The sequence below is a fragment of the Callospermophilus lateralis genome, chromosome 16 (genome assembly GCF_048772815.1).
Source record: "Callospermophilus lateralis isolate mCalLat2 chromosome 16, mCalLat2.hap1, whole genome shotgun sequence".
Taxonomy (NCBI): domain Eukaryota; kingdom Metazoa; phylum Chordata; class Mammalia; order Rodentia; family Sciuridae; genus Callospermophilus; species Callospermophilus lateralis.
In genome coordinates this window covers 55131025-56202150 of record NC_135320.1, presented here as the reverse complement: position 1 = coordinate 56202150, position 1071126 = coordinate 55131025, and the positions used below count along the sequence as shown (strand labels likewise).

The following is a 1071126-nucleotide window of genomic DNA, read 5'->3' as shown; positions in this document are numbered from 1 at the left end:
TTAGAATGTGATATTACATCTCACTTAGGTGGTAAAAAAACAACCAGTTTTTACCACACTTAATTATAGAAATAAACAACAAACACGTTTTATTTTCTACTGAAGGTAATCTTAAGCAATAGAAGCCGAAGGTTTTTATATTTCTGGTTTTACTTGGGATTTAAGTATTTAGATCAAGTAGATATAAATGAAATAGAGTAAGGGCACATATTTTAATGATTTTATAATAAAACTTCCTGAAGAAGAAAATATCAGAGTAGGAATTCAACAGGTAAAATCCTTTTGGTAGGTTTTATATTTGTGATTATACAATCAACATTATCTTAATTAAAGTTATCGTGTGTTGTCATAACTGACTTGAGGAGTTACCCCAGCTCTGTACTTCCATAGCATCCTTTATGTCCTCTGTCATGGAACTTAGTTGTCTTTTTTTAAATCACTTTCTTTTTGCATAAGCTCTGTAAGTCCTAGGCCATATCATATTTGACTTAAAGGCCATTGTGTCCCTAGCATCTAGCATTCAGTTATTGAATGTGAATGGATTGTTTTAGTGCTGCTAGCTATTTTTTAAAAATATTTATTTTTCAGTTGTAGTTGGACACAATATCTTTATTTTGTTTGTTTTTATATAATACTGAGGATCAAACCCATGGCCTCTCATATGCTAGGCGAGCACTCTACCACTGAGCCACAACCCCAGCCCCTGCTGCTAGCAATTTTAACCAAGTAAATCATTATAAAACATTAGGCAAACAATTTGTCTTAATATAATTCATTAATTTCTTAACATTTGATTTCACTGATTAAAGTTTTAATACCCAAAAGATAGAATTTAAAGGATTTAATCTATTTAAGCATATTCTCAGTGAATTTGTTTGATTTACTCATTTTTTTAATCTTTATTATATTTATTTATTTTTATGTGGTGCTGAGGATCAAACCCAGTGCCTCACACATTCTAGGCAAGCGCTCTACCACTGAGTTACAGCCACAGCCCTGGTCTATTCATTCTTTTAGTTGATTTTGCCCTAGAACCAGTTAGGAGATAATGGAAGGAGCACTAGGTAAGGAGAAGGAAGCTTGCTAGCTTCCCAGCCTCCTAGTGAGCATACTAGCTGGACTGCTTATTAGCCATGTCCTTATACAAGTCAGCTTCTAACCTGCTTGCAAAAGATGAAATTGAGCACACCATTAATTGATCCTCATGCTAACTCATTTATTCCTTACAATGATTCTATAAGGAATTCATTATTTTATTCATTTTGTGTATCAGAAAACTGAAGAAAAGTGGTTAATAATTTGAGATCATACAGGCAGCAAATGGGGAACAGGATTCTCGCTGAGGCAGTTTACCATCAGCAAAACTCTGCACAACTCTGTTGATGAACTCAGTACACATATAATTACAAAGTCTTAAATGTTTTGGTATTTAAGAATAACCTATTGGTCTAGTAGGGAAAAAAATCTAATTTAAAATAATTCTGCTTGAATAGAGTAGTCCTGAGCTCACAATTGGATTAAACAATTTTGTCATTTAAAAATACAAATGAATTTGGCTCAGCGGTAGAGCACTCGCCTTGCACATGTCCTGGGTTCGATCCTCAGCACCACATAGAAATAAATAAATAAAGTAAAGGTATTGTGTCCAACAACAACTAAAAAATAAATTAAAAAAATACAAATGAATTAAATGAATATTCCATTATCTGAGAGTAAAGTTTAAGACTTCCAATCCTGAGATTTTATAATCTAATGACATAAAGCATGAAAGTAAGTATTCCCATATTCTAATTGTTGCAACATTCTTATCAGTTTTGGTTATTGGGGAGGGAAACAAGTAAGAAAGTTTCTCCAAACATTTATTGATGGGTATACTCTGAGTATACCTGTGTTCCTGGGGAAGTTCCAAAATAAGAGCAATGAGTACATTTGGTATTTTATTTTTGTATTTTGTTTCATTTCTTTAAAACAACATAGGAAAATCAATAAATTTTTGACCTTCTACTGATTTAGGATACAAATCTCTGCCTTTCTATGATCTGTTCCTTGAAGACCTTGGTGACTAATGGGCAGGAATAGTCTGTCTGATTTCTTGATTCCAGGAAGGGCAGATATTTCCAAGTTCTCTCCTCCTAGTTTGGAAGAATGGTTAGAAAAGATTTTTAAATCTTCATTTTTGTATGAAGAAGGAATGTTTCAAAGATGACACTAAAATATTCCACTAGGGGGCACCAAAGACTTATTTATGGTGATTTTGGCATTTCTTCAAAAAAGTAATTTTAGCTTTTATGTATTTGACATTGATATGCTATGACATTGCCAAATAGAGGAAGTGTTCCTTGACTTAATTTTTAAAGTGTATATAGAATAAATTTGGGGAATAGTTATTACTCAGAGTTGGTAATTAAAATATTTTAGCTGGCTTGCAAGAGCATACCACCTTCCCGGATGCCTACTAATTAATAGAACACCTTGTTGGTGGGCTCTGGTTTGTATTTAGGCCATCTGTGTTTATTTGCCCAATGGCTCTACACACCTGGCTCCCTTGTCATGGACTGTGGAGCCAAAGAAATGGAAGGAGCAATGGAAATATGGCAGGTGAGTGCTGGTTATGAAAGTAGTGTAGTGCTACCAGTGATTTCCTTCCCAATTCTCATTCCTGCAGAAAGGTAGTTCTGGGTTCAGGGCTTAATCGCATAGGTTACTGTGAGTGTCTAGTTACCTAGTTACCTGCCTAGGTTACTGTGAATGTGTCCTAACAGACCCTGTTCTTCTATTTACTCCCCATTTGAATCTCTCCTAAATGTTTATTGTAGTTTATTTGTATTAAATGTAGCTCTAATCACATGGCTTCCTATTTAAAATGTAGCAGAATTTAGTCTCTCTCAATGGTCATGACTTTCTAGCAATCTGCCCCACCATTTCATTCTATAAACTTTATAACAGCCAAATTAGACTTCTTGCTGTTTTCTAAATTTCCAGAACACTTCCTGGCCATATTATATTCCATCAAAATCCAGCTAATCTTTGTTTCCATGAGTCATTTTCTGATCTCTCCAACAAGATGAAAATTTTACTTTATTTGAATCAAATATTTATCTCTTTCTCATCATATTTCTGGTGTTTCTTTTTTGTATTAAATTCTTATCACCCACTATTATCAGTTTCTTAAAGGTAGAACAGTTTTACCTCTCTACTTCCTTTAGCATTGTGTCTTAAACATGATAGAATATACAGAAAGGGTTAGCTGAATTGCTGAAATAATAATGATTGATTGTCATGTGATACAGTATACTTATCCAAACCTCTATTTTCCTTACTTTTTCAGGTGGTAGCATAGCAACTTCAGTTATAGTTGTTTTGAGAGAGCTGAAATAGACACCATCTTTTCTGCAGCCTTCCAACCACTTGGAATTTCTACTACATTCCATTTTCCCTCCCTCTTTGCCTTTGCCAATGCTGTTTTCTCCTTGGGATTGTCATTTCCACCCTGCCCCCAGTGCCTCTTCTACCTTTGAATGCTCAGGGTTCACCAAGACTATCACCTCCCTCCTGCCCCAGTCTGGTTATCTCTCTCCTCCTCAGTGCAACTGGAGGCCGTTTGCACTGTTATCATCACCCTATCATTTCCTCCTTAGACAGTAAGTTCCTCTTACCTATGTCTGTGTCCCCAGTGCTTACTTAGTCTGAACCACAACTCCATGTTTGTCAGTAGCCATCCCTGCCACTTCTCTGCCCAGGCTAGGTAAACTGTACATGGAGCACATTGGAGCAGAAAGAGGTGCTCCTAAGTCTTCTGTATCCTTGTTAAAAATGGAAAGATGTCAAGGCCACTGACACCAAAGGCCTTCTGTTTTTTTCTTTGCTGCCAAGGAAATGCAGGCTGCTGCCTCTCTCCATATGCACTGATACACAGTGTATATTTGCCCTCATTTTCAAGTTACCCTGTTAGTGCTCTTGAATTACTTCCTAAAGAGTATAAATGTTCTGGGGCAGGGCTGTTTTTTCTTACCTCCCCTTAGTGCCTCAGTATCTGCTACTACAATCCTACAGAAGCGCTGTAAATGATTAAAGGGCTGTGGAATCCCGAGACAGGGACTCCAATTTAACATGTTTGTATATTTTTATTGTTGGTGGCTGATTTTTATTTTGGCCAGGCACTAGACTATGTGCCTTGTGGACATTATCCCATTGTGTTAAGAGCAACCCTATGAGAGAGGTATCCTTATTATCTATTTTTTTCAGATAATTTAAGATTTAGAGGGGCTTAAGAGCATAGTCATCCCACATTAGTAAATTTAGAGCTGGGGTTAGACAGCGGCTGTTTGATTTTACATATTTGGTCTTGGCTTCCTCCCTGCTCATGCCTTCTTCTCCTGCACCAGCAGAACTTTGGGTCTGCTGTTTCCTGCTTCATTAGTGGGAATCACATGCTGCTGCTTGTTTAGCCTCAGGTAAGCAGATGGGAAATTCAAGCTATTGGACTTTCCTATTTTCTCTTTTCATCTTTTTCTGACCACTGACACTTTATTGGGAAATGAAAATTTGAGATCTTTTATTTTGACCAATAATGTTTCTTACAACTTTTAGTAATATGTCTTCAATAAACATAGTTTATTTGTTTAGCACATTTATCGAGCATTTGCTGCATCATGCCAGGTTTTGCTTTAGTTGATGGAGTTATAATAGTTACTGACATGGGTTAAAAAAAATCCCTTTTGGAACACAAATTCATTTTTTAAAAGGAAACAGAAGAGGAGAGAAAAAGGATAAAAATATTCTGTATTTGTAAAAATCACAACATTCTAAAAATTGAATTATCAGTGTATGCAAGAAATAAAGCAAAGGAATGGAACATATTGACAATTAGAATAAATCTAAACCAACAGGTCCAGATGGTGGTTATCTCAGATAAGTTAATAAATTACCTAATGAATATATTACACTAATTATATTCTTCAAGAAATCATGAGTTGTTAGGATGTAGGAAAAATGCCTTTTTTCAGTTAAATATAATATGGATGAGGGTAGAGTTATACAATATATAGTATCACATAATATAACAAAAAGAAAAGATAATCAGCAATAATCAAAAGGAGAATGAAAATAATAAATTTCATAGCCTGTGTTTCTAAATTTCCTTGTCACACCTGCAGTTACTTTAGGAGTTCAAGTGTGGGCGTGGGAATCACACACTATTAGATGTTGACTTGCCACCCAGCTCCAAGGGAAAACACTCAAATGTACTGCTCTGCCATTCTGGTCCATTTATGTATAAAAACTTAAATGTAGTTTAGCTGCTTGAAAATAAATGAAGACAACCCAAATGAGAACACCCAAACTATTTATTCTACGGTTGCTATAACAGGGGAATCAGCTGGGATCATTTGTATTTTTCAGAGGCTGGAAGATAAGCAGGGAGTGGGGAAGATTTAACAGCAAGAAAAGAAAAAGGATGGCCAGGTCCACTCTGCCCAGATGTTGTTATGTGGGGAGGGGGTGTTAAATGGAATCCAGTGGGCAGCCTGTGTGATTGTTTGGAGAAGGAATTGGCTTTCTCTGATTGGTCCTGATTGGAAGTGGCTACAAACTTAGGGAAGCTGGCAGTCACTGACCCAGTCCTGACCATTCTGAGCCTATTACTACAAAGATTGTGGCTTGACTTCCAAGGCTGGTTGCTACAGAGGTTATAGGTCAGAGTTCACTCTCATATATCTTAAGATGCTATTGTCCAGTTGCATATTAAGACTTTTGGCCTTGATAAATATCCCATTATCACTGAAAAGTGAAATTAACATGAGTTCCATTCTTTGGTGCTATTCTTCTTCACACTCAGAAAAGTTGAGAACAAGCCTTAAGTTGAAACAAGCTACCATGCCAAACCCAAGGAAGAACTGGTACTGTCATTAAACAGAGGGTTGGATGCCTCAAAATATGCTCTTGATTGTCAAGGAGATCTTTAATCTGCACATTCTATTTAGTCTCTCCAGCAGTAATTAGGAGAATCATTAAATAAATCCCTGAGGGCTGGGATTGTGGCTCAGCGCTGGAGTACTTGCCTGGCACATGTGAGGCCCTGGGTTCGATCCTGAGCACCACATACAAATAAGATATTGTGTCCAACTACAACTAAAAATTATTAAAAAATAAATTCCTGAGATTTCTTACCCTGAGCAGATATACTTTCTTACCCTGAACAGGGTACATAAAGTAGCCCTAATATAAATTAATCCTTGCCATTCAGAAGATCAGTGTTTGATGTGTGGCTCAAAGCTATCATTTTTCTCTCTAGAAACTTAACATGGTGCTGCTTCTGTTCTATTCCCCAGTTACACTGGCTTCTGACTATGTCACAATTTTAGATGACTTGGGGGAAACTGTCTGAGATGTTCTCCAGGGTTCCCTAAAGTTGAATTTCAAATATACAAGATCTGTAAATAAGGCAGACTTCAAATTTGCCTTTCAAATTTGCTGACTACATGTCTAGAATCAGAAGATAATAAACAGAAATTTGATTCTACTTATGTAGGTAGAGTTTCCATTAAAACCTTTGGTTTCAACAATGATATACACTAGTTGTAGGAAAAAATGACTTTTGGTAAAACTACCTAGTGTTTACCATCTGGGGAGAGAGTACAGAGAAAGAATATGAAAGTAAATAGAACTCAAAGTAAATCGAATCCAGACATCAGGGAAATGCAAATAAAAACCACAAAGAGATACTGCATCATACCCAAGAGGATGGCCACATTGAAAATGTCAGAGATAAAAATGTCAGGTGAAAAATGTCAGCCAGAATGTGAAGTCAGAACCTGCATTCACTGCTCATGGAAATGTAAATTGGTACAGCCAATTTGGAAACCAGGCTGTCCGCCCCTGAGCAGATAGAAACCTAAGAGAAATGAAAATATATGTACACACAAAATTTGCACACGAATGTTCACAGCTTCATTATTCATAATTGTCAAAAGGTAGAAACCAAAATTTTCATTGATTAGTGAATGGACAAAATGTGATATAACCATACATTGGAATATTATTAAATCATAAAAAAGGGAGTACTGATCCATACTACAATAGTAAATGAACTGGAAGACATTATGCTAAGTGAAGGAAGCCAGACACAAAAGACCACATGTGGTGTGACTTCATTTATATGAAATGTCCAGAATAGGCAATATATAGAAGGTAGATTAATGGTCGTTAGAGAAGGGAGAATAAAGAGAGTCTGAAAAGTTATAGTGTGTGTTTGAGGTGATGAAATATTCTAAATTTATAGTGATGGTTTCACAACTCTGAACCAACTTTAAATGGGTGCACTGGATATGTGAATTATATATCAATAAAACTGTTACCAAAAAAACACCAAACATTAGAAGAGGTTATAATGTAAGTATTTGGGTCAAGTTACTGTCAAATTATTGTCTTTGAGTTCTCATGCTGGTTTTTAATCTTGTGAGATTATTTTCAGGGACAAAGCCCATATAAGACAGTGGCCAAAGAGCAAAGAACTTGGATTCAGGGAATCGGATCAATTTGTGACTTCAATATTTTCAAATTGTGTCTTTCTATAAATTATCTGTTAGTTTCCAAAATTGTAAATTGAGAAGAACAGCACTAATCAGGCTCTTGTTAGGTGCTCTTAGTGAGAAAGTAATGCATTAGCTGCTGTTAATGTTAAAACAGATTATTGACTTATCATTATGGCTACCTGAGACAGGAAAAAAAAAAAAAAAAAGCTCATCTGTGAACAGAGCATAGTGTATAATGCCATGGAGAGGAAATCAAGAAGAAGTTCATTTCAACAAGTACCTACTGAGTGGTGGTATTTAGTAGTGGGTGTGGTGCAGAGAGGAGGAGATTAAAATAAGATGAATCTCTCTTCATCCCCAGAATCATACTCACTGGTAGTGATACTAGGGGCTGGGGATGCACCTCTTCTTGCAGTGATTTTAATATCAATATAGTTATAAAATGGGGTTTGCACCAAGTTCAGAGGAGCAAGAAGAGAAGCCAATGAGAGAACATTGAAGGAGATGAGTCTTGAGGAACAAGAAAATTTCACCTGGTAAAGAAAAAGCCAAAAGTTTTCTTTTGTGGCAGAAACAGGAAGTCCATAGGCAAACTCCTACAAAGTCCATTTATATGCCATCAAATTCTGAGTTCCAATGTCAATTGCAAACTCAAAATCTTCATTTGGATGGCCAATAGACTTAAACTCCTCTCAACAAGGTCCGTCATAGCATTCCCTCCCTCAGTCGATGGCTGCTCTGGCCTTCTGGCTGTTCAGGCTGAAAACCTTGGAGTCATTCTCAGCTACTGCTCAGATACTTCTCTGAGCTCCCCTTGAAAAAATATATGCATTTTATGCTTTAGACAAAGAAAAACTGGAGTTGGCAGGGGACTCCTAAACCTGTATTGCCTGCTCTGAGCCTCCATCCACTCTCACCTGCCTCTACTTGTGCTGTCTACATCCTCTAGACAGCACCCAGGACGATCTTTTCACATAAAAGTAAAACCAGGACATTTCTCTGTTCAAACTCTCCTGTTTAGGACCTGTGATTTTTCTCCCCACACCTCTTCTTACCTCTGCTCTCTTCTACTCCCTCTTGATTTCATCTCACCCTCTGATTTTGTCTGGTTGAGACAATAATTTATTTTACTTTTGTCTTTTCCTATGTCATATTGAAAAAGCAATAAATATAACTGGGCAGGTGTTATGTGCTTCCTTGGAATGTAAGCACCAATTGTATAACTCCTTGCTTAAGCATTTATATACCTACTGGCCCCTGCCCAACCTTGAGTGTCCTCCACACTGAGAAAGCAAATGTGGAGCCACTGAAGGTTTTAAGTAAGTCAGATTGGTATTTAGATAGATGATATTGCTTTCAGCATGGAGAATGGATTTAAGGGGAACTCCACTGGAAGCAAAGGCTGGAAGGGAAACAAGTGAGGAAGTTTTTACAATAGTCCAGATGGGAGCCTGCACTAAGGCTGTGGTTGCTAGTGAGAATGGAGAGGAGATTCTAGATTGCAGAAACACTTTTAGAATTGGCAGGACCTAATGCTTGACTGAATATGGGGTTTGGAAGGAAAAATTTAGGGGGGAAACTCCTAGGTTTCTGGTTTGAGAAACCAACTGGTAGGTGAAGGTACCATGTAGCAGTCATTAGGTTTTTGTTAGAAGATGACTTTGAAGATGATGTGGAAGATGTGTTTCTTTTTGGACATTTGCATTGGATACATTGCTGTGTATAGTTGATATATATATATATATATATATATATATATATATATATATATATATATATATATATATATATATATTTGGTGCTGAGATTGAACCCAGGGCCTTGTGCATGCAAAGCAAGCACTCTACCAACTGTGCTATATCCCAGCCCTCCTCGGGTAATTTTTAAAATTTAGAAAACTTGAAAGTGTAGCAGCTGTAACTGGAGAAAAGGTGCGGGGGAAGGATCTGGTTCCCAAAGCCGGTGGATATCTAACTTTTTCTACAGATGTTGTGTGCTGAAGCCTTCTGCTCCATCAAGACGCCTTCGTCCTCCTTGGTTCAGGACCAGCCGGCCTGGAGTCCTTGTGCGTCCGCACCCCGGGGCCAGCCCGGCCTGTCGTTAGTCGGGGACTTCGGAGTTCCCTGGACAGGGCGGGCGGGGTCCTGCTGAGCGAGCCCTGGCCTGAGCCCGGGTCTCCACGGCAACCCGCCGGCTCCAAGGGTCTTTTAAGGGCGACAGCTCTCCAGAGCCGGCTCCCGGGGGGCTGCCCAGAGGCAGGAGCCGGGGGAGCGCGGCGTGCGGCGGCCGCATTGTCTCGCGCCATAGCAACCGGCCGCGGCGGGGACACGCGCGCAGCCCGGCGTCGCTCCCCAGCAGACGGCTCTGGCGGGAGCGGGCACCTTGCAGCGGCCCCGGGCGCGGGCGGCGGCATGCCGAAGAAGCGGCTCACCGCGGGTAGGTGCGCGGCTCGCCCCGGGGCCGGACGCGGAGCCGGGCCGCGCCTCGCGTCGGGCGCTGGAGGTTACTGTTCGCCCGGGCGTCCCCTCTTCCTGACAGTCGGAAATCTGGCTTCACCGCCCTCGCATTGCTTTTATTAGGAAATTCACCTCCTCCCCCGTTTACATTGGCACCGAGTTGCTTTATCTTGCTTAACTCTCCATTTTGCAGCTGGAGTAACAGAGGCCTCCGTGGAGGAAGGTTAACTCCTGGGTCACAGTGAATTAGTGACCAAGCTGGATTCCAGAGGCCTGGCCTCCCCACTTCCACCTTGAATTCCAACTTAAAATTCAATCCATGTGCAGAGAATGAACAGAGGGCCAAAATTTTACAGAGCTTACCCATGTATAAAGTAGGGCTGGGCGCTGTCTCCGATTATTTCATTTACTCTAAGAGGAAATCAGATTTGAGTGAGATAATGTAATATTTTATCTTGTTTCAGAGCCACCAGATATAACAGAAGAAGAATTTGTAAGTAAATTTTAAAGGGGCTATTTATTTTTGCTTTTTTTTCCAATATGAGATATTATATCATAGATGAAAGCTGTGTGCTTTTCCTTTTTTCCTAGTAGAAGCTTTGATTTAGTAACAATGGTGAAAACTGGGTACAAGACCTTTTTATATTCTTTAGAAGGAGCCAATTAATTTGTCTGATGAATTTTGATCATTATTAAAGTTCTTTCACATAAATGATCTCACTTAATTTCTCTGAACTCTTTAGCGTCTCCATGAGAGGTAGGGTTTATTTCCATGGTTTTGTTGTGATGTGACGCACAGTTCCTGGTTTCAGTAAACATTAGTAAGTAGCATTGACTGATAGTGATTAATTTATAATTCCTTTTCAAATTTTTTAGGTATTGTTCTTAGTTCAGACTTCTGGAGAAGTTGAGTAATAATAACCATTTTGCCAAATTATACACATCATCATTTAGACACATGCTATCTTCAGTATGGGTTCGTCTGTATTTCCTGTTGTATATTTAAGGGACTTGCCCCAAATTACACATACAGGTAGGAAATAGCAAAGCCTAATTCTTACTAAGTTCTGACTCTGAATTCAAGAGCTCTAACCACTTCTATTATTTGCTTATGTCCTCCAGCACTTATTTCTCTTGTTGGCTGATTATCATATTTGCTTTTGGCTTTTTATTCAACAAGCATGAATGATTGCAGTCCTAGAGGGATAAGAACTAGAGAGGAGGGAGGGCTGTCTTCTTGGGTTGGCAGCTTCCACTTTGACCTTTACAGATCTTTGCTGCTGAGACAGAGAAAGGAAGAGAGGCAGAGGAACCCCCACCCCCACCCTACACACACACCAAGGTAGAGGTACACAGAGTTAGTCAGATATTCCTCCCATCTTCTGGCCATGTTTGCAGAGTTCTGTTTTGTGGGGGAAATTTTTAAAGCTTCTTCAGGCCTTAAGCCTGATCTGCTCTTTGTTCCAGTAGGAGGTGAACATTTCTGGGGCCAGCTGATCCTTTCTTCTAGGATTCCAGCACAAGCTCTCTGAAGAGCACTCAGTAACATACCCCTTGATGTTTGAGCACTCGCTATTTCAGGCATTTGACCCAGTTTGCACAGCTTGAAGACTCTATTAGCCCACCCCCCTGGCTTCTTTAACACCACTGTCTCCCAGTTCTTTAATCTTTCATTTATTCCTTCTTTCTAGCTTCTCTTTTTGTTTTCTCATGAAAGTATTGGCCTTCTTCAGGATTTTTTATTCTTCAGGATTTCTCTGCGTGAGCTCCTTTTTTGCTTCTTGAGCTCCTTTTTTTTTTTTTTTTTTTTTTTTTTTTTTGGCACTTTCAAGTCTACACACCTCTCTCCTAGATACCGCTTTTGATGCCACTTCTGTATAGCCAGTGCTATTGGGCATCATCTGGATGTCCCTACATCACCTCAACAGAACTTTTATCTCTCTTCCTGATTCCCAATTCTTTTACCTTCTCTTTTTTCTTATTTTGGTTAATGGGGGTCCTGGTCATTCAGTCACTCAAACAAGAGCCTTTCTTCCTCCCCTGCCTATAATCATTTACCAAGTTTCTTTCATAGCTAGATCTTTTTTCCACCCTGACGGCTACTGTCTTATTTCAGGCCTTTATCCCTGGCCTGGACCTTGGCAGTGGTCCTAACTGATATCCCTGTCTTCAATAGTCCTTTTGCCAGTTCCAGTTTTTCTTTGTCTAAAGCATAAAATGCAAACTCCTGTTCATGAACTGTACTGGTGACCAGCTACTGCTTTGCTCTACCTTTACATTTTACTTTCTTCCATCCTCTGACCCTAGCTACCGGATTGCTCTTAGCTCTTTAAAAAAAATTTACCATGTTACACAACCTTATTATCTGCTTATTATGACCCACATTTCACAGATGAGGAAGTTGAAGTTCACAGAGGTGAACTTTGGCTACACGTTTAATAACTGGGGGAGCCAGAATGTCAAATGCCTTTAGCATTCAAACTTTTCTATAACTGTTTAACCTTCTTTAACCTTACCTCCCAATATTTCTCTTGTGATAAAGATGACATTCATCCTGTTTGGGGTTTGTAAAGTACTTCCACATGCCTTCTGGTCCAGCCAAACTACCCTGCTTGGCTCCCGCCTTTGCTGTTGAGTTTGGTCTCAGTTGCCCTTTCCCATCCATTTCACAATCTTGCACATTCTTCCAGGCCTAGCTCATCTCCTCCATGAAACCTTTCCAACCTAACATCATCCAGACTGCCTTGGAGCTCAGGGCAGCTTTCCATTGAGACCAGTTTGTGACTAGATCCTTAAACTCACATGCTCAATCAAGCATCCTCTACGATTAATTAACTATCCTGCCTTGAACATACATACATTTACCCTTGTTTTTCTGAAGTGTGAAAATCTTGTTCTCATCCATAAACTGTCTAGTTTTAGTCAAAGAGTGTGGCAGAGATTTGTATTTCCCCAATCCCATTTTTTCATTTTTCACAATAGGTACTAGACTCTTTACTCTCCAGAATAAAGGTTACATTTTCTAGCTTCCCCTGCAGCCAAATATGGTTATGTAACTAAATTCTGGTCAGTAGAATGTACACAGAAGTGTTGTGTCCTACTTCTGGAAAGTTTACAGAGATCAGATAACCAATCCCAGGTCACATAGCTAGTAACTAGATAAGCCACAATTGGAAATTGAAATATTTTCTTTTTTTAAAAGAATTTTTAATTTGTTCTTTTTTAGATAAACATGACAGTAGAATGTATTTTGACATACACACATGGAGTATAAAGTCCCACTTTTGTGTTGTACATAATATGAAGTTATACTGGTCATGAATTCATATATGAGCATATGAAACTTATGTCCAATTTATTCTACTGTATTTCCCATTATCATCTCTCCTTCCCTTCCATGCACTCCACCCCATCCAGTTTGGTGAACCCCCCCCATCACCACCATTATGAGTCAGTATCTGCATATCGGAGAGAACAACCTTTGGCTGTTGTTTTTTTGTTTTTTGTTTTTTGGCTCATTTCACTTAATATGATAGTATCCAGTTCCATCCATTTACCAAAAAACACCATAATCTCATTCTTTTTTATGGCTGAGTAATATTCCATTGCATATAGGTACCACATGTTGGAAGCTGAATTTTTTAAACTCTAATATTCATGATATTTGGCAGCCATGCTGCCTGCCCTGAACTGCTTATAATTTTGTGAGACAAATGAACTTCTAAGATTTCATTCAAATAGTGCTTTTTTGGTTCTGTGCTCCTATATAAATAATATTGTTTTTTCATACTATATTGTCTCAGTCAATCAGTGGATCTAACAGTACAATACTGTCACGGATGCCTGTAAAATATTTTATCCTTAACATGGCCTCTTCATCCCCAAAGCATAGAACTGTTCATTAGATTCAATCATTTGTTTTCCAGAGATATGCTACCTTATATATTATATATTCATACTTATAATCTATAAATTTTGCAGTTTCTTTCTTTTTCAGTTGTCAATGGACTTTATTTTATTTATTTATATGTGGTGCTGAGAAGTGAACCCAGTGCCTCACACATGCCCCCACCTTGCATTCTTTATTTACCTTGCTTTCTCTTCTGACAACATCTCTTATTATTTTATTAGTATTGTTTTCTTAGATTCTTTGTTAGGTTGTTGGTCTTTTCAGGTTTCATATCCTCAGTGTGATTATTTGAACATTTATTCAACAGGAATGTTTTAAGCATTACTATCTAAGGGCATTTGGGAATTTTAAAAATGAGTAAGAAACAGACTTTTTCTTCTGGAAGTTCACAAGTTCCAGTGGGTGAGACATGTACACAGATAATTATAGAATGAAGCGATAAATGATTTTATAGGAAAAACACAGATTACCACTATTCCAGACCTTGTGGAAAGAAAAAGGGTAGGCAGTGAGCAGGGGAGAACAAAACTCTCCAGACAAAATAATCAGAATGTGTCAAAGTACTGAACTATGAAAATTGCTGAGACTGGAGCATGTTAGTATGTGGTAAGGTTGGTCAGATGAGCAGGAGCCAAATTGCACTCATCACAAGCCATATGATGAATGGATTATGCAGAAAAGATTGGGACAGTGGGCTCTTTGTATTAAATGAAGTATGTAACCTACAGGAGACTGACCTGTAGGTTAGTGTGGTTAAGGAGGGTTAGGAAAGAGCATTTGACTGGTTATGGAGAAGAGGGTGAAACAGAGATCTCAGGGTCTCTTTTGTGGATAGCATCCCAGGGTAGTGGTTCAAAGATAATCAGATAACCAGGAATTTATTCTAGAGGTAATGACAGTAATTTAGGATGTCATTTAGTACACAGGAAGTTAATATGGCTGTCCATAAAGTGCAAAGAAATTTGATTTTGTTTCCTTATATATAACTACAAACCACAGCATTCTATTATGATAAATTTTTATTAATTTTTTAAATTTACAAATGACAGTGGAATGCATTACAATTCATATTACACATGTAGAGCACAAATTTTTTTATATCTCTGGTTTTATACAAAGTATATTCCCACCAATTCATGTCTTCATACGTGTACTTTGGATAATGATGTTTATCACATTCCACCATCATTTCTAATCCCCTGCCCCTTCTCTTTCCCTCCCACCCCTCTGCCCTATCTAGAATTCATCTATTCCTCCCAAGCTCCCCCTCCCTATCCCACTATGAACCAGCCTTCTTATATCAGAAAAAATATTCAGCATTTGTTTTTTTGGAATTGGCTAACTTCACTTAGCATTATCTTCTCCAACTCCATCCATTTACCTGCAAATGCCATAATTTTGTTCTCTTTTATTGCAGAGTAATATTCCATTGTGTATATATGCCAGATTTTTTTTATCCATTCATCTACTGAAGGGCATCTAGGTTGGCTCCACAGTTTAGCTATTGTGAATTGTGCTGCTATAAATATTGATGTGGCTGTGTCCCTGTAGTATGCTGTTTTTAAGTCCTTTGGGTATAGACCAGGAAGAGAGGGGATAGCTGGGTCAAATGGTGGTTCCATTCCAAGTTTTCCAAGGAATCTCCATATTGCTTTCCATATTGGTTGCATCAATTTGCAGTCCCACCAGCAGTGTATGAATGTACCTTTTTCCCCACATCCTCGCCAACAATTATGTTTATATTCTTAATAGCTGCCATTCTGACTGGAGTGAGATGAAATCTTAGAGTAGTTTTGATTTGCATTTCTCCAATTGCTAGTGATGATGAACATTTTTTCATATATTTGTTGATTACAAATATACAAAGTATATTCCCACCAAGAATATATCATCTTCTTTGGAACATATAAGAAAATTAAAAGAATTGTATAGCTGGGTGTGGTGGCGCACATGTAATCCCAGTGGCTCAGGAGGCTGAGGCAGGAGAATCACAAGTTCAAAGCCAGCCTCAGCAATAGTGAGGCACTAAGCAACTAAGTGAGACTCTATCTTTAAATAAAATACAAAAAATAGAACTGGGGATGTGGCTCAGTGGTTGAGTGCCCCTAGTTCAATCCTCAGAACCTCCCCTCCCCGCCAAAAAAAGAACTGTGTAATGAACACTGATAGACTTATCAGGATTTCACAATTATTATTTTGCAACATGTACATTTTCTGTCCTTTTGTCTGTCCTGCCAGCAATCCTTCAACCTAACTTATTTTTAAAATAAGTTACAGTGATTGGTATGCTTCACCTCAAAACACCTCAATGTGAATATCACGAACTGTACTTCAATAATAGTTTGATTTTTTTGTTGATGTAAAATTTATACACTCTGACATGCAAAAATTTTGGATCATTTGATGAATTTTGTCAAATGTATATACCTGTGTAATCCAAACTCCAATCAATATATAGAGCACTACCAAAATTCTAGAAAGTTCCTTCAAGCTCCTTCCCAGTTTGATTCTTGCCTCTATTCCCCAGAAAAAACTACCTTATGTTTTGCTTTCTGGCCTTTCTTCTTTATTTATGTAATTTCACTCTGTGCTCTTCATTGCCTCTTATATTTATATTTCTAAATATAGAATTTAGGGCTGGGGATGTGGCTCAAGTGGTAGCGTGCTCGCCTGGCATTCGTGAGGCACTGGGTTCAATTCTCAGCACCACATAAAAATAAAAAATAAAGATATTTTTAAAAAATTCAAAGGCATTCTTTCTTTAAAAAATATAGAATTTAAAGTATATTTCAAATGCCATTTTCTCCACTTGAGTCTCTTCTGATTCTTTCTACTAGATAACATCTTTACCTCTGAGGAAACAGTTTATAAGATCTTTGTATACCTTAAACATCTTTTAGAATAGTGAAGAACTTGTAATTCATTTGATTTGAGGATATAGAAAATAAGCCAAAAATTATAACCTACCATATTTAGCAAGCATGCATAAAGTATTTTACCTAGCCAACTTTCAGTAAGAAATTTGAGAAGTTTGGACTAAAAATGGAAAAGTTGACTTCATTTCCACAGACGGCACACCTGGAATACATGAAAAAAATAGGTTCCAAGAGTGTATTCAGTTCTGAAGAACTGTTCCTACCTTCCATTGCATCATTCAGCAGAAAATATGTGTTGCAAATTCAGCAGTCAGGTTCATGGGATGATGTAATGGAGGAATTGATTGTAACATAGTTTTCTTCTTGATTGTACCTTTAAACATCACCAGTTTAATGTTTATTTGGAAGATATCAAGCCCAAGTAGGAAGAATTAAGAAATGAATTCTTTAAGGAATTCTTAATTAATTCATTAAGAAATGTGTATTAATTCATTAAGAAATGTGGAAAATGTGATGGACATCATTATACAAAGTACATGTATGAAAACTTGAATTGAGTGTCAACATACTTTATATACAAAGAGAGATACAAAAATTGTGGTATATATGTGCATAAAGAATTGTAATGCAAAAAAAAAAAAAAGAATAGTATTACCTTAGATTAGGTAGAGAGAAGTGAAAGGAGGGGAAGGCAGGGGAATAGGGGATAAGAAAGATAGTAGAATGAAACAGACATTATTACTCTATGTAGGTATGTGACTATATGACCAAAGTGATTCTACAATATGTATACTCAGAAAAATGAGAAATTATATACCATTTATATATGTATAAAAATATATAAATGCAAAGTATATAAATGCATTCTACTGTCATGTATAACTAATTAAAACAAATAAAAAATTTTAAAAAATTAGTAACGGGTTCATAGAAAAAAAAGAAAATAATAGAGAATAACGAGTTGCTGCTGCTGCTTCAGATCAAGGCTTTCTTTCTTTCTTTGGTAATTTAAAGACTTTGGGAGAAGAAGATTTATCAGCTCTTCATTGGTTTGCAAGACTACCTGCTGATGTGACAGGACATTTGAACCCACTGAACTGGTAACTGCAGTGGGAAATGCGCTCATGTATTTAGAGAAGTGCAGGCCTTCCCACTGAAATGCTGTAGGGGGATCAAGCAGTCTGCGCTGATTTCCCATTGCCGAACTGCCCCATATCAACAGATCTGCCGCTGTTTAGTATCAATAGATGTTAAGTTACAAATTCAGAAAAGAAGTACAGATTTTTATGAATTTGAATAACACCTAACATTTCTACGGTTGCCTGAAAGTACAAACTGAAGGCTGTGACTGCCAGGAAATGCTGAATCTCCATGGGGTTAGAGCAGGGCTACTAGTGCCACCTAAGAACTCTTGGCCATCTGTGGCAAGATGAGCTCAGAAATCACGACTGTTTAGAATCTTGGTGGCATTAGACAAAATATGTTTGTAACTATTGAGTTTGGCAATAAAAATTGGGATTGCAATGTAAGTACTTCATTTCATTTCTAGTAATTTATTTGTACTCTTATTTCATGAAAGTTTTTGTGTCTAAAATACATTAAGGAAAAAAAAAACAACAAAATGGGTGCTTCATCATATAGTTCATTGAGTTAGAGTCTTTTAGAAGTGTGAGGCATCTGGAGATGAATATTGAAGCCAAGGATTGTCTAGCAATTCTGACAATGTGGCTAGTCAAAATCCTGGCAATATTAGGTCCCCCAGGCTCTATGAAATATGTATTCTATAGTACAGCTAAAAATTAAAAATAAAGTGCATAACTGAGAAAAATTAACAAGGGAATATACTCCACTACTGTTGTTAATTTAAAGTACACACCCTTCCCATCTCTGGATTTTTGATCATGTGGCCTAGTACTGCAAAATTTGGCTACCCTTTTTCTAACACAACACCATCTACCTTGGAGATACTAAAAACATTTATTTATTTATTTTAAAAAAAGGGGAGAGAGAGAAAGAGAATTTTTTAATATTTTTTTTTTTAGTTTTCGGCGGACACATCTTTGTTTGTATGTGGTGCTGAGGATCGAACCTGGGCCACACACATGCCAGGCGAGCGCACTACAGCTTGAGCCACATCCCCAGCCCCAAAAATTATTTATTGAATTCAGATGTTTTCTCGTAAGAGTAAGCAGAAACAAATTATTTAACTAAATATAGTCCTAGGAAATTAAGGTAACTTTGAAAGGTAAAAGTTATTAGCCTTATAGCTTCCCCCCAAATAATACTTGTCTTGTTCTGCTTTATTAGACCTTTGTCAATCAGAACTTATTTGAATATACTACTAAGGTACCACTTTGAATGTGGTACTTAAATACTTAAGTACTTAAATACTTAAAGAAATTACCATGAACACCTGTTTTCCAAAGTAGTTGTAAATATACCATCTTAATCGTCTGGATCACACTACACTGCAGTAATTTTTTTAAAAATTGGCCAGCATTATATAAAAGGAAAGTCATTAGTCATCTGAAAATAATAGCATTGTGTTATATTGTCAATTTTCATGTTAGATTTGCAAAATTAAAATATAATTATGGATAACAAAATAAACACAACAGAGTGTGCCATGATGTGCTTTTGACACAATGGAAACAATGACTTATAAAATAAGGTATCTTATGATTTGGAAGAGAAATTTTGTTCTTGACGGTGGCATTTCAATTTTGCCAGTTTTAAAAGTGGCTATGTTGATGGATGAGATAATAATGGAAAAATGTATACAATCCTTATGCTAAGAACATGTGCATTGTCAAAGTTTCCTCATGTAAAAAGGAAGCAGAATATTAAAAATTTTAAAAATTGAAAAAAAATGAAGCAGAACCCAAATTACAAAAACCATATCTCTGAGAGGCAGACAGAGAACATTTTCTTCACTTGGTTTAGTGCTTCTACTGGGAAATTTAAGAAATTTACCTTCTAGATTGGCTTTTAACCCCAAACACTGCTTTCGACTTTATTGACTGCTTTATTTTTATGAAATATATGGATTTTAATAAGTCTGTGGGAAATGTCCTGGGTGGTGGAATTATTTTGTATTTGTCTATTCTTTTAAGTATTGCACTACTTTTTTCATGCATTCTGTTTTGAGCTTAGTACAGCAGCAAAGTCTTATATGTTGCATTCTGTTTTTGTTATTCCTGCCTTCCAGCGACTGTAGCACTGTGTTATGTTTGGGGTGAGGATTCACTGTTGACTGACTAAAAAAGATCTGAAGATCTGTATAAAAATAAATTGATAGCAGAATTAGAGAATAATATGGGCATGTTTTATAACATCTTCACATAATCAGAATATTGTGTTCTTATGTTTTTGAAGGAAGATTTTTTGGCAACAGATGGCTTCCTTGTGGACTACTTTAATGAATTCCTAAGCCTGCCAGTGAGTACATTATTATGTTCTATTGAATATATTATCAAAGGAAAATATTGTAATCACTGAATTATCTTTATAGAGTTAACCATTTGGGTTTGAGTCATATTTAGAAATTATTCTTATTGAAGAAAGCTGGAGTTCTCTTAAGCATCAAAGAGTATTCTGTATAAAATATGACAGTTGTATTTGGCATTATGTTAAGCTTTGAACAGAGATGATAAGGACAGAATATCAAAAACTCAAGAAACTCAAATGTTTTACTCCAGGCAATTATTTTCATCCTTGTGGTCAGATATGAAAGTGGAATTTACGTACAAGACAACAAGTGTTTTCTATCCATAGTAAATAAGACTTGGAATACTCTTGGTGTAACATAGGTGGGTGCTGGTTATTAGAGTTTCAGTCTTAGCAGTGACCAATAAAGTTAAGTATGAAGTGGTTTGGGAAACAAAATGAGGGTTCATAGAAAGTTTAATATTATTGTGTGGAATAGCAGTTAAAAGAAAGTTAGATAAAGAAAGGTTTTCCTTATACATTATAAAAAGCATGAATACTTTTTTCATTCAAACTTTTACCAGGGAAAATTTGGAATATAAAGAAGTTCAAAATAATTTAAAGGGAGTGGACCATAAAATGTTAAATCTCTTAAATAACCACTGAGAGTATCTTTTGAGGAGAATGTACTATTCAGTCCTATCTAGTACTTTATTGCTGAGATTAGTTCTTGTATTTGGGTATGTATCTATTTATACATCCATGGCTGTTTTGTGATTTTTTTCCCACCCAAATCATCTGTGTTCTCTCCTGCACTTGGTTCAGCTGGATCTCTAGAACCATTATGTAAGAGTTAGAGACATCAAGGTACCTTCTCTCTTTCCAGGGACAGACTTGAGTGACACTTCAGGATTTGATAGTCTACCTTTCATCATCTTGTTATACATTACTTAAAAAGATCCAATAGTGTCACAAAATTGCCAGAATTTCATTCTTTTAGAATGAATAAACTTTCCTTTGTGCTCTTCAATCTCCACTGTTTCTCCTTCCTCTATAAAATTATATATTTCTAATGCATATAATTTTACATATGAGAATACATGTGATCAAGGTCTCTAAATATATAACAAATTTTGTATTTTTTATAGATTTTAAATAGAAAAATTTCTATAAGTCTAACTTTAGTTTCTGAATATTTAAGTTTCAAGATTTGTGATTTTTCCCAACTTTTTCTTGCTCCAGAAAATAAATTCCCCTGCTTAACTTTATTTTTTAAAAAAAAATCTATTTAAAATTATATAAGTAATGTAACAATAATATAGAAATTTTGTCAAAAATGTGAGAAAAATTCAACCATAATCCTGCCATTCAGTCAAAATAAACATTACCATTTTTGTATGTTTTCTTCCAGGCTTTGGGTGAAATAATAGAGTGTGATTTCTGTTGAACTCTGTGTAGTCATGTTTTTCATCCCTCCCCAGTAGACATTCATAAATTTGAAACCTTCATGTGTTTCAGGCTGGCCTCTTTTCTATTTCCAAATCCCCTGTTTTTACTGCCCCCTCCCCCATACCTTCTTTTGCACTATAGGCAATATCACACGGTCAACCTGTCAATTACCCATTCTTCACATCACAAGAGAAGAAAAAATGTCACACAGTTGCAAAAAGGATTTGGGGATAGGGAGGAGAAGGAGTGATAGATTCTTAAACCAAGTGCCTGGCAAAATTCTAGACCAGATTAGTGATGTTTAGTTTATGAGCACTTAGCTAAGAATTAGAAGCCAGCATGGGTTTATTGAGAATCAATGTGCCAAACTAATCTCCTTTTTAGGATCTTTGTGAACTGGTATTTTAAGGAATCATAAATTCAGTGAGTTAGGATTTCAATAAAGTGTTTTAAAAATAATAAATTGAATCATGTTACTTCCTGATCTGCTGAAAACCCTGTTTTAGAGGCTTCTCATTAACTACAAATAAAATCCAGAATCCAGTATGATTTGGTTCTTGCCATCTCTTCATCTTTATTTCCTATCCTTTTTCCTTGGATAATTCTTTTTGAGCTTAAGTAGGCTTCTCCATGTATCTCAAATGTGAATATGCCAAATATTTTCAGGGTCTTTCAGCCTGGAACACTCTTCCCTAAGGTATCTATATCACTTTCTCCCTGACTTAAATCACTCTGTTCAGAAAACCTTCCCTACCAATTCTATCTAAAATAATATCCCCAACACACACACACACACACCACTTATATTACTTTATTTGTCCCCAAAGTCCTTATCATTATCTGTGAAATTAGTTTTCAAATATTTGAACTGGTTCACTAACTATAACCAGATTGAACTCGACATTCTTAAGTATGGAATTCAAGACCCATGATAATTTGGCTTAATCTTTCTGGCTCTGCTCTAGTGTGTATTACTGATGCCACTCTGCACACTGTTTTCTGCTCCTCTAACCCACCCACCCACCTTGGCCATATATTTTCTTATGCTCCATTCTTACCATGTAATTGTTAGTGACAGGAGTGAGACAAAAGTATGTTTGAGTGTGGTCTTTCTACTCATTACTGGTGTGATCTTAGAAACATCACTCAATTCCTTTACTTATTTATCTGTAAAAACAATATACTTGTCTTTTATAAGATATTAAGAAGTGAGGGAATGTGGAGCTGGGGTTATAGCTCAGTGGTAGAGTGGAGGCACTGGGTTCAATACTCAGCACCACATAAAAATGAATAAATAAATAAAGATATTGTGTCCATCTTAAAAAATATTTTTTTAAAAAGAAGTGAGGTAATGTATATTAAGGATTAGTGCTTCTCTTTTCTTTCTTTTCACTAATTAGATCATCTCTTCTTCCATTCCTGAAACCTAACAGGCAACCACTTTGATTGGATTGGCAGATCATTGCCAATCTGGAGAATAATCTTATGTGCCACACAAATCTGTCATCAACTTTGCCTTTTAAAAATTATTTTTATCAGAGACTTGTGTGAAAAGTTGCAAGAGAATCAGTGTTTTTCCAGTTTAAGGTCACTCAGCTGGTAAATGACAAGGGTTCGTCTAGGACCACATGGCTCAAAACCTTTTGATTCTCCTGCTGCATTATGATGTCTACAGAACTGGCAACAGAGAAATAAAATGATCATTTGAATAACAGACTCTGGTCTCATTTTTATTCTGGTACATAGTATGAAATGAACTAAAATAAACAAAACTAATATATTTTTGGAGTACATTAATAGAAGTATAGTCAAGATCAAGAAAAACATTAGTCTGGGAGCATAGAAGGCACTCATAATAGGGTTGAATCGTGAGACCACATTTGGAATATTGTGTTCCATTCTTGGTGCCATATGTTAAGGGCTGCTCTGCCAAACCAGTCTCAGGGAGACCCAGCCCATGAACACTCTGGAAACTGTGTCAGATGAGGAAGGGTTGAAAGAAGTGTGCATGTTTAACCTGGCTTAGGACTGGGTGGTTGGGGTGGGATGGAGTAGTCTTATCAAATATTTGAAGATCTGATTGAGGAAGAGGGATTAACATATTCTGTGACACTAAAGGATATGACCAAGGCCTCATTTATGAGGGAATCTAATTTTCAGGTTTATTTTCAAACAATGAAATAGGGATGTCTTATGTAGGAGTAAACTCCATGTGATTAGAGGTATTTACATGGAAGTCAGGAAGTCATCTTATAGAATATTGCATAGGGAGAGTATCTATCTGTTTATCTATCTATCTATCTATCTATCTATCATCAGGGAAGACAGGTTTTACACAACCAAAGAAATTTTGATCAATTTCTTCTCTGCTCATTTTATCTCAGGAGCTACATTGTAAATTTCTTGGGGGCAAAGATATAGGTCTCTTTTTATTGTGTCTCCCAAAACTTCTTGAAGATGATTCTGTTTTTATTTCCTCATCTTCTATATAAGATCCTTGAAATAAACAAGTAAAGGATTACTCCTGCCTCCCTGGTCTCCATCCCCACCTCCCACCCAAAACCACTACAGAAATAAGCCTGAGAGTGTAGATACATATTATGGGGCCGTTCAGTCATCTAGATTTCTAAGAGTTCTTCTACATCTGTATTAACAAGTCCAAAGTCCCATAGCTGGATTTTGGCAAAAATGGACCTAGGAATCAGGCTTTCTGGCTCCTATACTATTTCTTTCCATTACAACATTGCACCCTTGGGACCACATTGTAAGATCCAGAAATCCATGGCTGGTAGCCTGCCTCCATGTTATTTTTTGATGAGGGGAATCCAGGACAGTTGCCGCTGTTATAAATGATTATGGCACTTTCCAAATCCTAGCTTTCATAACTTCATTCTGTTTGTTCTTGTGCCAAGTTCACATTCAGATATTGTTTTCATTTGGTGTCTGGGAGGTTGTTTTTTTTTTTTTTTTTTTTTCCTGCTGTCAACTCTTTATGGACAAGTGTTTGCTTATTAAGTTTTCTTCTGTGCTATAGTGTGAAAACATTTTTTCCTTTTGGTTTTGTTTTGTGTGTTTTATGCTCAGTGACTGTTGTGGGATTGAGTTGACGAGCCCACATAGATTTAGGTTGGTCCTCTGTGGGTGGTTTCGAATGTTTGTGACATTTATGGTTTGCAGAAGCTGAAGGGGTGGCCTGGTCTATACCCTCTTTGCAAGGTATGTCATGTGTTTGCCAGACCATGCTTAGCTATGAGCTTTTGGAATTGTACCATAACTTCTTTTTTTGGACTGATTCTCCACACTTTTTTTTAATCTGTAAACTATTATAATTTCTTGCAGCTTTATGGAGGAGTTATATGCTAGATGGATTGTTAGTTGAGGGGGACATAGAGAAACAGAAAATATAGATTTGGAGATTGAGTAGTCTGTAAGGGGGTAGAGGGCTTGGTATCCCCTTGCCAAAATTTAAATACTCAGATTATTTTTTCAAGGTGTTGATGGACTTTTGATAATTGCTTAGTTCAGTGTTTATACCTGTGGGTATTTTGATAAACCTTGTAGCTCCAACATAAAACACTCACATTACCTAATGTAAATCACTTTATTAACTAAGGATATTTTCTGTACATCTTAATGTGACACATTATTCCTTTCATCTGATTGGTGAATCTCCAGTAAACAGTTTATAGCTAAACATCTAAAATGACAATAAAATTTAGATTAAAATAAGTTGTGATTGGGAACTGACTTTGTTATATTCAAGTAGTCAGATGTTTTTTATTCACTGACTAGGATGCATGTTTAAAATATAGCTTTGGAGCTCAATTAGTAGAGACAGAGTTGGAGCAGAGATGAACATGTATTAAATTAACCTAGTCATTAGTTTTTAATTTAAATACTGTTCAGCTAAATAATTTGGCACCCGGTAAGTTTCAGTGGTGCTGGGCTGGCAGTTTAAGCACATCGCTAATTATTCACAGGTTTTTTTTCCCCCTCTTCTTTTCAAAGAAATGTGGAACCAGCAATTTATTGTGGTAAAAATATTTTCATGCACTTGCTTTTTCTGTGAAAATATTTTTCGCACATGGATGACTAGTACTACAAAGTTAGCTTTCACCACCTTCAGGTCAATTCATTTTAGAACATTTGGAAAATGATACCCTTGAAATAAGAAATTAAGTAAGGAAAAGGGCAGTCTGTAACAGCTTGTGGAGGATCGAGTTTGAGGTTCAAACTGAAGATTTTTCCTGTCATATGATTAAAAACTGAGTGTTCTTAATCAGCCTAGTCATTTTTTGGGAAAATGTTTCCCATATCATTCATTTCTATCCCCCCAACCTGTGTATCTTTTATGGTCATATACTTAACTTTGGGAGCTTTGTAGACACGCTTGGAAATGGTAAAAACAAAGGACATGATACATGGGAGAGATTCTTTTTAAGCAGACACAAGAATTTGAGTGATAATGAAGCACAGAGTTCTTTCTCCTGTGTACAGAACATAGACAGCAGGCACCCTCACGTAGGTGAGTACAGGTAACAGCATGAGGGAACAGATAGTTGGCTCTGGAGTTTGTCTTAACCTGAAATCTGCCTCTGTTCAGCTAAAAACTCCTCAGTAGTGCCTTGTCATTCTAAAGCAATGGTTTTTAAGTGTGGGTGTGCATTAGAATTAACCAAGAGCTTCTTAAAGCTAAGAATGCTGGGCCCCATCCCAGTTTCCAATTTTAGGGAGAAGCCCCAGAATTTGCATTTCTCACAGTTTCCTAGGTGATGCTGATGCTGCTGGTCAAGGGACCTCAGAGAACCACAGTGCAGCTCCTTGATGAGCTAGTCCCCTGTCTTCCTCTCCAGGCTTCTCTCCTGGTGTTCTCCCTTCACATACTAAACTTCCACAATGTCACCTGCTTGTGGTTCACAGGAAGTGCCTGTTGTTTTGTGCTCCTGTATTTGGATGCATTGACTCCTCCTTTTGTCAAATTTCCTTCCCTCTCTTCTACTAAGGAATGTCCATTCTTTCTTCAGGACCCAACTCTAGCATCCCGCTTTCTCCACACCTCTTCCTTAGTTTACAAAAGATAGCTAAATGAATCCTTATGAGCCACCACACCACTCTGTATTGCTTCAGTTGTGCTTTCTATGTTTTAAAGTGGTATTGCAATATAATGCATTACTGTGCAAATTGAACTGTTCATGCTTAGCAGAGGCAGCATGGATGATTTAAAGATTGAGAATAAGCTTGATTGTTGTACCAATTTATGAATGTGTGTCCTGGAGAGGATGTGAGATGGAAGAGGAGAATCTGTCATTCCCTCATGGGTCTTGTTCTTCCTTCCTCTTGATAGTATAATCATCTCCTGCCAAGGGCAATTCTAGTGTTAAACATAACATTTTTGCACAACATGAGTTTTAAACTCAAACATTCCACCTTATCTTGTTCTTAACTGAACAGAGGAAAACTGATCAATTTGAGAACAGTGTTTAAGGTAACATTATATTTTATGGGTGCTTTCAAAGATTTCAGGGGGGTAATTTTGACTAAATATGATTTCACCTTACATGCTGGCTTGGAGAGTGTGTCTTTATCTAGTGTATTTACTCATCTTTCTTCCTCAGTTAAACTGTGTGTGCTCTGAGATATAAACCATGTCATTTTAGAATTTTGTGGAGGATGCTCTGTATTGGTTTCTTCAATATAGCAATATATCATCTATCATATTTTATTTAACAAGGATTCAATAAATTCTTATTGAATAAATGAATGAATTAAAAGAATGGTGGAGTTGGGTGATACTGCTAGAGAAGAGAAGATACAGAATCTTTTTATCACGGACAGTCATCTTGGACTGACAGAGTATCAGATGTGGAAGGCACCTGGGGATTATCCATTTGAAGTCCCTCCTCCCCTTTTATGATGTTTCAGAAAGGCAAAGTAGTTTGCCCAACATTTCTTCCATTTAATCATTCTACTTTTTCTTCTCTGGATAGTTTCTGGTTTAGTCAAATCTTTTTTAAAGAACAATAACTAAACCAGACATAAAATTCTAATATTGTCCTTTTGGACATATTTCCCTTTTGGAATTTGCCAAAAAAAAAAAAAAACCCACTACATGCTTTAGTTTTTCTCTCTAAGAATGGATATATACCTCTCCTCTTTCACCACTTACCTAGGATCAGTATTCAGATATTTTTGTGGGCCCATATGTGTTAGTTAGCTTCCCATACTGTGACCAAGCAAGTACCTGATGAGAACAACTTAGAGGTGGGAAAGATTATTTGGAGCTCACTGTTTCAGAGGTTTCAGTTCATAAATGGCTGACTCTTTTCCTCCAGACCCAAGGTGAGGCTGCACATCATGGCAGCCAGGTAGCAGAGAGGAGCAGGGAGGGATCACAGAGAAGAAGCACCCTTCCAGGCATGCCACTAGTGATCCACCTCCTCCAGACATGCTCCATCTGCCTACAGTTACCACCCAGCTAGTCCATTCAAACTAGGATGGACTGATTTAGTTACAGCCCTCAATCCAATAATTTCACTTCTAAATATTCCCACATTAACACTGGAGCCTTTGGGGACACCCCATATCCAAACCATAATACTCCACCCCTGGCCCCCAGAAGCTATTGTCTATCTCACATTGCAAGATACCTTTAGAACAACTCCAAGAGTCTCCATAGGCAATAGTTCCAGCATTACTTAAAAGTCCAAATCCAAAGTCTCATCTGAGACTCAAGGCAAACTCTTGGCTATGAGCCACTATAAAAATAAAAAGCAAGTGACATATATCCAGTATACAATGGCACAGAGTGAACATTCCCTTTCCAAAGGAGAGGAGTAGGAGCATACAGAAAAGGGATGGGATCAAACCAAGACTGAAACCCAGCTGGGCAAAAAAGTTCAGTAGCTCCACATCTGGTGTCTGGTGCACATGGTAAAGAGATGTGTTCTCCAAAGGGCTTGGTCAGCCCTGCCTCTTCAGCCTTTCTGGCTTCAGCACTCATCGCCTCTCTGTTTAGCTTGGCTTTCTCTGTAGCCACAGTTTTTCTCAGCAGACAGTCTACATTACTGGCACCTCTTAATTCCTGGGGTCTCCATTCTCATTTAAGTTTCACCTTCACAACTTCATGTACTACCCTTTCAGGGGCAGCCCATGGGGATTTCAACCCTGCTACACTTTGCCTAGCCTCCCAGGCCTTCCCTCGAAATCTCAATGGAAGCCTCCATGACCCCTAACTCCAGTATTCTGCATTCCTGAAGAACTAGCACCACATGGACAATGCTAAGGTCTGCTGCCAGCTTAAGTGGTAATTGGGCCCCTGGGATCATAACTGCAGCTGCCTCTGAGTGCCTGAGTGGCTGAGCACAGTGAAACAACTTCCTAGGTCCCCCTGTGCAAGCAGGATGCTCCCATGGTCTTATTTTACTTTTATATCCTTGAACCTGTGATGTGTATGGCCAAGGATGCCCTCAAAGCATTTTTTCCATTGTTTCTATGCAAAGTATTTAGCATCTCTTTAGTGGCTGTAATCTCTTTAACAAGCACACCATCCTTGGCCCCACTTTTACGTGCACTTTCTGGACAAACTGCAAGTTTTAAAAATCCTTCTGTTTTCTGGTCCCAGTAAACCTGGCTAAATGAATCCATCATCATTCATGCCACTGCCTAAATGCTGTGCTGCCTTGAAATTTTCCCAACCATATTAATTGCCCATCTCCTTTAGATTAAACCTCACAGAAAGTCTCAGGACATGGGAAAAACTGTAGGTCAACTTCTTTGCCAGAATGTAACACAAACAGCCTTTAGTTCAATTCCCAATATAACCCTTGTTTTCTGAAATGTCATGAACACAATTTTTATTATCTACATTCCTATGTACATTTTGGTCTTCTGAGCTCCACTAGAATCACCCATCATGCTCCACCATTCCAACATTCTCAGGCTTCTCCAGCCTACATCTCTGAACTTTTCCAAACTCCTCCCACAAAACATTTCCAAAGACTTCTGAACCACCTGGCCAATTTATTCATAGCAACAATGCCCCCCTTCTTAGTACCAATTTATTTTTTAGTTAGCTTTTCATCACTGTGACCAAAACACCAAGAACAACTTAGAACACCTCGTATCCAAACCTTAAGAGCATATAAGTAGTAAAACCTGAATCACACATGAATCCATACTTACATGAAGTCCTGAAAATATAGTTTTTAGTTTCCCAGGCCTAGCATTTCAGGAGTTTGGAATAGATCCTGAGTGAGCTGGTCTGCAGCACTCACCCTAAGGCCTAATTAAAATTCCCTCGGTTAAATCTGTTTCATAGTTATCAATCCAGAGTTCTGTAGAACTTATAGAACTTGCTGATACACCATGAAGGGGTCATTTAACCTTTCTCAGCCATAGTTTTGCTTTGTATTGGACAGTTAATAATTACTACCCTAAACCTAGTTGTTACAACAGTCACTCTGTCATCTGGTGGAAGCAGTCTAGCTTCCTGGCTCATGAGCTGGCAATGAGACAATACATCCTCTAGATTGCTACCTCAGAAAACTTACTAAAACACAAACCATTAGTAACTATGTTACTGCCCTACTTAGGATTTAGTCATGCCTCCTTATTTCCCAGAGGATCAAAAAAAAGGGCTTTACTTCTTAAAATAGCATGCAAAGACTTTTATGATCTGGTCCTATCTACCTTATGTGCCTCAGGTCTCTTTCCTCTATTCCTTAAACTTTTCTACCTCTCGCTATTCTAGTTCTTTTCCAACTGTGTTGAACTGTTTCAAGTCACCCACACCCACCATGTTGCTTTATGCTTCTGTGCCTTTACTAGTAATCCCAAAGTAAAGGGAGGCATAGGCTTTGGAATCCAAACACTGGGAATCCTCTTAACTATCTAGGGTTATTACTTAGCACAGTGCCTGGCATTGAAAAAGTGGTCAGGACGTGTTAGTTTTATTGTCTGTGAAGCAATGCAGTAAAGAAAGGTTCTTTGGAACCAGACAGGCTTATTTCCAAAGCGCTAATCTATCACTTCGTGGGTCTGAATCTATGGGTTATCATATCACTTAGCCATCTTGAGCATTAGTTTTCTGTAAAGACCTATCTCAGGAATGTGGAAGGACTTGGAGTGCTGTTAAGGTGTCCATCACATACCTGCACAGGGTAGATGGCCAGTGAACAGTAGATTTTTTTCTCCCCTGTTATTTCTGCCACTGTACCTTAACTATTTAGTACTGCTAAGTAAGATTGGTTACTGAGGGGCTCAGAGTGCCACAGTCCCTCTAATGCTTTTTACTTGAGCATTTTTTTTTTTTTACTTGATTAGTAGAATTTTTTTCTTTATCTATTGACCTGACTAGTTGGCATTCTGTACTTTAAACCATCATAGCTTTGTGTTCTGCTACCAGGTCTGAGGGTAGAAAGCAGAAAAAAGAAAGGAAAACAACAAAGGTCAAGCTGATTCACTTGTTCTGTGGATACTCGGACCTAGGAAAAAAATCTTTTCCAGGTCTTTCACATTTACTCTTCCATTTCTCTCATCCCGATGATCTGTGATGTCTCTTTACTACTGAGTTTAATTCGTTTCCTTCTCTAGCTAGATAAATCCAGTCTATGATATCAACACTCTTTTATCTCTTCAGTCAATTAATAGCATAATTCAGGAATAATATTTCACATTCAGATAAGGTGGTGCCTGTTTGAATCTCCATATTTGAAAGATGCTAGGCAACCAATAAAATATATATACTTATTAATGCATTCTTATACACATTCTTATACACATTCTAATACACGATTTATTCATACTTATTCATTGAGCCAGGCTTGTCATTTTGGAGGTAAGGCTTGGCTTTGAGGCTTTTTGGACCGTGGACCAATAATCTTCTTGAGCTCTGTTTGTTCATCATGTACTTTATTTTTTTTAACATTTAATTATTATTATTTTTTTTTAGTGGTAGATGAACACAGTACCTTTATTTTATTTGTTTTTATGTGGTGCTAAGGATAGAACCCAGTGCCTCAAACATGCCAGGCAAGTGCTCTACCACTGAGCCACAACCCCAGCCCTGTTCATGAACTTTAAATTCCTTAGAAGGGAAGACAGTCAGACTTTAGAAACATGATATTATTTTACATCTCTATATAAATGTAAACACATACAAATATACGTAAATTTTTCTAGCTCCAATTTTCCAGTGACATTTTGTTACTTATTAAAGTATAACTAGTGTATCCGGTAATTCCTTAGTAAAACTTGTAAGAATTAATGCTGTACTTAGGACACTTACTAGTCCATGGGGAAGAGTTTAATGGTTCTACCATTTGGCTAACTGCATATTCTGTGGATACTCGGAACTAGAAAAAAATGAGTAGTCAGTTTATTGAAGGTACCCTAAAATAAATGAATATCATGAACAAGGGACCTGTCTCTGGATTTAGAGAGCAAAATGGGACAAGACTTGACTAATGCACCAATTCACTTGTTATGGAAATAAAGAACTCAAGATGTTTAATGATTTACCCAAAGTCATAGAGCTATTTATTGTCAAGTTGGCTTTCAAAGACTCATGACTATTGTATATTAACTGGCTAACTTTAAATAAAAGCTGTCAGCATTTAGTAGTTATTGAGAAAAGCTCAACAGTGTTATTCTCTTTCACTCTTTTTTTTTTTTTTTTTTTTGGTTACAGCGAGAGGAATGGTGTTGAAATAATTTTAATGAAGAACATATTGTCCTTAATTTTCTCTTTTAGAAATGGGAGATTGTTAGCTTTCATGGCTCCTGGGGATAAAAGAGATAATGGGAGCCTTATTTCTTCTTCCTTTACTCATTCTTCCCTGCGAATCCACCCCCTTCTTAGAGGATGAGATTGCTTCATTTTTCTTTAGTTTCAAAGAATAACAAAAATAAAATGTTTATACAAAGGGAACTTCTACCACATCATACCCTGTCACTTATCTCAAGTCATTGGTAAGGAAGGACTTGGTGGATCCCCTCATCTCTAGCCAAGGGATTTCCAAGCTCCTAATGGGAGAAGGAGATGATTAAGAATACAAAACTAAGTGCACACGCATATGTATAAACACCAAGTCTTCTTAAAGACAGTTTCTGGGTTTAATTTTTTTTAAAAAAAATTTCCACACATTTATATTGCAGACATTTTCAGAGGCAATAAGATTTAATGTGGATTTTGGAGTTTTTGAAGTGATTAACGATGCTCCACAACTTCTGGAAAAGCAACTGAAAAAAATTCTACAAAGTCAGCAACCTCGAAATCCCATCTATGATGTAGTAAGGAAAGGAAAGAATGATGTTAAACCCATTCACATGAGTGTCCCCAGGGAAGATGAGACTATTAATGTCAACTACAATATTATGGTAAGAAAGCATATCTGAGTTTATATCTTGAAAGAGAAAGTGTTTGGTGAGAATAACTTATAGTTCTTTAGACCTCCCTTTCTGAAATCTAACTGTATTTATTGTTGTACATACACATAGTATTTGTTATGCACTATATCATCTGTGCATAGCTAATGGTCAATTTAGCAATTTTGTTGCTGTTTATCAACTAAGAAGGTTAACATAAGTTACTTGGAATACTTAAATTATCAGGTTATTTTGTGGCAATATAAATGTATATTCCTTACTATGTAGATTAGTTGCTTTGTAGGAAATGTGAGTTTATATTGAGAATTTACTTCACTTGGGTTTTAAACCAATACCATTAAGCAATTAGTAGTTAAAACTTTTGATCCTCAAGTTACTGCAGGTGGCTTTGACCTCCCGGGTCTTAAATTCTATTAACCACGTCTAGTTTTTGTCTTCTTAGCATGAGGTCAAAATTCTGGGTTCAGACATGGGTTGTTCATTTACCAGGTCTGTGTCCTTCAACAACTCACTTTGATGAACCTCATTTTCATCATCTGTCATGCTTTCACTACCTAGTGCTTAGGTTTGTTCTGTGGATCAAATGGCAATAATGAATGTTTAACAATACTATTTTTATCTACAGATCTAGGCTAAAATAGGTCTAACACTTCAGACATAGCTCTATTCCAGCCTTAAAGTTTTTTAATTCTTCAGTTATTAAATTGAGATATATATCCTATCTTTCCTGTTAACTTATATCAAATTAAATGCTAATATTAATACCTACATTAAGGCATTGTTTTGAAGCCAAAATGAGGAAATAAAGTCTAATTTTTAAATACATATTTTTTAGTTGTAGGTGAACACAGTACCTTTATTTTATTTTTATGTTGTGTTGAGGATTGAACCCAGTGCCTCATGTGTGCTAGGCAAGTGCTCTACCACTGAACCATAACCCCTACCCCTAAAGTCTAAATGTTATCAGTTGTTTGTTAAAAAAGATTTTTTTACTTGATGTGCCTATGATATTTATTAGCAATAATAATTACTAGTGAAGAAATAATAAACATCAATAATTACATGAAATTTAAGTGGCCAAAGCACCGCAATTAAAAGTCAGAGTCAGGGGCTGGGCCTGTAGCTCAGTTGTAGAGCACTTGCCTCACATGTGTGAGGCACTGGGTTTGAGCCTGAGCACCATGTAAAAAATAAATGAATAAACAAAGATATTGTGTGTCCATCTTTAAAAAAAAAGTCAGAGTCAAATGGGATAAAAAAGAAAAACAGCTATTTTTTGTCTATAAGAAATCAACCTTAAATATAAGACATAACTAGATTAGAAAAAAAAAAGGATAGAAAAGGTATACCATAAAATTACTAATTAAAAGAAAGTGAGTGTGGTTATATTAATACTAGACAAAGTAGATTTCAGAATAAGGAATCTTGCTATGGAAGAAGAGGCGTGTGGGGCTGGGGCTGTATTCAGTGGTAGAGCACTTGCCTCACACATGTAAGGCACTGGGTTCAATCCTCAGCACCACATGAAAATATATAAATAAATAAAAATGTATTGTGTCCATCTACATTAAAAAATCAATTATTAAAAAAAAAGAAAAAGAGGAATGTTCCATCATGATAAAGGGGTCAATTCACAAAGAAAGCTTGGCAATCCACAGTATGTATCCACCTTATAAGAGGACTTCAGAATATATAGTACAGAAGCTGACAGAACTGAAAGAGGAACCAGACAAGTCCATAGTTACAGTAGATGAAAACTCTGCTCTCTCAGTAATCAATAGAAAAGGTAGGAGATCTGTAAGGACATGAAGTTCTGTATGACACTGACAATCAAGACAATGTAGTTAATATTTATGAAAATTTTACCCTTTAGTAGCAGGTACACATTTTTTTTAAGTACACTTGTACTATTTACCAAAATGGACCATATTCTGGGCCTTGAAACAAATTTCAACAAGCTTAAAAGATTTGAAAGCATGCAAAATATGTTCTCTAACCCAGAATTAAGCTATAAGTTAATAACAAAAAATATCTGGAAAATCTCCACAAATATTTAAGTAATTAAACAAAACATCTCAAGGGAAATGAGAAACTGTGTTGAATTGAGTGAAAATCTAAATCCAGCATATCACAATTTGGAGGATGCAGCTAAATTTGTGGAAAGAAATTTATAGCATAAAGTATTTATAATAGAAAATACTAAACTCAAATCATGATCCACCTTCCACTATAGGATACTAGTAAAATAAAATTAAATCCAAAGGAAAAGGACAAAATCAATTAAATTGAAGAGAGAAAATCAATTAAATTGAAGAGAGAAAATCAAATGAAAATGAATTCTTCTTCTTTGGGAAACAAATCAATGAAATTGATAATCATTTAGCTAGATGATAAAAAATGAAAAGACAAAAGATAAATGACTACTATCAGAAATGAAAGAAAGGATATCATTACAAATCTTGTAGATGTTCAAAGAAAAATAAGAGAATTTGACAAACAACTTTACATAAACTCAATCATTTAAATTAAATGGCTATATTCTTCAAAAGACACAAATTATGAACGCTCGCTCACCCAAGGGGATGAAGATAATCTGAATAAAAGAGGGGGAGGGAGCAGGACTGGAAAAGGGAGGAACTGCAGAATGAAATTGGCTAAATTATGCTATGTGAATATACTACAATGATTTCTGATTTTATATACGTCTATAAAGCACCAATTAAAGAATAACAAATAAATTGAAGGAAGATCAGTAGAGTAAAGGAAGGAAAATAAGGAGAAGGGAGAAGGGGAGGGAAAGAGGAAGTACTAGGACTAAAATGGAGCACATATTCCACACGTGTATGATTAAGTCAAAATGAATCCCAATATTACATATAACTACAATGCACTAATAAAAAACATTTTAAAAACATATCATCTGAGTAGCCCTGTGTTAAAGGAATTGGATCTGCAGTTAAAAATCTTCCCCCAAAGAAAATTCCAGTCCTAGCAGCTGCACTGATAAATTCTATCAAACATTTAGTAATGTGTGTTGTAATGAATGAGATAATACCAAATTCATGAAAATTTCCCAAAAAAGGGAGAGATCAATTTCCATTTCAATTTTATGAGGCTAACATTATTCTGATGCTATCACTAAAGAAAATTCAAGGAAAAGAAAAAAAACCTAGAAACAACTGGGTATGGTGGTACTTGCCTTTAGTCCTAGTAACTTGGGAGGCCAAGGCAGGAGGATCACAAGATTGAAGCCAGTGTTGGCAATTTAGGGAGAAGCTGTCTCAGAATAAAAGAGCCGGGCATTTAGGTCAGTGGTAGTGCAACTCTGGGTTCAATACCCACTACCACAAAACAAACAAAAAAACGACAGACAAATATCTCTCATGAATGTGGACACAAAAATCCTCAAAGAAAGGTAGGCAAATTGGATTCAGCAATGCAAGAATAAAAAAGGATAATTTTTATCATGTTTTAGAAGATATTATGGGCATAAATCTTTATTATCTTGGATTAAGCATTGTTTTTTTTTTGTTTTGTTTTGTTTTTTTAGATGTGATGGGGAAAGTACAAGTGACAAAAGAAAAAAATAAATGAATTGGACTTCATCAAATTTTAAAATTTTTAGCCAGGTGTGGTGGCACACAGCTGTAATCTCAGCTATTCAGGAGACTGACGAAGGAGTATTGCAAATTTAAGGTTAACTTGGGCAACTTAGTGAAATTCTGTCTCAAATAAAAAAAAAAAATTAAAAGGGCTGGGGATGTAGCTCAGTGGTAGAGCACTTGTATAGTATGTGCAAGGTCCTGGGTTCAATCTCCAGTACCACCCGTTCAAAAACTTTAAAAAAAAAATTATGCTCTAAAAAAGACTACCAATAAAGACAACCTATACAACTGGAAAAAATATTTACAGATTACATATTTTATGAAAATTTGTATGTAGATTTTATAAAGGACTCTTACAACCTAACAATAAGAAGGGAGATTTAAAAAGACAATTTAAAAGTTCGACTAGAATTTGAATGGACATTTCTTCAAAGAAGATATAAATGTCCAATGAGCACATGAAAAGATATTCAACAATCTTTAGTCATAGAGAAAATGTAATCCAAACTACCAGATGTCACTTGACATCTACCAGGATGGTTATAAAAATCAATTTTATTTTTTCAAACTTTTCTTTTTGGGTCAAATCGACGCCCATATTTTGTAAAAGGCGGAAATATGCAGGTAAACAATTTTTTAGTTAATTATTAGGCAGTTTGGTTTTGGATGAACTAACTAATCTGACATCCTTATAGAATTCCTAAAGGGTTTATATTGCTCTTTATACACAGTTTGGCATTTTTGAGGGGAATTGAACTCAGGGGCACTCGACCATTGAGCTACATCCCCAGCCCTATTTGTATTTTTTTAGAGACAGGGTCTCACTGAATTGCTAAGCGCCTTGTGTGCCTGAAGCTGGCTCTGAACTTGCAATCCTCCTGTATCAGCCTCCCAAGCCACTGGAATTACAGGCGTGTGCCATAGCCCTGACTTGGCATTTTTTTTAACCCACTGAATGTACTGCTAATGAAGACTTCAGCATCCTGAAGGGTTGTCAGTTTGTAGCATCTTTGGAGTCTTCCTAACTGCAAGATCCAAATTTCTTTTAGATCTCACTGTAAGCCACAGGCAGGCAGGCAGTAAGGTGCTGTACTATTCAGGTGCTGGCTGTTTCCATAGTTTTCTTCTTTTCTTTTGTTGCCCAGAAGATAGTGTTTGATGAAACCAAGTGGATGTTTTTGCTGAACAGGAGGAGACCATTGTGTGCCAAGTTTTCCATTCACGAGAGCCTAATGACTTTGTACCAAATGTCAGCAATGTTGATTGAGCACATGTGCATTCTCATGAACATCGGCTTATCAGATGCCAGTAGCACTACCGTGGTCAATCACTTTCCTTATGGAGTTAGTAATGGTCTGTGTTGACATCTAATGCTACTGTCACAGCAAAACTAGGTTGTAGCAAATGGTCCATGAAAGCCACACAAATGCAGACACGAATATGTCACTGAGATGTGTGTTTTATTGGTGATTTTACTTTTTGGTGGCATTTGTTGAAGTACTGACATTCTTTAGAATTGTGAAAAAAGTGAATAAAGAAAAAATTAAAATCAATGGTGAGTAGGTTTTTCAGGATGAATAGCAGCTTAAAAACTCCTCAGTAATTTTGTATTGCCTTCACAACCTCAAGGTAAAATCTAAACTCTTTAATGTTAATTAAGACTATTCACAGTCAGGCCCCAGCCTGCTCCTCCAGCCTTCCTCCTTTTATCCCTCAGATGGCATCCTGTGGTCTAATATATAAACTTGTCCCCTCTTCCTTTCCACAACCTAGCTAGTCATGCTTTAGGTCAGAGAGTGCAGGACATGCTCTGTGGAAACATCTCCTGAGTTGGGTGCGTATGTGGGCACCCACAGAATCCTGCACTGTGGCACTACAATACAGCCTTGGTATCTCTAGGAAAGTGCCTGGGAATGTTTAATATTTAACAACAAAAAAAAATTTTACACTACAGTGGCCTTTATTGTTTCCTTGGTGGTTCTTTTCTGTTTCTGATAATGATGATAATTGCTACTACTGCTACTACTACTATTATTATTATTATTATTGTTAGTAGTAGTAGTAGTAATAGTAGTACTGGGGATTGAACCCAGGGGGCACTCTGCCACTGAGCTATATCCCTACCCTTTTTTATATTATTTTGAGATAAGGTCTCGCTAAATTACTGACGCCTTGAACTTGAGATTCTCCTGCCTTGGCCAGGTCACTGGGATTACAGGTGTATGCCACCAGGCCTGGATTTGTTTATGATTATAAGTTACTTAACTTTCCTGGTTAATTTATAACTAGTTAATTTATAAAATGGAGATAATAGTTGATACAGGGTTTTTGAGAGAATGAAAGAGGTACTGTACGCAAGAATTTGCCTCACATTTGTGACTCAGGGTCATTGCTCTCTCTTGTACAGAGAGGTAGGAGTGGAGTGCCTAGTGACAGCAGGAGATCAGTATTGCTCTCAAGATTAGGCCTCAGTTGTCCTAAAAGGTGACTTTCTTTGACACTGTTTTTTCACTTTCTCCTAATAGTGTCTCAATCGTGAACAAGGTATTAAGTGGATCAAAAAACAAAGACTTCCAGCATTTCTAGAAAGTGATTGCTACTTTGAATACAGGTATTAGAGTTTCTTATACCTATTATTGTTAGTATACCTGTTTTTAAATGCCTACTTTTTAAACTAAAGTCATTTTTTTCTGTGATTTCTTACTTAAATGGTATGCCTTTGACTCCAATGGAGTTGGATCCACCCGCTATAGAATAAGTGAGAGACCACTGACAAAAATTGCTTAACTTTTCCAAAGAGATTTCACAGAAATATCACTTAACCAATGTACTTTAATTATACTTCTTTGATCATTATACTTTTAAAATTATCTATGGTGATAATGGTATTTATGTGTGGGTGCTTACAAATGAATGTTAGTGTGACATTAAAAAGATAGCATGTCAGCCAGGCACAGTGGCGCACGCCTATAATCCCAGCGGCTCAGGAAGCTGAGATAGGAGGATCATGAGCTCAAAGCCAGTCTCAGCAAAAAGTGAGGCACTAAGCAAATCAGTGAGGCCCTATCTAAATAAAAATACAAAATTGAACTGGGGATGTGGCTCAGTGGTTGAGTACCCCTGAGTTTAATCCCTGGAACAAAAAAAAAAAAAAAAGAAAAAAGAAATAAAAGATAGCATGTCAATACAGGGCCAAGATTTTCCTTTATGTTCCCTGACTTTTAAACTGTAAATACCTAAGCATTCTGAAATTATACTAAAAATTGACTTTTGCTTAGAACAACAATTTTTAAAATAAAATAAATTAGAATAGAAAAATATTAAGTAATGAGTGGTTTGATAAATAAGCCATTGGTTTTAGCAGAGCTTAAGAGAATCATCCTGCAGAGATACGAGGATAAAATACGTAAAATGAAATTTTAGTGGTTTCTTTTTCCTGAATTCTACCATATTTGAAACTTATTTCAAAATTCATGATTTCTGCATTTCAGGTTAGCCAAGTTAGTCTCACAAGTAAGATGGAGCCAGTCAGGTATGACTTTCACACTTGGTGGAGATACTTCTCCTTGGATCATGAGAAAACTGCCTACTCCGCCGCCTCCTCATGATGAAGAAGAAGATCTCCTGGTTCTGAAAAAGTTCTACATTTCTCTTGGCGAGGTAAAAGTATTAGTGATTTTTCATGATAGAACTTCAGTGAAACTTTTTGTTTCATAGGTATGTATGTCATTTGTACTACTTAAGCAGAGAAGATTATTTCAAAAGCTTTTAAAGCCAGGCTCAATGGCACACACCTATAATCCTAGCAATTTAGGAGCCTGAGGATCATAAGTTTGAGCTTAGCCTCAGCAACTTAGTGAGACTCTATCTCAAAACGAAAAATAAAAAGAGTGGGTTATATCTCAGTGGTAAAGTGCTCCTGGGTTCAATCTCCAGTACCCCTAGCCACCCCCACCCCTCCCACCAAAAAAAAAAAAATGTAACCCCATTTAAAGCATACTTAACAATAGTTCTTGGGGATTTATGTGAATTCATTTTTTTTATTTATTCTTTCACTTAAAATACAGTTAGATTAAGGTATCCTTTCACATCTGAAGTAACAAAAGCAAGACTAAAGAACATCTCAGTGTCACCCAGGAAGCAAGCATAACGTGCATTACCCCTGATTTAATTGTTCATTCCAAAATTGTTATTTGGATTCAGTTAGCTTTTGCACAAAAAGATGATGAATTGGATCTTCTCACCCCTGTATTGCTATAATCCCTTAGTGGTAAAATGCATTATTTTTTAACTGCTATGAGATAAAAATTTATCCTCCATGATTTTAGAAATGTGGAACTATATGAATGCATTGGAAGAGACATAACCTAGAATCAAATGTCCTTTTGGATCATTGCAGCATTTAGCCTCTAATTTTAATCAGATCTTATTTCAGGGAATATGCTTCTGATAAACAATTCTATACAAAATCAGGAATGGCAAATATGTGCTCCATGTGCTGTTGCTTTCTTAGTGCTCATTCAGGACAGACATTGCTAATCAATTGTGGCACTTTTTCTGCTGAGCTAGGACTTGACTCCAAATTCTTTTCAATACAGTTTTTTTTTTTTTTTTTTTTTTTTTTTTTTTTTTTTTTTTTAGACAGGCACTTCCTATTGATTAAAGATGCCAGATAAAAGGAAACCTCTTTTTTGTCTGTGTTGGAATGGATAGACTTATGGTATTTGAACTTTTTTCCCCATGTGTATCTTCTAGTTAATTTTATCATTGGGGCATTTCTATCAGTAATCTTTATCAAGAATGCTTAAAATTATACCAGTTCCATTATTTCTACTCGATAATGCTTAGTGATGTACTAAAGGTATATTTTCTTCTCTCTTATACTTATTTTTAAGCATTTTTTTCTTAATTTATATATTACAGAAATGTCATGAATGTCATAAAATATGGACTGATAGTTGAGGCCAATAAACTTGCAAAGGGAAGATCAATCCAGGAGACTAAGTCCTGACTCCTTTTATGTGAAATTAATCAAATATAGGAAGTAAAAATCCAAGCTAGTTTACTTTTGCTGTTTCCTGAGATTTAAAAAACTCATTTCTGTTCACTTGATTAATATTTTAACTACATCACATAATTTTTCATAGCCTTTGAACTTTGAGGATTCATAATTTTTTGACTCAAATTATTTAAATGACTATAAATATGAATTAATCTTCATGATAATTGGCAATATTTCTTTGAGCCTTTAGTTACAGCATCTAAATACAATTGGCCCCTCTTAAAAGTGTCAAGTGGAATAATTAACTGATGACTAACTGATGATTTCTTTCTCCCCTGTCCTCTACTCTCTTATCCTTTTTATGCAGTTGAAATAGAAGGGACATTGGTATATTATTCTCCCTCAATGTCTTGAGCTTCAATTTTTGGCCTCCTCTCTGTACTTAAGATACTGCTTAGAAGCATAGTAGCTCTATAAGTAAATATTGAGCAACATATAATTAATATTAAATGACCTGGTTTTAAAGAAAAGAGGGAACAAAGGTGACTTCTTAGTCTTTCAAAGCTTTCATGCACAAGGAGCCTTCCCCCCAAGACCGTAGTGGCTATGCAGAGGCACTTCTCCATTTTCTCTCTTGCTTTAGTCTCATTGTGTGGCCTGACTTGTCCTGCTAATTCTGTATAATAGACAGGGGACACTGTCTTTCATTTGAGCCCTGCCTCTTCTGTGAGTGCTAGGCTAAGTGCCCACCAGCTGACAATTGAGGAAAGGAGAAATGAGAGGAATGCAGGACACTCCCTTCTCTGTTCCTGTTAAACAACTTAGATTATCTAGGAAAAAAATAGGAGATGACATTTCTGAGAGAGAGGCAGCCAGAGGAATTTTCCCAGGAAAGCTGGGATAGGAGTTTCTTACGGGCTGGGGTTCTAGAAGTTACAAATCAGCTTGGGAATTGGGCCAGCTGGCTTGGGATACACAAAGCAAAGGAAGAACTGACCAAGGAGCAATTGGAGTCAGGAATCAATCAGTCTGCAGGAAGCATCCAATCCAAGCAAAGTTGTAAAAATGGAGTTTTAGGCAAAGGGGGCAGCTAAGCTTGGAGAGGTTGCCAGGGTGCTAAGAGTAGAGGTCTATCCCATTGAGGAGGAGCTGATAAAAACATTGAGCCAGGTCAGGCAGAACTGAGAGCATGAAATAATTGGAAAGGTTGTAAATGAGAAGAGGTAGCAAAAGATACATCAAAGGATGTAGTAAATCCAGAAAGGAGGGTTTTATGTCCAGCTTTAGTCAGCAATAGCCTGAGAGTAAGTGTGGAGGAGAATTTGATGGTATTGTGCTCATTTTTCCCTTTGATTATGTGATATGAAAAAAAAATATATGGATTGAAGTTATTCTCTTGCTTAATGCATTTTGGTACAATTTTTCTTTTTTTCATAGAGTAATTTTTCCATTACATATTGTACTTCACAAATTGAATATTATTTAATGATTTGGCAATTGGAGGATTACTGTTAATCTTATGTTAAATTTTTTCCTAGGCTTCCTTCACTCAAACAAAAGATTGGTTTACACTAGCAAAGCAAAGTCAGGAAACTGTATGTACCTTTTCATTACCCTGTTGTATAACCCACAGCACAACTAAATCTCCAGCGATTTCACCCATTACTGGTAAGCAGAAAAGGACAAGATTGACTCAGCGCTTCTCTTTGTTTGTTGTTTGTTCTAGTCTTATAGGACTTGGGACTGAAGAGAAAACATTATCCACACCGCCCATGCCTCTTCTTCACTTCCTCTTGCTTCTTGAGAAGCAAGTTGGGATGGTGAAAGGGGAGGGTTTAAAAAAACCCAACTCGAATACTTATTTGTTGTGTGAATTTTTTATGATTTATTCCACTTCTTGTTTTTCTCATCTATAAGATTAGACTAATGATACGTGCTAAATGTATAGAAAATGCCTGCCCTCATGCTTGGCACCTAATCTGCAGTTGATAAATGTTTATCTTGTCTTTATTTCCTATCACAGTTCAAACGTTCTTATTATTAAGCCTTTGCAACAAAGTGGGTACAATAGTTCTGTCTTCTTAAAAGTGAAGTCATTTATAGAAATTGAGTTTCCCTTCTGTTTTTTAAGTTCAGACAAATTTTTTCCCTCAAAAAGCAAATAAATTTCTACTGCTTTTAATAGGTGCTTTTGTGGGTGAGACAAACGTTCCACAAAAACAACTATAAAAAAAAGGAAACTTCTAGAAATGGAAGTTATTGGCTATAATATTATTAGAGGAAAAAAATCTAGATGTGATTCAGGAAAAGAGTTCAGGAATTCACTTAAACAGTTAATAACTGTAAGGGTGTATTAACTCTAAACCTTCTGAAAGGTATGTGCAACTTTAGGAGAAGATAAATCTGGATTCTCTAGAATTGAATCTAGGTCTAGGTAAAGAGGAACATAACCTCCTTAATATTGGATTTATGGGTTTCTTGCTATTTCTTCAAAATGCTAAAATATAATATTGGAAAGTATAGAGAGTAAATATGAAAAACAAGGTCCATAGGAGGATGGTGAGCAGAGATGTCTGCGTCATATGCTCCCTCCCGCTCTGTGGGATTTAGCCCAGAAACTCCTGGAAGTTTTACAAAATCTGTGATATCAGGTAGGAAAATGCAGTGTATATAGGTATTTTTTTTTCAATAAAAATTAAAGTGAAATATTTCTAGTGTATTGCGATTTGAAATCTAGTAACTAAGAAAATATTAATCAAGGGTGGGTACAGATGACAACCTGGTCTGTGGCTATACTGACGATGTGAAATATAGTGCTGCCATTGGATGGATATTCACTGATTTCTGAGAGAAAAATGGGAGCTAAATACCATGTCTTTAGAAAGAGTGTAAAAATAATTCACTTGTAAGCCTTCATAAGTGCCTTGTTCTTTTGTAACTTTAATGATAGTTTGTAAGAATGTTAGGATTTGAATCTTTTTTCTAAAACAGTGAATTTTAAAGAATTAATGATTCCAGTTTTTGTCTGATCATCTGTGGTCTCATCATCTATGGCAGCTAATTTTCCTTTGTTACACAACATGCACATATAATTATTTAATATACATCTTTCTACTTTTCTAATAGATTTGGTCTTTATGTTTGTCATTCTATATCAGTCTGAAATATTAAATTTTAAAAGCATACAATGTCTTTTTGAATATTTTCTGTTAGGAGTATCAAATATTTAGTCCATCTGCCTCCCTTGCCATGTTCAAGGAAGACAAGGAAGGCAACTGTTGGCAGTTTTTTCCCCTACTGGTTCCAAATGTGGCTTCAGAATCCTTCTGAAAATACTGGTCCATGTGCTCATCCCTGTGATAAAGTCATTTGCCACGAAGGCTCTATAACATCTGTGTAACAATATCAATTTTGTCTCATATCTAACTTAACTACACTTTATCATTTAATACAGAGAGTTTTATCTTTGATGATGGCGTTCACCCCAGGACCAAAAAAAGCCTCTCTAAAATCACTGAATTTGAAGAAGAGGAGGAAGGGTCTGTATCTCTAAAAGATACTCCCTCTCATGCTCTTCTGAGAGTATACCTTGAGAAGCAACGGGATTCGGCTAATGAAAAGTTGACATTGCACTTCTCAACGTGTGAAGAATTTTTAAACTTGTTTATATACTCTGTTTTAAGAGCAGCCACTCAGCAAATTACTGGCCAGCCTCTCACAGAAAGCCCAGACTATATAGATTTCGACAAAGTAGATCAAGTGTCATTTCCTGATACTTTTTATCCTTTCTTTGGCAAGAATGTTTTAGCTGAACCAGTTCAAACTGAAAAGGAAAAAAAGTCGGAAGAGATATTAGAAAAAACAAGTTTAAGTTCAACGAGTGAGAGCATTGGACCCGAGAGCAGGGCTGACTGGTGTATGTCTCATAGAACTTATGACATTGGCAATAGAAAGGAGTTTGAAAGATTTAAGAAATTTATGAAAGGCACATTAGGGGAAAAGTATTTGTGGCTATGGATGGATATTGAAAGGTTGAAAGTTCTAAAGGACCCTGGAAGACATCAAAGGTATTTCTATTTTTTATTTTTCAATAGTTTCAAAAACAAATTCTAGAATATTTGGGTTATTTAAGACAAGTAGAAAGACCGAAATAAATATAAAAATGTAGCTTACGCTTCTAGAGGAAAGAATAATGATAAAATTCTTTTATAATAATACTACATTTTGATTTCACAAATTTTCTGTTTTCATAGCTTTTAGGTACTAATATAGAAATGATTTGGGTTTGCATAATGTTTCATCCCATAAATTCTAGAACTACTCTAAAATTTTCTACTTAAGTTTTTATAACATTCCAATGATGTTAAATGTTTTAGACAAAAAACTTATCAGTTGTTTAAGCACACTTGCATAGTAGAGCTATTCATGCCAGTGTAAGGGCCTGTTCCTAGCAAAAACTCCTTGGTTAACAGACTGCATGAACTTAGCTCTGATTCCAAGTAGCTGGATATCTGAATGAGTCTCTCCACCGGAAAGCCTTCTGGAGATCTAATGGGGTTCAGGTTAGCTCCATATATTGTAGGTTACCGGAAGTCTGAGAATTTTAAGAGGACACTATTTTAGGAAAGTCCTTATCTTGACTGTAGTTTCCTGATCTTCTCTGAAGCAGATTATCTACAGTAGATTGCAATTCCTATTAAGATTCGACTGAGTATATGCTGAATGATAGGATTATTCTAGTTATTTTAATGATTAAAGAACTTATAGTTGTAAGAGCTGGGGCACCATGATTGGTTATGGAGTGTGACCTGACTGATTATGGAGTGAAGGTCATTATCACTTTTCAAGACATATCAGGGAAGTTACATGCAAGTAACCTACATAGGTTTTTCAGGATTAATACTGTTTCACTTATTGCCACAAAAAAATTACCTAAATTTTGTGGCCTAAAGCAACTAAATTTTACTTATTCTCTTACAGTTCTGGAGGTCTGAAGGCTCTGGGTGGGGAAGGGGAGATCCATTTCTTTGCCTTTTCCAATTATAAAGGCCACCTCCATTCCTGAGTTTGTGGCCTCTTCCTCCATCTTCAAAACCATCAGCATGGCATCTTGCCCCTGACCTGTCTATTTGTCCTCACATCTTTATGACTGTCTCTCCTTCTTCCCTCTTTTAAAGGACTCTTGTCATTACATTGGGACTGGTAATCCAAAATAATCTCTTTAAAGTCCTCATCTAAATACATCTGTAAAGTCTCTTTTACCATGTAAGGTAACAAATTAACAAATTCTGGGGATCAGGATGTGGACAGCTTTGCAAAACCATTCAGCCTCCCACAGATGCCCTTCTGTTATTCCCATAACTGTGAGAAATATTTTTATCACCATAAAATAATGTGTGGTATTTCTATATTGGTTTTGAGATAGTCCATTATTTGTCTGAAACACTTACATTTGGTTAATAGAATATTGTGTCAATATGTGTGTATATGTAGGTATGTGTTTTATTTCAGACATCTTGAGAAGATGAAAAAATGCTATCTAGTGAGCAGCGGAGATTGCTACCTTTCTGCAGAAATCTTATCAAAATTTAAACTGTTAGATGGATCTCACTGGACTGAAGAACATTTAAAAAATATTCAGTCTGAGGTTTTAAAACCTTTACTTCTGTATTGGTAAGAAAAATAATGTGAATTGAAGTTTTTTACTTTCACTTTTCTTAGGCTATTTTATGAGTTATGCCTTTTGTCAGATTGGCCTATAATTCATGGAAATTTAAAATAACATTATTAATCTTTAACCCTCTTAAAAATACTTAACTTTTAAGTAATTGGAATATTTGGGTGACTAAATCCATAATGAGATTGGACTTAAGTTTTATTTTAACTTTGTGAGCACATCCTTCTATACCTTACTCTTTTATGATCAGTATCCCATAAAATTGATGTGTGTGTGTGTGTGTGTGTGTGTGTATGTGTGTGTGTACATAAAACTAATGTTACAGTTTTATCATCTCAATGAACATTTTTTGAACATTTCCTTGAAGCCAAGTGCTTGCCAAGGATAAAGGATAAAAACCTGTTCAACTAGGTAGGGGTCATGGTCCAGTGAGAGGAACGGACAGGTGAAATTAAATAATAGGAAATATGGTGAATGCACACCACGTGGTCCCTGCTTAGCACAGAGAAGAGGGCACATTTCACCTGATACTCAAAGGACTGGTAGCAAGGAAAAGCGAACAGACACAGTATAGATTAAAATGTGTGCTGTTTGAGGATCAGCATGGTGTCCATTGTAACTGTTGGATCTGATTGCGTCATTTCTCTGCTTTAAATCTCACTGATTTTCCCCAAAGAAAAATTCAGATATTTTTTAAAATTAGCAAATCAGGAGGGGCGCGGTGGCACAAGCCAGCGGCTCTGGAGGCTAAGACAGGAGACTCACGAGTTCAAAGCCAGCCTCAGCAATGGTGAGGTGCAGTGAGATCTCGTCTCTAAATAAAATACAAAATAGGGCTGAGGATGTGACTCAGTGATTGAGTGCCCCTGAGTTCAATCCCAGGTACCAAAAAAAAAAAAAAATAGTAAATCAGGTAATCATGATTTGTTCCTTGTCAACTTCTCTGACATCATCTCCCACCTAAGTATTCTAGATTATGTACATGCTTTGTACTTTTCTATATGTAATGTTCTGTTCTTTTCTTCAGAAAATTTATTCTTTGATATTTTAAGACATACAGAAAGGTATAAATTATACTATAGTGGGTACATATGCACACACGATCCAACTTAATAAAACATTACCTCTACGGGGAGGCTTTCCTTTATTAATTACACTTTTTGTTTTGAGATAATTGTATATTTTTTGTTTTGAGATGATTGTATATTCACATGGAAATTTTATCCAGTTTCTCCCAATGGTAACATCTTGCATAATTATAGTACAATATCACAGTGAAGAGATTAATATTGATAGGATATGTCCATCTTTTCTACATATTACCAGTTCTACATGTACTCATTTGTGTATGTATTTAGTTCCTTTATCACTTTATCACTTTGTATATCTATGCATGTGCCAGCACAATCAAGATACAGAACAGTTAGGATATCACAAGCTTTCTTTGTAGTGCCCTCTTATAACCACCCCATACCCTCTGTCTCTCCCCTTATCCCTAACTCCTGGAAACCACTAGTAAATAAAATTATATGTAATCTTTTGCCATTAGCTTTTAAAAACTCATGCAATTGTCTTGAGATATATCTAAGTTGTATGTATCAAGAGTTTGTTGCTTTGTATTTCTGAGTAGTACTCATACACACATACATACACTATAAATAGATTTCTCCCACTCACAAGAACTTGAGAATTAAGGTGTGTACAAATGTACACAAGAACTTATACAATGGCAGCATCAAAAATAGTACAGTACTAGTTTCGGACTCACTGCGAAATGGCCCTTATTATTGGATGAATTCACATAATGGCTAATCAAAGATTAATGCTATGTGAATGAAATGAGTGTAAAATTATAATGGTAAGGGCAGTAAGGATTTATGGAGTCAAATCAAGATACTTTAATGATATGAATCATAAAATTGAGGCACCTACATTTCCTGGCCATCAGATGTGTGATGTATTTGATATGGCATTTCTGGATATTCCCACTTACTGATTGACATGTGAAAGGAAGTAATTTTGGATATCTCCAAGTGTGCTAAAGAAAGCTTCTGAAATGTAGGATAGAATGACCATGACCACAGAGATTACATGGGATGCTTACTGACTCTAAGCTACTTTTGGACTGTGGATTCTCCTCCACTCTTGTTTTGTTCTCACTGAGAAGATATCTACCTTCTTCCTATCATAAAGGGAAGTAATTTTCTGCCAGGTCCTGCAATATGGAATAAAAATTAGTCCTTGGGCTGTGGCATCTGGGGGAAAACCTGGTCCAAGAACCAATTAGCCACAGGCCTTGACAGCTGGAGTTAACCTCGTGTACAATAGTTAACCCACAGACTGAGTACCAGGATATCCAACCAATTAAGTGTGGCCTTGACATTGTGCCAGACATTCTTCTTCCTAAGTTTCTTGCAGTAGAATTGGTCTTTCAATTATATAAATTGTTGTTAGATTAATTCCTATCTTCAAATTTAAGACTTACAAATAGATAGCTTGAATAATAACCCACTTTAGTAGCATATCTGAGCATTACAAAAAATGTTTATAATGTCTAAAAATGTTAATGCCCCATTCTACCAATTTTTTATTGGTACTATAAATACTAAACTGCTTTAAAATTATCACAGTACGTTTTTTTATTTTACTAGAAAATATGTTTTTTAAAATCTTCCTTCATCAATGCATGTTTCTTTTTCTTATCAAGCAGATAATAACTTAGATTATTTTATGTTATTTTCTTGCACAATTGCCTTTTTATATGAGCAAATAGAATCACAGGCAGTTGACATATAGAAAATATTTTTTAAGGCTAGGGAGCAGAAGAATAGAAGTTATTAGAAAATACTAAGATTGATTGTTGATTAAAGATTATTTGTAGGCTTTTGTTTTTGAGGCTTATTGTCTAATTTAATCTTAATATCTCTAATCTTAAATTTGTTTTTCCAATAAACAGGGCACCAAGATTTTGTGTTACTCATTCACCCTCAACAAAACATGCTACAGCTGAACTGAAATTCTGGCACCTCCGTCAAGAGAAACCAAGGAAAGATATTGATCCTTTTCCACAAATGGCAACCCTCTTGCCATTAAGACCTAAATCTTGCATTCCACAGATAACTGAGGTCCAGGTAGGGTGTCCAGTCTATTCTTTGGTTTCTGCTGGTTACAGTTAAATATTCATGTTTGAGTGTTGTACACTGATCCTCCTATTGGTTTTATCACATGCTTTATCGGAGTGGTGATGAGTCCCAATGGACATGCTGCCACAGTTAGGAAATGGGAAAATCTACAATCTGTAGCCTACAAAGCAGCAAAAGTGATCATTTTAAAATGTATGATTATGTCACTCATATGCTCAAACTCTCCATTGGTCTCCTCTCCCATTCGAATAAAATTCAGTCTTTATGTAGCTATATAGGCCCCTGCCTTCCTGATGACCCTGTTTCCTATCCTCTTCTCCAACTTACTCTACCCTAACCACACTGGTCCTTTTTTTTTTTTTTTCTCTCTTTGATACAGCATGTAAAATCCTCGGGCTTTGCACCTACTGTTCTCTTTGCTTGAAGCACTTGTCTTCCAAATGTCCACATGGCCTCCCCCATCTCCTTTAGATGTCTGCTCAAATATCACTTAATCCATGACTCTTCTGTATGCACACTTATGTAGAATACCATACACATCCATCTATCTGTGTGTGTATCCTTCATCCTGCTTATTTTGCTTTTTTGTGCTTATGACCATGTGATCTGTTTGTTTACTGTATTTTACCTCCTATAGAATATAAGGGATTTTTCTTTGTTACCTGTTTGTCCCTAGTGCCGGAAAACAGGGCCTGACATGTAATTACTGGTTAGTAAATATAAATTGAAAGAATGAATGGGAAGTTGCAACAGCAGAATTACAGGTAGTGAGTGAGTTTCCATCATCTGAGGAAATATAAGACAGCATAAAAAGATAAAGGGAGGGCTGGGGCTGTGACTCAGTGGTAGAGTGCTTAGCACGTGTGAGGCACTGAGTTCAATCCTCAACATCACATAAAAATAAAAGTATTGGGTCTATCTGCATATATAGAAGATAAGGAGAAAATCTGAAAAGAGAAGAAAAATTAACTGACTTTAAATAGAATGAATAAATAGTCCTTTGTATTTTGGCACAGAGAAGCAATAATTATACCTTCATTTCAATAATAAGAAGCCTAATTAATCTTAGTTGGCTTTAGAGGTATTGCAGAATGTTGATTGCCATTGACTATACACAGCCTCTTCTTTATATTCAGGATATCTTATTTTTAAAGGCAGGAAGATGTATAATGAGGTTTTGAATGTTTTACTGCTACAAATAGTGTTTTAGAGCTAGAGAGACATTACAATTCTTCTGTCCATGGAGAAATTTTAAAACATACCAATGCCTGAATCCTACTTTCAGAAATTCTGATTTAATTGATCTGGAATGCATCAGGGTCACTGAAAAATCAGGGAGCTGCTTTTGAGGGTTCTCAACCCCCCTTGAATACTAGGGCCATGGTTTAGAACCTGCCTTTTTATAAGATTCCCAGGTGATTTGTATGGGAAGCACAGCTACTGGCTGTTGGTTCTCAAGCTTTGGCACACTAAGCATCACCAAAGACCTTGTTCAAACAGATTCCTGGTCTCCAACAGAGATCAGGGTTCAGTAGCTCTGGGGTGGGCCCAAGGCTTTCATTTCTAAACAGCTGCCTCTCATGAGGCTGCTCTGGGGGGACCACACTGGGAGTTAGTGTGTCTTTAGTGCACAAGTATTTGCTCATCCATTGTTTTGACTTCGTCCTGGCTTCCCTTGCGTATTGTGGCTATACTGTATGCCACTCCACTGATTACTCCTGCTGGTTCGCCATGTGACTCAGCGACCCAGTCACTAGGTGAGCACACATCTTGGGGGCAGACTTCAGGGAACATATCACTGAGAGCATACACACATTTGCATAAACAACAACTTCAAATGGAGAGGTACTGAGGAAAGAAAAAATAAGATGTGGTTAAGAAAAGGACCTTGAATAAGTGAACACTGCCAAAGGAAGGGAGAGAGATTAGCTTGTGTGAAAAAGTGGTAGAAACATGGATTCTCCTCTGTTGCCTTTGGCTTCTAGAGAATTAGCACCATCTGTTGTCCTGGATACTTTGTAGCTGGACAGTGCTTTCTGATCTCATGCTCTCTCCTTGGTAGAAAGCACTCAGTGCCATTTTTTTCCCATTCAAAAATTAAGATATAATTCCTATACAATAAAAGATGCCCTTTTCAGTGTATAGTTCTGTGAACCTTGACAAATGTGTACAATGTATAACCACCATCAGAGTCATGGTACAGTTTCTTCCTCCACCTTCTTCCTCAATTCTACTTGCCCTCTTGTTGGTGTTCCCACCCCGCCCACCCCTATCCCTTTTCTAGCTTCCACCCAAGCCAGCAAGCTCAAAAACTCTTAACTTGGGCTTCTCTCTGTATGATACACTATAATTCGTGTGTGCGTTGTGTATGGTAAAAAGCACATGGCATGACATCATCTCTGCTATGTTTAAGTGTACAGTTTGCGAGTCGTGGCTGTCCACCTTTGTGGAACAGAGTGCCAGACTTTGCATCTTGCAAGTCTGGCTGTACACCCATTGGAAACAATGCCCCCTACTCTCCCTCCCCTCCTGGAAACCACACTTCTATTTTCTTTTTCTATAAATTCGATTACTTTTCTATGTTTAACTGTAAGTATCACTGAAAGCTTGGTCTTTGTTCCCATTGCTAATCTAGTAACAAAGGCACAGTTTTGGGAAAAAGGAAAAAAGGTTTTTTGCTTTGCTAGCAAGGGAGAAACACAGGGGACTCCAGTCCCAAAGGCTGTGATTCTGCCCATCAGGAAGAACCGGGGGGCTTTAAAGAGATGATTCAAAAGCTACCTTCCATGTGTTCTCTGTTGGAGTGGTAATTTACTTTTAATTGTCCTCCCCAAAGTCTGGATTACTTCCTTCCTGTGGGGATTGTGTACTCAAGGACAGATACATCTGCTTACCTGGGGAAGAAAGGTAGTCCTATTTCCCCAGAGATTAGAGTAGGGGAGAGATTAGGGAGGAACGGAAAAAGCTACTTGTCCGTTTTAAAAATAAGTTGCAGTGGCAGAGCAGTAAGGGCTATATTTAAAGCATAAAGTGGACCACTCTTACTTAAGCTCAACTTCCTATGGGGCCTTTCTTTTATTGAGTGTTTGTTGATTAATGTCATGCTGTGTTCTGGATTACTAAAGGAGATTAGGAGCCCTGATATCTAGGAATCTATATGTAGAACACACTCAGGCAACTAATTTTGCTTGTAGAATTCTTAAAAATTATTAGTAGTTGTTAGGTATGTAGAGTATATATACACTTTATAGTTCTGGATATAAAATATCACAAATATAATCCTGTTTGGATTATACATAGTAATCTAATAGAAGTTGACACATTAGAAAAGTTTGTTTGTTTTTCAAATTATAAAAATAATAAAACTACTATAAATTTGGAAATAGGAGACAAATCATTTCTGATATTACCTCCTTCTATGTAATTATTATTTATTTTCTCATCTTATGGATTTTTCATTTTAGTGCATTTCTACTTTTATATTGATTATTTCTTTTAACATCATCAATAGTCTTCTGTGTGTGTCGTCATCTTCATAGACAGTTTTTAAGTGGTACATAATGGTATGCCTATGTGTACCCTATACTCAGTTGTTTCTTTTTCCTCCATTTAGTTATTTATATTCTAGATTTAAATTGTTAACTTTTACCATAAAGCGCGCACACGTGTGTGTGTGTGTGTGTGTGTGTGTGTGTGTGTGTGTGTGAGAGAGAGAGAGAGAGAGAGAGAGAGAGAGAGAGAGAGAAAGTGAGAGAGTGTATGTGTGTGTCACTGGGGATTAAACCCAGGGGTGCTCTACCACTAAGCTAAATCCTCATCCTTTTTCATTTTTTTGTTTTTTTGAGACAGGGTCTTGCTAAAATGCCCAGGCAGTCCTAGAACTTGTGATCCTTCTGCCTCAGCCTCCCTAGTAACTGGGATTATAGGTGTGCACCATCTGCACCCAGCTATCATAAAGAACTTTAAGAATGGGAACAATAACCATAAAAATAAAATGTCCGAAAATGGAAGTGCTATTAAGATGCATGTTTCTTCTCCAGGGCCAAAGGGTATCTTTGTTTTATTTTCCTGCCATGCAATATCCTCCACCCCAAACATATTCAATATAGAACAAAAAAAGTTCCTGTCAGTTGCTTCCTTCAGCAGATTCTACTTTCACAGCAGTAGAGTCAGGACATACAATTTTTTTGGCTATTCTTTTCTTTCCTTAAATCTAACTTGTAATGGCATTTCACTCTGCGGGTTGTATAAAACTGGGAATTGGGGAAGGAGAAAATTTCCATTTTAGTAAGAAACATGGTAGGATGTACAGTGAAAGAAAAGTCCTCTAGTGATCAAAAGAAATTTGAGGTCTGTGTACAGAATGATGTTTTATTCTCTCCTTTTTTTTCCCATTTTGCTCACTTTTGATTTTGTTCATTATCTTACCACTTTTAGAAAGAGGACTTCAGTTTATTACAACTTCCTAAATCTGCCAAGAAATTACCTAGAGTAAAAACAGCAACTCAGAAGCCTTTGAAGAATGAATCTTTGTATCTAGTTTCTTCAAAGGATGATGGGATTGAGAAAGGGTAGGTGAAATTTTTTGTGTATCAAGTGCTTTCATACAATGGTAAGATTTTGAAGAATTTAAAAATTAAGTAGAAACTGAAAACCAGTACATTGATTTTATGTGAGTTCTTATATTTCAGTTGATATGTATTAAATGTTTATACTTAATATATAGACTCTAAATTAATTATCTAAATCCATATGTTAGTAATTTTAAAGAGATGCTACCTCCAATCTCTGACCTGTCATGAGCTGTACAATAAGGACTTCCCAGAGAAGATTGCCTTCTATCCTATTCAATAATTTATATTTCTCAAATTTAAGAACTCATAAGACTTTCCAATATTGTCATTGTTTAATATAGCATATTATTTTATCAATTTAGGCTTGTTAACATACTTACCTTTTTTATTGTTCTTTATTTCCAATGGGATTATTGGTCTTTTTTAAAAAATTTTTTTTAGTTTCAATGGACCTTCATTTAATTTATTTATTTATGTATTTATAATAGTGCTGAGGATTGAACCAAGTGCCCCACATATGCTAGGAAAGCACTCTACCACTGAGCTACAACCCCAGCCCTAGATTATTGCTCTTTGGTATTATTCAAAGTTAATACCAAATACTCTTTGGTATTAACTTTGAATAATTCTTAGTTTCATAATTTTTACTTCACTTTCATTCTTTTTTATATTAACTTTAAATAATTCTTTGTTCACTAATTTATTTCTCTTATTATTGAAATAAAACTCACGTAGCATCAAATTTACCATTTAAATCATATTTAAGTGTACAATTTATGATTTTTAGTATGGTCCCAAAGTTGTATATTCATCATCAGTATATAATTCTCAAATTTTCTTCACACCTAAAAGAAATCCCATAACCATTAGTAGTTACTCCACATTCCCCTTCTTCCAGTTTCTAATACATATCCAGCAACCACTTTCTATATTTATAGATTTGTCTCTTGTGGACATTTCATATAAATTAAATCTTGTGATTTGTGACCTTTTGTGGCTTCTTTTGTCTAGCAGAACATTTTTAAGATTCTGAGTTTTGTATTCATTTTTATTCTTAAATATTTTTTTTTCAGGGCATAGAATTTTACATTGGTATTTAGTTTCTTTCAGCATATTAAAGATATTATTTTGTTGTCTTCTAGTTTTTAGAGCTTCTATTGAAATATAAGCTATCAGGCTATTTAGTATTCTTCTGAAGAATAATTCTTTAATATAGTAAATATTGTTTTATTCATTTAGTTTTGTTTACATATTTACTCTTTTTATCATTCTTTGTTTCCAATGGGACAATCTGTTAGCTTTATTTATTATTATTTATTTATTCATATTTATTATTGTTTATTGTTATTATTGCATTTTATTTATTATTATTATTTTGCCATTTTGCTCTGATATATTTAGGTATGGATTTTCTTTTATGTAGCCAATTCTGGGTAATTAGACCTGTGGCTTTGAAGCCTTTACCATGTAGTTTTGGAAAATTCTTACCTATAACCTGTTGTCATATTACTTCTATCCCACTCTTTCTCTCCTCTCATGCTGGGATTCTGATTAAATGTAAGTTAGACCTTTTCAATCTATCCCCTAAAGCCCTATCTCCTCTATACCATCCTATTGTCTCATCCTACTTTATTCCAGATATTAGTCTTCCAGTTCATTGTTTCTCTCTTTAATGGTGTCTAAATCTTTTGAGTTCCTAATTTCATTTTTTTATTTTTATAATTTTTATTTTATTCTTTTATAGTTATTTTATGCCATATTTGATATTTTTCAGTTCTCTGCTAAAATTCTCAGTCTTCTATTTTATTTCCTGAATCATAGTTTGTTTAAGTCTGTGTCTGGTATTTTAATATCTGGAACTCCTGTGACTCTTTCTATTGTTCTATTTTTGGTTGTTTTTTTATTCTTGTTGACTTGCCTGCTTTTATGTCATATTTTTGTTTATTTTATGCTATACCTTTTATTTGAAAATTTATCTGAGGATTTGTTTTGAGCCTTAAGTTTCACATTATATTTTCCAGAAGTTGTTTTTTTTTTTTCTCCTTGTTTTTACCAGATTACTCAGGCAATAGTAATCTAGGCATTATCTTAATCCAATTATGGGCATTTTTTTCTGAGGCAAAAATTGTCTCAAAATTATTCTGCAGCATAATTTAGCTCTAGTATACTAGTATTAGTTTACCTCTGGTATACCCTTGCTGCTAGGATACAACCCTTCAAATTCCCAACAAAATGTATGTAAAGCTTATCAATGCTCTGGACTCTCTCAGACATGTTACTAAATTGATTAGATGCTCTTACTTATCAGCAAATCCTCAGGAAAAAGCATTCTCCAATGACAAAGTCACCTCTGTGAGTTTTTATCCTCTGGGTTTTGGCCCGGTAATTCTCGACTGCATTATTAGCTCTCAGATGCCTTCAAACAATTTTATTTTTATATTTTATTCAGCTTTTCTAGTTGTCCTTAGAGTGAGAGTTGGTCAAATCACCTTGTCTGTCATTTCCAAAAGTAGCAATTAATGAAGTTTTTTATTTGTTTGTTTTGTTTCGTACCAGGGATTGAACCTAGGGGCGTTTAATCACTGAGCCACATTCCCAGCCCTTTTTATATTTTTATTTAGAGACAGGTTCTTGCTAAGTTGCTTAGGGCCTTGCTAATTTGCTGAGGATGGCTTTGAATTTTCAAACCCCCTGCCTCAGCTGCCTGAGCCACTGGGATTACTGGCATGTGCCACTGTACCAGGCAGTTTTTATGTTGTTGATACTTTGCTTGCATTAGATTAGTTGATTTTTATTGTATATCCATGAAGGCATTAAGCTAATTTCTCAGGTGATGAAACAAGTGAAAATATATAAAGGCATGTGTTTCACAGAAAATAGGAATTTTGGAAACTACATTGTTATGACTAGGATATACAGTGTTACATGAAACAGCTGGAGAGAGGCTAAAAAGATAAATGAGGTTCAGAATGTGGAATTTCTTATCTGTCACATTAAGGAATTTGAGATTATTCTCTGTGTACTAGAAATCAACTGGATATTTTTTGTGTCACTTATTAAAATTAAATTGTTTTTTATACATGGAAAAATACACATAGTTCAAAAATAGTAGGGATGGTGGTAGAGTTCAGGGGTAGACTATGAGGCTCTAGGTTTTATACAAAACACTGAAAAAAAATGGCATGCTCTACACTTATACTCTAATTTGTTTATTTTTTTTTCTATTAATGTATCTTAGAAGTTTTAAAATAGCAGTAAATGTACTATAGCAATAGATGTACCATTATCTATTTTGTTTCTTGTTCTTATCTTGTTTCCTCTTATGTCTATCATTCATTTTATAAAATATTGTGTTTATATTCTATTGAAGGACAAGGCTATTTTCAATATTTTTTGCTGTTGCAGACAATATGACAATGGCTATTCTTGTACATTTGCTATATTTCACATATAAATGTATATCTGTAGGATAAATTCCTATAAATAGAATTGGGTCAAAGTTCACATGCTTTTTAAATTTTTATAGATATTACCAAGTTGTCTTTCTGAAGTATTGTTACAGTTTGTTTATATTCCCCAAGGCATGCATGAGAGTGCCTTTTTTTACCATACCATTAACTTTTATATTCAGATAGGTTTTTGAAATTGCGTTTATTACTTTTACTGAATTTGAGCTTTTTTCATATATTTAAAGATTTTTTTACATTAACTTCTGTGAATTTCTGTTCAGAAAGAGAAAAAACAGGGTTGGAGGAGGCAGATGAGTTTGGTTAGGGTCACTGCCTAGGTGAATGCTCTGGTGTTGAGTACAGTATCTGACACATAGTATGTGTTCTAGTATTTGTTGAATGAATTAATATAGAGCATAGGGTTCTCTTGAAGAATGAGATAAAACCATGTTGGGTTCTTATTTTTCCACATCCTTGCCAACACAAATTTTGTGTTGAAAGTATAAAGTATATCTCCATAAAAATTAAAACTACATTAAGATACACATTGGGATACTTGTCCAAAATATAGGTCTGGAGTCCAGGGAAGAGATCAACTATAAATAGATTTGGGAAGCATTATACTTTATGAAGCAGTTGAAGTGTGGGCATGGAGGGATGATCAGGAGAGAGAAAGAGTATTATAGAAGGAGAAGAACTAAGTTATCAAATTTTCCAATAAAGGCAGAGAATACAAAATCAGAATAGAGGGCCAAAAAAGTCTGAGAGATGTGAAATGAACATATTTAAAAAGGTGATCATAGAAGCCAAGGGAAGGAAGAATTTTAAAAGAATGTTAAATCAAAGAAGTCAAGTTAATGGCAGAAAGTATACATTTTTATTTGTGAATGACAGAGTTATTGAAAAGGTTTTTGTAAGATAAATTCCAAGAGTCAAAAACCAAATGATAGCAGGTAGAAGAATATTTCAAAGGTAAAGATGAACCAATTATTATAGATCACTCTACTTTTAACTTTTTTATTTTGAATTAACTGTGATTCATATTTAGTTGTGTGAAATGATATAAAGTCCATACATCTTTCACTCAATGTCCCCCAGTGGTATCGTTTTGTGTATTTAGAGTACAATATCAGGTCCAGGAAATTGATATTTATATAACCCAGCTACCTTATTAAATTTCATTAGTTTTATATACATGTAGTGTGTGTATGTGTGTGTGTGTGTGTGTGTGTGTGTGTGTGTGTGTGTGTTTAGTTCTGTACAGTTTAACACAGGTGAATTTTCATGTGACTGTCACCACTTTAGATACAAAACAGTTCTATCACAAGGATCTCTTGGACTACCATTTAATACTTACAATCACTTGCCTTCCTTCCCCTTCCTCGAGCCACTGACAACCACTAAGCTGTTCTCCAACTCTATAATTTTGTCACTTCAAGAATGTTATATAAATGGGATTGTGAAGAATGCAACCTTTGAGATTGATTTTTTTTACTCTTAATTCCCTTGAGATCTATCCAAGTTGTTGCCAGTATCTACAGCATTTTTCTTTAATTGCTATATAATATTCCATAGATTACCCTTTTTAAAAATTTGGGTATATCTACACCTAAAAAAATAAATATTAAAAAAAGAATGCGGCTTTAAACAAATTGGGGGTATAATGATTTGAGTGAGTCAGAGTAATAAAGTTACTACATTTAGGGGAGAATGTTTCTGTTAAAGCTGTTCCTAAATATTTTTGTGGGGTTTTTCTTTTTTTGAGACTGTTGCAAATGGAAATGTTTTCCTTTTCTTTTTTAAATATTTTTTTTGTAGTTGCAGATGGATACAGTATCTTTAACCTTTAATTTTATTTATCTATCTTTATGTGGTGCTAAGGATCGAACCCAGGGCCTCACACATGCTAGGCAAGCTCTCTACCACTGAGCCACAACCCCAGCCCCTGGAAATGTTTTCTTAATTTCATTTTTGGATTTTTCATTGCTAGTCTACAGAATACAATTTGTTTATTTATATTTTTGTATATTTATCTTGTATCCTGTGACCTTATTGAACTTATTCCAGTAGATTTTTAATGGATTTTGCATATTATCTGAAAATGAATATAGGTTTAATTTTTTTCTTTTAATCAGGATACCTGTTATTTATTTTTCTTCTCTAATTGCCTTAGCTAGACCCTCCAGTACAGTGCTCAATAGAAGCAGAACAACAGACATCCTTGCCTTGTTCCCAATTTTAGGGAAAAGCATTCAACCTTTCACTATTAAGTATGATGTTAGTTATATCTTTTTCACAGATTCTCTATCATTTTGAGGAAGTTCTTTGGTGCCATATATACCAATTGTGCACAAAATTTGTTGATCAATTGGTTCTGATCCCAATAATTTAGGTCAATGCACATATCAGAAAGCAGCAAAGTTATTCGTTTAACATCTTTTACTGACATTTCTGAATGTCTGAAGCCCCAGCTGGATACAAGATTTGCTTATACAGAAGAACCTAAGGTACGTATTTTGAGGACTGGATAATTTCTTTCACTCTCATTGGTCAGTATCCCTTGATGTTAGAAAATTTTTTATTGATTCACCATATTTTTCTCTACTAAGCAACACATTTTATTTTTTCCTTGACAAAGGATTTTTACACAAAAATTCTCCTGTCCTCTATGTTTCCTTTTGTAAGTAAGTTTCATGTTTCACTTATTATAAAAACTATTTGTTCTGGTTTGGGTATGATGACACCTCAGACACAAAATAACACCCTTTAGTATTTTTAAATTCTTAAGTGTTGATTAAATAATATTTGAAGTTCGGTTTTGGAAATATAAATTTTTTTAATATTTATTTTTTAGTTGTAGTTGAACACAGTACCTTTATTTTATTTATTTATTTTCTTTATGTGGTGCTGAGGATCGAACCCAGGGTTTTGCGCTTGCTAGGCGAACGCTCTACTGCTGAGCCACAATCTCAGCCCCATGGAAATATAAAAATTTTAAAAGGCACAGTGTTCCCAGAGTACAGCTACCTTTACGACATGGATTTAATGCACCTGTTCTAGATGAAGATTTCATAAGTATTATACTTTAAGTAGAAACTTTAGAAGCCCCAATATAGTCTCAACACTTAGCTGTAATTTTGTGTAACTTTATTCTATTTTCAGCAAATAGTTCTCCTTTTTTCTTATTAGGATTGTTTTTCCTACTAAAGTAATTATTTTTTTAGTTTGGAATGCTAATAGTTAAACATCATAAAACATCAAATTCTTATCTTGGAATTTGTTTGGCAGGCAGTTGAAAAGGTAGAGAGACAATACAATAGAGAGCAAAAGCCTTAATTAAACCCTAAATTTTTTTCACACTCCACTTAAGATTGTAAAGAAATCTGAGTTCCACAGAACAAATAACAGAGTTCATGCAAATAGCATATGCCCTCTCATATTCTGGAGTCACTCTTGTGTTTGGAGAAATAGCTCTCCATGTTTCAAGGATGGCATTAGTGTTGCTAGCATTGTTGGCAGAGAAGCCATAAACAGCAGAGTTTTATGAGAACTTATATTGCCTTTTACACTCTGTAGGCCATGACCTATGCGGAGTGGCACTGTCCAAAGAGGGACTCCCTGAGGACAGATAATGAGCAGCACTGAGAGGCCTTGAAGATAGTTCTTTTTATATCCTCTTGTAGCTATAATAGCAGCACCTCAAGGCTAAAATAACAGTAAATAAGTAGGAGAGAAGAGGCCACCAACAGAGATTTGGAAGACTTCTCAAATGCCATCACTATGCCTGAAAAATTCGAACAATTGAGGTTGGGCAGTCACTTAAGATATCAAGTTTGAAATCAGATTGGCTTATAAAAGAATGAATTTTGCTGCTATAGTTGGCTTCATAAATGAATCATATGCAAACAGACTGCATTAATGACGTGTATAGTACAAAACAAAATAACATAGTACAGTGGGAAAATGACAAGCGGGGAGATCTTAGGAAACCCACTTGTACAATGCTATTAAACATTACAATGCTTTTGGGTGGATGATAGATTTCTGTTTTGTTATCTAGGTTAAAACCATAGCAAATATTGATGCCCTAGGAGGATACGACATGGAAAATTTGTTGCAATCTTTGTATGTAGAAAACAGAGCTGGATTTTTCTTTACTAAATTCTGTGAGGATTCAGGAAACAAGGTAGAAAAGAATTATTTAAAATTTTATAATTTTGCTCCATTTAAAAATAAGTGGAATTAAAACAATTCAGTGCTCAAATAAATATATTTGATGGTAAAATTCCCATCTCTGGTAAGAAAGTCAATATTTTATATTTAGTAAACATTTAAACATTTCAATAATAATTCTCTTTGGTTTACTACTCTACTAAGATTACAAAGAAAAGTAAAATACAGATAGACCAAGATTGGCTTGCATTACTAACACTGGTTTATTCTTATATAATTTCATCTCAGTGTAATATATTTTAGAGTGGATTTCTATCAATCCTTTAATTAAAAAAATTTTTTTAGTTGTTGATGGACCTTTATTTTATTTATATTTATGTGGTGCTGAGTATCGAACCCAGGGAGTCACACATGCTAGGCAAGCGTTCTACCACTGAGCTACAGCCCCAGCCCTCAATCCTTTACTTTTTAATAATTCTACAAATTATAATGAGTAAAGGCAAAATTATTTCACTGGCTCAATTATTAGAATAATGTTTGGTTCTGCTATAATATACATTTGCTCCTATCAAAATACCTTCAGATTTTGGTTGTATGCCAGAAATGTGTGGTTACTCTTTAACTAGAACACTTACTATTTTAATGACTAATTATGTGAGAGGCATACATGCAAAAAAATATAATGTCCCAATGACAATACCAATAAATATTTTGCATATTGCCAGTTTGTGATAAATGATTAAAACTATCATATATTGAACCTGATTTATGGAAACATCAAGGAACTAACCAATGATTTATATTTGAAATTAGAGCTTTGTAGAGCTTTAATAATTGGTTGATCCTTGTTTATGTTCTTTTTCCATCTGCAGTTGTGGAAGAACTGTGTGTACTTTTGGTTTGACCTACAAGCTTATCATCAGCTTTTCTACCAAGAAACACTTCAGCCTTTTAAAGTATGCAAGCAAGCACAAGTAAGTAGTAAATAATGCTGGGTCCATGTGAAGCTCTAAGTACACAGAGAAATAAAAATTGTGTCCAGCCTCAAACAAGAGAAATCTGGGATTATAGGCAAAAAGGCAGCAGTTAAATTGTAGCCAGGGGATTACTTTATTTAAATGTCAGCAGAATATTGTCTTGTAATCTGATTTGTGGGTTTTCAGTTTTATCTATTTTATTTATCTGTTTTCCCTTTGCTGCCAACTACTTGTTCTTCCAATAAAGAACATCTCATCCTTTTTTTCTCCTCTCTAACTTATACCTTTTTGTTTTGACTATGGGAGATTTAAAAGAAAACTCTGAGAGAGGACTTGCAATGAGTCACCGGAGTGACCAGGAGTGGCTGACCAGTGTTCTCTGAGCCTCCTTCATACCTCCACTGCTGGCTGCGCCAGGCCCCTCAGCCTCCTGGGCTTCTGTGCTACACACCCTGTGAGGCGCACATTCACAGGGTGGTTTCAAGACCACCCTGAAGTCTCACAGAGAAGGAAGAACAGAAGATTCTGGAAAGGGGGACAGAGAAAATGGCTTCTTTGGTGGGGGGAGGCAGGAAAGGGAACAGAATTATGACTCAAGCTGACTTATCTTTTTGGTGTTTTTATTCTTGGGCTCTTCTGATCTTTTTATGAAGAGAGGTCTCTAAGCCTGGAAAACTGCTCATCACTTCTATATCTGTTGATCACTTAAGTGATTCTTATAACCCAGAATAGCCCATTCCAGAATACCTCCCCACAAACACTACTGAGGAAACCAGCTTCATCATTTTATTTATCATTTCATAATCTTATTCAGGACATCAGATAGCACTGCTGGATGTCTGTTGTTTCTTCCGCCACCCTGACTCTGGCATGAATGACTCTGCTTTGTAAATCAAGGACAGAGCTTTGTACTTTTTACTGTGAAAATAAGGGCTTCAGCTTCTACATAGCCCAGATGTCTCCTTGAAATCATGAAATTAATCTCTCTTTTACCAGTTCCATTTTCTGAGACCACACAGTTGACTGTTCTACTTGTTAATCCTTTACCTGTAATTCACTGTTTATCCTCCTCCCGCTAACCCATTGCCCCTGTCTGCTGTAGTACCATCAGTTATTTTTATTATGTTTTCACTTCTACAAAGAGTACTCCTCCAAAAATCTTCAGCTGCTTAATGAAGCAGGAGTTTCCCCCCACCCCAGGGGAAGGGGGGCAGTGGGGTGGGGTGGTTAATAATAACCAGATTTCCATGCATTTGTAAAGAAGGAAATTCCTTTAAGCTTGGTATACTTATTAATTCTTAGTAGTGTTATTCAATTAGCTATAAATGATTATAAAACAGGACACCGACAGTTTAGATTATTCAGAGATGGATTATTCTGCTTTGAGATTATCAGGGCCTCTGAGTTTTTCCCCTATGCTCTCTTTTTGGCAGTTAAAGCCAAGTTGTGGGGAGAAAGGGAACAAATGAGACGTTTGGTTTTAGCAATAAACAGGGAGAAATAAAAGGAGCAAATTCATGTGAGTTTTTTGATGTATTTTCTCCTTGCATCTATGGCTACTTTGTTTTATTTTTTGAAGGAGAAACAGTTGTCCAAATTGGTGTAGGTTTTAATTATCCAATGTTTCTGTGCCTCCAGATAGAGAAATTGACTGTAATGCCATAATCCTGTAGGTTTGTTTCACAGTTGGAAATATCACCCATTTCTTTACAATGGAAATATTGTATGGTTCCTTCAAGGATATATTTACAATATGGATCTTTGGATTGATAATGCTACTAGCAGAATATAACTAGATGGCACTATGTTAAAGTTGCTGTGACTTGATTTATATAGTTTTCTTACATCTGCCAAATTGTATGCCAGGAGAGCAAGAGTGGATTCCAAGGGACTTACGTGATTTTCTGTATACTTACCCTGAAGTTTTATTGTCCCATGAAATATTATAAAAATATCTGTAGACAGACTAGGTGGGGAGGGTTAGTAACAGTGATTTAGCATGACTAAAAAGTCCAAATGTTTGAACTACTGTGTTGGGCATACCCTGAAGTTTTCACTGCATGCCTTCAAGAGAACATAATGCACAACTGTAAACCAATCAAATTGGTCTTAGCAAGGAGAAAGGGAATCACTTCTTTGTTTATAGATAAAAATCTCTGACACTGGAAAGGGTTGTCAGGGAACCAACTACAACTTCGAAGATCTGAAAACTAGATACCAGACCTTTTGAATGTACATGCTTGCTTCAGTGAGAGAGCATGACAATTGAAAAAAAACAGACCTGGGTATCACTGCTTTTTCTAATTTCTTACATCTTTATGAGTCTTTCAAACTATCCTAACAAAAATTATGCATTTATTATCTACCATTCTCCATAGCATACACATTGAGGTTTTTTAAAAATGGTAAACATGATACATTCATATTACGTGTGTTTGTAAATATGTATACACACTGACACACAAAAAGTATAAAAAATAAGAAATGAGAAGGAGGAAGAGAGAAGGAACAATAAAACTTAGAGTCCAGAAGAAGGATTTTATGAGCCAGGTGCAGTGGCATACGCTTATCCCAGTGGCTCGGGAGGCTAAGACAGGAGGATCACGAGTTCAAAAGCCAGCTTCAGCAATGGGGAGGCACTAAGCAAATCAGTGAGCCCTGTCTCTAAATAAAATTAGGGCTGGGGATGTGGCAGAGTGGTTCCCTGAGTTCATCCCTGGAACCTCCGCCCACCTACAAAAAAAAAAAAAAAAAAAAAAGGATTCTATGGAAAATGCAGGAGGCAGTGAGTAAAAAGGCAGGTAAGAGTGTATAAGAGGATTGCTAGATAAATAAATTACACTTTTCCACAAGCTATTTAAATAAAGATATTCTATAGTAGTATGGAATTTTTGCCTTATTAGATTAGATATCAGGGTTACCTAGTGTTATTTTAAAGAATCACCTAGGTCAGAGTTATATGACATAGAAGGAAAAAAAAATCACAGAACTTGGAGTTTAAAGACATGAATTTAAGTCACATTCTGCTAGTTGCTGGCTGGGTAAATTTTGTCAAGTTAATTTTAATAAGCCTTGGCTTTGTGTTTTGCAAAATGTAGGCATTAATAATATTTTACATTCTATTTTCCTTTATTGATTTGGAAATTGCATGTTCCATTTCTGCTTTTACCCTTCCAATTTTAACGCAGATACTGAAATTACAATTTGTCTAATTGTTAGACTTCTAAAAATATCTAAATTGTCATTTCAAATGATTTAGGATCTTAGAACTTTTATTCTACCATACCTTGCTCATTTTAAATATAATTTTTGTAATATATATATATATATATATATTATGTTCTATTTTTTTATTTAAATGCAGTGCTGAGAATTGAACCCAGTGTCTCACACATGCTAGGAAAGCACTCTACTACTGAGCCACGACCACAGCCTATATTCGTTTTTTTTTTTTTTTTGCTTTGCTGGGGTTTAGACACAGGTTCTTATCTGTGCTAGGCAAGTGCTCTGCCCCTGACCTACATCCCAGGCCCATGTACGATGTTTTCTATTAATTTTGTTTTATGCCCTCTAAGCAGTCATCATTTTTTTTTTTAGTGCTGTCAGTGCTTGTATCCAATTTATTCACAAATGTTATTTCTTGCGGCCACTCCTTTTCACATCACACTCCTTCCTTTAGGCTTACTTTCTGAAGACTATTCCTTGAGTAGTTTTTTCATTAGGGTATGTTAGTAGTAAAAAAAATACCTCAGGTTTCATTTGTCTGAGAATGTGAATTTTATTCTGATTCACAATTTAGCTGGATCTAGAATTGTAGGCTGACAGTTTCCTCTCAGCACCTGGAAGATGTTTTTCTTCTGTCTTCTGCTTCAGTTGCCATTATTGAAGAGTTCACTTTTGCTTCTTTTAAGATGCTTTTCCTCACTGTTTGCTTTCATAACCTTTTCTTTTTCTGGGGGTGGGAGTACTAGGAATTGAGCTCAGGGGCACTCAACCACTGAGCCACATCTCCATCCCTATTTTGTATTTTATTTAAAGACAGGGTCTCACTGAGTTGCTTAGCTCCTTGCTTATGCTGAGGCTGGCTTTGAACTCAAGATCCTCCTGCCTCGGCCTCCTGAGCCTCTGGAATTACAGATGTGTGTGCACCACTGTGTTTGGCTTCTTTTGTCTTTTCTGCTTCTTTTTAAACAGGTTCTTGCTCTGCTGTCCAGGTTGCCAGACTGGCCTCAAAGTCATGGGCTCAAATAATTTTAAATTTTAAGATTTCCCCTGAGCCTCTGGAGTTGCCAGAACTGCAAGCCTGGGCCACTGCACCTGGCTCTGCTTTTACAAGTTTGATTTTGGTGTTCTGTATTCCACTTCCATGTGTGTACTACAGCTATCTTTCTTGGGTTTTATTTGCTTCTAGAATCTGAAGAATCAGTCAACTTTCCAGCAGTTGTGGAAAATCCTCAGCTATTATTTATTTCTGTCTTTCTACTTCTCCATTTTCTGTGTTTTAGTATTCCCAGTCGGATCAGGTGTTGGTGATTAGAATATGTCTTATCTTTCTTAACTTCCCTTTCAAGTTTTCCCATATTTTAATATGTGTTTTATATTTTAAATTGAAATAGATTAATTTCCTTTGATCTGTTTTCCAGTTTGTTTATTATTTCTTCAGCAAATTTCATTTGACTATTCAACCTACCTATTGAGTTAAATCATTTTAGGAATTACGTTTTTTTTAATTAATAAACATTATATTCATGTTTTACAAATCTTTCTGGTGTTTTTTTCTTTTGTCTTTTTTCTCATATTCTTTTTTTTAATGTCTTCAATTATTTTAATCAGTTTTTAGAGTTGGTAGCTGTGTTCATTATTTATTCCTCTGTAGCAATATTATTATAAATTTCATGGCTTAGAACAACACACATCTTTTGTCTCACAGTTTATGTAGGTCAGGATACTGGATACAGCTTTGCTGGTCCTCTGTAAGACTGTAATCAAAGTTAGACTGATTTTTCCACATGGAAAGGGAAAATCTGCCTCCGTGTTCACATGATTGTTAACAACATCCAGTTCCTGGCAAGCTGCCAGACTGAGGGCCTCTGTTTCTTGCTAGCCATGAGCTAGAGGCCACCCTCAGCCCTGTGCCATGTGGCTTTCCCCATGTAGCAGCACACAACATGGCAGCTCGTTTCTCCACGACAGCAAGCAGGAGAGTTCCTTAGCAAGACAGGCATTGCCATCTTATGGAATACAATGGTGTACACGTGATCACATACAACGCCATCACCTCGGCTGTAATCTGTTGGTTAGAAGCAGGCCACACATGCCCATGCTTGGGGAGAGATCATAAAAGGGTTTGGATACCAGGAGACACTATGTTCCTGGGGGCCAACTTGGAGTCTGGCTTCCACAGTATTCAATAATTCTATGATTTGTAGTTTCTTGGAAGAACTAATTCTGCTGTTTATTAGTTCTGCTGACATGGTGGATTCTTTCCTTGCGTGTTTTGTAATTTTGAATTATGAGCTCTTTAGTGGAGTTTTTATCTATGGTTCTTCATCTAGGCACATTTTTAATGCTGCTTTCTTACCGTGCATCAGTGTGTAAATGTGAAAACCAAACTCACATGAGGGGAAATGCACAGTAACACATTCTTGGGAGATTTTTTTTTTTTTTTTTTTTTAATGTAGAATCCAGGCAAAAACAAGCAAACTTCTTTTTTTTGCCTCCTAGGTTTGGTGAGTTTAAAGATGCTTGCTTTTTTGATTCTTACTATGAATGTTAAATAAGAAAACATGCAACTGCTTTTTCCAGAGATCTCTTTTTCTAATATTTTGGCAGCCCGGATTACTTGAAAACTCTTCCTCTGTAAAAATTTACAGAAATACTTGATAAAATATAATAAATAATTTTCTAAATGTATGGCTGAGATGGTAAGGGAAGCCACCAGGGGCCAGAATTAAGGAATGTATAAGCATGTACAGACAATGGGACTGCCATAGTAAACCAAGAGCCACAGGGTACCTGAGACAAGGCCTTGGGCAGACCCTCATGAGTTAAAAATATTACACTGAGGCCCCACATATACCTAGGTCCTTGAAGGGTTATGCACAGAGTGAACTGGAAAATACGTATTCCTTGTGTAAATTAAAATGTAATTTATCTTATATTCAATTTCAAAGTATGTATTTTCTACATTTCATTTTTAGTGAAAACCCATAGTAAGCATATGAGATATTTTTTATTCTCATTTTGTATAGCTAAAAAGCAAATTAGATTTCTGACATGTTAACTTTGCTAAGGACAAAACTTTGCTCAATCTGGAGGTAGAGAGCCCTGTTTCAGGGTGGAACTCCCCTCCTCTAGAATGTTATTGCGTCTATCTCATAGGACTCCTGTAAGGATTTCATAAGATGGTGTAGGTGAAAGTGTTTTGAGGTATAGACCACTCTATGGGATAAATAAATAAATATTGTTTTTATGATTCTTTCAATTACCTGGGTGATAGGGAAGAAAGAAAATTGGAAGTAATTACAGAAAATAGGATGGAAGAACTACAGCCCTAATCAATAGCTGTTCATTCAAACAATACTAGTACTTACTCTGAGTTTCAGAATACAACTTAGATAAAAGTATACTGCAGAGAATCACAACATTTTAAGAATGTCTTTCACAATATTTAGTTGATTACCTGTTAACATTCAATAAGAGACTACCAAGGAATGCCTTGTGGATCTGAGGGTGATCAGGACAAAATTCCCCAGTTTAAGAGCTCATTCTGTAAGGAGAAAGAATTCGCTAAAATACTCCAATCATGTTTGAAATGACAACAAAAACAGACAACAGCATCTTTAGTGGAAGATGGAATAAGTTCTTCCTCTACTAACAGATAACAGTTGCTGTTTTATTTTTAAAGTCATCCACCTGTTTTCAAATACCTATGGAAGTGAGGAAATTTGTTTCCTTTTTTCTCATTTTTTGAACTAAATGCTACTCTCTCGGTCTTATTTATGCCTTGTGAAGTAACACAAAATAAATCTTTCTTTTGATGACATCTCAAACAACTAAAAAAAATTATACTCTCTTATTCATATTAACAACTACAGACTAATTTTGAAATTTTGCCAGTATTTCCAACTATAGCTAGATGAAACTTTGACATTTGGAAGTCACACCCCTGACATCTACCCAGTGATTTGTCAGCTTGAAAATACTCTCTGTCCCAATGGTCTGGTTAGAGACTCTTGTTTCTATTTACACACATTCCTACAAAGAAGTGGTTTGATGGGTTCCCATTAAATAAGTCAGTTCAAGTAACTGCTCCAGGGTTTATATACTGTCAACAGTTGTGTGCTTTCAACAGTTCACAAGAGAAAAAGGAAATACAAAACTTAAGCCAATAAAGATCAAACCTATATAAGGCAATTGTGTTTTTAGAAAGTCAGAAGATGAAATGGGATAATAATGCAGAATTCTTTCATGTATTCACTCAGCAATTATTTACTGCTGTCCTCATCCTTTCTAACCTCAGATCATCCAGTTTCCTTTTGTGTGATCTCCAACATAGTGTGGATTCAAATGATGTTCCTGTTAGGTTACGCAGTGTGGTCCTGCTTGAGGGTTCTCCAAGTATGTCAACGCATTTGTCCCCTTTGCTCCTGCTCCTGTTTCTATTACTGCAGAAATAGGAAATTAACATAAACCAGATAGCAGCTATACCAGCAATTCCAAGTACACACTTGCTTAGCCTAAAAATGTATATTGATATTTTTATAAACATTTATCAAATATCTACTTTATGCTAGACTCTGATCTGAGCTGGGAACATGCTGGTGAACAACACACAGTTGTTGTCCCCAGAGCTCTTTCTATCAAGGCTGGAGAATGTGCTTTTTGTTGCCCACTTTTCCAGAGAGTCCTAGAAAGATCAAGAAAGACACGGACCATGCATCCTTTTTCCAATAAAATTTGCATTGTCTTGTCAATATTTTCCAGTGACATGTGAGCTAACTATAGGAAACTAAAACCTTGAGTGTTCATAGATTCATTTGAAAAAAAAATTGTGGCATAAGAGGGGTGGTGTTGAAGATTTGTATCTGATAATAAGCTTTTTTGCTTTGCTCATTGTTATCTATTGCTTTAATTGTTTAACTCCTCTCCTACCTTAGCTTTTACAGGTCTTAAATACTTCAGGGTGGTCCTGACATTTTCATTAAAGTGCTATGAGCTAAGTGCTCCTTTTCTAGGCACTGGTGAATTTTCAGGTGCACTACAGAGCTCATTATTTCTTCACTCAGCGACAGCTTTAAGAATCAAGCTGTATTTCCTAAAAGATGAATGGGCATGGGTGAGGGGTGAAGTTGGATGGCGATAGAGTGTGGAAAGTCATGAACCTTTTTATAGCTTCATGGTAAACTTCAGTGTCTTCCTCATTACATTGTTTCTTGAGTGCTGTGCAATTACTATTTAAGCTTTGTTACCTTATTTGTTTTTGTTACCAGAGAGATGGTGTCCCAAGTAGCAGTCAGGCTTGGATTCCTGAGCACTATGAATCACTGAGCACAGAATCAGCAGGGTTCTGCCTCGCAGCCTGTTTTGTTGTGTTTGCTAGTGAAGTGGATTCAGGAAGAACACGCACAGCAGCCAGCTTTCTGGCTTACAGTTACCCATTCATTCCTGTTCCTGTTCCTGATGTTTATAACATACCAGCGACTCGCATCCAGTCAGAAGATTCTGAACACTATAGGACTGTGGACCAGAAAAGGATCTGTAATTATTTCTGTAATTATTATCATACACAACATTTATTTAAGGTTTACTATCTGTTAGGTTCTGTGCTAATAAATTTATGTGGATACTTTTATTTAATTCTTGACAATACTAAGAGGTAGATATTGATATTACCCCCATTCTATAGATGAAGAACTGAGATTCAGAGAATCTGAATGCTTCTTAAGGCCATTCATTTAGTAATTGTTGAATGTGGAATTAGAGTTCCGACTCCAGACCTCCTACTATCAATTTCTAAGTTGTGGCTTTCTTATTATTCACTGTCTCTACAAAAAAAAAAAAAAAATTGTTCTCAGTTTATCATCTTGTTTAATCTTTCATCTTAGTACCTTTATGAACATAATATGTCAGATTTCACCCTTAATATTTTTCCTCACTAGACCTATGCCTATGAGTCCATTAAGACTGTCTGCTTGACTGCCTTGCAGGTAGCTTATGAAAAGTGCTCTATTAATTATTGAATAAATGAACTCATGGACATGTTTATATTCAGCAACATGTTATAAATCAAATTATAGTTAATCATTGATTATTTGGATATGACCACTAGCCAGATGTTTTTATTTCTTTAAAACATCTTTGTGTAAAAATAGTTTAAGGAGCCCTCATAAACCATCACCCAGCTTCATCTATTATCCATCCATATTCCATCCTTATCGAAATACTATGTTAATAGTCCAAATTTGTTCTTAAGAAAGAGATCTTAATAAACCTCACTGGAGCAACAGTGAAATCTTCCTGTCCCCTCTTACCTCACCAAAGTTGCTTTTTGAAACACATCCGATGAAATCAATGTATAACAATTTAGAACAGATAGGAGCCATGACCCATGGCTTCATGGGTCTTTAAGATTTGTAACAAAGACGTCAATACATTTAAAGAAAGAATGTTCCTGTCAAGAAGAGGAGTTGGCTAACCAGCAGCACCCCAGAATGGAAAGTGTGACAGAGGCCAACCTTAACTGTGCTCTGAAAGCACCAAGCTGAGATGCCTACTCATGTGAGTATCTGGTTACATTTTAGATCTGGATAGAGAGAACAACCATAGTGATCACACAGTTAACTCCCCCTCTTCTGACTTCAGGTAACCAGCTACATGTAAACCTGTTTGTTCTTCAAGGTAGTGTGCCAGTTACTGTCAACACCCAGCATGATTGATGGTAGATTTTCTCATTGCAATCACTTGATCCTCTAGTTTCTTCTATTGGTCTTGTGTGCTTTGTTAGCATGGATTAGCATCTCAGTGAGATGTTTTTTTAAACCAAAAATGTTAATATAATCGTGAATTTCTCATTGAATTATTCCTTGTTCATTGCTTTTTTAAGATATTTATTATTAGGGGTTAAATAATTACATTAGTTTAAATACATGTTGTGCTTTTGATAAAGGATTTTTTAAAAATGAATAAATATTGATAAGATTTAAAAAATTATTATTCCTTAGATTGCCTTAGACTGCTTAGTAGAAATTCTTTTGTGTATGTGCTTGTCTATTTTATTCCATCGTGTACTTAAATCAATTTTGCTTAAAATGTCTTGAGCAATGGCCCAAACCGGCCTTAAAAACCTAGTCTATTGTGTCCCTTGAGTTTATGGTTTGTTTTTGGCTTTACTTAACACGTTCTATTTTCCCCTGCTGATTTTTCATTCTGTCCAAAATGATTCAAGTTCGTTTTATTCTTTTATCCTATTGGCATTTTTTTTAGGTTCTTTTGCTTTGACTTCTTAGTAGGGTCTGAGCAATTGCCAGGAATTCTCAGTTCGATTGTCATCACGTTATCTTTTTGTGTGCAATTCCATCTTGTGTTGATCTCCGCAGTAGTTTGCCTTTCAGTATCAGGATGTTGCAATCCCTATCCCATCTTTAAGCTTCCTAATTGAAGAACTTAAGTTCTTCACATGGAAATCCATTTGCGGAGAGCTCCATCTGTAATTTATTCCCTTTCGGCATCGCTCCTCGGTAATATTTTTGAGCTCCTAGTGGGATATGAGAAGTCATTAAAAATCATCATTTTTTCCTCCTTTTGCAGAAAAAAAAGTTTGGATTGCTTGAACTTGCTCATTATTTTCTTTTTCTGCCTCATATGAACTCAGATAATGTTCTGTGTCCACTAGAGCTGTGAATGGTTATGAAAACAGACTTTTTAAATTCTTTTTCTTTTTTTAACTGAAAGAAACATTTTGTGATTTCTGCAAGTATCCTATATCAGGGCACTTATAGTCCTTTTATAAACACCTCTAAGGACTATTTTTTGCCTTTAGCATCTTGGAACACAGTTTCATCTGATTGTTTTATATAAATTCCAAAGATAGAGTTATTGAACTCCACATTACTCTGCTATTTGCCTTTAAGTACATCTGTCTGCTTTTTGCTTGTTGTTACAGTGGACATCTGCTCTATTGTGCTTAAGATTATCTGTGAAGTGATTCAGGTCTCTTTGGGGTTCAGAGACTGAATCCAGACCCATTAGAACCAACTGTATTTCTCTTACTGCTTTCATGTTTCTTCTTCAAAGCTGCTCCTTGTACTTTCTCAAGAGGACAAGTTAACAAGTTTTTCCCTATTACATTCTTAATCTCTTCTGACTCGTTTATCAGACTGAAATTAACTTTTGAAGCTTAGCTTTACCCTTTTCTAAATAAAGACTGTTCAGAATATAAGCAGATTTAAAGAAAGCATACTGGCCCTCCTTTTGGGGTTCAGAGCTTGACTCTTAACTATTAAAAGGGGTTTAACTATATCCGTACTTTTAAAAATGGATGTCAGATAAGTGAAGTATGGAAGTAAATTGTTATAAATTGGCACATTGTGGTGTGAATTGGTTTATTGTGGGTCGTAGCTTTCCTCCAGTAAATATTTGAATTAACTGATGTCATTTGCCTTTTCCCTACTTTACTTCTCTTTAGTGGTCATTATAGGAAAATAAATATATTTGCCTTTTAATCAGTGGTATGATGGTAAATGTTTAACAACCAACTATCAGGAGCTGTCCTGATTTGTAGTATTTGCTGATCTCTGGGTGTAAATACTTTACAACATGGCTGATTTCAGACCCCAACATGTCATCAGATGCAGGGTTGGGAGAGTTAGAAAGGAGCACACCATTATATAGTCTCTTCACCTTAAGATACAACAGAGTAAATAACTTCAAGAGCATGGATAACAGTAAAACAGAATCATAGGAAGCAGTGAGTTTTGAGTATTCCTTATATTCATTATCTTTGTTTTTAATATAACTTCTTAAGTTGTAACTGTAATTTAACTTTGAAACTGAGTTTAACAACTAACTCACAAAATTCCAGAAAATTTACAAATAATCATAAGATGGAGGGAGAGAGGTAATGACAAGAGAAGTATCACTCTGTTCCTCTCTGTTTTTGAGCTTCTCCATGTTAGGGCTGTAGACCCTAACTCTCAACCTTCAGAATTTTCTTCCGTCTTTTAGAGACTGCTCATGCCCTTGCTTGTGCCACCTTTGGTGGCACATCATCTTTGTTCTAGAATTATTAGGTCTTATAGTTTGTTCACAATGAACTTGAGGAAGGAGCTTATGAAAAAGCTTTCTGTATTTCTGTAGCCAATGGATTCTTCGTTTTTTGTTTTATTTTGTTTTGATTTGATTTTCCTTTAGAGTATATAAAGTAAAGTAATGTCATGGGTTTTGTGAGATATCTATTTCTTCTTCCTTGGGGGCTGATGGATCTTCATTGATCCTACCCCATCAGTCTATCAGGCAGATCTCCAGTGCTATCTACCCATAAGTAGAAGGAATAGCAATGGCACACAGCTTCATATTTCCTATATACTCTTGGTAGGAATCTTTGGAAATTACTAGAAGAATGTGAAAGATGCATATTAAAATGCCTTCTGCTGCCGTTTATCATTATAGTTAAGTAATGAGTCCAAGAAAAAATCAACTTGCTAATGATGCAAAATGCTGAAGCAAAAATGTTTTCTCCTAATCCCTGAACTACTTTAATAAGTTGTTGAAAATCTACTATTTAAGTTATTTTTAAATTAGCATATAATAATTTTACATATGTATGGGTACAATGTGATGATTTGATATATACCTTATGCAATGAATTAATCAGGACAATCAGATATCTATCACCTCATACATTTATAATGTCTTTGTGGTGGCAACATACAAAAGAAAATCTACTTTATCCCCAATTTTAGTTAATCTGGTAATAGGATCTTCTTGATGTCCTGTAAGCCAGTATCAAGGACTCACAACACACAGGATCTGATACATCGTATCCTCAGCATATTGAAGAGCTCATTTTAAATCATAGAGTTCCAAAGTTTTACATTTCTCTTTCTTACTTCCAATCCTGGCCTGGTGGTGACAGCAAAACATCATGCAATCAGTGTTACCAGGCAATCATTAGGAAGACACATACACATGATCATTAAAATAAATACATCAAAAGGAAGTATGTGAAACTGTTCCATTAACATAACTAACAGCTGAAATGTAACATAACAAATCAACACATGTGCTACAACATTTGGTATTATTCTTGACTTTGCCTTTTAAGGACACAGAAATTGTTCTTGTTTTCATTGGAACACAGATGAGTGTCAAGCTGCAGCTCATCAAATGGCCCCTACTTATGGAAAAGATGCCTTCCCAAGACTGTGCTCACCTTTGGCACAAGAAGAATACTTTGCTGGGTGCTTCTGCAGCATGTGTCTACAGCATGATAATTAGAATCTTAACCCATAGCTGTCATCATTTAGTCTTTACTACAAAGAGAAATCCAAATAACACAGACAGTAGTGGAAAATTCTTTTTCCCCTTTTTTCTCTCCCTCTTTGGCATTGTTAAAAATGAGAATATAGGGCTGGGGTTGTGGCTCAGTGATAGAGCACTCACCTAGCATGCATGAGGCACTGGGTTCAATCCTCAGCATCACATAAAAAACTAAATAAAATAAAGGTAATTTTAAAAATAAGAATATGTCCAGTAAGTCCATAATTCCCATTTCTGAAGTTTGTTTGTATAAACTTCATGATGCAATAAGAAAACATTCATTAACATGGTAAAAATAAGCCTGTGATGCATTTTAATATGTTTGAAAGCTATTGAGATCCACTTCCACCCAAGAAGATGCTCAGTAACATACACTTTCAAAATGATTCTGAAAAGTTAATTGGTAATGCTGCAGTCTTGCATGCAAAATATCATAGGTTTGGAAAAAATAAAAGTTGGCATGTATTATATTTTAATTTGTTTGATCCATCTGTGTTGTATAATGAAGTAGTATGAATAGGATATTGTCTCTAATTAATGAAGCATCTGAGATTTCCTTGTGGAGGCAAAATTAGAAATATTTTTCCCTATAATGCCAACAAACTAATATGTATTAAAAATAAATAGTATTCTCCATTCAGTTCCCTTTAGAAAGAAAATATTTATTGGAACAGTGTTGTTTTTCTGTCCCACCCCATTTTTATTATTTTTGGTCTTCATTTCTCATTCTCATTTCTTCCAATTTGTTTCTCCATTCTTTTTTTTCCCCTCTCCATTTCAACTCTTCCTGCTGTCATCTTTGCCTTTACTATTCTTGTTAGCCATCAGCTAATCTTAAGAGTTTAGCTAAAACCAGAAAATGAACTTCCAGAACTTCAAGACTGTAAAAGATTTTTTTTTTTTTTTTTAGGGAGAAGCTTTGCTTTTCTTGCTTTTCTTTCCCCCTATTTGATGCAGTTGCCAAGAAAGCGAGTCACAGGCACAGGTGTAGAGAGGTGCAGGGCAGGCCGCCCATTCTGCGTTTCCTGATTACATAACCTTTGAGTGTCTCCAGGAGAGATGGAGTTCAGAGCCGTGTTGTGTGCAGTGCCAGGCAGTCTGATCACAGACAGGCAGTGCTTGTATCCCTTCTCAAAAACTTTCCTGCTGGGCTGTTAATGCATCGGAGGTTAATGTTTAAATTGGAATCATGTCCGCCACAGCTGTGTATGAGTGAATCTGCTTTACTCGGAATCAGAGGGGCCAAATGGAACATGAAGGGAGCATTTTTTTTTTTTTCGTTGTTGTTGCCGACGTTATTTCATTTTGTTTTGGTTTTTGTTTTTTTGTCTCCAACATGAGCTACATTGTTATTTCTCTGTGGCTAGAGAGGAAGAGCTGGGTGGGCAATAATGCAACAAATACCCAGGATATTGAAACAATGTTTTTAACCCTTAATTAGACTGTACTAAATTTAAATATTTCACCATAAAGTTGGTTTACATAGGCAAAAATGATTTTCATATTTATGAAGATTTTAGCTTTTAAATTTTGTTACATAATAAACACAATATGTTCATCTCTTGCATTTGTTACATGTAGTCAATTATTCACTTACAGGTTTTTCCCTTGGTTTTTAGAAAAATATATTCATATTTTAATGCCATATATAACTGAATGTACTATAAATTTACTGTGTTGCTCTAAAGGACTGGCAATGGAATTCTGTTTTCTCCTCCTTAACTACTTAACCACCTTTGTCCCTACTACCCTGGGGGAGGTAAAAAGGCATGCAGAGAGCCTCAACATAAGACTGTAAATGTATGTAATGTAAATTTGGGATGCCAGGGGACAGGTGGCCTCTCAAGCCCCTTTCTAACACCTCTAGTTCTGTGATTTTACAACATGGGTTAAGAATTGGGGAAGTAAGGATGTAAGGATTTTGCTGGTTACACTTGAAAAGAAAGAAATTACTTTATTTTGAACAATGTTCTCATACACTGACTGTGAGGAAGCTAAATAAATAAGTAAACAAAGTGGGAGAGCATTTATTTTTAACCAGGGAGTCTGTGAAGCTTCCAACCCAAATTCCTCATATGAGATTCTGGCTTTTGAAAACAGCTATTCAGTTCATATGATTCGAAATTAGACAAATGTCTAAATGTTTCTTAGTGAGGGGTACCCTCTGCCTTTCTATCCTATATTGTCAGCTTTCAATGTGTGTCAAGTATTTCTAGGAGCCTTGTTTTAGAGAAACTTCATAATTTTATCTAAGTGGTGGCAGTTAAATATAGGCAAACCATAGAATTTATTATCTAAATCCAGATGCTTTTGATAGTGAAAGTGGAACAGTTAATAATATTCCCACGCAGTAGGCTTAGACCATATTGAGGACACATGACTATCCTAATTATAGCTCCTTGAGTCTATGGATCGTACAGCTAAATACTATGTACAGCCCCTATAGCTGAATAGAGCACATTGAGAGGCGGTCAGGAAATACAGGAGCAGACAGCAACTTGGGAACAAAACTTGGTTGTGTGGTGTTCTTGTTGGGATGATACTATGATGCTTATTTCCTTCTCCTAGTTTTATACTTGTTCCTGGTAGTTTCTCTTTGTTTCCTTGTTGAGATTAAATTTATAAGCCTCGACTTTGAGGAGAAAGGAAGGAAATGTGAGGAAGAGTCAGATTGTGCTGTGATGGTGTGTTATTAATGAAAACTGGAAACACAGGAGGAAGGCTTGGGAGGTTAGGAAAAGTGATTTGTTAAACTCCTGAGTCATTGAGGGTCTATAGGATGTTGAGGAAGCTATTATAAGAAGACAGCTAGAAGTAAAGGTTTCGAGTTCAGCGGAAAATATCAGGTCCAAAGCTATATATATATTTGGGTTCTTTCCACATACAGTTGACTGTTAAATCTTTGGGAATGGGTGACATTATTCACTCACTCACTCATTCATTCTACATTTAGGGTTATGATTCTGTCTTTATAAAGCTTCACTTTAAAAGTACAAGGTCAGGCTGGGATTGTAGCTCAGGGATAGAGTGCTTGCCCAGCATGTGCAAGGCACTGGGTTCGATTCTCAGCACTGCATATAAATAAATTAAATAAAGGTTCATCATCAACAACAACAACAACAAAAAAAAATGTACAGGGTCCATGGGAGCACGAAGGAGGGATAGCCAAGCTAGACTTAGGGGTTTGAGGAAGCTTGAGTCCTTTAGGGCAAGCCTGGCACAAGAGAATGTGAACTGTATAAACATGAACTGAGAAGAAAATAGAGTGTGGAACTTTAGTGAGTGCCTTCTTTTAATGGGGATAGAGGAGAAGGAGTCCTCAAAGGAGTCCAAGAAGAAGTGGAAATAGTAGGGTCAAGAGAAAGTGTCAGAGAACTCAGTCAAGAAGAGCAGAGATAATCAGCAGTGTCAAAGCAACTATGGACTCAAATAGGATGGAGATTAAGGAGACAGATTATTGAACTGAGATTATGTGATTGATAGTGATCTTGGAGATCAGTTTTACTGGCATGAAAGGCAGATTGCAGTAGATTGCAGAAGTGTGAACATTTTTAAAGAAGAGAGGTAGTGGTAATAATTTGAGGGCAAAACCTCAAAAGTAAGGAAATATTTAAGAACGGGAGAGTCATTTCACTTAAACAACTTTGTGGCATAAGGAAGGAAATGGAAGCAGTAGAAAGATTAAGAGAGCAAAGCACTAAGGAAATAATCCCTGCTACCCTGTTGGAAGTTCAGGAGGAATGTGGTCAGAGCATATGTGAATGGTTCAGGCTTGGAAAGGAATCTTCCTTTGAGACACAAGAAAAACACACAGACTTAGAGGAAAGATCTTGAGAGGAAAAGTTAGGGCATTCATAATAGTGTTTTCTTTTTCCAGTGAAGTGGGAGATAAAGACTATGAATGTGACAAAGCATAAAAGTAAAGTTGAGGGCTTTAAGGAAGATGGCTACATTTAGAAAGTGGAAATGGAATTGGTCCAAAATAAGCAAAAAGCAGCAAGCTTTGCAATCACAGTTGAGGTTTTTTGTTTTGCTTCTTTAAGTCTCTACAAAGGAACCAATTTGTCATAGTTTTTACTGGGACCTTGAGGATAGAGTTGGAAAAATTAATGAATGGTTAGGTGAGCCCCTAATTGAGTCTCTGTCACAGTGGGGAGGAATTAGAGATATTCATGTGAGTGTCATTGAAATAACTGACAGTCTTGAGTTCTGATTGCATGTAAGTAAGAGAAGTTAGGTGATGTGTGGTTTATTTAGAGGACAGGAAGAAGCTGTGGATTGTGCTGAAGGCAAAAATAAAAAACTTAGTGGGAGATCAGATCGAAAAGGAAGAAGAGTGTGATCAGAGATAGGAAATTGTGCAACAAATGTGGTAAGTGGTAAAGAGAAACTTGTTCTTAAGAAAATCATAAAGTGTGCTGGGGTTGTGGCTCAGGGATAGAGCGCTCGCCTAGGACGTGCAAGACCAGGGTTCTATCCTCAGCACCACATAAAAATAAATAAAATAAAGGTATTGTGTCCAACTACAACTAAAAAAAAGATCATAAAGTGGGGGCGGGGGAGGATTAAGTGAACTCTAGATAGGGCAAAGGAGAAGAGGGGAGGGAGGGAGGGAAGACAGGGGAATAGGGATAGGAAAGATGGTGGAATGCAATGGTCATCATTACCCTAAGTACATGTATGAAGACATGAAGGATGTGACTCTACTTTGTGTACAACCAGAGATATGAAAAAATGTGCTCTATATGTGTAATATGAATTGTAATGCATTCTGTTGTCATATTTAACAAATTAAAAATTTTTAAAAAATGAATGGATAAAAAATGTGGTATATATATATATATATATATATATATATATATATATATATTCAATGAAATATCACTCAGCTTTAAAGAAGAATGAAATTATGCCATATGCTGGTAAATGGATGGAGTTGGAGAATATCATGCTAAGCAAAATAAGCCAATCCCAAAAAACCAAAGGCTGAATGTTTGATATGTGGATGCTAATTCACAATAAAGGGTGGGGGCACTAGAGAAGAAAAAAATTACTTTAGATTTGGTAGAGGAAAATGAAGGGGGGGAGAGGAGGGGATTTGAGGATACAGGAAGGATAGTAGAATGAAACAGACTTTTTTTTTTTTTTTTTACTTTATGTATATATTTTGCTTGCATGACCAATATGATTCTACAACATGTACACTCAGAAAAATGTGAAATTATACCCCATCTATGTATGATATATCAAAGTTTATAAAGCATCCTGTAATGTATAACTAATAAAAACAAATAAATAAAAAAGAAAAAGAAAATCATAAAGCAAAATTCCAGAAAGTAAAAAAGCCCAGGCAACTGAACACAACTGCGTATGGCAACTTGGTACACAGTGTCCACAAAGGTAGGGTCATAACAGGATATGTATATGCTGCGCATAGTCTCTCATGGGCCTCATGGTAGCAGTAGGTGGTAGACATAAAACAGGAGTGAAGGCAAGATGGGGAACAAAGGAGAAGGGAATAGATTTGAGTTCCACCAGAAGCTAGCAGTCATCATTTCTGTCACAATTATCCTAGTCACCATTTCCACATCTGCACAATTTTGCTCTCTTCAATGTTCCCTTTTTTTTTAAATCAAATGAGTTATTTTTACTTCAATTAAAGAAATTTATATGTAGCATGTCAAATCTTTTAAAATTATAGCTTTGAATGTAGCTGACCTAAAGACAAAGATGTTGTTTTATTTTCCCATTTAGAGAATGTTCCTGTTCAAATTTAACCTGACTTCTGAATTTTAATTAGTGACCTGGATTATTGAATTTCCTTTGAGATGATTTTGGAATTAATGGAGCAAAATATATATATATATATTAATATTTTCTAGTGCTGAGGATTGAGCCTGGGGCCTCATACATACTAGCAAGCACTTCTGGTACTGAGCTACTCTTTCAGCCCAAGAGACACTTTTAAATGTTGTTAATTTGGTAATTTGAACTTTTAGTTTCCTAATGTACCTAAGTATGACATTAGTTTAATTTATGCACTTTAAAAAACTTAACAACTTAGGACATATTTAAGAATAGATTTTAATCTGTTACAATCCTATCTTGTTAGGTTTATAGTAAAGTAAGGACTAGTCAATTTTATAAGTCAGTCTCCTAAAACCCTCCCAAAATTAGAAAAAGAAATATTTCTATAGGAAGTGTGTATGTGTTGTGTATGTGTGAAACAACTTTAAATATTATAAAATTGTTCAGTAAGAGTATGGTTCACTTTGGGCTACTATACTCAACTATTTCTAGGAAAGGAGGTTTTTGGTTTTCAAAGTTACAGAAACCGTAGCTTACTTAACTAAACAGAACTTCTAGAATGGCTCTTAGCATCTCTTCCCTGTATTTCACAGCACTCAAGAAGAGCTCTTCTCTGCTACTGTTCAAGCCTCATCTTTTAACCACTTTAAAAATTTTGAAACCTGTCTGTTAATTTTCCCTCTCACAAACCTCATTAATGTTATTTAAAGACCTTAAGTATTCTTTATATTCCTAGAAAATTTAATAAATCACTGAAATTTCCTTTCTCTTTTATCATCTTGAAGCTCTTCAACATCTGCACTAATGACCTAGATCCTGCTTACCCATCTCCAATGTCTCTTAACTTTATTTCTCTTCAGTTGACTATAGAGATGGCCATACATTGTCATTTGCGACTACTCAGCTCTAAGTATTTGAACTCTGAAATTCTCCTTTTGGATCACAGTTTTGCTTTGAGTCATTAAGCTGTCATTCAACCACTTAGCAAAGGTTTGTTGAGTGTTTGTCACATGTTGAGCTGTGCAGTGCTCCCTTTTAACAGCCCTCCATTCCTCTACCTTATAACTTCTAGCTCCTTGATATTCTGATTTTTACTTTATGTGCTTTGCTAGTTTATTTTTTATTGATTTATTAATTTATTTGACAAAGATGAGAAAAACTAAATGAATATAAGGATATATTAATAAAAATTATCAGAATTTAAACATGCACAGAAATAGAAAAAAGGAATTAAAAGTGAATTTCACAAAGAAAAATAAAACACATGATTTAAAACCTGGAGTGCTGCAGCATATTGTATGGCAGTGACATAAATTATTATCAAAGTGATTATCAAAAATCAAAAGATAATAAGTATTGGTGAATATGGATTAATGATAACACTAAAACACTGTTACAAATGTAAATGGCACAGTCATTAAGGAAAACAGCAGAGAAATTCCTGAAAAATTAGAACTAGAGCTACCATTGGATCCAGCAAATCTATGTAAGGTCAGGCAGCAGCGACCAAAAGGAGGCAGATTTTAAAAGGCCGCTGAACGAAGCTTTATTGAGATTTCGCTCCCCGGCAGAACTCTTAGACTGACAGAATGGATCTAAGTAGAAGCGCTGGGGGCTCCACGGGACTGGAATTCTTATTGGGCTTAGAGTCCCTTGGCCTACTGGAGTTGGTGGTGGTGGTGGTGGGAGCTGGCTAAGATCCAGGATTGGCCTGGGGACCCCGCTGATTGACAGGCGGTTCTGTCAGTGCCTGATCCCTGTTTCTTTCGCGCTCTTGTGTTGCTTGGTGCTTTGTTCCTCAGCCACCTCCACCTAACCATCTACTTCTGTGTATTTATTTGTTTATTTTAATTAATTTATTTAGTATAATTAGGTATATATGACAGCAGAATGCATTTTTATTCATTGTACACAATTGCAGCACAACTTTTCATTTCTCTGGTTGTACACCATGTAGCATTGCATCATATGTGCAGTCATACATGTACCTAGGAGAATGATGTTCATCTCATTCCACCGTCTTTCCTGCCCCCATGACCCTTTCCCACTCACTCCTCTTTGTCCAATCAAAGTTCCTCCATTTTTTTCCCATGCCCCCCTCGCGCCATGATGGATCAACATCCACTTATCAGAGAGAACATTAGGTCTTTGGTTTTATTTGATTGACTTGCTTTGCATGATATTCTCCAACTCCATCCATTTACCTGCAAATGCCATAATTTTATTCTCTTTTAATGCTGAGTAATAGTCCATTGTGTATACATACCACAGTTTCTTTATCCATTCATCTATTAAAGGGCATCCAGATTGGTTCCACAGTTTTATTTGCTTTCCTATTTTATTGTAGATCATTTCAGTCGCCCTTTAACCAGCACCTTTAATCCTTTTTCTACTTGAACCTCACTTCATTTGACCTCTTCTAGTATTGTGTGTCTTCTCTATGGATTTGGTACAATTCAATATGGTTTATGGAATCTATTCTGCCAAGAACAGTTGGAGATTCACAGATGAATAAGTTATAGTCTTTGCATCTGAGCCCAGAAGTTATAGTCAAGCATCTGAGCCCAGAAGAGAGGATACATAAGTACTTAATTGCAGTATAGTGTGGTGGACATAGAACATATGATCTTAGGAGGAAAGCAAAAGCTTCCTAGAGGAGGAGAAATCCATGTTAGTTTTTAATTTTTTTAAAACTGGAATTTATCAAGCAGGCAAAATGTACAATAGGCTCAATATTCAAGATTGATGGAGCAATATGTGTAATGATATGGAATGGTGGACCTGCAAGATTAAAGGAAATTACAGGAAGTTTGGTATTTGAGTATAAAGTTTGAAAGGCAATTCATGGAAGATAAGCATAAAAGATTGTATAGGCAGTCACTGGAGATCTCACTTGTAATATGTAGCTCTGTTGTAGCGTTTATCATACTGTATTCCACAGTGATTTTTCATCTTCATGTCACTACCAAGTGGGCTCCTTCAGGGCAGGCATTGGCCCTTATTTATTAATCTTTGCATACATAACACCTAGGCAAGTGTCTAAAACATAGTAGATACTCAGTAAATGCTTGTGTTATTAGTGTGGACTCTTTAAAACTTTTTAAAGATTTTTAAAATTCAGGCTCAGTGGCACACACCTGTAATCCCAGCTACTTGGGAGGTTGACACAAGAGGATTGCAAGCTCAAGGGGAGCCTGGGCAAAATAATATAAAAGGGTTTGGGATGTTACTTAGAGGCAGAACACTCCTGGGTTCATTCCCTGCTATCTCTCTCTCTCTCTCACACACACACACACACACAATATATATATATATATATATATATATATATATATATATATATATATATATATATATGATTTTCTGAGTTGAGTATAGACATTGTAAGAACCATTTTAAAAATATTTTTTTAGTTGTTCATGGACTTTTCCTATTTATTTATTTATATATGGTGCTGAGAATTGAACCCAGTGCCTTACACATGCTAGGCAAGCACTCTACCACTGAGCCACAACCCCAGCCCCAAATAGACATTCTTAGACACTCTATTTTTAAACCTGATGTTCAGGATATGGCATATCTAGTACGTAAAAATTTTACAAATAAAATGTTATCAGATTTCTTCTCAGATATAAATATTATTGATAGACAAGACCAATGGGTAGAACAGAATAGATGTCTACGGCAGGTTGGTTAAAAGTTCTTTGTATATCTTCCCATTTACTCATATCCCCTTCCTGTACCTCCTCCAGAATGTAGGACACCACATGAAGATTTTATGACAAAAAGGATAATTAGAAGACTCATAAAACTCTGTAGCTCAGTTAGGGAGGGCAAGAGGTCTGCTTGGTATCTAGAATAGAAGACTAATAATAGTCAAAATTTCAGTCCTCGTATATTCTTGTCTCTTGTTTCCAAATAGGCAATTTGGAGCTGGGGCAGAATGTCTGCCTTGCATACACAAGGCCCTGGTTTGATGTCTAGCTCTACCAGCAAAAGAGCAGAGGGAGGCATTTCAAATAACTGTGGAAAGTAGAAAATGTTGTGAATATAAAGGGAAAAAAAGGAGTCTTATAACCTTGAATCAATGATTATAGTACCTAGTACATCTTCAGAATTTTGTCAGCTAAGAAAAATTGGCAAATTGCTAACTACCAATGAAAAAATAGAAAAAGAAAAGAAAACACAAATTCTTTTGGGTAACACATTGCTTTGTCTTTAGTAGTCTTAAGCAGTCTTTCCCTTTCAGGGAAAGACTCACTTGAGCTTGTTTGCCTTCTCTTGCTGCTTTTTAAACCCCTTTGCTGAGGATGCTAACCACTGTGGTTTCTCCAAATGTCCTCTCATTCCTTCCCATCCTCCCTTAGTATATTTTTGCCACATATGTTGCTCCATCGGCCACTCTTGACATTGGACTCCAGCAGGAAAAGAAGAGAGACATTTACAAGAAAATACAACCACCATTTGAAGACCTCTTTGACACAGCAGAAGAGTACATCCTCCTCCTCCTTCTGGAGCCCTGGACCAAGATGATGAGGTCAGACCAAGCTACTTACAGAGAGGTATTGTGGCTCTGATAAAGGTGTGAACCTTTCCACTTTACTACACAACTAATGATAAGCAACACTGCTAACTCACAAAAGAAAACCTGAAAAAAAGAACTCACATGGGCCCCAGATTTAGAGTTAAGATTTGTGTGGCTCAAAAGTTGGGCAGGGAAAATATTTTATTAACTTAATTTTGTGCTATTTCTCTATTGTCTCCTAACAAAAATACTAAAATCTCTGTCATTTTTTTGTTCCCTATACAAATATGTCAGAAGAGACAAATTTAAGTTCTGATTTTTTGTGAAGCAGCAAAAGATTCATAGTAACATACTAGCTTTGTCCCATCTTGTCATGTCTCAGCAGTGGCCTTAATTCTGATTAAGGGAAAAAGCCTGTTTCATTTAATGCTCGATGAGTTATATGAATATTATACCCATAGAAAGTATAAATGTTTCCTATGTATTGTGAAAAGCAGGTCCTTTGACTTCAGTGCTTCTATTTTAAAGCATCCCCAGATATTCAGGTCAGAGTGCTTTGTTAGATAAAAGTTTCAACACACTTTTTTTTAATTCCAAAAAAAATTATTTTAATTTTTGATACTCGAACATTTTCATTATTCTTATTGGTGAGTGGAGGAATTTTCTTTAAATATTTATTTTGAATCACAAATTAAAACCATGCTTAGATATTCTTATGCTAAGTTAATGCATGTACTCTGTGCTTGAGGTGATTTAAGGTGGAACTCTGCTTTTTACTACTATTCTTTATTCATATTCACTCAGCAACTTGTTAGATAGTCATGTCTTCAATCAGGAGGAGTAAGTTAGGTGATGATGGTAAAATTAATACCAAAGCACCTTGAATGGAACTATACTAGACAAGCTTGTGATTTACTAAATTCAACAACCAAAATAGATTTTCACTCCTGATTTCTTTTTGTTCTGAAAAATTAGCATAACATCTTTTCTACTACCGAAATGTATATACTAACTAGGAAAATTATAAGATTATGAAATCTAAAAAACTTCTCTCTAATCAATTTTTAAAATCTATACTCTATTGGTAGAGGATATCCTGCAGTGGTAAAAAAGATTTGGAATATAACTAACTTCCCCAAACCCCAAGTCTTCAACATTAGCAATGATACAGGACAAATTACATACTGGTTTTTATTTATTTATTTATTTATTTATAGTTGCAGATGGACAGAATGCCTTTATTTTATTTGTTTATTTTTATGTGGTTCTGAGGAACAAACCCAGTGCCTCACACGTGCTAGGCAAGCACTCTGCCACTGAGCTACAGCCCCAGCCCTATGTACTGTTTTTAATAACTGGAAAAAATGAATCCCTTTCTTAGTTCTAGAAACTTTCTTAAATTTAGCCCAGAGAACTTCTCTAAAAGCCCAGATGACTCTTATTATGTAGACTCTTTCCTAAAAAGGATACTCAAGCAGACTACCCAAGCTTGCTATTAAATTCAGAAAGTTCTCTAGCAACTAGTTAGCCAAACTAGGTTTTGCCTGCAATAGAGAAATAGTGATCTTATTCTCCTGACTACATAAAACTCCGAATACTGAGACCTGCTATGAAAATTAATTTAATGATTGTCTTATCTTTTGCTATAACAATAAAGCCTTTGCTCCCAGACTAATAACAATATGGAGTCCAGTCATTTCTTGTTCTCTTGTGAATTATTTGGTTCCTAAAGCTAGCAGTGTCTGCCTTCATGACTATTATCCTGTTACATTGAATATAAACTCGAAATGTGACCAACATATTTACATTGTTTGTTAGTCTACATGGGGTGTTCAAAAAGGAGGCATGATCATCAGCAGCCTTATATCATTACATAAAAATGTCTGCAGTTTTTATTGCATGCATGTGAAGTGTGATTTTGCTGTAGCTAATATTTTTAACTATGTTAATCTTCCACTTTTGCCTCCAAAATAACTTGCTTTGTTGGCACTCATGCTTGTTTTTTAGCTCACTGTTTTTGGAAATTGAGCATTGTGCTCCACACTCTTTCATAATGTACATTCTGTTGATGTTACAAGCTTTGTAATTATTATTTTTTTAGGTGGAACTGGTGGAAGAAACTCGGCAGCTAGACTCTTCATGCTTCCGAAAGCTACAGGCTTTGCATAAAGAGACCCTTCACAAGAAAGATGAGGTAAGATAACTCTCTACATAGAAAAACTAGCCTTTTATCCTTGAGAGGCTTACTTTATATATTGGTGGCTAGATCTTACATTGAGGAGATCATGTACTGATAAAATGAGGACAGGCCACATCATTTTCCTGCTGGGTTTTTGTTTGTTTTTTTTTTTTTTTTGCCTAGCACATTGCATTTTACAGGTATCACATTATATTTAATAAAAGAGCCAGAAAAACAAAGCAGATAAAGTAGAATAGGGAGACAAGCCATTTGTTTGACTTAGCTAAGACTGGAAACTTGAGCTTTTAAGCCACATTACAGTACTTTGAAGTATATTGGTTATTTTTTTGTATTTGCTCAACGTAAGAAATAGTAATGTGACAGCAAAAGACAAACAACAAAGAAAAAATATGAAAAGGAAATGGGGAAATTGGTTAAAAATGTCATAGAATTGACTAGGGTATTAAAGTGTTATTTTGACTTATAAATATGCAACTTTTGCATTGGCTAAATAAACCATGATAGATCCACACAATCATAAATTTAAATGTGTGCATCTACATAGAAATGACACTTAATTGACCTAGAAAAGATCAAGGATATACTATTATATAAAAATGTATGGATCAAAAACAATGGTATGGGCTGATCCTATTGATGTAAAATCATATATTCATTTCTACATGTATACATGTATACATGCAAAAAGAGAGGTCTGGAAAGACATTCACCAAAATGTTAACAATAGTTTTGAGTGGTGATTTTTCACTTTCTTCTCTGTATCTACCTACAATTTTTATTCTTATACAATAAAGTTTTACAAAAACAATAGTCATTTTAAAATGTAAACTTTATAATAGTTGCTTTAGTAAATTAGAAGTTCTCTATTTGAGACATTACTGTTTATTATTTTTCTATGCTGAAAAATTTTATTTCTTGAAATTAAGCAATGGAAATCAATAATGAAAATGACAATACTGAAACAATAAAAAATAGAAATTATCTGAAGAATAACTGTACAGTTTATATATATGTGTCAACTGCCTCTGTGTGTTAAATTTCTTTATTGGCTTTCTAATAAAGCATTCCTCTGTGGTTGTTTAAGTCCCTCCACCCCAACTCTCAAAGATGAAAAATTGTTTTAACAAATTTTCATCTTTGTTTGTAGGAAGATTCCCAGTTTGGCATCTTTCATGTTCTCAGTATTTTCAAATATTTTAATCTAAACATTTTATCTAAATGTTTTATCAAACATTTTTATTCAGCTCTGCATCAGTTATGATACTTGATAACTTTTTCCTTAAAGTGCTTCTCAGGACAGAAAATACACTCACAAATCCTTCTGGAGACTTGTTTCATATAGGTGATAATTTGCTGTAACCAGTAGAGCCCCAAGTACTTTTTTATGTACTAAGAAAACAGAACAAACAAACAACAAAAAAACACTCCTCAAACCAAAATAAACACCTGTTGTTCCCAACAGCCAGAAGTGGTTTTTGTAAACATTTTGTCATGGTTGCCTCTAGTCCTTTGTTTTTTATGAAAGAAATAAAATGTCCCCAGTTCTCTTTAATAAAATTTTATACATATAAACTAAGAACAAAGGACTGTTTTGACATTGTAGAGTTCTAAGAAAGAGAGGCTCAAATTAAACAAATAGTAAGTGCCAGTGCATATATGGCCCCCCAAAATTCCACCAGAAAACTTCTAGAACTCATAAATGAATTCAGCAAAGTAGCAGGATATAAAATTAACACACATAAATTAGATTTGTTCCTATATATATCAGTGGTGAATCTATTGAAAGAGAAATTAGGAAAACTGCCCCATTCACAATAGCCTCAAAAAAAAAAAAAAAAAAAAAAAAGTAAAGAAAAAACAACTTAGGAATCAAACCTTAGAAGATGGACAGACCTCCCATTCTCTTAGATAGGCAGAATTAGTATTGTCAAATTTACCAAAATCATTATACAGATTTAATGCAATTCCTATTAAAATCCCAATGACATTCTTCATAGAACTAGGAAATGCAATCATGAAATTCAGTTGGAAGAATAAGGGACCCAGAATACTGATTACTATCTTGTGAAGTATACATAAAAATCCATAAAGTTATCACATTTTAAAGTTTTATTTTAAACTTCATGAACTAAAAATTGTTAACACTTTCCATAATCCTTCTACAGAAAGAGAGTTAATTCTTTAAATATTAGTAATTTATCTCATGGTCAAACACTTTCAATAGCACATATGAAGATAAATTAATTATGTAAGGAATTATATGAAGAAGGAATTTTCAAAGAATAAGCCTGTCTCTTTGCACTTTATAGTTTGTAAACTATCCACAAAACATCAGATGTCTTAAAATTACCTAAAAATGTAACTTTTATAGGAAGGTGATTACATTAGAAGGATACACTATTAGACAAGTATCTTTTATTGCTTTGTAACTTTTAAAAATTGTGTTATAGAAGAGTGTTTTATGTTCATGATGTATTGTTTAGAAAAAGAACCAAGTTACAACCTTCATTTTTGTTTGTTTGTTTGTGGTGCTGGGGATTGAGCCCAGGGCCTAGTGCATGCAAGGCAAGCACTCTACCAACTGAGCTGTATCCCCAGCCCACAACCTTCATTTTTAATAAACTACATGTAATATACAAAAAAGACTGGAATGATACAAAAGCATATTAATGGTGGCTATCTCTAATGTTATTACTATTGGTGATTTTTTTTCTTTTTACTCCAAAAGACATTACTTCTATACTAAGAACATATAATAAAATTAATATTTTAAAAATAAGTGCTTTGTATATAGTGAATGTTTACTGAATATTCATATTAAGAAAAGAATGGAGTAAAAAGGAACAGAATAAGAATCTGAATCACCTAGATTCTTTATCTACTTCTACCACTATTAAAAAGCCTCGGCTTAATTGTTGATTTTTCTTTCAATTTCTCCAATGAAAAATGCCAATAGTTTGTTGCATTTAAGAGATTTTTATGCAAAGTATTATGTCACTAGGGCACCACTGGTGAAATTGGAACTAGTGTTTTATCACTCTCTAATGTCTACAAAGAAACAGAATATTGGAATAATGTTCCTGAAGAATACAAGCATTTTCGTTTTAATGATCTGCTGAACAACAAACTGGAGTTTGAACATTTTCGTCAGTTTCTTGAGGCTCATTCTTCAAGGTGAGGACCAGAACCATTTTTAAATGTATTCCTTACTTAACACATCATTTTTTCTTAGCCACTGGTTTTGATTCAACATATTATAATAGTGCTAGATTTTTACCCATGTCACTAAAGACTGTTAAGCACAATTATCTGAAATTTGTATGGATTACTTTTTTGTTGGAATGCATTTTATTGTAGCAAACTCCAAAATGTTATTTTAAATGATTACACAATATTTATACTTTCAGCATTGCCTAACTTAAAACACCACTAGTACCTTCTACTTTTTCTTTTCTGCTGTTTATTTTGCATTTCTCTAGACAAGTACTTCAATTACAATTTCTGGAAAGTATTTCTTTTACATTTTTACATTTCACTAAGTTTTTTGTTTATTTTGGTATCAGAGATTGAACCCAGGGGTGCTTAACCACTGAGCCACATGCCAGCCATTTTATTTTTTATTTTGAGACAGGGTTTCACTAAGTTGCTTAATGTCTTATTAAATTGCTGAGGCTAGCTTTGAACTTGTGATCCTCCTGCCTCAGCCTCCCAAACTCCTTATGGGATTACGGGTGTGCGCCACCATGCCCAGCTAGCTATTTAAATTACTACAATATTTTATAATTTATTAATGGAAATAATGGGTATGGAAAAAAACAAGTCTTTGGGAGTAAAAGAGAGAAGAAATTCTAAAATTAAGCAGCTTTGACAAAACTGTCTTGCTGTTAGTTCCCTGAGATACAACTCTGGGACTTATTAGCAAAAGTGCTTGGGTATCTCAATAAGCACAACTATATAATATATAAAGGAAACATTGTGGTTTTGTACAGAATCTTGGAAACTTATAACATTTACCTGTAATAAAATGAAGTATTGATCATATTGTTTTCTCTCAAGTTAATAGAAACTGGGTGCCAAATTTCACTCTATAGAGTTGCCCTTCATTGTGCATGAAGTTTTCTAAATTTGGCCTTCTGTCAAATGGACATGTCATATACAGACATTTCTCCAAATTTGAAATTGATGATCCTATTCCATCATTCATGGAAGACCCCATCACTAATGATGAGCGGTATTTTTCTGGTCCCAGTATTCCTTTTCATCACTCACTTGTTTAGCCAGGATTAGGATTATAATAGTCAAGATAACTGCATAGGAAGGCAAGAGGTGATAGTGTGCTCATCAGTTCCATGGGCTAGCCCATTGTGCTCATTAGCCAAGACAGCCACTTTCTGAATCTTTCAAAACAGCAACTTGTTTAGTGTTTAGTAGAATTTAGAGAAATAAACAAGAAAGGCTCTATTTTTCTTTGTTTTCATTTTAGCATGGACCTTATGTGCTGGATAGACATTGAACAGTTCCGAAGAATAACTTACAGTGATCTAAATCAAAGGGAGGCAAAATCTGTATACATTAAAAAGAAATACCTTAATAAAAAGTATTTCTTTGGACCCAACAGCCCAGCTACTCCATATCAACAAAACCAGGTATTAGCATGTAAATCTGTTTTTTATTTCAAGTATGAAAAACAGTCATTTATTTCTTTTTGCCAACAACCTGAAAGTCTTTTTTTCCTTTTGTTTTGCTTTTATGGCATATGCTAAACACTTTTGGTATCTTATTTATTTAGGTATTTACAATTCTATACATTAATGCCTTTAAAATTCATTCAAGTATTACATACTACAAGAATATGTTACTAAAAGTAATTTACAGGTTGAAAAGAACTTGTATTCATGTTGGTCTATATTAAGGACATTGCTCAGAAACTTAGGGATACAATCACAGCTTTATACCTATTGTACTTGAATTTCTCCTTCATTCATTCTTCACCAAATATGAGTGCCTTTGATATGCCAGACTGTGCTGGGTGCTCGGGACAAAAAGAACAAGATGGACAAGTTCCCTGCCTCTCTCAACATTCAGCCATCGTCACCCATTAAACTAATCTCTCTTTCCTCTTAATTGTTATTATTCCAATCATAATTGATCTTTGAAAATTCTGTTTACAGTTGTCCCCAGAAACTATTTTCATTGATTAAGAACATAGGTTTGGCCATTTTGTTATACCAGAGTCCTGTAGATTTAGTCACAACTCATTAATAACAATAGCGTTATTAGACTTACAGCAAACACACATCTTGTATTGGGATTCAGCAATGGGTATGAGTGCTCAGTGATCTAAATCAAAGGGAGGCAAAATCTATATACATTAAAAACAAATACCTTAATAAAAAGTATTTCTTTTGGACCCATGTCTCAATTTTTATGCCTTTAAAATATAAAAAGTTAGGTATTATAATTTATTTAGTTTGAAGTTTGTTACTTCTTCATCTACCTAAATATCGATTATATACCATATGATTATGTATTTTAGAAGCTTAAAAGGATGTCTGTCCTAATGGTGCACATTTATAAATTCAGATTAATGTTAAATTTATTGAATTAAAGAAAAATGAATAGACACTCATGAATAGAGTAATCCAAACAAAGAAGCTGTAGCTTTGGTGGTGTTGGAAGAAACCAATCTTTGGGAGTAAAAGAGAGAAGAAATTCTAAAATTAAGCAGCTTTGACAAAACTGTCTTGCTGTTAGTTCCCTGAGATACAAATCTGGGACATATTAGCAAAAGTGCTTGGGTATCTCAATAAGCACAACTATGAAATAAGTACATGGAAAACATTTGTTTTCTATTTGGTTTGTGCTATATCGCGTGAGGGTTCATGGTATCTGATGCTACTGTGTGAACCTTCCATAGTACATACGACTGCATGGCTATCATAGCAGAAATTTTCCAGGGACTCTGCTTCATTTTATCATAACATTTTTTTGTTTTGTTTTTTAAGATTGACACAATATCTTTATTTTATTAATTTATTTTTATGTGGTGCTGAGCATCAAACCCAGTGCCTTACCCGTGCTAGGAAAGTGGCTGTACCACTGAGCCACAACCCCAACCTCATCCCTACATTTTTAATTATTTATTTTATACTTGAGGCTGTCCAAATGATATTAAGTTTTATAAAGATCATGCCAGTCTTAATATCGGTTATTTAGCACTTTGCTCTTTGATTAGCAGGGTAATCTTTTCCTTTTTTATGTAAAAACAATATTATTATTTGATTGTTTATTATTTGATAATATTATTATTTATTAAAAAAGGACTAAGAAGTATTTCTCTTTATAATACAATATTAGTAATTTATTAACATGACTAATCAAAGGAGAACTAAATAAAGAGGGTGAATGTTCCAGACAGCAATCCAGAAATTTTGAGCAGTATGTAGACAGAAACAGGTAGAGGACAGATAATTTACAACAGGAAATAGCCATTAGTGGGTTGTTGAAGCCAATAATTATGCTACAGGAAAATTTGGGCCACAGAGAAATTGTTTTTGAACGGTGCCAGTTATGTAAGACTATTATCTGTCAATTATGGCATTTTTCTACTTCCTGTTGCCTACTTTCTTCTGAGACTTGTTAAAACGCCCTGCATGGGCTGAGGATGTGGCTCGAGTGGTAGTGCGCTCGCCTGGCATGAGCAGGGTGCTGGGTTCAATCCTCAGCACCACATAAAAAGAAAATAAAGATGTTGTGTCCACCGAAAACTGAAAAAAATATATTAAAAATTCTCTCTCTCTTTAAAAAAAAAAATGCCCTACATAACTACCACAATTGTCATCCTGCTGTCTCCATTCAAAGTTTGTAGGAAATGGAGTATTTATTTTTCTTTTTCAAAAAAGAAATGGCTCGATTTGACTAGAATTACAAATTAATAGAATATTCAGCTTAGAAGAGAACTTAGAAAGCCAATAGATGAATGCTCTCATTCTATAATTGAAGATACTGAGTCCATCGAGGGAAAAATACCTGTGCTTGTGTTAATACAGAATAAAAATCCCACTCCTGGGGCTGGGGATGGGGCTTACTGGTACAGTGCTTGCTTAGTATGTAGGAAACCCGGGGTCCAATCACCCAGCACTGGGAAAAAAAAAAAAAAAAAAAAAAAAAAGTACCCCTGTGTTCTTCACATATTTTATAGTAAGCAAAATCATACTTCTTGAACAACCACCATACAAACCACCATTCTTTGTTGACATTAAGGGAGTTGTCTATCATTCCTTTATACATTATGGCCAGAAAACAAAAACTTAGAAAAATTGGGGTACCTTTCAAGTGTATTGCAATAGTTTGGAGTGAATGAATGAATGAATGAATCTTAGTGTTATTTGACAAAGCACAAGTTTGTAGTTACTGTTTCATTTTTTATTTTCTTAGATAATGCATTTAAGTGGTGGCTGGGGGAAGATTCTCCATGAACAGCTTGATGCATCTATTCTAATTGAAATTCAGAAGCATGTCCTAAACAGGCTAGAAAATGTGTGGTTGCCATTGTTCCTTGCAAGTGAACAGTTTGCAGCCCGTCAAAAGATTAAGGTATGAAATTTGTATATTATTTGAGTAGCAATTGACAGTACCTGTCAAAACCTCACATGCTTACCTGCTGAGCCAGCCACTGTATTTGTGTGGTTCAAAGCCCGGAGTCAGACTTCCAAGATTTTAATCTCAATACTGCCACATATTAATTGTAAACACTTTTAAGTTTCACAAATTTAATTTTCTCATTTGAAAAATGGAACTAACAGGGGCTGGGGCTGTAGTTCAGTGGCAGAGTGCTTGCCTAGCATGCATGAGGCACTGTGTTTGATCCTCAGCACCACATAAAAATAAATAAAATAAAAGCATTCTGTCCATCTACAACTACCAAAAACATCTTTTTAAATAGAACTAATAATAGTAATTGCTTCATAAGGTATTTGTGAAAATGAAATGAAATTAATATGGTTAGTTTCTTAGCATGGTGCTGAGCATACAACAAACATCAAATGTTACCTATTAATTTAGTTGCTTTTTAAAAATATTTTTTAGTTGTAGATGAACACAATATCTTTATTTTATTTACTTATTTTTATGTGGTGCTGAGGCTCAAACCCAGTGCCTTACATGTGCTAGGCAAGTGCTCTACTGCTGATCCACAACCACAGCCCTATAGTTGCTATTTTTAATACTATAAGTCCTCACACAAATGGGCAAGGATATATAGACATCACTGTAATACCATATGGGAAAATAGTTGAGTTACAATAATTTCACACTATGGAAAACTATTCAGATTTCCATATAAAATAAGATTATAAAAATGAGATGAAAATATAAACTTGAGATTTCTACATGTATTGATATGAAATATGTTATTTATTGACTGAAACAAGCAGAGCAATATATGGAGAATAGTTCTATTATATCTACTTCCATCTCTGTATCTGTATATATACATATCTGTCTATATATTTATCTTTCCATTCAACCTTCTAGCTACCTATTATGATTTGGATCTGAGGTGTCCCCCAAAAGCTCCTCTGTTAATGCAGGAATGTTGGAGGTGAAACGATTGGATTATGAGAACTGTAACTGAACCAGTCCATTCTAGTTTGAATGGACTAGCTGGGTGGTAACTGTAGGCCATTGGGGCTTGTCTGGAGGAGGTGGGTCACTGGAGGCATGCCCTGGAAGGGTGCATCTTCCCTGCGGCCCCTTCCTCCTCCTCTCTGCTTCTGGCTGCCTTGAGCTGAGCAGCTTCCCTCTGCCATGCCCTCCCCCAACCATGTGTGGCCTCACCTTGGGCCCAGAGGAAAGGAGTCAGCCATTTGTGGACTGAAACCTCTGAAAGAGTGAGCTCCAAATAAACTCTCCCACCTCTAAGTTCTTCTCATCAGGCACTTGGTCACAGCAATGCAAAGCTAACACACTGCCGCTGTTTTTGCTTATGCTTATGAAAAAAGTCTAAAAGGACCTGCCTCCTGGGAATGGGTTTGAGGAGCAAGTAGGATTTTTACTTTATAAAGTGGAGCTTTTTTTGCTTTGTTTTATTTTTATTTTATATGACCAAGTATTACTTTGATCACTTAAAACATCATTAGCATTCCTAAAAGCAGGCAAGACTGATCTTTACAAAAATAATAGAAGGGTTGGAAAACATGTAATTTTGGACTAAAAGACATATGGCATTAATACTGATCAGGAAGAACCCGAAAAAGCTTTTCTCTGTATTGTATTCAATTTATTAAACACTTTGAGGTCTACTTATCTGAAAATGTCTGTAGACTTTCGAGCAGAGCAACTTAGGGAAAAACAGTACATATGGGAGCACAAAATTTATAGTATGGAGAAAAAGAGCCAATTTGTTTCAGGCAAAAAGTTCCTGGAAATAAACTTTGGGAAAACTCAAATCTCCTTGTTCCCTTTTCTTCGGGGAAACTCCAATTCACTAAACAAAGCCAAGAAAAAGGACATTTGGCTTACTAATATTATTTACCACATTTTCTCATTATGTTTACCACAGTAATTTTATCGTAACTTGTAGTCATTTCCTGACTTAGCATTCTTTGGGTGGTCAGCAAAATAAACTGATTCTGGCAACCTTAAGCCAAAGACAGAAAGGAGGGGTGAGAATTTATTATCAAATGGTGCTGGTGCATCTCACAACTTAGGGAAAGAGTTAACACCCAACCTTCAGAAAAGATGTAGGTGAGAACAGCCTCAGGAACCCACAAGAGTTCTCAGATCTTTTCTCCAAAGTGTGGCTATTATAAAGACTTGGGCCTGAGGATGTAGCTCAGTGGTAGAGTATTTACTTAGCATTCATAAGGCCCTGGGGTTCAAACAGTTTAGCCCAACTGGTCCTAGTCCTTGTTTCTCTAGATCTACTCTTGGATCTATCTGCTATGGGTAGGGAGGTAGGGGGAAAGAGCACGGATTTGACAGGAGCAATTCCCAGAAAGGGAAAATATTATATAGAGATAATAACCCCAAGAAACACAGTTATCTCTTAGTATCCATGAAGTACTATTTCCAGGATCCCCTTGGATACCAAAAATCTGCTGATGCTCAAGTCCCTCATATAAAATGATGTAGCATTTGCATATAATCCAATCCTCCAGTAGATTTTAATTCACCACTAATGACTTTTAAAACATCTAAGATAACATAAATACTTTGTAAATAATTGTTATACTGTATTGTGGGGAATAAAAAGGAAAAAGTCTATGCTTATTCAGTACATATGTAATTTTTTTCTGAATATTTTCAATCTGAGACTGGTTGAATCCATGGATGAATAACCAATGGATAGGGAGGGCTGAAGGGATCTACTGTATTTGTCTCTGTGTTAGGAGTAACTTTTGGACTCTTCTAAAATTAATTGTTGAAAAGTACATGGTTAGGAAATAGCACAAAAATCTGAGGAGCTAAAATTATCGCTCCAAACTCAGTTTTTATGTGAGCCAAAATAAAATAATCATCTACATTTAGGGGATTGTGGTTGGGTGTAATCTCTATTTTGCAGATAAGGAAACTGTTCTGAGAATGAGTGGCTCACCTAGAAACCTGACTACAGGGCTTTTATTTCTAATTGATCCTCTTCCGCCTGAATGACTCCATCTCTTATCCAACCTGACCTTTGCCTCATTTTTTAAGCTATTAAATTGGTAAATAATCTCAAAGCTGGACATTCTGAATAAGGGGGATAAAATCATTGGTTTTGTTTTTAGGTACAGATGAAAGACATAACAGATGAGCTTTTACTACAGAAGCATGAAAGGAAAATCGGAATCTGGAAGGCAAGTGATCATTATATTCCTCCTCTTCTAAGTTCCACTCCGTCTAAAGTATCATTTTTTCTTCCTCTTCATGTTCAAAAACCTTCATCAAAGACACTGCTTTCTGAACCACCAACTGATTGCTGATAACTGTTCTTACTTAGCAGATGGAATTTTGGCACAAGTGTGACTCTGTCAGAGCCCTCTTCTTAAGAATTCCTTGACCACGACCACAGAACTGTGTCCCTTAACTATGGTGTTTTATTTTTTGTTTTTGCACAAGGCCCTGGGTTTGGTCCCCACACGCATACTGTGTGTGTGTGTGTGTGTGTGTGTGTGTGTGTGTGTGTATTTATATATGAACATATACACACACACATATATTTATATATATTCTGCTTGTGATGGATTTATTGAGACAAGCTGTTTTTTCCAGCATATGGTAGTTTATTTATTTTTGAGAGTAGATTATACAAAAAGAATAGCATGCAACGGGATCAGCAAGTTTAGACATTTTACATTATCCTCTTTATTTAGAATAAGTTTAGCTTTAAAAGAATTAAGATACTATCATTTCAGTGATTATTAAACCCACTCTAATGATACCTTACTAGTAATTGCGCATTTTGCGTCTTATAAGCATCGTGAACATCGTCATCCCGTTGAGCCTACAAGTTTATGTGTATTTGTTCTTCTACAGGTCATGATAGAAGGCCACACTAGGCCCAGGTGACCCTCTGAAAACCAACAAAAATAAAAATTTATTCAAATGTTAGAGGAGTGCATGTGTTTGTTAGGATGCTCTTTCCTGGATTTCCTCTTGAATGGAAATATTTTTTTTAAATGTTTGATTTTTTTTCTGTGTTTTTAGTTGGAATACTAAGTAGAATGAGCTTATATTTTATGTTATTGTGCCTTATATATTATATTATTTTCTATTTAGTTAAATTATGGGTTTTAGTTAAATTACTAAGTTTTAGTATCTTAAGAAGCAGGTCTTAAAACAGTATTTGTTGAGTGGGTTTTAAATAAACATCCCAGTCTAATCCATAGTTGTTTCTATTTATGGGGCTATAATTTTAATATGGACCAGATGGTAAGGGACTTAAGTTTTTGTCCAGAGACCATGGCATGTGCCTCACTAAAGCAGTGATAGACATCTATGCACTTTATCTGGGTTAATGGCACCACCACCCATCCAGACTGCCTGGAAATGTGTTCACCCCTCAGTTCCAACTCAGATGTCATCTTCAAGCCCTGCTCTCTAAAGGCTTCACTTTTCCACGCAGAATTAGTTATTCTTATCTTTGTATTCCCATGGCACTTTAGGTACTCTTAAACATTTGTATTGATGGTCATATATGATTTTTTCCCCAAGGAATTAATTTTATGCCTTGTCAGTGATACATATTTTTCTTGAAATTTAATCATTAATATAATTTGTAAGTCCATCTAAAATGGTGCCTTGGAAATGATGCTTTCTTGTATGGTTGTACACTACCATCAACTCTGGGGAACTTCAATAAAATTAAAATCTATTCATCAAATTCAATAAAATCCATTTCTTATGTTTTTTACTCTCTGAGAGAGTAAAGGGAATTGAATATATGATTTTAAATAATCAAAGTAAAAGGAGGAGACATGTTATATTTCAAAATTGTGAAGATATAAAATACATGTAGGTTAAAAATGCTCTTCAGCATTACTGAAGCACCATGGGTGCCTCTGGATTTCATGTTGCATGATGCAAATCCTAGCAGAGAAACTTTATTATTTTAAAAAAAGTTACTTACTACTTGTTTTTATAATTATTGATTATTAGTCATAATTTATTATTAAAATAATATGAAGATGTTCTGCCTAAAACCGTGAGCTTTCAGGATACAATTATAGTGAAGTTCAATTAATTGATATCTTTAAAAAATTAGAAATTCTTAAGTGTTACACAGCTTTTACTTTTTAAAAGGCAGGAGAATTATGTAATAGTAAAATAAATAATGGAGTAATATCTAATCATGACATTAAGATTATCATGTTGTGTTTGAGTGCCGAACTCTTACCACCCCCCGACAGGCAGGGTTGCCAAGTTGCAGTGTTTTAACATTCTCTATGTAGCCATGTGTTCTAAGTCAACTAGTCATTTCCTTTTCCCTCCACCTTTAAAAAACATGATGCCATAAAAATATAAAGGAGACAAGAGAGCGGGGGGAGGGGAGTTGTCCAGTTCTATGTACATGACATGAATTTCAACAGCCAAAATTAAAGGAGATAAAAGTCAGTAATTTAGCCTACTTCATGACTTTTCTACTTTTTAGAGCACAGTTAATTTTCTGTATTCTGTTTTGCACAGCCAGTGGAGAGTAAATGGATATCTTCATGGAGTGATATTATTGCTTTTCGTAAAGCATTGTTGAATCCAGTTACTGCAAGACAGTTCCAACGTTTTGTGGCTCTAAAGGGAGATTTACTAGAAAACGGGGTGCTCTTTTGGCAAGAAGTACAAAAATATAAGGTATCGTATTGGAAGCTGAGGAAAATCACTTCTTTTTGAAGAGGAAATGCATTAACATATCAAATTCCTAACTATAACTCTCTAGACAAGATTTGTATAAGATCTCAATTTTGCCATCTTCTTCATCCCAATTTTAAATACTGAGGTGCTTATTACTCATTGTCTAGATACACTTACTATTATATCATGAAGAGTGAGTCCTAAAATGGTAGTAATAGGTTTTTTTAAGGCATTATCATGTATTATGATCATAGAACAAGTACCTTCCTGAAGAGAGTTTTAACTGAATTTTTCCATCTTACATATATGTGTGTGTGTGTGTGTGTGTGTGTGTGTGTGTGCCATACACATTTTTTCTCTTAAGATATCCATATAGCCAATACCTCTTTATAAGAATTCCTCCCAACTAAATTTATAACAATTATAATCAGAGATACTGCTTTATAGATAAACCACAGATGAGAAAGGTTTTTCTATTGGAAAGAAAGGCCAAATTCTTAACAAAATAAATAAGAGAATAAGGGGTTAGACACACAGATAGTTTATTTGCAGATTAAAGTGTTTAATGGAATCATATATTATATTGTCTAGACTTGAACAGAGAAATGTCTAAAAATACTTAAGAGGTATCTAGCCTCTGTTTAAATGCTCCCAGGGGTGTAGGCTTATTTTCTTGTAATCAGCCTATTTTATCTCATTGTAAGAGTGGGGAATAAAAATTGAACTAGAATTCAAGAGTACAGTGTTTTCAGTTGGTCCATAATGTAAGTTTATATTATGCAACACTAATACAGTTGCATAATATTTATTCAATAAAATTTATGCTTTCTCCAACATACCATGAAACTTTTTTCTACCTTTTTCTGGTTTTGTACTATTCTCAGTTTAGGTTGTAACAGAAAAAAAATTTGAGAAGTTTTTTCACAATGTTTCCCAACAATCATATCAAATAAAATTTTTGAGAATTAGACAGGAGGTAGAGTTTGTTTTCCACAACAGGCAATTTTTGAGCATGGGTGGGCAGAATTATCTTAAAGTGAATATGAACATGAATAAGCCCAAGATTGATAGGACAAGAAGAATGAGATAAACCTTATTAAAAAAAAGTATTAAAAAAGAACCTGGACTCATAGAAGCCACTTAGTCTCCATTTTTGTATCTTTTCTGCAGTATGGCATGAAGGACTTAAGAGTACTCGGTGGCTATATTTTAAAATACACTATAAAATTAGAAATCATGCTATGGGAATAAATCCATTCCTCTGAGAAGCATCTCTGTTGTGTCTGGAAAGGTGAGCGCAGTGTGTTGCCAGGGTCTGAGTAGGTATAGGTGTAGCACAGAGGTAATGCTGGGGTGGTGGGGCAGGGAGATCTCAGCAGGAGTGGTGGCCCTTGTACTGGGTCTTGAGGGAACTTGCCGGCTGGAAGGGGCTCCACTGCACAAAGCCTTCACTGAGCTCATCTTGTGTGGCTTACTCCTGCTAAATCTTTACTGTCTGACAGATATTATCTTAATGCTTTTCATGTAATAATGAATTTATTCTTCACAAGTATCCTATGAGTTCAAGGATATTTTCACCATTTTACAGATGAGAAAACTAAAGCACACACACAAAAAAGTTAAACTCCCAACATCACCAGCTAGTTAAATCATAGAACAAGAATTTGAAACCAGTCATTCCAATGGGAAACTAAGTTCTTAACCTCAAAGTAACACTGTCTCCTAGTAATGATTATGGTAATATTTAAAGAGCTGGCTGGAGTAAGCTTAATCAGATGTTATTCTGTATCGTGAAAAAATCAGAAAGAACCAGATGTACAACAAGAGGACACTGGTTACAATTATGAAACATCTCCACAACAGAATACTTTGTGCCAGTAAAAATCATGCTGTGGGAGAATCATCAATGATGGAAAAACATGTTTATGTCATTGATTTATTCTAAAGTAGCTACTAGAAAACAGTATGATTTGATCTAAAGTGTGTTTGTGTGTGTGTGTGTGTGTGTGTGTGTGTGTGTGTGTGTTTATACAGAAAAGATTAGAAGGACATTTTCATCTAACAAATATTTATTGAATCCCTACCAGGGGCCAGGTTATATATCCTGAGGGTTCAACCATGATCAAAATAATCTCTCTTCAAGAGATTATTGAAGAGAACCTCTCATGATATCAAGAGAGGTTCAAACGATGGCAGACAAAGCAATAATAAGCCTGTCATTAGGGCAATAGCAGCAGGGGAAGCCCAGGATGCTATGGAAGTAGGCAGGATGGACGTCTCTCTTGGAGTCTTAGAGAACTTACTAGAAGGAAACATACTTAACAAGACCTCAATAATAAGGTGACAGTTAACTAGGCTAGTGGCATGACAGGGTGAGACAATTAGGAAAAAAATCAGGCCCAATCAAAAAATTCTTCTAAATGATAAGCCCACTAGTAATGGCAAATAATGCATTCCATAATGTAACAAATGCCATTTATATATGCTTTTTCTGAGGTGATGATAAATTGAATAGAAATGCTAACCATTGTTACAATGTAATGTTTTATATTAAGCTTTTTCATACATAACTTTTGCCAAACCATACATAAATTTTTCATGACTGTACAAGAATTTTTCTTTCATATTACGTGTAAGACAGCTAATACAATGACTGATGGGTACTGGACACTTAATAAACATTAGGTAATTTCTGACCTAGAATTAGAAGTTTCCAAACTTGTTTGCTTTCAACTGATTTAGAAAACAATGTCAGGCCGGACCTAGTGGCGCACACCTGTAATCCCTGCAACTCAGGAGGAGCGCAAGTTCAAGGCCAACCTTGGCAATTTAGTGAGGCCCTAAGCAACTTAGTAAGACCCTGTCTCAAAATAAAAAAATTACAAGGACTGGGGATGCAGCTCAGTGGTAGAACCCCCACTAAATTCAATTCTAGTAGCAGAAAAATAAATTAAAAATAGCTTATTGAGCCCCTACCTGGGGCCAGATTATATATCCTGAGGGTTCAACCATGATCAAAATAATCTTCTCTCTCCAAACTCATGATGTTAATAAAGGTTCAGATGATGGTAGATAAGGCAATAACAAGTGTGTCATTAGGGCAACAGCAAGGGAAGCCCAGGATGTTATGGAAGTAGGTAGGATGGATGTCTCTCTTGGAGTCCTGGAGAACTTACTAGAAGGAAACATTTCAGCTAATGTCTATGGCTGGAAAATGCTATAATTCAGACTAAGTTATCTCTTTATTAAGGAAAAGAATATCCCTCTATTTGGGACTTAAAAACTGGGTCAGTTTAAGGGATGGTATTACTTTTATGTTTTTTTTTATGAAGAGGATAATATGGATGGGGTAATTGGAACAATATACATACTAAACGATATATAATGCCATTCATTTTCACCACCAGCAGGCCCACTTTCTTCACTAGCCTTTTTAAGCCCAAGTCAATTTTGTGAAAAAGCAGCCTGGCGGGGAAAGCTATTGCATCTACCTGTAGCCTGAGTTAGATGCCCATTCTTGATATGCTGCACGGATCTTCTATATACCTCTACCATAACATACCATAACTAGCTATCCTGAATTTAAGTAACATGTTTTCACACTTCTCCAGTAGAGATTGAACCCTCCAAGGTCATGGGCTGTGTCTAGAGTCTCAGCTCTGTGTCTGGCAGGTAGCAGGCTCTCAACATATAGTCATTAAATGAGTCAAAGCAGGCATTAAAGCTATTTCTTTGCCTGGAGAAACAAGTGATCTGTATTAAATGAAATCTGTACCTATATAAGGTGCATGTATTAGTTTTAGGTTCTTCAAATCCAACAGAGAGAAAAGTTATGTTTTATTATTTATTTATTTATTTGGTTATTTATTTATTTATTTATTTGTTTATTTATTTATTTATTTATTTAAGATAGCCTTAACATGTTCTGGTGCCCTCTTAACCTGAAGTTAAAATGAAATACCTTACAGACATAGGTCTACAAAATTGTTCTAATAATGCATTAATCACATATTATTCTGTCTTTCCTTTCCTCCTCCTTGTTTAGGACTTGTGCCATTCCCATTGTGATGAGTCTATCATCCAGAAAAAGATCACAACTATCATCAACTGCTTCATTAATTCTTACATTCCACCAGCTTTGCAAATTGACATTCCAGTAGAGCAAGCCCAGAAGATCATTGAACACAGGAAGGAGTTGGGACCATATATATTTAGAGAGGCACAGGTAAGAGATCAGGGCATGTGGCTAAGCATATTTTAAAATACATTAACAGGGCTGGGGTTGTGGCTCAGTGGTAGAGCACTTGCCTAGCATGTGCAAGGCACTGGGTTTGATTCTCAGCACTGCATATAAATAAATAAAATAAAGGTCCATTGAAAACTAAAAAAAAATATTTAAAACATACATTGACAATCAAGATATTCTTTTAAAGCCTTTACATTATTCATACTTGGCAAGATTTCAATCCTCTGAGTACTGGGATTTTTAAATTTAGTTTAAATTAGTTTGCCATGCCATTTAAATATAAGAAAATAGTAAGTCATGTGCTATTTTGTTGGTGATAAGATATAGCAAATAAAACTAAATAATACGCTTTGACTTTCCATAGTTACCATTTTTATTTCTAATTTACTAAAAAAACCTCCAGCTAATTCCTCCTTCCTTTCCCACCATTCATATTTCTTTTTAAAATATCTGCTACCTCAAAAATGTGTAAAATATGTGTGTCCCAAGATTTGTATATTTTTAAAGATTGGAATATTCACATAGCTCATAAAATAAGTGAGAGGAGATTTAAGTATTCAACCAACATAAAGTACACAAACTCATGAAAGGAAAATCATGTCTGTTAACCTGCTCAAGTTACTTCTTTTTAAGATAAATAATAGAAAACATTGACTTGGTGAATATAATTTATTTGCATTTTGAAAAGCCTTTTAGTGATGTTGTTCTTAAAAAATGATTAAGAAAAATAAATTATAATAGGGGTAATAGGGAAGGCCATGTCATGAATTAAGTGATATGAAACAGAGATTCAGAGTATGATTGCCCTTGAGCATGGAAAAAGGCCATTATTCCTTAACTTTCATTTGTAAGCCAGCTGTGTTCTAAGTCCTCTAAGGGATTGAACGTGGACTCCCAATCCAAAATATGCATTAAAACAGGCAAAAAATACAGAGGCATGATTGAGGATGTGCTAGAGAGAAATAGAGAAAACAGGGTGCCAGAATCAGAGCATCTGTTAATGAAGAGGTCTTAGAAAAAGCTTGGCCTCTCCTCGGGGTACTGACAAACCCAGACAGGACTTGCCAGTCTATTTCAAAGACCTTGAGCCTGGTGTTAGAGACCTGGAGCTAGAGACACTGGCTGGTTCTGGCACACTCTTCAGGAATTGCAGCCAGTGAGCTTTATTGGTGACCTCTGGCCTGTGACTTCTGTCTGATGTCCTAAAATGGAGTCCTAGCAATAGCTTAAATATAGAGTTTGAAGCCTCTGAAAATACAGGATCTTTATTTGGGGGCCTCATCCCTCTGAATCTGTTATTCCTTCTGTTGTTCCCAAGGAAGCTCAGAGAATGGCATACCACCTATCCCTGCCCAGGTATACAGCTAGTATCTGGTTGCCATCTTCATGTCTTCCCTCTCCTTCATTTTGTTACTCCCTCAGCTAATACCTTCCTCAGATGTGTCCATTTGTCTCCTTGTTAGCTGTCACTCTACCTATAGTTTTTCAAACTGTACCACACTTCAGATATGTAACAAGTCTCACATCAAATTACCAAAACCCCCTGCCTCTGGGCTCTCTCTAGTCCTTTCAACTCAATCTGCAAACAGAGCGATCTTTCTAAAATATGTCTGATCATGTCATTTCTCTGTTTAAAATGTTTCTGTTGTTCTCTCCACTGCCCTCAGAATGAAGTCCACACCCTCCATACCTGCCTGGCTCCATCTCTTACCGCTTCCTGCCACCTCTCCCCTGGTCTTCCTGAAATGGCTCTTGAGCGTTGTGCTGTATCCTCTTCTCTTCCTGTATCTGTCCCTGTCAGAGCCCTTATCACACTAAACTACAAGTGACTATCCTCATGTCTGACTTTCCCATTAGGCTGTAAGCCTTTTGAGGACAAGGAATGTTTCTTTCTTACCTTTGTGGCCCAAATGCTTGACACATTTTTTGACTTATGAATAAATGATGTGAGACGAGATCTGGCATGACAGATCATATTGGAAATGACAGCAGAGTTGAGCAGAAGGACTGAGTAGAAAATAAGACTCTGCTGTTTAGCATGGCCATCAATGTACCTGTGACGACCCCTCCTGCCCATTGCCCAGTGGCTGGAAAATTTCATCATCAGCCAAGTTTTCACTCATCCTTTGATTCATACTAAAACCATTGCTCATCTACTAGCATTGAGCAGAGTAGTTCTGTAGTTATTATTTTCTTTACCCCACAATTTGGTTTTCTTTTAACCTTCTGGAGGTACAGATTCCATTTATTAATTATAGGCATTAACCTAAAATCTTAATTGCATCTTTTGGAAATATAGAGCTTTTATGATTTCTAGTAAAACATTATGTCCTAATTGGGTGAACTTACTAGAGAGCCTTCTACATGGAGATACATACATTTGAGAGATGGGAATGATTAAGATTTTGGAGAGAGAATGGAGAAGTAGGCACAAAAATTGGTGAACAGAGAAGAAGGAGTAATTAAATTTAAGTTCATATAGCCACTGTGATACCAGTATATTGACAAGGGGATTACCTAATTAAATGAGTGGCAGATAAATATAAATGAAATTTTCTTCAAAGCATGCATTTCATCAAATAAAATATCTCTAGATTTTATAATCACATTCCCAGGAGTCTATGGAATTCAGTCACAAAACTGTCTTTTAAAAAGGGTGAATGATTTTATAATTATGAATCACATTCATGTATGGAAAAGTGGAGCAATGAAATATGCCGATTCAGGACTCTGTTGACCATGAAGTATTTACTTTGTAAAAAAAAAAAAAATCTTCTTTTCCCTTAAGAGTTGGCTTGGTGCCTAATGGGATGGTTCATTTTTCTTAGGGCATTAGGTAAAGGCCATTCCTAGCCATACGATGTTGGACTTGATTTGATGTGGCAAGTCCTACCTTCTTGGAAGTAATGTATGCCTCTGGAACTAATGGAAAAACTTGGCATGGGAATTAGAGCAACTATTCTTATCTCTGTAAATATCACAATTAATCACTTAATGTAAAGTGTCCTTATAGAAAGCATTTGTCTAGGATACCATTCTGCTTTCTAAATGTTACTTTTCTTGCTCTCACATAAAAGAAAGATTATATCATTTAAAAGTTACTCAAGATTTATTCTTAGATCTGCAGCTTTGTTTAAGAGCTTTTCCAGAGGCAAAATGGTATTTCCTTTCTCTAAAAGAAAGAAAAGCGGGTGGGGGAATTTCCCTTGATGAACTGAATACTTGGAATACTTGTGTAGAACAGCAGTGTGTAGCAGATCAACTAGTATATGTTTTAAAAGAAAACATAAATTTCTTATTTAAAAAGACCTAATGGATTCTTTATTAATACAATCAATTGGTTAGGGAAACATAAGAATAAAGTGACTTTTAAGTGTATTTGGTGTGTGTGTGTGTGTGTGTGTGTGTGTGTGTGTGGGGGTGGGTGTGTGTGTTTTAAAGAAAGAATTCTCATTGGTAATAAAAAAAAACATTGATGATAAGCATGTGCTGAGCTAAACTGTACTAAGAAGTCTGGAGACAATAAGTTGAAGGAAACATGGTGCATATTAAAGACAGAATAGTTAATCCATTATTATGGTGAATTAGAGTTTAAATTGATGCATTTATTTAAAATTGTAATCTGAGACATACTTTGTTTTTTTACACAGATGACAATTTTTGGGGTTCTGTTTAAATTTTGGCCACAATTCTGTGAGTTTAGGAAGAATTTAACTGATGAAAAAATTATGAGTGTGTTAGAGAGAAGACAAGAATATAATAAGAAAATAAAATCCTCAAGCACAGATGACGAAAAATTGGGAAAGGTAAGACAAGACTTCTTTGGGATTGAATCGTACTTTGAAAAGGTATGTGGTATGTGTGAATTTGTAGAAGAATTTTCACTGAGGAAATATAGAGATAAGTTATGGAATACAGATTTTAGTGGATTTTAAGTCTTTATTCAGAGGTTTCAGATTTACTTTTGAATTCCCCAGGATTCATTTCAAATATTGCCTCTTCTATGTGAAGTCTTCCTTAACTCTCCTAGCTACGCAAACAGCTTACATCTGCTGCAGTAATGCTCCCCCCTCTCGTAAAGCATGCTTTTTATTGTCCTGTAAGTTTCTGCATCTGCCATCTTTGATGGATAGAGATCCTTAAAGATAGAATCACAAGTTCAAGGCCACCCTCAGCAACTTAGCAAGACCCTGTCTCAAAATTTAAAAAAGGAAAAAGGGCTGGGGATGTAACTTAGTGTTCAATCCCCAGTACAAAAAGAGAGAGAGAGAGAGAGAGAGAAAGAGCCCATCTGACTCTTCATCCATATTTCATAAGCACATATACCTGCAGCCAGCATGTTGCTTTATCATTAATAATCATTGTTTATTGAATAAATCAGGAATTCTATGTGGTGTATGTAAAATAAAGAGTGTAATATACTTAACATCACAGAATACCATTGAAAAACATGTGGAACATAGAACATGTCATAAAGTAAATGTTAGTCACATTGATACTGTAGCAGCGGGTCTGGCATGGTGGTGCTGCACCTCAGTCCCAGCTGCTTTGAAGGCTGAGGTGGAAGGATGGCTTGAGGTCGGGAATCCAAGAGCAGCCTGAGCAACATAGGAAGACTCTGTCTCAATAACAAATGTAGCAATAATTTTCCTTTTTTATTACAAAAATAATAATATCAAACATATCTTTCATTTTTATTCTTATCAAGTAGTTAAACGGAACTGGGTAATCTAAAGAAAGTTATGATAAGAGAAAAAGAATCTCATGAAAATAACTTTCATTTAGTTTAATATCAAATACTTAAAATGAACAGTGTCAAATTTATTAACAAAAGAGCATGTAGCTTCACTAAATAAAAATTTTAAACTTTTAAATGGCAAAAAATAACATTTGAAGAAAATGTTATGATAAAAGTTATGATGTAAGTTGTAAAAGCAAATCGGAAAAAAAGTAAATACTCTTAATAGAAATTTGGGTGAAGAGGGCTGTGGCTGTGGCTCAGTGGTAGCACACTTGCTTGGCATGTGTGAGGCACTGGGTTCGATTCTCAGCACCACATATAAGTAAATAAAATTTAAAAAAGGTCTATCAACAACTAAAATATATATATATATATATATATATATATATATATATATATATATATATATATATAAAAGAATTTTGGGTGAAGAGTGTTAACATGCAATCCCCCCCCAAAAAATTACAAATGAACAAAAGCATTCAAAAGTATTCAGCCTCCCTGTTAACCAGACATGAAGACTGGCACAGAAGAAAATATTGGCAATATCCAGTGTTTGTTGAGCTTGTGAGAAAGAGGCATACAAACTCATCCATTATTAGAGAAAGTATAAAATGGCACATTTTTCTAAAGGACAATTTGACAACAAATATTGTTTAAAATGTTCGTTTTTTAAAAGTCAGCACACACACACTTCTAGGAATTTATTCTAAAGGAGATAATCATAAAAATTCACAAAGGTACATGTACACAGCATCATTTATAATAGCACAAAGTTGGAAATCACCTAAATTTCTAATTTATCTATGTACACCCCTTTAATCACCTGTTGAAAATGATAGTATATGTTTTTCATTTTATCATTCAACAAACATTGAGTGCATAAGACTATTTAATCATTGAAAATGGTGATCTAATTTATTCATTTCATCATTCAGAAAATATTTGAGGGCATCCTATGTGACAGATGCTGTTCTACAGTAAACATATAATGATAAATAATACAAAGGCCCAGCTTATCTTCCATTTCTGTATTTCTTTACATAGAAACATTTCCCAAAATATTTTGTTAAGAAAAAACAGATTTTTAAAAGAACACATATATGGGAAAACGGAAATCCATATGCTGTAGAATGTAATTTAACCCTTATTTCTCATTCTGCACAAAACTCAACTCAAAGTGGATCAAAGACCTAGGAATTAGATGAGAAATCTTGCACTGCTAAAAAAATATATAGGCCCAACACTCCAACATGTCAGCTCAGGAACTGACTTCCTTAACAAGATTCCTAAAGCACAAGAAGTAAAATAAAAAATCCCTACATAGGGGCTGGGGTTGTGGCTCAGTGGCAGAGTGCTTGCCTCACAATATGAGGCACTGGGTTTGATCCTCAGTACCACGTAAAAATAAATAAACAAAGATATTGTGTCCATGTATAACTAAAAAAAAATTTTTTTAAAAACCCTACATGGGATGATGCCCTTCAACAGATGAGTGGATAAAGAAAATGTGGTATTTATACACAATGGATTATTACTCAGCTATAAAAATGAATGGAATTATGGTGTTTGCCAGTAAATGAATGGAACTGGAGACTATCATGCTAAGTGAAATAAATCAATCCCCCCAAACTAAAAGCCAAATATTCTCTCTATACACAGATGTTAGCATACAGTAAGGGAGGGAAGAATAAAAATTTATTGGATTAGACAAAGGGGATGGGAATAGGAAAGACCGTAGAATGAATCAGACACAACTCATATGAATACACAACTGGTTGTAACTCCACATCATGTACAACCAAAAGAATGGGAATGTATGTATATATAATGTCAACATTCTACTGTCGTGTATCACTAAAAATGAAATGTAGTGGAACATTTTGTGAAATTTGGAGATTCAAATTAATATTTAGGATCGATACTTTAGTTCTTTTCCATAATTACCTGCTGTATTTGGCAAACTTAGTGTTTAGCAAACATTGTTCTGGATGATATTTGCAATTAAAAGACATGTTCTGTCTTCTCAAAAAAAAATGGGATGGCATCAAATTATAAAGCTTCTTCATGACAAAGGAAATAATCAAGAGCATGAAGAGAGAGCTATAGAATGGGAGAAAATCTTTGCAATCTGCTCCTAAGAGAGGGCATTAATATCCAAGATATACAAAGAACTCAAAAAACTTAACATCAAAAAAGGAAATAACCCAGTCAATAAATGGGCAAATGAACTAAATAGACAGTTCTCAGATTAAGAAATTCAAACTGTCAACAAATGAAAAAATGTTATACATCTCTAGGAATTAGAGAAATGCAGATTTAAACTACACTGTGATTTCATCTCACTCCAGTCAGAATGGCAATGATCAAGAATACATGTAACAATAAATGTTGGCAAGGATGTGGGGGGAAAGCGTACACTCATGCATTGCTAGTCGGACTGCAAATTGGTACAGTCTCTCTTGAAAGCAGTATAGAGAGTACTTAAAAAGCTAGGAATGGAACTACCATTTGACCCAGTTATCCCACTCCTTGAAATATATCCAAAGGAGTTAAAATCAGCATGATATATTGATACAACCACAAAAATATTTGTAGCAGCTCAATTCACAATAGCTAAGTTATGGAACCAATCTCGGTACCCTTCAATAGATGAATGGATAAAGAAAATGTGGTATATATCCGCTATGGAATATTACTCAGCCATAAAGAAGAATGACTCTATGACATTTGCTAGTAAATGGGTGGCTTGGGAGACTATCACACTGAGTGAAATAAGCCAATCCCCCCCAAATAAAAGATTGAATGTTTTCTCTGATATGTGGAAGCTAATCCACAATAAGTGGGGTGGGGAAGGTATAGAAGTTCAGTGGAGTAGACAAAGGGGAATGAAGGAAAGGGAAGGGATGGGAATATATGTATATAAATATACAACAGTGAATCTCACCAATGTGTACATCCACAAGAAATTAATTTAAAAAATAACTATGAGTAAATGACAGAAATATCGGTAGAGGAGAGGAAAGGGAAGGGGAGGTACTGAGAACTGAATTAGAACAAGATATATTTCATGCTTTTAAAATTATGTCAACATATATTTTTTTTATATACGTATAACATGTATAACTAAAAAGAACCAATAAAGAAACACTTCTCATTAGTAATAAAATAAAAACATTGATGATAAGCATGTACTGAGCTCAACTATACTAAGAAGTCTGGAGATAATAAGTTGAAGGAAACATGGTGTATATTAAAGACAGAATAGTTAATCCATTATTAGGGCGCTCTGGCATAACAGTGAAGAATAAGATCAAATTGGAAATGAGAGCAAAGTTAAGCAAAAGGAGACTCTGCTGTTTGGCATAGCTATCAGCATACCTGTGACTACCCCTCCTGCCCAGGCCCAGTGGCTGGAATTGCATAAAATTCAAGCAACAAAACATAAACATTAAAATTATAGATTATATTTGTATTTCTATGCATTTTCTCTTGTGAGAAATCTGGATGGATGTTCTTGAAAATGTTACAATGGTTTTTCTTAGATGCTAGAATTTGGGACTAGATTTTACATTCCACTTCATTATCTCATTTGTTTTTAAATATTTTATATTAGTATCAAAAGAAAATTAAGATCAAAATGACTTGATGAAAACTCAGTTGTGGCATTCACCATGAAATATTTTTTCACATGATATTACAACTTCTTCACTTCAAATTCGTATTAGTATAGCATTATCCCTTTTCTGGAATAATTTAATTTAATATAATTGCAGTTTGGAATCAAACAATATGGAAGTACTACAGGGTCTGCTACCAAAAGCGCCTTAGTCACTGAACCCCTCCAAGGCCTGCAAGCATATGGCCGGCAGGTAAGCAGCAAAAGAGCACAGGTCTCACTTCCTCTCCAGAGGACTGGGTGGTGGCTCCCAAACTCAGTCACTGGACAGTGCTGGGGTATGTTTGTTTGAAGTGGGGCTAAAATTATAATACTAGGAATGATTGGACGGGAACGTCCTTGAGTTTTTAGAGTTGAACAGTACTTTTAAGCTGATTCTGGACATGTAATCAAGGAAAATAACTTCTTGATACACATGAATAAGATTTAAGTTGCAGAAGTTGAAATGATCATTTTATTGGAAAAGAGAATAAGAGAGAAAAAAACTGTATGTATATATATGTTGTTATATTCTTGTGTTAAGAGATGACAGACGAACGTTAATGCTTTGTTTCAGTTTTCTAATTTCTTGAAGTGGTCATTAAATTGGCCATTGACTAATACATTCACAATTTTTTTGTTTATTTTTATAATTAGCACATTAATATCACTTCTCCCCAAATTTCATGAGTATATGTGCATTTTTTATTATTTTATATTGAAAGTGTTTGCATGTTAGGATAATACTGACTCAAGAAACAATCATTTTAGCACTCAGGAATGTCACATAACTTCAGTTATCTGGTTGAACTAATAGACTGAAAAGCTTTACTGTGAGAACAGAAATATTCAATTTTATGCAACCATGTGCTGAAAGAGAAATATCTAAAAGTGTACAATACCTAAAAATACATTCAGAAATATATTAGTAAATGATTAGTATTAAACTTCAAAAACAGAGTGTAAAAAGAAAAGGGGTAAATAGCAGGGTTCCGTGGCGCACGCCTGTAATTCCAGCAGCTAGGGAGGCTGGGGCAGGAGGATCACAAGTTCATAGCCAGCTTCAGCAATTTAGTGAGGCCCCTAAGCAACTCAGTGAGACCCTGTCTCTAAATAAAATATAAAAAGGGCTAGAGATGTGCTCAGTGGTTGAGTGATCCTGAGTTCAATCTGGGAAGGAAGGAAGGAAGGAAGGAAGGAAGGAAGGAAGGGAGGGAGGGAGGGAGGGAGGGAGGGAAGGAGGGAGGAAATGCTGATGTAGATGACCAGGTTTCTAATTTTTACTCTGCCCTTATAATTCAGCATTACCTCATTGACTGAAACTCAGCACATAATCTCCTTTGAGTCTGCTTTCTTATCTGTAAAAAGAGAGAAATGAGATGGTAATGTCCTAACAGATAGCTCAAGATATTTGTAGGAAATGGAAAAGCTTTTGAAATGGAAGTGGTGATATACTCCTGTAATCCCAATGGTTTGGGAGGCTAAAGCAGGAGGATTACAAATTTAAGGCCAGCCTAAGCAATTTAGTAAGACCCTCTCTCAAAATAAAAAGGGCTAGAGATATAATTCAGAGGTAGAATGCTCATGGGTTTGATTTTTTTTTTTTTTTTTTTTTTACAATTTTTGTTCTTTCAATACTAAAAGAAAGAAAGAAGAAATACCCTTTGGAAACCAAAGTCATTTTATAAATATAAATGTAGATCATAGTTATTATAGCTATTTAAATATCCATGTTGAATTACTCTAGCAATTTGTAAAATAATAATAACACTGCCATTTTGCAAATGTGGGTGGGTGTCTGTTATATGCATTTTTTCAGCTAGATTTTGCACATTGAAATTGTAATTAACCCAATTGCAAAAATTGTCCTCTGATTCTCCCACCCCCAAAATCTTGGATCTTTTATAAGCACCTAATATGTAAAGATTTAACTGTCAAGATATCTATAAAGCTTTTGTGACACTGATTCACTGAGCAATATTATCATCATCCTCACATCCTCCCCCTCCCTACTCATCAAGGAAATTTACAGATTTAGGCAAAAATTTTTAGAATGCCCTTACTATATCATAAACATTCTAAGAAAAGGAGTAAGATAGATTGATAATAATTTGTGATGCCCAAAATGTTTACTAAGCAAATTCAGCTTGTGAAATTTATACCACTTAAACTTCTGATATGCATACTTTTCTTCGTATGTGTTATACTTTAATAAAAAGTTTAAATAAAGGGATATAAGTCATTTCACCCTCAATAATAGAAGTCATTTTAACTACTTCCTCAAGCAAAAATTTCTAGAATTAACTTTGAAAATCATTTTTCCAGCCAACCTGGTGCTACTCAAAGTATATAGAAGCCTTAGAACAGGAAAGAGTTCTTCTTAAAATCCAAGAGGAACTGGAAAGAAAGATACTTGCAGGTAAGTTTTTCTCTTTATTTACAAGATTATTTTGCTATTTCCCTATCACAGATTAATTTTAGAGGATTTCAGCAATTTTTATTTCTCTCATTTTGCACAGGTACATCATCACTAAGTAATTTATTTAGGCCTTCTGGTTCAGTCATGTCTTTGAAGAAGACTTGGTCTACCGTCAGCCTCCTGAGTGAGTTTACAGGGCTAGTCCATCTTCAGTCCTCCTTTCTGCCTCTCAATTGGCCATTCAGAACATGGAGGCCATTCAAAACCCCCACTTCCCTGAATCCCAAGTTAGGGATGCGAGTGTATCCTGGTGTGTTCTGTCTCTGTGTTTTCTCTCCTTGCTGAGGAGGAAAGACTAAGAATTTATTCCTACAACTTGACCTCTTTTCCAGAGGGACAGCATTGATGTCAGTGTTTGCATCCTGTTGCTGATAGGTGTAAGGTGAGTCCTAGTCTGAGAGATGGTCATTCCCACCATGTCCCTTTAGCACACACTCATATATATGTGTGCAGCTGTGCACACATAAACCACACGCACACACACCACACACATCTACACGTCCGCGCCCCACTGACAAATCAAGGGGTCGGAACATCTTGTCCTCCTTTTGAATGGCATTGTCTCTCCTGAGAAGTAATACCTTTGAGACGAATGATTGATGGTTCCTCTTTAGTACTTATCCATCCTCTCTTCCACAGAGAACATGGATGGAAGAATGGGATATAGCACAGTTTTCCCAAAATGGTAATATAAGAAGGAACTGAAAGTAAAGACAGGGCCTTTCTCCCATAAAGATATTGATATACAGATTATCTGTCATTGTTTTTTTTTTGTTTTGCCATGTTTTTGTTTTGAGCCCAGAGGCACTCCACCACTAGGCTATATCCCCAGCCCTTTTTTGTTGTTGCTATTTTAAGACAGGATCTCCCTAAGTTGCTCAAGCTGGCCTTGAATTTGCCATTCTCCTGATTAACATCCCAGGTAATTGAGAAACAGTGTCTGCTACCATAACCAGCCTTATATGGTTTTGACTGGATACTAATGTTGGGGTTTAACAAGGCCTTTACAAAGTAGTCCAATGGCAAAATGTAGTATATGTGTGACCCCTTGGCCAGATAGTTGAAGAAGCCAGTTAAATTAAAGTCCCCTTCTTTTTTACCTTTTGTCCTACAGATTAACTTTTTGGTTTTTTAAAATTCTTACTTTTTCTGGTTCTTGGGAGGGGTTGATGAGTAGGCCTAATGTTTTTAGCCTGTTCATTTTTTTTTTCCTATTATTATTCACCCTACCCACTGTTTCCCCCACTCCTTAGGACACCACTTTCTTGATCCTGTGACAATTCTGTATAGTTTTTGTTGTCTCTGTTCTGGATTTATATTTTCCATAATATCATTTTAGATTTATATTTTCTATAAATGCTTATGTTTTCATGAATTTATTTTTGTCTTGCAGGAATTTTTTATGTCAAAGTTAACTGACACGAGAAGCTCAAGTGACTTATTGTCTTGATGGTCTGCCATAGAGCAAGTCTAATATCCACATAAAATTTAGCTTGTTTTGCTTTTATACTTGTAAAATTACAGTTATTCTGTACACATGACATACAAGAATGTAAAATTCTCAGAAACATTACAACAAAATTACTACTATCTAGGTTAAAAGAATCGAAATGTTTTGCTTATCATAATCCTTAAAAGTATGTAATTTTTTCTCCTCAGTTAATATTTTAACAAATATTCCTTGATTCCTTTACTATATTTAATTAGCAGATAAATTTGGCAAGTAATCAGGGAACATGAATACTCCTAGCAATAAATTGGCCCAAAATATAAACAAAAGAGTCTTCCCTCTTTCCTTTATAAAGAATCTATCATTAAAGCAGTGGTTCTCACACTTTAATATGCCTAAGATTGACATGTGACCCTGACTAGCAATTCAGGTTCCTGGGGCCACTTCCTGAGAATCTGCTTCAGTAGTGCCCAAGCAGGACTCAGAAATCTCAGTTTTTACCAGACATCCCAGGTGATTCTGATGCAGGTGTTCCACAGAGGACTCTTTGAGATAAACTGATAGGGCAGCAAGAAAAGTACTTCAAAAGGTAAAAGCCCTCTTACTAACTGAAGCTGCATTTTTTACTCAGAGAATCCAGTCATACCCCTTCCTTTACTTGTTCCTGGAGGGAAGGGAAAGTGGGTAAAGAAATGACCTGGGAGGATGGTTTATGGACCTTATGACTGAGTTGCTCCAAGGACTGCGACTAGATGACCAGATTGTGAACAATGGACTTCCAGTTCTACACCATCTTGGAAGATATTTTCAAAGTTGTTAAGTGCCATTCCAAATTCTCCAAGGAGTTAAATATTTTAAGTAGGGGAAAGTATCAGTAGATATACTTTAAAGATCATCTCTCTTCTAAAGCAGGGGGTTTAGGAACTCTGTAGTTTCCTATGCTCCCACAGTACCCCTAAACCCTAAAAAGCCTATTTTGTTACTATTTTTCTATTTGTTAACCTTCTTAATTCGTCTCTTCTTTTCTCAATTCTTCTTTTCTCAATCTCTCTCTCTCTACTTCTCCCACCCCTGTTTTTCCTCTCCCACTCTTACCCTACCTTCTCTGTTTGTTTTGTTTGTTTGTTTTGTTTTTGTTTCTTGGTACTGGCAATTGAACCCAGGGGCACCTAACCAGCCACATCCCCAATCCTTTTAAAAAAATATTTTATTTAGAGACACATCATCTCTAAATTGTTGAGGCTGGTTTGAAGTTGAGATCCTCCTGTCTCAGCCTCCTGAGCTGCTGAGATTACAGGTGTGTGCCACCACGCCTGGCTAGTAGAGCATTTTATGTGGTCCATTTTCTCTCTTAGCATATTAATTAGACTTCTTTTAAAAAATTTCTCACTGGTTGTCCCAAAGTGTGCAATACACATTACAACTAATAATAGCCCTCTTTCAAAGAATGTTAAAAGCACCAGGCGTGGTGGTCCATGCCTGTAATTCCAGCAACTCAAGGAGGCTAAAGCAGAAGGATCCCAAATTCAAGTCCAGCCTGGGCAATTTAGTGATTCCCTGTCTCAAAATAGAACATAGAAAAGGCAAATTTTAAAAAGGAAAAATTTGAAAGAAGCCAGGAAGGAAGGGGTAGGGCAATTTAATCTACAGAGGAACAAAGATAAGAATCACATTTGACTTCTCTTCAGAAACCATGCAAGCAAGAGAGTGTGGAGTAAAATATTTTAAGTGTTCAAAGAATGTAGCTTAGTGGTAGAGCACCCCTGGGGTCAGTCTTCAGCATCAACCCTTTTATCCCTCTGCAAAAAACCAAAAACAAACATTACAGTATTTCTAGGTAGTACAAGTACCTATAACGGAGTATTACCAATCCTCCTTTATCACACTTTCCAATAAACTATAATCACTGAATAGGTTTTGCTGTTATTTTGAGCAAATTTTTATCTGTTACAGCAATTGGGAATAAATAAATAAGATTTATTATTTACCTTCATATTCCTTCTCTATTAGTCTTCTTTATGTAGATCTGAGTTTCTGACATGTATGATTTTTCTTTTCTCTGAAGAACGACTTTTCATATTTTCTTGTAAGATAGGTCTACTTGAGACAAATTCCTTCAATTTTTCTTTGCCTTAGAAAGGCTTCCGTTTTAAAGATAACTGCATAGGACAAAGAATTCTGGATTAGTGGTTTTTTTTTTTCTTTCAACACTGAAAATATTTCACTCCACTCTCTTATCTGCATGGTTTCTGAAGAAAAGTCAAATGTAATCATGATCTTCTCTGCTGTGTGGGTTGAGCTGTCCCACTCCTTTCCTTCTGGCTTCTATCAAGATTTTCTCTTTGTCTTTGATTTTCTTAAGTTTGAATATTACATAAAAGGTGTAGATTTGGGGGCATTTATCCAGCGTGGTATTCTTCGAACGTCCTGGATCTGTTTTGTTGTCTATCATTAATGTCGGAAAATTTTGTCATTATTCTTCTAATAGTTCTTGTTTGTTTTTTTTTTTTCCTTCTGGTATTTCCATGACAAACATTGACACCTTTTGTTATTGTGCCATAGTTCTTAAATATTCTTTTCTTTTAAATTCATCTTTCTCTTGCATATCCGTTTTGGAAGCTTCTGTTGAGCACCTAAAGATCATGATTCTTTCCCCAAGTGAATCCGGTCTATTGATGAGTTCATCAAAGGCATTCTTCATTTATGTCATAGTGTGTGTTTTTTTATTTCTAGCATTTCTATGAGTTTTTTTTCTTGGAATTCTCTAAGCTACAGTACTCACCTGTTCTTGCATATTGTCTACTTTTTGAAAAAAAATTAGAACTCTTACCATATTAATCATGGTCATTTTAGATTTCCTACTCTGAGAATGTCAATGCCTCTCCATAGCTGAGTCTGGCTCTGGTGCTTGCTCTCTTCAGACTGCATTTTGCCTCGTCACATGCCTTGTTATTTTGTGTTGAAAATGAGACATGATGTATTAGGTGAAAGGAACTGGAGTGGATTAGCCTTTAGTGTGAGGTTCATGTTCAGCTGGCCATTGATATGAACTTATTGTGTTGTTAGAGCTTGAAATTTCCTCTTTGCCCTTGTGTCTTGTTTCCCTGTTGTGTTTGGGTTTTCCTGAAGACTAAATAGTGCCTCAGCCTTGACATTCTTGAAGTTGGTCCCTGTTAATGTGGTGGTGGGGAACATATTGTAGTCCCATGATTAGACCTCAGTGTTTCATGAGCCTGAGTTGGGTATTTCCCCTTCCCAGTTTGTTTGGGCTTTGATAAAACCCTCCTCTGTTGGGGTCTGGTCAAATTGTTTCCCTAGAGGGTAGGCTTTGTAAAGAACAGCACACTCGGGGTAGATTTCAAAATGATGACTCTAGTCCTCTCCTACCAGAAGCAAGAAGAGATTTTTCTCTGGTCTTCTCAGGAAAACATGGTAAAACTTCTAGAGATAAAACTCAAGGAAATTTGGGGGCTCCCCTAAGTCTGGACCCTTGAGACTTTTTTTTTTTTTTTTTTTTTTTTTAACTCTCAAGCCAGTCTGCAGTAAGCCTTGAGCAATTCATCAGTTACAGCCTCTCTGTTCCTACTGAGGCTGGTTCTAGCTGCAGGCTTCTGCTCCTGATGAGCTTTCTGTCTCTCTGGTTTTAGGGGCAGCAGATTGCCCTATTACCAAAATTTTTTGATGGATGCAAGGAGAATTGTTGATTTTCAGATTGTTTAGCCCTTTTTCTTGTGAGGATGGCTGTGATGACTGACCTCCTTACGTGACAGTCCAAGGCCCTCAAAGTATCTTCAGAGCATGAGCTTATCCTAGTTTGTACCATTAGAGGGAATTTCCTTATGTTAGTGTGCAGGAAGTATCATCAACTGTGGTTCCACAGGCTCTTCTCAATATTTTGTCAATTCTTCTCCTCCTCCCCTCTTTATTATTGGATGGTTACCTATTTCAAATCACCACCACCTTAGAGCTGCGCACTAATTAGTATTTCTTTCCCTGCCTGGTCACCTTCCCCCTATCCTCAGTGTAATCTTTCTAAGATGCAAACATGATTCCTCTGTCTGAATCCTTCATTGAGATGATTGGTAAAATCTATTATTGGTCAACTAGAAGTCCTTTACTTAGCATGATACATATATAAGGCCCTTTAGGTTCAGGTTTATCCATCTCAGCACGATTATCATTTTTGCCAGATGATTATTTGTTGTTGAGGGCTGTCCTGTGCATTGTCACAGTGTCCCCGGCCTCTACACCCTTATGCTGATAGCACGGCTCCCCAGTTGTGGTAACTCAGATTTCTTTAGGTGTTTTGTCAAATCAGCCTTATTTGAGAAGCACTACTTTAGCCTTCTGAACATTTTATTTTTGTTTTTTGAAATATCTGATTATAATAAAACTTTTAAGTTTTAGTTTCAGAACATATATTTTTTAAAGTGTCATACCTGCTGCCTCCATAACACCTACCAACAGTACTTTGTAATCACCAATGACTGATTTGTTTTAGTGAGTGTCTATCTTACATCTACTTGAATAATGTCTGCTTTTTAATGTAATCATTGAAAGCATAATGCCTAATAGAGATTCCCAGCCAATGTTTGTTGAATTAATAAAACTTAAATTCCATATTCAAGTTTAATGTAGCATATACTGTGTTTTAAGTAATCTTAAAAGCGCCCTTAAATCTGAATTGGGTATGTACAACTAACTAACTAAATTCTTATTGTGCTCTATTTTTGTATTTGATGCTTCTTAATTTTATGAGTTCTCTTAAAGAAAACACAGCTCATTTTTAGAAGAGTCCTAAGTTTTAAAAACACAAATTACTATGCTGGGGTTGTAGCTCAGTGGTAGAGCACTTGCCGAGTATGTGTGAGGCAGTGCGTTTGATCTCAACACCATAAATAAATTAATTAATTAAATTAAGGCCCTGGTCTCTTCCTCAATGAGAAATTACTTGTGTATTTTGATTTAGGACCTTGGATCAAAAGATGAAAAGAAAAATGGAAACTCTGTGTTCTTTCCCTTTCCAGAGTCAGATACTTAGGGTATGTAACTAAAATTCCTGACCTAAAAATAGTTACTATTTTAGCAACGTCTTCCTTATTATTATTACTCTAAAGCTAATATACGCACCTGGGGAGAATATTCAACAGTACATGGTGAAGTACTTTACCTCATTATGATACAGGCTGCTGCTCCCAACATCGCACTTTGATTCCTCTAAGTACTGTGTCAGACTACAGCCCAATTGTATTAGGGCAAAGGATAGGTGCTCAGAGACTAAAGAAAACATCAGGAGATGGTGTACAAGAAATAAGGTTTATTGGAAAATGCTTACAGGGAGGTCCAGTGACAATAGGATGGACAGACAGCACATCTGTCTCTCTGGTGCTTTGCCAGAAAACAGTGCCTTCATCCCTCCTGGTATCTTTGTCCAGTAGTGACCAACTGGACAAGTAGCACTTATTATCTCCAGAGTGTCCTCAGTTACCACAGAGAGAGGAACTTTATAAATTAGGCCACAGAAGCAGTGACATCATTAGTTTGCTTTGTTCCTTGTATGACCAGAGTTCCAAGGAACAGCTGTCCTGTCATGCATGCAAGAAAGCGGTTCCTACAAATAACCCCAGTTGCCCTAGTTGTAATACACATGAGAAAGAAAGAGCTAGTAGTATCTCTAAAGATAGAATTTATCTGAACATTCTAGCCAGGCCTGCTCTTATTATTCCCTTAACTAGGCTTAGTTCTTGGGAACAGAAAGGGGTATTTCAGGGACATAGTGTTTTATTGTTTTCCTTTTCTTCAAGATGACCCATAATGGGGCTGGGGCTGAGGCTCAGTGGTAGAGCGCCTGCCTCGCACATGTGAGGCACTGGGTTCAGTCCTCAGCACCACATAAAAAAATAAAGATATTGTGTCCAACTACAATTTCTAAAATAAAAGATGGCACATAATGGAATCCCACCATTAGCTATGCTCATGACCACCTCATTGGAGTAAACTATCCTTTCTCAGGCTACCTCACAGGTAGGTATGGCCACCTGACCATTAAGCCAAGGCGATGTGAACATAGTGTGCAATATCCATTCAAGTCTTAAGAATGAAAATGCAGGCTGGGAATGTGGCTCAAGCGGTAGCGCGCTCGCCTGGCATGCGTGCAGCCCGGGTTCGATCCTCAGCACCACATACAGACAAAGATGTTGTGTCCGCCGAGAACTAAAAAATAAATATATATATATATATATATATATATATATATATATATATATATATATATATATAAAGAATGAAAATGCTTTCCAACCATTTCTCTTTTCTCTCTTCCTGTGGGATCACAGTTGTGGTGCTGGCTAGCAAGCTCCACCATAAAGATGGAGCATCTGAAGAATTATGGAACCTAAGTCTCTGAATGGTCTCAAGGACAGCTGCCTCACTCTGGACAGGGAAACACATTTCAAACTTTAATATTTACTTTTAGTGGATACAATACCTTTATTTTTATGTGGTGCTGAGGATCAAACCCAGTGCCTCACACATGCTAGGCAAGCAATCTATGTCTGAGCCACAACTCCATCCTCCTAATCTTTGAGTCACTTTATTCTTATGCATTTTTATTGTGCTACTGTAACAGAAACCTAAAATATATGGCATTGATCAAGCAGTCAGTTTGTGGACATAAACAAAGCATATAATTACAACAAGAAAGGTGGAAACCTTTGTAATATTATGGCAAAATATTTGGTAAAACCATTTCTTCTAGTAACTTAGAAGGCAGACCATGTGCCTACTGTGCCCATGGCTTTATAAAAGAGGGGCTTTAAAAAGGAGAAGGAGAAGGAAGAGGAAGAGGGCAGAAGAAAAAAGGAAGAAGGAAGGTTGATGAACATTTGTGGGTGTGTTGCTCCTTGCAGTTTTTAGTAAGGCACTATGAGAAATACATCAGGCAAGAATGAACCAGTTTACAAAAAGAAATGTAAGAAAATACAGCTTAGCTAAGGGAGGCACATTCTCTGACTATCTTGCAATGTAAAATCTAATAATTGGGCCCTCAAAGTTGGTAAAGCCAACTGCAGCTACACCCCATAAAGCAGAGCCTTTAGTTATTAAGACTTTTCATCTGGATGGTGGCCACTGTATAACAAAGATCAAAGTAAAGATAATGCTATTCTGGCCTATTGTCTTTAAAATAGCCACTGTTAAAATTTAACAGTTGTGTTAATCATAGAAATGAATAAATAAAAAAGGAGAGTTAGCAGGATTAAATCTATGACCAGAAGAGATATTTGATATGGGGCTGACTGGAACTAGACTGAAAGCTTACAAAATTTTTGATGAAATAATATTCTTATCAAAACTACAAATCTGTGATATGATTTAGATAAGAGGTGTCCCCCACAAAGCTCCTGTGTTAATGCAGGGATATTTGTAGGTAAAATGCTTAGACTGTGAGCTGTAATCTAACCAGTCCATCCTAGTTTGAAACTGAGTGGTAATTGTAGGCTGGGGGGCATGGCTGGAGGAGATGTTTATTAGGGTTCTCTAGAGGAATAGAATCAATAAGAAGTATGATTATACAAAGAGAATTTATTAGATTGGCTTACATGACCAGAACCTAAATATGATCAACTAAATATTTGGCCTTTGGTGATTGAATTCAATCCCCAGCTCCTATCCCCAGAGATCAGGGAGTGGGGCTGAAAGTTTCAGTCCTCTACTCACACAGTTGGTTCCTCTGAGAATTATCACCCATTCTGAAGCTATCTAGCTCTACTGTTGGGAACTACCTTGGGGATTAAAACCAAATATTATTACTATAGATGTTTTTATGACTTAGTTAAAGGGCTTGGGGAGCTTTGTGTCAAGAATCAGGAACCGAAACCAAATATTATGTTATGTTATTATGTTACAGTCCATCCTGTGGTTTCTATCCATACCCCTTACAGTAAACATCATAAAAGTCAAAAGATATTGGCACCTTACTAGAATTCCATCCACTCATTAATTAGTCCATCATCATAACACTGAAAATTTCTCCCAGAGCAAGGCCACTCATGTTGGCAGGCTTGCTTTCTTCCATCCAAGTACTAATGAGGCCGGACCCTGCTTAGCTTCCCAGATCAGACAAGATTCGGCACTTTCAGGGTGGTATGGCCATAAACGGCAGGCTTCCTTTCTATGTTGCAAGGTTTTAGAAGTAGGAGTGTTCTTATCAGACTAATAATAGTACCCTCTTAGGTATCTGGTATAGTTGAGCCATGAAACAATATTTTATCTTGCCTTCAGTCTCTTTTAGGGTGTTGATGTAAAGTTGGATTTCCCTCATTAAGGAACCCATTCATTCACTCCTTTATTCTCAGCTAGTATTCCTCCTTTCCGTTTATGTCCAAACTTTTCTACCTTTGGAAGACACATTAGGTTCAGGCAGTGGTATTAATCTAGCAAGTACCTCTGTACTTCAGGCAGTGATATTAATCTTGCAAGTATCTCTCCTCAGTCTCCTCCAATGCAGATAGAGTGAGGTTCCCTAGGTGTAGAAATAGTGGGTTATTTAATACAGTACAGTTGCCCTCACTGCCAACCCCAATTTTGACAGATGAGGTGAGGTGAAGGCAAAATCTGCTTCATCAGGTCCTTAAAAATTCTGACGTGAAAATTTGAAAATAGAGTTAAAATTTCTTGTTTAGGAATCATCCTTGTTTCTGGCACTTAGAGTTGCAGACCTGGTCCTATGATCACCACATCAGGTGGGAAAAAGGCTTGAGGTGATGTAGGGAAGAAAGAAAAAACATGTAATTGTTGCATGAGAAGCCTCCCCACTCAGCAATAGTTGCACAGTTATTCAGGATCCACCACACTCCCTTGTCTGGATCTACCTCTCCCCCATGCCTGCTTTCTGGGGCTACCTGTTATTTTCAATAGCTCGCAGGTATGACATGTTGCACAGTGGAGTCCCCACTGTGGATTCACTCCAACAGCTCCATTCCCATGGCTGCACTTGGCATTGCCCCACTGGGATCTCTGCAGGGACTAATTCTGCAGCAAACTTCTGACTGGTCTCCCAGGATTTCCTTTGAAATTTTGGTGGAAGCCATGACCCTCTAACTCTTGAATTCTGCACTCCTGCAAAGTCATGATGTGGTCTCCACAGGCTGATGCCAGCATGAGCTGCAGCTGGCCTGCTTAAACCACAGCTATAGCCAGGGAGAGCTTTGCAGGCTGGATGCAGGGAAATAAATTCTGAAATGAGGCCAAGAAGAGTGTTTCAGGGTTCTGTGAAACAGTTCTTCCCTAAAAGTCTCTGGACCTATGATGAAAGGGTTGACCTCAAAGATTTCTGAGATGCAAAGCAACTTTTTTTTCATGCTAATCTCTTAACCAAGTGATTAATCAATCACATTCTTACATGCATTTTCCTCCCTCCCTCCCCAGCCAGGTTGCAAATTTTCCAGACTTCATTCTGCTTCTTTTTGCTCCTAAGTCTCACTGTAAATCTGACTAAACATGGTCAATAATACCCATACCTTAACCTGAATGTTTTGTTGTTTTGAAATTATTTCCATAAAATAAGCTAGTCTGTCACTTTAAAAATTGTACCTTCCACAAAGACTTTGGAAATGGACTCAATACAGTGAACTGTTTTGCTTCCTCATAGCAATGTCCTTCCCTCCAATTTCCAATTAAATCCTCCTTTCTACTGGAGATGAGTTCTCTAATTTCCTCAACTCATGACTGTTCACCAGAATCACGTGTAACCTTCCTCTTGGCAGAATGCTAGGCTTTTCCTGGCCTGCTCCTCCAAACTCTTCCAGCCTCCGCCGATACTTCAACTCCAAAGCCACTTCCACATTTTCAGATACTCATTATTAGCAACAGCCACTTCTGGGTACCAATTTTCTGTATTTGTTCATTTTCCGTTGCCAATACCACAATAATATCACAGGCCAGGCAAGTTTTAATGAAACTAGTTCATGTTCAGAAGGCCCAAGATTGAGGAATCACATCTGATGATGCCCTTCTTGCTGGCAGAATCCTGATGTGGTACAGGGTATCATGTCCAAATGAAAGGAAACATGCACATATGTTTTCTGGTCTCTTAATCATGAGAGCTCTCCCCTGCTGACCCTATCTCATCTTAATAACCTCCCAAAGGCTCTAACTCCTGAAGGTTCATACCACCTTTCCATGTTGCCGCACTAGGTACCAGGTTTCTAACACATAAACCTTGAGGGACAAACCACATCCAAACCATAATACCACGTATATCCACATAGACACTCAGGGATCAAAGGTTCCTCATCCCCTACTTTTTATCCTACTTGTTCCCAAAACATTTGTTTCTGTAAGCCAGAACCATTCTGGCAAGTCCCACTCTTCACACCAAATCTAGGAAAGATCTGTTTCTTCTACTTCAAAATTTTTGACATCAAACATGTAGATTTTCTATAAAAAAAATCTCCAATTCTCTGCAAAAACCAAGTGAATTTAATTCAATTTGGACACTAACTACCCAGAATTAGTTCAGACTCCTCAGGTTAAGGACTTAGTTCCATAAGACTTTCCCCATTTCAGATGTCAATTGCAAGTGTCAGGTCACTCGATCTCCTGTGCTTCTGACCAACTGACTAAATCAGAAGTTCCCACAACTCAATTTTCATGTGTAATTATTTGCTACAACAGTTCACCAAAATTAAAGAAACATTTCTTTTAGTTTTATGGTTTGTTATAAAGGAAACAATTTAGGAAGCTAATTAAGGGATTCAAAAGGCAAGGAATTTGGGAAAGGGCATGGAGCTGAGGTGAACACCTCCATTTGTTCACCAACCCAGAAGCTCCAGCTTGACTGACCACCAAGCTGTGATGATCCAGCAGTAGCCCCTAGGTGGTAAGGCTTAAACATAAAACAAGATTTAAAAGTGGGCAGAGGGGGGCTGGGGTTGTGGCTCAGTGGTAACGTGCTTGCCTAGCATGCGTGAGGCCCTGGGTTCAATTCTCAGCACCACATACAAATAAAATAAAGGCCTATCAACAACTAAAAAATATCTTTAAAAGATGGGCAGAGGGCTAGAGTTGTGGCTCAGCGGTAGAGTACTCACTAGCACGTGCGAGGCCCTGGGTTTGATCCTTAGCACCACCTAAAAATAAATAAAATAAAGATATTGTGTTCAATTACAACTAAAAAATAAATATTAAAAAAAATGAGCAGAGACATAAATAACTAATCAGTGTTCAGGAGACAGACTGTAGAATTAGCTCAGTCAGGTTGATAAACAACTAAAAACCCCACTGCCACAACCCCCAATATGGAGGAGCAGTGGGGAGTGAATCAGAATCCAGATGTACTATGTTACCTGAAATGTTCAATCTTAAAACTATAATACATGCAAATAAATAGAAAAGTGTGACTATACACAGAAAGAAAAGCAGTCAATAGAATGTGTCTGAGGAGGGCTTACTTGTTAGAATTTGCAGATAAAGACTTCAAATTTGTTATAATCAGTATATTTAACTAAAGGAAACCATTTATATAAAGAAAAGTATGATAACAATAATCTCATTAAAGAAGTGTATCAAGGGACTGGGGCTGTAGCTCAGCAGTAGAGTGCTTGCCTTGCATGTGTGAGGCACTGAGTTCAATCCTCAGTACCATATAAAAATAAATTAATAAACAAAGATATTAAAAAACAGAAGAGTATCAATAAAAAAATTAAATCTGGAGGTGAAAAGCATAATAACTGAAATGAAAAATTTACTATTGGAATCAATAGCATATCTGAACTGGCAAAGGAAAAAAAATCAATGAACTTAAAGTTAGATTAATAGATATTAGCCAGTCCAAAGGATAGAAAGAAAAGAATAATGAAAATAAAATAACAGAGCCTCAGAGAACCATGAGGAGTTAGAACAAAAGAAGATGGAGGTGCCATAAAAAATATTTGAAGAAATAATGAATAAAAACATTCCCAGATCAAAGTAAAACTCTAATCAACAACTAAGAAGTTTAGAAGCAAATTGGATGCATATTTAACAACCCAAAATCACTTTATGTACTTTATTATATTAATAAATGACTGCAGCCATATGATCATTTCAATGAAGAAGCATTTGAAAAAAATCCAGCACCTATTCATAATAAAAAATTTCAGCAAATTAGAAATAGAAGGGAATAATCTAATAAAAGACATCAACCAAAAAAAAAAATAAATAAAAAGTAAAAATCATAGTCCCAGCAGCTTGGGAGGCTGAAAACAGGAGGATCGCGAGTTCAAAGCCAGTCTCAACAATGGCGAGGTGCTAAGAAACCCAGTGAGACACCCTGTCTGTAAATAAAATACAAAATAGGATTGGGGATGTGGTTCAGTGGTCGAGTGGCCCTGAATTCAATCCCCAGTACAAAAAAAATATAAATAAATTAAAAATAAATAAAAACCTATAACTCACCTTCAATAACTCAAAAGGTTCCTTGCCTTTGTTTTGGGGGGTTTTTTGTTTGTTTGTTTTATGAGATCAAAAATTTAATTAAAAATTAAACAAAAATTTAAACATACAATACAGTATTGTTAACTGCACACACTGTGTTGTACAACAAATCCTTAGAACCTATTCATGACCGTAACTGAAACTTTGTACCCATTGAACAACAATTCTATATTTCCCCCTTTTCCCAACCCCTAGCAACCACCATTCTATTTTCTGCTCCTATGAGTTTGACAATTTTGGATACCTTATAGAAGTAAGATCATACAGTCTTTGTCCTTCTATAATTTGTTTATTTCCCTTAGAATAATAAACTCGAGATTAATCCATGTTGTTACAAATGGCAGAATTTCCTTCTTTTTGAAGGATGAAGAATATGCCTATTTTAATCAGCTTTTCCACTGCTTTGACTAAAATATATGCCAAGAACAATTATTAGATGAGGAAAAGTGTATTTGGGAGGCTCATGGTTTCAGGAGTCTCAGTCCATAGACTGGCAGCTCCATGCCTTGGCGCTTGAGGTGGAATCATGGTGGAAGTGTGTGTTAGATGGAAGTGGCTCACATGATGATCAGGAAGAAGAGCCTTCACTTGCCAAATACAAAATATATACCCCAAAGTCATGCCCCCAAAGCCCACCTCCTCCAGCCACACCCTACCCACCTTCAGTTACCACTCAGTTAAACCCTCTCAGGGGATTAATTTTAATAGGTTGCCTTATTAATGCTCTCATAACCCAATCATTTCTCCTCCAAATCTTCTTGCCTTGTCTCACATACGAGCTTTGGGGGGACACCTCACATCCAAACCATAACAATTCTATTGCATAAATCTGTCACATTTCTTTATCCGTTCATCTTTTGGTGGACATTTAGGTTGTTTCCATATCTTGGCTGTTGTAAATAATGCAGCAATGAACATGTAAGTATCTCTTCAAGACCCTGATTTCAATTCTTTTTTAAAAAAATATTTTTTAGTTGCCAATGGATCTTTTATTTTATTTTTATTTATTAATATGTGGTGCTGAGGATTGAACCCAGGGCCTCACACATGCTAGGAGAGTGCTCTACCACTGAGCCACAACTCCAATTTCAATTCTTTTGAACATATACCCAGAGTGGGATTGCTATTTTTAGTGTTTGGGGGATATTCCATATTATTTTGTATAATGATTGCACTGTTTTACATTCCCACCAACAGTAAACAAATTTCTGGTTTCTCCACAACCTTGGCAACATATTTTATCTTTTGAAAAATCATAATTTTTCTCATTAGGTATAAGCTGATATATCACTGTGGTTTTGATGTGCATCTCTCTGACAATGAGCACATTTTGATATACCTCTTTGTTATTTGTGTGCTTTCTTTAGTGACAGGCCCAATTAAACATTTTGCCCATTTTTAAATCATTTTTCCCCTATATGGGTTGTAGGAGTTTCATATATATCATGGATATTAGCCTCTCATCAGTGTATGGTTTGCAAATATGTTCTCCCATTACCCTCACCGACACACTCAGAAACTTCTTAATCTTAAGTATCTCTTAATCCAATCAAGTTGGTGATTCAGATTGACCATTGCCCCTACTTATCTATTTTGCTTTTCTTGCATGTGCTTTTGGTGCTGTATATAGGTTGCCTTTTCATTCTTGTTGAGGTTTGGATCTTAAATGTCTCCCCAAAGGTCAGGTATTAAAAACTTGGTCCTCAGATGATGGTACTATTGGGAGGTGGAGGAATCTTTAGGAGTAGGAGACTCCTGGAAGAATGTTAGAGTATGGGATCATGACCTTGAAGAGGATATTGGAAACCTCGCCCCCTTTCTCTCTCTCCTTCTCTGCTGCCCAGCTTCCATGAGGTGAGCAGATTCACTCTACCATATTTTCCCCACCATGATGTTTTACCTTCTTCCAGGCCAAAATGACAAGCCATCTAGCCATGGACTGAGACTTCTGAAACCATAAGCCAAAATAAATCTTTCCGCCTGTTAAGTTCTTTATCTTTGGTATTTTGTCACAGAGAAAGCTGACACATTCTTTTGTTTTTTTTTTCTTCTGTTACTATACAGAAACTTTTGAGTTTGATGTAGCCCCATTGTATTAGGTTCTTGTTGTAGTTTAGATATGAGGTGTCCTTCAAAAGCTCATGTGTAAGACAATGCAAGAAAGTTCAGCAGTGAAATGATTGGGTTATGAGAACCTAAACTTAATCAGTGCATTAGTCCACTTATAGGGATTCAATGGGCAGTAACTATCCACATTACTTGATTGGATATATATATCAGCAAATCAGATTAATTTACTTATCTATTTTGCTTTTGTTGCCTGTGCTTTGGGTGTCATACCCCAAAAAAATAATTTTCAAAAAACAATGTGAAAAAGATATTCCTGAATGTTTTACCTTGAAATATTACAATTTTAGTTCTTATATTTAAATCTTTAATCTATTTTGAGTAGATTTCTAGGTGTATGACATAAGGTAGGGGTGCAATTTCCTTCTTTTGTTCATGGATATTCAGATTTCCCAACATCCTTTGTTGAAAAAACTATTCTCATTGTTCTAAGCACTCTGGTTGAAGATCAGTTGACTATGTAGGTGTGGATTCATATCTGGGTTTTCTGTCCTATTTCATTGTTCTGGTTTCTGACGGTATTATACACTCTAATTACTGTAGCTTTGTAATATATTTTGAAATCAAGAAGCATGATGCTTCCAGATTTGTTCTTCCTTTTCAAGATCACTTTGACTATTCTGGATCAACTTTGGTTCTATATGAGTTTTAGGAAACATAATTGATGCCATAGAAATAAAAAGGATTGTAAGAGACTACTATGAAAAATTATACTGTTAACAAATGGAATAACCTAGAAGAAATTGATAAATTCCTAGAAACATGCAACATCACAAGATGGAATAATGAAGAAATGTAAAACCTGAATATACCAATATCAAGCAAGAAATCAAAAATTAAATTACTACCCCCCACACACATAAAAACAACAAACAAACAAAAAACTTCAGAACCTGATGGCTTCACTGGTAAATTCTATCAAAGTGTTTAAAAAAGGACTAATTCCATTTCTTCTCTAACTTTTCCCAAAAACCTAAAGAGTAGAGAACACTTCCAAACTCATTTTCTGAGGCCACCATTACCCTGATACCAAAGATGAAAATACCACACACCAAAAAAAGAAAATCATATACCAATATCCTGATAAAAATAGATACAAAAATCCTCAACAAACCACTGGAAAACCAAATTAAACAGCACATAAGAAATATCATGCAGTGTATTCAAGTGGGATTTATCCCTATGATGCAAGGATAGTTCAATATTCATTAATCAATAAACATAAACTGGGTGCAGTGGTGCAAGCCTGTAATCCCAGTGGTTTGGGAAACTGACGCAGGAGGATTACGAGTTCAGGCCCAGCCTCAGTAAGGCCCAAGCAACTCAGTGAGACCCTGTCTCTAAATAAAATATTAAAAAGGGCTGGGGATCTGGCTTAGTGGTTAAGCATTCCTAAATTCAATCCTCAGTACCAAAACAAACAAACAAACATGAAATGCCAAAGTAATAAAATGAATAATAAAATATCACAGCCACATCAATGTTTATAGCAGCACAATTCACAATAGCTAAAATGTGGAACCAACCTAGATGCCCTTCAATAGATGAATGGATTAAAAAATGTGGCATTTATACACAATGGAATATTACTCAGCACTAAAAAATAATAAAATTATGGCATTTGCAGGCAAATGGATGGCATTAGAGCAGATTATGCTAAGTGAAGTTAGCCAATTCCTAAAAAACAAATGCCAAATGTCTTCTCTGATATAAGGGGGGTGACTCAAAATGAGATAGGGAGGAAGAGCATGAGAAGAAGACTACCACTAAATAGGGAAGAGAGGTGGGAGGGAAAAAGAGGGAGAAGGGGAGTTGCACGGAAGATGGAAGGAGAACCTTATTGTTATACAGAATACATATATGATGTTGTAATGAGAAAAAGAAAAAAAAGTGTGTCACATTAGATTGGATAGAGAGAAAGGATGGGAGAGGAGGGGAGGAACAAGGAGGATAGGAAGGGCACAGAATAGAATAGACATTATGATTGATGTACGTACATTCCATGTATGTATTATACATCAACATGCATTCTACTGTCATGTATGACTAAAATAAATTAAAATTAAAAAAATAAAATAAAATATCACATGATAATTTCAGTAGATTCAGAAAAACATTGACAAAATTCAACACCCTTTCATGATTAAAAAAGAACATAGGTTTGCTGGGTTTGCTGGGTAATCCCAGCGGCTTGGGAGGCTGAGGCAGGATTGTGAGTTCAAAGCCAGCCCCAGCAAAAGCGAGGTACTTGGCAACTCAGTAAGACCCTGTCTCTAAATAAAATACAAAATAAGACAAGGGAGGTGGCTCAGTGGTCAAGTGCCCCTGAGTTCAATACCTAGTACCTGCCCCCGCCCCCGCCAAAAAGAACATAGGTTTAGGAAGAATGTACTTCAACATAATAAAAATCACCCAATAAACCTACAGCTAACATCATATTCAATAATGAAAAATTGAAAGCTTTTCCTTTAAGATCAGGAGTAAAACAAGGATGTTGACTTTTGTCACTTCTATTCAGCATAGTACTAGAGGTTCTAACCAGAGCAATGGGCAAGAAAAAGAAATAAAAAACTTTTAAAGAGGAAAGAAAGAAGTTAAATCATCTCTTTTTGCAGATAACATGATATTCTATGTAGAAACCCTAACTATTACACACACACAAAATAGAGCTAATAAATGAATTCAACAAAGTTGCAGGATGCATATGAACACACAAAAATCAGTTGTATTCTCTACAATGACAACAACCTGTCCATAAAAAAATCAACACAAAATTCCATTTACAAAAGCATTAAAAAGAATAAAATACTTAGAACTAAACTTAGCTAAGGAGGTGAAAAACATACACATGAAAACTACAAACATTGATTAAAGAAACTGGAGAAGACACAAATAAATAACAAGATACCCACATTCATGGATAGAAAAGAATTGACATCAGTAAAATGTCTATACTGTCTAAAATGTTCTACACATTCAGTGCTATTTCCACCAAAATGCCAATGACGTCTCTGGTTTTGTTCTTCTGTAGCAAATGTGGGACAGTAAGAATACAATCATTTTGACACCATTCCTTCATACATATAAGGGAGCCAGCAGTTTTACACACCATTGCATTAGCTTCATCAGTACAAATGTCACTAGTGAAAAAGTCAAATAATGCCCTACTATTATTGTGAAAATAGTTTGGCCCTTGAAACCCCTTATGAAAAGGGGTCTACAGAACATTCTTTAAGAACCACTGTCAAACAAATTACCTACAACTCACAACGGGCCAGGACAGTTTCATACCTATTCTATCTGCCTGGAAATCCCTTCTCTCTTCATTTTGCAGAGAACTCTTAGCGTTTTTCAAAGGCCCAATCCAAACACCATCTTCTTGAAACTGACCCTGACCCTTCCCTCCCCCACCCAAGTCTTCATCTTGCCCTTTGTCTTGCCATAGTGTTTTCTTGGCATGTACCGCTGCTACAGTACTTGGTGATGCACTTTTTGTTTGCATATTTTATTAGATAACTCAATAATTTAATGAGGCTGGAATTTTATCATTACCTACCAGGAAATCATGACAATGGTTGTTTTGTTCTTATTGTTGTGCATGATTTTCAACTGTTTAAACAAAACAGTTCTCTCATTGGCCTACTTTGCATTATACATGGCATATTCAGTTCCTATACAATTGTAGTTCTTAGTCAGATTCTCTTATTTATTTATTATTTTCACATATATTCTACAAAGTAGAAATAATTTACCTATCCAATCCCCATGATAAATATACTGAGAGTATAATATTTCAGGTGAAACGTTTTGTCTTTTTGTGCCCTTCTTTAGTAAATAAAGCTTATTTACTAAAATTTTCCACTTATCATCAAAAGAAGAAAATAACTTCAATTTCTTAACAATAAATTTGCTCATATGAAAAAAAACCATTTTATAACAGCGATATACTTATTTCATCTGATGATCTTAAATGGAGTGTTATCGATATAATCAATGCATTTTTCATTTTGTATACTATTCATTTTTAAGGCTTGTTGATGCAAAAGAATACTCTTAACAGATTGTGCTTTTAATTGAAGAATTTTTTTGTCTATTAAGACTATTATGGGCATGGCCCTTTTGTGCCATATGTGTTTGAAATTCCCATCCTGCCAGAAATAAATTTTTTTTTCAAATCAAGAGAATTATCTCTTCTCAGAAAAATATTCTTGTACACAGAAAAGCAATCATCTCATTAACTAGAATGTGAAATGAGACAAATGACAGAACAAACAAGGAACAAACACATTGTCATACAGGAAGAATGTGCTTGCGTGCAATGCATTACTGCTGCTAAGACAAATAATTTGATGTATCAACAAAAAGTAATATACCGGGTGAGATATTTTATAGATGTGTGTGGGGGTGTATGTGTTTGAAGGATGGCTGTTCTTGTTGGTAAGTGTTCATTATTTTATTTCAACCTAGGGAGAATGACTATTTTAATTCAGATATAATTCAGTAAAGACCACTGTGTAATCATTATAGCCATCAACAAACTGATTCATGTGCAATTGGTCCAAAAGTTACAAAAGCTGTTTTCTGAGTTCTTGTTTGTACCCACCATCTTAAGATTACATCAGAATTAAAGCATGCAGGACTTGAACTGACTTCAAAGACTAAACTTAGACTTCTAGCTAGTTTAGTTTTTTTCTTTTATTGGTTCATGTTTTCCATTTGGCTCCCATATCCTGTTCTAGCTTGATGCCCCTTCTAGAATTTCATTTACAAATCTTACAACTTTGGTTGGTGAAACACACTAATTAATACTGTTGTGGAGGCTGAAGATTTTAGCAATCTCATGACTTCTGCTTGGAAAAATGTCTGCTGTTTTCCACTCAAGTTTAGCACCATATTGAACACAGCAAATATATCTTACATGAAACTCTAAATGCATTTAATTAAAATGCATTTAAGGAGGACTGTTTACACTTTTATCTGTTGACAATACTATTTTTTTTTTTAAAGAAAGAGTTAGAGAGGGAGAGAGAGAGAGAGAGAATTTTTAATATTTATTTTTTAGTTTTCGGCGGACACAACATCTTTCTTTGTATGTGGTGTTGAGGATCGAACCCGGGCCGCACGCATGCCAGGCGAGCGCGCTACCGCTTGAGCCACATCCCCAGCCCCGACAATACTATTTTTTAAAATATATTTATTTTTTAGTTGTAGCTGGACACAATACCTTTATTTTATTTGTTTATTTTTATATGGTGCTAAGGATCAAACCCAGGGCCTTGCACATGCTAGGCGGGAGCTCTACCACTGAGCCACAACCCCAGACCCTGTTGCCAATACTATTAATCATAAAACTCAAAACTTCCAATGCAACAGAAATTTTAAAATCTACTTTATTTTTTTAAAATATTTTTTAGTTGCCAATGGATTTTTAACTTTATTTATTCATATGTGGTGCTGAGGATCAAACCCAGGGCCTCACACATGCTAGGCAAGTGCTCTACCACTAGCCATAACCCTAGCCCTTAAAATCTACTTTCTTTTAATTAAATTTATTTTCAAACAAAATGATAAAGTAAAAACAGGCCATTTTATGATTTCTAAAAATTCCAAGTAATGCTTAAGCAACATTCCAGCTTTTAAAAACAGGCAATTCTACAGGCTTTGTAAATTTCTTATGATGCTACTAAGCAATATTAATTTAAGGGACAAACTCCAGTTCCATAGGTTCTTGGCTTGCCTGAGAACTCTGTGGAGCCCACTAAGTTCCTATCTGCTTGAGGAAGCTTTATATGTGATCTAATTTTCAATAGATTTTGGTTAGTGTGATGGTGCATACATCACATTTTACTTGGAATTGAATAAACCTAAAATTACTTGTGTTAATTTGCCTTCCAAGCTTATAGAGATATATATGGTACCATCTATTCTGGGTTACTTCTTAGATTAGTTTATCGGTAGGCCATCTTGTGATGCTGTTAGTAAGTGTCCATTTAGTATTTCTGAGCAGCATGTCGAGACCATGCTTTTAGCAGGTTTTAAATCTTTGAAAGAATAGTAGGGTGTTTTGTAAGCACTGTACTTTGTAGATCGTGAGATTACAGTTCAGTTTCTAGCTCTTAGATTTCTCCAACTCTAGATGAGTGAGAATGAGAAAAAGACAAACTACTTTTGAAACTCCAAATTCACTGAGGCAGGATAGCACTCTTGTTGAGTTGGCTAACTTGGCTACATTCGTTGGCTATCTATAAAACAGGGGAAGATGGAAAGGATGTTTTGTGAATCTGTGCTGTAGATTTAGCGATTTACACTGCCAATTTAAAAGCTCTATTTTTCCAGGTTCTCATATTGTCCAAATCCTCATGTATTTGAAAGCTTTATGTGTCCCTGGAGACCTCCTGATGAATGTGATTCCATCACACTTCCAAGAACCTGGAGATCCAGGATTAGCTAGTGAAAAGATAATTTATAATACATTTGCCCTGAGTTCTGATTGGCAGCATTTGTTAATATAGCCCCCGTGTTTTCTCTGATGTGTGTGTGTGCGCAAACACAAAGGAATGACAAATTGGTTCCAAAACAACAATTTTAAAAAGTACAAGAAAAAAAAAACCTGCCTGTGGCTTCCTTAAAACTGTTTCTCCTCAAAATTTAAAAATATATTTTTCAACATGGCATGCTCCAAATTTTCTAACATTTAAATGAAAGTTTGTTTTGAAAAATAGAGAAATGTAATTCAGAAATGTATTCTCTAGCTTCTACTTCTAAAACACTTGTCACAGTCATCAGGGGCTTAACATTATGCCATTGGTATCCATATTCCTATTTTACTAGAGGGAATACAAAGGAAGGCCTCAAATGATAAAATGTGTTGCTTATGTTTTTTCTCACACTCTTGTGCAAAATGAATGGCAAAGTTATGATCAGAACTAATAACATCTAAATGTCCCTACTGTAGTGATGATGATGATGATGATTGTTGACATTTATTAAGCAAATTTTTCCTGATATCAGGGACTGAATCCAGAAGTGCTCTGTCACAGAGCCAACATCTCCAGCCCTTTTCATTTTTTATTTTGCGACAGCCTCTCACTAAGTTGCTGAGGCTGGCCTGGAACTTGTGATCCTCCTGCCTCAGCTTCCCTAGTCTCAGGGATTACAGGCATGTGCCACCCTGCTCAGGTATTAATAAATTTTCATGTTCAAAGCTGCTTCATGTATTCCTCACAGCAACAAATAAAAACATTATTTTGCATATGATATAAGGGTACACAAAGAAGTTAAGTAATTTGCCCATGGTTATGCTGCTACAGCTTGTATCATTAAAAAATGATGGCTTGCATCATTAATTCCTCTTCAATCCATGAAAGACCTACTCAAATTGGCATCATTTTGGAGGCCAATGGCACCAAAATGTGGTGTGAGGGAAGTTAAAATCTGAGTCTCATATAAAGCAAATTAATCTTCTCATTTTGAAATCAATGACAACATTGCGTATTTCCTATAAATTAAATAGTTTACTAAGTACTAAATTCAGATCTCATACCTTTGTGGGAGGTAGGTAGAACAATCTCTTTAGAAGCCTTTGACTTTTCTAAAATGTGATGCTTGGCTTTGGTTTTAGACCTGAGTACTTGGCCTAAAGGCACACTGACTCTGAAAACATTGTTTTTTTTCTGTATTAAAATACTATTTGAGCTGCCTGCACCACTACTGTCATTGCTGCCTCTGATTTCACTGCTGTCAGCCTGAGGTTGCTTGGAGGTCTTCTATCAGAGCTCATGCAGAATCCACTGCCGTGCCTGGAGGTCTCTTCTCTGGGCACGACCTCAGTTATCTTGGAAATGAATTCCCACACTACCTCTGTGGTCACTGCTGCCGAACTGGAAGTGTCCTGTCAACCAACTGCCTGCTGTACCTACTGCCTTTGTTGCTGCCTCTGATTCTGCTGCTGCCAGCCTGAGATCACCTGGAGGTCTTCTTTCTGGGTGCTGCTGCCCCAGAAGAAACCACTGCCCTGGATGGAACTGAAGCCGACACTTCGCTGCTTACCCTGGATTGGCTGCCTGGTGGCTGCCCCACAGCTGCAGTTCCTGCGCTGCTGCAGCCGCCACTACTGCTGACCCACTGCCTGCTGCCAGCCACCACCGCCACTACTGTGCTACCACAGCCTAGAGGACTGCTTCCAAGGAGACTCCAGGTTTGGTTGCACGTGGCTGCATCCATTTTGGGACACCAGCCAGGGCCTGGGGTCTGGGTGCCAGCAGGTTTACCACCACAGGAGCCTCTATCTGGGGACTCTAGCCAGGACCTATACTAAAGACAAAATAAATAATCTTGAAAATAGAGTTGAACATATGGAGAAGATGGTAAGAAACCATGAAGAGAACATCCAGGAATTATGGGATAACATGAAAAGACCAAATTTAAGAGTTATTTAACTAGACGAAGGAGTAGATGAAGGTTTCTAAACCAAAGGAATGCATAATCTTTTCAATGATATAATAACAGAAAATTTCCCAGCAAATGAAACAATTAATAATGAGAAGAGAGCCTACAGATTGGGAGAAAATCTTTACCACATGCAGCTACAATTAAGCATCAATCTCTAGGATATATAAAGAACTCAAAAAACTTAACACCAAAAAAATCAAATAACCCAATCAATAAATGGGCTAAAGAACTGAACAGACACTTCACAGAAAAAGAAATACAACTGATCAACAAATATATGAAAAAGTGTTCAACATCTCTAGCAATTAGAGAAATGCAAATCAAAATTACTCTAAGATTTCACCTCACTCCTGTCAGAATGGCAATCATCAAGAATACAGGCAACAATAAACGTTAGTGAGGATATGGTCATATCTCATTTGCACTCATATCCTATTGGCCATATGAGGATATGGTACATTGCTGCTGGGACTGCAAATTGGTGCAACCACTATGGAAAGCAGTATGGAGGTTCCTCAGAAAATTGGGAATGGAACCACCATTTGACCCAGCTATCCCACTCCTTAGTTTATACCCAAAGGACTTAAAATCAGTATACTATAGTGACGCAGCCACATCAATGTTTATAGCAGCTCAATTCACAATAGCTAGATTATGAAACCAACCTAGGTGTCCCTCAATAGATGAATGGATAAAGAAAATGTGGTATATATACTCAATGGAATACTACTCAGCTTTAAAGAAGAGTAAAATTGTGGCATTTGCCAGTAAATGGTTGGAATTTGAGAATATCATGCTAAGCGAAATAAGCCAATCCCACTAAACCAAAGACTGAATGTTTTCTCTGATATGCGGATGCTAATTCACAAAAGTGGGGGGCACTAGGGAAGAATAGTGTTACCTTAGATTAGGTACAGGAAGTGATAGGAGGGTAAAGGAGGGGATGTGGGGATAAGAAAGATAGTGGAATGAAACAGACATTAATACTATATGTATATATGTGACTACATGACCAATATGATTCTGCAACATGTACACTCAGAAAAATGAGAAATTATATGCCATCTATGTATGATCAAAGTATATAAATGCTTTCTATTTCTAAGTATAACTAATTAAAACACTTTAAAAAATTAAAAATACTATTTGATAATACAATGTTCATGGATGTATATTTATATATAAGAATTAATTTAGCCTCTTGAATCCTCAAAGTATGGAGTAAGTAATTCAGTCTTTTAAATCTGAAAATTACTTTGAATAACCTACAAGATTAACTTTAATAACAGATTTAATGGCTACTTAAATGTGTGTGTGGGCACGTGCATGTGAGTGAACTTTGACACCTAATGTTAATGCATATGCTATGATATTGTTCACAGTTGATGATGATGTGAATGTTATGTAGCTTCCTCTTTATCTTTAAATATAGTCTTATCAAGTGCTAAGATCGTCAAGATAGGCCAGGTTATACTATTGTAATAAACCCTGAAATCTGACTTAACATCACAAAGCTTCTGTTTATTTGCTTGTTTTCTTATTACAGCCTTAGTAAGTCAGCTTTCCTTTGTGGCTCTCCCTCAAGCAGTTACCTAGGGTTCTAAGCTCCTTACATCTTGGTAGGTGGCCATCTTAACAGCATGACCTCCAGGATCATGTGAAAGGAGGAGAGAGACTGGGGCAAGTGTGCGAGGTGTAAGGGGTAAGGTAGCATTTCATGGAGAGGTCAGAAATCATATATCTCATTTGCACTCATATCCTATTGACCAGAATTCAGTTACATGGCCCTAACATAATTGCTTAGAAGGTGGGGAAATGTAGAAATGCAGAGTAACTAGGATAAGAAAAATACAATGGAGTTTGGCAAACAGCATTTTCTCTGTCACAGTTGAGGATCAACTTCTTGGAAAGCAAAGTGAAGAGGCAGAAACTACAACTGGGTTGCAATTATCTAGCTTCATACAAAATGTAAAGTGTCCCTAATTCAGTATGTACATTCTTTCTTCTACCTTAAGAATTTTTAGGGCTTAGTAGCTGCTAGTTTCACGCAGTCTTAGAGCTAGTAGTCAAAGGAAAATGGGTTACTAAATTTACCACATATTCCAAAAGCTGAATGGTACTTGGGTACTACTTAGATTCTTGATGTTTTAGCTTTGATGTTATGAATTTACAGATTATTTTTTCTGTATCTTCAGTGCACGATAAGATCACTAAAATTATAGGAAGCACAAAAATAAGATTTACATGTATTTCCTATCATATAAAGAACTTGAAGTGGAAATTATCGGACATAGCTTTGAATACCTTTATTACTCACTATATAAAAATGAGCTTAGTGTATAAGAATTTAAGGAATATTTGGGGACTTTTGGTGCTGGACACGAAGGAATAACTAGTAGCAGACCTCTCCTCCTACTGTAAATATTTGTTAAACTGAACAAAATAATCAAAGCAACTTTTTAGGCATTGAATGGTACACAGTGCAAGACTATAATCCTTGAGAGAAAAGAAGTTTAAAATGGGAACTTTATTTTTTCTTGGTAATCAATTTTATTTTGAATTGACACATAATTATGCATGTTTACTGATTCAATGTGATATTTTGATAAATGTATATATATTGTAGAATGATCGAATTGGACTAATTAATATATCCATCATATCACATGCTTATCATTCTTTGTGGTGAGAGCATTTAAAGTCTACTCTTTGAGCTCTAAAAATCAGAACTTTACATTCATCTTGAGGACATTTTCCAAATCACTTGAAGGAAATTGGAGCAGATAAATAGATTGAGGTTTGAAGTTGCAAAGGTGCCTAGAAATTGTAGGACAGGATATACAGATAGGTAGGAGTGTCAGCAAACTGCATGAAGGTATCTTTTGGCACTTGGCCAAATCCTAGGCTGCGTATGTTTTAGAAAAGATTCTGCAAGTCATATCAGAAAACAATAAAAAAAAAAAAAGAAGAAAACAATAGCTGGAGGAGCTGAAAGCTAACCCAAGATTTTAGAATTTGTACAGCAGCACTGTGAAGACATTGGAGTTCTGATCTGCTCAGAGTGGAGATACCTTATTGAGACTTCGAAACGGTCCATTCTAGAATTAAGGCAACCCTTCAAAAGATCCATCCTAAGAGCCTAAAATAAGCCTTAGCTAAATAAAATTAATTCAACAGTAATTTAACTTTGTTCCAGGAAAAAAACAAACAAAAACCCTCAACACTCTTAAGAGGAAGGTAACAAAATACAGAATTTCTCTGACAACCACATTTTTTTTTTTTAAAGTTTCTGGACATGTGAAGTAACATGAGATAAATTATATAAAATTAAGAGGAAAAAAATGGTCAATTGAAAAGATTCATAGATGACTTATATTTGGGGATTAATAATGAAAATCTTTAAAATTATAAATATGTTTCAAAATTTTAAAAATATTCCCCTTTAAACCTCCATATGAGACCACAGCCTTAGCTGGCAGACTGACTACAGTCTCATGAGAGAGCTTGACCCAGAATTATCCTGCTAACATAGCTAAGTAACATCAGATTCCTGACCCAAAGATACTGTAAAAAAAATAAATATTGTTTTGAGTCACTAAATTATTTAAAAGATTGAACAAATGGCTAAAGAGATAAACAAATCACAATAAAGAAAGGGAAGCTTTAAAAAAAGAGTCAAATGAAAATTCTAAAATGGAAAAATATAGTATACAATTAAAGAGTCCACTGGATGGCTTAACAGCAGATGAACACACCAGAAGAAAGAGTAGTAAACTCGAAGGCAGGCTAATCAAAATTATCCAAATTAAAGCATGAAAAGAAGGTAAAAGGAGAAAAATTAGGATGGAGTTCTAGAGACCAGTGGGTCAATATAAAATGATCTAATTTGTTTAATGGAGTAGAAGTATTTTTGGGGGGGTAATCAGGGATTGAATCCAGGGGCACTCAACCACTGAACCACATCCCCAGCCCTATTTTGTATTTTATGTAGAGACAAGATGTCACTGAGGTGCTTAGTGCCTTGCTTTTGCTGAGGCTGGCTTTGAACTCGGAATCCTGCTACCTCAGCTTCCTGAGCTGCTGGTATTACAGGCATGTGCCTCCTCACCTGGCTAGAATAAGTATTTGAAGCTACAATAGCGGGCTTGATTTTTCAAGATTTTATGAAAGATATCCACCTGCAATCCAAGAAGTTTAGAGAATCCAAACCAATAAATTCTATGAAGACCACATGTAGGTACATCTTAGTCCATTGCTAAGAGGCAAAGGAAAAAAAAAGAAAAATCTTAAAAACATCCAGCATCCAGAGAAAAACCACATATTACATTTAAAAGTACAACAATAAGAACAATTGCTTACCTTTTATCAGAAACAATGGAAGCTAGAATGGAGTGACCTTTAAAGTGATGAAAGAAAAAAAATTTTTCAACCTGGAATTTTATATTCAGTAAAAATTTCCATCAAATTAAAGACCTTCACTTCACCTTCATCTTTTATTTTTTACTTTTTTTAGTTGTAGTTTGACACAATACCTTTATCTTATTTATTTGTTTATCTATCTATCTATCTATCTATCTATTAATTATGTGGTGCTGAGGATCAAACCCAGCACCCCACACATACCAGGTGAATCTTATCCTTTGTCAGTCTAAAACTCAGTTGCCATAACTGATGGGGCCAGGGTCAGGGATTTGGCTGGCATGGTTTGCAGAGGCAGAGTTCAGGAGCTGCCCTACATAGTTAGGAGACTGATTATATAAAAGAAGACTGACAAAATAGCATAGCAGCGTCACAGTTCTAGAAGTCAGTTACAAATATGGTAAAGAGTCATGTGAGAATGAATTGTGAGGGATTAGGTTGGAATTGGAATTATTGATGTCAACTTACTGTTTATAGTTTCAAATTATCTCATTATGAGCTACTTACTAATTATTCATAAGTTAAAGACATTAATTTACAATAGAGAAACAAGGCACGTGCCATTTTTTTGTTGTGGTGGTAAATCTACATAATATAAATTTGAAATTTTAATTATTTCAGTGTGTGTGTTCAGGGGCATTAAATACACCCACATCGTGCAATCATCACTACCATCTCTCTCTAAAACTTTTTCTTCTTTCCAAACTGAAACTCTGTACCCATTATAAATAATTCCCCATTCCCCTTTCTTCCAGCTCCTGGAAGCAGCTACCATTCTACTTTTCATCTTTATGAATTTTACTAATTTCAGTACCTCGTGTGGGTAGAATCATACGGTATTTGTCTTTTGTGACTGGCTTATTTCATTTAGCATAATGTCCTCCAGGTTCATTCATATTGTGGCAGGTGGCAGAATGTTCTTTTTTAAGGTTGAAACATATTTTATATATCTTTTAATGGACACTTGGATTACTGTCATCTTTTTTTTTTTTAGAGAGACAAAGAATTTTTAATATTTATTTTTCAGTTTTCGGTGGACACAACATCTTTATTTTATTTTATGTGGTGCTGAGGATCAAACCCAGCGCCCTGCGCATGCCAGGTGAGCACGCTACTGCTTGAGCCACATCCCCAGTCCCTACTTTCTGCTTTTTGTTTTGTTTTATAATACCATCCTTTTGGGTACAAATAAGTATCTCACTGTGGTTTTCATTTGCATTTCCCTAATGGTTTGTAATATTGAACATCTTTTTGTGAGCTTATCAGTCTTTTATACATCTTCTTGGATAAAAAAATGTCTGTTTGAATTCTTCAGTTGGTTTTAATTGTGTTGTTTTCTGTTATTGTTAAGTTGTAGGAATTCTTTATACATTATTGATATTAACCTCTTCCCAGATATGTGATTTGCAAATATTTTTTCTTTCCATGACTTGCCTTTCATTCTATTGATTATGTCCTTTGATGCATAAAAGTGCTAAGTTTTGGTATAATCTAATTTCTCTATTTTTTCTTTATTTTGCCTGTGCCTTGGTGTGATGTCCAAGAAATCATTGCTGAATCCAACATCAGAAAGATTTTCTTCTAGAAAGTTTATAGTTTTTGATCTTATGTTTAAGTGTTTGATCTGTTTTGAGGGGTCTTTTTGTTTGCTTTTTGGGGGGAGAATATGATCCAGCTTCAGTATTTTGTATGTGGACATCCAGTTTTCCAGACATTATTTGTAAATAATATTCATTTTTTCCATAAGATGGTCTTGATGCCCTTGTTGAAAATCATTTGAACATATTTGCAGGGATTTATTTCTGGGCTCTATATTCTATTCCATTGCTCTGTATGTCTGTCTTCATTTCAATACCATACTATTTTGATTACTGTAGCTTTGTGGTAAAATTTGCAATCAGGAGGTATGAATTCTTCAACTTTGTCCTTCTTCAAGATTGTTTTAGTTATCCAGGGACACATACCATGTTAACCAAGTAATGAGAACAATTAACACTGTGTACTTCTTGATATCCGCACCAAGAAGAACATAACATAATTGCTGGGTATTCCTGGCCCCAAACACCCTTCACACACACACACACACACACACACACACACCAAAACAAACAAACAACAACCAAAAAAACCTCCACATCTTGATATATGAGATAAATCCAAACTGAAGGATATCTTACAAAGTAATTGACTTATATTATTCATAAATGTCAAGGTCATAAAACACAAAAAGAATTCATCCAGATTGAAAGAAATTAGACATGGTAACTAAATGTGATGTGTGAACCTGAATTAGATCCTAGACTTAAAAAAACATTATGGTGCTATAGTCATTATGGAAAACATTATGGAGGTTCAAAAAAATTAAAAGTAGAACTATCACATGATCTAGCAATTCCACTTCTGAGTCTGTTTATAAAGGAAATTAAATAGTATGACAAAGAGATATCTATACCACACATTCACTGCTGCATTATGCACAATAGCCAAAATATGGAATCAACTTAAATGTCCATTGGATGAATAGATAAAGAAAATGTGATACACACATGCACACACAATGAAATACTATTCGGCTTTAAAAGGAAGAAAGCCTGTCATTTTCAACAATATGGATGAACTAGAGGATAGTATGCTAAGTGAAATAAGCCAGGCCTGGAAAGACAAATACCACATGATCTCCCACATACACAGTATCTAAAAAAGTAGAAACTCATAGAAGTAGGAGTAGGTTGGTGTTTACAAGGGAGTAGGGGAGGAGAAAAGTGGATATTTAAGTCCGGTTTCCTTTAGACAGTAGGAATTAGTTCTGGAAACTTTTTTTTGTTTGTTTTTTGGTATAGCCTGGTGATGAATATTTTTACCACAAAAAATATGATAAGTATATTAGGTGATAGTTTTGTTAATCAGTTTATTTAGTCATTTATCAATGAATAGATATATAGAAATGTCACAAAACATCACATATTACACCAATAATATATGCAGTTTTATGTTTTTCTGTAATTATAAAAATGAATTAAACTTTTAAAAAATACTTTACAGTTGTATGTAATTTTAATTTGTCAATTAAACTTTAATAAAGCTGGAAAGGAAAAAAAGAACATTGACAGGGGAATCCGTGAAATTTTCATGGAGTCTGTGAATTAGATGATAATATTATGTCAATGTGCATTCCCTGAATCTGGTTCATTCTATCTACAACTTTCAAATGGTTCAAAAATGTTGAGGGGGGGTGTGCTGGGGTTGTGGCTCAGTGGTAGAGCGCTTGCTTCTAATGTGTAAGGCACTGGATTCAATTCTCAGCACCACATGTAAATAAAAAATAAAGGTCCATCAACAACTAAAATGAATAAAATAAATAAAATTTTTTAAAAAATGTGTGTGTGTGCACACACAAGTATGCCTGTGTCTACATGTATATACATCCATAAAGAATCAAAATTAAATAAGTGTGGAAAAGTGTTAACAATTGAATGTTACCCATTAAAGAAGTTTTTTTTTAAAGACCACTCTTGAATTTTCCTGTAAGCTTAAACTTTAAAAGTAAAAATGTTTCAAAAACTAGAAAAACTGTGGCTAAATATAGACATTTTCAGACAAGCAAAGGCTAAGAGACTTTTTGGCACTAGATCTGCTCTGCAGGAAATATTAAGGAAGTTCCTAAGGCTGAATAGAAATGATCCCAGATGGGAACCTGCATCTGCAGGAAGGAAGAACACTGGAAATTTTAAGATTTCTAAACTATACTTTAAGACTGGTAATTCAATATTGTGGATTAAGCATGTGTGCTTAGCTGCTCTCCCTCCAAACTCCTAAAAATTAGTTTTTAAGGCTAAAGTTATAAACCCAGAAAAATGGAGGGCATCAGTTCATTAGAGATTGCAAAAATTTTCTTGAGAATGAAAGTGAGTGATAGAGTAAGCACTGAATGAGGAGCAGAGAGGAGGAAACCTCACTTCGAACAATGTATGGAAAATATTGTGGCTGAGGGAAAAATATGGCTGCTCCTCTGAGAAGGAAAATCCTAGCATCCCTGGACTCATTAGAAACACAGACTTCAGGCTTCACCCCAGACTGGGTCAGAATCTTTGTGACACTGAAGTTTAAGAAGCATTCCTCTCCAGCACCTGCTAGAGTTGGCCTGAGCCCACTCTCGGCCACCTTGGTGCATCCCTTCAGTCACCTCCTCCTTGATTTTCTCCCCACCTAATTGTATTTCCCTGTGAGTAGGGAACTATAATACTGTTTCCTGGTGGACTTAATTGTTGATTATCTAAATTTTTCTCTTTCCTTAAAAACATAAATCAAAATCTTTGGCTCTTAAGATCACTCACGTACTTTAGGATTTAATTCACTGGAAATAGCAACAATAGAAAAGCCCATGTTAGCATCTCAGAATTTTTTTTTTTTTTTTTTTGTATCAGGGATTGAATTCAGGGGCAGTCCACCACTGAGCCACATCCCCAGTCCTATTTTCTATTCTATTTAGAGACAGGGTTTCATTGAATTGCTTAGTGCCTTGTTTTTTGCTGAGGCTGGCTTTGAACTCGCGATTCTCCTGCCTCAGCCTCTCAAGCCACCGGGATTACAGGCATGTGCCATCTCTCCGGGCCTCAAAATTTTGATGGTACCTTTGCTATTTTGAAAGGCAGGCCAATTTAAAGAAAAATGTTACATAAATAATAATTAGTACAGGGGCTGGGGATGTGGCTCAAGCGGTAGCGCTCACCTGGCACGCTCAGGGCGCTGGGTTCGATCCTCAGCACCACATACAAATAAAATAAAGATGTTGTGTCCACAAAAAACTAAAAAGTAAATATTAAAAAATTCTCTCTCTCTCTCTCTCTCTTTAAATAATAATTTGCAAACATTCAAAGGTTGGAAGCCTCGTTTAGGCTGTAAGCAGCCTAAAATTTTCTCCTGGGACTGCATTCATCTTCACTTGTTCTGATTCGGCCTCTGAAGGCAGAGAGAAAAGCACAAGTAATTGACACCATGAGCCTAATTCTACCAATAAGAACAGTTTGTTATATTTAAGAGATGGGAAGCTTGGAGGAAAGATGAGAAAGAAAGGGTCTGTAGGACTCTGGGAACTTCTCAGGGTTTGAGACTGAACTGTGATCATCTTTGCTCTCAAACTATCACCAAGTCAGGCGGATAGCAGCCCCAGTAGACATTTGTAGAATGAGCACCTTAGACTGAGAGCAAGTAGAGTTTTTGTATTTAAATTATTTAAAGAAATGCTAGGTGTGAGCTGATTCTTCATAAAAATGGAATGGCTTAAAAGAAATGACAGGTGCTGGGGATGTGGCTCAAGCGGTAACGCGCTCGCCTGGCATGTGCGGGGCTCTGGGTTCGATCCTCAGCACCACATAAAATAAAAATGTAGATGTTGTGTCTACCGAAAACTGAAAAATAAATATTAAAATATTCTCTCTCTCTCTCTCTCTCTCCTCTCTCTAAAAAATAAAAGAAATGACAGGAGGGGCAGGAGGACAGGTAGGTAATCATATCCTTCAAAAGTGAAAATACAATAAAATAAAGAAAAAACATCAAAACCAAAATATACTTATAACTCACCTCAACATAACAGCAAACAAACGGGGAAGCCAAAAGAAAATTAATGTGGTTGCTCAGGGATCTCGCTGGGGAGTTTGGCATTTAAAAGCCCCTACCCTGGGCTGGGGGCACAGCTCAGTGGATTTTACCCCAGCACTGCAAACACAAAAGAACTACTTATGAAAAAGAATAATGTCAAGAATCATGAGGGGTGGTCTGAAGTTTACAGATAATGCTAAACAATTCAATTGTTTTACATATTTATTATGAAAAACAGGTGTTTCTACACATGTAACAGTAAACAGAATAATGCAGTGAACTCCCCTACACCCAGGATCCAGCTACAATAATGATCATTTTACAGGGGTAAGCAAATTATAGACCAAAGGCCAAGTCCAGCCCCACCACCTGTTTTTGTAAATACAGTTTTACTATAACACATTTGACTGGCTGTGGTGCACAAATAATGGAGGTGGGGAGAGTCCTTGGATCAGCAAGCTCCTCTTTATTCAGTGATGGGGTCAATCGGTCAAACACCCGACATGGCTCATTTTCAGGGGTAAAATGGCTGCTGGCCACCAAGAGGTTCTGGGCTTTACACACAACCTTAGCAGAGCCAGGTCATAGGAGAAGTCAGTTACTTTTGGCGGCAGGAGGGTAGGGCCAGGTCCTGGGAGTTTTGGTGGAGGGATTATTTGGGAGGGGGCAGGAGGACAGGTAGGTAACCATATCCTTCAACATTCACACTCATTTCTTTATATTTTGCTTGTGAGTGCTTTCAAATTGTAATGGCAGGATTAAATAGTGGCAACAAGAACCTTGGTCCAGTTATTATTGGGTTCTTTATAGAAAAAGTTCATGACCCCCAATTTTATTCTCCCATTATCAGTATCCCCTGATTCCTATCCATCAGCCTACCCGCCAGAGTGGTATTATTTTGAAGCAAATAATCATCATAATGTCATTTGACTTATAAATATTTAAGCCAGTATCTCTAAACCATAATGCCATTACCACTCCTGAAAAGAGATTGAGCAATAATACCTTAATATCATCAAATAGCCAATTGGTGTTCCAATCAGTTTGTATGAGTTTTCTTGTCTTTCCTTTGTACAATGTGTTTGAATCGGAATCCAAAAAGGTACCACCATGTGCTTCTTGGCACATACCTGTAGCCTTTTTTATCTATAGGTTTTCCCTGCAATTCTCGCTGTCTTTCTTTGTTTCTCGTAATTTATGTATTTATTTATTTCAGGAGAAACAGGTTGTCCTGTACATTATTTCAGAGTCCAGATTCTGCTGACTATACCTCTGTGGTGGTGTTTAACATATTCCTCTGTGCCTTGTATTTCCTGTGAATTGATAGTTGGATTTCAAGGCTTTCAAAGGATTTTTAAAAGATGCTAGACCACTGGCATTGCCTTCAGAAAGTGATGTGAAGACAGGATTTCTCACTCCCCTTTTATCATTACTCAAAGAAGGAGTTTTTTAAGTACAAGGAATTAGGGATTCCGCCTCTTGGGCCCCTTCTTCCTCCAGGGAGAAGTCTTTTCTACTGTCCTTTAATAAAGCTTTTACTTTCCACTCTAAACTTGCCTCCGTGTGCTTCCCTGGTGTTATACTTCAGCATGGGGAAGCAAGGACTCGTCACTGGTTAAACAGCGGTAACAGATTGGAGGTTCCCCACCAAGATCTACACCGAGACCACCCATCACTCAAATGGCCCTCCAGCCTGTTACTTCTCAATCGGACTTCTTTCATGGACCACTCGATAGACCTGATTTTTCAAAAGGGGAACTCCAAAACTGCTTGCTCAACATCGAGCTCTTTCAGCTTGAAGAAGCCAAAACGGTCATCATCCCTTTTCCTTACAGCAGTAAGGAGTTCCCAAAATTAGAGGGGGGAATGAAGTCAGATTTAAAGATAGGTAGTTAGTGTAATTAGGTAAATCGGGTCTAATATCGAGTAAAATCCAGAATGAAGGCCATATTGAGAATGGAGTCCAGGAAAGGGGGAATTGAAAATGTCCCCAAGGCCCAGAGCCCATCCCAAGGAAATGTTAATGAAGCAGCTGCCCCTGCCCAAATTACTCCTTCAGCCCACCTGTCCCCCACCCTTTGGACCTTCCCCATGTATATTCCATCACTGCAAGGTAACAAAACTAAGGACAGAAATGTGACAGGAATGAGGGAAAGCTGAGAGAAGACCTTAGCTATAAAAGAGGGAGGACCTCCCCCTTCCACGATTCCACCTCTTGGTTCCCCTTCTTCCTCTGGGAGAAGTCTTTTCTGCTGTCCTTTAATAAAGCTTCAACTTTCCACTCTAAAAATAAATGAAATAAAATAAAGTACAAGGAATTAAAAATCTGTATGGTGTAGCTCTGTGTGAAACAATGCAAGAAAGTTAAGAGATAAAATCTTGGGGTTATGGGCATTTTAACCTAATTGGTGCATTAATCCTCTGATAGGGATTAACTTAGTGGTAGCTATAGGCAGGTAGGATATGGCTCGAGGAAGTGGGTCTCTGGGGGCATGACTTTGGGGTTTATATTTTGTCCCTGGAGAGCTGGGTGTCTGTCTCTCCTTCCTGGTCCAATATCCTGACACTTTCCACTGCCATGATGTTCTGCCTCACCCTGGGGCCCCAAAATATGGAGTCAGCCATCTATGGACTGATACTTCTAAAAATGTAAGCCCCCAAATAAACTTTTTCTCCTCTAATTGTTCTTTTCAGGTCTTTTGGTCAAGCAGAAAAAAAAAAAACTGACTAAAACAAAACCAAAAATTGCTCTAAAACAGTACAATATTGCTTGTTTTATAGGAGATCTCAAACATAAGCCCTATAGACATGCAGAAAAGGTAACTCCAATTTTCTTTCCTTTTCTCTACTTCTCAGCCATCATGCCACAAGGTGATAGAAATTTAACCAATCTGTTGAAAGGCACTTCCCATCTATTTAGCTTGAGGAGCCAATTCCATTTTATATCACATCTGAGTGTGTTACCACCTAGGGTTACTGGATTCATTGTTTCCATTCAGCAAAGACTTAAAAAAACAGGATCACAAGCAAGAAGTGGGTTTATTGCAAAAGCAACAGAGATAGACTTCTCTGAAGGAAGGGGCCGTGAGCTGGGAATCTGGTGGGAATTAGTAATCCTCCTATCAGAGGATTAATGCACCAATTAGGTTAAAATGCTCATAACCCAAAGATTTTATCCCTTAACTTTCTTGCATTGTTTCACACAGAGCTACACCATAACAGGTTTTTAATTCCTTGTACTTTATTTTATTTCATTTTTTTTTTTAGAGTGGAATCTGGCCCATTCTTTTCATGATCTCTGGAATTTCCTCCTTTCCTTGTCTCCTTCCTTGTCAACTATTACTGATTGGGTGCCCCCTCTGTCCATGTGTCTATTTTAGGTTTTCTATTGGATCCTCCATTTAGGAGCATGAGTATGGAAGTGTCTGTCTGATTGGGTCCCCGCTTGTTTCCACGAGCACTTTTGTCAACTTTTGTCTGACTTCATCAGAAGACCCTCTCCCAGCTCCTTTGTCTGGCCTATCCCCAACCACCTCACTCACCATTTTGCCCTAGCTGCCTAGGCCCTCCTATATCTCCCTCAAGTGAGGTCTTCCAGGCCAGGTCAGATCTCTCCCCCATCCAACATGGCTACAGTATCATTAGTCTTTTTGCTATTTCTGGAAAAACAAAACAAAACAAAACAAACAAACAAACAAAAAAACCCAGCAATCTCATGCCAGATCTTTACAGTCTCACTTCCTCACAGCAGTAGGAACTCTGCTAAGTGGAGACCCCCCTCCAAAAGGGCACCTCATCGCCACTTTCCTTCATTTCTTAACAGAATTTACCACTGTTGGAAGTTATAGGATGTATTTATTTGTTTAGTCTCATGCTGAACAGAGTAAACAATGTAAGATTATAAATTCCACAAAAGCAAGAAATTTATCTTTTTCTCATTTATCTCTAGTGTTAGGTATTGGTTGATGATTTAGTCATCTCACACTTATTTCCTATCTCCCAAACCTTCTGCCTAAATTAATTGACTAATTTTAGTCCTGAACTCTAGTCTCTGATATTAAATTTCTTTACTCTGTAGCAGAATTTCCAGGTACTAGAGCTAAGGGGCTGGGTTATAAAATTCCTTACCCTGTCCCATAATGACAGGCACAGATCCAGGAACACAGTAGAGGCTCAGTAAATGTTTTTTGAATTATAGTAAGAGAGTTTGGTTTAATGTCTTGAACGTGAAGTGTAAAACATCACACATAGAATGGTTCATCCTTCATATTCTGTAATTTATAATCCAGAGAAGGCTTAAGATCAATGTGAAGGAAAGTGTATACAATAGGGGTCAAATCTACTCATTTTTCAGGTATTGATGGGCATGGTGATCCTACTCAAAAGGTTTGCTTGGGGCCCCAGATTTTAAATGTGCACTGTCAGGGCAACCTGGGTTCCTCTGATTGTGTCCTGCTTGTACACAGTGACTGCCTACCCAGCACAGCATCTGGAAACTAAGGATATCATGTTTATTGGATCCAATTAGTTCACTGTGTCCATAAATTAAAATAAATGTGAGTTCAAAGTGGGATTTTGAAGTATCTACCAACAGACCCTTTTTCCCAAATCAATTAAAAAGTCATTAAGAGTTCTGTCATAGACGATTTATATCTTTTGGCTTTGCTGTGTCCTTGGAAGTTAATGCATGGTATTTCCCTCTTCTCTTGATTTTTTTCCCCATATCGTAAACTTTGATTCTTTTGCTCTCTCTGTATTCTTAATGCAACTGTGTTTAACAAGACTCTCATTTAATGGCTTTATTTCATACAGGCCTCTATCAGTCCAGGACATCTCTGAGTATAGTTTCTGTGATTGATGTAAACTTTATTCTGGGGAAACCATTTTAATTACTACTGGCTTTGATATGCCCAAGGGAGTACCAGATCTCATCACTATTAGTCTGAATAAATAACCTCTTAGATTTTCTGAGCAGGACGTAGGAGGATATGTCTATCTAACTAAAAGAAACTGAAAGCTATGAAATAATCTACTGATTTGGGGGAGTGTTCTCAGTGGATGCTTGGGTGATCCTCTCAGCTATTAGGGACAACAACAGAGAATACAGTAGGGGCTCAATTAAGTATTATAGGTTGATGAGTGTTGTACACTGAGGTGAATATGTTTTTCTTGAGGTGTTCTTAGCCATAGTGTGGAAGGTCATTACTGGCATCTCACACTTTAGGTTCTAGTTCCAGTTCTGCTTTTTTTTTTTTCCTTTGAACCACTATGACCCTCAGTTCTTTTATCTAAAAAAACAGCAATCCCGGCCTATCTCATGGAATCATTGACTGGACAAATTGAAAACATATGTGAATATGTTTCGCAAACTACTAGGTGATAAATAGAGCTTACAAATACAATGAAATAGCAACTTAGCTCTTGGAGTGGCCACACCATAAGCTTTAGGACAGTCAGGGTTTCTTCAAATACAGTTCTCCACCTTGGGCTGATACCTAAGGCACTCAACTTCCAAAGGAGCCCAAACATCCAGAGTTCCTTGGGCCAGCAGAGGGAGGACTATTAAGCAAAATATTTTCTATTTCAAAATTCAGGGCTTCTTCAGAATTTCTCTGGAGGGTAGGGCTGGGCTTAGGGATGCCACCATCCTGAAAGGCCTTTTGTTTTCAACTTGGAAGATATTGTGATGATCAACATAGCTTATTTCCAGTGCCACCTTCCTGTCCTCATGTTCTTTTCTCATTCCTTTTTGTCTTAGCATTTACACACTTGCATCCTTTTTTTTTTTTTTTTAACCTTCCATGCCAGTCAGGATGAGCTAAGTCTGTCTCTAGGACTGCTTTAGCCCTCCATTGCTGTGACAAAGTACCTGAGAAAACCACCTTAAAAGGAGGAAAGAGTTAGAAAGATTTATTTTGGCTGATGGTGACAGAGGTTTCAGTGCATGGTCACTCCACCTTGTTGCCTGTGAGCCTCGGGTGAGCCAGAACATCATGGCAGAGAACATGAGGCAAAGGGAACTACTCAACTCACAGCAGCCAGGAAGCAAAAGACAGAAGGAGGAAAGGGCTGAGGTCACAATTCCATTCAAAGGCAAATGCTCACAATGAACTAAGTTCCTTCCCACTAGGTCCCACCTCCTAAAGGCTCCAGCATCTCCCACTAGTGCCACAGGCTGGCCACCAAGTCTTTAATACATGGCCTTCGGGGACATTTAAGATTAAAGCCATAACAAGAACCAAACAACCCAGGAACCTCATGGAATAACACGTGGGTAGAACCCTCCCCACCCACCGTCCCTGGCCAGCACAGGTTAGTAGAAGCGCTTTGCTCAGCCTGGTTTCTCACACTCTGTGACGTAATGTCACAGTCAATACGTCCATCCTAACAAAGGCAGGGCAAAGTGAACATGGCGAGCCACTGGGTTTGTGAAGCTTCTGCTACTGATCTTAAAGGGAGCAAGGAAATATGAACCTGCTGTACTCCTGAAAGGAGAACAGAAATCTTTATCCTACGGGCCTAACCATGGCCACACCTCTTATAGTACACAAAGGACAACACTCCAAGAACTTCTACTTGGTCTTCCCAGGATAAGGTTATAGTATGTGTCAAAGGGAAATAAGGCTTCATGGAGAAGTGAGGCTGCTCACCAGCTGATGTTCAAATAGGGAGATAATCTTTAATTATCCACGTGGGCCTCAAGAAGAGGAAGGGCAAAAAGGAGAGTCAGAGGGTGGGAAGGCACAGAGCTGGTTTCAAAGGTTAAGGAGTCGGCTATGATTTGGATGTGCTTTGTCCCCCGTGGTTCATATGTGAGAAGTTTGGTCCCCAGTGGGCAATGTTAAGAAGTGATGGATTGGGGCTGGGGTTGTGGCTCAGTGGCAGAGCGCTTGCCTCGCACATGTGAGGCCCTGGTTTCAATCCTCAGCACCACATAAAAATGAATAAACAACATAAAAATATTGTGTCCATGTATAAGTAAAACATATTTTAAAAAAAAAGAAGTAATGGAACTTTTGAGAGGTAGGTCCTAGCAGAAGGTCACTGGAGGTGCCGCCCTCAAAAGGAATTGATGTAGTTCTCAGAGGACCCTGGATAGTTCTCCTAAGAGTGTTGTTATGAAAGAGTGAGACTTACCCTTGAATCCATTCCTGGCTTGTTCTCTCCTCCTGTGATCTCTCCCCTCTCACGTGTGCTCCTACCATGATATCGTCAACCCTGTGACTCAGCCAAGGGGACCCTCACCAAGGCTGAGTGAATGCTTGTTTGTGTATTTGGGTTTTGGTACTAGAAATTCAACCCAGAGGCACTTAACCACTGAGTCACATCCCCAACCCTTTTCATTCTCCATTTTGAAACAGGGACTTGCTAAGTTGCTGAGGTTTGCCTCAAACCTGCAATCTTCCTGCCTCAGTCTCCAGAGTTGCTGGGTTATGGGCATGGGCCACCGTACCTGGCTAAACCCCTTTTCTTCATAAAGGCCAATGCCTCGGGTATTTCACTGTAGTAAGAGAAAGTGACTAAAACAAGGATTAGTTTTTTTGTTATGAGAAACAATAAAAGGCAAGGAAACAGATTCTCCGCTAGAGAGTTCAGAAGGAACACAACAACCCTGATGACACATTGAGCTTAATCCAGTGAGACCTGTGTGAGACATTGGAACTACAGATGTCTGAACTATTTGCATTGCTTGAAGCCAATAAATCTGTGGTAAATTTGTTATAGTGACAATAGAAAACCAGCATACCTCACCATTTTTAAAAAATATTTTTTAACTTTATTTTTTTATTTATAGGTGGTGCTTAGGATCAAACTCAGGACCGTGCACATGCGAGGCGAACGCTCTACTGCTGAGCCATAACCTCAGCCCCCATACCTCACCTTTTAAAAATCACACATTTATTATTTGTTTTTTTTTCCTGACCATAAAAGACAGGATCAAATTTTGAACAAATAAAAGTACAAAAATGAAATATAAAAATAATCCACAATATAAGTTCTTGGTGTATGTCTTTTTAGTATTGTTTTCTGCATATAAATCCACATGTACGTGAATCCATGTTACAAAACTAGATCCCGTGCATTGCTCTGCAGCCTGCCTTTTCATTGAGCAATGGCTCATGAACATTTTCCTATGACTAAAATGTTCTGTTTCAGTCACATGTGGCTTTTAGAACTTGAAATGTACTTTGTATAAATTGACACTCACTGTAAGCGAAAAATACACCCCAGATTTCAAAGACTTAGTATGCAAAGAGAAGGTAAAATATCTGGTAATTTTTTATTGTTACATGTTAAAACAACAATACTTTGGCTTGTGGCTGGAGATGTAGCTCAGTAGTAGAGCCCTGGGTTGGAACCCCACCACAAACAATAAAAAAAAAAAAAAAAAAAAAAAAAACAGGAAGAAGAAGAAAGAAGAAGAAGAAGACCAATAACTATAGTTTTTTTATTGGGTTAAATATATTAACGTTAATTTCACTTGTCTCCTCTCACTTTTTAATGTGGCTGCTAGAGAATTTTTCATTACCCATATGGCTAGATTTATGTTTATATTACACAACACTGTTCTAACATGGAAGGATTTTTTTTTCCCTTGGGGGTACCGAGGATCAAACCCAGGAGTGCTTTACCACTGAGCTATATCTCTATCCCCTTTTTATTTATTTATTTTTTAAATTTTGAGACAGGGTCTCAAGAAGTTTTTGAGGCTGGCCTCTAACTTTTGATCCTCCTGCCTCAGCCTCGTGAGTTGCTGGAATTACCAGTGCACGACTGTGCCCTGCTAATTTAAGATTTTAAATGTAAAGTTTTGATAGTGAAGAACTTCTTTGGAACTTTCACCATCTCTCTATCTCACTTAGGGTGATGACTACCTTGGAGAAAACAGCTAGATTTCCTCTGCACTGTCCCCAATGTTTGTCTAAAGCTGCAGTGAACTCCATTTATATATGGGACCATGTTGCAGCTGATGATCTTTCAGCACTAGACCAGTTCAGTTCCTTCCTTTAACGGCACTATGACCTTCCTTGCCTTCCCAGGTCCATGCCAGACAGCATCAGCAACAGGCGAAGGATCTCTCTGGCTCAACTACATTTCTGGGGGGCACACAGAGCCAGCATACCTCAAGTTACCTGAAACAATACTGAACCGTTGTCAGTACCCAAAGCAGGAGATCATTGCAGATGAATACTCACTGACTTTGCTTTGTCAATAATAGACTCACTGAGAAGATCCACAGTGTTGTTTTACCTGCAAAGTTTAGTTGTTTACCAACTAAAAATTCTCTCGGATTCTTATCTACATGTTGGATGCAGTCAGATTTAAAAAGTATCTCAGACCCAAGTTTTGTGACGGTCCATATCCTCAGCTGGGTCCTCAGATCCAGCTCAGGGAAATCTTGAATATGCCTTTCAGGGTGCGGTGGGTTTTCCTGTTGAACCTTGCTGACAATTTCTTATTTATTGATCAGTGGGAAGGCAGCAAAGTTACATTATGTGGCCACATCTCTGAAACCTTAGATTTTCTTGGTGACAGTGAGTGGTAAATAGAAAATTCCTTCCCTCATCTCTTTCACTCCGTGATCTAACTTCCAACTCAGCAACCTTTTATTATTTGTTAAATTCAAAAGTACAAATAAATCATATATAAGAGAGTTGGTAGATCAACCTTGAAGATTTGTTAAATACTGTAACTGCTGTCATTTTACTTCACAGAGTTTTGTTGTTGCTGCCGCCACATTTTTAACTTCTGAGCTCCTCACATTTTCTTAATCCACAAAAGTATTTATTGCTTCTGCCATTGATATGATATCAGAAATACATAATATGTTGATAGGCTTGAAAGTTTCCCACTCTTTTTAAGAGTTTCTTAAAGACTTTGGTCACTTTCCTTTCTTGGGCTCCTGGCACTGTAGTCTATACACACCATACTGTGAGTGGCCGCCGCACAGACGATGCCAGGTCTTCTCAGAGGTACCTCAAGAGCAGGTGGTAATGGAGAATCCAGCACAGAAGTTTCTCTAATACCTAAACTCCCAAAGGGTATCTTTCAAATAACATGCAAGGTAACAGGTTGACCTGGTGATTGTCAAGGCCAAGGTGCAAGTGGACAAAGGAAGCAAGACTGTAGCACTGTCTCCTTACCAATTAAGGGATTCTTATCATTCCTCAACTGGATGCATCTCTGATCGAGGATCACCTTGAAGGGAACTGATTTCTGCTATTGTGAATATTTAATGGAAATCTCCCTGTATCTCTCACCCAGCCATCCCAATTTATTCCCTGAGGCCATGCAGAACAAGCCCAATCCTTCCACTGAGCCATTTTTTACTATAATGTAGATAGAGCATGGGCTTAAGTCAGAGTGCCAAAGTCTTTCTCAACCTTCCCATGCCCAAAGATATTTCTTTACACACACTATCTTTATCCTTACTTATTTTTTTCCTTTGCTTGTATCTCCATCTGATACATTTTTGTTATTGTCTGTTTTGCCTGTGGGAATGTAAGCTTCATGACTGTGGGCTCCAATGTCATCCCCCCTCCACCCGCAAAAGAGTCCCTGGAACATTATAGGGACAGGATACTCTCTGGCCTCACACTCTCAAGCATGCACAGGACCTCTACCCCATCCCACTACAAACTGCCTTCCCCTCAAAGGAGATCTTTCCCCCCATTCCTTTCAACATAAGTTTCGTTGGCCTGGCTAGGGTTCTGTGCTCAAGGGGATGTGAGACATTGTTTGACTATTCCTGGGTCATCTGCCCAACTGGAATATGATTTGGCCCTTGTAGAACCACATGGTTGGAAGGGTTGATTTCTGGAAAAACAACCAGGCTCCACTACTATTAGAAGAAGGAAAGGAGTGAGAAATACAAATTTAGAGCATCTATTTGCCAAGCACTATACATACATTATCTCAATGAATCTGCACCATAACCAAAAATATGAAGGAAAGCAGAAAGGAGGAAAGCAGGGGCTGGGGTTGTGGCTCAGCGGAAGAGCGTTCGCCTAGCATGTGTGAAGCCCTGGGTTCGATCCCAGGACCATATAAAAATAAATAAAGGGGCTGGGACTGTAGCTCAGTGGTAGAGCACTTGCCTTGCATGTGAGAGGTACTGGGTTCGATCCTCAGCACCACATAAAAACAAACAAACAAATAAAGATATTGTACCAACTGCAACCAAAAAAAAAATTAAAAAATAAAATAAAGGTATTGTGTCCATCTACAACTAAAAAGTAAATATTAAAAAAAGAAAGGAGAAAGCCAACTTTGAAAGGTTAAGACATTTGCTAGTTAGAAGGTGGTGATCTGGGACTTAAACCTAAATCCTGAACAGAATTCACAGATACCATCTCCCTCTGCTTACCCCCTCCACCAATCAATTTCTAGTTAAGTGTCAACTTTGGTCACTCAGTATGGATTTACTGTGATCAGCCCTGCATTTCCCTACTCAACCACTGCTTCTAACCAACCGCTCTGCTCCATCCAGGCCATTCTATGTGTCCTGAGTTCTGTCTTGGCCACATTCTTCCAAATAATATTGCCTTTCATTAATTCTCCACTTTTCCAGATCTCTCCATTGGTCTGAGACTCAGTTCTGTTTCCATTCCTTCCATGTCTTCTCTGAATTTTTTGCTGATGGTTTTCACACACAGAGAAATCCCAGTGAAGGCTTAGGTGAACTGCTCATTCTCTGGTCAACGGAGATGGAAAGCGAGTGAGAACAAATGAACGCTTGGACAAATACCATGTAAACATTTTTACATGGATATGTCACCAGAGGTGAGATGTCACAGGAGAAGTTCCAAGGAGTTCCCAGAGAGGCAGTTAACTTGATGGGGTCCTTGGGGTACAGGAAGGAAAACAATTTCAGCACATACCAATCAGAGGCACAGACAGAGATTTATTTAGGAAAGCAGATACATATTCAAGGGAGAATACAGGCTGTCTAAAAAAAGAGAGACTCATTTTGGGGTTTCCCAGCTCCTCTTTTAAAGGAAACAATGTGGGGATATATGTAGGAATGACACAGTCCTGGTGATCCTTATGATCTTTTGGCTATGCAGTCTCCATTATGTGACAACAGGCAATGCTGGGAAGAATCCTAAATAATAGGTTTGTTACAATATCATATCTCACTTCGATTAATCTATTTATTGGTGGGCTATTTATTAGCAGTGTTCAAGGTAATTACCTAAGTGAATGATTTTGTGGTAACTCTAAGACTTATAGATTTCTCAGAAATTTGGTAGGAACAGGTTGGGGAGAAGAACTTAAGGAGTGACAGAACTGAAAAAGGAAGCAGAACTTTAAATTAAAATTGTATTTTCTTATCCTTCTTTTTGCTTCCTCCTCCTATTTTTTCTTCCTACCTCAGGTAGACTCTTGATGAGTACACCACCCATAACCAACTCCATGATGTGGGCAAATGGACACTGGGCAAGAGCCTGCCTTAACCTGATGTCCCCCTCCAAACTCTGTCCCAACTGTGGACAATGGGGACACTGGAAGGTGGAATCCCCAGGGAAGGACACCCCTCCCCCTGGTACAGCCACCCAATTCCCAAGTCCCATTCACTGTGCTGTTGGAATGACAGGGCCTGGCTCTATTGTCCCTGCCACCTCAGATGGCACGTCCGGGGAGCCCTGGGTCACAGGAATGGTGAATGGCCGTGCAGTCTCATTTGTGGTCCATAGTGGGGCAAGCCTTTTGCTCTTGAAATAATGGCATGGATATACTTTTAAATCAAATATCCCAATTATGGGAGTCTCAGGGACCCGTACATATTCACTGCAGATACCCCCCTCTTTTGCATATTTGGATACCCTTCATTATCCCATTCCCTTATAGTTGTATCAAGTTTCCCGTCTCCCTATTGGGTCAAGATCTCCTTCACAAATTAAAAGCCTCCATTATCAATCCCCCTTTAAAGTCCACTACCATCTTTATTTAGTACATTCTGACCTGGACCTGGTCCGTGCACCCCCTAAGGCTTCTAAATGCCCTTTACTTGTTGGGATTAATTCCACAGTCCAGGATACTTTTCAACCCAAAATAGCAAGATACCATCCCCAGTTCATATCCAACTGAGAGACCCCACCCATATATAATCCGCCTCCAATATCCTTTAATCCCCTTAACTCTGAAAGGTTTAAAGCCCATTATCTCCCATTTATTACAGGCCAAACACCTCATACCAACCCACTCGCCTCATAACTCTCCCATTTTTGGAGTAAAAAATCCAATGGTCCATTCTGGCTAGTACAGGACTTCAGAAAAATCAATGAGACAATTGTTCCCACATACCCTGTAGTGCCCAACCCCTACAGCCTTTTATCTCATATCCCAATTTCCACCACACATTTCTCACTATTTTTTTTTTTTTTTGGTACCTGGGAATGAACTCAGGGGCACTTGACCACTAAGCCACATCCCCAGCTCTATTTTGTATTTTATTTAGAGACAGGGTCTCAGTGAATTGCTTAGCGCATTGCCATTGCTGAAGCTGGCTTTGAACTCACAATCCTCCTGTCTTAGCCTCGGCACATTTCTCAGTATTAGACCTGAAAGATACCACCTTTACCATTCCCTTCCATCCTGCCTCATGCCCACTTTTCACCTTTACCTGGACAGACTCAAACACTAACTACTCTCATCAGTTCACCTGGACTGTACTCCCTCAGGGCTTCCAAGATAGCCTCCACTACTTTGGCCAGGCTCTCCAACGAGACCTGGCCACCCTAAGTTTGTCCCCTAGCCATCTAATACAGCATGCACATGACCTCCTGCTCTGCAGCCCTTCACTAGAATATTCTACATGTCACACTAGCATTCTGCTTAACTCCCTGGCCTTCTGGGGGTACCGGGTTTCTCAATCTAAGGCTCAGCTCTGCTCCTCTCAGGTACAATATTTAGGGATCCTATTAACCCCCGCCTCCTGCACCATACCCTCAGAGAGACTCCACGCTTTAAAAAACATTCCCCTACTGACCACCAAAAGAGACATGCTGTCCCTCTTAGGCCTTTTTAACTAATTTCACATCTGGATATCAAAATTCTCCCTGGTAGCCAAATTCCTCTGTGAAGTTCCAAACGGAACCTGTCAGATCCTCTTCCATGTCCCTGTTCTTTTTCCTCTACCATTTCTAGTCTACAGAATTCTCTTCTCAAATTCTCAACTCTATATTTACCAAACCCCAACAAGCCTTTTTTCCTGTCACTCCATTCAGATCATAGACAAGCCTTGGGAGTTCCTTATCAAAAGGCTGAAGATACCCCCTACCCATCGCATTCCTATCTAAACAAGTAGACTTAGTTTATCAAGGCTGGCCCCAGTGCCTTGAAGTTTTAGCAACTGCAGTTCTCCCAATCCCTGAGGCAAGAAAATTTACATTATATCAACCCATTATTGTACTTACTACACACTCCCTTCAGGATCTTTTCAGTCATTATTTATTTTTATCTATAATGTCTCACTTTTGTCCTGATATTCTGGACTTTTTGATGAGTCCATTTTCTCAAATAATGGATCAGCATTTAGCTGACTCTCCAACTGGTTCATAGATGGAAGCTCTCAGAAACAGTCCCTTTACCTTGCAGGTTATGCTATAATTCAAGGAAAAGCTATGGCAAATTTCCCTTCCATTCTCACTCAGATATTAGTTATCTCCCTTATCTCCAGGCACCACATCCCAGCAAGCTGAGTTAGTGGCCCTCATCCAAGCTTTATCATTATCCAGGGATAAATCAGTCAATATTTTTACTGATTCCAAATACACATACAATATGATTTATTCTAATATCTTAATCTGGAGGGATGGGGGGCTTCCTAATTCAGACAAGAACCCCAATTCTTTTTTTTTTAATACTGGGAAGTAAACTCAGGGGCACTCAATCACTGAGCCACATCCCCAGCCCTATTTTGTATTTTATTTAGAGACAGGTTCTCTGAGTTGCTTAGCGCCTCACCATTACTGAGCCTGGCTTTGAACTCACGATCCTGCCTCAGCCTCCTGAGCTGCTGGGATTACAGGCGTGCATCACCATGCCTAGCAGAACCCCAATTCTTTTTTTTTTTTTTTAATATTTATTTGTTTATTTTTTTAGTTCTTGGTGGACACAACATCTTTGTTTTATATGTGGTGCTGAGGATCGAACCCGGGCCGCATGCACGCCAGGCGAGCGCACTACCGCTTGAGTCACATCTCCAGGCCCGGAACCCCAATTCTTAATGCTAGCTTCATAAAAAGATTTGCTTGAAGCTGCACTTTGACCCCATTAGGTAGCAATCTTACACTGCAAAGGGAGTCAGACTGATAAAAATTATATTTCCTTAGAGAACCAGGAAGCAGACAGGCTTACTAAGAAAATTGCTCAGTCTAGTTACCATGCCCAAACAGTTTTACACTCCATGCCTACAAAACTCCAGCTTCCCTCTGATAAAACAAGGCCCTCTTGTCTTATCTCATAATTTATTCCATCCAAACACTCGTTCTCTCCAAATATTCCTAAAGAATTTACTAAACCTGTCTCATTCAGACTTACAATATCTCCAGCAAATTTCCCAATCATGCACAAACTGTCTCAAGGCTAACCCCAACTACAATATGAGACCATCTCCATTTCCCACTCACCAAAATAGAGGAGTTCTTCCAGTCATGGACTGGCAACTTGACTTCACACACATGCCACCCTTAAGAAAGACCAAATATCTCCTGGTTTTGGTAGACACCTTTTCTGGATGGGTGGAAGCCTTTCCAACTATCAACAAGAGGGCTTCCACAGTAGCAACCTTACTTTCCCTGGAAATAATTCCATGCTTTGGATCCAGAATTTACTTCCTCCATTACCCAAGAATTGGCTAAAATTTTAAATATAAAATGGAACTTCCACATTCCCTATCATCCACAGTCCTCAGGAAAAGTTGAAAGGACAAATAGGTTTGCCTCATCAGAGAGGCCACTCACACAAACCTAGATGATATAAAACAATCACTCATGGTGGCCTCTTGATGCAATCAAGAGATACCACAAATATGAGGTAGATCAGCCTGATGCTATTATAACATGACATTCCATATTATAGAAAAATTTTCTGTATGTATGAGGAATATACTCTATAACAGTGATAAGAAGTACATTTTAGTGAATTCATAAACTAGTAGCAGAGTTGTCTATTATTTGCACATAATTTTAAGTGCCATACTTTTATATGATTGTCAGTGTAGCAGGTTTGTTTACAACAGCACCAATACAAGCATGTCAGTAATGGGTTGTGCTAGGATGTTCCTATGACTACACTGTCACTAGATGATGAGAAATTTTCAACACCATTATAGTCTTACAGGGACACCATAATATAATCACCTATCATTGACTAAAACATCATCATGTGGGGAATAACTGTAGTTTCAAATTCACTCCTAAGATATTGGACAATGCACATATTGTCCACAACATACAATGGTTTGACTTAGATGTTTGACCTTATAATTGTGAAAAAGTGAGTATAAGTGATTTCTTGAATTTTAAATTTTGATATTTTTTTCTTTCTGGTCTGGGGCTGTGTGATGTGATATTCTTGTGATGCTAGGGATCAATAAGTGAGCCATAAATCCAGGTCAGCCAACAATCATGAGAGTAAACAACCAATACTCTATGGTGTATTGTTCTGCTGAGCTATGATGTTGATTAGGTTAGTTGTATTAAATATATGAAAAAAAAATAGGTTTGCCTGAACAAAACCTAAACCACTTGGATACTTGGATTGAATTAAGCTCCTCCCTTTGGCTCTCCTCCAATGGGAGCAAAGCCCAAGAAGCCCCTAGGATCAGCCCCTTTGAACTTCTCTTAGGGCGACCCACCCCTCATTCAACCTCAATCACCTAGCAATCCTCCAGAAGCCCTGAAACCCCTCTAGGCTCACCTCAGAGCTACCCTCCGGAAGTATGCCCACACCCATCTTCCCCAGCCCCAATCTTCAGGAGCCCTCCCTCCTGTGACTGAAGGAGATTTAGTTACCTTTCCCCTTCCCAAGAAAAGTGGGCAGGCCCCTTCAAGGTCATTTTAACCACTCCCACTGCAGTCAAATTAGTAGGCCACCCCTCCTAGGTCCACCTAAGCAATATAAAACTCATTCCTGCTAGTGCATCTTATCACTCCGTTCCCACAGGTCCCACCTGACTTCACATTACCTACTTTCCTGCCATTCCTGAGGAAGTTGCTGAGAGTCACACCTGAAATTCCTACTGTCCCTTTCTCAGGCCTCCTTTCAACTTTTCTTAACAGCCCTCAGAGACAAATAAAATTTATTATATTCAATCCTCCTTCATCTCTCTCCTTCTCAAGCATTAGACCTATTTAAGATCTTTGGCTTCAAGGGACATTCATTGACGAAACCCACAACTCAAATCTCTTTTCTTTTCTGTGTTTTCTGCATTTCGTCTTTAACTTCATAAACAGCCACACCAGACTGGAAACAGAGGAGATAAAATGGCTGACTTTTAATAATGAAGAAGTTAGAGGAGTTTAGCTGAAGGAATTTCTTCTCTGAACCCTTTTAAATACTTTTCTACACATGTAACTGGATTACTAGCTATAACTATACTGTTGATTTTATTTCTGTTCTTATTTTGCATAATTTGTTGAGCAGGATGGAGAAGATTAAACACCAGAAAACTATAATTCCATAGTTAATCATGCTTGTTATGCTCTGAAGAACCTATACTCTTGGAATCGTGGAGAGTACACCCTAAATCTGAGTAGGGCACATGGCCCCAACTAAGGTCAATAGAGTCCCAACTGTATTACCTGTTGAAATTATTTTCTTGGTAACAGCAAATCAATTACTCTTCACCTTTCTTATAATCACTTTACTTACAATAATCTTTCCTGTGCCTCTTGTTACTTTTATATAGGAACGATTTCTTAATAATACATGGGTGGATGCCATTTTCCTGCTCACTTTCTGACTCACTGAGACCACAAAGGGAAACTCCACTTATGATGGCCTCAAGGACCTCTCCCTCTGGGGTCTCCATGCTCTATTCCAGAACACTGAAAGGAGAGATCCCTCAACTTTGCTGCTTCTCAGCTTGAAGCAGCCAGATCCAGATCTGGCGCTCCAATTCCTTTATCCTTTCAGAGTCTGGAATGAAGAATTATGGAAAATAATAACCCTACAAAGCAACTCCCAAGGAAAAGCAGAGAGACTGCTTGGGAGGAAGGAGGGGAAAGTAGCCAAGAATTAACCTTCCAGTAAATCCTTTCCTGGTAACAGTGGGCCCTGAGGGAAGGAGGCAAATACTGAATGTTAGGACTTTGACTTTCCCCCATTGCAAATCAGTCCTAAAAAGACACCCTGTAAATACTGACCAATGGCCCTGAAGGAAGGAGGCAAATATTGAAACTCTGGGAGACAATAAATTCCAGAAAAAGATACCCATCCCTCACAATCTGAACTCTTATCTCTCTAAGTAACAATGAGTTTCTGCCTTTCATAGCTCCCCTCCTGAGTTACAAGTTTTAACCTACGTAACTAGCCCCTGACTATCTGAATGAAATCACCCTAATTGCACCCTATAAAACCAAAATTCCCTCTGTAACTGACGGCCCTTTTTGCATCCAGAAAATGAGTCCCCAAGGCACCCACGAAGAACAATAAATGGCTTCCCTGAATCTGTTGAGGACTGAACTTGTCATTTCGAGCTTATACTTATGATCTTTTAGGCTCATGCAGTCTCTGTTATGTGATCAATTGATAATACTGGGAAGACTCCTACATAATAGGTTTATTAAAACATTATATTTCTCTTTGCTTAATTTATTTATTGGTGGGCCAATAAACAGTGTTCAAGGTAATTATCATAAGTGAATGATTTTGTGGTAACTCTAAGGTTTTACAGATTTCTCAGAAATTTGGTAGGAACAGGCGAGGGAAAAGAACTTAAGGAGTGACAAAACTGAAAATAGTAAGCAGTCTACCTGTAGATTCTTGATGAGGTGCCTGAAAAATGTTGCTGAGGCTCAAACACACTTCTGACTCTTAATAAGCACCTTTCTGTGTGTAGCTGGAAGTTTTCACTCCCTAGAGTGTCTGTTAATAATTTGAGGACAAAGACTCTATAACAATGTGCCACCTTGTACCAGTCCTCCTGTATAACACAGCTGAGCATAATAGGTACCTAACCAAAATATGTTGAGTCAGTATCATGTGACTTTTCTGTGCCAGTTTATCTTCCACAGTGCTTGCTCAGTTGACTTAAATCATGCCTTTCAAATTCAGGTCATTTCAATAATAACTAAGCCAGCACAACTACCTGCCTCTTCTACACCACTTTCCAGGAGCTTTTAGTTGCCTGCCTTAGAAAACACTGTTTTTTTACTAATAGTCCAACATAAATGCCCCTCTCATTAAAACTTGCTCAGCTTTGTCAACCCTCCCAAATTGCTTCTGTGGTAGATGGGTGTTCGTTCTCACTGTGGGGGGATTGGTATTAATCTGTTTGTGTCTGTCTTATCTGTTAGGCTGTGAGTTACTGGAAGTTATCTCTTTCACTCTTTACCCAAACCAAGCGCTCAATCACATAAAGTCATAAAGCTTTGGTTTGCACATGCTTAAGCAATCGTTTGGCCGGGGATAATTAGTACTGCATTTGTAGGGTACATTAATTTTTTTCACATATTAAATATCTTCGTATTCCTTCATAAGTCTATAATAACTATATGAATAAGATTGCCATTTTAAGCTTACTAGGGAAACTGTCTCAGGAGGTCAAATCCTTTGCTTCAAGGTCGCATAGTATGTAGATCCTAAGCGCATGGATTTCCGTAGTAAACGCCAGGAGGCTCACCGAAAGACTTTTGGACTCTTTAGGTTCCCGTCGCTGCGGCCTCTCGGCGCAGTCTCCTTCTGCGCCTGCGCACTGCGGGAAAACCGTCCATTTCTCTATCTACCGGGAAGGACGCTGCTGTGGAGGTGCATTCGGGTACTGTTTGAGACCCGCATTCGGGGTTCTCAAGACTGCCGCCTTTCGCTCTTTGTCGGCCTGGGAGTTGAGTCGTGACTTTGAGCCTCAGCCGCAGTGAAGCCAAGGACTTTTCTCCCACGTCGCCTCTTGCACGCCCCCGTCGTGGTCTTAGGAGGGCGGCGGACGGCGGGGCTGGAAGCGGGCGGCTCCGTGGGAGCGGGGTTGCCGGGGGGTCCTCAGGAAGCCTGCGGGCTTCGGAGTGGGTCGGCCGGGCCCGGGTCCCGCTGCGTTTTCCTCCCGTCAGCCTGACCTTGTTTAGGTCATTTGACTATCGGGCCCAGTGTTTCATTCGTTAAAGGGGCTGGGGGTTCTTCCCAGCCGGTCGTGTGGCTGGGGGGTCGACGTAGGGGGTGGGCCGCTGTTTGCTGTGTAGCCTGGTTTGAGGTTAGAGTTGGGCCGCTGAGGAAGGTCACCTTTCGGCCTTTAAGGACCCCCCTCCCCCCAGGTGTCTGGGCTGCGGAGGGAGCACCGGGCCCTCGAGGCAGCCGCTGCGGTCCGGTCTGCGTTTTAGTGGCTTACGGTGTGATTGCAGAACACCCAGCTCACTGTTTCATGGAATTGTCCCGAAAAAAAAAAAAAATTAAATGCACTTGTAATTGCCACTAGAGCTTCTGCATGTCTTTGTGGTTGGGAGAGAAATTTAGTCGTACTTTTTGCTCAGGGTCTCTGGTTGTGCCACAATGACCACGTTTATTTGGGGTATCTGGACTGTTCTGCAGGCTGGGTCACTCAACGTCCTATTGGGCTTTGTGGGAGGAGTCAGTCCACCATTGACCTTTGTCTAAGGACTAAAATGTATCATGCATGAGAGTTCTTTATATCTTTGTTGTTGTTGATTTTGTTTTTTTATTTTACCTATGAAGGACAGTAACTGCCATGGCTTCCGGCACTTTGGCGAAACCTCAGATGCGGGGTCTTCTGGCCAAGCGTCTGAGGTTTCATATTGTTGGAGCATTCACGGTTGCCCTGGGGGTTGCAGCTCTCTATAAGGTATGTATATTTGTTTTTTGTTTTGTATAAAATTTCAAGAGTCTTTTTCTTTTTTTTATTGGTTGTTCAAAACATTACAAAGCTCATGACATATCATCTTTCATACATTTGATTTAATTGGGTTATGAACTCCCATTTTTACCCCAAATACAAATTGCAGAATCATCAAGAGTCTTTTAAAAATGAACTCCTCTTTACTGTGCTTGCTCTCTTGCCTTCCCTGCATTTCATTATGACAGGAACTACCTCCTAATCTCCAGATGGTTTGTCCTTCATCTTTAGATGCAGCTGTGTTCTTGCCAGTATTGCCATGACAAAGAATCACAGACATAGTGACTTAAACAACAGAAGTTTATTTTTTTCATGGTTCTGAAGATCAGAAATCTGTGGGAAAGGTTGATGTGTTCTGAGGCCTTTCTTCTTGCCTTATTAAATGGCTCTGTTCTCTTTCAGTCTTCACATTGTTCTCTGTATGGGCACATGACTGGATAGATTTCCTTTTATGAAGACAACAATCATTGGGTTAGGACTTACCCTAATTTAGACCTTGTTTTTACCACATTAAAGTCCTAATTTCCAAATAGGTTATATTCTGAGGTGTTGCCGCTCAGGATTTCAACGCATAAATTTTGGTATCATACAGTCCCACCCTTAAAGAGGGTAAGTGTACAGAGGGGCAGGAAAGGCAGTAATTCTGTTTGACACCTTGAAGAATTGTCACAGTAACATTTTAATGCTGTGCTAGGTGGATTTTAACGTTAAACCTTGTGTTTTTATCAAAGGCTGTATGTTATATTTATAACATAAATATAACAACCATAAATATCCAGCTCAGTGCCTCATGCGTGCGAGGCAAACTCCCTGCCACTGAGCCACAATCCCAGCCTATAATGCCTTTTTATAAAAATGTTTATGATAATACATATTTATCATTAAATAGTCTGTGAGAGAATTCAGAGCTTTTGTAATTCCTCCCACTTATCATTTTTTGTTTAGTGTCTGTAATTTTTTAGGGGGGAGCACTGGGGATTGAACTCAGGGGCACTTAACCACTGAGCCACATCCCCAACCCTATTTTGTATTTTATTTAGAGGCAGGGTCTCATTGAGTTGCTTAGTACCTCACTGTTGCTGAGGCTGGCTTTGAATTTGTGATCCTCCTGTCTCAGCCTCCTGAGCCTCTGGGATTACAGGCTTGCACCACCATGCCTGGCTTAGTGTCTGTAATCTTTACTAGGCTCTGAGCCTTATTGAGGCCAGGTCTGTCATTTATTTACTTGGCACGCCAGTGTAAGAGCCTTACACACAAATAGTTCCTTAAAAGTATCTATTGAATAGGAGCCAGTATCTAAAATTCAGTACAATCGTATGTAACATGGAGTTTCAGGTGCATTGGAGAATCCAAAAAAATAATACGACTAATGCCTCTGTCCTTAAGAACTGAAGAGTTATGGAGAGGTTAAAAAAAAGTTTTAGAAGCTGTTGCAAGATAGGACATAAGTGAAAGAATGTGGTTTTAGGGGGAGGATATCATGTGCCATTCTTTTTTATTTTTTTATGTGGTGCTGAGGATTGAACCTAGTGCCTAGTGTGCTAGGCAAGTGCTCTAGAACTGAGCCATAACCCCAGCCCTTAGGTGCCATTCTTTATTCAAAGAAGTGGAATTTGAGCCTTGAAAGTTAGGGAAAACTAAGAGGAAGGGAAAAACTGAACAAAAACATTAAGTGGATTCTTGCTTTGGCACCCTTTGAGGAGACAAGCCCCAAAAGCAAATCCTTTGCTTGGCCCTTGAGATCCCTGTTGCTTGGCACATAGTGGATACAAAATAAAGTTAGAAATATTAGAAATAAATGTTAGAAAAAGGTATAGATATATATGAGTAAGAAAGATGGGGGACTTATTTGGCTTTGTCATCATAGTTATGATAAAAGTTCTGATCTTTATAACTTCTTTATGTATAGAGTCTTGTTACTTCTAACTGGTAGCCCCTAATGTTTAGTGAGTTTTAAAACTTTCAACCTCCAATAGAAATACATGTATTTTTGCATTTTGATTTAGTGAACACATACATACAGGTAGAAAGTTTGTTTGTAGTACATATAACTGGAACAGTTTGCAGCAAAATTGTGTGTGCTGTACTCTTAATATTCACGCTTTCTAAATTGGTTTCAAGTACTATTGATGGATGGTGGATAACGTGAAATAAACTCATCCAGAGGCTAAAACTAAAACCTACTTTTGATTCTAATACCTTTGCTGTTTTGCCCTTTCTGCCTTTCCATTGTCATTCCCAATCACTTTTAATACATTCCACTTGGAGCCTTTAGACCTATTTGCTGCTTTCTTCCATGGTTATGAACATGCTAGGAATATTTTTTATCTCATTGGCAAATTCCAGTTTGTCTTTCAAGGCCTTCTCAGATGCTTCCTTTTGTGGAGCAGTGTGTACCCTTTTCCTCTTGAGGTTGGTTGTACTCTCCTGGGTTCTTACTCATTTCATACCAAACACAGTATTTTATGTTAAATTATATTTTCTACCTTTTCTCTGAAGAGCTGGGCTCTTGCCAGATTAATGGTCTGTCTACTGTGATGAAAAGTCAGAAGTGCTTCATAATGAAGCATTTCATTTGTATATAGTTAACTAGTGGGGTTTGTTTAGAAGGAAGGTCTCCAAAACATTGAGGAACTAAAGAATAAGATAGGATCTTTGGTTGTCTTAGTTGCTATAATAGCCTTCATTTTCCCCTCCCCATTAGTGCTTAGTGCTTTTGAAGACTTGATGTTTTTCATTTTACAGGTTTTGGAATATGTTCACATTTTCAGCCAACTTTTCTTTGTGTTACATGGATTATTATCCAGCAATTAATTTTTGGATAAGTTAGTTGTGCTCTAAAGGTTAATTTATGGATATGAGTTAGATTTTAAGAGGTAAATGAACAGCATTTACATCAAAGTGGTATTTCCCCAAGGTTTACTAATTGCTATCATAAATTAGGCTTGTTCTAAATCTTCTTGTATTGATGTAACATGTAAGACCTCAGGTATGTATTATTTTATGACTTTATTAAAGTTATTCATGACCTGGAGGATCTAAATTGATAAATTTCATTTCTTTCTGAAGTCCAGATTTTTCAGAGTTAAAAGAAACTTCCCATTTGAAATATAACAGACAAAATAATTTAGATGAGGTTATAATATTTTCTTTAATTTCTTGGGCTTACTAACAGCTTATTATTACTTTCTCTCTGCCTTAGTATTCCAAAAAAAAATCTTAATGAAAAATAATTCTTCTCTAACAAATTGTTTGTGGTTGCCTTGTATAGTATGCTAGGACTCTCCAGAGAAACAGAATCAGTAGGGTGTGTGAGTGTGTATGAAGAGATTATTGTGAGAATTGGCTCGAGAGTTAGGCTGAAAGGACCCATGAGCTGCCATCTACAAGTTGGAGATCCAGGAAAGTTGATAATGTAATCCAGTCCAAGTCTAAAGGACTGAGAAGTAGGGGAGCTAATGGTATACCTCCCAGTCCCAAGTACAAATGCCTTTCGGGCAAGCGGCCTAAGTCCCAGAGTCTGAAGGCCAGGAGCTCTGATATCCAAAGGCAAAAGAAGATGGATGGGTTAGCTAATTTGCTCTTACTTTTGTTCTATTCAGGCCTTCAGTGGATTGGATGATGCCTGCCACGTTGGTGAGGTTGGATCTTTTCTAGTCCAATCTCTTCCCAAGATACCCTTACAGATATATCTAGAAATAATGTTTTTTCATCTGTATTTCATATCCCTTAGCCCTGTGTCAAGCTTATGCATAAAATTAAATACCATGTATAGTGATGGGCCCCAGTAGACTTCATTTGTGTTTCTGTAGTATTTCACTTATGTGGAATGATACTTGAATTTTTTCCTGGTTTTTATATGCAGGCTTAGATTTGAATTCGGATTGTAACCCACACATTGAAATACACTAAGCAGTGTTTTGTGGAGAATAAAATTTTTGCCATAGGTTTGAATCCTGCTCCAGCCCCCTGCCAGTTAGTACTTCTTCTAGACCTTGATTAGGTCTACATTGCTCTCTTGAATCTTCATTTATTTTTTTCTTTGTTTCTCCCCTTTGTATATAGAAACTACAAAATTACAACAACAAAATGAAGACCCCTCCCCCTAATCCTTTTGCTGCAGTTTTAGCAGCATTAAAGCTTTCTTTTTCTCAAAGTGATCAGTGGGCATCATCTTGGGTTCATTTCTTCATTTTAAAATAAGCCAGTAAGCCAATTCTCACTCTTAAGAGTTTGTTTTTTTATCAGTACATATTAATTACACAGAATATTATTCCTTGTGGCATATTAGTATAGGTAAAACCCACCTCCCTATTACCTCCCTTATCCTACTTTTCCCCATTTCCCTTCCTCATCTCTAATAGTCTCCTTTCTACTTTCAAAAGCATATGTGTTGTTGAAGTATAAATCATCTAGAAAGTTTCCTGTGCCTTTTAGAGGCTGATGATTACCAAATCAACTTTAGACTCCTTTGAAATTCATAATGTGGCTTTAACTGAACTAGAAAATTGTTGCACGTCTCAGCATGTAACAAATATTATGGCGATATTTATGCTTGCTGGAGAGAAGACTGTTTACCTTTTGTCAGACATCTTTTAGCATTTTGGCTACTATCATCCTCTGGCTCTTACCATTTTGCACTTGTTTCTCACCAAACACACATATAAATCATACATACATAACTTACCCAGGGAAAGGTACAGCCTAGGAAGGGGGGCCCTTTTTTGCTGTTTAGTTTTCATGATTCATGAAACTACTTCCTCATTCCTTGCATCTGGGTCACCTCTCCTACTCCTTATCTTATAATTGTAGGGTTCAAATCCCATGAAGTCCCAAATTTTCAATTCTTTGTAGAACATAATGGGTTAAAGAGTGAACACAAATGATATTGTAATTTACTTTAGATATTACTAATAATCCAAATAATACATTAACAGTATGTTAACTTTTTAGTTTGGTGTGGCTGAACCAAGAAAGAAGGCATATGCAGATTTCTACAGAAATTATGATTCCATGAAAGATTTTGAGGAGATGAGGCGGGCTGGAATCTTTCAGAGTGTAAAGTAATTTTGGAATATAAAGGTAATGCCATTTTTTGAAGTCTCTTTTTCAAAAACATTTGAACTGTGGTAAAATGCAAATAAAATTTGCTATCAATCATTTGTAATTGTATAGTTCAGTAATATTTAATTACTGTACATTCACATTATTGTGCAAGCAGTTTCCAGAACTCTTTTCTTGTAAAACTGATACTGTCTATCCATTAAACAACTTCCCATCTTCTGCCCTGAGGCTTTGGCAACCACTATTTTACTTTCTAAGAATTTGAGCACTTTAGATATTCATATAAGTAGATTCATAGAGTATTTATCTTTTGTGACTGGTTTATTTTATTTAGCATAATATTCTTGGTGTTTATTTGTGTGTAGGATGTATACTTTTTAAGGCTGAAAAATGTTCCATTGTTGTATTTACATTTTGTTTATCCATTTATCAGTAGACACTTGGGTTGCTTTCAACTTTTGGTTGTTGTAAATAACTACTACAAACATAGGTGTATCTCTTCAGGGTCCTCCTTTCAGTTCTTTTGGGTATGTACTCAGAAATGGAATTTCTGAATCATGATGATTTTGTTAAGTTTTTAAGAAATTGCCATACTATTATCCACATTTTACATTCTCACCAGCAGTGCACAAATGTTCCAATTTCTCCACATCCTTACCAACACTTGTTACTCTTTTATTTATTTATTTTTTAAAAAATATTTTTTTTAGTTATACAGGGACACAATAGCTTAGTTTTTATTTATTTTTATGTGGTGCTGAGGATCGAACCCAGTGCCTCACATGTGCAAGCGCTCAACCACTGAGCCACAACCATAGCCCTACTCTTTGATTTTTTTGGTAGTAATCTTCCTAATGTGGGTGAGATCTCAGTGGTTTTGATATACATTTCCTAATGATTTGCAGTGTTGAACATCATTTCATGTGCTTATTGGTCATTTGTTTATCCTTGTTGGGTATATTGGAGGTTGTAAAAATTCCACATTTTTAAACTCATGTTTGAATTTGGTTGTTTTTTTGGTTGAGTAGTGGGGGCTCATTATATCAGTTATGTCATTCTGGATATAACTCCTTATTAGATATGATTGATTTGTATATATTTTCTCCTATTTCACAAGTTACCTTTTCACTCTGAGGATTGCATCCTTTGCAGAGGTTTTAAATTTTGATGTCCAATTCATGTTTTTTTCTAAGCATTTTATTGTTTTAGTGCTTACATTTTAGGTCTTCGATTTTTTTTTTTTTTTTTTTTTAAGGAATTGAACCCATGACCTTGCTACCTCCCGGCCCTCTTTTATCTATTTTGAGTTAATCTTCGTATATGGTGTAAATATATAACTTGTTTAGCATGTGGATGTCCTGTTAAGATTGTCTTCTCACAATGAATGGTCTTGGCATACTTGTAGAAAATCAGTTGTCTACATATTCAAGGATTTGTTTCTGGGCTCTCTATTGTATTCCATTGCTCTGTATGCCTGTCTTCATGTCAGTACTACACTGTTTTCATTACTATAGTTTTGTAGTTCATTTTGAAATGAGGAAATGTGAATCCCCTCCCCCCCAAGATTGTTTTAGTTATTTAGAGTACTTTGAAGTACTTTGAAGGCTTTTTCTGTTTCTGCCAAAAATGCTGTTGGCATTTTGATTGGGATTGCATTAAATCTGTAGATTGCATTGGTTAGAACTGTCATCCTTTTTTTTTTTTTTTGGTACGGACATCTTTCAAGTTTTGGATGTCTTTTCTTTTTGTTGTCTAATTTTTCTGATTAGGATTTCAGTACATATTATTGAATAGCTTAAAAAGGTCACATATTTTAGCATACATTATTTATGTACCTAGTATATTGTTTTTATCGTTACAAGGTTCTGGATTTTATCAGACTTTTTTCTGCATCTATTAAGATACTCATGTAATTTTTTAAAAAATCTTTTGTTCTGTTACTATGATGTTTCACATTTATGAATTTGTTTGACCATACTTGCATTTTGGGAATAAACCTCTTGGCCCTTATGTGTAATCCTTTCCATGTGCTATTGAGTGGTTTACTTGTGTTTCATCAGGGATTTTTGCATCAATATTAGTGCAATTGGCCTATAATTCTCTCGTTTTTGTCCAGCTTAAGTATTGAAGTATTTTTTTTCTTGGTTTTAGAAGAGGATTGGCATTAATTCTTCAAATATTTGATTTTTTTTAATTGAGTTACTATATTTTTCAGCTTTTTTGTGATTATTTTTATTTCGTTCATGTTGTTTTCCTGATTTTTTTTTTATCTGTTCTTGTTCTTCAAACTCAGTGAACATACTAAGATAATTGTTTTTAAGTTTTTAGTCAGAAGTCAGTGTTTCTTTGTGGCTTGTTCTTGGAGATATTGTTTCTTGGGCCATATTTCTCTGTTTCTTTGTGTGCTTTGTAATCTTTTGTGGCAATTTTGGCTTTTGAACAAAATAGCTATCTCTCACTCTGCAGATTTTGACTGCATATGGGAGAAGACTTTCACTAATCATCCCCTGGCATACAGCCTCAGAATCCTCTTTTCCTGAGAATGTATCTACTCAGGATTCATTTTTTGTTACAGTTTCTGAATATTCATAATTCTTTTTTTTTTTTAAAGAGAGAGAGAAATTTTTAATATTTATTTCTTGGTTTTTGGAGGACACAACATCTTTATTTTATTTTTATGTGGTGCTGAGGATCGAACCCAGGGCCCCATGCATGCCAGGTGAGCGCACTACCGCTTGAGCCACATTCCCAGCCCAGTTACTCTTAATTTTCTTAATTTTCCTAAAAAGTTTCAGTCCTGCTTCCTCTTGGAACCCTAGTTATTCTCTGCCTCTTATAATTTCTTGGCTTCAGTCAGTCTGCAGCTCTCATGCCAAGGCATCCACCATTGCTTTCATTTGTTTCCAACCTGATATTCTGACTGTACCACCCACTATTCCCATCAGTGCTCCAAGTCAGGCAAGACAAACCCAGATTAGCCAGCATGTTGTAATAAGCAAGTTGTATTCTTTACCTTCAATCCCAGGGAGGAGCCAGGAATTGGACAGTTTCCTTCATATAACTGCATTGCCTGAAGAGGGGTTGGGGCAAGGTCAAGCAAAAATGTCACAAAATTTCCTATTTTGAGGGGTTTTCTTCTTGGTTAGGTGTTCATTTGGTTGCTGCAGCTTAACTGGTTTCTAGAGTTATTGCAAACCTACATATGTTTTATGAGGGGTAGGAGGGGTGTGGTCTGGAGTTATATAGTCCAGTATCTTATTATTGACATAGGGAAGTTCCTTTTTATGTTCAAAATAATTTCACATATTTTGTTATTAACTGATAGGTTGGCAATGAAGTGCCTTTTCAAAAAACAATGGTGTTTTTGCCTTTGTTCTTGTTATTTAAGTACTGAGAATTGAACCCAGGGATCTTCTGTTCTAGCCAGCATATATTCATACATATACACATATACTTTTTTTTAGTTGTGAATGGATACAGTATCTTCATTTTATTTATTTTTATGTGGTGCTGAGGATCCATCCCACTGCCTGACACGTGCTGGTAAATTGCAGAAGCCTGGAATCCTTGTAATCCTCCTGCCTTAGCTTCCCAAATTGCTGGGATTACAGGCATGTGCCATTGAGCCTGGCTAGATAGATAACCTTTTATAGTTTGTTAGAGTATTCCCCAGTTGATATGCTAGTTTTTTGGGGGTAGATTCTGATTTGGTCTGTCATATCCATGAGGTCCTTATATCTCTTATGTGAATTAAGGTTCTACATCTAAAAGTGAATTGATTGGTGTGCTGATGAAAGATCATTTGGTGTGCTGATGAAAGATCATTTACTAAATTGATCTGAAAGGATGTATTGTTAAATGTAATTTATATTATGAGCGATTTTTGCCTTATATGACTTAATTCTAGAAATGCAGATAAATGTACTAAGATGTGTAGGGATGAGCTAATAGTGAGACTTGCACAGGGAAAAAGACTGGAGAAAAAAGATCCACAAAAATATTAATAGACTTATAATTCTTAACATTGCTGTTTTAACTTTGAAATTTTCAAATTTTCCACAGTGGGCATGTATCTCATAATTAGATGGTGTCAGGCTAATTTTTATATTTGTCAGATTATTATTTTTTTTACCCGAAGGTAATTGTTCTAAAAACCTGTAAGAACAATGATGATTTGGAAACAAACAATTTGGAACAAATGAGTTCTTTTATAACAACAGGTGTAGATATGAGAGGGAATGGGGGAGGGGTTGGACTTGAGACGGGGAGAAGAAAGCAGAATTTGTTAAATGAAAGCAAGTAGTAAGTGTAAGATATGTTTTGTCCAAAATGGAAAAGAGGCTAGTTAGTTAAGGTGGTCAAGCAGCTTGGTAGAAGACACCTTAAGAGCTTAGGCAGCCTGAGGTTTCTCCTTGGGTTGAAGGTGAGCAGTGAAAATGTAGGGTCTACTAATAAGGAATAGACCTCAGTTAATCTCAAAAGGTAGTGAGTATTAGAGACAATGTTTATTATTAATTATTTTCTCTCTCTCCACAGAATTTCTTTGGATTGCGGTCCTTAGAAGTTTGTACTGACTTGTGCTCCTGAACTATTAAACATGAATATATGTGGGCTAAGAAATAGTTTTTCTTGGTAAATAAACAATTAACAAATACTGTATACAATGTTTTGCTCAATTCTTATTGATAATTTGGGGCACAAAAGCATTGTAATTGGTTGGAAACTTTTAGCACTGTTTATGTTGATTTCAGTATTTCTTGCAATTTTCATTGTTTTATACATTGTTTTAGAGATTTTTTTTTTAAGGTGGACACAATATTTTTGTGTGGTGCTGCGGATTGAACCCAGTGCCCCACATGTACGAGGCCGAGCTATAACCCCAGCCCCGTTTTTGTACATCTTTAATTACCCTGATGTTTTTTCTGTTTCACTGAGAGACTCCCAGGTGCAGTTACCTGGTCCTGGCCTTGAAAGGGTCTCCAGGAGTCCATAGAAAATTTCTGTATTGTAGACTCTTAAAGGACAGTGATAGTTCTTCCAATAAAATCTGTGTGGGGGCCGAGGTTGTGGCTCAGTGGTAGAGCACTCGTCTGGCATGTGCGAGGCCCTGGGTTTGATCCTCAGCATCACATAAAAATAAAGATATTTTTTAGTTCTACAACTAAAAAATAAATATTAAAGAATTCTTAGAACTTCATCTTAAAAACTCCTGGTTAAAAATAGATGTTTATATATGGCCCGAAATTCAAGGACACCTTTTATTTTAAACAACTTTACATAACAGTTCTTAGCAGTATGCAAAATTACCATAAAACATACAAGAATTAGTACATATTTACATTCTTAAAAATAGTTACTCTTGGGATTGACAAAACTGTCACTTTCCTAAACAAGTATATATAACAAACTGAGGAGCCATTTTTCATATACAACCTGAATTGTCCATTAACAAACAGTCTTGCTTTCCTTTAACAGTGATGTAGAGTGACTTGTGCCTACATCTCTGTGAGAGTTGAGTCAAAGATCAGTTGGCTTTAAAATTGCATTTTCTTAGCATTTCACAATTGTAGGCAATAAGTTATAGGCCCAAGTTTGAAAGTAATAAGACAAATTTAATTAATTAGACCATGAGAAAGATACTTACTGAACATTTAAGTTATCTAACTCTAGACCCTGAGTCAAACCCAATCTGAGATGCAAAATAATATTTAGCAATATCTTCATGCTTTATCAAATCACTCAGAAAAATAAACAACTATCTGGACTGATGTCATTGCTAGTATTAATGTTGTGTTCTTGGCTCCCCTTCCAGGAGTTCCTAACATGTTATTTGTGGAACTAAAGAAACTCACCTGAGTACTTCAGGTCTGTCATTGGTAGACACAAATGATTTTTAGCTTGTCTATTTGAAACACAAATTGGAAGAACATTTTTCTAAAATGTACCCAGAGTCATAGACTGTTTTGTGAATTTCAGTAAAATGCAGACTTTGGAGGGAATACACGTAGTAGCTTTCACTAAAAGAATGTTGCTGTAGTTAAGCAAATTTAACAAGTTAATCAACAGAGTTCTAAGTTCATTTCATTTAAAGAATCAACCTTTGCAAAAAAGGGGTATTGGGCAGAGGTGATATCTGTCTCAGTCCCCCAAAACAGATATTGGGCAGAGATGGTATCTCAGTCCCCCAAAACAGATGGAATTAGGGATGAAGTTTTAACTCTGCCTCTGCATTCTAAGGCCTAACCATGTATTTTTCTGTAGAGCAGAGCATTAACAGGTCCAAATAATTGTGAAAATTTTAGCAAACGGCATTGTTTTAATCACTGTCTTCAAATGGTAAAGGAACCCCGTCCCCTTCTTACTCTTTTTTTTTTTTACTCCATCTTAAAGTATCTAATTTTTAGTTTTTAGGGAGAAAGATGCTAAGTAATTTTAGAAGTTACTATACCTGAACCACCGAAAAGTGTTGGTCTTTTGTCCACAATTAATGTTAAAGAGTTTTTTTTTTTTCTTTATCTTTTTATTCATCATTGATTCCGTATCTCTTGGCTAACCTCTAGGCTCTTTGTTTAAAAAATAAACTGCACAAGCAAGAATCAGCATCTTAGAAGGGATTCAAGGGAACCCTTTCCTTAGGGCTTTATTCTTCACCATGGTAAATTTACTAATGAAGACCTGACCAAAATGTGGGTCCACCAAATAATGGTATGTTTTAACAGTGGAAAGGGGAGGTTCCACAGCCACCACAGGGGATGGTGTTTGCATGGAAGAGTAGCTGGGGGCCAGGTGACAAGACGTCTTTGTGATATAGTCCACAAGTCTGTTGTATTGTTGCTCTGACAGTCTCTCTCGGATTCCGTCTACCTGTGTTCAAGAATAAAGATTCATTAGTTGTCAGATCTTATAATGAGACTTCCACAACAAAATTATTTTTCCTTGATGCCTTTTAGGTCATTTAATAAAGCCATTTTGTCCAAAGCATTGTTTCCTTTTATTTTGTTTTCCTTTTATTTTATTTTATATAACACTTTCAGCAATATAACAAAAGCTCTGTGTGTGAATATTGAGAGAAACTCTTTGAATAAAGCATCTGGTGTTGCATAAAGTTCCCATGTTTGAAGTTGATGATTTGATAACATTTTACCCATTAAGTATTAAAACATCTGTCATTGCTCTTTAACAAGCAGCCCAGGAACAAAGAAGAAAAAATGTCTGTCTCCCCTGTGCTTAAATTTAATCAACATTAAACGCAGCATCCCAAAATAAAAGCTCTGTTAACTTGGCTCCCTGAACCTCTTAAGATAAAACCTCTTCGGTTTGACAGAAAGTGGAGAAGAGCACCTCGTTCAAACCAGTGGCTCTGGGCAGAACATTAAAAAAACAAATACCTTTTGAACTGTAACATTTTCTGTTTTTATAAATACTACAGTTTAAAGCCAGAGAAAACAGAAAAGCTGGGCAGAGGAAGGGGAAATTTTTATGGAAAAGAGGGAGGATGCAAAGTACATTTATGGTTCATAAAAGTCTGGCTGATCTTCAGTGGAACTGAAGAGGAGAACTGAGATATGCTGAGTTCTTATGTGAGCTATTCTGAGAAAGTGCCCATCAAAGGCAGCTGGAGCTGCAACAGCTATCTAGTGTGCTGATCAAGCACAGTGGGAAGTTTGCAGTGCAAGCCACTGATCTGAGAATTAAGTAGCTACTGACCTACTGGTTTTTACCTACTGAATGTTGGCAAGACCACACTGGAAGAATCACAAGCAGTTTAATGCGGGCTTTTTTTGTTCTCAAAGTAGTGGTAAATAATTTTATATTTCTGTATAGGACCCAGAAACAACGCAGCTGAAAGTGTCTTAAAAGCTGCAGAAAGCCAGGAAGATGGCAAAGAGAGTCAAGGGGCTTGCCAGAGGAATAAGGACATCCTAGAGTTTGTCTTATAGTTTCATGCTTGAGAAAAAAGAAAGGCTCCCAAAGATTCACTGACAGATGAAAGCTGTGCACCACCAGGCAAAAGCCAAAGCTCCGATGGTATCATTTGATGGGGCCAGAATTCAGCTGGAAAGCTTTGAATACACAAAAAAGTCTTAATTGCTCCTCCTGAACAGCAGCACAGGAAAACCCGTGTTGTGAAAGGAACCTGGCCAAGGAATAAATTGACCTTCTGACTCATTTTGAGCCTCTCATAAGGGATTTCAATAACGTGCCAGGCATATTAAGCAATTATTACCCCTAAAAATGGCTGCATTTAACCAAGAAAAGCAAATGCTGATTTAAAAATATCTGAATCCTGCCATATTTGAATATACTGAATGATGTCATCTACAAATTAATTCCTTCCAAAATTCAAAGGAGCTATGATTCCTAGCCTCCAAGGCAAAAGCAATAAACCAGAAAAGCTGTTTTATATGAACAGCTTGAAATACTGCTCTTGATTTTCACTGCAAGACAGCAGGTAGGCTTCCTAACCACGATCTATACCTGCATTATGTTGAGAGGCACTGACAGGAGTCGGGTGTGTCAAAGCAGCACCCCAAAGCCCCTTTCCTCCCCTGTGGAAAATACCTTGATTTACAGTCCTTTTAATGAAGGACTCAGATTAAAGTACTCTGCAGTTGGGTTTTCTCTGGGGTGAGTGAGGGAGGCTAGGGTATGGACACAGGATTAAGGGGGTAGTTACTGTCTCTTAGGAGTTGAGGTGGGGACGTAAGGTGGAAAAGATACAAAGAAAGCAGGATGTGGAGACGGGGCACACTGGATATCCACCCTCTGCCCACTGCCAGGTGCTGCTTTTGAGAGCTCTGCATGTCTAATGGCTGTTGTGCAACACTCCTGGTCTTGTCTTTACCTGTCTTCTCTTAGCCATCCCTGGATCCCAATCCTCTTTTATTCCTGCACTCTGAGGGAAAGCCAGTATTGAGCATGGTCTCGGAGCCCCAGTGCTTCCACCTCTAACTCAGTGATTCCATGGTCTCAGCCTTGGCACTTGCTAAGGGTACTGACTCCTGCTATCATCTCCATAACCCCTGGGGGAACAGGTCTGTTCCTCTCCAGCTACAATGAGTCCTCTCAGTATCCTTCGCAAACAGAAATGCAAAGGAGAAGGATCACAACTGAAGACAGTTTAACCACAAAAGATGAATCTCCAGTCTCAGTCGTTTAAGGTCTTCAGCTTTTCCTAGGCCAGCTAAGGAAAAAAGATGGTCACAGATATTAGGGTCTTGGAGGTTTCTTGTTAAGGACTAAGGACTTGAAGATAATGATACTATCCTCTGCCAAATCCTGTAGCCAGATCACTGCTGCTTTATTGTCAAGTGGATCAGAAGATTTTTGGCAAATGTTAATAAAGTCAGCCTGGACATCTGACCTCTGTTTATTCCCAGAAAGTCATCAACTCAAAGCAGCAGTATAGCTCTGGTGCCAAGCCCCAGCGTAAAGCCTGACTGATTATGATCCAAGAAACTAGAGAAATCCTAAGAGTTGTTGTGGTTGGCTGCTTTCCATCTTCTCAGATAATTTTTACCCAAACAGTGGTGTGAGGGAGGCAGGCTCCCATATCAGGAAGAAAATAATGAAAAAAAGCAATCAGGCAAGGCTTGCTGTCCTTTGCTGAGGCCACTCAGTCCTCAGTTAGGACCAATAAGCTACAGCTTGCCACTGATCACCCCACCTTGCCATATGGAAAAAGATTCATTTCTTGGGTCAACAGTTAGGGCTGTGGATTAGGCCATCTCTGGGAGGCAGAGATGCAGAGCAATTTTCCAGTGGGTGCATCTGCTTGCGCTAAGCTGGACTTCAGGAGGCTGCAGCTACTGGTTGGGGCTCACCTCAGCCCTGACACTCAGGATGCCCCACCTGAGCATCTATTCCATATCATCCTATGTGTCCCAGGAACTGTGGGGCCAGGAAGCTGCACCATCCCCAAACCTGTGTTACTTACAGGACAGGAAATTGTTCTGTCTTATTCTTGAGAATTAAAGCAGTGGGTAGGAAAGAGATCTATGTATAAAATAAATCTCTGGGGTTGGATGTTGGGGAGAGAGTTGAGGGAGGAATCTTTGGTCGCATCAGCTTGAAGGGGGCCCTGCCCTCGTCTTGGTTCCCTCACTTTTGCATCAGTTCTTTCTGTACCCACAGGCCTGCTGGAGCTGCTCGCAGGCTGTGTGTAGACTGGGGCTTCCTTTGTGGGTAGCTGCCAGGAATTGCTGCTGTGTTCCTCACCTTTCCTAGGCCATCCCACTCATTTTGGAGTCCCAACATACTGCACTGTCCTGTCCTGAGGCACTTGAGCCCTATGACAATGGAGCAGGAAGGGCCTTGATCTATTCATTTGGTGCTTCACCCCAGGCCTCCTGGGAAGGGCTCGCATGCATACTGGTGGGGTCTTCCAATAAACCCCATTCCCCACCACCTTCACAATCCGTTCTGTCTCACAGCTCTCCAGGTCTCCAGAGCTGCCCCTCCTGAGACACATAAATGCCTGGGCACCAGTGACTGGCCTGTGTCTCAACCTGCCCAGTAGTGAGCCCATCCCCCATTTTCTGAAGTGTACCTCCACATCACAGGCCATTCTCGGCTGCTTGAGCTGCACAGTGAGCAGGCTGCTTTGCTTGCTGTCCTGTGTGCAGTCTATCTCTGTGACGGGGAAGGCCTGTTGCTGCGTGTCCTCGCTGATGCTCACTACGAAGAGTACTTCTGAGGTCAGCAGCAGGCACCCTTCATATTCCTGGCCTGAACCTCTCACGAGAACCACATCCAAGGCCATGTGGACTTCTGGTCTGCCCAGAGACTGGAGCATTTTCCTGTTTAAAAGAAAGTGAGTGAGGCCCAGAGATGGCTTGGGAAAGGCAGTCACTTGTCAGTGCTCACTGTTTACCAAAGACTTGGGACAATCCTACACAAATCTCCCCAAGGGCAAAGTGCCCTCACCAATCTGATTATTCACTTTAGCTTGAAATGCTAATTGTCAGGTCCGGCTCCTCCTGGGAACAAAGATTTCCCATGGCTCTGTTGTGCTGCTTCTCTCCATTAGAACTGACACCTCCTAATTAGAGTGTGGGTTTCTCAGGGAATCTCGGGCCTTCTCACAGACCTTGGCTTTTCTGCCAATGTCTGCCCTCTCCCTGAGTGGTCAGGGTGGAACAGAATTTTGCCACCCGCCCCAAACCTGGGAACAGCAGCTTTTCCCTGGTCCTCTAGGATGCTCTGCTACTACTGCCCAAGAGGCCAGTGCCCAGAATGACTGCTCCTCTTGGGCTCCCCTGGAAGCATGGCCTATTAGCTCGGGAGCAAGCCAGGCGCTATTAACATACAATGGGGATTGTAAAATTGAGCAAGTGTTTCAATAAGTTACCAGACATATTTGACATGGCTGTTTGGAGCCTGGTCAGCATGTAGATCACTTGGCTGATAGCGCTGTTTGGGAAGCTGAGAAAGTCCAGCTCCGTGTAAAATACCTGTGGGGAGAGAAACAAGGGAGTGTACTGGCTGATTTCTGGAAAACACTTCCATGCTGCAGTGATGTCATCTGCTTAGAACCATCCATAAAATGTTACAGATCCAAAATGATGTCACATCTTGAGAAGCAAGTGTATAGATAACCATTAGACATTACAGTGTCCTTAACCCTGGCAATCTTACATTAGCTACAAACTGAATACGGCTGTGCTACAGTCCAAGCAAGGACTAGCACTTAGAGGAAGCATAACACTCCTGAGAGAAGCTCGTCATGAACAACAGCTGACAGACATGTCATTTACAATTTGTGTTAAAAAAGTCAAGATTTCTAGTTGACCTCCTTGCCTATTATAATACTTCTGTATCTGTGCTTTGGCTGGTGAAATAAAAACGCAACACACACATAGATGCATATGAAGGCACATGGTTTGCCTAGATACAGCATTTAAATGCTAAGTGACTTAATCCAGCTGTTAAACACGATTCCATATACATTTATGAGCGCTCTTGGGGCCTCTGGTTTATTACATGCTCTCCCTGGTGCCAGCACCAAATGAGGGCACCCAGCAGCAGCCACACAAGCTTCCAAAGAGGCTCCCCAGAACCAAAGATGGTACAGCATGTGTGCTTTCTGAGGGCTTGTAAATATTTATAAACGAGGCATAGTCATTAGACTAAGAGTTAGTGGTTTGTAAAACCTTCAGTGTGGTAATAAAAGTTTTACAAGAGTGATGGAAACCAAGAGGCCATGTGAAGCCTACTCCGAGATGCTCTTACATAAGGCTGAGCCCTGGGAAACATGGGAAGGGACAACGGCATTTTCAAAACCAAAAGAATTTATGAAGTACGAGTTGACTTTACTTCACAGGAATCTGCAGTTAAAGGAAGACTTTAAAAAAAACAAAAAACCCTAACATATAAGGCCTAAGCATTCGATAAGGGAGAGTTTGACTTTTCCTACTTTCAAGTTGCAGCAATTCTTATTGTCAGCTTTCCTGTGAGGAGCGAGCATGTCATGAGAGAGAGAGAGAGAGAGAGAGAGAGAGAGAGAGGTGGAGAGGGAGAGGGAGGGCTGGCAAGAGGGCACTGCTCGTGCCTGTGTGGTCTCAGAGGCTCTCCTGGCTGCCTCCCTGGGGCCTCTGTCCCACTGTCTCCCTTTTAGATACTAGTTTTATGCCCTGATGGGGCTGCCTCGGCTCAGACCTCCTGAGTGCAGGGTGCCCAAGTACAGTGAGACCCAGGGAGTGAGGGCCAGAGGCAGGCGAGTGCTAGGTGTCTGGCCTTCATGTGGTCTGAGATATTGCTGGATGGCCCTGCTTCGTGACCAGAATGATGACAGCAATCTTAGGTAAAAATGTAATTCCAGTCACATGTTTACTAAAAGTCACTTTCAGGTGCTCTGCTGAGATCGTGGAAAATCAGCACAGGAGAGGCGTGTGTGGGAGAGAGGCCCTGGCGTGGACTTTCCAGGTACAAGTAGTGTCACAGGCTGCAGGGCCCCTGCTGTCCGCCTGGGGAAAGGGCTCTCACTGCAGAGTCCAGTTCCGTGGGCCAGGGACCGGCCTGTCTGGAAACAGCAGGATGGCGTCTGCAAGTGAGAGAGCCACCCCAACCCAAAGACCGGCCCAGCCTGGCTCTGTGCAGGTTCCCCACACGCGGCACTGGCTCTTAGATTTTTCCTGCCTTATATCCTGCCTTTCCTTCCAGATTCCTCACGGGGGAAACAGTGGTCATTCTTTTCTCCGTTGCAGTGTGTTCTCCATATTGCTCTCGACCTCTAACTGGTTATTTTTCATTAGAATCCTTTTTATTAAGTGTACTGTAAAAAAAGATTCTGAGACACAGAATCAAAGAATCTCCTCTGAAATTGCTAATGGAAATTACCAATTGGTGTTCTGGTTTGTAATTTTCTTTTCTTTTTCAGCAGTGTAATCCTACTTTGTGTCAATAAGCACAGGGAGGCAAGAAAGGCCGCTTGTTTTGTCTGTTTTACTTTTCTCTCTTTTCCCATGTGAAAGGACAGAGGACCCCAGGGAACCTGGGTGCATGATGCAAACTCATCAGTAAGTCTCTCACCGTAGCCGGTCTGGGACACGAGCTCAGCAGCTCCTCCAATGGGCTTCGTGAACACCCCCATGATCCCTTTCCCCACACCAGAGATAACACCCTTGGCCTTGTGTCCGGCTGAAGCCTGAGCCTCGGATGTTTTCTGGAAGTTCTGCATCGGCTGATCAACTATACCAGCAATTGCACCTGAAATAACAAAAGCCCCCAGTAAGTACAGAGGCTTAAAATCCTCAGAAAATGAAAAGCTCAGTCTGGCATGTAGTTTTATTTGGATTGAAAATGAATCCCCACCCTCAATATAAAGTTCTTTACATTTATTTACCAATTATGTAAGCACACCTTGGGCTGTTTACATTAGACATTTTTTATCTTCATTGAAACACAATGTGCGGACTGGGTTTGGTCCACAGTGTCAGGATCAACCACAGCAGATTATTTCCAAGTGCTACCTATGTGTGTTCCCCCAAATAAGACAACACACATTATCAAGAGCCAACAGGAACTCTGGGGGCCGAGCCCCCAGCCATCCAGCTTCGTTCCCATGCTTCCCTGGGACCAGGGAGCCTCAGGGCTGGGGCAGGCATAGGACTGGCCCAGGCACACAGGTCCCGGGACGTCATGGGAGAAGGGCTGGGGCCTTGGGGGTCTTGTCCTCCCCAGTTGGCCTACACATTAAACCTCTTCACCCAGCAAAAAAAAAAGAAGAAGAAGAGCTAACGATTCCTCAGCAGGACAGAAAGCCTGCACGGCCTAGTAAACTTCCACTCAATCAAGAGTGGGGCAAAGCCGGGTGCAGTGGGGCACATCCCAGCAGCTCTGGAGGCTGAGATAGGAGGATCACGAGTTCAAAGCCAGCCTCAGCCACAGAAAGACCCTGTCTCTAAATAAAAAATACAAAATAGGGCTGGGGATACGACTCAGTGGTTGAGTGCCCCTGAGTTCAATCTCTGGTACCCGCCTCCAAAAAAAAAGAGTGCCTCCACTTTGAATAATGATGATCACTTATCAATAATGCAGTATCATCAATATTATGATTTAATGATTATTTAATAAAAGTAACCATTGGTATAATCATGGTCTCTCCTTATAGCTAACCTGTCTTGAGTGCTTGAGCTTCACCTGTATGAGATCATTTAATCCTAAAATTCCGTGAATCAGGCATTGTTTACCTCATTTTCCAGAAGAGGACACTGTGGCACAGAGAGGTTAAGGAGTTTTCCCAAGGTCACACAGCTGTTAAATGGTTAGGCCTGGATTTGAATCCAAGGAGTATGAGTCACAGTCTGCTCTTAACCACCAAAATTTTCACTTATCCTGTTTATAAAACAGGCTCTTCTCCTCTCTGCCAATCTTGGAAAAACTTCTTTCTCTCTTACTTCAACTGAGGTTTGGCTACTTACTTTTCACTTCAGAATAGCTACCAAAACCCTGCTTCACTAATTTGCTCCAACTGCTTCATGACAGGACCACCATTTCCTTTACTGAGCTTAAGGTTGTTACAAATGAAACACATCCCTCGGCCACTCGTCTGGATGTGTCTTCTTGCTCCATGGGAACAATGGCCAGTCTAGGAAAGGCCTCAGGAGTCCTGACTTTTTTCAGGATGAAGATGCGGGTTCTCGAACTCAGAAGTAAAAATTTTTTTAGAGTTCTTGACAGAATTTCCTGTTTTCAACTTAAACCTGGTAGGGTTGATGAAAACCCCCACACCCCTGGTAGAAATTTTACATATGTCAAATCCTATCACTCCAAATGTCACCAGTTCAGAATCTCTTACAAATAGAGATTTCTAGACCTCAGTTAGTGACCTGCTAATTTCAAGCAATATTTCACTGAACAAAAGGCTGGTTTCTCCAGGTCAAAGGTTAAGGATCTGAATGTTCATGGGCTCCAGTCCTTTAGGTCTTGAAAGGGTCATTTAAAATTCTGAATTGACAGACTAAGAATTAACTGAAGTGATAGGTCTGTTTCCCACCCTGAACTATGCCACCCTAACCCTCTGAAGACATGTCAGGAGGTGACGGGAGCTAGCTGCTACTGGTTGGCCCAGGCCACCCTGGATCTCAGGGCTGAGCGTCCCTCACTTTGTTGGAGCTGAGGAATCAGATGCTCCGCTCTCTACCTGTAAGATCAAGGGTCAGTGGCCACACAAGGTCGGGGGTAGAGACCACCAGCCCTGTAATGGAGAGGCAGGGACTTTGGGTCTTCTCCTCAAATCATTCCATGACAGGTAAAGTGCGCAGCATCAGATTAAAGACTACTGGTTTCATCATTTCATTATCTGATTTCTCTGAAAGGTTGTGCTTAAGAATACAAAAATGGGGAAATTATTACAAAAATACCAATAGATTAAATTAGTGCCAGATTCCTGGTAGAAATGTCTTTTCTCAAGTGTGGCTTTCATTAGGACTATTAAAATTGGGTTGGGGGATACCCAGGGACGGTGGTGCACACCTATGATTCCAGTGGCTCAGGAGGCTGAGGCTGAGGCAGGAGGATCACAGGCTCCAAGTCAGCCTCAGCAACTTAGCAAGGACCTGTCTCAAAATAAAAAAATAAAAAGGGTTGGGGATGTGGCTTAGTGCTTAAGTATTCTTGGGTTCAATCCCTAGTACCAAAGAATACATAAATAAACAAATTGGGTTGGGGACAGATGGTTCCCTCATTTACAGTCATTCCCTTTCATGCGCTAGCCCTAACCTATGCAAGGAACCCAGAGCCCTGACCAGCTCTGGTCATCGACACAGGGTGCAAACAGGAGTTGGAGAAGGAGTCATCAGACTGCATGTGTTCAGCTCAGCACCAGAGATGGGAGAAAAGCCACCCATCACACACACTGACATCTCACTGGTCACCAGGTGCTACTGTCTCTCTATGTAGTCTCTCCCTCTGTGCTGATGAGCTGGAGAACAGACAGACCAAGAGAAACTAGCAGCCACTCAGGCCTCTGCAAGCCTGCCTTGAGGGAGGCCACTTCTCTCAGGGCTGAGGCCCTCTTATTAAGTCTAATCCAGCTAATTCCTACAACTGGTAAATTATTTACTATCATGTACTTAAACTCTAAGGCTTTAAGTAATGGAAACTGATCTCAAGACTTGTCTGTTGGCAACAGGCCCACGGGTGGGGGCCACATGGAGAGGACTGTGATGTGATGCAAGGGTGAGGAGAGAAGGATGCTCCTAGGTGGGGTGCCGGGGACTCTGAGAGCTGGGCTGGGCTGCAGGGGGAGTGGGGGCTTCTTGGGCACCTTGGTTGTAGGAGGCCCTTCTTTAAGAAGCAAGGAAACTATGAGACTCTCCTTTACTTCCTCTGTGACTGTTCGTAGCATCAGGCAAGGATGCTCAGTCACTGATCTATTTTGGTGCCAGCCTTATCACACAGTGTAATCTTATGCTGGGTACTTTTTTGTCACAATAGCAGAGGTACAGGCCTAAATTGGGACACCATTCCATCCACAACTCACCAGACACAGGAGACCCACCATAGCATGGAAAACATTCCAACTCCAGGGCAGTAGTTTTTGATAGAAGAGATATGCAAACTTTGGTCTGTCACCCTGAAATTCCAATCTGTCAACCTGACTGCTGAGGAGAGATTCTGGTGGCTACACATAGCTCCTCCTTGCTCACTGGAGGGAAACTCCAGCTCCACCTGGGAGAGGCCTGTTTTGTTGGGATTCTGAGAGGAGCCCCTAAGAGTGTCTAGGAGATGGAGGGGTGCGGTTGTGGGGATCCAGCACCATGATGGATCTATCAGGCAGCAGCCTGGCGTGGCCTGGCCTGGCCTGGCCTTTGGTGTTTGTAGAAGGAACAGGTCTGGGAAGGGACACGAAGTGGAATGAAGTTGTAGTGCTGCCAGCCTTCCATAGTGCAGGCTCCAGGGCAGAGGGTCAAGTGCAGATATTTGGGGAAACGGATTTGGTAAATGTGGGAAAGGCTGATGCCAATCCTACAGGCTACAACAGAGTTCTCTCAAAAGCCGTTGCTTTTGGAAATATTGTCATATTAATGGGTTGGGGGCAAGTGGTTACTTCATTTACAGTCTTCTCCCATTTCCCTTTCATGGTAGCCCTAACCTGTTCAAGGGACACAGAGCCCCGGCGACCTCTCTCAGACAGCTGGAAGACACTTCTTACTGGGGTTGGTCCATGTGGCTAGTCATGACATCTGGAGATTTCCTTTGATTTCAGGTGACTCACAACCTTCCACAGGGTTTTTTTCCCCAGAAAAAGCAGAGTCAAGAAATCCCCCAAACCCAGATTCATTAGTGGAAGCCATGTTTCACCTATCCTGGAACATTTGATTGTTAAGTCTCCCTATATCCCGACTCTTTTCAAGCCCAGAGCCCTTCAGGGGAAGGTGGGGGGGGGCAGAAAAGTCCAGGTTCTCGTCCTTGCTGGAGGGTTTCATCTGGGCGGTCACCTGACTTCATTCATGCCTGTCAACCATAAAATGTACTTTAAGTACATTTTTTTTTTTTTTAAATTAACTGGGTCCTTAAAGTTTCTGTATTACAAAGGAAGGAAATGAACAACTAGAATTTCAATTTCCCTACCAGGAGTTTCAAACTACTATATCAGGATAGCTCTAACTTCAATTAGGCATTTAATCTTATCTGGCTATTTTAAATACCATTTCTGGGGATGAATGGAATGGTGACAAATCTATATTTTTCATATACAGAGGCTTGGTTGTTCCTGTTCCTCTCCTCTCCTTCCTCTCACACTGGTAGTTCTCAGACCAGGCATTTGGAGATGAGCCAGAGGTCCTGAGATACACAGACAGAACTCTTGGAGGAGGAAAGAAAGTTGCTTTGGTCAAGCTAGAGACACCCACAATGAACTCTGAGGAGCCCAGAAATGGCAGTAGGGTATGTGCTAGGCTGGGATCAGAGCTCCCAAGGGCTGGGGCAGGCTAGTATGGGAGTTTATGTCAGCCCCAGAACTCACAGGTTTCTGGAAATTACCAGAAATGAGAAAAGACAGCATAAGCTCACAGCCATATCCCCAGCAGCATGGATAAAGACATAGGAGACACAATGACCACAGCAAAGATCAGGGCTTTGTGAGCTCTACCCTGTCAGTGAGAGCCAGGTCCAAAGTGACCTTAGTAGGACAAGCTCAGGGGTCCTCAACTAGCTGATCTCTATTTCCAGACACACTTTTAGATAAGGACTGGGGCTTCACTGGGTGCGGAAGAAAGTAGAATCCTTAGGCTAAAGGTGAATCAGGAACACGCTGGAGACAGCCATGCAATGGCCAGACCAGATCTCTTCTTCCTGATCATTTGAAAACTCTCGGAAGAGCTTGGCTGGGGGAAGGAAGCTCTTGTGTCCAGGGTAGAGGGCACTAAAGCCTAGAATTCTTAGCATAAAAAGGTCCCCAAGTCCCAAAATAGTGACCTTGAAGCCCTAAGAAAACATCATGGTTCATTCCTCTAGTTTTAGCAACTTAATCCATTGGACTAAATGAAAGCAAGAATGCTCTTGCCATTGCTCAAAGGCCTCTTTGCTGGGATACTCTTTGAAACCATAACACAACACAAACAGGTGCTATCTGTCCAGCATGGACCCTGTGCCTGTGGTTACTCTCAGCGATGGCATTACCAGCCCTAGTTTATAAAGCAGAAACCCAGGATTAGAGGTTAAGAACTTAGCTGAGGTCAAGAAGAAAGGACTTGGACACTGAAGCCTGGGGCCCAGAGTCCTGAGGGCTGTGGTCCACACTTATCAGACCAACTTCCCTAAGGGAGACCCACATCCTCTGGGTTGCTGAGTCAAGCAAGAAGACTGTCCTTTACCCAGCCTGTCCCTTGTTGTAGGTTACTAGCTTCCTTGTTTCCTTGCATTATCAAGTGACAGAGTCCTATACCATGTACTGTTATTACTTAAACAATTTCTAGTGACTTAGCCTGTATTTGTAACTTTTTACTACTTCCTCCCTCAGCCTGGGCTGGCTGCAAGCAGTGTGTGGGGGGGCAGCTGCAGAGAGAACTGAAGACCAGGGGGAGGATAGAGCCTTTCAAGCCCCTCTTTCCCACTCTGTGCTCTGCACTGTCTTGGTCACTTTGATCTCTGAGAGCCCGCACTCCCCCAGACACGTGGGTGGCAGGTTGCCAAGCTGTACAGTTTTAAATTCTTTTGTAAGCAAATAAACAAAATATACCCTTGAAAATCCTTCAGTGCAAACTTTCAGCTCTACAGCTTCCTTTTTATAGATTTTCCAAAGCAACTTGTTTTCAAACATTTGTAATGTTTTGAAACATCCATAGCAATTTTCACCTCTAACTATACCATCTGACTGCTTGAAAAACAATAATTGCTCTGAGTCAGGCAGATCTCAAAAATAAATAAATGAATAAATAAATAAGAGGAAAAGCGGGCTCCTCGCCAAAGTTCACATGACACGTGTAGACTGTGCAAGCGCTGTTCAAACAAAAGCAGGCGCCCATGGTACTTGCTATAGGAGCAGTGAGTGCTTCAGAAGGGCTGTCTGTTACTGTGAAGAGCAAAGGATGATATGTTGCTGTGTTGTGTGGACACCACTGTGCTTAGGGGGGTCCCACACAATTAACTTTTTGCTTTGGAGCACCACATGGAAGCCCAAGCTACAGTTCCTACCAGAAGCAAAGGAAGGCAGGGCACAGGGGTCTGTGTGGGCCAACATCCCTGCCAGGCAGGTCCTGGGAAGGCCTGTCATGACCATGTGATGGCTCTGAAAATGGGGTTCTGTTCTACATGAACACAGAGGCACTGTGGGCACCAGGACAAGTGTATTGTCCTTTCTGAGCCTCAGCTTTGGCTACAGAAAAGAGGTGAACTTCACAGCCATCCCCAGGGAGGAGGCAAAGCAGCCAACCTTGGAGAACTGCACTGGATGGGAGTGGTCCAGCCCTTACCGAGCAGGCTGATGCCCAGCCGGGACAGGCCCTGTCGCAGCCCCTCGCCCAGGCTCTCAGGCAGTTGCCGCCGCCACTCCTCCTGCCGGTTGTAGTGCTCCTCATCCAGCGAGAGCCGGTCCATGTTCCGGGCCAGGCTGGTGGCCAGATTGGTGATGGATGTGAGGGTACCTGAGGGCACAAGAGCACAGGGTTGTCCTCTTTGTCACATGCATACTGGATTCCAGAGCAGAGGCCCTGGAGGTCTGCTGTGGGGGAGTGAGAGGGGCAGTGGCAGCATTTGTGTCCTTCCTGGACATGCCCAGTGGGGAGTGACACTGCTTCCTTTCTGGGCCACGTGAAGTATGAGTTTTAAGAAAACGAGGCAAGGATTAACATCTGCCCAGGAGGGCGATGGCACTCTTCAAGGGGGTTGAGTAAGACAGGCTAGAGTTTGAGATCCATCCTATCACCTGATTGTCAAGACTTGGCAAAGCAGTTCTGAAGTCCCCGATGAAGCTCCATTTTGAAGGCTAAAATTTGCTTGCTCTGATGTTAAAGGTTAAGGTTATGTTGCTGTATTTTAGATAGATTATAAAGAAATATTGTCATTTAGGAATGCAATTTATCTCCTCCTCATTACTTCAGTCTTAATAAAGGGAAACACTATAGTTTATCATTTGACATTCTGAGTAAATAATTACTGTGCCACAGAGAACACAGGCAATTTTAATATCCCAAATATTAACCCAAAACAAGTGAGAGCAGTGAAGGGAGCTTCACTCTGGTTGTCCTAAGAATGGCGACTTCAGCCTCTTGCTCAAAGAGTCCTAACCCCTCTAGCAAATGTGCATGTATCTCAACTAACTAACTGTAGGACAGGCTTCTAGTCTGGAGAAGACATGGCAGATGTCATTTTGCAGCCACATTTTTTCTAGTGATCTGAAAAGAAACACACATACACCAACGAACCAAACAGAATCTGCAGGAGAAAAAGAGTAAAAAGACATTTAGTGAGTAAGTTTGCCTCAATTATTGCAGAAGGTCAATTTATCAGGTGTTGGTTGTCATATTTTATAATTAGAGCAACAGAGATCACAGTGTCAGAAGAACTCCCCGACCCCACCAGGCTCATCTGGTGAGGGCAGCTCTGTTCCCAGGCCTCCCAAAGATCCTTGTGCCCGGCAGTGGTCCTCTTCACTGTCCAAGGAATTTGTTTTTATTGCTCTTGCTGTTTTCTTACCCACTACCTCGGGCCCCCGCTCTCAATGGATTTGGATTCTTATATTTCAAGTTCAAATCTTCTTTTGAGGCCTTCTAGAGACTTCCGCAACCTGCCTACTCATGACAGGGTTGTGGCACTGTCTATAGTAAAATGTCTTTTATGGGGAAGAAGGCCTTTGCCCTGTTTTCTCTGCCTCCTGCTGAGAAGAAAAGGGGACTCAGATGGCTCTTGTTAGTTCCCGAGCCACTGCCAACCTGACCAAAATATCATCAAGCAAACTCACGGATAAAACGAAAACACTCTCCTCTTTATGGTCAGCAGTCTGGCCCGTGTGCCCGGAAACTACTTGGGCCACAAGATGGCACTGTTTATGTATCATGCTGGAGAAAAGTTGGCTGCTTCGCCTCCAAATCGGCTTCCATGTCAAAATGCATCCATAACCTTAAGAAAGTTATGACAACTGTATCTACATTTAAAAAAAACACGATGAGGCAACACAGTGTAGGATTTCTGATGTTTAGCAGAAATCCTGAACACCTTTAATATTTCTGCATTCATCACACGGAATAACAGTTGAGCCAATCCTTGTTTTCCCAAAGGGAGGTTTAAGATTCTGAAGTTTCTGAAACATTTTCACACACTGCAGGCAAGCAGCGATCTGTTTAAAACCTAAGACATTATATATGAGCTTTGTTACAAATCCAGCATTTCACTGCAAGCTAACAAACCAAACAAGCTAGAGGCGATGTGAGCACATTTACACCTTCAACGTGGTCTTCACAAAAGTAGGATAAGGAAGGAATGAGACAAAGGCATTATCACAAGGAACTGAGAGCTACCTTTGGAAATGTGCTTCACGAATGATGTTGTCCCTCGGGAAACTCCACTCACGAAGGCTCCTGGGCCTCGGGTCAGTCCCTCATATGGAAGTCTGAAGAAGTCAGCGATCCCATTCCCCACGCTCCTCACCAAGCTCGCTGGGCTGCCAAGGATCTCCAGAGACCCCACCACCCAGCCTGCAACAGACCAAAGGAAGGGGTTACTGAAACCTCGACTACCGCACTTTCAACATTTGTGAAAAAGTGGCCCATTTCCCCAGCAATTCATTTTTCACACTAGAATTGAGAGTGTAATAAGCTTCTTTGGAGCAAAATATGGGAAATAACTCATTCACTGTGAATTCATAAATGGTGAACTTTCATACTTTATAAATCAAAGTGATCCTCTGGCAGCCTCACAAATGGCTTTAATATGACTTCCTTGCCTGAGCCTCCTGGACTCCTGTAAAAGGGATCCATGTGCAGGGGGCTCCCTCCAGCCGGCCTGCGCTCTGGGCTGCAGGTGCTCCCAGGCGGGGAAGTTCCTCCTGAACTGCACAGGGCAGGGGGAGAGGCCAGATGCTAAATGGGGTGCTGTAAAGGGGACACAAACTTTTGACAAGGATAGAGGAGTTATTTTTAATCTTTCCCAATCCTACCAAGTTGAGTGCTTCCCTTCAGAGCAGGGTTAGAGGCACACAAACATCTCCCCTTCAACCCCAGCTTTGGTTGTTTAAACATCAGCAACAGGGACATACTGATTAGGTTAGCAAGTGTTCCCAGTTGATGTCCCAGGGGGTAGTTTTGGATCCTGTTACCTTCTTAAGCTCAGCCTGGCCATGGCTGCCTCATGGGAATGAGGCTGTGGTGCAGGTCTGGCAGACACTGACCTTCCCCTTCTGCCTGGGGTGGGGATGCGGGACTCTGATCCCAGACAACTACAGGGCCAGGAGTGGGCCAAGGGCCAAGGGCCAAGGGGAGGCGGAATCTGAAAGGCACCTTCCTCCAGGAACATATTGCCAGCCCCCCAGGCTGGTGCTGGGCCCCTTTTGTGGGAAGGGTGTGGGATTAAAGAGCCACGTGGGAGTACCCTCCCTCAGCAGTGAGCCTTTGGAGGACAGCATTGTGACAGATCCTCAGTTAAGTAACAGGTCTGAGAGTATCTGGAAGGTATGAGTGGTGGAAGGCTATTCGTGGACCAGAGGTACATCTCAGTAGTAACTGCTTTGGCCAGAAAAGTGCAGAAAACTGCTTTGGCCAGAAAAGGATATTCCTTTTAATTATTTTCATCCAAAAGCAAACATTGTTGTCCCTTGGTATCCATAAAGCGTTGGTTTTAGGTCCCCCAAAGATAACAAGATGTTCAAGTTTCTTATATAAAATGGCATAATATTCACATGTAACCTGTACACATTATCCTGTAAACTTTAAATCAGATTTTAAAATCTGATTTTAATTTTAAATTTGATTTTAAACTTTAATCTAGATTGCTTATTAGACCTAATAATAAATGTAAAAGGTATGTCAAAGAGTAATGCCATATTTTATAGGAAATACTGATGAGGAAAAAGTATATACATGTTCAGTACAAGTACAATTCTTTTTTCAAATACTTTTGATTGGTAGTTGGTTGAATCTGAAGATGAAGAACGTGCAGATACAGAGGGCCCAGCTTATCTTTTGCTTAGTTGTTTGGAAATTTGGTTGACAAAGGGAGTCTGTCTGGCTTCCCATGAAAATGAGACTTGGAGGTAGACAGGGACCTCAGGAAATTCTCAAGCCCACATTCTTTCTTTCAAATAGGGTTACTCATTTCAAATTACCATTTACTTATTTTTAAAAACTCTTCAAATGACTCCACAAACTTCCCTAGAAATGAGGTCAGGGTGTTTTTTTACCACTGTGGCCAGGAACCTTCTCCTCTAGTCCAGTGGATGGAAGCTGACCCAAGTGAGATGCAATGTGCTCGCTCCCAGGCGAGCCCTGGCCCTGCTGGCCCAATCTCTTTAAGAATTCTCTACCTGGCCAGAGGCTTGGCACCTGGCCATCTGTCCATATCCTACTCCTTGGATCACTACTTGCTTTCAGATAATCCTCAATTGACCATAGATTTTTAGTGACAGAGTTTCCAACAGGCTCTAAAAATTTGGCTCTCTGTATTAGAATTTCTTGTCTTGGTATACAGTGAGATTGGGATAGCAAAAGGATTTTTAGTGGATTACAGAAACTACAAACAGAATGTTCTTGTGAAACCTCATTAAAAACAAAACGAAGAGATCACTTTTAGCACACAAGCTGCAAGGGCCATGGTTACTTGGGGCCACGGGTGGGGTTTCTCCTCCAGCTCATTAACAGATGGGTGCTTCCCGCACCTTGGCATCACCCAGTGACCACACAGAGTCTTACTCCTCCCCTGGCCTCAGATCAGAGCTCAGTAACCTACATGTCTGCTTCTCATGTTAAAAGAAAAGTTGCCTGAAAGGGTATGTTTCTGGAATGGTTTGTAAATATACCCATCTATTAAATTTGAAATGTTAACTGCTTATTTTTAAATGACTTCTTAGCAAGAGGAAAATATTTTCTTCATTGTTGTGCAAGCTCTCAAAACAACAGGTCTGGCAGGGCCCTCTCCCTGATCTTGTCGTTTTCTTTTATAAAGGAGTCTGGATAGCTCTCTTAACTCTAGGACTTTCATTGCAGGAAAATGTAATCTTACCAACATGGCTGGTTACTGGCATCTCACCAGTGATAACATGGTCCTTTTATTGCTACAATCTGATTCTTCCATGGGAATGCATTAACCAAGTACATGGTCACAAAGAGGGTAGGAGAGATGTTCTCTCCTTTGTCACTTTCAGAAAGTTAGACTTCTATGTTCTTTCCTGGAGAAGGCTGATGATGCCGACCTGGGATGGTGCTCTGCTTGAATTCCTGGGGCCATGAGGAGCCAGACTACCAAATAAACTACTTTAGAGTGAACTTGGCTCAGGAACACAGGCTTTGATGCTGATTACTATAAAGTATTCTGACACCACATGGTTCCCAACACTCAATCTTTGGTGAACAGTATTGCCCATATAAGATTTTCATACACATATCAAACCACTCCTTGCAGACTTTTCCAGCCAGACTGAAAAGGGAAGCCTTACCTCTCTCACTGAGCCCCTGAGAAACAGCAACCTCAGGCTTACAGGAGGCCACCTGCCTGGCACTAGAGGGTGGTCAGGATGAGCAATGGCCATTCCCCTTTTTGGAGTTGGGTCTATAGAGGGGCTGAGACACTGACAGCCTTCTCTTTGCAATCCGTCTAGACAGGCAGCATGGCACAGGGCAGGCAGGGGGCTCTTTGTGCATCTTAGCACAGAAATCCTCTGAATTTCTCACCTCCAGGTATTCATGAATAGAAATGAAGAAAACTAATCACCGAGTACTGGATTTATTTTAGGCCCAGGAGCAGAGGGCCTGGGCTAGTTTTCCTGGCTGCATTCCTGCTAAAAAGGGTCTTGTGACTGCATGTTGCTAAAAAGTGTTTGCTAAATTGAATTAAATTCTACATCATATAATAGCAAAAATATTACAGCCATTATTGCTTGAGTGTTCATTAAGTGCCAAGCCAAATGTTGGGTACTTTACATACTTTTATGTGGTCTTCACAAAAATCTTAAAACCCACTACATAGATGAGGACATTGAGACTTGGGGAGGGTCAATAACTTGCCCAAGGCCTTACATCTAAAAGCAGCAGAGTCTAGGTTTGGATGCATATTTAACTGCCCACATGTTCTACCTCTCACTGATTGCTCAACCACTACCCCAGAGCATGTCATTGTCATCACAGACCCTCATCTGCTGTGTCCTTACCTGCTCTAAAGAGGGCACCAGCAGCATAGTGCATTGCCAGGGCATGCACAAGCTGTCTTGCAGTGGTGAAGATGGGTCCTCTTTCAAACACGGAGAAGGAGAGTGGAGTGTGGTCAGAGGCTATGTACAGCTTGAGAGATGCGTGGATGCTGACAAGCAGATTCACTGGCTGGATCACCAGTCTCCGTAACTTCACTGGATTCACCAAAGCCCTGGCGTGTTGTCTCACCTGCAGAGGTAGCACCTGCTTTCCCCCAGAGAGCTGTGGAGGGTGACCAGCCAGCCTGCTGTGAGGAAGGTAAGTATCAAACAAGGTTTTGATGTAGTATACAAATGTGTCTTCCACATATAATCGGGCAGGTTTCAATTCAAAGCTGAACTCGTTGACATCCAGTGGGACACTCTTGCCCTCAGTTAAGGTGACGCGGAGCTTGATAAAGCAGTTCTCCTTGTATTCTTCCAGATCTCTGCTGGAGGCAAGGAGACTCTGCCCTTTGGAACACTGAGTAGGTTCTGTTTTTTCTTCCTGGCAGATCAAGACAGCAAAGTGGAAGTTGGACTTGTTATAGAGCTGGTTGTCCAACTGCAGATCCCCACAATACACCTCCACACAGTGAAGCTGAAAGAGAGCGGCAGCAGGCTCCTCCCCCGGAAGAATGCCAGCCACAGGGGCCATGTGCAGAAAAACATTGTCCAGTGTGAGCCTCAGGAGTTCAGATGATGCTCTGTGGTGGGTGAGGTCATCCGACACTGCCAGGCTCAACTGGGTGATGAACATTCTAAAGGTAATGGTCTTCTCCAGAGTTCTAGAGGAGAAAGAATAAAGGACATTAGTCCCCTTTTCTTTCTTTCATGTTTCTTTTTAAATGATAGTGCCTTATTAAACAACTCCTGATGGGACATCAGATTCTCATAAGAAACAAACAAGAACTCAACTTTCAGTACATCGTGTCTGGACAGAGCCAGCCACAGTCGAACAGTATTGGGAAATGTTCCCAATGGGATTATTACAAGTTCCTGTCATGTTTCTGTGTGTGTTTCCCTTATCAACACCAGATTTTCCTCCCAAGTCCCTCTAGTTTTTGTGCACTAATTCTCTGTCATGATGATCACAAGGCACAAAGATAAATAAAATAACTAAGACCCTTTAAGTTGAAAATGCAAGGCTAGCAGAAGAAAGTTCAACAAGAAGTCTACCTCTAACTGCCCCTGCCAGCGCCCTTCCCCTGCTTGCTTTCTGGAAGGGAACCATTTGTGCTTCTTCTGGAGGGCCCTCCAAGTGCAGCATGACCCTCTGCACTCACCTGTTCAAGGCCATCACTCCAGTGACACAGCCCTGTCCTACAACATCTTTTCCATAGATAATAGAAGCTTATCAGTATGTGGTTATTTCTCTTCTCTTAGAAAACTCCTCTACCACTCACTTTTATGACCCCTTTTATACAAAGACTCCAAAGCGTTTCCTATATGCACTCTTTCCTATTCCTCTCCTTGCTTTCTCTCTAAAGCTTGCTACAGGTAGTCTTTTGTCCCCACCAGTTGGACAGAACAACTCTTGTCAAGGCCTCCAGTGACCTTCATTTGGCTAAAGCAAATGATAGACTTTCAGTTGTGTGCTTATGCAAGTTGCTAATGGTATCTGACACTGTTGGTAACTCCCTCCTCCTAGACACACTTTCTTTGCATATATTTTCTCAGATCTTCTCCTTCTCTGTTTACTCCTCCTCAGTCAGCTGTGCAAATCTTTTCCCAGTTCTTTTAAAGTGATGGCGCTCAGCTCACAATCCTCTTCTCTTCCCCACCTCCGCTGACCTCCTTGGGGAGTTTATGACTAATCTCATGACTTGAAATACCACTCATATGCTGCTGCCAAGAGCTCCTCCTGAAACTCCAATCCTGTATATTTAATAGCCTATCCATATAGTGGTTTAGATAGCTGAATGATATTCAACTTGTCCTATCTGTAATCAAACTCCTGATCTTATCCCTCAACCTACACACAGTCTTTCCCATCTTAGTCAATGGTAACCACATCCTACCAGCTGTTCAGACCAAAAAGTTTCGAGACATCCTGGATATTATGGCTTGGATCTGGAATCTTGCCCCCAAATTGGTCCCCAGTATGGCAAACACTTTTGGGCAAATAAACATTATATTATTGTTTAAATACTATAAAATGGAACTTTTAGGCAATGATTGGATCCTTAGGGCTTTGACACCATAAGTGGATCAATCCATTTGGTAGATTAGTAATTTAAATGTACTAACTAGGAGGTAATAAAATACTATAGACAGGTAGGGCCTATAAACCTACAAACAAGTTATATTTATTTTCTGTACCTCCCCATTCTAAACCTATGAGAATATAATCTCAAATGCAGGGGTTTTGGTCTTTTTATTAATTGATGATCCTTAACCCTTGAACAGCAACTGTCATCCAGAAGACACTTAAAAATATTTGTTGAATAAATGAATCAAGTAAGTGTAAGTAGTTAATTGGACTGTTTTTATTTCTACCTCCAAATATATAGGTTGTAGTTATTGTTATTAATATTTATGCTGTAAATAAAATGTCTCTAAAACTGCTGTGTAGGTTTGAAATGTGGGCTATACAATTAAAAATTCTTTTTAAAAACACTTTTGGGCAAATAAACATTCTAATATTGTTTGAAATACTATAAATTCAAATCAGCAGCATCCAAACTAATGAGTTCTTAGCCATCATGAGAAGTGCAGAACTTTTTTTATAAAAAAGGGCTTTAAATGAAAGTGTGCAAGTTAACGTTATTACTTTACATTCTAATTTAAATTAATTTTATGATGATAAAATAAATAAATGCTATTACAGAAAATTAAAATACAGAATTTATTAAATAACTTACAACCCCACATACATTAACAATTTTGATTATTTCTTTTTCTTTCAGTCTTGTTTCAATTTTTATTTTATATATCTATATAAAAATATGAAAATATGTGTATATACATAATATATGTATGTGTGTCTATATGTACAGATAACACATAACCAGGATATTTAATATTATGTTTAGCCTGCTTTACTTTTGGTTATATTATATATATTATAATATATATTTTGATTATATTATGTGTATATATATTATATATAACCAAAAGTAAAGCATTATCTAGTTCATTAAAATTCTATAACACTTATTTTTTGTGATGTACCATTTGTGGTACATTTATGTATCATCTATTTCCCTACTGATGGGCATTTGTACCCTGAATATTTTGCCATTATATTTAGCAATATAATAAACAACTCTCTGTTTATCTTTCCCCACTTCTTTATATCCTTAACACTTAAAAGTGCAATTTTTAAGACAAAGGCATTTTAAAACTCAATATATATTGCTAAAGTGCTTTCCAGGAAATGACACCAATTTACATTTCCTCCAGGCTTATGGATTATCATTGGATCACCATTGTTAATTTGATAAATAATATCTTATTTAAGCTTCTATTCCTTTGATTACTTATATTTCCTCCTCTCAGATTTAGATTTTCTGCTCATATCTTTGGCCTTTAATTAAATTTTTGAAAGAAGGGGTTATCTTTGTATTATTCCTCTTGAGGTATATGAGTTCTTTGACTTATTTTTAAAATTTTGGGGATATTATATGGCTTGGAATCAAACCAAGGGGTGCTCAACCAGTAAGCACATTCTCAGGCCTCCCCCACACCCTTTAAAATTTTTTTTTATTTACAGACAGGGTCTTGCTAAGTTACTAAGGGCTTTGCTAAGTTGCTGAGGCTAGCTTTAAACTCACGATCCTCCTGCCTCAGCCTCCGGAGCCCCTGGGATTACAGGCATGTGCCACCATACCTCGCTTGAGTTTAGGATATCAATCCTTTGCCTATTTCATGTTTTTAAAACCTGATGGCAACACTCAGGTCAAAACTGTGGCTCTAAGAGGTATATTTATTTATTTACTTGTGTGTGTTTTAAATGGATATCCTAAACACATTGAAAGAGAAAAAAGAAACAAACTGAAATAACTCTTGAATATATTACTTTACAAACATACCTTTACTCTAATGGTTAAAAAACTAGAAGTGGGGGCTGGGGTTGTGGCTCAGTGGTACAGCACTCACCTAGCACGTGCGAGCCCCTGGGTTTGATCCTCAGTACCAATAAAAATAAACAAATGAAATAAAGGTATTGTGTCCAACTAAAAATAAATATTAAAAAAAACAACTAGAAGAGGCCAATATTGAACCTTATAACTGTATGGTTGTTCTTACTATTTTTTTAAATTTTAATTTGTGGTATATTTACATTTGATGTAGCTCTACTTGCTAAGGCTGATTACTAAGCTGTCATGTGAACATGGAAACGTTAACTTATATTTCACACTAACAATAATGGTATAATTCTGAGACACATGTCTCAGTTTGTAAATTAGTTTGTTATACTAACTGGAAGGAGGACCCAAGAATGATATTGCTACCTATTATAGAGACTGAGTGCTAATTACTATTTCTAACTTATACATTACACAAAAATTAATCCAAAGTTTTCAGAGTATATGGGGATGAGAAGGAATGGTTAAATAACAGGTTTACAACTTTATAAAGGGAAAGCTTACTGTTCTATTACTAGGAAAATTATGAGGCCTACCTGTTGGTGTTGGTTAAAATAGATCCTGCTTTTCCTTCTGGGGCCACAGTGATGAAGACTGTGCCACACTGATGGAAAACATCCACATACACATAGCCAAAGCCAGTGAGGAACACAACCTGCAAAAAGGAATATTCAGAATCTGATTAAAAAGAAGTAAGAACACTACTGAAATGGCTGACTTCAAATGTCTCAAGTTCTGATTAAATACCACAGACACTTCCTGGTTATATTTCTTTATATTCATGTGTACAGGCAATTCAGCTGACTTGAAATGAAAACAAAAATCAATTCCAGATTTTTCAATATCCAGCTGTAAGGATCACAGAAAAAAAAAATGACGGATGATGGGGCATGAGTGTCTTCATTCTCTGCTTCTTTGGATTTGGCAAATAACCCTGTATGAGCTGGAGTGCAGCCATGGGGCCAGCTTTGTGAACACATATGAATCTCTTTGGAAAAAACCCCGAGACTCTGGACTTGAAATGCAATGTGCAAAACATTTTCAGGCACGTGAGTGTTCACTTACTACTACAGGAGTGAGTGCCCTTCCTTGCTGGGCACAAACAGCATCCCCTAAGACACCAACAAGACAATTCATAACCCCGCCCCCTGAAGTACTCAAATAACTTGTAGAAAGAATTTTAGATAAGTCAATTTGTTTAGAGTCAAAATGAATTTTTCTATCATGAGAAGGTGGACCTAAAAAAAGTTCTATCTCAGAAGCCAGGTACCAGGCCAGCAGAACTGATGTCCTTTCAGTATTAAATACCAATGTTGCCTAAATGGATAAATATTTGAAAACAGAACAGAACTATGTGAAAAACAACTCCAAGAACATCATGTTCACAGCCAGGATTACCTGAGGGTTGGGGCAAGAACTTCTTTGTGCTTGGGAATGTTGGTTCTGATGATTTGCAATATCAATTTAGTTCAAAACTAGGCCATTTATGAATGTTAGGATAGCAAATAAAGGAAGAAAGACTGACAATTCCTGGATGAAGGAACAAAGCTAGTGCTTGCTTGACAAGTAATGAACCTATTCTAATTCTGCACACATGAAGCAATACTGGAGAGAGTATACACAAGACCACAGACTTACACTTGGAAGCAGAAACTTAGTATGCTCTTTACCTATTTGATTCTTGAGAATTCTGTATTCTAGTTACCATATCTCTTGTCCTAAGACTTGATTCTTTGCTATCTTGCTTCTTATATTTCACACTAACAATAATGGTATAAATCTTTATGAATTTAAGAGAGTGTCTATGGAAAAATTATACCCTTAATCTGATTCCATTTGTCAGTTTAACATTAAAATTTTTAGCAGTGAATGTGATGTTTGGAAACAACTTCAGGGTGACTGGGCTTCTTTCTTCTTTCTTGACTCCCTCAGAAATCCTGCCCATATTCAGCATCCAAGGGACCTGGATGCCATTTCTGCCTCTTCCTTTTATTCCTCCCCTACAGCCCAGGTGTTATCAGATCTTCCAGCTCTGCCAGGCTACTGTTCTAACGTAAACCTTGTCTGACATTCATCATTCCTAGTGCCTAGAATATGCTTTCCCCCATACAAGTCCTGTGTATCTTTCACATGCAGTTTAAAGAATTCCTATTCCATGAAGCACTTCTTTAATCTTTCTATTCCCTTCCTCAGTTGACACCTGTACCTAAGTCTAGAAGCACTTAAACCATATTTCTACTTGATCATGAATTTTATTGTTTGAATATTAGTTACTTGTTTTGTGTACCTGACTCAATCACTACATTATAAACTTCTTACAGCAAAATGAGTCAATTTGTTGTATCTATATTCTCCATAGACACATTTTCCAAATGCATTGTTTTCCAAAAATACCTGTTTTAAAATATTCTGTATTCTGAATTTCCTCTATTTGTTCTAGGTAAGAAATGAACTTGACTATGATAAAACTTGAAATTAAAATGGCTCAGCTCATGAATCTAAAACAAAATGGATACTCTTTGAGAAACATTCCTAATTATATAGTCATCCTTTTTAACATCATCTTCGGGCATTTAGAGTCATCTTCAGGTATTATAAAATGAGAACATGTAACTGTTCTAAGATAATAAAGACAAGGCAAGTTGATGAATTCTGTTAACTGCTAGAGAGATTCAAAAGCAAGCAAATTAGCTTAAGCTTTTAAGGTACTTTTTCTTCTGGCCAAAAACCTGGACTCTGGAGAGAGATTTTGCTAGGTGTTCCTTGTCCCCACAATGAGAATGGATGAAACAAACTTGAATCCATGGCTTCTCTCCTTGTCTCCTTTCTCATGTGGAGCAACTCACAACTTGAAGCCTTTGCATAGTGCAGTTGTAGTGATTAGGAAACTACGTACCTAAGAGAAATTAGGCATATGTACCCTGACTCCGGAAATGTAAAGGAACTCTTTGCTTTGGTCTGATGGTTTGATTATTCAGTCATTTCACTAATTCCCTGACAAACACCTAAACAGTACCCACAAAGAATCAGTTACCAGAAAAGTCATACGCTCAGGTTGCTCACAGCCTAGGTGGCAAAAAAGCCAAGTGCATAGATAAGGAGATGAGAACTGCCAGCTCCAGGGCAGAGGTGCCTGCGGAGCTTTCCCCTCTTAGGCACTGATCATATGTGCTCCACAAAGGCAAAGGTTTTATGTCCCTTTTCTTCAGTGCTTATACCAATGCCTGGTCCTTGGATGATTTGACTGGATATCTCTGAAGGTGGTTCCTGAGGTATGACTTCTAGTGGCACCCATGTCCAGTTCCCTCCTCTTAAAGCCACAAAGCTGAATTGTACTTCCTGCCCTTGCTGTTTGGTTTGGCCATGTGACTAGTTTGGCCATTGTGCTAAAGGTAGCATTGTGCATAGAAGAACGATCTGTCTCCTGCTGCTGCAAAGACTGAATAAAGGGGTTCTGTTTCAGGTCAGTGAGAGGCCACTACCTATTACTGAAAATAGAGTTTCACTGGACAGAACTATGCTCAATTTGTTTATATACTGCTTCTATTTAATAAAGGAGCCGAGAAGTTGCAGTAGAGACTATATGGCCTGCAAAGCTTAAAGTACTGTCCAGTTGAAAAAAAAATGCCTGCAGAATCCTGCTCTGATAGTTGTGGTAGACTGTTACATAATCAATGAGTTGTACATCCCAGAATCTATGCCCTTGTGTAGTCCCTTCCTATACTGACACTGGGTTTGGCTCTGACTTTCTTTGGCTAACATGACATCAACAAAAGGGAAGCTTGAAAAAGCTTGTTTACTGGAATCTGCCTTCCTGATGCCATGTAAGGAAACTGGTCTAGTCTCTTCGTGGAGGAAAGACCACGTGGTGAGAAAGCTGCCCAGAGTTTGCAGCTGAGGTTCTCCTCCAAACCCTGCAACTCCCCTTCTAAATGCAGCTGCAAGTGTGATCCAGGCTCACCGTGCAGGAAACTCAGTCAACTGCCAGAATCATTTTTTTTTTTTAAGCCAGTAGGTTTGGGGTTGACTTGTTATAATGTTGCAGATGCAAGATGATGGAGTCTTTATCAACCTGGATCCCTGAGTGACCATGTAGAACAGAGCCCCTTTATGACAGATACTGGCATGTAGCATGACAAGAAGTAAACCCAGGATTACAACAGGCAATATGACCTAGTTTATATACTAATGTAGATACTTGTAAATAGAAAAGGGTTCTAGCAAAAACCAAAAATATTGTGCCCTGGATTAGTGGTCAGGCATTAAAATTAGGCATTTGAAAGCTACAAAAATAGGGATTCATTTTGAAATGTCCAAGCATCTAGGTAAAGCAGTTGCCTGAGGCTACTTGAGAGGTGGATCATAAACCTAATAAATTTGTAGCTCTAGAAGATGAGGTTCAGTAGTATATGTTCGCTGCTGTTGGCTTCCAGCAATGTAATCACAAAGAGATGAGCTCAGGACAGAAATGGCCAGGTTGCAAACAGAAATGAAAGAGAATAGAGAGAGTCTAGAAATTCTAGACCTTGCAAAGTTAGAAAGGTTTTAAACCTGCTATGGTCTGAATGTGTTCCTTCTATATTCATATATGGAAATCCTAATCTCCCCACAGATGACACTATTAGGCAGGGATCAGTGCCCTTATAAAGGGGACCCATGAAAGCCTCTCCCTTCTACTATTGTGAGGTTACAGTGAGAAGTGGCTATCTATGAACCAGAAGTGAGGCCTCATCAGATACCTCATCAATCTGCATGTACCTTGATCTTGGGCTTCCAGAACATTGAGAAAAAAATTTTGTTGTTTATAAGCTACGCAGTCTATGGTATTTTGTCATACTAGCTCAAACAGGTGAAGGGAAAAACCCCAAACATAACAAATAAAATCAGAAAGCCCTTGAACGTGAAGGCATTAGGACTCATCACAAACATCACACTCACTGCTAAAAATTTTAATGTTAAACTGACAAATGGAATCAGATTAAGGGTATAATTTTTTCCATAGAAGCTCTCTTAAATTCATAAAAAGGTAAGGAAGCAAGACAGCAAAGAATCAAGTCTTAGAAAGGACAAGAGATATGGTAACTAGAATACGGAATTCTCAAGAATCAAATAGGTAAGGAGTACACAGAGTTTGTGAGAGATTACTATGGTCCAATATACTCATGAACCTAGATTGATAGAGACTGATTATGTGAGGCTGAAGACAAGCTTCACATGGCTCAGGAAGATCCCTCCTAGAGAGTGGATCCAGGAATCTGAACAACATTGGTAAGAGTACTCTCAGGAGTAGAAATAAGGGGTTGGGGCTGTAGCTCAGTGGTACAGTGCCTGCCTAGCACGTGTGAGACACTGGGCTCAATCTTCAGTACCGCATAAAAATAAATAAAGGTATTATATGTCCATCTACAACTAAAAAAAATATTTTTTTTAAAAAAAGAGTAGAAATAAGGGCTGTCAAAGAAGGTTTCTTGCTTCCAGGGTATAAACCCTATTCAGAAATGTACCTGGAAAAATTTCAGAATTGCTATTGGCAAGAGGCTTACATATGTCTCATTCTTCCTGGTTTCAAATTGGAGATATGCTATGAAACAGGAGGGCAAGGCAGATCAGTTCAGATGTCTGTAGATCAAAAAGAATCATATCTAGACTGAACATCTCTCAGAAGTACTGGACTTTAAGTGTGATGTAGTGACTGCCTATAATCTTGGAAGAATAGATATTTGTTTGTTCTATATGTGGGAAAAGAATGAACTAAATGAATAACGGTCAAGAGGATTTGCTGTTGTTGTTGTTTTTCATTATCATGAAACAACCTAGCCAGGCCTGAATCATGCGGTCATGTTTACTTTCGCTACTAGTATATGGGGCAGGGAAGGCTCTAGGCAATATATACTAACATACTTGCTGCCTTAACCACAAAACAGACCTGGGGAGTCTCTGAGCTTTGCTATTTGAATCTGTGTTAAAGAACTCTGATCAGTAAAGCTCTCTCTTACTTAATGTGGATATAAGAATATCATTCAAGGCCTAGGTCCTGCCTTCCTCTTAGCACATCATCTTCCAATATAATCACAAAGAAGATACACTTAAATAAAACTTGTGCTTTACTATGTACTCAGTTAAAAATTTAAAAATCATTTTAAAAATGATTTTTAAAAATTTATATCTAAGACAATAAAAAAATTATACCAACTTAATTTTTTACTTAGTGAAATTTAATTTTACTAAGTAAAAAAGTTATGCAGAGATAGAAAATAAAGGGAATATGGAATATGGAAAATATTTTTAAAAGTCTATTTTCCACCTTGCTGGCATTTTCCCCCCAATAGGCTATATGTGAAGATATAGGGATAAATTAAAAGGGAGTTATAAAACTCTCAGCCAAGTTAAACAATAGTTATCCTGGTTATTAAAATCTTCAGTTTTCATGAATTCTCTCTTCAACTGGGCTCCAATTCCTATGATTGGTACATCTCACTGGGCCTCTTTCCTTTGCTTCCACTTGACTCATTCTCTGCCCTACCTCAAAGTTTTACTTCCTTTCTTAGAAAGTCTGAGAGTTTAGCCATCTCTCTCTCTTACCTCTAGCCTTTTCTAGCTACCTTTCCACAACCAAAATTGTTCATCCACCTGGTTTTGTAAAGATCATTTCCTCCCCTCATGGAATTCTACTTAGTCTTAAAAATGATAAAAGATGATCATTTCCTCTCCTGCTTTTGCACCTTCAAGCTTTAGTGGCATAATACATGTGCTGTGAATTGATTTGTCTAAAATGATCTGAAGATACATTAACTAGGCATTTTTCTTGTTTAGCTGAGTTTTAGCTAAAACTTTTTTTCATTAAAAACAAACAATAATGAGAAAACCCAAACTCTACCTCTTATTTTGTGAAGGAGTAAATTAAAACTCTACTACTTACATGTCCATGGAAGTAGTTTGTAAGAGGCAAACCATGTTTGCAACTAGGCAAACCATGATATGCAAGACTGCTCGACTTCTTAGTCTTTGAAGAAAGGGAACTAGAGATTTCCATGTATGCTAAGTAATTGACATGTGGTCTGTTTTAAGTGGTCTGGAAGACTGGAGAGCCTTCTCTGAGCTGGACTCCATGTTTTAGGAATCTCTTTGGGAGCAGTTATGAACACTGACTTAAGGGTAGAGACATCCTTTAAGCTGCTATTCCTAAAATCTGAGATGAAACAAAGGCCTGAAAAAGAGAGAAGGTACCAAATTCCAGAGACATGTCTGAGTGACTGGATGTGTGAAGGAAGGAAGAAAAAGGAAGGCACTGGGATATAGTGGGGAGAAGCCAGGTTTAGAAGCCAGGCCATCCTGGGTTTGAATCCCAGGTTGAGTTACACTGTGCAAAAATCACCTCTAGGAGTTTCAGATAGCATCAAACTTTAATGGGATGTAACAGGGACTAATGCAAATACTTTTAGAGTTCTTGAGAAAAAAAACAGCAATTCAGTACTAGTTTATATCAATATTACTTAAGGCTTTTGTACTGGCTTGTGATCTGGGAAATGATCATCTTGGTTTTTGACACATTAGTGTGAGATGCTTGAAGATCAGTGGGTAGCTGAAACACAGATTTGCAGTTTAGGACACAGATTTGGAGTTTAGGAGGGATATGAGGGAGATTTTATATATATGTAGGTCTGGGAGTGATGGGTGATAGATAGTAGCTAGACCTATGAGATGAATTATATCTTCCAGAAAGGAAAAGAAGGGAGATGAATTTCTAAGATGATTAAAGTAGAAAATGTTAGATAAGGAAGAAAAGAAAAAAGTAGATATTCTGGATATAATTTTTTTCTCCGTATACTTTTTGAAAAACATTTTAGAGGAACCCCATTCTGGAGAATCTGTGGAGCAGTTGTGACTTAGCCAGAACAAACTATAAGCACACAAAAGACTCTAGACCCGGGGACTAGGCAGGCTTTCAGAAATGGGTGCCAACTTGCTGCTCTCTGTTCTGGCCTGGATGTGTGGGGTGGTAAAGGGAGGTAAGAGAAGTAAGCAAGAAATCAAAATACCTTCACTACAGATTTTCTAAATCAGAACCTCACTTGGATTGACAACCTTTTATTTTTTCTATATACAAATCCCTGGGTGGAGGTAGATGTATCTCTGAAAACTACCACCTGTTACTTTAAGCATCTGTGCCTGGGTTCACCTCTGTGTGATGTTTACTTGATGGCTGATCACTCTTTTGAGTTCTGGTTCATCAAAGAACTTAGCAAAGTACCTCATGACATTCTTACAGATAAGATACTACACATTATAGTTTAAAAGTACTTTTAGGTGTATTTTCTAAAAACTGTGGGCTAGATGATGTAGTTTGGCGTGTTACTGGCTGACTGGAGGGAAGTCTCCAGTGAGCCTCCACAGTATACTGTAGGCTTTGGACTTGTCCTGCTCAACATATTTACTATGACTTGGATGAACATGAAGAATGCTTACTTACCACATCTATAGCTGACATAAAGCTACCATGGATACCTAATATGTTAGATGACAGCATCTCAATTTTTTTTTAATGGTAATTTCAACAAGCTGGACTAGGCCAATAGCAACAAGACTTAATTTATTGGGGATAAATGTAAAGTCCTGTCATTGAGTTCAAAAAGTCAACTATATAGCAAGTCATACGATAAAGACTTGGGGGATGTGGTTGACCACAAGTTCAATAATAACAAACAGTCTGAACTTGTTAATAAAAAGTGAAGTCAATCTTCTACTTTATTAATGGAAGCACAGGGAGGTAATAGCTGGTTAGACCACATTTGGAATACTGCATGTAATTCCGGCTGCCAGATTTTTAAGAGGGAACATAACACACTGGTGTGTTCAGACAAGGGTAACTGGTGATGGGTCTGGAAATCACATTTCCTAAAGGAGTGACTCAAGGAACCAGAAATGTTTGGCCTGGATAAGGGAACACTTAGAGAAGACGTTGAAGCCTCCCTCAAAAAATTACAGTGTGGCTGTACTGAAACAACCCTAGAGGGCAAAACAAAGATGAATGAGTGGATGCTATTGAGGGAGTTTTCAGTTGGATTAGGAAGAAAGTTTCTTATAGTCAACACTGGACGAAGCCATGACTATGACAATGGGACCTTCTAAAATGTCATGCAGGCACTCTTACACTGGGTAAAGGGGTAATTAGAAAGTGTTCTCTAACCTGTGCTTTGATGAGCTTTCAGGCAGCAGTATCTTCAGTCAGCAGGACTAGAGAGGACGGCCAGTGGTGACCTCAGTTTGGTATAGAAAAGAAACAGCTTTGGGAGATCCATGAGCAGAGCCTGGTGCCAGCCTGATCCTGCTCAGCTATAAGTTACCTTGCTGATTATTCTTTAAACCTCAAACCTCTCATCAGTAAATAAACATAAACATTATTGTCCTTTACAGGATGTATTTAGTTAAGTCCTTAAAGATAGGGATAATGCCTTATTTAAAGCAAAGGGTTTGGTACTTGATAGACCCTCAATAAAATTTTTTGAACAAATGACAGAATACGGACTGTGTGGGAGAGCACTTGAATGGCAGAGAACCATATAACACAAACTGTAACTCTATGACATTTCCCCTCTCAAACATAAACAATTTGAGACTAGCAGTGACCCTGACCCCACACTAAATACTTCCCTTAAGAGCTAAAGATCATGAGAATTCACTTGATCCTTTTAGGATCAAGGAAATTCACCTGCAAAGGGATAATTTGGAAGGGAGGTGGTTTTCAGACTAAGCATTCTACTTTGCTCATTCTTCAGTGGCACATAAAATACTTTTCAGAAGTTCATGTCTGCATATCCTTGAAGGCATAGATGAAAAGTCCCTCACCCAGAGACATTCCCTGGCTTCTCAAACTGGCCTGTTGCACTGTCTTATAGCACACTTATTCCCTTCCTTCATTGCTCCCATCAGAGTTTATGATAATACAACTCTCCATGTGATTACTTGCTTATTATTTACCTTTCCCACACATAAATTCCCTGGGGCAAGAGCTGTGTTTTGTTTTTGTTCAGTGCATTTTGTGTAGTCCCAGTACCAAACTTAATGCCTGGCTCATATTAGAATCTCAGTAACTATTTGTTGATTGAATGAATGAAGCAAGCTTTACAATATTTTTGTTAAGTGGAAACTTCTATTGCTTTCTTTGTACCTTGTTTTGGTTTTTCAAAGTAATGTTTCCTAACTTTTGTCAAAAATAATGTTTCTATTAGAAATTGAAATTGCATGCACTATGATAGGATTTTAACCTATTTTGCTGATAGGATCTGTATAAATGATCAGTATAAATTTATTTCTTTTGCCTTTATTTGTCAAGAACCTAGAGGTTTCTCTTCCTAAGTCAGGCTACCACCTGCTGTCACATGGTAATCAGTTGTTACTTTTGGGCCTCTGGCTGAACATCCATGAGATGTCTTCTAACCAGGTGCAAGATCCAAGGACACAACTCCCGAAAGCCCATACCAACTTTATAATCTAGATTTTGTGGCCTGCCTGTTATGAGCTCTTCTTTGATAACTCTTGATACAAACAATGCTTGTTTGTGAAATTATAAACCTTTTTGTGTATATTCTTTCATATACTGCATTTAAAATTATATGAGATTGTCTTATTTACAAAACTGAGCCCAGGGACCTATGTAGGACTAAAAAAAAATCCAATGCAGTTTTCTTCCTTGAGGTATAATGGAGATCTTTTGGTGTTTTAATTGTGCTTGTTTAGGCCAGCTTTGAAACTCATATCCCTTCTCTCAGATCAAGGGCTGAGGGGAGGTTCCTAGAAGACAAACCCACCCGTCCCCAAAACTGCTCTTTCATTAGGGACAGAGTTACCTCTCTCCCTAGTGATTTATATGCCTGGGGTATTACAGAAAGAATGTTGGTGAGGGTCTGAAACATGTCTTTCTCCAGAGGAGGAAGTGCACCGTAGTCTGAAGGACATATGGCATACAGCTCCTAAAAGATTAATGGGAACCTGAGACTTTGCTGGGTCCTCCGACCATGAATGATCGGGGTGTTGGAAGGAGTGCCTCCCCTGAGCTTTGAAGTATCCCTGACTACAAAGGTGTGAGGAACTTTAGAGTGAATAGGAGTCCCCAAAATAGTTTGGCAGGCATATGCCTATTGTAAAGAATTCCTGAGACACATATAAGCAAGATTTCAAAACTCTTCAAACCAATGATGGGGAATTTAGGAACCCTTGAGAAGCTTACAGTGTTCATTTTGTAAATTAACAAGACTGGGAACATCTCCAGGGGCTGCAGGGACTCCACAGATTTTCAAATAAGCACGGCTGATGGAAAGCACACCCCTGGCTGCTACAAGTGCAGGTGTCCAGGGTGAGTGCAGTCCTGCCAGCTGCTCATTCATTCTTTTGTCTATCTTTGGCCAGATCCTTCATCTGTTTCCACGGCTACTGCTCTCCCCAGACCCCTTCTTCTTTCCCTCTCTTGGCAGATCATTCACTCCACACTTCACAAATAAACTTGAGGCACTGAGAACCAATTCAACTAATTTCCTGGCCTCATCCCTCCACATGTTTCTATCTACACCTGTGCTCATTCTCACCCCTTTGTCCCACTGGAGAAACAAGTGGTCTTTCTATTCAAGCTCAACTACTTTGCCTGTGCCTTGGACTTATGTCTCTGGGCACATTTTGCCCATATTTTCCACTCTCCTTGCTGGGCTTGTCTCCCACAGTATGTAGCATCTCCTCCCCACTGATCTCATTTTCTTATGGCCATGCTCCTTGAGAGAACAACACTCACTTGCTCTTCTAACTCCCTTACTTCTACTTACTCCTGAACTTACAATTTCTTATCATTATCTTGCTTGGCATCCTTCCGGAATTTTCCATCCTGTCACAGTTCTCCTCTGGACACTTCCTGTCACTCCACCCAGGTTCTCTTCCTGCTACTTGTTTCCTTTCCCTCCTTTCTTTTGCTGCTCTATACTTGCAGTTGGAGTTTTCCCAGGTCATACCTGGGACCCTTTTGGCCTCCTTCACCCAATCTCATTTTCTTATTCAGTTCATTCATTCAGACATTCATTTATTTCATTAATTTTTATTAAGATCTTCCTGTGTTGTCAGATACTCTACTGTGGTCTAGGAAAGAATAAAGTATGCACCTAACTGCCAGGAATCTTGATGCAGTAGGAAATCATTTAAAGAAATAAGTACAGGGCTGGGGTTGTGGCTCAGTGGTAGAGTGTTTACCTAGCACATGTGAGGCACTGAGTTTGATCCTCAGCACCACATAAAAATAAAATAAAAGACACTGTGTCCACCTAAAACAAACAAACAAAAAATAAATATTAAAAAAAGATAGAAGTGCAACTAAATGCTATAGATGTTATAGGAGAATATAGAGGGGTCCAGAGGGTGAGGAAGGAGACTGCACAGAGGCTTTGGGAGAATCTTAAGAGATGAGAAAGAATGTGCCTTCAGGGCTGGGCAAGAGGAATTAAGGAATTCCAAGTAAAGAAGTAGCACATGTGGCACAGTGTTTCAGAGCATGGACTTTGGAGCCAGGAGATGTGGATAAAATCCCAGGTCTTCATCTTGAAGGAATGGGAATTAGAATAATCAGAGGTCTTATTTTCTATTTCTGCAACAAGACCTAACATGTATGGCTGCTGTAAAGTTTAGATAACAGCAAAAGTGCTTATTAGCACGATGCTTGTCACAGAGTATGTGATTATTAAATAATAACCATTATTACTATAAATATAACTTTAATATGTGTTTTATAACCATTACAGGAGGATCTACTTCATAAGACCAAATGAACTAAAATAAATGTGAAAGAACTTTAAAAAAGTATAATGCAAAATTATTCAGTCATAAAAAGGAATGAAGTTCTTGTACATGCTAAAATATGAATGAGCTTTTAAGAAAACAATTTAAGGGAAATAAACCACATACAGAAGGGCAAATAGTTAACGATTCCCCTTATTTATGAGGTACTTACAGCAGGCAAATTCATAGACAAGAAAGAAGAATAGAGGTTCTAGGAGTTGGGGAAGGAGGCATGAGGAGTTACTATTGAATGGGCACAGAGTTTGATTGAAATGATGAAAAAGTTTTAGAAATAGACAGTGGTGATGCTTGTACAACATGGTAAATGTATTTAACGGCATTGAATTGCACATTTAACAAACAGTAGGTTTCAAGTATAGCAGAAAAGGAAGTAACAAATTCATGTGCTATTTTCAACAAAATACCACTAACATTCAGAGTAAGACAAACAAATCAGGACATCTTACCCACTCAGGTTTTTAAAAACTATACTTATATTTGCAGAGTTTTACTAGTATGAAAAATGTATGTTTTTAAATTGGTAAATTTTCAAAAAAGGGAATTAATTTAGGTTGGTATTTTGATCATCCTAAAATCTGGATAATGAATTTACTTCTAAATAAAGAAGTCTAATAATTGTGCCTCATTTTTGACCTGTGGTAGATTCAAGATGACTTGATTTTTTTCTAGGTGCTCCCCCTGGTAAATAGTTGCATAGTAAACTTTACAGATACATATTTGTATTGAAGAATTTAAGTATGTGGGGATATAAAAATGGATACACAAGTACCCTTACACAGAGACAAGTTTAGCATTTAGAAAGCTGCATTTAAAATAAAGAACCAATAAGGACTCAGAGAGGGAAAGTTTCCCTTGAGCCTGGGCAGGAACATATGGCTCACTGACCTGCGTCCCCTGACTGTTGATGTCAACAGCATCACTCCACTCAGTAGTTATTTCATCTGGCAACTCTACTCTCAAACAAAGGCTAGGAAGTAAGTCTTTGGTCTTGCAGTCTGGATAACTGGAAATCTGATGATAGAGCTCATGATGAACTGAACTCTCAGAAGGAATTTTTCTGCAATAAACCTCAAATTTTGGGATGTCTGAAATAAAAAAAAAGGCATATGCAGACTTAGATATGAATGATAAAGACTTAGGGATATTAAACATAATGTTGTAAAATAAATTTCTTAAGAAGTTTACAATACTTTTATTTAAACATTCTTTAAAGAATACATGTACTACTAAATAAAAGAAAAATAAACCTCCTGAAAGAAAATTTTATTCTTTAAAGTCTGTTCTATAAAAGATACCTTTAATGTTTTCCTTTATAAGCACTGCAACTGGGCATCTATTGTGGAGAATGACTCGAGGACTAGGGTCTTCTGAGAGGGTTAAATAAGTCACTCCAAAGTGTTCTTGATACGTCAGTGCTATAGCCCTAAAACAGAATCAAATCAAATGACAGAGATGGTTTAGAAAAAAGTGCAAGTTTTCTCTCCTGGTCGTGTTTACTTGGATTAGCGATATTCCAAACTCTAAAATGCCTTCTCTTTTATACCTTGGGGAGATTTTTCCAGAAAAATGAAGCCATCCCTTCATTTAATAGCTGTCATACATGAACTGTATATTTACTGATTTTTAAAAGGTAACATATTTATTATAAGATATCCAAAAAATGTGAGAAATTATTTAAAAGATTAAAAACCCTAACTCTACCACTCAGCAAGAACTATAGCTAACTCTGTGCTCACCTTGTCCCCAGCTCTTTTGTCCTCTATTCATATGTACCTTAAACTTCTCAGACAAGGTACCGTCTTCTCCAAAAGTGCTCAGTGAATTCTGGTAAAGGAAGAGCTGATCTACTTTAAGGACTACTTCAGAATGTGGATGCCTGTCCATTTACATTCTAACAGCAAGCAAACTTACAATGTTTGTTGTCAATTTTTACAAGATGGTCAGACTTTACAGGATCTACATTTTGACCACCAGGAGCAAAGGTGTATTGATAGGAGTTAGAAAAATAGCTGCCTGAGCACAGGTTGCCCTCTGTGTTAAAGAGAGAAACTTTCCTATTGTACTACAGCCTACCAAATGATATTTTATATCAAATCAGGAAAAAGATTCTCTCTGAAGTCTGAATTATATACACTGTTAGAATTAATCACAGAAATTAGTTAATTTGCTGAATGTGGTTCTTTGTTTATGTTGATTAAAATGGGTTAATAGCACATTAAACAACTTCCTGTTTGCCATCTATTCTATTTGCCAATGTGAGTCCTTCCCAAAGATTATATTAGTTTAAGATGCCAAAGTGAACTGTGCATTAGCATTTGGTGAGAGATATACCATCAAATATGTACTACAGAGTGAGGGAGGGAAAGAGATAAGGAGATGGGGAGATGAGCAGAAAGTACATTCCTTTTCAGAGTGAAGTTCTTAGATAAACAGGAAAGATCTTTTCTTAGACTAATTTTGAAAGAACTGGGAAAACCAATCTCAAGACAGTTTTCTTTTGATAGCTATGAAAGTTAGGGACCAGGCTAAAGTATAGTCCTTTTTAACTATTTAGATTTAATATTTATATATAAGATTAATTCATACTATAATTCTTAGAATTTAAGCTTCATTTACAAATGAAGTTTTGTTTCAAATTTTGTCTTTTACTGTAAAAATAAGATTTGTTTTATAGACAGAAGGTTGCATACCTTTCAAGAATACTTCCTTAAATTCAACATGCTTAATATTATCCATAACCATAATATAAATTAGAGTAACCCCTCTTTGCAGGGTTAAGGCTGAAAATATTTGTAAACTCAGGTATGTTTGTGAACATTGTGACGGAAAAAAGGATGTGGGTGTGGAATAGGGCCTTACCACTATGGACAACTCCAGTTAAGCTGTTATCTTTTAAAATATTACTATTAAATCTTTGTATATATCAAAAAAGTTAGGATGGCTGAAGTCCAAAATTCTATAAATTCATAATCATGAGCATAAGGTACCTCCCATAAGGTCACAATATGTTTTCTTTTGTAGCTGTTACATATACCATAAATAAGTTATTCCTGACAGCTGTAGAAAGGATGGATTGCATGCAAAACAACCACAAAATAGAAGTCCAGTATGAAGAAAGCATTACATGTCTCTGCCTTGATTCTGTCCTGTTATTTGCATAATTGGTAATCAGTAATTGGAGCAACTTGTGTGCAGGAACAACTACAGCAGAGAGTCTTCTGTGGCTTATGTTAATCTAAGTTCTCTCTCTAGATCAATTTTTGTGAAAAATTTTATCTTGAAGTAAAATTACAATATTAGAAAAGAAAAAGCTTTCCCAACTTGATTTTCTTATATTTTAGCCTTAATTTCTCACCATTTTACAGAGGCTAAGAACTCCTAAAAGAGGGTAATCTTTTTCATTACAACATATTGCTACTATCCATGGTACAAATAATATCATTTCCTCCAATATAAGATGCATACACCCCCCAAAACATCTCATAAGCATTACACTGGGACAACCCATTATATGATCACAAAATTTGAGCAACATATATGATGTCTAGAAGTCATTAAAGATAAAATTTAGTCTTACATATATGGAGCATTGCACCTATTCTCTTTGCATCTCCAGGAACAGTGACACTGACAGGCAAAGAAGGGCATTCACATATATGTAAAATACCTGGTACAGAATCCATTTTCCCTAGAATTCCCAAGGGGCACTGCCACACTCTGTCGGGGAAACTCTTGTTTAACTAGAGCTGGCAGGCTCCAACACTGTGAGCTGTCTGCACCTGTGGCAGGAGAAAAGCCCAGCAAAATCTGTTTCTGAAGCAAGGATGTGTCCAACACCGATGGCCCAACGTCAGGCATTAAATCCCAGCAAGGAAGGGAGCTGGATTTTATAGCCGGCTGCTCTCCACCTGGGCAAATGCTGAAAGTAGCACTGTCCGGAACGTGAAAATACTGGGAAAAGACAATACAGAGAGGGCACACTTACTACAACAATGCAGCCAAGTTAAGTTTTAAAAGCATAGCTTCTAAGAAACCATAACCGTGTATTCAAGTTGGCAATGTGGGAATATCAGCACAAGAAAGCCCTAATGAAACAGTGAAAGCAGTGGAAGCAGGGTCTGCTTTGCTGCACATAATGATAAAATTGGGGTGATTTAAAAAGATGATGCACAGTTCTTTCTCCCAGGTATTGCAAAAATCCCCAAGCTACTGGCGTAGAAATGTCATGTGCTGGGAAGGGAGTCCCCTTGGACAGATAGGTATGGCTACACTGAAATGGTGTGGCGTGGTGGCAGATATTAGGAAAACAGATCTGAATAACATTCAGAACAGGAAACTGGGAGTTCAGAAGACAAATTTTATGTAAGGCTCATCCTGAGGGAGGAGCAAACTCTGATTGAATTTTACACTGTTTCTGGCATTAGAGTTGCTGAATTTTAGACTTAAAAAGGATCTCAAGGGATAATAATATATTTCAATAATATATAATAAATAATATAATAAATAATATATTTGAATTTCCTATTTCACAACTGAGGAAGCTGTTTGTTTTTGTTTTGTTTTGTTTTGGTAATGGGGATTGAATCCAGGGATGCTTAACCAAATCCCCAGCCATTTTATTTTGAGATGGGGTCTTGCTAAGTTGCTTAGGGCCTTGTTAAATTGCTGAGACTGGCTTTGAATTTACAATTCTTCTGCTTGGGCCTTCTCAGCCACTGGGATTACAAGTGTAAGCCACTGCGTCCAGTAGGAAGCTGCTTTTGACTGAGCTGATGACTTATCTGTCCAATAGCACAAAGCCAGGAAGTGACACAGCCCTGCCAGAAGCCAAGTTTCCTGCTTCCAGTCTGGGCTTTCCCACTCTTCCACACTCTTTAAGAGACCAGGGATTATCATGCCTCTTGAAAAATCCTACACCTGTCTGAAGCAGAGTCATTGTTGGAAAAGGGGACACTTCTCAGCTATAGGGGCAAATTGAGTCTTTCTCTTCTTCCAGGAAGCCAAGGCAAATGGGGAGTCCTGGGTGATGTTGATGCTGCAGATGCTGCTGGCTACAGTCATTTACTGAGCACCTATCCCTTTTCTTTACAATAATTTATTTAATCCTCATAAAACCTACAAGGAATGCAAAATGATGCCCATTTTAAAGTTGAGGAAATGCAGGCTGGGGTTGTCGTTCAGTGGTAGAGCACTTATCTAGCATGTGTGAGGCACTGGGTTCAATCCTCAGCACCACATAAAAATAAATAAAATAAAAGTATTGTGTCCATCTACAACTAAAAGTATTTTTAAAAAAAAATGAGGAAATGTCATCTGGCCCAAAGTCTTGGGAAGCCCTGGAGTGAGAAGTAGGGCAATTATCTAAATGAAGGCTAATTCTCTTGTCAAAGTAAATGTTGTTGACCTCTATTCTTTTTTCTTAATATTTATTTTTTTTAGTTGTAGTTGGACACAATACCTTTATTTTATTCATTTATTTTTATGTGGTGCTGAGGATCGAACCTAGGGTCCTGCATGTGCCAGGTAAGAGCTCTACCACTGAGCCACAACCCCAGCCCTTTGACCTCTCTTCTTAACTGGACAATAACTGGGTACTTCTGGCCACCAATTTATTTTTATCAATGAACTAGGATGAAATTCTATTGTTCCACTTTTTGTAAATACCACAATACACTGTCAACTAAAAAAAAGTGTAATATTTTATCCTAATCGATCCTTCTAATACAATTTTTAGGAATAGAAAGTAAGGGGTAATAATAACTGCAAACAAAGGTAAAGAAAGATAATGCTTTTTTATATGATAGTTTCATTAACATAAAATAGCTGCATACTACTTGGTGTACTCTAAGTTTTTTTTTAATCTCTCCTTACTTTCTTTTTCATTGAACAAAGAGCCAAGTCAAAAACTCCTCTCAACATTCCCAGATGTATTTTCTATGTGTTTTGCCATTGAGATGTTAACATAAACAAGCTGGTACACTTTCACATTCACTCTCTGTGTGAACACAAAGCTCATTGCCCCAGATCTGTGGCTCAGTTCGATTCTCGCCCTCCGTCCACACCAGCAACTCAAACCAGTTCCTCAGCTGCTGCAGCCTGCAGGACAGATGTGTTTTTTCTTTTCTTTTTTTTTTTTAATGCAACTCAGAGCTGGCCCACTGCTTTACTAGTGGGGGTTCACTGAACCTGTGAGAGGACCATGCTGGAGCCTCTGAGCAGATGGAGTGCAGGCAGAACTAATCCAGCAGTGTCAAGATCTGTTGTTTTGTTGGATTTCTGCTCATTAATTACATAGCCTCCATGGCTTTAATTACAGCCAAATAAGTGAATTTCTCTTTACCTATATTCAGTGCTAGCCTTCTTTGCCCTAGGCTATAAAAAGTTGATCGTATTTGTTGTTAATTCATCAAAACATAGACAAAACCATTATGTTATGAATAACTTACCTCCTTCCTAGAATGGGGTTTGGAGACAGATAACTGTGGTTTATAAAATATCTGATACGGTGTGTTATTGATTACTGTAGTCTTGTCCTCAATCTGAATAATCTGTATACCTTGCTGTACCATAGAAGAAATGCAGAACTGACACAACTGTAAGATAATCGAGGAAAGGGCAATTTTTACAACATTATAAGCCATATGATTATTCTTTAAAGATTATTTATCTATTGCTTTGTCCATGATAGTACCAGTTTACCTTTTTCCAGAGTACTTAATAGCATCCCTTTCAGTCTTCAAAATGCCCTGGCCAATACAAGGCCAGCGTTGACAGCAAAGTACTTTAGCAAGCCAGTTACTTGTGCTACTGTTGTACAGTGTAGACAAGAGATTTGTTTTCAGATTATTTCACAGATTACCTCATACAATATTTATAAAGCACTTATACATAAACAAATTCCTACTCATCTTAACAGGATTCAATTCAGCAACCCTTCTTCTCACAAGTACCACAGCAGTGACCTCACAGAGTGCCTTTAAAAGTGACAATGAAGATGAAGGAAACAATATGACTGACCTTCATGTATTGCTATATCATGCTCCCCACCTGTTTTAAGTAATTTATGAATATTAATTCACAAATTCCTTCATATAGTAACTATATAGGGTGATTTCTACTATCCCCATTTTACAGAAGATGAAAGTGAGATGCAGAGGTTCAGCATTTGTCAAGGTCTGGCTGGGCTGGAACCTACATGGTCTGGCTCTGCAGTGCTGCTCCTCACCAGTATGTGCACTGTCTCCTTGCACTCCTGCATCCCATGTGGAACTGATGCTTGGAGGGATACCTGCCTAAGGTTAGCTGTCCAGTAAGTGGCAATCTCAGAGCAGCAGTCCTCAGAGGGTGGCTAGAGCTCATATGGAGGATCTCCAGAAAGGGGTATTAAGTTCAAAACTAAATTTATAATAATACTGACATTATATTTTTCTTTTCACTTTACTTTCCTCATGAGCATATGGTGGAATTTCCCTGAGGCTATTATGACATACCATGACACAACTCTGATGGCTAATGGAATATGTTTAAATTCTTGTGTTTAAAAAATTTCTCTTAATTTACAATCTGGTAAAACCTGATAGAACCCATAGAAACAAAAGGTCTTGGGGGGGGTCCCCAACAATTTTTAAGCATATAAAGGAATCCTGAGACTGAAATGTTTGAGAGTTATTACTAAGAATAATTGAACATCACTATATATTCCAATAGTTAGTTCATTCATTCATTCATTTGCAAGTATTTATTTAGCACTTGCTGTGGCTCCTTTGTGAGGTGCTAGAGGTATTGGGTGTTTGCCTATATTGTGTAACATTTTTTTCCAGGTTTTGATGGCAGTTCTCAACTTACAACTATTCAACTTTGGGTGATTCATGCTTACAGCTCTTTGCCATTTACACCCATGTTACAGCGCTTTGGCAGGCAGGCAGAACATAAACATATGTTGCCCAGACAACCTTGAGGAAATGGATACCAGCCTTGAACACTGAAGAAAGACCAATTTCTTGTTTCAGGGAAATTTGTTTCTTAAAAAATGACCAAAGAACCCTAACTTTTCTTAAAAGACTCTTCAAAGGTGCTCAAAACAACTTCTTCCCAAAGAAAGGTCATCCTGAATTCTACTATTCTGATAAAGTACCCCTTCTCCTTCTCATTTGGAATAGCTAAAATAATGAAGATAATTTTAAGTACTGCATGAGACTTCCACATGTCACACTAGATATTATTCATTCATACATACAATTTAATGTGATTAGTTGCTATATTATTCATCTAGTTAGTTTTCATAGACTTTAGATTTATGCTGAAAAGCATACACCATTTATATTTATCTAAATAACTACTTAAATATTTGTGTGTGTGTGTGTGTGTGTGCAATCTCTAAAAACATGGGTACTAGTCAACTGTTGAAGAACTGTTGAAGTCTGTCAGTTGAAAACTGTTATAGGAATTCCCTCTTAAAACATTGGTTCTACGGGGAAAACAGAATTGGCCCACATCATTTTGCTCAGGATGCCCTTTGTAGGAATATAACCTCTGCTGTAGGAGGCTTTGTACTTTCACTCAATGCTTAGACTGTTAGCAACTTTACTTCCTGGTCTAAAAAAAGGAGGCCAAGTACAATTTGTAGATATTTTGGAATAAGTTCATTCCCCTTCACATACTATATATAAATCAAGTGATTGCTGAGTGTTCTGAAATAGAGCAGTTATTGGATAAATTATGTAACACAACTTTTATCATTGGTAAAGGAAAAATATATTGTAAAACAGAAGTCTAAGATATTAAGAAATAAAGTATTTTACTGCTATGTATTAAGTAGAATATGTAATACCAAAAAGGGGTTAAAAAGAAAAGGTAGGTTTATATTGAATAGCTTAAGGGGATGGCACATTTGATTTGAGCCAAATCAACTCTGACCTTACCTTCTGATGTCCTGGGAAAGCACCAAGTCTTATTTCAGCATCAATAAACCCTTCTTCGTCCAATGTCACGACTTCACCATTACCTCCATCTTTCCACTTTGGAGATGTCAGGTTATGGACTAGTTTAATTGCTACTGACTTGTGCACAGTGTTTGTATTTGCCCAATATATTCCAATCTGAAAAGCTTCCTGGAAAAATAATGCCTTAATTATAAAGTAATTTTTCTTAACTTTGGTATGTTTTTAAATCTTAATCTCCAGGATCTTTTCTCATATGATATAATAGGTCCATTAAAGCAACCAAATATCATTCCACTTTTTTTTTTATAATGGCAACATACATTTTATCTTTGTTTCTAATGTCAATTTTGATTCACAATGAAATTCATATTTATGGACAGGAGAAAAAAACCAAACTTGAGATGTGACTACCCTATAAATAACAAGTCTTAAAGACTGAAGGTTTCATCTCACTTGACAAGAGAATAACATGCAATAATGGGTCCATACAGGTCAACATTCCAACTCTATAAGGTAACAGTATTTGATTATTAAAAAATGAAAAATGCAATTGAATAAAGATGTTTATGGACTGGAATGCAAAAAAAAGAAAAAGGACTCTGAAGTTGTTCTCTATTAGGAAAATATTTTATTTAAGAGTTACTTTATTTTCTCAGATTTACGTCTACTTGAAATGGTCTATCCTTATAAAGTTAGTTTTATAAATTAGAATACAAAATCTTCTGAAATTTTTATCTTGTGATTAGGTTTTCCTCCCTGTGTCACTAATAATTCCATGTTGTTTTAATTAGTAACTGGATAATCCTTCATAATTATGGACATACAATTATATACATATAAAGGAAAAGGAGCCTGACAAAAATGGTGGTTCAGAAATCCTCAATACCTCACAGAATTCACAGAATTTAAGAATTGCAAAGATTATCAAGGGGATGGGTTAGCATATAGTACAACTCTGTATCCTTAACACACTGAGAGATCAATCTTAATACTTGTCAAATATCCCGCACACAATAGAAATGAGTATGTAATTAGAACAAGTTATCCAAATTTAATGATAACTCAACCATGAATACTGCTGATGGGGGGGGGGGAAAGACATCTGAAAAATCTTTGAATATCAAAGAACATTCCGGATTCCTTATGTATATATCTGTGAGGACAGTTTTCCACAATGGATTCATTCCGTTAAATCATAAATGCAACCTCAGAATAAAATCTAGTTGTTGAGTGAGAAGAATTATGTTAGTTTCAAAAGTTATAGTACCTGAAAATTAGGAGGAATAATAGTTTTGCTAGCAGGAACCTGTAGAACAATCTTCTCTCCTTCAAACAGCCAGAGGTCCCACTTGGACTGATTGATAAGCAGGGCCCAGGGCAGAAGTTCTATCAACAAAGTTCTAACATATGGCTTCCAGATCGAGAGCTTCACTCGCATTGGGCTATCCCACTGACTCAGCTGTTCATTCCTGTTCCAAATACCACATCCAAGAGACTCAATGAAATATGATGACCTCAGTATTCATGAAATACGTTTAAGGATTCCAGACACACAATGCTCCTGTAGGGTACCTCTTCACATCAGTCATTCAATGCTGAATTTGCAAGCAGGAAAAGCAACTTTTCATGCAATTATGTTGTACATTATGAGTAAAAAAATATATCTATAAATATACCTACTAGATGACAAAAGATCAGAATCTCACAAATACATGCAAATACCTTTTTCACACTATTTATGAGATCTTAATATTTTTGTTAACAGTCATTTCTTAATATATAAGTGTGTATAGAAGAAGATAGCTGAAGACTATTACCTGTCAGAATCCTTCTTATTATAGGGCCATGTGGGTTCGAGAGATTTTTCTGGCCCATAGAATTCATCAAGGATCTGATTAACTGTACCTCCAGGGTGTATCTTAGTGGCTATTTGTTTAATTAGGGCTGTTGAGATGGGGACAGCACAATCTGAAGGGTCATATTCTTCTCTAGAAAATGGAAAAAAAATAAGTGTTAGATTTCTAAGTGGTCTACAATTTATTTTAAAAAAAGCCCTAAAAATGTACTATGAATCATACTTTTAAGTGAGATTGAGTCCATTTTCAGTGATTTAGGAAAGTATGATAGTTTTTGGATGATTTGGGCCTTGGCCTTTCCTTCTCACTTGACCCTGCTTGGGTGAGATCTCAAGTCATGCCTTCTTCCACTACAGAAATCATGTGTCATTTAAATTTAAACTAAATTATATTTTCTGATGACCTCTCCTGATTGGTTCTTTCTTTCTTTCCCTTGTTTTGAGTAGTAACATTTTTATTATAAAGGAATAATACACACTTGAGAATGGGAGTGTAGGCAATCATATGGAAGGAGGAAAAGAGGGCAGAGAAGAGGGTGAGAAGAGGGAGAGAGAGAAAGAGAGGACGAAAGGGGGAGAAGGGCAGGGGAGACACCCAAAAAACAAAACTCTTATTTCTAATCTTGATGAGAAAGAATGAATTTTATCTAAAACTATAGAGGAGAATAAGAGAATAAAATAACATTTTCCTAAGATAAAAATTCCATTAATGTTCCTCCAGCCCCCTACAGTACAAGGTTAATTTTCTACTGAATTTCTCTTAGGAATATAAAAAAATGTATTTTGCTAATACCTTGCTTGAAATGTTAGGTGATGTACAAGATCAGGTTCTATGTTTTGCAGTGGTTTTTCCTGCCCTCTTCCTGGAATAATCTGTGTTTCATTCAATCCCAGACTCCTTTTCTCCAAATGTATGATAATGGGGTCTGGAAGATGACTTCTCATGATAAAAAGAGGGCTGAACACAATCTATAAAAATAAAAGGACAGAACAACTTTCATATTTACTTTGTTGCAGTATTCCAGCTGTTTGATGCTGAAACAAACTTGTAATAAATCTCTTCCCTGGGTCACTGTGACCTTAATTTATTTCAGAACAGGAAAGGTCAGAGTCATATACCATATTTTAGGATTGGGAAAGCACTCACCATTCGTTGCTGCACTTGAGAGTTGGGTTCTAAAGTCAAAACTGTACACCAGACATAAATAATGGAACTGTTTGAAGATGGCACCTGCACATGAGATAGCAGAGGATTCTATTAAATACTGAACTGCTTACTCACTAATCAAAATAAGACACAGATATAATATCAGTTTGGATGATAAAAAATAATTTCAAGTTAGATAAAAAGCCACCAAAAACAAAAACAGCTATGCAAAACCAGACTTCATCATGGCATAAAGCAAATGCACAGTGGATCGATGGGGCCAAGTCTTTCCATAAAGAAGATTTCAATTTTAAAGCTGCTTTATTTTAGATTCTCATCCCTGGATCTCATATTCTCATTCTCATACCTGGATGACAATGCTATACTCAGAGGCTTTGGATTCTAGGCACACGTCTCTTGACCAGTCTTCATCTCCTTTGGCCTTCACACACAACTCTGTCAGTTCACTGTTTTCTAATATGTACGAAGGTAATTTTTGTTTGGCTGTGAGGCAGTCAAAATGTTCTCGAACTACAGCTTGTCCATCTTGTCCAATATAATGCTGAACGACTTTTAGTTCTATGCTTTGAGACAAATAACTACAGATGATCTGTCTTCCACAGATGATAATCTAAAAAACAATTTAAAAATATAGAAGGCTTCATGAATTCAGATTTCATTACATCTAATCATTTAGACAGATATGTTGATGTTAGTGAAAAACAAATGAAGTAATTAGTTTAATATAAGAAAGAAAAGAGACTTAAAGGAAAGAATTTTGTTCTGTCATGTTGAGAGACTCATAGGCAGGGTTCAGTGCCCACCCAGAAATACTGACCAGGTGTGCTCTAGAGAGAAGATGAAACCAGAGACAAATATTTGTGAAAGAAAAGCTGTGCAAATATGCATTGACAGAGGATAATTCACCTGAAGGAGAGGGTGCAAGCTCAACACCAGAAACTGATACTGTAGGGACAGACTCAGGGTGAGAAGTCAGAGAAGGGGCCAGATGAAAAGGGGTGAGGAAGGGTAGCGGTGAATCAGGAGAAAGTAGGTTTGCTGAAGCCATGATATAATATTAGTTTGGATGATAAAAAATAATTTCAAGTTAGATCAGAAGGTGGTGATTAATCTCATCAAATAATGTAGAAGTTGAAAAAAATGGGAGTTGAAAGTAAGCATTAGCTCTGGTAACTGAATAGAAAATTGTGGTCTATCTATTCTTTGAAGCTGATTTCTTACAGTTCATTGTACTCTTATCCAGGGAGAGATATCTGAATACACTACTACAAATGATCTTTGACTGAGATACCCCATTATATTTTACTTTATTCAGTTTTTTCCTACATTGTAGAAGTATGTAACTTTATAAAACACATAGAATTACCCATTAAATTCTCAGATCTAACTTTGTATCTGGACAAGAGTATGGTTCATAATGGATATTAAGAAATGTTTCTTAAATTGGTTGAAATTGAAAATATATTGGAAAATTTACTCTTATGTAGTAAATAATTTTAGAAAGCAAATACTTCTGTAATAAGTATTCACCATGGTTATACAAACAGAACTAGTTCTCAAACTACATTTCATATTTTTAATATTTTTATAGATTATAAAATAATAACTAATACATATAGTATACTAAAAGGTCTAAGCATGTGATGATTAACTTTAATGTGTCAACTGGGCTATATTTTATTTTTTAAAATATTTTTAAGTTGTAGATGGACACAATACTTTTATTTATTTTTATGTGGTGCTAAGGATAGAACCCAGTGCCTCACACAACTGGGTTATATTTTTAATCAAACATTATTCTCAATGCGTCTGTGGGGATGTTTGTAGATGACATTTACCTTTGAATTGGTAAACTGAATAAAACAGATTGCCCTCCCAATGTGAGAACATCACCCAGTCAACTGAAGACCTAACAAACAAAAAATGCTTATAGAGAAGGAACTCATTCTGTCTTACTACTTGAGTCAGGACACTGGTCTTTTTTGGCTTTTGACCTTGAACTGTCACATTGGCTATTCTTGGGTCTTGAAATTGCTAGCTTTTGGACTAGCACTTTTGCCACTGGCTCTGCTGGTTCTTAGGCTTTCAGACTTAGACTGGAAAATGACGTATCAGCTCTCCAGCGTACTGACTGCAGATCTTTTGACTTTTCTGTCTCTGTAATCATGTGGGCCAAGAGATAATTAATCATTCCCCCACACACTGCACATGCTATATTGGTTCTGTTTCTCTGGAGAACCTTATATAGAAAGCATTTCCCAAATTAACCTATTTTTTCTATTCTCACAGCAACCTTATAAAGTAGGTGCTATTATGTCTCTCCATCTTAACAAGTAGAAAAACCACAGGCACAGAGATGTTGAATAATTTGCAAGTTGGTACCCAGAAAATCTGGCCTAGAATCTGTGTTGAAGATCACTCTGATAGTCTGTCACCTATTCATAAGAAAATTTAGATTCCCAAGGAAAGAGGGTAAAGGCTGATCACCATAACACAAATGTGGCAGATGTCATTGGTTCCCTTTCCATAGCTGGTCCTTCTTTACTCCTGCTGTTAAAAACTGATTTGGTCTAGGTGTCAAAAGATAGTCAAGCACTCAGGGGAGGTGGATATCTCCCTTGAATTTTGGAGGCTGTACTGAAATGGGTAAAAACTAATCCTGGTAAATCCATTCCCTCTTAACCAATGATTACCTTAGTGGTAAATGTGTTTTGGCTAGTAATATGAAAATGAAAGATGGCAAAGGCTTGGAGAAGATTTTACTCCTTGAAAGAAGGGAGACAATTTGAGAAGAGAAAGTCCTTCTTTTCTGTTATGGAAGATATTATAAGAGGATGTACATCTTGAGATTAGAAAGGCACATCAGAGGATGGCAGAGAAGCAGATACAGTACCGAGGTGCTTAGGTCACCAATACCAAACCCGCCTTCTTCCTTCTTATGATGTGAAACAAAATGTACAAAATAGGAATAATAATAATAGGATCTATCTCATTAACTTGCTATGAAGATTAAAAAGTATATATTTGTTCAAATTTTATGAGTTTATTACATCTTTTTTAAGATAAAACATTTGGAAAACAAATATATTGCAAATAACTTGTATTCAGAATATACAAAGAACTCTTAAAATTCAATAATAAGTAACCACCTAGCCTTTTTTCTAAGTAGAAAAAAAAATCTGAGCCTTTTCACTAGAAAAGAAAAACAGGTAACAAATAATCATATGAAAATGTTCAACATTATTTGCTATCAGAGAATTGCAACTCAACACAAGATAAAATTTTGTTTCTACATACTTTTAGAATGACTGTAATCCAAAAAGAAAAATACTAACTGCTGCCTAGGATGCAGAGCACCAGAAACTCTTTTAAAAAAATATTTTAAAAAGTTGTTTCTTTTTAGAAATACATGACAGTAGGATATATTTTGACATATTATACATACGTGGAATATAACTTCCCATTCTTGTGGTTGTACATGATGTGGAGTTACATGGCTGGTATATTCATAGGAAAGTTATGCCATATTCATTCTACTGTCTTTCCTATTCCTATCTCCCCTCCCTTCCTTTTATTCCTCTTGTCTAGTTCACTGAACTTCTATTCTTCCCCTCCCACCTTTGTTGTATGTTAGCATCCACATATCAGAGAAAACAGTCAAACTTTGTGTTTGGGGGAACTGGCTTATTTCTCTTAGAATGACAGACTATAGAGCCATCCATTTACCATCAAATGTCATAAAGTCATTCTTTTCTATGGTTGAGTGTATATATACATTTTCTTTATCTATTCAACTGTTGAAGGGCACCTAGGCTGGTTCCATAGCTTAGCAATTGTGAACTGAGGTGCTATAAACATTGATATGGCTGCATCACTGTAGTATGCTGATTTAAAGTTCTTTGGGTATATACCAAGGAATGGGATAACTGGGTCAAAGAGTGATTCCATTCCAAGTTTTCTGAGGACTCTCCATACTGCTTTCCAGAGTAGTTGCACCAATTTGCAGTCCTACCAGCAATGTATGAGTGTACCTTTTCCTCGACATACTCATCAGCATTTATTGTTACTTATATTTTTGACAATTGCCATTCTGACTGGAGTGAGATGAAATCTCAGAGTAGTTTAAATTTGCATTTCTCTAATTGCTAGAGATGTTAAATATTTTTTCATATATTTGTTGATCATTCATATTTCTTCTTCTGTAAAGTGTCTATTCAGTTCCTTTGCCTATTTATTGACTGGGTTATTGGAAAAAGCATATTTTATAAACATAATTAGCTGATACTTTTCCCATGTCATCAAGAGTTCTCTGTGACCATCATTTTAAATAAGCTATTGTTTACACAAATAAATATGATTATTTTTGAAGGAACTATTATTTATCCAAAAGAAACCTACTAGATTGATAGATCAAAAATGAAATGTCATTTTTGTTCTACCTTGTGCCATTTAAATACTGGGATTCAGTATTTTCTTCAATATTTATTTTCTAACTATCCATTCATTTGCATTTTCTTTAGGAGCACATGTTTAAAACCAAGCTACATTTCACTGTTATACTTCCCTTAGACATGAGAGCCATTATATCTTTTAAAACTATGTTTTCAAAATAATAAACTAAAAGTCTATGAGCCCTAAATTAGCAGGCAAGCTTTTCTTTAGCATATGCTAGGGATTACTAGACACTCATGAAAAAGTCTTGTGATGCCATAACAACACCTAACTTTAAATAAGCATTTGAAAACTTGGAGGCAGTATAAAAATAGTATTTAACTCTGTTTTTATTCTTGATATGCTAAGCCTGGCAACATGTGTGCACCACTCTTGCCTTACAACCTTTGGACCCCAGGAGATTTAGAAGAGAATTTTGCTGTCTCTCACAGAAACCACAGAATATCTGCAAGCATCTGGGACTCACTTTGTTTAAAGACAAAGATCCTCTTGGTGGGTTTTTATAGTTTCATTTTCAACTAAAAAGCATGTTAAATAGGCTTTCAGATTTGATAAAAAGAACATCTTTACAAGTGGCTAGGGAGGGAAGACTACTGGGATAAAGGACAATCCAAAATGGCCACTCCTCTGAGTGGTGCTCTCTCATGGCTGTGGGTTCAGGAGAGCTCTGTCTGCTCTTCTTCAAAGTGGCCAACTTATAATGCCTTTATTTTGAAAATTATGGTTAGAATTTCAAGATTAATTTGTCAGTTGAAGACAGCTACTTACTTTTTTTTTTTTTATGTAGGGTTTCTCTTTAATACACATTTCCAGCTTTCACACTAATTCCCCTGTTTTACCAAAGCCACAAAGATGAGCATTGAAGATTTCCACATATGATTTTACTTAGCAGGTTTCAGAACTCTTATTAGATCAATGCCAAGAATAGTGATATTAAAGAATAACTCCAGAGTACCAGATGCACTGGAAAATGATATCTTACCCATGATTAAAAGTATGTGTATAAAGATGCAAATATACATACATTTGGGCTTTTAGAGTGGTGAAGGTTTATTCAATGAAGGCCTGGGAAACACAGAAGCAATGTGTACATGAGTAGTCATATAATGTATAAAGGTCCTGGGAAATTTTATTATGTGGTCAATTTTGATTTCAGTTGTGGGAAATGAGAGGAATATAGGAAAGGCAGAGTACAGATAACAAAACATCAATGTTAAAAAGAGCTTTAGCCAACTCTCCATTATCCAGGGGCATATTAATGTGGTTAAGGTACATGCACTCACCTCACTAAATGAGTCTTGGTAATTAGGCAGCTGCAGTTTATTGCAAATTTCCAGGCCCAGGTGGAACAGAAGGAAAGAAGCCAAGATGTGAGGGAGGCAAATATCCATGGAGCTCTTCTGAAGCTTGATTCCTTCCTTCCTCCCTCATCTCGCCATCTGAAGAAATCCTATGTCTCTCATGTACTTTAACTAGACCTAATCTGGATGCTAAACTACCCTGACAATAAAAATTAAATCCAATTGGAAAAGACATTTAAAATTTTTGCTTGTGTGTGTGTGAGTGAGAAGGAAGAAGGAGAAGGAGAGAGGTAAAATTTTGTGAGAAGTTTTTAGAAATGTGTTTTTTAACTGACCAACTACTTTGACATTTGATGTACTGTCGCATTGTATAATATCTGTGTAGAAACATCATATTAATTTATCCCTGAAACTTAATATAATTCCTTGAAAATAAAGATCTATGCAAGAATGAGGTGCTACTGTAGGTTAACACCAAAAAGTCCAACTAAAGTTACTCATGCCTGAGAATATATTTCATTATAATAATTTTAATTGAAGTTAACTGGACAGTGAGTGAGTTGGGCACATTGTAAATACTCTGTACACACAAACTCATTTAATGCTCACACTGACTTCCTAAGGAAGCCACAATTACTATCCTTATTTTATAGGTAAAGAAACTGCTTCATAAAAGATGAAATGATTTCCTTAAGATTACACAGTCAGCAAGGGGATACAGATGGGTTACCTAGGATCTTAATTGCTAGGATACAACATTAAAACCATTTCTTGGCACCATTTCACTAATTAGTAAATGTTCTAGCAATCACATGGAGAAGAACTGAAGAAACTATGGTCCCTGGATCAGCAGAATCCGCCATCACTGGGAACATGTTAGAAATACAGATGATCAGGCCACTCCTAAGTTCTACTGGATCTGAAACTCTGGGGGAGGGATCCAGCAATCTGTGTTTTGATAAGCCCTCCAGGGATTCTTATGCGCAGCTGAGAGAGAGAGAGAAGCCTGGGCCTAGAGACAAAGAAAACATGCTAGCCCCCTTCACAGTTTGAAAGACCTGAATATAGAGGAAAGGTGAATTGTCCTTATTACAAGTGTTGTGTCTTGGCTGTATACACCTCACAGTTCTGAACAATGCTAAAAGCTTGTGGAATGGTGAAAGGTTTTGGTAAAATTTGGGAAAAACTTTCTAACAGTTGGTAGAAATCAACAACAGAAAGGGCTGTGGATGAGGGGATGGGCTCTCATTTGAATTCTTCAAACAGAGGCTAAGTGATCATTTCTCAGACATGCTAATGAATGAGAAGGTAGATGAGGCATTTTCAAAAGAGCACGAGTGGCAGAATCTGAACACCAGTTGTATTTGTTGAGCAGGTCTTTACTGAGTGAACACCAAGTAAGAGGACTCTAGGACTGATGGCAGTCAGGGGCACTTCCAGCTCTTTCAACTAGCTCAAAGCTCACACTAGTAGCTTGGTCTCCCATGAATCCTTCAACAAGATCCATAAGATTCATTTATCCCATCTTTGTGTCATTTTTTTTATGATATATCATCTGCTTGGGATGTTCTTTCTTAATCTAAATTCTAATATTTCCCAAGTTCTAGCTTAAGTTATATCTTCTTAGTAAAACCTCTGCTTACTCTCAATTCTATACACGGCTGGATTTACATACATTGGCAATTTTAGAGCAAAGATTGTGTTACATACTTGGTGTCTTCCACTTTACTCTGTTTCACATCTTAAGAACTGTAGGTGACCAATACTTACTCTGAGAAATGACATCTAATCGAGAAGAGTCTTCCACACTTTTTCTCTGGACTCCTCTGCTATAGTTCTCTTTTCATTTCTGTTGCTCATATTAATGGGAACATGAAGCCCCCTCTCTGATTAGGTGCAGACCAAGAATGTACATGGTTCGGGGTCTACTATTCCTCTCTCGCCAGTTGCTTCCTGCTTGTTTTTGGCACAGGGCAGCAGAAGAACTCCTGCTGCTTGATAAGAGGAGCTCCCCTTTCCAGGGCCCGGTACTGTTTCTATCATGTCCTAGTTCACATACGCTCTGGCTTGACTGCTAGAATCCAGATGCAGATGTATATGTGAAAACTCTTATGACAAATCCAGTTATTATGTGTGTGGTGAAGCCAGTTTTCAGATTTTAATACTTCCTTTTTTTTCCTTTCTACCCTTGTCATATGCTCCAAGCTTGAAAAACATCTTTTAGAAACCACATTTTCACATCTTAAGAACACAAAAAAAGTGTCAGATACTTTTTTCCCTTCACAGTCTTAGAACTTCAAAAACAGCCAAAAGGAAGTTTTATAAAATACGTAAAAATATGTGCTGAGAGCTGAGGTTTTATATGCCAAGAGTTAGGCTGCAGTGAATTTTTACTGCAGTTAATATTAACTTCTCGAAGAGAAAAGCTTGCTGGAGACCCAGGCTTACTCTGTCACGGGACAATATCACAACACTTTCACACAGCTTCTTCTCACATGCTGCAGAACCAACTCCTGGTTATCCACTGGTGGATTATCTAGGGTCCCCACCACCCCCTGCTTCACTTCCATTTCAGTAAAGGCCTTTGGCTATTTCACAGCTCATTAGCACCTCCACCAGAAGGTAGGTGGTGACAGGGAGAAGAGGTGAAACTAAAATCAGTAAATTTTACTGCTCGTTAGCAGCTCTTGTAAAAGATGTGGGACAAGGGGTTTGATACCATCATCATCATCATCATGCTCATCAACGAGCATTTATTAGGTGCCCATATGCATGGTTGTAGTAGGCCTAACCACTGTGATACTTTCATTATAAATTATTTACATTTCTTTTAAGTTTTCTATTACATCAAATATATGAGATGTCTAGGACATGAATACAAAGAACTTACCTGTTTTTGCACTCCATTGAGTTGCTGAACCTTGATTATGAGTGATGCAGTTCGACCCTTGTACTGAATTGTTCTAATAAACGTCCCAGCGTGGTCCACACTGAAGGGTTCTGACCAACGCCAATTGCCCCAACCTTCAATACAGATGTGCAACAGCTGGAGAGAAAAACAATAATCGTCACAATGCCAAATGTGCCAACAAAAATCTAGTCCTAAAATGAATGTCTCATTGCTGGAAAACCTTTCTATTTCTAATATCTAGCATCTGTTTTCTTTCTAACCTGCATTATTCATCCATTTCCAGCTTATTCCACCAGGCTAAGAATAGAAAATATGCCACATAGAGTCAATGTAGTTTTCCAGATCACATTTTAAACCTTCTTAAAAATAATGGTCCTATCACATGGTAAAAGGCCTGTTGAATATCTGAGAAAAGACCCATTTCATTCATTTTGGAGGACAAGAAGGTTTAAATATGAGATCAAAGAGCCTTGTCTTAACTGATAGTTTTTTTTTTTTGGTACTGGGCATTGAACCCAGGGACACTTTGCTATAGAGCTACATCCCAAGTCCTTTATATTTATTATTATTTTTTATTTTGAGATAGGGTCTCACTACGTTGTTTGGCTGGCCTTGAACTTGAACTCAGACTCCCATGTCACTGGGATTATAGATTGGGTATTTACCACCTTTGTCCAGCAGTTTATTCCTTCTTATAGTTAGGTAGTAATAAAAGCTAAGTTTGGTTTGTGGCATTTTATTATTATTATTATTATTATTTGGGCACTTGAGGGTAAACTTATTTTTTCCCTCTAATCTTACAGAAGAGTATGGGTTCTGTACACAAAGGATATATCAGGGTCAGGGTGTTAAGAGTGGGTAGAGGCCACAGGGACATTCAAGCCAACAGGAAGTCTTTTCCTCAGCAAGTCTGCCAAGGCCCGCCAGATCTTTCTATGCCAAGTTTGGAGGAGATCGCAAGCTGTCATTTCTCTGATCAAATAACTTTGATGCCTTGGAATGTCATTTCTTATGGTCCTACTATCTGTCTTCTGGAAACATCCCCTTTCTGTAGTGACATGGAGTATGCCTATAGTAATCTGAGATGGGTATATAACAGGGGGTACCCAAGGAGACAGGATGTTGAAATGGAATGGTAAGATGTTTGTGGAGACTCTGGATGGTCCCAGTTCTTCTGCTGTGTCTGCTGCTACTGAAGGGGCACAGAACCAGAGGAGCCAGTTCATTGGGCCTGGAGTAGGTGCATGGCATTATTTTTTATCCTAAATTACCATTCCTTATTTTTTTATTTTGATAAAGAACAAAATAGCAATTTGAAGATTTTGTTCATTTAATATACTCTCCTTATGAGATCACAATATCAAGTTATAAATACCTTCAGTATTTTGATGTAAGAGAAAATCTTTGTTCTATTTTTTTGCAGTATTTATTTACTGTAACTTTTACAAACTGACTCTCTTGACTCATATTTTAACTTATTCATACATTTTGCCACTTTTGGTACTTTCTGGATTTCTTCTGTAGTTATTTAATTTTCCTATTTTGACCCACTAAATACAGCTAAGGAAATCAGTTTATGTGGGCATTCCAAAGTAATAATAATTATTAGTGCTTCTTTAGGACACATTTATATGAAAATAACAATGTTCTATCTGTTTTTAAGTCACCCAGTATCATTGGTCATCCAACATGCATTTTTATGGATGAGTAAGGTGGGGTCCTACCATGAACAAAGTATTTTTTTTTAAGAGGGGGGGGGAGAGAGAGAGAGAGAGAGAGAGAGAGAGAGAGAGAGAGAGAGAGAATTTTTTAATATTTATTTTTTACTTCCCGGTGGACACAACATCTTTGTTCGTATGAGGTGCTGAGGATCGAACCCGGGCCGCATGCATGCCAGGCTAGCGCGCTACCGCTTGAGCCACATCCCCAGTCCGAACAAAGTATTTTAAAAAACATAACTTATTACCCTGTCTTTAATATATGCCCCATTCTGGTTCTTTCTCCACACAATTGCCAGTGATTCTATGAAATGAAAAGCCTACCAGTGAGATGACTTCTAAAAAGGAAGGCTAATAGCTAAGAAGAAGAAGAAGAAGGAAAAAAAAAAATAAACTAAAAACCTAGACAGCAAATACCTTCATGGGGAATAGGGTCTTACATACTCTTTCCAACATAAAAGTACTAGAATATCTTTGATGTTTAAATATAAGTTACAGGGAAGAAAAAAGAAAAACAATAGCAGTATTTGGAACTGGGTCAGTTTTTTTTATAGCAGCAATTGGGAATAAAGCTCAGGGCACATACAAAACTAAAAGAAACAAGAAAGTTGTTTTCTTTGGAGAGACTAGTAGCTGGAAACGACAAAAAAATAATGAGGCAAGGTACTTAAGGTCAAGTTCAGCTATATTTTTCCTGACCATTCCATAGACTCTAGAGATAGCTTTAATATATACTATGTAATTTTAATTGAGGACTGTTCACAACTGTATATGAGCTCAATGTAAGATAGCTGCTTTCTCTGTGTACCCAGCTTTTAATAACTGAATGTCACCAAGGAGTATGCTGTCAGGTTTTTGCCTGGCAGCTATTTGTTCTCAGAATGTGGGAATAGATTTTTTTTATATAGAATTATAAACTTTTGATCCATTTGGATTTAGTTCACAAAGAAAAGTTAAGTGGTAGAAAAACTTTTATAACACTTCTCCTCATATGTATCATCAATTGAATATATGTGAAGTTTGGTCATTTGTTAAAAAAATACCTAAATATTCAGTAGTAATTTGATGTATATAACTTATTAGGAAAGGAATTACATTCTTAAGAGAGAAATCTGCACAAAGAAATTGAGGACGCTCCGAAGTACTACGTTCTTCCTTCTCAGGATGTAATTAACCCCATGCTTGGGAGCCTGTGGCCCTGGGTTTGGGCACTGGATGGCAGTGCTCAGATACTCCCAGACATCAAGTCAGGGTGGGAGGTGGTATTCTTGCTAGACCCACTGACTCACTTTCACTGCTACAGTAGTAAAAAAATCTCCATTTAATAACAAATACTCATGTATCTATTTTCATTTCTATACAGAGGGAAATGTAAAATCAGGTACAAAAATGTGAAATTTGTGTTAGACCATTTGATTTTAATGAGATCCCCCCTCCCCATTCATCCAATATATTTTCACTATGTAGGTACTGAATGGAAGGTACTATGCTAGGCCCTACAGAGAAAATAAGAAGGAAGAGATGTATTCTTTGTCTCACAAGGCACTTTTGATCTTACAGGGGAAATAAGACAAGGCAAATAATAAACAGGAAGCAGTGGGAGAGGAGCATAGCCCTAGAGTAGTCCAGAAGAGGGAGGGCCTGCTTCAGGGTTTTGTGACTGAGAAAGCTTCATCATTAGCTGGGTCTTACCTTGGGTAGGATTTTCAACCCACAAAGATGACAGTGGGCTCCTAGGCCAAAGAGACAATATGAAATATGAAAAGAAGAAACCATGCTTAGGGCAAATTCAATAGCCTTAATTGGCTGGATAAATGGAAATGTGGAAAAAAAGAGTGGGGGATAGGGTCAGATAGGTAGATCCGGCTGGTAATTCAGGAATTTGAGGGCAGTCACCGAAGCCTTCCGTTTAGTGAACAATGTACTACCAGAAGAGTAACTGCAGTATGTGGAGGAAGAAAAATTATAAAAGTAGGATGATAGCAGTGTGGGGAAGGGGAAGGCAATAGGCTTTTTCCTCTTGTCTGGATACTGAGAAATTTTTATGTTCTTCTATCAACTTGGAAATTTTCTCTCACTTTTTATTTTATTTCATTTTTTTTTTAGTTTTCTCACCTCTTTAATTTTCCATAAGGCATTAATATTATACTGTTATATATGCATATGTATGTGTATTATATATGTATTTGCTTTTTTAAAAAAGTAAAGAGCTCTTCTTAGTCTCTTGTGTCCAATATAGGCACCAAAAATGTATATAGAAATTAAATAAAGGCCACAAGTACTTCCCAAGGAAGATCATTAAAAAAGAAAAATCCCTTCTTTCTCTCATGTCATATAGCTAGCTTTCAATGCATGCCAGCTAATGAAAAGGTATCACCCATGATGACACGAAGACTGAACGGTTCCCTCTTTGGGTGGTAGCTGAATTTCTATTAGCAGTCATAGTAAAATATTTAACTCCTCATTTGTTCTAAGCAAGTCTTTTCTTCAGCTTTCCTTCAAACAATAACTTTACTCTCCCATTAGAATATGAAGACTTGGAGATTCTGAATAGCATGGTTCTGGGTGGGAATCAGTCACTTTAAATCATGTGTTGGCTATGCAGAGAGGGAAAGATATGGGACAATAACAGGGAAGGAGGAGAAAAGAAATTTAAGTTCAAAGGGAGCACTAGAAGACAGCAAGCCTTTCAAAGGTGTTGCCAGTTTCTCACTAAGGCCCAGGCTGCCACCATGGTGAGAGAAACACTGGCAGCAGCACCATAGCTATGGGAATACCACTTGGCTCCTCTTCAGCTCCATGTACTATAGGTCCATTCTGCACCTGTAACCTGTGCTGCACTCTCCATGACACAGCATAGCCTGCGTTACCACACAGGGTTTCCACATCCCGGTGCAGCAGGTTCTTTAGGTCTTGACCATGTAGCCAGAGGATCTTATCACCCACCCTCCAGGAGCCGCCCATCCAGGGCCGCAGCCCCATTCTCTTTGATGAGGCTGAGGTAGATGCCACTGTCTTTAGAGACATGCTGCTGATCTGTCCCACCCACGATGCTGAAGCCCAGCCATGAGAGTCCTCCCATAAGATCAATCTCTTCCTTGGTGACCAAATAATCCTCTCTTCCGTTCATGTTCTGCTGCTCGCCTACTTCCTCCTCGGGTCAGCTGGCGCTGTGCACAGGTGAAGGTGAATCAGTCGCAGCCCGGTGTCCCAAGCACAGTCTTTCAGTTTCCGAAGCATGCTGACCCAGCCAGGGCACAGGGAATGCAGGGAATCCTGGCTCTCGCCTTCTTTTACCTCTTTTATTTCCCTTAAAGATGCACTTCCTCCACCACCTTTCCAAAAAATCTAGTTTTTTCATTCTTTTTGGTCCATTTAGCTAGTATGTAATATTTTCCACTGTGTGTGTGTGTGTGTGTGTGTCAAATAGAAGCCACAGGCCACAATTGTTGTGAGGTCCCAATGGGCTATGTTTTCTGTTTTTCAGCAGACCCCCCAGAATTACACTGGCATTTAGACTATATTCATAATTTTACTACTGAAGACCTCAGATAGGAGCATATATAGCTCAGTTCTTCTTTTTTTCCCCCTGTGCAAGCTAAAACTTAAAAGTAGTCATCAGGGAGGACCACACACAGTGATGTCCGAAAGAGGAATTCCTGAATCAATATTCAGAAAAAAAAAATAAAAATAAGAAAAAACCTTGGAAAATAGAGTACACCAAGAAAGAGAAAGAGCAAGATTAGGCAAAAGTTTTATATTACACTTTGAAATACAAATGATAAAAGAGCCAAATATTTTCCATGAATTTATGTATTTCATTATTACCTCAATAACAGCAAATTAAAATTTTGTCTTCGGACTTCTTTGTGGTATTCTTTTGCATTTTCTGGTTGTTTACCCCAAGTGATATGTAATGTCCAAAGAGAAACTAAAATTCTAAATAACTTCAAAAAATTTCCTGTTTCATTGTGTTCATCATAGAAATTTTAGGGATTATAAAAATTATCATGAAATCCAAGGGGAAATAAGCTATTGAGTATACATTCATTTATTTATATATTATAATATATAAATATCTGGAAATGTTGTCTATATTAATACATTAAAACTTAGGTACCAAGCATTTGTTAGACTTTAAAACTCATCACTTTATGAGTCTAATGCACACTGGGCACTCAGTAAAATTAAATAAATAATTGAATAAAGCTTAATTAACATAACCAAAAGTAAGCATCCAAAAATTTTAATGGTGACATTTATATATAAAAATATCATAAAGTGAGCATTAAATTAAAATATTTAGAAAAGTTTATATGTTCTGCATGGATATTAAATGAAACCACAAGTCAATGTGATCCCTCAGATCCACAACTCAGACATTATGTTGATATTAAGATATCAAGTATACCCCAAATAATAAAACAGATGAGCTTCATGAGTGAAAATTAAATTTAAATATATTTTAAAATTTTTATACAAAATATTATCTGGAAAGCAAATTAAACAGATCAAAGTTAAATTGCTAATCTCAAATGAATGAGTCTAAGTGGAACTGATAGTACATTTCACACTGATAAGTTAGTGTAAAATTGAAATATGTTGCTCATTGTGGTTTTTCCAAGGCAGTTGGATTTCAGGACATTAAGGGTATCTGAAATAATGCTAAGAACCGAGTAGAAAAATTTCAAGATGATGGCTCATGTTTAATGTCATCATGACTCAATACTAAAACTCTTTGGACCCAACATATATCCATTCATATTTATAGAACATAATCTGCCATCTAAAAGAAAGATTAGGTTAAAATAAATAAAACAGATACCTTGGATTCTTTGTTATGGTTTATTTTGGTAGAAGAAAGGAAAAAAGAAAGCAAGTTAAATATAAAAGTCTTTCCAAAGCAAATTTGCAGGAAGTGACAGACACTATAATGATGCAAGTGCTGGGCTGTTTGCTTTCCAAAGAAATAGGAATATGTGTAAGTTCCTCCTCCAGACTGAATTCACTGAAGGCCACAAATACTATGCAAGCAGCTTGAAGCAACCTCTTTAAAAAGGTTAACATACAAAAGGCTGGAATAAAAATTGCAATGGGAGGGTAATACTTACATGAAAAATCTTAGTTTCATAGTTAGACTCATCAATTCTAAGAAAGAATTTATCCCCAGGTGATAATACAAATATGTGAAAAGATTTATCTGGATGTGTGCTTATTCCAGAAGATATTATTTGGTAGCACTAAAAATTGATTAAAAATACAGTAAAAATAACAACATCTATCATTTATAAAAACTTTCTATGTGCTTGGCTAAGTGCTTTTAATACACTATTTTATTATTCCTTATAACAATTTTGTAGGGTAGGTACTTTTTTCCCACTTTTTAAAAAATATTTAATTTTTAGTTTTAGGTGGACACAACATCTTTATTTTATTCTTTTTATGTGATGCTGAGGATAAAATCCAGTGCCTCACGCATGCCAGGTGAGCGCACTACCACTTGATCCACATCCCCAGCCCTTTTTTTCACTTTTAGAGATAAAAAAAAAGCTAAGGTATACAGAGGCTGAGTGACATCTTTAGGGTTGCAGTGTTGGGGAGGGACAAATATGGGATTTGAACATGTACTAACTTACAGCTTCTATTCTTAATCATACTTACACTGTAGTCCTCTCAAACTACTGAAATAATTCACAGCATGAAAAAAAAATGCTAACACTCTGTTAACTGTAGATTAACTGAAAAAAACTACAAAAAGATATGTACTGTCATGTATATCCAGAAAGAAAAACAACAAGAAGTTTGGTATGTGTAGTGTGTGAGTGTGTGTGTGTGTGTGTGTATGGGTTGTGGAGTTACATATTTAAAAAATTTTTTTTAGTTGTAGGTGGATACAATCTCTTTATTTCATTTTTATGTGGTGCTTAGGATCTAACCTAGTGCCTCATGTATGCTGGGTGAGCACTCTACCACTAAGCCACAACCTCAGCCCCTTGAGTTTCCTTTTTTCATGTGTTTTGTGTAATTTCCAAATTTTAGACTGAATTTAATTATTGTTTTCAGATAAAATCAATGTTAAAATGAAAAAATCTAATAGCATATAGAGCTTGCATTTTGAGTAAGAAATTATACATTTCTATTTTAAAACCCTATATTCAGTCTCTTGAATGAAGTTCTCCATGTGTCCTAGTCAAAGTCATTTGTACTCTTGGCACTTTGCTAAGAGGGTGACTGATTCCTTATTTTATCTCCAGAGCCTCCATAGTTCTTAGCACAGGGTCTGGTTTGCTAAATTACTTTATTATATAATCACAAGATTCTTAGAGTAGTTTAATGTGATGATGTTAGATCCCCCCCCCCCCCCGCCCAGGATTTTTTTTTTTTTTCAGTTTAGCCAGTATTTTTAAGGATCTAGAGCTACAAAATATTTACAATAAGCCAATTAACTGTGTAATGAATGGTGGATACAGAAAAGAATGAGACATTTTATTTGGGTTAAAAATCCTTTCAATATAGTGGGAGAAACAGATAGTCAACAACAAGAGTATACTGCAAAATTAGAGAGTTAAAAAAAAAAGTTGTAGGAATCCAGGTGTTCTGGGGAAGTAAAAAGGCTGACCAGAGGACAGATTATACTCCAAACAAGTAACATGAAAAAAGGTTGAAATGGAATGAAAGATGACAGTACTGTTATTTCTGATAAACCAAAGTAGGCAACAACCTAACTTGCCATGTGGCTATGAGGGATGGAGTGGTTCTTTCTATACAAAATTAATATTTCCAAAGCATATCAACTGTATTACAAACAAAGACAGTTCATAAAAGTGATAAGCTATGGCTTCAAACTAAGTGTGAAAACAACTTCTGGTTTTACTTCTTGCCAATATAATTTGGAAAATTAACTTTATATTAAAAATTCATCAGCTTCCTTTCCTCTAATAGTTTTGATCATAACCCAGGTGGAGCCACTGAATATTGATCCTAGAGAGACAAAGTCAAAATAGAACAAAATTCATTGTTCTAGAAGATCAAATCTTACTCATGGTCAGTCAAGAGACCTGTGTGACTAGCTTATTTCACTTAACATGATATTCTCCAGTTTTATCCATTTACCAGCAAATACCATAATTTCATTCTTCTTTATGGCTGAGTAATATTCCATTGTGTATATACACCACATTTTCTTTATCAGTTCATCTGTTGTAGGGCACCTTGGTTGGTTCCACAGCTTGCTAAGTGAAATAAGCCAGTCCCCCAAAACCAAAGGCAGACTGTTATCTCTGATATGTGGATGCTAACCTACAACAAGGGAGGGGAAGATTAGTTTACTGGATTAGACAAAGGGGAATGGCGAGAAGGGAGGAGGAATCACAGGAAAGACAGTAGAATTAATTGGACACAACTTTCCTATCCTTATATATGAATACACGAGCAATGTAACTCCATATCATGTACAACCACAATAATGGGATCCTAATTGGAACAGGTTATACTTATTCTATGTATGTATAATATATCGAAAGATACTCTACTGTCAAGGATATCTAGAAAGAATAACACAACAAAAAGGTCTGTGTGTAGACTGCTAGGGATACAGAGAAGGGAGGGCTAGTGAAAGGCCTTGCCTGAGAGAGTAGTAAAGAAAGAAATGCGAAGAGGCAGGGAACTCTTAGATCAGTAACTGCTATTTCCCCTGGAACATCAATCACCAATCAACACCAGGACTGAAGTATGAAAGACAATTAAAGCAATGAAAACAGTGTCGTTTGGCTGCTTGAAATAATGTTATTCATATACTGTATCTATATTCTCAAAGCTTTAAAATACTGCATTGTCATTTCATCATCTAACTTAACTGTCACTGAATTTACATGGGCAAGTGAGGGTGTCAAATGTCACACATTTCTAGCAAACATTAAGGATTAATCTATGTCTCAGTATATCTGTAATCAATCCAGTAGAATATTTTAAGCATTATTTTTCATAAATAACCGTAAGCAAAACTCTAAGTTCAAGAATTTGTTTATGGGCTTTTTGTTCGGTCTCTGCCTAAAGTTTACATACTTAGAGAAAATGAGTTAAAAAATAAGAGTAGGGTGAAGAGTAGTGGCACTTTTGTTTTATACTTATCTACAAAACAATGGGATGTTTGGTGGGGCATTCTTTCTTAAAAATCATCTAAATTTAAATGATCTCAACTAGCAGGAAGTGATTTGCTTAACAATTTTCTTTTTTTTGCAGAAAGATTAAATGAGCAAATGGTCTCATATATTGAGAATACTTTTAATATTGTATCCATGCCATTCTGAACATTTCCATCATAAATTATAAATGTGCACAGCAAAAGTATGAAATGATAGACAGTCTTGTTTTAAAGAAGTCATTTCATTATCATACATATTATTATTTTCACATTTCTAAGAAGTGTGGGTTTTCCTACAGTTAAATGGTGATTGAAAAAACAACAGCAGTGATATTAATGGCTGCCTCAAGTTCAGATTGTGTGATGGTCTATTTATCCTTGATATTACCACTCAGGATTCAAAAGTGAACTTTCGAAAAACATTGATATGTATGTATACAGAAAAAGATAACTGACATTTTTAAATGAATAAATACTGCAAATAAAAACTTTCTTTTTGTTTTTATACAGTTGTATTAGCAGCCAGGAGATTCTGGTGCTGTGCAGACACACTCTTTTGACAGAATGATAGTCAATTTGGTCATCTTCCACTTCTTTAGTGGAAGAGTTTAAAGTGCGCTGGATGGAAACAATACAACTAATTTAGGTGAGCTGCAAAATGGAAGCCGACAAGATAAGCAACTGCAGAAGCACTGGGACTCGGAGAAGCATTCTGTGAGTCAAGTGGTCATCCTGTGAGTCAAGTGGTTTTGTTTGTTTGTTTGAAACTCAATTTTGACTAAATGTAAGTATAAACAACAGAGAAACTGACCCCAAGTTTTCATTAAACTTTCTTTTAAATTGTTCTCAAATGTAACTTTCATTGTTCATCAAATCTTAGTTTAATTTAGAAGACATGCCAACACATATCCTAAGAAAAGATCAAATAGTTTTACGTGATTTAAATTTATTCGTTAGTCATTAGGGCAATTTAGACAATTATAATCGTTATCACTAATTTTTAATTAGAGAAAAAAGAAGTCCACAGATGGATATAAAAGAAATCCAAAATTCTTAGTTATTTATTTTTACTTAACTAAACTGCCTTGCCATACTAAGAAAACATTTTTGTAAAGGTTAAGTAAAGTATTTCATGGCAACCGCTGCTTCTTAGTGCCTGTATAACAAGAAACATGAGCTAGCCAAAGTTGTGCAAGTTGGTTTTCTTTCCCAGTGAGGGAATGTGGTATCGAAGACCTTGTCCTAACTCATTTTATCCCCAAGTGTAAGTCAAGCAAGTCAAACATGAACTAATGCCTGAAGGGAAGTCCCTGACTCCAAAAGTATGGATTATTTCACATTTATCTTAAAATCTGCTCTCAGAGTTCTTAAAATTCACTAACTTGGCAAGTCAGGAATTATCATGAGAAATGAAATAATTTCATAACTATGAAGTCATCCAACATTCCATGCATCTGACACTCACTGGGCTTGGCCATGTTTTGGGCATTATTCTGACCTTTAAATAATAAGTTCCTCAATATTCTGGAAATAATTAAAAAGCATGGAAATAATTAAAAAGTGCCACTGTGTAATAGTATGCCATTGTCTTTCAGTTAATGCTTTTGCTAAAACTCATGGTGGTAAGTATGATTAAAGACAACCACATTAGTTATGCTGAAATCTTTACAATATTCTTAATCAGTATTTCCCATTATTTAAAAATGGCAAAATACCATGTTTTAATGGTGCAGTTGCATTTCCTTTCTCCAAGCACTCCGTATTAAAATTCACATTTAAAATTAGTTCGGTGAAGAATCTTTATGTTTAGACATCAAAAATTCACATTTGCAGAGCACTGGCTTGTGAAAAGGCTTTGAGTGTCTTGTAAAAAGCTTAAGGAATCTCCAGTATGTTTTCTCCAAAGCTATATTTCAATATCTAAAATTTATTGCCATGGGAGGGACATGGAGACCATTAGCAGCACCAGCAGTCATTCCTCTGGGTGCTTCATAACTGAAATAATCCCCAGTCCTCCACTTTCATACAGGTTTGTAAAAAACTCCAGAAATCAGTCCTTTGACAGGATAAAGCACCCTATCACAATCCCATCTTTGCTATTTCTTGTGAAAGACTTAAAAAGATTTAAAACAGGTCATATTGCAAACAATTTTTATAAAGAAACTTTAAAATCTACAGAAAAAGAAAACTCAATGTCAAACTTCTGTCTCTAATTTAAGTAAAACAAATGTGTCTCCCAATAGAAAATGAAGAAATTCCAAATATGCTCTGTGCATTAGACACTTAAAGACCTAAACTGTGAGGGCCCCATTTACTTCTACTGATGACTTCAGAAGGCGCTGTAAGCTCCCTTAGAGAAAGTGAATTTCCTGGAATCCCTCATGAAACTAAAAATACTTTGAGAAAAGCAAAGGAACTGAGTCTACAGTCTACTTTTTCTGCTGTTTTGATTACTGCTTAAAACTGAAATAAAAATGCAACTGATGGCGAATGGACGGTAGTTCCGGGTACTCAAATGGAGTCACTGTTTACAGAATATTTTGGATTAAAATCCTTGCCAGATGGTCCCAAGAAGTGTTTACCTCACTGTTGATTTTAGCTATCTTAATGTCAGCTCAAAGAAAAAGAAGCTTGTTACTGCCACTGGGGAGCAAAGGCATAAAATCCTTCCTCCCCAAATGGAATTGCTAGTTGCAGACAGCTGTGCCCTATACAACAACAAGGGTGATACTGTAGACTTCTGGGAAATGATTTCCATGAGTAGGGAAAAAGACAATATGTGGCAAATTTAGTTTGCAATGACATCTACTTTAAATGCGTAATATTTAGTTATTATATTATATACTGTTCATTTATGATAAAAAATGTGAATTCGGATAAAATAAACACAAAAGATTAAACAAAAGTGTGAGAAGTTGGACATGCATGGGAGGCTGAAAGCTGGTACCATCTGAAGTAAATTGCTAATAGCAATCTGTAGCAATTTCCTATTTTATAAGATTTTGCTAGAGGCCACAGAGAGCACCAGGAGCTGTTCTCAGAAGAGTCCAAGTGCATTGAGAGGATACAGAGGTATCCATGTTGAAGTTAGTGCCTCTTTTTGTGTAGTATGTACATATAATAGGATGCAAAAAATAATGTTTGTAATTTTCTAAGTTAAAATAATTAAAATTTTAAGTCTATGTTCTTGAGAAATATTAGAAAAGGTACAAGAAATCACAACATTTATTTATTCAGTGACATTGAGTGCTTATTGTAAGCAAGATACAGGAATAGATATTGTAGAAACACTGTTTTATTAAAGCCTACTCCTTTTTTCCCCTTGCATTCTTAGCAAACACCCACTACAACCTCATTTACATTCACACCATCCCCATTTTTTTCCCTCCTGTCTCAGAGTAGGAGGAGTCTCTTGTGGTAAATTGTCAGTGGCCATAGATCTTCTTTGGCATCTCTGAGGATTTAGCTCTATTCTGTGGATCTGGCCTAACCTTGTGACTTGCTCTGTCCAACAGAATGTGGCAGAATGTCAACATGTGAGTTCTGAGCCTAGGTGCGAGAGGCTATTCTATTCTTGTTCTCCTGGGATAATTTTACCGAGTGAAGATGCTGGGCTAGCTTGCTCAAGAAGCTCTTGGAGAAGAACCAAGGCACCTGGCCAACAGCTTGCCAACTACCAAGTATGACACCCAGGCCATCTTATACCATGCAACCCTAACTGACCTACCACCTGACTGTAGCCTCCTGAGTAAGCCCAGGTTAGACCAGCAAAAGAACCTTCTTAGTGCACCTGGATTTCTAGCCAACAGTCTTATAAACTGATAAATGGGTTTTAAGCCACTGAGTTTTGGGTGGCTTATTAAGCAGCAATAGATATGTGGCATCAACTGCTTCCTAGCCAAGATTAATCCTTCCTTCTGTGGACTGAACTCTTTCTTCTTCTCCCCTTGTACGGCCTTATGCCATTAACCATTTTTTTTTCTGTTCTGCATCATCAATCTCTATGCTATTTATTTGTTCTCACATGAACATGCCTAAATTTCTTCCATGTAATGCTACCCCCCAACTTTGGCTCTGTAGCATGCTACAACTAATATCCAACAAAAGTTTCCTGTCTACTTTCTCACTTCCCATTCATTTCTCAACCTTAATCTGGTTTCTACCTCGCTCTCGCCACTGAAAGAGCTTTCCTTAAACCATCAATGATGTCCCAATTGTCAAATACAAAAGTCTCCTCTTTTCAATTTTTTCATCACTCAATCTCCTTATGGCATCTGACAACACTGATAATTCTATCCTATTAGCCATTTTCCTTTGTTTACTTTTAAAATACCAGTATGTGCTAGTTTTATTACTATCTCCATTTTCCTCATACTCTTATTTTCTCTCAACACTCCCCATTCCTCAGCCTAACCTCCAAATTCTACTGTTGTTCTTTATGTAGTCTTATCTCCCAAATAGTTCCAATGATCTCTGCCCATGTCTCTTTTAGTGCACTCCATATTGAGGAGGCCTGACCTACAGCACTAGGACACTGAAAATGATAGGGAATGACTTCTAAGGCTGAGACATTAGAGGCAATGAGGCTTTTGCCTTGTTCATATGAGACCATGGATCACTTGATCTGGGGGAAGTCAGCTGCCACATCACAAGAAAAATCAAGCAACTCTATGTAGAGATCCTTGCAGTGAGGAGCTGAGGCCTCCTAGCAAGAGTCATGTGAGTGTGCCATTTTGGAAGTAGATCTTCCAGCCCAGTCAAGTCTTCAGATGACTGCAGGTCTAGCTGGAGTCTTTAATGCAACTCTACCAGAGACTATGGGCTGGAACAACCCAGTGCACAACTCCTAAAATTCCTAACTAACACAACTTTGAGGTATAAATATTTATTGATTTAGCTACTTAAGTTTTGGGGTGATTTGTTACACAATAAGGGGTGACTAATACAGACTGTGGTATCTATAAATGGGGTACTATTTTTTAAATATTTTTTTTAGTTGTAGTTGGACACAATATCTTTATTTTATTTTTATGTGGTGCTAAGGATCGAACCCAGGGCCTCGCACGTGCTAGGCAAGCACTCCACTGCTGAGCCACAATCCCAGCCCATAAATGGGGTACTATTAAAACAAAGATCTACAATGTAGGAAAGTCTTCAGGGAAGGAAAATGACAAAAAAAAAAAAAAAAAAAACCAAAAACTGAAGAGACTATTTACTGAATAGGCATCAAAGAGATTATTATTAGAAAACTGATGGCCTCAAAGGAGGCTGCAGTAAGAAGTAAAGAAAACATTATTGGAAATAGGTGGAAAGGGAGTCCTCCCTCTGTTGTGGCAGAAAGTTTAGCAACATATCACCTGCAGTAAATTGGAAAATAGAAAATGTACCTAATAAACTTTATGATCTAGCTAAGGAAATTTCTTTGGTGGAGCTGATGTGCCTCGTGGCTTCTTTCTACCCGATGATTATATTAAATTCAGAGAGGGGAGATACAAGCTTAATGAAAGACTTAAATAAAAAGCACAGCTGTATTATATGGCAAAGGATACTAAAATCAAGAAATGTTTTCCAGGCAATTTAGAATGAAATCTAGGATGTGATCAGGATAGTTGGGTCTAGAGATAAGACAAAGGATGTTCTTATAAAATCCTTTGTTATGACCATAGAAAGATCTAACCTTATGCCTGGGGGTTCTCAGATAGTCAAGGGTAGTGTCCCACAGAAATGTCAGCAGAATCTTACAGTGTAGAGAAAAGCTTATCTTGAAGAGACCTATGGGTATGATTTTGTCTAATATAGTAAACCTAGAATCATACTGATAAAAATACAAAATGAAGAGGTCTTTGAACCTTCAAAATTCTGCCAGTGAAAAGCAGGTTGAGAAAACTACAAGGTATAAGGAAAGGCTACTTTTCATGGGAAACGAAAAGAGGCTAAACCCTAGAGCCGAAAACCATAAGCCACAAAGAATTTTTCCCTAGCAGGAGTAATATTAAGTACTAAACAAGAAAATTCCAACATTTATCTGCTTGGATTTTAGAATTTCTATGGATCAGCAAATGCTATATGACATCTATCTTCTTTGATGAACGGGAGCTTCTGGAGTGGTTATGCTACATTTGTAGCATAACAATTTGTAGATTGTTCTGAAGCACCAGATAACTAACAAGGGCCTCTTCTTTTGGTACAGTCTACCTAATCCTACTGCTACCTAGGCACTGATGAATGGCCAAGTTTATATCTCCAGGCCAGACTATTTTTTTGAGCTTCAGACTCTTACATTTAATTTGTCTACTTTCCACATCTATTTGGATGTCTAGATAGAGAAAAGGGAAAAAAGCAAAGTTGGTTTATATAGAGTGGGGTTCTTTACTGCATATTTCATAAATGATTTTCACAGAATCTTGACAATAATCTCTTAATTTTGCAGAAGAGAAAACTGAAGCTCCAAGAAATTAAGAACCTGTCCAACCTCACACTACTTGGAATGAAATGCAAGTATTTATGGCTTCAAAAATGGTTTTAAGATTATTCTATTGTGTGCTCATAACATGTATCATTCTCTGTTTTTAAAACACTCCTCAATTCCCTGCCTTGGTAAACAGCAATATTACCAACTTGTCATCTAATATTGAAGCCTCAGAGTCAAACCAGATCCTCTTCTTCCATAACCAATAATCAAAGCCTGCTGATTTTAACCTCCCAAATATCTTCCAAACACACTTCTGCCAATCTAAACCTTTTCTCAGCACCTTAAAGATGTTATTTTATATTCTTTTCATTTCTTATTGAGAGAAGTCCACAGCAATATGATTTGTGGTTTCCTTAGATAGTGTCATTTCTCTCTGGCTGCTTTCAAAATCTTCTCTTCATCTAGTTTCTAGCTGTTTCATTATGATGGACCTGGATATGAATTTCTTTGAATTGACCCTTCTGGAGTTTTTCTGATTTATTTTTTATTTTTTTGAGATGAGGTCTTGCTTATATTGCCCAGGCTTGCCTTGAGCTCACCACTCCCCTATCTCAGCCTCCCAAATGGCCAGGATTATGGGTGTGCACCCAGCTTTTCCAGAGCTTCTTTGGTCTACAAGTTTCTACCTTTCATAAAATTTGAGAAGTTTTCTGGGATTATTTAATATTTTGCCTCATTTTTTCCCTTTTTCATTCTGGAATTGCTACTTCTCATATCTTAAACATTTTGACATTTTTCCAGAGATCTGTGGGGTTCTATTTATTCTGTTTGAATCATTTTTCTCTTTCTTCTTTAGACTGGACAATTTCTATTGACATTTTCAAGTTCACTGACTTTTTCCTCTCGACATGTTATATTTCTATTACTGAGTGACAAATCACCACAAATTTAGTAGCTTAAACCAACACACATTTAGTTTCTCACAGTGTCTGTGGGTCAGGGGTCTAGGCATGGCCTGAGCTGGGTCCTCAAAGTCTCATAAGATTGAAATGAGATGTCATTTGGGCTGCATTCTTATCTTCATGCTGGAATCAGGAAGAATTGACTTATAAGCTTGTTCCAGTTGTTGGCAGAATTCATTCCTTGGAGCTATATGAAGAGAATCTCAACTTCATACTGGTTGGTGCTGGTAGACACTTTCAGGTTCTGGAGGCTTCCCACAGCTCCCTGCCCCATGTCCCTCTTCAAAGGCCATCAAAACAGGGCATTTTACTTCTTCAGGGTCAGCAGGTGTATGTCTCTCTTATCATACATACAGTTCCAATCCCTCTTTTTAAGGCTTTTATCTGAATACCTTAGGTCCATTCAGGCATATCTCCCTTTTGATTAACTAAAAGTCAACTAATTTAGGACATTAATTACACCTATAAAATTCCTTCACGTTGATCATTATTATCCAAAGTTCAGGTATGAAGACATGAATTGGTGTGAATATACTTTGTATAAAACCAGAGATATGAAAAATTGTGCTCTATATGTGTAATGAGAATTATAATGCTTTCTGCTGTCATATATAAATAAAAAAAATCCCTTCACATTTCATAGCTGCTTTAAACGGCGTGTCTGATAATGTCAACACCTGAAACATCTTGGGGTTAGCATCTATTAATTGTCTTTTCTTTGAAATTGAGTAACATTTTTTCTTCTGATTCTAATCCATTAAGTAATTCAGAGTCATATCATAAACACTATAAATTTTAGGTTGTCGAGATTCTGGATTCTCTTGTGACTGCTTCAAAGAGTGCTAATGTTTTTGATTTACGAGGTAATTAATTCATTTAGATTCAGATGGAAAATTCTCACACCTGGGTGAGTGGCAGCTCAAATGAGTTCAGATCTTTGAGCCCTGAGTGCAAATCACCCTCATCTCATAGCCAAGGAGCTGGGCCACATTTAAACATCATGTTCTCATTTCATGACTTTCTCCTTTCAGAATTTTTTCTTCACTCTCTAGCAGCCTTGGTTGCCTGGACTTTCCCCCTAGCACCATAGGCCATGAAGATGATATGCCACCCTACACTGTCATGACTATACTTGCCAAAAAGGCAAAGGTACAAAAAATGGGGAATACACTCTGCAGGCGACTTGCTCCACATTTGGGCTCTCTTCCACAATCTGACTCCTCTTTTTTTTTAGTGCTCAGAGCCCTCAGATAGAATTTATGGCTATTATTCAAAAAAACCTTTTTCTTAGGCATTTACACCAATCTATGCCTCCTTCTTTGTCTTAATTCAGACACTCTCATCTCTCTCCCTCCTAGACTATGCAGCAGTGCTCAATCTATTCTGTGTTCTCAGTGTCCTCTAGACCCTCTTCCTCCTATACCAGAAGCATCTTCCCAAAATGCAGTTGTGACCCTGGCATTCCTCTTGCCCATCACATAGAAGGATACCACCTCAAAATGGACTGCCAGACTCTTCAGAACCCAACTCCTCTGAACAGTGGTGTGTTGGATTTGGCTCTAACTTGCTTGAGAAAATCAGTCATTAACTACTCAGGAATTCTGTAAGCTGGTTTTAAACAATTGGTAGCTTGAAATCAGCTATGATGGGATTATTTCATCATGAAAAGGCAAAACCTACAAAATCAGGGCTTCCCACCACTATCACCCTAAGAGCCAGGATAGCAGTATATATTTCTTCAGCATGGCATGACATGTTTTGATGCTTCAGTTACACTGTAGAAATCCTGAATTTCTTTAACTATGTGACATACTGTCTGTCTTTGTGTGCATGTATGTCTATATTGATATATATTCTGGTTCTGCTTGGTGTGCTGGCTCCACTGTTGTTCACTGGGCCAATTTGTACTCATCCTTTAAACCCCACCTCTGTGGAAGGCTAGTTAGATCTCTCTGGGTATACAGACTATCACGGCCTCAAGTTGGCATTAAAATTGCCTAGAGCTTGGCCCACCTTTGCCCTTTCCCCATTTGCAGTCCCACACATGTCCTGTACACTGCAGCCAAATTAGTCAGGTTCTCCTACCATGCCATGCTGTTCCATGCCTCGGTCACTTTCACACTGTTGGTTCATTTATCTGGAATGCCACACCTCTGCTCTCACTTCAGTGGCCTATCTACCTTTTATTTAAACATTAAATTTAATACCAGTATCCTTTCTTATAGGAAGCGTTGACCAATTCTCATCCTCTTGTCATATTTGGGAGCATTCTTACATTCCAAGTAAGACTTTGTCTGAGTCCAGATGTAAATGATTTTACTTCCTGATTCTGTTTTTTCCCTCCTATGGCTAGTGTTTTAATTAACCACCCAGCATTTCTCCCTCTCCTGAACTGCTGCACTGATATCCTAATAGACACTGATCATGTTGATAATGACTTTTCTGGCTCCCTCAATAGGCAGTACATTACTTAGAAGAATACATACTTAATTCACATAAGAAATCATAATAAACTAAAATTTACTAATTTAGAAATGAATGGGAGGGAAGTAAGCTTTAAAATGCTGCTAGAGAGAAATCACAGGAAGGCCTATGAGGAGACTGAGCTAGGCTCTGGACACCAGAGATCAAGATATTACCTAATATTTGTGAGGAAGCCTGTGAAGATTTTCCAACAGGGAAGAATAATAATCAAAGTATTTAGGAAAATTACTTGCAGTAGGCAAAACTGTAATTAAGAAAGAAACTCAGGGGCTAGTGTTGTAGCTCAGTGGTATAGCACTTGCCTAGCAGTGTGAGGCTCTGGGTTCAATCCTCAGCACCACATAAAAATAAACAAACAAAATAAAGGCAGTATGTCTGTCTTTCAACTACAAAAATTTCTTTAAAAAAAGAATGTAACTGAAAAAAAACTGCTGCAACCGTTCATATAAGAAATAATAAAAATAACCATTATTGATGTATCATTATACTTGCCACTATTTTTTGTTAACATCTCAAATTCTTGTCTTTTAGTTTGTATTTTTTTTTTTTGGGGGGGGTACCAGGGATTGAATCCAGGGGCACTTAACCACTGAGCAACATCCCCAGCCCTTTTTTATATTTTATTTAGAGAAAGGGTCTTGCTGAGTTGCTTAGGGCCTCACTAAGTTGCTGGGGCTGGCTTTATCTTACTGCTTCAGCCTCCTGAACTGCTCGGATTTTAAGTGTGTGCCACTGCACCCAACTGTATGTAATTTTTTTAGGGGTTTTAACATTTTTTTGATTTAATAATTTGTGTACACTCATTATTAAAATGTTGAAAATGTTATAAAATAGAAAAATATCACCTTAATCCACCACACAGAGGAAACCATGGATAATATTCTAACATCTCTTTCCAGTATTTTTCTGTGCATTTGCTCTGTTTTTTTAAAAATTTCTCTTAATTAGTTATACATGACAGTAGAATGCACTTATGTACTCTGATATATCATACATAGATGGGATATAATTTCTCATTTTTCTGAGTGTACATGTTGCAGAATCATATTGGTCATGTCATCACATATATACATATAGTAACAATGTCTATTTCCTTCTACTATCTTTCCTATTCCCACATCCCCTCCCCTCCTCTCCCATCACTTCCCTCTATCTAATCTAAGGTAATGCTATTCTTCCCAAGTGTCCCCCCCACATTGTGAATTAGCATCCGCATATTAAAGAAAACATTGGGCCTTTGGTTTTGTGGCATTGGCTTATTTTGCTTAGCATGATATTCTCCAACTCCAACCATTTACTGGCAAATGCCATAATTTCACTCTTCTTTAAAGCTGAATATTCCATTGAGTATATATATATACCACATTTTTTTTTATCCATTCATCTATTGAGGGACACCTAGGTTGGTTCCATAGTCTAGCTATTGTGAATTTGTGCATTTGCTTTTACGTTGTGAAGATCAAACTGTATATACAGAACTTTATAGTCTGCTTTTTTGATTTATATGATAGGGCATTGTTTCCCCTTTCTAGAAATTGAAAGGTCCTATAATAGATCACTTTATAGACTTATAAGATTTTACTTATTTTCTTAAAAGTGGATATTTTGGTATTTAAAATTTTTCTACTATAAAAAATTGTGATAAACTTTTTTTGTAAATAAATGAATTAGATTGAATTTTATCTTTGATTTCTTCTTTATTGCTTTTTTAGTTATACATGACAGCAGAATTTATTTTTATATAATTGTACCAGCAGGGAATGTATCTTATTCCAGTTAGGACCCCATTCTTATGGATGTTCATGATGGTGGGATTCAATATGGGTGTATTCATATAAGTATATAGAAAATAATTTCAGATTCATTCCATTCTCTTTCCTTTTCCTATCCTCCTACCCTTCCCTTCATTCCCCTTTGTCTAATCTACTGAATATCTATTCTTCCCTTCTACCCCATATTGTGGGTTAGCTTCCACATATCAGCGAAAAGATGTGTTGTATGGTTTTTTTGAAACTGGTTTATTTCATTTATCATGATTGTCTGAGGATAGATTACTAGTAGGAGACTGGGTTAAAATCTATAATCATTTTTAAATCTCTGAAACTTCTCACACAATTGCTTTCTAAAAAGGAAGTACCAAGTCCTTTTGCATATTCAGTATGTGTCAACTCATTGGCCCTTTTCAAACAAACTAACAGATTTATATATATATATAAAAGAATGCTTGAAAAATGTATCAGTTCTGCTAACACAGACTTTCCTCATCCCTTAGTCTACTTTTTAAAAGTTTTTAAATTGTGATGGTGACAACAATTTATCTCTTTCTTCAGATTCATGTGCATACATGTATTACATAAATAGATTTGGAAAGAGTGGTAACTGAACATAAATTGCAGTCTAGTTAATGAAATTGCCAAGTGGCTGGAATCACCATAAGATAGGCCTATACTCAAAACCTGTTGCTTTCTTTTTTAGATAGATGTCACTTTAAAATATTTTTACATTCAAAAAAAGAAAGAGAGCTTTCTGTTTATCTGCTGATTAGACCCGGAACAGATAAAACACAAAAATATTTTACAGTTAATATGAAAAATATTGAAAATATTTTATATTTATATTAACACACACACACACACACACACATATTAAGAGATTTAAACTATTATCTGTCTCAGTTTCTGAAACTAATTACCAAACTTTCAAGTGAGGAATAGCATTTAGGTCAGAATGAAAACAACTTTAAATCAAATCTTTCATCTATTGAATTTTATCAACTGAGAGACCTGAAAACAAAGATTGGCATACTTGGGCCAAATTTGGCGGCATGTGTGCCAAGAATGGTTTTTACATTTAAAAAATTTTGTGGGAGGGGCTGTAGATGGACACATACCTCCATCTTATTTATTTATTTTTATATGGTGCTGAGGATCGAATCCAGTGCCTCACACGTGCCAGGCTCGTGCTCTACCACTAAGCTATAACCCCAGGCCCAGTTTTTACATTTTTAAGGGCTGAAAAAAATCAAAATATTTCATAATGTATGAAAATAATATGAAATTAAAAATTGACTTTGTCCACAACCAACTTCCATTGGAACACAGCCACATTCATTCACTTATGCATCACCCTGTGGGTGCTTGCAGAGTTGAGTAGCTCTGTGATGGAGACTGTAAGACTTTTAAACTTAAAATATTCACTTTCTGGCTGTCTAAAGAAAATGCTTGCCAATCTCTGCTTAAAGCAATGTAAGATTTATATTTCTCTTATTATATCTGTTTAAAGTATTTTCCTAAGATGCTCTGCTGCTCATCAAAATTAATTCTTACCTTGTTACATTTGCATTTTTAAATTTGCTGTTTTCATTAACTTATAAAGCTGCTTTTTAATATTAATTTTGGAGAAATATTTTTATTTCTTTCTATAGATGTAGCTAGAGCCTATTTCCACCTATTGGATGATTTAATTACTAAAATTAAGTCATTGGTAACTGGAATTCTGTAATTCTGGAAAATATGTGCATAATTCAGAAAGCATGTATATTTGAGGATAAAAAGCATATGTAAATCCTTACACACAAAGCAGAGACATTCCTATCCCCCACAGTTTTGTCAACCAACAGTGTTCTCTATCAGCCCGAAAAGGCTAATTGTAGCAGCCTATACACAAACCCTACTAGTTGGTGAAGGTGCCATTGTATTCAGTTTGGCTAAATTAAGCAAAGCTTCCCTCAACTCTGCTGCATACACTGCTCATATTGTGGGAAGAGATTCCATAAACTCACACTTCAGTGCTTAAGTTCAGCTCTGCACAACGCAAAGCACTTCTTTGAAGACAAACCCTTGCCTGGTTGTTTTCATTCAACCTGATCTGAAGTCTACTGAACTGGGATGTTTAAGGGCCCTTTGTGGTGGCATCTATGATTCTGTGCAGCTGAACATGGTCAATTATTCCCTAGGAAATAGTTTTGTTCTTCCTTTGTTTATTTAGGCAAGAAATTGTTGTGGGATATCCAGCATTTTAAGTGACTCTGCCTCAAAGCATGTGTTAGAAACTATAAGGAGAGTTTATGACTTCTCAATTCTAAAAGGTTTCTCAGCTTCGGGTTTCTGGAATTGGTTGTGTCCATGTTTCTTCCCACCCTACTGGGACTTAATGTTGTTAGCAACCTCCTGTGTGGTTCTAAGATATCTTGACCTCTTTGAAACCTTTCCAGGTGTCATTGCCACTTTCTTGATCTCTGCAATATAAGCTACATTGTTTAGTGGAGTTAAGTTCTATGAACTTTAGAAATTCTCCCTGAGACTATGAATTGACTAACACCCAAGGCAGCATAAACATTCAGACACAAATGTTCCTAAAACCAAGCTTGCTGGGCAATGCAGGATATGACTAGGAGTCTGGAAAAAGGAACATTTTGCTCACTTGTGCATTTCTGACTAGCTCCAGGTGCAGTTTGAAGCTAAGTGGCTAGTTTTTCTGATCCTCAGATATAACCTCTCATTAGAACAAGCAGAAGTTGCAACTGTGAATGTAAGGAATTCCACAAAGACCCTCTGGGCCTATTAAGACTGCTGACTTCAGAGGTTCTTAAAATACACTTACTTCAGCACACACAGTTAGTAGTTTTCTGTAAATTTAATTTTAAGTGAAAGAGAATTATAGTGACTGAAGCTCATCTCAAAAATTTGAATATGGAGTATGCAGTTACAACTTCAAAAGAAAAACAAAAGTTTAACTGATACCGTCTATGTTTCCTATTTGTCATTAAAAGGTTCTTATATTTGGGCTGGGGTTGTGGCTCAGCGATAGAGTGCTTGCTTAGCACGTGTGAGGTACTAAGTTCTTTTCTCAGCACAACATATAAATAAATGAATAAATAAAGGTCCATCAACATCTAAAAAATGTATTAAAAAAAGGTTCTTATTGTTTTTGGTAATACAACTAAGACTTTGCAAGTAATGCAGTTTTGGTAATACAGTTAAATATTTACTTGGACTAAGAATCCTGTTTCAGTCTAGCTTTAGACTTGCATAGTCTATTCTATCAGATTGCTCAGCCCTTATCTTAAACCTTAAGATTTGCTAACACATGAATCATGCTGTCCAAACCCAGGGGAATGAGACAATGCTGTGGAAATGACACCAGGTATATGGAGAATCAAGAGAGATGTCTTCTTGTCTAAAAATATGTGTAATAAATAATACAAACAACAGGAATATTGTGAAAACCAGCAATAAATACAAAAGTCTTGAAAATGTGGAAAAGGGCATAAATATGAAAGGTATAGGGCTGACAGTGATTGTTCATTTTTTTCGCCCACTGACCTCTCCCCACCCAGAAACTGTATGTCTCCACAATCCCAAGTCAGCTGTTCTTGTGATCATCCTTTCCGTCCTGGATCCAGTGTCCAGGGAATCCTGAGGGTCATGAAGGGCAATGCTAGTTATGCATCTTCACAAGGCCATGAGCAAGGTTAAGTTTCTTCTGCTTTGGTTTCTGTTGGCTGAGGCCTGCAGTTAGCTGTGCGTACACGGGCAAAGGGGCTACAGGTATGGTGTACAGTCACACATTACTGCAGCTCCTCAGAGGCTTCCTTCCTGCCACTAACAATAGTTAATTGCTGGGAATGCAATTACCATGGAAATCTTTATTAGATCTAAAAGGCTATACAGGAAGTGTAATAGGGGATTATAGATGTGTGGATTTTCCCCCCAACTGTGTTCTTTCACTTTTGCAATCAATAGGAAAAAAATAACAAAAAGAAGCTTAATTTTGAAATAAACACCATGTCCTTTAGCTATGTTCCAAGAGGCAAACAACTTAAAAACTCTCTAACATGGACATTTCTCAAGAAGAAAAATTAGAAAAAAAAAAGGCATGTGACCACCCTGAAAATATGGGTGCACTATCATATTTTGTGACACATTCTTGCAAGAACTTTTGTTAAAAAAGATTTATATAGTTTTAATGTCCTGTCAGACCAATTTGAATTAAATATATTTAAATAAGAAATATTACTGTATATCTACTTCTCTAAATTTTATAACAGTGTGGCAATCTGATGAATAAAACAAGAAATCAGAATCTAGCTACTGGGGGAAAAATAAAGACATAGCCTGAGGGTATAACATATTCTGAAGCTGGCCTATAGACCAGATGGGAAACTTGTTCTCTAATCTAATGACTTTCTTTTAATCATAAGCAGACAGTTATTACTCAGAGTTTTAGAAACACATTATTCTTCAGAGTACTTCTTAGGATTTCTTTTACTCATTTAAGACCACATCTTTATATTTAATTCATCCTTGTATTATCCCTGTAGGGCACGTCTCTAATTATTCCCATCTAAAGTGACAGGAAAATGGAATTATACTATTGGAAAACAGGCATCCTTTGATATGTCTCTTCTTGGTGCTCCCTTGGGCAGTTTGTCATTGTGCTCACCGCATACAGATTTTGAGTTGTCCTTAGAGAGCACAGACTGTGACTTCCATGTCTTTGTATACCCAGTACCTAGCATGTGCCTGGTACAGAGTAAGCACACAGAAAAAATCTGAATAAATGAATGAATGATAGTGCTCAACATATAATGCTTACTGTATATCAAACACTAGTCTAATGCTTTACATATTAGCTATTTAGTCCTCACAACCCTCTGGAACAGGTATTATTTTTTCTTTCCATTCTACGTATACATAAATGAAGCAGAGAAAACAGAGCAAGGTTCTGCAGAGCCTGGATGCAGACCCACATGCTTTGGCTCTAGAGTCCCATCTTTTAACCACTACAACCCTGCTGCCCCATCAGTACCCTTGCTCAACAGGAAAATGCTCCATTCCAGGAGAAGCCTGTACTAGGTAGGATATACTAGGCCCTACCTCTAAACATTCTGGGTTTCCATCAGATGTAGATAACCTGTGTGGTTCTTTGGGAGATTTAAACAAGGAAATAGCTGGACACAGGCACACAAATGCAAAATAAATGAATCTTCAGCCTTAACAAACGCTGTGTTTGTAAGGCTGTTTCTCAAATACCTGTGGGGATTTGTGAGAGCGCCAGCTGTACTGGTGACTGTGGAGACTTGCCAGCAGAATATTTTCGTCAGTATCCACCTGGCCAAACCGCAGTGTCTCCTGTGTGTCATTACAGATCACAAAATGGCTGAAGACCAACTCCTCTACCTCAGGGCATTTGTTCTGAAAGAAAAAGAATATGAAAGCCAACGTGTATCAGATTAATTGCAAGATGTTTGGCAGCTGTCTGCCCAGTGGCCATTGTTATAACACAGAAACCCTAAGGATCTGTTGTCATTAGCTGTGGTATACAAAATATTCTATACTTCCAGGATAAGCACACACACAAAAATCTTAAAGAGATCATAAATGTTCCAAGAATGTGTTTTGATTTATATTCCTACAAAATAAATCATACACACAGAAGAGTAAAAGAACGATGAGATTCCTTTTAACATTTCTCAAAATGTATTAACATGCTACAAAGAGTGCTGGACTGGGTAATGCACGTTTCTGAGAAGTATACTAGTGGCTAGAATTACCATGTCCCCAGCCTTCTAAACTCAACAATCAAGACCAATTAGCAAAGCCACAGTTTGTACCCTACAGAAAGTAAGGATCATTTAGGTAATACATCCCCAGATCCCTGAAGCGGGAGGGTAGATATGTGTGTAAATCTGTTCAGGGAGAGACATAAATAAAACCATAACTTTCTCCCTATTGTTAAGAGGCTGAACACACAAAACAGATCAACTCCAGAGTCAGTTTAAGCCAAATTGTAGTTTTCAAGAGAAATAATGTTAGTTGAAAAAACAGTTTCCAGTACCTCAGCTAATATTCATCACTTAATATTCTTCATTAATCTACTAAGTTTCAGCAAATTAGTAATAATGTTCCTGTGTTGACACCTCTTTTTCGACTAAATGGGGGCTTCATCAGCTGCTTTTATAGCAAAACAGTGATAGAGGACTTCTGTGATTACACTTTCATCATTCTGGTTAGGGTATGGTTTAAAAAACAGGAAATATTTTGGTAAACTAATAGTATAGTTAAGTAAATTGAGAATATAAGGAAAAAATCATAATTACCTAATCAATTTGCTGATGATGGGAGATACTATGCAACAGATGCTTCTGCAGTTGGCTTCTCTCTATTTCCTGGCTGTGGCTCTAATGAACACCACAATGCCATGCTTCACCCTTCACCACTTTACTGAGGTGAGGAAGAGTCAAATGGATTGGAATTCAGAAGCACAGTGATTTAAGCAACAGGGAGGTGTGAAACCAAGGATGAATGTATCTGGAACCAGCAAGGTTGGAGACCATACCTAGAACTTTCTCAAGGAACAGTCATTTTGAGAAACAGAATCCACTCCTAGTCACACATATTGTCCTGAAGTAGGTGGCAGGCATTATTCCTGCAGCTGGAGAAGAGGCCCCAATAAGCCTTATTCTTCTGGTGGCCCTTGAGGACTTCTAAGCTCTCTATCATCCATCTATTTTCACCAAACCCTGCTTGAGAGTCACATTAGTGACAAAAAGAATCTGGCTGAGACCAAAGTACTTTTAAGCAACCTGTTTCTACCATAATGTTCTTTGTTGTAGCTCTTGATCATTAGCTATGAGTTCAAAACTTGCTTGCCACCAGGTTTTAGACATCCAGTCTCACTCATGGGCCCTGCCCATGGCTCTCTGTCTGCAACTTGAACTACTTCCCATTTGCTGATGATGCTTGTTCAGGACACCCCAACTCTACCAGTCTTTTTTCCATTTTTCCAAAACTACCCTGGTCTCCTCTCAATTTATCCAACATATCAAACTGCTTTCTGCCTCACTGCCTTCTTTCTGCTGGGACCTCTTTGCCCTTATCTCTTGCCTGACTAACTTGCTTCTAATTTTTAGGTTCATCTTGAAAGGTCACTTCCTCAGAGGAGCCTTCGAGATCCTCCCCTGACCAGACCAGGTTTCCCTATTTTATACCTACATGACACTCTAATTCACCTTTCAGAGCACTTGTTAATTTGCACCATCCTGGGCTCAATATTGTCTCCATAATTAGACTATGCTATAAAAGAGCTGGAACTCTATGTGTATTATTTACAACTTCAACGCTAGTACCCAGCACAATGTCTAATACATAAGTACTCAATAGACACTTAGGAAATACAAAAAATAAAGTAGATCAAATTTTTTAAATTATATGTTCAGCATATTAGAAGACAAAAAGTATGAATTTTAAAAACCCTTTAATTTTGCAATCAGCAATAAGGCTATTAACATTTTGGTGAATTTTCTTCAAGGAATTTTTTTCTCTTCTGAATATTGTGGTTACTATTCTAATCTATCCTATCTGATCTGATCTTATGTATTTATCTACAAACCTCTTATCAAACTGGAATCATAGTGTATAATTAGTTTTGATGAGATTTTTCCATTTAGTATTATATAATCAACATAAACTGCTCTCCTTATAAACATTTTTCTCTCCTTTCCATCCAAGAGTACAAACATGAAGGAAGGGATATGATTCCAATCTCTCACTTAGTTACACATCCTGAGATTAGAATTCAGTTTTCATAATGAATTGGAATTAATCTCAACACAGAGGTTAAGTTACCAGATGGAGCTTGAGTAGAAAAAAATTGTATTACTTTCCTCATCTTTAAAAACTGACCTTTAATAAATGATGAGGGTTTTAGGAAAAAATGTAAATTAAAGAACACAAGGGGGTTGTTTACATTTTTTTTAAAGAATACTCAAAGTCCTCAGGGAACTATTTCTTTACTGCTCCTTCATCTGTGGAGTTCATTATAACTACAATAAGTTTAAGCATGTCTTGGAATGTTTTAAATTCTGTATTATAAAAGAGCTCATTCACATTTGCTGTGATATCATATATGCTGAGCTTGAGAATGTTCACTAGGGTTTATGGTTAAAAGTTGACTTATTCATATTTAAGTTTCATGGCATATTGTACAGGCATTTGAAATTAAGCAGAGATACTGTTTTGTATAAAGGAAGATATATGAATATAATCTTGATTTTTGAGTAATCCCTTCCAAATGCTATTTTGTTCAAATCTGGGAATGTGACAGAAATATAAAGCAAACTCACAATGGCATTTTGAGTCATTTAATTCAGTTTCACTAAACAGTCATCATGTATAAGACAGAGGAAAAAAGAAAGAAAAAAAAGAAGGAAGGAAAGAAGGAAGAAAGGAAGAAAGACCTACAGTCAGAGAAATCAAACATTAAAGAAGGTTTCTGTTAATCTTGAATTCATGACCTAAAGGTAAAAGTCCAAACTGTTTCATTCTTTAACTCTCTGGTCCATCTATATTGGGTAAAAATGACTAGTCTCTGATATGAATCTGATAAAAAGTATTGTGGAGAACTCAAATCACTTTTCCTACTTATTAAATTCATTTTCTCTCTTTGGCAACAACTGCACTATCTGTGAACACTATATACATAATAAAATCCAAATTTTGGAAATTAAACTTCCTTACAGAAAGGGTAAACCATATTGAGACCATCTTAGAAAAAATGAACTTAATAAACCTCCATCAGCCCATTTCAATGTCAAACATTCTATAATTTCAAAGTAGTGCACTTTCATATTTACTTTAGAATACACAGGGTTAGAAGCATACCACATTAAAACTTGGTGGTAAGTACCCTTGACATGGGAGGAAACAAGAAAATTACAGCAACAATTACAGAAGTATATCCTCTTGTGGCTCATGTTAACATTGCCAAATCCCTGTATAAATCAGAACCAACTATTCATAGAATGTACCTGTCAGCAATATGCTACGTGACATATGGCTCTACTTAATCAAATATACAATTCCTCAAAAAAATTCAGAATATTCCTTCAAGGCACTGTGTTAGCCAGTCAGTCATTCACACTCTGATGTGGTTTAAAACATTTAAATATTTATGCACCATATTTTATTTTTATGTATAGCTGTGTCTATGAGAATATTCCCTGGAAGGAAACTGATATTTCTGAGAGCCATTTTGCAGTAGTTGCTACACATGAGTCCTCTTATAATGGCTCTGATACCAAGACAAAAATATCCTGAGTTTAAATGCTGTATCAATGACTCTTTTATATTTTCTAGGTTTGTTTTTTATTAAATGCATTGTTCAAAATATGACAAAATAACAGGAATTGGAGCCATGGAGGTTTTTTCACACTGCTATTTGAACCAGCTGCAAAGATTTAGATCACACTAGCTCTTATTTTACGCATGTCCTTTGCAACAAGAAAACCATGGAATGCCCTTAAAAAAGATTTTTAAAATATAAAACAGATGTGTTATCTTCTTTTCCTTTGCTATTATAGTACCACGTTAGGTAATTAATTCCTTAGTCTTGTATAGGTCTTCATGCATATAAAGAAAAACATTAAATTTGATTTCCAGAAAATTTAATTGTCATAAAAATTCTGAAGTTATAGGACTAAAAATTCTTTTTAAAAATTATTTTTCATAAAATTTAATTTCATGAAAATTCTTACTGCCCTAAAAATCCACCCCCCCAATTCTTTTTACTTACTCCCATAAAAATTTTTGAGTTAGAGAACTAAAGCCCCTTCCCTCATCCTTTAGTGCCTCTGTTCCTTCAAGAGAGAAGGTAGGAGGAAGGAACATTCCTTCTGGGGAGCCAGCTCCACACAAGTGTTTGTAACATACATAAAATGTGGGAAATGTCTCATTTTACATAGCAACCAAACATGATGGAGATACAATATATCTGTGAAAGCAGAAATGATTTGTTGTTAAATTGCTGAACATATTATCAGCTAAACATTCTGTGAAATTACTTCCATGCTAGTTAGACATGAACAAGTGTCCCATTTTAAGTATGTCATTTAGCAAAGACATATACTTTGTCCCTATTTGATATGGATAATTTCTTATTATAGATATAAATAAATTAATGAAGTAACCAAGAGTCTCTGAGGGGTCCCCAAAATCCATTATCCAGTGCTTTATTTAGTGAGTCAATAAGCCAGAAAGATAATAGAGGAAAAGACTAGAACTGTGCTGTGCTCACAGATGCCATCTCACTTGTCTTTTGTTTAAGAAGCTGGAACACTATGATAAGGAAGGCTCACAAAGGTTCTTCTTTCATTTTTGATACATGGCTAAGTTGAAGCTTTAGCAAAATAAGGGCACAGAGTACTTGGAGAAAATTTCTGGGAATATGTTAATTTCCACACAGATGTGGGACATTCGTCATAAAAATGTGGGCACCATCCCTGATGTGTGTGTAAAGAATTCATATTCTTGAAAGTTAAAAAAACAAAACAAAACAACAACAACAACAACAACAAAAGTGCATCATTTTGCCCAAACAGAGAAGGCTCCAAATATTATGGTGCACATCAAATTTCTCACTCTCTCACATATTTGTGTTTATCTTATAATTAGAAGTGATAACATACAGTACCTAATAAAAGATCATATGTAGCCAAACTGTAAACTGTTCTGGAATGTGCATACCTGTTGCCAAGCTTGTACTGCAGTGTTCAGAGAATGAACTACATGTTGTCCAAAGTTTATAAATATGGAGTCCACTGTCAAGGTGCAGTCAAGCAGCTTTCCCACTGCATCACTGGAAACTGCAATTTGTCCAAAGATGCTGAAAGGCTTTACTACACTTTGCATTGTAACATTTCTGCATTCTAGAAGTTTACAGTCTGCTTGAGCTGAGAACTGGATCTCCTGGCAGATAGAACCATTATTCCATTGTCGAAAATACATGTGTGGTTCTCTGAAGGAAACAATCATGTATTCTAGTTCAGATGGTACATTTTTATCAGAAATGAATGGCTGTAGGTATTGTGGTGAAGCTGTTGAGAAAGAAACAAAAAAGTCAGGAATTAAGATGAATCAATAGTTACACAAATAAAGAAATGATGTGAAAATTACCCACTTTTTGGTTATGAATTTAGTATTAAATAAATTCAAACATTCTCTTGAAGATATTAAAATCTTTGAATTTTGTTTCATATTTGAAAATAAAATTGTTTTGTTCAATTAGGTCTCTTAAGGTATACTGTCTAAAAGTTACTTTGACTAACACAGACAAAAAATTTGATTGCAGAGAACAACGAATAAAACAGAGGAGGAAACTATATACATTTCTGAATCTACCAAACAGATCTCAAAAACAAAAATAAAAACAAGACTCACAGTTAGAAAAAGCAGAAGCAGGTTCAACTTTAGTTTTGCTGAAAAGGCAAGATGCTTAACAGCAGCTATGTTTGGTTTTAATCTGATTTCCCCCCTCTTTTTCCATTACATGTCAGGAATCAAAATGTATTAACTAAAAAAGATTTGGTACACAATATAATGCTTTAGAAATGATTATCCAAGTAACATTAGAAAGTTTATAAAAGCCACTTCGGTATGTGGGGAAATCATCTTCCTTCAAACTTATAGAAATGTGACTCCGTTAGACTAAATTAAGAATGGGTTCACCATTTGTAGAAGGTACTCAGGCAGTATTAAGTGCTGTTGGAATTTATTTGCCACTAATGTGATAGTTCAGGATACAGAATAAAACCAGATGTGTTTCTGCCAAAAAGATCATAATTAAATTAATTACTAATGTTAAATTAATATTAAAACCTGCTGTTTTAAAAAATTTCTTGAAAATTCTCTTAGGAAGCATGCCAAAATGTGTGTCAGCTCAATACCATTGATAACTTACAGGTGTATAAGCTGGTTTAAAAGTAAGGGGTATACTTTTTGTACCACAGCAACTTCAGAATAACTGCCAGTACTCACTTCATACTTCCTGGAAATAAATCAGCTGGGTCAAAATTGATGAACTGTATCTTAAGAGCACTTAAGAGGTGAGAATTAAGTGAATGTTGTCCTGATATTAAAGGAAAAAGTACCTGTGCCTAGTTGATCAAGATGATGACAGAGATGGAACTCCAGGTGAGCAAATTGGAAGGACATGCAAAGAGATGGTACAAACCATGGGGTAAAACAGGAGTCAACTCTGGTACAGGCAGCCAGGGCTGTTGGAGTTACAAGCTGATCACAAGTGCTTTGAGAACCAGATTCACTTGCAGAGCTATAGAAAATAAGTAATAGGAAAAGTTTGATAACAGATTTTCTAATGTCATATAAATATAATGTTTTTCCTATATGAATTCCTAAAGTGGCCCAAAAAATTCTAGTCAAGATGTTATCATCAAATCTTCTATATATACTCACATAAATTAGTTTAAAAAACAATTAAGTTCATGTTGACTTATCCTATGTGGATTGTTGGGAGAATATTGTCAAAGGATTCCTTCAGGTCTTTTTTATTTAACTTTTTTTTTTATTGGTTGTTCAAAACATTACAAAGCTCTTGACATATCATATTTCATACATTAGATTCAAGTGGGTTATGAACTCCCATTTTTACCCCAATTACAGATTGCAGAATCACATTGGTTACACATCCACCTTTTTACATGATGCCATATTAGTGACTGTTGTATTCTGCTACCTTTCCTATCCTCTATTATCCCCCCTCCCCTTCCCTCCCATCTTCTCTCTCTACCCCATCTACTACAATTCATTTCTCTCCTTGTTTTTTCCCCCATACAACCTCTTATATGCAATTTTGTGTAACAATGAGGGTCTCCTTCCATTTCCAAGCAATTTCCCTTTTCTCTCCCTTTCCCTCCCACCTCATGTCTCTGTTTAATGTTAGTCTTTTCCTCCTGCTCTTCCTCCCTGCTCTGTTCTTAGTTGCTCTCATTATATCAAAGAAGACATTTGGCATTTGTTTTTTAGGGATTGGCTAGCTTCACTTAGCATAATCTGCTCTAATGCCATTCATTTCCCTGCAAATTCCATGATTTTGTCATTTTTGAGTGCTGAGTAATACTCCATTGCGTATAAATGCCACATTTTTTTTTATCCATTCATCTATTGAAGGGCATCTGGGTTGGTTCCACAGTCTAGCTATTCTGAATTGTGCTGCTATGAACATCGATGTGGCAGTATCCCTGTAGTACACTCTTTTAAGGTCTTCAGGGAATAGTCCAAGAAAGGCAATAGCTGGGTCAAATGGTGGTTCCATTCCCAGCTTTCCCAGGAATCTCCATACTGCTTTCCAAATTGGCCGCACCAATTTGCAGTCCCACCAGCAATGTATACGAGTACCCTTTTCCCCACATCCTCGCCAGCACTTGTTGTTGTTTGACTTCAAAATGGCTGCCAATCTTACTGGAGTGAGATGATATCTTAGGGTGGTTTTGATTTGCATTTCTCTGACTGCTAGAGATGGTGAGCATTTTTTCATGTACTTTTTGATTGATTTTATGTCCTCCTCTGAGAAGTGTTTGTTCAGGTCTTTGGCCCATTTGTTGATTGGGTTATTTGTTATCTTATTGTTTAATTTTTTGAGTTCTTTGTATACTCTGGATATTAGGGCTCTGAAGTGTGAGGAGTAAAAATTTGTTCCCAGGATGTAGGCTCCCTATTTACCTCTCTTATTGTTTCTCTTGCTGAGAAAAAACTTTTTAGTTTGAGTAAGTTCCATTTGTTGATTCTAGTTATTAACTCTTGTGCTAGGGGTGTTCTATTAAGGAATTTGGATCCCGACCCAACAATATGTAGATCGGAGTCAACTTTTTCTTCTATTAGGCGCAGAGTCTCTGATTTGATATCAAGCTCTTTGATCCATTTTGAGTTAACTTTTGTACATGGCGAGTGAAAGGGATTCAGTTTCATTTTGTTGCATACGGATTTCCAGTTTTCCAAGCACCATTTGTTGAAGATACTATCCTTCCTCCATTGCATGCTTTTAGCCCCTTTATCAAATATAAGAAAGTTGTAATTTTGTGGATTGGTCTCTGTGTCCGCTATTCTGTACCATTGGTCCACCCGCCTGTTTTGGTACCAGTACCATGCTGTTTTGTTACTATTGCTCTGTAGTATAGTTTGAAATCTGGTATCGCTATACTACCTGACTCACACTTCCTGTTTAGAATTGCTTTTGCTATTCTGGGTCTTTTGTTTTTCCATATGAATTTCATAATTGCTTTATATATTTCTACAAGAAATGCCGTTGGGATTTTGATTGGCATTGTATTAAACCTATAGAGAACTTTGGGTAATATCACCATTTTTGATGATGTTAGTTCTTCCTATCCATGAACAGGGTATATTTTTCCATCTTCTAAGGTCTTCTTCTATTTCTCTCTTTAGGGTTCTGTAGTTTTCATTGTATAAATCTTTCACCTCTTTTGTTAGGTTGATTCCCAAGTATTTTATTTTTTTGAGGATATTGTGAATGGGGTGGTTGTCCTCATTTCCATTTCAGAAGATTTGTCGCTGATATACAGGAATGTCTTTGATTTATGTGTGTTGATTTTATATCCTGCCACTTTGCTGAATTCATTTATTAACGCTAGTAGTTTCTTTGTAGACCCTTTTGGGTCTGTTAGATATAGTATCATATCATCCGCAAATAGTGATAATTTAAGTTCTTCTTTTCCTATTTTTATGCCTTTAATTTCTTTCGCCTATCTAATTGCTCTGGCCAGTGTTTCGAGAACTATATGGAATAGAAGTGGTGATAGAGGGCATTCCTGTCTTGTTCCAGATTTTAGAGGGAATGCCTTCAGTTTTTCTCCATTCAGAATAATGCTAGCCTGAGGCTTAGCATATATAGCTTTTACGATGTTGAGGTAAGATCCTGTTATCTCTAGTTTTTCTAGTATTTTGAACATAAAGGGATGTTGTACTTTGTCAAATGCTTTTTCTGCATCTATCGAGATGATCATGTGGTTCTTATCTTTAAGTCTATTGATGTGGTGAATAACATTTATTGATTTCCGTATATTGAACCAGCCTTGCATCGCAGGGATGAATCCTACTTGATCATGGTGCACTATTTTTTTGATATGCTTTTGAATTCGATTCGCCAGGATTTTATTTGAGGATTTTTGTATCTATGTTCATTAGAGATATTGGTCTGTAGTTTTCTTTCTTTGAAGTGTCTTTGTCTGGTTTCAGGATCAGGGTGATGTTGGCCTCAGAAAAAGAAGATCTTCCAAATTCATTCTATATTTCTTGAAATAACTTGAAAAGTATTGGTATTAAATCTTCTTTGAAGGTTTTGTAAAACTCCGCTGTATATCCATCCGGTCCAGGGCTTTTCTTGGTTGGTAGTCTTTTGATGGCTTCTTCTATTTCCTCCTTTGTTATTGGTCTGTTTAAATTGTGTGTATCTTCCTGACTCAATCTGGGCAAATCATATGACTTAAAAAATTTATCGTTATCTTCACTATCTTCTATTTTACTGGAATATAGGGTTTCAAAATAATTTCTAATTATCTTCTGTATTTCTGTGGTGTCTCTTGTGATATTGCCTTTTTCATCCCAGATGTTGGTAATTTGAGTTCTCTCTCTTCTTCTCTTCATTAGCATGGCCAAGGGTCTGTCGATCTTATTTATTTTTTCAAAGAATCAACTTTTAGTTTTATTAATTTTTTCAATGGTTTTTTGGTTTCAATTTTGTTGATTTCCACTCTGATTTTAATTATTTCTTGCCTTCTACTACATTTGCTGTTGTTTTGCTCTTCCTTTTCTAGGGTTTTGAGATGAAGTGTGAGTTCATTTATTTGTTGGTTTTTTCTTTTATTGAGGAATAAACTCCAGGCAATGAATTTCTCTCTTAAAACCGCTTTCATTGTGTCCCATAGATTCCGATATGTTGTGTCTGTATTTTCATTTATCTCTAAGAATTTTTTGATTTCCTCCTTTATGTCTTCTGGAACCCATTGATCATTCAGTAACATATTGTTCATTTTCCAGGTGATGCAGGATTTTTCCTTCCTTCTTTTATCATTGATTTCCAGTTTCATTCCATTATGATCAGATAAGATGCATGGTATTATCTCTACACCCTTATATTTACTGAGAGTTGCCCTATGGCATAATATATGGTCTATCTTTGAGAAGAATCCATGTGCTGCTGAGAAGAACGTGTATCCACTTGATAATGGTTGATATATTCTATATATGTCGGTTAAGTCTAGGTTATTAATTGTGTTATTGAGTTCTATAGTTTCTTTATTCAGCTTTTGTCTGGTGGATCTGTCCAATGGAGAGAGCGGTGTGTTGAAGTCACCGATAATTATTGTGTTGTGGTCTATTTGACTCTTGAACTTGAGGAGAGTTTGTTTTATGAACGTTGCAGCACCATTGTTTGGTGCACACATATTGATAATTGTTATGTCTTGTTGGTGGATGGTTCCTTTTAACAGTATATAGTGGCCTTCTTTATCCCTTTTGATTAACTTACGTTTAAAGTTGATTTTATTCGATATGATTTTGGCCACTCCTGCTTGCTTCCGAGGACCATGTGAGTGGTATGATTTTTCCAAGCCTTTCACTTTCAACCTGTGTATGTCTTTTCCTATCATATGAGTCTCCTGAAGGCAGCATATTGTTGGATTTGTTTTTTTAATCCAGGTTACTAGCCTTTGTCTCTTGATTGGTGAATTTAAGCCATTAATGTTTAAGGTTACTAGTGATATATTGTTTGTACTTCCAGTCATGCTTATTTATTTATTTATTTTAATATGGCTCGTTTTTCCTTTTTGGTTATATTTTTTGTTCTTCTCTTTACTTAGTTACCTCCAAATGTTAGCTTTGGGTGCTGTTTTTCAATTCCTCTTCTTGTAGTATTTTGCTCAAAATGCCTTGCAGTGCTGGTTTTCTGGCTGCAAATTCTTTTAACTTTTGTTTATGGTGAAATATTTTAATTTCATTGTCAAATCTGAAGCTTAATTTTGCTGGATACAATATTCTTGGTTGGAATCCATTATTTTTCAGCATTTGAAATATGTTGTTCCAGGATCTTCTTGCTTTCAACGTCTGTGATGAAAAATCAGCCGTTAACCTAATTGGTTTACCCCTGAATGTAATCTGCCTTCTTTTTCTTGTAGCTTTTAATATTCTCTCCTTGTTCTGTATGTTGAATATCTTCATAATTATGTGTCTTGGAGTTGGTCTATTACGGTTTCATATGTTTGGGGTCCTGTAGGCTTCCAGGATTTGGCAATCCATTCCATCTTTCATATCTGGGAAGTTTTCTAGGATTATTTCATTCAATAGATTGTTCAGTCCTTTGGCTTGAACCTCTATACCTTCTTCTATCCCCATGACTCTCAAGTTTGGTTTTTTATAACATCCCATATCTCTTGGATAGATTGCTGGTGATTTCTTAGCATCCTTTCTGTGTTGACTATATTCTTTTCAAGTTGATACTCTTTGTCTTCATTATCTGATGTTCTGACTTCTATTTGATCTAGTCTATTTGTAATATTCTCGTTTGAGTTTTTAATTTGGTTTATGGTTTCCTGCATTTCTAGGATTACTGTTTGATTTTTTTTAAAAATCTCTATCTCCTGGTATAGCTCATTCTTTGCCATTTGAATTTGCCTATTTAATTCGTTTTCAAAGTCTACTTTCATTGTTTGGACTTGCTGTCTAATGTCTAAGATTCTGTTCCATCTGAGTTATATATGCCTTGATTTCTTTCTCTGCTCATTTTTCTGAAGCCTCTAGGTTCTCCTGTGAATTTAAGTTGTCCTGCATTGTTTGTAATCCTTTTTTCCCTTGTTTTCTCATGGTGCTCGCGTTGCTTTCCTACTCTGTTTGGCTGCTGTTTCTGTTTTCTTCTTTAAATTTGGTATGGTTTTTATAGGTCCAATATCTCTCCTTTGTGTTGGGAGACAATGTTTAGAGATGTTGGATTTAATTGTGAATTAAGGTAAATTCATTAGTTTCATTAGAGGCTTACAGAATTTGATGGCATGTATAGAACTGAGGTTTGAACTTAGGATTTTATGTTGAGGTTGGGCGCTTTGATGGTATGGAGGTTAGTATATGTTAGCTTCTTTGGGGGTTGCTCAAATGCAGGCGGATATTAACAAGAGAATAGACAGGAGTACTTGGGGGTAGTTAAGGGCTTAGGCGGACTATGGACCGATTCGTAGTATTCATCTATTTGCATTTAGTAAGTTGTACGTAATCTGAGTGGTCATGCTTAAGAGGAAAGATGGGGAGAAGGTAAGGAAGCAAACCAAGAAAGAGAGAGGGAGAGAGGAAAGAGAAAAGAATAGAAAAGAAAAGGAAAAGATAATAAAAAATAATAATAAAATGCAGTAAAATAAAAATTACATTTAAAAAATAATAGTATAATTGTAGAAAAGAAAAAAAATTTAAATTAAAAAATTTAAAAAAAATTAAAAGGAAAAAGGGACACTGTTAGGCTTCTATTTTCTTCACTTCCAGTAGGTGGTGCTGTGCCTTCCGGGCCAAGATTTTGCCCTCCGGCTGTAGGAAACAATCCGTGTGAGGCCGCTCCCTCCTCCCCTCACTGGTGTCTCTCAAAACCTATTAGCTTAGGTTTATTCCTGGTTTCTAGTCCCCTGGCTTCTCCTGTCAGTCAGGCCTTTCCCAGTGTGATACCTCTAGGCAATTCAAACTACACTCTGTGCCTGCAGTTTCCTGGACATGGAGCACGGCTTTTGGGAACCGGCACCTTACTGTTTTGATTCCCTCCGCTAGCCCCTCCTCCTAGAGCTGGCGAAACAGGTTTCGTTCTTGACGGTGGTGGGAGGGAGGAGTTGGGGGTCAGGTGCCTTTACCTTTCCCCCATGCCTCTACTCATGCTCACTCTGTTAATCACGCCCCCGGAACGCCGGGGAGAGATTTTATGTGATTTCCCTGCTGTATGGGAGATGGACTAAATGTCACAGACCTGTTCTATCGCTGAATGAGCTGCGATCAGTCGAAAACTGGCTCTCCAAGATGGTGGCCGCTGGCTTCCTCGGTGGTCTGACCGGTGTGGAGGACAGAACTGGACGGCTTCCTTCCCCCGTCTCAAACCCAGAATTCAGCACTGAGAACAGTGAGGGCACAGCCGGCAGGAGCCAGCAGAATCAGCAGCGCCGTTTCTATGGACGCTGTTTCCAGCGCGCGCCGCAGCGGGGCGAGCCGCTGAATAAGCAGCTTGAATCTCCGGAGGAACAAATCTCTCGCGGTTGAGCCCCAGTAACCGATCCTCGGGCGATGGAAATCCTTCCTCTAGGTTTCGGTGCACCCCAATTTTGCTGGAAATTCCTAACAAGATAGCTTTTGGCCGTTCTAACTCGTCATTCACCTGCGCAGTGACGCGGTACATGGGGGTGATGCACTCTATTCGCTGCCATCTTCCGAGTCTGCTTTTGCTGTTTTCTTCTTAGCAGATCATCCCAGTTTTCCACACACAGCATGCTCCCTGGTGTTTTCTTATGGTGGTGGGAGGGACCCTTCAACCTGGTGGACACAGAGCTTCCCATGACCACAGTGAAAACGAGTACTGAGGTGAAATGTGACTCCCGGCCTCTGAGGCAGGTGGCACGGCCCCTAGTGTGGCCTCCTTCAGGTCTTAATGACCTAGCTCCAACCTAATTTTATTCTCCATACATTTATAAAACTTATGGACAATTTGTTCTCATATTAGTTTAAGACCAACACAATTCAAAGACTCTGCTTCTCCAAAATCTATTGGGCTGGGATTGTGCTTCAGTGGTACAGCACTTGCCTAGCATGTGTAGGGCACTGGGTTTGATCCTCAGCAGGACACTAAAATAAATAACTAAAATAAAAGCATTGTGCCAATCTACAACTAAAAAAATTGTTTAAAAAACCCTCAGTATTATCAGTGCCACCATGAATGTTTCACTTTTGCTCTACTTCTTCAGATTCCCTTGAGTCAGTCAGTACTCTTTATTGAACACCCAGTGAATATTGTACTAGATAACAAAAAAGTTATGACCATGTCCAAAGAATGAGGGTCCCATGGACAATATTACATGGGTCCTCTCTTCACTTGCTCATTCTCTTGACATTATTTCATACAAATAGGTATGACTACATGAGTATTGAAGGCATCCACAAGATGATAGCTCCTGGTATGTGCATGGAAAGCATGAACAGACTGCATTAGTGCTAGTGGGAGTATGAGAACTGGGGATGAGAGTGAAGGAGGAGAACAAGATGCATACTGTTAATTGTGGATCAATAAATAGATGCTCTCCCTTTCCTGATCTCTATTCCTGCCTTTCCAATTGAATTTGCTCTATAGTTCTGACTTACAAATCCATGAGGAGCCTAGAGAACATCACTGTGATTTATAGTATGCTTGAGAGAACTATGCGAGGAAAAACTAGAGAGATACATTCTAGGTTTTTCAATGAATTCATAATCTAACTGGTAATACCTATTTCATAGATGTTTGCAAACATTATAAAACATCATCTGGAAATGGGAAAGTCAAAGTGCTGACAGAGTGGATACCTAAGAGGAACTCAAAATGGCATAGGATGAATCACAATGGATTCTCTGAGGTGTGAATCTTCAGATGGGTTTTGAAAATGGTTATGAAAAAGGATGGTGAAAATGAAAGCTAGAAGCATTCCAATGTGTTTACTGAATTGTTTAACCTCAAAGTATTTTTAGTTATATGGTGGTATTTATTGTAATGCTAGTAAATCTCCATTGCACACAAAGAAAATACAAACTCTGGGGCAATATGTTACTCACTAAATACTATACACAAAAATGCAGCTAAGATATTCTTAAAATATCTATAAGTGGGCACACTATTTAATTTAAATACATTTCTAGAACTTTATGGAATTTCAAATTAAAGATTTCCTTGGCAAGGTAAAATTAATTTTTATTTATTCAGAAACAGTAAACTATATTAGTTGTTCACACATTTGAGCTCTTTCCCTTATACTAAAGATGTTGTAAAAAATAGGGAACAAAGTTAGTCAAAATATTATTAAAAATAGAGGCAAGATCAGTTTTAAAACATTAAGTGCACAATTTGAGGTGTTTATCTGAAGCATTTTTCTTGCCAACTACAATTTTTGGCACCCCAACATTTTCCAAGTTTATTTTTTTATCTGTAGAGATCAGCAGATATTATAACATATTAGAAAAGGTTGTGAAAACATCATGAGTATCTGCCATAATCTTCTTTAAAACAAACTGATTAATTCTTCACTTTTTTTCTAGATTAAACACATAATCAGTATATTAGAAAGAAATTTTTAAAGTATACATAGTAACTCCTAAATCACAAAATCATACTCATGTGATCAGCCATACTCTCTTCAATCTTGAAATTCTGACTAAAATGGTTACTAGGTTAATCTATTTCGGAAATTTAGGCTTAAGACATATTAAAATTAAACATTTCTTAAACATAAAATTAACATGGAATATATAATGTGGACGTTCTTTAACTGTACTTTGAATCAGTTCATTTGTAAGTTTCTGATACTATAAATTTGATTACCACTACATGCTAAAATGTTATCTGCTTACCTTTTACATAAGAATTGAAAATATCTCAGTGAAAAAGAACTAAATAGTCATAAATATGAGTTATGACCTTCTAGAAACTTATAGTAGCTAAAGTTTTATAATTTTTTGCATTAGGTACAGTGGACTTAGACCTGATAGAGAACTCTCACAAGTGTACATTAATGAGATATACAATAGGCAGAATAGAGAAGAAAGTTTTAAAAAGTCAAAAAATTTCAACCCATGGTATTTATATTCCAACCCTTTCCTTTTTCCAAAAAGATTTTCAAAACAGGTCAATTTCAGGCCAAAGACTTCTAACATGGTGGGAAATGGCTCCTAGAAGCAAGACCTCTAGTAATAGAGCTCAAGATCCAGGAGTTTGTTCAATCATTGTAAGTTCAGTGCAAAATCAATTTTTTTTTTACAGCAATGAAACATTCTGAATGCTGGGAGTTTTATCCACATATAACTTCAGTTTAGCTCAAGGGCACCTTATCAGCTATGCTGGTGGCCTACATTTAGATGTAGATTGAATCTACCTTAATAGCACTGTGAAGACCCAGGCATATCCCCTAAAGATTCACCCCTGTGTGCCATCTGAGATGGACCCCTACAACATAGCAGGGGTGTGACACAACTGATGAAGACCTGAGCTGCTTTCTGGATCCTCCTGTGGCATTAGGTTTTACTATATAGCATAATAGAGCATACAGGCTCAACAAAGAATGACGAGGGTGAGAGAACCTGTGTCAAAACACATGCCCTGCGATCACTTGCACTGTACTTAATGTTGGGTAGGTTATTTCATTGGGCTAAATGTTAGTTTTCCCATTTGTAAAATGAGTATAGTAACTAGACTTACTTTTTGAGTATTAAATGGGACACTGTGTAATACTTAGCATAATGGCTAGCATTTAATAATAGGAAAAAAAAATCCTGTTCCTTGCTGTCCAAATAAGGTATAATACTGGATAAGTGTTGAAAAGTATCTCAATGGGCACTGCCTCTCAACAATGGTTCACATAAACATTCTCCTGCTCACTGTATTAACACTGCTCTGTTCATCCTGGGAGAGTCACAAACAGATGACAAGACATGGTAGGAAGTGTGTGCTTGCCATAACACATGCCCTCTGGTCCTTACAGTTGTAGTTTCTCAAATGTCTTAAACCTACCCAACAGAAAAAATACACCTTTATTGAAACACTGTAAACACATGTAAAATGGGAGGGAAGTTTTCCAAAAAGTGACACATACCAATATTTTATATTGTTACTGTATCATAAAATTTATCATTTGAACCATTTTAAAGTATGTGGTTAGTGGTATTAAGCACATTAATTTTTGTGCAACCATCATCACCACCCATCTCTAGAACATTTTATTTTCCCAAACTGAAACTCTATGCCCCCTTAAACAATCACTCCCCATTCTCCCTGCTCTCCAGCCCTAGCAACCACTATTTTACATTCAGTCTTTATAAAATGGACTACTCAGGACCACATGTAAGTGGAATCATATGTCTTTTTCTTCTATTTTATTAAAAAATTTCATTTGCAATCTGCTAAATTCTCTCATAACCCACTAATGGATTGTATTCTGTAGTTTGAAAATCAACTTCAAAAGGGTCCTCAGGTAAAGAGTTCCTTTAAATTTAGCTAGAGAGAAGAAGAGAGAATGCACACACAAGATGTAGAGATATCTCCCAAGATTCTTAGGATAAGCAACGTGATACAGAGACATTCTTAGTATTATCAGCCTAGAACTTTAAATGAGACCTGAGGGACACCAAGTACTTCAGGGAATGTGTATCAAAGACTAAGTGGCAAAGAACCAAACCCCTGCAGGATTCCTGCATAGACTTAGGTCATTAACTAAAAGGAAATAGTCAAGGGCCTCAAGAGTATACTTGGGGAAAAAACTGCCAAGGAAGAAAGGCAGAAATTCATGTTTAGCCCTAGGAAAGAATAAAACTTTTCTGGATATATCCTGGAGTATATTATTGTATGACTAGAAACATAGGTGTCTAAAGCAACTACAAATGTCAAGATTTATGTCTAAATGGCTTACAACATTCAAATTTTGATTAAAATAGAAAAGTTGCCCCCAAAATTTTGGTGTATATAAAAGAAGATTTGAGTAGCCGAATAGAGGGGAAGCACCTGGAGGCCACAGTCATTTCCTCATAGAAGGTGGAGAGAGAAACTTAGGGACTTAACAATCATTGATCTCCCTCTGATTCTTCCATTGCCTGTATTTGTGAGGGTCAGTGCTTTTAGAAATGAAACCAGTTCCTCCTCCCCTACAAAAGATGTGGGTCACTGTCTCAATAATTATGGGAGATAAGTGGACAGTGACATCTTTTATGGGATCTTAAGAGGGTAGGAGGGGAAAGAAGAAAGTGTACATGTAAATGTGCTTAATGCTACTGAACTCGTTTCCTGCTTTTTGTCACATCCAAAGATGAAAGCACTTCAAAAAACTTACAAGATGTTCAATTTTCATCACATAAGGGAAGAACCACACACCCTAAGTAATTTCTCTTTCCAAGATGACTCCCATCATCAATCAGCATTTTTGGGGTGGTGATAGAAAGTCCTTATAAGGCATCTGCTCTCACATGTTTTAAAGTTGTGGGAAGATAGCCATGCAATACAGTCAATACAGGCAATAAATGCCAAAGACAGATCAACAGAGTGTAACATTATCAAGTATAACTGGATATATACTTAAAAAATTGTGGTTATTACTGTTATATATGGTGTATATCTATAATTTGTGTGATGTTAAGCAGCCAAAATAAGTACTTCTGAAATTGGTTATTTGGAAGTGAATATAAAAGGGGAAACAAAGAATGTTCTGATTCATCAGAAGACACCTGATAGGAAACCCAGAAAACTGGGCAGCATGGCTCAAAGTCTGACAGCAGGACCGTGACTCCTTCTCCCTTCTATTTTTCCCAGAGTTAGTCACTGGGTAAGAAACTGTAAATTGCAATTAAGTCCATGTGTACTTGCTGGGCATCTTCTGTTTGCTATCTCAATCTACTTTCTACCCTTCTCCACATTCTTCTCTGTCCTTGGGAAGGACCTTTCTGCACTGCATCAACAAGCTATTTTGTCCTCTTGCTTGTCCTTAGGGTTAATCAGTGGAATGTACCCACAGATTAGAAGGCAAGAAGGCAGTGAAGTAAGCGTGTACATTTTCCTAGCTCCTTCTCAGCCAGATCTCTGTACATGGCTGTCTTTTTACCAAAAGTAGCTACAAATACCCACTCTGAGAGTTTTGGGTAAGAGCTCTTTCAATTGGCTCTTTTAGGCCTAAAGTGGGGTAGTTTCCCAGGGTTCCTAGTCACAAGGTACTGTGCCATCCCCTGACCTCTCCATACTTGTAAAAAGAGTCAGTTTGAGCTGCCATCCTGACAGGGACTGACTGGTAAAGGGGGCTTATTAAGGTTCTACAACAGGCTTTAAGTATGACCAAAGACATCCATGATGGAATTAAAGATAAATAATTAAAACGGATAGCCTTAGGAGGGTTCCAGAGTTTATGTCTCTTGCCCTAGTCTCGTGCACAGGAAATAGAACGGGTGGGTTCCTAGAGATCTATAGTATTGTGGAAACTAAGACTGAAGCACAACATTGACTATACTGCAAATACTACCTCCAAAGAACCAGAATCGTTATCAACTCCTTGTTTAGTACAGTTAAGCAAACTATTAGTTAAAGATAGTGGAATGGAATGATTGACTCTTTGTCTTTAGCCCTTTGTACTGGAGGTTCCCTGTCATACTTTGAACTCATTGTAGCACCTATTTATTCTTCAAATTCTCAGTTTAGCAATCTGTTTCTCAAGGTCAAATACCGTGTTTGTGATGGAGTCAGAACTTAAGCCCAGGTCTTCTAGTTTGAAATTCTTTTATATTTACCTCTATTTACATACATACAGTGAGGCTAGTACCATTGTGGCTGCAGACCTACACTGTTGGACTGTTGGAATGTCATCTCAATCATAGGCAAGAGGCTCTTTTTTTTTTTTAAAGAAATTCATCGTAACTTATTTTTTATGAGCATTTTCCAGTACATCCAATAGTCTGATGCATATCTTTCTCAAGCCATTGGAAATATTACTTATGATAAGACAATCTCTAATCATAAAGTGCCAAGTTTTGGTATACATTTAGATTTTTCATGTGACAGAACATACTGAAGGTAACTGAAAAAGCTTCTGTCTGCATGCAAGTTTTGCTTTTGTTTTTGATTTTTGGTGATGAGAACTAAACCCAGGATCTTGTGTATTCAAAGCATTCCTTCTACCACTGAGCTACTATAACTTAGTCCCTTGATATTTTCTTTCTAGAAATTGGATGAAATTTTTTATCCCTTTTGAAAAATATCTTCAGAGCATTTTATTATGTTGCTTTTTAAACTAACTCTTCTATTTCAATTTCTCTAATGTCAAATTTTTACCTGAGAATAGATTAACCTCAAACAATTTAAAGTGAGATTAAATGAAGGGCTGGGGATGTGGTTCAGAGGTGGATCACTTGCCTATTGAGTATAAAGCCCAGGGCTCCATTCCCAGAACTGGAAAAAAAAAAAAGTAAGGTAAATCGTGAAATATTAGAAAAAATCCAAAATCCTGGGCAAGGACAAAAGATATGTGATCAAAAAGTCAAAATCTTGGTGAAAAGCATCCTGGATGTGGTTGTCTGCATAAATTTCTGTCTCCTAAAGGTTCCACATTTCAATAGAGCTAAGCTTACCACAAAACTAATTGTTATGAATGTTTCAGATTCAGAGGAATTAACCTTGTCCAAAATGGTTCTTTCAGTGATGAAAAATGCATTCTTTCATAATTAAAATCAAGAAATTATTTCTAACTTGATACTATTAATGTAACACAGAGTTTGAAAAATCAATATAATTATCTATAGCTCTACTTTCTCTGAGATTTCCTCATTTCTGATGAGGTAATTCATATTTAGAAAAAGCAGTCTATCTGTCTGCTAATTCCTCATAGGATTGGTGTTATTTTTATTGCTCCAATACTTTGGGTAAAAATCAAGATCCTACTTCTCTAATATATTTTCACCAACTGTGTATTACTAGGTAACATACTTGGAAGATAATGACTTTTAAGGAGCTCAGATGACCTTGAAATAGAATATATAGAGTATAAAGCACATCACTATCATAAACATACAAAGTAATAATCAACAAAAAAGACTCAGGTTACAGAGTGAAATGTTAAGAGGTTACTCTGGTGTGGTATGATTATAGGAGGTGTTATTTACTTTCCAAATGTTCTTCAATTAACATATAATTAATAAAAATAAACACTTTAAAAAGAAAAAGCATTTTCAATTATTTATAATATAAAGTAGGAATTAATACAAAATGATGTGCTAAGATTATAACATGTGTATACATATGGGCAAAAGAGAAAATAATTGATTTGCAGAGTATTGGAATGGTGAATATTTTTCTCTACATTAGAGTCAGAATGTTGTGTGGGGGGAAACAAATTGTACAAAAGGAATAAAATAATGTTAAATCCAACCCAACTGCAAAATTGGAAGGTAGGACACTGAAAGCAATGAATAGTCTTGCTGCACACACAATACTATATTATTCAAGAAAACTGTTCCAATATTGTAGTTTACTTTTTTGTCTTTTATGAAAGCATGAGCAGAAAAGTTGGTAGGGTGTGTAAATTAGAAGAGATGCTGTAGAATAGGTTGCTGAAGCCATTTTCTCTACCTTAAGTCAGTCCATGTGTTATACAGGCAAAAAATGGAAATGGGTATAATCCAATCACTATCTACCACTAACCAGATGTCTATTAGGAATGAGGAAGTTCCAGGGACAATGATACAGAATACTTGAATTCTATAGCTCTTGAGATTCACTTTGGTCAAACTAACTTTATACCTGAATAAAACTTTAGCTCTCTGAACTTGGTTAGTCAAGCTTTCCTAATGTCTGCAGGTCTGTCTTTTAAAGTTCTTAAAATCATTCCAGATGGAAATATTTCCAAAATTTACATTTTAGAAGGACAGAATCCAATTTACTTAAACCTTCCTTTTAATGCCCAGGGTTATCTCTATACATAATGATTACTATGCCATTAAAAGTCTATTGAGGTATATGTGGCTCTTTTTCTCTGTATTTTTGGCTTCAGGATAACTGGATTTATTTTTTTCAGCTTGCTTTTATTTATTTTTTCCTTATATTTAAGGAATAAATTCTTAGGAAGGGTTCACAGGGCTGTATTATTAGTTAAACAGGATTTTTAGTACAGACTGTGAAACATCAGACTTTATCTTTCTTCCTCCTGGTCCTTATCTGTAGTTCAGGCAGGTGCTAAGCAGCTGAGATACAACCAAGTGTCACTAGATAAGAAAAGATAATTTGGAGACTGTTTCCCAGCCTAATTCCACTAATGCTCTTGTCTTTTGTTGAGTTACCTTTGGTCATCAACTCCGTTTTGGCTGCTATTCAAGACAATTCTCCAAAGATCTGAGGATACCAGTTTCTTCTGGTCATTCACAAGATTGATGTCCGGCAACTGCAGTTCACAAACTTTGCTTTCAGACAGACTAAATTCTCGAAATGCAACAAAAACCTTCTGGAGTTCATCCCAGTATTCCAGACTACAAGGAACCTATGTCAGAGTAAAGAAAATTTAACAAGTTATAAATAGGAACTAAGCTTTTGTATATGTTGAAATGCAAATTAAACATTCATGGAAGTTATGATATTAAAACTTTGAAAGGAGGATAAATTTGTAAAAGACAATGGTGTTTAGAATTTTTTTTCATAGTTATCTCACTCTGTTTTTTTACTTTTAAAAGACCCACAAAAAATAGACAAATTTTTCTGAATAAAAGCAAAATAATGGTGACAAGTCCTACAAGGTGTTAAGTGTACTCTAAAGCCATGAAAATTAAAAGATAAGGCTGGAGTAGCAACATATGAATAAATTAAAAGAATAGAATGAAAAGGTAAGTACAGATGAAATATTAGTATGTTATGAAGATGTTCTTTCAAATAAGCTGGGGACAGATGGAAAATGTGGTTTAGAAACTGTCTAGTCATTTGGTGAAAACAAAATAGTCCCTACATCATTCTTTACACAAAAGTAAATTCCAAAAAGATGACAATGGTAAAGGCTAAAAAAATGAAAGCATAGAGGGAAAAATATCTGTTAGTGTTTTTGTTGTTGTTTTGTTTCTGTTTTTTCTTTTTTCATTTGTAATTGGGCAGTATTTATATGTATGCAATGAAATGCATGAGTGGAGAAAAACTATGATTGATTAAAATAAAATTTAAAAAAGTTTACTGGGATAAGAGGAAATATTCAATGACAGATTAAGGAATATTTGTTCCAATGGCAGAGAGCTCTTATAAATCAATGACAAAGGGATAAGCAAGCATACAGAAGAGAGAAATGCACCTGTTAATCTCCGTGGTCCTTAACTGTACCAAATATCTATTGTATACATAGCATCTCCCTTGGGCCCTTCTGCATCAACTTGTGGGACTTGGGGAGCAAGAAGGAACCAGTGCAAATATGATGATCATGCTGTTTACTGTGCCAAAAGCAATAAAGATCTTTTTTTCTGACCCAAGAGTCTTCTCTTTTCTGCTAGCATACATGAAATATTAACAAGATAACTTATTAGCTTGCACAAGGTAAAAACCCCAGACCCTAACAGCAATTAGTTCACAGAAGAAATATAACAGCCAGTAGACATGAAAAGGGACTCAATTAATACTCAAAAATACCAATGAAAATAATAGTGTAATATTTTTATTTATTAATTTGGCAGTTTAAGAGGACTAATAGTTTCAATTTTTGTACAGGTGTGGGAAAATTCTCCTACACAGTATTTTTGGAGGGCAATTTAGCAATACCTATTAAATGCTTATATTTTTATCTAGGAAATATATTTCTAAGAATCTGTTTTATAGATTCCAATGCAAGGGTGTGTGTATGCATATATATGTATAAATACAAATATTATGCATCTTGTGTGATTGTACATATTTATATACACAGGAGTAAATATAATATTGTGTGTATTAGAAAATTGGAAACAACTCAAATATCAATGGGGGTTAGTTTTAGATTTACAAAGTGAACTACTATACAACCATTAAAATGAGTAAGGAATATCTCTCTATACAAACACAAAAGATACCCAGTATATATTACTATATTTAAAAATATTAATTTTAAAACAAAAACATGGTGTTTGATCCTGTTTATCTTAAAAATAGAGAGAGGGGCTGGGTTTGTAGCTCAGGGTTTGTATTGGAATCTATAAAACAGATTCTTAGAAATATACTTCCTAGATAAAAATATAAGCATTTAATAGATATTGCTAAATTGCCCTCCAAAAATACTGTGTAAGAGAATTTGTGTAGAGTACTTGCCTAGCATGTGTGTGGCACTGGGTTTGATCCTTAGCACCACATAAAAAATAAATAATTAAAACAAAGTACTGTGTCCATCTACAACTAAAAAAAAGAGAGGGAGAAACAGATAGACAGACACTTGTCTTATATGTGCTTCCTTTTAGAAGCATACCCTAAGCTGATCACTGCCTCTTGTGTCATCTCTATTCCTAGTCCACTATCACAGAGCTCCTTATACTCTGCAATTCCTGACTTACATGTTTGTCTCTTTTACTAGATTCTGAGACTCTTGAGGGTAAAAAGGCCATATTACTTTAAAATCTGTTGTGAGCACTTAGCACAGTTTGGAAAGCATAATATCTCAAAAAAGTTTCCTGAGTGAACAGATTTCTCCTTAACCTTTTTGTCCTAAATAACCGAATTGCCCCCATCCTACCCTGGTAGTGCCAGGTATCAAACCCAGAACCTCATGCATGCTAGGCAAGTGCTCCACTACAGAGATATATCCTCAGATCCTCTTGATACTTAATCTTTCAGTGGCAATATATTTACTTCTGCCTACAATGAAGTTTCTTTTCTTTAAAAAGTGAGTGAGCATTCATATATGAAGAGATGCTAGATGGAAGAAGGGAGAACAAAACAAATATATGTAAGAGACTAACAGTACAGTAAAATAAATGCACATGTTTTGGATTTTGATAAGTAACATACTCATAGTATTCTGTGTTTAGCTATCATTTCTTGAAATTCTCCTTCTTGCTATCCATGGCATAATTTTCTGTTTCTGGGTAATTGTTCCTATATTCTCTCTCAATCTAAAATCCCTGTACACTCTATTTGCTCACTGTCTAATGTCTAAATCCTCCCCATTTATCAAGAACTAAATTAGATGCTACCTTTCTCTGGGCGTTTTTACCTCTCCAGATGGAAAAACTCTCCCCTTTCTCAATGCCAAAATTTAAAAATAGGAATCTGTTTCATAGTTCTTATCACTATATACCTCAAATTACACTTATTTCTATACAAGGTATCTTCCCTGGTAGATACATTCCTTGAGGGAATGATTTCCATTTGGCTAAACTTTGGATTTTTATAGCACATGGGATAGCACATACAACAACTGTTCAAAAAGAGTTGCTGAATGAATAATTCATAAATGAATATATACAAACTCAGCCCATTTTTGGCACATTAAAGAATCTCTACAAAGTACAAAAGTAAAAACATGAACTTTGCAGTCAGACTTACTGGGATTCAAATCCTATCTCCATTTATAAGTTCTTGAGCAAATTAATTTTTCTAACATCAGTTCCTATCTCTCTAAAAAAAGGATATTAATAGACCTACTCTCTATAAATACATATATTATATATCTTGTGTGTTTGTACATATTTATTGTACATAGGAGTTTTTGCAAAATTAAAACTGACAGGTTAGAAAAATTTCTTCACACAGTAATTTTTGCAAAAATTAAAGACCTTAAGAAATACTATCTATTATTTATCTTCCTCATGCTTGAAGAATTCTCCTGAAGGAAGCTTTATGTTATGTTGTAACTAAAATCAGGTGAGTCATAAGAGTCTTGCTTATTGTTTCCTAACAATAGGTTGTCTGAAGAAAACAAACCTCAAACTCAAATGTTTGGAAATATTATAACCGTAGGTTCCATATGATTTTCTGCTGCATGCCTGTCAAACTAGCCTTCTACACATACTATAATTATAATGTAAAAAATTTCATTGCTTAACTTTTCTTTAGATTTCTAGTGATCCTGCTCTTTGTTTTAAGAGACTTCTAACCAAGGATGGAAGAGATGTGGGAAGTGAGGTATGAACCTCTAATTGGCAATATAAGAATCTCAGTGGTGGGGCTGTAGCTGTGGCTCAGTGGTAGCGCACTTGCCTGGCATGTGTGAGGCACTGGGTTCAACTCTCAGCACCACATATAAATACTTAAATAAAATAAAGGTCTATCAACAACTGAAAAAATATTTTAAAAAAAGAATCTCAGTAGAAGAAGTATATGAGTTTAGAAAAAGTAACTAATAACTAATGATTTTTCTGTAATACTGATAATGGAATGAAATGTTCAACATAATCTTTTTGTGGACAGATTACAGAGGAAAAAAGAGTTTGACCCTGGCATTGACTCCAGAAGTTCTATATTAGAATTAATATACAATAGCTAGTGAAAAGTTGCGGTCATACTGTAAAGCAGAGTAGGACCTTAAGGAAAAAGAACTATTAACTTCTGATGGTGTTGGAATTAGTCTAAGACATAGGAAAGTTCACACTGGAAAGTGTTATGGAAAGCCAATGAACATGGACAGTACCAACACAAGTTGGGGGAAGGAGGAACTGTGGGGGCTCAAAAATGTGCAGGAAAGCTAAAGAAAAACTTTATTTAGTTCACAACTTGTATAAGGCTGACCCTATGGTTATACACTACAGTTGGACAACTCTGAAATTTCAGAAAACTAGTACAGAAATATATCCCAATACATGTTAGTGTTTGTCAGGAATTTTCCTTTTTGCATCCTATTTTCATTGGTTAATAAAGGGTATTAATAAATTTGCTCCAAATGAAATCCCTATTAAAAACAAATTTATACCTGAAAGTACATTTACAAGTCACACAGTTACCCTTTTTTATCCCATCATAAGAATATATACTATCTTCGGCGTTTAAAAACAAACGCTAAAAACAAGTATAACAAGCATTTTAAAGGTAATTTTATTCAATCATCCATTTAAACATATATGTGAGAGAGAGTGCCATAAATTTATAAAATTAAATAATATAGGTGATAATATTCACATTACCTTATTTTTCTATCTAAAAAAAAAAAAAAAAACAACAAACCTCACTAGTATTCTACAAGAGATAACATTCTGGTCTGCCACTTAAATCACTGCTCTATGACTTTGGGCAACCTATTTAACGACCTAAGCCACACTTCTCTTATTTGTAAAATGAGGGTAATAAAACTTACATTTTAAAAAGTATAATTAAGGAGGACTTTAAATCTTTAGGTCTATTGTATGCCTTTAAGGATTTTAAATAAAGAGGTGATATAGTTAAATTTACATTTTTCAAAGATTCAGAATATTGTAGAGAATGGATTTTAAAAGGTTAAGTATGGATGCAATAAGACCACAATTAGGAGCTCTTAGCTAGAAATGGTAATAGCTTAGAGTATGGCTGGTGGCACTGAAGATTCTTGGGTATAAAATTAGTAAGTCTAGTTGATTGATCAGATATGAGAAGTGAGAGGGAATTATCAAGGATGCCTCCCAAATTGCAGGCATGAGCAATGATGTGGACACTGATATCATTTCTGAAATTGGTAAAAGTCTGATTTGTTTCTCTAGGGAGTAGGTTTGTGGTATATGTGGGGTAAAGATGAGTTCATCTTTGGACAAGCTGAGTTGGAGGCACCAATCAGCCTTTCTAATGGAAACACTGAGTAAGAAGTTGGCTATTCTGGAGAATAGCCAGAGGGAGTTAACTGTGTTGATATACAGCTAAAGGGTGGGATCATCCAGCCTTTGCCTCTTGTCAGTGGGGCACAATGGAAAGGACAGGCATTGAGTTTAGGGTATTTATTTGCAGGACAATGTTTTATATGATGAGTTAAGAATATAAGCTCATTAAAAGATGATATGAAAACAGCAAGTTAATGGATAGGGAGAAATCAGGGAACAATACATAGGTTTACATATAGTTTAAAGAACAACTATAGTGGAAATTGTTGAGTAAGCAGGCAGTTGGTTATGACAGAATGTGATGGATGATGCAACAAATGATTTAGGAGGCAGAAAAACACTAGATGATGACAAGATCCAGGGTTTGCATGTGGGAGTGAGTAGGAATGGAGGAGATCATTGAGAGATGAGAGCAAGGCAGGGTTTGTGCTGGGTCACTAACATGGATGCTGCTGGCAGTGAGATGAAGGATGGAAGCTGTGGGTCAAGGACTTTAAAGAATGAGAACCAGTGTTCTAAAAGTCAGTGAAAGGCAACAACTAAGGAGCGTGAGGATGCTATGATTAGGCAGGACAAGTCATAAAGAAACAGGGATTTGACGGTAGGGTAGAGAGTCAAGGCAAAGTGGCACCAGTGAGCAGAGAAAACATCTTTATGTGTTAAAGAAAAGGGATGTGAGAAAATAAACAGCTCCCACACTTCATATTGCTGTGAATAGGGTCACAGGAGACACACAATTTTATTTAAGGTACTAAAGCAGAAGAAATGCTTGAAGAAGAGGAGGCTGGGGTTTAGGGAGCTCAATAACCTTAGAGTAGGTGTTCCAGAGGGCTCCATGGAAGGGTATGGAAGGTAGAAGAAGAGGGAGGTTGGTAAGACTGGAAAAGAAAGGCATTCAAATAAGTATCTAAATAAGAAGGGCCACATTTTATAGTTTGGGTGCTGACTAGGAAAGTAGGAAGTGTTGGAACTGCATTTTGATTGATTGATTGATTGATTGATTTTTTAAAGAGAGAGTGAGAGAGAGAGAGAGAGAGAGAGAGAGAGAGAGAGAGAGAATTTTTTAATATTTATTTTTTAGTTATCGGCGGACACAACATCTTTCTTTGTATGTGGTGCTGAGAATCAAACCTGGGCCGCACGCATGCCAGGCGAACGCGCTACCACTTGAGCCACATCCCCAGCCCTGCATTTTGATTTATGAGGTAGAGGGGCAGTGGTGTGGAGGGGCAGAAGTAGCCTACTGCTACTTCTTTAAGCCTGGCTTCAATGCCATGTGTTCTCAGACCAGTACCTTAAATAACTATTTCTCCAATAAATTCATAGTACAAGGTCTAGTATATAGTACATGTTTAATACCTTTTAAATCAATCTATATGAGCTGAGGGTGTAGTTTGGGGGTAGAACACTTTCACTGAATGGAGGAGGCCCTGGGCTCACTCCCCAGCAGTGCTCCCAACGCCCCCCCCCCAAAAAAAAATAATAATAATAAATGAATTAAGATGGTTGCTGAAAAGATAACAATGTCACCTTATTTTATTCTAAAAAAGGTCTTTTATATATTTACTTGTTCATTCAACCAAATTATTTTGCTGTCACATTCATTGTTAACAAATGTTTAGTGCCCCAATTTTCTTTTGTCTTTCTGTTACAAGTTGACATTGCTCAGCTAATTTCTAGGTTAGTAGTGACATAATTAAACTAAAAATCTAATGTGGTCATATTATGCTTACAGCTTCATATGGTAGCAATTAATTTTTCTCAAAGAAAATTCTGGGCTCTATTTTGTGTGATCTATTTAAAATAGCTTTATTATGTGCTTTTAGGTTTGAAAGAGATGATAGGCATGATCTTTAGTTACATATCTATAACTGAGGATTTATTACTAATGCCTGTACTGAATAACTTGAAGGAAAGATGACTATTCCAAGAAAGTTTGGTTGCCAAAAAATAGTTTAAAAAGCCTGAATATCTAGTACTGAGTCATGGGAAGTGGGAACAAGTAAATTGGTTTCACTGGAAAACATTCCACATGTAACACATGGTACATTTCAAGTGACTGTCAAGATTATATATTTTTTTATTACATTTTGTTTTCCTATCCATTATTTGACAGGGCCTAAAAAATTAGCCAGCCATACATAATAAACTGTACTCTAAGCATATGTGGTCTTTGCATATGAATATATTTTAGGTTGTATATCTGCCAGTTGGTAAGAGCACATCTATTTTTGCATTTAAAATGTTATTCCACAATTTGTTTCCATTTGATGGCTAATTTGGGAGGATTTGCATGTGTGATGGCCATTTGAAAATATTTTTGGTACAAAGGATATTTTGGCACTTAATTTGTTTTTATTACTTAGTAGTACTGCCAAGACTATTAGCAGGGTTACAACTGGCCATCTGTCCTCATGGATGAATAGCTCTAATTTCTTTATGCAGGGGCTGCTGAAGTGAGGCGATTATCTCCTTCCCATTCAATCCCACTAAACCACCTAGGAAAATGATACAGAGAAAGTATCTTTCTTGTTGACATGTCCATAATAAAGAGATGATAGATACAGAGGAGAGATCTAACAACTGCTTCATTCTTTCAGTCTGCTTCATTCGCCCTTCCTTGGTCTTATGACCACACAAGTTAGCTGCCCATGTAGAGTTTATGAATATGAAGGCAGGCTTTCCTTTCTGGACTCAAGTTTTTGAAGTTTGGCTGCAGGAGAGGTTAGTACCTTCATAATTCCTCCCATATTTCTAGATTTTGCAGAATGCCAAGTCATTAGGTGATTATAACAGAGGAAAGCACAGCTTCCACCACTGTCTGCACTTCTAGGAGTAACAACAATACCAATAATCATGACAGCTGGAAAAGGAGAAGACACTATCTCTTGAACAGCCCTTTACACTTTACAAAGATTTTTCTTATATATTATCTTAGGAAGATATTATTTCCACTTTCAGATGAGTTAACTGTGGCTCAGACAAGTTAGGTAATCTGCTCAGAATTATACATTTAGTAAGTTACATGTCTTTGGCTGTAAATACTGCTCTTCAATTATCTCTAGATTAAAGAAAATAGATGCAGGTGTGATATTTATATTTTCCAGTTTGGGTTCTTTAAAGTGGATTCTTAGAAAGCAAATTATATAGACTACATTTTGATTTTTGATATTTATCTCAAGTGATTCATAGTTACTTAATCTGGAAAGCTTTTTCCTCATTAAAAGTATTTGTCTTTTAGCACTTGTGTCATCTCATTGTCTTCTGGCCTCTATGGTTTTTGAGGAGAAATCAGCTGTAAATTTTATTGCTCTCCCTCAAATGTAATGAGTTACTTCTCTATTATTGCTTTCAAGTTTCTTTGTCTAGGTGTGTTTATTCTATTTGGAGGTCACTGGGTTTCTTAGTTTTATGTCTCATTAAATTTAGATGAAAATGTTCAGTCAATATTTGTTCAAATATTCTTTATTCCCCATTCTCCTTCTGGAACTCCAGTTATGCATATATTGGTACACTTAATGGTATACCACAGGTCTCTGATACTCTGTTCATTTGTCTTCATTCTTTTTTCTTTTTGTTCTTCAGAATAATTTCAACTGACCCATTTTCTGATTTTTTTCTTTTGTCTGCTCAAATCTCCTGTTTAGTTTCCAACTGAATTTCTATTTTGGTTATTATGCTTTTCAACTCTGGAATTTCTACTTGTTTTTTAAAATTATTATAGGTTAGGCATACTTAACCTGAAAATCCAAAACTCTCTAAAATATAAAACTTTTTGAGTGCTGACCTACTGTGGAAAATTCCACATGTAACTTCATGATGGGTTGTAGTCAAAACAGAAGCAAACACAGTGTACAAAATTATGAAAGATATTGTACACTTCTCATTACATGTAAATATTTTTTTAAAAAAGTCTGACATCCAAAACATTTTGGATAAGGGATATTGAGCTTGTACTTCTCTATACTGATAGTCTCTATTTGGTCAAACCACATTCCAATATCCCCCTACAGACAGCTTTCTTTAGTTTTTTGAACACATTTAACATAGCTGATTTAAAATGTTTGTTTAGCAAGTCAAACATCCGGGCTTCCTCAGGAATAGTTTCTATTGCTTGTTTTATTTCTCTACATGGGCCACATTTCCTTGTTTCTTTGTATCACTCATAAGTTGTTTTTGTTGGAAATTTGATATTTTAAATTATGTAAAATTTTATGATATTAACTATGCTTAATATAAACCTTGTTTATAACTTGTTTATAAACAATGAAAATTATAAAAATCAGATTTTGATCTTTCCCCAGGGTTTATCATCATTGCCATTTGGTTTAGTTGTGTTTGTTGATATTTATGAACTAATTTTGTAAGGTCTGATATTTATTGTTGCCATGATACTGATGTTGTTTGTCCCTGTGAAGGGTCACATAATGGGAGCTTGGTCTCCACTGTGGCAATGTAGGAATTGGTACATCTTTGAGGGGTTAGGCCTACAGGTAGATCCTTAGGTCACTGGGGGCATGCCCTCAAAAGGGATTAAATTCTCCCTTGTGGTACACTAGTTAGTTTTCTCAAGACAAATTTTATAAATGCCTGAGCCTGGTCTCTCCTATATTGAGATATGATCTCCTGCTCCCATACATGCTCCTTCCATTGCCATCCACCATGATGTGATGCAGATGAGAGGCCCTTAATCTGAACTGAGCCAACGCTAGTGCCATGCCCTTGAAACTACAAAATGATGAACTAAATAAACCTTTTTTATTCATAAGTGTTCCACCTTAGGTATTTGTTATAATCATGCAAAACTGATAAATAGGTTGTATAGCCAGTGAAGTCTTCACTTCATGAGCTTAGTGGTCACTTAATAGTTAGACAGAGACCTCCTTAAAGACCTGAAACTAAAAAGCCTCCAATTATTTGCTATAGGACCCTTTGAAGATATTTGGGCATATATTCAACTCTGCCTTAGACTTCATTTCCTGCCTGAACAGTCTTAAGGACAGACTAAAGATAGAGTGTAGGCCATTTTCAGGGCTTTCTTGAGCATGCACAGAGCCCTGAATATTTACATAGTCTTGTGAATGAACATATCCATCTAATTTTTCAGAAATGGATTAGAGCTTTTCAAAGCCCTTGTGGACATCTCATTACCCAGCTTTTCCTTTTAAACTTCTGGTTAGACTATTGTTTACTCCAGCTGTTTTCTACTGCCTCAAGAAATTTTAAAATCAATTAATTTCCTCTAATTGTTTTTGACATATCCCCCAGGGGCGGGGGTATGTGTAATTTTTGTAATGTAAAGCTTCTAGTAGGTAACCTTTTAAAGTAATTGTGAAACACTTATTTTGACCATAAAGTTACATTTTAATTTACTAGCAAAGTAAAAGTATGTATATTGTACTTTAATAATGTTAAGGTGGTAGTAAGACCAAATATATTCCCTAATGGAGTTCTAACAATGTTAGAGAAGTAGATAGGTGAAAGAGTTTTTAATTGATGATGGAGGAGAGTAAGTGAATAGCTGAAAAATAGAAAGTAAGATCTGAGCATGAAATAGACATTTCTAATGAATGAAAGAGATGGGGCAAATATGTACAAATAGGGATGAGTGAAGAGCAATACATAGGTCATAACCTTAAAAAAACAGTTTATGCAATAATTAGGGTTTTTAGTTACGAATGTATTAGGGTTTAAATGTCCTTTAAACAAACAAAGCTTTTAAAACTTTCAAATCAGTTATTTACATTTAACAACAGGAGACAGATAGTTTCCATTTATTCTATATAATGAGTATCTGTCTGGAAACTGAGTGAAGATATTTTCCAGTAGTTAATAATCAAAAATAACATTCTGATCATAGAACCTAATTTTTGTTTCTACTTCATTGTAAAAGTCTAACATTTAATAATGAGATCAAATGTTTGAGATCAAAGGAGATATTAATGTTTGCAATCTCCAGTGTTTCTGCTTATATTTCTTTTTGTATGTATCTGCAAATTAGTTGATTTTGAATTAGGAAAATAAAAGCTTCTATACATCTTCAACTAATAGAAGTCACACTAAAAACAAAACAAAACAAAACAAAAAACCCTTATAACATTGGAACCAGTTGAGAAACCACAAGTATTCAAATGCAGGAAATCATGATTTTATAACATTTTAATGTGATCTGCTCTTGGGAAACAAAGTTAACCAAACTCTATTTCTGTACAGGAAATATTTCAGTGTACAGTTGTAATACATTGTGGTGAAGGGTACAGCTGCAGATTTTTCACCTGTAATGCCCCACTGGTATTGTGGCTTACTACATTGCATCAAGACTGCCTTCCTGTCCGGAAAACCCTCTAAGTACAAACAAGCCTCTAACTCCAGATTTTATTTTCCCTTGGTATCAGAATATGGTAATTTAAGAGCCCTGAGAAATACTTCTCAGCCTTTAAAAGGAAATGTGTAACATTCTTTTATTAGGATCTATGTTTGGGTTGGTTTTTAAAAAAACTTAACATATGACCCAGTTATCAACTGATCAAGCTACCAGGTTTCAAGTAAATGCAGGTGTGTCATATGACATCCTCCAAGATTATATTTTTCTTTAAAGATAAATAATAAAAATATATCAAGACTTTCTGACTCAAAACTGCCTCAGAACAGGGCAACTTTACTATGTCAGGGTTTATTTTAACGAGACTGTAAACCCTAAATTCATACTGTGCATTGGTCTCATCCCAACTATTTAGGTATTTTTCTCATTTATATCAAATGCAGTTAAATGTACATGATATACTTTAAAAATCTACAAATAACTTGTTAACTTGTAAACGTGTGAAAGAGACTTTTCAATTATACTTTATTGAATAGGTATTTGATGTGTATCACATATCATACACACATAAATGTATAAGAATGTGCTTTAAGAGAGGGGGCATAGGGTAATTAATGATAGTGGAATGTGTGATCATTACTATCCAAAGACACAAATAGGTGTGAATATACTATGTATACAACCAGAGATATGAAAAATTGTGCTCTATATATGTAATAAGAAGTGTAATGTGTTCTACTGTCATATATAAATAAAAAAATTTTATGTAAAAAAAGAATGTGTTTTAGTCTATTGATCATACTTAATTACTTATAAAATATTTATTAAATATTCCCATGGTAAAGACAAGATAGGAATATAATGGTCAGCAAGACAGACACACATAATTCTTGACTTCATAGAAGTTATAAAGTAGTAGTAAATAAATAGTCAAGGACCTGGAGTTGCCAGCACTGATTTTAAGTGTATTTTTTTTTTTAGTTTTATTGACTTTATTTTTTAAATACATGACAGCGGAATGCATTAAAATTCTTATTACACATATAGAGTACAATTTTTCATCTTAGTATATAGAGTATGTTCATGCCAATTCATGACTTTATACATGTACTTTTTTTGTTTGCATTACAATTCTTATTACACATATATACCACAACTTTATATCTCTGTTTGTATATTAAGTATGTTGACACCTAATTGGAGTCTTCATACATGTATTTTGGATAATGATGTCCATCACATTCCACTGTCCTTGCTAATCCCCTGCCCCCTCCCTTTCCCTCCTACCTCTCTTCCCTATCTAGAATTCATCTATTCCTCCCATGCTCCCCCCTCCCTACCCCACTATGAGTCAGCCTCCTTATATCAGAGAAAACATTCGGCATTTGTTTTTTGGGGATTGGCTAACTTCATTTAGCATTATCTTCTCCAATTCCATCCATTTACCTGCAAATGCCATGATTTTATTCTCTTTTAATGCTGAGTAAAATTCCATTGTGTATATATGTCACTTTTAAAAAAATTTATTCATCCACTGAAGGGCATCTATATTTTTTAAAATATGCTTTTCCCAGAAATGTACTTATTCTATACTTTTTTGATACATATGAATCTGTCTTTTTAGTCTGATAGTCTAAATCAATGTGATTTAACTATTTATCAGGGGCAGAGATCATAATCTCATAAGTCCATATTAATGCTCTTTCTTTTTACTAGATCTTCTACAGAGCTGCTAGTAAGTATGCAAAACAGACTCATGAGATTTTAACTCTGATGGAGGTACTAATGGGAAGAAAAATTATTAGTAGACATATAACAGGAAGAAGGAGAAAGAAAAAGTATGCAAGAAAAAACAAGGGGGCCTGTATAATCAACTTCTGAGTAAGGAGCAGAATTGTGTAGTTTTAAAAACAGTAACCTTGTTTGGCCTCTGGTATTCTGGGAAAGTATCATAGGAAAATAAATCTTAGAATGATCAAAGTGAAATTATGTGCAATTTTCTATAGAATTAAGTCCCAAACCTGGCCCTCTTTCCCCAGACGACTCTTCTATTTTAATACTACATATGCCTTTGCCATCATCAGCTTGTTTCCATCAGTGTTTCTTGAAATCTCATATTATCTTTCAAACCTACTCTCTACACTACCTCTCAGAAAAACAAATCACCCAAAAAACCCTTTCTTTTTTGGGGGGGCGGGGGTACTGGGATTGTACTCAGGGGTACTCAACCACTGAGCTACATCCCCATCCCTATTTTGTATTTTTTTTTTTTTTTTTTTTTTTTTTAGAGACAGAGTCTTATTGATTTGCTTAGTTCCTTGCCATTGTTGAGGCTGGCTTTGAACTCTATCCTCCCCCAAGCTGCTGGGATTATAGGTGTGTGCCATCATGCCTAGCACAACCCTTTCTTATTCATCCAAATTAAAAGTTCTTCTGAATTTCCATAACAGACATACATGGTGCTTACAGTACTTAGTAACACTATCTTATTATCTGGGCATATCTGTACACACAGAGCTCCAGTCTGTGGATCTCCATAATTATTTGCCTCTCATCAACTGTACCCTGTGCAGAATGAGAACAATTCTCAGAGGCTATGTCTTAACTTCTTATCAGAAATATTGCATAGTTTTCTTTGTCATTATTCTACTCATTTAATAGGCTTCAGAGGCACCAAACAACTAATGATAACAGCACATAAAGTCCAGACTATAAAGAAGATACATACAGTAAGGAGGAGAATAGTGTAGTTTTACTTTAACCATGATGTTTTAGGAGACAGTATTAATACATTAAGCTAACCTTATTTTATTTCATCTTAAGCTTCCACTTAGTCATGGTCAACACCTACCAAGTAAATGTTAGGTGCTAGAAATCAAAGATAAATACCATACAAAGTCTTTTTTGAAGAAGCCCAAAGTCAGAATGGCAGCTATTATGAATACCAACAATAAATGTTGGTGAAGATGTGGGGGAAAAGTTACACCCATACACTGCTGGTGGGACTGCAAATTGGTGCAGCCAATATGGAAAGCAGTATGGAGATTTCTCAGAAAATTGGGAATGGAACCACCATTTGACCCAGCTATCCCTCTCCTTAGTCTATACCACCCAAAGAACTTAAAAACAGTATACTATAGGGACACAGCAACATCAATGTTTATAGCAGCACAATTCACAATATTGTGGAACCAACCTAGATGCCCTTCAGTAGATGAATGGATAAAAAAAATGTGGCATATATACACAATAGAATTTTACTCAGCATTAAAAGAGAATGAAATCATGGCATTTGCAGGTAAATGGATGGAGTTAGAGAAGATAATGCTAAGTGAAGTTAGCCAATCCCAAAAAACCAAATGCCAAATGCTTTCTCTGAGGAGGCTGACTCATAGTGGGGTAGGGAGGGAGAGTATGGGAAGAATGGACAGACTCTAGATAGGGCCGAGAGGTGGGAGGATAAAGAAATGATGGTGGAATGTGATGAACATTATTATCCAAAGTACATGTATGAAGACACAAATTGGTGTGAATATACTTTATATACAACCAGAGTTTTGAAAAATTGTGCTCTATATGTGTAATAAGAATTGTAGGTAGCAGAATACAACAGTTACTAATAGGGCATTATGTAAAAATGTGAATGTGTAACCGATGTGATTCTGCAATCTGTATTTGGGGTAAAAATGGGAGTTCATAATCCACTTGAATCTAATGTATGAAATATGATATGTCAAGAGATTTGTAATATTTTGAACAACCAATAAAAAAATTAAATTAAATTAAATTAAATTAAAAAAAGAATTGTAGTGCATTCTGCTGTCATATATAAATTAAAAATTAATAAAAAAGAAGCCCAAAGTAAATGTAAATCAGTGATGAGTGTTCAAAGGGAGGGCAATATTCCTAGTCAGATGAGAAATTGAGGATATTATGAAAACTTTCTGGATGAAAAGTGAAGAAAGGAATATGTAAAATAGCATAAATTCACACATATATAAGATGCATTTGATCTTTTTAGGGATCAACTTAAGGCCTTTCCTACCTTAGAAATATTTCATCATGAATGAATACAAAATATATTTCATTTAAACTAAATGTGAGTTGTTAATTTAAAACATCCATAAAAATAATTGACAAAAGATGACAATGTGGGCTGGGGATGTAGCTCAACACCAGAGCAGTTGCTTAGTACACACAAAGCCCTGAGTTCAACCTTCAACACAGCAAAAAATAAAACCATACACAAAAACAAAAAGACTAAAATGATAATGTAATTGGCAAAACCATTATGTACTCTCTTTAAAAATGGATAAGATGGGGACTGGGGTTGTGGCTCAGTGGTAGAACGCTTGCCTTACATGTGTGAGGCACTGGATTTGATCCTCAGCACCACATAAAGATAAATAAAGGTATGGTGTTCATCTACAACTGAAAAAAAAATGGATAAGATGTACTTCAATGTAAACCCCCAAATGAAAAAATATTGTTTTTTTGTTATTATTGTGTATATTAAATTTTGTTCATAACATATAAAGCCATATGAAATTCTGAAAAATACTTTTTCAAATATGATAAAGTACATATGAGCAAAGAGTACAGTTTTTTGAAAAAAATCATATTTATCAGTGACCACCTTAATATTGTAGCCCCAAAGTGGAATGCCAAAGGAAAAAAAAAGTAGACAGGCACATATATGATATATTGCATTATAAAGACATGAATGTCTTTGATATTGTCATGATTCTTTTCCTATTGTCTGTCATGTTACATTTGACTGAAATAATGACTTATAGTAGTTTAGTGTGAATTACTTTTAACCTTAAACTTCCTTGACCTACCAAAAGAGTAGCCATACAGTGATAGAAAAACATATCTGCTTACAAACCAACTGAACATACCAAACCACAGCTTGTCCTCTTAGTTTGTTTTCGGGTTTCAGGTAGCTAAGGGAACAAAGAATGCTCTCATACATATGGATAATTCTCTAAGTCTTACAAAATCATGTCTTAGAAAATCTAAGAGGAGGCAAATTTCCTGGACGGGAATGACTAGCTATTTCTTCATGAATTTGCAGATAGAATTTCTGGCTGTATTGACCACCATTTTTTGATGGTGACCTATGTCCTATTAAATGGATCATCATGTAGAAAGAATGTAATGTGGAAAAGATGAGTTTTAGGAATGCGTTTTAGACAATTTAGTTAAATTCATAACATCATATGTTCAAATAAAAGCTACACACACCTAGTTTTCTGTCTAGGGGTATAAGACAGACTTTTTGCAGGTAGTTTTCTTATAAGATTCATGGAAATGAAAATAATAAAAAATTGTAAAATAAAAAATTGATAAATAATATGGATAAGGATGACAACAACTCTGTCAACAACCAGAGGATGCACAGATTAATTCTTATATTTCCACAGAATAATCAGGAACTTCCTTGATTGTTACCCTCTTTCATTCCCTTCACCTGGTCCTGCCACCCAAAGGGGGAAAAATACTCTTGGAATAAGTTGCTCTTAAAATAGTAAAAAGAGCTGGGTGTGGTGGTGCATGCCTGTAACCCCAGCTGTTTGGGAGGCTGAGACAGGAGGATCAAGAGTCCAAAGCTAGCCTCAGCAAAAAGTAATTTAGTGAGACCCTGTCTCTAAATAAAATACAAAATAGGACTGGGGATGTGGCTCAGTGGCAGAGCGCCACCAAATTCAATCCCTGGTACCAAAAAAAAAAAAAAAAAAAGGGAAAAAGAACCAAAAGGAAAAAATTCTCCCTAATATCACCAATTCTTAAAAGTTTAGCATGCAATTAAAGATGGCATTAATTTTAGAGACTTTCCCCCTCACTAGAAAAACAAAAATAGTTTACTTTTATTGTTACAAATATAAATATTTTGTCATGTCTTAAATAATTATACAATATTTTAAAGGTTTAAGTTCTATTTATAATTCTTGACATGTGAAAACTAAAGAGTAGCAGAATGATTTTACTCCTGATAAAATAATATAGGATTATAGATTCTCTACAAGGTAGAATTGGCACAGGTCTGAGGAACTCAGTGCTGGTCTGTATTCACTTGAATGTAACAAACTTCCCCCCTCCCCCAACTATTTATCCTCAACTGCAGGACTAGAACCTCACTTAATAGTTTGAGTATTTAAAAGAAAAAAAAAATTTTTTTTTGGCTAAAAGTCAAATTCAAGACTTATTTTTTTGCATAACAACATATCTATTTCTAAATTTTGGCATGCTTTTCTCTTTGGATCCCATCCCTGACAGACATCTGTATTTTGTAACTTTTCCTACATTCTGGCTCTGAAGACACTCTGAGTTCTGGCCCAATAATCCTCTTCTGTTTGAATTCATTAGTGTGAGAACTTCAGGGCTGAAAAGGATTTTGGGAGGTCATATAGACATCAACTTGCTGTTCTGGACAAGATAAACTCCAAACCATGAAAATAAATGATGTCTAAACACTTGAAGAAAATGTTTTATAATGAAGTTTTTCATTTTATAAAAATGATATTTGACGAACATCATGACTTTCCATAAAAATGAACTATCATGGAACATTGTAAGCCTCATTAAAGGGACATTTAACACTGAAATTGCTTTAGGACAGTAGAAGTACTAAGCTTATATGACATTAGCATCATTTTACTAGAAAAAGTACAAATGCTATTCATGTTGAATTCTCATTCAGTCTGGTTATAGTTTTACTTTATCCATTTCTCAATGAATGTTTTCTAGGTTAACTTTTCACAAAACAACTTCTCAAACCTATATAACTAGGACCACTGAGAAAATTAATTTCTTTATTGTAGTTTCCTTACCTACCAAACTGCAATAATGTATGGAATGCACAAGATTTGGGGGAGAACAAGGCCAAAAAAAAAAAACTGGGTAAATTGTCAATCATAATTTCTGACATACAGAAATTGCTCAATAAACGCAGGTTACCTCTTTTAATGAAAAATACAATGAAATTAATTTTGGGGGTTTGGCAAATTCCTGGCAAACCATGGTATACATCACTGGGTACTAAAACCACTGGTTAAAAGGTTGGTGGGGACTCTAAAGTGATGGGTCAGACGGAAAACACCTGACCAATTTTAGCATTGTTAAAAGTGACATAAGCAGTCATATGTGTCTTCTGTGTAATGCAAAATGATCCCTGAGAAGTATCTTTTAAAAAATTCAACTCAAGCATAATAACAACTATCATGTTACAGAAAATATGGTAGATAGAGGAACATGTTTAAAAATATTATGAAGAGACAATGAACCCACAATTCAAAATAAGGAAAATTTTCCAGGCCAAATGATCCAATTATTTCAGCAAATAAATGGCATGGTGGGGTAGAGAGGAGACCATTATAGCATAAAAGAGTCTTGATAAACATATCACGTGAACCTCAGTGGGACCCTGACTCAAACAACTACCTCTAATGATACAGTTTTGGGATGAAGGGAGAACTAAATTGCACTAAATTTTATGTGATAATAAAGAATCATTGTTAGGGGCTGGGTTGTGGCTCAGTGGCAGGTGCTTGCCTCACATGTGTGAGGCTCCGGGTTCAATTCTCAGCACCACATATAAATAAATGAATAAAATAAAGGTCCATCAACACTAAAAAATATTTTTTAAAAAATAAGGAATCATTGTTAATTTTGTAGGCTCTGACAAAAAAGTGAAATGATATCTGAAACTTCCTTTACAAAATAATAACATCATTAACAAAAACTGGTGAAGAAGCCAGGTATGAAGTCATCTGCCTATATTCCCAGTTATATGAGAGTTTGATGCAGGAGAATCCCATATTTAAGACCAGCCTGGGCAACTTAATGAGACCCTGTCTCAAAACAAAAAATAAAAAAGAAAGAACAGTGGGCATAGCTCTGTGGTAGAGCACTTGCCTAGCATGTGTGAGGCCCTGGGTTCAATCCCCAGTAAAGCACACACACATACGCACGCACGCACACATTCACATATGGATATTAAATGTAATAAGGTCAACTGGATATTGATAATTTCCAAGATGGGTGAGAGATTATACTAATCTTTCTACTTTCATTTACTATATATTTGAAATTCTTTATGATAGAAACTTAAAATTCTTTTCAAGAAAAATTATCAAAAATTTTTTCAACTTAAATCAATTGAATAATAGAAGTCTAGATTAGAAATAGTAAAGATGCATATCAAAGAAGGAAAATTTTAAAACTTATTTGAAATTTTCCTCAAGACTACTTTATGAATCACATTAGAATGATAGAACTCATGTAACAGAAATCATTGTGATGAAGCCATATTTATAAACCTTAGAAAAGGCCCAATTAATATTGGATTTCTTTTCTTCAAAAAGAAAAGAAAAAAGAGAGTTCATGAGTTAAAACAAACAAAAATGCTATTACTAGTAGATATGTTAAATGATACATTTTAATACACTCAAAATACATACTGAATAAATGCTTGATAGGTTCTGTAACTTAAAACTACATGATAATACCAACATTAATGTTTTGTTTATTTTATTGGTCTATGTTGATTATGTTAATATGATAGAATGTAGAATGTAGAGCTGTGTGTATAGGAGTCACACCTACAAATAGGATGAATTGTGGTAAAGATTTTTCAAGACCTTTTTATATTCTGAGTATACTAAAATACACTACAAGAATCACTAAGAGTAGTTTACATCATCATTTATCTCAAAATTTCCTTAATGTGCTCGAAAGTTGTAAAAAAGAGAAAAAATTCAGTAATTTGTATCTTTTTAGATACTTTATTAATGAAATAGAAAGAACTTTAAAAGTTTGCTATTTTATTCAGATATACCATGATTTAGATAAAAAGATACTGATATTGATACAGTGTTTGAAATTCAGAGTTGAAATGACTTTTATTCATGAAAGAAAAAAGAGTTGTCACAATAAAGAGTAAAAAAATAAAATTAATGAAATCATTGTTTATATTTAAGGAAAGTTTAAGGTTGACATTGCTGCAATAAAATGAAGTTTGAGCTGTGCTGAGAGTCGTAATGATAACAAGTCCTCTGAGAATTTTAGTTATACACACACACACACACACATATATATATATAGAGAGAGAGACTCAGTAGAACAACCACATCACTCATCTTTCTTCACTTTAAAAATGACCTTTGTTGAAAATTTTCTTAAATAGTTAAAAGAGGCTATATTGTGTATTGTACATAAGATAAGCAACTATTCCAGACCAATTTATGATATTGAACTGGAATAGTTTTTCACAAGAAAACACACTTACCAGAATGCCTTTCAATAGTAGTCTAAAATCAAAGTATGATTTAGTTGCTTTGGCAGCATTCCGAGTATCTCAACCCAGTGACTAGCCACCATGTAGCTAATCAAGCAGTGAAAAAAATGGTTGCCATCTACAATTTTGTATTTATTTATTAAGTCTGCTCTTTCAAAATAGTGTGATACCAAGTTACAGAAAACTGTCCAACATATGCTTTTGGTTTAGATCAATTTTAAAAAATGCAAGGACATCACCAATAACTAAGAGTACAGGAAATAAACTAGAAATCAGAATATTAATTTATAATTATAGAAATTAATAAAATACATTGTAGAGTAGAATACAGAATTTGGGTGGGGGGAAAATGGGGAATTTCAAAAAACTTTTGTGATTGGGGAAGGGGGAAGCTGCTGCTTTGGGACAATAGTAAGGACTGGCAAGATTTGAGAATCACTGATCATATGTGAAGGTGTGTTTCAGGAAAGACATCTTCAAAATGATGCCCTGAAGCACCTCAAATTCAATAAGACAGAATTTTCATCAACCTATCCCTGTAGTTAAAAGATAGATTCAGTAATCAGAATGCCCAAGATGGAACACTGGCTTTGCTATTTACCCATGATGATGGTCCTGCTTCATCCTAATTTCATATTTCTGATTTCCAGAATTGTGAGAGAATAAATTTCTTAGGAAAGCTCTTCAACCTGAGACTTAGCTTCCTTATTGTCAAACAAGAATAATAACAGTGTGTGTAAAGTATACGTTTTTGTATCATGAGAATTAAGTGAGATAATTATGTAAAGCTATTAGCATAATATCTGACAGTAAATGGGGGAAAACAAATAAAAATAAGTAAAAAACTACCTCTTTCAGTCTTAAACCTTAGGGTAACAAGTCTGTGTTTTGCACTTATATCACTTGTCAAGCTTTGTTGGCCACTATGCAATACCACATGGATTTAGCCTAAACCCTCATAGAGGCCATGACAACCCAAGATTTTTTTTTCCCCTAAACCACATCTTACCTTTCATTTCTTCTATCTCTAAGGAATGAATCTTCTCACTTAACTCTACTTACAGGCCCTCCTACCAACCAATCCCTCTATGTCCTGGAATCAAATGTAAACAAAATTTATAACATCTCTTCTAATTCCAAACTTTTTCCCTCCACCCTTCAGCCTGTTTTACAAATACCAAGCAACTCCTGATTTCCAGTCTTCTAGACAACATACAAACATTAATAAATAAAGGATAGAGCCTCTACTCTTGTGAAGCTTAAGAATCTATTGAGAATGTCAAACAACTGCTCAAGACACTGTTCCTGAGCACAGAATACAAGAAGGAGATGGACTCTTATAAGAGAAAGGCTCTATCACGGTGCCTGGTGACTAATACTCTCTAAGTCAACAGTGACCTCAAAAATGTCAAATTCACAGCTTGCTCCCCTCCACCCCCGGTCCACAATATATTACTTCTGCAGACATGATGCTCCTGTGCACCTCAAACTTCCTGAACTTCTTACTATGCTTGAAACTTTTCACATCCCTGGCACTGTAGTCGCCTATCCCTTTCTCTCTCACCATTCCTTTGTTGATTCCTATATTAGTTTTCTAGGGCTTCCATAGCAAATTATCACACTAGGTGACTTAAACAACAGAAATTTATTCTCTCACAATTCTGGAAATCAGGAATATGAAATTAGGGTGAAGCAGGGCCATCATTCTTCTGAAGGCTCTTAAAAAAGAATCCTTCTCTGCTTCTTCCTGGTTTCCTGGTGTCTCCCAGCAATCCTTAGTGTTCCTTGGATTGCAGGTGCATTGTTCTAATCTTTGCTTTTGTCTGCACATTGTCTCTTTCCCTCTTGTGTGTTTGTGTCTCTGTCTAAATTTCCCTTGTATTACAAGGATACTAGTCATTGGATTATAGCCTGCCCTAATCCAGTGTGACCTCATCATAACTTAATTATAGCTGCAAAAACTGCATTTCCATTTAAAGTCATACTTGAAGCTTTCAGGTAGAAATGAATTTGGGGAGGACACTCTTCAACCCACCATAATTCCTAATCTACTACTTATTTACTGGATGGATGCAGTAAGCTTTCTCTCTCATCTTTGAACTCTTTACTCCCTGTATGACTTATATTTTATTTGGATGGCTTCACTTTTTACATCTATGAGTCTGTCTCCCAAACTATTTCTTAAATAACTCTGACTCTTCTCTGCCCATAATTGTCAGCCCAGATTTCCAAACTTCTGATAGACATTTCTACTGTGGTTATTCCCCTAAAACCTTAAATTATAAAAGTTCAATGCAGAACTTATTATCTCTTCCACACTCCTGACTGCTCCATTTTTCCCCCTAACATTTCCATTCCCCATTAATGATGGTGTTTTATCCATTTAGTCACTTAGAATAGACCAAAAGTGTCATTTTTAATTTTCCTCTCTCATTACTGGCTAGGTCCAGGCATTGAAATCTGTTTATTTTGCCTTCAGATGTGTCTCATACATAAATTTCCTCCTTCCTCTTCCAACTGTCATTCTTATTATTTCTGAGTAATTGCAATGTGCTCTGAACAGGTCTCCATGCATCCAACCTATAGTATCCTCTAATTCATTCTTTCCTGTGTAATTGGCCATGGTTGTTGCTTAGTTTAACAACCATTTTAATCACTACCCTCACAGAATGAAATTATGAAAAATTCAAATGTCTCAGTTGATCTTACTTTAAAACTTTTTTCCCAAGCTCATATCCTACCATATTAACTTCCTTCTCTGCACTTTGATTATAACACTTGCTATAGTCTGCTGCATAACCATTGATAATGTATTTGTTTCATGAAACTTAAATTTTAAGTTTTTTGAGAAAATGCATGCATGTAAAGACACCTTGTAAACATTATTAATCATCATTTTCTTTTGGTCTTCCCCTGAAGTTTGTAGTACAGAACAGAGTCTAAATAAGGAGGACAAGGATTCAAAAAATGGAAATACCCAAATGTCCCTCAATTGATGAGTGGATAGTTATAATTGGTATACCTATACAATGGAATTATTATTTAACAACAAAAATAAATATTGATCCATGACACAACATGGATAAACTGTGAAACATGCTGACAGATGCTAACCACAAAAAGGCCATTTACATGAGAAGTCCAGAATAAAGCAGATACATAGAAACAAAGTAAATTTGTGGTTGCATATGGCTAGAGGATGGGGAGATTGGAGAGTGATAACTAAAGGGTAGTAGGTTTCTTTTTGAAGTGATGAAAATGTTCTAAAATTGATTCTGGTGGTGACTACACAACTCAATGAAATACTAAAAACTACCAAACCCTTTAAAATGGGAAAACTATATGAGTTGTGTCTCAACAAAGCTACTAAAAAGGGAGCTAATAGTATAAGGGAGCCAAGATCCTTAACTTTAATGTTTAAAGATATTGCTATAAAACATTACAAAACATGTAATCAAGTTAGAATCTTTTTTCCAGATCAATGTCTTTATAAAAGAAAACAGGTAAAGATAGAATTTATAGTTTGTAATTACAGCTCAACTCTATTCTAACATTCAAAATTTAGGGCAGAGTATGAAGCAAACTGGCATCTAGCTATGGCAAGTCCTTAACAGACAGCAGTAATCACTAACATTTGTAGGGCTTCTACTAAGTGGTAGACACTAAGTGCTCTTTACATCCAGAAGCCATTCCTCCCAACAACTAAAGGAAGTATGAGCTATTATTATCCCTAATTTACTGATGAGAAAGATAAAGAATAGAGAAGTTATGTAACTTGCCTGAGGTCAGCAGTTAACCTTGAGTTTGGAGCCAGAAACTTTAGCTCCAGAAACTGTGCTCCTAAGAGCTGGGCTATATTGCCTTTTTGTCCATTCTTCTTCTCTTCTGTTTGTTGTTCTCTTAAACAATGAAAACTCTACACTTAGTAAACAATGATTTTTTTTTTTTTTTACTGTGAATCTCAGAGGGAAATATTTCTATTTGGCAGAGACTAATTCATAAAAAGATGATCATAGAACATCATTCATATTTATTATTTCATTTTATCTTTTTACATCTCAAACATTTTTAATACTGAGCAATAAACATCAAACACACTCTCATTGCTAAGCATAGCTCTTTGTTTCCAGAAAGAAATACCCTGTCCACTTTTAGATGCAAGAGTATTTAATGGGAAAGGAGAAATAGGCTAATAAAATTTCTACCACCAAATAAAGTGACAGGACAAAAATGACTTCAGTATTCTTCCAGTTTGCAAATGTTTTCCATTTACTTTAAAAGCACATCTTACTGACAGATTCCTTCCCCACCTCTTACTTTTTTGAAGGGTGAGGAATGCGAGCATTTCAAACTATTTATTTTTTTATTTCAAAAATAACATTTGTGTCTTAAGTTTTGACTACAAATTCTGCCTCAGCAAACCTTTCATTAATGTACTACAAAGTTAATTTTCTCACTGCACTGTACACTCACAATCAGGCAGGAGGAGAAGCAGGTTGCAGGGCCGGACAGCACAGCAGAGCCCTCCTCAGGGGTTAAGACTGTGCTGCCAGCAGGGAATACTGCTATCTCCCAACATCTCTTCTTTCCTTCCTCCTCAGAAAATGAGCCCAATTTCCCTTTCAACTAGGTGTTGCCATGTGACACAATTCTGGACTCATGTTGGCAACACAGCAGTACAGGGTGTGGGTTCCAAGAAATATCTTTAAAAGAGGAGACATGCTTTTTTTGGTTCTTTCCTCTTCCTATGGTTGGAGTAGGGACAAGCCAGTTGAAGTTTGTGCAGCCATCTTGGACCATGAAGTAAAACCAAATGCTGGAGACAGCAGAGCAGCATGAAGTCAGAGATGCCTGCACCCTCAAAACCATCCTGATCTCTACAAAGCAGTCCTGATCCATCCTGAGAGGAAATGGACTTCTATTCTGTTTAACTTACTGGTATTTTGTAATTTTTGCCTTTCATCCTGAACTGAATCCGAATTGATTAGTGTTTCTGGTGTTATTGGGATTCTTCACCAATGAGTCATACTTAGCTGATAAGAATCTACAAAAACCTGAAATTGGGTGTTAAGCCTCATGCACTTTCATGCTCTTTCCTGGGAGAAGGGTCTAGGGCAACTCATTTAATGTTGCAGATCCTCTCAGCTTCCTTGTCTCTAATAAATGGACAACAATATTCCATTGTAGGACTGGTTTCAGGCTTAGAATTTGTGTAAAGTGCCTCACAAAGTGAACAGAGCTTAGCATATCAGGCATTCCTTATCTCCAAAATTGTACAAATGTTCTTACCATACTTCTCTTTGAGCTTAAATCTCTTATTCATTTTTTGACTCCTCTTACTCTCTCCTTAAATGATCATATTAGATGTCAAGAGCATCCATTCTTTCTCTACACATGTCCTGAAATCATTTCTTTTTCTCCATCCCAATTACTCCCTTCAGTTTAAAGCCTTTGTCATCTCTGAGACCCCTGACATTCTCATTTTTGGTCTCTCCTTGTTCCATTCTACCTCTATCAGGTCACTAGATTTAATTTTATCCCAAATCCTGAACTGCCAATGATTTGTCAAGGCTGATCAAATGAAAAATAAACTCCATACTCTAAAGATCAGCACAAGGCAGCACAACATAGAAGGACTTAAGGATTCATACAAACCCAGGTTTGAGTGGTAGTTTCACCCCACTACAAGCTCTGATGTGGAAATAACAGTTCCTACTCCATAGGGTTACAGTAAAGATACAAGAGACATATATACACTCAGTACTCAATGAACAAGTTACCTTCTCCTTTCTTTTCATAGAAATGACAGATTAATAAACTGTGTCTGGAGCTGGGGTTGTGGCTCAGCAGTAGAGAGCTCGCCTAGCATGGGCGAGGCCCTGGATTCGATTCTCAGCATCACATGAAAATAAATACATTAAAGATATTGTATCCAACTACAACTAAAAAATAAATATCAAATAAATAAATAAAAATAAATAAATAAATTATGTCTTATCACTCTCCTACTAATCCCATGCTTGTCTAACCTGGACTAGTCAAATCAGACTATTTGCCAAATCCTAAAAATGTTATACTCTGCCTTCTCTATTCAGTTCTAAAATTTTGTTCATATTGATTTTTTTTCTTTTTTTCAACTATTTTATTTTTTTAGCTATAGGTGGATAGAATGTTTTTATTTTACTTAATGTGGTGCTGAGGATCGAACCCAGTGCCTCTCACATGCTAGGCAAGCGCTGTTCCACCTCTGAGCCACAATCCCAGCCCCTCATATTGAAATTTTTTCATATCCTTTTCTCTATTTTATTTTTTGGAATCCTACTAATCCTTCAAGGACCCCCTCCTTCACAGCCATCTCTTCTGTGAAGCCACGTCCTGATATCTCCAATCAGCTGTAAACTCTTTGTCTAAAGAGGTCCATTCTCTGTGTCTTTTCCATGGCACATCTCAGGCTATGTCTCGTCTTATTTTTTGAGGTTGCTGACTACAAGCACCTTGGAACCAGAGCTAGAACCCTCTCTACCTTTATGTCTCTCTCATGGCACCTACCTGAAGGTCTTTCATCTGTATTTACTGAGTTAACCTCAAAATTCTCAGGCAGTGCTCTTTAAAATGTATTCCTAGATCCTTTCTTCTTATTTTTAAGACAGAATGATTAAAAGTGTATTCAGGGAATACTCTATTTTAGATTTCCCTTCTTTGGCTACTGGATGTAAAGCACTTAGTAGTTGATCCAGCACCATTACCCATCATTCAAAAGCATTTATAATTGTATCCACTGAGTACACAGGATCTTTTCCTTTCCTTTATTTCCTAAGCGTCTGACTTGGCCTCTTATTTTCCCCAATGCCCCCCAGACTTTTTCTTCTTTTCTGCATTTCAACAACAATGAATCTCATATCTGGCTTTGAGTACCCCTCCTAAAGATGATGGATAGGAGCAAGGCCTTCTGGGACACATTAGTACAGCTGCCAGTGGGCAGGAGGTGCTTATAAAATAAAAAGCTCAGGATTCTGGGAACATATGTGCAGCTATAAGCAAACCAACCAACACAGCTGAAAAGAAACACACAAGAATATTTCCTTTTATTCTTTTTAAGCTGTGTGTGGAAGAGGCAATTCACATTACATTGCAAATAACTCTCAGAAGGATTCTCTTTCTGTAGTGTCACCATATGCTAACATTGTAACCTTTGCCTATCAGGTCCATGTGCTTTAGAAGTACAGGAAGCTTGTAAAGTTTAAGCAGCAAAAATCCAGTTTCTAATTTACTGAATAACATCAAGTACAACTGTCTGACCTGGAACATTGTCCACTTAATTTTGAAAATGAAAAAAATCCACACAACAGTAAGATTTAATGAAGCTTTAGTTCAGTCTGTGGATAAACAGAAGATTACACGTTATCAGAAACTAAAAACAATGGAATCACCACCACACTACAGACATTAAAACATCTCATTGTAAAATCAAATTTTTAAACAGAAAATTATATGTAAAATTCTCATACCTCATCAGAACTAGGGAGTATATTTATGGAGTCTATGAAGCTGTCCATTAAAAAGGAAACACTGGCAAGAGTGGCATTGATTTTTTTTTTTAAGTTGTAGTTGGACACAGTGCCCTCATTTTATTTATTTATTTTTATGTGGTGCTGAGGATCGAACCCAGGGCCTCGGACATGAGAGGCAAGCGCTCTACCGCTGATCCACAATCCTAGCCCCAAGAGTGGCGTTGATTTTAAGCATACTGGGGACAAGAAATCTCATGTGTATCTTATGAACCTTGTGTGACTTAGATTTTGGGAGGACAATGAGAAGATTTAAAACATGGTATATAAAGCTTTTCTCCAGATGCAGACAGCCTTTGATGTACAATCAGAAACAACTTTGCAAATAGAAAAGCTGGAAAAACCATGGCAAAAAGGAGTCCATGTTTTTACTGAAGCAGTCCTTCTAGAAACCCTTTGTCACTGGTGATCCTTTCTTCAAAACTATATACCATCCAGGGGATGGCATCCCTCTGAGAATAGAAGCACATATCATTTAGACCTTCAGAATCAGAGTGGAAAGCAATGGCTGGTGGTTTACGGTCAGTAATGACTATGAGTTTGGCCTATCCAGAGCAGTAAGAGATCTGTGCCAGAGAATAGATCCATTGGGGGTGGGTTTCTGCAAAGCTCACAGTGTTGGTAAAATGTCACTGTCTCCTATGTCCATGCTTGACTGGGCCAAGAGTGCCACTCCCAAAACTGGGTTAATAGGAATGTGCATTTGCCAACAGAGGTTGGACTTATCAATGTGACTTTCGGACTTTGGGAGCTATAGGGAACTTATCAGTTGGCCTAAGAAATGAGGGGGAAAACCCTGTCTGTTGAAAAGGAAGAATAAAACAAACATGAAAAAAGTGATAGTGGTTGAATACTCCCCTGGATCCCTGTCTTCCATTTCAGAATCCCAGCTGCACCTTGCCCTTGGCCTCAAGGACTCCCCATTGTATCTTGATAATGAACTCCCTCTTCTTTGCTTACATTAGCTTCATTGAGATTTCTGGTTACTTGCAATCTAGAAGACTACAACTGACATACTACTGCTGAGGGAAGGTGTCTCTTAGAGCAGTCATTTTCTGTCAAAGTATTCCACTTATTAATCATATACAGAGCCAGCAATCCTCAAAATTATAATGGCACTAATGAACCATAAATATAAAAAAATGTTCGTCTTAGAAATTAGGGATTTCCTGGTCTAACACAGCAGGATCCAGATTCTTTGTTCAATTGATAGGATGATGATACTGATGATAATAATCATAACAGCTATTGCTGTCTGTCACAATGATTCACTGAGCCTCTAGGAATGTAAGGCAACACACTAGAAGCTTTATAAACATCATCTCTACTACTCATAACTCTTAAAGGTAGTGAAAGTAGAAGTCTCTTTGGAAAGATCTTTGACACACTGAATAATTGAGATGTCATTTGGGAAAGGCTAGCCTGCTAGAAGGCAGGTAGTCACAAGAGGGCATTTAATGTGATAGATTCACCATGATTCAAAATCTAGCTGTTAGTCTTGCAGTCTCAGAAAATTTCAGTGGTGTTCTAGCACTGACTAGACTTAGGGATGCTGATTCATGCTAACAAAGTTCACTAGAGACTAATGCATGAACCAAATGCCAGGTTATTAATTTACCATGAGATGACTAACTGCTAAGCAGCCTGGATACTGATGCTGGCTCAACCACTGTATGATCCTCTCTCTGTAGATGGACCGTACTGACAGCCAAACTGTTAGAAGGTTGTTTAGGTGGTTACATGATTTGAATGTTAGACACAAAGACTTGACAGCTGCTACATTCATCTCCATAAAGAGGATTTAGCTACCAGGTGAACAGACACTTGGGCACCATTTCTTTGGATGCTGCCAGGAAGGCCTCTGCTAATAAATGTTTATGTGACCACTCCAGGCCTCTAGTAGACCAGTCCTCCTTCTGAAGGAAACATTCTTTCTTTAGATGTCCTAGTTCCCAGCCTGTCTTGCCTCTTTGGTAGTCCTTTTATTGATTTAAAGTAACTTTGCATATGGTGGAGATAATCATTTAATGATTCATTAGTTTATAGTAAAAGATAATTTTATTTTTATTTTTTCCACATTTCCCAATGGGTAGCTCACTCACTGTTACCCTAGTATATCCTCTACAATATTATCATCTCACTCATCTGCACAAAGGGGAAAGAATATTGATTTTAGAGTCAGAAACACATATGTTTTAGAGGCAGAAAGGTTAGGGATGAAATTCCTGTTACCACACTTATAATTTTAAGATTCAAGGCAGATATTTAACTTCTCTTATCCTGAGTTTTCCCCACTTGTAAAATGGGGATAATGCCCACCTGGAAGAATAAAAATTTTTTGTTCATTGTTCTTCCAATGTGATTTTACTTTGAATTTTACAATCATACTAGTGTTACTTTAAAAACTAATTTTCCTGACTTCTGAGTTAGGAGGGAAAAAAGTGAACTGGGCACAAGTGTGGTGAGTTCTTTGGCTTACTGTTCTCCTTTTCTGCCAGAAATAAACATGGGAAACAGCTTCCGTTTATCTTTTCTTGTTACTCTTAAGAAGATTTCTTTTAAGGACTCTAGTCAAAATTTTTATATAGAAGAACTCTGCACTAAAGTTTGAATATTTTATATAGAAGTCACTCAGTTTGGGGAATTCTGACATCTTAAGGATAAACTGAATTAATTATGAAAAAAGTAAATTTGATACTAAATATATAAAATTTCATAGTACTTTTTCAACTAAAAAAGGAATTCTCAAGTTTCAGAATTTATTCTTGTTTCTTTAATATTGTGTCCTTCTTGTTTCCATTGTTATTTTTATTTATACATTACACTAAACATTTAGATATCTTCATTTGGTATGTGACAGTGGACCCAAAGGGGAATAAGAACAAGCACATGACAGATCTATATAAGAATTAAAATATCCATTGTCAATTTTCCTACAAAGGATGGATTAAAATTTATAATTTTGCAACATGGATACTTCCAAATGGAATACTCAATAAACAGAATACACAGCAGGATGGAGAAAGAAAAAAACCTAGTATGTGCCAGACATAGTGCCAGAAACTTCTTACACTTAGGTTCATTTAAACCACATAACCCTCCTTTTTAGGGTAGTGGCATCACTTTATACTTTTATTTTACCTTACAGATTCTAATTTTATTGACATCTAAACATATTGATAAAACATAAAATTACATGACAAAATTATAAATTTACCACAAAATAAGCTCCTTTTGTTTTCCATGAACATTAATTTCAGGATTTTTATTTGGAACATGTTTCCCATATTTTTCATTATAATTACAAAATAAATTCCATAATATGGGGGGTTGTTTATAAATACAACCGACAATCATGAATGATAGAATATAAATAGACAAATCTGAGACTTCTGTAGTATAACTGAACTCTTAAAGGTCCATTTTTAAATGAACTAATGGTCCTGAAGGAAAAAGTTATCCAAACTCAATTATGCTTTTAGGACTGAGGCCAAGGAGATTAATTTATCTTCATATATAAGAACTAGCCTCTGTTTAGGGAACAAGTAGACTTGGCAGAATATTCAATGATCTCACCAACAGCCTGGGTAGCATAATAACATTAGGCTGCATGTTTATGGCAGATGATACCACTGATGAATAGCAAGCACACTGTATCCTGACATAGTTCAGTTGGAAAATCAAAATGCATTCATTAGTCCCATAAAATAGTGATAAATAATACTTTTAAATAATATGAAATAGGAACACAGACATTCATGTATTCATTTTTCTATTCAATATATTTTATTGAGCAAAACTGTACAAGACACCCTAAGGAAAATAATAACAAATCAGATATGATCCCTTCCTTTAGAGACATTAACTCTAGGAGGGAGACAAGATATAGGCAAATAAGAGAAAAACTGAGGAATAAATGAGGCACAGTGGTGCACGTCTACTTGATAGGCTGAGGTAGGAGAATTGCAAGTTTAAGGCCAGCCTGGGCAATGTAATAAGACCTTTTCTCAAAATAAAAAATAACAAGAGTTGGATATGTAGTTCAGTGATAGAGTATTCCTGGCTTCAATCCCCAGTACCAAAAGAAAAAAAAAATCAAGGACTAGAGTGATAAATAGCATAAAAATCATGACATTAAGTGCTCTAGGGTTTCAGATTTAAGGGCATCAGGTTTAGGCGTGTTGTCTAGGAAGGTGTTCATGAAACAGACAGCTTGTTAGTCATTGTTAAAGTGTAGACAGGATTTCAATTGGATTTCAATTGGCAGAGAAAGAAGGGATTCAAAGGAAGAGGAAGTGAGATGTTACAGGTTGGTTTGGGGAATGCCAAATGGGCCAGCTGAATTTGAGCAGAGATCACATCTAAGAGGCTGCAAAGCAAAGCTAGTGGAGTGGTGGTGGAGGTGGTGGCTATGGAGGGCTGTCAAGAGCAGTGTAGCAGGGGGATACACTGATAATTCTTCAGGGAATTATAAAATCCATCTGTTCCTATAAGACCTCAGCAGGATAGATTAGAAGGAAGAGCGATTGAAGGTTGGAATTCCAGTTAGGAATCTCTTTTAGTGGTACAGGCATTTGTGTATAAAAAAAGGAGCAGAGAGAAGAAAATAAACCTTTATTAAAGCTCACCATTTACTAAAGCTAAGGCATTTAGTTAAGAGCATTAGTTATAATATTCCATTTGATATAATCTCCTCAAATAATTGTGAAAGGTAGATAACATTAACACTAGTGTTCAGACAAGGAAATGGAGCTCTAATAGAGTTTGCCTTAAGTTACTGAATCAGTTAAAAAAAAAAAAAAAGCTAGGAAATGAAACTTCATGTTATTTGCACTACACCACACTGACAAAGGGCATTCCTTTCATGAGCTCACTGTAATTCCAGATATTATAGCTGTGCCTCCTTCAATAATCACATGTAGTAGGAAAATGATTCCAACAATAGACAGATCCACCTTGAAAGCTGTAATAAGGAGATTCTTCTATACCAAACAACTACAGCAACTTTCCTGCTAGACTGAGCTTTTACATGAACAAGAGTTCATCTGTCTCTTGACTCCCAAGAATAATTCCAGGGTATGGTACTGTATGTGCCTAAGAAAAAAGTTGTTGAATTGAATCAAACCTGTGATTTATGCTATATATTCTGTTCTCAACAGAAGCACCAACAAAATAAAATAGTTTGCATGATTCTAAAATTGCACCTCATGGTTGTTTCCATTGATGAGACTCATTCTAAGTCCCGGGACAAACTCTGCTCCTAGTCAGGAGAATATGGGGACTGTACAAGGAGCTCATCAGCATGGTGTCAGGTCAACCTTGCCTGTTCTACTGTATTGCTTCATCCAAGTTGTTGATTGTGGATCAGGCTCTTTCAATTTTTAGGAGCTATAACCCTGTCTTGTTCCCTTCCTTGCCCAGTATTCTTGTCTTTGAAATCTGTCCCATCTTGGTTCCTGATTTCTTCAACAAACTATGAAACATGGCAATCTGTTGAGACCTTCCAGGTTTCTTTCATGTAGTGCTTTCTTTTCTTATATGCCAAGTTTGCTACCTGGGCCCTTGGACTACCCCAGGTCTGGACTATTCTAGTTGGTCCACAGATATACTTATATACTTTAGATAACCAATTTAATAGAACTGACATCATAATACTGCTAATAATTAGTCATTAACTTTTACTAATAAATGCATTAATATTTAGCCATAAATCTGAACCTAAAAGTCAGCTGAAAAGAAGCTTTTACATGCTGCTGAAACTTTTATATATCAATATTTTCATCTTGATTGAAAATCTATAGTTATTCTGTGTTTAAAAAGTCTAGGGGCTGGGGATGTGGCTCAAGCGGTAGCGCGCTCGCCTGGCATGCGTGAGGCCCGGGTTCGATCCTCAGTACCACATACAGACAAAGATGTTGTGTCCGCCAAACACTAAAAAATAAATATTAAAATTCTCTCTCTCTCTCCTCTCTCTCACTCTTTCTTAAAAAAAAAAAAGTCTAGTAAGAGAGGAAAACTCACAGATACTGCTATTTCATTTGGCAAATATAACCATGAACATATAATTTTGATAGGAAAACAACAAATTTGATAAATTAAGAATCAGAGAGGAGACTGTTATCATCTTAGTAGTCTGGATTGTTTTGCATATTTGAGTTCACTTGACAATATGAGGGCATGCTTCATTGTTATCGATTAAAAAGATGAACATCTGATCTGACTAAACATTATAATTAAGAATTTAAATAAGATTAATTAAGAATGCAAGAATACCTATATTAATTTGTATTTTGGATTTTTCAGATTTGTATCATTACTCTAATTTGTTAAGTACAGAGCAGTCATTTTTAAAAAAAATATTGGTGAGAACTTTTAAGTATTAGAGATATGTGATTAAGAAACATAAGTGGCTTATTCTGTAATGATAGAAAAAAGATAAATATATAAGCAAATAAACAAATAAATGCATAAGATAATTTTTTTGGAGGGGGTATCAGGAATTGAACTCAGGGGCACTCAACCACTGAGCCACATCCCCAGTCTTATTTTGTATTTTAATTGTGAGACAGGGTCTCACTGAGCACCTTGCTGTTGCTGAGGCTGGCTTTGAACTTGTGATCCTCCTGCTTCAGTCTCCTGAGCTACTGGGATTACAGAAATGTGCCACCATGCCTGGCTGCATAAGATAATTTTGAACAGCTCCAAAAGCCATGAAGAAAGTAAAGCAAGGTAATAAGATACAGAATTAAGTAGAGGTAAGTGAGCTAACCAAGATATGACATTTGAGCTAGTATCTGATTAACAAAGATTGAGAGTGGTTATATTCAAAGGTGAGGCAATGGCAAGAGAAAGGACTAAGATTATATGCTCAAGGAGAAAAAGAAGGCCAGGATGGCTGGTGCACAGTGAGAAAGAGGAGACTGACTTGACTTCCACTCAGAGAGTAGGACTGAAATTCTATTCAAATTATTAGAGGAAGCTTCCAGAAGGTCTTAAATTGTGACGTGATATGACCTACATTTATTTATTTATTTATTCATTTATTATTAGTTACACATGACCATACAATGGTCTTGACAATTCATACATTTGAATCAAATGGGGTATAATTTCTCTTTTTTCTGATTGTACAGGTTGCAGAATCACGTTGGTCATACAGTCACCTATATACATACAGCAATAATGATGTCTATTTTATTCTGCTGCCCTTCCTTTACCCCCTCCTTCCCCTCCCCTCCCATCATGACCTACATTTAAAAACATCACTCAAGCTGATATTTGGAAATGCACTACAAATAGTCAAGAATGGAAGTGCACACAGACTAATCAGGAAGTAATTAGGTGGAATAAGGAAAGGTCTTGGAGGTAAAACTGATACGACTTGTTGATGGTTGGATGTGTAGAGTTATGGAAAGAGAGAAATCAGAAATTACTCCCAGGGTTTGAATGGATGTGAGATCCAGTAAGAGATGGAAGACTAAGGGTGAAACATATTTTAGAGAAATTCAGATCAGTAGAATATTAGCAAGTAGAATAATAATATAATATATCCACACTGACATTCACATTAAACTCAGAGAACTAACAAGCAATAAGCATTTCAAAACCATAGGGAATATGATCACTGTTTAGATAATTTTTCTTATTAGGAAAAATCAGCCTACCTCAAGTCCCAAGACCATTTTCAGCTCTGGAAATGAAAATTAAAGTTATTGAATTTTGGCCATATGTGGGCATATTTTATTCCAGGGAGAAGTTCTAGAAACTCTAAGGAATCTAAACACAGCAGCTATTAAATGTGTGATGAATTAAATGACACCTGCTTGTTCCCTTACAGTAAGACCCTGTAATCTTACACACATCAGAATGAAGAGAAGGATTAGGAACTCTTGAAATTCTCATGTATTTTGAATCTGAATTACATCATTCCCTTAATTTAAAATTTCTATTGTACGTTAGGTGTATGTACACAGTATAAGCATGTGTATTTGAACATAAGGAATAAGTATGCTGCAAATCATTCTTAATGAATGATCAACACTTTCCTACACTTTATTTTAAAATGAATAGTTTCTACATACCTGTAGCACATCACCCAGGTCTGCTGTGCTAATATCTGGATCCTCTGTGGTGTTGAAAGGTACAGGAGTTATTCGTACAAGGGTGAGTACTCTGGGTTCTGGATACCTCCACAACATCATTCCTGGGCTATCTTCTGTTTCATTATAAAACAAGACTTCATAGACACCAGGGAGTTTCAAAGGTTCTGTCAAATGAAAATATAATACACTGTATGCTTTTAAAAGGGAAATGATGGTTTCTTAGAATGAGAAGAAGGTTTTAAGATCAAGAGAAAAGAATAAAAAGAAACCATCTGATCATTTTTATATGGTTTGAGATAGAAAGAAATCAAGAATTCCCTTGAAAGACTGAATGAGAATGCATTATTATTGTACTGTAAGTATGAATGCCCTGTACAAGTGATTGATGTGTTGTAACTTAGTAAGTATGCATTTAAACACCTACACATGCACACATACTCTCATACCTACTTACCAGCATCTTGAATGTACTGAAAGTGACCCGTCCGCAGGTCATCTGAACTGTGTTCACTTTTAAAGGCCTGAGTTTTTTCCACAGGAGATGGCATCTGAGGTACTGGTTCAGAAACTAGCACTTCAAGATTTCTCTCCTCTTTAAGATATCCATTGAGTAATTCATGAAGGAGGACTAAACAATTCAAATGTTCTTGACCCCAGAAGACCTTTAAAGTGACATGAAAAATTGTGCTGACTTTAAATACAAAGAGTTCTTAAGGGCAATTAGGTGCAATCATATTTAAACTGATGCAAGACAGTAATTATTTTCATTTTATAGTTATTAACAATAAACTAATTTCTAAGAAATAGTTAACTTATAGAATGATAACAACAAAATCAATTATATCATCTATTGTGTGAGTAACACATCTTAAATGTTAGATCAATGATGAAATTACATTAATGTGAAGTAATGTTTATAAACTCATTTAGCCATGAGGGCTAAGAAAGCTTATTATAGTACAAGAGAAGGCAATGAAGATCCTTTAGGCCAAAGTGCTAATAAAATAGTAATAATAACCTTGTGGAATAGCTTCCTGGATTTTGTCATGAGATTAAATAAACAATTCTGATTATGGGGCTCATTTCTTTGCTCTTTTATACTTCAGAGAAAAAAGAGAGAAGGAACCTGCTCAGTGGTCTTGAACTTGGAAGGCTATCCAACTTCTCTATGTAGTAACAATATGCTAATATATGGGATTCCACAGCTCCTTCCTGAGACTATACTGCCAGGAGCTACAGAAGAGTTTCAGAACAAAGGGACAAAGACACAGAGTTTCCATGTAATGGAGAAGACGAAATTTTCTTTTTCTGCTTTTAAATAATAATAATATTCTGTGACAGAATACTAGTCATAGTGATTACATCAGAGAATTTAAAATTTCCTTAATGTTAAAATTTCTCTGAATATACTGGGTAAAGTCAATATAACTATTAATTCTAAGAGACCCCTGGTCAACACAGAAAAGACAAAAGAGCATATAAAGATAGAAAATAATAGCCTTATACCTTGTGAGTAAGTTTTAAATACTACACTTAGGTTCTGTTCTTTGGAATTGAGGCGTCTCTGATATGGAAGTAAGAGATACAACACTGTCTACTTTAGTTCTCATCAAAAAGAAATAGAGATGAGTGAAAAGTCAAGGTGGAGAAGAGAATACCATATCCTGGATCTATGCTGATAAAAACAGGCACTGACTAGAATGTAGTCATGATATACCTTGATTTTGCTCTTATTTCTGATTTTAATGTGTAGTTATTTTGCTGCCTTGGAAAAAAGTTAATAATGTTATATTATTCTCTAGAAAGCACTACAAAACTGTATACTTCTCGATAAATACCTGAAGATTTACAATAGACACTGAAAATCTCCAAAGTAACATAAAGCAATAAGCTACTGAGGTCTCCCAAATCTTACTCTTGAGTCAGTAAAACTGGTGAAACTTGAAGCAATACAATTTTCAGATGAAATCAAGAAATGTTTAATATGCCTCCATTACTGACAAATCAGCCATTTCAACCTTCTAGTATTTGAATTTTGTAAGCTTTTTGGATTCAGGCAATTTTAGAGGGCATTGAATCACATAAAGATCAGATTAACATCTATTCAAATATTACCAAGAAATAAGATGGGTACCCACACATTGTGGTATATAAGGCAAATGCATAAGAAGTTGCAATGTGACTTATAGCAAGTGTTAGTAATCAGCAATCATAATATATAAGAAATCTGTCACCAGGAATGGTTCAACTACTTTGTAGTTATAAAAGTGTTTATATTTTAAAAAGTTTCACCCAAAAATTCTACTCCTAATTATATACCCAAGATAAATGAAAACACAAGTCTACACAAAATGTTGAATGCAAATGTAATATCAGCATTATTTTTAACAGCTCCAAGTAGAAAGATCCCAAATGTCCCACTCAACTGAAGAATAAGTGGTTAAAAAAAAAAATGTTCTACAATTGGCCATGGTAATGATCACACAACTCTGAGATGATACTAAGAAACCACTGAATTGCACTTCTTAAATAGGTAAATTATATGGCATGTGGTTATACCTCAATAAAATTGCCAAAAATTTTATAAGATAGCAATCTGATAATACCCTTTTCTCACCCACAAAGGCTTAAAATTTAGTGAAATAGTTCAAAAAAAACAAAGGCATCTAAAAATTTATGGGGAAAAAAGGGTCAATTCCTACTGACCTGTAGCAGACCACCTCTTAAATCGATGGATATTTTTGGTATGGACTGTTCTGGCCCTAGATTGCCACTGTGTTTACACCACTTAGCTTCTAGATTAGTGGTAGCACAAAATGGTCCTATGAGAATCCGACTTCTTTCTCTGAGACTTGTTTTAAGGAGAAAATCATTTATGCTGAGTAGAAATGACGATCCAAGAATTATGCCTAAAAAAGAAAAAAGAAAAAAAGAAAATGGAAAGAGGTACATAATTCTTCCTCGAACCCTCAACAAGAGTTCGGGAAAGGGCTGTATATTTTTAAAAAGTGTTAATTCACCCACTGTCAGAATCTTCTTTTTCAGTTGGCTTTCCAACCACAGTTTCATGCCATTTAAACAGAATTCTAGTTATGAAGCAGGTATACCCCATTCACATTCTTAACAAAGCAATATTTGCCAATACATTATGATTTTTTCCACAAATGAGTATTTTAAGTTTTATGAGTAGAGACATTTTCATTAAACTGTGCAAGTTTTTCAAAAAGCTATGCTAAGCATAAGAACAGCTGCTTCATTTGTCTATCATTAAAATGATGGGAAAGGGCAATTTTCTGTGATTTCTTACAGCACCAGAGTACAATATATTATTTTGCTAGGCACTCAAAGTTTTTGACTGTCCTATGCTAGAATTCAAAACAATCAAAATATATAACATGTGTTTTCTAAAAAATTTAGTTTAACCCAAACTTCACACATCATAACCACTTGAAGTTTACAAAGTCTTAAAAACAGATAGTGGCAGGTTAGATTTATGAGAAAAACTAAATGCTGTAGTTCAAAGTAAATACACCCAGAAAAGGAATACACTTCAAAATGTAGGTTTTCTTTTGAACTTAAAGTAGGAGTACGGATCAAAACCTTTTCATAAAACTAAGAGTACACTTTTAAGATATTTAGATGCAAACTTAAGAGTGGGAGTTCACTTTCCTTCCAAGGAGCTTATATTCTAAATTGACATTGTGAATATTGAATTTCACCAGACCAAGTGTGTAATGCACAGGGCTTATTTTTCTAATGCTATTTGATCCTTTAAAAAGATGAAAGATTAAAAAAACACCTTATGTCCACAGCATACACAGTTCATAGTATTCACACTGACTTTTCAATTCCATGGACATTTGAAAACTTCATGAATGTTGTATGTTCCTACTGTAGAAATGAGATACACAACTTTTAATTCTGCACAGAAGGCATCATACCCACAAAAGTGTCAGCTTGAAGACTTCTGTTTAAAAACTACTGTGGAAATCAATCTCTTAAATTTTTAAACAAATCTACTGTGCTACTGACACTTTCATTTCTTCACCCAATTATCTTTATTCAAAGTTACATTTCACTTAGACTAAAGGAAAAAATCAGAAAATAAGAGAAATAGAAATAGGTTAAAAAATACTCAAGAATCAAAACCATCTTTATGGATAAGGTTCATAATAAGTCATAACTTCCTGAAAACTGCATTACATTTCCTGACTTCTCAACAGTAAATATCTGCTAAATGAAACACATCAATTCATCATCCAGAAATTGTTGTAACAGGATTATAAAAACAGACTTAAGCATGGTGCTTCACATCAGTCAGTAATCCCAGCTACTCAAAAGGTTGAGGCAGGAGGACTGTGAATTAAAGGTCAACCTGAGTAACTTTGGGAGGCCCTGTCTCAAAAATAAAATAAAAAGGGCTGATGTTATAGTTTAGTGGAAATGTATACCTAGCATGCTTGAGGCCTTGGATTCACTGGCAATTAACAGTATCATGGGGTCCAGGGAAGTATAAGCTTACTCTTCTGACAAAAGATTAATATCTAGAACATATAAAGAATTCAAAAAAATTAACACTGAAAAAAAAATAAATCAAAATGGGCATGAACTAAACAAATATTTCTCAAAAGAATATAAATGGCCAAAAAACATGTAAAAAAGTGTTCCACATCCTTAGCAATCAGGGAAATGCAAATTAAAACTACACTCAGATTTCATCTCATTCCAGTTAGAATGGCAGTCATCAGGAAAACAAATAACAATAAATGCTGGCAAGAATGTGGGGGAAAAGGTACCTCATATATTGTTGTTGGGACTGCAAATTAGTATAATCACTTTGGAAAGCAGTATGGAGAACCCTCAAAATTTTGACCAGGAATGGAGCCACTATATGACCCAGCTATCTTGCTCTTGGTATTTATGTGTTAGAAAGAACTAAAATCAGCATACTACAGCAATACATGCATACCAATGTTCACAGAAGCACAATTCATAATAGCCAAGTTAAGGAACTAGCCCAGGTGCTGGACAGCACATGAATGGATAAAGAAAATACACAATAAAGTTCTACTCAGCCTTGAAGAAGATGAAATTATGTCATTTTCAGAAAAATAGATGAAACTAGAGAATATGATGCTAAATCAGTCTATCTCAGAAGGTCAAGGGTCAAATGTTTTCTCTTGTATGTGAAAGTGAGAAAGAGCAAGCAAGAGAGCGAGAGTGACAGAGTGAGATAAAGAGCAAGAAAGTGAGAGCAAGAGCGAGAAGGAATTTTTTAAAAAAGGTGATCTCACAAAAATAGAAGGGACACCAACAGAATAGAGGAAGGGGACTGAGAGGGAGGGAAGAGAGGAAAGCACAGGGAAGTACAGGGAAATGAAATATACCAAATTATGCTATGTGATATATGAATATACCACAATTTTTATCCTGTAGAGATGTGTGTGTGTGTGTGTGTGTGTGTGTGTGTGTGTGTGTATATATATAATGTACTAATTGAAAAAATAATATAGTAGAAGGAGGTATATCAGCAGAATAGAGCAAGTGGATGGGGGGAGGTGAGGGGAAAAAAAGGGAGTGGGGAATTAAATTTATCAAATTATGTGCATACAGGCTGGGGATGTGGCTCAAGCAATAAAGTGCTTGCCTGGCACGCGCGGGGCGCTGGGTTCGATCCTCAACACCACATAAAATAAAGATGTTGTGTCCACTGAAAACATTTAAAAAAATTCTCTCTTTCTAAAAAAAAATTATGTGCATACACAAATACGGCATAATAAATCTCACTATTATATATAATTGTAATGTACCCATAAAATTTTTTTAAAAAGGTCTGGGGATGCAGCTCAGTGGTAGAGTACTTACTTGATATGCATGAAGCCCTGAGCTCAATCACCAGTAATGAAGGGCAAGTTTATGGAATAGTAATTATCTATCAAAGAAAAGACAATTAACAGAAAGAGCTGATATTTATCTCTGGAAGTTTCTTTAAGAGTGAGCTCAACAACATTTTTTCTGATGCACACAAGTGAGTGAGATTATCTTATCTCGCTCTATAGCAGCTTTCATTTATACAAGATTATTTGTAAGCATATGAAAAAAAATCTTACCTATGCAGACATAACATAATACACACTATATCTTACTACGTTTCTACTGTGTAGAGACTACTTCAAAATACTGATATTGTATATCCAGTTTCTTAGGTTTTGTCTAGAGAATTCTAGTACTGGAATGATAAAATTTGTGTCATCATGCCTTTTATATACTCTGAAAGTTATGTATCTTTTCTCAAAAAGGAATTTAAGTAGGGTTGATGAAAGGAGTTCTTCTTAACTCCCTCAAATTATGCAAGTATAAGTATTTACTGATGACATTAAGGCAAGAATGAAAAAAATCTTCAGACTTGAATTATTACAAAAACAAATATGAAATGGTGAAAGTTTTTGTGTCACTGTGTGAACTGCTAAACCCATGAACATTTCCCTGTCCTTATATGAATCCTATTTTTATTTACTTTGGGCAGAGAGAATGGGATGGCTGAAATTATCAGGAGAGAAAACATAAAGGTAGCATGTTAGCTTCATATTCCTATGATGAAATATCTGAGATAGTAACTTATAAAGAGAAAAAGGTTATTTTGGATCACAGTTTTGGAGGTTCCAGTCCATGACTGATTAGCCCCATTGTTTCGGGCAGATGGTGAGGTGGCACATCATTGTGGGAACACCTCATGATCAAGAAGCAAAGAGAAAAAGCAAGAGACTTGAGTTTCAAAATTTCCTCTAAGGGCATGCCCCCAGTGACCTCTGATAAGGCCCCGACTCCTAAAGATTCACAGCACCCCCCAACAGTACCAGGCTGGGGAGCAAATCTTTAACACATGGACCTTTGGGGGGCACTTAATGTTCGAACTATGCAAGTAGAAACTGAAATCTCAAGAAATTGTGACAGAATTAGGAAGCCAATGGTTGGTCAACTCTTTGGAAGTCTGAAACAACAAGAAGAAAGTGAGCCAGACTCATCTGAGTCCTGAGAAGGGCAGGAGGATGCACAGTATGCCTGAGATAGGGACCTTGTAATTGTGTATTGTGTCAGGCATTGACCCAGCTATTGCTATGTTCCAGACTGGGAACATTTTATAGAATTTCATGTTTGATATTCACTGGAGTTTGGTTTGGTTCAGAGATAAGCATGAAATCCTACAATGAGGTATACTGCTACTTTGGGGAAAATGACCTTTCTTGCTTCTTAATCGACGATACTGGAGGTGCTAGACAGTACCAATAACTGGAGCCCAAAGCTGAAGCTGGGTAATGTGGAAGGAGGAAACCTAATGATTGCTGTGGTACCTGAGGACAGCATTGGATTGGCACTTTTCTCTTTCATGATACTATTTAACTCACTTTTGGTTGTTTTTCTTCCACTTGCCATCCTAAGCATCCCAACTGATGGACATTTTCTAATCAGTGGGATTTTCTTTTCTTTTTTCTTTTTTAAATATATTTTTTAGTTGTTGATGGATCTTTATTTATTTGTATGTGGTGCTGAGAATCAAACCCAGTGCCTTGCGCTTGCTATCCCTGAGCCACAACTCCAGCCCCACCAATGGGATTTTCAAGGTAATCCTTAGTCTGCTATTCTTCTCTCCCTAATCTATTTCAGTGTACTTCTCTATTCTCATGGCTTTAAAGATAATTTTTTTTTTTGGTGGAGTGTCCACAACCAGACTTATTTTCTTAAACAAGTGCTACTCTATGCTTCTGTGTATAAGACAACTGGACATTCTACATCACCTTCAGCTTAATATTTATGCATGCATATATTAATTATTGAAACAAAATTCACAGATTATATAATACCTTGGGTATATAAAGAAAAAGTAAATAATTTACAATTTTCTTTTGCATCAGATTCTCTCTCAAGTTCTGAGATCTCAGTAAGAACCAGGGGAAAAACAAAGAACATTTACAATACTGATGGTTGACTGGGTATAGTGACACACACCTATAATTTCAATGACTTGGGAGGCTGAGGCAAGAGTATTGCAAGTGTAAAGCCAGCCTCACCAACTTGGGAAGGCCTTATGTCAAAAAAAAAACAAAATTAAAAGAACTAGGGATATAGTTTAGTGGCAGAGTGTCTCTGAGTTCAATACCTAGTGCACACGTGTGCCGGTGTGCTCACACACACAGAAGATAAAAATACTAATTCCTGAGTACATGAGAACTGTTCCAGAACATGAACATTTCATTGCTTCCATATAAATTCTATTATTTTGAACCTTTTAAAATTTCACTTTATGTGCTATCAATTCTTTTATTCAATTTAATTGAGTTGCTGTTCCTTTTTTCTTTCTGATCCCTTTTATTTTTTCCCCCAATAACCCCCCTCACGCTAACATTTTGTAATCATTTAGTCTTGAAGTTCAGGCCTATTTGCACTATCACAGGCTTGTTTAAACACAATGACAGAACTGAGTATTAGTATTTAACATACTAATAATGCCAGGAGGAAACAGAAAATTGGCACTGCCCAAATACATCAAGAAGATCTATGACCTACAGATATAAACTGCCCTGCCTGGTTCCTTTTGTCCCCTTCTTTTACCATGTGCCATATACCTACAAGGAAATAAGGCAGGGTTCAATTTTGAGCCTACTAGATAAATTCAACTCATCCCCATGTGTTGTCCCTGCCTGCTACACTTACTACACACCCACCTACTAGGACTGCTCCTCAAGGAGGGTACCTGAATATCTGTAGCACCACAAACAGGTTTATCTGCAAGGATAAGCTTTTCAGTTTAAAACACTGTCTTACCTCTTTTTTGAATATTTCCTGCTACACTTCAAAAAGGCTACAACATAGTAATAGGAAAAGATATTCAAGTGGTTTTAATCTCGGTATAAGTGATCAGTAGTAAGAGACTGTGGTGATCAATGAATAACAAAGTGGTTATAAATTTCACAAAGGGTGATTTATGGATGGAAGACCAACTTTATACTTTTATCATAAAAATAATCTCTGGGACTCATGATAGGGCTATTAATTCTCCTTTTTCCTTTCTCCCACTCTGAAAGCTGGCCTGATAGGGCTATTAATTCTCCTTTTTCCTTTCTCCCACTCTGAAAGCAGCTCTTCCTTTTTGCTTTTTTCATTAGGAAACATAACTAAATATCTTCCTTGGGATAAAATAAACCTTATTTCACTGCACACATAAACTTGGGGCCACAGACAATACTCAAGAGTTCACTGGATACTTGCACATTTAAAATCTGGTATACATGGCAAGAGAACTTGAGTTAAGGCATGCGTTATTCTTCCCAGTGGAGTAATATGTTGTTGGACAAAAAAAAAATCACAAATAAAAGTTATAGAGCTATCTTACCAATGAAACATGGGGAAAGGCTGAATAATTTTGTAAGGTTCTTTCTGATAAAATGTTTAGATTTGTTCTGGCTGTAGGTACACAGGCATTTGAGGTGCTATTCTTGACGTTTTCTTTACTTTTAATTGTCCCCTCTAAATTTCCAAAAATTAGAAAGAGGGAGGAAAAATAAAAAAAGAAATAATGCAAAAGTTTAAGGTGTAAAATTATTACTTACCCTTTGAAAGCTTTTATACTTACTTGATTATGAATCCAGTCATTTTTTAAAACTTCAAATTCTGAAATAAATTTTAGGTTTTTACCAAGCTTCCCTTAATATCTCACATCAAACTAGAGTGTATTTCTTTCTCAAAAGTCAGTAATTTAACAGTAATACTACTAATTTGTAAAACTCTGATTTGCATGAGTTTTTCCTCTAAAGTTTTTTTTTTTTTTTTTTCTGTCCCAGGATCCCATGTTGTATTCAGCAACTGTGTGATCAGGTCATCTTGACCAAGGACATAACCTCTTCTCTCTACCTCCTTTCATTCAGCAGAATGGTTTTCTGCTAGATTTTTCCACTGACCTCTTTCAAAAATCTGTGTTTATATTTTTAATTTCAGTTTTAGAAAACTAATGGCATATATTTAATTAAACTAAATGAGGTGTAGCAACATTGAGAAGTAACTTCAGAAACAACTAGTGTGATAAATAGAATCTTGCTTTGTTTGCATACTGACATATTTTTCATTGAGTATAAAAATCTAGTTCAAGGAACAAATAGTTTCATGACCTTTAAAATACTCCTTCAGAAGACTAATAAATGCAAACCATTTGTTTTGGAAAATATTTACAAAACGCTGCCAGCCCCACATCATCAGTACATACTAGACTCTCTAAGTAAGGCTCTTATTTTCTACATGCTGACTGAGCAAAATGCAATCTAAATCAAGCTTCTGTATATCATTAGAAAGAGTACTCAGTGACAACATGTGCTAGCAAAGCCTATCCAGGTATTTTTTTATCCAGCTGGAAGCAATCTTAGGCTACTAGAAAATCAGCAAGCATGTGTTAGAAACATCCAGAAGCTGATTTGCATAGAGATGCCTCAAAGAGGAGAAATTTTTTTTAAACTATGATCCATAAAGATGTGACCAATCCTTCAAAAATAAAATCTTTCAATTTCTAGTTCATTCAAATAAACACTCTGAAGACATAAAAATGACACTTGTGTGTTGTAACCACGAAAAAACCTCTACCTCCCCAATCAGAATGCTTAAGTTGATCTGATAATATTCAATTTTGTAATAAGCTTATACAAATATATTGTATCTGTTAATATAACAAAATAAAATACAGGATATAATTGATATATGGAACAAAACATAACAGAACATGTTTCAATGGAGTCTGATGTGAGCTATAAGAGAAGCCAGCGCTCTCCAACAAAGTAACTTAAAAGTCATAAAATGACAGCCAAATTGGGTGGCCCACTTACTAGTGTCTCTTTTTCAAAGTATTTAATGACTTATCCTAGGCAGGACTTCCAGTGTCCTTAGGGACTTTTACCCAGTCCTCACTGTTTAGTAAAAGCTGGGATTCCTAGTCTAATCCAGGCCTCATCTTTTAGATGTAAGAAAATGGTAAAATAACTAGAAGGCAGAAGAGGAATTTTTTCTTTCATATAAAGAACAGGAAAATTTCTACCTGTGAAATGTCTACTGAGTTGCCTAGTTGTATTTGGCCCTTGTCTAGGAAAGGTACTTTCTGTGAAAACATTTAAAACTCTAGAACCCTAGAAAACTAAAAACACCAAAGGGTGATGGAGCTTATGCTTTGCCTCTTTATTCTCCTCCAAAATGCCACCATGCTCACTGTTTTTATACTCTTGTCAGTTTATCAGAAAAAAAGAACTTGATTGGACCATGCAGTTATGTTTTTAAAAAATGCAGTCACATATCTAACTGCATATTGGAGAGCATATAACAACCTTCTTACAGAGAAAATAACAGTAAATACATATTTGAAAAGCTTTGAGATGAATGAAGCTGGTTAATTTAATTACATGAAAAAACTGCTACTAAATCAAACTTTGTTGGTCAGTGATATGGATAGAATTGGTATAAATCTAATGTTGAAAGCAAAATGATTTGCTAAGTAATTTACTACAATGGCTTAGAAAATGATCTTGATCTACATAACCCAGTTTTAAAAACATGGATATAATAGAAATACCAGAAATCAGAAGTTCACTTTATTTTAGAATAACCCTGGACAGTCTGGGCATGATGGTTCACAACTGTAATCCCAGCTACTCAGGAGGTTGAGGCAGGAGGATGGCAAGTTGGAGACAAGCCAGGGAAACTCAGCAAAACCCTGTCTCAAAATAAAAAATAGAAAGGGTTGGGGATATAGCTCAGTGTAGAGCAACCCTGGGTTCAATCCATGATACGCGCCCCCACCCCAATGATCCTTGGACAAATGCTTACTCTCTCTACTTCCCTCAACAAGGCAATTAACACTAGCCCAGTGGGCTTTAGCTCCTTGACACTTAGGTGGCCCATGAGATAATTTTAGTATCTTGCAGAGCATTGAAATCATGAGTCTGTCTGACACTGGGCTGTGGAATGAATAAATATTTTTATCTTTAGCTACAATCGTATCAGATTGGTACAGTTGGCTATCCTAAATTCAATGCGTTTAGACTATAAGGTCTATGGAAGAAAAGGATAGAAAGTGCTCTTGATAAAGAAAAATATTGCCTTTAAGATAAGTTTTAGCTAAAAAATTTACTTTTCTATGACTTTAGCATTCAAGTGTTGTGACTCTGTTGAGGGAAGGGAAAGAAGATAAAGGCCAGTATTTACTAAACACTTAATTTGTGCCAACCAATATGTAGGATTCTCTGCACAGATTATGTCATCTAATACTCTGAACAGCCCTATGAATCAATCCTGCCTTCATCTGGGAGATGAGTTACACAGTTGTTTCTGCCACAAGCTACTAGCCAGTAAGTAGCAGGGCCGGGATGCAGACTGTCAGCCTCCTTCAAGTACTATGTTGCTTTATAAAAACTATGACTCTTAGTTAGCTCTTAGTAGTTTCATTTACCAAGTGGTAACAGGGTTGTAAATAAATGTTTGTTCCTGTCTGCAGCTCTCTTGCACAGTCTTGCTGTGCTATGTCAATTTAGCCACAGGTCCAGGGACCAGCTAGGGTATAAAAGAACATCTCAGATGTTTTTTCAGTCACTCATTACTGCCAGGGTTGCTTTGCCAGCAACTTTCTTAGCAAATAGCCTACTGGCTTCTGTGGATAAGAGGGCAATTTGCTGTGACCACAGGCAAAACTAAATGCTGCCACAAATGCAGCAGAGTGATAGATACAGATTTACTTCTAACCATCTCTTTTTCCACAGTCCTGGGTTGGGGTTCTAACAATATGTGTTCATTTCACTGAATACTAACTAATAGGTGCTATCATTAGGATGCAAAGATGAGGCTACCAAGATAAAGGTCTCTAGTTCTTAATTATTATCGCTGAAACCTCTCCAAAGACATTGTACACCATGAGATAGTCTCATGTTAATTGATAACACTTTTGTTTTCTCAAAGGCCTTTTATTCTACTGTCCAAGAACATTGTTTTAATGTCTGTATATAAAATTTATATCACTTGTTTTTATACAAATGCATCAAAATCTAGAGAAATGCATTGTTCTTTAAAATTCTTGAGTTAAAAGTTGGAGAAAAAAATAAAAACACTGATTTTTTTTTTCCACCCTATCAGATATGGGATGTGATTCTAAAATATACATGACCTGAGGCCAACAGTTTTCTAGCAAAGAATTTGTAATTTGGTAACTGAAACTGATAGCAAGAAATAGGCTAATTTAGGCAGGGGGAAGATTTGAGGGTGGATTTACATGGAACATTATAATAACTGCACTGCATTACTCATTAGAAGGGAGCAGAGTCTTATGAAGATTTCATACTCCCCAAGAGAACCATATTTATACCATTAACAATTCTTTTGTTGAAAAAAAGCTTTTCATTATTGTGTGTGGACACATGTGGGCTGTGTAAAAATACAAGAGATGCGTAACACACGGTAAACAGAAAGTAATGATCTTAAACAGGCCAAATCCTTGAACTCGTCATTAATAAACGTCTCTCCTACATTCAGCTACCCGGGCTGCTGGGAGCCTGTTTTCTTCAAGTACTTCAAACACTAAAATCCAGGAACATTTATTATTTTAATCCATTACAGGCAGTGCTTGATTTAACTTTATTGGTTGTGGTGGTACTAGTGGTTATAAGTGGGGGTATAGCAATGTTCTTTTACACATCATTTCAAAAGGGCTTAATTATATTTTATAGTTTGGGCCAGGAATTCTGCTTGTTTTTTGTCTAACAAGGTTCAAATGGAGTTCAGGTCAGCGATGAATCAGAAGAAAAAGTCAGAGATGGTTATCTCTGTGCAGTGAGCTCATCTCCCTGTAGAAAGGCTGGGCAGGTACATCATGTTCCCCACACCACCACAGGAGATCGCTCTGATAGCCCAAGCTTGCTGCTTAATAGAAAGTATTCATTTTCATGAAACCTTGAAATTAAAACATCAGAGATTCAACTCAGGGGTTACCTTCTATAGCTTTGGAGTTACTATCCTGACTATTTAAGAACTTCCTGCAGGAATCCAAAACAGATATAATAGACACAAGCACTAAAACAAAAACTGTATCAAAGAACAATAATCACTTAACAGACATTTTAAGAAATGTATAAGCCTGCTACCACAGAAGAAAAACATGTCATAAAATTGACATAAAAGGCTGCACAAAAATAATTTGCTTAAACAAAAGAATAACTAACTGTATCATTTGCCCAAATAACAAAAATCGACTAGCTTTTTAAAAAGCCAAATACTCATAATTTTTAATCTCTTTTTCGAGGGTATGAAAACAAATTCCCCTCCCCAAGGTAGTAGTATTTTAATATTGCTTATTACTGCCCCAAAGTCTATGTACTCATATATTGTTAACAGTTACAGCAAGAATAAAACTTGTATATTGAGATTCTTCTCCACTATATGTGATGCCTAAGAAGACAGAAGAATTACAGCAGTGCTTACATACATTTGTGGATTTTATTTTACATACTAGAAAAATAATAATGGAACATTATTTTGAGAGAAAAAGTTATAATAATTTCACTGTTCTATTTATTTCCTATTCAATGTCTAGAATCTCCTTCTACTTTTTTTTTTAAATGCCTCAGTGGTTTATCAGAATGTACAGAAAAATATGACCATTGAAAAAAACTCAGTAAACTCCAGGTAATTTAAGGGTAAAAAAAAAATAGGTACATGCCAGTTCATCAGTAGCAACTTTGAACCTTGTTATAAAGTAATAGGAGGGAATCTGACCAGGATTAATAGTGGCACTCAGTCCTAGGATGAGGGAGTGTCGTGTTTCACGGACTCTAGGCCATCTGTTGTGCCTGTCTACATTTTACTTCTACAAAACTATAAATGCACCTCTACCTCAGGGACTATAGAAAGGCATTAGAATTCTTCTGCTTTTCATTATCACAAGATTCAGTAACTCATTTCGTTGTCAAGATAATCCCCTTTTACTCTTTCTTTTGCGCTTGCAGGGTATGCCAAAATGACAAATAAAATCCCAGATGTTACAGACCCAATGAGGTCTCCACCTTTCCTTGAGTGTTGGATTTAGGCTACTTGGGACATGGTGTCAAAAATGACAGGACCCTGAAGCACACACCCAATATTCATTAAGGTTCGTTAGTGATTTGTATAGCTGTCTACAAGCTGTACTTCCACTTCAATCCTCAGTGGTTGCTTAAAAGTTAAGTTTGTCCTATGGCTTTCACTGTCAAAGAATTCATTTCCTATTGCGTGGGCACTGAAAAGGGATGCTATTTCTTTCTAGAATAACAAGGGTCTTTGGGGTGTTATAAATGACTTATTATTGCAATATATTATTTTAGGTAGTCATATCTAATTTAATGGTTTATTTCCCTTTAGGCTAACCTGAAATACTGCAGTATCCAAAGGCTATGATTATGCCTTAAGAGATTTTTCCTCAGGAGAACCAGTTAACAGAATGAAAAGCTGGAGCTCCGCTTTGTATCAATTAAGGATGGAGTTTCACTTTTCAGTACACAAAAAGAAATTTTAGGTTCTTGATATTTTACTGGTCCTGAATTCAGTGAACATGAGAAGAGACATTTTGTATACATGAAAAATAATGTGGCTATGCTTTCTTTCTCTCCTCCTATTTATACACAAAGATAAGTACATCTGGATGACAGCAGTGGGGGTAGTCAGTTACTTAAACCATAATTCTTTAACTAGAAGGAGTTCAACTCACTGCTTTCTGCCTGGGTGAAAAGTTCTCGGCATTTCTCTGGACATAGAGGTCCCAGCCTTTTCCCAATTCTGACTAAAATATCAGTCAAATTGGCCTCATGTAGGCTTTTCCCCCTTTGTGCCATCTAACTTGTTCACCTATTTTCCTCTTCCTTGTCTATGTGGGGGTTGCTAATACCAGTGCTCTTAATGGGCAAGAACAAGGTAATCTCAAGTACCACGATTTCACAGTTCTCAATTGTGTACTTTTGTTTGCTGAAATCTAAAGATCATTGCCCTAATAGCACCATAATTTATTTTGACTAGGGGAGCTAAAGTGTGCAGCTTACTCCCTACCCTGCCTATGGCACAGCCAGTTCACAATTTGTAATGATAACACTATGGTTTCTCCAAAATGATATACTTCAATTGGCAAAAAAGATTGTGTTGTTTGTTCATGTGGCAGGAAGGGGTTACTAAAAGAATGAACTATGGAATGGGATGAATATTATCTGCCTTAAAATATTTTGGAATATAAAATATAATTTTTAAAAATATTTATTTTTTAGTTGTATACAATACCTTTATTTTTGTTTATTTATTTTTATGTGGTGCTGAGGATCAAACCCAGGGCCTCGACGTGCTGGGTGAGTGCTCTACCGCTGAGCCACAACCCCAGCCCTATAAAATATAATTTTTAAAGGACATTCATTGTTAGTGATAATACAATCAGGATTTTCTGCATTATGCACCAACTTTTAATATAAAAGCATTAACCTACTAAAATCAGAACATCAGGGACATTTTACCAAAGACAGTTGGGGAAATATGAGTATTCTAGCAGAAATATGAGTTTGGTTATTATAAGTCACTGCTAAATAGCATCTGTGCAGTGGAAAAAAAAAAGACCCTTGAAATATCCATAGTTTAGGATTGCAAAACAGTATAAGAGGTTAAGAAGAACTGGTAGATTTTCCTTGTAAAGTGGAAAATATTTAACCCTTTCATTTTGTTTCATACGATGAAAACAGTAATTCCTTTAACCACTTTAGTGAATAACTTTTAAATATTAAGTTTTAAAATTGAGTAAATGAACATGAAAGAATGCATTTCAGCTTATTTAAATGTATTGACAATGTTTCCGGGAAAACATTTAACTTTCTCATTTCATGCTTTTATTATCCCCTTTCCCATATATTTCTCATAAGCTTATGACAGCTTCAATGATTAAAAAATATATTTATAGGCAAACTCAAATATTTTTTGTACCTCTGACGAGTGAGGGTACATGCCTACAACACATTCCCAGTGGCGTTTCTCTAAATATTACTTAGCACATAAGATTCCTCTAGCATTACAAATCTATTTCAGCTCCTAAATTAAAATTCATCTGGAAAAGACCATTTTTCCTTGTTTATATAACATTGTCACATAAAGAGTGTTAAAAAAAATTTCACTAAAAATAGCTTGCGTAAGTTAGGGATTAGAGTAGTTTCTGCTGCTATAATTGTTCCTTTGTAGTTTTTTCCATGATGTTTTTGCACAGTGTTTTTGACTGTGTTTATTAAAGTCAGCACATCAAAAAGGATCAAAGAGAAAGTGAGTGAGAACCAAAGAAACCCCAAGTGTGTTGTCTCATTGGGGAACTATGCAGATTTGAATAAACAAGTGCAAATTGTTGAGGTTTTAATGAAAATTTTCTACAATTATTTTATCTTAAGTCATTCTATACAATAACATCTGTACAGCAGATGGCCATACTGTACCAAGGGAATGCTCCTTTTTCTTTCTCTGTTTAATAGCACATCTGAGATGACTACTTTTGTCACTGTGCTCAATTGGGTTCAGCAAATAATTTGAAAAGTGCAGCTGCTGCAGATGGTCACAATAGTTATATAAACTGTAAAATCAAAGACACAGTTAAGTATTTCTGTATTAGATTCAAACTATAAAAATCCAACATTAACCCCACTGAGCTCAAAGATATACTATAAAAAATTTTGGTTGAATACAGAACGATGTCACTTGAAAACTACAAAAAGAAATATGACTACTGGTAGGAGATTTGTATGTGTGTGTTGGATACATTTTACCACTTAGTGATACTATACCTTAAAAATATAAATATGTTTGCTTATGTTTCATACAAACTGCAAAGCATGAAATTTGAAGATATTCAACTGCACAATAAAATTGTTGTTCAAATGTTAAATTATTTTATTTAAAAATATAAATAAAATTAATTTTAAAAAAATGTGTAGTAATCTCTTAATTATAATTTTCCTAGAAATCAGCCTTAAGCAATAGCTAGAACTCAATACAATCTTATTTCACTAAATTATTTTATTTATTTTGCTAACTATGCCATTTTCTTGTTTGAGCATCCTGTCACATAAGGTTGAAATGGAGAAGAATTAGATTTTGGTGTTATGGTCTCAAATTAAAATTTTTACTATTAAGTGGCTAACTTCAATTTTTATTTAATTTGACACAAATAATTATTGTAGAATGTTTGCTGGATACTACTCAATAGGGTTGTATAAAATATGTCCTGGTCAAAGCCATAGTTTCTATTTCTGTGTTTAACTAGATTTAAGAACATAATTGTAAGAGGAGAAGGGCTATGTTTTTATTCTAGTACAAAGGGGAGAAAAACAAGTTACAAAAATAGACTATGGCTCAATGAGAGAAATATTTTAATTATATTTTAGAGACTAATGTTTACCAAGGATAGATACCATTAAGAGTGGTTAAAATATGAGTAACAAACGAACTTAAAAGCCATAAGAATGAAAACCAAAAAGGACCTAGAATGGAATACAGTATGTCTAAATTCTTCTACTCTGTTTGAGTTCTAACCTTTTCCCACTATGATTAAGGTAAGACTGGAAAGGCGTGGGAATGGGTCCAGTGTTGTCTGGGTCACAATTTATTTGTGGATAAATTGGACATTGTAGCGTCCAGTGTTTCATAGTCTTTCATGTCCCATGAACCTAACATTTTTCATTTCTAACTTTAAAGACAATAAAAAAAATAGGGAGCTTTTAGCTGGCTTGGTCACAAATATTTCTGGTGAGAAAGAAATAAATCATCCCTGTTTTGGACTAAAATTCATACTTCTCAACTGTAAAACATTTTTTTTTTCTTTATCTTTTAAACTACTGTGCCCAAACTGGCTTTATGGAACAGACTCTAGCTGCCACTTAATTACTTTTTGTAAGCAACTAAACTGCACATAATTTAAGGATTTATTTTATCCCCTGTACTATCTCATAGCCCCCATTTTTTCATCCCTAAATATTAAAGTGGAAAAAAAGGATAGTTTCCTCTCGTTACTTTTACTTTCAGAACAAAACTTCTGGCACTGGGCCCTGAACTTTTACAGTAGCAGTTTCTGTGATTGAAAACTGTTATTTCCCACCTGTGAGTTGCATTTTCTCTTCCTTTCCTCACATTCCTTCTGCCCACCCTTTCTGATTCAGTGTGAAAAAGCACATAACAACTTAGTCATGGTAACAGAAGAGAAAAATGTAGATGTCACTGCCAGTTAACTTCTCACCTCTCCACCCCTCAATGACATTCATTTTTCAGGGTTCAGGCCTCTGTGCTCAGCTGGGCACAGAAACACAGTCTTTCCTTGCCAGGTGTTGCAATCTGATAAAATGCCTCTGCAGCATTCCTGCAAAGCAGAACCTTGGTTTCGATTACACTTTGTGTAGCATATCTGCCACCACAGCAATTTTTCTTTATTAAATAAATTGTTACCAGTGACTTAATACAGCACATCAGAATCACCTGTAGGGTTTATTGAGACAGACTACTAGGCTCCATTCCCAGAGTGGCTGATTTGGTAGGTTGGGGGCAGGTTCTGAGAATATGCATTGCCAAGAAAGTCCTGGGAGATGCTGATGGTTCCGAGATCATGCTTTGAGAATCACTTTTCTAGTGGTTCACAAAACTTGATGCTCTGTTGTCCCACCATAGCTATTTTAGGTGAAAAGAAAATAGGAATTAACAGTTTTAAAACATCTGTAGGAATGTGGCTAAAGAGGTGGATAGAACAGTTTAGTTTAGTTTAGGGCATTAAAATACCTAGGGTTGAAGGATTTGTTATAAAACTATCTCTGCAATAAGGTCACAAACCAGAAATGTTCCCTTCTCTAATGGCCTTTAAAACTTTTAACTTCTACATAATAAAAATCTTCAAAATGATGCATTTTTCAGATGTTAACAAACCATTTTGCTTGCTTTCTCTCTTTCCCTCCCCCACTCCCATTTTCTGTGACTTACCAGGTACTTTTTGTGCTGCTTTAACACTAAGGCTTCCATTAAGATTTGATAGAGATGCCAACAGGCATGGTTTATTAGGATGGGGGACAGTTTCCATGGAGAACACAATCTGAGTAGTATGGACAGAAATTTTTTGAAAGCAGGAAATGGCTCTCCACATGTTTTCTTGAAATGAAAACTTCTGCACTCCATCACCATGTACTTTAGGTTTAGACAACTTTCCATGGTAACATTTGGAGACTGGAAGCTCATCTTTATTCAGTGTAGGGTCTGAAAGAGTAGAGGTCTCTTTGCTATGTGCAAAGCCATGTGCACTTTTTATCTTCTTTAAAAAATGGTTCATCTGATCCAGTTTGGTAAAACTCAGGTTTGCTTTCAAAGGCTTTGAGATATCCAAGTTGATGTCTGCTATAGAAGTGAAAAAAGACATGAAAATTACTGAAGTTCTCTTATTAAATACCCATTATGATGCCAGAATGTTATATTTCTTTTATTCATCACCTATTTTTTTCCATGTAGTTAGCTAAATAGGAACATTCTCCTTTGACCACTTATGTCTATATTCCTGATTGTCTATTCCTGCTACAGCCAGGGATGTACACCTATAGCAAGTCCCTCCATTCCATCTTTGCTTTTATACCCCAATGCAAGCTGAAGTAGGCTTTCCCTTTAGTTACTTACCTGAAACTGGCATTCTTCTTCCCAAAGAAAAAAGGATTTCCCTTTATTCCCAGAAAAATGCTTGACACAAACAGTGATAGTAATCAACACTGATCCAACTAACTGACTGAAGTAGCCTCCCTTAATATTCTCTAATCAAGTTAATGCAGAAAATATTTATTTCTCTTCTGTCACCTGCTGCAAACCACAAAAGTCCCTGCAACTTTTCCTACATTCTACATTGATAAGAGTTGAAATCTCTCACCCAAGTTTATATAGGTAGATTCCTTAAAAATCTATAGTGCATTTCACAGGTAACATATACCAGACACTGTCCTTGTCACTTGGTTGTCTGACATTAAAACAACTGGCCTTATTATTTGTTTTCATTTTCTTATTTCACCTTATACCACTTTTCTCCTGCTTTTATTATTTTTGTTTATTTGGGGGGGGGGTTACTGGGGATTGAACTCAGAGGCACTCAACTACTGAGTGACATCCCCAGCCCTATTTTTCATTTTATTTAGAGATGGGGTCTCACAGAGTTGTTTAGTACTTCGCTTTTGCTGAGCCTGGCTTTGAACTCACAATCCTCCTGCCTCAGCCTCCTGAGTTGCTGGGATTACAAATGTGTGCTACCATGCCTGGCTTTTCTGTTTTTATTATAAGACACAAGACTTTAAGTATCATGAAGACAGAGCATGTCATACATCTTGCCTTCTATGAAAAACAGAGAACAATGTTAGAAGATGATAGCAACAACAGAAAACCCAAATTAACCTAAAATAGAAAGAAGATTCAGCTGTTATGGACCTGAAGCTGGGTGCTTTTTCTGAATTCATAACATGAAAACTTAAACCTAGGTGCCAGAAGTGCTCATCTTGTAGCCAAAGAAACAACTTAGTGACTTGAAGTTGCCCAAATATCCACCTAAATCATAGTATTTCCCTGACTTCAGACTGGCATAGCATACAAAGGACAGTACACATAGGAGTTACTAACTATTAGCTCAGCATGGACCCTCAACTCTTGCCCAATTTGTCTTCCTAGACTCAGCCCTTGAGTCACTTCCAGGAAATCTTTCTTGATCCCTCTTGCTGAGTGAGGTGCCTCTCATAACTGCTTTCAGAATATCCTGTGCATTTTTTTCTATCACTGGGCACTTATTTATATTATTGTCATAGTTATCTGCCTAAGTGTCTGTAATTGTTCAGTGAAATGTGAGCTCTTGAACAATAGAGGCTGTGCTACATCTTAGTATTCTGAGTACCTAAAATAGTTTGTTCTATTGTAATTAAATGAATGTTTAATAATGCAATGAAGGAAAAAAAACAAACAAATACAAAGGCCTGTTTTCCCTTTCTACTGAACTCTGAAGGGCTCATCAGATCAATTTATCTATTAACTACCTTTAGACACGCTATTTTCCCTTTGTTTTAGCTAATGGGTGCACAATCCACCATATGACCCAAGTCAGAAATCTGACTTTTTTTTTTTTTTTTTTTAAAGAGAGAGTGAGAGAGGGAGGGAGAGAGAGAGAGAAGTTTAATATTTATTTTTTAGTTATCGGCAGACACAACATCCTTGTTTGTATGTGGTGCTGAGGATCGAACCTGGGCCGCACGCATGCCAGGCGAGCGCGCTACCGCTTGAGCCACATCCCCAGCCCCCAGAAATCTGACTTTTGACTCTTCATTTCACTTCCTTTTTCCCTGGTCCCAGTCCAATCACTGAATAAGTTCTGTCAATTTTATTTCCAAAACACTGCTTGAATATAATCTCCTGTCTTTAGCATTCCAGCTACTCTTATTTTCTTCCTCTAGTCCTCTCTTTGTTCAGCTATTACAAAGCCTCCTAAATAGTTTTTCTGTCTAAACCCATTCCCTTTAGTTCAGTCACCAGAGTCATTTCCAAATGATTTATTTTCAATGTGATCCTGATTGGTTCACTCCTATTTAAACTCTTTACTGGTTCCTCTTCATCTAGAAAATAAAAGACCAACTTCCTTAGGAAGAGAGAAAAAGTTTTGCCTTTATTGGCAGTTATTACCTGACTCCCCCTTTAAAAAGTTCCAGAAGTATTAGAATTTATAAAACCTACTTCCCCCAACCCAAACTATGTCACATCACTAGGCCTTTACTCATGTATTTAATGTACCCCCCTGCTCCCCCCCCAGCTTTTTTTTTTTTTGTCTAACTATTAATCTTCAGGATAATCCTCAGCATTTTCTCCAAGAAGTTAATCCACAAAGTTAGGTTAAGTGTCCCTGCCCCCTCAGAGCACTATAGCACCTGCACAAGTATCTTTATAGGAGATGATCTGTCCCATCAGTTAAGAAGAACTTAAATGCAAAGATTTTCCCTCAATTCTTAACCTTAAACTCAGCTCAAATCACATTTGGTCGTTTTGTATTGAAACACTCCAGAACATTCTAATGTGGTTCTAGGTAGGCAGAATTCTAATCAGGCACCTCCTTTACAATATTCCTGCCCCCTGATTATTGAATCAAACACTAATCTATGTACTTCTGTGCAATGAAGGGATGTTATGGTTGTGATTAAAGACCCAGGTCAGATATGGAGATTATCTGGTGGGCCTGATCTAATTATGTGAACCTTTAAAAGGTACATGAAGGAGGTGAGGGGGGAAATCAGAGAGAGGTAAAATATGAGAAGGGCTCCATGATATGTAATTGTTGTGAAGATGCTGGGGGTCACATGAGATGAAATGGGTGAGCTGAGGGCAATTTCTGGACAATAGCTAACAAGGAATTGGGAACTTCAGTCCTACAACCATAAGGAACTGGATTATACAATGAATCAGAATGAATTTCAAAACAGATTCTGGCCAGAAGCTTCGAGATTAGTGCCTAGTCCAAATGACATACTGATTTTGGCATTCTGAGAGACCCTGAGTATAGAACCCAGTTGAACCCACTCAGGTTCCAATAAAGATGGAAACCTGTGCCTCCACTGGAGAGAATACAGCCATAAATTCTACATAGAGCAACTATTTGAGAAAAAGTAAAGGGTAACAGGTAGACTGTGGAAGAATAGATTTCCAAATACCACCAAAATGGTATTTCTCATTTATCCTCCCCTCACCCCTAGTCTGGATCAATGGTGGCTCAAAATCCTGAGGTGGGCACTATGTGCATATAGAGGAACTATGAAGGGAAAATGTTTACTTTTGACTTCAAAGACTGTGAAGGGAACTCTTAATGCTTAGAGAAACTACAGGAATTTTCCAGCTTTTTTTCTTCTTTCTTTTCTTATTATTTTCAGGCCCCTGAACAGAAGAGAATATTTTTCTATTCATTTTATGAGACCCTCATTACTGATAGCAAATGTAAGATAATATAAGAAAACTATACACAAATATCCCTCATGAACAAAGATATAAAATCCTTAAAATACCGAGGAAATCAAATACAGAAATGTATAAAACTAATAATATATCAGAGCCAAGCAAGGTTTTTCTTGGGACTACAAGATTGGTTGAACCAGTGTAATGATATTAATAGCTTAAGGGAGAGAGGAGATGTCTGTTGATACAGAAAAAGATACTTGTAAAATTCAATATCCACTCATTATAAGAACTCTTGACAAACTATGAATACAGGAGCACTTCTTAAGGAAGTGCCTGAAAAGAGGTCACATATGACAAAACTACAACTAACATCATGATTATGAAAAATTGAATGCCTTCCCCTATGATCAAAAAGAAGGCAAGGAGTTCCATTCCCATTGCTCATATTGAATATAATACTGAAAATCACAGTCAGTGAAATAAGGCAGCAAAAAGAAATAAAAAGCATATATACAGGAAAGGAAGAAATAAAACAATGCTTATTTGCAGATGACATCATTTTACATGTAAAAAAACTCAACGGGAATCTACAGAAATTTGGTAGAAGCTAATGAGGGACTCTGCTAAAGTTTTAATGCCAGCACACAAAACCCAACTGAATTTCTATATACTAACAATGAGCAGATGGAATAAAAAACTTAAAATCTAGCATTTATAATAACTCTAAATAAAAAGGAATATTTAAATGTAAATTTGATAAAATGCAAAGAATCTGTTGGTTAGCCAGGTGCAATGGCATACACCTATAAACCCAGCAACTCCAGAGGCTGGGACATGAAAATATCAAGTTGAAGGCCAGCTTCAGCAACTTAGTGAGACCCTGTCTCAAAATAAAAATACAAAGGGTTGGGTATGTGGCTACCAATTAAGTATTCCTGCGTTAAATCCCCAGCACAAAAAGAAAGAAAGAAAGGAAGGAAGGAAGGGAAGAAGGAAGGAAGGAAAGAATTTGTATATAAAAAACTACAACACTGACAAAAAAACAATTAGGGGGTGGGGATACCTCAACAATAGAATGAATACTTAGCGTAAACAAAGTCCTGCATCCAACTAAATACTAATAAATAAATAACAAAATTAACATAATGGACAGATGTACCATACATAAAACATGTTCATGAACTGGAAAATTCAACATAAATAAAGATATCTGTTCTGGGCATGGTGGCATACACCAGTTATCCAAGCAACTCAGGAAAAATGTTTATTAAGCATTTGTTTTGTTTCACGAATTTGAACAGTGAATTGTACTGTTAACTTTCTGTGGTGCTGGTATCTGAATGACCCTTTCTCAGACCAGTGATGTAGTGGAAGGGTTACTTACTTCTTCAGGCACTTTAGTGACTTGATTTATCTTTTCTGTGGGGTCATGCCAAACTGTTCTATATGCATCAAACCTTTATTTAATCTTTGGATGATCTTAAATTTGGGATTACAAATAAAATTTCTCAATCATTTGGTAGTAGATGATGAAAGTTTTTAGAAAGTCAAAAATCCAGTATAGCTATATGTGGCCTAAGATGTTAATTTTTAATAAGAAATGAAATTATTACTTAAAACATTTAGATAATTAAACTTTTCACATCTTTTATGTATGCCTGTGTATAGTATAACCTCTGCACAAGGCCCTCCAGTAGGTCAGAGTCCTTCAGGCCTCCTCCACAGTGAGAGTACTGAGCCAGTCAAAAGGACTGGGCACGTTAGACAGGACTCTAGGCCAAGAATGGGAAAAGCAGAGTTGAAAAGAGGCTATATTGTACTACAGGGGCTTTCTTTCTAAAGTCCCCATTGAGAGACAGGAACCACACATAAGAGTGAGAAGCACCACAAATAAAATAGCACCTTTGTTGATTTATAAAATATACATTGTGTATCCTTTAATTGAAATCATGAAGTCAATGTCACACTTGGTAAAATTCAGCAAATTCATATTGATAATTGTAGTACCCTAGTGTCAACACATTTTCACTTCCTAGAAGTAGTCAGGTACAGAATGAATTAGTGTCTTCATTGTAAATATTTTTCAGCCTCATAATGAAAGGAAGATTACTTTTAGAAATGGGAATATTATGCAACAAAAATTTGGCATTTTTAAACATAAAAATAAAAATCAAGCAATTTTAAAATTAATGAAGCAAGCAAAAGTGAAGGGTCAAATGTTTTCTCTCATAAGTGGAAGGTAGAGCAAAATTAGTAAAACCAACGGGGTATGGGGGAATATCATGAAACTAGAAGGGAAATCAGTGGAGTAGGAGAAGGAGATTGAGGAGGAGGAAGCAGGGACAGGAAAAGAGAGGAACTGCGGGATGAAATTGCCCATTATACTATGTACATATATGAATATACCACAGTGACTTCTACCTTTATGTGTATCAATAAAGCACCAATTAAAATAATAAGTAAAAGGAAGACCAGAAGAACAGAGGAAGAGGAAGAGAGGGAAGAAGAAGGAGGGAGAAAGAGGAAGCACTGGGGATGGAATGAACCCCACTATTATGTATAACTATAATGTAGTAATAAAATTTTTTTTTTAAAAATTGATGAAATATAGTAATCTAATCATTAAGATAAAAACATTAAAGAAACAGGCTAACAAGTTTTTACAACAGACACACAGTTACATAGAATAATGTTTTATAAGGAACCAGGCATAGATTGTTAATGTGAGTTTCATTCCAATTATTATCAGATCCTTGAGTTTAAAAATTTCAATTTTTTTTCATAATCCTCATTGAACTTTAATAAATGGATTTGTTTCAAAGTTTAGATTTTGAGAATATTCAGTAATAGAGAATCTCCCAGCTGAGTCATCTACTTCTCTGCCAGATCTAATTTCTCACCATTTTTGGGACATATTCTGTATCTTTAAATTACCAAGTAAACTCATGTCTGTCAATTATTTTCTAATTGCCCTTCAAAACTTTCCAAACAGCTACCAGGAAATAGAATAATGGAATGACTATGGAGTTAAAAGGAGATTATACAAATACCAATAAATTACAGTTATTTTATGCTCCCATTACCCTAGAAGGTGACTTAATAGTGAGAGGAAAAGAATCATATTGCAATAATGAAATCAGAGAGGGAATTCAAGGCCCAGACGTGATTCCTCTAAGTTTATGTTAATGCACACCTTGTGGGGGACCAAACATCAACTGGAAAAGTTTCCTGAAAACTGTTCCAGCTATTTTCTCATTTAAAATGTTCCAACTTTACTTGACCCATTAGTCATCATATTACTTACATTTATGATGTATTATGAAATCTATTACCAAAAACCTGATGGGTTCAATATGGTTTCTTATACCTAAATCATAACATTTATAAAAGAAAACTCCTTTGTTAAATGTTTCTTCCTTTGGAATTTTATTTGCAAGAGACAATTTATTTTTTTTTTTTTTAGAGAAAAGTATGGCTTACTAGGAAAGCATTCGGTGCACATGTCGGTGGCTACGTACAGATACAAGAATGGTGCTGCTCTTATTCCCCACCTTAGAGAGGCAAATATAAAGCATAGAACAAATCTATAATCTAGCTTGACTCGATAGTCTATAATAACTTTAATGAAAAACATTTATATTACTAGGTCATAGTACTTGTTTTTTACTCATTCAAATTCATAGTTTTGTTACTGTATCACAATAAAGGTATTCATGATGGAGTCCAAATATTTAACTAGAAAGTTTTCAAGACAATGAGATCAACATGTTTGTGTTGAAGGGATGATATGTAAAGACCTCCGTGGCAGCAACTTGAGTGTTTTAATTAATGGAGGTATACCAAGTGGAACTGTATATAATATCCCATGTCCTGTGAGGAGGCTTAGATACCTGATTCAGATGGCAAGTAGTTCATGGTGCTTAATACTGGGATCTGGGTATCATTACTATTAGAAGTATTACTTAGGCACACATTTTCATGATCAAGCACTGACTTTTTTACTTCATTATTCCCCTCAAAAAACTATAATATAAAAGATATGATTATAGAGTAATTGTACTGGTTTTCTAAAATGAATGTATTGAACTGGACTTGGATAAGCTTCTCTCCTTTAACTAATAACCATAAAATGCTAAATACCTTCCATGCTCCAGTAATTTGGAAACTTTTTTTGGTGTCTATGTCTTTGTTTTGCTATTCTGAATGGTGGCATATACTCATCTTTAAAGACAATAGTTATAACTTTTGGAAAGAGACAAATGTTGTTTTGAGCTAAGTTTAATGAAAATGATATTAACAAGCTGCTCAACAAAAAAATGAGAGATTAAAGAGAGGCTGGAGTGAATGGAAATGAAAGAGAAAATATTACCGAAGGAAATGCAACTTAGGCTAAACCTAATAGCATAGAATTAGGATAGGCAGAGAAAAAGGGAGCAAAGATTCAGACTAAGGGACCAAAAGAATTAAAGACATAGAGATGCCAACTTACAGAGGATCCTCCTGCAAAAGATGTGACAATCTGAGCATCATTAAAAATAATGAGTTTAATACCAAACAATATAAATTAATTAGCCATCATTGCGATATGCTAGAAAATATACTTATTTTTGAAAAATGTAAAAAAGTGTAAGAATTAAGCATTATCCTGCCTTTTCTTATGAACAATAGTACTGAGTAGCTAAATAGTGAGGAAATATTTTTCCTTAGAAAATATGGCAGCTAATATATCAAAAAGGAATGCAAAAAATAGAATATTACTATTTATAACCTTTAACGAATTCAGGCTTTATTAACTACTTTACATTTCTTAAATGTAGAAGATAGCTGGATAGTATGGCTATAAAACTGAATTAACCTAGAGGCAGGACTCCAGTGATTAAAGTACAGGCCTTAGCCCTCATTCTGGAACGAGAAACAGGCAAAGGATTAAATATCGGGGCAACAGTAAGAGAAATAAGTTAATTAAAATTAGCTTAAGACCTTTTCTTTCACTTTGAATCTTCCTGCCTTTAAAAAAAGTCACTTTTGTTCTTCATTTTCTTCCCCAGAAAATGTCAGGAGACTATTTAGCTCACCTTTTTTCAGGTATCTTTTTTTTTTTTTGAGGATTTTTTTTTTAATATTTATTTTTTAGTTTTCGGCAGACACAACAAACATCTTTGTTTGTATGTGGTGCTGAGGATCAAACCCGGGCCGCAACCATGCCAGGCAAGCGCGCTACCGCCTGAGCCACATCCCCAGCCCATCAGGTATCTTAATCCCCCTGAATCAGTCACTTTTAAGATACATCTAAGTTAATCCCCATTGAGTAATGAATTTAGTAAGAACAGAACATAAAAGCAGAGTTCACCAAGAAAAACAAAAGAATTACAAAAATACACATTTAGGGATAAACAACATAAAACTTCCACTTTATATTCAGATAAAGAAATCTATTTGAAAGATGTATTTCTGTATTTAAGAAGGTTTTTAAAATTAAAGAGGTTGGTGGAAATGTAATAGTTTAGGGTGTTCAGGAATTTTTTAAAAGGAAAAATTAAAAACATAACCTACAAAACAATAAATTAACCAATCAAATATAAGTAAAGAATATTCAAAATAGGATTATAACCAATTAAAGACAAACAGATTGTAAGACAAAAACCAAATACAACTAAAGATAAAACAAATCCAAATATAAAATAAAATTAGAAAAAATACACAGGTAATTCAATGAATAAATTAAACAGGATAAGACTAAATAAAAGTAATTGTATTAAGAGAAAAATGCATTTCAACTATAGACACTTTGTATATTAAACTAAAAGAAATGTGAAATTGCATTCATAACTTTGTATTTGATAACCCATGTAATTAAATTATATGATAAATGGGTCATGCATTTATAATGAAACAGAAATGACTTGGGAATGTTGGTCCCAATTTGGTACTTCTGTTCCATGTTGTCATTTCAATGTCATTTTATGGTTACAGTGACAGTGGCTCAAAATTTTCTGTGCCAAAGAACTATGAAAAATACCACCACCACCAACAACAAACCAAGGAGCTGAAATGTTTTTGTAAATGACCCTGAGTTAATTAGAAAAATCTGCACCCTTACCAGTTCTTTTTCTCACGTCAGCTCTCATTAAATAATAATAATAAAAAAATCTCATTTCAAAGTTAAGAAATCCTATGGTTAACAAAAATTTTAAATTGGGATCAAGTGGGCACATTCCTACATTTCTGTATGATGTCATACCAAACACTTTGAGGCTGAATTTGAATTTGCAAGAGTATGAATGACTTTTCAATATAAGAAGTATCTGATCTAACACTAATTTTTTTCTCTGTAGGCTTACTGTGCTGGGAACAGGTGGCCCTGCTTTCAATTATGGAGGGTTAGCATGCCAGTGTGAGGCCTGGATTAGTTCACCTTCTCACGGGGAATTTTCCTCGGTTGGGAATGGATTTATTATGGCTTCACACATGGAATAGAGCTCATGTCAGCTGAGGGCAGTGACACATCATATGATTCAAATTAACCTGCTGTGGACTGTTCCGCAGGGCTTAGATTGTGTATTAAAATGACGACATTTTAAAAACAGCTTGAAAGAAACCAGGATTTCTGAACTGCAAAGGTTCCAATTTGTTCCAACTAATCTATCACCTGCTGGAGATATTATTCTAGTGGGTTTCTGGTAGCTGCTGTTTTCCAGGTTTCTCCAAGCCACTGACCTTGCTAATGGGTACAATTGTTGCCTCTGAAGGAAAGAAGTGGGGGTTGGGGAGCTTTGAAGGAGTTTTTGATATAGATGTTGAGACCTACCATTTATTTGCCTAAGGTAATATTACATGAACAAAGGAAATAAAGGAAAACTCACAAGCTCTGAAATATGTTTCCAAACACAAATGGTAGTGAACAGAATTTGTATCACTTGTTTAGCGAAAATAATCCCTAAAAAATAAAACTGAAAGGCTGATTTCCAGAACTGCTTACACTTTTTTGAAGAAAATGTAGGATGATGCAGTTATAATCAGTATTTCCTCTGACTTTCAGGGTAATCACTTTTATTGCTATTTAGGTTATAGTAAACCTAAATTCAAAAGTAAGAAAGAGTAAGTGAAACTATACTACTTTAGCAGTAAGACATTATCTGGGAATGATACTTAAATAAATATACATACAGATTAAAAATCAAATGGTAGAAAATATTTCTAAGGCTAACACTAAATGACAATTTTACATAAAAATTACATGTAATTCCTTTATTATTATATGTGATTTTTAAAAAATTTCCAAGGGAAGGGGACAGTATCGGGGAGTATTATAAAGCTGACGTTTGTTCTCCTAGTCTCAGCAAAAATCATATTTATCTTGCTTAAAATCTGGAAAACATAAAAATGATACACTGATATGGCAAAATGTTTTAATATGTCTTGTTATGCAAATTAACCTTACTATTTGCAATAGATTTTTGATTTCTAAATTAAAACAGAGTAGCATTCTCACTATATAGTGAGAGAGTGCATTCTGTGGAATAACACCTACTTATCTGCTCTGACAAATTATTTACAGTAAGAAAATTTTTGTCTAAGATAGTAAATTTTGGAGCTCAAGGATGTTAGGTTAGTGTTTTAGAAGAGATCCCAAACAGTTGATCTATCTTTCAAACTAATCTTTCCTTAAATACAAAAAATAAAAAATAAAAGCACTTTTAGTTAAAATGTTTTAGACTTAGAAGAACTTAAATCACTCATTGTACATTATATTTGATTTTTGACAATAAAAGTACCATTTTAAAAAACAACTCTTCTTTCTTTGTATCATTCTCCTTTCCTGTATCCCCAAATTTCTGGAGTTTGGTGTTCAGAAACTGTGACTGATGCTCTTGGGAAAATTTATAGTGTGTGTGTGTGTGTTTGAGATTTTAAAAAATAATTTTAATAAAAGTCACATAAAATCTAGCTACAGAAAGAATAGTCCCCAGACCAATAGCATTCACTTCATCTGGGAGCTTGTTAGAAACAGACTCTCAAGCTCTACCTTCTAGAATCATTAAATCACCATTTCCATTTTAACAAATTCCTCAGAGATGTTTCAAATGCAGATTCAAGTTTGAGATGATTGCTGTAAAATAACTGTTTCAATTCAATAACTTAAACATTTGAATCTCCAAATATATTATCATCATTATTAAAAGGACATGAAATAAAATATGGTGTATACCTACTTCCCAGCTGTAAAAAGTAGCCTAAGAAACAGAAAAGTACAATTACTTTAAAAATCACATTTTTGGCTACACAGTCAAATTGAGTGCTAAAATTAAAATGTACATATAGGCATTTTTCTTAAAATTCAATTTATTTGGATACATTTGAAAATATGGTGCTACCTACCACATGGAAACTTGCAGATTCCATTCCTTTTACAAACAAATCAATCAAATGTAAACTACAAGTGAACTTCTTAGCCAAATTGAGTGAAAGACTGCTTAAAAGCAAATGAAAACTGAAAAATAAGAAGTAATCCAAGTTTCCCTGTCTTTCCTCCATGATCTAATGATGTGTTGTTCTTACACTAAACCTGTTCAGTCTTTCACACATGAACATCTCTGAAATCAGAAAATGTCCTCCAACTGACAAAGAAAAACTGAATCAGTTTCAATGGCAGATTTTTTTTCTTTCTCCTTGGTGATACATAAAATGTTTTTTCTTAAAAATTAATGATGGTTCAGATTCAATGAAATGTGGTACTTCACACTTCATACTTAACTGAGTGCTAGGAACCATTCCTCCAATCCATCTTCTACTACTATTACTACTAGTAGATGTACTACTACTACATCTACTACTACTACGTAAGACTTGGCTTCTTCCAAAACTCTGAAGACGCCCTTGACTGCCTTAATCAGTTTCTCACTTTCCTTCTATTCTTTAAAACCATGTTTAGATATTTATCATGAAAAAGTTCTTTATATTAGCACTGGAGATATGTGCTTAAGTAGAAGTGGGCCCTCGTGAAAGGGTCAGTGCAGGTGATTTCAGGCTCTGCAGTCCAGACATCATGGCTAACTGCCTTCTCCATCTGTGTAGTTCGTACATTGACAGGCCACAAAACAGACACTCAACAAGGTCCACAAGTGGATATTTTTCTTCATCAAAATCCATGCCTTCAAAGCTGTGGCTGGAGTCTTAGGAGAATGTAACATCATTGTTTGAAATTCCTAATGAAAAAACTAATATTCCTTTGATGGATAACATATTCTGAAGTACTATAAGCACAATGAAAGCAAAATGAAAAAACAGGAATTTATGTTAATAAATAGCTCATGCCACACTGAGAAGAATACTAATAAAAGAGGAGGAGGAACATAAGATGAAGGTATAAGAAAAAGAGCAAGACAAAGAAGGATGAGGAGAAAGAGAAGAAATATCTCTAATTATGTTAAAATTAGTGTGGGACAGATGCTCAGAACTAGTGTTTGGAGTCACAAAGACCTAGGCTTCTGAATGGCTCTTCTATCACTGGCATTTTACTTCACTTTTCTTAGTTTTATTCAGAAAATAGGAATAATTGCAGTACCCATTCCTGAGTCTTTATGGGTATGTAAAGCACACTTTGATATCTTTAGCTGTCTAGAACTGAGTGCTATGTTTCAAGTACTCTGTTAAGCATCTAAAGTAAGTGTACACAACTAATTGATCTATATACATGCTATCTTGGTTATGTATATCATATATCCCATCCATTCACCCATTCATTTTATTCTCTTTATATTACAGGTAATAAAACCAAGGCACAAAAGACTATAGCAATTGTTTAGGATTACACAATTAATTAATAGCAAAAGTAAAAACAAAATATCAATCTTTAGCTTCCAGTCAATTACTCCTTAATAAAAAAAAAAAAAAATTTGTCAGACTTTTTGATCTGTAGAATGTACAGCCTCAAAGACATATACTTCTGGAAAATAAATCAACTACTCATTTTTGGCAGGGAATGTCAAAATCACTAACAGATCTATATGCAAGTTCATATAGACACATGGGAAAAAAATGTAGACCCTTTTGAATTATGAGTTTCTTACCTGGTCCATTAAGAAAGTCTTTAATTTGCAGCATTACAAGGGAAGGTGGAATACCACTTTTGCTGTCTATTTCTCCAGGCACTGTCTGCAGCCACACAGTGTTGTAATCAAGGGCTTCAGGCAGTGTTTTCCCAGGATCTAGAGGGACAACAATAAAATTGAAAACATCAATTACATTATAGACATCTCATTATGGGGTATGAGTTTGAGTTGATAAACAGATGAAAAAAATGATTAAATAGCTACATGTATCTTTCATTGTTTCCTTTATTTGTACATTACAGTCTACAAGTACTTGTACTGAACAAGATCAACTATGACTGTACAAGATGGGATGATGCAATCTCATTTTCCAGGACAAGGCCAAAGAGAAAAACACCTTCCAAATCTTATATCATCTTTGAGTGAAGCTAAGTTTCTGTACTCTGTTTCTGTACTCTGCTGACTCCTAACAGTTTAATAGTTAGATTTTTAAAAGAACATGATGTTGGAAACAAATTAAAGAAAAAGGGCAACCTTGTCAGCTTAAAAAAAAATGCATATACATGTTCAAAGATGCAGTGGATTAGTACTACTTAGAGGTTATTTGATCTGTTTTAGAGTTTTACTGACATTACAATCACTTTTTACTACAAGGCTTTTGAAGTTAACTTCAGTAGCTTTCCCATAACCTTTTCTAATGATAAAAATTGGTCAATCTTTTACTAGTTCCAATTAGACTAAAACTTGGGTTTCTTTTGTTTGTTTTGACTTTGTTTAATATTATGCATGTTTTTTACTTTTTTCTGGTTGATATTATGTATTTTTTAAAAGTATATTTTGGCTATTGGTGATAGCAAACTTAATTTGCTTTTTAATGCTTGGAAATCCACAACTTTTATTGAAATAGCTCTTTAAATAAAAATGACTGCTGTATCTTGGCATACAGTGTAGTAGGCTTTTAAAAAACTTCTAAATATTCACAGTTTTTCTTTAGTTTCAAGATTGTTTTACTCTCTGTGTTTTAATGGCCTCTGAATGTCAATTTTATAGGGATATTCTTGCCATAGAGCCCATCTATTCCATTTTCAGTCTATTTGAAATGTGTTACTAAAGCGTTATTTATTTTAGCTTTTATTGATTGGATTGCTTTCAAGAATAGCATTTACATACAATGTATTATATTGAACATATGGTTATATAGTATTACTGTCATATGTGAACTGGGCATATAAATTCTGCCTTGGAATTTGTATTTCTTGACCTTATCATGTGATCCTTATGAAATTTGGCACATACAAACCTTTATGTGATTTCAAAGAAAATACTGAAAGCAATTGATTGTGACGTTAGATCTATGTGGTAAAGATCAAACAGTCAGCTAGTGCATTCTTCCCTTTTTATATGATCAGAGAATTTAAAACAATGAGTAGACCCATTACATAGTAAGACTATACTATTCTCTCTTTTAAATACAGTGGTCAGTTCTGGTGAATGGATAATAGAAATCTGATGCTATAGGATCTACACTCTGTATGAGCTATATAAACCTACCAGAACCTGAGTATCTATTCCTAAGGTCTCTCCTATCTAGATGTCACCAAAAGTAAGTGGTGTTTGCAAGATCTATATGAGGAGACATAATTTTTCACATTGAAGAGAAAACATCTGAGAAAGAAAAAGTTACCTGATCGAGAAAACATAGATGTGATATAAATAACAATAAATAATGAACAGACATGAATTAAGCTGAGGTAGAAATGTTAATAAGATATATAAAAAACTGGAAAGTAAAACTTAAGTAGAACAAATAATAAGAAATGAATTCCAAATTATATAGAATTAAAAAAAATTGTTATACTTATTGCATTAAAAAAAAACAGGGCAGGAGTTGTGGCTCAGTGGTAGAGTGCTCGATTAGCATGCACGAGGCACTGGGTTCGATCCTCAGAACCACATAAATGTAAAATAAAGATATCATGTCCACCTAAAACTAAAAAATAAATATTAAAAAAATTAAAAAACACAACCCCAGGGCTGGGGCTGTGGCTCAGCAGTGGCACATTTGCCCGACATGTGTGAGGCTCTGGGTTTGATTCTCAGTACCACATATAAATAAATAAAATAAAGATCTATCAACATCTAAAAAAATTTTTTAAAAACCCCACAACCTGTTTTCTACACTTTTCTAGGGATAAGGATTCCAAGTAGCAGGACAATGTACACTATGTAAATGTAAGTACATTAACTGTTATATCCTACATCATCAACAATAAGATGCCCAAACTAGAAAACAAAAGACTGGTGTACAGTAAGTATATGGCATATAAAACTTTTGTCAAAGGATAACATGAATGAAGTAAAAAGTCAAATAACCAAAAAAAGATAAAATTGCAACATAAGTGACAGTGACAAGAAGGAGATATCACTAATATTTAGAGTTTACATAATCCATATAAACATCAATAGAAAAATCTGTGGAGTAGGGAATTAGTAATTAAAAATGGCATATAAACATTTAGAAATTGAAACATTAAAAGATACTAGTTTTAGCCAGGTGCAGTGGTGCACACCTAGAATCCCAGTGGCTCAGGAGGCTGAGAGGCTCGTCCTCAGTGTGTGTGTGTGTGTGTGTGTGTGTGTGTGGTGAGTGTGTGTGTGTATATATGTATATATACACATGCATACACATACATATACACACTATATATATACACACACACATATATACATACACACATATATATACACACACACATATATATACACACATATACACATATATATGGATAAATTCATAAATTCAAATATATAAGTAGTTTTTTGAAGCTTTTTAAAAGTTTTCATTTTTTCTTTTACTAATCCTTCTGGAGAGTACTGCTTTGTAAAAAAACAGGAAAAATCTGTTTAGCCTCACTCTTAAATGGGATTTACAAATTAAAATGATAAACTCAAGTTTTCATTCATGAGATTTGATAAAAAGATTGATGCTGATATCCTATTGTGTAGAGGGCAAAGGAGGAGAAATAGATCCTCCATGTAAGGTGGATAAGAATGTACATGCAATATTTCTGTATGATCAGGGAAATTGGTTGAGAATGATTGCTCATCAAAATTCAAAATACTCACGCCCTTGGCATCAGAAAGTTTATCTATAGAAATCTAACTTAAAAAATACTTGAGAATCATAGATTAATGTCCTAAGAAGTTGACTGTAGCATCATTGGAATATTAAAAATCTGGGGAAAATAAAATTAAATATCCATCTATAGAGAAATGGTAAAATAAAATAGGACTAAGCTATGAATACTACACAGAATACTATGCTGCTGATAAAGAGAATAGAATCTCATGTACTGATATAGAAGTCCTTCAAAATACTTTCTCAGTGATTAAAAAAATAAGTAGGACAGTAGGGTTAGTAAATTTGAATATAAAAAGCCTATATGTATATAAATGTATACATAAGTACTTCTTTTTTAAAGATGTATGGATGATCCTAACCATATTTTGATATATAGACCTATAAGTTATTTAGGACTAAAGACAAAATAGGATTCTTTACAATCAATTTATAAAAACTAAAAGAAAGAGAAAAAGAAAAAAAAACCCACTTCAACAGGTATTTTATGTCCTTCTCTCATCAAGGTATAAACTGGGGAATGCCAACTTCTGATTATGTGAGTGAGTTTTCCAGGTCAGTGAGGTACATTGTGTGCAGGTGCCTCTCCTATAGTAGATGTTAGAGGGCCAAGCCATGTGGTATTCCACCTAAAAGTCTACCCTGGGGCACTTACAAGGGGAATGAGCTAATAAGAGATAAACCAACTGACACTAGTGGGGAGCAGAATCAGGATTAAGACTATAAAAGTCTATGAAATCTAGCCAAGAAAACCAAAATTTTAATGACTATTTCCTATGAAATATTAGGATAACTGCTTTTTTTAAAAAAAGTATGTCTGAATTTATAAGGTTGGCAGAACAGAATACTTGAAGTTAGAATCATCCAGAAAAATATAGGTAGCATTGCTGATGAATATGATGAAACCGGTATCTCCTCTCCTGGCTTTGGTTCAAATCTCTCCTTATATCTGCCTATAGTCTTGGCAATTAGTTAAAGCAGGACTAGCATAAGAGTATGTTAGAATCCTAGAGAAACTGCTCAAGTTCCAAGTTCCAAAGTCACCATTTAGTCCCTATGATCAGATGCTAAAGAAGATGGCTTCTAGACTTCTTGGACTCTCCTCAATTTAACTTCCCCTTAATTCCATCTTCAGGACAAGAAAACGAGTCATGTTCACATTTCTTGGGGTCCATATACCTGGGAAAGCACCAGAACAACTAAGATTAAATGAGCTTTTAAATATAATATAAGCAAAGTGACAAAGACTAGTGTTTCATACTGGAAGCTCCTTCCAACTTCTTTATACTTCAGAAACAGTTAATTTATTCAACAGGGAGAAGCTCTCAAAGAATAAACTGTGCCTAATGTTGGATGGGCACATTTACACTCTTGTCCTGAAGCTGAGAAAAAAGATGGTCCTATCTTAGGAGGAAGAATAAGAAGGTGGGGAAATGGGTCAGAATAAATGGCAAATTTGCTCATAGCAAGGCCTTGAGTTCAATCCCCTACCCAAAAATTGATGAATATAAAATGATGTTGAATTACTTTTATACTGGATACTTCTAAGAAATATCCATCATAGATACAATTCTTTTATATATATATAAAAGAAAACATATATGTTTTCTTTTTATACTATGAAGAACTTTGTTCGAGAAAAGTTAGAACTCACTTTTAAAAAACACTATTATGGACCAAGTTGTAACATTTCCTTTAGGTTGACCTCACCCCCCTCCCCAAGAAAAACATGTCACAAAGAAGATCTAAAGAGAAAATTGAGAGCCTCAGTTCAGTTTCCAGATTAATCAAAGTATTGGATTTCATAAGAACTTGATCAAGATTGGATTCCTTATATTCATAGATGACTTTACTTTTCTTTAGAAAAATCTCATTTCACTGAACTGCATGGGACAAATTCCACTAAATCTGATAAAACTGTCTTTTAAAATGCTGTAAACTAAAAAAAAAAATTAACAACAACAACAAAATGCTGTGAGCTATTATTTTTAATCCTTGGCAGACATTTGTAGAGTTAAGTATATATTTGTTTACCATTGGAACATACTAAATACAACATAATTCAGCTTAGCCAACTCAAAACAAAGCTTTGAAAATGAACAATTATGTTCTTTTAATTTTCTACATGTCAAGAAAATTGCTTTAAAAAAAAAAAAAGAAAATTGCTTTCCAAACTCACATAGAACAGATGAATGGGACCATTTTTTAAGCTTTATTATTATGCTGCTTATGTTCCACTATATATCCTGCTATATACATAATTTTTTTCATAAAAAGTTAAGCTTTTACTAAGTTACTAAAAAAATGTTTTTCCCTGCAGATTTCAGTGGTAGTTTCCTCATTATGAGAATGATGTTTAGCTCAGTGTTAGAGTGTTTGCCTAGCTCACACAAGGTCCTGAGTTCAATCCCTAGAATTATTCTTAACCTCCCCCCCAAACTGATATATACAATGATGTTACATTACTTTTATCCTGAATACTTCTAAGAAATACCCATCATAGATATGATTCTTTTTTTTCTTTTTATACTATACATAAAGAACTTTGAATTTAAAAAGCCAGTGCCATAAAAATCTGTTTATTTCAAAGTACAATACCTTTTATAGAAAGGACTGAAATGGAATTCTAAATGAACATCATTTCCCTCCTTACTCTACCTTCTCTTCTCTACATGGTGACTTTCATCAATCATAGGCTTACTGTGGAATTGATAGTCTGCATCTCTTTGTTCTTTCTCCTGACTTAATAGCACCTCTGCAAAGGAATTGGTTGAGAAATGGCAGAAAAATCAGTCAGTCCAATAGGTATTTTTTTCTGGCAGTTCCAGGCAAACGTTTTTGCATGGGAGTTGCAAGTAACTATAGCCACAATAATATTTTGGTTCCCTTGACTCAATTTCCTTATGATACTCCTATTTTTTTATATTTCTGTGGAAATGAGTGCTAACCTAAATATGAAGTACTATTGAGGAAATCCTCAAGCTATCCTCCTGCTTCTGCCTCCTGAGTAGCTGGGACTACATGGAGCATGCCACCACAATCAGCTTAACCACGTTTTCTTCAGCAATCAATAGCCTGTCACCCTATTACTGGCATTGGCCTTCTAATGTATGAATCTGATCTTGTTTCTGCTTGTAGGGTCTTGTCTAATATTGTCAACTCATGAAATGATACCATGTTTTACTTCCCAATCTTACTAATGCTGTCAGCATTACTAATGACATATAATTTAAATTGTTTTTCCCAAACTATTATTATTATTATAGATTCAAAATTCAGTAAATTTTGCTTTGAGGCCATATTGCTTTGCACTGACTGAATTTTCTCATGGTAGCACATGATAAAAACATCATAAATTCCTCAGATGTGCAATAAAACAAATGCTTGGGTGACATTGCATTGCAAATAGCTTCAAGATTTACTTCTGATAAAATTTTATCACTTCCAGAAAGTCTAGAAGCTCTACTGTAATTTTTCTAAAAGAAATAACAGATATATACATTTTTATTCACTTTTGTTGGCGAAGTCTTCAATGAACTGTTATACAGATTATAAGTGTATTTGAGTCCATCATAGCTAATGGGATTAGGCCTGTCCCAGGCTGCCACAGAACCAAGGTGGTGCCTACACCTGCTTGGGGCGACTATTTCTCTTTGGTCTGAGGTATACTGCTGTAACATTTGTGACACAGCATTGAGATCTTGAGTAATTACTGGAAGGTGATATGATACTGTCCTATAGAAGAGATTTGAGAAATAATTTGTTAATAACCCAGGACTCACTGAGCACAACTTAACTTTCACAGTGCTTTCCTACATGTGCAAGTTTTAACATGGAAAAAAGTATGGGGTAATGAAAAGAACAGGGACTTGGGAGTAGTCAGATTTGTGTGTAAGAGCTGATCCCTTTTACTGGGTAAATTCAGTTTCATGGAGCCCCAGTTTGTTTCCAAAGTGGGGATAATAAACTAAATTGTGAGACTGTTGAGAATTTTATATTATATAATTTTATATTATATAATGTATACAAAATGTTTGTATGGGACTTGTCTTGGTAGGAATTCAACAAAGAGTCACCATTTTGTTTCTTCTATACAAACTCTATAAACAAAATGAGTGTGTGTATATGTAAGTGTGTGTGTATTCAAGTGAATACTCTTCATGGTTTAAAAAGTTCTTTTTTTTCCTTTTATTTCCCATCTAAAATAAGAGAAAAATAATAGAAAAGGTAAAAAATTTTTAAAAATTTTTTTGATTATTATAAAGTATGCCATTTTAGTCTTAAAAATTTAAAACTAAGTTTTTATTCTTAAAAATTTTTTGTATTTAATTAAAAATATTAATTAATAAGGTTTTAAATAATAGTCAACATATTTGACCTCCCTGTTAGTACTTCAGACTGAGAAGAAATTTCACTCCACTTTGGTTCTGATGATTACCAAAATTGTATCCTTACCTCCTTTCCCCTTAGAAGTATTTGGCCTATATGTAAAATCAAGGAAGTAAATAATCTGCAAGCCAAAATAGTCTGTTTTCTATTTTCTAAACTAGACATGAGAGTAGTATCTGAGTATATCAACCTTTATACAAAGACGACTCTGGAATTAGACTTGACAGTGATTTTCAAGTGAACATAGCGAGTGTGGAAGGAATTCACTTTCACAGGCTGTACAGAGTGGAAGAAAATATCTTAAAAGGTATCAGGACAATAGGTCAGCACTTCAAGATTCCTTGCTTTCCTTTCTCTCAATTCTTAAAAAAAGATGTTTGGAGGTGGTCTTTTAGTTTAATCCTTTTATATCTAGATCAAAACAGACAAAGTTTCTTAAAAGAACTTGCAGAAAATTTAAAGGAAAGCATTTTGTAAGACCTATCATTCTAGATCTGTTTGCCTCTATCTATGAAATTAACGTTGTTAAAGCTTCCAAGTGAATTAGAAACCGTGACTGGCTTGGTCTTGGCTAGGCTTAGTGGCTGAAAGTACAATTCCCTGCAATAAATGAACCCACTACCAGAATAGTAACTCTCAATCCCTGGACATGTGAAAGGCAAAGCTATAAGCTGTAAGTTTTATTTGTTTTTCTATATTTCTTTTATGCTTCATAATTTAATGGTTACCTGCTGCAACATGTGACTAAATCAGGGTCACTCCAGGTGTACTGGGCTAGCACTAAAAATCACACAGACACAGAAAATACCTTTTTCTTGGGATTCAGTGTCAGCTCCTCTGCCCCAGCTTCCACAAGGGAGGGAAGAGAGGCAGGCATAAGAGAGAGAGAGAGAGAGAGAGAGAGAGAGAGCATGCTTATTTATTGGGGAGACACTCTAGAGAGTTCCACCCAATTGAAGCAAGGGATTGGGTTTTGAAGGGGTGTAGCTCCATCCCATTGGGTGATGCCCACTTGCTTTCGCGCTGTGAGCAGAAGTCAGTTCCACACCTCCACTGCACAAGGCTAAGGATACAGGCTCAGCTCCTGTTCATGGTGGCCCCGATAGTTATCCTTTTTTAAAAAAACAAAATCAACTAAACAAACAAACAAACAAAAAAACAAGCCACAGAGGTCAACGTCCATGAGGTCCCTATGATACCTTATATTATTAAGAATCCTAGATCCAAAAACCACCATAACACCTCAATTCATGGAAGCAGAATTGTCTAAGAAAACAATTCTAAACTGTTCTGAATATACGTGTGCATCATCTCTTTCTGGATATCCAGACGTCTGGCTAACTTCATAATATTATTATTTCCTATGCTCTGCTCTTCTGGACCTTCTCTGCACCTGGTAAGATGTGATGAGAAAGGACAAGAGATTTCCTGGCTTAAAACACCTGGTCTGCGACACACAGGAACAGAGGAGATTATAGTGGCTGCTGGGATGTTTGATCATCAGTGTATATTGGCTCTTAATTGTTTAGAACCAAGGCTTCCCTATCCCATGATACTATAAAGTTGTGGTAAACATAATTTTAATGCATATATAATACAGAGGATATACCAGGGTGTATTGTTAGGCATTTGATTATATCTTGTTTTTCACTGTCATAAGGAATGCTGGGATTAAGTATTTTTATATTAAAGCAATTTAAATTTATCTTCTTATAATTCCTGAAGCAGAATTATAGAGTAAAAGAATATAAATATTTTAAGGTTGTTAAAATTTAAATTGTTTTTGGTCAAATTTTCTTCCTTCTTTCCTACTTCCCTCCCTCTCTCTTTCTCCTTCCTTCCTTTTTTGTAAGCATATTCTTTCTTTTTAAAAAATATATTTAGTTGTAGATGGACACAATATCTTTATTTTATTTATTTATTTTTATGTGGTACTGAGGATCAAACCCAGTGCCTCACAAATGCTAGGCAAGTGCTCTACCACTGAGCTACAGCCCCAGCCCTAAGCATATTCTTTCTACTTAATGACGCTAGTGAATACTGTGTGAGATATGAATTCAAGAAATTCCTTTTATTTTGTCCTATTCTGTGATATTCTTGGTCACTTTCCTATTTGGTTGTTTTCATGTTAAATTCTAATATGGGTTTCAAATATTTTACAAAGTATTAAAATTCAGTTCAGTTAAAATAAAGTGTTATCCTGAAAAGACATGTAGTAACATGTTCTTTAGTTTATGTTTAGTTTAATCCTTTTATGTCCTTTTATATGTTTCTTTCTTTCTTTCTTTTTTTTAGTTGTCGATGGACCTTTATTTTGTTTATTTATATGTGGTGCTGAGAATTGAATCCAGTGCCTCACACATGATAGGCAAGTGCTTTACCACTGAGCCACAACCCAAGCCCCCTAAGGTGTTTCTTAAAAGAATTTATAGAAAATTTAAAGGAAAGCACTTTATAAGACCTATCATTCTAGATCTGTTTGGCTCTATCTAAAAAATTATTATTGTCAAAGCTTCCAAGGGAACTTAGTCAGAAGCCATGACTATGCTTAGTCTTGGCTAGGTTCAGTGGCTGAAAGTACACCCCCCTTTATCTATGAAAGGAAGCTGAACTTAATTCTAACCATCAACCTATTGTCTACTCTAAGCAAAGTCTGAATTCTGTATGAGTAAAGTCAATTCAGAGCCAGGCATGGTAGTGTACCTCTACAATCCCAGTGACTTGGGAAGGTGAAGCCAGAAGAATCATAAATTTGAGGCCAACCTCAGCAACTTAGCAAGATCCTGTCTCAAAATAAAAAATAAAAAGGACTAGAGATTTAGTTTAGTGGTAAAGTGTCCTCGGGTTCAGTCCCCATTACCAAAAAAGTAAAAAATAAAAAAAATATATAAAGCCAAGTCAATGTCTTTAAATGATTCTCCCCATTTTTTTTTCATTCATTTTAAGCAAATTCTGATGATTAAAATAGGTATCACAAAGGCCAGGATATTAATCATGTTAAAAAATGAGAGTCTATTAATTTCTCTCTTCTGCTATTATTAAATATTATATGAATAACATCATACAATAATACATTATATAATATTATATAATATTAAATATTATTATATTAAATAATATTAAATATTATTAAATAACAGAAGTCTCAACTTACAGCTGAATAATGCTTTACATTTACAAAACATTTTGGAAATATTATCTCATTTAGAACTCAGATTAAACTATTCCAGTACAAAGACCAGATATTATTATACCCATTTGAAAGATAAGGAAACTAAAGCACTAAGAAATACATCTGCATCTGAACCAAAAAGAAAAGTCAGGGTTTCTAATGTCCTTTCCAATATCTTTCTCCATATAACATTAATTCCCCCAGATGACAGGGCCATTTCTTATTTAACCTTCTCCCTGAATGAGGTACTAGAGTGTCTCTCATTTAAGAAATCTACTTACTTGCAGATGCCTGTCAAATTAAGAATTTCAATCTCACATTATTTTCCAACAACAAATGTTTCTAGCAGCTAAATTTTCAGATAAATGTCAAGTTGTGATCATTATGACGTTAAAGTCACAGGTTAATTCTAAGCCTTTCCAGGGACATTAACAAAACCTTTAATTCTAAAGAGACAGGTAATTTGAGTCATAATAACTGAATGAAATCAAGATATGATTTATGAGGTGTAAAAAGCTAGCTTATGGTTTTTTAAACTATTAGTTTATTCAAATGTCTTTGGCACATTTTTTGCAGTCCTATTCATAAAAGCTAAAACTGTCAATTTCTGAAACTGAAAAATTTCACATTACATAATAATTATAAATATACTGAAATGATGTTAATTTTTCAGTTAAGTACAATTGGTATTTTGAAATAGGCTTAAATATATATAACCAATTAAAATACAACAATAATAATATTAATATTCATTGAGCCCTGTGTAGTACACTTAACCAAGAGCTTCACACACCAATTAATTCTTAAAACAATGCTCGGAGGTTGCTACTACTATTACTCCCACATTACATATAAGGGAACCAAACCAAGGATTAGAAACTAAAATAACTTATCCAAGGTCATACAGTTGTAAACAGCAGAGCTGCGATTACAACTCAAGACTGATTATCTCCAAATCTAGAGTCTTCTTGGACTCCATTTCATGTCTGTCTCTTAAATAGACATAACATTATATCTGCAACATTTATGAAATTTTAAAATGCAGAAATACTAGAGATATTATATTTTGAATGTTACTCTCCAACAAAGAAATGTTGTCTGCTTTTTCATTATGATACAATCTAATACACTTTAACTTCTGCATTTTAATCTAGCTGATGTTTTCATTGTTATAATCAGATAAAGAAGTTGCAAGATGAGTTATCATTTTCAACTGGTTTATTTGTTAGGTTTTAGCACACATCAACAAATCATGAGACATTGGCCTGACTGTATACCAGGAAGTATGATGGTAAGTTAAGTTCCTTCAGAAAGGTTGAAACTTTCAACTGATCAAATGGCACAGTCATTTCTTCAAAAACAAACAAAAAAGCCCTACATAAATAAGAAGAAAAATGACATTCTGAGGCTGCCTTGGGCTGCATAGTTAAGTTATGAGGAAATTTCAAATCTGGACTCCATTACCTTAAACAAAACAAATACCAATTTTTAAATATTTATAAACACAACTAATACGATTATGTTAAAAACAACTACATACATCTTTATTTAAATGAGAATTGCCAATAATACAGCTGGTACACATAAAGGTACTGGCAGAAGATCTCATTTCTGCTAGAGGCTGCTCTAGGTGGAAAGGGCATGGAAAAGACTATTGCCATGCTATTTTAATATTTTTAAAGACCTCTTAACTTATAGACATATTATTTTATTTACTTGGACTAGGTATAAAGTCATTTGAAGTAGATCATAATTAATAGTTAAAAAGAAAGACATTTAAGCTGATAATTTAGTGTTTAAATAATCTGCCAGTTTTTAAATTAAGGAAAGAAAATATTGTGCTGTATATACTTAAAGATATAGTTAGCATAACTTAGAATCAGTAAATTATGCAGATTGGGAATTATACTTTACTAATAATACTTCTGAAATAAGAAATTTTTATTTTATTTCACTTCAGCATTATAAAGTAGATGTAGTTATAGATTACATTTATCAGCTATTCTGGATAGAACTCATAGGATTTAGGTTTTATATGTATTACATATAATATACACAAAATTTAATTATACATAAATCATATATATAACAGTCACATGTGCTGGGGAAGGTAGATTAACAAGAAAGGCAATTCCACACTGAATTTCCTCCTATAAATTGATTTTATAATATATGAAAGGAAAACCCTTAGGAATGCATATAGGAAGAATACCATTGCCACCCTTTGAGTATTTGGGTATGTTCTTTGCTTAGTGGTGACATGAGCAAAATCAAGTTAATGCTGACAACTTCCTAAAAGCAGTAATTATTCATTTATAATATATTTAACTGAACTGTGTTCACAGATGTAAAGATATACATGTATCACTTTTGAAGGAAATCCTGTATTAAGTTTCTTGAAAACCAGGTCCTGGATAATGGATTAGAAAATATTATTTTAAAACTGCAGAATTCTTGGTGTCAGTCATAATGGAATAAATTCACTATTGCTGAACTCCCATGGTGCTTATAAGCAAAAGCCCTATCAAAAAATATAAAAAAGCCAATAAATATTTGAGAGCTCTGAAAAGTGAGTAAGAATAACACAAATTGGGAAAGGGATCCATAGAGTAGTGAGTTTCCTGTTTGCTTTGTTTTGCTTTTGCTGTTTTCTGTTATAACTCTGACTTAAGAGTAAGGTCTAAGTTGTGGTACACAGTGATGACCAAATCCCGACAGAAATCCTCTCTAGACATTAGGTCCCTGTAGTTTCAAAAGGGTGTGAGGAAAACGCTGCTACTTATTCTCCTTGTTTTGCCGAGAATAATTGTGTGTGTATGTGTGTGTGTGTGTGTAGACAGTGATGGCAGTACAATGGTGGCAGTGAAACAGGCAAATAAGACTTTAAGCAGCTATTGGAACTGTACTTCACAAGGTAAATGTAAACACACCTAAAATGACTGGAAATCTAGAAGTTTTCAACAGAGAGACAGAGGCTACAATAAATAAATAATTTATATATATATATATATATATATATATATATATATATATATATAATTTTAGAGCTGAAAAATCAATAAAAATCATCTAATCTGAAGAATGGGACAGGGGGAATGAGAAAAAAAGTCTTAGAGATCAGTAAGGACAATATTAAAATTAACATTGGAGTCCCAGAAGTAGAAGAAAAAGAGAGTGATGTAAAAAAAAAAAAAGGCTGAAAACAATGGCCAAGAAGTCTCCAAATTTAATAAAAACAGAAACACTAATATACAGAGTCAAGAAGCTCAGAGAATCCAGAATACAAAACAAACAAACAAATAACTCAGAAGTCCTGCTGAAAAACAATTGCAAAAGGAAGTTCTTGATGCCAAAGGAAAATGTACCAGAGGAAAACTTGGAACTTTAGGAATGAAGGAAGAGCAATGGACGTGGTAAATATCAGGAACATAAGAGACTACATTTTGCTCCTAAAAAAAAAAAAAAAAAAAAAAGACATAGGATTACTGAGGCAAAGATCAAGCTCTTATTTGGTAGGACTTTCAATGTATGTTGATGTAATACATAGGGTAATTAGAACATAAATGGGAGCCAGGCACGGTGGCACATGCCTGTAACTCCAGTGGCTTGGGAGGCTGAGGCAGGAGGATTGTGAGTTCAAAACCCAATTTAGCAAAAGTGGGGCCCTAAGCAACTCAGTGAGACCCTGTCTCTAAATAAAAAGTACAAAATAGGGCTAGGGATGTGGCTCAATGGTCAAATGCCCTGAGTTCAATCTCTGGTAGCCCCACCCACCAACCTCCTTACCTCCCTGATCCTGGCAAAAAAAAAAAAGAGACCATAAATGGGAGATAATAAAGGAAACTATAAGATTGTCAGGCTTCTACACTTTCCTTGAAGTGATTAAAATATCACCTCTAAGTTGACTATAAAAGATTTTGTATCTATAGTGTAACCCCTGAAGCAACCATTAGACTATATTACAAAGAAATATAGTTGAAAAGTACATAAACTAAATAGAATATTTAAGAAATCCTGCAATGCACCTAGAGCTGTATCTACTAATAATAAAAAATTCATTAAAGATCAGTCCTCTGTAACTAAGCAGATTTCCTTAAACCATCACATACAACTGATAACAGATTTTCTTTTTTTAAAAATGAAACTAAAAAAAAAATATTTATTATATTTTTAGGTGTAGATGGATACAACACAATGCCTTCATTTTTATGTGGTGCTGAGGATCAAACCCAGGTCCCACTGTGTTAGGCGAGCACTCCACCGCTGAGCCACAATCCCAGCCCTGATAGCAACTTTTCTAAATTTCCTTCACAGAATAAGTTACAGTTCTTACTTAATTCATCTAAAGTATTTCACAGCACTCCATTTTATGAAGATCTATGTTCTGCTAAACTTCCATCAATTATAATTATTAAATGAAGTGAGGTATCTAAAGGCACAAGGTCTTATTTATTACTGGTTTCTCAGTATCTTGCACGTTTGATAAAAGGCAGGTGTTCTAACTGAATGCTTAAAAGATGATTCCCAAAGATTACCTGAATGTAGACCTGAAAGCAAGGACTAAGAGGTTCATTATAAGGTAATGAGTCAAGTTGATTACATAAGACAGGAGGAAAAAATGTGATTTCAAAAACTAACTTAATTTCTTGAGGTCATCTTGAGATATTATACCATATTCTAACAATGCTTAAAAGATTTTTAGTATTTGCTTTCAGAGTTTTTATTACTGTCTCCTAAATGTCAAACAAAATTAAGCCTTCATAATTTAATGCCAAAATAATTCCATCTTACTAGAATCACCCAGAGCCATGCTTTAGCAGTAGAGAATGTCAATGATCAAGTAACTTATCATTTTTAGGACCTAATGAATTCTAGAATAAAAATCTCTGAGATGATCAGGTCTTCTGTGCATAAATTCCTTTGTAACATTCTTGCATAAGAACTATAGTTTTCAAGTATATATTTCTGTTCTAATAAAATTTTGAACTTTCAGAAATCAATTTCCAATGTTTTTCATTTTTATTTTCTGTCAGAGAAATCGACAATTACAAGCCACATTTTCTTTTTTTTTAAAAGAGAGAGAGAGAGAGAGAGAGAGAGAGAATTTTTAATATTTATTTTTTAGTTTTCGGCAGACACACATCTTTGTTTGTATGTGGTACTAAGGATCGAACCTGGGCCGCACGCATGCCAGGCGAGCGCGCTACCGCTTGAGTCACATCCCCAGCCCAAAACAAGCCACATTTTCTAAAATTACATTGCAATCAAATAGTTTTGAGCTCATAAAACAAATTTAAAAAACAGAAACAAAGAACCTAAACAGCATTTCCACAACCACATAATGTGTGTCCAAAATATTGAAAAGAATCAATTATTAGATGCATATGTGTGTGTGAGAGAATACACACACACACACACACACACACACACACACATGCACACACATACATATACAAAATTACTATTGCCTGGCTGTTACTCCTTACTTTTTAGAAAAAGATTAATATTCAGAGTGAAAGTGGAACACTGTAGAAAGACATAACATGTTTCTTCTTCCATCTTTAACTTATGGTACCTTAAACAACTTCTTGACTATTCTTAAAAGGTAAGCTTCACCAAGACTGTGGAACCAACCTAGATGCCCTTCAATAGACGAATGGATAAAAAAAATGTGGCATTTATACACAATGGAGTATTACTCTGCATTAAGAAATGACAAAATCATAGAATTTGGAGGGAAATGGATGGCATTAGAGCAGATTATGCTAAGTGAAGCTAGCCAATCCCTTAAAAACAAATGCCAAATGTCTTCTTTGATATAAGGAGAGTTACTAAGAACAGAGTAGGGAAGAAGAGCATGAGAAGAAGATTAACATTAAACAGGGATGAGAGGTGGGAGGGAAAGGGAGGGAGAAGGGAAATTGCATGTAAATGGAAGGAGACCCTCAGGGGTATACAAAATTACATACAAGAGGAAGTGAGGGGAAAGGAGGGAAAATATAAGGGGGAGAAATGAATTACAGTAGAGGGGGTAGAGAGAGAAGAGGGGAGGGGAGGGGGGAGGGGGGATAGTGGAGGATGGGAAAGGCAGCAGAATACAACAGACTCCAGAATGGCAATATGTAAATCAATGTGCAACTGATGTGATTCTGCAATCTGTATATGGGGTAAAAATGGGAGTTCATATCCCACTTGAATCAAAGTGTGAATTATGGTATATCAAGAACTATGTAATGTTTTGAACAACCTACAATAAAAATTAATTAAAAAAAAAAAAAAAAAAAAAAAAAGGTAAGCTTCACAATGGCACTCTTTTGCCCTCCAATTAAAAGGCACTGAGGACTGCTGGACATCAGAATCAGAAACAGAGCTAGGCACTTCTGTCTTACTCTTCCCTCTCCTCCCCTCCCCACCATGACCCTTAACATTATAGCCAAACATATTTCTCTCTTTCTTTTTACCAATTTAGTTGTCTCAGGACTTCCAAAGACTACTGGATATGGAATGGGGCTTTTGTGGATGAGGGAAAAGTGCCACACAAAGTCCTTTTCTTTTTTGGTACTGGGGATTAAACCTAGGAGTGCTTAACCATTAAGCCACATCCCAGCCCTTTTTTATATATAGAGACAGGGTCTTGCTGAGTTGCTTAGGGCCTCACTGAGATGCTGAGGCTGGCTTTGAACTTGTGATCCTCCTGCCTCAGCCTCCCAAGTTGCTGGGATTATAGGTACGTACCACCACATGGAGCGCGCAAAGTCTTTTTGGATAATCAAATTGATAATGGGACTTTAATGGGTTCATGCACGTGGACCAATAGATCAGAAATTTCCCAGATTGGTTTTTGAAAAATCATTTCATTGACATTTAATAACATTTATACATTTATAACTGTGAAGAAACAATCAGTATTCTCCTGAAAGTTTCAAAGAAAGATTTCATCTTTAAACAAGTAAAAAAAAATTAAGTTACCAGATATGGTAGTGACTTATTCAACTCCCTGAGGCTAAAGCAGTATAGTTAAAATATTTTTGGAAAGGTAATGGTGGAGAGAGAAATTCCAAATTACAGCATGATAGAACTTTAGAACTTTTATCATCATCACATTTTACAGAAAGTAAACAGAAACCCAAAGAAGTCAACTACCTGGATAAGATCACTGTGCCAATTAAAGGTAGGACTGGTAATAAAATCTTGGTTTTTCTACTTTCTAGTTTAGTAGTAATCTTTATACCACATAATAAGAACAACTAAATCAGAAACAGCAAACATTTGTGAGGGCCTTCTACTCACTACTAAAGTACTCAATTCTAAGTACTTTAGAGTTATGGTCTGGAGTAGGCCAATGGAATCTGAGAGATCCGTGGATTCATATCTTGTTCTTCACTTCAGAGATTCTAGAGTTTGAGAGTCCAGGCTCAAAAGTTCAACAAATCCTGGGTTTGAATTATATCTCTGTTTATTGCTAGGTCTGTGGCCTTGGGCAATAATTTAATTTCCCTTTTAGTTAGTTTCCTCATCTACAATATGAAATATAACTTTCTTCAAAGAGTTGTTTTTAGAATGAAACAAAATAATGCATTTAAAGCACTTAGTACAGTGCCTGGCAGAGTCAGTACTAAATAAATGCTAGTTACATCTTTTTATAACCACTGTATTTTTCCTTTTTTAGCTTTCTGATCAATTTTGCCAGATCATTAAGTTCAATTTCAAGAAACATGATTATGTGCATTAATAACTCTTGATTGTGAGTGAGTACAGAATTACTACATTTAGATCATGTAAGTGTCCAGGTAGATGACTTTTATATAAGAAATGGTATCCACAAGGATATCATGTAGTGGAAGCCCCTTTAAGGCAAGAAAGACTTTTTCCTCCCACACATATATTTCATACTAACCCTAGCTCATGATTTTCATTCTAGCTTCATCTGCTGAAATTAGGTTCTATGTTCACTTACATACAGAGTCCTCCACTCCCTAGCAAAATACTTTATTATTTTTAACTTATGAAGATATAATTCAAATGATTATCTTTGGAATGAGACCTCATAAATTTGCTGTATACAGATTTAGATAGAATATATAAACTTATGATTTAGGAGTATATTAATAAAATGGATTAAAGCAGACCAACTCCTTCAGGAAAATGGAAACAAATATATCAATGGTAGCTTTCTTCTGTTATAGTGGACCTTTGCTTGCCTCAGCTCAGTGATTATTTTCAAAGGCAGAGGATATACACAGAGTATCCTAAGGTTGGGCTTGAAGTAAACAAAACAAGTCTGCTGGGATCTGTGTATCCCTACAAATACTAGTCTGGAAGAGTCATAGCTGTTCATATCAGTCCTTTCCCCTGTTCTACTTATCTCTTCCAGGACCACAGAAGCCACCTGGCTACAGATTGACTGCAACTAAATGAATTTAATGAAGAGCTAGAAATGAAGATTTATTTTCATAATCCTGGACCCAGTTTTCACCAATGTCAAGCAGACCTTCAAACAGGTACTAGATATGTAGGCATGAGTCCTTGAGCCATATAACATGTTATACCACTCCAGTACCATCCTCATCTCCACTACTTGTGAAATACCTGTTTATTATATTGTAGGCACCAAGGAAATGACAAGTGTATTTGAAGAAGGGAAGCAGTAATGCTGCTAAATGTTTAACAAATGTATTGGCATATGAGAGCTGATTAATTGTTCATATTGATAGTGTAAATACTCCTATCATGGCTGATTTAAGCTACTAATGACTTAACAATTAATTGCCTTGCAAAGTTCCTGAAACTTTTTTTTCAACAATTGGGTCTTTTAAGCCTGTATGAGCAGCCAGCCCTAGCACATGACTGGAGAGAGGTCTATTAAGCAGCCTAAGGGGTAACCCTAGGTCACTCTTTCCTTAGCAACTGGCCAGTTACCCCTTTGGTAAAGCAGGGGACTTGAATTAAGCATTGGCAAGAAACTAGGGTTCTTTCAATCCTACTTCCTTGGGCTGTCTTGATCCCTACACTTGCTGTCTTCTCTCCAGGGTCCTGCTGTATAAAATGGACATTCTAAATGCCCAGAGCAAACCAGCCTGCCTTCAGATCAGACTAATTCTCCAAATGCCTCACTGCTGGTATCCATCTGCTACATGGGACTAAGACCACCTATAGCAACACAATGCCTGAACTACACCTGTTCTTTCTAGGGTTCTCTTCAAATACTAAATCTTGGGTGACCTAGCTACCTTCTAGACTTTGCCTCCAAATTTCCAATTCTACATTAACTCAGGAAAAAGCCCTCTCATTCTGACTCACTCAAGCTCATTTCCAACAAACATAGTTACCTCGGAGTTCATATATCTTAAATCTGAATATTTGCTCACCTTCCTAGTTTCAATGAGCTTCAGAAGTTCCATAGTTATGATACAGGATACCCTCTGGTTATAAAATAAGTATGAATGGGATCACAGGGAACACCATTAACAAATATTTTTGTTGTAAATGTATAAACAAATCATCTTACTTTATTAATAAACTTTCTCCATAATATTTAATTTTGTGCTGGTGCAGTGAGATGAAAAGATCAAAAAGAACATCCAAATGATAGACTTCCTGTGTTAAAGTATTTTCCTTCTTCATCTATACAGCTGCATTAACATGGATAGTATACCTTTGGGCCATTAATATAAAAAAAAGATAAGCCTCCCCCACACTGGAAATATTGTTGAGCATCTCTATAGCCATGAACGACTCTCCTTTTCATTCACCTCCTAAGAAAAAGTGAACATTCATAGGCACAGCAAGAATGTTAAGGCTAAGACTTGGTAAATTTCAAATTTAAATACTATTCAGCTGTGGGACATGCACTTTATATATTCTGTCAAGAAAAGAAGGCTGTCTGCTCTGCCAGCTGTTTTCTGTTTGATCAGTATTGAAACTACAGGAATAAAATTTATAATACAGTAGTAATTATTTAATCTCTAGTAATTTGAAGGCTCTTACCTGTACATTTGTAATCAGAGGCTACCCCTTTAAGCACAGCATCAAAAATGGATATTTCCACTCGCTGCTTTCTGTGGTGACAACTCAGAAGCAAGGAAGGCTGGGACACAATAAAGTACAAAAACGGTTCTAGTTGTAAGTCACCAGTTCCTCTTCGACCAGGCTGCCGGACAATAGTTATGCCAAGTGCTTGTCTTGCAGATGATCTCGTGGATGCATGAAGACTTTCAAGAGAGAGAACCCCTATTTTTTTTCCTGAAGTTAAAGAAGTGCTACTGCTTAAGAGATCTTCTGCTGTCACCATGGAAATACATGCCTGGTTGGGCTTAGCAACATCTGAATCAACTTCTGAAAGATTTAATGAACTCTTGCCTGTTTTTTCATCTTCCTTCTGTTCTTGTGATTTTGATTTGGGCAAGGCTGTACAGGAATAGGTCATTAGTGAGATTCTACTTGCTGTAATAAATATGTCAAAAGGAATAAAATTTAGATTTTTTACAATTGATGACTGGCGTGAGGGACGGGCAATGCGGTGCTGACTAGCACCACTGTGCTGCTCTATTTGCACTATTCTGATTTTAACACTGTCACTGCCAATTCCACTGTCCTGAGCACCACTGTACCGAGATGAGGTTTCAGCCATGCCTCCATCAAATGTATCCATTTTTTTCTGTTCCTGTTTGGAGATCTGTAAGAAAAAATAATATATTTCAAACCTGTGCATGTCAAGTGTTATTATATAAACAAGTTATACAAACAAGGATGTTTAAAAAGGAACTTAAAATAAGTCTAATGAAACAGTAATCATAAAAACAAAGTAGGTAGGTAGGTACCTTCTCAAAAAGAAATTCACCATAGAATTCTAATACTTGAGAAAAAGCATTAAATGTGCATTCCCTTCATTAAAATAAACTTTTAAGTACCAGATTATCTTATTTAGGCTTAATACAATCTAGCAGATATTTTAAAAAACACCTCTTCAAATAATGATTTTAGTATTCTTTATAATGATTTTCCAAGTAATACATAGTTTCCAAATCATATTTAATGTTGGTTGAGATGATATTTTATGTAGACAGATTATATTGTTCTTTACCCTTGTTATAAAAGTGATTTATAGGTTTTTGCATAGTGAGGAATGCAGAAGAAAATCAGTAATCCTAAATTATGAAAGACAAAGAAAAGTAAATAAAATTAATGCACACTATTTAAAAAGATGTTTATTTTTCTTTGTATAATAAGACTTGGCCCAAGGGTAAATGTAGGTGATTAAATAAAGTCAAAGTCAGAAAATAAGTAATTAAAGCCTCTCAGGGTAGATTTTTCCTTTGTGCAATAAAGGTTATTAGTTCCCCAAATTGTCCACGCATGAATCCGAAGAAGAAAACCAGGAACAACTTGGTGGCAGTAGAGGTTATGATCACATTGGCAGCATGACTTCCCTTCCTCTTTTGTATGTCTTCCAACCATCTATTCAGCAACCAGATTTTTCATTTACTTTTTCTTTGAAGTAATATAGAATTATCAATGTAACTATGGAAAATCCAGAATAATAAGAGAAAAAGCAAAATCCTCTTACTCCTATTTTGTCAGCAAATATAACCAATGATATTATGGAGCATACTTCTTGTAGTCTTTTTTCCTCATTTGCATAGATTCCCTCCATCTACATACTCTGTGGTTATGATCATACTGTAGAGACAAATTTTCAGCCTACTTTTTAACATGCTATTATACTCTGCATAAATAGAGCTTTTAAAAGGCTGCATAATATTTTATTTAGTGTTAGGAATAATTTGTTCAAGCATTTCCATATAATTGATATTCAAGTTTCTAATTTTTGCCAACAAACATCTATGACAAACATGTAGTTGTATTTCTTAAAAAACGGGCTCCCAGAAATGGAATTACTATGTAAATGGCATGAATTTAAGTTACTGCTTAAGAGATCTATTAATTATCTTTCCATAAAGGCTGCACTAATTTACATTACTATTAGCAATAGAAAATTATCTCCCAAAGTACTGGATAATTACTTATCAGTTTTTAGACTCTTCCTTAATCTGGTTGGAAAAAAAGAGTATAATTTGCCCATGCTACAAGTTATTGTAAGTTGCTTGTCAAGTGCTGATTGTGGAAATATTCAAGGACTAATAAACATTTAAAGAGAATGATGCAATAGTTATTAAAACTTTTCAAATAATATTAATTGATTTCATAGTTGTTAAGGAAGACATGTTGTGAAAAAAATATGCTATCTGAAACAAAACAACTTGTCCCTGGCTTTTGGAAGACACCATGTTCTTTTAAATCATTCTACTCTGCTGTACTTCTGCCTGGAGCACCCCTCTGAGTTTGCCATAGCTAGCAAAAATTTGCTTGTCCATCAAAGTTAACGAAATTTGTCTGAGAATTATTTCTTTACTCTTTGTTCTCTTGATGAGATTAGTACTTCATTCATACTTCCATTATGAGTGAGGATGGGTATATTCTACTAAAATGTTCTGTGGTGTTAATATCAGACAGGGTTACATGAATATAGTATAGGACCATATAACATTTTGGTCAATGATGAATGCATATACTATGGTGGTCCCTTGAGATTACAATAAAGCTGAAAAATTCCTATTGCCTGGTTTCTCTGTAATCCTAATATCATGAGAGCAATGCATTACCCATGTGTTTGTGGTTATGCTGGTGTAAATAAAACTACTGCACTGCCACTCATAGAAAAATACAGGATATCAGCTATTTGGGCAACTGAGGCAGGAGAATCACGAAACTGAGGCCAGTTGAGCAACTTAGTAAGACCCTGTCTCAAAATAAAAAGTCTAGGTATGAAGTTTAATAACAGAGTGATGGAATATCATGTGTGAGGCCCTGGGTTCAATCCCCAGTTCAAAAAAAAATAATACATATAATTACACACAGAATATAGTTGATAAGAAATTACCGGTTGTATCTTTACTATACTATACTTTTTATCATTATTTTTGCATATATTTTGACTTATAAAAGTTACTATCATGTTAAGTGAAATAACTGAAACTCAGAAGGTTAAGAGTACTATGTTTTCTCTCATATGAGGAAGCTAGAGAAGAAAAAGTAAAACAAAGGTGGGGGTAGAGCTCTTAAAACTCAAAGACATATCAGTGGAAGAAGGAGACCAAGAGATGGGAGGGAGAGGTGGGGAAGGATGGGGAAATGATATTGGACAAATTATACTGTTACATTATGTGCCTGTACAAATATTTAACAATAAATCCCATCAATATGTACAACTATAATGCACCAATAAAATATGTGGAAATAAAAATTTACTATAAACCAGCATGCCATGTTACACCTACAGCAGCCTCCTACACTACATCTCTCTTCTTGATTGCTTTGTTTTTTCTTGTGCTTGAGTTTTAATCTCATGTTGTTTTGTACATCATGACCCCCCAACACACATAAGCCTAGGTGTAAAGTAGGCTAGATAGATCATCTAGGTTTGTGTAAGTACACTTTACAATGTTCATATGATTAGGAAATCACCTAAAAGCATGTTTGTCCCACCATCAAGTGATGCATGACTATGTATAGGCTTTGGAGTCAGACCTGGAGATCAAGCCCAAGATGACTTTGGGAAACCTACAAACCTTTCTAAAGCTACATACTCATATCTATAAAATGAGAAATAACAATTCCTCATAGTTTTATTATGAGAATTTGACAAGGCAGTGTGCGTGTTAAAAAAAAAAAAAAAAAAAAAAAAAGGTCAGCACAGTGCCTGGCACGCAATAAATACCCAGAACCAGGTAGCTATCATATCTTCTACTAGGTGAAGAACTGCTGAAAGAATGGGCCAAGTCATTCCATGGATCACTAAGGAGCAGGACAGTACCTGGCTCATTGGAAAAGATCTGTAAATATCTGATGCGATGTTTGTTTCTGATACAATATTAAATGAAAAAATACTTGGTGGCACACACTATAATCCCAGAAGTTCAGGGGGCTGAGGCAGGATGATTGTGTGTTCAAAACCAGTCTCAGCAACTAAGTGAAGCCCTAAGTAACTTAGCGAGACCCTGTCTCTAAATAAGAAATATAAAAAGGGCTGGGGATGTGGCTTAGTGGCTAAGCTCTGCCTGGGCTCAATCTCCTGCTATCAAAAAGATTTTAAAAAATAAAATAAATTAATAAAAAAATACTTCCCATCAAACTAGAGTTGATTGTTAAGATATAAGTATATATGGATGAAGATTTCCCAATACTATACTTTATAAGGTCTGTCCCAGATGTAGGGGTCTTTCCTGCTATGTACCCTCTACTTTGTGGGCTGAACATACTTCAGGCTATCCTCATAGTCTCTGCTATGTACTCATTCTCATATTGGGACTTTAATAGGCACCTTCCAGGTGCTACTAGTCTTTCCTACTTCTGCCTATTAAAACAACTTTTTATAGCACTTTTCACAGTGTATTCTGTCTCAGAGATTGTAAGCAACTGAAGATAAAAAAGATGCTACTAAGTATGTTTATAATTTGCCACATGTTGTTAGCAAGATACATACATCTTCTTTACTGTTATAATCCTCTGAGAGAAAGTATTGTTATCCCCATTTTAAAGCTGAGGAAATGAGGCTTGGAGAGATTAATCAACAGGTCCAAGGTGAGGCAGCTAGCAGGCTGTGGTATGTGGAAACACCATGTTAGCATCCTCAGAACCCACCACACTTTTTTTCACACAGAAAAGCTTAATAACTACTTGCTGACTTAACATATGAATAAACAGTTTTATTTATAAAATTCAGTAAAGTAAAAATAAAGTCACTGGTTTTTGAGACAACAGCTCAATTTTAAAGCTTTGTTATCCCTATTATAAAAATTTCAAATATATGTCCAAATCCACTGTCAACTAGAAATTCTCAAATAACATGTGAAAAAGTAATAAAATCAAGTACATGAGTCATCTAGGATTTACTGCACATATTTTGAAGCATTACAAACTAAATATCTGTATACAGTTGAACTAAAAAATATTTTAGGTTCAGTTCAAATCAGGAATTCAAGATTCATAAATTAATTTTATTCTCTCAGGAAAGTCAACCACAATTGACTAGATTTTTTCTGCATAGAGACTTTTCTTCTAACTTATATTTATATTTAAAATTTAGTCTCTCCTGCTTTAAAATGAATTAAGTTTCCAATAGATGTAAGCATGAAAAAACAAACCACATGTAGGGGAAGTTTTAAAGAAATTTAGTGTCCAGCATTATTACGTGTTGAGATTGCAACATTAGGCTCCTGCATGCCAAGTGGTATGATCCTGAGATATAAATAATCAGCAGGGCAGGATGGCAGCTATCAGCTTGGGTCATACAGGTTATTGAACAGAAGTCAGATGGTAACTAATTTTAGTCACTCCCAAGTAGAACGTAATCTGAACCATTGATACAGAGATGAAAGACCCTCTCATTGGAAGGAAGGGCAAAAAGGTCTAACTTTCCCAGTACCAGAAAACTAAATTCTTTTTAGGTCTAACTTTCCCAGTACCAGAAAATTAAATTCTTAAAACTGGGTTAAAAACCCAGGTCCTTCCATTTTCCTAAGCTGCCAAATTATTTGTAGCACTGAAACAAGCTAAGGATTTTGAGACATCGACCAGTTTATTACCAGTCCACTGTAGACTACTTATCTATAATATTGAGGAGTACCTAGCCCACTATTGAAAAATGTTTTACAACTAGTTATGTGTGCTGGCCCCTAAACTTGAGCATCAAATTTACCTTTCCTCTGAGGAAAATGAAAAGTTCACAATGTAATCACTCTGAAAAAAACTTTTGCTTTATTATTGCCTAAGGAGACAAATAAGTTGTCAAAAATAGCATTATCTGCTTGCTGTAGGTGAGTGTGGTGTGTATCTCTGGGCAGCACTGTTAAATCAGCTCTCCTGCTCTTTACCTAACTTTTTCAAAATGAACAATAAAAGTTTTCTTTAATTAGCTACTGGTGTGCATTAACATGATCATGATTAAACCATAAAAACCAACTGTACATTACTCTGCTCCCCTGTTCCATATGTTTTGAATTATTCTGTTTGAAAATGTACTTTGCGTCCCTTTTAAAAGTTCGACCTTCTGCTTTCAGAGAATTAAATGCATATTACTGTAGTGAAGAAGATAATGTTTCAGACCTCCAGGCATATATTAAACACACTGGCAGCACTTGAGACAAAATGCTTTACTTATTAGATACTTCCTATTCTAAACAGTGTCATCAAAGGCTAAAAACAAAATCCATATAAAAGCTGCACAATGCTTCCACACAGAACCTGTGCCAAAATCCCTGTACTTTCCAACTAATGAGGAAAGGATGTGTACTCTTAACATATGAATGTAAGATTTTCCAAGCATTCACTTTAGGAAACTAGGCTATTGATTCCATATGGGTTATGTTAAATGAAACTGTATTGGTAAAATAACCTTTAAGATATCTGGCATGATAACAATAATTAAACAATATTCAAAAGATTAAAACAAAGGGGGAATTTGGTTCCACAATGGCTAATTAAAATAAAATGAAAAAACACAGCATGCCATCCATCAAGATAAATTGTTATTGTTTAAGAACTTTTTAAATACTGTTAAAATATACTTTTAGATAAAATCTGAAAGAGCTGGAAAAATATTTGTGGCTTAAAAATGGATAGTTTGGTGAAGAAAAAGTAGAGGACTCTGAAATTTTATGTGGAGATAACAGCTTTAAAGCCTTGAGCACAACCAGATGGTACTTAAATTGGTGGTATTCTACAATTTCACTATCAATGGGTTTCAATATGAGAGGGTTTTCAATAGGCAGGAAAACATGTCAACTTGACAGTTTACTTCTTAGATCATTTCAGTGCATTTTCCCATCCTTTCATAGCTATATATGGTACAGACACAAGCCACCATGGAGAAGGTGCTGAAAGCTGTACTAGTAGCTAGGGAACTGTAACTAATTCCTCTTTTTCATGTACTGAGATAGGTAAGTTTACTAGCTCACCCTGGAGTCTGGTTAAGACCCAGAATGTCTTAGAAGAAGTGAATAAATCACACTCGAATAATGGGTAAATACCAAAGAATTCAATGATACCATTCCAATTACATTAATTAGATGTTCTTCAGTAGCATTTTGGAGAAAGATAAACTTGATTGAAACCTCTTGTTGGGTCAGATCAACATTTTTTATGAGCACAATCAAAATTCAGCTATATTTAAAAAATGCTGAAAATAAATGGATGTTTAAATTTTTCAAGAAAAATGTGTGTAAAACAACCTCTTGAGAATTAACAAGGACCAAAATTGTTCTGTTTTGATGGCCAACAATGGAAGGAGATTCTGCCTCTACTCCAGTGTTTTACTTCATACTATTTTTTCAAATTTCTTTTTTTAAAAAAAACTTAGTATATCAAACATATGTATACCCACAGATTTTTTTACCTGCTTATCACAATTATGGTTATATAACAGCAATGCTGGAGAAATACTTCCAGTGGGTAAGAATTATACTTTAATCTTGATCAATATTTTTTTCCAATTATAATATGATTTTTCACATCTTATAAATTGTAAAAAAATTAAGTGTAAAACCACAGAATATAAGTGACAATCACATCTAAAATGAATTAAGTGTCCCATAGATGTTAGCATGAAAAAACAAACCACCTGTGGGGGAAGTTAAAGAAATACCACTGTGACATATCCTAATTTTACTACCCTTGCTGAAATGTAGTAGTGTTTCCAAACAAGTAAACATTGTATCTATCTTACAAAATCTAATACAGTTTAAAGAAAAAAAAAAATCAGTCACAGTATTTTAATGGCTTCACATACTGGAATTACAAAGAAGTTATACGAACTTGAAAAAATTATGTACCTCATTGTTTAAGCATTTGCAAACATACTTATTGTTGTATCTCAAAAGTCTGTGTAGGATGGTATGGTGTGGTGGGATCGAGAAAGGTTGTCACATGCCTTTAATGGCATCTACACTGGAAGCTTTATGTAAATAGTGTAATTTAATAAAAAAAAAACAATAAGAATACATTTTTAAGTTTCAAATTTTCAATAACATCAGTATTATAAATCATAAACCTGTATAATTCTATGGATGAATTACCATTTCAATTCAGTGATATGGGAGCCGAAATTTATCTTAGTATATTAAATAAAAATGTATTAAAAAAGGGTATGCTGGCTTCATTTTAAACATCTCTTTCAGTGTCACCATTGTCATTTTTTATTTAAAAACCAAATCTGTAAAAGCTTGTATGAACTTTGGTAGTACCAATACTGAGTGCTACAAAACAACAGCTTTTTATGTTTTATTTTCTTAAACCAAATGTTATATAAGATCCCACATAACTGTTCCCAGTTGGATGACCAAAAAAAAAAAAAAAGTTTTCACAATACTGCAGTGATTATGGGAAAGAGCAGAACTAATGATACCCATCACTGCTTAACAGATAGAATGGTAAAGAGTATTATAGTTTCAAGTTTTTCCTTTCATGAAGTTACTTTTCCGGCTCTTTGAAGTAATAGTCTGAGGCCACTACTGGCTAGTATGTATCAGTTCAAATATTCATATTTCAAGACCAGTGCAAACTGTAATAAAAGAAGCATGGCGATACTTCAGTCAACCTTGTGTTTTACTGCAGCCTGTGGCCTACAGTTCTAATTTAACTTGTAAATTTTGAAGAGAGATCAGGACTAACTATAATACTTAGATCATTATCAGTGACTGTTTTAATCATAGACAAAAAGAGAAAAACTATATGCAACCACCTACCCACATAGGCAAAGGTAAATTCAAATCCCACCTACTGAGATTTCATTTGCAGTATTGATAGTTAGACTTTTGTGTCTGTTTGTCCCTTTATACTTATATGATTTCATAGCATAAGCTTATTTGCAGGGGTTTCTATATTCATGGAAATAAAAAAATCCAGGTAAAAAATTGTATATAGGGTCTTAATTCAGAAATAGTTCTGATTGTCTTTCCTTTTTGTTATATGTCTCCTGCATATATAATAAACAGGAATAAGTTGGTCATTTTGTGTTCAAGGAGCATAGATCTAATTTGTTTACTTCTTGTAATAAATTCAGTTTTTTTAAAACAAAACTTGACACATTCTGGGAACCTTAATTAAAACAGATGCCTCTGTATCAGAAACAATAACCTGGCTTAGAAATAGCCACAATGTTAATTCTTAAAAAGTGGCTACTGTGTGTACAAGGTAACTACTCTTCAAACTGATGAAATCTAAGGTCTCCTTCCATTGATGTCAATGTGGAAACCATTTTGTCCCATGGCTGCTTAAAGAGTTTCAATAGGATTAAATCAGCTGCAAGTCCTCATTATATCAGGGTTTACAATTGTGTCTGAGTTGGAGTCTGTTTCTCATAGAATTTTACTCAGAAACTGACTTAGATTGGCTCCTTAAAGCTAGTCCGATTTTACTAGAAACAACTGTATCACATCAGCCACTCTCATAAACTTGCTTTAAGATTGAATCAGCCCTAACCCAGAAGCAGATGAAAGTTTCCTGAGCCTATGCATTCTCTATAAGAGTCATAGAGAAGGTTGCATTTAATTTTCTGCAGCAAGGTAGAAGTAGACTGTGCTTATTAACTCTTCCAGAGGGCTTCTGTCTTGCAACTATGCACTTAATTTTCTGATAAGAAATCTACAGTTTTTGTAGAAATATCTATTCATAAGATAAATTTAAAACCCCTTATTTGATTACTATGTCCCCTATATCCTCTTTTCTTGCTTCAGTTTATGGAAATGAAGCAAGAAGAGGATGCTTTTAAAACAAAAGTTTCTCCAATATTAAGTACAAGTTGAAAAATGATGAAAACAATCAAGCCTATCTATAATTAACTTTATCTAGTAGCTGATTTTCATTGCCAAATAGACAATAGTTGTTTAAGAAAATTATTGAGATAATTTTCATTACAAGATATTCTATTTGCTAAATGAACTTGGCTCAGTTAACACTACATTCTCTTCAAAGTAAGCCCAGATCTCAGGATTCTCTATTGATTTCATTTGAAATCTATTTTACAGAACAAAGGGTCATTTGCAAACTTTACTGGTTACTCTTTAATTTGATGACGGCAGATCAAATCCAAATGGACTTAAAGTCACATCTTGATTCTTTCTGTCATATATTACCAATACATTAAAAAGTAATGATGCAAAGAATTTGGAATGCAAATTAATCAAAGTGTTAGAAATATCTCTTTATGCCTTTCAGACAATTCTTCCTTTTCCTTAGAGAGATTTTTTTTGTCTGTTACTCCATGAAAATCATCACTATACCAAAATGATCTTCCACATAAGTACTGATCATATCAACCTCTTCCTTCAATCCTTGGAAATCTGAAGTATCATCTAAATCAGTTAAAAATTTCTAACAATAGCTCTGTTCAGTTAGCCCAATATCATCAGTAAATTTTCATATTATGACATGTTCTAGGAACCCTTACTATTCTTAGAAAGCTACCTTCTGTAGACTCAGGAAGGTAACCCAATATATACTTTAAGTTTGGATATTTCTACTCATGTGGGACTCCTTGAATAAGAGCTTAAAAGTCAGAAAAAATTAGATTTCTTCCTCCCAGATATCAAATATCATCTCATAAACATTGAAGCAGTAACTAAGTCTAGACATTCCTGAGAAAACATTCCCAAAAAATGATGAATTAGAAGACACATTTTTAACAATACCTTGTATATCATTATTCATCAGAACATCTCTTGTTGTTAAGGCTAAATTCAGATCACATTCACAATATATTTCCAAATCAGTACCATTAAAATGGAGAGCTCTTTGCCTTTAAAAATTACTGGTATTTCTTCAAATTAGTTAGAAATATTTTGTTTTTAAAATTACATCATTTTAAAGTAACATTATTTGGTTAATAACATTACCAAATAACATTGAGTAGTTGGGTTTCAGCTCTAATTTTATTGGAATGGAATATTTCCTGAGCTTCTTGAAGAAGCTTCAAAATTAGTCAAATGTGGAATGAAATTTTATTTCACACTGTTCATTCAAAAAATTATTACTGAGCATCTATATTCTAGGGACTGGCTGGGGATTATAGCAGAAACACAGGTCATACCTTCATGGAGTTTATATTGTAGGGAAAAATAACAAAAATTATATAACTCACATACCAAATGTGTTGATGGATTAGATGTTGGGTATTATGAACAACAGGAGTAAGAAATGATTTGAGTGTTTTTGTCTGAGTAGCTATAAGAATGGAGAAAGATGACTTCTGAGGTTTTTGCAGGAGATTTCCAATCTATCCATGTCCCATGTCAATGCTTTTACAATTAGTCCGAACTTTGTCTGTTTTGCTAAGAACTCTAAATCTCCACAGTGATCTTTACATAAGGAGAGAACACTTACTATTCTACCCAATTCAATTTGCTGCCTTCCTAATTTCTCCAACAAATCAAACTTCTAATCAGCCAAGAACTATTCAATGAAGGGCTATGATTAGTTTTCTGGAGTTGAACCTATACCTTACTCTAGGCAAATAACTTGGAGATCAGAGAAATGGAGCTAAGACTTGCATTCTTGCCAAGATCTCCAGAAAACTCAGTTGAATGAGACATAAATGATATATCTATAACATCAGCAGAACATTATAAAATGTCTTTTCCCTGAAATAACACCTTTCTACTTTAACTTTTTTTTTCTTCTCAAAAGATGCAAATATTAAATATACCCCCATGGTATCCATGAGTTACTTATGGTCATTCCTTCATTTCATTAATAATCCTTGGTGTTTCCTTTGTATTCTCACTGGTCCTTTCCACTGTACAAAGACTTTCAATAACTAATGAATGAATGAATTAGGAAAGGAAGAAACAAACTAAATCATTTAAACAAACATATCAGATATATAGTCATAAGTAAATATAAGAATCAGTTAAACCTAGAGCCTGCTTTCCAGGGTAGAGAGACACATTCATTTACTAAAGATGCCTTCTGAACACATCAGAACCGGGACTGAAAGTAGGCAAAATTTGGACTCATTGAAATGGCATTAAGGACTAAGGGAATCACACACACACATCAAAGAGAAGATAAAATCAAAAACATTTTAGCGAATGAGTAAGAATAAGGAAAGGAAAATGTTTCATCTGGCTCAAACAAAGACTATATTAATGGGAATAATGGAAGATGAGGTTGGAAAGACAGGACAAAGCCAGACTCTAGCCAGGTCTTCCCCAAAACAAGGCTTCTTGGGCACCTCAGTCAGCATCACAAAGGGCCCTTGTTAAAACTGAGATTCTCCAGCCCTAGGCCAGAAGCATCTTACCTAAGGGTGAGATCAAAGTCTCAGAATTCTTATACACTCTATTGTGTGAAAAACACTGGTAAGGACAATGAAGAACTATAAGAACTTTTTTAAACAAATCATAAGAAAACATTGTTTGATAAAATAAATGTGATGAAAATGATATAGATAGGAAATTGTAGGTAGTATTACTAGTTAAAAATGACAATCATGGGGACATGGAATTAGGCAATTTATAAAGCAGCAGGTCTCAGGTGAATGAGAAAAAATTTATTTGATTACTCCAGTTCAGAATCTGGTCATGACAGATCACTACCTTCTGAATAATCTAACCAGTTTTCTGGGCCTCCTCTTTAATTCATCCCTCACTACTTCTCCAATGAGTTTCTCCTCTTTGGAGCTTCACACTCACCTTCTGGTCTCCACATCCTCCTCCTGTTCTCGAAGAGTGGAGGACCCTTCCTCTGAAAGGTTCACTTCCTCTGTGAAGTACTCCCTTGATCAGCCCATAGCAACTGTTTCTTACACTTATGTAGGGCACTATCTCTGTCATTTAGCATATACTACTTTCTATTACAGTTTTATTTTAATCCGTATGCTTTGTCTCTTAGTTAGATCATAGAATTCTTAAGTCCAGACACATCCCACATTCATTTTCGCAAACTCTGCACACAAAATATATGATAGATGTCTGCAGATGTCGAGATGATGGTGATTAGGTGATTAAAATGGTAATAATGATATCCTAAATAGTTGATTCCCTGATCATCTGTTAAGCAACAAAATCATATTGCATAGATAACATTCATGGGATGCTTAAAATGGGTCAGGCACTGTTTTATATGTATCACACACAGCAACTCACTTAATCCTCAGAACAACTCTATATAAAGTAGGTGAATTATTATTCCCATTTTGAGATAAAGAAACTGAGGTTCAGAAATATTAAGTAACTTGCTCAAAGTCACACATCCAGTAAACAGTAGAGTTGGAATTTGAATATTTGCAATATTACTTCAGAATTCATTTTAAAATCACAACTTACAGAGACTGTCTCCCAAAACCTTATTTTTCTCTTCACAGCTCTTCTTACAACTCAATGAACTTTAAACTCTTTGTTGTTACTAATGTATGACTCTTTATTAAATGGCAAGATAAGTGACTATAGGGACTAAGTAATGTTATTTACTACTACATACCTACTGCTGGGCACTGATGCTTTACAAATGAATGAAGGGGGGGAAAAAAAAGGAAAAAGGAATAGGAAAGAGCACAGTAGTGAGGAAGCAAATACCACTATAATATCTAAGGGAGCCACAGGGGTTTTCATATTGCTGCAGATTTCAGACAGATGGTTTCCAAAGACAGCCTTCACAAATACATAAATACATTCTGAAATGCTGAAAGGAAAAATCCATTTGCAAGGTGCTGGGACCAGGTGTCTTTATTTTAGCAAATCATTGTATTCAAGAACAGGAAGGAGAGCTTGGAGATAAAGCACTGCACTTGGGAGCTAAAGGCTGGCTGAGTTCCACAGTTTCCACTAAGTCACACCTGTCTTTGTTCATGGCTTTCCTTTTGTTGATACGGAGTTAAAATGGAGTAATCTAGGCCAAATTCAAATTGTCATTTCAATGCAGCAGAATCATGGTTTGTTGGAGTTGGAAGAGGCTCTGGAGATCATTGTTTCCAGAAAATTTCAAACTACTTTTTTGCTACAGTATCCCTCTTTCAAAGAAAATCTTACAGAGTCGTGGGGTAGTGGTTAAGGGATGGGAGGGGAGGGAAGACGTGTAATATGTAAAACAGAGCAAGGCTGCCATGGATGACATGTCATGCTTGTGTGTGTGTGGCATTTGAGGACAACAAAGCTCATGCTTCCTTCCAATTAACAACTCATTGATAGAATTTTCAATATTATTTTTGATTAACAAGTCACAATTATATATACATTTATGTGGTATGGTATGATGTTTTGATACATATATGCAATGTAGAATGATTAAGCCAAGTTGATTAACATATCCATTACCTAAATTATCTATAATTTTTTAAGTGAGACATCTAAAATCTATTCTTGGTTATTTGTTGCAAACATACATTATTATTAAATATAGTTGTGCAATGGATCTTAAAACATACCTTCCTGTCTATCTCCCTATCTATTTAAAACTTGCTATCTTTTTTTTTTTTAATTTTTATTTCTTTAGTTTTTGGTGGACACAACATCGGTGTTTGTATGTGGTGCTGAGGATCGAACCCGGGCCGCATGCATGCCAGGCGAGCGTGCTACCGCTTGAGCCACATCCCCAGCCCCTAAAACTTGCTATCTTTTAATCAACAACTTCCCATTTCCTCCCTGGCTTCCACCATCTGGTAACTCATTCTACTCCTTCTATGAGTTCAACATTTTTAGCTTCTTATTTATGAGAGACTTTGGTATTAGTCTTTCTGTACCTGGCTCATTTCAGTCAGCATAATGTCCTCCAGATTCATCCATGTGTCACAGAAGACAAGACCCTCCACCTTTAAGACTGAGTAATATTCCACTGTCTATATATAACACATTTTCTTTACCCATTCATCTGCTGATGGATACTTACATTGATTTTGTACCTTTGGCTATTGTGAATAATGCCACAAAGAACATGGGCATGAAGATATCTCTTTGATATGAGTAAGATTTCACTTCCTTTGAGTATAGACCCAGAAGAGAGATTACTCAATCAAATAGTAGTTATAGTTTTAGTTTTTTGAAGTATCTCCATGCCATTTTCCATAATGGCTGTCCTAATTTATATTCCCACCAACAATGTACAAGAGTTCCCTTTGCTCTGCATCTTTGTCAACACTTATTACTCTTGATATATTTAAAATAATATTTTATTGAGATAATAATTCACATAATATGTAATTCATCTATTTAGTGTATACAGATAATGAAGAAATCCCATACCCATTAACAGTCACTTCACCTGCTAACTCAGCTCTCCCACTCCTGTGAGACCAGGTAACCATTAATATTTTTGCCTCTATGAATTCTCTTACTCTGGACAGTTCATATAAATGGAAGTATATAATATTTATTGACTAGCTTCCTTCCTTTTGTACAAGTTTGCAGGGTTCATTCATGTTGTAACATAAACATGAACTTTATTCCTTTCTTTTCTTTTTTGCAATGCTGGGGATTGAACTCAGAGGCACTAGCCATGAGCTATATCCCCAGCTCCCCACCCTTTAAAAAAAGCTTTTTATTTTGAGACAGGGCAATTCTAAATTGCCAAGGCAGACCTCAAACTTGTCATCCTCCTGCTTCAACATTCCAAATAGCTGGGATTACAGGAGTGCACACCACACCTGGCTCACTTTTTTCTTTTTTATGGACAAGTAATACTCTGTCATGTGGATATGTTACATTTTATTTACCTGTTCATTCAGTGCTAGACAAAGGTTACTTCCTTTTTTTTAAAAAAACCTGTTACGAATAATGCTAGTATAAATATTTATATTACAAGTTATTGTGTGGGCATGTGTTTTCCTTTCTCTTGGTTATGTATTTAGGAGTCCTGGGTTATATGATATTGTATGCATAATCTTTTGAGGACCTGCCATCTATACTGTTTTCCACAATAGCTGCATCTTTTCACATTCTCAATAAGGATGCAAAGTTTCCATTGTCTTTACCTTCTCATTGATACTTGTTACCTGTGTTTATGATCAAAGCATACTAGTAGGTATGAGGTGGAATCTCACAGTCTGCTGATTTGCATTTTCCTGATGGCTAATTACATTGAGCTTTTTCCAAGTGTTTATCTGCTATTTTTATATCTTCTTTTGAAAAATATCTGCTCAGATCCTTTCCCCAATTTTTAAATTTTGTTAATCTCCAGCTAATAAAAAAAGCAAAAGGGTTCATTTGTCTTTCTTTCCCTCTTGTTATGGTTTACACTTGAGGTGTTGTCCAAAACCTCAAGTGTGAGACAATGCAAGAAAGTTTACAGGTAAAACAATGAACCTTGGGGCTGGGGATGTGGCTCAAGTGGTAGCACGCTCGCCTGGAATGCATGCGGTTCGATCCTCAGCACCACATACAAAGCAAAGATGTTGTGCCGGCCGATAACTAAAAAATAAATATTAAAATTCTCTCTCTCTCTCTCTACCTCTCTCTCTCTTTAAAAAAAAAAAAAAAACAATGAACCTTAATTTCATTGGTCTACTAATCCATTTGAATGGGTTAACTGGGGTTAACTGTATGCAAGTAGGGTGTGGCTGGAGGAGGTATATCACTGGGGCCATGCCTTTGGGGAATATATTTTGTTTCAAGAGCTGTCTTTGCTTCTTATTTGCCATGTCTAAGCTGCTTTCCTCCCCCATACCTTTTGCCACAATGTTCTGCTTTACCTCAGCCTACTGCAATCAAGTCAGCAATCCATGGACTGAGACCTCTAAAATGGTGAGCCCCAAATAAAGTTTTCCTCCTCTAAAATTGCTCTTGTCAGGTCTTTTGGTCACAGCAGCAAAAAAGCTGACTTAAATACCTCTGAACTTTAAAAAATTATTTTATAGGGCTGGGGTTGTAGCTCAGGGGTAGAGTGCTTGCCTACCATGTGTGACGCACTGGATTTGATTCTCAGCACCACGTAAAAATAAATGAAATAAAGGTATACTGACAACTAAAGTAATATTTAAAAAATTATTTTTTAGACAAGTTGCAAACTATGGCTAAAGTAGAACTGTTGTGGATAGAGTACCTTGTGCTCATGGGTGACTGAATTTCCACGGAACAAGGAATCTTCTTCTCCAAGTGTGTCTGTACATACAATCTTCCTCAGTTAAAATGGATGTTCCAATACAATGCCTCTATTTGAAGAGGGAGATATCTCCTTCCCCATGAAAGGGTTCAATTCAAGAACTTAAGAAAAGTGGAATACATTTCTCTCTTTTGCCACCTACTTCCCATGCTCCAATCAATTGCCAATAATTGACTTTCTACTCTGTCTGTTCATTTTTCACTCTGTCCTAGATCTATATTTTCCCAAGAACTGGAGATGGTTCCGGATTCCATCTACCTTTGATGCTTTCCCTTCTCTAAGCACAGTTGAAGGCATACTGCAAACAAACACATTTTATCACTTATTGGGGCATATTTCATTTACAACAGAAGTCAAGAATTACACATTCAGGGCTGAGGTTGTAGCTCAGTAGTAGAGTGCTTGCCTAGCACAGGTGAGGCCCAGGGTTTGAGCCTTAGCACCACATAAAAACAAATAAATAAAATAAAGGTTAAATTCTTAAAAAAGAAAGAGAAAAAAAATAATCATACAGTCAACACTTCTAAATTCTAAATTAAGGAGAATTAAACATATTTAATGTACTTTCTTTGAATCCCAAATCTTTTGCATATGCTATATTGGTTTAGAAATACAATTTATTGTATTGTCCTGATTATTATATTTTACTCAAAAAACTTTTTCTTATTTTTATCAAATGTGCTTTTCTCATGTTATATTGGTCTTTAGATTTTATTTAAAAGAGGTATTTAGGAACTGAGGTTTTAAAACAGCTTATAAGAACTTGTTTTTTAACAGAAATGTGCTTGACATCAAAGTAAAACCTGTTATGTTCAAGGTTTTCAAAGGGAAAAAAAAGTCACTAAAAGTGGGGAAATATTACTAATGCTTTTGGCAATAAGACAAAATGATGAAACAGGGCTTCTGTAACAATGTAAACACAGTGGGACAGTGACTCAATTAGTTTAATGGAGTTCACAGAATACCAGTTGACTTTATTCTTAGGGGCATATTTCACAAATGGTAATGATGGATTTTTAGGCCTGTTTACACCTACCAGGAAAATGTTGCAACCATTATTCACCTCTTCCACCTATGTTTTTTTACTGGCATCTTCTAGGAGTTACACTTTGGCACTTTTCTAAACATCATCAGGCCACAAACTCATTCTAAATCAAATATTTTTTTTACAAACTAAACAATACAGTGCTAAAAACTACCTAACTTACAAAGACCTAAAATTGTTTCTGTTGTAAGGAATGGGCTGTTTTATAGGGGGAAATGTTCTTACTACATTAAGAGAGAAATAGTTCTTTGACCCAATAGAACTGGATTTGCCAGAGCATTAGCCCAAATCATACTGGCCATCAACTACAGATGAGACCCACTGGTGACCTTTTCTAATCCCTATACCCTGTACACCCACATCGTGGATTGTCTAGACAAGTTAAATTTACCAAAGCATCTCTTAGTAATTGCCACTTCTATCACCTGTAAGTATAGTTTTATTACATAATGCTTATATTAATCAGCTGCTGTGAGAAGCAACATAGTATTGCCTTCTCAATGAAATTAAATTCTTTGCTTATTGGTATTCATTATATATGTTTATCATTTATTCATTTAGCAAATTGGCCTTGAGCTCTTACTCTGCACCCAGTAATTTAAGCACTATGGGTTTAACAGTGAAAAAACAAAACAAAATTTAAAAACTGTCTTTGTGAAACCTATATTTGGAGCAGATGGAGAGAAGCAATAGATAAGTAAATTTTATAGAATGTCATTAGATCATAAGTGGTATGAGAAAGACAAGAGCAGGGTAAAGCAGATGAGGAATTCTGAGGAAGGGTTGTGATTTTTAAACAGGATTGTCATAATAGGCTTCACGAGGAGGAGATTGAGTAAAAACTTGAGGAAGGCATCTTTGCAAAGGCTATGGAAGCAATCACACCATGTATGCTCAGTGAACAAGGAGGCCATTGTAGCTGAAGCAGAGTAAGCAGTGGGGACTATTTGAGAGGTCAGACAGTGATGGAGACACCCAATCTTAATCCTGAAAGCTGGTTCATGGCTATGACCTAAATACCTACTGAGAATAAGTTAGAGGAGGTAAAGTTTATTTGGGGCTCATGGTCTCAGAGGTCTCAGCCCAGATGGCTGACTCCATTACCCTGGACCCAAAGTGAGGCAGCACAGGGTTTAATTTCATGGAGGAAGGGCCTAGCAGAGAAAAAGTGCCTGGCTCTTGGAGGAGTCAGGAAGCAGTTGGTAGGAGAGGGGCTACAAGGAAGATGTACCCTCTTTCAGGGCACACTCTCAGTGACCCTCCTCTAATCATACCTCCCCCTGCCCATAGTTACCAACTAGTGAGTGCATTCAAACTAGGATGGACTGATTAAGTTACAGCTCTCATAATCCAGTAATTTCACCTCTGAATATTCCTGCATTAACAGGAACTTTGGGGGGACACCTTGTTCCAAAACCATAACAAAACACATCACTATAAAGACTGGCTTTTCTCTGTTTAGAAGAATGCCAAAGTGTAACTCCTAGAAGATCACAGTAAAAAACATAGTTGGAAGAGGTGAATAATTGTTGCATCCCTTTCCTGGTAGGTGTAACCACCTTGAAGAAAGATTTTAAGGAGAAGGTGTCCAGTTTTTGGAGGTGGAGTCTAGGTTTCTTATCAAATTTTAGTGAGGTTAGTAGAAAAACAATATGAAAAATAATCTCATGTTTTGCTGAGAAGAAACTTTTTAATTTGAGTCCATCCCATTTATTGATTCTTGGTTTTAATTTTTGCGCTATAGGAGTCTTATTAAGGAAGTTGGGGCCTAATCTCACATGATGATGATTAAGGCCTACTTTTTCTTCTATTAGATGCAGAGTTTTTGGTTTAAGTTGAGTTGAGTTTTGTGCATAGTGAGAGATAGGGGTTTAATTTCATTTTGTTGCATATGGATTTCTAGTTTTCCCAGCACCATTTGTTGAAGACGCTATCTTTTCTCCAATGCATGTTTTGGAAACTCTTTGATAACTCTACCTAAAAGATGCTTGGAAGATCATGAGAATTATCAAGTGTTTCTCCAATATGCCCTTGGACACATGTACTTCAGTAAAAATTTACTGAAGAGATGGCTTCTGATCTAAGGTTTCAGCACACTTAAGTTTGGAAAGATATTTTATTTATCCTTGTAATCATAGATCCTCTGGCACATATATAACAGGAATTTAATAAAGGTCACTCTTCTGATTCCCTCCTCTATGAACAACTTTTCCTCAAATCCTTTATTTTTGAGTGGTACCTCTAGGTATTTTTTAGGAATACCTCACATATGCCTCATTATCCTTTCAAGCTACAGGGTGTTCATAATCAATAAGCAATTTTAAGGCAGTAAACCCAGAATTGTAGGCAATGCATTTCCCCTAAAGAAATAGTATGCTTGAGAAACAATAAGGCAGTATCATTCTAGAAATTCACCTGAAATGTCTTTTGGGTTAAACTTATTAATGCTTTCAGGAAGAATTTTGGCTTCATTTGTGGGAGTCACCTTTGGTGTTTTTACTATAACATTATCATTCTTGTAAACTCATTTTTTTTAATGTTATAAAAAGAAAATTTTCAAAAAATTTTTATGAAAAAATTTTATGGTAAACACCTCTATATTTACCACTTAGATTCTCTAATGAACATTTTCTTGTCCACTAGTTTTAATAATAATCTAGGGATGACATAAGCCTCAGAAGGAAAAAAAAAGGGCACTTCTATGTCACTGTTTATAATTTTAAAAGCAAAACAAAAAGAGATTATAACAACTACTTTTGAGTACTTCCTATCACTTAAGTCTCATACTTACATTGTTTTTCATTCATACAAAATTCCTACAAGGAAACTGAGGCTTAGAGCAGGAATTAAGGAACCTGGCCAAGTGCCAGAGTAGGCACTAATGCTAAAACTTATATATTTTTAATTACTCTCTACTGACCTTAAAAATCACATAAAAAACACAAAACAAAAGAAGTAGGCATTACTGACTACTTATTTACCATACATTCTACTTTTCCCCATCCTGAGAGAAATCTAATTTTTCATAACACTCCCTATTTTACCTTAGTGCCTCAGGGAAAGTTATCTCTTAACCCCAATTCCAGGATCCAGAGGAAAAAACAATCTAAGGGTAATCTTCCTTTCCTGTGACTGAGTCAACAAATCAGTCCTAAACCAGTCAGATATGGCAGGGCTGCAATCATAGAGCTTGGGTCAGAACAGGCATAAGACACAATTTGGACTAATAATTCATGGAAGAAATTTCGGAGAAGAAACTTCCCCATTCCTACAAGATAGCTTTGGAAAACAACTCTGGATACTATGAAGCAATCACAGAGCTAGGAGCTGTTAGCTAGCCACAGAGCAACCATGAAGAAAGCAGTCTAAGGATAAAATCGACATACAAAGGAAAAGAGAACAGAGGAGAAAGTTAAGAGAAAAGAAGTTGTATTTGATTGACACAACTCTGAATTCCCCCTACCTCTGAAATGCAAGTTTCAAGAGTCAACACACTTCCTCACTGTACAATTACTCTGGGTTTTCTGATGTTACAATCACATAAGAAATATGCTAACAAAACCACCAAATATATGGAAGAAACAGATCATCCGTCCTTTCATCCTTCCCAGCTGGCTGGAGTGTGGAGCAGACAGAGCAATGTGTAGCTCTCCACTGAGCTGTAACGTTATAGTTAATATTTATCACAATGGAGAACAAAGTGCAACTTACCAAGAAAGGAACATTTTTCAGGAAATAGAATATCAGGAAAACACACACACACTCTCTCACTCACCAAAAGAGGAGAGATCATGGTAAGCTGCCAGAGTGGGGTATGAAGTTTGTATACAATAAAAGGGAGGGCAGAGAAGAATGGCCAACACATTTTTCTTCAGTTTAACAATGCTTCCTGAGCTGGGAATTGTATTGTTTATACACTTTGTTTCCTTGAAACAATAAAGCCTAGCACAAGTGAGGGTAAAAAAGTTGTTTATACATCTTTCAATGTGATACATGCTGTAGTACAAGCTCATATTGTCCTCTTGTTCCTTATAGTGAGTTCTACCCAACTACACCCAAAGTAAGTTACGTGTTAAAAAAAAAATTCTAGGTTTTACTATTCAAAATTAATATTATGTGTGTACATATAATCAACCAAATATTTAGGATTATAATAGAGCCAATGTATGAGGAATTATTTCTTATATAGAACAGATGCAATTATTAACTCCTAAATTTATCCACCTGAATTTGTCAAATCCTAAGCTTTTTCTACTGTTTTTTTTTTTTTTTTTTGGTGTACATATGTGGTATCTGTGCTGAAAAATTTTAAAATTTAACTAATCATATTCCTCCAAGTAACAGTACACCACTATGCATGTGTACTGAACCTTGACAGTACACTTTGGCTTTTGTACTACTACCATACATACACATTTTACCTCCAAAATTGCCAGGTTATAAACTGCCAAATACATTGTTACTATTTTAGCTTCAGACAGCCAAATACCTTTTAAAGTGATTTAAAAACTGTAGGAGAAGGGGAAGTCCTTTTCAGTAACCAACTCCATTGTTCTGCTTTCTTTTGCACAGAGGCCTGCTTGCATCTACTATCATTTCCCTTCTGCCTAAGGGCTTCCCTTCACTTCTTAAGGTTCATTCGGTTACATTATAAGGAATTCTTCCAGCTTTTATATATATGAAAAGTGTCTTTTGTTGCTTTAGTTTCATGTGGATGTAAAATTACATTTGTTTTTCTGTACTTTACAGATGCTGCTCTATGTATTGTCTCCTGGCTTGCACTTTTAATAAGAAGTCTGTTATCACTTTTTTTCCCCTCTTAATCTTTTTAAATTTTTTATTTGTTCTTTTTAGTTATACATGACAGTAGAGTATATTATGACATATTCTTACAAACATGGAGTATATCTTATTCTAATTAGGACCCAAGTCTTGTGGTTGTACATCGTGTGGAGATTCATTGTGGTGTATTTATATATGTACATAGGAAATTTAGGTTAGATTCACTCTACTGTCTTTCCTATTCCAGTCCTCCCTTCCTTCCCTTCTTTCTCCTTCATGTAATCCAACGAATTTCCATTCTTCCCCTTCCCACCCTTGTTATATGTTAGCATCCACATATCAAGAGAGAACATTCAGCCTCAGTTTTGGGGGATTGGCTTATTTCACTTAGCATGGTAGTCTCTAGATCCAACCATTTATTGGCAAATGTCATAAACTCATTCTTCTTTATGGCTGTCTATATATATCACATTTTCTTTATCTTTTCATCTGTTGAAAGGCAATTAGAATAGTATCATAGCGTAGCTATGTATTGTGCTGCTCTAAACATTGATGTGGTTGTGTCATTGTAGTATGCTGTCTTTAATGCTTTAGGATATATATACTGAGGAGTGGGATAACTGGGTCAAACAGTGGTTCCATTTCTATTTTTCTGAGGAATCTCCACAGTGCCTGGGGTTTTGCAGTCCCATCAGCAATGTATGAATGTACCATTTTCCCCACATCCTTGCCAACATTTATTGTTGTTTTGTTACTGCTTTGGATGTTGATTTGTTCTTCTTTTTTTCTGGTTTTGAGATGTAATGTTACATTATTTACTTGTTGGCTTTTTATTCTTTTAATGAAACAGATCAATGTAATAATGAACTTTCCTTTTAGCAATGCCTTCATCATGCCCCAGAGATTTTGATATGTTATGTTACTATTCTCATTTACCTCTAAATATTTTTTTAAAACTTCATCTTGATTTCTTCTGCTATTCATTTGTCATTCAATAGTGTATTATTTAGTCTCCAGGTATTATAGTGCTTTTGTTTTGTATTTTATCAATTCTAATTTCATTGCATTATGATCTGATAGGATACAAGATATTATCTCTACATTTTTTTTTTTTTTTGTATTGCTAAGAGTTGTTTTTTGGCCTAAGATATGGTCTATTTTAGAGAAGGATCCATGTGCTGCTAAGAAGAAAGTGTATTCAGTCATGGATGGAGGAAATACTGTATATACATCTGTTAAGTCTAAATTATTAACTGTATTTTTTAGTTCTATAGCTTTTTTTGGGGGGGGTACTGGGGATTTGAATTCAGGGGAACTCAATCACTGAGCAATATCCCCAGCCCTATTTTGCATTTTATTTAGAGACAAAGTCTCACTGAGTTCCTGAGCTCCTCACTGTTGCTGAGGCTAGCTTTGAACTATTAATCCATCTGCCTCAGCCTCCCGAGTCATGGGATTAAAGTCATGGGATTTAAAGCCTCCGTGCCAGGAATATAGCTCATTTATTTAGTTTTTGTTTGGAGGTTCTCAGTGGTGAGAGAGGTGTGTTAAAGTTATCCAGTATTATTGTGTTATGGTCTATTTGATTCTTGAAATTGAGAAGGATTTTTTTTATATACATAGATGCTCCATTGTGTGGGGCATAAATATTTACAATTGTTATGTCTTGTTGATGTACATTTCTCTTTAGCAGTATGAAATGTCCTTCTTTGTCCCTTCTGATTAAGTTGGCTCAAAGTCTACTTTATCTGAGGAGAGAAACCTCTGCTTATTTACAAGATCCATGTGAATGATATATATTTTTTTCCCATTCTTTCACCTTCAGTCTGTGGGTGTCTTTGCCTTTGAGATGAGTCTCTTGGAGACAGCATATTGTTGAGTCTTGTATTTTTTTGGGGGGGGGCGCGGGGAGTCTTTATATTTAATCCAATCATAAATATATGATTGATGAGTTTAGGCCATTAATGTTATTATTGATATATGATTTTTATTTCATCATTTTGACTTATTTCTGGTTTTTGATTTGAATTAGTTTCTCCATTGATTCACTGTTCTTTTAGTGTAATTCTTCCCTTTCCTGGTTTTCATTTTTTATTTTTCATTTCTTCTTCATGAAATAACTTATTGAGTGAGTATATATGTAGTGCAGGCTTTGTAATTTCTGTAATATTATGGAAGGTTTTTATTTTATCATTAATTCTGAAGATGGGTATAGTATTCTTGGCTGGCATTTATTTTCTTTCAGTTTGATACATATAGTTCCAAGCCTCCTAGTTTTGAGGGTCTGGATTGAGAGATCAGTTAAGATCTGGAATGGTTTCCCTCTAAATGTTACCAATAATTTTTCTTTGGCAGTCTTTAAAATTCTATTAAGCCTGGGCATAGTGGTGCACATCTGTAATCCCAGTGGCTCAGAAGGCTAAGGCAGGAGGATCATGAGTTCAAAGCCAGCCTCAACAAAACCAAGGTGCTAAAAAGCAACTCAGTGAGATCCTATCTCTAAATAAAATACAAAATAGAGCTAGGGATGTGGCTCAGTGATTGAGTGCCTCTGAGTTCAATACATAGTACCAAAAAAAAAAAAAAAACAGGAAAAAAATCTATCACTATTCTGTATGTTAGGTATTGTCATAATAATGTGCATCGGTATTGGTCTGTTATAATTTTGTGTATTTGGGGTCCTGTAAGCCTCCCATATTTGATTATCCATTTCATTTTTTAGGTTTGGTAAACTTTCTAATATTATTTCATTGAAAAGATTGTGCATTTCTTTCACTTATGTCTCTGAGCCTTCCTCTAACCCAATAAATCTTAAATTTGGCCTTTTAAGGTTATTCCCATATTTCTTGGAAGTTCTGTTCATGGTTTTTTAACATCTTTTCTCCACTGTCAACTTTGTTTTCAAGATTATATATTTTGTGTTCATTGCCTGAAACTCTGTCTTCCAAGTGGTTTAGTGTGTTGGTGATGCTTTCAACTGAGTTTTTAATTTGGTTTATTGATTATTTCATTTTGAGGATTTGCTCATTTTTATTTTTTAGAATCTCTCTTTATGAAAGTGAACTTTCACTTCCTGTATTTTCTCTGATTTTACTCTGTATACCATCCTTTACTTCAGAGATCACTTTAACTATGTACATTCTAAAATCCTTCTCTAACATTTCTTCCACTACGGCATTGATAGATTCTGTTATTGTAGTATCTTGGTTTGTTTGGGGCAATTTGTTCCCTTGTTCTTTCATGTTGTTTGTGTGTCTACCATCTAACAGTATGGATCTGAGGCAGTAGAGTTTCTAGCCTGTGGACTTTTAGTGTCCCTGAAGTTTTCAGTACATTACTGTATAGGGGGAAATAAATAATAACAATAACCAATGTAAACAATATACAGCATTAAACCAAATTTTTCCTACTATGACATCTACAATATTATCACAATAAACATAAGTGATATGATCAGTTATTGCCTACAACAGAAACAGTAACTTTGCAAAAGGATTTACAAATTTCAAATGGTGGATAGGGAGAGAACAGATGTGTCTGGATATGATTATGAAGGGGGAGGAGAGAAGATAGAAGTAAAAAAGGTACGGTGAAACAGGGAACAAAAAAGATTGGTTGTTAGCAGAAGAAATGAGACAGAATCAAGGGAAACAGGTAGAAAGAAAAAATATATATATATAAAATGCAAAAAATTTTAAAAATTAAAAATAAAAGAATACAAAACTGAAATATACTAATCGAATATCCTAGTCCTTGAAAAATTGATCCATGAAAAATAACTGGCTTCAAAAGTGCTTGAAGTGAACAAATAAAAAAAATAATAGGATGTATAAATGTTCATGTACCATTAAGGTCATAATAAATAAAGAAAAGGAAAAAAGAGGGGAAAAAAAAAAGCAGTTGGTGGGGTTATCTGGAACGTGATGCTCCACCCTCTGGATTATTGCAGTGAGATAGGCACAATTCCTGGAGGCAGGGTTTAGGCTTAAGTGTACTCCAGGCTCTTTGCTGAATACCAATTGGTCTGGAGATTTTTAAATCAGGACACAACCAGGGCTTAGTCCATGCTGGAAGACTGTATCTCAGTGATCTGCCCTAGCTTCCACTGGTGTGGTGGAGGAGTCAATTCTTTGTCCCCTACATCACCTGCAGATGCCACATTTCTTAGACTATCCCCACCCTTCCAAATTCCTAGCCAAATTCATTTCCCCCATGGGTCCTGGAAGCAGCTGGATTGGAGTGGGAGGGAGAGAGCCTGGTGGGATTCCATTAACAGCTATCCTTTGTAAACGTCTGTTTGATTTTTCTCCTGGTCACTTATGCACACTCTATGTCATGTAGTGTGTGTTTTCTGGGCCTGCATTTCGGGTTAAACGTGAGTTTGCCAGGAATCAGCTCCCTCAGCTGTCAGCCCCTGTGTTGTAGCTGGAAAATGGTTCCTTCCTTTGTCCTCCATGTGCCACCTGGAGAGATGATGTCTTCTGTCCTGCATAAGGATATTGTGCAGTGTGCCTTTCAGAGTAATCAGGCAATGTCTTTGATCTTTATAGATGCTTTGTATCCAGGCACGCCTCAGGCCTCCTAAAAATAGGAGGTTCTTGGGCTGGGGAAGTGGCTCAAGTCGTACTGCGCTTGCCTGGCATGAGCGGGGTGCTGGGTTCGATCCTCAGCACCACATAAAAAAAATAAAATAAAGATGTTTTGTCCACCGAAAACTAAAAAATAAATATTAAAAAACTCTCTCTCTAAAAAAAAAAAAATAGAGGTTCTTTTAATTTCCTTATCACTCCATTTTGTTCATTGAGGGTCTGCTTTGGCTAGTAGTTCTGACAATGCCTCAGCAGCAGCTGTACTGCTGAGGATTTCTTCCTTATTTTAGTATATCCAACCTCCTGGGTCTCCAGTCTACTTTGAATGTCCAGTTTTAAATTCCAGTAAAGTCCCTCACTTTTTTGTTGTTGTTGTTGTTTACCCACCTTGCTGAGAAGTTGCCTATGTGCTTTCTTGGTTTCATGCCACAGAACAGCCAGAAAAGTGACCTCTTCTATTCAACCATCCCATTTATTGATTCTTGATTTTACTTCTTGAGCTTTAGGAATCTTGTTGAGGAAGTTGCTTCCTAAGCTGATATGGTGGAGTGTTGGGCCTACATTTTCTTTTAGTAGGTGCAGGGGTTTTGGTCTAATGCCATGGTCTTTGATTCACTTTGAGTTGAGTTTTGTGCAGGGTGAGAGATACGGATTAAATTTTATTCTTTCAACATATAGGCCTTTGGAGGACACCATATTCAAACCACAGCAATACCTACCCCTGATTACCACTGCCAACCATATTTAGAAAAAACGTGTTAAATCAAATAATAGACAACTGAAAGGAAGGCAAACTTTTAGAATAATCAGTAGAATGATCATAATCTAAAAATAATCACTGCACTTTAAACTGAAATGTGTTCACATATTACAATTCCTCTTCTCCTAATCCATTTCACACAACAGGAAACTAGCCCAGAGTCATAGATATTTGACCAGGAATCCATCATCACTGATAAAGCAAGTTTTGGGGCAGTGTTTCTCATTCTTAGTGTAGATTTATTTTCATAATATCACAATGTTCAAATTCTGATTTAGTTTAGATCACAGAAAATTCAAAGGATATTTTTTAAATGGTTCATTATAAATTGCCCCAACATATTTAAGTATACAGGTTTTCTTAAAGAAACAATTTTTAAAAATGTATAAGTTAGGGGCTGAGGTTATGGCTCAGTGGTATAGAAGTTGCCTAGCACATGGGAAGTCCAGGATATGATCCTCAACGCTGCATAAAATTAAGTAAATAAAATAGAAGTATTACATCCACCTGCAACTAAAACCAATTTTTAAATGAATAAATTAATCTATGGCAGGGAAATCCCAGCAGTGATACCTAACAGAATATTTGAGGGGTATCTATGAAGTTCTAAGCCTAAATTTTTTTTTTTTTTTTTTTGGTACCAGGGATTGAATCCAGGGGTGTTTAACCATGGAGCCCTTTTTTATATTTTATTTAGAGGCAGGGTCTCGATGAGTTGGTCAAGGCCTTGCTAAGGTGCTGAGGCTAACTTGTGATCCTCCTGCCTCAGACTCCCGAGCCACTGGGATTATAGTTGTGCACCACTGTGTCCAGCTAAGTGTTTGATTTTTAATGCACAGAATTTTATTTAGGCCTCACAATAAGGTTAAAACATAAAAAATACTGACTAGGAAATAGGCTTGGAGAACTTAGATAGTTTGCCAACTTTTCAAAACCAGTAAATGGTAGTGCCAGAATTAGCCCAACTTTTTGCACTATGCTGTATTATTTCAATTAGAAGATGGTTAATAATATTAGTCATAAAAATAAAGTGAGGAATTATCACATTGAAACAAAGGCAAATTTCAACATATATGAAAGCTTCCAGATATCAATTTTAGGTTTTTAAATATGAAACTTGGTAAAAATATCTGTTTTTTCTTCTAGATTTTCACAAAATAAAAGAAATTTTTATTTAATTCCAACAGCTAAAGCATAAAGTTCTATTTTATGTAATAAAATAATACAGAGCTATTTTTAATCATCTAGATCCAGTCTAAATCCCCATATGGCACTTGGAATACTGGTAACACTTGAATTTATCATTTAATTTCTTTTTTTATTTAATTGAGGACTGAGAATTTAGTACTAAGAGACTCCTATACATAATTATGACAAAGTCAATATTTTCCTGGATCTTTTTTCTCTGGGATTAATAATGTTTTTTTTCAGAGTGTTTTTTTTGACAGCATACCAACAAGTAAAATATATCTACTTGGTTTCACATTTACATAACCTATCATTTGGGTTCTGAGGTACTTTGTTGTCTATGATATTTTACCAGCAAACAATATATTAACATTTCATCTTTTCCTTCTGTTCCAGGTTAATAAAAGTTCATGTAACAAAAACACTAAGGATTTATTATACATAAAAGGGATCATGAGTCACTGCTTGATATATAGAGTAGAGGTGCTACTCCTACCAAGTCTTTATTTATTGGCTTATTTTGTAGTACTGGGGCCAGGTGAATGGACAGATAAGCAAATAAAAGTGTAAACAAATAAACAAACAATAAATCTTGCTTTAATTGCTCTAAATAGCTTTCAATCTACTAAGAGGAATGATTTAGGAAACATGAATTTATTACTTATTATAGGTCTAGAACTATGCAAGTCACCAGTAATGTTGAGAAAAATGTTACAGAGTATTTATACCCAAAGAATTTAAAATGGAGACCCTATCCTCCAGAAATACTTATAAGATGTAACACACACAGTGAAATGTATGTGTTGAGACATTTAAACATGAATCAGACATTGAACCTAGCTTTTAAAAAGTTGTAGGGTAGTAAATGACCTTCTTGATGAAAAATAATTATAGACAGATATAAAGGATAAAGATATGTAAGAGTTTAAAAAAGAGCACAAGCATGGTTCAGGTATAAACTTGAGGAATCTAGAAATATAAGTGATAATTTAAGTTGACCTTGAAATCTAGATAAGATAAAAACAGCTACAGAATTTAGGAGAGGAAAATATATTCAAACAAACAGGAGGAATAACATCATAATAGGAAAAGAGGAGGAATATTCCAGAAGCAGAAGACTGAACAAGTTGACTACCCACATTTGTGTGAGACCATTCATGTGTGAGACTGTCAGAGTCATGAAGCAGCTTGAAGCTAGACCCAACTTTGTAACTGTTGGTTGTATATCTTCAGTAATAATGGCAATCGAAAATTTCCAAACAACTCTGCCCCACTCCAAATGAAAACTACACAAACTAGGATAAAAGAAATAGGAAAGATAAACTGAAGTCTTTAATCTCAGGCTGAGTTCTTATTCTGTTCAGTAGGCAAAGGGAAAACACTGAAAATTTCTGAATGAAGGGATATTATAATCCTAAATTAACTTCAGGATATTTATTCTGGCTGCTGGGTGTACTGGACTAGCTTAGAAAAAGAAAACAACAACAAAAAAAGCAGAGACTTATTTAGGAGAATATTCAGTACTGCTGCATAGTAGTAAGGGCCACCTGGATGGAAATGAGGTACTCCATAAGACAGCATTTATGTAATCATCATTTTTGTCATAGATAATAATATCACAATTTACTGAGGACTTCTGTGTACCAAGGACTGTGCCTAACATTTTACTTTCTTGTTTATCCTCACAACAAGCCTCACAGGGATCTATGACTCTCAAAAATGTTAAGAAAATTTAAAAATTGCTACTCTTATTACGATTTTATAGATGAGAAAATTAAAGTTTAAAAGAGTTTTTAAAAATTATACAGGGACATGAATAGTTAAGTTGAAAAACCAGGATCAGAAATCAGGATTGCTAGTCTAATGAAAAAAAAATGTGACTTTATATATAATCTGAGTTAGAATCATGAATACAAACTGAACAGAGATATCACCTTCAGAAAATAACTTATATCTGATTATCCTTACCCCTTTTTGAAAAATGGGCATACGAACTTATATTTTAGAGGATTTTAGAGAAAATGGAAAGGATGCTCATATAGTCTTACAATACTTAGCTAATAGCAAGTTTACAATGAATGACTGTCCTCACAATCATCATCTTTATTATTCTGAGTCCTCAAAGTGCTAAAATTTTTAGACATTAGGCATTATGTGTTATGCTCCATCTATACTTTTTATGGAAAAATTTAACTAAACCTATTTTATGAGAACATTATTTATGAAAAGAAGAAAATGTTTTAAAGTATATAGAAAGATCATATTAAGGTCCATTTTATTAGTGTCAAAATAAAAGTTTTAGTTAGGTTTGCTAAGAAACTGATATAAAAAGTAAAACCAAAACACCCATCACAAAACAAGCCCTGCCATAAAACAGAAGACAACTTTGATGATGGTTTGGCAGGTGAAAAGGTTGTTTTGGGTAGTGAAATGACTAGTATGACAAATAAATATGTCAGTAATTTTATATGAAAAGCTGCTTTTTAAAAAAATTTTTGGTCTATTTGATCTTAGAAAGATCAATTATTTCTAAACTACTATTTGAGAATGAGATAATGCACATAACAATGTAGACAGTATTTGGTAATTACCTACTGCTATCTTCTCTTCATAATCACAATAACGTGATCCTTGAGAAAGTAAAGATATATAAATATGTACTTCAGAAGTCTTCCTAATAATCTCATTTCTGCTAAAAATGTCACAAATAAAGCACTGACAAAAATCTGCTTTCAATTTGATAATAATCTATACACAACTTATTTTATGTTTATTGTTTTATACAGAAAGTTTATTTGCAGGCTTTTACCTAACTAATGCATTAAACTTAGCTTTTGTACCAATAAAAGTTTTTGCAACAGAAGGCACATCTCATTCTTAAAATTTTCTTTTAACTGCTCAAATAAATTCAGTTCCTGTAGAATACTGCTTAGGGGAATTTAACATGAGAATGTTAGAATGTCACCATAATTCATATCCAATTTCTCAAATCAAAGAGTTTTTCTACAACCATTTTTGAAACCTAAGAGATTTAGGTTGTGCTAAGAAACTGATATAGAAAGTAAAACCAAAACACTCATCACAAGACAACCCCTGCCATAAAACAGAAGATGACTTTGATGATGGTTTAGCAGGTGAAAAGGTGGTTTTGGGGTGGTAAAATAACTTTTATGACAAATAAATACATCAGAATTTGTCTGTCACATTGAAAATTATATATAATCTGAGTTTGAAAATTATTCAATGTGACAAATTAAGCCTACATTTAGACTTTTTCAAAATATTATTAAGATATTTCAAATATATTTTTTTAGTAAAGTAGCTTCTTAAAAGACTTGGTTTCTGGCTTAGATTATAAGAACATTTCATTTTCAAGATTAGACAATTAAATAAAAATTAATTTCTAATGTTTCTTCATTTTAAAATGATGGTGGAGACAATGTACTTTCTGAATTTCATTAGATTATATAATTAGTGAAGGTAGTCAAATTGGAGAAATCAGTCACAATAACATATGTTTCCAAATAACAAACACAATTTTTTTCCATGCAAAAATGATAAAATCAGTTTTTATCAATCTTAACATTTCTGGAAAATATTTTTTGGAGAAAGAGAAACAGGGACAGAAAGCTTAATGTTTGACAGCAACATTCTCAAAGCACGGTTCCATGGACACCTTGAAGTCCCAGAGACCCCATCAAGGATGCCTTAATGTCAAAACTGATTATATAATACTAAGACATCACTTTTTTTCTACCATGCTGACATTTCCATTGATGAGTGCAATAGCAATGGGGGTGCTTTAGCATGAATACAGGCAGCAGAAACCAATAGGAACTATTTCTTGCTGTATCCTTCCAAACCACACATTGCAGTGTAAGTGTCATTTAAGAATGTTCTTAATAGTAAATATATATATCAATAATATATATATTATTGATTTCTGACACTTGAATAAATATTTTTAATATTCAGTGTGATAAAATGGAAAGTCCACATAAAATATTCTGCAGCATATCAAAGAATGATAGTTTGAGGAAAAGCCGATGTCAACTAAACTGAAAGTTAGACCAATTGATTTCTTTATGAAAAACCATTTTTTATTGGAGTGACTGACAAAATTATGGTTATTCTTAATTGGTATTTCACAAATATTTTCTTTAAAACAAAGTAAGCTTGGTATTTCAAGGAAAATAATATATAATATTTGTTGCCAGTGATAAAACTCAAGTTTTTAAAGCAAAAATTTTAAGATTTGAAAACTTGTATTTGCCATCATGAAGTTGACATAATTGTCCAACTTTGAGACTTTTCTGATGAGATGAGTAGTAATATGGTAGAACAGAATGGAAATTTTACCAGTTTAAAAGCTGACAGGCTGTGGTTTCATACATTGACACACTGCAGCTCTGCTTACTCACATTTAACTATAAAGGCCTGAAACAGCTAACAGGTACCTGTAATAGATAACCTCAGCAGCAGAAACAGAAAACAATGTAGTGGGACAGAACAATCCCCCATTTAGGCTTAGTACAGTCAAAGTTCCTAAGTTGTATGAGATGAGTCCCTAGTCTGTTGACAAGCTTGAACCTATATAAGGAATGTAGAATGTACCCTCTAATAGTATCGCGCCAACTCCTTTGCCTTGATTTACCCAAAACTTGCTTATGTATAAAAGTAAAAGCCTTGCTATGGTTGGGGCTCACACTTTGGGAATTATCCCTCTGAGGCATGGCATCACTAATAAAGTGTTGCTTCCAGATCCCGGTGTAATAGCGATGGGGGGTACTTTAACATGAATCCAGGCATGGCCCTCATTTCCCGCTACAGTAAAGTGTGAGTTTTAATATTATGTAATAAAATTTATCAACTTTTGATGATCTATATAACTAAGTAAGCAAATTATTTTCCAGAAGATCTATGCATGATGTTATAAAATTGCATATGGTTAAAAGATCCACTGAAAGTCAGGAAAAACTAATGCATTGCAGCATAAGGGAAAAAGAAAAGTTCATCATCATGGTTTCAGATTCTATACTTTAACTAACCATTAAGAAACTACTATTGTAGTTGCATGCCTGTAACCCCAGTTACTCTGGAGGCTGAGGGTGGAAATCCCAAATTAGAGGCCAGCCTGGGGAACTCAGCAGGACCCTGTTATAAAAAATAAGTCTTAAAAATAAAATTTAAAAGGCTGGGGATATACATCAGTGATGAGTTCAATATCTACTACCACAAAAAAACTAAACAAAACAAAACAAACTACCATTGTTAAACAGAGTTACCATGTGATTCAGCAAGTCTAAACCTAATATATTCAAAAAAGTAAAGTAAACATGTCCACACAGAAACATGCCAGTGAATATCCTTAGCAGAAATACTCATAATAGCCCCAGGTGAAAAACCACAAAGGTCCAACAATTAATGAAAGAATAAAAAACTGTGTTAAGTATGTATGAATTAAAGTATTATTCAGCAATAAAAATGGAATACTGATATATAGGCTAAAACAGAGGAAAATTATAAACATTATGCTAAATGGAAGAAACAAGTCAAAAAGGACCGCATATTATATGATTCCGTTTGCATTAAATCTTCAGAATAAGCAAACAGAGAAAATAGTATACTAGTGGTTTCCTAGGGCTGGAAGGGAAAGGGGAGTGGGGAGGTGACAGCTGAAGGGTAAAAGATTTTTTCATGGGGTGGCAAAAACATTCTAAAGTTGAGTATGGTAGTATGGTAATGAAAATGTTCTAAAATTGGTGTGGTGATGACCATACAACTGCATACAGTTAAGGGTTACAGAACTGAACACTTTAAATATGAACTTGCATATGGACTATATCTCAATAAAGCTCTTTTTAAAAAATATTTATTGTTTAATTACAGGTGGACAAAATGTCTTTGTTTTACTTTATGTGGTGCTGAGGATTGAACCCAGTGCCTCACTCATGGTGGGCGAGCACTCCACCTCTGAGCAACAACCGCAGCCCTCAATAAAGCTCTTAATATATCAAATTAATAAAGTAAATAAAAAGATACTACCAACTCTTAAGATTTATTGCATTATAAAAAGAATACCCATAACTATATTGAAGGTTATTAAAAATCTTTTCTAACTCCATATCTGTATAATGTTATATTCTCTTCATATATGTCAATCAAAATAATATATTGTCACAGACTGAATACTGAAGCAAAATGCAGAGAAAATATCTGGCTGTCCTCCATAAGTCAATACATTAAAGAAATCCATACAAATGTATAACAAAGCCAGTGATTGTTTTTGTTTTGGAAAATATACTTTTGTAAGAATTGTTATTTTTATATAAGAAGGGTTTGTATTGTTATTTTTCAATGAGTTAATAAATATCATTAAATGGTCTATGTTTTATTATGATAAATATTGATAGCTCTACCCTACATAAGTTCTATGTGGTTCTGAAGTTTTCAGATTATAAAGAAGTCCTTAAAACTTGATGAACTATTCCTTAATTTAAGAGAGATGAAGTATAAGAAGAATTTGACCCACTATGGTTGTCACTGAAGATAGAGGAAGGGTACCAGGAGCCAAGGAATATAGGAAGCCTCTAGAAATTAGAGAAGGCAAGGAAATGGATTCTTCCCTAAGGCTTCCAGAAACAAAGCCCTCTGTCACCTCGATTTTAGTCCAGTGACACATCTGTATCACATTTCTGACCTAAAGAGATAAAAGATAATAAACTTGTGCTGTTCTAAGCCACTTAGTTTGTGGTAATTAGTCATAGCAGCAAAAGAACACTAATATAGTGCTAATGTCAATTTTCACCCACGACTGACTGAAGAAAATTTACCATAATATTAAAAAAATCAGCTTTAAGGTCTCTTACCATTTTCAAGGTTCTGAACCTTGTATTTTGTATTTATAATTTGCATTAGTTTTAAAGAGAACCAACTGATAAGCCCAGAAAAATTAGCTCCATTTAGGGAGAAGGCTAAAAACAATATTAGAAGAATTATCCCTGATCAGATATACCCAAACTCCACAGGTTCATAAATATCTCCTGAGATCATTGAGAGAGCAATTTCTTAGTTTTTATGTAAGTACAGCTCTATGACAAGAGAGAGATGCCTGAGAAAAGATCAGGAAGATGAGAAATTGACTTCAAAAATATTTTAGGAGAACTAAAATGAATGATGGTCAAAACTCTTCTAAACTATTGTGAAGAGATCATTTAAGTAGAGGAAACTTTTATGAAGTGATTACCAAAAATTAGAGATAACTATAGATTGAAGAGCATTTAAATTCCTTATTCTTTTTTTTTCCCCAAATGGCTCAAATTTCAGAAAAGCAGAAGAGAAACATTTTTAGGTTGTTTCTAGAAAGAAACTTCACTAATTATATTGAAGAAAACTGAGACTTTTTATTAATTATCAACAAACGATGTATAAGAAAATGTCTTCAATAGTATTACTTTTTCTCATCTATCTGGTTGCTCCAACTCATCTCCCCAACCAAGAGGCTTTTATTTTTTGGAGCACAGCATGAATTACCACTGGAGGTCAGTCTTGGGCTTTTCCCCAGGTCATCAAAAACAATGCAAGAGGAGCAGAGGGAAGTACAGGCCAATTAGGAAGGTCCCAATCTCTTCTTTTGCAAATGAAGAGTTTTAGATATGTGTGGCATCCTAGAGATTATGATTGCAATCCATACTACTAATTGATTTTTAATTGTTTTGAGAGTTAAAGACATATATTTTAAGAAAATATTTTACTTATATATTCTAACTGAAGGAGAACAGACAAACCTGAAGAATTCTGTATGATTCATGACGACTCATGTAGGTATTCTACTCTCAACATTAGATAAACCCCAATTAAAGAACATGTTTTTACAAAATATCTGACCAGGATCATTCAAAACTGTCAAGATAATACAAAACAAGGTAAGTATGAGGAATTGTCATGATCTAGAGCCTATGGAAACACAACTAAATGTCTTATGGTAACCTGGATAGAATCCTGGAACAGAAAAAGAGCAGTAGGAGAATGTCTTGAGTAAAAACTGAGGCAAGCCAAATAAGGTATGGATTTTAGTAATAATAACATATCAATGTTAGTTCATTAGTTGTGACAATGAACCATAATATTGTAAAGATGTTAATAAAAAAGGAAACTGGGTGCAGGGTATAAGGGAACTTTCTATATATTTGCATAACCTTTATGTAAATCCAAACCATTCTAAAAATTAAAACATTATGGAAAATAATAAAATACTAAAACATTTATAAAATTAAAAAAATGTAGGGCTGGGGTCATAGCTCAGTGGTAGAGCATTTGCTTAGCATGTGTGAGGCACTGGGTTCAGTTCTCAGCACTACATATAAATAAATGAAGATCCATTGACAGCTAAAAAAATTTTTTTAAAAATTAAAAAAAAATTGTAAAGCAATCTATATATCAATAAAATAAAACTTTAAAAGATATATAATAAAATAATTTAAAAAATGAGATTCAGGCCCTGTATTTTTATTCCTCTGGTTTTAGTTATTAGAAATCTTTATATTTCATCTTATTTGTATTCATTTGAAGATTCTGATCTATATTTACCAAGCCAAAAGTTAAAAGTTTAATAGAATACGCAGGTTCCTGCCCCATCTCAAACCTTCAAACCGTACTTAACATTCCTTTATAGACAGATGATCTTATATTCTATTTCACAGAGATAGAAAAAATATCATCAATGGGCATCCTCTCAACTCTCTCTTAACCAAACTCATGAATCTGTTTATATCTGATCATTTCTCTAACATTCTGTCATACCGAAAGTTTTCTGCATCCCACTGTCAACCCCTCTAACATTTTTAGGTGAATGCTATTCTCTCACTATTTTGATAATATTATACTATCAGTTTGTCCTTCTCATTCCAATATATCTCAATCTCTCTTTCAATTTAATCCTTCTACTGACCTTTCAACATGCTTGTCTTTCCATATTTAGAAATAAAACCAATAAGCAAATAAATAAATGCCTCTTGAAACTTTTAGAAGAAAGTAGTCCATTCTAACATTTTTATGTTCAGGCATAAAGGAAATGCTGAGATGGTCAAAAGTATAAGAACAGGTGCAACCTGGGCACCATGGCACACATCTGTAATCTCAGCTACTCAGAAGGTTGAGGCAGGAGGATCACTTGAGCCCAGCCTGGGCAACACAGTGAGACCTCATTCAAAAAAAAAAAAAAAAAAAAAGAGAGCAAAGTGCAGTAAATACCATTCTGCAGCTTTGTAATTTTTATAACTCATGCTGTAAATTCCCATTTCATATGCTAAATCAGTGAACTACGTCTAACAATGCTTCTACTCAATATATTCTCAATGGCGCGTGTGTGTGTGTGTGTGTGTGTGTGTGTGTGTGTGTGTGTTTGAGAGAGAGAAAGAGGCAAGACTGACATGGAGCTGAAGGCAGATAGAGAATGCAACCCTGGCTTTGACAGTTATTAGTATATAACTGAGGCAAGTTATAAAACTTTCAGGAAATTTAGTTTCCATATCTATACAATCTGAAAAACAGCCCCCAATTCAGAGGGTGATTATAAAGATTAAAGGAGTTATGCAAAACAGACCACTGTCTTAAACACGGTGAGAACTTAATAAGGACTTTTCATTATTACAAACTTTGAGTAGCTACTCTGACATTGATGGAAATCATAATAGCCAGTGAGCTTTTGCATCTTCTGAAGCCATGCTACTGAGTAGTTCCAGAAAGCTAGGTTTAATGAAGTATATTTGTAAATAATAAAATTCACCATTTAAAAATGCACAGCTAGATGAGCTTTTACAAATGTACACAGTTGGGCAACCATTACAACCACCAAATATTTCCGCCACCCCTGTGTGCTTATGTATTTTTCAAAGGTACACTAATAAATGGGTCAATCTTTAGAAAAAATGTGGGGGGCCACCTATGGCATGTTTTCCTTTTTTGTGGGTGGTTCTCTTTAGTTATACTTAATTATTTTAGATGACAGCAGAATTAATTTTGACATAATTATAAAAGCATGGACTATATCTTGTTCCAATAGAGTCTCCAGTAATTCCCCAGCCCCTTTCCCTCCCTGATCTCCAGCTCCCTTTCCTCTAGATCTTTCTGCCATTTAACTACAGCTTTTTTTTAAAGTTAATTTCTTAGAGATGTGCATAACAGTGAGATCCACTGTGCTATATTCATATATGTAAACAGAATTGCTGTGTCAGCTTCATTTCATTCTTTCCTTTTCCCATCCCTCCTCCCTTCATTCTCCATTCTCCACTCAAGTTCTTTTTTTAAACACTGCCCCCACACACTTACTGTGGATTAGCTTCCACATATTGGAAAGAACATTTCTTTAACCAAAGTTTCTTGGGATTGGCTTATTTCACTTAGCATGATAGTCTACAAATATATTCATTTACTAGCAAATGTCATAAACTCATTCTTTTTTATGGCTACATAATATTGTGTATATAAACCACATTTTATTTTTCCATTCATCTGTTGAAGGGCACCTAAGTTGGCTCCATAGCTTAATTATTGTGAATTGTGCTACTATAAACATTGATGTGGCTGTGTCACTGTAGTATGCTGATTTTAAATCCTTTGGAGTAGGTTAGATAAATGGGTAAAATGGTGGTTCCATTGCTAGTTTTTGAGAAATCTCCATATTGCTTTCCAGAGTGGTTTTACCAATGTGTAGTCCCACCAAAAATTATGAGTTTCCCCTCATCCTCACCAATACTTCTTGTTATTAGTATTTTTGATAATTGCCACTCTGCTGGAATGAGATGGAATCTCAGTATAGTTTAATTTGTATTTCTCTAATGGCTAGGGATGTTGAACATTTTTTCATATATTTGTTGAGCATTTGTATTTCTTTTAAGAAATGTCTGTTTAGTTCCTTTGCTATGGCCTATTTTTTGAAGTCTATGCCTCTTAAAAAGTTTAAGAGGAAGATTATTGGACTTAGGCTTGGTGTTTAGGTTTTACATGTCTATACTCTGGGAGGATTTTTAGTCATGTGCTGTGGAAAATCATTGAGGATAAGCCAAAATTCTTGAAATAAGAAATCTAAAAAGGTATGAAATATCAGAACAGAATTATATACATTTCCATGGTTCTGATGTTAGTGTTTTAACAAGTCAATTCTTTTACATAATAGTAAGAAAAAACCCAGAAATTGCCTGTTAGAAAAAATACAAATTATCAGAGAGGAAACCAAGCAAATCATGGATCCTTAGTTATTTTGAAGAGCCACTCATTTATCCTATTTTTATTCAGAAAGAATAACAATGAATCAGTTATTAGCTATTTTCCCAGGGCTTTTCTTCTTATAAACAATAATTTTTGTGACACAAGAACATGGCATTAAAAGACAGCATTGGAAATTAGAGAAAAATTGGTGATGAAGAAGCAATTATTACAGATTCAGAATTGATGGTCAGAAAGAACAAAGGGACTTTTACCTGCTCTGACAAGTCAGACTGAAATATTTTTAAAATACAACTTTATCATGCTTCATAGGCGATAAATATGGTGTTCATGTAATTCTTTATACTTTAGATAAATGTAGAGAAGCCAAGTATAATAAACAGTAGCAGAAAGTCTAGGGACACAAATCTTTACTTTAGATAGAAATATTCATTACTTTAGAAATGTTAAAAGAACATGGCATAAGAATTGTATATTTTGTAAAAGCTAAGTAAAAAGAAATTTTTTAAATGAATTTTTTCTATGAAAAATGAGATTTTTCATAGAAAACAGAATTTTTACCTATCAAAGAGAATATAGTAAGAGGTACCAGACATGCAAGGGACAGGCTATCAAGTGAACTAACAGTGGGGACTGAAGGAAAGGGAGAGCTAAGGAAGTGCCTAAAACCAAGTGGTTAAATGGAGGAGGAGGAGGAAGAGAGAAGGCAAAGAAAGCAGTGCTCAATTAGCTATGAGTTGTCTACTTTCTTCTCCAGGATATGTAATCAAAGGACTCCCACATCAGATCTTCAATGATGTGGTTCTATTCTTTGCCCATGAAAATATGGTTTATATTTTGCTTCAGTTTTATTTACTCTAAGTCATTGATTTGAAAAGGAGCATGTGTTACTCCTTATGCACACCACCTCTGTAAGTAGGCTTAATAAGATGATTACTTGCTATTCAGGAATAACAATAATTACTGCAGTCAAATGAACATAACCCAGGGCAATCTCAACCTTCTCACCCTTTTATTTTGTCCATTTTGAAAGTGTTTAAAAAAATAAGATAGAATAATTGCAGCTTCTGGAAACAATGGGTTATACTACATGATATAATATTTGAATTCTTTACTGAAATAATCAGATAGTAGGTCCTCATTTATATTAATGTACATATGATTTTATGTTTGAAGACCACAGTCTTACAGAGGAATACTATCGATGTGTGAGTTCAGCCTAAAACAGATCTGAGCTTTAAAGCATAACTAAGTCATTCTCTAGCAAAACAAACGTCAAATTCTCTTGATTGCCTCTTGATTTAAATAAAACATTTTCAGTCTACTAATCACAGCCTTCCACAATATGTACCAAACTTGTCCAACAACTATATAGTTAGTCATCAATTTCTTCAAATTCTTTTGGAGTATATGTTGCATAGACCATACCTTTTCTATTTTTAGGAAGACAAATAGGAATTCCCATGAACTAAGCAATCTATTTATTTATTCATACAGCAAGCATTTACTCAGCAGCAATTCCATTGGGTGCAAAGTATTTTCTCAGGGTTTTATCACCTCAGATTTAGAATACTGTAACAATACCTGTATCAGAGAAGATTGTGTTTGGCCTTATATAGAAAGCCAAATATTAGTGACTTGCTTAATAATTTATGATGATTTTTCTCATATAATCTAAAGCGATGGCTGATGTGATAGTACTATTATGTCACTTGTACATCAGTATAATTTTTCATTGCTATCTCACTGTACGGCTTTTGTCCTGTTTGTCAACACATGGTCACAAGTGGCCAGTAATTCCCATCATTGTTATTCCAAGGAGGAGGAGGAGGAAGTAAAAAAGTCTCCCAGAAATTCACAGAATACTTCATTGACCAGAACTGTGTCAAGGGAATCAGATGAGGTCATCAAGATTCTAGGTCAATATCTTTGCTTTGCTTATTATGTGTATTTGTCTCCTCTTTTCTAGTGTTTTTTTTTTTTTTTTTAAATACAGAATAGGTTGTCTTACCATGACAATGTTAAAGCAGAGGAACAGGGCACGGTCAATGACATTTTCAGTACTGCAATATCTAAACATTTATTCATGGGAAAGAGTTTTTTCTTCATAGTGTCTTCGTATGAAACACTGCCCTTGCCTGAGTCCTGTGACCATTTCAATCAATAACCAGGTCTGAAAGTTGAAGTACAATTGGCTAAGTATTTGTCACAAGACTACCCTGTAAATGGGAAGCCCTGTCAAAATCACATGAAATGGGAGAATGTTGAATACCCAAAGGAGAGTTCTGCCATTTGATGGAGAGAGGGAGAAACAATGGGAAAAGGCCGTGTTCTTACTTAGCAGTAAATAATTTTCAAGCTAATTTTATATCTGTTATATTAAGGGGTAGAAAACTTTAGGCTGTATTTGGAAATACGGTCAAAGTGTTGTGAAAGATGCAAAGCTGCTTTCTGAGGAATATTATGGCTTTACTTTCCAGGTAATACTGAAATCTGTGAACCCCAAACACCAATTATCTTCTTCCACAGTAAAACAATTTCAAGCAGGGCAGGGCACACAGCAGTAAAATAATGGTTAGTAGGGCACATGTTAAAAGACTACATTTCTTGTCTTCATGTGCAGTTGGGGGTGACCACAAGGCAAAGCTTGGTGTGACCATTGGAATATGATATAAAAGATGCAAGCAATTTAAAGGCTTGTCCTTACAGGGAGCAGTGTGCTCACTACTACCCATTTCATTTCACCTTTGCTCTAAACGGCTGATTACAACATACACACAGTAAGTACTCTTGGACTAATGAAGAGAGACACCTTAGAAATTACTAAGTAACAAGAGGAGAGGATCCTACGTCTTTGGGAGCAGTCACCATCCAGCCTTAGACCACTGATTTAAGACTGATACATAAGAAAGAAATTTCTATCTATTTTTGAGTTTTATGACCTGTAGCTAAGATGAAATGGCAAATGAGATGTTATAACCCTTATTTTCACAATAGACCTTCTTCAAACCTCCCCATTACTGATCTGATTTTTCTAAGTGTATGTGCCTGTTCTTAATAAGAAATGATACATATTGTGTACTCTAGATTCCAGTTGGATAGCCATGTAGCACCCAATTTATAAATGCATGTGTGTATGTGGCATGTTTTAAGAATATATAGTAAAATTCTTTTCAGAGAATATACTTTGGGTGTAGGAGTTTTCCAACTCTGATCTACTTAATGTTCAGAATTTTGCAGAGGTACCCCAAGTATCACTGTAACAGTAGGCCACAATCTGGTTTAATGTTAAAGGGTTCTAATTCCTCACATTCTTTCCAAAACTTATTATTTGACTTCTTGATTATAGCATCTTAGTGAGTGTAAAATGGTGTTTCCTTGTGATTTTAATTTGTATCTCCTTAGATAGCTAATAATATTGAAAAAATTTCATGGACTTGTTGGTCATTTCTACACTATCTTTGCAGAAATGTTTATTCAGATCCTTTATATCATTTTTTAAGTTGGGTTATTTACCTGTTTATTATTGAGTCATTAGACTTCTTTATAAATCATAGGTAGAAATCCCTTATCAGATAAATGATTTGAAAGTATTTCCTCTCATTCTGTGGGCTGTCTTTTCACTTTCCTGGTAATGTCCTTTGAGCCATATAAGTCTAAAATTTTTATGAAGTCCAATTTACCTATTCTTTTAACAGAGGGGGTGCATTCCTTGTGCTTCTAGTTTCGTATCTAAAAAGTCATTGCTTAATCCAAAATCATATTTTATTCTAAGAACTTTTTAGTTTTAGCCTTTATATTTAGGTCTTTGATCAATTTTGAGTTAGATATGGTATGAATTAGGCAGATTCCTTCTTTATTTTACATGTGAATATCCAGGTGCCCTGGTACCACTTTTTGAAATGACTATTCTGCCATTGAGAGGTGTAGGCTACATGTACCTTGTCAAAAATCGATTAACTGTAGATGTTAGTCAAGTTAGTTCCTGGACTCTGAATTCCAGTCCAGTGATCTATATTTCTACACATTATCTTGATTACCATAGCTTTGTCATTAGTTTTAACATCAAGAAGTGTGAGACCTTCTTTTTCAAGACTGTTTTGGATCTCTCGCATTTCATTATGAATTTTAGAATCAACTTGTTAATTTCTATAGAGATTAGCTGGGATTCTGAGCAGTATTTTGCTGGGTTGGAGATCAATTTGTGGAGTATTGTCATGTTATTAATTTAAAGTAAGCCTTGTGGTCCACAAATGTCTTTTTATTTATCTAGATCTTTAAAACTTTCTCCTCAGATTGAGAATATAGCTCAGTGGTAGAGTACTTGCCTAGCAGGCATGAGGCCCAGCACCAAACAAACAAAAAAAGAACAAACCCAAATCTTTCTCTCAATAATATTTTGCAATTTTCAGATTGTAAATTTTGCATTTCCTTTGTTAAATGTATTTCAAAGTATTTTATTTTTTGATGGTATTATAAATATAATCATTTCATTTTTAATCATGTTTTAAGTGTATAGAAGTATAATTGATTTCTATATACTAATCTTTTTTCTTATAACCCTGCTGAGCTCACATATTTGTTGTAAATGTTTTTTAGTTATTTCTTAGGGTTTTCTATACAGAAGACCATTTCATCTGAAAATACAAATAGTTTTACTCTTCCTTTCCAGTTTTTTCCCTTTTATTTGCCCTTGCTAGAACTTATAGTTTAATATTGAACAGAAGTGATCACAGAAGCATACTTGTTTCTTTCTTGGTTTCAGGGAGAAAGCATCCAGTCTTCTATCATTAAATAGCTTTCTTACAGATACCAATTATCAAGTTGAGGAAGTTCCTTTCTATTCTTAGTTAAGTGTTTTTATTAAGAAAGGATACTGGATTTTATCAAATGCTTTTTTACCCTTATTAAAATGATTGTATAATTTTTGCTTTTTATTGTATTGATCCTTTTTTTACATTAATTGAGTTTTAGATATAAAGCCAACCTTGGATTACTAGGTAAATCCCATCTAGTCATGGTGTATAATTCTATTTATATATTATATATTGTTGGATTTAGTTTGTTAGTATTTTGTTAATGATTCTGCATCCATATTCTCCAGAGATATTGTTCTATAGTCTTCTTTCCTTATGAACACATACAGTTTCTTGAATGCCACTTCAATCTTTTGCCAAGGACTAGCATAACAAATAAATACCACTTCTACTATGTTACCCCATTCATTTAAGTCTTTGAACTTTGGTTCCCAACTGCCCACAATAAAATATTTACTTTGTAGTATACCTTCCATTATTTCCCAACACAGTTCCTTCACCTAAGAAAGTGGACTTTTTTCAATATCCTATCAAAAATCCTAATGTTTACAATTTCCATGTCTTTTTCCACATTATTTCTCCATACCTTAACCACTTTTTATTAACACCAAATGTAATGTCTATTCTTCTACTGCTTCTCTTCCCCAACATTCAATCTTTAATCTCATGAGTTTATTTAAGCTTATAAGAATGATTCAATCAGTTACAGAATTTAAACTAATTTTTGCATAAATGAGTAATTGTATTTGTGTATATTCTGATCTAATCTCCATTTGTTTACTGTCTATCTTCCCTACCAAATAAATAAGCACTAGAAAATGAGAAAAGATACTTTGCTACTTTAATTGCTATCACCCTAGTGACATCTCTATCTTTCATACATAGAACTGAATATTTATTGAGTAAATACATAGGTTTCTCTTCTCTACCTAGTCAGTTTCAACTTTTCCATGAAGTTACGTCATTGATAAACTGGTCTAATGCCTTCTCTTTCTTCCCTGAATTCTTATAATGTTAAGCTTCCAAAGTGGGATATTTAGCACTTTACACAAACTACTCTATATTCCTTGTTATCACTCTAGTAATCTATGCTTTATTTCCCAAATGATTATAAAATTCTAGAGGGCAGGGACCACAGCGTATTTATCTTTCATATCTCTGTTTGTCTGTAGCCCATAAATGGTAGATATTAAACATTCAATTGACACTATTGAATAAGGATAGGGTAGTCAGTTTAACAGAACCTTAGGAAAACTTAATGCATTTACTGGATTTCTGATTGAAGAGTGATAAACATCATTCTAGCTGAAAAAAAATCAAATTTTAATTGTCTTCTTGATATTTTCCATCTACTTTGAGGAAACCAAGATATGTTTTTGCCTGAGCACAGCCTGTTTATTAGGAGAAAATTTTAACAAATTTTAACATTTACAAGGCTTAACTTAACTAAAACTTCAACAGGTGTGAAAGTTGAAATCCTTTCCTTGAAGAGAACAGGGAGTAAATATGTAATCTCTTTCCCAGGTCTAGATTTTAAGAAATTCAAGGCATTACATCATAACCTCTCTTGTCCATTTAAGGCTCTGCTTGAATTCGTATTTTATTGGAGTCTGTGTTTATTGCCTGGTTACAAGTAGACTATCCAGGTACCTTTGAAGGGAAAAAAATACTTAGCATAGCAATACCACAGAGAGAACACTACATGTATATTACCCAAAATTCCCATCTCCTTTCCTAAATACAGAAACATGTCACTTTTGTTCTGACTTTTCCATTTATGTCTACTTCAAGATAGAGAGCACTGAGATAGATTTGAATATCAATAAACTCCTCTAAACCAATCTCCATTTCCAGCTTCTAACCCAACCTCCACCCATATACTCTTGGGGTATAACTGCCTCTATTTCCCTCATCTTACCCAAAATTCTACTTCATAAAACATCTATTAATATACCACCATACATTTAAGATTCCTTTTTCCTCTTCTTCACCCTCAAGTTCCTATTTCTAACTATTTCTAGCAATCCTTAAGTGGGTCAAATGTATCTGCAAGAAGTCTTTGCTTCTAATGAAAAATTTTCCATTTCTAAAATGAAGAACAACTCCAAAGCAAATAACTTTCAGTTATAGTAGTAAGAATACACTAAAAACCTCAACTTTACCACTACTTTCTGGGCATGTTTTTAACCACAGTTCATACAAAAAAAAAAGTCTAATATGTTTGGCTTATTTGATAACAAACTTTAAAAACATCCAATTAAACTATATTAGTCAGGTATAATAAATCATATTTCAATAGTTTTATGTTCTGTTTTTATATTTAAGCACTATCTAAGAATGGTGGGGTATGGGCTGGGGTTGTAGCTCAGTGGTAGAGCACTTGCCTCATATGCATGTGGCAGTGAGTTTGAACCTCAGCACCACATATATAAAATAAAGGTATTGTGTCCATCTACAACTAAAAGTTTAAAAAAAATTAAAAAGAATGGTGGAGTAAAAAATTTAGCAAATTTACTGATTTATATTCATTGAACACAATGGTTTCTTGACACCCTAGATTTTCTGCAACCCTTTATGTCAACTTCAAAAATCATAATTTCTGGGCTGAGGAAATAGCTCAGTTGGTAGAGTGCTTGCCTCACATGCACAAGGTCCTGGGTTCAGTCCCCAGTATCTCTCTCTCTCTCTCTCTCACACACACACACACACACATACAAAAACTGTAATTTCCTTTCATTTAGCTATGTTGCGCTAAGGGTACAGCAGGTCAAGAGAAGCAACAGTATAGAATGAAGAATGCAGAACAAAGTCTTTAGGAAAAGGGGTTAAGGGACAGAGGTAACATTTTTATATAAGGTTCAAAGTGTGAAAATTATTAAACATTTTTTTTTAATCCAGGGGCACTTTGCCACAGAGTTACACCCCTAGCTTTTTCCTATTTTTGAGACAATGTCTTGCTAAATTGCTTAAGGCCTCACTAAGTTGGCAAGGCTAGATTTGAATTTGCAATCCTTCTGCCTCAGCCTCCTGAGCTGCTGGAATTACAAGTGTGTACCACCATGCCTGGTTTCTTTCATTCTTTTTCTCTTTTCCCAGTTGTAGATGGAACTTTAATTAATTTATTTATATGTGGTGCCTCGAAATTGAACCCAGTGCCTCACATACACTAGGAGAGTGTTCCACCACTGAGCTACAACCTAGCCTGGTTTCTTTCATTCTTTTTTTTTTTTTTTTAAATATTTGGACACAATATCTTTATTTCGTTTGTTTATTTTTTTTATGTGGTGCTGAGGATCAAACCCAGTGCTTCACATGTATGAGGCAAGCACTCTGCCATTGAGCCACAACCCTAGCCCTCTTTCATTCTTAATAAACAGAAATTAGCCTTCTTTGTGACTCATGGTAAGAATAAAAGAAATACCTTTTTCACAGTTTGTTTTCCTGGAATTTTATAGAAGATTTATTCTAAGTACAGATATGACGAAAGAAACACAAAAGAAAAAGCAAAGAAAATACTTCGAGAAGCATCTAACAAGAGTTGTTCTGTTTTATGCTGACATGCTTTGTGGTAATAATAGACTTCCAAAGAAGACCAGATCAAAATTAAAATTCTAGGCAGGCATTCAACTTCTATCATTGTGTCCTTTCTTCACTGAGTATGGGAAATAAAAGACTTACCAGTTATTTATTGAGGATATTCCCACAGTACTCTTACAAAGTTCACTTCCAAAAGAAGCCCTATCCCTGTAATGTATCTGAGTCAATGAAAGCTACACTAGGTTTCTCACAACACACTTTAGAAAATTCAGCAGGGTAATAAAATCATGTTTTTCTGAGGTCATTCTACAGCAATTTTGTAAAGTTGCATGACAAATAAGAGGAAAAGAGACTAAACAAATTTCAAAACTAAAGAACATCAATCCAGAATGTTTTATGATCATATTGTGAATAAAGTTAAATGCAGAATAATTAGCAGAAAGCATCTATTTTAATTATAGCTGTTCTATTGTAAAGTTGGCACAAATGCAGTAACTCTTAATTAAAATCAGGTAATAGTTACCTCTGTGGCCTTTTTTGATGGTTCCAGACCAGTCATATTTGCTACTATTAACTGATGTAAGAGTTGAACTTGAGCCACACTTAGGAAGAAGTCCAGGTTTGTGGTTATATTCACTTCCAAGGAATGGCCACATACTAAAATCTCCTGAAGGAGAGGGCAGGGAACAAAGGTTGAATACAGATAAAGAAATAAGATAGGCTTCAGATAATAATTCATCATTTTTATGCTTATTTGACTATTACTACTTTCTAAGTCTAATGGGACTTAAGTTCATATGTTAATGAGGAAAGCAAAAATGATGAGTGGTCACTTGCCATAGTTTAATGGATTAATTTTAAAATCATTTATATAGGTTTACTATATGCCAGGCCTGGGTCATTAAAAAGAATTTTTCACCTTTTCATATCCATTTGACTTGTTCATGCTTCACAACTTCTATCATTGTTTTAATATATAAGAAACAATGTAGTTCTAAAGCAGGATCTTGTACATCATTTCAAATCAACAAGTATTTACTGAAATTTTTCTAAGAACAGTCACTATAGTAGAATACTAGGATTATCACAAAATATAAAGTTGTTGTTAAAGGACAACTTGCTCATGTGGAGGTTATAATCTAAGGGAGCAGACAGATATAAATAGGCAACTCTAGGTAGGCAATTTTAAGCAAACACTATGGTGTACGTATTCTCCACAGAGAATTCGAAATGTTTGTAATAGCATATGGTACTGAAGCCAAAGATAGCTAGACTAATTAATTTTACTTCTTAAAACTGTTAAACTCTTGGCAGCATTAGTTACCCATCCACTATTTAATGTTGCTGTTCTGTATAACTTGAACATTTATCACTGAAAAACCTATTAGGAAAACAACAAAAGAGACATCCAGAAGCTTCAATTAATAGTTAAGCAAAAGTCCTGCCTCCTGTCATGAAGTTCATGTGGACAACGTTAAATGCTTGGGAATGTCCAACATGCCTTCTCCTTGTTAGCATCATCCAAAGGCATGGATTTGAAAGGACACTATGGCTGTCCAAATACAAACTGGAAAGCTTAGAGTAGTTTTTAATAAAGCCATAAAAAATAGCATATCTGACATGATTATCCTTTTTTTTTTTTGGTTAAACAAACTTTTTCTCCACAAATTTCCTGTATTCTCTCATTATACTTGGAATTCTTATTTTAGTCATGATGAAAAAAAGTCATTGGCTCAGAGGTTTTATTTTTATTTTTTTAATTGTCATTGTAACATTTCCCAGAAAGATGAAACGTTGTCCTAAAAATATGTTAGTTCTATTAGAATATCATCCTGTGAAAATAAGCATCCTGTAATTGTAGGTTAAATGGTATAAATGCAATGGTAGAATCATTAGCTAACACCATAAAAATAAGTTCTGTTTTTACTTCTTTTATGACTATCATCTTCTGATCAGTTTGATCTTTAAAATAGTTGTACATGAGGCAATTAAGATATGTATGAGGAAACTGAGCAACTGGGAATTTAAATGAATAGCTGCTGGGGATCACACCCAGGGCCTCATACTTGTTAGGAAAGCACTGTACCATTGAGCTATAATACCAATCCTTTTATTTCATTTTTTTGTGAGCCAAATATAATCATGAAATTGAAATACTTCTAAAATGTGATTCCAATGTGTAAATCTTTTTTTATATGTATTTTTAGTTGATGGACCTTTATTTTATTTACTTGTGTGCAGTGCTGAGAATAGAACCTAAAATGCATTTAATATACCTAACAAACCAAAAATCTTAGCTTAGCAATGCAGTGTACTGTGGAGTATTCTACAGCATCTTTCTAATACATCTATATACTGACAAAATAATATGGAATTCTCAGAATATAGATGTGTTAGAAAGATGCTATAGAAGTTAATAGTATCAAGTTAGAGCTAGACCAACTGAGTTCATATCTTGTTATGCTTTCTACTTCTTGTGAAATTTTGCAAATTGGACACCCTCTTAAAACCTCAGTTTCCTCATCTATAAAATTCAGGTAGTAGTAGATTATCAGCTACATTATCATGAGGATTAAATGAGTTATTACAAGGATAGCAATAACTGTATAGCATTAGGAAGTGCTTAGTAAATATTAGCTATGATGTTAAATCTTATTATTAATAAGCTAGTTTGATGTCACATGGGATGAAACTCGAAAATTCAAAACATATCAAGAGGAATTGCTCTATTATTTAGACTAAAATGACATCTATATTATGTCCTACCTCTGTATGTAGATTTTCTGGAGAACTTATTTTGGTGAAAATTATGGCAGGTGCTCCAGTTATTCGTACAGAAAAGTCAGTCAAAATGGGGGTCAAAATTGCTCTCCGTTCTTGATGTCGCCTTATGCTAAAAGATAAAGTAAAAAAATATTAGTTCACTTTTTTCAAGGATAATTTTTTCATTAAGATTTTAAACGATGAAAATAGATGACAAAATTATATTACTATTCTGAGAGTACTGCACATTTTATAGACACAGTTTCTTAACTGTAATACCACAAAGACCTATGAAAGATAGGAAAAATCTTCACTGAAAAAAATCAGATATAATTAAGGCATTTCACATTAGTATCATCTTAAGATCATTTTTCTTACAAATAGATGCATATCATTGTTATCATCAAATAATTTTACTATTTTTGGAATGTTTTTAAAACCAGGAATTGAACCTAGGGGCACTTAACCAATGAGACACATGCCTAACACTTTTTTTATATTTTATTTAGAGACACAGTCTAAGTTGCTGAGGCTGACTCTGAACTCACAATCCTCTAATCTCAGCCTCCTGAGCCACTGGAATTAGAGGCATGTGCCACTGCTCCCAGCTGAAATAATTTTTGATTTCCTCCTTTTAATATTTCTGACCTTCCATTTGACAACTGCCATCTTTTCCAATCTCATAGGCTCATGAGCACATCCTCTTAATCTTTGAACTCCTTTTGTTAAGCTCTAAGAACCATCTTACTTAATGAATTACTGCAGCCTTTAAAGTCCATTTAATGGTTTTTGTGTCTAAAACCAAATGTTTTCTCAAAACCACTCTGCATATAAAGTAAAAATCAGTATTAGACCGACATCACCAATGAGAAAATGAAGTTCTAGACTAAAGTTATCCAATAGGAACAAAGGCTCCAGAACTGGCTTGGAGGGCAAGTTGATGTCAGACAACACACATTCTTACCTCTGATCAGTTATATAGCACAATATTTCTACTCAGCATTGAAAATTGCTAAGAATTTCAAATGAAGCACTGATTGCATGGTAGAAGATGAAACTGGAAAACAATGCTGAGAAACCAAATCTCATGCTGTTACCTTCGAGACCATTTTTTATATCCTTAATTTTTATTCTGAAATAATATATTATGTTTATGTTTTATTGAAAGTCATACCTTAAAATTTCCTTTGAACCATATTAATATAATATTCTTTATAAAAGTTTCTTATGATTTCCTTATATTATAAAGTGATAAAGTTGAAATCAAATAATTGACATGTTATCTCATGAAAAAATGTAGATAAAATCCAAGTTTATGTATATCTTCCCCCCAACCCCCTGCCAAATCAGAGGAGCCTAGAGAGTACTAACGTCTTTTGTTAAATGTGCAATAGGCAGAGCTTTATGAGATGTCTGCCAAAAAAGTAAATTGGATCATCTGGTTCTGTGACACATAAGTATTAGATTTCAAGAAAGTCAATTTTAAAGAATTAAGAGATCTGGTAAGTAGAGAGTAACAGGAAGAAGTATTAAAATATGTGACTACAGAGGAAGGGTTTAGATCCTGAGAGACACTATAATTATAGCCTAATAGCTCAAATTCCATAAAATGACCAATGTGAGAAACATGTAACATCTGATGTGCTCTCCTCATAGGGGAGTGCTAAAATATATGATAGATTAAAAATACCTTAAAATGGAAAAGATGGCAGGGAACCAAATAAAAACAAGTGTTAACTAAAGTACTGATGGAAACAAAAAGTACTTGTCCACATCACATATTTTTTATTGTTGTGTAATGAATTAAATCAGTAAAAAAGCATGAGACATATGATTATAGAATAAAATTTAAATCAAGTCATTAGTATTAGAAACAAAAAGTTAAATTCTGAAATATTACAGTTGTTTGTGGAGGACCTCAGCACTCTCAGTAAACCAAGTAAATACATTTTAATAGCTATTTTGAGACAAGGCAAGAGTTTTGAAATAAACTGGTTACCTAGATCTTGGATACCTGAAGAGCTAAGAAAATATTAATTAACCTATCTGAAAAAGGAGCAAGGGAATTTGCCTGTTTTGCCAAGAGAACTTGTTGAAAAACAAAACATAACAAAACAACAAAAAATTATGTATATAAAATACATAAACAAAAAACAAAAAAACCATCTATCTTCCTGGAAAATAAAAAATGGGAAATTCCCCATGTGTGTTGAGTAGTTTTAATTTATACTACCTGTATGGTCCTGGAATACTCTTTTGGAGTTATTTACATAAAAGGGGCATAAGATCATTTATAATGCTATAGCATCTGTCCCAAATAGACCAAAATCTCTTTACAAAAACATGTCCTAGGCTGGGATTGTGGCTCAGTGGCATAGCACATGCCTTGCAAGTGTGAGGCACCGAGTTCAATCCTCAGTACCACGTAGAAATAAATAAAATGAAGGTATTGTGTCCATCTAGAACTAAAAATGTTTTTTAAAAAAATCATGTCCTCAATGAAAACAGAATTCTCAAGGACAAAGACCACTGAATATAAGCTTTTAATCACAGATATAATGAGAGCAACTAAGAACAGAGCAGGGAGAAAGAGCAGGAAGAAATGATTAACATTAAACAGAGACATGAGGTAGGAGGGAAAGGGAGAGAAAAGGGAAATTGCATGGAAATGGAGGGAGACCCTCATTGTTATACAAAACTACATATAAGAGGTTGTGAGGGTAAGGGGAAAATACACAAGGAGGGAAATGAATTACAGTAGATGGGGTAGAGAGAGAAGATGGGAGGGGAGGGGAGGGGAGGGGAGGGGGGAAAGTAGAGGATAGGAAAGGTAGCAGAATACAACAGTTACTAATAGGGCATTATGTAAAAATGTGGATGTGTAACCAATGTGATTCTGCAATCTGTATTTGGGGTAAAAATGGGAGTTCATAATCCACTTGAATCTAATGTATGAAATATGATATGTCAAGAGCTTTGTAATGTTTTGAACAACCAATAATAAAAAAAAATTAAATGAGAAAAAAAAAATAAACTCACCTATATAGAAAAAAGTTTACCTACAGTATGCTATGGCACATGGGGTTAGGAAAGTTGTGGAAGAAATATTTCTCTGATGCACTCTAATATAACAATGATTTATACTGTCCACAGAAACAACAACAAAAAAGACACATTTATTTGTAGCTATCATCTAATATAGAGGATTGTATCCACAGAAACTAAACTCTTATTAAAAAATTAACAAAACATTGACTCTCATAGGTTCTAATCAAGTAACAGGAAAACAGTCCTGTGTTAACAAAAGCTTTTCAGTTAAGTTTTGGAAGGTGTATTTTGTAAGCAAAGGAAAGTATTGTTTTCCAAAACTATTATTAAGCAAGAATGCTACAGGTATATGCCACATGCAGTGATGAAAACATATTCAGAAAGACTGACCATTTTTCCTGGGCTCAAGGTACTCTAAAATTCTGCCCAACTACCACACATTTGGTGTGTCTGTGTGCAAAATAACAAAGAAATTTAATGATACTTCAAATATTGCATATTATGAAGTAGGAAAAATGGTATCAAAGTTTTCCAAAGTATTCTACTAAAACAATAGAATGAAAAATGTTGATGGCCTACTTGTGCAGGCCAATGCTTAAACAAAATAATTTCCTGCCATGGTATTAGAGCTGAGCTCCAAAGAGAAGTAGTAAAGCAGAAGATACTTAAGTCTTGTGATGATTACCACTGACAATCAATGAATTACAAAGGATTATTTTTAAATATGAAAAACAGTAATATTCACAAACATTTATTGTGAACCATCAGGTATCTGAAAACCTATTTGTTACATAAACCTTTTCCTAAAGATTACTCTTATTTTGAGATTAATGAGAGTCACAAGGATAAATAATTTGAATTGTATAGTAACTTTGAACATGAAATATTTACTTACATGTTTAAGCCTACTTAAGTGTTTTTTCAAGAGGAACACTATCCAAAGACTTCCTAATGCAATTAAAATAAAAGTCAAACTCCCTTTGACCACTCCATTTGTAATTTAGCTCTTCTCTCCCTAAAATGTGACTTCTATTGCTTTTTTCATCCTAGCCAAGCATGATCCATAAATGTACTAAAGTTGTTCCTACTCAAGGATCTTTGCTCTGCCTGGAACATCTAAGGTAGAAATACTGCAGCGGAATTTGCATGTACAGCTCATTCTTTTCATTTGGGTATTAAAAGAGGCCTCCCCTGAGCCCCAATCTAAGGAAATTTCCCAGTCACTCTTTTTTTTTTTTTTTTAAAGAGAGAGGGGGGGGGGAGAGAGAGAGAATTTTAATATTATTTTTTAGTTATCAGCGTACACTACATCTTTGTTTGTATGTGGTGCTGAGGATCGAACCCGGGCCGCACGCATACCAAGCGAGCATGCTACCGCTTGAGCCACATCCCCAGCCCTCCCAGTCACTCTTGTCACATTATACCAATATATTATTTTCATAGAATTTATCTTTCTCTGAAATTGAGAAACATGAACTTGAGTATTCACTATGATGCCAGGGTCTTTACTAGTGCTGGGAGAAATGGCAAAAATGGATACATAGTGCTGATTCTCATGGAGCTGAGTTTAACAGGAAAGATAACTAAGCAAAATAATCATAAAGTATAAAAAATATAATAAGGGTGGTATGGGAAGACTCAGTAAATTACCTATCTTTTACCTTAAGGTTCTACACATACAAAACATCTTATGAACAATGGTATAATGACTATAGGTTGTAATGAGAATTATTTTAAAATATATTTAAATAATGAGAGTCACAAGGATAAATAATTTGAATTGTATAGTAACTTTGAACATGAAATATTTACTTACACGTTTATGCAGAATATTTAAATAAAATATTTAAATAAAATGCCAATGTAAATTTAGTTTGGCAAAATCAAATAAAATTAAAAATGAATATTCCAAAAATGTGCCAAAACAAAACAAAAATAACAAACCAACAAAACCATAAAACACCAACTCTAAAAACTCATCCTCAAAAACAGGACAAAAATCCAACAAATAATAAAATAAAAAACTATGGTTAATGTAACCGTGATGATAACAAGTGCTAGATTTATTATAACCTCTATATAATAGTTTTATGAGCATGCCTGAATTGAAATATTAACATAACTCAATTTTACTGAGATGGCTAACGAATAATACCTCTGGTTATTCCCTCCAGTTGTTTATATTATAGCTAGAAACTCCTGCATCTAATTTTACTTGATAGAACTGATGAAGAAAACCTTCAATATAAGCTTCACTGAGGAGGGAGAGACTAGAGGAAGTGCTAAATTTGTTAGGAAGAGAATATTATAGGTTGTACCTTGGAAAAAAAATAGAAATCTGCCAAGAGATGGAAGGTCAAGAGATTTCTTTTATTTCATTATAAGGCTTTTAATAACATATATTGATGTACCAGGGACACTCATAAAATTACACGTAATAATAGATATTTGTTTTACATATGCTTTTAGGTACACTTTTGATATTATTTTCTTTGGCTACTTCTATTAAAAACAAAATGTTGCAGGAGAGAAATTTGTTATTTGAGGATTTGGTTAATTGAGTTTTAATGACTCAGGCATCTATTTGTCTCTATAACGATTACCATGCCAGAGCTGAAAGATTTCATAATAATTGAAGAATGGGCTGGGGTTGAGGGCACTTGCCTAGTATTTTTGAGTACCTACAGTCTGTCAGTCACTATGCAAAGATATAAGGAAGAATGAGACCAGACAAGACAGGATCTCTTTCCATTTACTTCTCTGACATTTCTTCAGATTGCAACCGAACACCTTCAATCAAGATGGAAGGAAGCAGATATCTGCTGGTTACTGTAAGTAAAAACTGTTTGCTTCCTTTTGCTGTTATCAGGATTACTTTTTCCTTCACTGTTAGTCCCTAGGTACTTTAAACAGGAAGGGAATCTCATTCTTTCATGGAAAGTCATGGAAAGGTTTAAGCAAAGCATTATAAAATTTTATAATGTTTAGGCCATTCTAAGCATTAGTCTATGAAATATGAGAATTAGACTAAGTTCTATAATTTCATTAAGTGTTAGGTTTGATAAACTAGCAAATTAATATAAGAAAAGGGATGGTTTTCAGGTTAAAGATTTAAAACAAAGAAAACTGCTTTCATTGCACATTCCATTTAGGATTTCAGGTGCAATTCTGAAAAAATTTCATATTTGTTTAATTACAAATCAAAATATACAAAGGCTTCTGTCAGGTGTGAACATTTTTGAAAGTGGATAACACTTTCAAAAACTAAAGAGATCTAAAGACACACCAAATATTCACAATCTCTCAGAAATAAGGTTAGTAGTAACATGTGGTTCTGGGATTTTAATGTCAACACTTAGCAACAGTTACCCACATTTAATGTTATGGTGACTATGACATATAGGACTGATTGGGGGAATCTGTCATATTCAAATTCTGCTTGATAAGCAAACATAGAAACAACAATCTTAAAAGAAATCTGTTAGGGGGAACAATCCACAGAATATTACATGAATTTGAAACATTTGTATCAAAATATTTAAGTGAACATATATTTCTCTGGTAATAAAGTTTAAAAGATAAAATTTCTAAGGATATAAACATAATCAGTGATAGGAAGAAATAGAAAAATAGCTGTTAAAAGGAAATTTTTTTTAGTTTATATATAACAGCAGAATGCATTACAATTCTTATTACATATATAAAGTTCAGTTTTTCTTATCTCTGGTTGTATACATAGAATAGTCACACCAATTCGTGTCCTCGTACAAACTCTGCCCTATCTAGAGTTTGTCTATTCCTCCCATGCTCCCCACTCCCTATCCCACTATGAATCAGCTTCCTTATTTCAGAGAAAACACTCAGCATTTGGTTTTTGGGGATTGGCTAACTTCACTTAGTATTATCTTCTCTAACTCCATTCATTTTCCTGCAAATGCCATGATATGGAAAACTTTTTTAAAAAAAGATTTAGCTAAGAATGAACTGTAGCATAAACTTATGGGGGCAAAGCCTAAGCAAATAAGGAAACTGAGTAAGAAAACCAGGGTTCTAGACTTAGTTCTATAACTGACACCGAACAAGCCAAGGATTATCATTAATCTTAGTATTCTGTAGTGCTTTTGTTGTATAACAACTTGTGAAGGATGGCTCAGAGTTTTAAGTTTGTCAAGAGAAATCTGCACAAGGTGTGGAAGGTGTAAGGAAACAGTAGTAACCAAAGTTCTATGAAGACCATCAAGGTTTAAATGCAGTGAAAGGCCAATGCAGAGGTGTTGGAAGATACTAGCTTATCCTCACTTTCCTTGGCTCTGTGATCATGTCTTTCTCCTGACTTAACTTCAGGCCCAAACCCAGATGCAGAGACCACTACTTCCCACTAATTTCTCTATCAGTCTCCTCATGGTCCCACTCTAACAGCGAGATGCACCTAGTTTCCCAGGTTCTTTTGAAAGCTGCAATGATTTTATCCAGATCAAGGACTTCGAGAGGCTTTTGTTGTCACTTTTCTCTGATCCTCTAAGTCCCTCTTTTAGATCCTTACTTCCCAGCTTCTTCCCCAATTGGGTAATATTTTATTCCTAAAATAAATTACTTATTATAATCCTCATAGTGCTCTGCTGTCTGGTTGAATCCTTTCAGCTTTGGAAAATTAAGATTTGGGAAGAGGACATCTATAAGTTTTAGAATTTAATAATTCTCTATGCTTAATTTTCATTCCCTTGTTCCCAACATAACACACAGAAACACATCATAATCAAAGAAAAAAATTGCATAACATACTCAGAAGAAGAGAATGAAAATCATTAAAAAAGACTACTATTTGGTACTGGTCAGGCGAGGGAGTAAATTATTCTTTACTTTGTATCTCTGTATCTTTTGAATTTTACCTAAAGTATCTATTTAAAAACACATAGAATTATATTAAGGCCTTGTTTATACTTTTGTTGAGATTATGCATCAGAACTGGGCTCTATTAGATCTAAAATTTCCTGTCTTCATCTGAATAAATATCTCTCAGAAACATTTATACTCAGTGACCTGACTTGTCATGTCAGTTAATCATCCAACCATTCAAATTTTCATTGATTCACTCAAATCTTTATTTTCTATTATGTGACCAGTATGATGTTTTGTGCTTCAGTTTCTTCATGTATACTCAGGGGAAAAAATTTTTTTACAACTTTATTGTAAAAATTAAGTTAAACAAGGTAAAGTGATAAATATTATATAACCCAATATTATATAACCCCTTATGAATACCATTATTATTATTATTATTATTATTATTATTATTATGATGATGATGATGACATGGAGAAAAATATAGTTTTGGTATTAAAGGAATAGAACTAAAGCAATCATCATTGCAAAAGGAGTATGGTAAAGACTACACAAGATGATTTAAAGAAATCTAATCTTTTTTTTAAGTTGTAGATGGATACAATACCTTTATCTTATTTATTTTTATGTGGTACTGAGGATCAAATCCTGTGCCTCCCATGTGCTAGGTTAAGTGCTTTACCACTGAGCTACAACCCCAGCCCCAAGAAATCTAATCTTATAAGAGAATTCACGAAAAATTAACTTTATTACAATCATAAATACCTCAGTTTTACAATATAAAGTTAAGTTTTAATGCCTAGTATCTTCTTTCTAGCAAATAATCTTACCTATCTCTCTGATAAGAACCATGAACAGCCTGGCTAAGATGGCAGTGGCTCTCTACATATCTTAATAGCATTCAGGACTAATTGTTTAAAAAATGTTCTCTGTGAATATAGCTTTTAGTTAAGGACAATGGAAAAAACCCAGAGCTAGGAATTATTGCTGTTCCTTCTTCTCTAACTTGAACATAGCGTTATAAAGCATTTGTTACTGTTTTCCTTTTATTATTTTAAGTAGAAAGAAGAGGCTAAAAAATAAAAGAATTGACCCTAAACCCAAATGGATTTCAAGAAATAATGTGATTGTATCCTTTAGAATAAAGTGAATCTTTTCATCAAATAGCAAGGTTAAACAAACAAATAAACAACTCTAATTTGTAACAATGTAACAGTGGTAAAATTAGGTTTCCCAGCAAAACCATCAGCTAAATTACAAAATTTATTTTGTTTGTAAAGAAAAGCAGAAGCACTACGAAACACTTAGGTTGGGCATGCTAAAGATCACTAACCCTACTGGCAATATCAGTAATATTTCTCAATCATTTCGTACCTGCTGGCCATATTCCACTCAAGGGCTGGATTTTGAGAATTCCTTTCACTCTCTGTAAGCACCCCTACTGTTCCACTTTCCTTCTCTGGTTTTAGTTGGTCCCACTGTGCAGTACCAATATTGATGGACTGCAGGTCTATTTGGTATTGTCTATCTTCAATTTCAGATCCAGGATCTCGAAGAATTCCTAAGTTCAAGGCTCTTCTGTAAAGAAAGTGGAAAAAAGTAACAGATGTAATAAATATCTACATTTATTTGATTTACTAAATAGTACCACAAAGCTTTTTTGTATTAGTGATTAATAAACTGTTAACCACATTTATGAGATAGTTAATAGAAAATTAACATATTGTGACATCAAAAATTTATCACTTGCAATCATCTATCCTATAATAATTTCTTATGTTTCCCAGCACAATACCCTTTTGTTATGTGCTTTCATATACATGATTTCAACTACAGAGATGCTTTCACGTTTTGTTATATCCACCTTAACAAAGAGTAAACAAAATTCAGAGGTTCAAAGACAGCAGAGTTACAAATTTACTCAAAATACTTTCTGATGCTAATCATTTACTATTCTAAGAACTTTGATATCTTGTTAGGAAAGGTGACAGTCAGCACTTGGGGTTGAGTCTGAAATATGGTATGAAAATGATTTTAGTTTGGAGAGGCTTACCTCAAGTAGGGAGTGCTGCCAAACACAAAGGCAAAGGTAAAAGCAAATTTTCTTTGGGTAAATTCAATTTCAACTCAAATAATTTTCCCAATTTAGGTTTCAAGTAAAATGAGACATTCACATACAAAATTCACAAGTCACACATGATAATAAGGGACCCTGAGTGACACATAGTAGCAAAAGGGTAGAGAAGATATACCCTCAAAAACTTCAAAAGATTCTGTAGTGTACTAGCATACATAAGATATGAAACAATTATTTAAAAAGTAAAAAAGCATCCTCAAAATAAGCAAGGAGCTGGCTGCGGTGACTCACAGCTGGTTTCAATGACTCACACCTGTAAATCCCAGAGGCTTGGGAAAGGCTGGGGAAGGCTGAGACAGGAGGATCAAGAGTTCAAAGCCAGCTTTCACAACTTAGTGAGGTGCTAAGCAACTCAGTGAGATCCTGTCTCTATATAAAATACAAAATAGGACCAGGGTGGGTTCGGTGGTTGAGTGCCTCAGAGTTCAATCCCCTTACCAAAAAATAAAAAATAAAGAAAATAAGGCAGGAATAAGGCTTTTGTTAGAACAATGTAGATCCACAGAGAACAGAATTACTACAATTTAAAATTCAAAACAGATTGAACCCAAAAGAAGTGATAGCAAGTAGAAACAAAGATTCAAAGACAGTTACAATACAATTCAAAGAGACAAAGAAATGTTGTAGCTAGGTTCAAAGTATATATAGGAGAGAGCAATAAAGTCTAAAAAGTTCCTGATTGGAGTTTGAGGGAAATAATAGAGAATGGGATAGAGGCATTATCTGAAGAAATACTGTTAGAGAATGCACAATTGTTGAAAAATGCCAAATCTCAGATCCAGATAACTCAATAAATCCTAAGAAGTAATGATAAGGAAGAAAATGGCAAACATATGGATAAATCTAAATAAATATCATCTTTAAATCAATAATATTAATGTGTAAACTGAAAGAAGAAAGGGCAAAAATAAGACACTGAACAATAATAATATACAAATTAGGGGATCATGTTAAGTAGTTTTCTAAGGTTGTTGTATAGTTGTGAAGAAGGGAAAAGATACCGATTTAATTTTAGATTTTTGTTAACTTTGATACATGCTAAAATAGCTATAAAACCTCTAAAATAATAAACATGGATAACTTCCAAATAAAGTAAAAATTAGAATGTAAGAAAAAAATGAAAAGTTTTGTTTGAAAATTTAAAAACACATTTTCAAATTCATCACTTATTGGTCAAAAATAATGAAAATAAAGTAATAAATAGCAAAATGTTATGCATTAAACATGATGAGATACAGTTACAGGGGCACTTTGAAGAAGATTTATCATCTAAAATACTTGTTTAGGAAAGTAGAAAGACTTAAAATTAGTAAGATAAATATAAAAAAGGCAACATAAGCTAAAAAAAGAGGGAAGGAAATAAAAGTAGAAATTAGCGAAATAAAAAAGAGATCATGAACAAAACTAGACAAATCTCCAGCACTGAGGGGGGAAAAGAGATAAAAAGGCTAAATAAACTGTATTTGCAATAAAAAGGAAACATAACTATGATGCTACAGAAATTAAACAGATAATAGGATGATACTAAGAAGATTTATAGAGACAAAGATTTTGTAACTTATTGTGGAAAAATATCTCTCCTGATCATCACTGTCCCTGGAAGATATTTCTTCCTTTTTCACTGTGGGATTAAGATAAAGGTTATCTACTCATTTCTTCCATCACATATTACATTTCTTTGTTTCATACAGTTCTTTTTTTTTTTAAGTTTAATTTGGCTTTTTAAAATTTTTAAATTTTTTTTAAATTAATTTTTATTGTTGGTTGTTCAAAACATTACATAGTTCTTGATATACCATATTTCACACTGATTCAAGTGGGATATGAACTCCCATTTTTACCCCGTATACAGATTGCAGAATCACATCAGTTGCACATCCATTGATTTACATATTGCCATACTAGTGTCTGTTGTATTCTGTTGCCTTTCCTATCCTCTACTATCCCCCCTCTTCCCCTCCCCTTCCCTCTTCTCTATCTACCCCCTCTACTGTAATTCATTTCTCCCCCTTATATTTTTCCCCCTTTCCCCTCACTTCCTCTTGTATGTAATTTTGTATACTCCTGAGGGTCTCCTTCCATTTACATGCAATTTCCCTTCTCTCTCCCTTTCCCTTCCACCTCTCATCCCTGTTTAATGTTAATCTTCTTCTCATGCTCTTCGTCCCTACTCTGTTCTTAGTTACTCTCCTTATATCAAAGAAGACATTTGGCATTTGTTTTTAAGGGATTGGCTAGCTTCACTTAGCATAATCTGCTCTAATGCCATCCATTTCCCTCCAAATTCTATGATTTTGTCATTTTTTAATGCAGAGTAATACTCCATTGTGTATAAACGCCACATTTTTTTTATCCATTTGTCTATTGAAGGGCATCTAGGTTGGTTCCACAGTCTTGCTATTGTGAATTGTGCTGCTATGAACATGGATGTAGCCGTGTCCCTATAGTGTGCTCTTTTTAGGTCTTTAGGGAATAGACCGAGTAGGGGAATAGCTGGGTCAAATGGTGGTTCCATTCCGAGCTTTCCAAGAAATCTCCATACTGCTTTCCAAATTGGCCGCACCAATTTGCAGTCCCACCAGCAATGTACAAGTGAACCCTTTTCCCCACATCCTCGCCAGCACTTGTTGTTGTTTGACTTCCTAATGGCTGCCAATCTTACTGGAGTGAGATGGTATCTTAGGGTGGTTTTGATTTGCATTTCTCTGACTGCTAGAGATGGTGAGCATTTTTTCATGTACTTGTTGATTGATTGTATGTCCTCCTCTGAGAAATGTCTGTTTAGGTCCTTGGCCCATTTGTTGATTGGGTTATTTGTTATCTTATTGTCTAATTTTTTTAGTTCTTTGTATATTCTGGATATTAGGGCTCTGTCTGAAGTGTGAGGAGTAAAGATTTGTTCCCAGGACGTAGGCTCCCTATTTACCTCTCTTATTGTTTCTTTTGCTGAGGAAAAACTTTTTAGTTTGAGTAAGTCCCATTTGTTAATTCTAGTTCTTTTTCTCTATGAAACCACACTATTTTAAAACCCTGACAGAACAAAACTGCTGGTAATATAGTAAGTGGTGGAAAGTAACATAGTACTGTTTGTCCTATTGTTGGTTTAGTGAGGACTATCAAAATTATCTTCCTCAAGGGTTCTTCCTGGAATGAGCTAATTTGCATTTTATCTTTGAATGCAAAGTTACTGAGCACTCTCTTTAAAGTTTTGGGAAAGGCCTTAGGGACACTAGGGTCCTTACCCTCACAAAGTTTACAGTCTAGTGGGAAGAAGCAACTATAAAGCAGACAACAGTTTACAAGGTTGAATAGAGAAGGCAATTAGAAAACCTGACCCAGACTTGGGAAGGCCAAGAAGGAGAAATGCAATCTTCTCATTTCATAAATAAACTGTATTTGAATAAAGTATCTCAAGTAGGGGAATCAACAAATTCAAAGGCATGAGAATAGCTCATCCCAAAACCTTGAAAAGACTCGGAATGGGTAGCATGGACAGCTGCAGAGGAAGAAGTAATGAAAGGCAATGGGGACTTTAAGCCAAAGAAAAATCCATCCTTAGAGTTCAAGAAACTCTACAATGTTTAGGAGACCTGTACTAGGTCCAAACTTTGGGAATGAAGAAAGGTGGCCCAAAAGTTGGAGTTGCCTTGCAAATGGGCCATTTCACTCCTACCAAACAAGATACAGAAATTATGTAGTAGTGCAGTACAGCAGTTCAGAGCAAACAGAAACTTGGGTTTCCGTCTTAATTATGAAAATTAAGTGAGATAATATATAAAAATATAATATATAAATTTTCACATCATAAAAACTTCAATAAGCATTAGGACACAATCATCCTTCTTGGATTCTCAATCTCCGAATACAAAGTTAAGTAACAGTGAAATGACTAGAAAGTGATAGGAAGAGGGACTCAGCTTAATAAAGTGCATTTTAGTATTTGGCAAAACATAAAAAAGCAGAGCAGAGCAACCACTGACCCTGAATTTAATAAGCCAAACTCAATAAATTTTACCCACATTTTCTAACTGGATTTATTTAATTAGCCTAAAAAGATTGTAATAGCATGCTGGTTAGTATGTAGTAAACCCTTTACTTTCTAGGCCAAGTAAAAGTTTACTGTGGAAGATTTGGGCCAATTAAAAATATACTTGCATCTTTAAAAAAAATCCTTTCTTCAATAATTTCTTAGCCTCCTGAGATATCAAAATCAGGAAATATCAGTATTTCCTCTGCAGCTGCCCATTATGTAAAATTTAAATTTATCTCATAAATTTAAAAACATAAGCCACTTAGCTTGTTAGTTTTGTTACTATTTAGATTATAAAGAGTTAGCTAGCACATACACATTTCATAAGTTTGGTTTGATTTTTTCCTAATAAAAATAAATGTAGAATAGCTTTTTTTCAGAATTAGATAATTAAAATCCAACTTTTCTTTCTTAGTACATGATCCTCATGATTTATTTTCAGTTTATTATAGTTTGATATATACTAGCAAGACACTGATTTACTTCATTTTCTGGAAAATAATTAAGGATTTGTTTTCAACTTGAAATAGTCACTAATTTTAAATCTCTTAAAGTATAAGCTATGCCCTTGTTTTATGTACAAGTAAAACTGAGACCAGTTATTATTATATAGAATATTCAAAACAGTTTTCTTTTCCAATACTAAATTAAGAAAACATATTCAAAATATTTTCAAATGCTATGCATTAAATTTTATTAAGCACTACTACAACAAGACGTCTTTTTATTTACTTTTAATTCATAGTAATTGTTCAAATTAATGGGTTTCACTGTAACGTTTTCATGTGGGCATACAGCTAGATGTCTTCTGAAAGAAATATTTCATATTTTATGGTACATTAGAATTTTTAAAAGGTATAAGTAATACAATTTATATTATGTTAACAGAAGATTCAAAAATATTTTTATTTTCTAATGATCAGAAATTGTCTTATAATTTTACAACTTTTAAATGCTTTTTTCCCTAAGTAAAGAGTGGTGGGAATGAAAAACTAACTGATTGCAAATACCAAAATTGAAGTAAATTTTTTTCAAGAGAGCTTTGATTTAGTGTATTAGATTGTCATAGCACAAAAAACAATTGCAGAATCATTAAAGAATTCTAATAGAATGACATTTTAGTAGGGAACTAATCAGAGGAAAAGAACTGTGAGGGATGCCTAATGTTAGCAATGTTTGCTTTAAAAAGAAAAACGTATCTTAAAATAAAATGCCTTAAATTATTGTTTAATTTCCTAATTAAATTTTTCCTAGAAATATCTGCAGTCAAAACCAGCAATTTTTAAATTTCAAATTTTCATACTTTTAAGCTTTGAACTTTGCTCTCTCTTCTTATTACAGCCTATAAAACCTTTTAGCAATTCAAATCAGGAAAGAGGGTGAATCAAGATGCCCATAACTTCCTTCCTCTTAACACAAAAAGCTGCTTTATTGGCTAAAATGTAGGAGTTATAATTGTAATTACTTTGCCCTTCCGAAACTCTTCTCCCATACCATTTGAACCATTCAGCAGGTGGTGTGGGAGGATAAACTAAGTCTGCAATAGTTGGTCAATAATGTAATCATAGGAACCAAAGAAGACTTTAAGTGTATAACAGGAAACATAGCTTTAATGTTTTCCTTTTTAAATTGATTTAGTCTGCGTTAGGCCTTTTGTATGTTTACATAAGGAACAGCTCATGTTGAACCATTTACTGCTCATTGCTGAATAGGCATATCTCGGGAATTCACTGTAAAGAAGTAAAATCCATTCATTTATAGCTCAATTGAGATCTACAAAATGTTAAACAAGCCAGAAAATAGTAATGTGTCTTGATTAAATTAAATGTGTACATATTTAAAATCAAGTCTCCATAATTTATCATAATCTTGAAAATAAATAGGGTAGGGAATAATATGGTTGACTATCTGACTAAAACCAATGCTGTATTCCTTGAACAGTGACCCAGGGCAGGAACCTAGTCTTCAGATTGCAGAAGAATCACCTGAGGAGCTTGTTAAAAATGTTATGCTCCCAGCTCTAGAGAGTCTGATTTAGCAGGCCTGGACTGGAGCTCAGAAATATACCTTCTTTCCTTTTACTCTTAACTAGCATCCCTATAAATCCTAAAAATCCACATTGATAACTTACAGCACCATATCTCTTTGACTTAGAACATTTTCTCTCTGCTATCTGAATAAGCAGGAAAAAAACTAGTAAAATCTAAAGGTATTTCTTGTATAAACAGAAATTCATACTTGTTCTTCCTCCTTCACTAAACTATTTAGAGGAGCATCCCTTCTGTGATGGATTTAAAGCTGATTAATACCAGAGCCAAACAATATCTATATGAAGTCAGATCTCTAGTAACATGCCAGAGGATATGTATGGCTTAATTAAATGTTTTTATAATTTAGTGAATTTCATAAATGGGCCATCAGGTTTTCAGATGACAAAATTGATAAGTACAGCTAAGATGATGAATTAGAGAATTCTAATTCTATGATAGTTCAAAAATGAGCTCATCAAAATAAGATGAAATGACTGCACAAATTGCAAAATTCCATTTATGCCAACAATAGCCAACATACAGGATATGGAAGAGATGGCTAAACTTTACATTAAATCAATAGCAATGGGCTGGGAATGTGGCTCAAGCGGTAGCGTGCTCGCCTGGCATGCATGCGGCCCGGGTTTGATTCTCAGCACCACATACAAACAAAGATGTTGTGCCCGCCGATAACTAAAAAATAAATATTAAAAAAAAAATTCTCTCTCTCTCTCTCTCATACTCTCTCTTTAAAAAAAGAAAAAAGAAAAAAATCAATAGCAACAACAAAAGCTACCTGGAAAAGTCAGATTTATGAGAAATAGAATTACCAACAGTTTTGTTAAAACTATAATTCTAGTCTTTTAATTTTTAATTAGCATAATAAACACCAAAGACATATTATGCATTTTCACAAGATTAAGAAATTTCTTATTACACTAATAGTGTAATTCTTAAATACTATTCATTAGCATTCAAATATTAAGATTTAGAATGAATATCTTATTTGCATAACTTCGAATGAACTAATAAAATAATTCATTGACAACATGGCATCAGAAGGTTTTTTGAGAATGTTATAATAATATGTTACAGGTGTATTTACAAGAAATCCTCATATATTACTAAAATGGGCAACTACTTTGCATAAATGTTTACTTCATTTATACTAGACTCAGAATGCTCTTACTTAACAGTGAAGTTTTCTGTAATTCCCATGAAAGGTGATTTTGAAAGGCTAACTGTAAATTGATGTTCTTTTTCTTTAGGTTTCCATGGATGGTAATAAAATAAACACATTGAATTTATAATGTATCCTTATTTGAGGCAGTCAGACCTCCTACTTGCTCTAATGTTTCTTATAACATGTCTTCAACACACTCCTGTTTTAAGACTCTTCTATAAAACATGCCATGGCTGCAAATGAACTTTTATTTTATAAACATGAATCACTAACACTTTATTCCAAATGTGTTAGCATGCTTTCTCATTCAGGTATTTTTGATATCTTTTTTAATATTTACTTAAAATAACTGGTTTTGGTCATTCACAGACTCTATTTCCAAATCCAAGACGAGTTATACTACTTGAAAATTTCTGTAAAATTCTCCTAGTGTTTTTAATACTCTTTTACTGCCAACTAATCATTACCCAGCATCTTCCAGTACTAAAATTATGTTTAATAGAGGGCGTCTTTTCAGAGATCTTAATTCAAGTCAGAATTCAGAACTGGCTCTTTTCTTATTACCTCAGCTAATGATAGCTAGCAAGAATAACAGTATTTAAAGTCAGTATTTAAAAATGAGGTTTTAAAAGAATATTTAATGACATAAGGACAGAAGTATTCAAAGTGCTTGGAATAGACAGGAGAGGCAGGTTCTTAATTTTCTAAACTTCTAAAAAATATAAAATCTTTATAAAAAGAAAATTACAAGTGAATCAATGGGTTGTATGTAAATTAGTCCTACTTTCAGACTGCTTGGAAAATCCCTAATAGAAATTTTAAAAAGATATCTCCTTGGGGCTGGGGATGTGGCTCAAGTGGTAAGGCGCTCGCCTGGCATGCGTGGGGCACTGGGTTCGATCCTCAGCACCACATAAAAAATATAATAAAGATGTTGTGTCCACCGAAAACTGAAAAATAAATATTAAAAAATTCTCTCTCTCTTCAAAAAAAAGATATCTCTCTTTATCTCTTATAAAATTCATTTTATTAATATGCTTTTATTTATGTCATTTAATTTTTTTCTATTTAACTACATTCTTTCATTCCATGTAGTTCTGGTTCTACCATAAAACCATAAAGAACTTTGTAATGCAAAAAACAAATGCATATAAATGATAGCACTACTACCACTACTACTACCACTACCACTACCACTACTACTACTACTACTACTACTATTACTACTAAGACTGTACATTGGCGGATAATTTAATGGTTTGCAAAGTGCTCATTCATCATCCACAGGGTGCCAAAGGTACATTCCATTTGCAGATTCTTTATGTAGGAAGATGGAAAATAGCACAGTCAAAACTGGAAGCCAACCTTATGACTACAAATTCTGTCCCCTTTTCTCACCTACTTCTATACATAACAATGAGAACTAGTTTTCAAAATTAAATGATGATTCTTTATTAAATTGCATTTGTGTGATATGTAGTTGGTGGAAAAAACATGAGACTTCAAGTTATAGTTAATAAAGACAATACATTCAAGAGTACAGATGAGAATCAATTTAAAACAAGAAAATTGGGCAGGACAAAAAAAAAAACCCTTTAGATTTGGTATATAGCAAAACAATTCCTTTGAAAATAATGTCGCCATAGTTTATAATCTATAGAATTTATTTCAAGCCAACAAATATTGCAAAATTGGTCAAGAGGCATGGGAATCTAAAGTCAAGATTTTCAAATGCATGTACAATAATCAGTAATTCCATGCTTATTTGTGAAAGAAAGCATTAGTTCTAAAAAAATGCACCAAGCATTCATGAAAATCTCTTTACTTATTATGTTAAAAATATAAATATCATAAAAATTATGAGAATAAAAAGAAAAGGTATCAGACTCTTCTAATTAGCAACAGGTACAGAGTCTAACACTTGATTTGAAAAATGGCATATTTTCCATACAGATAGATATATATCTAAATGTAGATTGAAGGGCATGGCACCCTTATATCAGAGGGCACATATTCATACTCAGGCACCACAACACTGAAGTATCACTTCCAGTTATACAGGGAAAGTATTTTTCCTTCAACATCATTCACTCACATCTAGGTCCAAGAAGATCCTAAGCATGCAGGACCTAAACAACTGTATTAATGCAAAGCATTTGGCAAGGATGTAGAACAACAAACCTTTCATACTCAGCTATTGGGAATGTAAATCTGATACTACCCTTTTTTTCAACAATAATGTGGTGATATTTAGCAGATTTGAAGTGATATATAACCTACAATCTAGCAATTAAAATCTTAGATACATACCCTTAAATGTGTTTTCTCCAATAGAATAGCCACTAGTTGTATGCATTTAAAATTAGGTTAGTTAATATTAAATGAAGTATTAAAACTTTAACTCTTTAGTTAAATGAATCATAGTTTAACCAAGTGTGGCTAATTGTACTATATTAGGGCAAATAGAAAATTTTTTACTACTACAGAAATTCAAATAGAAAGCACGTCCTAGAAAAACTATTATATATGTACACAAAGAATCTGTGAAGTTGATTCATTTTACACTCTATGTGTTACAAAAAAATTAAAAATTTTAAATGTCTATTAACAGAAGGAATGATAAGCTGGCATATTTATACAAGGAAATATTAAAGTCAGTAAAATGTATGAATACTGAATTCATGGGTCTGCATAAGGCAGTTTAAAAGGCAAGTCACAGAAAAGAGGTACGGTAGGTATAAAAAACACATTTCTTTATTCTCTATATTGTTCTAATGTAGTTGTTTCAGTAAAATTAATGGAGTTATGGTGCAGTGGGATCCTGGACAATCCTGATCTTGGATGTCTTCACAACAAAAATGTGAAAAATGGTATTAAGTAATGCTGAGGGCTGTGGTGAAAATTAAAAGAGGAAATATATGCTTTGTAAATTTTAGCTATTAATGTGACATGGCCTGCTATTAGGCAGGGCTTGAAACTACAAGTTGAAAATTTTCTGGTAATTTTTAACTGCTCTAAACATCCTGGGAAGGTGGGTAATCCCAATCTCAATATCAATCTCAATCTCTCTTTGTTTGTGTGTTTTGTATACATAAGAAACTATAATTTCTTGGTTCTTCCAATGATATGTTACTTATTTAATTTTGTTTAAGCAACCATTAAGAGCAGAATTCTTTCACTGATTCAATCAAAATACTATAGTTATATTAACCAACTATTTACAAAACATTCAACAAGTATAATTACAACAGCCAATACAAATAGGTATTCGGTTATATTTCTGAATACTATGTGCCAGAGAAGCTGTCAATGTACATGCATCAATTTATGTAATTCTCATATCCTATGAGAGCAGGAAATATTAATATACTACCTATGAGGTAGGAAGTATTAACATCTATGCTTGAAAGAGAAAATTTAGCTTCTTAAGTGGGCCAGTCTCTTGGCTAGTGAATGAAAACGCTGCAACACAAATCCACACAGCCTAGTACCAGAATCTGTGCTCTTAAAGAAGCTAGCATGTGCTCAGCACTGTATTTAATTCTCTGAAAATAATGCAAACCTGATTAAAAATACTCAGAGCTTCCTTAAAGAATGAAACACAAATTCCATGACAAGAAGTTCAAAGAATCCAGAATTAAATCTCAATCAATTTACTCCACGTTTTTCTCATTATGCCCCTATTTAAAAAAATTCTCTGATATAAAAATCAAATCTCTCAAAATGTACCAGGCTTTTTTCTGCCTCTAAATGCCTCCTGCATCCTCTCTACCTGGCATATTTGCTAAAATTCATCATACTCTTCAGGGTATTATTTAATTCCAACTCTTTCACTGAGTTTTGCAATTATACCCCCAAAAGACTTCTCTCAAACTTCCCTTATCTACATCTATGATTAAGATGTGATTGATTACATGGATATGAATTAGGACACTGATTGAAAACAGCAATGTAATATCATTAAAGATACTACCGATATTATTCCGAAGATATTAATAGTAAGTGTACTTACTATTTGAGGGTCATACTAGTTACTTTCTAAGGTTTGACAATAGATTTGCTTCTTTTGAAAACCTTTCTCTATAGAATCTTAATCCTACAAGATGATATACTAAAAAAACCCTCTGTTAGCTGCACATGGTGTCGTACACCTGTAATCACAGCATCTTAGGAGGCTGAGGAAGGCAGATTGCAAGTTCAAAGCCAGCCTCAGCAACAGTGAGGTGCTAAGCAACTCAGTGAGACCCTGTCTCTAAATGTAATACAAAAGAGGGCTGGGGATGTGGCTCAGTGATTGACTGCCCCTGAGTTCAATCTCGGTACCCTCCCAAAAAAAAGTCTCCAATAAATTTGGGATTGAACAGTATTCAGATTTCCAGCAATAATCAAATTTAAAATTGGAAGTTTAACATCATATACTAATATAGATAAGAACTTCAGATAAAATGTCCTATCCATGAATCCAGGAATTAATGAAGGTGAAAATAAATCACCATGTACTCAGGAAGTGAAACATTATTATTCCATTCCTAATATGAAGATGTATCTTTTACTTCAGGGAAAATCAGAATACAATTTCTCCTCACTATTCCCTAAAGAATGAAAACCTTTTTAAATTTACTTTAACCATTATGTCTTAACATGGCAAGAATTATAAAAATATGACAATAATAAATGTAATATCCTTATTGGTAAGAGTATATTCAAAGAACAGATTCAGTACCATACCATAAGCTACATGGTATTGATTTCAGTGATTGAAATATGAACTATTTAAACAAACTAAGTTATACTATCTATTCCGTTAATAAATTTTTACATAAGATTTAATTGATACCTGAGAAAAATATTCTTGTGTAATTTTAAAAATCAAATAAGTATTTCTACTGCATAGTTAAGTTTATAAATACATTAGCCTTGGAGTTTTTCTAAGGTATAATTAAAGCATAAAAGTTGTAAGGATATGTGAAGCAACATGTAAGCCATAAAACAGCATAAACTTGGAAGTTTTTATAAAAAGAATATAATAAAAATTTAATCTGTAGTATTTGTGCTTCTATACAATGATCCTACATTTTAGAAAAAACAACCCTGTAACAGAAAATACTGACCAGCAAAGACAAACAGTTAAAATATTAAAATTCAATTTTTCAAAATAGGGACTCCAAACTACAGTAAAACTCCAGAGAACAATTAGATAGTTTTAAAATTTGCATTACAAAAGAAATACAAAAAATAAAAGCTTTTGTATTTCTCCAAAGGAATATGAAAGAATCTAAGTTATATAACATGGTATATTGTTTTACCTACATACTCTTCCAATTCAAAAACAGTTCAAAAACGACATAAAAGTGGCAAAAAAAAAAAAGTAAGGATATTTTATCACTAAACTTTGGACATGAAAGTGGTAAAAAAGGTTATTGTTCACAATTATTGTGTGTGGGAGCACAAAAACATTCAAAATGAACTAAGGTTAATGAACTGAACTAAGGTTAATCAACTGAAAAACAATAAGATCAAACTGAGTTAAAGAGATGCTACTCCCAAATTTAGCAGGTGATGAATTTTAATTCTCATTTCTTTCACTAGCAGTGTAAAATAGTCCTTAAAAAGTAACTGTTTATAGAAATAAAGATGTCTTTTTCTGTTTTAGAGTGCCTCAAAGAAGAAAAATACAGTCCCAAAAAGAGAGTGGATTGCTGTACTTACTGTAGATATATTTTCTATCAGTGATTTCTCTAACAGTATTTATTCATTGTATCATTTTTTTCGATTATTTATCAATACTTCCCTTGCTAAATACTGAGACTGTTATTCATACTTTGTACTAATAAAATTATTCATAAAATATACATAATCTTATTCAATATTACCACATTTTCATTTATACATATTGTACTTCTATGTTACAAAATAATCCAGAAGAAATTTCAGAAAATTATTGAATCTAGTTTATTTCTGTAGAAACAATTTTTCTTTTATTATTAAGAAACAATAAAACTAAATGAAGTAACAAAGTAATGGAAATAGAAAAAAAGAAATTAGGTAAACCTGAGGAAGGCAGACATGTCACAAAGGAAAAATGAATGAATTAGAAAAGGCAAAAATCAAGAAGTGCAAGAACAACTTTGAAATGAACAGTAAAATCAAGGGGTACCCTTTGCCCCTTCTCACTCTCCCCTTTGCCTTATCCAAAGTTAGTTCACTTATCCCATGCACCTCCTGTCCCCATATGGATTAGCATCCACTTATCAGAGAAAACATTCGACTTCTGTTTCAACTTCTGTTTGATATTGGCTTACTTCACTTAGCATGATATTCTCCAACTCCATCCATGTACCTACAAATGCCACAATTGTATTCTTTTTTAATACTGAGTAATATTCCATTGTGGATATGTACCACAGTTTCTTTATCCATTCATCTATTGAAGGGCATCTAGGTTGCTTCCACAGTTTAGCAATTATGAATTCTGCTACTATAAACATTGAAGTGGTTGTGTTACTGTAGTATGCTGTTTTTAAGTCTTTAGGGTATAGACCAACGAGTGGGATAGCTGGGTCTAATGGTGGTTCCACTCTAGGTTTTCTAAGGAATTTCCATACTGCTTTCCAGATTGGTTGCACCAATTTGCAGTCCCACCAGCAATGTATGAGTGTGCCTTTTTCCCCACATCCAAGCTAATATTTATTGTTGCTTGTATTCTTGATAACTGCCATTCTGACTGGAGTGAGATGAAATTTTAGAGTAGTTTTGACATGCATTTCTCTAATTACTAGAGATGTTGAACATTTTTTCATATATTTGTTGATAATTGTATTTCTTCTTCTGAGAAGTGTCTTGATCTATTTTTTTAAAAGGTCAGTTGATGGGCATAAGTGCAGCTCAGAAGTAGAGTATGTGACTGGCATGTGCAAGGCTGTAGATACAAACCCCTGCACCAAAACCTAAACAAAGAAATAAGGGTCATGAAACTGTTTAAAATTTAATGTGAAAAATCTCAGCTGTTTTTTTTTTTCTTTTCTTTTTTGTGGTGCTGGGGATTGAAATAAGGGCATCACACAAGCAAGGCAAGTGTTCCACTATGAATAACCCCTCACCCTGATTCTGTTTTTAAAATTTTCACTTTGAATATATTAAGCTTAGAATAAAATCATGATCATTTGGATTTTAAATATTAATATCAGGGGCTGGGGTTGTGGCTTAGTGGTAGACCACTTTTCTAGCATATGTGAGGCCCTGGGTTCAATTCTCAGCACCACATAAATAAATGAATAAAATAAAGGTCCATCAATATCTAAAAAAATTTTTTAAAAAATTAAAAAAATACATTAATATCATTAACTATGGTCTGAAAAATTCATAAAACTATGGTGACAATAAATTAACATACAAAACTGGTAAATATCTTCCTTTGAAAAATAATAATGCAGATGGTACATTAGTATACAAAAGTTATTAAAAATCTAAAGACCTTTGGAGTGGTGCACCATGTAGAATTGTTTTTGCATTACAATTCTTATTACACATATACAGCACAATTTTTCATATCTCTCATATCAATTTTTCACAATTTGTATATAAAGTCCCAAAATGCAATAAATTATAAATGACAATCATTATCATTAAAAAAAACTAGAAAAAAATCTAAAGAACTTGTTTATAATTTAAATATGCCATATATTTCTTTGCCTAGTTAAATTATGTTTAAAAAAATCATTCAATGATAAAGATAATTAAGCTATGTTCTATCAAGGTAAAGACTATTAATATATTTATCCATGTAGCTTTACAACCAGCAAACACTTTGCAAATAGTGAGCACTCGTAAGTTATTTGAAAGTAACAAATAAATGACATAATAAAGCATGTTCATTATGTATGGAAGAATGATAATTTCTTTTCTTGTAGGTAGAAACTTTTGGCAGTTGGTGCATGCCTGCAGTCTTATCCAAATTATTATAGTAATGATATATTCAGCATTGGTACTGAAAGGAAGACAAAATACAAATTCCGAAAACATCTGGATACTCACATGCAAGGAAAAGATAAAACTGGTTCTTCAAATAACAAAAATTAACACACACACACACACACACACACACACACACACACACACACACCCCTACCTACCTCAGGTTAGAGCACATACTCCTTTGGAATTACCAAACTGTAAACAACTAGTGGATGAGCTAATGACATCATACAAAAAGTAAAGTTTAAACGTTCCTAAAGCAAATACAGAGGGTTAAGAAAAAATAAGTAGGAAAGAATAAAGGATCTATTTTCACTGAATAATATTTTAAAAACTTAAATAATAGCTAAAGTCTTAAAGATGCAATAGATATAAAACTATCATTTCTTTTTACTTTTAAAAAAGATTAAAATGAGTCTTTTAAAAATTAGAAAATATCCATAAATGAAAAAGAAAAACAAATGCTCACGAATGTATTATCATAGGAAACTACCTTTGATAATTTGGTGTGAAACCATTAAGTCTATTTTCCATTCTCATAGAAATATGTGAATAGATGAGATCATACTATACACACAGTTTTTAAAACCATTTTATTCACTTACCAAATACCTAAATGTTATTTCATTCCAATAAATCAGCACACATATCATCCTTAAAGACGACTGCTTAGAATTTTTTCACAGTTATTCCATTATTATATTAAACAATGCTTTATAGCTGAGTGTTTAGATTGTAATCAAGTATTTGCTATATATACAATCAGCCATTGTTGCTCATATGTTTTAATAAAGTTTAAGTTCATAACAGTTTAGCAATTTACTGCTTCTGAATATGTGATCTGAGAATATAACAGAGCATGTGTAATTATCAAACCATGTTTCATTGAAGGAATATAATATTGCTACTAGAGATTAGTTGATGCTTATTGCATGTAAGATTCACACACCCAGGACAACCACACTGTAAACCTAGTTTCCATCTTGAACATAATATGCTCATAGCAGACTGTGGGGAGAAAATGCTGATTAAAAAACAAGGTCTGCATGGTAAAGTGAGGAAACCTAAAGAGCATGTGTCTCCAGTAATATTAGTATTGGCAGTCCCTAACATTGAATCATCTCTTTCATGAGAATCACAGTTACTAGGATGATTACCCAATTTTGAGAAATAAATATTTTAATGAAAATGAGAGGTGGTTATTCAAAAGAAAACAGTAACCTTAATTACAATAATGCTGCTAGGTATAGTTAATAACCTTACACATTAAGGAAGGTTGTACTTTCATAACCTGGACCACACCAGGGTCACAATTGGTAGCAGAACACTGATCATCATATAAAAGCCACCAAACACATGAAAAGAATTACAGTACATCACACATCAAACATTTGGGCTTGGTGCTTCCTTCCTCTAATCTTACTGGCAGGAAATGTTCTACATATCCTTTGAGGTGACCAGACACATTTAAAAGTAGTCCCTTGTTAAGAAAGCTCTCAGATAATGCAATCTTCTCTAAAAAGGAGAGCAACTTCTGTTCGGCACTACTGTACTACATTTCCATTTGCAGCACTGAAGTGGAGCCCCACTGATGAGGTACTGTAACTGCATAATGTAATTTCTTCTTCAAAGGATCAAAAAAGTATAGAACATGAATCTGGAAAAATAGGTTTTCACACTGTGTATGATAAAATATCAGGTAAATTCACCAATAAGGCTATAGATTGAACTATTTTATTATAGATAAATGCAAATGCAGTTAAGCAGTATTGTTAACATATTTTAACCTATGTCACCTTATAAATCAGCTTTTCTCTTGCACAAGCTTATGGCACTAAAATAAATATTTTAAAATCTCTTTCACACATAATCATATTTTAATCTGGATGTGATTCTGGTGCACTGTTCAAAAAAAGGCTGCTAATTTTTTGAGAACTCATATTCAAATAAAATAAATGAATAAAGTTGGAAAAAACAGATTCAGATAAAAGAATAACTTTTCCAGGGGAATACTTGTTATAATATGAGCTATGATAAAAAATTAAGACATTTGATTTTACTGTTTAATTTTACAGCATGCCTAAATTAATAGCATAATTTGACACTATTTACCAGAATGACACGATATTGCTGTATATTTCATTAATATTTCTTTTTTTACCTAACTGAACAAATGACACTACAGTTTTGTACCCTAATGCATGTCAATTCTTTTGCTAGCTTTTGGAAAATTCTTCAAGTTTAGTGGTACTATACCTCAGTTTTATCAGGTGTTCTTTAAAATCACCTGGAAATACTGAGGTTGTGTTTCACTGAACACAAGCTTCATGAATGCTATACAGAACTTAAATGACTAGGAATGAAAAAGACAAGTGGTCCATTGTGTGTTTGATAAGCTGATATGGGACAGAGATTCTTTTCACTGTTGTGTCAGTTTATCAAACCCATACCTGGATGACAGTCAATTCAATGACAGGAAAATAGAATACTAGAGTACAAATCATGGGTTCCTTCAGAGAAGCTATGTATTCAATAATATACCAATACTACATACATATGTAGATAACGTTTCCCCGAGTAAATGTGGCAATAAATAAAATGAATAGAAACTGGTTTAAAAGTTCATGATATAACCCAATTTATTAAGGTTTACACTAGAAATTTAATGAATGGAGGTTTTTATTCTTCTCATATCACATTCAGAGATTTACATGAAAAAATACCATGAGTAGTGAATGAAAATTGATAGATAATAAGGTATGGTCAAGTAAAGTTTAAAGAAAACAAGTTTTCACAACCTAAAAAATTGATATTGACATTTAGTTACATAAAATTTCTCCTATCCTTGCAAAAGTCAGAATAGTAGTTATCTTTGGCATATTACTGGCTGGGATGGGTATGAAGGTTTCTGTGTTTCCAGGTTGTGATAATGTGGCTGCATACATATGTATAAATTCATCAAACTATATACAAATGACTAATATATTTTCCTATATATAACTAAAAATAAAAGGAAACAAAATGAAAAAAGTGCAAGCCAGAAAAAAATTTGCTGACAATACTGAAATATTTTTACAATCAGAGTCCTATTTTTCATCACCTCTGTGAATGTGGGATACTCTTCTGGTATCTGTTTTTGCTTCAAGATCAAAGTGAGAAATTATGGGGTAAGAAAAGTTTTTCAGATTAAGGAACTGCCTGTCTTCAACACAAATGATACAAGGTCTCCAAACAGATTTTTTACAGTGTGTAAAACAGGTAAGTCTTTACAGAATGTAAAACAGGTAAATTGTAGTGTTTATTGTAGGATGGTAACCTCTGTGGGCACAGAATAAAATGTGAGATTAAGTTAAGTAGGTGTGTTTAGGAGCTACTATTTAACATAGGGTTTTAGAAAATAATTAACTGCTCCCTTGCAAAAACTACAATATTTTTAGTAGCAGCATTTTACTTTACTAGTTGTTAGCAGGTACTTTTATATAATGTATATAGGTAATTTATTATTAATCATATATATTAAATGTATGTATACATGCTTGCTTTATAAATTTCATTCAAATTAGTTACTATACTGGTGGTGGGGATAAGAAGTATTTAGATGAAAATGGATACTAGTCAAAAAAGAGTAAATTGGAACTTTCTCAAAATGGAACTACCAAATCTTACCCTGTACCTTACATTTACAAATTCTCTATTTGATCTTTAAGAAGTTTAGAATTCAAATAAAACAAATAAATATAAATATCTATTGATCTATCCACCTACCCATCATCCATGCATACATTCTATTTAATCCTTTTAGGGTGATTAGTAACTTACACTATATGAATAACTATAGGCATAAACATACAAGGTACTCTTTAGATATAATATTCAATCATTAATATTAGTGGGGGAAATGTATTTCCTCTTTTACATCAGACACTCAGAGAGCAACACAATGTTTTAGTATTTTTTAAAGAGTTGTTTTATATGCCAGCAGTTATAGTAAAAAACAACTATACTCCAGATACTCTGAAAAATTTAAAAAATTTTCATTTCTTATCTTTTAAGATATATTTTAAAGATAAACTATGCCTTCCTCTCACTTGTCTTTATGCCTAAATGTTTTTAAATTAATTTTTAAAAATTTATATATGACAGCAGAATGCATTACAATTCTTATTACACATATAGAGCACAATTTTTCATATCTCTGGTTGTATATTCACAGCAATTCAAGTCTTCATACATGTACTTTTGATAATAATGTCCATCACATTCCATCATCATTTCTAACCGCATGCACCCTTCCTTCCCCTCCCACCCATCTACCCTATCTAGAGTTTGTCTTTAGATAATAAATTCATATGATAATCAGGAATTGATAGAATAAGGTATTACATGTCCACTGTACTTTATAGAGCCCAAATGTTTTTGTAATAAGTAGAAGATAGATTTTCTATAAAAAACTGATATGAACCCAAACATTCTATCATTCTCTAGCTTCTTTACAATATGAATGTCTAGAGGAAAGTATAAAAAAATTAATAAAAGGGTAAAATACATTTTTAAAACATTCCACAATTTATACAGTAGAACTTATAGTCATTTTTAACACTGTTTTTGAGGTAGCTTTTGGCAGCAAACAGAACCATACTCAAGGAAACTTACATCCTGCTACAGGAAGCCACAAAAGACACAGTTAGTTTGGTGACGGCCAAGTGTAAATCCAAAGCCTACAAGTAGATCAGTTGAGGAATGCTACAAAGACTAAAACTATGCCAATACCATTTTCAAACAAAGCTTTGAGGCAAGCTATGCTAAATACCTACTCCTCCAATCTCTGTGACTTGCTAAAAGGGGGTTATTTAAAACTAGCACTAAGTATTATAGGATTAGGATCATAACATTACTAGATATGAAATATACCTTGCCAAAAGCCAACACAATGGTTATTTTGAGAACATTTTTTACATAAAGAGTATTAGGAAGAAATTCAAGGTTGGGAGAAGGGAGTAGAACATAATTTTGTGGGGATTTGTAGAATTTAATCTTAACCTTGTATCTGGAAACTACAGCTCAGTGTTAAAGTAGATGATAAGCCAGATTTTAGGAGAAACCATAAAAACAAAACAAAAAAGAGTCATAACTTGAGCTACATTCATCAGGAATAAAGAAAGATTATATTAACACTTCCAGAAAAAAACGCTTTTCTTGTTTCTAAATAAACATAATTTGTTGAATTATACATACATTATTGTTAATGGTGTTATATTAATTTATGAAAGAATGTTAGTCTTGACTATGAATTTCTATTGTGCTTCAACTCTCAAATACTGAAGCATATGTGCAGTAAAATTGACTTAATCTTTTTAAAATTTTTTTTTAGTTGTAGTTGGACACCATACCTTTATTTTATTTATTTATTTTTATGTGGTGCTGATGATCGAACCCAGTACCTTGCAATGCCAGGTAAGCACTCAACCACTGAGCCACAACCCTAGCCCCTAGACATAATACCTTTTTACTTTTATTTATATGTGGTGCTGAGGATCAAACCCAGTGCCAACACATGTGATAGGCAAGTGCTATACCACTGAGCCACAACCCCAGCCCAAGTTAATCTTCATCATGAATTTCATTGGTCTTATCAATCTAATGTTACTTCATACTGAGAACATTAAACCTTTGAAGCTTCAGATTGAGCATTATAAAATTTGCTGAGATTATATACAACAGAAGAAATGAAGATGTGAATCAAACAACTCTCACAAATGAATACTGGATTGCCTCACGGTTCATCAAAGTGTATTAATTATATCACCTTGAACAAAATAGTTAATTCCAGATTTTCAGTAAAGCATGTTTTTTTAAATTCTCAGTAAACTGAGTATACCCCAAAGTAAATAAAAAGTCATATTTTACAGTAGTTTATTAAAAAAAAAACCTTTGCTAACTTTGATAAAATAGTAAAGCTTCCATTTAGGAAACATGTATTTTTACATTTTGCTTTAAACATTTATGCTACAGGTCATGAAGTAAATTTTTGCAATGAAAGTTACAAGTTTGTTTCTCAAAAGACCTGTTTTTCCACTCATTCTTTGATTGATGGTGTCACATGAAGTTCACAGAGAGAAAGAGAGAGGACAACCACTGTTGCAAAGTTGTTCATAAAAAAGCAATAAGCAGCTGGAAAACAAATTCTGTATGTATTTCTGGAAGAATTCTACCATAGAAAGTCTTCTAAGGGTGAAAAGTGAATTCGTTATTTCACAACCTTTTATAACACTTTATAAGGGAAATGCAAGGATTAAACTGCCCCAGAATAGGGTACACCTTTTTGAAGCCTCACTTATGAAAGATATTTTTAATAAGGTTGCCAAAATCACCAAGGGTTTTTCATATAATGTATGTAGAAATTTTTTAAGAGAATGAAATTGTCTAAGGGAGAAAACTGAAACCCAATACCAGATACAAGTGTATTAAGTACTGAACAAAATAGAAAGGATTAGGAAATGTCTGCAAAAAAGAAATGAATGAAAAATCTAATGATTGGCAAATTTTTAAAGAGCTATAGAATACATTAGTCACAGATAAAATCCCAGAAGGGACATCAGAAGATCCACAAATTTTTATGGCATGAACAAAAAACTGCACACAGGAGTTTGCAAATGTCCAATTACAAGAAAGATATAGCTTTCTTAAGTAAAAGATGAAAGTTAAGAAGCTTCTAATTAAAAAATATTACAAAAGGAAAACAGGTTTTAGTATTTACAATTGTTTAATAAATAATTTCATATAATTTCCCATAATATTTTTTTATAATACTAGTTTATTTTTAAAATTTACTAGAGTGTGTATTAAAACCTTTTGTGAACTTCTAAACAACATGAAAGTGCAATGATGTAGGGAGTAAATGTCTAATCTTAAATGTCTTCCACATTTATCTAATTCTTTAACAGTTACTTTCAGATATGTAGCTTGAACTTGATAGTTCTTAATTATATAGAGGAGTTATTAGAAACATTCATAATATATTCATTCAACTTTAATATAAATTTGGAATATGAAAAATACATGTGAACAAATAATATAAATTAAATATTAAAGTTAACATTATTTTCAATATAAATTATAAAGCTAATTTGAGGAAAGGACTATGAGGAAATAGGACTATGAGGACTATGAGGAAATAAATTAACAAAATTAAGAGTTAATGTATCTCCTTTTGTCATTTTGAGATACAAATAGAATAATAAGCAATCTATGCTAAGGAAAAGAGAAGAGATTAATAAATATTTGTTTTATAATGATTTAAAAATATCTCCAATGAAATAAGAACAAAAAATACACTGACTTTATTAATCAGATAAATCTATGTTAATACTTATATCATGATTCATGCAAAGCACATAAAAATATGAGAAAAATCTTAATGACAAAATCATTAGCTAGGGAGCTGTTTTTGTTGTTGTTGATGATGATTTAATGCTATATTAAGCATATTCTGATGAAAATCCTTTTAAAATGGTTTATATGTTTAAGTGCTTCCAAGGACTAAGGAATATGAACATTATAGGAACGTGCCACCACACCAGGCTGAAAGGGACACTACTTCTAAGTAAAATGACTATAAAGGATTTTACCAAAGGAAATAAGGTTTAAATAAGGCACTCTAGGACAGATGTGATTCTTAAGAATTTTTTTTTAAGTACAAATACTGTTAGTTAGCCATGGTGGCAAGAGTATAGAAAGTTCAAGGCCAACCTTGTCAACTTAGTGAGACCTTATCCCAAAATAAAATATAAAAAAGGCTAGGTAGGATATAGCTCAGTGGTAAAATACCCCTGGATTCAATCCACAGTGCAACAAAACAAAATAAACAAAATGTCGAACTCTAAAGAAAAAAACATTTTAAGACCTATAACTCTGTCAATGTAAGGTTTGTCAAAACAAAAAGTCCTGAAAAGTTGAACTGGAAGAAAGCTATACTTCAGGAAAGTTGAAAATGTATACATAAACTAGAGTCACAAAAAGGAGTATACCTGAGCTAAACAAAATATTTAACTTATTTAAACAAAATATTTACCACTTTAAGGAAATGGTAAGATTTGAGGTACAGGATGAGGTCAGATCAGGGAGAAAGGTGCCTGTTGAGTTAAAAGACAGGGATTTTCTGTTGTTAAAAATTAAGCACTATGACAGGTGTTGAACATAGAGTTGAAATTATCAAATAATGTTTCAGAAGGGTATATTAAAGTTCAAACTCCTAAAATATTTGAATTCATACAGTAGTGTTGAATTGTGAATCACTTGGGTTTTGCAATTCAACTTGTAACAAAGTATACATTAGCTAGAATAATTTCAACTTCTAGGCAATGAGGTTTTCACACAAAAAAAAAAAAGACAGGAAGCTGGGAGAAGTGACACATGTCTGTACTTTTCGTGAATCGAGAGCCTGGGGCAGGAGGATTGCAAATTTGAGGCCAGACTGGCAACTTAAGGAGCTCCTGTTTCAAAATAAAAACGTTCTGGGGAGGGGCTGGGTTGTAGTTCAGTGGTAGAGCGCTTGCCTTGCATGTGTGAGGCACTGGGTTCGATTGCCAGAACCACATAAACATAAATAAACAAAATAAAGATATTGTGTCCATCTACAACTAAAAAAAATATTTTAACAAAAAGGTCTGGGGATGTGGCTCAGAGGTAGAGCACCCCTGGGTTCAATTCCCAATACTGGAAAAAAAAAGGGCATAGGTAGTATAAATATTATAAATCCAGTGTAATTTTCCTGTAACAGTTACAGCATAAAATGGCTTAAAGCTTTCACTGAAATATGTTTCTATTATTCAACTGAAACAATGATTAATACTAGAGCTAGAGATGATAATATACTGGATACTATATAATGTAAACTGTCTAAAAATTATATGTAAATCATTTAGATGGGAACCATAACCAAATTTATTAAATTTTTAATATGCTTAAAGTACAAACATACTTAAGCACTTTAATCTTTCTTGTTCATAATCTCTATTAATTTCCTTATATTAGCCTAAAAAAGAACACCTTTAGCATAGGTAATTTTGGAAAATCTGCCAGTACAGTCTTTTTCCATCTTTCTCTTTTTGCTTGAGGTAAGAAATTGAACAATTTCTCAGGAGAAACAGTTGTATAAAATAAAAGAAAAACTATCAGGCCAGACTGTCTAAATAATTATGGTGTAAGTGAAGAAATGAATGAACATATCAAAGAATAAGAGAATCTCAGTTTGAATTAAAAGGATACAGATGATCACGTCCAGAAGCTGGCAACTGTAAACTAGGTAGATTAGTAGACTAGGGGAAGAGCCGAAAACAACATACACCTGGACTAAACATTGCATGAAGACTAAATAAATAACATGTTACATATGTCTTGTTGTTTTCTAGTGGATCGATCAGATTTTTTTGAGAGTAATAATGTACACATGAACATAAGGTATTAGTAAGCTAATAAAAGTATTTTATTATTATTTTACATTTCTTCAGTCATGGATTCCAAAGTAAACAACCACTATCAAATGGAAACGTGTAGAAACTATGACGTTAAAAGGAATTCACTAAAGGGTAAACTTGTTCAGGAGTGAGAAAGCCTAGAATGAAGGAAACTCAATTTTTATTATGGAATGTTCCACATTTATTATTAAAAATTGTTTGGCATTAATTAAAAATGCATTTTTAAAAAACCTCTCTATTTAAAATGTTTGGAAATCACTGGTCTAATCTTTGGCTTTCTACATAAATGTAGTCCCCCAAACAGCATGTAACAGTACAACCCAGTATCAGTATCATCACTATTACCCAGGGGGCTTGTTAGAAATGTAGAATTTCAGGCCTCATCCCCAGATTTCCTAAGTCAAAATTTGCATTTTAACAAGATTCCCAGATGACTTGTATTCACATTAAGTTTAAGAAGCACTGATTTTATCCAACAGAAATCATAACCCCCTTTAGGCTGTCTAAGTGATTGATAAGCATCTGGTGCCTCAAAAATAGAGAGCTCACTACCTCCTGATATAGTCATTTTCACAAATAAACTCCTGATTTCCACTTGCCCAACCCCCAAACCAAATCCTCCTACAATTTTCCTTCCCTCAGTTAATTTTGTCATTCCAGTTGTTTAAGTCACACAAGTGAATTACCCTTATTACAAGTGAATAACACTCCATGTGTGTTTCATCTGCAAATTCTCTTGGCTCTATCACTAAACTATCTCCAGAATCTGACCATTTCTCATCATCTTCACAGTCACCACCCTGGGCCAAGCTGTCATAGTCTTCGGCAAGGATTATTGCACTAGCACAAACCCCTGCCCTTCATTGCCCCAGCCTATTATTCTTCACATGTCAGCTTGAGTAATCTGCCTAAATACAAACTGGATCATATTCCTTCTGTGCTCAAACTCTCGGAGGATTTACTATTTGATGAGGAAATCACTTCTCAATAATAAAAAGAATTTCATATCACACAGTTAACTCAAGTAGCAAAAATATCCTTAACAAGTCTATTTTAGTGTTGAATGTCATTTATTCTTCTGAACTGCGACTTTTTAAAAAAAAACATAACCTCTCTTCAAAAAATGTGTATCTTTAGTACCTGTTGATGACCCCGTCATTTATTTCCGCAAGCAGATATTCAGTAAATAACAAGAAACATTAATTAAAATATCTTTTGTGTGTGGATGGTTTTCCCATCACAATCAAAACTTTCTCAAATAGCCAAAGTCCTCACAACAGCCTATGATTCCTCCACATTTTTTTTCCTCACAGCCTATGAAACTTCCCTAGCACACACTGCTTTATTTTATACATTCACACCACTAGATTCGTATATACATTCTTGCTCCAGGATCCTGTGCTTTCTCAGTAAGGTGCCCTCTGAGCCACACTGAAACCTGTAACTACACACTCCCCTTACCTGCTTTGTTCCCTACAAAACACATACTGCATTCTAATACATAATGTAACTTGTTTGTTAATTTTCAACTGTCTTGCTCCCTCATTAGACTATGTTCAATAATGTTTGCCTAATATCTAGAAGTGAGCCTGATGGAAATAAGACTCCCAATAAATAATTGTTGAATGAACAAATAATGAATAGATCCAGGCATTATTAGACTTTCACATTTTGAAAGATCTTCATTCTATTGAACTATAATTAGTGTCATTAAATCTGCTGATTTATTGATCCTAGGCCTGTTCTCAGCTTTAAAAGGCATGAAACTACTCCCTATAACACATGATAGGCCACATATTTAAAGAAGGGAATCATGTTACCTAGGAATTTCTCTTCTTCGAATTTAAGGTCTTCAGTTATTCCAGTGTTACTACTGTTCCTTCAAAGTTAGAAAATCTTTTTTTTTAAATTTCTGTTTCAGATTTCTCTTTCTTTTTTTTTTAAATAATCAAAATGTCAACATTTCTTAAAGATAAAAACTTCTCTCTCAAGGGAGTATTGCCTTAGGCCTCGAATTTTCCTTTGGGGGAGGCAGAAGAGGTTGCATCCTCCCTTTCTTCCCTCAGCCTCCTCCCATAGCTGATCAGGGAGGAGTCTCTAATGTTCAGTAATTGGTCATGGCATGCCCAGCTGCAGTTTTCTTTGCATGTGGTTTGCTTGGATTGAATACACAGTAATGGGCTTCTTGAATCACTAATTGATGATTCAATTTTGGAAATCTCAAAAATTATCTCTTTATTTCTTTTTTTCCAAACTTTCTTCTATTTCTGTACTCATTATACAAGTTATATCTTTTGACAGTGCCTGGTATGTCCTTCAGTTTGTTCTGTTTCCTTTTTCCTTTCCTTCTTTTCCATTCCTTGTTCTACTCGGTGCTTCAGTTTGGATAATTTATATTCATCTATCTCCAAGTTGACTCCTTTTATCTTCTGCTTTGTCCATCTGCAGTTAAGCCTCCCCAGTGAGTCCTTACACTTCAGATACTGAATGTTTTTTTAGTTTTAGGATATTTAGAAGATAGAATTTATATTTCTAAAATCCTCTATTTTTGATATTTTTTCTTTAAAATAATGCTACCAATTATTTCAAATGCCTGTCTACTAATTCCAATTTCTAAGTCACCAATTGGTCTTTTTCTTTTAGCTAATTTGTTTCCTGATAATGAATCATTTTTCCTGCTTCTTGGATATCTTACAATTTTTAAAAACATGTATCAAATACCATTTATTTAAAAAAAAATTAAGAGCTGGGTGCAGTGGTATACACTTGTAATCTCAGCAACTCGGGAGGCTGAGGCAAGAGAATCTTGAGTTCAAAGCAAGCCTCAGCAAAAGTCAGGCGATAAGCAACTCAGAAAGACCCCATCTCTAAATAATAAACACAAAATAGGGCTGGGGATGAGGCTTAATGGTTAACTTCCTCTGAGTTCAATCCATGGTACACTCCCTCCTCCAAGAAACATTAAGGACACTAAAGTCATCATTATTTGTCCCATTACCACCCATAGAAGGCATACCTTTCCTGCCAAGCAGATTAGATAAAGAGTGGATATATTTTATCCAATCAGGAACTGAGCTGGATTGTCAACTTTAGGTGTATTCAATTCAGATTGATTTCAAATATCTCAAGGACAAGACATAGCTAGTGTTTATGTAGGTGTCTTCCTATATTGTGGCCCCATTCAATGGAAATATAAAACAAATTGCAAATGTGAGTAATCTATAAAATCAAAATTTTCAAATGCCAACAGAGAAAAAAAACTTAAATGCAAAAAGTTGTTAGAGTATTTCACTCAATATACCTATAATACTATTATAGCAATTAACAGTGAATATATAGAATATTGAGGTATTTTAGTTTTTCTCATACATTTTCAAATTTTGCTGTATATTTTATGCTTATAAAACACCTTAATTTTGACTAGCCACAATTTAAAGGCAGAATAGCCCCATATGGCTAGTGGCTACTGTACTGGACAGTATGTCTCGAGTGTGGCTTTCTCTTTAAGGAATATAAAACCTAGAGAGATTCCATTTCTTTTTGCCAGCACACCCTCCCAGAAAATATACTGTGAAGGACTAGCTGTATGTCTGAACCTCTTCATGATGCAAATTGTTACTCTTGCCCACATGATTGATAAATGCCCCCTGGTTTCTCCTTCTGCAACAGAATCCCTCTACATATACACAGAGAGTCAAATACTAGAAGAGTTGAAAAGAACACTCCACCTTCACCTGTCTAGGAAGCGAAATTCCCTCTCTGCAATTAATGCCATTGGACCACTTGATGATATCAATCTATGACATTTTTCTAAAATGAGCTTTATTGAGACATAATTGATATCCCACAAAATTGAACCATTTAAGGTGGATTTTGTATATTCTCACTGTGCTCTTGCTATGCACAGCTCATTATATTACTAATATCTAATTCCAGAACATCTTCCTCACCTCCAAAAGAAATCCGATGCCCATTAGTCGTCACTCTCCTCTCCCTTTCAACTTCTAGAAAGTGCGATCCTACTTTCAGTTTCTATGGATTTATTTACTCTGGACATTTCATATAAATGGACTCGCAGTGGTTTTTTAAATCATTTTTCACTTTGCACAATGATTCCAAGGTTAAGTCATGTTATGGCATAATTTAACACAATTCTGAAAGTTCTACCTGGCGATAACATCAGATCTCACAGGTTAGCATTAATCACACAAGACTGTTCATCTTCTTTTTAGATACCAATTGAAAAGCCTCAGGTTGTGATCTGTGCTTCTTATGTACTGCCTATAAACCAGGGTTGCTATATCCTGTTCTCCTCAGGTTTTATTAATTTACTAAAGCTGCTCATAGAACTGAAAGAAATAGCTTCTAAACATTACCTGTTTATTATAAGGGATATCACAAAGGATAAGGATAACAGCCAGATGGAAGAGATGCATAGGGCAAAGTATGTTGGAAGGGCTTGTATGGGTATATAACCACCCTCCAGGTACCCCTGTGCTCAGAAATCCAAAAGCTCACCCAAACTCTTTCTTTTGAGGATTTTACTGAGGCCTTGTTACATAAACATAATTTATTACAACAATGGTCATTGATGAAATCTCAACTTTCAGCCCTTCTCCTTTCCCTAGAGGCAGGGGAGGGAGACTTAAAATCTCAACTCTTTGATTATACCCTGGTCTTTCTTGTGACCAGTTGTTCCCCAGCCACCAGTCATCTTGCTAATATTAAAAAGGTAGTTTTATCACTCTGGAGATTTCAAGGGTTTTAGGAGTTATGGATCAGGAAATGGGGACAATTACCAAAGATATTTTTCATAATATCACAGGAACCTGATGCCATAAATGTTGTATTGAAAATGGGCATGGTGACATACATCTATAATCCCAGTGGCTTGGGAGGCTGAGCCAGGAGGATCTCGAGTTCAAAGCCAGCCTTAGCAACGGTGAGGTGCTTAGCAACGGTGAGGTGCTTAGCAACTCAATGAGACTGTGTCTAAATAAAATACAAAATAGAGCTGGGGATGTGGTTCAGTGGTCGAATGCCTCTGAGTTCAATCCCTAGTACAAAAAAAAAAAAAAAAAAAAAAAAGAGAGAGAGAGAGAGAAATGTTGTATTGGGTATAATCCTGAATGTGTGAAGGTAGAAAAAATACAGTATGGTTTTTTCTTATATCCCCTATAGTTTTAACTTCTCCACATTTGTTGTCTTTTTGATTACAGCCAACCTGATTGTTGTGGTTTTGATTTGGCATTTCTCTAATGACTAGTAGTGTTGAACATCTTAATATGTGCTTATTAGTCATTTTTACATTTTCATCTACATCTATTCAAATCCTTTGCCCATTTTAAAATTGGTTTCTTTTTTATCAGTGAGTCTTAAGAGTTCATTATGACAGGAGCCTCTTAACAGATATATGATTTGTAAATATTTTCACCCATTCTTTACATTTTTACTTTCTTGACAGAGAAAATGGAATAGCCACATAAAAGTTTGGAATTTTGATAAAGTCTTCTTTAGTTTTTCCTTTGTGCCTTCTGCTTTGGATGTCATGTTTAAGAAGCCATTCTCTAATCAAGATAACAAACATTTACTCCTAGTTGTTCTATAAGCATTAGGATGATGGATCTTATATCTAATCCCTAAGTTAATTTCTGGGTATGATCTAAGATCTCTAATGCCTGAATTAATTTCTGGTTATGATGGAGAAGGTGTTTTAATATAAAACACATTTCTTCCATAAAAAGTGATATTCAGTACTACAGAAACAATTAATTGAAATGACTATTGTTCACCAGTGAATTATCTTGGTACCTTTATAAAACACCAAGAAAAATTAATGTGATGGTTTATTTCTAATCTCCCAATTCTATTCACTGATCTAAATGTCTATCCTTATGCCAGTATCACGTACCTTGATTACTGTCACTTTGTCATAGTTTAAAGAAGTGTCTAGACCTCCAAATTTATCTACTTTCTATATTCATGGATCTGTCCATTCTGAATACTTCATACAATATACGAACTTTTACATTGGTCTATCGAGATTTCATTGTTAATAAATATCATAAGAGCAGTCCTAGGATGCAGGTCTTTTGGTGTTTGCACACCTGTTTAATCTGAGATACTTCTACTCTGATTACTTCATTCCAAAGAGGTTTCTAGTTTTGCTTTTTTTTTTTTTTGTACTAGGGGTTGAACCTAGGAAGACTTTACAACTAAGCTACATCCTCACACCACTTTTTTTTTTTTTTTTTTTTTTTTAGTTTTGAGATAGCGTCCTGTTAAGTGGTTGAAACTGTCCTCGACCTTTCGATGGCATCATGCCCTCACCCTCTTTTCATGTTGATACAGTATTTCAATGAGATCTTGAAATGTTTTCATGAACTCCTATGTGAATACTTTCTATAGTTTAGTTATTATTTTTTTTTGGGGGGGGGGTTGGGCACTCAAGCACACTAGCCCTATTTTGGCTCTTATTTAGAGATAAATAAGTTGCTTAGTGCCTTGACATTGCTGAGGCTGGCTTTGAACTTGAGATCCTTGTGGCTCAGCCTCCCAAGACACTGGCATTATAGGCATGTACCACCACACTGGGCTATAGATTGGTTATTTAGAAAAGACTTTGGAATGTGAACTTTCAAGGGAAAACTATTGAGTTTGGCATACAATACCCAGAATTTTATGTTTGACTTTCTAACATATATTTCTAACCAGGGACTACAGCAGCATTTCAGAGTTAGTATACATGTTTAGAATTCAATTTCTTCTCAGCCAGGAGAGCAGAAGGACTCATCCAAGAAGAAATGGGCAAGATGGGATAAAAGGAAGTTCTGAGAGACATTAACATTAAAGGGACTGTTTAGGAAGACCAGTAGGAAAATAGAAAAGAAGTGTCAGAGAGACAGAAAGAAAATGTAAAGGGATCATCTCCCAAAATACAAACTGAATTCCAAACAAGTAAGGATAAAAATTCATGTGAGATCTTGAAAGTGTTTCACTTTGTTAATAGTAATGGGATTTTTAAATATAAAATACATTTCTTCCATAAAAAGTAAAGCTGGCTGAGTGTGGTGGTACACATCTGTAATCCCAGTGGCTAGGGAGGCTGAAGCAGGAGGATCTCAAGTTCAAAGCCAGCATCAGCAACTTAGCAAGGCCCTAAGCAACTTAGTGAGACCCTGTCACAAAACATCAAAAAAGGGCTGGAATGTGGATCAGTGGTTAAGCACCCCTGGAACAAAAACAAAACAAAACAAAACAACAACAACAAAAACCCTGAAAAGCAAAGCTGGACTCTGAGCTCAATTTTTTCCTGCCTGAAGTGTGAAACAAACAAACAAACAAACAAAAAACACTGGACAGAATTTCTAAACCTTAGAGAATTAAAGAATTTGCACCCCAAATTTATGTTCTACTATAATTCTCTCCTTCAACTCTAAAGGAGTTAACAATAGTTATAAAACTTGGCTCTATCACCAATTGACTAGAGACAAATTTTTTGGATACATAGTTTTCTAATCTGTAAATACTAATGAAGATGGATCAGATAATTCCTAAGGTTTCTTTCAGTTCTGACATACTTAGATTTTATATAAGCATAACTATATAAAAACTCATTTAAGAGATGAATATTATAAGCTATACAGAAAAAATCAGCACAAGGAAAAGACCTGACATAAAATTCAAAGGAAGTATTCTCAACTCCGATATCAGAGAAACTTTAGAAATACAATTCTTCTATCAATGTAAAGTAAAATGAAATGTTACCATGTAGGTGGTAAATGTATTAACAAAATTAGAATCTTTTCCTAGGAACATTTATTGGAGAACAGTAGGAATTTACATTTTTAAAAAGTCAGACCCAACATCTGAAAAACAGACCAGCAGAAAGAATAAGATACTTGTTCATCTGTATTTCTGTGACTTTTCTCACTTGGTATTATGTATAACTGTTTATGTCTGCAGCAGTGCCAACTTCAGTACGAAGCATATATTATTTTTATCATGTTGATTACATATGTTCACCAGTTTAGTTGTCTATATATGCTTGGTGTGGTTTGCAAATTCTCAGTGACAAAGTCCAGAGCATGTCATTTTCACAGAGTTTACTGTGAAATTTCTCCTTAGAAGTTTTCTTTACTGTACAGCTTTGATCCATATGACATACACAGAACTATATTTCAAATAATAGCTTACATTTAAGTTAGGAAAATGTTACACTTTGATACAACTTGACTACAGTAGGATGCAGTAGTTCTAGAAAGGATGTCGTTTTCTTATGTGAATAGAGATTTGGTCAAATTTGAAGTCTGCTAGAATTTTCCAAGCTATACTTCTTTAGTTTTATGATGACTTGGTACTTATATTCTGTTATTCATCAACACTTCACAGAAATACTTGATTTGTCTGAATGAATTTAAAAACCCACAACTGAAGAAAATCAGAAAAACCTGGTATTAAATATCAAAAGATCCTGAATGAAAAATATTTCTACAGGCAGGCCACACTTAGCAAGTTTTATTGATCACTGAACTTTGCAGAAACTGTTGCAGAATAAACTTACTGGTAAATATCTTTCCTGAGGACAGATCGGCCAAGGGGATTGTCAGCCTGGGGAGCCATGGCAACAGAACCAATCTTCAAAACCACTGTGTCTTCCTTTGCTGCTTGGTTGACTGCAAGAGATGGACAAATATACTGTGGGTCTGTGCATAACTATATACGAGGAGAAATGTTTGAGGGAATGGAATACAGAAACATGAAGGCATGATCAATAGACGAAGAACAGCAAAAGTAAAAAATAATGTTGAATCTAAAAATATTTGATGCTTTTCTTAACTATTTTTTTCAGATCCCACTTTGATTAAAATACATGAAATAACAATGAAAAGACAAGCAACTCTACCCCAACATTAAATACATAATAATATTAAGTAATGCTGAAGTCATAGGTTTATCTAATATCATAATCTCATAAAATTCCATCTTTCTCCCAAGAGATTTTGAGTCCTAAGTTTTTAACACTCTATTATTGTCTACAGACCTATTAAAAGAAGACCTATTAAAAGATAAAAAATATCAGTGAAGTAACAAATGCTCAAAGACATTTTAATTTACACAATTAGTAATTAAAATTAAATACGAAATGCACTCTCACACACATATAGTATAGCACCTTACACTCTAAAAAGTCAGAAAATCCAAGAGAATTATGATGGCTGTAATATAGAAGATGAAAAAGAGCAACTAGTTATTTAACATGAGACGACATTTCAACTTGTTATGTTAGGCATAAATTATTTTAATTTTAATGATTTCTACTGTGCAAGTGTTTGAGAAATAGTAACATCACACTCGTTTAAAACTTCAACCTCCTAATCTCAGAAATATAAAAAAGTAAATGGATACATGAATTCTAATTCTTTGTACTGAATAAAAAATATCATTTCACCTCATCTCATGAAATTCAACACTTTTCTCACTGGATTCAATGAGTTCTCTAAGGACTATCTGGGATGGATAGGGGTTCTTGATGGACTTAGTCATTAAACTTAACTATTTTCCAACAGACAACTTCACCATAGTAGATTTAAACATTATTTAAATTTGTTAATGTTATATAAATTTTAAGTTTTAGAAGCAAAAATTTATTGAGACTTATAATTTCTCTGAAGGAACTATCATCTGCTGCAAACAGAATAAAAAAGGAACGGCTGTAAGACTTCAGGAATATTCTGAACAGAACATGCCTTACAAAAGCATACAATCCATATTTCCCAAACTGTGGTGCCCAAGGAATGCAAAAGCAAGGAGATTATTTCCAGCTGCTTCGCAGTACACTTGGTAAGGTCTGACTTAAATTAGTCCAAAAAAAGAAAGTTGAAATTAAGAAAATCAGAAAAAATAAGAAGAAAGATATTCAGCAAGGAAAAAAAGGAGCCAGAATAAGATGACAATAAAGGAAATGGAAGTAAGTAAAACAGTAGAGAGGTTAGGAGGTGGGAGGATAGCAAAAGGAAGAAAAAGAGATGAACTATCATCATAAATATTAGCATGTGGATGCTACAGTCACGATAATATTTTTCAATGTCCAATGCAAAGAAAGATCAAACAAAACTACTTCTTATGCAGCTGCAGTATTTTCAAATGTCTCGAGGTCTGTCTTGATTATAGGTCCTCATACAATGAACATTGTTTACATTTCACAGATCTTGCATTTTATGCCAAGCTTATCAAATAGTTCCATGTGGGTAAAAACTTCTGATTAAGCAGCAGGCAACAATTAAATCAATAAATAGTAATCCTGGAGAATAGACCATTCCTCAAAAGTGCAATTAGTGTACTTGCTAACTGTTCTTCCAGGCTACAGATACTACTTACCACATGAAGTCTGAATTGTAACAGAAACACTGCAGTAAATGAGGTACATATGGAAGAAAAATGACGTACTTGGTGTTACATACAAAGCCAGATCCGAGAACAAAATTCTGTTTCTGTTAGAGCCAAAAGTGTTCTCTGTAAATTATACTATGAAGTTATTTTATACACACACACATATATACACAAACAACACACACTTGCATGTACACACACAAAGGCACACATCTATGTATGGGTGTACGTGTATAAAGGCATTCAATAGATATTATTCATAAATAAGATTAAAATAGGATTTTATTAAAATATTCAGCTTATCAAAATACTTCATTGATACATAAACAAAAATCAAAAATGTACTTATTCAAGACAATGCCTTGAGTCATTTTTTCAGTTTCTTTATAGCTAGAAAATAAGAAAAACAAACAAGCTTCCCTTTTTTGGTTTATTTCACTTGCATTTAATAGTTGGGCCAATGAGGGAATGTTTTCTCTTAAAGCATTTTCAATGTGAAAATAAACACCTTCTTTCTTTAAATGTATTTTAAAAAACTGAGCCTAATGAGGAACTTATCACCATAGAAGACACACTAGATCCAAAACACAGTCCTCTATTCTAAAATAAAAAGTTTAAGCTGGAAGTGAAACACCTGTAGATCTAGAATCTTGATAATAATTGCACATAATGCAAACAATATTGAGGTTGAAACCAGATTTTCAATATCACTTCTCTAAATTATTATTATGTTAAATATATTTTCATCATTAATTAAATTTCAAACATAATTTAAAAGTTTTATATTAACATACCAATAGTTCTAAATCTAAAAGATTTTATCCTTTTGGGAGACATGTATGTGTATGCATGCCGATGCATAGATGTTTAAAAGTATGTAGCAAATAAATAGAATATAAACAACTATGAAATCCTGAGCTTGCATCAGTAATCAAAAGTTTAGATAAAGGGGATATGGTTGTAGCTCCGTGATAGAGCACATGGCTAGCACATGTGAGGTACTGGGTTCAATCCTCAGTACCACATAAAAGTAAAATAAAGGTATTGTGTTCACCTACAACTGAAAAAAAAGTTTAGTTTCATGCAATTGCAGATAATGTAAGACTATTGTTTACAAGTACTTTTTTAAAAAATATTTTTTAGTTGTAAATGGACCTTTATTTTATTTATTTATATGAGTGCTGAGAATTGAACCCAGTGCCTCACACATGCTAGGGAAGTATTCTACCACTGAGCCACGATCCCAGACCCATGACTATTCTTTTTAAAGTCAAACATGAAATGAAAGTGTTTGAAGAATTTAACTTTTTTTTTAAGATTCTCAATATAAATATTAAATATAAAAAAACATCTAAAGTTTCAAGAGTATTTGAAATTGTCACTGTGTAATGCCATAGCTTTATAAAGCCATAACTATTATGAGAGCCCTACAGAAAGTCATTAACAAAAAGTTTCAATTAGTTAGTGCCATGTTAGCAGTTAAGACAGAAGATTGAATACATGTGCAATCTAATGAACATTATGCATATTAAGGGAAAAATTAGTTTATGAATCATCTCTGGCCCAAGCTATTTATCACTATAAGCACAGATTACTCTGTGGTATTATTGTAATAAAATGTCTGTGGAAAGTATAGTGCAGTAATGTTTAGTTATACTATCACATGTTATGACAATTTATACATACATTCTCAATTTCTTTAATTTGATAAAAATATTATTCAAACTTTCTATCAAAACATTTCTATAATAAAATGAATAATATTCTCTTGATTCTATTTTATTAATCATTTAACAAATGATATTTATTCTAATGGCACTGCAGCTTCTTTCATGACTTCTACAGCTACATTATAGTCTAAAGATGTGTTAAATGGAAATATCCAATCCTCCACATAGAATATATTTAAAAATAATTTTTTTTCATTATTAGGAGTTGAACCCAGGATCCTACACATGCCAGGCCAATCCCTTCCACTGAGACACATCCACAGCCCTTTTTAGTTTTTAGGTTAAGAGTCTTACTAAATTGCTCAGGCTGACCCCAAACTTGCCATCCTCTTGCCTCAGTCTTCTGAGACGCTGGGATTACAAGCATGAATGACAGCACACAGGGCCTTTTCTAAAAAAAAATTTTTTTTCTATAATTTAAAATGGTTAAAAGTAGTGAATAGCCTATCAATTTTACATAAATGAAAAAATTTCCATTTCCATTTTCATGGATGAAATATGTGCATATGAATTAAGAGTAGCAATGGAAAGAGATGAAGTATCAAAAAATCAACAAAATATACAAATCTTTCAATATTTGGCAAGCATTTTTATATTTCTATTCTCAGGACAAGCCCATGACCATTTATAGCATTTCAGCTAAATATGAACATAGGTATAAGTGTAAATACATATATATGTGTACAGATACACATAGAGATGCACACACAGAGGACATAAACCAAAAGGTAAAGATAATTACAATACATATGCTAGAAAAAAGGCTCAATACACATAAAGGTATTATTATTATTATTAATGGCAAAAAGATGTAATATCTCTTAGCAATTTAAAGGCATGTACCTTTTGATCTATCCTTTTTCTAGAAATTTATTCAATAGGTATGCAAACTATAAAAATTACCAATACTTAAATGTTGTATATATGACAAAAATATTCATATAGCAAAGGATTTATCTAAAATTACATAGAAAAAAATGTGAGAGATTACATATTCTAAAGATATCCACATCCTCATCTCATATGGTCTTATTTAAGGAGACATTAGGAACTACTTAGACATTGGAACCCTGGAATTATACAATAAAAACCTCACCACAACTGACACCAAAAAAGGGGGGGGGGACAAAAAAAGTTTAAAAATAACAAGGCCAAAATCCAGAATTATTTTTGCAGTTACAATTAATTTATAATTTTACTAGTTATACCAGTCCAATGAAAATTTAAAACCAACAAAAATTAAAATTATGTGATATGTAGCATTAGTTACTGATTAGAACATAATAAGTAAAAAACAAAAGACAAAATTAAATAAAACAAAAAAATACATAGAGGAAATAAAGTTGGTTTCTTTCCTTTACTCAAATATTCCTATTCCTATTCCTTCTGACATGTACACAACTGTAACAATGAAGTACATAACCTGTTTCAATAAGCCTTGGGTAAGTATCACAGAAAAATAAAACTGGAGTTAAACTATGAACTTCTGACCTCTGCCTCACCACGAAATGCCCAGCACAGAGGGGCACAACTGCTAGGATTGGGGTTCCATGCTTTTCCTGCTGACACTCACATGTCAGAGAATAGAATAAATTCTGCTGTATTTAAACTGCCACACAGATTGGTGGTACCTCAAAAATATAGATTTTAAACATAGAATTATCATATGATCCAAAAATTCCTCTCTTGAGTATAAGCCTACAAGAACTGAAAACAAGGATTCCCACAGACACTTGAATCTCAGTGTTCATAGCAGAATTACTCACATTAGCCAACAAAAAGGTAGGAATGACCCAAGTGTTCAACAGATGGATGGATAAACAAAATGTGATATATATCCATACAAAACAATATGATTTAAGCACAAAAGAAATGACATTCTCATATATGTTACAAATTAGGTAAAGCCTGAAAACATTATGATAACAAGGTAGACTTAAAAAAGAAAAATATATGATTCCATTTCTTTAAATCTCCAGATTTGGCAAAACCACAGAGACAGAAAATAGATTAGAGGTGATCAGGGATTTCGGAAGTTACTGCTTAATGATTACAGACCTTCATCTTGTGGTGGCAAAAACATTTTGGAAATGGATAGTGGTAATGATTGCCCAAAATGTAGATGTAATTAATATGATGAAATTATTCACTTAATAATGGTTAACATACATTTTATCTTATGTATATTTTAACACACACACACACACACACACACACCAAAAAAAAAAAAAAAAAAAAAAAAAAAAAACAGAGGGGAAAAATGGTTTACAAATCAACGGCCAAGACTTTTTATAGTTATTTACAGGCAAACTCTGCCTTGGAAGGTAACATTAATCATTATAAATAAGTTCCTTCTAAAGATGACCATGTCAGAGAGGTGACAAATACTGACATGGACGGTGAAAAAAAGTTGGTCATGTAGGTATCTTGCACACACAAACTCATTTACATGAGCTCCACAATGAAGATCTAACTGAAGCAAAAGAGCAGTTTATAGTGAAAATGTCTTCTTGAACACTGTAAAACATTGAAGATTTTAAAGAATTATTCAGTACATCACATTAACTATATAAAATATCCTAAGAAACTGAGCAAATTTTGGATATGGATGAAATGCCCACATTGAAGAATAGTCATATCTGATTCAGGAAGATTTACCAGTAAAAATACAACTGGAACCATATATTAAAAATCTCAGCCAGGCTGGGTCATGCAGAAAAATCAACTTACTGTTTTGTATTCTTGGCCCAGTTTTAAAATTAAATAAATGGATAATGAAGCATATGCATTTGGTCTATATTTCAACACATATATTTGTGAACAATATTGGTAATTTGTAGTGTGAAAAGAGTTTCTAGGAAAGAAATCCTATGGAGGTAGGGGTGTAGAACAGTGGTAGACTATGTGCATAGCATATGTAAGGCCCTTCGTTTAATCCCCAGAACAAAAAAAGAATAAAAAGGAGAGAAAATATAAATTAAAACATTGCAGGACATATTATGAGAAAAAGGATTCAATTTAGAGTCAGTTAGCATGAAATTATTATTTAGAAACCAAACAAATCATAAAATTGAGGATCACTTGTAAATCATGAACATTTATATTTTTATAAAATGTTAACACAATTAATATGTTGCCTTACTTCCTTTTCTGTCTCTATGCCTCTCACTATTTTCTTAGTTTCTTTGATAGTGTTTCCATGTCTTTCTCATAACAAACCCTTACCCCAATATATTTTTTTCTTATTTGAATAAAATTTTGAGCTTACCAGTTATTTATGTTCACCTGAAATTTATACAACTATGGAATGGAGAACATAAAATATAAACTGTGAGAAATTTTCAGAGATCTAAAAGCTTACTAACATCTGATTGTAAACAAAATGTAAGAACTAACTCAAACTAGGAAAATGAATGCTTTATATCAACCAGAGAGACATTTATAAAAAGTAATAAACCTCATCTGAGCATGGTGGCAAATGCCTGTACTCCCAGAGATTTGGGAAGCTTGAGCACAAGGATCCATGCCAGCCTCAGCAAATTAGCAAGGCCTTAAGCAACTTAGGGAGATCTTGTCTCTAAATAAAAAATAAAAAAGGCTAGGTATGTGGCTCAGGGGCTAAGTACTCCTGGGTTCAATCCCCAGTACTAAATAATAACAATACCCTCAATCATTGCAAATATTATATTAAGGATTTTTATAATATAGATAATTTTTTTCTCTAAATATAAAATTTCTATAATTTTAGTTTAATGAAAAATACCTACACATACTACAACCTGATGCTCTATTTTTTCAATTAATGGACAATCCTAGAATCTTTTATCAAAATAATGATAAATTTTCTACTCAAAGTCATATTTACTTCTGTTTCCATGGTTAATTTTGCTCAAATTTTCAGCTGCAAAATCAAAAAATGATTTGATAACCTCAGCAAACTTTTATGTCCATGTCTCTTCTAATGTTACAAGGAAATGTTATTCAAACTTGTAAACTGTGGTCCTGAAAGAATTATCGTGTGTAAAAAAATGTATATTTTTCTTTTTTTTTCCTAGTGTTTTCTTTTTTTTTTTTTTTTTATTGGTTGTTCATAACATTACAAAGCTCATGACATATCATCTTTCATACATTTGATTCACGTGGGTTATGAACTCCCATTTTTACCCCAAATACAAATTGCAGAATCACATCGGTTACACATCCACGTTTTTACATAATGTCATATTAGTGACTGTTGTATTCTGCTGCCTTTCCTATCTCCTACTATCCCCCCCTCCCCTCCCCTCCCATCTTTTCTCTCTACTCCATCTGCTGTTATTTGATTCTCTCCCTTGTTGTTTTTTTCCCCCTTTACCCTCACAACCTCTTATATGTAATTTTGTGTATATTTTTCTTTTTTTAAACCTCTAACTTCAATGTAAACTACATTCTCTAAATATTCATTGTATATTCATATAATAAAAGGTAACCACAAGGAAAAAGCACAAACATCATCACCTCTGCAATGAACATGCAATATTTACTTTCCTGGCTAGCAGGTTGTCTCTTTCATCAACTGAAACTGCACAATAAAGACTCTTCATTCTTTGCCATTCATATGTTTTTACTAACTATCTGAACATATGAAAGTAACTGTGTAATACTTTCACAATATAGCAAATTCAGAGAAGAGTAACTTCACATCTCAAAGTAACCAGTTTTAAGACAAAATAACCAGTTAAAGAAAAAAATAGATATAAAAACTAGGAACTAGTATGTATTAAGAATTTATAAGTGTGATATATTGAATTTTACTTTAGAATTCAGATAATTAAAGACTAAAAAGTTCTGCACATATTTGTAATTGCAAAGAATCATTTTTTAATGAATTTTAATTATTGATACTATTAGTCAGGATACCTTCACTAATTAAGATCATCTGTCCATGGTAGACAGAAAAAGAGACACAGTTAGATTCTGAGAAGAAAAAGTATGAAGCCAGGGATTTCTCTTTGTTATTCATCAAATCATTGGCCATTCACAGTCTTCCTCCTCCACCTAATAACTACAAGAAAAAAATGAAAATGACTTCTATTATTTTTATGGGGCATAGACTATTGCCTATCTCTCAAATATCCATTCTCATTTCTCTCTCATATTCACATTAGCTGGGTATATACTATGATTTGAAATGTATGTGTCTCTCCAAAATTCAGATGTTGTTAATTAAAAAATGATGTAAATGATGAAGGTATTAAAAACAGGGCCTTATAATTTAACTTATTACATTTTAATTTTTAAATTTTTCTCACAGTATATGATAACGGCATAAAAATCTGTGGATAAGCCAAGTGTGTATATAAACTATTCTTTGAGTTTAAACACTTTTTGAAATAGGTATATTTCTTTTGATTTTGAGATGTTGGTATATGTGTGTTTATTCTTACTTTTGTATTTCATTTACTTTTATTCTTTTTTCTATAAGATCCAATATCATAAATTTATTTTGGAGGAGGAAGAGGAAGAAGAAGGAGGAGGAGGAGGAGAAAGAGAAGGAGGGGGGTAGTAGTAGTGAAAACTTTGGAACTAATTAGGTCTTGAGGGCTCCATCCTCATAAAAAAGGGCTGCGGTGTATTTATCCCATTTTGCCTTCTAAATTTCTGCCACGTGAGGACCTAGCAATAAGGGACCTTCTGGAGAAATAGAGTAGCCCTCACCAGACACTGAATCAGATGACGTTTTGATCTGGGACTTCCAGACTTCCAAACTTCCAAGCATCCAGAACTGTGAAAAGTAAATTTCTATTATATATAAATTATGTCTTTTTGTTAAAGCTTCAAGAAAGAACAAAGACAGCATACTGCCACCAAGGTAAAAAAAAGTTTGTTATCTGAACCTTAAGTGTGGCCAGCCAATGAGGTAAATTTCAATGGTTGTGAGATTCTTCTACATTTCTATTTTATAAAAAGGAAGACAACCTTCTGATGAAAACACTCTGATTTATTGAGAACGTAGTATGGGATTAGTGCTATACTCACCGTCTCATGTTTTCATCATTTTAAAGTAAGCTTATTAATACAACTTACTATCAAGTTAGGTACTACTATCACTATTTTACTAATGAGGATAATAGTTTTGCTCAAGACCGTCAAAATCATAACAGGTAAAGTTGAGATTTGAACTCAATTCTGTATAACTTCAATGTTCATACCATTAAGCATTGTGCTAAAATGATTCTCAAAATCCTTCAAGTTCTCCATTTTTTAAAAAATAGCATAAAGGAAACTAAATGTTTTAAAATACTCTTGTGGATGGAGACAGTGGGATTATCAATTCATTTTAGTTTAAGGCAGTAATTTCATGACACTGAGAAGCTTCACAAAGCCAGAGGGACCTTACACATTGACTAATATTTTTCCCATTATCAGTAATCAAATAGATATTTAAATAAGAATTTTTATACATTTCATCATTATTAGAAACATTGTTTTGTTTTTAAGCAAAGTTTTAGTTAACTTAGATGTATAGAACTCAACATTTGAATTTCACATAACAAATGACAGAAAGTATATAGCAGCCCTGGAGGAAAAAAAAAATCTCATATTTCTTACTCTAGTAACTAATGGAGGCAGATACTTAATCAGTATTCTGATATAACTTCAAAAGATACAGCTGTAGAATGACTATAATATATTTACTCTTTCTAAAATACACCAAACTGTAAAGTATAACCAGCTGCCCATGTTGAAACAAAACACAGAAAACTAATGTCTCTAGAATTAAATTATGTAAATTCAAAAAAAAATCAGAACACAATACCTTCAATAGTTGACTTCATTTCTTCCGTTTTTGGAACAAAAATTCTGATTACACTTGTATTGATATAAATCAAAGGCAAACTGCGTGAAGTCAGCGTATGGGTCCTCATGGGCTGACCAGGAGATTTTCTTTTCTCTTTTTGGGACCTTGGTAGTTTTGCTTGAAATATACTTGTGATGGCATTAAGTAAAGGGAAACAAAGGACAACATCAAAGGCTTGGGCTGAAAGAAGAATTTCATGAAGAAAATGAGGGGAACCATCCATTAAACCTTCAGATAACTTATGAAAACTTCTTCGTTCATTTCTTGATGTTAACTTGTGGCGAACATTTTTTGTTACAGCTTTTGTGTATGTCAGAGAGAGAAATCCATGCTGCTGATGTGAACCATCTAGAAGTTTTGTAGTTGTCTGTTTCAGAAAAAGGAAACCACAATACACATTTCATTAAAAAAAAAAAAAAGGAAAGTGTTTGATAGAAGAAAATGACCTTAGTATTTTGACCTTTTTTGTAAGACCCTACAGCTCTTCATAAACATGTAACTGATAAATTCTACAGATGGGGTAAAGCTTCCATGATTAACAGAATGACTGGCCCGAAATCAGGAATCCTCTTTTGTTTGTTTCCTGAACCAATGAATCGTTCACAGACTCCTATTTTGCTAATTATGCAACATAAATCTTGAGAATTAGTATATTTCACACAACTTCCAAACACCTGAGAAAGTTTTTTATTTGTTAGAGTCCCAGGAGTGATATTAAGAGAGGAACTAAAATGGGGAGGGGAGAAAGAGAATATGTTCTCAAAAATAGAAAACAGTGAGAAGCAACAAAGCCAAGATATTTCTGTGTCCATGTCATCTCATCATTCGTAAACCTCCCTTTTTTCTACTCTATTCCTCTCATGTTGATACCTATAAGCCAAATAATATCATGAGAGGGAAAAAAAAATGCAGTTATGCTATTACTCTTAATTTTGCTTTTAATCTAAACTTTACAATTAAGTGAGGAAAACATTGATCTTTGTATATATTCTCTTTTTGTACTCCAGTTAATTATTTGGCCATTAAAACAAACTTGAAAATTAATTCTTCAGGGATTGTAAAATATAATCCTTTTTTTTCCCTGAAATAACCTGTCCCTCAGAACATTTTCCATTGTTTCCAACTTTCTGTTTCTTCTCCATGATTTCCCATTCTTTTGTTCTCTACACTCAAAATGAAAAAGGAGCACAGTAAAGTAAGAAAGAATACTAGTAGTTTGATCAGTCACCATGTTGCTGGCCAGCAGCAACAACAGATGATGAGGGCTGTAGTGTAGCTTCAGTGGCCATAGTAACAGCATCTATTCTAGGTGTCTAAACTGCATTTTAGGGAGAAAGGTAGCAGTCATTACTAATCTAAATAATTTAACTCACAATAAATCTTTACCCATAGTAATATTTCAATCTTGAATAAAAAGGTATTTCAATGCATGAATATTTTGATTTGGAAAAATATTTTAAATCTATTGAATATAAGCAGTCTTAATAAGTTTAAGATTGATGCGGAAAAGGTTTTTTGTTTGTTAAAATAATGCACATCTAACTCCTTAATATAATAGAAAAAATATATAGCTGAAATTGGACAAATAGAAGTATTACCTTTCATACAATAATAATATTTAATACTATTTAAGATAAAAAGTTAGAAAACATTGACAATTAAAGAAAGTCTAATAAAAGGGGCTTAATCATTAGAAATTCAGAGAAAATGATCAATTTTAAAAGGAATCTTCAATTTTTTTCTGAATACATTTAAAATTAGTAAAACTCTTTCTCATTGACACTAATGAACATTCAAAGAGAAAAATAAATCTAAACAGAACTTCCACTGACGTGAAAGCCAGATTTCAGAAGCATCTTTTTCTAGTACTATAGGGATTGCTAGAAAATTCAAAATCAATCAGAAAATATGTGCTATTCTGGAAATAAACCGTTAAACACTAAGTATATAAATTATTTATATATTTTTATAATGTTAAAAATATATGACTTAAATCTCAAATAAGCTAGGAAAAAAAGGAAATAAATAGTTCACATGTGCTGAGAAATTACCTAGTAATGTCTGTAGTGATTAAATAAATTCTTAAAAGAATACACTGTTTGAAAATCTGCTCCTAATATTTAAAAATTTCATGCATTTTATTCATTTTAAGAATATCACTTAAAAGAATTAGTTTGAGAACATATGCACATGTGTTGTACTGGTAGACAATGAAGGTTTTAAACTTCTAAAGTTACTGGTATGCACTCCATGGTTCATCTTCTACTCAGTCTATGACAACACAAATTTGTCCAGATTCAAGAGGGCATCAAATTAGGTAATTTGAAGTAGCGGTGAGAAGAAAACAATGGCATAAAAAAAAAAAAAAAGTAATCTCAGCAAAGTCACAAAAGGAATGACAAAGCAGTATTGGTCAACTCTTGATCATTCGATAAGTGCACAATTTGAAAGCATTATATTTAACATCTGACTTTGATTTTCTTATGGTTGATAGTAAAAATAGTTTGTCTTCACAAACCCAGAATGACAAAAGCATTTATAATTGATTCAGAAAGATTACAGTGGAAATCCAATCTATAATTTGAAAACACTTTATAGTTCATTTAACAAAGTGAATGATATAGAGAAAAATGAAAATCAAGAGTTGACTTTATGGATAGTTCAATTCCTTCTCTGGGTTCCTGGTTAAGGGCAGTTCTGTATCAAAATTTTAAAATGATTTCTTACAGAAGGAAAGAAGCCAGAGCAATTACTGAAAGGGTCCTGCTTGCTGACGGGTCGAACCAACAAGGTGCGTCTGTTCAGCTTGTCAGTACAGGAAAGGAAGACACCTCCACATTGCCCCAAAGACCAACACTCTTCCCCAAGGCTTGAAGTGATGGACAGGAGCAAAGAAGGTTGAAAGACAAAAAGCAATAAAAGCCATAAGCAAAAAAAAAAAAATCTGTAAAGATTTTAATTCTGCTCAAGTTTGCATAGGTTTAGGTTTAAGCCACAGTTAGGTAGGGACTCAGTCTGGACCATCTTCTGCAAAAGTATTGTTAATGGAAGTAAACAAAAAAATAATTGGTTTTAGTCCACAATTACTTCTTTAAGTTTATGGTAAAAGACAATCCAGTATGAACTTACTTACGAAGGGAAGAGCTTCTAAAAGTCAATGTAATAGTTCATTAAAGTTAAATAATAATAGGAATCCTACCTTTGCGTTTTTGATAAATTTACTAAATTGCTATAAAAGAAGATGGTTACAAAACATGAGCAGATTAAAAGAATAGTTTTAAATTTATGAGGTAATTTTGGAGAAACATGTCAAAAAGAATATACTCCGAGATTTAATTCTTGTAACCATTAGTCCTATTGCATTTAACAAAAATAAACAATTTAAAATGTTTTCAAAAATTATAATTACTAAATGAGTCTCACCACAGATTTTTCTTTGCATTGTAGAAATATTCCTTCAAAATGTCCTGACTGCCAACCTTCCCCTTGCCTGGAAAACATAAGTTCACCTTATCTGTTCTCTTCAATTTTTCTGAGTTAAAAAATTGAGCACACATAACTATTTCAAAACTTCAAAAGTAAACAACACTACACTAAGTTGACTCTATGAATATAATAATGCAATCAATAAAACCATTTACAAATTAGCATCACATCCTGATAATTCTGTATTTATTCTTTAACAGTAAATTATTCATTTGTTTGGTTGATTATGAATTTGAATCTCATCCACAAGAGTACATATGGTCCACAAGGGAGAAATCCATGTCTATTTTTATCAAATAGTATATCCTCAGTCCTTAGCATAGAGCTTGGCACATAACACACACTCAATAAACATTTGGATTTAAATAATAAATAAATTACCTAAATATATAAAATTTATATACACTTAACTATAACTATAAATCAAAGATAAACTATAATAATCGTTCATCAAGAAATTATATTGCTCAAAAATTACATTGAAATATAATTTGCAAAGATCATTTTAATATAGATATATATCACTGAAGAGAAAATAATTAAACATCAAAAGCCAATTAATGATTTATTGTTAATGATAAAAATAATTTTCACATTATTTAATAGGATAATAATTATAACAGATTCTAATATATAACCAGTGAAATATTTTACAATTTTTCAGTTGTGACAGATTTGATAATTACTGACATAAGCAAAATGATATACATAATAACAGGTAAGAATTCAAATGCTTTCAATAAAGAATTAGAAACTTTAAACAAAACAAAAGACTGCTATTAGGATATGCAGTGGATCAATACACGTACAGAAAAACATGTTCCTGAAGGCAAACATAAAAAATTGTTGAATGAATCCATATTCTGAATTCTGAAATAAATGGACTTTAATCCACTTTTCTAAAAGAAAATACTATTAAACAGAAAATACAATGTTGTTTAAAGTATTTTAGAAAAGCATTTGTGAGTTTTATGTGATATGAGTTCTATTTCAATAAAAAAATAAAAATTTAGAGTTGAGTTGTAAAGCCAAAAATACAAAAAGGATTTGCATTTTTATTTGGGAAAATCTAATGACAAAACTGTTTTACAGCTTTGTGGCAACTAAGTAGAAATTTACTTTTTTGCCATCATTATTTAGTATTCCAAACAAATCATATTTGCATATAATCTAACTTTTCATGAAAATTTATTAGGGAAGGAACAGTATGATTTTATAAACATCTACCACATGTATATAAATGGTTTGTAATATAAGAAGTCTTCGAAGTGCTAGCAGACATGAGCAATTGCTCCATTCTAGTGCAGATTATATAGAGAATGAATAAAAGAATACAGCAAAAACCAGAGTCATCAAAGTATTCCAGCCATCTCAGCAAATATATAACACACTTAATAAAACTGTGTGAGATTATTAGTATAATCAGGTTATTTCACATAATATTGCTATGAGAATATTTATGAACAGATGGGTTAGCTTACAAAACAAAGTCTTATTATAGCACATAAATGAATGAGTACTAAGTAAAATCAGCTTATCTGTTAAGAACACTCACTGGGAACATGTATAGTAATTTTAAAAAATAACAAGTCAAACTAAGAAAAATTCTTAAAGTGACTTTGTTCAAAGAAAATACAGTTTTCCTATATTGATTATCATTTACCTGCTTCTATAGTGATCAATATTGAAACTCTCTATTTTACATTTCACTTTGGTATATACATCCTGCACGTCTATGGAAGCACTGAGATCTTCTAGTTCACTGACCATACAAACCTCTGTAAAAGAAGCAAACATAAATATAAGTATCTCATGTTCAATATTAACATTTTCTACTTTACATTTCACATTGGTATATGCAAACTGGACATCTTTAGAGACACTGAGACTACCCAAGTTTCAATAATTATATGCAAAATTAATATTAACACAGGCCTTACAATTAAGATAAGGCATCTATCTCAAGACAGGAGAAATTCCAATTCATGTTTGAAGTGCTAAAACTGAGACCAGTTAATGATATTTGTAATATATATTAACAATGATATAATGCATCAATATGACCAATGGTGAAACGGCCTTATGGCAGTTAGGATAAATTTTAATACTAACAAGCAAAATGTAGGCATTACACAGTCAAAGAGAATATATGCACATAAACCTTAAATATTGAAATAACTGTAAAATTAATAGAAATCACTTGAATTATACCTAATATTTACTTAATTATAAATGATAATAATAAAATTTAATTCTACTTTAAAAAAAAGTTCTTCATAATTGATGCTTTTAATAGAGAAGAAAAACAATCCTATACCTGTGCCTTTGTTTTCAGGATCTGGGGCAAAGAGCTTTATTGTAATTTTGGGGAGTACCCACTGCATCCAGAGACTAACCCGTCCACTCGATCCACCAATGTTACTAGTAGTTTGTTCCAAGGTAACAGAATCTGAGAATGGTGAATCATCACCTGCCTGAATAGAATCTCCCTGGGGTAAAGAAAAACAAACAAACAAACAAATCTTTAACAAAAATAACTACAAGCAAAATTTATAATTTTAAATTATTATTTGTAACTCTTCTACATCATACTAATGGTAATCATATAAATATTTGCTGGGAGCCATTAGCCAAGTAGGTATGACAATTTCCTTGCCAGCGTATCCCCATGTTGCTTAGTGGAAGGTGACCTTGCTCAAGGACCAGGGCGGATCCCTGTTTAGGGTGTTCCCGGTTTAGGATAATCCCAGTTTAGGGCGTTCCCGGTTTAGAATAGGGCATATCCTGCTGCCTGAGTTCCCTTTGAGTTCTCACGGGATTCAGAATATATTTGGGAGACAGAAGCCCAGTGGGTGTGGATTTGGGCAGAGAAAGTGGATTTCCCCAGAACATGTTTGTAGAAGGCCGGTGTGAGATTGGGAATAAAGAATTGCTGTTTGAATCTACAAAGCTGTGAGTGGCTTGTGATTTGTGCCCAGCCAGACTGTGGCATTTGGTGGCTCGTACGCGGAACGCCTGAAACTTGGAGGTAAGTGATTTTGTGCGCCCCTGAGGAAGAGCGAAAGAATGGGTGACCATTTCAAAAAACAATGTGTTCTTGTTGTGATTTATTTTGTTTTTATTTCAAGTTGCCTGTTCCTAGAACTTTCTCAGGCAAACTCGGGAAAATGGTTGACTCAAGGTTTGAAGTTTTTCGCCTCCAAGGAAGAGAAATTGTTAGAGGAAGGAGGAACCCCAGTAAGACCAAGAACAGTTAGGACATATGTGATACAATACAAAAATGTAGCCCATGGCTTTTTAAAGACGAGTTATTAAGTATATCAATGGGACTATCATGGTATCCTGTAGAAGGATTTTTCTGCAACAAGAAAGAGATGGCTAGTTCTGTTTACTACAATTGTCTAAGATCTTGGTTTTTACAGACATCTGACGAATTTACAAAGCTAAAGTGTTAAAATATCAACCACAAAATATGAAATCAAGTACTCTTTACTTATTAAGTTCCATAAGGTAATATATTTAAACATTATGTGTGTTTTCATAAATTGGTAAATGGAAAAAAGGTTTAATATTGCTTTGGTCTGTGTCTTTGCTGAAACAAGGTTACTAAGTGTTAAGATTCTATCAGGTGTAATTTATATACAAAGAGTATAAGAAGTTTCAGTTGGGTTTCAATTATAGTATTATAGTACCATAAAAAACATGAAAGTATTTCATCTTATTAAAGTGGAGTAATTTGTCTAAATCAGAAATTTTATAAGAGTTGTTTTAGAATGTGAATTTATAAAAAGATTTAACGGCTGGAAAAGAGATATTAAAAGATTGAAGATGTGAAAATATATTTTAATATGGAAGGTTAAAAGAAAAAGAAATGTTTCTAGATGAGATAATCTCTGTGTGGTAAAGTAAAAAGTTGTAAAATGCCATTTAAAAAGATTTTGAGGAAACTAGACTTACTTTAAAAGTTTGAGAAAGGAAGAAAGAAGAAAAAGGTATTTGTACATGGCAGATTGAGACAAAGCTTCTTAATGGAGTAAAAAAGGCCTTTGGTTGAAGGGAAGCCATGTAAACTAATATTAAAGCGATTTAAACAGAATATAAGCCTAATTTAAAAGAGTGAAGCTGTAGGTGGTGAAAAAGTACATTTAAAAGTACAGTATAGATGATAATTAAAAGGCTTTAAAAGGTTAAATTGAAGGTGGTTAAGATGCCTTCATGACAGAGAAAAAAAAAAAAAACAAAAAACCATGAAAATGGGAAGATAATAGGATATCGTGGCTCATGATTTGTGCCCAGCCAGACTGCGGCAAATATTAAGGCTAATAATGTTAAGCATATAAAGTACTTGTTTTTATAGTTACAATATATAGGCATGGTATTCCAGTTTTCTCTAAAGATACATAAGATCCAGAAGTAGTTAGGATCATATCAACAATTATTTTCTTAGAGAGTAAAGGTCTATGGAAGCACTGAGATCTACTAGTTCATTGACCATACAAACCTCTGTAAAAGAAGCAAACATAAATATCAGTACCTCATGTTCAATATTAACATTTTCTACTTTACATTTCACATTGGTATATACAAACTGGACTTCTAAAGAGACACTGGCCAAATCCAGCTGTTTTGGAGAATGAAGTTTTATTAGATCACAGACACATCTACTCATTTATTTACATGGTTGCTTTTCAGCAGAGCTCAGAAGTTGCTACAAAGATAACATGGTCCATAAAGCCTAGAATGCTTACTATTTCACCCTTTACAGTGAAAATCTATTGACCTCTTATGAAGAGTATTTATGAATGACTGTAGAACCATCATAACAAAGTCATTAGCACAGTTTAAGAAACAACAAAACACTCATCATATATTACATATTTTAGTAAGAGGAGACACTAAAATTAGTAGATTGGCCAACAGATTTTTAAAATGTTTTAAATGATTAAAATGTAGGAGAATAAAGCATGAGCTTTTTCAATTCAATACATATATTTTCAATATTGAATATGTATCAGGTTCTAAGTTGGGTACTTACAAACTTGCCACTGAAGGCTTATTGATTTCTTTTTGGTCTTTTCAGCAGCTCTTAGAAGCTCACAGGGTTGGGTGGAAAATCCTTTTTAATTTAAAGTTAAACTGGAGTTGAATAACTTCAGTTTCAAATGAAGAAAAAGATGGTGCTAGAGGCAGTGATCACTAACTGATATGTTTTGTTCTTTTAGGATTAGCTATACAGTATTTCGAGTTTTGAAATCCCAAACTTTGCTATTCACTTGAAACTTCAAATAAAACTTGGAAGCCCAAACCCATACACTCTGAGAACTGATCACATATAACCTGCTTATTGCCTGTTTAAAATACATACATGTGCATGTATTTAAATTTTAGTTATATGTACTTCATTAAATTTAGTTTGGCAGGCAATATAATTTACTAGGTTAAGAACTTCAAAAACAAGCTGTGTAATTTTAGGCCAATAAATTAATTTCTCAGAGTCCATCACCTCCTTTGTAAAATGGTTTTTACAATGACACAAAATCTCTTACAGTTAAGATTAAATGCAGGGTCCACCCTGCCATGGGCAGACACCCACTAGAGCTCAGGCTCTGGCACCAGATGCCCTCTTCTGACCAGCAGACCACTGCAGGAGCTCAGGAGCAGCCCAGCTCTGCCCACTCTGGCATATGTGGGACCCAGGCCCAGGGTAGGTCTGGGTTTACCATTCCTTGGGACCCAAGCTTAACCCACTTCCAACTTGGGACACTGCAGACATCATCATAACCTTCCTCACGCAGTAGCCCCTACCTTTTGACCACAGACAGGGCCTGGAAGAAGCTGAATCTGAGAGAAGACTTTCAAAAGACAGTGTAAGGCCCACCTTTCAGGCCCATCTCTAAAAGACATTCCATCCATCTTGGGGCACTTCCACTATTATCAAGAGTTACCTCGGCTATTGCCGCCACCAACTTTAGTTAAAGTGGCACACATTTGGGGGACACCAGAAGCGTCTAGAAGCCCAACATCAAAGTGAGCTACAGAAATAAACAAAAATGGATGGGAATACAAATCATGTCTCAATAATAACCCTGAATGTTATTGGCCTAAACTCACCAATCAAAAGACATATACTAGGGGCTGGGTTTTGGCTCAGCTGCAGAGTGTTTGCCTAGCACATGCGAGGCACTGGGTTTGATCCTCAGCACCATGTTAAAAAAATAAATAAAATAAAGATATTGTGTCCAACTATAAATAATAAAATATTTAAAAAACACAAAAGACATAGATTATCAGATTAGATAAAAAAAAAAAAAAGACCCAACAATATGCTGCCTCCAAGAGACTCATCTTATAGGAAAAGACATCCCCACACTGAAGTTAAAGGTTGGGAAAAATCATTCCACTCACATGGGCTGCGGAAGCAAGCAGGGGTTACCATCCGCATATCAAATAAAGTAGACTTCAAGCTAAAGTTAATCGAAAAGGATAAAGAAGGAAACTACATACTGCTCAAGGGAACCATACAACAACAGACTTAACAATTATAAATATATATTCCCCAAACAATGAAGCATCTACATTCATCAAACAAACTCCAAGTTCAAGAGTCAAACAGACCAAAACACAATAATTTGGGGTGACTTTAACATACCTCTTTCACCACTAGATAGATCTTCCAAACAAAAGCTGAACAAAGAAACTGCAGAACTCAATAATACAATTAATAACTTAGACTAAACTGACATAGATAGAATATTTCATCCTTCAATGAGTGAATACACTTTCTTCTCAGCAGCACATGGATCCATCTCTAAAATAGACCATATATTATGCCACAAAGAAACCCTTGGCAAATATAAAAAAGAGATAATACCCTGCATTCTATCAGATTATAATGGAATGAAATTAGAAATCAATGATAAAATAAGAAATAAAGTCCACTCCAACAGCTGGAGACAAAATAATATGCTGCTGAATGAACAAGGGGTTACAGAAGTCATCAAGGAGGAGATTAAAAAATTTTTAGAGGTGAATGAGAACACAGATACAACATATCAAAATCTCTGGGACGCTATGAAAGCAGTTCTAAGAGAAAAGTTCACTGCATGGAGTTCATTCCTTAAAAGAAGAAAAAGTTAACAGATAAATGACTTAACATTACATCTCAAAGCAAAAAGTTGGTTCTTTGAAAAAATAAATAAAATCGACAGACCCTTAGCCAAGCTAATAAAGAGAAGGAGAGAGAAAACTCAAATTACTTACATACATGATAAAAAAGGAAATATCACAATAGACACTACAGAAATACAGAAGATAATTAGAAATTATTTTGAAAACTTGTACTCCAATATAATAGAAAATATCAAAGGCACTGACAAATTTCTAGAGTCATATGATTTGCCCAAATTGAATCAGGATGATATACATAATTTAAACAGATCAATTTCAAGCAATAAAATAGAAGAAGCCATCAGAAGCCTACCAACCAAGAAAAGCCCAGGGCTGGATGGATACACAGCTGAGTTCTACAAGACCTTTAAAGAATAACTAATACAAATACTTTTCAATTTATTTCAAGAAATAGAAAAAGAGGGAGGACTTTCAAACTCATCCTATGAGGCCAATATCACCTGAATTCCAAAACCAGGCAAAGACACAGACCAATATCTTTAATGAATATAGATGCAAAAATTATTAATAAAATTCTGGTAAATTGAATACAAAAATATATCAAAGAGATAGTACACCATGATCAAGTGGTGTTCTTTCCAGGAATGTAAGGTTGGCTCAACATATGGAAATCAATAAATGTAATCCATCAGATCAATAGACTGATAAGCACTGGAAACAAGGACAACTACTCTCATTTTTAATAGCATCATAAGTAAATACATTAATTAAATACTTGGGAATCAACAGAAGAGGTGAAACACCTCTACAATGAAAACTACAGAACACTAGAGAAAAAAACTAAAGAAGACCTTAGAGGATAGAAAGACCTCCCTTGTTTTTGGATAGGCAGAATTAATATTATCAAAATGGCCATATTACCAAAAAGCACTATACAGATTCAATGCAATCCCAATCATAATCCCAGTGACATTCTTTATAGAAACAGAAAAAGCAGTCATGAGATTCATCTGGAAAAATAAGAGACCCAGAATAGCTAAAGCAATCCTTAGCAGGAAGAGTGAAGCAGGTGGCATTACTATAGCAGACATTAAACTATCTACAGAGCAATAGTAACAAAAATAACATGGTACTGGCACCAAAATAGACTGGCAGACCAACAGCACAGAATAGAGGAAAAAGAGACTAACCCACATAATTACAGTTACCATATATTTGACAAAGGTGCCAAAAACATACTTTGGAGAAAAGATAGCCTCTTCAAAAAATGGTGCTGGGAAAATTGGAAATCCATATGCAACAAAATGAAATTAAACTCCTATCTCTCACCATGCACAAAACTCAAAAGAGGATCAAGCACCTAGGAATTAAACTAGAGATACTGCATCTATTAGAACAAAAAGTAGGCCCAGATCTCCATCATGTTGGATTAGCCCCAACTTCCATAATAAGAATCCTATACTGCAAGAATTAATATCAAGAATCGAAAGAAAGAATCCGTGAGGTGAATAGAGAACCTACTAATTGAGAACAAATTCTTACCACACACAAGTCAGATAGAGCACTAATTTCTAGAATATATAAAGAATTCAAAAATCTTAACACAAAAAACCACAAATAACCAAGCAATAAATGGGCCAAGGAACTGAGCAGACACTTGTCAGAAGATGATATACAATCAATCAACAAATACATGAAAAAATGTTCAACATCTCTAGTAATTAGAGAAATGCAAATCAAAACTACTCTAAGATTTCATCTCACTCCAGTCAGAATGGCAGTTATCAAGAATACAAACAACAATAAGTGTTGGCAAGGATGAGGGGAAAACACACATTCATACATTACTGATGGGATTGCAAATTGGTGCAGCCAATTTGGAAAGCAGTATGAAGAGTTCTTGGAAAACTTGGAATGGAACCACCATTTGACCCAGCTATCCCACTCCTTGATCTATACCCAAAGGACTTAAAAACAACATACTACAGGGACACAGCCACATCAATGTTTATAGCAGCACAATTCACAATACCTAAATTGTGGAACCAACTCTAGATGCCCTTCCATAGATGAATGAATAAAAAAATGTGGTATATATACACAATGGAATATTACTCCTCATTAGAAGAGAATAAAATCATGGCATTTGTAGGTAAATGGATGGAGCTGGAGAATATAATGCAAAGTGTAATTAGCCAATCCCAAAAAACCAAATGCCAAATAATTTCTCTGATTTAAGGATGGTGATTCATAATATGCTGTGGGGGGTGGGAGGATGGAAGGATTAAATGAACTCTAGATAGGGCAAAGGGCAAAGGGGGAGGGAGTGGAAGGGAGCCCCCTCCACTCCTATAGGGGGTAGGAAAGATGGTGGAATGGTCATCATCACCTTAAGTACATGTATGAAGACACGAAGGATGTGACTCTACTTTGTGTACAACCAGAGATATGAAAAATTGTGCTCTATATGTGTAATATGAATTGTAATGCATTCTGTTGTCATATATAACAAATTAAAATTTAAAAAAATAAAAAAGATTAAATGCAAACTTGAATGTGAATGACATATTTACATATAACAAACATTTTATAACTGGCAGCTATAATTATCAGCACCAAGCAGAACCAATTCTAAAGAAAATGGATACTCACATTCTTATGTAACTTGATATGCCTACTTCTCATTTTGTCATCTAACTTCAGATGCAGTTCTGTTTGGTATTTACATTCTTAATCTCTAATAGTTCACTGTCGCTCTGAATGTCTCAAAAAAAAATCCATTTCCTATGCTAAGATAGCGTAACAAAAAAACCCCTAAAATTTTAGAGAAATCGGGGCTGGGGTTGTAGCTCAGAGTTAGAGCTACAACAAGTGCAGGGCCCTGGGTTTGATCCTCAGCACCATAAATAAATAAAATAAAGGCATTGTGTCCAACTACAACTAAAAAAATACATTAAATTTTTTTTCAGAGAAATCAATATAGTAATTATACTATTTTTATCAATAGTTTGTCAGACCATAAGTCACTTATCTCTTAAGTCATCAGCCTGACATCTTAAAGTAAAATAAAACCCCATACAAAATCAAACAGACACCATCCAGAAAAGGGTATGTTTTATTCCTGTATCAAGATTTTACTCTGACCTCAGTGCTTTACAACAACTTTCAATCAGAAGAAAATTCAATTTTCCCAAATCCTCAGATGGAGTCAAGACCAAATGGGGAAGACTTTCACAGAATGACATTAAATGTTTACTGTACAAATCCTTTGGCACCAAGCCCAACAAAGCATTAGAGCCTTGGGACTGACTGTAACACAAAATTATGGGTAAACCTGACTTGAAGACAGCATTGTCACTCCTTGACCCAATTCTACCAAACAAAGAGAACAACCTGCAGTTTGTGAGGGTTTCATATAAACACTTCTTTAAAATTAGTCCTAATTTGCTACAATTAAAATTTCTAGAACTTGAGAAGCTAATAAAAAAAAATCAGATTTTTGGGTGGCTGTGTATGTAGCAACAGCTAATTAAAAGCACAAATTCTGGAAAATAATGCTTTTGTTGTTGTTGTTTAACAAAGTCAAATTAAATAAAAGACAACATAATGTGATCAGTATGCCTTTCTTTATGGATAGGTGCTTAGAGCTGAAGCATGCATAAATTAAATCCTCCCAACATTGAGAAGAACATTCTAAAAACTGTTTTAAGTAGAAGTGCTTATTTACATAATCCCTAGATAATTTATAATTTAAACTGAGTAAAATATTTTCCAGAATAGAAAACTGCAGAGAAAAAAAATGATCTCAAATCAACAAAACCTTAATTTTCAACATTATTGTGTATACTTGGTAAGAATTCTAAGAAAACTGTGGCTTCAAATTTAGTCAATACTCTTGAGAAAAATCTGTACTTCCTCATGTAGTTTCAATTTCCATTTTGGATTTATAACGTTTGGTATGGTGTTGTTAAACATGTTTTTGCATTAATTTTCTGCTCTGTTACCAAATCTATAGTGAAGATGGAGCCAGAAATGGAGATGCTGAACTTTTTTCCCCACACCTCCTTGGGCCAAGTTCTAAAATAAACAGTTCATTTTTTTTTTAAATCATTTTGTTGCAAATTGACCAAAATACTAAATTCATTTTCCTAGGTGGATTTATCTTGATTCATCTGGAAGAACAAACACTTCAGCCATTCATCCTTGGCCTGCTTCAGAGCTCAGGAATGATCATATGTTTTGGCCACATTGCTACTTTCTCTTATCAAAATAACTCCAGCATTCTTGTTCAATCACAAAATCTCCCAAAGGGCTAAACATTTCCACCACTGTTTGTACTTAAGTCAACAGTAACAAGTGGCTTGCTGAGGTCTCCACTACCTTTCTCTCACTATTTCAATGCAAGGGTTGGAAAAAATGATTAACTGCTTTTAAGCTCAGTACTTTAGTCTTTCACTCATATTTCCTACTATACCTCCACCCAAACTAAAATGCAGGATAGTACAGTGCTCATGTACTGTCACCATGTCAGCATGAAAAAAATTACTCAGTTTAAATTATAAATTATCTAGGGATCATGTAAATAAGCACTTCTACTTAAAACAGTTTTTAGAATGTAGTTTTCACAACTAGAATCATTTTTAGTAAGATCTCCATATTCAGGAGAATTTTAAAATAATAATTCTGACTCAAATAAGAAAAAAATACTTTAAGTAGTAAAATATTTAAAAATCTATGAGTTTTATTTATTTAAAATTTATTTTCTTTATTTCTAAATTTTTGTAGTTCTGAGGATCGAACCCATGGCCTCAAACATTCTAGGCAACTGGTCTGCCACTGAACTACATTCCCACCACCTATGCACTTTTTTGAATGCAAATTTTAATTAGAAACTTTAAAAAATCAAAACTGCAATTCTGAAATGCACCCCAAATACATAATTGGCATAAATAAGTAAAATAAGTATAGGGTAACATCAGATTACAATGTTATATTTATACAATAAAACTGTCTAAATTTTATAAAAAGCAAGTAGCCAATAGAGATGAAAGAGGCATTTTCTGATAGGAATATTTTGAAAGAGAAAAAGTATTATATATAAAACATTTTGCTGAATGGTATGTGAAGGCTAAACAATATCCTTCATTGTTTTGACCAACTTTGATATATCTTTGTTTATTCCACAGTTATACAAGTGGTAAAGAGAATAATCTAAATGTCATGATTTTCATATTTTAAATGAAATTCCTCCATAAATATTAGAGATAAACCCATTTAAAGAAATATATTTTAAAAAGTCAATATCCAGGAAAAGATTTAAAAATAATTATGAGACAGTCTTACAACAATAATTGAGTAAAAAGGTCAAATTAAATATACTATTTAAAGGATTATTTAAATAGTAATTTGAGGTAAAATATTCTGTTGGTTAAATAATTGAAAATCTGAAAACAGTTTTGCTTTAGCAGTTGATGTTAAGCAATCTCTCAGTTACAGTTTATAATTAACTGCAAGTCAATGTATTTTAAGCAATTAGAGATATTTTAAAAAATAACCATCTCATGCTAGATTTTCTTTTTAAACCTAGGCTGCTAATAAATTAATTTTAATTCTTTGGTCAATAAACAATGTCAATTGAATTTTGCCAAGAAATTAAGCTTTTAAACAGTGGCAGGTTAATACATATCAATTTCTATTTTAGGTAGAATCAGTATTTTTAGCATTTACTTAGAACTTTAGATTTTTTTAAAGCTTAAAAATTATTTCTTATACCGTTGTTAGAAATAAAGAAGACATCATCACACAGTTTATATAAAGTATATGTATAAAAGCTAAAATTTTAAAAATGGTTTGACTAAAATTACAACTACATTTTTTTCATCAACAGAGTAAAACCATCCATAATTAATGTCATTTCTAAATTGTCTTCACTAATACTATTGAAAACACAGAGGTTCAAAATACCATTTTATGTAGTAATAACAATTTCAAAAGAACCTATAGATTGTGAGTTTTTGTGTAAGGGAAATACCCAAATATGTTGAATTTGTGTGTTTTATTTGTTTAATTGTCATAAAAAAGAATCATGAAAATGTTAGTGTTTTAATGATATTTCTATTGTTGAGCTGTTCTGTCAGTAAAGAAGATACACATATAAAATTTTTTAATGAATGTAATCTATATAGTGTTTCACTTTCCCAAATACCTATCTCAACGTAAATTTTTCTTGGGGTACTAGGAACTGAACCCAGGTCCTCATGCATGATAGGCAATCACTTGACCTCCAAGCTACATATCATCTACCCCCAAAACAAACTTTTTGATAATTTCACATAGCTGAGGTACAGAGGCATACTGGTAAAATTTGGTCTTTGGATCCATGACAACTGTTAAAATGGCATAAATACCTATCTGATTAACAAGATTTTTTTTTCTATCACTTTAGAATTCAGAATTGTCTCCAGAAAACAGCTCAGTTATGGGCTAAATTTCCCAGTTCACCTTTTTTATTATATGTATACATATATTCATACCTCACTAGAAATATTATAAATTCTTCTAAGGATAAAAGATTATGTCTTTTACTTACTTTGTTTTTTTTAAAAGGTGTAACATTAATAAGTGTCAAATTTAAGAAATTTAAAAAAAAGAATAAACCCAAGAAAAAGGCAGAATCTATCTTAATATAAGTAGGGAGCAAATGTTACCCCTGAGAATTTTTAAACTCAACTCTGGGGTACATATAGGCTGATGGGCTTGATTTCATACTGCAATGAAATAAACAGTAAAGGGGTGTAAAGCTACTGATAGCACAGAAGTAAATACATTTGACTTTGTTGAGGAACAGGCATTCAACCACTATGTAAGAACCTAATAAAGTTCTGATGAGAATTATGATGAAGAGCACCCAACACAAAATTTTATGACATATGGAAAAAATCTTCTATAACCAAGAGTTAAGAAAACAATAAACAGTGAAATTAGATTCTAAGGAAATTAAGATACCAGATCTGATAAAAAATATAATTAGGTTTAAAATTTTAAAAAACAAACTAAAAATATAAACTTATATATAGTTATATTCATATATAATATTTGTAGTGGCTTACTGAACAAATATTTCTCTATATCATGTGCCATGATAAACTAAATTTATGTTAATCATTATATTAGATGATATTATAAAATCATTTAACATATATATTCTACAGAACAATATGCTTAGAACCTACCCTGTACAGAGTTTAAAATAAATGGAGGTTATCCTTTGACAATAAAGAGAATGGGTGATAAACAGTGGTAGAAAGTTTATATACCAAATCTAGTATAGAATTGAGATAATATAATCATGATTTGACATCTTTACTTCTGAGCCAAAGGAAATGTTCCAATCTTAGTAATTTTACTTGAAATCTATAATGTTTACCTTAAAGCTTATTTCAGATGAAAGATAGCATAAAATAAAACTAATATGAAAATAAAATGGGCTCATTTGTTAATATGTCTTTTGCTATTTGCATAAAATTTGATTAGGCCAAAATAAAGCTGAAGTTTCCCTTCCCAATAATGATAATTATCAAGAGAGAAAATTATGTTCATCTTTACAATTATTGCCTAATAGTTTTAAATGAATTGGAAAATATATCCAACCTACACTAGAAGGTCTTATCAGGACAATTAGGCAACAAAAAGAAGAAAAAGGTATCCAAATTGGAAAGAAAAAGTAAAATTACATCTTGTGAAAGACTACATTATCTCATATGTAGAAAACTTATCTAAGGGCTCAACAAAACTAACAAAATTTTCAGAACTAATAAACTCAGCAAAGTTCCAGGATACTAAAACAAAACACAATATTCTATTGTTTCCATGCACTATTAGTGAATTTTAAAAAAAGCAATTCTAGTCATAATCCCATCTAGAAGAATAAAATACTTAGAAATAAATCTAACCCAAAGAGGGAAATGTTTGTACACTGAAAATTACAAAATGTTGATAAAAGAAATTAAAGATGATAGAAATAAATGGAAAAACATCTGTGTTCATGTATCAGAAAATTTAATATTTAGATTTCAACTTGCTGATTAATAGATACAGACTTTCACTGGGGAGCAATGAAAATATTATGAAAGTGGATGGATGTACAATAATGTAAATGTATTTAATGCCACAGAATTTTATTAAAAATGTTGAAATGGTAAATGTTATGTTGTGTATTGTTACAGTTTGGATCTGGAATATCCCCCCCACCCTCCAGCCCCGCCCAAAGCCTATGTGTTAAATAAAGGCTTAGTCCCCAGCTTGGTGCTACTGGGAGGTGAAATACTGGGAACTTGAAGAGGTGGGCCTCATGGGAGATCTTCCAGTTATTTGGGGTGACTGAATATTGGGATCCTAGTCTCTTCCTCTTCTGCTTTCTTATTTCTAGCCATGTGGTGAGCAGTTTCACTCTGAACCTACAGCCGAAGAAAAATAGGCCAATCAATCATACACTGAAACCTCCAAAACTGAGCCAAAAAAAATCTTTTCTCTTTACAAGTTGGCGGTTTCAGGTATTATTTGCAGTAACAGACTAATACATGTTTGTTTTCCCACAATAAAAAAAAACTTAAGACAAAAAATGCAAATTGGAAAATAAAAATCATACTTGTAAAAACAATATATTATATATGGTTAGCATCTATAATAAATATGCTCACTAGTTTTATTTGACGTAAAGCCCCTGGAATGGAATTCAAATTTTTTCATTGAACATTATTTTTCAATGAATAATATAAAATTCAGTTTCTAGGAATATAGCCGAATTGGGACTGAGAACAGGATCAAGACACTTTCCTGTGTTCTCTTCATAAAGTGTTCATTGACAATGTAGTCTGAACTATTTCATTCTCTATGTATTCTCATCATCTTATAAGTTAAAATTTCTAAACAAGACTTAAACTAAGACTCTTTATTTATTATAACACATATGAGTTATGTGTTATAATAAACATTTTCAATCAAAGCAATTTTATTGGTTATCATGAGGATATATAGTGATTATGAGAGTTTTTACATGAAAAGTATACTCTTGTAAGAGAGTAGGACAAGAAGGGAAACTTCCCAACTTATTTTTTGAAGACAGTATGATCTTTATACCAATATATGACAAAACTATTATATGACCGAAAAGTCAAAGGCCAATGTCATTCATGACTACAGGTACCCAAATCCTAAACAATTAGCAAACATTTCAGCAATATCCCAAAAGGAAAATATATAACAACCAAGATTGTGTTTGTTTCAGATATGCAAGCTCAGTTCATCAAGATAATTACTCACATAAACAAAGGAGACAAATCAAGTATCCACTGAATATAAATATCAAATACTGAAGAATAAATCTAGTACAAAATGAGCTAGCCCATAACAAAGGAAAGCAAAATCCTAATTAAATTAAAAAACAAAAATCAACAAAGAAATATATCTTTTTCACAAGGTACTAGAGAAATATAAACTCAGATAATGGTTGAACTAACATGTTGAAAGAAGTATCAATATTACCCCTATTTTATAGACAATGTAGCTAAGGTTAAATAATGTGACCTTGAGTTGCAAAGATAAAATCCCAAGTTGTCAAATTCCAGTCTCTACCATGGATTCCATAAATTTAGAATTGTGCTAATCTAAATTGGCCCACTCTATACCTTGGGTACCTTGAATTCACTGTTTCCATGTCCTAGTACATAAAGTGAAAATGCCGATCTAAAAGATTTCTCAGACAATCTCTTATGACAATACAGTTGTAAATTGAAAGATTAAGAGAAAGATCTTTGCTCACATGTCAAACTCTGTAAAACTACTATACCAAAACTCAGAGAAACCCAATTCTTAGGGCTGAGATAAGTGAGAGTCTATAACATCAAATAGGAAAGTAGCAGATAGCATTTAGTTCTTGCCAGGAGAAAAGAAATACTCCTTAGAGAAATTAAATTACTAATGTACTATTTTTTTTTGTTTGTTTGAAAAGTTACTATGGAAACTAAACACACTACTCTAATTTTCCCTTTTGGTGTCCACATTTTATGCCAAAATTTTGAAATATGCTTGAACGCATTTGTTGTGTTCAGCACATATAATAAGTGCTACTATAATTTTAGACCATCATGTTAGTAATAAGCAAATCATATGAAGATGACAGAAAAGTGCCCTTCAAAGTCAGAAAAATTGGTGTAAATAAAGCACCTAAAGACACCTAAAATATACTTTATTCAATACTGATTTTCTGACTTAGAAGAATGCTTTTTTTTTTCATTTTCCCCCTACTATTTTTTTCCACATCTCAATTATCATTAGGTTAAAAAAACAAACTAAAGAATATTAGTTTTGAAACAGTTTGCTAGACACAAGTCAAATAAAATGCAGAAGTCAAAATGATTTCACTAAAACTAATCAACCCATGTACCATGGTGTTCAAATCCAAATGTGGAAACAACCTACATATTCATCAAGAGACAAAGGGTTAAACTAAACATGCTATGTACATATGAGTGTTAATCAGTCATAAAAATAAATGAAATTCTTAGAGTAGTTTTGATTTGCATTTCTTTAAATTGGTAGAGATGTTGAACATTTTTTCATACATTTGTTGATCAACTGTATTTCTTCTTCTGTGAAATGTCTGTTCAGTTCCTTAGCCCATTTATTGATTAGGTTATTTGTTTTTGAGTTCATTATATATCCTGGAGATTAATGCTCTATGTGAGGCACATATGGTAAAGATTTTTTCCCATTCTGTAGGCTCTCTCTTCATGTCATTGATTATTTCTTTTGTGGAGAAGAAGCCTGTTAGTTTGAATCCATCCCATTTATCGATTCTTGATTTTACTTCTTATGTTTTAGGGATCTTGTTAAGGAAGTCAGATCCTAAACCAACATGGTGAAGATTTGGGCCTACTTTTCAATTATAAAGAATAGCAATTATAAAGAATATAAGCAACAATAAATGCTGGTGAGAATGTGAGGAAAAAGGTATACTCATATATTGCTGGTAGAACTGCAAATTGGTGCAACCATTATAGAAAGTGGTATGGAGATTCCTCAGGAAACTTAAAATGGAAACACCATTTAACTCAGCTATCCCACTCCTCAGTTTATACCTAAATGACATAAAATCAGCAAAGTACAGTGACACCATATCAATGTTTATAGCAGCTCAACTCACAAAAGCCAAACTATGGAACCAGCCTAGATATCCTTCAAGAGATGAATGGATAAAGAAATGTGGTATATATACACAATAGAATATTGCTAAGCCTTAAAGAAGAATGAAATGATGGCATTTGCTGGTAAATGGATGAAGCTGGAGAATATCATGCTAAGCGAAATAAGCCAATCCTCACAAACCAAAAGTCAAATGTTTTCTCTGATATGCAGTTGCAAATTCACAATAAGGGGGGTGGCTAGGGAAGAAGAGAGTTACTTTGGATTAGGCAGAGGGAAGTGAAGGGAGGGGAGGGGGTCTGAAGGTTGGAAGGACAGTAGAATGAATTACCCTACGTGCATATAGGATTACATGACCAATGTGACTGTACATCATGTGCAACCAGAAGAACCATTTATGTATGATATGTCAAAGTGCATTCTACTATCATGTGTAACTAATTAGAATATATACAATATATATAATGATATATAACATATATTTATAATGTATATTATAATACATTCCACACTATATTTATATATAATATATAAAACTAATATATATAATGCATGAAATTTTTTTTGCATTTTTTAATATTAATTACACATGACAGTACAATGATCTTTACATATCATACATTTGAATCAAATGGGGTATAATTTCTTAATGGATGAAATTCTGATACATACTACAACATGGTGAAATCTTAAAAACATTACACTGGATGAAAAGGAACCACTGTATGGTTCCTCTTATATGAAGTAACTCGAAATGGGCAAATTTATAGAAACACAAAGCAGAACAGAGGTTACAGAGATAAGGAAAGAAGGGGCTGAGAAACTGTTCTTTGATGAGTAGAGAGCTTCTGGTAGAAATGATGGAAAAGTTCTGGAGATGCAGAGTGGTTATGGTTACACAACACTGTCAATGTACTTAATGCCACTGAACTGTACATTTAAAAATGATTATAATGGGATATTTTCAGTCATATGTATTTCACAGTTATAAAAAAAAAATCACCAGCCTGACATGGTGGTATACACCTGTAAACCCAGCAAAATTTGGGAAGCTGAAGTAGTAGTATCCCAAGTATAAGGCCAGCCTCAGCAATTTAGCGAGGACCCAGGAAACTTAGCAAGATGATGTATTAAAATTTTTTAAAAAATAAAAAAGGATGTAGCTCAGTGGTACTCCTCCTATGAGTTCAATCTCTAGTACAAAAAAAAAAAAAAAAGTCCAGACACAGTGGCACATGCCTATAATTCCAGCAGCTTAGAAGGCAGGAGGCTCACAAATTCAAGGTCAGCTTCAGCAACATGATAAGACGTTATCTAACAAAAACAACAAAAAGGGCTGGGGCAGGGCTGGGATTGTGGCTCAGCAGTACAGCTCTCCTCTAGCAAGTGCTAGGCGCTGGGTGGGATCCTCAGCAACACACTAAAAAAGGGTTGGGATGTATTTTAGTGGTAAAGTTCCCTGAGGTTAAAATCACTAGTCCTACCCCCCTCCAAATATCATCAAAAAAGTTAATTGTTTTGAGATCTAATATAACTTGGTATAAGGCAAAGTGATTCAAAGACTGACATTGAATGTCAAAAAAATTTAACATTAAAACTAAGCTGAAATGAACACTTCTTATACTATAAAAATGTAAAAATTCTGAATAAAACACCATGCTACTTTGTTTAAATACATGGAATTGTCATGTATATTTTCTTTGGCCCTCTAAATCTGCTCTGCATGTGCCACCATCCTCTATGATTTAAAAGGCTAATCTATATGAACAATAGTTCATATAGATAGTTTTTAACTGGTTCCAGTCAAAGAGGAATATGAAAGGAAATAGGAAGGAGAGAAGAGAATGAAGTAAGGGTATTTATTTCCCGTTCTCATAATTGCTTCCTGTTGCCATTTAAGCCTATCAGTGGCAATAACATTTCAATATTAACTAGTTAGTATTATACCATACTTTGGGGTTTCTCCTTCCAGTTAACACCTTTTATTTAACTCTTCAAAATTTCCCAATTCGAGAGTCTCATCCTTTTCCCAATGAATACAATAGCCAAACTTGAAATAAAATTTAGAGATAAATCCTAAGGTGTCAGAAATATCACTAGGGTGACAAGAGGGAGTTGAGTCTCTAGTAGAAAGTAGAAGTGGCAAGCTTAGATAAGATTGAGCCTGGCATTCTGAGGCTCATTCAGGGGCTGCATATATGTCCTAGAACAACAATGGGAAAGTCCTTTGCATACAGACCAGAGCCAAAAGAGCTGCCTTTTTGGCAAAAGAGGTATGAGACAATAGGCTTCATCAGGCTAAAGCAATGTCTTGGATGACTTCCATATGCACAGAGCAAGATGAAAGAAGAGGTATGATGCCATTCTTAAATTACTAAAACCGTAGAGTGTATTACTTGTAGTTTGGGACATCCTTTATCAATAAGGCAAGCCTTTATTGATAATAGAACCTAAAAACTGGCCTTGGTTTCGTAAATCTGGAGGGCCTTTGCAAAAGCAAAAGTAAAATTGTACTGTAGGGATTATTCCATGGTATAAGGTTCACAGAAGTCCCATAGAAAAATTAAACTGTTGGAGATTAGCTCATAATAAAAAAAATGATAATCCCTATGAGAAAATAAACCATATGGGAGAGTCAGCAGATTTCTAACAAAGGCTCAGACTCTCCAATAGCTGAAATGAAGCAAAAAATCTGAAAAGAATATAAAATAAACATTTTTAAACATCATAAAATAAATGCCTATAGTCCCAGTAGCTCAGGAGGCTGAGGCAGGATGATTGCAAATTCAAAGCCAGCCTCAGCAACTTAGTAAGTTCCTAAGTTGGAGAGAACCTGTCTCAAAATAAAAAAAAATAAGGAGAGATGAGGATGTGTTGCTCAGTGGTTAAGCACCCTCAGATTCATTCCCTGGTATGTTACCAAAAAAAAAAAAAAAAGTCAAGAGATAAAAGAATGAAGAGATATATCAGGACAATATGAAAATATAAAATACATGTAAGTATATTTATTAAGGACCAAAGAGTTCACAGAATTCAACAGGTATTGGTTATATAAAGAGGGTTTAACAAAGTAACTGCTGACAAATGGATGGACAGGTTAAGGGAGTGATGTTGAAGCATCCAGAAACTAGAAAGAAAAATAGAAATCCAAACCATCTTCAGGCCTAGATAGGAAAGAGGAAGAAAGAGTGTTACCTAAGCCCAGTAGTAACTGAAGCCGCAGAAGAGGATTTCCCTAGTAGGACCTATACTCTTGGAGGACCCAGTTAGTATAAGAGGGGAAATAGCACCAATGCACCATCTAATCTCCTAACTTTATCAACCAATGGCTGAAACCACGTGGGTTACTATAAGGATGGCCTTAAGTCCTAGCCTAAGCAATTCCATTTTAAAATAAACCTGCAGTCTCACAAGGCAAGCCACAGAGCCCTCCAATATGTCATCAGGCATAACCTGATAAAACAAGTCACTTTCCACCACCCTGATAAGAGTCATAGAGAAGTCACTTGAAGTCACATGTCATTTATCATAACGCTAATAAGAGCTAGAAGGGTAATATTAGGGCAGAAACCATAGACCACATGTCCTAACTCTTAAGATGTGAGTTTTCACTAAGAAACCTGGTAACAGTTGATAGGGACCAAAAGGGCAAGCAGAAGCCCAAAAATTTGGTATGAATAAGGGAGCAAATGAACAGACATTCAGCCAGCCAGTACTGATGCACACATGCCTGAGAGCCTGATGAGGACCTGGACCGACATCCCAACTCTTCTCATCATCTGCCTGATCCTCTGCATCATCTCACGACTCTCAAACTCTACAGCAGCCTCTTGAGCCTGGTGAGAAGGTGAAATCTCTTCAGCCAGCCATCAATTCTATACCAGGAGAAGTCTCTATCAGTTCCTGACCTGATGGCTGTAGTCTGAGTAAGTGTGCATCTGCTGGACTTACGCCCTAAGACTTAAAACTTAGGCTTAGTATGCGGAGGGAATGTCTGTCATGAGCCCATCATGATTAAAAGTGTTTGCAGTGCTTAGAGTTAACTTAAAATTATTTGCTTTAAATTAATGATGTCTATTACAGTGCCCAGCATTAAGGATTGTCAATTTCTTGATTAAGAACCATAGAGTTAAATTGTATTGAGTGATTTGAGTGAATAAAACATTGAAAAGGGCAAAAGTGTGCAGACATTCTTTATCTCTTCCCTCGATTGCATATGTCACACATTTGCCCATTGTGATAATTACAAACACTTGGAGGGAGAATGAGTAAATTCAGAAAAAGAAAAAGATTAAAGGAGATTAAAGCAAACAACTTGAAGAGAAAAACTCAGAGAGATAATGGAACAGCAAAAAGGTAGTGGCTGGTGGGTGTTAAAGACACGGAGAAAGAAAACGAGAAGTTCCAGAAATAGAAGAAGAAAGGTAATAGAGAATGTGGGAGATGTGATGCCTCAAATGATACTAGCTGAGAATGTTCTAGAATTGATGGAAAACATCCCGCAAAACCCCATGTACTAAGCAGGATAAAGAACGCATCTACATTTGGTGAACAACAACTTACTAAAAAAAAGGAAGATTAACCACTGGATCGAGTTGTAAACTTCATATAATATAAACACATTTGAGACTTTGGAATCAGAATGTAGAAGTTTTAGTTTCAGTTTTGCCACTTAGTAATTTCATGAGTTTAAGCATATCACTTAACCTCTATAGTCACAAATTCAACACTGGTTTGAGAATTAAAAGAGATAATGCATATAAAGTGCTTGGATTACTAAATGTTCCAAAATAGAAGGCTAATACAAACCTCCTTGACACAATTTTTCCATTTGCCCCTGAGAACAGGTAAATTCTTTTTGTTCCCACATTTTATATTGGTGTATTATAATTACACATATTCATGGGATTTGTTACATATTTGAACAAGCTCAAAACATAACAATATAATTTTGCCAATATCACTCCCCAGCATTTCCCTCCTCCTTTCCCACCTCCCTCCTTTTGATCTCTCTCCTCTACTGATTTCCTTTTGATTTATTAGGAGATCCACCCCCAGGTTTGTTTTCCTTTTTCCTCTCTAGCTTCTGCATATGAGAGAAAACATATGACCCTTAACCTTCTGAGTTTGACTTACTTCCCTTAAGATGATGTAATCTCAGTTATTAGTAATTAGAGTACAGCTATAACTAACCACAAAATACACACTGTATATTTAAATCTGTGTATAGATAATTCCGTTTATATTACAGTGTCAAAAAAATCCTTATAATCAAAAGAGTACCACAACAATGATGACCAACAAGAACAAAGGAATGCTAGAATTGTCCATCAATGCTATGTTCAAAGAAGCATAAAGGCTTTTGAAGGGATTCAAACAAAATATGTTTATACACTCTCCCCATAGTCTAGGTTCTACATAGTCTCATATCATTCTATGGCTTCTGCAACGAGAGACCATTTTATTTCTGCTCAGCAGGTAACATTTAAATATACAGGCAAATTCATCAAAATCATAAAACATCTTTTTTGTAACATGTACATGGTAACAATTTTTCAGATTAGCAATAAGGTAACCTACCATGTCAGAATCCAAAATAAAAGAAATAAAAATTACAAAGATCAATAAAACATAGTCTTTAACAGCACTATAAATTAAGGAAAAGAAATAAAAGTTTAGGCACAAATTTTGAATTTTGAAAGAATTAAAGAAGCACAGGTGGAGTTACAGATAAAGCACTCATATATATATCCTGTGGAAACCAATCATTATATTTTTGATGTCACCCTTTACTAACTAACTCTCATAGAGGTAAATTTAAACTCAGATGCATATATAGTTAATTTAATTTCCACATAAATATTTTCTTGAGAGGAAGACAAAAAAATTAAAACCTTAATTATTCAAAAGACAAACAACTCCTTCTTAGCTATATGGTAAAGTTAAAACAAAGCCTTAGCATTGATTTTTATCATGATCATCTGCATAAAAATCTTCCTTTCTCTTAGGGAAAACAAAACAAGATAAATTATTTAAGATATTTCTTAGGGAACATGCTTCTCTGTGACTCCATGTTTCAAATCTATATTGTAATAGTAGTAATCACCCACATCTTGTCTTAAGGAGATAGTTACATTTTGGAAATGTTTGCTACTTCTTTATCTATACCTATCCCCATAACTTCCTGTTATCTTCAGTGAGCTATCTTACATGATTTTGTTTGTCTTTGAACTTGCAATCCTCCTGCCTCAGCCTCTCCAGCCATTGAGATTACAGCATGTACCATTTTGCCTAGCTTACATGGTTTTGCTTGAACATTAATTTATCAATGTTTGTATTGTTTCATTTTCAGTTCCTTGTCAAACATCAGATTGATTTGATAACAGGAACAAAATTAACAAATCCATTAAGAACGTTTTCATTATTTATCTTTGTGACCCAATGAGAAAAAATTTCAACATTCTAATTTCAAGTGAATTACAGTCATGCAATGACCTTATTAAAATCAGAATTAATTTGTTTTTTATGTTTGTTTTGTAGTACTGGGAAATGAATCCAGGCAAGTGTTCTGCTACTGAGCTACTTCCCTATCCTAGAATTAATGTAAGTATTGAGGAAATCCCCAACTTTCCCCCCTTTTTTCTTAATTACCTCACATTGGCAAATGAAGATACTGTTCTTCTAGTCTATTGTATTGTAAACCTACTAAAATAAAACTTATTACCAATGTCCCATCCATTTAAAAAAATCCATTTCAAATGTTATCTCCTGTATAAAATATCCATAAATCTCATAAAAACAATTTGACAATCATTCCTCTATAAATCTAGAATATTTATTTGTACTATGTCTCACATTTTGGCCCTCATGTCTTCTGTATAAGTTGTCCAACTATGTAATGCTAGAGTATACCATTCACACTACCCTGAATGAACAGCAGTCCCTATGTGTATGTATGATCAATAGCTGTAACAATTCCTGTCTCCCCTGTACCTACAATTTTTTAAAAAAATCTTTTTTATTAACTAATTTATTTTAATTAGGTATATATGACAGCAGACAGAATTTTTATTCACTATATACAATTGCAGCATTACTTTTCATTTCTCTGGTTGTACATGATGTAGCATCACACCATACGTGCAGGCATACATATACCTAGGGTAATGATATCCATCTCATTTCACCATCTTTCCTGCCCTCATGCCCTTTCCCCACCCCTCTCTCCCCTTTGCCCAATCAAAGTTCCTCTATTTTTCCCATGCCCCATCCCCAATAAGGAGCAGCATCCAGTTATCACAGAGAACATTAGACCTTTGGTGTTTGGGGATTGGCTTACTTTGCTTAGCATGATATTCTCCAAATCCATCCATTTACCTGCAACTGTCATAATTTTATTCTCTTTTAATGCTGAGTAATATTCCATATTCCATTGTATACATATACTACCGCTTCTCTATCCATTCATCTATTGAAGGGCATATAGGTTGCTTCCACAGTTTAGCTATTGTGAGTTGAGATGCTGGAAACATTGATGTGGCTGCTTTACTACAGTATGCTGATTTGGGTACGGATTGAGTAGTGAGATAGCTGGGACAAATGGTGGTTCCATTCCAATCTTCTGAAAGAGAAAGTAGGAAAACTACCTCATTCACAATAGCCTCAAAAAAATAAAATGAAATAAAAAAACTTGGGAATCAACTTAACAACAGAGTTGAAAGACCTCTACAATGAAAACTACAGAACACTAAAGATAGAAATTGAAGAAGACCTTAGAAGATGGAAAAAAATCTCCCATGCTCTTAGGCAAAATTAATATCGCCAAAATGGTCATACTACCCAAAGCGTTATACAGATTCAATGAGATTTCAATTAAAATCCCACTGTCATTCCTTATAGAAATAGAAAAGGCAATCATGAAATTCATTTGGAAAAATAAGAGACTCAGAATAGCCAAAGCATTCCTTAGCAAGAAGAGTGAAGCAGGAGGCATCACTATACCAGACCTTAAACTATACTACAAAGCTATGGTAACAAAAACGGCATGGTATTGACACCAAAATAGACTTGTAGACCCATGGTACAGAATAGATGAAACAGAGACAAACCCACATAAATACACTTATCTCATATTAGACAAAGGCACCAAAAATATACATTTAGGAAAAGATAGACTCTTCAACAAACAGTGCTGGTAAAACCATATGCAGCAAAATGAAACTAAACCCCTATCTCTCACCATGCACAAAACTCAACTCAAAGTGGATCAAGGACATAGGAATTAGTGCAGAGACCCTGTGCCTAATAGAGGAAAACATAGGCCCAAATATTCATCACATTGGATTAGGCCCTGACTTCCTTAACAAGAATCCTAAAGGACAAGAAATTAAATCAAGAATAAATAAATTAGATGGACCTCAAACTAAAAAGCTTCTTCTCAGAAAACAAACAAACAAACAAAACAAAACAATCAAATGAGGTGAAGAGAGAGAGCCTACATTTTGGGAGCAAATTTTTGCCACATGCACATCAGATAGAGCACTAATCTTTAGAATATATAAAGAACTCAAAAAATGTTAACACCAAAAACAAACAAACAAACAAACAACCTAATCAATAAAAGGGTCAGGGAACTGAACAGACACTTCTCAGAAAAAGATATACAATTGACCAACAAATATATGAAAAAATGTTCAACATCTCTAGTAATTAGAGAAATGCAAATCAAAACTACTCTAAAATTTCATCTCACTCCAGTCAGAATGGTAGTTTTCAAGAATACAGATGACAATAAATGTTGGCAAGGATGTGGGGGGAAAGGCACATTGGTACATTGCTGGTGGTACGGCAAATTGGTGCAACCAGTCTGGAAAGCAGCATGAAGATTCCTTAAAAATACCTCTTAAATGAGTACTTCCCAAATCGAAAGTTCTATTCATCTCTATGAACGCAGTCCTTAGCAAAAGAAAAAAAAACAACTTGTTTAATGGAAAACTTACCATTCTACTATTGAAATGTCTCTAAGATTCTACCAATTTCAGCTGTAACTATAGTTTATAAAAAAAAAAACAAAAACAACTATACATCTTTCTTTACTTGTTACAAAGAAGTAACAATAAATTGTAACTAGCACTTTATTACTTCTTTGAATACTCTTCCAAAGAATTTTATGAAATGTATTTTGTATAGTGTTAATAGGTAGACTATGAAAAGAGTCTAAACACATTTTGAAATTGCTGGATTCAATTAAGTTACACTCAATGCAATACTGGGGATTGATTCCAGGGCCCTGAGTATACTAGACAAGCACACTGCCACTGAGCTATATCCTATCTCTTTTCTTTTTTTGGTGGCGGTGGGTGGGTGGGAGTACCAAGTTAATGATTAAACTCAGGGACACTCAATCACTGAGCCACATCCCCAGCCCTATTTCTTATTTTATTTAGAGACATGGTTTCACTGAGTTGCTAAGCAACTCGCTTTTGCTGAGGCTGACTCTGAACTCATGATCCTCCTGTCTCAGCCACTGGAGCAGCTGGGATTACAGGCCCTAACCTTTTTCAAATTTTATTCTGAGACCGAGTCTTGTTAAGTTGAAGATTTGTGCCAGGATGCCTGGCACCAGTTTTCTTTACAGCATAACTTCTCCAATATTTTGTGTATTAATAAATAACATTAAGAATCTCCAAGAATGAGATTTTACTCTAGAACAGATAAACTCCATTATCTTCATAAGGACTCATGATATCTGGACTTTCTAGGAATAGCTCATTTGGAAGAGGGAGGGAGGGAGGAAGGAAGGAAGGGAGGAAGGAAGGGAGGGAGGAAGGAAGGAAGGAAAGAAGGAAGTTAGTTTTCACTTGATCAATGATTTTTACAATTCTCAATGAGCAGGAGGGAGAAATTGCTTGTGTAAGGAGTTTCCTGTATCTACTAAAAGCTTCATAGCAGGTAAAATTTGCCCTTTTGATTTTGTTTGCTATCACTGATTTGTAAGGAAAAAAACTTTAACACTCCATTTACTTCACTGTTCATCTACTCTATATTTAGATTTTTTTCCACAGGAATCGATGTCTTTATGCACCTAACTTCTACCTCCATCTACTATAAGACAGTATTTTCTCAGTGGGGAAGTTCAGCAGTGTAGGAGGTGTTCTGGAAGTGAATGAGGATGTTTTGGGGTCATTGCTGGCATTTCAGGGATAGGAGTTATAGAGATGTAAGAGGTTCTGTTGTGAATAAAACAGTTAATCTTGCAAAATGAAGCCAGTCTCACACATAAATCACATAGGTAAAATCTGATTCATGAATGTTTGTGCATAAAATCTGTTTTCAATCTGAACACAATATGTTTTCTACTTTTATATGACTTTAATATTAATAGTTGCAGAAATGCAAATACTGATATAAAAGACTGAACTACGCTTTGTTCAGAACTTTGTCAAGGTTGTCACTACTTCAGAAAATACACCACCAACAGCAATACTAGTTATGGTATTTAATATAGACTTGCAAAAGTCTATTTGTAACCATCCCATTCACAATCATTATATGTATCTGACTATTCCACTAGGTATTCTAGTATGTGACACCAAAGCATTTGTATACTGAAATACACATTGCTTTCCTTTATTTATTTATATATTGTACATTTTAAACTATGTGTATATAGATTTTATCACTTTTAATTTTCATTTCATGTTATAACACTTTTATTTTCAATTCAGGATAATGAAGTTCCATTATAAAATATTTGTCATATAAGAGGGGTATCAGCATGTTTGGTAAGGTTTGGGTATTAAAAATAAAAAGAAAGGATTTTATGATTGAAGGGAAGAAGGTGAGAACACTGCACATGATAGGGTTAAAAACCATGAAACTAAAGAAAACAGTAATACCTTAGTCAAAGAAAGGTCTGGAGGCACACAAATGGGGAAAGTGAGAGTATGACCCTCTTTTCCACTCAACTTCTACGTTTCCATAGTCTTAAGGAAACATGCTTTCATTGTCTCAGCTTCTGCCAATTTCAGAGTTGCATAGTCCTGAACTAGCCCACAGCCTACTGAAAGTGATAAAAATACTTGGACCAAAACGGAACATAACACACAGTTACTGTTACAACAGTTCCTCATGAGCCTTCTGAATCTGTCAGCTTCCACAGTGATGAGGTCACCTTCACTCCCAATCATGATATGGAACTCTATGTTATATATTACCCTTCATTTGGTAACAGAGTTTTTCAAAAACACTTACCTCAGTAGTAGTTCCAATATCAGCAGATGGGCTGCATGTGCTAGCATCTGGAGGAGCTGTGCCTACACTGCTTCGAACTGGAGAACTAGGGACAGGTCCTACCACAGTATCTGTGTAGGCTGAAAATGAACTAAGATTGCCTCTCCTCTGAATCTTATTCCAAACCTTCTTCATGGTATCAATTAACTCACAGAAGAGCTGGACCTGAGCAAAAATTAAAATTAAAAATTAAAAAAGCAAAGAAAACAAGTTTTTCAACTTCTAGTTATAAAGTCACAATCCACTAAAACGCTAACTATGAGAAAATTAACTAGTCCAAGAAAACAATCTACAAAACAAATATTTACCATTATTTACCTCTTGCTTTTTGCCTCATACTCATATTGTGATGTCTTATAATCAACTCAGCAATTCTGTGGATTAAAACCCTAATAACTTGTTAGGAAAAGTAGATTTAACATATAAAAAGTAGAACAAATTCAGATATCTCTTAAACAGAGAACAGAATCAAAATAAAATAATTACTAGAAAATAACTACCATCCTTATTTCTAAAGAATTTGTCTAAATTTTCTTTGTTTTTTTAAAGAGAGAGAGAGAGAGAGAGAGAGAGAGAGAGAGAGAGAGAATTTTTTAATATTTATTTTTCAGTTTTCGGTGGACAAAACATCTTTATTTTATTTTTTATGTGGTGCTGAGGATCGAACCCAGTGCCCAGCGCATGCCAGGTGAGCGTGTTACCACTTGAGCCACATCCCCAGCCCATAAATATTCTCTTTTTCTGAGATGTGACACTGAAACTAGGATTTCTGCTTGGCAAAATTAATTATTAAAAAATGATATAAAATTTTTAAAAAACATAAAATGTTACATTTGGAGTTTTCTATAGATGAAGAGCCAACCCACTACTCCAGCGGGATATGTCATTACAATATTCAGAGAAAACAACTGTTTAACTTGCACATTGTTTGGCTACACTCTAAGATATATGCACAAGATTTCATAAATAAGCATTAATCATGGAATTTATATAACAACATATTGCCATATACTGCATAAAACAAGCTCAGGGAAAAAATGCAAACACAATATATAAGCAAATCCACAGCTGGATACCATATTTTGCTTGCCATCTTAAAAAAAAATGTGAACTTCTTATATTTATAAGAAGTTTCAGCCTTAGGACACATCCAGATGATGAAGCTGTCTTCTTATGTGGGCAGAACAGATGCATAAAAACACTGTTGTCAATCCTTATTTGACATAAAACAGTACTTGGGGATACAGTTTTCTCTTGCTTTTTGTGTAATGAAGTCTCCAATCTCAAGTTATAACTGTTTTTGTTTTAAAATAATGTAAATGGCTAAAGATCCTATAAAACACTTCTCAGAGAAAACTTTTAGTTCAAATTTTTTTCTTCCTTGGAATGATGAATAAGTTTCTTTGTACAATGAAACAATTTTGTTGCAAACCACATTTTTCAAAAATGTTATTTTGATTTTTTTTTAAATAAGAAAAGTGACTAATAAGGAGAATATAAAGCAAAGGAAACAAGTTATACATACTTTAAAGAGCAGAGGTTTATTTACTTAAGAGAAATGATACTTTTATTGTCACAATTTCTAATTTCTTTGGCTGTGATTATTAAAAAATCGAGTATGAATATCAAAAATGTTATTTAAAGTGCCAAGCAAACAATGACATAAACCTTAAACATATTTCTACTTTCAAAGAAGAAAGTTACTAACTCAGACTTTCTTCAAAAAGTAAATGTTTAACAAAATAAATGTTCAACTCTCATTTTTTAAATTGTCCTGAAAAACTATACCAATGAAATCCACAATGAATTACCACTTTCCACCTATAGAATTAAATTAAATTCTAAAATTAAAAAACCTAACCATTCCACATATTGATGAGGATTAAGAGCATCTGCAACTTTCCTTAACCAGGGAGAGTGTAAAAACACCACAATTTGATAGTTTTGAAAAACTATTTATAAGAGTCAGCAATTCCAATTCTGAGTATTTCCATTCATAAGTGAAAGCCTACATCCACAGAAAGACATATATACACAAATGTTCACAGCAGCATTATCTGTAATAGCCCCAAATTAGTCAGATTCTACAGTGTTAATCTGTCTACGGACAGGGCCTATGAAACAGTCATGTTGTCACCAGAGACATGCAGCCCCAGTTTATTGATCTTTTATTCTGGCCAGCATTATCTAACCTAATTGCAGTGCTCTTGGGCCATGAGCAATCTCAGAAGTAGACAACCCATAACAATGCAGGCCTTGGTTATACCTAGTGCTACATTGGACTCCATGAGATGTGGGCTCAAGGTATGACAAGGGATTGAAGCATTAGTGTCCAAGGAATGGCATAGGAATCTTAGGTGGGTCCAGTGTGAGTCTGCTAAGAGCCAAGCAGAATTCCATGGTACCTGATTATAGGCCAGGAACTATGAATGAGATGAATGGGACTTTCCAGTGGCCCCTGCCAGTGGCTTGTAGGATGGACTACTCTTTTTAGGTAAATCCTCAGTTTATGGTGAACAACACACCAAAGACAAATTTGGGGAAAATCGGGTTTCGACATAGCCTAGAGCTAAAATAGCACAAGTCATCAAAAGGAGACTCAGAAAACTGAACTTAAAGCACCATTTAGTGACAAAATAGTAGTAGTGACTATAGCCTCTGAGAAAAACAAGCATTCTGCTTAGAATTTCTGGAAACACATGTACAAAGTCAAATTATAAAGATTAAAGTAAGTATGCAATCCGTCAATGCTGAGATGTTTTCACACATGCATCAAGAACTTTGTTTTGCCAATAAAACTAAGGTACAAAAAATTGACCAAATAGTAATGTTTAACAACAACAACAAAAAATGTTCAACTCTCATTGAAATCTCAGAGAATTTAAAACAAGAAATAATTAAAATCAGAGCTGAAATCAATGAAATAGAGACAAAAGAAACAATTTTAAAAAGTGACAACACAAAAAGTTGATTCTTTGAAAAAATAAAATCAATAAACCTTAGCCATGCTAACAAAGAGAAGGATAGAGAAAACATAAATTATTCAATCTGTGATGAAAAAGGAAATATCATGATGGACACTACGAAATACAGAAGATAATTAGAAATTATTTTGAAAATTTGTTCTCCAATAAATAGAAAATATTGAAGGCATTGACAAATTTCTACAGTCATATGATGTGCCCAAACTGAATCAGGATGATATACAAAATTTAAACAGATAAATTTCAAGCAATAAAATAGAAGACACCATTAGAAATCTGCCAACCAAAAAAAGCCCAGGACTGGATAGATACACAGGTGAATTCTACAAGACCTTTAAAGAAGAAACTAATACCAATACTCCACAAATTATTTTGCGAAATAGAAAAAGAAGGAACACTTCTAAATTAATTCTATGAGGCCAATATCACCCTGATTCCAAAACCAGACAAAGACACATTAGAGAAAGAAAACTTCAGACCAATATCTCTTAATGAATATAGATGCAAAAATTCTCAATAAAATTCTGGCAAATGAAATACAAAAACAAATCAAAAAGATTCTGCACCATGATCAAGTGGGGTTCATCCCAGGGATGCAAGTTTGGTTCAAAATATGGAAATCAACAAATGTAATTCATCACATCAATACACTGATAAAAATCATAAATGATCATCTCAATAGATGCACAATACATCACACATTCATGTTCAAAACATGAGAAAAACTATAGGTAACACATAAAACATTGTAAAAGCTATCATGCTAAGCCCCAGTCCAACATCATTCTAAAAGAAGAGAAATTGAAAGCATTCCCTCTAAAACCTGGAATAAAACAGGGATGCCCTCTTTCAACACTTCTATTTAACTTAGTTCTTGAAACACTAGCCTGAACAATTAGATAGATGAAAGAGATTAAAGGGATACAGATTGAAAAAGAAGAACTCAAATTAGTTCTATTTGCGGATGATATGATTCTATGGAATTTTTAGACCCCAAAAATTCCACCAGAAAACTTCTAGAACTAATAAATGAATCCAGGAAAGTAGCAGGATATAAAATCAACACCCATAAATCAAAGGCATTTCTGTATATCAGTGACAAATACTCTAAAAGAGCAAGTAGGAAAACTACTCCATTTACAATAAACTAAAAAAAAAAAAATACTGGGAATCAACTTAATGAAACAGGTGAAAGACCTCTACAATAAACATTATAGCACTGAAAGAAATAAATTAAAGAGGACCTTAGAAGATGGAAAGATCTCCCTTTTACTTGGATAGGCAAAATTAATATTGTTAAAAAGACCATACTGGGGCTGGGAACGTGGCTCAAGAGGTAATGCACTTGCCTGGCACATGCCGGGCGCTGGGTTCGATCCTCAGCACCACATAAAAATAAAATAAAGAGGTTGTAACCACCAAAAACTAAAAACATAAAGATTAAAAAAAAATTGAAAAAAAGACCATACTACCCAAAGCACTATACAGATTTAATACAATTCCAATCAAAATCCCAATGACATTTCTCATACAAATAGAAAAAGTAGTCATGAAATTCATCTGGAAAAATAAGAGACCCAGAATAGTCAAAGCAATCCTTAGCAAGAAGAGTGAAGCAGGTGGTATCACTATTCCAGACCTTATACTATAGAGCAATAGTAACAAAAAAGGCATGGTATTAGCAGCAAAATAGACTTCAAGAATAGAAGACACAGAGACAAACCCACATAAATACAGATATTTCATATAAGACAAAGATGCTGAAAAATTATATTGGAGAAAAGATAGCCTCTTCAACAAATGGTGCTGGAAGAACTAGAAATCCATATGCAGCAAAATAAAATTAATCCCCTATCTCTCACCATGCACAAAACTCAACTCAAAGTGGATCAAGGACCTAGGAATAAAACCAGAGGCCCTGTGCCTATTAGAAGAAAAGGTAGGCCAAAATCTTCATCATGTTGGATAGGGCCCAACTTCCTTAACAAAACTCTTATAGAACAAGAAATAAAATCAAGAATCAATAAATGGGATGGATCAAATTCAATAGTTTCTTCTCAGCAAAAGAAACAATCAGTGAGGTGAACAGAGAGCCTACATTTTGGGAGCAATTATTTACCATGTGCACATCAGATAGAGCACTAATCTCTAGGCTATATAAAGAATTCAAAAATCTTAACACCAAAACCACAAATAACCCAATCAATAAATGGGTCATGGAACTGAACAGACACTTCTCAGATGCTGAAATACAATAAATCAACAAATATATGCAAAATGTTCAACATCTCTAGCAATTAGAGAAACACAAATCAAAACTACTCTAAGATTTCATCTCACTCCAGTCAGAATGGCAGCTATCAAGAATATCTTGATAACACTTGATAAGTGTTATCAAGAATGTGTGGGAAAAGGCATGTTCATATATTGTTGGTAGTACTGCAAATTGGTACAGCCAATCTGGAAAGCAGTATGGAGAATCCTTGGAAAACTGGGAATTGAACCACCATTTGACCCAGCTATCCCACTCCTTGGCTTACACCCAAAGGGCTTAAAAACAGCATACTATAGGGACACAGCCACATCAATGTTTATAGCAGCACAATTCACAATAGCTAAATTGTGGAACCAACCCAGATGTCCTTCAGTTGATGAATGGATAGGGAAACTTTGGTATATATAAACAATGGAAGATTACTCAGCATTAAAAGACAATAAATTCATGGCATTTGCAGGTAAATAGATGGAGTTAAAGAATATAATGCTAAGTGAAGAAAGCCAATCCCACAAAACCAAAGACCAAATGTTTTCTTTGTTATGAGGATGCTGACTCATACTGGCAATGGAGGGCATGGGAGGAATGGAGGAACTTTAGATAGGACAAAGGGAAGGGAAGGGAAGAGAGGGAGAATGGGGATAGGAAAGAGAGTGGAATGAGTTAGACATCAATACCCTAAGTACATTTATGAAGAAGGAATGGTAGGAAAATCCTTTGTATACAACCAGTAACTTGAAAAATTGTGCTCTATATGTGTAATATGAAATGAATTGGATTCTGCTGTCATATATAACAAATTAGAATAAAGAAATAATTTAATTAAAAAAAGAATACAAACATCATAAGTGTTGGCAAGAAGGTGGGGGAAAAAAGCATGCTCATACATTGTTGATGGGACTGCAAATTGGTGTAGCCAATCTGGAAAGCAGTATGGAGAATCCTTGGAAAACTTAGAATGGAACCACCATTTGACCCAGCTATCCCACTCCTGAGTTTATACCCAATGGACTTAAAAAACAGCACACTATAGTGACACTGCCACATCAATATTTATAGCAGCACAATTCACAATACCTAAATTATAGAACCAACCTAGATGCCCTTCAGTAGATGAATGGATAAAGAAACTGTTATATATATACACAATGGGATATTACTCAGCACTAAAAGAGAATAAAATTATGGCACTTGCAGTAATATGGATGGAGTTGGAGAATATTATGCTAAGTGAAGTAAGCCAATCCCCCCAAACTAAATGCTTAATGTTTTTTCTGATATGAGGATGCCGATTCATAATGGTGATGGGGTACTGTGGATCATGAGAGAAAACTTTAGACAGGGCAAGGTGGAAGGAGGGGGAGAGAGGGAGCAGGGAGGTAGGATCAACAGTGGAATGAGATGGACATCATTACCCTAAGTACATGTATGTACTTCGTGTATAACCAGACATGAAAAATTGTGCTCTATATGTGTAGTATGAATTTAAATGCATTCTGCTGTCCTATATGTCAAGTTAGAATAAATAAATAAACAAAAATAAAGTGTACAATTTCCAAAAACAAAAAAAGAATACTTAACAAACTTCAGAAGACTGAAAATTGATTCAGTAGTGCAACAGAAAGATGGATGCTATTTTAAAAAATTAAACTAAAATTTAAAAGTACAGTAAGTGTAACTAAAAACATGATAGAAGGCATAAATATAAGAATACATTAAACAACAAGTGATTAGGGAATTCAAAGACACAATATTTAAAAATATATCACTGGAAGGGAGAAAATAAATAATGATGAGCAGAATCAAGAAAATGGAACTTGAAGACAGCATTGAAAAAGTAAATATTTGGGTAAAAGGGCTCAAGAGGAACATCTGACTGTAAAAGAGGTAAAAAGCTTATTCAGAGAAAATAGAAAAATTCTGAAACCTATGGGAAGGAACAGTAACATCAAAGTCCACTGGTCAGATTTAACTCAACCAAGACTACCCTAAAGATATAGTATAGTCAAGCTCTCAGACTTGAACAATAAAGAGAAAATCCTGAAGGCATCAAGAGAATAGACACTCTTGTGTCCCAATTCACCTGACAACAGACTTCTCAGCAGAAATATTAAAGACCAGGTGAGTATGGGCTGATATTTTTTCGTAGCACTGAAAGAAAAAATCCTGCCTACCAAGAATACTGTATATCAAGCGAAGGTATCTTTAGAAATTAATAGGAGTTAAACATTTCCAGACCAAACAACCACCAAAACCAAACAAAACAAAAACAAACTTGAGGGAATATATCTCCAACCAGACTGGTCTAAACAAAAAATGCTAAAGGGAGTTAGTTCTTCAAACTTAGAGGAGACATTAATGTGCAAGAACAAAACATCAAAAGGTATAAAGCCCCTGGTAAAAGTAACTATACAAAGTCAGAATGCTCTAATGTTATAAACATGGTATATAAACCATTCGTTTCTTTAATATAAAGATGAAAATGCAAAGCAATTAATATACAATGTTAAGAGAAAGGTAATACAGAAAAATGTAAAGTGGGACATCAAAAATCCAAAATGTACCAAAGAATATAGTGCAAGTTTTGTGTTATTATTAGTATATTTTCCTTTTATAGTTTTTTTTCATGATAGATATGATGTTGCAATAATCGTGAAATAGCTTATTATAATCAATGTTTTTTTTTTTTGTAAACCTCAGGGGCAAAAATGTACCATAGGCAAACCAAAAATAATGAGAAAGAATCAAAACTCATTATCAAATAAGTCATTTAACCACAAGGTAAATTGTAAGAGAAAAAAAGAAAAAAAACTACATAAACTAAAATGCAATGGGTTGTCATAGGGACTTATAATCAATAATTTTCTCAATTGTAAATGAATTAAATTCTCCAGTGAAAATACATACAGTGACTGAATGAAAAACAACACAAAACAAAACAAAAACAAGACCCAACTATACACTGCTTACAAGAAATTCACTTCCCACCTAAGGAAATGCATAGATCAAAGGAAAAAATGGAATAAGTTATTTCACGCTAAAGGTGGAATCTAAAAGAAAGCAGGAATAGTTGTATCAGATATGAAAGGTATAAAATCAAAATATGTAAAAAAAAAAGAAAAGAAAAGAAGGGCATAAAAAAACAAAAAACATAAAAACATGAAAAAAGACATTTAAAAATGGCATAAGAAAGGGGAACTTCAACATCCCACTTGCAGTAATGAACCACCCAGACTAAAAAACCAATAGCAGAATTAAATTGTACCCTAGACAAATGGAACTACAGATATCTACAGAAGATTCAATATTACAGAATACACATTCTTAGCTACATATAGAACATTCACCAGGACAGATCACAAGATAAGTTTTGACAAATTAAAAAAAATCACATTGTATATATTTCTGACTGTAATAAAACTAGAAATCAATAACAAAAACTTTGGCAACTAAAACAAACTGAAATTCGATAACTTACTCTTCGAAAAAAAACAATGAAGAAATGAAGAAATCAAGAAGGAAATCAAAATATTCCTTTAAACAAATGAAAACAGAACAAACTAAATCCTATGGGAAACAGGAAATGCAGTGACAAAAGGGGAAAAAACTCATAGCAATCAATGCTTATATCAAAAAAGCATGAAGAGCTCAAACAAACTAAATTTGATCTTAAATAAAAAATAAATAAACATTAAAGAATAAATATTAAATAATAATAAATTAAGGAATAAATATTAAAGATCTGAGCAGAAACAAGTGAAATAGACTTAAGAACAATACAAAGGATCAACAAAACAAAGAGTTATTTCTTCAAACTTAACAGTACCTTTCTTACCCAGAAGTATTAAGAGAGGATTCAAATAAAGAATAACAGAGACAAAAGGGAGACATTATAACTAACACCACAGAAATACAAAGGATCATCAGAGATTATTATAAACAATCATGTGCTAACAAACTTGATAACCTAAAAGTGATGAACAAATTCCTGGACACATAAACCTTATCAAAAGTTAATCATGAAGAAATAGAAAATCTCAACAGACTAAGAAAAGAAATTGATTCAGTAATGTCTTCCACCAAAGAAAAGCACAGGATCAGATGGCTTCTTCTAAACATTCAAGGAAGAACACAAATTCTTCTCAAATTGTCCCAAAATATTATAAGAGATTCTTCCAAACTCTTTCTGTGAAGTCAATCCAACTATTATTGTTATAGTTTGAAAGGTTAATAAAATAGGTACTTGTCACTCTGTTTTTCTGTATGCTTAACAAAACACTGTTAAAATCTTAAGAACTGTTTGCTAATCTTGTTCCCAGAATGTGCTGTCCCCAACTGCCAAACTGCAGAACGTAACTTCCCTCCCTGCCCTCTCCAAGGAAAGTATATAAGCTCTGCTTAAGCTGTTATCAGGGCTCTTTGCTCTATCGCTTTGCTCTGTTCAAGTGAGCTCTGAGCCCCAGCATGCTGGTCAATAAACCCTTTGCCATTGCATGAGATAGTCTCTTGGTGGTCTCTTCCTCCAACGCTCGCCTGACCCTTACATTTAAAGCTTGGTCCCAGGGCTTCATAAACTGACTTCCAGACCACTCACGTATAATCGAATCAAGCCTTTATTGAAGCACACAGGTGGAGGCTGACCAGAACATAAAGCTGTTCCCCTGATCAGCCCTGAACAATTGCAAGAGCATTCCTTATAAGCCTGAAAACCACAAAAGGAATGTTCAGGGGGTCTAGCCAATGTAAGCAAGCCAGGTTACAGAAGCAGGACAGTGCAGTCAAGCGGAGGGAAGCCTAACCAATCACAGTTAGCCCAGTCACCCCAGTTACAGAAACAGAGCCCCATTACCCTAGTTACAGAAACAATACCCCATTAGGTAGTTCCATGTTCTTAAAGGTTTCTATAGCAAAAGGAAAAGAACATCTTGCTCCACTCATGACTCTTCTACTTGGCATGGTTGTTTTACAGGATGAAGTCATAAAACAAAATGGAGTCACATTTGCTCCTACTATCACATTATATCAAAATCAGGCAAAGACTTAAAAAAAAAAAGCTACAAGACAATATATTTAATGAACACAAATGCTGTTGTAGTTTACATATGAGGTATCCCCCTAAAACTCATGTGTGACACAATGCAAGAAAGTTCAGAGATGAAATGAAAGGATTATGAGAGATAACCTAATCAGTGGAGGAATGCACTAATAGATTAACTGGGTGGTAACTACAGGCATGCAGGGTGGGGCTGTAGGAAGTAGCTCACTGAAAGCATGCCTATGGGGCATATTTTATCCCTGGCGAGCAGAGCAAAGTTCTCTCCTTCAGAGTAGCTGACATGTCCTGAGCTGATTCTCTCTACCATGCCATTATGCCATGATGTTTTCTTTCAACTCATGCCTACAATTGTGGACTCCACTGACCAGGAGTCAAAATAAACTTTTCCTCCTCTAAATTGTTGTCACGTCATTAGGACACACCAACACAAGAGAAACTGGTACCCACAAGTGGGGTCATGGATGGGACTAACCTGACCACATGGTTCAGAAAACTTTGGAGCTGGTTTGTGGGAAGAATTTTGAAAAGTTGAGAGATGCAAGTTGGAAAAGTTTTAGGACATTGTTAAGTACAGATTAATGGGCAATTCTGGTGAGAGCTCAGTAAACCAGGATGACAAGAGTTCTATGGGTAGTGAAGATTGTTCTCATATTTCAGAGAAGAAGGAAGAATCTAGACTAGGGGCCATACATGGGGCATTACTGCAAAAAAGTCATCTTCATTTTGCTCATGCCCTGAAACTGTGAGGCTGAATTTATAGGTGAAGGACTAAATCTAGCAAGCAAAATTTCACAGCAACACAGAATTCAGAGGGTAGCATGGATATTGCTGGCAGCTTTAAGCCAAGTTTTCTGCAATAATCCAGAGCAGAAAGCAAAGCAGAAAGCAAAGCAGAAATATTTGAATAACTTGGATTTGGGCCAGAAAAGTGCAAGTAAAACCAAGGCTAAGGAAGGAGATTGTAGTCACTGAAGAGATGCTATACACTTTACCCAGAAACAATAGGAAAGATGGCCTGACAGGACCACACTCATCTCAGACTCAAGACTGAAAAAGCAAAAATTACATGGGAAAGGAATTTTATAAGTGAAGGACTAAATGACAATGGGAATAGGATAGAGCTCTGGGGAATCCTGCTTGCACAGGGGGGCCTAGGAAGTTGTTTCACTCTACTCAGTTGCACAGGCACTTAGAAACTGCTGCAGTCATGATTCCAAGAGACTTGGGAAACAGGGTATCACTAAGTTGCTTGGCACCTTGTTAAGCTGCTGAGGCTGGCTTTGAACTTGCAATATCCTGCTTCAGCCTCCTGAGCTACTGGGAGAATGGGGGGCAAATTTGGTAGGTGGCACAAAGATATAGTTAGGGAGTAAAAAGTTCTGATATGATAACATATGGCAGGGTGACCATATAGAATGATAATGTAGTATTTCAAAAAAGTAGAGGAAAGTATTTTGAATATTTTCATAATAAATAAATAACAAACATGTAAAGAGATGTATTTAATCTGATTTAAACATTACACAATATATACATGTATCAACAATCACAAGGTACACAAATGTTTAGAATTTTAAGTTTTCATGTGTTCATTTAAAAAGAAAACCTTACTTTAAATCTAAAAAAGAAAAAAATTGACATACATTTTTTCCTCTAATCTATAGTCACTGAGGAAAAAGATGTCATTAGACAGGAACGTAAGAAAAAGTTACAGAAATATATTCTTAAGGGAGAGAGAAGATTTAAGTGGGAGGAAAAAGCTGTAAGCATCACAATATCTGACTGTGAAGCCATAGTAACTAAGAAAACATGGTATTGGCATAAAAACTGAGACAGTCAAATGAAACAGAAAAGAATATCCAGAATTTAATTTACATGTTTACAACAAAGCTACTTTCAACAAAAGTGCTAAGAAAAATATTGAAGAACAAGTTCTTCAACAAATGGTGCTAGTAAAACTGTGTGTGTGTGTGTACACACGCGTGCGTGTACATGCAGAAGACTAAAACTAGTATACTACCTTGCCAATATTTATTTTGCTTGGTTTACTGGAAAGGTTACTAGTGTTACATAATATATAATGTTGAAAGTAGAAATGCTCAGCTTTTTCCAACCTCAGAGGGAAACAATCTGGTATGTTATGTGTGTATGACAAAAACTTGCTATATCACCCAGGCTAGGCTTGACTTCACCATTCTCCTGCTTTAGCCTCCTGAGTAGCTGGGACTAAAGATACGCATCATAATATCTAACATTAATATTCTGATTTCTGGTCTTGCACATATGTCCTTTATGAGTTTGGGAAACTTATCTGTTGTGTGTAATATGCTGAGAGTGTTTTTAAATCACAAATGGATATTAAGTTTCACAGGTTATTTCACCTCATCTATTGAGATAATCACGTGACTTTCTTCATTTTGTTAACACAGAAAAATTATATTGAATAATTTTTAATGTTAAACCAGACTTGCATTCTTTTCTTTCTTTCTTTCTTTTTTTAGTTGTAGTTGGACACAACATCTTTATTTTATTTTTATGTGGTGCTGAGGATCAAACCCAGGGCCTAGTATGTACTGGGTGAGCGTTCTACGCTGAGCCACAATTTCAGCCCCCAGTCTTGCATTCTTAACATTAAATCATACTTGATTGTTATGTTCCTCTTTATACAATTATATTTTATTTAGCAATATTCATTTAGAATTTAAGAAGGATACTGATATCATATTTTCTTCTTTTTTAAAGTCCTTTCTTGGGCTGGGGATGTGGCTCAAGTGGTAGCGCGCTCGCCTGGCATGCGTGCGGCCCGGGTTCGATTCTCAGCACCACGTACAAACAAAGATGTTGTGTCCGCCGAAAACTAAAAAATAAATATCAAAAAATTCTCTCTCTCTCTCTCTCCTCTCTCACTCTCTCTTTAAAAAAAAAAAAAAATAAAGTCCTTTCTTTAGATGTATTAAGGTTATTCTGGCTTCATATAAACAGAAGGGCAGAGACCCTTCATCGTTTCTGAGGAAATAACTGTACAAAAATTTTTGTTATTTTTTCCCCATCAATATTTGATAGATATTACCCATATTGGCCTGATTTTTTTTCAATATACATACCTTTATTTTATTTATTTATTTTTATGTGGTGCTGAGGATCGAACCCAGGGCTTTGCACGTGCTAGGGGAGCACTCTACTGCTGAACCACAACCCCTTTTGTTGTGCAAAACGTTTTCTTAATGCAAAACGTTTTGGCATTACATTTAATTTCTTGAAAAGATACAGGCTATTCAATTTCACTGTTTCATCTTACAACAATTTTGGTATACTTCTTTCTCAGGGAAAACTTCACTGAAACTAAGTGGTTTTATTTTTTGATATATAGTTATTTATTTTTCTTATGATAATTTTAATATCTGTAAGATCTATGGGGTTAACTCCCTTTCATTACAAATATTGGTGATTTGTAATCTCTCAGTCTCTTTCAGTCTATGTAGGAAATTGTCAGTTTTGTTATCTTTTTAAAAGTAACAGTTTATGGATTTAATTTTCTCTCCCTGTTGTTTTTTTCAGTGGCTCTATTCAACTCTGTTAATTTCTTCATTATCTTCTTTCATTTACTTGCTTTGAGTTTATCTCATTCTTGTTTTGAACCTTCTAAAGTTGAATTTTAAGTAGCTGAGGAAAGATCATTCTTCCTAATAATTGTTTAAAGTTATGTTTCTTTCTAAACAATGTTTGAACATCATTTCCTGTTTAACTATCATTTAATCCAAACATTTTCTAATTTCCAAGTGATTTTATCTTAGCCTCTTGAATTATTTGGAAGTACATTGTTCAATATCCTGATATTTAAAGTTTTTCTAACTGGTTTATGACTGTAGTAAGAAAACACACTTCTATATGATTGTGATTCTTTTAAATATAAGATCATTGAGACCTAAAAAAAATGTGTCTTCCACTATTGTTGGATACACTCTTCTATGAATGCCAATTAGATGAAGCTGGCTCACTGTATTTTCAAAATTTTTGTACTCTCAGTTATCTATTTATTTAGTTATTTTAAAAATTTTCTTTCTTGGTGTTTTATCCATTGCTGAGAGAGGTATTAATAAATTTCTTACTGTGACTATAGAATTATCTATTTTTTCCGTTGATTCTGTAGATTTTTTTGTTCTACATCACTTTTTATATCTGATAATACACTTTTTTGTTATTTTTATCTTTATTAAAAAAGTAATTTTAATAAATAAATACTTTTAAAATAAGTAAATCTAGCCTTCTTAGGTTATTTGTATAGTGTATCTTTTCATATGCACATATGTGTATTTTTACTTAATTTGTTATTTATATTTCAAAGATTCCACTTTTTGGCAGTATATATTACCATCTTTCCTTCCTCCCTTACCCATTATAAATTTGGATCAGGAACTTTCTCTATTAAAGGCCACATAGGAAACATTTCAGGATTTGTGAGCCTGAATGGTTTTAGTTTATTTTGGGTCTGCCCTTGAAGGAAACTGTGGACCCACGTCTCCTCCTCTTTTTCTTTTCACTCTTGTCCATGGGGTGAGCAGACCATCAAACCAGTAGGCAATTATAAACCTTTCTCTGTATAAGTTGATGAAGGGAAATTGGCTAACAGAATCTAAAGAAGTTGAATCTGTTCTTTTACATTCAACTTAGTGTTTGTAAAAAAGAAAAAAAAAAGAAAACCACACACACAAAAGTATATATCATATCTATATCTCATAAACCAGGTGAATTAAATCAACAGAAAATTAATGTCTCATAGTGCTGGAGAATAGAACACTAAGTCAACATATCAGCAGGTTCATGTACCCTCTGACACTGTGAGTAGTATCGTTCATGTAGATGTTAGCTTCTAGTGTGTGGCAATCTTTCTTGTTCCTTAGTACGCAGCTACATCATCAATTTCTGCTTCCATGTCCACATGGCACTCACTCTATGCATTTCCATATCATCTTCAGTCTATATGTTTCAGTATTTAAATTTCCCATTTTTATCGGATTAGGAATCACACTAATTACCTCATTTTAATTTCCTCTGAAACAATTGTTATCTAAATAGACTACATTCCAAAATACAAAGATCTAGGATTTCAATGTATCTTTTTGCAGGGACACAATTCAACTCAGAAGTTTCCTTTTCGCTTAGAAAAGTTGTAAGACAACCATTAGCAGTAACATTCAAATAGTAATCTTAGAGACAGAACATTTAATAATTATTTTCTTCTATATCACTGTGAGTTATAATAGAATGGTTAGTGGGCATTACACTGTATTATTTGTTATTCAAAAATATTAGCCAGGTGTGGAGGCACACTCTTATAGTCCCAATGACTCAGGAGGCAGAGGCAGGAGGATTTAAATTTGAGGCCAACCACGGCAATTTAATGAGGCCCTGTCTCAAAGCAGACAAAAAGGTGGTTCAGGATGTAACTTAGTGGTAGAAGTCTCCTGGGTTCAATCTCTAATCTTGGAGAAAGTATTTACAATTGATTGTAAAAGAAATGAGTTATAATGGAGGATGAACTCTTACTTTTTGTGATAGTGTTCTTTTAACATAGCTGCTTTGTCAAAAGTCTAATTACACACATTTTACAGTAAGATCTTCACCAACATAAAGCTTGTCAAATTTTTTTTCCGAAGGCACACATAAACCAAACTGTATAATAAAAAGAATGAAAAAGTAAGAATTTTTTAAAAAAGGAGGAGGATGGCATTAGTAAGAGAACTCTATAAAATATGAACTGACGTTAGAATTTCCTTTTCAAAAACATACTTTAAAATGGCATATAAGGCTGACAAAAACAGATTCATGAATATTAGTTTATCAGATCCAATAATGTTCTAAAAAAGTGTTTTGAAAATATGAATTTAAATAGTATTTCACATCGACAGTCTGTGGAAAATATAACAGCTTATTTGAGGTTAGAAGTAAATATTAAATATATGTAACTAATCATTTATACAAACATTGGCAGTATGAATTCATATAAAGATGTAAAACTGCATAATAAAACATGATTGTCCTGTGACAACTGAAATTTTATGGGATTAGCAATGTCTTTAAAAAGAGTAAACAGTGCTATTCTTTTCTTTTTAATAAATACTGCAAGATGAGTAGAGGTTTTGAATAAGAATGTGATTGAAATTTACATTTTATCACTTAATCACTTCAAGTCTAATAGTAAAATAGTTCTTCTATGTTTACAAATATAATGTCTGCTGGAAATGGAGAAAAAAATGCTAAGTGAAGTAAGGCAGACTCATAAAATCAAAAGTCTAATGACTTCTCTCATATATGGAAGTTAGACCAAAATAAGGGAAGGAAGGTGGTAGAGGAGGGAATATCATAAAGATATAGAGTAGATCAGTGGAGTAGAAGAAGAAAAGAGTGAGGGAGGAAAGAAGGAAAGGGGAGGAAATATGGAATGAATTTAACAAAATCACGGTATATACATACATAAATGTACCCAAAAGAATTTCACCTTTATATATGTGTAGAAAATACCAATCAAAAAATAAATAAAGGAGTGAAAGGAAGATCAACAGAGAAGTGAAAATAGAGGGCAGGAGGAAGGGAGAGAAAGCAGGAGGTATGGGGATTGAAATCAAATTCCTTGCATGTATTATTTTGTCAAAATGAACCCAAATACTAAGTATAATTATACTGCTCTAATAAAAAAACTGAAAAGGAACAACTAAGAATGTTGGCAACATTAAAATAATTAAAATTGGTTATTGTATCAAAACAATTACATCTGGAATTGATTTCATTTGATCAGCTAAAAGGTGCATTTATGCTGCCATTATTACATTTTCAGAAGAGTTTAAATTACAAAATTTGAGAGAGCTTCAAAGCAATTTCTTAATCTAACCATGGTGATCTTGATGGACCAATTAAAAAAAGGGGGGGGGTATAAGTAAAGAGAAACCCTTCAAAAAAAATAGGTGACAATTGTTTTTACTTTAACACTCTTTTTATAATTGAAAAATACCAACCTGAGGATTAGAGCATTTTATCTCCAGGGACTCCAGGTCAACATGAAGACAGACAACAAATGAATGTCTGGCATCAGGTCCTGTAGAAAGTAGTTTTTGAGATGTGACAGCTAGAGTAGAGGTACAACCCATAGGTTCCACTAAGCTAAGTGTCACTTGTTTTCCAATAAGGGTATATATACTGAAATGATGCAAGTTGATGGTCCATGGAAAAGCATCACCTGTTAAAGGAAATAGGGAGGCACACACATAAAAAAATACAGTTAACTGTCACTTGATAATAAAAGTTCTACTATCTATATTTGAAATATAAAAAATTTAATACTGTATCATAAAAAGCAAATAGATGCAGATCAAAAGTGCTAAATAAATTAAAAGCTTTAAGTTATCTTTTAAAAATGTTTAGGAATATACTTCTATAGCAACAATTATGTATATCATATACAACAAATGAACAGTGGAGAGTGTATTGTGTAACAGTTGGAGATGTATGCATCTGTACTGTGCTCTAGTTGGCTGTTCTATGTAACAGAGGTGTATGCACCACACTTTTAAAAAAATCATAGAAAATGGCATAAATTATGTGAATACAGTAATTTTTGGAAGGACTAAAAATGACCATAGACTTTTCTAGGGAATGAAAGAAGAAACAATAAACAATCTACTATAGTCTTTTGGACAACTAGTATCAGAATTGTGTGGGATATTTACTTAAAATAGAGGTGTCTGGGTTCTATTATAGACCTACTTAATTATCTCTCCTACTAATACTCAGTAAACATTTCATTATTCCCTGGATGATTCAAAAGTATTAAAAGTTCCTTTTAAATAAAATGCTCTTAATAATAAAACTAACATTCAAATGTCAGTATTAAAAGCAAAATTCCTTTTCTTCTTTTATATTCTTTTACTAATTTATATAAAATTATTTCATTAATATAAATGATTCATATAAAAAATCTTAGTTTTTATTATATCTACAATAAGTTACTCTGTAAAATTTAAAAGTCCAGTATAAGAAATATTTATAAACATTTATTTTTGTGATGTCAGATATTCCTGTCACTTGTATTTTGGACTACAATTCTGACAGCACTTAACATTATACAGGGTAACAGCATCTTTTTAAGTAATTCAATTATTTAAATAATTATTTGAAAATAAATCGAAAACATTTATATCTAATTACAGAGGTACTCAATAACTCACTATAATTTAGAATATATGTTATTTTAAAGAGTAATATATTTTATCCTACCATTCCAATAAGTATTATTAATATTTTGTCACAGTGCTTTCACATATTTCCCTCCTATGGTTGACAGTTGTGCTAAGACAGAAGTAAGATCAGGGAATCACACTGTTCTTATAATTTTACATTCTTTATTCATTGAAGAAAAAATACCAAGTGAATTACTACAAGGATAATACTATAAATATATACTTAAGCAATCTAAATGTTCATTAGATACACTGGGATAACAGGTTCCACAGGTAGATTCTCATCAGGATGAACATTCAATATGTCCTGCTCAAATGTACTTAATAAAAGTGTAAAATAAGAATCTTTGAAATTGAAACTTTGATAACAAGAATAAATCTAGCTAAATAGTAGTTCATAATAAATTAACTAAAAACAATGTTAACTGAATAATAATATGCAGTCAACATGGTGATACTTTGCCTGTCTTGAAGATTTAAAATATTTTGCTTTGAAGAAAGAATGACAAATTAAATCATCTGTAATCTAAAATAGTTTTTAGACTTACATTAAATTCCATGCTATTTACAAAATAAAATCTCTGCCAAATTGGTGTCATATATTTGGAATGATTTAAGTACATGATTTTAAAACTGAGAGTGAGATAAATACATTTTTTTTTCAAACCCTACTTTATCCAAGAAATTAAGTAGTGATCATGTTGTATGCAAGAATACTACATTTAAACTTGTTAAATTAAAAAAAAAAATCCCAAATGACATGACGGTACACTATTTTCAGATATATGTTCCTGTTTCCTCTTCAGAAACAGACCAATAAATTAAAATTGGCTTTATCATAGTCTCTTAAAATGAAATTTAAAAATTATTATTCCATGTTCATTTACTTGGCATACACATTATTTTAAAAAGCACAGTATGCCAAAAATTTGTCAATTAATTGCTCTGTTAAAAGCTTTCAAATCAGCTAGGATAAGTGGCACATATCTGTTATCCTAGTGGCTCAAGAGGCTGATAACCAGGAGGACTCTGATTCAAATCCAGCCTCAGCAATTTCTTGAGGCCCTATCTCTAAATAAGATACAAAAAAAGGTCTGGGAATGTAGTTCAGTGGTTAAGTGACCTTGTGTGGAATCTTTGGTACAAAAAAAAAAAAATTACAAATCACATTAAGTGCACAAGTACTACTCACACACACAAAAACAGAAACATCTAAACTTTCTATAATATAACATTGGCAGAATAACATTCTACATATTTCCTCAAATACATCCACACATCCATGACAGGCCAAAAGTATACACTATTTTTGATAATCCCATGTAGATTTTTATGACCTTCACAATGAGAATTTTTTGAAGTTTGTTATATGACATCAGAATACATTATAATTCATATTACATGTACATATACAGCATGACTTTTCTATCTCTGGTTGTACACAAAGTAGAGTCACAACATTCATGTCTTCATACATGTACTTAGGGTAGTGATATCCATCTCATTCCATTATATTTCCTACCCCCATTCCCCCTTCCCTTGCCCACCCTCCCCTTTCCCCTATCTAGGGTTCATCTAATCCTCCCATGCCCCCACCCCAACCATATTATGAATCAGCATCCTTAAATCAGAGAAATCATTCAGCATTTGGTTTTGGGGATTGGCTAATTTCACTTAGCATTATATTCTCCAGCTCCATTCATTTACCTACAAATGCCATGATTTTATTTTCTTTTAATGCTGAATAATATTCCATTGTGTGTATATACTACATTTTATTTATCCACTCATCTACTAAAGGGCATCTGGGTTGGTTCCACAATTTAGCTTTTGTGAATTGTGCTGCTATAAACATTGATGTGGCTGTGTCCTTGTAGTATGCTGTTTTTAAGTCCTTTGGGTACAGACCAAGGAGTGAGTAGCTGGGACAAATGATGGTGGTTCCATTCCCAGTTTTCCAAGGATTCTCCATACTGCTTTCCAGATTGGCTGTACCACTTTGCAGACCCAACAGCAATGTATGAGTGTGCCTTTTCCCCTACATCCTTGCCATCGTTTACTGTTGTTTATATTCCTGATAGCTGCCATTCTGACTGGTGCGAGTAGTTTTGATTTGCATTTCTCTAATTGCTAAAGATATTGAACATTTTTTTTCATATATTTGTTGACCAACTGTAATTCTTCTGAGAAGTGTCTGTTCAACTCCTTAGCCCATTTATTGACTGGGTTGTTTGTTTTTGTTTTGTTTTTTTGGTGTTACATTTTTTGATTTTTTGAGTTCTTTAAATATCCTATATTTATAATATAGGATATATTATGTAGCAAATTTAAAATTTCATAATAGCTCTATCTGATGTGCATGTGGCAAAAATTTGCTCTCAAAATGTAGGCTCTCTCTTCAAAAGAAACTCAATTGTTTCTTTTGCTAAGAAGAAGCTTTTTAGTTTGAATCCATTCCACTTGTTGATTCTTGATTTTATTTCTTGTACATTAGGAGTCTTGTTAAGGTAATCAGGGCCTAATTCAATGTGATAAAGATTTGAGCCTATTTTTTTTTTCCTCCATTAGGAATGGGGTCTCTACACTAATTCCTAGGTCCTTGATCCACTATGAGTTGAGTTTTCAGCATGGTGAGACATAGGGGTTTAGTTTCAATTTGCTGCATATGGCTTTCCAATTTTTCCAGCACCATTTGTTGCAGAGGCTATCTTTTCTCCAGTGTATGTTTTTGGCTCCTTTGTCTAGTATGAGATAACTGTATTTAGGTGGGTTAGTCTCTGTGTCTTCTATTCTGTACCATTGATCTACATGTCTATTTAGGTGCCAATACCATGCCATTTTTGTTATTATAGCTTTGTACTATAGATTAAGGTCTGGTATTGTGATGCCTCTTGCTTCATTCTTCTTTTTAATAATTATTTTGGCTATTCTGGGTCTCTTATTTTTCCAAATGAATTTCAAAATTGCCTTTTCTATTTCTATAAGGAATGATGTTGGGATTTTAATTGGAATCACATTGAATCTGTATAGTGCTTTGGGTAGTATGACCAATTTGACTATTAATTTTGCCTATACTAGAGCATATGAGATCTTTATATCTTCTGAGGTCTTCTTCAATTTCTTTCTTGAGTATTCTGTAGGTTTCATTGTAGAGGTCTTTCACCTCTTTTGTTAATAGATCCCCAGGTATTTTACTTTTTTGAGGCTATTGTGAGTAATGTAGTTTTCCTAATTTCTCATTCAGAGGACTCATCAATGATGTACAGAAATGCATTTGATTTATGGGTGTTGATTTTCTATCCTGTTACTTTGCTGAATTCATTTATTAATTCTAGAAATTTTCTGGAGGAGGTTTTTGGATCCTCTAAGTATAGAATCATGTCATCAACAAATAATAATAGTTTGAGTTCTTCTTTTCCTATTTGTATCCCTTTACGTTCTTTAGTCTATTTGATTGGTCTGACTAGAGTTTCAAAGGGCTATGTTGAATAACAGTGGTAAAACAGGGCATCCCTGTCTTGTTCCAGTATTTAGAAGGAATGCATCCAATTTTTCTCGATTTAGAATGATGTTGGCCTGGGGTATAGTATAGATAACTTTTACAATGTTGAGGTATGTTCCTACTATCCCTATTTTTTCTAGGGTTTTGAATATGAATGAAAGGGTGCTCTTTTTGTCAAATGCTTTCTCACATCAATTGATATAATCATATGATTCTTATCTTTAATTCTATTGATGTGATGAATTATATTAATTGATTTCTGTTTGCTGAATCAATCTTGCCTCCCTAGAAGGAACTCCACTTGATCATGATACACTATTTTTTAAAATATGTTTTTGTATGCAATGAATTTTTGCATCAATGTTCATCGGGGATATTGGTCTACAATTTTCCTTCCTTGATGCATCTCTGCCTGGTTTTGGTATCAGGATGATACTAACTCCATAAAATGAGTTTGGTAGGGTTCCCTCCTTTTCTATTTCATGGAATAATTTGAGGAGTATTGGTATTAATTCTTCTTATTAGGTCTTGTAAAATTCAGCTGTGAATCTGTGTGGTTTGGACTTTTCTTGGTTGATAGGCTTTTGATGGTGTCTTTTATTTCCTTGATTGAAATTGATCTGTTTAAATTGTATATGTCCTCTTGACTCAATTTGATCATATGCTTCTAGAAATTTGTCAGTGACTTCGAGGTTTTCTATTTTACTGGAGTATAAATTTTCTCAGTAGTTTCTAATTGTCTTCTGTATTTCAATAGTGTCTGTCATGATATTTCCTTTTTCACCACGGATTTTAGTAATTTGAGTTTTTTTCTCTCCTTCTTTTTGTTAGGGTGACTAAAGGTTTGTCAATTTTATTTATTTTTTCAAAGAACCAGTTTTTTGTTTTGTCACTTATTTGAATTCTTTTGTTTCAATTTCCTGTTTTCTGATACTTTGGGTTTCTTCCTCTTTTCCCAGGTCGTTTATTTATTGACTTTTTCTTCTTTTAATGAATGAACTCCATGCAATGAACTTTCCTCTTAGCTTTGCGTTCATAGTGTCCCATAGATTTTGATAAGTTGTATTGGAGTTCTCATTTTCCTCTAAGAATTTCTTTTTTATCTTCATCCTGATGACTTCTGTTATCCATGTATCATTCAATAGCATATTATTTAATATCCAGGTGTTTGAGTAGCTTCTATTTTTTACTTTATCATTCATTCTAATTTCATTCCATTATGGTCAGAGAATGCAGGATAGTATCTCTATTTTTTTTGTATTTGCTAAGACTTGCTTTGTGGCATAACATATGGTCTATCATGGAGAAGAATCCATGTGTTACTGAGAAGGAAGTGTATTCACTCATTGATGGATGGAATATTCTATATATATGTCTGTTAAGTATAACATACTAATTGTATTATTGAGTTCTATAGTTTGTTTAGTTTTCATTTGGAAGATGTACCCAATGGTGACAAAGGTGTATTAAAGTCACCCAGCATTATTATGTTGTGGTCTATTTGGTTCTTTTAGTTGGGAAGGGTTTCTTTGATATACATATTGTTTGGGGCATATTTATTATTGTTGTCTTGTTGTATGAATCCCTTAAGCAGTATGAAATATCCTTCTTTATCCCTTTTCACTAGCTTTGGTTTGGAGTCTACTTTATCAGATATGAGGATGAAAACCCCTGCCTATTTATGTGGTCCACGTGAGTGGTACATTTTTTCCCACCCTTTCACCTTCAGTCTCTGGGTGTCTTTTCCTATGAAATGAGTCTCTTGAAGGCAGTATATTGTTAGGTCTTTTTGTTTTGTTTTATTTTTTTAATCCAAGCTGTCAGTCTATGCCTCTTAATTGATGAGTTTAGGCCATTCACATTCAGGGTTATTATTGAGACATGATTTATATTCTCAAACATTTTGGTTTATTTTTGGTTTTTAACTTGACTTGGTTTCTCCTTTGATTGGCCTTTCCTTTAGTGTAATTCCTTCCTTCTCTTGGAATATTTACTTCTCCTGGAAAATTTTGCTGACAATGCTCTGTAGTGCAGGCTTTCTCACTGTAAATCCTTTCAACTTTCATTTATCATGAAAGGTTTTTATTTCTTCATCAAATCTGAAGGTTAGTTTTGCTGGATATAAGATATTGGGTTAGCAGCCATTTTCTTTCAGAGTTTGGTATATGTTGTTCCAGGATCTCTTAGCTTTGAGGGACTGGGTTGAAAAATCTGCTGAGATACGAATTGATCTTCCCTTAGGTGTAATCTGATTCTTCTCTCTTGTGGCCATTAAGATCTATCCTCATTCTATAGGCTAGGCATTTTCATTATAATGTGCCTTGGTGTAGATCTGTTGTAATTTTGTACATTTGGTGTCCTATAAGCAATCTGTATTTTAATTTTTAATTCATTCTTCATATTTGGGAAATTTTCTGATATCATTTCATTGAAGAGATTATGCATTCCTTTGGTTTGAATCTCTGTGCCTTCCTCTAATCCCAGTAAATCTTAGATTTGGTCTTTTGATACTATCCCTTAATTCTTAGATGTTCTATTCATTGATTCTTACTATATTCACTGTGTGGTCAACTTTATTTTCAATATTGTATATTTTGTCTACATTATCTGACATTCTGTCTTCCAAGTGATCTAGTCTATTGGTGATGCTTTCTATGGAGTTTTTATTTTTTTTATTGTTTCATTCATTTCAAGGATTTCTGATTGTTTCTTCTTCTTCTTTTCTTTCAGAATCTCTTTCTAGAAGTAATCTTTTGCAACCTGTATTTGCTCCTGTATCTCTTTGTTGGTGTGATTGATGGTTGCCTGTATTTGCTCTCTTAACTCCTTGTTGGAGTGATCAATTTTTGCCTGTATTTGCTCAGTTAGGTCCTTCTTTAATTTGTAGATCATATTAATTATGTACGTTCTGAACTCCTTTTCTGACGTTTCATCTACTGCATTGTCCATGAATTCTATTATTGTAGTATCTTGGTTTGTTTGGGACACTTTCCTCCCTTCTTTTTTATGTTTTCTATGTGTCTCCCTTTCTTGCAGTGTGGATCTGAGGTATTACAGTTTTTACCCTATAATCTCCTGCATATTACCTGTACCTCACTTTGGTGTTGGAGTTCTAGTCCCTAGTATCCAAGGATAAATGCTACTGCAACTAAAGGTGATGGTAGTAATAGCAGAGATAACTCAAGACAGCAATGAGGGTGTCCAAAGACGGCTGCAAACACTTTGAGAGATGGGGTTGAAAGAGTTGAAAAAGTGGGTTACCTGTTTGGAGATACAGCTGCCTCCAGGCCCTATCTGCTGTCCCAAGGTCATGGCTACTGTGTTGGGAAGGCTAAGACAATGGCTACAAGTGTCCCAAGATGGAGGTGGGCTGGGCTTGGCTTTGGCATGGGTCAGCAGGGCTATCCTGGGCCTAACCTTGACCTAGGTTCCTGTGCAGTTTCAGAGGGACAGTCCTAGGTTGGGGCCTTAGCCATGGGTCTCTAGGTCAGTGGGGCAGTCCTGGGTTCTGGCTGGGGCCTGATCCTGGGCTTTGGCATGGGTCTGCCTGTCAGTGGGATGGTCCCGGCCCCAATCTTAGCCCAGGCTCCTATGCGCGTTGGCGGGGAGGTTATATGATTAAGCCTGGGCTCCAGCTGGGTCTGCTGGTTGGTGGGGTGGTCCCAATGACTAGTATTTTAATTTTATTATTATTATTATTATTTTTTTTTTGGAGACAGGGCCATTCTAACTGTAGTGAATTGAAATCTCAATGTAGTTTTGCTTTGTATTTCCCTGCTTGCTAGGAATGTTGAACTTTTCTCATATATTTGTTGCCCATTTGTATTCTGTTCAGAAGTTTCTTTTTAGTTCTTTTGCCCATTTATTAATTGAGTTATTTGGTTTTTTGGTGTTAAGTTTTTCTGAGTTCTTTTTGTATTCCACATATTAAAACCATTACCAAGGAGCAGGTGACAATGACCTTCTCAAATTCTTTAGGCTTTCTCTTCAAGCCTTTAATTGTTTCCTTTGCTGTGCAGTAGCTGTTTACTTTGATGCTGTCCCACTTACTAATTCTTGATTTTATTTCTGGTGCTTTAGGGGTCTTTTAAAGAAAGTTGATACCTGGGCCAATGTGCCAGAGTATTGAGCCTATGTTTTCTTCTAGCATTTGCAGAGTTACAGGTCTAATATCTAGGTCTTTGATCCACTTTGAATTTACTTTTGTATAGGGTGAAAGACAGAGGTATAGTTTCATTCTTCTACACATGGACATCCAGTTTACCCACCATCATTGGTTAATATGGTTATCTTTTTCCAATGTATGTTTCTGGCACCTTTGTCAAGTGTCAGATGAATATATCTCTGTGGATTTGCCTCACTCTGACTTGACTTTTAACATGGCCAATCAAAGGAGATAATGAAATGCAACCACTTTCAAGCTAAATATGAAAATCACTAAGTAAGTATAAAGTACCTTTAAGTGTTTATTCTGATAAGAACATTATTGCAAGTGAGGTTTTAAAAAAATCTTATTTCCCAAAAATAAACTGTAAAGGTGGACATAATTGACAAAATTAAAAAAACACAAATCTGGGAAGTACTTATGATTTAAAAATTGATGAATTTAGGGTGTTAAGAATGAGTCTCTGCCAACACTTATTATTGTTTGTATTCATAATAGCTACCATTCTGACTGCAGTAAGATAAAATCTTAGAAATGGTTTTGATTTGCATTTCTCTAATTGCTGACAATGATGAACATTTGTTGATTGAATGTATATCATTTTCTGAGAATAATCTGTTCAGATGCTTGGCTCATTTATTGATTGGGTTATAGGTACACTCAGACACTGCTGGTGGGACTGCAAATTGGTGAAGTCAATACAGAAAGAAGTATGGAGATTTCTTGGAAAATTGGGAATAGAACCACTATTTGACCCAGCTATCCCTGTCCTTGGTCTCTACCCAAAGGACTTAAAAACAGCATACTATAGGGACACAGCCACATCAATGTTTATAGGAGCACAAATCCCAGTAACTAAACTGTAGAACCAACCTAGATGCCCTTCAATAGATGTATGGATAAAAAAAATGTGGCATATACACACAATAGAATATTATTCAGCAATAAAATAGAATAAAATCAAAGCAATTGCAGGTAAATGGATGGAGTTAGAGAAGATAATGCTAAATGAAGTTAGTCAATCCCAAAAAACGAAATGCTTTCTGATATAAGGAGGCTGATACATAGTGGGGTAGGGAGAGGAAGTATGGGAGGAATAGATGAACTCTAGATAGGGCAGAGGGTTTGGAGGGAAAGGCGGGGCATGGGTTTAGACATGATGGTAGAATGTGATGGTCATTATTATCCAAAGTATGTGTATAAAGACATGAATTAGTATGAATATACTTTGCATACAACCAGAGATATGAATAATTGTCTCTATATGTGTAATAAGAATTATAATGCATTCTGCTGTCATATATAAATTAAAAAAATAATAAAAAATAAAAAGGCAGGCACATCTGAATATTGCCAGAATACCAAATGCACAAAATACATACATACATATCCATCAAGTACAAGACAAAAAGTCTGACTACTTGTAATCTAGGAGCAAACTCTGTTAAGTTTTGGCTAACCACTAAGATAAGAAGCCACAAGATAACATCAAAAAAGCCAGCATTTAAAATAAAGCTGAGAATAAACACAAAACTCACAGAAGCATCATTGGTCACACAAACAGAAAGAAATATATGTCAGATTTAGCAAATGGAAGTTCCTAAATGAAGAAACAAACAAACAAACAAAACCACAATATATTTAGAGAAAAAAACAGAATGTAGAGTTTATGTATATGCCTACACCTATGAATTAAAAAATACTGAAGGGGTATAAAGAAAAGGGAATATGAGATATATGGCAGAAAAAATCTGCAGGCAATAAAAATCATCTTTGAGTATCTACAGGTATTTGATATAGCACCAAAAAAAACAACAACAGTGACAACAAAAAACAAACAAAAAGCAGCCCATATAAATGTTCCATGAGACTATGGAAAAATAATTTAGAAATTAACGAATGATGGGCTGGGAATGTAGCTCAGTGGTAGTGTGTTTGCCGACTATGCATGAGGCTTGGGTTCAATTCTAGCATTGCAAAAACTAAGGAAACAAATAATAAATACAATTAAAGGAGGGTACAACAACAACGAATTGAAAAATGAAGAATATTATAAGGAAAAATTAAGAAAGAACCCAATTGCCTTCTAGAGTAGAATAGTATCATGATTAAAATGAAAACTTTACAAAAGATGCTCAGTAGCAGATTCATGATAGCATTAAAAAAATGAACTTGAAGACAAGTTGTCAGAAATTATTCAATTGAAAAATATTAAGAAAAAGTATTGAAGAATAGTTAATATAACCTCAGAATCAAGAGGGACACCATCAAGTATGCCCACATATATGTAATGAAAGTCCCAAATGGAGAGAATTGAGAAATAGCAGAAATATTGTCAAGTCCTCAAATTGATTAATAACATTAATATACACAACTAAGCAGCTCAACTGAGCCCAAGTTGGATAAGTAACACTTAGATGCATCATAATCATGTTGATCTGCCTTACAAAGAAACAGCTTGTCCTTCAAGTCATGATTTAATGCACAGGAAGGGGAAAAAAAGAGCTCTGGATATGACAAATATGTAGGTTATTCAAAATACTCAGTTAATATGTCATTTCTCATTTCTTAACTACTTCACAGGCAGTTGATAATACAGAACAATAACTATAACACTGTATTATGATATGTGTAGATGCCATGCATGTGTTAACAGAAAGGGGGAAAGACTAAATATATATCAGCACAAATATTCTATAATTGACTAGAATTAAGTTGGAATTTATCTAAGGCAGAATGTTTTAAATTCAGATGTACAGAACCACCACTAACAATATATATAATAAAAAGGCAACAGTGAAAATGATAAGTCAAAAATACAGATTTCAAACAAAGAAGGTAGTAAAAAAAAAAGAGAAAGAAAATAGGCAAGATAAATGGTCAACAAATAGTAAATTAATCACCAGCTATATTCCAAAATATTAACATTGCATAAAATAGAAATATTCTACATAACCAATTTAAAAACCAGATATTGTCAAACTACATAAAAAGCAAGATCTAGCTAAAAAGTCTCTAAAAGGGAAAAAACTTTCACTCAAAATCAAAATGAGATTTTAACTAAGAGGAAAGAAAAAGATATACCATTACACAAATTACCAAAAGGAAGCTAGAGTAACTAAAAAGAGATTTAAGAAAAGAAACACTAGAGACAAAGAAGAATATTTCATAATGACAGGGTCAATATTTTAGGGAGAGATAATAATTTTAGTTCATATAAAACTACCAACAGATACTCATATTTATGAAGCAAAATTTTTCATTTTTAAAAAGTCTAAAACATAATACTTGCTGATTTTAATATCCTTTCAAAATAATTGGTACAATTGTTATTATTAATTAACTCATTAAGGCTATGACAGAGAAGAATAAAAGTATCAACCAAGAATTAAGAAGAAACCAAAAATCTGAATAGATCTATAACAGGTAAACAAATTGGATTACTAATCTATAGACTGTCCACCAAGACAAATAAAACAAAACAAATAAGCCTGTCAATTCTAAATAGCCTCACCAGTATATTGCATCAAACATTTAAGGAAATACTGTCATTACTTCCTACATTACTCCAAAAATAGAAAAAAATTTCTAACTCATACTTTGAGGCTAGTAGTACCTTGATTTAAAACCAGACAAGACTATATAAGAAAATTATAATCCTTCTATCAACAGAGATACAAAACTCCCTGGGGGGGAAAAATGGGCAAATATTCAGCAGCATATAAAGAGGATTACACACTATTACCAAATAGAATATATCCCACAAATACAAAATTACATTTATTAATTATTCAATAAATCATATAAAATTGGTTAATGCAATATTCAATATTAAAAGCATAAGTACAAGAACTATTTAATTACCAATAGATTCATTAAAGCATCTGGCAAAACCCAGAAAAAAGTAAAACCCAGTAAAAAGTCTCAACAAACTATGAATAGAATGAACCATTCTCAACCTGATGAAGGACATTTGTAAAAAATCCATAGTAGTATAGCTTGGAGGGTTTCTTAAAATTTATTCTTCTTCTTATTTTTAATCAAAAGAGACAGGGTCTTGCTATGTTGCCCAGGCTGGTCCCAGTAAGTGCTTCTACCATAACATGGAGCCTTACCATAGGCTCAGAAAAATAGGGCCACTTATTCTTGGACTGTAACCTCCAAAACTGTAAAACAAAAATAAATCTTTACTCTTTGTAAAATCTGTACTCTTTGTAAGTTTATTATCTCAGGTATTTGTAATAATGAAAAACTAACACTCAAAGCTAACAGCATACTTAATGCTGAAAGACTGAATGCCTTCCCTCTAGAAGTGGAAACAAGAAAAGCTTATCTATTCTCACTGGGTTTATGCAATGCTACACAAGAGATTCTAACAAATGTATTAATGTAAAATCAAAACAAATTTCATACCATTCAGATGGCAAAGAAAGAAATAAGACTATCTTTAATTACCTGTGGCATGATACAGAATATAGAAAATCCCAAAGAATTCAAAATAAAAATAATTACTACTAATAAATAAGTTTATTATGATTCAGGATACAAAAAAATATACATATATCAACTCAGTATTAGTATGTATTAGGAATGAAGAATAAAAAGAAAGATCACAAGAAAATAACTTCATCAGACTAGCATCAAATAAATAAAATATATGGGGAAAAAACTAATCAAAGAAAGTTCAAGATTTGTACACTGAAATCTATAAAATATCTCGGTGAAAACATAGTAAACAGAAACATTCTATTCTTCTAAATTCAAAATCCAAAGATTCAATAATGTTGAGAAAACAAGGTTTTCCATAATGAACTACAAAATAAATGAAATTGCTACAAATGCCTAACAAAATTTTTCTTTGAAAATTGGTAAGTAGATGGTAACATTTTATATAACTACAGAGGATAAAGAATAAGCAAAAAAGGAGGCATGGGTCAGGAAAGATGGTGGAATTAGATGGACATCACTACCTTAGGAATATGTTTGATTGCATGTATGGTGTGACATTATGTTGTATACAACCAGAGAAGTGAAAAGTTGTGCTATAATTGTGTACAATGCATCAAAATGCATTCTGCTGTCATATATACCTAGTTTAAATAAATTAACTAAAAATATGCAAAATAATTTCAAAAAAGAAGAAAATTTGATAATATTATAATCTAATTTAAAAATTTATAGCATGATCTTGACACTAGGATAGGCATATAGATCAATGTAAAAGTAAAGGTTGTATTTATGGTGAACTGATTTTGAAAAAAGGTGCCAATATAATTCAATGTGGAAAAGTATAGTTGTTAGAAAAAATAATAATGTGATAACTGAATATCCAAATGCAATAAAATTAACTTAGGCCCTTACCTCATACCATACAAAAAATTACCTCAAAGTGGATCCTAAATAGATTTAACGTAGAGGTAAAACTCTGAAAACAAAAATAATTCATAAAAGAAAATTTATAAACTAGATATTATCCCATTTAAAATTTTTATGTTTCAAAAGTAACCTTTAAGAAAATGAGAAGATAAGCTGCAGCCTTGAAAGTAAATCATAAATCTGAAAAGACTTGTATCTAGAATCTAAAGAATTCTTACAACTTGACAATAAAACAACTCAAAAATAGACAAATGATTTGCACAGACGTTTTTCTAAACATACATTAATAGTAAGTAAGTAAAGAAATAAATATTACTCATTACAAACACACAACTTGAACCCATAATGAGATACCACTATATACCTACTAGATTGGCTAGGATACCAAGTGTTGACAAGGAAACATGGAATGACCCTAACACATTGATGATGCATAAAACCATCTGGAAAGCAGTTTGGCAGTTTCCTGAAATACTCAATGTAAATTTACCATACTGCCTAGTTATTTCCCTTCAAAGACTGTTAGTGATCAATTATAATATTCACCCATACAAATACAGGCACAAGTATATATAACAGCATTATTCACAACAGACAAAAACTGGCAACAATGAAAGTGTGTATCGAATTTTAAACTAAGGAACAAAATATGATATAAGTATACAGTGGATTGTTCCTCAACAATAAAAAGGAATACACTACTAACACATGACACATTATGGGAAAGCTTCAAAAATATTACATTAGGCGAACAAAGCCAGATTGAAAAGACTATATGTTGTTTGGAATTTTCCTAGTATATTAAAATGTCCAGAAAAGGCAACTTTATGTGGACATAAATTAGATCAGTGGTTGCCTAGGTTTGGAGGTAGAACCAGAGAATAAATACAAATAAGAAGAAAAAAACTTTTAGGGTGATAGAAATAGGCTGAATTTATATAGTGATTGTGGTTGCATGTCTTAATTAAAATCACCTAGCTGAACATTTATAATGTATCAATATTATATGTAAATTATTCTTTAATAAATGTAAAATTTAATTAACAAAGTATTCATTTTTCAAAAGCATTTATTTATTTATTTTTTAAAGGGTAATAGAGAAGGAAACAGCCAAGGCCGGATTCTGAGTTTTAGCACAACTTCTGTAAAGTCACCAGAGCTGCCATCATGTCCTTCTATAATATATCCCACCCTTTCTCTGGCACACTCTACCCATTTCATACTACTTCCAATGTTCTTCTTTGGCCTTCAGAGGTCATCGAACCCCTACTTTAGGATAACTAACAGTCCTCCTCCCATGTAACCTGGGAAAATACGATTTATAAAATGGTGAAAGGACCAGGGTTGTGGTTCAGTGGTACAGTGCTTGCCTAGCATGTGTGAGGCACTGGGTTTGATTCCTGGCACCACATAAAAATAAACAAATAAAATAAAATGGTGAAATTCCACATTCACTAAAAAAATATGAAAGAATTATTAACAGTTTTTTAACAATCCTCTTACTTTAAGATGAAAATGATTTTTTTAAATGCTAACTCTATATAAAATACTCAAAAAAGACAAGGCTAGATTTTTTTTTCAATCAGTACTTGAAAATTGTACATAATACATATTACTTTACATAACGAGTATTATATATGTATGTGGGACTATGAATTAATTATAAAGTATTGGAAAAAAAACACTGGGAAGAAATAAAAGCAAAAGAATAGTGATCACCACAAGAGTTTTTTTTCTTCTGTATATTTCTCATTGTCCAAATATGCTTTAATAAAAACATATTGACTTTATATTCATTAAAAAAAACACATTTTGCTGGGCATGGTGGCTCACTCCTGTAACATAAGCGGCTAGTGAGGCTGAGGCAGGACGAGTTCAGTTTCAAAGCCAGTCTCAGAAACTTAGCAAAACTGTAAGCAACCTAGTAAGATTCTGCCTCAGAATAAAAAATAAGAAGGGGCTGGAGCTTTAGCTCAGAGGTAGAGCACCTGCCTTGCACGTGTGAGGCCCTGGGTTTGATACTGAACCTACATAAAATTAAATAAATAAAGATATTGTGTCCATCTATAACTTAAAAAAAATTAAAGAAATAAAATGGTTGGGAATGTGACTCAGTGGTTAAGAACCCTTGAGTTCAATCCCTGGCACCAAAAACAAACACACACACACACACACACACACACACACACACACACACACACACATTTAAGGTCTTAAGGTCATGTAAACCAAATAATTCATTGGAAAAAAAACTATCCACTTACCCTCTTTACAAAAATTACTCAACATGGATCACAGTCAAATGTAAAATAAAATGTAAAACTATATAACCACCTTGAAGATAATAGGAAAGTTCAGATAATACTGGGTGTGACAATATGACTCCAAAGGCATAGGACCAAAGAACTAATAAGCTGGATTTGACAAAACTTAAAAATGTCTGCTATGCAAAAGACATTGTCAAGAGAATAAAAAGACAAGTCACCAACTAGGAGAAAGTATTTGCAAAAGACCTCTGATAAAAGACTATTACATAAAATATACCAACATAGAACTCAAAAGGAAAACAAACAACCCTATTAAAAATGGGCCAAAGACCTTAACAGACACTTCACCAAAGAAGGTTTACAGATGGCAAATAAGCATGTCAAAAGATGCTTATTTGAGTAATTTCACATCATATGTCATTAGGGAAACACAAATTAAAACAATGACATACTATTACACATCTATTAGAAAGGCCAAAACACTGACAATACCAAATGCTGCAGATGATGTGGAACAACAGGAACTCTCATTGATCAGCACTGAGAATGTAAAATTGTACAACTACATTTTTTTTTTTTTGAGCTCTGTAGCTTGGTTCATCTCAACAAACTCATATATGCATGAAAATCTATTCATTTCATATACAGGTACTCTAAAAACAGTTTGATGACTTCTTACAAAACTGAAAACACTCTTGGCATATGATACAGCAATTGCACTCTTGTTCAGCGTAGGTGGAAACTTACTTCACACAAAAAAACTGCATATGGATGTTTACCAACATTTTATTTAGAATTGCTGTAACTTAGAACTAACCAAGAAGTCTCTCAGTAGGTGAAAACAGATATATAACCTTATGTACATCTAGACACTAAATGGATTATAAATCATTAAAAGAGCTTAACACTAAAAGAGCTGTTAAGCCACATAAAACACAAATTCTTAAGTATATAACACTAATTCAAAGAAGTCCATGTGAAAAGGGTATACCCTACATGATTCCAACCATGTGACATATAGAAAAGGTCAACCTTTGGAGTCAAATAAAAGAAATAAAATAATTAAGTACAAGGGGCTGGGATGGAAAAAGAGGCAGAGGGATGATTAAATGGAGCACAGAGGATTTTTAAGGTTGTGAAAATACTATGTATAATACCACAATGGTGAAAATATGCTATTATACATTTCTTTAAAGTCACAAAATGTATACTGCCTAGAATGAGACCTAAAGTGAACTATAAGTTTGGGGTGACAAAGATGTGGTAATACAGGTTCATCAGTTGTAATTAATATAATATTCTGATGGGAATATTAATAATGGAGAAGTTTTGCACCCATAGAGACAGGACATACATGGAACATCTCTATCTTCCTCTTAATTTTGCTGTGAACTTATGGCAGCAAATTAAATTTGCCATGTTGACTTTTATTATTTTTAAAATAAGTGTATATGGTAGATTAGTAGCTGAGGAATTGATATAGCAGCAGGAATTGATATAGTAGTGGGAATGAATATACAGTGCAAGTTTCCATTTTCAGCCTTTACCAGTTACAGGACCTATAGATAAATAAATTGTGGAGCTAGCTAAATGTGTGCTACCAAGAATACTGTATGTGGCAATTCTCTCAACTATACTTAGGTAGTTTAAAAGCTTAATTTCATTTGTAATATACACATGATGGTTTCCAAGGCATTTGTATGAAAATATCCTCATTATAACAATACAATTGGAGTTCATTTCTAAGCTTCCTCTTCTGCCCAAGGAATTCTATTTACATACACAGTTTAAGAATTAAAGTCAAACAAACTGAAACTGGAAAAAAAAATTGTGAAAGTATATCACCAGCTTTTAAAACAAGTGAAACTTGAGATTATGACACTATAATTGAAAGAAACAACCTAAAATGGAACCACACACACACATACACACACACTTCAAATATATATATTTCAATTATATATTATATATATTTCGATTATATATGTACATATATTTCACTCCTGTGAACAAGAATTACATAAAAATAGCCTTATTTTTTAATAGATGCTGAAACACTTTCACATCAGTTTCTGTTGAAACTTACTAAATCCAAAAACAGCAAAGTTTAATTTATAAATGATCTTAATATTCTATTTCTGTCAAAATATTTTATTAAAGTCACAGGTAACTCTTTCAAAGAAGAAAAAACAAACCTATTCTAGACACAGTATAGAAACCCATCTGCTTAGAGGTGTTGGCTGGATATGACAAATTACATCTGCAAGGCTAGCTGCAAGTGCTCCCTAATGAAACTCAGGATGTTGATTTTGACCCAAACACTCTAATAGATTGGATCTGGCTATAGTAGAGATCTTCTCTCTTTCCATGCAATTTAAATCAGATGACACATTTCAACAAACAGTCCCTTATTTTAACTTTAGAAGTCCATGTTAATTAAGTATATAAAGAGCATTGAATCTATAATGATTACTCTTCTGGTTCATCTTATTAATCATTTCTGTTATGCTTTTCTTTCATTTTATAAAAGTTCTTAATTATCGGGAATTCTTTTTCAAATATTTACTGACCTAAAACTAACTAAGTTTGTTTGTTTATTTATTTATTTGTTTGTTTGTTTGTTTGTTTATTTATTTATTAACTCTTCCATTCTCCATTCAGACACCCAAACGTATTTACTATGGACAGCTTTAAAACGTGATGCGGACTACAAGTATACAGTGAGCTATTCTGTGCCAGGTGCTATGCTAGATGATGGGAACAGAGCAATGAACAAGATAGATAAAGTTTTCTGTCTCTTCACCATAGTGATATAATTAGATGCTGAACAAAAACAATTTTAACGTAGGATAAGGGATGCACAGTGATAAATAGGGTGCAATGAGAATACAGAATTGTGGAATCTGATAAATGAGAGACACTTTGCAGCCTGAAGTATGAGAAGGAAGAAATTAGAAAGGAGGTAGCCATGTTTGTAGTGTGATAAAGCCCTGTGATACAACAGTTCTATGTTAGTCCAAAGAACACAGAAAAGTGTACTAGAGCTGGAGTTGGGCAATAGCATGCAACAGGAGAGTGTCAGGAAGTACTGCTCAGGGGCTGGGCAGGGCCAACTCTTGCTGGTATTGTTAAAATACATTTACCCCAAGACTGATAGTAAGCCATGAAAGGGATATCATTTTCAGACATCAAAAGTAAATTACTCTGCATGGAAAAGAGAAAAGAATATTTAAATTACTTTGATCAGGAGATTAAAAAGGAAAAGAAAAGAGAAAGAGATCTCTTATAGCACAGTTGATAAGTAAGGGTTCAAAAGAACAAAAATATCTAGGAGACTAATTCCCATTTTAAAATTCATTTCATACAAAGTACACCAGTACCACAGCTTACCTATAGGAGAACATCTTCAGCAAACCTACTCTACGTTATGCTTTTATGTGACTCAATTTTTTTTTTTTTTTTTTTTTTGGTACAGGGGATTGAACTCAGGAGTACTTGAACATTGAGCCCCATCCCCAGCCCAAATTTGTATTTTATTTAAAGTCAGGGTCACACTAAGTTGCAGTGAGCTATTGGAATAAAATTCATGTCTGTTTAACTTGTCTCAAAATATTGATTAAGCTTTAAGGCAGCAATAAAAAGGTTCCATTTAATTATTGTTTTCTGGGTACATTCACAATGATAATCTTGATTAATTTTTTAAATAATTAAATTTTGTGATCCATTTTCTACTTATGTCAAACAAATAAACATCATATACCAAAATATTTCCACCCAAATAAAAGATTAGAAATATACAACCTCAGTTACGTAGAAAATTATCCTTTGTGGTCCACTTCATCATGTTTCTAAAATACCGATTTCAAAGAATTACAATTTTAATAGCATTTAGAACTCCAGAATGATTATCCAGCAAAGTCAAAAATAAAGACCTAAATAATTTCTCAGGAGGTATGAAGCAAACAAAAAATAAAAAAAGGAAGGGGTAAAAGTTTAACCATATGATATTCAAAAATACCAGAGTCAAGAGGGGATTGATACTGAAATTTTTAATGAACAAAGTTGTTTTCTATAGTTGAACACAAAAGAGTCATTTTCAAGTCCATTTTTGCTTAAGTACTATAAACTTCATTTCTATTGCTTACAACTACAGAATATTAAGACTTATGTGTACCTAAGTTCCTTCCTTGCTCCCCTGGCTGTCTTATATAATCAACTTTAAAAATTAAAGATTTCCTGTATCAGTTCTTAACTTTCTATTCAGTCCTCAAGCCACCATCATATGACTTGTATTAATATTAGCATTCTAAAAGTACTGCAATAAGAAAAATTAGTGGGGCTGGGATTGTGGCTCAGCGGCAGAGCACTCGCCTAGCACGCGCGGGACCCGGGTTCGATCCTCAGCACCATATAAAAATAAAGCATTGTGTTGTGTCCATCTACACCTAAAAAAATAAATATTTAAAAAAAAAAGAAAGAAAAATTAGTGACCTAAAATTGTCAAGTTCTCTTGATACTTTTTAGTCCTCATCTTACTGAGCATCACTGCCACATTTACAAATGATCCAATCCTTTGTCTTCCTTAAGACTATTGCTTTGTGGGTCCTCCCCTACTTGACCTTTTATTTGTTGTCTCCAACACATATTTCTTTCCTTTTCATCCCATAAATGTTAGTGCTTTTCCTTGTTATGATGTGGTGTCCCTCAAAAGTTCCTATTAACACAAGAATATTCAGAGATAAAATGATTAGATTATCAGAGTTGTTACCTTTGATATCAGTCACTCTCCCTCCCACCCTTCCTCTCCAACCCCATCCCTCTTTCCAGCTAACCCTGTCCTGCCATGAGCTGAGTAGCTTTCCTTTGATGGGTCCTTTTACCATGATTTGCTGCCTCATCTTGGGCCCAGAGCAATGGAATTGGCCATCTATGAACTGAGACCACTGAAACCATTAGCCCCAAATAAACTTTTTCTTCTTCAAGTTGTTCTTGTCAGGTTCTTTTGGTTGCAGCCCACTAACTGCAACTGACTAACTAAAGGCTGACTAACATACCCTTGTTATAAGTGGATCATATTTAATTTGTCACCATGTAAGTGATGTTGCTCTCATCTTTTTTTCATATTTTCCTTGCTATCATTATGTATTTGCAACAAGACCCTCTTTTGAGCTCTGGATCTGCATATGTAGCAACACATCAGATCTATTTACCTAAATGTCCCCCAAGTATTACATAATGTGCACCATTTCACCTTATACACCAAAACTGATGCTCTTCTTTTATTAATAATCATAATATTAACTAAATAACACAGTTATTCAAGCTGAGAAGCCCTGAGATACTCTTCATATTTTCTTCTCCTTCACTACTTATAACTACTCCAGTCACCAAGTTTGAACACTAATCTGCAAACCTCTTAAATATTTCTTTGTTCTGCCCAAATTTATTTCCCAGTTACCACTATACTGTATCTGACACCCATATTGTATTCTAGATAATTTTAATAGCTAGCTGCAATATCTAATTAATTTCCATGACTGCAGTTTTTCTATCTTATCCCACCCTTCCACCTTGTACTTATTATAAAACATTTGCTGAATAACAACAACAAAAAGATGGAGATAAAATAATAGCATCAAAGTAGCAGACTAGAAAAGGGTGGGGGATTTAGACATTTCACATCTGGTCATACACGGATTACTGAAAATATTTACCTATATTCTGAAACCAGGAAAATTACAATGAGGGGGGAAAGCATTAAAAATCAAAAGAAACATGTGAATAAGAAACAGTATACCAGCAGATAAGGCATCAAAATTTTTGTAATGTGGAAAAAGTACATATAAAGAGCAAGTAACTGAGAACATAACACGCAGGCTATAAAGGAACAATGTGCTACATGCCATTAGTCCCTTGACAGGTTCCAATATTCAAAGTATGTTCGAAAGAGTATGCAAGAGATATATTGAAAGCAGGACCACTTGAAAACTAGTAAAAAGGGAATATATACATCCTTTTCCCATCTATGTACAGATATAACAATAAAGAATATATATATATTAAAGGATTATATGCTCAAATTTTTATAAACATCCTTGAAAATGAGGAAAAATAAATTTATGGCCATTCATAACAAGTTAGTATTTATAATTTTTAAGTCCTAAAGAGGATTTGAATATCTTGAGATAATCTCTTTTCCTCAGGGTAGGTTTGGCCAATGAAAATAACCATATAGCTAAAATGTTGTTTTACTTTATGTTTCATTTTTGCTTATACACTCATCCTATATTCTCCTAAGGAGCATGAAAAATAGACTCTCTAAGTGTCTACTTGATTCTAGTCCTATCTATCTGGTATGTGATTTTTTCTTTAATTTCAAAAAAAAAAACTAAGTTGTTATCTAACTTGGTTCTAGAAGAAAAAGAGAATATAATATTTTAAGCTCTAAAGATACAAACTTCTATAGTTCTTAAGCCATTCATAATGTATTTGAAGAACAAGATGAAAATAATTTATCACATGAAAAGGTCAAGGTATAGCCCTTCACACAAAGGAATAATTTGTAGGAATAATGAGGATTTTAAATTTGACTGGTGAAAAGATAAACAATGGTGGGTAGTTCATATCAATCCTTTATAAAATTTATTAGACAAAAGGAGGCAAAATATTCTCATAAGGGCTTCTATTTATAGCAACATAGTAGACACAGTGCCCTAGATGATCTTTTCAGTAAAACACAAAAGTAATGAGTATATAATTTTATTTATATATTGCATACTATGGTTGAAATTTATATAGTTTATTTTACACACTATGTCTCTTGGAAGTTCATTAATGAATCTCCCTAAAAAGGATTTTTAAGGTCAGAGACTGAGGTAAACAAAGTAAATGACTGAGCCACTTCAAGGGTGTTAAATTGAGCATCCATATTCACAATTAACTCCAATTTAAGATAGTCCATTTGTATTTCTGAAACTAATGAAACATAAAGCTAGTGTACAAATAGTTATAATGTTAATGATATCATAAATGAAAAAAGATTGTCCTATTTTTCTGCTTTCTATATGACTACCAGAAATTTTAACTTTGAATAAAGGAAAAATTATAATCAAAACCACAACTCAGCCATAATTTATAAAAGGCTGTAGCTTGAATTTTTATTATGTAAGTGTACAGAAATCTCTAACCAAGAATTTAGTTTCAAGTGATTCTGACCTTGTAATGATTTAACATAGCAAAAGTAAATTCACACATCCACAAAAGGAATCTATCAGGCTTTTCTTCAAAAAGATCCTATAGCAAAATTTCCAGTGAAAATAACCAAGAAAATAAAAATAAAAAAAAACTATAAGGAAAACATAAGTAATACTAGGCACAGCAGGCAAGAGTCAGTAGATCATAACAACTTTTGCTCATGTACTTATGAATAAAATAAAGTTGAAAATAGTCATAAGGAGGTTTTTCTTAAAGAATTAAAATGAAAACCCTATATATCATAGAAAAAATTTAAACTCAATAAATAACGTACTATAAAGTTTCAAAGTAGGAAAACTAATTCATGGTTTTATACTTCAAAACATTATTTATGTTTGAGGAAAAACTGACTGGAAAAGGGCTAGAGATTACCTCACAGCTCGGGCTATTCTTGATCTTGATTCAGGTGCTGGTACCATGTATGGGTTTACGTTATGAAAATTATTGAAAGTATACACTAAGTGCTACACATTTTTCTTTCTGAAATATTAGACTTCTGTAAAAGTTTATACAAAACCCATGTACAACTTTAACAGTAGATGAAATGAGTACAAAGAAAATTAATGAACTTGAGAAAAAGATTAATGAAACTAACCAGTCAGAATGCATCCCAGCAAGTAATGGATGTGTGTGTGTGTGTGTGTGTGTGTGTGTGTAATTGTAGAACTCATAAAAAGACACCAATAGTAAAAATTTAAAACACAAAGACAAATTCTTAACATGGCCAGAAGGAAGGGAGAAACTGGCTTTAAGGAAATGCAAAATGACAGTGGTCACTCAAGGGGCTAATGAAAAGCAAGAGTCAGAACAATAGCATCCATGAGGATGAAAACAACTATGAACAAGAAATACATGAAGAAAAATATCTTTCAAAAAGGAAATCGAAATAAAGAGTCTCAAACAAACAAATTTAAAACTATGCTAACATCAGATCTTATATAAATGGATTCTAAAGGAAGTACCTGTAGCAAAAATTAAAATATCTGAACTAGAAAGAGGAAATGGCTGTGAAAAGAAATGAATACTATGTACCTGGCATAGGGGTCATCAAATAATAGCCTAAGATGAAATCCAATCAACCATCAGATTTTTGTCAAAAAAGTTTTACTGGAACACCATCATGCTGATTCACTGAGGTAATGTTTATAGCTGCTTCTGAACCACAAATTTTGAAAGTTGCAAAAGAAACTAAAAAATGAAAAAATTATTTACCTTATGATTCTTTACTGAAAAAGTTTTCTAACCCCTGAACCAGTTTTATCTCTGTGTGTGTGTATATGTGTGAAACTAAACAACGATATTATGATATAATACTGATAACTTAATTTAACAAATTAAAAATGTATACTAGGGGGCTGGGGTTATGGCTCAGCGGTAGAGCACTCACCTAGCACATGCAAGGCCATGGGTTCAATCCTCAGCACCACATAAAAGTAAATAAACAAAGTGAATATATTGTGTACAAATAAAAAATAAATATTTTAAAAAAGTATACTAATATTTCCAGTATTCCAGTTCCCTTTTTGAAAGGATATTAATTTCCAAAATCAAAAAAGTAATAACAGTGAAGGAATACTTTCAGATAAACCACAAAAAAGTGCAATTAAAATATATTAAAAAGAAAATCAGGGTTGGGGTTGTGGCTCAGTGGAGAGCACTCGCCTAGCATGTGCAAGGCCCTGGGTTTGATTCGCAGCACCACATAAAAACAAATAAATAAAGATATTGCTTCCGACTAAAACATAAATATTTAGAAAAAAAAAAAAAAAAAAAGAAAAGAAAATCAGGGCTGGGATTGTGGCTCAGTAGAAGAGCATTTCCCTAGTGCAGCTGAAGGTACCACATAAAAATAAAGGCATTGTGTCCACCTAACTAAAAAAAAAAAAAGAAAGAAAGAAAATCAGTGAGAAACTAAAAAAACTAAAAAAAAAAAAACACTTAAAAAAATCAGTGAGAAACTAAAATGACAACCCACAGAAAGGGAGAAAATAACTGCAAATTATATACCTCAAAGTGGTCTAGTATCCAGACATAAAAATATATATATATATTACAGCTTTAAAAAGCCAAATAACACAACGTGAAAATGGACAAAATTTGAACAGAAAAAAATACGTCAATAAAACGATATACAAATGACCAATAAGCACATAAAAAGATGATCAAAATCACTAGTCACTAGGAAGATACAAATCAAAACCATGTGATACTACTTCACAGCACTTAGGATGGCTAAAACTAAAGCAACAAAACAGATAATTACAAATGATGACAAAGATATGGACAAATTAGAACCCTAATGTATAATCATAGTGATTGTAAAATGGTGCAGACAAGTTGGTCAACACTGGCAAGTTCTCAAAAGCTTAATCATAAGAGTCACCATATTACCCAACAATTCCCAACTAGAAATATACCTAATTTCTGTAATAAGAATAATTCTATGACATCTGCATTATATTTTAAAAATCTGTTCCATGTCTATTGTTGTATTTTAATAAAACTCCAGGGACAGTTATTTTAATCTTATAAAAGTTGCAGAGTTTGAAAAAAATTAGGGAGCATTCCACAACTCACTTCAAAAGATAAATATAACCTTGATACTCTATACAACAGCTGTTGTAATATAGAATTCCTAAAATCCAAAAGAAAATAGAAAAGAATGAAGTATATCAAAGATATTAGAGAAAGATCCTTCTATCAAGCCAAGGACTATACACAAAGAACTTAAAAAAAAAATAAGTTGTCTTTAACCATTAGAATTCTATGATTTTTTTATGATAATGATATTCACATTGTAAAGGACCAACACTAATATGTAGCAGTAAATCCTTTTTATTTCTTATGAGAAAAATGAATTTTAATGAAAATTTCAGAAAGGAAAGAGAAATTAACAACAAAGTTGGAGTTGATAATTGCACAGGCTGTCTTTCTTCAGTGAGATAGTACCTACAATAATTTGAATGACATCAGGATTCATATATTTACACCTAATAATATGAACAAGGTGTTGACCCATTTAGCACTGTCAAAAATTTGAGCCTTGTTATTAAAATATAGAGTCACATTATTTACTTTGTGACTCGAAACTTTCTAAGGTTCACATTTTGTTTGAAATGAATATGTCAAAGTTCAAAAGGGTATATATTTTCAACATAAAACACTACAATGTAAAAAAAAATCAAGAATGTACTGAGAAAAGAACCATGGTTCCAATCACTGCACAATCATCTACTTTGTAAATAAATGATTAAAGTTATATTATGCTTGATATAAATGTTAATTTCACTACTCATGTATAATATATTCATTCATAACTCAAGTGGCTTTGATTAAGATCAACCCTTATAATTCTTAGTTCAGCAAACACACCAAAAAAAAGAACTTTCTTCAAGTTAAATTTAACAACTATATTATATTGCACAGGTACTTTAATAGACAATTCAATTTTACATATAAATATCTGACTATGACTAAAAGGTATTAATGTCAATAAATGACATCAGTCAAGAAAATCTTTCAACAAGATGCCTGACTTACATATATACTGATGAAGTAAAAGAAACCTAAAAATATCAGTAAAAAAAATATTAATCCTGGGAAGACTTTTTTTTTTTTTACACATACCTTCTTCCAGAATAGGTCGTGGGATAACAAATGGAATTTCCTGAAGAGGTTCCATATATTTGTGACCAGCACTGATAATCTTAATTTGAGGCAAACAGAGGACAAGTGTTCCTGGCATGCTGGTTTGTCCATGGTACCAACTTCTTACAGTTCCAGGAATATCACCAGATACAATTGTACTTGGGGAAGGCAGACTATCATTTGGAATGAAGACACAACAAGACTGAACTTCAAGCTAGAAAAGCAAAGCAGAATGAAAATATTTGTATCAGACCAAACATTCCTTGAAAACCTGATATCGCTATCAGAATAAATAGGCAAAGCAAAAATTAAAATGTGTCCTCCATGTCTCTATGAGTTATATTTTACTCAACAAACACTTGAAAGGCTATTATTTTCATGCTATAAACTTGATCAAAAGCACCCAGTAAATGACATGAAAATAAAACTACCCTTCTACAATTCTTTCCAAGAAACATGATTCAGTTACATAAATGTTCTGGCAAAAAAAGGTGAGAAAATTCTCTTTCTCTTGCAGTTCATTATATTCTGTTAACACCAAACAGATAGGCAAAATTAAAACTATATTTATATAAATTGGGCCCTAACATTTTTACTTTTCTTATAGTTTATTAACTATAAGAAAACATGTTTAAAACATTCAACTAATAGCTCTAGACAATCATTAAAGAACACAGTTATAGGGGCTGGGACTATAGCTCAGTGGTAGAGTGCTTGACTGTGGCTCAGTGGTAGAGTACTCACCTGGCACGTGCAAGGCACTGGGTTCAATCCTCAGCACCACATAAAATAAATAAATAAATATCTTTTTTTTTTTTTTTTAAAAAAGAATACAATTATACCACATATTTTCTATTTTCATATACACAGATTCAAGTATATATATGTATATAAAGTATATCATATTTATCATATAAAGTGGATATATGTCTAAAGAAGACGACTTGAAAATCACTTTCTTGATTAGTTCATTCTTAAATTATTACTTCAATGGTGATTTTATATGAAATTTTTATGCTCCCTTTCCAACCCTCACGAGGCCCTTAAGACTGTACAAGCACAAATCAAAAAATGAGTTTGAGTTCCTAATTCAGAAGCAACAGATTAAAATCTACTAGTCTTAGCTCTTACAAAGCAATAGTTGCTCAAATTTTATTAAATTGCCCCACTAGCCTAGCATATTTTCATTATTTGTTAAGCAAATACAAACTATAACACTGACTTTCTACAAACTATTTGGCATTCAAACGTGATACTTAAATTATGATAAGAAATACTTTTGCTTGATAAATGCTTGGATACTCTAGGAAGTTTCAAAGACACTATTTTATAAAATATAACTAAAGACAGAGTAATATTTCCCTTTCTAAGGGTTAACACACTCCTTAGTGAAAATATAATCACATGTAACAGGTTTAGAATTCCTTGATATGATAAACAATTTTGCAGCCCATAAATAAGCGAACCTATTTGTGCTTATTTCACATATATGGCCAAAGATAAACTAATGAATTCAGTGAAGAAAAAGACACATAAAATTGTACAAATATAAATGCATTGGTTCATATAAGCTCATTATTTTAATTCTAGAATTTTATCTTGCAGCTTTGAAGATATAAATATGTGTATTAAATAGTTGATTTAAGAACACAACATATTTTATTCATTATGATATGTCTGTATTATCTTAGATATAATTATGTTTTCAAATGTTTTAACATACTTCATTAATGTTAAATTGTGTGGTTTAAAATGGCATACAAATTGCATATTTTCTATTAATTCTATTAATTTCTATTGAGAAATCAAAATATTAAGCACAAAATATTCAACAATTCATATAGATACTGATGCTATGTTGAAAATGCTCTGAACAACTAGAGGTCATTGGTTTAATTTGCGATAATTTACAAACATACACATCTGTGTCTGTAGAAACAAATTTTAATTAGCCAAATTTTTCAAAACCATAAAACATTACAAATTCCACTAAATCAAAATTCAATTTTTTCCATCAAATTTAAACAATCTGAACTATATAAATAAAATCAATAGCATGCTGGCATGAGCTAAGCAAAGACTCTAAATGATAAACATTCTAAATACAATATATGTTGTCAGGATTCCTTTTATGATAAGAATCAAAACACAGACATAATCCAAATTGTTCAAAATTATTATAAAGTTACATCTATGATATATACTGAAGTTATCATATAAATCTTTTTACACTTTTAAAATAACTGTTAAACTGTATGTCTAAATAGTAGTTTTAATGTAAAATCTTGAGTGATTTATAGTACTGAATATAAATCTGCAGCAGTAAATTTTACATTAATGTAAGGATCTGACAATCCAAGGGAAAGAAAATGAAGTAATCTGCCAGTAAGAAGTCCTCAAGCCGGGGGTCAGATCATGTTCATGGAAACCATCTGGTTGGGACCCTCTGAGCCACACCAAACACAAATGATCTTTTAAAAAAATATCCTATTCATTAATGCATCACAGCTGCACTGAGTGTTACTTCATTTTTCCATGGCAACATCCTTTCTGTTTCAAGGATCTTGTTTCAGTTTTGGTAGCAACGTGCTCTTTTGCCAATATTGAACACATTCATGTGTTAAAGTGAAGGGATTATTACAAATTTTTGAAGTAAAATCACCTCTATTTTGATTCCTATTAGGTCAAGGGCTACATATCTGAAGTATCACATACTGAGGATAAAGTAATAAAGTAAAAACTATTTGGTATTTTTACTTTACTAAAAGTACTTGACTTAAAGTTTAAAGTTTATGTACCAGTTGAAAAGACCTATGTCATTGTGTTTCTCCTCCACCCTATATGTGAAGTTTGGAAACCAGCTTTTTCTTTTTTCCCCCCATGATTTATGTACTCTATAATTGGGTTACAAACCAGTTTTAAAAAGCAGAGGATAAGTTTCAATTACAAATTTGTAATTTCAAATTACAAAAAGTTTTCTTTTTCTTACTTTTCTTTTTTCTTTCTTTCTTTTTTCTGGTACTTTGAATTGAACCTAGGGTCTCATGAATGCTGAGCACTCTACCACTGAGAAACAATGTGAACCAGTAATCAGAAAATCTTAATTAGTCACTGGCCATCATGAAAAAATACTTCATTTGTAAATGTTGCTTATGCTGTATCATACTTCCACCCTTGTAAATAACATTACTGTTTTCTATTCCCAAATAAGATGTTGCTTTTTATCTAAAATGTGAAATTTTAGTGGCAATTATATTTTGCAAAATTTCTAGAGAATAAGATATTGTCTACATAAATGTATTTCACTTAAAGGAATAATTTCAAATGAGAAAAATAAACATCAGAGTTTGTAGTTCATTCATATTTTTCTTTGAATAAAAGATTTTTTAAATATCTACCATGAACTAGAGTGAAAGTCAGGTAAACAGAAACAAAAGACACATTGCAGTTCTCAAAGAGATTAAAATAAGAGTTTTCAGTATTAATTTCCTTACAAAATTTTTCATTAGAAAGTAAGCTCTAGGTAGTCAAATTACTAGTCTATTTTGTTCTCTCTAAAGTATTAGTAATTGTTCAGGTACCTAGCCTGTACTAAATATTCAAAAAATAATTGTTAAATAAGTGAACATGATTATTACAATCATCATATATTAAAATAATTGCGTCATGCATGTTGTTCATAATTTCATTCTATAGAAGCAAGGTCTAATAAGGTAGTTAATAACACTGACTTGTCAGTCAGATGTGTTCAAAAACTCCAGATGCAGAACCTTTCACAAATCTCTATGACTTCCATTTCCTCATCTATAATTTTAGGATATCATGGCATTGCTATAAATATTTAATGTGATAAATATCACCTAAACATTTTCAAAGTAAATATAGTCAATAAACAAACACTAAGCACCTATTATTTGTCATATCCAATATCCTGTCCTTCATGGATTTACAAAAGATGTTAGAAGTGCATTTAAAAATGCTGTTGATGGGCTGGGGTTATGGCTCAGTGGCAAAGCTCTTGACTAGCACATGTGAGGCACTGGGTTCAATCCTCAGCATCACATAAAAACAAACAAACAAACAAATAAATAAAGGTATTGTGTCCATCTACTACTAAACATACTTTTTAAAAAATGCTGTTGATCATCAATGTTTGTGGGGGCTTCCAAAATAAGCAGTATTGACCACATAAAAAATAAATGAATAGCCTGCTACCAACTGGCAGGTCAGGCCCAGCAACCCGCGGAGCGGCAGAGCCACCCCGCCCCCCAGCCTGCAAGGTAGGTGGATTTGCCACCCACCGGCAGGTCAGGACCAGCAACCCGTGGAGGGGCACAGCTGCCCCACGCGCCTGCAAGGTAGGCGCAACCATGACAACTGACAGAACAGGCCCAGCAGCCCGCCAGATACATCACCCCGGTTGGGGGAGGGGCAGAGCCGCCGTGCACCTGCAAGGTAGGCAGACCTGCAACCCACCAGCAGATCAGGCCCAGAAACCCGAGGAGTGGCAGAGCCACCGCCCCCCCCCGAGCCTGCAAGGTAGGCGGACCTGCCACTCACTGGCAGGTCAGGCCCAGCAGCCCGCGGAGGGGCACAGCTGCCCCACGCGCCTGCAAGGTAGGCGGAACCGTGACCACCCACAGAACAGGCCCAGCTGCCCACCAGACACATCGCCCCGGTTGGGGGAGGGGCAGAGCCCCCGGGCACCTGCAAGGTAGGCGGACCTGCGACCCACCGGCAGGTCAGGCCCAGGAACCCGCAGAGGGGCACAGCTGCCCCACGCGCCTGCAAGGTAGGTGCAACTGTGACCACTGACAGAACAGGCCCAGTGGCCCGCCAGACACATCGCCCCAGTTGGGGGAGGGGCAGAGCTGCCGTGCACCTGCAAGGTAGGCAGACCTGCGACCCACCAGCAGATCAGGCCCAGGAACCCGCGGAGCGGCAGAGCCACCCCCTGCGCCTGCAAGGTAGGCGGACCTGCCGCCCACTGGCAGGTCAGGCCCAGCAACCCACGGAGGGGCACAGCTGCCCCATGCGCCTGCAAGGTAGGCGGACCTGAGAACCACCGGCAGGTCAGGCCCAGCAACACGTGGAGGGGCAGGGCTGCCCCCTGCGTCTGCAAGGTAGGCAGACCTGCGACCCACCAGCAGAACAGGCCCAGTGGCCCGCCATCGCCCCGATTGGGGGAGGGGCAGAGCCGCCACCAGCGCCTGCTAGGTAGACAGACCTGCAACTGACAGACAGAACAGGCCTAGCGGAGGGGCAGAGTCACTGCTCGCGCCTGCAAGGCAGGCGGACCTGCAACCCACCGGAAGCACAGGCCCAGCAGCCTGCAGAGGGTCAGATTACATTTAGGGGTAAACCAATCAGAATAACAGCTATAGAACTCAATAACATAATTAATAACCTAGACTTAATTGACATATATAGAATATACCACCCAACATCAAGCAGTTACACTTTTTTCTAAGCAGCACATGGATCCTTCTCAAAAATAGATCATATATTATATCACAGGGCAACTCTTAGACAATATAAAGGAGTAGAGATAATACCATGCATCTTATCTGATCATAATGGAATGAAATTGAAAATCAACGATAAAAGAAGTAAGGAAAAATCATGCATCACTTGGAGAATGAACAATAGGTTACTGAATGATCAATGGGTTATAGAAGACATCAAGGAGGAAATTAAAAAATTCTTAGAGATAAATGAAAACACAGACACAACATATCGGAATCTATGGGACACACTGAAAGCAGTTCTAAGAGGAAAATTCATTGCTTGGAGTTCATTCCTTAAAAAAAGAAAAAACCAACAAATAAATGATCTAATACTTCAGCTGAAAATGCTAGAAAAAGAAGAGCAAAACAACAGCAAAAGAAGTAGAAGGCAAGAAATAATTAAAATCAGAGCTGAAATTAATGAAATCGAAACAAAAGAAACAACTGAAAAAATTGACAAAACTAAAAGTTGGTTCTTTGAAAAAATAAATAAAATCGACAGACCCTTAGCCACGCTAACGAAGAGAAGAAGAGAGAGAACTCAAATTACCAGCATACGGGATGAAAAAGGCAATATCACAACAGACACTTCAGAAATACAGAAGATTATCAGAAATTATTTTGAATCCTTATACTCCAATAAAATAGAAGATAGTGAAGGCATCGATAAATTTCATAAGTCATATGATCTGCCCAGATTGAGTCAGGCGGATATTGACAACCTAAACAGACCAATATCAATTGAGGAAATAGAATAAACCATCAAAAGACTACCAACTAAGAAAAGCCCAGGACCGGATGGGTATACAGCAGAGTTTTACAAATCCTTTAAAGAGGAACTAATATCAATACTTTTCAAGCTATTTCAGGAAAAAGAAAAAGAGGGAGAACTTCCAAATTCATTCTACGAGGCCAACATCACCCTGCTTCCTAAACCAGACAAAGACACTTCAAAGAAAGAAAACTACAGACCAATATCTCTAATGAACCTAGATGCAAAAATCCTCAATAAAATTCTGGCGAATCGGATACAAAAACATATCAAAAAAATTGTGCACCATGATCAGGTAGGATTTAGCCCTGGGATGCAAGGCTGGTTCAATACACGAAAATCAATAAATGTTATTCACCACATCAATAGGCTTAAAAATAAGAACCATATGATCATCTCGATAGATGCGGAAAAAGCATTCGACAAAGTACAGCATCCCTTTATGTTCAAAACTCTAGAAAAACTAGGGATAACAGGAACATACCTCAATATTGTAAAAGCAATCAATGCTAAGCCTCAGGCTAGCATCATTCTGAATGGAGAAAAACTGAAGGCATTCCCTCTAAAATCTGGAACAAGACAGGGATGCCCTCTCTCACCACTTCTGTTCAACATAGTTCTCGAATCACTGGACAGAGCAATTAGACAGACGAAAGAAATTAAAGGCATAAAAATAGGAAAAGAAGAACTCAAATTATCACTATTTTCAGATGACATGATTCTATACATAGCAGACCCAAAAGGGTCTACAAAAAAACTATTAGAGCTAATAAATGAATTCAGCAAAGTGGCAGGATATAAAATCAACACGCATAAATCAAAGGCATTCCTGTATATCAGCAACAAATCCTCTGAAATGGAAATGAGGAAAAACACTCCATTCACAATATCCTCAAAAAAAATAAAATACTTGAGAATCAACCTAACAAAAGAGGTGAAAGATTTATACAATGAAAACTACAGAACCCTAAAGAGAGAAATAGAAGAAGATCTTAGAAGATGGAAAAATATACCCTGTTCATGGATAGGTAGAACTAACATCATCAAAATGGCGATATTACCAAAAGTTCTCTATAGGTTTAATGCAATGCCAATCAAAATCCCAACGGCATTTCTTGTAGAAATAGAGAAAGCAATCATGAAATTCATATGGAAAAATAAAAGACCCAGAATAGCAAAAACAATGCTAAGCAGGAAGTGTGAATCAGGCAGTATAGCTATACCAGACTTCAAACTATACTACAGAGCAACAGTAACAAAAACAGCATGGTACTGGTACCAAAACAGGCGGGTGGACCAATGGTACAGAATAGAGGACACAGAAACCAATCCACAAAATTACAACTGTCTTATATTTGATAAAGGGGCTAAAAGCATGCAATGGAGGAAGGATAGCATCTTCAACAAATGGTGCTGGGAAAACTGGAAATCCATATGCAACAAAATGAAACTGAATCCCTTTCTCTCGCCATGCACAAAAGTTAACTCAAAGTGGATCAAGGAACTTGATATCAAATCAGAGACACGGCGTCTGATAGAAGAAAAAGTTGGCTATGATCTACATACTGTGGGGTCGGGCTTCAAATTCCTCAATAGGACACCCATAGCACAAGAGTTAATAACTAGAATCAACTTACTTACAACTTACAATTGGGACTTACTCAAACTAAAAAGTTTTTTCTCAGTAAAAGAAACAATAAGAGAGATAAATAAGGAGCCTACGTCCTGGGAACAAATCTTTACTCCTCACACTTCAGACAGAGCCCTAATATCCAGAATATACAAAGAACTAAAAAAATTAGACAATAAGATAACAAATAACCCAATCAACAAATGGGCCAAGGACCTGAACAGATATTTCTCAGAGGAGGACATACAATCAATCAACAAGTACATGAAAAAGTGCTCACCATCTCTAGCAGTCAGAGAAATGTAAATCAAAACCACCCAAAGATACCATCTCACTCCAGTAAGATTGGCAGCCATTAGGAAGTCAAACAACAACAAGTGCTGGCGAGGATGTGGGGAAAAGGGTTCACTTGTACATTGCTGGTGGGACTGCAAATTGGTGCGGCCAATTTGGAAAGCAATATGGAGATTCCTGGGAAAGCTGGGAATGGAACCACCATTTGACCAGCTATTGCCCTTCTCGGACTTTTCCCGAAGACCTTAAAAGAGTGTACTACAGGGATACTGCCACATCGATGTTCATAGCAGCACAATTCACAATAACTAGACTGTGGAACCAACCCAGATGCCCTTAAATAGATGAATGGATAAAAAAAAATGTGGCATTTATATACAATGGAGTATTACTCTGCAGTAAAAAATGACAAAATCATGGAATTTGCAGGGAAATGGATGGCACTAGAGCAGATTATGCTAAGTGAAGCTAGCCAATCCCTAAAAAACAAATGCCAAATATTATCTTTGATATAAGGAGAGCAACTAAGAACAGAATAGGGAGCAAGAGCATGAGAAGAAGATCACCACTAAACAGGGACGAGAGGGGCGGGGGAGAGAGAGAGAGAAGGGAAATAGCATGCTAAAGGAAGGAGACCCTCAGGGGTATACAAAATTACATACAAGAGGAAGTGAGGGGAAAGGGGAAAAAAATATAAGGGGGAGAAATGAATTACAGTAGAGGGGGTAGATAGAGAAGAGGGAAGGGGAGTGGGGGAGGGGGGACAGTAGAGGATAGGAAAGGCAGCAGAATACAACAGACACTAGTATGGCAATATGTAAATCAATGGATGTGCAACTGATGTGATTCTGCAATCTGTATACGGGGTAAAATGGGAGTTCATATCCCACTTGAATCAAAGTGTGAAATATGATATATCAAGAACTATGTAATGTTTTGAACAACCAACAATAAAAATTAATTAAAAAAAATAAATGAATAAAATAAAGGAAAAAAAATAAGCAGTATTACATTTATACTACAACAAATATATAAAACTAACCCAAATCATGTATCCTAGTTGAAAATATTTCAATGTATTATGAAATTATTTTGGGTAAGAAATCTAAATATAGTCATCTTGAGGTCTACATTTTAAAATCCTCAAAATGAACCTTTGCTATCTTACTTCCCAGAGTGATTATTATAAATCAGTTCATGATTAAAAAAAAAAAACTTTTCCCATAAAAATCTGTCAAGGGAAGACACGAAAAATTTCCTACATTTCAATTCCAGACTTCCTCCTTCTAAAAATTACCACACAATGGCTGTTACTTGTTCAATGATTATAAATAAGAATTAAGTCTCTACAAAACTGCCAGCATTAAATGTTTAAAAAACTTGCTTTTTTAATTAATATGACTAATAGTTCATCTGTCTAGCCTGAAATATCTACTTCTATTTGATGCTGAAAATAATTCAGGCAAGCAACATGATTACTTCATTACTGGTCAGGCTCCAGAAGAAATTTCCTAGGAGAGAGAATTCAATTGGCCAAGCTTAACTGGTTATGGGGCTTTGCTTGAGTCACTCTGACACTCGAATCAGAATAACACAAAATATGGGAAGTAGTCCCCTAAAAGAATAACAGAATTATTAAGAAGAGATCAAGGTAGATTGGAGACTACTAAATATTCAAAACAAATGAACAAATAAATGCTAAAAACCCAGAAACTGCTACAGAATAGTAAGGCAATGACATGAACTTCAATGTATACAACCAAGAAATGAAAGAAACATTTAAAAAAATAAAAACTAAGCCTGGCAAGAAGAAATAAAATATTCTTCTTTCTTTGTGAATTCAAGGTCAGAACATTTTAATTTTATCAACGTCATGGCACTGCTTATTATAGGTCTGTAGAATAACTATGTAGCCTTTTGAGTTTAACAGATAGGATTTTTGCTGATGAGTAGATAGAGAATAACTGCAAAGAATAAATTCATGACAATCTATTGTTAAAAGCCCCCCAAACAAAATTCACATAAAAAAGACTATCTTAAATCTACATGGATTATTACAAAATAATCCATTATAATTAAGTATGAAAGTTCCATCTTCTCTCTTAAAAACGGTTTATAGCAAATATTGCTAATATCTTTATACAAGTTTTTCTATCTTTAGTGGAAGAGAATATTCTTAGTAATTACCAACTTTGACCCCCAAATGAACTCTGATCCCAAATACGTTCACTTGTTCAAACTTCCAACTGAAAGAATAATCCTTTGATGACTTTAAGTTATGATATTGTTTTATCTGATGACAACTTCATGTTTTTCTGTTTTACATTTTGGTTCACGAAACATCTTGGAAAATGGATAGTATTTTTCCAAAAACTCAAGAATGTTTGAGTCTAGATTTTAATTATTTAATCAGAATCTACTTTATCTCTTTTTTCCCCAAGAAAACAGTATATTGTGAATAAATTTAACGAAAGATGTGAAAGACCTCTACAATGAAAACTACAACACACTAAAGAAAGAAATTAAAGAAGATCTTACAAAATAGAAAGATCTACCTTGTTCTTGGATAGGCAGAATTAATATTATCAAAATGACCATACTACCAAAAGCACTATACAGACTCAATGCAATCCCAATCAAAATTCCAATGACATTGCTTATAGAAATAGGAAAAGCAACCAGGAAATTCAAGTGGAAAAATAAGAGACCCAGAATAGCCAAAGCAATCCTTAGCAAGAAGAGTAAAGCTAGTGGCATCACTATTCCAGACCTCAAAACTGCTGGTATTAGTATCAAAATAGAACTGTAGACCAATGGTACAGAATAGAGGACACAGAGTTTAGCCCACATAACTACAGTTATCATCTTATAGTAGACAAAGGCGCCAAAAATGATATTGGAGAAAAGATAGCCTCTTCAACAAATGGTGCTGGGAAAACTGGACATCCACAAGTAACAAAAAGAAATTAAACCTCTCTCTCTCACCATGCACAAAACTCAACTCAAAGTGGATCAAGGACCTAGTAATTGAACCAGAGACCTTGCTCCTAATGGAAGAAAAAGTAGGCAAAATCTCTATCATGTCAGATTAGGTCCCAAAATTGTTAATAAGACTCCTATAACGCAAAACTTAAAACCAAAAATCAATAAATGGGATGAATTGAAACTAAAAAGCTTCTTTTCAGCCAGAGAAACAATCAGTGAGGTGAATAGAGAGCCTACTGAATGGGAGCAAACCTTTACCACAAGCACATCACATAGAGCACTAATCTCTAGGATTTATAAAGCACTCAAAAACCTTAACACCAAAAAAATAAGTAAATAAATAAATAAATAAATAAAAAATAGCCCAATCAATAAATGGGCCAAGGAACTGGACACTTCTCAGAAAAGGATATACAATCAACCAATAAACATATGAAAAAAAAAAATGTTCAACATTTCTAGTAATTAGAGAAATGCAAATTAAAACTTCTCTTAAGATTTCATCTCATTCCAATCAGAATGGCAGCTAACAAGAATACAAACAAAAATAAATGTTGGCAAGGACGTAGGGAAAAAGACAAACTCATACATTGCTGGTGGGACTGCAAATTGGTACAGCCAATCTAGAAAGCAGTATGGGGATTCCTTGGAAACTTGGAATGGAACCTCAATTTGACCCAGATATCCCACTCCTTGGTCTATACCCAAAGGACTTAAAAACAGCATACTATAGGGACACAGCCACATCAATGTTTATAGCAGCACAATTCTCAAAAGTTTAATTGTGGAACCAACCTAGATGCCCTTCAGTAGATAAATGAATAGGGAAATTTTGGTATATGTACATAATGGAACATTACTAAGCATTAAAAGAGAATAAATTCATGGCATTTGCAGCTAAATGGATGAAGTTGGAGAATATAATGCTAAGTGAAGAAAGCCAATCCTCCAAAACCAAAGGCCAAATGTTTCCTTTGATATGAGGATGCTGACTCATAATGGCAATAGTTGGAAGCATGGGAGGAATGGAGGAATTTCAGATAGGGCAAAAGGGAGGGAGGGGAGGGAGGGGAAGGGAGGAGGCAAGGGGGTAAAAATGATGGTGGAATGACTTAGACATCATTACCCTAAGTACATGTATGAAGACACGAATGGTGTGTAAATACTTTGTGTACAGTCAGTAACTTGAAAAATTGTGCTCTATTTGTATAATATGAAATGAATTGCATTCTGCCATTATGTATAACAAATTAGGAAAAATAAATAATTTAATTAAAAAAGAGGTGCTCCACCCATGATATTTCATATGTGGGCACATGGCCTTTTTCCTGCTAGACCACAAGAACTATTATGTTTATTTTGTCTCCTGAACATATAATAAGACACATAACAGAAAGCAGGAGCTGAATATACAAATTAATGAAAGGAATAATAAATGGAGAGAAAGACTACATACTGTGATGCATTATTAATCAAATTGCTTTTTTAAATAATAAGTTTATACTAGAGTGTTAAAAGATTAATATGTTCATTATTCTTGGGTACTTCTATTTTAACAGAAATATTTTATAACTCTAATAATTATCACAAAGGACATACAGAACTTCAGAAAGCCAAGATTATATTTAGCAGCATACTACTTTCTAGAAATTTCTCATATTACATTCTACTCCTCAGGGCTACCACTGAGAAGTGTACAATTAATTTGAATGACACATAAGATCCAAAAGATCTGTATAGTCCCATCACAGTAAAACTTCACATATGTAAGTTTCAAATATATAAATACATTGTGTATGTGTGGGTATACAAATGAATGTAGGCTAAATTTGTTTCCCAGTATTTTTCTATCAAAACACTTCTACTAGAACAGAGCAGGAAAACTGTACAGAAGAAAAAAGAAGATATGCAACTTAGAAGAGCTACATACTAAAATCAAAAGAAAGCAATTTATATATGTTTAAAAACCAAAATTAAAGAGAAAAGTTTTCTATGAAAGTGTATTAATCATCAAAAAAGTCTCTGGAAAGAGGCAAAGTATGTTTTTCCTACTAGAATTTGTAAGTCCCAATTTAGCAAAAAATACTACTAATCTTACACACATCAAGCTTAATGTGCTAGAAAATGCCTGAGTTGTAAGGAAAAGCACCAGGCAGTGATCCAATAATACTTGAATTATTCCTTTCTGTCATGAAATATTATTTGTGTCAAGCCATAATTTACAATTTCAAATTGTACTATGATCAGATAAGTTCCCTGTTACATCATTACAGTAGAAAGATGTGCTCTAAGTTACTCATGTTTAGAACTACTAATTCATTAATTCAATATTTAAATTGTCTTGAATACTAAATACATCACAGATTAATTTTAGTAGAGAATTACTAAAATAATATATAACAATATGTTGTGAAATATGGATCAGAAATAAAAATTACTTATTTTATTGGCAATTTAACACATACAAAATATCCAAAGCACCTATAGGAGCACATAAGATTCTGGGAGGCATTGTGGAGAAACAAATAGGCAAGGTTTACTTTCTTATAACTACAGACTGGAGCAAGCTAAGAATACAGATTGAGTTTGATGAAATTGAGAAAGAACATGTGACTGATAGAACGGCCATGAAGTATTCTCATTTTCATCAGTAATGGGTTTCCACTGACAATAAAGATGTTAGCAAAAGAAAAACTACATGTTATTAAGCTACACGAAGCATAGGAGATCTACCTTGAAGGGATAATTATGGGTATGGGAGTGGAAGTTGAGTGATTTACAATGAAAGACATGGTAAGGAGACAGTGTTTTATAGAAAGACTAACATTGACTATATGTGTTCAGCACCACCTTAGAGTATTATGTATTTCCTGCTTCTATAATCACAATGTAAATGAAACTGATGTTTTCACATTTATGTAGATCTTTCCTATATGTTGTCATTACTGCACTAATGGATGTTGCTGGGGAGAAGGAGATTTGAGTCAACACAAGGAGGTATTAAGATATAATTAACAATAAAAGACTGCATGTGGTGTGAGACTGGTGTGACTTAGCTGATGCTTGTGAAGGCATATTCCTACAAACCAAAGAGTCAGAACAACGCTACTGTGAAGAAATGACAAGGCACCTTTACTCAGACAGAGTATTCTTCTTTCAATTTTCTCATGAGCAGTCTGTTCAGGAAAAGAGAGGCTGTAAAGAACTGTCTAACCCAGGTTACTACCTCTTGTATCAATAATATTTAAAATACACGTCACTGTTATTTTACAAATGAAAACATATAAAAAGCATTAGTTACAGGTGAATTTAAATGTAGCAATTAATCTGAATATATTACTGCTATGCTATAAAATGTGTCTGTATCTGTGTGCATTAGCTTTCTGTGCTGTATAACAAATCACCACAAATATGGCAGATAAAAACAATATGCATTTATTATTCTACAGTCTCTGTAGGTCAACAATCTGAGTATGCCTTAGATGGGAACTCAAACAAACTTTCAAAAAATTACTATTAAGTTTGCCATCCGTATTTTCTCCTAGAAGCTAACCTAGGGAAGAATACACTACAAAGCTTACTCGTGTGTTGGCAGAGATAATTTCACCACATGTTTAGGATTGGTGTGAGTATAACACAGACAAAATACTCTTAGTAAATGACTGCAATTCCCTTTAAGCAATGAAGTTTTTTGTTAAAGCTCTTTTATTTTGATTAAGAGTCACATGTTGTTTGAATGCTGTATTTAATTGGAAGTAAAGGGAAAAGAAACTGAGAGCCAAGTGTATATTTTTCCTCAATAGTTACTGTCCATCATGTTTACTCTTTCTGGAATACTTCATTGCTTCCTATGAAACCAAGATTTTTATCTGTTATTACTTCTCTCCAGCTAAAAGAACACCCTTTTCTGTAGAAATAATGTTCTCTTTTCATGTATTTATTGAGATATGTGTGTGTTTTCTGAGATTCTTAAATTAGGGCTTGCTTGTCACATGTAAATTTGAAATGTCAGCTTTGAGGGCTGAAAATTACTGTAACTTTTTAGGTATTATAGTTTGCTCTCATTTCTAAGGTGGGAAAAATTTTCTTCTTTAACTTTTTGCATCTTAGGCAGAACTAAAAAAACCCTAATATTTAGTATGTTATTGTTTGTTACACATAAAATTTCATAAAGATGTCCCTGGTATTGGTCTTACATATTGTATACAGAGGAAAGATTCTATATAAAACCTGTAATTTGCAACTGTTCAATTACTTTTATCTAATTCCTATGAGATCAGACAATCATATAATTAAATATATTTTCACCAGTTTAAGTATCATCTGGAAGGAGGATAATTTAAAAAAGATGATACACAATTCAAAGTGAAAATCAATAAGAAAATTTAGTAACAATAAAATAAAGAAATAACTATAATAATTTTCATATTTAAATTTATAATTAGGTAAGGAAAGCAATTAGATAATACTTTTAGATTAATTTAATTCCAATTAATAATCTATCTCAGTTATACTAAGTGTGATTTTGCACTGAATTTTAAAATCTTTAATAATATTTTAAAAAAACCCCAAAAACTACAATGAACAAAAAATTTGAAAGAAGAATCTCAAAATGTGTAAATTTTTATACAGCATATGTTTTTTATAATTTTGTTGATACTAAGTAAAGTACCAACAGTTTTCAACTAAACTGTGGAAATGAGATAGTTTACATGAGTGTTACTTGTGTGACAAATTTTACCAATGTTAATAATGTAAAAAATTAAAAATACTATTATAGAAACTAGAGTCTTATCATAAGTTTTATTTTACCTGTAGTGTGAGACTCTTCACTGCATTCCATACTATTCCAATAAATTCTTTCATTCTTTCTTCAGGACTTCTACAGCTCTCAGATATATTAAACACGGCTTTCACAGGAACTGATAAGGGTCGGGATTCTAAGGATAAAAATGATTAATTATTTGACAGATGTATAACTTTTAATTTCACAAAACTATAAAGAAAGTATTTCAAGACTATTTCCTTGCTTAAAATATCACCTCTATATGAGATTATAAAAGTCTTGTTTGATCATTTTATCTTATAGAATTACTGTTTTTCACAATATTCAAGGTATTGGTAACTGGAAGGTGGACTTGAGTAATAATGTTCTATTTATTGACTATATAGAGGTATGCATTTGTGAAATTCATTAAGTTTTAACTAAATTTATTCATTTCTCAGTACGAAAATAATACTTCAATGTTTTTAAATAAATCACTTGATTTATCCAAAACTAAAAGAAAACAGACCTTCCCAGATGTGAAATTTTCAGATAACAAAACCTTATCTATAGAACCAATATGATAAAGAGATTTTTTGAATTAATTTATTTATTTTACAGTAGAATTAAATTATTTATTTTGACATCTTGTACACCAATGGAGCACAACTTCTCATTCCTCTGGCTATACATGGTGCAAAGTCATTCTAGTAACGTAATCATACATGTATATACGGTAATAATGTCTGTCTCAAAGTGATTTTCATGTTAACAAAAAGATGAACATAAAAAGCAGATTTTGTAGTAAAATCAAATGTTATATTTTACTCTTATTAAGAATCTGCTCAACCAAATAAATTACAGAATTTCAACAATTTTTATAACGTAAAATTAGATAAATTAAACAATTTAATAATTTATAATGATATATAAATTACTATCAGTTGTTATCAAAACAAATTCATGTATACTTATATATCTTATGTTAATACAAACAATTTATGTATATTATTTTATTACATTAAAGTAGCATAGAATAAATAAATCATAGTTTCATTTTCCACACTTACTAAACTGATCTACCTCTCCAAAATAAGTGCTACCATATCACCACCATGAGAATGACTGGTTACCACATTCACTTACACTTGCCCCCTTCTCCCAACTTGGTTCACATATGTACATTTATAATAGATTTAAACTACTATCATTCTTATAATCCCTAAAAACTGTGGCACTGTGTGTAACAAAAATTCAAAGAAATATTTGTTACAGAAAAACAGTTTGATGAGATTCATATAGCTATATTTATGGGCAGCTGGAACAAAATGCCAAAGTCCAGAGTTAGGAGTACTCCTGGGATTGTTAAGCAATGGTAAAGAAGCAAGGATGGCTTGAACAAGTTGAGTAAAGTTAAGAGAAGTAGGAGATGAGATTAAAATTACATATAGGTACCAGATCACCTTGGGCTTATATATGTCATGGTAAGGAGCCTGGTCTTCACATTGAGAAGCTGAGATACAATAATGGGTTCTGAATATTGCCATGGCATTACTGAAGATATATTTTGAAATAATTGTTCTGACAGATGCATAGAAAATTGATCACATGGATCAAGTGCTGAAACAGGAAAATCAATGGAGACTGCAAACAATGATATTCTATATCCATTTTTAAAATACAACCAACAGGATTTACTAATGTATTAGATGTACAGTAAGCAGGTCACAGAGCAGATAATTAACATATCCAAAGTCACCTGGCTGGTAGGTGGCAAAACAAGGATATGTATCTAGGTAGTATGGCTCCAGAGTCTTCTTTTGACTATTATTCTATACTACCTCTCCTATTATTAAATTTCTGTATAATGACTTCTAGTTCAAATACTTCTAGTTCAAATATATGTACCATATTTCTACTAAGGGTCCAGTAGTACCATAAATACTTCAGAAAACATCACATTTATTTATTCCCATTGGAGATATATAAAACGTACATTTAATATGGTAGTCTGATATCAAACATATTTATTATATTTTTTTGTTTTTAGTAATAAATAATTTTGAGACCCAAATTTTGTTGGTTAAATTAATATAAACAATTATTCCATAGAAATGATCCATCTAATTTGAATATTATTCTTTTATTTTTATACTTTTATTTTTATACCCTGAAAAATATACTACAGTTGAAGTCAACATGAGTTTGTTTTTTACCTTTACAGTTTTCTGAATGATTTTTGAAAAGCAATTAAACCTAAGGGTCAGTTTCCTGATGGGTACCAAAAATAAAAATACAAAATACAAAATAATTGTGGTTGTATTTCATATGAAGAATGAGGAATACTTTTCAGTTTAAATGTTGTAATGTTTAAGACAATAATAAAATGTATGGAATAATGATGAAAACGTAACAAATCATTATATATAGGAAAGATGCAAAGGTTACACAATCTGAAACTCAATTGTACACCGTTTTTAATAAATAAAAGGTTTTTATTTTTATTAAAAATAAAACTACTACTTCCACCTTAAATGTCCTTTCCTCTTAGAAATGTTAACTGATTTTGCAAAATTAGATTTAGTCCTTTCTCTATTATCTGATAAAATTCAAAGAATTAGGTATAACATATAATTCTTAGTGGTATAATATTAAAGAAAAATAGCAGCTAAGCAGAGTGATAATGTATAGCAATAAGTGATAGTAGTTAGTGGCTGGATTTTGACAATACACTCATTTATGCCCAACTATTCTTGCTCTTCCAGCGAAAAATAATATTTTTGTACATATTTATTAATATGCCACTAGTTAAATTAGACTAAAAAAAACACACAAAGTCAAGAACACAGAATTAAGTAACAATATTTTTGCCTCTAAATTTCAATGAATGACTAATACAAAAATATTCCTTTATCTCTTTAGGTAGCACTCAAATCTGGTAACAATTTTTCAAAATCACCATGTCAAAAACTTCTGTTCTCATTTTGAAAGCTTGAGTAATGATGTTAGTGATTAAATGGTTAACTTTAATATTATATTAATATGAATATACCAATGGAACCAAATACTAATATTCAATACCAAACAGTTGTGTTCTTAAAATTCAAGATTTTCAAAATAATCTGTTGCAAATACAATTAAGGAAAATGCTGGCAAGGATGTGTGTGTGTCGGTGTGGGGGAGTACACTCATGCATTGCTGATGGGACTTCAAATTAATATAACCACTCTGAAGAGCTATGACCCAGCTATCCTACTCCGTAGTATTTATCCAACAGAACTAAAATCAGCATATAGTTATATAGCACATCAATGTTTATATAACCACAGTTCATTAAAGCCAAGTTATGGAACCAGCCTAGGTGTTCCTCATTCTGTTTAGCTGCTATTTTTGTTTAATATTATACCATGAAGAATTATATGTTATACATAATTCTTTGAATTTTGTCAGATTATAGAGAAAGGACCAAACCTAATTTTTCAATATCAGTTAACATTTCTAAGAGGAAAGGACATTTAAGGTGTAAGTAATAGATTGATTTTGATAAAAATCAAAACTATTGTTTGATGTGTGTGCAATTGAGTTTCAAACGGATAAAGAAAATAGATAAACAGATTAATTGATACAGAAAATACAGTGTATGTACATAATGAAGTTTTACTCTGCCATAAAGAAGAATAAAGTTATACATCATTTGCTACTAAATAGGTGGAAATGGAGAATATCATGATAAGTGAAATAAGCCAGGCTCATAAAGCTGAGGATTAAATGTCTTCTCTTTTATGCTAGAGAGAAATAAGAAATTTTAAAACAGAATCTCATTAAAATAGAAGGAAGAACAGTGGAATACAGGAAAGAGGTTGAGGAGTGGGAGGAGGAATGGGAAAGGTAAAAAAATTTGGTCATTTTCATTCTGTACTTGCTCTCCTTTCCCATTCCTTAAGGTTGCACCTACACAATGAAAACTTTTTCAGTTCCTAAGGTCTGCAGTAAAGGTTTCTTTCCATAAATTTTCCTCAGTTCCCAAAACACACATTTCAGGGCACATTTCTCTTTCCATTTATAACTGAAATTTCATCACACAGAAGTTATATCATGTGTTACTTGCAATTTTCCAAAGCACATAGCAGAGAAATGAGAATTCTTCAAGAACTGAAGATTATATTTGATTGCCTGACTACAGAAAAAATTTACCTCAATATCTTGAGTTAAACTGGAACTATTCTTATCATAATTCAGCATTTTTAACTAGATTTAAATTTCTAAATTAGTAGGAATATATACCAATAAAAACATACAAAAAGCTGCTAACTTCTTCTGAAAGTTCAATAAGTATTCATGGAAAATCTGAGAAAAAGATTAAAAGTGATAGGAAATCAATTAAAATCAATAAAAGGACAGGGAGTGAAGGTGATTAAACAATGTGATTTGTCTGGCCTTAAATAAAAATATCAAGAGAGAAAAAATTTTGCTCATTCCTATAATAACTACTTATAATACTTGCTCAATGCCAGGAATCAGTTGTTAGAGTCTGCAAACAAAAAAGAGCAAGTTACATAAGGCCTGTGACATACATTCTAGAGGACACGGAAAAAAACCCCAAATAAATGGAAAAGATGTTAAGATTTATAAGGACAAGGAAAAAGGTAATAAGGCTGAGAATCCTGGGGGAGAGGAATAGACCTATTTTAGAAAAAATGAGTATCGAAGGTTTCTTTACTGAAAAGGTAACACTTAAACTGAGATCTGGAATATGAAAAGTCCATAGCAATGAGAAGAGCAGAAACAACATAGGCAAAAAGTCCCAGGCAAGAAAAAGCATGATGTGGTCCACAAGGAGAGAGGATCAGTGTAAGCAAAAGTGATAAAAGATGGAACAGAATAACTGGATAGAGGTTGTATCAGGGCTAACTCTTCAAGAGATGGTAAGCAGTTTGGATTTTATATTAAGAACAATAAGAAGCAACTAACATGTTTTAAGCATTAGTGACATGATCTAATTTGAATCTGGAATAAGATCTCTCTTGCCACCATTTAAACAATGAAGTGGTAACTGAGAACAGAGGATTAAAGAACATGGTATTACATCAGTAAGATACCTTAGTACTATTCTCTACAAGAAATAATGTGGTTCTGACTAGGATTGCAGCATACAGACAAATAAAGAGATTCAACATATAATTTTGAAAGACAATGCACAGGAACAGAGATGCTAGGAAGGGGAATCCTGGGGTTATGCCTTGAAGCAACATGGTGACTGGTGGTAAAAGAGAGGTGTAGTTACAGATATATAAGAAGGCAGAGGTAACAAAACCTGTTAGGCTTCAGCAGCATGTAAGATATTAAGCAGAGATCTGTCAGAAAATAGATACGAGACACTTTAATTTTTTTGTGTGTGTAACTCACCTGGTTTGTTATACTAGCTGCTTATTTCTATTCTCTTTTTTAAATTAAAGAGAAGGAAAAACCATCAATGTGAAATAAATGTCATTTTGTATGCATGCATTGATACACTGGATTTTAAGCCAACTTGCAGAAGATCCAAAAGAGAAAAGAAAGAATAAAATCACTCCTCAAGGGCTATTAGATAAAATGTTTCACTATGCTTGAAGCTTACAGATTTCCTTTTAAAATTCAAACACTAAAAATGTGATCTTGATGTTATGAGTTGTGTTTTATAATGAACTTCCGCATATATTGATACTATCACTCTAGAAAGCCCCCGGGAAATAATGGCTTTTGGATGCTGCAAGTCGGCGTGACATGGCATGTGAAATTGCATCTCATGCTGAGCCAACCAGGAAAATATATGTCATCACTATGTGACATTCAAAATTTCATCTGGAAGCTATAATCTTGTTCTGACTGCTAAAACAGAGTGAAAAGACTGCACACAAAACAACTTGGTTGAATTTTTTCTGAATTCTTGCCAGATCATATAAAACTAAAATAGCATACTTATATCCCAAAAAATCCATATCTGAAAATCTTATAATGCACTTATTAACATCACAATGTATTCTCAAGGAACTGTACAATTAATTAACACAATGATTCAAATCACATGTTATAACTCAAATTAATGAATTTCTGGGAAAATTTCTTTATAATGAAACCAATAACACTGAAAAGTAATAAATTATGCAAATCAGAACTGAACTATTCAAACTCCATACAACAAAACCACATCCTAATGAATGCTAGATAGGGAGAGGGGTGGGAGGGAAAAGGAGAGGGTAGGGGATTAGCAAGGATGATGGAATGTGATAGACATCATCATCCAAAGTCATGTATAAAGACACGAATTGGTGTTAACATACTTTATATACAACCAGAGATATGAAAAATTGGGCTGTATACATGTAACAAGAATTGTAATGCATTCTGCTGTCATTTTTTTTTTAAAATAAATTGGAGGAAAAAAAAATCCTAATTCCTTTTAATTCCTTTCCCCCAAATGAATAAACTGTAGGTTAAAACAAAAGTTCTTGGAGTGTAGCTCAGCAGTAAAGAGCTTGATTAACATGAATAAGGCCCTATGTTCCATCCCTAGCACAATTTGTCTTAAAGATCTCATATCTTATCTAGATTCTTTCCACCTTCTATAGTTCATGTGTATAATATCTTCATAATTCATTTATCTTCTTCCTATCAAAAATATGTGAATGTTACTGAGTCCAAATGTTTCATACTTATGTTTTAAATATGCTGTGACTAATTGAAAAAGGAAGAATTAGTATATAGAGACTAAAATATTTAATTTCTGTTATCCTCTTATTTTCTGGTATTATATCTCATGCCCCTGTACTAAAGGATATATGACCCAGCCTGGGATGACACTGGGTCAATCACAGTACCTCATCTTTTTGGCCTTATTCACTGTTCAACAAAGGCACATGATCCAAGACAACAAAATTTTCCTTGGGTACTTTTTCAATAGACAATGAACAAAGTCTATTTCTCTTTTATCACAAATGATTAAGCTTGGGAGTTCAGAGGTACTACAGTCAACATACACTGTTATGCCAAGAAACGTATGTACAGTAAGAGAAAGTTTAGCCAACATGAAAAGACAAAGACCTGATAGTACAGAGTCTCTGGTAATAAGTCATTCTTCCCCCCACAAAAAAGATCCATCTTTGCCTTTTTGATCATTTTACTTATGGGAATCAGTAAATAAATTCTCATCAACCACTTCCAAATACTGTTTATGTCTCTAATAATCAGAAAGTCTTTTCTAATTTAGAAATGTTTATTCCTTAGTAAAGAAATCACCTATCAATCAGAGGTCAAACCAGGCAATATGTCAGTAGTTGTACATGCCCTGCTTTAGCAACATCATTTTCTACCCTGCACAAATCCTCAAAAAGGTTTAAGCATATATCACAGGGCTTATATTCCAACCTTATTTACTCAAGAACTATTCAACCTCTTTCCCTTTTTTAAAAAAAATTTGTTCTTTTTAGATACACATGGCAGTAGAGTGTATTATACATACATGGAGTACAGTTATTCTCATTAGGATCCCATGCTTGTGGTTGTACATGATGTGGAATTTTACTAGTGGTCTATACATATATGAACATAGGAAAGTCAACCTCATTCCCTTCTTAGCATCTGTTACATGGGTCTCAGTCCTCTCATTACCACATTCACTGGTCATTATTCCACTGACTCTCAGCCTAAGCCTGCAGACTTGAAGATAGTAGTACTGATCTTTTATTCTTCTGATCTTTTCTTCACTCAAGATTTCCTCAGCTACCTCAGCCAATACTCTTTTAATTGTAACTTGACTTCTTGTGACCTGCAAAATGGTTCTATGAATGGCCTTGGAACAACCCAGTTCTCTTCTCTCCTTGCTTGCAATTTTCAAGAGTAGATATAGAATGTATAGGGAATACAACAGCCTGATACGGAAGAACTGGCCAGAAGAAAAATTGCACACTTAAATGCTTTAGCCAGTGAGTCCCAAGAACTCAAGAGTGTAAAATACAGGGCAGTTACTTTCTAGGGTCTCTCAGTTGCAGTTCATGTGGGGCATAAACCTCTGATGAGAAATGGCTTTCCTGGATAGTTTTTCTGTGCACTAAGAGTTGGGATCACAAAGAGTCCTAGGATTCTAGTGCCCCTTGCTTATCACGTGTAAGTAATTAATATAATTCATGTAACACATTTCACAAGATTGTGCTCTGCCTCTTCGACAAGTTCATTGGTAACAAGTGAAGTATGAGCCTGTTCTTAGGATGCTCCTAGAATCTGACTCCACATGTGAGGTTTTCTGTAGGTAAAATTAAACCTCCAAGTAAAACACTATAAAACAGCAGTGTCCTGCAAAAATGTGGTACACAAAACTAGATTATACATAGGACTGCTGGGCAAAATATGAGAACAGTTATTCATATTTTCTTTAAATATGAAAATCACAGTTTGGTAATATTTAATTAAGTTAACTTCCATATGTTAGAAGGCCACAGCCACACTGTTAAGTATAATGAAGGAAGAGCAGACATTCAACAACAGGAAGGGATTAGAACAATCCTGCATTTGTTTTGTTACCAGTGGCATAATTCAGATATAATCAGCATGATTAAAGAACATTCTAAATTTCATTAGGTTTTCTAAAGAAACTGTCACAATCTAGATACACAGATTGAATACAAAAGACATATAACAAATATAACAGTGATAAAAAATTTATTTAAAAGAAAAGGCAATCATTTCCATTAAACTGGAATAAATAATTACCTTATATTTGGGAAGATGGAAATTTACTAGCCAGATATCAGCAAACCTTTGCAAAATGCACTGGAATGAAAATAAGAATGCTGAGTGCAGCTACTGATGACCTTTTCCCTTCTTAGATCTATGGATCTCAGTGAGGTGGCTTTTCACTAAAAAGCATTTGGTCTTGTTTGTTTTACTTTTGTTTCTTTCTTTTTTTATTGGTTTTAATTTTTAAATACATGACAGAAAAATGCATCACAATTCTTATTACACATATAGAACAATTTTTCATACCTCTGTCTGCATATAAACTATGTTTGTACCGATTCATGTCTTCCATACATGTACTTTGGATAATGATGTCTATCACATTCCACTATCCTTGCTAATCCCTTGCCCCCTCCTTTTCCCTCCCACCCCTCTTCCCTATCTAGAATTCTTCTATTCCTCCCACGTTTTGGTTTTGTTTCTATATTTCTGTTTTCTTTAGATCCAGACTGGCTTGGGCCAAAATGTTTTGAAGGAGGAGGAGAAGTGAAGCAGTAACAATAGTAATCAAAGTACTTCAATAGAATAATTACTTTAAAGGGAAGAAATTTCCCAGCATTAAAATAATTTACCTTCCAAACTTTTCTCTCTGACTACATTTAGAGGAACCTATATCTTACCTTCAAAATAAAAATGAAAATCAAAAAACTTGGAAATATTAAAAAGAATCATACACAAACATATCTTCTGCTTTAGTCTTAGAGAAATAATAATGAAAAAATGGACCAAAAAGATAAGGGGAACAAGAGTTTGAAAAAAAAAGCAAGTATCAGTCTTCATCTCAAAAACAAAGGTTCCACGAAAAAAATATCCATGCTAAAAAAAGGAGTAGTATGTTTAAGAATAAAAAACAATAAACCTAGTTTGCTTAACAAACTACTTTATTGGAATCAATCAACAAATACTAACTACAATATACTACCTAAGACACATTAAAAAGTGTAATTATATCTATATCTCTCTATAAGCTGCTGATTTACTTAAAGAGTCCTCATAAGAACACTAGGAAAACAATGTGGTAAATACAAGTAAGTAATTGGTAGATAAAGCTATAAAGAGTATCACCAAATAATCAAGGAAAAACTCAAAGCATCAAAGATTTCAAGTCTATGGCTACAAACACCCACACTATGTCAGTCTATGGCTGACATATGAAAAGATTATCTGGGATCTTTAAAATTCTTAGGAAATTAAATTTTGAAAAGTGAACTAATTACAAACTTACGCCGATTGTCCAGAATTCATGCAGAAACAACTTAAAAGGGAATTTTAAGTATCTTTTTAAGCTCTGAAGATTGCTAATATTTTTCCCACATGAATTTTTGGTTTAGAAATAAAAATGATTTTTTTTAAAATTGGGAAATTTTCTTTTCTTATAAATGAGAAAATTTTTTTAGATCTTCATTAAGTTCTATGATGACATTCTGAATATTTCCAAACTGTTTCATTTTCTATGTGCATTATCAAACATACTTCATTTTATTTTGAACTTCTTTCTGTTCTAAAAGGGGAAAACATTTTTAAACCATATTTTGTCCCTGTGAGAATAAAATCAACTGCACATTATAAATGTCTGCCCTCATAGTTTAATATTTTCCAATGAAATTAATTGTCTAATTAATAATAAAGGAATGGAATTTTAAGTTAAACTATGATTAAAGCAACTTCTAATATACATAAAACCACAAAAATGTATTTCTTCTATATTAATAATAATTCTTCACTGTAATTAGGAACATGTTTAACATTCAAAATCAAATTAAGGATGGCTTGAGTATTTTTAGATGACTAACTATTGGTGTGACTCATTTTGTTTATAATTCACAGTTCTTAAAAATTAGAAATTCAAGATATATCTCAGTGCCTCTGGAGCAACTACTACTATAGTAACACAAATTGGTAGTCTCTCTACTTAAAATAATCCTAAAACAAAAACAAATAAACAACAACAAAAAAGAGATAATTCCCTTAAATGTTAAAAAAATTACACTGCCCATAACTAGAATATTTTTTTTTAAATAGATTTTTAAACTTCGGCTGGGCACTCTGGTGCATGCCTACAATTCCAGCAGCTTGGAAGCCTGAGGCAAGAGGTTTGCAAGTTCAAAGCTAACCTCAGCAACTGAGCGGGACTCTTGTTTCAAACTAAAAAATAAAAAGGGCTGGGGATGTGGTTCAGGGATTAGATACCCCTGGGTGTAATCCCTGGTACTAATTAATTAATTAATTAATTAAAACTTGGAATAATATATACCTTGATGAAAAATAGCAGTATAATATCATGTTTTGCTTTAATATACTGAATATACTCCGTATATATATAAAATAAAGGGCTACTTGAGAGTTTAGTTACCTAAACAACAACAAAACTGGTTAGTGATTGTATAGGCATAAACCAGTATTTAAAAAAATGTAATATGACCACTCCTACAACCTATGTGTTATTTAAGACTTTAAAAGTCATATTTAATATATAATCAAACATAAGTACTGTTTAATTTAGTTGCAGTAAGATTTTTTAAATATTTTTAGTTGTATATGGACACAACACCCTTATTTGTTTATTTTTATGTGGTGCTGAGGATTGAACTCAGTGCCTCCCACATGCTAGGCAAGCGCTCTACCACTAAGCCACAACCCCTGTTCCTGAAGTCAGATTTTTAAAAATTATCCCAGATTGATTTTTGGAAGAAAGATGATACTGATTTATTAGAGAATGAGTTCATCCAAAGTACATAATTACCATAAGCATTTTTACTCAGATGAGTTTTATTTTGCATTTGCTGATCCATATTGTTGCACTAAAAAATCTCATTTAAAATAAAAAGTCTTACTTTGGTAAATTACACATTTCCTGTTCCCTAACATTCTCTAAAACAGTGCAAGAAAAACAAAAACTTTTTGTGAAAAGAAAAATAACTAATTTGATCTACAATGATATATAGTGTTACCTTCCTAACCCTGTCTCAAAAGAAGTCATTCTCTCAAACATTAAACTCTGTATCTTTGCATCAGATTTTATTATCCTATTTATTTGTGACCTCACAGTATAAACTATCACATAATCATGACTTCACTTTATCTTTAATTTGCCTTTTCTCCTCTTCTTCTTCTCTATACCTACAAACATACCCAACTGTCCAAATAGTAACCTTTCATGAAAGAGCATTACATACAAACCATCCCCCTCCTCAATTCCATAGCACCTAAAGTTCCTCTGGTCAACTGACCTCATAGTAAGAACCTATTTTTTAAAATTCATTGTTTAGTTGTCAGGGGATCTTTATTTTACTTATGTATTTATACGCAGAGCTGAGGATTGAACCCAGTACCTCACCTGTTTGAGGCAAACACTCTACAACTGAGCCACAAGCCCGGCCCCTAAGAGCCTATTTTTATGGCCTTGCTGTTTCTGAAGATTGTGTAGTGCATCATAGTTACTCACATTCTTTAAAAAGTCTTTTTAACTGTCTGATATAAATTTGTTGCTATGTTACCTACTTCTTATAATGATGCTTCTAAATCTCCTCCATCATGAATTCCAATATGTCCACATAGATGACTCTCAAACATTTGTTTATTTGTTTGTTTATTTTTTATATTTATTTTTTAGGTGTAGATGGAAACAACATAATGCCTTTATTTTTTTGTGGTGCTGAGGATCGAACCCAGGTCCCACCCGTGCTAGGCGAGCACTCTACCGCTGAGCCACAATCCCAGCCCTCAAACATTTATGTCATATTGCAAAAAATCTAAGCAACACTTCAAGCATGAAAGCATTTTTACCAGATTTGTCTTCTGATAGCCTCTTTAAAAGGAAGATTTTTTTCTCCTAATTTTATTCCAAAATTTAGCTTATTACAGTCCATTTTAAGTTACTGTAACAAAGACTAATAAAAGACCTCTAACACATACTTTCCCCTTCTTTCTCAGAACAAATATTAGCCAGACACCTAACCTTAAAGAATACACATTACATTCCTAGGATCCTTAGGCAGGTAAATATAATCATGTGACAAGCTTCTGGTCAAAAGTATGCAAACAAAAATGGGGCAGAAGGAGTTTTTAAAGAAATAAGAAGTAGGCATCTTTTTTTGTTTCTGCTCACTGAAATTCACTTTATTAATAAATAAAAAGTCACCATAGATCATAAGGCTAGCCTGACAATGGAGGCCACCCACAGTGAAATAAGAGACTACCTGGAGTCATGATTTTAGAGTACCATAATAGTTTTGAGGTGTCTATTCAAACTTTCATGTGAGAGAGATAAAATTCAATCTTGTTTAAACCACTGATATTTAGAGTTTTCAGAATTATTCAGATAAATTTAAATCAATCCTAAATTATACAGCCATATTATGAAACTATTCCTTAGACTTAAAACACTATATTTTAAAATAAGGACATATCAAGGGAAAAAATATCAGCTGTAAGTGTTTCATTTTTGAGGATCATCTAGGAACTTAACTGTGCACCCTTAATGTGATACCAATGCTCGTGATACAGGTAAGGTGTTTCTCAGGAGTATCCATCTTGTGAACTCTGATGAAAATTTTTCACTATCCTAATGCTATGGGAATGGAATGCAAATTTAGAATATACCCTTGATTTAAAAAAAAAAAAGGCACTGTGAAGGTATTACAGAGGAATCAGTAGAAGAGTAAACTGGCATAGATCTGATTCTCAGGGCTGACTATGTCATTAATAAAGAATAACCATAGAAAGCCTACTACATTATGGCACTATTAATTTTTTAAAAATTCTCATTAAACATCTTTTTAACCATGAATAAATTAATTGACCTATCTCAAAGATCACTATGACTCTGCACACTTTTCCCCCCATTATTATTCTGATGCTTTATTTTGGCATGTTTCTATCACTTTGTTTTCAGGTTTGCTGACTTCTCCTTTCGCGATGTCTAAAGTACTTCTAGCTTTACTGCATTATTTTTTAAATTGTGGATATTGTCTTTCTCATATCTAGAGTTGGGTCTGGGTCCTTTTGATGCCTTCCATTTCTTCCTCAATTGTCCATGCTGAATCCTTCAACATGGTTATCATAACTGTTTTACATGTAAGTATTTAATAAACATGCTAATTCTACTATGTATGTCATTTCTCTATTTCTATTGGCTAGTTTCTCTTGGGTGGGGGGAGTAGTTTTCCACTTCTTTACAACTGAGATACAATCTCTTTTTAAATTTTTAAATTGTCACTTAAGGAGTATCCTGCTTTTTAATATTTTCATCTCTATTACAGACATTGTTTATGCTTTCATAGAGAGAAAGTAATGATTAACAATAGGAAATTAGATTTTTTGCTTTTATTCTTTTCCTCACTGAAAAAAATCACTATTAAATTCTTATAAAAACACGAAGACGTATAGTAAAGAAAGTAATTCTTAGACAACTGATACCATTTGTTAATTAATATGACTGATATGAATTTAAATATAAAATGTTTCCATGCATATGCAGGTGCATCTCAAAATTTATGAGTTTTATATAATTCTATATTTTGTATTTTCATTTACAAACATTTTCCATAATCATTAATCATCCTTAGCAATTATTTTAAGTCAATTATCAAATGTGATTTAAAGAACACGACTAAATGGTAAGACGAGATAAAAATAAATGGTTGATATGTATACATAAAATTTTTTTTAATTGTGTACATTTTTAAGTAAATAAATTTTATTAAAGCAAAGATAATACATCAAAACTAACTACTTTCTAATTATTTTCTATCATCTGTACTCTTTCTTTTTTTAATTAGGTATATATGACAGCAGAATGCATTTTGACTCATTGTACACAATTGCAGCACAACTTTACATTTCTATGGTTGTACATGATGTAGTGTCCCACCATATATGCAGTCATACATGTATCTAGGGTAATAATGTCTATCTCATTCCACAATCTATCCCATCCCCACACCCCCTCCCCAACTCTCCCTCCCCTCCCCTTTGCCCCAAAGTTCCTCCATTTTTCCCATGTCCTCACATTATGGATCAGCATCCACTTACTAGAGAGAACATTCCGCTTTTCTTTCAATGATTCAATACTGAGTATACCTATTTTAATCAATTGTAAATAAAATATCAACACAGTAAAGAGATCATGGATATTGACAGGTAGAAGTCTAACTCCTCCTCTTAAACATTATGTTGGCATGACTTTCCTCATGTACACAATCAATTTAAGTTCCTTAAGAAAGGGATCATATCTTGTTTATGCACTCAATCTCACTTAACACAGAGCCTTGCCCATCACAAACACTCAATAACTGGTACTGATTTTTTGCAATTTAAATCTTTATCAATGTGGCTGAGAATATCTGAATAATATAAAATAAAGCTAAACATTTAAAGAAAAATATAAAATTAACTGAAGAAAGGTGGCTCATCATCATAAAAACCAGAAATTAAAGAAAAAGAACACTGACAATGCAATCATAAAGTACATTCCTTATTATACAAACGTCAATGAGCCATTTTATGGAAAAATACTTGTACTTTACATTTGCATAAATGATCTATCTCTCAATTTGAAAGAAAAAAAATAGAAAAGAATATTGTGTACATTGTATAGTGGTTTTCAAGAATTCACTTAGTCTGGCACAGTGGTGCTTGCCTGTAATCCCAGCAGTTCGGGAGGCTGAGAAAAAGAGGATCGTGAGTTCAAACCCAGTCTCAGCAATATCTAGGCACTAAGCAACTCATGAGAGCTGTCTCTAAATAAAATATGAAATAGGGCTGAGGATGTGGTTCAGTGCCTAAGTGCCCCCTGAGTTCAATCCCTGGTACTCTCCCCACAAAAATCACTTAAATATAGAACAATACTCTTAAGAGACAATGCTCTGTGGGTTGCTTGTGTTTCTGCTTATTTTGTAAAAACAGACACTGGCTTTTCTTCCCAACTGTATTTTCAGGATATCTGAATAGTGAACAGTCTCAGCAAACAGAGATGCCATCTGCCTTTCTGAAAAAAAAGGGCAAGTGTGCTTAGAGTCTTGAAAAGTAGACATAAAACCTCCCATCAGAGGAAAGGGCATGCATGCTTTCTATCATTATTAAATGTTCAGCTCCTTAAATTTAAGATTCCTCTCCAGTAACATAAACCACCATATATAGGTATAACCTGGCCCTTATTCATGTCACTCTGTAGGAACTGGGTTTAGAACACTAAGAGAAAAAAATGCTACTACTCGGATTTTTGCTAATGTACATAACAAAGTCCATTCTCTTCATCCCTAGAGTGTCATTACTTCAGCCAGCATCCATAAAATCCAGGTGGGCTAACTTGTTAAGTTTAGAAGCACAGTAAAACCAAAGACCCTTTAAAGTTCTTGACACATACCTGTTATTGTTTTTGTTTTTATAGGGCTGCTGGCATATTCAGAGGCCTGATATGACTGCTGTTTTGCCATGGGTGCACTTCCAACAGACAGTTCATCCTCCTTCCTTCTGCTAATTGGCATAACAAGAGGAACAGCTACCACAGGTTGCTGAAAGAGCCAAAATGGGGATGGGGTATTATTGCCTTTCTTAAGAAGGGAAGGCTAAACACTGCATCCTTGAGGACAATCCTTCACAATATGGGGTTGACAACTTAATAAAATATTTTAAATCATTTTCCCCTTGTTTCCTTCATCTCTTTCTTTGTTTCTTATATAGCAGGCGCCCCCATCCTCAGGGAATATGTTCCAAGATTCCCAGTGAATGTATGACACTGACCAAAGTCCAAAACCTTGGGTTCTACGTGTATAGGTTCAACCAAACATGGGTCAAAAATATTTACAGAAAAAAACTATCTCTACTGATCATGTAACACACCTTTTTTTCAATATCATATTCCTAAACAAAACATATTTACAATCATTTACATTTTTTAGGTACTACAAATAATCCAGCAATGATATAAAGTATACAAAAGAATGTGTGAAGGTTATATGCAAATATTATGTCATTTTATATAAGGGAAGATTTTGGTATGGGGGGTAATCCTGAAGTCAATCCCTCATGTACATTTGAGGAACAACTGTGTATTTTTTCCTATACATAAACTTTAATAATAAAGTTTAATTTTAAACTATGAATAATAGATAATAATAAAAATAAAATAATTACAACACATAAGATATTTAAACTTAAGCATTTTTATTTCTAGAATTTTCCATTTAATATTTTCAAATCATTGTTATTAATTCTATGTGAAAACCATAAGAGATTGCAAGTACTCAGTTAAAAAAAGCAGTAATAAGAAATATGATGCTAATATGGAATGGTAAAATCAAAATCAAAAAATGGTAAAAATCAAATTTCCTTGGGAAATTACAACTCCAAACAAATGGAATGTTATTGTAAAATGATAGTTTTAGAACACAATTTATAAAATAATTATTTATGTTAATATGAACAGTCCTATTTTTAAGACACACTAAGAAATATATCTCTCTATATATGTATACATATATATTATCTGACAATATATCTATATATGTGTGTGTGTGTGTGTGTGTATGTGTGTGTATATATAAAATCTGACAAAGGATAACCATAGCATATTTAGAAAGCAAAGAAAAATATCTACAGTTACACAAAGCTGGAAAACATTATGATTTTATGTTGAATGCATGAGTGCTGAGCTGGACAATAAAGCAGCTGTTTCATCTTTGGTTATTGAAATAAAGTCTGGTGTTATTGCTGATGACTCCCCAAATAATTCTGTCAGATTTTTGGCAAAAGCGGGGGCACTTTTCAGTTTTCTGTAGGATCAAAGATCAATGTGGAACTGGGTGGAAAATAATCATCAAATGTTAGGTTTTAGCCATAACAGAAAAAAATTTGCAACTTGGGAAACAACAGATGATAATTGTAGAATGGCTATATCAGAGCTTGAAATACAGCTGCATCTGACAGGCACTGGTCATGATGCAGTGAGTCTAGTGTTATTCTCAACATCACAAAGAATAAAGTTTACAAGTGCAGAGAAATGAGGGGGAATGGCAAATTATCTTATAAGTTGCTAAATGGACTGGCAAAATGATGAGAAATTTGAAAATAGGAAATGAAATTATTATTTATATATTCAAATATAATAACATATTTAATATTGTATTATATTTAATAATATATTTAATATTTTAAATTGCAGCTTTACTGAGTCTTTAGTCAAACAATACTTAAAACAAATATAAATAGGAAACAGCTTTTAAGACCTACGTGAGATATATTCAGCAGATCACAAATTTCAATCATTTACAAGTCCTCATCTATAAAATAGGGGAGCGGGCATGTTTACTAGAAAATTACTTTATGTTCCAATAGTGACTTCATAATCCCTTAAATTCTGTCCATTATTTACATTCCTAGAGTATAACCAAGCACTATAGGAAATTATAATCAAGTTCAGGATTAAATTAGAAAATTTATGTATTATGTAGTGTGACATGGAACTCAACACTGCAGTTGAAAGATTAATGAAAGCCATGGTTTACCTAACAACAATACCAAAATGTCTTTGGGTGACTGAAATTTTGAATGTTTTTTTACTTACGTGAAAATCAAAAACAAAAATATTATTTTGAACACAGAATTTAAATTTAAATTTTAAAAGTTAAAAAAAAATAATAAAATGAAAAACAAAAGCCCTTGAACATGCTTAATTGTCAATTAAATGAATGTGTAATTTACTTAAACAAGCTGCCAGAACATTCAAATTCATTTTAGAGGATATCTATGTTATGCTAGAAATAACTGTATCACTTAAAAAACAATCACCACCAACAACTACCACCAAAAAAAGAACAGAAAAAAAAAATTACCAAGGATTTACAATGAAAACTATTCTCCAATGGTTCCTGCCACTTGTCTCACTACTCTATTATCCATTGTCTATATAAGAGTAAACTTTGTAAAATCAAAATGTTTATATCAGCTTTCAATATATCTTTTTAGATTTTAGGATAAAGTCTCAAGTAAAGAGCATTATAAATAAAATTCTTTAGGAATTGGTTCTCCTTTCTATCAGTCTCCACAAGAAGAGTTTACTTCAGTTCAGAAATAAAACTACCTCCTCCTTGCCAAGATTTGCAGTTTCTTTGTCCTTGCTCTAATAGTTCAGTCTGAAATAACCTTCTCTCTATGGTTTACTCCTATGATGCTAACCTTACTTTTTAATTCCACCTATTCACATGTTCTCAGTTTGTGGAAAATCATTTCTCCTTTTTTTTTTATAATCTTGGACATATATCTATATAGAAAATAGTAAATATGATTTTTCTATATTCCTTAATATTCTCAAATGCCATAAATACTCCTGGAGAAGAAATACTCTCAACAATAACTTCTATTTCTATAGATTCAGTGCCTACTACAAAGTCTAGTATTCTGTAAATACTTTAATAAAGAATGATACGTGAATGAGGATGGGAGAAATTTCAAATGAATTGGGATATTGTGAAGAAAAAATACTCTTAAAAGATGCTCCTTGAGGACCAGTGATGTAGGTCAGCAAGATAGCATGTGCTTAGCTTGAGCAAAGGCCTGGGTTTAATCCCTAGCAGAAAGAAAGGGAAGGAGGGAAGGAGGGAAGGAAGGAAAAGAGAGATACTCCTTGGATTGTATGTTTCAGTAAATGTTTTAATTATTACATAATTATGAAATCATGTATTTTTCTTCTACCAATGAGTACTAATTATCACAGGGAGGGTAGGTGAGGGGGGATACAAAACTACTTCAAACACAATGATAAAAATTAAAACAATGTCAATATAAAGTGCAGTATAGTATAAATATGGCCTCAAAAATTGCCAGTTCTGTCATTTAATAATCAAGTGACTGTAGGTAAGTAAAGCTCAATAAAACGTCAGTGTCTTCAACTTTAAAACAAGAATAATAAAATCAATTACCAGAATTACATTTAAGTATCCTGATACAAAAATTTTAAGTATTCTTGAAATTAAAATTACCTATTTCTTACTGTGTAATTTGTATCCTTTTAAACAAAAGTATATCTGAAATGTTTTGTACAAACAATCCTATTTCCAATATTAATCATTCAATGAATATTTGTTTAAAAAAATCTAAAGAGGAAGAGGAAATGGTAACACGTTAAAAGAACCTAATATTTACTGAGCAATGTTCTATATGAACAAACAGCTAGATACTATGAGGGAAATCTGGGCCATGAAACAGGCTGTCTAAATTTTTCTTATTAATCTGTCTGTTTTATAAGCAATTGTACAGAAAGCTCCTTCAATATTCAAAGAAATTCTTTGTAGAGCTGAAATTGTTATGAATAAAATTAAGAAACAGAATTATTTGAAAGAAGTACAGCAAAGCAAAAAAAAAAAAAAAAAAATTCTGGCACATCCATAAAAGGAGAACTAATGAAAAGACATATATAACTATATAACTATACTAAATAATTGCAGAAACAATTTGCTCATTAAGGGATAAAGATAAAGAGATCACTCACCTGTGGCATATGTCTACTTGTTCGCTTCTGAGGTTGATAGATGAGCCATGTATATAAGATTGGGTCAATATTCACAGCAAGTCCTTGTATACTACAAAGAAGTACAGCACCTAAACAAACAATATTTTAAAATTCTCATAATTTCTCATGAAAAGAAATAAGCTTGAATCAATTTAGAAGTCAGATCGCTGCAAGAAAATGATACTAAATTAGTGTTGGTAAGAACACAGGAATTCAAACCCTTACACAGCATGGTTAGTAAAGTAAAACTGAGCAATCACTTTGGAAAAATGGTATGGCATTCCCTCAAAATTAAAAAAAAAAAAACTTACAATATGACCCAGTAAATGCTTTCTTAGGTACAAACCAAAGAGAATGGAAAGCAAATATCTACCAAAAACATTGTACTTAAATTTTCATAAACATAATTTATAATAGCAAAAACAATACAGATATTCATAAATTGATGACTGCAAAAATATGGCAGATCCATAAACTGGAATATTACACATTCCAAAAAAATGAACTACTGACTGCCCCATGCTATAAAATGGATGAACCCTGCAAACTTTATGCTAAATAAAATAAACCAGTCACCAAACAATACGTAATGTATTATTGTACCTACATAAAATGGCAGAACAGGTTAAAGCACAGAGACAAAAAGAGACTTAGTGGTCACAAGGCCTGGCAAATGGGAAAAGTGGAAATAATTGCTAATAGATATGTAGGGTATTTACATTTTAATTATAAGCACTTATTAATTGTGCAAATTAATGGTTCTCTTTATGGCATTTCTATAATGCACAGAATATGCTTTGATCAAATCCACATCTTTCTACTGATCTCTCTGACCCTCACTGCTTCTTCAATAGGCCTTTTTCTACTTTCACTCCATCTCCCCCCCCCCCAGATTTTATAAGGGGAAACATGTTATACTTGTCTGAAAGTAGCTTATTTTGGTTAACACAATCATCTTCATTTGCATCCATTTTCCTCCAAATGATATAATTTAGTCCTTCTCTATGACTAAGTGCTATTCCATTGTGTATATATAACACATTTTATGAGTTTATGGGCATTTAGGCTGACTCCACGACTCAGCTATTATAAATAGTTCCATGATAAACACGATGGGTATCTCTTTTGAGATGCCATTTAAGAGTAAATTGGAGACATGGGGTCTACTTCTAATTATGTCACTGTACATTCATTAAAAACAAGAACATGCTCTTATGTACATTATTCCTTTCTGAACATTTATTGTTGTTAAGATTCCTTCATGAAGGGTTTTTAAATCTTTCCTAATCAAAAGCACATTAATTTTTTTCTAAAAAAAAATGTCTCTCACAAAGTCTTCTAACATTCCTAGAAAGAACAAATATTTCTATTGCAAATAAGAGAAAATGCAGCACACTAAAATAAAGTATTACTCAGTCCATTTCTTTTGAAATGTATGATTTTCTTTGTTGAAATGTTTTTAGTTTTTGACACTAGTCATAGTATAGATTCAACATTTTTTAGAAAGCCCCTGCTCCCAAGTGAATAATAATCACTGTCCATAACTGCTCACAAAGAAAACCAACTGATTATCTCCTATACTCACCTACCCAGACTCTGCCTACTTCAAGCCAATAGAGTGTCAAAGCATAAAAGTATAAACTCTAAGGTGGTAATGGTACATGAAAAGATAAAATGAATTCACCAGAATCTCAACAGGGTTATCTGAATTTGGCACACTCTGGGCCTTAATTTTCTCAATTTTAAAGATAAAAGGGTCTATAGCAGGTCAAGATAGAATAACAGGACCATATTAACTCTCCCATATCAAACAACGAAAATATCGGGAAATAATGTTTTATATCATATCATATAAGTTATAAAAAATTCTGAACATGGGGTCCAAAAAGACTGTGAGACCCTAATATATGAAAAACAAAATAAGTGAGCCCCAAAACTGTCACATCTTACTGTAACTTTGGGAGAATTTCTAGGACATGGTACAAGAGAAGAACCTATCCAAAGCCTAGAGATATCTCCATGCTGAGAAGACAGTTGAGTTTTAGGAAACCAGGGTAGTTCAAGTTCTCAGGAAAGAGAACCAAGATGTTCAGAGAACTGAAGAAATTCTCAAAGGATCTCCCTCAAGTATTTAACAAAGGGAGGAAAGAGCAACAGGAAAACAAATGAACAAGAGCCATATAAAAACTACTCATTATTATTAATCCTTACAGAAATGCAAATCAAAACCATGAGTTAGAATTTCATACCCGTTAAGATAGCTTAAAAAAAAATAAAAACCAACCCAAAGAATGTAAGAAGTAAGTGTTGGTGAGGATGTGGAAAAACAGGAATCCACACACTCTGCTGATGGGAATAGAAATGGTTCAGCTACTGTGAAAAACACTTTGGTGATGCCTTGAAAAGTTAAATACTGAATTAACATACAGCCCAGGACTGAAGAGGGAGAAGATGGCCGCTGCGTACAGAGGTTGCTGAAGTGCTGAGAGTGGTGCTCAGAGCAGCGGCTTTAATTGAGATTTTGCACAGATTGTTAGAGCTCCTTTCACCGTTAATCTGTAGTGGACCACTTTGCTAAGCAGCAGGAAGAACAAAGAGATCGAAAAAGAGCCACTCAGCTCCCGGATGCTTGGCTGCTCAGAGCTGCGGGCGCTTTCATTCAGCAGTGGATTGTAAGTACCCGAGGCAAAGAAAGTTCAGTGCGCCCCGCCCTTTTTTTTTTTTTTTTTTTGAATAATTTTTATACAGGGAGAGTTTGTGGATTGGGATTGTGGGCTGGGCTATGGTTTCGGTGCTGAAAATCCACTCCGCGGGAGCCGCCATTTGCTTTCGGATTGCGGTCTTGATGGCTCTGTATACACTGTCCGGCAGCTGCATCTAGAGGTTGGAGCTGGGCTGCCTGCCGAGTCCTGTTCTCCGAAGGCTGGGCCGCGGTTTGCGCCTCGGTCGCCTGTTCGCTGCTGCACCTTCGGGCAGATCCTGCACTGGGGTCATTTTGCACCCCCCTGCGAGGGGCCCAGTGCTCTGGAGGAGGAGGGCGGAGAGCCACAGCGGCAGCCGCTTGGGTCCCGGGGGTCCGGCACTGGGCTGAGAGTTGCGGAGGCCGCGGCCGCGGGGGCTCTGATACGGTCGCAGACAAGCACGGCTCCTGTGAGCGCAACCCAGAGGCGGAGGCGACAGTGGCAGGGTTTTATTTCTAGAAATCTGGACTGGAAACAGAAGCAGCAGTTTGTATAATCCCAAGAACTTGCTTAGGCCAGGAAGCTGTAAGGGTAACATGAATATCATTGAGGAGATCTAACATGGTGGCGGGTGCGGAGGGATCAAGTCTCTGACATCTTCAACTGCGGGAGCCGTAAATTGTCTAAATGCTGTTTGCTCAGGATCACTAGGTAATGCTGAGCTGACGTGGATCTGGGGTGTACAGTCAGGGCCCTGCAGAACACACACACTGAGCCCGGATCGGCTGCATTCAAGCTCTGGTTCGCCTGCTTCTAGTGACTCAGCACTAACTATTCCGCTGAAATAACTGATCGGCCCTTATGAACTTACAGAGGTAAAAGCCAACCGAGCCTTCATAGGCAATGGCCAGAGGTTTGAAACGGGGATTGGGAGAGACAGTCAGGACCCACCCGTTGCATTGGTCACCATTTGCATGGGATACCACCTTGGCAGAGAACTGAGGTCACGGGCAGAGGAGATAACTGCATTGAAACAGCGCGACAGGGCTCCCAGGAGCAGCAGGCCTGGCGGGTAGCCAGTATTGTGGTGAGCATCACAGGTGAGCGCGGCCTGGCTTGAGGAAACACAAGAGAAGGCCCTAGACACTCAGGATTGGAGACCCGCCCAGTCTGGGAGAAAGAGCTGCTGCACTGTGAATGATTCCCACCTATTGAGAGGAGAAGCTTGGCCCAGTGGGCACAGCTCCACCTACTGGAAGAGAAGTCAATCGAACTCTAAGACTGCATTTATTATTCATTCTTTTTCTTTTTCTTTCATTTCAATTTTTATATGTTGTTGTTCTTTAACTTTTTTTCAATGTTTTCAATTTCTTTTTAATTTTTTTATTTAATTATTATTTTTTTTAAATTTTCATTTTCATTTTTTATTACTAACATTATTATTTTTGTAAAAAAAATTCTTTTTCTCTTCTTTTCTTTCTTTCTTTATTTTCTAATTTTTTTTGTTTCTTTTGTCTTTTCATTTCTTTTCAATTTTCTTATTCTCCCTTCCTTGAATTCTACCTGCCTACTCTCATTCTCTTTAGTGACTTCTTCCCTTCCCTTCTAATATCTTTCCTCCCAAGCACCAAATAAATTTATAAGAGTAAACAGTAACTCAGCAATTAAACAGATCAAGAAGTAATATGAGCAGCATAAAAAATCAAGGAAGAAAAGGAGTACAAACAATGAAGGACAGCCTAAATATTCAGGAGGACCTAGAGTCAGCAGAAAAATGGTCATATAAAGAACTCAAGGAATACCTTAGACAGATGGAATGGAACCTTAAAGAGGACACGAGACAGCAAATGCAAACAGTGAAAGAACACTTTGAAAATGAATTACATAAACAGATAAAAGAAGAAGTTAAGCATCTTTATCAGGAGATAGAGATTATAAAAAAAATCAAACAATAATTCTAGAACTGAAGGAAACGATAAACCAAATTAAAAACTCAATTGAGAGTATCACTAACAGAGTGGAGCAAGTAGAAGCCACAACATCAGATAATGAAGACAAAATATATCATCTTGAAAAGAGCCTAGCCAATTTGGAAAGGCTGGTTAAAAATCACGAGAAAAACATCCAAGAGATATGGGATAACATAAAAAAACCAAACCTAAGATTCATCGGGATAGAAGGAGGTACAGAGATTCACACGAAGGGAATGAGTAACCTGCTGAATGAAATAATTACAGAAAACTTTCCAGAAATAAAAAAGGAAACGGATATACAAATTGTAGATGCATACAGGACACCGAGCACACAAAATCACAGTAGACCAACGCCAAGACACATTGTTATGAAGATATCCAATACACAGAACAAGGAGAAAATATTAAAAGCTTCAAGAGAAAGGAGGCAGATTACATTCAGGGGTAAACCAATAAGGTTAACAATGGGTTTTTCATCACAGACACTGAAAGCAAGAAGATCCTGGAACAACGTATTTCAAACACTGAAAGACAATGGATGCCAACCAAGAATTCTGTATCCAGCAAAATTAAGCTTCAGGTATGACAACGAAATAAAAATCTTTCATGATAAACAAAAGCTAAAAGAATTTGCAGCCAGAAAACCAGCATTGCAAAGCATCTTGAGCAAAACACTACACGAGGAAGAAATGAAAAACAATAAGCAAAATCATCAGTGGGAAGTGCCTCTATAAAGACAGAGGGCGGGAGGAAAGCTAACCATGGAGAAACAAACTAAATTTAAAAAAAAAAAAGATGATAAATAAACAAACATGGCTGGTAGTACAAACCATATATCAATAGTAACTCTAAACGTTAATGGCTTAAACTCTCCAATAAAGCGACATAGGCTGGTAACATGGATTAAAAAAACAAATCCAACAACATGCTGCCTCCAGGAGACACATCTGATTGGAAAAGACATACACAGGCTGAAGATGAAAGGTTGGGAAAAAATATACCATGCACACGGTCCTCGTAAGCAAGCAGGGGTGGCCATCCTCATATCGAATAAAATTGACTTCAAGACTAAGTTAATCAAAAGGGATAAGGAAGGACATTATATACTGTTAAAAGGAACCATTCACCAACAAGACATAACAATTATCAATATCTATGCACAAATAATGGTGCTGTGACATTCTATTTGATTCTCAAGTTCAAGAATCAAATAGACCACAAAACAATAATTATGGGTGACTTCAACACACCTCTCTCACCATTGGACAGATCCTCCAAACAAAAGTTGAATAAAGAAACTATAGAACTCAATATCACAATCAACAACCTAAACCTAACTGACATATATAGAATATATCAACCATCATCAAGTTGATATACTTTTTTCTCAGCAGCACATGGATCCTTCTAAAAAATAGACAATATATTATGCCATAGGGAAACCCTCAGTAAATATTCATGGGTGGAGATAATACCATGCACCATATCTGATCATAATGGAATGAAACTGGAAATCAATGATAAAAGAAGGAAGGAAAAATCTTACATCACATGGAAAATGAACAATATGTTACTGAATGATCAATGGGTTACAGAAGACATAAAGGAGGAAATAAAAAAATTCTTAGAGATAAATGAAAATACAGACACAACATATCGGAATCTATGGGACACAATGAAAGCAGTTTTAAGAGGGAAATTCATCGCTTGGAGGTCATTCCTCAAAAAAAGGAAAAACCAACAAATAAATGAGCTCACACTTCATCTCAAATTCATAGAAAAGGAAGAACAAAACAAAAGCAAAAGTAGCAGAAGGCAAGAAATCATTAAAATCAGAGTGGAAATCAATGAAACTGAAACAAAAGAGACTATTGAAAAAATTAACAAAACTAAAAGTTGGTTCTTTGAAAAAATAAATAAGATCGACAGACCCTTAGCCATGCTAACGAAGAGAAGAAGAGAGAGAACTCAAATTACTAACTTACGGGATGAAAAAGGCAATATCACAACAGACGCTACAGAAATACAGAAGACAATTAGAAATTATTTTGAAAACCTATATTCCAATAAAATAGAAGATAGTGAAGACATCGATAAATTCCTTAAGTCATATGATTTGCCCAGACTGAGTCAGGAGGATACTCACAACTTAAACAGACCAATATCAACAGATGAAATAGAAGAAGCAATCAAAAGACTTCCAACCAAGAAAAGCCCAGGAGCGGATGGGTATACAGAGGAGTTTTACAAAACCTTTAAGGAAGAATTAATACCAATACTTTTCAAGTTATTTCAGGAAATAGAAAAAGAGGGAGCTCTGCCAAATTCATTTTATGATGCCAACATCACCCTGATTCCGAAACCAGACAAAGACATCTCAAAGAAAGAAAACTACAGACCAATGTCTCTGATGAACCTAGATGCAAAAATCCTCAATAAAATTCTGGCGAATCGAATACAAAGGCACATCAAAAAAATTGTGCACCATGATCAAGTAGGATTCATCCCTGGGATGCAAGGATGGTTCAATATACGGAAATCAATAAATGTTATTCACCACATCAATAGACTTAAAGATAAGAACCATATGATCATTTCAATAGACGCAGAAAAAGCATTCGACAAAGTACAGCATCCCTTTATGTTCAAAACTCTAGAAAAATTAGGGATAACAGGAGCTTACCTCGACATTGTAAAAGCTATCTATGCTAAGCCTCAGGCTAGCATCATTCTCAATGGAGAAAAATTGAAGGCATTCCCCCTAAAATCTGGAACAAGACAGGGATGCCCTCTATCACCACTTCTATTCAATATAGTTCTCGAAACACTGGCCAGAGCAATTAGACAGACGAAAGAAATTAAAGGCATAAAAATAGGAAAGGAAGAACTTAAATTATCACTATTTGCAGATGACATGATTCTATACCTAGCAGACCCAAAAGGGTCTACAAAGAAACTATTAGAGCTAATAAATGAATTCAGCAAAGTGGCAGGATATAAAATCAACACGTATAAATCAAAGGCATTCCTGTATATCAGCGACAAATCCTCTGAAATGGAAATGAGGACAAACACTCCATTCACAATCTCCTCGAAAAAAATAAAATACTTGGGAATCAACCTAACAAAAGAGGTGAAATATTTATACAATGAAAACTACAAAACCCTAAAAAGAGAAGTAGAAGAAGATCTTAGAAGATGGAAAAATATACCCTGTTCATGGATAGGCAGAACTAACATCATCAAAATGGCGATATTACCAAAAGTTCTCTATAGGTTTAATGCAATACCAATCAAAATCCCAACGGCATTTCTTGTAGAAATAGAGAAAGCAATCATGAAATTCATATGGAAAAATAAAAGACCCAGAATAGCAAAAGCAATTCTAAGCAGGAAGTGTGAATCAGGCAGTATAGCGATCCCAGATTTAAAACTATATTACAGAGCAATAGTAACGAAAACGGCATGGTACTGGTACCAAAACAGGTGGGTGGACCAATGGTACAGAATAGAGGACACAGAGACTAATCCACAAAGCTACAACTATCTTATATTTGATAAAGAAGCTAAAAGCATGCAATGGAGGGAGGATAGCATCTTCAACAAATGATGTTGGGAAAACTGGAGATCCATATGCAACAAAATGAAACTGAATCCCCTCCTCTCGCCATGCACAAAAGTTAACTCAAAGTGGATCAAGGAGCTAGATATCAAATCAGAGACTTTGCGTCTGATAGAAGAAAAAGTTGGCTCCAATCTACATACTGTGGGGTCGGGCTCCAAATTCCTCAATAGGACACCCATAGCACAAGAGTTAATAACTAGAATCAACTTACTTACAACTTACAAATGGGACTTACTCAAACTAAAAAGTTTTTTCTCAGCAAAAGAAACAATAAGAGAGGTAAATAGGGAGCCTACGTCCTGGGAACAAATCTTTACTCCTCACACTTCAGACAGAGCCCTAATATCCAGAATATACAAAGAACTAAAAAAATTAGACAATAAGATAATAACCCAATCAACAAATGGGCCAAGGACCTGAACAGACACTTCTCAGAGGAGGACATACAATCAATCAACAAGTACATGAAAAAATGCTCACCATCTCTAGCAGTCAGAGAAATGCAAATCAAAACCACCCTAAGATACCATCTTACTCCAGTAAGATTGGCAGCCATTATGAAGTCAAACAACAACAAGTGCTGGCGAGGATGTGGGGAAAAGGGTTCACTTGTACATTGCTGGTGGGACTGCAAACTGGTACGGCTAATCTGGAAAGCAGTATGGAGATTCCTGGGAAAGCTGGGAATGGAACCACCATTTGACCCAGCTATTGCCCTTCTTGGACTATTCCCTGAAGACCTTAAAAGAGCGTCCTACAGGGATACTGCTACATCGATGTTCATAGCAGCACAATTCACAATTGCTAGACTGTGGAACCAACCTAGTTGCCCTTCAATAGATGAATGGATAAAAAAAATGTGGCATTTATATACAATGGAGTATTACTCTGCAGTAAAAAATGACAAAATCATGGAATTTGCAGGGAAATGGATGGCACTAGAGCAGATTATGCTTAGTGAAGCTAGCCAATCCCTAAAAAACAAATACCAAATGTCTTCTTTGATAAAATTTTGAGAACAACTAAGAACAGAGCAGGGAGGAAGAGCAGGAAGAAAAGAATAACACTAAACAGATACATGAGGTGGGAGGGAAAGGGAGAAGAAAAGGAAATTGCATGGTAATGGAGGGAGACCCTCATTGTTATACAAAATTACATATAAGAGGTTGTGAGGGGAATGGGAAAATTAACAAGGAGAGAAATGAATTATAGTAGATGGGGTAGGGAGAGAAGATGGGAGGGGAGGGGAGGGGGGATAGTAGAGGATAGGAAAGGTAGCAGAATACAACAATCACTAATAGGGCATTATGTAAAAATGTGGATGTGTAACCTATGTGATTCTGCAATCTGTATTTGGGGTAAAATGGGGAGTTCATAACCATCTTGAATCTAATGTATGAAATATGATATGTCAAGAGCTTTATAATGTTTTGAACAAACAACAAAAAAAATAAAAAAATTTAAAACATTAAATTAAATTAAAAAAAAAAAGAATTAACATACAGCCCAGAAATTCCACTCCTAGATATATATCAAAAAGAACTGAAACCAGTACTCAAATATATTCATACACATGTTCATATTCACTAGTACTATTTGTTAAAGACAAAAGGTGGGAACATTTTGAATAACCCATGGATAACAAGAAAATGACATGTATAACAACAAAACAACTACCTATATAAGACACATAAATATTTGTTGTTAGTTATAACAGCCAAGATCTGGAAACTAACCAGTCATCAACAGATGAGCAGATAATCAATTTGTGCTATATATAAAAAAAGGTATGGGGCTTGGGTTGTGGTTCAGTGGTAGAACACTTGCCTAGCATGTGTGAGGCACTGGATTCAATTCTCAGCACTGCATATAAATAAGTCAATAAAATAAACAACTAAAGACATAAATAAAAAAGTAATACATGTCAATAAAAAGCAATAAACAATGTACACACTTCAAAATAACATGTTGCATACAATAAATATATAAAATTACTTTTTAAAAAGTACACATGGGGTTGCATCACATTTCTATTTCATATTGCAGCTATAGATTTCTAAACTAGCACTTAGCGATAATTGTATCTTCATTCAAAAAAAGAAAGGATCATGTAATACAAATTTTCAAGTGACTTGTAGAATTCAAAATAATCTTAGTCATAAAGGAAATTAGGAGGAATTACAAAAAGGAAAACAATAGGCTGATGTCTTCTATCTTGACTTGTGCAGTTGCTTCCACAGATATATGCAATGTTACAGTTTGCATATATCCTCTCCAAAACTCCTAATCCCTACTGTAGTGGTATTACGAAGTACAGACTTCTGAAAAAGAGTAACTCCATCCATACAATGCAATAGCTCCATCCATACAAATGCAATAGCTCCTTATAAAATAGCTGAAGGTTGAAGGAAGCATTCTCTTCTGGCATGTGAGGATTCATCATTTCTTCCTCTACAGAAGATGCACCAACAAGATGCCAACTTGGATGCAGACAGCAGTCCTCAATAGACACCAATGCTTCCATCAGCTTGATTTTGGGGCTTTCAGGTTTCTAGGATATTCCAGACAGCATTTGGGGAAGTAGAAGGAAATTCAAGAGAAGCAGCAGGTGGAAGCAACTGTTTCAAAGAAGACAGTGATCAACTTTGTCAAAATGGCTGCCAGTTGGATAAAATAAGGATTGAGAACTGCCAATTGAATTATTAAGTACCTGGTAACTTGGACAGAGGAGTTTCAGTGGGATAGGGGGAGCAAAAACTGGTATAGATGAGTTTAGAAACGGAAGAAGAAATGGAGATAGAGAGTATAGACAATATTTTGAGAAGGCAATATGCAAAGAGGGTAAAGAAATGTGGTAGCTGGTGAGAAGAAAGTGAGTTCCAAGGAAAGTTTTTGTTTCTTTTTTGAGATAAGAGACAAAATACAGAATATTTACATGATCCAGCAAAGAGGAAAGTTTGGATGCCCTAAAAGTATAAGTACTGTGACTGGGGTAATATCCTGGAAGAGATGGAATAGAGTAAACAAGCTTTAGAGAGAAACATGGTTAGTTCTTCTATAGTAACAGGAAGGCAAAGTACAGCAACAGATACTGAAAGAGAAGTAACTGGTTGTGTGAAGGTGTCTTTCTCAGTCTTTTCAGAGTTACAGGAAACAAAGTCATCATCCATGAAGTGGGTTTAAAGTAGGTAGGGAAGTTAAGAATGGTGGAGGATCTAAAGAGAAAATAAAATCAGAAATGGTAGTTTAGGATGGTACTTTTCAAACTTAAATGTACACAAGGACTCACCTGGGGGATCTTACTAAAATACATATTATAAATCTATAGCTCTGGTGCATATCCTTATGTATGCTTTGCCAACTCCCCAAGCCACCCCCACAGATTTACTATTTTTGAGACAGAATATCATTATGTTGAACAAGCTGGCCTGGAACCTGAAATCCTAGCAAGTAGCTATTATCTCAGGTATGTGCCACAACACCAGCCACCTTTTCTCTCAATTTTTACTGGAAGCCATTTTATAGCTCTCATGTCTTCTTTTAGTTTTATCTCTATTAACATTATCTTCCTACTCTAATGCTACACAGCAAGTATTATGTGTTTGCTATAATGAACATATTTTTTTCAAAAAAAATTGATATTTTTTTCTAGTTTAATGTATAATTCAATATCTACTTATTTTAAGCCCAAAGCCTAAATTTAAACACTCTGCTATACTGTAATTTGTATTTTTTTCACAGGGCTGGAGGTAACTAAGAATTGAATGAAGGGGAGCTTTAACCAATGAGCTACATCACTAGTCCTTTTTAAAACAGGGCCTCACTAAATTGCCCAGTCTGGCTTCAAAATTACTATCACACTACCTCAGTCTCAGTTGCTGAGATTACCAGTGTGTACCACTACACCCAACTATTATTCATATTGCTTTAAAGCAACTTTGCTTGATTGTGATGGGTATATAGAGCAATGAGATCAGTCTATAACCCAAAGGTCCTACTGTGTTGAATCAGATACAGTTTTTCTCAGCTCATATTGAAGTTATCAGCTTTCTCACAATTAAAGAGAAATCTTTCACAATACGTGATGATTTTAAGGAAAAGACTGAATGAAAATCTCACAGAAGTGCATTGCTTTTGCACAAGAAAGACATTTTACTCTGTTTTTTAAAAGGTGGGGTGAAGAATGATGAAAAAGGTTACACACTGGTTAATATTTTTAATTTTGATGAAACTGATCACATTAATTGTCCTCCAATGATGTATATTTTAAACAAATTATAAATCCCAGCACTAAAGTTTACATTGATAATGATGTTGTTTATAAAAGTTAGCGCAGATCTAATTGTACTAATATTTTTACTATATTATTATTGTTTTGTGACTACTCTGGTTATAAAGTTTCACATAATACGTATTGAGGGATAACTGCTTCTAAATCTACTTCCCTGAAATATTTGTTAATGTGATGAAATTATATGAAGACCCAAGAATAAACTTCTGGCTTGACCTTTCCTATAACTAGAGGGGTCATGTAACAGCATCAAAATTTGCTGAATTATTTATCTAAAGTAAATAATCTTCCTTCTGAGAGAAAGACATAAAAAGACGCAGTGGTAGGGAAGGGAGGCAATGTTCCACTAAGCACATTCAGGAAATGAAGACCGAGTAGTATTAAAATGAGAGGTAATAGGAAGGAATCTACCATGTGACCCAGTTATCCCACTCCTCAGTATGTAACCAAAGGAGTTAAAATCAGCATCCTACAGTGACATAGCCACATCAATGTTTATACCAGCGTAATTCACAACAGCTAAACTATGGGGCCAACCTAGGTACCCTTCAACAGATGAATGGATAAAGAAAATGTCACACACACACACACTAGAGTGTTACACAGGCATAAAGAAGAATGATTTTATGACATCTGCCAGTAAATGGATGAATCTGGAGGCTATCATGCTGACTGAAAATAAGCCAATCTCCCAAAACCAAAAATGTTTTCTCTGATATGTGGAAGCTAACTTACACAAAGCGGGTATTTTAGAAGTTCAGTGGAGTAGACAAAGGAAACTGAAGGGAAGAAGGGGAAATGGGAAAAGGAAAGAGTGAATGAATGAATCTGACATTAATTTTCCTATGTACACATGTAAATATACCACAGTGAATCTTATCATAGTGATATCCATAAGAAATTAATTTTTTAAAAAATAAGTAACTATGGGTAAATGGCAGAAAGATCAGTAAAGGAAAGGGAGCAAAAAATGGGAAGAGGAAAAGGGAAGGAAAGGTTCTAGGGTCTAAATAAGAAGAAGATATATTCCATATTTGTTGAATTATGTTAAAATGGATTCTACTGTCACACATAACTAAAAAGAAGCAAAAAAAAAGAGAATATTTTCCAGGAAAACATGGTGGGTGGATATGATCACATGAAAAGCAAAGGGAGATTAGGAGAATAGACAAAAGAGGTAGTAAGGGAGTAGAAGAACTGGGGAAGGATATTGGCCAAACTATATTGTTCTATTGTTGAATGTACAAATATATAGTAACATATCCCACACCAATACATACAACTATAATGCAGCACCATAAAAGAATAAAAAAGAAAGAGAGGAAATATAGAAGGGTATATTTTAATCAAGAAGGACTTAATGTAGGAGGTCCTTGAGGATGCTGACTTCTATATTTATCCAATATACATAGTAATTTCTGTGACTTAATGTCAGGGAAGGAAGGCAATGTTCTGCTAAGCATATCCAGGAAATGAAAACCATCCATCAATCCATCCATTCATCCAAAGAGAACCATATCAAATAGCATACCTCCCTACATACATTTATTTATGTCTCTATGAGTTGACAGAAGGAGAAGTACTAGTCTCCCCCAAAGATATATATGAATAATTTTATACATCAGTCACCCATTGGTGAGAAGGACTAATCTAATAACCTGTGGAGTCAAGATGACAATGATGGATGATATTTTTCTCTAAAAGTTTTCTTAATCAAAATCAGAGTGTTTATAGTGGAATCAGAAGTACAATTCTACTATAACTCATATATGTGAGATGATGTCCCTAATGTTCTGATACCTTGTTTGCTATCTTGCTTCCACATCTTTTACTTTAAGAAAGGAATCAACAGACTGTACTGTGCATAATCGGTATGTCATCTGATTGCAAATGAAGAATGACTTTAATATTTTAAATAGAAACAAAGCAAAAGAATAACTGTAAAACTAGTTAAAATCACATAAAATTCAAGTGAATGTCTATAAATAAAGTTTTATTGGAATGTAGCAACATTCATTTATTTACTTCTTGTTTATGGCTGCTGTCCAACTATAACAGCTGAGTAGTTGCAACAAAGAACACAAAAGCATAAAATATTTATGACCTGACATTTCATTAAAAATAAATTGTCAAATCCTACAAAAAGAAATATACACATTTTTATTCTAGGTACTATGAGAAACTAAATGCCTACTAATTCCTCAATAACATAGCTAGCTGTCTACTGGACCTTCTAATAAGATTCTGGAAAGATAATTCTGAAATTCTTTTCTGGTGATACCATGAAATAGCCATTACTTACTGGTGCTGATTATTATAAGATAGGTTTTAACAATTTCATTTTATAAACGTGAAAACTGAGAATTAGTGAGAGACATACCTAGCAATTCAACCCAACATTGTCTCCACAAAGCCTGTAAGCATAAGCATTACTGCCTTGATATAGCAGAACAGAGAATAAAAGAATTGAGAGTACTGATTTTCCTCAAAAGACAATAATTTCCCATTGTGATACAGACAATGATACAGTAATAAACACCTTCCAGAAATCAAGACCAATATCCTTCAGAGTAAGGTATACATAACCTGTCCAGTAAAACCTTTTGAAAGGGGATAAAAACTAAACTTGCTTATTAAAATTGGCTCTCACTGTAATCCCCTTCCTTCTGTAAGTGATGCAACTATTCTCAATTCTGCAAATTATGTAACAAATTATCTACATAACCTTTTATACTTTCCAGGAGATCATATGCAAGAAAGCAAAAGTCCATAAAAAATGTATAATTAGAAATAAGCCATGTGTGGTGATGCATGCCTGTAATCCCAAGAGCTCAAGAGGCTGAGGCAGGAGGATGACAAGTTCAAAAAGCCAGACCCAGCAACTTAGCAAGGCCCTAAGCAATATGGTCAGAACTTGTCTCTAAATAAAAACAAATAAATATATAAAAAGGGTTGGGGTGTGACTCAGTGGTTAAGCACCCCTGGGTTCAATCCCCGGTACCTAAATAATTATAATAATAATAATTAATGGATATGGAATAGCAACTCCAGGGAGAAAGAAGTCAAACATTGGGCTCTGGACTTTTATCCTTTCCCAGCAACATGAGTCTTGGATGGAGAAGGCAAAGAATGGGTTCTGGATTCTGGACTTTCATCTCAGTAACAATGGGTTTCAAACTTGTACAACTATTTTCCTGATTTAGACTTTGAACCTGCACAATTAGTTTCCTGACTGCCCAAGTCTCTAATGAGAGTCACACTAAACATTCTGCTATAAATAATTCTCATTAAAACCTGTAAACAATAGACCCCTCTTGTAACCAGTTGCCATTTTCTCCCCTGAAAATGTGCCATTCCACCACTGCCTAATAAAGATAGCTTACTGATCCGCTGAGGTCTGCTCCCATTTCAGTTGTTTTTGCTTACAATAATAAATAATTACAGAAATTAGAAATTCCATAAATTCTTAGTTATTAATATCTTCACATCTACAATACCGTGTTTTTGAAAGAAAAAAAATGTGGCTCCCATTTGTAGTACTGATTCCTAATATACTGGCCATACTTTTCAAATAAAATGGGCACAGTTTTTATTGCATAACTTCTATGTTAAACTGAGCATGTACTGATTTAGACTACCTCTATAGTTTAAGTTTACATTTAAATTGTTCTTTAATTTTATTACAAATATCAAGACTGACTAATATAATAAACTGTAGAAGTTTAAATTTCTTTTAAAAAGATAATTCATGCATCTTTTAAATTACATAGAGGACTCATATCTAGTATTATTGTTTACTGTTGAAAATATAAAATGTCTTCCATTACAATACCTACAGTATTTGTTCTTCCTATCCTTTATATTCATCCACATTTATTAACATGATTTTTTTTAGAAATCATACATATCATATATGTTTTCTTTAAGACAAATTAGAAAATTCTACATGTTTTCTAAAGGAGAATAATATTGAGGAAAAACCTGTCAAAAATATAGAAGTATAACCCAGAACTCTGGAAGAAAATTAATATTCTAACATTAATGAAAATGTTGCTTTTAAAATCAATATTATTTTATGACTCTTTTTGTCCAAAAATTAAAGTGTATTTAATCTTATTGGCAAAGAATTATGTTTTTAAAAATCAATTTACATGTTATGTTACAACAGCAATTCATAAGAATTCAGTAACTACACAATTAATATTTATCAATATTAATTTCCAAAATAATTTTAAAATGATATACTCATCTTTTAATAATATACATAATTTAAAGAAAAACAAGATAATATCTACAAGAGTGGTATGAAATATTATTCCTACACTTTAAAAGCTATCATGGTATATATGCCCAAGAATCTGAAACATTTAAATAAATTATTATCATAAGAGTCAATAACTTAAAATATCACAGAAATTTTACAAATTCAACACTAAAAAGTGTCCAATGATCAAAATTTGCATATACTTTCTAATGACAATTGTAGATTTAGATCCTCCTACTTTTCCCATCTTCCTTACCAGCACCTCTGTAATAATGACAAGGTTTAGGAAGCACCACAAGGTGGTGCTAATATCATCTCATAACTCGTTGGGTAGACCAGAGATGCTAATCAGATGTGGGCTAAAATGAGATTCTCCAACCCTCAGGGTGGATACCAACTCTAACATTCTCTAGTTCAAGAGAAAAAATAAAAAACATTCAGTTTTCAAAGTTGTAATACTGGCTATAGAAAATAATTTATAATCCTCTAATATTTGGTTTACATCAACATTCTTGTCATATGGTCAGAGTACTTATAACTCTATAAATAACTGCCTTTATACTACTGTCAAATGAAATCACACATTTACAGTCAATGAATGAACTTTCATCAAGCACAAATCAAGACTTCTTTATCGAATTCTTATGTGGGACAAGTGATAATAAAAGTCTAGTATTATGAAAACCATACTAACACTACCAAATTCTGTTTCCAGATTAACACTTTATCAATTCTGCATACTTACTCATCTTTTGAATAGACATTTAGATAAACATATTAGTAATTTCCCAAAATTGGGTTCTGAAGGGAATAAACAACCTACTTTAAAGCTGCTTTCAGTCCCTGTCATATAGACAAATGAAGAAATGAAAAGGAGGGATAGAGAGAGGCAGAAATAGGTCTGGCTCCAGAAAAACAGCAATTCATAGGAAAATATAGAGTATTTGGAATAAATAAATCCTCATATATATAGAGAGAGTATATGGAATAAATAATCCTCATACATATATATAGAGTATATGGAATAAATAATCCTCATTCTACCAGTGTAGAAGATGAGTTTTACAAAAGTTCATAATGAAGTTGTACAAGGTCACACAAGCACCAACACCTCTTTTTATTGTGCATTAAAATAATGCTGTTGTGCTTGATGAGGATCACCAGTACTTACTATATGGTAACTGTGTCAAAAAATGTGGTATAAAGCGTTTTATACCTATTTCTCATCTAATCAGCACACCTACCCTAAAAGGTATTATCATATTCTCCATTACAGATAAGGAAACTGAGGAACAGAAATACTGAATAAATTTTCTAATATAACTATTAAATGATAAAGCTGGTATTCAAGTTTAAGTAATATGGCTACACCTCACAGCAAATGTTGTCACTCATAAAATATTTCTTTTGGGAGTCAAATTAATGGTTGTTAATGGGCATTAAAAGGAAAAGGTTAAAACTTTAATTCTAACAAAAAATGAATAAAAATGCTAACACAGACCATGGAAACATACCTCAAGGACCTTGGAATCAAGACTGAAACAACAGTTTATTACCCTAAAAAAGGTTTAAGTATTAAAACCATAAAACAGTAAAAAAGCAAAAATTATCAATTACTGTTGGTTAAAGGAAACAAAATAAATATTAGAAATGGTAAAATATGAATAGTTACAAACAATAGCTAGTGTAAGATAAATATATAAACACATTGGTTAACAATAGGTTGGAAAAGTCATGAGGGAAAGGCACATTTTAAATGAATATTTTTTAATACATAGGTTTGAATAGGTGAGAAGGCAGAAAGGAAATTCTGAGCAGCTTAATAAAATGTGTAAAAATAAAGATGCAGAAAACTGCAAAATTGTATTCAAAAGTTGATCCATATGACTGAACATAGTGTTTACACAGAAAAAATTAAAACAGAAAAAAATATTAAGTTTTATTCTTTCACAGTAACCCAAAGCCTAGAGATGAATATATGTGTATGTGTGTCTATGTGTGCATGTGGGTGTTTCTTTTAGAGTAATTACATTTTCTTAAAATTTTCAAAAAGCAAGAGAGAAACTAGATTTCAAATTGCATAAAGAATGAATCAAAAGGAAACTAGATGAATGTGATGTATGATAGGAAATGAAGTGACACAGAAATGGAAGAACCAATGGAATAAAAATGTTAAAGAAATTACTAAGTCTACCAGCCTGCAATTCAAAAAACAATTAAAACCAATACTATAGATTCCTAAATATTTTCATTAGTATACCTACTAAAATTATAACTTTACACTAAAATTCATTTTAAAATATTTCATCCTTAAAATGATAAGGATGTTTGTTCAGTATTTTTATTTTTTTCTTCAAGAGGATAAGGAAGAACTTAATTCACAATGTTTCATGAAAAACTCCTAAGCATATAATATTTAAGTCTCAGGAAAATCCTATTAGAAGTTACTTTACAGAAAAAGAACCATTAACCATAATCACAGAGGTTTAATGACCAAATCCAAATTATACCTGGAAGATAAAAAAAACTTAAAAACTTCTTTTCCATTGTTAATAATTTTCATAACATTAAAAATTACTGTGTAAAACAAAGTTTTTGAAAATTATCAACAGTATTACCCAAACCAGATACACTAGATACTATCCCTAACCTAGGCCAGTTGTTAATTCCTTTACTCTCGAAGTATTAAGCACCAAAAACTATTCTAAGCCTCGATGACATAGCAGACAAAAGAAGAGGCAGGCACATAAGAGAACAAAGTAGTAACAGGAAAAAGATGACTGGGTACCTCTAACTATTGGGTCATCATAAAGACCTGTCTATAAAACAAACATGTAAGTTGACACGTAGTTAACCAAATACAAAGCATTAAAATACCACTGAAAACAGAAGGCACATTTAGAACAGCAGACCTGTCAGGAACATATTTGTTATAATATACCCAGAACATGGTAAGACAGGGTCAGTCATGGACAAGTTCAGAGAGTTAAGAAATTTTTAAGTTAAGAAAAGAAATTGGAAATTTTATATGCAATATGAAAAGAAAAGACTTTAATATGAGAATAAGTTGATTTATATTAAAAGGGAAGAAATTACTCTGGTATGTAAAGAATATAACACAGCAAATTTGGAAATAGAGACATCAATTAGACTTCAAATAATCTGGTAGGGTTCTTAGCATTTTCCCCTAACATGCAGAAAATAAAAGACTCCAAAATGCAACAGTCACGGAAGTTCATCGCCTCCTTCAGAAAGCTATGCTCTAAAAGAATAGGAGATAATACTCTCCCACTGATTACTTTCTAATTTCCTTTCATCCATAGGTAAACATTTCTCCTTTACTTCTACTTTTTCCTATTCTCTGCCTAGCTTAAAAATCCACTATGAGCACTACTCAAATCAGAGTTGAATTTCTTCCTAAAAAGATAAATCCTCTTGCCTGAATTAAACATTCTTAATACCTTAAAATGCTTAATTCTGGAGAAAAACAACCAAAAAGACATTTCCACAAATAAGCAGTACAATTTTCTAAATAAGATTTAACCCTCCTGAAAAACTCAAAAGATAACCTAAACTTGAATAGGGAATTCCCACTTAAAAATCCAATTTCAATATGCTTTCTGAGTATAGACAAATTTTTATGCAGCTGAGGATAAAAAAAAAAAAAAGTAGATATTCCAGTTCCTACAAACATCTGTGAGATACTAAAACCACTCACAGGAATCTGATGCAATAGAGAACTTCAATTCTCATTTATTTGTATCCTGAAACAACTGTTCTCTATTGTTTAGAAACCAAAGAATTTGAAGGTAAAAAGGGTCTGAAGTAGCAAGCTAATAATAATGATTCTCCACAGAAGCTATACATTATTAACTTTTTAAAATATATACCAGGGATTAAAAACAGAGGCACTTAACCACTGAGCCACATCCCCACCCCTTTTTATTTTTCTTTTGAGACAAGGTCTCACTAAGTCACCTAGGGCCTTGCTAAGTTGCTGAGGCTGGCTTTGAACTTGCAATTCTCCTGCCTCAGCACCCCTCACTACTTACCCAGCTACTGGGATTATAAGCATTTGCCACCATGCCCAACCATTTTCAACTATTAAAAGTGAAAACTCAGTTCTCAACTAAATGTTTCTCCAAACTATCCAAGTCTCAGAATGCAAACTGTGTTGATATTTTTATTCCCCCAAATATATACTGTGTGTAGTTACTACATATTGTAAAAATCAGTAAACAAAAATAATGAGTTGAAGTGATTTAAATCTATTTCCTCACAGAAATAAGGGTGATACAGCAGATTATATTTTTAGTCATGAATCTGCTCTTTTTAGACATCAATCATATTTAATTGTGAAAACACATTTATATAATATTACAAAAATGAAGTACTTTACAATGGAAAAATAGTGACAAAACTCACAGATAATTTTACACAATAATAGTATACTCTTAAAACTAAGGAATTTATCTTAGTTTTCTTAACTGTTTTTACTGCTACAGATCAGTAAAAAGCCATCATGAAGGAAATGTAATACAGGTCTTATTTAAAAATACATTCAGTCACTGTAAAAATAAGGTGGGGGGAAGAGAGACATAAGTCAAATAAATGAAATGTTGAGAAACAGATTCAAAAATGGCTAAGTGCTATCTTTGCTTAACACTCAATAAATGATCAAATACTGGGCATTCAGTTTTGTTTTGTTGTTTTTCTTTTTCTGTGTGTGTATGTGTGTGTTGAAAAAGTCTGTCTTTAATATTACAAATATATCTCCTTCAAATGAGCACTTCACTCTATAGCTAAAGTATGCCTGCTTTTCAAATTGATAAATAAAACTCACTTAGCCTAATATTAATAATCCCTTAGTCCCTCATTATACACTGCTTCAAAATGTCAAAAGATTACAATATTGAAGTTGTTTCTACTAATTTCACATATTAAATGTTTTACTACATAAGCTTCTGTCATGGAGTTCTCCTAAAATATAGTCAGTACAACTGCTTTTTAACTTTTATCAGTTACCAATCAGGACTGATGTACATATAACCATCAAAAACAGATTTTGTTGTTGTATTATTTTTTGGCTTTTAAGTAAATTCATTAGAACTTAAAATCAAGAAGAAAATTGCTAAAATTATACTATTATATAATGTCCACAATTTTTAGAATTTGGCCTTTGGAATTTCTTTTTAAAAAATCTATTTATATTTCAACCACATAAGAAGTCATTTTTTTCTTTTGGGAGGTACTGGGGATTGAACTCAGAGACACACAACCACTGAGCCACATCCCCAGCCCTATTTTGTATTTTATTTAGAGACAGAGTCTCACAGAATTGCTTAGCACCTTGATTTTGCTGAAGGTGGCTTTGAACTCGCAATTCTCCTGCATCAGCCTTCCAAGCATCTGGGATTACAGGAAAGTGCCACACCTGGCTAGAAGTTATTCTTTTTTACCTGTTAAACAAAGTTCAAGTTTTTTTGGTCACAGGCATTTTTTTCTTTCAACTTTTAAAATCTGCTTCATTCTTATTAATTCTCATTTCTTAAAATAAACTCTGTGAAGCTATTTACTAACTAAGAAATCCTTGTATTACATAAGAAGATGGCTAAGAAAAAATTAATGGAGCTCTTCAAAAAATAAACTTGTGTGTGTGTCTGTGTATGTGTGTGTTAAAAAAAGTCTATCGTCTATACTAGTTTAAGGTCTGGTGTAGTGATACCACCTGCTTCACTGTTCCTGCTAAGAACTGCTTTAGCTATTCTTGGTCTCTTATTTTTCCAGATGAATTTCATGATGGCCTTTTCTATTTCTATGAGGAATGTCATTGGGAATTTGATTGGAATTTCGTTAAATCTGTATAATGCTTTTGGTAGTATGATCATTTTGATAATAATAATTCTGCCTATCCAAGAGCAAGGTAGATTTTTCCATATTCTAAAGTCGTCTTTGACTTCTTTCTTTAAGGTTCTATAATTTTCATTATAGATATCTATAACATTTCATCCAACAAAAGGAGAACACATTTTTTTCTGAGATGCTTATGGAACTTTCACTAAAATAGAACATAATTTTGGATACACAGCAAGTGTTAGCAAATACAAAAATGTTAATAGAATTCCTTGCATTTCATCTGATCATAATGAAATGAAATTAGAAATCAATAGCAAGAAAATATATAAATATGGAGATTGAATACACTTTTAAATAAGGAGTAGGGGTAAATTTTTTAAATTCTCAGAATCAAATGAGAACAGACATACAATGAATGAACATATCTGGGACAAAGAAAGTTCTAAAAGGAAAGTTTCTCTGAGTGCCTACATTTAAAAAAAAAAATCAAAATATCCCAAATAGCCTGATGATGCATCTTAATATCATACAGAAGCAACAACAATCAAAGTTAAAACCAGTAGAAGGATGGAGATAATATTAAGATCAGAGCCAAAATTGATAAAATAGAGAATAAAAAGTACAAAGGATCAATGAAACAAATAGTTTCTTTGAAAGGGTAAACAAGATTGTGAGAACTAACTTAAAAAAAAAAAGTCCAAAGTTAACTTAGAGGTAAAAAAGGAGATATCACAATAAACATCACTAAAATTGAGAGTGTCATTATGGACTATTGTGAAAACTTACATTCTAATGTTACAAAATGGACATAAGGTGCCCCCCAAAAGGTGACAAAACAAACCAGGAATATTCAGAAGTAAAATGATTAGATTATGAGAGCAGAAACCTAATCAATAGAATAATCCTTTTAGAAAATTTGGAAGATAATTTAAAAGAACTACTACTGGGTATAATCTGTGGGCAGGTAGTCAGTGAGTAAATGAAGTAGTTCACTGGAAGTATGTCTTTGCAGTTTGTATTTTGTCTCTGAAGTCAAGTCAGTCAGTTCCCCCTGCCCACCCTGTGCTTCCCAGCTTGCATGAAGTGAGCAGTTTTTCCTCTATCATACCCCCAACCATTATGTTCTTCCTTAACATGGGCCCAAAACAATTAGGTCAACTGTCCATGGCTGAAACTATAAAACCAGGAGTCCAAAATGAACTTTTCCTCCTCTAAGTTTTTCTTTTCAATAAATTATAAAGTGTATAAGAAATGGATAATGTTGAAGAAACAAACTACCCAAATTAAACCAAGAAAACATAGAAAATCTAAACAGACCAATAATAATCAATGGGATTAAAGGAATAACACAAAGCCTTCCATGGAAAAAAAGCCTAGGACCAGATGATTCACCACTTAATTCTACCATCCTTTAAAGAATAATTAATGCCAACACTCCTCAAATTATTAAATTAAATGGAAAAGAGGGAACATTTCCAAACTCATTCTACAAAGCCATTTATCACCATGATAATGACAGCTGCAAAAATTGTTAATAAAATATTAGCAAATCGGGGCTGGGGATCTGGCTCAAGTGGTAGCGCGCTCACCTGGCATGCGTGCAGCCCAGGTTCGATCCTCAGCACCACATACAAACAAAGATGTTGTGTCTGCCGAAAAAAACTAAAAAATAAATATTAAAAAAAAATTCTCTCTCTCTCTCCCCCTCTCTCTCTCACTCTCTTTAAAAAAAAATATATTAGCAAATCAAATTTAAAAACAAGTTACAAAGATTATAGACCATGGTTAAAATGGTTTACATTCAGGAATGCAAGGATGGTTCAACATATGCCAATCAATAAGCCTAATACACCATTCTCTTTTTTTAAAAAAAAATATTAGCAAATCAAATTTAAAAACAAGTTACAAAGATTAGAGACCATGGTAAAAATGGTTTACATTCAGGAATGCAAGGATGGTTCAACATATGCCAATCAATAAACCTAATATACCATACAAAGTAAAACAAGAACAAAATCACACAACCATTTCAATACATAATGAGAAACCCTTTTACAAATTCCAGTACTGGGGCTGGGTCTTGGGCTCAGTGGCAGAGCACTTGCCCAGCAAGCTTGTGGTGGCTTGCGTTCAATCCTCAGCATCACATACCAAAAAAAAAAAAAAAAAAAAAAAGCAAGCAAATAAATTAAAGGCATGCTCTCCATCTACAACTACAAAAAAATTTTTTTTTTAAATTTCAGCACCCATTCATGATACAAACCATGAAGAAACCTTTTACGTCAACATCATAAATGTTATAAATGACAAACCTCAAACCAATTTTATTTAATGGGTAAAACATAAAAAGCATTTCCTCTAAAATCAGGAACAAGATGAGTATTTCTCAGAACTCCTATTCAACATAATACTAGAAATTTTAACCAGAGCAATTATGCAAAAAGAGAAAAGTGATTCCATTGCTATCTATAAATGATATGATCCTATACTTGGAAGAACCTGAAAGTTCCACTAGAAAACTCCCGGATCTGATTAACAAATTCAGTGACACAGCAAGTTACAAAATTAACATACAAAAATCATTAGCTTTTCTGTCATTAATAATCAATCTAATAAAAAGGAATGCAAAAAAAGAAGTCTCAAACAATAATGAAAATACTTTGGAATAAACCTAACCAAAGAGGTGAAAGATCTCTACAATGAAAATTACAGAACATTGAAAAAAGAAACATAGGAAGTTCTTCAGAAATGGAAAGACCTCCCATGTTCATACATAGACAGAACTAATACTGTTAAAATGGCCATAAAACCAAAAGCAATCTATAGATTCAATTCCAACTCCATCAAGATACCAATGACAATCGTCACAGAACTAGAGAGGAAAAAAAGTCTTAAAATTCATAAAGGATCCAGAACAATCAAGGCAATTCTGAGAAAAAAAGAAAAAAGAAAAGAGCAATACTGGAGGCATCAGAACACCCAATTATAAATTGTACTACAGAGGTATAGAAATAGCTAGGAAATGGCAAAAATATCAGGCAAGAAGACACAAAGGCAAACCCACACAGATACAATCATCTGAAGCTTGACAAAGGCTCCCAAAACATATTAGATATAACATAAAGCTTTTTACCAAATGGTTCTGTGAAAAATGGTTATTCATATGTAGAATAATAAAACTAGATCCTTGAATCTAACAGTACACAGGTCAGCTCAATGGATTAAAGACCTAGGAATTAAACCAGAAACATTCCAAGGGTTAGAAGAAAACATAGGGGCAACACTCCAACATTGCATAGGCAATGACTTCGTCGACAGAACTCCTAAATCTCAGAAAATAATTCAAGAATAAGAGAAATATTCTCAAATTTAAAAGCTTCTTTATAGCAAAGGAAATAATAGTATAAAGAGAAAGCCTACTAAACAGGAGAAAATCTTTGCTGGCTACTATTCCTCCAGAGTATTATATTTTTATATTTGGAATACATGAAGAATTCAAAAAACTTAACACCAGACATTTCCCAAAAGAAATAGTATAAATGGTCAATAAATATATTTTTAAAATGTTCAACATCTTTAGCAGTCAGGGAAATGAAACTCAAAACAACACTGAAATTTTATTAGGCCCCAGTTATAATGGCAATCATCAGGAATGTGGTTAAGAATGATGACTAGGATACAGGGGAAAAGGAACTCTATGCACTGGTTGTGGCATTGTAAATTAGTACAACCACTAAGGAAATCAGTATGGTGGTTCCTAGAAAGACTAGGAATGAAACTACCATATGATGCAACTAAATCACTCCTTGGTATTTATACAAAAGTCTAAAGTTAACATACTATAGAGATAGCATGCATTCCCACCTTTATAGGAGCACAACTCCTAAGAGCCAAGTTAGAGAACAAGCATCTACATGCCCATCAACAGATTAATGTACTCAAAATTTTGATACAGTGTATATACACAATGGAGTTTTATTCAGCCATGAAGTACAAAATTAAGTCAGTTGCAGAAAAATGAATAGAACTGAAGAAACACACGTTAAGTGAAATATGCAAGACTCACAAGTCAAAGGGCATGTTTTCACTCATATGTAAAAGCTAGAAAGAAAAGGGGGGTAGGAATCTCATTAAGATAGAAAGAAAACCAGCAGGGTAAAGGGAATCAATTAGGAAGATGGAGAAGGGGAATTATAAGGGGAGAAACTGGAAAGTGAAATTTTATTGTTATATGTATGTCTGAATATATGACAATGAATCCCACTATTATGTATAATTATTTTGCATCAATAATAATTTTAAAGTTGTCTTTAAAATTAACTCTTGCAGGCAATGATATTTCATGGAAGGTTTTGAAGAAAGGAATTACCTCATCAGAATTTGTGTGGGAAAAGATGAATAACTTGAAGTGGTTGATTAACTGAAAGAAAAACTAGGAAAAATCTATACAGTTTTATTCTAAAAACTCTGTACACTGCACAATGGAATAAATAAAACTATGGATATGTTTAGATATTGATTAAATGGCAGGTCCTTATTTTATAACAGTTTCAAAACAAGAATCTATTATTCTCAGTAAATTATTAAAGGTAGGTAAAGTCTCCTTTGGAAAAGTTGAGAAGAGAATGTCCCTTTTTTATATGTACCATTATCATAGTTCTTTTTTCACCCTAAGAGTACTAAAATTGTTTATGATATAAAAACTTACTTAACTTACAAATTTATTGATATGAACAGAAGTGCTAAATAAAGAAAATTAATTTCAAGCTAATTTAAGATAGTTTCATATTATAATCTCCTGATTAGCTCAGTATAAGCACTTTAAGAAACTTTTCAAATGATTTAATTTTAAGTGCTAATTTGTGTTTGTATATAAATTCTTAAGGTTTTTCATTAGTTTATTTTTCTTTAATTGTATCTACAAACATATCATAAATGCAGATTTTATATATTGTACTTTTGTTGCCTACCATTTATCAACATTATCAGTAACTTCTGAGAATGTTTGCCTCATAAATAATTGTAAAGTTTGTCTCCTCCCCGCCATTTCCAACTTCTCTAAGATCAAACTCCAAGTTTTCTCTCAACTACAATCATATTCTCTCTCCTTGTCTGTCAAATTTTACTTTAAAAAACCTTCCCATAACACCAGTTCTCCATATTGCAGCCAAAATGATATTTTCAAAACACAGTCTGATTCTATTAACATCTTCAGAATCACTTCGTTTGGCTTGATGGATGCATCCAACTCCTCCTTGTAGCTTAAGTTTCTGTAGGGTGCTGCTCTTAACCATTCTCTCCAGTTCTCCCTGGTGTTCTTGTTTCTCCTTCTAATCATCACCCTCAACATATTACTCCTGACCCTTCATTCTTTCTGAAAAGCCACCTTTATAACCTGTTAACACAACACTAAAACCTTCACATCTAAACTCAAACTTCACTTCTTAAAGAACTCTTTCTGTGGGCCAGGAGATGGACCTTAATGACTGGCATACACAAGGCCCTGGCATTGCAATAAATAAAAATAAATAAATTCAAATTATATAATCTGATAACATTTAAGAATCTTTCTACTGTGATATTTTTTACTCATGTAATTATATGACCATACCACTCATAAACTCTGTGAGTTGTCAAATATTCAGATAACTTTTGCAATCTACTAGATCTTTACTACTGCAACAAAAACGTTAAATGAATGGCTTAAGCATTATTGAACCATTCATATATTTTTTTTAAAAAAAAATTTTTAGTTGTAGTTGGACACAACACCTTTATTTTATTTACTTATTTTTTTAATGTGGTGCTGAGGATCAAATCCAGGGCCTCGAATGTGCTAGGAGAGCGCTCTAGTGCTGAACCACAATTCCATTCCTGCTAAAGCATTTTTAAAATATGTTTTTAGGGGCAGGGATTGTGGCTCAGTGATAGAGCTCTCCCCTAGCATGGGTGGGACCCGGGTTCAATCCTCAACACCACATAAAAATAAATGCATTGTGTTGTGTCCATCTACACCTAAAAAATGAATATGTTTCTAAAAAGTGTATGTTTTAATAAGTTAATTCCATATAAAATATAAAGCATTCAAAATACTCCAATTTCCCCAGGAAATTACAGAAAATAACAATCATTAAAATTCTGTTTCATTTTAATGGAGACATAGAAAACTATGTATCCCAAATTATGGTTTTTAAAAAATTGAATTATATTTGGGTTGCTAGATAGCGAATAAAAATACAAGATACTCAGCAAAACCCAATTTAAGGTAAATATCAACTATTTTAAAATATAAACATGCCTGAAATATTGTTTGTAGCTCATCTGAAACTCATATTTACCCAGCCTGTACTTTATCCGGTACTTCTAGTAATCTAATACATATTGTTCTGCAATTTAGTTTTTTCCATTGTAGGTTCTACATTTTGTGTTAGATATATTTACAGGAGATACTGAATTGTACTTACAAGGAACTATTAGTCTGAATGGTAAGGTAAAGGGGGAAAGTCTTGATATTTTCAAATATAAAAGAGTCTTGAATCCCCAAAATAAACTTCTATTCTCCTTTTCTGCAGGCAAAAAGTAATGTATTTCAAGTATGAAAAATTGGTATCCATTGGTGTTTCAAGGTTTCTCAAAATAACATTCAAAGATGGACATGTGGCAGAATATTTTTCAAGATAACATTCAAATATAGACATATGGCAGAATATTTCATGCCAAAAGAAAGCCCCTTTAATTCAACTTCATGTGCACTTAAAAATATATATATTAATATTTATATATAATATTTATTAAACTTTTATCTTTAGAATTATGGAAGGAAGCATAGATAGTGAATGTTCATGAAAAAACATCTATAAATATCTAAAAATAAAGGCATTTGTTACAAGGTTCCTTAATATAAGTAATGGATAAGTAATATAATCATATATTATTTACTTATATTATAAGTAAATTATTATTATATTATTATTTTACTTTTTCCATGAAGATAAAATGATATGGACTAAAATATTAATGACAAGCCAAATTCTCTCATCAAAATCACCTTATTTGACTTGTAGAATACAGAGTTGTTTTAATGATTCCATTGGGGAAAGAGCATCATTTAATTTATGCCCATGGTGTTTAGCACTGTAAGAAAAAAACTTATTTTTGCAAGTCATCTTAAAAGTTAATTTTCATGATTGTCTTATTTAGCAATTTTGATTTCATCTACAATCAGAAATGTGATACAAAACATGGTTTAGAAATAAGAGTTCATTTTGTTAGCAACTTAAAAAAAATAAGACCATAAAGTTGATCTTTGCAGCAACTAAAGAAATCTCATGGCAGGAACCTAAGAAATGTTGTGGTTCAAATTTCACCACTATCAAACCAACAGATTACAACAATAAAATGACAATTGTGTAGTGTAGGTTAAAACACTCATTCAGTCAATCTCAATTTGCTGAAATGAACAGTGCCAAATTATATCATATTCTATAAAATATTTGAGGGTTTGAAGATGCAGGACTGAAAGCAAAAGCAGACAGCTGACACAGATATAAGACAGTTGTTGCAGATAAGATTATGAAAGAGTAGAAGTAATTCTTCAGGATGAAGAGCTTGGGTTCGGGTTATAGACAGTTCTGAAAGTGGGCCATATAAAGCAGAGAGACTAACCTGAGCTGAGCTGCCGCCCCAGGGAGAGACTCAGGCTCTTCATAATACATTCACTGAATGGTCTGATAAGATTATGGATCAGTTATATGCTATCATATCACCATATAAAGTGCTTCTCTTTTGAGGTGAGGTGATGTATAATTTGATGATCTGATGTGTGTGATAAGCTCAGTGGTCCAATTTTCCTAACAGGAGTTTGATAAGCTCCTGCTTCCATATTCTTATCATTTAATTTGATAAGTTCACAGGGGATCACTTTTTGTTAACATGATTTATTTATTTACTTCTTCATACCTTATAATTGTGCTATAAAGCTTAGGGTTATTTTTTTTCATTAAGTTCTGTATGTCTAACATCTAGGAGTTATGTATTTACCTAGAAAAGTTACCAGGTCATTCTGTGACACTTGAACTCAAAATGGAGTAGCTTACAGTAAATTGCTGTTGTATAAAATGGAGTAACTCAGGGTGAGGCTCAGCCTAAAATCTGCTCTTTTATATCACATAGAATATCTCTGAGCAGGGCACAGCTTGCTCTCCAAAGAAACTCACTAGTAATCTTAAAAAAAAAAAAAGCAAACCAGCAATAATTTAAATTTTAAATTAGCAGAAATTAATGTCTAATACTGCCAAGTATGGACGAGGAGGTCTACTGATCTGCAAAAGGAAATGTAATAGCATATTGCTATTTGAGAGGAATTTGGCAACATCTAATGAGGTGAAAGATACACTTACGCTATCACTTGGCAGTTTCAATTCTAATACATGGTAAGAAAAATTCTAAAACACACAAATTACAAAAAAGGATATACTTTGTCTAGACTAATGCATAGAGACCTTTTTCATTGTTTCTTCCCTCCCTTAGTAATTTTACAATTTTGAGTTGACTTTTTAAATACAGTATTAAATAAGATCCAATTTCATTCTTCTGCACATGAATAACCAGTCTTCCCAACCTAATATATGGAAGGGACTGTCCTTTTCCCAGTGTACTCTCTTGGCACATTTGGTCAAATCATGTATGGTCAAATCAATTGGCCATAAATATAAAGATTTCTTCTGACATTTCCATCTTATTCTACTGGTCAGGTGTGCCTGTTTTTGTGCCCATACAATGACCTTTCAATTACAATTGCTTTATAATCTTTGAAATCAGAAAAGTATAAAACTGCCAACTTTGTTCTTTCTGATTAAGAGCATTTGTCTTTTAAGGTCTTATATTTCAGGTCTTATTATATTTGGTCTTAAGGTTTTCTGTGGTTCTATGGAAACATAATGATTTTTTTTTTAGTTTCTATTAAAAATTACAGGAATTTTTATAGTGATAGCTCACTTTCAGTAGTATCTACATTTTTACATTATTAATTCTTCTATTAAAGAAAAACCACAGGATCTTGTTTTAGGCTGAGCTAATGCTTGCAGGCCCAACTATCCAGGCTAAAAATCAAAATGGATCATTTGTGCTAAAGTTTCAAACTACCAAAATGAAACTAATCTGCTAATCTGATTTGTTCTCCTAAAGTTCATTGAACACTCATTCTACTTTATGGAATAAAATGTTCCTCAATTCTATAATAAAAAATAAGGCCAATTAAGATGTTTAAATTATTATAATTTTTTAAAAAAAAAATTTGATCCATGAACACATTTATTTTCTAATCTCTTTTATAAGTATTTTTTAGTTTTCAGTATATAGGCCTCCTTCCAACTCCTAGGTTAAATTTATATTTATTATTTTTTTGCTGTTCTTACTACTATAAATGGCACTTTTTCTTAATCTCCTTTTCAGTTAGTTCATTATTTGTATACAGAAATGCAGCTGGTATTTAACATGTTGATTTTTATCCTACAATCTAAAGCACTAGCAACAAAAGCCAAAAATAGACAAATGAGATGTCATGGAATCAAAAAGCTTGTGAATAGCAATAGAAATAAGCAACAAAGTTAAGAGGCAATTCATGAAATGGGAGAAAATCTTTGCAAACCATACATCTGAAACAGCACCCCCTACACAACACTCCAATAGCACCAACACCACAACTTCCACAGACTAAAAACTTCCACATATAACAGTGCTGGGGATGTAGTTCAGTGATACAGCCTTTGCCTTGTATAAGGAGGCACTAGGTTTAATCCCCAGCACCACACACACACAAACACACACACACACACACAAAAAAAAAAACAGATAAAATAACATACAACTGAGTATAGTGAAAACTTTATAGGTAGAAGGAATAAAACGTGTTAACCATAAATGGTAAGTTATCTGCAAGTGGCAGTGAGAAGAAAAAAAAGACCAAAATATATCAACTCTTCATGCCACAGGATTCGGGTATTTCGGTCTTTCCAACTGGTTTATAGAGTATCCTAAATGTATTGATTGCCCTATCTCTATCCTCTTGCTTCTGTCTTGTATTTTAATTATTTTAATTAATCTTGAGTGTACTATGAAGCAAATTTTTGTATTTATTTGGCTACCTGCTTTATAGGGTTAATGATTCTTTTTCTACTACCTTGAAGTCCTAGACAAGAATTTTTATCTTATTTTATGGTGTCACTGATGCATAAGAATTTTGTTTACCAATTATTTTATGGAAATAATACAATGTAAGATTCTATATAAAACTGTCTAACTCCTAATCTAAAATTCCCAATATGATTCTATTAACTAGAGGAAATTTGAAATAAACGAAATTTGAACTTTCCCTACCACCATATTTAGCACTATTAGAAAATACATAAAAGTTATCAATATTTAAGAAACACATTATATCAACTCCTTCTTAATTTATGGTTTGTGAAGCTCGACATGTATTCAGACGAACAAAACCAAAATAGAAAGATTCACTACTGATATTACACCATATTATAAAACAATTAAAATATCCAGACCAAATAAGAACTTTTAATAAAGTCTGGAGAATGGTCATCTGTTAAGGTGTGGAGGCAGGCTGAACAGATTTACATAAGTATTAAATCCTGCAGAAGATCCCATTTCTCTCCAGCAACCACTCCCTTCTCCTTTCTGAATAGAATCTCGATTTTTTTTTTCCAGGAATACTCTCACATAGGGTCGTAGCTATTCATGGAAATTCTATTCCTCTGAATAGTTGTAAAAAAAACCAAAATGAAAGCTAATCAATGTATGCCATTTCATTGGAATATATTACTGGGTTAAGGGGAGGCACATGGCCTAATTTGATCTAATAACAATGAATCAAAGAAAAATGTTATTATCTTAGATAGGAAAAAATCTGGCATAAGCAGAATTTAAATTAACAGAAGTTTCTTACATTTAAGGTAATGCTTCTTAAAAACTAAGAAAAGTAATTCATTAATAATTTTAAAAATTAGTAAAGATAATAAACAGAAACTAATGTGGGAAGTATGAGCTATTTCAAATATTTCAGAAAATACTACTTTTTATAGCTATGGATATGGTCAATATATTAAGTTACATACTATCCTAGTTCAAATTCCAGGATTCTAGTCAGAAATAAAATCACTATTCTTTAATAATACACTTTCAGTAATGATGAACTTTAGAATTCAAACCAAATTGGGCTGACTCATTTAATACAAATGCCATTTTACCCATTTATGTTGACTGCAATGTTGTATTACTTCTATTCTAAGATATACCAATTATGACACACTTTTTTTTTTTAAACCTCTACAAAGAAATAAGAATGGGTAAAAAAGGAAGGGGGCGGGCCTTGAACTTAATAGAAGTAAGAAAACTCAACAATTAACCTTTACACTATGAAGGGCTGTGTAATAAATTTCTTCACAGAAATTAACCACAACCTAGTACTCAATTATGGCAGTCTAAATTCACACTACCACAAACGTTTAAAAGTCATCTAACAAATAACATAATTCAAAGTGGTCTCAGTTTGGTAGTGTCTGAGATGACTGGCAGAAGCAAACACAAACATCCTCTAAAAAAACTAAACATCATCTAAGGCCAATATAAACAACAAAAAGAAAGTCATTTATTTTAAGATGCAATCTAATTTCAGAAATGTTATATGATAAAAAATTAGGTGTGATAAAAGATATACTTGTAAGAGATAGATAAATATATGAAATTTAATAATTAGTATGGTAGAAGGCCTTGAAGATACTTTCCAGGTACTGCAGTATTTCATTTTAAATCTGGCTGCTGATGAAATCAGTCTCCCCATATATTTTTCAAAAATTAACCAATATGAAATAGATAGGTTTTCTCAGTTTGTTTTGTTTGTTTTTATCAATGTTGGAATTGAGTTCAGAGCCTCACACATGCTGGGCAAATGACTGAGCTACATCCCCATCCCTGATGAATTGGTACTGTCCATTCATTCAGTCTTCTTTCTACAAATCTTAAGGATTGAATATATTGCTATGAACTTAGTTTTATTCTATTTTTTCTTCTCTTTGTGACCACAGAATTCTGACCATTGGAAAAAGTAAAGCCATAGGTATTTATTTATAGAAAAGTTCAATTGTATCATATGATCTAAATGTGATTAATCAGAATTTATTCCATGAGACAATTTTTAATTTTACAAACTCCTTTTCAACTCTTATAAGTATTACCTTCATTTGCCTCAAACTGTCGTTTTCCAATTTTGAGAAAAAATTACTTTTATAATCCAACCTGCTTTAAATAAAATGTAAAAAGAAATTTGGCCTTTCTCTAAATTATTTAAGTTTTTCAAATATGTATTTACTCAGTAATTAGAAAAACGCATATAAAAAAAATTTTTTTTAACCTCTCCCAAAGCTACTTGGGAAACAAAATGTATAGTCACACATAAGATGTAACTGCAGTAATCCACACCCCTATTTATCTACAGGGGTATATTCCAAGATCCCCAGTGGATATGTGAAACCTCTTGTAGTACCAAACCCTATATATTTTTACACAAACACAACTATGATAAGGTTTAATCCAAAAATCAGGCATAGTAGAGATTAATAATGATTAACAATGAAATAAACAACTAAAACAATATACTGCAATAAAAGTTATGTGAATGTGGTGTTTATGGCTCTTTTGCAAAATATCTTATGGTACTATAGTCACCCTTCTTGTTTGATATGATACAATGCCTACATGATAAGATAAAGTGAGGTAAATGACAAAGCATTTATCATGTTTTGCAGCCATTTGCAATTTGAGACACAAAAGCAAAATAAGAAGAATTGCTTTTTCCTTCTAACCAATTTCATAGATGTAAGATTCAGTTTAGTAACCTCAACTTTTTTTTTCTTTACATGAGAGTTCAGAAGGTTCACTTTCTCCCTTAAATGAAGTCCTTGCTGAAAGATACAAATTGCCATCATCTCACACATTAGGGCCATCATTGCTTCATGTAGAAAGCGGGGAAGGGAGGGAGGGGTTACTGGGAAAAAAAAGTGCAATATCTTGACAGTCCATATGGTAACCAAGATGGATTCTAAAGGAAAAATGGGTGGGTATTAAAAAGAACATGGATACACTGGACAAAGGGATGATTCATGTTCAGAGTGGGATGTCACAATTCATCTTGCTACTCAAAACAGTATGCAATTTAAAGCTTATGAATCGTTTATTTCTGGAATTTTCCATTTAATATTTTTGGACTGCATCTGACCACAGGTAACTGAAAACACAGAAAGTGAAACCATGGAAAAGTGGGGACTAGTATAAGACAAACTTATTCATTCAATATACACTGAGTAACTGCTCTATATGCTAGAGATTGTGCAGTCTTTTCAAGTATAGTTATCGAAACCATAAAACCCAGAAAATTATTTACATGAATATTTTCTCAATTCTACTAAATATGGTATATAATTATTATTCTTGATGCACAGTATAAAAAGGAACCCAGTATATAGCAGCTGAGAAGAAAAAGTGATAAATAAGATATATTTATGTTTTGTTTCAATAAAGTAGTTGCAAAGATAAATAAGCAAATCAATCAATAAGACACAATTATGGGAGCACAGAAGAATGACCTCCAAAACATATCCTAGGGAATCAAACAGATAATTTAATAAGGGAAAAAAACTGAAGAAAGAAAAAATTATTTTTTTCAAGATTCTAAGGACCCTGCCAGGTACAGTAGCATACACCTATAATCCCAGTGGGGTTGGGAAGCCTGAGGCAGGAGGATGGAAAGTTCAAGGCCAGCCTCAGCAATGAAATGAGGCCCCAGGCAACTTAGTGAGACCCTGTCTTAAAATTAAAAAAAAAAAAAAAAAAAAAAAAAAAACAACTAAAAAAGGGCTGGGAATGTAGCTGGGTGATAAAGTGTCTATGGGTTCAATCCCCAGTAGCCACCCCCCACCCTCGCCAAAAAAAAAAAATTCTATGGACACTGAAAGGAAAACATAATTTTAGTATTTGGAATGTAGATATAGATATATGAAAAGTATTAGAAGAGTTCCTAGGCATTTGTATAAAGATGCAACTAGGAAACTGGTAGACAATGGAAAATTGATATGCCTGTTTCCTATCAAAAGTGGTCAATTTTTTCTAAGAGGAACTAATAAAAATATCTTCACTAGGTTCGGGTCAATCGTAGAAAACATTGTGAAGACATATAAATCATAACTGCCCTTGAGATGCCAGATATATGTTGAATGAGAAAATTTTTAGAATGATCCATATACATATAGATAGAATTACTCTATTAAGGTTGCTTTTAGTGATAAGTTTTATAAAACTCCATTTGAGAAACAGACCGAAGTGTCAATATATTGTAGTTTAGATGTTAACACTATGAAAAACAAAACAAAATTGGTTTGTTTTACTAAGATAATATATGAGCAGCTGCAAAGGGTGAAACATTTGGACTTTATCTGCTAGACAATAGGAGTTATTAAATGGCTTCAAGTAATCAAAATCAACAGGCCAATTTACACAAATGACCAAAAGAAGGCAAAATTAGCAAGATAATATTACAGTTATCTTAAGAAGTCTATGATAAAAGTTGAGAATCTAAAGTAGGGTAAGTGGGAATAAAAAGCAAGGGGTATTTTTAAGAGAATCTCAAAGATAGCTATTTTACCACCTGCTAACTAAGTGGACTAGTAGTAAAGGAAAGTGTAGATTCAAAAATGTTATTAAAGGACTGGGGATATGGCTCAAGAAGTAGCACGCTTGCCTGGCATGCGTGCGGCCTGGGTTCGATCTTCACCAACACATACAAACAAATATGTTGTGCCCGCCGAAAACTAAAAAATAAATACTAAAAAAAATTCTCTCTCTCTCTCTCTCTCTCTCTCTCTCTCTCTCTCTCTCACTCTTTTAAAAAAAATGTTATTAGACATTTGATAGTAACAACACATTCTCGCTTGCATGTTTAGGACAATGAAGATGATTATTAAAAGTGTTTCAGATTTTATCTAAAAGATATCTTAAATAGTTTGTTCAGTGGAGGGAAAACAAGTCTAATTAAAGGCAAAATATGAAAATATAATAATTATTTTGGAAATTATAATCTCTACAACTAGAGGTGATCCTACAAAAATGCTTACATTTTAGTAAGAAGTCTTAAAATTCCCCTCAGTCTATAAATAGTCAATTTTCTTCTTGAAAATATAAACTTCATAGAAATTCTTTGTGTTATTATGATTTGAAATACATGATCACAAAATCTTAGGAAATAAATTTTAAAATTAAAACCAAATAGTAGCTGAATTTGTGGCATTCAAAATTTCTTAGAAGTAGAATCCTTTTTCTTTTTTCAAACAAAATCCTACAGGGTATTTCATCAAATATATCAGAGAGAAAAAAAGCAGAGCTGCTTTGAGGGAATCCTTGATGGAAACGTTAGACTCTGCAAAGTTTTAAAGCAAAAGGAAAAGGAAAGAAATTTCATATATTGCTTTGCTCCAGTGGAATAAAATCTGCACAACTAACACCAAAATTAAACTATTTATCTGTTTGACAGATTGATATAAACAACTGTACAAAATTAAGCTTATTTAAAATGCTAACATTTGATTAGAGAAAATACGTAGTTGATAATAATTCAACAGTTTGAAAAAATGAAAATTATCATGAGACATTGCACAACTTTGAGTACTTTCCCATGTGCATACCACTGCTTCACTTCTAAGCCTAAATTTCAAACAAAAAGTCTGATCAACTCCTAAGTTAAAAAGGATTCCTACTGCTTTTATCTTTTAGTAAGCTACTGTCTACAAAGACCTCCCCCAGAATCACAGAGTATGAACTAAAGGATTGCTCATGTCTGGTTGCTTATATCCCAGCCTGCATTCATTACTTCACCCCATTAACATTCCACACTGGGAGTCCTTTGCCAGTTTTATGAGGCGAAACCACAAAATGTCAGGTTAACAAAATCCTCACACAGCAATTTTACCTTAAAATATTGCCTGTCAAGGACTTGCTTCCAAGATATTCAATAAATCACTAGCTCTATAAAGCAGGTTGCAAGTCAAATAAATGAAAAACTTTGCATCAGAGCACAATCAAGGTTAATCAAATACAAGCTGATTATTTAGAGCTTCAAAGATGACTACCTTTTCAGGTCTAAATTATTCCCACCAAAAAAATGATGAAGGGAAGTAAGTGCAGCAGTCAGATACCTGGTAGCCTAACTAAACTATTACTACCATTTCCAATCATTTAGATACTTGAATTGAGACAGCATGATATAATACAAAGCTTTGGGGACATGTACTTAACTATTTCAATTCCTGGTTCTGCCACTTATTAGCTATGGATCTTTGAAATGGTTAATAAATCATTTTGCAATATCTGAATCTAAGACTGTCAAAATGAAGAAAGAATTTTTCTAGGTTAAAAAGATGTAAGAAAAAAGTACCATGTATGGTGTCTGATAATAGTAAATATTTAATTACTGTTAGTTTCTTCTCTTCTATCCCTTGCTCTCTAAAGAGATTATTAAGTCAAAAATTTCATCTCTCCTTCTTTAGTCATGAATTAAGCAAGTCAGGGTGAACATGAATGGGGGAAAAAGCAAAGCAAAAAGGCTACTTTGTTGTGTACACATGAGTAAATATGTGCCTGTTAAATATATCAACCTATATAATATGAACTATCCAAACCTGTGAATCCTACCCTCTGCGTTGATCACAGTCAATGAAAGTATTTGGCTTCCTTGTGACAAGTATTAAGCCAGGCTGGATAACTATCTTCTAAGTTAGTAACTTTAAAGTAAAATGGTCAGTGGTTAGATGTTTATACTCTCTGGTTAACCATGCTACAGATTGTCTAAGGAAGATTTACAGAGAATTTAAACTATTTCCAGACTGTCAAAATTGACAAAAATCACAGTGAATTAATCATAGTGAATCCTTAAAACTCTGTTGTACTCTGGGATGTGGAGTTAGTTGCCTGAAATCTCCCTCATTAAATAATTCATTAACTATTTATTGGGTAACATGAACCAGACAAATGGTTTCCAAGGAACTGTTATCAGGACACAGAAAGATGACTACCTTTTCAGGTCTAAATTATTCCCACCAAAAAAATACAGTGTATAGGGGGAAAGGGTGGGAAGGGTAAAGGGTAGGAAAGGCAAGGGTCCCAAAATAAATAATTGTCCAGGAAACTGATATGAGAACAGATCAGACTCACACTATTCAGAACTAGTTTCCAAAAGGAAAGCAATTCATACTCTGATTCTGTCCTATACTTTTCTGATAAAAATTATTTGTATAGGTCATTATCATAACCTTTGTGAATTAGCATTTGGTGAAGGAGATAATATATATTGAAGAGAACTATGAAGAAATTAAGACAAATATGTTCAAAAGCCATTACTGTTAGTTTTCCTCGTTCCCTCCTCCACACTAATGAGAATTATTTTACTGTGCTATGAAGCTGTTCTAATTTCTCCAAATTCCTATGTAAATGTTGGCAATAAAACCAAATAGAATAAGGTACCAAAATACTGATCGAGCAATATCGAAACCTTTGCATGTTTATGCTTCCCACTTCCAGTAAAAACCACAAATATTTGACAAAGACACTAGATTGCATTCATATTAAGTTCCCAATTGAACATTTAAATAAGTATTTATACTTTGAAGCTCATTAAAAAGAGTCTAAAAGAAGAACTATGATATTAAAATTAAACTGAAAAGCTATAACCATTTTTAAAAATTTTTTTAGTTGTAGATGAACACACAGTATCTTTATTTATTTTTATGTGTTGCTCAGGATTGAACCCAGTGCCTCACACATGCAAAGCATGTGCTCTACCACTGAGCTACAGTCCCAGCTCTATAATCATTTTTTCAAATTAGACTAATATGAAAAGTGATCATGAATAATCCTCAAATTTAAAATGTACTTTTATTTTCTTGCTGTGCTCCATTCATAAATACACATATGAAATTATTACCACCTTTAGCCACAAACACAAACACAAATGATCCTATAAAGGCCATTCTCTGCCATCTAAGAAGTAACCCCAAGGTTATGTAGCATTTCCTATACTCGAGCCATTCCTTGTTGGTTATATCATTGCTGCTGTATCTTTTTAAATCTAAAATTTTATTAATTATAAAACTTGGTATAATCATTAAAAGAAAAGAAATACGTCTTAAAAGGCAGTCTCATTTGAAAATTCCTGTGTTAGCTTTCTGTCACCATTACAAAAGACGTGAGAAAATTAAGTTGTAAGAAGGAAGGGTTTATTTTGCCTCATGGTTTCAGAGGTTTCAGTCCATGGATGCTTGGCCATGTTGCAATGGACCTATGGCCACAAAGAATATCATGGTATGGTGTGTGTGGGAGGAGGTTACTCACCTCATGGCAGCCAAGAAGCAAAGGTGTAGGGTGTGGGGGATGCTAAGGTCCTAAAATCCTCTTCAAGGTCATGCACCCAGTGACCTAATTTCCTTCCAGTAGAAATCACCTCCTTAAATGTTCCACACCTCCCAATAGTGCCAGTGTGGCAACCAAGCACTTAATGCTAGGCCTTTGGGGAATAAGCCAGATTCAAACTATAGCAGTCCTGCATAAAGATGACACATTAAAGCTGCCATTACATAGGAAATAAGAAATAAAACCACCAAATCAAAAGTTAATTTATATGACTTAAGCTTTACAAAAGCTAGAAAAAAACATGGGAATTAAAACCATAAGTATTAAAACCTAAAGTTATTTTTCACACAGATTTGGAGTCTGAATCCATACTACCAATGGACTGCAAAAAATTTACAAGAAGACAATTTAAATTAAGGTAGTCTGAAGTTATAGTGCCACTAGATGACCAACAGAAGCTAACACATACCAGCTAAGGTAAAACTACCTCAACTTATCAGCAATAGTAAGATGTCATTAATTGTACAACAATTCCTAACTTCAAATATTCTTAAATATGGAATGCTGTAAAAGTAATAATGAAATAGCAAAATTAATACTAAAATAGCTTATAGTAATTTTCAAAATTAACAAGAATAATAAAATGAAAATATACATAGAAACAGACCAAAAAAGACTGCGGATCTCAACATTAAGGGCTTTCAAAGAAAAATTAAAAGTTCCAGCTATGGAATTTTGCTTTATTATTCATAATAAACTAAAAACACCCCTTTCTTAAGAAACACTTACAGTAAGATGCAAAGTTTGAAAGTCCTTCTTTGCTTTTATTTATGTCAGTAAAATTATATAACTATACAGGCCAAAAAGTCTGAGGATGATAATTTCTAACACTGTTTGAAGAGATCAAACTAACTGAAAAGTTGAAGATTTTAAACTGCAATTAAAAAGGAAATTTAAAACATAATGCCATTTTCTCTGAAGTGAAACATACAGAAATGTGTACACTGAATAAATACACAAATTACTGCTGCATTTTACCAAAAGATTAAAAATAACAGGTGAATTTTTGGGTGCCCTTCAATATTTTCCAGGCCCAAAGTCAAATTGCTACATCTTTGATAGATTCAAAAGAGAGTGTACTTTTACTCATGTACTAATACTTGAGTTAATTAATTGCAATCTAACTAAAAAGCTCCAACAGACCTCACACAGCATTCAAAGCATAGCTTGAAATCTAACCCTTCCTGCCTTTTCTTTAAACTGACTCTGAAGATGAAATCAATAAATTGTCAATTAATAACATATTTGCTTTGCTTTAATGACTTTTCAGTAATTTACTATTACCCATTTTTTTTTTTTTTTTTTTACTAATGAATAATTTTTTTTACTAATGTTCTGGGATTTCAAATAAGATACCTCTTCCATGGGAAGACTCAGCTGCAGAGTTTTCTACTGCCAATAAGAGAAACTGGCTGATGATCCTCCCACACTAAACTCTGTAGGTGTAAGCAATCAACCAGTGAAAGTTTAATTTGTTCCGCCAATGGCACAGAAAACTACCTCAATTTGTTCACTAAATAAATATGAACATTAGTATCTTGCATATGGTTAGGGCTCTGGTTGAACTAGGTTATTTATAAGCAAAAACAAAAAAGAAACATAGTAAGTAGTATCATTAAAATGAACAAACTAAGATCCCACTACTAGAGATATGATGCTCCTGCCCACTCCTGCTGGAGCGCTCTCTCTCTCTCTCTCTCTCTATCTCTATCTCTATCTCTATCTCTATAGAGACTATACAATATTCAAATAGGAATATATTTGTGATCTGCTTACTCAGATTCTTGGCATATTACTCTCATGGAAAAATACCATAACTGATAAATGAATCCTATCCTCATAATCCCATGGTCTCTCATGCTATAAAAGACAGATCCCTGTTTTCAAACACATAATTGACTTCAAGGACTGGTTCAAATGAGATATTCTTAAATTACCTCAATGAAGCCATTTCATGTTTAAAAAAAAAATGTGCCAAATATGGGGAATATGAGAAGTTTCACATTTCTAGTCATCTGATAAAGCAAAATGTAAATATCATTCACAGAATAAACAATTAAGAATTAAAAAGTGATGCTATAACTATATACATAGGCAATGTACATGTATACATAAATGTTCATTTGCAAATGAAAATATATGAATTCTTTAATGAGTAGGAGTGATGAGAAGAAGGTATTTTTTCACAAAATCACTAGTACTAATAAAGTAGACAAGACCAAACAGGAACACCAATGTGGTAAACAACTAAAAGAAAGACATTTGACAAATGTCAAATGGATAAAAGCTTAGATATTAGTCCATTTTCTTATTTTTGACTCGAGTTAATTCTTATTATCTTTAATTAAAGACATGTTTACCATGTAACTATTATCAAAGATTTTGTTTTTATTTTAAGTCATTTATTAACTCAACAAATTTCTAACAGAACATCCATATACCTAAGAGTGAATATCAGATTTTCAGAGATAAATAAGAAATATTCCCTGAACTTGAGCTGCTCATAATTTAATGGGAGACAATGAAAAAAATTAACTATCTTGGTTGATAAATACTTTAATAAATATATTCAATAATAGTTACAGAATGCAGAGAAGCAAATGTGAGGGACACTTAACCTGTTTTGGTAAGCGAATTCAATGAGTTAATTTTCAATGGATGTAGGCTTGAGTTGAATAGAATGGAAAGAAAAAAATAAGAAAACATGGAGCTTTCTACAGTGTAAAAATCATACGTATTAATGAAAGTGGTAAGGGAGAATGGTATGACCATGAAATTTAAAATAGTTCACATAATGGGGGGATGGTACACCCAGGAAAATGCTACACTATATAAGGATAGAGTTGTCCTGCTAAGAAGTCTGAGCTTTTTCCAAAAATCAACAAGGGAGACATTAAAGAATATTTTTAAAAGATTGGCAAGACCATATATGTCTCAAAGAAAAGTTTTATAGAAAAGACTAAGAATTTGTTGCCTAGCTACTCAGGAAAATTGGAAAAGGAGGAAAAGAAAAATGTAAAACATTCCCTAAGTTAATGACTGGATTTCTGGGTTAATAATACTACCTTTCATTGTATAAAGAAAATAGGTAAATAAATTTCTTTCCAAGCCGAGCCATAATCAGTGCTACAGAGTAACAAGAAACACACTCTAAAGCTTCTCTTTATGTGGGGCTGTGCACAAGGATTCTGAAGCTGCTTCAAAATCTTGTTACTCCTGGAATCTAACTTTGTGATTCACTGAGCATAGGATACAACTGCCTTTAAATATTCAAAGCATTATTCATTCTAAAGGCCACTGAATTTTTTTAATGGTGGTATCACAAGAGAGAAAGTTAAAGTTAAAGCACTAAGCACTATTATATATCATTTTAATGTTCCAATAAAAAATACAAGGAAAAATAAAGTTAAAGCACTATGAATCAGAGGATCTGTACACCTTAGAAGTGTTCTTGGTTCCCAGCATCACTTTTACAAAAATGATGTCTTATCACTTCTCCTTCACTACTTTTAAACAACCAAGACAAACGGTTTCATCATGTTACTCAGGTATTTGGCATCAAAAAACTAATGTGCTAATCTGAAAAAAAAGTAATCAGACTGGGGAGTCTGGAGCCATAGCCAAAGAAGTCAAGAAATAAGCAGAAAATTCAGTATTTTCAATAGCTGGAATGACAATCTATAGCAGGCTTGGTGCAGAGGAATATCTGGATAACCCTGCTTTCTGAAACTGAGGTCCCCTGGAAATAGCTGAAGTACATAGTTACAGAGAGACACAATCACAGTAGAAACCATTTTATTTGACACTATGAGTACTGGTACACTTATGGAGGAGGGGGTGTCAGTTAATGTGATGAAATCACAAGAAAGAATACATCTGTACTCTAAACATTTTATTTAAACATAAAACACAAATTCATATTTATTTACTAATTTTTGATAAAAGCAAAACACTTTAAATTCAAGTTCTACCATACATGAACACCTATAATGAAACATCGACAATTTCTACATTCAACTTCTTTTAAAAAGGTAGGGTAATTTTCTGTTTCATAGGACTCTTGTGAGGATAAAAGAGTATCTAAAAACGGTGCCTGACACTAGGAAGCACTCAGTGAAAGCTAAAATTTTTGTTATGTGCATAGGCTTGGTTTACAAAAAGAAAAACATCATATATTAAATTATGTGACCCTTTCTGTAAGTCCATGAGGGGCAAGTTATTAGGTACCAATATTCTAATCTCCCAGGTAAGACTATTTGAGGTACAGAGAAGATAGGAAACACACATAATAAGTCATAGAGCTGAGGCTTGAACCGATTTCCATAAGAGTTATAGAGTCTGTCTTTAATATGTAAGTGAAGAAAACAGAAAACTGATAAAGAGGACACAGAAAAATGTATCATATCTACCAAAAGACATTCTGAACAAAAACACCTAGGCTGAAAAGGACAAAGCAGTAAAGATCTGAAAACCTGAAAATATAACAAGGGCACTATTAAGCTGGTCAAAAACTCATTTGAGGACTGGGGTTGTGGCTCAGAAGTACAGTGATCGACTTGCAAGTGTGAGACCCTGGGTTCGATCCTTAGCACCACATAAAAATAAATAAGTGAAATAAAGGTAATGTGTTCAACTACAACTAAAAAATATACATATTTAAAAAAAACTCATTTGAGATACAGCAAAAACTTGAAGCTACTACACATTGAGTTAAGAAATGTCTTAAGCAGATTCAGAGAATCTTTTGTTGAATATAAAAGAAAGCAAAACCAATATACCAGAAAACATTACAATATTACAGTTGCATATTGTTTATTTACAATCAAACTTTTCTGACAAATACATTTTTAAAAATAAAAAAATCTTTTAAAAGTTGTCATAAAATTATTTAGAATAAGTAACTTTCTGGTCATCAAAGAGAAAATTCATGCTTAATGTATACTATTCAAAAGAAATACAAGAAACAGAGCAGTCTAGGTACTGTTTGCGAACTAGAGATAAGAGAGGGGGTCCTACACCATGGATACTAACCAATATGCTGGAGAGAGCCTCCTAAGATATTCATTCTCATTCTCTCAACAATTGGATAGTAGCAATGAAAATTACTTAAATTTTGTTAATTACAAATTTGTTTTTAAAAAGAAAAAACTATAAATTTATGACAGTAGAACAATGAACAACTAAAATATAAATTCACATTAAATGTAGAATCATTCTTCTGGTGAAGAAAATAAAACTTGTGGGAACAAGAAATATTTATTCAAAAACTGTTCTAACTACTTTATACAAACAATTTTACTTAAGCCCCACAAAACCTTAAGTGATCTTTTTTTTTTTCTTTTTCTTTTTTTAATGAAGAAAGTAAAAACACTGACAGAATAATTTCCTTTGGACTGAGCAGCATAGGGATTCAAACCCACATCTGGCTAACTCCAAATGCTGTATTCTTTACCATTACAAACGTTTTTGCAAAGCAGAGGTGCTAATTTTTATTGGTTCTTTTTAGTTGTACATGATAGTAGAATCCATTTTGACATAATTATACAAGCATGGAATATATTCTTATTCTAATTCAGTTCTCCAAACCTCTTCTTCCCCTCCCCTCCTACATCCCCTATGCCTTTCTCTCTACTGATCTAACATTTACCCAGTTTTCTTTCTTTTTAATTAATTTCTTGTGGATGTACATGATGGTAAGGTTCACTATGGTATATTCATATATGTACATAGGAAAGTTATGTCAAATTCAATCACCCATCACTTCTCCCTTTCCTTCATTCCCCTTTGTCCAATCCACTGAATTTCTAATCCAGTCTGTTATTGTGAGGTAACTTACTTACACATATCAGGGAAATATCTGATCTTTGATTTGGGGAGATAGATCATTTCATTTAACATGATAGTCTCCAGATACATCCATTTACTAGCAAATGTCATAAACTCATTCTTCTTTATGGCTAAGTAATCCTCTAGAGTGTGTGTGTGTGTGTGTGAGTGATATAAACCACATTTTCTTTATCCATTCCTCTGTTGAAGGGCACCTAGGTTGGCTCCATAGCTTAGCTATTGTGAATTGAGCTTCTATAAACATTGATGTGGCTGTGTTACTATATTTTGCTGTTTTTAAGTCCTTTGGGTATAAATTGAGGAGTGGGGTAGCTGGATCAAATTGGTTCCATTCCAAGTTTTCTGAGGAATCTCCATACTGCTTTCCATGGTGGCTGCAACAATTTGCAGCACGACCAAAAATGTATGAGTGTACACTTTTTCCCCACATCCACACCAATATTTATTGTTGCTTATATCTTTGATAATTGTCCTTTATTCTGTGAAGAAGAAATATGAATGGTAAACTCGTTTTAGTTTCTTTGCCCATTTAATGATTGAGTTATTTGGTTTTTGGTATTAAGGGTTTTTTGAGTTATTTGTTTATCCTGGAGATTAATGCCCCAAGGAGCAGGTGGCAAGCATTTTCTCCCATTTTGTAGGTTCTCTCTTCCTGCTCTTAATTATTTCCTTAGCTGTGAAGAAGCTTTATAATTTGATACTATCCAATTTATTGATTTTTAAATTTTACTTCTTGCACTTTAGGAGTCTTGTTAACAAAGTCAGTTCCTGAGCTGATTTGTTGCAGTGTTGGGCCCACATTTTCTAATAGCAGGTGCAGGTTTTCTGGTGTAATTACGACGTCTTTGATCTACCTAGAGTTTTGTACAGAGTGAGAGATAGGGGATAAATCTCATTCTAATATTTATGGATTCCCAGTTTTTCAAAGTAGAGGTGAAATTTTGTGAGCAGCTTGCAGTTGTTCCTTAGCTCTATGTTGAATCTTTACATTCATTATCTTGAAAATGAAAAACAAATCTTATAAAGGAGTACCATTGTTTTATAAATTTTGTATATGTGAAAATGAGCCTTGGGGAGGTTGCAGGAAGTCACACAGACAGTTAAAGCAGATTGGCATTTGAAAACAAGTTTGCCTGATTCCAAAATCCAAACTCTCTACCAAATCGTTCTAGATCAATGAAACTGAAGAAATGATAACTTTGAGTGTAAAGCTGATGCATTAAGACCTACCTGAATTTATAAAAATAGAAAAATTTAAAAGTATTTTTAACAAAATCTTAATGGCAAGGATTTTACTATCCAAATAAGAACATATCTATACAACATCTTAGAACTTTCCTAAGAGACAAAAATATGTTAATAAGGACATAAAAAAGACACTCACTTTAATTCTATGAAAAGCTAGCCACTTGTTGCTTATAAAGCTAGCATTATAAATTTTTTAATTAATTGTTTACTGCTAAACATCTGAAAATACTGGAAATGATTATCAAGAACAAAATAATGTACCAAATTATGTCTTTAATAATTTATTACATTAGGAATGGTCACAGGATGAATTCAACAAAATTGTTCACAATAGCACTTTTAAATATTAGTGAGAAATGAGACAATTCCTAATATCCACCAGTAATGTATTTACCCAGCAATATTAATTATGTTAATTTTAATGAAAACATAGAAAGATGCTAAAATGGCATTGTATTTAAGATTGAAAAACCTATTTTGGGGATGGAAAAAACAGTTTTTAAAACACTGCTGAATGACAAAGCAGGTATAGAAGAGAATGTATGGTATGAAAGGACTTGTGTACAATTTTATATTTATCTTTAAATTGAAATTACTAAAAGGAATTTCACTTAAATATTAACAATAGCTACTCTAGATCACTTCAGATGAGTGCTAATATTTCTTAGTATTTTTCACTTGAAATTTTGCATTAACTATTTATCATCATAATAAGGTATTTTATTTTGTAAATAAAAATTATAAAAAGAATGAATCAGCATAAGATTTTACATATTACTCAATAGCAAGGTGTAATGGCTAATTAGAATTGTCAACTTGATTAGATTAAGAGATGCTGAAGATCAAGGAGCTTACACCTGTGTCACTGAGGGTATGTCTAGGAATGATTGGCATGTGGGATAGCCAACTGAAATGGAGATCATGCCTAAGTGTGGGCAGCACCATCCAATAGAATGATGATTTGGATGGAATAAAAGAGGGAAGAACAATGAAGCAGCAGCAGATGCAAGCTTCATTCTTCTTGAAGGGGTTCTTGATTGCTCCAATTGTCTGAGGATATCAGACACTCACTACTTCACTCTTCCAAGTGGATTCTCCAGAAGCCTTCCGTCTCAGACTAGTATAGCACCACTGATCCCTCTTGTGCTGGGGCTTCAGCGTCCTGAACTGCGCAGCTACTAGTTCTTCTAGCTCTCCAGTCTGCAAACAGCCATTGTGGACTATCCAGCTTCCAGTTGTGTAAGCCAACCTAATAAGTCCTCTTTTTATAATTATATTTCCTTTTGATTCTGTTCCTCTAGAGAACCCTGACTAATACACAGGTAAGTAAAGATATCTGTCATTTAAAACCTTAGACCCAGTTAATCCATAAAATATTTTTTTTAAAAAACACTCTTATTTTAATAATAGCTGAAAGTTTTTCCTAATTTTCCAAAAATTAGTGTCACAAACATGGATATGAGGGTCAGTACTTTAGGTTACAGGGTTGGCATTAAAAAAAAAAAAAAATGAAGTTCCAGTAACTGATGGAAACCAGTGCATAGGTCTAATATACAACACAGAAAAGAGTGCCTAAAAGGAAATAATTGTCAAATCAAATCTTTCCAGTGTGTTTTCAAAAGATATAAAGATATAAAATAAAATCCAAATTAACTGTCCATTAGAATTTCAGGTCAATAAACATAAATAAACCCTATAAAAATTATTATTTTGATTATAATTTTTAGCACTTAGTCTCACTTACAGTTTGGTTTAAAAATGTATTTCCCATGATTAAAAGAAATTGATTTACAAAGATCATCCTCCCTGTATAGACACATAAAAAAGTTATACTGAAATTACTGTTTATCACTGCTATAATTCCTTCATGCTGCTATTTAAAAAATTGAAACTGAATATCTAAAAATAATAGAAACTTATTTCTCACAGCTAGGACATGGAAGACTAGGACATCCAAGATCAAAGTGTACACAGGTTTAAATCTGGTAACAGCCCAGTTTCTGTCTCCAAGATGGCACACTGAACACTTTGTTCCTAAAGGTGACAAGGGAAAATGGCAATCCTATTTTATAAGGTCTCGAATACCATTCATGAGGACTTTCCCTCATGACTTAATCACCCCTTCAGACTCTTACCTTATAATATTATCACAATAGCAGTTAATTTTCAACATGAGAATTTGGGGGAACACATTCAGACAATTGCAGTCACCTTTCTAGCATATATGTTAATATGCTTTGACACTATTTGCAGATAAGGCTTTGTTTTTAAAGCTAAACAAAGGTTTAACTATACAAAAAGATTTTGATTTTAATCAACATTCAGCACAGGTCTTCATTTCATATTTAGAGGAAAAAATGTCATCTTGTAGTAATACTAGTAATACTAGTAATGATAGTAATGCTATCATTAATTACATAGATATTATTCTTAATTATAAACTTCAAAAATTTATTAAAAATTTATTGCTACTGGGGCTGGGGTTATGGCTCGGTGGTAGAGCACTTGCCTAGCCTGTGTAAGGCACTGGGTTGGATTCTCAGCATCACTTATAAATAAATAAAATAAAGGTCCATTGATAACTAAAAAATATTTTGAAAAAATTTATAGCTACTAAACTACAAATGTTGTTCAAATCCTTTTCCTAGTACCAAAATGACACCTGCTCAAAGTAATATCTGGCTACAGAATGAAGAGACTCACAAAAAAAGAGAAGTAAATGAACTCCAATCCCATCTTTAATATTAATAAATATTTAAATTATATACATATTTACATGTTCTGTTTTTTGTTTGTTTGTTTGTTTTTTGCCAGGCTCAGGGCAGGTGCTATGCCACTGACCTACCTGCCTAATCTCTTAATTTTGAGACATAGCCTCAATAAATAGCCCAGGCTAGCCTCAAACTTTCAATCCTCCTACCCCAGTCTCCCAAGTAGCTGAGACTATAGGCATGTATGTGGCATTCTGACCCTTTTATCTAAACATTATATATGGCGACTTGGTCTTGAACATTCTTTCAAATTTAGAACAACTCCTTCTGATAGAAAAAATCCACTACTTGCCACTTTATTAACACATTTCAAAAATACTTCTTTTACTACCTTTCTACCATGAAGACTATTTCTAGCATAGCATTAATGTACACATAAAGCTATTATATAAACTAAAAATTATATTCGTGATGTTAACTTTTGATAAATCTCCATAACTGTTTTCCAAGGTTCCGTTATTATATATCTATAACCTCTTAGCTTAAATCATCTAAATATATAATCAACCTAAGCTACATCAATAGATGAGCGGATAGAGACAGAATGAAATACTCTTCAGTCATAATAACACAATGTACCCCATAAACGAGTACAATTATGTATGAATCAAAAATAAAAATAAATGTGATTGTCAATCTCATTTTAAATAAAACACTTTAAACACATAAATTTAAGAGGAAAAAAAAAACACTGACCAAACACTATCAATGTTGCCACCTCCAGCCACATACCTTCCTTCATTCTGATCAATATTGTCATAAACCAGTTTTTGTGAAAATAGCAACTTTACTTCCATCTTTCAGAAAGTCATTCCAAAAAATAGCAATAATAATAGACAAATTCATTTGGTTTATTTCATAGAAGATTAGCTTTATGCAATAGACAATCTACCCAACAATATTTAGTGTTTGGTATTGCAACAATTTAATAGAATAAGAAATGATAAAAGTGAGATCAAGTGATTTAAACAAAGACTCAGTTCCAGAATTGCAATTCAAGAGTAACAACCTTAAAACATAAGAAGCATTTCTTCCTTCCTATAACATAAACTTTTCTTAGCTATGCTGTATCACTTCATATTTCTAAAAATTCTCTTTGAATCTCCTATCAAAAAGATAATAAAATGAAAATAAACAAAAAGCACAAATAGTTGTTTTGTGCATTTGTAAGTAGCCTGTGCTTTAGAAAAATTGCCAAAGTTTGCACACACAAAGGGCTATAAGAGACAAATATTCCACAGAACTGCAGTCTATGGAAGATATTATTTGACCCACAGAGACAAAGACATTTCAGATTTCATTTAAAATTAACAAGTTGATTCTATGATTATATCTAAATAATTTTATATTTTTAGTGATGTGAGTGTATGTAATAAACAAGTGAAACATCTAGGTCTGTGTGTTTAATCTCATACATCTTAAGTGTCTAATATCTAAACATGATCTTTTAAGCTACAAACTTCAGAGACTTACTTCAGAGGCTATAATCATTAAAAGTAATGGACAAAGCTGGTCAGCAATTAAATTGATCATGTTTCCCTGAAGGCCAAAAATCTAGTAGATGACAAGAGAGCTCAACATTTCCCACATGTAAGGAGTGAAGGCTTTCAACATTTGGATGCATGCAGGCATCTTATTTCCCAAGATTTCAAAATCCACATGCAGGCTGCTGTTCAGCTACTTTGAATGAGTAATTCAAGCAGGGCATGACTGCTTCTTGTATTAACTTGATAAAGATGTTTCACTCCAAATGCATCAACAGTTGTGTTAAGTCATCCCTTTCACAAGCTCACTGAGGTTTACTTAGGCAATGCTTTAACAACCAGTACAGTTTAAAAAAAAAAAAAAAAGAAAGCTCTAATCACTCATACATTTATTTTTCTAAGACTAAAAATCAAGCTCTATTTAATAACTAACTTCAAGCCAAACCACAAAAAATAAATATAATAATCCCAATATTATTTTTTAATTTTAAACATTTGTCTTAGAAAACAAAAGCAGTAATAAGTATTTCAAATATTTTATATTTTCAATCATTTTAACTTTGAAAAACTTTAGAAAAGATATTCTAACTACACTTACGTGAAAATACGAAAATATTTTAAGAGTTAAACATGTTTTGATTTTTCCCTTTAACACTATCTTACCATAAATATGTACCAAGCACTTTTCAGCAGCAATTATACAGTTTATAATTTTATAAAAATATGATCTTAACTAATAATAATTACCATTTAAAACAAAATAAGAAAACAAAGTATTTTTAACACCAAAATAAGAATTTCTAGTACATATGCAACTTTTTGATTATGTAAGATTTAAATATCAATTCATCTTTGACAGACCTTTCCCAAGATCATTGATCTTCCTTTCCTCCATTCAAATTAATCTCTTCCGTTTTCATAATATATTATAAGTCGAGTTTGATCAGGGCCCTGTATTAAATACCTTTTTGTACCAACCTCTAGCAGTGTCTTCCACGCAGCTGTCAACCAATAAATTAAACTAAATCAAGTTCAATAAGACTGAAATAATGTATTACTTAAGTATGAATTTCTATACAACCTGTGCTCCTTGGTGCAATGCAAAAGAATATAAGTTCTGGAGTCAGGCTCTTGGGTTCTATTATAATTGCTTAGCACAATATCTGGCACAAAGAAAGAACTAGAAAAATATAATGTTGTTATTACTAAGGTTTGAATGTCCCCTTGAAAACTTTATGTTGAAATTTAATTGCCACTTGTGTGGTAGCACAAAACTGCAATCCCAGTGACTCAGAAGTCTGAGGCAGGGGAATGTTGAAGACCAGCCTCAGCAAATTAGTGAGACTCTGCCTCAAAAGCCAAAAATAAAAAGGGGGCTGGGGCTGTAGCTCAGTGGCAGAGTGCTTGCCTACCACGTGTAAGGCACTGGATTTGATCCTCACACCACACAAAAATTAAAAAATGAAATAATAGTCTAAAAATAAAATAAAATAGTTATCCATACACAACTCAAAAAAAAAATAAAAAATAAAAAGGAAGGAAGGAAGAACAAACAAACCTTAATTGCCACAGTAATAATATTGAAAAATAGGACCTGTAAGAGGGCTCTGCCCTCATGAATAGATTAATGCCTAATAAACAAAATGAGTTTACTTCAGTTTTCTCTCATGTATACCTGTTTTCTCCCACCCTGTGATGCCTTCCACCATGTTATGAAGTAGCAAGAAGGCCCTTCCCAGATGCACCCCCTTGTTTTAAGACTTGTCAGCCTCTTAAACAATGAGCCAAGTAAACCCCCATTGTTTATAATCTACCCAGGCTATGGTATTCTATTATAATAGAAAAACAACTAAAAAAGTTAAACTAGCTGTTTCTACTATTCTAAATAAATCCTGGTTCTCATTCTTTTATTTATTCTCTTACTTAAAGATACTCTTCTATCTACCTAGCTTCCCTAAACCAGTCAGTAGGTGCTTGCTTTCCCTATTATGCCGTTTTCCTTGGTCACCATTTAGTTATTTCCACCACATTTCTATTCAAAATATGTATAATTCTTTCCATTAGCATTACCATTTTTTTCATTGCAACATTCACCTTTTTACTCTCTCTCCTCTGTACTTGCTGCCTAAGTTTGTTTCAAAAGTGTAAATATGATAATGCCTTTTGATTTTTCCCTTTAGCACTCAGTCCAAACCCTTTAAAATTACTTTCAGAGCCTATTATAAAAAAAGGGGGCTTATTTATCTCAACAGGCTGAACTCTTACCATTGTTTCTACTTACTCTAAGCTCTGCTTACACAGGAGCTGTTTCGTTTCCCCAGGTCTGACCAAGTGTTTCTCATCCAGTTCATAATGGAAGGCTCATCTTGGCCATGACATATTCCAGGAATCCTTTTCTAAGTCACAAAGACTTCAATGTAAACACATGTTATTAACTACCTTTTAAGTATCTGCTTACCTGTATGTCTCACTCAATGAATTATAACTTTATTTAAGAAGAGGTAAAAGGACTGTGCTCATCCTTTTATTATAAGTAAATATGTATTAAAGACAACTATCTGATCACCTGCAAATGATCTTTTAATATACATAGTGAAAAAGAACACCAGACTAGAAGAGTTATAGTCTTACCTCAACTGCTTAACTCTGATAGCAACAGCTGACCATCTGTAAAATGTGTCCTTTATTCTTTTCTTCTGGACTAGAAATGATCTTGACAGTCTCTCCCCCTTAATATTCTTCTACACAGAATTAGCAATAATAACAAAATCTGAACTTCAAGGATAACTAGCAATTAATAAGACAAACTGATTTTTAAAATGCTTTTACCCAATTATTGATAGTTTTATTTATTTCTCCTTTCCTCTTTATTTATTGGTTGTTTATCACCCTGTCAGAGGGTTTGGGACGTGTCACACTTATCTTGCCTCAATGATTATTCTCTAAGCTTTATTTGCCTTTTACTAACTTGTTTGTTTCAGATGCTCTCACACTCATCTACAAAAATGAGTTCTCTTAAAATTTTTGACTTTCTTCTTACTGTACCTCTGTCAACTCTCATCCAGTTAGCTCAAATAAATGTTTTCTTTCTCAATCTGAATTCAAAACTAATACTAATCCAAGCTAATAATCATGAATTATACGTCTAGCAAAAAGGAAGGAAATGGCTGGAAATAAAGATAAAAATGAAAAAAGATAAGCACTGTCAGTATCTGATGTGCTAGAAATGCTGACGAATACCATTGAGTGTCTCCATAAAACATCTTCATATTACCACAGTCTCCTAAAACTATTTTTACTTGAAGTAGAACAAATTTAGAAATCATTCAAGTTTACGGGTTTTTAAGCCTTCTTTTAAGGTTATTATTTCTAGAGTATTAATTCCTATCATTTTCCATTACAAGTTTACAGATGCTCTTCAACTTATGATGAAGTGACATCCCACTAACTCATCACAAGTTGAACATTACAGCTTAGCAACAAAGTACAACTAGAGAGAATCTGTGGTTTACCCTAGTGATCAATCACGTTTCTTACTGAGAGCTGCAGCTGACCGTTGCTGCCCATCATCACAAGACAGCATTCCAAGAAAGAGAACCATATACTCTGAATCATTATTGCAAGCAAAGAACAAAGTTCAAAATAAAAGTATGGTTTCTAATAAATGCATATCACTTTGTACCACCATAAAGTGTTGAACCATCACAAATCATGGGTCATAGGTAATTCAAATTCATCATGGGTTTAACAAAAAAAAAGAAAAAAGAAAGAATTTTTTTGAATTAGTCTTGGATTTTAATTCTAAAAATATCTTTGCTTCTATATAAAAATGCACTCAAATTGTAAGAGCTATTTTTCAAGGGAACACTAGATCACAATACATGGAAGGTTTTCTCTTTTTGTATTATATCCAATGGTTGACCAATACAGTAAAATCTCAACTGTATCTCAAAGGAAAACATTTAATTGCAACTAGAATACAAATTATAGTAAAAAATAAAGGCACATTAAACATTTCAGTCACCAGTTAGACTGAAACTGCTAAAAATTAAAGAGAAATGCAAATTATGCTATCTTAAAAATCTTATATTTTATTCAGGTACATATAATAAGACCCATAAAGAATTTTTAAACTGATAGACTGTGGCTTTCAGAGCATATATTCTTTAAGCATGAAACTATTTTTGAACATGAAACTACTTAAGTAATAAGGTTATGTAAGAATCATTGTGCAAGCATGCCTTGCACCATTGTGACCTATAAATAACTTAGCTGAAAGTCAGTACTTTGTAGAAGAAATAGTTATAAACATTTATTTATGTTACCAGAAAATATCAAATACCACAGAAAAATATAACCATGATTGTGAGCTGATTCATTTTATTAAATGTTGGTAAATACTGATAGAAAATAACTTACAATGAATAAAATACATGAATACTATACATGAATATATATATATATATATATATATATATATATATATATATATGCACACATATATTCATATGCCCCTAATGAGAAAATTTTACAAAACTATAATTTTATTCAATATAGCTTTACTTTTGTTGTTGTTTTACAGTGCTAAAGATGGAACACAAGCATTTGCACAAGTGAGGGAAGCACTTCACCACTGAGCTATATACCTCTAGTCCTTAATGTACGTTTTTATTTCTATTTTTTCATACAAGTTGTTAATATGAACACTTCCTTATGTAATATCAAATATTTTTGTGGCTAATTTCAAAGAGGGACTTCTAGGGATATATTGTGATCTATTTCATAATTTTATACTATTCGACAACAAAGATGACTTGTGATTTTCACAAATAACCGAGATAAATTTCCTTATGTTTTAAATATAAGTCTTTAAATACATCTTACATTATCCCCTTAGAATTGAGTCTTAGAACCGGGATTATAAAGAATCACAAATTTTGCTAAATTGATTTGTGGAGACTATATCAATTCATACTCCTATCACAGTTTTATGAAATTGTTTTTCATACAGATTTCACAATCTTCGATTTTATCATTTATTAAATATCTGTCAATTTCATTCCTTATTATACTCCATTTCATTGACTTCTAACAGTTTGAAATTTTTTCACTGTTTTGGTTATTTTCCCATAGTGTATTTGTATTTTTGTTATTTTATTGTTTGTCTATAATTGAGTTTTCCACAACTTTGTCTACTGTATCCTTGCAGAGATTTCCACAACATTTCAGATTTCCATATTTTAAGTGAAATGAAAGCAGAAATTTAATCTAAGGAGAAACTAGAATTTCCACATTTTTACATTCAAGGAAAGGCTTCAAGAAAAATACAAGATAATATTAACTACTATATTTTAAATATCATAACAGAATGTTAGCTCTAGGAAGTTTGGGAAACCCTCTCTCTCATGGGTATTGGAGGGGGAGAGAGAAATCCTTAATGCTTAAGCGGTGCCAAACATACAATAGGTATTCAAATATTTGCTGTATGAATTCGTTTCTCAAAGCACTCTAATAATTTAAACACAATATTTACTTAACAAAAAATAGGCTTGAACATTTTTTTATTTACCTAACAAAAAGCAAAAACAAAACCAAAAAAACCTTATTCTGCCAAGTTAAAATACTGACAAAAGGACTGGCTGAAGGGAACTTAGTATGACAAGATTTCAAAAGCCCAACTCAAATTAAGATCTATACCAGAATTATTCTACAATTAATTGTTCCTTTGAAAATGAGGAAACTCTTACTTCATCACTGCCCTCTGCCAGTGGTATTATTTCCCTTTATTTTTCCCTCCATGCCCTAAATTGTGGCTTCACAACATTACCTCAGACCTGCCTGTAACTACCCCAGCTAAAAACAGCCTAACCACCTGGAATTTAGTGTGGTTGTAGGAAATAAGTTCTGCTCCAGTTTAAAGCTCTGCATTGTTTAGAGCATACCCTTTTGGGTTGTCTGAGTCAGATGCTTTAGGATTCTACACTTTTAAATAGCCTTTGAGCTATTTTATACAACAGTAGGTTGCAGGTTATGGACAGCAATACAAATTTTTTATTTTTTCATAATTATCTTAAATTTTTAATGTTTTCATTAAATGTTTTCATCACTGTGACATATTCATAAATGCACAGAATAATTTGCTCCATTCACTCCTCAGTATTCCCCCACCACTGTCCTCATGATCCCTTTCTTCCACTCTACTGTATGTCCTTTTATTTTTTTCAATTGGTGCATTATAATTATACATAAAAGTGAGATTCATTGTGATATATTCATACAGCTACATAGAATAATTTGGTCAATTTCATTCCATAGTTCCTCCCCTTTCCCTCCTCCCTCCCCTTTACTCCCTTCCCCTACTCTACTTTTCTCCCATTTTTATGAGGTCTCCTTTTTAAAGAAAATTTGTATATCTCGCTAGATTCCACATATGAGAGAAAACATTCAACCCCTGACTGTGTCTGGCTTATTTCACTTAGCATGATTGCTGAGAGCCATTAGCCAAGTAGGTATGACAATTTCCTTTGCCAGTGTACCCCATGTTGCTTACAGGAAGGACTTGGTAAAATGGACTTGCCTTGAACATTTTGCAGTGACATTGCATGTAAGGTGACCTTGCTCAAGGACCAGGGCGGATCTGGGTTTAGGGCGGATCAGGGTTTAGGGCTCTCCTTGGGTTTAGGGCAGTTCCAGGTTTAAGGTGTACCCTGCTGGGAATAGGGCGTATCCTGCTGCCTTAGGCATGCCCGCTCCTGTAGTTCCCGTTGAGTTCTCCCGGGATTCAGAGAGTTTTTGGGATCCAGAACGTGGAATTTGGGCAGAGAACTTGTTGGTCTCAGAACGTGATTGTAGAGAGTCGGTGTGAGATCGGGAATAAAGAATTGCTGTTTGAATCTACAAAGCTGTGAGTGGCTCCTGATTTTGTGCCCAGCCAGACTGCGGCACATGATCTTCTCTAGTTTCAACCATTCACTAACAAACGAGTGTTGGCTGAGTGTAACTTCATTGTGTTTATACCACATTTTCTTTATTGATTCATCTGATGAGAGACACCTACTCTGGTTCCATAATTTGACTACTTAAACTACACTGCTATAATCATTGGAAAGCAAGTATCACTACAGAATGCTGATTATTCTTCTTCTTTTTTACTTCCCAAGAATGCTGATTCTTGACCCAAATAAATTCTGTCAGGTAGAAGTGCAGTTGACCTCCTTCTTTACTCTTGGAAGAAACCAGTTTTCCCATTTCCAAATTTATTTTAGTATGATTTATAAATGCCTGTTTTTTCCTCCCTGTGATCTGCCTATCATGTCTACCTGGTTCACTCATTAACAATGAGTTAAATAAAGCTTTTAACACTTTTCCATTTTATAGCTTTACAAGTGTATCATGAGTTACCTTTAAAAAAATTGTTCCTTTTTTAAAATTTTTTTAATATTTATTTATTTAGTTAGTTTTCGGTGGACACAACATCTTTATTTTATTTTTTTTTAATGTGGTGCTGAGGATCGAACCCAGCGCCCCGCACATGCCAGGCGAGCGCGCTACCGCTTGAGCCACATCCCCAGCCCCAAAAATTGTTCCTTAACACACTAAAGCCACACTGATTTTTCCCCCAATTTAGAAATAAAATGATAAAAACTAAAGACCTGTAGACAATAGGCTATGCTTAAATGGCAATAAAATAAAATACACTCTTTAGACCACTCTATATTTGCTGAAAACTTATCATGTTCTAGTCATGGCTTTTGTCCTCAGAAACTCCCAGTCTCAAGGGGAAGGAATCCCATAAACAGTTACAACTGTCTGCAGTGTGATATCATCAAAGTGTCATGGCAAAATTTAGAAGGAAAGGAGAAAAGGGGAGATGGGGAGGAGGGGGAGGAGGAAGGATGAGGAGAAAGAAGGCCAAATGTCAGAAGGAAGTGAAAGTAAAACAAACAAAACACCCCCCTATATTCCCATATATGAACAACTGACTCCTGTTACTTATTTTTAAATTACAACAATGGTGTAAGGAATGGTTCCAGTGTGTATTGTTTCAACTAAAAGGGGTACAAAAGCTGCCTGTGGAATAGAGCTTCCTCAATAGGGGACAGAACACTAGGAGAAGGGGCAGAGAGCAAAGACAATTTCATCCCCAGATTTTGTATGAAAGTCACAACAGAGCCAACTATAAAATTTGGACAGGATCACAAAGTTAGTTTTACTGAACCTTAAACACATAAGCTAGGACTTACAAAACTAAATAGTTACCTAATAGATTTATATCAGTTTCTAAAATATAAAGTGAGGTAATAATAACTTTTTGATCCATATAAAATATACTTCAGATAAAATATAAAATATAACACATTTATAGTTAAATTTACTTATAGCCCATTTTCAACCTAAGTATTTCTTCTATACAATTTACTACTTACTAATGAAGCTACTACTTATTTACTTTTAATACCATTTTATTTTTACTATGCAAACAGTTTCTAAAAAAACCTGCCAAAATTTTGACTTTGTGCTGTAAATGAAGGAAACAACTGGTCACCCACAAGACTCAAAGGGTTTCTTTCTCTGGCTTCCTTCCAGAATCCAGGATCATTCAAAGGAACAAGTAAAGTAATTTCCTGTTTGCTATTGAAACTGTTGCTAACTCCTGGAATCATGGCTTCCAGGAGACATTTCAGTGTGGAAGGAGGATTCTGAAAGTAGCTGAAGCAATTTCTACTTATATTCAGAAATACATACCCACTGACTTATCAAAATAACTTTAAGAAAATGTAAACTGGATCAGGATATGTTGGAATATAGAGAACAAGGAAGGAAGACACTCAGATAAAAACATTAAGTGATTAGGGTACTATTTCAGACAGAATAATACTGAAATTTTGCACTATGTTTTACTGTACTTAGGAATACAGTATTTAGGGCCTGGGTTGTGGCTCAGTGGGCAGAACGCTTGTCTAGCATGCATAAGGTACTGAGTTCAAATCCCAGAACCACATAAAAATACACAAATAAAATATTGTGTCCATGTACAACTAAAAAATAAATAAATAAAATTTTTAAAAATACAGTATTTAACTCAATCTTCACAACAATCCTAGCTTCCAGGATAAGAATATCCATTTTCCACAGATGGAAAAAAAAAATCAAAAAGTCAAAAAGGTTGACTTGCTCAAAATAAAATAGTTTACAATGAATGAAGGCAAACCCAGAATACAAACCATTCATTCACTCATTCTGCCATGGTTATTTATTTCTATGTCTTCAATATATTCACAATTATTTTACAGTAGAGACTCTAAGGCATCATTATATTTCTACAGATGAAAAACTTGAAATAAAGTTTTTGCTGGATCAATGAGTGCAAAAATAATGATAATACTAAATATGCACAATAAAGTATGAGAATAGCAAAGAAATACTGAAAAAGTAGTCTTAAACAAAGAATTTGACAATCAACTAAAAAAAGTAGCTCCATGATTGCCAAAAGAAAAAAAAAATTTTAACATATATTGGCTTTAATATATACATTTAAATACATATCTGTTTTAAATACAAAGTCCCTTAATTAATATTATAGATAGAAACTTTCATTTCTTATATTTGAAAATATTGTGCTGCTTTCATAATCATTTGTTATTTAAACTTTCTACCAAAAAAAGTTATAATCAGAATGCTTGACAGATATTTCACCAAACCATTCATGATGTGTGTATATATTTGTAAACATGTACATGTGTGTCTCTAAATGAAAAAACATTACAGATTTTTAATAAGTAATTAGTACAATAATAGTCCTGTGGTATAAATGCAGCAATCTCAAAATGCTATATCCTGGTAACCATTATAATCCTTTAAAAATTGTTTATATTATGCCTAGAAATCACTTTGTTCACATATTCCCACAACTAGTTCATATGGTAAAGAGATCAGTAAACTTACTTTTATGCGTAACATCTTTAACATTTGCTCCCCTTTCCGTTCTTGTGATTAAATGTAACATTTTGAAATCCCAAAGTTCTGAGAAAAACATAAATCCTTGTCTCACAGCTGCTGTTTGACTCTAGAAACACATGCATTTTCTTTTCAAGCATCTACCATCAAAACTCCCAAAGGGCTTGGACTGGAGAACACCTGCATCTCTTCATTTAGTTCCAATAACAGAGTCCAAACTACAAAATTACAAAAATAGACCCTCTGTTCAGCTGTAGTTACATTTTGCCCCTAATTCCCGTGAACAAAAATGCTAGGAGCATGAAATCATTCAGGCAAGCTCTGTCATCAAGAGGATAAGATTTTTTGCACCAGAAGCCCAATGGGAACATGATAGAAAACTGGCAACAATTACAGATAAAGTACATAGTAAAATCCTCAGGGAAGGGAGAGGAAATGTAATAAGATAGATGGGTATAATTTTTACACATTTATGCCCAAACCACAAATGTGAATTGTCTTTAATTGCTACAAGATATAAGCATTCTTACTCATAGGTTCTGTCAAAACTACTAAAAACAAAACTTCCAAGGCAATCCATTTAATTCTACATCATGAGAATTTTTTGAAACAAAGAGGCATTTCCTATAAACTGAAATTTGCAATGCAAAATGCTGTTTGCATTTTAATATCTCTGTAGCAATTCATATTCTAACCAACCAACATTGAATGGTATGTGTTTGATCATAGTTTTTTAAAATATTTTTTAATTATACATGAACACGATATCTTTATTTTGTTTATTTATTTTTATGTGGTGCTGAGGATTGAACCCAGTGCCTTGCATGTTCAAGGCAAGCGCTCTGCCACTGAGCCACAATCCCAGCCCTTTGATCGTAGTTTTAATCAAGAAAGAGAACTACTAACCAATTTAACTGAATTTCATGAGACTAGATTATAATTTTCCCTTTCACTAAATGACTAAAAGTTCCCTATATTTGGTGACTAACATCAAATTATTTTTTATTTATAACAACACAATAAAGTTGAAAACAGTATACTTGTATTTGGGGTAAAAATGGGAGTTCATAATCCACTTGAATCTAATATATGTAATACGAGATGTCAAGAGCTTTGTAATATTTTGAACAACCAATAAAAAAAAAAAAGAATTGATGGCACTTTTCAAAGAAATATATATATATATTTTTTAGTTGTCAATGGATCCTTTTTATTTCTTTATATACGGTGATGAGGATCAAACCCAGGGCCTCACACATGCTAGGCAAGTGCTCTACTATTAAGCCACGACTCTAGCCCTTAACTTTTGAGCACTTTTGAGGAATAAGAAGATTGGCTTAAGTTGTCATTCATTTTCAGTAATATTTTAAGAACAGCATTTGTTTTACATTATTTTAAAATAGCATCATAATCACCTAGTTCTGTTTTTCCTAATCTTGTTAAGAAAATGATACTTTTGGAGATCTACGAATTAAAAGAAAAAAATAACATGTCACTTTTACAAGTAACTAGTCAACCAAATATTTTTAAGTATGTCTTTGTTTTTAATGGGTAAGCAAAATAAATTAGTAAAATTTCATAGGAATAAATATAAAAATCTTTATATACATTCATAAGCGAATGTAGACATATAAAATATAAAAAGATGCACTAAAGTAGTTCACATGAAAAAGACCTTATGCTTTCTAGTAATGCATGAGTTCAAAACAAAACAAAAAACACCTTATGCTTTCTAGTAACACATGAGTTCAAAACAAACAGCAACTAATCTGAAGTCTTCTATACAAATCTAAGAGGTTACACTATGTGTTACATAGAAAACTGTGTTAAATTTTGGAGTATTATTTTAAAAGAGACATTTTCAAACATATAGTGGAAATAATCAGAATGGTGATCAATATATCTATGGGAAACGATTGAAGTCAATTTATGATATTTAGCATAGACCATTTAAAGTTGCAAAGCAAACAACAAAAAAAAACAAAACAAACAAAAGAAAAACTCCAGTGGAACATCAATCGTATTGAAGACAGAAAGAAGGAAGAATTGAGCTAGGGCTAAACTGACCGCATTAAAAGGTAAACAGTGCGGTTATAATTTAAATGGTGAATAATGGAGTAGGAAATAGGGAAGAAAAATTATACTGAATTTATTTTGAAATGAGTTAGTCATCATTCAAATATCTTTATGAAAACAGCTAAGAAGTGGCTGAAATTTGGGAGTTTGGATCTCAAAAGAAAATAAATGGAAAGAGATAAATTTATAGTTGGTTGCTAAAAGCAGAAGTGCTGATTAGACCATCCTAAAAAAAGAAGAGGGTCAATACATAATCTTAGGGAAACAAGATGTCCTATATTTAAGGAACAAAAAAGAAACCCTTTGGGGGGAAATAATGAAAGAAAAACCAAAAGTAACACTGTTTTGGTGTTTAGAATTGTAAGGGGCTTAAAATTTTACCCAACCAAAATTTCATGAATGCTGTAGAAGACATGACTCCTCGGTCAAAGACTGAGGACTTTATTTACATTATCACAGGAAGCAACACCAGGATCAACATATTTCTATCAACATCTTTGCCCCCAAGTTCTACATACATGACAGCACAAAGATGTGTCCAAATCGATGTGGTGAATTACAGAATATATGAACCCTGTGTTGAGGAGCCAAATGTTTTATGATGGGCAGTTAAGCATGACTTCCTTGGCTACAGAGGTAAACAAGGACTTATCTTCCAACTGAAGAACTGTTTCCTAACACATGAAGGCCAAGATAGACTAAGGTTTGGGTACAGGAGTAAATGCTAGTGACTGAAGAGAATGAAACAAGGAGGAGAAAAAGAACTAAGAGAGATGAGATTTGTCAACTATATTTAAGGCTGATATATTATTTCATATCAACAGTAAAAATAAAAGAAGACCAAGAAATGGAAATTATAGTCTAGTGAACAAATAACCTAATAGTAATTAGAATTATTAACAGAGAAAGATACTAGTGGATAATTTCTCCGATGGTGGTTACATGCAGAAGGACAAGGAGGAAGACCTATGCGGGGGGGGGGGAGGAAAAAGCTAACATGTATTAAGAATTTATACAGGACACAGTGGTGCATGCCTGTAATCCCAGTAGCTGGGGAAGATGAGACAGAAGAATCATGAGTTCAAACCCAACTTCAGCAAAGCCCTAAGCAACGCTGCCTGCCTCTAAATAAAATATTAAAAAGGGCTGGGTATGTGGCTCAGTGTTTAAGCGCCCCTGGGTTCAGTCCTTGGTATCAAGAAAAAAAAAAAAGAACTTATTATTTATCTATCTAATAATTTATCCCTTGATACTCTGTCATAAATGTTCATTTAGTTATTCATTCATTCAGCAAATGATCTCTCAAGCATTTCTTTTATGTCAGGCTATGTTAAGAGGCCCTGCAGATAAAATAATAAGCAACCAGAACTCACTCTGGAACTCACTATCAAGTGGTACAGACTGTATAATATTATCTGTATTTGGGGTAAAAAAGGGAGTTCATAACCCACTTGAATCTAATGTATGAAATATGATATGTCAAGAGCTTTGTAATGTTTTGAACAACCAATAAAAAAAATAAATTAAAAAAAAATATTATCTTGTCATAAGAGCTATGAAAGAAAAGTACCGTGAACTATGAAAGAACGTTAGCAGAGATACTTAATCAAATTGGACAGGAGGGGAAAAGGTAAAAGGATTTTGAGGGAACTCTTCCTTGAAGAGGTATATCGTTAAGATTGAGCTGGCATTAAACAGATATAAAAAGGGAAAGGATAGTTGTAAGAATCAAAGGCAGAAAAAAAAAAAAAACCCAGGATATATAAAAGCAGAATCACCATCAAGAGATTAAAAAATGTGATTTGGAGCAAAGAAAGATAGGGAGTCTCTAACACTGCCTAAGCAACTGAAATAATTGCTTCTAAGTTCTTTTGGTTCTAAGATGATAGTGCTTCCTAATAATTTTATATTCCTAAACAGTAGACACTCTAAATTTTATTTATACATTAATGCCATAATTAACAAAGACTTTTTGGCAAGAGAACATGGTATAAATCATAAAATACAGCACACGAAGAAGAACCAAAAGACTGTATGTAAACGGGAAGAAAAATGTTCAGAACTTATTTAAAATATTTTATATAAATCAATTATAGTCAACAAGTGTTCCACCGATGAAGGAGAAAGGCATTTACTTCACTATTTGACTTCTAATATCTATATAAAAGTAAGAAACGTGTCATTAAATGAACCTCCAGAAGAATAAACATGAATTGGGTTGGCACAGTCCCACTGGAGCCCACTGCTCCTTCACTGTAACCAGTCAGTCAAGTGCAGAAGGCAATCAAGGGGGAAAGGGGGACAAGTACAAAGGGAGTTGCTAATACTTCAAGGACAAAGCAATGGTGTGATATCATTAGATTGTGGATATTCTGACAGTGCTTATTGTAAAGTTAGAAAGAAACTCCTCAAAGGTAAAAACTTTTAAGACCAGGGGGTTCAACGTTTAGTAATGTGGTTCCTAAGGTTAATAGACAAAATGTTAAATAGCCTAAAAGTGAGAAAATGTTATAATCTGAAGCTTCAAGTTCTATTCTCACTGGCTAAGCACATGGATAAGTCATTTAACTTCTACACCTCTATTTCTTCCTCAATAAAACTCAAATATTTGATAGGCTTTACACAATCTTGTTTTGTAAGTAAATAATTTACACAAAAGTTATTTTTAAATTATAAAAGTATTTTATATTAAATTCAACTAATACCATGAATATTCTATCATATTATTTCCAAATTCCCATCAATAAAGCTGTCCATTCCCACACAATCTGAAATCCCCAAAGTCTGCCTGACAGCTCCCCTGAAAATTCACTTCTATATAACATCACAACATTTACTGGTCCCCAGTTATAATCTCCTCCCCTTCTGCGTGGGAACATACATGCACAAATTGCCTGCTGTCTTCCACTGTTATGCCAGTATCCTTGATCGTCAGAAGATAATCAGTATGATCATTAAATTCTACAAACCCCTGGGGAAAAGTTAATTAACATGTCACCTTGACATCTATCTGCTTCTGAAAAGCCAGCAAGGGTAACCTATGCTTCCCTTAATTCTTGATCTAGAAGGGTTTAACTATTCAGCCCTTTAGTGGTGAGGGCGGGGCTGTGCACCACTGGTGGCAGAAGGCAGCAGTACTAGGAATTGAACCCAAGGGTACTATATCCTCAGTCCTTTTTGAGACCTGGTATAGCTAAGATGCTAAGGCTGGCCTGAAACTTGTGATCCTCCCTTCAGCGTCAGCAGTAGCTAGGATTACACACCTGCACTATGGTGCCCAGCTCCTTTAAAATTAAAAATCAAGAAAGATTCCCTTTTTGTCTCATTCCATAAGATGTTGCAGTCACAAAAATGAAAGAAAAGCAAATATAATCCTTGCTTACTTGCTCATTTATTCACTCTGAGCCTACTCTCTGCTGAATAATATTCTAGGCATCAGAAATACAGCAGAGATTAAAAAGAAGATGGAAATTCCAGCACCAAAATAAAATTCTGACAGCACAGGAAAAGGCAACAAGACAAACTGTATAGAAATGTATAGTACAGTATATTACAGTAGACTATGATAACAAGAAAAACTAAAGAAGAGGGGAAATAAATATCAATATATGTGTGTACATTTGTAAGCACAGGCAAAAGACGGGGAAAAAATTAGACACTGTAGCCATGAAAGTGCTTGCTAAGAGACTAATATTTCATAAAATCTCGACAGACTATTAATAAATTACTTCTTTATTTGAGACTTATTTATGATTTGCCTATAACATCAGCCATACACATGAAGATACACAAAAGTGCGCACACACATTCATTCTCCCTCCCTCCCCCGATACCCCACTCCTCTATAATTTAAATCTTGTTGCATGGCATAAGATTAATCAAGTTCATATTAAAACTGGCTTTAAGAAAATACTATGAGCTCTCTAAACCATATCATGAATACCTAAGCTACGAATGTGTGTGGTAGTTCCAAGGTGGATGAAAAATTTAAATTTAAAACTGCCCTAAATAAAATATTTTAATGTAGCTTAAGTATAAACACTTTATAGTTTAGGATTAAAACATACTCAAAGTAATATTTTCTAAGCACCATATAAATAATTACATTAAAATTTTACACAATATCACCAAACCAACACTAATGTTGAAGACTAGGTGAATTTCCTTACCAGCAAGAAAAATTATGTAACTTTACCCTCAATATCACAGATACTTTTCTTATACCAGTGTACTTTTAGAACCACATAAAAAGTAAAAAAAAAAAAAAAAAATGAAAATACAACTTTGTGAACCTAGGAATGCACTGAAATTGCAAGTAATAATATGAATACTGTAAGGAGAAACACATTATTATTTAAATATGCTGAACTCATTTTTTATTCTGTTTATACAGAGAAAAAAAATACAAACCCTAGCCCAACTCAAGAGTATTGCAAATTCAAATAAGATTTGTACATTCTCAGATATAAAACTTACAAATTTATGGTCTGGTCATTTTGATGCATATCTTAATAATTTGGTAACCTAAACTCAAAACTTACTAAAAACTACTATGTGGATAATTATATAAAGAAATTTAGTAAACTGCATATTTAAGAAACATGATTAAATACACATTATCAAAAGCAGTATATTTAAGCACCAATCTCTTCTCCCCAGAATGAGGGGAGGCAAGCCACATTAGCCAAATGCAATTCATTTTCTGTTTTTTGTAAATAGCATTACCTTGGAACATAATCATATCCATTCATTTCTGTCAATAGTTATTTTTGTGCCACTACAGCAGAACTTAACAGTTGAGATAAGAGACTATAAATTACAAAAAGACCCAAATATTAGCTATATGGCCTTTTCATAAAATATTTACCAATCTAGACAGGTAAAATCTTCTATCCATAGCACAATAGTGGTATGTGTTTTGGCCTCATCCTGACAACATTGTTTCCTTAAAATTCCATGTCATTCTCAATAGGACATTCTCAGACTGGCTTTTCAAATACTGCTTTCCACTTTCTAATGTGGATGCCATTCAGCTACAAGTGATACTGCAACAAACTTATCTTCTCAATATTTTTTGTATTCCTGAATATGTGCATTCCTGCAATGCTTCAGTATTTGCCTTCAAGGATCATTGTCTACTTAGTTACAAATCGTTTTATACTTTCTACTTTGAACTTAGTAATGTTTAACATACTCTATAGAAGCAGCAGTACTTGTTGAATATGTTAATGGAATTATACTCTTAAGCAACTATTTGAAACCATTCACTGGCCAACTAATTCTAAAGAAAAACTCACACCCTTTACCCTAATAAGAAACCTCTATAGCAATATTTCCTATTTCTAGCATCAATGACAGACTACCTTTGCTTTACTAATCACATACTGGTGAACTGAGCTCAAGGTTGATGTAAGTCTCTACCTACCATCCCTTCTTTCTTTCCTAGTCTTTATTGATCTTTCTGATATCACTTATCAACACAAGAGGTATGGCTATGCTAATAAGAGTTGAATAAAATGAAATTAATTCTAGATAAAGTACCATTAGGAAAAAATGTAACTCTAAGAAATGATATCATAACATCTGATAGACTTTGTTTTTCTATAAATATGAACCTGAGGTTAAGAGATATACATAAAGCTAAATTTTCTCATATAAAAAAATCTTTATTGTTATAAACACATTTCAATTATAAAAAATAATACAAAAATGAGCTGGGGATGTGGCTCAAGTGGTAACATGCTCACCTGGCATGCGCGGGGCGCTGGGTTCAATCCTTAGCATCACAAAAATAAAATGAAATAAAGATGTTGTGCCCACCGAAAACTGAAAAATAAATATTAAAAAATTCTCTCTCTCCCCCCCCCCAAAGAAAAATAATAATACAAAAATACTTCATTTAAATTTTGGAAAAGCACAATCACAGAGACCATTCCAATGAACACAAATTACTTCTTTTAAAAAGCACATTTTTTAAAAGCCTTTCTGGAAAAGGAAATGCAAAATGAGGGAGTAATGACAGATTTGTACTTACCAGAATTATGGCAGTAGTCCATATATTGTGGAACTTGGACTGTGAAGGCTATCAAATCTGGAGCTAAGAGAGATTCTGGCTTTCTACTTTCATTGAGCCACTTGGTGCTATGAAGGTCTTTAGTGTCAGAAGGACCCTGAAGTAAGGGAATCAACTTCTCTTTTCCACTGTCACCTGAATAGAAATATTTATTGAAAAATATTTATACAAATATTTATTGAAAAAACAAGAGCCAACAACAAATCTTATTGAGTAAAATATAGCAGTAACTTGATGATGTTTTATACCAAAATATCAATTATATTTGGTAACTTTAGCTATAATTAATTATAAGGAATTGGTCTGATAAAAGCATTTTTAACTCTTTGTAATGAATACAGAATAAGTTCAGAAAATTTTATAAAAGAAAACAACATGAACACATCATCTTTTAAAAAATTCAATAAAATCTTTACCATAACAAACTTATCTTGAAATTTAGTTTGTGCTAAAATAATTATGCATAATTTAAAAAATAAATTATGAAATGAAACATTGGGTGAAAGCCAAAGTCAATTATTAGCCTAAATTTAAAGACAACTAGTTTTGTGTTTAATCCTACCAGAGCAATATTTTAATTTAATGTTTGTCACATATAAGTCCTAATTCCCAAACAAAGTTTAAGCAAATATTCCTTCAAGTTTTCTCCCTCATAAACATTCTTAAACTACACAAGTATTTTCTCCTTAAATAAAAATAAATTTGGTAAAAGTCAAGAAGTATCATCCAGGCACTATTAAAATTTTTCAGTAAAGATTATTTTAAAAAATTAAAACCTCTGATTCATAGGAACAATGAGTAAATTCTTGTTTCAATAACGCTCCTTGTAAAATGCAAGGCCAATTCTCCTATACAGGCAATAAAGTTTTACACGGTCCAGCTGCACATACCTGGGGCTTTGGCACAAATTTTTATTGATCCCAGGGTCCCAGAGGCACATTTGACCAATGATGTGCTGCAGTACTTCAATTCAACATTCTGGATTGAGCCCTCAAGAGTTGGCAGGGGATTCTTAGATTTCACACCTAATAAAAGAAAACTGCAAATGTACTAGCCGATTGAATTTAAATAATTTTTATACTCCTTCACCAAGGCATTTAAACTTAATTATACTTTAATTATCTACCTCAGATGTTCTTACAGTATTTGTGTTAGGTTTCAGAGTTCAATGTTTAAAAGGTGAAAGGATGCAGTTTTAAATAAATGGGCTGAACTCTCATAACTCTACTTATGCAGTCAGCTCTTGATAAGTTGAGGATGAGAAAAAGTAAATGTACAAATATTTACTTAAAAAACAAGAAATATTTAAAAAATAATATTTGGCTTTAAAATATGCAATATGATTTTTCTTTTTAAAACAAATTTAACTCATAATTGAGTTTCATTTTGGCAGGATCACCTACACAGGAAACTACTGCGGTAAATAAAATGTCTTGGGCAGATGCAGTGTGAGACAGAAACAAAATAGGTCAGAAAAGTTCTTAGGTTAAAATGCAACAACTTTATAAGCAGAATGGAAGCAAAGACATTTTTACCAAGTAACCAAAAAGGTAAATATTAACATCTTTACTGAGTGCTGTTCAAGTGAAGATAATAATTACCATTATTTAAAAAAAAAAAAAAACAATAGTGAGAAAACTTTTGAAAGAAAGAACCTCATTTTGGTCATAAAAGATAGGTGACAATTATACAGGCAGACAAACATATAGAACATTATTCTGACAATACTAACAAACACTAAAATGATGAGAATGATGATGACCTCTAAACAATTAACACTCCCTCAAGTCTTACTATGTGTTACGCATACAAACTCATTCAATTCTCAGAAAAGGAATATAATAAAATGATAATATGCATATTATCATCCTCATTTTACAGAAAAAGATACAATGGATTAGAGGAGTTTTCTAATTTTTGCCTGAAGTACTATAGTTAGTAAGAGAAACGGCAAAGCTGTTTAACAAGGTCAAATTTATCACAGAAGACTTTTCCCTATTTTCACAAACACCCAAGAACATAATTGTCTTTTCTTCCCCATTCTACATTTTGACTTAATATACAATACCTAACCATCATATTTGAGGATTCTTTGACTATACAGGAACAATTAAAAACAAACTTTCTCTGATATATTAAAATTATTCTAAAAAACTTTGATTTCAAACTTAAATGTACTCAGAAAGACCCATAAACTCTCCAAGAGATTATGACAGCGTATTCCTGAGAAGCAGCCCTGGAATATATGATTTAACGCACATACTAAATGATTTGCAAATGGTTATCAGCTAGTCTTGAAAAAACAGCTTCTCACATACTAACTCTAATTCTAATTAATTGGCTAATTTTCATTTGGTAATAATATATTTGTGCATCAACTGGTAGCTAGTTTCCAGTAGTCTAGGCCAGTGTTCTATGTAAAATAGTACCTATCATCAAAGAAGGAATACTGAATGGAGATCTATCACAGAATTCAATGATTCTATGAAAGATATAAAATGGTATCTAAAATGGTGAGTATTTATGCATTTTTCTTAAGCATTTTTACCAGTCTTGAAATCATGACTTGAAAAACGTAATAACTCAAAAAATCAAATAATGCAATAATACTCATAGTAGTACTAGTTATCATGACATCTAGCCTTGAGTGCCATGCAGTATGCTGAGTTCTCTCTCTCTCTCTCTCTCTCTCTCTCTCTCTCTCTCACACACACACACACACACACACACACCCTAGGTAGCTGTTATATATATATGAATGAAGGCTTAGAGAAATATAGATTTTGCGATTTTGCCAAAGACTTGAGTCATAAAGTGTCAAGGCATAGTTCACATTTGCTCTTGTAAGAAAGAATGCTGAGCTACCCTACATATTTAACATCTACTATAAATGCAGGGAGTTATAATCAGAGGATGCTCTAATTACTATGCTAAGGATTAAAGGATACAGAGTTGAATAATATCTTCACCTCATTCAAGCCTCACAGACTCTCAAATTACAGATTTTTTTGTATGTGATTTTCCAGAATTCTATTAAGAATTTTTGCATTTTTTGCATTTTTTTCAAAAATTTTGCAATTTTGCATTTTTTTCAAAAATATAGGAAATCTATGAGACAATCAGGAAGCTCCTAAAAGATTCTCTAAAGAGTTACTAACAATATTCACAATCAAAGAATTCAACTAGTTTTTAGTGTGTGCAAAAGAATATGGATATAACAAATCTTTTTTAGTGATTTTATGATACTAGTGTTTTCACAGTTTACAAACCTTAGGATTCTACTTTAAATCATGAATGAGAGGTCTTTGTTAACATCTCATGAAGGCTATGTGCGTACTATTAAAAGAAGTAGCCTGATAGCTCCTCTGATGAGAATCTTGTATACCTGCTGTATGCAGGGCATGTTGGTTTAGACTAACACTGTCAAGATTCTGAACCATTTGCAAACCATTTAGTATGTGCAAATCATTGAGTATGGATGCAAAAATTCTTAATAGAATTCTGGAAAATCACATACAAAAACATATTTTAAAAGATAGTGCACCACAATCAAGTGGGATTCATCCCAGGAATGCAAGGTTAGTTCTACATGTGGAAATAAATAAATGTAATTCATCACATCAATACACTTAAAGAAAAGAATCATATGATCATCTCAACAGATGCAGAGAAAGAATTTGACAAAATACAGCCCTACTTCATGTTCAAATCACTAGAAAAACTAGGGATAGTAAGAATATACCTCAACATTGTAAAAGCTATCTATGTTAAACTCAAGACCAACATCATTCTAAATAAAGACAAATTGAAAGAATTCCTTCTAAAAACTAGAATAAGATAAGGATGACTTCTTTCACCACTTTTTTTAAGATGGACACAATATCTTTACTTTAATTATTTTATTTATTTTTATGTGGTGCTGAGGATTAAACCCAGTGCCTCACACATGCCAGGCAAGCAATGTATCACTGAACCACAAGCCAAGCCCCTCTTTCACCACTTTTACGAAACATCATCCTTGAAAATCTAGGGAGAGCAATTAGACAGAAGAAAGAAATTAAAGGGATACAAATAGGAAAAGAAGAACTCAAAGTATCACTATTTGTGATGACATGATTCTATATTTAGAAGACAAAAAATTTCACCAGAAATTTTCTAGAAATAATAAATGAATTCAGCAAAAGTAGTAGGATATAAAATCAACACCCATAAATCAAATGTGTTTCTACACAACAGTGATGAATCCCCTGAAAGAAAAAATATTAAAAACCTACCCCTTTCACAAGAGCCTCAAAAAAAAAAAAAACCCCAAAATATTTGGGAATCAATATAACAAAGAGGTGAAAGATCTGTACAATGAAAACTATAGGACACTAAAGAAAAAAAACTGAAGAAGACCTTATAAGATGGAAAGATTTCCCATGTTCTTGGATAGGCAAAATTAACATTATCAAAATGGCCATGCTACCAAAAGTGTTATACAGATTTAATGCAATTCCTATTAAAAACCCAATGACATTCTTCATAGAATGAGAAAAAGCAATCATGAAATTCATTTGGAAAAAGAAGAGACCCAAAATAGCCAAAGCAGTCCTTCACAAGAAAAGTGAAGCAGGAGGAAATCACAAGACCAGACCTTATACTACATAGCCATAGTAACAAAAATGGCATGGTATTGGCACCAAAACAGATACTAAGACCAATGGTACAGAATAGAAGACAGAGACAAACCCAAAATGAAAACAGTTATCTCATTCCAGACAAAGGCATCAAAAACATAAATTTGAGAAAATAGCCTCTTCAACAAATGGTGCTGGGAAAACTGGAAATCCATATGTAGCAAAATGAAAATAAATCCCTATCTCTCACCCTGAAAAAAAATCAACTCAAAGTAGATCAAAGATGTAGGCATTAGAACAGAGACCTGAGCCTACAAGAAGAAAAAGTACACCCAAATCTCCACCAAGTCAGCTTAGAAAGTGACTTCCTTAACAAGACTCCTATAGCACAGAAGAAAAATCAACAATCAATAAATGTGATAGAATCAAACTAAATGGCTTCTTCACAGCAAAGGAAATAATCAATAACATGAAGAGAGAGCCTACAGAATGGGAGATCTTTGACACCTGCTCCCCAGGTAGAGCATTAATGTCCAGGATATACAAAGAACTAAAAAAAAACTTAACACAAAAAAAAAAAACAACAAGTAACATAATCAATAAATGGGCAAAGGAACTGAATAGACACTTCACAGAAGAAGAAATACGATTTATTGACACATACATGAAAAAATGTTCAACATCTTTAGCAATTATAGAAAGGCAAATCAAAATAGCACTGAGATTCCATCTCACTCCAAAATGGCAATTATTAAGAATACAAGCAACAATAAATGTTGGCAAGGATATGGGGGAAACGGTATATTCATACATTGCTGATAGAACTGCAAGTTGGTGCAATCACTATGGAAACCAGTATGAAGATTCCTAAGAAAACTTGGAATGGAACAACTATTTGACCCAGTCATTGCACTCCTAGGTTTATACACAAAGGACTTAAAATCAGCATACTGCAGTGACTCAGGCACATCAATGTTTATAGCAGCTTAATTCACAATAATGGAACCAACCTAGGTGCTCTTCATCAGATGACTGGATAAAGAAATTATGGTATATATACACAATGGAATATTACTCCGCCTTAAAGAAGAATGAAATTATGGCATATGCTGGTAAACGGATAGAACTGGAGGCTATTATGTTAAACAAAATAAGCCAATCTCAAAGAATTGAATGTTTTCTCTGGTAGGTGGATACCAATTCACAATAACTGGGGGAAGAACAAAAGTAATGTGGACTAGATAGTGGGGAGTGAAGGGAGGGGAGTAAGTATGAGGGTAGGAATGATAGTAGAATGAATCTGACATTATTACCCTATGTGCATACATGATTACATGACCTGTGTACATCATACACAACCATACAATGGGGAAGTTACACTCCATTTATGTATGATGTCTCAAAATACATTGAACTGGCATGTCTAATAATAAAAAAGATTTAAAAGAAGTCAGCTCTACATTGTTATGATCATTACATTTCTCAGATATTTTTAAAGTTGTGTTTATAGTAAAACACATTATTGCATCATTTCTCTTTAAGAAAGTCTTTGTTTCTAAAGAAATTTGCTTTCAATGCCATAGGCCCATTTTTTAAAAAAAGAATAGAAATTTTAATTCCCTTCAAGTAGTTTTACATATTGAAGAATGTATAGAAAAAATAGAAAAAAATAATCTTGCTTTCCTTCTACTTCATTATCAAAGTGAAACTAAAAAATGCCCTAAATATAAGCATGAGAAAGGTAAGAGTGGGCTGAGTCTTACCTCTGTCCAACAATTCTGTTCGACAAGAATAATGCTCTAGGAAATTTGTGAAGGATAACCTTCTAATAAGGAAGAAACATGGTAAAACAAAAAGAGCCAAATTTCTGAAGATAAATAAATGTGGCTTGAGATAGGAACAGGGTTACTCGCCTACTTTGTAATTAGATAGCTTAAAGCAAGTCACTGTTTATCACTGTTACTTGCCAAGACCAAAATAACTATAGTTACTGTTTGATATATTTAACTTAGAAAACTCAGTTGAATGTTATATAAAACTTAGTTCAGAAAATGGATAAAATATTTGGTAGAATGTACAGATAGCTGTATATATATATAGCCTACAAACATCTCTAGGCTATATATGAGCCTAGATAACAATAATAATTGAAAAAAGCCTTACAAAGGGGGATGGGAAGGGCCTTAGAAACTACCCTATATACACTAAGGCTGTTGTCAAAGTCCACTAGAAAAAGAGAGAATCCCAAAACTGAAATGCAATTTTACAATATACTATAAATAAACTAAGTATAAAATAATTACAAAGATTTATTACACTAAAAAATGCAAACTGCAAACTTAAATACAATACAATCCTTAACACAAAATAATGCATTGCTGTTTTTTCTCCTTCCAGTACTTTTCTGAAAAAGTACAATTCTTAACACATTCTTAGGCCTGCAGTGCTCCATTAACCCTAATTCTCTTCAAACCAACTGTCTGGCCTATCATATCTTCTAGCCTCACAGAAACCTTTCCCACTCAGTGTAAAGCCTCCATTGTTAAGTAATTAAGTTATGATTATTCCTTCAAATTAAAACTAAGAGATAAACTAATGAAAACGATCTATCTATATCACTGTAAAAATCAAAAATTAAGGAGCCAAACCTCTGTTCACTCCTTAAATTCCACCAAAAGATCATTAAGAAATTTTTTAGAACCCTAAACCAACAAATGAAAATACAAACACAAAAGTAGAATGAGCAGCTCTTGATAAGGCAAGACCTGTCACCAAAATTTTGATGATAGACATTTTATGAACTAGTAACAAGTAATCTTAGCAAAACAAATAAAAGTGTCTATGAGTAATTGACCTAAGAATTAAGTAGATCTGTAATAAGACCTGGATAAATAAGAATTAAAGAAAAAAGGCAGTTAGAACGCAAGCATGCAGATGAGGTTATAAAGATAAGGAGTGAATGAAAGCCTATCTAATGACCACAGCTCCCTTCCATGCAATATGCTTTCCCTTTATCCATGTAGTCAAACAACTACATCATATTCTTCTTGGCAAAAGACCAAAAGGCTCACTCTGGAGTGGTTGAACAAGGGACTCAAGGAATATGAGATAAAACCAAAGAAAGTGATGCTTGCTAAAATTGGGGGTTGAGCAACAAATCTATATAGAATATACTAACTAAATAATGAGATCTCTTCTTTTATTCTGCTAGAACTCAAAGTGACAACCTTATAACCGGCAGGAGGGAGATTTAAAAAATTCTGGACAGTAGTCCAAGAGAGAGGAACCAAAGACATTGATAACTGATTCGCGCCCCCTAAATAAGGTACATCCAATTCTCCTTGTTGAATGACACCAGCCATTCAACAAGCTCTAAGCTCACACAGAGGATCTAATTAATTATTTAGTACTCCTTTCTACAATATGAAGGACCATAAAATATTATATGCAAATTACTAATGTAACAGGAAGAGATATTTTTTAAATACACACATAGAGAAATTGAATTTGCAGCAAACAATGGTGTTTGTTAAATAAGTAAAAAGTTCAAATAATAATAATAAAAATATCTATCCCTTGAGAATAAAGAAATAGTGCAAAAAGAATTAGATGTTTCAAAGAATAAAAAGAAACTCTTAAAATTAAAAACATGATTTTAATTTCCCTAAAATTAAAAAAAGACTGGGAAATAAAATTGAGAAAATTTCCCATAAATCAAAAAAAATCCAAAAAGACTGAAAATGAGAAATAACAATATGTGTAATCAGCATAAGCAATTTAATATCTGAAAAACAAAGGTTCTTGAAAATAAATGGAGAATATAATCAAATAAATAGTTCAATAATATTTCCCAAAGGAATTCAAAATTAAAAGAGCCTACTATGTATCCAAAACAAATTTTAAACATACATACATAAATTCTTAATACATTTACATCAGTATTAAAAAGCTCCTTAAAGTTTCTGAAATAACAACTACAAAACAACCAAATTCTAGGCATAAAAACATACAAAAGCTAAACAATTAAAATAGCATCAAACTCAATAATAATGTTAAAAGCAAGAAGAAAACACTAATCTTTAAATTCTACAGGAAAGTAACTTGCAACCTAAAAATATATACACAACCTTCTATCAATCATATATAATGCTAAACTAAAGATTTATTCAGACAGCAATAAGAACTTTCATTCACCACTGATGGGAATACAAAATGGTACAGCCATTGTGGAAGAGATTTGGTAGTTTTTTACAAAATTAAATATACTCTCACCATATGATCCAGCAACTGTGCTCTTTAGTATGTACCCAAAGAATCCAGCAATTGTGCTCTTTAGTATGTACCCAAAGGAATTGAAACTTATGTCCACATAAAAACCTGCACACAGATAATTTATGGCAGCTTTATTCATAACTGCCAAACATGCAAGGAACAAAGGTATTCCTCAGCAATGTGAATGGGTAAACTGTATTGGATCCAGATAATGAACTACTAGGAATAAAAGGAAATGAACTATCAATACATGAAAAGGCATAAAGGAAACCTAAATCCATATTGCCAATTTTTTTCAAAAGCCAACCTGAAAGGATGTATATAGTCTATGATTCTAAATATATGACATCCTAAAAAAGGCAAACTATGGAGATGTAAAAGGATCAGTGACTACCAAGGTTGAGGAGTGGGAGGAGGTTAAATATGCAGAGCACACTAGATGTTTAGGGTTATGAAAATACTCTATATACTCTAATGATGGATATAAATCATTATTAATCTGTCCAAACTCACAGAATGTACAACACTAAGAATGAATCCCAATATACACTAAAAACTTAGGTAATTATGATGTGTCAGCGTAGGTTGATCAATGAAATAAATGTACTACTCTCATGGGGATGTTGAAATGGAGAAGCTATGCATGAGTTGAAAAAGGAGTATAAGGAAAATCTACATACCTTACTCTAAATTGTACAATGAACCTACATGGTCATTTTAAAAATTAAGAAAAACAATTAATCTACCTTTGTTCCATACCACATTATGATTCCATGAATGGGAATGTGAACATTTCTGGGTATAAGAAACCAGAAAATAGGGGCTGGGATTGTGGCTCAGAAGTACAGCGCTCACCTAGCACATGTGGGACCCGAGTTTGATCCTCGGAACCACATAAAAATAAAGGCATTGTGTTGTGTCTATCTATACCTAAAAAATAAATATTAAAAAAAAAAAGAAAGAAAAGAAAACAAATGTCTTTATTTGAAAAGTGGTAAAGCCTGGTCAAAACACTGAGAAATTACACTTTCTAGTTACAGTCTGACAAGAAGATTCAAGAACATGCTTTGGCTGAAAAGGAAAGAATCATTATACTGCATGTATCTTAAAGAAGAGGATTTCTGATAATCTACCACAATGCCTCAAATATATATTCAAGTACAAATAATACCCTAATTCTTGACATTTTCATTACCAAATACAGAAAAAGGGAAAAATAAAATAAAAGTTAGCAAATCATGTCATTAATTTCTTTTCCCTCTAGCTGTCTGTAGAGCACCCTAGGGTTTCATCAAAACAAGTCTCCTTAGGGGTTTAGGTTTATTTTTCGTCCTTAAAATTGGCAATTCTTAAATTTGAAGATTTGCATTGTGTGTGAAGTTTCATTAGAAAAAAGAGTCTCTAAATATTGCTTCTTTTCTCTTTTCTCCTCCTGAGAGTTTAGAATACAGAATATCCCTCACTCTAATATCCAAATTTTTTACCTATAATTGCTATTTTACAGCACTGCATTTTGGGTAATTTCCTTCAAGTTCACTAATAGTGTCGTCATATGTATTTAATTTGCTGTTTAATCCAATTCAATAACTTCTGATCTTCCAAAGACATTAATTCTCTAGTCTTTTTTGTTATCTTGTACCTCTCATATTTTCCAACTCTATCTTTCACTTCTCTCATCATTCTAAACATAGGCATTTCATATGCTAATTCCAACAATTACATTTTCTGACATTCTAGGAGTCTAATTCGGCCATCGAGGGTTTCTGCTCACTCTAACTTTACTATTAGTAGATTATTTCCTCAAGTACTTTGTAATTTTAAATTTTGAGTTTACATTTCACAAGGCTTTATTTTTCAAGCACATTGCCAGAGTTGGGGGTATACATACCACAGAAAATATTTTTATTTACTACTGGGTACCTAGAGATGTAACCAGGCCACCCAGGATCATATTTTAACTTCTTGGCTTGATGATCCCTGGATCATGCAGGAAATTAAAACCTGAGTGTAGACAGGAATGTGGTTACAAATTCTCCAGGAAAGTACCCTCCCCCTTCCCAATCAAGACCAAGACAAAGAACATTCTTTATTAATTTAGGAATGGAAAAGATTTTTAAAACAGTCTGCCTTTGAAATCATAAGCTTACAAAAATAGATCACTTTCAATTCCTCCTTTCTTGAGCCTTCCTCCTTGTGTTGATTAAACCCAAGTCCATTCATTGGTTATTAAGATAGTCATAGCACATGAGGACAGCCAAAGCATCACTGTCTGATTTTTTATGGTTTTTCATTTCTTTTTTAAATTTACTATTTCTTGCCTTTTTTTCATTCTAAATGTCATGCTATGTGCTTCCCATAGTTTATAAGTGAATTTTATAGTCCCCCAATATATCATCCATAACAGATACAGAAGCAGTAAGGTTTTTTCTTTCTTTCTTTCTTATTTTAATGTAAAACACTGCAGACTATGCACAGACAATGAATGAATTCCCCCAAATTTACTTATTCTGTTTCAGTTTTTCTTGTCTATAAAACTGCTGTGAACCACTAGCTGCCTTAAAAGTTATAATGAGCATTAACTAAAATGAACAATGCATCTGCATGTTAAGTGCTCAACAACTGTCAGTTACTATATTCATCATTGCTGTTACTATTGCAACAAACAATATAATCTTTGAAGGTCAATTCACTAATATTAAGAAGTAATAATGTGCGGTTGAGGATGTGCCTTAGGGGTACAGGATAAGTTTAGCATGGACACTCTGAGTTTGAAACCCAGTGATGGGACATGAAAAAGAAAAGCTGTGTTTCAGATAGAAATATGATCATATACCTTCTACATACCAAAGAAAACTTATACTAGTTAAATTAATAAATCATTATGTTTTTGAACACATAGTGTAAAAAATAGGAAATAGGTAAAGTCAGTGACGAAAGAGATTAAATTATAAAGGAATCACTATAAATCTGTTTATAAACTGATATGGCAAGGAAAACATTCCAATTATTTCATATCATTCCCCAGCCTCAAGAATTATATGCCAGGTGAAGAATGCTAATAATTGCTTATAATATATATATAATATATATTATAATATGCTAATATAATATGCTAATCATATGCTAATAATTGCTTATAATAACAATCACAAAATGATATAATAGTAAAATATTTTTATTATGTATGAAAGTTCTTGCTGCTATAATAAATACCTCAGGCTAATTATGATCATTTAGCATTATTCCCATATATAGCAATATGGCATGAGATGCAACAATGAAGACCTCAGAAAAAACAAAGTGCCTAGTTCCTTAGTTAGGTAATTTTATAACACATAGGGTAGTGAAATACATGCAACTAGGTTCTCAATAATAACCATTGGTAGAAATAGCTTAAGAAGGATTATTATGAAAAAGGAATATTACATTAAACTACGTATTTTGACAGTAAAAAGGAAGAGGGAATGAGGAAACCATCACTCTTACACACTAAATTTTTAAAAATTAAAAATAAATGTAGATATTGAGGCAAAAATAAAAAGAGATCCTTTAAATTATTTTTCATGAAGCCTAGAATCTGGTTTATATCTGATTACTAGAAACATAATGGGGGAAAATAATATACAAACATTTTTAAAAATTATTTTTACATAGATAAGGATGCCGAATGACTTTTAAAAAGGATAATATAAATCAAAATGAGAGACAAAACTATCTTGAAAATTAAGGAAATCTTGTACACATGTGTGCCATCACCCATGTGTGCATATGTGTTTAGAAAGTGTTGGTAAAGGGCAAACCAGAATAAAAACAAATACATGTATTCATTCAACACAGGACAATACCATTCTTCTTTCCTTAATTTGATTCACATTTGCCACAAGGCACTCTCAATTATGCCACTAGGTAAAATTGCCATCCTACAATGCTAATTTCCCACCCCATGAATACTGAATTCCAACAAACTATTCTTTTACTGTAAGAACTCTGACTACTTACAACTAAGATTCAATGTTGTCACTACCACCACTGCCCTCCAATTCACAACAAAATCAAAGGTCTACTCCATACAACTCTGGACTATTTTTTACTAAATAGGGTAATAATGAACCTTGACTCACTCAACTTCGTAGAGATACAAGTTTTATCTAAACCTAACCATTACCAGGTATGAATAATTCATCTGTATAGAACTAACTTTGACTCAGATGTCTTTCACTACTAACTAGTTCATTGAATATTTACTATTAACTCACTATATAACAAACTCAACCAGGAGGTCTGGGGAAAACAAAAATAATTCAGGCTCTTCTCACATAAAATTCACAATTCCAGAAAAAGGGGTCATCATTAAAACAATAATTACACTGTTGGAGCTACAGCTCACGGGTAGGGCACTTGCCTAATGTTGAACAAGGCCCTGGGTTTAATCCCTAGTACCAAATAATAATTTTTATTATTATACATAAAATATAGATGTTAAGAAAAATGCCCAAAAGAGGATGTTAAGAATACTGGGAAAATATATGGAAGAAAAGTGAGAGAGAAGATTCAAATCATTTATTCACTAAGAGACCAGAATCCAGACTGCATACAGAATTCTTAATGTGCAACAACAAACAACCCACTTCAAAACATGGTAAAGGGGTTCAAAAATACATTTTGAAGGAAAACATACATACATACAGTCAATAAGTGCATAAAAATATATTAGGCATCATTAATCACTAAGAAGAAGCCTACTATTTTTAAAACACAAGGATAACAAATGCTGTTGTCAAAGATATGAAGTAACTATGGAACCCTTGGCATATTCGCGAGAAATGTAAAATAGCAGTCTCTGAGAAAAAAAAATTCAATTAAGAATAAAACTACCAAAAGATAGAACTCAAAAAAAAATTAATAATCAGACTCCCATTGATCTAGCAATTACACTAGTGCATAGATACCAAAACAACTGAAAGCAGGACCTCAAAGAGACATTATACACTCATATTCATAGCAGAATTATTCACAATAGCAAAAAAGAAAACAAACCAAGTATCCATGAAGAGATGAGCAAAATATGACAAATGCATACAATTATTATTCAGCCTTAAACAGGAAGGAAAATGTTACATTTACTAAACTATGAGTGAACCCTAAGGAGATTATGCTAAATGAAAGAAGGCATCACAAAAAGACAAATATTGTATTATTACAATTACCTGAGATATTTGGAGAAGTCAAAATTATACAGACAAAAACAGAATACTGACTCCCAGGGACTGGAAGAGGAAGCAATGAGTAGTTACTGTTTAACAGGCATACAATTTCACATTTGCAAGGTAAAAAGAGTTCCAGAGATGAATGGTGGTAATGGTTGCACATTCTTATGAGTACATTTAAAATTAATGAACTGTACACTTAAAATGATAAAAATGGTAAGTTTTTATGTACATTTTATAATAAAGGGGGGGGATTAAAAAATTTAAATAAAAGTCTTTTTTAAAGACAAAATATTAGCAGGTGAGGAATTAAACTAAGTTGGGAAGTTTTAAGAAAAAACACCACTTACCATGTGATAACGTTTAATAACCATAGAACACTAACTGGGACCATATACACAGTTGGAACCAGCATGACAAACAGATAACCTATATGGACATATTCACTCAAAGGACCATATATTTGATAAGTCTCATTATTATGCCTTTCATAATAAGTAAGTCCTGAGCATACAATACCTAGAAGGAAAAGGTAGTAGAGTTTGAAGTTAAATACAGCCTTCTTTAAGAGTTTCTATTTTAGATAGTAAACATAATTATTTTAAACATATGGAGAACCCAAAGACTTTAACTTACGGGAATGTTTAAAGCTTCTTTGACAAATACATAAAAGCTTAAATAAAACAATTAATAGTTATTTTTTAAATGACTGAATTCATGAACCCATAAATAAGTAAATAACAAAGAAAACGATGGGGCTGATGTGGAAGAGCTCTTACCTAATGTGCTGGCTGCTCAGCACTGTGGGGCTGAGGGTGAGGATTTACAAAAACAAATTCATATAAAAGGAAATCAAACAGTAAAAGGACACGATAAAAGATTAATTAAACTATAAATAAAGAAAACTAAAAATTAATAATTTGTATTCATTTGTTTATACAATCTACAATATTTTGTAGAGGCTTTTTTAAAACATGTATTAAATATTCATGAAATAATTCTGAAGAACAATACTAACTATGTGTTATTTTAAAACTTCAAATTCCTTTTTTTTAATAATACATTTATTTTATTCATTTTTATGTGGTGCTGAGGATCAAACTCAGTGACTTGCACGTGCTAGGCAAGCTACCTCTGAGCCACAACCCCAGTCCTTGGAGTTCAAATTCTTTACAAATTTATTTCAGTTTTGGGAATTGCTCCCAAATAAATAACTGAAAAGATGAAAACAGAAAATGCTTATGATAACATCAGCAAAAATCATGAAATATTTTAAATCTCCCACAGGAGTATTATGAAACATCAATATTCCATTTTATTGAAAACCTGTTACTTGATGCTTACGTATATACATACAAAATACACTTAGTAGGTTGGGCATGATGGTGCATACCAATAATCCCAGCAGCTTAGGAGGCTGAAGCAGGAGGATCTTTCAAAATCAGTCTTAGCAACTTAGCAAGGCACTAAGCAACTTAGGGATACCCTGTCCCAAATAGAAAATTACAAAGGATAGGGATGTGGCTCAGTGGCTAAGCACTTCTGAGTTCACTCCCTGGTACAAAAAGTAAAATAAAATTAAAAAATAAAAATAAAAAGTATGTGTGTGTATATATTTAGGAAATGATAAATCAAACACTGGAATATCAAAAGGAATTATGATTGAAGTTGTATTAAAATAACACATGGAAAGCATTTGAAATGATATAGAAGTTGCCTGTATTGTAAAGCTATATACAAAAAAATAGACGATATTTGGGAAACTTGAATAAAATCATATGACAAGTTTCATAGTATACACTAAAGATAAATAATGTCCTATAATCATCATAGGTAGAATCAGAAGGCAATAATAAATTTTACATATATAAATATGTATATATTTAGGGAACATATATATACACACACAAATATACATATATTTATACACACACACACACACACATACACACAAATATATATATATATATATATATACACACACACACACATATACACACCAACCCCCAAAAAAGTAAGCTTTTCCAATAAATAACCCAATTATAAACATAAAATGGAGAAAGATCTTAGGAATCCAACAAAATAAACTTAAAAGATATATGTAAGGGTAGGAAGACCAGGAATGAAAATCTAATCTATAAATAAAGTGAGCTCGAAATCATTAAAAAATCACTGCAGGTCATACCCCTAAAAAACAAAGGATGTTACCACTACCAAATTCAGATTAGAATATCATGTCAGGTAGGTTAGGTATGGATAAGCTAAGAAGTAATAGCATCAATACATGGCAGAATCCTTGATGACAAAGACAGCTTTATTGTAATCAAAAAGACATAATTTTTTTAATGAAAGCTTTCTGAGGTAGTTATAAAATAAATAAACTAGTTCCATGTCCAGGAAGAAAAAGTTGATGTACTTTTTCATATTTCTCATGTAAGTAACACCAAAAAACAGACATCATAAATAACAAGAAATATAAAACTCTAAAAGATTAAGAGAAGAAATAATAAAGTTAGAGACTTCTGAACAAAAGGAATAACATTATAAGTCATGGTTTTGTTTCTTTTTTTATCCCAGACTTGAAGTTGGAAAAAAAAAAAAAACAGCAACTCAGAAAAGCAATGAAAGCTTGCTCTCCCTAGCCAAAGAACCAAAAGAGAACATACTAACAATATAGAAAAGTTTTAGACAATAACTGTACTAGTCCAGCCAAATACCACAGCAAAAACTATGGCTTCACCCCACTCCCCAAACAACAGCACAGGTCTGGTTGGGAACCTAGACTTCTACCACCTGCATTCTCTAACAAGGAAACCCAAATACCCTACTGGGTAGAATAAGAAAAGGCTAAATAGGAAGTCTAGACTAAACAAACCCAGTAGTAAGGAGGTGCCCTTCCCCCTTCCAGCTTTAGAGAAAAAAAAAAAAAGAGATGAGACAGAAAACATATTTCAAAAAAATAAAGGCTGAGAAGGAAGATGACAGGCCAGCTGTGTCACTCCTAGATACAGGTCTCACCTAGTCAGAATACTGCACCTTTGAGAGTTAGAGGACCCCTATACAGCTGCTCTCTGAAGAAATCACCAGCTTGGTGACCTTGTGCAGGGCTCCTGCTCAGCACTGGAGCAAAACACCTGGCTCCTGACAATCAAAGCCAACCAAAAATCTCGTATCCAGCAAAATTAAGCTTTAGATTTCATGATGAAATAAAAACCTTTCAGGATAAACAAAAGTTAAAAGAATTTATAGCTAAAAAGCTAGCACTACAAAACATCCTTGGAAAACTATTCCATGAAGAGGAAACAAAAGACAACAATGAAAATCAACAGGGGGAGATAGTACCCTAAAGGAAAAACGAATCAAAGAAGAAAATAAAGTCATGTTAAATAACAAAAATAAACAAATATGGTTGGGAATACAAACCATGTCTCAATAAAAACCCTGAATATCAAAACACATAGGCTAGCAGATTGGAAAATCATAAAACTTACATGGACTGCGGAAGCAAGCAGGGGTTTCCATCCTCATATTAAATAAAGTAGACATCAAGTCAAAGTTAATTGAAAGGGATGAAGATAGACTTTACACACTGCTCAAGGGAATCATACATCAACAAGACATAACATTCATAAACATATACGCTCCAAACAATGGAGCTGCTATGTTCATCAAATAAATTCTTCTCAAGCTCAAGAGTCAAACTGATCACAACACAATAATCTTGGGTGACTTCAACACATCTCTATTACCACTGGATAGATATTACAAACAAAAGTTGAATAAAGAAACTACAGATCTCAATAATACAAATAATAATGTTAACTTAACTGACATATATAGAATATTTCATCCTTCAACAAGAGAATACACTTTCCTCTCAGCAGCACAAGGATCCTTCCCTAAAACAGACCATATATTATGCCACAAAGCAACTCTGAGAAAATACAAAAAAGTAGAGATACTACCCTGCATTTTACCAGATCATAATGGAATGAAAATAAAAATCAATGACAAAATACAAAATAAAAATTACTCCAACACCCGGACACTAAACAATATACCACTGAATGAACAATGGGTTGCAGAACACATCAAGGAGAAGATTTTCAAATTCTTAAAGGGAAATGAGAACACAAACACAACATATCAAAATCTCTGGGACAATATGAAAGTAGTACTTAGAAGAAAGTTCATTGCAAGGAGTTCATTCCTTAAAAGATGAAAAAGTCAACAAATAAATGACCTAACATCTTAAAACCCGAGAAAAAGAAGAACAAATCAACACCAAAAGCAGCAGAAGGTAGGAAATAATGAAAATTAGAACTGAAATCAAGAAATTGAAATAAAAGAAACAATTGAAAAATTTATGAAACAAAAAGTTGGTTCTTTGAAAAAATAAATCAAATTGACAAATCCTTGACCATGCTAACATGGTCATTGACCATTTCATAACATATGTGATGAAAAAGGAAATATCACAACAGAAATTATAGAAATACAGAAAATAATTAGAAATTATTTTGCAAACTTGTACTCCAATAAAATAAAAAATATTAAAGGCATCAACAAATTTCTAGAGTCGCATGATTTGTCCAAATTGAATCAGGATTATATACACAATTTAAACAGATCAATTTCAAGCAACAAAATAGAAAATGCCATGAGAAGCCTACCAACAAAGCCTACCAACAAAGCCCAGGATCAGATGGATACACAGCCGAGTTCTACAAAACCTTTAAAAAAGAACCAATTCCAAACTCTTCAATTTGCTTCAGGAAATGAGGCCAATATCACCCTGATTCCAAAACCAGTCACAGACATATCAAAAAAAGAAAACTTCAGGCCAATATCTATAATGAACAAAAATGATGCAAAAATTCTCAATCAAATTCTGGCAAATCGAATACGAAAACATCAAAAAGATCATGCATCATGATCAAGTGGGATTCGTCCCAGGGATGCAAGGCTGGTTCAACATACAGAGATCAAATATGTAATTCATCACATCAATAGACTTAAGGATAAGAATCATATGATCATCTCAATAGATGCAGAAAAAGCATTTGACAAAATACAGCACACCTTTATGTTCAAAACACTAGAAAAATTAGGAACAAGAGCAACATATCTCAATATCATAAAGGCTATCTATGCTAAACCCCAGACCAAAATCATTCTAAATCAAGAAAAATTGAAAGCATTCCCTCTAAACACTGGAAGAAGACAGGGATGCCCTCTTTCACCACTTCTGATATAGTTCTTAAAACACTGGCCAGAGCAATTGGACAGATGAAAAAAATTAAAGGGATACACTAGGAAAAGAAGAATTCAAATTGGCACTATTTTCTAATGACATGATTCTATACCTAGAAGACCCTTAAAAGCTCCACTAGAAAACTTCTAGAACTAGTAAATGAATTCAGCAAAATAGCAGGATATAAAATCAACACCCATAAATCAAAGACATTTCTGTGTATCAGTGACAAATACTCCGAAAGGGAAACGAGTAAAAGTACCCCATTTATAATAGCCTAAAAGAAACAACAACAACAACAACAACAACAACAAAAATACATGAGAATAAATGTAAGAGGTAAAAGACCTCTACAATGAAAACTACAGCACGCTAAAGAAAGAAATTTAAAAAGACCTTAGAAGATAGAAATATCTCCCTTGTTCTTGGATAGGCAGAATTAATATTGTCAAAATGACCATACTACCAAAAGCACTATCAAAACTTAATGCAATTCCAATCAAAATCCCAATGACATTCCACATAGAAATAGAAAAAGCAGTCATGAAATTCATCTGGAAAAATAAGACATCCAGAATAGCTAAAGCAATCCTTAGCAAGAAGAGTGAAGCAGGTGGCATCACTATACCTCAGACCTTAAATTATAATACAAAGTAATAGTAACAAAAACAGCATGGTAATGGCACCAAAACAGACTGGTAGACCAATGGAACAGAATAGAGACTACCCACAAATAACAATTACAAATTACAATTATCTTATATTAAACAAAGGTGCCAAAAATATGCATTGGGAAAAAAGGTAGCCTCTTTCAACAAATAGTGCTGGAAAAACTGGAAATCCATATGCAACAAAATGAAATTAAACCCCTATCGTTCACCATGCACTAAACTTAACTCAAAATGGATCAAACACCTAGGAATAAAACCAGAGACTCTGCATCTAAAAGAAGAAAAAGTAGGCCCTAATCTCCATCATGTGGGATTAGGCCCCAACTTCCTCAATAAGACTCCTTTTGCAAAGGAATTAAAATCAAGAATCAATAAACGGGATGAATTCAAACTAAAAAGTTTCTTCTCAGCAAAAGAAACAATCTGTGAAGTGAATAGAGAGCCTACATCTTGGGATCAAATCTTTACCCCTCACACATCAGATAGAGCACTCTATCTCTAGGATATATAAAGAACTCAAAACGCTAAGCAACAATAAAACAAATAACCCAACCAATAAAATGGCCATGGAACTGAACACACACTTGTCAGAAGAGGATATACAACCAATCAACAAATATATAAAAAAATGTTCATCATCACTAGCAATTAGAGAAATGCAAATCAAATCACTCTAAGAAATCATGTCATCACTCCAGTCACAATGGCAGCTATTATGAAGACCAACAACAATAAGTGTTGGTGATGTTGTGAGGGAAAAGGCACACTCATACACTGCTGGTGGGACTGCAAATTGGTGCAGCCAATGTGGAAAGCAGTATGAAGATTCCTTAGAATACTGGGAATGAAACCACCATTTGACCCAGCTATCCTTCTCCTCAGTCTATATATACAAAGGACTTTAAAACAGCATACTACAGGGACACAACCACATCAATGTTTATTGCAGCACAATTCACAATAGTTAAACTGTGGAATCAGTCTAGATGCCCTTCAATATATGAATGGATTAAAAAAAGTGACATATAAACACAAGTGAATATTATTCAGCAATAAAATAGAAGAAAATCATGGCATTTTCAGGTAAATGGATGGAGTTAGAGAAGATAAAGATAACTGAAGTTAGTCAATCCCAAAAAAACAAATGTTGAATGTTGTGTCTGATATAAGGAGGCTGATTCATAGTGGGGTAGGGAGGGAGAACATGAGAGGAATAGAGGATTCCAAGATAGGGTACAGGGATGAGAGGGGAAGGGAGGGGGCAGGGGGTTAGCAATGATGGTGGAATGTGATGGACATCATTATCCAAAGTACATGTATGAAGATACAAATTGGTCTGAATGTACTTTATATATAACCAGAGATATAAAAATTGTGCTCTATATGTGTAATAACAATTATAATGCATTCTGCTGTCATTTATTTAAAAATAAATCATTAAAAAAAATAATGAGAAACCTTGACCTAAAAAAACAAAATTCTAAGCTGGGGCTGGGGCTCAGTGGTAGAGCACTTGCCTGGCATGTTTGAGACACTGGTTTCAATCCTTGGCACTACATAAAAATAAAATAAAAGTATTGTGTCTGCCTGCAAATAAAAAATTACCTTAAAAAATAAATAAATGAAAGCTAAAACTCTTCCATATTTTGAAAAAAAATCTAAATCCCAAGGATTAAGAATCAGAGCTGAACTGAAAAAGAATAAATGAAGAAATTCAAAGACATCATAAACTTAAAATTTAAAGGAAAAAAAATGTTAAAAAGAGCAAAAGAAAAATAACAAGTTAAGAAAAAGAAACAATTTAAATGACAGCAGATATTTTATTAGAAACCATGGAGCTTAGGAAAAAGTGGCATGATAGTTTTTCAACTGCTAAAAAAAAGGGTACCACCAAAAATAGAAAATACCCTGCAAGTTCAAAGGAGAAAAGTAACAATTCTCAAATGAAGAAAAATTAAAGAAGTTTGTCACCAGTAAACCTACCCTAAGAGCTAAAATTAGTTCTACAAAAAAAAAGATAAGGATTAAGTAATTAATGTTCTAAAATTAGGAAAGAAAAAAGGATATGATGATCAAAACTAAGGTAACTATAATAAACTATCCTTCTTTCGAGTTCTCTAAAACTGTTTCACACCAAAGTAACATACACACACACACACACACACACACACACACACACACACACACACAGATTTATTTCTCAATTTGAATATTGTAAATATTTAAAACAATTTTATTCAAAGGAGGTTAGAGGCACATAAAGGGAAGTAGGACTTCTAGACTTTACCTGAACTGGAATAATAATAATAATATTAAATATGTGAAATGTAATACCTAAAAAAAATCTCTAAAAAAGCTTGAGGGAATACACTCAAAATCACTACAAGAAAACCAAAATGATATTTTTCAAACAACCCACAGCAAGTCAAGAAAAACCAAAACAACCACACAAACAAACAAACAAAAAAAAAAACCTAGACCAAACAGTAAACAAGTACAATGGAAGACTTGAGGCCTACCATATTAATACTTTAACTAAAATTGGCTTAAACAAACCAGCTAAAAATCAAGATGTGATGACTGAATAAAACTATTTTCAAACATAGTAATATATGTGAAATGAAAGAAAACGGATGGGAAAAAAGCATATTATACAAGTATTAATCAACAAAAAGGGGACCACAGTAACATACCACTTAATACTACCTAGGGTAGCAATAATATAAAAGATAAAGAGAAACCAACTATTGGTAAAGACATGGAGAAATTGGAATATTCATACATTAGAACTGGGAATGAAATTTAGCAGAGTTGCTATGGAAAACAATTTGACAATTAATCAAAAAGCTAAAAACATATGCTATAGGACCATACAATTGCATGTATTCAACTATAACACCCAAGAAATCTGAAAATGTATGTCTACAAAAAGGGTTGTACAAATGTTCACAAAAGCATTATTGTTAATAGTTAATAACTAGAAACAACTCAAACGTTCACTAACTTGAATTTATTTCTCAATTCTAACTAATCAATGAATAAAAAAAAGTCATACAATCATACTATGGTATCTCATTAAAATATAAAGAAAAAAATGAAATAATAAAGCATACCACAACAAGGATGAAACTTAAAAAATTAGATTAAGTGAAAGAAGTCAGATAGAAGTCAGATGGTCACATATTGCAGAATTCCATTTAGAAGAAATTATATTCAGGGCTAGGGCTGTAGCTCAGCAGCTAAGCAATTGCCTAGTATTCATGAGACACTGAGTTCGATCCTCACCAGCACAAAAAATGAATAAGCAAAATAAAGGCACTCTGTCTATCTACAACTACAGAAATTAAGAAAAAAAGAAATAATATTCAGAATAGGTAAGTAAATCCAAGGACACACTGAAGAGACTAGTTACAAGGGGGGTACTTTTTAAATGGGCATGGAACTTCTGTTGAGGATAACAAAAATGTTTTGAAATTAGATAATGATGACTGTGGCACAATATCATGAATGTACTAAATGCCTCTAAATTGCGTAACTCAAAATGGCTTCATGGTAAATTTTCTGTTATATAAATTTTATCTAAAAGAATACTTTTACTGCTTTAAATATTTTAAATGTATTTTACTGAAGAGAATTACACATTTATCATATATGTGTGTGTTGCTTCTAAATATATTTATCTTGTGTAATGACTAAATTGAATTAATTATCATTCATTATTTCATATACAAATTTTTTTGTATTGAGAACACATAAAATCTACTCTGCTCAGTTTTCAAAAATATGTTTTAACATATTAATCATAGTCACCACATTGTACAATTCATCTCCTAATTTATTTCTCCTATCTAACTGAAACTTTGTATACTCTGACCAACAAAGGTCTAGTCCCAGGACAACAATCCCAGCCTTTAGGAATCATCTTTTTATTCTACTTCTGCTAGGTTCAACTTTTGTTGATTCCACATGCAAATGAGATCATATAGTATCTGTCTTTCTGTGACTGGCTGATTTCACTCACTATTATTCCCCAGGTTCATTCATGTTGTAATAAATAAGATAACTTTCTTCTATTCTGACATTAAATAGTTTCCATTGTGTGTGTGTATGTGTGCACACATCACACATATCACATTTTCTTTATCCTTTGATGGACATTTTAATACAATTTCATAATCTGGAAAATATAATGTGTCAAAATGTGTGGGACACAACTAAAGTTGTGTGGAAAAAGAAACTTATACATTAAAATATACACATTAAAAAAAAAGGTGTCAAATTAAAACTTCTACGCTCTCACCTCAAAAACCTAGGAAAAAAAGAGAAAAATGATCCCAAAGCCAGCACTGAATGGGAATAGTAAAAAAGATGGCAGGAGTCAATGAAATTCACAATTAAAACTTTTTCTTTGAAAAATAATTGATAAAATTGATAAACAAAAAGAAAAAGAAGTCATAAGTTAAAAATATAAGGAATGAAATGAGATATTATAAAGACCCTGCAGAATCTAAAGAGTGGTATAGGATAAAAACATTATAAACACAAATGGACAATATGACTGCTATATACACCAAGAAGAAAAACAAAACCAAAAAGTAAATCTCCAGTTCTACATGGAAAAAAAAAAATCTACCAAATCTTAAAGAATTAATATTCCTTCTATGTGATATCTTTCAGGATATAGAAAAGGAGGAAATGTTTCCCATATGATTTTATAAAGCTAGAATCACTTTAATACTAAAACCAGACAATGACACTGAAAATAATAAGAAATTATATACGAATATTCCTCATAAAAATATACATAAAAACAAAGTATTAGAAAGTGTAATTGAACAATAATATTAGTGTGTGCTCATCTCAAGAAAGGACAGCTGTTTCAATACTGAAAAAAAAAAAAGAAATCAATACAATCCACTATAGTAACAGGCTAAAGAAATGGAAAAACACATTGTGATAAATTGGTGCAGAACAAGCATTTTAAAAAATTTAATGTCCATTAGTGATTTAAGAAAAAAAAAATAGGGAAACAGGAATAAACTAGAATTTCCTTAGCATGTGAAAAACCATCAACAAAACCAGGTAAAACTTCTTTAATAGGCTGAAAGTGTTCATGTAATGTCTGGGACAAGGTCAAGGATTTCAACTCTCACTACCATTATTCACAATAATGTCAGATGTTCTAGACAATGTAGTAAGAGAAAAATGCACAGATGAAATGGGGTGGGGGGACTGTCCCTCTCTACATTTGACAAAATTCTGTATAAATTCCAAGGAATCTAAAAATAACAAAAACAAAAACCTCCTTGAAGGAATGGATATATTTCATAAGAGCATATGAAATAAAAATAGACAAATCATTGTATAATAGCAATAGTATATGTATATAGATACTAAAATTAAAAATTCAGTATCACTTACAATCACTGAAAAGAAGCAAATACTTAAAAAATACTTAGGAAAAAAATACCAAAAATTATACACTATTTATATGCTGAAAAAAAATAAAAACCTTAAGAAATGATGATGAAAGAAATCAAAGATGATGTACATAAATGGAGAGACATATATTATGCATGGTTGGAAGACTCAAATAGTGAACTTTTATTTATAGACAACAGTATTCATAAATATTTAAAGTCAAGGGAACTAGAAGAGCTAAAGATAATTCCAAAAGAGAAGGCAGTCAAATCAATCAGTCCACCCAATTTCAAAACATACTATATACTCACAGTAATCAAGATGGTGTAGTATTAGTCAGGAAAAGTACATAGATCAAAAGAACAGAATAGAGAACAAAAACCTGGACACACCTAGGTCTGCCAAATAATTTTTGACAAATGTGGAAAAATGAAATTCAATGAGAAAGAAAACCTGTTCAAGAAATAGTGGTGGGGGCAGGGGTTATGGCTCACTGGTAGAGCGCTGGCCTCACACATGCAAGGCTCTGGGTTAAATCCTCAGCATCACATAAAAATAAAGAGATAGATAGATAGATAGATAGATAGATAGATAGATAGATAGATAGATGAAAATAAAGTTAAAGATAAAGAAATAGTAATGAAACATGTGGGCATCCACACACAAAAAATGACCACCAATCTAGCCAAGAAAAAGGACAGAAAATCTTTGAGATCTAGAGCTAAGCAGAGATCTTAACTATTAATAAACTATTAAAGAAGAATTCGTCAAAGGAAAATATTTGGCTTCAAAAAATTATAAAACTATTCCTTTCTAAAAATACCTTGTAAAATTGTGTTAAGACAATGAGAAAGAAAGCTACTAACATAAAAAAAAAAATTGGAATCCATATGTCCAACAAAGGACTAGTATCTATAATGTATAAAGAGCCCTCGGAGGAATCCAAGATGGTGGGCTAGAGGGAAGCTGAATTTTGTGTCATTTTGTGACCTGGGATACAAGTAGTGGGTATACTGTTTCTCCGAGAGTTATTATAGAACCTCTGACAACTGCTTCCCTCAGGAATCACTGCCACTGTACCCATGCAGATCTTGAAGCCTCAACATCAGCCCAGGAAGACTGGCCACTCACCCACACAGGACCTCTGGGTGCCTGAACACGACCATCTGCATTAGCACTCACACAGAACTCTGGTCACCCACCTGCCCAGGAATTCCGGCTGCTGCTCTCACTCAGGACACACAGCCACTGCCTACACACCAGACCTCCAGCCACTGCTTCCATGTGGACTCCTATCTACCAATGTGGGGCTCTCCAGGTCAGCTCAATCTTCGGACACTGCAACCACTGACATAGTCCCCTACATGCAATAGCTTGCAACTTGGTACATGTGACAGGTTCTGGAGATAGCCATTAGCCACCACACTGCATGTTGCAGAGCAGCATCTCTGAACATGCTGCCAAATGCCACCCGACCCTGTACCTCATCAGTGAAAACAGCTGCTTCCATCTTGCAACACCTTTGTCACCAACTTTAGGTGGGGCAACTCACAGCTTGGGACACAGGCTGAAACTTAGAAGTAATGTCAAGATACCGAAATTCCCCAACTGCCCCTTCTCCCTGGCAGCTGCTAACCCAGCACAGTGCTTCTGGCTCAGTGGCCGGTGGATAGCTGGCAAAACCTGATCCTGAACTGCCCAATACAAAACAGCTCTCCGCAACAAGTATGCAGCCCCCAGAGCTTAGCCCAAAAGACCACCAGAGAGAAAGGTTCCTCAATGGGAAGAAGAAAGGGAGGGAGGGAGTAAGATACAGTTTAGAGACTGAATTAGAAACCAGAAATCATAAGGTCTACAGGCAATATAAGGAGATAAGACCAGACACTCATATCAAACGATTTTCTCTTCTCTCTCTCTTCTCCAACCCTCACATCCCCAAGATTTGTGAAATCAAGCACTTTTCATGAATTAGGCTACTGAGGACTGGGATGTCTTAATAGTATATTACAGTGGTTCTGTATATTCTTTTATCTCCTCCTTTTATATTTTTAATTTTTCTTAATATTTGTGTTTGTTTTCTACACTCTATTGTCTTCCCACTTGTCTCACCAAAATTACATTCTTTCTCTTTTCCTGCTATGAACCAACTTCCTTAGATTCCATTTTCATGGCCCTAAGACCTAATAACTCTATATACTCAATTTAGACCCCCTTAACATCTCATTCTACACCTCACCCCCAGTTCTTTGTCCACCATCAGAAACTGTACACACTTATGTAAACCTACTGCTTATATTATACATAATAATTGAACTCACCAATTCTGTATATTGTTAAAAAAAAAAAGCGTAAATGTCTTCATAGCAGTTATCTGTATATTGTTTGTATTGGGATCTATTAATATTGTTCTCCCACTTAAAGGAGAAGAATATTAACAGAGACACTGAAAGCCTATAGGATAAACACTGTAATGCCTTGGATCAACAGTGCTAAAAGATAAGACACATGAACAACACAAAAAAACAAGGGAAGACAGTTCCTCAAAAAATACAAAGATACAACATTATTAGAACCAATGCCCAAAGAAGGAGATCAGGACGTATATAATTAAAATGTTCTGCAAATTAAGGGATGATATTAGAGAGCAAATACAGGTAGCAAAAGATTAATTCAATAAAGAGAGGTTTGAAACAAAAAAAACAGGAAGCCTTGAAATAAAAGAAACAATAAACCAAATTAAAAACTCAATAGAAAGCACCATTAACAGATTAGATCACATGGAAGATAGAACCTAAAACAAAAAAGACAAAATGTATAAACTTGAAAAGAATGTTGAACACAGTGAAGGTGGTAAGAAACCATTAGCAGAACATTCAAGAATTATCAAATTAACATAAAAAGATCAAATTTAAGAATTATTGGGATATAGGAAGGCACTGAGTTACAAACCAAAGGAATGCACAATCTCTTCAATGAAATAATATCAGAAAATTTTCCAAAAATGAAGAATGAATTGGAAATTCAAATACTAGAGGATTGCAGGACATCAAATGTACAAAATCACAACAGATCTGCTCCAAGGCATAATAAGGAAAACACTAAGCATAAAGAATAAGGAGATACTTTTAAAACCAACAAGAGAAAGGAATCATATTACATATATGGAGAAATCAGTTAGGATATCTGCAGATTTTTCAACCCACACCCTGACAGCTAGATGATCCTAGAACAACATATATCAAGCTATGAAAGAAAATGGTTGGCAGACAAGAATCTTACATCCAGCAAAATTAGGCTTTAGATTTGATGATGAAATAAAAACCTTCCATGATAAATAAAAGTTAAAAGAATTTACAAGAAAGCCTGTACTACAGAACATCCTTGGCAAAATATTCCATGAGGAGGAAGTAAACAAGAATGAAAATCAGCCAAGGGAGGTATTATACTAAAGGAAAAACCAATCAAAGGAGAAACAAAGTCAAGTTAAATACCAAAACTAAACAAAAGGACCGGGAATACAAATCATGACTCAAATATAATTGTAAATGTTAATGGCCTAAATTCACCAATCAAAAGACATAGACTAACAGATTGAACTTTAAAAAAAAAAAAAAAAAAAAAGACCCAACAATATGTTGCCTTCAAGAGTCTCATCTCTTAGGAAAAGATGTCCACAGACTGAAGGTTAAAGGTTGGGAAAATATATACCACTCACATTGACTGCGGAAACAAGCAGGGATTTCTGTCTTCATATCAAATAAAGTAGACTTCAAGCTAAAGTTAATAAAAAGAGATAAAGCAGGACACTACATACTGCTCAAGAGAACCATATACATCAACAAGAAATAACAATTATAAATATATATGCCGCAAACAATGAAGCATCTACATTCATCAAACAAACTCTTTTCAAGTTTCAGAGTCAAATAGACCACAACACAATAATTCTGGGTAACTTAAACACATATCTTTCTCCAATGGATAGATCTTCCAAAAGCTAAACAAAGAAACTAAAGAACTCAATAATAGAATCAATAACTTAGACTTAAAAGATGTATATAGAATATTTCATCCTTCAACGAGAGAATACACTTTCTTCACAGCAGCACATGGATCTTTCTCAAAAATAGACCATATATTATGCCACAAAGCAACTCTTAGCAAATACAAAAAAGTACAGACTCTATTCTGAATTCCATCAAGTCATAATGGAATAAAATTAGAAATCAATAATAAAATAAAAAACAGAAGCTACTCCAACACCTGGATACTAAATGATATGCTATTAAATGAACAATGTGTAGCAAAAAACATCAAAGAGGAGATTTTAAAATTCTTATAGGTAAAAGATAACACTGATATAACATATCAAAATCTCTGGGACACTATGAAGGCAATACTAAAAGGAAAATTCACTGCATGATATTTATTCCTTAAAGTAAAGTCAACAAATAAATAATCTAATATTACATCTCAAAGCCCTAGAAAAAGAACAACAAATCAAAACAAAAAGTAGAATACAGGAAATAAATGAGAGCTGAAATCAGTGACGTACAAACAAAAGAAACAACTGCAAAAATGACAACACAAACAGTTGGATCTTTGAAAAAATAAATAAAATTGATAAACCCTTTGCCATGCTAACAATGAAAAGGAGAGAGAAAACTTAAATTAGATCTGTAATGAAAAAGGAAATATGACGATGGACACTACAGTAATACAGAAGAAAATTAGAAATAATTTTTGTACTCCAATAAAATAGAAAATATGAAAGGCATTGACAAACTTCTAGAGTCATATGATTTGCACATACCAAATCAGGGTGATGTACACAAATTAAACAGATCAATTTCAAACAATGAAATAGAAGAGTCCATCAAAAGCCTACCAACAGAGAAAAGCCCAGAACCAGATGGATACATAGCTCAGTTCTACAACACCTTCAAAGAACAACTAATATAATATTCCTCAAATTATTTCATGAAATAGAAAGAGGGAACACTTCAAAACTCATTTTATGAGGCCAATATCACCCTAACTGCAAAAACATACAGAGACACATCAAAGAAAGAAAACTTCAGACCAATATCTCTAATAAAACATAGATGCAAAAATTCTCAATATAATTCTGGCGAATTGAATACAAAAACATATCAAAGATAGTGCACCATAATCAAGGGGGATTCATCCCAGGAATGCAAGGTTGGTTCAACATATGGAAATCAATAAATAAATTTCATCACATCAACAGACTTAAAGATAAGAAATCTATGATCAACTCAATAGATGCAGAAAAAGCATTCAAAAAATATAGCACCCCTTCATGTTCAAAACACTAGAAAAACTAGGGGTAACAGGAACATTTCTCAACATAGTAAAAGCGATCTATGTTAAGCCCAAGGCCAACATCATTCTAAATGGAGAAAAATTGACAGTGGAACAAGACAGGGATGGACTGTTTCACCACTTCTGTTTAACACAGTTCTTCAAACTTTAGCCAGAGCAATTATACAGACAAAAGAAATTAAAGAGTTAAGGATAGGAAAAGAAGAACTCATACTATCACTATTTGCAATGACATAATTTTATACATAGAGGATCCAAAAAATTCCACCATAAAACTTCTAGAACTAATAAATGAATTCAGCAAAGTAGCAAGATACTAAATCAACACCCATAAGTCAAAGGCTTCTCTGAACATTAATGACAAATCCTCTGAAAGAAAAACTATGAAAATCACCCCATTTAGAAGAGCTTCAAAAAAATTTAAATATAATACTTGGGAATCAACTTAACAAAAAAGATTAAAAGACCTGTATGGTAAAAACTACAAAATGTTAAAGAAAGAAACTAAAGAAGACCTTAGAAGATGTAAAGATCTACCTTGTTCTTGGATAGGCAGAATTAATATTGTCAAAATGACTATACTACCAAAAGCACTATACAGATTCAATGCAATCCCAATCAAACTCCCAATGACATTCCTCATAGAAATAGAAAAGACAGTCATGAAATTCATCTGAAAAAAATAAGAGACCCAGAATAGCCAAAGCAATCCTTAGTAAGAACAGTGAAGCAGTTGGCTACACCACGACCTTAAACTATACTGCAGAGCAACAGTGACAAAAACAGCATGGTATTAGCACCAAAACAGACTTGTAGACCAATGGTACAGAATAGAGGACACAGAGACTAACCCACATAAATACAGTTATCTCATATTAGACAAAGTAACCAAAAACATATATTGGAGAAAAGATAGTCTCTTCAACAAATGGGGCTGGGAAAACTGGAAATCCATACGAAGCAACATGAAATTAAGCCCCTATATCTCCCCATGCACAAAACTCAATCAAAGTGAATCAAGCACTTAGGAATTAAACCAGGGACTTTGCGCCTAATGGAAGTAAAAATAGGCCCAAATCTCCATCATGTCATATTTAGTGTCTGACTTCCTTAATAAGACTCCTATAGCACAAGAAATAAAATGAAGAATCAATAAATGGATAGATTCAATCTCGAAATCTTCATCTCAGCAAAAGAAAGAATCAGTGAAGTGAATAGAGGGACTATAGCTTGGGAGCAGATTTTTACCACATGCACATCAGATAAAGCACTAATCTCTAAGATATATAAATAGAACTCAAAGATCTTCACACCAGAAAAAGAAATAACCCAATCAATAAGTTGGCCAAGGAAATGAACAGAGACACTTGTCCGAAGAAGATATACAATCAATCAAAAAATATATGAAAAAAATGTTCAACATCTCTAACAATTAGAGAAATGCAAATCAAAAGTACTCTAAGATTTCATCTCACTCCAGTCAGAATGGCAACTATTAAGAATACAAACAACAATCAGTGTTGGCAAGGATGTGGGGAGAAAGGCACACTCATACATTGCTGGTGGGACTACACATTGGTGCAACCACTATGGAAAGCAGTATAGAGATTCCTTGGAAAACTGGGAATGGAATCACCATTTGACCCAGCTATCCCACTCCTGGATTTATACACAAAACAGCATACTACAGGGACGCAGCCACATCAATGTTTATAGCAGCAAAACTTACAATAGCTAAATTGTGGAACCAATCTAGATACCCTTCAGTAGATGAATGGATAAAGAAAATGTGGTATTTATATATACACAATGGAATATTACTCAGCAATAAAAGAGAATAAAATCATGGCATTTGCAGGTAAACAAATGTAGTTGCAGAGTATTATGCTAAGTGATGTAAACAAATCCCAAAAACACAAACACAAATGCTGAATGTTTTCTCTGATATGTGGATACTTATCCATAATGGGGATGGTAGGTGGTACATGGGAGGAATGGAGGAACTTTAGATAGGGCAAAGGGAGGGGAAGGGAAGAGGCATGAGGGTAAGAAAGATGGTGGAATGAGATGGACATCATTACCCCAAGTACATGTATGAAGACACGAATGGTGCGTCTCTACTTTGTATACAACCAAAGACATGAAAAATTGTGCTCTATATGTGTACTATGAATTGAAAAGCATTCTGTCATGTATAACAAATTAGAATAAATAAATTTTTTAAAAAGATCCCTCTAACCCTTACAGTAAAAACACAGTATCATATTAAAATGGACACCCTATATGAATAATATTTCACTGAGGAAATATTCAGATAGCAAGTAACACATAAAAAATCAAATATACCATTTGTACTGCCATCAGGGAAATTCAGATTACTACAACAAGGAGATGATCGCTACAAATGTATCACAATGTTTAAAATAAACAGTAGTAATGACAATAGAAAATTATACTTTATGCTTTTAAAACTATGTCAAAATGACTCCTAATGTTATATATAACTAAGACGAACTAAAAATAAAAATAAACAAAAAGGCACTAACAAAATCAAGTGCTAGTGCATATATGAATAAATTGTCAAGTCATACACTGTTGGTTGTAATACAAAATGGTGGGGCCACTCAGGAAAACAGTTTGACAGTTTCTCTAAAAAGTAATATGTAACTACCATACAGCTCAGCAACTGCTCTCATGGGCATTAATCCCAGAGAAATGAAACACTGCGCTTACTTAAAAATTTGTAAAGAAATGTTTAAAGCAGTTTTATTAATAGCAGCCCCAAACTAGGACACACACAACCTTCAACAGATAAATGATTTAAAAATAGCTGTGCTATAGCCACACCATGGAATACTATACAACAATAAAATGAACTACTAATAAATGCAACTTGTAAAGATTTACAGAAAATTATACTGAGAGAAAAAGCCATATACTATAAAATCCCTTCAATATGGTATATTCAGAATAGAGAAATCCACAGAGACATACAGTAGTTTAGAGGACACCAAATAATGAAAGAAAACAGGGATTCAATTACTTAAAAGGTATGGATATTTTTATGTAATGGTAAAAGGTTTCAAAATTAAGAGCTGGTATTTGCACACCACTATGAATACATGAAATACCAAAACACAGTAGACTTTTTTTTTTCTTTTTTTTTCTTTTTTTTTTTTTGGTCTTGTCCCTGAAACACAGGGACATTATACCACTGAGCCACATCCCAGCCCTTTGTCTTTTTGAGACAAAGCCTCACTAAATTTCCAAGACAGCTCTCGAACTTACATCCCCCTGCCTTGGTCTCCCAAGTTGCAAGGATTCCAGGCATGCACAATTGCACACTTGAATTTTACACTTTAAAATGGTTGACTATATGTTGTATGAATTTAAACCTTATACGCACACAAGAGACAGAGACAGAGAGATGCAGGGGGGTAGGGGAGAGGGACTAACTTAAGAGAGGGAGAGAGGGAGGGAGGAAAAATCAATCACAGGTTTAAAAAGAAAACTTACTGGTTCAAGTATTTAAAGCCTAAAACAAAATGTAAAATATACCCATTTATTATCATTTCAATTTCCCTTTTCATTCATTTTTGAGAGAGAGAGAGAGAGAGAGAGAGAGTTTTTTAATAGTTATTGTTTAGTTTTCAGTGAACACAACATCTTTATTTTATTTTTATGTGGTGCTGAGGATCGAACCCAGCGCCCCACGCATGCCAGGCGAGCCCTTTTCATTCATTTTTATGAAAATTCATTTGTGAAAGAATGTTGTGTGTTTAAACAATAAGGAGGTGCTTCTTCTTTCCACAGGTTGTACCAGAGAAAAATAAAAGATGGACTTGTATATGTAGGTGGAACCATTGCAAATCTTTATAGCCTAATACATTTTTTAATGCTTCATGGTGTTCCTTAATCAACAGCAGAGCTATCCAAAAGAGGGTTAGCACACATTCCAAACTATTTCTAAGCATATAGATATAAAATATAATTTTAGAAAACAAAAGTTTAAAACTACAAAGAAATATTATTTAGGAAGTCCTTCAAAAATATTTCCAAATCAAGAAAAGAGATTTGGGAAACTGGCATTTCCTTATCATTAACAAAGAAAAATTATAATAATTTCCCTGTGTCAACAAAAATAATTTTTCATAATTAAGTCAAAAATTTCATGGGCTACACAATACAGCGAAAGTTATTACAATAATAGTCTATTAATCACCAAGCCAAAAATCATTACTAAAATGTTTACAAGAATATGTTTTTTGCCTCTTTATCTGGTCAAACCACTGGAAGCTAAGTCATGTCTCTACAAACCAATCATTTCACCAGCAGTTTTATATTTCTTTAAAGCCTCATATAAAAAGCACCTGCCTAAAGTGAGTAATGGAGTTTTATATTCATTGCACTTAGGAACAGTGTATGTAACCTATTCCGTTTTCCTCCCTTGTGGAATATATTTCAGCTTATATTGCACAACACATTACCGATGCATATAAAGACTCTCTGATCAGTCATTTGGTCTGCCTTCAGCAACCTGCCTGACTTTTTTTTCCCCCTGTCCTAAATAACTTATTCAATTTAAAAAGTCAAATGAAAAAAAAAATATTTAAATGATGGTGATCTTACTTTCTTAAGAAATATATACACATTTATATGTATCGACTTTATTTGGAATATAAATTCTGCTATATAACCCTTAAAACTTATGCAGCTACAGTAGAAAGCTAGCTGAAAATTTCATTTAGAGAAATAAAAAAGATAAGTTCATGTGATATATTTTGTGTCTGTTTTCTCTCGTGAGCAACTATAATTTAAATATTAGTGTAACCACACCAGCAACAAAGGCTAAGCTCATGTTGACCCATGAAAGGGCCTGGACATAAGGGAAACTATTACTAAAACTAGATTAACCTCACATCTGCCACAACCCCAATATATTTTCAACACACTGATAACCCAGCCACTGCCAAAACTCCCTCAAACAGAAATGAAGGCAAAATTTTAAAAGGTGGTAAAATGTTGTATGCTGTTTTGTATGTCAGACAGATCTAAAAAATAAAAAGTTAGGCCAATGAAGATTAAAGGGAATTACAGAAATACGGAAACCATTAGGAGATTTCTCATAATTATGAAATGACAACTTGGTAATTACTCTAAAATGTTATAATATCTATTCTAATGTATTAAAAAGGAATGAGATTATTTAAAACGTGGGTGTGGGTGTGTGTATGTGTGTGTACATGCAAGACAAAAGCTCCACACTTGCAAAGTCCCTTGTAGGTACCCTCATAAGATAACCTAAGGCCTGTAGCTAGTATCAAGTAACAAACAATAACTTATATCTAACCAGGCAAAGTTAACTATAGTAGGTATTGAAGAATTCATCAAAGTGTAAAATACAATATCTGCCTTCAATAGCTCAATTCATTAAGCAAGTAGTGAAACAACAAGCAAAAATCTAGCTAATTGACCAATGGATTACATCAAGAACACAAAATCTAGACACGTGCAAAGTCATGATCATCCAAAATCATAATCTAAAAGTAGGGGCCAACAAACATGTTTTTCTTTCTTTCTTTTTTTTTTTTTTTTTTTTTTTGGTAAAGGTGTATATAGAAATTTCTGGTTTAAGAGATATAAACTCTCTGTTACACGTTTTCAACTCTACGGCTGTAATGAGACCCTGCAAAACAGTCAAGTCTTGTGCTCTTGAACCATTGACTGTGGGTGTAAAAATAAAGAGAAATCATGACAAGACAGTCTGGAGACCAAGAGGAATGTATCTATAAAATAATCTGACATTAAAAGTCAATTGGAGGGGGTGGAGATGTGGATCAATAGTTAAAACTTTTGCATGAGCACTGGAAAAAAATGTGTGTGGGGGGAGGGTATTTGCAGTCATTTGTGGTGACACACAATGATTCAGGAGGCTAAGGTAGGAGGATCACAAGTTCAAAGACAGCCTCAGCAATGTAGTGAGGCCCTAAGCAACACAGTGAGACTCTGTCTCAAAATAGAAAAATTAAAAAAGCTGGGGATGTGGCTCAGTGGTTAAACACCCATGGGTTCAATCATCGGTACCAAGAAAAAAAAAGTCACGTGTATCTGAAATATAATTTCTTATTATTAGGTAAGCTGAAATAAGAGAAATTAAAATACACATATAATTTTGTCTATGCTTGAAAAAAATCACATTTATTCTCATTTCCAAAGTCAAGATATTTATCAAGGAATGATTGCTTATTATGAAACAAACTCCACAAAGTGGACTATAAAATTTACAGAACCAATTATAAGTTCATTCTGCTTAGTTACTGAGTTCTTATGGTGCTTAAATCACAGTAACAAATGCTTAGAAAGAAAGAAGGAACACCATAAAAATATGCAAATTCAAGCAGAAAATGGCTAAACTTTATTGAATCTTGTTAAGTAAGTACACCAGGCAAAATACTTTATATGATATGATCTTTTCAAAATAAAATACAACAACATGACATAATAGCTCTATCAGTACTGAAAAACTGAGGATTTCAGAGGTTAGGCAAATTATCCCAAGTCACACAATATAACTGAACTGGACTTGAATAAGATTTCACACTGAAGACTATATTTTTAAACACTATATCATAAAGATTAAAAATAATTACAATATGAAATTGGGAAACAAGAAAGAAAAGCATTATGAGAATGAGACAATAGTCATGTTCACTTACAGCTGTTTGTATCATAAACATGAGCTCTGGTAGATAATAACAGGGCTACTTATGTACTTCTTATACACCACATACATATACATGAACATGCATAAGTACATATATTTTAAATATTGAAATATATGTACACATGTGCATGTACCTCTTGAGTACTCTACTATGATATACTCATAAAGCTAATGTAATATGGTCCTTTATCATGTTTTGTTTAGTGAATAAGCACATATTTGGCCTAGTAGTGACAAGTAACACTCAGCTGATTCAGGCTCTCATAGCATTGTTTATCAATTTTGAGATTTACTGACAAATGAATATTCTTACTGCAATTATGGAACAATCTTCTAAAATATAACTGTTTTACAGGAAGATTCAGTTATCTTTCGATGTCATTTTCCAACAACTCCATGAAAAAAAAAAAAATGGGAGGATAAGTTTTTTTAAATACAAAGATTCTGGAAATTTCTTATTTTATAAGATTTTTCATTGTGTAACCATAGTAGATTCTCATGTGCTACAAATTATGATATATCTGAAATGAAATATGCTACTTTTAAAATCTACATTAATAAAGTTTCAAGAGAAACACTAAATAATATTTGACAACAGCAAACTCCAACATCTACAAATTAATAATTAACTCTTACAGTCAAAACATTTGCCATAAAAACTGTGCTGACTATTCAAATTTGTTTTTAATATCAGTAATTCTTAATGCAACTTGAAACATTTATAATCTTATAACTTTCAAAGAATTGTTTTATAAGCTGGCTTAATTTGTGAGAAAATAGCTTATATGAATGCCAGTTGTACTTCTTTGGAAAGACAAATGTAAACCTATTTAGTGATCTGATTTTCTCTTTCATCTTGTCTCCAGTTTCTGTGTAGATTTATAATGTTCATTGTTTCCAATTTTAACAAATCACCTAATGGCAGAAAGGAAAATATGTTAACCTTGGAATTATTTGCAGTTGGTGAAATCCCTTTTGTCTGGCCCATACAGGGCCTGCAATCTGTTTTAAACACAGATTGTCTGTCTTTCGTCTGACAGCCACCAAGCTGCACAAATTACTTTCTGCCTGTTCACCTGTTTGCAGCTGCGTCTGTAAGCTAAAGATTCTGCAGTTTGACTTGAGCAACCACTTCAGGATTGATGACATGTGCTGCTGATAAAGTGAGCAATTTGAAGAAATTACTGGCTATAGTTATTGAAAGACATCTGGGCATGAGCTGAGAACTAGAAGCCTTCAATCATGTGCTTGCAACCTGCAGTGGCGGCAGTAGTGTTTGAAGTGATACCCTACTAAAGGCAGTTGGCCTTGGCACTAAATAACCAAGCAATATATGGAACGTAATCTCTCAAATGAGTAATAAAAGGTTCTTTTAGCTGTAAAAATTTAAAGTTTGGTTCTTTCATTAAAATAATCTTTAGGAAATAACATAAGGCAAAAATTAAGCTTCCCTGTTTCCATCTTTTTCTGAGTTAACTTTACATATATCTCTTATTTCCTATGTAATGAACTATGGAAAACTGTTAAATCTACTGATGTAAACAAACAGTCAACATTCACTGAATATATACTGCATGCTCCAAACTCTGACCCTAGAAGAACTTTTTGTCCATTACCTTAGTACCCACACCAATATTAAACTGGAATTAATATTCCCTTTATCTGGTAGAAAAATTTAACTAAATCTCCAAGAAACTAATGTCACACACCACAAGGAACAAGACTTGGGTTTGGTGTATCCTGACAGAACTCATTTAACTACACTCCCTTTCTGTCCTGTTTTGCAATTTTCTGGTTACTTGATGTGCCTTTGTTGTATGACAAACTATACATTTTGTCAGAAACATTCTATCCCTCAAGTCAGCCATTAAGAGATGTGATTTCTAGTCCATTTTTCTGTCTCATTATACAAACCTATTCAAAATCAAACTGTCGACACGAATTGAGAAGCCTGAGTCAGTCAAAATTCACACTTTTAAGGCTACAGAAAATGCTAAAAGCTCAGACTCTTACCACATTTGCTGAAATCCAAAGACAGTAAGAGTTCAAGTAAAAATTATGTCTAAAATATTGGCAAATATACATCTCTTTTATGATAAAAAATATACTACTAATGAAGAAAAAGGAATCATGCCTACTAAAACGCTATTCAAATGAAGTCTTTCAAAAATATTTACAAGATTGATGTTATCAATAAAAATAAGAATTACAAAACTGTATAAAACATTACTGAAATATAACATAAGGAAGTATAATAAAAGAGTTCTATAAGTATGAAGTCAAAACAAAATTATAATTTACATCAATATGAGAAAAAGAGGCAATTATTATATATTTAGGTCTAATTTGTGTGAAACACAAATTAAATGTGTTTCAAATGCAAAACTGGATATAACATTATAGGACAACATATTTTATGCTATCATTTAATTTTTCTAATATAAAAATGAATATGATCTTGGATAAGTACTGGAATTCCTTCTCTCTACTTGTAAATACTGATAAATCAGTATGGATAAAATACAAGGTAAATACCACAAAAAATTATAAGTACATCAAAAACAACTATTCAGAGCACTAATTCTCATATGCAATACCTAAAAATTCTTAATTTGTATACATATTTCAAATATATTTAAAGGTAACGCTTTTTTAAATGACTCAATTGAAATATACCTGTTAATATTAGAAACCAACTTGGTACTGAAAAAATTAAAATTAGCTGGTAGGTTAATGTAGTTCTTAGGGAAAATGACTACCAAACACAAATCAAAAAGATTTTTAAATCTAAATCTCCTGTCAAGTAACAGACATGAAGTATCTAACTTGCAAATATTAATTGGAGGATCAATTTTCCTACTGTCATAATTTTTTATTTAGGGTGGTTACACTAAATAGATTTGTTCATTTAGTTAGAGAGGATATGTTAAAAGGAAAAAAATTGCTTTTTCAAAGGTCATTTTGACTATATGAATTTTCCATGATTTTTATGTTGGTCTTAAATATTTCATAGACTTAAAAAATATTATTCCTGCTATTTATAAATACTAGAATCTCTTTCATAAAAATGTAAATACATTGGTGAGACTACCAAAAATGCACCATCATTTCAATTTTCTAAAAATAAGAATACTTTAAAAAATAGAAAAGCCAAAGCCTTCAAGCTAAGTAGCTATATAAACTTGACTTTAACATTTCAGTATTCATAAATTGTATTCAACACAGAACAAACTCTAGTCACAAAAGAGGATATATATCATTTGTGATGAAAAAGAAAACTAATTATGTAATAATATAGCAAAATATTTGTACACACAATAAAAACAGGTAAGAAATAACATCTATGTCACTATCCTCTTCCCTAATCATGAGTTCATATTTTTAATAGCAGCTTTTATTTTAAAAGACCTTGGTCATGAGAACATTCATACCACTTCATAACTTTGACAGAAAGTACATATAAAAAGATTAGACTTTATTTGGTATAAAATCATTTGGCAGTTTTACATCTGTGCATGCAACATAAATACACCAGCTGGCATCTCAAGCACACGCACATATGGACTTCAAAACAGAAACTTCCTTATTTGCAGCACTGCCAGGGTAATTTTGTATCCTCTGCATACTACAGCTATTTGTCAGGCCCCTGCAGGTGTGCACTGCACATAAACACACAGCTGTAGTCCAGCAAGCCAAGTGTTCCATCAAACACATAAAGGGAAACCTCAGCATTTGGATTAGTCATCCCCACAACAGGTCCAGGGAGAACAATATGGGTTAGTATTTTTGGAAGAAGCATGGATGGGAAATTTATGATTATACTAGTATTACCAAATGACTAGAGGATTGTGTCATTTTTAAAGTAACGCCTACTTATATTAACTTTTTGTTAGAATAGCTGGAGAAAAGTAAAGTTTGTTTTCAAGTTTTAAATACACAATATGTTTTATATATAAACTAACTGCAAAACATGAAAAGGCTTTCGAATTTGTGTTTAGCTTTTGGATGCTGTCACAATCACATGTCTTGGCTGTAATATTTACAAATCAAAATTAGTATATCTTGAAACTCTTAACCAGTTCTATATTATACTATATGATATTTATAATTCAATGTGATATTTATATGCACTTAATGTGAACATCTAAATGCAAGCTAGTTTAGCCAAAAATTATATACTAGACAACAATTAACTATGTAGAATCACAGACTATATTGAATTATAAAAACTATAAAAATTTTTGGCTTTAAAATATGATATAATGGTACATTAGCCTAAAAACAGCTATGGAAATTAGCCTAAAAACAGCTAGGAAAATACATGAAAATATAAGCACATGGTCATTTTATAATCATGTGAAAGCCTCCAATCCAATTTAATGTGATCTTATTAATATTCCTTAAAATACCTGGTAAGCACTTCAGGGAGTTGATAATTAGGACTACTTTAATTACATTTCCCCCCAAAATACTGAATCCACCTGAAAGTTGACAAAACATGAAAGATAACTTAGAAAATGAGCTTCAGTGTATTATGCCTAATATACTAATTTTCAGTGAACTTGAGGTCAAAGAGTTGGTAATCAAAAAACAGCAGTCTCTGACATCAGGGAATTCATGTTTTCTCATATCTGGAATATACAAAAGTACTTAAAAATTATGTTAGTCTAATACAAATCTCATCCTTTCTACATGAAACCTAACTTTATTAAGTACTATTTTAACTGGGTCACAAAATATCATGTAAAGGAGAAAAAGAGAAAGTAAATAAGGAGAAAAGACTGAAGGTTTATAATTATTGAATTAAATTTCTTTAAAGAAGCTATCTCAGATCTTTTTTATGGTTTTGTCTAACTCATAAATAGGAAATACTTAAATTCAACCTAAATTCTACATTACAGATATGTCCCTCAGATGTGATTCAAAGATCTTTAAGCTTCCTGATAGCTTTAAATATTTCAGGTTAGATCTGACCAGATTCTTAACCTCAGAACTTCAACTGTGACACTGCCTCAAACATTTATATCATTTTTCTTTGGCTAAAAATACTGTCATCTAGAAAAATGTCAAATGATAAAGATCAAGAGAATATCTTGTTCCTTAATTTCTACAATAAAATACATTTAGAACAAATTTTAATGTTCCAGTTATTTATCACTGTGGAATTTGATGACTTATAACAACCTATTTTTATCTCTCTTAACAGTTCATGGATTTTCTGTACTTATCCAGGTGGTTCTTCTTTGGGTCTTCCTCATGAAGCTGCCATCAGATGTAGGTTGTGCCTAGAATCATCTGAAGTATAAACTGAATTAGATACCAAAGATGATTATGTAACTCACATGTGGAATGACTGGAACAGCTGAGGGCAGGGTAGGCATCTATCTCTCCTTCCCAATGTTAGCCTTTCTATATGGTTAGTTCTGACTTCCTCACACCAATGTGGTAGCAGAGACAAGGACTTCATACATGGTTGCTAGATCCTCCCAGAGCACATCATCAAAGTGATCCCAGCAAAACTTGCAAGGTGTCTTAAAATCTAGCTTTAAAAGTCAAAAACTAGCAATTTTACTGGAAATCTACTGATCAAAAGCCATCCCAGACAGAAGAAGGGTCTGCAGAAAGGAATAGATACTGGGAAGCCTGATGGCTATTTTTGAGGCTAGCTAGCTCTCCATAACAATAAAACCATTGAAAAAAATTCTATTTTGGGGGGGCTGGGGTTGTGGCTCAGCAGTAGAACACTCACCTAGCACATGTGAGGCCCTGGGTTCGATTCTCAGCACCACATAAAAATAAATCAATAAAATAAAGGTATTGTGTCCAACTACAACTAAAAAATAAATTTTTTAAAAAATTCTATTTTTGGCTAACAATTAACCTGTTAATGATTCATTATTTTAATTCTGCAATTCTGTTACTTATTGATAATATTTATTTACACAGGTTTGATCGTAATTACAATGATAAGGGATAGCAAGGACATTTTATTTTTTCAACATTGGCATCACTAATTCCATAGAAAGTACACTTATTCCCCAAACCAATTCTATTTAGATTTTGTAATACAAGGTATTAGAGGTTTGTCCAAAAAGGATCTCTTTCTGTGAGGAGTTTAAATATTAATTCCCAAATATTGAAAAGTTTTTTCATTTACTTATGTGGATCTCATCTCAATTGCTTAAAACTACTACACTTAGTAAATAATTACCAGAGGTTCTAAAAGACCTCATTAAAAATTGATTTGGAAGCAGGGACAGGTTAACAGGGTTAGTTATAATAGACATTAACAGCCAGCTACTACAAACACAGACAAGCACACATGCGCGCACGTTCACACACACACACAAAATCACAATGGGCATAATAATCTTGGTTATGGAAGGCTAAGAGAAATTCTTAAAATACTAAGAGTTAAAGGCTACATTTCCCCATTCAATTAGAAAGAATTTTCAGGATAATAAGGAGCAGAACATGTGAGGGGAAAAAAAGAATTTAAGGTTTTATTTATTTAGTGAAGGGATATCTTCTCCCAACCCCAAAATATAACACAAAATATAAAAGGCAAAACTCCCATAATTACATGGCTTTTTAAAAGAGGGTAAAGAAACGAGTCTCATATAATCCATTCTCCATCTCATCCATACCTTGTGTTTCCCCAAAAGTAACAAATGATAGCTGTTTTACATGTATACCTCTCCATTCTTCGAAACAAAACAATTAATCTATTTACCTACAACTTATATAGCCATCATCTAAACACACACACACACACACACACACACACACACACACACACATACAAATTGGTTCCCTACTTACAATTTATCTGGTTACAATGGATCCTACATATTTTAAAGTTGGCTCATATAAAATAGCATACTATTAAACAGCATCAATCAATGTTATATTCAGACAACTTTGACAAATCACACATTCTTATGAAAGAAATTAGGTACAAGAGAGTACATATTGTATTGTTCCACTTACATGAATTTGAAAAATAGAAAAAAACTAATCTATGGTAAGAGAAATCTAAATAAGAACTGCTTATGAGGATGATGCTCAGGAATGACTGCAAGAGGGTACTGAGTTTGGTAAACTTTGAAATTATTTCTGGTTCTAAGTAAGAACAAAATCATGTATAACAGAGCATTTAGTACCTTTGCTCCTTTTCCTTCAGTTGTAAATAACAACTGACTCTTTAAAATACAAAGTTACTATAACCCACGTTGTAACCCACATTGAGAAATAAGAAAACTGAGATTCTGAAAGGTGAAGTTAACTTAACCAAAATGCCATGACTAACCAGGTAGAAGTCTCATCTGGAACTCAAACTTTCTCAGTCTTACTTCAGATCTATTTTTTCTTTCCCTTTTAACATTGTACTTTCTAGACTGTATTATAAATTTTACCAAGGTTTCAGTTGCTCTAAGCAAACAAAGTAGGAAAAACAAATCTACATTTAAAACTTTAGAGACTTAAAGAACGAATGCCTATAAATTATGAATTTGAAATCACAAAGTCTTGTGAAGTAAAAATAAATTTTAGCAGCTTATAACAAATCTATGAAATAAAATCCAAAAGGAACACATAAACAAATAGAAAAAGAAGTTTCACTTTATAACATTATTGTGTTTTAGTGACAGATTTAGGAATTATTTTTATTTCATTCTACACATTTTCTAATAATTACCATATCACACAACCCACATTTATTATAAAGTTATATGAAATGTTATAATTTTGATAAAGGAAATATGAGTAGTAACAAAAAGTGGAAACACACTAAATGTTTATCAAGAGAATAGCTAAATAAAAACTGTATACTATGGAACTGTATGCTTTTTTAATATTTATTTTTTAGTTATAGTTGGACACAATATCTTTATTTTATTTATTTATTTTTATGTGGTGCTGAGGATCAAACCCAAGGCCTCACATGTGCTAGGTGAGCACTCTCCCACATAGCCACAATCCCAGCGCCTGTATGCTGCTTTTAAGAAAAGGTAATTATATTTGTAATAATATGCTAGACTAATAACTATAAATGGTATTAAATGAAAAAAGCAAGTTCTAGAATATGCATACAATCTCACCAAAAAACTTAAAAGATAAAAAGCAAAGTCAATGTTTAAGCTCTGTATCTTTTATAAATAAAATATAATAAAAAAATAAACAAAATTAAAAAGGTCATTCTCTTACTAAGTCAGTTAGGGAAATATATTACCATTTTACAAAATCTTTTAACTAATCTTAAAAAACAAAACTGTTTGCTAAAATTGTTAGCTCTGGTGGATTATCATATCAAATATCAAAGTGTGTAAAAATAAATGCCAATTATTAACGATAATTATTACTAACACTGCTGATAATTTCTAACATTTATACTAATATTGTTGATAATTATTCTCCCATCAACTATAAACAAAAATGTTTATTACATAGCATATCTGCAAAGGTGGGTAACAAAGAGGGCAAGTATAAAGTAATTTGACTGATTTTATCAATTCATATGTAAAACCATATGTTCAAATAAATAAATTAAGCATACTCAAAATGCATGATGGAATGTATATAATCGTTCAGAAGAACTTCAGATTTATATAAAACATCAGTTCTACCCCTGAATTGCTAGGAGAGCAAGAGTCAATCATTAGTAGAAAAATCACCTAGGATGGATCTCATCTATAAAACAAGACTGTGAGAGCCTATTTTAGCATATACTCCCAAGTAATTCTTACACAGATCAAAGTTGGAAATGGTTTCTCATGTTATTTAGCTAAACCAAAAAAATGCCTGCCTTCCTCAGAAGAATTCTTTGGAGCAGAAAGAGGTGTAATTGAATGATCCTTACCAGAGAACACAGAATATGTAAAATATACTCTGATCATTGAATAGAATAAATTATTCTAGAGCAAAAACTACCAAAATAGTATATTATGTGTTTTGTATATAATGCTATTTATTTTCAAAATACCCAGTTAATGTCTTAAAATGTTTTCACGTTTTTACTATGAAATGAAAAAAAGATAAACTGGCTAATAACTATCAGCATTAATATGAAGCATCAGAAAATTTTAGACTATTCATATGAAATTAACTTCTTATGAAATTTTTATTTTACTAACATAAATTTTATTATAGTCTAACATCCTTCAACTTTTTTATTCAACTAAAAACAGTGCCAAAATACAGGAGAAAAAGCTCTTGCCAAAATGGAGCCTATTTTTACCAGCCACTAGATACAGATTAACTCATCCTTCAAAACCAAGTTTAAATATCATCTTTCACCTACCTAACCTTGCCTCATGGCAATTTGTTCTCCCCTGTCCCCACTAGGTTGAACTGAGAAGTAATATAATACCAAAACTTAGAACCAGAATCTATTACTTCAAAACATATTTTATTTTGTACTTACTGACCAGACATTATCTTTTCCTACAAAAACCTACCTTACACTAACTTAGAGAAATTGATAATTAAATAAAACAACATAATAACATGACAAATTCTATAAGGAAGGTACAAGGTGTTTTAAAATTATATAAAAAGGGCACCCTAGCCTCATCTAGAAATCTAATGTCCAAGGACTAAAATAAAGTAAACCAGAGAATGGAGTAATGATAGAATTACTCAGAGTAATAAGAATAGTAATAAGAATGATAGAATTACTCAGGCAATAAGAAAGCATGACTCCCTAATCTGAGGAACAAGGTAGGACTGTCTACAGAAACTGTTACAGAAGTTTGGTAGGAGAAAAGCCTATGGGGATGAGGGGTGAGAGAGTTAAAAAATGAAACAGAAGAATTAGCGGCCGCATTTATTTTGTGCTTACTGACTAGACATCATGTAAAGAGTTTGGCATTGCTAACTAAAAATATGATCACCCAAAACTGAACACTGTAGTCAGTTGGGAAAAGAAATGCTTCCCCTAATAATTCCATATCCCTATGGCATGGCCTACAGTCCAAAAACCTTGTGTGACTTTTTTCTCTTTGACTCATGACTTTTTTGTTGTTGTTGTTCTTTGCTTGTGGTTCCAGGGAACACACTCAGGACCTCACACATCCTCGATGAGCCCTCTACCATTAAGCTAAATTTCTTATCTCAGGTAAGGATTTTTTATTAAATATTTCCCTATTTACATCTCATTCCTCACTGACAATGTGTTTTCATGGACTATTTTCATTTTTACTGAAATATTTTCTTTTCCTCTACCATATTCTCTTGGTCACTTGCTCTTCCATTGTCACAAAAAGCTTCAATTGTTACCCTTGCATTGACAAAATATTGAAATATTGACAGAATTTTAAAATTATATACTCTTATATTTTCGTAGTGGTTTTTGAAGTTTTTAATCAATATTTTAGTGAGTTTTTTCACTGCTGTGACCAAAAGATTTGACAATAACAATTAGTGGAGGAAAAGTTTATTTAGGAACTCACTGTCTCAGTTCACAGATGGCCAACTCTCTTCCTTGGAACCCAAGGTAAGGCAGAACATTATGGTGAAAGACTATGATGAAAGAAAGCAGTTAAGGAGATAGAACCAAAAGTCATGAAAGCTAGAACTTCCATCAACATGGACAAAATATAAACCCCAAAGGCACATACCTGCCTAAAGAAACAACACAGTTAGTCCCTATCAAGGGATTAATGCACTGGTTAGGTTAATATTCTCAAAACCCAATCATTTCACATCTAAACTTTCTTGCATTGTCTCACACATGAGCTTTTAGGGTTTACCTCATATGTAAAACATATAAATGCAAACACTTAACATCAAGTATCTCATTTACTCCACAAGCTAAAATGTGGTTACACAAAAGGAATTTTTTAGACTACCCTATATCTATCTAAGACAGTCCTATGAAATCGTAAGAGATTCAGAATATTGAACACATTACATAAGCAGAGCCTCTTTCCTTTCCATTCTCCACTGCCTTCTTTTAAAAATTCAGGCTATTTTATAGAGTGAAAAGATATGATGTTTATTGCTGAGTATAGCTAGAAACATATCTTTCTAATTCATCTGTCCTATACTTCAGCAAATACCATTAAAAAGCTATTAAGTAATACCAATTCAGTTTCATATTTATGTCATTAAGATTTCAGAAGTTCCACTGAACTGATAGTAACAAATTAATTATATGATAAAACTATCATTAAAGAAAAATCCACAAGAACTATTTTTAGACCTTACATAACACCAACATAAGATTCAGCCAATGAAAGTGGGTGAGAAACAGTAGTGTTTTGAAGCATCTGCCAGTAAATGCAACAGTGATTTGCCATGAGAGGGATACACAACATATAAGACCACAGTTAATTAAAATAAACCAGTTCTTGCATTATTAAAATGTGTCCAATGTGACTTATTTGGATTTTACACAATTTGGATAGTACACAATCTCTGCCCCCACCTGTAGTAAATACTACTTTTTCACCTATTTTTGATGAAACCAGTAAGTGGTTATCATTGTCTTCTATTATTGAAAAAAAAATATGTGTTTTATTTCCATATCACCCTCTGTTTCACAGTATATGGTTGTTGACATTTTGGTTTTGGTGCTAAGGATTGAACATAGGGCCTTGTACATGCTAGCATATACTCAATCACTGAGTTATACCCCAGCTTCACAGTATGTGATTCTAATTGTTCTATCTTATGAAAGAATTTATACCAAATATTGCATGCAATTATTTAAAGGAAAAACAAAATAACACAAAGAAAATATTTCACATGGCAATATTTCTTTGTATATAAATTATATTGAAAGGTATTTCAGTTTCATTTGTTTAATGTAGATTTGATATAATGCATTACTCAGTTAAAAGGAAAAATATTTTGCAGTAGTTCAGAATGTACATGTTGAAACTTATAAGAAATCCTTCCAATTTTATGTTTAATACGTATGTAGTCTTTTGAATTATTGATTAAAATAGAAACTGGCCTCCAAAATATGTTAGGATGAAAATTCAGGATTTTGCATTTCTCTCTTCCAAACTTACCCAACATTCTGAAAAATTTGGATAAATTAATAAATACGGCAGACACATAGAATAAAAAAGATTTTTACTACTTTCTACCATATTAAAAATATTGCATATTACTCAAGCTGTGACAAAAACAAAATATCATCATGGAATAAATTTCTGGAATATAAGAGTATAAACACAGAAGCTCACTGAAAAGTAGCCTTTACTAAACATTTGAAGAATTGATTTTAATATGACAGTATAGTTCACAAAGAAGTTCTCACCTCCTAAAAGCTGGTATCTTATTTCTAGGTTACATTATTTCTCCCATAAAGTATTACTTCTTGAGTCTCCAAACCTACAATACTAAAATAGATGCTAAATTCCAACTGAAGATGATGGGGAAATAAGATGCTTTTTGTCTAGCATTGTTGATACTGATGTTTCTAGCAAATTATTTTATAAGGAGCAGAACAATATTTGACTAATTAAAAATTTTTAATTTTCCACCTACAATAATTGACTAATTAAAAATATGTACAAAGTGGTTGTAAAGCATTCTTGTAAGCCTGTAATTGTAAGAAATAAGAATTATAGGATGGGGCTGGGGTTGTGGCTCAGTGGTAGAGCACTTGCCTTACATGTGTGAGGCCCTGGGTTCGATTCTCAGCATCACATATAAATAAATGAATAAAATAAAGGTTCATCAACAACTAAAAAAAATTATTTAAAAAATAGAATGTGCTCAAAACACCTCATTTTTCTCTAGCACTTTCTTCCTTTCATATTCTCCATATTTTGTCATAGGTGATTCATATATTAATTTCTTAGATATTATTACTCAAAAAAATTCTGTTATTTGCATTTAATTCACTCTCACAAGTTGGGAAAAATTCCTGAATGAGGGCTGGGGTTGTGACTCAGTTGTGGAGCACTTGACTAGCAAGCATGAGGCACTAAGTTCAGTTCTTGGCACTGCCTATAAATAAATAAAACAGCAACTTAAAATTTTTTTTTTAATTCCTAAATGACCTTATATTGAGAGACTTGTGGCAAAATTAAATAACTAGAAAATAAATAGAGCCTTTTAAAGTTTTATACTAGTAAAGTTTTTAAACTTTTTAAAGTTTTTACTACTAGTAAATTAAACAATTCTATTAATTATATGAAGAATAAAGATTTAACCTAATCTCTAAAATGTCTTATTGTTATTTAAATGTTTAACAACATTGTGTGTTTGTATGTGTGTACCACGTATTGAACCCGGGAGTACTTAACCACTGAGCCACATTCCTAACCCATTTTTTATATTTTATTTTGAGACAGGGTCTGACTGAGTTGCTAAGTGCCTAGCTAAGTTGCTAAGGCTAGCTTTGAACTCACAATCTTCCTGCCTCAGTCTCCTGAGTTGCTGGGATTATAGGTGTGCTCCACAAATTACAAAGACCTTCATAAGGTTACCTAAGTACTTGTTTAATATTTTTGTTAACTATCTTTATCTAATCTTTAAACTTTTGAAACAATAATCAGTTTTGTACATGAAATGAACAGTGTGTACAACCAATAATAACTGTATTGTTTTATTCTTGTAACAATAAATATTGGACAGAATTTCACCACATATAGCCCATGAGGAAATATTCATTTTTTGTTAGATTTCGAATGCTTATCTTGGCTGGGTATGGTGCCTATAATCTCAGGTTTGGGAGACCAAGAATCAATTCCCAGTTAAAAAAAAAAAAAAAAAGAGGGCTAGGGCTGTAATTCAGTGGCAGAGCACTTGCCTTGTATGTGGGAGGCACTGAGTTTGATCCTTAGCACCACATAAAAATAAATAAATAAAATAAAGGCATACTGTGCATCTACAACTACAAAAAAAAATAAATAAAAAATGGTTACCTATAAGTAATTAAAGGTAAATATGAAGACACAAATAATAAATCTAATTGGCATGTCTCTATTAGAAAAGTAATGCTAAGCCCTTAGATATGATGAAAAGCATTTTCCCAAACAAATTCAAGAATGCCAGAAATGAAACTAAAGTGACTATTCTGCTAAAAAATAAAAACAATATCAAAAGTAGCAGCAAAACTAGGTACAGTGGTACATGCCTATAGTCCCCGCTACTCGGAAAACTGAAGTAGGAGAACCACTTGAGCACAGGAGTTAAAAACTACCTTAAGCTGAACTAAGTAAAACCCTGTCTCAAAACACACACACACAAAAAAATGATAAAAACACCAACAATTTCCATTTATAGAAAAGTTACAATACACCAGGCATTCTATATTATTTCACATTACTTCCCACTATGGGCCTGGTACTAAGTAACTACTGGTGTTCCCATTTTATAGAGGAGAAAACCAAATGCTAAAGCAATAGAGAGATCTGACTAAATCACATGGTTGATAAATGATGAGGCTGAGGTTCATACAGGGGCACTAAGAAGACACTTCTTAAAGCTGGAACCTAATTTCCAAGAAACAATACACATTTAAATAAGTCAAGATAACTAAAATTATTCTCAATTAGAGAAGTCAATATTATGGTGGGATAGAATTCAAAAATTTTCTATGGGAAAGGAAAAATTTCTGACCCCAGGTAGTGGAAGCAGGGGAAGAACTCCACCCTACTCATTGTAGGACATCTGGGGTCTTAAAATTTCATGCTGAACTACACCAGAGAGCTGCATGGATCTGCTGCGGAACTAGTTAAACCTTAAATGTTCTCAACACATTCACATGAAGAGTTTCAAATGCCTAAATAAAATTCCTACACAAATATTTAGTTCCTTTTTTTACAGAGGTAAGAATGGGGCAAAAAAAAATATAAAGTACTATAAGTTAAAAATTAATATGGCTCTTCTAATTGGGTAAAGAACAATTACTAAAAATTAATAGAACTGATAAATGAGTTACTATAGAAATAAAGTAAATCAGTCAAATAAAGTCTGACAATGAATTGACATACATGTTGTGTTAGTCATTTCTTTGTCTCTGTGACCAAAATCCCTAACAAGAACAACTTTGAGAAGAACAACTTTATTTTGAGCTCATCATTGCAGGGTTTCAGTCCAGGGTGGGCCAACTCCATAGCTCTGGGCCAAAGGTGAAGCAGAACATTTTGACAGAAGAGATATGACAGAAGAAAGGAACTCACCTCATGGCAACCATGGCAGAGAGAAAAGGGAAGGGGCAAAGAGAAGATGAACCCTGTTAGCACACACTTCCAGTAAAACCACCTCCTCCAGCTATGCCCCATCTTCTACAGTTATTACCCAGTTCATTCAAAGTAGGAAGGACTGATTAGATTATACCTCTCATGATCTGATAATTTTGCTCTTGAACATTCCTGCATTAACATAGGAACTTGGGGGGCGGGGCATAGGGGTGCAGGAAGGGGGACTTCATACCCAACTCATACCCCATGGTTTCTGTGGATATCATATTGTTTTCAATGACATAAATGAATTCTCCAAGTAAATGCAGACTATATCCAAAGTCAGAAGTCAAGACAAACTAGCATTATGACAATTAAATATGAAAACTGGTAAGGAGGACTCAACTTTCTAGACCATTAGGTAAAATTATATTATCACTTTGGTTAAAACCTTCCAATGACCCATTCCCAAACCCCAATAAGAATGAAACCTAAAGTTCTAAATATGGCTTCCAGTGCTCCAGAATATGGCTCCTGCCAAACTCTCTTTTTCTCCCCACAACTCTCCATCCAAAGTGTCCTTCTTTTGTCGCTCTTGTATACTGAGCTCTTTTCCATAAAAGGTCCTTTATAACTGATTTCTCTTTTGCTTGGAACACTCTTCCTCCATACCTTTGCTCTATATGAGCACAGGGACATAACTCTTTTATTCACATCAACCATCTCCAGTACCATCCCTAGCACATAATAAGTGTCCAAAAGTATTTACTAACCGAGTGAATGAATGCATAGAAGATGCATTTCATGCCAAAGTCCACTCTCAACTCTCATTTCTGTAGCAGCAACATGAATGTAATCCCTTCAATAAAGAACACATTGCCTGCTACTAGGAGTATGACCGGCTGACAGCTTCTTGCTCTTAGGTTCTATAGAGTTTGCCTCTCCAAGAGGAGAAGCCAACAGGCAGTATCAAAGTAATGTAGTAGAAGGGTCTATACATTCTACCAATGCAGAAATCCCCCAAAAACTTTTCTCACTGTTGGATTGACAGAGACTTTAGCAAATAGGCTTCTCAATGTGACCACTCTTCTGAATAATCCTGCTTCTATGAATTTTTTTTTCTTTTTTCCACTGTTGTTACTTCCTAATAAATACTTTATAATTCAACTCCATTTCCGAGTCTGCTTCCTAGGGAACCTATTCTGTACAGTTTCCCTTTCAAAAAAATACTCCTTATATCTACAAATTAAAATGGCCATTTTTAACATTACAAAGAGTATTTATATCAATCATCTTATGAGAGACAGTCACTGTCTGTCTCACATACATGTACAACCACAAAATATTAACTCTTCAATGAAATCTCTGAATACAATCATAGGCTCTTTTCTTGTGGCTTCCTTCTGAACCTCCAGCAGTACTAGTATAATCATGTGTTTATATGTCAATTTCCTATTAAAAATGCAGCTCCTTCAATCTGTACCAGCTTTATACTAATAACCCCACTTTATAATATACCTGGCAAAAATAAGTTCCTCTATAAATTTGTTGATGAAGAAATTAAAATGACAGTTTAAAACCATATCATTTTCACAAAATTCATATATATTTTATCTGTGAGGTTGAATAACTATGACCAACATGTTTAAACATTCACATGCTTTAAAAAAAAAAAAAAAAAAAAAAAACCTTCATTCTTCTTAGTGAATAAAATTCAATTTGTTTTGAAGAGGTGGTTATTAGTGTTAAAATTGAAAGCCACTAGGCAATTTTAAGGCTTATTCATTCTAAACTTTGTAATACACTTCCTCAAAAATAACATATTAGTTATCAGGAAAAATGAAGCAAGTTTTTACAACTCATTAAATTTCTTTTCAACTTCATATAATCTGTCAGTTCTCAATTACAACCTCCTGGGACTAAAATAAGGCCAGGCATTCCTAATATATGAGCATAAAATAAAACTAATCCATGAAAAACATACACACAAAAAGAATAAAGTGTCTACCACAAAAGCACTTTTAAAATTATAAAAATTTTAATTATGAGAATTGTTTAACACCAACGGTTAAGAAATGCCACTTTTTTTTTTTAATTCATCAACTTAAAATGGAGTAAGCAACATTACTCCTCTACCCACTAATCACAGAATAGGTGAACAATTTTAAAATCCAAGTATTTTAAAGGAAGGCTAAGCCTCCCATAGGAAATAAAAGTGGAAATGAGTCCAAGGAGAAAATGGCTTAGTTCCACACCCTTAAAATTGCCTACAGCAACGCATCAAAAAAATAAAATAAAATAAGTCCCCTGAGTCTAGGTCAGCGGCATAGTGTTACAACTTCAGCATTGGGTCATCAGTGGCAATGGTAGGTTGATTAAGGATTGAGGTAATATATTTACTTACTGTAGTAAGGAACTATGTAACGGTACCACCAATAGTACAAAGAGTTCTTATGTGGATATAAGAAATACATCCATCTAGTTATATTTTAATATTGAAATATAAACATACAGAACAAGAGTTAAGTAAAAAAATAAACCCAAGTAAATAATATTGTAAATACTAATAGTTCAACTTACTCCAAAAAGAAAACTTTATTTAGCAATCTACTAATTATATTTTCTAACAAAAAAAACACACATTTTTATTGCTTCAAATACTAATAGTTCAACTTACTCCAAAGAGAAAACTTTATTCAAACAAAAAAATGCATTTTTATTGCTTCTTATTAAAATCTGATTCTAATCAAAATAGCATTCCTCTATTCTAAAAGACAAAAGCAAAACTAAAATGCTGATATGGAAAATGTTCAAGTAAATATGCCACTCTATCAATAACAAAACATTTTAAACTTGTGACATTAACAGGTTAAAGATAACATTGATTTGTCTTTGGGGCTGGGATTGTAGCTCAGGGGTAGAGGGTTTGCCTAGGTAAGACACTGGGTTCAATCCTAAGCATCATGCAAAAATAAGTGAATAAAAATAAAGACATTGTGTCCACCTACAAGTAAAAGAAAAATTTCTTTAAAAGATAACATTGATTTGTCTTTGGATCTAAAAGGTAGCTCCATTAGTACAATAACCATATATGAATTATATTATGGATATTATTATTCAGAGCTCCCAGAACAGAATCATATTAATAATATGATTATTAATATTAGAGAGAATAATATTACTGTATGTGTTCCCAGTGCTTTCCAGAGAGACTAGTATGCCATACTGTCCATAAATATTCACTCAATACAAAAATTAATAAATATTAGTATCAAGATCAGATTTTTTATAAGAAAAATTTATTTAAGCAGAAAATAATATCAGTACCAACAGTGTTGGTTTGTAAAAATCACTTAACATATGTTTTGATAAAGATTAATATTAACAATGCCCAAGAATCATAAAGCGTCCCTATCTTTGAGCCAACATTACTACTGTTAAATTTTAGCAGAAAAATAACTTTAAAAATATTAACATGCATGAAGCAAAATATTTTATGTAATAAATATAAACTACCTGAATTCCAAGTGTTGATGAATTCCACCCCACCCAAGAAAAACACTCCATAGAGTAGTAATAATTTAAATTGAAATATTTTAATGGCATATACTATATACTTGGCATATCATGTTAGATAGCATTCTCTGGGAGTATAAATGGATATCTAAGTCAGACTGAAGGATTTGAAACTTCAGCTAGATCTTAAAAGAAAAGAAGTTAAACAAGCAGAAACGGGTATGAGGGTAGGAAAAGTGTTCCCAACAGATGCAATGACATGTGCATCACCAAGGAGGTAATACAGACTAGGTATTTGGGCTATTACAGGTAATTTAGTAGTTCAGAACTGCTAAATAAAGGGGCTAGAGGAAGAGTTTACAGCAACAAGTCTGAGAAAAGGGCATGTACTGACATGGAAACAAGTTTCAATTTTATAATAAAGAAATATGGGAAAACCACTGAAGGACATAATCAGAATTCCAATTTAGAAAGACCACTGAGGTTGCAGTGGAGATAATGAATTACAAAAGAACAAGAGAGGATTGAGAGATGATGTGGGAAAATATTACAATTGTTCCAGTTAGAAATAAAGGCATGGTAGCACAAAGTAGAGTCCCAAAGCCAGGAAGATTTAGGAAGAAGAAACACCAGAATATGATGACCTACAAGATATTGACAAGAGAAGGTAAGTTAAAGATAATTCCAGGTTTTTTGCATAAGATAATGGGTGAATAGTGATTAGAGAATGAGTTTAGTTTCATTTTAATATAGTGTGTTTTAAATACCCTGGAACATTCGAATGAATTTGATCAGTTTCAAGGGAAAGTTCTAAGCTAGAAAGATCAATAAAGCAATTATCCATCAATGGGAAGAGTAGCTCAAACCACATAGATTACTCCCTCTCAAGGTCAAAGATAAAATGCCAGGTAGAAGGGGCCACAAAGCAAAAAAAGAGTTCTACATGTGTGAGTTTTATAAATTTAAACTACCAAATATGGAGCACTAAATTTGAGTGAGGAGGCAATATGTATAGCATTATATATCATTTCTCTGTGTCAGAAAAGAGGAAGCTATAGTAAGAAAAGACAGTGGAATGAGTTACACATCATTACCCTAAGTACAAGTATGAAGCCACGAATACTCTGAAAATACTTTGTATACAACCAGTGACTTGAAAAATTGTGCTCTATACGTGTAATATAAAATGAATTGCCTTCTGCTGTCATATATAACAAATTAGAATAAATAAATAATTTAATTTTAAAAAAAGAAGCAGGCACATAATTTAATATGAAAAGGGAAATTGCATGGAAATGGAGGGAGACCCTCATTGCTATACAAAATTACATATAAGAGGTTGTGAGGGAAATGGGAAAATAAACAAGGAGAGAAATGAATTACAGTAGATGGGGTAGAGAGAGAAGAAGGGAGGGAAGGGAGGAGGATAGTAGAGGATAGGAAAGGTAGCAGAATACAACAGTTACTAATAGGGCATTATGTAAAATTGTGGATGTGTAACCGATGTGATTCTGCAATCTGTATTTGGGGTAAAAATGGGAGTTCATAACCCACTTGAATCTAATGTATGAAATATGATATGTCAAGAGCTTTGTAATGTTTTGAACAACCAATAAAAAAAATAAGAAAAAAAATCAAAGACATTGAAAAAAAAAAAGAGCCTACTTGTATGTTGCTTTGGGGTGACTTTGGGGACCACTTCTTTGAAATTCTATCTCTATAGATTTAAAAAAATCTAATAATAATATTCAAAGACTATATAAATTTTACTTTACAACTTAAAAAGGAAACAAAAAAAGAACTTGAGAGAGATTTAAAATCTGAAAATTTTTCTTCATATGCTTTTTACAAAGGGAAGGACTATAGGAGTGTTATGTGACTGCTAAAAATAGAAATTTTAAAACAATGTTATAAAAGGAAAACATAACATAAAATAGGCATATACACAAGAAATAAAAAAACATGTAAAATTTATATATAAGGACATGGGTTAGAAGAGAACAGGAAAATTACAAACAGTAATGTTATATTTGTGTTTTTTCTTTTATGATTTCCTTTAATATTGTCCTATGTTTTCATAATTTAAAAATGAGCGAAGGAAATAACCACTCCATACATGTCCCCATCAAATCCCAACATAATGTTTAACTAAGTATGGATACCGTAATGATTGGTTAACAACAAAATATATACCTAATCCTAATTGTTAATGTTTATCTAATTTTAAAATGTGCATTCCTAAAACTGATCAAGTTGTTTCCAAATATCTCAGTACTATAAGCCTTCCCACATCTCACTAAACATGGAAAATATGAAGTAAATGACACATTTACTTGAACAATCATAAAAATGTTTAGAAAGTAAATCACTCATTTAATGAAAAAAAATTTAGAAATGTTTCCACATGTTTCTATGAAGTATTCTTTTCCCAATAAATGAACACATTCAAGATTTTATTTCTGGCTTTGTTTCAGAAAAAAAAAAAAACCCATCTGCATAGTAGAGCACTTACAAGCACATCTCAGTCATGCAATAGTTATGTCACAGCTCATATATCAAATAAAAATCACATTCAAGGCCACACAACCTCACAGACCCAAAGTCTTCCTTTCTATTAAGCATATTCCTGAGAGAGCTCTCACTGCAACTAACCACTAATGTCACATGACTTTTGTTAGAAAGTTAAATCCTAAAACTAAAATATCAAACAGTTTGTAACACAGTCGTGAATGACCTAAAACACTAACTTTCCCAAGTTATAAACTATGAATACTTCCTTTTCATAGAAGCAGGTGGAGAAGTAGTTAAAAAAAAATTCACTCTGATTTTTTTTAAAAAGTATTCTTTCATATGTCAAAGATGTAATAAAAAGCTACTTCATTTAATATTTAAAATAAACTTGGTAAAATTTTGTAATGCATTTCTTTTCAATTTCACATTTGTATACATGAAAAAATATTTCTCAAAGATTAAAAGTATTTCATAATGTAGAATTTTTAAAAATATATATATTTTTGGACATTGATGGACCTTTATTTTGTTCATTTATTTACATACAGTGCTAAGAATTGAACCCAGTGCCTCACACATGCTAGGCAAGCGCTCTACCACTGAGCCACAATCCCAGCTCCTATAATCTAGCATTTTTACAAACTTCACATATTTCTATACCAACTTTATTATTACTACCTTATCAATGTTCCATTTATAATATTATTTACTCAATAAAGTAAAGAAGCAGCAGTACTGCATAGTAGGTAAGTGGTTAGCCACTGTCTAAGCATGTGGACTACTCCAGCTCTGGCACTTATTAGATCCATTATTAAGGAGAAGACTGTTAATAATTTTGTGTTCCAGTATCTCATACATACATAATGTACATAGAGGAATAAAGTGATTTCTTCTCAAAACTTCTGAGGACTAAATGACTCAATAAATATCAAGCACTTAGAAAAGTGCCAGCAGATAGTAGGTATTCAATAATTAATACCATTATTAATATTTCTCTTTAAAAATATTTAAAGAAAGAATTTTAAGATATTTAAGAATATTTAAAGATCAATCTTTTATTCCACTGTTATCTTATACAATAATACCTAAAATAATGTGCAAAATATATATTTTTCCTAAAATTTAATTTTAAAAAAGTGTCCTACATACTACTGAAAATCTTTCCAATATCATCAGTGATTTATACAACAATAAAAAATATTTAATAATTACATAAAGGTCTTCCTCAACACTAAAAATTGATTTAAAAAAATAAAAAACAAGGATATGGCCAGGCACAGTGGCACATGCCTGTAATCCTAGTGGCTCAGGATGCTGAGGCAGGAGGATCACAAGTTCAAAGCCAGCCTCAGCAAAAGTGAGGTGCTAAGCAACTCAATTGAGACCCTTTCTCTAAATAAAATACAAAATAGGGCTGGGGATGTGGCTCTTTGGTTGAGTGCCCCTGAACACCCACATTGTTCATTCAAAGAAAATTAGAGACATTTAAATATCCAGATGACAGCCCATGATAAATATATTACTAGATATTACCAAAAATATATAATGCTTTCTGTAGGTAAAAGGGTATTGGGAAACAAACAATGCAACACCATTCAATAATAACTGTCATCATGTTCCACTTTAGTTTTCAAAATATTAGTTTTCTTCATTATATCAACCAAATTCCTTCTAGTTCTCATTCATTTCTGTTTTTTATAGGGTTAGACAACTATTACCTTTCATAAAATCATGAAATAATCCAGGAGGGATTTGATTATGGCTATTAAACCATCAAATACCAAGTCAGGCACTGGTGATGAATGTAATGTATTACAATCAAAACATGAAAATTTTATTATACCCATATTTTCCCATGAAGAAACTAAATTTTAAGAATCTAAGCAACAAGCCTAAGGTACCACAAAAAGCAAAAGGCAAAAGTGGGGTTGGAGTGGAAAGGTGGTTATATGGAGCTAGAATTTAAACCATAGGGTCCTGGTTTATGCTATAAAAAATCTGCAAACAGACAAAGGACGGTGTCCTTTTTGGTACTTCTCACCTACAACTACAGTAATGGTCTACAATTTCATTCTTCTATATTGTCCCAGCAATAACAAATCTTGATCATTTCAAAGTGTCCTGATATTTGAAAGACATAAAAGTACCATTCATAATGAAGAGCAGTAGAGAGATAGACAATGGAGTTGAACAAATCTTCATGTTTTAGCAAAACGTATGCCTCCAGAACCATAAAATTGCCAGTAAGTGTCTCTTCATTATAAATTACACAGTCAGTGGTATTCTATTATAGCAGCACAAAATGCACTAAGACACACCCCTTGTAGAAAAGCTTTTACTTTTGCTCCACTACTTGAAGTAAAGCATATGGGACCTGTAATATACAGGGAGTTTTCCCAAACTGCCAGGGTCTGATTCGCTGATGTTCTGACTAAACTGAAACCTAATAGTGTCTCTACTACTGTAGCATCTCAACGTCAGGTCCAGACATTCCGTGGGGACAATGCAGGCCATTGTCAAGTCCTGATGAACCATATGATGAATTACTGACCCTTGGGTTATTGCCAAAGGCCAAGCTGTTTGTGTTGCCACTTGGAAAACTAAAAAGTAGCAGATTCAAAACCAAAGATTAGGAGCCACAAACTACAGGAAAAAAAAAAAAAAAAACATAGCTGATCAAATATCCATATTACCCATGCTGATGCTACAGCAAGGGTGCATTTTTTTGATGAGACCAACTAGAACCAAGCTGCTAACTAAACCTGCACTGCTGCATCACCTAGACTGATAACACTGATGCCTGGATCCATCATTGTATCAGTCATGGCAAGATGCACACCATCACAGATGGGGCAAAAAGTAAAGAAAGATGTTCTGATGCAGAGGTTGCCACTGTATGGCAGGTAAGTGACCAATAATGTAAACCAGTTTATATTGTGGTAAAGAAGGCTGTATTGCATAGGCCATTGCCATCCACCCCAGCCCTGTCAACTCTTATCAAACTGAAGACAAAACTTTAATCACTAGACCCCACCCCCTCTCCATTCATTATCAACTACTTCTAGCCACATCATTGTGGTTGTCAAAATTAAGCTGTTACATATTTTACCTCTTATCAGATGTCAATGGTACACCTTTTATCACGAAGAACACACAATAGCATTTGTTGAAAACTCCATTCTCCCTATCTAATCCACCATCTAATATTGTCAAGCACAGAAATGGCTTCCTGTAAATCACTTCAAAAAGAATTCTTTCTCATTTTCCTTTGGTCCACATTACTCAATAAGGAAGTATGATCACTAAAAACAGCTCTCAATGGTAACAACAGGGCCATTTTAAAATTGAATGTTAATAGATACAAGGTACTTAGAACAGTATCGGGTACACAGTAATCATGTGTCAGCAATTATAATTACTATTATTATAAATGTTTTGGTGGGATAAACATGAATTACTAGAATATAATAAACTTCCCAGTTATACCTTATAATGGTTTTTATCATTTAATTAAATTAAAGGAGTAAATGGCAAACTTTGTGTCAGTTTTACCCCCAAATTAGTTTCTGTACAATGTGAAAGAAAAGGTAATATATCATTTTCAGTTACATTTTTCATAGTAACAGGCAAAATTTAAACTCTTAATGCCAAACAATAAGGTAAAACATCATTGCTTCACTTTCTGAGCAAATGCTATGTAGCTAAACTATAAAATAGTCACATATATAATTAAAATTTGCAGTAACCACACAATGTAGTAAAATAGTCAAAATTATTAACATTTTTACACACTCAAATATTACTAAAATGTCATCATTTAATTGTAAAATGTAAAAATGAACTAAACTAGTTCATATTCTTTTGTTTTTTAAAAAAGCATCTGAACCCAGTAAGTATTTTATATTTATTTCTCAATTGATTTTTACCACATATAGGCAGAAAAAAAAAAGTCAAATGTGACCAGTGGTTAAAACACTGGACAGCAAAATTCTGATGTTAAGTATATAATTCTAAAAAATACCAAACAAATTTTAGTATCTTTCTCTCCTTTTCCTCTGGCACTCCCCTTTCCTCCTTAACCCAAATTACTCATTCATTCATTCATTCACATTAGTTACAAGCATGAGAATACATTCCTTCAAATAAGAAAAAACAATCCAAATACAACTGAAAAGTGATCCTAGGTATAGCTAACCTAAGAGTTAAGAGGAATAAGAAAGGGAGGTAAAACAGAAGATATCTACATTTCAACATAAAAGCTAAGTTGGGATAAGGTTTTTTAAAAAAAAAGAAAGAAAGAACTAACAGGCAAAGAGAACAACAGAAAAAAAGCCCTAAAACAACGTGATGTTAGTGTATTTGAAGAACAGAAAACAGATTGATATAGCCTATACCTATACCTAGGAAACAAGAGTAAATATGGCACATGAAATGGTTCCCCGGGGATTCACAATTTTGCTAAGGAGGTTGAAAACACAAATTAGGATTTGCCTACCTAATACTTATCATTTTGTCTTGGGTTATGAATAGAATTTCAATAGAATTTCATTCATTGTAGAAATGTACCCAGAAAAATACTCATTGCCCTAAATGGAATACAAAGTAAATACCATTAGAAACACTGTTAAAGGAAATATACAAACAAGACTCAACACAGCACCCCTAAGACTGCTATACCTAGAAATTCTACTTGGAAGCTGATCTTGGAAAACTACATATCTTAAAACTGGGCTTGTCTCCATTATCTAACTGATAAAAACTGGTCTACTGTGCCAAGGCTTTTTTTTTTTTTTAACCTTTATTTTATTTATTTATATGTGGTGCTGAGGATCAAACCCAGGGCCTCACACATGCTAGGTGAGCATTGTATCACTGAGCCACAACCCCAGCCCCTGTGCCTAGGCTTTTATACAAAAACAATTTTAAGGGCTGGGGATATAGCTCAGTTGGTAGAGTACTTGCCTTGCCTTCACATGGCCCTGAGTTCAATCCCCAGCACCACAAAAAAAATAAAAATAAATAAAAAATAAAAATATAGTTTATACTGAATATCTGCTTTCCTTCTGTAGTCTGGAATTTGGGTACTTGCTAGGCAAAAGTTGCTTATATGACCATCCCCCAATAAAAACTTTGGGCATCAGTGTAACTTCCCTGGGCAGAAACACTGCACAGATACCTGTATTTTTGTTGTTGAAAAAAGGAACAAACTCAAATACAACTACACAAGAGATAGTTAACATGAGGAACCACATGCACCAATTTCTCCAGACTCTTCAGCGTTTTTTCTCCTTGTGACCACAACTAGGAATCCTTGCTAAATTGGTACAATAAATCTTAACCTTAAGTATTATATTAACTTCTATGAGTCCTTCTTGAGAATCCCCAAATATAAGGGCCCAAACACAAGAATATATATAGCAATTCTACTTTAACAATTTATCACATGTGACTTAAATTGCAGTATTTTCTTACCAATAAGTATTTCTCATAATTGTTAAGTGTTGACTTTGCTCACTCACTAACAGAGACAGATCTCCTAGTTCCCATTTCCTATGCCATATATGGTTGTTAAGACGTGCAAAAAAAGAGGTGTTCATTGTTACTAGTATCTGTAAACCATTTATATTCTAAAAGTCCACCATAAGAGCAGACAAACATCTTCCAAAGTAAATACTAGTTGCTGAAGATAAAGCAGAAGAATAAATGAGATATGGTACCTGCCCTTATAGAATGTATTCTTTAAAGAAAGCTTCTCTAAGGAAATGACATTTGAATTGGGCTCTGAAGAATAAGTAGATAAAAATTGATGAAACTGAGTGACAAGAGCACTGAGGAAAACCCATGACAAAAAGAACCATAGTACTTTTGAGAAGTTGAAAAGCTAATAGCCATATTTTATCCTACAATTAGTAGGAAGTCAGTGAAGGGTAATAGTATGATCATTAACTGTATTTTTCAAAGCTCATTCTGGTCAACAGACTTGAGGGCAAAAAGAAATAATAGTGTTGCTCTAGTGTGGTGTAGAAGTAAAACTGGAGGAAAAATGGATATGCAGTAAAAGTAGATGCAACATAAATTTAGCAATATTTGGTGATCGATACAAATTAAAGGGAAAAAAATTGGTCATCATAATCACTTAACTCTATGTATTTTGTATAAGATACCTTAACAAAATGTTGGTAAAAATAAAAACAAGTTAACAGTGAAGATTCGAGTATAAGACATCTTATACCTAATATTTGATTGAATAAATTGAAAAATTACATAGAAATCACAGGAATAAATATACTAGTTTTTCATAAAATCACTACAAATGAAATATTTAAAATAGGTACCAGCACAAGGCTATATAAATGATATATAGTGAACAACATTTTTCTGGTAAATGGCCATAATGAATGCTTCCTATTTTGGGGTCATATAGACTCTGTCAAAACTACTCACCTGTACCAACAAAGAACAAGGGTAGCCACAGACAATTTTTAAAGGAATAAGCATGATTGTGTTCCAATATAATTTCACTTAAAATTGTAAGTACTTAAAAGAGCAAATACTAAGCCAGATTTGCCATCCCTTGATCTTGAGAATGATATTACAAGAAAAAGATGACACAAATGTAATAAAATCAATAATAACCTTTAAAAAGGTAAAATAGGTAATCAGTAAATAGATGACTTCAAATAGGTCTGGTAATATTTAGTGGGAACTACAACATTCAGAGGGCTGTAATTAAGGAAAAACCTAAAGAATCTATGAGAGTATAGAAAGGAAATTTGTGACGTTACTTTTAATGGCCTAGGATGCTAAACATGGGATGTGGACTAGCAGAAAAAAACAGGTATGCAGCCACTGAAATGTCAGTAAAGGATGGAAGTCTGGTCAACTCAAGCAGAAGTATAATCTATTAGGTTAAGCACAGAGTCACAGAAGGATTAACTGCAAAGTTAAGTAGATGCTCCTGAGTCACCTGAATATTGAATGTACATTCCTTAAATTATCCCCAGGTTTATGATAGGATTGGTCCCAGAGCCTCAAGCATGGCTGAAAAAAACAGGCAGAGATCAAATGGTTCCAGCTGTAGAGTTGAATGAGGTGGGTGTGGAGTATCAAGTAAATTTTCAGAGAAAAGAAGAATTACTAAAAAGTGATTATTTCTGAAAAAAAAGATCTAAAATGTTGGCCAAGTTAGGGAAGAAATTGTTAGCCACTTTACTGATTAGTTTTGTTTTCTAATGTACAAATATTAATCTAATGGTCACATGAATTTTTAATGTGTTCTCTTGATAGTCAAAGTACAATAAAACATAATGAAGCGTTTTTATTTTTATTTATTTATTTATGGGGGGAGGAGAAGGAGGGAGGGAGGGAGGGAAGGAGTAGGTCTCCAAATGACAATTCTTTTGCCTCAGCATTCCCCATAACTAGCATTCCCCATAACTACACATCATGTAGGCCAGTGCCACTTCTCCAACTTATAATGAAGCTATTTTTTTTAATATTTACTTTATAGTTGTACACAATACCTTTATTTTGATATTTATTTTTTATGTGGTGCTGAGGATTGAACTCAGGGCCTTACATGTGCTAGACGAGAGCTCTACCTAGCAAATTATAATTTTCATGCTTTGCTTCTGACATTAAAATCTAGATAAACATTATTTGAAAACTGAAACCAATGATTAAATTCATTTTAACTGAGTATTTGCAATAAATTTTTAAGTCAAATATTACCATCAAGTAGTAATAACTGAAAGTTCCTAAGTGTTCTAACAATATGATCTCTTACAGCCACTTAATTTTGTCAGAAAACCACAGAACGAAAGTTACTATAATAAAGAGAAAGAATATGTATAATCAAAAGATACACATTATATTTCCCAAGCAGACTGAAAAGACCTTTGAAAACAAAGTCCAAACCTGTCACTTAGTAGACACTAAATGTCTGCTGGACTGAGTTGACACATCATTCACAATAATATTACAAAGGAGCAAATAAGCTGTCCTTGAATAAGAAAATGATTTCTAGAGTATACCTATTAAGACTACTTCTAAAGAAAGAATAAGATAGAAAATGAAGACTTATGAAGGCATTACTTAGCCTACAAACTTTATGGTGTGGTCAAGACATAAAGACACGATATGTAGGGGAAGAGAGATATAGGGGTGGTCCTGAAAATGGAGCTATAGACATTGGTTAGAGAAGATTCATTGAGGTGCTTTTAGTTTTATGCTAAGAGGTTTTATCTTGAAGCCCATGACAAAATGTATCACTTAAGATTCTCTATGATATAAAAAAAGAAATAGTAGCAGTAGTCAGAAGGAAAAGAGAAAGAAAAGTACTACCTTAAATCAGCTTTAAAACACATGACAACATAAAGGTAGAGGTAACTTCAAGACTAGGTGCATTCTGAGATTCACAATGTCATCAGCTTTGTAACTCCATTTCTCTGAGACTCTTCAGCTCTGTTTTACTCTATATGTGTCTTTTCCCTCAGACTTCCCACATTCCTGGTTATAAGACAATCATAACAAAATGACTGTAATAGTTGCAGACTTCTTAGGTTCATAATATATTTGCCAGGAAAAACAGCCTATTTCTCTAGTAGTTCTAGAAAGGTTATTCTGATTTGCCTATGCAATATAGTTTCACACTTCATTGGTCTCAATTAGGTCTCTCAAGCAATCAAAAAAGAGGAAAGAAAAGGGGGGTGGGTTTAAATTACTAAAATCAATCAAGTACCATGGCTAAAATAGAGTCAGAAGTAAATTCCACCAAAATTGGATGACTGTTTCACAGAACAAAGAAAAAAATTTTCTAAAAGCAAACCAGGGTCTATTGACAGAAGGAAATAAGAATGGATTTGCTGGGAGGTTAACCAATAATATGTTAACAACAGGCATAAAGATTAGGGATGTGGTCAAGTGGGTGTGCCCCTGAGTTGAATCCCTGGTACCCCACTTCAAAAAAAAAGAATTTTTAGCAAGAAAGTGATTTCATTTTATTTGTGTCTGGGTCATTGATATCAGTGTGAGTAAAGAACCACAAGGAAGTATGTGTAGAGTCAAGGAAGTCAGTTGAAAATGTACAATACAACAAATTAGTAATAGAAGGGCAATTCCTCAACCTGAAAAAAGACAAATACAAAAAAATCCTGCAGGGGTTAGGGTTGTGGATCAGTGGTAGAACACATGCCTAGCATGTGTGAGGCACTGGGTTCAATCCTCAGCACCACATAAAAATTAATAAAGGTCCATCAAAAACTAAAAAAAAAAAAAATTTAATTCCTGCAATAAACAGCACACCAGCCAGGCACAGTGGCACATGCCTGTAATCCAAGTGGCTCCAGAGGCTAAGGCAGAAGGATTACAAGTCACCAAGCCAGTCTCGGCAATGGTGAGGCGCTAAGCAACTTAGCGAGACTCTGTCTCTAAATAAAATACAAAATTGGGCTGGAGATGTGGCTCTGTGGTTGAGTGCCCCTGAGTTCAATCCCCATCACACCCCCCCCAAAAAAACAGACACACCTAATGGAGAAAGGATATGTGAATTTCCTCTAAGATCAGGAACAAAACAAAGATATCCACTCCCACCATTTCCATGCAAAATTGTCCTGAAGATTCTAACCAGAGCACCCAGGCTAAAAAAGAAAGAAAGAAATGGTACCCAAATAAATTATTATTCTCTTCTACCTGACCCTACCAACATGTTTACCAAGACAATTAAAGCTCTCTAAAGGAAATAAGAAAATGCAAACACTTGAGTATTTTACAAAATGACAATTGTGGCTATGTAATTTTAATTAGTTATACAAGGGAAAAGCAGTAATAAGTAACTGGAGAGACACGTTTTTTAAAACTTTATGAAAACTGGACCACTGAAGTTTGTTTTTCAGCATTCTGTTTCTCCAGATAATGAGGTCTCTACTGAGAGTTAATGGATAGCATTGAATGAATAATCACATAATATTGTATATTGACAGGGAAAGCTCAGTTTTCATGTATACATATTCTAAACATATAATATAAGGATATCTCTAAAGTTACAGTTTAAGTGACAAGGCTAGTCCTTTTTGAATCTGCTGACTAATGGTGGATATCTAATTCCCTTAGTAACAGTGGTAGCCAGCCTCTGCTCCCAAGAAAAGGAGTCACAGGAATACAGGGTGGATGATGTACACAGGTTCTGTAACATGTTTTATACAGAGTAAAAGTTTTTCCAATTTTGCTGCCAGACAAGCCATAGCTATAGCTAACTCTCCCTTCTTTTATCTCACTTATCTAAATCTAACAAGAAAGACTGCTGGAAACACTTCAGGACAAGGGCTTCAAGTTTGCCAACACTGAAAGGGACTTCTGTTCTTGGCAAAGTACGTCCTCTCCCTGTCCTCTCTATTGCTGTGATAGCTCTGAACATGTGGAAGATTAGAAGATACGCAAGCAGTGGGCAAGAATCCAGCCAGTTGTGTGTTTCTGTCTGTCTGTCCAAGTCAAAACAAATAAAAGGTAAACACCTTCAAGACTGTATTCAGATGTGAGTAGATTTGACTGTCAAAAGCCCCTCTTATCTAGTTTTCTGATGGCAAACAAAAAGAAAAGGACCTATGCTCACCTTTCTCGGATTTTCTTCACTACAGAAAGAAAACATTTAGAAACTCTAATCAAATATATCTGCTATTCTTATAAAAAGAACAGATAAGCACATAAGGGATAATGTCATTTGCTGACAGAAGCAGACACTGGTGATGCACCTGCAAGTTAAGGAAAGCCAAGGATCCAGAGCCACCAAAAGGTAAGAAAAGATAAGAAAAGGTTCTCCTCCACTGGAGGGACGGCTACTAACATGTCTCCAGCTTCTAACCTCCGAAACTGTGAGACAATAAATTGTTACACCTGGATTGTTGTAGCTTGTTAGCAGTTCTACAAAACTAAGTCTCTTTCTTTATTGGATATAATTACCCCTGTCCATTTTGTAAAGTCATATTTGCTCTTGTAATAGCTGACACCAAAGATTCTACATCCCTGACTAAAACCATGTCTATTTCTTGTTAGCTGTGTGCGTCAAGGACTGAACATGGTACATATTTTTAAAGTATAAGTAAATACAAATAAAAAGTAAATTTTAAGTTATGAATCAATACAATAAAGTCTGCTTCGAAAGAAAAAGCAATAAAAAGTTGTATTTTTGACATAAATGTAAAGCATTTCTCCATTAATATCACATAATTATCAAAATTAACTTGTTAAAAATACATTTTCATTATGCTGTTTATAAAATATTTTACGACTGACAAGTCATACTAAAGGTAGCATACTGAAGATATATTCTGCATACTTGTTCAAAGTCCAGTGAAATATTTGTACTCATAATTTATGACAGTTTATCTCAAATCTACTTGGTACACTCAGATTGTATAGGGCGTTTTCTACTATTTAAAAGTATTTTTCAATTATATCATTGATGCATTCTTATGTGAAGTAATACCAAAATACTCATTCTAGTCCCAAAGTTATCATTAGAAAAATAAATTGACAAACATAATCCAATGTTTAAGACAGAATGCAGGGGAAAATTTGGCATACCTTATAAACATTGTCAATGAGTAGTTAAGACTTATATAAATTTTTCATTTCTTAGTAATGATCACCTATTCTACAAATGAGCTCTCAATAATAAATATTCACATTGTAAAATATTTCACATAAGCAAACTTAAAAATTCACAAGATTTGCAAAAAGTAGTCTTTTAACCTAAATTTCAATATATAAAAAAAGCATTACTGATAGTTCTTCATGCAAGTCTAACTCAATCACTGATATTTTTAAAACAAAGATAAATTCAGAACCAATGCCTCTATCAGGCAAGAAAATTTTGTTACAGATGAAAAATATATATCTTAGAACATATTAGAGGTATGTTCAGATGTTAGGGAAAAAAGTAGTTTTAAAACAGAGGAAGAGAAAAAACATATCACTATACCTCAGTCTTTTTTGTAAGTGGTTAAAGAACTATTCAACAACTCCAAAATCCCTTTTATATGCACACCTGGGAAGAATACCAAATCTGTAACTTTGCTTGGAGTTACACTGATGTGGTTTTAGACCAGATGTTTAAATGTTACAGTATGTACATTTTCTTCCTGTCTTCTAAGGCACAAGTAAAGTAAGGGGAATATTTGACTTCACTCCACAAGAGACCTATTTAATAGTTTGGCAGTTATGTAAGTTAAGGTAGCTTGGCTAAGTTAATGTTGACGACATACAGAACGACATGATCCTAATGAGTTGGAAAATATTGGCTCTCATGAGAATAGACCAGATGCTACTGAGCTGAGAAGGCTACTGTATTATTGAATTTCATTTTTATGAGGTAAAATTTATTATTCAACCATTAAGGTATCCCAAATGAAATCCTGCATAAAATAGTTTTACAGTTACTTTCAGGAAAGTGGATTTTTATTTTAACATTAAGATATCATTTAAGTAAGGATTCAAATGTCCATTTTATCACTTTTATACACCTTCTTAAATCCGTAAGTTATTTCCCTACAAGTATCAGATTAATGGAACAAGATTGTCAACAAAATAATGAACTGACTATGGAAAAAGTGGTAGCAAGCCCTTTTTTATAGAACAAATCACATGCGACTTTGTATTTTATCTGCTGGAAAAATGACGAAAAGAATTTTCATGATTTGAATACTATCAGAAATGTAAAAAACAAAATTGCATAGTTCAATAGTCCAATATTAAAAAATTAGTTCAAACTTTAAATCTCTCCTTCATTCTTTATAATTTCTCTATTATTTTAATTAAATTTCCAATATTTGCTAAATTTTCATTAAATAAATTCTAATGGAAACCAAATAGTAACTATCTTACATTTTTTCTGGCCTCATTTACCTAGGGAGGTTGTTTCAAACAGCAGAAATAACAAAGGCCTGTCTTCAAAAACCACTTAGTCAGTGAATAGCAGTGGGATGATATTTAAGAAAAACACTAAATTGTTCTGAGCATAAATTTCCCCATCTGTAAAACAGGATAAAATAACCTGCCAACAACAATATTACTGATAAAAAGCCAATGAAATTTTTGCATAAGAAACATACCTTAAATAGGTGTGCCAACTCAGACATTCAAGTAAGTTTTATTATATCCAGTCCCTGTGCAACTCACTACAGGAAAATGAATAGCAAACACTGTAAAGTATGTAAAAAGTAGAAGAAAGGACAAGGTTTCATATTATTGTTATCCCATCCTTTTAAGGTCTACTGATTCATTCCCCACTTTGGAATCCCTATGGAGAACTCAGAATATATACTTCATCATAGGTTTCTGTGAACCTGGTGTAAACAGGTATGTTAAAGAGGCAACAATGTAGACTTTCTTTGCTAAATTCAAACAACTGGATAAAAACTTTAGCTTAATTTTTACCAAGCATTCATCAAGATCACTACTTACTATCCTAATAACTTTCTTACCTTACCCTTTGAAATTACTTTGTCCTCTCATTCTCTCAGCTAAAACTCTGAACCACCTGGACACCAAGTCTAACAGGAGTCATCTCAGTCTCTTAAGAAAATCAGATCCTAGAACCACTTGTATATATAAATATCCCCACATGGATGATTCCTGCCAAGTTTTTACATCTTACATAAGAACAAATCAGCTCACCCAATAACACTGCATTTGGCACTCATAACAACTCTCAGCAACTATAAAGATGTTACCATTTTACAGATGAGAAAATTAACTGAAACTTAAAAAACAAATTGATCTGCCTGTATTCATGTAATGTTTTGAACAACTAATAATAATAAAATAAATAAATAATTTTTTTTAAAAAAAGTAAATAGTTTACTAAGCAAATCTTCATACTCTAGTTCATAGAGCTACACTTGAAAGTGAAAATATATGTACAACCTGACAAAGAAAGACATTTACTACATTATGTATATGAAAGATACAAATCAAATTAATAAAACCAAATCTCTAACAAGAAGCAACATTAAATTTTTGTTTGTAAATTTAATATACATTTAATCTTAACTTTTGCAAGAGCTGAAAAATATCATGACTATACATTTATAGAGCATATAACTCAACATTCATACAAATGTTCTCCCCAAGTCTCTTAGATTAATTCATGCATAAAATAGAAGAAACTCATAACTGATTCTGATATTTAAGAAAAACACTAAATTGTTCGGAGCATAAATTTCCCCATCTGTAAAAGAGGATAAAATAACCTGCCAACAACAATATTACTTATTTTGTGACATATTTAATAAAGTTTATCAAAGAAAAAACTCCCACCTGGAGGCATTTTGTACTTTTGATGCTTGAAATTAAAACTGGTGTCACATTTCTATAACAACATTTTTAGTACAATATTTAGAAAGAGAAGACCCTGAGATACAAAGTTGTTGCACGTGCAAAGACCCAAGGAAATCAAACAAAGTATGAGTTTGATGTATAGACAAAGATCTGTTCAACACCTTCTGTTATTAAAAAGAAAAATTGGGCAAAATAGCTATTTTGTAAACAAGGCAACTAATCAAGAAAATAGTGAAATGATTTTGTATCTATAAAACAAAGAAGGAAAAATTATTTTTCTGTGCTCAATATTCTCTGTATAAAATTGTAAATAGAAGACATGGGGAAAAAACTATCAAGCTGATTTATTTCCTTTGAGTAAGAAATTTATATTACTGCACAATTTCACACTGGTCATTCTTCACTGTATTATGTGTTAATGATCAACAAATCAACAACTATATTTTCAAGGATACCAAGATTGGAGGATGAATAATATTCATATTCATGCTGTAAAGGTACATGTCTTTTATAATAACCCTGTGCCTTCCCACTGCCATATCATCTAAACAGGCATAGATAGCAATACTGCAACTTCTAGATTGAAAGAAGGTAAAATTTGAACATCATGTCCTTAATTATTTAAACAAATTCTTTTGGACTAATACAAATTTTATTCTTTTTGTTTCTTACATATTTTTCATGACCTCTTAGTTTCCAAAACTCAAATACTTAAAAAAAAAAAAAGTACAGAATTATATTTTTTTCGTAGTGCATTATACTTATACATAACATTTCAGCATAAACATGTAAACATAGAATATCAGTTGGTCCAATTAGTTCCCAAGTACTTCCCTTTTCCCTCCCCTCCACTCTTCTGGCTTTCGTTCTATTTATGCATGGCTTTCTTTTTATTCAGTGCTTTACAGATATACATAAAGGTAAAATTCACTGTGATATGTTCATACATGTACACAGGATAATTTGGTCATTTTCATTTCACCATTGCTTCTTTGTTCCATCACTCTTCCCTCCCCATCACCTTTCCTCTATTACACTGACCTCTCTTTTGTTTTCATGGGATTCCTACGCCCCTTTTTCCGTATTTTGCTCTAGCTTCTGCATACGAGAGAAAACATTCAACTCTTAATTTTATGAGTCTGGCTCATTTCACTTAGTATAATGTTCTCTACTTCCTTGCATTTACTGGCAAATTCCATTATTTCATTCTTCTTTATGGCTGAGTAATACTTTACAGTGTCCATATATATACCACATTTTCTTTTTTTTAGAGAGAGAGAGAGAGAGAATTCTTTAATATTTATTTTTCATTTTCGGTGGACACAACATTTTATTTTATTTTTATGTGGTGCTGAGGATCGAACCCAGCACCCCGCACATGCCAGGCAAGCGCGTTACCGCTTGAGCCACATCCCCAGCCCAATATATATCACATTTTCATTATCCATTTATCTGTTGACAGGCATCAAGGCTGGTTCTATAGCTTGGTTATTGTGAACTGTACTGCTATAAACATTGATGCAGCTGTGTTACTACAGTCTGCTGATTTTAGTTTTTCTGGATAAATATCATGGATATGATACCTAGGTCATATGGTGGCTCCATTCCTAGACTCTTGAAAAAGTTCCATACTGCCTTCCAGTGTAGTGGTACTAATTTGCAGTACCACCCTTAATATATGAGTGATCCTTTTCCCCATATCCTCACCAACATTTATTATTATTTGTATTCATGAAAATTACCATTCTGATAGGACATAAAATCTCAGGATAGTTTTGATTTGCATTTCCCTGATTGCCATAGATGTTGAACATTTTTTTCATATATTTGTTCTGTTTATATTTCTTTTGAGAGAAGTCTCTTCAGTTCTTTCACTCATTTTGCTTGTTTTTGGTATTAAGTTTTTTGAGCTATGTATTCTGGATATTAATCCCTTGTCTGAGGAGCAAAAGGCAAAGACCTTCTCCCATTCTCTAAGGCACTCTCTTCATGCTATTAAATGTTCCCTTTGCCTTGCAGAGCCTTTTAGTTTGATGCTGTCCCACTTACTAGTCCTTGGTTTCATTCTATGCTTTAGAAATTTCATTAAGGAAATTGATGTCCATGTCAATATACTGCTGTGCTAAGACTGTGTTTTCTTCTAGCAATTACAAAGTTTCTAGTTTACTTCTTTGATCTTTGATCCACTCTGAGTTGACTTTTGTACAGGGTGCAAGATTCAGATCTAGGTTCATTTCTCCATATACAGACATTCAGTTTTCCCAGCACCATTTGTTACAAAGGCTATCTTTTCTCCAATGTATATTTTTGGCACTTCTGTCAAGTATCAGATGACTATTATCAATGTGGATTTGTCTCTGTGTCTATTAGTCCATTGGTCTTTAGATCTGTTTTGATGCCAGTACCATGCTGTCTTTGTAACTATATAGCTCTGTAGTAAAATCTGAGAACAGATACTATGATGTTTCTAGCATTGTTCTTCTTAATTTGGAATGCTTTGGCTATTCTGGGTCTTATTCTTCCAAATAAAATTTAGGACTGTTTTACTAGTTCTGTGAAAAATATCATTGAAATATTGATGAAAATTGCTATTTTGATAATATTAATTATGCCTATCCAAGAGCATAGATGGGTAGAATTCTAGCATCTGAGGTCTTGTTTAATTTCTTTTTTCAGTGTTCTATAGATTTTATAGTAGAGATGTTTCACACCTCCTTGATTAGATTTAGTTCCAAGTTTTGGGGGTTTTTTTGGTTTTTTTGTTTTTGTTTTGTATTGTTTTGTTTTTTTGAGGATATTGTGAATGGGATAGAATTCCCTGATTTCATTCTCCAAAGATCCATTATGAGAATATAAGAAAACAATTAATTTAATATATACAGATGTTAACTCTAAAAGTCTCCTGATGAAGTTTTTTTGAGGGATCTTCTAAATACATGATCATGTCATCAGCAAACAAGAATAATTTGGGGGCTGGGGATGTGGCTCAAGCAGTAGCACGCTCACAGGGCATGCACAGGGTGCTGGATTCCATCTTCAACCCCACATAAAAATAAAATAAACATATTGTGTCCACCTTAAAAAAAAACTACAAAATAAATATTCTTTAAAAAATAATAATTTGACTGATTTTCTTATTTGTATCCCTTTAGTTTCTCTTGCCTGTAGACTCCACTAGAGTTTCAAGAAATAAGTCAAATAGGACTAGTTAGAGTGAACATCCTTTTCTTATTCCTGTTTTTTGAGGAAATGCTTTTAGTTTTTCTCCATTCAGTAAGAAGTTCACCTGGGGTTTGTCATATATAGCCTTAACAATGTTAGAGTAAGTGCCTATTATCCCTAGCTTGTCCAGTATTTTAAACATGAATGGGTACTAGACTTTGTCCAACACTCTTTTTTGCACCTATTGACATAATCATGTGATTCACAGCCTTAATTCTATGTAAGTGGTGAAGTACGTTGATTTGTATATGTTGAAGCAATCTTGCATCCCTGGGATGAAACCCACTTGGTCATGGTACACTATCTTCATAATGGGTTTGCCAATAATTTCATAAGAATTTCTGAATCTGTGTTCAACAGGGCTGTTAGTCCGCAGTGTTCTTGATCTGTCTCTGTCTGGTTTGGGTAGCAGGGTGATATAATGGTTTAACAGGATGAAATTTGGTAGTGTTCCATCCTTTCCTATTTCGTGGAATAATCCTAGAGGAATGGCAATGACTTTTCAACTTTATAGGTCTGGCATATAACTCTGCTGGGAATCCTTCTGTTTCTGGGTTTTTCTCTATTGGAAAGCTTTTAATTGTTGCTTCAATTTCATTGCTTGATATTGGTCTGTATATGTTTTCAAGATACTCATGTTTCTATTTAGGTAGGTCATATGTGTCTAGAGATTTGTAAATCTCTTCTAAGATTTGTAATTTATTGAAGTATGAATTGTTCAAAATTAGTTTCTAATGATCCTCTGAACTTCAGAGGGTCTGTAGTGATTTCTTCTTTTCATGTCTAATTTTGATAATTTGATTATTATCTTTCTTTTGGTTAGAATGCCTGGGAGAGGGCTGGGATTGTGGCTCAGTGGTAGAGCGGTTGCCTCACATGTGTGAGGCACTGGGTTCAATTCTCAGCACCACATATAAATAAATAAATCAAAAACTAAAATAAATACTGAAAAAAAAGAATAATGCCTGGGAGATTAGCAATCTTGTTTATCTTCTCAAAGAAACGACTCTTTTCATTGATCCGTTGTATTATTTTATTATTGATTTAATTAATTTCTCCTCTAATCATAAGCTTCCTGTCTTCTGCTAATTTTGGAATTAGTATGGTATTCTTCTGGGGCACTAAAGTGTAATGTGACATTATTTGGGATCCTTCTTTGTGTTTTTAAGGAGGAATGCCCTGCTATAAAATTTCCTCTTAGAATTGCTTTCATGCTGTCTCAGAGATTTTGATACATTTTCTGTTCTCAGTTGTTTCTAAAAATTCTATTTTACTTTTTCCCTGATATTCTCTGTGATCCATTCCTCATTCAAAAGTGTATTCTTTATACTGAGGGTATAAATAATGGTTTTTTGTATATAAATAGTTTGTTTTTAATGTTGTTTTGATTTATAATTTTTTATAGATGTACACAACACCTTTGTTTTATTTTTATTTGTTTTCATGTGGTGCTGAGGATCAAACCCAGTGCCTTACATGTGCCAAGCAAGCACTCTACCACTGAACTATAATCCCAGTCCGTGATTTCAAATTTTATTCCATTATGATTGATTGGATGTTAGGAGTTATCTCTGTTTTTAAGTATTTGCTAAAATATGTTTTATGCTCTAAAATATGGTCTCTTTCAAAAAACATCCATGCGCTGTTGAGAAGAAAGTAAATTCAGTCATGGGTGAGTGAAATATTTAGTAGATGTCTATTAGGTCCATTTGATTAATAGTACCTTTTAGTTCTAAAGAGGCTTTACTTATCTAATAACCTATCTAATTGTGAGGGCCTAGCTGAAATCATCAAGTACTATGCCACTGTAGTCTATCTGATTCTTTATATTGAAAATGGGTTGTTATATATGAACCACTGGTTAGGGTATAAATACTTATAATCATTATATCTTGTTGTTGGAGGATTCCTTACACAAGTATAAAGTAACCTTGTCTCCTATGATTAATTTAGGCTTTAAGTCTACTTTGTCTGATATGAGAGTAGTAACCCCCACTTACTTTTGGTTTCCATTTCCATGGTATATCTGTTTTCCATTCATTTACTCTCAGTCTATGGACTTCTTTGCCTATGACTGTCTTGTAAACATAGGTAGGGTCTTGATTTTGAATCCAATCTATAGATTGTCTTTTGATTAGACATTTAATGATATTTATATTCAATGCTATTACAGAAAGATGATTTTTATTTTCTGCCATTTTGATTTATTCCTAATACTTCAATTAGATTTGACTCTCCTTTAACTAGATTTTCTTTTAGTGAGATCCATCCCTATGCTGGTTTTCATTTTTATTTTTCATTTTTTCTGGATGAAATATTTATTTCATTGAAATGTTTTATAGTTCAGGCTTAGTATTTACAGACGCTTTCAGTTTCTGCTAGCCATATTTAATTCTGTTCTATGGGGGGTTTTTTTGTTTGTTTGTTTTTTCGGGTTTTTTAACTGTTAGTAATAACCAATAAAAGTTGACTTCAAGCCTGGTGCACTGTGGCATGCCTATACGCGGCAACTTGGGAGGTTGAGGTAGGAACTCAAAGGCAGCCTGAGAATATTAGTAAGGCACTTAGCAACTCGGCAACACCCAGTCTCCAAATAAAATATAAAAAATATTTTTACAAAAACAGCTGGATATGTGGTTCAGTGGTTAAGCACCCCTGGGTTCAATCCTCGGTATTAAAAAAAAAAAAAATAGTTGACTTCAAAATCCACTAATTAAGTGACACCTTATCATTAATAAAATGGTAAAATACCAACTCAATTATAAATGATTTTTTCTGGAAATAATGAATGTCATTAACAGCTTTGTTCTAACAGGATACTGTTATTTTGTTGGCAGTACAAGTAATACATACACATGTTTCTGACAGAAAAACTCTAGAACAAATAGAAAAGAAAGAAATTAGTCTATAAGGCTAGTATCACTGACACTGTTGGCCCTGATAATCAAGCTGAATAAGAAGATATATGAGAGAGAGAGAGAGAAAGAAAGAGAGAGAGAATATATGAGAATTAAATGGCTAAAATTCATGATGATACCAAGTAACAAATAAATCAATTCTTTAGATGGATCAATATAAAATGAACCTTTATGGATCAATATAAAAATGTACTTGAGATGGGGAAAATTTTTAAAAAATACAAAAAGATGACCATCAAAAACAAAAAAATGAAAAGATGCCAGCCACAGTGATGCAAACCTTTAATCCCTGCAATTCAAAGGGCTCTGAGGCAGGAAGATGGCAAGTTCAAAGCCAGGCTCAGCAACTTAGCAAAACCCTAAGCAATTTAGTGAGACCCTGCCCCAAAACAGGGATGGGGATGTAGCTCAGAAGTTAAGTGTTACTTGATTCAATACCTGGTACCAACAACAAAAAAAAATAAAAGAAAACAAAACTGAAAGATAACCCATATAATTGCAGAAAATGCTTATAAAACATTCTGGTAAAGCACTTTTATCTAAAATAAAGAAATCTTAAAATTCAAAACAAAAGAAATGAAGAAGCCAATAAAATTAAAAAACAAATTTTGGGGGTTCTGTGAAGGCCCCTCTGACCCAACTTCCACAAAGGAGGCAGGGCAGCCAAGAAAGAGAGGGAGCACACCTGGAACCCAGGTTTTATTAGTGGGGGGAGCTAATCCATGGAACATTCTATCCAAAAAAAGGGCAAATGGGTAGGATTACCCTTTCTGTATGGATAAGATATAAATAGCCAATAAATACATGAAACAAAACACAACATCATTACCCATGAGGAAAATGACCAAAATGATACCACTTCACAGCAACAATGGCCAATACCAAAAAAAAAAAAAAAACCAATATGGCCACAGACCTGCAGAAATAAGAACCAACATATACTGTAATGAGGAATGCACAACAGTGAGATGCCTTAGAAAGTATAATAATTCCTCAAAAGGATAAACAGAGATCTACTTCATCACCCGGTAATTCAACTCCTAGGTAGATACCCAAGAGAAATTATATGTTCACACAAAATCTTGTATTTAAATGTATATAGTAATTATAATCATACAGTCAAAAGTAGAAACAAACCAAACATATATCAAATGATGAAAAAAATGTAGAAATACATATATAATGGAACAATATCCAGCAATACAAAGGAAGGTTAAGTACTGAGAAGTTATGGTTTGACCATGGTCCCTCCTGTTTCACATGCTTGAGTATTGGTCCCCAGTGCAGTGGTGTTGAGGTGGTAGACCCTTTTAGAGGCTGAATGTAATGGAATGTAACTATGTTATGGAGGCACTGTCCTTACAAAGGATTAATGCCACTCTCAACATGGAATAAGTACTCAATTAAAGCTTAATTGGTCCATAAGGTCTCTGTATATATTCCCTTTCATTTTCACTTCTCTATCATCTTGTAAAATCTTGAAAAGTCCTCAAAAAAGCCATGCTGTTTGCATGCACCAACAAACAGAAAAGTGGACCAAATAAACCTCTTCACATTATAATTTATCCAAAATTACTCATGTATTTTGCTATAGCAATACAAAATGGATTCAGATATGGTACGTTGTCAGGAACTGCCCTAAACAGGAGCTATGCACACACCTTTAAGTCCTAAGTAAAGAGGTACTGGATTGGTATTGCACCCTGCAATGCAAGTGGACTTTACCTCCATTGGATAAGAAAGGTGCAGCTCTAGGAGTGGGCATCACCTGATGAGGATGAATTACACCCACCTGTTTGTTGTAATTCTACCCTTTTGCCCCCCTTTTTTTTTTTTTTTACTGTTCAACATAGTCCTTGAAACCTAAGGCAAAGCAATTAGGCAGAAAGAAATTACAGGGATATGAATAGGATAAAAAGAACTTCAACTATTCCTGTTTTCTGTCACATAATTCTTTAATTAGAAGACCCCAAGAAAATCCACCAAAAAATTTCTAGAACTCATAAATGAATTCAACAAAGTAGTAGGATATAAAATTAATACCCATAAATCAGTTATGTTTATATTTACTAATGATGAATAAGCTGACAAAGAAATCAGGAAAACTAATCCATTCACAATAGCCTCAAAAATATATAAAATATTGTGAATCAATCTAAAACAAGAGGTGAAATACATTTACGATGAAAATTAAAGAACACTAAAGAAAATTGAAGAAGACCTCAGAAGATGGAAAGATCACATGTGTTCTTAGATAGGCAGGATTAATATTCTAATAATGGCCATACTACATAAAGCATTATACAGATTTCATGAAATTCCTATTAAATAGCCAATGATGTTCTTCAAAAAAAAAAAAAACAAAGAGCAGTCACAAAATTCAGTATTAAAAACAAGAGGCCCAGAATAGCCAAAGCAATACTTAGCAAGAAAAGTGAAGCAGGATTCATCACAATACTAGAACATAAATAATACTACAAGACTATAGTAATAAAAACAGCATGTATTAGCACAAACAGAAACCCAAACCTTGATTCATTACCAAGGCATGAAGACCAATAGAACAGAATTGAAGGCATAGGGACAACTCACATAAATACAGTTATCTCATTCTAGACAAAGGCGCCATGAGCCTACATTGGAGAAAAGATAGCCTCTTCAACAAATGGTACTTGGAAAACTAGAAATCCACATGTAGTATATGAAATTGGTCCCTATCTCGCAACCTGCACAAAACACAATCAAAGTGGATCAAAGACCTAGGCATCAGAAGAGAGACCAGAGACCTAGTGCCTACTAAAGGAAAATGCAGGAACAATTCTCCATCATGTCATCTTAGGAACAAATTTCCTCATAAAACTAAACCACAAGAAGCAAAATCAAGAACCAATAAATAAGATAGTATCAAACTAAAAAGCTTCTTCAAAGCAAAGGACACAATCAATTATGGTATTTTTCCAGTAAATGGATGGAACCGAAGACTATCATGCTAAGTGAAATAAACTAATTCCAAAAAAACAAAAGCCGAATGTCCTCTCTGATTTGTATGCCAGAATCCAAATATCAGAGAGAGCAATGGGGGTGAGGAAAGTTCATTGTATTACACAAAGGTAAATGAAGGGAATAGAAGGGGGAAGGGAATAGATAAGACAGTAGAATGAATCAGACATAACTTTCCTATGTCCATATATGAATACATAACCAGTAAAACTCTATATCATGTACAACTGCAAGAATAGGATCCGAATTAGAATAAGTTAAACTCCATGTATGTAAGTACAGTATGTCAAAAAATACTATACTGTCATGTATATGTAAAAAGAATAAAATAAATGAAGATATACATTGGAATTAGGAACCAAAACCAGAAAGGTAAGGAACAAACATATGTGTATCAATATAGAAACCACTGAAATTCAGATTATGTGTATATATTAATGGATAAACAAATTCAAATTGCTGGTCCAACTAGACTTAAATACTGGAACCCATTGTGTACACACAACAATGTCTAAGGCAGAATAGGCTCTTGGAATGCCAGTATCTGGCACTGAGATTGCATTAGTTTCTGGTTGCTAATAATAAATTTCAAAGCATTACCACTTGAAAAGAAAAAAGAGTTTCTTTTAATAGAATGGAAACTTAATCCAACTGTGTTATGCAGAGGTGAGGTCTTTAGGAAATGACTGGGATTTGATAATGTCATTGGGGTGGAGCCCCATGATTGAATACCAGAGGCCATAGAAGAAGAGAGAGACTACAGAATAAACAAGTATAATCTCTTGCCTTATGATATCCTACAGTCCTCCTCATTGAAATCCAAATACAAATCATCAATAGACAGATATAATTTTTAAAAATATTTTTTAGTTGTAGATGGACATAATTTCTTTCTTTCTTTCTTTCTTTTAATGTGATGCTAAGGATCAATCCTAGGTCCTGACACCTAAGAGGCAAATGCTCTACTACTGAGCTACAGCCCCAGCCCCAAGACAGATATACTTCTATGATTATTCCAGAAATAGTGAGTGAGGCTGAGACACCCACATGGACCAGAGAACTGAGAAATATCATGATATTCAGGTAATTGGAATGATTTCACTTTGTATTGCCCTCTCCCTGAAGTTGACACAGTACCACAGAGGGGATTCCCTCAGGCTCATAGTTTATGCAGTAAAAGAGTAAGCTAAGATGGACATATTCACAGGCCTACTTCTTTCTTCCATAGGAAACACTGGAGGTACTGATAGAGTTAGACCAACAAGGATCAGCTAAAAATAGAGAAGAGGGATGAGGTTCACAGAACCAGTGCAGAGATCTTGGTGGTAGCTCCCCATTCCAGCCAGCAGAGATGCCTGACCAGCAGCAAACAATAGCCTTGTCCTCTAGGAGGAATGGTAAACAGGTCTTCCATACGTGATTCCTAGCTAGCTTGCCCTGAAAGCCCAAGGGTTCAGTATAAGCCTTGTCAGAGTGGAGGCAAGTCCACATATCAACAGAGAAGTGATACACTCAACTTGTTAGTCAGCCAGTGACCCCACCCAGAATCAAAGGCCACCCTATAGACCTGCCCAACTATACATTCTCAACAGTAGAACTGCCATGACAGGAGATACAACCTACATCCTTACCCAAACAGAAAGAATCTAATCGCAGCACTGCTTCATCAAGGAGCCCTGCCAGTGACCTCACTGAATTAACAAACATAGCTAGCAGCCCCTTCTGACCTCAAAGAATAGCCAAAAACCCAGTTCAACCAGAGAACTTCACAGCAAAATCTGTCCACCTCTTATCATTACCAACTGGCCCATCCAGAATACCAGGCTAAATGAACCCTGAAGGTTTATCCACCCCCACCAAAGAAAAGCTGCAAAGGCTGCAAAGGCCATATGCTCAAACACAATGTATATATACACAAATATTACAAATTTAAGGAAATATGAAACCACTAAAAGAAACTAATAGAATGAAAGCATAGTTAGGAGGCAGAACAGGTGCCTTGCATATACAAGGTCCTGAGATCAAACCCAAAGATAGAAAAAAAAAAAAAAAAAGAGTAAAGGAAGAAAAAATCTAACTAATAAAGCTCCAATAATGAGCCCTACAGAAATAGAGATCTGATAAATGACTGAAATATAATTCAGAATAATCATCATAAAGATGTTCAAAGAACCATAAGAAAGTATAAACAGAAAATTTAAAAAAAATTGAAGGAAAAAGACATGAATAACTCAGGAAGTCTAAGAAAGAAACAAACAGCTATTAAAAATCTCATTCATACAGAAAAAGAATACTATAAACTGCCAGGCATGGTAGTGCACACCTGTAGCCCCAGTGGCTCAGGAGGCTGAGGCAGGAGGATTGCAAGTTGGAGGCCAACTTCAGCAACTTAACAAGGCCCTAAGCAATTTAGTGAAACCATGTCTCAAAACAAAATATAAAAGAATACTATAAGTGAACTTAAAATTCATAGAACACTTTAAGAGCAGAGTCCATCAGCAGAAAATAGAATCACTGAGTTCAGAGACATGACATTTGAAATTATAACAAAAGGAAAACAATAATGAAAAAGAACAAATAAAACTCATTATGGATCACTATTAAGAGAATTGGCATGTGCATAATAGAAATATATAGAAGGAGAAAAGAATGAAAATGAGCTAAAATGCATATTTATTATTGAAAAATTCACAAATTCAGTGAAAGATGCCAACATTCAGTCACATGAATTTCAGATATTTTCAACAAAAGTCAACCTAAAATCAATTTACCAAGACATATCATACTCTAATTATCAAAATAAAAAAGAAAGGGAAATTATTCTGAAAAATAGCAAGTGATAAGAAACAAATTACATACAAGTGATTTCCAAGGTATTTATCAGTACATCTCTCACCAGAAATCTTGAAGATCAGGATAAAGTAGGATGACATATACAAAGTCTTGAAGAAAAAGCCTGCCAAATGAGAACACTTTATTTGGCAAACATGCTTTCAGATGTGAGAGGACAATACCACATTATCAGATAAACAAAAGCTGAGGGGTTTTTATCACCAACAGAACTGTCTTAAAGGAATTAGTAAAGGGAGTTCTTTAAGAAATGACATGAAAGGTGCTACACAATAACTTCAAGCATATGAAAGTACAAAACTCAATTGTATAAATATTATGATTTGGAATTGAGGTATCCCCAAAAAGCTCAAGTTAGACAATAAAAGAATTTTTCAGAGGTAAAATAAGTAGATTACAAAAGTCATAGCCTAATCAGTAGATTAATCCATTCTATGAATAATTTGAATGGGATTACTTGATGGTTAATGCAGGCAGGCAGGCCATGACTAGAGGAGGTGGGTCCCTGGAGAAATGCTCTTATAGACTATATGTTGTCCTTGGCTTCTTCCCTCTCCCTTTTTCCCTCTGCTTCCCAGATGCCAGGAACTAAGAAGCTTTCTTCCACCACTCCAAGCTCAGAGCAATGGAGTCAGTCAACCATGCACTGAACCTATGAAACAATAAGGGAAATATAAAATTTCCTCCTCTAAGTTGTTCTTTTCATATATTTTGGACACAGTGATAAAAAGCTGACTAACACAATAAGAGATGAATAAACATAGCCTATACTAACAGAAAAAGGTAGCTATATTCATGTCAAACAAAATAGACTAAGAGAAAATCTATAAAAGTAGACAAAACAGATGATTATATAATGATAAAGGGCTTAATTAACTAAGAAGATGTAAAAATTATAAGTATATACATGTACCAAAAATCAGAGATTTTAATTACACAGAACAAAATTCAGAGAAATGAAACTGGAAATACAACATATTAAATCTATGGAATGCAGAAGAAACAGTTCCTTGAGGAAAATAAATGTCTATACTAAAAAAAAAAAAAAAAAGAAAGAAAAGAAAGATTTCAAATAATAATTTAATGTTACACTTCAAGAAACAAGAAAAAGAAGAACAAATTCAACCCAAAATTATAAACAGGAAAAAAAAAAAAGATCAGAGCAGAAATAAATGAAATAGAGACTAGGAAAAAAAAATTTAATAAAAAAAACTGAGCATTGGTGTACTGAACAGATAAACAGAATACTCCAACTTTTTACTAGACTCAGAAAAAGAGACAATACGCAAATAAATAAGAAATGAATGAAGAGATAGTTATTATAACTGATACCACAAAAACATAGAATCAGAAAACACCATCAGCAAGAACTAAAAGTAATATTTCTCAAACTATTCCAAAAATTGAAGAGTGTTTTCTTTCAAACTCATTTATGAGACCAGCATTACCCTAATATCAAAGACGGACAAGTATAACATAGATGCAAAAATCCTTCGAAATGCGATGCAAAAATTCAATCAAATTCAATAACATTAAAAAAATTATTAAACATAATTAAATGGGATCCATTTATCCCTGGGATTCCACTGTTGATGGCTAAAAGTAGGTCAATAAATATAAGCGCAGTATAAGAATCCAGCTTGACCTGACTACAGCCATCTTTAATTGTCACCACTATGACTGCCTCTGTGTAATCATAGTTTCCCAGCCCACTATAAATAAATCAAACACAGTGATATGTGGAGCTTTACAAATAGAAACTAGTCAAGTCACTGTCAGCAATGTACCTGATATCTTCAAAGTTACTTGAGATAAACCAGATACACACTCTGGTTTGAATGAAAGCCACTCTTACCTCACCTTATCTAAGTCTTATCCCTCTCTTACCCAGGTTGTAGGGAACTAGCACTCTTGCTGCTACCCTTGACCATATTCAGTAAGTCACGCAAAACTGCACTCTGACACTGGATCTGCCTTACTCTTTCTTCAGTATCACAGGACCTTCTGCCTAAGGTCACTAGTTCAATTACATTAGATTTTCCCAAAATACCTATTAATAAAATGAACAAAAAACTACATGGTCATCTCAACAGATATAGAAAAAGCATCTGACAAAATTCATGATTATAACTATCAAAATATTATAGAAACACATAATAAAAGCCATATATGATAAGCCCACAGGTAACAACTCAATAGCAATAAATAAACCAATGAAAAAAACAGAGAAAGAGCCTAACAGACAATTCTAAAAAGACTAAAACGCTGCACAAGTACATAAAAAAAAGTGCTGAAATTCATTAAACACTAGAAAAATTCACAGTGAATTCATAATAAGATTTTACCATAGAGCTGATAAAATTGTTATAATTAATAAGATGAAAGATTATGCATTGACAAGGAAGTGAAGAAAAGAGAACACATGGTACATACACACTTTGTAGGAATAAAAATAAATAAACTCATTTTGGAAAAAGATATGGAGGTTCCTCAAAAATCTAATAATTGAAATATGATATGATCCAATAATCTTACTTCTGGTTATATACAAAGGAAATAAAATCAAAGAAAGATCTGTATGTTCCTGCTCACTGAAGCAATTATATAGAATTACCAAGATATGCAATGAACCAAAGTATCCATCAATGGATAAATAAAACTGTGTTTGTGTGTGTATGTGTAAAAGAATATTAATTCTATCTCAAAAACAAAGGAAAATGCTATTATTTGCAACAAGATGAATGAATCTAGAAGACATTATGCTAAGTTAAATAACCCTGACACAGAAAGACAAGTATCATATGATTTTACTTATAAGTGGAACCTTAAAAAGTCAGACTTATAGAGACCTATTGACTGGCATAGTGACTACAGCTAATAATAACATTTAGAATGCGTTGTAAGAGTACATTAAAATGTCTCACCACAGACAGTGAGATATATAAGCCTATAGCATTTATCAGCATGTTAAAGACTAGATTTAATCATTACATATTACAAACATATATCAAAATTTTTAGGGGCCGGGGCTGTGGCACAGTATTAGTGCACTTGCCTGGCATGTGGGAGACACTGAGACTTTGATTCTCAGCACCGCATATAAATAAAATATAGGTCTATCAACAACTTAAAAAAAAGTTTTAAAAACATCCTTTTCATTGTATCCTGTAAGGATATACATTCATGATGTCCCAATTTAAAAAAATTAAAACTTGCAGGGCAGAGTAGCGCAAGCCTGTAATCCCAGCAGCTCAGGAGGATACCAGACTTAGAGGATTCCAAGTTTGAGGCCAGCCAAAGCAACTAACAAGGCCTTAAACAAGACCCTGTCGCAAAATAAAAAATAAAAAGAGTGGAGAAAAGGCTCAGTGGTAAGCAACCCTGGGTTCAATACCTGTATCAATTTAAAAACATAAATTAATGGATTAAAATAAATTTTAAAATTGTATATTAGTAGAAAAATATTATCTTAAAAGTATAAAGCATATCCAAAAATATGTATCAGTGAACAAAATTGAATGGCTTATGGCCTAAGTTAGATTATTAAACATAAGCTATAAATACACAATTTCAACAGAAATATGACTGAAGTTAAACATACTAACATATGAATTTAAATGACAAATTATTACTTACCTCTGCTACAAATTTCCCATTCATTTTTCAAGAAAACTATCTTCTTACCTATATTTTGAAAGACTTCATTCATCAAAATTTCATTCACTGCTGAAGAGCTAACATTTCCAATATGAGACCAACTTTGATATATTGCTTGCAGCAGAAGTGTCTGTGCTCTTGTAGCTTGAATTGTGAGATTTGGAAGTTCAAATATACCTTCAGTTATAACAATTTGAGATCTTTTGGTCCTGCAAAAGAAAACAGAAAAATAACAATAGATAGCATTAATAAACAACATGTTAAATGAATTAAATTGCAACAGAGAAAAGGTATACATTTAGAATGTTTTTTAAATGGAATTAAATCAATTAGATATGCAATTCTGATAATAATTTAAATTACTTTACTTCAGAAATTCTCAGAATAATGAATGAAAATATAAACTAGAATAATACCATAAACACAAAAGTTTTGCTGAAGAAATTATAGTTCTTAGATCAAGTTAATCATCAAAAAAATGAAATAATACAAGTTAACACATACAAATTACTAGCAAATCTACATTTTAAAAAAGTCTTATATCTATTAACCATAGAATTCTGTCATAATAACCGTATGAGATCTATCATATCATTTTTCAGATGCAAAAACTACGAGGATAAATTAAACTATCTTAATGCTTTTTTATTGATTTTTTTAAATAAATGATAGTGGAATGCATTACAATTCATATATATATATATATATATATATATATATATATATATATATATACACACACATACATACATGTATACAGCACAATTTTTCATATCTCTGGTTGTATATAAAGTACGTTGACACCAATTTGTGTCTTCTCCATACATGTACTTTGGATGATGATATCTATCACATTCCACCATCCTTGCTAATCCCCTGGCACTCCTTTTCCCTCCCACCCCTCTGCACTATCTAGAATTCATCTATTCCTCCCATGCTCCCCCTCTCTACCCCACTAAATTCAAAAATGTTGTTTTTCCATAATACTGGCAAATAGTGGGCTTGGTATAAAGTAAATACTTCATAAATATTTGTGACATGAAGCATGGGATATAGGGCTCTTGATCAGATCACATGGAATTAAATTCCAATTTTTCCATTTATGATAAACTATCATATTTTCACATTTATTTATGATAGTTTAGGCTGACTCATAAACTATATACTAAGATGATATTACAGTAGACTTAGGCACCTCACTCTCTCCCCTACCTCACAAACCTGTGTTTATTATTTTCCAAATCCATTGTATTTAACATCTCTCATATATCACTTTAAAAGCCTCACTCCCCAACTCTTATTCTAACTTCTATAGACACCAATTCAGTGAAGACTCTGGCTGATGTTGCCTAAGGTGATACATTTTGAGACAAGGTTAGAAACTACTTTGGATTCACTTTAACAGAACCTGGAATATGTAGGGATAAATGCTCTCCCTCCTCCTTCACCCCAAGCAAACAATTCTGAGATACATTTTATAAGTTTCTGAGGAAGTTTCCAGAAAATAAGGACCAGAGAAGAAAAAAGAAAATAATTTTTAAAAGCCTTAATGAACTGTGAAACATTAAGCAATTAGTAATTCAGTTAGTAACTGAACACCTAGAAAAAGTGGAAGAGGAGGAACAGAAAATTTATTTAAGGAAACAATGTCAAAAAATTTTTTTTAATCTAGAAAACTATAAACTGAAAGATGGAAGAAGTTCAACAATTCCCAAATAGATGTAAAAACATACCAAAGCACATTATAATCAAATTGCTTTAAACACATGTTAAAGACAAAAACCCTAAAAACATCGGGTAGAAAAACATATTACACACAAAGGAAGAGATAGGGATGTAGCTCAGTATAAAGCACATGATTTATTTATGCGGAAGAAACAAAGGAAAGGAGAGTGGGAAGGAGGAAAGGGAAAAAAAAGAAAAGCAGACTTCACAGAAGTTATGTACAAGAGAAGACAATGGAGTAAAATTACTGAAGTGATGAAAGGACAAAGAAAAGCTTTCAACCTAAAATTCAAAATTCAGAGGAAAGAGCTTTCAAAAAATGTAGGCAACATAAAGTCTTCTTATTATCAAAAACTGAGAAAAAGTCCTCAACAGCATACCTGTGCTGCAAAAAAAAAAAATTAAAGTAAATTCTTCAGGCTAAACAAGTGTGATACCAGAAGGAAATCTCTGTGAAGTTACACAAAGAAATGTGATAAATGATAAGTATGATAAATAAGTATGGGGACAAGTGCATGGAGTACTGCATATATGGCATACCTTAAGGGCATCTGAGTGGCAGGCCACTTCCCTTGTGCTAGACAAGTGAGCAGCAGGCCGGTTACTCCCATAGGCACAGCCCTGAGCATGAGGCCATGTGTTGTGTTGCAGTCCCTATGCTTGCTCCATGGCCCACTCCTGGATTGGTTGCTTCAAAGACAGTAGCAGAAACTGCATTGGTGGCTGCCTGTAATCTGTTTAGCTACTGCCTGAGAGTGAGTGAGAGAGAGAGAGAGAGAGAGAGAGAGAGAGAGAGAGAGTGTGTGTGTGTGTGTGTGTGTATAGTAACTGCACAATAAAATCAGACCTGCTTCCTGCTTAGTCTCTGGAGTTTTTGAATAGTGACTGTGCAGCCACATTCTCCTCTACCCTATTCCATGGACCTCCTTGCTAGACTATAGACAGCCCATGCAGATATGCAAATGAAGTTTTTAAAATATTTTTTAGTTGTAGATGGACACAATACCTCTACTTTAGACATCTACTTTTATGTAATACTAAGGATCAAATCTAGTGCCTTATACGTGCGAGACAAGCGCTCTGCCACTGAGCCACAACCCCAGCCTGCAAATTAATATTTTAAAGAAAAAAAAATAATCTTTCTCAGTATCTTCTGAAGAAATGAAAGAACTCATTGTTAAAAGCCAAAAAAAAAAAAAAGAGTAACATGTTAAGCTTATACCTTCTTTAAAAGCAGAACTATAGCACAAATAGATCAAAGAACAAGAGAAAGGAAATTAAGTACACTGCAATGAGGTTCTTATATGATGTTTGATGTGGTATAATATTACTGGAAGAAGACTTTGATAAGATATAAATTCTAAACCCTAAAACAATTAAGCCATAAAACAAAAGGTGAATGAATAAAGGCAATAGTAGAGATAAATGGAATCATAAGAATGGAATAGTAGAAATGAAATGGAATCAATCAAAATAAATCAAAAAATAAGAAACTAAAGATGGAACCATCAGAAAACAAACAGCAAAATAGACATAAATCCAAAAATATACATTATATTAAATGTCAAAGAAGACATTTAAAAGAAGAGATTATCAGAATGCATTAAAAAAAAGCAAAGTCCCAACTCTATCCCACCAATAAGAAACCTACTTTAAATATAAGAAAGTAGAATCTAAAAAAGGGGTACAATGATGGAAAGGGGAATAGAGGGATGGAGGAAAAACTATACCATGTACATCAAATTAAAAATATTTACATAGTAAATATCAGACAAAGCACATAAAAGAGCATTACTAGGGATAAATAAGGATTGTTTGTAATGATAAAAGGGTCAATTAGTTTTACAGGATTAAAGACCTACCAAATATATCAATTTTTAATATAAGTGGGAAGAGGAACAAATTTAAAAATTGAAGATTTCAACCTATACTCACAGTAACAGATACAATAGAAAGACAGTAAAGACTTTTTAAAAAACAAAAACACCATCAATCAATTTGACCTAATTGAGGTTTATAGAACTCCCCCCTCCCAATAACAGCAGTATTAACCAATACATATTATATTCTAGGCCAAAAAAACCAAGTCTCAATAAAATTTGAAGGCTTAAAATCATACAGAGTGGATTTAAACTAAAAACATTAAAGTATCAATAAAAATTCCCCAATATTTTGAAATTAAAGAAAACATAACTCAGAATAGAATCACGAACATGGTAGATAAAATTCAGAAATTTACACAAAATGAAATTTTTGAAAAATTATAAAATGATTTCAGAAAAGGATATTGAAGTATGTGCCAGAAGAGGACAATCTAAAATACACATAATCTGTTGCTGGAGTAAAGTGCAAAACAAATAGAATAGAAATAATATACAGAAATGTCTAACAAACAATATTTTGACTAAAATACAGACTTAAATCAAAATGTACAATATGTCATAAAAATGTGAATTTCAGATAATCACTATTCTAGTAAACTTACTGAATGAACTACAAAAAAAGATAAAGAAAAATTCAATGAACGTTTCAAATAAAGTATGCAGAGAAATCAGGAGGACATCTCTACAATTTCCCTTACTCATCCACTATAGTATACTATAGACAGTCAATTTATGTGCATAATTTACCTATACTAGAATATAAGGGGATTTCAAGCAGTATCTTATAGAGTTGGGATACTAGGAGAAGAAGGCCAGGTCGGTTAGTTACCTTTGTCACTACTAGGCATGCTTTAATTTCAGTTATTTTTTTAAGTCAATAGACTCCTTATTTATCCATTTTCTACAGTAGCCATGGTGCAATATCCTTCAAAGTCAAACTTAGTTTTTACTTCACACTTTCTAGGTCCATAAATAAATGACATGTAATGTTCTCAATGTTATTTTAACTATTAGTCTTAGGTTAAGCCTAGCTGTTGTATACCATAATGTTGAACTGATTCTATAGAAAATGTATAAAACCAGCAAATATTTATTTTCTAGTTACTTAAAAAATATTTTAGTCATTTTAAAATATGAAAGGAATAAAAATCAAAACAGCTGTCCTCAGGGAGCATACATTCCAGTAGAGAGGGAAGACACAATCATTAAATAAAGGTATGAAAAGGTAATAAGAAAAAATACTAATAAAAATGAAAAGTAGAGCACAACAAATGGAACTGCTACAGGGTGAGCAATTTCACATACAGTAGGTAGACGTTATTATAAGGATGGACCTTCAACTGAAACTAAAACAGTCATGAAGGAGGTAAGAAATAGCTAAATGATTATCTATGTTTCAAGCAGATAGAGATTGTGCAATGGCCATGAGGTAGAAGTGAACTTGGCAAGTTTGCAGGACACTAGCATGGCTACAAAAGTTCAATAATTAACTAATTAATTTGGCTGCTTTCCTATGGCCTCTATCCAAAGAAGCACATAAATAGGCCTTACATAGCCATTAAACTGAGAGTCCATCTAAGCCTCACTACATAGGATTCAAATTCCCAAATTTATATTTTTAAGTCTCTTATCTCCAAATCTACTCAAAGATTTTCATTTAAGGTAATAGAATATGATATGAAATTTTTAAAAGTCCAACTTCTATTTCTGGCTTACCTTTTTAATGTTTTTATTTAAAAAAAAGTAATATAACTTTTCTAAACTTCACTTGTCAATTTGAAACATAAACATAGAAACACTTACTCAAGCTATTACAGATGACTGAGCAAAAAAATCTAACGTAGTTAACTTGTAAAACTGAACTGATACAAACAGCCTTTGCTAAGATCTGAGAAACAGACATCGTCTTTACACTAAAAAAATACAGTTACTGTTAGACAAGTAAACCAAGAATTACAATTCAACATAATTAATGCTAAAACAAAGTTACATAGAGGTCTTTGTGAACTATGTGGAAAGATATACTATTTGAAATCAAGAAGGATTGTGCAGAGGGAACTGCAAGTTTTACACTTCAGCTGAATCCTGAAGAATGAATATTCATCATTTCAGCAAAAACTCATAATAAATTCTTTTTTATATATAGAGCTATCTATCTATCTATTTATTTATTTATTTTTAATTTATGTGGTGCTGAGGATTGAGCCAAGGGCCTCCCACATGCTAGGTGAGTGTTCCACAGCTAAGCCACTACCCCAGTCCCCACCTCCGTGATAAATTCTTTAGAAAAAAATAAAAGACAATGGCCAAAGGACTTAAACAGGAAACTTAGTAGAGATGAAAACGAAGTGACTGATAAAATATTAAACATATATGTCTCTTTAACATCTCAGACTTTAACCTATCTTCTGGAGATCTATGAGATTAAAAAAAATCTTCAAGTGAAATTCCACATTATGGAATACCACAAGAACAGAATTCTAATTAGAATAACTTATATTGCATGTATGTATGTCAAAATACACTCTACTGTTATGTATATCTAAAAACAACAACAAAAATATTGCTACTATACCTGGCACAGTTGCTCATGCCTATAATTCCATCTACTCCGGAAATTTGCAAGTTTGAGGACAGTATGGGCAATTTAATGAAACCCAATCTTAAAATGAAAAAAAATAAATTGGGGAGGATGGGGACAAGGGAACTGGGGGTGTAGCTTAGTGGTAGAGTACTTACTTGGCTAGCATGCACAAGGCCCTGGGGTTTAATTCCCAGCACTTAAAAATAATACTGCTATTCACATTTATAGTTTTTTTAATGTATTTTAGTTCTCTTGGGTATATACCTATCAATATAATTGCTAGATCATATGGTAACACAGTGTTTAATTATTCATTTGTTTTTAGTACTGGAGATTAAACCTAATGGTGCTCAAATACTGAGTGACATCTCCAGTTTATTTTTTATATTTTGAGACCTCTGGATCAAGTTGCTTATGGCCTGGTTAAGTTGATGAGGCTGGGTTTGAACTCTCAATTGCCCTGTCCCAGCCTCCCAAGCTCCTGGAATTACATGTGTGTACCACTATGCTTGGCAACATTTAATTTTTTGATAAAATGCCATATTGTTTTACACCATAATTGCACTGTTGTTTTTAACCTTCTTATTTTTATTCATCCTTGCCAACACTTGTTATTTTCTGTGTTTTGATAATGGCCATTCTTCTGGGTGGGAAATGGTATTTTGTGCTTTTAAGTTTCATTACACTAATAACTAATGATGCTAAATTGTTTTTAGTTTGTTCTGTTGGCTATCTGTCTATCCTTTTTTGGAAAAATGTCTATTCAAGTCCTATGTTCATTTTTTTAAATTGAGCTTTTTATGTGTATTTTTATTGTTGAGTTATAAAAATTATTTACATATCCTGAAAGCCAGAATTTTTTCAGTTGTGATTTGCAAATATATTTTCACATTACATATGTTGCCTTTTTACTTTCTTGATAATGTCCCATGATAAGAAACATTTTAAATTCTGATGAAAACTGATTTTATGATTTTTCTTTTGTTGCTTTTGTTGTGGGTGTCATATTTAAGAAATATTCTATTCTAAAATAATGAGAATTTATACCTTTTTTAATTTCTACAAACTACTTATTTTTAACTCTTTGATCCATTTTTAGTATTTTTTATTTGTTGTTTGTATATATACATGACAGTAGAGTGTTTTTGACACATGACACATGGAATATAACTTATTCTAATTAGGATACCATTGTTTTGGTTGTCTTGGATATGTTGTTAATTTTCATATATTATTTGAGGTCTTAGTCCAATTTTATTCTTTTGTATATGTAGCTTTTATAAAACAATTTGTTGAAAAGACTATTTTTTCCTCATAGACTAGTCTTGACACACTTACAAAATGTCATTTGACCAACCCTATTATATGCTGGCATCCATGTATCATAGAGAATATTTTGCCTTTGATTTTGGGGGACTGGCTAATTTCACACAGCATGATAATCTCCAGGTCCATGTATTTACCAGCAACAGTCATAACATCATTCTTTTTTATGGCTGAGTAATATTCCATTGTGTTTACATATCACATTTTCTTTATCTATTTATCTGTTGAAGGGTACCTAGATTGGTTCCATAGCTTAGCTACTGTGAATTGAGCTTACAGCAATATTCTTAATGGCCAAAAACTGAAAACAAACCAAGCAAATACCAACTAATGAAGAGATAAACAAAACATTGTGTGTCCACACAATGGAATATTATTGGGACACAAACAGGGATCGAATACTTATTGATACATGCTACAACATGAAGAAAATTTTCAAGGTTCATTCATCTTATAGCATATATGCTAAAAGAAGCCAAAGAGAAAATGCCATACAGTCTATTTTAGAGAAGGACTCATGTGCTGCTGAGAAGAAAACATATTCTCTCCTTGAAGGATGAAATATTCTATATATGTCAGTTAAGTCTAAGTTAATGATTGTATTACTGAGTTCTACAGTTTCTTTGTTCGGCTTTTGTTTGGAAGGTCTATCTAGTGATGAAAGAGGTGTGTTAAAATCACCCAAAATTATTGTGTTGTGGTCTATTTGACTCTTGAACTTGAGAAGAGTTTGTTTGATGAATGTAGATGGTCCATTGTTTGGGACATATAATTATATAGTCTTGTTGGTGTATGGTTCCCTTGAGCAGTATGTAGTGTCCTTCTTTATCCCCTTTGATTAACTTTGGCTTGACGTCTACTTTATTTGGTATGAGAATGGAAATAATGATGATCATTATTATCAAAGTACATGTATAAAGACATGAATTGGTGTGAATATACTTTGTATACAACCAGAGATATGAAAAATTGTGCTCTATATGTGTAATTAGAATTGTAATGCATTCTGCTGTCATATATAAATAAAAAAGAGAAAAAAGAAAATGTCATATATTATATGACTCTATTGTATAAAATGTCCAGAAACACAGACACAGGGTTTCTTTTTTAGAAGTTTTGAAATTATTCCAGAATTAGAAAGGGGGAATAACTGAGCAACACCCTGAATACACTAAAAAAACACTGAAACGTACCCTTTAAAATGGTCAAAATGATGACTATTACCTAATGTAAATGTTTACTCAATTAAAACCAAAAGGCTCCATGTAGTATTCAGAGCTCTCTGTGCCTATGAACAATAGTACAAGATACCACTGCCTTCTCTCACTTAAAACAGCGACAACAATTTAAAAAAAAAAATAAAATGGAAATGCCTGTGTCTTTTAATTGGCATGTCAGATAACTTAAATATTCATTTGCAAATTGAGGCAGCCACCACCTTGTCCATACAACTTTCAAATATTTAATTACAACATATGACTCCAAGTAAACATAGCCTTCAGAGCTCAGATCACATTTCACCACAAAACCCAAAGCATAAAAATGAGAGGACCAGAGAAAAATATGCAATACATAAAATATTCTTCACACCAAAATAGTAGAGATCACAAAGAGATAGCAACAACTTGGACCTAATTCACATATTTGAATTTAATTATCATTATTGTGTTCTTTTGCTTTCCTGACATTTGGTATATTTTCTAAATCTTGTTTTTAACTTTCTTATTATCCTTTTACTAAGACTTTAAAAATGGACATGGATTCTATTACATTCTCAAATTTATATTCAAATACCTGACCAAAAATATAAACAAACACACACTTTATTGTTATTGATACTATTTAAAACAACAAACATTTGGAACACCTGCTAAAATATGAAATGTATGACTAACCTAAGAACTCTATTTACAGATACTCAGTCATTTAGGAGGTTCCATGGTATACCAAGAGCCATTCTTTTAACTATAGCAATAATTAAGACAAAATTACAGATGGGATTATTTTTACAAGTAGGTCTTTATTTTTTCATAATAAATTTGGCTACTGTATATGGAACCATAACCTTTTCAAGCCATCATATGTCACATAAAATGTTTCCCAAGTGATAACATAGGTCTGAATAAAAACTTAACCATATGCACATTCAAAAGGATTATTTTAAATTTTAATAATGCCTAAGGGGAACATAGAATTCTCTCATTCAGAATTAACATAAAAGAAAATAACAGTTCATACATAAGTATAAATCTCATAATAAACAAGGTAATTATGTCATACATGCATGAAATGTTTTTATGGTTCTATTTTTCAACTATAACTAACCACAAATAAAAGCATATTTTATTATACTTCTGTTAAATACCCTGGTAAGACTTAAAATAAATGAATTTTAAGTGATTTGGCAATAAATGGTAACTTGCACAATGTATCTGTTAGTATAACAATATCAATTAAAAGAACTTTTTGTCTTTTAGTTTTGAAAGTTTGAAAATATATCCAGTTGATTAACAAGTATGGAAAATAACAAACATCCATATCTATTACCCAAATCATTGCACAACATCATTTTGGCTCCAGAAATTTATAAAAAGATGAATAACTTCTATAACAATGTTAATTTATTGGGGGGAATCCTTAAAATGTCAATAAAAACTCAATAAATTGTGTGATTTTCTTTATAATTTATGCCACTATACATTTATTACACTTCATTTAAAATAAAACCTCACAATAAAAATTCATATTAAAACTAAGAAATTCTGGACTCAATTGTTTTGATATTACTAAAGCTCCATTTTAACAGTTAATTTATTCAACAAATACCTATTTCTCATACCCAGAAGTCTTACTCTGAACATATGTTCACTTAACAGAATAGGTTTTAAAGCTATCAATTGAGATATTACTCTCTAAGGGAAAATAAATTTTAGTGTAACTAGTGAGATAAACAACTCATTAAAACTGGACTTGGACAAACTCCAGGATAAATTGAAGGAAACAGAAACAAGTAGGTCTTGATTGTATAGTAGCAAACACTGAAAATGAATATGCCCTAAGTAAGAAATACTTTAATAGATTCTTATTATACCACTTGCTGACAAACTGTAATACAGAACTGATGAAATTTCTAGACCAATCTGTCATTCCTATAAAGAAAATTCTTCCTTCCAGACTTTAAATAGAAAAAATATAAGTGTGGTTCCTACTACTGGATGCAATCCATTCAGGTTCACAGGAACACCATAAAATTTTGGCCATATGTACACTTGAGGAACAGACATCCATTCTCTTAAAATCAAAACACCCCACATAGCAATTGAACGAATACTCTCAGCAACAGCTAGATCTGAAGATTTATGTAGAATCCCCAAATGCAAAGTTTGAACATACAGATTGGTCACCCCAAAAAATGTATTTTTATTATTACTCATATCCTGAATGGTAAAATAATATTAGTTCACTGTTTCCAAAATAAAATGCACATAAAACTTATGAGTACATTTCAAAATCCAAAGACTTGTATATTTCTTTGCATAATGACTACTTATACAACATATCACAGTCAATGGAAAAAGTTTTAAAAGTGTAAAAAAATTAACTGGCAAGTAAAATGAAAAGTTGAAGATATTCTTTATTCCCACTTCACTCCCCACAGATAACCACTTTTTATGAATTAAGTGTAAACACAGAGACCTTAATTTCATGTATTTGAATGTAACACTTATAAATTTAATGGGAACATGTATATGTACACAATCTGCTTTTATGACTAAGCTACATATTTCAGAAATCACCAAGATCTTTCCACATGAATACAAACAGCTCTGCTGTGGTTTTATTTTAAATGCATATGTGATATTACTACTGTTCGGCAGTATAATCACATAAGCTTGATATTAGTTATTATATTTTTATTACAATGATTTTAGCACTTCAAATTACTGTTTTACACAAATTTTTATACAAATCACATCCTGTTGAGAATATAAAAATATTTCACTGTTTTTCAAATTTCTGAAATAAATGTATGAATTCAAATATTAGATACCAGATGAGAAGAGAAAATTGGAAGTAAAGATTACCCACTACTAAAGGAAAAATATAAAAACGTCCGGTTATTCTAATACTTAAAATACACAGTCTTATTATGTACTAAGCAAACAAAAATCAATTCTTACAAAACCATTATGAGATACTATTTCACATCCACTGAAATAGATAATAAAAAGAGAATAACAAGAGTTGACAAGACTGGAAAAACAGGAACCCTTATCCATTGTTGGAAAGAATATAAAATGGAGACATTAGCCAAAACTTATTCAAAGTTTCTTAAAACATAAAACACTTAAAAATGTGAATTTACTATATTACTCAATATTCCACAGTTGGTGTCCACCAAAGAAAATGAAAATGGAAGTCGACACAAAACCACCAGTTTTATTATTTTATATCTTATAACGTTATCTTAACAATTATTTATGGTAATAGTTATAAAGCTAAAAACAACCTAAATATCCATCATCTGGTGAATGGGGAAAAAAATGTGCTCTATCCATAAAACAAAATCCTATTTAACAATAAAAAGGAATAAAGTATAATATACATTACAACATGGAGGAACCCTGAAACAAAAGACCACATATCATATATTCCAGTTATAAAAAATACCTAGGAGAAGTGTATAAACATAGCAAGTAAGTCTGGAGTTTCCTGAAGCTTGAATGGGAACAAACACTAAAAGTGTAAAAATAAAGAATCTAACTGGGTGATGGGATTTTGGGTGATGAATCCCATTTTGGTAAATTAACTAAAATTCATTCAACTGTATTCTTAAAGCAGATCAATATTGCCTCAACAAAGTTCTTTTTTGAAAAATGAAATAATTATAAATGTACTAGGACTATGTATTAGTTTCTAAGATTTTTAACACTCTCAAACACAATGATTCCACAGGAAGAATATTCAATTTAAATCCACATTTATTAAGCAAGTACTTAGCATTAGACTCTCCCACACAGTAATACTACTGAACAGCAAATCTATACTCATGGAGAACTTAACATGTACTATGTAACAAAAGATATCATTGTTCATTAAAATATGTGCTGTGCCAAAAAAAAATGCAAGATACTGAGCTGCATATCTCCCCAAATCTACCTGACAACTGTCACCATGAACTTTTTACTAAATAAGTTTCAGAGTAAATTTCATTTAAAGAGGGGCTGGGGGTATAGTTCAGTGGTATAGTACTTGCCAAGCACATGTGAGGCACTGGGTTCGATCCTGAGAACTACATAAAAAAATAAATAAAGTGTGCATTTACTATTGGGGATGCAAATCAAGTTAAGATGGCGCCTCGCAGTTTGCCAGAAAGAGTGGTTTTTGAAGCAACGCCAGCGAGCCATTAAGACGATGAGGATTCCTTACTGGCTGACTGCTGTACCTAGATGATGTTAATTGAGTCAAGATGTGTGTAATTAGTTAGGTATATATACATCTGCTGTCCAGCAGAGAAGCGGCTCCTGGTACCTTGGGTGCCGCTACTTTGAGTTCTCTCTCAGTTCCCGCTGAGTTCACTCGCAATAAAGTAGTTCCCGCTTCAACCTTCAAGTTGCTTGCACTGGACTGCGGCAATTTACAACCAAAATATATATTTTTAATTTTTTCATTTAAAGAAAGGATCCTTGGGCAGGGCATGGTGGCACATGCTTGCAATCCCAGCCACTTGGGCAGTGAGACAGGAGGATCACAAGTTCAAAAACAACCTAAGGAAAAGCAATGTGCTAAGCAACTTAGTGAGACCCCGTCTCTAAATAAAATATAATGGGTCTGGGATGTGAGTAAGTAGTTTAGTGCCCCTAAGTTCAATCCCCCATTATGGAAAAAAATAAAAAAGAGAGAAAGACAGCAAAAAAGAAAAGATCCTTAAAAAAAGAAACAAAAAATTCCACTACATAAAGTTCATTATACCCCCCAACAATCAAAGTTTCCTATTAGAAATTCTATATCTTAGGAGCAACAGTGGGGCACAACAGCATGCTAGAATGTCTAAAATCAACAAAATACTGATGATAAATAAAAACAAAATGGCTACAATGTAAACAAAAAAGGTATACATGTAACATGTACCTGTACATTAGAAACTCATGAATTTCTTCTAAAATCTCCAATTTCTAATACTGTGCAACATATCTATAATCCTTCTTAAACATATTTGTATTCCTTCTCCATGGATGAGACACAAGGTTCAATTATCCTAAATAATCTACTTATTTAGTCAAGCCAAGAAAAACAGAACATGCTTTAAGAATTGGAAATTCATATTACCAGTTGCCACCTCATACCATTGAAGAAAGCAAACAAGACTGCAAGTCTGAAGTCCATTTTTTGTTAGGTAAAATTTATAAACAGTACAATATAAAAATCTGTATTATATAAATGGTTGCATTTTGACAAATACTCAGACCTACATTATAAATCACACACCACTGAGATACAGAAATTGTCATCTATTCAGGAAGTTCCCTTGTATACTTACCAAATAATCCTCCTTCCTCCATCTTCTCAGAAGAAAACGTATCACATTTTTTCACCATAGATTAATTTTGACTCTTGTAGAAATTCACACAAATAGAATCATAAACCACTGTTTATGTTTCTTTTGTGTTCAGTGTTTTTCACTCAAGATACACAATTGGTGTATGCCAGCAGCTCTTTTTTTTTTTAAATCAATGAGTTGTATTTCATTATATAAACATACTATGATTTCTTTTATCTAAAAGGTTACTTCCACTTTGGGACGATTTGGACTATTCCGAGTAAAGTTGTTATGATCATTTTGACTGTGATTTTAACTTGCACTTCCCTTGACTCAGGTACTTTTTCACGAGTTTAGTATATCTTCCTTTTATTAACTGTTGGTTGAGATCTTTAATTCTTTTATAATTGGATTTTTTTCTAATTAAGCTATTTGAGTTCTTCACATAGTATGCATACAAAAATTCTGTCAGATACATTCACATAAATAGAATCATAGACCAATGTTTATATTTCTTTTGTGTCAAGTGTTTTTCACTTTCACTCAAAGTACACAATTGTTGTATGCCAGCAGTTCATTTTTTTTATCGATGAGTTGTATTTCATTGCACAAACATACTATGATTTATTTCATAGTATGTGAATATTTTCAGAGTCTGTTGCTAATTTTCTTCACATGTCTCCCAGAAGTTTCAAAAGATACGCATTGGTTATATCTACTTTATTAATACATATGACTAAAAACATTCTTCCTTTTTTTGACATTTGGTCAACTAAAATTGTTCACAATCTATTAATTTCATAAATATTGCAATGTATGTTTACTTTCAAAAGTTGAAGGGAAATGTGAATATCAGTTAGCATGCAGAAAATGGCTAATTTTTCTGACTAGGTCATAAATGCATAAAAATCAGTGACACACACTGCTCAAAGCAGCTAATATTTATTGACTTATTTGATCCTCAAAATAATGCTAAAATAGGAAATAGAAATTCTGCACTTTTACAAATGAGAAAACTAAGGCACAGAGAGATACCTTCCTTAGTTTGCAAGGCTAGTAAATGGAGGGGATATGATTTTAATCTAGTTTTGAGGTCCATGATCTCAAACCACTATACTACATAAATCAGATACTACCCACCATTCACATAAAATCATCCACAAAAAAAAAAAAAATTAGTAAACTTCGGGACCTTACATCTATGCATGTATATTTTTTGTTAACATATGTAGTAAAATTTTACATAATATATTCTGTAACCCTTTTTCTTCTCACTATACATCATAAAATATTTTTCCATAAATATATTTCTATAACAATATAGGCTTTGGAAAGCCAATATGATTAAGACAATGGTATGTGCATTTTCTTCCTTGCTCCTCCAAAAATTTATACATAAGTTCTCCATGAGCAGTGGTTAATTCATATACCAGTAGCCAGGCTTGTTTGACTTGGTTTTGGAAAACTCTAATTATGTCCTTCCCTTACTAAAATATTTTGCTTATCACTGTTTTATCCACATAGATTAAAATCTTTAAAATATTCTGTGATACTCTCCATAGCATATACCTGCTTAGATGTCTAGATTCACCAAAAACTCCTACCTACCTCCTCGTCTTTCAGTTTCTCACCTTTTAGTCAGTCTTTCACTATATTTTTCCACTTGTCAATTGACTAAACAATTATTACACATACGTTGATTATTCACCCATCGGATATGTATGACTAGGTCATATTCCCTTAATATATATGTATGTGTATATATACATATATACACATACACATATATACATACCTTCATAGACAATGTTTTTGTTTATTGCTGTATTTTTCATAGAAGGAATTATACACTGCTTTCTGATTATTTAATAGCCTTTACCACTTCCAAAATATTAGTTTTGACATTTCTGGCACCCAAAACAAACAAACAAACCAAACATATTTTATACAATAAAACACTCATTAGTCAGTTGAAACTTTAAAAATATTAAGTATTAACAGATTCTTATACAAAAGTAGCAATATGTTTTAAGTCATAAATAATAACAAAGAACAGAGCCAGAATTATTATCAAGACTCTGCTAGTTAATTCACAATTGCATCAAAAAAATAAAATAAAATGCCTAGGAATACACCTAACTAAAGTGAAAGACCACTACAATAAAAATTACAGAACACTAAAGAACAAAATTTAAGAAGACACTAGAAGATGAAAAGCCTTCCCATATTCATGATTAGCAGAACTAATATTGATAAAATAATCATACTACCAAAAGCATACACAGATCCAATGCAGTCACCATCAAATACCACTGATATTCATCAAAGAACTAGAAAAAAAAGGCATATAATACACTATGGAAGCATAGATTTAAAACAGCCAAACAATACTGAGCAAAGAGCAATGAAACAGGTATCACTCTACCCAATTTCAAAGTATGTTGAAGAGTCACAATAACAAAAACAACATATCACTAACATAAATACTGACACATGGACTGATGAAATAGAAGGCAGAAAAGTAAAATCATGCAGCTGCAGCCATCTAATTCTTGAAAAAGTTACAGAAAACAGACAATGGAAAAAAGACAAGTCTTTATAACAAGTGGTGGTGGAAGAACTGGATATCCATATGTATAAGACATTTTCATAGTTATATTCCTATCTCTTCCCTGTATAATATCAAGTCAAAATTGATCAAAGATATAAAAGTAAGACCTGAAACTTTCAAGCTGAAAAAAAAAAAAACCCCACTGGGGAAACACTTCAAGATACAAGATACAAGCAACAGTTTCCTGAATGTGACTCCAATAACTCTGAGAAATAATAGCAATAATCAACAAATGAGATTGCACAGCAAAGGAAACAATTAACAGAGTTCAGAAACAGTCAACAGAATGGGAGAAAATCTTTGCTAGCTACTCATTTGACTGTGAATTAATACCAGAATATAAAAAAAAAATAAAATTTAACACAAAACAACCCAATAAATAAATGGGAAAACAAACTGAAAACACACTTCTCAAAGGAGAACTGCAAAAGGCCAATAATTATCCGAAAAGATATTCAACATCTTTAGCCATCTGGGAACACAATGAGATTCCATCTTACTCCAGTCAAAATGTCTATCATCAAGAATACAACAAGATGCCAATAAGATATGGGGGGAAAGGAATACTTAAGAATGTAAACTAGAATAGTCACTATAGAAATCAGTATAAAGGTACCACAAATGACTAAAAGTTGAACTAACACATGATCTAACTATACCACTCGTCAGTTTATACCCAAAAGAATACAACAGAGATAATTGCATCTCCATGGTTATCATGGCACAATTCACGACAACCAAGACACAGGATCAGAGTAGGTGAACACCAATGGATGAATAAAAGAAAATGTGGTATGCACACACACAAAAAAAAATATTAACAGACATACAATGGTGTACTATCCAATCACAAAGAAGAAGGAAATCCTATCATCGGCAGTAAAACACATGGAACTGTATATCATCATTTTAAATAAAAGAAGCCAAATGCCGAAAAGTATCTCATGAGTTTTCTCTCATTTTTGGAATCCAGAAAAATAAAATTAAAAAGACAACATGAAAGTAGAAGGGAGACTAATAGAGAGAAAGAATCAAGGAAAGGGTATAGAATGGGAGTAAGGGAGAGTTATGAGGGGTGCATATGACCAAAGTGTGTTGTATGCATATATAAATATACCAGAATAAAACCTATTATTCTTCATAATTAATATGCACTAAAAAATAAATTAAATTTTTAAATAAGTTGGTAATAGTTACCAACTTACTACTAATGGCTCTATCACTAATTAAAAGCTAAATGGGAGCTGGGGTTGTAGCTCACTGGTAAACTGGCTTGCTTAGCATGTATGAAGCACTGCGTTCGATTATCAGCACCACATGAAAACAAATAAAACAAAAGTGCATGATAACTAAAAAAATATTTTTAAAAAACCTATCTGGAACAAGTGACTTTCTCTAGGTCAATCATATCAATTTTTCTAATCACCCAATTATACATCCAAAAAACAAAAATAAGACCTATTTATTACAAAAGTTGATTGTAACAATTAATTCAAATAATTCCCTATATGCAATGAAAACTCAGTTAACTACAAATGCTATACAAGAATATTAGGAAGCTACCCTTAGGAATTTCTTCCATAACTATACATTGTACGATCTTGTGAATATGGGAAACTCCTATGATTATGTGTTCCTAAATTTCAAGTCAATATTTTAAAAGAGATTAAATCACCAATAAAGTTTAAAGGCAGTGTTTTTTCTAAAAAACAAAAAAGCTAAATTTAAGCCATTAATAACCACTTTTCCTTTAATGAATAATACTGAAATTTTTTAATATACCTTTAAATTTTTGTTCCCTAAAACTAATGAAACAGACTTTAAAAGACACTGTCACTAGAATAGAATGTTCTCACAGGATAACATAATACCACTGCTGCACACAGACAAAACCGAACCCTGATAAATAGCAAATAACAGTCTCATAGAAAGAGATACAAGTATTCAAAAATCAAACTTTTAGGGAATAACCTAAACATTCTTGGATTCTAAATTCTCTTTGAGGTTCCACTGAACTAAAAATTTTACAAAGTGGGAAACTTTAAACAAAGGAACTAAAAATGGATACTAACTTCCTCTTCAATTTCACACACAACTTAGAAAATTACATGCAGAAAACATCAAATTTGCTAAAATAAAAATCAAAGGAGACTCTAAGTTCTCAATGCATGAACACCCCCTTGCTTCTTTATATATCAAGTATTCTTTGAACCCTCACTAGAAAAAATTAAAGGGAAAAATCTGCCTGATAAAGATAGGTGGTAATTATCTATATTTATGCTTTTAATTCTATATACATAAATTTTCTTTTTAAAATTACATAAGTATATACTTTTCAATTAGTCATTTCTTTAAATATATTATCAAATGAGACACAAAACATGGTGAAAAATTGGTAGGACCATTAGCATATATTAGGATTTGTCAGAGTTTCTAGGGGAGATTTTTCCACCAATGGTACACATCAGTATTCTAAATAATTAAAAAACATTACTAATACAAAAGATTATAATATTTATAGCTACAATGTGGCAAAGTATTGAAAATAACTAATATAAGCCTCAAACCAATATAACCATTGACTTTAAAATTTGGTATTAAGAAAAACACAAATAGAATACCTGAAAAAAACACATTTGAGTTCTTCTTTTCCTATCTGTATCCCCATAATTTCTTTTGTCTGTCTGATTGCTCTGGCTCGAGTTTCAAGAACTATACTAAATAGAAGTGCTGAATGAGGGCATCCCTGTCTTGTTCCAGTCTTACTAGAAAAGCCAAAACATTCCACCAGAAATCTCCTAGAAGTAATATATAAATTCAGCAAAGTAGCTGCATATAAAATCAATACCCATAAATCAAAGGCAATAATGTACATGAGTAACAAATCCTCAGAAAGAAAAACTAGGAAAACCACCCCATTTGCAATAGCCTCAAAAAAATTAAATACTGGGAAATAAACTTAAGAAGTAAAAGACCTCTAAAATGAAAACTACAACATGCTAAAGAAAGAAATTAAAGAAGACCTTAGAAGATAGAAATATCTCCACTGTTCTTGGATATGCAGAATTAATATTGTCAAAATGACTATACTACCAAAAGCACTACACAGATTCAATACAATTCCAATCAAACTCCCAATAACATTCCCCATAGAAATAGAAAAAGCAATCAGGAAATTCATCTTGAATAAGTGACCCACAATAGCAAAAGCAATCCTTAGCAAGAAGAGTGAAGCTGGTGGCATTACTATTCCAGACCTTAAACTATACTACAGAGCAAGAGTAACAAAAACAGCATGGTACTAGCATCAAAATATACCTATAGACCAATGGAGGACACAGAGATTAACCCACATAAATACACTTATCTCATATTAGACAAAGTAATCAAAAATATATATTGGAGAAAAGATAGCCTCTTCAACAAACAGTACAGGGAAAACTTGCAATCCACATGTAACAAAATGAAATTAAAACTCTCTCTCTCAATATGCACAAAACTCAACTCAGAGTGGATCAAGGACCTAGGAATTAAATAGAGACCTTGTGCCTAATAGAAGTAAAAGTAGGCCCAAATCTCCATCATGTCAGATTAGGTCCCAACTTCCTTAATAAGACTCCTATAGTACAAGAATTAAAACCAAGAATCAATAAATGGGATGGATTCAAACTAAAAAGCTTCTTCTCAGCAAAAGAAACAATCAATGAGGTGCATAGAGAGCCTACAGAATGGGAGCAAATCTTTACCACAAGCACATTAGATAGAGCACTAATCTCTAGGATATATATAAAGCACTCAAAAACTTTAACACTCCCCCCCAAAAAAACACCCAATTAACAAATGGGCCAAGGAAAACTGAAATGACACTTCTCAGAAAAGGATATACATCAATCAACAAACATACAAAAAATGATCAACAATTCCAGCTATCAGAGAAATGCCAGAATGGCAACTATCAAGAACACAAGCAACAATAAGCGTTAACAAGGATGTGGGGGAAAAGAAACATTCATACATTGCTGTTAGGACTGCACATTGCTGCAGCAATCTGGAAAGCAGTATGAAGATTCCTTGGAAAATCTGGAATGAAACCACCATTTGACCCACGTATCCCACTCCTGGGCTTATATCCAAAGGACTTAAAAACAACATACTAGAGGGACACAGTCATATCAATGTTTATAACATCACAATTCACAATAGCTAAATTGTGGAACCAACCTAGATGCCCTTCAGTAGATGAATGGATATGGAAATTTTGGTATATATACACAATGGAACATTACTTAGCATTAAAAGAGAATAAAATCATGGCATTTGCAGATAAATGGATGGAGCTGGAGAATATCATGCTAAGTGAAGTAAGCCAATCCCCAAAAACCAAAGGCCAAATGTTTTATTTGATATATGAGGATGCTGACTCATAATGGTGATGGGGCGGGGGAACATGGGAGAAATGGTAGAACTTTAGATAGGGCAAAGAGGCAGGGGAAGGGATGGGGCAGTGAGGTAAGAATGATGATGGAATGAATTAGACATCATTACCCTAAGTACATGAATAAGACATGAATGGTGTGAAAATACTTTCTGTACATCAGTGACTTGAAAAATTGTGCTCTATGTGTGTAAAATGAAATAAATTACATTCTGCCATCCTGTATAACAAATTAGACTAAACAAATAATTCAATAAAAAAAGAAAAAATCATATTTGAAACCAAATGTTAAATTTAGTTCTGGAATACTTTTCATACAAAGATGACTTAGAAGGCATTATTTCTATAAAATTTTAACACATAAAGTATAATTAATAAGGATCACTCAGTCAAGACAAATTCACAGAAAATTCAATGACATAATTTTTAGGAAGAATATTCTAAACCAAAATATTCTACAACCATTTCTTTTGGAACCCTTGAAGGGAAAAAAAAACATATATACATAAATATACACACACACACACACACACACACACACACACACACAGATTCTTGTAATAAAATCATTATTTCTGCTACGAACAAAAAATATATTTGAGACCTCAGTTGTAATTTAGGTAAAACTTGTCACCTTGATACAAATCCAGGGTAAGAATAAATTCATCAAATAAAATAAAATACATAGAATGGTAGTAAAATAAGTTTTCAAAAAATTTTAAGTTAATCTTGTTCAAGAATTACAGTCATATGTTTCTTGCCACAAAATATATTACCACCCCATACCTCACATATCAAAAATTGTTTCTATTTTCCTATTTTTATCTCTTTCTAAAGTATTAATACCTTTCTAAAGTGTTAATTGTCTAAGCAAAAGATGCTTATGAAATGAAAGTATGTGAGCGTGTGTGTGTGTGTGTGTAAACTTATAGTCAGGCATAGGGGTGCACATCTGTAATCCCAGCAGCTTGGGAGGTTGAGGCAGGAGGATCGCAAGTTCAAAGCCTGCCTCAGCAACTAAGCCAGGCCCAAAGCAACTCAGCAAGACCTGTCTCAAAATAAAAATAAATAAAAAGGCTGGAATGAGGTGTGGTGTTGCATGTCTGTAATCTCAGCGGCTCAGGAGGCTGAGGCAGGAGAATGATAAGTTCAAAGCCAGCCTCAGAAACTTAACGAAGCCCTAAGTAACTCAGTGAGACCCTGTCTCTAAAAGGAATACAAAAAAGGGCTGGAGATGTGGCTCTGTGGTTAAGTGCCCCTGGATTCACTCCCCAGTACCAATAAAAGTGGGGGACTCCCCGGCTGGAAATGTGGCTCAGTGGTTAGACGCCCTAGGTTCAATCCCTGGTGGTCCCCCTTCAAAAAAAAAAAAAAAAAAAAACACTCAGAATCTTTTTTTATGCAACTGAAAATGCTTTGTGCCTTAGTCTTTGACACCAATGGGCTACAGAAATCCCAGAAGCCCTAGTAAAGGGAATTCATCGCCTCCTTGAGTTTGGGGGAAGAATAAATATTAAAGCAAGGGACAGTGAATTGCTACCTATCCAACAGCCAATCACACTCATAGATTATAGGATTAGATTGAGAAAAATACTCGAACAAGCAGAGGAAGGACTGGATGAAATGGGATAGAACAGAATTTTCGAAATTACAAAAATGTTCTCTATCTTGATTTGGGTGGCAGTTACAAAACTGTGAAATTGTAAAATTCACTGAAATGCACACTTAAAATTGTAGACCTTCACTGTATTCAAATTATACCCTAAATATTTTAATGCTGATAAGCACTTTACTACTGTGCTACACCTCTAGTTGAACTCTAATTTTAAAATGAAAACTATGTTACAGCAAAAACTGGCATAACCATGCAATAAACTATTATAGATTACTTTATAAACCACATTCTACACAACTCTGGAGCACTTTGAAAATCTTTCTAAAGTTACATATATTCCCAGGTGTAAGTAATTCCTCTGGTACTTCTAGAAATTTAAAATTCCTCCAGGGATTTTATAAAAATATGAAGGCTTCAAGAAAGAAGCAGACGTTAGAATAGAGCAAAGAAACACTTCCCAGTAGGTCTTCAGTTTTGAGATTAAAAAGCAGGAAAATGGCTCCTTAAGTGAAATGAGTGACAGAGAATTCACCAAAACTCAACAATGAAGAGCAAAATAATCATATAGACACAGAAAGTCAGAAACTTTGAACATAATGTATGAAATAATAATTAGAGAAGTACCACTCCACTGCAGAGGAGCAGAGAGCAGAGCCAGAGAGAAGAAAACGCAGCTAATATCTTTTTTTGAAAAGAGAGAGAATTTTTTAATATTTATTTTTCAGTTATCGGTGGACACAACATCTTTATTTCATTTTTATGTGGTGCTGAGGATCGAACCCAGCACCCCATGCATGCCAGGCGAGCGCGTTACCGCTTGAGCCACATCCCCAGCCCTAGCCAAAGTAATCTTAAGAGGAGTGATACCAGAGGTATCACAACACCAAATCTCAAGCTACACTACAGAAGTATAATAACACAAACAGTATAGTATTAGCATCAAAAGAGACATGAAGAACAATGGAACATAACAGAAGACAAACAAACCCACATAGTTACGATCATCTGATAGTTGACAAAGATGCCAAGTATCAAAAAGGCAAAAAGATAGCCTTTTAACATACAGTACTAGAAAAACTGGATAACCATGTGGAAAAAAAAAGAAACTAGATTAGTATCTTTCGCCCCTCACAAAAGTCAAATCAAAATGCATCAAAGACAAGAATTAGACCAAAAATTTTGCAACTGCTAGAAGAAAACACAGGGTCAAAGCTCCAATATACTGGCACAGTACAAAGTTAAAAGAACCCAAAAGCACAAGAAATGAAACCAAGAATCAGTAAGTGAGACAAATTGAAAAGCTTGGGATGATGTTTTCTAAGCAGATTCATGGCATGAGACCAGGAAGACGGATAAACATTCTCAGTGAGGTGGGTTAAGGAAAAAAAAAAAAAAAAAAAACCTTTATGGGGATTTAATACTGAACTTTCAAAACAGTTTAGGGACTCAGAGGCTTGGATAATAAAATTTCAAAAGAAAAAAATAACACCACCAGTGCTGGCAACCACCAGGGCCAATCCAATGCAGGCAAACCACTGAGGGGAACTATGAAAGCCCAGATTTCAAGCAGCACTGTGGCATGTGTTGATGCAGAGAAATCAGAGATCAAGGACATCCCTGGACTAACTCAGTGGATGAGCTACATTATGTTCTTGTGTGGAAAAGAAGCTGCACATCTCCGAGCTGTTCAAGGACAGTCAAGACAGACGCCATACCCCCTCCAACACTATGGCAGCTGGTGGCTGTGGGACCAAACCCTGATCCCTAGACCTTTGTAATACAAGCTAGGCCCCAAAAAACAGAAGAGAGAGAGGCCCGCCATATGACGCATAGTGTGCCTTGAAAACCGGAAGAAATTCAAATACAGTTTTACCCAGAGGAATACCAAACACTCAGATCCAAGAGATACTGGATTCCCCTCACATTTGAGTCTGGCAGTTCTCAAGACCAGTGTGTGGGGTTGAGTGTGCACTTTGGACAGAGCCTAGGAAGCCAAGAAAAACTGGATTTACATGTGGCAGAAGGGGATGAAGGAATGACTTCTCTGCTGTGCAAGCGGAACTAAGAATACATCATGGCAGTTCAGACTTTAGTCGTGGATAAGCAGCTGCCTGCCTCTGGAGCTGTGCTGATTGAAAATCTTCAGACCACTTTGTTGAGAACCACAACCAAGTCAAGATGGCGCCTGGCATTTTGCCAGAAGGAATGGTTGAGAAGCAATGCCAGCAAGCCATTAAGATGATGATAATTAAGTTAAGCTGTGTATTAAGATAATGACTGATTGCTGTAATTGGATGATGCTAAATTGAAACAAGCTGTGTATTCAGTTGTGTATATAAACCTCTGCTGTCCAGCAATAAGGCGGCTCCTGCTACCTCTGGTGCCCACTACTTTTAAGTTCCCGTTGAGTTCTCACGGAGTTCCCATTGAGTTCCCGTTGGTTTTCGCGGAGTTCCCGTTGACTTCCTGTTGGTTCTCACGGAGTTTCCATGGAATTCTGGAGAGTTCCCATGGGTTCGGTCAATAAAGTAGTTCCTGTTTGAACCTACAAGTGGCTGGTGACCTCCCGGTTATTTTGTGCCCAGCCAGACTGAGGCACCACTTGCCATTGAAAGAAGCACTAGGGGACTAACTGAACCTAAACACTGCCTCCAGGAGCTCCCATCCGGGAAATACTCTCAAAGAATTCTACAGTGACCCCATCCTGAGAGTGGAGCAGGATGGGGTCACTGTAGACTCTCTCAGCTTCCCCACATTGTAAGAAACCACAATTTTTGAACTCCAACCACCAACCTGAAGAGCAACACAAGACGAGGAAGGTCTAGACAGGCTGCAGGTACTACTCTCATGTACCTCACAAAAAACATAAAGAAAGAAACTTGGGAACAGACAACCAATATATATTATCACTGACAATTTTTGACCATGACATTTGAAACAATTCCTTAATATTTCATCAAAAACCTTTTCATTTTTATTTATTTTATTTTGAATACTAGGGATTGACCTCAGGGACACTTTGACAACTGAGACATATCCCCTACCCTATTATTTGTATTTTATTTAGAAACAGGGTCTCACTGAGATGGTCAGTGCCTGACTTTTGCTAAAGCAGGCTTTGAAATCTCAATCTTCCTGTCTCAGCCTCTTAAACTGCAAGGATTACAGGCGTGAGCCACAGTGCCTGGCTAATTTTTGTTTTTGAATCATTTATATTATTTTATTTTTTTTAATCATGTGCTTAATGGTTTATGGATATTTGTACATATACATACTTGTCTAACTTTTCTCATTTCTAGCATTTATTGAAGGAAGTTATTTTTCATGACTCTGACCTGTAAGGGCTAGGGATTTTGATTAGAATATATTTTGTTGCTTTTTGTTGTTGTTTTCGACTTGTCTATTTCTCGATTCTCTTTCTCTCTTTTTTTTTTTCTAAGAGCCAAATTCTATTGCTCTCTCTTTAACTCTTTTTTTTTATTTCTACTTTCTCTCCTCCTACCTCACAATCATGAGAGCCTACATTTCTTTGACATTTTCCCATTTAAACTTTTGAAACAGCAAACCTGTTTTTACTGTTCCAATTGCTTATCATACCATTTTTTCCTATACAGAAATTAATATCCATATATGTGATAATTAGAACAAAGTTTTTCATTTACTGCCATATACTGTTTGCATTGGTTGTTGTCATTATTTGTCTCCCCCGAAAACATGATGTAGTACAAACATTCAGGAAATTATAAGTTCACAGAGTAGAAGCTCAGCTGGCTAAAACTCATACTGAATAAATGGGGTAGAAACACAAACAATATGAAAAACGGAATGAACCATTCCAAACAAATCAAAATACATCAATAACAAAATCCACTAATACCCAGTGGACTAAATGTCAGAGAAGGATTTTTGAAGGTTTATATTTACACTGATCTTCAAAATAAAAGAAGACATTAGGAGTGAAATCAGACAGAAAAAAGAGTAAGGGAAAGATAAGTTGAATAAAGAGATAGAGATTCTGAAAGAAAACAAGCAAAAATCTTCAAAATGAATAAATCAATGACCAAATTAAAAATTCAAAGGAGGTGGGTGCAGTGATGTACTCCTGTAATCCCAACGGCTCAGGAAGCAAAGCAGGAGGATTACCAACCTCAGCAACAGCAAGGCACTAAGCAATTCACTGAAACGTGGTATCCAAATAAAATATGAATAATAAGGCTGGGGGTATGCCTCAATGGTTGAGTGCCCCTGAGTTTAATCGCCGGTATGCAAAAAAAAAAAAAAAAAGGAAAACATCATTAGCAGATGAGACCACTTGGAAGGCAGATTTCAGACAATGGAGACAAAATATATAATCTTTATGGAACATAAAGTCCATAAACTACAGAGAAAAATGTTAAGAAACCATGAAGAGAATTTTCAAAAAATATGGGAAAACATGAAAAGACCAAATTTAAGATTTACTGGGATACATGAAGGCTCAGAAACACAAACTAAAGGAATGCACATTTTTGTCAATGAAATAATATCTGAAAACTTCCCAAACTTTAAAAATGAAATGCAAGATAAAATACGGGAGGTATAAAGGATTCAAAACATACAAAAATACAACAGACCCACATCAAGGCACGTTATTATGAAAATGCCTAACATACAGAAAAAGGATATTTAAAGGTGCCTAGAGAAAAATGACAGGTCACATTTAGAGAGAAAACAACTGATTTCAGATGATTTGTCACCCAAATGCTAATTAAAGCTAGGAAGTCTTGGAATAATACATACCAAGCTCTGAAAGAAAATGGATGTCAACCAAGAACAGTACACCCAGCAAAATTAACCTTCATATTTGAAGAAGAAATAAAAACCTCCCATCATAAAAAAAGTTAACAGAATTCACAACTAAAAAGCCTGCACTACAAACATTACTCAATAAAATATTTCATGAAGAAGAAATTAAAATTAAATAAAAACTAACAGAAGGAGAAACAATAATCAATCTAAGGAGAAATTAATACAAATTAAAAACTAGAAATGAAAAAAAAGGCGGGTAGAACAAACGTCATCACTCAATAACAGCAATGACTATAAACGGCCTAAGCTCATCAATCAAGACATAGACTAGCAGATTAGATAATAAAATAAGACCCCAAAATGTGCTGTCTCAAAGAGACTCACCTCATAGGCAAAGATATCCACAGAATAAAAATCAGGAAAAAAATGTCATTCACATATATCTTGTTAAAAACGGGTGTTTCTATCCTATCAGATGAAGTGAGCTTAAAGCCCACATTAAAAAGAAGGGACAAATGTTGAGAGCCACAGCCAGGTCAAGATGGTGCCTGGCATTTTGCCAGAAGGAGCGGTTCCTACTGTCTTCGGTGCCCGCTATCTTTGAGCTCTCCCAAGTTCCTAGAGAGTTCGCATGAGTTGGTTGAGTTCTGGTTGGGCTCTCGCGGAGTTCCTAGAGAGTTCGCGTGGGTGGAGTTCACGGTTGAGTTCCAGTTGAGTGCTCTCAAAGTTCCCCAAGTTCTGGTGGAGCTCTAGTGGGCAGCATGCTGGTGAGTTCTAAAAATAAAGTTCGGTCCTGCTTGAATCTTCAAGTGGCTCCTGATTTGTGCCTGCCAGGCACCATCTTAACCTGGCGGTGGCTCTCAACAAACAAAGAAGAATTGCCAAAGCAATCCTTAGTGAGAAAAGGGAAACAGGAAGCATCACAATATCAGACCTTAAATTATACTACAAATCTCTACTAACAGAACAGCATAGTATTGGCACTAAAACAGACATGTAGTCCAATGGAATAGAATAGAAAACACAGAGACAAACTCACATAAATACACTTATCTCATCTTAGACAAAGGGATCAAATCCCTACACTGGAGAAAAGATAGCCTCTTCAACAACTAGTGCTGGGAAAACTGGAAATGCATATGTACTACAAGGAAATTTAGCCCCCATCACTCAAGGTGGATCAAGGTCCTAGGCATCTGAACAGAGCTCCCGCACCTATTAGAAGAACATGCAGTCCCAATTCTCCATCATGTCACCTTAGGAACCAAGTATCTCAACAAGATTCCGAAAGCACAAGAAATAAAATCAAGAATCAATAAAAGGGCTGATAACAAACTGAAAAGCTTCTTCAACAGTAAAGGAAACATTCAAGAATGTAAACAGAGATCCTAGCGAATGGGAGAAAATCTTTGCCACTTACAATTCTGATAGAGCATGAATCTCCAGGATATATAGAGAACTCGAAAAACTTAAAAAACAAAAAACCAATAACTCAATCAATAAATGGGTAAAGAACTAAACAGGGACTTCACAGAAGAAATATGAATGGTCAACAAATATTTTAAAAATTCAATATTTCTAGAACTTAGAGAAATGCAAATTAAAACTACACTTAGATTCTATCTCACTCTAGTCATAATGGCAATTATCAAGAATTCACGTAACAAAAAATGTTGGCGAGGATGTGGGGAGAAAGGTACTGTCATACATTGCTGGTGGGATTGCAAATTGGTGCAACCACTATGGAAATATAGAGATTATGGAGATTCCTTAGAAAACTGGTAATGAAATCACCATTTGACCCAGTTATCCCACTCCTTGGTGTATACCCAAAAGACTTAAAATCAACATACTTCAGCAACACAACTACATCAATATTTACAAGAGCTCTATTCACAATAACTAAGCGATGGAACCAATCTAGATGCCTTTCAACAGATGAATTGATAAAGTAAATGTGCTATATACAAATGGAATATTACTCGGGCATAAAGAAGAATGAAAAAAATCGCAAAATTTTCCAAACCTTATACATACCCATATTTTTTTCTAATTTCTATGATTTTTGAAGCCACTTATTTTTCGAAGATCAGTTTTTTGAAGTCTAGGGTGTTAGATTAGTAATATTCTAGTTTTCTTTTGCATTCTTTTACATTTATTTTTAACTTTAAAAAAATTTTCTTCACATATAGTTTTCTCTATCCCTTGATTTTTTCTCCTTACTCCCAAAACAGGCAATTTCTATTGTTCTCTCTTTCACTCTTCCTTTTTACTCCTATATTCACTCCTCCTACCTCATTATCATCACATCCAATATCACTGTTTTTTTTTCCCTGCCTACCATTTGAAATTGTAATTCCTTTTGCAAACTTGCTGTTTTTAATGTAGACAAAAGCTGATCATATCCTTTCTGTTTACTGTGATAATTAAAATTATAGACATCATAGTAAGAAACATTCAGAGACACTGTAAGTCCAATGGGTAGAAATTCTACTACCTCTATCTATAATATTACATGGAAGGACACACAAAATAATAAAAAAGCAGAACAGATTGCATCACACAATCCAAGTTACTCCGGTAATAGAATCCATCAACACCACAGAGGAAGAAATGCCAGAAAAATAATTTAAAATATACATAAAGTAATCTGCAAAATAAAAGACAGTAAAAGGAGTGAAAACAGAGAGACAAGTAAGAAGTGAAAGAACACTACTAGCAAAGCTAGGGATAGTAGGAATGTACCTCAACACTGTAAAAACTACCTATGCTAAAACCAAGGCCAACATTATTCTAATTGGAGAAAGATTGAAAGCATTCCCACCAAGAACTGGAACATGACTCTTTCACCACTTTCATTCAAACCCATCCTTGAAACTCTAGTCATAGCAATTTTTTATATAAAAGTAAGAAATTAAAGGGATATAAATAGGAAAAGAAAAACTCAAACTATCCCTACTTTCCATTATTCTATATTTAGAAGACACAAAAATCTCCACCAGGAAACTTCTAGAACTAATAAATGAATTCAGCAAAGTATCATTAACACATGTAAATCAACTGCATTCCCATGCATCAGTGATGAATAAACTGAAATCAGGAAAACTATCCCATTCACAGTAGCCAAAAAAAAAAATAAAATAAAATAAAACATTCTGGAATCAATCAAACAAAAGAAGGGAAAGACCTGAACAATGAAAACTACAGAATACTAAAGAAGGAAACTGACAAAGACCTTAGAAGATGGAAAGATCTCCCATGTTCTTGGATAGGCAGAATTAATACTATCAAAATGGCCATACTACCACAGATTTAATGAAATTCCTATCAAGATTCTGATGATGTTCTTCACAGAAATAGAAAAAGCAGTCATGAAATACATTTGAAAAAATAAGAGGCCCAAAATAGCCAAAGCAATTGTGAGCAAGAACAGTGAAACAGAAGACTTTACAATATCAGATCTTAAATTACAAAAATGGCAAGGTATTGGAACCAAAATAAATCAATAAACAAGCATGAAGACCAACAGTACAGAATAGAAGACACTACACTGGGACAAACCCACATAAATAATGTTCTCTCATAGTAGACACAGGCACCATGAACCTATACTGGAGAAAAAATAGCCTCTTCAATAAATGGTGCTGGGAAAACTAGAAATCCATATGAACAAAATGAAATTAGACTATGTCTCTCACCCCACACAAAACTCACTTCAATGTGAATCAAGGACCTAGGCACTAAAATGAAGACCCTGCACCTACTAAAAGAAAATGTAGGCCCAAATCTCCATCGTGTCATCGTAGGAACTACCTTCCTCAACAAGATTCCCAAAGCACAAGAAATAAAATAAAGAATCAATAAATGGGATGGCAACAAACTAAAACCAAGCAAAGGAAACAATCAAGAATGTAAACAGAGATCCTAGAGAATGGGAGAAAATCTTTGACACCTGCACCTCAGACAAAGCATTAATCTCCAGGATATATAGAGAATTCAAAAAACTTAAAAACAATAAACCAAATAACCTAATCTATAAGTGGTCAAAGGAACTAAACAGGGACTTCACAGAAAAAATACAAATGGTCAACAAATATGAAAAAGTGTTTAACTAAAACTACACTGAGATTCTCTCTCACGCCAGTCAGAATGGCAATTATCAAGAATTCAAGTAACAATAAATGTTGGTAAGGACGTGGAGAAAAAGGTACACTCATACACTGCTGGTACAAATTGGTGCAACCACTCTGGAAAGCAGTTTGGAGATTCCTTAGAAAACTTGGAATGGAACCACCATTTGATGGAGTTATCCAACTCCTCGGCATATATCCAAAGGACTTAAAATCAGCATATTATAGTGATGCAGCCACATCAATGTTCGTAGCAGCTCAATTCACAATTATGGAACCAATCTAGGTGCCATTCAATAGATGAATAGATAAACAAAATGTGGTACATATACACAAATGAATGCTACTCAGCCATAAAGAAGAATGAAATTATGGCATTTGCCAGTAAATGGATGGAACTGGAGGATATCATGCTAAGTGAAATAAGCCAATCCCCAAAACCCAAATACCAAACAGTCTCTCTGATAGGCAGATGCTGACTCACAATAGGTGGAGAGAGTGGAGGGAGGCATGAAAGTTCATTTAATTGGGACAGGGGGAAGGGGGGCAAAGGAGGGGAGATGGGAATGGGAAAGACAGTAGAATGAATCAGACATAACTTTCCTGTGTTTATATATTAAGACACAACCAGTGTAACTCCACATAGTATACAATCAAAACAATGGGAAGTTATACTCTATATATGTATGGTATGGCAAAATACATTCATTCTATATGGCAAAATACATTCTATTAGTCATGTATAACTAAAAAGAAAAAATTAAAAAATTAAAAATACGAAATAAATAAATTGCTCGTAGTAAGCAGCATCTCAATTGATTGAATTTTGTATGTATTACTTTCAATTTACACTTGCTAAAGTTATGTTGAAGATAATTTTTCTATTTAAGAAAACTAATTTCAACAAACTATTTAAAAGCAATATACTTCTGTAAAATAAGGCAAAAGAAAACTCACTGAAACAACATAGAAGGGGTCATGTCTAGAAAAACAACAGAACACACCCAAATAAAACTTAACATTCTGTGATCTATGTCTTCAGTATTTACTGGAATATTTTTAGATAGGCACAGCTAAATTTTTTTTAATTTATAATTAGTTATACATGACATAAGAATAGAATGCATTTTGACACACTGTGCACAAATGGAGCACAACTTCTCACTCGTTCGGCTATACATGGTGCAGAATCACACGGGTACTGTAGTCATACATGTATACATGGTAACACCCATCGCACTCCAATGTACTTCCCACACCCACACCCTCTCCACTCCCCTCATTCCTCTCTGCCCAATCCAAAGATCCTTCATTCTTGTCTAACCCCTACATTATGGATTGGCATCCACTTCAGAGAAAACATTCAGCCTCTGGATTTGCAAGGTATTGGCTTATTTCAATTATCATGATATTCTCCAGCCCCATCCGTTTACTTGCAAATGCCATAATTTCATTCGTCTTTAAGGGTGAGTAACATTCCATTGTGTACCTACACCACATTTTCTTTAACATTTGACTTTATATAAACCTTAGATATCCTTAAAATGAGCATATTTAAATACTCAATTCTTTTCATGTAAAGGTTACAATTCATTTTGGAAACTAGGGTGTAATAAACAGCACTGTATACAAAAAAATCATTTTGTTCCTGTAATTGATAACTATATTAGCACATAATTGATATAACCATTTTCAGAAATGATTATTAAAATTGGTACTCACACATCAACTGTGACAAATCTGTACTCTTTCGTAATACATTAGAATATAAAATGTGGCTGAAATACAACATGTTATATACATAGAAATAAATATACTATCTATCACTATAAAACATAATAAAGGATATATGAGGACTATGGATAAATAAAGGCAAATGAACTTTACCAAGAATAAGAATACTAGCATTAAAGTGGAACAATTTTACAAAGGAATTCATGCCAAGACTATAGAACAACCTCTTTTTTTAATTACCTGGATCAATAGGCAACCTTCATTAAAATGTAAGCATTTACCTTACTAATTTAAAAGTTAAATACTATTAAAGAATTTAAAGCATTTTGGATTTTTAAAAATACCTATTTTTTTTCTTTTAATAATAATAAAAAAATCAACAAAATACTCTGTAAAAATAAGATTACTGGGGCTAGGGCTCAGCAGTAGCACACTTGCCATGAATGAGACACTGGGTTCAATTCTCAGTACAGCATGTAAATAAATAAAATAAAGGTCTATCAACAACTAAAAAAAAAACACTTTAAAAGATAATAAGATTGCTAATTAGGATGAGAAAGCAAAAAAATACTTTATAAACAAATGAAATATTTCACATTTTCAAGTGCAAAAATACTTTAATTTCTTTAATATATTAAAAGCATTATTTTTAACTAAAGTGATATGACTAGACAATATTACTAGAAAATATGACTTTTCTATAAATCTCTTTGAATTTAAGTAAAAATGACCTCCAACTAAAGCAACCCACACTGAATAAAAATAAGAACTAAAAATCAGTTTCTTCCAAAATGTAGCTATGATGACAAACATATTATAACTTTATATGTAATGCATATGCTTTATGCTTTACTCAGTGGCTATGAATACATTTGAAATTATTTAATACATGAATACTCAGGCCTTCATATTAAAATCACCTCTTTTCTAAAACTTTTAAAAGGGGGGGTACACTTGCTCTTGCAGTTTCTATTACAATCTGAAGCTACAACACCTTCTTAAACTTCAATGATAGATCAACAATTACTATTTACAAAAAAAGACATGATAAACAAACACATTTAGACATTTACACTATAATATAGTTGATAGTACTAACATGGACATAAGACAGAAATATTTTTTTTCCTCCCTAAAATTATAAAATGAAAATTAATGTAAAACACATTTTAACATACAATGCTTACCAGCAAGTGGGGAATTTCAGAAATTTACCATAAAGAGCAGTGCTGAAGGACGGAATAATTGGTACAGGTAAGCAGTAAGATCCACTAACATCCAAAGATGTCAGTCCTGCCTGAAAACCAAATATCTGGAAAAAAGAAAAGATCCTAATGTTCACCAAGTTTTAATATGCACAGGATAAAATGTCAGTTTCAATTTCCTGTATAATAGATGTATAATATGCTTCAATCTCTTTCTCTATTTCCCAAATTATCAACACTTTCTTTTGTTGATAAAAGAAAACTGAAAACTGCAAGATATATTTCATTGATATCCCTAAAAGATCACCATCTTTTGGACTAATTTTTTAGGCTTCATATTTGATTTCTATATATATTCTTTATGTGTTGTGCTGTGATCCACTGAAATATACATCTTTTTATATAAAAGGCTGACTGCATGTTCCACATTATAAATTATAAATTAGTATTAACTACAAGAACAATGTTTAAAGTGTCTTTTGCCTTCAACTTGGATTATGAACATACAACAAGTATATCCAAAAATATCCTAAAATATTACTTCTTTCTCCTTTATTCTATGAAAATGATGGTAAATTTGAGGTTTATGCTCCAGGAAATTTGGTTCATGACATAAATGAATCTTTACATTAGGTATATACTTAAAAGGAGCAAATCACAATTTTTTAAAATCTCAAGAAATTCCTGGACACTGAATTTCTCATAATAGAAACATGTCAAACTGGAAAGGCCGACTGACAGCACTGCAAAATAAAGGGTTATTGTTTACCAATAAAAGGCAAAAGGAACTTAACATCAATATTTATCTTCAGTCATTATATTTATTCTTGGATTTATAATGACTTCATGGATATGAAGCCACTTTAACATTTATACCAAATACATTAAAACATATTTAGAATTTCCTCATAACCAATTTTCAAAAACAAATTTATTCAGTTAGCATACAACAATGATCAATTTCTTAAAAAGAGTGCAGGAGGTATAGCTCAGTGGTAGAGAGCACTTCCCTACCATAAGGGAAGCCCTTGGATTTGCTCCCCAGGCTCATAATAATAAAAATTTTTTTAAAAATTACCTATTTTCAAAAACCTATTATGCCCCTAACATTTATCAAATTCACAGTCTCAAAATTCATTCTTCTAAAATTAGTTTTCAATAACCAAAAAACAGAGTTTAGAAAATAAAACATCAGAAAGAATTACATTATCAGAGAAAACTGCTTTTTAATGGACGTAACCATCTAAATACTATCAAGAAAAATTCATAGTGGTATATATTAATTCCTACAGTTCCTACACTTTACAACTGGCAAGAATTATTTAAAAAACATGTTTCTAATACTAAATGATTGCTTTACATTTTAACTTAAAAATTTAACTATTTCATATTCATTCATTTTGAAAACCTATGCTGGGAACTGTATAATTTTGGCATTTCCTCCAAAAGGCCCAATATATAAAAGGTTCTGAAATTTACACATATATGACAACACAAAGTAAAATTATTAAAACAATGTCTATTCAGGAGGCTGAGGAGAAGGATTCAAAGTTTGAGGCCAGCCTTAGCAACTTAGCAAGACAATGTCTCAAAATAAAAAATAAAAACTGGAGGATGTAGCTTAGTGATAAAGCACCCGTGGGTTTAATCCACAGTTACAAAAAATAAAAAAGTCTAACTTCCAAATATTTCTAGACTTATGAATAAAGCTGAACAAAGGTATCACAAAACAACTATGCTAAACTAGTAACTCTCTCAAAGTCATCAATTTTTCTTTAAGCCCCCGCAGTATAATTATAGACACTATCATTAACAGTATTCAGATGAAATTTGATGTAGAGGAGATCCCCTGCTGGTTATTTGCAGAATTGCAAGGGACCCTGGGGAAACTAAATTATTCTATTAATTTAAAAAAATATATTATGCTTATGTGTTGTTCTGAGATGCTCCTAAGAAAATATTCAAGCAGATAAAAATAATAATGAAGAGAGGACTGCTGGACAATGAAATTACCTTCTATATACTCTCAAATGATTATATTTACAATAGTGATATTGTGCTTCCTATAATCCACTATGGCAAAATATTATAAAATAAATCTTCAACTCTCTCTTTCAAAGTACAGCATTTAGATACACTGGAAGGACTTACATAATCTAACAACTTGTCGATAACCGTTGACTAAAGTTATAAATAGCTCATATGAGAAAGGGAAAACAAGCCCACTGTGAACTAAAGTTGCTGTCACAAACAATAGTTCACAGATTCAGAAAGCAATTAAAGTGCAGAATTCTAAAAACTAATTATTTGAAGTAGTAAAAATGTTATCAAGCAAAGAAAGTTAACAACCAATATAAGTTTTACCTAAAGACAAAATTGAATGAGGTAAAAAAAAAAAAAAAAAACTGAATGAGTTAAACATTGTATTAAATTAAAAGATAAATAGAATGCCAAATAACAACAAAAAAAAAACCTCATTTGGCAAAATATAAAAATATATCATTGATATTTTAACATTTTATAACAATGTTCTTAAAATAACACCTCAAATACAAGAAACTAAAATAAACTTAGAAATACCAATAAAATAACTTCAAGAAGAAAAATTAAACATATAAAATTGTAATATTAAAAAGAAAAAATAATTAAAAGTATGAGATAACTAAATTTATGTGGCTGTCTCAGTGTCTTCTGTTAAGTTCCACTGGTGTCCATGTCTGTTTTAGTACTAATACCATGCCATTTTTGTTACTATAGTTCTGTAGTATAACTTGAGGTCTGGTATTGTGATGTCTACTGCTTCATTTCTCTAAGAATTACTTTGGCTATTCTAGGCCTCTCATTTATCCAAATAAATTTCATGAGTGTTTCTTCTATTTCTATGAAGAATGTCACTGGATTTTAATATAAATGGCCTTAAATTGTATAACAGTTTTGATAGTATGGCCATTTTGACAATATTAATTTTGCCTATCCAAGAGCATAGGAGATGTTTCCTTCCTCTAAGGCCTTCTTCAATTTCTTTCTTTTGTGTTCTATACTTTTCATTATAGAGGTCTTGCACCTTTTTTATTAGACTGATCACTAATATTTTATATTTTTTAAGGCTATTGCGAATGGGATAGTTCTTCTAATTCCTGTTTCAGTTTATTCATCACATATGTATAGGAATGCAGTTAACCTACATGTGTTAATTTTGTAAGCTGCAATTTTGCTGAATTAGTTTATGAGTTGTAGAGGCTTTTTGGTAGAGGTTTTTGCATGTTCTAAATAAGGAATCATGTCATATGGCAAATATGGATAGTTTGAGCTCTTCTTTTCTATTCATAAGCCTTTAATTTCTTTCTTTTGTCTAATTGCTCTGGGTAAGGTTTCAAAAACTATGTTTGAAAAAAAAAGGGGGTGAAAGGGCAGCCCTTTCTAGTTCCTGTTTTGAGAGGGAATGCTTTGATTTTTCTCAATTTAAAATGATGTTGGCCTTGGGTTAACATATATTGTTTTTACAATGTTGAGGTATGTTCCTACAAACACTAGTTTGTCTAGTGTTTTGAGCATGAATGGATGCTGAATTTTGTCAAGTGGTTTTTCTGAATATATTGAGAATATCATGTGATTCTTCCCTCAAAGTTTATTGATGTGATGAATTACATTCATTTATCTCCATATACTAAAACCAACCTTTCATCCTTAGGATGAACTGCACATAATTATGGTGCAATATCTTTTTAATATGTTTTTTGTACAGGATTTGCCAGTATTTGATTAATAATTTTGCATCTATGAGAATCAGGGATGTTGGTCTGAACTTTTCTTTCCTTGATGTGTCTTTGATTACAGTTATCTCATATTAGACAAAGGCACCATAAACATATATTGGAGAAAAATAGCCTCTTCAACAAATAGTGCTGGGAAAACTAGAAATCCACATGTAGTAGATTGAAATTGAACACTTCTCCCCCTGCACAAAACTCAACGTGGATCAAGGACTTCAGCATTAGAACACAGACTCCGTGCCTATGAGAAAAAAATACAGGCCCAATTCTGCATAATATCAGTTTAGGAATCAACTTCCTCAAAAAGACTCCTGAAGCACAAGAAATAAAATCAAGAATCAATAAAACGAATGACAACACGTGCGAGACCCTGGGTTCGATCCTTTACTCTTCACAGTAAAGGAAACAATCAAGTATGTAGAGATCCTAGAGAATAGGAGAATATCTTTGCTATCGTACCTCAAAGCATTAATCTCCAGGATATATTTTTTAAAAACTTAAAAAAAAATTAACACCAAAAAATAATAATAACTCAATTAATAAATGGGCAAAGGAACTGAATAGACACTTCACAGAGGAAGAAATAAAATCAATCAATAAACATGAAAAAATGTTCATCATCTCTAGCAATTATAGAAATACAAATTAAAACTATACTAAGATTTCATCTCACTCCAGTCAGAATGACAATTATCAAGAATTCAAGTAACAATAAATGTTGATGAGGATGTCGGGGAAAAGGTTAACTCATGCAGTGCTGGTGGGACTGCAAATTGCTGCAACCACTCTGGAAGCATTAAGGAGATTCCTTAGAAAACTTGGAATTGTAATAGTCCATTGTATAGATGTACTACATTTTATTTGTCCATTTGAACTGTTTGTATTATTTAGGTATGTGCATTCATATCTAGGTTTTTATTTCTCTTTGGCATATAATATCTAGGAATGGAATTGTTTGGTAACATGACAACTATATATTTTAAATTTTTTATTTGTTCTTTTTAGATATACATGACAATAGAGTAAATTTTTATAAATTAATTCAGCAAAGTAGCAACATATAAAATCAATACCCATAAATGAGGGGCTGGGGTTGTGGCTCAGCGGTAGAGCACTCACCTCACACGTGTGAGACCCTGGGTTTGATCCTCAGCACCACATACAAAAATAAATAAATAAATAATCAGGTGGGAAAAATAATTTTAAAAAATACCCATAAATGAAATGCATTTCTATATATAAGTGATGGATCCACTGTTAGAGAAATTAGAAAAACCACCTATTCATAGTAGCCCCCCAAAATAAAATACTTGAGAATCAATCTTACAAAAGAGGTAAAAGATCTGTACAATGAAAACTACAGAACACTAAAGAAAGAAATTGAAGAAGACCTTAGAAGATAGAAATATCTCCCATGCTCTTGAATAGGCAGAATTAATATTGTCAAAATGGCCATTCTACTGAAACTGTTATACAGATTTAATGCAAATTCATATTAAAATCCCAATGACATTCTTCATAGAACTAAAAAAAATCAGTTACAAAATTCATTTAGAAAAATAAGAGACCCAAAGTAGCCAAAGCAATTCTTAAGCAAGAGAAGTGAAACAGGATATATCATAATAGCAGATCTCAAACATACTACAGAGCAATAACAAAAATGGCAAGGTGTTGGTACCAAAATAGACATGCAGACCAATGGTACAAAATACAAGACACAGAAACAAATGCACATAAATGTGGTTATCTCAGGGTAGACAAAGGCGCCAAAAACATATTGGAGGAAACATAGCCTATTCAACAAATGGTGCTGGGAAATTGGAAATCCATATTTAGCAAAATGAAATTAAAACTCTCTCATCCAGCACAAAAATCAACTCAAAGTGGATCAAAGACTCAGACACTGAGACCCTGAGCCTAATACAAGAAAACATAGGCCCAAATCTTTACCATGCTGGCTTAGGACCTGACTTCCTTAACAAGACTCCTAAAGCACAAGAAGTAAAAAGAAGAATAAATAAATGGGATGGATTCAAACTAAAAAGCTTCTTCTCAGCAAAAAAAAAAAAAATCAATAACATTATGAGAAAGCCTACAGAATGGGGAAAAAAAATTTACCACACGCATATCAGATAGAGCAATAATCTCCAGGATATATAAAGAACTCAAAAAACTTAAAAATAAAAAAAAAACCTTATCAATAAATGGGCTATGGAACCAAAAAGTTCACAGAAGGAGAAATATAACCTTTCAAGAAGCATGAAAAAAGTGCTCATCATCTCCACAAATTAAAGAAATGCAACTCAAAACTACTTAAGATTTCATCTCACTCCAATCAGAATGGCAATTATCAAGAATACAAGCAATAGTAAGTGTTAATGAGGATGTGGAGAAAAAGGTACACTCTCATATTTGCTGGTGGGCATGCAAATTGGTACAACCACTCAGGAAAGCAATATGGAGATGTCTCAGAAAACCTGAAATGGAACCACCATTTGACCCAGTTATCCCACTTACCAGCATATAACCAAAGGACTTAAAATCAGTATACTACATTGATGCAACCACATCAATGTTTATAAGGCGCTCAGTTCACACAACAGCTAAACTATGGAACCAACTAGATTCACCCTTCAATAGATGAATGGATAAAGAAAATGTGATACGTATACACGTAATGGAATATTGCTCAGCCATAAGGAAGAATGAAATTATGGCATTTGCAGGTAAATGGATGGAGCTGGAGAATATCATGCTAAGTGAAATAAGCCAATTCCCAAAAAACAAAGGCTGAATGTTTTCTCTAATTAAACAGATGCTGATCCATAAAGGGCGGGGGAGAGAGGGGGACAAATTAACTTTGAATTGTGCAGAGGGGAGTGAGGAAAGGGGTAGGGCAGTGGGGATGGGAAGAATGACAGAACCAGACAGACATTATTACCCTATATACATGTATGATTATACTACTGGTGTGACTCAGAACCATGTACAGCCAAAGGAATGAGAAGTTATGCTTCATCTGTGTACAATGTGTCAAAATTCATTCTACTGTTATGTATAACTAATTAGAATTTTAAAAATTTTTTAAACCTGTATTACAAAAAAATATTCAATTATTACATTTCAAATTATGTCAACTTGAAACTTTGGAAACGTTTTTCTCCTTGTTCTTTTAAGTACCTACCATAATCCTCAATTTTGCCTACTAGCCAACAAAGCTTATAATATTTAATCTATGACCCTTTAAACAAAAGCTTGCTTCACTCTTGCTATGGAGTATACATTGAAAATTGAAACAAATGAGTATTAGCATAGAACTACTTTCAAATTCATTAGATCCTACTAAAGTAATCTGCAAAATTACTTGCCTATAAATCAGTTGTATATCCTACTAAAGTAATTTGCAAAATTACTTGCCTATCAATCAGTTGTATATGAAAGCACCATTTCCTCCCAAATCCCTAGGTGTTCTGATTCTATCTTAACAAACCTACTTGATCTCTCTTAAAGCATCTGTTGTACTTGATCCTTATGCATAACAAAGCCTTAAACATATATTATTTAACAACTTAGGGTAAATTCACATAATTTTGTACATTTCAAATATGAGATGCCTTGAAAGGTCTTAGCTACTCAATGCCATACATAAAGCATGGGTTTACAAGATAAATAAAAGGAACTTGTAAGGTACAGGCAAGTTTTGTTTCTGATAAGAAGGGTTTGGGAAGATGTTGGTAAAAAGGATATGAAACTTCAGTTAAATGAGAGGAAAGTTCATGAGCTCTGTTGTATAATATAATGATGATAGGTAGGTTATAAATTCTGAACTTTGAAAATTAATGAGAGATTGTATTTTTACGACAAAAAAAAAGGTAATGCATGTGTTAGCTAGATTAAGCCTTTCCACAATGTGTACATTTTTCAAAGTATGTAGCATGTAGTATGTGATGAACCCATTCACTGTCAATGAAAATAAGAGTTTTATCTTTATATTTTCTACAAATTCATGCCAACTCTCCCAATTAATAAATTCATTAAATGAACGGAAGTTAAAAAATTCATCATATAGCTAGTACAATAAAAACAAAGTATAGAAAATTAAAACTCAACCATTTGTCTGTTTTTAATGGAAAATTACAAAATAGGCCAAACATAGAATACACACAAATCCTCTATTATTATAACACTAAAACACTAAATATAAAATTTTGAAAACTTCCTCAAAGGTCACTGAAATCACAAGAAATATACACTGCTTTATACTTATTAACAAAATTGCATTTTGAGTCAATTTGAAATAGTCAAATAAACAACATCTCTCTAGCAAATCCTGAAAGTATTAAAATGTACTAGGTCACCTAAGTATAAAAAAATGAAACAAAAAAATTTGGGGAGGGACCAGGGATTGAACTCCGGGGTACTCGACCACTGAGCCACATTCCTAACCCTATTTTGTATTTTATTTAGAGAGGGGATCTCACTGAGTTGCTTAGTGCCTCACAGTTGCTGAGGCTGGCTTTGAACCTCGGATTCTCCTGTCTCAGCCTCCCAAGCCACTAGGATTACAGCTGAGCAGCACCACACTAGGCTAAAAATGAAACAAAATATTTAAGACAAGCAGGACTTGAGGTTTTATTTCATAAAGTATTTAAAACTCCAAATATCAATAAATGGTTTTCTTCCCTATGTTATACCAATTCCTATTCTGCTCAATAACTTACTTCTCCTAAAACATTAAACTTATCCATTATAGCTGTAGTTAAACTAACCACAATAGAAAAGACAACTGGAAGGTATATGTAGCAAAAGTCCCTTTCTTGAAACATAATTGCTCACAGACTAGACTATAACTTTTACATTACACTGGAAATTCAAGTGAGCTTTAACACATTCACAAATAGAAATGATGAACAACTATTCCATTAACTTTCATGTCAGTATGGATGGTGACCATATTGGTGATCAAAACTTTGGTGACCATTTTCCTAGAGGATGATGAAATACTTTATTAATGCAGAATGTCTGCAATATGGAAAAAAAATATTCAAAAAATGAATATAAGCAGAATATATTAGAAAATATAGTGAAATGCCAAAAACTAAACCGGCTTAAAGAAAAAAGACATGTACTCTCAACATTATTCTAATATTCAGATTATATCAACATAGGAATGAATTAAAAAGCTCAAGGATAATATGCTCTAGATATCCAGATTCAAAACTATCTTCTGCTACTTTTTGCATGACATGAGACACTATGACAAATCATCATAATAACAGTCCCCAATGAATCACACATCCCTAAGTTCAAATCCCTTTGCAATGTTATATGATGATCCTCCATTAAAGGAGACCCGCCTCTTGAAAATGGATTTTTTTCAAGGTCATCTAAAACACATGTCCATCTGCTCTATGTGATTAGAAAATAGTTGAATTTTAACATCTTATTTAATCTACAAGTGATGTAAAACTATCATTTTTAAATTGATTCCTTTTTATTTGACTAATATAAAATATATAAGAATTTTAAAACACTATAAACCATTGGCCAGAGACTTTTTCATGAAGTCCTTTAATCTTTTGGTATTTTTTCATGGAATTTACTGTTTTTATAGTACTTATTCTTGAATTGGACATTGTAGGGTTTCCTTTTATTGATAAAAGAAAATTTGATTAGGCAGATGATAAGTCTACTTAGGAATATATATCTGTATTTACTTCTAAAACTATTTATCATTCAACATTTGAATTTATTATTTTTCTGTGTACATATTTGTACTGGAATACATTACTTATTAAAAAAAACAGAGCTGGGCTGGACACAGCTTCCAAAAATCACTTTACTTAACTACATTTGTAATAATAAAAAAGATTTGTCTCTTTGCATCAAGAATTAACATGATTTCAACTAAAAAAAAGTGGCCAAAAACCTAGCATGTGAAACTATTTTTATGAAACCTTATGCCAAACATAAATAAATGTTCCCTTCAAAGAAATCGTAAGTCTTTTAAAGCACCCATATTAAACTGCATATAAAAATAATTATCAATATATAAAATCTTCAAAAATTATATTAAGCAAGCATTAGACAACTAATTCCAAATAGCTTTATAAATTCTTTTTATTTTACTGAATTATTTTGTAACAGTGAATAAATCTATCTTAGATCTTATTTTCATTTTACTTTATGCACTACTAGTTCTATGAAATTATAACTCCAGGAAAAAAGAAACTTATTTGACATTCCCAAAGTGAAACACATAATAATAAACAAGAAAATTCATTTTTCATACCTTAAGATAGCAGTGAACATAGCAATAATGAAGCAGATTATCAGAAGGCTGAATAAGGCTGCTGACCACATGCACCAAATTCTCAGCATACATTGGGACAGAATGTTCCAGATTGATTTTATCCACCAGTATCTGAATGGATGGCAAAGGACGAAGACACTGGAAGTTTGTAGTATTCATGAAATTACTTGAGTTCTAGAAAATAAGGATTCGCTTTATTAGGAGTATAGCAGTCAACTGATATACAATTCCTTCTATACAAGCTTCAGACTTGCACATTTTGTAGTTATAGTAGGTCAATCTAGAAATGATGCCTTTATATAGAATTCTCTTGCTATAACTAAATATGAATATCTACTTTAAGTATGCCCCATATTTTAAAGAATGCATATTTTTTCTAAAGGTTCATTACATTTTAGCTAAAGCTTTTTATTTTTTCAATCAACTTCACAGTATGCACTAAATGCCTCAGAATGATGTAAACACTTTCTTAAATTAAGCTTAATCATTCTAAAAATTTGTCTAAATATTCAAGAACTAGCAATTTTTTGTTTTCTTTCCCTTTACTCACATTTAGATGATTACAGAAAATAAAGGACTATATCACACAGTGTAAAAGACATTCATAATAAGAAAGTATGCAGAAAGGAAAAAATAACTGATCCAAATCATACTAACAATATTTATATTAACAGCACATAAAGTCATAGGAATCTTGAGGAAGGCTTGGTGGTCTCAGTGTTACAGAACCATCTAGAGCATCTAAATAAATATGTGTAAGTTTCAAGATATCCAGAGAATGTGCCCTAATTAGTAAGTAATCTCCTCCTATAGTAAAACTAACTCCCTTAAAATATCTTCCACATGGTGCTCAATGAGAAATGCCATGACCTTCTACCCAAGAGAATCTGAAAATATATGACAATAGTATTTTCCTTTTTTGTTTTGTCTGGCTTTCACTGTCATAGTAACATTTCCATTTAACAGGCTGTGGCTGAAGATGCTAAATGCTACATGACAATACATGACACCAATCCAAAAACAAATAAGTCATTACTGAGAATATGCCTAAAATTGAATAAACTGAACATACAATCCAGATTGTTTATTAATTATTGATCATTTTAAAACCAACACTTATTTAGTAATTGCTTACTTTATTTAAGTATTTTTGATTACTGAAAAAAAAAGAGTAAAGCATATAAATCTGGACCATGGAACTCAATAAATTTTTAAACTTATAATTACTACCCATTTGAAGTACCTTGAAACGTTTCCAATGTCTGTTTCATAGCAACACTGAATACACTCCTGAGGGAGCCAATATTCTCACTTTAAACACCATAGTTTAGTTCCTTTTTGCACTTAAGAAATTGGAATCACAGTGTACATCTTTCACTCAACATAACATCTATGGGAATTAACTATGCTACTCATTCTTTGAACTGACACTTTAATCAACACAAAGTGACTCTATATCTGATAATATTTTTTACTTCAAAAATTACCTTTTTGGTATTAAAATAGGCTTTTTTCTTTTGATTAGTATTGAAAAGGTACATATTTCTACCCCTTTTCTTCTTACCTATGCCCCCTTATACATTCCAATTCCAAATTTTTAATTTCATTTGTTTCATGGATTGTCTTATTAAAACTTTTACATTTTTCTCTTTTTCCTTCAAGTTACTAAAGTAACTTAAAGATCAATGTGTAATAACCTCCATTGTTTTTCTATATGTACTATTGGGGACTGAACCCAGATTAAGACAAGTACTCTACCCTGAGCTAATCCCCAGTCCTCCGATATCCTAATCACTTCTAACACTATTTCTGTAATTATTTATTTTGACACTCAATTCATTTTGTTAATTCTTTTAGTATGCTTATTTTTTTAAAGGCAATTCATGTCATGGAATAAATTACAGGCTTTAGCAAACATGTAGAATAAAAGCAGATCAACCTGGTCCTGTTCATGAATGGAATTAGGCTTTTTTAAGGCTAATCTGCTTCAATTAGTACTTACTAATAGACTGTGGCTCTTGTAAGGTATGAGAGAAGAGCAAGAGGTGCTCACTTGACAGAGCTTAAATTCTACCTCTTCATGCCCAGCACAAATCAGATAGTGAAATTTCTCTTTTGTGCTTTCCACTTTATTTTCCTCTACATTTTCTAAAGTTTCTCTAAAGTTTTGCATTGCACCAAGAAGCTTAGAGTTAGCCAAAAATCTGAAGGGCGTTTTGTGCAGATTTGAGGTTGACACCTCAGTGAGGCCTCCTTATTAGCATTTTTCCCTTTGATGGGCATACCTGAAGATCAGACATGACTGAGGAAAGAATCTATGAGCTTTATGTTAAGTGAAATAAGTCAAGCTTAAAAAGTAAAGGGTCCATGCTTTCTCTCTTACATGAAAGCTAGAGAGGAAAAAGGAAAAGAAAGGTGGTGGTGTGAAGCTAATGAAAATAAAAGGGAAACAAGAAGAGTAGAGGAAAGAGACCATGGGAAGAGAGGAGGAGAGGGAAAGGAAAAATAATGGAAAACAAGATTGATCAAGTTATTGGAAGATGACTTAGAATCCATAGTTGGCCATGGGTTTCTGAGAGCCACTCGCTTGGCAGGTGCAACCACTGTGAGCATGAGGCTGAGCACCCAGTGCCTGTGCCTATGCTCTGAGAATCCCCTCACTCGTATGTCCACTGCCCTCAGAAGACCCTTCCACAGGTGCACAAGTCACACTAGCACCACTGGGGGTCCCTTCAAAGGTTTGCTCCACCCTCTTGCCTCCTGCTTCCACTCTGCAAAGTGGGTGTAGGCCACTAGCTCAGAACCCCTTGACATAGGGTCCCTACTCTGGCATTGCAACAAGACTCCAGCAGGAGAGGCAGCTTTCCAGTGCAGAGTACTCTGTAAATGCAGGTCATAATTTTCAGCTCTCCTATCACTCTTCAACTTGATCACAGAATTCCAATCTTCTATATGCTTAACCTCCTTCAAATCAAAGATTCGTTTCTAATTGAAAAAGTTTTTCCAAAATGAAACTTACCTATGCACATTTAAAATGATTTCACATTTTAAAATTAAGATAAACTATTGTGTGAAGAATTATAATGCTTTCCAATACCCATCTTTTCTTTGTCCTTAATTTTTTCACCTACCTTTAAGTATACTTCATGTTTATCTATAAAACATATACAGATAGCAAATTATAGTGTTATATCAAGTGCATGTAAGAATATGTAACAACAAATCCCATTATTATGTAGATTATGATGCAACAATTTAAAAAATGTGGAAAAAAGTAAAGGAGAAAAAGACTTTCTCAGACAAACAAAAGTTGAGAGAATTTATTGCCAGTACACCTGTCTTATAAGAAGTATTAAAGGAAATCTGTGGGAGAAGAAAAATGATACAGGTTAGAAACTCACTTTTCAGATTTCATATCTACTTAAAAAGCATCAGAGAAAAAAATAAATGAAGTTTATATTAAAAGCTTTTATTTGTCTTATTCTATCTATCTATCTATCTAATTATTTATTTGTTTGATTGTTTGTTTATTTTTAGTATCAAGGACTGAATCAGGGACACTCAACCACTGAGTCATATTCCCAGCCCTATTTTGTATTTTATTTAGAGACAAGGTCTCACTGAGTTGCTTCAGGTCTCACTAAGTTGCTGAGGCTGGCTTAGAACTCGCGATTATCAAGCCTCAGCCTCCTGAGCTGCTGGGATTACAAGCGTGCACCACCATACCCGGCTTATTTGTCTTATTCTTAATTCATTTAATAAATCATAAAGTTGTTCAAAATAATAGAAATGGTGAATTCAGTTGTGTGTGTGTATAAATGTGTTTGTAGGCTTAAGTTTGCTTATCTATAAGTAAAATTAACGACAGCAGTAATACAAGAGCCAGGACAGTGAAAACAGGGTTTTGTTATTATGAGAAACCAGTGAGGTGGCATAGTGTTATATAAAAACAACAACAACAAAAAAAAAGTTTGGGATATACTTTGTGCTAGGTAAGTGCTCTACAGCTGAGCTACAATTTCAGGCACTTAACAAATTTAAAAGAAGAGATATCATAAAATATCTGCTTTCAAAATTTAATAGAATTAAACAATAACAAAAACATAACTGGAAAATCTCAAAGTACTTGGAGATTAAGTAACACATGGGTCAAAAAAAAATCACAAGAAAAATTTTTGAAAAAAACAACTTAAATTAAATGAAAATGAAAACAATTTATCAATATTTATGGGATATAGTAAAAGCATTCCTTAGAAGGAAATCTATAGCATTGAATGCATATATTAGAAAAGAAGAAAATATAAAATCAGTCACCTACACTTCCATTTTAGGAAACTAGAACCAAAAGAAGAAATTAAATCCAAAGCAAGCATAAAAAATAAAAGTAAGAACAGAAACCAATGAAATTGAAGAGAGAAAATTAATGAAATTAAAAGCTGGCTGCTTTTCTAAAAAGATCAATAAAAATTGACAAGTTTTTAGCCAGACTAAGAAAAAAACAAAGAGGACATAATTTATTAATATCAGAGCCTTGTGCCTATAATTCCAGCAACTCGAGAAGCAAAAACAGGACAATCACAGTTTGAGGAAGCCTCAGCAACTTAGCGAGACCCTGTCTCAAAATGAAAAAAGGATTGGGGATATAGCTGAGTAGTAAAGCACCACAGGTTCAAACCTTGTACCAAAATAAACAATTGAGTTCTTAATGCTACAATTGAAAGCAATACATCATTAAAAACCATGAAAATTTAAAAGGTTAATAAAGGAATACTATATACAACTCTATGCCTACCAATTTAATATCTACATAAAATGTGCCAATTCCTTAAAAGACACAAACTGATTACCTTGGGTATAGTGATAACTTCTAGATATGACACTAAAAACATATTCTATAAAATGGAAAATTAGTAAACTGAACCTAACTAAAATTAAAATTTTCTGACCTGTGAAGATATTCAGGAGAATAAGATAAGCCACAGACTTGGGGTAAATATTTGCAAATGACATGTTTGTAAAGGACTCTTACCAAAATATACAGGAAACTCTTACATGTTAATATTAAGAAAACACACCCTATTAAATATGCAACAGATTTAAAGAGACACCTCACCAAAGAAGATAAACAAAAAAAAAAAAAATGCTCCATATCATATGTCATCAGGGAAATGCAAATTATATAACAACATTATAATTCTACACCTATTAGAATGACAAAATACCAGGAAATTTACAGCACCAAATGTTGACAGGGATATAGAGAAATGGGAATGCTCATTCACTGCTAATGAAAATGCAAAATCATACCATCACATCAAGAGACAGTTCAGCAGTTTCGTTAAAAACTGAACATACTCCTACTCTATACAATCCAGAAACTGCCACTTTGAGTTAAAATTTTTTGAGTACACAAAAACTTGCCCAGACATGTTTAATAACAGCTGTATTAATAACTGTCAAAGCTTGGAAGCAATCAGGATATCTTTCAGTAGATAAGTGGACAAATAAACTGTGATAAACCTAAACAATGGAATATTACATCCACCAAAAAGAAATGAGCTTTAACACTTGCCTAGCATGTGTGAGGTACTGGGTTTGATTCTCAGCACCACATATAAATAAATAAATAAAATAAAGACTCTCAAAAACTAAAAAAGGTTTTTAAAAATAGAAATGAGCTTTAAAATCATGAAAAGACATGGAAGATATCTAATTGCGCAGAGTGAAAGAAGAGAATCTGAAAGGCCACATATTTTAAGACTCTACTATAAGGCATTCTAACTATTTGGTATTCTAACTATACAGCATTCTGAAAAAAAAAAAAAAAACAAGGAAAAAGATCAGTGATTATTAGTGATGAGAGCGAAGGATGAACAGGAGTACAGATTTTTAGGTTAGTGAAACTACTCAACGTGATACCGTAAGGGGAGACAAATGCACTATGTAGTTATCAAAACCCATAGAACATAAACAACAAAAGTAAACCCTAATGTCAACTTGGGACTTTGGGTGATAATGATGTTCCGAGAGAGGTTCAACAATTATAATAAATTTACCACTCCAGTGGAGAACTTTGATCATGAGGGAGGCCATCCAAATGTATGGGCAGAAAGTATATGGGAAATATCTGTACCTTCCACTAAATTTTGATGTGATCCTAAACTACTTTAAAAAATGAAGTCTAAGGCTGGGGATGTGGCTCAAGCGGTAACGCGCTAGCCTGGCATGCGCAGGGCGCTGGGTTAGATCCTCAACACCACATAAAATAAAAGATGTTGTGTCCACCAAAAACTTTCAAATAAATATTTTTTAAAAAATTCTCTCTCTCTCTCTCCCTCTCTCTCAAAAAAAAAAAAAAAACTGAAGTCTACAGCTGGAGCTGGAGCTCAGTGGTGGCAGAACGCTTGCCTAGCATGAATGAGGCACTGGGTTCGATCCTCAGCATCACACGAAAATGAAACAAATAAAGGCACTCTGTCCATCTACAACTACAAAAAAAAAAAAAAAAATTTAAATAAAGTCTATTTTTCAAAAGGAAGATAATAAAAATTGAAATAACAGGAAATAGTGACATTTTAATTTTCTCCATTGAAATTCTCTCCAAATGCAATACTCATTTAGCAGAATATATAGAGCAAATATACGAAATGAAACAACTGCCTCATAGTCACTTTTGCCATAAGTTACTCTTTCCTTTTTTTAACCAGGGATTGAACCAAGAGATGCTTAACCACAGAATCACATCCTCAGCCCCCCCCACACACCCTTTATTTGAGACATGATCTCACTAAGTTGCTTAGAGCCTTGCTAAGTTGCTAAGTTTCACTGGAATTTGCTATCCTTCTGCCTCAGCCTCCTGAGTCACTGGGATCACCGAAGTGCCTGCCCCATTGCAGCCGGGTATAAAATCACTTTCTGAGAATTATCAATCACAGTTACATTGCTTTTACTCCATCATAGATAAAGATATAAGCAGATATTATTTTATTGAATAATCACACATATACATATACAAGGGGAAAAAAGTAAACTCCTATTATACCTTTCCTCCTATAATGACAGGAAGCAAACAATCCAGCAAGTTGAACTCAGCCATGAAAATTGTACAGGTACATTTGAGGAGAGTTACACTTGTATGTCGAGTAGGAATATACTCCTCCAAGGAAGCCACTTCTTCAGGATTCAATATTGTTTCATTTTCATCCTTAATTTCTAAAATGAAAAATGGAACTTTAATGAAGAATATTTTTAAATAACTAATTTTCTTAAACAATTGAAAATTCACACGTGTGAGGAACTGGGTTCGATCCTCAGCACCACATAAAAATAAATAAAGATATTGTGTCCAGCTACAATTAAAATTTTTTTTTAAAAAAAGAAAGAAAGAATTCATAGATAAAAGGGCAAAACAAGGCTTGATAAGCAAAAAGTCATATATAAAAATAGATAAAGTTTACATCAAAAGCTAGAGAACATCATTTGGCATCAGAGGACTGCAAATAAAGTCAGAATGTGATAGAACTACACATCCATCCAGAGAAGTTAAAATGAAAAAGAGAGAATACTAAGTGTTGGCAAGCCTGTAAAGCAAAAGTCAGCAAACTTTTTTTGTGAGGAGTCATACAGAACGTATTTTAGTTCTGAGCCATACGTTTGTCACATTTACTCAAATCTGTCATTATAGCACAAAAGCACCTGTGGACAATACAAGAACCAAAGGAACATGGCTATGCTCCAATAAAATTTTATTTAAGGATTCCCAAAATTAATTTTAATATAATTTTCAAGTAAATCAGAATTAAATTTATTTTTAACCATTTAAAGTATAAAAAAAAATTTTGCTCATACCTATATGAAAACTGGCAACAAAAGTCATAATTTGACAAGTGAAAATGAAAGTCCCACATTGAGCTGATAAGAGTGTAGAGTGGTTCAATAACTTGAGAACACAGTTTGGGAGTCACGTCACCCCAATTGGAGTAGGGGCAGAGCAGAGCCGCCGCCTGCACCCTGAACAGGCCCAGCGACCCGCCAGCATGGTAGTCACGTCACCCCAATTGGAGTAGGGGCAGAGCAGAGCCGCGGCATGCGCCTGGAACAGGCCCAGCGACCCGCCGGCGTGGTAGTCACGTCACCCCAATTGGAGTAGGGGCAGAGCAAAGTCACCGCCCGCGCCCGCAAGGCAGGCAGACCTGCGACCAACCAGTGGAACAGGCCCAGCGGCCTGCTGGCATGGTAGACACGTCACCCCAATTGGAGTAGGGGCAGAGCAGACCAGCTGCCCGCGCCTGGAACAGGCCCAGCGACCCACTGGTGTGGAAGACACGTCACCCCAATTGGAGTTGGGGCAGAGTAGAGCCGCTGCCCGCACCTGCAAGGTAGGCAGACCTGCGAACGACCAACAGAACAGGCCCAGCAGCCCATCAGCGTGGTAGACAGATCACTCCAATTGGAGGAGGAGCACAGCCGCTGCTCGCCCCTGCAAGGGAAACTTTTCAACTATACAAGAACAATATAAATATATAGGGGGAAAATTCAATAACACAACAGTTTCACGAAGCAGAAAGAAATGCGAGCAGTATGAAAAGACAAGAAAAGAAAGGACCACAAGCAATGCAGGTCAACTCAACTTTAGAAGAGGTAATAGCTGCAGCAGATGGAATGTCAGATAAAGAATTCAGGCTATACATGCTTCAGATGATCTGGAGTCTCAAGGAAGACATTAGACAGCAAAATCAGACAATGAAAGATCACTTCGACAATGAATTACATAAACAAATCCAAGAAGCAAAAGATCAACTATACAGGGAGATAGAGGTTGTAAAAAACAAACAAACAGAAATCTTAGAAATGCAGGAAGCAATAAACCAACTTAAAAACTCAATTGAGAATTCTACCAGCAGAGTAGAACACTTAGAAGATAGAACATCAGACAATGAAGACAAAGTATTTCAACTTGAAAAAAACATAGACAGCTCAGCAAGACTGTTAAGAAACCATGAGCAGAATATCCAAGAAATATGGGGTAACATAAAGAGACCAAACTTAAGAGTCATTGGGATACAGGAAGGTATAGAGGTCCAAACCAAAAGAATGAGCAATCTATTCAATGAAATAATACGAGACTTGAAGAATGAGACAGAATCCCAAATCCTAGAAGCCTACAGGACGCCGAATGTGCAAAATCATAAGAGATCCACACATAGACACATTATAATGAGGATGCCCAATATACAGAATAAGGAGAGAATTTTAAAAGCTACAAGACAAAGGAAGCAGATTACATTTAGGGGTAAACCAATCAGAATAACAGCTGATCTTTCAACACAGACTCTGAAAGCTAGAAGATCCTGGAATAACATATTTCAAACACTGAAAGAAAATGGGTTCCAACCAAGAATTGTGTATCCAGCGAAATTAAGCTTCAGGATGGAAGATGAAATTAAAACCTTCCATGATAAACAAAAGTTAAAAGAATTTGCAGCTAGAAAACCATCTCTTCAAAACATCCTCGGCAAAATATTACAGGAAGAGGAAATAGAAAATATCAATGAAAACCAACAGCGGGAGGTAGTACAGTAAAGGGGGGGGGGATAATCAAAGAGGAAAACAAACCATGTTTAGTAACATAAATAAACAAATATGGCTGGAAGAACAACCCATTTTCAATAATAACCCTAAATGTTAATGGCTTAAACTCAGCAATTAAGAGACACAGGCTAGTAGAATGGATCACAAAACAAGACCCAACAATATGCTGCCTTCAAGAGACGCATTTGATAGGAAAAGACATACATAAACTGAAGGTGAAAGGTTGGGAAAAATCATATCACTCATATGGACTTCGGAAACAAGCAGGAGTGTCCATACTCATATCAAATAAAACAGATTTCAAGCCAAAGTTAATCAAAAGGGATAAAGAGAGACATTACATACTGCTCAAGGGAACCATACACCAACAAGACATAACAATCATAAATATATATGCCCCAAACAATGGTGCAGCTATGTTCATCAAACAAACTCTTCTCAAGTTCAAGAGTCTAATAGACCACCATACAATAATCATGGGAGAATTCAACACACCTCTGGACAGATCTTCCAAACAAAAGTTGAATAAGGAAACTATAGAACTCAATAACACAATTAATAACCTAGACTTAATTGACATATATAGAATATACCACCCAACATCAAGCAGTTACACTTTTTTCTCAGCAGCACATGGATCCTTCTCAAAAACAGATCATATATTTTGTCACAGGGCAACTCTTAGACAATATAAAGGAGTAGAGATAATACCATGCATCTTATCTGATCATAATGGAATGAAACTGAAAATCAACGATAAAAGAAGTAAGGAAAAATCATGCATCACTTGGAGAATGAACAAGAGGTTACTGAATGATCAATGGGTCATAGAAGACATCAAGGAGGAAATTAAAAAATTCTTAGAGATAAATGAAAACACAGACACAACATATCAGAATCTATGGGACACATTGAAAGCAGTTCTATGAGGAAAATTCATTGCTTGGAGTTCATTCCTTAAAAAAGAAAAAACCAACAAATAAATGATCTAATACTTCATCTCAAAATCCTGGAAAAAGAAGAGCAAAACAACAGCAAAAGAAGTAGAAGGCAAGAAATAATTAAAATCAGAGCTGAAATTAACGAAATCGAAACAAAAGAAACAATTGAAAAAATTGACAAAACTAAAAGTTGGTTCTTTGAAAAAATAAATAAAATTGACAAACCTTAGCCATGCTAACAAAGAGAAGAAGAGAGAGAACTCAAATTACTAGCATACGGGATGAAAAAGGCAATATCACAACAGACACTTCAGAAATACAGAAGACAATCAGAAATTATTTTGAATCCTTATACTCCAATAAAATAGAAGATAGTGAAGGCATCGATCAATTTCTTATCATATGATCTGCCAAGATTGAGTCAGAAGGATATAGACAACCTAAACAGACCAATATCAATCGAGGAAATAGAAGAAACCATCAAAAGACTACCAACTAAGAAAAGCTCAGGACGGGATGGGTATACAGCAGAGTTTTACAAAACCTTTAAAGAGGAACTAATACCAATACTTTTCAAGCTATTTCAGGAAATAGAAAAAGAGGAAGAACTTCCAAATTCATTCTACGAGGCCAACATCACCCTGATTCCCAAACCAGACAAAGACACTTCAAAGAAAGAAAACTACAGACCAATATCTCTAATGAACCTAGATGCAAAAATCCTCAATAAAATTCTGGCGAATCGGATACAAAAACATATCAAAAAAATTGTGCACCATGATCAGGTAGGATTCATCCCTGGGATGCAAGGCTGGTTCAATATATGGAAATCAATAAATGTTATTCACCACATCAATAGGCTTAAAAATAAGAACCATATGATCATCTCGATAGATGCGGAAAAAGCATTCGACAAAATACAGCATCCCTTTATGTTCAAAACTCTAGAAAAACTAGGAATAACAGGAACATACCTCAATATTGTAAAAGCAATCTATGCTAAGCCTCAGGCTAGCATCATTCTGAATTCAGAAAAACTGAAGGCATTCCCTCTAAAATCTGGAACAAGACAGGGATGCCCTCTCTAACCACTTCTGTTCAACATAGTTCACGAAACACTGGCCAGAGCAATTAGACAGACGAAAGAAATTAAAGGCATAAAAATAGGAAAAGAAGAACTCAAATTATCACTATTTGCAGGTGACATGATTCTATACATAGCAGACCCAAAAGGGTCTACAAAGAAACTATTAGAGCTAATAAATGAATTCAGCAAAGTGGCAGGATATAAAATCAACACGCATAAATCAAAGGCATTCCTGTATATCAGCGACAAATCCTCTGAAATGGAAATGAGGAAAAACACTCCATTCACAATATCCTCAAGAAAAATAAAATACTTGGGAATCAACCTAACAAAAGAGGTGAAAGACTTATAAAATGAAAACTACAGAACCCTAAAGAGAAAAATAGAAGAAGATCTTAGAAGATGGAAAAATATACCCTGTTCATGGATAGGCAGAACTAACATCATCAAAATGGCGATATTACCCAAAGTTCTCTATAGGTTTAATGCAATGCCAATCAAAATCCCAATGGCATTTCTTGTAGAAATAGAGAAAGCAATCATTAAATTCATATGGAAAAATAAAAGACCCAGAATAGCAAAAACAATGCTAAGCAGGAAGTGTGAATCAGGCGGTAGAGCAATACCAGACTTCAAACTATACTACAGAGAAATAGTAACAAAAACAGCATGGTACTGGTACCAAAACAGGCAGGTGGACCAATGGTACAGAATAGAGGACACAGAAACCAATCCACAAAACTACAACTATCTTATATTTGATAAAGGGGCTAAAAGCATGCAATGGAGGAAGGATAGCATCTTCAACAAATGGTGTTGGGAAAACTGGAAATCCATATGCAACAAAATGAAACTGAATCCCTTTCTCTCGCCATGCACAAAAGTTAACTCAAAATGGATCAAGGAACTTGATATCAAATCAGAGACACGGCATCTGATAGAAGAAAAAGTTGGCTACGATCTACATACTGTGGGGTCGGGCTCCAAATTCCTCAATAGGACACCCATAGCACAAGAGTTAATAACTAGAATCAACAAATGGGACTTGCTCAAACTAAAAAGTTTTTTCTCAGCAAAAGAAACAATAAGAGAGGTAAACAGGGGCCTACATCCTGGGAACAAATCTTTACTCCTCACACTTCAGACAGAGCCCTAATATCCAGAGAATACAAAGAACTCAAAAAATTAAACAATAAGATAACAGATAACCCAATCAACAAATGGGCCAAGGACCTGAACAGACATTTCTCAGAGGAGGACATACAATCAATCAACAAGTACATGAAAAAATGCTCACCATCTCTAGCAGTCAGAGAAATGCAAATCAAAACCACCCTAAGATACCTACTCACTCCAGTATGATTGGCAGCCATTAGGAAATCAAACAACAACAAGTGCTGGCAAGGATGTGGGGAAAAGGGCACACTTGTACATTGCTGGTGGGACTGAAATTTGGTGCGGCCAATTTGGAAAGCAGTATGGAGATTTCTTGGGAAGCTGGGAATGGAACCACCATTTGACCCAGCTATTCCCCTTCTCGGTCTATTCCCTAAAGACCTAAAAAGAGCATACTACAGGGACACTGCTACATCAATGTTCATAGCAGCACAATTCACAATAGCAAGACTGTGGAACCAACCTAGATGCCCTTCAATAGACGAATGGATAAAAAAAATGTGGCTTTGATACACAATGGAGTATTACTCTGCATTAAAAAATGACAAAATCATAGAATTTGCAGGGAAATGGATGGCATTAGAGCAGATTATGCTAAGTGAAGCTAGCCAATCCCTTAAAAACAAATGCCAAATGTCTTCTTTGATATAAGGAGAGTAACTAAGAACAGGTAGGGAGGAAGAGCATGAGAAGAAGATTAACATTAAACAGGGATGAGAGGTGGGAGGGAAAGGGAGAGAGAAGGGAAATTGCATGGAAATGGAAGGAGACCCTCAGGGGTATACAAAATTACAAGAGGATTGAGGGGAAAGGGAAAAAAAATACAAGGGGGAGAAATGAATTACAGTAGAGGTGGTAGAGAGAGAAGAGGGGATGGGAGGAGGGAGGGGGGATAGTAGAGAATACTAAAGGCAGCAGAATACAACAGACACTAGTATGGCAATATGTAAATCAATGGATGTGTAACTGATGTGATTCTGCAATCTGTATACAGGGTAAAAATGGGAGTTCATAACCCACTTGAATCAAAGTGTGAAATATGATATATCAAAAACTATGTAATGTTTTGAACAACCAACAATAAAAATTTAAAAAATAAAAAAATTTAAAAAAAAGAATAATTGGGATGAATTCAAAATAAAAAGCTTCTCAGCAAAAGAAACAATCATTGAGGTGAATAGAGAGTCTAAATCTTGGGAACAAATTTTTACCTCAATCCTTTTTTTAAGGACACACTTCCTACTTATGAGGTGGAGCCTCCTAAAGGTCGACCTCTTTATACTTCTGCATTGAGGATTAAGTTCCAAGATGAATTTTGGAGGGGCACAAACATCTCAAATCATAAGATGGTTGTACCCTTTAAAAATTATTTACCATGTCACTCGTGGTAGAGTGCTTGCTAGCATACTGGTTCTATCCACACCCCCAGAGAAAAATAAAAAACAAAAAATAAATTATTTAAAGCCAAAAAAAAAAAACAAGAACACAGTTTGGAAATCTCTACTAAAGGTGATATATGCAATCATTCGACCTAGTGATTTCACTTTTAGTAGCTCAACAGCAATATATACATATATTTACCAAATAACATGCACTACAATGATTGTAGCTTCACTATAAAAACAGCCAAAACTAAAAACTAACCAAATACTCATCAAAATTAATGTGAATAAATACGTTATAATACCCAACAGAAACTTACACAACAAATCTCATAAACATAATGTGGGTTAGCCCAGAGACAAAAAAGCACATACTGTATAATTCCATTTATGAATTCAAAATAAACATAACTAAATCTATGATGTAAGTAAATAAGAATAGTGGTTATTCTTTAAGACAGAATATTTAGTAACAACAAGAAGATTTTTTTTAAAAAGAGAGAGTGAGAGAGAGAGAGAGAGAGAATTTTTTTAATATTTATTTTTTAGTTTTTGGCGGACACAACATCTTTGTTTGTATGTGGTGCTGAGGATCGAACCCGGGCCACACGCATGCCAGGCGAGTGCACTACCGCTTAAGCCACATCCCCAGCCCCAAGAAGAAGATTTTTGAATAGATGCTAAGCTTTTATTTCCTAACCAATGTTCTGACCAATTACTTAAATAGATGTGATTAGTATAAAAATTTCATAGTGCTCTATCCTTAAATTTTATATACTTTCCAATAAGTATATATACTTCAGTAAAAAGCTAAGAAAAAAAAGGAATACAGTAGAAGTGCTAATAACTTAAATTTTAATATGTATGCACTTAAAAACATATGTATACAAATGTACAGGAAGCTCTCACTTTGCTTAGTTGCTGTGAAAGAATCTGTTATATTTGATTCTGTGAAAGAATCTATGATGACATATCACACTTATGGTTCAAATATCAATTGCCAATTTATATTAACTGAGCAATTACATAAATTATGAACTTCTAGTTCTTCACAAATCATAGGTAAATAATAGATAAGCATCATGATCAAAAAACAATCACATCATTTCTCTCAATTGTGTCAGGCTTAGACAGTGGTTACAATACATCTGCTACTGAACTCAGGCTAAGATAGCAAAGCAAGTAGTTGGTTGCCTCATGTGCCACTGATAAACCTACATGACATTTTACAAAAATGAATAATCCAAACAGAGAAAGATAAAAGTGCAGAGAAGGAAACAAAAATTGGTAACACTGGAAGTAAAATTCTAATTGAACATAAATGGAGAAATGGAAGAAAAAGGTAACTTTGAAGTATCAACACTGCACCTTTTCTAAAGACTCAAGAGAACTTAGTGAAAACAAACTTATGACATAACAAGGTGATAAAAAGACTGAGGATGTCCCCAGAAAAAGTGACATAAGGAATATCACTCGTTCTCATTAAAGGAAGACATAAACTCTCACAGGTTTTAAAGAAACTAAAAGTATATAGGACAAAATGACAAAATCTTATCCAAACTTAGAAAGGAGTTATGACAATTTATCAAGGCTTATGAAATCTATTTCATATTGTAAGTTATACCAGAAGACCAACACTAGTCACACAACTCATTAAATTTTTTCCCACAAACTTTATAAAGTTTATGTTTATAATTCTTTACTATTCCTTTTAGATTTTTCACTTTCTGTACATTTATAACCAATAATAAGAGTTTTAAATGTTTTGACAACATGTTTTGATTAAAATTAAATACTGTAATGGTGAGCCAACACTGATCACTACTCTATATCACTAGTTCTAAGATAAAAATAAAAGAGTTATTAGTAGAGGCTGGGAAGTGTGGAAGAGAGGGTGGATAAAACAAAGTTAGACAGCAGGTACAAAAACACAGTTATTTCCAAGGAATAAGTTCCGATGTTCCACACACAGAGGGATGGCTATAGTTCACAATAACCTATTATGTATTTAATTATGATCTAGAAGAAATGAGTTTGAAGTCTTTACACAAAAAGAAATGATAAGGAGAGGGAAATACTAAAATAACCCTAATTGTATAAGTGCATGCTGTATACATGTGTTAAAATATCATAAGCCAGGGGCTAGGGCTGTAGCTCAATGGTAAATCCCTTGCCTAGCATGTGTAAGGCACTGGGTTCAATTCTCAGCACCACATAAAATAAATAAAATAAAGTTATTATGTCTATCTACAACAAAAAAAATATTTGGGGGAAATATATAAATACATACATACATGTACATATATATATACATATGTATCATAAGCCAGATACAGAAAGACAAATACTGCCTGTTCTGATTTTTCACTTTGGTGCATAACCAATCGAAAGACCACCATAAGAACAAATGGTGCTTGGTGGAGCAACTGGAAATTCAAGAGCAAATAAATAAATTATCTACCTAAAACATACTCGTTATGAAAAAAAAAATGAATTCAAAATAGATCAAATTTACATATAAAATGAAAAATGATCAATGTTTTCAAACTAATAATCCAATTAAAAATGGACAAAAGACATGAACAGATATTTTAGTAAGTAAAAAAGAAAAATTGTAATGGCAAATAAGCACATGAGAAGGTGTTCAACATCATCAATCAATGAAGAAATGCTACTTAAAACTACAATGAGATTGCAGATTGTTAATTAAAACTACATATCTATCAGAATGGCTAAAATAAAAAGAGTGACAATACCAAATAGTGAAATGATATAAAGAAATTGAATCATTCATTCTTTACTGATGGAAAAGTTGAATGGTACAGCTGCTCCTAAAAAGAATGTGGTAATTTCTTTCAAAAAATTAAATATACAACTACCATATGACCTATAAATTACATAGGTAGGCATTTATCCCAAAGAAATGAAATCTGATGTTCTCACAAAAACAGGTGCATAATTACTCAAGCAGCTGTATTTGTAATAGCCCAAGAACAGACTCATTCCAAATATCCTTCAATGATTTTACAAACCTTAGTAAATACATACAATGTAACACTACTCAGGAATACAAAGAAACCACTACTGATACATGCAACAGTTTAGATAAATCTCCAGAGAATTTTGCTTAGCAAAATAAATCAATCCCAGAGATTTATATACTAACTGATTCCACTTATATAATACTTATGAAACAATAAGATTTCAGAAATGGAACACATTAATAGTTTTAGGGGTTAGGGATAACAGAATAGAGAGGGCCAAGATAGAGAGATGAGACCTTTATAGTGTTGGGATTGTTCTTTCTGAATGTGGTCAGGGACAAATCTACATGGCTGATAATATTGTACACAATACACACACACTCTTTCACATACATACACATACACACCACACACACACACACACACACACACACACACACACACACACAAACACACACACGAGTACCAGTAAAACTAGGAAGATCTTTTTTTTTTTTTTTTTTTTTAATTAATGATTGGTGGTGCACTTGCCTAGCATATGTGAGGCCCTGGGTTCAATCCTCAGCACCACATAAAAATAAATAAAATAAAGGTATTGTGTCTACTTTTATTTTAGCCATTTAGCCACTCTTTTTATTTTACCCATTCTGATAGATATAAAGTTTTTATTAACAATCTGCAATCTCATTGTAGTTTTAAGTAGCATTTCTTCATTGATTGATGATGCTGAACACCTCCTCATGTGCTTATTTGCCATTACAATTTTTTCTTCACTCACTAAAATATTTGTTCATGTCTTTTGCCCAATTTTAATTGGATTATTTCTTCTAATAGATTAACTTTGGTAATTACTATTAAAGTAGTAAGTTAATATCTACCTTACTCAAGACCTTCCAATGATTTTCATCACATTTAGAATAAAATTCAAGGGCACCTTTTAATACTCAGCTGGTAGACTGAACAGACATTTGTAGAATAAAATCCAAATTCCTTTGACCCCAAGACCTAACAGAGTGATGTCTACCTCTCTGACTTACCAGTATTTATTATGCTCCATCTATGCAGTCTGCTTTTCTCCTTTATAAGAAGCTAAGATGTCCCTATCTTAAAGTTTACTTAAACTCTCTTTTCTCAGGAAACTGCAAGACTCACTCCCTTACACAGTCATGGGTCAGCTCATATATAAACACTTCAGAAATGACTTTCTTGTTTTAGATAAACAGCTTTCCTCTCCTCCTATCTTTAGCTCTCTTTCCTACTTCTTTTATTTTATTCTCAAAACTCTTACCAATGTCCAATCCATAAGGATATAAGGGCAGAAATTTCATATATCTTATCTGCCACACTATCCTAGTACACAGAATAAAGTCTGGCATAATATAGGTATTCAGGTAAGGTACAATTCACAAAGGCATGAACATGTCAAACACCCTGCACTAGGCACTATGCTGAGTGCTTTTACACACACTATCACATTTAGTGCTCACAAAAATATTTCGACCTACATCCAATTATTTTTCATTATTTAGTATAACAGTAAGGTGGCTATGTAAAAACTAAAATAGAAGTTTCAACAAAAAAAACACAAGCTTATTTCTTTTTATTCAACAACTAGAGTCTAAAGGACATGGTGATACCACAGTACTGAGGACCTAGGTTCTTTTTATCTTGCTGCTCTGTCATCCTTAGCCCTGCAGCTTTCAGCTCAGAGTGTAGGATGGCAGCTCCAATTCCTGCCATTATATTTATTTTCCAAAAGAAAGAAAGGGAAAAGGAAAAAGGGTATGCTCTTTCCCATTTAAAGTCAGGACCCAAAAATCCAAACATATGAAGTTCATTTCCAGTTGTGGTAGCCAGAACGAGTATACCTGGAATGTAAAATCTTTATTTCCATTACAGAAATTTCTATTATAAAAATAAGAGAAAAAATAGATATTGGGAAGACAATTAGTCCCCTCTATCATAGTAACTGAACACAGTACAGAGATAAAGAAATGGAAGACCAGAAACATTAATTAAATTTTCTAAGGTCAATAAGAAGTAGGGTTCAGATTTCAAGTCAGTCTAACTCCATAGGCAAAATTCTTAACTACTATTCTAGATTCCTTCATTGTGATGTTCTGTTCTACTCTACTCAAGACTTAAGAATTCGTCTTTTTATGAAACTGATAACTATACATTCGTACCATGTACAAAAAAAATTAGTAATACAAAAAAATTTCTTTCTACTAGTAGTACCAACACTTTCTTAAATGTTAAATATGTATTTTTAGAGGACATCTTCATATCTGGCTCTTAGAATCCATTAGTGTGGGAAAAAATGGTCATAATTAACAAGTACACACTCAAAAGAAAATGACAATACTGGAAAATTAAGTACTAATGCAAATGAATTCCAATTTTTTACCTCTCCTAGAACTTGCACACATAAGTTCATTCTCTAAACTGACAGAATACATAAAAGTCCTTGCTGACAGACAAAATGTAGTAAAGATGGAAAGTTAGCAAATAGAACAAAATGGAGTATATAATCATTCAAATCAACTAAAACAGATTCAGAATTAAGCCAAAAACAAACCTGGTTTTAGCCTGCTATATGGTTCGTATTCATGTTCCAAGGCACAAACAATCATTTTCAAAATCCTATGTACTGCACTGCTATCCAAGCGAAAATCAAGGGGACCTATAACAAGGATTTTAGTAGACTTCTCTTGAACTGTTCCCAAATCTTCATTTTTCCCTGTGGAAAAGTCTTGTTGATTTGCAGAACCTATAAGAAGTTTAATTTTACATTAGTATTTTAAGCATCAATTAGATATACCAAGTATATATTTTAATATCTCACTTTTATCTTTTTACCTTCTAATAACTAAATGCCTACAAAGCAATTCTCATCAGCTAGATACAGAGAGCCCACATTATTTATCTTTATGTCCATACAGATTCCCGTTATCTAATGCTACAAGCACTAGAAAATCAAAATGGTCATTCTTAGAAAATGTTCTGTAAAACCTAAAGATCTTAGATCCATTGTTTTTTTATCTAGAGAAACTTTGAAGGAAATTTCACTTTACTACAATTTATCTTCAAGTTTCATAGAAAATTAGTTTAAAAATATATGTGCACAAGGACTTTGAGGGTTATCTAATGACCATCAAAATGAACATTGTTACCTGCTTTGAAATATGCCAGAATAAAACTATTATGACTTTGCTCTATGATACAGTCCTATATCCCTAGATCCTTCATCGCCCATATACTGAAGAGGAACAAAAGCTTTTCTAAAGAAATCTTGGTTCTAGCAACAGAAATTTCTTATTAACTAATACAAATTCTTATTAGAATATACAAATTCTAATATATATTAGAAATAATATATAAAAAATATATAGGAATATATATAGGGGCCGGGATTGTGGCTCAGCGGTAAAACACTCACCTAGCACATGAAAGGCACTGGGTTCAGTCCTCAGCACCACAAAAAATATATAAATAAAAAAGGTATAAAAAATAATATATAAACCCATTATTACATGTGACAATATAAAATATTTTTTAAATCTTAAGCCGTTTTGTTTATTCAAACCAAGAGGAAAATAAGACTTTCCAGCATTAATAAAATTTTAGAATCTAATAAAATACAAATCTTCTAATAACTTCACAAAAATATACAAGGGAGTACAGTTAATATTTAGTGTCAGTAGCATGAACAAAATTAAATTTATTATTTATATACTTACTAAGATGACTGGGTAGGCATAAATTTTTTAAGGTGACTATGTAATACAAATACAAAAGCCATACACAGACTTACATATCAATTTAAACATACAAAGTTCATCTGATACATATTTCTGACATGCATAATTAACATTGACTCACAGAAGATATGCATAATTAATACTGATGCATAGAAGTTAGGTATAAATAACACTATTCAGATCTCCCATAAATGGTTATGTGAATTAAATAAACTAAGACACTTAGAACTCTGCATTTAAATCCAATAAATATTAATTATTATAAGCATCATCATCCACACATAAGTGAATACAGGTTCACAGTAAGAAATATGAACATTTAAACATAGCTACATAAAAGCAAGGAAATAAAAAATAAAAAGATTACTGAGTAAAGAAATATGAACACATATTTAAAGTACGTTGATAATCACAAGTGAACAGTGGAATTTTGTTATTTTCTTTAAAACAAAAAAAAGTTCAGCTGCAAAATAAAGAGATGTTGCCAGGCACAGTGGTACACATCTATAATCTCAGCGAGTTCAAAGCTAAACTCAACAAAAGCAAGGCACTAAGCAATTCAGTGAGACCCTGTCTCTAAATAAAATACAAAAGAGGGTTGGGAATGTGGCTCAGTGGTCAAGTGCTTCTGAGCACAATCCTCGGTACACCCCACACACACACACACAAAAAGGATGATTCAAGACAGATTTCAGAGATGAAATTTGACACTCCACTGCCTCCACCACAAAAAAAAAGGGGGGGGGGGCAATGGCTTTAATGCTGAAAAAGAAATCATGATTATAACCAGAGTTCTGGTTTGAGCAACTAAAAAATAATGGTAAAATTTTCCAAGAAAAAGTGACTGAAAATAAAGAAAGGATACAGGTAGTAGGTGGTCATGGGGATGTCAACAATTCAATTTTTTACATACTCAGTTTTGAGATATTTGTGAGACACAAAAGTGAAAATATCAAGGATACACTGGATATTTAATTCTGAACCTTTAAGAAGTCTTTACTAGAAATTCAGATATGTGCATCAACAATATAAAGCACTTCAATGCGAGAAAAAAATGAGTTTACTTCAACAGAAAATTCAGGGGTAAAAAAACGAATCCAGGGACTGACTGATGAAAACAACATTCAGAAAACATTACAAAAAGGAGAAGGCAGAAAATTACTACTCTATAGTCTCTCCTCATTAGATAAAATTTACATCAAGATCAACTCTGTGGTGAGGTCTTCAATCCCTCAAACAAAAGCTGTCAATTTCTTACTTGGACCTCTCTTACCTATTTATATGACTATTCTTAACAAATAATATAATGACCAATAATTTAAATGCCTAATTCTGCACTACTTGTTGGCTTCTTAAGAAACATTTTGATCTTCTATTTATCCACAGTACCTATCACCTAACATATATTATGCTGGATCTTAGTTAAAAGGCTAAGATACAATAATACAAACAGATAATTTTTAATACAATAATGTGAAAAAATAAAAAGAGACCCTATTTTTCAATATAAAAAAGACCAAAATCGTAATAAGCACATCATATGAGCACATAAAATATCAAATAGTGAAATATTTTAAAATATCATTTACTTCCTATAGCAAAATAATAATTACATAACAAAATGATAAACTTACAGGTTTCTCAACTCGGAAATAATTTGTTTCTACTTTTTTGCTTTGAAACAAACCCTCTTTTTAATAAAAAAAACCTATATAATCTTCAAAATGAATTCAGTTCAGAAAATAAACTGTTTCTTTTGGACAAGTTAATGCAATATAAAATCTAATGCTTAAATTTTTAATATTTAGTACACATATGAGAACCATCAGTAATACAAAATGTCTTTTCAATCAGCTATACAAAAAAAAAAATGGACAAAATGCCAAGATTCCAAGAAAATTCTAGCATAACATTAAAATTAAACCATTCCCCAAAGTAAATATAAATATATTTAAATGTAAATATAACATAACAGAATACAACCTGTTAAATGCCAATTGACTCTAAAGATACCTTTGTTTCTATTGCCCAAAGAAAAGCAAACATAAAGAAAAGAAGCCAATACCTTTGCCACTGGTGCTCTCCATTGTGTACAGGTAATCCATGTAAAAAGCCCCAAACCTTTGCATTCCAGCTATCTCAGTATATGTCTCCTGCAAACAAAGCAATGCAAACATACATTGTATAAAAGAAAGGTGAGTTTAAAACATGATAGTCAGATATATATGCTTACATAGATTACATCAACTCAAATGATTATCTAAACAAAAGAACAGATTGGTACCCAAAGAATTCACTTCTGAGAAAGATCATGTTTCCTCTACTGCAGACCACACAAAAGGACTTTCATAATTCTAAAGATATTTTGGCCACTTTATCAACAATTTTTAGTTAATGAGTACCTATAATGGAATAGATATTATATTCTTCACCTTTATCACTATCACAAAACTGCCTAATAATGTATACTCTCAAATGGGTCTTAAAACATTTTAAAGACTAAAGATATACTAAAATATTCTAAATAAATCTTAATTGTGCATGTCAACATTAAATTCTTTACTATTAACTATGAAAATAAATCTTTTTAAAAATTTTTTTAGTTGTAGATAAACAAAACACCTTTATTTTATTTATTTATTTATTTATTTATTTTATGTGGTGCTGAGGCTCAAACTCAGTGCTTCACACATGCTAGGCAAGCGCTCTACCACTGAGTCATAACCCCAGCCAAAAATAAATCTTAATGAAAAAGTTAAAATATAAATTATTTATTATGTTAATCTTCAGGTAATTTTTTGAACTTTAAAATTTATTTTATAAATTAATATTCCACAAACTTATTCACATACTCTTACATAGTACTAAAAAGTATACATAGTGAAAAGGGAAATTCATTTCTTCTCATCAACCTCACATGCTAGAGGTAATAAAAATTAATAAAGAAAATTCTATACATTTCCTCCAGGACTGTTTCAGCAGTACATGGACAAATAAACTATGGTTATTATTACATAAAACTAAACATCTCTGTGCATTCCTTAAGCCTATCTAGATGTAGAAGCTGGGCAAAAACATTCTAAATGTTTCAGTAAATGAATTTGCATTCAGAAGATATTATCTGAGAAGAAATATGGCAAACACAAGTATTCACACAGAGTGTCTACCCAATCAACAGCACAGAATTTGGCTCAAATATACTGTCTGACCTTATGATGAGCTGCATCCAAGATAAATTCTGCACGAGTACCATTATTTTCTGGGCTTCGATAATCAAACAATGAATTTGTAAGGTATGTCAAACCTTTTGTGCTTAAATTTTCACCACAAATGAAGAAACTGGCTTCCTGAAAACAAATGAAAATTTCTAAACAGGAGGAAAAATCATTAAACTGTTAAAGAAAATAAAACCTTAACTTTATAACATCCATTCAGTATTACTAATATTTGAGGAACTGTAAAAAGATAAGGAATACTGTCTTCACTTTCATTGCCTATTTTTGGCAAAGAACATTTTTACAAACCAAATAGGAACTCTAAGTAGCTGCCACAAAAAGAAAGAAGAAATATTTATGAATTGGAAATATTTAGAACTCATATCCAGGTGTTAAGTGCTATCAACTTTTTAAATTCCCCTGTGTTCTATAATTTCTTGCAGGGGAAATGTACAGGAAAACATAAAGCTTCTCTCTCAAGCCAATGATATATGCAGTCTAGCAGATTTTATAAGGTTAAGAACTTCACTGTTCCTGCATCAAATTCAAAAAAGGATGGAGAAAAGGAAATTTTAACTTACAGTTTCACTTCTATTCATATTTTCTTCAAAATCTTTAACACCCATAATTCCTTTAAGACACATGGCTCTGCAGCCTACAAACCCAATCTGACAGTCAAAGAAAGGATCTCCCATCATAAGGGCCTGTAAGAGGAAGGGAAACATTAGAATTAAAAACACATTCAATGAAAATATTACATGCTTTCTTCATAAAATTTCTAAATTAGCTAGACATCTTTAGACACCCAAATGTATTCTCCTTAGATCATAAACTGTATGAAAGTAAGAAACATTTATGTTTTTTCTGTACTCTCAATCCTCTGTATCATCAATGATTTATACTTCATGACCACTAATATGCACATACACATCCACACATACATATAAAATAAACAAAGAAATAAACTAAATGAAGGAATAAATTCATGTTGCATATTAAAGTATTTGTTAAAGAAATAATTATTCTGGGCTGGGGCTGTATCTCAGTAACAGAACGCTTGCCTAGCATGCATGAGGCACTGGGTTCGATCCTCAGCACCACATAAAAACACACAAATAAAATAAAGGCATTCTGTCCATCTACAACTACAAAAAAGAAATCTAGGGGAAAAAAAGAAATAATTATTCCAACCAATACTAATGAATACTAAAACAGAAATATACAACTAAGTATAATATTTTAAATATACTACTATTATTAACTATCATTAACTTGTTAACTGTAAATATTAACTTTAAAAACATCAAAGATTTTTTTAAAATATATTCAATATTGAGAGATTACCTCAATGGTAGTTCCTTCTTGTTCCCAACACAATACTTCCTTAGATTTTACTTTCTGTGGGCTATAGTAACTACTCTCAGCTTGCATTTCAGTGAGCTAAAAAATAAGAATATTAAGTAAATCAAAACAAGTATTTAATGGTAATATGCTGACATTATTATGATGACCTGATGAAAACATGGCCAATTTTAGATTCAGGAAACTTAATTATTAAGCAGGAAAACAGGTGCTGCAAAAACAGCTGTAACACATTATTCATGGAATTAAAATTGAGTATACTAGTCTAAACTTATTTACCATTTTTTAAAAACTCTTTCTTAATACTGCTTTAAAAAGTTAAAGCTATGAGAAATAAGTCTCACTTATAAAACAATTCATATATTCTGCCAAAATTTACATATTATAAACTTAATTCATTTATTTTCACTAATATATTCAGCCATGTTTAATTTCAACCATTTCTAAGTTTTCTCACTATTTATAATTTTTTAAAAAAGAAGAAAGAAAGCTATGAAGAAACAAATAAGTTAACAAAACTTTCTTGTTCCCATGAGGAAGGTAGGATCCTCGGTACTCTGTATCAGTCTCATACTATATCTCATAGACTCATTCAGTTATGGGACAAATACTTTTTGAGTGGCCTCATAGATAACAAGGACTAAATAAAATGCTGACAAAAGCAAAAAATTGGTTTACAAAAGTAGGACCTATATTATCAAAATTAGATCATTTAAGTCATTTTTAAAATTTTTCTCTAAATAGAATGTGGTATCCCAGTATGATCATGGTATGGAAAAAAGAACATTATAAAACTCAGTTAAAGTCTGCAATTTAATAGTCATGCAACAACTTTGGTGTCTGTGATACACTGTGATAGCCTAAGATGGCACAACAATAGGAGAAACTGCGTAAGCAATGTAAGTGAACTCTGTCCCATTTTTGCAACTTTTCCATATCTAAAACTACAAAATAAAAAATCAATTTTTAAAAAATTAAGATTCTGCCTGGATTTGATGAAGATTTTTAGTTAACATTATTCCCATTAAAAGGATTACACAGTATTCTTTAAGTTTAAACACAAAGTCAAAGATCATATTTTAAAAAACTATTTAAGTAAATAAAACTTATTTAATTAAAAGATTAGAATTTTAAGTCTAACTACTTTTTATTGAAAACCACCTAATTATTCTCATTTTTATAAGAAAGTTTTTATGTACTATATTTTTCAAGTAAGTCCTTAATTCCTGGATATTCCTACTACTTACTGGTATATTCATTGCTATTTTAAAGTACAATTCTGTAAGCTAAATCGCTTAAATAAAATTGAATTTTTTAAACTTGATCACCCTTCAGCTGTCTACAATTACTGCAGAGAAAAAAGCAATTAATTGATTAAAAGGACTCAAACATTACAAGAACAATTTTAAACATTATTAGAAAAATGCTACATTTAATTTGGCATAATTTTTGTTGGACTGATATCAACTGTTCAAAATGCTAATGCAGAAACATGACCTTATTTTCTGACCAAAACATGAACCACAAATTAATTCCATACAGTCTTCAAATCCAAGCTGATCCATGAATTCTAATGTTTTCCTTCAAAATATCTATATATTTTCCTTAAAGAAATCTTTGAGAAACAAATATTTTAAAATTTTAAAAAAGATATATTTAATAACAAATACTGCCCAAAAAAAATCCATAAAAGTTTTGTATATAAATGCTGATTCTGACTCAGCTGAAAAAAAATTCTTTTCAATAATAGAAATGTACCGGAATAATTTCAAATTTAACAGTAAACAGGCAAAACTCTCCAGAAAAGATTGCACTTAAAGATCTGGACTTCCCTAGCAAACTCATATTAAAAATAAACCATGCTGGACTCCTAAAACCAAAAAGTTTTAAAACTTCAGGTCTACAAGTAGCATTAAAGTTTATCAGAAATGGATGTAATCTAGAAATACAGAGGGCAGAATATGCTGATGAACTGGATGTGGTAGAAGAAAAAAAAGATATTTATAATTGTTGAAGTCTAAGCAAGTGAGTGAATAATGTTGCAATTCAATGAAATGTAAAACAGTAAGGGGAAATCAGGAGTAAAGGAAAAAAATCAAGTGTTCTGTTTTTGACTGGAATTAATGACTATTAGATATGCAAGTGATGACAAAATAGTTCAAAAATAGTACAAAATAGGGAACTAAATTCTAAAGCTCAAAGTAAAGACTGGAGGCAAAAATCTGGCACTCTGTCATCATCTACATATGATCAAATTATACTACCTTAAGAACCAAATACAATAAGGCTAAAGACCAAATCCCATATGCCAACATTTTAAAGTCAGACCAAAGAGAAGCAGCAAGAAAGAAGATTTAAAAAGTGCATGGTAAACAAAGAAAGCCCCAGGGGAAAAAAAAAAAAATTAAAGAGGAGCCAGACAAAGCAACATAGGCCTATAATCCCAGGAATTCAAGAGGCTAAGGCAGGAGGATCACAAATTCAAGGCCAGCCTTGGCAACTTAGTGAGGCCCTAAGCAATTCAGTGAGACCCTGTCCCCCAAAATAAAATAAAATAAAAAGGTAGGAGGATGTGGCTCAGTGGTTTAAGTGCCCCTGGATTCAATTGGAAGGAAGGAAGTTAGGTAGGCTTGTTGGAAAGAAGGAAGACTGGTTCATTCAAACAGAAAGACCCTACCTAGAGAAATTCTTAACATAAATGTGCTAAAACATATGTAACACAGTGTTATTAACAGCAGCATTTTAAAACATTTTAAAGCAAAAATATTAAACAAGTGGTATGACTCTCCACCCTTCCTTGTTGCAATCAAAGCAATTTCCAAGTCATTCTGTTCATTCTATGAAGATTTTGGTTTGGATTCTCTCTCGCATTACATTATCATTGTCATGATTCCTGGTGATTTCAATATTCACGGAGATGGTAATCTTAAAGTCTGATCTCTCAGTTTCTTTACCTCCATTCCTACAAAGATCTTGTCCTCTACCTTACCTTCATCATTCATTCACCTTTACTCAAGTAGTGGAATATGACCAGAGAAAATGCCTGGTGCCTCTACAAATTCATGATCATCACAAATCCTTGCTTCAATATCCCTTTCACAATAAAAACCTTTCCTGATCATTCAATTTTAAGTTACATAATCCTCTTTCTTTTAGTCAAACACTCTATTCTTCTTCCCTGGTTTTTCTTTGTAACTCTTACAATCAATAGACAAACTATGTATTTTATTTACCAGTTTATAACAATAACAAGTTTTAAGAGGCAGGGGTTTACATCTATTCACTACTTATCCCTACAGACAAAACAGTGCCTGAAACAAAGCTGGCAGTAATAAATATATATTGCATGAATTAATATATTGTTCAGGGATAATACATGTATGGTAACTGTATTATAAAAAGTAAGAAGCAAATAACCTGAAACTCAGGTTAGGTTATATTTGGTAGATATTTTAGCACATATATATGTGTTTGTTTCTCCAGGTAGGGACTTTCTATTTGAATGAACCAATCTTCCTTCTTTCCAACAAGTCTTCCTTTCCTCAAATTAAGCCCAGGGGCACAAAAGAAGGCAAAATATGAACAAAGAACACTAAAAGATAGCAAAAGTGTAAGAACTTTATATTTTATAAATAAACGGGTATTCATTTTACTGTTCTTTATGAACTTCATCATTATATACTATTATGAATATATAGTTTTACTCATATTTTTAATGGAAGAAATGGTCAAGGTATGTTAAATGTTGCTAGAAATTGAGTTAGAAGATAAACTTAAGAAATTGAGACTGTCTTAAAAAGTGAAAAGTAAAAAGAGAAACTGTATATAAATAGCCCTGCAAAGAAATTTTGTAATAAAATGCCAGCAAGAGGGCTGGCTCAGAGGTAGAGAGCTTGCCTAGCATGTGTGAGGCACCACAGCACCACATAAAATAAAAAATATATTAAAAAAAAAAAAACTATTGGCAAGAATGTGGAGAAAGCTGGCACAGTGGCACACACCTGTAATCTCAGTGGTTCAGGAAGCTAAGGCAGGAAGGACCTTATATTCAAAGCCAGCCTCAGCAACACATGAGGTCCTGCCTCAAAATAAAAAATAAAAACATGCTGAGGATGTGGCTCAGTGGTTAAGTGCCCATGGGTTCAATCCCCAGTACCAAAAAATAAATAAACAGGACAGGAACAACAAAGATAGTGAAGGAGACTGCACAATTCAGCTCAAACTGCTGGTAGAAAGCTATGCCAGGCAGGGCAGGCATTTTGTAGAGACCACACATAGCTACTCATCCTAGAAGAAATAACTCTATACAGTTTTCTCTCCATATCTGTAGATAAAAACACATAAAACCATAAGGAACACCTTTGAAACTGATTGTCCCAGTAATTGATGTAGAAGGATCTTGCAGAGAGATAGCTGCTAGCAAAAGATTATAGAAACACCCTCCCCCCTCAGTAGACAAGGGGAGTCGGGTGAAGCTGATCTGAGAGCCAGTCACTCTCAGTGGTTGCTACACTGGAAATGTACCCTAATAGTGCTGGCTGCCATAACACAGGCAAAGATAGGCCAACTGACACCCTTCTCCAATGGCAGGTGAAATTCCTATACTATGCAATAGGGTAGAGAATTCCATGATAGAGCAGAGCTCAAACACCCCAAAAAGGACCTGTCCGTACAGATCTCTTGGTCACAGACAGCTACCAAGCATTTAGACAAGAGCCACTACTCACAATCACCAACACAGCAAAACAGGTACTTGCAATCCACAGCAGCCAGCAATAGCCCTGATCCTTGCACCCCTGCACCCAACAGAAACAACCAGTAAATGTCACGGCCATTGAGAATGCATATTTGGGCATTTGAGCTAACAAACAAGAGCAGCTGGCTCCAGAACCACACCAATCAGAGCAGAAGATCCTGTGTCCCAGAAAGGTATTGTACCACTCAGAGGTTACATAACCAGGAATCCGAGAGCTACCAGTAGACACCAGGCTCATTCAGTCTTGGGGGCTCATGCTAGGCATTTCCTGGAGGCAACTACTCATGCATATGCAACACAGTACTGTCCCACAGACACAAGCCACTTCCGAATGTGTCCAGATACAAGCCCACTGACCTGCACATACACCAGAGGGGTACAGCAGCACTACACCTCCCATGAGCCACCCAGCATCACATCAGCTAGCACCTGTCTTTTACTGCTTTGAAAAATACACAGGGAGCCCACACCAGATTTTATAGCTCTGGGTTCCTATAACTTCTCTTCAGGAAAAACCTGTATCCCTAACAGGGAGAAACCTGGCTGTTAAGTAACAGAAAATTAGGGACTATCTCCTCTGAACCACCAGGAAGCTAGTAGGTGCCTGAACACAACAAAGAATGGAGGGGGATTTCTAAAACTTAGATCACTATCTTTAGATCACTATCTCCACACCCAAAGAAACTTAGAGGCAAAGTCAAAAGCCCTAGGCATCCACTGAAAGTTCCAATCCTGGTAAAATCAAATCAGGAAGGCCTAATAAGAAATCTCATCACCTCAAAAAAGCTCAACATGGAATATCATAAATATTTCAAATGTCAGTTTTGGTCAGGCAGAAATTATTTTTCATATTGAATCTACACGGATTCTTCCCTGCGCCCGCACCCTTGCCCTTGCCCTCGCCCTCCTGGGTGCAATGAAAGGAGCAGCATTCCTCCACACCCTTCTGTAATGGCTTACAACCTCACCTTGGGCCCAGAGCAATGAATTCAACCAACCATGGACTAAACCTCTGGAACTGTAATCTTTGTTTTTTTCTTTTTTCTTTTCTCTTTTTTTGGTCTGTTCATTTCCTTCCTTTTCCCTTTATAATAGTACATTTACTGTATTTAGTATCAAATTTCCCAAACTACTCAAAAACATTTCTCTCATTTTATACTTGGATTAAAAGAAATTATGGAGAACATTTTCAAAACTTCCTTTTCAGGGGCTGGTAATGTGGCTCAAGTGGTAGCGTGCTCGCCTGGCATGCGTGCGGCCTGGGTTCGATCCTCAGCACCACGTACAAATAAAGATGTTGTGCCACCGAAAACTAAAAAAATAAATATTTAAAAAAAAATCCTCTCTCTCTCAAAAAAAAAAAAAACTTCTTTTTAAAGCTAATTAGTATAAGGCTTCATTCTGAAGTAATCGCAGATACTAGAGATTACTATCTGTCTCTCAAAGTAGAGCTTGATACTGAACTCTGCAGCAGGTGCACACTAAGTAGGAATACTGACACTTGGATTCACTCAGATTAGGACACTTAGTAAAGAGAAACCACTCACCAAAAAGTTTCTTCTATAAAAGTAGAATAATCATCCCAGCAGATGGGTAGAAATACTAATGATATCAAAGTGCAAAGAAATAAATCACCCCAAGTAGCTCACAAGAATTCAACAACTGACCCCACTGACACTATGATGAAGGAGATTTCAAATGAGGAGTTTAGAAAGTTGATACTTAAAATGATCAATAAACTAAAATAATATCTAAAAAACAAACTACGAGAAAATTCAGGAAATGAAAGAACGTTTCAATAAAGAGGCAGCAAGATATAAAGTAAAGGAATACAGAAACTTTTCAGTGACATACTATCAGAAAATTTTCTAAACCTTGTGGATGATATGAAAATCCAAATAAAAGAGGTATTTAGAACTCCAAATAGACAAGATCAAAAAATACCCTAAGACAAAATGTAATTAAAATGCCTAATATACAGATACAGAAGGACAGATTTCTAAAAGCCACAGGACAAACAACATGGGTAATACTCAGAGATGATTCAATTAGACTTTCTGCTAACCTCTCAGTTCAGACTCTAAAATCCAGGAGGCCCTAGAAAATATATACCAATGATTGACTGATAATGGTTGCCACCAAGGTTGCTATATTCAGCAAAATTATCCTTCAGAATTAAAGATGAAATATAAACCTGCCTAGATAAGCAGAAACTAAACAAATTCATAACTTCTAAGCCAGCTCAACAGAAAATACTTAGTGAAATATTACATGCAGAAGAAATTAAATAAAAACCATCTCTCTATAACACTGAATGTAAATGGTCTCAACTCTCCAAGTAAAAGAAATGAACTGGCAGAGTAGATTTAAAAACATGACCCAAACATATGTTGTTTATAAGAGATTTATCTACAGGCAAAGACATTCACAGGCTAAAGATAAAAAATTAGAAAAAGATATTTCATGCAAACAGAGACTGAAAGCAAGCAGGAGTAGCTACTCTCATACCTGACAACATAGACTTCAAGCCAAAATTAATCAAAAGAGACAAAGACAATCAGTTTATACTGGTTAAGGGAACTATCCAACAAGATATAAAGATTTTAAATATTGATGTCCCAAATATCAATGCTAGTAATTACATAAAATAAGCTCCACTTGACAAAAGGCTCACAGAGACCCCCAATACAAAAATAGTGTGTAATTTCAATTGACCACTCTCACCAAAAGATAGATCATCCAGAAAAACTAAGTAAAGATTCTTCAGAAATTTAAAAAAAAAAAAAAAACACTATTAATCAAATGGACCAAACAGACATTTATAGCAACAACTGAAATCACTTCTCAGTTCAACATGAAACATTCTCAAAAACAGACCATATTTTAGGACACACGAAAACTCTTATGAAATATACATACACATAAAATAACAAGTTAATTTCTTGCATCTTATTAGACTATAATAGAATGAAATAAAAAATTAATAACAAAAAAATCAATTTAACATGTGGAGATTGCATAATATGCTTTTGATCAAGGAATAGGTCACAAAAAAAATAGAGGGAGAAAATGTTCTCAAACAAGTGAGAAAAGAGAAACAATATATTAAAATCTCTAGGATTGTATAAAAGCAGTGCTAAGAAGAAAGTTTATAGTATTGAGTGTCTACGTAAAAAAAAAAAAGATAGCAAATAAAGATTCTAATGTTAAATCTCAACATGTTAGAAAAGCAAGAACTAATTCCTAAATCAGTAGAAGTCAGAACAATTGTCAAAGTCAAAATTGATAATAAAAAAGATACAAATGATCAATACAACAGAGTTGCTTCTGTGAAAAGATAAAAAAGACTGTTAAATCCCTTAGCCAAACCAATCAAAAGAAAACAAAAAATCAACATTAGAGGTGCAAAATAAGATATCACCACAGATATTTCTGAAATCCAGAATCATTAGCAACTATTTTTCAAAACTTATAATAAAATGGAAAATCTAGATAATGTTGACAAAATTTCGAGACACATATGGCCTACCAAAACTGAACTAAGATGAAATGGAAATCTAAACAAACAAATATCAAGCAACAAGACTAATTTTAAGTCTTCCAACAAAGAAAATTCACTACATAGAGAGTTAAGGATAAACATCACATGATCATTTCAAAACAGGCAGAAAAATCTTCCAACAAAATAATGCATTCATACATATTAAAAACACTGAAGACAGTATGGATAGAAGGAACTTATCTAATATCATAAAGGATATATATGATAAACATAAAGATGACATCATATACAATGGAGGAAAAAGTCAAAGTGTTTCCTCTAAAATCAAGAACAAGGTAAGGATGTCCACCCTCATCACTCCTATTCAACATAGTTCATAAAAACTCTCACCAAAGCAATCAGGCAAGAAAAAAAATTAAAGGGATACAAATAGAAAACTAAATCAGCAAAGTACCTCTACTTGCTGATAACATGAATCCTATACTTAGAAAACCCCCAAAAAATCAAAGACTTTTAGAGCTGAAAAACAAATTCATCAAAGTAGCAGGATACAAGAGCAACATACAGAAATGAATAGCTTTCTTATAACTCCACTAATGAGTTGAGAAAAAATAAGGAAAATAATTCCATTTATCAAGCCTCAAACAGAATAAAATACTTGGTAATTAATCTAATCGATGAAGTGAAAGATCATGATAATAAAAATTATAGAATAAGAAATTTAAAAATTAAAGATCTCAGAAGATGGAAAGATCTACCACATTTTTTGATAGATAGAATTAATACTGTAAAAATGGCCAAATTACCAAAAGCATTCTACAGAATTAATGCAATCCTCATTAAAATACCAATGACATTCTTCATAGGACTAGGAAAAAAAAGTCCTAAATTTCATTTGGAAGAATAGAGACCCAAGGGCTGGGGTTTTGGCTCAGTGGTAGAGCGCTTGCTCATGTGTGAGGCACTGAGCACCACATATAAATAAATTATAAAAGTCCATCTACCACCAAAAAATTTTAAAAATTAAAAAAAAAAAAAAACAATTGAGACCCAGAATAGCCAAAGCAATCCTAAGCAAGAAGAGCAATGCTGCAGGCATCACACTACTATTGGATCTCAAATTATACTACTACAGAGCTATACTAACAAAAACTGCATGGTCTTGGCTTTAAAACAGACACAAAGACAAATGGAATACAAGACACAGACAAATCCACATACATACAATCATTCGACCCTTGACAAAGGTGCCAAAAACATATTCTAGAAAAACATATGCTCTCACCCTGCAAAAAAAGTCAACTCAGAAAGGATCAGAGGGCTGGGGATGTGGCTCATGGGCTGGGGATGTGGCTCAAGTGGTAGTGCGCTCGCCTGGCATGCGTGCAGCCCGGGTTCCATCCTCAGCATCACGTACAAACAAAGATGTGTGTCTGCCAAGTACTAAAAAAAATAAATATTAAAAAAAAATTCTCTCTCTCTCTCCCTCTTTCTAAAAAAAAACAAAAAAGAAAAAAAAAGAAAGAAAGAAAAAAAAAAGAAAGGATCAGAGAACTAGGAATTAACCTGGGAACAGCATAACTACTAGAAGAAAACAGGGTCAACACTCCAACATATCCACGCAGGTATGCTGCAAACTACACTGAGATTTCATCTCACTCCAGTTAGAATGACAATCATCAAGAATACAAATAATAATACATGCTGATGAGGATGTGGGGGGAAAAGGTACCCTCACACAATGTTGGTGGACCTGCAAATTGGCACAACCACTCTGGAAAGCAGTATGGAGATTTCTCAAAAGACCAAGAATGGAACAACCATATCTCTCACTCTCCCACCCTGGGTATCTGTTTAAAAGAAATAAAGTCAGTACACTATAGCGACACATACAAATCAATGTTTATACAGCATAATTCACAATACTGAAGTTAAGGAACCAGGCTTGTTGCCTATTAACAGAAAAATGGATAAGAAAACTTGGTGTACACACATAATGGAGTTTTACTCAGCCATAAAGAAGAATGAAATTATGACATTTGCTAGTCAATGACGGAAATGGAGAACAACATGCTACGTGAAATAAGCCAGATGCAGAAGGTTTCTGCATCTGGCTTATTTCACGTAGCATGTCAAATATTTTCTCAGATATGTGGAAACTGGAGAGAAATGAGAAATTATTAAAAAGGAGTATCCCATGAAAATAGAAGGGATCACAATGAGATAGAGGAAGGGGATCAAGGTAGATGCTAGAGGGATGGGAAAGGGGAGGGAGGCACTGTGGATTATAATTGGCCAAATTATGCTACATGCATATATATCAAAATGAATTCTACTTTTACGTGTTACTATAATACCCCAATTGAAAAACAGTAAAAAAAAAATTGTTTTATTATGTCTACTGAGCACAAAACAACATTTTGTTCAAGAATCTTACTAGCAATAAAAATTTAAGCATTAAAGTTGAAAGAGATATTAGCAGCAAAAGAAAATACACCTACTTTGAAAGTCACAGTTGCCTTTGTGCAGTAAAATCCTACAGAAACAATAGGATCCTTCAAAGTCTGTACTTTCTGCTGATGTATAGTTAATGTAGAATCATTCCCAGTATAGTCTTCCTCACCATCATCATAACTCACAATTGCAGGCACAAATGACCAAGCCCAGGATACCCATCCCTGTGGCTGCTCTTCATCTTGTTGTGAATACAACTCTTGGCCTTTGTACTGAGCAGGATACTGCATATCTATTCTTGTTTCATCTTCAGCACCTAGGAATCAAAATAAAGCTGATTTAAATAAATTAAGAAAACAATTTTAAAAAAGAAATCTAAATCTCATTTTAAAATCATGCATTAATATTATCACTTGAAAACAATGTCACTCTCAAGGTTTTATGTTGTACTATGTCAGTCTTTATAAGTTAGGGTTAATGTAATGTGGCTAACACTTTATCAACTACACATAATTTTAAGTGTTTTTAATAAATAAAAGAATAAGATAACTTAAAGTCCCATCCACAAACACTTGCTTCTCAAAAATAAGAATAATGTGTTGAAAGACTGAAACCTAATACCAGAATGATCCAAGTTCCTCATTTCCTAATGCATCCAACTGAGAAAAATGACAAGTACTTCTAGACAAAACATATCCACCAAAACAAAAATTATCCAAAAGAATAAAACTAAATGTTACAAAGAAGTAACTTTTATAGGCAGTTAAGAAAAAATAATGATGTTGGTGACTCTTATTAGTGGATAAGATATATTCATACTTTTCCTATTCTAAAGATAAAAAAATTTCAGAAAAGAAATTCTATCAGTCATGAATTGGCAAACTAAAGATATAGATCCCAACCACTCATTAGTTTATTCCTAGTAAAATGTCAAATTGGAAATCATCAATTTTAAACTGATTATCAGTTATAAAACAAGAAATCAGGTCACTTCAACTCGGGAAAACAATAACCAGCTTGGGTATACAGAACTGGTCTCTAGACCCCTCTTGTCTAACCCATTAAAACTGAAGTGGTAATCACTGATTTAAGTTTGTTTGTTGAATATTTTTTTAGTTGTTGATGGACCTTTCTTTAAAATTTATTTATATGCAGTGCTGAGAATTTCAGTGCCTCACACATGCTAGGCAAGCGCTCTTAATTCATCAAATAGAAGAGTTACTATCTTAGTAATGAGAATAAAATGGGCCTAAGCAGGAGGCTGGGGTTATGGCTCAGCGGTAGAGTGCTCACCTCATATGTGTGAGGCCCTGGGTTCGATCCTCAGCATCACATAAAAATAAATAAATAAAATAAAGATATTGTGTCCATCTACAACTAAAACAAACAAAAAAAATTGGGTCTAAGCAAATGGTTATTCTGATCCCATCTAACAAACCTACAAACAAGCCTTAAAGACTTTAACTGTTTCCAGGGAACTTAAATAATTGTTGGAACAAAAAAAATCCAGCACCCAATAAGGCAAAATTTATAATGTCTGACATCCAATTAAAAATTATTGGGGAGTTAGGTATAGACTGGTAAGTTCCCACAGTTCCAGCTATTCAGGAAAATGAGGCAGGAGGATCACTTCAGCCCAAGAGTTTAAAATGAACCTGGACAATTAGCAAGACCCTGACTCACCAAAAAAAAAAAAAAAAAAAAAAAAAAAAAAGCCAGGCATGGTGGCTCATGCCTATAATACAAACTACTCAGGAGGTTGAAGCAGAAGGAGAATCAGAAGTTCTAGCCAAGCCTGGGAAACTTAGTAAACCCTGTCACAAAAAAAAAATTCAAATTTTAAAGGGCTCAGGATACACCCAAAGCACTCAGAAATAGAGAGCTCCTGAATGCAATCTCTAGTACCACAAAGAAGGAAAAATACTAGACAAGCGAAAAAGAAGGAAAATATATTCCATAATGAGGGGAAATGTCAATCAACAGAAATGTATCCAGAATTCACAAAGATCATAGCATAAGCAAACAGAAACATTAAAACAACTATACAAATAAATGTATATGTTCAAGAAAGTGTAAACATGTTAAGGAGAGACATGAAGTATAAAATGAAACCCAAATTGAACTTCTAAAGATAAAAATAAAATATATGTACGTTTATACATTTATAAAAATTTCATATATATTATATACTAGATGTGACCAACAGATTAGACACAACAAAGATTAGTAAATTTTAATTGAAATAGAAACTATCCAAAATGAAACAAAAATAAAATGGATAAAAGAACATAAATAGCAACTCTCAAACATTAGCAGAATAACATACATAGAAATGGAGTCCCTAAAAAAATAGACCAGGAAATAAAAAATTTTTGAAGACATAATGGCCAAAATTTTTACACATATAGATATATATAAACTGTAAACCCACAGATATAAAATCTGCAACCACAAGTAACATAAAGATATAATCCTAAGGAACATCATAATGAAGATGCTTAAAACTTTCTGAGAAAAAGTTCACAGGTTTTACCAAAACGTCAAAGGAATCCCAGGCACACACCCCGAAAAAAGGTTAAGGGTCCATGCTTTAAATAATACAAGAAAACTAATTCAAATGTCACTGAAATCAAACAGTGGAGTTGCTTTCTTTCTCTCTTAATAAACAAGAAAAACCTAATCATTTTCTTAGGTCACAAAAAGCAAGTTATAAAAGAAATTTGAAAATTACATTTTATCAAAATTTAAAACTTCTATTCAAGAGACACCTACTAATAAATGAAGAGGCAATGAGCTGGGGGCATGCCTCAGCAATGAAGTACTTGTCTAGTGTGTGAAAGGCCTTGGGTTTGATCCCCAGTATGAGGGAAAAAAATATTATTTTGCAAATCACAAACTGGCAAAGAAAATAATTTGAATTCAGAATAAACAAAGAACTCTTACAAACCACTAAAGAAGCCCAAAAATAGTTTTTAAAAGTCCTTAAATTTATTTAACATACATTTCACAAAGGTAGATTTATTAAAGGTCAACACGAACATTAAAAATTTCAAAATATTTACTTATGAAAGATATAGCAATTAAAACCATGAGATATCACAACACACAGATCAGAATGGCAAGAAGGAAAAATATGCTAACCCCACCATATGTTATAAAGATAGAAAGCAACTAGAAACACTCATTGTTGACAAGAATGTAAAATGGTACAACTACTTTGGAAAAAAGGTGAGGTAGTGCTATGGTTTAGGTAAGTGTCCCCCAGAGATTCACACGTTGTTAAAGGATAGCTATCCTGAGAGGTACTATTGGGAGGTGGAGGAATCTTTAGTAGGTAGGGTCTGGTAGAAAGATTTTAGGTAACTGAATGCATGCCTTGCAAGGGGATAGTGGGGCCTCATTCCTTCCTTTCTCTTTTGCTTCTTGTCCACCAAGTGAGCCATTTTGCTTCAACACTTGCTCCCATCAGGATGTGCTGCTTTATGACAAGCCCAAAGCAAATGGGGTCAGTCCATCAAGGAATAAAAGCTTCTAAAGTATGAGCCAAAATATACCTTATCTAGGTATTATTAGTAGTGATGGAAATGTGTCTAATCCAGGTAGTATTTTAAAAACCTAAAACATATAATTCTAACTCTTAGGGATTTACTAAAAAGAAAGAACAGCACAACTCTACATGAAACTTTTGCAAGAAAGTTCCTGGAAACCTAATTCACAGTAGCCAAAACCTAGAAATAATTCAAAAGTATAAAACCTCTGTTAATCAACAGGAAAATGGGGTGGGGGAAAGAAACTGTGGTATAGTTAGATGGTTTATTCAGACAATGTTTCTTGTAATAAGAAGGGGGGAAATGACCGATACATGCAACACCCAGAAAAATTCCAAAAACATTATGCTTACTAAAAAAAAAAAAAAAAAAAAAAAAGGCTGTATCATCCCTAAATAAAAAGGAGAACAAGAAAATAACAACTCCCTAAATGCCCCTGACTGCCCCCTCTGTGTTTAAAAAAAAAAAAAAAAAAGGAACAGTGAGAACAAGCCTGAAAAGGAAAATCCACCTTTCTCTTGTGCACCCTAGGAATTAGGGTAAGTTATTGTTAACTAAAGAAAGCTATTTTGTTGCATATAAGAATAATTCCTTCTTATGATGTTGGTTATGCAAGCACACTAATCCTGAAGATGTCACTACCTCTGCAGCCCTATGAAACCCCTCTCTGAGACAAAATGAGTGCATAACTCAGGGCACTGAGGAAAGGAAACTCGTCACTCATACAACCAGCCACCAGGGAACAAAGGTACTGCTTGGTGAAGCATCTTGAGAGGTGGAGGTGCTATCTGTTCAGCCTACCACCCCTGAACTCTTCTTGAAGCAGTCACTAATCTCTTGCAAGCTTTCCCCAATAAATCATGTTTCACACATTGTCTTGAGGAACTTTCTTTGGTCTTTCTGCAACCTACCATTAATAGTGACTGGCTATTTTCACTTAAGCTTTCAGAGTATGTTCATATTGAAGCATGTATAATTTAATTCCAGCCATACAAAGCCCTGGTACAAATGGGCTAAGAATATAACAAAAGTCTTTCACAAAAAAAGTATATACTGTATGATTCCATTTATATGAAACCCTAGAATCAATCAACTAATTTATAATGTTAAAAATAGTTAGAACAGTAGTTTCCTGAGTAGAGGCAGTCAGGTATAGGGGCGATGACTGGAAAGGAACATAAGGAACTCTTTGAAATGTTAAGAATCTATATCTTAGTGAGTGTTTTGCAAAACACAGATATATGTATTTCTCAAAACTCAATGAATAGGACTGGGGCTGTAGCTCAGTGGCAGAGTGCTTGCCTTGCACATGTGAGGCACCTGGTTTGATCCTCAGCACCTCGTAAAAATATACACAAATAAAATAAAGGCATACTGTCCATCTACAACTATAATTTTTTTTTTAAATCAGTGAATAGTATACTTAAGATTTACACATTCACTTTATAAGTTTAACCTTCCAAATAATACAAAGACCCATTAATAAACAAACTCTGGTCGACAATAGTCAATAAAGTCTTGGGGTTAAGTGCACTAGCTGTAACTTACTTTGAAAGGCAGTAAAACTATTGGTTGTATTAAAAAAGAGGGATATTAAGACCTCTGTAGTAGCGAATGTAATAAAAATAAATGGTGGAAGCTAGATAGTGAGTACATAAGTGTCCACTGTACAATAACTCAGTTTTTCTGTATATTTGAAATTTGTCGTGCTAGGAAAAAAAAATATGAATAAAGCACCTCCTATATGCTGGGTTTTGTTCCAGATGTTAGACAATGTTCCAGTTTCAGGGGTTCATTGTCTAACAGAAAATTCACTAACAGGAATTCATTGTGAAATAAAGGGGTATTTATTTAAAGTAACTTAGTAGTTATTGTTCTTTTACTTCTTTCCAGGTAAAAATTTTAATGACTTAATATTTAAATACTGTAAAACTTACCCTTTAAAAGTATATAATTTGGGGCTGGGGTTGGGGCTTAGTAGAATAGCACTTGCCTAGCATGTGTGAAGCCCTGGGTTCAATTCTCAACACCGCATATATATAAATAAAATAAAGGTCCATCAACAACTAAAAAACATATTTTCTAAAAAAGTACAAAATTCAGAAGTTTTTAGAATGGTAACAAAACTGTATACCATCACCATTAATTTCAAAATATTTTCATCACCCCCAAAAGAAACCCACCTACATGGAATTATTCTCTCCTCCTCTCAGCCCCTAGTTACTAAAGCTATTTTGTATAGACTGCCTCTATAGAACTGCCTGTTGTAGACATTTCATATAAATGGAATCATACAATCTATGTTCCTTTTTGACTGGCTAATTTTACTTAAAGTTTTCAGGGTTCATTCATATTGAAGTACAAATCAGTATTAAATTCCTTTGTATGGCTGTAGTGTAGGTATATACCATAATTTGTTTATCCATTCATCAAGTGATGCATATTTGAGTTGTTTCCAGATTGTAGTTGTTATGAATAATGCTGCCATGAATATTCACATACAAGTTTATAGCTGTGCATATATGAAATCTCTTGGTAATACCTAGGAGTGGATATGATAACTATGTTCAACTTTTGAAAGAATTACCAGATTGTTTACTGAAACATATATCCTATTTTACATTCCCACAAACAACATATATAGGTTTCAGTTTCTCTACATCTTCAACAACACTTGTTGTTATGTTTTTTTTATTATATTCACCCTAGTAGCTGTAAAGTGGCATCTCAATGTGGTTTTAATTAACACTCCTCTCATGGGCAATGATGTTTAGTATCTGTTTTTAGTATGTGTCAGTTGGCCATCTATCATCCTTGGAAAAATATTTATTTGTCTACTTTAAAATTGGATTATTTGTCCTAAGTTTTAAATGCTCTTAAGGTTCTATTTCCTTTAATTATTGATTTAAATTTTTCCTCATAGATCCAAAAGCAAGTTAAAATTAATCATTCCTTTCATCATCCTTCTACTTCAGATCATTCACATCTGTTTATCATTCTGCCACTATATTTCATCAAACTTAACTATTCATTTGACATTAAGATTTTAAGGGAAGAGAACACATCTTATTTATCTCACATTGCTCATATATTTTCCTACACTACAAACCACACTGCCTTCCATATAGAATTTCATAAAACTGGAATGAACTGACTTGACTAGATACACTTAATATCCTTCAATGAAGTATACATGTCACTAACTATATTACAAAACTCCACTAAGTAAATGACTAAGTTAGCCTTTGCAAAAAAATACCAATATTTTTTTACTAGGAAATTTTAAGTTGTACCACTTTAAATATACCTATAAGTAAACATTCTCAACACTATTTTTTTGCTATGCAGAAGTATACAGACACACACACACACACACACACACAATGGAATATATAACTCAAACTATTGTGTTTTTTAAAGTTTTACCAGTGAGGAAAACATTTTCTAAGAATGACAATTCTTTATTCAATTTTGCTGTATTTACCTGTAATGTTTCCTAACATATCTTTATTGTGACAAGCAGAATCCTCTGTTTCACCATCTTTAAAATTGCCTATTTCTCCATAGTAAAGAGCAATCCCAAGCTGCATTATACGAATAAACATAGGCAACTGCTGATCTGTGATAGAAAGTTTCAGACTTTCTACTAAGGTATGAATCTGTATTTTGAAACACAAAAGACAACAAAAGCATGTTTAATGGGAATACCTTTTAAAATAAGAGAATAAATTTCAAAGGTATTAAAATGCAAAATCATTTGAGAAACACTGATGTACCAAATTTCTAAAAATTAAGCCAAAATAATATTTACTCTAAAGCTTACAGATTAAGTAAATTTTTGCTATAATGATTAGCAAACTTCAGATAAAAAATGGATTAACAATGCAAATACAAACAGAATAATCAGAATATATATTTTCATTAGATTTACACATAACTATTCCATAAAAAAAAGTAACCAAATACCTACAGTATAATACTTTTTCTCCCCCATGGGAGTAAGTGGGAGACCTCTGTCAAAACCAACAATGAAAATTTCATGATGTCATTTTAGTAAAACTGTAATCACTTATCCCAATTTTATTAACCAAAAAAAACACATATGCATTCTCAAACCATATGTTTGAGAATATATAATATGTTTGAGAATAAGTAATAATAATAACTATTTATGTATGGAAACAATAAAATTTTATTGTCAAATATAGAAAATCAAGTGAAATATGTTATAAAGTTCTTCAAATTTTAAATATATTTAAACATGACATAAAATTTGTAACATAAATCAATTATAAGAAATTGAATTAATTACTAAGAAGAAGGATATATAACATTCGAAATTCTTAAAGAAACATAATGAAATATAAACACTGCTTCAGTGTAATGGTTTACTGCAGTTATATAAACATGAAAGAAAATCAATTAAGCCATGAAGTCAAGTCTCTTAGGCTTATTTTGACTAACTAGTATTTGAGTGTCTATGAAAAACAGGTAATGGTAATCATATTTTTATAGCTCAAGGCCCAAAATAATTATATTAGTAAGAAGGAGAGAATGATAATATATGGGAGAAGGGGTATAAAATACTATATTTCATATAAAGGAACAAGTCTCTTCAAACTGACCTAAAACCAATATGCTGAATAAACCATGAAGAGATTTAAAAAAAAAAAAAAAATTGTGGGGAAAAGAAGTAGTAAAAGGAGTTATGTAAGCTAGCTAAGCTTTTCTTAGTTGAGATTTCTGTAACATCCTTTTATAAATAATGTGTTCTACCAACAGAACTAGCGATGAGCAATTTTAGCAAAATCAATGAACAAAGAATTTATCCTTCACATATACATTAAAAGTTCTTTAGAAATCATTAAGATGAATCCTCATTAGAAAAATGAACAAAGAACAACCTTCAAAATTCTAACTCACTAAAAAACATCAATATACTTGTGTTATTTTTTGCTCAATAGGTTAGCAATTTTTTTAAAAATATGATCACAAATAAGGCTAACAAGAGTATCATACAAGCACTCCCCTTAATGTTCATCAAAGCATAACCTGATTAAACCTCTCTAGAAATCCCTATTACAGGTCTTAAATTTTTGGGGGGTATCAGGGATTGAACTCAGGGTCATTCAACCACTGGGCCAAATCCCCAGCCCTATTTTGTATTTTATTTAAATTCAGGGTCTCACTGAGTTGCTGACACTGGCTTTGAACTCACCACCTTCCTACCTCAGCCTCCTGAGCCACTGTGATTACAGGTGTGCACCACGGTGCCCCGCTAAAATTTTTCTAAATATATTTACAAATATAGGAATTTATCCTAAGAAATTAATCAGAGATGTAGCCAACTATTTATATGCAGGCTTTCTATGCCTCTGAAAAGTTACAAAGTAAATTTTAGAAAGTAGAGAAAATGATAAATTATGTACCCATATGTTCTGTTTCTCATAAATATAGGTCTCTATGTCATGTTTCACACAAAATATGGGAAATTATAAACACCTACCCGAAAATATAAACCAATATAATCAAAAGCTACTTAAGCATATGTGAAAGATTTAATAAAATTAAGATATCTGCAAATATTTGGAAATTACCCTGTCTTTGAAGTGATTAATGCATTAACTACATCTCTTTAACATATATTTCCTACAACTAGAATTGAAAGAATCATAGGTCTAATCAAAAATTGCAAATATTATACTAAAGTATTAATAAAAAATTTTAAATGTATTTCACTTGCACATAATACAGTGATACCCTATATGTGGTGATTACCAGAATCAAAAACCACATTGCAGAAAACTTATTTATACTAATGTACATTTCACAGTGAAATGTTATGCAAATCAACTTTGAGAACACACAATGAGATATATTTACAGTAAGTTCTTCCTCAAGTTCACAATTTTTACTTTGCTACAATTTATCTACATCCTAGAATATACAATTAAATGTGTACTAATGATCAATAAGATTATTTCATATAGGAAAATTTCCAGACATCCATTACCTGCTTTTTTTCAATAACACAAAAATTTATTTATTTAAAAATAAAAGTACTAGAAGAAAATGTCAATAACTAATAAAATTACGTTGAACGAAGAAATCTTTAGAAATATAACAAGAAAGGAATAATCTGTAAGAAAAAATGTCAGATTAAATTATAAATTTAATGATCATATTTTTACAGCTTAAGGCCCATGGTTTCTAACTATCTTCACTGTGTGATCAACTTTATTTTCCAGGTTGTTAGGCCATTAACATTCAGGGTTATTATTGAGACATGATTTGTACTCCCAGACATTTTTGTTTATTTTTGGTATTTAACATGACTTGGTTTCTCCTCCATCCATTTACCTGCAAATGCCATGATATTCTTTTTATGACTAAGTAATATTCCACTGTGTATTTATGCCACATTTTTTTAATCCATTCTTCTACTGAAGAGCATCTAGGTTGCTTCTACAGTTTAGTTATCATGAATTGTGCTGCTAAAAACATTGATGTGGCTGTGTCCCTGTAGTATGCTGTTTTTAAGTCCTTTGGGTATAGACCGAGGAGACAGATAGCTGGGTCAAATGGTGATTCCATTCAGTTTTCCAAGAAACCTCCATACTGCTTTCCATATAAGCTGCACCAATTTGCAGTCCCACCAGCAGAGTATAAATGTACCTTTTTCCCCATATCCTCGTCAACACTTATTGTTGTTTGTCTTCATAATAGCTGTCATTCTGACTGGAGTGAGATGAAATCTTAGAATGGTTTTGATTTGCATTTCTCTAAGTGCTAGAGGTGACGAACATTTTTTCATATTTTTGTTGATTGACTGTATATCATCTTCTGAGAAATGCATCTTCAGGTCCTTGGCCCACTTATTAATTGGGTTGTTTTTTTGGTGTTTAGCTTTGTGAACTCACCACTTCATATACCCTAGTGATTAGTGCTCTATCTGATGTGTGAGGGGTAAAGATTTGATCCCAAGATGAGGCTTTTTATTCACCTCACACATTGCTTCTTTTGCTGAGAAACTTTTGAGTTTGAGTGCATCCCATTTATTGATTCTTGATTTTACTTCTTTTGCCACAGGAGTCTTATTAAGGAAGTTGGGGCCTAATCCCACATGATAGAGATTAGTGCCTACTTTTTCTTCTATTAGACACAGGGTCTCTGGTTGTATTTCTAAATTCTTGATCCATTTCGAGTTGAGTTTCGTGCATGGTGAGAGATGGGGGTTTAAATTCGTTTTGTTGCATATGGATTTCCAGTTTTCCCAGCACCATTTTTTAAAGAGGCTATCTTTTCTCCAATGCATGTTCTTGGCACCTTTGTCTAATAAAAGAAAATTGCAATTTTGTGGGTTAGGTTCTATGTCCTCTAATCTGTACCACTAGTCTACCACCAGTCTGTTTTGGTACCAATACCATGTTGTTTTTGTTACTATTGCTCTGTATTATACTTTAAAACCTGATATACTGATGCCACCTGTTTCACTCTTCCTGCAAAGGACTGCTTTAGCTTTTCTGGGTCTCTTATTTTTCCAGATGATTTTCATGATTGCTTTTTCTATTTCTATGAGGAATGTCATTGGAATTTTGATCAGAATTGCATTAAATCTGTATAGTGTTTTTGCTAGTATGGTCATTTTGGTAATATTAATTCTGCCTATCCAAGAACAAAGTAGATCTTTCCATCTTCTAAGGTCTTCTTTGATTTCTTTCTTTAGGGTTCTGTAGTTTTCATTGTATATATGTCAGTTAAGTCTAAGTTATTGATTGTATTATTGAGTTCTACAGTTTCTTTGTTCAGCTTTTGTTTGGAAGATGTATCTAGTGATGAAAGAGATGTGTTAAAGTCACCCAAAATTATTGTGTTGTGATCTATTTGACTCTTGAACTTGAGAAGAGATTGTTTGATGAACGTAGATGCTCCATTGTTTGGGGAATATATATTTATAATTGTTAATTTTTGTTGGTGTATGGTTCCATTGAGCAGTATGTAGTGTCCTCCTTCTTTATCCTTTTTGATTGACTTTAGTTTGAAGTCTACTTTATTTGATATGAGGATGGAAACCCTTGCTTGCTTCCACAGTCCATGTGAGTGGTATGATTTTCCCCAACCCTTCACCTTCAGTCTGTGGATTTCTTTTTCTATGAGATGAGTTTCTTGGAGGCAGCATATTGTTGGGTCTTTTTTTTTTTTTTCTTAATCCAATCTGCTGTACTATGTCTTTTTATTGGTGAGTTTAGGCCATTAACATTCAGGGTTATTATTGAGACATGATTTGTATTCCCAGACATTTTTGTTTATTTTTGTATTTAATGTGATTTGGTTTCTCCTCTTAGATTTTCCTTTAGTGTAATCCCTCCCTCTGCTGATTTTTATCATTGTGTTCCATTTCCGTTTCTTGGAATATTTTGCTGAAGATGTTCTGTAGTGCAGGCTTTCTAGTTATACATTCTTTTAACTTTTGTTTATCATACAAGGTTTTTATTTCATCATCAAATCTAAAGCTTAGTTTTGCTGGATATAAGATTCTTGCTTGCTATCCATTTTATTTGAGAGCATGGTATATGTTGTTCCACGATCTCCTGGCTTTGAGGGTCTGGGTTGAGAAATCTGCCAAGATACAAATTGGTCGCCCCTGTATATGATCCAATTCCTCTCTCTTGCGGCTTTTAAGAGTCTATCCTTATTCAGTATGCTAGGCGTTTTTATTATAATGTGACTTGGTGTAGACCTGTTGTAATTTTGTACATTTGGTGTTCTGTAAGCCTCTTATATTTGGTTTTCCAATTTGTTCTTCATGCTTGGGAAATTTTCTGATATTATCTCATTGAATAGAATGTGCATTCCTTTGGTTTGAAACTCTGAACCTTCCTCTATCCTGATAACTCTTAGATTTGGTCTTTTGATGCTGTCCCATAACTGTCCCATAATTCTTGGATGTTCTGTTCATGGTTTCTAACTATCTTCACTGTGTGATCCACTTTATTTTCCAGGTTGTATACTTTGTTTTCATTATCTGACATTCTTTCTTCCAAGTGATCTAGTCTATTGGTTATGCTTTCTATTGAGTTTTCTATTTAATTTATTGTATCCTTCATTTCAAGGATTTCTGACTGGTTGTTTGGTTTTTTTTGTTTTGTTTTGTTGTTTTTACAGAGTCTCTATCTCTCTCTTGAAGTAATCTTTTGCTACCTGTATTTACTCTCTTATCTCATTGTTGGAGTGATCAATTTTTGCCTATATTTGCTCATTTAAGTCATTCTTTAATTCAGAGACCATTTTAATTATGAACCTTCTGAACTCCTTCTCTGACATTTCATCAACTTCACTGCCCATGGGTTCTGTTATTATAGTGTTTGGGGTATTTTCCTCCCTTGTTTTTTCATGTTGTCTATGTGTCTTCCTTTCTTGCAATGTGGATCTGAGATATTATAGTTTGTTCCCTATATTTTTATAGTACCCGTACAAATTGTCTGTACCTCACCTTGATGTTGGGCATCTGAACCCTGCTGGTGTTCCTCAATGGATGCTACTGCATACTGGATCTGGTTCCTATACAAGTTGGTGTGAGTGGATCTGGGACAACAGGCTTAACCTCCAGTGGTAGTCTGCTGGTTGGAAAAGACAGTCCTGCGCCAGAGGCTAGGCTCTGGAGGGTGACTGCCCCGCCAGTGGAGGGGTGAACCAGGCATTCAGAGAGCCTGGGTCCCAGGTGGGCTGGTGTAGGCATTCTGGGCTGGATTTCACCCATTACCTGCTTTCAAAATGTATTTTAAATGTACCTTCTCATTCCTTCTCATTCTCCAGATTAGTAAAACATCCAAGGCTAAAAAAAGTAAGCTTAGTTAATGGTTTTTCATACCTATATTTGCCAAAGAAACAAATTTAAAAATAGAAGGAAAAAAATAATAGTTTTGAAAAAACCATGGTAGAAGATAAAAGTAACATAAAGATGGCTGAAAAACAAATAGATTTTATTTAGAGATAAAATGTATGGTAAGGCTACATAATGAAAATTGTTTTAATAAATTATGTAAAAATCACTATTTATATAGGCACACAAAAGCAGGAAATACTATTATTGTTCAGAGTTAGGGCCAGTCCTCCTATCACAGAACTATGGTAATCAGAGGCAAGTAATTCAATAATAAAAATGTATCCCACATTGAAACTTAGTTAATAAGCTCAAAGTTATTGTGTGAATTCATCCAAGAAAAATAGGCAGCAGAACAATATTCATAAAATAATTAAGTAACAAAATATGATGGAATTTATACTTATATACCACACTGAAAATATATACCGCTACCTTAAAGACCAACAAATTTTCATGTTAATCAAAAGACATGTCCTGAAAAACTCCCACACTGTAAAATTTTAATTATATATTGAAATCATGGATCAAAACATAAAACTTCTGAAACCAACAAACTGTAAAGTTAGCAATATAAAGCCTTATAAGATTATCTAAGAAAAAGAGAAAATAACTATTGTTAACTAATCATGCTGAAGAAATTATAAGAATTAAAATATAGATCCTGATATCTGGACCACTGTGAGCATACATTTCTCTGTGTGGTATTGAAAACTGAACCCACAATCTCATGTTTTGTTTTGTTAATTCTTCTTAGTTATATACAACACCAGGACAAACCCTGATATTATCACAAAAACATGAAACACATCACTAGAATTCAGTCCCTAGTAATTCCCCCTTATCCCTTCACTCCCCCCCTTCCCACTGATACCTCTTCAATCCATTTACAGTTTCCTATTTTTTTTTAATTAGTGTCCTATGGATACACCTAATGCCCAGACCCATCATGCTATATCCAAATCATGCTGTTTTTTCTTAAGATCTCTTCTATCAACTTGAAGAGAAACATTAATAAATAGCTAAACTTAAAAATGGAAATTATAACTATACAAAATAAAAAGATTATCCCCAAATATCGCTAATGTAACACATACAAAAAATTATAAACATAAAAATTATGAATACACAAAAAACTTTATAAAAATGAATGCCATATATATTCATGAGATTAATTTTTCCTTGTCTTTTCTTTGTGCATGTAAGCATGCACAAGAGCCAATAAATAAAAGAGACTTGTTTATTTAATTACAGAAAAAGAGACACTTACTTTAATAACAGATGGCATCTTGGAATTTAGGTTATCATATGTAAAATGTAGACGAGTTCTGAAGGAACATTTGTACAGTAAAGGATCCTGGTAAAATTCTATTTTACCACTGGCATTTCGTTTATCAAGACAAACTGTACAGTCAGAAAAATTGATAACCTTTCTTAGCACCAGATCAGTTGCTACAAAGAAAAGAAAAACACTTTAATTACAAATGAAAATTAGAGGAAAAGGGCAACTATTAATCATTAGTACAAGTAGCAATTAAAATAATAAATACAGCAAAATAATATTCATGAAACATTTAATGCATGTTATATCCCATGAAAAGAATTTCTCATGTTTTATATCATTTAAATATTCCAACAATTACATTAAATAGGAAAAAATATGTGTATAAAGAATCTGAGGCCTAAGTAGATTGCCCCCTAAGTAGACTGCATGACAAGTATCCAAAACTGAAGATAAAAAGTAGAAAAATATTCACCATAGTTCTTTCCTACAATGAGATAATAACACCCTTGAGAACCCAAATCTGAAATAAACTTCTGAACAATTAGTACTTGTATAGCCACTAAAAAGCCACTGCTACTTTAAACCCACATTGTTCAATGATAGCCAACAGCTGTGGCTATTTAAACTTACGTTTAAATTAATGTAAAAGACAACAATAGGACTAGCATTTAACAAGCACTCATTAATGAAAGACATCATTTTTTTATTTATTCTAATTTGTTATATGTAACAGCAGAATGCAATTCAATTCATATTATACATACAGGGCATAATTTTTCATGTTTCTGGTTGTTCACAAAGTACAGTCACACCGTTTGTGACTTCATTCATGTACTTAGAGTAATAATGTCTAACTCATTCCACCATTTTTCCTACCCCCATAATTCCTCCCATTCCCTCCCTCCCCTTTGCCCTATCTAAAGTTCATCTATTCCTCCCTTGCTCCACCCCCATCCCCATTATTTATCAGCATTCTTAGAGAACACATTTGGCATTTGGTTTTTTCGTACTGGCTTACTTCACTTAGCATGATATTCTCCAACTCCAACCATTTACCTGCAAATGTCATGATTTTATTCTCTTTTAATGCTGAGTAATGTTCCATTGTATATATACACAAAAGTTTCTGTATCCATTCATAACTGACGGGCCTCTAGGTTGGTTCCACAGTTTAGCTATTGTGAATTGTGCTGCTATAAACATTGATGTGGCTGTGTCCCTGTAGTATGCTGTTTTTAAGTCATCTGGGTATAAACCAAGGAGTGAAATAGCTGGGTCCATTCCATGTTTTCCAAGGAATCTCCATACTGCTTTCCAGATTGGCTGCACCAATCTGCAGTCCCACCAGCAATGTATGAGTGTGCCTTTTCCCTCACATGCTCACCAACACTTATTATTTGTTTACTTAACAACTACCATTTTGACTAGAGTGACATGAAATCTTAAGAGTAGTTTTGATTTGCATTTCTCTAATGGTTAGAGATGTTGGAACATTTTTTTTCATATATTTGTTGATTGAGTCTATATCATCTTCTGAAAAGTGTCTGTTCAGTTCCTTGGCCCATTTATTGATTGGGTTATTTGTTTTTCTGATGTTTAGCTTTTTGGGTTTTTCACATACCCTAGATACTAGTGGTCTATCTGATGTGCAAGCGGGAAATATTTTCTCCCAAGCTGTAGGCTCTCTATTCACCTGATTGTTTCTTTTGCTGAGAAGAAGCTTTTTAGTTTGAATCCATCCTATATAAACCTATTAGGAAAGTTCTATTGTGTTCCTATATAAAAATGAGGAAACTCAGAGAATAGTTTACCCAAGGTCATATAGAAACTTACCCAGGGTCATAGGGCTATCAACTGAAAAAAAAAAAAAAACACACCATCTCAAGTAACATTTTAAAAAGGTGCTTACAATAGATTTGATACTCAAAAATCCAATTCCATAAAGCAAATATTATAACTAATACCTATCCCAACAAACTTAAACATTGTATATTTTCTTCACAGCTACATTTTTCGATACTTAGTACAGTGCCTACCTACCCTGTAGAACAGAAGTAAACAGTACTAAATAAATATATTTTTTAAATTGTATTGGTGCTGGGGATGTGACTCAAGCGGTAGCATGCTCGCCTGGCATGCGTGCGGCCCAGGTTCGCTCCTCAACACCACATACAAAGATGTTGTGTCCGCCGAAAACTAAAAAATAAATATTAAAAAAAATAATAAAAAAATAAAATTAAATTGTATCATTACATCATTACCCTAAGTATATGTATGAAGAAACAAATGGTGTAACTCTACTTTGTGTACAATCAGAGATATGAAAAATTGTGCTCTATTTGTGTACTATGCATTGTAATGCATTCTGCTGTCATATATAACAAATTAGAGTCAATTTTTAAAAAGTAAAAACCAGCAAAAAAAAATGTATCATTATTTAATAGCTCTTTTAAGATAAGCAGAAAAATGCAGCAACTAATAGTTAAAACAAGGCTTTAAGATAATCAAAATTTTCCAAATGTGCTGTAGATTATACATAAGCCTAAAACAGATCAATCAGATACATTAGTTTGTCATTACCAGGCTTTGAAAAAGCAACATGCTGCCTTTTCCTCTTCAAAAACATTAAAAATTCAAAGCAAATATTTAATTTTTATCACTTCAACCCATGACCTACAAAATATTATGCATCACATTTGAAATAAGCATTATGAAGTAAGAAGAAATAAAAATTAAGAACCTTCAAAATCAAGTCTACGTGTTCTTAATCTCAGATTTTATTAACCTCCTATAATTATACGCTACATTTGTATATGCACATTCCCCACACACACACACTGGAGGCAAAAAGCTTCTAATAGATTCACCCAAAAGTCAACTTGTGCAATAAAAGGTTTCAAAAAATGAAGGCAACTGTTTTATTTATGGAAAAAATATACTGTGTTCTTGATATTTACTCACCAGAAATATCCATAAATGCACGATCCCATAATTCACCCACTGTATAGCATTCTGCAGAAGTGATATTGACTGAAAGAACTATATCATCTTCAACATATTTTAGTATGAGATTATTTATAACAATGTTTACATTATTTACAACTCGTCTAATCAGACTTTGCACATACCCTATAAAGTAGGAAAAAAAAGGATCCAATTAGCCACAAATCTACCAATGAATAACTAATTCTTAAATTGCTGTTAGACTTAACAGATGTGAAAAGTGGGTATTATCTAAGAAAGAATAATCAAAAGTTCACATAGGTTAAAAACTTGCTAAAGTGAACATTTAATAAGGAGCATATTCAACTCAACAAAAACTTATACCAAGAAGTTCTATAATGAAGCATGCATGCACTAAGAGAAACCACAGACACCTAATCTTTGTTAAAATATAATGCTAAACCCCATATAATGATTATACTATACAAGTACTTTATCTGGTTTCTGCCCATTTTATAAACATTTATACATATTTAAAATGCAGCAATGTTATTATAAGCTGCTATATTGTGTGTATGAAAACAGTCTATCTTCTTTACAGCTGTATTTTCAATACCTACTACATGCTTACATAGAACATAAGTAAATAGTACTAAATAAATGACAGTTATTAAAAATTATATCATTATTTAATAGCTCTTTTAAGATAAGCAGAAGAATGCAGCAAGTAATAGTTAAAAAGAAGCTTCAGGGCTGGGGTTATAACTCAGTGGTAAAGCGCTTGCCTAGCCTGTACAACGCACTGGGTTCAAACCTCAGCACTACATAAAAATAAAATAAAGTATTGTGTCCATCTACAATGAAATAAATATTTTTTAAAAAGGCTTCAAGATAATCAAAAATTTCCAAAAGTGCTCTAGAATATACTTAAGCCTAAACATATATTGATCAGATAGATATATTTGTGTATACACACACACACACACACACACACAATAAATTAAAAGATGAGCTTCTTTTTGAATGAACAACAATCATCCTCTTCCTTCTTTAGCCATAAAAATATCCAAAAGTTATGCCTAAGGAAAAAAAAGTGAAACATGACCATCCTGATGAATTTAACTATATTCACTTAATAACATGCAATAATGAAACAGAGTAGAGGAGTGAAGAAGTGAAGAAGAAAACATAAAAAAAAAGTTAAAGGGGCCAGGGTTGTGGCTCAGTGGTAGAGCACTTGCCTAGCATGTGTAAGGCACTGGGTTCGATCCCCGGCACCACATATAAATAAAATAAAGGCATTGTGTCCATCTACAACTATAAAGATATTTAAAAAAAAAAAAAAAAGTTAAAGAATACAGTGAAGATAAAACAAAAAGTAATGTATGGAAAGAAAGAGACTGAACCAAAACAATGAGAATAGGAAAATACAGAAATAGATATAATAATTTTTAAAAACTAACTCAAAACAATGAAAGTAATTAATGAACACTATTGTAAAATAATCCATAATTCTCATATTTCCCATATAAGAAGTACATAAACAGACATATTATTGAGGAACTTAACTGAAAATATAAATAAAACTAATTGAATATAAACAGTATTTTAAAAGACAGGGAAGAAAAATAAAAACTCTTCATTTTACTAAAGTGCACATTACACTATAAAAAATATTTAAAAGATAACTAAAATTTTAGCTTTTTCAAGAAAAAAAAATACACCTTTGCATTTTTTAAAACAGAACTTTACTGGACAAAACTGAATGAACTTCTGTCAGCAGATGATATTAACAATATCTACACTAAAGCCTCCTAGGAAAAAGCTTATTATCTAATTATAACATGTTTGCAAGTAATATTCAATTATAACATGTTTGCAAAAAACACCTCCTTCACATTTTTTTCCACTGGATGCAAACAGGAAAGAAATGTAATACAAGTTAGACCCAAGGTTTTTCCTATATGAAAACTATTAAGAGTTATTAACACACCAGTTATCATATGCTATAAAATTAATACAATAAATAGTAATAGGTTTAAAGCAAAAATGTGTATATTTATAGCAGCTCAATTCACAATAGCATTAGCTATGGAACCAACCTATGTGCCCTTCAATGGATGAATGGATAAAGAAAATTCGGTATATACACAGAAAGGAGTATTACTCAAACAAAAAGTAGAATGACTATATGACATCTGCCAGCAAATGACTGGATTTAGCGACTATCATGCTACGTGAAGGAAGTCAGTCCCAAAAAAACCAAAGGTTCAATGTTTTCTCTGCTATATGAAAGCTAACGCACAATAAGGTGGGGCAGAGGGAGGTTGAGGAGAATAGAAGTACAGTAAATTAGAGAATAGGGAATGGTGGAAGGGGGCGGGATAAGCAAAGGAATGACGGTGAAATTAATCTGACATAATTTTCCATGTACCTATATGAAAACAACACAGTTTGTTGAATTCCACCATCATGTTCAACCATAATCGCACTCTAAACTAGAATAAGATATATTCCATGCTTGTATATTTATATCAAAATGGATTCTGCTGTCATGTGTAACTCAGAAAAAAAAAAAAGATCCAACTTTCAGATTTCTTTTCCAGCTTAATAAACCACATTTCAAGTCTACATTGTTACGTGCATAGAATCACTCTAAAATTTTTGAAGAACTATATCTTTTGTTATTATTTTATCTCTATTACTTATCTCAATGGTTTTTTCTGTCACTTTTATTTTCCTTCATTTTCACCCTAAAACTGCAAGTTTATTTTGGGTATTGTTTGTCTGTTATGTCATTTCTCATCCTTTCATTTTCAATTTTTCATGCCTCTTTCTTTTATGCTGTTTTGGATACCACACAAACCTGGACATAACTACTGTTTCCATTTAGTGTCCAAGATAAAATATTACTTGTGCTTCATTAGAACTCTTTTTCCTTTGGGCTTACATAGTGACTGGTAGCTTACAAGGTCTCCTACACTGAACAGTTAATTCTTTCAGAGAAAAGGTGGCCTTGAGTGAGCTGTTCTACCATACTCTTATTGCCCAAACAACTTATTTTAGGGAACTGAACCACCTGCCCTCAACAAATATTTTTAAATTCATAATTAGAATGAAATAAAGACTCTCCATACCATCTTTGCTATTACGAATAAAATATAAACATCAGATAGCTTTATAGTTATTAACGGGAAAATAGTTTGAAGCAGATTTTAAAATGGATGATACGTTAATGAGAAAGTACATCTATACACCTATACAGGGATATCATTCAGTTTTAGCGCTCTTGCCTAAAACACCAAAGATGCCTGGCTATCCATAATTTGTGCCTCTCATTCCAGAATGTGGATTTGTTACTAAGATATAACTTCTAAGATGCACATAATATCCATGCAAATAATTTGCCTCAATAAAATATGAGAAGATTTTGTATCATTTCCAACCTGGAAATATTAAGAAATAGTTAGGTCTTCTCCAGACTCTCCTCTCGAAAACATGCTGAAACCAAAATAGTCTGAATTTCTGGTAGGACACTATCTTTGTATTTGTATGTTTTTTAAAAATATGTTTGTTGTGTTAAGTCAGTGAAATTCAAAAACTAACTTGTCCACCAGTTAATATTTCCCTAACTTACACAATCTGTGTCATTTTTAAATATAAAAAATGAGTCTGACCAGAACACTGTTAAACAGTGAAAGCACTGAAATGTTAAAGCATTAAAAAAAAAAGAAAATATGAAATAAGTTCTGCTTTTTTTTTTTTTAATCATTTGCATGAGGCCCTAAGTTCAAACCCCGGCAGCATTTTAAAAGGGAAGGAATGGAGGGAGGGTGGGAGGAAGGGAGGAAGAAAACCAAGCCCAATATGGTAAGGACTTAAGCACATTTACTCACACATGCTTTTCTCTATTTCATATTTAATATTTTCAGCAATATGTGACTTCTAATTAAATGATGTCTCTTCATGGATACCAAAATATCAGTTTCTATTTGCTCTTTCACAAAATGCAAAGACATTTAAACTTATGGATTGGCTTCGGCAGATATATGAATGAAAGAACGATCAAGGCTTGCCCTCGGAAAAAAATGCCTGTTTATTGGGGGGGGGGGGGTTTGACAGTTGAAACAGTTTAACAATTTAACGGTTTTTTGGCAGCTGGCTTGGGGTACGTTCTAATTGGTGGGCAAGGATCATGTGAGCCAGCAGGGTTCACCATTGGACAGCAGGATCATGTGAGCCAGCAGGGCTCACCATTGGACAGCAGGATCATGTGAGCCAGCAGGGCTCACCATTGCACGGCTCTTCTTGGGGGATGTGGAAGTTAGTCTTTGGAGCTGGGGCGAGTCCCAACAATGAATACCCTAAAGTTACGTCAATTTTGAATGTGTGTATGTGAATGTGCACAATTTTTTCAAAAGATTTTCAAAGATCCATGACCTAAAAAGGACTGATTGCTCTAGACCAGAAAATTTGATCTTCTTATTCCAATTTCAGTGACTCAATGAATCAAATTATCTAAGCCGAAGAAAAGTACTATGTGATTTTATATAATTCAAAAACATGTAAATGCTTATTATAAATCAGATGTTATATTTATTTAGTCAGAGGTCAACAAAACAAGATCTGTGACATCAAGTTTTATAAAGAAAGTTTTATTGGAAAACAGCCAGAGTCATAAATTTATTAATCATCCATGGCTGGTTCCACAGTATATCATTAGTGTGGAATAGCTGTTGTGATAGAAAACGAACAGCCTGCAATTGGCCCTTTACCAAATAAATGTGTTTGCAAACCCCTCTGTTATATGACGTATATCAAAAATGACTAAATTTTAACTTCTGACCAAATAGGCACATGGTTTTCAGTTTAATTATATTTTAAACATTTCCAACTAAATGAGTTATAACATGTATACATTTATACACATACATACATCTTTTTGTTAAATTTTTTTTTAGTTGTAGTTAGACACAATACCTTTATTTTATTTATTTATTTTTATGTGGTACTGAAGATAGAACCCAGCGCCTCCCACATGCTAGGTGAGCAAGTTACCATTGAGCCACAACCCCAGCCCATATATATACATCTTCTGACCAAAAGAGTAAAGAAAAGAAAAGGAAAGAAAATTAGATGACAAAAAAAGAAAAAGAAGCTACGCAAGAGAACAGAAATTCATTTCTGAGTATCCTAGCAGGAAAAGAAAAGGAAGTAACTGTTTAATAATTAAAAAAAAAAAATACTAGTTAATTAAAAGACTCTGAAAAATTAAAGGACAATACCCTTTATAGCCATTTTAAGAAAATGAAGAAGCAATTCACAAATTTCTGCTTCTTACAATGTCTTTCAATAAAAGCCAAAAACTATATAACTCAACACATGGAAAACTGAACAATCCATCTCTCTATTTTAGACATGGTTACTTTATACTGAGATAAAGTACACAGAACTAGGGCAGGGATATCATTCAGTTTTAGCACTCTTGCCTAGCATGCATGCACAAGGCCCTGACTTCAATCTCCAACACTACAAAAAATAAAAATAAAGTTCAGAGAATACAAAGAAAAGCATTAATAAATAACTAAATGAAACATCATCATTAAACTGTCTAAATGAAAATTGTCAGCATATCTTACAGAATATTCTAAGCACATGATTCAAGACCGTTATTAGCAGTAATTGAAGATCTCAACCTAAATGCATCATTAACTTAAATAAAATATGTATGCTTCAAATCAGACTCAAATTCTTTTGATTTTCTCGAGTAAAAAATATTACGTATAATATCTCAGCACAAGCACGTGCACACATACAAGTTTTTTGAAATATTACTATTACCACATGCCAATATGCTATGGTGTTTTCTATTCTGCACCATATTTTTTTTTAAATGACTAATATGATCCACTAAACTGTTTTAACAATTCACTAACAGGTCAAGATTCGTAGTCTAAAAAAGACAGCTCTAGATAACAAAGCTAGAGTTTGCATGAATATGTTATATACTTCTTTTTCTATTGGAAAGCCACCTACCCAGCAAAGTAGTAAAACAAGTGCCTATCTACTGACAATACCAAAATTTCTCTCAAAAATCATCTCTGGCTGAAGATAAATGCTCAAATTCCAAAACTGTAACCACAGGTCCCAGAACAAATAACCTTGACCCAGACATTTATCTTTACCATGAAAAAAATATGATTCTCGAGCAGGATAAGGTTGCAAGAAATGAATCTTCAAATAACCATTTGAGTTTAACCTTTAAATAAAATGATTTACCATTTATCCAACTAGACTCTTAATAGAGCCCTTGGCAGTATTGAGTTTAGCTGCTCTGACTCCCAGTAATTGGCCAATAGATTCGGTTACTTCTTAAAGCAACTTCCCGTGATTTATGTCAGTATAAAAAGACTATGTGTCTTCCTATTCAGTAAAGTAGAAAAGCACATGCTGCCAAGTGTAGTGGTGCACACCTATAACCCCAGCAGCTCGGGAGACTGAGGCAGAAGGACAGAGAATTCAAAACCAGCTTCAACAATGGCAAGGCACTAAGCAACCCAGTGAGACCCTGTCTCTAAATAGAATACAAAACAGGGCTGAGGATGTAGCTCAGTGGTTGAGTGCCTCTGAGTTAATCCCCAGTACCAAACAAAAAAAAAAAAAAGACATGCTAACCCAAAACTACCTCAAGTAATTCAGGCAGAACACAATTCTGTCTTATGTCACCAAAAATAGGATGTTTTATATTATGTTTTATGCAAGTAAAAATAGACCAATGGAGGCTGCAGTTGTAGCTCAGTGATAGAGTGCTCACCTAGCATACATGAGGCACTGGGTTCAATACTCAGCACTATATAAAAAATAAGTAAATAAAATAAAGGTAGAAAAAAATAGGCCAATGGTCACAATTATATCAGTCTGAATTCTAATATGGTTCTAAAGAGCTATTACATACATAAATAAAAATATCAGAAAATAAAAGTGATAATATACAAGCTCTTTCCAGTTATAAAATTCTGTTATTAGTAAATTTTAGAGTTTCCAGAAATTCAGAATAATCCAGTCTTTTTTGTTACCAACGCACAAGGTGGAAAAAAAGACCATGAATCTTCATTGCTAGAGGCTGTAAGAAAGAAATTCAAATAACAACTTGCTGAAAAAAACAAACCAAAATCTGAATGAAACCCACTTGTAGAATTCTGGCTCCAAAATGATCTGGAAGTAGTTACCTGGTGGTAAATCAGGATCTGTAGGAGCAGCCTGCTGAATTCTTCGGGGTTTTACTGATGATTTTGTGTTTTCAGTAGCACTTCGATTGGTAGAATTAGAACCACAGCTTTCATGGTCATCCTATTTTTATTTTAAAGAAAGGAAAAAGAAACACATCAACTGCATTCAAGTCTAAGGAAAAATTATGTTTGATATATACAGTACATGGATACTATACATTAGATACATTATTCTTATTTTTAAGCTCTAAAACCTGTATAATCAGCTGGGCACGGTGACGCATACCTATAAAGACCAGCAGCTCGAGTGGCTGAGGCAGGAGGATTGTAAGTTCAAAGCAGCCTCAGTAATTTGTTGAGGCCCTAACCAACTCAGCAAGACCCTGTCTCTTAATAAAATACAAAAAGGACTAGCGAGGGGCTGGAATTGTGACTCAGTAGTAGAGCACTTAGTTGTAGATGGACACAGTATCTTTAAATTATTTACTTATTTGTATGTGGTACTGAGGATCGAACCCAGCGCCTCATGCATGCGAGGCAAGCGCTGTACCACTGAGCTACAGCCCCAGCCGGCAATAGCAGAGCACTTGCCTCAAAAGTGTGAGGCACTGGGCTGGGGATGTGGCTTAAGCGGTAGCGCACTCGCCTGGCATGCGTGCGGCCTGGGTTCGATCCTCAGCACCACATACAAACAAAGATATTGTGTCCGCCGAAAACTAAAAAATAAATATTAAAAATTCTCTAAAAAAAAAAAAAAAAGTGTGAGGCACTGGGTCTATCTTGGCACCACATAAAATCAAATAAAGTGCATATACAACTAAAAGAAAAATTTAAAGGTGGGGGCTGGGGAAAGCACCCGTGGGTTCAATGCCCAATACCAAAAAAACAACCAAACAAACATCAAAAACAAAAAAAATATATATAATTAAATCCTTTCTTTCTTTAGCTACTATCAAAACAAACTACTTGCCAAGTGTGATGGCATACACCTGTAATCCCAGCTACCAGAAAAGGTAAGGCAGGAGTATCTCAAGTTCCAACACAGCTTCAGCAATATTTCAAGACTGTCTCAAAAAAAATAAAATAAAAAAGGGCTGGGGATGTAAAACCCCCTAGGTTCAATTCCCAATACAAAAAAAAAAAAAAAAAAAACCCCTACCTTTAAATGTCAGAAGAATTCTCATTTATATTTCTAGCAAAAGAAGAGACCATTTAACAAAAACTTGTTAGACATGTTCATGTCTATCTACAAGCAGAAATAAGTGAAAAGGGTCTTATTCCCCCCCTTATTTGTTCTTTATATATTAAGTTCCTCACCATTTGGAAACTAAGCTATCTTCTTAGCTATCTTTTAATGATTAATCTAAACCATTCTTACAATCCTGAGCAACCTATTTTAACAATGTTTACTGAATTGTTATTCATGTTTTGGATGCAAGATCTAAATAACTAAACAGAAACTCTTCAAAAGAAGAAACACAGATGGCCAATAAATGAAGAAATGTTCCAGAATGCCATACCCCAGTGTCTGGCCCCCCATTAACTCTACCCCACCTCATAGCTCCTCAGTGGAAGGAGACCTGCTGCACCTCAGAGCAGGTCTGGATAGGCTTTCTGATCAGCCCTCCCTTACCTTAGAGATCTTCAGAGGAAAGGGATCTCAGCTAGAGGCTATAAGAAAGAAATTCAAATAACAACTTGCAGTGTACCACTGCACTCCCTGAGGGAAAAGCAGCTGCTGCGTGGGCCTAAGGAAACTGCCAGCAGAGACTAGATGGAAGAACAGGTTCCCCTAAAGCTGGGCTTTTTTTAAAAAAAAAAAAAAAAAAAGAATTAAAAACAATACCCAGAAAGCACGTGAACCAAAGAAACTGAAATTGGCATAAATTTTTATTATTTTTTTAACCTAGATCATTCAGCATCATGACCCCAAGGGAGAAAACCCACATACCTACAGGCACTACAAGTGTCACGTAGGTACATCTGCACTCCGAGGCAAACACCTATTACTTCATATTCATATCAGTGAAGTCGAAACTGGTGACGATTTTATCAGTATACACAAAAAGCAGATTTTACTTGAGATCTAGACAAGGCAGAGACTGGATTCTCACCAATGCAATAAGGAGAGAGGATTAATCCTCAAATACCCACCCACAGAGTTCTAAAGCTAGGTCAAATCTAAACAGTAATTACTTAAATCTTCAACTCAGAACTCAGCACCACCCTCCCCACAACAGAAAAATACAATTTATCATCACCAAAACAGTGCTAAGTCACCATATACTGGGCAACTGGAAAAAGATCTACTACAATTAGCTATGACACCTAGACACAAAGGCAGGCATCCAAGGTGAGGAACACAAATTTGTTGGCTATACAATCTCCAACTGTCAAGCCAAGTGCTGAAAAGTCAAAAGAAAATGCAAAGAATGAGCATCCATTCCAGCAGTTTTGAACAACCAGCAAAAAGAAGCTTTTTATTTGCAGCAAGATTTCTTCTTTTTTCCTTCTCTTCTCTTCTTTTATTCTACCAAACCCCCACTTTAATTTTTTAAGTTCATCTTTCAAATTTCAATTCCTTAAATTTTTTCCCAATCATCACTTCATCACATAGTATATTTTTCACTTTTTTCCATTATGTATGATTTGAAGTGCATGAATATGGTTGTTTGTGTGTAGGTGTATGAATACTCATTGCACAGATAGATTCTAAGAAAATATAGGTGAATATCAGGCTATAGGTATTAAAGGAGACACCAGACAATCATCTTAAAATTCACACTTCTGTCATTATCATTAGAACTATTACTGACTCCACTCCCACTAAGAAGCACTGGAAGTCATTGGCATTTTTAAAGTTTCCAGAGTAGAATCCCTGCTTTCAAGAAAGAATCACAACTCAGCCAAGCAACAGGGAACTCACCTCACAGTTGATCCAACCCTGAGTGTAAACATTACTTCAACTCAAAGAATTAGAAGACAAAAACCCTAATCCAAAAACCAGGGCCAATAGAAGAACAATCAGATGGGAACTTCAGGTTTCCCAGCTAGAGGTCTACTCATATATCCAAAACAAAAATTCTATAATAAAAAAGAAATATATACATAAAGGCACATACATAGAAAGGAAGAGAAACCCACCTCAATTGATGCACAAGAAAAGGATCTCGGAAAACCTGAGGAAATAGGCAAACAATTCCCCCACAAAATTCAAAATACTCCAACAAAAGATAACACAACTGCTGGGATTGTGGCTCAGCGGTAGAGCACTCACCTAGCACGGGCGGGACCCGGGTTCGATCCTCAGCACCACATAAAAATAAAATAAAGATATTGTGTCCATCTAAAGCTTAAAAAATAAAAAAATTAAAAAAAAAAAGGTAACACAAAAATGGAAGTGGAGGAGCGGAGCTACTGGACCCGCCGAAGGAGGGCGGGGAGTGGACCATGTGAATGGGCTTCAGAGCATGAGCGCCTCACAGTGTTTTAAAGAAGCAGGATGCTGCTCTAGATGTGGAAAAATAATAATCAATAGAAGAACCGGGGGATCCAACATGGCAGCGGGCGGAGAGGCAGCGCTTTCAATACCCCCTCAGGGATGGGGTCAGAAAGACACATAGATGCACTAAAATTCTACATGCGGAGAATCTCCTAGCAAAATTCCACTGAAGAGAGACCGGCCGGGAGTTACTAGGAGTTTTGGAAGTGATAGTTTGCTCACGAGACGCAGAGGTCCAGATCCTCCAGCCACTGTCCACGAGCCGCCCCGCAGCCTCACGCCACCACTGTGACTGAGTGGCTAGCATCCGAGATGCAGCTTGGCAGGAAGAGATCTTTAGCCAAGCTTTGGTGAAACAGCGAGCCAGGAGCTGAGGCCAACCGGGACGGACCAGCCCCACCCCTCCCTTTGGACACTCCCGCAAGGAGCCTGGGGCCCGCCAAAGTAGAAAGGTGATGTCATCGGAGTTTGGCGGCCAGAATTCATTCCCAGCGGAATTCACTTTAGCAGGTGTGTGACTCCCTCCCCTTCCAGATACAATCAGCCAAGAAACCTCAGAGATCTCTCCAGGGGCGAGTCTGTAGGGAAGCAGAGGGGATACCGGACCCCCAACCCCCCATATCACCAGCGGCGACTCCCAAAGTCTTAGCCGCCAGTTTACCACAGCACTGGGGCTTAAATGGGAAACTGGGGTGGGTGGGGTGGGTGGTGCAAGTGTAACTAGATCTCTGGGGAACCGCTTCTGGTGAACAGGACCTGGCTGGCTGGCTGACAGGAGGAAGCGGGGGAGGGGCCGGAGAAGTGACTGGCAAGACTGAGAGACTTCCAGGAGCCACCTTACAGAGATTGCTATCAGCAAGTTGAGGGCAGAAGCTCACCTTGGAGGGCACAGCTCCGCCTACTGGAAGAGAAGAAAATGGATCTCTAAGACTTCAATTTTTTTTTCTTTTTCTTCTTCTTTCTCTGTTCCTTTCTCCCCTTTTCCTTCTTTCTTTCTTTCCTGTTTCAAGTTTTATTGTTCTTTTCATTCCCCTCTAATCTATCTATCTCTCTCCTCCTTTCTTTTTAAGAGCACCTTCCTTCCCCTACCCCCCAACTTTCATTCCAAGCATTACGTCTTCTATTACGTGTAATTGTCTAAATGCAAATAGGTGAATGTTTTGAGACTGTCTAAAGGGCTCCTAAATACCTAGCTACTACCAACACCCTGATCCAATTGCCTGTTAGTATCCCCCTTCAGTAGAGCAATCTTCTAAAGTAGCCAAGACATACTAACCCTCATATCATCATAGCACCTAAACTAAACATAAAGACCTAAGAACAAACAACAAATCACTATATGCATACAGAACCCAGAAGCCTTTTATGAATCAGCTTTAAAGTATAATAAAGCCCAACATTTCTAGGCATAATCTCCCATCACAAAGGAGAGACAACAGGGATATACAAAACCAAAACAAATTTATAGGAGAAAGCAGTTACACAGCAGTCAAACAGAGCTGGAAAGTAAGGTGAGCAACATGAAAAAACAAGGGAAAAAAGGATTACAAACAATGCAAGACAACTTAAATCTACAGGAGGACCTAGAAGCATCAGAAACATGGATAGGGAAAGAACTCAAGGCATACCTAACTCAGATGGAACGGAATATTAGAAAAGACATGAGACAGCAAGTCCAAGCATTGAAAGTATATTTTGAAACCAAATTAAACAAACAAATTCAAACTGCAAAGAACGAGCTTTACCAGGAGATAGAGATTTAAAAAAACAAACAGTAATCCTAGAAATGCAGGAAACCATAAACTAAATTAAAAACTCTAACGAGAATATAACAAATAGACTACATCAAGTAGAAGTCAGAACATCAGATAATGAAGACAAAGTTTATCAACTTGAAAAGAATATGGTCAACACAGAAAGAATGCTTAAATCTCACGAGCAATCTATCCAAGAGTTGTGGGATACCATAAAAAAACCAAATTTGAGAGTCATTGGGATAGAAGAAGGTATAGAGCTTCAAACCAAAGGAATGGACAACCTATTAAATGAAATAATCCTAGAAAAATTCCCAGAGATGAAAGATGGAATGGATTGCCAAATCCTGGAAGCCTACAGGACCCCAAACATTCAAAACCGTAATAGACCAACCCCAAGACATAGAATTATGAAGATAGCCAACATACAGAACAAGGAGAGAATATTAAAAGCTACGAGAGAAAGGAGGCAGATTACATTCAGGGGTAAACCAATTAGGTTAACGACTGATTTTTCATCACAGACTTTGAAAGCGAGAAGATCCTGGAAAAACGTATTTCAAACGCTGAAAAATAATGGATTCCAACCAAGAATACTGTATCCAGCAAAATTAAGCTTCAAATTTGACAATGAAATTAAAATATTTCACGAGAAACAAAAGCTAAAAGAATTCGCAGCCAGAAAACCAGCACTGCAAAGCATTTTGAGCAAAATACTGCAAGAAGAGGAATTGAAAAATAACATCCAAAACTAACAGTGGGAGGTATCTCAGTAAAGGGGGAGAAAAATAACCTAAGAGGAAAAACTAGCCAAACTAAAATAAATAAATAAATAAACGTGACTGGAAGTACAAACCATATTTCAATTGTAACCTTAAATGTTAATGGCTTAAATTCACCAATCAAGAGACATAGGCTAGTAACCTGGATTAAAAAAAACAAATCCAACAATATGTTGCCTTCAGGAGACTCATATGATAGGAAAAGACATACACAGGCTGAAGGTGAAAGGTTGGGAAAAATCATACCACTCACATTGCCCTCGGAAGCAAGCAGGAGTGGCCATACTCATATCGAATAAAATCAACTTCAAGCCTAAGTTAATCAAAAGGGATAAAGAAGGACACTATATACTGTTAAAAGGAACCATCCACCAACAAGACATAACAATTATCAATTTGTATGCACCAAACAATGGTGCTCCAATGTTCATAAAACAAACTCTCCTCAAGTTCAAGAGTCAAATAGACCAGAACAAAATAATTATGGGTGACTTCAACACACCACTCTCGCCATTAGACAGATCCTCCAGACAAAAGCTGAATAAAGAAACTAGAACTCAATAACACAATCAATAATCTAGACCTAACCGACATATATAGAATATATCAACCATCATCAAGTGGATACACGTTCTTCTCAGCAGCACATGGATCCTACTCAAAGATAGACCATATATTATGCCATAGGGCAACTATCAGTAAATATAAAGGTGTGGAGATAATACCATGCACCATATCTGATCATAATGGAATGAAACTGGAAATCAATGATAAAAGAAGGAAGGAAAAATCCTGCATCACATGGAAAATGAACAATATATTACTGAATGATCAATGGGTTACAAAAGACATAAAGGAGGAAATAAAAAAATTCTTAGAGATAAACGACAATACACACACAACATACCGGAATCTATGGGACACAATGAAAGCAGTTTTAAGAGGGAAATTCATTTCCTGGAGTTCATTCCTCAAAAAAAGAAAAAACCAACAAATAAATGAACTCACACTATACCTCAAAAACCTAAAAAAGGAAGAGCAAAACAACAGCAAATGTAGTAGAAGACAAGAAATAATTAAAATCAGAGCAGAAATCAACGAAATTGAAACAAAAAAACCATTGAAAAAATTGTTAAAACTAACAGTTGGTTCTTTGAAAAAAATAAATAACATCGACAGACCCTTAGCCATGCTAAAGAAGAGAAGAAGAGAGAGAACTCAAATTACTAACATACGGGATGAAAAAGGCAATATCACAACAGACACTACAGAAATACAGAAGATAATTAGAAAGTATTTTGAAACCCTATATTCCAATAAAATAGAAGATAGTGAAGATATCGATAAATTTCTTAAGTCATATGATCTGCCCAGATTGAGTCAGGAAGACACACACAATTTAAACAGACCAATAACAAAGGAAGAAATAGAAGAAGCCATCAAAAGACTACTAACCAAGAAAAGCCCTGGACCGGATGGGTATACAGCGGAGTTTTACAAAACCTTTAAAGAAGAATTAATACCAATACTTTTCAAGCTATTTCAAGAAATAGAAAAAGGAGGAGCTCTTCCAAATTCATTCTATGAGGCCAACATCACCCTGATCCCCAAACCAGACAAAGACACTTCAAAGAAAGAAAACTACAGACCAATATCTCTAATGAACTTAGATGCAAAAATTCTCAATAAAATCCTGGCGAATCGAATACAAAAGCATATCAAAAAAATTGTGCACCTTGATCAAGTAGGATTCATCCCTGGGATACAAGGCTCTTTCAATATACGGAAATCAATAAATGTTATTCACCACATCAATAGACTTAAAGACAAGAACCATATGATCATCTTGATAGATGCAGAAAAAGCATTCGACAAAGTACAGCATCCCTTTATGTTCAAAACACTAGAAAAACTAGGGATAACAGGAACTTACCTCAACATTGTAAAAGCTATATATGCTAAGCCCCAGGCTAGCATCATCCTAAATGGAGAAAAACTGAAGGCATTCCCTCTAAAATCTGGAACAAGACAGGGATGCCCTCTCTCACCATTTCTATTCAATTTAGTTCTTGAAATACTAGCCAGAGCAATTAGACTGACAAAAAAGAAATTAAAGGCATAAAAATAGTAAAAGAACAACTTAAATTATCACTATTTGCAGATGATATGATAATATATCTAACAGACCCAAAAGGGTCTACAAAGAAACTGCTAGAGTTAATAATTGAATTCAGCAAAGTTTCAGGATATAAAATCAACACGCATAAATCAAAGGCATTCCTGTATATCAGCAACAAAACTTCTGAAATGGAAATGAGGAAAACCACTCCATTCACAATAACCTCAAAAAAACTAAAATACTTGGGAATCAACCTAACAAAAGAGGTGAAAGATTTATATAACGAAAACTACAGAACCCTAAAGAGAGAGATAGAAGAAGATCTGAGAAGATGGAAAAATGTACCCTGTTCATAGATAGGCAGAACTAACATCATCAAAATGGCGATATTACCCAAAGTTCTCTACAGGTTTAATGCGATGCCAATCAAAATCCCAATGGCATTTCTGGTAGAAATAGATAAAGCAATCATGAAATTCATATGGAAAAACAAAAGACCCAGAATAGCAATAGCAATTCTAAGCAGGAAGTATGAATCTGGAGGTATAGCGATACCAGATTTCAAACTGTACTACAGAGCAATAGTAACAAAAATAGCATGGTACTGGTACCAAAACAGGCAGGTGGACCAATGGTACAGAATAGAGGACACAGAAACCAATCCACAAAAGTACAACTTCCTTATATTTGATAAAGGGGCTAAAAGCTTGCAATGGAGGAAGGATAGCATCTTCAACAAATGGTGCAGGGAAAACTGGAAATCCATTTGCAACAAAATGAAACTGAATCCCTTTCTCTCGCCATGCACAAAAGTTAACTCAAAATGGATCAAAGAATTGATATCAAATCAGAGACTCTGCACCTGATAGAAGAAAAAGTTGGCTCCGATCTACATATTGTAGGGTCGGGCTCCAAATTCCTTAATAGGACGCCCGTAGCCCAAGAGTTAATAACAAGAATAAACAAATGGGACTTACTTAAACTAAAAAGTTTTTTCTCAGCAAGAGAAACAATTAGAGAAGTAAATAGGGAGTCTACATCCTGGGAACAAATCTTCACTCCTCACACTTCAGGCAGAGCCCTAATATCCAGAATATACAAAGAACTAAAAAAATTAAACAATATGATAACAAATAACCCAATCAACAAATGGGCCAAGGACCTGAACAGACACTTCTCAGAGAAGGACATACAATCAATCAATAAGTACATGAAAAAATGCTCACCATCTCTAGCAGTCAGAGAAATGCAAATCAAAACCACCCTAAGATACCATCTCACTCCAGTAAGATTGGCAGCCATTAGGAAGTCAGACAACAAGTGCTAGCGAAGATGTGGGGAAAAGGGTACACTTGTACATTGCTGGTGGGACTGCAAATTGGTGCGGCCAATTTGGAAAGCAGTATGGAGATTCCTGGGAAAGCTGGGAATGGAACCACCATTTGATCCAGCTGTCGCCCTTCTCGGACTATTCTCTGAGGACCTTAAAAGAGCGTACTATAGGGATACTGCCACATCAATGATCATAGCAGCACAATTCACAATAGCTAGACTGTGGAACCAACTTAGATGCCCTTCAATAGATGAATGGATAAAAAAAACTGTGGCATTTATACACAATGGAGTATTACTCAGCACTAAAAAATGACAAAATCATGGAATTTGCAGGGAAATGGATGGCATTAGAGCAGATTATGCTAAATGAAGCTAGCCAATCCTTAAAAAACAAAGGCCAAATGTCTTCTTTGATTTAAGGAGAGCAACCAAGAACTGAGCAGGGAGGAAGAACATGAGGAAAAGATTAACATTAAACAGAGACGAGTGGTGGGAGGGAAATTGCATGGAAACGGAAGAAAACCCTCAGTGTTATACGAAATCACATATAAGAGGTTGTGAGGGGAAAGGGGGGGCGGAACAAGGGAGAGAACTGAACAACAACAGATGAGGTAGAGAGGGAAGATGGGAGGGAAGGGGAGGGGGGATAGTAGGGGATAGGAAAGGCAGCAGAATACAACAGTCACAAATACGGCATTATGTAAAAATGTGAATGTGTAACTGATGTGATTCTGCAATGTGTATTTGGGGTAAAAATGGGAGATCATAACTCACTTGAATCAAATGTATGAAAGGTGATATGTCATGAGTTTGTAATGTTTTGAACAACCAATAAAAAAAAATTTAAAAAAAATGGAAGTGGAGGAAATTCCTGAGAAAGATTATTAAAAAACTGATTATCAAAATGTTCAATGAACTAAAAGAAGAACTAATGAAATAAGAGAGCAAATGTAGGAGATGAAAGACCATTTCAATAAAGAATCAGAAATACTAAAAATAAACTGATCACAACATCTGGAAATGACAGAAACAATGAATCAAATTAAAAATTCACTTGAGGGGCTGGAGTTGTGGCTAGGCAGGAAAGCACTGGCCTAGCACGTGCAAGGCGCTGGGTTCAATACTCAGCATCACATAACAATAAATAAAGGCACTGTATCAAGTTACAACTAAAAAAATATTTTTAAAAAATTCACTTGAGCCACGCACAGTGGTGCACACCTGTAATCCCAGCAGCTCAGGAGGCTGAGGCAGGAGGATCACGAGTTCAAAAGCCAACCTCAGCAACAGTGAGACTCTAAGCAACTCAGTGAGACCCTACAAAAGAGGGCTGGGGATATGGCCCAGTGGTTGAGTGCCCATGAGTTCAATCCCCAGTACCAAAAAAAATTTCACTTGAAAGCATTACTAACAGATTGAATTGCACAGAAAATAGAACTTCAACACTTAAAGATATAACCTTGGGACGTGAAGACAGGATACACAAATTTGAATATACAGAATGCAACAATAGAAAAAAATAATAGAATATGATCAAAATATACAATAACTCAGACAACTTTGAAAGACCAAACAGGAGAATCAGTCAGATAGAAAAGAAAATGGCGATACAACCTAAAGTCATTAAGAACATTTTCAATGAAATAGTTACAGAAAACTTTCCTTGTATTATAAAAGAGAGAGACATGTCCATACAGGAGGCATACAGGACTTCATATAGACCTAACCAGGAGAGAAGTTCTCCAAGACACATCATAATCAAAATGTCCAACATAGAAAATAAGAATATTAAAAGCTGCAAGAGAGAAAAACCAGGTCCCATTTAGAGGCAAACCAATTGGCTCATTTCAGACTTCCCTACTCAGACACTAATATTAAAGAGGGCATGGAACAAGATATTTTCAAGATCTAAAAAACAAACAATTGCTAACAGAGATTACTGTTCCCAGCAAAGCTCTCCCTCATATTTGATAGGGCAGTAAAATGCTTCCATGACAAGGATAAACTAAATGAATACAGGACAAACCAGCACTACAAAGAATACTCAAAAGATAAACTACACATAGAGGATCACAAAATTAAAACTCCCAAATAAATGAAAATCAATAGAAGACAAATCATCTAAATGAAAACCACAGCAGAACTGAATAAAAAATGACAATGAACCCAACAACATAACCATAATAATACTAAATATAAAGGTTTCCAACTGCCCAATTAAAAGGCACAGATTAGCAGGAAAAAAAATTTAGAATCCAACCACATGATAATTGTAAGAGACTCATCTCATAACTAAGGACTCTCACAGGCTAAAGGTAAAAGGATGAAAAACAATAGTCCATGCTAACAGACTCTGAAAACAGGCCAGAGTGACCATTCTCATATCTGTCAAAGTTGATTTAGAGCAAAAATTAGAAAAGCCAAAGAGGGTCATTACATTCAGGCAAAGGGAACAATCCAACAATAAGAATTAACAGTAGCTAATATACACTTCCCAAAAGTCAAGTGTACCCAACTACATTTTAAAAATACCCTTACAATAAACCCAAGATAGACCCCAATATAATAATACTGGGAGATTTCAACACACTCTTATGATCAATAGACAGGTCATCAAAGCACAAAATCAATAAAGATATATCCAACCTAAATAATGCTATGAATCAAATGAACCTAACAGACATCTACAGAGTATTTCACCCCAAAACACCTGAACTTACCTTCTTCTCAGCAGCTCATGGAAAATTCTACAAAACATACCTCATTCAGTGTCACATATAACACTAAGCAAATACAAAAAAATGATAAAAGCCCATGTATCATGTCAGAAAAGGGAATGAAACTAGAAATCAATAGCAAGAAACACACAAATACATGGAGATTAAATATCCTTTAAAAATATATATATATATATATACATATATATATATATATATATATATATTTATATTTTAGTTGCAGATGGACGCAATACCTTTATTTATTTATCTTTATGTGGTCTGAGGATTGAACCCAGTGCTCCACATGTGCTAGGTAAATGCTGAGTCATAACCCCAGCCTTAAATACCCTTTTAAATGAAGAATGGATCAAAGTAAAAATGAGAGAAGAAATCAAAAGATTCTTAGAAACAAAAACAAAAATATATCAAAATTTCTGGGACAGTATGAAAGCAGTACAAAGAGGAAAGTTTATAGCACTAACTGCCTACATTAAAAATATGTAGCTGGGCTGGGGCTATGGCTCAGTAGTAGCGCACTTGCCTGGCATATGTGAGGCACTGGTTTCTATTCTCAGCACCACGTAAAATAAATAAAGGACTATCAACAACTAAAAAAAATTTTTTTAATTAAAAAAAAAAATATGGAGCTGGGCACAGTGGCACATGCCTGTAATCCCAGCAGCTTAGGAGGGTGAGGAAAAAGGATCACAAGTTTAAAGCAAGCCTCAGCAATTTAACAAGACCCTAAACAACTTAGCGAGAATATGTCTCAAAATAAAAAATAAAAGGGCTGGGGATGTGATCCAGTAGTTAAGAGCCCTTGGGCTCAATCCCTGGTACCAAAAACATAAAATAAGAGAGAGATCTCAAAAAAGTAAAATAAATCTATGCTCCACCTCAAGGCCTTAGACAGCAGAAGACAGGAAATAATAAAGATCAGAGATTAAATTAATGAAATTGAGAATTAAAAAAAGACAATACACTGGACCAAACTAAAGAGTTGGTTCTTCAAAAGGATAAATAAAGTTAATAAATCCATAGCCATTCTAACCAAAAGAAAGGGAAAGAATACCTAAATCAATAAAATTAGAGATGAAAAAGGACATATTATCACAGACTCTTCTGAAATGCATGGGATCATTATAAACTATTTTGAAAATTTATACTCTAATGAATAGCAAAAATCTAGAAGCACTGACAAAATTCTAGACACATATGACCTAACCAAACTGAATCAAGATACAGAAAACCTAAACAGACCAATATCAAATAATTCAAACAGCAATCCCTGATGAGCACACATGCAAAAATCCTCAATAAAATGCTAGCAAAGTGCATTCAAAAAGATATTCAGAAGATAATACAACACAATCAAATGGGTTTTATTCTAGGGATATGACTCAGCTATTACACTATCACACTCTTTGGTATTTATCCAAAAGAACTAAAATCAGCATACTATACTGACATTGCCACTTCAATGTTTATAGAAGTACAATTCACAATAGCCAAATTACAAAATCAACCCAGATGCCCATCAACAGAAGAATGTATCAATAATCATGGTATATATACACAATGAAGTTTTACTCAACCATAAATAAGAATGAAATAATGGCATTTGCTAGTAAATAGATGAAAATATAGAAAATCATGGTAAATAAAATAAGCCAGATTCAGAAACTCCAAAGCAAAATGTTTTCTTTCATATGTGGAAGTTAGAGCAAAATAAGGGAAAGAAGGTGGCAAGAAAAGGGGACTAAGTATCATAAAGATATAAAATCAGTAGAGTAATAGAAGGAGAACAAGAAGGAAGGAGGAAAGAAGGTAAAGGAGTAGATATATAGAATAATAGCTTGTTTCATACATATAAAAATGTACCAAAAAGAGTTTCACCTGTGTGTGTGTGTGTGTGTGTGTGTGTGTGTAGAAAATACCAATCAAAAATAAATGAATAAAGGAAGATTAATAAAAGAAAGGAGAGAACACAGTGGGGAATAGGGAGGGGGAAATGAGGATCAAAAATCAATTTTTTTGCATGTATTATTATATCCAAATGAATGCAAATACTATGTATAATTATAATGCTCTAAAAAATAAAAAATTTTTAAAGTACATATGTGTGTGTGTTAACAAAAAGAAATTGTGGTATATACAGTAGAGTTCTAGTTAGACATAAAGAAGGATGAAATTACAGCATTTGTTGGTAAATGGATGGAAATGGAGAACATCATGCTAAGTGAAAGATGGCAGACTCAAAAGTTGAATATTTTCTCTCATATGTGGAAGCTAGAATAAGGAGAAGGGAAGGATATTCCACCATGCGGCCAGCGCAATGGTTTCATTAATGAGATTCTTGGCATAAAAGTTAGCTAGCAGAGATCGAAATAAACACACAGACTCAGTTACCTTTTTCTATGACCAGGTCCGAAACGGCTCCCCTCTCTGGTTTCCACCTCTAACCACCCGGCAGGGCAGCAAGGATTACTCAGGGCAGGAGAGAGAAAGAGGGAGCACGCCAGGGACTAGCCTTTTATTGGGGAACAAGAAATTCAGGGGAGAATTCCATCCAATGAAGGTTGAAGGGGGGCCGCACTCCAAGGTCAGGGTCAGTGATTGGGCCCCCGGGGTCAGTAGTCAGTCACACTTCCACATGGACGGGTTCTCTCAACAGGAGAGGGCCGGGAAAATTCCAACACAGCCAGAAGCCTCAGACCCAAACCGGGAGTTACCCAGTCACGTGTGACAATGGCTACCCACAGGATATCATAAAGATATAGGGAAATGAGGCTGGGGTTGTGGCTCAGCAGTAGAGCACTTGCCTAGCATGTGCAAGGCACTGGGTTTGATCCTCAGCACCACATAAAAATGAAACAAATAAAGGTACTTTTTAAAAAAGATATGGGGAAGGCCAATAGTGAATAAGGATATTGGGAGGCAGAGTGGAAGGACAGGAAAAGGGAGGCAATGAAGAATGAAATATTTAAAAATCATGTTATGTGCATATATAATTTATGCAAGGGAAATTATATTGGTTCTTTATAATTATAAAGAATCAATCAAAAATAAGGAGATAAGGGCTGGGGTTGTGGCTCAGTGGTAGAGCACTTACCTAGCATGTGTGAGGCACTGGATTTGATTCTCTGCACCCCTTAAAATAATAAATAAAGACATCATGTCCATCTATAACTAAAAAAAATTTTTTTTTTAATTAAAGAAGGGGCTAGGGTTGTGGCTCAGGGTTAGAGTGATCACCCAGCATATGCAAGACCCTGGTTTAATCCTCAGCACCATATAAAAATAAATAAATAAAATAAAGGTATTGTATCCAACTACAGATAACAAAATTTTTTTTTAAATTAAATAAACAAACAGATAAGCAAAAGGAAGTCTAGTAGAGTTGAGGAAGAAGAATGGGGTGAGAGGTTAGGGCAGGGAGGAAAGGAGAGATCATGAACTAAATCAAATTCCAGGCATGCATGACTTTCTCAAGATGAACACAACTAGTATGCATAACTATAATGCTCCAATTTAAAAAAAAAAACTCAACTGAAAGCTTCACTAATAGATTACATTAAGTGCAAGAAGGACTAGCAGGTCTTAACAAGACTGATAATTTATCAATTCAGACAGTAGTAAAGAAAAAAGAAGAAGAAAATATATAAGAATTCTGAGATACCAGGCATAGTGGTCAACGCCTGTAACCGCAGCAACTCAGAAGGCTGAGGCAGGAGAATCCCAAGTTCAAAAACAGACTCAGCAACTACGAGGTACTAAGCAACTCAAACACTGTCTCTAAATAAAATACAAAATAGGGCTGGGGCTCAGTGGGCAAGTATCCCTGACTTCAATCCCTGGTACCCAAAAAACAAACATAAAAAAGATAAGACCCAACAATAGGCTGCCTGTAAGAAACTCATCTCAGTGAAAAGGTATACACTATATACACAGGCTAAAAATTAAAGGATGGAAAACAATACTCCAAGCAAGCAGAATCCCAAAACAAGCAGGAATAGCTATACTTATTTCCAACAAAACAGACTGTAAGTCAAAATCAATCAGTAAAAACAAAAAGGGTCACTACCTATATTGATAAAAGAAACAATCCAGCAAGAAGATAGTAAATACATGTGGGCCAATTATTGGAGTGTTTAATTGTATGAAACAAACACTGCTGGACATAAAAGAAAAATTAGGGCCCAATACAATAAGAGTAGGTGACTTCAATACCTCCCTTTCATCAACAGATAGACCATTCAGACCAAAAACCCAACAAAGAAACATCAGAATGAAATTATACTACAGATCAAACAGACTTAACAGAAATCTACAGACTATTTCATGCAACACTGCAGAATACACAGATTTTTTTCATCAGCACCTGAAACTTTTTCCACGACAGATCATCTATGAGGCCACAAAGCAAGTTTTAAATATAAAAAAATAAATAATTTCTTGCATCTTAACAAATCATAATGGGATGAAACTAGAAATCAACAGCAAGGGAAAAGACAGAAATTATATAGACACCTAGAGATTGAACAATACCCTTCTGAATGAACCCTTAGGTCACTGAAGAAATCAGGGAGGAAATTTAAAAATTCCTAAAATCAAATGAAAATAGTAACATGACATACCAGAATCTAGGGGACACAGTAAAAGTGGAAATAAGAGAATTTTGTAGCAATAAATACCTATATTAAAAAACAGAGATCTCAAATATAGAAGCTAATGATGTATCTCAAAGTCTCAGAAAAAATAAATAAATAAAATAAACCCAAAATCAACAGATGGGAAGAAATAAGGTCAAGGCATAAATAAATGAAATGGAGACTAAAAGAATAATACAAAGGATCAATGAAACAAAGATGGTTCTCTGAAAAGATAAACTATATCAACAAACCCTTAGCCAAACTAATGAAAAGAGAAAAAAGACCCAAATAAATAGAGATGGAAAAGGAGACATTACAACATATGCTGACTAAAAAATATTTTGAAAACTACCAACAAATCAGAATATCTAGAAGAAATGAACAAATTTCTAGATACATATGATTACCAAATGAAACCAAGGGGATATTAAAAAATACCTAAATACATCAATGATAAGCAATAAGATTAAAGCAGCAATAAAAAGGCTGTCGATAAAGAAAAAACCAGAACCAGACAGATACACTGCTGAATTTTACCACTTTTTTTTAAATATTTTTTTTAGTTGTAGATTGACACAATATCTTTATTTATTTTTATGTGGTGCTGAGGATGAAACCCAGTGTCTCACACATGCAAGGCAAGCGCTCTGCCACTGAGCTACATACAGCCCCAACCCAAAATTTACCACTTCTAAAGAACTAGTACCAATGCTCCTTAAACAATCCCATAAATAGAAATGGAAGATACCTTCCACATGTGTTTTATTAAGCCAGTATTACCTGTTAAAACCTGATAAGGAGAGACACACACTGTGAGGATGGCCCTGGGCGTGAGCCTAAGCAACTCCGTTTTAAAAACTCCAGTTTGAAACCTGCAGTCTCACCAGGCACACTTAACTAAAAGAGCCCTCCAGTATGGCCCTCCAGCACAAACAAGTAACTGTTTAAACCCACCCTGATAAAATCAGAGTGAAGCCTCTGACAAGTTGTCCTCGCCCAATAAGAGGAAAAGGCACCTGATAAGAGGGAAAGGTGAAAAGATCAGTGCTGTGACCACCAGACCAGATGTTTTAACCCCAGAGTAAATGATGTCACTGAGAAATCTCATGGTTAACTGATAAGGATTGAAAGGGGGGTTAAAAGACCCAAAATTTAGTTTAAATAATAGAGCAAATGAACAGACATTCAGCCAGCTGACACTAATCACACAAGTCTGAGAGCCTGATGAGAACCTGGACTGACATCCCAATACTTTTCATTGTCTGCTGATCTTCTACATCTTCCTCCTGGTTCTCAAACTATACAGCCTCATCTTGACTCTGGTAAGAGCCACAACTTCTCCCTACAACCCGCTCCTCAGCCAGCCAACAGATCGACTCTAGGAGAAGCCTGCCTTGGTTCCTGATCTGATCACTGCGGTCTAAGTGAGTGTGCATCTGCCGGACATAAAGCCTAAGGCTTTAGACTTTTGATCTGAAACTTGAATTTAGCATGCAGAGGGAATGTCTGTCATTAGCCTGTCATGATTAAGTGTGTTTGCAGTGCTTAGAATTAATTAATCTACAATTATTTGCTGTGAATTAATTAATCTAGAAGTGTTTGCTGTGAGTTAATTAACCTAGAATTGTTTCCTGAAAATTGATTGTCTACTGCAGTGCCCAGCATTAAGGATTGTCATTTTTTTTATTAAAAACCTATAGAGTGAAATTGTATTGAGTGATTTGAGTAAATAAAGCATTGAAAAGGGCAGAAGCGTGTGGACATTCTTTATTTCTCCCCCTCGACTACATAAGTCGCTCCTTTTGTCCATCGCCACACACACACACACACACACACACACACACACACACACTCTATAATCCAATATCCTTGATAAATAAAGGTACATAAATTTTCACTCTTCTAGTCTCAACTGCTCCAGAAGCAGCAGCTTACAGTACAGACATGGCCAAGTTCAAGAACCATACCATGTACAACTAGTCCTAAAAATGACGCAAAAATAGCATCAAGAAACTCTGAGCACAAAAATATGAATTTCTTAAGGGGACAGACCCCAAGTTCCTGAGAAATATGCATTTTGCCAAGAAGCACAAGAAGGAGCTGAAAAAGCACAAACAATGCCAAGACCATGAGTGCACATGCCAAGGCATCAAGGCCCTGGTAAAGCCCAAGGACGTTAAGCCCAAGAAGTCAAGCCACAAGCTTGATCACCTTGCCTTCCTTGCCCACCTCAAGCTCAGAAAGGCTGCTCATGCCCACGTGGCCAGGGGTCATAGGCTCTGCCTGCCAAAGACCAAAGCCCAAGCCCAAGCCAAGACACAGGGTGCAACTCCAGCTCCAGTATCAGCTCCAGCTCCAGTTCCAGCTTCCAAGGGTGCCCAGGTCCCTGCAAAGGATCCCTAATAAGAGTCTCTGTCTATGAATGTAAGGATGGAAAGACTGGTATGACCCCTGGGCCCCTGTCTACAGGGAACTGGTATTCTCCTGTGCTGTTTGTACAAATAATTCCAGAGGCAGAGGTAAAATAAATAAATAAAGTATCTGAAACTCAAATTCAAGAGCACATTAAAGAGGGGTTGTGGCTCAGTGGCAGAGCACTTGGCTAGCATGCATGAGATACTGGGTTCAATCCTGGGAACCACATAAAAATAAACAAATAAAACAAAGGTATTGTGTCCATCTGCAACTACAAAAATATTTTTTTATAAAAAGAGCACATTAAGAGATTATATAACATGATCATGTCAGTTTCATCCTGGGAATGCAGGGAATTAGTGAATGAGCAGCTCAAAGAGTAAATGAGAAGTTAAACTAGAACTAACAAGCATAGACTGCTCTTTCAAGAACTCAGCATTAGAAAGAAAATAGGGTGGTAATATGAAGAAAAAGCACCTGGCAACTTCTTATTCACTCTTTAAGGATAAAAGAGCATATTGTATCATTGGAGTAGAGGAAAGGGATTCAAGGGAAGGAGAAGGAAATAGAGGGTAAGAAGGAGGAAGTAGGGGAGAACAGGAAAAGGGAGGAAATATGGAATGAAACAGAAAATTATGTACACATAGGAATATACCACAGTGAACTCCACCTTTTTGTATATCCACAAAACACCAATTCAATATATAGCCAGGCACAGTGGCACACTTCTACAATCCAGCAACTTGGGAGGCTGAGGCAAAAGGATCACAAGTTCAAAGCCAGCCTCAGAAACTCAGCAAGGCCATGAGCCTTGTCTCTGTCTCAAAATAAAAAACAAAAAGGACTGGGGATATAGCTCAGTGGTAAAGTACTCCTGGCTTTAATCTGGTACCAAAAAAAATAAATAAAAGAACAATAAGTAAATAGAAGAAAGACCAATAGTGTCAAAGAAGGTAAGCAGCAGAATGAAAGAAGGGAGGGAAAATGAAAGTACTGGAGATTGTAATGGAACAAACATTATTCCATGAATATATGAGTGTGTATATGTATAACTATAATGTACAAATTAAAAAATTTTTAAAAGAGTACATTTTAACTTGAAGGAAAGATGTAGAGATGAAGAGCAAAAATACCAACAAAAGGGTAAGTGATGGTGCACTATACATCACCAACTCATTAATAACAACGTATTATTTTGCTATGTTCGTATATGAATACACGACCAGTGTAGCTTCAAATCATGTACAACCACAAGAAAGAAAAGATATACTACTCCATGTATGTATAATATGTCAAAATACATTCTACTGTCATGTATAACTGAAAAGAACAAATAAAATTTTTTAAAAAGATATTTTAAATATTTACAATAATGGCAATGAGGTTTTCTATTTTATATGTTTAAGGAAAAATTATAAGAGCAAATAAAAAGAAAAGAAATCATTAAATTAACCAATATAATAGGGTACTAGAGGCAAATGACAACCATAAGAGAAAATATCCTTTAGAAAATAAAAATTATTATTCAATACCACACTAGGAGAAATATACAATAATAAATGATGACTCTTTTACAAAAAAACATAGCTTCGTGTTAGGAATACATTCAGGAAAATTTTTGTTTGAAGCTTCATACAAACAAAAGTAAAACAGTTGATATCAAGGGCTGGGATTGTGGCTCAGCGGTACAGCGCTCACCTAGCACATGCAAGGCCCTGGGTTTGATCCTTAGCACCGCATTAAAATAAATAAATAAAATAAAGGTATTGTGTCCAACTACAACTAAAAAGATAATTTTTAAAAAATAGTTGTTATCAAAAAACAAAGAAAATTTTCTAATAAAGTCATGTTCTTTTTAAGTTAATGTAAAACTAATATCACAGTTTTGCATTCCACAAAACAGCTTCACAATTCAATCCTCAAAATGACATCTTCTGTTATTTAGGGAGATGTTGTAGTCTTTAAACATTAAAAGACTACTTACCATGAATAAAACCTTACTGTAATTACTTTCACTTCAAATCGGTAAAAATGTCCATAGTCACATTTCTGCACAATGTTAACATTAAAAGCACACCATTAATTTTTGAAACATGTGGTCACCTCAAAAGCCCAGAAGTAAAACATGTACATTAAAGAGATGCGAAAAAGTTCCAAGTGAACTGCCAAAACTAGCATAATTATGAAAATATTTAACACTGAAACCATCTGAAATCACATACTACATATAGATTACAGTGATGTCATAATAAACATTCCAGCCAAATGCACGAAAACTACCGCAGTCCAATAAATCTGGTATACATGGGATGACAAACATGTTAAAGCAAAAGAAAGAACAAGATTTTTTTATTTTAAAAAGTTATGAGCAGCAAAAAGGGGTACATTAACCCTGTTTCCAAAGAGTTAAAACACACACACATAGACAGTTAATAAAGTTTCCCTACAAACTACACTGTTAGTATTCAAAAGAACTATTTGGGGCTGGGGCTCAGCAATATAGAGCTCACCTAGCATGTGCAAGGGCCTAAGTTCGATCCTCAGCACCACAAACGAATAAATAAAGGTATTTTTAAAAAAAAGAACTATTTGCTTAAATAAAATTAATAAACCTGAAATTGTAGTATGCTCAAAAATGAACATTAGGGCTGTGATTGTGGCCCAGTGGTAGAGTGCTCACCTAGCATGCATGAGGTACTGGGTTCGATCCTCAGCACCACATAAATATAAAATAAAGATATTGTGTCCACCTAAAACTAAAACAATAAATATTTTTTTTAAATGAACATTAATTGTACTCAAAGTATACACTATGAAACAAACATTACCAAATGTGCTAACACATCTTTTTTAATTGGGATTAGGAAACTGTAATTACATACATATTATAATTTTAAAAATAATCCTTTTGATAATCTGAACTTGTTTTCATTTCAATTATATTTTAAATTTTATCAATTTTAAGTAGGTTTCCACTCAAATCCTTCCCTAGCCAAATTAAATAAAATAAAAGCAAAACAAGAAAAATTAAGAACACAAAATAAATCTAATATTTACTACTAAAACTGGAATTGCTTCCTTAGTTTTGAGTTCATGATGTCCTTTTAACTAATAGTCATCATTTTGGACCATTACACATTTATATTTCATTGAAAGCACCAGAGTATTAATAAAAGACATTCTGTTCTCAAAAATACTAACTAAACTATCTTAAGATAATTTTTAACCCCAAACACATTATAGTTTCTTTCTTACAACCTAAGTATAAATATGTCTGTTAAGTACATTTCATGGCAAAAGAATGTTTTTTCATGAGAATCACTTAGTTGATTTCTGAAAATACTGTCCCTTGCTCCTCATGAAACAACCAAGAATGTCATTTCCTTACAAAATTTCCTAGTTTAGGTAAAATGTGGCCAGCAGTGTATGCAAATAGATCTACTGCTTTTGTACTGACAGATCATGGGCATACTGAATACTCATTCTCTTAGCCTTTATAGGTCTATTCAATTAAAACTTGAAATCATCAAGTACCAGATTTTCAGTGTTGTGAATAAGACTGAAAACAAAACTTAAATTAGATGACTGAATTATTCCAATTCTGTCTAAAGACAGAACAATAAGTTCAGATACAAGAAAGAGCTGAAGGAGAAACACAATGGAGGAACTAAGAAGTGATGTGCTTTATGCTTTTCAGCCTTGTTACAACAAACTTGGCCATTAAAAAATGACTAAGGCTCATTTAGAAGCTGTGATCACCAAAAGGTTCCTAAACCATTAAATAAATTGCTACAAGACTCTTAGAGACACTCACCTTTGTCCTGTGCAGTAACAAGTACTATGGCTATTGTCGCAAGCCATAAAGAATCCCTTTGAATAAAACCACATTTCAGAGAGTCAAAAAGCCAATGAAGTAGCCAGCTCAGAGGCATACTTGAAGAACACAAGACAAGGCTAAGAAAAACACATTTACTAGATCTCATGACAAAAGTGAAATCTCTGATTTACCTGTATACCCTTAGAACTATCTATCAAGTTAATTCAGGTCACTGATATAGCCTGAGTATATTCCCCAAAATTTCATGTGTTGGAAACTTAATCCCCAAATTCATATTTTGATGGCATTTGAAGATAGGGCCTTTGGAAGGTAGTTAGAATTAGATGAGGTCATGAGGACAAGGTGAGGCCCCCATGATGGCATGAGTGGCTTTAAAAGAAAAGGAAGATAGACTTGAGCTGACTGCTTGCTCTGCCCTACCATGTGATGCACTGACCACATGTTGAGCAGATGTCAGTGCTCTGCTCTTAGACCTCCCAGCCTTCAATTGAGTAAGCTAAGTAAATCTTGGGTTTTTTGTTTGTTTTTTGCAGTGCTGGGGATCAAACCCAGGCCTTAAACATGCTAGACAAGCACTCCACTGAACCTACATTCCTGGCCCCTATACAATTCTATTCTTTATAAATTATCAGTCACAGGTATTCTGTTATAGCAACGGAAAATTACTAAAACAGCCATTTGGGGAAGGGGTTGGGGATTGAACTCAGGGACACTCACCCACCGACCATATCCCCAGCCCTATTTTGTATTTTATTTAGAGACAGGGTCTCACTGAGTTGCTTAGCTCCTCACTTCTGCTGAGGCTGGCTTTGAGCTTGCAATCCTCCTGTATCAGCCTCCTGAGTAATGAAAGAATTAGTAATTTATTTATGTCATAAAGCAACAGCAGTTGCCGTTATTGAGTACTTGTATATGCTAGGCAGTAAGAATTATAACAGTAAGAACAACAATAAGGAAACACTGGAGGAAAGGGACAAGAAATGCTATTAAAAATAAGAAAACTTTAAGATCTAGGCAGTGAGTCAGACTTAAGATGACATATAGCTCTGCTGCAGTTGGCCCTTTCTCTTAGAGACCTAGTAGAGTTAAATGGTTACAACTGAATGGTTTAATAACAGTAAGATTTTGAGCCATTATTTACTCTGTTATGGTTTGGATGTGAGATGTTCCCCGCAAGCTCATATGTGAAGCAATGCAAGAAGGTTTGGAGGAGAAATGACTGGATTATAAAAGCCTTAATCCAGTCATTGAATTAATCCCTGTGAGGATTAACTTGAGTGGAAAATGAAGGTGTGGCTGGAGGATGTGGGTCCCTGGGGGTGTGGCCTTGAGGCATATATTTTTTGTCTAGCCAATGGAGTCTCTCTCTGCTTCCTGATCCTACTGTGAGCCACTTCCCTCTACCACACTCTTCTGCCATAACGTTCAGCCTCACCTTAAACCCTCTGGAATGGAGCCTGCTGTCTGTGAATTGAGACCTCTGAAACCATGAGTGCCCAAGTAAACATTTCCTCCTAAAATTGTTCTGGTCAGATCTTTTAGTTACAGCAGCAAAAAAAAAAAAAAAAAGCGTACTAAAACACTCTCTTGATGCTTTACTTTCCACCCATAAAGTGGGAATATTCTTGCATTCATAAGGCTTATCATGGGAATTAAGAGAGAGACCGGTATATCTTTAGCAGTATTAACCTGTTGGAAGTATCATAAATTTGTTTTTGTTTTTGTTTTTGGTACCAGGTATAGAACTCAGGGGCACTTGACAACTGAGTCACATCCCCAGCCCTATTTTGTACTTTATTTAAAGACAGGGTCTCGCTGAATAGATCAGTGCCTCGCAGTTGCTGAGAGTGGCTTTGAACTTGAAATTCTCCAGTCTCAACCCTGAGCTGCTGGGATTATAGGCCTGCACCACCACACCTGGCAAATACAAATATTTTTGTCTCTTTTTTCTTCTTTCCTTCCTTTTCTACTTTTCTGAAGAGAAATCTAAATGTAGCACATTACTAAATATCTGATATTACAAGAAAGGAGAAATCACAATAAGCTTGAGTTGTCAGGAAATATCACAAAGAACATGATGTCTGACTGACCTGCAGGAAGAAAGGGATAAAAAGGAAGATGCAAATGTCTTATTGAAATGAGAGTGGGTAGCTCAATTTAGGTAAAATGGAGAGCAGTAAAATATAAAGCTGTAAAAGAAGCTGGGGCCAAAGATAGCCTTGAATACCAGAGTCCAAGAAATTTAAGCTTTATTATTCAACAACCCAATGAAACTCAAGAGAGAGAATAACAATATGAAATACTTGATTCAGGAAAAACCTTCAAAAGCAGAAATACCAACAATTAATAGATTGTTTAAAAAGTTTAAAAATTGAATGAAGAAAGAAGCAATGAGAATTCTTTTTATAATGATAGCACCACAAATTCCACATGTCTAAAACAAAACATATAAACTCTGCAATTGATTCAACTTATTAACCCACTACTCACATTTTTCCTACAAATCCTCTTGGTCCTTTATGTCCTGATTCAATGACACTATCATCTTACTCTCCTAAGAAAGTTGAACATGATCTTTCATATCTACTCTAACCTTGCAAAATGATGCTAATTAGTCTTACAAATTTCATGGCAGAAAAGCAGATGCTCCATATTAACCAGGAAATGACAAATCAAACTTTTGAAAGATGCCGTGTTTTTTAAATGTTTTTAGTTTTGATAGACGTTTATTTCTTTATATGTGGTGCTAAGAATCGAACCCAGTGCCTCCTACATGCCAGGCAAGTGCACTATCACTGAGCTATAGCCTCAGCCCTGAAAGATGCAATTTTTAAACTGAAATGGTAGATAAAATTTTAAAGGGGGGTGTTTCCAGTAAAGGCATATCATAGCTGAATGTATTCTAACAGAGATCAAAACAGATCAAATAAACAAAGAGTTAGGACCCATCTAAATAGAAGTGATGTTTGGAACTATTAGATTTCCAATTAAAAAAAATTATGCTTCTAATAGTAGTATACTAGATAAAGGAAAACATGTTAACAATAAAATAAAAAGAAAATTTTAGCTAAGCTCAAGGCAGTGAATCAGAATGAAGATGACACATAGCTCTGCTCAAGATGGCAGAGGCACAACAGGAATACAGAGGATTCAAAGTGGTCATGCAAGATTAGAGATAGTTACTAGGCTCAATATTTAAAATCAGTAATGGAGTGAAGCTTCAGTTCTTGAAAGGAGGTCAAAATGAGATACTGACAACTGCTGAGTAGAAGCTGCACAGAATGAAATTCAGAAGGAAACAAACTTCAAAATAAAAAACAGAGAAAAACTCTATGATATCACCCAATATCAATATTGCAGGAGCTCTGATTTGACAAGACCTGACTCTGACAAGACAAGACTGCAGAACAAAAACAACTATAAAACTACAAGGCAAGAAGAAATGTGCAAAAGCAGAGCTTAAAAATGAAAATGTGACATAGATAATGACCCTTCTAGTCAAAATAACCTTACAAACCACTATTCTAAAGCACTCAAAGAAAACTAATGCTAAAGAAATCAACAAATGGGACTGGGGTTATAGCTCAATGGTAGAGCACTTGCCTCCCATATATGAGGCACTGGGTTTGATCCTCAGCACCACATAAAAATAAATAAAGATATTGTGTCCATCTACAACTAAAAAAAAAATTTAAAGAAATCAACAAAATTTCTTCAATAAAATTAATGTTCCAGAACAGCCTTAAAATATTTTACAATAAATGAATTAATATCCTTACAAAGCGGGCTGAGGCTACAGCTCAGTGGTAGAACACTTGCATAGCATGTGTGAGGCACTGGTTCAATCCTCAGCACCATATAAAAATAAACAAATAAACGGAGGCATTCTGTCCATCTACAACTACAAAAAAAAAAAAAATTAAATCCTCACAAAGAGATCTAAATGAATACTCCTATACACACACAAATTATCCCCTGTCCACATTAGGATTTATTTTAAAACCATAAAAATGTAAACAAGCCAATGAAACAGAGGAAAGCCCAGAAACAGAGCCATATATATGTATGTATATATGTACGTAAATATGTATACTTGGAATAGAACAAAGGTAGTATTATAAATCAGTGGGGAAGAGAACATTCAAATGATACAGGGAGAACCAGTTACCATCTCTGCCTTATACTATACATGAAAATAAATTCCATGATTAAAGGTAAATGAGAAGTTACACTTGAATCTATTAGAAAAAGCCATAGGAAAATATCATTATGACCACAGGTCAACTGGAAATTTTCCATGAGACAAAAACACCAAACAAATAAAAATGAAAACTAAAAAATCCAGTTATATGAAAACTAAAATAAACAATTCTACAAAATAGGAGGTATTAAAGAAAACTTAAGACAAACCAAAGATTGAGAGAAGGTATCTGCAACACACCTAGTAAGCAACAAAACAGGGTATCCTGAATAAAGAAAGAATCCCTGCAATAGAAAGACAAAATATAAGAAATGTTAATGCATATTACATATTATATAATGTATTTTACATTACTTAATATAACTATAGTTTTAATTATATAGTATATATGACATTAACAAAAATAGTAAACAGTCTCTCTTTTTTTCTTTTAAAGTACTAGGGATTTAACCCAGAGACACTTAACCACTGAGCTACATCCCCAGTCTTTTTATTTATTTATTTATTTATTTATTTTTAGAGAGAGAGAATTTTTTTAATATTTATTTTTTAGTTTTCGGTGGACACAACATCTTTATTTTTTATTTTATGTGGTGCTGAGGATCGAACCCAGCACCCCACGCATGCCAGGCGAGCACGCTACCGCTTGAGCCACATCCCCAGCCCCAGTCTTTTTATTTTTTGAGACAGGATCTCGCCAAGTTGCTTATAGCCTCTCTAAAATGACAAGGCTAGTCTAGAACTTGTGATCTTCCTGTCTTAACCTCATAAGTCACTGGGATCACAGGCATGTGCCACCACACCCAGCTAACAAAGGCTCTCACACAAAAGGCAATTACACAAAAGGAGAGCCACTTGTTCTTACAAAAATGTAGATATAAATAATGTTGATGCCTAAAGTAGAACATCAAAAATAACAAAGAATTAACTTTTACTACTTACTTCCACACTATCTGAATTATTTTTCAACAAGCATTACTCCCATGACAAAAAAATCATAAGCATTCAAGTATTTAGTCTCATGTGGTTAAAATTTCACTGAATATAAAACTGGAGCTGTCTTAGAAAACCCAATGTATGTATTATCAAACTATGTATTAAAATACAAGAAAGAATGTTTTCACAGAAATGACTGATATAATCATTCAAAAAGACTTCAGCATGAGGCTGGGATTGTGGCTCAGAGGTAGAGAGCTCGCCTAGCATGCGTGAGGCACTGGGTTTGATCTTCAGCACCACATAAATATAAAAATAAAGACATTGTGTCCACCTATAAAAAATAAATAAATAAATAATTTGGCAATAAATGAAGGAGCTTATTTTAAAAAAAAAGACTTCAGCATATTTAACTGACTGGACAGAAGACACCTTGGTATTTTAGAGCATTAATAATTTACTACAGGATATGATATACCATATATCTTAAGATAATCCAAAATTGTTTTAAAAATAGATTTGTGAAAAAAGAATGATAAGATTTTTAATATATTTTCCCACTGTATTAATAATTCTTATTTTTTTCTTTTTGTAGGGCTGGGGCTTGAACCCAGAGTCTCCTCATATTAATTATCTCCCTAAAAGCACATGTGCTCTAAAGTTTTCAAAGATATTTCTTATTTTATCCACTAAGTTCTAATAAGAATGACAATTTACTAAAAGAAAGGAAGTGTCTATTTAAAAATAAAATAGGCCAAATGACAATTTGAGAGGTATAAGGAAAAGAAAAGATAAACATTTATGGAAAGAGAGAATATATGCAACTGCTGCAAATTATGAAACTGTATATTCTAAACCTATGCAAAAGTAAAGGTCAAAATCAGGCCAATATGATGATGATCTAAAAGCAACATGGGAGTGCTCAATTCAGCAGCACATATACTATACTTGGAACAATACAGAGAAGATTAGCATGGCCCCTGAGCAAGGATGACATGCAAATAAATGAAGCATTCCATGTTTTTAATTATATTCCATGTTTTTAATAATATTCCATGTTTTCATGTCAAAATGAATCCTAAACTAAAAAGAACCAATTTTTTAAAAAGAAAAAAAAATGGGAAAAAGATAGGATTGTGGGGAGGGTGGAAACGCAAACATCTTCTAATGATGTCTAATTTCAAAAAAAGAGAAACCAAGCAGCTGGGGACATACCTCAGTAATAGAGCACCTGCCCAGCATGGACCAGGCCCTGGGTTCCATTCCCAGCAGCAGAAAAAGGAAAAAGAGAGAAAGAGAAACTCAAGGAATAAATAATGTTTAAGTAAAAAATAATGCATTTCAGATAAATTTTCAGTAAGGCACAGAATTTTCTCAATAGTACTATTGAAGACTACTGAGACTTTAAAGTTTTAAACTGAAGTTAGAAATGTTAAATTATATATTATAATACTATCAGTAAGAATAACATTTATAGATTCCTTAAGCATTCAAATCTTTCTCATTCCAGTCCCTGCTATTTTCTTGAATACAAAGTAAAAAAAGCTGCTATTAGAAAAGCCCTTGCACATGAGCAGAAAAACAGAGACCTATCCCAAAAGTTAAATTCTGAAATCAGAATCTTTGAGCAAAGTAAGTAGCAAATTCTTTAAGCATTTACAAATTCTTTTAGCTAAAAGATTTTGTAGCAAGATCAAATAGACTATGAAAAAATATTAAAGGAAGGTCAAGCTGAAGTAAAATGCTGATGGATCAAAGTCTTTGAAGTACATAAAGGAAGAGCACAGAAAATAACTATGTAGTTAAATAAAATATCTTTTATTATTTCAACTTCTTAAAAATCAATGGACTTCTAAGCAATACTAAAATATTGTACCAGGGCTGGGGATGTGGCTCAAGCGGTAATGCACTCGCCTGGCATGCGCGGGGCTCTGGGTTCAATCCTCAGCACCACATAAAAATAAAATAAAGATGTTGTATCCACCGAAAACTGAAAAATAAATATTAAAAAGTTCTCTCTCTCTTCTCTCTCTTTCTCTTTAAAAAAATAAAAATAAAATATTGTACCACATAAAGAGTTATAACAATGTTATCACAAATGATGGTAGAGGATAAAGAGAAGCATACTCTTATAAACATACTAAGGTATAATGTTTTATATGAAGTGACACAATATTGAAAGTAGATGGTGATAATTACACGTGCATGTTGTCAGCCCTAGAGCAATCAGCAAAAATAAAAAGGTATGACAGTTTAAAAACTAATAATAAAGGCAAAATAGAAACTAAAATACAGCAGTTACCCCTTAGGTATGGAGGATACATTATAAAATGTTCAATGTAAGGCTGAAACTGATAATAGAATTAAACTCTGTGCTTTCCTATACATACATATTTATGATAGTTCAATTTATAAATTAAGGCATAGAAAGATGAACCAAAACTAATAAAAACAATTATATACCAAAACTACATACCAAAAAAATTGCCTGTATCACTACACCTGCACTTTAGGTCATTATTAAGTAAAATAACATTTATTTGAACACAAACACTGTGATACTGCAAAATTCTATCTTACAACCAAAACTGCTACCAAATGACCAAGGGGCAGATAGGGTATACAGTGTGAATATTCTATACAAAGAAATTATTCACACTTCAGATTTCATCACACTATCTAAAACAGCATGTAATTTAGAATTTGTGAACTGTTTACTTCTGGAACTTTCCATTTAATATATTCAGACCATGCCAGGCTTCAGATGACTGAAAGCTAAATCACAACAGAAGGAGGATGACTACATGCTCAATCCAAGAACAGACAGGAAAAGAAAAATTAAAAAAAAAATAATCTGATAGAACAAAGATATGACAAATAAAAGGCATTGGGCGTGAATGTATCCATAATAAAAATTATATGAAATAATGCCAGGTGCAGTGGCACACACTTGCAATCCCAGTGACTCGGGAGGCTGAGGCAGGAGGATTGAAATTTCTAGATCAACCTCAGCAATTTAGCAACACCCTAAGGACTTAGCAAGACCCTGTCTCAAAACAAAACAAAATAAAAGGTTTGGGGTTGTAGCTCAGTGGCTAAGCGACCCTGGGTTCAATCCCTGGTACCAAATAAATAAGTAAATAAATATGAATATATATGTATATGTATATGAAATGAAATCTAAATACTTCAATTAACAGGCAGAACAGGCAGAAATTTTCAGACTAGTAAAATCCAACAATAATCTGTCCATAGAAAACTCAGTTCAGATATGCTCAGTATAGTTTCTAAATACTAAATATCTTGAGTTTCAAAACGGCGGCCATGGCAAAATGAACTAGTTCAAGGAAAATCAACAACTCCCAATCATCAAAACTAAAATAAGAGAACTGTTGCATGTGTGTTTGTGAATCAAACACAAACAAAAAAATGGAAGGTGTGGGCTAAGGATGTAGCTCAGTGTTAGAACACTTGCCTAGTATTCACAAAGCCATGGGTTCAATCCCCAGCACCACCAAAACTAAAAGGAAAACAAAACCTGTAATCTCAGTTCCTTATTATCTGTAATGCCAGGTAACAACTTGGACAGTAACCAGCAAGGAAGGGAAAACTTGATGGTTACAAGCAAACTATAAAGTTTCAAAATAGAATATTTTTCTGTATGCAGACTTGAGACATATAAATTCTGGAGACCAAGCACTAAACACTATAATTAAGGTTGCACTGTCATTTCTTCTACAACCCATATTTTCAATCATTCTTACAAAGTTCCTCATGAAACTAAAGCTCCCCTTGTATCAATCCAAATGTTTCTTTCTCCTCAGAAGAACTATAAGTGAATAAAAATATACCTTTCAGCCCAAAAAAGGGGGGAGAATTATCCCCCAAAAAATAAAATATAATAAAACTCCACATACTTCCAATTATGGCAAACAACAGCTATTCCTCAATAAGTTAAAAAAATTATTGAACCACTTTATACCAGGTTTGGTGTTCATATGCCATAAACTTCATAAAAGACACTAGAAAAATATTTATATATATTTATATATAAAAAATATTTATATATATTTATATATTTTAAAAATTATATTTTTTTATTATTTATTTCTTATTTGTAGTTGGACACAACCCTGTTACTTCACTTATTTATTTTTATGTGGTACTCAGGATCAAACCCAGGGTCTCGCACATACGAGGCGAGTGCTCTACCGCTGAGCCACAGCCCCATCCCCTCAATATGTATATTTTTTAAAGAACTATATCTTTATGTTATCTTCCCAATAGCTAACTAAATACATTTTTTTCCTCCTACCATTTCTAGACTCTAGACACAGGTAAAAGTTCAGGAAACCATGATTTTCCTCTGTTCCTTAACTCTAAAGGCATTCAACACAGTCTGAAATACATTTACTTATGTTTTCATCCAGCTATAGGTTAGCTATTTGTGGCTTTTGGCTTTTTATGTCCATTTCAGTAATATTGTTTAACAACCCCAATTATTTCACCTCAAAAGGAAGTTAAACCTAAAACAAAACAATTTAGCTTCCAATTATTTTGAGACTACCAACAATATTTCATGCTAAAATTAATTCAAAAACCACATGTAATGTATGAATTTTTCCTTAAAAACTTCAAGGAAAGAAAAGTGCTTTTCTGTCTCATTAACTACTATATCCACAGCATTTAGTACAGAGCTATCAACTCAACATATATATACTGAATGGATTTAACTTTCCAATTTTTCCTTCAAAAACAGGAAAATAGTATTAGAGTGATAATTTTGTATGTAAGTTTTTCACAATGTATAATGCCTACTTTATTATACTACTTCAGTTAGATTCTAATTACTATATGAGCATATGGGCTTGACAAGTTTTTAAACTCTTCAAAATCTAAATTAGGGCTGGTGGTTTGGCTCAATGGTAAAGCATTTGAACAGCATGCATGAGGCACTGGGTCCCATCCACAGCACCTCGAAAAAGAAAAAAAAAAAAATCTAAATTAAGAGTATCATAATCCAGTAAACCACACCAATAGTCCTAAACCAAAATTCCGAAAGTCATCCTAGAACTTCTACACTCTTACTCTAGAATCTATCCACAGCTCTCTATGGATACAGGGAATGATAGATCTATCTGGTTCCTATCCCAGAATGTGGGAACCTAGGACATTCTCTTAGAATGTGACAAAATGAATTTAATTAATTCTCTGAATTCTCCTCCTCCAATCCTTTCCTCCATGGTGAAAAACCAGTTAACTTCCTAAATTACAAATGCAACAAGTTGCTTACCTGCTTAAAATACTTCAGTGACTCCCAACAAGTAGGCCAGTGGTCCTCAAATATTTTTATCTCTTTTAAAAATTACTGAGAATCCCAAAGACGTATGACTTTTACTAGCCTTACGTACCTTATTAGAGATAAAGTGAAAACATGTTTGAAGTATATTTAAATTTGTATACATATTTAGGTCCTTTTTTTTTTTTCATGCTGGTGAACCTAAGTCCTCTTGCATGCTAGACAAGTGCTCTGCCACTGAGCTACATTCACAGCTTGTATACATATTTTATTATTTATTTTAAAATAAAAATATCACATATTATGAAAATTTCAAAATAAACTATAAATTTTTAAATTTGCATGTTATGAAAAATAGCTGTATTTTCCAAAACAAAATTAGTAAAAAGAATGCCATTATTTTACATTGTTTTTTAGCTCTGGATTAGTAGAGGACAGCTAGATTCTCATATCTCCTTCTGCTTTCATTCTGTTCCAATGATATATATCAAGTAGTCTCTGGAAAAGTCCATAGTACATACATGAGAGAATGAGAATTTTTAAAAAGTAAATCATGTTTAGTATTATGAAAATAGTTTTAACCCAGCATAAAAAATGGAAAACATGGGCTGAGGATGTGGCTCAAGCGGTAGGTAGCGTGCTCGCCTGGCATGCGTGCGGCCCGGGTTCAATCCTCAGCACCATATACAAAGATGTTGTGTCCGCCAAATACTAAAAAAATAAATGTTAAAAAAAATTCTCTCTCTCTCCCTCTCTCTCACTCTTTCTTTAAAAAAAAATGGAAAATATGAGGAAGACCCTGAAGGACTTCAGAGAACACTGGAATACAATAAATATTAAAGTCTCTCATGAGTTTCACAAAAGTTCACTATAAGAGAGAAGAAAATCATTTGATGAGAAAGAAAACAGACTTGAGGAAATAATTCACATTTAGGAATATTCCTGGGGAGACAGTTTGAAAACTTGTTTGGAAGGCTGAAGCAGATACTTTTTGAAAACTTGTATGAAGGCTGAAACAGATACTTTCAAAGATAAGATAGCAGTAGAAACCAGAGTTTGATGAATAATTGGATATGAGGCACATTAAGTTAAGGATGACTTCTGGGTTTCTGATTTGGATTGAATGTTCATAGTAGAACTGTTCAATGAAAAAGGAAATATATAAAGGACCAAAAAGGATTTAACTTTAATATGAATTCCATTTGGGACATTTTATAAGACATACAGGTGAAGTTCATTTAGCTATTAGTGCTGGGGGGGGAAAAAAGACTGAACCCTAAAATAGCATTTTTTTTTTATTTTATTTTTTTATTGGTTATTCAAAACATTACAAAGATTGCAGAATCACATCGGTTACACATCCACATTTTTACATAATACCATAATAGTAACTGTTGTATTCTGCTACCTTTCCTATCCTCTACTATCCCCCCTCCCCTCCCCTCCCATCTTTTCTCTCTACCCCATCTACTGTAATTCATTTCTCTCCTTATTTTTTCCCATTCCCCTCACAAACTCTTATATGTAATTTTGTATAACAATGAGGGTCTCCTTCCATTTCCAAGCAATTTCCCTTTTCTCTCCCTTTCCCTCCCACTTCATGACTCTGCTTAATGTTAATCTTTTCCTCCTGCTCTTCCTCCCTGCTCTGTTCTTGGTTGCTCTCATTATATCAAAGAAGACATTTGGCATTTGTTTTTTAGGGATTGGCTAGCTTCACTTAGCATAATCTGCTCTAGTGCCATCCATTTCCCTGCAAATTCCATGATTTTGTCATTTCTTAGTGCTGCGTAGTACTCCATTGTGTATAAATGCCACATTTTTTTATCCATTCATCTATTGAGGGGCATCGGGGTTGGTTCCACAGTCTAGCTATTGTGAATTGTGCTGCTATGAACATCGATGTGGCAGTATCCCTGTAGTACGCTCTTTTGAGGTCTTCAGGGAATAGTCCAAGAAGGGCAATAGCTGGGTCAAATGGTGGTTCCATTCCCAGCTTTCCCAGGAATCTCCATACTGCTTTCCATATTGGCCTCACCATTTTGCAGTCCCACCAGCAATGTATAAGAGTACCCTTTTCCCCACATCCTCGCCAGCACTTGTTATTGTTCGACTTCATAATGGCTGCCAATCTTACTGGAGTGAGATGGTATCTTAGGGTGGTTTTGATTTGCATTTCTCTGACTGCTAGAGATGGTGAGCATTTTTTCATGTACTTGTTGATTGATTGTATGTCCTCCTCTGAGAAGTGTCTGTTCAGGTCTTTGGCCCATTTGTTGATTGGGTTATTTGTTTTCTTATTGTTTAATTTTTTGAGTTCTTTGTATACTCTGGATATTAGGGCTCTATCTGAAGTGTGAGGAGTAAAAATTTGTTCCCATGATGTAGGCTCCCTATTTACCTCTCTTATTGTTTCTCTTGCTGAGAAAAAACTTTTTAGTTTAAGTAAGTCCCATTTGTTGATTCTTGTTTTTAACTCTTGTGCTATGGGTGTCCTATTAAGGAATTTGGAGCCCGACCCCACAATATGTAGATCGGAGCCAACCTTTTCATCTATCAATAAAGAACATAGAAGACAGAATAATAACTAAGACTACTGGAAATAATAGCCAAGGAGAGTAAAATATGACTAAAATAATGAAACCCCCAAAATTTCAATTTAAATTTGGGATAGATAATAGAAAATGATTAAGAGAAGCTGAGAGAAAAGGAGCCAAACAGGTAGAGGAAGTGATTAAGAGGAACCAAGAAAGTGAAATTTTGAGAAAGAGATCAGAGCACTAAATATTGAAGGGAAATGAGAATTTAAAAATAAATGAACAGAGTACACTGGATTGTGCAAACATGATGTTACTAATGACCAGTACTGAAGTGCTTACTTATAATGGCTTCTGTGAAAACACTCATCAATTCAACAAGGGTAGGATCACACCTGTAATCCCAGAGGTTCAGGAGGCAGAGGCAGGAGAATCACAAGTTCAGTTCAGCAATTTAGTGAGGCCCTAGGCAACTTAGGAAGACTCCATCTCAAAATGTAAATTTAAAAGGGCTGGGATCTAGCTCCGTGATTAAGCGCCCCTGAGTTCAAGCCCCAGGACCAAAAAAACAAAAAGTCGGGGGTGGGAGGGCATATGAATTGAAAACAAACTAAACTGTCTCTACTTGTAGATAATGTTATTGCCCATGTAGGAAATCCCAAAGAAATCAACCAAAACACTACTGGAATTAATAATGTAAGCAACATCACAGGATATAAGATCAATGCACAAAAAATTGTACATATAAGACTGCAACTTTATTTATATATAAATAATGAATTTATATATAAAAATGAACAGAAAATAAAATTAAATTCACGATATTCATAAATGCTCCAAAGAAAAAATATATAAATCCAATAAAACATTTAAAAGAATTGTAGGCTGAAAACACAAATTCCTAATTAAAGAAATCAAGAACAATCTAAATAATTGGAAAGGCACACTGTGTTCACAGAATGGAAAACTCAACTTAGTAAAGATGTCAGTTCCCCTCAAAATCATCTATACATTTAAAGCAATTCCTCTGAATCCCAATAAAGGATTTCCACAGCACCTAAAGACATAAGGATAGGTAAAATTTGCTCTCTTATTTCAAATACTAACCAAGATTAGAACATTAACAGAAAGCTCAGTTTTTTAACTCAGTACTTTAAAGTTTTGGTTTAGGTTAAAAACATTTTTAAAGTTTATTCGTAAATATTACTTATATAAACAACTTAATGAGTGGTTGCATTCATTAGGTTAAAAGTTTTTCAAAATTTACTTTCCAGATGTTATAAAAACCAGAATAAATAAGTACTTTAAAAACAAATTCACCACTCTCTTTAGATTGCAGAAGTATTTTTTCCAAGACTTAATACACTAAGCGAAGAATGCACGCTCATCACAAAATTTAAAAAACTGTGTAGAAGTCTTGTGCTATTTTGCAGATGAGGTTCACCAAGGATGAACAAGCAAGAATACAAATAAGGAGAGGAAAACATAATTAAATGTAAGTTCTTGGTAATGTTTTAGCTCAAGTTATATGATAGATTCACAAGTATTTGATTATGTAAGGATGGATATGTAATGATACAGTTTGTCATGAATCAAACTGTATCTGAAATTCAAAATAGAAAAAAAAAACAGATCACAAGTTACAAATCCACAGGACCTAAAGGTAGGGACAATGACATAGAAGGACTCTCTCAAAATAAACATCAAATCTTTAACAAGTATTTTATTTCGTTTAAAATTATTAAAAAATCATTCTAAGTGAACATCAAAGTGGCCTTTATTTTACCCAAAAGAATTTGGGTCACTCTCTTTCAAAAATCTCTGTAATTAAAATGGATTTCAAAGAAATGTTGAGTACATTATAACCATGACCACTACAGTCACACTGAAACATTATAAATCTCTTTGTCTAAGTGTCCTTTGCTGAGATTCTACAAATATCTTAGCCATGCTTTGCAATTTAATGCAGGTTAGGCAATCAACAAATGTTGGCAGAATCAGATTGAACATAAAAAATTGTTATGTCCTTTTATCAAAGCATTTAATGATGGGCTGGGGAGGTAGCTCAGTGGAAGAGTACTTGCACATGTGAGTCACTGGGTTTGATCCTTAGCACAACATAAATAAATTTACAAAAAGGTATTGTATCAGTCTACAACTAAAAATATATGTATATTATTTTTAAAAGCATTTAATGATGTTGTATTCTTTTAAAATCTGAATTAAACCTCATATTTCCATCTTTTAATCATTTTAATACATTCCCATACACTAAAGTTAACATTTTTCCATATTCAGATATATAAATACCTGTGATTTTAAAAGCCCCCTTCTTTTAACCTACCATCTCACCCCACTTTTATTTGGGAAATAAAGACTTTTCTTTTACTCTTTTTTTTTTTTTAGTTGTTTATAAACCTTTATTTTTTTAAATTTATTCATATATGGTGCTGACAATTGAATCCAGTGCCTCACACATGCCAGGCAAGTGGGCTACCACTGAGCCCCCCAGCCCTTAGTCTTTTCTTTGGTATGATGATACAACATAATTAAACTTCAAATAATTTAAATATGGAGCCATTCCATTCTACTAGTACATGCATAATTTTAACTTAATTACATATTATACCTATCAAAGCTTAAAACCTAAAATTAAAATACTTTAAGTTTTATAACGTTTCTACTCAAAATTTAATTCCAATTACTAAGATAAACCCAAGTATTACTCTCCAGGGGTATACACTTTTAAATAATTTGTCCAAATATCAAATGCAATTTTCAAAAATCCTTTCTACAGCAAAATTTTAAACATCTATAAAAAAACACTTGTTTTGAAAGTGGTTTACATTCATGACATTTGACCTTTTATTCCACACACCACAAAATTCAAGTTTCAAATACCATGTAAGCAGGAAATCTGATCATTCCTTCAGTAGCCATCTGCATGGTCCAATATCAAATATTAGTTCTAAGTTGCACTAAGTCATGTGTTACAAATCTTTTTCTGTAGCCTCTACAATTAGTTGTAATTTGTCTATTTTAAATGTGTTTCTTATGGGACATCTGGTCTTGAAACTTCCACCTTTCCATTGAAAAAAATACTTAGTGACTGGGTTTTTTCCTTTCCACCTTTTAATACAGAGCACAACATGGGTGGTATAACCAAGTCCAGACTTAAAAAAATAAAAAAAATAAAAAAAATCTAATAACAGATGATTAAGAACTATTGCAGTATTACCAAACATAAATGTAAAATAAAACTTACTACAATATAACTATCTACAGGTTTCTCAAATCAATCTCTCAAATACTTAAAGTTCACAAAGAAAGTTTTCATGAGAATAAAACATTGGTCTATTTATTCTCAAAAACCACCTTATTTAAGTTAAATTGATAATGCAGGTTTAAAATCAAATATTTCATTAGTGGAAAAAAGATCTGAGCCTAATGAATTGATATAACAATTACTTTAAAGAATATACTTAAGGGGCTGGGGTTGTGGCTCAGTCATAGAGCACCTGACTAGCACAGTGAGGCACTGGGTTCAATCCTCAGCACCACAAAAAGATGAATAAATAAAGGTATTGTGTCCATCTACAACTAAAAAAATGTTTTAAAAAAAAGAATTCCTTAAAATAAGAAATAATTTTAATAACTCATAAATAAGCCAAATTTCACAGAAATTAAAGTTATACTTAGGATTTGCTAAAACTACCTTACGGTTCTCATGAAAAACAGTCATTTTAATAATATTTATAGGGACTGGGAATATACCTTAGTGGCAAAGTGCTTGACTAGCCCTCACAAGACCCTGAATTCAATTCCCAGCACCAAAATAAATAAATAAACAACTTATCAATTCACTTAAAACTAAAAAGTAAATGTTAAATATGCAAGAAAAAAGTAAAATAATAATAATAATAATAATGACAGACACACTACTACAAGATGAAAGTGAAACATACTTCACAGAATGCTGCTGTCCTGACCTGCTGGGCTTCCTGAATAGGAAAAATTTTGGCAGATACTCCTCTCATACATTGTTGGTGGTACAGCCAATATGGAGAGCAGTATGAAGATTCCTTGGAAAACTGGGATTGGAACCACCATTTGACCAGCCATCCTACTCCTTGGTTTATACCCAAAGGACTTTAAAACACCATACTACAGGGACATAGCCACATGGTACAGCCAATATGGAGAGCAGTATGAAGATTCCTTGGAAAACTGGGAATAGAACCACCATCTGACCAGCCATCCTACTCCTTGGTTTATACCCAAAGGACTTTAAAACACCATACTACAGGGACATAGCCACATCAATGCTTATTGCAGCACAATTCACAATAGCTAAATTATGGAACCAACCTAGATACCCTTCAGCAGATGAATGGATAAAGAAAATGTAGTATATATACACAATCGAATATTACTCAGCATTAAAAGCGAATAAAATCATGGCATTTGCAGGTAAATGGATGGAGTTAGAGAATATTATGCTAAGTGAAGTGAGCCAATCCCAAAAAACCAAATGCGGAATGTTTTCTCTGACATAAGGAAGCTGATTCATAATGGGGACTGGGGGGAGGGGAATTGGGGGGGTCAGCATGGGAGGAATAAACAAACTTCCCTAAAAGAGGAGAAAGTAGAAGAGGAGGGTTACTGGGGTAGGAAAGATGATGGAATGAGATAGACGGACATCATTACCCTAAGTACATAAAACTGGCGTGACACTAGTGTGTACAACCAAAGACATGAAAAATTGTGCTCTATTTGTGTAATATGAATTGAACTGCATCCTGCTGTCAGATATAACAAATCAGAATTTAAATTTTTTTTTTTAAATAGCAGACAGCAACAACAACAACAAAAAACCTAATTATACCTTTGCAAAAACCATCAATAAGAAATGATGAAGGCTAGGATTGTAGCTCTATTGGTAGAGTGCTTGTCTAGCATGGGTAAGGCTCTGGGTTCAATCCTCAGCACAACATGTAAGTAAAAAAAATAAAGGTCAATCAATAACTAAAAAAATAAAAATAAAGAAGAAATGTACGATGAGTCAGAGAAGAAATAAATGTCTGATAAAAACCAGTTTCTGATACAAAAATAATAATGAAATTTGCTATTAAGGTAAATATATTTTCATTTTCTCAAAAATTAGCCTGATAGGGCTGGGGATGTGGCTCAAGTGGTAGCACGCTCGCCTAGCATGTGTGAGGCCCTGGGTTCAATTCTCAGCACCACATAAAAATAAAATAAAGATATTGTGTCCACCTAAAAAACTAAAAAATAAATATTTTTTTAAAAAAATTAGCCTGAGAAATTGATTTAGAAGATTTGTAAATAAAGATTCACACTGGTCCTTTGCAAAAACTCAAAAATCTTAATCTAAAAATTAGACTGATTTAATCAGGCCTTGCTTCCATTGTAAATATAGGTAATAAGCAATATATATTGACTCCTATTAAGGTTATGATCAATAAAGCAAAATTTGTATGAAAATATCCTTTTAATGTTTTGTCCAAATTTCAGAACACCCTTATTTAAATAATTATCACTTTAAAAGGCATGTAAACAAAGTGTATACGGTTATATTTATTCATGTGACAGTGAGTTCTAAAAGTTATAGAAATGTCAGATATAATAAGTATTAAAATTAGTTCACATTCAACAACTAGGTTTGATAATTTCTTACCTGTATTTCATCTTTAAGTTTCAATATGCATTCCATTGTATTGATGGTAATTACCACTGGTTCTGAACCCAATTTTGTCCATGGTACATGAATTCTCAATTCATGAATATGTCCGCTTAAAAAAGTGAAGGGTAATTTCAGTTCCTTAAAACACAAAACATTAAAGTTAGTAAGCACTTAATATTTTTTATCCTTGTATCCAAATTCCTTTCTTAAAAGAAAAATAAAATTTCCAATTCAAAATATTTCATTCATCACTGTTTATCACAAAGCAGAATTAAATAACTTATTAAACTATACTTTATGATAAACCACAAAAATTTATTATGCAACTTACATTTAATAAGTTACATTATATACTAATCAGTGTTTGCAACTCTCTAGGCTTCAGTTTGCTACTCTAATGAATGAAAATGACATACAATATCTGGTCTATGATAAAGGGTCAGATGTGGTAGTGGTAGCAGTCATAAAAATGGATCAAAGCCCTAGACAGTAGCAGTACTTGAGAAAACTGCAGTTGTTTTAAATTTCTAAAATATGTCCTCAAAAGGTATATGCGGGGCAAGTTGAAAGGGGGACTGAAGTGGAGAAAGGAGAATGACCTGACTAAATAAAAACTGACCAACTACAAAAACAACCTATGTATTTTGCCTAATTGAAGAGTTTACCTCAGTACTATTTGGTCATAAATTTCACATTTTTCTGATTGCTTTCTATTATTACTTGACAAAACTTAGATATGATAGCATAAATCTTCATCATAATCACTTTATACTACTTTGTTCCACTCTGGACAAAACTTTTGTTACAAGTCAACAAAGGAAAAAAGACTATATTTCTATCACATTTTTATAACTATTGCAGCTATGTGCAACAGTTAATAAAAATTATTCATCTTATCCCCTCCGCATCTACTTGGTTTAGCAAAATACCAAATAGAGCTAAATACAGGCAGAATGGTAAAGTGCTTACAACCAATAACTCTACAGCCAGCAGACGTGGACTTAAATTCAATCTCTGCCACTTAGTACCCAGTTACACTAGGTAAATTGTTTCATGTATCTGTGGCTCCTTTCATTATCTGTAAAATTTGAATAATTATAATCTTTTGAGGATTGAATCAATTCATTTTATAAAGTACTTAGAACACTGGTCTTCCTCATACAGAATTCATTATAAAGATGCTAAATAATATTATTATTATTATTACTACTAATATTATTATAAAAGTGTGGGTCTAATTTATGTCTTAAACTAGAGACTCTAAGGCCACATTACTAAAAATTTATTGTCACTACTATTTCTAATAAAATGTTGTCACTGTTCTTTCTGATGGAATGTCACAACTTTTAACTACTTCTCATTATTATATTAAGTTTAAACATGCAGTAATTATTTCAAGCATTATTTAGCTGGCACAAATTATATACTAATCAGTGTTTGCAACAAAGAAAGTATTTACTAAGCACTTACGATGGAAGAGGCACCATTCTAAGCACCTTACCTGCATATAACCATATAACCATATAACATAAGAACAACAAAACATAAATACTATCAGCCTATTTTATGAAGAAGAATCTGAGGCATGAAGAGTCCAGTAACTTCCCAAAATGAAACAAGAAAAGCCAGAACTGAAAACTGAGACATATGACGCTAAAATTCTTTCTCTTAACCACTAATAATATTGTCTTTATATTACCATTATGATTATTGATTACATTTACACTGGCTATGTGTTTCATTGGAAAATGAGTGGATTTGATTTCCATCTCCACCACCCTTTGACTTATACAACTCTGATACATTTGCAAAACGGCTACCAGAATTGCAGTCTATAGGCACAAATTCGATTTTTTCAGGGGGAAGTCAAAAGATACCCAAATTAAACTCAAGAACTTAGTGCCATAATAATGTTACTCATCAGTTTAGCTACTAACAAATATTAATACACATATTAGACATGGAATTTTAAACCATATGGCCCATGGTGGAGATCTAACTAAAATTCAACACTTATTATCCCTGGTACCAAAAAAAAAAAAAAAAAAGGAAAGGAAGAAGTCAAATTATCACTGTTTGCAGATAACATGATCCTATACTTAGAAGATACAAAAAGCTCCACCAGAAGACTGCTAGAATAAAAATAATTCAATAAAGGAGCAGGTTACAGAAACAACAAACAGTAATCAATACCTTTCCTATACATTAGTAACGAATCTGCTGAAAAAGAAATCAGAAAAACAATCCCATTCACAATATCATCTAAAAAATATTCTCTAGGAATAAATCTAACCAAAGAAGTGAAACATCTCTACAATGAAAATTATAAGGCACTGAAAAAAGAAATCAAAGAAGACACAGGAAAATGGAAAAACCTCCTATGATCATGGTAGGCAGAACTGTTATTGTTAAAATGGTCATATTGCCAAAAGAAATATACAAATTCAATTTTGATGGGGATCAAAACACCAATGGCATTCTTCATCAGAACTAGAAAAAACAGTTGTAAAATTCACTTACAGAATAAAAGATCCAGAAGAGCCAAAAAAAAAAGTCAATGCTGAGGCACTGCAATACCTGATCTCAAATTATACTACAGAGCTATAGTAACAGAAACCCCACCAGACTAGATCAAAATGGACATGTAGACCAATGAAACAGAAGACTTAAAGACAAACCCACCACACAGATATCAGATCCTTGACCAAGGTGCCAAAAGATATATACTGGAGAAAAGACAGCCTTTTTTAAAAAATTGGTGCTGAGAAAACAGGTTCTCCATACAAAGAAGAATGAGAGAAGAGTTTTATCTCACCATGCACAAAAGGCAACTAAAAATGGAAGTAACCAGAAACTATGCAACTCCTAGCAATCAGGAAAATGTAAATGAAGACAATACCTCATCTCACTCTAGTTACAATGGCAGCCATCAGCAAAACAAACAATAATAAATGCTAGCGAGGATGTAGAGAAAAAGTACACTTTTACACAGTTAGTGGGAGTGTAAATTAGCATAAATAAAATATCCTCAAATAAAATAAAGATGTTGTGTCCCCCAAAAACTGAAAAATAAATATTAAAAAATTCTCTCTCTCTTTAAAAAAAAATTTTATATATATATATATATATATATATGTGTGTGTGTGTGTGTGTGTATATATATATCAACAAATCCCATTATGTATAATTATAATGTACCAATAAAAACATATGGAAAAAAGTAAACATTACAGCTTTAGTAATCTCAGAAAAAAACACTAAAATGTAATGACAATTTTATCTCTATAAAAATAAGATACAAAATAAATAAAATATAAAATGGTCAATTAATGAATAACATAAAACTTACAAAAAACCAAGCTCCAAAATACATAAAGCAAACTCAAACAAAACTCAAAGGAGAAAGAGCTAATAATATTGGGTGAAGAGTTTAATACCTCACAATAATGGAACAGACAAAAAAATCAGCAAGTTCATAGAAAACCTGAAAAACATCAACCAAATACACTTGACATCTACAGACTTATAACTGCAATCAACAACTGCAAAAAATACCTATTCAACTCAAAGAAAATGAGAAAACATCTGAACTGAATAGAAATAAAAACACAATATATAAACATTCATGAGATGCACCTAAAGAAATGTATAGTTGTTAATGGCTATAACAGAAGAAAAATGTATCTCAAATCAATAACTAACCTTCCACCTTAAGAAGAAAAATGAAGTAAACCCAAAACAAGCAAAAAGGAGAACCACAATATTAAAGGCAGAGGGAGAGGGACAGTATTTACAGTTAAATTGTTGTAAAATTATTCAGGAAATGGTGAAAGTACTAAAGACATCTAATAAAGCAAATGTGCATTTTGTAATCTTTAGTGTAAACAACTAAAATAATTTTGTAAAGTGTATAATTAAAGACTTTAAGACAAGAAGAATAACCAGGGTCTAAAAGGAACACATTTCAGGAAATTTTTTTAAAGTATATTCAACAATAAGATATCAAAATATTAAAATTGGTTATGTACTTACCATAATTTTAAGATATGTAAAGTGAAAACTGACAAACCTAAGAGATAAGCCAACAAATCCACACAGTTGGGAACATTAACATACCTCTCTCAGTAACTGACAGAAAAAGTAGACAATAGAAAGAAACCCATGAGGATGTTTAAGATTTGAAGAACTAACATGAATTAGAAACAACAGATCACTCACTTCTAGAACACTATAGCAACAACTGTAGAAGACACACCTTTTGCCAATGGTACATGAAACATTTGCAAAAACAGACCATACACTGAGTCATAAATTTTAATGGATTGGAATCACAGACTGTGCTGATCACAGGTGAATTAAATTAGAAATCAATGACAGAAAGTTGATTAGCAAATTTCCAAATGTTTGGAAATTAAGCAATATATTTCTGAATAACCCACTGATCAAAGAAATCAACATAAAAATCATAAAAATGTATAGTTGTTAACTGGAAAGATACAAATTTCTGTGTGACAGAGATAAATATTTGGTTAAAGAGAAATTCATAACATTAGATGTATATATTTGAGTAAAAAAAGGTTTAAAAAAACAATGATGTTAAGTTTTCTTAGATTCTCAAGAAGCTAGAAAATAGTAAATCACAAAGTGGAAAGAAATGAGAAAAAAATGACAAAACAAAAAGTTAATCAAAACCAAAACCAAAAGTTAATCCTTTGAAAATATTAATATTTTGATAATTAATAATTTTTAAATTAATAATATTTATTCATGAGTTCCTAGCAATATTGATGAAGAAAATATAAATTATCAAATGAGGAATGTAAAAAGACATCATTATGAATTCCACAGTACGTTGTTTTTAAACAATTTTAAAATAAATAACAAAAAAACTTTATATATTTAAATAGGATGATTTAGGGCAGGAGTAAGCAAATTTTTTCTGTAAAGAGAGCAATATTTGGGCTGGGGCTTAGCGGTAGAGTGCTCGCACAGCATGTGCAAAATACTGTGTTCCAGCCTCAGCACCACATAAAAAATAAATAAATAAGGAAATGGAGAAATTCTCTGAAAAACAGTCCTATATCTGATTAAGGAAATTAAATCAATAATTTACAACTTTCCAACATGACATAGATAACTTCACAGATCATTTTTCCTACACTTAAAAAACTAAGAAGCAGGGGCTGGGGATGTGGCTCAGGATACAGTGCTCGCCTAAGCATGTGTGAAGCACTGGGTTCAATTCCCAGCACCACAAATAAATAAATAAAATAAAGGTCCATCAACAACTAAAAAAAAAAATTTTAATTACCTCACATGCACAAGGCCCTGGGTTCAATTCCCAATACCACCAAAAAAAAAAAGAGAAAAAAAAAACAACAACTTTATGAGTAATTTGGCAAATGATTTCTTAGGTATGACATGAAAAACCCAGACAACAATAGAAAAAAAAAAAAAACCTAAGTGGACATCATCAAAAATTAAAACTTTTATGCATCAAAGGACACTATCAACAGTAAAAGGCAACCCAAAGAATAGGCAAAAGTGGGCTGGGCTATACTCAGTTGGTAGAGGGCTTGCCTAGCACATATAAGGCACTGGGTTCTGTCCTCAGCACCACATAAAAATAAAATAAAGGTATTGTGTTCATCTATTATTAAAAAAAATAGAAAAAAGTACTTGCAAATCATGTATTTGATAAGCGATTAACAGCCACAATAAATAAAGAACTCCTGCATCCCAACAAAAATAACAACAATTTTCTAAAAACCTGACTCAAAACTGGGCAAGGAACTTAAACAGACATTTCTCCAAAGATGACACAAAAATAGCCAATAAGAGCCAGGCACGGCGGCACATGCCTGTGATCCCAGTAGCTCACTAGGCTAAGGCAGGAGAATCTAAGTCTGAGGCTAGCCTCAGCAACTTAGTGAGACCCTGTCTCAAAATAAAAAAATTAGAGGACTGGGGATATAGTGCCCATAGGTTCAATCCTCAGTACAAAAAAAAAGACGAAGAAGAAGAAATAAATACTAAGTGTATGAGCAGGTGCTCTCAGCAACACTGTTCATAAAGGAAATACAAATTAAAACTATATACCATTTTGCACCCATTGGAATTGCTATAATCAAAAAAAAAAAAAAAAAGGAAAAAAGTGTTGACAAGGATATGGAGCAACTGGAATCCTATACATTCCTCAGAGGGATTTATAATGGTGCAATCACTGTGGAAAACAATATTGCAGTTCCTCAAAAAAATTAAATGTAGAATAACCATAGGCAGAGGGGTTGGAGGGGAAGGGAGGGGGCATGGGGTTATTAATGATGGTGGAATGTGATGATCATTATTATCCAAAGTACAGATAAGAAGACACGAATTGATGTGAATATACTATGTATACAACCAGAGATATGAAAAATTGTACTGTATATACGTAATAAGTATCGTAATGCATTCCACTGTCGTATATAAATAAAAAATTTAAATTAAAAAAAAAGAATTACTATACAATCTAGTAATTCCACTTCTTGGTACAAACCCAAATGACTTGAAAGTAGGATCTCAACGAGGTATTTTTACACTTATGCTTAAAAGGTATTTTCACAAGGTGTTTTTACACTTACAGCAGCATTATCATAATAGCCAAAAAGTAGAAACAATCCAAGTATTCATGGATGGATAAATAGATGAACAAAATGTGTTATATGCATACATACATAAATACATACACACATAAATATTATCTAGCCTTAACAATGAAGGAAATGCTGACATATTTCTATAGTACAGATGAGTTTTGAAGACAATGTGAGTAAAATAAACCATTCACAAAAGGACAAATATTGAACAATTCCACTAATATAAAGTATCCAGAGTAGTCACATTCATAGAGACAAGTGGAATGGTGGTTCCAACAGGCTGGGAAGATATGAAGATAGAAGTTAATTGCTTAATGGGTACAGAATTTCAAGTTTAAGAAAATGAGAAAGTTCTAGATTTGGATGGCAGTTATGGTTTCACAAAATCTGAATGTAATTAATGACACAGAACTGTACACTTAAAATGGTTAAGATGGTAAGTTATGTTATATATAATGTAAAAATAAACAAAAGGAAAAAACTAACGATACCAATCTTATTTTCTAGAGATTATGAGCTTAAGAAATACTTCATAAATAATCTAATGAAGCCAAACTATCTGATAATCAAAATGTGGTAACCACATCACAAAAAAGAAAAATGTTCAGCCATTATCACAAACACAGATGCAATGAAACTAAACAAAATCCAACAATATGGAAAAAGGGGACCATAACAACTAAGGTTTATTCCAGGAATGCAAGATTAGTTTAATTAAAAACTCAATGTAATTTATAACATTAACAAAATCAAATATGAGATCATTAAATATAATATTTTAAATAATTCAACATTCATTAAACATTCTAAAAATTCATTGGAAAGCAGAAACAGAAGAGAATTTCCTTATCCCAATAAAGGGTGTTCACAACTAATACAATGACATAATATTTAGTTCCCATCAAAGTTGGGAACAAAAAAAAATCTATTCTCACTATGTCTACTCTACATTGTAAGAGGCCCTAGCCAATTCAATACTGAAAAAAAAAGAAAGAAAGAAAGAAAATGTACAAGGTAAATTAATAAAATGTTATTTTATTTTATAATGAAATAAAACTGTCATTATTTTCAGATAACATGATTGTCATTCCCAAAGAATCTAACAAAAAGCAGGACACATTGGAGTATTACCCAGCTATAAAAAAGAATGACTTTATAACTTCTTCCGGTAAATGGATGGATCTGGAGACTATCATGCTAAGTGAAATAAGCCAATCCCAAAAAAAACAAATACTAAATGTTCTCTCTGATATGCAGACGCTAACACACACTAAGTTGGGGGAGGGAGGGAATAGAAGTTCAGTGGGTTAAACAAAGGGGAATAAAGGAAAGGAAGGGAGGATAGGAATAGGAAAGACAGTAAAATGAATTAGACATAACTTTTCTATGTTTATATATGAATACACTACCAGTGAAACTCCACATTATGTACAACCACAAGAATGGGATCCTAATTATAATGTTATACTCTATGAACATATATCAAAATACACATATATCTAAGAAGAACAAATTTAAAAAGTGTTAGACAAATTAGAAAGACAAAAATTTCATAAAGACATGAAAGATCCTAACTATATAGAAAAAGATAGTGGATCTCAATAAAATTATGAACTTCTATTCATCAAGATAACTTCAAGAGAGTAAAAAGATAAGCCACATACCAAGAGAAGATACTGAAAAGCATGAAAATATGTATCTGGCAAAGAACTCATCTTTCAAATATTAGAAAAATTCCTAGGGATTTGGGTATAGCTCCATGGTTAAGGCCATGGTTTCATCCTCCTACCCCTACCATTCACCCACCCCACAAAAGTAACTCCTGGAGAGATGCAAAGACAGAAAACCCATTAAAAAAAAAAAAAAAAAAAAAAGCAAAAATCTTGCTAAGCACAATAGCACACACCCATAATCCCATCTACCCAGGAGGCTGAGGCAGGAAGTCTACAAGTTCCAGGCCATCCTCAGCAACTTAGCAAGACCCTGTCTCAAAAAAAAAAAAGCTACAGATATAGCTCAGTGGCAGAGCAACCCTAGATGCAATCCCCAGTACTGCAAAAAACTTAAAGAGAATTTACAAAAGACAATATCCAAATGGCCAGTAAGTATGTGAAAAGAAACCATTCTCATCATTAGTCATTAGGGAAATACAAATAAAAATTACATGAGATATCACTACATACCCATCAGGAAGGCTAAAATTAAAATAACAAATGTAAAATAACTGGAATTTTCATACACTGTGAGACTGTAAATTGATAAAAACCACTTTGCAAAATTATTTGGCAATATATATTAAACACATGCTTACTTCTTAAGTATACATCTACAGGAAATTAATACTTGCATCCATCAAAATACATGTACAAGGATGTTCTCTGAATAGGAAAGTAAACCATGGACTCTTTATGCAACAGAATACTATAGGTCAGAACTGGGGCTGTAGCTCGGTGGTAGAGTGCTTGCCTAGCACATGTGAGGCACTAGGTTCAATCCTTAGCACCACATAAAAATAAATAAAATAAAGGTATTTTGTCCATCTACAATTTAAAAAAAAAAGAGTATAGGGTTGAGCTATAGCTCAGTGGCAGAGTGCTTACCTAGGTTTTGTAAGGCACTGGGCTTTGATCCTCAGCACCACACAAAAATAAACAAAATAAAGGCATTCTGTCCATTTACAACTACAAAAAAAATTTTTTTAAAAAGAAATACAATAGGGCAATATGAAGAACTGCTATTCATCCAACAATATAAATTAATCTCACCTATAATGTTCAATGAAAAAAAAAAAAAAGCCAGACACAAATGATTCCAATATATTTAACACTTAATAATGAACAAGGGCTGGGATTGTAGCTCCATGGTAGAGTGCTTGCCTGGCACATGGTGAAGCACTAGGTTTGATCCTCAGTACCACATAAAAACAAATAAAACAAAAGAAAGGTATTGTGTCCATCTACAACTAAAAAATACATATATATCTGTATATATACATATACACACATAGACATAAAGAATGAATGAAACATCTATTTTTTGACAGATATCAGATTATCAGTCATCTCTTTTAGGAGTATGAATACTGAATACAAAGGAACACAAAAAAGCTTTTGCAGTACTGTTAGAGTGCTGGTAGTCATACAGGTGTATACATTAAAAACTGAGATTTGTGCTTATTAAGAAAAATAAAACAAAAAAAAATAAGACACCCAATTAATTTGAGTGAAAAAAAAGAAGCCAAGAGTTTCTTAGTGTTAATTCTAGATTATTCAATAATGGAGCAGATGGAGGAAGAGAAAAAATTGATAATCATCACTATCAGATTAAGTATTCCCTCATCACCTAAAAGGCAGCAGGTCTCTGACTCTTTAGCTTCCACAGATACTTTGTATCCTCAAATGTAACAACTGCTTGGAATATGTTACTATTAAGTGTACTAAATGAACTAATAAATGTGAACTGTTATAGTTTACTTCAGATCATTCTCACATTGAAAGAAACTAAAAAGAAATGGCTTAGTAAAGAGACTTTCAATTTTACTGCCATTCTCAATCTGTGTCTACTGAGTTCTGTGAGGATACCATGGGTAATGTCATATTTCCTACTGAAAGAACCTTTCTCAAGATCTAACCTTACTGTCTTTCACACTCTTCCACTGTCCAAAAAGAAAAACAAGAAAGCAACATTTTGCAGCTTCAGACATAATTTTGAAATGTACATTATCCCCTCCCCATCGAGGGTACATCTCCAGTGTCCTAACACTTATGAATTAACAGTTTGAACAATTCTGACAAGAACAACGAAAACATTTTCCTATCAATTGGAACAACTTTGGGGAATACTACTGTTATAAACCCTTACTAAAAGAAACCATTAAAATGTATATGTAAAATAAAGTCTCTAGTTTCAGGGAAGCCCAAAATACGTTAGCAGGAAAAGTACATTTTTTTACAGCATAAAGGCAAAGCACAGAAAACAGTTTATGTCCAAAAAAAAAAAAAAGTTGAAAATGTTTCTAGTCAATGACAGCTACACAGCTTACCTGTTCCAGCACATCTAACTTTAACTCGAGCTTGCTGAGAACCACGTCTCCACCCCATAGTGAAAGCTGTAAATCCGAAGGTTTTAAATTCTTGATATAGCGATTCACATAGCTCATTAAAATTGGAGTTACATATGACTCCAACATCTTTTAAGGTTAGGGTCAAAGTCAGACTCTGAAAAGGGTCAACACAGAAACGTTAGAACTGAGTCAGCGGTGCAGCGAGGTTTCTCCAGAAGCATTTTTCAGGAAGGACTGGAAAGGCCCAAAAGCAGCAGCTCGCCAACAACCACAACAGAGAATATTCAAGCGGACTCCCAGCTACTACAACTCGCCTCACCTGGCCCGGCGAGGAGTGGGAGAGAAGGCAGCGGGTCCCCTGGAGTGAGAGGAGGAGAAGCAAGCTCCCTTGGGCTGCTGCAGCCCTTCACCAGCCCCGCCACCCCGCAAGGCCCTCGCCTCCCGGAACCCAGCCGGATCTTCCAACATTGAACCAGAACGAGAGCCAGGCCCGCTCCCACTCCCACCACCGCGGCCACCGCACCCCACCCTCTGGAGACACTCACGCCAGATTGCTGTGGCGTCTCCTCCACCTCGCTGTACCTGGCATGCGCCTCCGGCGGCGTCGCCGCTCCAGTACAGCGCCACTTCCGGGTGTGCCTCACTCCGTGCTCAAAACAGTATGTCTCTGCAGCCTCGTCTCCCACTCAGCAGCCCCTCTAGATTTCTCAGGTCTTTGAAGCTAATGGGTCTTCTTGGAAAACTCTTAAAAACGGCTAGTTTGCACCTCGGCACCAACCCTAATAGTTGTCAGGACAAAGCTCTAGGAAGTGCCCAGGGCAGGGGGCGGACCGGTAAAGTGGAGACACCCGAGATCCGGAAGTGGCGCTCCCGAGAGATGGTGGTTGAGGGTGTGAGATCGCTGCACCCAGGGCTGTTCCCGAAGTGGAGGTCAATCTTAGGTGGGCCAACGCTAGGGTCCATAGGTCCGTGACTGCGGGGGAGATGGTCCTAGTACTTCAGACCCGGAAAATATATCTATAATTGTTTCTCTGGGGAAACCGACGCACCGGGCAGAAGAATTTGGGTTGAATGAAAGAGCAGGGGTAACAGGCCGCAGGTAGGAGGAGCGAGGTAGCGGGAAAAATTTAAATTTAGGCCCGAAGTTTAGTTGACGGAAAGAGGATGGATGTAGGAAAAAAAACTGAAAGGATTAGAATGTACACTTTTGGAAGATGCATTAGGATTAAACAGGCTCGCGTGTTTTGTTTTGTTTTGTTTTGTTGTTATTGTTGTTTTACTTTCACGAAGCATTGGTAGAGTATACCCTACTTTGCTGAGGCAGGTGCAAGATTTGGGGGAACCCTAAGATTACAATCTGATATGAAACTTCAAAAAAGCCGCCGGAATATCAAAATGAAGGAAGGCAGAATGCTAGAGACAACGTGAAAGTACTTGCTGGGAATGAATTCTGAAATTTGAAGATCAGTATTGGTTTTTGCTAGGCTATTATTAATGTATGAAATACACCGTTCTTTGTAGCAGCTTGCAAGCTATCAAGTGTACACTGACCTTATAGGAATAATAGGACATGCTACCTAATTTTTTTTATCAGCTTATTTTTAGCAACCTCTGAAGTAAACACCTACCACTGAACTTTGAAAATAGACATTTCTTGTAAAGTTATTTAATACCTACCCTTGCCTAAAGCACTTTACTGAAATTCAAAAATTGGTTTCTTGAAAGAATTTTAGTGACTACAGGGGCAAAGAGGCATAAATAAGAATGCCAAGGTGTTTCGACTTTTATTAAGAAAATGTTTCATGCAAAAAGAGAAGGAATAGCAGCCAATTGCTAATTCAGAGCAGCTGCTTCCTCATAAAAACCTTATAATACTCCAACAATTTGAGTATTATAAAAACTTGGTAAATTAGGCAAATAAAGTAATTTCTTAGTTATCTGCTTCACTTGAAAAGCAAACAGGTTGAAGCCATGACTAAGAGGTTTTAATATAAAGAAAATGACTCCTCCCTCTAATTGTGGAGCTCTTGGTAGTCTACACTAGGAGATCCGCATCTTGTCATTTTTCTAGAGAAACAGAAAAGGACCTACTTTTATTTTGCTGTAGTCTAATAAATAAAAACACTGTATTAGGATAAATTAACCAGATAATTAAGATACATAGCAGGAGATACAAGATTTGACATTTTTAAACTAAATAATAGAATGTTAAACATTTTTTGTTCTAGTATGCCATTTTTCTCTTGGAGCTAACAAAATATTGCCAAATTGCTGGCTTAGGAAAATCATCTGGGTGCTGTTTGTTTGCTCTTAAGTATCAAAATTTAGTAATTTCAGGGTTCAAGGCCCAGCACCACAAAAAAAAAAAAAAAAGTAGTTTTCAGCCTGCATCTTTTTCTATGAACAGTCAAGATATAATATAATATAATTCCTTTTCACTAGTATGTTTCACTGCTTGTTATTTTTTTTAATAGTCAAGTGGGCAATGTTTTCCAAGTCTCCCACAGTTGTAAGTCTTTTTATTATACAACTTTTGTCCCCATAAATATTTTTAAGTCTCCTCTAGAAGACTTTGAGGGAAGTTGATTAACTAAAGGTTCTACAGAGGAAGGCTTTGATCTTAAGAGAAAACTGTGAAGTTTCTCACCATTAAATACATTATCAGTTGTAGGATTTTTAGACATAACTTTAGCAAATCGAGGACGTTCCAAACTATTGCTAGCTTACTAAGACCTTTTCATGAATGTCAGTTTGATTTTGTAACATGCTTTTTCCGCATCTATCAATATGATCTGTAATTTTTCTTCTCTAGCATGTTGATGTGATAGAGTACGTTAGTTGATTTTTGTACATTGAACTAGATTTGCATACCTGGGTTAAATCTCAGTCCTATCTTAGTTGTCACTGACAAGATGCCTAAGATAATCAAAAGGAGGAAAGACTCATTTTGGCTAATCGTTTTAGTCCATGGTTACTTGGATCTGTTGTTCTGGGTTGGGGCAAGGTAGAACATCATGTCTGGGAGCATGTGGTCAATCAAAGCTGTTTATCTATTAGGAACTGGGAAGCAAAAAAAAAAGAGAAAAAGGAAGGGACCAATATCCCCATCAAAGGTACATCTCCAGTGACCTAACTTCTTTTCACTAGGCTCCACCTTTTAAAGATTCCACTACCTCCTACAGACTAGTGACCAAACCTTCAACACATGGCCTTCAGCGGACATGTACAACCCAGAGCATAACAGGCCTTCGTGTATAATTTTTTTTACATTACTTAATTTAATTTGTTAATATTTTGTTGAGGACTCTTGAATCTATTCTCCTGAGAGATACTGGTTTGTAGTTTTCTTATACTGTCTTTATCTGGTTTTGGTATTAACAGTTATGCTGGCTTCATAGGATGAGTTAGAAAGTTCAGAAAGAGATTGATTCAGTAAGATCTTCTAACTTCTGTAAGAGATTGTAGAGAATCAGTATAATTTATTCCTTAAGTGTTTGGTATTATTATCCACTGATCCCTTCTGGACCTAATGTTTTCTGTTTTGGAGAGTTATTATTAACTCAATTTCTTCATTTCTGCTACAGTGTTTTCACATTTCTCTTTTCTTCTTTCATACAATGTCCATTTCTCTGCTTATATTATCCAGCTGATTTTACATGTTGTTCACCTTTCCATTAAAACCTTTAGCATATTAATAGGTTTTCTTAAATTCCTGGTCTGATAATTCCAACATTCCTGCCATCTCTTACATTAGGATGAAGAGACAATTTCTAAACTCCTTATATGCCAGACCAGAAACTGGAAATCTTTAGGTGAAGTTTTTAAATACTTAAATGGTGAGTGGAACAGGTAGAGAAAGACTCCTTCAGTTTTCTTCTATGAGTAGTATATGTATGGGATATGCGCACCTTGCATATTACGTGGTAATTAAAAGATCATGGCCATGAATGACTTTAACAATTATTCATAAATCTGTTTCCATTTCCTCCTATGTAGATGGCTGGGCACAAATCACGAGTCTTCACACAGCTTGTAGATTCAAACAGCAGTTCTTTATTCCCGAACTCACACCGGCCATCTACAAACACGTTCTGGGGGAATCCACGTTCTCTGCCCAAATCCACCACTCCACCGGGCTTCTGTCTCCCAAATATATTGTCTGACCCTAAGAACTCAAGAGGAACTCAGGCAGCAGGATATGCCCTATTCTAAAGGGGGAACAACCTAATCTCCTATTATGCTAAACCACCCTATTCTAAAGGGGGAACACCCTAATCTCCTATTATGCTAAACCTGGGACACCCTAAACACGGATCCGCCCTGGTCCTTGAGCAAGGTCACCTTTCAGGAGTCCTTCCACTAGACAGCATGGGAGTAGCTGGCAAGGAAATTGTCATACCTACTTGGCTGATGGCTCCCAGCATCTCCCCCCTTCTGATTAATTAAACAACAAGTAATGTAGCTTAAGGACCATGCCTGGTAGGTTGTCCAGTTCAACATATGGCTCTTACCCGTCATTGGAAAACTGACCTTTAGGCGTCAGCCTCCTGTCTTAGGTTGATACCACTGCAACTGGATCATACCCGTCACTGACTACCGGTCCAGCATATAGCCATTGGCCCCCAAATTTAGACCATCACTAGCAGAAGGGAGGAGGATACAGAAATGCCACAACACCAAGCCAATTGACAGTTCCTTTGGAAAAATTGCATCACTGGTGACACCTTCAGCAAAGATATGCCAGCATTACCACAATTAACATGTGGTGCGCTGGCAAGGAAATAAAAATTGCATCACTGGTGACACCATCAGCAAAGATATGCCAGCATTACCACAATTTGCTGCACTAAACGATAGTTACATAGTCCAGGCAAGTTCTGCAAGCGGTTCAAAGTGGAGGAATCTATCAATATGTCCGTCTCCTCCCAAAGTCCGTTTCCTCCCAAAGTAAGTTGACTCCTTGATTGAGCATACTTGTTGAGTTATATTCATTGGGATGAAGATAGGAATTCTGGCAATGATGTTAAAGAGACATTATCCTGAAAAGAATTATTAAATATAATGAAAAGGAAAGGTGAAAGTAAATAAACAGATCTGTTAACCTTCTTAAAAAACAATCCTTAACAGCTGTTTACCTGATTTAAATTAGTAAACAAGCAGATCTGTTAACCACCTTTAAAAACAATCCTTAACAGCTGTTTACCTAATTAAGCCATTTAAATCACGTGAATAAAAATAATAATTTGGATCCATTTTCTCATGAGCGCTCCTCATATATGAAATATGGACATACGCACACACAGACATACAACACAAAACACAAATGTGCAAACAAATGTACAACACATAAGATAATAATAAAGGCCTTGTAGCTTTACCTAGGTGAAATCTCCATTGCAATGTTTAAAAACTCCACAGTCAAAAAATAAAACTCAGAAAAACATTAACCTAGGTTTGTATGAGCTCAAAACATAAAATAGAACCTTATGATGTGGAAAAATGCAATAATAAAATAGATATTGAAAAAAGCATCCTGGTTAATCACTGTCGCAGATGTAAGAATGGCCAAGCTGGAGTTCTGGATATCAGCTGTTATGGATTTGAGTCAAATCATCTTCTTTTCGATCTGTAGAAATCGTTTTAGTTAGTCTTTCTGGAATCCAAATCGGTTGCTGTTCTCCCTGTGGAAACACACAAACAGAGCCCCGACTCCAGACAATCACTGGGTCAGGACCTTTCCATTGTCCTGTTAGAATATCTTTCCAAAGTACCTTAGGCTTATGAACATTTTTTGGATACATATGTCTTTCCGCAGCACTAAGTCCTGATGAATCCAAATTAAAAAAGTTTAGAGTAAAAAGCGTTATTTTAAGTTTATCTTTGGGGGATATATACCCCTTTCCAATTCCCTCTTTTTGCTTTAATAAGTACGTTTTAATAGTTTGATGAGCTCTTTCAACTATGCCTTGTCCCTGTGGATTGTATGGAATTCCTGTTATATGAGTAATACCAAATGATGAGCAAAATTGTTTAAAAGAGGTAGAGTTATAGCCAGGACCGTTATCAGTTTTTAACTGTTTAGGAACGCCCACAGTGGCAAAATTTTGTAAGCAATGAGCTATAACATCTTTAGTTTTTTCTCCGGCATGAAGGGAGCCCATCAAAAATCCGGAAGAAGTATCAACTGTAACATGTAAATATTTTAATTTTCCAAATTCTGGCAAGTGTGTGACGTCCATCTGCCAAATATGGTTAGGTATCAGTCCTCTAGGATTGACTCCAAGATTAACTTGTGGTAAAAAGGTCACACAATTTTGACATTGTTTTATTATATGTCTGGCTTGTTCCTTAGTTATTTTAAAACGCTTTTGTAAAGTATTAGCATTAACATGGAATTTTTTATGAAAATTCGTAGCTTCTTCTAGTGTAGAGAAAATATGTATGTCATGTGTAGTTTTATCTGCTAAATCATTGCCCAAACTAAGGGCTCCAGGCAATCCTGTATGTGCTCTAATATGTCCTATAAAGAATGGATCTTTTCTGTCCCAGATTAGACTTTGTATAGTGGAAAACAAAGAGAAAACAGTAGAAGAAGGGGAAATCCTACCAGCATCTTCAAGGGATACTATAGCATTAACTACATACTGACTATCAGAAAATAAATTAAATACAGAATCTTTAAACATCAAAAAGGCTTGTAAAACTGCATTAAGCTTACCTTTTGAGCTGATTGTTTGGGTACTAAAAATGTAAAAGTTTGATCAGGGGTAACTACTGCTGCTGTATCATTATTTGACCCATCAGTGAATATATTTGGAGCATTCATTATAGGGGTTTTTCTTGTCATTTTTGGAAAAACTACAGGATGCTTAGACCAAAAAGACAACAAAAGATTAGATGGTAAGTGATTATCAAATGAAACATTAGATTTACACATGATTATTGCCCAAGTATTTAACTCATTAGCTAACTCATCAATTTGATCCATAGTATATGGAGTAATAATTTTATTGGGAGAAATTCCAAACACTCCCTTCGCTGCTTTTATTCCTTTGAGTATTAATTGTCCTACAGCCTCAGGATACCTAGTAAGAATAGTGTTAGGAGAATAAGATAAATGTATCCACAATAATGGACCTTCTTGCCAAAATACTCCTGTAGGAATATTTTTTGTTGGTAGTACAATAAATAATAAAGGCAAACTTATATCAATTCTATCCAAATGTATATTTTCCATATATGTTTCAATAATTTTCAATGCCTTTCTTGCTTTAGGAGTTAACATGCGAGGTGAGTTTGGATCTGATGGACCTTTTAGAATATCAAATAAAGGTCCCAACTCTCCTGTTGGTATGCCTAGATAAGGCCTTATCCAATTTATGTCTCCCAATAACTTTTGAAAGTCTTTAAGTGATTTGAGTTGATCTACTCGTATTTGAATTTTTGGTGGACGGACCATGGTTGAGGATAATAGAACTCCTAAATAATTAATTGGAAAATTTAATTGTACTTTATCTATTGCTATCTCTAGATTATAATTTTTTAATAAGTTTGTAAGTGTGGCATAACATTCCAGCAATATGTTTTTATCTTTATGTGCCAATAATACAGCATTCATATAGTGAAATATTTGTAGTTCAGGATTTTGATTTCTAAGTGGCTGGATTGCTTTGTTAACATATATTTGACACATATATGTTAACATATTTGGACTGTTAGCTATCCCTTGAGGGAGTACTTTCCATTCATATCTCTGATCAGGACCTTCATGATTTAATGCAGGGATAGTAAGTGCAAAACGTGGACTATCCTCGGGATGAATTGGAATTGAAAAAAAAACAATCTTTAATATCTATGGCTAAAACATGCCAGGTTTTTGGCAAAGCAGACAGTTGAGGAATCCCTGATTGAGCAGGTCCCATAATAACCATCTCATTATTAATGGCTCTTAAATCTTGCAATAATCTCCATTTACCAGATTTCTTTTTAATGACAAAAATGGGAGTATTATGGGGAGATATGGAAGGTTGTATATGTCCTTCCGCTAATTGTTGTTTGACCAGATCATGGGCTACTTGTATCTTTTCTTTAGTCAGGGGCCACTGAGGAACCCATACTGGTCTTTCTGATTTCCAAGTAATTTTTATTGTCTCAGTGGCCCTTTCTGAAAATCCAACCCATGTCTGTCTTTTCCTTGATCTATTTGAATTGGTGCTGCTATACCTTGTCCTTGTTTTCCTAATCTTTTTTCTTTCCTAAAACCTTGTCTAGCCCTAGTAGTGGGCACATTAGGATTGATGTTATTTGTTAACGTCAAACCTAATTGATCTAGGACATCTCGTCCCCATAAATTTATAGGAAGATGATCCAATACATATGGCTGTATAGTTCCCTCACATCCTTCAGGATCCTTCCAATCTAATACCATTGCACTTCTATGGGGATTAGTAGCCACTCCTAGGCCTCGAAGCGTTTGAGTGGCTTATTGTAATGGCCAATGTTTTGGCCATTCCTGACTAGATATGATGCTAAGGTCAGCACCTGTGTCCAGTAGCCCATTAAAGTCGTGTCCTTGAATATTTAGTTTTAACATTGGGCGAGAATCTAAATTTAAAGACAACATAGCCCAATCTACACCTGTGGAGCCTAATCCCCTGGAACCTCTTTTTACACTATGACTAGGAAATTTATTATGTAGGCTGGGTATTATTAACAACTGTGCTATTCTATCTCCAGGTGAAATTACTGATATACCTCTTGGAGAACTAGCTATAATTTTTATTTCACCTACATAATCGGGATCAATTACCCCAGGACTTATCATAAGTCCTTTTAATGTAGATGAACTACGTCCCAATAATAAGCCTACTGTCCCTTGGGGAAGAGGTCCTTTTATTCCTGTGGGAATGATTTGAACTCCCATCTCTGGAGTTAGTACTGCTCTGGCAGAGGCGCAGGTGTCCAACCCTGCGCTCTCTCGGGTTTGTCTGATGAGGGATTTAATGGACAATGTGTCCTGGGCACTACTTTGATGGTGTTGCTGGGTTCCTCCACTGCCCCGTATATTTGTGGTTGTGGGCCCCGGAGCATTGGGCCCCCTTGTCCGTTTTTTGGCAATGGAGCCTGATGCCTTTCTCCACGATATCGTGGGTAAATACCTGGTCCTTGTCCATTTTTTGATAAGGGAGTACCCTCTATGGTAGTTTGAGAACGGCATTCATTAGCCCAATGTCTCCCTCTACGGCATCGTGGGCAAATACCCGGTATTCTATTTCTTTGATACCTAGTTTTGTTAAACCCTCCTCCTATGGGGCAACTCCTTTTAAAATGTCCTGTTTGTTCACAATCATAGCATGTTTTTGGCCTGGCATCTAAAGCCTGTTGTACTGCAGCTGCCAAGACTTGCCCTTGTTCATTAATATCTCTACATAATTTAATATATGTGTTTAAATCTTCATGTCTCCATGGTCTAATAACCTCTCTGCAGCAATGATTTGCTTGGTCATAAGCCAGTTGTTTTATTAATGGCATTGCTTGTCCCGTATCCCCCAAAATTTTGGCAGCCGTTTGAATTAGCCTATCTACAAAGTCAGCGTAAGGTTCATTAGCTCTCTGTATTACCTTAGATAGCTGACCTTGTAAATCTCCATGTCCTTGTAAAGTCTTCCATGCCCTAACTGCGTCTGCAGCAATTTGTGCATATATAGCAGGATCATATTCAATTTGTTGCCGCTGACCCTCATAAGGTCCTTTCCCTAGCAACATTTCTAGATTTCTTTGAGGGTAACTGGCTGCTGCATTTCACCTAGCTGTCTCTGCGCAAAATTCCTCATTGGCAACCTTCCATAACAAATATTGTCCTCCATTTAGCACAGATTTACACATGGTAGCCCAATCTGCTGGCGTCATGTCCAAGTTAGTAATGGACTCGACCATGCTTACCGTGAAGGGAGCTTGGGGACCATAGGTTGTTACAGCCTCCTTTAACTGCTTCACTGTTTTAAAATCTAAAGCACCGTGAATTCGCTGCCCTCCTACCTGTTCAAGTACAGGGCATGCTAATCTTTGAGGTCCTGTCTCAGGATCCCGTTTATCAACTTTGGGGTTTGAGGGCCATTCAGCTGTCTCTATCGGTGGGGCTGTGGTTGAATTATGCCCTCTTGTGATAAAACGGAGTTACTAACAGCCTCCTGTTGTGGCCTTTTTCCTAACAACCCCTTTTCCTTTAAATTTTCTTCCTCTGTCTGACTAGCTCGAGAGACCTTCTCTTTTGCTTGATCTAAAATGTCTTTCTCCATGTTCTGAACCTCTAACAATTTACTTAACATCTTTTCAGTTTGTTTTAATCTACTATAAAGATAACGCAACCCAATAAGATAACACAAAACAAAAACGAAACTGAATGAAACAAAAACGGAATAAAAAATCATTGTATCAATTTTCTCTTCCTCAGGGCTGACAAACTTCAAGCCTTTAGTCAACCATTTTTTCCAGTTTGCCTGAGAAATTTCTAGGGATAGGCAGCTTGAAAGAAAAACAAAATAAATCAAAAGAAGAACACATTGTTTTTTGAAATGGTCACCCATTCTCTCGCCTTCCCTGAGGGGCGAGCAATTTCACTTACCCCCAAGCTTCAGGCGTTCCGCGTACGAGCCACCAGATGCCGCAGTCTCTGGCTGGGCACAAATCACGAGTCTTCACACAGCTTGTAGATTCAAACAGCAATTCTTTATTCCCGAACTCACACCGGCCGTCTACAAACACGTTCTGGGGGAATCCACGTTCTCTGCCCAAATCCACCACTCCACCGGGCTTCTGTCTCCCAAATATATTGTCTGACCCTAAGAACTCAAGAGGAACTCAGGCAGCAGGATATGCCCTATTCTAAAGGGGGAACACCCTAATCTCCTATTATGTTAAACCGCCCTATTCTAAAGGGGGAACACCCTAATCTCCTATTATGCTAAACCGGGGACACCCTAAACACGGATCCGCCCTGGTCCTTGAGCAAGGTCACCTTTCAGGAGTCCTTCCACTAGACGGCATGGGAGTAGCTGGCAAGGAAATTGTCATACCTACTTGGCTGATGGCTCCCAGCAGATGACTAGATTATTCTTCAGCCTTTCTTATGGGTGTTATTAAATAACTGCATCCTGACCATCTGAATGTGAACAGAAGTGATATAAGCACAGGCCTGGCTCATAAAAAGCCTTCCATATGATAGCCTCTTTCCTTTATCACCAAGCTGAATTAATAGGATGCAGAGAACTCCAGGACTGAGGAAATACCAATGACAAAAACAAGGAGTTAGTCTATGAATCATTTTCTAGTGGAATACAAACTAATAATTGGTAATATCTGGAGGATTTTACATAATTGAGAAATCAGCTACTGTTTAAGTTATTGAGACGTTTCATAGCAGGAGGAATTATTTTAAATAATAGAGATGAACTGAACTTAATTCAACTTTGCTATTTCAGGAACACTAAAATTATAACTTGTTTTACTCATGAAATGATTGAAGTTTGATTAAACTTTAAAATATACTTACCTAGACAGTCATTGAATTACTTATTGAATACTTTTTACATGTTATTCTTTGTTACATTTATAACAAAACATGAGAACATGAAACTCAGATGCAAAATGGTAATTTTGCATTACCAGTGGCCACAGCCAATCAACTCAAGTTTTCTGATTTCAAGTAACATTTCCCCCACTTCCCACCCCTCCCCACCCCACCTTTTTTTTTTTTTTTTTTTTTTAATTTGGAGAGAGGATCTCACTAAGTTACTTAGGGCCTAAGATGCCAAGACTGGCTTTGAACTTGAAATTCTCCTGCCTTAGCCTCCCAAGCCCCTGAGATTACAGCATTTCTCTCCTTTGAGATGGAAAAATGAAATTAATTACTAGAATCAATAGTACAACAAGGTTGTCTAGATTCGGTCATATACATTAAGTAGCCACAAAACACTTAATAATTAGCTTCCTAAACAGTTAAAGCATATAAACATTCTTAGGGTACAAGTATCTGGTCATCTTATATAGGCATTTTTCACTATGAAAATTGGGTACAGTGAAGTACATTTGGTAGGAAGTTAATAATCATCATAATTGGTTGAAGTTATTTAAGTGTTAGTTTGATGTTCTGAATTTACTCATTAACTCAAAGTCTTTTTTTTTTTTTTTTTTTTTTTTTTTTTTTTGTGATGGTGGTGGTAGTGGTACTAGGGATTGAACCCAGAGCTTTACACATGCTGGGGAAGTATTTTACCATCTTGGTACAGCCCCAACCTCACAGACATTCTTTGAATGCCAGCCATGTGGCATATACCATGCTAGGCACTTAGGCATGCCTACATGGAAGGAGTTCAACTTAATTGAAATCACAGATATAAATAACTAATTAAAATATTATGATTAAGTGAAAATGTACAAAGTGCTGTGAGACATTGAAAAAATCATGTAGAACTGTAAGAGAAGTAGTCAGGACATAAGAGAGGAATTGTTAACTACAGATAATATTTTACTATTACCTTCTATTAAAGAAGTAGTTTGATTCTCCAGGAACAAAGACTGGAAAAGGTAGGTAGAGTCCAACTTCTGCCCAACAAAAAATCAAGGTATTTTTCCCACCGACTTAAGCTTTTCAAGAAAAAGTAATTAATTTCCTGTTTGTAAGTCTCATTATAATAGAGTAGATGATATCACCAGTGGAATGGTCTAATTTAAGACTCTATCAGAGGACAAAAACAGTCCTACAAACTTCCATTAGACCAAAATTAATTGGAGGATAGATAAATACACCAAAGGGACTGAGTAAAGAGCTGAGGCTAACACAGGAGGATCAAAGTTCAAAGTCAGCCTCAGCAACTTAGCAAAGCCCTAAGCAACTTAGTAAGACCCTGTATCAAAATTTAAAAATACAAAATAGGGATGTGGCTCAATTGTTGAGTACCCCAGAGTTCAATCCCTAGTACTCCCGCTCAAAAAAATAATAAAAAAAAACAAGAAGTAAACCTCATTTATGACTTTTTTTTTTTAAATACCAGCAATTAAACCCAGGGATGCTCAACCTTTAAGCCATATCCCTAGCCCTTCTTTATTTTTTATCTGCGGCAGGGCCTCCCTAAGTTGTTGAGGTAACTTAGATCCTCCTGCTTCACCACCTCCCCAGCCTTGTGCCACAAGGACAGAAATAGCCTTACAAATCAATAGGAGAGGGTTTGCATAATTGAATAACTCTTATTGAACCAATTACTGTCTATTTAGGAAAATAATAAAATTAGATTCCTACTTCAGATATAGGAGTGAAGTCCAAGTTTTGGGGGGCCTGAACCTTATAATCTGTGAATCCCCACTTAAGAAAAATAATACTAGAATATTTTACTTTTGCAAATTGTATAAAAATATATAACTGATATGAACATATTGCTTGGACTTTCTAGATAAACCCTAAATCCAATGACAGGTGTCCTTATAAGATGAGGTAAAGGCAGGTAACAAGGACAAAGGAGGTAACACTGGAACCATGGAGGTGGAGACCGTAGTGATACAGTTAAAAAAGTCAGGGAATGCTAAGAGCCATCAGAAGCTGGAATAGGCAAAAATAAATTCTCTTCTAGAGCCTAGAGAGATTACAACACTGCTGACACCTTAACTTTGAACATCTGACCTACAGAATTGTACAAGAATAAACTTATTTTGTTTAACCTGTCTAGTTAGTAGTAATTTGTTACAGCATCCATAGGAAACTAATACACTAAGTCAGATTGGCAGGAGAGATAGTCTGCATATAGCATGAATATTAAGCCTAAACATAAGAAGATCTGTTAAGATGCTATCTTGATTGACCAAAAGACTTATGACAGAAACCCAATGAGAACTCTTTTACAGGGAAATTCAACATATATCTCTATGAGGTCAGGATTTGAAAATTAGTTGAAATATTTTTCTTGTTTATTGTGTTTTGTTTTCTGTAAGACCAGAGCTTCACATGTGCTAGTCAAGTGCTCAAACACTGAACTACATTCCCAGCCCTTGAACCATTTTTTTTTAACTTTTAGTTGTAGATGGACACAATACCTTTATTTTTGTTTATTTATTTTTTTTATGTGGTGCTGGAGATCAAACCCAGTGCCTCACACGTGCTAGGCAAGCACTCTACCACTGAGCCACAACCCCAGCCCCAAAACATTTCTTTACCTAGGATGGACCCAGTATATTAGGAAGGAAATGGAGAAAATAGATTTACTGTGATAAAATACGGGAAATCTGGGTCAGGTGTCGTGGTTCACGCCTGTAATCCCAGCGGCTTGAACTTGAGGCAGTAGTTCAAAGGCAGCCCCAGCAACTGTGAGGCACCAAGCAACTCAGTGAGACCCCTGTTTCTAATATACAAAATAGGACTAGGGATGTGGCTCAGTGGTTGAATGCCCCTAAATTCAATCCCTGGTACCCACCCCCCAAAATTATGGGAAATCTGGATCCAACCACCTGCTCAAGGAGACAAGGGCTGAATACTTTTCTTTCCTAAGACAGCAACAATAGAAACATCTGGGGGGTTTGTTTGTTTTGGTAAGGGATTGAATTTAGGGGCACTCAGTCACTGAACCACATCCCCATCCCTATTTTGTATTTTATTTAGAGGCAGGTTCTCACTGAGTTGCTTAGCACCTTGCTTTTGCTGAGGCTGGTTTTCGAATTCTCATCCTCCTGCCTCAGCCTCCCGAGCCGCTGGGATAACACGTATGTGTCACCATGCCCAGCAGAAACATCTTCATAACTTTTTCTGCATGAATTGCCTTGTTGGTTATAATGGTTTTAAAATGTGTCCACAAATTCATTAATAGTACCCCCTTCAGAAGGTGGAGCCAAATTCTTCCTCCCTTTGATGATGGTTTGTATTTACAGACTCACTTCTAAAAAGTACAATGTGGCAGAAATGATAAAATGTGACTTTAGAACATAAAAGGTATTGTGGCTTCCATTTTGTTTTTTCACTTGGATTATTCACTCTTGGTGAAGCTAAATGCCATGGAAAAGTTCCCATGACAAAACTGAGGCTTCCTGCCAATAGTAAGGAATGAACTTGGGCTCTCTGTCCACAGTCAACCTTAAGATGGCTACATCTCTTGCTGACATCTGGAACACAACCTCATGAAAGACTCTGAGCCAGAACCTCCTTTCACACCCCCAGGAACAATGCCCCTAAATTCCTAAATCTCAGCAGAAACTATAAGATACTAAATATTGTCTTAACCTAGTAGACTTTGGGTTGATTTCTTATGTGAGTGGGTAACTAATATACTGATGCACCTCCCAGATACAGCATCATGTTCAGAAAGCTTTACCATAACAAATCCTCTAGGCATCCTATGAATCACTAAAATTGTCAGTCATAAATAATCTTGATACCACTATTGTCTCCTAACAAGTTTTAATAACACCATTCATTTAGTACTTAATATGTACTGTGAATTTTATCAATGAAAGAACTTATCCTTTGAGTACATGCCTCATATTATATTACAAGTAGAAGCTAGGTTGTAGGATTGCATAGAATTACAAAGGTGCAGAAGGAAACTTGAGGATTATGGAAAAAACATCTTAACGGTGATACCAAATTATAAACTTTAACAATAGCTAGAATGTGGAACCAACCTAGATGCCTTTCGATAGATGAATGGATTAAAAAAATGTGGCATTTATACACAATGGAATATTACTCAGCACTAAAAAATAACAAGATCATGGCATTTGCAGGGAAATGGATGGCATTAGAGCAAATTATGCTAAGTGAAGTTAGCCAATCCCTAAAAAACAAATGCTGAATGTCTTCTCTGATATAAGGGGGGGTGACTCAAAATGGGATAGGGAGGAAGAGCATGAGAAGAAGATTACCACTAAATAAGGAAGAGAGGTGGGAGGGAAAAAGAGGGAGAAGGGGAGTTGCACGGAAGATGGAAGGAGAACCTCATCGTTATACAGAATACATGTATGATGTTGTGATGAGAAAAAGAAAAAAAAAGTATGTCTCATTAGATTGGATAGAGAGAAATGATGGGAGGGTGGGGAGGAGTAGCGGGGATAGGAAGGGCAGCAGAAGAGAATAGACATTATGATTGCTATATGTATATAGGTGACTCTCTGACCAGTGTGATTCTGCAATCTGTACAATTAGAAAAATGAGAAATTATACCCCAATGATTCAAATGTATGAATTGCCAAGATCATTGTAATGTCATGTGTAGCTAATAAAAAAATTAAATTTTTAAAAAATTATAAACTTTAAATATGTACAATTTATTGTACATCAGCTATATTTCCATAAACCTGTTTATATAATGGGATTGAAATACATATAGCATTAGATGTATGTATAAATACATATAATATGCACACTAGCCTAGAAAGAGTTCACAATATCATAGCAGCATAATTCATAAGAACCAAAACTAGAAACAGTTCAAGTGTCCATCAATTCATGAATGGAAAAATAAAATTTAGTATATCTAATGGAATATTATTTATCAATAAAAGATAGTTACTGATACATAAAACACATATGTCCAAGATCTTTGCATGCTCAGAAAAGGACCCTAAACTCACATCTTTGAATGATCTTTAGTGTTAGTACAAACAGGAGATATAATATAAAGCAGACTGTAGGTGGCCAGTCTAGCATTTAAAAAAAAAAAATGCCTCAGTTCAGAGCCAATCTGAAAAAAATAAGAATTGTTTGGTGGGCTCTCCCTCCACCCTTTTGGCTAGAAGCATTTAAGGAGATATCTGTCAGGTCACTGGCTGATCACTGAGATAATACAACAGAGCCTTATATAACCATATGCACAAAGAATATAATCCTTGAGAAAACAATTTGAGAACATTGCTAGAAAAATAAGAGTAACCCTCAGCAATAGTAGTAAATCCTGTGTGGAAGGGGTGATTCCAATTTCTAGCACTATTTTATAATATTCAAAATATCCCAGTTTTGACAAAAAGAAAAAAATCACAAGGCACACAAAGTATGGCCCATTTTCAGGGAAGAAAAAAAGTGACAGAAACCATGGCCATGTAAGCCCAGACTTAAGTCAACTATCTTAAATATACTCAGCAAAAGAAAACCTAGGCAAATAACTAAAGAAAAGCAGAACAATGTATGATCAAATAGAGGATACCAATAAAGACAAAAATTCTTTTAAAAATATTCTGGAGCTGAAGTGTACAATAGCTGAAATTAGATTTTCACTATAGGGAACAGATTTTAGTAAGCAGAAGAAAGATCAGCACTTGAAGATAAGACAATTGAAATTGTCCAGTCTGGAATCAGAAAGAAGATAGAATGGAAAAATAACAGCCAAAGGGATCTGTGGGACACCATTAAGTCTACCATAATTATGGAAGAACAGATAAAGAGAGGAAGAGGCAGAAAGAATATTTGAAGAAATTGATGGTTGACAAGTCCCCAAATATAATGAAAGACATGAATCTATATGTTAAAAAAAGCTCAACAAACTATAAGAGATTCTGGAAAGCAGCAAGAGGGAAGTGATCAATACATGATCTTTAAATAAGATTAACAGTATATTTCTCATCAGAAAACCTAGAAGCCAGAAAGATGATATAAATGTTTTCCAAAAGAAAAAAAAAGTCAATTTTTTTAAAAAAAGGAAGGGATCAACTAACATTTTTAGCAAAACTATCCTTCAAAAATGAAGGAGACATTAAAACATTCCCAGATATATGAAAGCTGAGGGAGTTCAATGCTAGAAGACCAACCCTATAAGAAATGCCAAAGGGGACCCCTTCATCCTGCAGTGAAAGAACACCAGAAAATAACTCAAAGCCATATGAAGAAATAAAGAATGTCAGCAGAAGTAAAGGTAGAAGCCATTATCATGTTGTTGTGTGTGTATTTGTGTGTTTTAAGTTTGGAAACTTTTGGTTTTGTATGTTTTAAAAGACAAATTCATACGACAGTAATTATAACTCTGTTAAGGGACAATAATATATAAAGATATAATTTGCAACAACATGAATTGGGGAAACAACTGTATGAAAGTAGTTTTGTGCTATTGAAGCTAAGATGATATCAATTCAAATTAGAATGTTATAAATATGAGATGTTAATTGTAATTCCCCAGAGTAAACACTAAGACAATAAAATAAAAAGTATACACAAAAGAAATGAAAAGGTATCAAAGGTATAATAAATAACACAATTAACGCAGTATTAAAATAATTAAGGAATGAAAAAATCTAAAACATAGTAATCAAACAGCAAATTGGTTAAGTAAGTTCATATTTATCAGTAACCACCTTAAATGTAAGTGGATGAAATTCACAAAAGACAGAAATGGTCAGAATGAATTTTTAAAAATATATGTACAAGAAACTCACTTTAAAGTTCCATAGGCACAAATAGGTTGAGAGTGAAAAGATGGAAGAAGACATTTATGCAAATTGTAACCATAGGAAAGCTGGTTGCCTGCACTAAGACAAAATAGATCTTAAGTCAACAACAATTTCGAGAGTCAAAAATTAAGGATATTATATAGTGATATAAAGACCAACTTATCAAGAAAATACAACAACTGCATCTCTGTAAGATGTTAAGATGACAATACAACCCAAAACTATACACAGATTAAATATAATATTTATCAAAATCCCAAAGGTAATTTTTGGAGAAATGGAAAAACACATCCTAAAATTCCTGTGAAGTCTCAAGATATCCCATATGACCAAAACAATTTTGAAAAAGAAAGAGGTTAGAAGTTTCTCACTTCATGTTTTCAAAACTTATATAGAGCTGTTGTAATAAAAATAATGTGATATTGGCATAAGGATAGACATGTAGTCCAATGGAATAAAATTGAGAGAGCCCATAAATAAAACCTCACATCTGTAGTCAATTGACTTTTTTTATTGGTGCATTACAGTTGTTCATAATGATGAGCTTTGTTGTTACATATTTATATATGCACAAAAGAAAAATAGTTTGGGAGGTATTATTCCCCAGCACTTACCTACCCTCCCCTCCCCCATCCCTTTCCTCTATTCTACTAATCTCCCTTTGATTTTCATGACATGACCCGTCCATCCCCCCCCTCATTCTTTTTCTTTTTCTTCCCTAATTTCCACATATGACAAAAAACACAACCCTATGGTCAACTGATTTTTATTTATTTATTTATTTGTATGTGGTGCTGAGGATTGAACCCAGTGCCTCACACATGCTAGGCAAGTGCTGTACCACTGAACTACAACCCCAGTTGATGTTTGACAAGCATGTCAAGACCACTAAATGGGAAAAGAACAATCTCTTCAATAAATATTTATTGAAGAAATTGGATATCCATATGCAAAAAAATCGAACCCTATCTCACACCATATACAAAAATTAGTTAAAAAATGGATTGAAGCTGGGGTTGTGGCTCAGCGGTAGAGCGCTTGCCTAGCACATGTGAGGTCCTGGGTTCAATCCTCAGCACTACATCAAAATAAATAAATAGAATAAAGGTATAAAAAATGGATTGAAGATATAAATTTAAAAGCTGACCTATATGGTAGGGAATAATTTTTGCCAAATTATATTTTCTATTTGTATGAATATAAAAATATGTAACAATAAATCCCATCAGTATATATAACTATAGTGCACCAATTTTTTAAAATGTGAAAAGAAAAAATTTTCAAAGAAAATATGGTATAAAAAAGCTGCCAGGCAGGGTGATGCATGCCTGTAATTCCAGCAGTCCAGTAGGCTGAGGCAGAAGGATCACAAGTTCAAAAGCCAGCCTCAGCAAAATCGAGGTATAAGCAACTCAGTGAAACCCTGTCTCTAAATGAAATACAAAATAGGACGGGGATGTGGCTCAGTGGTCAATTGCCCCTGAGTTTAACCCCCAGTAACCACACACAACTCCAAATAATTTATGTGCATATTCCACCCTCAAAGAGTTGAAGCACAACTCCTCCCTCCTTACTTTTTCCAAAGAGTATGAAAAAGTAAAAAGGGGAGGGAGTGACTTTACAGTGGCAAAACCTGACATTCTCAGGAATGAAGGTCAACATTAACAGTGGTAAGTCACTTTGATAGTATGTATTTTTGATATGATGAAATATTATAAAAATGGCAATTTACATTCATGGTCTTCCTCTAGAAACCTCCTCATAACCAATCTAAATCATGAGAAAAACATCAGACAACCCCCAGTGATATACATTCTACAGAATATCTGAACAGGTCAGTAAAAATAAAAACTGAGAAAGGAACCAAGAGACCGGGCATCATGGCACACACCTGTAATCCCAGTGGCTCTAGAGGCTGAGGCAGGATAACAAGTTCATGGCACACACCTGTAATCCCAGTGGCTCTAGAGGCTGAGGCAGGATAACAAGTTCAAAGCCAGCCTCAGCAACAGTGAGGCACTAAGCAACTCAGACTCTGACTCTAACAGAATATAAAACAGGTCTGGGGATGTGGCTCAGTGTTGAGTGCCCCTGAGTTCAATCCCTGACACTGCCCGCACCCCTACAAAGCCAACAGAAGCATAAGGAGACAGGAAAACTAGATGTGATATACTCTATTAGATGGGATCCTGGAACAGAAAAAGGAAAATAAGCACAAAGCAAGAGAATCAACAAAACACAAACTTCATGATAAGTCAATATTGATTCATTGATCACTATAAATGTACCATATTCATGTATGATGTTAATAATAGGGGAGCAGGGCACAATGACACATGCCTCCAATCCCAACAACTCAGGAGGTGGAAGCAGGAGGATTGCAAGTTCAAGACCCACCTCAGCAATTTAGCAAACCCTGTCTCAAAATAGAAAGAGCCAAGGAAGTAGCTCAGTGGTAGCATGCCCCTGGGTCAATCCCTATTACTGCAATAATAATAATAATATAATACAGGAGACTGGGAATGAGTATGTGAGAACCCTCTTCACGATTTTCCTATAGTCTTAAAAAATAAAATGTAGTTTTAAAAAATAAAGTGTGTATACAATACAATGCAATGCAATTTTTCACATGTTACCATATTAAGATGAAGAGTGTTATAATTGTTTAACATTATGTAATGCAGATCAGAATCTCACTGGACATACAAATCTGGATCCCAGCTTGACTTTAACTTGACTTTAACCTTGATTTGTTTCATGATCTCAGCAAGTCTTTTACAATCTCTAGACTTTTTGATTACTCACCTTGAATTTCACAGACTGGGAGATGTTAACTCTCTTTAAGGTCCAAAGTTCTATAAATCCATGATTTTATTTCTGCATTAATCCAATTATATCTGACAAAAACGCATATGGGAAAATGAAGCAGCATTCAAATCATTAATGCTTACTAAAATAAGATCACTATAAGAATTTTTAAAACACATCATTTCATTAATGATAACTCAAATATTACTACATTACAGAATTTTTGAGCCTGTACAAAGTGAAGGCAGAACAATAGTTATAAAAGCTTCTATGAAATACTTTTTTTATGCCTAGGCACAGTGGTGCAATCCTATAATTCCAGCAACTCAGGAGACTGAAGCAGAGGGATCTCAAATTTTAAGTCCAGCCTCAGCCTTGTCTCAAAATATCTCAGTGGTAAGGTAAAGTGCCCCTGGGTTCAATTCCCACTACCATTAAAAAACTTATTATGGGGCTGGGATTGTGGCTCAGCAGTAGAGTGCTCGCCTAGCACGGGTGGAACCTGGGTTCCATCCTCAGCATCACATAAAAAAATAAAAAGGCATTGTGTTGTGTGTACCTACCCCTAAAAAAAAAAAGAAATTAAAAAAAACTTATTATGCCATAGAATTCATTTTATTTAAACTTGTATCAATTTACATTAATGTAAGTTGACCAGGAAGGTATGTGGAAGGTGTACAGTTTCCATTTATTTTGAAAACATAATGCAATGTCATTTTAATATCCTAATGTTGGAATTAGGATGAAAGATTGAGGACCCGCTCATTAATATTAGTGTTCATTAAATGGTAATGATTTTTCTAAAGAAAACATTTTTAAGCTTAGCATTTTACCAAAAGTATCTAACTCATTACTCTTATAAAGTTTATGTGACAGCAGTAATCAAATTTAGGGTGATTTCATTTTAAGAGTATCTTTCATAGTCATTACATTCTTATAAGCACACTATAAACATCAGAAAATTTTAAGGGAAACCTAATAATGTCAAATTAAATTAAAAATATTTTACCATAACAATGTTACAGAAGTTCACCCTCAAGCAGCTTTCTGTGATAAGTCTGACCTTATGAGATACTCATAAGGTGTACATCAGATTAAAGTGTTTGTTTTATTCTTCTCTCTGACAGTAATATAATCTTAAACAACCCCAGGGCTTACTTTGGTCTGAAAGGTCAACACTACAACGTGCAGAGTACAATAATATTTACCAGGGTTTTTTTCTCTTTTTTTTGTATATGTGAAAAGTAGGCACTAAATGTCTTAGTCTTATGTGAAATTGTCATAGGAAAATAATAAAATAATCAGGGCTAACTGTAAGCTTTGTATACAATATTAACTTATTACTAAAAATGTTTAACATAGAAAATGCATTGTAAATAATAATATATCAGATACCTTGACATATTAGAAGACATTATTTTCTATCACTTAGACTGTGACCAAAAAATTACCTTTTTTCATCTTTCAACAAAATGAAGTCCAGACCTCAAAGTGCCTCTCACATATTTGAGTAAAAGATTTTTTAAATAAGTCATCTTTTCTCCACATTTTTATTGGTACAGTATAGTTGTACGTAATGGTGGGATTTGTTGAAACACATTCACACATGCACACAATATAACAATATAATGTGGCCAATATCCATCCACAGCACTTTCTGCCCTTCTCCCACCCACTGGTTAATTTCCTCTATTCTACTGATCTCCTTTTGCTTTTCATGTAATCACACCCCACCTTTCTTTTCCTTTTTCCTCTCTAGCTTCCATATCTGAGGAAAAACAACTCCTCAACTCTTGAGTTTGGCTTATTTCGCTTAACATAATTAATGGTCCATTTTCCTGCAAATGACATAATTTTATTTTTCTTTATGGTTGAATAAAACACCATGAGATATATATATATGCCACATTTTCTTTATCCATTTATCTGTTGATAGATACATGGGCTGGTACCATGGTTTGGCTATGGTGAATTGTGCTGCTATAAACATGCATATACATAAATCACTATATAGTATTGACTTCAGTTCTTTAGGATAAATACCAAGGAGTGATATAGTTGAGTCATATGGTAGTTCCATGTTTAGTCTTTTGAGAAACCTCCATATTAATTTGCATAGTGGTTTACACTCCCACCAATAGTATAAAAATGTTCTTTTTTCTTCACATCCTTTCCAAAATGTATTATTGTTTGTATAGTTTTGAATAAATATTATATTTGAATCAAAATTTAAGGAAATTTTATAACATAAAAAATGGAGCTCTTAGGAAGAGTGAAGCAGGTGGCATCACTATACCAGATCTTAAACTATGCTACAGAGCAATAGTAACAAAAACAGTATGTACTGGCACCAAAACAGACTGGTAGACCAATGGTACAAAATAGAGGACACAGAGACTAACCCACAAAACTACAATTATCTTATATTAGACAAAGGTGCCAAGAACATGCATTGGAGAAAAGATAGCCTCTTCAGCAAATGGTGCTTGGAAAACTGGAAATCCATATGCAACAAAATGAAATTAAACCCCCATCTCTCACCATGCACAAAACTCAACTCAAAATGGATCAAGGACTTAGGAATACAACCAGAGATCCTGTGTCTAATAGAAGAAAAAGTAGGCCCTAATCTCCATCATGCGGGATTAGGCCCCAACTTCCTTAATAAGACTCCTTTGGCAAAGGAATTAAAATCAAGAATCAATAAATGGGATGGACTCAAACTCAAAAGTTTCTTCTCAGTAAAAGAAACAATCTGTGAGATTGATCTTGGAATCAAATCTTTACCTCTCACTCATCAGATAGAGCACTAATCACTAGGATATATAAAGAACTCAAAAAGCTAAACACCATTTTTACCCCAAATACAAATTGCAGAATCACATCAGTCACATGAATCAAATGTATGAAAGATGAAAAATAAATAAATAAATAAAATAAAATACACAATCATAAAAAAAAAGCTAAACACCAAAAAAAAAAAAAAAAACCAAATAACCCAATCAATAAATGGGCCAAGGACCTAAATAGACACTTCTCAGAAGATGATGTACAATCAATTAACAAATACATAAAAAAAAATCCATCATCACTAGCAATTAGAGAAATGCAAATTAAAACCACTCAAAGGGCTGGGGATGTGGCTCAAGCGGTAGCGCGCTCCCCTGGCATGCATGCAGCCCGGGGTTCGATCCTCAGTACCACATACAGACAAAGATGTTGTGTCTGCCGAAAACTAAAAAATAAATATTAAAAATTCTCTCTCCCTCCCTCTCTCTCTCTCTCTCTAAAAAAAAAAACCACTCAGAATGGCAGCTATTATGCATACAAACAACAATAAGTGTTGGCAAGCATGTGGGAGAAAAGGTACACTCATACACTGCTGGTGGGACTGCAAATTGGTGCAGCCCATATGGAAAGCAGTATGGAGATTTCTTGGAAAATTGGAAATGGAACCACCATTTGACCCAACTGTCCCTCTCCTCAGTCTATACCCAAAGGACTTAAAAACAGCATACTACAGGGACACAGCCACAGCAATGTTTATAGCAGCACAATTCACAATAGCTAAACTGTGGAACCAAGCTAGATGCCCTTCAATAGATGAATGAATAAAAAAAAATGTGGCATATATACACAAGTGAATATTACTCAGCAATAAAAGATAATAAAATCATGACATTTGCAGGTAAATGGATGGAGTTAGAAAAGATAATGCTAAGTGAAGTTAGCCAATCCCCAAAAACCAAATGCTGACTGTTTTCTTTGATATAAGGAGGCTAATTCATAGTGGGATAGGGAGTGGGAGCATGGGAGGAATAAACAAACACTAGATAGGGCAGAGGGATTGGAGGGGAGGGGAGGGGGCATGGGATAATTAATGATGGTGGAATGTGATGATCATTACTATCCAAAATACATATATGAAGAAACAAATTGGTATGACTATACTATGTATACAACCAGAGATATGAAAAATTGTGCTCTATATGTGTAATAAGAATTGTAATGCATTCTGCTGTCATATATAAATTTAAAAATTTACATAAAAAAGAAGAAGAAAAGGAGCTCTTATGCTGCTGACATGATTTCTTTTTGTTTTCGAGTATTTAAATTTTTTTCAAAGCAATAGACTAAAAGAAATGTATTCACACATTATATTATCTAAATACCCATTTTCTTAATCAACTAAAGTAAACATTTATCAAGGTATTTTATATGACTAGAATACTACATTCAAAAAAAATAGTAAAACAATGTCTGACACCCTTCAAATGGTACTTTGACTTTGTTGATTTAATGTCAGTTACTGATTGCTTGCATTGGAGAACTTCCTGCATGTATTACTAAAAACCTGTCAAAATTACATAGTACCTTTAACATCAGAAACACATCACAGCACTTGCTGTCCTCAGTTTTGGATAGAATAAGAACATTGCACAGTGAGATGATGTCTTCAGTAGGAGTTTGTGTTTGGTGGAAAAAATAAAAATTGTAAAATTAAGTCAATAATAAATCTAAAATCATTCCTTTCAAGAGCTGTTTAAAACCATGTTTCTTACTTTCAGAATCCTTTCATCATTATGAGTTATTTTTTTTCCTGGGTCAAAAATTTTGCTTCCCCCTTTTTTAAAGTTATTCTTTAAAACATTGAACTAGATGAGCTAATTTCAGATGGCTTATTTACCTGCTCATGGATTTATATGCCACCTGCTTTTGCTTTTTCTACAGATGCAAAGTCAACCTCTGGGGCAAAATTCCACCTTTCTCCTTCTGCCACACAAGTGGTAAATAACATTACCCAATAAATTTTAGCATTTCCCCAAATGTGTAGGATACAAAAAATGTATTCATTCGTGTGAGATATAAAAATGTACACTCACACTTCTGAAATCAACAGCCAGCCATTTCACACTTGGGCCAAAGGCAAACAAACATAATTCTCACTGGCAGCTGGACAACATTCCAAGCTGCCACCACATTAATTAACTCACCTCAATCAGATTCCACTTCAGCTTGCACAGCTTGCTGCCAAGACGCCTAGCAATAAATTGTTAGGTTAAATACTGAACAAGGTAGGGAAATACCATATGGTATGTTGTTATAGAGGGTGGGGTATTCTTGTTTAACACCAGTAGCGGGGTTTTCAATTTGCTTTTTATTATTGTCTCTTGTGATTTGAGAAAAAATGAGTATATGTTCTTATTAAATGACCCTGCATGTCTTATTGTGTAGAGGAGTGATATGGTAACGAAATAACAAAATACCTTTGTCAAAAACTCCTATAGTTAATAGTCCCTAAATTTGAAAGCCATTGCTCACTTAGCAAAGCACTGGGAACCAATTAATGATAAATTATTAGTATTAAGTTTTTAGGGAATGTCAAGGAACAAAGGACACAAATAAATTCCCTTTCATTGAGGACTATTGGGAATTTACACATAAAATAAACTACTTGTAGTTGAAAAACTTTGCCTGGTGGTCAAGATTTGCATCTGAGTCCAGTTTCTAACAAGTTATGCCACTTTGATCAAACCACTAGACTTCTCTCATATTATTTCCTCACCTGCCATTTTAAAGAATTTGACTAGATGAATGGTTTCCAAAATTTAATGCACATATTGATTTAAGGAGCTTGCTAAAAATGCAGATTTTTGAATTTCACCCTTAGAGTTTGAAGTTGACTGGTTTTGATATAGATCCCAATAGTATACATTTATAATGAGCAAATTACTATTTCGAAGATTTGGGATCACATTTTGAGGAATAATGGACTACCTGATATCTAAGATTCCTTTACCTCTGATAGTGCCTTATTTTACTTACCAGGCTTTATCACTGCTTTTATAACTTGTGTGATTTGGGAAAGTAGCATAATTGGGAGTGTTGATTCATGGTATAATCTGCAATAGGCAGTCTAAATGTCTAGTGAAAAAGATTGAGAACAGCAGAATATGACCATCCAAATTCATGTGAGTATTTTTCTGGGATTATGAGAAGAATGATAGGGGTGATAGCTGACTGGGCTTCTTCCCCTCAAAATCCTGCCAATATATGTAGCAAGACTCCAAATTTAAATAAAGAAAAACACTGAAATCCATCCAGCAGATCAACTTTATTCATGTTCTTGATCACTCACCCAGCAGGTGTCTTTCTTCGCTCTCAGGGTATTGTAATAAATGCTCATTTCCTTTATCTTGCTTCTTGTACATCTGATTCATGCTGCTTTACTTTTAAATTCTAGAAATCAATGGAATATTTCATACTTGTTTGCAAAACTGTAAAAGAGTAGGAACTAAGGGAAATATCGTTTTTTGGATCATGATTTAATAAGGAAAGGAAAAAAATCTTACTAGTATAACCTTTATTTCAAATAAGAGTTTTGGACTTATAATAATCCATGTGTCTTCCTTCATCTGATCCCTCTTATGACCAGCAGAATGCCAATTCATAAGGCAGTCGTCTTTATAGCCTTAACTTAGGAAAGAATATCCCTAAGTGGTCCATGTAAAACAGCGTTCAACACAGGCTTTTCTCATGAGTTACAAACTTAACAGACTTGAAGCCTCAGAAACAGATGTCATTATTTCTTACTTAAAACTGTGAAATCCCTTTGCCCTTAGCTTCTGTCTGTGGAGGGTATAAAGAGGCAACACAGTGGTGGTTTTGCACAGAAGCAGCCAGATTCTCTTAAACTGAAGTAGTTCCCTCCAAGCTACTTTAATCATCACAAATGTCTCCAAATTCTAATACTGTTCTTAAACCATGGGTAATTAGTCTCTTGTTGATCTTTGTTTTTTCCTCAGCTGCTAAAATAAGCTCTTTGCTTAGTAGATGCTCAATAAAAGAATGTTAAAGCTATTCTGACAGAGGTGTTGAATCCTGTTGCAGACTTCCTCCTCCCCTGCAGGTGGTGCTGGCAGACAGGTTCTCTTTTTACTTACTTAATCATAAATATTTGGGCCAGTAAAGATGTTCTCAATACTTAATTTAGAACTCTTGTAATTATCTAAATTACCTCCTCTCCTTCACTTTAGTTACTGAGTCCCTAGAGGAAAACAAAGAAAAAAGTGATTCAAGTAATGAAAATAGATCCAATTAACATAACTGATGCTAACTCCAGGCCCAGCAGTGGAAAGATGTTATACAACTTTGAGGGAAAGAAACTATATTTTTAGTTTCAAATAGAACATTTACTCAAGAAAGTATTCCATGGTACTAGCTGGCCATCTCCTCAGATCTACCATATTAACTCTAGTACCATATCTGTCCTTTTACATATAGGATTTCTCAAAGGGTCAGTTGTCACTGATTGCTGGCTTTTGGGGCTTCATTGTCCAAACCACAAATGGTCCAACACACCCACAGTCATAATCAATAACCCTCTCCTCTGTGTTCTTCCAGATTAAGGAACATATTATGTTTTAAATATCCAAATCTCCCACTTACTTGAAGTTTCCTGTAAGGTAGAGATTATATCTTTATCATCTTTGTATCACTAGTTCATACCCTTGGAATGTACTAAATACTAATAAATTGAATTAATAAAATAATCAACAAATTAGTAAGAATACGTACAGCTACCGACCAAACCTGGGACAAAGTAGGAGTTTCTCTTCTATCTTTCCTGCCCTGAAGCTTTCTGAAGCCCCAAGCAGAGATCAGAGAAGATAGTCATAAATAAGAATATAGTATTGCTTTAAATGGCATAATATGATTCCCTCACCTACATTTCTATCATCTCTCTTCCATCTCCCTACACAAAAATCATTCACACCTACCAGTCTATTCTCACTCTGATCCTTATGCTCTCCCACTTCTGAGATTATGCCAAGCTCCTATTTTTGCCCTCAGACTGTTGTTACTCAGTGGTTCTCAAAATGGTTCTCAAGGGGCCCACGATATCAACCCTATGTTCATGGTACTACAACCATCCTGTTTTTACTCTCATTCTCTTACAAGTGTGTGTGGTGTTTTCTAAAGGCCATGTGACTTATGATACAACAGATGCAGATATAGGAATCCAGCTGACTTCATTTAAACCACATAAAACCCATTTTGTCCTGTGGCCCCAGAAGTGGAACACCTACAAAAATGTAAATGTAGGGCTGTGGTTGTGGCTCAGTGGTTGTGCGCTTGCCCTGTGAGGCACTGGGTTCGATTCTCAGCACCATATACAAATAAATGAAACAAAGATCCATCAACAATTAAAAATATATATATATTTTAAAAATGTAAAAACACACAATTATATGTTTATACAACTTATAATATATAATAATAACTTATAATATATAATAATAAATATAAACTATAAAATAACATTGATTACTTAACATATTTATTTCCTTTTCCTTTTAAATGATCAAATCCAGGGCCTTGCACATTCTGAGTAAGCACTCTACCACTGAGATATACTCCCTACCCCATATTAACATGCGATTTATTTTAAGTAAACTAAATATTTAAAAATTTTCTCAGCTTTAATTTCTAATAGGTAAATACAGGTGGATACAACCCATATAAGCAAAAGCTCTTTGGTGACCTCAATAATTGAAGAGTGTTATAAAAGGTTTTAAGACCAACGAGTTTGACAATGCTGATTTAAATCATCCATATCTTTTGAAGTCCAAATGAAAGCCTTCCTCCTTGGTAAGTTCTTTGGCTAGTGCAACTAGAAAGGATCTCCTTTTTGGAGATGCATTGGTTGTTTTATTCATTCAATTTGTTTAATGTTTTCTACATTCTCCTGTGTACTCTAAATGCCAGGGCATTTACACATTTGTGATTCTTTTATACCATTCACCTATGGTATTGATTCAAGAGATGATTCACGAGATCATGCCAAAAAAATAATTAATATGGTTATACTGATTAAGAATCATAATTAATGTCTGGTACTGAATCATAAATAATCCCTATACTTTCCAGTCTCTGATTATAGTCTTTCCAGATTAAAGGGACAAAAAAAATTTCTTGACTTTTTGATTGATCCTTTTTCCTAGAAAATTATAATAAAGTTTAATAAAATATACAAAATATCTGTTTTGGGTTTTTATTTTAAACCTGATAAATGTTCATCAAGAAGGATGAAACAAAAAGTTAGAAATCAAAAAGTTAAATTCACCCATTGTCCTAAGGTAACAACTACTAATATTTTAGTATATGTATTTCCAGTCTTTGCCTAAATATATATTTTTAATAAACTTAAGTTATATTGAACATACTATTAAATTATTTATATACTATTTTGCTAAGATGCTTTTTTGTTTATTTCACTTACTGTCATATGGTGTCCAGAGGGATTTGAAGAAATTGGTGATTTTATTTATTTGTTTATCTATTTATTTATACTGGGGATTGAATGCAGAAGTGCTTAACCACTGAGCAGCCCCTATCCCATTTTTATTTTATTTAGAGACAGGGTCTCACTAAGTTGCTTAGGGTCTTGCTAGGTTGCTAAAGCTGGCTTTGAACTCGAGATCCTCTTGCCTCAGCTTCTGGGATTATAGGCGTGGGCCGCTGTACCGGGCAGCGATGTTCTTTTAAGTAAGTGAACATGAGTGTTCATTTCATTTATTTTTCTTTCAATTAACTATTTCCACTTTAATTTTTTATATGAATAATTTTATAATAAACAAGTTTTAAAATTAATTAATAAAAAATTTTTCTATATCATTAAGTGTTCATTATCTTAACTTTGTAATATCTATTTAGGATTATTTAATCTATGTTTTAACCATACTGTTTTGGAATTTAAATTTGTCTAATTTTTTAATACTACCAATCATACTTGGATTTTATTCCTCATGTATACATTTTGCATACATTTCTGATGATTTCTTTTTTTTTTTACTGTATTTTATTTTTAACACAAATGCAACATAATTAGTGTAGTAGTTATATACATTTATTGTGTATAGAGTGAAACTTTAGTATAAATCCAATCAAATCAGGGTAATTGACACATCTGTCACCTCAGACATTTATCACTTCTTTTTGTTGGGAACATTCAAAATCCTCTCTACTATTTTGAAATATACCATTAATTGTTGTCAACCATAGTTATCTTACTTTATTACAGAACATTAGTTTGATTTGGCATTTTTTAAAGTTAAATATAAATTACTATATAACCCAGCAAATATTCTGCTCCTTGGCATATACTCAAGATGTAAAAATATAAGTCTGTACAGAAACTCGTATATAAATATTGATAGCACCTTTTTTTTTGTATAATTGCCAAAGAAAGGAGAACATCCCAGTGTTCATTAAACACTGAATGAATGAAGAATATTTGATAGGTTAGCATGATGTAATATTATTATTATTTTTTTAAAGAGAGAAGAGAGAGAGAATTTTTTTAATATTTATTTTTCAGTTTTCGGTGGACACAACGTCTTTATTTTATTTTTATGTGGTGCTGAAAATCGAACCCAGCGCTGCGCACATGCCAAGCAAGCAGGTTACCGCTTGAGCCACATCCCCAGTCCACATGGAATATTATTTAGCAATAAAAAAATAAACTTCAAAATTTATCCTTTGGAAAAAAGCTAGATGCAAGACTATATATTTTATGATTATATTTTTATGAAATGCTCATAAAAAGCAAATATACACAGAGAGGAAAAAGATTAGTGGTTTCCTAGCATTGGGAGTGGGAATTAAGATGGGTGGCAAATTAACATGTGGGATATTCTTAGCATGATGAAAATGTTCTAAACTTGAATTATGGTAATGGTTGCAAAGCTTGGTAAAATTTGCTAAGAATCATTGGAGCATATACATCAAATGGATAAATTTCAAAGCGTACCATCTATATACCTCAATACAGCTATTAAAAAGACTACCCCAGGAGGGGAGATAGTAGGGAATAGGATTTCTTTAGATTAAATTCTTAAAGGGGGATTATACACAAGTAAACACTTTAATCTAAAAGTATAATCATCTTTTGATGGCACTTATAGTTTTTAGATAGAAGAAAACAAAACTGTGATTTAATAGAAAAAAAAATATTTCAAGAGGTAGTAAAGAAAAGTGGTAAGGACATGGAAGAATTAAAATTAAGGGAAAACCAGAGCTAGGGCTGTAGCTCTGTAGCAGAGTGCTGCTTGCCTAGCCCATGTGAGGAACTGGGTTCCATCCCTAGCACCACATAAAAATAAACAAATAAAATAAAGACATATTGTACGTCTATGATTACAAAAAGGGGGAGGGGGCTGCTACCAAAGGAAAGAAGAATAGAAAGAATTAGTAGAGCTGAAGAATAGAAAGGGGGATCACAAAAACCAAAGAGAGGTTTTAGAATCAGGCAGATGTGAATTTAAAATACAACTCATCCATGAATTATCTGTGTGACTTAAGCAAGTTACAAAACTTTTCTTTTCATTAAACTTTTTAAAAATTGGTAGGAGAACAAATCAGCCTTCATAACTTATTTCTTTAACTGACCCGAACCCAGAGGCTCACAAGGTACACCTGAGTGCTGCATGCGCCCACTCAAGCACTCACTTTATCTTTCTCTTCTATCAAACAAAGAAAAACAGGTAGCAATTCCCCGTTTACCCCTCTGCTTTCTGTTACCTAACCTCTGGTCTTTGTTTCTCTTCTATGAACTAAGAATAATATTCAAAGTTAAGAATCTCCTTTCTTGAATTTCCCCAGCTGGACTAGAAACCCTGAGAAAACAGGTTGTCTTTTTCTCGTGAAATTTTTTGGCATTTCATGCTTCTAGCTATGCCAAGAATGTCTTTGTACATTTTATTTGACTGTTCCTCTTGAAAATCTAAATCAGACCTGCCTGTCCACCACCACAATTTTAATATGATTAAAAGAGAGAACTCATCAAATCTTAAAGGGTTTTATTTAAATTAATAAAACCCAAATCAATTTTTATTTACCCCCAAAACTAAGTTAGCTGTTTTTTAATAGCTAACTTAGTTTCAGACTGATGGAACCATCCCTATGGGTGGTGAAAAATTCTCTTTAATTATGCTCTTTATTAACTACTGTTAATTCTTTTGGAGGATTCTACAAATAAGGATGATAGTGGTTTTTCACACAAAAATTTCTTTTTAGGCACAACAAGAAACACAGCAAACATATAATATACTTAGTTGGAAACAAAATAGGACGATGAAGAACCAGGTGAAATAAAGAATGGATGATGAGCCAATCTGGAAAGCAGTATGGAGATTTCTTGGAAAGTTGGGAATGGAACCACCATTTGACCCAGCTATTCCCCTTCTCGGTCTATTCCCTAAAGACCTAAATAGAGCATGCTACAGGGACACTGCTACATCGATGTTCATAGCAGCACAATTCACAATAGCAAGACTGTGGAACCAACCTAGATGCCCTTCAATAGACGAATGGATAAAAAAAAATGTGGCATTTATACACAATGGAGTATTACTCTGCATTAAGAAATGACAAAATCATAGAATATGGAGGGAAATGGATGGCATTAGAGCAGATTATGCTGAGTGAAGCCAGCCAATCCCTAAAAAACAAATGCCAAATGTCTTCTTTGATATAAGGAGAGTAACTAAGAACAGAGTAGGGACGAAGAGCATGAGAAGAAGATTAACATTAAACAGGGACGAGAGGTGGGAGGGAAAGGGAGGGAGAAGGGAAATTGCATGGAAATGGAAGGAGACCCTCAGGGTTATACAAAATTACATACAAGAGGTAGCGAGGGGAAAGGGAAAAATAATACAAGGGGGAGATATGAACTGCAGTAGAGTGGGTAGAGAGAGAAGAGGGGAGGGGAGGGGAGGGGAGGGGGGTAGTAACGGATAGGAAAGGCAGCAGAATACAATAAACCCTAGTATGGCAATATATAAATCAGTGGAAGTGTAACTGATGTGATTCTGCAATTTGTAAACGGAGTAAAAATGGGAGTTCATAACCCACTTGAATCAAAGTGTGAAATATGATATATCAAGAACTATGTAATGTTTTGAACAACCAACAATAAAAAAAAAATAAAAAAAATAAAAAAAAAAAACCCTATACCTCCTTGCCGCAGTCTGGCCGGGCACAAAATAACCGAGCCCCAAAGCCTTGCAGATTCAAACAGCAACTCTTTATTCCCGAACTCTCACCGACACTCTACATGCACGTTCTGGGAAAAATTCACTCCCTCCACCGGGTTCTGCATACTAATCCTCTCAGAACCCCGGGAGAACTCAATGGGAACCCAAGGAGCAGGCGCCTGAGGCAGCAGGATATGCCCTAATCCCAGCAGGATCCACCCTAAACCCGGAGCCACCCTAATCCCTGAGCAGGGTCACCTTTCAACCCCAAAATGCCATGCGTCATTCCTACTTGGCTATGGCTCTCAGCACCTCCTAGCACTCAATCCCCTTTTCCCTTCATTCTAGCTCTTGGCTACCACTATTCTACTTTCTGTCTCCACAGACTTGCCTGTTTTGGATATTTCATATCAATAAAATCACACAATGAGTTCTTTAAAAAAAAAAAAAAAAAAAAAGAATGGATGATGAAGGCAATTTTAATTCCATTTTAACAGTAGCAGTAAGTTCGGTTAGACCAGACCACACTTCCAATTTATTTTGGACTCTTTGAGTTATCCATTAATTTCATCTCCCCCACTTCAGATAGCATTATCTTCCAAATTTTATTTCTCTTCTCCTCACTTTATTAATATCTATCTTCCCAGAAATCTGAATAATAAGACTCTAGTTAAAAACATGTACACATTAGAGGTGTGATTCAGTAGTAGTAGAGTGCTTGCCTGGCATGTGCAAGGAATCAAATTAGTTAAGTGTACTTCATTCTTTCATACCTTTGTGTTTTAACTTCTTTGTAGTATTTCCCCCCATTCTTAACCCTAGTACACAGACTTTGATTTAATAAAAATTATTTGATTACTTCCTTATAATGTCAAATAATATGTAAAATTTCTGGTTCTCAGTTTTCCAGAAACATTAAGTCTTAGAGTTCTCAGCAAAGATAAAATAAAAGTATCCTACAAGAGGTTTCAGTTAATTTATATTAAAATTATTACACAGGATTAGCACCATGCATGGTCTTTTCTGTACCTAAATTATAGATGCCTGAGAACAATTTTTTTTTTTTTTAACAGTACTAAGAGTTGAACCTAAGGACTTGCACATGCTAGGCAAGCACTGTGCTCCAACCCCTGTGGCATCTTTTTAAAAAGGCCCCGTTCTCTTAAAAATATCAAGGATATTGAACTTTTCAGACCATAAAGATGTTTTTCAGGGCTGGGGATGTGGCTCAAGAGGTAGCGCGCTCGCCTGGCATGCGTGCGGCCCGGGTTCGATCCTCAGCACCATATACAAACAAAGATGTAATGTCCGCCGATAACTAAAAAATAAATATTAAAACTCTTTCTTTAAAAAAAAAAGATGTTTTTCATACAAAAATTTGCATCTCCCTAACAGCAAGACATATAAACATCATTATGGATTAGGGGTCAGATGATTATGGATAATACTTACATATACTCCAGTGCTTTACATTACAGATTTTTAAAATGTAATGATGAAATTGCATAGGCTAGATCTACACTACCCAACACAGTCATCAATAGCCACATATGGCTATTTAGATTTTTATTTTAACCAATTAAAAAGAAATAAAATTACTATTTTGGTTCCTCAGGCACACTAATTACATGTAGCTATTAGCCGACAGCCACATGTAACAATTAGCTACCCTACTGGATAACACAGACATAGAACATTAACATCATCACAAAGTTGTATTGGATAGCATTAGCTTAGATTAGTTAAATATGGCATTAGATAATAACCAATGTAATCATTAGCCAGTCATAAATGAATTATAACCATATATTAAAAGGTTATTATTTCTCCATCTATTATGATAAATTGATGAGATAGATGACTTTAATATGTTCCTATGAGCTGAAAAAAGAGCATTAAGTGAACAATTAAGCAGAAGTTAGCAATACAGAAATGTTTTAACTCACATAAGCTATATAATATTACCTTTTTTTGTAAATAAGTTGCCAAGTGCATGTGTACCCTTCAAAATATATGTGAACTAGTGACTATTTTAAAATGCTTACTTCCCATAAATTCTAGGGAAATTCTTCCCCCGGAAATAAATGAAAACTGAGTCAAGTTCTATGAGGATAGATGAAAGTAGATATTAACATTAATATGCTTCCTTAAGTGTGTCTGAAATTCTGTTGTGTTTTAGCTGGGCACTGTGGTGCATCCCTGTAATCCCAGCTACTGGGGAGGCTAATGCAGGAGGATAGCAAGTTCAAGTGCAGCTCGGCAATTTAGCAAGATCCTGTCTCAAAATTTAAAAAAATTAAAAGGGCTAGGAGTGTAGCTCAGTGAAAGAGTGCCCCTGGGTTAAATCTCCAGTGCTGAAAAAAAAATCTGTTGTCTTTTAAAATTCTCTTAGACATTAAACATCATGGACTGTAGAAATGTAATAACTGGCTGGATGCCAACAACTTTTTCTATTTCTATCTTTCCAAGAACAGGGACCATCAGAGCATTCCAACATATCTCCTGACAAAGGCTTTTGGGAAATGTCTACACACTGAGATTGTTCTGGAGCTGGAATCAGCTGTATTTTTTTTCTGTTGTCAGCATACACAGGAAAATACAACTGCTTCATAGAGCTTATCATTTCTAAAATGATCTGAGAATTTATAAGTAATGTCAAAAACTGTCCAAGTCAGACAATTACACAAAGGAAAAAAAATTCCCTTGATCCAGAGTTCTCAGGATGTAAGCCATGGCTCATTCCCTCATCATGAAGGGATTCAGGATAGGAAAAAAGTTAAAATTTCAAATTATTGGATCAGTTGACTTCTATTAATAAAGCTATCAGAAACCTATAATGTTCAATCCTTGGTTCAAAAAAGAAAAGAAAAGGAAGAAACCCATAATGTGCTTTTGTATTTGGTATAGTTTTCCCTTTTGTCACATTCTTCATAGCACAAAGGACTTTTTTTTTTTTAAATACAAAGCTGAGAAAAGTTCAGTTCAACAGATATTTTTACAATACTTTTTGTCACAAAGCCAAATACAATTTGGCTCCTGCCCTCAAAGAGCTTTTTTTCTACTGAACACTTGCCATAGATAAAAAAGAAGTGCTATGATAGTTATGCAAAGCCTGCAATGGAAAAATCAAAGGAGACAAAATCACAGAAAGATTTCCTAGAAGTAAGGTTATCCATGTAGAGTCTTGAAAGATGAACAGTAGTTAGCCAAGCAAGAAACAGGCAGTAAAAGAATAAATTGTAGGCAAGGAAGAACATGAGTGAAGGCATGTAAGTGAGAAAACAGCACAGTAAATTCTGGGAATTACAAGTAGCCCATATTGCTAAAATTATTGGTTCAGAAAAATAAGTGTCGGAAAGGTAGTCAGGGGCTAGATCATGGATTCTTCTAGTTTTTATCCTATAGATGATGAGGGAATTACTAAATCTTTTTAAATTGGGCGTGATCTGTTCATGTTGTCATTTGTTCATGTTCCTGTTTGTGTTTTAGATGGATTACTTTGTTGAACTCTGGAAACCATACTTCTATTGATGTGGAAGGGGCAGGTTTGAGAAATGTTAGGAAAAAGCATGACCTTTTTCCATTTTTGGATTCCACCATGACCTAGTGGAATCCAAAAAGAAGAACTGAGGTGATTCCAACATTTCCAGCTTGTTAACTAAGTGCAAAATATTGAGATGAGGAATATAGGAGGAAATATAGGTTTGGGAGGAAGTTGGTTTAGGTTTAGTATTGATACAAATTATGTGGTGCTGCTGGATACCTCCACTGGCAACTTGATATATACCCCTTGATTTAGAGCAAAGGTTGGGCCCAGATATACCTCAAGGTGATGTTTAAAGACATGAAAATAGAAAAGATCTACACAGCAAGAATGGAAATGAGATGGGAAATTGAGAGAATGCAGGGAAAGAAGATAATGAAGGGTAAAAACCTGAGAATGCCAACCTCAAAGGAAAATTATAGCAGAAATGGATCCAGTGGAAAAAAATAATGGAGAGAAAGGAGATCCAGAATAAGATGGAATAAAGTCCATTTTTCTTAGAAAAATAAGCTTTTTGAAGGAATTCAAAGAGCAAATAAGTATAACAACAAACTATAACCCATCATTCTTCTTGTAGCCCTATGCCCTTCCTGGATGCTTCATCTAGCCAGTCCAAGCCTCTTCAACAATGGACTTGGAATTCCTTTCTTCCACATCCAAGAGGCCAACATTAATTTATGCTGTAAGGGAGAATCAGATTCAATTATTCATAAACACGGTAACATATGGTATGTGACTTCTTTTTACAGGAGAAACAAAAACTTTGTAGAGAAAAGCAGGGTTAAATTAGGATAACATATAATCAAAAAAATGGAAGAAGATTTCTTGGTAGTCAATCTAAGAGAATGCCAAAGAAATTACTGTTGTCCCAAAGTGAATTTTATTTTTTAACCTATTGCTTGGCTGCCAAAACAGTTTTGATTCATTGGATATTTCAAGTTTTCATTTCCTTTTGGAACTTTACCTCTCTATAGCAAAGGTTTTTTGAATACAGGAATTGATAGGCAAAAATCTCTAGAGGAAAAAACTATCAGACTTCAAATAATTGTTTTTCCAAGTAATTTTTGAATATAGTAATAGTGGAGGAATGAAATAAAAGGGAAGCTAAATGTGAAGAGTCAAGATTTTCAGGAACCAAGGGCTAGAGTTGTGGCTCAGTGGTAGAGCATTTGCTTAGCACATGTGGGGCACTGGGTTCAATCCTCAGCATCACACACATACAAAAAAAATAAAATAAAATAATAAAATATATGAAATAAAGTCACGGGAAAAAAACAGATTCTCAAGAACCAGGAAGAGGTTGGTTTGGTTTGGTGGGTCTTATAGTTTTTATCAGTACCTAGATGAATGGGAAATTTTAGGACATTGTCACACAAAAAATAAAGGACTAATGTAGTACAGTCAGTAAAATTCTGATAATGAATCAGAACAAACCAAAAACCAAGTGCTAACCTTTATCAAGGAAACCAACACACTCAGTAAAGATCTTCATTAGTGATAGACTTCAGGAGTAAACAGGAATTCTCCTAGCTAAAAAGATGATGTAATTATACCAAAGGAAATTTTAAAAGCAGATGAAAAATTAGCACATTTTAAAGAAGTCAGCAAATATGTAGGTGAAAACACAAGTTAACTCCAAATTAAGCCCCAGATTTCTAGGCCTCCAGGAACTGTAGCCTGCAAGCTTCAATCTACCAGAAAACTTTTTTTTTTTCTTTCTATAAATGGATGCCATAAAATCTCCTACAAGTCAGGTACTTTAAAGAATAAGGAATTTTATTTGACTTAAAAATCAATAGAATGTCTTAAAATGGGATTATATATTTTCTGACACCATCTGCATCTGGAGGGTTTGGACAAGCATTTTAATGGCTTTTGTAGATGTTCCAACAAAGTATCTCCCCTGCCCCCACTTTCTCTCTCTCACACACACACCTTTCCAAAACTCTCTTTAATTACTTAAGCCCTCCCAAACAAACAGATTAATGACCAAAAAGAATTAAACTAAAGTGGTGCTGACCAGGAAATCCAACAACCAATAAAAAAAAATAATGTGCAAGAATTGGAAGCAAAATTTCTTGCTCATATGAAAACACAGCCAAAAAAAGCTGAGCTGACGTTGGATTATTGTGGACAAACAGTTCCTGACTCATTCACTAAGTGAAATAAAAACTGCAAATATTTTTCTATTCCTCTGCTAACATTTTGATAAAAGTTCCTGAAAAGGGGAAAAAAGAATGTTAGTTAAATCACACATAGGAACACAATTTCTCCTCTTTTTTTTTTTTTTAGTATTTTTTTAGTTGTCAATGGAGCTTTATGTTATTTATTTATATGAAGTGCTAAGAATTGAACCCAGTGCCTCACCCACTTGCTAGGCAAGTGCTCTTTACCACTGCACTACAACCCCAGCCCACAGTTTCTCCTCTTGAGGAATAATTAAACTATTTGAATAATAACTTCCATTTATATAATTCTGAATTACAAAACTATGCATTATTGTTAATGTTTAAAGTAAGAAGACTCCAATCACTATAATGGTGATTCGGTGGGAAAAACCACAAAACAAATAATAGTTTGAGGAAAAAAATTGAAGGAAACCCTAGTAATATTACAAATAAGCAAAATATATTTTCTTTTATGGGTTACAAACTGTTACATTATTTTTTTTTTTTTGTCTTCAACAGGGTAAAATTTCCCCTGTGTATGCAGTATTTGTTACTTATAAAAAAGGCAATGTAAATTTTATTTATCTGATATAGGAGAATTTAGTCAAAATTGTACAATTCAAAGCAACTGATAGTATTCAAAAAACTAAATATCCTTTTGTTACATGATTAAATGCTGAATGACCAAATGTCATAACTAAAAATATGGAATTCAAAATATTCAATAACATAATAATAACTGTTAAATTATATTACTCTGAAATTTTTACATATTTTCAACTTTTCAGTTATAAATCTTAACAATTTTATATGCAAAAATTTATAAAATAGAAAATAGGTATAAGAAATAAAATAGTAGACCAGATTTTGGGAGAAGACATTTCTATTTAAAAGAACCACAGTGAAAAACCCTGGGTTTAATCCACAGCACTGTAAAAAATAAAAGAAAGAAGAAAGAGAGAACTACAGAAACTAAGAAGTATGAAAAATAGATTTACAAAATAATTATTAAACTATATAAAACTTTAAAATGTGAAATATAAAATGAATGAAATTTATAAACACATATGCAAATTAAATAATACTAGTCACCATTGCTACATACTCAATCTGTCAAGTACTACACTGGGCATTTTGTACATATATATATCGTCTCATTTAATCACCACAACCATACATGAAGAGCCTCACTAGATATTTGGATATGTAGAGTTCTTTTAAATTTTCAGAAAATATAATTCTTCCAATTATATTTTCACATTATGCCATAAACTAGACAAAAACAAAAGAAAATGTTAGCCCAATGTAAATTAGAGATTAAAAATGGAAGGAGAAATTAAAATCACTGACAGTAAAAAAAAAAAAAAAAAAAAAAAAGAGGGGGACAGTTATAGACTTAGTTTTATATCTTCCAACTCCAATTCCTTATCTACTAGTTGACAGTGATCCTAGGAAATAGCTTAAAAATTTAATCAGCAAGGATTCAATGAGTTTCTATATTTTATGAAGCGTAAGAATCGTGTGTGGGGGCTGTGGCTCAGTTGCAGAGCACTTGCCTAGCATGTGTGAGGCAATGGGTTCAATTCTCAGCACTGCATATAAATAAATAAATAATATAAAAATCCATTGAAAACTTTAAAAACATTTTTAAAAAATTATGTGTGTGATATAAAAAGAGGAAAAAAAGCAAAAATAAGAAAGGAAAAATTGGAAATGTAAAGGAAGAAAAGATTCCATTGAAGAACGTAGTATATGAGAAGAAAACAAATATTAGAAATGTAAAATAGTATATGTCATTGAGTGCAAAGTAATAGCTGTGAGAATTATCTTAAATATTTAACTCTGCTCAACTCTCATGATAATAAATTATGCATTTTTATTTGAATGAATCAAATCCCCACAAATTTTATTGAATTAACCTCATTTTTCTGGCGAAAAAGAAATAACTGTTATCAAAATAAATAAATAAATAAGGTTAACAGCTAAATAACTAGAGAAGAATGCCTGACAATCTTTCCAGAAATTCCCATTCTAATAGATTTTATTTGAGTTGAATTTATAAGATGTCAAAATATTCATCAATATCTCCACAAAAAGCTATTAAGAGGTATGAATGGAAAAGTTTAAATTATTAATTACCATGCTTAAGCTATAAATGAAGCAAACAATATGAGAAAAAACATGTTATTTGAAAACAAAAAAGAAAATATAACTTATACACAGATAGTATTTGGCTCAGAATATTGTTTAAAGAATAAATCAAACAAAGTATACAAGATGCAAATACTATTTTTTAGAAAATATAATGCCTAATCAAAGGAAAGCTTCACATACTATGGACATTTAAAAGCAGTTAGGCAAAAGTCACTATATAGTTGTGTTGTGAGGGTTGCAAGATAAAAATATTAAAAGAATAAATTCATTCCGTAAAGTCAGTATTTTCCTTCTGACTTTAAGACAGTAGCCTCTGGGGCTGGAGATGTGGCTCAAGTGGTAGCACGCTTGCCTGGCATGCGTGGGGCACTGGGTTTGATCCTTAGCACCACATAAAAATAAAATAAAGATATTGTGTCCAGCTAAAAATAAAAAATAATAAAAAAAAACAACTTAAAAAAAAAAGACAGTAGCCTCCAAGAAAAGATATGTCAGCATTCAATTCTATAACTTATGGGGAAACACATTGTTACTATGTTTTAGTGTGTGGTGGCTTTTATTTCCCATATGTTTCACCTTCACCTTCTAATTACCACTAATTTTCTTCCAGTATCTTTCAATAGTTTCATGCAGCCTTTATAGATAAACCTCACTTATGAAACAACATTTCTGAAGCTAGCTTAAGGACAATTAAAACATTCAACAAACATTTGAATACCATATGGGAGCCGAGCACAGATCTAGGAACTGGGGAATAGAAGGTAAATAACACATAGCAATGCCCTCAAAACAGAGTTTAGCTCAAGCTTTTCAAACTTCAGGTTATGACCCTTTTGAGAGTTAGGAATCAGTTTAGTGGTTTCTGACCAATGATCTTAAAAGACTAAAATAAATTAAAACAGAATTTTAAAACCCATGTGCATCACACATAGTAAGGTCAATATTATTTCATGAAAGTTTTGTCTCAGTTACCTGTATATGTGTATTGGGTCATAATGTAAAATTTATTTCAGATTATGGGTTACAGTCAAAAGTCTGAAAAAGTCTCCTTGTTTAGGAAAGTACCTACAAGAAATTTTCACAAAACATTTTTTTTTAACCAAACATTTTACGAAACTGTCACGGACTGGCAACTTCAAACATTCTAATTTAAGTTAACTGACAAGACTAAATAAATATCTTACAGAACAAGTAGTCAAGCACCAGCAATGTCTTTTTTTCCAAAAATGTTATCTTCATTTAGATCTCCTATATTAAAATGTTCACCAGTCAATCAAAAGGCTATGTAGTTGCAACCAAATATTTTTAGCATTAGTTAAGACAACATAAAGTAAGATTAATATGATTTTATTCTGACATGGTTGGGGCTCAGAAGATGGGGATTAGGGTATAGTTATATTATCCCTAGTGGGTGTTAATCAGAAACATTATACTCTGAATCAATTTTAAGGTTAAAAGTTTTCTTCAATAATGGTAAGCTATCAGGGCTAGGGTTGTGGCTCAGTGGTAGAGTGCTTGCCATAGCACATGTGAAACACTGGGTTTGATCCTCAGCATCACATAAAATAAAGAAAACAAAGGTATTGTGTCCATCTACAACTAAAAATAAAAAATAAAAAAATAATGGTAAGCTACTTACATATGAATCAAGGAATGCATGGTATCAAAATATTTAGATTATGAGAAGCTGAGGTTGGTTTTAGCTCAGGAGTACAGTACTTTCCTTGCACATGTGATGTACTGGGTTTGATCCTCAGCACAACATTAAATGAATAAATAAATAGATAGATAGATAAATAAATAAATAAATAAATAAATAAAGATATTGTGTCCATCTAAAAAGAATCTTTAAAAAATTTAGATCATGAAATACTAAGTAATTTAAACAATCCTGAAAAAAGACTGAAAATCCATCCAATCATACACATTTTAGAAGCTGATACAATCCAGCTAAACATATCTGAGCTCCACAGGTTATTGTGTTTACTTACTTTTTTTAACTATTTAAACTTGTACTAACTCCTAAACAACCTAAAGACAGAGGACACATTCAATGTTTTGTATTCAAACAGTAAGTGTTAAATTATTAATGTTGAGTGTACTGTTGCTATTAATTTATTTTGTATTTTCATCTTATGAAAATATATGTATCTATATTTGATATAGAGTCATATATCTCTACTAAAAGAGATACATTCTATGGAAAATTTAAATTCATATGACTTCATACTTTTCTAATAGTTAAATAATTAAAACCAGTGAGTGTTCATGACAATTATTTTGTCCTGGAAAATAGAGAAATGAATCTAACCCACAGAATAATAAAGTTTAAAGGTCACCTGACCCCACCCTCTTTAAAAACAGAAATCAGATCTGAGAGAGATTTAGTAATTTGTACAGTCAGACTATGTGCAAAATACTGCCTGGGTGATCTGGGGATTATAATAAGACTGTCCTTGGCATCAAGCTACTTTAAAAATGAGGAAATATACAGAAAAAAATGTATTCAAACATTGATGGGGCACTACGTTTTTGCAAATTACTACAGTCATTCAATTTAAATCTCATATTCTCTGAAAAGTCATTCCTGACCATGGCAAGCTAAAATATTATTTCCCTGCAGTAGTAGAAAGAACAACAAATAGGCAACAGAGAGGCAACATTAAACCTTAATTTGTGATGTTTCTATCACTAATTAGAGGTTGGAAAAATGATTATTGAATTTCAAGTAACTTATTTGTAAAACAGGGAGGGGGATAAGGGGTAAGTGATCTTTTAAAGGTCCCTTCCAGATCTAAGGTTCTAGTACCAACTGTCCATACCAGTCCATTCCAACTTTAGACTTTAAATCAGAGCCATTGACTGTACCCACCACAGGTTGCAGATTTATCAAGTGTGTTTGGGGCAACCACCCAGGACCTTACCATTAATTCCTTTTTCTTATTCAGTTTCTCTCTGGTTCCTTTTTGAGTCATCTCTAACCTCTTGATGTCTCAACTTGGTTTCCCTGATTTTGACACCTACTGCTCTCTAAAGGACTTGTTTTGTACTGACACTCTGGCTCTTCTTGTGCCTGTTCATGTCAGGAAAATACTCCCACCTCATCTACCTCTGGTCTTAGGATCTAAGACTGGGTACATTCAGGGACACCCAACAGAGATATCATGACCCCAAATTTGGCAATTTTCAAAGTACATATTTTAGATATTTCTACTATTGCTATATTGGTTGCTAGTTAAATTGTTATCATTTAACTTCTGATATGCTATGCTAATCCTTGATATCAGATGTATTTTGGAATTCAGATTTTTTTTGGCTTTTATAGGGGGCTGAGATTGTGGCTCAGTGGTAGAACCCTCTCTTGGCATGCTTGAAGCATAGGATTCAATCCTCAGCACCACATAAAAAATAAAATAAAGGTATTGTGTCTACCTACAACTAAAAATAAATATTTTTTAAAAAAGATAATATAACACATATACTATGTAAAACAGAAAAACATAATCAAAAGAAACATTTTTTCAGTGAAACATATGAACATTCTTTTTTAAGTGGAATAATAAAAAAATATAAATAGCTTCATACCAGCTCAAGTCAAGTTTTCTGCCATACTAGTTAATCTCAGGTTAGATTTTACTGCCAAATACACTACCTAAATAATAATAATGATGATGATCATGTTTTCAGGCAATTATTGGATCTCAGAATTACACTAAGGGATTATGTATCTAGTAAATGATGTGAACTTTAGTATAATTGTCTTCTGACTAGACTGCATATATCACAGGGGGCAGAAACCATGTATTTCAATTCTTCAAATTTCTAGAAAAGCTAAACACTTGACAAAAATATGTGATGTTTATTTGAAGAATCCTTCACTAAGTGTATAGCATGTGCCAAAACTATACTCAGGAGTTATAAGGCAATAAAAAAATGATACATAGAACCTGACCTCAAGAGCATTACAGTCTCAATAGGAACAAAGTATAAAACAAATGTTAAAAATGCATGTCTGTGGTTAAGTGCCAAAATTAGTAATTTAGGCAATAAGGGTGTCCAAAGTAGGAGTTGTAGGTTGAAATGTGAAAACTGTAATTTAGTTTAACATTCAGGAGCTGTCAATATCTCACAGCTATCAAAGTTGGCATAATGAGTTGTAGTCTGGACAGGAGGTGGTGTGTAATTTGGTAAGAGAAGAAAGTTATACTGAAAACTCCTTTAACCTTTGCACTGGATATATGGTTTTTCAGGCAATGTTTCATTCACACTGTTTCCGGAAATGGACACTAACTGAAAATGACTCTTCAGACACAAAAATGTCAGAACATAAGACCATAGGGCTATACCACTGGGTAAAACAGCCCTAGATGAAACAATCTCATTTTGTGCAAAGAGGAAATTGTTTTGGATGGACTTTTTTTCTTGTTGTCAATTGGACCTACATTGAAAGGAGTAATGAATTCTGGTAAAATTTAGCACTTCTTGAGCCACAAACAAATCAGAGAGGAATGAGATCCATTCAGATCCCATATTTGTAAATCACTAAGTAACTTTAAAAATATAAGTGATCTAATAATATATACAGTTGTAATACATTTAAGTTTTTATAATAGAATTTATCTGTTGTCTCTTAAAATTTTAAATATTCCTCAAAGGTGCTAAATAGGTTTATGCCTGTTTTACAGATGAAAACCTTGATCCTGTTTTGATACTGAATGGTTGAAAGGCAATTAGAGCATTAGTACATTCTAATTAGTTTTCAATGCAAAAGTGCTAACTCCAACTTCACTAATTAACCACTACCTACCAGTAACCAAGTCTAGACAAAGCAATTTGAAAACTTACTGACAATGCTTTTCCCTAGTAAGTATATTCAAGTACCTTCAGGAATCAAGAAGTCAAAAATTTCTTCTACTCCACTGTTTTCTATTTTCATGAGATTCCTCCCTGCTTTTTAAATACCTCATTTCTCTCTAGTTTCTACATGTAAGAGAAAGATTCAGCTCCTAACTTCCAGAGTCTTGACTTATTTTACTCAGCATGATGTTCTATAGTTCCATCTGTTTACCAACAAATGGCATAACCAGAATAGTCAAGCAATTCTGTGCAATAAGACTGATGCTGCAGTTATCACAATACCTTATGTCAGATTATACTTCAAAGCTCCAGTTACAAAACTGCTTGGTATTGGAATCCATTAAGACACAGAAGACACAGAGACAAAGCCACATAAATACAACTATCTATATGGTCCTTGCCAAAGGTACCAAAAACATACACTGGAGAAAAAATACCCTTTTCAACAAATGGTGCTGGGAAAATTGGATATCCATATGTAGAGAAACAAAACTAGATTCCTATCCCTCACTGTGCACAAAAATCAACTTAAGGTGGATCAAAGACCTAAAAATTAGAAGAAACACTACAACTTCTGAAAGAAACATAGGGTCAACACTCTAATATATTGGTGCAGGTACTGACTTCTTTCATAAGCTTCCTAAAATCCAAGAAATAAAACCAAGAATCAGTAAGTGGGATGGCTTCAAATGAACAATCCTCTGCACAGCAAAGAAAATAGTTACGAGTATTAAGAGAGAGCCTACAGAATAGAAGAAAATCTTCGCCTGAAACTCTTCCTATAGGAGATTAATGTCCAGAATGTATAAAGAACTCAAAAACTAAAAACAAGGGCTGGGGATTAGCTTAGTTGGTAGAGCGCCTGACTTGCATGCACAAGGCCATGGGTTCAATCCCCACCACGACCACACACACACACACACACACACACACACCACACACACACACAAAATAAATAGGCAAATGAACTGAACAGACATTTCTCAAAAGAAGAAATGCAAATGGTCATCAAATAGCTGAAAAAAAAAATGTTGAACATCCTTAACAATTAAGGAAATGCATTCCAGTTAGAACAAGGATGTGGGAGAAAAAGTAGACTTAACATATTGTGATGGGACTGAAAATTCCCCTTCCTTGGTATATATCAAAAGAAGTAAAATCAGCATAGTATGGCAATACATGCATACCAATATTTATATAAGCACAATTTACAAAAGGCAAGTTATGGAACGAGCCTAGGTGTCCCTGAATAGATTATTGGATACATGTGCCTCAGCCTCCCAAGTAGCTGGGATGGTAGGTGTGTAAGCCACGTACCAACATTGTAATATTTTCTACCTAGTCTTAGAACATAACATTCCCATATGAATTTATGAACCATATTAATGATCATTTGTTTTAGATACGATCATTTATTATCAGAAAGAAAAATTCTTTACATTTTTATTCTCTTCAGGAAGCTAAATTCTTGATCTGATATCAAGTAAATTGTGAAGTATTTTTAGAAGAAATTTTTTTCTATGAATTAAAGAAAGGAAACATCCTAGTTATTTAAATTGGAAAAACAACTTGGCAAAGACCATTACTGGTAAAAATGAAAGGAAGCCCATAAGTGATATCAGATGACATTTTCTACAGGGTTATTTTGGTGGTGATATCATCTGACATCTTCTATAGGGTTATTTGGGGTGAGTGTGACATTTTCTTAATGAGAAGATTAGGAAAATGCCCTAAAAGAGCTTATATAATGTATAAGGCCAAGGAACATATGGATAAAGTGTTGCTGGAGAAGTGTAAATATGACTCTTGAAGCAGTAAATGAAGGTTAAACATAAGCAGCTGGTCCAGGCGAAATGAACAGGGTAAAAAAAGGAAGCTGTCTGTTTTTGACTGGTATTTCAGTACCTAGTAAGTCACCTTTGCATAGTATTTACTTCAAGTCACCTGGCCAAAATATATTGCATTTTAGAGTTTAAGTAAAACTTGTAAATTTGCTTTCATTTAGTTAAATTAACCAAAAAAGACATTCTAGGATTGCCTTTTAAATATACTTTAAATTTTGAGCTGTCCAGATTTATTTCCCTTTTAAAGAAAACAGAACTTTTTTGGGGGGTGGGGAGGCAGTAATGGTGATTGACGCCAGGGGTGCTTAACCAATGAGCAACATCTCCAGCCCTTTTTATTTTTTATTTTGAGACAGGGTCTTGCTAAATTGCTGAGGCTGAACTTCAACTGGCAATCCTCTTGCCTCAGACTCCCAATTCGTTGGAATTACTGGCAAGCATTATCATGCCCAGCCTTCTGTACAATTTGAAAATAAAGACATTTACTAGTTGGTGCTTACTCAAATTGCATAGCAGAATTAAGTAAATTAAATGTAAGAATTAAACATCCCCAAACATATTATTAAATATTATAGGAGCCCATGTGTAGTGATCATTCCACAGGAATGTGGAATTTATTTCAGCCAATAAAATTTATCACTGGTATACTTCTGGTAGTAGATAAAAATGATGGTATGAAAAGTAAGAATATTCCACTGAGACCAAATCATTACCAAAGTTGGTAAACTTTGGAAGCAGAATAAATGAGGCTAAGGTTTTCATTTTGCTTCAAATTGTTTTCTGGGGTGAAAAGAAGTTGCTTCTGACTTGAATTTTTAAAATCCTGCCATTAAATGCTAATTTTTCTAGACATCAAGAAAAAAATTAATGTATTAACACCAACTATTAATCAATTCTTGATCTCCAAAAATATATACTAATGGTCTTGTAATAGCATACATTTTTGCTTTTATAGTCTAAAGAAGTAGTGTGTAATTTGGTAAATGATGTCTATTAGTCATGATGGGTTATATTGAAAAGCCCTGTAACTTTTGCTCTAGATAAATTATTCATGTTAAAAATTGCAGTAAGTATAATACTAAATTTGATTCTATATCATGGAGCAAAAAAATTTTAGTCTAACCCAAGATAAAAATTATTCTGACTAATATTGAGTGCATATTTTCATGGGATAAAATTATATCTGCTTATAAACTTTCATATAAGCCTTATCTTATATGAATTCATATTGGACAGGACATGTTTTAATTTTATCCAGTTTGAATTTTATTCATTTATTTAACATTAAAGGAATAAACAATGCAAGGCATTGCATTAGATAAGGTGCCTCTGCCCACAAGAATCTTACAGTCTGGAAGGCAACATAAAATATGTGCACAAACAACTGTTACACGATTGGAATATAGTAAGTGCTCTAAATGAGAAATACAAAATGTATCATGAAAATGTAGTGGTGGAAGAGATTAGAAAAGAACCTCACAGAGGATGTGGCTTTTGAATCAGGTTTTGAGGAACGAGTAGAATTTCCAAAGAGAGGAGTGATAAATAAACATGATAATTAAGCATAATTTATTATCACATAATTATTATATCCAGTAAGTAAGCACATGTAAGGTATTGATGCTATATCTATTAATGAGATCTATAAACATTCTCTGTAATCATGGAATTGGCAGTGCATTGAGATATGTATTCAAATACTAAACAAAAAATAGTACTCTTAATTTAAAAAAAAAATTTTTTGTAGTTGTAGATGGACAGCATGCCTTTATTTTTGTCTATTTTATATGGGGCTAAGGATTAAATCCAGTACCTCACAGGTGCTAGGCAAGAATTCTGCCACTGAGCCCCAGCCCCAGCCCCAAGTACTCTAATTTTTATAAAGCCAACAAAACATAAAAATAGAAAGAGGGGTATTGCAAAATTATGCCTACTTAATGTAGAGGGAATTTAAATGTTGATTAACTCAATTATTTTAATCCAAATTTTTGCTACATTTTTACTCATACCTTCATTTTGTCTTTACTAAAGTAAAATTGACATCTAATAACCTACATTGAGTAATATTTAAAAAATTTTGAGTAGGAAGTTTAAAAAAACATGTTTAAAGTGTGCCACTTAAAAGGTAAAAACATATGAAAGAAATGTCCACTCCTATTTGGAGTTTGAGTCCTCACTCTGTCACAAACTGGCTATATTAACTTGAGGCCACTACTTTAAGTCTCAGTTTCCCTGCCTATAACACAAACCTAAAAGTACACATTTCAGAAGGTTTCCTGTGAAAAATCCATAAAATACATAGATACTGCCACACAAATGTAATGTGATTGGTATCTTTAGCTTCCTGTTGAATTTTACTCAATAAAACAGGCAATCTAAATTACCTACCTAATAATCCTTACCAAATAAAAAGAACTGTTTAACCAGGTTTTACTTTATACTTTTTGGGATTATCCAGTTCAAAGAGGTAGAAGTCCACTATCAGAAACTTGCAAATCTGGTTAAAGCATTGTATTTTAGCAAAACTGGGAATGTCTGCCTAACCAAATAAGTATTAATATGCATACAAAACATATAAACTATTCATTTCCCAAAAACTTTATGCAGATTTTAAGTTTAAGGTCCTAAGATCCTAAAATAATTGTTCATAAAACAAAAAAAAAAGCTTCTTTGAAATAGAAGCTTTGTTGGGAAATTAGTTTTTTAAAATATATACATATACACATACAGCTACATACATACACACATATATGTATATGTAGAGACATATATACACAATCTATTATATATTTAACTAAATATTAACTGAGAATAAAAGATCTTCATATTCCATAAATTTGAGTCATTTATAATCATTGCTAAATAATTTTTCAATATGTCATAAGTCACTTTCCAAAACCAAAGTCCAGGAGTGCCAACTTCTACCAGTAGGCCCATCTTTCTCAGGCTGAAACCACATAAGACTGAGGCTGCTCCATTTATTCCCCTCATAGCTACACCATTTATACAGTTTTCAAGAGTTTAAATTGGCAATTATGAACAATGGGTTCAGGGATTTCCTGCGATTTTTCAATATGCTCCATTCAAGTAGTAACAATATATTAACATTTTATTTTTGCATGATTGCTCTAATGATGGTGGATTCATTAATGACATATACGACTTTGGATCTATAAACCATAATTTTGGTAGTATGATATGATAAAGGTCATCATAAACACAGTATTATAATAAATATATTGGAATTTCTGCGTGTGTTTGGGTGGGAGGAGGTACTGGGGATTGAATCCTGGGCCCTTGGCATGAACAAGTGCTCTACCCTTGAGCCACGTTCCCAGATTTAAAAAAATAAAAATAAATTGAGATAGTTCTTGCTAAATTGCCCAGGTTGGCCTCTAACTTGTCATCCACTTGCCTTGGCCTCCCAAGTGACTGGGATTACAGACACATACCACCTCACTTGGCTTGGCATTTTAATTAACATTTGGATTGCTTGCCTGCTTCCCATTACTGATACGTGATCCTCTTTCAGGCACCAATAAGCAAACACAGTCTTGTATAAACCTTTATTTCAATAAAATAATTAGAACCAATTCTTACGAATGAGTCTCTTATAAAACAGTATTGATGAATAGCCTTAGGTTCCTTAACAAATGACATTAATAGGAGAGTCCTACACAGACGGTCAAGAATTAAAATTTCTGCCTTACAACTTCCTTTTTAAACGCTAGGCCAGCAAGTCTGAACTTTTCAGAGTTTCCACTTTTCAATCTTTTGCTAATATTTCATTCCAACTCACTCCCCTGTTTCTAAGAGGAGAAAGCGGGTAGCGAAGACACCAATGGCCTTAAGGTCTGAATCCTGTCACTGGGGCTAGGAGTAGTAAATGTCTTATTACAGGATACGAAACCACCTCCCCTAAACGAGTTAATTAATTAATTTCGGAACTGAGAATTCAACCCAGAGTCCCACGCATTTAAGGCAAGTGCTCTCCCACTGAGCTACGTACCTACCCCAGCCTTTTTCTTCTTTCTTAATTCGTCCACGCAGCGCCTCCTGCCGGTTCGATGGCGCCATTCCTGGCTGGGCCCAGACTGCGCCAGTCCCGGGGGCTCCCGGAAGAGCGCTTGCCCAGGACTCCAATACCAGCGGCGACGCTGCCCTCCTGGCCTCCCAGAAACCTGGTGGGCGAGCTCGGGCCCCAGGGCTGCGCGAACATGAGCAGCCACGGCACCGTCCCTTCAGGGCAGCAAGGAAGCGCCCGACGACGCGCCCAGCGGCCCGACTTCACCTGGAGGTCGTTCAGGGGCCCTAAACTCACGCCCCGCCCCAATTATCCCATCACTCCTCCCGGCGTCGCGACCCTGGATTCAGGATGAAGTGGCCTCGGAATGGCCTCAATTGTTCCACCAGTGTCAAGCCCGTCGCCAGGGTCGCTTCTGCCTTCTCCATGCCTCACGCCTCACCGAGGTGGCTCCGTGGTGTGTCCGCTGGTGCTGGCCATCGGGCTGGCCACAGTTCAGTGACCCTGTCCTGGGCAACACGCGTCCACTGCCCCGAGCCTGCCGCTAGGGCCGAGCTGGGCGCACGGCTCCCGCCCCGCCGCGGGCTTCCCGTAGACTGCACGAGCAGCCCCTAGTATTGACTTCGTCTTATCTCTACTCTCCGCGGTGTCCCCGGGGTCACTGCGAGCGCACTGAGTCCCCCAGTGTGCTTTCAATGAGTAAAACAGCATAGCTCAAATAAATGTTAACCGACTGTGAAGAAAACCTGTTCCTGGGTCCTCTCTGGAGGAGAGGACCTGGCAAGTCCTCAGGCTTGCAGCGTCTCTCCAAGATCTGGGGCCTGCCCACTGTCGTCGCAGGTGCCTCGTTTCCTCCACGGAGTCTGAGGCAGGACACACGCGTGGCGGACGCCAGATAACCCGTGTGGGCGTTCGGAGGGACGCTCCTGCTTTGCTTGAAGGAAGCAAGGCAAGCACCTGCGAAGCTTTGAAGGAAGGCCGACTGCTTCAAGCTCTGGCGCTAAGACCGTGGGGTCTCGGGACTGGGCAAGGGCTGGGGTGCGGGAAGTGCGCGCGCCGACGGGTCTCTGGGGCTGTGGAGACAGGGGTGGTCATGCGGCTGGCCTACACAAGACGAGACAGAGGGGCTTTCCTGGAGTGTTTGGGGGCTTGTGAAACTTTCCGTGGACACTGGCAGATGAGGAAAAGCCTCATGAGCACAAAAGAGGCCTCTTTCGATATCCCGGCCCGCGGCCCCACACCCGGATCTCATCTTTGTCCCTCTTCCACTCCACCTTCGTTACCGCCTTGGATCTCTCTTCTTCTCTCCCCATTGCCACTAGGTCTTCTTCTTATCCCTTTATTTTCTCCAACCCCTTCCCTCTCTTTTATGCCTCTTCCTTCTCCAATACTCTCCCTCTTAACCGGCTTGTTTTCCCTTTGATCTATTTTGATCTATTTATTTCTGATTATTTCTTCTTAGTTTATATAGAAATAAGTTCTCCCCGGAAACAAAGGCTAATTTCACCTACTTTTTTTTTTTTTTAATTAAACCAAAACACACTTTCTGGTGTACAAGGGAGGCTGAATAAATGAAAAAATACGTTTTCTAAAGGATCCTCATAAGAAGTTTCCCAGCGTTGGTCAAATCGAAGGACCTCTGTTACATTGTTGTAAGACAAGACCTTCCATTGGCCTGCAAGTTCAAAGACTGAGCGAGGCTGCCTCTTAAAAGTCGTGCTAGGCGCTGTGAGCACCTGAGGGCAGGGGTCGGAGCTGGTGAAAATCTCCTCCTGGAACTGTGCTTTAGGCTGTGGGTTCAATCGGTCTGTCCTGCCCCCGCGAGGGTTGCTGGACGGGGGCAAAAAACCCAGGCCTTCAGCTCTCTCTAGGCATCAATCTGTTCCTTGTAGAAAAGCCTAAAGGTACGGTAGCGCTGTCCAGCCAGAGAATTGTGGTGTCCAGGAGCCTAGGATCCTTGGGCAACCATTGATACTCTCCCAGGATCGAAATATAGCGAGCCAAGTCCGAGCTCAGAGTGTCGACCATGTGGCCTCTTTCTGCTCTGAATAGTTTGTTAACATTTGTTTTTTTTAAATAAGTTGTATATAATATACTTTGCTGCAGTCTAGCTGGGCACAAAATCACCAGCCACTCAAGCAGGAACAAACTTTATTTTTTGAAGTTGCCGCCAATGCTCCCTATGCCTTTCAGAAGATTGCGGTTGGCCCCACACAGCGTTCTTCCTGATCCCAAGAGGAGGGTCCTCCTCCGGAATTCCCTCCTACTGCACTTCCCCAACCAATGGGAACTCTCCAGGAGTCCCTGTAGCAGGCCGAGGTGGACAGCAGGAGTTCAATATCCATATGAATGCAAATCTTAACATAATCATATCATCTCAATGGCTTGCTGGCTTCACCTTTCAACCAAAAATGCCATGCATCATATTACTTGGCTGTGGCTCTTAGCAATACTTTAGATACAGTAATGAAACTTTTACTGATTACCAGAGCTTGCAAGGACCAGGAGTAGAGAGTGTCTCCAAAGAAAAAGAGATTGCAAGGACTGAAACTTGGGGAAATTAGGACCAAAATACAACTCTTACTCTCAATTTATTTAAGTGGTTTTAGGCAAGTCACAAACCCTTTCTTTCCCTTTATTTCATCATCTACTATAAAATTGTTGAATAATCTTTATGATTCTTAAGGTCTTTTCCAGCTAATACTCTCCCCCTAACAAACAGGTTTTCTTAAAAATTTCAATTAACTTTTGAATCATTGTTTTTGCTTTTCTTCCTTTTAATCTTTGTTACTTCTCTTCGGAGAAAAGAGGGGAAATAGCTTAAATGGGAGAAAACATTTCAGAGAAGTCTGCAAAAATGAGTAATGAGAACTAAAGTGAAGAGATCCATTAATGTAATAGAATTATTACATTGGTAAAAATTAATAATAAAAAGGAGCCCTTTAGACTCAGCCTCTGGTTCAGTTTATGAAGGAATACTGAAGCTCAAGTCTGTAGAGGACAGGATGTGTATTCACTTGGTAGGCCCCAATACACTTATATCTCCAGCTACCAAATGGAGTACTCCAAACCTTAGTTGTTATTTCCATGAAGAGTGTCTAAAGTGGTTGTGCTAATGCTCCAAGGTTAAGTGGTGGCACTTGGCCCTAAGTTAAGTGGAGGAGAAATGGTCTGAGGAGCCTCCAGCAATGAATGGTGCCACCTTAACTCAAAGCCTGTCTTTCCCTTTAGCCTCTTAGGTTGACACATGACATAGCTAAGAGGGTAGAGTAACACTATTCCTGAATCCACTTCTTGATTGAACCAGCAGTCAGCATCTATTATGAGCTAGGCATTAGGTACTGGGGACACTATATAGAATAAATTTTGGTGTCCATTTCACAAAGTAGTGAGAGAAATGAATAGTATGAAAAGTTACATAGCAATATGTGCGTATCATGGGAACATTAAGGAGAAACACTAGAGTCGGGATCAGGGAGAATCTGTCCAGAGGAATGGTCCTTGAACTGAGCTTTAAGAGCTAAAGGAGGCATTTTGGGCAATGTGTGTGGGCACCCAAGGACATGCAGAAAGGTCCAAGGCTAGAAATAGCTTCCTCAGGAGAAGTTCAAGTAATCCTTTAAAGCAAAGACATGAAAAAGTTAAGTAGTGGTAAATTCAGCTTAAAAAAGCCAGAAGGGACCAAGTCTTGAAGGGTTTGGGATTCTGAATTTGAAAGTTTTCCTAAAAGCTATGGAAAATTTATAAAAGATTTTAAGTGGGAAATGCATGATATGATTTGCTTTTTTTAATGTTTATTTTTTAGTTGTACACAATACCTTTGTTTGTTTATTTATTTTTATGTGGTTCTGAGGATCGAACCCAGGGTCTCGCACGTGCTAGGCAAGCACGCTGTACCGTTGAAAAACAACCCCAGCCTGATATGATTTGCTTTTTACCAATATCATTTTGACAGTAATATTGAGAACAGGTGAGAGGGTTAAGTAGATTGTAGGAAAACCAGTTAGGAGACTATTGCTGAAATGCCTGAGAGAAGTGATGAAAATTTGAATTTGGGCAGAGATAGTGGCTGTAGAAATGAAATTGAGAGAGGACAGGGAGAGAGGAAGGAACTGATACAAGAGATAATAAAAGGGAAGACTTAGAGAATTTGATGACTAACTGAGTGTGAGGGATAAATGAGAGAGTAGAGATTCCCAGGCTTCTGGCTTAGGTCTCTGGGGATTCAATGAACTACTTACTGAGAGAGAAGCTAGAGTTGGAACATTATTCATTTTGAACATATTGAGTTTGGTGTGTTGAGGGTGGTGTGTGAGATATCCAAGTGGACATACAGATGAATAGAGAGCTAGCTCTGGAGTTCAGCAGTGATCTGGACTGAAGGTTGAGATTTTGAAGTCACAAATGTAAAACTGCTGTCAAAATCCTGGGTTTAGATGAAGTCAAGGTGAGTTAAAGAACAAATTTAGGAAATACCAATTTAACAAATCATCACAGAAAGCAGAACCTTTGGATAGCATTAAGGAGGAAGGGCCATAAAGGCAGAAGGAAAACTTAAATACCAGCACCATTTGGGGGATATCTATTATCTTCTAGTCAATGGCCCAGGGTTCTGCTTCTCCTCATGCTGGAGATTGAACCCAGAACCCCAAGCATGTTAAGCACACCTCTACCACTAAGTTACACCTTTAGCATCCCAGGGACTTTATACACATAATTTCCTTATATCTTCCTATCCCTAGAATCCAGTAACTTCAGGAGATAGATGTTTTTAAATAGAAAAACTTAAGTTCTGAAAAGTAAAATAACTTGACTATAGTTTGTTCAGCCTCTGGAGTCAGAGAAAACCTAGGTTAAAATTCCATCTCCCAATAGCTATGGAAAATATGCAGATATTTGATTTCTCTGAGTCTCAGTTTCCTCATCTGCAAAACAAAATTAATTGAACCTAACTCTGAAAATTAGATGAGATAACATAATGTAAAATTCCTTTCATAGCATACATAATTGGTTATTATCCTTAACTCCATATGACGATTTAAAAAATAAGTTTTTGTGTATATTTAACATTATACAACATGTTGTCAGATATATACATTTGGTTACTATAGTAACTATTAACATACTCATCATCTCAGTTAACTATTTTTCCCTATGTTGCATGAGTAGCTATAGTTTATTCATTTAGCAAAACTCCTGAATGTAAAACACTATTATTAACTATAGTTCCCATGTTATAAATTAGATCTTTCAACTTGTTTACTCTATACATGTTACTTTCTTTCCTTTGAACTAAATTTTCTCATTTCGTTTCTCCCCAAATTTGGTAACCCCAATGTTGTTCTCTACCTCTATATATTTGACCTTCTGGTTTTTTGGGTTTTTTTAGATTCATGTGATATTTGCAATATTTTATTTTTGTGTCTGACTTATTTTAAGTCTATCAATATTGTTGCAAATGGCAGAATCTCCTCCCTTTTTGAAGTTTTATATATATTTACACACATATATACACACGCGCACACACATATAATGTGATAGCTGTTAGAGTCTGTAAACAAGTCAGGATGGTGCCTGGAAAATGTTAGAGTCTATAAACAAGTCTGGATGGCACCTGGCATTTTGCCAGGGGGAGTGGTTTATAAGGTGGAGCCAGCGAGCCATTAAGTGTGGAAATTTCTTACTGGTTGACTGCTGTATCTAGTTTATGCTAATTAAGATAAGCTATGCAGAATGTATAAATACCTCTGTTGTCTTACAATAAATGGCTTCCACTCCTGCTGTGTCGATCTACACAAGTTATTCGTCACCCCACCCCCGACCCCCCACACCCCCCACCCCCCACTCCCCACACCCCTGGTTATTTTGCTGCAGACGGACTGTGGCAATAGCAATGGAATACATATTCCATATTATATCCATTGGCCCATTGATGGAAATCTAGGTTGTTTCCATATCTTAGCCATTGTGAATAATGCTATAATGAACATGGGCATGCAGATATCCTTATCAGGAAGTGCTTTCTCTTCCTTTGGGTAGAAAACCTAAAGACAGATTGCTAGCTTCACATATTACTATCAACTTGAGTGTCACTATCTCTTCTTTGACTCAAACATGGACCCCAAATTATCACCTGAAGTTTGTAGCACACAACTGAAACTAAAGTCAAGGTAAAGTATAATGATAATCCATAATTGAAGGTTTGGACATAGGCAAATAAGAATGAACACATAGAGCAACATAAAGACAGATAACTTGAAAGCTCGTTATTTTAGTTTGGGACCTCCTATAGGGGTAGTGTCTTCCTACCTATCACTGGGAGAAGCCATCTTTCCCATACCACATGGGAGCACCCTCAAAGAATCTACCTACCTGAAAGTCTCATCAAAGTGCATCCCAGAGGAAGTCAGGATTGCTTCTCAAGTCCAAGACCTACCTTCCAAGATTCTATTACCTGAGAACTTGTCCCTTCCTGCCCTTCTCTCTATACTTTCTTCAGAGAGAGTCATTCTATGGCCTCAACAGGAGAGACTTATTAAAACCCAGAATGAACCCAACATTCATATATGAGTTATACACTTCAGTATTCCTAGAAAAGATAATATACTTTATATGGACTCTTACTCTTTCATGATCCTTAGGTCTTCTATGCAAAAGTCACTGTAAAAACTGGGGGTTTGGAAAAGCAAAAAACTGACAATAGTCTAAGTACAACAAGACATTATAGCAAAAGGAATCTACCAAACTGAAGGTAAGAGAAAGACTTTGTTAGTATAATCAAGAAAAAAGCCCATGATATTTGTTAGGAAAATCAAAAGCTGTAAGTACATATAGAAATGAATAAATTATTGGTTGTGTTCACTCATGTGTTTTTAATCCTCTAATATGATTAGGTATTTCAAAGTATAGAGACTTTTGATCATGGCTTTAGTACAATTCATAATGGCAGTTCTTTAATTTTTTTTTTTCTTCACATTTGTTTCAAGGAATGCAGAGACATATTCTGCCCTGGGGCTTCAATCCTTTCACCTCTAAGGTGAGAATCCTATGCAGGTTTTTTGAAAACTAGATACAGAAATTTATTAAGCAACAGACTTCAAGTTCTGACCTATTTTGCCCATTCAAAAAGGCTGCATGTAGGGCTGGGGTTGTGGCTTAGTGATAGAGCACTTGCCTAGCATGTACGAGGCCCTGGGTTCCATCCTCAGCACCATATAAAAATAAATAAATAAAATAAAGGTATTGTGTCCAACTACAACTAAAAAATAAATATTAAAAAAAAAAGGCTGCATGTGTGACTCAGTGATAGGTGCTTGCCTACGCATGCATAATGATACCTAGAACCGTAAATAAATTAATTAAATAAAAGCCATCCCAATAGCCGTTTTAGTGGTGATCACTACCTGTGAAACATGGAAAATCTGAAATGTATTAGAATTTATGTAAAATTTATTTCATTAGCTCCAGCATCTTTTTTTTGTTTGTTTGTTTGTTTGTTTGTTTTTAATGGGGAATTGCCCTCTTTAGGTTAAGGATTTTAATATCACCTGTCAGTATGGCAGTGGGTCTCCTCTCAATAATAGAAATGAGTTGTAATCAAAGAAGTATGAGAAATTCTGGTCTATTCTTTGTTAATTAGGTTTCTTTACTACCAGACTTCTCAGAGATGTTAGTCATTAATTAATGTACATTGTGAAGTTTCAGATGTATTCAATGACAAAATCTTTTTTTTCAAAATAGCTAAGAAGACTTATGAATTATTTTTTTTAAAAAACCTGCTTTTTGCCATTACTATCTGCTCATTATAAGGATATAATGCTCCCACTGGAGAAAGTCATTTGAATGCTATCTTACTACTGATATAACATTCACCTCCTCCAGCAAAGTCTCCTTAGTCCTTCCCTTCCTCCCTCACTGACAGGAGAACCGTCTATATATTTCCTTGTAAACCTGCACATACATGGATCATGACATATTTATTTATTTATTCCTGTTTTCATGTTTTCCTTTTCCTCATTTGTCTCTCAGGTTCATATGGTATCTAACACATGGTAATATGCAATATTAATTGAGTTATAAGTATTGGAAAAATTGCTATTCAATCAGAAGAATTTCTTGGTTGAAGATATGCCCTGGGTTCCTCATAGGACCCCAGTGTGTAGGAAGATAAAAAGTACACCTCCCCGCTGTTGACACACGCACTGGACAAACACCTATTCCTTATTCTTTTGTCCAGGCATCCTTAATCATTACCAAGAGCTCCTGTGAGTGGAACCATAGCTGTGTAATTCCATTGGATTGTTTCCATAAGGTTTAGCTCAAGAGAGAAAACATGACTAGGGAAAAGGAATCCTTAATTACATCTTAAAAATATGATCAAAAGCAACATTTAAGAAAAGTGTTTCCAGGGAAGAGCTGAGGATGACACTCAATTTATAATAATTCATTTTCCCAACCTCAGAACATGTGATCAAAGCTGATATACATTATCTCAGGCTTGGTACCAGGGTGACTCATTTTTTTTCTTACATTTTTTGAAGTTATTATTTGGATGAATAAATAGATGAGAATGTGCCAAACCAGGGCCAGCCGGCCAGCCAGGTGTAGATGCTAAGAGTCCTGCTGCATGATCTGTACTCTTTTTTTTTTTTTTTTTAACAGAGAAGCTGTGGCCTTTGAGATACTATCAGGTAATTTAGGCCCTTTTGTGTCAAGATGGGAACAGTAGCATGTTAGAACTTGCAAGAGGAGGACAATGGAACCTCCTCATTACAGGTGGAGGAGATTGCAATCAGATTAGTTATTAGGTAAATCAGTGTGATACAAGTCCTCTTGACAACCTGTGTGCTCAACACTAGGATCATTCAGTTAATCTAGGCCAGGGATTTAAGAGATTGATACACAGTAAGCCTTCAGCTCAAACCAGTTAATCCTCCTTCCTAACACACCACCAAAGGAGGAAATAAAATTATAAGCTTCTAATTCCTTCCCTCTCCTCCCATAAGGTGTACTTATGTTGATGTGTTGGTAATTTCTGGCAGATCTCCCAGGAAGACTGAAAATTTGATAAATTAAGTGGAAAATGAAAGCTTCCTAGTTTAGAATCTAAATAAAGACAGAAGGAGCAGTTCCCGCCCCCCGCCCCAGGACCTGATCATATGGAGACACCAATCCCTAACAATTCTAAACATTTTACAAAGTTCAATGCAAATATATCTTCTGTTTATAAGAAAGGAATTCTCCTTCCCTTCCTCTAAATTTATGGCCTAAAAAAAGCAGAAAGCACACTTGGGACCAATAATTGGAAGGTGCAATGAGATGTGTTTTTGAGTCCTGCAAGACTTTTCTAACATAGAGTTATCTAACAGTGGTACCTTGAGCGCCTCAAAGTAGTTAAATGCCTTCCTTGCTGATAATGCTGTGTGAAGGATGGACAAAGACATTTCTGAAGTTCCTTCCAATCAAGAGACATTGCTCTTCTTGAAGCATAATTAAGATCACAACTTTAAAAATATGCCAGCTGTCATGACTAGCAAGCTAATGACCCATCAGCTCTGTACCTCACCTTCTTTGGTAAGTAATGTTTCCTTAATCATTGGTTGCAAAGACCTGAGAGGGAGGTGGGATGGAAATGGAGAAAAAAAAAAACAAAACACCTCCTGAGCAATGAAACACAACATATTCACTATTGCATATCTTTAGTAGAAAATTTAAGAGTTTCTATTTCCAAAAGGAAGAATCATGGGGTTAAAAGCTCCTTGGTGGGCTGGGAATATAGGTCAGTTGGTAGAATGCTTGACCTAAATGCACAGGCCCTGGGTTGAATCCCCAGCACCACCAAAAAATTAAAAAAAAATTAAAAATAAAAAGCTTCTTGGTCACCTGAATTGTGAGATCCCCATTAAAAGAAGAAAGATGATCAGAAATCATCATATTACTCCTCAAAACCAATTTATTTCCCCAAAAAGAACTAAAAAGAACTAAATTGAATTTTAATCTGACGTTTTCCAAACTTTTTATTTGTGTAAATCATATATTATTTCTAACATCAAAGAATAAGACATTTTAAGAACTTCATATTAGCTCGTATTTTAGGCAAAGTCTGAATTATTTAAGTTTTTAAGCCATACATATATCACTTGATTCCATCAATCTATTTTATTCTTGTTTTTTTAAAATATTTTATTATTTTTAGTAGTAGTTGAACACAAAACCTTTATTTTATTTATTTTATTTTTATGTGATGCTGAGGATCACACCCAGGGCCTTGGATGTGCTAGGCGAGCGCTCTACCACTGAGCCACGACCCCAGTCCCTTTATTTTTGTTTTTTTAACGTTGATTGCACAGTTATTATATGCCAGCCATTGTGCTAAACGCTTTCACATCATTTTATTTGGATAAATAATTCTAGAATCATGAGCAACAGAGTCTAAATTACTAGTTTATAGGAAGGCTTCAGAGAATTTGTAAAGCTGAATGATGAATGTAAGAGCAATTATAATAATGATAAGTAAATAGGGACAAATTCTTTCATGTAAATTCCTTTACTACGTTATATTTTTTTCTGTTTCACTATTTTCTTTCCTGTTTTTTAATAGTAGCTTCATTGAGATATAATTCATATACCAAGACTTTTACTGACTCTTAACACCTTATGTAAGTAGTCAGAGGAACTCGATGCCAAAGAACAGAAAAAGCCTTAATTGTAAAACAAATTAGCAACTCTTCAAGAGTCCATGTTTCACTAATGTTTAAATTTAAATATGATTTTTAGAAATATTGGAAAGAAAAAAAAATTTAAAGAAAAAAAGGCAGGGCTGGGGATGTGGCTCAAGCGGTAGCGCGCTCGCCTGGCATGCGTGCGGCCCGGGTTCGATCCTTAGCACCACATACAAAGATGTTGTGTCCGCCAAGAACTGAAAAATAAATATTAAAAAAATTCTCTCTTTCTCTCTCTCTCTCTCTCTCTCTTTAAAAAAAAAAAAAAAGAAAAGAAAAAAAGGCAGTTTCAGGAGATAATAAAGGCACCTGAAAAAGAACATAAAAGAATAAAAGTTAGTAACATGGAGTATGTATGTGTTTGTGGAGGTAGTATGAAGTCTGGAAACTGAGTTTGGTGAATATCAACAGGATGGATCAGGGCTTTTGAGAGAGGATGGGAAAGATTAAGAGACCAGCCAAGTTAATTTGGAAACAAGCCAGGTTCACATATAATAAGCTAAAGAACTCTCTGAGAGGATAGGTAATTCAAGAAGGTGGCCAAGGAAGGCTTGCTGCACATGGAGTAAAGATAAAACAAGTAGACTGATGTCTGAAGTTTAGCTCAAGGGGAAAAATAACCTGTATATAATTCTGGGCTACAAAACAAAGACAAGCAGCCCATAGCCTATTAATCAAAGATTCATGTTGTGCTTCGGCATTGTTTTGATTCCAGTCTAAACTGAATGAATCACCAGGAAAACCACACTAAAAAAAATGTTACATCATTAGTTCAATGTATACTAAATAATCTATTTTTAGAAAGAAATATAATTATAGGATCCAGTAAAAAACACTTTCTAAAAACTCACACAGAGGGGCTGGGGTTGTGACTCACTTATAGAGCACTTGCCTAGCATGTGCGAAGCCCTGGGTTCAATCCTCAGCACCATAAATAAATAAATAAATAGATAAATAAAATAAAAGTCTTGTGTCCAACTACAACTAAAAAATAATTTTTAAAAAATCACAAATAGAGGGACTAGGGTTGTGGCTCAGTGGTAGAGTGCTTGCCTAGCACGTGTGAGGCCCTGGGTTCGATCCTCAGCACATAAAAATACATAAAAAAACAAAGGTACAATACTTTGTATCCAACTACAACTACAAAATAAATTTTTTAAAAAATCACACAGAGAAGAAATTTTGGATTTGAATTTAATATATGACTTCTTAAATTTTACCAAATGTCCCAAGTATAAATGCAACTAGAATTAGTGTAATGATGATCAGATTATTTGGTATTCATTTTGAATGTTACAAACTTAAAAATATCCAATGACTTTTTCACATCAAAATTTGTTTCACTTATTGTTCTTTCCCAAATGAAACTACTGTTTTTACTCAGTGGATTATAGTCACAGTATAAATTAATTCATGCCACTGCTAATTAGAGTATAATTCATTAACCAAACAAATAGAAAACTTATTATTATTACTAAATGTAATGGAAAATTTTTAAGCTGCTTTGTTTTTTACCACTTTATACCACCAAAACAGCATATTTTCACTTTTTCAACCAAATTAGTCTTTTTATGTTATTTATTACCAATAAGCAGCTAGGCTTTTTGTTAAGCCTTGTTAGATTAGATTAGAGAGTTTGTATGTAAATTTAGCCATAATTGAGATTACACAAATTACCAAAATTGTGATCACTTGTTAATGTTTAAAAATAAATATACCTTACTGGCATTTAACATTTTATATATAATTGTGTATATTGTGTACTCTCAATAAAAAGAGAGATTTAAAACTCTGCTTATTCAGGTATTTGAAAACTTTTAAATATATAATAATATAAATAATTAAATAAAACAACACATCTTAAATCTTTTTTGGATCAAGATTTCTCTGAAAAATCTGACAAAAACTACAGTTTCCTCTCCCCAACAGGAAAAAAAATCCACATGTATATATGCATGTGACATTTTGCTTACAGTTTTACAGAGTTTATGGACTCTCTAAAGTCAGCCTATGGACCCACGAAGGTCCATGAACTCTGGGTTAAGAACCTCTGCAATAAACCCATCCTTTGTTTCAGCAAGAAGGAAAACTATTAGAAACTATGACTAAGCTTTCATTCTTTAGGAGCATATATCAGAAAGGAATAATTTTTTAAATCTATTCTCTAAAAATCTTTGGCTCAGTTACGCCTCCTGCTTAGCCTTAAAATGAGGACCAATTTCCTTTGGGTCAAACCTCGAACTCTTAGAGTCTTGACTTTCTAAATGCTTGACAACTATAGACACTTTAATGAAATCCAAATGGGTGAAATTCAACACTTCATTCTGATGCTCTTTACAGATGTTCTTAATAAGGACACTGAAGAAGTCCTTAGAAGGCTAGCTTCACACATCAGCCAAGGAAAGAAGGAATTCATTGGAAAATGAAGATAATAAGCAATTCTAGAGTGTTCTTGTACCAGTCAATGCTGAGTCCTTACAACATAAACCTATAATTAGCTTTGTAGGGAAGTCTGTGGGTACATAAGGATAAACCCTGCTGATGGATTCCTGGGTAGAGATAGTGTTAGACCACACTACCTTCTGATGTTGGATATATTCTGCCAAGAGTAAGTTTTCCCCATAAGGACTTCATTTCTATAAGTGACCAATTCTTTTTTAATGAACTCAGAAAGAAGAAGCTGTAACAATCACCATCAGTTATAATATTATTAAAACAATTACTTTAATAGAGATGAAGATAATTACTTTGATAGAAACTTTATGAATCCTAGAATTTAAAAAAAATATTTTATTTTTTATTTGTAGTTGGACACAATACCTTTATTTTATTTATTTTATTTTTATGTGGTACTGAGGATAGAACCCAGGGCTTCACAAGTGCTAAGTGAGCATTGTCCCACTTAGCCACAACCCCAGTCCCTGTATGTTGCTTTTTTTTTTTTTTTAAGGAGAATGGATGTCATAACACCATCTAAGTTGACTAGACCACTATAATAATTTTGTTCTTCTACTCTCTTTATTTTCCAACTGTGGGTAAAAGCTCACCTGAAATCTGTCTTCAAAGCTCTGAATAGAACAGTTACAGTCCAGGAAATGATTTCCCAGAACATACCCTGAGATCATCTGGACAGAAGAGTTTGCACATTTAAATATAAGTTTAGATTAAATATTTTTACCAATGAATTTACAACCTTGGAAGTGAAAAAATACTCAGTTTATTTGACAAGACATTAGTGTTAAGGGCCATTATAATTTTCAAAAGAATGGCATTGGCTTTACAGGATTGTGTGGAAGTGAGACATGTTAACCCGAAAGGGAAGATCAAAAAGAAAGATACTTAAGATTTTGCATTAGATTAATCAGAGTTCTGAATTCTGATCCAGAACCTGTCACTCTTCTTACCTACAAAGCTTTAGGTAATTTACTCCACCCTACTCCCCCATTCACCTCTTTCTTCACTCATGAAATGATAATAATGCTGACCTACCTAATAAAAAGGTTGTGTAAATGTAATGTCATGTTCACAATATTCCAATAATTTTTAGACTATTTGGATATGTTTTTGGCATTTGCTAAATGTGTACCTTGTGCCTATAATGTAAATAGAGGTGGCAACAAAATAAGTGTGACACTATCAATGCTTTTGCCTAATACTTCAGTAATTAGAATAACATTAAGTTAGAGAATGACCAAGGAAAAATATGGAAAGGCAGAGAGGAAAGGGAACGTTCTAGAACTAGCTTGCATCTCAGAAAAATCACTCAACTTTTTTGCTCCTCAGTTTTCTCAAACTCAAGTGAAATGAAATCCTCTGTATAGCTCTTAATGTTACTCTTTTACTTGTATTTGGTCTCTTTCTGTAGAACAGTAGAATGTAAATTCCAAAGATATAGAGATCTTTTGTCTGATGCAACAGTGCATCCTGAGCACAATACTCAGTAAGCTGATCCCTTAATGTCCAATTCTAAACATTTCCAAAAGTCCCTTTCAGTTTTAATGTGATATTTTGGGATAAAAAATGTTTATGGCTGGGGATATATAGCTTAGTGGTAGAGCACTTGCCTAGCATGTGTGAGGCTCTGGGCTCAATCCCCAGCACTGGGGGAAAATGTTTATTATGAAAAATTTCAAGCATATAGTAAAGTACAGAGATTAATATAATAAGCCCCCATACATTCATCATTCTGTTTCATCATCTTAATTTCTGTATTTGTTTTAAATATCTTTTTAAGAAGTAAAACATCATAAATACAATTGTAAACCCTTCACTGCTAGTTACTAATACCTTCCCTCTTTCTCCACAAAGATAACTACTATCCAGACTTTGGTGTTTATTATTTCCAAGAATATTTTGTATGTTCACTGTGTTTACATAAACTACATATTTCAAAGTACATGAATTATAAAGACTTGTCGTTCCACAACTTGCTTTTTTCCCCCACACAACATTATATGCTTAATACATATAGTATTCATCTGATCATTTAACTACTATAGGATATTCCACTATGTGAATATTCTTGATTTATTTATCCACTGCCCTGTTAGTGGTATTCTATATTCCTTTGAGTTTTGTTCCATTAATAATAATAAGAGAGTTCATGTAAAAATAAAGAAAGAAAGAATTATAATGAAAAAAAAACAGTATTTCAAAAAACATTCTTATCTATGTCTCTTTCTTCAGATGTATTTGAGTTTTTCTAGTGGACTCAATGAGTCTTCAACTTCACAATGTCTAATTCACTTGCCTATATTCTTATTGAGATTGGTCAAATTAATTCTTTTTTTCTTTTGATAGGATTAGGAAATGAAGTGTTAATCTAACTAACAAGAGTGTCAATTTTTCTATTTCTCACTTTTTCTCTCTATATATAGAAATGAAGCAAAATCTTTTTGGAAGTCAAGAAGATTAACAAAAATAAGGATATTTCAGATGGAACTAAATCAGAACCACATAAAAGCATGACAATGTCTTGTCATCACATTATAATATTTACAACATAGCACTGTCAATATGTGGTGTTGCAAAAACATAATGCCACGTGGTAAATATTGCAGAGACCTTTTAATAAATCCCTTTGAGAGCCCTTGCTCTTTATGACCCAGTTCCCAAATGAAATAGTTTTTAGAACTTAGAAGCACTGACTTTTTAACTTAAGATAATGGGAAATGTTAAGTTCTGATCATAATACCAATTAAACTACTGCTTTAGTTCTGTCCTTAAGTAGGCAACATGTGTATTAGTTTTACATTATGATCCAAATGCTAGATCTTGTGCAATCTGTTTAGCCCTGTATTTTAGATCATCTGTTTGGAAGGTAGGTTATGGGAAACTTTCTTAGTCTCTGCAATTACTACTGGTTCCTTATTCAATAAAAATTAAAATACAATTTTAAAAATTAAAGTACAATAAAGTATATGAGTATTTGTCTTATCTATTTAAAGTAGTTTCTTTTTCGAGATTAATTTTCTTATTTGGATAAAAGATGCAGGGCATGATCAGTCCAGTTTCACTGTGAAGTTTATCTTGGTAAAAAGACAGGAGCTATTACATTCTATCTTGTCAATGATCCATGGATAATGGGTCACCAGAGGATTTAAGAACTGTATCTTTCAGTACTTGCCAGGGAGGTATATCAATGTGCACTGATGTGAACCATAATATGACACACCTTGAAGAATGCTCAAAACCCCTCAGGCACTTTCTCAGCTGCCTTCTTGAAGATAAGGACTAAAAGTTGTCAGTTAAGGATGGCGTTTTGTAAATAATTTTAATAACAGCATGATTTTACTATTTCTCCACATTAAATTCTAATTAATCCTTAGGTTTGTTATTTTCCTCCAATTACATTAGAGGCAGTTCTGATAGGAAGAGAGAGAAGAAAGTTGTAAAACAGTATGATCCCTTGTGTGTGTGTGTGTGTGTGTGTGTGTGTGTGTGTGTAAGTACATACACTTGCATATACACAGCAAAACATCTGGGAAGATACACCAAAATGTTCAGAGTGGCCATTTCTGGGGAATGAAAAATTGGGAGGATTAATGGAAAGGGAAGATAAGAGGCTTATTTTATACATTTCTGTGCCATTTAACTTTTTTTTTTTTTTTTTACAATAAACATGATTGTTTCCATAACTGGAAAAATATATACATTTATTTTTCAGTGTAAAAATATTACTTTCAATCAACAGTCTTCTGTAGAGTCTCTAAAAACTCAAAGGTTTTAAGAAAACAAATGATATGACAGTTTCAATTAGAGATCATATTTGCTTTTATTGAACTAAACACTTTTATGGGACAGAAGTGATATGATTTCTGGTTATTTTCTAGATTTTGTGAAGTCAACAGTAATTTTCTAAAAATATCCTTATGTAGGCTGGGGATATAGCTCTGTGGGAGAGTACTTGCCTAGCATGCAAAGGGCCCTGGGTTCAATCCCCAGCAATGAAAACAACAATAGCAACAACAGAATGTACTTAGTGTTCCTTAATGATAACCATAAGTCTTCCAAGTCAGAGAGGGCATTATAAACTGTGTAGTATAAATTCTTATTTTATAGATGAGAAACTGAGTCTTAGAGAGGTTAAACGTCTTGTCCATAAACAGTTCCAGAGCTTAAAACAAATTAAATCCATCTTCTGACTTCATGTGCCTGGCTGTATCATAAAATGGCCTCCTGCTCCGAAATTTTAGAGTGATATTAATATTTTAAAAATCTAAAAAGCACTTCAGATTAACTCTGATCTTATACCCAACATATCCTCACACCTCAATATATAAAGCCTTATCACAGCAAATGAATGTTTTTATATGGAAGCTGATTAAGAAACAACTTGGTAATTATATTATTTTATTTTAATTTTTTTTAGTTGTAGATAGACACAATATCTTTATTTTTATTTATAAAAATAAATAAATATTTTTATTAACCCAGAGCCTCACGTGTGTGAGGCAAGTGCTCAACATGGAGCTACAACCCCAGCCCCAACGATAGTTCAATTAACTAATTGAAAATTATATTTACCCTTTGATTTTTCTCATTTTAACCACCTATTACATTGTGTTTTCTCTTCTGCCTCTAAGTTAGTGAATGAACTAAGAGAATGAAGAAGAACTAAAAATTAAAATATCAAAGCCAAAATGTCTATGAAGAAAAATTGAAATTTGGACAGCAACAATAGACACATAGATAGATGGGAGAGACTCTGGAAAAGCTGTAAGAATCAAAGCAGAGGAAAAGTTGACAACTTCAAGGACAGTGAGTAAATAAGTAAAGTAGGTTGAGATTTGCTTTATTTTTATTAGGGTAAGCAGGTCATAAATGGCTGATGGATAAGATAAAGGGAAGGATGGTGTCAAAGGCTAACTCAGAAGTTCTCCCCTAATATAAATAAGAACTACCTGAAGTGTTTGTTTAAAATAGAGTCTTTAGTCTTTATCACAAGAAATTCCAATTCACCCACTGGATTAGGTAGGGAGGCCCAGAAATGAGAACTTGGGTAATTCTAATGCTGACACCTTGAGCACCAAGAGGCCAGAATTACTGAAGCTCTTAAGGGAAAGAAAACAAGAAACCAGGGTAAAGGAATCTAGAGAAGAGGAGAGATGGGAACCAGAGTTCTCAATGTAAATCCAGGAAGAAAGAAAGGGAAATGAGAAAGTAAAGTTGTAACTGGATTAAGGAATGGTTCAGAAGCCTGGTTAGGATTTATGTAGGTCTATGAAAAAAGACTAGCAAAGACTGCTGGAGATAATAAATCAAGATGAAAAAGTAGATATATTGATCAAATTAAGGATTCATTTTGGATTTTTAAAATAATAAGTATTGCATTTTTCCTTTAAAAAAGAGCATAAGTGCTAGTTGTGGAAAGTTAGAAAATAAGAAAAGGAAAAGGGAAGTGTATCCTTGTTTGTCAAATACGGAATGGCTGCTGTTAACACTTTGGCATATTTTCTGTTAGCCTTTGTTTCTGCTTAGAGTTTGGAAGGTTCTGTTTGTTTTATATAGTTGAAATAATTCTGTATATGTCATTAAATATCCCAATCTAACATTAGCATCTCCTAACATAACGTTATTAACAGAAACAATTTTTTAACATCTGCCTAGTATTAACAATAATCAAGCTGTAATCCCAACAGGTGGGGAGGCTGAGGCAGGAGACTCACAAGTTCAACGCCAGCCTCAGCAGGAGCAAGGTGCTACAAAACTCAGTGAGACCCTGTCTCTAATGAAATCCAAAATAGGGCTGGGGATGTGGTTCAGGGGTTAAGTGCTCCCGAGTTCAGTCCCTGGTGCTACTCCTGGCCCACCCCCACCCCACCCCCACCACATCCCCAAAAAACAAAAACAAAAAACCACCATAGTTAATTGTCCTATCTTTCCTATTAGTACAACTCAGGTTTTTTCAGGTAGTCATGGGCCTCAGGGAAAGCTGACTCCATTTCTGCACTTGGAAGGTGATGTTTATTTAGTCTTAGCCAATAGTAGTATAATTCATTCCCCTCATCGGTGATTGGCCAAAGAAAAGCAAATGGCTTACTTCTGGCCAATAAGATAAAAGGACAAGTGTACAGGTTGGATTTGTGGAAGAGATTCTTGGTTCTTGAAATCATCCACCCCCACCACCCATGGAATGTGAGTGAGGAGGAAACAGTGGAGCTGGTGCAGCCATCTTGTGGCCATGAAGGGAGGCTGGCCTGTGCACTGAAAATGAAAAAACAGGGAAGTGGAAAGAACAGGGCCCCAGATGATCTTGTTACTCCATTAAATTTCCAGTCCCTAGACCCTACCTTGAGGCTTCTTGTTATATGAGAAGATAACCCCCTGGTTGTTTAAGTCTATTGTAGGTGAGTTTTCTGTTTCTTATAGTAGGAAGCATCCTAACAAATATATCATTACAATTTATTGAACAATTTTCCTCTTGTGTACCACATAGATTATTTACAATATTTCACCATCAGTTTTTGTCTGGTTCCCGTCTCTCCTCTTCTTCAAGAAAAGAAGTTACATGGCTTAGTAATAAAGTAATTTGTGTAGGGGGAGAAACAATAAGCTAAAAAAGAAAGAAGGAAACAGGAATGAACTTGAAATATCTTGGGTCATCAAAGTTAAGTTACTCTGAATCTCCACTCCCTTTTTTTGCTCATTGCTGTCAGCAGAGGTGATTATCAGTGGCAAGTTACATTTTAGGAGGAAAAATCGGGGAAATACAGTCTCAATATAACACATTGATAAGGGTGAACCCAGATAATCCACCAAAATACAAAAGCCATTCCTGTTTTTGCAGAGACCTGTTAGGTCTCATCAATATTTTCTCATTCCTTATAGTAATAACATTAAAGTTATTTTGGTAAAAAGAAAGCCAGTCCATTATGCCAATGCTTTGCTCATACTAAAATTCGCTACACATTCTACACAGTGTTTAATCTAAATTATCTAGTTAGTCAAATCAACAATCTTTAATAAATAATGTTTCCCAATGGCTCCCCCTCCACAATCAAAGTTGGGGAATGGGTATCTAATTGAACATAGTAAGTGAAGAGGTCCAAACGTCTATGCTAACATCTGAAAAGCAAACAGAAGAAATTCCCAGTAACTCTCTCTGGATTTCATCACTAGTTCTAGTTGGGCCTCTTTATAATTTTAGTTTTCTTTATTTTAAAAAAATATTTAGTTACTCTAGAGTCAAATTTTAGAAAGGTCTCCTCCTGTAAGAGGGTGTTACCTGCGCAAAATAGCAGTTTTAATTACTACAATTATAAAGCACGAGTACTACAATGACCTACATTTCAAGATCAGCAGCAAAGCATTCAAGAGCATCTCCCACATCCATAATTTTGTATTAACAATTTATTATAATGTAATTCAATTTTAGAAATCAGTTTCAAAGGCTCACACACACAGATGATGAGATTACAGTTGCAGTTTAAGGGCAATTCTTTTTATTTTTTTAGTTGTAGATGGGACACAATACCTTTATTTTGTTTGTTGATTTTTATGTGATGCTAAGGATCAAATCCAGTGCCTCACACATGCTAGGCAAGCACTTGACCCCTGGGCTACAACGCCAGCCCCTAAAGAGCAATTCTTAACTATTGTTCATGAAGTTTTTTAGCACTGTGGCTATGACTTGTGGTACTTCCTGCTTCTGGTTTCTAGCTAGGAGTATTGATTCTTAAGTTGATTTTGGTAGAGGGTATAAGGAAAGCACAGGCTAATCTAAAACTTAAATAAGGACTCCTCTGAACCAAAAAACTCTAGCAGATCACTTTTCCCTATTAGTCTCATGAGTTTGTCTCACACAAGATTAATTTCTCATATATTTGGACATCCTAAAGAAGAATAAAATAAAACCTAGAATTCTGAGAGGAATCCATAAAGAATGTGTGGAGTCTACTCAGACAGACGCTAGATCCTTTCTAAAACTAGATGGATGCTGGATTTAAGTGTCAAGTTTGAAAAGTGATGTTAAATTAAGCCCTATAGTAATTTTTAAATTGTCCAAGAAGTCAAGATCCTAAAAATGTATCACTAGATGTGGCAAGCCAGAAACTGATAATGAGAATCAGTGGGATCTGGCACATGAAAAGTCCATAAAAATCATGTATGAAATTAATAAAGGACTAATTCTAAGTAAATTAACTATAACTTTTGAAACAGTATGTGTGTGGGAAGAAGAACTACTTTTTTCACTTTCTCCTCTGCCCATCCTCTTTCAATTCTGCATTTTTTTCAAGTAAAACAAATGGAGAGGGACAGTATTCTGGTCATCCTCTCATGTATCCCAATGGCTGGGACCTCAAGATTGTGCTTGATACTTGATAGTGAGCAAGGGTCATTCTGTGATAATTGGACTGAACCCAGTGCAATGGAACTACTCTTGTAGTCAGTAGGGGTGAGTGGGGCTGCAAGACTACATAGAAAAAGCCTGCAGGATTAGGGGGACTCTAGGGACAGTCAATGTGTAACCCTTCCCTGAAGTATTCAAATCTTCTGTGCCAAGACATGCAGGATCTTGAGAGAGTAGGGATAGGGAGGTCACTGAGTTAATTCTATACAAACAAAAGAAAACAAATGACACATGCCCTCCATGTTTCATCCCTGCCCTTTCTTTTTAGTAAAGGAGAATGCATTTGTGTGTGAATTAGATAAGTAGACATTTTGCTGGAAAGAATTGCTCTCTGGCAAGGTGGAGAAATGACTTCTATCTAGCTCCCCTGAGAACAGGGTAAATAGTCAGACTGAAATATTTTTTGAAACCTGCTAGCAAGTTGTATTGAACAAGGCACTGGTGAGAAATTTTGAATCTAGTCCTCAAAAAAACCCTACCTACCTTTCCAGAGGATTCTAAGATACAAACACAGGAAATGTTGCCTGGTATTACCCTAAGGTGAAAATGCCATCTCCATACAAATATATATAAAAAAATTTTAAAATCTGAGAATTCCTAATTCACCCCATTGTTCAGGATTAACAACAGTTCATGAGAATCTACTGGGCCACAGGTTCTTCTGATGTACCCTCTTTAAATTCAGTCATCTTCCTTCTTCCATTTTTTGCACACTAGTATTTATCTCCTCTTCAAGCCTTCCACCCAAATCCTACACTATACTTCAAAGTTCTCATTATACTAATGTCATTTTCTCTAGGAAACATTCTGGAAAGGTTGATATGCCTCAGAAAGTGATAACATATTCATCACAGTTCTCTACATGGTTTGACCTGCACTTCTGAGATTTTCCCAGGGACAGAAAGCCAACCAGTGATGGAAACCTCATTAATGACCTAACTCACTTTGCTTTGTGAAGAAATCCTAACCTCCTAGCAGAAATGATCTCCACCCTTGGACAGAAATATTATGTGCAAACACAGCTCAGTTAGTTTCTCCTTCCTCCTGCTCTTCCCTGTCCTCTTGAGGCTGTTTCTTCCGCAGACTTCTACCCTGATGGCAGGATAAAGTCTCTGTTTAGAGTGATAAATCATAGCGTTCAAAGTCTAATGGTAAGAGAAGTTGCCCATCATAAACTTTGACAACAGGTCAAGGACTTCCAGAAAATAAAGTAGTAAGAAGCTCCCTCTTCTCTTGCTTTATGCTTCTCCCCAATCTGGGCTTTCAAGCAGGACAGCTACTGAAGGTCATGTTATTAGTAATATTGATATATTGCTCAAATCTGAAAGGGTAGTACATAAGGAATTGGAATAAACAAAAGGGAGTGAAACCCCAGAGATATCCATTTTAATATTTTTGAAAAACAAAGAGAACACAATTGTTCAATTTTAAAATGTCACTGTACAAAAAGAGAAGGGCTGAAGTTTCAGTAAGAAAATTGTGAGAAGCCCTAGTTTTAAAACCTGGGAATAAAGAATACCTTTCCATATTACACTTTTTAAAAGAGACTCTCCTCTTCCAGAATCTAGAGGAAAAACAAGTTGAATACCAGGACACTTTCGCAGGAGTGTTGAAACAAACAAGAAAATTTTTTATTTTGAAAATACAAAGTCTTTAAAGATAATTTTGGCTTCCATTTTCCACATCTAGGTTCATCCAACAAGATACAAAAACAAACAAAACAATAAAACAAAGACCCACGACATTATGTACAGAGCTCTAAAATGAGCTGTGAATATCTACAAGAAACTAGCGTATGCTCTTTGTGAAAGGGTGTAGTGTGTGGCTTTCTATAGTTCTCAGTCCTCCCGAAGCACAGTTAACTCCCTGGAGCTGCAGGTGCGGCTGCGGCAAGGGAAGAGCTGGGGTCAGTGAAGGGTTGGGGGTGGGACCCTCGGGTGGGAGGCGTGGAGAGGTGTCTGGGGAGGGGAGCAGCGGCGGCGGCACGGGACAGATCCTGGGCTTCTCTAGAAGTCCTGCCGCGGGGTGTGAGTCAGGCTGTGCCGCCGCAGATCACAGTTTCGCCTGAACACTTTGCCGCACTGCTCGCAGCTGTAGGGCTTGATGTCTGTATGGGTGAGAAGGTGAGTTTTCAGATTACTTCTCTGATTAAAGGTTCTTCCACATGTGGGACATTTGTGTGGAGATTCCTGTTCAGATGTGAAGCAAGCAAAGGATTAATCCTTCACACCACCACTGCACCCTTCTCAATAGTTTCTGTCTTATCGGTATCACAAGCCTTAACATAACAAGCGCACAACAACAAAAGAAGGGACTTGCAGGAACAAATCTGCTCTCCTAATCCTCCAATCACGAAAACATACGTGCAAGCACATACGGAGGCAGATTACACTGATAACTGCGGAGGCAGACCCCGGGCCACAGCCACTGCGGTGGGCTTTGCGATTTCCAGCTCTTCACATTTCACCACCATGTCACAGGCAGGAAAAGGGGGAAGGAAAAACCCTAATCCTCTCTTAAGGAACGACATTCTCCCGGGTAATAAGGCTCCTCTTTGCTGGAAAATTAAACTATTCCTCAATGTTCTGAAAGCTACAAATTATGAGGCCCCTGGGAAAGAGAGCGTATGGGATTTCACCATGCCTCCATTATCAAAATTACCTTTTATTTCCTCCCAAACACGAAAGCTTTAAACACAGGGCATATCGGATGAAAAAAATAATTCTAAAATTAGGATTTACTATAAACAGAGTGGCCTGTTCATTAAGAAAAACAGAAAAAAAAATGCTTTATGTTAAGTAAGATTAATTTATGCATTTAAAAATAAAAAGTGCTGGGGCTGAGGTTGTGGCTCAGTGCCGGAGCACTTGCCTTGCACATGTGAGGCACTGGGTTCGATCCTCAGCACCACATAAAAATAAACCAACAAAATAAAGATAATGTGTCCATCTATAACTAAAATAAAGAAATAAATAAAAAGTGCTGCTTTCCTCACCTAGAGAACTAATCTAAAAAGGGTTCTTTAAGAGACAGAACCTGACATTGAACACGTTTTGTAAAGCAAGTAAAACAAACCGGTCACTGTTTTTAAGCAAGAAAACAAACTTACCTGCATATGTAAGGTTTTGTGAACTGCTAGAGTTCTAGACTGACAAAATCCTTTCCCACACTCCTGACATTTGAAGGGCTTTTCTTTGGAATGGATATACCTGAAAATCAATATAAGGTTTCATTGAAATGGATTACCCCCATGAGGAGGGAGTTTCTTTTGAAAATTACTCAAAGGAAGTGGTGGAAGGACCAAAGAAACAGAATTTTTGTTATTTATGTTTTTAGATTTTTTTTTCTGTGTAATTCTGTTTATGGTTAACCTCAACTAACAGACTCTTCAAAACATTCACCGGGCCTTCAGGCTTTATCTACACTTGATCGCCCTCTCTGGCATATTCTGGAGCTTAAAACGCCGAGGAACCAACCCTTCTTGGCCTTCACGGTTTTCTGTGGGATTTAAATTGGCCAAATCAGGATTTAAGGCAAGGCCGAATTGCGGAGAACTGATCTCAGCGAATCCCTTAACAGCTTCAGAGGATGGGTACAGAAGTCCCACCTCTGCAAATAGCAGGTAGATTCCGAAGAAGATACTTCCACCCACACCACCGGGGAATGTTTTTAACCAGTGAAAACACTGTTACAGGTTACAGGTATTTCTTCAATTGTTATTTGTTAATGCCGAGTTTAAGGCGGGGATTGGGAGCTGTTTCTAAGTTCTAAGGTCCATGACCTCATGACCCTGGTAAATGCAACTTAGAAGGGTCCTCATTGCAGGTTCTGGGGAGGAGAGAGAAAAAGGGAGGAAGGGGACCCGGTAGAGATGGCCAGAACACATTTCTAGTAGCCGCACCAGCACCATCATGGGAAGACTCTGAGGCCCCCTACTCCCCACGGGGACTGACTGTGATGGAAATAAGATTCTAAGACCAATCCACAGGATTTTTCCTGACCAAGGATGGGGAAAGGCCATTATCCCAAACCAGAATGCAGCAGGGAACTGCTGGGGGAAACGGTAACCCTTGGGGATCGGCTGAAGCCAGTTAGGGAGGGTCTTTAAGAGTATAATCTAGATCAGAGGGTACTTTAGTGACACTTGTAATGTCTATTGGGACTCTATATCCTGGACAAATTCACCTTCCCTCTCCCAGCCAACCTCCTTCTCCATCTCACCTATGATCCCGCAGGTGATCTTGCCTCCGGAAGGCCTTGTGGCAGATGTCACACGTGTATGGCCTCTCATCCGTGTGGGTCCTCTCGTGGATGAGCAAATTGTAGGATTTGGTAAAGTGTCTGCCACAAAACTTGCAGATAAACTCTTTTTTCGTTTTGGAGGGCAACCTCCCTCGAGAGGGCTTTCTGTCCGGAGTCAATTTACTGAGGCCCGAGATAGGGCTACCCAGCCCTGGGCTCAGCTTGGTTAGATCTCCCATTTTAGGGGGATCCTCTTGTGTGGCGGCCACAGCCAAGTTGGCAAAGTCAAAACGCGGCCGGTCCTTGTGCAGGGCTGGGAGGACGTGGGCAATGGCCCCCTGCTTGGGGTGGAATAGGTGAGTGGTAAAGGGCAGAGCCGGGAAGGGGAAGCGAGCATCCACCAGACCCTGCGCCGCCGCCATCTCGGTGATGGTTGAGCGGGTGATCTCATGCACGTTGGGGTACCCCAGGGTCCAGTGGTTCATGTGCATAGTCTGCACAGCGCTGAGACCATACAGGCCCTGCAGGTGGTCCACCGCGGCAGGGAAGGTGTTCACGGCCTGCAGGAAGGAGTAATTGGTGAGCTGCAGCGATGGGTGGAGTGGGATGGGCGCCGGCAGGGCCTTGCTCCCCATTTTCCTGGATGCTGGGGGGCGGAGGGAGCCGCCCCTTTCTTCCAGGGCTCAGAGATGGGTGGGCGTGGGGCTCCGGGGAAAACACAAGGAAACCAGAGCTCGCGCAGAAAGCCCTAAAAATGGCAAGGGGAGAGAGGAAGAGATCGTGACTATCATCCAAGCCAGTTCCCTGGACCCTTTGGTTCCCGAGCGGGTTACCACATTTTCCAAGTTCCTTTCCCACTTCTAAGACCCCCAAAAGGAGCCGTGAAGGGACAGCATAACGTCTTGCCAGCGAGTGCTCAGAGTCCTGGACTCCAGGATAGTAAGTGTTCCTCGGGTCAGCGGGGCGCCCGCAGGAAGAACGAATTCCTGGCACACACAGAGCAGAAGACTCGTCCGTGGAGAAAGAAAGGTAGGTCCCCAGGCTAGCCCACCCACCCCCACCCTGTCAGGCGAAGCTCAGTCAACCGCGACCGCTGAGACGCCGACGTCTGCGGCCGGGACGGAGCCCTTGTCGCCAAGGCGCCTCCAAGCTCCCTGGGGAACGACGGGTTGTAGGTCCGACTCCGGCTCGAGGGCCTGGTTCAGCCCCGGTGAAAACTACTCCTTTTGCGGTGCCCGCCGCCTTTCCCGCTTCCCCGGACCACGCCGGGCGTGTGAGAGGGCAGAGGGGGCGCGCTCAGTCCTCCTGAACCAGAGGGCCCTCGAAGGGCTCGGCTTCGCCCCGCGCTGACCTCGGAGGTTTTCTTTTTCCTTCTCTGCCTCAGTCCCATTTATCAGTAGTGACGGGCAGCAGGAAAGAAAAGTGACACCTCAGGGGCTGGTTCGGCCTGGAATCACCCCCTCCTCCTTCCCAGGGGTTGCTTCCCCTCCCACCCCCCACCAAGATCCCTTCCAGATGGTGCAGACTCCCGGGGGTGGGGTGGGGCGGAGGACGTCCCCGAGGCCGGAACCCCTTTTCCCAGACTGAGCGCCAAGCTCTCAGGAGGCCCTAGCGGCTTCCTGGTCTGGCACCAGGAGCAGCCCCTACACCCGGGAGGCCCCTAGAGAGTGGAGGAAAGGAGAGGGCTCCCTAGGGAGGCAGAGGGAAGGAGCTGCAGGGGAACCGCGGCAGGCTGAGCACAGAGCGGCCCTGCGGGCCTGGAGGTGTGTGCGGCGGCGCTCCTGACACCAGGAAGGCCAGATCGGGGTCTGCGCCTGGGCCTAAGCAAGGAGGTCCCAGCTCTGTGTCCTCGGGTTCTGATTTCAGACTCAGGCACCCTGGAACACCTCACCGCTTTCTCGGCGGGCCCACCGTCTCGTCTCCCAGTGCCAGCCCCCTTTAAAAAGTCGGTTCTCCCAGTCCCGTGGATCTGGGCCTTCCTTTGGAGGGCGGCCTTCCAGATGCGGGACTTCAGGCTAAGGGCTGCCCCGGGAGGGCTAGGCTGACGGGTCTACCAACAACTGCGGCTCCGGGAGTTTGAACCCAGCAGGAAGGTGGGAGAGCATGTCCTGCACTCCCTGCCCATCCACTCCTTTCTGCGCCTGAATTTTTTTTTTTTTTTTTTTTTTTTTTTCCTGCAATATGTGGTAAAGTGGTGCTTGTGACTCCATCTGAGGGCAGACTTTGGGAGCTATGCTAAAGACACAGCGCTCTGGCAAAAGCTGAATCTGGCTGCCCTCGTGGGGCCCACACCTTCCTCCTCTGTTTGGAACAGCTCAGAGACAGAGATTTATTAATGAATGGCTTCTGCCTGGTGGTATGTGGTCTGGGAGTTCAGGCTAAAAGTTAATGAGAGGTGTATAACAGTCAGAGGGTCTCAGTCAAACCATTCAACCGAAACTGTAAACCCCCATTAGTAATAAACTTTCCCACCACAAATCACTATTCACTTTTGATCAGGAGCAAACCTCAAGTCTTCTCCCAGGGAATTAGGAAAAAGGGATTCTACTAGCATCTCTGGTAATCTAGCTGATAATTTTCCTTTCCATTAAAAATAAATTTCACCTTTATTTCCTTCTCCTTGGGTAAGGAGGATTTTCCAGAGATTCAAAATACTTTCCCCCTAGTGTTGAATAGCAGTCTCTCCCCTATGGAGAGGAAACCAAAATTATTATTTGGGTGTATTCCCAGACTAGATTTCTTAGAAATAAATACAGGAGGCAAAGCACAACTCCTACTACTGTGATGTGGGGGTAGAAGGGGGATGTTGTTAACTGAAGGACTATTAGGATCTGTGGTTTTTTTTTTTTTTAATTCCAAGTACACAAAGTAAACTTTGCCATAAAGGTTACACTGTTAATTCTGCTGTCAGAAAAAAAGGAGTGCCATCTTCCTTTCCTTTTCTCAACAGTTTGTAATACAGAAATCAATGACATTATTAAAATTCAGTTTTGTGTTGGCACAAAAGTGCTACTTCACAGTGTACCTTGGTTTTAATTTGTAGGGCAGATAGTTTCTTCACAAAGGAAGAGCAAACCATTGGTGCCTTCTATGAAATCGTTTTACAAACAACAACCCTAAGTATCCACTAAATACTGTTACCATAAATAATCAGGGAGTTTAGATTTGCACACTCCTGTTGAGTTGCTGGAAATGTATGTCAAATGATATTTTAAGCCAATGCAGAGGTCTAATGTACTTTCGTTTTGTCTAGAGCTCAGCCATGTAGATCCCACATTCAGTTTCAGGCAACAACCTGATCATCCTTCTTTGCTGTCATTTTTCCACCATCCCTTTTTGGACTATTGATTACTTTTCATTTTGCAAGGAGAGAAAGTTTAACCATGAAAAGGCATATATAGACCAGTGGAGTGGAGGCTACTTTTCTTTCACATCTTCTTCATAGGAATTTCCAGGCATGTATAGGAGTTTTATAAAATATAGTTTACTAGCTGTCAACAAGGGAGATGTATACATACTAATTTCAGTTCAAAAAAACGGACATTGGTAATTTGATAAGGAGTCTCATTCTTTGGTAATGGTTTTACTACATGAGTTTTCTAAAAATAATATCAAGAATCATCTACTAAAACTTGTGTGTTGTTATCTGAGAGAAAAGACTGAGGATGGATAGTTTCACTGAATTTCAGTCCAAACTACAATAGAATTGTATATAAATCAGAGATCTGTAGTGAAAAGCAATCTAAGATCGTTTAAAAAAGAAAAAGAAAGAAAGAAAGAAAAGAAAAGCCAGACTGGATCAGGTGAATAAAAGAGAGGGGGAAAAACGGCTGCGAAGTTCCTGCCCCTTCACAGCGCCTCTGCCTTCCAAAGGAGTTAATTAAATTAAGATGCCTTCCGCATAATCTGGGTTCTGTTTCTCTCTGCTCCCTCGCTCCCCCTGCGTAATTTTCTTGTTCTGCTCAGGACTGCAGTTTGTTTAGTAGAGAAAGTAGCTGTCTGCGCCGTCGTTTCATTTCGGAAAACGCCAGCCTTCTTTTGTTCTCTGCTAACAGGTAGGGATACAGATCCTTCGCTCGCTCCACAAACACCTTTTTCTCCCTCCTTCTTCTTACAAACCCCAACTCCTTTTTCAGTTACTTCTAGCAAATCCAAGCACTTAAAGCCCTCGGGAGTTTGCTCTCTGCCCTCTCGGCCACGACAGGAGGGTGTGTGTTGGCAGGGGGGGCGGGTGGACCAGAAGGCCAATACTAGGGTGGAGAATTTCCTAGGGCTGAACTATTCCCCTGTTGAAACGCGCCTTCAGTGTCACTAGCTGGACTGGCACCGTGTGTTCCGGCCCTTCCGCGCTGAGTTGCTGAAGCCGCCCTACGACAGGTCGTCCCGGGCTTTCTAGGACAGGGGCACAAACATCATGGTGTTGTGGGCTTGATCTCAATCTACGTCTATCAACTTTTATAAAAAAATCTTGGTGAATTCTTGGGTTAAATGCCCCCCCCCGCCAAAAAAAAAAACCTTTAAAAAATAGTACAATGTGTGTGCAGTTGGGTGTTAGCTGGGCGTCTCGTGCTGGGGATCCAAGGAAGTGAGAAACACAATGCCCTGTGATTGCATTCTTACCAGTTCCTTTCACATATCTGAATTTATAGCTCGCCAGACCAAGAATGTGAGCGCCCCCTCTCCCCTAAATTTTTCTTTCCTTAGGGAGGCTACAGCCCGTTCCCAGAGTGGACACTCACCTCTGGCAGAAAGGTCTGCCTGGGCAGCGCTGCTCAGACCACGTCCAGGCAACAAGGCGCACAGCTTGGAAAGGTCATTGGGTGCACGCCGGGCAAACTTCTTCGGTGCAGAGTCCCCGAGGCAGCGGACATGATCTGGAGCTCCGCGAGGAGCGAAAGCGAGAGAGGATCCTTGTTTTCGTCAGTGTGTGGACGCGGAACGTGTAAAGACTGGGAGTACTTGGGCAGGCGCTCAGCGTTCACCCAGAGCCTCGCGCCTCCGCGAGCCTCTCGCCTCCGACTCCGGGTGAAGTCGGAGCCCGCAGCCTCGCAGGGCCATCACCGTCCAGCAGCGAGCGCGCGGAGCTCCGTCCCCGCCCGCGTCCCTCCCCAGGCTGCCTGGGGCCGCGAGTCGTGGGCTTTAGTAGCGGCCCCGCCTCCCCTTCGGGCGGGCGTCCCGCCGCCGCCGCCGCCGAGCCGGGCCCACTGCACCCTGGCTCCGCCTCCGCGCCCGGCGCCCGCTAATGGTCCACTCTGTTTACTTGTGTTTGGATAGCAACTGAGTCTTAAAGGCACAGGTTTGCTTGAGGTTTCACTGTTATAGAGACAGCCCAAGGTGACTCAATTCAAAAAGGTGACTCAATTCAAAACTCACACACAAAGACAACGCCCACCCCCTTCCTTCTTGCTGCCACTTTTCCTCATAGTGTTAGAAACAACAAATGGTTCTCTGCTTTTCAAAGATTGTGCACAGAAGACTTTTGTAGTTTTACTTGGTACGCTCGCTCGTTGGCTAATTTTCACTTCTTAACACATTTAACACAGCAATCCTCTTCAAAGGATAAAGTCAGTACTAGATTATACTCTCCAGTACATATCACTCTTCTCCCAATTTAAAATGGTTTCGTACATACTTTTGGTTGATTATGACTATACGTGTAGTATACTTTCGCCTGCTCTTTTCAAAACGAAGTTTGTTTATAGAGGTGATAATTGACTTATTTCGTAATTACTGCAAAGACATGTGGAACGTTCCAGGAGAAATTTCCAATATCTAAGCTTTAATCAACTAATGTACATTTTATAGGTAGTTCACCAACTCAGTTAAAGGGGTGGGCATCTGCAATCCACTGGCAAACAATAAAAGAATTCATCTGAAATGGGTGAAGAACACTCACTTTTTTTTTTTAATTAAGGAAATACTGTTCTAGCTTCTCAAAATATATACTAGCTTCATCCTCAGCAAAAAAAAAAAAAAAAAAAAAAAAAAAAAAAAAAAAAACTAGTTCATTGTTCAGTCACCAGGAAAATTAATCGAATTTGAAGTGCTGTGATACATTTTTCAAGTTCTTCTAAAAGTTCAGTTTTGCGTTGAGTGTAAATGTAGAACACACTTCAGCCACAATGGAATAGGGTGACCGAGTGACACAAGGGAAATGACACACACCCATTTTAAGCAGCTTCTTTTCAGATGAGATATGCCTGAGCAACACTAAATGAATCCTCCTTCGTCCCAGACGAGTCGCCAGAGGGGATTTGCGTTAGCCCAGGCAAGCCCGCGCTTTAAGGAGCGTAGATCTTCTAAGAGGATGTATAATTCAAGTGTTCCGCCAAAAGACAGTTTTGGAGGAGTTTCCCCAAAACTCATTTAAAATAATCTCAAACTCAAGGGGGAAGTGGACAAATATAAACATAGGGCTAAAAAAGTCAAAAGGTTTAAACAGTGACCGGGAAGCCAGGCAGAAGCTACATTATTTTATTAAGATAAAACTCTATTTCATTTATGCCAAGGTAGATTGAATTTTTCGTTCCTTTGGTAAAACATAATTTAAGAATAACAGATTTTTCCCCCGTTTCTTTCCAGTTTTAGATTCCCAAAGATTAAAAAGTGAGCCTGGAATGAAGACCCGAGTGCTTAATATCCTTAAATGCTTCAAAGTAAATTTGAGGAACAACATGGAAATAGCCGAATGACTGAGAGTTCAGGGGGATTAAAAAAATGTTTTCCCTAGAGTTCCATAGGGGTGCTTCCAGTGCTCAATCCTGAGCCTCAGCTGCGGGGAAGCCTGCGGTCCCCTTTCTCCAACCGCCTCATTCCTTCCGCAGCTTTTCTCAATTTGGGAGATTTGGAAGGAACTTTCTCTACTTTCAGACCCCCCCAGGTCATACACTCACGGGGTGGTGACCTGAAGAGCGTTACTACGCTTCGTATTTCCTTTTCACCAAAGTGGAGGCAAATCCCCAGCGGCGGGCTTCACACCTTTCCTGCCCTGTGTGTGTGTACGTTGGGTGCGGAACCGCGAGGTAGACAGAATTTCCCACCACCCACGAGCTGCGACCACTTCCCACAAACCTCCCGAGCATGTTTTTCTGTTTTTTTCCCCCCATAAATATGTTTACCTCGCCCACCCCAGCCTCCAAAGTTCCAAAATGGAATCTGGGCCAAGTTGGCCCGCGCGCTGTAGATCTCTGGAAAAGTAGAGAAGAATTGGTGAGATCCGACTTTGGGGGGGCAAGCCGCGTGGCCCGGGCAGCGTCTCAGCAGCCTCCAGGCAGCGTTGTCGCGATGGGCAGGTGCGCACCGGGAGCGGGGAGAGACCGGAGGCCGACTGCCGCTTGAGGCTGTACTCTGGTTTCCCCAGGCCATCTCCGCGCGCACCCGGGACTGGCCCTTAAGTTTCTCCGTGTTCTCACCCTGCAAACCCCTTGGCCAGGCCGGCGTTTACGGTGCACGCACTGCGGGGGGCCCAACTACATGCCGCTCACCCACCAGGTTCCCCTGGCAACAGCGCCTGGCGCGGAAAATAGGTCACCCGGCCCACGAGCGAGTTGTGGGGTCTGAGTGTGCAGAGAGGAAAATTCCGGTGTCTGCAGAGGCCCAGCTGCGCCCTCAGGTCTGAGCCTCTCCGGAGCTGTCCTACTCTCCCTGAGCCCTCCGGAGCTGAGCTGCCGGTTCACTCTGAAATTTCCGCCGACTTGGTCATCTGCTGTCTTCACGGCTCTGGGCTTTCGACACCAAGGACGCATCCAGAGAAATGGCCAACAAACTGACAAGGGGCGCTCGAGCAATTGCTGCCCGAACCCCAAAAGCAGCAAGTTTAAGTCCCCAGAGGCAGCGACGAAGATCTGGGAGAGGAAACGCGGAGGAGGAGATGGTGGAGCAGGAGGAGGAGGAGGAGGAGGCGGCGGCAAGCTGCTCAGGACCCTTCCCCCTCGGCCCACCCAGGAGGCTCTACCAGTTGTGCGGCGAGCAGGTGTCAGACAAACTTCCCTGGAGTTGACTCTCGGAGCCTTCTCCTTGACGCGCGCTGCGGACATCCTAAAACTTTTACACTCACGAATAAAACAAATGATGAAACATTTACCTTTTTTCCCCCTGGGATCCTAGCTTCCACTACCTCGGAGGACTGCTTCCTTTTTCCCCAGCCTCCCTCAGTCTCTACGAGGCGGGGACCTTTTGCATTTGAACTTCCCGCACTGCTTACATTTTTGCGGGGGGGAGGGGGACTGGAGGAGTTGGGAACCCAAGCCTTGCTGCGAGGAGGTGCACTTCAGTCCCGGAGTAGTGAGAGGCTCGGGGGTGTTCAGAAGAGGATTGTTTGCATTCGATTCCGAATTGAAGGTGAGGAGGTGGGGACGAAAAGACTAGTAATTTCATCCTAAGCTTGTCGGAGTCCGCGCTCTAGAGAGAAATGAGAAAGCGCAGCTCCAGGCTGCTTCAGCAGCTAGCGGGAAGGGCCGCAGCGCCCCCTGGAGGCGCAGGCCGAGCACTTCGCGGCGTGGACTACTGGATGTAAGTGCGTGGAGGCCAGCTACCCGGCCCTGTTTGGTTCTCATCACCTGACCTGAGCCCCTTTGCCGCAGAGGAGCAGTGTGCAGTAGCAGACGTTTTGGGAAGAGGGCCTGGATCTGTCGTCAGATCAATAAGCCGTTCTACCCCCACCCCTGGACCCTTTATGGGACCCTATCAGTGCCCCTCCTCCCCCAACGACATTTCTTCTAGAGGGTTTCTAAGATGGGTTTTAGGACCAATGACCCTGAATTCCCCATGGCAGAGAAAAGACACTCGTTCTAACCCCAACACCAAGATTTCTCAAGATGGTGGGATGCTCCTCAGCTCAAATGCTGTAACCAGCAGGAGATGCAAATGGAGTTTTCAGGGACCTCACTGAGAAAGGTTGCTCACTCACTGTGACCTACCCCTCAAAACTTACCCAAGCATTTGAAACTTGGTGGGGCCTGGATTCCTGGGTATCTGTTCTCCTGAAGTCTGAGAGCTGGAAGAGGCGTGTCTCGAGGTGTAGGAGAGTGTGCGCGGTGCGGTGCGTCTTATGCCGGCTGGGGACCCGAGTACAGCCCCCCACTCCAGTCCAGTCCCCCGGCCCAGCCACTCCCAGAATCTGATCCAGCTGGCCAGCCCCAGGAGCCCAAGGTTGATTCTTGGCACTAGGGAGAGTGGAAGAGAGCGCGTTGGGCCGAGGGGCGCTCTCCAGGTGCCTCGCTCAGCCTCACTCCACTGGAGACCACAGCGGGTGCCCTTCTGGCTACCAGCTTGCAGAACACCAAGTGACCGGGAATGGGAACCTTGCGTGGGGAGGGCGAACACAGGTTTGCAAGCAAAGTTACGTGGCCAAGCCTGGGGTCCTGCCTGGAACCGGTATCCAGTCCAGGTTTGGGTTTTCTAAGTGGGGCCTTTGACTAGGGCAGCAGCAAAGCCCAGAGCAGACTCAAGACCACTTGGTGACCTGCCAGTTCCTCGCTAGAATTGAGGTGCTGCAGCGGTCCTAGAGGGTGAGAGCGGGTCAGCGCCTCCCAGCCGCCAGAGTCCAGACAGGCCTCTGGGGCAGGAGATTGCGGAATAGCAGACTGGCTCTTGCACGTGCTGGGGTGGGTCCGCTTCACTTTCAAGGCCACACAGAGGCTGCAGGCACTCGATCTAAGGGTAAATGGCAGCGTGTTGCACTTTTCGCCTTCCATTGCCCGCATGGAGCCAGATCTGCTGTTTTCCTCGCCAAAGAACAAAGTCAACTCCTATGCCCTGGCGTCAAAGGACAGCTGCTTGAGTTCATGGTACTTTTCTAACCAAACTGGTCAGAGTCCACGAGGAAGAACATCGGGCAGAGAAAGGCAAAATTCAGGTCCATCCCAAGAAGAGACTCTGCCGAGAGAGTTCCTCTGGGGCTTCCCCACCTGCTCATGAGGGATTGGCTGGGTTTTCATGTTCTGAAAAGGTCATCCTCAGAAAAAACTAGAATCTGTAAACTTGAGGTTTTTTAAAATCAAGTTTTCGTGCGTACGTGTGTGTAAAAACGTGCTTGCTAACGCTTTAACGATGGGAAAATTAGAACGGAAATCTTGATTTCCAATGAGCTGCAATTCCTATGCGGCAGTGAGCTGGCTGGAATATGCCACTTTGCTCTTGTCTCGGAGTTGTTTTAAGAATGCGGAGCTGAAGAATCGTCGTGAAGTTTCCAATTCTCGCTACAAAATTCCTTTTCTCTGGGATATGAGAATCCCTTGAGGGTTACCCTCTAGAACTGCGGTTCTCAAAGTGTGGTCCAGCAGCACCGGCTGGAACTTGTTAGAAATGCAAATCATCTGGCCCCACCTACTGAGTCAGAAACTGGGAGTGGCCCCAGCAAGCTGTTTGAACAAGCCTTCCAGGTGATTCTGATGCACGATACAGTTTGAGAATATTGACCTAGATTAAATTGACATTGGGAATAATCAAGGTCACCCCATTTATCTTTCAGGTTCTCCCTGTCCTGCTTCTGCCTCTGCCTCTTCTGCCTCTGCCTCTGCTTCTCTTTTTCCTTTCCTGAGGAGAATGAAAGCTAAAACTTTTCGCCTAGGGCAGGTCATTCATTCATTCATTCATTCACCTATACACTCATTCGTTCAATTTTTAAAATTTTTTAAATTAAAATTTTTATACTTGTAGATGAACAGAATGCCTTTGTTTATTTTTATGTGGTGCTAAGGATGGAACCCAATGCCTCACACATGCTAGGTAAGTGCTCTGCCACTGAGCTACAGCCTCGGCCCCATTCATTCACTCTTTCATCTGAGGTTCCAGAGGCACCCCCCTAGTCCTGGGAAACCTACTGAGGATACCCAGGGGAACTGGGCAACCCTTCCCACAAAAAGTCTGGATTGATAGTGTAGGGCAAAAGAACACCAGAGCAAAGCAGTGTGTCTTCCTTTTCACAGCCAGTTGTTGTTTTAAATTATTATTATAATCTAATACCAGATTTGGTTTGATTTCATGAAATATCCCTGTCACAGACCGAACAAACAGGAACATCCATTTCATTTTACAGTATCTAAGCTTTAGGAATATTCACCTCCCCTCCTTCTCCAAGTTGATTTTATTCTCTCATTTTCATCACATGCTAGTGATTCTCTGTGTTGGCTGCATTCACTTCCATACACACCTAGACTCACACTGCCCACAGCCTGCCTACTCTTCCAGCATTGGGTCAGAGTATGTAGCACTGTGGAGGGAGTGAAGGACTGTCATCACCCTCAGCATGGTGTATTCACCAGGACTGGGAGCCTCTGTGCCCTGAGTTACCCTAAGGCTGGGCATGGGACTTCTGAAAATGATACAAACACTGCACTCTCCTACTCTGCACACACTGGCTTCCACCAGCTTCATCCTGCATCTTACTGTCTCAAACTGCCTAGTTCCCAGCAGTCAGGTGATCCTCCATCTGCCAATTTCTCACCTTAAGATTGAATCAAGGGCTGGGGATGTGGCTCAAGCAGTAGCGCTCCCACCTGGCATGCGTGAGGCCCAGGTTCAATCCTCAGCACCACATACAAAGATGTTGTGTCCGCCGAAAACTAAAAAAATAAATATTAAAAAATTCTCTCTCTCTCTCTCTCTCTCTCTCTTAAAAAAAAGATTTAATCAACCTAGATGCCCTTCAGTAGATGAATGTATAAAGAAAATGTCACACACACACACACACACACACGAATGGAATATTACTCAGCAATAAAATGATAGTAAAATCATGGCATTTTCAGGTAAATGGATGGAGTTGGAGAATATAATACTAAGTGAAGTTAGCCAATCCCCCAAAACCAAATGTCAATGTTTTCTCTGATATAAGGAGGTTGATTCATAGTAGAGTTTGGGAGGGGGATCATGGGAGGATTAGATGACCTCTAGGTAGGGCACAGGGGTGGGAAGGGAAAGGAGGGGGAATGGGGGTAGAAAAGATGGTGGAATGAGACGGACATCATTACCTTAAGTACATCTATGAAGACACAAATGGTATGAATAACTTTGCATACAATCAGAGATAGGAAAAATTGTGCCTCTATATGTGTAATATGAATTGTAATGCATTCTCCTGTCATATATAACAAATTAGAACAAAGAAAAAGGTTGAATCAAGTCCTTTACCTTTCTCTAGGCAGTACAAAACAGTATTACTGCCCCCCCCACCCCCGCTCCGACTACAAATACCACCAAATCAACCTCCCTTAAGATTTCACTTTGTACTTTCTCTCTAGAACCTTGACTTAAACTTCTGTTGGCACCAAAGAACCACTTCCACTAGACTATTTAATTCCTCAGAGATTTTTTTTGGTTGTGAGCAGCAAGAGTAGTAGAAAGCACTTCACTTCACAGACTATCCAGTCCCTCAAAAATGAGTTTAACTAGAAGTTTTTGATAATCAGTCTATTTTCATATTTTAAAATGTTTTATTTTAGTGAGTCAGTGCAGGGAAGCCATTGAAAATGCACATACTGACCACAGTCATAAATTGTACACAAGTAGTCATCTCCACTTTGACAAAGACTTGCTATTTTAAAATGACATTTTCTTAGGGGATTTTCAAAATATAAAATGTATAATGGTCAGGAACATGATAATCTCTTTACAACTAGTGCTCATATTTCTCAAGTCTTTTGCTTCCCAGTGCAGATGGTTTGACATAGTAACATTCAAAGCAGCCAGCACTTAGGAAATGCCAAGGCCAATATTTGAATTCAGATACAAGTTTTAACAAAGGGAAATGTATATCCTTGTAGCTATTTGCCTGTGAATATTCCCCGAGAGGATTATACGCTATTCTTGAATTCAGTCCAAGTCAGCAAACTCTTAAAAGGTCTGTGAGGTGCCAACTCATAAGGTACACGTAATTCCTTTTTAACAAATATTTTTGAGTGTCTACTATGTACCATGTACTGGGCAATTGTATTATTATTTGAAACCCTGAACTTAAATCTTGAAATTGGGATGGGGGTGAGAGCAAGGAAGATGGGATTTTAAGGTTAGTTTCCCCTTGGTTTTGTTAAACTGTTAAAGTATTTGTACTTAATATTAATCTTTAAAACATTTATTGAACTCTTTCTTACATTTTTAGGTCATTTTTACAAGTCAAGGAGAGAAAGTCAGTGTTTAAGCCAGCTCATTTATTGGAAAGGGAATGCCAGCACAGGCTTAACTTTTGGGTTTCCAATTGGAAGGCAGTGTGTTATAATAATGTTATTTCACATTATGCCAGGTGACAATTTAGCTTAGATTCCTTCTGATTGGTGACCATAGTTCAATCAAGCCTGTTCTCACCTCCTGACTCAGTAAGGAGCAATAGGGAGAAAACAAACACTTCTCCCTCTGGCATCCTGCTGGAGAGAGGAGTCAAGGAAGTGGGGATGGCTAGATTGGCTCCATTCTTGTAGTTCCTTGGTAGAATGTGGAACAGGACCAGCTTAATTCAAGGTTCAGAGAATCCAGATCTTATAAGAAGGGATGAGCTCTGTTATCTGAGCCCCAGACACAGATAATTTCCGTGGATCTGGGGTCATGGAATGAGAGGTTGAGAGGCTCACTCCTCTCTTACCCCATGCACTGTATCATAATGCCTGCTCACATTGTGCCTGCTAGCCAGGTACCCCTCTTTATAGTCACCTAACTCCTCTGTCCACATCCTTTCTCCTTATAACCTTCCTAGTCCAGGCTTGGCAAACAGGCTCAACTCCAGGAATCAGACTGGGTGGATGCTATGATGTCAGAATATGGGCCTGCAGTGTTTCTAACATGTGTTAGGCTATGGTTGCCTTTTCCTTTCCTTGGAAAAGTACACAAAGTGCAAGTTGTTTCCCAGGCCATGAGGCAGACATCCAAATGCCCTATGTGGTGGGCCCACCCAGGCCCAGGAGAGCACAGAGGAGTACAGGACTGTGTCATATGGGTGTGTTCACTAGTCTCCTCTGGCTCATCCTTGACCACATTATCTCGACAGGCCCATATGGCCTGGGAGTGACCTGGAATATATTAGGAGCATTTGCAGAGTAAGGAAGCAATGGCAGAGTGGAATTTTAGTCTTGTTAGTTCATTTGACATGTATTTATTGAGGATTTGGTATGGTAGGCCCTGTGGTAAGCGCTAGGAATACAACAGTGAATAAGGAGTTACTGTTTAGTAGGGAGATGTACAAGTAAGTAGGTAATTATAATACAGTATAAATCAGAAAACCAGCTGGGTGCAGTTGGCACACACCTCTAATCCCAGTGACTCAGGAGGCTGAGGCAAGAGGATCATAAGTTCAAAGCCAGCCTCAGAACTTAGCAAGGTCCTAAGTAACCTAGTGAGATCCTGTCTCAAAAAACAAAAAGGGATGGGATGTGATTAAGTACTCCTGGGTTCAATCCCTGGTACCAAAAAAAAAAAAAAAAAATCAGAAAATCTGGGTCCAAGGTCCTCTTTAATAGCTTAATTTAGGCAAGTCATGCCATTTGTTGAAATCTCTGTTTCTGAATCTGCAGATTGCAAATTATGGATATTCTGAGTATTAATGACATGGATACATACCTATGCTCTTAGTAGTTATGATTCTTTCTTACCCATTAACATGAACTGACCTTGTCAGCACAAAACTATTTCTTCCACCCTGGCAAGGACTTGAAGAGAAGAAAGGGGACAAAATTTGACCTAGCACTTAGTATCTAGTTATCAAGAGTATACAAATTAAGTGACTGCAAAAAATATTAAAGAAAAAGTCATCTGCTTTGATGATGACTTTTGTCAAGGGAAAATGTCTATATGTGCATTGTTTACTAGAAAGTAGGAGTACTCTATTGTGCATTGTTTTATTGTACTTTTTATTGCAATTAGAGAATACACAGAGCAAATCTAGATGAAATAGATTTTTTTAAGACTTCACAGCCATTATTTTGTAGCTGTTAACTCTCTAATGAAAGAATAATGCAATGAATTTTGAGATGTCATTGACATATGAGACCTTAAGGAAGAAAGTATATCAGAAAACAATTGAGCTGTATTATAAAAATCTAAAACAAATCATGATTTTAAACAACAGAGAAATTGATTTCTCTCTCATATAAATTTAGACCACATGGTGGATAACTTCTTTATTACCAGGTCCTTGGGCTTCTTCTATCATGTCATTTTACCAAGCTCAAGACATGGCTTCTACCTTATGGTCCAATGTGGCTGCATCCTGGTCAGCACCAATGTGAAAGGGCAAACCTCCACTCTTTCCAAAGACTTTCAGAAACCAGATAGAACCTAGTCACTAAGCATATCCAGCTGCAAGGGAGAATGGGAAATGTAGTCTTTTGCAGGCATGTGCCCAATTAAAATTCATACTTCTGGCCTCGGGGGTGGCTCACGCCTGTAATCTGAGCGGCTCAGGAGGCTGAGACAGGAGGATTGTGAGTTCAAGGCTAGTCTCAGCAATGGTGAGGTGCAAAGAACTTATTGAAACCCTAAAATAAAATATGAAATAGGGCTGAGGATGGGGCTCAGTGGTCAAGTGCTCCTGAGTTCAATCCCTGGTACCCAACCCTCCCCCCACCCCACAATCACACTTCTATTACTAAAGAAGAGGAGAATGAATACTGGAGGACAACCAATAGTCTTGGCTATAGGTTATCTAGGCCTGGGGCTCAGGTTTGTTTTGTTTTATTTTACTGGGGATTGAGTCCTGTGACACTTTACCATCAAGCTGCATCCCCAGCCCTCTTTATTTTTTATTTTGAGATGACTCTTGCTAAGTTGCTGAGTCTGGCTTCAAAGTGTGATCCTCCTGCTTCAGCCTCTAAAGTTGCTAGGATTATAAGTGTGCACCTCTGTGCCTGTGGGTGCTTGGTTCTTCATATATGTGTTGGCATTATAATCACTGCCATTGGTTCTAGATAGTTTTGACTGCACTATTTGCTGCTTTTATGAGCTTCAAGCATTTATATGCATCAGTGGATTCTATTTTGGAACAACTGAGCAGTTGCTCCTTTCTGGTTTACTCTTAGGTGTACTTATGCAACCTCTGGTTAGAGTGGGGAGGCGTGAACAAAGAAGATAGGTCAGGTTTGTAGAGAAGAGGTATTAAGAGCCTGGGCTGGAAAGATGTTGCTCTGGATTGTTGGGAAAGGCCACATGTACCACAAAGCAGCATTCTTTTTGTGGGATATGTCCTGGGTGTCAGGTGGATTGAGTGATTGGGTCTTTTGCAGGAGCACTTCATATTTTCCTTAGAAGATGGGGTAAGAAAAGAAATAGTACATCACTAGTGGAAAAGCTCCTATAATAAAGCTCTGGATTCTTCTTGGCACTGTTGCCATGTGAAGGAGACTTTACATGGGGGCAACTGCAAAAGCCAAGAATAGCTTTTTTACAGGCTCTGTAGCCAAAAACTGTAGGAAAAAAAAAAATTTTGCAGCTCAGGTTCCCTGGAGCTGCAGAGTTAAAACTGCAAGTAGACCTCACACACAGCGGGGAAGGCCCTGCTCAGCTAGAGCCCAAGGACAATCTCCAAAGATAAGTGTGGAGAGACTTAATTACCATTTAAAGTTATTCTGGCCTGACCTCTCTGCTTGTTGGGTTAACTTTGCTTTTGAGTCTTATCCTGTGTTAATACTTGCAGGCTCTGTTCTCCCCTCCAAGCTTAGGAGGATACTTAGTAACATGATCTTCCAGGTGTAGACAGATCGGGTGGGAAGGGCCTGTTGCTCCCCAGTCTCACCTGGAATCACCTTCAGGATGCTGTTGGCTTGGGGGCAAGTCTTAATACAGAGGTTCCATACAGGGTGTTGATGCCAGTGTGTGGAGAAAAGGATTCTTTCTCTGCAAAAACATCTGGAGTGACACTGAGGACATACTTGTACACATTTACATGAACCTCAGGGGATTCTCATGCCTGAGAGAACTGGCTAGATAGTTCTTATTACACATTTATTTCCTTAAAGGAGGTATTTTATATTCTACCCTGTAATTCAATTCTTTTGGCTCCCCACCCCACTAAAAAGGAAAAGAACATACCGTCCAAACAATTTTTAAAACCCAGTTTTTTTCCTCTCCAAATAGTAAATGTGCACAGTTTGTGCAATATACACACATCTGTAAGCTATGACTTGTTTATACCAGCGCTTACAATATTTTAAAAATAAAGTATAATGTTTTTCAGTCTGTATACAATAGCATTTTCTTTTATCAACCTCTCACATACAAATGTATTTCCCCCTTTTAGGGTGTAATTACATGTCTAAATAATAATGTATACAATTGAAATATAGGAAGGACATGTATGTTTTATGGCAAACATACCAAAGGATGTAAAATGCACATGCTGATTCTTTACAATACAGTGCCTAGTAACCTTCAGAGTTAGAAAAGGCCTCCTAAGTTAGTCCAACTTTATTCAATGTGCTGAGGTTAGAGGATTTAGGATCATGGAATGTGAAAGTATTTTAGAAATATACCCAGTTCTCTCATTTTATTTGGCCACAGAGGCTCAGGAGGAAAGTAGTTTAAAAAAAATTTTTTTTTAAGTTGTCAATAGACCCTTATTTTATTTATTTATATGCAGTGCCTCACACATGCTAGGGAAGTGCTCTGCCACTGAGCCACAAACCCAGTTCTAGGAGGAAAGTAATTTTATCAAGCTGGCTGATTGTTCCACAGCAAAAACCTGGTACTCCTAGTTTCAGGTGAGGGTTTTCTGTTATGACTCACAATCTCATCTAGATTGAAGGTGACATTTGGCTCCAGGAAAAGATGTTGACTTGATCTGCAAAGTATTGTTCTATATCAAGAACCTCTGAGTACTGGAACTCCAGTCTCCGTTGTCCTCCAGGGCTTACCCTTTCAGACTAGCACATAGCAGCTGGTTAGAAGTGCACTCAGTTCTACTGAATGAGAATCTGTACTTTAACAAGATAGGTCCCTTAGAGATTTGCTTATAGATTAAATTTGGGGAAAACCACTGCAGGCCAAGTGCCTTTACTGCCAGATTATTTTCTTAAACACCTTTTAAACCATCTTCCTCTAATATATTAAAATAATAATAATAATAAAAAAAAACATTGCTTATCTGTTTCTATCCAACTGTTTTGACAACCTGAGGAGTACTGGTTTCTTGGCCTTACACAACATTTCTGTAGAGCTCAGTCTGGGAATCCAGCTATTTTAAACGAACTTCCTGGATAACTAGTCTTCGTGGATCCTTCAATTGGCTGTTTAAGGACTACTAACTCAAAATATTGCTCAGGAATAATTAATAGGTCAATCTTAGGAAACAGCAAGCACTATCCCCTGCTTTGTTCTTTTTCTCACATGCCAAAACACAAAAGCTGTTTTCCAACTGATTATATTTTCTCTCTGAATTTTCCCTTCATTGGATTTCACTTGTTTCCAATTTGAGAGGATAAACTCCACATAATTCCCAAAATAACTCTTCTACTACCCCTGTTAATCGTTACCACTAACACGAGTGAGCTACCCAGAGGCCTGTTTAGATCAAATCAAGAATCCTTCATTGGTTTGATTTGGTTTTAATACCTGACAGTCCATCTGCTCTCCAGGATTGACTTAAATAAACTATAAACTGCTTTCCTAAGTGCAAGTCTCCACCTCCCTCATCTTTCCATTAAAGTCCCTCCAGAAATTGTGTTTTGATCAAAAAAAAAAAAAAAAAAATTCCCAGAGCAAGAGGGATCATTCGTAAGTCAAGACCAAATCAATTAATGACCTCCATTTTTTAGAGCAGAATACTTAAGGTTCCTGGCTCTTAACTTGCACAAACAGATCCAGGAAAACATTGTTGTGCATACAAGAGAGTAATCTAGTTCAGCTTGATTGTTTTTATTCTGACAGGGCTCCTCTCCTACAAGGCAATGATTTAGGGCGGGGCCAGTCAGCAAAGATTTTGTCCTTATAATAGGCTGTTATGAAAAGCCAGAGCTTTCCAGTGGCTGTTCAGTTACCTCATTACAACAGTGATGTTATCTCTTGAGTGTCTGGGTTTACCACTGACCACAGCAGAGGCCTGGATGTTATTTGCTCAAATGACTTTTTTTTCTTCCTCCTCCTCTTCCTCCTCCTTTTTAAAAGTTAAATACATGCAAAATGAATTGAGTTGGGGCAGGCAGGGTGGGGATAGGGGTAGTTGTTCCATGGAGTACAATGTGTACTTTTTCAGCATTGTACTACTTCCATAAAGTAGACTTTATGAGCTGTATGCTTGCATTTTTGTTTCCTGACTTATTGTTCTCTATCCTACAATTGTTCTATTAATTTGATAGTATATGGTTTCAGCCAAACATTTGTTCCAAATTCTGCCAGATTAAGGGGAAGTTTTCAGACAAAACCCTGCCTAGGGGCCTTCTTAAACAAGCAGACCTTCTTCAATCCATCTCCCAGCCACTCCATATATTCTCAGAGGCCTTTGAGAGCTGAATGGGGTCAATAGTTGGAGCCCAGCTCAGCTTATTTCAAGGACACCTTGTCTCCAGACACATCAGTAGGCAATTCTGGGACCAACTCAGGGGTAGAAACATGGGTCAGACAGAAGCAGTGGGTTAAGAACTTGATCTGAGTGTTGAGAAATGAAGTACAGAAGCTTATAGGGTCAGCTGCATCCTTCTTGGGCCAAGCGTTTTCCTTCGGGCTCTGTGCAGGCCTGTTCACCCCAGGATGACATTCACATTCCACTCAAGTAGTCTGCTATTCTAATTCCCTGGGGATTTTCATGAGTATAGAGGTCACTGTCCCTGACAATTAAGCTTTAAAGTTAATTCCCAAGATAAATAGAGCAAATTGACACCACTTTGGTTGTAATTTTTCTGCTTCAAATTCTCGAAGACAACAGTGAATACCAGCTGCCAGGCTCAGTTCCTGGAAATTTAAGAAACATAGGCATTTTATTTTCTACCTTTCTAAATGAGGCAATTTAGGGCCGTCAGAAACAGCAAAATTCATGTAAACGTCTTAATTCTACAATTTTGCTTGCATTGCTGAGAGGACAGAGAATCATTGTTTCCATTTTTTTTTTTTTAAAGCTACATAAGTGGTGGTTTCTGTTTAAACTGGAATGATAGAGGGTTGTAATCTTTTTAATTCAGACCTTGCAGCAGAAAAGCTGGGTTTACTTGTGAACTGCATTATTCAGTAATACACTGCATGGAACAGGGAACGTAAATAGCTGAACACATACTTTATAGTTACACATGGGGTGGTTGGGGGAGAGATTCAAATCGGCAGTGCAGGGAATGGAGATTGGGAGCCTGGGGTGGCAGCTACAGCTTCTGATTTCTCCCTCACAGGCTGAGGGTACAGGAACTTGGAGGTTCCAGCAGCAGGACCCTGGGTGTTGGGAGAGTTGGGTGAAGGATTGTCACTCTAGGTCTCAGCTACCAGGAATATTATTAGAATTTACAGGATAAAATATGAGCCTTGGCAGGGATGCTAGGGATCTACGACACTATTTCCTAGATAGTGTTGAGAACATGTCAAGATTTTAATAACTTTTCAGGGGGGAAAAATTTCATTATCAAAGAAGTTTGAGAAAGGTTATGTAATAGGTCCTTTTTGGAGAACCAAAGTGTACCTTAATCATCCCAGGCTTTGAGAAGTCCTATAGTTGAGATATCCATTTATTCCAGTCTTCCTGGCCCCTAATAGATTTCTCACTTTCCCTTTGGCTACAAATCTCTAAAGGATCTCCCTGACCAAGCACTTGCTGCTCTTTGAGCTATTTCAATCAATTAGGAAGAAAATGGTGATAAGTAATTCAAATTGGTTTATAACACACTCGAAGAGGCTGGCACAATTTCGTTGTACCAACTTGATCTTTTAATTACACCACTATTATTTATCAGCAGTATTGACACTGAGTATCCATCCATTTGCTTCAGTTTCTCAACTTTTGATTTTTTATTTATTTATTTATTTATTTATTTATTTTGAGACAGGTGTCTCACTCTGTTGCCCAGGCTGGTGAAGTTGTGGGCTCAAGTGATCCTCCTGCCTCACCACACCCAATTTCAACTTTTGACCTTTGAATTAAAAATCTTTTCCGGCTATAGCACTTGTCTATGTGTGACAATATTGACTAGATTTTCTTTTTCCAGGAGTTTCTCTCAGTGTTCCTCACTTCCTCATTCACTTCACCGCAGAATCTATCACTCAGTTTAGAAACTGCCTCATTAATCTCATACTTCCTCATTCATTTCACCACACAATCTATCACTTAGTTTAGAAACTGCCTTCTGGTCCATAAAGTAGTGTTGTGGGGGTGTATTTACAAGTAAAGAGTTTGTGCTTCTCTTGGGAAGGTCATGAATATAATTTTTTTAAATTAGGAAAGTAATACCAGTATTGCAGAATCTTTGGAAAACCAAAAAAAAAAAAAAACAAAAAACTGCAGAATGGTATTTAGTTAATGAGCATTTACTAAGTGCCAGAGATTGTCCTAAAATCTTTGCTAATATTAATCCCAAGGCCAGCCCACACCAAAGCCCTCTACTCTTCATCCCAGGAACCTAAAAAGGACACTTTAAGTTTGTCAAAGATAGAACAAGTGTTAACTCTATCCAGCTATTCTTGAGGTCAAGCTAACTAACCAATCCTTTAAGAGGAGGCATGAGGGGTATTTCAAAGTGTGAGTATTGCAGTTATCTTGATTTTCACAGGTGTGGCCTTCTGCTGTTCAACCAGTATTCTGTGGGTTATTTGCAGTGTGCTATAAACCTGGGCATTGATAAAGCAGATCAAATATTTTCTCCCAGTGAAATGATAGCCCTGTATTGCTTTAACTTTAGGCTTCCCTCCAAGGGCCAGTGGAGTGTATCTGTAGAGAGGCAGTATATTTACAGACCCTCACTGATGCAAGGCACAATGGCAACCTAAGGACAACTGGAGCCAAGGAATGCCACAGCAATCCCATGGATGTCATCGGACGCCAACCTGTACTTACCAGACTCTGAGTAATTTCTTTTGCTCTCATCTTCCCCAGTTCCCCCAGTACATACTGAAGTATCATACAGACAAGCCTGTATGAGTCTATGAGTCAGGATTTTATTTTTTTCAGGTGAGAAAACCCAACTCTAACTAATTTAAGCAATAAAGGGAGATAATGGTCCATGCAAATTAAAGTCCATGGTCAAATAGCTTCAGGCACATTTAGATTCAGGATCTCAAACCAAACAGTGAGGTCTCTTTCTCTCTTTTCATAACATGTAACCTCCTTCTCTTTTACTGCAGACAACTCCCACCCCATGGCCTGGGGCGATGGCCACTTGTATTTTCAGTTGATGTTTTCTTTATAGCCTTATAATCCCAGAGCAGGCTAGTGTGTCTTTCCTTGCAGGCAAGTAGCACGGGTCATGGGACCAGACTAGTTATACAGTCTGTTTCTACCTCTTAGTCTTGTGATTGTGGACGAGTTACTGTCTTTGTTTCAGTTCCATTATCTATAAAGGGAAGATGATAATAGGATTACATTATCAAATTACATAAGGATTAAATGAATAATGTATCTTAGGTGTATAGAGAAGTTGTTTTAGTCAACTTTTTCGCTGCTGTGACCAAAAGACCTGACAAGAACAACATAAAGGAGGAAATTTGGGGACCCATGGTTTCAGAGGTCTCAGTCTATAGATGGCCAGCTCCATTCCTCTGGGTGTGAGAACATCATGGCAGAAGGGTGTATTGGAGGAAAGCAGCTCAGGACATTATCAGGAAGCAGAGACAGAACTCTGCTCAACAAGGACAAAATATAAACACCAAAGGCACACCTCCAAGAACCCACCTCCTCCAGCCACACCCTAGCTGCCTACAGTTACCACTCAGTTAATCCCTATCAGTGGATTTATTCACTGATTGGGTTAAGGCTCTCATAACCCCATCATTTCATTTCTAAGTCTTCTTGCATTGTCTCATGCATGAGCTTTTGGGGATATCTAAACCATAACGGAAGTTAGTTGAAAACACTAAATAAATTCCAGTAGTAGATGAAGACCTTCCATAGAAGCATTAGTTCAGCTTGAACAATATGCTGTCTGTGGTTAAATCACTGTGACAATGGGGAACAAAGTAATCTGATTGTCCAGACTGTCACATTTTAACCCTTGTGCTCTGGTTGGGCTAACCCCAAACCACAGTGAATCACAGAGAAGTCATTCCCAGAGGAAGAGCTGTTGCATAGAGAAACAACATGTCCACTAAATGACCCACACCTGATCCAATCTGAACCATGACAGGAAAGAGACAGGTGACCTCTGCCCTGGCCTTCAGTGTAATTTGGAATGAAGCTTCATTGCCTGTATGGTAGTATATTCACAGTTTGAGCATGGGCCTAATGTAGCCCTAAATGGAAGCATCCTCACTCTTGTTCTCTCAGATTTGGGCCAATCTACATTCTTAATTTCAGCTCAATATCCTCTTAGTTAATCAGTCTAGAGTCCTGGCTCCGGATATCGCTGGGACACACCATGAACTTCATTTTGTTTGCCTATGGCCCTTACATCCTGGTCTAGGTTCTAGTTCCCTGACTTCGCTGGGAGTCACACACATACCACTCACCACTGCTGCCTGAACCTCTGGGCACCTTGCCTTGCCTGCTGGTTTAGACCAGTGGTACTGAACTATACCTAGGCTTGCTGTGTCCTAAGACACCTCCCTTGAGTATTCTGGAGTTAGTTTCCTCATGGTTTCACATCTGTCTTGCCCTAACTTCCTCCTTTGTTGCCCCAAATTTCAGAATGTTGGCCCCACCTTAATAAAATGGGGCTATGCTTTATTTCTCTACAGTCTTATTCTTACAACTCTATTTGTATATTGTTTTTCTCCTCCTCCTCCCCCTCCTCCTCCTTTTGGCTCCAGGGATTGAACCCAGGGTTCTTAAACACTGAGCCGCATCTCTAGTCCTTTTTATTTTTTATTTTTAGACAGTCTCACTAAATTGCTGAGGCTGGCTTTGAACTTGCAATCCTCCTGCCTCAGCCTCCGGAGTTGCTGGGATTATAGGCATATACCACTGTGTCTTCTCTGCTGGTCATTCTTTCAGAGTTTTGGTTCTTATTGAAAAAAATTTTCCCATCTATATTACTGGGATGTATACACACACACACACACACACACACACACACACACAATTTGCTTTCTCTTGAAGACAGCATGATTTTCAACGTCTTAGCCCAGGGCAACATGGGATGTGATAAACTTGAGTCTCTCTAAATGGCATCTTGGGTAGAGTGAAAAGTTCCAGATTCCATATGTATGCCTTAATAGACAACCAGTTCTCTAGCTGGCTAATAAATTACATTTCCATGTCAGCAAGTGGGTTTTTATATTACAATAAATGATTCCTCAAATACAAGAACTTCTAAAGAGCAGATAAAAGCAGCTGCAAATGTGATCTAGGAATAAATATCAAGAAAGGAAACACAAGCAGCCTGCAAAGCACCAGCTGCTCTCCCTCCACTTATCAACATGGTCAGGCACATTTTGAAGTTGGAAGGCACTTTCCCAACAGCTCTCGCCCTTATACATGGTTCTTGGAATATTGCAGACATTCTGGTTCCTATCAAAATAGTAGTCACTGTCACCCAAAGTATTCACTTCCTCCTCATCCTCTGTTCTTCTTCTGGCCTTTCTTTGGCATCTGTGTCTTCCATCCTGATGCTTGAGATGACAAATGCTGATTAAGGGAGGCTATGACGCTACATGCTTTAATACAAGCTGAGCAGAGCCAGGGTTAGCTAGTGATTTATGTGATCATTCTACTCACTGGGACAGGCAAGGCTCTTTTAATACCATACCTTTAATCCTTGCCTCCTCTAAACCAGTCACATTTCCATCTTATTGTTGCAGCTGCAGCAAGTTCCTTGAAACTAAACTGCAGTTTTCCAGGGATGGTAATTCCATTTTACTGAGCTGATTCAAAGATTAAACAGAGTGCTTCAGTGACTGCGTTCTCGGCAAGCTGCAAGGGCAATCAAAAAGTAGTATTGGGGCCAACAACAATACAAATTTCAGACGGAAAGAGGGGCTGAAAAACATCTTTAAAATTAGAGGCATTTGGATGAGTTTATATATATATATTTTAGAGAGAGTGAGAGAGAGAGAGAGAGAATTTTTTAATATTTATTTTTTAGTTATCGGCGGACACAACATCTTTGTTTGTACGTGGTGCTGAGAATTGAACCCGGGCCGCACGCATGCCAGGTGAGCGCGCTACCACTTGAGCCACATCCCCAGCCCCTGAGTTTATATTTTTGACATTGGAGCCTATGGGGCTGCCCTTCTATACCATAAAGTGCAAAGGATTTTGTATCATTAGTTCCTCAAACTTGAGTCCCTCAGTAAAATGAGTTAGCAAGGCATACAGTACATAAAACAGTTTCACCACAGTTCTGCAGTCAATCTGCACCATAATCTAATGAAAGAAATATATTTTTTTCTGCATAAAATCCATGTAATTCTCATTAGATTTTCAGTAACTGCCTTTTCCTGCCTTGTGATGCTCTCAAGTCTGGATGCCTTATTTTATAGTTTTAATTGAAAGAAAAATGTCTATTATCACTAAGCCTGGGAGAAAAATTAGGATTATTGATCCCAAAGAAAAATAAAAACTTGTCTTAGGGATTGATTGTCAGGAGAGCTATGACCATCCACTGCATAGAGACAGCGCAGTCACCTAGAGACTGATGGGTGGCTTTAGAGAATAGGTGGGCACTGTATCTGCTCTGTCCAGTCAACTGAACCTTGTTGTGGGTAACCTGGAGAAGGTCTGGACTTCAGGCACACCATTTGTATGGCAGGACATCTTCCCAGGGGGAATCCAGCTTTGAATGATTGGTGTGAGTAGTTTCTCTCCTACTTTCCTCCTTTGTCCTCCATCATGTTAAAATCAGAGGATTTTGTCCTTTTCCTTCTGATTGGTGCCAAACTGCGTCACAAACCAGCAACAATCCTGAGGCATCTCATGGGCACAGTGCCCAGACTTCATTCGCGGGTGGGAAAAGAAAGCTGGGTTTATCCATGATCCTCTGAACTCCCCAACCTCTCCTTGCATCTACTGCTCTCTGCAGACTTAACTTCTAATCCTGACATTCTCCCTTTTAGTTTTATCTATCCTTGAGTCAAGAAATTTAACTATTTGTTTCTCAGTTCTGGCTTTCTTACAAAGTTTGTTGCCTACGTGGTATGACTTAGCATTGTCATTCCCGGGTATAAACCTTACCTCCATGCCCAAACGTGGGTCTACAGTGATTCATTCCTTGGTTTGTGCCCCTTATTCTCTCTCTCTCTCTCTCTCTCTCTCTCTCTTTCTCTCTCTCTCTCTCTTAATTTAAAGGATACTGTAAAGAAATCTGTTGGTCCTTTAATAGGTTGCAAGATGAAAGTAATAGCTTAACAAGGCATCTGGGTCACTTAATGAGGGAGAAGTTTGCATAAAGGAGAAGAAAAGATCTTCCAGAAAGAAACTGTTCTGACTTCACCACTCTACCCAGGGCGGCCTGCTTACACAACCTTGTCATTTCTTTTTCCTGTGTATATAAAGCCTTTATATAACAGTTGGGGTAAGCAGAAACTCAATTTAGCAGAGAAACAGAAGCAGATAATGTTTGTTTATTTACAAGGGAAGCAATCAGCCTTTGTTCACAAACTTATTAAACAGACAAGGGTTCTCTCTGCTGCCCAAACTGCAATCTGAAGAATTAAGAGCAGGGAGGCCTGTTGGGGGAAAGGATACTTTCCACAAAGTTTTCAGAAGCAAAATGGGATCCTTGTCCTCAGGCTTCTCTGCAATTTTTTTTTTTTTTTTTTTTTTAGTACTGGGGATTAAACCCAGGAGGCACTTTACCACTAAACCTTATCCATGGTCCTTTTTATTATATTTTATTTTGAGACAGTGTCTTGCTAAGTTGTTTAGGGCCTTGCTGAATTGCTGAGGCTATCCTTGAACTTGAGATCCTCCTGCCTCAGCCTCCTGAGTCACTGGGATTACAGGAGTGTGCCACCATGCCTGGCTCCTTCCCTACTTTTTAATTTTAATACTTTCTTTTTTTTTTAGTTGTTCCGGACACAATACCTTTATTTATTTTATGTGGTGCTGAGGATGGAACCCAGAGCCCACATGTGTGAGGTAAGTGCTCCACCACTGAGCCACAACCCCAGCCCTTCCTTGCTTTTTTGATATGGACTCTCTGGGCCTTCAGACCTTTATGAGTCTCCTTAAGAAGATCTGACACTATTTCAGAGTACCAGGGATGGTTCTGGTGCTAACGTGTTTCTTTTTTCTTATATCATGAATGTAAACAACTTCCACAAGGGGAAAAAAAAACTGCCTGGCTCAACATAAAACAATTGACATGCTTCCAAATCTCTCCCATCACTGTCAACATATAAACACACACATACACAAACACACACGCACACTCACATGTTTTTGCAAAGCTATAATCTGTGTGTACACACAGTTTTATGTTTGCTTTTTTAACTTTATTCCATGTACACATTTCCATGACTGGGCTGGTATCCCAGGCTTCAAAACTTTTAATAGCTATAGAATATTCTACCTTGGGCACAGACTTCAGGCTGTAGAACCATGCATGTTCCTCTGTGAGTGTCTGCTTGTTCCAGCCTAGGCAGAACCATTTATTTGTGCTTAAGGACATGCCCAGGGACTTCTCAGGCCATTTTTACAAGTACTGCTAGGTTTTAGGTTTGTTTGGTTGTTTGTTTTTATGATCTCTCTGTCATAGTTCTCTTTTACATTTGTATGAGAACGTTATTTCTAGATCTTGTTTCTTTAAAAATATATCATATTCATCTTTGCCAGCTATCAGTGCATTTGTTCTGAAATGCAATCAAGGTTCATTCTCAAAAAAAAAAAAAAAAAAAAAAAAAAAAAAAAAAACCAATACAAGTGTTGCCACCTGTTGATGGAAAATTTATTACTCTTGTTTCACTTGGGCCTTGATGAAGAACAGCACGAAAGGAAAAAAGAAATTTTATTATAATTCCCACAAACTTGATCCCTAGACTTATTAACATAATATTTGCATTATTGCTGTTCTTTTTGTTATTTCAGACCTTCTTTTAACATGGGTCATCGACTGTAAGCTAGTATAAATTTTGCTTCATTACAATTTGCATTAGATATATTTAAAACTTTTCCATTTGATCAAGGCTCCACATTTTTTTCTAATTTAAAAGTTCCAAACATCAAACATTTTGAAAACCCATGGATGGTATATATCCTAGTACTCCAAATGAAATGATGTCAGCAAGCAGCCAGAGTTTGACAATCCTCAGTGGAACCAATTTTAGCTAATTTCAAAGAAGAAAAATAGTTTCCATATTTCATAGAAAGGGTTCCGCTAATAAACATAATAAAGGAACATAGAACAGTCATTTTTCTTCAATCTTTAAGAATGAATATGTGTATATTAAGAAAATAAGCAAATAGCATTCACTTTGATAAACCATAATTTATATAAATCAAAGAGCAAGAACCAAGAATTATAATAGTTTGTAACCAATGCCTTATACATACAATAGTTCTAAAATATTCAACTAAATAATAAACTCTAACAACAGCCCTCCCTCAGCAATAAGCAGTGCCTTGCATATAATAAAAGCTTAATAAATGAATTCTGAATCCCTTTTTATTCATTTGCTATTCGTTTGTTCATTCAATCAACAATTATTGAGTTCTTAGTATGTACCTTGGTTCTGAGTTAGGTGCTTGGGAATAACAAGTTGAATAAACACAGTCTCTGTACTATCTAATGTGGATATAAGAAAAGAACCAGTTATAAAGTATTTGAATGCAGGTAATAGAAGATAGAACAAGACACTGATTGTGACTCAAAGATTGCAGATATTTATATTATCCTACTTAAGAAGAAGGCTAGAGGTAATTGGCTCCAGGAGAAATTCAGTGACTCAGAGAAGCAGGAATCAGGCTATTTTTATGTTTCTGATCTACAAGTCTTAGGCATTATATTTTCCTCCTTCTACTTGTCAGCATTGGTTACAAGAGGACATTACAGTCTACATTTAGAAAGGAGAAAGGGTAACAACCAGAAGTTATTTTGCTTGAAAATAACTTTTTTTAAAAAATCAAGAAACAAAAATCAAACAAACAAAAAAAATTTTCTGAAGTACCCCAATAATAATAATAATAATAATAATAATAATAATAATAAGTACCTTATTGACCAGAATAATGTCATCTGTACACCTAGCTGCAAGGGAGCTTTCTAGCCTCCCTAGTGAGAAGGAGAAAGGGAAGGGAAGGGCAGTTGGGAACAGGCTCTGGATACCCAGCTGGCAGCGTTCAGGACAGTACGAAAAGCCTCCAGCTCCTCATAGGCTGTAGCAACTTGAAGATTAATCCCAACTGCTTGGGATGCTGTGGCAGGAGGATCGCGAGTTCAAAGCTAACCTCAGCAATGGTGAGGTGTCTCTAATAAAATACAAAATAGGCCTGGGTATGTGGCTTAGTGGTTGAGTGCCCTGTAGTTCAATCCTCGGTACGAAGAAAAAAAAGTTTCAATGTATTCATTCATTCAGTAAAAAATTTATTTGAGGGCTTTTTTGGGGGGGGCCAGGTCCTCAAGACAATCAGTGAACAAGCCCTTAAAGAACTTAAAGTCCAAAAGGGAAAATAGAGGGCAACCAAATAATTACAGTAAAATATGATGTCTTCATGAGATTCTAATGACCCCAGTAGGATTTGATCCCAAATCCAACTACAGCTTGGGAACTCAGAAAGGACCTTATCAAATAGATATAGGGAGTCATAAAACTTGATACACCCTCCCATTCACTTGCTTGACTAACCAACCAATCAACCAAATAACCCACCAAACTATTTCCAGTGTGTATTTCAAACGCAGCTGTTACAATTAGGCTTTTTTTTTTTTTTTTTTTTGCAGTTTCACAAGTTGACCTAAATGGGCAATTTTCATGTTCAACTGGCGCCTCCCAGCTAGTCTATTATGTTGGGCAGCCAGGCACTGACGAGGCAGATCACTGTTTCCCAGGGTGAGGTTGTAACCCTCTGCTGTTCTAACTTCAGCCTCTTGCCCTGCCCCTCTGGGGACCAGAGGATGTGGCCAGGCAGTGAGCATGGCTGTAGGCCAGCACAGGAGCCTGGGGGCTTTCTTAGTGAACATGGGTAACATTTGGACAAACTGAAGCTTCTGGAAAAATCAGAGAGCAAAGCCCCAGGCCTGAGAAAAAAACCATCAATGGACTCCACCAGGCCCAAACAACGGCTGGGCCACTTGTGGCAACATAAAAGGCCAACATCCCGGCCATGAGTAATGTGCTCTTGGCAGCTGTTAAAAGGGGCCTAAAACCCCACTGGCTCCCAGACTCAGCCGGACGGGCCAGGTGCAGGCTGACAGGAGAGCTGTGTTGATTCTAAAGGCCAGAGATGTTATTTTGAGGTTTGACTGTTTATGTCTCATTACTGCTAATTTCCATGAGTTTGCAGGCCTTGTTCTGACAACCCCAGCCCCTGGTGGAGAAATCTATCTACATATGAAGGCTATTCACTAACCTACCCCACCCCCAATTTTTTGTTGGATGAGAATCATTTCTGGGAATACAACGATCTTCATGTGGAAGTTTCTTAAGCAATTTTAGTTTGGGTTTGTGGGTCTCTCTCCTCTGAAGTCTCTCACTGGGTATGGGTAGGACTGGCCTGGGATACATTTAAACAAAGTTTTTACCTTCTAATTCTCCTCCTCTTAGAATGCTTGTAAGTATTAAGATAGTGGTCTGTGTAAATACACAAAAGCATTAGCTTGCTTTTGTAGTTAGAAAATTCAGTGGGAAAAGATTCAATATAGAAGAAAAAAAAAAGTAACACACAGCATTAAATTGGACAAGAAATGGGCAGGAGACTCAGGCCTCCCCTCTGTTAGGCATTTTAGTCTGTTCCCCACTCTGCTCTTGACTGTGTGGGACTCATCCCACAAAGCACCTTCCTGGTGCCTCATCCTATCTGAGAAAGAAATAGCAGAGAATGTTCCTAACAAAGATTTTCACAGCTTTTTATTACTGAAAACTCTAAACATATACAAAGTAACTGCTATTTCTTTATTATTGCCACCTCTATTCTTCCCCCCCCATTCCATTATTTATCTTACAGTTTTTTTTAAACTTTATTTTATTAGTTTACTTTCTTTATGTGGTGCTGAGGATTGAACCGAGTGTCTCACAAGCACTCTACCACTGAGCCACAACCCCAGTCCTTCTTACAGTTTTTAAAGGTAAAATTTATATACACTGGCATGCACGGCTCTCAGCCGTACAAGTTTCATAAATGGATATGTCACCCATGTAACTTTCACCCATTACAATAATACATTTCTACCACTGGGGGAATTTCCTCATGTGCCTTCCCAGTCAATACCCACAGGCAACCATTGTTCTAATTTTATTTTTTTTATCCCTCAGATTTTTGGTGGTGGGTGGGGGACTGTATAAGAACTGACAAAGATTTTTCTGTGTCCTATCTCTGAACTCTACTCTCAGTTTCCTAAGGGAAGAGCTGGCTTATCTGCTGAGGCAATGCACCCTCATCTATTAGTAGGTGCTAATGGATGGATGTGTTACCCCTCTAAAGTCAAATCTGGCATTATTACACAGAGGTCTTTAGAGATATAGCTATTAAACTCAAAAGATCCCTCTTCCAAGGGACCAGTGATAGTAGGGGAGATGTTTGAGATTCTTCAACTCTGCCCTCTGGGCCTGTTGTATATTGTACCTGTCAAGGGACAATATAGGGTTCTTACACAGATGCAATGGCAGATCTTGCTTGAGAAACCTTGGCTTAGGAACACTCTCTGTTTCCTTCCCTCATTACTATCGCTTATTGTCATGTTATGGGCCCATCTGTTTGAGCCAGCTCCCCTGACCCTTTCTTCTGCTTGGCTGGGAACTTGCTACTGCCTCCTACTCTGCAGCTGATCTAGACATGGCTGATAGAGGGGCCGTGTCACTTCTCCTCACATTATGATTGTCAGCATCCCTGCTGAGCCACAGATTTGAACACTAGAGAATGCCACCTAAAACAAGGATTCAGATTTTTTTCTTCTATTGTTAGTATTAAGTTAGTATTTTTCTTCTGTTAGCATAAGTATTGTGAATATTAAGTGGTCCTGAGGTAGAATAGCTACCTTTTAATGTAGCTCTGGGTCTCTCTCAGCCGACAGGAAATATGTGTATTCTTATTATACAAATTATTTGCCAGATTCTTAATCAGCTTGTAGGGTGTTAGCAGCAAAATGTACCCCAACTAGTTGGCTTTGGTATCACAAGTAAGTTTTTACCCTTCAGATACACTAGGGCTTGGCTTCCCTGGGGGAAACTTCCTAACATCGTTATCATTATAGCTTTAAGATGTTGGTCGTCCACTATTGACTAAGCAACTTTATATATTTGATCTATTCTAGTACTTTTGAAGGCAGGCATTTTAGTCTTCAGAGAAAAAGGGAGAGGAAACAAACATTTTTTGTGAATTGGTTTATATCCGCTCTTCAGGTTATGAAGTAGGCACTATTCATATCACCTCTGGAAGAGTAAAGGAGTATATATATCTGAGTTCTTGAGAACACTACATAAACCTTTACTTTAGTTATTAGTAGGTAATTCACTTGCTTGAGGTTGCTTAGCTAGAAAGAAGCGGGCATGAACTTTGAGTTGCTATTCTTCCCTCACCACACTCCCCAGGGACACTTTCTGAATCCTTAAACCCAGAAAAAAGGGCACTACCTGGTGCTTGGCAGGGGTTTGGTGGGGTCTGTAATCTATAACAGGATAGGAGAAGTTTCTGAGAGAATACCATAGACTAGATAGCATATAAACAATAGAAATTTATTTTCTCACAGTTATAGAAGCATGGAAGCAAGATTAAGGGACTGGCCTCTTCAGTGTCTCAAGGGAGCTTACTTCCTGATATGTCCTCACACAATAAAAGGGGCAAAGGAGTGCTCTTGGATCCCTCATAAACGGGCACTAATGCCATTCATAAGGGCCCTACACTCAGGACCTAATCACCTCTCAAGGACTCTTACCTCCTACTACCATCACTTTGAGGGTAAAGATTTCAAGATATAAATTTTGAGAGGATACAAAAATTCAGTCCATAACAGACGAGAAGCCTGCCTGTGGATTCTGTTGTCTGGAATGCAATCTGTACTCTTGTCCTTTTAAAAAGACTATGCTGAATCAGCATTGTCAAAATGGCCATACCACTGAAAGCACTATACAGATTTAATGCAGTTCCTACTAAAGTCCCAATGACATTCCTCATAGAAACAGAAAGAGCAGTCATGAAATTCATTTGGAAAAATAAGAAAGCCAGAATAGCCAAAGCAATCCTTAGCAAGAAAAGTGAATCAGGAGGCATCACAATACCAGACCTTAAATTATATTACAGAGCTATAGTAACAAAAATGGCATGGTATTGGCACCAAAACACAGACACATAGACCATAGTACACATAGACCAATAGTACAGATTAGAAGACACAGAGACAAACCCACATAAATACAGTTATTTTATAATAGACAAAGGTGCAAAAGCATACATTAGAGAAAAGATAGCCTCTTCAACAAAAGGTGCTGGGAAAACTGGAAATCCATATGCAGCAAAATGAAATTAAACCCCTATCTCTCATCCTATCAACTCAGCTCAAAGTGGATCAAGGACTTAGGCATTATACCAAAGTCTCTGTGCCTAGTAGAAGAAAATGTTAGGCCCAAATCTCCACCATGTCAGCTTAGGAACTTCCTTATTAAGATTCCTAAAGCACAAGAAGTAAAATTAGTAATAAATAAATGGGATGGATTCAAACTGAAAAGCTTCTTTACTGAAAGGGAAACAAACAGGAACGTGAAGAGAGAGCCTACAGAATAGGAGAAAATATTTATCACCTGTACCTCAGATAGAGCATTAATCTCCAGGACTTATAAAGAACTCAAAAAACTTAACACCCAAAAAACAAATAACCCAATCAATAAATAGGCTAAGGAACTGAACGGATACTTCAAAGAGGAAGAAATATGATTGGTCAACAAGTACAGGAAAAAATGTTCAACATCTCTAGCAATTAGAGAAATGTAAGCTAAAATTACACTGAGATTTCATCTCACTCCAGTCAGAATGACAATCATCAAGAATACTAGCAACAAAAAATGTTGAAGAGGAGGTGGGGGTAAAAAGTTACACTCCTACATTGCTGGTGGGACTGCAAATTGGTGCAACCACTCTGGAAAGCAGTATGGAGATTTCTCAGAAAACTTGGAATGGAACCACCATTTGACCTAGTTATCCCATTCCTCAGTTTATACCCAAAGGACTTAAAATCAGCCTACTACTATGATGTAGCCATATCAATTTTTATACCAGCTCAATTCACAATAGCTAAACTATGGAACCAACCTAGGTGCCCTTCACCAGATGAATGGATAAAGAAACTGTGGTCTAAATAAATCAGACATTATTACACTATGTGCATATATGATTAAATGACCGAGATAATTCTATATCATGCACAACCAGAAGAATGAGAAGTTATACTCCATTTATGTATGATGTGTCAAAGTGCACTCTACCATCATGTATAACTAATTGGAACAACAGGAACAACCAAAGACTATGCTGGTCCATCTGCCAGTGGCTCAGAGCCCTGGTCAAATAGACGACTGTTAAATAGACTTATCTAAGGTGTTATGTCTGTAGGAAATTAATAGACCAAATATTTATTAAATGCATATTGTATGTTGAGGAAGTTAAACAGGAATGTGTGTATTTCAGAATGTCTTTGGAATAATCCTTACTATGGCTTTGGTGCCCTGGCTTCTATCAATTTCCTGTTTTCATTTTCTTTCTCTCTTCCATTTGCTTACTATGTTCCAGCCGCAATGGACATCCTGCTAGTCCACTGTTGCATCGAGCTCATGCCCATCTCAGGGCCTGCACTGTGGGTCCTTTCTCAGCCCCAAATGCTCCTCTCCCAGGTCTGCCTTTGGCTGGCTCTTTCCAATTGCTGAGGAAATCCCTATCCTCAGAGAGGCCCAGCTAACCTAGAATTACTCCTCTCTCCATCTGTTGTGTATTAAAGTTATAGTGCCCTGTTTATTTCCCACCTAGTAAGTACTAATTATAAATTGAATTTATTATTACAATTCCTTAGGAGGCTGCACAAAGGGCATAGATCTTAGTCTGATGGTTTTATATTATGTCCCCAGAGCCTAGAACAGTAATCTCAATATTTGCTAAATGCACGATAGTTAAAAATAATATTTGGATCATGCTTCATTGTCACTCATAGTCAGGTGGTCCTCCTAATAACCAGGGGAGACAGAGGGAACAATTATACTTAAGTTACAGAAAGGGAAACCGAGTCTCTGTCGTGGAGACTGACTCTGGACGTGGTGCTTGCTCCCCATTTTCCTTTTTATATTTTTGCATCCTGCACTGCATGTCCAGCTTGAAGACAGCAGCTGGGGGTTTGAGCACTGCCTTCATCTGGAGGAAGCTGGCCTTCTCGAGCTTTTGCAGGCTGCTGCCACAGCAAGAGTGCAGCTGAGACAGCCAGGCAAGGCTTCTTCAGCGTCCGCAGCATAAGAACTTGGTGACTCTGCTGGTGTAGGTCTTCAAAACAGGAATAGTTTTTTTTTCTACTTTTCATGGTTTCTGGAAAAGTTGCCCAAAAGTAGGAGTGTATGGAAAATGACCCTTCGATCCCTGATTTCTGTCACTAGAAAAGGAATTATTAGATAACCACATCTAGGGAAGGGCAGAGGAGAACCACTTGGATAGACAACTGGATGTGTCCTTGGTCCATGGGGAATGGAGATGTTCTGCAGGTTTGCCTTATATGATAGACAGAGTGACAAATATGTCCTACCTAAGGACAACTTACAAAGGCTCGGATTTTTAAAATACACACAGTGTTATTTGCATTTTGAAGAGATGGCTCAAATGATAAAATAATACTGCAGTAACATCGAGTGTACTTGGTAGTAGGCAGTCACTTCTGCAGTCTCTCAGTTGGTTCTCACAACCACACTTCCCTTTGAGGAAGGTGGCTTTTTCCTCCAGTTTTCAGAGGGGAAACTAAAGCTCAGAGAGAAGGTTTAAAGACTTTGTCCAAAGTTACACAGTAAGTTGCAAAAATAAATTTGGACTTAAATCCAGTTTTCTTTAAAAAATGTAGTCCTAAATAAGGGATTGTCCTATAACACACAAAATGTGATTCTACTTAATGAAAGATGTATTTGTCTTCAATTTTTCAGGAATGTTTCCTTCAATCAACCACTATCTATTGTCCTTGTGTCACATCCATCTTTCAGGCACATTTTCATCGAATCAGCTCATTCAGCTCCTAAATGCCCCCAAGCAGATGGTGCTGGCTCCACCATCCTGTTTGGAGGACCCATGTTTAGAAATCCATTCTGCTTAAAGAGAGATGAGGACAGTTTGAAAGGACAAAACATAACCTGGTACAATTAACATGTCAATAGCAGCAACGTGAAACCCAAAGTTGAGCAATTTGGGCCTGTAGGAACAACTGAAATAATTCCAAGCCCCTTTGTGAATGGTGTATGTGAGTGTGTGTGTGTGTGTGTGTGTGTGTGTGTGTGTTGCACACCAGCCTAACTTGCAGGTTTTTTTTCAAAAAATTGAAATCCTCACAGAAGTATTTTTCACCTTAATTACCATAAGAATGTTTGGATAGAAAAAACTGAAGAAACAGAATTTCAAAGTAGTTCCAGTCTGATACATCCAGCCTTATTATTCCTGAGATAATAATTTGGAGGCTCAAGGACTGAGACTAAAGAGAGACCCAGGTCCCTCAGCTGCGGCTGCTGGCACTCATTGCCTTGAAGACTGTGTTCTCAATCCTAGATTTCTGTTTGCTCCTGAGCAGAGATATTCATTTATGTGTGATGTGGAAGATTCCTTCCCTCAGGTTCAGTCACATGCGGTGTGGAAAGGCATTTAGTTTAATGCCTGAGTAGGCAAATGCGGTGCAAGAGGCTTGAACCCTAAAGTACCTATGTGAAAAATTCCTGTACCTGGCATCTCTTTGGCGGCACTCAGGCGCATGTGGATACTTTGTCCCAAGGAGTCTGGAAGAAGGCCAAGAACCTTGCCCAGCAAGTGTGGGTGTTGGATCAACATTTCTGGTTATGGCTCTCCAGGGACTCTTCTTTGAAGATTACGCAACTCCAGCTAAGAGGATGGGCTTTCCTTACCAGCTTTACACACTGGATTAACTTTTAAAAACAAACAACAGCTTCCCTACTCTCTTTGAGAGAGATTTTTATTTTTCTGTTTCTAGCTAAGTTGTGTTTAGGGACAGAATAGAGAATGCTATGGGGCATGACATTGTTTTTCTGATTTTTAAATTTGATTTACAAGGCATTTTTAATATATGTTGAATATGAAAGAAGCACACATCAAGGGAATATATTATTGTGCATTTTAAAAAGAGAGCTTGCTCTTGTTTGTTTTTTCACAATGTAAGAGATGCCTCTGTTTAATGATCATTTAGGCAAAATTATTTGACACCAAAAATTTTAAATCAATTTTGTTTAAAAAAATAGTTAAAACTAATTTTTTAGGATTGCAAAGTCCTGACTATCTGACTGGAGTTTTTAATCATTTATTATTGTTACCAGTGGGTTAGGATTCTACTTTTCACCTGGTCTAATTGATCTGAAAAGACTTTCCTTAAGGGAACATTTCTGATCTCTCTGTTTCAGATTTGTGTTTGGGAATGAGAACTGGGCATGCTTGGCTCATCTCTTTGAGACTTCACTTCCCTTTAGGCTCTGCCTTCAGAGAGCACATTTTCTGATCTATTCTCCAAATAGTAATTCTAGTGGGACACATTCCTTTTTGTGAGGAAAGACTTTGGTTTTTCACCGTTTTCTGTGGCTAGGCAAGTAAGTTTAGTTTAGGGGCAAAGTATAAGTCCACCATGGTGCCAGATCTAAAGCCACATTCTCCAATCCAGCCCTTCTAGTAATTAAATTAAAGTTTTGAGTGCTTCCTCTGAAACACTGCTGGCTGGCCTTGCCTTGATGCATGCAGGCCTTACCATTGATTTCCATTTGTCTGACCCTTAATGTCTATCTTTCAGTTTCTTTGTAACTCAGGAGGGGCAAAAAAAGGACTCAACTTTCTAAAACCTCAACAAATATAAAGTTGTGCAAATTCTTTGTTAATGTTTTCCTCTAAGCCATCTTTTTAAGTCTGGTAACAATTTTTAAATAAACCTTTCAAGAACAAAAAAACATTACTATAAGCTGTAATAAATATGAATCATTTAGGATCAAGCTTTGTTATTTATTTTTTGCTTATTAGTTTTCATTTAAAAATACATGCTCATTAAATACAGTTTGGAAATAGGTAAAAGTAGGATAAAACTCGTGTAAGGATCCAAGGGCCTAAACATGGATGCCTGATGAACTTCCGGATCCTGGGGCTTAAACATGGGCGTGCGCCTGAGGAACTTCCGGATCTGGGGGTCTAAACATGGATGCCTGAAGACTTCCAGATCTGGGGGCTTAAACATGGACATATGCCTGAGACACTTCCGGATCCTAGAGCCTAAACATGGACGCCTGAAGCACTTCCGGATCCAGGGGCTTAAACATGGACGTGCGCCTGAGGAACTTCCGGATCCGGGCCCCTAAACATGAATGCCTGAGGAACTTCTGGATCCTAGAGTCTCAACATGGGCGTGCAACTAAGGAACTTCCAGATCCGGGGCCCTAAACATGGACGTGCACCTTAGGAACTTCTAGATGCTATGGCCTAAACATGGAGGACTAAGGAACTTCTGGATCCAAGGGCCCAAAGATGGATGTGCACCTGAGGAACTTCCAGATCTGGGGGCCTAAAAATAGATGTGCACCTGAGGAACTTCCGGACCTGGGGGCTTGAACACGGATGTGCACCTGAGGAACTTCCGGATCCGGGGGCCTAAACATGGACACCTGAGGAACTTCCGGATCCTAGAGCCTAAACATAGACTTGCACCTGAGGCACTTCCAGATGCTATGGCCTAAACATGGATGTGCGCCCGAGGAACTTCTGAATCCAGGCGCCTAAACATGGACATGCACCTTTGGAACTTCCAGTTCCGGATCCGGGGGCCTAAACTTGGATGTCTGAGGAACTTCCAGATCCGGGGGCCTAAACATGAATGCTTAGGCACTTCCGGATCCGATGGCCTAAACATAGACGTGTCCCTGGAACTTCTGGGTCCTTGTGCCTATAAAGGGCAGGGTGTGACTCTCAGAAGGGACATGGCCCATGAAGGGGACCTGAGTATGGGGCCTGTTGGGGGGCAGACTGAGCTGTCTCACCTGAACCTGAATGTGATGATGGCCTCACTTCCCGGCCTTCCCCTGGGTGTCACTTCCTCCCCTTCCAGTCGGTGCTGGGGAGGAAGTGAGACCAGACGCAGGGGCCAGGTCCTGAGGAGGGATACCGTCTTTCTCCTTGCTTAGCCAGGCGCCTGGCCTGGCTGGAGACAGGGACGTCTTGTGACACTGCTGCCTCCTGCATCCCTGCCCCAGGACCTCAGGGACCACAAGCAGGGACAGTTGTTGACATGATTCTCCCCTGGCCGCTGACCCTCAGCCTTGGGGTCTGCCCAGGGAGAGTGCTGTCTCCCAGAGGGTCAGGGGGCCCCTGTGACCTGCTGCTCTTTACCCACCATCATCCTGGGCGAGCACAGGTCAGGACACCAGACACTACCGAGAGTGACATCTCCTGGATGAGCGGCTGGGGACTTTGCCTCTGTCCCCAGGCCTCAGACACCAGATGATCCCTCCCAGAGACAGAAAATAACTCCACACTGCCCAAGACTTATTTTTAAGCTTTAATTTCTGAAATTTTTCTTCTGCTACCTTCTTTGTGAAGCCAGTTTTTCAACAGAGACAATATTCCAGGAGAAAAACAACAACAACAACAACATGGAGTCAATCAAACCAAGCTGACACATCTGGTCCTCCAAGAGAAATCTGGATTGGAGGGAGAACAGCCATTCTCAACTGGCGAAATAGTGAAGTTTCCTTGTCCTTATTTTGTGTAAGCAAAATAAATAATCTGATGTTAACTCATCAGATTATTTTTGATGAGTGCTTGGCTCATAGGAAAACTGATTCTGTTTTATGGAATGAAGTGTTACCTGATTTTAAATTTAAAAATGAAGCCAATAAAAAAACCAATCTTTTCCTTAAAAAAAAAAAAAACTCTTATAAGACCATTACTCCAAATATGCTGCAATTACTGTTTTGGTATATTTCATTTAAGAATATTTTCTAGCCAGGAATGGTGGTGCATGCCTGTAATCCCAGCAGCTTGGGAGGCTGAGTCAGGAGGATCGTGAGTTCAAAGCCAGCCTCGGCAATGGTGAGGCACTTAGCAACTCAATGAGACCCTGTCTCTAAATAAAAATACAAAAATAGAGCTGGGGATGTGGCTTAGTGGTTGAGTGCCCCTGAGTTCAACCTCTAGTACCCTCCCCACCCAAAATTTTTTTTTCTATGAATAACACTTCCCTGTAGCTGCCTTAGGAATTCTGTAAGGGAGGCTACTGATGTTTTATTGATCATTCCAAGAGCAGAATCTTGACTTAACAATTAGTTGTGATTTACCTATATCTAAAAAGCTGTTTAAACTTTGAACTTCAGGAAGACAAAAAGATAACAGTGACCAAACACACTCTTTGTAAAGAGGGCTAGGTTACAAGATTATAGGCAACCAACCAACTAATCAATCAATAAATAAATTGACATCTGACTACAGTCGCTAGTTCTTCCTCAAAAAAGACCAGTGATAATCTTTTCCAGTGAGTGCTTCCTCCGAAACACTGCTGGCTGGCCTACCTTGATGCATGCGGGCCTTACCAGGAGCTCTGTGATATTTCAGCTCTTTCTTCTTGCTGAGTATAAAGGCTGACCATTGTGTCCCCTCCAGTGGGCTATATACACACGCTGTCCTGGAATTGCAATCTTTCTGCCCAGGCAGTTTTCTCTTGGGACCTGGAACATGGGAGAGACATCTGAAATGGCTTTTGGTATAAAGACTCATTTCTGGAGTCAACATTGAAGGATACTCTTACAGATAGTGCTAAACACTTCTAGTGTGGTATCATTTAATACTGCAATTTCACACCACCTAGAAGCAACTCAGAGGGACTAACAATTAATCAGCCCATGATGTGGGCTACATGAGTAAGTATAGAGCTTTCTTTTAAATCACAGGAGTCAATTATGAACTACACATATTCAATAAAAAATAGGGTTTTCCTAAAGTGTTTCTCAGAAAAGTTAGAGTCACTATAATTTCAAGTCCTTACAAAGTCTACTGTGTTTATACATACTATAGAAGGCTCTTTCTCATTACTTTCTTTTGAATAACAATATATTGCTTGGGAAAGACATGTTAGCTTGGCAAAAACTTCAGTCAATGTTAGTTTTCCATGTTTATTAAGATCATCTGCTAGAATCTTCAAAAGTTAGTGAAAAACTTAATATGGAGTCAATAATTCTTTCCTGATCTTATGACTACACAATTGTAAGTGCTGTTTATATTTATGTTTATAAAAGATGACTTATAAAAGCATAAATGGCTATATTAATGAATATTCCAAATACAATGGCAATGGTTAAAAGTCAAGTATTCTATAAGTCAATAACAGAAAGACAAATATCTAAAAATGGGCAAAGGAAATATACAAATGACCAATAAGTACATAAAATGTGCTTAGAATCATTAGTCAGGATAGTACTAATAAATCAAAACTACAGTGAGATACCACTTTCCACCCACTAGAATGGCTAGAATCAAAAAGTCAGAAAACAAGTGTTGGTGAAGATGTGAAACCTCATATACTGCTAATGGGAAAATTAAATGGTGTACCTGCTTTGGAAAACAGTCTGAGAGTTCCTCAAGTTGTTAAATATAGGATTACCATATGACCCAACAATTCTACTTCAGGTATATACCCAAGCAGAATATAAGCATATATCCACATAGAAACTTGCACATGAAAATTTATAGTTGCTTTATTCATAGTAGCCCCAAAGCAGAAACAACCCAAATGCCCATCCAACTGTGAATGAATGAACAACATGCTGTATATTCCATACAGTGGGATATTATTTGGCCATAGAAAGGAAAGAAGTACTTATACATACTATAGCATGGATGAACCTTGAAAATATACTAAGAGGCACATGCCTGTAATCCCAGTGGCTTGGGAGGCTGAGGCAGGAGGATCGCAAGTTCAAATCCATTCCCAGCAACTCAGTGAGACCCTGTCTCTAAATAAAATATAAAAAGGGCTGGGGATGTGGCTCAGTGGTTAAGTGCCCCTGTGTTCAATCTCTGGTACCAAAAAAAAAAAAAAAAAAAAAAAAAAAAAAAAGGAAAAGGAAAAAGAAACCAGCCAATCACAAGGATCACTAATAATGATTACATTTGTATAATTTTAGAGCAGGAAAAGCAGATTAATTTGTTGTTTAGGGCTGAGGAAGGGAATACAAAGACAGAGAGGTGATAGTTGAAAGATACAGGGATTTCTTTATGAAATGATAAAAAAAAAGTTCTAAAATGGACTGGTAATGTTGCACACGTCTGTGAATATACTGAAAACATTGAATTTTAAGCTTCAAATTGGCAAATTGTATGGTATGTGAATTCTATCTAAAAAATTCAACATTTATCAATAAATATAGTTATCTATTGACAAGAAAGGTTAGCTGTCCTAGTAGTTTATTATTTATGGTTTGTAGTTTACAATAACATTTCAAAAGGGCCAGGAGCCCATATAAAATAAGAAAGTACCATGTCACAAATAAAATAAAACAAAAACAAAACTAAGTTTCTCTCTCTCTCTCTCTCTCTCTCTCTCTCTCTCACACACACACACACACACACACACACACACACAAGGTAACTGTTGGTAGATATTAGGGAACAAACTATTCTGAAAACTATTAAATAGAGATAAAGTATCAAACGTTTATCCTGTCTTTCCAGAAGATTGTACCTTTGGGGTAAATCAAAAGTTGCCGACAGCTAGGCATTGTGGTGCACTCCTATAATACCAGAGGCTCAGGCAGTTGAGGCAGGAGGTTTGCAAGTTCAAGACCAGCCTTGGCAACTTAGTGAGGCCCTGTCTCAAAATAAAAAAAATACTGGAATGTAGCTCAGTGGCAAAGTACCCCCTTGGTTCAGACCCCAATAAAAAAATAATGACTTAAAGTTTCTCCAAGTATTCCAGGTAATAAATGGGGCTGCAGGTGGTGCTCAGTGATAGAGCATGTACTTAGCATGTACAAGGTCCTGGCTTCAATCCCCAGCAGAAAGAAAGAAAGAAAGAAAGAAAGAAAGAAAGAAAGAAAGAAAGAAAGAAGGAAGGAAGGAAGGAGAAAGAAAAGAAAGAAAGAAAGAAAGAAAGAAAGAAGGAAGGAGAAAGAAAAGAAAGAAAGAAAGAAAGAAAGAAGGAAGGAGAAAGAAAAGAAAGAAAGAAGGAAGGAAGGAGAAAGAAAAGAAAGAAAGAAAGAAAGAAAGAAAGAAGGAAGGAAGGAAGGAAGGAAGGAGAAAGAAAAGAAAGAAAGAATCATAATTTTGCACTTCTCTTGAAATAATGACTCTAGGTAATGAAGACTGATAGCCATAATGTCACAAGAAGGAAAACAACCAAACATTGCCTGCCCCTTGAGGAAAGTCCTCAAATTACCTATGAAATATTCTTGCTGTCCAACAAATAGAATGTGAATGAGATTAACGCCTCTAGAACTAACTATTAGTTTCCAGGAGATGAAGGGAACCTGAGAAACCTGTTATGTGACATGACACTAATGAATGCAATCAACAAAATTCCAGATGTGGGAAACCCAAAGGGTCACTCAACACATGAATTGCATGGATGAGAAAAAAAAGAGCCAGAGGAAGGGGTACAAATATTAAAATAGAATTTAAAAAATTATCAACCAAAAGCGAAGTATGAACCTTGTCTAGATCCTAACTTAAGCACCTTTATGAAATAATTGGGAAAATTTGAACACTTCGAACATTTGATAATGTGAAGGAATTGTTCGTTTTGGGGATGCTATAATGGTATGATAGTTAAAAAGGACCTTTGTTTTAGGGACATACTGAAATAATTTTGGACAAAATAATATGATGTCTGAGATTTGCTAAAGAGGAGAATGAATAATTGATAATAATTGAGACTTACATGTACTTCTACTTATGTTTGAAATATTCTGTACCAAAAAATATTTTAAGAAAAAGGTACTATACCTCAGCTACTTTAAACTGAAATGAAGATGAGGTGGCTTACAAAATTAGTAGATTACATATCCTTAAAGATAAGGGAAGACACTGATATCAAAATGTGCAATTTTCATGAAATGTGAGAGTAGAAAAAAGCAATTAAAAAAAACCTTTTCTCTACATGAGATTTTTGTCTAGTATTTAAAACTAAATAAATAGATTAAGTGTTACTAGAAGGTAGTTAAACATTTCTTTTTAGTTGCTAAAAGATTATATATTCTAGTTTTCTGTCACCTGCCCCTAAAAATCCAATTGATTTAAAATTTCACTAAAGCTGGACACCAAGGCACAACATGCCTTTAATCCTAGCTACTCAGGAGGATGAGGCAGGAGGATGAAAAGTTGAAGGCCAACTTCTGCAGCTTAGTGAGACCCTATCTCAAAACAAAATTAAGAAAAAGGGCTGGAGATATAGCTCAATAGTAAAGTGCTTGCCTGGCATGCAAGAGGCTCTAGATGCAATCCCCAGTACCACCAAAATAAATAAATAAATAGATAGATAGATAAATAGATAGATAGATAGATAGATAATTAAATAAAAAGGGCCAGGTATGTGGCTCAGTGGTAGGGCACTTGCCTAGCATGTGCAAAGCCCTGGGTTCAATCACCAGCACTGCAAACTAAAAAAAAAAATAAAAATAAAAAATAAAAAAAATTATTAGGATTATTTGGGATTGCATAATAGTTAAAATTGCTTTATATTCAGGCATATATAATTAAAGCAATTATGCATCTAATATCATAGCCTAGTCATCCCAGGTTAATATAAAGTTGTAGTGAACAATTTTAATAGCTATGGAAAACAGAGGGTATACCAGAGTGTTATTAGATATTTGATTTACCTTGTTTTTCTCTGTTATACTTATTTATTTAGCTAGTGGATTTGCTTGTTGGTTTGAACTTTGGTGATTAAATATGCTAAGCAGACACCTTACTACCATTTAGCTATTATTAATTAAGCATCTACTACTATGCTAAGCTCAGAGGTATAGTAATAAATAAAGTAGTTATGGTCTCTGCTCTCATGGAACTTATATTTATGGGAGAGAGAAACATTAAATAATTATATATGTATAATTAATTTTGGTAAGTGCTAGAAAGTAAAGTACAGGATGAATTGAGAAAGCATAATATCATTAAAAAATTTAGATAAGGAGTTATAAAAAATTTTCTTGGTGACAAATTGACATTTAAGCTGAGTCCTAAGGGAGGACTTGGGCCACACACTTAGGAAAAGAGTTAAAGGGAAACTTATATGCAAAGGCTCTGTAGCAGGAAGGAGTATTGGAGTCACAGAAAGAAGATCAGCATGTCTGGGACACAATGAACAACAGAGATGACAAAGGAGATGGTGAGGTGGAGGCCAGGTCACACGGAGTCTTTAAGGCTGCTTGGATTTCATCTTACGGGAAAAGACAGGATAGGAGAGATTGAAGAGCTTTGGGCTTTAGGGTAAGAATGAGTTCAAATTGTAACTTTACCTATTCTGGTTCTGTCAATTTGGGCAAATTGTTTAATCTCTCCAAGCCTTAGTTTCCTTATCAATAAAATAGGATGGTAATTGCAGAGTTTTAAGGATATATTTGAGACAATACCTGGGGTTCTTTGCAGAGTTTAACATTAGCTGTTATTAAATGCAATGGGGAGTCATTCAAGTGTTTTTGTGTAGGATAATGAAATGATCCCATTTACTGTGTTTTAAAATATCTCTGATTTCTATGAGGAGAGCTCAGGGAGATCAGCTCATTAACCATCCAAAGGGGGCTTAGATGTCACCAGGCTGGTGACAGTGGGAAGATGCAAGCAATATTACGGGGGATGTAACATTTAGAGGGGAGGTGTGGTCAGTTGGGTGGGGATGGAGGAGAAGGAATCAAAGATGACTCCTGGCCTCAGATATGCACAAATCTCTGGGCAGATGGGAGTCACTGTGATTCACTGATAGGAATGATTTGGGGGAGTATGTATTGGGGTGTAAAGATCTAGAGGGTTTTTATGTTTTGTTTGGTACTGAGGATTGAACTCAGGGACACTTAACCCCTGAGCTACATCCCCACCCCTTTTTTATATTTTATCTAGAGACAGGGTCTTGCTGAGTTGCTTAGGGCCTCGCTAAATTGATTACTTTGAACTTTCGATCCTCCTGCCTCAGCCTCCCAAGTCACTGGGATTACAGGTATATACCACTATGCCCAGCAAGATCTAGAATTTTGGCATGTTAAATTACAAGAGATTTCCGAGACAACTAAGCAGAGATTTCAAATCCATGATATTCTGGTGTTCAGAAGAAAAGTCTTAGTTGGAGATAAAAATGTAGGAGTAGATGATATTTCAACTCATGGAAATGGGTGAGGTTGCCTAGGGAGAAGGAGAGTTCAAAGAGAGGGCAAGACTTAAAGCTGGTCCCTAAGGAACTCTGATGTTTAGAGGTCAAGTCGAGGAGAAATGGCAGGCCTAGGAGAGTGAGATGGAATATCCAGAGGAGTAGGAAAAGGCCCAGGAGATGATGGTGTCATGGAAGCAGAGAATAGTGTATCCAGAACCAGGGAGCACTCAACTGTGTGGAATGCTACTGAGCCTTCCTGGGACAACAAAGGCACCTAGGGAGTTGCTGGGCCAATGCAGAAAGGCAACAGAGAGCACATGTGAAGTCAATGCTTTTGAGAAGGGCTGGGGTTGACCCTTTGTCCTCTCTACTGCCCATTCTTTCCCAGCTTGCCTATTAATGATTTATTTGACTCACAGCAGTTTCACATTTCTGTAGGGATCAGCCCTCTTTGAAAGGCGGAGGATTTCAGACAACTGAGAAGCTCTCCCAGGACACAGAAAGCTGCCCTGCCCTCCCCAGCTGCAGCCGGCCGCAGTGGCTTCTCTCATCCCAAGGGAGCCAGCCTTGGAATGAGGCTGCCCCAGGAAGCAGGTGGGCACGGCCCACACATCCCAGCAGTGAGCAGATCTGCCCTGTGAGCTACCTGGGAATGGAATTTCAGCCTGGGAAGCCCTGCTGGTCCTGCATTTGCCAGAGCAGGGCTGAGACAGGCATGCCGTGCAGCCAGAGAGCCTGGCAGAGCCTCCTGCTCCCGAGCTGTTTCTCTTCATCTCTCCCCTTTCTCCTCTCACTCTCTTAAACCAATGTAATCCCTGAGCACATTTCTGTGAAGCCATTGATTAACTGAAAATGTGAAGTAATGCTATTTGGATGGGAGGGAGAAGTTCGTAGTTGAGAACAGCTATTAATAAAAGCTTATAGCAAATAAGAAAAACATAAGGGCTTTATATGTATTATCTCACTTAATCCTCACAATAATCCCATGATGTAGGAATCATTTTAAAAAATAAATAAACAAAGGCTTACAGAGTCAAGAAACTTTCCTAAAGTCACCTGGTAATAAAACAGTGGAGCTGAAGATTCTATTTTCGTTCTCTCTCACATGGGGTCCAAACTTTTCATCATTGTGGTCAAGAGAAAAATATTCCAGAATGGCTCATCTATTTGTAATAAAAGATGACAGTCCTGAATAGTATGTAAGATAGCATTCTTATTATTCATGCCATTCAAAATACGTATGATAATGTTAAGTTAGAAAAACAGAATAGGGGCTGGAGATGTAGCTCTGTGGTACAGCACTTGCCTAGGACATGTGAGGCAGTGGGTTTGATCCTCAGCACCACAATTAAAAAAATAAATAAATAAAGGTATTTTGTCTATCTACAACTGAAGAAAAGAAAGAAAAACAGAATATAAAACAATAACAATGTAAAAAACAAATGGGAAAACAGCATAAGAAAATATACAAAAAAATGTGCAATGTATACATATATCAAAACATTGTGCTGTATACTTTAAACATAGTTCTTGTGGGTGTGGTGTTGGGGATTGAACCCAAGGCCTTATGCGTGCAAGGCAAACGTTGTACCATTGAGTATACCCTACCCCATTACATGATTTTTATTTGTTGATTATAACAAAATATAGCTGAAGTGGGGGTGGGAATGTGTGTGTGTGTGTGTGTGTGTGTGTGTGTGTGTGTGTGTGTGAGAGAGAGAGAGAGAGAGAGAGAGATATGGGATTTGGGTAATTTTGTATTTTCCCTCTGCATTTTGTACTTTTGGTAATTTTAAATTTTACATTTAAAAAAATACAAAAAAAGGAGGCTGGGGCTGTAGCTCAGTGGCAGAGCACTTGCCTAGCATGTATGGGGTACTGGGTTTGATCTTTAGCACCACATAAAAATAAACAAATATAATAAAGCATGATGCACATCTATGACTAATATATATATAAATATATAAATTTATATATATATATATATATATATATATATATATATATATATATATATATATATATATACAAAAAAAAGAAAGTACACACCTGATTAGAAAATCAGCTTTTGTCTAACAGGTCTCCTTTTGACCTAGCTCTGTGGACTTTAGTTTCCCATGTGTAAACTTAATTACTATCTAATATTTATTGAGCAGTTGCTATGTTCTAGATAAGTTTACAAATAGAAAAATTTAAATTTCCCTACCATATTCTAAGGAAGATATTTTGGCCATTGTACTGAGGAGGACACAAAGACTCAGAGAGGTTGAATAGGAAAGGCAGTAGAGAGCCTCAGCCCTGGTTTTGCACCTCGGTTTCCCTCTTACAAGTTAAATGGCTATGGAGAAGTTACTGTCTTAGAATCTCAGTAACTTCTACCTTCCAGGGTTCTTGTGAAGAGTAAATGTGAATAAAGCCTTGAGGGTGAATATGTATGTTTGGACACGGTTGGGAGACTGATCAACATATCATGCCCTTGGCACAGAATAAAGTAGTCGATGGACAGTAACTATTATTAATTTTAAGCACCTTGCAAAGAAGTTTTGTGAACTGGGACAAGGCAAATTAGGAATTCAGTCTTAGGGCTGCACAACAGCAGAATCTTGGCACCTTGACCTATGAGGTGCTCCTGAACAACCCCACAGCATTTTCCATCCTGTCTTCCAGGTCTAACAGTTTATAATTCTAACATCTTCAGCTTTGCTCAAAGGAGACTTGTAAAACAAAGCAAGGGCTTTTTCCCCCCCTTTTTCCATTTTTCAAAAAGTGTCCACAGTCAAAGGCCTTGGACTCAAGGGCTAGCACCTTATCTTTCTTTCCTTCTGGAAAGCACATGTATGAGTGTGTTTGTATGTGTGTGTATGTGTGTGAGAGAGAGAGAGAGAGAGAGAGAGAGAGAGAGAGAGAGAGAGAGAGAGAGTGTGTGTGTGTGTGTGTGTGTGTGTGTGTAGATGCCAGCAAGGACCAATCCACACATTGGAGATTTTGTCATCCTGACTCAGCACACACCAGGCAGGCTCAATTTAAATTAGCTACACATCATAAGGTTACAAAACACTTTTACTCTGTGTGTCTTTAAAAATTACTTTTAATGGGCTGGGGATGTGGCTCAAGAGGTAGCGTGCTCGCCTGGCATGTGTGCGGCCCGGGTTCGATCCTCAGCACCACATACAAACAAAGATGTTGTGTTCACCGAAAACTGAAAAATAAATATTAACAATTAAAAAAATTACTTTTAATACTAAAGAATATCATGTCATGTTTAAGGTCCTTGGAGCCCAGAAAGTCTTTGAGAACAGTGATTTTATGCATTTGTATAATTGGCTGCTTCTCTAGGTCTACTTCCTATATATTCTTCTCCTGTGCAGAAAAATGAAGTTACTGCTAGTTGAATGATGTAATCTTTCACTTATAATGCATATTTCTTTGTGATTATTGGAAGTACTTTGTTAAGTCATATAAAACATTTTAGAAAGAGAGAGAAGAGTTTAGGGAGCATTTGGATCATGCTATACCTGGGGCCCCTTTTCTCAGAATAGGAGCCTAAACCATTCTTTTCTGAAACATCAAGTCACTTAGGTATTCCCTGAGTGAAATGGACGCTAATGCCTTGGTAACAGCTGATTAGACCGGGGTTTGATGTCCAAGCCAATGACGAAAAGATGAAGCTGGATATGAAGGAGGTTAATGACCTCTGACAGAGTTTGCCATGAAACACTGCCCCATGGACAGAGTCTGTTGAATAGGGGTAAAGTGACATGAGTTCACACAGACAGTCTTGCTCCATGTCAGGAGATGCTCTTCCAGTTCTCCAAGGGACGGGCATGTGGCCATAGCTTGGAAGCTCAGGCACCCGGAGTACAGCCAAGAACATGGAAGAAGAATTCCACTCCCATAGGCAACTTGGTAATCTGAATGCTTCTTCCTCCAACAATCTCAAAGAATAACCCTAAAACTGACCCTTAGGAATAATATGATCAAGTTCCGTCTTACAAATGAGGACAACTGACGCCCAGAGGAGAAAATGGCCTTATGGTTAATTAGCAGTGATCCTGAAAAGAGGAGTCCAGGTTTCTTGATTCCTAATACAGTTCTTTAGACTGCCTCATGTTTTGTTATGCTGCCTTGACTCATAATAAGCATGCTTTAGAAGAAACAAATTAATATTTATCTTAATGTTCATTCATGTTGTAAGTTCTTATTTAGAGCCTGCTAAATATCTAGAACTGAGCTAGGAAGTGAGGGGGAAAGAAAGAGAAAATATAGACCTTACCCTTATTTATGCTCTGAGTATACAGACATCAATCCGTTTTATAATTAAGTAATAATGTGAATTGTTAGAATGCTGGGATGTGGGCTGTACTTAATACAGGGGATCAGAAGACATTTCTTTTTGAGCACCACTGGAATGGCAGTAGTTGATGTGATGCATGGATAGGGAGTGTGGAGCTGCCAGTCACAGGAGAAAAGCATCATGGACTGGGAGCCATTGATAATTTCTGATCCATGGGGGCTGGGAACATGGGGCTTGCATTGTCGGATTTCTGGGAAAGGTGGGTCAGTTTTGCAGGTTTACACACACATACCTGATGCAACAAAGAGAGTGAAGCCTTGAGGATGAATGTGTATGTTTGGACACGGTTGGAGACTGATCAAGAATGGGAGCAGGGCTGGACACGGTGGCACATGCCTGTAATCCCAGTAGCTCGGGAGGCTGAGGCAGGAGATCACAGGTTCAAAGCCAGCCTCAGCAACAGCAAGGCACTAAGCAACTCAGGGAGACCCTGTCTCTAAATAAAATACAAAATAGGGCTGGGGATGTAGCTCAGTGGTCAAGTGCCCCTGAGTTCAATCCTGGAACAAAAAAAAAAAAAATGAAGGCAGATAATTAAATAGGTAATAGATGACAAGAGGAAGGATTTGATTCTATTCTCTGACAAAGCCAGTGATGTGCAACCGTGTGAAATAAAGATACCAGTTGAATCCGTGACTCACTAGGGATGGTGTGATTCCGAAGAGTGAAGTGGAGGTGGGACAGGGCGGGCAGGGAAGATGCTGACTGACTCTCCCTACTCTGTGGCACACTACTTTATCTATTTTATACATCACAATGTTGTACAAAATCATTGTTTAGCCTCGGAAGTAATGGTTTTATGTTTTAATAAGACAAGTTTGAAAACCACTGCGGTATGCAATGGAGATGTCTGGAGATTTTTGTCTCTTGAATTCAATGCTTTAGAAAACTTGATAGGGTACTAGTATGTCGACAGTAGACTGGGTTCAAGAGAGTACTGTTGAGTCCTGCTGCATTTTTCAAGTGTGAGGAAACAAAGCTCTGACTTAGGATGAAGATGGTTATACCAGAGCAGAGAGGATTCATAAGAACCATTGCAGGGCAAACCCAGAAAGGGGGAAGTAGCCCCATCCCAGGAAATAAATAATAAAAAAATAAAGTTTGTTCATTTCAGAAATTTGGACTCTGTCCAATTAATTTATCTTCTAGGCTATAAATTTTGTGAGGTTAGGGAATTAGGTCTGTCTTGTTTACTTAGATTAGTGCATGGAACATGGAAGATATTCAATAAATATTTGTTCCACAGCCAAATGTCACATTAGGACGATTTCTGCTGCAAATAAGAGAAGTCTTGATCTCAAATCTGCTTTAACAGCAAGGATGTTTATTATTTCACCTCCCTAAGAGACCAGGGTAGAGTAGGTTCCAGATTCAGCACAATCAGCGGCTGAGTGCTGACATCAAGCCACATTCTCTCCTTCTTGCCACTCGACGCCCTTGGCATTGGTTTCCTCCTGAGATTGATGCTCCTCATGTCCTAGAATGGTTGCCTGTAGTGGTCAAGCCATATGCTTCTTTGTTCAAGGACACCAGAAAGGAGAAAGAAAACTTACCTTGAAACAGACATAGTCTGTAGTTCCTATTCCCGTTCTGCATCAGCCAGAAGAATAGTTTGTAATGATTGGCTTTGGACCTGGGGATGGGATTACTTTTCTCTGAGTACTCAGGGAGGGAGGGTCAGATACATGGAAAAGACTGGAGTCTAGTAAAAGAACTAAGAAAGAATGGGTGCTGGGGGCTGGGACTGTGGCTCAGTGGAAGAGCACTTACCTTACATGTGTGAGGCCCTGAGTTCGATCCTCAGCACCATGTAAATAAAATAAAAAGGTACTGTGTCCACCTATAACTAAAAAAATTTTTAAAAAATTAGCAAAAAGAATGGGTGCTGAACTGAGTGACGTTATTTGATGTATGGTTTGAGGATTAGCAGGCTCAGTGTCAACTGGGACCTTGTTAGAAATGTAAAATATTAGGGCTCACCTCAAGCCCAGCAAATCACAATCTAATTTAGCAAGATTCTTTGGGGGGATCATATGCAAGTAATTTTTGAGAAACATTGCCCTTATCCCTTTGGGACCCTTTGCCAGACATATAGAGCAGATGAGTATTCACTTTGACTTCAAGACCCAGGTGTGAGAGATTGACTTTAGTACATGCCACCCTGGGTTACTATGGCATTCCTACCTGTATATGTATTTCATCCCATTGCATTATATCTAGATATTTAAATTATCCTAGAATCCTTAAGCACCTACCTTAGAACTTGGTACTAAAAGATACTTACATTTGGGCTGGGGTTGTAGCTCAGTGATATAGCGCTTGCATAGTACATGTGAGGTCCTAGGTTTGAACCTCAGCACCACATAAAAATAAATCAATAAAATAAAGATATTGTGTCCATCTACAATGAAAAATAATATAGTCACGTTTTTATCCATTCATTCATTTATTCAACAGACTTTTGCAGAACACCTATGATATCTGATACCATTCTAGATTCTGGGGATACATCAGTGAACAGAACAGACCAAGCTGACCACTTCAGGGAGCTTAAGTTTTAATTACAGAAGTGAGGTATTTGAAATTATATTATGTATTATATATACTTGTGGAGTGAATTAATTCATTCAACAGATATTTATTGAGTGCCTACTATGTATGTCAGGCACTATTCTGGGCACCAGGATAACACCAGTGGATCAAAACAGACACAAATTCCTGTTTTCCACGGTGCTTACTTTCTAATAGGAGTTGAGGAGAGTCTGATAAATAATAAATAGATAAATAAAGTATGTAGCATGTTCGAAAGCAGGGCAGTTGAAGGGGGAAAATCAAGAATGCTGAAGCCATTGCAATTTTTGTTGTTTTGGAGACAGAGTCTCACTATGTTGTCCAGGCTGGCCTTGAACTTCTGAATTTCCTGCCTCAGCCTCTTGGCCTCCAAAGTAGTTAGGGATATAGGTACATATCCACAGTACTTGTCAAAAATTCTTATTTATTTATTTTTGGTGCTAGGTGTTGGACCCAGGGCCTTGCACATGCTAGCTAAGCACTGTACCACTGAGCTCCAGCACCAGATGGAGTTACAATTTTGAATTGAATAGTCCTATTGGGCCACATTGAGGAGGTGACAGTATATGTCCTAGTATATCACCAGGAGGAATATAGTTTTGCAGCTGGCAAAAGTAAGGATGTCACAGATGTGATTCAGTTTTTTTTTTTTTTAATGGAGGCAAGATTAAAAGTCAATTTGGATTTGTGGAGTTGGAGCTCTTGGTGAGATATTCAAAGGAAAATATAATATAGATTGAAAAATGTGGGCCTGAAGTTTGTTTATGAGGTCAGAGCAGTTATATTGATTTAGTATTGATTTGCATGCTGCTCGAACCTAAAAGTAAGGGCCATGATACAGAACTGGTTCACCAAAGAAAGAATCCCGAGGACAAACATCAAGAGTTCATGGCAGAGCCTTGCAGATTGCCTCTGACTGTGGAATTGAAAGAAGATGATTTTTTTTGCCTTGCCCAGAAACATCACTCAAACACCACTTGAGTCGGGGGGCAGTAGTTAAACAAGCTAATTTTACTTACTATCCTTTCTTTGTACTGATTATATACAAAAAGGGAAATATATGTTCTTCTTGGAGAGGAATACATAGGAAAGTCTGTGATAAGCAAGAAATAGGTCATAGATATGTGTGTCTAGATAAGTTCTGTCAGGTTGGCCAGGGGAAAAAGTCTGTCCAACACCCCTTGCCTTGACCTTGCAGCTTCTCCATGGTACAGGCCTGGGGACAGAGCACCACCATTGGGCCAGCCCTGGGTAAAGCCTCTGGGCCAAGTGCTGGTACCTCATGGTGCTATCCATGCAATGGAACAAACCTTTCATTGTGCTAGCCTCAGGGATGAAACTAAGTTTTGGTAGCTATTTTCTTTTTATCCACGAAGGGCTCTTTCAACCTGTCCTGGTGGTTTCTGTTTTTCCTTCTTTCCCTTTCCTTTCTCTCTAGGTTAACCATTGGACAGTCTTTATCCTGTCTCCCAGTTCTCCAAAGCCAATTCTGCCTTTTGTCCTTGAACTGTCTCAAACATATTCTCAGACTGCTTTAGTGAGAAAAATCACACTTCAGTGTGAATTACCAACACTGGTATGGTAATAGAAGATAAGACATTTCCTGGAAATTATTTGCTCATTTAGTCAAGAGATATTTATTGAGTGACTGTTATGTGATAGGCATTGTACTAGGTCTTAGAAATATAGTAGAGAACAAGTGAATAGTTCTAGCAGTCATGAAATACAAAGTATAGTATCCAAATGAATAAAATTTACATAGTAAGAAAGTGCTAAAATAAAAATAAATGAGCCAGGAGTGGTGGTATACACCTATAATCCCAGTGGCTCAGGAGACTGAAGAAGGAAGATCACAAATTTGACGCCAGCCTTAGCAAATTAGTGAGACCCTGTCTCAAAAGAAAAGGCTGTGTCTCAGTGGTAAATGCCCCTGGGTTCGATTCTTGGTACCAGGGGAAGAAAAGGGGGTTTTTTAGTCTTTAAGAAAAAGAAGAGGGAGTGTTCTAAGCAGAAGAAATAATGGGTACAAAGGTTTGGAAGCAAGGATGAGGGACAGGGGATGGGGTTGTGGCTCAGCAGTAGAGCTCTTGCCTAGCATGTCCAAGGCCCTGGGTTCCATCCTCAGCACCACATAAAAATAAATACATAAAATAAAGGTATTGTGTCCAACTATGACTAAAAAATAAATTTAAAAAAGAATGAGGGACAGCTATAGTTTGGATCTGTAATATCCCCCAGATATTAAAGCCATGTGTTGAAGCCTTGGTCCTCAACTTGATACTACTTACTGGGAGGTGGTGAAAGTCTTCTGGTCATATGGGGACATAACGTTAAGGGGATATGGAGATCCTAGTTCCTTCTCTTTCTCTCTCTTTTGCTTCCCAGCTGCCCTGAGGTGAGCAGCTTGTTCTTCCTCATGTTCCCTGCCTCACCCAGAGTCCCGAAATAACAGGATCAACCAACCATTGAATAAAAACCTTTAAATCTATGATTCCAAATAAACCTTTCCTCTTTTTAAGTTGATTTATTGCAGGAATTTGTTACAGTAGTGCAAAACTGTCTAACACAGAAAAGATGTGTGCCCATGGGGAAACAGAGCAAGAGAGGGACCTGGAGTTGTGAGAAATGACCAGACCATGAGGGCCTTGTCAATCCATTAAGGAATCTCAGCCTCATCCTGAGGCCATGAAGAGTTGGCTGATGGTTTTATTTATATACATATTTTTTGAGGCAGGATTTTGGGCTATGTTGCCCAGGCTGGTCTCTAATTCCTGGGCTCAAGAGATGCTCCCACCTCGGCCTACCCAGCACTGGGACTTCTATGGGTGCCCATCACCATGCCCATCTTCAGCTAATTGTTTTAAACTAAGATTGCCATAATCAGACTTACATCTAAGAAAGATCAAGTTTGTCAAAGTTGCACTGTGACAAACAGACTGGAAACCCAGAGATAAATCAGGGGGCCACTGCAGTCATCCTGGCAGGAATCCATGGTGATCTGAACTATTGTCCTGTCAGAGGGAATGAAGATAAAATGAGCTCTGTAGGAGGAATGTGTGATTGGTAGAATGGGGTCAGAGAAGGCAAGAGGAGTCAAGGATTATGCTCAAATTTCTCACTGGGGTGGAAATATTTCCTAATTATTGAATTGCTGGCATCTGGGTCCCAGTTCTGTAGCATAGCCATTTTGAGGGGATGGAGTGGGCGTTTGTCACACTTAAAATCCCATTATGCAAACAGCTGCCTGACCCAAATATTTACCTTTCAGGATGTGCTGGCCCACACTAATTTTTACTAGGATAGGCAGGTCCTTTGTTATGCTAGGACTAGGAGTGTTTGGGGCCTGAGTACTTTCAAACTCTTGTGGAAGCCCACAGAGTATTTTCAACAATTCTTCAGGCTGTTGGCTATTTTCACGTAAATGATAACTGAGTCCAATCCCCAGTCTTTCACATTGTGAAGTTTCACCTTTATGCAGTCTCTTTTTCCTCTGGATCCCATTCTTCCCACCTCCTGTTTATTTATAATAGAAGGAGTTGACGGCTGAGAGCCTTTTTATTTTTTTTTTTAGTTGTAGATGAACACAACTCTATTTATTTTTATGTGGTGCTCGGGATCGAACCTAGTGCCTCACACATGCAAGGCAAGCGCTTTACCACTGAGTTACAGCCCCATTCCACAGCTGAGAGTCTTTTAATAGCATGACAGACTGAATCAAATAGACCTTAGTTTACTACTGTTTCTTTATCTCAGCACTGTATCTATCTCTCTCTCTCTCTCTCTCTCTCTCTCTCTCCACACACACACACACACGCACACACACACACACACACACACACACACACAGAAGGCTTTATTTTTTTAAAATGTTAAGTTGGACAGAGTAGTGCATAACTGTCATCCCAGCTACTAGGCAGGCTGAAGCAGAAGGTGAGAGTCCAGAAATTCAAGGCCAGCTTGGACAACATACTGAGACCCTGTCTCAAAAAAAAAAAAAAAAAGAAAAAAAAAAGAAAAAAGTCTGCATAACTTACAAAACTTTTAACAAAATTCCAAGCAACCTGCATCTCAAACCTTGCTCTGTATATATTGAGAGTGCTATAGTATAGATATTTGGATGCTATCCATCTAAAGGAATCTACCCTATCAATTAATTATGTTTTATAGTTCTCATTATAATTTATAGGGCAACAAAGGATGGTTAATGTTGCACATAAAGAACATAACAGTCATAAATGGGAATATTTGACAAAGCAATAAGAGTTAAAAAGAAAATAAGTGCACCTGGTCTGCCTTAAACGCTTTTTAAAAGACTCTTTCAGGAAAGTTCCTGTAAGTGAATTAAGTCTCTGTTTCTCCCAGGGCTGCCAGCACTTTCTTTGGCCAACAGCTGCACTATGTGATGGTGCCCAGCTGTAAAAGGCTCCTCTTGTGGCTGTGGTTGCTGCCCCAACCCTGGCAGACTGACCTGCAGGAGTTCTTAACTGGCACTTTTTTTTTTTCCTTTGGTGCTGGGGATCAAATCCAGACATATATGTTCATGGTGGCCTCTCCTATGGAGTTACATCCCCAGTGCCCTAGTTGGCACATTTAAGAACTGTTAGGAAGTCAGATTTTTTTTTTTCACTTGTGCAACAGTGTACAAACCTGTGTGCTTTCAACAGACTCTTTAAACTGAATCAAAGGCATTTGTGAGTCAGACAGCATGGCTATCTTTCAAATTAGGTATCTCAGTTGCTGGCATTGATAACCCTGCTCAAGGCTGCAACAATAAAATGGAATCATTCTTCAATTCAAGGGCAAACACAATGCCAAGCTTAGTGGTGTTCAGAAGATGTATCTTTACCAAAATAATGTTTTATCTGGATATCTATGCTTTCAGATAATGAATGGTTGTCAACCCTGGCCTAACCTCCTAAAGGGGTTTTCTTCTCTGGAATCACAAAAAGACTAGTTTTATAGGTGTTTTCTTTTCTTCTTTGAGGGCTCTAGTTGTTGAATTATGTGTTGTACCAAGGCCTGTGGTAGAAGAGGGTAGGTTTGTGAATTAGAAAATTCCAGTGGAAACTCGTATTTATGTGACCCCTGGTGGCTGATGGGAGTGACTGGTATGCCTAAACAATTTTTCTTAAGTCCAGTGTCCTTATAATAACAGAGAAGCAGATTGACACATAGGGTCTGGTTGGTATTTCCTAAGTTTCTATTGTTACTTGATGTCACATAGACAAGGTAGATAGAAGAGTAAATAAATGGTACTACATTCATTATTTTATCCCTAAAAATTGTAACTAAAGGCTGATGTGGCTATTAGGCTGCCCAATTTTGACTCCCTTTCTTAGGCTATGAAGATGCTTAAAAGGAGAGAGGAGAAATTCCTGGACTGGGGATTTGGGAAGAAGAATTAAACCCAAACAATGCAGTGAAAACAAAAAGGTAGCAGCCAGTGGAGAAATATGAATGAATTAGTATCATGGGAGCTTCCTCCTGCCTTGCCAAGCCCAAGTCCCATTTTACTCCAATTGTGGCAAGAGCAGTGGTGTGGCAGTTGTGACATCTGAGTACTTTGTCCCTGAAAAGTCATGGACTCACTGAGAGCTTTGCACAAATTGATTCTCTCTAAGCCTTAAATTTTCTCACTGGAAAAATGAAAGTGTTGGACCAGACAATGCCAGTTTCTAGGTTGTCCTGAACTCACTGCTTTTCTTTTTACCCTTCCTAACACTAGAAAAGCTAGGGTCTTTATTTCCCCAGTTACTGTTAGTACAAAGCTTATAGAAATCACTGTGTGCTGGATTCCCCATCCCACGCCCCAGGTTTGGAATAGGCCATACATATCATCTATTGTAGTAATTTTTGGTTGGTTGGTTGATTGGTGTGGGGATTGAACCCAGGGCCTCATGAATACTAAGCATCTGCTCTACCACTGAGCTGTACCCTTACTCCTTGGGTGGCTCTTCAAGTGTGATCCAGGGACCAGCAGCGTGGACATCGGGGAACCTATTAAACACACATTCTTGGGACTCCCTCCACACCTGCTGAATCAGAGAATGTGGAGGTGGAATCCTGTAGTCTGTGTTCTAACATGCTTTTCAGATGATTCTGACACATGCTAAGGTTTAAGGGCTACTGATCTAAATGAAGTATAATACATAACAGTTAAGTGTAAAAAGCATTACACTCTTGTTCTGTTATGCTTTGCTGATCCTAACAGTTTGGATTTTTATCTTTAAGAACATGCCCAATGGCACTGGTGATAAGAGGAGATTTGAAATGAGCTGAGTCAACTCTGTATGTCAAAAGTTGTCACATTTAAACATTTCTACATTTTTTTTTTGACAATTATAGAGTAGTTTAAAATATATTCTAAGGTCCAAGTAAAAAGGATTCTGGGAAATGTAGTTTATTTATGTATTATAGGAGAACTTTGTAAAGGAGAGGAGGAGAAGGTGTTCTGGGAACTGTCTCCCCAGAGAGGTATGAAGTTTTCCAGGGCACCCCAGAGTTGACTGAAAGAGAGCCATGTCTGCTGTCGCTGGCAGCAATTGTCGGGCAAAAGTCCGCTGCATTTTATCTTTGCATGTTTGTTTGTTCTGCTTTTGAACACTGGCTTTCATACCATCTTGTTCTGTAATTCAAAACTGACTTTATAATTAGGTCTGAAAAGGAATGGTTCCCAGGCAATTCCTTTATGAAACTGGTAAAGACAGTTGCATTCGCTTTGGCTTGTTTTGATGTAATTTGTCAGAGAGGGCTGCAGGGTCGCTCTGTTTTAAGTTATACTGAGCTGGCCTTGTCTCTGTGTTTGTAAGCAGGAGGGGATGAGGGCTGAATTCTGTTCTTGGGAACTTTGGATGAGCAGAAGATGCTGGTGTACTCTTTCATCTTGGACAGTAAACTTAAAATTAGTTCATATGGTTAAGCCCACCTGGCTCAAGTTTGACTGTTTGGCCTGAGGAAAAGGTTTAACTAGCTCAATTACAGGGGCCGTGGGGGACTGCCTAGGAAGCAGAAGGAAAACCATTACTGGTGTACTAATTCAAAGTTTCCTTTTTCAGATTCCATCTAGTGGATACTTGAGACATTCCAGTTAATTTGCATACTTAAAAACTGGGGTCCAGAGCTGGGATTGAGACTCAGTGGTAGAGCAATTGCCTAGCATGTGTGAGGCACTGGGTTTGATTCTCAGCACCGAATATAGGTAAATAAAATAAAGGTTGATTGACAACTAAAAAAAAATTACATATATATATACATACACACACACACACACACACACACACACATACACACACATATATGCTCTTAAAAAAATTGGGGCTCAAACCTAACTTCTCAAAATTAGAGACAATTGTCACTGTATTTGTGAATTCCTTTTTTGCTTCTTTTGCTTTTATAGGTTTGGGGCCCTAAGGAGGCCTAGCAGCACTGTGACCCAGCTTGGGTCTTGAATACCCACCTCTTGCTTCTTCTACCAGAGCAACTTCGCTTTGTTTTGGTTGTTTACACTTTCACTTAAAACCTCCTTTGTAGAAAATATTCCACTGCTTCAAAAAATTTGGAAACCATTGTGTTAGATTAGGGTTGGGTAGCCTAATCTTTACCCTATAAATCAGGGCACTTTACCTGCTAGTTCACAGAGTAAGCCTCAAACACTGAAGATGCTGGGGACCTCGCTTCATCCGCTCCTGTGCTGTCTGCTTGCTTTTTTCTCAACAGCTCAGACTTCAGCTCCTCCTCTGGACCCACTTTCAGCCTTCACTCTGGTTCTCCCCAGGCACTCAATTCTCTTGCCCTATTAAAGGCTGCATCTGTCTCATCTCCAGCTGTCAGGGAGGCAGCAGAAGCCTCTTGAGCCATGATTCTCCCTAGCAGCTTGTCTTTTCATTCAGGCTTACATACTATGGTGTTCTTCTTAGTGTCCTTGTCCAGAACAAGACTCTTCCTGCTGACTGCTCCTTGCCCTGAAGTCATCTCTACTGTAGTTCAGAGAAACCAGTTATAAATAATTCTCTTTTGTCCATCTGGTTTGCAGATTCTAAATTTTTATAGTTGTCTCTTGATCTCTATGGCCTCTTGTATAGGTGTGAGTATTCTTCTAGGTTCATAATGCTTTTATTTCTCTACTCCTTTTATTGAGATTTCAAAAGAAAGGAAGGTAATCATGTACATTGAATCTATCATTTTACTAGAAATTCATTGTATTGCTTTTAAAAAAACTTTATATTGAAATGATTATAGATTCACAGAAAATTGCAAAAGTAGCAGAGAGTTTTCATGTACACTTCACTCAGTTTCCCTTAACGGTAAAATCTTACTTAACTATAGACCAATGTGAAAATTAGGAAATTTACACTGGTAAAATCCACAGACCTTATTCAGATTTTGCCAGGTTTACATCTAGTTGTGTGTGTGTGTGTATGTGTGTGTGTGTGTGTGTATGTACAGTTCCATACAATTTTATCTCATATGGATTCACATGACCACCACCAGTAAGATATAGAACTATTCTACCACAAAGAACCCTTACACTACCTCTTCAGGGTCAGGCCTTCCAGCCCCTCCCCCTCCTCACTATCAACCTCTGGAAATTGCTAATCTGTTCTCCATCTTCATAATTTTGTCAAAAGTTATATAAATAGAATCATACAAAATGTAACCTTTTGATATTGTCTTTTTTTTTTTTTTTTGTACCAGGGATTGAACTCAGGGGCACTTGGTCACTGAGCCACATCCCCAGCCCTATTTTGTATTTTATTTAGAGACAGGGTCTCACTGAGTTGCTTAGCTTCTCGCTTTTGCTGAGGCCGGCTTTGAACTCTCGATCCTCCTGCCTTAGTCTTTTTCTTCAATCAGTATATTTACCTTGAAATCCATGTGAGTTGTATGTTTCAATAGTTTGTTTCATTTGATTGCTGAGTGGTACTTTATGATGTAGATGCATAATAGTTTCTTAAACCATTTTCCCAAAGGAAGAAAATTTGAATTTTTCTTCCATTTTTTGATTGTCACAAACAAATTCATTACATTTCTAATAAATAAAAGTATAAAACATAAAATCCAAAGAAGCACTGCAAATGTTGAAGATGACACCTTCTCCCTTGGGGAAGTGGTAGTGTTGGGTATCACATCCAGAACTTCATGCATACTAAGCATGTGCTCCCCAAGAGCATGCCATCTTCACTCTTTTGAAAGAGTGAAAAAACTTGGCTTCAGCATTACTGGCTCCTGGTAAGTTCTTGCTCTAAAGCCTCTTTTACTCACCTTTTAACATGAACTATGCCCTCTTGAAATCAGTGCACATCTGTGGGGGAGCAGGAGGGCAGGCCTCATCATGGTTCAGTTAATTACCCAATGAGTTTTATAACCTTAGTAAGGCCACACTCTGGTATATTAAGAGAAGTTTGTTAAAGTCCCTAAGGCCATTCTTCATAATAATGCGACTAGTTCCAACTGAGTTATAGGTGATTTGTCTAACACATGGCTAATTGTTAATAGGGTACTTCAACTGAGATTTATTTAATGTTTTTTACAAAGACATACCCAACCACATAGATTGTATTGCAGTATTCTTCACACTTTTTTTAAATACTTTTTTTATTATTTATTTTTTTATGTGGTGCTGAGGATCGAACCCAGGGTCTCACTTGTGCTAGGCGAGCACTCTACCATTGAGCCACAACCCCAGCCCCTTCTTCACACTTTTAAAAGTAATTCTTTTAACAATGGTTCCAAGCATCACAAATTTTTTGAAATAATTAATTTATTTGTTTAATCAATAAATGTTCATTGAACACATAATATGTGACAGGCATCACTTTTTTTAATATATGTATTTTTAGTTGTAGACAGACACAATACCTTTTATTTATTCATTTATTTGTATGTGGTGCTGAGGATTGAACCCAGTGCCTCATGAGTGCTAGGCAAGCACTCTACCACTGAGCCACAACCTCAGCCCAGGCATCACCATTTTTAAAGTGAGGTGACCAAACTGAAGTGGTTATTGCTCTGGTGAAGCTTATGTTCTAATGGGGTAGACAAATTAACCAAATAACCACACAGATAGATGGGAAGGTGCAACTGGGATAAGTTTAGTGTAGGAGAGACATGGAGCTGTGGAATCCTGCGGTGACTTGATCACCTCCCAAAGGCCCATGGCCTCAGGGATTAGTATTTCAACATATGAATTTTGTGAGGGACATGAGCATTTAGTCCATTGTAATTTGGACCAGAAAAGAGAAATGGTGGGACAGTTGGCAAACTTTGAATAAGGTCTGTAATGATAATGTGATTATATTAATATTACTTCCCTAATTTCAATAAATAAAGCTGTGATTATGTAACACACTAACACTTGGGGATCTGGGAATTCTTTATATTTGCAATTTCTTAAAACGTCTGAAATTGTCACCTCAGCAGAACTCCTGCTTTGTTCAGAAAGACCCCCTTAAACTGCTTCCTTGACTCCCTCTCCATCCACCTCCCTTGGCTACCTTATTTATTTGTGACTCTTCCCTTGTGACTTCAGTTGGTGAAATTAGGGCATGAGTTTTAGCTCCAAATGGGCTATTCAGTGTTCCTTCTTTAGGAATTTGAGTAAAGGCCTAGGACATATCTCTGAGGACTACACCACAGTGACTCTCAACATCATGCACATCCTCAAGACTGGGATCCTAGTTAGAATAGATATACTCCATGTTTGTATAAATATCTAAAAAATAGATTCTACTGTCATCTATAACTAAAAAGAACAAATCAAAATTTAAAAAAAGAAAGTGACTTTTTTTTTTTTTTTTTTTTTTTTGGTACTGGGGCCTGAACCCAGAGGGGCTTAATCACTGAGCCATATCTCCAGTCTTCTTTATTTTCTATTTTGAGATAGAGTCTTGCTGAATTGCTTAGGGCCTCACTAAGTTGCTGAGGCTGGTTTCTAACTTGAGATCCTTCTACGTCCGGACTTGCTGGGATTACAGGCCTGGGCCACCATGCCCAGCACTGAGCTAGACTCTCAAGTGGAAGAAATGTTACCACTCATGGTCAGGGGAATTGTCATGTTTTGCCTCAAGAATTGAGCAGCTCCACTATCTTTATGGAAAGAAGAATAGAGTGGGCACAAGGAGAAAACCAAACCAGGACAGAGAAATGCCTGGATCCAGTATCTTCTAAGACCAGGCAGTATTCATTCCTGACATTGGGTTTTTTTAGATGTTTCAGTGTATTCAGATAAATTCTCTTCTTTATCAATCTTAAATTGATATTTAGACATTAATAATAGAGAAGAGTTTAAGGATTTCCTTGCAAATGTTTTATCGTAAGAGAGTGATTTAAAGAGTTTAAGTGTGCCATTTTATAAGATTTTGTGTTCTGAGTACCAATTTAATCCATAAGTAATGTAGCGGGTATTAAAGTCTGAACCCCCATCAAAACTCAATGAATGTTAATTGTTTGGTGATTTTCAAACTGAATGGTTAATCCTCAGAATCACCTGGAGACTTTTGTTTGTTTTTAGACACTGTTCTCTGTGTCCAGACTATCCTCAAACTCCTGGACTCAAATGATCCTCCTGCTTTAGCTATCAGAGTATCTGGGACTAGAGGCATATAACATTGTACCCATCTTGGAGGACTTTTAAAAAATATGGATTCTGGATGCCTTCTCCCCTCTAGCTATGGAAGGAGAACAGTGGAGGATAAGAGCGACATAAATATGTATTTTTAAAAAGTTTTCTATGCTAGTGGTCTTCCAATTGGAGTTTTGTGTAAGGGTGCTTGGATAGGTTTGAGAGATTCAATTTTAGACATTCAACTTTCTAGAGATCTTTTGTTTAAAAGTTCTGCCTTATCATCTACTTGTGTTCACAAGGTCCTTCTCTTAGTTTAGAAAGATAGACTGTATCAGCCATTCCAAATCAGGTTGGCCTTGGGTATGAAATCCTCCAGGATGCCACAGAGAAGGTTCCTATAATGATGGATAACTATAAGTCCCTACAAACCTTTAGTTCTGAGCATGAAACCAGCATTAGAAATAAGTATCTTGGTAAGTATTGGTGTATTTGGTACAGTGTGGTGGTAGAAGTAATGGCAGTTTTTGTTTAACACCTTGCCTTCCCTTCCCTTTCTGAGCACTCCCTCTCCTCATTATTCCTCTAGATAAGGTTGCTATTAAACATGTATTAATGCTCACGTTAGCAGCACATACTCTAAAACTGAAATGATACAGAGAAGATTAGCATAACCTCTGCACAAGAATGACAGGTATATTTGTGAAACATTCCAGATTTTAAAAATAAAAATTAAAAAACATATTAAATAGTGTGAATAAACAAAGAGGGCATTGATATGAAATAGTGCCTATTTATTTATTTATTTATTTATTGTAGTACTGGGCATTGAACCCAGGCATGCTGCATGTTGTAGTCAGCTTTTTTTGTTGCTGTGACCAAAAGACCTGACAAGAGCAATTAGAGGAAAAGTTTATTTGGGGACTCACAGTTTTAGAGGTCTCACTGGCTTCATTCCTTGGGGTTTGAAGTAAGGCAGAACATTGTGGCAGAAGAGGCAGAGGAAAGCAGCTGAGGATGTGGAACTAGGAAGCAGAGAGAGCTCTCTTCACCATAATAAAATATAAACTCCGACCTCCTCTAGTCAACCTGCTTTTAGTCACCACTCACTTAGTTCCAGCAGGGGATTAATTCACTGATTCAGTTAAGGTTCTCATAACTCAATCATTTCACCCCTAAACCCTCTTGCAGTGTCTCATACATGAGTCTTTGGGGGATACCTCATATTTAGATCACAACACTGTACCACTAAGCTACATCCAAAGCCCTTTTAATTTTTTAAAACATTTTAAAATTTTGAGACACAATCTTGCTATGTTGTTGAGGCTGGGGTAAAACTTGCTATTCTCCTGCCTCAGTCTTTTAAATTGCTAGGATTACAGATATGATTCACCACACTCAGCTCAAATTCATCTCTATTTATCACATGTGACATATCTTCTTTTCCCAATTAATAAGAAATAACATGCAGCCCAGTGTGGTGGTGCTTGCCTATAATCCCAGATACCTGAGAGGCTGAGATAGGAGGATCACAAGTTCAAGGCTAGCCTTAGCAACCACGGTAAGACTCTGTCTCAAAATAAAATTGAAAAAGGGGTGAGGATAGGCTGTGGCTGTGGCTCAGTGGTAGAGCGCTTGCCTAGCACGTGCATGTGAGGCACTGGGTTTGATCCTCAGCACCACATAAAAATAAATATATAAAATTAAGATATTGTGTGCATCTGCAACTAAAAATATTTTTAAAGAGGGGGTGGGGATATATACAGCTCAGTGACAGAGCACTTTCTAGAATATACCAAGGCCTGAGATCAATCCCCAGTACTAAAAAAGAAAAAGAAAAAAAAAAAAAAGGAAATAGTAATAACATGCTAGTCTCTGGATTCATGAATTTTTAGTAATTCATATATTTTTCTTCCATTAAGTTACAGGAAATTTTAGATCATGTGTTTAAACAAAATTAGTGAAGTTTGACATTTATAAATTAATAGACTTTTTAAAAAATAAAAAAATCCTTTTTTATTATCAAATTCTTGTGGAGAAATTTAAATGCAAGGGGTAAACCCTCTTGTAAATTAAAGTCCAAAGAAAATAAATTTAATTTATTAAATATTTTTATTTGTTCTTATTAGTTATACATGATAGTAAAATGTATTTTTTAAGTGTTCTTTTCAATAACTTTTTTAGTTGTAGTTGGACACAATACCTTTATTTATTTATTTTTATATGGTGCTGAGGATTGAATCCAGTGCCTCACATGTGTGAGGTGAGTGCTCTACCACTGAGCTACAACCCCAGCCCCAGTAAAATGTATTTAACACTAATACATATATGGAGTATAACTTCTCATTCTTCTGGTTTTACATGATATACAATTACATTGGTTGTGTAATCATATATCCATATAGAATAATAATATCGGATTCATTCCACTATATTTTCTATTCCCATTCCCCCTCCCTTCCCTTCATTCCCTTTGTCTAATCCTAATTCCTCCATTCTTTCCCCTAACCCCACCCCCACCCCTGCATTATGGATCAGCATCCACATATCAGAGAAAATATTTGACCTTTGGTTTTTGGGGATTGGCTTATTTCTCTTAGCATAGTATTCTCCAGCTCCAGTTACCTGCAAATGTCATAATTTCATTCTTCTTTAAGACTGAGTAATAATCCATTTGTGTATATATACCACATTTTCTTTATCCATTCATCTGTTGAAGGGCATCTAGGTTGGTTCCACAGTTTAGCTATTGTGAATTGAACTGCTATAAACATTGATGTAAATGCGTCACTGTAGCATCCTGATTTGTCTAATTTTTCTTGCTAGGGATTGCTTTGGCTATTCTGGGTCTCTTATTTTTCCAAATGAATGCTGCTGAGTCCCAAGATGGAGGCCCACATTGGTAGATGGGGGTCCACATGGGAGTAGTGGCCGGAATTCCTGCGTCTGGGAAGCTGCTGGATATCCTGTGTGGGAGTGGCATCAGTGATTTCTGCTCCGGTGGCTGGTCAAAAGTTCTGTGCAGGGGTTGATGGTCCCACTCAGGCACCCAGTAGTCCTGCGTGGGTGAGCAGTTGGGAGACCTACTCTGACACTGAGCCCTGAATCCCTGGATGGGCATGGTGCTTCCTTTGTGGGAGCAGGAATATCGCTTGCAGAAAAGTAGTATTCTCACTACTTGAATCCTAGGTCACATAGCAATACAGAATGCTGCCTCCCTCTGACCTACCATCTTGGATCCAACCCCCGCATTTTTTTTGAGGCTATTATGAATGGGTAGTTTTTCCAATTTCTTTTTCAGTAGATTCATCACTGATATATAGGAATGCATTTGATTTGTGGGTGTTCATTTTATATCCTGCTACTTTGCTGAGTTCATTTATGAGTTCTAGAAGTTTTTTGGTAGAATTTTTTGGGTCTTCTAAATATAGAATCATATCATTGGCAAACAGGGACAGTTTGAATTCTTCTTTTCCTATTCATATCCTTTTAATTTCTTTCTTTTGTCTAATTGCTGTGGCTAGAGTTCCAAGGAGAATGTTGAATAAAAGTGGTGTAAGAATTGTAATGAAAAAAAAAAGTGGTGAAAGAGGACACTCTTGTCTTGTTTCAGTTTTTAGAGGCAATGCTTTAATTTAGAATGATGTTGGCCTTGGGTTTAGAATATATAGCTTTTACAATGTTGAGAAATATTCCTACTATCCCTAGTTTTTCTAGTGTTTTGGACATGAAGGGGTGCTGTATTTTTTCAAATGTTTTTCTGCATCTATTGAGATAATTATATTATTCTTGTTTTTTAAGTCTATTGATGTGATGAATTATGTTCATTGGTTTCCATATATTGAACCATCCTTGCATCCCTAGGATGAACCCCACTTGATTGTGGTGCACTGTATTTTTACTATGTTTTTGTATGCTATTTGCCAGAATTTTATTGAGAGTTTTCGCATCTGTGTTCATCAAGGATATTAGTCTAAAGTTTTTTTCCTTGATGTGGTCTTTGTCTGGTTTTGGTATCAGGGTGATACTAGCTTCACAGAATGAGTTTGGAAGGGGTCCCTCCTTTTTTATTTTATGGAATAATTTGAGGAATATTGGTGTTAATTCTTCTTTGAAGGTCTTGTAGAACTCAGCAGAGAATCTGTCTGGTCCTGGGCTTTTCTTGATTGGTAGACTTGATGGCATCTTCTATTTCATTGCTTGAAATTGCTATGTCTAAATTGTGTATGTCCTTCTGATTCAGTTTGGGTAGGTCATATGTCTCTAGAAATTTATTGATGTTGTTGAAGATTTTCCATTTTATTGGAGTATAAACTTTCCAAATAGTTTCTGATTATCATCTGTATTTCAGTAGTGTCAATTTTGATATTTCCTTTTCTTTTTCTTTCTTTCTTTCTTCTTTTTTTTTTTTTTTTTTTGGTACTGGGGATTGAACTCTTATGTGCTTAATCACTGAGCTACATCGCTAACCTTTTTTTAAATAAATTTTTTTTAGATATAGTGTCTCACCAAGTTGCTTAGGACCCCAATAAGTTGCTGAGGCTGGCTTTGAACTTGTGATCCTTGTGCCTTAGGCTCCAGAACCACTGGGAATACAAGCATACATCACCATGCCCAGTGATGAATTTTACTAATGTGAATTTTCTTTCTTTCTTTTCATTAGTTTGGCTAAGAGTTTATCAATTTTATTTATTTTTTCAAAGAACTAATTTTTTGTCAAATTAAAAAAATTCAATTTTTTGGTTGTACACAATACCTTTATTTTAATATTTATTTTTATGTGTTGCTGAGGATCAAACCCAGGGCCTCGCATGTGCTCCATGAGCACTCTACCACTGAACCACAACCCCAGTCCTTGTTTTGTCAATTTTTTGAAGTGTTACTTTTATTTCAATTTCACTGATTTCAGCTCTGATTTTAATTATTTCCTGTCTTCTACTGCTTTTGGTATTGATTTATTCTTATTTTTCTAGGACTTTGAGATGCAAAGTAAAGATATTTGGTGATTTTCTATCCTTTTAATGAATGAGCTCAATGCTATGAACTTTCCTCTTAAACTCCCTTCATAGTATCCCAGAGATTTTGATATGCTGTGTCACTATGCTTATTTACTTCTACATATTTTTTACTTCATCCCTGATTTCTTCTGTTATCCATTCGTCATTTGACAGCACATTATTTAGCCTCTAGGTGTTAGTGTACCTTCTGTTCTTTTATTGTTGATTTCTAATTTCATTCCATTATGATCTGATAGAATGCAAGGTATTATCTCTTTTTTTTTTCATTTGCTAAGATTGATTTGGGACATAACATATGGTCTATTTTAGAGAAGGATCTATGTTATGCTAAGAAAAAAGTGTATTCATCATTGATGGATGAAATACTCCATATATGGGGCTGGGGATGTGGCTCAAGTGGTAGCGCACTCGCCTGGCATGCATGTGGCCCGGGTTCGATCCTCAGCACCACATACAAACAAAGATGTTGTATCCGCCAAAAACTAAGAAATAAATATTAAAAAAATTCTCTCTCTCTCTCTCTCTCTCTCTCTCTCCTCTCTCTCTCTAAAAAAAGGAATACTCCATATATGTCTGTTAAGTCTAAATTATTGATTGTATTATTTAGTTCTATAGTTTTTTTAAACATGTTGCCATTTAATTTTTTTAATATTTATTTTTTAGTTATAGGTAGACACAATATTTTATTTTTATGTGGTGCTTAGAATCAAACCCAGTGCCTCACTCATGCTAGGCAAGTGCTCTACACTGAGCCACAACCCCAGCCCCTAGTTTTTTTTTGTTTTTGTTTTTGTTTTTAAGATGTTGTTTGTAGTATCTGTCCATTGGTGAAAGAGGTGTGTTAAACTCATCCAGTATTATTGTATTGTGGTCTACTTGATTCTTGAAGTTGGGAAGAGTTTGATGAATATGGATGATCCATTGTTTGAGGCATAAATATTTATGATTATTATGTCTTGTTAGTGTATAGTTTCCATAAGTATTATGAAATATCTTTCTTTGTCTCATCTGATTAAATTGGGCTTAAAGTCCATTTTGTCAGATATGAAGATAGAAACCCCTGCTTGTTTACGATTCATGTGAGTGATATGTATTTTCCCATCCTTACACCTTCAGTCTGTGGATCTCTTTGCCTATGAGATGAGTCTCTTGGAAACAGCACATTGTTGGGTCTTGTTTTTTAAACCAATCTGCCTTGATGAGTTTAGGCCATTTACATTCAAAGTTATTATTGAGGTATGATTTGTATTGCCAATCTTTTTGGTTTATTTCTGG

At 35.1% G+C, this 1071126-nt stretch overlaps 4 protein-coding genes, 2 non-coding genes and 1 pseudogene across 11 annotated transcripts; 4 read left to right on the top strand and 3 right to left on the bottom strand.

Annotated features, from left to right (window-relative positions):
* The first annotated feature begins 27959 nt into the window (after nucleotides 1–27959).
* Rgs22 (regulator of G protein signaling 22) lies at nucleotides 27960–142150 on the top strand. The gene is made up of 25 exons (XM_077105565.1): nucleotides 27960–27988; nucleotides 32749–33025; nucleotides 39165–39250; nucleotides 40131–40299; nucleotides 43180–43309; nucleotides 45096–45708; nucleotides 47153–47314; nucleotides 50275–50449; nucleotides 54899–55032; nucleotides 60877–60991; nucleotides 62545–62670; nucleotides 63530–63631; nucleotides 87349–87543; nucleotides 89608–89700; nucleotides 92708–92880; nucleotides 94190–94352; nucleotides 97144–97302; nucleotides 100476–100544; nucleotides 102874–103035; nucleotides 107081–107260; nucleotides 110932–111087; nucleotides 115799–115894; nucleotides 118006–118099; nucleotides 118200–118283; nucleotides 141906–142150. Exons 1-25 carry the CDS (start codon nucleotides 27960–27962, stop codon nucleotides 142148–142150), a joined length of 3987 nt encoding a protein of 1328 aa, XP_076961680.1.
* A 30410-nt stretch (nucleotides 142151–172560) lies between these two features.
* On the top strand, nucleotides 172561–183476 carry Cox6c (cytochrome c oxidase subunit 6C). Of its 2 annotated transcripts, none has more exons than XM_076835853.2 (4): nucleotides 172561–172665; nucleotides 173571–173697; nucleotides 178702–178830; nucleotides 183349–183476. In XM_076835853.2, exons 2-3 carry the CDS (start codon nucleotides 173584–173586, stop codon nucleotides 178813–178815), a joined length of 228 nt encoding a protein of 75 aa, XP_076691968.1. In that variant the 5' UTR covers nucleotides 172561–172665; nucleotides 173571–173583; the 3' UTR covers nucleotides 178816–178830; nucleotides 183349–183476. The 2 variants fall into 2 exon arrangements, with proteins under 2 accessions (XP_076691968.1, XP_076691969.1); XM_076835854.2 differs by having other exon boundaries at nucleotides 172588–172655.
* Nucleotides 183477–185408: 1932 nt separating this feature from the next.
* On the bottom strand, nucleotides 185409–921742 carry Vps13b (vacuolar protein sorting 13 homolog B). 4 transcript variants are annotated; one of them, XM_076835849.2, is made up of 63 exons: nucleotides 921529–921742; nucleotides 920963–921137; nucleotides 910277–910420; nucleotides 868489–868609; nucleotides 861278–861445; nucleotides 858302–858483; nucleotides 850633–850807; nucleotides 843648–843916; nucleotides 832871–832966; nucleotides 832108–832230; nucleotides 831521–831658; nucleotides 830377–830464; nucleotides 827129–827320; nucleotides 814432–814601; nucleotides 807369–807563; nucleotides 797286–797410; nucleotides 762754–762935; nucleotides 674955–675089; nucleotides 674026–674199; nucleotides 603373–603482; nucleotides 599251–599398; nucleotides 583160–583287; nucleotides 567139–567373; nucleotides 539727–539947; nucleotides 522360–522563; nucleotides 495094–495265; nucleotides 494440–494554; nucleotides 492018–492159; nucleotides 489249–489657; nucleotides 478891–479002; nucleotides 444872–445075; nucleotides 435611–435737; nucleotides 433368–433511; nucleotides 383744–384431; nucleotides 363075–363212; nucleotides 349036–349443; nucleotides 331714–331916; nucleotides 329462–329669; nucleotides 328987–329171; nucleotides 292279–292475; nucleotides 276330–276511; nucleotides 274927–275276; nucleotides 269437–269598; nucleotides 242663–242818; nucleotides 239755–239784; nucleotides 234366–234629; nucleotides 233999–234082; nucleotides 233645–233820; nucleotides 232814–232984; nucleotides 232264–232465; nucleotides 230976–231164; nucleotides 228501–228647; nucleotides 225722–226005; nucleotides 223350–223477; nucleotides 222940–223139; nucleotides 209757–209875; nucleotides 205112–205917; nucleotides 201273–201449; nucleotides 199230–199400; nucleotides 192343–192519; nucleotides 190163–190265; nucleotides 189362–189611; nucleotides 185409–185676 (listed from the first exon to the last, which is right to left on the bottom strand). In XM_076835849.2, the coding sequence occupies exons 2-63, from the start codon at nucleotides 921107–921109 to the stop codon at nucleotides 185428–185430; spliced, it is 12099 nt and encodes a 4032-aa protein (XP_076691964.2). In that variant the 5' UTR covers nucleotides 921110–921137; nucleotides 921529–921742; the 3' UTR covers nucleotides 185409–185427. The 4 variants fall into 4 exon arrangements, with proteins under 4 accessions (XP_076691964.2, XP_076691965.2, XP_076691966.2 ...); XM_076835850.2 differs by having other exon boundaries at nucleotides 921566–921742; XM_076835851.2 differs by lacking the exon at nucleotides 239755–239784.
* LOC143382267 (synaptojanin-2-binding protein pseudogene) lies at nucleotides 247091–247531 on the bottom strand (annotated as a pseudogene).
* LOC143382422 (U6 spliceosomal RNA) lies at nucleotides 897661–897767 on the top strand. Its single transcript, XR_013088977.1, has one exon. It is a non-coding gene; the product is annotated as a U6 spliceosomal RNA (small nuclear RNA).
* A 75341-nt stretch (nucleotides 921743–997083) lies between the features above and the next one.
* Osr2 (odd-skipped related transciption factor 2) lies at nucleotides 997084–1004801 on the bottom strand. Of its 2 annotated transcripts, none has more exons than XM_076835950.1 (4): nucleotides 1004391–1004801; nucleotides 999631–1000399; nucleotides 998519–998618; nucleotides 997084–997598 (listed from the first exon to the last, which is right to left on the bottom strand). In XM_076835950.1, exons 2-4 carry the CDS (start codon nucleotides 1000284–1000286, stop codon nucleotides 997416–997418), a joined length of 939 nt encoding a protein of 312 aa, XP_076692065.1. In that variant the 5' UTR covers nucleotides 1000287–1000399; nucleotides 1004391–1004801; the 3' UTR covers nucleotides 997084–997415. The 2 variants fall into 2 exon arrangements, with proteins under 2 accessions (XP_076692065.1, XP_076692066.1); XM_076835951.1 differs by having other exon boundaries at nucleotides 997084–997516.
* Nucleotides 1004802–1065448: 60647 nt separating this feature from the next.
* LOC143382431 (U6 spliceosomal RNA) lies at nucleotides 1065449–1065555 on the top strand. Its single transcript, XR_013088985.1, has one exon. It is a non-coding gene; the product is annotated as a U6 spliceosomal RNA (small nuclear RNA).
* Nucleotides 1065556–1071126: the final 5571 nt, after the last annotated feature.

Bases quoted from the DNA above. Each gene is read 5' to 3' on its own strand.
- Osr2 (XM_076835950.1), bottom strand. From the start codon at position 1,000,286: ATGGGGAGCAAGGCCCTGCCGGCGCCCATCCCACTCCACCCATCGCTG. The intron at 998,619-999,630 runs GTGAGATGGAGA...ATTGATTTTCAG, and splicing joins GATCACCTGCGGGATCATAG to GTATATCCATTCCAAAGAAA. The intron at 997,599-998,518 runs GTAAGTTTGTTT...ACATCTGAACAG, and splicing joins ACAAAACCTTACATATGCAG to GAATCTCCACACAAATGTCC.
- Cox6c (XM_076835853.2), top strand. From the start codon at position 173,584: ATGGCTTCCGGCACTTTGGCGAAACCTCAGATGCGGGGTCTTCTGGCC. The intron at 173,698-178,701 runs GTATGTATATTT...TTAACTTTTTAG, and splicing joins GGGTTGCAGCTCTCTATAAG to TTTGGTGTGGCTGAACCAAG.
- Vps13b (XM_076835849.2), bottom strand. From the start codon at position 921,109: ATGTTGGAGTCATATGTAACTCCAATTTTAATGAGCTATGTGAATCGC. The intron at 567,374-583,159 runs GTAAAATAAAAC...TTGCTTTTCTAG, and splicing joins TGAAGAGTCTCACACTACAG to CTTGAAGTTCAGTCTTGTTG. The intron at 539,948-567,138 runs GTATGTGTAAAA...TTCCTTTAACAG, and splicing joins ACGACCTATTCTGGAAGAAG to GTGATGCTTTTCCATGGACC.
- Rgs22 (XM_077105565.1), top strand. From the start codon at position 27,960: ATGGCTGACTCTTTTCCTCCAGACCCAAG. The intron at 63,632-87,348 runs GTAAGTAGTAAA...ATCCTCCCTTAG, and splicing joins AAGTATGCAAGCAAGCACAA to TATATTTTTGCCACATATGT. The intron at 118,284-141,905 runs GTGAGTTTACAG...ATACTATTTGAG, and splicing joins GTCTACCGTCAGCCTCCTGA to CTGCCTGCACCACTACTGTC.